We start from the raw sequence: 1,153,433 nt of genomic DNA on the forward strand, positions 1-1,153,433 counted from the left end.
CAATGGGATAATAGTATTGAGCCACACACCATTATCATGTCAGACAGATCCAATGATATCCTAGCTCAGGCTCATAATGCCCGCCCATAGATCTGATAGGCTAAAAAACAGCACCTCTATGCCAATAGAATCACCGCAGAGCCGGCTCTGTATATCAATACAAATATATGTCAATCAGATAGAACTGCACCATGCACTGAGCTGTCACTGAAAAAACAAATCTCCTTACCATATAAGCTGTATTATATCGGACCGCAATGTTGTCAAAAAATCATCATATGACAATTATCCCCCTATAGAGGCATTATTATTATATGGAAACAAATAACCTTACCACAAACATTATGCTGTATCAGACCGCAATGTGTCAGAGCATCAATGTGAGACAATTATCACCATATAGAGGCCCTATTGATATCATGGAGGTGGCAGTTTATGAACTTAAAAACAAGGCAAGGTAGACATCTAAGTTAGTGGTCCTGAGGCTGTTATGACAGAAGCAGATAAAAAGTAAGCACCGCACATAGCGGGTCAGCCAAGCAAAAAGAAAATATACGCAAACCTAACTAAAGAATATATATGATATTGTGCCTTATCAATAAAGACAATATCTATTGTGAAAAACTAAATATATCTTACTGAAACAGCATGGGCATTACAAACCAAAAACCGCCCAAACCTTCCTTAAAGGTATATCACCATATATGTTAAAAAAACTAGAACCTAAGCCGCCATACAAAGTGTAACCCCAATTGTGTAGACAGTAGACCCACATGGTAGAACTGTCAAAAATTAATAAAAGGAATCCTTAACCAAGGACACCATTCCAAGTACACCTCTAAATATCTAAAGTAAATAAACAAAAATAGGCAACCTATATTAAACAGTCCAATCAGAGTGAGGGGACAAAATATCACAATATCTATACCAAGTGAACAATAACAATATCTATATCAAGTACACAATAAAAGATTAATATAAACAGAATCCAGTACCTCTGTACAACTAATATCGTCACTGCCAAATCCTGCATATTACTTGCTCACCAACTAGTCAACAGCGGGCCAAGGGAAAAAATGTGTGAGTTAAAAGCATTGGTTAAAAACAAAAATTTAGGATAAGTTAAGCTAATCTGGTCCAATAAAGGAACAAAGGAACTACTATGAGAAAACCACAATCCCAATACATCCACATAACTGAGAGATGGTGGAAGTATCAGCACTAGTAATGTAACTAATAGAACACATATGTTACTGAGGAAATAGAAAATAACAAAAGAAGGGCCTGTCATCTAATAAAATCTTTATTACACAGACGGCTAAAGTCCAGTGAGTGCTTATTCTATTTTTGAAACTATATATATTTATATATGTATATATATATATATATATATATATATATATATATATATATATATATATATTTATATACATATACACACACATACAGTACCATGCAAAAGTCTTAGTCCACCATTAGCTTTGCTGTTTTGCAATTGTATAATGACCATATATAATTATTTCTCAGTCTCTTTATTAGAATACAACCAGAAAATACAGATAAAAAAATATTTGTATGCAGTATTATAAAACTGAAAACATAGAAAAAAACAGCCTCTATAAGCTAAAGTGTCAAGTATTTAGTATTTAGTGACCTTCACGTACACTTGATCAATAGCAGGAACCTGGCTCTAGTAAACCTAAATGAAATGGAACCCTAATTGCCATTGCTAACACCTGTATTTCTCTTACTATTTACTGTCAAAATGACTGCTGTGAAAAAGGTCTATTACACAAGGTTTGTGCAAGCGATGCTTGAGCATTACATACAAATGTGGTACGAGTTTAATTCATTGGAAGCTTGCTAATAAGACCAACTTTCAAACACATAATTCCATTAAAAATGCAAAAGATAACACAATTTGACTGACAAATAATCATAGTTTTGCATCAGCAAGGCCACTATTAAAGAGAAATTAGGGAACAAACTGGATACTCAAGATGTGGTATTCAAGCTGTTATAAAGACATTTGAAGAATCAGGAGAGGTCAAGAACAAAAAAAAAGGATTGGAAGGAAAAGAAAAAAATCAAAATTTGATGAAAAGTTTTTCAGAGTTTCTTCTTTGAGAGACCAGAAGAAGTCCAGCAAGTACCTGACTCAGCATCTGGCAGCTTCATTGGGATGCCAAGCTGACCCTTCTACAGTCCGAAGAAGCTTGTTCAGGAATGGTCTTTGGGGAAGGGTTGCCACTAAGAAACCACTTTTTCAGAAGGGGAACAGGGTGAAAAGGCTAAGATATACTTAAGCTTACAAAGATTAGAATGAAGATCAGAGGAAAAGAGTATTGTGGAGTGACAAATCCAAGATTGAAAATTTTGAGTCCAATTGTCGACAATATGTGAGAAAAAGAGTTGGAGAGAGATGGAAGAATGAGTGTTTGCCGTCTTCAGTGAAACATGGTGGAAGGTCTGTCCTGGTTTGGGGCTGCATTTCTGCCAGTGGTGTTTGCAATATTGTCTGAATTAATGGGATCATGGATGCTGAAAAGTACATGCAGGTTTTAATTAATCATGCCATTCCTTCTGGAAAGCACCTGAATGGGAATGGTTTTATTTTTCAGCATGATAATGCAGTGAAATCATATTTGGAGAGAAAAAAGGCGGATTATACACTGACCATCATGGACTGGCCTTCACAGAGCCCAGACCTGAATAATAAAGAAGCAGTAGGGGATCACCTGGACAGAGAAAAAAATAAAAGACAACCTAAATCTAAAGAAGAACTCTGGGAAGTGCTGAAAGAAGCCTGGTATAATATACCAGAAGATTACTTCAAAAAACATCAGTACAGTCTCCCCAAAAGAGTTTAAGATGTGCTTAGTGCCAAGGGAGGTCACACTAAGGGGCAGAATTATCATTGTATAGCGAACATGAAATGCTGTAACGTATCATGACGGCCAGACATTGCTGAATGCAGACAGCATACGCTGTCTGCATTAAACATTGCACAAGCAGTTCTAGTGAACTGCTTGTGCAATGCTGCCCCCTGCAGATTTGCAGCCAATCAGCCGCTAGCAGGAGGTGTCAATCAACTCGATCTTATAGGATCAGGTGGATTGATGTCCGCAGCCTCAGAGGAGGCGGACCAGTTAAGGAGCAGAGGTCTTAAGACCACTGCTTCATAACTGCTGTCTCACACGGAAAAAGGGGCATCAGGGGCCGTTCGGCACTTGATAAATTGGCCCCTAAATACTAACTTTTGCCTGAGGAAGCCTTTTTGTTCTGAAAATTGTTTATTTTTCATATTTTGTGAACATATTTCCTGTAGTATCTGTTTGTATCTTAATTAAGAGACCACAAAATAAATATGGATGGTTATTAAAGCTATGGTAAAACAACAAATCTAATGGTTGCCTAAGACTCTTGCACAGTACTGTATATGATTATCTATACAGGTATAAATATATACATATATAGATACAGGAATATTTTTTTTAAAAATACAAAGAACATTGGAATGTAAAATATTTGTATCAAATATACAGTATAACACGTTATTAAATATTATAATTGAATAAAAATTATTATTATTTTTTTAATTTTTTTTTTAGTGGAAAGGGCTCCAAAGTGTATGTATATACAGGGAGTGCAGAATTATTAGGCAAATGAGTATTTTGACCACATCATCCTCTTTATGCATGTTGTCTTACTCCAAGCTGTATAGGCTCAAAAGCCTACTACCAATTAAGCATATTAGGTGATGTGCATCTCTGTAATGAGAAGGGGTGTGGTCTAATGACATCAACACCCTATATCAGGTGTGCATAATTATTAGGCAACTTCCTTTCCTTTGGCAAAATGGGTCAAAAGAAGGATTTGACAGGCTCAGAAAAGTCAAAAATAGTGAGATATCTTACAGAGGGATGCAGCACTCTTAAAATTGCAAAGCTTCTGAAGCGTGATCATCGAACAATCAAGCGTTTCATTCAAAATAGTCAACAGGGTCGCAAGAAGGGTGTGGAAAAACCAAGGCACAAAATAACTGCCCATGAACTGAGAAAAGTCAAGCGTGCAGCTGCCAAGATGCCACTTGCCACCAGTTTGGCCATATTTCAGAGCTGCAACATCACTGGAGTGGCCAAAAGCACAAGGTGTGCAATACTCAGAGACATGGCCAAGGTAAGAAAGGCTGAAAGACGACCACCACTGAACAAGACACACAAGCTGAAACGTCAAGACTGGGCCAAGAAATATCTCAAGACTGATTTTTCTAAGGTTTTATGGACTGATGAAATGAGAGTGAGTCTTGATGGGCCAGATGGTTGGGCCCGTGGCTGGATTGGTAAAGGGCAGAGAGCTCCAGTCCGACTCAGACGCCAGCAAGGTGGAGGTGGAGTACTGGTTTGGGCTGGTATCATCAAAGATGAGCTTGTGGGGCCTTTTCTGGTTGAGGATGGAGTCAAGCTCAACTCCCAGTCCTACTACCAGTTTCTGGAAGACACCTTCTTCAAGCAGTGGTACAGGAAGAAGTCTGCATCCTTCAAGAAAAACATGATTTTCATGCAGGACAATGCTCCATCACACGCGTCCAAGTACTCCACAGCGTGGCTGGCAAAAAAGGGTATAAAAGAAGAAAATCTAATGACATGGCCTCCTTGTTCACCTGATCTGAACCCCATTGAGAACCTGTGGTCCATCATCAAATGTGAGATTTACAAGGAGGGAAAACAGTACACCTCTCTGAACTGTGTCTGGGAGGCTGTGGTTGCTGCTGCACGTAATGTTGATGGTGAACAGATCAAAACACTGACAGAATCCATGGATGGCAGGCTTTTGAGTGTCCTTGCAAAGAAAGGTGGCTATATTGGTCACTGATTTGTTTTTGTTTTGTTTTTGAATGTCAGAAATGTATATTTGTGAATGTTGAGATGTTATATTGGTTTCACTGGTAAAAATAAATAATTGAAATGGGTATATATTTGTTTTTTGTTAAGTTGCCTAATAATTATGCACAGTAATAGTCACCTGCACACACAGATATCCCCCTAAAATAGCTAAAACTAAAAACAAACTAAAAACTACTTCCAAAAATATTCAGCTTTGATATTAATGAGTTTTTTGGGTTCATTGAGAACATGGTTGTTGTTCAATAATAAAATTAATCCTCAAAAATACAACTTGCCTAATAATTCTGCACTCCCTGTATATATATATATATATATATATACACAAATATATATATACACAAATATATATATATATATATACACAAATATATATATATATATATATATACAGTATCTCACAAAAGTGAGTACACCCCTCACATTTTTGTAAATATTTTATTATATCTTTTCATGTGACAACACTTAAGAAATGACACTTTGCTACAATGTAAAGTAGTGAGTGTACAGCCTGTATAACAGTGTAAATTTGCCCGTTTAAAATAACTCAACACACAGCCATTAATGTCTAAACCGTTGGCAACAAAAGTGAGTACACCCCTAAGTGGATATGTCCAAATTGGGCCCAAAGTGTCAATATTTTGTGTGGCCACCATTATTTTCCAGTGCTGCCTTATCCCTCTTGGACATGGAGTTCACCAGAGCTTCACAGATTGCCACTGGAGTCCTCTTCCGCTCCTCCATGATGACATCACAGAGCTGGTGGATAATAGAGACCTTGCGCTCCCACACCTTCCGTTTGAGGATGCTCCACAAATTCTCAATAGGGTTTAGGTCTGGAGAAATGTTTGGCGAGTCCATCACTTTTACCCTCAGCTTCTTTAGCAAGGCAGTGGTCATCTTGGAGGTGTGTTTGGGGTCATTATCATGTTGGAATACTGACCTGCGGCCCAGTCTCCGAAGGGAGGGGATCATGCTCTGCTTCAGTATGTCACAGTACATTTTGGCATTCATGGTTCCCTCAATGAACTGTAGTTACCCAGTGCCGGCAGCACTCATGCAGGCCCAGACCATGACACTCCCACCACCATGCTTGACTGTAGGCAAGACACACTTGTCTTTGTACTCCTCACCTGGTTGCCGCCACATACGCTTGACGCCATCTTACCAAATAAGTTTATCTTGGTCTCATCGGACCACAGGACATGCTTCCAGTAATCCATGTCCATAGTCTGCTTGTCTTCAGCAAGCTATTTGCAGGCTTTCTTGTGCATCATCTTTAGAAGAGGCTTCCTTCTGGGACGACAGCCATGCAGACCAATTTGATGCAGTGTGTGGCGCATGGTCTGAGCACTGACAGGCTGACCCCCCACCTCTTCAACCTCTGTAGCAATGCTGGCAACACTTATACGTCTATTTCCCAAAGACAACCTCTGAATATGACGCTGAGCACGTGCACTCAACTTCTTTGGTCAATTATGGTGGGGCCTGTTCTGAGTAGAACTTGTCCTGTGAAACCGCTGTATGGTCTTGCCCACCATGCTGCAGTTCAGTTTCAGGGTCTTGGCAATCTTCTTATAGCTTAGGCCATATTTATGTAGAACAACATTTTTTTTTCAGATACCCAGAGTTCTTTACCATGAGGTGCCATATTGAACTTCCAGTGACCAGTATGTGAGAGTGTGAGAGCGATAACACCAAATTTAACACACCTGCTCCCAATTCACACCTGAAACCTTGCAACTCTAACGAGTCGCATGACACCGGGGAGGGAAAATTGCTAATTGGGCCCAATTTGGAGATATCCACTTTGAGGTGTACTCACTTTTGTTGCCAATGGTTTAGACATTAATGGCTGTGTGTTGAGTTATTTTGAGGGGACAGCAAATTGTCATTTCATCAGTGTTGTCACAGGAAAAGATCTAATAAAATATTTACAAAAATGTGAGGGGTGTACTCACTTTTGTGAGATACCCTATATATATATATATATATATATATATATATATATATATATATATATACATACAACAAACAGAAGAAAGAGGCAATATGAGCTAAAACAGTTAAAAACACTCACAAGATATTTTAGTAAAATCCGCAGTAACATAAAGGAAACCAGTCTGTGGCTAGTACCATTCCATCCACTGGCTCCCACACCGGACTACCAGGGTTAACCATAGCTGAAAACAATCTTTAGTTCAAGTCTGTAGCATCCCGCCACAGCTCCACCCTCTATGCGTTTCATTTGCCTTGCTGCAAATTTTCTCATAGAGGAATTTTGGTGTATATGTTACCATCTGTTCGTAAAACTATTTACGTCAGGTATGATCCTCCATTCTTGAAGATATTCACCAATCAGGTATTGCTAATTTTCCGCTCATTCTTTGATGTAATAGAAAGCATATTATCTGCCATGATAGTTCATACAAAGTCAGTCTTATCTATGCCCTTATTGGGCTCCACCAATCAGGTATCTTTGTTTTAACTCTGCCCACTTTCTGATGTGATTGTGTTTTGTTTTGCCATGATAGTTCAGAATAAATGGACATTCAATCGATACATGCCAGTTACAATAGTTTAGACATTCTATGATGCTTGAAGGGATTCACCATATTTGTATTATATATATATATATATATATATATATATATATATATATTGGGGCAAAAAAGTATTTAGTCAGCCACCAATTGTGCACTTAAGAAGATGAGAGAGGCCTGTAATTTTCAATACTTTGTTATATATCCTTTGTTGGCAATGACAGAGGTCAAACATTTTCTGTAAGTCTTCACAAGGTTGTCACACACTGTTGGTGGTATGTTGGCCCATTCCTGCATGCAGATCTCCTCTAGTGCAGTGATGTTTTGGGGCTGTCGCTGGGCAACACGGACTTTCAACTCCATCTAAAGGTTTTCTATGGGGTTGAGATCTGGAGACTGGTTAGGCCACTCCATGACTTTGAAATGCTTCTTACAAAGCCACTCCTTTGTTGCCCGGGCGGTGTGTTTGGGATCATTGTCATGCTGAAAGACCCAGCCACGCTTCATCTTCAATGCCCTTGCTGATGGAAGGAGGTTTGCACTCAAAATCTCACGATACATGGCCCCATTCATTCTTTCATGTACACGGATCAGTCATCCTGTTCCCTTTGCAGAGAAACAGCCCCAACGCATGATGTTGCCACCCCCATGCTTCACAGTAGGTATGGTGTTCTTTGGTTGCAACTCAGCATTCTCTCTCCTCCAAACACGACGAGTTGTGTTTCTACCAAACAGTTCTGCTTTGGTTTCATCTGACCATATGACATTCTCCCAATCCGCTTCTGGATCATTCAAATGCTCTCTAGCATACTTCAGACGGACCCGGACATGTACTGGCTTAAGCAGGGGGACACGTCTGGCACTGCAGGATCTGAGTCCCTGGCAGGGTAGTGTGTTACTGATGGTAGCCTTTGTTACGTTGGTCCCAGCTCTCTGCAGGTCATTCACTAGGTCCCCCCCGTGTGGTTCTGGGATGTTTGCTCACCGTTCTTGTGATCATTTTGACCCCACGGGGTGAGATCTTGCATGGAGCCCCAGATCGAGGGAGATTATCAGTGGTCTTGTATGTTTCCATTTTCTAATTATTGCTCCCACAGTTGATTTCTTCACACCAAGCTGCTTGCCTATTGCAGATTCAGTCTTCCCAGCCTGGTGCAGGTCTACAATTTTGTTTCTGGTGTCCATCGACAACTCTTTGGTCTTCACCATAGTGGAGTTTGGAGTGTGACTGTTTGAGGTTGTGGACAGGTGTCTTTTATACTGATAACAAGTTTAAACAGGTGCCATTAATACAAGTAATAAGTGGAGGACAGAGGAGCCTCTTAAAGAAGAAGATACAGGTCTGTGAGAGTCAGAAATCTTGCTTGTTTGTAGGTGACCAAATTCTTATTTTCCACCATAATATGCAAATACATTCTTTCCAAATCAGACAATGTGATTGTCTGGATTTGTTTCCACATTTTGTCTCTCATAGTTGAAAATTACAGGCCTCTCTCATCTTCTTAAGTGGGAGAACTTGCACAATTGGTTGCTGACTAAATACTTTTTTTGCCCCACTATATATATATATATATATATATATATATATATATATATATATATATATATATATATATATATATATATGATACAGTAACAGCAGCTCATTTTGACTCCTACTAAAATTGAATTAATTAAATTCATTATATACTGCATCAATGACACAAAACAACAATATACATATTAAACAATTCATTCTATCTATACTAAAAAACATTTATATAAAAAGACATAGTCATAAACAAAGGCAGCAGTTTATCCTCATAATACTTTATAAAACCTATTGATAGTACATAACACCTAAATTCTTAAGAAGCCTTTAGACTAACAAATTTCATGCCATAAATGCCTGCAAATCCAGGTCTATGTTTAGCCCTTTAGGTGATAGGCTATCCAGCAAGTGTATCCACTTACTTTCACACTGCCTTAAACACATTAGTCTCTGTTGACTATTGCCTACTGATGCTGGGATCACCTCTAGTATCCTCACTGTTAGCCCTTTAGGATTTTTTACAATGCACTTGCTTAAAATGCTCAGATACATTGTGATTTTCAAACCCATTTTTTATATATTCTATGTGCTCATATATGCGACGTTTCACTTTTCTATTAGTTCTACCAACGTAGATTTTATCACATTCACATTTAATATCTATTTGTCTTCTACATCCACTATTATTCTTAGCTTCATATCTAACACCTGAATCCATTAGTTGCTGTGCAAAAAATCTTTGTGTGAATATATATATATATATATATATATATATATACAGTATATATATACATACACACATACAGTTGTAATAAAATTTATTCAAACCCCATAGCTAATCAGGTTCATTGTCAAAATTTACAGACTTTCAGCTGTTTGCAATGAACAAATGAAAACAAAAGTAATTTAAATATCTCAACACAATGAATGCTTCAAGTGGTTTCCCCAAATTCAACTTAAAATGCTACTTTTAATGTATTCTGCAGTCTCAAAGTTATTGAATGCCCTGAATAAAATCCCTCACAACAGCACAAATATGCAAAACAGGTTTTGTCTCAAGCACACCTGATACAACTAATCAAGGGCTTCATTAGTTGCTCCAGGTGTGCTTGAGCTAGAACACATGAAATACCTGAACAGGCTAGGGGTTTGTTGAGTGTCACGTTTGACTGCATGTTAGAGATATGGCTAAGTCAAAAGAATGTTCCAAAAAGTTAAGAGAAGAGATCATCACTCTTCAAAAACAAGGAACAGGATACAAAAAGAAAGCCCGTTTGACAGAATAGAATAAGGGCACACTGACCCCTACTTACCATCAGAATGGATGGTTCCGCTGAAGGGGTGGAGTTGGTTAGGAGGTGTTATATACCCTCCCCTGCTGGATGAGGTCAAGAAGAATTTTCTGGAGCAGCACGGCAGGTAGTGGTTGAGCAGCATGGAGAGTCTTCTGCAGGAGCTGTTGACAGCTGCCAGGAGGAACGGGGAGCAGTGGATCCATGAGAGGCTGCAGGGAGAAGGTGCAGCTGAAGCAGGAGTCACAGTTGGAGGTGTGCCAGCGGACCGGAGCAGTTCACGGCTGACCAGGAGGTCGAGGCCTCCAGAGCGTCTCAGTCCGGAGACAGGCGGCAGCCTGGCGGCCAGTCAGCGGTGCGGTCGGATACCGGTAGGAGCAGAAGGTCTGGAAAGGCGGTGGAAGTGCGGCCTGCGGCGGCGACGGCTGACGACGTCATGGTCGGGCGACGTCATGAGGAGCCGGGCGCAGGACGAGGCAGGAAGGGGCCCGCGAGAGCCAGAAGGAGGGGCGGAAGCAGGACAGGTAAGGGAGGCTGAGCTATCGATGAGTGGGGTGCTATGAGGTGCAGGTGAGATGGTTGGATGGTCCCAGAGAGGGGATTTGGAAGCGGATGTGTTGGGGCCAAAAGCCTAAGCCCAGCAAAGGGAGAGGGAGACCGGACGGTCTATGGGAGGCCAGAGACAGGCCTGGGAAGGGGTAGGAGATTGGGTAAAGACGGGGGAGGCCAGGGATGAGGCCTGTGTGGGGCGCATTTTGGCGGGAACACTGGCCATAAATAAGGCCGTGAGTTTTTTCAGCAGAGGCAGTGTGGGGGCAGGCAGTAAATAGGCTGCGCAGTTAGTGATAAAGGGGCAGGCCGCTCGTTCCCCATCAGAGGCGATAGGTGGGAATAGTATGAATAGCGGGCAGCTTGGGGGGAATGGCCGTGAATAAGGCCGCGTAGCCTAGTTAGAGAGGCTTAGGAATTAGGGGCGCGGGTCGGTTATAGGGCCGTTAGGTAGCGGGTTATCTCTGGGGTGGTTAAGGTTTTAAAAGGGCAAGGGCAGGGAATAAGGCATGGCTGGAGCAAAGTTTGTCTGGGTTGTATGGTAGTCGTAAGGGGTGGTAGGCTGCGGCACAGGAATAGATAAGATAAAAAAAATAAAAAAAAGGGAGATAGGAGAAAAATGGAAATAGAAGGGGGGAAGAAGGGGGAGGTTTGGCTGCTAGGGGACGGCTGGGCGGCCGGGAGCTGAGGCCAGCTTTATGGAATTGTGGGAGAGCAGTTATTGGGCTGAGGAGGTTAGCTTGGCAGGGCTTAGTAGGCCAGGGTGGCCGCGCAAGGGCGGAGGCAGCGTAGCGGTGTGGGGGGATGAAAGGGGGGCGTTTAAAAAAAAATAAAATAATAATAATAAAATTTTATTATAATGATCAGGATAAAACAGAAGGGGCAAAAGAGGACATAGGCTGTCGGGGGGGGGGGGGGACAGTGGGGGCCAGGTAGGCGGGGACATACTATGGAAAAAGGGATTGGAAGGTTGAGATTATGAAGGGATATTTCATTGTTTGTTCCTTTTCAGGATCGGTGGAGGTGGTCAGGAGGGGTGTGGAGGCTTCGGAAGCCAGGAGGGCGGAAGAGGCGGCGCAACAGGAGCTGAGTATGGAGTCGCCCCTGGTCCTGGAGGCCAGTGGCAACTTTGATGATGAGGAGGATCCGTTTGAGGGCACATCGTCGGGAGCTGGAACGGCTGGCCAGGTAGGGGGGTAGCTGCTCTGGCACAGCTGCTGCAGTTGTTGTCTCCACCACGGAGAGCCGGGGGAGAGGAACATGCGCCAGTAGAGAGCGGGGCAGGGGTTGGAAGGGAGGGGGGCAGGGTGGATCTTAATCATGTATCTCCCTCACAGCCAGCAGGGTCGGAGAGCAGGAGGGCGAGTGGTGTCTTGTCCAATGTTCGAACCGGGGGGTCCGGCGGATGCCGGAGGTCCAGGTCCCCACTGAGACGGCCTCATAGGGACGAACGCTGTGCTTCTCCTTCGTGGGCTAGAGTGGAGAGAGAATCCGAACGGAGCAGACAGGGCAGGGGGCGTTCCCTTGCAAGGTGCAGCATGGTGCGCAGAAGGTTGGACAACAGCAGAGGATGAGAAGACGGCGGGGATCGCAGGAGGGAGCCGGTGACGGAGCAAGGAAGGAATCCAGTGACGGGGCAGCAGACAGCAGGTGAGGTGGTGGCGGGAGGGCACCTGTGGTGAGTGTGTCCGGTGTTGAGAGAGAAACTATCGTAGCGGGTTTAAAGGGGCTCTTGATGGCACTGGAGAAGCCAGATAGTAGGGGGAGTACAGTGGCAGCTGCGTGGGTGGGCCCGGGTCCGGGGACTGGAGGGCCTGTCCCGCAGGCCGGAAGCGCAGAGGGGGCTACTGCGGGGGTGGCGACAGGGGGAGGTGAGATTACCCAGGTTCCAGAAGGGGCCCTTAGGAGGCCCTGCTTATGCTCGGTGGGTCCGCTGGGTATCCACTTAACGAGTGAATTAAGGGAAAAGATAGGGAGGAGGGAGTTTGTGGAGATATTTTCCCTGCTTCCTCTGGAGCATGTATTAGAAGTCAAGGAGGATGAGAAAGAAAAGGGGAAGAAGGAGGAGGAGGAGCGGAAAAACAGGTGGAGAAAAATTCCTAAGACATTTGGGAATTGGTTTCGGGCCTTTTGTATATTGGCCAGTGTGGTGAGCGAGAAATTCCCGGAGCAGGGTGCGCATTTGTTTTGTTATTTCAATGAAATATCGAATGCGTACAGAACTTACGGGGGCATGGCGTGGCGGAGGTACGATGAGGGTTTCCGGCAACGTATGGCGGTTCGTCCCGAGATGCGATGGGGCGATAGAGACATGGGAATTTGGTTAGAGATGATGACCCCATTACGGGGAAGCCATTCCTTTCGTGGGTACGGGCAAATGAACGGGGGTAGTGGAGCAAGTGCTGGAGCTGGGACGGCCGTTAGAAAGGGCCTCTGTTTCCAGTTCAACGAGGGACAGTGTAGGTTTGGAGCATCGTGCAAGTACAAGTACGAATGTTCCGTATGTGGGGGCGTGCACTCCGGTGCAAAGTGTTTTAAGAAGGGGAGAGCCAGAACCGTATGGGGGATGTGGGTCCATCGGGCGCGGACACCGGTGAAAGTAGAAAAGATGGTGCCGTGGTTAGGGTGTACGCCCGTGAAAGGGGGCACGCGGGGGACGTGGAGTTGATTTTGACAGGTTTCAGTACTGGTTTTGTGATCCCATTCAAAGAACAGGAGGGGTCAGGGGTTGTGGGAAATTTGAAGTCGGACAGGGAATACCCGGGGATTTTGAGGGAGAAATTGTGGAAAGAGGTAAGTTTGGGCAGGATGGCGGAACCATTTTGGAACCCGCCATTGCCAAACCTGAGGGTATCACCTCTGGGGGTAGTCCCTAAAAAGGCTCCAGGACAATTTCGTATGATCCATCATCTGTCCTACCCGAAGGGGATGTCAGTCAAATACGAGTCCTTCGATAAAGCAGTGGCGGTTGTGAGAGCAGCTGGGAGGGGTGCATTGATGGCGAAGGCGGATGTGGAATCCGCTTTTCGCCTCTTGCTGGTTCATCCGAAATGCCATCACCTTTTAGGGTGTAAATTTGATGATCTCTATTTTGTGGACCTTTGTCTTCCGATGGGCTGTTTGATATCCTGTTCATATTTTGAAAGGTTCAGCTCATTCGTGGAATGGCTAGTGAAGAGGAGGGCCCGGAAGTTTTCCGTAGTTCACTATTTGGACGACTTTTTGTTCGTCGGCCCGGCGGGTTCGGAGGTTTGTCAATTGTTGGTCAGGGTTTTTGGTGTGGTGGCCTTGGATTTCGGGATCCCGTGGCGGCCGAGAAGTCTGAGGGCCTGGCCACGTGTTTGAGTTTCTTGGGCATTGAGATTGATTCGGTCAAGATGGAGTGTAGACTCCCGGTGGATAAGGTCCGGGACCTGCAAATGGTGATTGACAGGGTGTTGTTGCGCGAGGTGCAATCACTCTTGGGAAAATTGAATTTCGTGGGTCGTATTATCCCCATTGGGCGGGTTTTTGCCGTTGGCAACGGTCGGGGTTTCCAGCCTGAGTTTTCACATCCGTCTGAGTGCGGAGGTAAAAGAGGACTTGAGGGTATGGAAAATCTTCCTGGAGGATTTTAACGGTAGGTTGTTGATCCAAGAGACCGGATGGTCGGATGACCAGCTGTGTCTATTCACTGATGCATCCGGGGCGCATGGCTTTGGGGCGTATCTGAAAGGGCACTGGTGTGCGGCTGAGTGGATGCTCGAGTGGAAAAGTGGCGGGCTGACCAAGAACTTGACGTTCTTAGAGCTTTTTCCATTGGTGGTAGCCTTGAGAATATGGCCGGACAGGTTAAGCAACAAAAAGGTTTGCTTTCATTCTGATAATTTGGGAGTGGTGTGGGCCATTAACCGTCTTACGGCAAATTCGCCAGCGGTGATACGGCTGCTTCGAGTTTTTGTTTTGGAATGTTTGTGTTGCAATATTTCATTTAGGGCAGTGCATGTCCCGGGGAGGTATAATGTGATTGCTGATTCTCTGTCCCGATTCCAGTGGGACAGGTCACGGGAGGCGGCCCAAGAGGTGGACAGAGAAGGTGTCGAATGTCCGGGGGATCTGTGGCAACTGGGTTATCAGGAGCGTTGACTCTGGTGAAAGGGGCGGTAGCCATGAGCACATGGAGGGCGTACGCCCGAGTGTGGCAGCTGTGGGGTGAATTCGTGGAGCAGGAGAGTAGGCAAGGGTCAGGTGGAGGTGGGTTAGAGTGGCTTTTGCAGTAGATACAGTGTTGGGAAAGGGAGAGGCTATCGCCTTCGGAGTGTCGCAAACGGATGGTGGCACTGGCATTTTTGGTTCAGTTGTTAGGAAGTGAGGATTGGACGAAGGCGTTCATGGTACGGATGGCGGTGAGAGGGCTGTGTAGAGGCAGGGCCAGGCTGGACGGCCAGAGGCCGATTACTTTTGCCATTATGGAGGGTTTGGTAGAGAAACTGGGAGAAGTGTGTGCTTCACAGCAGGAAATGATATTGTTTAAAACGGCTTTTGTTTTAGCCTTTTTTGGGGCATTCAGGGTGTTCGAGTTGATGGGGAAGAACCGGGGGGACAGGAATGGCATAGGGAGGCAGGAGGTGGTGTTGAAGGACGGGAGGGTTGAGATATGGGTCCGGAGGTCCAAGACGGACCAGGAAGGTAGAGGGTTTATGGTACGGTTGCAGGAAATTGGGGGGCGGTGCTGCCCGGTGGGAGTGGTGAGAGAGTATTTTAGGGCAACCTGCCACTCGGCAGGGCCATTGTTGGTGCATGCAGATGGATCATCGCTATCTAGATTTCAGTTTACGGCGGTGTTGAGGAAGGGATTGGCGTAGATGGGGTTGAGAGGGATAGATTTTGGGACTCATTCATTCAGAATTGGGGCAGCGACGGAGGCAGCAGGTTTGGGTCTAGACAAGGAGGTCATAAAAGGAATAGGGAGGTGGAGATCAGAGAGATTCCGGGGGTATGTGAGACCGGGTTTGGTGTTATCGGCGGGGTTGTCTGATGAGGCTTGATTTCTTTATTTGACAGGTCCAGCGAGGTGTTGGATAGTAGGACATTCCTATGTTTGTTGGGCTCGAAAAGGCGGCAGCAGTTAGAGACAATGGCATGCAGCTGGGGTTCTCAGAGAAGAATGTTACCTTGAGGTGGTTCGGGATAAGGGGCATGAAATGGGACCAGGTAGAGAGAACAGTGGTGGAACATGCCAGAGGTTTTGCCCCCCCCCACGTGCTAGTGGTTCATGCGGGTGGGAATGATTTGGGCTGCATGCCTCAAAAGGATCTTGTAGAGGAAATGAAAAGGGGTTTTAGGCGATTAAAGAAGTTATTCCCGGGCCTAGTCATAGTATGGTCTTAAATTGAAAGTAGATTGGTTTGGCGATCAGCGTGGGATTTTAGGAAGCTGGGGGGTTTTGGGCTCCACCATGTCGAATTTGAGGGCGAGTCGGGTAAGTGTTTTTACCTAAAAGATGGGGTGCACCTAAATGAGGTGGGGTTACATTTGTTCAATTTTACACTGAGGGAGGGGATTGAAAAGGCCTTGGCTTTGTGTGGCGGTACTCGCTGAAAGCGAGTGGTGGCGGGGGTGCTTGCTATGGTCCATTGAGGCTTACGCCTGATGGATAGTGGCTGGTACTTGATGGGTAACTGAAAATAAAGTGATGGTGGATGCCCCGCCCTGTAAGGGTGTGGGCTAAAGGAGAGGTTAATGAAGCAAGCACTTGTGGTATTGAAAGAGAAATAAAATGGTTGTTAAATGTTTAGTAAACAAAAGTTTAATGGTTTGTTATTTGTTAAATAAATAAGCTGCGGCCTTTTCTCCCCCCCAAAAAAAAATTTGGTGTTGGTTTTATTTATGGGAAGGAATGGATGAATTGGGAATGAGGGATCAAGAAAGCCCGTTTGACAGAATAGAATAAGGGCACAGTGACCCCTACCTACCATCAGAATGGATGGTTCAGCTGAAGGGGTGGAGTTGGTAAGGAGGTGTTATATACCCTCCCCTGCTGGATGACGTCAAGAAGAATTTTCTGGAGCAGCACGGCAGGTAGTGGTTGCCCGCCCTCCCTCCCTGAGCTGGTTAAAAGGTTTTGTCAGGGGTGTGTCTAAGCCGCAGCCATGACTAGACGTGTGAATGAGTTGCTCTGCATTTATTCTAAATAATATTGGGATTTCTTTAGCTATCTTACTGCATTCTGACTTATCCTGCTAAAATATCAGCTGCTGAACTGTTCTGGAGCAAGCCTGTCTACACATTTTTGGGTTCCTGCAACAAGGAGACTCAGAATAAGCTAATTTACAGGCTGCGGCCTAAGATTATATTACAACTTCCCCCCCCCCCCCCCCCCGGCTAGCTGGATAGCCGGGTGAAGCAATAGGAATGTATTGAATTTTATTGGAGTCCCCAGGAAAGTACTTGGTTCCTGCTACACGAGCGTATAGAATGGAAGCCGAGATATTAGCCCTCCTGCAGAATGTGATTCACAAGCTGGAGAAACAGCACGCATCCCTCAAGGTGTATCTGAGAGCTGACAGGAGAGGTGAGCTCATGTATCCTATCCCAGGCGCAGGACATACAAACTACTTGGCTATGCCAGACATGAGTAAAGGTGGTGATCCTGTTGTTCTAATAGAGCCTGCGACCACGATTGTGCTAACGGCTATAGAAGGAGCGGCCCTTTCAAATATGGATCCAACAGCAATGGCGTCGGGTAAGCGCGCTGCCATGGGCGCTATGCTGGAAGCAAAAAGGCTTGTTCTGGGCTCCCTGGAGATGCAGCCGGTCAAAGGGGGGTCTGGGGCAGGTGGCAAAGTGAAGAGCAGGAGGGGTCCGATGCCAAAAAAAGTTAGAGCTACAGCACAATACTTTAAGATCTATCAACCCCAATACATTAACTTTCTACGAACAGCACCTAACTATACTGCCGATGCCTTGATTGAGGCTAGCACTGCATTGATCACTCGGGAGGTATCCATTAATGCAGATCTAGTGCATCAGGAGATCATGGACTCTCTCATTCCCGCAAAAGGGATAGGTTAGCAACATGGGATTGTGGACTCTTGTATAAGGACAAAGGCTAACCGCAGGGATTGAATGACGACTCTTATTGGTCTGATAGGAGCCCTTAATGGTATCACATAATGAAATATGTTGGTGTAACATCTCTGGTGGGAAGGGGTTAAGTTTTTATGGCTTCTCCTAGATACTTGATAAATGTTTCCCTATATGCTTAGGCTGGATAATTGGGATTGTTTTAGAAGGGAATAAATATGATTCACTATCCTCCTTCAGTAATTAATATGGGGGCCACGTGTTTAACAACACTACTCCTGGTTACATATTATACTTAACCCTAACGCATTGCTTCATAGGCATTAATATATGATGTCAGGACAATTTTAGAAGACTATTGCTTCTATTTATATATACTATCTTAAAAATTATGGCCTAAGCTCCTCTGGTACACCCTATATATTTTATCAAGCCCATTCTCTCCATATACTTTCAGCAGCATTGCTAGAACTTAAGGGGGGGGACTCCAGATGCTTTATTTACTTAATTTCATTGTTAATACATTTCTATATTTTCTCTTTTTTCACCTAGTGTGGTGAATCCCTTTAATGGTAAATATCTAGGCGGTATTAATCCGCTCTTATGCACCCACACACACAAGGTTGTCAAAAGGTAATACCTCTCATACATATGTTTGGAATGGCTTATAAAGGACAGCTATACAACATCACTCTAATAGGATGCAATACATACTAAAGAGGTATAGGTATTAAATCACGTTATAAATCTAAAAGAGGTATCAATATATTGTTGTTGCATGGTTCAGTCTGCATTATCATTAGGGACTATGTAGGTTATTATACTGTACAAGATTTTATGTGTTATCTCCAGTTATGTCTGCTGAGTAAATTGTCTCGTGGTCTCTCAGTAGAAAATATGCATAACATTAGCATGCTTAGGTTGGTTGCTGGAATTCTCTCAGATTTGAATTCTACAAATACTGTATGTAAACACAAGATATATATTGTTGTATGGCATCACAAAGTTTGATTTATTACTAGTGGTACTGGGGATTTGTTTATTTTATAAGATTTTACATATTATCCACAAGTATATTAACTAGATACATTTTTTCTCTGTGTTTCTGTAGAAAAAGTGTAAAACCCTAATATATTTTTTGTCAGTTAATGTGATTTTTACAAATCTGATGATGTAAATGCTTGATGTTTTCTAACATACCTCAATAAAAAACTTTGATTGTAAAAAAAAAAAAAGGTTTTGTCGCAGCTATGGCGGGGGTGCTTGCTATGGTCCATTGAGGCTTACGCCTGATGGATAGTGGCTGGTACTTGATGGGTAACTGAAAATAAAGTGATGGTGGACGCCCCGCCCTGTAAGGGTGGGGGCTAAAGGAGAGGTTAATGAAGCAAGCACTTGTGGTATTGAAAGAGAAATAAAATGGTTGTTAAATGTTTAGTAAACAAAAAGTTTAATGGTTTGTTATTTGTTAAATAAATAAGCTGCGACCTTTTCTCCCCCAAAAAATAAAAATTTGGTGTTGGTTTTATTTACGGGAAGGAATGGATGAATTGGGAATGAGGGGTCAAGATATTAAAGGCACTGAATGTTCCTAGAGACATGGTTGAAAGCATAGTTTGCAAGCTTAAAGTTAAAGGAATAGTGGTTACACTATCTAGACAAGGCAAAAAAGGAAGCTATCAACCACTGTAACCAGATTTCTGAAAAGGTAGGTTGAGAAAAAAACATCAAGTGATTGCAAAAGATCTGCAGCAAGATTTGGTGGTGACAGACACTGAGATTTCAGTTTGCGCATTAAGGCGCGTACTAAACGCAAAAGGTTTCCATGCCAGGGTTAACAAAACAATGAGAATCCTGTTACAACACAAAACAATAAAGTTCGAAATACAAAAAGAAAATGTGTCAAGTGCACAAAAATAGGATATATGTCCTGGAATCTTCTGTGTAGGTGTCCTTAAAAACAGGGAATAAATATAGTGAAGTCCTGTTTAGGAACAAATAAATCAGAGGGATGGAATTGTACTCACTCTTGCTAGAGCAATGACAACTCTCAGTTTAAAAGCTCATATTAAACCTTGTCTGTAACTGAAAGGACCGGGAAGACATCCAGTTAGGTAAAAAGTGTTTTTTTATTATTACAATGAATAAAATCACTCGGGTATGAAAGCCTGTCTCAAGAACACAACCGCATTTGTATAACAGTTAACGCCGACAATTCAAGCATGTTCTGTAAAGCGGAGTTTCAGTTCTAAGAGTCAACACCCTCCCAGTCTTTGCGGCCAATCGTCTTCCAACGCACGTTTAACCGGGTTACTTCCAGCTTTTTCAAGGATCAGAACTCCAAGACGTACACAACTATTGAACCAAAAGCACAAGAAAAGTTGGCTCCAATAAGCTCAAAATCATATAAATAAGCCACAGAAGTTTTAGGATTCTGTTCTGTGGAGCAATGAACCAATACCAGAACTTTGCAGCCCAATGGATCAGCAGTATGTCTGGAGGAAGAAGAATTAAGTATACTCTAAAAGGAACACTCTGCCTACAGTTAAGCATGGTGGTGGTGGCTCGGTGATGCTTTGGGGCTTCTTTGCATCCTCTGGCACTGGAAACCTACAGCATGTGGAAGGCAAGATGGATTTATTGAAGTTTAAAGAAATCCTAGGAGAAAACATCATGCTGTCTGTGAGGAAGCTGAAGCTTGGGTATTATTAGATCTTCCAACAGGACAATGATCCCAAGCATACATCAAATTCCACCAAGGCTTGGTTGCAGAAAAAGTCCTGGAAGATTCTAAAGTGGCCATCACAGTCACCTGACTTGAACACCATAGAAAATCTCTGGTGGGATTTGAAGAAGGTGGTTGCAGCACACAAACCCAAGAATTTTACTGAACTGGAGGAATTCCTCATGAGGAATGGGCTAAGATTCCTCATGAATGCTGCCAGGAGCTAATGTCTGGCTATGCATCTTGTTTGCAGCAGGTCCAAACAGCAAAGGGTGCTCTACTACGAACTTAAGATGCTTGCTATAAAGGGGTTGAATACTTTTGAGATAGCAGAATTCATTAAAACTTGCATTTTCCATTGAATTTAGAGATTTGGAGAAACCACTTCTTTGTGTTGAGCTATTTCCATTGCTTTTGTTTGATTTGTTCATTGCAAATCAGCTTAAAGTCTGTAAATTTTGACAATAAACCTAAATTGCACTGGGAGTTGAATAATTTTATTACAACATACATTAATACATACATTCATATGTATATACACATTTATTCAGCTATATAAATAGATATCTAAACATACACATATTTAGACATAGATAGATAGATAGATAGATAGATAGATAGATAGATAGATAGATGATAGATAGATATACACACACACAACATAGTCCATTCAAATACCTTATCATATAACATATCCTGGACATGTGCATTCGTTTTCAAGTGAACATGTATTTGTGCCTTCAGCGGCATACTGAGAGCACAAGTGACTATGGAATAAAAATCGAACAGCAATTTTTGCTTGTCTATTAGTGGCATTTATTTTGTTTGTTTTTTTAGAAACATTAGGTGCTAAAAAGAGGATCAGAGAACACAGGAGAAAGGAAAGGAGCATGAGATCATTTAACAAATGAGCTCCTTTGTTTGCAGTGATGCAGAGGGTGTCTGACTAATAATGTGTATTACTTTCCCTGTCCAATCATTGCAGAGCATCACTAAATAATTGATGTGAGGACCAGCAAGTCAGACATTAAATCCCAAACAGGATTGTCCAATCACTGTTAACCTAGCATAGGGAGTTCTGTCAGTCTACTGAACATCAGACATCTTAGTAATTTCTGCTTCTTGTTTTTAACTGTGTAGTAGTGTGTGCCTAACTGAGCTACTGAGCCTGTACTATTTTGTGCTATAAAGTTGTGCATGGAGCCAAACTGCTAAGCCTTCTGTTAGTGCGGACAGGGCTCTGGCAAGAAGAGGTTCGGGTTAGGTTGCTCTGGGGAGCTCGTTAGGGTGAGTATGTAGCTACAGGTGAACTTTTCACCTGTAGCTTCGAAACTTTTACATTTGTTTTGTTTTAAACTAAATGAAAGCAGAATAGTGCAGGGAACGAATATTCAGTGAAATTAATTGCCTTGAATATTTGTTACGAAAATGTAATCAGAAACACAGGTTTTTCCCCTGCACATCCCTATTAGTTACATTATCCCCTTAATGACAGAGGACGTACCAGGTACGTCATAGGAAAAACTCCCCTTAGTGAAAATTGACGTACCTGGTACGTCCTCTGCCTTTTGAAGTGCTGGGAGCGATCATGATCGCTTCCAGCTGCTTACAAGGGATTTTAGTGATGTCTCAATATTGAGACATCACTGCAATCCCCTATATTACCCACCGATGCAGAAATGGCCACTCTGTGGCCCTCTGTGCATCGGCCATTGATGGCTAAACATGTGTTTACGTTGGTGGGTGGGAGCAGCTTCCATCGGCATGTTATACTGTTTGCCGTTGCCTCTCTTACCGATCTTACATTGTCGGCGATTGTGGGCGGGTGCAGCCGGGGGGGGGCGTGTGCGCGCGTGCGCACGCAAAATGTGCATTTAAAAAAAACAAACATACAGATGAATGCTGATCTCTGTAGTTTAGTAAGGGATCTGGGAGGGGGAGGGATGTAGATTGTTGAGGGGGGCCAGCTACACTACAGAAAACCAATGCTTTATATGAAAAAGTTAAAAAACAAACATATTTGGGGGGCAAATTGGGTACTGGCAGACAGCTGCCAGTACCCAAGATGGAGGCAAATATGTAGAGGGGGTCCAGGGGAGTGTTAGAGAAATGTATGGGGGTGGGGGGACCAGGGAGGTTGTGGGGTAAGGGGGGGATCCATCACTGCAGACAGTATAAAAAAAAAAAAAAAAGCTTTTTATTTCAGTATTGGCAGACTTTCTGCCAGTACTTAAGATGGCGGTGACAATTGTGAGGTGGGGGAGGGAAGAGAGCTGTTTGAGGGGGGTCATGGGGGATCAGGGGGTGGGATGTGTCAGGTGGGAGGCTGATCTCTACACTAAAGCTAAAAATTAACCCTACAAGCTACCTAATTAACCCCTAACTGCTGGGCATATTACAAGTGTGGTACGCAGCAGCATTTAACGGCCTTATTATTACCAAAAAGCAACGCCAAAGCCATATATGTCTGCTATTTCTGAACAAAGGGGATCCTAGAGAAGTATTTACAACCATTTGTGCCATAATTGCACAAGCTGTTTGTAAATAATTTCAGTGAGAAACCTAAAATTGTGATAAATTTAACAGTCTTTTTTTTTATTTGATCGTATTTGGCGGTGAAATGGTGGCATAAAATATACCAAAATGGGCCTAGATCAATAATTTGGCTTGTCTACTACACTACACTAAAGCTAAAATTAAACCTAAAAGCTCCCTAATTAACCCCTTCACTGCTGGGCATAATACACGTGTGGTGCGCAGCGGTATTTAGCGGCCTTCTAATTGCCAAAAAGCAACGCCAAAGCCATATATGTCTGCTATTTCTGAACAAAGGGGATCCCAGAAAAGCATTTGCAACCATTTATGCCATAATTGCATAAGTTGTTTGCAAATAAATTCAGCAAGAAACCTAAAGTTTGTGAAAAAATTTGTGAAAAAGTAAACAATTTATTTTATTTGATCGCATTTGGCGGTGAAATGGTGGCATGAAATATACCAAAATGGGACTAGATCAATACTTTGGGTTGTCTTCTAAATAAAAATATATACATGTCAAGGGATATTCAGGGATTCCTGAAAGATATCAGTGTTCCAATGTAACTAGCGCTAATTTTGAAAAAAAAGTGGTTTGGAAATAGCAAAGTGCTACTTGTATTTTTTGCCCTATAACTTGGAAAAAAAGCAAAGAACATGTAAACATTGGGTATTTCTAAACTCAGGACAAAATTTAGAAACTATTTAGCATGGGTGTTTTTTGGTGGTTGTAGATGTGTAACAGATTTTGGGGGTCAAAGTTAGAAAAAGTGTGCTTTTTTCAATTTTTTCCTCATATTTTATATATTTTTTTATAGTAAATTATAATATATGATGAAAATAATGGTATCTTTAGAAATTCCATTTAATGGCGAGAAAAACGGTATATAATATGTGTGGGTACAGTAAATGAGTAAGAGGAAAATTACAGCTAAACACAAACACTGCAGAAATGTAAAAATAGCCATTGTCATTAAGGGTAAGAAAATTGAAAAATGGTCCGGTCATTAAGGGGTTATAGGCCAGCTGCCTTAGGAAAAGTTAACACGGGAATTATGTTTGTTACATCTTTTTTTGTGTGCTGAAAAATAGTTATATTTATTATTACTTTGATTTAAAAGCTGCATGTAAAGTTAGCTTTTGCTGTGTGGGCAGCTACAACCTGCTTGTTTTTTTGGGAGTGCCAAAACATTTGGAATTATAATTTAACCCTTTGTGTGCCGAAAAACACTTTTATCTAATTGCAGTCAGTTAAATCTATGAGTTAAAAGCTGCATGTAAACTTTTTCTGTGTGGGCACTGGCAGCCATAGCCTTCTCCCTCCTCTCCCCTTCCTGCCGCTCTCAGCATTTAGTTTTTCTGCAGTTTAGCGGTCCCACCAGTTTCCACCCATCCCTCTCCCCTCCAGAGCTGGACTTCCCACCCGCCTCCCTCCTCACCCTCCCACACCATCAACGATCGGCACCACTGCTACCTGATGCAGAGAGTAACTCTGCAACAGGGCCGTTTCTAGAGAAACTGGCTCCCAGGGCAAAATAACAAAATGTGCCCCCCTCAGCCGAAAGGGCCCCTACCACCAATTATGCTATCTTAAAGGGATACTAAACCCAAATTGTTTCTTTAATGATTCAGATAGAGCATACAATTTTAAGCAACTTTCTAATGTACTCCTATTATCAATTTGTCTTTGTTCTCTTGATATCTTTATTTAAAAAACATGTATTTAACCCCTGCTCCTAAGCTTTACATTCCTGCTTTTTAAATAAAGATAGCAAGAGAACAAAGACAAATTGATAATAAGAGTAAATTAGAAAGTTGCTTAAAATTGCATGCTCTATCCAAATCATTAAATAAAACAAATCTGGGTTTGGTATCCCTTTAATGCTGCAATAGTCCAATCAAGATGCAGGGCCTTCAGCCACGCCACAAATTTTTCCCTGCTAGATACACATTTGTGTATTTGATATAAAAATAATTATGAATTAATTGTTTAAAATAGCTGAATTAAAATAAAAAAAGAAAGAAAATTATCACCAATAAAATTCAATGCAGGTCAAAATGTATTTGATGTTTCGGGTAAGATTACATCTCCTTCATTAGAAAGTTCTGATGAAGGGGATGTAATCTTCCCCGAAATGTCAAATAAATTTTGACCAGCATTGGATTTATAATCCTGAGAGTACATTTCTTTGTTGGTTTGTATTCTATCTCATACTTGCACCCAGGTAGCTGGCATATGGTGGGTTCCATCTACTGATTATATATATATACTGCAGGAAAAAAGCAGGCACTCTCTGTTTAAATCCACAAACTTTTCTTTACTGTGTATCAAGTGACATTTCGGGGTTTCACACCCGTCCTCAGACACATCATCCCAATACTTATACCCTTATCCAAAACCATTTGCATAGATAATCTAATTAATTACATTAATTAGCGCATTTAACATATTTAGCATATTCACCTCGTGTCCATACGGCCTCTAGCTGTGTTTACCCGGCGCTCCCATTACGTCATCCTGAATGAGACGCTGCACGTTGTCAGGTTCCACCACCGGAAGCCGCCAATCACCTACCGTTGCCAACCCTAGCGTGCTTGCGTCATTGCAGACGTCGCCTGTAGCTAGGGCGTCTGTTAACAGTGATCGCATCTTCGCCTAGTGGCCCTGTATACCATAATACAAAACACAACAAATATATTATATATTATATCATCTATCTAATTAAAAACAACTAACAGTATGTCATTATCCTTTACTCATATTGCTATGCTTGCAACCTATTAAACTTAGATTACTGATAGTAATGCTCCTCATTATATGGGCTTATAATCCAATATTATTTCTCATTGGGGTTTCTTTCACCCTGTCATGCCATTAGAGTAAAGATTACTACCAGTTAAGCATTAACATATAGGTAAAGCAGATAAGATAAACACATAGCTGAAATCTTAAACGCATTGTTAAATTTTGACAATCTGAGAAAATAAATAAATACCTAGGTAGAGCTGAAGAAATCTTTGACTTGCATGTGGACATACAGCGGTTTCAGAGATTGTTAAGGTTGAAAGAACACTTTGGGCCAAACAAAATAGACCAACAGGTGGGTTTTAAGAAAAAGAGTACCTTTGACCCCAAAAGCAGTAATTCTAACATACAAACCTTTAGCAGAGTACTAGAAAAGGAAATGCAGGAATCTGTAAAAAATCAACAACAACGAGTAAGGTTTAACCTGACTAAGGGAGAAAGAAAATCAATGAGAGCATTAACAAAGGATAAAACGATTGTGATTAGGAGAGCTGATAAAGGAGGGGCAATAGTGATTTTGGACTATACCTATTACAGGGAAGAGGTCCTCACACAGTTAAGGGATGGAGAGGTATACTCTAAACTACCAAGAGATCCAACTGCCAACTTCAAGAAAGAAATTGATGGATACCTTAAAGAAGCCCTAGAAGATGACCTTATCACACAGGATACTATGAATTACTTAATAAAAGATCACCCTAAAACACCTATCTTCTACACACTGCCGAAAGTACATAAAAGCATGGAAAGGCCACCAGGTAGGCCGATTGTCTCAGCTATTGACTCACTATTACAACCTTTAGCTATCTATGTTGATAGCATACTGCAACCACATGTGCAGAATATGAAAACCTATATAAAAGATTCTAACAATGTCATTAGCTCACTGACGGAAGTCCCACTAAAAGGAGGGGAATGGCTAGTGACCTTGGCTGTCACTAGCCTTTATACAGTAATACCTCATAATGAGGGTTTATCAGTAATAAGGAAGAAACTATTAAGTTGCCCTTTTGTGGGACCGCCAGTGGAGTTCATTCTAGATCTCTTGGAAACTTGCCTGAAAAAGAATTATTTTAGATTTGAGACACAATACTATCAGCAATTGATGGGAACAGTGATGGGGTCCAATGTGGCCCCATCTTACGCAAATCTCTTTATGGCGGAATTCGAAGAGAGCGGCACAGAATGTTTCAAGAGGGAAGAAATTGTATATTTTAAAAGATTCATAGACAACCTATTGATAATTTGGTCAGGAGGAGAGGAAGATCTACTCATCTGGTTTAATGATCTTAATACGGAACATAGTACATTGAAGTTTAAGATGAATAAAATCCAGGAAGAGATAGAATTCCTAGACTTAAGAATCTTTAAGGAAAATGGAAGATTGGGCACAACTTTATTCCGCAAGTCAATGGATAAGAACTCCCTTCTCGAGGCAACAAGCTGTCACCCACCAGCACTAAAGAGGGCATTACCCAAGTCACAGTTTGTTAGAGTCAGGAGGAACAATACAGATAAAGACCGGGCTAAGCAACAGACAGAAGAAATGAAAGAGCGCTTCCTGAGAAGAGGTTATCAGAAGCGATCATTGGAGCAGCAGATCCTAGAAGTGAATTCGGAAGCAAGAGAAGAAGTGCAAGAGATCCCTGGTGTAGAGGAGAAGAAGATGACGCTGGTCACGACATATGCAACAGATAAGAATGACCTGAATACAATCCTGAAGGAAAACTAGAAGATATTAAGTCTAGAGGAAGCACTCCCATTCAAAAGAATGGGCAAACCAAGGATCGGATACCAGCGAGGTAAATCTCTAAAGGATATCTTACAACTCACTGACCCAGTACACTGCTACACCACAAGTACATGGTTAGAAGAAGCTAAGCCTGGGTGCTTCAAATGCAGTGGGTGTACCACCTGTAATGGGTTGATTATAGGTCAGTTTTTCCATCACCCTAGGAGTAGGAAGAGATACATGCATAAATACAGAATGACATGTACTACGAGCCATGTAGTATATTTGCTGCATTGCCCGTGCAGTTTGTTCTATGTGGGGAAGACAGTGGACAACCTGTGAATACGGATGGCCAATCATAAAAGCTCAATTCGGGCGGCTATTAAGAATTGAGAATCAGATCAACCGGCGGCTCGCCACTTTTTAGAAAGCGGACATAATGTATCTGACCTCTGCTATACACTGATAGATCATGTCCCAATCCCCAGGAGAGGGGGAAACAGAGATAGGATCCTGCTACAGAGGGAATCAAGATGGAAATATGAATTAAATACCCTCACACCAAAGGGTTTGAATGTTAAGCTGGACTGGCAATGCTTCTTTTGAGAGAATATATATCACTATAGATAAGCTATATCACTTAATGGTCTAGCTCTATATTATATAATTTGTTAAGCTTTACAGGAAATCAAAAATTTCTTCAGCTCTACCTATGTATTTATTTATTTTTTGTTTAAATATTTTTTATTTATTTTTTCATATCAAAACATCATAATACAAATAAACTTCAAACATGAAGCAATGTAGGTTCATTTAAAAAAAAAACAAAACAAAAAAAAAAAGTACAACAAAAAGAAGTCACATTCATTATAGACTTATCGGGATTTTACTCCGAATAGTATTTTTGTATCCAACAAAGTATCTTAGTCCATACAGATAGAAACAATTCTCACACACTACTTCCTCTAACTCTGGCCTTTTATATGTCGGTCCTTCCTATCCTTCTAGACCTTTCAATATGCATAATATAAGGTTCCCACATTTCAATGAAACGGTCTTTAGTGTTTAAGAGTTCTGCTGTGGCACTCAACATATTATAGTGGTATTCTATTCTCTTTTCGATATACGCAAATGAAGGGGTAGCCGTCTTAAATACCTAGCTATGCACATGCGTGTGATAGTACAAATCATATTAACTAATTTAGAATGTCTCTTTAAATGTCCTTCTAGTGGGAAATGTAATAGGGCCTGCTCTGGGGAAAGGGCTATATCTGCTTCTAATAGCACGCTTAAGTAATTTAACCCCTCTAGTGGGGTAGATGTACCACCTGTGTATTACTTTGAGGTAATTTTCTTTTAAGTTAGCATTAGGGGAGAATTTAAGACCTCTCTGAATATTTTCTGTCCATGTTTCTACTGACGAAGATCTGCCTAAATCCCTTTCCCATTTTACCATGCCACAGTTTTTTTTTATCTTTTTCTTTGACATTAAAAATTGGGTATAATATAGTAACTATGCCCCTCCTGTAATCTTTAGATAGGCACAATGACTCATATGTGGTGTTATGTTCTCTCTTTGTGTTTCCTAATATCTCTTGTACCCTTGATTTGAGTTGTAGGTATTGAAACCATAGATTTCTATCAGGTTCCCCTAGCCCTTCATACTGCTGAAAAGTTATTATCTTACCATTTACAAGTGTGTCCGCAATACGGTATAGACCCTTATTTTCCCATTTTCCCTTCAAATTAGAACCTATTATTGACTTGATGGGTATTAAGGGTGTAGCTTGAGATCGATTATTAATAATTGTATGAGTTCTGGTCAATTTGTCCCATAAAGTTATAGTGTGATGTATTGCTACAAATTGCCTTAGAGATTGGGGTCTATCTTGTTTGTCTGCCTTGTTTGTCTGCCCATAGTAGTCTGTCTAGTCTGCCTACCTCCATGATATCAGTTTCTAGTTGAACCCATTGTGGAGTCTTTGTCGTTTTATGCCATTGGATGGTTTGGGCCATTCTAGCTGCATAGTAATAAGATCTTAGGTCTGGAAGCCCCACTCCTCCCCCTGATTTATGTCTGGTCAGAGTGTCCTTATTAATTCTTGCCCTTTTCCCCTGCCATATGAATTTGAGGATTTCCGTCTGCATCGTTAGTAACTCTGATATCGGCACGTTTATTGGGAGAGAGCAAAATAAATAGAGGATTTTAGGTAATATCGTCATTTTGATGGACATAATCCTTCCATATAATGACAGTTTATGTTTAGCCCACTTGGTCAACAATGTCTTAACCTGATTAAATATAACTTTATAATTTTCTCTGTAAAGATTGTGCATATTTCTTGTAAGGTAAATACCTAAATATTTGATGGATGTTTTTGCCCAGGAGAAGGCAAAGTTGATCTCCAGAAGTTTTTTTGTGTGATTAGGTAGGTGGATATCTAGGGCCTCACATTTACTCTCGTTCACCTTATACCCTGATAGTAGGCCAAATTTACCTATCTCTGAATATATTACTGGGAGGGAAAGTAATGGCTTAGTGACTGCGAGGATGACATCATCTGCAAATAGCGATATTTTGTATTCGTTACCACCTAGCTTAATTCCTGATATGTTGGGATTGTCCCTAATTCTCTGGGCTAATGGTTCAATACATAATGCGAATAATAATGGAGACAGTGGGCAGCCCTGTCTAGTCCCATTTCTGATTGCTATTTGCTTCGATTGATATCCCGACAGTCTTATAAATGCATCTGGGGTAGAATACAACTTTTTTAACCCAGTGTAAAATGAACCCCTTATTCCTACCTTATTAAGGACTGCTAGCATATACTCCCAATTGATTCTGTCGAATGCCTTCTCCGCATCCAGGGAGAGGAACAGAGAAGGCATTCCTTTATTTGATGCCAGATTTATCAGGTCTATTATCTTTCTTACATTATCTGGAGCCTCTCTCTGAGCTATAAATCCAACCTGGTCAGTATTTATTAAATTTTTGATGGGAGTAGCCAAACGGTTTGCCAAAATTTTGGTGAATAGCTTAAGGTCCTGATTTATCAGCAAAATTGGCCTATAGTTTTGACAATATTGTTTACATTTCCCCGGTTTTGGAATAGCTGTCACCCTCGCAGTCAACAAATCCTGTGGTATATCTATGCCTTGCATAATATTGTTAAAAATAATTACTAGATGTGGTACCACGGATTTTTGAAGGTCCTTATAGAAGGAGCCTGGGAACCCATCCGGGCCTGGGGCTTTATTTCTATTTAATCCTTTAATAGCTAGGTGTACCTCCTGTGGTGTGATAGGCGCATTGAGCAAATCAAGATCTTCTTGGGATATTTTTTTTAATGTGCTACTCTCCAGGAAATTATCTAATTATTTTCGTTTATCTACACCTAGCTTGGGTTGTGGCAAATTATGAAGTAAACTGTAATAATCTGCAAATTCATTAGCTATCTGTCGAGGGTCATTGGTCACTGATCCATCTGCTAGCTGTATTTGTGGAATGGTGGAGGCTCTGGTCATATCTTTCAATTTATTTGCTAATAATTTGTCAGGCTTATTTCCGTATGTATAGTATCTCGTATCAATTGCTTTGAATGAGGAAATCGCCTCTTTGTCAAGTAGCAGATTGAGTTCCTCACTCTTCTTTTTTAATGCTTTAGATGGGCCTCCCTTGGGATTTCTTAGTGCCTGTTCTCGAATTGTGGAGATCTCCCTCCTCAATTGTTCTATTGTGTAATTATATTGTTTTTTAACTTTGGAAGATTCAGCTATAATCAGGCCCCTAATGGAGGCCTTCAGAGCACTCCATATTATATTTGGGTTGGATGTAGAGCCCTCATTTATTTTCGTGAATTCGTTGATATGTTGCTCAATTTGGTGTTTAAAAACTTCATTTTGGAATATTTTGGGATGCAAAGTCCAGGACCTCACTCTACCTGGGTTTAACACTCCTTCTAAATCTATTCTCATCATGTCATGATCTGACCATACGCAACTACTAATAGTAGCCTGTGTAACTAGGGGTAATATGATTTGACTTATTAATATTAAGTCTATTCTAGAGCATGTGCCATGTACTGATGAGTAATAGGTGTACTCTTGGGCTCCTCTATTTACTGCTCTCCAGCTGTCTAATAAATTGTGGTCTAGTAGTAAATCCCTTAAAATTTGCTGATCTGGGGTCTGTCTTCTGTGCTTTTGAGAGTCCGTTGATGTCCTGTCTAATTTATCATCTAGAGTCATATTAAAGTCACCCCCCATGATTATTTTATATCTCTTCCAGGATAACAATAGCTTGCTTACTTTGGTAAAAAATGGCCCTTGATGATCATTAGGGGCATAAATGTTCACTAACAGGATTGGTGTATTGTGTATCAAACCCCGCACTATGAGGTATCTCCCTTCCCTATCAGAGATTATTTCCTCCTCTTTAAAATTAAGGGAGGCATGTAAGAGTATGGAAACACCACATTTCTTCTTGTTATTGATAGCATGATATTTAGTGGGGAAGAGTTTATCCCAATACTTAGGTGTCGTGGTGGAGGTAAAGTGAGTTTCCTGTATCATCATTATGTTAGCTTTTTGGGCCTTATACTCTAGAATGGCTTTATTCCTCTTTATATTGGAATTAAGGCCTCTGGCATTATGTGAAATTACTTTAACCCCTTAATGACCACAGCACTTTTCCATTTTCTGTCCGTTTGGGACCAAGGCTATTTTTACATTTTTGCTGTGTTTGTGTTTAGCTGTAATTTTCCTCTTACTCATTTACTGTACCCACACATATTATATACCGTTTCGCCATTAAATTAACTTTCTAAAAATACCATTATTTTCATCATATCTTATAATTTACTATAAAAAAATTATAAAATATGAGGAAAAAATGGAAAAAAACACACTTTTTTTAACTTTGACCCCCAAAATCTGTTACACATCTACAACCACCAAAAAACACCCATGCTAAATAGTTTTTAAATTTTGTCCTGAGTTTAGAAATACCCAATGTTTACATGTTCTTTGCTTTTTTTGTAAGTTATAGGGCCATAAATACAAGTAGCATTTTGCTATTTCCAAACTACTTTTTTTTCAAAATTAGCGCTAGTTACATTAGAACACTAATATCTTTCAGGAATCTCTGAATATCCATTGACATGTATATATTTTTTTTTAGAAGACATCCCAAAGTATTGATCTAGGCCAATTTTGGTATATTTCATGCCACCATTTCACCGCCAAATGCGATCAAATACAAAAAATCGTTCACTTTTTCACAAATTTTTTCACAAACTTTCGGTTTCTCACTGAAATTATTTACAAACAGCTTGTGCAATTATGGCACAAATGGTTGTAAATGCTTCTCTGGGATCCCCTTTGTTCAGAAATAGCAGACATATATGGCTTTGGCATTGCTTTTTGGTAATTAGAAGGCCGCTAAATGCCGCTGCGCACCACACGTGTATTATGCCCAGCAGTGCAGGGGTTAATTAGGGAGCTTGTAGGGAGCTTGTATGGTTAATTTTAGCTTTAGTGTAGTGTATTAGACAACCCAAAGTATTGATCTAGGCCCATTTTGGTATATTTCATGCCACCATTTCACCGCCAAATGCGATCAAATAAAAAAAAAACGTTAAATTTTTCACAATTTTAGGTTTCTCACTGAAATTATTTACAAGCAGCTTGTGCAATTATGGCACAAATGGTTGTAAATGCTTCTCTGAGATCCCCTTTGTTCAGAAATAGCAGATATATATGACTTTGGTGTTGCTTTCTGGTAATTAGAAGGCCGCAAAATGCTGCTGCGCATCACACGTGTATTATGGCTAGCAGTGAAGGGGTTAATTAGGAAGCTTGTAGGGAGCTTGCAGGGTTAATTTTAGCTTTAGTGTAGAGATCAGCCTCCCACCTGACACATCAGACCCCCTGATCCCTCCCAAACAGCTCCCTTCCCTCCCCCACCCCACAATTGTCCCCGCCATCTTAAGTACTGGCAGAAAGTCTGCCAGTACTAAAATAAAAGCTTTTTGGGGGGTTCAGGTTTTTTTAAAAAAAATAAAAAAAATTCTTCTGCTGTGTAGGACCCCCCTTAGCCTCCAACCTCCCTGATCCCCCCCAAAACAGCTCTGTAACCTTCCCCATCTGACTTATTGGGGGCCATCTTGGGTACTGGCAGCTGTCTGCCAGTACCCAGCTTGCACAAAAAAGGGCTTTTTTTTCTTAGGTTTTTTTTTTTCTGTAGTGTAGCTTCCCCAAACCCCCCCCACCACCACCACCACAAACCCCCACCACCTCATTGATCGTTTATCGTTTTTGTTTTTTCACTTTTTTAACCGATTTATTTTAAACCTTTTTCTGTAGTGTAGCGGTTCCCACCCGCTCCCTCCCGTGCACGCGCCCGCCCTCCCGTGCACGCGCGCATGTCCGTGCGCGCCCCCGGGCATCCCCGCCCATGATCCCGCCCCCCTCCACATCTCCAGGGCCATCGATGGCCGCCACCCGCCTCCCGGTACTGCTCCCACCCACCAACGAAGGAAGCCACCGATCTCCGGTGCAGAGAGGGCCACAGAGTGGCTCTCTCTGCATCGGATGGCTTCAAAAGGTTATTGCAGGATGCCTCCATATCGAGGCATCACTGCAATAACCGGAAAGCAGCTGGAAGCGAGCAGGATCGCTTCCAGCTGCTTTCCACACCGAGGACGTGCAGGGTACGTTCTCAGGCGTTAACTGCCTTTTTTTTGAGGACGTACCCTGCACGTCCTCGGTCGTTAAGGGGTTAATCTGCATTTTTTATTTTTATTTCTAAGCTTAATAGTATTTGGGAAGCCTGTATACCTGTAGTCTAATCGGACTGAAGATGTGGAATCTTTGCATGATGTGAGGATACCTTCATATTTGGAGTTTATTAATAAACCTATTTTTCGTAACTGTAGTAGCTTAACTTTTAAAACCAAACAATAAAACATAAAACAATTAAATATAACATTCAAACAGGGTGCCTTAAACTGCACCTGGGTAATTTTTGACCCTTTGGTCTGTATTCAACTCTGGAGTAATCTTCTTATACATTTCTTACTTTCTATCATCTAATATTATATTGAGGGAGAAAATATAGCAGCAAACAGGGAAACAATAGTAGATATAGACAAATAATAAATAAAGAAAAAACAATGGTTTGAGACTATATAGTTTACCATTACAACTCATGAACTCATGTCCCTTTTACATATACCTTACAATCAGTCCAGCAGTGGGAGGTAAAGTTCCTATTATTCTGATCCTTAACACCTTGGCTTGGAAGGATACCTTCCACATGGAACAGGAGGATTCTCTTCGTTGTTGGAATTCTGATCTTCGCTGGAGGATGTAGCTGGTTTTGATTTTTTTGCATTACTTTTTTTAGCGACTACAGACCACTCTCTCTGAGGTATTCTTCTCACTGTCAGCTGTGCGGCCTGCTTTGTAGGTTCTTCCATCATTATTTCCAACTTGTTCAGAATTATTTGTCCTTCTTCCAGAGATGAGCATGAATATAGGGTATTCTGGTGGGTAAAGATCAGCTTGAAGGGAAAGTTCCACCGGTACCTTAATTTCTCTCTGTTAAGCGCCTCCACAATCAGCTTCATTTCACGCCTCTTTCTCAATGTTATGGGGGATAAGTCTGTATATATTTGGATATTGTGACCTTCATATGTGACCATTTTAGCTTGTCTTGCCGCTTGTAAGATCATTTCCTTGACATGATAGTAATGTAGCTTAATTATAATGTCTCTGGTTTTGGATTGGGAGGGTCGGGTGAGGGCTCTGTGGATTCTATCAAATAGTAACATGTTGATTTCGGTATCTGGAATAAGTTGGTGAAATATCTCTGTGACATCCGCTTGGAGATTTTTGTAATCTTCTGGGAGATTCCTGATTCTCAAATTTGATCTTCTAGATCTGTTTTCTAGGTCTTCCACTTGTTTTTCAAGTTTTTTAATATATATAGCATGATCTAGCAGGGTGTGTTGAATTTGGGGGATTTCTTCTGTGATGTCATCAATCTTGTTCTCTAGCTCTGTTGTCCTTCCTCCAATTTCTCTTATGTCCTTCTTGAGGTCATATATTGCTGTTTTCAATTCTTCATGGAAGAAGGCTTTAATCTGAGTTAACAGTTCGTTGTTTGGGATATCCTTTCCCACTTGGTTATCTTCCTCTGTTGGTTCTGCCTCAGGGGGTGGCTTTGTTGGAGAGGCTGCTTTATCTATGAGTTTAAGTTTAAGTTGCGACTTGGATAAGCAGTCCTTTACTGTTTGGTTCCTGCTCTTCATCTTGAAAAGTGTCCCCCTTCAGTAGATATGTTACAAAATTCGTCAGAAGCAGATGAATTGAAAAAGTTACACCTGTATTCTCCTTTGCTCACCCTGCCTCCCTTTCCTCTTCCAGCAGCTTTATAAAAACATTAGTTTGCTGCTAGTTGGCATTATGTCAGCTAGTATCCTCAATGTCTCTTTAAGATCACTCCAGGTTGAATTTTTATATGTTTAGCCAAACATTGCAAGCTTTAAATATCTCTCCAGAGTGTTGTTAATATTTCTTAGTGTCTCAGGGTCTGCCGTTCTAATGTCTACGTGACAGTATTAACCACAGAAAGTCTCGCTAGAAGTGTCCCAATCTCGCCTTGTTGAGGTGCAGAATCAGGCTAGTGAGAGGTGGGATGTTATCTGCTGTGGCTTTATTAGAACTACTTAGGTTGAGAACCCTGAACCTGATGTTAGTGATTTCTCATGCTCTCTTCCTATTCAGGCATACAGTTAATTAGTCTGCAGCTTTTAATTGCTTTCTGCTTTATAATCCTCCCCCAGTGTCTCTCCCCTGCATTGCAGGGATGCTCCGGTTATAATACAAACTCACTCTCTAGGCAAGGTTTAAATATAAAATGATATAGTGAGTAGGTGTATATTACAATCCTAATAATGCTAGTGCATCCAAGATGGCAGCTTTTCCCGCCACTCACCCTTATGTTGCTGATCCCTGTAGCAGATTTAAAAGCATATATGTAGTTTCCAGATGATATTGTCACCTTCTTTTTTGCCTGATCTCCTCAGCCCTCACCTCCAGGCAATGACTCCTGAGGCCTCCTCCACCTCCTCAATTATTATACCTTCCGGTAAGCTGCTCCACTTTAAATGATTATTTTCGGTCTGATATAGCCAATCCTTGCGTCTACTTAGTATCTTATTTATTTATTTTCTCAGATTGTCAAAATGTAACAATGCATTTAAGATTTCAGCTATGTGTTTAACTTGTCTGCTTTACCTATATGTTAATGCTTAACTGGTAGTAATCTTTACTCTAATGGCATGACAGGGTGAAAGAGACCCTAATGAGATATAATATTGGATTATAAGCCCATATAATAAGGAGCATTACTATCAGTAATCTAAGTTTAATAGATTGCAAGCATAGCAATATGAGTAAAGGATAATGACATACTGTTAGTTGTTTTTAATTAGATAGATGATATAATATATAATATATTTGTTGTGTTTTGTTTTATGGTATACAGGGTCACTAGGCGAAGATGCGATCACTGTTAACAGACGCCTTAGCTACAGGCGACGTCTGCAATGACGCAAGCACGCTAGGGTTGGCAACGGTAGGTGATTGGCGGCTTCCGGTGGTGGAACCTGACAACGTGCGGCGTCTCATTCAGGATGACGTAATGGGAGCGCCGGGTAAACACCGCTAGAGGCCGTATGGACACGAGGTGAATATGCTAAATATGTTAAATGCACTAATGAATGTAATTAATTAGATTATCTATGCAAATGGTTTTGGATAAGGGTATAAGTATTGGGATGATTTGTGCACATTTTATGTAAGTCTGAGGACGGGTTTGAAACCCCGAAACGTCACTTGATACACAGTAAAGAAAAGTTTGTGGATTTAAACGGAGAGTGCCTGCTTTTTTCCTGCAGTATTTAACATTGATGTTGTGCACCCCGGACTGTAATTGAGAGTGCTAAACTTGAAGAAACTATATATATATATATATATATATATATATATATATATATATATATATATATATATATATATATATATATAGTACATATATAACACATATATACAGGAACTCATACACACAAATACATATACTCACACACACACAAAATACACGCACATAGATACACGCAGATAAAGACACATGCATTGTACACATATACAGACACCTATAAACAAATATGTACACATTTACAAACACACGCACACAATACACACAAATAAATATATACACTTGTACATACACAAAATACACACAGACACCCATAAACAATAATATATACACTTGTACAAACAAACACACACAAAATATACAGACACCCATCAACATACATACATACCCTTGCACATAATCACACACAAATTCACAGATACAGAAAAAAATAACATACACATTTTTTAATACTAAAGAATCGGCTAGATTACGAGTTTTGCAGTAAGAGGGGTGCGGTGCTAATTTACACGTTATTGTCACCGCCCACTTACCTACATCACTGTTATTACAGGTTTTTATAAACCCAGCGTTAAAAGACAAGAAGTGATCATAGAGCAAAATTGAGCTCCATACCGCACTCCAATACCAGCGCTCGTTAAGTCAGCAGTGAACTGATTTCCCCATAGACATCAATAGGGAGAGCCGGCTGAAAAAAAGCCTAACACCTGCAAAAAAGCAGCGTAAAGCTCCGTAACGCAGCCCCATTGATTCCTATGGGGAAACTAAATTTATGTTTTCACCTAACACCCTAACATAAACCCGAGTCTAAACACCCCTAATCTTACACTTATTAACCCCTAATCTGCCGTCCCCGACATCGTCGACACCTACATTATACTTATTAACCCCTAATCTGTCGCTCCGGACATCGCCGCTACTATAATAAACATATTAACCCCTAAACTGCTGCATTCCCGCATCACAAACACTAGTTAAATATTATTAACCCCTAATCTGCCACCCCTAACATTGCCTCAACCTACATTACAGTTATTAACCCCTAATCTGCCGCCCCCAACGTCGCCGCCACTATACTAAAGTTATTAACCCCTAAACCTAAGTCTAACCCTAACACCCCCTAACTTAAATATAATTTAAATAAATCTAAATAAAATTACTATCATTAACTAAATTATTCCTATTTAAAACTAAATACTTACATATAAAATAAACCCTAAGCTAGCTACAATATAACTAATAGTTACATTGTATTTAGCTTAGGGTTTTTTTTTATTTTACAGACAAGTTTGTATTTATATTAACTAGGTAGAATAGTTACTAAATAGTTATTAACTATGTAATAACTACCTAGCTAAAATAAATACAAATTGACCTGTAAAATAAAACCTAACCTAAGTTACAATAACACCTAACACTACACTACAATTAAATAAATTCCCTACATTAAATACAATTACATAAATTAAATTAAATTAAATTAGCTAAATCACAAAAAAAAACAAACACTAAATTACAGAAAATAAAAAAACAAATTATAGATCTTTAAACTAATTACACCTAATCTAAGAGCCCTATCAAAATAAAAAAAGCCCCTCCAAAATAAAAAAAACCCTAGCCTAAACTAAACTACCAATAGCCCTTAAAAGGGCCTTTTGCGGGACATTGCCCCAAAGAAATCAGCTCTTGTACCTGTAAAACAACCCCCCCAACAGTAAAACCCACCACCCAAACAACCAACCCCCAAATAAAACCCTGAAAAGGGCATTTGGATGGGCATTGCCCTTAAAAGAGCATTTAGCTCTATTGCTGCCCAAACCCTAATCTAAAACTAAAACCCACCCAATAAACCCTTAAAAAAAAACTAACACTAAACCCCATGGCGGCGATGTCCGGAGCGGCAGATTAGGGGTTAAAAATTTTATTTTAGTGTTTGCGATGTTGGAGGGCCTCGGTTTAGGGGTTAATAGGTAGTTTATGGGTGTTAGTGTACTTTTTAGCACTTTAGTTATGAGTTTTATGCTACAGCTCTGTAGTGTAAAACTCATAACTACTGACTTTAGAATGCGTTACGAATCTTGCGGGATAGGCTGTACTGCTCACTTTTTGGCCTAAAAAAAAAAAGCTTGTAATACCAGCGCAATGGAAGTCCCATTGAAAAAAAGACTTTACGAAAATTGTGTAAGTTAATTTGCGGTACGGCCAAAAAAGTGTGCAGGACAGCTGCACCTACAAGACACGTAATACCAGCGGTAGTGAAAAAGCAGCGTTATGAGCCTCAACGCTGCTTTTTTACTCATCACGCAAAACTCATAATCTAGCCGTATGTTTTTTCATTTTAGTTTTTTCTGAAGTTTTATTAAGTTATGTTTACATTTATTACTCTTATGAGTGTTGGGATGTGATTTACAAGATGTTTAGTAAATTGATTTTACTGATTTCACTGCAGGCAGTAATGCCCTTTGGCAGTAAAATGGTTAAAAAAGTACTTAGACTGAAAAAATAGCAGGGTGAGGGAATAGTAATGCCCTGCATTATGACCTCCAACCTTTTAGATAAGCAGAAGCAGTAATTAAACATGTAGAAGCTTGTAACTGCAGGGAAACGTAACTCAGCACATACCTTACTCATGCGGGAGGGAACTGCAGATACATCTTAGGTTGTCAGCAGCACTGAACATAATGGCAGTCTGCTTGAATGCTAATCTACTGAGAAGATTTCCCCTCCCTGCTCAGTGGGAAAACAGATGAATGACCTACAGTATGTGACATAAATACTGTAAAAATGTCAGAGCATGCTGCAGTTAGCCTACTGCAGGTGCTCCCTAAGGCAACCACTCTGCTGCCTGTGGCTCCTCTAGTGCTGATTCTACATTGCATATTTGTCTGCAGCCACCAAATATTTTACCTACTAGCCCTGATTCTTCCCGCTAAAATCTCTCTCCCTAGCTGTGCGCAATAGCTCCTGAGATGAAATGTGTAAAATGCCAGTCCTCCTCCTCCCTCCAACTAACTGGCTGAGGCTGTTAAAGTAAAAGCTCGCACTTACCTTCATCCTTTTCCCCCAAGCTTAGTTGTGGGGTTGGCATCTGACAGACAAGCCCATTCTCTGAAATAGTTTCTAAATAATAAAGGCCAGGTTTTCAAAGTGGAGATGCAGACGTTTTCCCCCTGCACTGCACAGTCATCACATGTCCAGTCCAGAGGCCAGAGTATATGCCTAGTTAGGTAGGCGGGGCTAAGGCATTTACCGGGGAAGGTCCATTAGCTGGCCCCCTCTCCTTCCCAGAAGAGTCTGCACATGGGGAAGAAGATGGAGGCCAGAGGGCGGAGGCTTTAGTGGTGAGGGTGTGACATCACACTAGGGGGTGGGACTTTCTCATGCAGGCAACGATGGTGAATCATTAGCATCAGCAGCTTGTTTGACAACTAAACTAGCAAGTAACAATGCTTAGCTGTCTGACTGCTGCCTAGCTCAGTAGCACCTCTCCTTGCACCCCGGGCAGCTGCCCACTTAGCCCGCCACTAGAAACGGCCCTGCTCTGCAACTCTATTTCTGCACTGCCCTACTTGTGGGGCATGCAGAAATAGCGCAATCTTGCAACTGTTAGCAAGATGGCGGCAGAGAGAGGCCCAGGATAGAAGTGTCGTACAGGGTATGGGGTTGGTCCTTAAAGGGACACTAAAACCAATTTTTTCTTTCATGATTCAGATAGAGCATGTCATTTTAAGCTACTTTCTAATTTACTCCTATTATCAATTTTTCTTCATTCTCTTGCTATCTTTATTTGAAAGTCAAGAATGTAAGTTTAGATGTCAGACCATTTTTGGTTCACAACCTGGGTTCTTCCTGATTGGTTGCTAAATGTCAGCCACCATTAAAAAAGTGCTGTCTAGGGTACTGAACCAAAAATTGTCTGGCTCCTTAGTTTAGATGCCATCTTTTTCAAATAAAGAGAACGAATAAAAATTGATAATAGGACTAAATTGGAAAGTTACTTAAAATGTCATGCTCTTTCTGAATCATGAAAGAAAAAAATTGGGTCTAGTATTGCTTTAAGGGCTTATTTAAGGGCTTAGCAACCAGCCCAGCACAGGGTACGCTGCTGGTCATTAAGGGGTTAAATCTTGCAAGATTTCATAGTAAACTTTATTAAACTGAGTAGGGAAATACCATGAGGTCTATTTAACAAGGGTCTGTCGGACCTGATCCGACAGTGCGGATCAGGTCCGACAGACCTCACTGAATGCGGAGAGCAATATGCTCTCTGTATTCAGCATTGCACCAGCAGCTCACAATAGCTGCTGGTGCAACGCCGCCCAATGCAGATTTGCGGCCAATCGGCCACCAGCAGGGGGTTGTCAATCAACACGATCGTACTCGATCGGGTGGATTTGTGGCAATGCTCAGAGCAGGTAGACAGGGTTATGGAGCTTGATAGATAGGCCCCCATAACTGAGCCTGTACATGCAAGATGAACAGTCCCTTGCAAGTCATAGGACTAGCATCCTGATTGGATTCTTAAAGCCCCTTTACAATGGGATGTATCTACTGAGGACGTTTTGAGATAAAATACCTTACTTTTTTACATAAAGATGCTCAGGTGATATTTTTCAATCAGCTTTTTAAAGCTATTCTGCATCACTTTCAAGTGCTTCAATATTTGGATATCATGTCCCTTTAATGTTTTCCAAGCAAAAATAAATAAATAAATATTACCCTCTTTAGTACAGTTTCTGATTGGCTGTATTTATCAGCTAATTGTATATCAGAATCTAACAAGATAGGTAATGAATTTTAATGTCTTACCAGAAGTTAAATCGCCTTATTATATTTCAAGCAATGTAAATCTATGTACACACCATATTGGCAGCCTGGAAGGCAATTATATTATAAATGTAAAAAAGGTAAAATAAATATTCCTTTACATTTCATCATGTTATCAGAACAAATGCAGAAAAAACAGAAAGCAGTGATGATGTATAAGTGTTAAAATATCAAACTATGATTCATTTCAGCAATGAAAATATATGCGGCTTGACTCAAAAATAGTTTCCTGTTTTATATCTGGAATGAACAGTCCCTTTATCTTGAACCTCTACATTGTCTATGAGCCAGCTTCTACTCCCTGTGATGTGTAACTACAAAAGGAACCTTTGGGGATGATAGAAATGCCCTATAGGAATTTAATATAAAAAGCAAACAAAACAAGTTGAGTGTTATCAGTAGATTTTCTGGCAACAGTATTCTGATCACAGATGTAAAATATTTGAGTGTTGAATATTGCATTATAAATGAATGTTATAAATGTACAATCATGTTTAATTATGTGATTTATTGTAGCCAATTATAAACCAGTATTTTTTTATTTTGTAAGTGATCATTGTAGTGATTCACTCATGTAAAATAATCTGGATATTATGGAACTGGAGCTGAATTTATCATATATTTTACTAACTCAGTAGCATACTTTCTAATTTAATTGCCGATTATAAATATTCACTCTCCTGGCTTTTATCAAGTTCCAATTCCACATTGTGTATAAAATAGGAAGATTCCATTCAACTCCTAGTAATTCCTCTAATAAACCTGCTGATAATAGTAAAATATTACAAAATAGGTAGAAAAGTGGCTATACCGGTATAAGGTATGTCCAAATAGACCACTTACCAAATAGGCACCACAACAACCGTGGGATCCCCCCACTCTTAACCGCTCTTTTCTATCTTTCCCTGTGTGGAGGAGAAGTGAGTAGAACTTCCATCACCTAAGTAAGGAGAGGTAGTATATATGGGTCATAACGACTTTTGGATATGGTAAGACCTTTTGTCCGTCTGTAAAACGGATGTCAGTAATGAACATTTACCTCCTCTCTATTTCCATCAACACTCATGTGAGTACCCCACAGAGGGTTATTTTCTTTTGCGCATGCTTAACCATCTGGGTACAATGTGACCAACTTGTTGTTTTCTGATCCATCTGCTACCAGCTACTTGCCTTGCATGCTACAATTGCCACTATAGGATATGAACTGTGACTTATAACCTGAACATTGACATTTCTGTTTATGGTAACGGCTATCAAGTTTTTACATTGGGATACATGAATACATACTTGTCGCTTACTAATTTACTTGCTACCTGCTATTTGCTTTGCATGCTGCAATTTGTCACTACGACAATCTAGCACACAATTTAATGACATTTGGCACTTCAGCTAGTGGCACTTTTAGTACTAGGTACAGGTAGCCCTCAGTTTACGCAGGGTTAGGTTCCAGAACGGAATGGTTGTAAATCAAAACCGTTGTAAATTGAAACCCAGTTTATAATGTAAGTCAATGGGAAGTGAGGGAGATAGGTTCCAGGCCCCTCTCAAAATTGTTCTAAATAACACCTAATACATTATTTTTAAATGAAGACTTTAAATGCTAAACAGCATCATAAACCTAATAAAATAATCACACAACACAGAAAAGTTAAATGAACAAAAACATTTGCTAAACAGCATTATAAACCTAATAAAATAATCACACAACACAGACTTCACTTGCATTTTGTCTGCAAACAGTTCTTTCTATGCATTCCAATCTGGACTGATTTATAGACAGGAAGATCTTGTTCCTTTGAAATCTGCTAGATAGCTCAGGTCTGGTTAAACTGATTCATTTCAGCTTGCTTTGCTTTGCTGTAACACAAGCGGACAGCTCCACCTACTGGCTATTTTAATAAATGCACTGCTTCTCAATGCTTTTCAATGGCTGGAAAAAAAAGGTTGTTATTCTGAAACTGTGTAAATTGAACCGTTGTAAAACGAGGGCCACCAGTATTTCATTATTTGCCGGCTTAGTCATTTTTTTGAGTTGTATGAGGGGCCCATGTGTTGTCTTTTATGTGTGTCTATTTTGTATATGTACTTATTTATTGAATTATGATTGCATTTTTATAAAAAAAACTTTTTTATTTTGCATATATACCCTTGTGTTTCATCATTTATTTTATTAAAGGAGGGTGCAATTCTCCTGGTCTTTTTGGACACACCTTATACCGGTATAGCCACTTTTCTACCTATTTGATTTGTATATTTATTTACCTCCTGATTTAAAGATTGGCAAAAAGATTATAATATGTTTAGTATTATGTATGGTTGAGCTGCCTAATTTTCTTTTTTTCTTTACTAATAGTAAAATATTAGCATGCACTGAGGTAAATAACTACTTGTAGAATTAAGGTTTATTAAAGTTTTTGAAAACACAGTGTATATATCTATTTTGCTTCCTATTCAAATAAAAATGCAACCTAAATACATTACTTGCATAGACTCAAATTGTTGTATATTATGGGGTCCACTCTGGTGACCAGTGGTAAAGGCCTCCTGGTGACTGAGGGGCAGGAATCCTCACTCCCACACGATTGTAAAGGGGAGAAACTCCTATTTTGTCCTTGCAAAAGCAAACACAAGAGAGGGTAAAAGAGAAGTGAAGCCAGCAGTGAAGGGGTTAAATGATGGAGTAGTTATGTGGTGTAGTGAAGGGTGGTGAAGAATTTGAGCTTCCTCTTACCCTGACTCTCCTTCCTGCACACTCAGCTTCATCCTCCCTCACACCATTACCCTCCTGACTCTCAGTTGCATTTAAAAAGTTTTCTTCAGCAAAATGCTTGAGACCGTATCAGCCAAGTTTCATTGTGAAGATATGTGGGCTACACACTCCCAAAAGCTTTTTTAATAGTTACCCCGAACAATATGGGCTGCAAATTTGTAAGATCATAGTGTTTCTTCCAACAAAACATGCCCATGGGGAAGAGCTGCCAATGCGCTCCAGGTACTTTTGCCACAGATGCCCTTTGTTACATTTCGAATTGCAGGGGACAAGTTTAATGCGAGCTTCATATATTTGGTCACCCCCAATATTCCATCCCATTTTAAATCTATTATTTTATTAGTAAAATGTAAATCCCTTGTGGCTAGTATGAGACTACTCTTGAAAAAGTTCCTATGTAATGGAATGAAACGTACGTTGAGTTTTAACAGTTTTTAGACAATCTCCTGTAAAGCTTTGTTAGCTAGCAGTGTATTGCAGCAACAATATAGCTAAGGGGTTTATATGTTTTATGTATTTTATACTTGACTAGCTTACATTTTATTAAAATTGCATTGTCCTATGGCTAGGCAAGGTGTGTTCTCAATTTATAGGTTCCACCTGCTGTAGCCGGCTTTCTAATATATACAAAGCTAGTGCTTGTTTTAAACATTAATAAAAAGCTTATAGCCACAGAAGCTGTTCTCTTCATTGGACGCTGCTCAAGGATACAACTTTACATATGTGCTTATTTTCACCTACTATCTTGTGAGTAGTTTGTAAAAAATGCATGGGGCTTACCAGGTGTTTAATCTACACTTAGATCTCTGTTTGCGCTTTCTCTCACCCCCTTCCAGCTTTTTACTATTGGTTTGAACTGACCTTAAAGAGGAGGAGGAGCTGCAGAATATAACGGGAATATTTCCCACACTTGCTGAAAAACAGCAGAAACCTTGGGGATTTCAGAAACCTGATTTATTCTATTTATCTACAAGAGACGGTACCATAACAAGTGTTTTACAATACAGATTGACTTTTATTTATTAGGTCTCATATTCATGTGGTAAATGAGGTAAATGTGAATTGTTATATTTTATAACTTTTGATTTATATCTCTTATCTCTAATATCATTGTATTTTTAGAGTATTATTATTTAATATTTTTATTGGGTACCTTTAAATGTATTTATTTATTTAGAGAGTGCAGCGCTTCTTTGTTTATTTTTTATAAATAGCATTGTCCTATGTACAAATAAACAGTATTGAAGTGCAACACTGAGGGGGTGCACTTCTTTAGGTTGCAGTTTTACAGGGTTACTATGCACCATAATTAATTATTGTAGAAATATCAAACCACAAATGGTGTCATGAATATGATTGGTCAAAAATGTTTATTCATGCACAACATATTGAGAGGTAAAGAAAGGAGAAGGATTAAACAAAATAAACACAGCAGGATATTGAGTTCCATAACCCCTATGCTCTGCACTTTTATATTAAAGAAACAGTATACACCAATTTTCATTTAACTGCATGTAATAGAAACTACTATAAAGAATATGACCCCACATTATGACACCACATTAATCATTACTATGTTCTTATCAATAATACGCAGACACAGAAGTGGGTGAAAAGGTTGCAGTCTGCATTTATTAAAACATAAAGTTAAATATTAACCAGAAATTTAACTTTAACTGAAGGTGCTTTCCCCATCACACATCACGTTCCTTCCACCGGCCCTCAGCCAGGCACTCCCCCCGGAATTAATCTCTCCCCTTACATGAGGAGGTACCAGCTTAAAACATAAATTCATAACTTAAGGCTAGCCCCCCACCACAGCTCGAACTACCATCGAGCCCACCACACAGGGCTAAGGCTCTTTTCACCCCTTCGCTTAAGTTAAAATTGAACAGGTGGAGCCCCACTTCATTAAGGTGCACATTTTCCTGACTCCCCCTCAAACTCCACATGCCTCAGACCAAACCCTCCTAACTTTGTCACAAAACTAGTCACAATCCTATTTACTTTCTTCCTAGAAGACTCCAAACTACGCACATCCCATGCCGATCTCCACACCAAACGGTATTCAATATCTGACCATACAATAATTAAATCAAGAAACAATCCCTTCAACCTTTTCAGACCCCACCTAATTCTATCCATTAACTCCTTCTGGGCCATGAAACCCAGGTCATTGCCCCCTGCATGCACTACCAAAATGTCAGGAGGCCGGAATAACCTAGCCCGATCAATTATCTGCCCCACCACCTGATCCCATCTTAACCCCCTAACCACAAACCACTTAACTACAACTTCATCCAACGAACAATTCAACTGGGTCCCTCCGTCCTTTACTGCCGCTGCCTTTCTTGCCCAATAAATGTAGGAATGTCCCACAATCCAAGAGTGCAATGAACCTGCTAAAAGAAACAGAAGAACTATAACTGCAATCCAGGTCTAATATACAATTTATAGCAATCAGAGTTCCACCTGCCAATCCCTTTTACCACACGCTCGCTCAAAAACAACCCATGCGCTTCAGTCGCTGCCCCGATGTGGAAAGAATGGCACCCAAACTCCTCACCATTCACACCCAAACCTTAAAGCGCCAAATTGATATCGCAACAAAGATGAACCATCTTCATGCACCAACAATGGCCCTTCTCCCAAACTCCCCAGAACTGCCAAAAATTCCCTAACTGCCGTAACCGGGCAGCACACACCCCCACACTCCAACAATCTGATCCAATTCCCCTTACCATTCTGATCCTTCTTAGATTTACTAAGCCACAACAACAATGAAGAGGGATTGATTATCACATTCCTCCTTTGCAAACCCCCTGTATCCTTCTTGTTTTTTCCCACTATCTCTGACACCCTAAAGGCCCCAAAAAAATGCCACCACAGAAGCAGCCTGAAACAAAAGCTGTTCAAATTTTGAAAAACAAAAACTTGACAGGGCCCGAACCACCCGCTCTAATAGGGCAAAAACCAAAGGACGCCTACGAACTAGCCTCCTTTTTCCCTTAACGAGCCCCTTAACTGCCATGCAGATCCCAAAATTCTTCTTTAAATCCTCCCACCATAACAGCTTAAACAAAAAAGACAAAGCTGCCAAATTCCACAAAATTACCGAACGTGACAAACCATCTGTGCCCCACTCCTTAATCCAATCTAATAAACCAACTAAATGAACTACACCATTTCCATGAAACTGTTCCAATCTGTCCAACCACTGTAACTACACCGTCACATAAGCTTTCAGAGTTCCCAGAGCTAAAGCTCCCCCAGCTAACCTCAGCCATCTAGGAAGCTCAGCTCCCACATATCTTCCGGGCAAGGAGTTCCTTCCACTTCTGCTTCTGGCGCCACCTCCCGAAACTGATGCCACTGAAAATGGGAGAGAGCATCAGCCACCACATTTTCAACGTCAGGGACATGAACTGCCCTAAAGCACACATTGTGCCTCAAGCACTCCAGAACAAACATCCTGAGCAGGCCCACCACTGGAAGAGAGCTAGAAGACAAGCAATTGATGGCAACCCCCCCCCCTATATTGTCTGAATGAAACAACACTTTCCTGTTCCCAAACAATTCACCCCACACTTTTACAGCCACCATCAAAGGAAATTGCTCCAAGAAGAAACTTACAACCAAAAATTGCCCCGAAGCCATGCACCCCTGCCGCATCCGTGAACAGATGCAAAACTTCATTCGAGACCCCTACTGCCTAAATCAAAGGTCTACCATTGAATTCGGCCAAGAAAACCCTCCATACTCTAAGGTCCTCCTTCACCTCTTTGGACAAACAAATCCTAAAATGGGGAAACTTCACCCCGACTGTCGCCAATGATAATCTCCTACAGAAGAACCTCCCCACCGGGATTATCCTACACGCATAATTAAGCTTCCCCACGAGAGACTGCATCTCCCGTATTGTCAATTTTTTCTTCAATAAGGCACCACAGATTGTATCAGTTAAGTCCCTGAGCTTATCCACCGGAAGACTACATTCCATCAACTCTGAATCAATACAAATACCAACGAAATTCAAAAGAGTAGAAGGGCCTTCAGTCTTCCCAGCAGCCACTGGAATTCCAAAATCACCGTCCACCTCCAAAAATACATCCAGTAACCTTTGACAAACCACCGATCCTTCCGAGCCCACAAACAAGAAGTCATCCAGGTAATGAATCACTGAAAAAACACAAATAATCCAAGAGCGCCAACTATAAGGCAAAGGAAAAATCTAACAAATACATCAGTGATTATAAAACATTATCAAACATTTAATTCAAAAACATATAGTTAAAAACATGGATCCATGTAACAGAATATACTTGAAAAATGGAATTTCACAGTACTAGCAGATAAATACTAAAAACACAATGGTAGCTAAAAACGATAAAGGGTATAAGGGTATGTCACCAATTACAGGGATATACAAAATTATAGAAAAGTCCAGATATGTCAATAGAAGTCTATAAAAAGTCCAGTGAGTAAATCCAGGTGAAATGACCAGTGAAAAAATCAGTGAAAAAATCAAATGTTAAAAATAAAATGTTAAAAATAAACTGATGATAAAAAGATCCCTTGGAGGGAGGTTGTGAAAAAAGTGTGAAAAAAGTGATGTAAAAATTGTAAAAAATTGTATAAAAATATGTAAACAAATGTGTATTAAAATTAAAAGTGGGGGACCCCCTAAAAATAGGTGTCAAAAATATGTGTCAAAAATATGTGTCAAAAATAGTGAAAAATATAAAATCCGGTTAAACAAAAATTAAAAATTAAAAATATTAAAAATATAAGAGAAATAATAAATAGTGTGTATATAGTATAATCCAAGTGAAAGTCTTAATAATTAGGTATTAGTGAATGATCCTCCTTGTGGCTAACTCCGTATGAATGATGGTGATGAACTCTTTGAGATAGATGGTTTTACCTTCCTGTTCAATATAAACTCTTGCAATCCCTGTAAATCAAAAGAATAACATAGTGCAATAAAATTTCAAAAAGCAGGAAATAAAGAAATAATGCTCACCAAAAATGTCAACGCGTTTCGGCCTCTTAACAGGCCTTTTTCAAGTCTTGAATTTCCTTTTTCTTTAATTTCCTTAGCAAAGTGGATTCCTAAAGGACCCACTGAGCATAAACATGGGCGTCTAAACAATTCCTCTGATACCTTCAAATCTGGACCACCACCTGTCCCCGAACTAACCCCTACCACCTGGACCACCGCCTCCGGCTCCACAGGAACGACAAGTGCCGACCCACTCGCCGCCACCCAAACAGTCCCAGGCCAAGGCATACCGCCTCCACCCCCAAGTGCCTTTTCTAACTGAGCCACTAACTCTTTCAAACTCCTCAAAACAGACTCACAACTCACCTCTCCAGGTGTACTACCCCCAAGTGCTGTAGTACCAGCACTCTTCTCACCTGACTGTCCCAGTGCAGTCGGTACTCCTTCGCCAACCTTCACTCCAGAACCACTTTATCTCCTGCTGGCCTGGTGCACCACTTCCCCACTACGATCCACTCTTTTTCCACCAGAACTTGTTTGTTCCCTACTCCTCCTCGGCTCAGGGGACCTTGACCGCCTGTACACCTGCTTTTTCTCAGAATCTCCTTCCAAAGTTCCCCAAATTGAAGACCTGCCCGATACTTGCAGACTTTGTGACACGAGAGGCGAGCGGGATCTCACCCGCTGCTGTGAAACCAGAATCCTGCTCCTGCTCTCCGGCTGTCTCCTTTCTCTGTGTCGAACCTGAGACTGAGAGGATGAAGTGCCCCTGTTATGCACCACAGAGCTCCCATCCCCCCTATTATCTCTTCCAACTACCCTATCCCCGCTAACTCTCCCTTCACCAACCCTCTGCCCCTCCCCTTGTTCTGGAACCAGAGCCCTTAAAAGTTGAGACAAAGCAGCCAAGTCCCCTACCCAGTGGCGTCACTAGGGTTGGTGTCACCCGGTGCGGTAAGTTATGGTGTCACCCCCCCCCCCAGAAAGCAGACACACAGAAAAACACAGGCACACACATACAAACACTCAGACACACTTAAAAACATACTCAGATGCACACACAAACACTCGGAAACACACTCAGACACACACACAAGACACACACACAAAAACACTGAGACACACACACACACACAGACAAAAACACTGAGACACACACACACACACAAAAACTCAGACACACACATACAAAATATGTAAACCGCACTGCATTAATTATAAAGCTCATGCCTAGAGCTTCTCCCTGGCTCAGCAGAGCATCAAATGAAAGATAAACAGAGCACTTTAAAATAAATGACTGAAGAAAAGGTTTAGGCACGCAAACTATGAAAATTCTGCTCTCGGACTCTGTTCCAATCTGTCAGTGCACAGCCCTGGGCCGCGTGCCTACCGCTTCTTATGGCCAATCACCTCTGCACTCTGCCCACCCCCAGACCCCTGCCGCCCTCCCCTCCTACCTCTTAAGTGTGCATTTAGTGTACCATAACCGTAAAGATCTGGTGGGCATCATACGTGGCTCCTTCACTTTAGAGACAGTGTCAAACAGTCATGCGGTCAGGTGCCAGGCATCCCCTCACGATTTCCCAGTTCCCGTTTAGAGAGACAGCACAGCAATGAGTGACTCCACTGCTCCACATGTCACTGAGCAGTGAGCACAGATAGGCAGACAGGTTTAGGCTAGCAGCGCAACTTTGCAAGCCCCACGGCACACCCCCAACATTCATAGTGAAATTGGGCAGGGGAGGAGCAAAGTAAAAACAAACAAAAGCAGCCAGGAAAACTATTTGTGGAAATTGCAGAGCTGGCTCAAGGGGCAAAAAAATTGTGTGTCTACAACTTCCCCAGTCCCACTAATGTTCACAAATGCCAGCCCCTCTAATAAAAAAAATCTCTGCATCTCAACATTGTATTTCTTTGAATTTCAATAAAAAAATTTTTTGGTGTCACCCCCTGGAGGGTGTCACCCAGGTGCGGCCTGCACCCAACGCACCCCCCTAGTGACGCCATTGTTGGTCTGCCGTTAGAGGACCTGCCACAGAAGCCTCCACTTCCTCTTCATCCACAAAATCACTGTAGGCATCTTCCACCCACAGTGAGTCACCCTCCTGGTCCATTACTGACGCCACTGCCTCCATGTCATCACCCCTTGGTGGGGTCAAATTGTCCTCCACACTAACCTCCTCTGTGGAAAACAAAATATTAGTATGCCTAAAATCACCCCTGAAGCCTTCCAAGGCTCCCATCCCCCTCCTCTTCCTCTCTGCCCACCTCTACCCCTGTTCCCCTTCTGACCCTGACCCCTCATCCCCCCAGACCCCTACTGCCCACCCCTTCCACCCCCGCCCTGTCAAAAACATGTAAAATCCCATCGCTCCTATCAGTCCGTATGTCCTCTCCTCCAGATACTGCAACTCCAGGCCTCTGCCGCAAATCCATTGCCTCTGCCCCTTGCTGATCAGAAAGGCTCAATTGAGCCGTAATACTCCCTGCAGCTGACACTCCAACCTTCCATCTTAATCCCTTTGCTCCCATCCCATGCTGCTCCACAACACACCTCTGAGCTGAATCAGCCCCTGACACCTGCACCACATTGCTCCTCTGAGCCATCCCTGCCCCATACATCTGCTGTTTGCCATAACCAGGACTCCCCTGAGCCATGTGCAACACAGGTCCTGCAATTTTCCTGCCCCTCTGGGAGCCAGGCCCACCACCTGTACCCGTAACTGCTCCAGAACAAAAAGGATTCCCCTGAGCCGTGCTACCCCGGCTCCGCTCAACCCACCTCCCCCCAGAGTACTAGGCTTGTCACCTGCACCCGTAACAGCTCCTGTACACTGAACTGCTGCACCTCCCATTTCCAGCACAGTCAACCGCTCCCCACTGCCGACGTCACTCGTCCTGCCATGCCGCCTTCTGCCTGCCGCCATGAAGCCCGACCACTCCACCTGTTCACTGGTCCTGTTGACATCTCCAAAGATCCTTACCATCTCATGCCTCCTGCTACCGGAGTCCCTCCTTCTCTGGATCGATGGGTTAAGCCTCTTGGGCGGACGGGACCTCCTCACAGGCCTCGGTGACGACACAGCCTGAACTTGACTGCCATCCGCCGTAACCTCCTCACCAGCACCGCTCATCCTCCAATCTGGCTTGCAGCCATTCAACTCCTTGCAGCCTCACCAACTCCTGCACCAACTCCTGCACCCTCTCAAGCACGACCTGGACATCCATAGCAAGCTCCTTCCCGCTCAGCATCTTCCCGCTAAAGTAATTCAGCTTCCGCTGATCCACCCCTAACCATTTGACCACTCCCAGCTACTCCCACACTATGTAGCTACAGTGGGGTCAAAAAACCTTCCAGGCAATGCTACGGTTCTGGGGTTGCCTATATGCAGAGATACTGATCTAAAAATCCAGTATAAAAACTTTTTTAAAAAAAACTCACTTAGAAGCTCCCAATTTAGCACTGTTGATGAGGTTAGGCTGGGACCCCCACTGAAAGGGGTTGAGAACAGACCCTCCCCCCTCCCCACAATATGAAAAGACCCATTATACAAACAGTCTGAAGTCTGTATACATCAGTATACATCTAAAACTTTGGGAGTCTGAAAATCAGCACAATGTTCTTTAAAAATAAGCATAACTATACATTTTTATAAAAACACCAGATGGGCTATATAAATGGATCATCTACAAAACATTTATGCAAAGAAAAATCTAGTGTACAATGTCCCTTTAAGCTTTATTGTCATTTACTGTTTGCAGCCCAAATGTCATAGTCTAGAACTATCTTTGACTTTTTCCTTGCTAGAGGACATAGAAGCATAAGGTAACGCACAGGAAAAACATGCAATGAGTGCATTTTCAAAACTAAACTATCTATCAAAACATAGTCGGCTAGATCACGAGTCTTGCGTTAGGCTTAAAAAGCAGCCGTGGCTGGTCCCAACGCTGCTTTTTAATGCCCGCTGGTATTACGAGTCTTGAAGGTACAGGTGTACCGCTCACTTTTTTGGCCAGACTCGGAAATACCGCAAATCCACTTATGTCAACTGCGTATCATATATTTTGAATGGGACTTGCATAGCGCCAGTATTACGGGTCTGACCAAAAGTGAGCGGTAGACCCTCTCCTGTCAAGACTGGTACCACATTTAAAAGTCAGTAGTTAAGAGTTTTACACTACAACGCCGTAGCATAAAACTCTTTACTAAAGTGCTAAAAAGTACACTAACACCCATAAACTACCTATTAACCCCTAAACCGAGGCCCTCCCACATCGCAAACACTAAAATAATTTTTTTAACCCCTAATCTGACGAACCGGACATCGCCGCCACTATAATAAATATATTAACCCCTAAACCGCCGCACCCCCGCATTGCAAACACTATTTAAATATTATTAACCCCTAATCTGCCGGCCCTAACATCGCCGCCACCTACCTACATTTATTAACCCCTAATCTGCCGCCCCCAACGTCGCCACCACTATAATAAAGTTATTAACCCCTAAACCTAAGTCTAACCCTAACCCTAACCCCACCTAACTTAAATATAATTTAAATAAATCTAAATAAAATTACTACAATTAACTAAATAATTCCTATTTAAAACTAAATACTTACCTATAAAATAAACCCTACGCTAGCTACAATATAACTAATTATATAAAGTTACATTGTAGCTAGCTTAGGATTTATTTTTATTTGACAGGCAACTTTGTATTTATTTTAACTAGGTACAATAGTTATTAAATAGTTATTAACTATTTAATAACTACCTAGTTAAAATAAAGACAAATTGACCTGTAAAATAAAACCTAAGTTACAATTACACCTAACACTACACTACAATTAAATTAATTAAATACAATGAATTACAATTAAATACAATTATCTAAAGTCCAAAACCCCCCCACTAAATTACAGAAAATAATAAACAAATTACAAGATTTTTAAACTAATTACACCTAATCTAATCCCCCTAACAAAATAAAAAAAGCCCCCCCAAAATAAAAAAGCCCTACCCTACACTAAGTTAGAAATAGCCCTTAAAAGGGCCTTTTGCGGGGCATTGCCCCAAAGTAATCAGCTCTTTTACCTGAAAAAAAATATTACAATTCCCCCCCAACATTAAAACACAACCAACCCTATTCTAAAACCCACCCAATACCCCCTTAAAAAACAAGCGAAATTCTGAGCACTCAGGGGCAAAATTTTAAAAGCAAAAAAATCTTTTTTTAGAGTAAAGATAAAACTGCATATTACTGCAGATAGACAAGGACAGCAATCCGGAAGCGTTTCGCTCCCAATAGTGGCGCTTAGTCATAGGAATGACTATGTTTATCTGAGTTAAGATTGTTTTCAACTGCCAGTTGTAGAAAAGAGCAGCAGCACCACACTTTATGAACTTTTAACTGCTTTTAATGATGAAACATACAGGAAAGCAACGACGTTTCGGTCATCAACTGACCTTAATCATGTTGTATACAGAAGTAACTAAACACACTACTTAAATAGCTATATGGGGAGGGGTCACAGATACCTGTGTGGGTGTGAACCCATATAGTTAACACTTTCATACATCAAACATAGTATTGTTCTCAAGCTCCCACTAGTGGATAGAGGTACTTCATTTTAAGCTTCTATAGTGACCTATAAGACAAGATATAAATATATATATGTTATACAAGTATCAATTCAAAACATTCTGACTCCTCAAAAAGCAAATATTACAAAAATAAAATATGTACATAGTTACCACACTTATAACAATATATCCAGATAACACCTTAATGTAGTATAATCACAATGTTACTTGCCAATCTATTTCCTTATTCATTCCTAGAGGGGCAAGAGTTTGTAATGTATAAATCCAAAATGTCTCTCTGCTTTTGAGAATAGATTGCCTGTCTCCACCTCTCCTAGGCCTCTTAATCTGTTCTATGACCTGGAATCTCAGTTGAGAGATAGTGTGGCCTGCCTGTAAGAAATGGTTGGAGACTGGAGCGTCCCTATTCCCACATCTTATATTGGATTTGTGTTCAACAATCCTATCCCTTATCCTACGTGTAGATTCACCTATATAAATCTTTGAGCATGGACATTTGATTAAATAAATCACATACTCTGAGTTACATGTAAAGTAACCAGGGATTTTATATTTCTTACCGGTCAGGGGATGTAGGAAACAGTCACCTCTAATCACATTATTGCAATTACAGCACCCTAAGCATGGGAAACAACCGAATTTTGGTTTAGATATATATGTTTGTGTCTGTTTTTTACCAGTGCCTAAATCTGCTTTCACTAGTTTATCTCTTAGGCTTTTACACCTTCTATAAGCTGGCATAGGTGGTAATTCAAATTCTTTAATTTGAGGGTTAAGATCTTTAATAACAGACCAGTGTTTCCTAATAATGTTGTTAATATTTTTGCTAAGTGGGTTGTATTGTGAGACAAAGACCATACGTTTATTGTCTCTTTTCTGCCTCATTGTATTGCCTCTCAGGATAGAATGTCTAGGAATTTCACTGACTTCTTCTATCTGTTTCTGGATAAGTTGTTTAGGAAAACCTCTCTCAATAAATAGTTTACCCATTTCAAGTAATCTGGTATGTGCTGTACTGTCATCTGAGACAATTTTCTTGACCCTCAGTAGTTGGCTTCTAGGAAGGCTATTAATCAAATGAGGGGGGTGGGCACTTTCATACCTCAGAAGACTATTTCTGTCACTCTCTTTCCTATATAGGTCAATTTTTAATGTCCTCCCATCTTTGATTACCTTAGTATCTAGAAAAGCCACTGACTCTTCACTGAAGGTCAACTTAAATTTGATGTGTCTAGTAGACACGTTCAAATCAGCCACAAATTCCTGTAGGGAGTCAATGTCGCCCCCCCATATGCCAAACACATCGTCGATATATCTGAACCAACATAGTCCATATTGTTGAAACAACTGGTTGGTGTATACAAATCTCTCCTCATATACATTCATAAAAATGTTGGCATATGTGGGGGCGACATTTGACCCCATAGCGGTACCTTGACATTGTAGGTAAAATTGATCCTGAAAAAGGAAAAAATTGCAATAGAGGATGAGTTGTAATAATCCTAAAATAAATTCACAATGAATGTTAGAAAATCTATCATTACTCTGAATAGCCTGTCCAATAGCCCCTAAGCCACTTGTATGTGTAATGGATGTGTAAAGACTATTCACATCAAGGGTAAAAAGGATAAATTTCTCACTTGACACACTTAATTCCTCTAGTTTCACAAGGAAGTCACCTGTGTCCTTAATATAGGACATAGATTCCATAGCTAATGGTCTAAGTAGCTTGTCAAGGTATTTGGATACATTTGTCATGATCGAGTTAGTACTGGCAACAATTGGACGGCCAGGGGGGGCCTCTCTATTCTTGTGTATTTTGGGTAATGTATAAAATACAGGTGTAACAAATTCTTCAATCAACAGAAATTTTTGTTCTTTTTCAGTTATCACCCCATTACACATTGCTTTATTAATATATTTAGCCAACTCACGTTGTACCTCAAATGTTGGATCTCTGTCTAGTAATTTATACACAGTTTTATCTTGTAATTGGCCCCTAATCTCTTGAATATAGTATTGCTTATCAAGAATGACGGTGGCTCCGCCCTTATCTGCTGGCTTGCAAATAATCTCACTATTGTTTTTCAAACTTAATAGTGCATTGTTTTCAGATCTAGAGAAATTGCTCTGTAGGGTTTTCCTGTCCCTATCTGTGACTAGCTGTTTTTTTTTTAAGTACATTTATATCCCTCAGAACTAGCTGTATAAAAGTTTCTATGCTGTTGTTATGCACCTGAGGATTAAAATTACTTTTACATCTAAGACCCAAATTTTTGAGAGACAAAGGTTTATTACCATACTCAAAGTCCGCATTAGTATTATGTCCTTGAACACCCTGTAATTGTCCAAAATATGCCTTTAGTTTAATATTGCGGAATAAAGTATGCAATTCTCTTTGTAGCTGAAAAAAGTCACATTTCGGTATGGGACAGAAAGACAGTCCTTTGTTGACTACCTGTTTCTCTATGTCTGTTAGAGAATGTTTGGAAATATTCACCATCAATTCCGCTTCGTTTTGGTATCAATGGATACCAAAACGAAAGAAGCCAGGCCACAGAGGACGGCACGGAACAAGAACAAGCGGAATTGATGGTGAATATTTCCAAACATACTCTAACAGACATAGAGAAACAGGTAGTCAACAAAGGACTGTCTTTCTGTCCCATACCGAAATGTGACTTTTTTCAGCTACAAAGAGAATTGCATACTTTATTCCGCAATATTAAACTAAAGGCATATTTTGGACAATTACAGGGTGTTCAAGGACATAATACTAATGCGGACTTTGAGTATGGTAATAAACCTTTGTCTCTCAAAAATTTGGGTCTTAGATGTAAAAGTAATTTTAATCCTCAGGTGCATAACAACAGCATAGAAACTTTTATACAGCTAGTTCTGTATAAAAGTTCTCTTTGTAGCTGAAAAAAGTCACATTTCGGTATGGGACAGAAAGACAGTCCTTTGTTGACTACCTGTTTCTCTATGTCTGTTAGAGTATGTTTGGAAATATTCACCATCAATTCCGCTTCGTTTTGGTATCAATGGATACCAAAACGAAAGAAGCCAGGCCACAGAGGACGGCACGGAACAAGAACAAGCGGAATTGATGGTGAATATTTCCAAACATACTCTAACAGACATAGAGAAACAGGTAGTCAACAAAGGACTGTCTTTCTGTCCCATACCGAAATGTGACTTTTTTCAGCTACAAAGAGAATTGCATACTTTATTCCTCAATATTAAACTAAAGGCATATTTTGGACAATTACAGGGTGTTCAAGGACATAATACTAATGCGGACTTTGAGTATGGTAATAAACCTTTGTCTCTCAAAAATTTGGGTCTTAGATGTAAAAGTAATTTTAATCCTCAGGTGCATAACAACAGCATAGAAACTTTTATACAGCTAGTTCTGAGGGATATAAATGTACTTAAAAAAAAACAGCTAGTCACAGATAGGGACAGGAAAACCCTACAGAGCAATTTCTCTAGATCTGAAAACAATGCACTATTAAGTTTGAAAAACAATAGTGAGATTATTTGCAAGCCAGCAGATAAGGGCGGAGCCACCGTCATTCTTGATAAGCAATACTATATTCAAGAGATTAGGGGCCAATTACAAGATAAAACTGTGTATAAATTACTAGACAGAGATCCAACATTTGAGTTACAACATGAGTTGGCTAAATATATTAATAAAGCAATGTGTAATGGGGTGATAACTGAAAAAGAACAAAAATTTCTGTTCATTGAAGAATTTGTTACACCTGTATTTTATACATTACCCAAAATACACAAGAATAGAGAGGCCCCCCCTGGCCGTCCAATTGTTGCCAGTACTAACTCGATCATGACAAATGTATCCAAATACCTTGACAAGCTACTTAGACCATTAGCTATGGAATCTATGTCCTATATTAAGGACACAGGTGACTTCCTTGTGAAACTAGAGGAATTAAGTGTGTCAAGTGAGAAATTTATCCTTTTTACCCTTGATGTGAATAGTCTTTACACATCCATTACACATACAAGTGGCTTAGGGGCTATTGGACAGGCTATTCAGAGTAATGATAGATTTTCTAACATTCATTGTGAATTTATTTTAGGATTATTACAACTCATCCTCTATTGCAATTTTTTCCTTTTTCAGGATCAATTTTACCTACAATGTCAAGGTACCGCTATGGGGTCAAATGTCGCCCCCACATATGCCAACATTTTTATGAATGTATATGAGGAGAGATTTGTATACACCAACCAGTTGTTTCAACAATATGGACTATGTTGGTTCAGATATATCGACAATGTGTTTGGCATATGGGGGGCGACATTGACTCCCTACAGGAATTTGTGGCTGATTTGAACGTGTCTACTAGACACATCAAATTTAAGTTGACCTTCAGTGAAGAGTCAGTGGCTTTTCTAGATACTAAGGTAATCAAAGATGGGAGGACATTAAAAATTGACCTATATAGGAAAGAGAGTGACAGAAATAGTCTTCTGATGTATGAAAGTGCCCACCCCCCTCATTTGATTAATAGCCTTCCTAGAAGCCAACTACTGAGGGTCAAGAAAATTGTCTCAGATGACAGTACAGCACATACCAGATTACTTGAAATGGGTAAACTATTTATTGAGAGAGGTTTTCCTAAACAACTTATCCAGAAACAGATAGAAGAAGTCAGTGAAATTCCTAGACATTCTATCCTGAGAGGCAATACAATGAGGCAGAAAAGAGACAATAAACGTATGGTCTTTGTCTCACAATACAACCCACTTAGCAAAAATATTAACAACATTATTAGGAAACACTGGTCTGTTATTAAAGATCTTAACCCTCAAATTAAAGAATTTGAATTACCACCTATGCCAGCTTATAGAAGGTGTAAAAACCTAAGAGATAAACTAGTGAAAGCAGATTTAGGCACTGGTAAAAAACAGACACAAACATATATATCTAAACCAAAATTCGGTTGTTTCCCATGCTTAGGGTGTTGTAATTGCAATAATGTGATTAGAGGTGACTGTTTCCTACATCCCCTGACCGGTAAGAAATATAAAATCCCTGGTTACTTTACATGTAACTCAGAGTATGTGATTTATTTAATCAAATGTCCATGCTCAAAGATTTATATAGGTGAATCTACACGTAGGATAAGGGATAGGATTGTTGAACACAAATCCAATATAAGATGTGGGAATAGGGACGCTCCAGTCTCCAACCATTTCTTACAGGCAGGCCACACTATCTCTCAACTGAGATTCCAGGTCATAGAACAGATTAAGTGGCCTAGGAGAGGTGGAGACAGGCAATCTATTCTCAAAAGCAGAGAGACATTTTGGATTTATACATTACAAACTCTTGCCCCTCTAGGAATGAATAAGGAAATAGATTGGCAAGTAACATTGTGATTATACTACATTAAGGTGTTATCTGGATATATTGTTATAAGTGTGGTAACTATGTACATATTTTATTTTTGTAATATTTGCTTTTTGAGGAGTCAGAATGTTTTGAATTGATACTTGTATAACATATATATATTTATATCTTGTCTTATAGGTCACTATAGAAGCTTAAAATGAAGTACCTCTATCCACTAGTGGGAGCTTGAGAACAATACTATGTTTGATGTATGAAAGTGTTAACTATATGGGTTCACACCCACACAGGTATCTGTGACCCCTCCCCATATAGCTATTTAAGTAGTGTGTTTAGTTACTTCTGTATACAACATGATTAAGGTCAGTTGATGACCGAAACGTCGTTGCTTTCCTGTATGTTTCATCATTAAAAGCAGTTAAAAGTTCATAAAGTGTGGTGCTGCTGCTCTTTTCTACAATTTGTCTACTTCGGGGGTTAGTGCAGAAACCCCTGTAGCGTGCACCCCAATTTGGATGGTGAGTGCTGGGCCCATCTCTATTTCTCTGTTCAACTGCCAGTGCCATTGAGCCGGTCTCTCTGCCTCCTGTCGCGGCAACCGCTGATGACACCCCCCTTAAAAAAAAACTAACACTAACCCCCTGAAGATCACCTTACAGGGACACGTCTTCACCCAACCAGGCCGAAGTCCTCAACGAAGCCGGGAGAAGTCTTCATCCAAGCCGGGTGAAGTGGTCCTCAGACGGGAAGAAGTCTTCATCCAGACGGCATCTTCTATCTTCATCCATCCGGCACAGAGCGGGTCCATCTTCAAGACATTCAATGCGGAGCATCCTCTTCTTCCGACGGCTAAACACAGAATGAAGGTTCCTTTAAATGACGTCATCCGTCATTCAATTCCGATTGGCTTATGGAATTCTATCAGCCAATCGGAATTAAGGTAGAAAAAATCCTATTGGCTGATGCAATCAGCCAATAGAATTGAAGTTCAATCCTATTGGCTGATCCAGTCAGCCAATAGGATTGAGCTGGCATTCTATTGGCTGTTCCAATCAGTCAATAGAATGCCAGTTCAATCCTATTTGCTTATTGCATCAGCCAATAGGATTATTTCTACCTTAATTCCGATTGGCTGATAGAATTCTATCAGCCAATCGGAATTGAAGGGATGCCATCTTGGATGACGTCATTTAAAGGAACCTTCATTCTGTGTTTAGCCGTCGGAAAACAGAAACAGCAGTTATGGAGACCGCTGCTCCATAACCTTTTCGCCTGCTCTGAGCAGGAGGACAGACATCGCTGCAATTCAACCCAATCAAGTACGATCGGGTTGATTGACACCTCCCTGCTGGCGGCCGATTGGCCGCGAGTCAGCAGGGGGCGGCTTTGCACCAGCAGCTCTTGTGAGCTGCTGGTGCAATGTTGAATGCGGAGAGCGCATTGCTCTCCGCATTTAGCCAGGTCTTGCGGACCTGATCCGCACTGTCGGATCAGGTCCACAAGACCTTTGTTAAATAGAGGCCCTTGTATCTAAGCCCCTGCAGACTGCCCCCTTATCTTATGGCTTTTGACAGACTTGCATTTTAGCCAATCAGTGCTGACTCCACAATGAAACACATGAATAAGCACTGTATAACTGTAGAAAAACTGTCAAATTAAACTGAGATAAGTTCAATTATTTAGAAATAAATATATGAGCCTAATTTAGATTTAGCTTTCAACAAAATATACTAAGAGAACAAAGCAAATTTTATGATAAAAGTAAATTGGAACATTGTTTAAAATTGCATGCCCTATCTGAATCATGATCATTTACTTTTGACTTAACTGTTCCTTTAATTCTTTAAGTGCGTATAGTGACATGTGGACTTCATCCATAAAATGCCTTAAATGCGGATGATGACCACGTGTTGTCATCCTGGGTGGGGTGCTTTCAGAAACTGTTTGTGCCCCAACTTCTGCACTTAAAGTAATTTAGGATGTGGCTGAGCAGTGTGGCATCACTAGGGGAATCCAGGAATGTCTGTGAAATCATCACTTATGAGCATGGTGAAAAGTGCCAGGCTTCTGCAGGCAGATGAAAGGAGTTGGATGGGAGGAAGTATGCTCTCCCCTTGATCTCTACTGCCTTAATTCCTAGAAACCCCCAAGACGTTCTAAAGGAAATTAACTGCTCTTTCAACTACCGTGTGTCATAAAGTTTTTTTAATTGAGGGGTCTAGACTATTAGACTACCAAAAAGACACCTTGTTTTAAAGTCTAGATGCTCCTCTTTAAAATAAAGCCCCTATATAGGTTTTAACCGCCAGGTGAAAACTGTGGTAATAATGATCAGCTGTCATAATTAAATGTGCACTTATTTGAGTAGAGAGTGACTTATTGGAGTCCCTATGAACAGATCAAAGTTATATAAATATACCAAAAGGCCCTTATTTATATGGGCCTTCTTCTTTTGACTATAGAGTTTAGGAAAAAAAAAAATATTGATTACAACTAAAATGTAAAAGATGTTTGGCACAAAACTAATTAAGGAACACCATAGTGACTTTAAAGCATGGTGGTGTGGGCATCATGCTTTGGGGCTGCCTCTCTTCAGCTAGTACGTGGGGCTCTTTTCAATATAGATGTGATCTAGATATTTTGGCATAAAACCTTCTGGCCTCTTTCAGGAAGCTGAAACTGAAGAGGAATTTGACATTTTAACAACTTAATGACCCAATGCACAAATTCTAGTTGACCAAGACATGGCTACAGAAAAGGAAAATCAAAATCTGAATGGACCAGTCACAGCCCAGACTTCAATCCAAAAACCTGTGCTATTACCTAAAGAGAACTGTGCGTAGCTGATCCCCTTGCAAGTTGAAGGAATTTGAACTTTTTTTGCAATGATGAGTGGGCTAAAATTCCAAAGTCTAGATGTGCAGCGTTAATAGAGACTTATTCACAAAGACTTGCTATTGTGATAAATGCAAAATGCACTTTCACAAAGTATTAGCAGACTTATGCAATTGTTTATTTTAATTTATTTATATAAATTGAATCTAATAATTAACTAACAGCTAGATTACAAGTTTTGAGTGCTATAGGGAAATTAACGACCGCCACAAAAGCGGCGGTATTTAACCTCCCTATAGCGCTGCTTTTACAGGTTTTGTAAAACCCGGCTTGCGCAGGCGATATGGTTGCATTGAGCTCCATACCTCACCCAAATACAAGAAGTGTTTTGACGTGCTCGTGCATGATTTCCCCATAGACATCAATGGGGAGAGTCGGCTAAAAAATGCTTAACACCTGCGATCGCGGAAACAAAAGCTCTGTAACGCAGCCCCATTGATGTCTATGGGGAAAGAAAAAGTTACGTTTAAACCCCCTAACATAAAAACCACGTATAAACACCCCTAATCTGCTGCCCCTAACATCACTGCAACCTACATAATGTTATTAACCCCTAATCTGCTGCCCCTAACATCGCCGCAACCTAAATAAAACTATTAACCCCTAATATGCCGCTCCCGATATCGCCGCCACTTACATTACAGTTATTAACCCCTAATCTGCTGCCCCCAATGTCGCCACCACTATACTAAAGTTATTAACCCCTAAACCTCTGGCCTCCCACATCACTAACACTAAATAAATATATTAACACCTAAACCTAACCCTAACATAACCATAAGCAAAACCCTAACCGTAATGTAACCCTAAACCTAAGTCTAACCCTAACCCCCCTAACTTAAATATAATTAAAATAAATCTAAATTAAACTTACAATTATTTCCTAAATAATTCCTATTCAAAGCTAAATACTTACCTGTAAAAAAAAACTAAGCTAGTTACAATATAACTAATAGTTATATTGTAGCTAGCTTAGGTTTTATTTTTATTTCCCGGGTAGGTTTTTATTTATTTTAACTAGGTAGACTAGTTATTAAACAGTTATTAACTATTTAATAACTACCTAGTTAAAATAAATACAAAGTTACCTGTAAAATAAAACCTAACCTACCTTACACTATAACCTAACATTACACTAAAATAAAATAAATTAAATTAATAAAATACAATTATCTAAATTACAAAAAAATAAACACTAAATTACACAAAATAAAAAACGAAATTAACAAAAATAAAAACGAATTACTCCTAATCTAATAGCCCTATCAAAATAAAATAGCCCACCCAAAATAAAGAAAAACCCTAGCCTACACTAAACTGCCAATGGCCCTTAAAAGGGCCTTTTGCAGGGCATTGCCCCAAAGAAATCAGCTCTTTTACCTGTAAAAAAAAAATACAAACACCCCCCAACAGTAAAACCCACCACCCACCCAACCAAACCCTCAAATAAAAACCTATCTAAATAAACCTAAGCTAACAATTGCCCTGAAAAGGGCATTTGGGTGGGCATTGCCCTTAAAAGGGCATTTAGCTATTTTACATTGCCCAAACCCTAAGCTAAAAATAAAACCCACCCAATAAACTCTTAAAAAAACCTAACACTAACCTCTGACGATCCACTTACAGTTTTCGAAGACCGGACATCCATCCTCATCCAGGCGGCAGAAGTCTTCATCCAAGCGGGCAGAAGTCCTCATTGAAGCCACCAGAAGTCTTCATCCAGACGGCATCTTCTATCTTCATCCATCCATTCATCTGGAGCGGTTCCATCTTCAAGACATCCGGCGCGGAGCATCCTCTTCTTACGATTGCGACTGGAAAAGGACGTTTCCCTTTAAGTGATGTCATCCAAGATGGTGTCCCTTACATTCCAATTGACTGATAGAATTCTATCAGCCATTAGGAATTAAAGGGGAAAAAATCCTATTGCCTGTTGCAATCAGCCAATATGATTGAGCTTTCATCCTATTGGCTGATTGGATGCCAATAGGATTGAGCTTTCATCCTATTGGCTGATTGGAACAATGTAAAAGAGCTAAATGCCCTTTTCAGGGCAATGGTTAGCTTAGGTTTATTTAGATAGGTTTTTATTTGGGGGGGTTGGGTGGGTGGTGGGTTTTACTGTTGGGGATGTTTGCATTTTTTTAACAGGTGAAAGAGCTGATTTCTTTGGGGCAATGCCTCGCAAAAGCATTGGCAGTTTGGTATAGTCTACGGGTTTTTTTTATTTTGGGGGGGGCTTTTTTATTTTGATAGAGCTATTAGATTAGGAGTAATTCGTTTTTATTTTTGATCATTTCATTTTTTATTTTGTGTAATTTAGTGTTTATTTTTTGTAATTTAGATAATTGTATTTTATTAATTTTATTTATTTTATTTTATTTTAATATTAGGATTAGGTTTTAGGGTAAGGAAAGTTAGGTTTTATTTTACAGGTAAATTTGTATTTATTTTATCTAGGTAGTTAGTAAATGGTTAATAACTATTTACTAACTAGTCTACCTAGTTAAAATAAATACAAACTTAGCTGTGAAATAAAAAAAAAACTAAACTAGCTACAATATAACTATTAGTTATTTTGTAGCTAGCTTAGGTTTTATTTTATAGGTAAGTATTTAGTTTTAAATAGGAATTATTTAGGTAATAATTGTAAGTTTTATTTAGATTTATTTTAATTATATTTAAGTTAGGAGTTGTTAGGGTTAGACTTAGGCTTAGGGTTACGTTAGGGTTAGGTTTAGGGGTTAATAGTTTATTTTAGTATATTTCGTTGTCGGGGGCTTGCGGTTTAGTGGTTAATAGGTTTATTATAGTGGCGGTGTGGGCGGACGGTAGATTAGGAGTTAATAATATTTAAATAGTGTATGCGATGCGGGAGGGTGGCAGTTTAGGGGTTAATAGGTTTATTATAGTGGCGACGATGTCGGAGTGCGGCAGAATAGGGGTTAATACATTTTTTAAGTGGCGGCGATGTCCAGAGCGGCAGATTAGGGGTTAACAATTTTATTTTAGCATTTGTGATGTGGGGGGGCCTCGGTTTAGGGGTTAATAGGTAGTTTATGGGTGTTAGTGTACTTTGTAGCAGTTTAGTTATGAGTTTTATGTTACAGATTTGTATGTAAAACCCATAACTAATGACTTTAGATGGCGGTACAGATCTCGTCATTTTAGGCTGTACCGCTCACTTTTTAGCCTCACAGCAAAACTCGTAATACCGGCGCTATGGAAGTCCCATTGAAAAAGGACTTTTTTAAAAGTGCGGTACTGACGTTGCGTGACAGCCAGAAAAGTGTGCGGTACACATATACCTACAAGACTTGTAATAGCGGCGTTAGGGAAAAAGCAAAACTTGTATATCTAGCTGTATTTGTTTTGGTTTGTTGGTTTTTTTTCCTCTGGATTTTTGTTTTTTGTAAGATTTACATTACAGCTTGAAAAGTCTGATGTTCACATTTTTGTTATTTCTTTCTTTCCATTTAAAAAAAAACCTTTACATTTAAAAGCGGGTGTAGAATTTTTATTGACTGTACTTACAATAATATAGTTTGAATCTGCTGGGTTGAGTGAGAAAAAAGTTAAATAATATGTGTATGTTTTTTTTAAGGAAAAGGACCTTAGAGTAGGGATTTAATCTGAATCAAATCTAAAAAATAGTCCTTAAAAAAAGTACAACTTTTTTTTTTTATTCTGTAAACAATTTCCTATTTTAATTTAACAGATATGCAAATTAAGGCACTAATAAAAACATAAACATTGTTAAGCTCTTTAAAAAATATATATATATATATTTTGATTACTGGGTAAGCAAAAGGAGCAATTAGATGATTACTAAATAGTCTACCTAGTTAAAATAAATACAAACTTAGCTGTGAAATAAAAAAAACCTAAGCTAGCTACAATATAACTATGAATGATGATGAATAATGTTGAGGGATCTTGAATAAAGCATCCTAAATGTGCTAAGACGTTTTCAGAAATATTTACTAAATAATAACTTAAAAAATATTACAGGATAATGCTACACCTTTTTAGGTGTGGGGATCTTTAAAGAGAATTTAACTATGAATACAGTAAAACCCCCGTATCCACTGTTTCAGTTTCTGCGGTTTCACTTATCCATGATTGACAAAGGTCCATGCAGTAAACATTCATATTTTAAATTACATGATGAAATTTCATTTGGTCCAACCTTGGACATTAATTATTCCTTTATCCAGCATATCAACGCTGGATCAAAAGCTACCTGGCTGTCACTTAGCTTTAAAAGTTATCAGAGAAACTCTTACAGTACAATTTTATTATTAGTTATTGTTGTTAATGTCTTATTGTGTCTAGCTTATAAAATAAACTTTATCATAGGTATGTACAGAATGTACAGTATATGTTTGCTACTATCCATGGTTTCAGGCATCCATGGAGGGGGGCTTGGAACCTATCCCCAGTGGATAGGGGGGTCCTACTATATGTTTCACAACTTTAATTTGAATTACGACATTGTTTCCTCTGTGCGAATGACAACTAGTGGTTATCATAAAAGGGATCAAAAATCCAAAGCTGTTTTTGGCAATCCTCCACACTACAGGCCATGATTGTCAGTGAGATAGAAGACATCACGTCTAAGGCTTCAATGGGAATGACAGTAACGATTCCATAAATGCGTTTAGTGATGTCACAAAGAGGTTGATAAAGTGGCTGGAAGGGAGCTAGATGGGATGTTTATTCAAACCCCTTGATCTCAGCTCTCTTAGCAGCTACAGACATCCCAAACTCCGATTTTGTAAAAGGTCCCAGTGTCAGGAAAAGCACTAAGCCCACGCCCCCAAAAAATTAAAATAAAATAAAACTGCTCACAACATTGAATTTTACCACGGAGGGGATGTTTAAGGACACATAACAAAAACAATTATTAAATGTTTATAGATCTCCAAAAAAAAGTTTATATTATAGTGGATAGGTCCCATTTTTTAAATAAATCTATCAATTTGTCTTTATAGCCAAGGAATCACTGATAAAAGTGATCACCTAACAAACAGTGTGCATTTATTTCTACAATAACACAGAGGATTTTCTCAAGTGCTTATTACTAAGAGCCTGTATAGACCTTTCTTTAAAATGTAGCTACTCTTGATGACAATTTAGTAAGATGATTACAGTACTGGAAATGGGATTATCACAGGGATGTGTGTGTAAAGGGCTTAGCAGTAAAAGGGTTAAAACAAGTAATTTTTTTATCTTCAGTGAGACTCAATGTTTAAAAAACTAACAAAATAAAGTGGAATCTAGGTTAAAGTCAGTTAAATTATTTAAGTCAGGTAAATTTAAAACATTTTTGTTTGATATTTCATCCAGGAGTTAGCGCTTGGCATTAAACCAAATGAGGCATAATCATTTGTCATTAGGGAACTGAGATAAAGGGAGAATATAGTAATATTAAAGAAATCTGATTATCTGGAGGAAACATTAAAGTAATTGTCAGATGAAGAATGTTATGTTAATTTAAGAGGCACTCTCACATCTGAAATTAGAAGCATTTTTGCAGGCACTAGTATTTTATGCAAAAAAGGTTGGTTTAGTAGATGAAAATTCCTATTTGCCATAACCAAGGCGCATACAATGTACAAGATACTCACAATCTTTAAAAACATTATGTCTTGATGGTAACTAAAGAAACAATTTTGTTGTTGATAAATGCCAAACCATTATATAAATGTATCCCACATACAAAATGTAAAGAGGGTGTCAAATATTTTCTTTTTTAGAAGGGTAGGCATTTTGAATAAAAAATACCAAGTTCAAAAAGTGAATTATTGAAATTTTCTTTAAATTATATTTTTTTTCACCTTTGATTTTTTGTTTCTTTTTCTTCAAATCCTAGGTACAGCAGTGGGAGCTAAATGTTTTCCATCTTATTCTTGTCTGTACCTGGGTTTTTGGGAAATTAGTTACATATTGGGTAATCGATTACAGGGGTCTCAATATGTCCGTATATGACTGGGCTACATCTACTATGTGCTAGTTTGATGGTTCACAAAAGCCAATAAAACCCTGTAGATGTTTTGATTAATGTCAACTTAATCCATAAATTTACAAATGTTTGTAACTGTGACTATGGGGTCGATTTATGAAGCAGCGGACGCTGCTTCCGACCCACTCCGCTTCAGTTCGGCCTGAAGCAGAAGTTAAGAAGCAGCGATCCTAAGACCACTTCTCCTTAACTCGTCCACCACCTCTGAGGTGGCGGACAGCAATCAGCCCGATCGAATATGATCAGGCTGATTGACACCCCCTGCTAGCGTGAATCTGCAGGCGGTGGTATTGCATGAGCAGTTCACAAGAACTGCTGGTGCAATGATAAATGCCATCAGCGTAAGCTGTCGGCATTTATCGATGTGCGGCGGACATGATACGCTACATCGTATCATGTCCGTTTCTAATTGTTAGAGTGATGGCACCACCAATGGACACACTCCCCAATAATAACACAGTAGTAAATTTAAATTGTTAACAGCTAGGTGCTGTATTGGTATATACAGGGAGGGGTGCTTCTCACAAAAGTTACTAGATACAATTTGTGGAAATACAAGGAAGATTTCCACTAAAGAATGCGAATATAGTACTCACTGTCCTGACTATGAGGTTGGTAAGAATGGCCTTAATTAAATCATAACTTTTAATATGATAAATAAAAAAGGGATTACTTGAACTTTAAAACCAATGGAAGAAATAGTTATAAGTAAATAATCTTAATATAAAATAATCATAGATAAAGACCTCTGAGGTATGATAGCCTTGGTAAATATTAGGTTAGATAATTAACTTGAATAAATAATATTCTGTCAGTATTGCAATGAATATGGCTTGCGTATGTAGATAGATATCAAGTTTATATTACATATGTAGCTAAGTATTGGAATCAACAGATTGGAGTACATATAGGTAACCCCCTGTTCGTAATTCCAGTACCAGGTATATAGTCAATATTGCAGGTATACTGCTATGATCACAGCAAGGGCTAATCGCTATAATACATAGATTTAAAGGTCTGGCATCTAAATAGATAATATGATCTCACGTTGCTCTAGACAATATGGTGTGCTTCTAGGAGACAGAAATAGCAGTATATAGGTATATATCCACTAAATAATAAGGCCTAGATTTGGAGTTCGGCGGTAGCCGTCAAAACCAGCGTTAGAGGCTCCTAACGCTGGTTTTGGCCGCCCGCTGGTATTTGGAGTCAGTGATTAAAAGGTCTAACGCTCACTTTTCAGCCGCGACTTTTCCATACCGCAGATCCCCCTACGCCATTTGCGTAGCCTATCTTTTCAATGGGATCTTTCTAACGCTGGTATTTAGAGTCGTTTCTGAAGTGAGCGTTAGAGCTCTAACGACAAGATTCCAGCCGCCTGAAAATAGCAGGAGTTAAGAGCTTTCTGGTTAACGCCGGTTCATAAAGCTCTTAACTACTGTACCCTAAAGTACACTAACACCCATAAACTACCTATGTACCCCTAAACCGAGGTCCCCCCACACCGCCGCCACTCGATTAAAATTTTTAACCCCTAATCTGCCGACCGCCACCTACGTTATACTTATGTACCCCTAATCTGCTGCCCCTAACCCCGCCGACCCCTGTATTACATTTATTAACCCCTAACCTGCCCCCCACAACATCGCCGCCAGCTACTTAAAATAATTAACCCCTAATCTTCCGACCGCAAAGCGCCGCCACCTACGTTATCCCTATGTACCCCTAATCTGCTACCCCTAACACCGCCGACCCCTATATTATATTTATTAACCCCTAATCTGCCCCCCTCAATGTCGCCGACACCTGCCTACACTTATTAACCCCTAATCTGCCGAGCGGACCTGAGCGCTACTATAATAAAGTTATTAACCCCTAACCCGCCTCACTAACCCTATCATAAATAGTATTAACCCCTAATCTGCCCTCCCTAACATCGCCAACACCTAACTTCAATTATTAACCCCTAATCTGACGACCGGAGCTCACCGCTATTCTAATAAATTGATTAACCCCTAAAGCTAAGTCTAACCCTAATACTAACACCCCCCTAAGTTAAATATAATTTAAATCTAACGAAATAAATTAACTCTTATTAAATAACTTATTCCTATTTAAAGCTAAATACTTACCTGTAAAATAAATCCTAATATAGCTACAATATAAATTATAATTATATTATAGCTATTTTAGGATTAATATTTATTTTACAGGCAACTTTGTAATTATTTTAACCAGGTACAATAGCTATTAAATAGTTAAGAACTATTTAATAGTTACCTAGTTAAAATAATAACAAATTTACCTGTAAAATAAATCCTAACCTAAGATATAATTAAACCTAACACTACCCTATCAATAAATTAATTAAATAAACTACCTACAATTACCTACAATTAACCTAACACTACACTATCAATAAATTAATTAAACACAATTGCTACAAATAAATACAATTAAATAAACTAGCTAAAGTACAAAAAATAAAAAAGAACTAAGTTACAAAAAATAATAAAATATTTACAAACATAAGAAAAATATTACAACAATTTTAAACTAATTACACCTACTCTAAGCCCCCTAATAAAATAACAAAGCCCCCCAAAATAAAAAATTCCCCACCCTATTCTAAATTAAAAAAGTTACAAGCTCTTTTACCTTACCAGCCCTGAACAGGGCCCTTTGCGGGGCATGCCCCAAGGATTTCAGCTCTTTTGCCTGTAAAAAAAAACATACCATACCCCCCCCCAACATTACAACCCACCACCCACATACCCCTAATCTAACCCAAACCCCCCTTAAATAAACCTAACACTAAGCCCCTGAAGATCTTCCTACCTTGTCTTCACCATACCAGGTTCACCGATCCGTCCTGGCTCCAACATCTTCATCCAACCCAAGCGGGGGTTGGCGATCCATCATCCGGTGCTGAAGAGGTCCAGAAGAGGCTCCAAAGTCTTCCTCCTATCCGGCAAGAAGAGGACATCCGGACCGGCAAACATCTTCTCCAAGAGGCATCTTCAATCTTCTTCCATCCGGTGCGGAGCGGGTCCATCTTGAAGCAGGCGACGCGGATCCATCCTCTTCTTCCGTTGTCTCCCGACGAATGACGGTTCCTTTAAGGGACGTCATCCAAGATGGCGTCCCTCGAATTCCGATTGGCTGATAGGATTCTATCAGCCAATCGGAATTAAGGTAGGAATTTTTTGATTGGCTGATGGAATCAGCCAATCAGAATCAAGTTCAATCCGATTGGCTGATCCAATCAGCCAATCAGATTGAGCTCGCATTCTATTGGCTGTTCCGATCAGCCAATAGAATGCGAGCTCAATCTGATTGGCTGATTGGATCAGCCAATCGGATTGAACTTGATTCTGATTGGCTGATTCCATCAGCCAATCAGAAAATTCCTACCTTAATTCCGATTGGCTGATAGAATCCTATCAGCCAATCGGAATTCGAGGGACGCCATCTTGGATGACGTCCCTTAAAGGAACCGTCATTCGTCGGGAGACAACGGAAGAAGAGGATGGATCCGCGTCGCCTGCTTCAAGATGGACCCGCTCCGCACCGGATGGAAGAAGATTGAAGATGCCGCTTGGAGAAGATGTTTGCCGGTCCGGATGTCCTCTTCTTGCCGGATAGGAGGAAGACTTTGGAGCCTCTTCTGGACCTCTTCAGCACCGGATGATGGATCGCCAACCCCCGCTTGGGTTGGATGAAGATGTTGGAGCCAGGACGGATCGGTGAACCTGGTATGGTGAAGACAAGGTAGGAAGATCTTCAGGGGCTTAGTGTTAGGTTTATTTAAGGGGGGTTTGGGTTAGATTAGGGGTATGTGGGTGGTGGGTTGTAATGTTGGGGGGGGTATGGTATGTTTTTTTTTACAGGCAAAAGAGCTGAAATCCTTTGGGCATGCCCCGCAAAGGGCCCTGTTCAGGGCTGGTAAGGTAAAAGAGCTTGTAACTTTTTTAATTTAGAATAGGGTAGGGAATTTTTTATTTTGGGGGGCTTTGTTATTTTATTAGGGGGCTTAGAGTAGGTGTAATTAGTTTAAAATTGTTGTAATATTTTTCTTATGTTTGTAAATATTTTATTATTTTTTGTAACTTAGTTCTTTTTTATTTTTTGTACTTTAGCTAGTTTATTTAATTGTATTTATTTGTAGCAATTGTGTTTAATTAATTTATTGATAGTGTAGTGTTAGGTTAATTGTAGGTAATTGTAGGTAGTTTATTTAATTAATTTATTGATAGGGTAGTGTTAGGTTTAATTATATCTTAGGTTAGGATTTATTTTACAGGTAAATTTGTTATTATTTTAACTAGGTAACTATTAAATAGTTCTTAACTATTTAATAGCTATTGTACCTGGTTAAAATAATTACAAAGTTGCCTGTAAAATAAATATTAATCCTAAAATAGCTATAATATAATTATAATTTATATTGTAGCTATATTATGATTTATTTTACAGGTAAGTATTTAGCTTTAAATAGGAATAATTTATTTAATAAGAGTTAATTTATTTCGTTAGATGTAAATTATATTTAACTTAGGGGGGTGTTAGTATTAGGGTTAGACTTAGCTTTAGGGGTTAATACATTTATTATAGTAGCGGTGAGGTCCGCTCGGCAGATTAGGAGTCAATAAGTGTAGGCAGGTGTCGGCGACGTTGAGGGGGGCAGATTAGGGGTTAATAAATATAATATAGGGGTCGGCGATGTTAGGGCAGCAGATTAGGGGTACATAGGGATAACGTAGGTTGCGGCGGTTTACGGAGCGGCAGATTAGGGGTTAAAAAAAATATGCAGGGGTCAGCGATAGTGGGTCGGCAGATTAGGGGTTAATAAGTGTAAGGTTAGGGGTGTTTAGACTCGGGGTACATGTTAGGGTGTTAGGTGCAGACGTAGGAAGTGTTTCCCCATAGGAAACAATGGGGCTGCGTTAGGAGCTGAACGCTGCTTTTTTGCAGGTGTTAGGTTTTTTTTCAGCTCAAACAGCCCCATTGTTTCCTATGGGAGAATCGTGCACGAGCACGTTTTTGAGGCCGGCCGCGTCCGTAAGCAACTCTGGTATCGAGAGTTGCATTTGCGGTAAAAATGCTCTACGCTCCTTTTTTGGAGCCTAACGCAGCATTTGATTAAACTCTCGATACCAGAGTTAAATTTATGGTGCGGCCAGAAAAAAGCCCGCGGAGCGTTAACAGCCCTTTTACCGCCGAACTCCAAATCTAGGCCTAAGTGTTCATAAATAGGTTCAATCTTATACGTGGATAAAAGGTACACTATTTCTAATATTATCGGATTGCTGAATCATGTATCCAGTATTTTATACTGATTATACCAAAGTGGAAAAATGGTATGTAGTGCTTGTATATGTGTAACTGAAAGGCTTCTTATTACATAAGCTACTAGAATACACTTAGTAGCCTATTCGTAACAGATTAATTGTTACGTATTCATTATGGTTGTGGTAGTGATATCAATACACTATGTATAAGACTCTTCTGTGTTCAGGTGCTTACAACGTATTGCATTCACTTAATTGTTTGCAATTAAGTTATTTCTCATTTTATTACAATGTTTTATATACAATCCTCATTCAAGGAACTATAGTGATGATCGTGTTCTGATCAGTCCCTTGATAGAAGCATTAAGTATTGGTATCTAGGCAAACTGTAATAGCAAAGTACTTTCTCAAAGGGGCATGACTTTTTAAAAGGGGCATGGCTTTTCCAAAGGGGAGTGGTTTTTCCAAAGGGGCATGGCTTTTTCAAAGGGGCAGGGTCTTGTGCACCACCATCCTAAAAATTCACAAGCCGCCACTGGGCAGAGATAGTTTCCGACCGAGAGCAAGGAGTAGTAGCTGTGCTGAGAGAGAAGGCTATGCTTCAGGTAGCTTGATGCAGGCGGTAGGATGTAAAGGGTGAGCCTGCTAGGTAGATACGTAAGGGCGTAATACACTGGCGTATGCAACAGTAATCAAGCATTGATTAGTGGTTAAGCTGTGTTTAAATAGCCAAGCTGAAAGGAATACCTTAAATGTATAGTAAACTAACATAATATAGTGTCGGAAGAATTTTAAATATTACATTATATAGCTATAGACTGGTGTCTTTTTTGACTTTCCTATTGTTATGTACAGTGCTTGCCACCTTAAAGTTGCAGAGGAAAAATCCACAAGGTGCTAGCGAAAAATATATTGAGCGGATAAATTGATTTATTTTGTACATTAGGATTATTATAAGTTTGTTGTCAAATCAGGCTTTTTTCATGGAAAAATACAGTGGTATTGAGAATTGGCAGACAAGTGCGCTAGCAAGTTTAAAATTGCGGGTTTGGCCATAGTTGGTTACTTTGTACATACGATTTTCTATCCTGCGTGAGTTTTGACGTGAAAAAAATCATGGACAGTTTCTTGACTGCTTAGAACATGGAGCCCTAAATTACTCAAAATAAAAAATACCCCTATAAAAATTAAAAAGCACCCCCCCCAAAATAAAAACACCCCCCTAATCTACAAATAGCCCTTAAAAAGGCCTTTTTTAGGGCATGGCCCTAAAGCGATCAGCTAAATAAATTAAGTATAAATGACCCCCTAAAAGTAAACCCCCACTCAAAATAAAAAAACTAACACTAAAAAAACCTAAGCTATCCATTTTCCCTAAAGAATTTGAACAGACAATAGGATATCAGTAGCTCTCATCCTATTGGCTCATTTGAATTTTTCAGCCAATAGGAATACAAGGTACCCCAAATATAAAACGGGTACCTTGCATTCAATCTTCAGTGTGCAGTGACTATCGCATAAGAGGATCCTCCATGCTGGATGTCTGCGTGGCCACCATTCCTGCTCTGTGGCCACCCCTGCTCTGTGCCACCTTCATTCCGGAATAAAATAGAAGATGTTGCCACTCTAGATGAAGATGGAGCTGTCTGTAAGAAGACCTTCACCGCCAGACTTCAGGAATGGTGAGTACCTATTTTGGGGTTTTTTTGTTATTTTTGCGGTGGTTTTTTTTTTTTTTTTTGATTAGGGTTTTTTTATTTTAATAGGCTGCAGAAAATCTGATTGCCCTTTTAAGGGCAATGCCCATACAAATGCCCCTTTAGGAGGAATGGGTAGCTTTTGCTTTTTTATTGTTAGGTTTTTTATTTTAGGGGATTGGGTGTTTACTTTTAGGTGTAATTTGTACTTTATTTAGGAAAAAGAGCTGATAGCTTTAGGGTAAAGCCATACAAAAGGCCCTTTTAAGGGCTATTGGTAGTTTAGTATTAGATTAGGGGGTGTTTTTATTTTGGGGTGGCTTTTTATTTTTATAGGGGTATTAGATTAGGTTTAATTTTTTTATTTTGGATAATTTTGTTTAATTTTTTCTATAATTTTAGATTTTTTTATTGTTTGTAATATTAGAATTTTTTTATAATTTTAATTTAATCTTAGGTTTTTTTTTTTAGGTAATAGGATTTTTTATTTTAATTTAAGTTAGGATTTTTCTATTTTTGTAACTTTTAATTAATTTATTAGTAAGGTAGTCTTTTTTATTTTATGTAATGGGGTTAACGTAGGGGGGGTTAGGTTAGGGGGCTTAGAGATTAAATGAGTTATTTGCATTGTGGGGGGGGTGGCTGTTTAGGGGTTAATAGGTTAATTAGGTATATTGCGTTGTGGGAGGTTGGCGGTTTAGGGGTTAATAGGTTAATTAGGTAGATTGTTTTGTGGGGGTTGGTGGATTAGGGGTTAATAGTGTAATTAGGTACTTTGCGATTTGGGGGGATGGCAGATTAGGGGTTAATACATTTATTAGGTAGTTTGTGATGTGGGGGGAGGCAAATTAGAGGTTAGTACATTTATTAGGCAGCTTGCGATGTTGGGGGATGGCGGATTAGGGGTTAATACATTTATTAGGTAGTTTGCAATGTGGGGGAATGGCAGATTAGGGGTTTAAAAATTATTAGGTACTTTGAAAGTGGGGGTTGGCGGATTAGTGGTTAATAAATTTTATTTAGTTATTGCGGTGGGGGATGGAGGTTGACAGGTAGATATTGTGTATGTTTTAGGTGTTTGTTATGATTTCCAGGGAGTTACGGTGCTTATATATTCAGCGCAAGGCTTGCTGCACCTGCCTATGTGCTGCAAGGTGAAAATGGAGTAAATTGTCTCCATTTTTGACACATAAGTCCTTGCTCTGAATATGGTATACCGACTTGTGATGCTGGTTCTATGTTAGTTTATGGGAGTAAAATTAGTAGGCGACGGGTGAAATATACGCACCGCATTTATATTCGGCGCCATATATATATGATAGCAATATCCCGACGCCCCATATATGTAATCTCTCCCATAGTTGGCACAAGTTATATATGACAACTCCTGTTTGTGGCACAAAGTGGGAGCCTACACAAATAGGGCCTCTGATCCTGCCAAGGCAGAAAGGTTCTCTACTACAGAAGCCTACAGGTCCTACTAAAATATACTAATATATATAAAGGTCCTCATCATAAAAGTGTCTATTTGTATGTATCAGGATTTGACCTGTTCACCTCCTCCAGCAAATGTAGAGTATTATATGGTCCCTGACCACTATCAAGATCCAAAACCAGCATAATGTTAATGGGTGACCACATATAATGATTCACAAGAGCATCATCTTTATGCCAAATTACTCTCTTCTCCCATTTCTCCCCAACCACTCACTACAATCAGAACATTTTGGAGGAGTCATCACAGCAGAAAGGAAGGCTAGTGGAGCTATATTGAGGGTCTTGTTGTAACTGTGATATGCACCCAACACATTGAACCATCTCCTCTCTCCTTTTTATTATTTGGGTCATTTATATCACAGCAGTCATTTTCTATCAGGCCTGTCAAGAGGCAGATCAGGTAAAAGGCAGTCTCAATCTCTAAACATCCAGACTAGGCCTCCAGTCAAGGTAATCACCACAATATTGGCATCATTCACTGCAGCTGTTCCTCCAATTGTATGTGTGTGTCAGTTGGTAGGGATGGCACTTAAATCCTCTTTATCTGATTATCTAGACAATATTTCTAGTCTTCTAGTTTTTGCATCCTCTCATGGCTGCCACCTGGACATGCCCTCTAGACTCATGGGAGTTGATCACAATCTTGTACTTGTTTTTGACAGAAATTATTTGTGAATATCAGCTGATATTGCCAATGTGTTTTTCCAGCAATCACAATCACAACATTTATCTGTCATTAAGTCCTGCCTAGCTTGAAATTATCTCCTGAAAACAGCACACAATCAATATTTGTGTCATCAAAGGGACATTAAACCCAAACATTTTCTTTCATTATTCAGACAGAGCATGCAAGTCTAAACATGTTTCTAATATACTTCTTTTATCACATTTGCTTTGTTTTCCTGGTATCTTTTGTTGAAAAGCATGGATGTAAGCTTAGGAACATGCCCATGTCTAGCCCACTGTATGACAGAAGTTTTGCAAGGATGTTACCCATGTGCAAGAGACCTAGATGGCAGTACTGTGTTCTGTTATGTAGTGCTCTAACTCTTCAATAAACAATACCATGGGAACAAGGCAAATTTGAAAAATAGTTTTTTTTTTAGTTGTGTGCTGTGTCTGAATCCCAAAAGAAAATGTTTAAATTTCATATCCATTTAGTCTCTTGAGATAATAACTAAAAAACAAATGTACATAATTAAAAACAAATAAAATGGCTATTTTGAGAGTTTATCAATTACATCACAGATTGAGGGGCTGAATATATATTTTTTATTTGTGTAGTGATTCTAATAGATGACATTTATTGATATATGCAATTAACCTATTGTACAAAAAAACATAGACATATGCTTGTAAATATATTTAAGGGGTTTGAACAGGGACATAGTAGGTGCAGTGGGCATATGTGCTTGCTGGGTTATTGATTTTGCAAAATTTTCTTAGTGTTGAATTGCTTAGAATTATTTTTTTAATTTTAATTGATTGAGCAGGTGGTAACATTACTTAAAGGGACATTCCAGCATTTTAAAAAGAGCACTTGATCAGAGAGCCTAAGGTGCTTGTACCATCTGGTAATTACTCAATATGTTATTTGCTGACATGATACATGCCCCCATTGGTGCTCTGAGCAGCTGCAGTATTTAAAATGCTGGTTCACTGAGAATATTTAGCTATGCTTCACGTGCACGTGCAGAGAAAAATGGTAACACTCAAACAGTGATAACTTTTACTATAAGCATTTTTGACAATATATGTATATTGCAAATATGTTTCTATTCAAAGATTTAATTAATCTATGTGCATTCAAATTTACAAGTGGTCTCTATTGTTAGCTCAGTAAGAGGTAAGCAATATTGTGATTGTGCTAATTAGCATATTACAAGTTGATTTTAAATGGGTACGTTTGAGTGCAAACAAAATTTGCGCTCACCAGATTAGTGCGACTGAAGACTATGGAGCTGAATTATCAAGCGACGGGCGGACATGATTCGCTGTAGCAAATCATGTCCGCCCGACATCGCCCTCTTTGTGTAGGCTCCCACTTTGTGCCACAAACAGGATTTGGCTCATTTATCATTGCACAAGAATTTCTGGTGAAGTGTTTGTGCAATGCCGCCCTCTGCACATTCGCGAGCCGAAAACTTTAGGGGTAGATTGCAGCATCTGCTGCTTGGTAGATCTACCCCCTAGTGTATAGGGTTAAAAAAAATGCTTACCAAACACAACATAAATACATTAACAGCTAACGTTAAGCTTTTTCCGTTGTTTGGGTTGCGCTGGTATTACAAGTTCCTAAAAAAAATATTTTGCGCTAGCGTTAACCCGAATACCGCAAATAAACTAACAAGTTGTTGCGTGCCCGTCCATGTAGTCCCCCTAGAGATCAATGGAGAAAAAAGTGGAAAAAAAAACCTAACACCTGAGATTGTGAAAACTCCATAGCCTTTTCGAATTCCCTGTAGAAGTCAATGGAGAGAAAAAAAATGTTAAAAAAAAAAATCGACCCATTGCACATACAGCATAGCATATTCGCGTTAACAAATGTGAAATATTTACAGTAAATACATAGTAAATATTTATTAAATTTGAATATTGCATAAATATGTTTTATCATGTTTTTATCTACTTATATATATATATATATATATATATATATATATATATATATATATATATATATATATATATATATATATACAGGTAGCCCTAAGTTACGCCGGGGGTTAGGTTCCAGAAGGAATGGTTGTAAATCGAAACCGTTGTAAATTGAAACTCAGTTTATAGTGTAAGTCAATAGGAAGTGAGGGAGAGAGGTTCCAGGCCCTTCTCAAATTTGTCATAAATAACACCTAATACATTATTTTTAAAGCTTTGAAATGAAGACTTTAAATGCTAAACAGCACAGTTAAATGAATAAAATCAGTTGCTAAACAGCATTATAAACCTAATAGAATAATTAAACAACACAGACTTCACTTGCATTTTTCTGCAAACAGTTCTTTCTATGCATTCCAATCTGGACTGATTTATAAACAGAAAGATCTTGTTCCTTTGAAATCTGCTCAATATTTCAGGTCTGGTTAAACTGATTCATTTCAGCTTGCTTGGCTTTGCTGCAACACAAGCGGACAGCTCCACCTACTGGCTATATTAATAAATGCACTGCTTCTCAATGTTTTCAATAGCAGTCACATGATTGGGAAAAAGGTTGTTATTGTGAAACGGTGTAAATTGAACCGTTGTAAAACGAGGGCCATCTGTATATATATATATATATATATATATATATATATATATATATATATATATATATATATATATGCTACTAGCCAGCCCAAAATGCTACTCGCCGCTTTTGATCCCACCCACACCACGCCCACTAACCAACCCCCCTCTTTGCATATGTTTAGCCAATGTGAAAGTAATTTTTTTAATATTTTTTTTTTTTTTTAAATCAAAGATTTTTATTAAGGTATTTAATAATAAAACATACATAGTCAGCAATCATATTTAGGACCGTCACAATATGGAGACATACATTTGTTGACATTGGCTAAACAATTACAAGAGTAACTTCACAGTTTACATGTCACATTTCAGAGATACAACTCTTGACTCTTATTACGCTCCAAGTAAAAAAGCTCAAACTAGAGGGATTATATATCATGTGAAGGCCGTAAACAACCATTCTTAGGGCTACTAAAACAAACCCTGTTTCTATTGCAACATAAATTCTTAGTATTGCTGGTTTTGCTGTGATACGTTACAGTTTTTTACTTTATACGAGTCATATAAATACCTCTTTATCATGCAATAACACCTAATATAATGATACTTTAAATTATACTATATACATATTACCAAACTGTCTTAAAGTGAAGGTAGTTTTCAACTGTATTATGTTAGTTATATACTATATAGTGTGATCGCTAACTTTGTTTTAATTATTTGAATATATATTATTTTATTAAAATTATTTCTATGTACTCACTGTGCCGTTATTTACTCTGCCCTCCATTAATTTCCTGTTTTGTGACACTCTTACGTATAGAGCGGTCCCACCCGCTCTATACGTAGCTCAAAAGCGCGTTCTCGCTTACATAACAATTTGCGCATGCGCACACTTCACCGTCTATTCACTTTGCGCATGCTTGACTTTAATCTTTTTCTTCCAAGATGACGTAGTCAATATCTACTGGAAGCAATCGTTATTGCGCATGCGCTAAACTGGAGCGAGCTTTGCTTGTAAGGGAGAGGAAGTAATGGCAACGCATGCGCAGATTGTCAAATAATGCTGTGACGTAAAATAACGGCCGCCTAACGGCCAGCTTTACTATTGGATTATGAAAGAACGTGACCGGATCAAAAAAAAACAAAAAAAAAAAACGGGTTGTTTTACAAGCGTAGAAAAATAGAGGCAAAAATGGTGAGAACTGGGTAAATAAAAGAAAATAACAAAAATGATGAATTAAAGTACCATTCGTTTTTAGAGTATTTACAGAGGAAATAATAGAATCAAGCTAACTTAACCTTCACTTTAACTGAGAGGCTTGAACATTGATCATTTTAAAATACTAATTTCCTCCCATGAAATAGAAGGTAACTCTTGTACCTAATGGGGCTTATAGTATTGACGGGAGAAATTAGCATTGCGGAGCAGGTTAATACTGCTGAAGAAATCACCAAAATTGGTGAATATATAAAGTGTGTGTGTGTGGGGGGGTGATACATATCATTAGAGACTATATAAGAATAACCACAGTGCCTACTTTAATTATGGCTAACATATGTAAATAGCACTGAGTAGTAAGTGCTACTTCAGAATGTCGTAATTATATAAATGCAGAAGCAAGGGTTCTTTACTACTATATATAAATGTAGAAGCAATGTTCTTTACTACAACTTAGTGCATATGAGCGAAGTATACAACTTAGAATTAAAAACTTTAGCAGAACTCAGTATTCACCAAGTAATGTGGATCAGATCTAGCCACTGGGATTTATGCTGCTGGATATCCTATTAGGTGTTATAGTATGGGGTTAGGTAGAGGGTATTTCCTCTTTAACTAGAATACACGTGCATATTAAATATTCAAACAATTAAGAGATATAGGTGCTGGTGTTACATCTAAAGTAATAACATCTGGCTATACTAATATATAAACACTAACTGTGAATGAGATTCATTCCATTCTTGACCCAAGGGGAGTGTGATGGATGAGATCAATTTAGAAAAGTTTCATTATTTTTGTTATGATCCCTAGGGCGCCAATTCGGCCGACATCAGCGCCACATATGTATAAAATAGTGTAGCACCAACTAATCAGATGCCATCTACCACATCAACCAGATATTATCTGTTTACAGTATAAGCACCATATCCAAACTGTGTATTATATAAGTAACTGTATACTAAATCCCCTTACTTACTCTGAGTTCCTGCTGCAACAACATTCTGTCATATAGTTATGAGCTAGACCATTTAGTACATACCAAGATTCCCCATTAGGGATGGGCGAATGTGCAAATTTTCGAATTTCGAATGTAGAACGAATGTTATTACCGAAATTCGAATTCTAAATTCGAATGTCGATAAGAACGAATATTCTTAAAAATTCGAAAATCGAATGTTATTTACAGTTTTCGAATGTCACTTTCGAATTCGAATGTTTATAATTATATCGAATGTCTACATTCGAAATTCGAATTTTTCGAATTCGAATATAAATTCGAATTTTTCGAATTCGAATATAAATTCGAATTTTTCGAATTCGAATATTGCATAATTCGAATATTACATTTAAAAGCATTAGAAATACTATTACAATCTAAATTTGAATTTTTCGAATTTGAATACACGTATTGCATAATTCGAATATTACATTTAAAGAAAAAGCATTAGAAATACTATTACAATCTAAATTCGAATTTTTCGAATTCGAATATTGCATAATTCGAATATTACATTTAAAGAAAAAGCATTAGAAATACTATTACAATCTAAATTCGAATTTTTCGAATTCGAATACACGTATTGCATAATTCGAATATTACATTTAAAGAAAAAGCATTAGAAATACTATTACAATCTAAATTCGAATTTTTCGAATTCGAATATTGCATAATTCGAATATTACATTTAAAGAAAAAGCATTAGAAATACTATTACAATCTAAATTCGAATTTTTCGAATTTGAATATTGCATAATTTGAATGTTACATTTAAAGAAAAAGCATTAGAAATACTATTACAATCTAAATTCGAATTTTTCGAATTCAAATACACGTATTGCATAATTCGAATATTACATTTAAAGAAAAAGCATTAGAAATACTATTACAATCTAAATTCGAATTTTTCGAATTCCAATATTGCATAATTCGAATATTACATTTAAAGAAAAAGCATTAGAAATACTATTACAATCTAAATTCGAATTTTTCGAATTCGAATACACGTATTGCATAATTCGAATATTACATTTAAAGAAAAAGCATTAGAAATACTATTACAATCTAAATTCGAATTTTTCGAATTCGAATATTGCATAATTCGAATATTACATTTAAAGAAAAAGCATTAGAAATACTATTACAATCTAAATTCGAATTTTTCGAATTCGAATATTGCATAATTCGAATTTTACATTAAAAGAAAAAGCATTAGAAATACTATTACAATCTAAATTCGAATTTTTCGAATTCGAATATTTTCGAATGTAATCGTAAAATTCGAAACCGAATATTCGAAAATCGAATGTTAGAATGTTATGTAAACATTCGAAATTCGATTCGAACGAACGAATGTGTCAAAATTCGTGCCGTTTTTCGAATGTTGCGAAACATTCGCCCATCCCTATTCCCCATACCACCAACAGACATAAATAAAGTATAATAAAACTTGTAGAAAATGACTAATTGCCAAGAACATGTTTGCAATTGACTAATAATTAACCTCAAAAATATAACATATCATTTATGGAATCTGAAAGTGACTCAATTATATGTAGGCTACGGCTGGTGCTTGGGTAAGTTCTGAGACTGGGTCGGTACTGATATAGGAGAGAGCCTAGAGAGCTTCTCATTAGCCCACTCCACTCCTGAAGGGGGACCATAATGGAGTCTCTACAGAGGTCAGAATGTGGGGTGAGTAGCTACAACCGGGAACAAAGTCATATGCAAGTGGAATCACTTCCATCCTGACAAGCTGCATATATGTGTCAGCGGAGATACATGTGCCAGATTCTTCAAAGCTATAGATATGCCTTCCTGCCCTCGGTAGCGCGGTATGCCCCCGCTTAGCTCTTAGGTCGGACCGTGTGCTCAACTCTGCGCTCCCCTTAGCTCCCACATCTGCAGATGATTCTCTAGGTGAGATGGCCATTACAATAGCACTCTGCTGCGCCGGCTCGGTTATAGCATAGAAGGGCTGCCGGGAACTGTATTGCTCATCTTTGCCCCTCTGCTCCGCCGTCATACTGTTGAGGCCATAGTCGGCTGTCATGAATTTCTCTGCCGGGTCTCCAAGAACAGCCTTAAAACTTTGTGGTGGGTCTGATTCAGACCGGTCCGTTTCTCTCCCGACCCCACTCAACGAGATAGCAGTCTGTGGTTGATTCAAAGCAGCCCTTAGATCTGTGACAAAGGCCTGATGGTGTAAGTCCATGGAGCGTAGTAAAACTGTCATCGCAGCAAGGATTTGTCTCTCCATTCTAGTGTTGCAGAGGCAGCGAGAGTATGGGTGTGATTTCTCTGTCAGCCAATTTGATGCGTAGGCTACTACAGGTATATTGTTATACCCCCAGCCGTGGTCTCAGCTAGCCCGTAGGCCCCAAAGGTACTCCCATACCAATTATACTTCCTCATGGACCCAAAATATGGATCTGAGTCCTAGAGAGTCAAAGTAGCTGGATATTAAGGTATTTGTATACTTAGGATACCTCAAATTAGCATTTTAACAGCCAGCTGTCAGGAGCAGTAAAATGGTGCGTCTTGTTGTTTAGGGAGTTGGCTCCGCCCCCTTAATATTGTTTATGTTTTATACCATAAATTAGGTAATGCTACATACAGTAATACATTAACAAAAATAAATGCATAGCTGGACTGAAAAATATTGCTGAACTAAGAGAGTGCAGAGAATATTAACATTAGTGTGAGGTCATAGCAGACCAGGAAAAATTGTTTTATAACTATCATCTCTCATCTATCTTTCTCCACTCCCTACTCTATTCAATCTTTCTTTTTACCCCCTCTCTTCTCTCTCAGGCCATATCTTCTCTTTACACTCTTTCTCTCTCCTCTCTCATATCTCTTTACGCTTTTTTACGTTTCTCCACTTTCTTAAAGCTATCTTTTTGTCCACTATCATTTTTCCTCTCCAATCTCTCTCTGCCCCTGATAACCCTTTCAGAAGTAACAGTCTAAGCACTAATTGGATCCCTATTGCCCTAGAGGAATATCATATCCTTGCCATTCATGGATATATAATATCACTTTAGATATTATTTGTAGCAGGTAACTCAACATTCACTCACTAACTTTTACTCACCACTGTTAAATTTTCACTCGCCAATGGCTAGTGGGCTAGTGGAAATTTTGAGCCCTTATATATATATATATATATATATATATATATATATATATATATATATATATATATATATATATATAAAATATATATATATATATGTGTGTGTGTGTGTGTGTGTGTGTACATATATATTAATGTTTTTTTACGTGTATATATGACTGTAAATACATATATAGACATATAAATACATTAATATATATGTACACATATATAAACATATATATATTTACTGGAAATTTTAATGTGTGATAAAGTTTTTTACTGTGTTTTTATTATAAATGTTTTACATTCCAAATTTCTTCACTTAGCAGAAAATGTTCTTTTTATTTTTAAATTTTTATTTCTATATCTGTATATATGCGTATATATCTTTACCTGTATGTATTCATATAGATATATCAGCATAGATATATATTTTACAAAAAAAAATCACACATATTTAAATCTGTGGGGAAAAGAAGTTGACTCTGTTGTGATATCTGGAGTCCTAAAGTTAGCGCACATTGGGTGTTGCTCGTGAACTTTTCACTTTCAACTTGTTATATGCATGCTAACCCACATTAAAAGTTTACTTCTACCAGTTTGCACATTTGAAAAAGCGCTCAATAACACACCACTTGTAATCTAGCCCTAAATGTTTTGCATATATGTATACAATGTGAATACTTGCCCATGCTCAGAAGAAGCTGGTGCCTCAGAATTTTTTTTATATAAAAAGATTGTGATCATTTTGATTATGGAAATAAATTGAAAAGTTTTTTTATTTTTGTATTGTTTTTTTAAGTTGTATGACAGTTTCATTTTGACTTGAGTGTCCTTTTGAGTATCGAGAATTTGGACTGTGACGAAAATAAAGAGGATTGACACATTTTAATTAAAAGGCCATTTTTCAAGAAACTGATAATGTGAAAAAAGGTCTGCCAATAAACAATAAAATGTCTGATTGTGATTATGCTGAGAGATAAAAAGATCTCTTCTGAAGCCATTTATATGCCGATAATCATCATACGATCGGTTGTGATCAACCCCAAGTAATGGCTCCTTAAAGGGACAGTCTAGGCCAAAATAAACTTTCATGATTCAGATAGAGCATGTAAATTTTAACAATTTTCCAATTTACTTTTATCACAAATTTTTATTTGTTCTCTTGGTATTCTTAGTTAAAAGCTTAACCTAGGAGGTTCATATGCTAATTTCTTAGACCTTGAAGGCCACCTCTTTTCAGAATGCATTTTAACAGTTTTTCACCACTAGAGGGTGTTAGTTCACGTATTTCATATAGATAACACTGTGCTCGTGCAAGTGAAGTTATCTGGGAGCAGGCACTGATTGGCTAGATTGCAAGTCTGTCAAAAGAACTGAAATAAAGGGGCCGTTTGCAGAGGCTTAGATACAAGATAATCACAAAGGTTAAAAATATATTATTATAACTGTGTTGGTTGTGCAAAACTGGGAAATGGGTAATAAAGGGATTATCTATCTTTTAAAACAATAAAAATTCTGATGTAGACTGTCCCTTTAATAAGATGCCATATTATAGGAGCATTTCCCTTTTTCACCCAATAAACAGACTGGCACATTCTATTCTACTTTAGCTATAAAAACTTACAACATGAATAATGATTTCAGTCACCTAACCTGAGTGTTGTAATATGATTGAAAAGGGTATATTGCATTTGACATACAATAATTACATTTAAAGAAAGTATTGGCCTTAGCGTTTGATTGAAGCTAAAATAAACTGTTTCGCTTACAAATGATAGATCATCTATAATATCAACATTTTTGTGTGCTTGGCAGGCGTCTTATTTAGAAGTTCAATCAAGAAAAAAACAGAAAAATGAAAAACTACAATCAAGTATTTGTAATAAATGTATGATTATTTATTCATGCAGTGATCATGTTATGAAATCTTTTTCTTTTCTTTTTAAATAATAATATAACAAAAGTATTAATGACTTGAGTTGTATTACTGATTCTAACTGAAGATGACAAAAAAGAAAATTTTAAAGGTATACATTTAATCTCAGGGTTTTAAAGAGATTTAAAGTAAAACATATAAAAACAATATTTTACTGAATTATGGGCCAGATCTCGAGTGGAGTGCAAAATTGAGCTTACGCGAGTGCATATTTGCACTCAGTAATACTGGCGCACACAAATGTGCGCTGATATTACAGGTTCAGCCCAATGCAAATGCGACCTTGCGTTCACATTGCAGGGAAGCTTTGCACTCAATAGGAGCCTAGTTCTCATGCTGTTAGACATGGCAAAAAACCTAGTGCAGTGATGGGCAAAAAATCTTAAATATATATGTATATAAATATATACATATATATATATGTTTTATATCTGTATATACACATATTAACACTTAAATATACTGTATATGTATATAAGCATATACATATATATGTTTTATATCTGTATATACACATATTAACACTTAAATATACTGTATATGGATATAAGCATATACATATATATTTATGTTTTATATCTGTATATACACATATTAACACTTAAATATACTGTATATGTATATAAGCATATACATATATATTTATGTTTAATCTCTGTATATACACATATTAATACTTAAATATACTGTATATGTATATAAGCATATATATATATATATATATATATATATATATATATATATATATATATATATATATATATATGTTTTATATCTGTATATACACATATTAACACTTAAATATACTGTATATGGATATAAGCATATACATATATATTTATGTTTTATATCTGTATATACACATATTAACACTTAAATATACTGTATATGTATATAAGCATATACATATATATTTATGTTTTATATCTGTAAATACACATATTAACACTTAAATATACTGTATATGTATATAAGCATATACATATATATTTATGTTTTATATCTGTATATACACATATTAAAGGGACATTAAACACTAAATACATGTTAGATAGAATGATGCATTCAAAGAAAAGATTAGTCCATGACTAACATGTAGATGTAATGTTTAAAGTTTCATTAGTTGTTTAAAAAGTGACAAAATAAGTGTAAAGTTTTAGTGTCTATAAAACATTGGGAGCTGCCATGTTGTAACTTGTGTTACCTTCTCTGCTGTGGCCAATTAGGGACAGTTATAAATAGGTCACTAGAGTGTGCAGACAATGATTGTGCTGGATTTAGCAGTGTTCTGCACTTCCATTTCTAACAGGAACTGAAAAGCTCAACATTTCAGAATGGAATTACAGGCAAAGAGGACAAAATAAATAATGAAAGTATATTGCAGAGCTGTTTTATATATAAAATGTATCATTTTATATTACCATCTCAAAGTGTTTAATGTCCCTTTAACAATTAAATATACTGTATATGTATATAAGCATATACATATATATTTATGTTTAATCTCTGTATATACACATATTAACACTTACTACTGTGATCAGCGTAATATTACAGTGATCAGCCTGTCAGGGCTTTGATCAGTGCCCAAAAGTTTATTTGTGGGGATCTTTAGTTATTATTAACCCCTTCCCTGCTGTTCCCAATCACTACCCTTCCCAGTTCCTTTTTTTTTTTTTAGTTTATATAAAATATATATATATATATATATATATATATATATATATATATATATATATATATATATATATATATATATATATATATATATATATATATATATATATATATATATATATATAAAGAAAAACTCATAATTTTTTTATTTTTTTTTAAATCTGAGGGAATAGGGTGGGTGGGAATAGGTGGATGGTAATTGGGAGGTGGTAATTGGGGTGGTTTAGTGGGATTTTGGGGAAGGTGAAGTGGGAATTGGTGGTGGTGAAGTGGTAATTTGTACTGAAAAAAATCCCTTATGGCACGCTATTCAGCAGAAGAGGCTTATGCCATTCTTGCCAGAGATTCAGGGAGTGAAACCCTCTCTGCTCTGTCTGACAGCCCAACCCTTACGGCATCAGATATAGAGCCCCTGAGTGATACATCTGATGCTGGTGCTCCCTGCCCGCCACCTAAAAGGAGGCGTCGCACAAATGACCAAAATTGGATACCCCCAAATTTCACTGCCCCAGAAATGCCAGAATTTACTGAGACTCCTGGCATCACAAGTGATGTTCCAGTATGTGAGCCATTAAACTATATGTCCCTGATTCTGACAGATACCATGTTTGAGCATATAGTTGCTCAAACAAATTTATATGCCAGCCAGTATCTGTCCAAAAATCCCCAATCTCTGTATGTCAGAAAAAATAGCTGGCACCCCACTGACATACCAGAGATTAAAAAGTTTTGGGCCCTGACATTAATAATGGGGATTGTGAAGAAACCCAGCATTCGTTCATACTGGAGCCAGAACCCCATCCTGGCTACCCCTCTTTTTCCAGGGGTTATGAAGAGGGACAGATATGAACAATTGCTGCGGTTTCTCCATTTTAATGATAATACCAAGTGCCCCCCCAAAAATGACCCCCTGCATGACAGGTTATATAAACTAAGGCCCCTGATAAGCCACCTGTCCCAAAAATTTAAAGAAGTTTACATACCTGAGCAGGACATTTGCATTGATGAGTCCCTCATGAAATTTAAGGGGAGATTGCTTTTCAAGCAATATATACCATCCAAGAGGTCCCGCTATGGGGTAAAATTTTATAAGCTCTGTGAATGCAGTACTGGGTATACCTGGGCATTTCGCATCTACCAGGTAAAGGATAGCCACTTGGATCCACCTGGCTGCCCAGATTCCGTTGGCACAAGTGGGAAAATTGTGTGGGATCTCCTACTACCCCTGCTAAATAAAGGGTACCATTTGTGGCTCGATAGTTTTTATACCAGCACAGAGCTATTAAAATTTTTATCTTATTTTGAAACCGTGGCCTGTGGCACAACAAGAAAAAATCGCAAAGGTTTCCCCCAGAAGCTGACATATGGAAAAAAAAGTAGGGGCACAACGTCAGCTTTACGCCACAATGAGCTACTGGCCCTTCGGTACACTGATAAAAAAAGATCTGTACATGCTCTCCACAATGCACGATGAAGCTACAGTGCCAGTGTCTGTGAAGGGAAGATCTGCACAGATCCTAAAGCCAAAGTGCATTGTGGAGTACAACAAAAACATGGGGGGGGGTAGATTTAGCTGACCGGTGCCTGCAGCCATATCTAATTCAAAGAAAAACTAGAACTTGGTACAAAAAAACTAGCCTTTTATATTATGCAGATCGCAGTATATAATGCATATGTGCTGTACAAAAAAACAGGCACAGGGAAAACTTATACTTTTTTGGAATTTGTGTTAAATGTAACATCTGATATTTTGTTTAACCAGACCCCTAATCCTCCCACTGTTCAATCTGAAAATGTCGAGCGACTCTGTAGCAGGCATTTTCCCACTAGGATCCCCCCCACTGCCTGCAAATTAACACCCCAGAAAAGATGCAGAGTCTGCTATAAAAAAGGAGGGAGGAGGGATTCTAGTTACCATTGCCCTGACTGCCCCTCTCAACCTGGCCTCTGTATCACTGATTGCTTTCGAATATATCACACAGAGTTAAACTTTTAATTTGAAAGCAATCTGTATGTGTTCCTAATTTATTTTATTTTATTTTATTATTCTGTATTCCTAACTTCATAAATCCCCTGACCTTGTCCTGTCCCTTTATATGTTAAGCCCATCCACTCTAAGGCCATTATAAGTTATACAAAACAACTAAAATACTCCTTTTAGAATATCCTGAGTTATCCACTTTTGCAAATGGTATGTCATGAGGGGGGTCATTTTCATTCCTGGGCTGCCATACTGTCTCAAAGGCAACATAGGTCCAGAAAATCAATGTGCCAAATTTCTATGCAGACCCTATATTGGGCCCTGTAACTTCATAAAACCACATAAAACCTGTGCATAGGGGGTATTGTTGCACTCATGGGAGATCACTGAACACAGATATGGGTGTATTATAGCAGTAAAAAATATAATGATGTTGATCTAAATAGAAAAAAGGCAAAGTCTGTGTGAAAAAAGCAAATAAAAAAATATGACCACTAAATTTGACCAGGTTTTGTGACTAAGTGGCTACAAAAAAAAGACTAAACATAGTCCTTTTTCAATACCCTTGGTTGTCTACTTTTGCAAATGGTATGCCATGGTGGGGTAATTTTCATTCCTGCGCTGCCATACTGTCTCAAAGGCAACAAAGGTCCATAAAATCAATGTGCCCAATTTCCATGCAAATTGGCAGACCCTATATTGGGCGTTGTAACTTCCTGAAACCACATAAAACCTGTACATAGGGGGTATTGTTGTACTCATTGGACATTGCTGAACACAAAGATGGGTGTATTATAGCAGTAAAATATACAAGGATGATATAAACAGCAAAAAGGCAGTGTTTTTGTGATAAACTAAAACTGAAATATGAACATTACCTTTGGCCAGATGTTGTGACTAAGTGGCTACAAACAAAGACTAAACATAGTCCTTTTTCAATACCCTGGGTTGTCTACTTTTATAAATGGTATGCCATGATGGGGTAATTTTCATTCCTGGGCTGCTATAATATCTCAAAGAGGACAAAGGCCCATAAAATGAATGTGCCAGGGGGGCGGAGCCGGTAGCGACTAAGATGGTCGCATAAAATCCGAGCTCCGTGTAAGCCACTATCACCTCGAGGCATAAATGCCATCACACTCAGGCTAAATATCTAAATTTTATTGGAAGAAGTAAGGCTCAACATATACCAGCTATATTGAGCAAGATCTTAGGCATTGGGGCTAACGGAGGACATTGAGAAGGCAAAAAACACGCAGTGACACGTGGCTCTCATGGCGGCCTAACATGAATCCAGCTCCGACATAAGTGCAGATCTGTTGGCTACGGAATAAAGACAACGGCCTGGATTACACAGAATAACGAGGCACATAACAAGGAAGCGGATCGTAAGTTTAGAGGCCTAAAACGGAGCGGTAATCAACCCACATGACATCAGATATATATATAAAAAAAAATGCAGGCTATAGCACAATAAGCTGGTGCAACATTAATGATAGTGTGGATATTCATGGGAGAAGACATAATTTATTACTGTCAATACTCAGAGAAGCAGACGCATAGGAAAATAACAAAGACATTTATTGGGATGTAAGAAAAATAGGCGCTCAATACACGCTTCTGAAAGCCCAGCAGTGGGATACTTTTTTTTTTTACGCACTATCCAGTGACATAAAACTATATAACTTACACGCTGTTTTACCGTGGCATACACCTTAGCCACGTTTAAGAGCGCTCTTATTACATTGACTTACGCGATATAGTTACAGTAACTCTACCAAGTCAAATGGCCTCTAAACGGAACACTAAACCAGACAAAATGTGTAAGCCACAACTAAACAAGAATTCCACAGTGGCCTCGTACTTTAACCCCACTGAACACCCTAACGTTCAGACAAATAGCACACCTCAATCAACAATGGCGTCTCCACAATCACAGTCTACGCAAGTAGACACACAACAGTCAAATTTATTACAGATCCCCTCAGATGTATTGGCAACACTCCCATCTAAACAAGATATAGCGGACATAGTCCGGGCATGTGTCCGTGAAGAACTAGCGGACCTAAAGCAAGACATCAATGCTATCGGGTTTAGAGTGGAAGCCCTTGAGGAAAACAATGATACCATGAGGGAAGATATAGACGGTCTACAGAATCAAACAGATAATATTACTTCAACCATCGAAGCCTTGCACTCAAAAATTGAGGACCTTGAGAACAGAAGCAGAAGGAAAAATCTCAGGATCAGGGGAGTACCTGAATCAGTCTTACCCAAGGACCTACCTACATACCTGCCTGCCTTGTTTCATCACCTACATGGCAATAAATCAAAAGAAGAAATCCCATGGGATAGGGCTCACAGAGCTCTGAGAGCTAGGCCACCAGATTCAGCCCCACCCAGGGATATTATTATTAAATTCAAAAATTACCGGGATAAAGAGGAGATCCTGAACTTATCCAGAACAAAACAGCCTATTCGCTTTAGAGGCACAGTGATACAATTTTATGCAGACTTGGCGCAAAGAACCCTTCAGAAGCGCAAAGAATTTCTACCACTGACACAGCTCCTACGCAACAAACGAATTCCATACCGGTGGGGATTTCCCACTCATCTTGTAGTTATACATGAAGAAAGGAGAGTGATATGTGATGACATATCAGAAGCCACAAGATTTTGTGAAATACTTCATTTAGAGCCACCGGAACTTCATAACCCCACCACCACAGGACCGACAAACACCAACCATCAAAGTCTGCAAAATAACTGGTCCCTTACCCCAGCTAAACCAAAGAAACGTCCCGCAGCCGCAAGAACCTTGGCTATTGAAACCTGAGCAGCTGAGGGCTTCAAATTATCTCAGTTACAGCATGGCTTTGGGGACTCTCAACCACCATGTATGGAGTTAACACTGCCAGAGTCTACTACTCTGAGAATTAGTGGAATCACCTTCCACAGATTATGAACCTGACCATAAACAACGGATCCGTGAGTATATCAACACTGTCAGGGATTGTATTTAACCTACTAGTAGATTTCCAGAGACTGTCTGAAGAACTCAAGATAGACAAAATCCAGCTAATGACTGTTAAGAATTCTTTGATTACACTAGTTACCCTAAATATTTTAATATACTAATACTTATGATGTGTTAAATTGTTATGTGTTGACAAAGCCTTTTTGCTTAGTAATACAGGCTTACGCCTATTCCCCCCTAGTTAAGTATCTATATTGGTGTAAAGGTAGTAACTCTGCCTGCGCTAATGGTTTGTACTCTTAAGCCCAAGCCCCATGTAAAAGGTCAAAAGCTCTATCGGATCTACACAATAGAAAAGCTGACATATTGTTTCTACAGGAGACACATTTAAAAAAAACACAAATCCCCAAATACTTTGGTAAACATTACACTCAACACCTTCATAATACCGTGCCAACCAAACACTGTGGGGTTAGTATTATAGTTCGCAAACATATCCCTTTTACAGCTCTACAGACAGTAAAGGATAGTGAGGGTAGATTTCTAGGCATAGCAGGGCTAATGTATGGTAGACCAATCACTTTAATTAACATCTACGCCCCTAACACTCAACACATGCCCTTTTTTAAAGCAATGTTCCGTAGACTGCTAGACATCACTAAAGGACCAATTTTTCTTGGAGGTGACTTCAACTTCCCCTTTCAACCCTCCATGGACACCTCTAACCCTCAATTTAGGACATCAAAACGCACTTTGACTTATTTATGGAAAGCTCTACGAGATTACAATTTATATGATATCTGGCGCTTCTCTCACCCCTTGGTAAAAGATTACACCTTCTATTCCCACCCCTCACAATCCTACAGCAGAATAGATTATTTGCTCACAAATCAAGCAGGCCTCTCTTTAATAACTAGCTCCACAATTACCCCCACATCTTGGTCCGATCACTCGGCGGTTACAGTGCAAATCAATTGGTCTAACACTCCTACCAGTCCTTTTCTCTGGAGACTTGATGATTCCCTATTAACACACCAGCCCCTTGTAGACCACCTTTTAAAGGTTATGGAGGAATACTTTCAGATCAACAACAATTCAGTAGACGACCCATATATAATATGGGAAGCCCATAAATGTACTCTCAGAGGAGAACTTATAAAATATAAAGCACAACTTCATAAAACCTCTAGACAACTTTATACCACATTGACCACAAGACTAGGGCAACTAGATTATTCACATAAAAAAGATCCCCAAAACACCTCAATTCTAGATGAAATAAGTAAGGTTAGAGAACAGCTGGATACATTCCTAGCCCTAGAACATCAGAAAACGGCTATGAAAATAAAACAAATATACTATCATGAAAGTAATAAAGCGGGGAAAATGTTAGCAAGACATCTTAAAAGAGCTAGGTTAAAAACTTTCATCCATGAACTAAAGACTCCTCACAACACCACCATAAATACAACTCCAGACATACTAGACCAGTTTTATAAGTATTACTCAAATCTCTATAACCTGCGGGATAACACCTCAGTTCCTGAAACACAATTTGTGGAAGACATACAAACATATTTAGACTCCTGTCAACTCCCCTCAATCTCATCAGAACAACGAGAAGAGTTAAAATCAACAATTACCTCCAATGAAATTCTAGCAGCCATTAAAGACCTGGCACCGGGCAAAAGCCCAGGCCCGGACGCTTTTTCCGCCAAATATTACCAGACATTTGCCCCTATCCTAACCCCCGCTTTGCACAATTTGTTCAATAATATGTCACTCATTAATCCTCCTCCCCCCTCAATGTTAGCAGCATATATTATAGTCTTGCCAAAACTGGGCAAACCCCCTGACTCACCAGCTAATTTTCGCCCTATTTCCCTACTTAATATCGATATCAAAATATATGCCAAAATAATAGCAAATAGGTTGAACAAATTACTTCCCCAACTAATCCATTATAATCAGGTCGGTTTTACCCCATATCGTGAGGCTAGAGATAATACTATCAAAATACAAACCCTGATCGACTATTCCTCAAAGACAAAAATCTCTGCAATCTTCGCGTCCTTGGACGCGGAGAAAGCTTTTGACCGTCTAAATTGGGCCTTTCTTAAGCAAATATTAGTCAAATTCGGTTTCCCCAATGAATTTATATCTAAGATTATGTCCCTATACAGTTCCCCAAATGCAAAAATTAAACTAAACGACTCCATATCCCAATCTTTTACTATACATAACGGCACCCGACAGGGATGCCCCCTGTCCCCACTGTTGTTTGCCCTAACCATGGAGGCCCTGGCAGCACGAATAAGGAACAATAAGGGTATCACTGGCATAACTATCCATGAAAAAAATTATAAAATCTCAATGTATGCGGATGATATTCTGTTATCCATTACTGACCCGCTTACTTCCATGCCTGTACTTCACAGTGAACTCCACACATATGGTAAATTATCAAACTTTAAGATTAATGCCTCAAAATCTGAGTTTATAGGAATAGGGACCCCACAATCTGACTTAAATTACATAACGTCCATGTACCAATACAAATTCCAGAAATATTCTTTAAAGTATTTGGGAATCAATATTACGAGCGATCCCCAACAAAGGTTTAAAGCAAATTATACCCCCCTTCTAAACAATATACAAAAAGAGCTACAATCCTGGCACAACAAGACTTTATCATGGTTAGGTAGGTTACACGCCATAAAAATGACTATCCTACCTAAAATTTTATATACCTTCCAGACTATCCCACTAGCGCTATCCAAAACATTTCTAAACAAACTCCAAAACTTGCTAAACGCCTATTTGTGGCTTAACAAGCGCCCTAGAATTGCAAAAAACGTCATTTATCGTACTAAATCCCAAGGAGGTTTGGGTATGCCAAATATACACTACTATTTTATAGCATGTACATTAACATGAATAATAGACTGGTGTAAACATGGCACTCACAAGGAATGGGTAGGACTAGAACACGACTTAGCACAAAATGCACAACTAGGAGCAAGCTGTTGGATACCACACATTCACAGACCTATCAGTTCCAATACATCGGAAATCACCAGGCTCACATTTAAAACTTGGGACACATGTCTTATCAACTTCCCACTGATTTCGAGCACACCCTCCCGTTTAACACCTCTGAAATATAATCCTGAAGCTCAGGGGTATCAAATCAATCAATACATAAGGGACTTAAAATTAAGAGACACCATACCATGTAGTTTTGCCATGGACAACTAATCCCTCAAACCTAGGAATGTTTTGCAAGAAGCATTTGGAAATTATTTTGACGCATGGTTCAGATATTTCCAACTAAATCACTATCTTACCACTCATATCAAATGCACCCACTTTAACAGACCATTATCTCCCTTTGAGTCAATATGTAGTATGGAGACATACTCAAAGGGATCACTCTCGGCTATATATAAATTATTATTAGAATATCATTCCAAAGACCTTCCGCCCTACACAGACAAATGGTCAGAAGAACTTCAAATCCATATAACCCCAAAACAATGGGCAAGGATATTCAATAACATGTGCTCACACACCTCATCAGCCGCGCAATTGGAATCAAATATAAAACTGTTATGTAGATGGTATAAGACCCCAGTTAAAATAGCTGCAATATATGGCATTAAAGATAATAGATGTTGGAGAACATGTGGAGGAGAGGGAAATTACCAGCATATCTGGTGGTCATGCCCACACCTTGGCCAATTTTGGAATGACATTCACAGGGCCATCACAAAGGTAATTCATATCGAGATACCCTTAGACCCTATCATATTTTTATTTAATAAAATACCAACAATTAAATGTAAATTGAGACAGCGACTTATAATCATACTACTTAATTGTGCCAGAAGGTTAATACCAAGAAAATGGAAATCGACAGTACCCCCCTCAATTCAGGAATGGCGCTCATTAGTTAATCACACGTTAGCAATGGAAAAATTTCACTACCATATTACAAAAAGATTAGATGATTTCTTAGCAATGAACTTTCTGTGGGAAGAATATTGTCACTCTACACAAAGTAGCGCACACAACACACCAGACAGAGGGAGAAGTAGACCTACCATTATACAAGATTTGACCTAAGTGACCAAAAGGAATATATTATGTCATGTACTGTGGATATAATTAAGGGGACCAGATTGTATTGTGATTGACTCCACTTTATACGGAATCACTCCCCGCACTATATACTATTATATTGTATTGTATTATTTTGTATTCTATTACGTATACTGTAACCTGTATTGTTGTTTCATTAGTTTCAATAAAAACTTTATAAAAAAAAAAATGAATGTGCCAATTTTCCATGTAAATGGGCAGATCCCATATTTGGCCCCAAAATTAAGGTGCCAAATTTCAATGCATAAAAACTGAAATGGGCAGACCCCATATTTGGCCCTGTAGCTTCTGTAAACCCCATAAAACCTGTACATGGGGGGTACTGTTTTACTCGTAGGACCTTGACAAACACTAATATGTGTGTTTTATAGCAGCAAAACATAAAAGGTTGATGACAGAGACAGCCAAAGTGCAGTGTTTGTGCAAAAAAACGCATGCAAAAAAATGACCATTTCATTTGGCCAGGTGTTGTGACTAAGGGGCTTCACAAAAAGATGTGACATGGGCCTTTTGGAATACCCTAGGGTGTCTTCTTTTGAAAATGGTATGCCATGATGGGGTAATTTTCATTCCTGTGCTGCTATAATGTCTCAAAGAGGACATAGGCACAGAAAATTAAGGTGCCAAATTTCCATGCATAAAAACTGAAATGGGCAGACCCCATATTTGGCCCTGTAGCTTCTGTAAACCCCATAAAACCTGTACATGGGGGGTACTGTTTTACTCGTAGGACCTTGACAAACACTAATATGTGTGTTTTATAGCAGCAAAACATAAAAGGTTGATGACAGAGACAGCCAAAGTGCAGTGTTTGTGCAAAAAAACGCATGCAAAAAAATTACAATTACATTTGTCCAGGTGTTGTGACTAAGGGGCTTCACAAAAAGATGTGACATGGGCCTTTTGGAATACCCTAGGGTGTCTTCTTTTGAAAATGGTATGCCATGATGGGGTAATTTTCATTCCTGTGCTGCTATAATGTCTCAAAGAGGACATAGGCACAGAAAATTAAGGTGCCAAATTTCCATGCATTAAAACTGAAATGGGCAGACCCCATATTTGGCCCTGTAGCTTCTGTAAACCCCATAAAACCTGTACATGGGGGGTACTGTTTTACTCGTAGGACCTTGACAAACACTAATATGTGTGTTTTATAGCAGCAAAACATAAAAGGTTGATGACAGAGACAGCCAAAGTGCAGTGTTTGTGCAAATAATCGCATGCAAAAAAATGACCATTACATTTGGCCAGGTGTTGTGACTAAGGGGCTTCACAAAAAGATGTGACATGGGCCTTTTGGAATACCCGAGGGTGTCTTCTTTTGAAAATGGTATGCCATGATGGGGTAATTTTCATTCCTGTGCTGCTATAATGTCTCAAAGAGGACATAAGCACAGAAAATTAAGGTGCCAAATTTCCATGCATAAAAACTGAAATGGGCAGACCCTATATTTGGCCCTGTAGTTTCTGTAAAACCCATAAAACCTGTACATGGGTGGTACTGTTTTACTCGTAGGACCTTGACAAACACTAATATGTGTGTTTTATAGCAGCAAAACATAAAAGGTTGATGACAGAGACAGCCAAAGTGCAGTGTTTGTGCAAATAAACGCATGCAAAAAAATGACTATTACATTTGGCCAGGTGTTGTGACTAAGGGGCTTCACAAAAAGATGTGACATGGGCCTTTTGGAATACCCTAGGGTGTCTTCTTTTGAAAATGGTATGCCATGATGGGGTAATTTTCATTCCTGTGCTGCTATAATGTCTCAAAGAGGACATAAGCACAGAAAATTAAGGTGCCAAATTTCCATGCATAAAAACTGAAATGGGCAGACCCTATATTTGGCCCTGTAGTTTCTGTAAAACCCATAAAACCTGTACATGGGTGGTACTGTTTTACTCGTATTACCTTGACAAACACTAATATGTGTGTTTTATAGCAGCAAAACATAAAAGGTTGATGAAAGAGACAGCCAAAGTGCAGTATTTGTGCAAAAAACGCATGCAACAAAAAGGACCATTACATTTGGCCAGGTGTTGTGACTAAGGGGCTTCACAAAAATATGTGACATGGGCCTTTTGGAATACCCTAGGGTGTCTTCTTTTAAAAATGGTATGCCATGATGGGGTAATTTTCATTCCTGGGCTGCTATAATGTCTCAAAGAGGACATAGGCCCAGAAGGTGAATGTGCCAAATTTTCATGTAAATGGGCAGACCCCATATTTGGCCCTGTAACTTCTGTAAACCCCATAAAACCTTTACATGGGGGGTACTGTTGTACTTGTAGGACATTGAAAAACACTTATATGTGTGTTTTATAGCAGTAAAACATAAAAGCTTGATGACAGAAACAGCCAAAATGCAGTGTTTGGGCAAAAAACGCATTAAAAATAAATGACCACTACATTTGGCCAGGTGTTGTGACTAAGGGGCTTCACAAAAAGACGTGACATGGCCCTTTTGGAATACCCTAGCGTGTCTACTTTTGTAAATGGTATGCCATGATGGGGTTATTTTCATTCCTGGGCTGCTATAATGTATGAAAGGCAACTTAAGCCCAGAAAATGAATGTGCCAGATTTCTATGTAAATGGGTAGGCCGTATGTTGGGCCTTGTAAATTCCAGAAAACTCAAAAAACCTGTACATGGGGGGTATCGTTATACTCATGGGACATCGCTTAACACAAGTATGGGTGTTTTATTGCAGTAACATATATCAGGATGATGATATTCACAATAAAATCCTTTGGAAAGCTTCAAATTTCTAAATTTCTCACACTTACTTTGATTTTTTTTATATAAAATTATAGTTGAGAAATAAATCTTTTATGCCAAAAGAAAGCCCTATCTGTCCTCTAAAAAACAATATATAATTAGTGTGGGTGCACTTAATGTGAAAGGGGTAAATTATGGTTGAAAAGACATATAGCTGAAATTCAAGGTTTGGTTTACGTTCAGAACTTGAACAATTGCCTATGTCATGAAAGGGTTAATACTTATTGCGGCTGGTTAGTTTTTTTTTTTATTACTTATTGCGGACGGTCAGTTTTTTTTTTTAATACTTATTGCGGGCGATTATTTATTTGTTTTGTAATGCTCCGTTTGCCTTCGCTGCACCCCGGTGGATTTCGAAAATGTCAGGTTGGTGAAAGAATCCACCTGCGTTGAATTCTTTCACCACCCTGCCATTTTCAGAATCCACCTGCATGCAGCTTCACATTCTGTTGGTTGCCTCACGCTGCCAACATTCCTTTGAGGATGCTTGTGCGTTACAAATGCGATTATAGTATAGATAGCAGCAAAAATAAATTCTTTAAAAATAATGTAACACTATCAAATTTTGTAGCACAATTTACAAGAATTTTCAAATCAAGAGCAGTTCAGCGATAGATCTCTTGGGGGCCGATTTATTTAGAGCCCCTGCTCCTTAACTTGTCTGCCGCCTCTGAGGCTAGAGACATCAATCCACTTGATCACATATAGTCAGGTTGATTGACACCCCCTGCTAGCCGCCGATTGGCCCCAAATCTGCAGGGGGCGGTATTGCAAAATGATTGCTTGTGCAATGATAAATGCCAACAGTGTTGATTCAATTTCCTAGATTAAAAATTTTGGGCCAGATTACAAGTCTAGCACTAATTAACACTCTCGATCGAGAGTTAATTGAGCTAAAAGTAATGTGCTCCTTGGGTTGCGCTTGTATTACGAGTTGACAGCAAACTGTTTTTGCTTGCCAAGCAAGAAGCCGAACTTACAATATTGCGTACGCATTCATGTATTCACCCATAGAAGTCAATGGAGGAAAAACAGTGGAATAAACACCCCACTCTCATGCAAACCCAATAGCATATTCTCATGTGCTCTAACTCAACATAGAAATATGAATATTTCACATTCCAGTGTTCTTCACATAACAGAATATGTTCTATTTATTCATAAATAAATATTTCTACATATATCTGATGTTTTTTTGGTACAATATATTTATATATATATAAATATATCAAGCGCTACAGAATTTGGCGGTGCTATACAAATAATTGATAATAATGATAATAATATGTGTATATATATATATATCTAAAAAAACCAAAAGGTACAGGACAAATGGTCGATATAAATGTATCACTCAATATTATAAGCTGTTGGTAATACAGCCTTTTATAATTAAGTGGTGCAGACCCTATAAAAGATACTTTAACAAAAGACTATAAGATAAGAAATGGAACATACAAATCAATGTGCCACATAAAAGATAGGGAGTCAAGCACTCTTTTATGAATAATCCAACAAATGTATTATCCTAATAATGGAGCTGCATATCTAATCCATATGGCACTTATAATAAAAACATCACATATGTATACCATCACGTGACAAAGATTCTCTACCCTGGAGGTGTGCACACCTTGCAAACTTAGCATGAAATATGCATATCATTCAGAAATACTCCACACATACTACACCCTTACTGCACACGGTACCAAGAATATACAAGGGATGCTACTGGGCAGAAACAATCATGGGATCTAAGTGTGGTGGAATACTAATAATTGGCAAGTAGCACTGAATGATTAAACAGCTGTATCAGCCACATTTCATAAATATATATTCGCTAACAAGCATGTAGTGATACAAACAGACAGGAATAACAGCAGTTCACAAACAGCTTTTCCGTTTTTATGCAAACTAGGTTAAACCAGGCTGACCCTCCACAAATAGAGGTTTTGCCAAAGTTCAGTCACTATCCAAATATGCACAATTGAAGGTGTTAATACACTTATCTGAATCCAGGATGCAAAATTGTAATCCACTGGGATCGTTAAGTTCCTGCTGTAGTATTATTGAAATACTTGTTTGGTTTCACCGGCTACTGCTATGTATGCTGTACACGCCGAGACACACATGGCATAAGTTACCAGCGTCTTCACTTCCGGGTAGGTCATGTGTGTGAGCGATCCAATGCCTACGATCGTTTCACCCCCAACATCAAATGAGAGACGGGACTTCCTCAGGGCAGATGGATCTAAGCCCTGCAGTTGGAGATTATATCGGCACAACACTCCTCCTACTTTTAACATCTTAAATACTAAACAAAACCTAAATATATGCTGAGAGTATACATACATTTATCCTAATGTCTGAAAAAACAATTCACAAATAGTACTGAGTCTTAAAATGTAAATAGAATTATAACAATATAAGCAGATTTTAATGTTGTCATATGGCGTTCACTACTCTAATCCGGACAGTCAAAATTACACATACTGCCTCCAATAAGGAACAAAAAAACACAATAGAGAGCAAAGAAGCATTTAGAGAAAAAGTATTTTTAATGCAGCATACAAACAGCACTAAATGTGCTTGAATACTTGCATATATACACTTTTTTACACATGTCCAATTTTTCATTTAACCCAACCGGGGAAAGCATCCTAAGGGTGTAGATCCACTTGCACTCTTTTTGGAGGAGACATTTATTATTGTCCCCCCCTCTTCCATGCAAGATACCCTTGTCAATTCCTTTGAATCTTAAACAACTTGGATTGCTATTGTGTTTCTCTTGGTAATGTCTTGCTACACTGCTCATTTGGATCTGCCCTTTTACATCATCCCTATGCTCTTTAATACGATCTTTAAATATCCTTTTTGTTTTGCCCACGTAAAACGCCAGGCATGAGCACTCTAAAAGGTATACAACCCCTTCTTTATTACAGTTAAAGAAGTGATTAATACGAAAAACTTTGTTGCAATTACCAGAGAACACTTTCGTCCTTTTCATGTATTCACTGGTGACACACTTGCCACAGGGAAAGTTACCATTGGGTATGTGTTTTTGTAACCAATCCCCTTTTTGAGTTGTCGACTTAAATTGGCTTTTAACCAGGTTGTCCTTTAAATTCATGGCTCTTTTTGCTGTTAGATTGGGGTAGCTTCCTATCTCCTCTGCGATGTTTCCATCGCTAAGCAAACTGGGCCAATATTTTTGTAGGACTGAATTAATGAATTGCCAATGGCAATTATAAGTAGTCATTAAACGTATCACTGAATCTGAATTTTTTGTCTTTTTGAACAGAAGATCATCCCTCTTGGCTTTTTTCGTGGAGGTCATAGCCTTGTTTATTTTCCGCTGTGAATAGCCTCGCTCAAGAAATCTATTTTTCATCATCTTAGCATGTAAATCAAATTTCTCTTTTGATGAGCAATTTCGCTGCAAACGAAGGAACTGCCCCTTCGGTATGCCCTCTATCAAATGTTGGGGATGATGACTGCTTGCAAGTAGCAAGCTATTAGTAGCAGTTGCTTTTCTATAATTCTCAGTAACCAAAGAGTTATTCACATTTCTTACTTTAATATCTAAGAAATCAATCTCAGTGTTGCTATAATGCATAGTATGTCATATATTATACTCATTATGATTCAAGTTATCTACAAATTTCAATAGCTCAGCACAGTCACCTTCCCATATGAGGAATACGTCATCCACGTACCTCAGCCAAAAGTTAACATGTTTCACAAACAAATCATTTTGATACACAGTGTCCATTTCCCATTTGCCTAGATGCAGACAAGCATACGTGGGGGAGCATGTAGCCCCCATGGCAGTCCCCCTCATCTGTTTATAAATTTTATTCTCAAACATAAACACATTGTTGTTCAAAATGAATCTCAACAGATTGACAACTGATTCTCTCTGTGTTTCTGAAACATAGCTTGCTACTTGCGAGCAGTCATCATCCCCAACATTTGATAGAGGACATACTGAAAGGGCAGTTCCATCGTTTGTGGCAAAATTTTTCATCAAAAGAGAAATTTGATGTACATGCTAAGATGATGAAAAATAGATTTCTTGAGCGAGGCTATTCACAGCAGAAAATAAACAAGGCTATGACCTCCGCAAGAAAAGCCAAGAGGGATGATCTTCTGTTCAAAAAGACAAAAAATTCAGATTCAGTGATACGTTTAACTACTACTTATAATTGCCATTGGCAATCCATTAAGTCAATCCTACAAAAATATTGGCCCATTTTGCTTAGCGATGGAAACATCGCAGAGAAGGTAGGAAGCTACCCCAATCTAATAGCAAAAAGAGCCATGAATTTAAAGGACAACCTGGTTAAAAGCCAATTTAAGTTGACAACTCAAAAAGGGGTTGGTTACAAAAACACATACCCAATGGTAACTTTCCCTGTGGCAAGTGTGTCACCAGTTAATACATGAAAAGGACGAAAGTGTTCTCTGGTAATTGCAACAAAGTTTTTCGTATTAATCACTTCTTTAACTGTAATACAGAAGGGGTTGTATACCTTTTAGAGTGCTCATGCCCGGCGTTTTACGTGGGCAATGCGAAAAGGATCTTTAAAGATCGCATTAAAGAGCATAGGGATGATGTAAAAGGGCAGATCCAAACGAGCAGTGTAGCAAGACATTACCAAGAGAAACACAATAGCAATCCTAGTTGTTTAAGATTCACAGGAATTGACAAGGGTATCTTGCATGGAAGAGGGGGGACAATAATAAATGTCTCCTCCAAAAATAGTGCAAGTGGATCTACACCCTTAGGACGCTTTCCCCGGTTGGGTTAAATGAAAAATTGGACATGGCTAGTTTCATTTAAGAATTATCTTGTGAATGTGTAAAAAAGTGTATATATGCAAGTATTCAAGCACATTTAGTGCTTTTTGTATGCTGCATAAAAATACTTTTTCTCTAAATGCTTCTTTGCTCTCTATTGTGTTTTTTTGTTCCTTATTGGAGGCAGTATGTGTAATTTTGACTGTCCGGATTAGAGTAGTGAACGCCATATGACAACATTAAAATTTGCTTATATTGTTATAATTCTATTTACATTTTAAGACTCAGTACTATTTGTGAATTGTTTTTTCAGACATTAGGATCAATGTATGTATACTCTCAGCATATATTTAGGCTTTGTTTAGTATTTAAGATGTTAAAAGTAGGAGGAGTGTTGTGCCGATATAATCTCCAACTGCAGGGCTTAGATCCATCTGCCCTGAGGAAGCCCCGTCTCTCATTTGATGTTGGGGGTGAAACGATCGTAGGCATTGGATCGCTCACACACGTGACCTACCCGGAAGTGAAGACGCTGGTAACTTATGCCATGTGTGTCTCGGCGTGCACAGTGTACATAGCAGCAGCCGGTGAAACCGAACGAGTATTTCAAGAATACTAAAGAAGGAACTTAACGATCCCAGTGGATTACGATTTTGCATCCTGGATTCAGATAAGTGTATTAACACCTTCAATTGTGCATATTTGGATAGTGACTGAACTTTCGCAAAACCGCTATTTGTGGAGGGTCAGCCTGGTTTGACCTAGTTTGCATAAAAACGGAAAAGATGTTTGTGAACTGCTGTTATTCCTGTCTGTTTGTATCACTACATGCTTGTTAGCGAATATATATTTATGAAATGTGGCTGATTCAGCTGTTTAATCATTCAGTGCTACTTGCCAATTATTAGTTTTCCACCACACTTAGATGCCAAGATTGTTTCTGCCTTGTAGGATCCCTTGTATATTCTTGGGTACAGTGTGCAGTAAGGGTGTAGTATGTGTGGAGTACCTCTGAATGATTTGTAAAATTTAATGCATGTTATAGTATAGTTGTTTATGAAGTGTGGCTGAGAAAGCTATAATTTATTCAGTGCTATCTGTCAATTATTAATATTCCACCACACTTAGATCGCATGATTGTTTCTGCCTGGTAGCATCCCTTGTATATTCTTGGGTACCGTGTGCAGTAAGGGTGTAGTGGGTGTGGAGTATTTCTGAATGATTTGCATGTTTCATGCTAAGTTTGCAAGGTTTGCACACCTCCAGGGTAGAGAATTTTGTCACGTGATGGTATACATATGTGATGTTTTTATTATAAGCGTCATATGGATTAGAGATGCAGCTCCATTATTAGGATAATAAATTTGTTGGATTATTTATAAAAGAGTGCTTGACTCCCTATCGTTTATGTGGCACATTGATTTGTATGTCTCATTTCTTATCTTATAGTCTTTTGTTAAAATATATATATATATATATATATATATATATATATATATATATATATATATATATATATATATATATATGTATATAATGATTATATATAGGTATAGATATAAACAGATATATATATATATATATATATATATATATATAAATCGTTTGTGGGAAACGGCACTCGCCAAATAAGCATCCACCAGGTGCTCGGCAGGGCAAATACACACAGTATAGTAGAACTGGGTCCAACGGACGGCCTCCGCTGTTGAATGCGATCCAAGAACAGCCGGCACACAGGAAATTTCTCAAAAATCCGATTTATTCAACAAAAGAGAAACCAGACGTTTCGGCTCTGTTGTGAGCCTTTCTCAATGGTATACAGACCGGATAATGTGAACCTACAAACGCCACCCCTAAATACCAACCCTACACACAGTGATAGCCAATCAGCTTGCATAGTTGTGCCGCTCCCTCCCGCGCATATCAAACTCACCTGGACATCCGAAAACAGCTGATTCCCAACACGCGCGTCATGACGTCATCACGGCATACCGCGCTGCATGGGAATGTCTGTGTCACAGGTATCCATGGCAAACACCGGGTAAACAAATACCTCCGGTTGCCATGGTGATGCGTGCGAGACATTGCAACAGCAGCCAAACACCTGATGGGCGCAAATGTACAGTGACATAGTGATAAACAACATAAGGGCCATAGATAAGAGCCCTACTCAAACATTAGTGCAGCAACTTATAGCATAAAAACAGGTATCTATATTACTAGTAATAGGGTGATTAACCACAATTTATAGAAAATGGCTAGTTAAGCTACAAACACCAATGGTTCAACATATATCACAGCCCTCTATACCCATTATGGTATCAGGGCATGTGGGATGTAGCTAACAACTAAAAGCCAAAAGTGCTCAAAGTATTAACATTGTATTGGCATCATACTCAAGAGGAGTAGGTAGAAACATATTACAACAGGATGACTCCCATAGTGTCCATAATTATTTGTAACAGCAGCCAAAGTCTATATTGGCATTCAGTCCTCGGGGTGTTACTGTGTCCAAGGTGAAAATCCACCGAGCCTCCAGTTTCAGCAATGCTCGTCCTCTGTCCCCACCTCGCCTATGGCGAGGGACATGGTCAATTAGAATTACTCGTAGTGAAGCAACACTGTGGCCCGCTTCCTCAAAATGGCGTGCCACTGGCTGTTCTGACCGTCCCTTATCGATGGCCTGACGGATCGCCGTCTTGTGATTGGCTAGACGTTCCTTGAACGGTGTCACAGTTTTACCAATGTAGTATTTGGAACATGGACAAATAATAGCGTAAATCACAAAGTCCGTGGAGCAGGTAAGTCTGTGTTTAATTTTGTACCTCTTGTTGTTGTGGGGATGTTGGAAGGTGGTCCCTGCTAGGAGGCTGTTACATGTAACGCAACTGCCACATTTGTAGCAACCCGGTTTTCCTCTGTTCAGCCACATCTGTTTTTCGTAGCAGTGTGTAGGGTCACTTAACACCAGCAGGTCCCTCAGATTACTTGCCCGTTTATACACCACCCTTGGTTCCGGCATATCCTTGAAGGGAAGGCTTGTGTCCTTGGACAACATTAGCCAATTCTTGTTAATCACCTCCTGCTACAAATGTGTTAGTTGCGTTACATGTAACAACCTCCTAGCAGGGACCACCTTCCAACATCCCCACAACAACAAGAGGTACAAAATTAAACACAGACTTACCTGCTCCACGGACTTTGTGATTTACGCTATTATTTGTCCATGTTCCAAATACTACATTGGTAAAACTGTGACACCGTTCAAGGAATGTCTGGCCAATCACAAGACGATGATCTGTCAGGCCATCGATAAGGGATGGTCAGAACAGCCGGTGGCACGCCATTTTGCGGAAGCGGGCCACAGTGTTGCTTCACTACGAGTAATTCTAATTGACCATGTCCCTCGCCATAGGCGAGGTGGGGACAGAGGACGAGCATTGCTGAAACTGGAGGCTCGGTGGATTTTCACCTTGGACACAGTAACACCCCGAGGACTGAATGCCAATATAGACTTTGGCTGCTGTTACAAATAATTATGGACACTATGGGAGTCATCCTGTTGTAATATGTTTCTACCTACTCCTCTTGAGTATGATGCCAATACAATGTTAATACTTTGAGCACTTTTGGCTTTTAGTTGTTAGCTACATCCCACATGCCCTGATACCATAATGGGTATAGAGGGCTGTGATATATGTTAAACCATTGGTGTTTGTAGCTTAACTAGCCATTTTCTATAAATTGTGGTTAATCACCCTATTACTAGTAATATAGATACCTGTTTTTATGCTATAAGTTGCTGCACTAATGTTTGAGTAGGGCTCTTATCTATGGCCCTTATGTTGTTTATCACTATGTCACTGTACATTTGCGCCCATCAGGTGTTTGGCTGCTGTTGCGACATCTCGCACGCATCACCATGGCAACCGGAGGTATTTGTTTACCCGTTGTTTGCCATGGATACCTGTGACACAGACATTCCCACGCAGCGCGGTATGCCGTGATGATGTCATGACGCGCGTGTTGGGAATCAGCTGTTTTCGGATGTCCAGGTGAGTTTGATATGCGCGGGAGGGAGCGGCACAACTATGCAAGCTGATTGGCTATCACTGTGTGTAGGGTTGGTATTTAGGGGTGGCGTTTGTAGGTTCACATTATCCGGTCTGTATACCATTGAGAAAGGCTCACGACAGAGCCGAAACGTCTGGTTTCTCTTTTGTTGAATAAATCGGATTTTTGAGAAATTTCCTGTGTGCCGGCTGTTCTTGGATCGCATTCAACAACGGAGGCCGTCCGTTGGACCCAGTTCTACTATACTATATATATATATATATATATATATATATATATATATATATATATATATATATATATATATATATATATATATATATATATATATATATAGGAATATCTATTTAAAAATACTTAGAACATATTCCCCTATGTGCCGAATATTGGAATGTGAAATATTCACAGTAAATACTAAGGCCTAGATTTAGGGTTCTGCATTAGCCGTCCAAACCAGTGTTAGGGGGTCCTAACGCTGGTTTTGGCCTACCGCTGGTATTTAGAGTTTTGTAGGTAAGGGTCTAACAGTCACTTTCCAGCCGCGACTTTTCCATACCGCAGATCCGCTTACGTCAATTGCGTATCCTATATTTTCAATGGGATCTTTCTAACGCCGGTATTTAGAGTCTTGGCTGAAGTGAGCGCTAGAACTCTAATGACAAAACTCCAGCCGCAGTAAAAAGCCAGGAGTTAAGAGCTTTCTGGGCTAACGCCAGTTCATAAAGCTCTTAACTACTGTGCTCTAAAGTACACTAACACCCATAAACTACCTATGTACCCCTAAACCGAGGTCCCCCCAAATCGCCGCCACTCTAATAAAATTTTTTAACCCCTAATCTGCCGACCGCACACCGCCGCAACCTACATTATCCCTATGTACCCCTAATCTGCTGCACCTAACATCGCCGACACCTACATAATATTTATTAACCCCTAATCTGCCCCCCCAACGTCGCCGCTACCTTACCTACACTTATTACCCCCTAATCTGCCGACCGGACCTCGCCGCCACTATAATAAATGTATTAACCCTTAAACCGCCGCACTCCCGCCTCAAAAACCCTATAATAAATAGTATTAACCCCTAATCTGCCCTCCCTAACATCGCCGACCCCTAACTTCAAGTATTAACCCCTAATCTGCCGACCGGACCTCGCTGCTACTGTAATAAATGTATTAACCCCTAAAGCTAAGTCTAACCCTAACACTAACACCCCCCTAAGTTAAATATAATTTAAACCTAACAAAATAAAATAAATCTTATTAAATAAATTATTCCTATTTAAAGCTAAATACCTGTAAAATAAACCCTAATATAGCTACAATATAACTAATAATTATATTTTAGCTATTTTAGGATTTATATTTATTTTACAGGCAACTTTGTATTTATTTTAACTAGGTACAATAGCTATTAAATAGTTAATAACTATTTAATAGCTACCTAGTTAAAATAATTACTAAATTACCTGTAAAATAAATCCTAACCTAAGTTACAATTAAACCTAACACTACACTATCAATAAATTAATTAAATAAACTACCTACAATTATCTACAATTAAATTAACTAAACTAAATTACAAAAAAAAAACACTAAATTACAATAAACAAACAAACACTAAATTACAAAAAATAAAAAAAGATTACAAGAATTTTAAACTAATTACACCTACTCTAAGCCCTCTAAAAAAATAACAAAGCCCCCCAAAATAAAAAAATGCCCTACCCTAATCTAAAATAAAAAGTTTACAGCTCTTTTACCTTACCAGCCCTTAAAAGGGCCTTTTGTGGAGCATTTCTTTACAGAAAATAGCTCTTTTGCCTGTAAAAAAAAATACAATACCCCCCCAACATTACAACCCACCACCCATATACCCCTAATCTAACCCAAACCCCCCTTAAAAAATGTAACACTAAGCCACTGAAGATCTTCCTACCTTGTCTTCACCACGCCAGGTATCACCGATCTGTCCAGAAGAGGCTCCGAAGTCTTCATTCTATCCGGCAAGAAGAGGTCCAGAAGAGGCTCCGAAGTCTTCATCCTATCCGGCAAGAAGAGGAGATCCAGACCGGCAAACATCTTCATCCAAGCGGCATCTTCTATCTTCATCCATCCGACGAGGAACGGCTCCATGTTCAAGACCTCCGGGGCAGGACATCCTCTTCTCCCGACGACTAGACGACGAATGAAGGTTCCTTTAAGGAACGTCATCCAAGATGGCGTCCCTCGAATTCCGATTGGCTGATAGGATTCTATCAGCCAATCAGAATTAAGGTAGGAAAAATCTGATTGGCTGATTGACATATTAACCCCTAAACCTAAATCTAACCCTAACACCCCACAACTTTAATATAATTAAAATAAATCTAAATAAAACCTAATATTAATAACTGAATAATTCCTATTTAAAACTAAATACCTGTAAAATAAACCCTAAGCTAGCTACAATATAACTAATAGTTACATTGTATCTAGCTTAGGTTTTATTTTTATTTCACAGGCAAGTTTGTATTTATTTTAACTAGGTAGAATAGTTACTAAATAGCTATTAACTATTTATTAGCTACCTAGCTAAAATAAATACAAATTTACCTGTGAAATAAAACCTAACCTGTCTTACACTAACACCTAACCTTAAACTACAATTAAATCAATTACCTAAATTAAATACAATTACCTAAATTGCAACAAAAAACACTAAATTACACAAAATAAAAAAAAATGTATCAGATATTTAAACTAATTACACCTAATCTAATAGCCCTATCAAAATAAAAAAGCCCCCCAAAATAAAATAAAAAACCCTAGCCTAAACTAAACTACCAATAGCCCTTAAAAGGGCCTTTTGCGGGGCATTGCCCCAAAGAAATCAGCTCTTTTACCTGTAAAAAAAATACAGAAAACCCCCCAACAGTAAAACCCACAACCCACACAACCAACCCCCCAAATAAAATCCTAACTAAAAAAACATAAGCTCCCCATTGCCCTGAAAAGGATATTTGGATGGACATTGCCCTTAAAAGGACATTTAGCTCTTTTTCAATTGCCCAAAACCTAATCTAAAAATAAAACCCACCGAATAAACCCTTAAGAAAACCTAACACTAACCCCCGAAGATACACTTACAGTGTTGAAGACCGGACATCCATCCAAGCCAGGAAAAGTCTTCATCCAAGCGGCAAGAAGTCCTCAACAAAGCCGAGAGAAGTCTTCATCCAAGCCGGCAGAAGTGGTCCTCCAGACAGGCAGAAGTCTTCATCCAAATGGCATCTTCTATCTTCATCCATCCGGCGCGTAACGGATCCATTTTCAAGACATCCAGTGCGGAGCATCCTCTTCAATCGAAGTCTTCTTCCAGAATGAAGGTTCCTTTAAGTGACATCATCCAAGATGGCGTCCCTTGAATTCCGATTGGCTGATAGAATTCTATCAGCCAATCGGAATTTAAGGTGAAAAAAATCCTTTTGACTGATGCAATCAGCCAATAGAATTGAGCTCACATTCTATTGGCTAATTGGAACAGGCAATAGAACAGCCAATCTATCAGCCAATCGGAATTCAAGGGATGCCATCTTAGATGACGTCACTTAAAGGAACTTTCATTCTGGAAAAAAACTTCGATTAAAGAGGATGCTCCGTGCTGGATGTATTGAAGATGCACCCGCCGGATGGATGAAGATAGAAGATGCCGTCTGCATGAAGACTTCTGCCCATCTGGAGGACCACTTCTGCCAGCTTGGATGAAGACTTCTCCCAGCTTTGTTGAGGACTTCTTGCCGCTTGGATGAAGACTTCTCCCGGCTTCGTTGAGGATGGATGTCCGGTCTTAAAAACTGTAAGTGGATCTTTGGGGGTTAGTGTTAGTTTTTTTAAGGGTTTATTGGGTGGGTTTTATTTTTAGATTAGGCTTTGTGCACTTGAAAAAGAGCTAAATGCCCTTTTAAGGGCAATGCCCATCCAAATGCCCTTTTCAGGGCAATTGTGAGCTTAGGCATTTTTAGTTAGGCTTTTATTTGGGGGGTTGATTGTGTGGGTTGTGGGTTTTACTGTTGGGGGGTTGTTTGTATTTTTTTTACAGGTAAAAGAGCTGATTTCTTTGGGGCAATGCCCCACAAAAGGCCCTTTTAAGGGCTATTGGTAGTTTAGTTTAGGCTAGGCTTTTTTTATTTTGGGGGGCTTTTTATTTTGATAGGGCTATTAGATTAGGTGTAATTAGTTTAACCCCTTAACGACCAACGACGTATGGGGTACGTCCTGCAAAAAAATGCAGTTAACGACCAAGGACGTACCCCATACGTCGTTGGTCTTTGAAAGCAGTGGAAGCGATCCTGATCGCTTCCAGCTGCTTTCATGTTATTGCAGTGATGCCTCAATATTGAGGCATCCTGCAATAACTGTTTTTAGCCATCCAATGCAGAGAGAGCCACTCTGTGGCCCTCTCTGCATCGGCTATCGATGGCCATTATCATTGGTGGGTGGGAGCTCATCCAGGGAGGCGGGTGGGCAGTCATTGGTGGAGGAGGGATCTTGTGCGGGTGCGTGCGCGTGCATGGGCGCGTGCACGAGAGCCGTGCACGTGAGATCTATGAAAACAGCATCAATATGCTGTAGATCTGGAGGGTGGGAGAGAGGACTGGGGAGGGTGGGATTTTGAAATGAAGGCATCTGGGAGAGGGTGGGGGGTTGGATGTTGAGGGGGGGCAGCTACAGTACAGAAATAAAGAAAATATTTAATAAAATTAAAAAATTAAAATTATTATTTTGCAAACTGGGTACTGGCAGACAGCTACCAGTACCCAATATGGCGCACAATAAAGGCAGAGGGGGGGGGGTTTAAGCGCTGTTTGGTGGGGGATCAGGGAGGTTGGGGGCTAAGGGGGGTCCTACACAGCAGAAGAATTATTTTTTTTTTTTTTAAAAAAAAAACTAAAACCCCCCCAAAATGTTTTATTTTAGTACTGGCAGACTTTCTTTCTGCCAGTACTTTAGATGGCGGGGACAATTGTGGGGTGAGGGAGGGAAGGGAGCTGTTTGGGAGGGATCAGGGGGTGGGATGTGTCAGGCGGGAGGCTGATCTCTACACTAAAGCTAAAATTAACCCTGCAAGCTCCCTACAATCTACCTAATTAACTCCTTCACTGCTAGACATAATATACGTGTGATGCGCAGCGGCATTTAGCGACCTTGTAACTACCAAAAAGCAACACCAAAGCCATATATGTCTGCTATTTCTGAACAAAGGGGATCCCAGAGAAGCATTTTCAACCATTTGTGCCATAATTGCACAAGCTGTTGGTAAATAATTTCAGTGAGAAACCTAAAATTGTGAAATATTTAAAGTTTTTTTTAATTTGATCGCATTTGGCGGTGAAATGGTGGCATGAAATATACCAAAATGGGCCTAGATCAATACTTGGGGTTGTTTACTAAAATACACTAAAGCTAAAACTAACCCTACAATCTCCCTACATGCTCCCTAATTAACCCCTTCACTGCTGCGCATAATACACGTGTAGTGCGCAGTGGCATTTAGCGGCCTTCTAATTACCAAAAAGCAACGTAAAAGCCATATATGTCTGCTATTTCTGAACAAAGGGGATCCCAGAGAAGCATTTAAAACCATTTGTGCAATAATTGCACAAGCTGTTTGTAAATAATTTCAGTGAGAAACCTAAAGTTTGTGAAAAAATTTGTGAAAAAGTGAACAATTTTTTTTATTTGATTGCATTTGGCGGTGAAATGGTGGCATGAAATATACCAAAATGGGCCTAGATCAATACTTTGGGATGTCTTCTAAAAATATATATTTACATGTTAAAGGATATTCAGGGATTCCTGACAGATATCAGTGTCCCAATGTAACTAGTGCTAATTTTGAAAAAAAGTGGTTTGGAAATAGCAAAGTGCTAGTTTTATTTAATGCCCTATAACTTGCAAAAAAAGCAAAGAACATGTAAACATTGGGTATTTTTAAACTCAGGACAAAATTTAGAAACTATTTAGCATGAGTGTTTTTTGGTGGTTGTAGATGTGCAACAGATTTTGGGGGTCAAAGTTTGAAAAAATAGTTTTTTTTTCATTTTTTCCTCATATTTTATAATTTTTTTTAATAGTAAATTATAAGATATGATGAAAATAATGGTATCTTTAGAAAGTCCATTTAATGGCGAGAAAAACGGTATATAATATGTGTGGGTACAGTAAATGAGTAAGAGGAAAATTACAGCTAAACACAAACACCGCAGAAATGTAAAAATAGCCTTGGTCCCAAACGGTCAACAAATGGAAAAGTGCTCTGGTCACTAAGGGGTTAAATATCTGATAATTTCTTTTTTTATTTTGTGTAATTTAGTGGGGTTTTTTTGTAATTTAGGTAATTGTATTTAATTAATGTAATTATTTTAATTGTAGTGTAAGGTTAGATGTCAGTGTAACTCAGGTTAGGTTTTATTTCACAGGTAAGTTTGTATTTATTTTAATTAGGTAGTTAGTAAATAGTTAATAACTTTTTACTAACTAGTCTACCTAGTTAAAATAAATACAAACTTAGCTGTGAAATAAAAATAAACCTTAAGCTAGCTACAATGAAACTATTAGTTATATTGTATCTAGCTTAGGGTTTATTTTACAGTAAGTGTATAGTTTTAAATAGGAATTATTCAGTTATTAAGAGTTGGTTTTATTTAGATTTATTTTAATTATATTTAAGTTAGGGTTAGACTTAGACTTAGATTTAGGGGTTAATAAATTTAGTATAGTGGCGGCGACGTTGGGGGCGGCAGATTAGAGGTTAATAAATGTAGGTAGGTGACGGCGATGTTAGGGGCAGCATATTAGGGGTTAATAATATTTAACTTGTGTTTGTGATGCGGGAGTGTGGCAGTTTAGGGGTTACTATGTTTATTATAGTGGTGGCGATGTCCAGAGTGGTAGATTAGGGGTTAATAAATATAATGTAGGTTTTTGGTGATGTTGGGGGCGGCAGATTAGGGGTTAATAAGTGTAATATTAGGGGTGTTTAGACTCGGGGTTCATGTTAGGGTGTTAGATGTAAACATAAATTTTCTTTCCCCATAGGAATCAATGGGGCTGCGTTACGGACCTTTACGCTGCTTTTTTGCAGGTGTTAGACTTTTTCTCAGCCGGCTCTCCCTATTGATAACTATGGGGAAATCGTGCACGAGCACGTAAAACCAGCTCACCGCAGCTTTCAGCAGCGCTGGTATTGGAGTGCAGTATGGAGCTCAATTTTGCTCTACGCTCACATCTTGCCTGATAACGCCGGGTTTTTATAAACCTGTAATACCAGCGTTGTAGGGAAGTGAGCGGTGACAATCACTTGCAAGTTAGCACCGCACCGCTCATAACGCAAAACTCGTAATCTAGCCGAGTGTTTCTTTCAAAGGGGCTTTCCTGCATTTAAGCATGTGAGGAAAATGCATAAATTACAATAGTGCTTACACAGGTGAAACTCGAAAAATTAGAATATTGTGCAAAAGTTAATTTATTTCACTAATGCAACTTAAAAGGTGAAACTAATATATGAGATAGACTCACTACATGCAAAGCAAGATAGTTCAAGCCGTGATTTGTCATAATTGTGATGATTATGGCTTACAGCTCATGAAAACCCCAAATCCACAATCTCAGAAAATTAGAATTTTGTGAAAAGGTGCAATATTCTACGCTCAAAGTGTCCCACTCTAATCAGCTAATTAAGCCATAACACCTGCAAATGGTTCCTGAGCCTTTAAATGGTCTCTCAGTCTGGTTCAGTAGGAATCAAAATTATGGGAAAGACTGCTGACCTGACAGTTGTGTAGAAAACCATCATTGACACCCTCCATAAGGAGGGAAAGCCTCAAACGGTAATTGCAAAAGAAGTTGGATGTTCCCAAAGTGTTGTATCAAAGCACATTAATAGAAAGTTATGTGGAAGGGAAAGGTGTGGAAGAAAAAGGTGCACAAGCAACAGGGATGACCGCAGCCTGGAGAGGATTGTCAGAAAAAGGCCATTCAAAAGTGTTGGGGACTTTCACAAGGAGTGGACTTAGGCTGGAGTCAGTGCATCAAGAGCCACAACACACAGACGGATCCTGGACATGGGCTTCAAATGTCGTATTCCTCTTGTCAAGCCACTCCTGAACAACAAACAACGTCAGAAGCGTCTTACCTGGGCTAAAGAAAAACAGACCTGGTCTGTTGCTCAGTGGTCCAAAGTCCTCTTTTCTGATGAGAGCAAATTTTGCATCTCATTTGGAAACCAAGGACCCAGAGTATGGAGGAAGAATGGAGAGGCACACACTGCAAGATGCTTGAAGTCCAGTGTGAAGTTTCCACAGTCTGTGTTGATTTGGGGAGCCATGTCATCTGCTGGTGTTGGCCCATTGTGGGTCCAGGGTCAACGCAGCCATCTACCAGGAGATTTTGGAGCACTTCATGCTTCCTTCCACAGACGAGCTCTATGGGGATGCTGACTTCATTTTCCAGCAGGACTTGGCACCTGCCCACACTGCCAAAAGCACCAAAACCTGGTTCAATGACTGTGGGGTTACTGTGCTTGATTGGCCAGCAAACTTGCCTGACCTGGACCCCATAGAGAATCTGTGGGGCATTGCCAAGAGAAAGATTAGAGACATGAGACCGAACAATGCAGAAGAGCTGAATGCCACTATTGAAGCATCCTGGACTTCCATAACACCTCAGCAGTGCCACAGGCTGATAGCTTCCATGCCATGCTGCATTAAAACAGTAATTGCTGCAAAAGGGGCCCAAACCAAGTATTGAGTACATACAGTATGCATGCTTATACTTTTCAGAGGTCCGATATTGTTCTATATTACAATCCTTGTTTTATTGATTGCATGTAATATTCTAATTTTCTGAGGTTGTGGATTTGAGGTTTTCAAGAGCTGTAAGCCATAATCATCACAATTATGACAAATCACAGCTTGAACTATCTTGCTTTGCATGTAATGAGTCTATCTCATATATTAGTTTCACCTTTTAAGTTGCATTAGTGAAATAAACTGACTTTTGCACAATATTCTAATTTTACGAATTTCACCTGTATAAGCACTATTGTAATTTATGCATTTTCCTCACATGCTTAAATGCAGGAAAGCCCCTTTGCAAGAAACACTCGGCTAGATTACGAGTTTTGCATTATGAGCGGTGCGGTGCTAACTTGCAAGTGATTGTCACCGCTCACTTCCCTACAGCGCTGGTATTACAGGTTTATAAAAACCCGGCTAATTTTTCAGGTTTCCCCTGTATCAAAAACGTCATAAATGAAATGTTGAAATAATAAGCTGCAGTAACAATTGTATTTTAAATCTCATTTAAAATCGTAAGAGAATTGTTCTGTAAAAATCATATCTTATGGAAACATTCAAATTCATATTGAAATTATACAGGGAAAAAAACTCTAGAGAATGTAATAAAGCTACACTGCATGTGCAAAGAAATGCAGTGAAATTCATACTTATAGGTAAGAAATGTAGTGTATTATTTGCTTTATTGTAAAATTAGTTTTTCTTCTGTACTAGGAGGCTGAATCGGATGTAGCTGAAAGTTATTTGCAGATGCATGTTCTGCATGCAGATCTTGCTGTTTTATCTCACTTTTTGAAAGGTGGCGAGATTGCGCCAAAATATACAAAACACTAATTACACTAATATAAAAAAACATGCATATATAAAAATAGAAGTGATTGCAGTTACTGTACTCTAAAATCAGGGTAATTTAATTTGAATTGGCTTCAGTATTTCATTTAAAGAGTGCTCCAGGTCCCTGCTAACTTCAGTCTCTCCAGTGAACTTTATTACTTAAAGGGCCATAATACCCAAATGTTTAAACACTTGAAAGTGATGCAGCATAGCTGTAAAAAGCTGATTAGAAAATATCTCCTGAACATCTCTATGTAAAAAAGAAAGATATTTTACCTCAAAAGTTCCTCAGTAGCCACCTCCCATTGTAAAGGATTTCTAAGCAGCATTTTAGTGTGCCTGTCCTGGGACAGCTGAAAGGATGAGCCTCGTGAACTCTCATATTATTTCACCAATCAGGTAAAAGAAGCTTAATATGAAATCTCATGAGAGTTAAGTCAAATCTCATGAGATCACAGTAAGAGTTAATGACCTCAGCACTGCTGATGCTGATTGGCTGCTGTTCATTTCTTCATTTTTTTTTTTTTTTTTTTTTACCTGCAGCTGGGAGCAGGTGAAGTATAACTTTTTACACACTTACTCTGCTGAGCTGAGGAGATTGTGAGGTAAAATATCTTCCTTTTTTACATAGAGATGCTCAGGTGATATTTTCCTGTCAGCTTTTTACAGTTATACTGCATCAGTTTCAAGTGATTTAGCATATGAGTATTATGTCCCTTTAAGTCTCTATTTAAGAAGCTGCAAGAGCACCTGCTGAGCACCTTTGGCATGAGTGAGTTTACAAACAAAAGTTAAGAAGCAGCCATCTTCAGACTGGTGCTTCTTAATCCTCTGCACAAACTGTAAAGTGACATTCTACAATCCCCCCACCTTTTGTGATCAGGGATATTGACAGACCCTGTTTACATGCAATTGGCGCGATCAGGGGACGGTATTGCACAATTCACCTCTTGTAAAATGATAAATGGAGACAGAGTATTGCTGTCTGCTTTCCACGATGCCGGGTGGAGAGGGGTGGATATGTCTCTTTCTATCCAGCCCATGTTAAATAGAGGCCTTAGTATGAAAAGCATTATGCAAGTTGTTTTAGAGAAATCCCTGAATGCAGCCCCTGCAAGTGTCAGAAAGTTTTTCACATCCCATCTGGCTAATTTTAGATGACCAGGTGTGTAGTGGGAACTTCCTCATCTTCATAAGATACCATAGTAGAATTATACCAATTACTAGAAAGCTAATAAGAATTAAAAAAATGAATAACAATTCATGGAACCTAGATTCTCTATACATTTAAACTACATTTGCTATCGGCCAGATTATGGGCGTCAATTTTTTCGCACAGACCGTATCGAAATAACCCGCCGGCATTCGCACCATGTGGATGGCACTTCGTTACATGAATGTACTAAAAACCAAGCCGTAAATATTTTGCGTCTATTGTGTGTCGAAGACAATCGGATTATTGATAACTTTGAAGCTTCGTTCGGCGCGAAAGAGCAAAGTTAAGAAGCAGTCTGCAACCTGATTGGCTTAGTTCTTTACCCACGTGACTATCTAGGTGTCATAATCGTCAGACAAGCGGCAACGTCTGGCTGCTGACATGTATAAGAATGTGCATTGTTATAGGGTGTGAATAACCATTCTCTACTGAAATAACCAGCGTCCCCTATGAAAAAATTAAAAAGGATTAACATTTCAAAGATGATAAAGACGATAATTTCAATGAGAATTAACTATGGCCTAGATTTGGAGTTTGGCGGTAGCCGTGAAAACCAGCGTTAGAGGCTCCTAACGCTGGTTTTAGGCTAACTCCGGTATTTGTAGTCACTCAAAAAAGAGTCTAACGCTCACTTTTCAGCCGCGACTTTTCCATACCACAGATCCCCTTACGTAAATTGCGTATCCTATCTTTTCAATGGGATTTTTCTAACTCCGGTATTTAGAGTCGTGTCTGAAGTGAGCGTTAGAATTCTAACGACAAAACTCCAGCCGCAGAAAAAAGTCAGTAGTTAAGAGCTTTCTGGGCTAACGCCGGTTCATAAAACTCTTAACTACTGTACTCTAAAGTACACTAACACCCATAAACTACCTATGTACCCCTAAACCGAGGTCCCCCCACATCGCCGCCACTCGGTTAAATTTTTTTAACCCCTAATCTGCCGACTGCCACCTACTTTATACTTTTGTACCCCTAATCTGCTGCCCCTAACACCGCCGACCCCTGTATTATATTTATTAACTCCTAATCTGCCCCCCACAACGTCGCCGCCAGCTACCTACAATAATTAACCCCTAATCTGCTGACCGCAAAGCGCCGCCACCTACATTATAGCTATGTACCCCTAATCTGCTGCCCCTAACACCACTGACCCCTATATTATATTTATTAACCCCTAATCTGCCCCCTCAACGTCGCCTCCACCTGCCTACACTTATTAACCCCTAATCTGCTGAACGGACCGCACCGCTACTATAATAAAGTTATTAACCCCTAATCCGCCTCACTAACCCTATAATAAATAGTATTAACCCCTAATCTGCCCTCCCTAACATCGCTGACACCTAACTTCAATTATTAACCCCTAATCTGCCGACCGGAGCTCACCGCTATTCTAATAAATGTATTAACCCCTAAAGCTAAGTCTAACCCTAACACTAACACCCCCCTAAGTTAAATATAATTTTAATCTAACGAAATAAATTAACTCTTATTAAATAAATTATTCCTATTTAAAGATAAATACTTACCTGTAAAATAAATCCTAATATAGCTACAATATAAATTATAATTACATTGTAGCTATTTTAGGATTAATATTTATTTTACAGGCAACTTTGTAATTATTTTAACCAGGTACAATAGCTATTAAATAGTTAAGAACTATTTAATAGCTACCTAGTTAAAATAATTACAAAATTACCTGTAAAATAAATCCTAACCTAAGTTACAATTAAACCTAACACTATACTATCATTAAATTAATTAAATAAAATACCTATAATTACCTACAATTAAACCTAACACTACACTATCAATACATTAATTAAATACAATATCTACAAATAACTACAATGAAATAAACTAACTAAAGTACAAAAAATAAAAAAGAACTAAGTTACAAAAAATAAAAAAATATTTACAAACATAAGAAAAATATTACAACAATTTTAAACTAATTACACCTACACTAAGCCCCCTAATAAAATAACAAAGACCCCCAAAATAAAAAATGCCCTACCCTATTCTAAATTACTAAAGTTCAAAGCTCTTTTACCTTACCAGCCCTGAACAGGGCCCTTTGCGGGGCATGCCCCAAGAAGTTCAGCTCTTTTGCCTGTAAAAAAAAACATACAATACCCCCTCCAACATTACAACCCACCACCCACATACCCCTAATCTAACCCAAACCCCCCTTAAATAAACCTAACACTAAGCCCCTGAAGATCATCCTACCTTGTCTTCACCTCACCAGGTATCACCGATCCGTCCTGGCTCCAAAATCTTCATCCAACCCAAGCGGGGGCTGGCGATCCATCATACGGTGGCTGAAGAGGTCCAGAAGAGGCTCCAAAGTCTTCATCCTATCCGGGAAGAAGAGGCGATCCGGACCGGCAACCATCTTGATCCAAGCGGCATCTTCTATCTTCATTCGATGACGACCGGCTCCATCCTGAAGACCTCTACCGCGGACCCATCTTCTTCCGGCAACGTCCAACTGAAGAATGACGGTTCCTTTAAGGGACGTCATCCAAGATGGCGTCCCTCGAATTCCGATTGGCTGATAGGATTCTATCAGCCAATCGGAATTAAGGTAGGAATATTCTGATTGGCTGATGGAATCAGCCAATCAGAATCAAGTTCAATCCGATTGACTGATCCAATCAGCCAATCAGATTGAGCTCGCATTCCATTGGCTGATCGGAACATGTAGTAAGTGGAAAAAGGCATTGGAACGATCAGTTGCGTAAAATTACGATCGCTGATGAAAATATCATTTTTTCAACCCGATCGCAGATTGATACATATGAGAAGCAGATCGTGAGCGAATTTTGACGTGGAAATACAGACGGACGGTCACTTCGAAGCTTAGTACATGGCGCCCTATGAGTTTTTTGTTTTTCGTTTCGCTGTGTGGTGCTAACAAGCAGTTTTTTCTCACCTCTCACTTACCTGCAGCGCTGGTATTAAGGGTTTTTACAAACCCGGCGTTAAAAGACAAGAAGTGAGCATAGAGCAAAATTGTGCTCCATACCGCACTCCAATACCAGCGCTGCTTAAGTCAGCGGTGAGCTGGTCGTACGTGCTTGTGCACGATTTCCCCATAGACATCAATGGGGAGAGCCGGCTGAGAAAATGTCTAACACCTGCAAAAAAGCAGCGTAAAGCTCAGTAATGCAACCCCATTGATTCCTATGGGGAAACACTTTTTATGTTTACACCTAACACCCTAACATGAACCCCGAGTCTGAACACCCCTAATCTTACACTTATTAACCCCTAATCTGCCACCCCCGACATCACTGACACCTACATTATTCTTATTAACAGCTCTTTTTCCTGTAAAAAAAAAATACAAACACCCCCCAACAGTAAAACCCACCACCCACACAAACACCCCACCAAATAAAAGCCTAACTAAAAAAACCTTAGCTCCCCATTGCCCTGAAAAGGGCATTTGGATGGGCATTGCCCTTAAAAGGGCATTTAGCTCTATTGCGGCCCAAAGCCCTAACCTAAAAAATAAGCCCACCCAATACACCCTTAAAAAATCCTAACACTAACCCCCGAAGATTCACTTACCGGGAGAAGTCTTCATCCAAGCGGCAAGATGTCCTCAACAAAGCCGGCAGAAGTGGTCCTCCAGACGGGCAGAAGTGGTCCTCCAGTTGGGAAGAAGTCTTCATCCAGACGGCATCTTCTATCTTCATCCTTCCAACGCGGAGCTCCATCTTCAAGACATCAGGCGCGGAGCATCCTCTTCAAACTACGTTTTCTTCGGAATAAATATCACTTTAAGTTATGCCATCCAAGATGACGTCCCTTAGATTCCGATTGGCTGATAGAATTCTATCAGCCAATCGGAATTAAGGTAGAAAAAATCCTATTGGCTGATGCAATCAGCCAATAGGATTGAACTTCAATCCTATTGGCTGATCCAATCAGCCAATAGGATTGAGCTCACATTCTATTGGCTGATTGAGCATCAGCCAATAGGATTTTTTCTACCTTAATTCTGATTGGCTAATAGAATTATATCAGCCAATCGGAATCTAAGGGACACCATCTTGGATGATGTCACTTAAAGTGATATTCATTCCGAAGAAGACGTCTTTTGAAGAGGATGCTCTGAGCCGGATGTCTTGAAGATGGAGCCGCTCCGCGTCGGACGGATGAAAATAGAAGATGCCGTCTGGATGAAGACTTCTGCCCAACTGGAGGACCACTTCTGCCCGTCTGGAGGACCACTTCTGCCGGATTCGTTGAGGACATCTTGCCTCTTGGATGAAGACTTCTCCCGGTAAGTGAATCTTTGGGGGTTAGTGTTAGGATTTTTTAAGGGTGTATTGGGTGGGTTTATTTTTTAGATTAGGGCTTTGGGCAGCAATAGAGCTAAATGCCCTTTTAAGGGCAATGCCCATCCAATTGCCCTTTTCAGGGCAATGGGGAGCTTAGGTTTTTTTAGTTAGGCTTTTATTTGGGGGTTTTTTTGTGTGGGTAGTGGGTTTTACTGTTGGGGGGGGTGTTTGTATTTTTTTTACAGGAAAAAGAGCTAATTTCTTTGGGGCAATGCCCCGCAAAAGGCCCTTTTAAGGGCTATTGTTAGCTTAGTTTAGGCTCAGTTTTTTTTTTATTTTGGGAGGGCTTTTTTATTTTGATAGGGCTCTTAGATTAGGTGTAATTAGTTTAAAGATCTGTAATTTGTTTTTTATTTTCTGTAATTTAGTGGGGGGGGGTTGTGATTTAGCTAATTTAATTTAATTTAATTTATTGTATTTAATGTAGGTAATTTATTTAATTATATTGTAGTGTTAGGTGTTATTGTAACATAGGTTAGGTTTTATTTTACAGGTAAATTTGTATTTATTTTAGCTAGGTAGTTATTAAATAGTTAATAACTATTTAGAAACTATTCTACCCAGTTAAAATGAATACAAACTTGTCTGTAAAATAAAAATAAACCCTAAGCTAGTTACAATGTAATTATTAGTTATATTGTAGCTAGCTTAGGGTTTATTTATAGGTAATTATTTAGTTTTAAATAGGAATAATTTAGTTAATGATAGTCATTTTATTTAGATTTATTTACATTATATATAAGTTAAGGGGTGTTAGGGTTAGGGTTAGACTTAAGTTTAAAGGGTTAATAAATTTAGAATAGTGGCGGTGACGTTGGGGGCGGCAGATTAGGGGTTAATAAATGTAGGTATGTGGCGGCGATGTTGGGGGGCAGCATATTAGGGGTTAATAATATTTAACTAGTGTTTGCGAGACGGGAGTGTGGCGGTTAAGGGGTTAATATGTTTATTATAGTGGCAGCGATGTCCGGAGCGGCAGATTAGGAGTTAAACATTTTCTTTTAGTGTTTGCGATGCGGGAGGGCCTCGGTTTAGGGGTTAATGGGTAGTTTATGGGTGTTAGTGTACTTTTTAGCACTTTAGTTATGAGCTTTATGCTACAGCGTTGTAGTGTAAAACTCATAACTACTGACTTTAGAATGCATTACGGATCTTGTCGTATAAGGTGTATCGCTCACTTTTTGGCCTCCCAGGACAGACTCGTAATACCGGCGCTATGGAAGTCCCATAGAAAAAAGAGTTTACGAACTTTGCGTAAGTCGGTTTGCTGTAAGGCCAAACAAGTGTGCGGTACACCTATACCTGCAAGACCAGTTAACACTGCTTTTTTACCTTAATGCACAACTCGTAATCTAGCCGTATGTTTCTTGATGATATAATTGATATTTAATAAATAGTCAGACATGCATCTTATCTCTCTCTTCATGCATAATTCATCCTTTTCTTTTTTTATTTCTTTTACTGTTTTGAAAAGTCATCTGTAAAGTGTCATAGCGAAATCTAAGATTCTATAAAATCTCTACACACTCTTTTCTTTCATAGAACAATAGCTCTAGCAAATCTGACAGTGAATTGTGTTTCATTCTTAATACATTGATAATGTTATATGTTTAAATGACTTAGAACACAATTTTTTACTTGAAAAAAAAAATAAACCCAAAACAATCTTAAGTAATGGCTTTTAAAGTTTCAGCTTCTTTGTGATATTTTTTTACTGTAGTTTTGCAACTCTTCAAAGCTTATCATCAATAAATATGCAGTGTATACCCTAAGGCAATCTACAATATAAACTCTTATTATAAAAATCCCTTATTGGAAAAATGCATTATATTTCATTGCCAAAAAGGTAAAGAAAAATCATCCACATTAAGAACCAAGGAAACATTTATTTAGCAAGTAATTATTCTATCCTACACTGTATTCATGATTTTCATGTCTAATCTTCTTTCTTTGTAATGATGGCTTTTATTACATTAAAAAAATAAAAAATAAAGAAATTGTTGCAGATAAAAAAAAAGATAATATATATAAATATTGTTACAGATACAAAAATAAAAAAGAAAAGCATCTATGTATCTGTCTTCTAAACCAAAAACACCCAAAATACCTACTATTATATTAAAATGTATAACTTGGATTTTTTTTTAGCTGTTTTCTTTGTATAAAAAGTATTTTTTTTATTTCTCCTAGTATATGAGGAGAACTGTCATTTTGTAAATAACTCTACATAGAGAAAAAACAAAACAAACAAAAAATATGAACATTCATTATTTGAAAAATCAAAAATAAGAAGTAGAGCAAATCATTTTAAAAGACTTTCCAATTAAAGGTCATCATAGTCAGAAAATGACATGATCTATCAAGTTACACACAGTATAGACACCATTTGGAACTTGTAGAGCATTTCATGAAAAAAAAGGCAGCTGATCCAACCAGCAGCACTAGTAGAACAACTCAAATGTGGACTTAGCACTTGATTGGATCAGCTGAGTTTTCCAATCTGCAACGGTTAAACCAGAGGTCAAGTCAAGCAGGAACACATGGGAACAGAGTTCTTGCACTATTTTTGCAGGAGGAAATAAGTTCACCCTAAACAGAGAACAGAAACGCTTCAGTAAACACTGCTGCTGCTGGTGGGAGTAGCTGGAGCACAGTCTGTTTAGAGGGATTGTGAGATACTATAGTATGAACATTCACACTTCCTACAATACACTCAATGCAAGCCTGTCAGCGGTCCTGCTGTGTGATCACCCCGCACTGTATGGAAAACATTTCTGTGTCATTTGATCTATGGTTATTTAGCTCCCCTCAGCAGAAATAGGAATATTGCACCTTAAGTGGGTGTGACAGAGGAAGAGTGCGGAGTTGCTGTCAGACTTGGAGGACTCAGTCCACCGTGGAAAGGAATTAGATGTGAAGAAGGAGGATGTAAGTAAATGAAGTATGGATACTGTGGATCTTGGCATTCACATGTGTACAGGAGCTGTTAATCTCCTTGGTCGGAAGTGATAGGGAAATTTAAATTCTCCACCTAAGAGGTGGAGAACAGGGCAGAAAAGCAGCAGTTTGCTTGTGTAAACCTGCAGTCAAAGGGGACAGACGGTCTTGATAAATTGAGCCCTAAACAATAGATGTTAATGTGGGTCTAGTTTAGTTATTTTAAAGTTGTTTTTTTAAAAAAATCATTGTTTTACCAGAGTAAAAAGTGCTCATTAAGCAGGGAAGAGTCATATCCTTCCAGCTCCCTGCTTTCTCTCTGATTGGGTTTCAGTACTTCCAGAGATAGCTGGGTTGAGGTTTGCAAAGCAAATACATGTGTACACTCAAATGAAAATAGCCCTTGCAATTAAAGGTGTTTGTGAACAATGTTTTAGTAGGATAAGCCCAAATACTTTTTTTTTATACACCAATAGTATTTGCAGTTTGTTATCTATGTTTGTGTCTGTATGACTATCAATTTATGGTTAGCATGCCAGATTCACAGCACAATGCTGACCTGTGCAAGATAATGTGTTTGCTGCAGATTCAACCTTACCAGTTTCATCCCAAAGTACAGGGTGACCTGTTTTGCTTTCAACGTTACTGTGCCCTCATGCTTCCTGCTTCATCTGCCAGTGTTACTTGTTTCACATTTACTTGGCATACGTGTTAATGGTAAAATAAAATGACACTCAGATGCATTGTGAACATAATTGTACTTTATATCAAATTATCATTATTTCTTACTTCGGAGTGAGTGCACACACAAACCGTATCAAGATCATGACATCAGATGTTTTCATTACAGAGCCTTAAACATCCTGAGAGCCAGGGAGTAGCATCTCCTAAAATTTTGCTAAGGCTCTTAGCTTTTTGTATTATTCAACATCATCTGTATATAAATGTCCCTTCATGTGTCCTTAAACATGTGTCTGGCTTCTCAGTATTCAGTGTCAGTTGAATCCAAAATTACACATACGAATTTCACCCCTGCCATGTAAAAAAGTAACCATGAGTGTTCATCCTCAGGCCCAAAGTCCACCATTCAGCCCTTCATTGCTTTTAGTTTGATTTCATTAACCAGAGTGTATAGATTAAATACATGCAAAATCAGTATATGGGGTCAATTTTACAATGTCCGTCACACACATTGATAAATGCCGATAGCATATACTGTTGGCATTTATCATTGCATAAGCATTTCTAGTGAAATGCTTGTACAATGCCGACCCCTGCACATTTGTGACCAATCGGCCGCTAGAAGGGGGTGTTAATCAACACGATCGTATCCGATCAGGCGGATTGCTGTCCGCAGCATCAGAGGTGGCGGACGAGTTAAGGAGCAGCGATCTTAAGACCACGGCTTCTTAACTCCTGTTTCCGGAGAGCCTGAAGGCTCACATGGAAAATAACTGCATTCGGGGGTTGATAAATCTACCCCTTTGTGTGTGCGTATGTAAGTGTGCGTGTATACATATGATTCATTGTGAGTGGATTGAAGTCTTGGCTAGTTCCCACACTTTTTTTGTAGGACTTGACCCCTGGGTTAAACACACAGTAATCTAGGGTTGATAGTCTTAAAATGACTTCCTCTAATTTTAATTTTGACTTTACTGTCTCTTTCATATAGAAAATGAGACAATATCACCAGTGAAAATTAAAACTGTGTAACAAAATTACCAAATATATAGTGGAATTGTTTGTATCTCAGTGTGTTTGGTTAAATGAATGCATTGTGTGGCTGTAGGTTAGGGACCCAGGGAGGAAGAGACATTGATGTGTTCCTGGGTCTATCACCATTTTGCCAAATACTGTAACTAACGCTTCCATTTTGCTTTGATCTAGCTGTATACTTGCAAGAGAGTGTCAGACTTTCTATGTGTTGTGTTTAGTAATTTATTTATTTATTTATTTTCCCTATGGGCTTTGCATCTAGGCTTTTATTATTATTTATTATGTTAACTACCTGAGTCCCTGAAAGCTGTGCAGCTGTCTGTGGGTTCTGGTAAGCACCCCGGATGTGAGTTTTACAGGGTCATAGGATGTGTGCCCAGTGCAGTATATATATATATATATATATATATATATATAGCAGTCTGTTGCCAAGCACTCCACCTCTATGATCTTCATATAACCCGGGTGCAATCCCAAAAAAATGTATCATATAGAATAATCTCTTCATGTAAGGGCACTCGCAGTTATTATAAAATTCTTAAACTTTATTAGAAAATCTTCATAAAAAGTCAGATGTCGGCATTTCAGCTCATAGTCGAGCCTTTATCAAGACAACGTGTCCTAAAAATACATAACAGAAAACATACAACATAAACATTGTAAAAATGTGTACCCCTTCAACCCACAGTTATACAAATTTTGCCTAAAGTGTACCAAAAGTAAACTAGCTAAACAAACATCACCATAGTAAGGTTCTTCTCCACCTACTGCAATATTAAATCAAAGGAGACAGGTTCATAGAGAAATGTGACTACACCACAACCAAATATGGGTTAAAACCTTACCAACCTACCGATAATGGGTATATACCATTTCCAAACCCACTTATAACAGAGTTGAATGCATACTGAATGGGCACTATCACATACCTACCCATAAGACCCAAGCTGTATGGGATCAGTGAAAATATCAACTATAAGAGAGCCACATATAAAACAGAAAACAAACTTGTAATCTGGCCCTTAGGGTTTAATGTTCTTTTAAATTCCAAAATGGTGCCACCCAGTGTAAAGATGTAGAACTTCATTTACCAGCACTTTTGATGGGTTAAAATAAGAGTATAACTTTTAAAGGGACATTAAACCCACATTTGTTTCTTTCATCATTCAGATGGAGCATACAGATTTAAATAGCTTTCCAATTCACTTCTATTATCTCATGTGTTTTGTTCCTTTTGTATCCTTTGTTGAAATGTATACCTATGTAGGCTCATAACCTGCTGATTGGTGGATGCACACATATTCCTCTTGTCATTAGCTTTTAAAGTTTTTTAAAATTGCATGCTCTATTTGAATCATGAAAGAAACAATTGGGCTTTATGTCCCTTTAAGAAATCTGCAGACACAGGAGAAAAACTATAGCATAGTGAATAGTAATCATGATACTGTAGTTGTACCCAGCAGTTTAAATATGTGAAGGAGATACATACATTAAAAAAGGGCTCACAAAAAAATGTAATTTAAAAACTGAGTAAGAGGAATAAATTAAATATTGAAATAAAAACATGTAGGAACAATTTTGCATTGTAAAAATCACATTTAAATTTGTAACAAAACAGATTTGTGTAAATTGGATTTTATGGAAAATGGAAATAGCTAATTCCTTTATTACCCATTCCACAATTTTGCATAACCAATACGATTATATTAATATACGTTTTACCTCTGTGATTACCTTATATCTAAGCCTTTGCAGACTGCTCCCTTATTTCAGCTCTTTTGACAGAATTGCATTTTAGCTAATAAGTGCCCTATAATAAGTCCGTGAGCACGTTATCTATATGGCACACAAGGACTAATGCCCTCTAGCTGGGAAAAATGGTCAAATGCATTCAGATAAGAGGCGGCCTTCAAGGGCTTAAAAATTAGCATATGAGCCAATCTAGGTTTAGCTTTCAACTAAGAATACCAAGAGAACAAAGCACATTTGATAATAAAAGAACATTGGAAAGTTGTTTAAAATGACATGCCCTATCTGAATCATAAATGCTTAATTTTGAAGAGTCTGTCCCTTTAATTAATGTCTCTGTAACCACTGTTTGTAGATTCCTTTCAAAATATTATGAAGCTGTTACAAATAAACTGCTAATTGTGTAAACGTTATGGCCTCCATGGATTATAAGGTGAATGGACAAGCTTGTAAACATGAGACATTATCTACTCGCCTTCGTGGCATACAGGCAGTGTATCCAGTTTGTCCGCTCCCCTTCTCTTATGTGACCAAACACGTGAGTAAAGGGCCTGTCAATCACTCTGAGCAAGCAAGCGAGAGGTGGCAGAGAGTGTAAGAAGCAGTGGTCTAATGACATTGCAGGAAGCAGACTCACATGTGCGGACCTGCCCTGCAACGTACTTGAAGCCCTTAGAGTAGAAGCATACGATTTTTATAAAACTGACTCTTCAACGCCAAATGGTTTATAATTATTATTTCCAGTCACAGACTGTTGTTCCTGTCTGGCTGTTATCTTGCCCAGTGTCTCTGGTCTTAGCCCCACTAATCACTGGTAACTTTTTGTGAACTTCTTAGCCAAGCATATGCAATAGCAAAAGGTTAAGTGTCTATCATACTGATATAGGTTTAAAAGCACAGAGGCTTATACCACAAGGCTATACTAGTGTAGCAAAAAGACCTTTGAACTTCCTGCTTGAATAACAGTTTATCTTCTTCAAACACCATCAATTCACTGTTTAATTTATAGAATGTCTCTCATACTGAGGCTACTCTATGGAATGTCCAGTTTTTCCTCACATTGTTGCTTTTGCTATTATCCCAGAACTGTCACTTTCACCCTTAAATAAACATTAAATACAGTAGAATTGCACACTTAACAAGTGCATAAAAAAACAATGTAATATCGGTTTGAGCCCCATGTATTAAACACTGTGAGAACAAGTTTCTCAACTTGAGAAACTGTCTACTAGGCTTTGCGGTGTATGGCCAGCGGACCATGTACGTCCACTGCCCGTATGTTCCATTACACATTCAAAGAAGACTTTAATGCCTCCCCCTTTCCTCACACAACCAATTGCACGACACAAGGGCCTGGCAATCACCACAAGCAAGCGATTTCAAGGTGATTTCTCCCCATCAACACAGAGGTGGAGGAGACTAAAAGAAGACATAGTCTGATGCTTAGTACATGGAGGTCTCACTGTGAATTTTAAGCAGTAGATTTTTTTCTGACAAATGTCAAACTTTGCCACAATTTGCTGGCCCCTTGTTTTATGTGACAGCAATAAGCCAATCACAGACTCATATATGTATCGAATGTAAACTCTGGTACATGCTCAGAACTAGCTAGTGTGTATTAAAAGACAGTGCACAATTTAATAATGGAAGTACATTTAAAAGTCATTTAACTGTATGTTATGAAATTTCATTTTGACTTTAGTGTCCCTTGAGTGTTTCCTACCAACCGATTGCAGTGTTACAGTAAGATTATATGACCAACATTCCCCCAATGTCTACATAATACCCACAACAGACTTGTGATCTTTTTAAAAGCTTATAATTTATTATAGTGAAAGGTCGGGTACCTTCTATTTTTTAGATAAGATTATAGGTAAAGAAATACATCTGCCAATTAATTTGGTCATTCAATTATATTCACATTTTTCAATTAAAATATTCTAATTTTAGATCTTACAAATGTATTGTAATTATAAACAAGTGCAAATTCTCATTTTGCTCCTTAAGAAACGCAATCTTAGAGTTCCTGAAACTAATTAAATCAAATTTCCCATAGATACATTCTTTTTGGCACCCTGGAGATTTATTTATTATTAAAACATAGATATGCTTAGATCAACTTCTAGAATAGATGAAGAAAAAATACAGAATGTAAGTTTTCAGATTAATCATGCAGTTTGTTAAATAAATTGTAACTGTGATAGGCATTGGGTTGGACAGACAACTACAGAAAATAAATTATTTATACAAGTGAATTTAAATAATATCAAAAGGATGATACTTGCTCATACCTAGTTGACCAAAAAGCATATTATTTCAGATTGAGACAGATCGTGTATTTAAGTTAAAGTGGTCTGGACGGAATCTTTAAAAAAGGCACATTAAACCCAAATATTTTCTTTCATGATTCAGATAGAGCATGTAATTTTAAGCAACTTTCTAATTTAATCCTTTTATCAATTTTTCTTTGTTCTCTTGCTATCTTCATTTAAAAAGCAGGAATGTGATGCATATGAGCCAGTCTATTTTTTAGTTGAGAAGCTGGGTTATGCTTGCTTATTTCTGGCTAAATTTCAGCATCCAAAAAAGCAAGCGCTATCCAAGGTGCTGAACCTAAAATGGGCTGGCTACTAATATTTACATTCCTGCTTTTTAAATAAAGATAGCAAGAGAACGAAGAAAAAGTCATAATAGGAGTAAATTAGAAAGTTGCTTTACCCCTTAGTGACCAGAGCACTTTTCCATTTGTTGACCGTTTGGGACCAAGGCTATTTTTACATTTCTGCAGTGTTTGTGTTTAGCTGTAAATTTCCTCTTACTCATTTACTGTACCCACATATATTATATACCGTTTTTCAAAAGATACCATTATTTTCATCATATCTTATAATTTACTATTAAAAAAAATATAAAATATAATGAAAAAATGGAAAAAAAAACACTTTTTCTAACTTTGACCCCCAAAATCTGTTACACATCTACAACCACCAAAGAACACCCATGCTAAATAGTTTTTAAATTTTGTCCTGAGTTTATAAATACCCAATGTTTACATGTTCTTTGCTTTTTTTTGAAAGTTATAGGGCAATAAGTACCAGTAGCACTTTGCTATTTCCAAACCATTTTTTTTTCCCCAAAATTAACGATAGTTACATTGGAACACTGATATCTGTCAGGAATCCCTGAATAACCCTTCAAAAGTATATATTTTTTTTAGTAGACAACCCAAAGTATTGATCTAGGCCAATTTTGGTATATTTCATGCCACCATTTTACAGCCAAATGCGAGCAAATTAAAAAAAAAAATCGTTAACTTTTTCACAAACTTGTTCACAAACTTTAGGTTTCTCACTGACATAATTTACAAACAACTTGCGCAATTATGGCACAAATGGTTGTAAATGCTTCTCTGGGATCCCCTTTGTTTATAAATAACAGACATATATGGCTTTGGCATTAATTTTTGGTAATTAGAAGGCCACTAAATACGGCTGCCCACCACACTTGTATTATGCCCAGCATTTAAGGGGTTAATTAGGTAGCTTGTATGGAGCTTGTAGGGTTAATTTTAGCTTTAGTGTAGTGTAGTAAACAACCCAAAGTATTGATCTAGGCCCATTTTGGGATATTTCATGCCACCATTTCACCGCCAAATGCAATCAAACAAAAACAAATCGTTAACTTTTTCACAAATTTAGGTTTCTTACTGAAATTATTTACAAACAGCTTGTGCAATTATGCCACAAATGGTTGTAAATGCTTCTCTGGGATCCCCTTTGTTCAGAAATTCCATACATATATGGCTTTGGCGTTGCTGTTTGGTAATTAGAAGGCCGCTAAATTCCACTGTGCACCACACTTGTATTATGCCCAGCGGTTAAGGGGTTAATTAGGTAGCTTGTAGGGTTAATTTTTAGCTTTAGTGTAGAGATCAGCCTCCCACCTGACACATCCCACCCCCTGCTCCCTCCCTAATCCCCCTCAAACAGCTCTCTTCCCTCCCCACCTCACAATTGTCACTGCCATCTTAAGTACTGGCAGAAAGTCTGCCAGTACTAAAATAAAAAGCATTTTTTTTATATTGATTCTGCAGTATTGGATCCCCCCTTAGCCCCCAACCTCCCTAATCCCCCCATACAGCTCTCTAACCACCCGCCTCTACCTATTTGCCGCCATCTTGGGTATTGGCAGCTGTCTGCCAGTACCTAATTTTTCCCCCAAAAAATGTTTTTTTTTTATTTTTAAATGTAAAAATTAATATTTTCTGTAGTGTAGCGCCCCCCCTCAATACCCTACCCACCCTCCCGTCCCAGACCCCTTTTGCTAGCATGTTTTATTCCACCCTCCCTCTCCATTCTTCCCATAGATTTCCATTAGTAGCTGGGTAAATGCACCAGGTGCCGCCCACCCGCCTCCCTGCTGCTGCTCCCACCAATGAACGATCGGCCCCATCGATGGAAGATGCAGAGAGGGCCACAGAGTAGCTCTCTCTGCATCGGTGGGGTAAAAAGGGTATTTCATTGATGCCTGAATATTGAGGCATCACTGCAATACACTGGAAGCAGCTGGAAGCGATCAGGATCGCTTCCAGAGCTTCAAACCCCAGAGGAGGTGCCAGGCACGTCCTTGGTCCTTAAGTGTATTTTTTTGTAGGACGTGCCTGTCACGCCCTTGGTCATTAAGGGGTTAAAATGTCATGCTCTATCTGAATCATGAAAGAAAAAATATGGGTTTAGTGTCCCTTTAAGTGCTAGAATACGACAATGTGTAATTTCAACATTAAATATGATATAATTAAGTTTGGAGAATAATATGTTTTTTCTATAACTGTCTCCAAAACCAAATTATTTTAACCTAATAAGAATTATTTGTCGATATAATGGGCCAGATTACAAGTGAAACAGTACTTAATGCTCCCGCTCATGCGCTAATTCCACTAGAAGTGAGCTTTATGCGAGCGTCAGGTTTTGACTTGATGTCCCTTTAACACACTGCTGGTCCTCAGTGGAAACCTCACATATGAGTCATTGGACTAGCTCTACTAATTGTATTAGCGACAATTTCCACTCAGGATCAACAATGCTCTGAGAATCCTGAGAGGCACTTCTACTGTGTGTTTAACCCCTTGGTGGGGTGTAAAACACATAGGGACAAGATTACAAGTGGAGCGCTAATTAATTCTCCCACTCGAACGTTAATTGCACTAGAGTTGAAAGTATTTATGTGTTTATATGTGTATATATCTCTGTAAATACATTTATACACATATAAATACATATAAATAGTCATATATAAATACATACATGTCCATCTTTAGACATGTTTATGTATGTACTGTATTTCCATGTTAAAGCCCATTGCCTGCATTTTTTATAACACCTGAGATCTCATATCTTTGAGCCCTTATAACTTTTTTGTGCAATATATTTTTTAAAAATAGATTTTATGAGATAGTGTTACTTTGAGTGTAACTGTACTTTATAATATATTTTTATGTGTTTTGTGCAACTTTTTAGTTTCATGAAACAGTTAACCAGAGCTCTGAAGTCGCGATAACCATTCTAGCGTAAATCGCCATTGAGCTCAAGCGATTGCATTTACTTTCAACTCATAATACCAGCGGTAAGCCCGATGTGTGCAAAACTCTCAAAAAACCCTTATCACTCTCTTGCAAACATTTGCGCTCCAATCATAATCTGACCTATAGTAGCGGCCCTTTAATCCTGGATTGAAGTAATGTCTTTAAGATTTAAAAGATTAAATGGATATGAACCCTAGATTTTTTTTTTCCATTCATGATACATAGCACGCAATTTTAAACAACTTTCTAATTTAATTCTATTATCACTTTTTCTTCATTCTCTTGGTGTCTTTTATTGAAAAGCAGCAACGTATGCTTATCTATAATTCTATTTTTAAAATAGTATGCTCTTTCTATATTACAAAAGAACATGTTTAGGTTCTATATCCCTTTAAGAATATCACTTTATTCCTTTTAGGATATCACAAGTTTAGTACACAGGAAACATTTATGTATGAAAGCAAATGTCATGACCCAAACATAACTTATTTCATAAGTAGAACTGACCATCACTGTCCTAGATAATGCAAAGTTACATTTCTAACCTTGCAGGCATCTCTGATTGTAGTCGTTATCTTGATTTTAAACATGTTTTTTTTTTCTCCCTGAACTTAGAGCTGCCTTTTTGGTCTTACAATCAATAGCGCTGTAATATGTACATACTCAAATGTATTTTGAATGGCTTTGTTTTCTTTAAATATCCATTTAGAGGTATATGTGTTTTCCTGAGGAAATGAGTCCTAAAAATGAGAAAGCGAGAGCTCCGATCCAGTCTTTAACAGAGGTGTGTAATTTAGAGTGAGTTATGTTTCAATTACCGCTGTGTTATAGCATCTGGGCGAGGGCAAGCATTAAGTCATGTCAGGGATACGAACAAAAGGAAACTTAAAAAAAAAAAATGGCATTCGCATTATAGGCTTGAGATAGACTTGCTTTAATGAGAAAAGGAGACGTATACAAAGGTCTAGTAAAATGTTCACAGTACATTATTATCCATAAATAAATATTATATAAATATATTAATAATTAAAATAATAAAAAAATGATGGGTAAAGAAATAACAGTAGAATGTGGAATAGTTTGCATTAATTAACTTTAGCGCTTACAGCGCTTTAACAACTGTGGTCTCTCTAACAGCAGCTAGACCACACCATTTTAGCATGCCTCAAGGAGTTAGGCATGAAGAAATAGAGCAGTCTCTTTACTGTCGGCAACACTGTCAGGTTTACCTTAACGCGGCGCAGGAGCCCCACTGTACTCGCCGTCTGTCTGACGTTGCAGCGCACTAGGAGTCACGCTGTTCTGAAGGCTGGGACTTATGGGCATGCTAAAAGAAGAAGGGTTCCTGCAGCAAGAGTCAGGGACCATGATAAGTAGTATTGGATTAGTACAGAAGGCTCTCTGGATGTTCGTTATACTTTTAATTATTGGAAGTGACGCTGACCTTGTCCCTTGGGCCAAGCCTGAATGGGTGGTTTTAGAAGGTCATCTCATATTCCTGTTAAGTGCTTGGTTATTTCGTATGAAGACTGAAGCGTTCCTGTTCCTGATCTGTCCTCTTGACCCTGACCCTGGAAAAGGTTCTGGTTTATGTAACCTGTCTGACCCCTTTACTAAGATACACTATTTACTGGCCTTGTGATTATTGGAAATGTTTTCTGGGGAAAGTACTGGTCTCATCTTCCTTTTCTAATTCTTGGTTTTTGGACTGTTCTTCTTTTTCTGACCCCTGGCCTGTCTAGGAATAATTATTTCACAAGTTCCTGCAGTCCATCCTCTTCTCTGCTTGTTCCAGATGTCAAACCAGTTAATTTCCTAATTACCTTATAAATGCCTCCACTATAGCCCTGGAAAACCCTTGCGAGAGGTTACATACAAAGTATGTTGCTGTCATTAAGGAGCTAGGAAGGACTGTGAGACACAACCATAGGGATAGTCCACAAACTTGTGCTTGTTTTCGAAGATAATGATTTCTGAACATCAGACGGTATTGAGTGTTTTTCCAGTTATCATAATCCTAAAAGACTTCTGCCATTAATATCCTTAAAACCCAAAATTATTATCTCCTGAAAACAACAGTAAATCAGTATAGTGGGGATTTATGTTTGTTGCGCTATTAATTTGGCTTATTTTTAGGAGTATAAAATTGTTTATTATTATTTTTTTAACTTTAATTGGGGCAGCAAGCATAATATTGTTTGGTGATATTGCCTTCTAATGTCATCCAGTATGGCAGGGGTGATTTCAATGTGTTTTGCACAAAACCAATGTTTAATATGAAACATTTTCAGGTTGGTTTTTATCAAGTTCTTTTAGCTTTGGAGTTTGATAAGTGAAAACTTCTTGGAAATGTGTCATTACTTATAGAAAATTTGGATTGTAATCAGAGAAAAAAAATAGGACTGATATATGTTAAATTGAGGACCAATTTTTAACCAAATGGATAATGAACAAAGTGCAGCTAATAAATAATAATGTAGACTGATTGTGATAACCTCATCATCCAAAATGGCTCATCGACAGCTATTAACCTGCCAATAATAATCATCAACCGATATATTGGCATCAACAAAATTATCTCTATTTCAGATCTAATTTCTTATTTTTATTCATAAATTTCATATTATTTATATTTGTATATTTGAAAGAGAAAAAAAACAAACAAACAAAAAAAAACCCTGTGGCTACATATTCTTCATTTTACATTTCTTTCTCGCTTGCTTTCTTTTCTTGACACAAATAACTCTCATCATTCAGACACTGTGTTCAGCTAGGCTTCTTGGTAATTCAAGCCTTTATTCAGGTTATCATTATGTACTAAAGAGGAAAATATGTATTTGCTAAATTGCCTGCTTGTGAATGTTTTCTACTCACTCATATGCGAAGGTGAGATTCTGGCTGACAAACTGTACAGGGAACGGCTTCTGCACAGTATTAATATATAAGTTTCCAAGAAATAATGAAGAGCTAAATATTGTCAGATATAAAAAATGTATACAGTTTTTAAATAAATGAATACACTTTTTTTTAATTTGCATATAAAAGATAACATTTATTTAAGATGTTATATGTTTGGCTATGGGAAAAATACTTACTTGAAAGAAATGAAAATTAAAAGATAGAAAAGTATGTTTACCTTCTGCTTGACATTTGTAAGCTAATTATTCACAATTAGCATATAAATAAATAGAACTTTACAGTGGTCTGTTAATATAAAGATCTTGGTGACACCAAAATATGCAATAAAAATACAAAATACAAGAAAATTTGGAGTCATAACAAATACTTGCATTTATTCTTTTTTTTTTTTTTTTAGACATTATGGGGTAGAATTAATAAGCAGCGGATACTGCTTTCTACCCCTGTAGTTGTAAGACCGCTGCTCCTTAACTTGTCCGCCACATTTTATGTGGCGGACTGCAATTACCCTGATCCGATGTGGATGATTGACTCCCCCTGCTAGCGACCATTTGACTGTGAATGTGCAGGGGATGACATTGCACAAGCATTTCACAGGAAATGCTTGTGCAATGTTAAATGCCAACAGAGTATGCTACAGCGAATCATGTTTGCCCGGCATATGATAAATTGACCCCTAAGTACAATTTCTTCATCTTTTTATTGTGTATTTCTTGATTATGCAAATATACTGTATTTACAGGTCCTTTAACCAGTTGGATGACAGAAAAAGGTTAATGCTCCAGATGTCACCTTTACACTAAGCCTAAATCGTAAGCCCAACAAACCATAGAGGAGGTATGCCCCTTCGTTAACAGCAATTCCTAATCTAATTGTTACCATAGTACTAACTTCTAATCCTATCCCTAAACCTTAATTGATAACCTCAATCATAACCTTAATCCTTAATAGCAACCTCAAAAGTACAACACCAACCTTAACATCATTTGCAAACTTTGTTCCCTGAAAGATTTCAGCAAGCACCACATTAGTTCAGTGACATCTCAGTAGCTGAGAGATATCAGCACCATAAGATTTTGACAGTGGTTGTCAATTGGTGATAATTACATCTATGACTTTGCTGCAGATCAGTTAATAAAGAAGATGAAACTACAGCCTGATGATAAGGGTGGAACATGAGTTTGCAGAGTCAATGAATATGCATCGGTATAAATGCAGGAGTCAAGTCGGGCGTGAACGCATGGGAACGGAGTTCCTGCACTATTTTAGTAGGAGGAACTAAGTTCTCTCTGGACAGAGAACAGACATGCTTCAGTAACCACTACTGCTGCTGATGGGAGGAGCTAGAGGCAGTCTGGTTAGAGGGATAGTGAGATCCTCTAGTAATGGGCAGTAACATTTCCTAAAATACACTAAATGCAAGCCTGTCAGTGGTCCTGCTGTGTGATCCCCCTGCACTGTGTGGAACACTATCGTGTAAATTTAGAGTTCTGTGTTAGCCGTCAAAAGCAGCGTTAAGGGGTCCTAATGCTGCTTTTGCCCACCCGCTGGTATTTAGAGTCGGCCAGGTAAAGGTGTACCGCTCACTTTCAAGCCGCAACTTTTCCATACCACAGATCCCCTTACGCCAATTGCGTATCCTATCTTTTCATTGGGATCTTCCTAACACCGGTATTTAGAGTCTTGGCTGAAGTGAGCGCGGTACACCCTCTACCGACAAGACTCCTACCGCCCATGGAAAGGCTGTAGTTAAGAGCTTTATGGGCTAACGCCGGTTTATAAAGCTCTTAACTACAGTGCTCTAAAGTACACTAACACCCAAAAAAACTACTTATGTACCCCTAAACCGAGGTCCCCCACATCGCCGCCACTATGATAAATATTTTTAACCCCTAATCTGCCGACCGCACATCGTTGCCACCTACATTATCCTATGAACCCTTAATCTGCTGCCCCTAACATCGCCGACACCTACATAATATTTATTAACCCCTAATCAACGTCGCTGCTACCTTACCTACACTTATTAACCCTTGATCTGCCAACCGGACCTTGCCGCCACTATAATAAATGTATTAACCCCTAAACCGCAGCACTCCCATCTCACAAACACTATAATAAATAGTATTAACCCCTAATCTGCCCTCCCTAACATCGCCGGCACCTAACTTAAAATATTAACCCCTAATCTGCCGACCGGACCTCGCTGCTACTATAATAAATGTATTAACCCCTAAATCTAAGTCTAACCCTAACCCTAACACCCCCCTAAGTTAAATATAATTTTAATCTAACTAAATAAATTAAATCTTATTAACTAAAGTATTCCTATTTAAAACTAAATACTTACCTGTAAAATAAACCCTAATATAGCTACAATATAACAAAAAATTATATTGTAGCTATTTTAGGATTTATATTTATTTTACAGGCAACTTTGTATTTATTTTAACTAGGTACAATAGCTATTAAATAGTTATTTACTATTTAATAGCTACCTAGTTAAAATAATTACAAAATTACCTGTAAAATAAATCCTAACCTAAGTTACAATTAAACCTAACACTACACTATCAATAAATTAATTAAATAAATTACCTACAAATACATACAATTAAATAAACTAAACTAAATTACAAAAAAAACCCCACTAAATTACAAAAAATAAAAAAAGATTACAAGATTATTAGGCTAATTACACCTACTCTAAGCCCCCTAATAAAAAAAGGCCCCCAAAATAATAAAGGTCCCTACCCTATTCTAAATTAAAAAGTAATCAGCTCTTTTACCAGCCCTTAAAAGATCTCCCTACCTTGAGTCGTCTTCACCCAGCCGGTCTTCATCCGATGGGGCAGAAGAGGACATCCAGACCAGCAGAAGTCTTCATCCTATCCGGACAGTAGAGGACATCCGGACCGGCAGACATCTTCATCCAAGCGGCATCTTCTATCTTCATCCATTCGTAGTGGAGCGGAGCCATCTTCTTCCCAGCCAACGCGGATCCATCCTCTTCAACCGACGCCTACTCGCCGAATGAAGGTTCCTTTAAATGACGTCATCCAAGATGGCATCCCTCGAATTCCGATTGGCTGATAGGATTCTATCAGCCAATCAGAATTAAGGTAGGAAAAATCTGATTGGCTGATTGAATCAGCCAATCAGATTTAAGTTCAATCCGATTGGCTGATCCAATCAGCCAATCAGATTGAGCTTGCATTCTATTGGCTGATCGGAACAGCCAATAGAATGCAAGCTCAATCTGATTGGCTGATTGGATCAGCCAATTGGATTGAACTTGAATCTGATTGGCTGATTCAATCAGCCAATCAGATTTTTCCTACCTTAATTCTGATTGGCTGATAGAATCCTATCAGCCAATCGGAATTCGAGGGACGCCATCTTTGATGACGTCATTTAAAAGAACCTTCATTCGGCGAGTAGGTGTCGGTTGAAGAGGATGGGGTTCATAGTAGGTTGCAGCGGTGTACGGAGCGGCAGATTAGGCGTTAATAATAAAATGCAGGTGTCAGCGATAGCGGGGGCGACAGATTAAGGTTAGGGGTGTTTAGACTCGGGGTTCATGTTAGGGTGTTAGGTGCAGACTTAGAGAGGGAGCATAACGCTGCTTTTTTGCAGGTGTTAGGTTTTTTTTCATCCCAAACTGCCCCATTGTTTCCTATGGGGGAATCGTGCACGAGCACGTTTTTCCAGCTTACCGCTACCGTAGGCAACGCTGGTATTGAGGGTTGAAGTGGCGGTAAATTCGGCTCAACGCACCCTTTTTGGAGCCTAACGCAGCCCTTCAGACAACTCTAAATACTAGCGTTGTCTTAAGGGTGTGTAGGGAAAAAAATCTGCGTTAGCTACGCGGGTCTTTACCGACAAAACTCTAAATCTAGCCGATTGTGATTACATTTCTGTGTGGCTTGCTCTGGTGTAATTTAGCTCCCCTCAGCTATAAAATGACTATTGCACCTTAAGTGGTGAGACTCTGTCACATAACCCAAGTGTATAGATAGACATAAAATATAAATACAGCTGTGTATGTGTGTCTATATATAAAACAATATTAATTTGAGGGGGGCTTGAAGTCTTGGTGAGTTCCCACACTTTTTTTTGTAGGACTTCACCCCTGTATAAATGTGATAACAGGAAAGAGAGACGCTTCACTGGGAATAAAAATTCCTTAAAAGAATCTTCCATGGTTAATTGATCACTATGGGGCCTATCTATCAAGTTCCGAAAGGAGCTTGACGGCCCGTGTTTCTGGCGAGTCTTCAGACTCGCCAGAAACAACAGTTATGAAGTAGCGGTCACAAAGACCGCTGCTCCATAACCCTGTCCGTCTGCTCTGAGCAGGCGAACAGGAATCGCCACAATTCAACCCGATCGAGTACGATCGGGATGATTGAAACCTCCCTGCTGGCCGCGAGTCTGCAGGGGGCGGCGTTGCACCAGCAGCTCTTGTGAGCTGCTGAAGCAATGCTGAATACAGAGAGTGTATTGCTCTCCGCATTCAGCGATATCTTGCGGACCTGATCCGCACTGTCGGATCAGGTCCGCAAGACCTTTGTTAAATAGAGGCCCAAGTGTGCGGCCTCTTTTCGCCAATTTGTGTCGTTTACAGTGACCCTTCATTGATGTATATCAATTTATATTAATTTAGACCAGCACAAACATGTCAGGCAAATTTTCTCTGAAAGAGAGAGATCGACAATCCTAGGCCTATTGTTCAGCCTAGTATAGGCCTCTTAATAAGGTGCTAACATTTCTTTATCGGCACAGTTGGGTTATGACTTACTCTTATACCCTTAATTATGGGACAAACAGAATAAACCCAACACATAGGTAATTGCCCTCAGAACAGGACATAACCTAGCACACATTTCTCTAGGCACAGCTGCAAGAGATGAACATTCTAATTATTATTATAACAATGTATTTGTATGGCTCTGCAAAAATCTTTGGCACTAATTTCCTCTAACCCTTTAGAGAGGAAAAATCTGCATGATGTATTTTAATGCAAATGTACAAAAAATGTAAAATATAATGTGATATCTAGACCTAGCTGAGGTGTACAGTGTGAGGCTAAATGCTAAGAGAAACAAAAACCAAAGTAAAGAGTTTGATTCTGACCAAATTAAAGATCATAAGTAAGTGATTAATAAAAACTGGGAATATGGTCTGCTCCATGCCATTGCTTAGACAAGCATGTGATGATCCAGAACTAATGCAGATGTGTATCAGTGTGTTCATTTCTGGACACATGCTGCAGATATACAGTATGTTGCGTGCTAATTGTCCATCAGCTCACTTCATACACTTATGATAAATACTCAGATAAAGACCAATACTAACGACTGTAACTTTCTTCCAGAACAAGAAAAACTTACGGCTATATTACGAGTTTGGCGTTAGAGGCTGTGCGGTGCTAACAAGCAGTTTATGCTCACTGCTCACTTACAGACAGCGCTGGTATTACGGGTTTTTACAACCCCGACAAGAAGTGAGCGTTGAGCAAAATTTTGCTCCTTACCGCACTCCAATACCAGCACTGCTTACGTTAGCGGTGAGCTGGTGTAACTTGCTCGTGCACAATTTCCCCATAGGAATCAACGGGGAGAGCCGGCTGAAAAAAAGTCTAACACCTGCCAAAAAGCAGTGTAAAGCTCCTTAACGCAGCCCCATTGATTCCAGGGGAAATACATTTTATGTCTACACCTAACACCCTAACTTGAACCCGAGTCTAAACACCCCTAATCTTACACTTATTAACCCCTAATCTTCTGCCCCGACATCGCCAACACCTACATTATATTATTAACCCCTAATCTGCTGCCCCCGACATCACCGCAACCTACATTATATTATTAACCCCTAATCTGCCGCTCCGGACACCGCAGCCACCTACATTATACTTATGAACCCCTAATCTACTGCCCCCAACATCGCCGACACCTACATTATATTTATTAACCCCTAATCTGCCACCCCTTATGACGCTGCCACCTACCTACATTTATTAACACCTAATCTGCTGCCCTCAACGTCGCCACCACTATAATAAACATATTAACCCCTAAACCGCCACACTCCCGCCTCGCAAACATTAGTTAAATATTATTAACCCCTAATCTGCCGGCCCTAACATCGACGCCACCTACTTACATTTATTAACCCCTAATCTGCCACCCCCAAGGTTGCCGCCACTATATTAAAGTTATTAACCCCTAAACCTAAGTCTAACCTTAAACCTAGCACCCCCTAACTTAAATATAATTAAAACAAATCTAAATAAAATTACTATAATTAACTAAATTATTCCTATTTAAAACTAAATTCTTACCTGTAAAATAAACCCAAAACTAGCTACAATATAACTAATAGTTACATTGTAGCTAGCTTAGGGTTTAATTTTATTTTACAGGCAAGTTTGTATTTATTTTAACTAGGTAGAATAGTTACTAAATAGTTATTAACTATTTAATAACTACCTAGCTAAAATAAATACAAATTGACCTGTAAAATAAAACCTAAGTTACAATTACACCTAACACTACACTGTAATTAAATAAATTAACTAAATTAAATACAATTAAATAAAATGATCTAAAGTACAAAAAACCCCCCCACTAAATTACAGAAAATAATAAACAAATTACAAGATTTTTAAACTAATTACACCTAATCTAATCCCCCTAAAAAAATAAAAAAGCCCCCGCAAAATAAAAAAAGCCCTACCCTACATTACAAATAGACCTTAAAAGGGCCTTTTATGGGGCATTGCCCCAAAGTAATCAGCTCTCTTACCTGTAAAAAAAATTACAAGTCCCCCCCAACATTAAAACCCACCACCCACACAACCAACCCTACTCTAAAACCCACCCAATAGCACACTAACCCCTTGAAGATCACCTTACTGGGAGAAGTCTTCACCCAACCGTGCTGAAGTCCTCAATGAAGCCGGGAGAAGTCTTTATCCAAGCCAGGCGATGTGGTCCTCCAGACGGGCAGAAGTCTTCACCCAGACGGCATCTTCTATCTTCATCCATCTGGCGCGGAGCGGGTCTATCTTCAAGACAACCGATGCGGAGCATCCTCTTCAATCGACGGCTAACACAGAATGAAGGTACCTTTAAATGATCTCATCCAAGATGGCATCCCTTCAATTCCCATTGGCTGATAGAATTCTATCAGCCAATCAGAATTAAGGTAGAAAAAATCCTATTGGCTGATGCAATCAGCCAATAGGATTGAAGTTCAACCCTATTGGCTGATCCAATCAGCCAATAGAATGCAAGCTCAATCCTAATCGTAATCTAGCCGAAAGTGCTGGGTTGTCTATTTTGTTGATCTTTTTTAATAATTTCAAAATAATTACTTTCTGCTCTCTTAAATGATTAAATTAAACGTGCTTTATAAGCACTCCTCCTCTCTTGGGATCAGAAGTGCTTATGAAATTATTCTTTATAAACGATACTCTATATACTCTATAGGGGACATTTTCAAATAAAGTTTTTTTTTTATTACAACTTTGTTTTCAATACTTCCCTCCATACCCTGGGGTAAATTTATCAGGCTGTTCTCACAGCTTTTCCTGCTATTTAGAGAAGGGTTGCATAACTTTTTTCCTCTCCGCCACCTCAGAAGTGGCAAGATCAATCTACTCAACACTCGATCTTTCTGGGTTATTGACATTCCCTGCTCAAGCACAATTGGTGGCGCCAGAGAAAGGTTGTGCAATGATAAATTTCGCCATGAGATGAAACATCACATGTTCTGGACATGTTCACTACTTGGGAACCTGTCTACCTGCAGGAATGGTAAATGCACCTTTAAATGTCAATCTACAGCTTTTCAAAATAACTTTCACAAAGTAAACTATAGTCTGGGTAATTATTCATTAAAAAGTATACTCTATAAGGGACATTTTCAAATATACGGCTAGATTACGAGTTGTGTGTTAGGGTAAAAAAGCAGCGTTAAGAGGTCCTAACGCTGCTATTTTACGCCCGCTGGTATTACGAGTCTTGCAGGTTTAGGGTGACCGCACACTTCTTTGGCCTTACCGCAAAACGACTTACGTAAACTTTGTAAAATCTTTTTTCTATGGGACTTCCATAGCGCCGGTATTACGAGTCTGTCCTGGGAGGCCAAAAATTGAGTGGTGCAGCCTACCCTGTCAAGATCCCTAACACATTTAAAAGTCAGTAGTTATGAGTTTTATGGTACAACGCCGTAACATAAAACTCATAACTAAAGTGCTAAAAAGTACACTTACACCCATAAACTACCTATTAACCCCTAAACCGAGGCCCTCCTGCATCGCAAATACTAAAAATAACATTTTTAACCCCTAATCTGCCGCTCCGGACACTGCCGCCACCTACATTATATTTATGAACCCCTAGTCTGCTGCCCCAACATCACCGCCTCCTACATTATATTTATTAACCCCTAATCTTCCGCCCCAATGTCGCCGCCACCTACCTACACTTATTAACCCCTAATCTGCCGCTCCCAATGTTGCCGCTACTATAATAAACATATTAACCCCTAAACCGCCGCACTCCCGCCCGCCTCACAAACATTAGTTAAATATTATTAACCCCTAATCTGCCGTCCCTAACATCGCCACCACCTACCTACATTTATTAACCCCTAATCTGCCGCCCCCAACGTCGCCGCCACTATATTAAATTTATTAACCCCTAAACCTAAGTCTAACCCTAAACCTAACACCCACTAACATAAATATAATTTAAATAAATCTAAATAAATATTCCTATCATTAACTAAATTATTCCTATTTAAAACTAAATACTTACCTATAAAATAAACCCTAAACTAGCTACAATATAACTAATAGTTACATTGCAAATAGCTTAGGAATTATTTTTATTTTACAGGCAAGTTTGTATTTATTTTAACTAGGTAGAATAGTTATTAAATAGTTATTAACCTAGCTAAAATAAAGACAAATTTACCTGTAAAATAAAATCTAACCTAAGTTACGCTAACACCTAACACTGCACTATAATTAAATAAAATAACTAAATTAAATACAATTACCTAAATTAAATTAAATTAGCTAAAGTACAAAAAACACTAAATTACAGAAAATAATAAACAAATTACAGAAATTTAAACTGATTACACCTAATCTAATAGCCCTATTAAAATAAAAAAGCCCCCCCAAAAAATAAAAAAAACCCTAGCCTAAACTAAACTACCAATATCCCTTAAAAGGGCCTTTTGCAGGGCATTGCCCCAAAGTAATCAGCTTTTACCTGTAAAACAAAATACAAACAACCCCCAACAGTAAAACCCACCACCCACACTAACTAATAGTTACATTGTAGCTAGCTTAGGGTTTAATTTTATTTTACAGGCAAGTTTGTATTTATTTTAACTAGGTAGAATAGTTACTAAATAGTTATTAACTATTTAATAACTACCTAGCTAAAATAAATACAAATTGACCTGTAAAATAAAACCTAACCTAAGTTACAATTACACCTAACACTACACTATAATTAAATAAATTAACTAAATTAAATACAATTAAATAAAATGATCTAAAGTACAAAAAAAACCCCCACTAAATTACAGAAAATAATAAACAAATTACAAGATTTTTAAACTAATTACACCTAATCTAATCCCCCTAAAAAAATAAAAAAGCCCCCGCAAAATAAAAAAAGCCCTACCCTACACTAAATTACAAATAGACCTTAAAAGGGCCTTTTATGGGGCATTGCCCCAAAGTAATCAGCTCTCTTACCTGTAAAAAAAATTACAAGTCCCCCCCAACATTAAAACCCACCACCCACACAACCAACCCTACTCTAAAACCCACCCAATACCCCCTTAAAAAACCTAACACTAACCCCTTGAAGATCACCTTACCGGGAGGAGTCTTCACCCAACCGTGCTGAAGTCCTCAATGAAGCCGGGAGAAGTCTTTATCCAAGCCAGGCGATGTGGTCCTCCAGACGGGCAGAAGTCTTCACCCAGACGGCATCTTCTATCTTCATCCATCTGGCGCGGAGCGGGTCTATCTTCAAGACAACCGATGCGGAGCATCCTCTTCAATCGACGGCTAAAACAGAATGAAGGTACCTTTAAATGATCTCATCCAAGATGGCATCCCTTCAATTCCCATTGGCTGATAGAATTCTATCAGCCAATCAGAATTAAGGTAGAAAAAATCCTATTGGCTGATGCAATCAGCCAATAGGATTGAAGTTCAATCCTATTGGCTGATCCAATCAGCCAATAGAATGCAAGCTCAATCCTAATCGTAATCTAGCCGAAAGTGCTGGGTTGTCTATTTTGTTGATCTTTTTTAATAATTTCAAAATAATTACTTTCTGCTCTCTTAAATGATTAAATTAAACGTGCTTTATAAGCACTCCTCCTCTCTTGGGATCAGAAGTGCTTATGAAATTATTCTTTATAAACGATACTCTATATACTCTATAGGGGACATTTTCAAATAAAGTTTTTTTTTTATTACAACTTTGTTTTCAATTCACAATACTTCCCTCCATACCCTGGGGTAAATTTATCAGGCTGTTCTCACAGCTTTTCCTGCTATTTAGAGAAGGGTTGCATAACTTTTTTCCTCTCCGCCACCTCAGAAGTGGCAAGATCAATCCACTCAACACTCGATCTTTCTGGGTTATTGACATTCCCTGCTCAAGCACAGTTGGTGGCGCCAGAGAAAGGTTGTGCAATGATAAATTTCGCCATGAGATGAAACATCACATGTTCTGGACATGTTCACTACTTGGGAACCTGTCTACCTGCAGGAATGGTAAATGCACCTTTATATGTCAATCTACAGCTTTTCAAAATAACTTTCACAAAGTAAACTATAGTCTGGGTAATTATTCATTAAAAAGGATACTCTATAAGGGACATTTTCAAATATACGGCTAGATTACGAGTTGTGTGTTAGGGTAAAAAAGCAGCGTTAAGAGGTCGTAACGCTGCTATTTTACGCCCGCTGGTATTACGAGTCTTGCAGGTTTAGGGTGACCGCACACTTCTTTGGCCTTACCGCAAAACGACTTACGTAAACTTTGTAAAATCTTTTTTCTATGGGACTTCCATAGCGCCGGTATTACGAGTCTGTCCTGGGAGGCCAAAAAGTGAGTGGTGCAGCCTACCCTGTCAAGATCCCTAACACATTTAAAAGTCAGTAGTTATGAGTTTTATGGTACAACGCCGTAACATAAAACTCATAACTAAAGTGCTAAAAAGTACACTTACACCCATAAACTACCTATTAACCCCTAAACCGAGGCCCTCCTGCATCGCAAATACTAAAAATAACATTTTTAACCCCTAATCTGCCGCTCCGGACACTGCCGCCACCTACATTATATTTATGAACCCCTAGTCTGCTGCCCCAACATCACCGCCTCTTACATTATATTTATTAACCCCTAATCTTCCGCCCCAATGTCGCCGCCACCTACCTACACTTATTAACCCCTAATCTGCCGCTCCCAACGTTGCCGCTACTATAATAAACATATTAACCCCTAAACCGCCGCACAAACATTAGTTAAATATTATTAACCCCTAATCTGCCGTCCCTAACATCGCCACCACCTACCTACATTTATTAACCCCTAATCTGCCGCCCCCAACGTCGCCGCCACTATATTAAATTTATTAACCCCTAAACCTAAGTCTAACCCTAAACCTAACACCCACTAACATAAATATAATTTAAATAAATCTAAATAAATATTCCTATCATTAACTAAATTATTCCTATTTAAAACTAAATACTTACCTATAAAATAAACCCTAAACTAGCTACAATATAACTAATAGTTACATTGCAAATAGCTTAGGAATTATTTTTATTTTACAGGCAAGTTTGTATTTATTTTAACTAGGTAGAATAGTTATTAAATAGTTATTAACCTAGCTAAAATAAAGACGAATTTACCTGTAAAATAAAATCTGACCTAAGTTACGCTAACACCTAACACTGCACTATAATTAAATAAAATAACTAAATTAAATACAATTACCTAAATTAAATTAAATTAGCTAAAGTACAAAAAACACTAAATTACAGAAAATAATAAACAAATTACAGAAATTTAAACTGATTACACCTAATCTAATAGCCCTATTAAAATAAAAAAGCCCCCCCAAAAAATAAAAAAAACCCCTAGCCTAAACTAAACTACCAATATCCCTTAAAAGGGCCTTTTGCAGGGCATTGCCCCAAAGTAATCAGCTTTTACCTGTAAAACAAAATACAAACAACCCCCAACAGTAAAACCCACCACCCACACAACCAACCCCTCAAATAAAATACTATCTAAAAAAACCTAAGCTCCCCATTGCCCTGAAAAGGGCATTTGGATGGGCATTGCCCTTAAAATGGCAGTTAGCTCTTTTGTTGCCCAAACCCTAATCTAAAAAATAAAACCCACCAAATACACCCCTTAAAAAAACCTAACACTAACCCCCTGAAGATCAACTTACCGGGAGACGTCTTCATCCAAGCCGGGCAGAAGTCTTCATCCAAGCAGGGCAGAAGTGGTTCTTCAGACGGGGAGAAGTCTTCATCCAAGATGGCATCTTCTATATTCATCCATCCGGTGCTGAGCGGGTCCATCTTCAAGACATCCGACGCGGAGCATCCTCTTCATCCGATGACTAAAACAGAATGAAGGTACCTTTAAGTGACGTCATCCAAGATGGCATCCCTTAGATTCCGATTGGCTGATAGAATTCTATCAGCCAATCGGTATTAAGGTAGAAAAAATCCTATTGACTGATGCCAATAGATAGAGACTTCCAAATTAGAATAAAGTATTCCTAGATGATCCAATGCAAGTTAGATTGTTTTTATTTCACCTCAAAAGAGATAGAAATTATTCATAATTACTTCTCCAACGTACATTTCACAAATCATATGGCTGTATCAAGGATGTTTAAAACCTATTATTCCATATAACATGAAAATTACTGTTGCTGCATTAATTCTGGAAACAAAAATATAAAATGTATCACTATATGGACATTTTGCTTATTACGGCACATACTGCTAGTATAACAGACCCCAAAACAATGATGTTAATGTGACAACTTAGCAGAACATAGTTATTCAATAGAAGTTCATTTCTCAGAAATGTTCACTAATTGCTTCTGAGAATTTTACAGGCAGATACAAAACAAAATCACAGCATGGAGTGTTATAAACCTCTGTTGGTTAAAACCTTTTCTAACCCCCCACCCTCATCACCAAAAATGTTTTGTAATACCTTTTCATTTTTATGGTATTGCATTTAAATACCAAAAAGCCTATGATTTGTCATACAATAAAGGATTATTTATTCATGCAATGCTAATCTGCATTCATCTGTATTGCACTGTAAAAATATCATTCATTCATTACTGGAACAATTAATTGACTGCATCCATTGACACACTTTAAACATGCTGATAATCTTTTGGTTGTGTAGAAATACATTAGCTTGCTATTTTCTTGGAAAGTTATAAAGAAAATAGATTGACATTTTAAAAAAAATGTATCAAATATTTCCAGAGGGACATCAGTTACAAGGCTTATAGGGAAAAGGCTAACTAGACAGAGCCTATATTTAAATTACATAAGCCTTTTTAGTGCTAGCAGCTTGTAGCAGTAGAAATAGTTACTACATTACATTTAATTTAAGTTGCTTTTCTACTGTTCTTCTGATGCTTTGAATAGTAGACAAACAGATTTTTATTAACATACAAATTTCAAGGGAAACCATGAACGAATATTAGACAAAGAAAACATTTTTATTATATATTTTTGTGTGATGATTTTTTTTCTGTCTGCGTGCATGTTTTGTGATAATATACTAATGCTCATACAGACCAAAGCAAGAGACCGCAGCTCATGTAGTATAACAATTACTCTAAGTGGTTTCAAATATAGAAAATTGTTTTGATTTACTACCCTGAAACACTTGGCTCAATACATTGCAAATGCATACACACATGTACATACACACACATGTACATACACACACACATGTACATACACACACATGTACATACACACACATGCACACACACACATGTACATACACACACATGTACACACACACATGTACATACACACACATGTACACACACACACACATGCACACACACATGTACATACACACACATGTACATACACACACATGCACACACACACATGTACATACACACACATGTACACACACACACACACATGCACACACACACACACATGTACATACACACACATGTACATACACACACACATGTACATACACACACACATGTACATACACACACATGTACATACACACACATGCACACACACACACATGTACATACACACACATGTACACACACACACACATGCACACACACATGTACATACACACATGTACATACACACACACATGTACATACACACACATGTACATACACACACATGCACACACACACATGTACATACACACACATGTACACACACACACATGCACACACACATGTACATACACACACATGTACATACACACACATGCACACACACACATGTACATACACACACATGTACACACACACACACACACACACATGCACACACACACATGTACATACACACACATGTACACACACACATGTACATACACACACATGTACACACACATGTACATACACACACATGTACATACACACACATGCACACACACACACATGTACATACACACACATGTACACACACACACACACATGTACATACACACACATGTACACACACACACACATGCACACACACATGTACATACACACACATGTACATACACACACATGCACACACACACATGTACATACACACACATGTACACACACACACACATGTACATACACACACATGTACACACACACACACACACACACATGCACACACACACACACATGTACATACACACACATGTACACACACACATGTACATACACACATGTACACACACATGTACATACACACATGTACATACACACACATGCACACACACACATGTACATACACACACATGTACACACACATGTACATACACACACATGTACACACACACACATGTACATACACACATGTACATACACATACATGCACACACACACATGTACATACACACACATGCACACACACACATGTACACACACACATACACACATGTACATACACACATATGTACATACACACACATGCACACACACACATGTACATACATACACATGTACACACACACATGTACATACACACACATGTACACACACACACACATGTACATACACACACATGTACATACACATACATGCACACACACACATGTACACACACACAAACATGCACACCAAACCAAAGTTTGTGAAAAACGTAACTATTGTTTCTTTCATGTAATTGGCAAGAGTCCATGAGCTAGTGACGTATGGGATATACAATCCTACCAGGAGGGGCAAAGTTTCCCAAACTTCAAATGCCTATAAATACACCCCTCACCACACCCACAATGCAGTTTTACAAACTTTGCCTCCTATGGAGGTGGTGAAGTAAGTTTGTGATAAGAATTGGATTCTGATTTATCTAGAATTGTTCGCTTACTGCAACATACTAATCAGTTCTGATGCCATTTTTTTATATCATCAAGATTGATGTTAGATCTATGTCTTTAGCTATTTTTAGCTAGAAGTGTTTTGAGGGGATCTCTGACAGCACAAGGGGTTTGGAAATCTCAAGAGGCGAGATTACCAATCAATATTTTAGAACTCCATGCAATTCTCAGAGCTCTTCAGTTTTGGCCTCTGTTGAAGAGAGAACCGTTCATTTATTTTCAAACAGACAATTTCACAAACAGTGGCATTTGTCAATCAGCAGGGTGGGACTCACAGTCCACAAGCTATGAAATAAGTATCTTGGATACTTGCTTGATCGGAATCCATCTTCTGTCTCATTTCTGAGGTGCATATCCCAGGTATAGACATTGGGAGGCGGATTTTCTCAGCCGTCAGACTTTACATCCGGGGGAGTGGTCCCTCCATCCAGATGTGTTTTCTCAGATTGTTCAGATATGGGGTCTTCTACAGATAGATCAGATGGCCTCTCATCTAAACAAGAGACTTCCCAGATGCCTGTCCAGGTTCAGGGATTTTCAGGCGGAAGCAGTGGGTGCGCTGACACTTCCTTGGTGTTATCAACCTGCTTATATTTTCCCGCCTCTAGTTCTTCTTCCAAGAGTGATCTCCAAAATTATCATGGAACAATCATTTGTGTTGCTGATGGCTCCAGCATGGCCTCACAGGTTTGGTATGCGGGTCTTGTTCGGATGTCCAGCTGGCAACCTTGGCAACTTCTGTTAAGGCTGGACCTACTGTCTCAAGGTCCGTTTTTCCATCAGATTTTCAAATCATTAAATTTGAAGGTATGGAAATTGATCGCTTAGTGCTAATTCATAGAGGTTTCTCTGACTCAGTGATTAATACTATGTTACAAGCTCGTAAATCTGTCTCTTGAAAGATTTATTATCGAGTTTGGAAGACTTAAATTTCATGGTGTTCTCATAAATTCTCTTGGCATTCTTTTAGAGTTGCAAGAATATTACAGTTTCTTCAGGATGGTTTGGATAACCATCTGCAAGGTTTTGTCTGCTCTTTCTGTTTTATTCACAGAAAGATTGCTAAACTTCATGATATTCACTGTTTTGTACAGGCTTTAGTTCGTATTAAGCCTGTCATTAAATCAATCTCTCCTCCTTGGAGTCTTAATTTGGTTTTGAGGGCTTTACAGGCTCCACCATTTTGAGCCTATGCATTCTTTGGACATTTAACTACTTTCTTGGAAAGTGTTGTTCCTTTTGGCCATCTCTTCTGCTAGAAGAGTTTCTGAGCTATCTGCTCTTTCTTGTGAATCTCCTTTTCTGATTTTTCATCAGGATAAGGTGGTTTTGCAGATTTCATTTAAATTTTTTCCTAAGGTTGTGAATTCTAACAACATTAGTAGAGAAATTGTTGTCCCTTCCTTGTGTTCTAATCCTAAGAATTCTTTGGAAAGATCCTTACATTCTTTGGATGTGGTGAGAGCTTTGAAATATTATATTGAAACTACTAAAGATTTCAGGAAGACTTCTACTCTATTTATTATATTTTCTGGTCCTAGGAAAGGTCAGAAGGCTTCTGCTATTTCCTTGGCTTCTTGGTTAAAGCTTTTGATTCTTCAAGCTTATTGGAGTCGGGTCAGGCCCCGCCTCAGAGAATTAAAGCTCATTCTACTAGATCAGTCTCCACTTTGTGGGCTTTTAAGAATGAAGCTTCATTTGATCAAATTTGCAAAGCGGCAACTTGGTCTTCTTTACATACATTTACTAAATTCTACCGTTTTGATGTATTTGCTTCTTCAGAAGCAGTTTTTGGTAGAAAAGTTCTTCAGGCAGCAGTTTGATTCTTCTGCTGATGTTTTAAGTTTTTCTTGTCATTTAAAGAATAAACTTATATTTTGGGTTGTGGATTATTTTTTCAGCAGAAAATGGCTGTTGTTTATTTTTATCCCTCCCTCTCTAGTGACTCTTGCGTGGAGTTCCACATCTTGGGTATTGATATCCCATACATCAATAGCTCATGGACTCTTGCCAATTACATGAAAGAAAACATAATTTATGTAAGAATTTACCTGATAAATTAATTTCATTCATATTGGCAAGAGTCCATGAGGCCCACCCTTTTTATGGTGGTTATGATTTTTTTTGTATAAAGCACAATTATTTCCAAATTCCTTTGTTGATGCTTTTTACTCCTTTCTTTATCACCCCACTACTTGGCTATTCGTTAAACTGAATTTTGGGTGTAGTGAGGGGTGTATTTATAGGCATTTGAGGTTTGGGAAACTTTACCCCTCTTGGTAGGATTGTATATCCCATACGTACTAGCTCATGGACTCTTGCCAATATGAAAGAAATGAATTTATCAGGTAAATTCTTACATAAATTATGTTTTCATATGATCAAATTTGACAACCAAATAGTGGCAGGAAATATTCCAAAATGGGCCTAGATCTGTATCGTGGGATGGGCCTAGATCTGTATCGTGGGTTATTTACTTTAAAAATATATAACATGTTGGGGGTTAATTTTGAGAATTTGGGCAGTTCTGCTTTACAAAATGAGAATTACCCCATTACATCATTTTAGACATAGCTGCAAATCAAATAATAAAATATATATACTGTATATGCTTGGTCTTAGCTGAATCAGAGGATACTAATGGACACATTTTGAAATTTGTTTTTGTAGAGTTAGAGAGCTACAGGTTTTTGTGGAATGTGAAAGTTAATATTTATATGTATTTATTTACCTTTTTGTAATTTTTCAATAATATCTTAATTCTGTAAATAAAAATCTAGTTTACACTAAAAGCTCTTTTTGTGCCCCTTCAACCAAAAAAATATATAGTTTTCATAGGTAAATTTAAAATGAAAGGGGTGTGTGTTTCTGTTTAAACAGAGTGATATAAAAATGCTAAACATTCTTTGGTACTTTTCTCTGGTAACACAGGGGTTAAACTAATCTGTTTAGCATGTTTAAAACGGAAAGGCTTGCTTCTGTTTTTAATTCCATGACTGCCCATTTACAGAAACCGATCATATACATAATATTAGACTAAAAATAATTCTTAAATATTCATGTTGTGTTTTACATATTTTTAAAATGTTTCATATTTTGTAATACTATTTATAAAGGGCATTCTGTCCCTTTATGCCCAGTAGAGTCCTCAAAATATTTGAGTTTATGAACATAATGATTCAGCAGGGTGGAAATCATCAGTGGGCTCAACAAAAAGAGAGTGCAATAAATTGTTTTATTATCTCTTATTGGTTTCAAAATGAAAACCTTTTGCAGTCATAAATAGCCAATTATTAAATGCAATGTACATTTTCATATTGTGAAATCTTTGGAAGCACTGTAATCTCAGCCTTAGTGAGTTAGATTCACTTATGGCCTGCCAAGCATTTCCAATCTTGATGAAATAAAGAGACTACATAGGTAATTAGTGAATCGTAACAAATTAATTTAAGAGTTTATAATACCAGAATCTTTTAGTATTAGATTACAGCACTGATCTACCATGTGTGAGTGCAGTCAGTTATTTTGTACTTACCAAATCAAAGATCCAAGTATATGTAACTAAAATATTCAGCATTTTTTATTCTTTTTAGACACTAAATTCAACATTTATAAAAAAAAAAAACTGTGACATTTTTACTAGATGGCAAATTTATTTTAGATTTTTTTTATTGCAATTGCATATAACAGAGATTTGAGACATTTAATAAACAAGTAATAAACATGAATATGCTATACATTTTATTAAACACAATTGTTTTTATTATTTTCAAAATGGTTTTATTTATTCATATAACTGATTTATGAAGTATTCTGCTATTGTCTCGAATAAGAATTGCTTCTTAAGAGAAGTTAGTGTTTCTAAATTTATTTTTATCTTTATACTATGGGGCCGAATTATCAAAGGTCTTGCGGATCAGGTGTGTGTCTATATATATTTGTATACTATATATATATATATATATATATATATATATATATATATACACTGACTATATATATATAAAAAATCTGCGGTCACTTTATTGGTTGCGCAACATCAGAGGTAGGGCTTGCACAGAGATAGTTTTAAGGAATCATAACTGCGGAAAGCAAATGATGCCAATCTCACCCTGGCTGAAAACTCACTAATAAATCAGTCCTTACCTATCTAATAATAATAAAGCAATAAGAAAAACACATGTGTAATATTTAGATCAACAAATAAGTTAATAAATAAATGAATGATCTCAAATTATTTCAAGAAGAATTTATTCAAGAAAATATGAAGAGCTCCAACAAGTACAGTTAATTCTAGAAATAATAATCTTAAGGCTGTGACACACTGCAAGCGATGCGGCGCGAGGCGAAGCAGCTGCTTCGCTCCGCGTCGCATCGCTTCTGAAGATCAAATATTTCATCTCTGAGCGCTCAGCTACATGACCTGACGCAGCAGAGTGCTCAGAGATGAAAAGTCAGGACACACTGAGCGCGCACAGCCGCATCTACACGATGCGCGCCACTGCGCTTGCAGTGTGTCACAGCCTTACTTCAGGCAGAAATATGAGAAGACTAGATAGTCTTCCTAGTTTTTATAAGTCCTGAAATTCTATGTTTCTATAACACAGTGCCTGCATATAAATATGTATTTTATTTGTATGTAGTATTTCATAAGGTTCATATTTTAAAAAATAATATTTAATGATATTTTGATCCTGCTGCTATTTCTACATGATTTATTAAGCTGTATTCAGCAGCAGAAACCTTTACACTTTTTTTATATTTTCAAATAAAAAATGAAGACCCCTTTTTTTCAAAACAAAAATCAGCAGTTAGTGTTCTGCATCACAAATGATATAAATGAATTGTTAGTATATTATGCAGGGATTAGCTTTTTCATAGCATTTCTTAAATACTTCTTTGAGCATTCGTTTTACTGTCTTTTTTTATGCTCAATTAAGACCATGGGCTCCATTTATGAAGCAGTGAACCTGAAACGGAAGTTAAGAAGCAACGGACATCAGGTGGCCGATTGAAATCATCACGATCCGATTGGGATGATTGACAGCCCCTGCTAGTGGCCGATTGGCTGCCACTGAGCAGGGGGCGGCATTGCACAAGCATTTCACTAGAAATGCTTGTGCAATGATAAATGCTGACAGCGTAGCAATTCATGACAAATGGTAAATCTACCCCCATATATAAATAAAAATATGCTCATGTGCTTATGCTGTTCGGTATTCATCTCGTTTAACACTAAACAAATACCGACCATTCATGGAACATTTGCCTTTGTTTTTATTAAACAAATGTACAAGTTCCACTGCTCTAGGTGAACAAATGTACCTGTAGCAACTAAAATACTCACCTAAGCGCACTGGAGAGCCGCGCTAACCTACTCCTCTTTTTTGCTTAGAATGGCGTCTCTGAGGGCCTTCTCCTTTGGTGCAGGTTCTGGGAGCCGCCAATTCTAAGCCTACTGTTAGCAGAGCCGGGGGTCTGTAAAGATAAGAAGCGGGTTAGCGCAGGTCTTCAGCTCTATTAGTTAAATATTTTTAACTATTTGAAGGAAAAAATGAATACTGCAGAATTTAGCATTGATCCTTAATTTTCTTTTAATTTCGTGCTGCATTTGTTTGAATATTCATCAGGCGAATATCCATGTTTCATTTACTGAAGTGCATTCATAATGAAACTAATACACATGTCTAATAAATAAGCACTCTGCTCAATTCATCCTCTTCAGCTTTACCAGCCTCACCAACTTCTATAGCTTCAACCATTCAGATGTTTTAATGTTTGTCTAAGGGTCTCATGATCAAAAACCGCCGGCATGGAGCAAAATCACGCACCTTACATTTTTGACCTTATATTGTATTATAGATCTCCCGTTCCCATCCATAGTCCTACATTGAAAAATAACCAGCTCTCAAAGCTTCTTTGAGGAACATTACAGTGCTGACAAGACTTTTTTACATAACCTCACCTCACCAGAGGGCTTTAGATCACCACGCCATAAGACTCAATTATTTCCATGCTTTAGTGAATCAGCTTAGTAGAATTAGTAGAACAATATAGGAGCTGATGAGGCTGGTGAAGCTGGAATTACTTTGTTTAATGTAGCAGGATGAAGCAAGCTTACTTAAAAATGTGTATTGTTTAAAAAATGGATGATCCCTTTATTACCCATTCCCCAGTTTTGCATAACCAACACTGTAATATTAATACACTTTTACTTCTGTGATTATCTGTATCTAATCACTTGCAGTCTGCTCCTTATCACAGTGCTTTTTACAAACTTGCATTTTAGCCATTAAATGCTAGTTCTTGCATAACTAAATGGGAGTAAGCACAATGTTATATATGGCACACATGAACTAGCACTGGCTGACTGTGAAAAACTAATAAAATGCACTGAGATAAGAGGCGGCCTTCAAGGGATTAGAAATCAGCCTATGAGCCCAAAGAATACAAAGGGAACAAAACAAAATTTGATGATAAAAGTAAATTGCAAAGTTGTTTAAAATTGCATGCCCTGTCTGAATCATGAAAGTTTAATTTTGACTTTACTGTCCCTTTAAGGGTTACTGTGTTATTTATTTTTTTTTGCAACATGCAAGATTATCCCTTATTTTGAGATATCATAGCATAATAAATATAATAGCCGCATGAACACATTAAAATATCGAATGAACGCTAACATTTCCCATTTGCAGACCTACCAATCATCCTGCAAACTACACGTCACTATGTTTTATATGCCAGTTTGCCAAGAGGAAACCTGGAAATACCAAAATGCTCCCCAATGTGCACGGGTGAAAAATTTGGTTCGGTGGCCTGCAGAGGTTTTTAAACAGGCAGATATTTATAAAGTATATTATTATAACAATGCTGGTTGTACAAAACAGGGGAATGGATAGTAAAGGTGTTATCTATCATTTTAAACAATAAAAAAATAAATCAGACTGTACCTTTAATATATTTCTGTTATCTAAATGAAAGAGTAGCATTTTAAACATTTATTTGTACTAATGCTTACTGGCTCTTCCTGCTGATGCCCATTGTTTGATAAACACTTATGCTTATTACACATTTATACTCAGCATCTTTATATATCGATCAGCATAAGTAAGGAGAGCACAACAAATACTGATTTAAATCCCAAGCTTCCTGAGTGGTTAAAGGGACATGAAACGCAACATTTTTCTTTCATGATTTAGGTAGAACATACAATTTTAAACAACTTTCCAGTTAACTTCTATTATGAAATGTGCTTCATTTTCTTGGTATGCTTTGTTGAAGGAGCAGCAATGCACTACTGGTTTCCAACTGAATACATGGGTGAGCCAATGACAATCGGTATATATATATATATATGCAACCACCAATCAGCACCTAGAACCTAGGTTCTTTGCTGCTCCTGAGCTTACCTAGATAAAACAAGAAAAGGAAATAAATTAAATAATAGAAGTAAATTGGAAAATTGCTTAAAATTCTATGCTCTGTCTAAATCATGAATGTCTAATTATGACTGTACTGTTTATGCTCTGTCTAAATCATGAATGTCTAATTATGACTGTACTGTCCCTTTAAGGACATTTGATTGCAGCAGCCAGTCAGCAACCAGCAATCTTTTATTAGGCAAAGCTGTTCTCTCTGTTTGTACTAATGTTAAATTATATAGTACTATCTCTTTAATTGGTGTCTGGTTCAGTATGGTTCATTTGTGTGGGGTATCCATTTGTCTCAGTAATATGGGTTCCCAAATAATTATATTCACTGATAACAGGATTGTTGGCGCTCTACAAATAACCGATAATAATAATAACAGGATAGTCTAATATGTCCCTGTCTCCTTACCCTCTGTGGTGGCTCTGGTCTGTCTCTGAAGCTGCAGTGCACACAGTGACCAGCCACTTGGTGCCATCTTCTTCCAAGATGACTATTTTTTTACTTTATATTCACTTTATATTTACTTGGGCTACACATGTCTAAGTGGCCGATTTATCATGACCCAAATGGGGCCGTATACATCTGTTTTCCTTTCGCATACGATCTGGTTGATTGACACCCCTGCTAGCGGCAGTCCACGAATCTGCAAGGGGAAGCATTGCATAAGCATTTCACAAGAAATGCTTGTGCAATGATAAATGCCGACAGCGTATGCTGATGGCTTTTATCGATATGCGGAGGACATGATCTACTGCACTTTGATAAATCGGCCCCTTAATGTTGCTCCTTCATGTATGAAAGATTTTTTTAAATTTTTTATATATTTTTTTTTTTTTTTTTTTTATTGAGGAGTCATAATTAAAACAAGATACAAATGAACACAAAATTCTGCGTAGGTTACATTTGCAGGAATTACATTTTCATGTGCCCCTATTACAAGTAAAATCATAAACATATGAGACCAATACTGTCATTTATATTGGAAAAAAAATCTAAATTATAACCTAGATCTACAAGATCTCTTTGTATTTAAGAAAATATAACTAGAACATTTTTAATACAAAGTAGTGTAGGTGAAAAAAAACTTTTATTGGAGGTAAAGAAAAAGTGAAGTGTGAAAAAATGATAATGAATATAAATGTCCTTGCTTTTGCTATGCATAATAAAACATTTGTCTTTTTTTAGTTTAAAAATCCCTTTAATGGGACATGAAAGTAAATATTAAAGGGACACTGAACCCAAAAATTTTATTTCATGATTCAGATAGAGCATGCAATTTTAAGCAACTTTCTAATTTACTCCTATTAGCAAATTTTCTTCATTCTCTTGGTATCTTTATTTGAAATGCAAGAATGTAAGTTTAGATGCCGGCCCATTTTTGGTGAACAACCTGGGTTGTCCTTGCTGATTGGTGGATAAATTCATCCATCAATTAAAAAGTGCTGTCCAGAGTACTGAACCAAAAACAAGCTTAGATGCCTTCTTTTCCAAATAGAGATAGCAAGAGAACGAAGAAAAAATGATAATAGGAGTAAATTAGAAAGTTACTTAAAATGTCATGCTCTTTCTGAATTACAAAAGAAAAAAATTGGGTTCAGTGTCCCTTTAAACTTGCAAGTTTCAGAAAGAGAATGCGATTTTAAAGGGACATGAACCCCAACATTTTTCTTTCATGATTCAGTATGCAATGGAAATAACTTCCTAACTTATTTATATCAATTTTCTTAAATCAGTATCTTTTGTTGAAAAGCAGGTATGTAAGTTTAGGAGCCGGCCTTTATCTGGAGCACTATATGGCAGCACTATTTCCTGTCATGTAGTGCTCTAGACACCTACTGAGGTATCTCTTCAACAAAGATTATCATGTGAACAAAGCAAATTTGATAACATAAGCAAATTGGAAAGCTTTTTAAATTGGTATGCTCTGTCTGAATCACAAAATGTTTGGGTTTCATAGTCCTTTAACCCTTTGTGTGCTAATGACGGCTCTGAGCTGTCACAGAGTTTCCCACTCTGGTGCTAATGACGGCTCTGAGCTGTCACAGAGTTTCCCACTCTGGTGCTAATGATGGCTCTGAGCCGTCACAGAGTTTCCCACTCTGGTGCTAATGACGGCTCTGAGCCGTCACAGAGTTTCCCACTCTGGTGCTAATGACGGCTCTGAGCCGTCACAGAGTTTCCCACTCTGGTGCTAATGACGGCTCTGAGCCGTCATAGAGTTTCCCACTCTGGTGCTAATGACGGCTCTGAGCCGTCACAGAGTTTCCCACTCTGGTGCTAATGACGGCTCTGAGCCGTCACAGAGTTTCCCACTCTGGTGCTAATGATGGCCCTGAGCCGTCACAGAGTTTCCCACTCTGGTGCTAATGACGGCTCTGAGCCGTCACAGAGTTTCCCACTCTGGTGCTAATGACAGCTCTGAGCCGTCACAGAGTTTCCCACTCTGGTGCTAATGACGGCTCTGAGCCGTCACAGAGTTTCCCACTCTGGTTCTAATGACGGCTCTGAGTCGTCACAGAGTTTCCCACTCTGGTGCTAATGACGGCTCTGAGCCGTCACAGAGTTTCCCACTCTGGTGCTAATGACGGCTCTGAGCCGTCACAGAGTTTCCCACTCTGGTGCTAATGACGGCTCTGAGCCATCACAGAGTTTCCCACTCTGGTGCTAATGACGGCTCTGAGCCGTCACAGAGTTTCCCACTCTGGTGCTAATGACGGCTCTGAGCCGTCACAGAGTTTCCCACTCTGGTGCTAACAACGGCTCAGAGCCATCACTAGCACTGTATCTCAGGCATCTAACAGCAAGACCCACCACTGGAAAGGTAATCGCCTAACTTTTCCAACAGTGTAAGTCTTGGGGGTCTGAAAAAAATAAAAATAAATAAACATTAAAAAATCTTAGCACCCAGGTGGGAAAGTGCTTAGCACTCAAAGAGTTAAACAACTTGTAATTTGCATCTGTTACAAATGTACTTCATTCTATTGGTATATGTTGTTCATAAGCTTCAATGCACTAGTTGGTGATTTGTGGCTACACACATATGCCATTAGCTCACCAGATATGTTTAGCTAAGTCCCTGTAGTATATTGATGCTCTGGAGTCTACATTATTTATGTGCTTATATTCTTATTTTTTCCACTTGTATATCCCTTAAAGTTTCATTTGCAGAATATAAACAAATTCCGTTATGGAGAGTCTGAAAAAAAAATGCATTTTATGATCATAATTTTGCATCATCTCTTGGAAAATGTAATGCTGCATAAGCTAATCAGTCATTCAGATAATGATTAACTCTTTAGTTGGCATACCTTTATTTCCCCTCAGTAATGTAGGGTTAAAATAATTGTCTGGCGTCTATAGAATCATTCAACTAAGATTTAGTTATCATACAATACCTGAAAGTTTCTTGCTTGTCAAGTCTTCCTCCCACTCTCATGAGATCATCTTTTAAAGTAAGAATGAAGGGGATTTAAGGATAAGCTTCCATGCATATTACACCTCTGCTATTTCATGGCAATTTTAAGAAGTAATGTACAGACTCCATTTTAGTCTGCTAAAGTAAAAGCACTTGTCATCTTGCTAAAGATAATACTGTGTGACATAAACTTATTAAACTTGCAAATGTTAACTTATTTTTTGCAGTAAAATAGCATTTATTTAAGTTATATGTTATTCTGTAGGATTACACACACGTTAGGTGACAAGAAAAATGTATGGATTTATGTAACCTTTACGTTACTTGCTGACCAAAGGACACAGTGTTTCTTTAGGACTAAAAAGCAAGAACAAAATCAAGCGAACGCAGGGAAAGGTATGGAACAACAATGTAGCATAAAAGCTAAGTGTACTATTATATCAATCTCTGATCTAAATCAGAACAAAATGTATCATATGCTTTATTATGTGCTATGTTGAAAGGGACAGTACATTTAAAATTAAACTTTTATGATCGTGATATTTTAACAAACGTTCCAATTTATTTTTATTATCAAATTTGCTTTGCTCTTGGTAACCTTTGTTGAAGAGTAAAGCTAGGTGGGCTGAGTAGAGCTTAGGAGCGTGCACGTCTTCAGCAGTCTAAGGTAACAGTATTTGAAACTATGTATATCAATGCTATAAACTTTGTTTCAAACACTACTGCAAGAAGGCTAACTACATGTACACACTCCTGAACTCACCTAGGATTACTCTTTAACAAAGGATACCAAGGGGGGCAGCTTACAGGTTGAGCGCAAAATATAGCTTCTGCAAAAGAGATATTTGTGCTCAACTGAGTAATACCAGCACATGCAAATGTGCGCTGGTATTACAAGTGAGGTGCAATGCGAAAGCAGCCTCTCGTTCGCATTGCACGGAAGCTTTACACTCATGAGAGCACGCTTTCATAGACTCCAATGGGAGCCTCGTTCTCACGCCTTGAGACATGAGAACTTAGCACAGTGAAGGGTGTACATTGTGCAGTGATGTGCAGCAAATATAAATATATATGTATATGAAATGGAGACATTTAGAAAATGAACCAGAGATCTGATCACTTATAATATCTGGTTATTTATTGCGCGCCTGTAAACGGGTGACTTTGCCTGTTTGTGGGCGTGTAATAAATTAGAGCTCCACTTGTAATCTAGCCCTAAATTAGTTTAAAGCAGTAATTCAAAAAGTTTTCTAAAATTAGACGTGATTTGGTTTCAGCACAATTGCAAATTTGTGATTAAACAGGGATATTCCTTTTGTTTTCATGAAACAAATATTCAAATGAATGTGAGTCAGTCTTAATTTGTTTCCTTTAAATACTTACCTTTAACGCGCTGGAGAGCTGCTCTAACCATGTCCTTTTCTTCACAGGAGGCTTAGCGTGGCGGCTCCCAGGGCCTGAACTAAAAGAGAAAGTCCCTTAATGTCGGTCCTTGGAGGGGCCGCGTTAAAGCCTTCTATTAATGCGGTCGGGGCTCTGAAAAAAAGAGGACCAGGTTAGTTCGACTCTCCGGAGCGCTAAAGGTAAATATAATGCTATAGGTAAACTTTTTCACTTTTATCTTTGAAACATTTACATTTGTTTAACAAAAAGTGAAAGTAAATGTTCTGTGAATATGAATTATTTTTTTCATTTAAAACTAAACAAATACCAACTAGTGCAGCCAACGAATATTTGGGAAACAAAATTCGGCCGAACTAAACTTAACACAGTTGCAGAAGCCTAGTTAAAATGGTGTGTTCTATGAAATCATTAAAGTTTAATTTTGACTTTATTGTCCCTTTAAATAATTGTTTTTAAAAAAGAGACATACACAAGATTTTATAGCCTGATGTTAACTCTCTATATTATTACATTACTGCAAAGTTAAAAAAAAAACAACAACCAAAAAAACAGAAAGAAATGCCTTCATGTTTTTTCCTTTCTGATGTGTTCTCCTCCAGCTTCTTTGACTTTTGTGTTACTATAAACATACTATACCTGTTGTGCATATTTATTCCATTAATAGGGACAGGAGAAGACAAAAATAGATTACACAATCGATGCAAAAGTCTCAAGTGACGCTTATTTGCACTCCAGTATGCATGTAACCCCAATTTTACCCGTAAAGAGATTATTGATGTTATAAAAATTTCTAGGCAGGATTTATAAAAACAAAACAAAATTGAGGGTAAGAAAGAAAAATCGACAGAAAAAAGGATGATTTTTGCCAGTGATTACCATATATTAAAAAATACATAAGATCCTTTGCAAACATTGGTTTATATTATGTATCTGTAATCCTGAGATATTAGAATTCCAACAGCCCCCTATGCCAGCATATAGAAGGGCATGTAACTTAAAGGGATACTCTTATAAAAGCAGACATTGGATCTGATAAAAAGAGTAGACAATCTTTTATTGGTAAAAAGAATACAGGCCGCTTCCCCTGTTTATGATCAAAGGCTCCACTTTCAGACACCTCGAAACTTCTATATTAAGGGTTATTATACATGTAATACATCATATGCTATTTATTTATTGAAATGTCCATGTGGCTGTATTTATATAGGCGAAACAACTCGCCAGATAAGAGAAAGATTAAATGAACATAAATCTAATATTAGAACTAAATGTATCAAATCTTCAGTCGCTGAACATTTCTTAAAAGTTGGACACCAGGTGTCTCAACTAAGATTTCAAATTATAGATCATATAGAGATTCCAAGACGTGGAGGTAATAGAGAGATTATGCTTAAACAGCGTGAGTTATATTGGATCCATAAGTTGGAATCTAAGGGTCCAATAGGCATGAATAAGGATTTTGATTTATCTGTTTTTTTGTAATCCTTAATTTTTTATTTTTTTTTTGTAATCCTTATTTTCAGAAAGTAACTAATATTACTAAATAATTGCATGATTTTATGTTATACAAAAGTATTTCAATATATGATGTGTTCTATGGGTCTTTTAATTGTTCTACTGTATATATATGTAAATTTTTGATAAAATATAGGCAATATATGTTTCTTTTATGTAATTAGCAAGAGTCCATGAGCTAGTGACGTATGGGATATACATTCCTACCAGGAGGGGCAAAGTTTCCCAAACCTTAAAATGCCTATAAATACACCCCTCACCACACCCACAATTCAGTTTTACAAACTTTGCCTCCCATGGAGGTGGTGAAGTAAGTTTGTGCTAGATTCTACGTTGATATGCGCTATGTCAGAGGGATGTGAAGAGAGTATTGCCTATTTGAATACAATGGTCTTCCTCTAGGGGATCTATTTCATAGGTTCTCTGTTATCGGTCGTAGAGATTTCTTCTCCTACTTCCCTTTTCAGATCGACGATATACTCTTATATACCATTACATCTACTGATTCTCGTTTCAGTACTGGTTTGGCTATCTACTATATGTAGATGAGTGTCCTGGGGTAAGTAAGTCTTATTTTTTGTGACAATCTAAGCTATGGTTGGGCACTTTATATGTAAAGTTCTAAATATATGTCTTTAAACTTATATTTGCCATGATTCAGGATAATCAGTATTACTTCATTCAGACTGTCAGTTTCATTATTTGGAATAATGCATATGAATAAATATTTTTTTCTTACCTTGAACATTTTCAATTGACTATTTTTCCCTGCGGGCTGTTAGGCTTGCGGGGGCAGAAAATGCTTCATTTTATTGCGTCATTCTTGGCGCAAACTTTTTTGGCGCAAAATTTTGTCATTTCCGGCGTCGTAGTTGACGCCGGAAGTTGTTTTTAGTTACGTCATTTTTTTGACGCATGTGTATTCAGACGTTTTTTGCGCCAAAAAAATTGGGCGTTGGTTTCGACGTCAGAGGATGTGGCGTCATACTTGCCGCCAAAAAATATGGGTGTTGTACTTAGCGTCAATAATGTGGGCGTCATACTTGGCGCCAAAAATGTGGGCGTCATACTTGTTCTACTTTTTTTCTCACATTATTTAAGTCTCACTTTTTTGTTGCTTCTGGTTGCTAGAGGCTTGTTTATTTTGCATTTTTTCCCATTCCTGAAACTGTCATTTAAGGAATTTGATAATTTTTCTTTATATGTTGTTTTTTTCTATTATATATTGCAAGATATTCAAAACACTGTTCCTTTATCAAGAGATGCTGAGGGATTCCTGTTGACTGATATCAGTCCTACCAAAGCTAAGTTCATTTATTTTAATGTTATGAATGTTTATCTTTAGCTATGGTTTGTAATAAGTTATCATGATAAACTTTTACATGCAGAATCCATTAGTATTTATGCTTTATATATTGCTGTTCTTTTTATATCTTATGTACAAGATATACTTAGAAATGTATAAGAATATTTTTCTGATTCTATTTTAAAGGTTTTGTCTGACGTCCCGCCTTCTAATAAAATTTTTAGGTCTTTTTCAAACTTCTTTTTAAGTTGATGAAGTTTCAAATGACCAACAACATAATGAATTATCCTTCTCTGATGGTGCTTTTTTTCTCATTCAGAATTTTTCTTCATCAGATATTGACACTAACAAATCTACTTTTTTATTCTTTAATAGAGTACATTTGTTCCTTGTTCAAAAGGTGTTGATTATTTTGGATATTGAAATATCTAGTTCTTTTGATTTTAAAGACTAGCTAACATTTAAATTCTGCTTATTTATCTTCTGTGCTTTCTTCAGAGGTTTTTTCCAGTTCTTGATACTAGGGAATGGAATAGGCTGAGAATTTTCTTTTTAGTCCTTCTTTAAGGTTTTTAAATTGTATTCTTTGCCGGCAGTTAGTTTTCAGTTTTGAGGAAAGATTCCCCACGTTAATGGGGCAATCTCTACTCCTGCTAAATATACTATTATTCTTATAGCAAATAGTATTTTTTTTTTCCTTCAGATGGTCGTATCTTATTAAACGAAAATTATTTTCAGGTACTTTTCTTTGACCTGTAATTTATTTGGCTGATGTTGCAATTGCTGCATCTTTCTGGTGGATACTTTAAGATCAAGTATCGGATTATGATTTGTTTAGCATGGTTAAAAGGACAAAATCTTCTACTTTTTTGAAGTTCAGACTAAGTGCTATTGCATTGTCTTGTTACTTGCATTTGTTGATTATGCAAGTCCAGTGTGTTGTCTGATCCTTTAACTTGATTAACATGCTAATGATTTCATTTGTGTTGTCATTTGATTAAATATTTTCGCAAATGAGGTTTAATCTATGTCTTTAGCTATTTTAGCTAGAAGAACTTTGTGATTTCAATCTTGGAATGCTAATTTGATTTCTAAAATCCATATTTCTTTTTTCCAAGATAATCAATTATTTGGTTCATAATTGGATTCAATTCTTTAACTGTTACTTTGGGCTTCAAGATTGAGTTCTAAGACTAAAACTTTAAGCTTATGTTAGTTTTTCTGTTCTTTCTAAGGAACGGAATCCTGAATTCTTCCCCTAGTAACATGTTTATAATTGGAAGTTTTTTTCTTCATTCAATTAAGCCTTTTAAAAGTTCAAAGTCAGCTCCCCAAATTTGCATGTAGGTGCGGTTCTTATTCCAGCTTGGCTGGTAAGGGGCAGGTTAAGACTTTTTTGAATTTTGTTTGGTTCTATTCGGTCCAAACTTCTTAGACTTTGGGTACAGAATAGGTTTCAGAGTAAAACCGTCTGTGAGAAGTCTTTTTTCTCTATCATATTCCAGCTATTCCAGTAAGACTAACACTTTCCTGAAGTGTGTTTCAGACCTATATGTTTTGGGTACTGGTGAAGTGCGGTTGGTCACCCGTTGGGGCTCAAGCGCTGCTCAGACCTGGAGTTTTCTGGGGTATTTATTCCAGTTTCATTTTAGGAACTGGGTTTTGGGGTTTTATTCAAGACTATTCTTTGTTCCAAAGCTAGAAAATCTTTTGAACTGTCATATAAGTGTACCATCTTTTAGAATGGTGTTTATATGGTCTATTCTGCCTTTTTGGTCAGTGATGGCATTATTTGTTTACAATAGATACAATAGATGCATATCTTAATTTTCTGTTTTCATTCAGATTATTTTTATTTTCTGAGATTCTCTTTTTTTTGACAAGCATTACCAAAGAATCTTTTCAAGGTTCTCAGTGTTCCTTATTTGGACGGTATCGTGGTACTGGCTCAGTCTTTTCGTTCTGCGGAATCTCATACGATTCAACTTTGTTGTTTCTTCAAGACATGGTTAGAGGATCTTTTTATCAAAAGCTCCTTGATTTCTCACACAAAGGTCACCTTTTTTAGGTTTCCAGATAGATTGTGTCAATGTTTTTGTCTCTAAGAGACAAGTGACAAGTTTATTAGGTTCCGTTTGTCGGAACCTTCAGTCTCTATTATTTCCTTCAAGTTGCTATATATGCATGGAAGTTTTAGGTTTCATGGCTGCAGCATTGGATTCAATTCCCTTTGCTCATTTTATAGGAAACCTTTCCAGTTTTTTATGCTGAACAATGGTGCAGGGATTCTAGGATATCACTTTTTATATCTTTGAATCCTAATGTTTAACTATCTTTGATTCGGTGGTTAAGATCACCATCATTTAGTTCTACAGGTCTCTTCGGTTCTTTCAACCTGGACCATGATCTCTACAGATGCGAGTCTTTTAGGTTGGGAGGCTGTCTGAGGATCTCTGTCAGCACAAGGGGTTTGGAAATCTCAGGATGCGAGATTTCCATTTGATATTTTGGAACTCTGTGCATTCTCAGAGTTCTTCAGTTTGGTTTCTTTTTGAAGAAGAGACGTTTTTTTAAATAGACAATGTCACAACTGTGGCGTATGTCAATCATCAGGGTGGGACTATCAGTTTTTAGGCTGTGACAGAAGTATCTCTGATATTTGCTTGGGCTAAATCCAGCTCCTATCTAATTTCTGTGGTCTTTTTCCCAGGTATAGACAATTGGGAAGCGGATTATCTCTGTTAATCAAGCTTTACATCCGGGAGAATGGTCTCTTTACCCAGATATGTTTTTCAATTTTTCAGATGTGAGGGCTTCCAGAAATAGATCTGATGGCATCTCATCTAGACATGGAACTTCCCAGGGGCCTATTCAGGTCCTGGGATCCTCAGGCGGAAGTAGTGTATGCATTAACACTTTCTTGGAATTATCAATCTGCCTATATTTTTTTCATCTCTGGTTCTTCTTTTTAGAGTGATTTTCTAAATCATCAGAGACCAATCTTGGTGTGGCTGGTGCCTCCGGCATGGCCACACAGGTTTTGGTATATGGTTCTTGTTCGGATGTTCAGTTGCTAATCTTGGTTAATTTTTTTTAGTAATTTTTTGTGAGACCCAAAGGCTCTTTTCAGAGCCATTTAGTTCATTTAGTTAATTTAAATTTAAATTATGTGTTGATTTTTTTAGTATTCAACCCCTAGCTTGCCAGTGATCACTATAAATCACTGGCTCTTGCTCAAAAGCACTTTTTTGCTCTGTGCAATTTTTTAGCGGTTGATTTTTTTTTGTAATTTTTTGTGAGACACTAAGGTTCTTTTCAGAGCCATTTAATTAATTTAAATTTAAATTTAGTGTTGATTTTATTTTTAGTATTTTTTTTTTCTCTGTGACAGATAAAAATAAATCATGTTACATAGAACATATAGTGCTGAGGAGGCATATGCCATACTTGCGTCAGAGTCAGACGCCTCTATGTCTGACTCAGACTCCAATTTTGACACTGCCATATGCTCAGTTACATCATTAGATAAAGTCTCAACTGATAGTGATGTATCTGTGGCTGCTACCCCCCTGATACCCCCCTGCCAGAAGGAGACGTGTTACTCCAGCTGCCAATGCTGCTGAAGGGAGACTAATGCCTCATCTCCAGAGGGCAATGATGTATTGGGGAACATTGTTGCCCAAACTAATTTATATGCCCATCAGTTCAGTGCTGCAAAGACTGACACTTTTTTTGGCAAACAGCAATGGGCCCCCATTGATGTGCCAGAATTAAAAAAAATCTGAGCATTGACTATGCTAATGGGCATCATAAAGAAACCCTCCATCCACTCCTACTGGAGCAGTAGCCCCATTTGCTCTACCCCCATTTTCTCCCAGAGTATGTCAAGGAAGAGGTAGAAAATGATTCTACATTTCATGCACTTCAGCAACAACAGCCTTTGCCCCCCTAGGGAGCATCCCCAGTTTTAAAGTCTGTATAAAATCTGCCTAATGATTACCCATTTTGCTGCCAGGTTTGCAGAGGCTTATACAACTGGAAGGAATATATGTGTGGATGAATCACTGATGAAGTATAAGGGAAGGCTGGGGTTCAAGCAGTATATTCCTTCCAAGCGCTCCAGATATAGAGTAAATGTGTATAAGCTCTGTGAGAGCGAGACTGGGTATATTCAGGCCTTCCGGGTGTATGAGGGAAAGGATAGACACCTTGACCCTCCAGGTTGCCAAGAACATATGGGAACCACTGGCAAGGTTTTCTGGGACCTGATATTACCCCTAATGAAGAATGGGCACCACTTGTATTTAGATACATTTTATTCAAGTGTTCAAGCTACTGTATTGCTTTGATACAGTAGCTTGCGGAACAATTAAAAAGAACCACGCAGGTTTCCAAGGACAATTTGCATGGACCTGGATACAAAGGGGGGAGACCTCAGCTCTGCCCCAAGAGAAGCTGTTGGCACTTATGTACGGAGACAAGAAGGATGTGTACCTTTTTACCACCATCCACAATAAGAGGACTGTGGAGGTCTCTGTACGTTGCAGTGCTGAGAGCATAAGGAAGCCAGTGTGCATCAAGGCTTATAACCGGTATATGGGTGGGGTTGATCTGGCAGATCAGCTGCTGCAGCCCTACCTAATTATGTGGAGGACAACGGCCTGGTACAAAAAGGTTGCAATTTACTTAATGCAGATTGCAACCCACGCCACTTTTTTGTTGTTCAAAAAAGCAAACCCCCGGAATGAAACTGACTTTTTTACAGTTTCATCTCTAGGGGTCATTTTGGGGATTTTGTACCAAGATGCACCTGTTCCCCAGGTGGTGATGGGAGAGAGAAGAGTTGGGGCTACTCATTTTATTTTTTTAAATCCCCCCTATTGCTGCAAAACAGAAACCTCAAAAAAATACAGTCTGTACCAAAAGGGGGCAGAGAAGGGTCACCACCTTTTACTGCCCTTATTGCCCTGGACCACCAGGACTCTGTGTTGGGGACTGCTGCAAGCAGTATCACACACTGGTAATTTTTTTATTTTTTTACATTTGCCGTTGTGTTTTTTTTTTTGGAGGGGGGGGGTTGGTTATGTTTACTGTTACTGAGTTTGTTTGTTTTTGTTTTATACTTTTACTGTGCCAGGGTGTCTACTTTTCAAAAATATATGGTTTGATGGGGTAAATTACATTGGTTAGCTTCGAAATGTCCCAAATAGGACATGGGTACATGATGACAGATGTGAAAATTCTAAGTTGGAAAACTGGAATGTGTCCCCTAAAAATAAGGCCTTTTAGCCCTCAGAGAACCCAACACACCTATACATGGGTGGTATCACTGTACTCAGGAGATGTTGTTGAACACATATTGAGGTGTTTTTTGTCAGTAACACATAACAGGAACTGAGAACCATACCTAAAGTACAATATGGGTGAAAAATAACAACAAAAAATGACTACCCAAAGTTTGACAAAGACTGGTGGTTGAATTAGTGCATGGAAAGTGTTAATATATCAGCATTTCAAATACCACCCTAGGGTGTCTGCTTTTAAAAAAAAATGGTTTGATGGGGGAAAATTACATTGGCCAGCTTCAGAAATGTCCCAAATAGGACATAGGCATATGATGACAGGTGAAAATTCCAAATTGGAAAACTGGAATTTGCCCCCTAAAAATAAGGCCTTTAATCTCATTGAGAACCCGACAAACCTATTCATGGATGGAATCACTCTACTCAGGAGATGTTATTGAACACATATTGAGGTTTTTTTTTTCTCAGTAACACATAACAGGAACTGAAAATCCATGCCTAAAGTTCAATATGGGTGAAACATAACAACAAAAAATTACTACCTAAAAGATTGACAAAGACTGGTGGTTGAATTAGTGCATGGAAAATGTTAATATATCAGCATTTCAAATACCACCCTAGGGTTTCTACTTTTCAAAAAAGATATGGTTTGATGGGGGGTAAATTACAAATAGGACATTGGTGCATGATGACAAATGTGAAAATTCCAAATTGGAAAACTTAAATACGCCCCCTAAAAATAAGGCCATTTAGCCCCCTGAGAACCTATTCATAGGTGGTATCACTGTACTCAAGACATGTTGTTGAACACATATTGCCTAAAATACAATATGTGTGAAAAATAACACAATAAATGACTACCGTAAAGTTTGACAAAGACTGGTGGTTGAATTAGTGCATGGAAAGTGTTAAAATACCAGCTTTTCAAATACCCTAGGTTGTCTACTTTTCAAAAATGTTTGGTTTGATGGGGGTAAATTACATTGGCCGGATTCAGACAAATGGGAAAATTCCAAGTTGGAAAACTGAAATGTGCCCCCTAAAAATAAGGCCTTTTAGCCTTTTGAGAATCCAAAAAACCTATTCATGGGTGGTATCACTGTACTCAGGAGATGTTGTTGAACACATATGAAGGTTTTTTTTTCTCAGTAACACATAACAAGAACTGAAAATCCATGCCTAAAGTTCAATATGGGTGAAACATAACAACAAAAAATTACTACCTAAAAGATTGACAAAGACTGGTGGTTGAATTAGTGCATGGAAAATGTTAATATATCAGCATTTCAAATACCACCCTAGGGTTTCTACTTTTCAAAAAAGATATGGTTTGATGGGGGGTAAATTACAAATAGGACATTGGTGCATGATGACAAATGTGAAAATTCCAAATTGGAAAACTTAAATACGCCCCCTAAAAATAAGGCCATTTAGCCCCCTGAGAACCTATTCATAGGTGGTATCACTGTACTCAAGACATGTTGTTGAACACATATTGGGGTTTTTTTTCTCAGTAACAGATAACAGAAACTGACAATCCATGCCTAAAATACAATGTGTGTCAATAATAGCACAAAAAAAATGACTACCCAAAAGTTTGACAAAGACTGGTGGTTGAATTGGTGCATGGAAAGTGTTAAAATACCAGCATTTCAAAAACCCTAGGTTGTCTACTTTTCAAAAATATATGGTTTGATGGTAGTAAATTATATTAGCCAGCTTCAGAAATGTCCCAAATAGGACATGGGTGCATGATGACAGATGTGAAAATTCCAAGTTGGAAAACTGGAATGTGTCCCCTAAAAATAAGGCCTTTTAGCCCCCTGATAGCCCGACAAACCTATTCATGGATGGTATCACTGTACTTAGGAGATGTTGTTGAACACATATTGAGATGTTTTTTTGTCAGTAACACATAACAGGAACTGAGAATCCATGCCTAAAGTACAATGTATGTGAAAAATAACACAAAAAAATGACTACCCAAAAGTTTGACAAAGACTGGTGGTTGAATTAGTACATGGAAAGTGTTAAAATACCAGCTTTTGAATAGCCCTATGGTGTCTACTTTTCAAAAATATAAGGTTTGATGGGGGTATCGGAATGTGCCCCCTAAAAATAAGGCCTTTTAGCTCCCTGAGAACCCAACAAACCTATTCATGGGTGGTATCACTGTACTCAGTATATGTTGTTGAACACATATGGAGGTGTTTTTTTTATCAGTAACACATAACAGGAACTGAGAATCCATGCCTAAAGTACATTGTGTGAAAAATAACACCAAACAATAACTACCCAAAAGTTTGACAAAGACTAGTGGTTGAAACAGTGCATGAAAAGTGTTAAAATATCAGCATTTCAAGTACCCTAGGGTGTCTACTTTTCAAAAATATATGGTTTGATTGGGGTAAATTACATTGGCCAGCTTAAAAAATGCCCCAAATGGGACATGGGTACATGATGACAGGTGAAAATTCCAAGTTGGAAAACTGGAATGTGTCCCCTACAAATAAGGCCTTTTAGCCCCCTGATAACCAGACAAACCTATTCATGGATGGTATCACTGTACTTATGAGATGTTGTTGAACACATATTGAGATGTTTTTTGTCAGTAACACATAACAGGAACTGAGAATTCATGCCTAAAGTACAATGTATGTGAAAAATAACACAATAAAATGACTATCCAAAAGTTTGACAAAGACTGGTGGTTAAATTAGTGCATGGAAAGTGTTAAAATACCAGCTTTTGAATTGCCCTATGGTGTCTACTTTTCAAGAATATATGGTTTGATGGGGGTAAATTACATTGACTGGCTTCAGAAATGTCCTATATAGGACATAGGTGCATAGGTGCATGATTACAGATGTGAAAATTTCAAGTTGGAAAACAGGAATGTGCCCCCTAAAAATAAGGCCTTTTAGCCCCTGAGAACCCAAAAAACCTATTCATGGGTGATATACCTGTACTCAGGAGATGTTGTTGAACACATATGGAGGTGTTTCTTTATCAGTAACACATAGGAACTGAAAATCCATGCCTAAATTACATTGTGTGTGAAAAATAACACCAACAAATGACTACTCAAAGGTTTGACAAAGGCTGGTGGTTGAAATAGTGCATGGAAAGTGTTAAAATATCAGCAGTTCAAGTACCCTAGGGTGTCTACTTTTCAAAAATATATGGTTTGTTGGGGGTAAATTACATTGGCCAGCTTCAGAAATGTCCCAAATAGGACATGGGTACATGATGACAGGTGAAAATACCAACTTGGAAAACTGGAATGTGCCCCCTAAAAATAAGGCCTTTCAGCCCCCTGAGAACCCGACAAACCAATTCATAGATGGTATCACTGTACTCAAGAGATGTTGTTGAACACATATTGAGGTGTTTTTTCTCAGTAACGCATAACAGGAACTTAGAATCCATTCCTAAATTACAATGTGTGTGAAAAATAACACAAAACAATGACTACCCAAAAGTTTGACAAAGACTGGTGGCTGAAATAGTGCATGGAAAGTGTTAAAATACCAGCTTTAGAATTTCCCTATGGTGTCTACTTTTCAAAAATATATGGTTTGATGGGGGTAAATTATATTGGCCAGCTTCAGAAATGTCCCAAATAGGACATGGGTGGATGATGTCAGATGTGAAAATTTCAAGTTGGAAAACTGGAATGTGTCCCCTAAAAATAAGGCCTTTTATCCCCCTGATAACCCGACAAACCTATTCATGGATGGTATCACTGTATGTGAAAAGTAGACCCTATGGTGTCTACTTTTCATAAATATATGGTTTGATGGGGTTAAACTACATTGGCCGGCTTCAGAAATGTCCTACATAGGACATAGGTGCATATGTGCATGATTACAGATGTTAAAATTCCAAATTGGAAATCTGGAATTCACCCCTAAAAATAAGGCCTTTTAGCCACTGAGAACCCAACAAACCTATTCATGGGTGGTATGACTGTACTCAGGAGATGTTGTTGAACACATATGGAGGTGTTTTTTTATCAGTAACACATAACAGGAACTGAGAATCCATGCCTAAAGTACAATGTATGTGAAAATAACACAAAAAAATGACTACCCAAAAGTTTGACAAAGACTGGTGGTTGAATTAGTGCATGGAAAGTGTTAAAATACCAGCTTTTGAATAGCCCTATGGTGTCTACTTTTCAAAAATATAAGGTTTGATGGGGGTATCGGAATGCGCCCCCTAAAAATAAGGCCTTTTAGCTCCCTGAGAACCCAACAAACCTATTCATGGGTGGTATCACTGTACTTAGGAGATGTTGTTGAACACATATTGAGATGTTTTTTGTCAGTAGCACATAACAGGAACTGAGAATCCATGCCTAAATTACAATGTATGTGAAAAATAACACAACAAAATGACTACCCAAAAGTTTGACAAAGACTGGTGGTTGAATTAGTGTATGGAAAGTGTTAAAATACCAGCTTTTGAATTGCCCTATGGTGTCTACTTTTCAGAAATATATGGTTTGATGGGGTTAAATTACATTGTCCGGCTTCAGAAATATCCTACATAGGACATAGGTGCATGGGTGCATGATTACAGATGTTAAAATTCCAAATTGGAAAACTGGAATGCGCCCCTAAAAATAAGGCCTTTTAGCCCCTGAGAACCCAACAAACCTATTCATGGGAAGTATCACTGTACTCAGGAGATGTTGGAGGTGTTTTTTATCAGTAACACATAACAGGAACTGAGAATCCATGCCTAAAGTACATTGTGTGTGAAAAATAACACCAAAAAATGACTACCCAAAGGTTTGACAAAGACTGGTGGTTGAAATAGTGCATGGAAAGTGTTAAAATATCAGCATTTCAAATACCCTAGGGTGTCTACCTTTCAAAATTATATGGTTTGTTGGGGGTAAATTACATTGGTAAGGTTCAGAAATGTCCCAAATAGGGCATGGGTACATGATGAGAGGTGAAAATTCCAAGTTGGAAAACTGGAATGTGCCCCCTAAAAAAAGGGCATTTCAGCCCCCTGAGAACCCAACAAACCAATTCATGGATGGTATCACCGTACTCAGGAGATGTTGTTGAACACATATTGAGATGTTTTTTCTCAGTAACACATAACAGGAACTGAGAATCCATTCCTAAATTAAGTGTGTGAAAAATAACACAAAACAATGACTACCCAAAAGTTTGACAAAGACTGGTGGTTGAATTAGTGCATGGAAAGTGTTAAAATACCAGATTTTTAAATACCCTAGGGTGTCTCCTTTTCAAAAATATATGGTTTGATGGGGGTAAATTACATTGGCCGGCTTCGGAAATGTCCCAAATAGGACATGGGTGCATGATTACAGATGTGAAAATTCCAAATTGGAAAACTGGAATGCGCCCCCTAAAAATAAGGCCTTTTACCTCCTGAAAACCCAACAAACTTATCCATGGATGGTATCACTGTACTCAAGAGATGTTGTTAAACACATAGTTTTTGGCAGTAAAACATAACAGGAACTGAGAATGAATGCCTAAAGTACAATGTGTGTGAAAAATAACACCAAAAAATTACTACCCAAAAGTTTGACTGATGGCTGATATAGTGCTTGGAAAGTGTTAAAATACCAGCATTTCAAAAACCCTAGGGTATTTACTTTTAAAAAATATATGGTTTGATGTGGGTAACTTACATTGGCCAGCTTCGGAAATGTCCCAAATAGGACATGGGTGCATGATGACAGATGTGCAAATTACATTTGGAAAACTGAAATGCATCCCCTAAAAATAAGGCCTTTTAGCCTGCAGAGAACCCAACACACCTACACATGAGTGGTATCACTGCACTTAGGAGATGTTGCTGAAGACATATTGGGGTGGTATTTGGCAGTAGCCCTTAACATTCTCAGTAAATGTATTCTTAAATTGCTATTTTATCAAAAATGTGCCACTTTTTTTTTTTTTTTTTAAACTTTGGCTGTAAAATGGTTGCATGAAAAGAGTCAAAATACCCCAAGTTTAATACCTTAGGTTGTCTTCTTTTAAAAAATATATACATGTGAAGGGGTTTTCAGGGATTCCTGATAGATATCAGTGTTACAATGTAACTATCTGTAATTTAAAAAAAAAAAAAAAGATTTGGAAATAGCAAAGTGCTACTTGTACTTATTGCCCTATAACTTGCAAAAAAAGCAAAAGAACATGTAAACATTGGGTATTTATAAACTCAGGATAAAATTTAAAAACTATTTAGCATGGGTGTTTTATGGTAGTTGTAGATGTGTAACAGATTTTGGGGATCAAAGTTGGAAAAAGTGTGCTTTTTTCCATTTTTTCATCATATTTATAAAAAAAAATTATAGTAAATTATGATATGATGAAAATAATTATATCTTTAGAAAGTACATTTAATGGCGAGTGTGTTTGCTTGTGTGTGTTTTTGTGTGTGTGCGAATGTCAGTGTAAACTGCTACATTTTTAGGAAAAGAAAGTAAAATAGATGCACACTAAATTTTTTAGAAGACTAAACTGTTTTATAAGGAATGTAATAGTTAGTTAAATGTCCATTTAAAACAATGGGGCCTATCTATCAAGCTCCGAATGGAGCTTGATGCCCCGTGTTTCTGGCGAGTCTTCAGACTTGCCAGAAACAGCAGTTATGAAGTAGCGGTCACAAAGAACGCTGCTCCATAACCTGTCCACCTGCTCTGAGCAGACCGACAGACATCGCCGCAATTCAACCCGATCGAGTACGATCGGGTTGATTGACACCCCCTGCTGGCGGCCCATTGGCCGCGAGTCTGCAGGGGGCGGCGTTGCACCAACAGCTCTTGTGAGCTGCTGGTGCAATGCTGAATACGGAGAGCGTTTTGTAACCTTTCATATTTAATTATGTTTGTTTTATAGATGCAAAACTATATGATGCAGACAAGGTGGTAGTAGGCAAATGACTAATTTTGAACATAAATATGATTTTTCTGTCCTCTAGAACTTTTCCAAAGCAAATACAGCCTCATGTAATATTTCAGAAAAGGGATAGCATAACTGGAATTTGATTTAAGAACAATAAATAATGATATTAGTTCCTCAAACTTTCTGTTAAATTATCAATTAATCCCTTACACTACTTCCTGTACCTCCCTACCCTTCACCTAAACACCATGACACATATCACCCTGTACTGCCTGCCCTCTGGCTACACATTCTATCACAAGCTGTTAGACAAAATAACAGGAGAAACATCAGACCGGCATTTCACATGATTAAGCAGCAAACTGCATTATTGTCATCACAAATAGCATTTTGGAAACATGCTGAGGGGGGAAATTTACCTACCTTTCATTTCCAATGGCTCTTCCTGCTGCTCTACAAATCTCCACTGCCACTGGGCTTGGACCTCAGTTCACTGTGCACCCAGCCTAGAAGGGTGACTCACATGCTGCCTGCCTGCTTGCTCCCCTCCTGAGTTGGCTGTCCCGCCCCATAACAAACAATAGGCTGCTGAGTGATCACACTATGCTATGGGCGGGACTCAGGAGGGAAGCAGCAGCACGGAGCAGAAAATCTGTTTTTCGTCTTTAACTATTGGTGAAGTGAGGGACTATTTTTCCAGGGGGAACGTAGTGAGTAAAAAATTATTACCTATATGATCAATAAATCAGTCTACTGATCCAGTGAGCTGCTGTGTATTTTAATTTAAAAAAAAAAAAATCTCCAAAAAAAAATATTTTTTTTTTGTTAATGCATGAGTCATAATACAGGCAGCCAGCAAGTGCCCCTAACTCCAGGCACATGCCTACTTTGCCTAATGGGAAATCCAGCCCTGCTCCTAAGGGAGGCTGTTTTAAGAGCTGATTGCAGCCTCCTGTACTCATTCATAATAGGCAGTTGAGTGTGTTAAAACATTGCTGGGGAATTGTAGGATCCGGGAAAGGTCAGAACTTGCGGGCATTGCAACTTCACCAAAGTCTCCAAAACCAGGAGGCACCAGGCTGCTGCAACCTGCAGGCTAGAGTAGTGAGCTACATGGTGGAGTGAGTATTAAAACCAGTATATCTTGACTTTCTTAAGGCCCAGAAACCTTCAAGACCTACCTTTGAAAGGTAATTGTGTGCTGTTTTTAAGCGAATGCAGCTTTGGAGCTCCTTTACTGCACTTGGGATGAATGAGCGTGCAACACAAAATTTAAGAAGCAGAGGTCATCAGACCGCTATTTTATAACCTTTCTGCAGGCTCTGAGCTTGTGGTTCAAAATCACTCCGGACTAGACCAACTTGGGTTATTGACAGCCTCTGCTTGCATGTGGTTGGCCAATGGCCACACAAAATCAAGAGGGCCACTGAGATGCTGTCTGCTAAATGTGATCATGGCAGACAGATTCCATAATTGGAAACTGTCCATCTGCAGGATAATAGATAGAGCCCAGTGTGTCTTGAAGGAGAAATCTAAGAACTTATTTTTTTTTAGATTAAATACATTAATAAAGCTCTACACTTTGTTTGACAACTGGGGACCTCTAGGCACTTACAGGTTCCCCCAAAGATCCTTATTTGAATATGATAAACCCTTCTTTTAAATGCAGGAACTACTGAGGGCATTAAAAACAGGTGATCATGGGGGCGTGGCTAAGACTCGGCCATGACAAGTTGCAAAATATGAAGCTCCTGATTTTTCTGCACTAATCTATCGAATATCTCATGGATACCTTGACATCTAACCACAAAAATAATTGTTTTAGCTCCGATACCACTAGTTGATCTAAAAGATATCAAGCCCTTCTCACTGGAAAACTCGGGAGCTGATTTTCCCAATTCCGACCTCTATCGGAGGCCTCTACTTGTGATTACAACCTCCCTTCAGGTTATCTGGGTTAACTGCCTCTTTTACTACTGATGTGAACGACAAATATATTGTCAGCAATAGAATCAAGCTACTGGACCTACAACTGAAGAGGATGGACAGGGAGATCATGGACGCACTTGCTGCTCTGGAGGTCCGAATGGATACCTACATCAGCTCACTCCTCCACTGCATATCTCTAGACCGGGAAGATATCGCACCCGCCTTAGAGCCCGATCCTGGTTACTCGCCGCTTACCACTGCCTGCCCATGGGAGACCATCCCAGGTGCCTACTGCGCAGTCGATCTAACTAAAATGGCCATGAGGCCTACCAACATGGACCCTTATCACGGTGCTCTGTCTAGCCTTGAGAGCTCGCCTGATTCAATCCCGGACATCGCTACCATTGCCCTGGGCCATGCTCCGAAGTGGCCAGTCAGGGCGGGGCCTGAGGCTGACATACCAGCAACAATATCACCTTCCAGCGATGCATCTGTCTCCGCTCTCTATGGAACTGCTATCCTGAAGCCAGTGCCTGTAGCACCTGCAAAGTACACAGATACCCCTACTCGGATGGAGGGTTTCATGAGGGGACTGGCTCACAAGATCGTAAGCGCCACTCTATCTCCTACAGTGTTTAAAATAAGGTCTACCTGCTCTGCAACACGCTGGCCCCTGGGAGGACTCCTATTTCTCTCCCGTGGCGAGTGCCTGAGGAGAACTGGCATCGGTTAAATTTTTAAAGTGCGGCCAAAAGTGTCAGAGACTGTATCAAAGGCCCCTACAATGCTCCCTTTTGTACACAGCAACTATCCCTGTAACCAGAGAGACAAGTGTTACTAAGTCCCCTACACCATAGGACTTAAACTTGCACTGTTCTTGATGGATATATTACTTGTCTCTAGTGCCATACCTCATATGTAACTGCTGCAACAGTCCTGCACTAGGCTTTATCTAACGCCACCCTAACACTTACTATCCCAGTACCTTTTTCAATGATTTTAATTTCATATAAGCTTATAGCTAGGTCATAGTTCAATCCATACTTAGATTTGACATACATAAGTCTTAGACAGAATTGTGTTTTTGCGCTAATGGCCTTCTGGCATCAGCTCCCACTTATTTCAATCCAATGATAAGGGTCTCTAGACGGTAGGATGAGATAGCTAAGCAGGCATATCATCGCGCTTAATATAGGCTGACCATATTTCCTTGAGACAAAAACGGGACATTGAGTGGTCAAAAACGGGACGGGGTTAATATTCTTTATTTATATGAAAAAAACTACGATTTTAACAAAAGTTAACTTTTATGACATGAATTTAAACTATTGAGCCAACATTTATCCTTCAGTGACAGAAGAACTCATACAAAAAATTTTAGGTAGACGTAGAGCTAGAGGGGGACTGTATTTTATCATGATTGTACCATGAATATTTGTCTGATGAAACAAATTTACACAGCAAATTTCGGTCTTTCAACACCATATAATAAAACTTCTCACACTCCATGGGCTGATGTATCATGTATAAGAAATTATTTTTACTTAAAATTTGATGCACACAGTAAATAGGCAAATCTATATAAAAATAAAGCACAAATGTTCTGACTTATAAAGACACCCTATAAAATGCTTTTTTTTATTATAACTGTTGTTAAGGGAAATAAAATTACTTATCCAATAACCATTCTAATGACAAAGGTTCCCTCTATTAGATCACATCCATCATGCCCCCCCCCGACACAATATTCATTAATATTAATATATATTATGGAACTTGTCTCAGACTCATTGTCACTTTTAAACAGATGGATAGCCAAGCCAAATTTGTTGTTTAAACAAAGAAAATCAAAGAGAACATGCTTATATAATAAGAAGAGCTGATTCTGAAGCTTGTGAACAAAAGTATTACAATTTAATTTATCATACAAACAACAAAAATGCTTTAAAAAAGTGAGATTATCCTATGTTGTCAAGGCAAATTCCCCCATATTAACTGATTTTAAAGGGTAAAAGCCTCTGAACTTGTGTTTGGTTTGAATATCTGGATAGTAGTTGTAGATTTTTTTAGCTGAGTTGCCCAAAATCATTGTTGCACATGTAAATGGTGGAAGAACTGATAAAAATGTGGAACTACATAGTTATTTGATAATAACCGTTATTTTATAACGCCTGTACTACATCTAGCACTGCAGCAGCAGCATAATAATAAGCATATGATATAATAAATGACAATCAATTTAATTTAATTGATTGCCAGGCACAGACACTGGTCTTACCTTGGCCGTGCACAATTCTTGCAGAAGCTGAAGTTCAGAACATAGACTGTAGACAGTTGAATCGATCTACTTCCAGACCAGACCATAACACTAGTTTGTATGTTCACTTCACACATCTGTGAATCTCAGATATTTTTAGTTCGACTCCTGCCGACCCCTCTGCTGAGCCTGTCCTAAGTGTAAGTTACTAGTAAAGTATTGTCACTACTACAGCTGAGCTAGCTAGTAATCTAACTTCCCTCACGCTGACCAGTGACCAGTCTCCCTCCTAGGCTCAGTCTGACAGCTCACGACTGAGTACTGACCTACTGTCACTAACTCTTTATAGGAACCTATAAATGACACTCCCCTAATTTTGAAGAGCACGGGCGGCATAGACTATGAAGACTGCATGCTGTGGATCATGTGGGCACGGCCACCCAACCCCAACCCAGCTGCAGTTAAAAAAAAAAGTTTTTAAAAAAACTGCCCTCCCCGCCGGCGGGGAGTTTAAAAAAAAATTAAGTGGTGTGTGTGCAATAAAAAATTACACTTGCGCTGCCCGCACGGTCTGATAACCCTCAAAACGGGACAAAATGACTATTAATAAAGAAAAGACGGGACAGGGGAAAAAACATAAAATAACGGTACTGTCCCTTTCAAAACGGGACGTATGGTCAGCCTAGCTTAATATTCTATCAGCTCTATAGTCTCATTGACTCATCTTGTTACGTATAGATGATATGTAGCTGATACTCAAGATAATAATATATGGTTCTGTACACCCCCTACAATGTAAATTCGCTTGGGAATACCCCTCTGATGTGCGTTAGCCTTTTTCCTATACGCCTCTCTAGTTTTATGTAGGCCCTAAAAGATATTTGCTTGTTAATTAGCCCAATTATACTTGCCATAACATTTTTTAAAATCCTTTAGACACGCCCCCCCCCCCTCTTAATTTTCGAGTGGCTCTCGCCCGCTGATTTCCCCCTAATTTCTCCTTTATATTTACTATCTCAATCTAAAGTTTCACTCCACCAAAAAAGAGATTTCATTAAGAATAGTCCATTTACTCTCTCATTTATTGACCAATAGCTATGTTTTGAGTATTTTCATAAGTGATCATACACCACCATGCATGAAGGGATTTTCAGCAAGTGCTTACCTACCTAGCTATTTAATATTTCCCTCAACGAAATTATTACTGACATATTTTTCTTAAACTCCCAAACTTATTATATAGATTATCTTGTAACATACCAACTGTTTATTCTACACATACATGTGCATTATCTGTCATTGTAAATGGACAAATTATGTTATTGTAACTCTCTGTAATCTCAATAAAAAATATATTTAAAGGGACATAATACTCATATGCTAAATCACTTGAAACTGATGCAGTATAACTGTAAAAAGCTGACAGGAAAATATCACCTGAGCATCTCTATGTAAAAAAGGAAGATATTTTACCTCACAATTTCCTCAGCTCAGCAGAGTAAGTTCTGTGTAAAACGTTATACTCAGCTGCTCCCAGCTGCAGGTAAAAAAATAAAAAAAAATGAAGAAATGAACAGCAGCCAATCAGCATCAGCAGTGCTGAGGTCATTAACTCTTACTGTGATCTCATGAGATTTGACTTAACTCTCATGAGATTTCATAGTAAGCTTCCTTTACCTGATTGGTGAAATAATATGAGAGTGCACAATGCTAGTCCCTTCAGATGTCCCAGGACAGACACACTAAAATGCTGCTTAGAAATCCTTTACAATGGGAGGTGGTTACTGAGGAACTTTTGAGGTAAAATATCTTTCTTTTTTACATAGAGATGTTCAGGTGATATTTTCTAATCAGCTTTTTACAGCTATGCTGCATCACTTTCAAGTGTTTAAACATTTGGGTATTATGGCCCTTTAAAAAAAAACAAAAAACAAACAGGTGATCACTGAGGGACCATTGTTTCTCTGTATTGTGCTTAAATGCAACACATTTTATTTTCCTTTGACTTTAAGTTGCTTAATTTTGAACAAAAACACTGTAATCTATTCTCCATTCTGCTTATTTTAGAAAAAAATATCTAAAACAACAACTAAAGGTTTATACAAAAAAGACACAATATTGTTGACAACTTTGTTTAATAAAAATACAATACTGTAGATATTTCACAATTGCTGTTGTAGATTTCTCACATGTGATAATATATACAGAAAATAATGATATAATCTAAATATACTGGGTTTGCTAAGAAAAAAATATATACTTCAAGTAGTGTTCAATTGCTTCGACGAACATGAGGAGCTATGCTTGTCATACACATCGCAGCCTGTAGGTGCATGATGCGCCCTTTTCATAATGCTGTTTCAGCGATCCCCCGCACTATAGGCTGATGATTGTTGGTGGCCTAGTGGGCGGCACTCCCAGACTTCATGGGAATGCTGGTGACTTCACCCTGTACAAACATGATGCTGTCACAAAGGGGCTGAACCAGGATGCATCTGTAGCTGCAAGCAAGCTGGATGGGGTGGTCTTCAAACCCCTCAATCTCAGCTCTCTTACAAACTACAATCCTCCAAGACCCCTCATTTGAAAGAGCAGTTCTTTTAAAGATAAAGTAAAAATACATGGGTATTTATTTATTAAGTTTATTTTCTAGTAGAGAAGTCCCTCTCTTAAACAAATATACACATTTTGTCTGTAAAGTCAGGTGATTACTGCGCTTTTATTCTGTACTGCACAATGGGGCCCTTCTAATCTATATTATAAGCCCCAAAAGCCTGTATAAGTCCTTATTTCACATGTGGCTGCCCTTGATGACAATTTTGTAAGGTTATTACAATAACAGCAGTGGTCACTGGGCCGTTTTCAATATCATTTACTGAAATCCATGAAAAATTATAAAAATGTTTTACAGTTTTCTTTTTGCGATGCTATCTCACATGCCATGAATTATATTATAAATATAATAATGGCATTTAGTAAATCTTACAATAGGGTTTAAATGTAGGTAGCAAAAAAGCCCAGAATTGGCTAAGCACTGGGGTGAAAAAGGCCTAGCAGGGAAAGGGTTAAATGTGACCAACATCTAAAAGCTCCAAAACAACTCAGCACAGAGGTATACAATGGCTCAGCATCTACAGTAAGGGATTAAATAGGATTTTACTGTGTAATTTAATTTTGCTTTTTTTGTGCACTTTTACACAATGGGGTCAATTTATTAAAGTGCGGACAGACATGACACTATGCAGCGTATCATGTCCGCCGCACATCGATAAATGCCGACAGCGCACACTGTATTCATTTATCATTGCACCCGCAGTTCTTGTGAACTGCTGGTGCAATGCCACCCTCTGCAGATTCATGGCCAATCGGCCGCTAGCAGGGGGTGTCAATCAACCTGATCGTATTCGATTGGGTTGATTTCTGTCCGCCGCCTCAGAGCAGGCAGACAGGTTATGGAGCAGCGGGGCATCAAGCTCCGTATGGAGCTTGATAAATTGACCCCAATATGTTAATACAATTGTGAATATAACTATGATTTAGGCTCCCCCACCTGACTCACTTGGAGATTAACATTCAGATTTCAGCTGCTACAGACGCTGTTGCTAAATGACCACTGCTACATTTGGGAGACAGGTAACGCTTCTATTTGTGTAGTACGCATCTCACTGACACCAAGTTGTGATACACCGGTTTGTAAGTGGGACATTCGCAACACGGCCCTGTTCTTTGTATGCAAACTGGGTCTGTTTATGAACTTTTAACTGATTTTATCCTGAGTGATTTGATTGATTTTAACTGACTTTGTGGAATAAAATGAACTTGTTTTAAATGAAGAGGATACTGATACCTTTCTTTAAATGGATGTACAGTAGGCATTATATCCCACTCCTGAGTGTTTAACATACCTCATACTATGGCATCTATTTATCAAGCTGTCAACTTACCTGCATTCGACGGCACCAATACGCTTGCCTACGTTCGCCTAACATCGCTGCCGCGGACCTGAATACGTTCTCCAAAATTATCAAAAAAGCTGTCAAAAAGCCACGCACCAAGTATAGTGCGATGAGCAGCGGACTGTTGTTAACTGACAGTCATCGATCTCGCTGCTCTTCGACTTTTTTACAGCTTTATTGCTATACTGTCATTAAACACCCACACTATACTATACTGTTTTACCCCCTATACCGCCACTCCCGGAGCCCACCGCAACTCTAATAAATGTATTAACCCCTAAACCACCGCTCCCGGACCCCGCTGCAACTCTAATAAATGTATTAACCCCTAAACCGCCTCTCACGGACCCCGCCGCCACCTACATTATACTTATTAACCCCTAATCTTCCGCCCCCTACACCGCCGCCACCTACATTATATTTATTAACCCCTAATCTGTCCCCCCTACACCGCCGCCACCTACATTATATTTATTAAAACCTAATCTGTCCCCCCTACACCGCTGCCACCTACATTATATTTATTAACCCCTAATCTGTCGCCCCCAACGTCGCCGCCACTATATTAAATGTATTAACCCCTAAACCTAAGTCTAACCCTAAGCCTAACACCCCCTAACTTAAATATAATTTAAATAAATCTAAATAAATATTCCTAGCATTAACTAAATTATTCCTATTTAAAACTAAATACTTACCTATAAAATAAACCCTAAGATAGCTACAATATAACTAATAGTTACATTGTATCTAGCTTAGGGTTTATTTTTATTTTACAGGCAGCTTTGTATTTATTTTAACTAGGTACAATAGTTATTAAAAAGTTATTAACTATTTAATAACTACCTAGGTAAAATATATACAAAAGTACCTGTAAAATAAAACATAACCTAAGTTACAATTACACCTAACACTACACTATAATTAAATTAATTACCTACATTAACTACAATTAAATACAATTAATTAAAATTAAATAAAATTATCTAAAGTACAAAAAAAACCACTAAGTTACAGAAAATAATAAAATAATTACAATATTTTTAAACTAATTACACCTAATCTAAACCCCCTAACAAAATAAAAAAGCACCCCAAAATAAAAAAAAGCCCTACCCTACACTAAATTACAAATAGCCCTTAAAAGGGCTTTTTGCGGGGCATTGCCCCAAAGTAATCAGCTCTTTTACCTGAAAAAAAAGTACAATACCCCCCCAACATTAAAACCCACCACCCACACACCCAACCCTACTCTAAAACCCACCCAACCCCCCCTTAAAAAAACCTAACACTAGCCCCTTGAAGATCACCTTACCTTGAGAAGTCTTCACCCAACTGGGCTGAAGTCCTCAACGAAGCCGGGTGAAGTGGTCCTCCAGACGGGCAGAAGTCTTCATCCAAGCCGGGCAGAAGAGATCCTCCAGACGGGCAGAAGTCTTCATCCAGACACATCTTCTATCTTCATCCATCCGGCGCGGAGTGGCTCCATCTTCAAGACATCCTACGCAGAGCATCCTTCCTGGCCGACGACTACCCGACGAATGAAGGTTCCTTTAAGTGACTTCATCCAAGATGGCATCCCTTCAATTCTGATTGGCTCATAGAATTCTATCAGCCAATCAGAATTAAGGTAGGAAAAATCCTATTGGTTGATGCAATCAGCCAATAGGATTGAGCTCGCATTCTATTGGCTGATTGGAACAGCCAATAAAATGCAAGCTCAATCCTATTGGCTGATTGGATCAGCCAATAGGATTGAACTTCAATCCTATTGGCTGATTGCATCAACCAATAGGATTTTTCCTACCTTAATTCCGATTGGCTGAAGGGATGCCATCTTGGATGACGCCACTTAAAGGAACCTTCATTCATCGGTTAGTCGTCGGCCAGGAAGGATGCTCCGCGTCAGATGTCTTGAAGATGGAGCCGCTCCGTGCCGGATGGATGAAGATAGAAGATGCCGTCTGGATGAAGACTTCTGCCCGTCTGGAGGACCTCTTCTGCCCGGTTTGGATGAAGACTTCTGACTGTCTGGAGGACTACTTCGCCCGGCTTCGTTCAAGACTTCGGCCCGGTTGGGTGAAGACTTCTCAAGGTAAGGTGATCTTCAAGGGGTTAGTGTTAGGTTTTTTTAAGGGGGGGGGGTTGGGTGGGTTTTAGAGTAGGGTTGGGTGTGTGGGTGGTGGGTTTTAATGTTTGTGGGGTATTGTCCTTTTTTTTCAGGTAAAAGAGCTGACTACTTTGGGGCAATGCCCTGCAAAAAGCCCTTTTAAGGGCTATTTGTAATTTAGTTTTATTTTGGGGGGCTTTTATATTTTGTTAGGGGGATTAGATTAGGTGTAATTAGTTTAAAAATCTTGTAATTATTTTATTATTTTCTGTAATCTAGTGTTTTGTTTTGTTTTGTACTTTAGATAATTTTATTTAATTTTATTTAATTGTAGTTAATTTAGGTAATTAATTTAATTATAGTGTAGTGTTAGGTGTAATTGTAACTTAGGTTAGGTTTTATTTTACAGATACTTTTGTATTTATTTTAACTAGGTAGTTACTAACTATTTAATAACTATTGTACCTAGTTAAAATAAATACAAACTTGCCTGTAAAATAAAAATAAACCCTAAGCTAGCTACAATGTAGCTATTAGTTATATTGTAGCTAGCTTAGGGTTTATTTTATAGGTAAGTATTTAGTTTTAAATAGGAATAATTTAGTTAATTATAGTAATTTTATTAAGATGTATTTAAATTATATTTAAGTTAGGTGGGGTTAGGGTTAGGGTTAGACTTAGGTTTAGGGGTTAATACATTTAATATAGTGGCGGCGGTTTAGGGGGGCAGATTAGGGGTTAATAAATATAATTTAGGTGGCAGCGGTGTAGGGGGGGGCAGATTAGGGGTTAAGAAATATAATGTAGGTGGCGATGGGCTCCGGGAGTGGCGGTTTAGGGGTTAAACACTTTATTTAACTTTATTAGAGTGGCGGTGGGCTCCGGGAGCGGCGGTTTAGGGGTTATTAAGTATAATGTAGGTGGTGGAGGTGTGGGGCAGATTAGGGGTGTTTAGACTCGGGGTACATGTTAGGGTGTTAGGTGCAGACATTACCATAGGAATCAATAAGATATCGGGCAGCAGCGCACATAAGCTTTCGCTGCTTTCAGACTCCCATTGATTCCTCTGGCATCAGCCACCTCCAGGGGGATGGATTTAAAACCAGGTACGCTGGGCAGGAAAAGTGACGAGCGTACCTGCTAGTTATTTGATAACTAGCAAAAGTAGTCAGATTGTGCCGAACTTGCATTCGGAACATCTGGAGTGACGTAAGCATCGATCTGTGTCGGACTGAGTCCGGCGGATCATATGTTACATCACTAAATTTTACTTTTGCCGGTCTGTAGGGTTTGATAACTAAGGCGAATCAGGCTCGCCACAAATACGCTGCGGAATTCCAGTGTATTTGCGGTTGACAGCTTGATAAATAGAGGCCATTGTGTGATTATCCACTTGTCCTGCATATTTTATGCCTTTTGAGTTTTTAATAATACAACACCATATTGGATTCCCCTCTCTCTTTTTCTGTCAGGGGCACTTCCCTCCCCTTTCTTGTGCTTTGTTCTAGTTCCATTTTGTGGTTTGTTGGATGGTGCAAACAAAATTGAAACGAACCTCTGATGAAGAAGGTAACCTATTCTTATATACCTTTGAAACGCGTAAGGAGAATACTTTTAAAGACTGTATAAGACTATACACTTTTATCCGCTTTTACACTGTTCCTGCATGTGCGTTTGATGGAATTTGGCATACGAGTGTGATCTTGGGAATTGCATCTTTTTTCACCAACAATACTACATGTTTTACTGATACCTCATATTGGATTGAGGTTTGCAAATGTGAGCATTTTTTAACATAGTATACAATAAAATATTTTACCAAATTTGCATATAGTGTTGCACTATTGGTTTGTTCTTATGTTCCCTCTCTCTATATTCGACACTTTGTGCTGCTGAGAGGAGTTTATAGAACAGACCTGGAAGGAAGGATAAGAACTTCTACCATACTGAGGTGGCATTGAAGCGGCTTCCAGAATTGCTACGGGACAGATTGCCTAAAAGGGACGCAAATACTTACTTCATAGGATTGAGGTTGCTTTTAGTAAGTGGGCACTTATTACTTGTGTGTGGATAACATATGAATAAGATCCTACGCCTAACATTTGGGGACTCATATTTTGTGTTTGCTTTATACTTATGAACTGATTGATCAATTTCCAGCCTTTAAAAAAAGGAAAAAACACATTGGGAAAAAATCATCACTCTGAAAAGAGTATATATTCATATTTGATCCAGTTAGAATGTTGGTGTGCATCTTTTTACCTTATTTTTTTATGTGACCTAAATTTCGGTTTGTCTAAGCTTTATACCTGTTTAGCATTGTGTGATTTATTCACACTATATATCCTCTGTTATACATATAATCTTCTACATGAACAGTGCGCCTTGATACCATCCTTCTCACTCATCTTTTTTAACAATTTTTTAACAATTAGAAATAGGACATTGCTAGGTGGGGACCTTTCACTTGTACATATTTCAGGTATTAGGCAGCCGGTTCATATTTTAACACCTAGATTACAGGCCTTGAGGCTATACACTTAGCGCTGATTTTCTTTGTCCTCTTTCTACCCATATATATATAATGCACTGGGCTCTGCATTGCTACAACATCAAAAGTTCACATTTTTAAAGTGAACATTTTATAAGTTAGGCATTAAGAACAGAATTATACAAGACTTATACTCAGTACTCACCACAGTGCTGCTTTTTAAGACAAAATGCTGCCTATTGACATCTGCTGAAGAAATGCACACTACATCAAGTTAACCCTATTCTCTCTCTTCTACTTTCAGGTACGTGAATAGAGTCCCTGTCAATCTGCAAACTATTCACTGAACTCTGGTGTTTTTTCCTCTCCTGTAACTCTCTTTTGGTATGTGAATAGAGTCCCTGTTAATCTGCACACTATTCACTGCACTCTGGTGTTTTTTCCTCTCCTGTAACTCTCTTTTGGTACATGAATAGAGTCCCTGTTAATCTGCACACTATTCACTGCACTCTGGTGTTTTTTCCTCTCCTGTAACTCTCTTTTGGTACGTGAATAGAGTCACTGTCAATCTGCACACTATTAACTGCACCCTGGTGTTTTTTCCTCTCCTGTAACTCTCTTTTGGTACGTGAATAGAGTCACTGTCAATCTGCACACTATTAACTGCACCCTGGTGTTTTTTCCTCTCCTGTAACTCTCTTTTGGTACGTGAATAGAGTCACTGTCAATCTGCACACTATTAACTGCACTCTGGTGTTTTTTCCTCTCCTGTAACTCTCTTATGGTATGTGTATATGTATATTGAGCAAATGATTTTAGGTTGTTAATTTAGTCCTGCATTTTTTGTACTGTTATCCAATGTCTTACTTCTAATGTTTTGTTAATTGCCATGTGATTTTCAATCCTTATCAATACTTGCTATTATTCTTAAATTTATAGCTGTCTTATGCCATAGTTTCAACCTTTTCCAAATTTTACTGTCAGTTTACTTAACTCATCTCACCCTGACAAGACCAGAATCTAACTTTCCAATTGGCCCTTCATTTGTCTTTGATTTATCAATCAAGTAATTTAGTGGACACAGCTGACTTCCCTGCCTATATATTTAACATTAGATTGGGCTGTGCATTGCTACAACAGCATAAGTTCCCATTTTTAAAGTGAACACTTTACAAGTGAGGCATTAAGAACAGAATTATACAAGAATTCAACAAGGATTGGGCAAGGGGCAAGACAGGCAAGTACTTTTGTAATATTATGTTTTATGTACCTCATTGTTTCCTTATGCAATTGCTGCTATAATAAATGTGTCTTATGTGTTTAATTGGTTCCCCCTTTTGTAAAAATGCTCAATATCTTCATATTCCTTTTTGCTGCCTCTTGTCTCTATAACAAACTACATTATTCAATTACTCCTCCCTCTCCACCTACACTGTTCATTAGCCCATCTCTCTTAAACTCACCTTACTTTTGTACTTATGAACTTTACCTATTCCTAAACACACTCCCCCCCCCCCACTGCACCTCATCTCAAAAACAGTCTCATTACTGCAAATCTGTATCTCATCTCATGTCACTCTCCCTCTTGCTTTTACTAACTGCTGGTGACATCTACCCTAATCATGGTCCCCAACTACTGCCTAGCCATGCACATCCATGTGTACCGTCCCACAGATTTAGAAAAAAAAACTCTGCCAACCTTACTAATAGTCCTCCTGTATCTAAAACCACTAACCCTTTTACTTGTGCTCTCTGGAACTCTTGCGCTGTTTGCAACAAGCTCACTTCTATACATGACCTCTTCATCTCCCGCTCCCTCAATCTTCTGGCCCTAACAGAAACCTGGCTCTCTCCCCTAGACCCAGAATCCACTGCTGCTCTGTCACTTGGGGGTCTTCACTTCAGCCACACTCCTAGGTCTGGTAATAGACAAGGAGGTGGTGTAGGTATTTTACTTTCCTCTTGTTGCACCTTTCATCAATTACAACCCATCTCTTCCCTCACATTTTCCTCATTCGAAACACACATGATTTGCTTATTCTCTCCTCTCTCTATATGTGTTGCAGTCATATACCGACCCCCTGGCTCCTCAACTCAATTTCTAGATCACTTGGCTGCCTGGCTACCTTATTTCCTTTCCTCAGACACTCCTGCCCTCATTCTTGGTGACTTTAACATCCTTCTTGACAATCCCACTGTCTCCTCTGCAAAACAACTTCTGCAACTCACTTCATCTTTTGGTTTGTCACAATGGACTGATTCTCCCACTCACAAAGACGTTTACTCTCTTGACCTGAACTTTAGCTATCAATGCACTCTCTAAAACTTCACAAACTCCCCTTTCTGACCACCATCTCCTCACTTGCAACATATCATCCCTCCCTACAACTCTCCCTCCTTCTACTCCTCATACCAAACTTCACAGAAGCATTATGTCATTAGATCAGCAACAGCTTGCTAATTCCCTCGAACCTCTCCTCTCATCCTTCTCCTCCTTTTCCTGCCCTGACCAATCTATCTTCCACTATAATTCCACCCTTACATCCGTCCTTGACCATTTGGCCCCTCTTACCATAGCTCGGAAATCACACACTCATCCTCAGCCCTGGCATACTCCTCTGACACGGTACCTACGCAGATGTTCCTGTACTGCTGAGCAGCACTGAAGAAAATCTCGGAGTTCAGATGATTTTCTTCATTTCAAATTCATCTTGAACTCCTACTATTCTGCCCTTAATCTCTATAAGCAACATTACTTCTCAACTCTTATCTCTAATCTTTCTTCAAACCCAAAATGTCTGTTCTCCACTTTCAATACTCTGCCCACCCCCACCTCCTAATACAACTTTTCTGTCTGCTCAAGACTTTGCGAGCCACTTCAATAACAAAATCCACTCCATCAGAAATGAAATCAGCTCTCAACATAATTCCATTCTCTCACCCCCTCAAACGCTCTAAATCAACCATAACCCACATAGCCATAAACTTAGCTCTTTCTCCCCTGTTACTTTGGAAGAAGTTTTGGCATTTATACTGCGCTCTCACCTCACTACATGTCCCTTTTACCCTATCCCCTCTCAACTATTCCCCTCCCTCTCTTCTACCCTTACCCCTATACTCAAACATATTTTCAACCTCTCCCTCAGCACCAGTATATTTCCCTCATCTCTGAAACATGCCCTTGATCCAACCTCTCCATCCAACTTCCGCCCTATTTCCCTCCTCCCTCTTGCCTCAAAGCTTCTCAAAAAACTTGTATATGCATGCCTATCCCATTTCCTTACAATAAACTCCCTCCTTGACCTACTGCAATCTGGATTTCGTCCCCATTACTCCACAGAGACAGCAATTGTTAAGGTTACCACTGACCTACTTACAGCAAAATCAAAAGGCCACTTCTCTCTGCTTATCCTCCTTGATCTGTCCACAGTCTTTGATACTGTTGACCACCCTCTTTTGCTCCAAACTCTCCAATCCTTTGGCATCTGTGACACAGCCCTCTTGTGGCTCTCTTCCTACCTGTCAAACCGTACCTTTAGTGTAGCCTTCTCTGGGGCCTCCTCTGCCCTGTCACCTTTTTCTGTTGGAGTACCACAAGGCTCTGTCCTTGGTTCCCTTCTCATCTCAATCTACACATCATCACTAGGTTCCCTAATAAAGTCCCACGGTTTCCAATATCATTTGTATGCTGATGACACCCAAATCTACTTCTCTGCACCAGACCTATCTCCTTCCTTGCTAACCCGTGTCACTAACTGTCATTCTCACATCTCTTCCTGGATGTCTTCTCACTACCTCCAGCTAAATCTCTCCAAAACTGAGCTCCTTATTTTCCCCCCTTCTTCCAAAATCTCCACCCCCAATCTCTCTATAACTGTCGACAACTCCATCATTAACCCTACCCCGGATGCCCGATGTCTCGGGGTCACACTTGACTCAGATCTTTCTTTCACTCCTCACATTCAGTCCTTGGCTAGAGCCTGATGCTTCCACCTTAAAAATGTTGCTAAAATTAAGAACTAAGATTTTAATTCACTCTCTCATCCTTTCCCGCCTCGATTACTGCAACTCTGTCCTCTCTGGTCTTCCCACCTGCCGCCTAGCTCCTTTACTATCCATAATGAATGCCTCTGCCAGGCTCATCCTCCTTACACGTCACTCTTCATCTGCTGCACCTCTCTGCCAATCCCTTCACTGGCTTCCTCTTGCCTCTAGAATTAAACAAAAAAATCTCACTCTGACATACAAAGCCCTCAACTGCACTGCTCCCCCTATATCTCAGACCTTGTCTCCAGATACTCTCCCTCTCGTCCCCTTCACTCTGCTCATGACCTCCTACTCTCCTCCTCTCTTGTTACCTCATCACACTCCCATTTACAGGACTTCTCCAGACTGGCTCCCATCTTGTGGAACTCTTTGCCTCACTCCACAAGATTCTCCCCTAGTTTTGAAAGCTTCAAGCGCTTCTGCCACATTCGATGAGGACTTCTGCCCGCTTGGATGAAGACTTCTTTCGCCTGGATGAGGATGGATGTCCGGTCTTCGAAAACTGTAAGTGGATCGTCGGGGGTTAGTGTTTTTTTAAAGGTTTATTGGGTGGCTTTTATTTTTAGCTTAGGGTTTGGGCACCGTAAAAGAGCTAAATGCCCTTTTAAGGGCAATGCCCATCCAAATGCTCTTTTCAGGGCAATGGTTAGCTTAGGTTTATTTAGATAGAATTTTATTTGGGGAGTTTGGTTGTGTGGGTGGTGGGTTTTACTGTTGGGGGGTTCTTTGTATTTTTTTTACAGGTAAAAGCGCTGATTTCTTTGGGGCAATGCCCCGCAAAAGGCCCTTTTAAGGGCTATTGGCAGTTTAGTGTAGGCTAGGGGTTTTTTTTGGGTGGGGGGCTTTTTTATTTTAATAGGGCTATTAGATTAGGAGTAATTCGTTTTTATTTTTGATAATTTCGTTTTTTATTTTTTTGTAATTTAGATAATTGTATTTGATAATTTTTTATTTTTTATTTTATTGTAATATTAGTTTTTAGTGTAAGGCAGGTTTGGTTTTATTTTACAGGTAACTTTGTATTTATTTTAACTAGGTAATTAGTAGTAAATAGTTAATAACCTGTGAAATAAAATTAAAACCTAAGCTAGCTACAATGTAACTATTATTTATATTGTAGCTAGATTAGGTTTCATTTTACAGGTAATTTTGTATTTAGTTTTAAATAGGTTATTTAGGTAATAATTGTTTTATTTAGATTTATTTTAATTATATTTAAGTTAGGTGTGTAAGGGTTAGGGTTACTTTAGTGTTAGGGTTAGGTTTAGGGGTTAATATATTTATGTAGTCATGCGGGAGGGCGGCAGTTTAGGGGTTACCAGGTTTATTATAGTGGTGAAGATGTCTGGGAGCTGCGGAATAGGAGTTAATACATTTTTTCAGTGGTGGCGATGTCCGGAGCGGCAGATTAGGGGTTAATAATTTTATTTTAGTGTTTGCAATGTGGGAGGGTCTCAGTTTAGGTGTTAATATGTAGTTTATGGGTGTTAGTGTACTTTGTAATAGTTTAGGTATGAGTTTTATGCTACAGCTTTGTAACGTAAAACTCATAACTACTGACTTTAGATGGCGGTATGGATCTTGTCGATATAGGGTGTACCGCTCACTTTTTGGCCACCCAGGCAAACTCGTAATACCAGCGCTATGGGAGTCCCATTGAAAAAGGACTTTTTAAAAAGTGCAGTACTGATGTTACGTGACGGTCAAAAAGGTGTGCGTTACACCTATACCTGCAAGACTTGTAATAGCGGTGTTAGGGAAAAAGCAGCGTTATGAAGCATAACGATGCTTTTTCACTCATAACGCCAAACTCGTAATCTAACTGATTGTGAGCACTATGAGGATGATAGTAAAGGGAATAAAACATTGTTTTTTTGTTTTTTGATTTTTGTTTTTTGTATTTCACATTTTGTATTTCAACAAAATGATATGTTTACTTATGTATAAATATTTACATTGTATATTGTTTGGAAAAAGGCTCAATTGTGGAGCCGAAACGTCAACCTGAATTATGTCATTTTTTACTGAATAAATAAAGAATCAATTATAAAAAGACCTGTGAGTGCCCTCTATTTTTCATATGGATATGTATAAAGAGTGATTGAGGAGTCACCCAGGCATTACAGAAAGAGAAGAAAGGTTGGGGTGCATGGAGTGCACAAGTTATGACCGCTGCTCCATAACCTGTCTGCCTGCTTTGAGGCTGCAGACAGCAATTAACCCGATCAGATACGATTGGGTTGATTGACACCCCCTGCTAGCGGCCAATTGGCCGGGAATCTGCAGGGGGCGGCATTGCACCAGCATTTCACCAGAACTCTTTAGAAAGAGAATGCAATTTTAAACATCTTTCTAATTTACTTCTATTATCTAATTTGTTTTAGTCTCTTGATATTCTTTGCTGAAAAGCATATCTAGATATGCTCAGTAGCTGCTGATTGGTTGCTGCACATAGAAGCCTCATGTGATTGGCTCACCATGTGCATTGCTTTTTCTTCAACTAAGGATATCTAAAAAAATGAAGCAAAATAAATAATAGAAGTAAATTGTAATGTTGTTTAAATTTCTATTCTCTATCTGAATCATGAAAGAAAGATTTTGGGTTTAGTGTCCCTTTAAGTCACTGGCAGTTAGTGAGGTGACCCAATATATTGATTGTCTGCATTCAGCGATGTCTGTCGAACATGATCATCTGATCGGATCATGTCGTACAGACATTTGATAAATGATAAATCTTTGAGCCCTTATAACTTTTTAGTGTTTTTTTTTATTTGTCAATAATTTTTATCAGACAGTGTTATTATAATTATAACGGTACTTTTACATGTATCTTTGATGTTTCTTGTGTGCAACTTTTTGTCTTGTGCAGTTATCGAGAGCTCTAAAGTCACTGTAACCTGATGCATGTTAAATTCAATTGCGCTCAATCAAATGCATGTAATACACACGTTACTTCCAACTTGTGCAAAGAGCCACAATATACCCCTTATTGCTAATGCGCAACAGTTAGTGTGCCTCTCGTAATCTAGTCGATAGCGAGATATGCAGCTTTTAAGATAATTTTTGTCATTTTATAATCTAGTGAAGAACCTTATAGTGCTGACGAATCTTTGTAAATAATATTACCTGATCAAACTGTTTTAGAGAATCAGTGCTAAGCATGGTAATTATGCAATACCAGTATAATATTAAAGAACAAGAAAAGTGTATAGTGCAGACACCAAGGATAAACGTGGTTAAAAAGTGCAGGGTTCATTAGAAGTACATAGAAATTAGATAGTCATAGCCATACTCAAGGCCAAAGCAGGCATTTTAACTGACGCGTTTTCTGTGCCCTTAGCTCACTTCCTAAGAGATGCATATCTCTACATATATCATTAGTCAGATAAGCACAGAAGAAGGAGGGAATCATATTTATTATTTACCTATATATTATGAAATTATTTATCATGTTGTACATTGTGTTTAGTATTTTCCTAAAATTGTTGGTTTATTTTAGAGACTAAACAGTGAAATCTAGATAATCACAACCCATAAAGAGAGAGTTTATGACACTCTAAAGAGTGTAACCATAAAGGGTAACATTGCTTCTGCATTGGTGTGGGACAACACACCCACTGAAAGAACCTGTAAGAGGAGATGGAAAAGCTCTGATTAGGGAATGAAATTATGAGACACATCCAGTGTTTGCTAATGATAAACCCAGAGTAGATGGTGGATTGCATTAAATTAAAAAGTAATTGCATTTAGAAAATGTGATAACTTCACATTTGTATATTTCATATGAAGAAAATATACCAATTAAGTCACTGGCAGTTAGTGAGGTGACCCAACATATTGATTTATTGCTATGTATTTCACTGCAACTTTCTTCTACAGCTAAAACGGTTAAAGTGTAGACCCTTTAAAAAGTAAACTAAAAGTAGAGATTGGCTATTTTTGGATTTTGTAAAATGATTTTTTACTTTTTTTGAACAGTAGTACCAGATACTCAATAAAAAATAAATAAGACAATTTCATGGGTCAGTTGGTATTATGTAATAATAATAATAATTTAGTAATAAAAATAATAAAAGACTATTTGAAGGCATTTGGACGGACACTGTCCTTAAATGCCCCAATGGACAATCCACCAGTGCTGTTACTAGAAATAATATCTAAACATGAAAAAGAGGTGAATCTTGCCACTTATTTTAAACATATACAAATGAGAGGTATACAATGAAATCTTTCAGCTGTTTCATTGCTGTTAAAATTCTTTGTACAGCCATCTGTAACTTGTACTCAAAATCATACAGCTTCCATTCTTGCTGTTAAATATTTTGGAACATACTAACTGATGTTTACTTCATGGCTCCTTCTGTTTTGAAATAACCTTAGCAACCTGCTCTGAAAAATATACCGAATGACTGATCACAGAATGATATTCAAATATTTATGCTGCACAACTGTTAAGGAAGTCTGTTTGTGAATAAATTATAGTATTACTCATACTTTCAATTCCCAGCTACAAGTGATGCATTTGTTTGTATATGATCTATTTTCCCATATATCTATCTATCTATCTATCTATCTATCTATCTATCTATCTATCTGTCTGTCTGGCTGTCTGGCTGTCTGGCTGTCTGTCTATCTATTATCTATCTATCTATCTATCTATCTATCTATCTATCTATCTATCTATCTATCTATCTATCTAACTTTCTATTTATCTATCTATCTATCCATCATCTATCTATCTATCTATCTATCTATCTATCTATCTATCTATCTATCTATCTGTCTATCTATCTATCCCTATTTCTTAGAGACAGAAGACTCTATACATTCAAGAATGCAGACAGTGGCCTCGGTCGCCTTTTCACCATCCCCCTGGTTAGAAATCTAGCCTGGAAGAGCGTCCTTATCCTGTTGCCTTAATCAACATTCTGAAGGCACATATATGTGGCTGAAGGGTGAGCTGTATTTGCAGTAAAGAGCCGAGAAGCGCAAGATCAATTTCTGCCACGATGGAGGCTGAGGTTGAAACTTTACTAGCACTGCTCACCTATAAGATGGAATACTACTATGCCTCCCTCGTGGCGGACTTGAGAACTGAGAGAGCTGCTGCCGGAGATGAACACATAAATTACAGTCCGGACCTGAGCCCAACCTCTTTGCAGAAAACTGCAGTAGTCTATGGCAGAGCGTTTGACAATGGCTTTGATGAAGATTAGCATTTGGGGGAGCCATCTGGGGACATAGGAAAAACTTCCTCAAGCCTGGTACAACCGGACACTTGGCCTCACGTACCCTCAAGCTACAGCTTATCATCAACATCAACAGTATCGATTCAACACCAGATCCCCTGGAAATGTGGCCGGTCAAGAGGGGATCCCAGTTGGGCTTTGGCATAAGGTACTGTGAGGCTCTTACACTGAGAACTGCCGACGCTCAGTCTGCGAGCAGTAGGTTAGTGTCCCTAGGTGACTTTCTGCTAACAACAGGACATTGCCATTTGGTGGGTCAGCATTACGGGAGCGAGATTACATGGAACAAATATTTCCTCCCCTGTCATCAAATAGCTATTGGGATTGGATAAATCAGCCCAGTTACCTGCAGTGAACTAGTGGCACACTTCCAGTAGCTGGGAGACAAATTCATACTAATTATTGTGCCATAGACGCTGGACAATTGCTTCCATATTACAGTCCCTAATGATAACGCTACGGTTTGATGGATTGGACTATATTATATGTTTTTCTTATTCTAGGTACTCAATGCCTATTAAGAACTAAATACCCATTCTACTGACTGTATATATCTCGAGGTCTCCCCGTTGTGTGCACCTTCCCCTAGTACTGTACGGGAGAATTCATTTATTTTTCACTACAGCATCTTCATGTACCAATAACTGTAACTTGAGATATCTAGCATACTTAAAAATACAATGTCATAACTCCAGCTAAAGCCAACCAGATCTCCTAACATCTTAGTAGCACATGGGAATATGCTGTTGCTGACAACATAAAATCCTGTTCTAAGCATATAATTTTAACAGTTATACTAATTGGTTTGTGAGTCTGGCGCCCGCTATTTATTTAGGGCACACAATACTAGATATTCATAACCTGCTGGATACCAGAGAACATATAACCAGGTGTGAGCTGATTGTATAGATTGTAAGAATAGTTAGCTGTAGGGTGCTTAATTACTTATTCCCTTTGGACTCCTCTACTACCTAACTTAGTCGAACTGTTGACATAAAGCACTCTGAAATACTTCAAAAGTCTTCTCCCTATAACTGCAATATATTTTTGTGGTCTAGGTGCTCACACTTAGAATTAATTTATTTTAAAATCTAACTACAGATTATAATGGCAATTTACCTGCCTCCTTTATGTTTACTATTTATATTTGCACTGAGGCCCAGTAATTAAATATTCACCTAATTTGGTGAATTCTTTAGCGGTATAAACCCGCTGTTTGTTTTTACTGTTACAAGTTGTTATAGTTAAAACAAATTTAATTGAGTCAACTAACCTCTTCAGATACACTCTAAATACCTTATTTGCTAGTACATATGCTTTAGTTAGGAATCATATCACAGATAATGTCATCATCCCACCTTAAAGCTAATATTATAGTAGTAGTTAAGGTATTGATGACTAGAATCTAGTATAATTACTCCATGTAATTTCATCACATTGAAAAATTAACGGTTAGATTACGAGTTTTGTCGGTAAGGCTTGCGGGGCTAATGAGCATTTTATGCTCACCGCTCACCTACAGGCAACGCTGGTATTAAAGGTTTTTAGAAACCCTGCGTTAGCCACAGAAAAGTGAGTGAAGAGCAAAATTTAGCTCCACATCTCACCTCAATACCAGCGTTGCTTACGTTAGCGGTGAGCTGGCTGAACATGCTCGTGCACGATTTCCCCATAGGAATCAATGGGGAAGATTCGGCTGAAAAAAAACCTAACACCTGCAAAAAAGCAGCGTTCAGCTCCTAACGCAGCCCCATTGATTCCTATGGGGAAATACTTTTTATGTCTACACCTAACACCCTAACATGAACCCCGAGTCTAAACACCCCTAATTTTACACTTATTAACCCCTAATCTGCAGGCCCCGACATCGCCGACACCTGCTTTATATTATTAACCCCTAATCTGCCCGTCCGGACAACACCACCACCTACATTATACTAATGAACCCCTAATCTGCTGCCCCCAACACCTACATTATATTTATTAACCCCTAATCTGCCATCCCAATGTCGTTGCAACCTACCTACAATTATTAACCCCTAATCTGCCGCCCCCAACATCGCCGCCACTATAATAAAGTTATTAACCCCTAAACCTAAGTCTAACCCTAACCCTAATACCCCCTAACTTAAATATAATTTAAAATAATCTAAATAAAATTACTAGAATTAAATAAATTATTCCTATTTAAAACTAAATATTTACCTATAAAATAAACCCTAAGATAGCTACAATATAGCTAATAGTTACATTGTAGCTAGCTTAGGGTTTATTTTTATTTTACAGGCAAGTTTGTATTTTTTTTAACTAGGTAGAATAGTTATTAAATAGTTATTAACTATTTACTAGCTACCTAGTTAAAATCAAGACAAATTTACCTGTAAAATAAAACCTAACATAAGTTACAATTACACCTAACACTACACTATAATTAAATTAATTCCCTAAACTAACTACAATTAAATACAATTATCTAAATTACAAAAACAAACAAACACTAAATCACAGAAAATAATAAAATAATTAAAAAAAATATTAAACTAATTACACCTACTCTAATCCCCCTAATAAAATAAAAAAGCCCCCCCAAAATAAAAAAAATCCCTATCCTACACTAAATTACTAATAGCCCTTAAAAGGGCTTTTTGCGGGGCATTGCCCCAAAGTAATCAGCTCTTTTACCTGTAAAAAAATACAATACCCCCCCAACATTACAACCCACCACTCACACACCCAACCCTACTCTAAAACCCACCCAATCCCCCATTAATAAAACCTAACACTACCCCCTTGAAGATCACTCTACCTTGAGACGTCTTCACCCAACCGGGCAGAAGTGGTCCTCCAGACGGTCCGAAGTCTTCATCCTATCCGGGCAGAAGAGGTCCTCCAGAGGGCCAGAAATCTTCATCCAGGCGGCATCTTCTATCTTCATCCATCCGGAGCGGAGCGGGACCATCTTCAAGACATCCGACACGGAGCATCCTCTTCCAACGAATCTGCTGCCCCCAACATCACCGACACCTACATTATATTTATTAACCCCTAATCTGCCGCCCCCAATGTCGTTGCAACCTACCTACAATTATTAACCCCTAATCTGCCGCCCCAACGTCGCCGCCACTATAATAAAGTTATGAACCCCTAAATCTAAGTCTAAACCTAACCCTAACACCCCCTAACTTAAATATAATTTAAAATAATCTAAATAAAATTACTATAATTAAATAAATTATTCCTATTTAAAACTAAATACTTACCTATAAAATAAACCCTAAGATAGCTACACTATAACTAATAGTTACATTGTAGCTAGCTTAGTGTTTATTTTTATTTTACAGGCAAGTTTGTATTTATTTTAACTAGGTAAAATAGTAATTAAATAGTTATTAACTATTTACTAGCTACCTAGTTAAAATAAAGACAAATTTACCTGTAAAATAAAACCAAACATAAGTTACAATTACACCTAACACTACACTATAATTAAATTAATTCCCTAAACTAACTACAATTTAATACAATTAAATAAAATTATCTAAATTACAAAAAAACAAACAAACACTAAATTACACTAAATTAATACCCCCCCCCAACATTACAACCCACCAGTCCACCCACACACCCAACCCTACTCTAAAACCCACCCATTCCTCCCTTAATAAAACCTAACACTACCCCCTTGAAGATCACCCTACCTTGAGACATCTTCACCCAACCGGGCAGAAGTGGTCCCCAAGACGCTCCGAATTTGTTATCCTATCCAGGCATAAGAGGTCCTCCAGACGGTCAGAAGTCTTCCTCCAGACGGCATCTTCTATCTTCATCCATCCAGAGCAGAGTGGGACCATCTTCAAGACATCTGACGCGGAGCATCCTCTTCCAATGAATTACAACTGAAGAATGAAGGTTCCTTTAAATGACATCATCCAAGATGGCGTCGCTTGAATTCCGATTGGCTGAATCCTATTGGCTGATGCAATTGAAGTTCAATTCTATTGGCTGATCCAATAAGCCAATAGGATTTTTTCTACCTTAATTCCAATTGGCTGACAGAATTCTATCAGCCAATCGGAATTCAAGGGACAACATCTTGGATGACGTCATTTAAAGGAACCTTCATTCTTCAGTTGGACTTCGTTGGAAGAGGATGCTCCGCGTCGGATGTCTTGTAGATGGACCCGCTCCGCTCCGGATGGATGGATGAAGATAGAAGATGCCGCCTGGATGAAGACTTTTGGCCGTCTGGTGGACCACTTCTGTCCAGCTTCTTGGAGGACTTCGGCCCAGCTGGGTGAAGACGTCTCAAGGTAGGGTGATCTTCAAGGGGTTAGTGTTAGGTTTCATTAAGGGGGGATTGGGTGGGTTTTAGAGTATGGTTGGGTGTGTGGGTGGTGGGTTTTAATTTTGGGGGGGTATTGTATTTTTTTTTTACAGGTAAAAGAGCTGATTACTTTGGGGCAATGCGCCGCAAAAAGCCCTTTTTAAGGGCTATTTGTAATTTAGTATAGGGTAGGGATTTTTATTATTTTGGGGGGCTTTTTTTATTTTATTAGGGGGATTAGAATAGTTATTTTCTGTAATTTAGTGGGTTTTTTTTCGTACTTTAGATAATTTTTTTAAATTGTATTTAATTGTATTTAATTTAGGTGATTAATTTAATTATAGTGTAGTGTTAGGTGTCATTGTAACTTAGGTTAGATTTATTTTACAGGTAAATTTGTCTTTATTTTATCTAGGTAGCTATTAAATAGTTAATAACTATTTAATAACTATTGTACCTAGTTAAAATAAATACAAAGTTGCCTGTAAAATAAAAATAAATCCTAAAATAGCTACAATGTAACTATTAGTTATATTGTAGCTATCTTAGGGTTTATTTTATAGGTAAGTATTTAGTTTTAAATAGGAATTATTTAGTTAATTGTAGTAATTTTATTTAGATGTATTTAAATTATATTTAAGTTAGGGGGGTGTTAGGGTTAGGGTTAGACTTAGATTTAGGGGTTAATACATTTAATATAGTTGTGGTGACATTGGGGGGTTAATAAATGTAGGTAGGTGTCAACGATGTTAGGGACAGCGGATTAGGGGTTAATAAAATTTAACTAATGTTTGCGAGGCGGGAGTGCAGCGGTTTAGGGGTTAATATATTTATTGATGTGGCGGCGATGTCCGGTCGGCAGATTAGGGGTTAAAAAATGTATTTAAGTGTTTGCGATGTGGGGGGGGGGCTCGGTTTAGGGGTTAATAGGTAGTTTATGGGTGTTAGTGTACTTTTTAGCACTTTAGTTAAGAGTTTAATGTTATGGCATTAGCCCATAAAACTCTTAACTACTGACTATTAAATGCGGTAACAGTCTTGACAGGAGAGGCTGTACCGCTCACTTTTTCCAAGACTCGTAATACCGGCGTTAGGAAAATCCCATTGAAAAGATAGGATATGCAATTGACGTAAGGGTATTTGCGGTATGCTCGAGTCGCGGAAAAAATGTGAGCGGTACACCTGTACCTGCCAGACTCGTAATACCAGCGGGCGTTAAAAGCAGCGTTGGGACCCCTCAACGCTGCTTTTTAAGGCTAATGCAAAACTCGTAATCTAGGCGTAACTCTTTTAATCGCAAAGTTGTAATGGATACTTGTTTTCATTCCCATCTTCCATAAATAAAGCTTACAACTCATTCCTCATAATATTTAGTCAGATATCACTCTATCAGGTGATTTAATTAATCAGGGAGTATATCCTGACTCAAAAAGCTCAGAAAAAGAGGCATCACGCTATTAAATTTTACTTAAAGGGACATGAAACCCACATTTTTTCTTTCATGATTTAGAAAGTAAATGCAATTTTAAACATATTTCTAATTTACTTCTATTATCTAATTTGTTTTATTCTCTTGGTATTCTTTGCTGAAAAGCATATCTAGATATGCTCTGTAGCTGCTGATTGGTTGCTGCACATAGAAGCCTTGTGTCATTGGCTCACCCATGTGCATTGCTTTTTCTACAACTAAGGATATCTAAAAAATGAAGCAAAATAAATAATAGAAGTAAATTGTAATGTTGTTTAAATTTGTATTCTCTATCCGAATCATGAAAGAAAGATTTTGGGTTTAGTGGCCCTTTAAGCTTTGTATAGTTTCTTTGGTTAACCAGAATTCCATCTCTGTCGATGTGTAACTATATTCTGTAATATTTGTTCCTTTAATGTTATGGAGTGCCTGTTGTCATACTAAATACCTCAGTAAAAAACTTTGATTTAAAAAAAAAAAAATCAAAAATCTAGAAATATTCTGCATGTTCATTGTTAACTGTCTGCGATGACAAACAGCATATAACAAAACTTTTTCAGACTCCCATTGATTTCTAAGGCATTTGTGGCCTCAGAGGAGGCGGTTTGAAGGATAGGTACACTGTGTCGGAATAGACGTGAGCATACATGTTAAGTGTTTGATTAAATTGGTGAGAGGGTCAAATAGAGTTGGATGTGAAGGCGGATCATCAGTAATACGTTCGAATAGAGTCAAATGTGAATGCGGATGATCTGTATTACCCTCAAATAACGCAAGCAACAATTTGCATCGGATTGATCTCACGGGAGAATATATTATGTCAAATATTTCAACATTGACGCTGTGTTAACTAGGGTGGATCAACTTGGCATCTAATTTGACGCGGACTTCCAGCACATTCCCAGTTGAAGCTTTGATAAATCGGCCCAAAAAGAGGCAATTTTTTTTCTAGTGTTGTAAAAATGGGAAAGCAGTTATTTTTTTATTTTTTTTTAAAATAATGATCGCAATTTTTCCAAGTCATACACAGTCAATACACAAAATTTGATCTCCATTTCCCCACAATAGCAACAATGGATGCTGATTATTGAAAAAACAAATGGGTTAATGAAGGTTTGTGTTTTGAAAATGGATAGTGGTTTTTATGAAAAGTGCTAAACAATATGAATGCCATTTGTATATGGCATGATAGGTATACTGAGCATGTTTGATCAATTATGATTTTTTTTATTTTTTTATTTAGTTAATAAGAAAACCTTAATGTAGAGATAATTTATCTCAAATCAAGAACAATGTTAGATATTAATGTCTAAAAGTAAAGGGAAATACAGATATACATAAGTTTATATATTTCAAAATACAAACAGCATTTTCCTCTATGTAACAAACTGAAAGATTAGGGGGTCTATTTACTATGGTGCGAGCGGACATGATCCGATATAGCGGATCATAACCGCTGCACATCGATAAATGCAGACAGCATACGCTGTCGGCATTTATCACTGCACAAGCAGTTTTGGTGAACTGCTGGTGCAATGCCGCCCCCTGCAGATTTGCGGCCAATCGACTGCTAGCAGGGGGTGTCAATCAACCCAATTGTATTTGATTGGGTTGAGTTCTGTCCACCGCCTCAGAGCAGGCAGACAGGTTACGGAGCAGCGTCTCAAGCTCCATAAGGAGCTTAATAAATATGCCCCATAAAATTTGATTCAAGGTAGTTTAATAATAAAATGCAGTTCCTCACGCAAGTAAAAAATTGCACTTACAAATAAAAATATATCTACAGGATTATCATCAAGGAACTGCAATGCTCGTGGGAGCAGCGAGAATCGAGCGGCGTGACAGGAACTCCATGTTATCCCTGGTATAAGATTGTCTCTCATCCTGTCTGTTTATAAATCTGTGGTCCGCTTTTCAAGGCTTCTACCTCCCTCTATGGGGATCCTTTAACCGGTGGGAAGCTATCTATCTTTCTATGAAACCTACTTGAAATTGAAAGTGACTGCGGGCATCTTAATTGATTAATTAAAGGGCCATAATACCCAAATGTTTAAACACTTGAAAGTGATGCAGTATAGCTGTAAAAAGCTGACTAGAAAATATCTCCTAAACATCTCTATGTAAAAAAGAAAGATATTTTACCTCAAAAGTTCCTCAGTAGCCACCTCCCATTGTAAAGGATTTCTAAGCAGCATTTTAGTGTGTCTGTCCTAGGACAGCTTAGGGATGAGCCTCGTGAACTCTCATATTATTTCACCAATCAGGTAAAGGAAGCTTACTATGAAATCTCATGAGAATTAAGTGAAATCTCATGAGATCACAGTAAAAGTTCATGACCTCAGCACTGCTGATGCTGATTGGCTGCTGTTCATTTCTTCATTTTTTTTAATTTATTTTTACCTGCAGCTGGGAGCAGGTGAAGTATAACTTTTTACACAGAACTTACTCTGCTGAGCTGAGGAGATTGTGAGGTAAAATATCATCCTTTTTTACATAGAGACTGAAATTGTAAGTGTGCATACCTTGAATAGTATATATATATATATATATATATATATATATATATATATATATATATATATATAAATTAGCGCTGCGGAATCTGTTGGCGCTCTACAAATAACCGATAATAATTATATATATATATATATATATATATATATATATATATATATATATATATATATATATATATATATATATATATATATATAATTAACAAGTGTGCCAGGAGCATAAAACACATCTTATATGAAGAGGTTGAGAACCCCTTAATACCTTTGTTCTTTCTGTGGAATCATAATTTTGGTAAGCTTGCTTTTAATTTTTTGGCAATAATGTTTTTTACTTTTATGTACGCGCTTTCTGTGACCCTTTCAATGCAGAGTACGGAGTACTGTGTTCAGGCATTTGTAAAACATAGAATACAATAAACAATTGCCTAAAAGTAATAGTCTGGTCAGAAGCAAAGTATCAATTAGTAATGTGTTGCTCAGAAGTAAAAATGAATGTTCAAATAACACAATAGGAAAATATAATATTATATGCTAACAATTTTGAGTTTCTCTGGAGTATTGGCTGAGGGGGAGCACACCCTTAGAGCACTGTAAGCTAGATTATGAGTGGAGCACTATTGTTTATGCATGAGCGATATAGGGTTTTCGAGGCCGTTATGGAGCAAGTTCAATTCCGCTTATACTACCAGTTGAATTAAGTAAATGTGAACATGTGAACTCAATCCCTCTTTGCGCTAGAATGATTCCCACAACCTCAGAGCTCTAGTTAACTGTTACACAAGAATAAAAAACTAAATTAATGCTTACCTGATAAATCTATTTTTTTGCAGATATGGTGAGTCCATGGAGCCTATCTATCTATCCGAACAGAGCTTGAAGGCCCGTGTTTCTGGCGAGTCTTCAGACTGCTGCTCCATAACCCTGTCTGCCTGCTCTGATGAGGCGGACAGGAATCGCCGCAATTCAACCCAATCTAGTACGATCGGGTTGATTGACACCCCCTGCTGGCGGCCCATTGTGAGCTGCTGGTGCAATGCTGAATACAGAGAGTGTATTGCTCTCTGCATTCAGCAATATTTGTCGGACCTGATCCGCACTGTCGGATCAGGTCCGACAGACATTTGTTAAATAGGCCCCCATGGCTTGAGTAATTACTGTTGGGAATATCACTCCTGGCCAGCAGGAGGAGGCAAAGAGCATCACAGTTAAACTGCTAAGTATCACTCCCTTACCCACAACCCCCAGTCATTGGACTGAAGAGAAATGAGAAAAAGGAGTAACACTGTTTCAAAATAAAGGGTGAGGCCATGGACTCACCATATCCGGAAAGAAAGAAATTTATCCAGTAAGCATAAATTTAGTTTTTCTTTCCTAAGATATGGTGAGGCCACAGCTTGAGTAATTACTGTTGGCAACCAATACCCAAGCTAGAGGACACGGATAAACAGGGAGGGACAAGACATGCAGTCCTAAACAGAAGACACCACTGCTTGAAGAACCTTTCTCCCAAAAGAAGCCTCACCTGAGGCAAAAATATAAAAATTTTAAAATTTGGAAGTATGTAGAGAAGACCAAGTTGCAGTCTTGCAAATTTGTTCCACAGATGCTTCCTGAGCCGTAATTCTCTCAGGAGGCTGCAGTCCAGCAGTCTCATAAGCCAAATTAATTATACTTCATAACCAAAAAGAAAGAGTAGTAGCAGTACTGACCTTTACGTAGAATTTAAGAGCACGCACAACATCTAAATTGTGTAACAAATGTTCTTTGGAAGAAGAAGGATTAGGACGCAGAGAGGGAACAACAATTTCCTGATTGATATTTCTATTAGAAACAACTTTAGGAAGGAAACCTAACTTAGTACGACGAATTGCCTTATCGGCATGAAAAATAAGATAAGGGAATCACACTGCAGAGCTGAGAGTTCAGAGACTCTTCAAGCAGAAGAGATAGCAAAAAGAAACAAATTCTTCCAAGATTACAACTTTACGTCTATGGAATGCAACAGCTCAAGCGGAGCGAGCTGTAAAACTTACGTAAGAACAAGGTAAAGGCTCCAAGGAGGAGCAACAGACGTAAAGACAGGCCTAATTTTGACCAAGGCCTGACAAAAAGATTGCACATCTGGCACATCCGCTAAATGTTTATGTAGTAAAAGTGATAATACAGAAACCTGACCCTTCAATGTACTGACTGACAATCTCTTTTCCAGGCCTTCCTGAAGAAAAGATAAAATTTTAGGAATTCTAATTCTACTCCAAGAGTAGCCCTTGAATTCACACCAATAAAGATATTTACGTCATATTTTATGGTAAATCTTTCTATTAACAGGCTTGGAGGCCTGAATCATGGTTTAAATGACCGACTCAGAAAAACCACGCTTAGACAGAATTAAGCGTTAAATCCCCAAGCAGTCAGCTGAAATGACATTTAAATGAAGGAAGTGACCCTGAATCAGGAGGTCCTTCCTCAGAGGTAGTCTCCAGGGTGGGAGAGATGACATCTCCACTAGGTCTGCAAATCAGATCCTGCGAGGCCATGCAGGGGCTATTAGAATCACCGTCGCCCTCTCCTGTTTGATACAAGCAATGACTCGTGGAAGGAGAGCAAACGGAGGAAACCGGTATGTAAACCTGAAAACCCAAGGAACTGCCAGAGCATCTATCAGAACAGCCTGCGGATCTTTTTACCTTGAACCATACCTTGGAAGCTTGGCATTCTGATGGAATGCCATCAGATCCCACTCCGGCACCCCCCATTTGAGGACTAAGCTGGAAAACACCTCCGGATGGAGTTCCCACTCCCCAGGATGAAAAATCTGTCTGCTCAGAAAATCCGCTTCCCTGTTGTCTACTCCTGAAATGTGGATGGCAGATAGATAGCAATTGTGGGTCTATGCCCACTGAAGAATCCAAGTAACCTCCTTCATGTCTAAGGAACTCAGAGCTCCTCCCTGGTGATTGATGTAAGCCACAGAGGCTATGTTGTCTGACTGGAACCTGATAAACTGGGCTAAAAACAACTGAGGCCAAGCCAATAGAGCATTGTAAATCACCCTCAACTCCAAGATGTTGATGGGAAGAGCAGACTGCTCCCAAATCCAAACTGGAGAGCTCTCAAATGAAATCAAGCAAAAGGAATGATATCCATAGAAGCCACCATCAGACAGATTACCTCCATTAAGCAACTGAAGGATGAGCAGTAGCCTGAAGATAGAGGCAAGAGGAAATTATTTGTTTTTTCCTGACCTCTCTCATAAAAATCTTCATTAGAGAATCTATTATGGTCCCTAAGAACATTACTCTTGTAGCAGGGGGAAAGGGAGCTTTTTTCCAGATTCACATTCCATCCGTGGGAACAAAGAAAAGACAACAATATTTCTGTGTGAGATTTTGCTTGTTGAAAATATGGTGCCTGAACCAATATGTCATCCAGGTAGGGTGTCACAGCAATTTCACAAGATTGGATCACTGCCAAAAGATCCCCCAGAACATTTGAAAAAATTCTGGGAGCCGTGGCTAGACCAAATGGAAGGGCCACAAACAGGAAATGTTTGTCCAGAAAGGCAAATCTCAGGAATCTGTGATGGTCCCTGTGAATAGGAACATTAAGATACACATCCTTTAGTTCTATGGTTGTCATGAACTGACCCTCTTGTACTAAAGGAAGAATGGAGCATATAGTCTCCATCTTGAAGAATGGAACTTTGAGAAACTTGTTTAGATACTTCAAGTCTAGAATGGGACGAAAATTTCCCTCTTTTTTGGAACCACAAATAGGTTGGAGAAGAACCTGAGACCCTGTTCCTGCACTTGAACTGGAACTATCACTGACAGGGAGGAAAGATGATGTATACATTTCAAGAACGCCTCTCTCTTTATCTGGTCTGCAGATAATCTTGAGAGATGGACTCTGCCTCTCGGAGGAAAAGTCTTGAATTCCAATTTGTAACCATGGGATACTATGTCCACAGTCCAGGCATATGGAACATCTCGTATCCTGGTTTGAGAGAACTGAGAATGTCTGCCTCCACCTGATCTGATCCCGGATTGGGGGCAAACACTTCATGCTGATTTGGAATCAGCAGTGGGTTTCTTTGATTGTTTCCCCTTGTTCCAAGATTGATTGGGTTTCCAAGAAGACTTGGATTGTTCCTGCTTGGAAGAAGAAGGGGAAGGCATTCGTCTGAAGTTATGAAAGAAATGAAAATTACTCTGATGTTCTTTAGGCCTATTCTTCTTATCTTGAGGTAGAAAAGACCATTTTCCACCCGTAATATAAGATAATTTCTGCCAAACCGTGTCCAAACAAGGTTTTTCCCTTGTAAGGAATTGCCAGAAGCTTGACTTTAGAGGAAATGTCCGCAGACCAGGATTTCAACCATAACGCCCTGTGGGCTAGGACAGCAAAACTAGAAGTTTTAGCTCCTAGTCTAAAAACCTGTAAAATGGCATCTGCAATAAAGGAATTGGCCAACTTAAGCTTTAATCCTATCTTCACTTTCATCCAAGGAAGTCTCTACTTGAAGAGAATCAGACAAGGTGTCGAACCAATAAGATGCCGCACTGGTCACTGTGCCAATACACACCACAGGTTGCCATTGGAGACCTTGATAAACATAAATATTTTTCAAATAAGCCTCCAGCTTCTTGTCCATTGGATCTTTAAAAGTGCAGCTATCCTCAAAAGGAATAGTGGTTCTCTTAGCCAGATTGGAAATGGCCCCTTCAACTTTGGGTATAGTATACCAACGGTCTTTAATAGAGTCCTCAACAGGAAACATTTTTTTTTAAATGGGAGACAGGGAAAAAGACACCCCTGGTTTCTCCCATTCCTGTGAGATAATCTTCCTAGCATGGTCCGGCACATGAAAAACCTCCAAAGTGGAAGGTCCATCAAAGAAACTATTAAGTTAACTATATTTCTTAGGAGTGACAATGGCAGGGGTATCAAAGTCATCTAAAGTAACTAAAACCTCCTTTAACAATACACAAAGGTGTTCAAGCTTAAATCTGAAGGATACCATCTCAGTCTCAGAAGAAGGAATTATACTGTCCAAATCTGAGATTTCACCCTCAGAAAGTCCCAATGTATCTTCCTCATCAGACTTATGAGAAAGGGCAACTTGGGAAGCAGAACTGAGGACAGGCACCTTACTTTCTGAATTTCTAGATTTCCTCTTGCATTTTCCCTGTAATCTGGGAATGGCAGCTAATGACGCAGTTACCACTGAAGATACCTGGGCATCAATTTCTGCTTTTAAATAAACTCCACTAGGAGTTATAGAGGAACCACAGGACACTGCATGTCACGCCATTGAGGCTTGGGACGTAGCAGGAGAAAGAGGAGGTATTATTTTAACAGCATCATCATGAGAGACATTAGGCTCAAAAATGTTACCTTTATTTTTCAAGGTTTTCTTGACACATGAAGAACAAAATTGCATAGGAGTTAAGAAAAAACATTTAATAAACATCAAATAAACTTCTAAAATACCCTTCAGGCAACCCCACAACTCAATTACTGAGGTGCCTTACCGCAACCAATTAAGACCGGATCACCCAGAAATTGACAAAAACTCCTCAGAAACTTTTTGAAGTAAAGCCGGTCATGTGACCGCAACTGCCAAGCTCAAATTACTGCTGCGACACAGAGAGGCACTACTTCCTGGTACACTGAGTACCAGAAATAACCAGTTTTTCAAACCTGACAGTTTAAAATGTTGCATCGTTTTAAAGCAAAGGGGGAAATGAATAAGCTGCTGAAATAGAAACATAGAAACATAGATATTGACGGCAGATAAGAGCCATAGGCCCAGCAAGTCTGCCCCACCTTACCTAACAGTATAAACTTATCTAGTTCGTAGGATAGCCCTATGCTTGTCCCATGCATTTTTAAAGTCCCCCACAGTGTTTGTTGCTACTACCTCTTGAGGAAGTTTATTCCATAATATACTTACTTTCAGTTTAAACTTGTATTGTTTTATCAAGTAAATATGTGTCAGAAAATAAAGCCTAATAAAAACATTTTACCCTTTTTTTTTTAAAAGAGTTTAAATGTTAGTCTCACACATGCTACAGTGCCTGCTTATGCCCCAGTGTAACCCATACAGCAGGATTATCTATTTCCCAATAAAAAAAACATTATTTATGTAAGAACTTACCTGATAAATTAATTTCCATGAGCTAGTGATGTATGGGATATACAATCCTACCAGGAGGAACAAAGTTTCCCAAACCTCAAAATGCCTATAAATACACCCCTCACTACACCCACAATTCAGTTTAACGAATAGCCAAGTAGTGGGGTGATAAAATAAGGAGTAAAAAAGCATACAAAAAGAGGAACTGGAATAAAAATTGTGCTTTTATACAAAAATTATAACCACCAAAAAGAGGGTGGGCCTCATGGACTCCTGCTAACATGAAAGAAATTAATTTATCAGGTAAGTTCTAAAAATGAATTATGTTTTCTTTCATGTAATTGGCAAGAGTCCATGAGCTAGTGACGTATGAGATAGATATACCCAAGATGTGGAAGACCACAGAAGAGTCACTAGAAAGCGAGGGATAAAATAAAAACAGCTATTTCCGCTTAAAAAAATAAATCCACAAAAAAGTTTTTCTCATAAATTTCACATAAATTTCAAGAAAAGAAACTTAAATCATAAGCAGAAGAATCAAACTGAAACAGTGGCCTGAAGAACTTTTCTTATATGTTAGACTATATTTTAGCTTGAATTTTTTTCAAGTATAAGAATATTTTTAGGTATGTGTTTTGTATAAATAAGTAAAAAATATAATAATGTTTTTAATTATAGCTATATGTCTTCCAGGTCTCAAATGATTAAAGAAGATGTCACTCTGCTAAAGACCACTAGAGGGGGTGTGTAGTTTATGTTTGTATGGATACACCTGAGTCAGGTAATTGGACCCCTCCCCCCTATGAAGGGTATAAAGTGTGTACAGAGATGATGCTGTTTAGAACATGATTAAGGTCAGTTTGTGACCGAAACATTGTTTGTTTTTACATGCTGCTGTGATGTCTCACGAATAAAGAAATCCTCTTTGAATTAAGAAGGTGCTGCTGTTTTCTGGTATCTTTGGATTGACCTAGGGGACTATTGCAGGGTCCCTACAGTGTGCATCTACTTGCCTGGGTATGAGTGCTGGGCCTCTTTATTGCATTTAACTGATTTGACTGCATTTGGTTAAGTGCACTCCCCAAGTATCCTACTTAACAAGATGGAAAAGAAACAGATTGAAACAGATGTGCAGACATTTACATACAGCGACATGGAGGCCGCTAGAGTTACCACATTGGTACGTAGTTCAAGAGACTTTTTACAGACCCTCCCTACTGAGGTTTCCACTAAGGAGTATGAGAAACTCAAGAAGAAACATCTTGCCTACAAACTACACGCCACTACCCTAGCAGAATACCATAGGGTTCGGCGTATACCAAGGGGCCTTCGTATGCGTGCTAGGCCTACCCTGATGAGAGATAATAAAGAATATGTGGAGAAGTTTACCTTTATCTTGAACAAGTGTTCCCTGGATCTTCTGGTCCTGACGGTGGAATATCTGCAATACGATTTGGACAAGCAGGGTGTGGAGATTGCACGCCTGGAGGGTGTCCTAAAATCGATGATGTCGAGAGAGGAGATGGAGAAACTGTTGGCCACAACAAAAGCAAGTATTGCTGAACTCCAGAAAGTTATCGAGGCCCGGAAGAGACAGAAATTTCTCAGGGATGAGGAGGATTACCGCAATGGAAGCATATATCGTTGGACAACGGGCGCCCGGGATGACGGTAATCAACATCAGGGCGGAACCAACTGGAGGAGACAACGACGCGCACGTGATCAGCGCGGACACTCCTCGTCATCAACAGGTGATTCATTGTCGGGGGACTCAGGCCCAAGCACAGAGGTGGAAGGAAGCACCGCCACAGACAACAAGACGCTGGAGCGGAAGGAACAACGTTCACAGAGGATGACCCCCAAAAAAGACCAAACAGGTCTAGGGGTAAAATTGATTTGAATAATAATTTATCACTTGGGAAGTTGAAGTTAAGAAACAAGAGTGGGTTTACACTGATTATTAATAACCCCAGTATGGAAACATTTATACAATTGGTATTAAGGGATGTAGATTTATTGCACGTTGGGCAATGGTAGTAAAACGATACCCAACAGAGCTAGAGGCAATAAAGTGATATCTAGGCCTAATTTTACATCTTCTGAATTTAAGGCTCTTAAGGATCTAAGTAATACATCTTCTGTATTTAAGGCTCGTAAGGATCTAAGTAATAATAAACAGATAATATGCAAGCCTGCTGATAAGGTCGGGGCCACTGTGATACTTGATAAGAGCTATTATGTGCAAGAAATCAGAGCTCAACTACAGGATGGGGATGTGTACTTGCCACTGGACAGGGACCCTTCTTTGGACGTTAAAAAAGAACTAGAAAAATGTGTATCTAAGGCAATGTGTAATGGTTTAATCACTGGAAAAGAACAGAATTTTCTGATTCAGAATACATTTTCTATACCAGTTTTTTACACATTGCCGAAGATACACAAAAATTATGAGAAACCACTGGGCCATCCAATTGTGGCAAGCACCAATTCTATCCTTACGAATGTATCTATCTATTTGGACAGGGTATTAAGACCTTTGGTGACTACAGCTATGTCCTATATCAAGGACACAGGGGATTTCTTGCATAAACTACAGGAGATTGTTGTACAGAGTGATAAGTTTATTCTGTATACATTGGATGTTAATAGCCTGTATACCTCGAATACACACAATAGTGGTCTTGATGCAACAAGACAGGCTATTACATCCAGTGCTATATTGACAACTAATGAGAGTGAATTCATTATGGAACTATTACAGTTAGTCTTATGCTTTAACTATTTTCTTTTTCAAGACCAGTTTTACATCCAACGTCAGGGGACTGCTATGGGGTCAAATGTTGCCCCCACGTATGCCAACATCTATATGAATATCTATGAGGAGAGATTTGTGTATACCAATAATATGTTCCAAAAGTATGGACTATGTTGGTTTAGATACATAGACGATGTGTTTGGCATATGGGGGGGCGACATTGACTCCTTATATGAGTTTGTAGCAGATTTAAATATTTCCACACGGCATATAAAATTTAAATAAAATTTTAGTGAGGAATCTGTGGCTTTTTTAGATACCCTGGTAATTAAAGAAGGGAGATTTTTAAAGACTGATTTATATAAGAAGATGAGTGATAAAAATAGTCTTTTAAGATTTGACAGTGTGCACTCATTAATTAGAAGTCTACCAAAGAGCCAGCTTCTACGTGTTAAGCGGATTGTTTCTGATGAAACTAAAGTGGCCAGTAGACTTAGAGAAATGGGTACTTGCTTCCTTAAGAGGGGTTTTCCACAATCCCTTATTGAACAACAAGTTAGAGAGATTGAATTAACCCAGAGGGAATCTGCTCTCAATGATGGTAATATCAACAAAAAATCGGATATAAGGGATAGACTTGTGTTTGTTACAGAGTATAGCCCCCTAAGCAGGAGAATATATGGTATCATTAGGAAACATTGGCCAGTAGTAAGAGACCTTAATAAGCATATTAAAGAATTTCAGGCGCCCCCGATGCCAGCATATAGGAGGTGCAAGAATGTGAGGGATATTTTGGTCAGGGCGGATATTGGCCCTGAGAAAGGATATAGTCAAACATTCATTACAAATCCACGGATGGGCAACTACCCCTGTTTGGGGTGCTGCAATTGTAACAACATGATTAAAGGTGAGATATTTGTACACCCCTTAACTGGGAGAAAATTTAGGATCTCTGTCTTCTATACGTGTAACACCGATTTCATTATATATCTTGTTAAGTGCCCCTGCTCGAAAATTTATATTGGGGAGTCGACGCGTAGGGCCAGAGATCGAATAAATGAGCACAAATCTAACATCCGTAGAAAGAACTTAAATGCCCCAGTATCCAACCATTTCCTACAGGCTGGCCATTCTATCTCACAGCTTAGATTTCAGGTCATTGAGCATGTTAAGAAACCTAGGCAGGGGGAGACAGGGTTAAGATGTTGAAATCCAGAGAAACCTTCTGGATCCATACCCTCCAATCTATGATACCACTAGGAATGAATAAGGAAATAGATTGGGGTGTCACTCTGTAGGATAAGTCTATCTGAGTATTTTAAAAATTACATTATTGCTATTCACGTACTGATTAGGTAATATGTTAGACTATATTTTAGCTTGAATTTTTTCAAGTATAAGATTTTTTTTTTAGGTATAAGTGTTTTGTATAAATAAGTAAAAAATATAATAATGTTTTTAATTATAGCTATATGTCTTCCAGGTCTCAAATGATTAAAGAAGATGTCACTCTGCTAAAGATCACTAGAGGGGGGGGTTGTAGTTTATGTTTGTATGGATACACCTGAGTCAGTTAATTGGACCCCTACCACCTATGAAGGGTATAAAGTGTATACAGAGATGATGCTGTTTAGAACATGATTAAGGTCAGTTTGTGACCGACACGTTGTTTGTTTTTACATGCTGTGATATCTCACGAATAAAGAAATCCACTTTGCATTAAGAAGGTGCTGCTGTTTTCTGCTATCTTTGGATTGACCTAGGGGACTATTGCAGGGTCCCTACAGCGTGCATCTACTTTCCTGGGTATGAGTACTGGGCCTCTTTATTGAATTTAACTGAAGAACTTTTCTACCAAGACTGCTTCAGAAGAAGCAAATACATCAAAATGGTAAAATTTAGTAAATGTATGCAAAGAAGACCAGGTTGCTGCTTTGCAAATCTGATCAACCGAAGCTTCATTCTTAAAAGACCAGGAAGTGGCGACTGATCTAGTAGAATGAGCTGTAATTCCCTGAGGCAGAGACTGTCCCGCCTCCAAATAAGCCTTGTGAATCAAAAGTTTTAACCAAGATACCAAAGAAATGGCAGAGGCTTTCTGACCTTTCCTAGGACCAGAAAAAACAACAGACTTGAAGTCTTCCTTAAAACTTTAGTAGCTTTGACATAATATTTCAAAGCTATTACAACATCCAAAGAATGTAAAGATCTTTCAAGAATATTCTTAGGATTAGGACACAAGGAAGAAACAACAATTTCCCTACTAATATTGTTAGAATTCACAACCTTAGGAAGAAATTTAAATGAAGTCCACAAAACAGCCTTATCCTGATGGAAAATCAGAAAAGAAGACTCACAAGAGAGAGCAGAAAATTCAGAAACTCTTCTAGCTGAAGAGATAACCAAAAGAAACAACACTTTCCAAGAAAGTAGTTTAATATCCAAAGAATGCATAGGCTCAAAAGGAGGAGCCTGCAACGCTTTCAAAACCAAATTAAGACTCCAAGGAGGAGAGATTGATTTAATAACAGGCTTCATATGAACCAAAGCCTGCACAAAACAGTGAATATCAGGAAGTTTAGCAATCTTTCTATGAAACAAAACAGAAAGAGCAGAGATTTGTCCCTTCAAAGTACTTGTAGACAAACCTTTATCCAAACCATCCTGAAGAAACTCTAAAATTCTAGGAATTAAAAAAAAAATGCCAAGAGAATTTATGAGAAAAACATCATGAATTATAGGTTTTCCAAACTCAATAATAAATCTTCCTTGAAACAGGCTTAAGAGACTGTAGCACAGTTTTAATCACTGAGTCAGAGAAACCTCTATGACTAAGCACTAAGCGTTTAATTTCCATACCTTCAAACTTAGCGATTTGAGATCCTGAAGGAAAAACAGCCCTTGAGACAGAAGGTCTGGCCTTAAAGGAAGTAGCCAAGGTTGGCAACTGGACATCCAGACAAGATCGGCATACCAGAACCTATCTTGGAGATCACCCTTGGAAGAAGAACTAGAGGCGGAAAAATGTATGCAGGTTGATGAAGTCAAGGAACTGCTAAAGCATCCACCATCTCCACCTGAGTAACCCCTGAAAAGGTATCTGGGAAGCTTCTTGCTTAGATGGGAAGCCATCAGATCTATTTCGGGAAGACCCCACATCTGAACAATCTGACAAAATACATCTGGATGGAGAGACCACTCCCCTGGATGTAAAGACTGATGACTGAGATAATCCGCTTCCCAATTGTCTACACCTGGGATATGTATCACAGAAATTAGACAGGAATTGGATTCCGCCCAAGACAGTATCCGAGATACTTCTTTCATCGCTAAAGGACTACGACACCCACCTGATGATTGACATATGCCAGATTTGTGATATTGTCTGTCTGAAAACTAATGAATGATTCTCTCTTTTATAGAGGCCAAACCTGAAGAGCCCTGAAAATAACACAGAGTTCTAAAATATTGATTGGTAACCTCGCATCTTGAGGATTCCAAACTCCTTGTGCTATCAGAGACCCCCCCAGACAGCTCCCCAACCTGTGAGACTTACATCTGTTGAAATCACAGTCCAGGAAGGATGAACAAAAGAGGCCACTTGAAGAATCCGATGATGGTACAACCACCAAGACAGAGAGAGTTGAATGTTGGGATTTAAGAATATCTTTAATTATAATTTTTTACCTGTAAAAAAATACAAACAACCCCCCAACAGTAAAACCCACCACCCACACAACCAAACCCCCAAATAAAATCCTAACTAAAAAAACTTAAGATCTCCATTGCCCTGAAAAGGGCATTTGATTGGGCATTGCCCTTAAAAGGGCATTTAGCTCTTTTTCAAGTGCCCAAACCCTAATCTAAAAATAAAACCCACCCAATAAACCCTTAAAAAAAACCTAACACTAACCACCGAAGATCCACTTACAGTTTTGAAGACCAGACATCCATCCTCAACAAAGCCGGGAGAAGTCTTCAACCAAGCGGCAAGAAGTCCTCAACGAAGCCGGGACAAGTCTTCATCCAAGCCGGCAGAAGTGGTCCTCCAGACTGGCAGAAGTCTTCATCTAGATGGCATCTTCTATCTTCATCTATCCAGCACGGAGCAGCTCCATCTTCAAGACATCTGGCGCGGAGCATCCTCTTCAATCAACGTCTTCTTGCAGAATGAAGGTTCCTTTAAATGATGTCATCCAAGATTGTGTCCCTTGAATTCCGATTGGCTGATAGAATTCTATCAGCCAATCGCAATTAAAGGTGAAAAAATCCTATTGGCTGATGCAATCAGCTAATAGGATTGAGCTCACATTCTATTGGCTGTTCCAATCAGCCAATAGAATGCAAGCTCAATCCTATTGGCTGATTGGATCAGGCAATAGGATTGAAGTCTTCATCCAGACGGCACTTTAAGCACTTGAAAAAGAGCTAAATGCCCTTTTAAGGGCAAAGTCCATCCAAATGCCCTTTTCAGGGCAATGGGGAGCTTAGGTTTTTTTAGTTAGGATTTTATTTGGGGGGTTTGGTTGTGTGGGTGGTGGGTTTTACTGTTGGGGGGGTTGCTTGTATTTTTTTTTACAGGTAAAAGAGCAGATTTCTTTGGGGCAATGCCATGCAAAAGGCCCTTTTAAGGGCTATTGGTAGTTTAGTTTAGGCTAGGGTTTTTTTTTTATTTTGGAGGGGGCTTTTTTTATTTTGATAGGGCTATTAGATTAGGTGTAATTAGTTTAAATATCTGATCATTTCTTTTTTTTATTTTGTGTAATTTAGTGTTTGTTTTTTTGTAATTTAGGTAATTGTATTTAATTTAGGTAATTTATTTAATTGTAGTGTAAGGTTCGGTGTTAGTGTAACTCAGGTTAGGTTTTATTTTACAGGTACATTTGTATTTATTTTAGCTAGGTAGTTAGTAAATAGTTAACTATTTAGTAACTATTCTACCTAGTTAAAATAAATACAAACTTGCCTGTAAAATAAAAATAAACCCTAACTATTAGTTATATTGTAGCTAGCTTTGGGTTTATTTTATAGGTAAGTATATAGTTTAAATAGGAATTATTTAGGTAATGATAGTAGGTTTTATTTAGATTTATTTTAATTATATTTAAGTTAGGGGGTGTTAGGGTTAGACTTAGGTTTAGGGGTTAAAAAGTTTAATATAGTGGCGGCGACGTTGGGGGCAGCAGATTAGGGGTTATAAATGTAGGTAGGTGGCAGCGATGTTAGGGGCGGCAGATTAGGGGTTAATAATATTTAACTAGTGTTTGCAATGTGGGAGTGCGGCGGTTTAGGGGTTAATATGTTTATTATAGTGGCGGCGATGTCCGGAGCGGCAGATTAGGGGTTAATAAGTATAATGTAGGTATAAGATTAGGGGTGTTTAGACTCAGGGTTCATGTTAGGGTGTTAGGTTTAAACATACATTTTTTTTTATCCCCATAGGAATCAATGAGGCTGCGTTACCGAGCTTTACGCTGCTTTTTTGCAGGTGTTAGACTTTTTTTCAGCCGGCTCTCCCCATTGATATCTATGGGGAAATCGTGCACGAGCATGTAAAACCAGCTCACCGCAGCTTTCAGCAGCGCTGGTATTGGAGTGCGGTATGGAGCTTTATTTTGCTCTACGCTCACTTTCTGCCTGCTAACGCCGGGTTTTTATAAACCTGTAATACCAGCTCTGTAGGGAAGTGAGCGGTGACAATAACGTGCAAGTTAGCACCGCACCCCTCATGACGCAAAACTCATAATCTAGCCGTAAGTTACACAAAATAAAAAATAAACGATCAAATATTTAAACTAATTACACCTAATCTAAGAGCCCTATGAAAATAAAAAAGCCCCCCAAAATAAAATAAAAAACCTAGCCTACAATATACTACTAATGGCCCTTAAAAAGGGCCTTTTGCGGGGCATTGCCCCAAAGAAATCAGCTCTTTTACCTGTAAATGTAAATACAAATACCCCCCCCAACAGTAAAACCCACTACCTACACAACCAACCCCCCTCAAAAAAAAGCAATCTAAAAAACCTAAGCTCCCCATTGCCCTTAAAATGGCATTTAGCTCTTTTTCCGCCCAAACCCCTAATCTAAAATTAAAACCCACCAATAAACCCTTAAAAAAACCTAACACTAACCCCCGAAGATCCACTTACAGTTTTTGAAGACCCGACATCCATCCTCAACGAAGCGGCAGAAGTCCTCAGCGAAGCCGGCAGAAGTCTTCATCCAAGCGGGCCGAAGTCTTCATCCAAGCCGGCAGAAGTTTTCATCCAGACGGCATCTTCTATCTTCATTCATCCGGCGCAGAGTGGCTCCATTTTCAAGACATCCGGTGCGGAGCATCCTCTTCTTCCGACGTCTTCTGAACAATGAAGTTTCCCTTTAAATGACGTCATCCAAGATGGCGTCCCTTAGATTCCGATTGGATGACGTCATTTAAAGGGAAACTTCATTGTTCAGAAGATGTCAGAAGAGGATTCTCTGCGCGGGATGTTTTGAAGATGGAGCCGCTACCCACCAAATGGATGAAGATAGAGGATGCCGTCTGGATGAAGACTTCTGCCGGCTTGGATGAAGACTTCGGCCCGCTTGGATAAAGACTTCTGATGGTTTTGCTGAGGACTTCTGCCGCTTCCTTGAGGATGGATGTCGGTTCTTCAAAAACTGTAAGTGGATCTTCGGGGGTTAGTGTTAGGATTTTTTAAGGCTTTATTGGGTGGGTTTTAATTTTAGATTAGGGGTTTGGGCGGAAAAAGAGCTAAATGCCCTTTTAAGGATGATGCCCATCCAAATGCCCTTTTCAGGGCAATGGGGAGCTTAGGTATTTTAGATTTTTATTTGGGGGGGTTGGTTGTGTGGGTGGTGGGTTTTACTGTTGGGGGGTATTTGTATTATTATTTACAGGTAAAAGAGCTGATTTATTTGGGGCAATGCTCAGCAAAAGGCCCTTTTAAGGGCCATTGGTAGTTTATTGTAGGCTAGGGCATTTTTTTTATTTTGGGGGGCTTTTTTATTTTTACAGGGCTCTAAGATTAGGGGTAATTAGTTTAAATATTTGATAGTTTATTTTTTATTTTGTGTAACTTAGTGTTTTTTATTTTTTGTAACTTAGTTGTTAGTTTTTTGTAGCTTAGTAATATTTAATAGTAGATTTAAATAATTTGAGTAGGGTTAGGTGTTTAAATATGTAATATAGTTTAATATAATTTTAGTATAATAGTTAGGGTAGGTTAATTAATAGTTTAATATAGTTTAATGTAATTTTATGATAATAGGGTAAGTTAATTAATAGTTTAATATAGTATAATTTAATTCTACAGGTAAGTTTAAATTTATTATAAGATAGGGATGAGTTAATATTTAATATAAAGTTAGTGGGTTGTTATGTTTAGGGGTTAATAGCTTAATTTAGTTTATGGCGATGTGGGGGGATGGCAGTTTAGGAGTTAATAGGTTTAGTAAGTGGTAGTGATGTGGGAGGCCAGAGGTATAGGGGTTAATAACTTTATTTAGTTGCGGTGAGCTCCGGGAGCGGAGGGATAGGGGTTAATAACTTTATTTAGTTGCGGTGGGCTTCGGGAGTGGTGGGATTGGGGTTAATACATATATTTTATTGTGGCGATGTTCGGGAGCGGCGGGATAGGGATTAATACATTTATATAGTTGCGGCGATGTCCAAGAGCAGTGGGATAGGGTTTAATAATATTATTTAGGTGGCAGCAATGTCGGGGCGGCAGATTAGGGGTGTTTAGACTCGGGGCTTAAGTTAGGGTGTTAGGTGTAAACTTTACTGGTTTTCTACCATAGAAATCAATGGGATATCGGGCAGCAGCGAAAATGAGATTTCGCTGCTTTCCAACTCCCATTGATTCCTATGGCATCCGCGGCCTCCAGGGTGGCGGATTGAAAACTAGGTATGCTGGGCCGGAATAGTGGCGAACGTACTGGTTAGAGGTTTGATAACTTGCAAAAGTTGTCAGATAGTGATGAATTTGTATTCAGAGCATCTGTAATGACGTAAGCATCGATCTGTGTCGGATTGAGACCGGCGGATCATATGTTACGTAATAAATTTCAACTTTTACCGGTCTGTAGGCTTTGATAAATGAGGTGAATCAGGCTCGCCACAATTACGCTGTGGAATTCCAGCGTATTTGCTGTTGACTGCTTGATAAATAGGCCTCATAATCTCCACTAGCTTACAACAGATACACTTAGCTTTGGTAAAACTGTGTTAAGGCAGTATGGTTCCTACAGCAGCTTCTGAGAAAGGTTCAGATTGAGACACCTTGTAAAATGTAAAAGAAAAAATAACATTTAAACAGAAATATCTTATTTCCACATATGGCAGTTTCAGGAATGGAAAAAAATGCAAATGCTAAAATTGTCAAAAAAGCAAATAGCATAGCCCTCTGAGCATAAAGAAGGCAAGGAGCATATAGGAAGTCGGGTAAAATATAAATAATTTTTTGGCGCCAAGAATGACGCATGACACAAATGGAAGTTGAGAATTTTTTTGGCGCCAACAAACATCTGCAAATGACGCAACTCGTGTCATAACAAACACAATTTTGCGTCAAACAACCTAGCATCAACTAAGACGCCAGAAATGATGAACTTGCGTCATTACAGACACATATTCGCACCAAAAAATTCTCGCGCCAAGAATGACGCAATAAATAACAGCATTTTGCGCCCTCGCAAGCCTAATTTGACCACAAGTTTTCTAAAGAAAAAACAAGTCAAATTGAAAAAAGACTATACCCCAGGTAAGCAACTTCCTAAAACATGATTCCCATAACAAAACTGCCAGACTGCAAAGGAAAATATACATAGACCTGACTCATGGCAGATATAAGTAAAATACATATATTTAAAACTTTATAATAATACATAAAGCTCCAAACCATAGCTGAGAGTGTCTTAAATAATGATACATGCTTACCGAAAGACACCCATCCAAATACAGCAGATAGCCAAACCAGTACTGAAAACTATCAGTAGAGATAATGGTATATATAAGAGTATATTGTCGATCTGAAAAGGGAGGTAGGATAACCATAAAATCAATAGGTGATACTCTCTTCACGTCCCTCTGACAAACACTGTACTCTGAGAGGAATTGGGCTTCAAAATGCTTAGAAGTGCTTATCATAGAAGAAATCATCAAAATCAAGCACAAACTTACTTCATTACCTCCATAGGAGGCAAAGTTTGTAAAGCTGAATTGTGGGTGTGGTGAGGGGTGTATTTATAGGCATTTTGAGGTTTGGGATACTTTGCCCCCCCCTGGTAGGATTGTATATCCCATACGTCACTAGCTCATGGACTCTTGCCAATTACATGAAAGAAAGCAGTGTTTTTCATTTTTTAAATGCATGGTCTCCCCAACTGGAAGAAAAAGCTTGGCTGTCCGGCATATAGACAGTTACAAGGTATGAAAAGGGGAGTGGACCGAGCGCTACAGAAATGGCCTTAGCTTACTAACAATATAGCCTCCTAGTAGGCTAACCAGAGAGAGATAATAGTTAAGGTGAGAGTAAGCGCTAAATAGCTTAAAAGGCTAGATAAAATAACACAATTTAATGTATTCGATATAAAAGTTAAACATAAACAATTTAAATAATTAAAATCATATTATACTCATGGATCCATGTCTGACTTATCCAAAAACTGAGATATACAAAGTAATTACAAGATCTCTGAGAGTCGGGGTATACAGTGTGGTTAAAACGACAAGACAATCCTAAATTAGGATTCACAAGTGCAGTATACTTATGACAAGACTAAAAACCGTAATTGGTAAGTAAAAAAGTCCAGAAAAAAATAAAAAATATCAAAAATGTGTTCAAAGGCTGGCTATGAAAGTTCGTGTGAATCCGTGGGTGTATCCTCCAACATGACTTGCAAAACTGTGTCGTGATGTTTAGTCAATTGTAGATGATATGAAAGGTTTAAAAAGGTGATCCAAACTCCAATTTAAATCCGTGAAGAAATTGGGAATAGCTTAAAACACACTTAAAAAACAATATGAATAGAATCCAATTTGATAAAGTCAAATGTGAAAAAATGTGAAAAAATTAGTTGAGCAATCCAAAAAATTAGAAAGTGGTGTTGAACCTTGTAGACACAACAAGGTGCCACATTTGTTTACTTGTTGTAGATGCCGGTTTCTGCTGAAACCCGATATATCTACAGAGCTAAAGCTAGATCGGGTTTCAGCAGAAACCGGCATCTACAACAAGTAAACAAATGTGGCAATCAACTACATATACCAGGAGTCAATGCGGAAGGCATTACTGTCCTTCCGGTTATACCATGTAGCCTAATGGACTAACACGCTTTGTCTCCCAGAAGTCAGGGCAGAAGCCGGTTTTGTAAACATCCGGTGACTTCCGGTCTTAGCGAGCTCAACCTTAGAAATGAAGATCAGATTACAAACAAAGTAAGCATTTACTTCACAATAATAGGAATAACACAAGAAGGAAAGCCAGCCCACAGATAGTAAGCAATTTATATTACAAAGGGGGAACTACATGAAAAGCACTAAAGGAGGTAACATAGAAGAGTACCGCAGCGATATTGATAAACGTTATCAATATTAATTATTTATAAAAGCACATAAAAAGGATAACCAGGCAGATTCTAGATCTACACAAATATTAGAGGTCATAATAGAACTTATAATTTACAATTTATATAAGATCGAATTTGGAATATTATTGAAACTTCAGGAAGCATCCCAGAGATGCAATGGGCCAAACAGGAAAGGGAGGTCTTTCCAAATTTGGCGCCAAAATGGCACCAATCATTTTCACACATACCCTATTTAAAGCTCCCAGGTTTCATTACACAGTATAGTCTTGAGAAAGGCCTAGTCTAGGCCGAAACGCGTTGACATACTGGTGAGCTTGGTTTTAATTACCATTATTGTCTATTATATACAGTGTTGCACTATTTGTTTTCCTTTGTTTCCTTTTAGGTCTTTTTCGTTGTCATTATTCTATTATGGATTTTATTGTGGATTTTTGATATCAGACACACTGACTGTGCTTAAACTTACATGGTTTAGCATTTGCCTTGATTACTCACATTTTTTAATTACATTTTTTATACACATTTTTGTATACACATTTTTTCTCTACACTTTTTATCAGCAGTTTTGTGTTGTGTCTACAAGGTTCAACACCACTTTCTAATTTTTTGGATTGCTCAACTCATTTTTTCAAATTTTTTCAAATTTTTTCACATTTGACTTTATCAAATTGGATTTTATTCATTTTGTTTTTTAAGTGTGTTTTAAGCTATTCCCAATTTCTTCACAGATTTAAATTGGAGTTTGGATCACCTTTTTAAACCTTTCATATCATCTACAATTGACTAAACATCACGACACAGTTTTGCAAGTCACGTTGGAGGATACACCCACGGATTCACACGAACTTTCATAGCCAGCCTTTGAACACATTTTTGATATTTTTGATTTTTTTTCTGGACTTTTTTACTTACCAATTATGGTTTTTAGTCTTGTCATAAGTATACTGCACTTGTGAATCCTAATTTAGGATTGTCCCGTTTTAACCACACTGTATACCCCGACTCTCAGAGATCTTGTAATTACTTTGTATATCTCAGTTTTTGGATCTTGTAATTACTTTGTATATCTCAGTTTTTGGATAAGTCAGACATGGATCCATGCGTATAATATGATTTTAATTGTTTAAATTGTTTATGTTTAACTTTTATATTGAATACATTAAATTGTGTTATTTTATCTAGCCTTTTAAGCTATTTAGTGCTTACTCTCACCTTAACAGTTACAAGGTATGAGAGGACACAGTTCCTCACAGAGACCTTTGAAAAATAAAGAACAGAGTAGCCAACTCTGGCTTTCTAAACTAGGGCAGCAATTGTTAGGAAAGCACAGTAAGTACCTCTTTACAAGTTCCTAACTTCTTTAAGCTACCACTAACCGAGTGCAAGGGATGACGTGGAATATGGCTATACCCCAGAGTTTGCTTGTAGATGAAATCAACATTTTTCTTCAGACACCTAAACTTCACCTCCTCCATGCACCGAAGGCAAAGAGAATGACTGGGGGTTGTGGGTAAGGGAGTGATACTTAGCAGTTTAACTGTGGTGCTCTTTGCCTCCTCCTGCTGGCCAGGAGTGATATTCCCAACAGTAATTACTCAAGCCGTGGACTCACCATATCTTAGGAAAGAAAACAAAACTCACTCATAACAACACTATTCATTAACCCCTTAAGGACAAGACCAATTTTCAATTGTCTTACCCTTAAGGACCAGGGCTATTTTTACATTCCTGCGGTGTTTGTGTTTAGCTGTAATTTTCCTCTTACTCATTTACTGTACCCACACATATTATATACCATTTTTCTCACCATTAAATGGACTTTCTAAAGATACCATTATTTTCATCATATCTTATAATTTACTATAAAAATATAATAATATATTATATATTTTTTTTTAAAAAACACACTTTTGTGTCTGTTACACACTTACAAAAGCATGCCTGTACTGCACTTGCACACACGTCATATACCTTATTACCTACACCAATTGTAACCTTTAATATGTGGGCCTCACCTCAAGAGACATTAATTCTTGTATACGTGAACACATATCTACCATCAGCAGGGGCAAAGCAACCACTCCTCTTGTCCAAAATTTTGCTACCAAACACAATAGTGATCTCAACTTCTTTAGATGGGTAGCGATTGAAAAGGTTAAGGTGCCAAAAAGAGGGGGAGATATCGATATGCTATTAGCCAAATGTGAGGTCTTCTGGATTTTCCACCTTAAAACCAGAATTCTTCACGGACTTAACTACAAATATGATCTTATTAATTTCACTGCATTTCTTGCATTTTCCTGTATTATAATATACATATATTTTGAATGGCATTTTAAATTTATATATAATTTGTACTGTTCTCTATGTACCATCATTTTCTGTTCTATTTCCATTCTGCCATGCATAGAGTTGAAAATATGTGTGTTTTTTGTAATTTATCTGTATTTTTCTTATAATCTATATTACAATATAAGGGGTTAAATTTGCTAAGATCTGTATGCTTTTGGAGGGCGTCTCTTTCAATTTGGTTTTTATCCAATCAGGTACACAACACACCTTTTTATACACTATGTCAAGTGTAGCACCTTAGGCTATGATTACGGCTCAGCGCCGAAACATGTAAGCCATTTGGTGCCATGCTATTCAAATCTTATTTTGCACTGCCTTGGACCCTACTTGGCTGTTATTTTAACTTTGCCTTAATAAATCAAAGTTTTATTATAACCAGCGGGACTCTACCTGTTATTCTTTTCACTGATTTCTACCAGCATTAGTCCTGCTTTCCTCAGTGATTTTGAAAGCCCCCGGCGAAGCAAACCCTCAACCCTCCCATTCCGTTACGTCACGTCGGACGTCATCTCCCTGGAGCCGAGTGCCGCTGACCAAAATCGGATAGAGGCATGACCTGGAGACAGCAGTGGATGCTAGCTGAGTAATCTATCTGGATGTCGAGGAGGCCTCTGACGGCAGACTCGGACAGTCACAGCCAGGGAGTACACGCACCGTGTGTTCAGGCTCATCTGATGCCGATCGACACATTTTTTCAAGGGGTGAGTGAGGTTTGTTTCTTTATACTTAAGGGATTTACTACACTATCTTTATTTACAAATCTACAACCACCAAAAAACACCCATGCTAAATAGTTTCTAAATTTTGTCCTGAGTTTAGAAATACCCGATGTTAACATGTTCTTTGCTTTTTTTTGCAAGTTATAGGGCCATAAATACAAGTACCACTTTGCTATTTCCAAACCATTCTTTTCAAAATTAGCGATAGTTACATTGGAACACTGATATCTGTCAGGAATCCATGAATATCCCTTGACAAAGTATTGATCTAGGCCCATTTTGGTATATTTCATGCCACCATTTCACCGCCAAATGCGATGAAATAAAAAAAAATCGTTCACTTTTTCACAAACTTTTCTACAAACTTTAGGTTTCTCACTGAAATTATTTACCAACAGCTTGTGCAATTATGGCACAAATGGTTGAAAATGCTTCTCTGGGATCCTCTTTGTTCAGAAATAGCAGACATATATGGCTCTGGCGTTACTTTTTGGTAATTAGAAAGCCGCTAAATGGGGCTGCACTCCGCACGTGTATTATGCCCAGCAGTGAAGGGGTTAATTAGGTAGCTTGTAGGGAGATTGTAGGGTTAATTTTAGCTTAAGTGTAGTGTAATATACAACCCAAAGTATTGATCTAGGACCGTTTTGGTATATTTCATCCATCATTTCACTGCCAAATGCGATCAAATAAAATAAATGCTCACTTTTTCACAAACTTTAGGTTTCACACTGAAATTATTTACAAACAGCTTGTGCAATTATGGCACAAATGATTGTAAATGCTTCTCTGGGATCCCCTTTGTTCAGATATAGCAGACATATATGGCTTTGGCATTGCTTTTTGGTAATTAGAAGGCTGCTAAATGCTGCATGCACCACACTTGTATTATGCCCAGCAGTGAAGGGGTTAATTAGGTAGCTTGTAGGGTTAATTTTAGCTTTAGTGTAGAGATCAGCCTCCCATCTGACACATCCCACCCCCTGATCCTTCCCTGACCCCTCTCAAACAGCTCTCTTCCCTCCCCCACCCCACAATTGTCCCCACCATGTTAAGTACTGACAGAAAGTCTGCCAGTACTAAAATAAAAGGCTTTTTTTTAATAAAAAAAAAAAATACATATTCTGCTGTGTAGGTTCCCCCTTATCCCACAACCTCCCTGATTCCCTCCCCCCCAAACAGCTCTCTAACCCTCCCCTCAACCTTATTGTCCGCCATCTTGGGTACTGGCAGCTGTCTGTATTTTTCTGTAGGGTAGCTCCCCCACCCCTCAATAGCCAACCCCCACTCCTCCCAGATCCCTTAGATAAAAAATGTCCCCCCTCCTCTCTCCCTCCTTCCCTTTACACTGTTCCATAGTGTAGGGCTCCCACCCGCTCTCCCCCATGCATGCTCCCACCTCCGCCCCTGTGCGCGTGCCCACACCCGTGCGTGCTCCCAGCTCCCCCCCTGCACGTGATCCCGCCCTCCTCTGTCCTCATTCCCCCCAGCGATGGCTGCCCATCCGCCTCCCTGCAGCAGTTCCCACCCACTAACTATCGCACCATCGCTGGTCGATGCCGAGAGGGCCACAGAGTGGCTCTCTCTGCATCGGTGTTTGGAAAAATATACTGCAGTTAAGCCTCAATATCGAGACGTCACAGCAATACCTTAAAAGCGGCTGGAAGCAATCAGGATCGCTTCTAGCCGCTCTAAACCCTGAACCACGTACAGGGTATGTTGTTGCTCTTTAACGACCATGTGTGTTCCTTTCGGAGCTTGATAGATAGGCCACCATGAGTTTGTATATAATAATTATTCTGCAATGTTGTATCTATTTTTAACCCATTTCTGTCTTTAATAATAGTGATCCCAGTATCTTCGATAGTTAACTCTTCGGGGCCTATTTATGAAAGGCCTGTCTGACATGATACGATCAGCAGATCATGTCTGACAGACCTCGCTGAATGCGGAGAGCAATATGCTCTTTGCATTCAGCAGTGCACCAGCAGCTCTTGTGAACTGCTGGCGCAACACCACACCCTGCAGATTTGCGGCCAATCGGTCACTAGCAGGGGGGTGTCAATCAACCCAATCGGGTTGAATTACGGCGATCTCTGTCTGCCTCCTCAGAGCAGGCGGACAGTTTATGGATAAAAAATAATGAGAAACAAGAGGGGCACCTCATGTGTGTATCAGTATACCAAACATTAGATATAGGAAAAAGTCAAATGGGTACTCACATTAGGCCAAAGTACACATATGTACTAGTAGATGCAGGCTGGTAACTCAAGGTGTACCCGCTAACCCTTATAAACCAGAGGCAAGGCTGCTCTCCTCCTAACAGATAAATCCAGAGCTGAATAATAGACAGGAGACAAGAGGGGTGCCTCATGTGTGTATAAATATGCTATACCAAGTTATAACATTTAAAAAGCCAAGTTGGTACTCACATTTGGCCCAAGTACACTTCTGTACTAGTAGGTGCGGGCTAGTGGCTTGGGGTGTACCAGCTAACCCTCTCCAGGTGTAGGTAGGTCAAAGCAGGAGGATCCTGCTCTCCCAGATGGTGGATGGAAAGTCAGTAGTAGCAGTTCAGACTGCTATAGATGAAGGTAGACCAGAGCTTGTAATATACAAATTAATTTATTAAAAACAAATATTAAAAAGCAGTGGTTTAAAATGCAACGCGTTTCTCAGCCTCAGCATGGGCTGTCATCATACATAACTTCTAAGATATGTGATTTTGAAAATTGAGTAGGATTGCGGTATATAAGGGTATGTGCCATGTTTTTTGAAATAGTAAATTGAATATTTTTTATTTGAGATGGCTATATGGCTAAATTTAGATATTTACTCATTGTTACTAAATAACTAGAACTATTTATTAGTTTCATTTATTGTACTCTCGCTTAAGCACAATGTATTATTTTAAGTGCTCTAATGATACTTTTAGATTTTTATATATATGCTATATATCAATTTGTACTGTTTTTTTTTAGTAGGACCACTTTACAATATACAATTTATATACAATTATGTGAGTATTTTGTTATTGCTAATTAATCAATTAGTATTGTGAACCTCCACACACACGCATAGGGGTGTGTCCTTGGTCATTATTGGTCAAATTTTAGTTTACATTCGTAGTCAGTTGAAAGGTTCATTATGCCCGATGAAACAGCCCATGCTGGGGCAGAGAAATGCGTTGCATTTTAAACCACTGCTTGTTTATGTTTTTAATATTTGTTTTTAATAAATTAATTTGTATAATACAAGCTCTTGTCTACCTTCATCTATAGCAGTCTGAACTGCTGCAACTGACTTTCCATCCACCATCTGGGAGAGCAGGATCCTCCTGCTTTGACCTACCTACACCTGGAGAGGGTTAGCTGGTACACCCCAAGACACTAGCCCGCACCTACTAGTACAGACGTGTACTTGGGCCAAATGTGAGTACCAACTTGGCTTTTTTTAATGTTATAACTTGGTATAGCATATTGATACACACATGAGGCGCCCCTTTTGTCTCCTGTCTATTGGACAGTTTATGGAGCAGCTCGCCAGAAACACGGGGCTTCAAGCTCCATACGGAGCTTGATAGATATGCCCCTTCAACTATCAAGTTAACAACTGTTTTCAACAAAGTTACATTGAATTAAAATAAGCATCCCTATATTGAAAATATATTTTAGTTAAAGAAACATTTTGTTTCAATCTTTAGATTATTTTACTTGTATCTTATGTAAACACTAAGTCCTTGCCCCATCTCATTTGATCTCATCCAGTGTCCTGATGACCTATCTATCTATATTTGTCACTCTTGTAATATTACATCTTTTTTATTTTTACTTGTTTACTATGTATTTTTGTTGGTTTTTAACTAGTTACACCATTATTTGTTATCATATCAGACTATGTTATAAAAAACATTGCAAATCGAAGTGTGTATTCAAGCAATAGGTACAAGCCTGTCCAAAGTATAAATCCATTTTGTCTCACGCTGCAAAATAATTCTAGCTCTGTATCCTCCTCTATTAAGAGAAGGAACATGGTCAATGAAAGTATAAAGGAGGTCAGCAATGGTATGTTTGGCAATCAAGAAATGTTTTGCCACAGGTTGATCACTCTCACCTGTGCCAATAGCATGTCGTATGGCTGCCCTGTGATTAGCCATATGAGTATGAAGATTGTCATTTGTTTTCCCAATATAATATTGCAATGCAACATGTATACTATAAACTTATTAGTACATGTGACTCTGTGCTAAACCATTACATGTGGTATATCCACTACAACGAAAACAACCAGGCTTCAGAAACCCAAATCATGTAGATGTACTGTTACTAGATTTGAAGTCCGATCTCATCAAAAAGTCACATAGTGTCCGTTCTCTCTTATATCCAATCCATGAATGAGAAACATGTTCAAATTGTAATCTTTGATCACTCGAGGTAATTTGACAATTGTCCCTTAGTATATCAGCAACCTGCCACTTGTCGGAGGTATAAGTGGTTACAAAGGTCAAGCAAGGATCATTGTCACCGATAATTTGTTTCTTAACCAAGCTTCCTTCTGTTGCTCTGCCATTTTTATTGTATCCTGCAAGAGTCTCTGTTGGTAACTCCTTTCTTTAAATTTCTCTTGCATCATCTTTAATTGTTGTTCTTTATTTGACTGTGAATAATTGTTACAAATGACTCTCTTAAATTGTGATGTTGCGATTGCTTTTTTTAGTGCCAGCGGGTGACAACTTTCTGCTCTTAAAATAGAATTTCAATCAGTATCTTTTTGATATAAGGCTGTACAAAATCTACTGTTGTTCTTGTACATTTTCAGATCCAAGAATTCTATACTTGTGTCTGATGCATGCATTTTAAACGTTAAGTGAAACCTATTGATTTCTTCAAACCAGTTATCCAACTCTTCTTCATGTCCCTGTCCAGATCATAAATAGATTATCTATGTAATGTTTAAACATTTTGATGTGTGTGTTATAGAACAGATCTGTGCCAAATAGTTCAAATTCTGCCATAAAGATGTTAGCATAGGATGGGGCCGTGTTGGACCCCATTACAGTACCTGGCTATTTGTAGGTAGAATTGTCTTTCAAATTTGAAATAGTTATACTCCAAATATAATTCAAGCAGTGGTATCAATATTTCTGATTGTGGGCCAACATATGGATGTCTGTTCAGATGTGTACATACTGATTCAAGGCCTTAATTGTGCGGCATCACCATATATAAACTTGTGACATCCAGTGTCACCAGAATGTCAGTTGTTGTTATAGTGCAGTTTTCTTGGTTAAATAGAGTAATGACCTCTATTGAATCCAAGATGAAAGAAGGTACGTTTATAACAAAGGGTTGTAATACAGAATCCAAGTAAGTGACTAATGGGTGTAACATAGAGTCTATGGCTGAAACTATATATGTATATATATATATATATATATATGTGTGTGCAAAAATCCATTAGATATACAGTATACTTAAATATATATTTAAGAATATATAGAACATATTCTGATATATGCAGAACATTGAATAACCGTGATTGTGTTTGAGTGACTTGTGGGTGTTAGTTTGTTTTTTTCAGTCAGGTCCATTGAAGTCTATGGGGGAAAGCAATTGTTTATTCACAACTTCTCAAAGTCTAATTGTTACTGCGACATTGTGAATGTGAGAGCACCAACTTTTTACTTTCCAATCATAATATGAGCACAAATCTCTGAGCAAATCTTACTTCTAGTGGTTTTAACGCTTGAATGCATGCACAAACTACTAGCCCTGTGTAGGGTTCAAAGTGATTCATATCTTCTTGCTGTAGTGACCAGCTGCACAGGGGTCATGAAACAAGATGCAGGTCTGGATGTAAAAGACTGCTGGTAACAATAGTACTATAAACCAAGATGTGAGTCCGAACAGTAGATTTGCAAATATAAGTGATTTAAAGATTTGCAAATGCAATGACTGAGAACTAGTCAGTGAGATTCTGGACAACAAAGGGGGGTATAAGACAACACAATTTGACATAACAAAGCTCTACATATTACCATATAATGCAAAAAAACAACAAAAACAAAAAAAGATGTATATTTTGCTTGTTGTCACTCTATGAGGGTGAGTTTTTGTTAAAAATAAGCTCACTTTTAACAATGAGCTTGCCAGCACTGCTGATAGGTAATTGCCTTGGTGAGAAACACACTAAACGAGAGATTTAATGCACGTGGACAAGGTTTATGAGAAGCATTGGCTGCCGGAATTTAAGATTGCATGAGCAATCGCTTGTGCAACCCTGTCCCCTGCACGGCCAATTGGTGTGAGAGCAAGGCTTGTCAGTCCTTCTAGATAAACGAGCCAATAGTGTCTGATATACACAACCTCTGAGGTTGTGGGCATGTTTTGTTCAATAGATAATTAAGCTATTTTAATGAAGTAGAGACACATACTTTGCCATACAATGCCAAAAAAATCAATAAATTATTTATTTCTCTATATCATTGGAACCTAGATGTTGTGTGGAAGATTCCAATCAATAACTCTGTTCAGGAATGGTGCTCCTAATGATTCCACCAACCAATCAATGCAACTGAACACTCAGGCCAAACTAACACTTATATTTGTATAGAATTAAGTAGTACAAATAAATGCCATCACAACAGCCATTTTTTAAATGACACTTAAAATTAATATTTTGCAGTTACAAGCAACTACAATATTTCGATGGAGCATTGGCATTGGTCCAATAAATACTTTTTTGTAGTCATCCTTAAGACTGTACTATATGATCAAACGTCCAACATTTTCTTATAATCTTAAATCTCAGTTGCTATACAAATGAGCACAATGTTGATTATTGAAATATTTTAAATATATCACCACTGCCTATGCATGTGTTTAACTTAAATTTATATACACAAGCATTGCCCACACAATCACATTTTTGTTTCTCATAACCACTCTAACTTCATAAAATATTAAAGAATGTCTTCCAGGAATTGACAGGTTGTCATTTTAATAAATCAAAAGATGAAATAAACTTCAAAATAAGCTCACTCTGAACAACAAGTTTGCCAGCACTGCTGACAGGTAATTGCCTTGAGTGGAACACACTAAGACTATGGTTTCAAAATAAAGATGTATATCGGGCACAAACCAATGGGCCTTATATCAAGTAGTATTAAATAAACAAGAAAAAAACTGAACAATTACTTATATTTCATAACAGATTGTTTAACAGGTAATTAAGCTATTTTAATGAATCATTAAATATACTATGGAAACAAGGTTCGATGTTAGCATGATGCTGGTGAGATTCAGATTTTCTGTTTCCTCTAATATAGCATACATTTGTTTTTTAAAAGCACAGTATGGAATTCACTTTGAAGGGAGAATTTTTTTCCCTTTGGGTTTCTCTCAAAGCAACAGTGTGCCCTGCAAGTATGACAAGAACCCACATAGGTTCCCAGAACAGAAACAATTGAAATTATAATGCAAAAATATGTAAAAAGAAAAAAAAAATATAGCTGGCATTTCTGGTTAGGAAAACACAAAGGCAAGAGATTTATCATTACAGAAAATTCAGCCTTTCTTCATTCTGACTTTTTCAAGCTTGAAAGCTACAGTTCCTATACAAAGGACATAATGACCAGGTAAATGTGCATTTTTCTATGTCAGCCATTGCTTTGTTGTGAAATGCTGAATTTCAAGACATAGCTCTGCATCATAGACACCTCTTGAATTGTAGTCTGCAAGAAAACTATCAGAAGTGGAAAAACTCAGAAGCTCAGATAAACACAAAGAGGGGCTTTTATTCAGCAAGAATAGGTCATAGCAAAAGCAGTTTTTTTTATAGTAAGTCAAATTAAAGGGAAAAAAAGAGATTTGTTTCACCACAGTCTTTTTGATAGTAAATGTCCATTCTGGTAACAAGACTGCCGCCTGCAGATAGTTTCTTTGAAAATTCCAACATATTAGCATTCTGCAGAATAGGGATCTGCAATAATTATATTTACAATGGTTTCATAAGTACACTCAGGCTAGTTTAAATGTGTTTCCCTATAGACAAACTAAATGGCATACCCTTTGTCATGGGCAAATATTTCCTAGAGGTTTGAAAGAAATAAAAATTTTGACTGTCTATGTTCATTGCAGTTCAAAGCATTTATGGTTTTAAATCTGTTATTTTTTTCTATTTGGAATTTTGCATTCAAATACAATCTAGAATTAATATTTCATTGCTGATTCTCATAGACTTCAATATTCATTTATGAAGCTGTGAATACAGCTTCAGAGCCCTTGAAGTGCAAACTCGCTCACATGAGCCTGCAAACACAAGTTAAAGGGACAGTCTAGTTTGAGAGTGGAGGGCCCTCTAGTGGGTCTGTAACAACATTAAGGGATTACCAACTTGAAGTCTGGAGAAGTGCTAGGGTGTTTTTGTTACAATGTTGCAGGCGAGGAGGCGGTGTTTTGTGCTTACCTTTATAGGGTCCTGCAGCAGTGTATCCAGCCTCTTTCTGTTCCAGACTTCGAGGAGAAAGTTTTCCCCGCCCACCGGGCCCCTGGAAGGAAGGAGAATGGCGGCTACGATGCAGCAGCATTAGGGTGAGTGAACCTGGCCGGGACAGGTTTAATTGAGCTAGCCTTTTGTGAGCCCAGATTGTTAAGATAGCCACCCACCCACATCAAGAGGGTTGTACGATTCGCTTGATGGGGGGTGCCTTACTGGGTTGGGTGGAGATGCCCTAGCTGGTGGGTGGTCAAGGCCCTGGGGAGCGGGCACAGAAGGAGAAGAGTGACGGTCAAGAAAGTGGAGGGGTTACGCCCGCCTAGGCGCCGGCCTGGGGGGTCCCCTCCCTTGCGAGTACAGGCTGAAAATCTCTTATTTCCACAGCTCTCTTTTTGTGCCAATGGGCGTGAACAGCCGGGTGTCACGCTGCAAACACCGAAAGGGGCCTTGACCAGCTGCTGATAAGGGTTAGGTTAGGGTGAGATGCCGCCAACTGATTGTTTAACGAACTTGTTGCCAAGTTTGGAAGTTAATTTATTCAAGTGCCTGCAATGGTATTAAATATCATTGCAGGCACAAGTTAACCATTTATGTTAAATAAACGTGACCGTGACTGGTCTTTGTTTTTTCTCCCAACTACGTGTCTGGTCTGTTTATTTCTATAGGTATAAGGTATAAGACAAGTCGTAAGATGGAATAGGGGGTTAAGACCTTATAAAATAAACTTGATTCAGATAGGGCATGTACTTTTAAACAACTTTACAATTTACTTGTATCACCAATTCTGCTTTTTTCTCTTGATATTATTGGTTGAAAGCTAAACCTAGGCGGTTCATATGCTAATTTCTTAGACCTTAAAGGATGCCTCTTAAATGAATGCATTTTGACAGTGTCTCACCACCAGAGGGTGTTAGTTCATGTGTGTCATATTTATAACATTGTGCTCACGAATGTGGAGTTACATAGGAGTCAGCATTGATTGGATAAAATGCAAGTCTGTCAAAAGAACTAAAACAAGGTGGCAGTTTGCAGAGGCTTATATACAAGATAATCACATGGGTAAAAAGTATATTAATATAACTGTGTTGGTTATGCAAAACTAGGGAATGGGTAATAAAGGGATTATCTATCTTTTAAAACAATAACAATTCTAGTGCAGACTGTTCCTTTAAGAATCAGTGGAATTAAGACCTCTGCTTTCTAACATCTCTGCCACCTCAAAGTTGAAGAATTATAACAAACTGATCTGTCCACATTGACAATTCTATCCGCTTGCGCAAACCAATCACATGCGAACATGGGGAAGATTGTTGTGCAATCTTAAAGGGACATGAAACCTAAACATTTTCTTTCATGATTTAGGTAGAATATACATTTTAAACAACTTTCCAATTTTTTCTATTTCAAATTTCCTTCATTCTCTTGGTATCATTTGTTGAAGGAACAACAATGCACTATTAGTTTCCAACTGAACACACAGGTGAGCCAATGACAATCAGTATATACAGTATATGCAGCCTCCAATCAGCAACTAGAACCTAGGTTCTTTGCTGCTCCTGAGCTTACCTAGATAAACCTTTCAGCAAAGGATAACAAGAGAAGGAAGCAAATTAAATAATAGAAGTAAATTGGAAAGTTGTTTAAAATTGCAGGTTTTGTCTAAACCTTGAATATCTAATTATGATTTCACTGTCCCTTAAACTTCCACCAGTGTATACTGGATAAATGTTGTCAAAAGCAGTTAGACAGTTACCCTTTTAGAACAGGTGTCTAGCACCTTATTAAACTGGGCCAATAGTGTTAAAATTGATTGGGACATTAGAGCTCAGAATTTTTCAACAACTTGATTTAACTTTACACTATGGGGCCTATTTATCAAAGCGTCAACTATGTTTTATTCGTCGGCGTCAATTCGCTTGCCAGACATCGCCAAACATTGCTGCTGCGGACCTGAATACGATCTCCTTATTTATCAAAAAAGCCATCAAAAACACGCGCATCAAGTACAGTGCGAAGAGCATCGGACTGGTGTTAACTAACAGTCATCAATGTTGCGGTTATTTGGGTTTTTCCCAACTTTATTTATACCATTTCATTACTGTCCATGAACAAGCACATTTCTCTAAAGCTAATCTTTTATTTGTCATCTGTTAATGTACAGGAAATAGCTACATGTATACCTCAACAAACAATATATAATACATATATATATATATATATATATATAGAAAGATATATGTGTGTATGTGTGTGTTATGTCCGAAATCTTTTGCAAACATATTTACATATCCCTAAATTCCTTTTTTTGTTCTAAGCAATGTTTTCTGTCATATCTCTGTGTTTATTTATACCACTATATGTGAATAGTGTAAATGTATTATTACTCTGAGTAGGAATAATTGTGAATATAGCATGTAATTAGGGTATCATATATATTTATTTGCAATCAATGGATATTTTAAGAGCTGGGCCAGTTTTCTCTCTGTACCTGTGTAACTCCTCCTGATTGCAATCTAGTTTTAAAAACCACCCCTTCACAGGTGTTATAAAATGGGCTGGCATATAAGATGACATTTCTTACTAAAAAAGAAATTCAAGAGAAGGAAGAAATACACTGAAAATAGCATGACAGTAAAGAGGGGATTTTAATTTCTGCTGTATCTGAATCATGACAGTTTAAAGTTAGGTGGGCTATTCCTTTGAGCTATCATTTTAAGATTATATTCAATCAAACATCAATTCGAATTTTAAAATCCTTGTCTAAAATATTACACTGGGTGTCTGTATGTCAGCATCAATGTTTATCTTTAATACTAATTTCACATATTCATACTTTGAAAGTATAATACACAATGTAACATTACACACTGTAACAAATGGCACTTACAAGTTCTGATGAGTGATCAATGACACAAGTATCGAGCAATTTGAAACAGATTGACTGATGTCATAAATCATGTGATTATGCATATTCCAATCAAAAGTGGTGGATAAATTCACTAGTGTGTTGGTTGTTTAGGAGTTTGCGTCATAATTGGTGCGAAAAGTGTTGAGTCAATTTTGGCGCAAAGTGGAGAGTGGGACTTGCATTACATTATTATTATTATACTTTATTTATGAAGCACCATCATATTCCGCAGCACTGTCCATGGATACAGTTTATTTAAATAAAACAATAATATAAGACTTGTAAGAGACAGGACAACATTTACAAACAAATACAGAAGGAATTGAGGGCCCTATTCCCGTGGCAATTTACAATCTAGAAGGGTAGGAGGTTTAGAAACAGATGAGGACTGCAAGATTGAATGAGGGAAATGTTGTTAGGTAAGAGAAATATTATTGATTTGGGTGTTACATGGCGTAAACATGGTGCCCATAGATTTTGTCCAAAAAATAATAAGGAAGTTAGCTATATTATGTTGTGTATTTATTTCATTTTTATCTCTATATCTATTAATGCAACAAGTTTGGGGCAAAACTTTGCACCAAATTTGTAGAAATAATATTGTCCCCTTGCTTTGTAATGAGAGACAAAGTTGTAACATAATCCATAAGTAGTAATGTATTTTTCATTTGTATCCCTATATCTACTAGTGCACCAAATGTGGAGCAATAATACTGTTTGATTTAGAAAGGGTATACAATTGTAATAAAGTTTCTAATTTACTTTTATTATGTTATATGCTTCATTCTCTTGCAGCATAGAACAGCTTTCTGTGTTTCCAGACTCCCATTGAGTTCTATGGCATCCGCGACCTCAAGGGTGGCGGATTGAAAACCAAGTACAATGAGTCGGAAAAGACGCGAGCGTAAATGTAGAATTTTTGATAACTTAGTGTGAGGTTCAAATAGTGTCGATTAGGAGGGCAAATGAACATAATTCCGCTCAAATACCACTGGTTTCAACTTGCATCGATCTGTGTCGGATTGAGATCGCGGGAACGTATTTTACGTCTTAAATTTCAACATTTGCTGATCTTGACACTTTGATAACTAAGGTGGATCAATCTCACGACAAATACGACATGGAATTCCAGCATATTTTCAGTTGACGCTTTGATAAATATGCCCCTGTGTATTACTTATTTATCCTTGGAAAGTTGGCAAAGCATATGACATGTGTGAGCAAATTTACTTACCCCCCATGACTCACCCAAACTTAAAGGAATAGTCTAGTCTAGTCAAAATTAAACTTTCATGATTCAGATAGAGCATGCAGTTTTTCTTCGTTCTCTTGGTATCTTTATTTGAATGTAAGCTTAGGAGCCATCCCATTTTTTATTCAACACCTGGGTAGCGCTTGAGGTCTGGTGGCTACATTTATACACTAATCAGAAAGCGCTACCCAGATGCTGAACCAAAAATTGCTGCTCTAGTTGAATCATGAAAGCTTATTTTTGACTAGACTATTACTTTAACTGAACTTTTTTATGTCAAGGAACATGAAACCCAATATTTTTCTTTCATGATTAAGATAGGACAAACAATTTTAAACAACTTTTCAATTTAATTATATTATATAGTTTGCTTTATTCTCTTAGTATTGTTTTTTTAAAAGAATACCTAGGTAGGCTCAGAAGCAACCATGAATAACTGGGAGATAGCTGCTGATAGACAAATGCACATACTGTATATGCCTCTTGTTATTGGCTCACCCAATATGCTCAGCTAGAAGTAGTGCAATGATGCACCTTCAACAAAGAACACTAAAAGAATAAATCATATTTCATCATAGAAATAAATGGAAAAGTTGTTTAAAATCGCATGCTCTATCTTAATCATGAAAGAAGATGTCTGAGCTTCCTATCTCCTTAATTGTGCAGTGAATGCAGTCAAAACACCTACTCCACTACACAAATTAAAACATCTATATAAGCCTTGTCATTTGTCACTCTAAGTGATGTTTACATCATGGGGCCGATTTACCAAGTGTCTGGCGGATATGATCCGCTGTACGCTGTCAGCATCTGGTGAACTGCTTGTGCAATGCCCCCCCTGCAGATTTGCGGCCAATTGGCTGCTAGCAGGGGATGTCAATCAACCCGATCATATTCAATTGGGTCGATTGATGTCCGCCGTCTCAGAGGAGGCATACGAGTTAATAAGCAGCGGTCTTAAGACTGCTGCTTCTTAACTCCTGTCGCACAGAAACAGGGGTATACGACCCCATTCAGGCCGTGATAAATCAGCCCCCATGTCTCATATTTTTAAGAAAACCTTAGTAAACTTTTCTGAAAAAGATACTGAATGATGGATCACAGAATAATATCCAAATATGTATACTGCATGACTGTTACAAAGTCTGTAAATAAAGTATACTATTATTTACATTTAACATTACCAGCCCACAGTGATGGATATGTTTGTATAAGCCATATGGCTATAGATCTATTTAAGTTTCTTTCTTTCTATCTATCCATCTATCTATCTATCTACCTATCTATCTATCTATCTATCTATCTATCTATCTATCTATCTATCTATCTGTATGTCTGTCTGTCATTTTGTCTGTCTAACTCTCATCTATCTCTTGTTAGCTAATATATCACACAACCAATGCAAGGCCTACAACTATGATGTTAGAGTCTGGGGGTAAAAGACACAAGAATAAATTAACAAAAATCATGTAGTGGCTCTATTAAAAGTCACACAAAATCTTGTTATGAAAACTTAAAATAGCTAGTTATATTTAATACAATCTGAAAAAAAAAAAATAGATTATCCTATTTGTTAGCTCTGCATTTCACCATTGTTAATTCTGAAATTTTTCCAGATTAAAAAACAGAGGCACTCTCCTAGGCAAACAGTTAGGACAGTAATCCCACAGGAAGAAGAAGCTTACGCGTTTCGGCTAGTAAGAATAGTCCATGTTAATTAAAAAGTTTAAACAGGGTGCCTAAGCTCCCCATTGGTTAAGAACATGTGGGTGGGAGTGTTACATAATTAATTATTTAACACTTTAACATCTGACAGTGCATATGTCAAGCCTATATAGTAAAACCTTTAGAAAGCCTAACATTCAAAACTCATATGCATATTTCATAGAATTGTTTACATATAAGAGGATATTTACATACACAATGAAAAAATAGACATAGATTGTTTGAAATTGATATTCAATAATAAAAGTCAAAGAGACACTATATTGTATATACACAGAGGCCCTCGTCAAGGCAGAAGCAGAACCTGAGGCTAGATGTGAAGCACTGGATTACAATTGTAAACATTCCGTAAATAGAAGGTGAGGACAAATCTAGGGATGAGATGAAACCAGATGAAGCCCTGGTCTGGAGAGTGAAAATCCAATACATTTCACATTTGTTTAAGAGTTTAATTCTGTCACCTCCCCGTCTGGGTGGTTTCACTCTCTCAATTGCTTGCCACCTCAGAGTATGATCTGATCTACCATGTTTCTGCGCAAAATGTTGGACAAGGGGGATTTTTGATTTACCAGCATTAATAGTTGACAGATGTTCCCGTATCCTAGACTTTATGTCCCTGGTTGTTAACTCCACATATTGAAGGTGGCACGAAATACAGGTTAAAACATTTATTACAAAATTAGAAATGCAGTTGAGACAGGATTGTATAGAGTACTGCATGCCTGTCACTTCTGATCTAAATGTATCAGAGAATATCACTGACTCACAGGGACGACATATGTTACTTCTTTCACATCTGAACATGCCTCTATGAATGAGCCAAGACCCCCTTTGTTGGGTTGTGTTAGTTGAGAAGGAGAGACAAGATTACCCAAAATCAGAGATTTCTTATAGGAACACCTAATGCCATTGTTGACACAAACCATCATCAGCATCAAGCATGTGAAAGTGTTTTCTAATTATTTTACATATTTTGTTATACTGTTCGCTGTATGTTGTAACAAAGGTTACTCCTTCATGCCTGCTTCTCAGTTTGGGTTTATCCTTTAACAGAGTGTCTCTATCTAGGGACCTCGTTTCTCATTCAGCCCTATTAATGATGTGTGGTGGATAGCCTCTTTGCAATAGGCGGTTTCTCAAAGAAAGGTATTCTTTTTCAAAGGTGTCTCCACTCGAGATCGCTATCCCCTGATTGGCCATTGAATTTCCCAACACGGACGCCATCAGCCGCTGTACCTGCACGTTGCAGCTTGGAGATCCACAGTGGAGTGAGAGCGAGGAGCACATCTTTCCCTGAGATCAAACGCAGCAGAAACAAACAGGCAACTTAGAGCAGGGAGCTTGGCCAAAGGTAAATACTGGCTTTGTGCTTGAGTTTGTAATATACTCTGCTTACCATGTGTGAGGTTCTTACAGGGAGGCTTTAACTTTACTTCCGTTGCACATGGACACTGCTTACAATGCCCATCTATGCTATTTGGTGCTTGATCCAGCCTATAAAGGAGCTATCAGCTTTATTCTATGTAGTCCATTTTTACTGGCTAAAGTATCTATGTTATTATCACCAGCATTTCTACTGCAGTATTGCCGCATATCCCCTCTTTCCTTTACTTTGTTTTTTGTGCTCTGGTAGCACCAGATATTTTACTGCGGCTTTTGTGCTAGAGGTAGGTATAACTATGGAAGGCACTCAGTTTTATTCTTTAATGCCCACTACTTCTAGAGATTGTCAAGGTGGTGATATGGAGAAGGTTTTCTCTACTGCTAAATGTAATTATTCCCTGGATCATTTATCTGATGATATGGAGAAATGACTCATAAAAGAAGACAAGCTAAAATGGGACATATCATACCCAGGGGGTTAAGAATCCATAAGTTTCCCACCTTTGAGGTCAATGACAAAGACTTGTGGACTCTTGAAATTATGTTTTGAGTGAATGTTCTATAAGGTTAATGATGTTACTGGTTACCTATAAAACTGCTTCACTAAAGTCCACAAGGGACGATATTGACCTTTTACAGTCTGAAATGAATAATAGATTTATGAATATAGATTATTGTAAATGTGACACTCTTTTACAGAAAACAGTTGCAGAGGCTAGAAATTCCATTATAGAGATAAAGCATTCTAAATATGTGCGTGACCAACTAGACTATGATAACAACACAGTCTTTATATGGAACAGTAGGGATAGGTCCAACTTTAGGATATTGCAACCACATAGTGGCAGGAATCAATCTAGAAATAGACACAGGGGCAGAGGTAGAGGCAAGGGTGGTAGTTACAACAACCAGAATTCCACTAAAACAGTCATCTTCTCAGACACTGAAGCTGATTCAGGGGAAGAATATCTGTCTTCAGGTGACTATCTAGCACCTGAGAGTAGACAGGGAATACTTAAACCAGGTAATATAATCCCTTGCCAAGAAACACCTGTCCTTTTACATAACATATCTGACCCAGTGGTAAGACCTAAAGAAAAACAAACACAGGGTAGAACAGGTGGGAGATCCAAATATGTTGCTTCTAGTATTCAACAGACTACTGGTACAATAAACTAGCAAAATACCATTGAGCAGGTTTTTTTCCATGCCTCAGGATCCAAAGGGAATGCGAGGCACAGGCCGGATACAACAAGACAGATACCATCTGAGGGGGAGCAGACCTCAATCAAAATACAAACCTACAATATAATTAACCTGTCAGATGATACCTTAAACCTGGCAAAGAATAGTGTCGTAAGCTTAAGCCTAGCGTTTGCCCCCACTTCCACGTTTGATCTCTTTCTACTATATTGGATGTAAATAGACTAATACGTAAAATTACTCTACAAAAACATTTTTCCTCAATCAGTCAAGTGGGGGTGGATAATGTCCCACACTTCACAGGAGATGTTAATGGTGGTTACGATAGCAATCCATCATCCAGTGCTATGAGTGAGATAACTTGTGTAAAAGGATATAAGAACCCTTCCCTGTTTTACCCTATACATAACAGAGGTACAAAATTAGAAACATTTTACAAAAGGGTTGAGAATGACCTGCAAAATCAAAATTATACTACTGATGAGACTCCTAAAAACATCACTAACAAACAGAAACAAGCCATCAGAGAACTACTGACTAACCCTAACATAGTGATTAGGGCAGCTGATAAGGGGGGGGGGAGTCAGTGGTTGTTCTTAACAAACATCACTACATTGATGAAGCTTTACGCCAGTTGAGCGATGTTTAGAATTATGAAAAGCTTCCAGGAGATCCCACTCACACATATAAAAGACAACTCTCTCATTTATTTGATGAATGACTTGACAAGGGTTTCTTTGATAGAGACACATTTGACTATATAATGGTTTCAAATCCTGTTGTTCCCATCTTTCACCATTTGCCGAAAGTGCACAAGTCTTTAACTAACGTCAAGGGTCGCCCTATAGTTAGTGGCATTGGCTCCCTTTTTGAGCATTTGTCAGAATGGTTGGATGAGATCTTGAATCAATTTGTTCTAAAACTACCTGATTTTTTGAAAGACACAAAACATGTTCTCAATTTGGTTAAAAATGTACCAATGGACAGTAACAAATATACTTGGTTAACAATTGATGTTACCTTACCACCTTATACTCTTCAATTCCACATAGTAAAGGGCTGGAAGCCTTGAGTTTTACTCTGGATAGACATTCAGTTTACTCATTGGACTTGAAAGACTATATTGTGCAGGTGACTAATTTCTTGCTTAATACAACAATATTATGAAAATGGTACTGGCACTTGGACCCAGTGACCCTGGAAAAAAGACTGAGCTAAATGTAACAGTCCGGTGCTACCTCTAAAAAAAAAGGATTTAACAAATAAAGTAAACAATAAAGGTTTAGGATTTAATGAGCACTCTTTCCTAGTCTAAGTAGTAAGGAATTAAAAAATAACTTTTAATAATTAAATGTAAAAATGAGGTAACAACCTCTATATAATAAATGAAGCCCCACCAACCAAAGTAATAATCAAGTGAGATAAAAAGCACATGCATTCACCTCCTTGTTTCCTGGCCGATAGCTGCAGTCATTGGCATCAGGTGCCAGGGGTGGAAAAAACATGCAATATCACTAAAAGAATACACAAACTAGTTTCGGCCCAAGTAGTGGCATTTTTCAATGTGAATAGTGGCAAGCAGAAGTCCCAAATGCCACCCTTTTAAATACAGGCCTACTGCCTGCTAGTCATCAATCATGGTGCAGCATCCAGAGCCGCCCCTCATACAACCTATCAACGCTGTGTGTGGCTGTGGTGTGGGCGTGTGCTGATTCTGTGCATCACGATTGGTGGGCAGATTGTGACATCACATAACAGAAGACACAGTGTGTAAACAGACTCTGACAGGATTAGTGTATAACAATAATGAAACAGTAAGATCCGGGTTAGTAGTACTGTATGTGCTCCTGAGTATTACACTTATATGGGCATTTGTTGCAATTGGAGGAAATGAATTACAGTGCACACAGTGATACTGCAGTATAGAATATTCTGTTACTGACAGAGAACCCTCTTACACATGTAACTTGCTATTGTCATTACACAGTGTACACAGTGATTGTTTACACTAACCCTCGCTGCACACAGTAATACTGCAGTATAGAACATTCTGTTTACTGACAGAGAACCCTCATATCACACATGTAACTTGTTATTGTCATTACACAGTGTATTAACCCTCGCTGCACACAGTAATACTGCAGTATAGAACATTCTGTTACTGACAAAGACCCCTCATATCACACATGTAACTTGTAATTGTCATTACACACTGTACACAGCGATTGTTTACACTAACCTTCGCTGTACACAGAAATACTGCAGTATAGAACATTCTGTTACTAACAAATAACCCTCATATCACAAATGTAACTTGTTATTGTCATTACACAGTGTATACAGTGATTGTTTACACTGACCCTCGCTGCACATAGTAATACTGCAGTATAGAATACAGGTAGCCCTCACTTTACGACAGGGTTAGGTTCCAGAAGGAATGGTTGTAAACTGAAAGCGTTGTAAATTGAAACCCAGTTTATAATGTAAGTCAATGGGAAGTGATGGAGATAGGTTCCATGCCCCTCTCAAAATTGTCATAAGTAACACCTAATACATTATTTTTAATGTATCGATCGATTCGAATTTCCGAATTACGGTAGTACTGAATCTACCGAATAAATCCGAATTAGTTCGGATTTATTCGTTATATTCGGATGGCCATGGATCACACTAGTATTGTACAGTATATTAGGTTATATCACTCTGCTATGGGTTACACCTAATATACAGCACAATAATACTAGTCTAATACACAGCACATCCCACCTAACACATACCGAAAAATACAGAAATTCTGAATTTCCGAATCGAACCGAATCCAGCTGAATTTATTCAAATCCGAATGAATCTGAAACGAATCCGAAACTAATTCATTCAAAGTTTTCCGAATTCGAATTGATCCGAACCGAAATTCGAAATCATTTGAATCGATCCGAACCGAAACTAATTTTTCGGCCATGCACAAGTCTATATAGCATATCTTGCCTTTGTGTTTGCCTTGCTTTATTATAGGTTTATTTTAAAAAGCTCTGGAAATACCATCTTTCCTTAAATCTCTGTTTTAAGTCACCAACTTCTAGTTTAAAAGTTTCTAGTTAAGTACAGTTACGGCGGTGTGTAAGGTATTGTCCCTGTTTTATGTTTTGTAGCAAATTGGCGGGATGACTGTCAGCTCTTAGTAATGTATTTCCTGCTGTTTGTATTCTGTGTGTTGAGGTTATTAGGGAATTATTATAATTTTTGATTATTAAATCCAGGAAACTGATTTCCTTTTACTGTGTTTATATGTGAACTTTAAGTTGTATTGATTAGTGCGTCCATGAATTTGATCAGCTGTTCTTCTGTTCCTTCCCATAGCATCAATGCATCATCTTTGAAACATATCCATAATCCTATACAGTCTTTGTAAGGACCATCCCAAATGTATTCATTCTCCCAGTTGCCTAGGTACAGACATGTGTATGTAGGTGCACAGCATGTACCCATGGCTGTACCTAGGGTTTGCTCATAAATCTTTTGGTTAAAGACAAAATAGTTGTGTCTCAGCAAGAAATCCAGAAGGGAAATTACAAAATTAGTGTGATCTACATATTTATAACCTCTTTGTTCTAAGACGTGTTTACACTCTATCATGAGGCATAGATGAATATAGCCCCTCTACATCTAATGCCACCAAAATTTGATTTTTGTGTATTGGTAATCCTTCTAATTTTATCAGTACATCTAATGAGTCTTTGACAAAGGATGGGAGTGTATCAAGGAAAGGTGTGAGGCAATCTATCTATCTATCTATTGGGTTCTTGTAAAGCGCGGCTATTCACCCGTAAGGGTCTCAAGGTGCTGAGGGTTGCAGTTCAGTCGAAGAGCCAGGTCTTGAGGTCCTTTCTGAACTTAGTTAGGGTGGTAGCTTGTCTGAGGTGCAGCGGGAGGGCAATAATTCACATACTTCAAAAATGTTTCCATCAGGGAACCAATCCTTGATATTATGGGTCTTCCCGGAGAGGGTAATTTACCCTTATGTAATTTTGGGATAGTGTAAAATGTAGGTGTTATAAGAAATTTTACATTCAGGAAATCAAATTCTCATTTATTTATTATGCCTTCTGTTAGTGCTTTTCCCAGAATTACATTTAGTTGTTCTGAATATGTCTCTGTAGGATCTCTTTTAAGAAATCTATAGTGTGTTTTGTCCAGGACTTGTTTTATACATTCTTGTAAATAGTCTTTAGTATTCAGTATAACAACATTTCCTCCCTTATCTGAGGGCTTTATAGAAATTTTTATTTACTTGTAGTTCTTTTAAAGCTATCTGTTGTTTAACGGTTGCATTTTTATTTGGCTGTTCGACTAACTCCATGTCCTGGATCTCTTTTTCCACTAATTTAACAAAATGATGTACACTTGGAACTGTAGATAACGATGGTATATAGTTGGATTTATTTTTTAAAGAACTATATCATATGTGTTGGTGACTATGTTCTTCTAGGGTGCTGCTTTCTGATGCCAAATCCTCCAAGCTAAACATTAGGGTCATGTATATCAAGAATATTTTCTTTTGGTTTTGTCTCAAAGGTTTTCTTTAAGATTAATTTTCTTGCAAATAAGTTCAAATCTTTTACCACTGAGAATTTGTCACACTTGTGTGTAGGGGCAAAAGATAGCCCTTTTCCTAAAACCTGAATTTGGGAGTCTATAAGATTTACATCAGAAAAATTCACCACTTTTTTGTTTTTATTAAGTCTTCTGCTTCTCTTTTAATTGATTACTGAGTGGGTATTTTTTTGCTTTCTTATGTTGTCTTGTGTTTTCTACCTCCCCTCCTGTATCTTTTTGTTCCTGTTGTCTCTGGCCTACAAAATCTCTCCTCCTCCCACGTCTCTGTCTGAATCTCTGTTTATTTTTTATCTTCTACTGTGGAGCTTCCTGATTCTGAACTACTTGTGAAATTTGGAGAATATTATATACTTTATTTTGTTGATAATCTTCCCAATCTCTCTCAAATTTCCTCCTTTTTCTAAATTTTATAGTGTCTTGTATTTGTCTGACTTCAAGTTTAGTCGACCCCATCAATTTTTCATATTGTTCATTGCTTATCCTATCAACTTTATTTTTAGTATCAATTAACTCAATTTGTATTTTGTTAAGTCTTAACTCATTCTCTTCTACCATTAATCTCATCGAATTAAAGGCACATTCACTCGCCTAATTATCCCATTATTTCTGGAAATCCTCAAGCAAAGGTTCAGTCAGATTTGTGCCTGGTCTCTTTTTAACACATTTGTTCAAACTTGAAAGTTCCCATTTTAATTTCTGTTCTTTTAAAGTGAAGGTAAAGTTAGCCTTTCTTAAAGACAACCTACCATTTATCATTATCCCCTTCATGTAGTCGCTTAGTTATTTTTTCATTTTCTGCCAGTTTTATTAAAAATTATAGTTATAATTCACCACTGTTTTGATCGGACTCCTCCCAAGCCCTACTTCCTTATTGTGTATTGTGTTACGTCTTCAGCGGTCCCACCCGCTCTCTAAGTGCTCCCAGATGCGCGCTCGCGATATTGGATTACAATGCGCATGCGCAAATCGCCAATGCCGCTTTTCAATGCGCATGCGATAATCCCCGTTCCATATTTAATACATAGCTCGTACAAATACGCATGCGCGAAACGGGAGCGCGTTTGGATTTCATTGAGGCGAAAAATTTAATAGCGCATGAGCAGCTGAAAGAAGGGGCGGATGACGTGGAGTGACGGCCGCCTAACGGCCAGAATTTCAATTGGGTTTAAGAAAAACGTGATCAACAGGTAAAAACTCCCAAAAAAACGGGTTGAATTTGTGGCTCATTTATGCATAGATTTATATGGCGATAACTTTACATCTACACAAAAATATTAGAATTGATGAATGAAAGTCATATTTATTTTACAAGCAAAATGCTATACTCTGTCGACATTAGGGTAAGTTTACCTTCACTTTAATATGTTTGTTTTATAGTTCTTAAAAGCCTTAAAGCTACTCTGACCTTCTTCTGAGTTTTGATTAGTATTAGCTGAACTTCCTGGTAAGGAGAAAGTTTAATTCATGTCAAAATTCCACTCTGTTTTATCAAATCCTGCCATCTCTATCTTTGCTATGAACAAATGCTTATCCTAGGTTAAAAAATATATATAAAACTGGGTTGCACAGCAACTAGAAAGACCATTTAAATTGCCAGAAAGTTAAATAGAAAGAGATTTAGTTGTCAGACATTTTTTTCTCAAACACAACAGCAACAAACATGAATTAAAATTTAAGGGACTCCAAAAAATTGACCTAAAAGAAAGAGGTGGTAATCTTACTGCAACAAGAGTGCAAATGGATTTACAATTTAAAAGCCTTGGTTCTTCTTACCAAAAGCCTTCTAATCAAAGGCATCTGCAGATATTTATATTTTTTGGATATTTTTCATTTTAGCATATTTTAAAAGTTGTACCACATTTATAATATAACTACTCATTTATTTTTCTTGGTACAAAGCCCATTTGACCAAGATGAATGATCCCTGTATTTATATGACAACCCTTTTATTGTTGCAAATAGATTGACAGTTTTTTTCTAAATTAAATAAAACACCCGAGTTTTCTAATATTTTATTGAACTTTTGATAAAAGCTCTTATACTGTTTTAGGGAAAGTCTGTCCTCTATTTAGAGAATACATTTTATTATGATATTTAAGGGAAGAAAAACAAATTACATTACACTGTATTTTGTGTTGTGATGTTGTGGCAATAACATATATTTGGAGGTTCTGTTTTAAGTTTAATACATTTGAGCTGGGGTGTTAAATTTGTGCTGCACTCAGGTGTGTGCAGTTCCTTTGTGAGGTGATTGACTTAGGGCTAGATTACAAGTGTTGCGCTAATGATAACAAGTGCGCAATAACCAACTTTGATACTACAAGTCCATGGTAAAGCGCGTTAACAAGAGAAGGGTTAGTGCAGCCAACTTTGCTTGAGCGCAACCATTACTTTCAATGGATATTGCGACTAGGATTATTTGCTCTGGTATTACAAATTGAAAGTTAAAGTTTGCACTCAACGGAAAGCCAAAACTGCTGAATATATTTAGTGCAACTTTATACCTGAAGTAAACTGTAAGGGTTAAAATAAGTTTAACAAAACACATCAAAAACACATTAGAATAAAGTATTACACGCATAAATACACTTTATTAATAGAAATGTTTTTAAAGGGTTAAGAGGGATATGGCATTTGACTAGAAAGGGCTCCAATCCATATATATATATGTGTGTGTGTGTGTGTGTGCATATTCATATAGATCTATAGGTATTGATATATACCTTGAAAAATAATCATATTTTTATATAGAAATATATATTTTAAAATAAAAAATGAAATGTTCTTCTATATGAAGAACATTGTAATGTAAAATATTTCTAACTTGGGTTTAGCACAGTTGGTATAACATGGTATCAGGCTACAGAGTGAGTCATAACTGTTAGCATGGTTACAGTCACAAATAATGTAAAGATTTACATTTTCAAGGTCAGAGACAGAATCTGTGATGGGTAAGGCCAGAGATGTATTCCAGATAACAAGCATGGGTCATACACTCCAGGATCTTTTTTCTAAATTAACCAAACACAAACTAAAGTTCTCAGGAGTCAGGACCCATTAATACTTCTTGTGAAGGAATTGGTGCCTGAAAAAAGTTAATAGAAATATGGGTCCCTGCAGCACTAACCTTTGAGCACCTCTCCAATGTTGCTCTACTCACAGGAACCTCTTCATCCGAGACTACCCTACATAGTGCAGGCTTAGTTCACAGGACCTGAAAGCATACAGGAGACAGTGCACCCAAGCCTTAAGTCATATTAACTGTCTTACTATTAGCTTGCCCAAGGGATCATTCATGTAAGTACCTTGCACCCGTACAATATTATACTAAATGTCTTGGAGTCAGTTTATGTTAACCGAAGCTGCAGTCGCGCGTTAAAAGGGACAGTCAAGTCCAAAAAAACCTTTCATGTTTCAAATAGGTCATGTAATTTTAAACAACTTTCCAGTTTACTTTTATCACCAATTTTGCTTTGTTCTCTTGATATTCTTAGTTGAAAGCTAAACCTTGGAGGTTCATATCCTAATTTCTTAGACCTTGAAGGCCGCCTCTAATCTAAATGCATTTTGATAGTTTTTCACCACTAGAGGGCATTAGTTCACGTGTTTCATATTGATAACATTGAGCTCATGCACGTGAATTTACCATGGAGAGAGCTCTGATTGGCTAAAATGCAAGTCTGTCAAAAGAACTGAAATAAGGGGGCAGTCTGCTGAGGCTTGGATACAAGGTAATTACATAGGTAAAACGTGTATAATTATAACTGTGGTGGTTATGCAAAACTGGGGAATTGATAATTAAAGGATTATCTATCTTTTAAAACAACAAAAATTCTGGTGTTGACTGTCCTTTTAAAGGACCAATGAAAAAATTTGCTCAATCAACAAAAACATGATAAAAAGACAATTCAATAGCACTGAGTCTCAACTTCATATGAGTAGTAGTTTTTTTTTTCTGACAAATATCAAACGTATCTGTATTTCCACTCCTCCTGTATCATGTGACAGCCATGAGCCAATCACAAATGCATATACCTATATTCTGACAATTCTTGCACATGCTCAGTAGGAGTATAAATATAAAAATGCTGTGCACATTTTGTTAATTTGAGTAAATTGGAAAGTTGTTTAAAATTGCATGCACTATCTGAATCATGAAAGTTTCATTTTTACTTTAGTGTCCCTTTAAGAAGCAGCGAAAAAGGCTTAATTCTCTTCAGTACCGGCAATCTTAGAGAAAAACTTGCTTGAAGTACCAGAGAATTTTTAGTATTTTTGCTATCAATTCATTTGAACAGCAATAGATACGTATTTTTTTTTATTCACCTCTCAAAACTATATATTTCTTTTAAATAGACAGCCCAAGGTATCTAGGCCCATTTTGGTTTATTTCATGCAACCATTTCACCACCAAATACAATCATATAAAACAATTGTTCTCCTTTTCACAATGAAATTATTAACATACTGCTTCTGCAGTCATAACACAAATTCCCTTTGCTCAGACATAGCAGACATGCATGGCTTTGCCATTGCTTTTTGGTAATAAGAAGGCCACCAATTGCAGCTATGCACCACATTTCTGATATTTCCGGCAGTTATGGGGTTAATTAGCTGACAAAGGTAATAGTATTCAAAGTGTAAGATGTTTTTTGAAGATTCAAAGCATTATGTATTAAGCTTTCAAATGTACTTATAGTATCACATTTTCTTTGTTTTTATTGAAAAGCAGGGACATAAACTTAGGAGTGTGCATGTGTATGGGCACTATATGGCAGCAGTTGTTATTCATTTGCAAGAGCACTAGATGGCAGCACTGTTTCCTGTCATGGAGTGCTTCAGACACCATAAACAGAGAATACCAGGGGAATGAAGCAAATTTGATAATAGAAGTAAATTGGAAAAAAAATAGGACTCCAAAATGCATCTTTTGGGGGGAAATGTTGGGTGTTGTGAATAGTTTGTTGAGAGAGATTAATGGGTATTCATCATTAAGAGGTTCATATTTAAGGCATTTTATTGCCCTGTTATGGCTGACAGAGGTTAGTTAGTTAAAGGTGACACTGAGGCCCATATTTATCAAGCTCTGTACGGAGCCTGAAGGGCCGTGTTTCTGGCGAGTCTGAAGACTCGCCAGAAACACAAGTTATGAAGCAGCGTTCTAAAGACCGCTGCTCCATAACCCTGCCCGCCTGCTCTGTGCAGGCTGACAGGTATCGCCGGAAATCAACCCGATCGAGTACGATCGGGTTGATTGACACCCCCCTGCTGAGTCAGTAGGGGGCGGCATTGCCCCAGCAGCTCTTGTGAGCTGCTGGTGCAATGTTAAATGCGGAGAGTGCCTTGCGGATCTGATCTGCACTGTCGGATCAGGTCCGCAAGACCTTTGATAAATAGAAGCCTGAGTGTTTATTGCACAGAGGCTAGATAAGATGTTGATTTTGAGGGTACAGCACACTGACTTTGTAATGGTTCTCATCAACTATATTTTTCTAGTGTATTGTGAATGTTTTTTTACTGTACTATGTTTGCAGTTTATCCAATATTTTATTGCTTAAGGTGTTCCTTATTGCCTTTGGAAAATGGATAATAATAGAAAAAACATATTGACACTCAAACTGTATGGCTCTGACCTATAAAGCCCCCCTAAGTTTTGCATACATGTGTTCAGAAGCAATCAAATATGTACTTAAAAGGACAGCCTAAACCAGAATTATTTATTGTTTTAAAAGATAGATAATCCCTTTATTACCCGGTTTTGCACTACCAACACATTTATATTAATATACTTTTTACCTCTGTGATTACCTTGTATCTCAGCATCTTCTGACAGCCCCCTGATCACATGACTTTTTTTAATTTATTATCTATGGACTTGCATTTTAGCCAATTAGTGCTGTGTTGTGCTAACTCTTAAAAAACTCCCCAAGCGTGAGCACAATGTTATCTATATGGCTTACATGAACTAACACTCCCCTGTTGGAAAAGCAAATACAAAAAAAGGGCTTTGAAATTAGCATATGAGCCTACGTAGGTTTAGCTTTCAACTAAGAACACTAAGAGAATAAAGCACATTTGATGATAAAAGTAAATTGGAAAGTTGTTTAAAATTACATATCCTAGGGTTCCGGTGGAGGAGGAGCTGCACAGCTGCAGCTCAGCTCAGCTCATTTCTCCAGTCCCCTGGATTTTGGCGGTGCTCTTTTCGCGCCAGCCCCTGCTCTGGGGCTTCCCTTGGATAGTCTCAAGAACCACTCCGGAACCCCTGACAGTGGCACACCATCCCACTGTTTTACCCTAATCACCAGTTTTTTTGGCCTTTTTGAGAACAGCTCTACAACCTATTGATCTCAAACAAAATTATGGGTGCCTCTTATTACACCTAACTTTACTACGCTGTTCTGCCATTTGTCATAATCAATCAAACTGCCTCACATCATAGGCTGCATCCTTCCTTTGGAGACAAGACGTTTTCTGCGGTTCCTGGCCCTCCCCCCTCCCCGTGCTTGCCTTCTCCTGACAGCCCAGCTTGAAAACCAACAACACAAAGCACCCCTCTGCTGCACCTGTTGTCTCTCCGGTCCTGTCGGCTGGGGCTTGTCCTTCTCCCTCCCCCACCGGTGTTGCGCGGGAGGGAGTTGGGCCCGGTCTGGAGAGTGGACCCGGAGTGCAGCTTGTTCCTGCGTTGCTTAGCCGCCCGGCGCGGCGCCGCCCACTCCCCCCCCACCGGTGCTGCGTGGGGGGAGTTGAGCGCGGTCCTCAGCGGGAGAGCCGACATAGGAGGCCTTGACACGGCGTCTGGGCCGAAATCCGCCCGACAACGATCTGCGGGCTATCACAGAGGCTAACTGATGGTAGGATTCCTTGGAGGGGGTGAGTTTGCCAGCCACGCTGGAGATAAACTATCTGTGGGAACTGTTTTCGCCTGTAGCAAGGGGATGAAAGAACAGCCCTAGGAAATATCTTATTCTCTCTGAACTCAGCTAAGATTGTGACCAACAAGGGCTTGAGTGTGAAGAGAAGAAAGAGACATTCTTTATACTGTTTAAACTCTTATGCCTCGCAAACTTTTGCTCCCTCTCTGCCCTTTAATTACTGAGGACACTGCACAAGTTCTCCTTCTATGGTTCTGCAGTAAAACCCCTGTGAAATACTCCAGACTGAGTAACATTGCATTCAAAACTTGACTCTACAAAAACAAGACTCTGGGTCACTTTAAAATACATTGAAGAGGCTGTTTTTCTTCTGTTTTTCTTTTTCTTTTTTTTTTCTTCTTTTCTGCAGAATTAAGTTTACTCTACTCACTAATGGATATTTTAGACTAGATCCATCAGCTTATTGATGGCTACTTAATTCTAGGCTTGCCAGGCCTATTCCTTTTACCACAGCTAGTTTATTGTTGCTGAGAGATTTCTTAATAATATCTCTACTGTCCATCAGGGTAACCATCCTATACTGAGGATAGGCTGATTTAAGACACACACAGCATGTATTTAGCGTTGCAAAGCAATCTGTCTTTTCTAGAGGTTATATTTCAAGGAAGCATTGTATGTCTACCATGTCTTTTATGTAATTGATTGACATCCAATTCTCTGACCTATCCCTGTTAAAGGTTAAAGAAAGATAAATTTTTGGGGGTTTACTCAGCAGAGAAGACTAGTTAAACTGAAAGCTTATAGTATGTACCTTCCTTATAAAAATTCTAAAAGATTCTGAGAGGTAACCTAAGCCCCGTAACTAAGTATATTTTAATATCAATCTATTCCAGGCTTTTCCTGGTTAAATATCTGGCAAAGTACAAAATTATATGCATCTTTTTGCTATAAGTAACGCCTGTGCCCCTACTGGCTTTCAGGGCAACAGGAAGGAAATAAGGATACAAATCCAAGGTTAAAACCCCTTTTTATCTAAACTTAATTGTCAATATTAACATACCTAAAACGCCCTAGACTTAAAAGAAGTCATATTGTGCAAAGGTTACACTGATATATTGGCTATATAGTATGTATGAATAATTATTGGGAAAAATGTGAACCAATTTGGTTATCTACTCTTCAAACACGATAACTGTGGCACATACCGTGGCGACTGTGGCATAACCGTGGTGTGTACAATAATGATGGTGTAATATTGGCTCTGTGACAAGGTTATAGAGAATAGATTAGGAACTGCAGCAAAACGAGCTGCTTAGGTTTATAATAGATCAATTAAGTTACTAATATAATTCTGTAAGATACACGTAAAAGGGAGTAACAGCAAAGTAGCCCTGGAGGGGAAGAAGGAGGAGAAGAAAAAGGGGAAATTGCTGTAAATTACACGTAGTATTTAAACACCTTCTCAAAGGGTCAATTTGGCCGAAGGAAGCAATAGACTTTAGAAGTAAAGTAGGGGCTAGGGATATCATAAGTGGAAGAAGCTTTCAGAGCAAATGTGAACACAAAGAGCCGGAGAAGAGAAGGGGTTAAACTCAGAGTCGCTTCTGTAGTGGCTTCACAACTAATCACCTATTAGATTTTGCTCACTATCAATAACACGTGAACTTTTTTCACACTACATATTTCCCCCAATTGCCCATCACTATCACTATCACACAGAATCCCTCACATCCCTTCTGTTTTACCACTCCCCTGCAGGGTTTTTTTTTTTTTTTTTTTCCCTCACTCCAAATATCAGCACCTTGGTAAACCTAAAATTAAGAGCACACTCCTAAATCACAGGTGGGTACACCACACATGGATACATTTTTAAACACTCACGGCAAAACCCCTTCTCCAATCATGGCGAACAGAAACAAAGATAAGAAAATAAAAAGCTCAATAAGCACCTCAGTGGATACTAACCTAGCCTCCAGCAATCTTCCATACCCCTATGAATCTTCCAATACCCAAGCCTTGGTGGATAGTATCTTAGAAGCACTTGCCCCTAAGTTTGACACTCTGAGGTCAGAGATTAAGCAAGATATGAGATCACTTTCACAAGAGCTTAGGCAATTCTCCAACAGAGTACAAGAACTTGAGCAACGAGTCTCAGATCTTGAAGATCTAACGGTCACATATACTACAAAATCTAAAATTAATGAAGCAACAATCGAAAAACTTCAGTTTAAAATTGAGGACTTAGAAAACCGCTCTAGACGGAATAATTTTAGAATTGTAGGAGTACCAGAAGAGAAGCAATATAATAATCTAAATAACTTTATTTCCGAAACACTAGTGCAACTCCTCAAAATTCCAATTGCATATCCCAAAATTATTATTGAAAGAGCTCATAGATTAGGGAGACTTGCCCCAGACAACACAGAGAAAGCTAGGCCAAGACCAATTATAGTCAAACTACTGAATTTCCAGGATAAAATTACCCTTTTTCAATATTATCGTAAAAATCAGCCCATTGTACTAGGGAACTCTAGTATTTTTATGTTCCAAGACTTCTCGATTGAAACGGCAACTAAGAGAAGGGTGTTATCCCCAACATGTACTAAACTCATTAACATGGGCATACGGGCTACTCTGATCTATCCAGCAAGGCTCAAAGTATGGGACAAGGATAAAATTTATTATGCTGAGACGGCTAAAGAGGCAAGTGAACTCTTAGCCAAATTAAAAATACCTGAATAATTAAAATACTCAAACAAAAAGTGAGACAGTTGATAATTGTTAAGAAATGGTTCAAAATTTTGGATTTCTCCCCCTGGTGTCCAGTCTTCCCCCCAAACCCCACCCCCCCCCCCCCCCCCCCCCCCCTCCGCCAATTTAATTTTTTTTTTTTTTTTTTTTTTGTGTGTTTTTGGTTTATCCCCCTATATTAAACTAAGAATATGACAAAGTTAGAAAGTATTACATTTGTTTCGTGGAACATTGGAGGTCTCACATCCCCCATAAAAAGGACAGCAATTTTAAACCAGCTGAGGAAAATAAAGTCTGATATAGTATTCCTCCAGGAAACGCATCTAAAAATAGAAGAAACTAGGAAACTAAAGAAATCCTGGGTAAAGGAGGTACTGGCCACTCCAAGTCTAAATAGGAAAAGAGGCGTAGCCATACTCCTCGGGAAAAAGATAATGGCTAGTGGCTTAGAGATTCTCAATACACAGGTAGACCCAGAGGGGAGATTTATATTGTTAAAAATCAAGGTGGCGAAAACCATATACACACTATGTAACCTATACGCACCTAATGTGATAGACGCATCTTTCTGGGACTCCTTATTAAATAAAATTATGTTATTCCAGGAAGGCTTTTTGATATGCGGGGGTGATTTCAATATGGCCCCACAATATCCGCTAGACAGACTAAGATCAGTTGCTAATCAACTTAAAAATAAAAGAGATAATCTAGAAACCAAGATTTTTAAAAAAATTACACAGAATTTGGCAATAAAAGACATTTGGAGAGTGCAGAATCCAGAGATAAGAAACTTCACATGCCTATCTAGGGCCCATAAATCATTTTCCAGAATTGACTTATTTTTAGTGGACACTAAGCTCTTAGAGCAGAAAATAAGGACAGAGATCTTACCTATCTCCCTCTCGGACCATGCCCCCATTGTTCTTCAGTTTCAGGAACCTGATAAGAGATGTAAACAAGTACGTTTTTTTTTTCCTAGGTATCTATCAAAAGATTTAAAATTTAAAAATTGGCTCAATCTCAAATTTAAAGAATATGCGGAGCACAATGTTGAGTATAGTAGGCATCCTATGATATTTTGGGAGGCAGCAAAAGCTGTTTTAAGGGGTGAAATAATATCCTACACAGCCAATCTTCAGAAAAAAATCAAAAGTAGAGAGAAAGAAGTGACTAGCTCATTAATCAACTCCTATAACCACTATCTCTTAGATAAAACAAGGATTAACTGGCTTAAATATATAAAAGCCAAAAATGAGAGAGATACGTATTTATCCTATCAGGCTTCGCAAAAAGAATTAAAACTTCAAGCCAGACTTTACAGATTTGGAAACAAAACAGGTAAGCTACTGGCTAATTTAGTAAAAGGATCAAAAGGAGCAACCTTGATTGAGTCACTCCAACAGGAAGGCAAAACAATAACTAGGTCAGAGGAGATAGCAGACCTCTTGTTCATATATTTTCAGGAGCTATACTCATCCAAAAAATCTGACAAGACCCAATCTGCTCAATTCTGGAGACAGCTGACACCCCCATCTCTAGGGAGGGAAGAGTTAGAGATCCTAAACGCTCCTATTATGGAGCTGGAAATAGAGAAAGTCATTAACAAACTTGCATTGGATAAGGCACCCGGCCCAGACTCATTACCAAATGAATTTTATAAAATTCTTTCGCCATTGATAGTTCCAAATCTTTGTAATTTATATAATGCAATATACATAGACCAGCTTCCAATCCCCCCCTCTTTCACGGCATCAAACACAATATTAATACCTAAACAGGGTAAAGACCCCACCTTGAAAGAGTCATACAGACCTATAGCCCTACTGAATATAGACTATAAGATTTTAACATCTATCTTAGCAAACAGACTACAATCTATCCTACCTATAATTATACACAAAGATCAAGCAGGTTTTCTTTACAAACGCAATTCATCAGCAAAGATAAGAGAAGCTCTGTTGACGGTAGACTATTATAAGACAGAGGTGGATGGGGAGGGGGGGGAGGACATCCCTGACCAGGCAGTCATTTCTATAGATGCGGAAAAAGCATTTGACTCTGTTCATTATGATCATATAACAGAGTCTTTACTTAAATTTGGGTTTGAAGGTAAATTCTGTCAACTGATTAAAAATCTGTACAACAAACCATCTACAAGACTGCTGGTTAACGGCTCCCTTACCCCAGAGATCATACTGGAGAGGGGGACCCGACAGGGATGTCCTCTCTCCCCCCTGCTTTTCGATATTTCTATAGAGCCCTTAGCTATGATGGTAAGACACCAATTAGAAGGCATAAAAATACGAAATAAGGAGCTTAAAATTGCATTATATGCAGACGACATTCTTCTCTACATAGCAAATATTAAAGACAACCTGCCAAAGTTAATACTGCTTATCAAACAATTTGGTTCTTTTTCAGGCTACAAAGTCAACACTTCAAAATCAGAACTGTTATGGCTGAGAAAAAATAAGAAATCACCATCAAACATACCCTTTAAGATAGTGTCAGAGGCCTTTAAATATCTAGGCGTCCTAATTCCATCTAATATAGACAAGCTTTATGAATTAAATATTCCCCCAATATTGCAGGATATCAAACAGAGGTTAACAAGTTGGCAAAGTCTCCCCCTGTCTATAACTGGTAGGATAGCCTTGTTCAAAATGGTACTATTGCCAAAACTGCTATATATCCTCCAAAATGTTCCAATAATTCTCAAAGGGAAAGACATTCGGCAGTTGAATGCGGCATTGAGAAGATACATCTGGCAGGGCAAAAAAACAAGAATTGCTTTTTTTAAATTACAACTACCAAGAAACCAAGGGGGGTTGGCACTGCCGGATGTGCGTTTGTATAATATAGCTTACTCAGCACGCATTGTGGCAGATTGGATCTTTTCTAAAGATTATATAACAAATAATGATTTAGAGAACAACATTTGCTACCCATTCCTACCAGTAGCCTTAATACATTGTAAATCCAAATCAATACCGCAGGAACTGAAATCATTTAAAACTATTTACAATCCTATACAAAGTTGGTGGAAATTGGGCAAGCTCCTATCAATAGATGGTAATGCATCAAAGTTTGTTCCATTTCGGGGCAACCCGAAATTTCCGGTTGGCCTAGACTCAGCTACATTTCAAAGATGGCATACGGTAGGATTGGATAGGGCTATTCAGTTTATAGATAGAGAGAATCAAGCGATTAAAACTTATGAATCACTCAGGCAGGAATTTGATATCCATAATAGAGAGTTCTTTGCCTACTTGCAAGCCAGACACTTTGTAACAGAACTCAGGAGGGAGGTAAACGGAAGATGGACGTGGGGGAAATTGGAGGGGTGGTTGGAAATGGTGAAAAATGGTCAGTTCTCCATCTCACCATGTTATTATATGTTAGTCTCCCTTAGGGGTACATCAAATCTTGAGAGACTCTCGGCTGATTGGAACAACTTAATTCCAGAGAGCAATGCTGATGCCCAGCTGGTACAGGGCTCTTTCACAAGAATAGCTCAATCCACATTATCCTCAACCTGGAGGGAATCACAAGTTAAACTGCTATACAAGGCGTATTTTACCCCAGAGAAAGGTTTAAAATGTGGGAACAATAAATTTAATAAATGCCCAAAATGTTCACAACCCGCAGCGGATTTGGTCCACATGATATGGAGCTGCCCTAAGGTGGGTCAATTCTGGAAAAAAGTAGAATATTGGTTAAAAAATATAGTAAAGATCCCTCCATTTGAAATAACCCTGAGTTATAGTGTTTTCCTGAGAAAAGATAGAGAAAAATCACATCCCCAATATAAATTAATTAACACGACAGTGGTTGCAGCCAGATACTTGATTTTTAAGAAATGGAAATCGACTGCAACACCAACGATTACGGAGATCAAAAACTGTCTAAAAAAACAATGTATATTAGAACAGCTAGACACCAATATGAACGACGAAGGGGACATTAGAAAGTTTTTTGCAAAATGGTCCCTGTTTATTAAGATCTTTTCGGCAGTGGAAATAGATTATATGATTTTCCCATTTAGAAATTCGGAACTGGTACTATTGGGGATATGGTAGATTTCATTGGGAGGTATTCCCCTTTTTTTTTTTTTTTTTTTTTTTTTTTTCTTTCTCTCTTTTTCCCTTGGCGGGGGGGGAGGGATAGGGGGGAGCGAAACTAAGGAGCAAGTGACAAACATGACTTGTCTCCAAGATATGAAATAGCATGACAAAAACAAGGTAAATCAGGGTATATGTGGCATTTGAAAGTTTAAATTACATGATTATCTTGCGGAAAAGAACAAACACTATGTCACTAGGTTTTATTTCTTTTCGATATGAATACCTTGAAGTTGGTGGGAAAATAGAAAATAGAAAAAAATAAGGTTGAGACTACTTTTGTTCTTTTTGTTTTTTCTTTTTATTCAGAGATGCAACAGAAACAATAACAGGTTTATTACGATTGTATATTGTGAATATTTTTTCTGTATTTATGTATCTTGATCTTTTTGGTTTTTCTTTTTTTTCTTTTTGACGCATTACATTTTATGCTGTGCTGTGAACTCAATCTTAATAAAAATATATATAAAAAAAAAAAATTACATATCCTATCTGAATAATGAAAGTTTAATTTTGACTAGACTGTCCCTTTAATCTCCAAATTGAGATGTTTTGTAATTTGAAAATATCTTACTGGCAAGATTGGAAACTACTCCTTTATAAATAATTGGTAGTAATATAGAGTCACCTATATACAGTTTCTATAAAGTGACATTAAATTGAAAATAAATGAATATATGTTTCCATTAAAACAAAACTTGAAGTTAAAGTTGATGGGGAAACTAGCAGGAAATGTCTTCTGTTTTGGCATAACTAATACTGCGGTATTAATATGATAGACATAGCTCTATTGGCTTAAAGGGACAGTCTACACCTTAGTCATCTTAAAATCTTACCTTAGATTAAGCTGCAAATAGCTTCCTGCACCCCTTTCTATATCATGCAGCAGTAACAGTAAAACAGTTATTTTGAAATTAATATTTTTTCTGGCCAGTTTGAAATAGCTGCCAAGCTCCACCCATTGATGACATCACGATCTGGGCTGCATATTGCTTTCAATCACAAAAGGCTCACTATTTGGATTCAAAAGACTGTCAATGCTATTCAGCAGAGTGGCTAGATTGTGATGTCATCAGTGGGCGGAGCTTGGCATCCATTTAAAACTGGCCAGAAACAATATTCATTTTATAATGTCTTTTTTACTATTCCTGCGGCATGATATAGAATGGGATGCAAGAGACTATTTGCAGCTTAATCAGGTGAGACTTTAAGACGACTAAGGTGTAGACTGTCCCTTTAAATATGTTAAAGGGACATAAAAGAGCAATAATAAAATGTTTGCCTGTGCTATTTCTTAAACATAGCTATATGTTTAATCATGTACTAAGGGATTAAGTACATAGTTAAATTAGATCTAAATAGGCAATGATGAACTTGTTTGGAGCTGAATGTAGCCAGTTATTGACGTCTACGCATATAAGTTACCCAGCGGCTGTGTCCAGACCCTTGGTGAATTTCTGATCAGCATATAACTTTACCTATGTGTTTAAGCCCTTTTTTGGTGTTTAATAGTGCAAGAATACAATGCAAACCAATTTTTATTATGTCTCTACTTTTTAAAAAAGAAAGTTTAAAGTGAAGGTAAACTTTGATGAATGAAAGCCCGTTTTTTAAAAATACTATTAAAAACAGGGGCACTTTCATTCATCAAAGTTTAGAAAGCGGCCATTTTGTTTAAAAACCTACCTTTCTTCTTTTCACAGCCAGAGCAGCTTCCCTCACCGGAGATCTTCTCTTCACATGTCAGCAATGACTAATCCGGCTTCCTCCAATCACTGCATGGCCTCAGGCAATGACTCCCCTAGGGGGAAAGCCATGATTGGAGGAAGCTAGGTTAGTCATTCCTGACTGGTGAAGAGAGGATCTCCGGGTGGGGGAAGCTGCTCTGGCTGTGAAAAGAAGAAAGGTAAGTTTATAAACAAAACAGCTTCTTTCTAAACTTTGATAAATGAAAGTGCCCCTGCTTTTAATAGTATTTTTAAAAAGCAGGCTTTCATTCATCAAAGTTTACCTTCACTTTAATACAGTAATAACGATATTTTCAGAAATAAATGTATTAATTTTCCCAAACTATATTTATCCAAAAAAAATAAAATAAAAATACAGAGCAAAACTCCTGTTTTTTTTCCTTTTCTCTATTATTGTATCATTTTGTTCTTTTGTACAGTATGTGGAGTTCTGCCAAAGTAAGCGGCTGTTAAACAAAATCTGTCTATTCATTAATAAATAATTTTGTTATTGTTCTATTTAATACATTGCTGTTGTTTGCCTAACATTTTAGGTTTTGTAAATACCTGGTTCCAGTTAATAAGTCACTTATAAATATTTTCATGGATAAAAGCGTTACACCTGTATTTTTTTATTTATTTGCTATTCATTGGTCAAGCATGGAATAATTCAAATGTATGCTCATATATATCCAAACAGAGAACACCCACAAGAGGCTGGAATATTTGTTCCATGGCATTTTGTGCATTTTTTGTTTTAATAAATAAAGGAAATCTGTTATATCAGGAAAATCACACACAATGCAAGGTTGTTGTATTGCTCTATTGGTGCCCTCTTCTGGTAAAATATACTAAATCCAAATTATTCTATTTTAATTTGTTTAAGCAGTTTGTGAACAATATATTTTGCAGATTTTACAATATTATTGCTCTATCAATTATATATAAATGATATAAAAGCTTTTTGTTGTTAATTTACAGCAGCTGCCATTCATATTAAAACTATAAGCATCAACAATGTAATCTAACTCCTCTCTTCATAGCAGATTTGGAAAATGACTTACATTAGATGTTTCACCATTCTGGGACTATATCTAACCATTCTTTGTCTCTATTTACACTTTATGATTTTTATGATTACAAAGCCTTTTGCACCATGCCTGTCCCACTGTCATACGTCTCCCATAATACTCATCTCTCTTTCCAATTCACAGCCCATAATACTCATCTATCTTTCCAATTCACAGCACCATTATACTTAATAACACCATTTACAGTCCTGATGAAAACATTTTTTATGTTCTTCCTAAAAAACCCACACCCTATTTTGTATATTCTTATATAACCATCCTTTATCTGTAATCAGCTGCAGGGGTAAAAGAGTGTAATATAAGATGTTTAAGCCCCTTTATGTCGCTGGTCCTTGGAGATTTTTTTGCCTGTAATAGCACAGATTTTGCCGCCAGTGGCAAGACTGCACTGTTACAACTTCCCTCCCTCCCCCCTGCAGGCCCCTTATTATAGTACATTCTCGCCGCAAGCCAGCAAGAGCCGCACTATCATAAACAAAAGACCAGCAACGTACAGGGTACTTCACTAGTTGTTAACAGGTTAAATAAACTGTAAAGTCAAAATATAATTTTACTGATTGAGCCAGAGCAAGTAATTTTAGGCAAGATTTTAATTTACTTTTGTTATCAAATTTCCCTCATTCTCTTGATACCCTTTGTTGGAGCAGCAGCAATGTACTACTCGGAGCTAGCTGAACACATTTGGAGATTCAATGACAAGAGGAATATATGCGCAGCCACCAATCATCTGGTATCTTCAAGGAGTGCACTGTTGCTCCCGAGCAATCCTAGGTATACTCTTCATCAAAGGATGCCAAGAGAAAAAAGCATATTTGTTTAAAGAAGTCAACTGGAAACTGCATGATCTATCCAAACTATGAACATTTCATTTTGATTTTATCTGTACTAAAAAATAAATCTTAGAAACACACTTCATACATACTTTAGAATTCACAATCCAGTCATTTAATTAGATTAAAGGGACACTAACCCAAGTTTTTTTCTTTTGTTATTCAGATAGAACATGCCATTTTAAACTACTTTCTAATTTACTCCTATTATCAATTTTTCTTTGTTTTCTTGCTTTCTTTATTTCAAAAAGAAGGCATCTAAGCTAAGGAGCCAGCCAAGTTTTGGTTCAGATCACTGGACAGCACTTGTGTATTGGTACTGTCCAATCAGCAAGGACAACCCAGGTTGTGAACCAAAAATGGTCCGGCTTCTAAACCTACATTCTTGCTTTTCAAATAAAGATAGCAAGAGAATGAAGAAAAATGATAATAGGAATAAATTAGAAAGTTGCTTAAAATTTCATGCTCTATCTGAATCATGAAAGAAAAAATGTGGGTTCAGTGTCCCTTTAAATAAAAACACATTTCTAAAACTAAAATCTTGCTAACAAAACTTTAGTCCCAAGCTGAAAATTGGGTTGTATTCATCCCTCATCACTACCATGAGTTGCAAGATCTGAATCTATCTCACAACTGTTAACTTGTTGCAAAAACGCCTTAAACAAATCACAGAATTAGAAAATAAGAATGAAAACACAACCTCTATAAAACTGCAACTCTAACTTAAACAAAAAAGAAAACGTAAAAATAACATAAGGAGAAATAGAAATGAGTCAACCTCATTAGCTTAAAAATAGTGATACACGACCATGAAAGAATTTACAAGAGCATCTTTATGTCTTTATGACTTCTACATGATTGATAAAGGTCTACAGGAAAAGCCTTGATCCCACCTCTAGAATGTCCCCGAGCAGTCACAACCAGCACCTTGATTTTGTGTCTTCCAAGTTCTAAGATTAACATCTTTATATCCAGCAAGATTTTTTTATACTAATAATTTTACAGTTGTGAACATTTACAAAACCAGTTTTGCAAGGGTATGGACTAAGTGTTGTGCTTGCAATTGTTGTTTTTCTGTATGGCTAGGGGTTCTCATTTGATGTACAAGATATCTGTAAAGGTTGCACTGGATTCTGATTTGCAGGTATCAGCTCACCCTTAACCAGAAGGAACCTAGAGTCAAAGAGGATCTTTAAAGAAAGCAGTAGGCTCTGGGCCAAAAATTGTATGAATAAAGAAGGAGAATCAGGAACCTGCCAGAGTCAAACTAGGAGTTCAATCTGGAGAGGGAGGTCGGTCAAATAATAGGTCAGGAGGAAGCTGAGGTCAAATCAGATAAATCGTTTCACACTAAAGAAAAAGCCAAGGCCAAAATCAGAAGCCAAAGTCAGAAGTAAGTCAGAAGTTAAGTAGCCGGAGGGCAACCAAAAACAGAGCTCTGTAGAGGGAAAAAGCCATCCTGTAGGTGGGAGAAGCTTCAAATTTACATTGTTCAATAACAACCCAGTAATGTCCTAGTTTCCTGTGTCAGCCCCAGTCAGTCAGCTGATAGTATTTAAGGTTCACTTTTATTCTAGACAATCCTGACACCATTAAAAAATTAAATATATTTTAAAAAAATCCATTTTTTGTGTTGCTGCTGGCTTCTAGGATTAGCACCAATATACTAATTAAATGTATGTGCCCTGAAGATGTTAGGAAATAATTGCCAAGTGGATTAAGATTAACAAAAATGTCCAAATTTCAGTTTGTCTCAAAATGTAATAATTTATTCCCTCATCCTGCTCATTATTATTACTGTTAGTACTACTACTACTAATAATAATAATAATCGGCTAGAATACGAGTTTTGCATTATGAGGGGTGCAGTGCTAACTTGCACGTTATTGTCACCGCTCACTTACCTACAGCACTGGTATTGCAGGTTTACCTAAACCCGGCGTTATTAGGCAAGAAGTGAGTGTAGAGCAAAATTGAGCTCCATACCGCACTCCAATACCAGCACTGCTTAAGTCAGCGGTGAGCTGGTTGTACGTGCTCATGCACGATTTCCCCATAGACATCAATGGGGAGAGCCGGCTGAAAAAAGCCTAACAACTGCAAAAAAGCAGCGTAAAGCTCCGTAACGCATCCCCATTGATTCCAGTGGGGAATTTTTTTTTATGTTTACACCTAACACCCTAACATGAACCCTGAGTCTAAACACTCCTAATCTTACACTTATTAACCCCTAATATGCCGCTCCGGACATCACCGACACCTACATTGTATTTATTAACCCCTAATCTCCTGCCCCCAATGTTGCCGCAACCTACCTACACTTATTAACCCCTATTCTGCCGTCCCCAACGTCGCCGCCACTATAATAAACATATTAACCCCTAAACCGTCACACTCCTGCATCGCAAACACTAGTTACATATAATTAACCCTTAATCTGCTGCCCCTAACATCGCTGCCACTATACTAAATGTATTAACCCCTAATCCTAACTCTAACCCTAACACCCCGTAACTTAAATATAATTAAAATAAATCTAAATAAAGCCTACTATTAATAACTAAATAAATTCTATATAAAACTAAATACTTACCTATAAAATAAACCCTTAGCTAGCTACAATATAATTAATAGTTACATTGTTTCTAGCTTAGGGTTTATTTTTATTTTACAGGCAAGTTTGTATGTATTTTAACTAGGTAGAATAGTTATTAAATAGTTATTAACTATTTACTAACTACCTAGCTAAAATAAATACAAATTTACCTGTAAAATAAAATCTAACCTGTCTTACACTAAGACCTGACCTTACACTACAATAAAATACATTACATAAATTAAATACAATTACCTAAATTACAAAAAAAAACCCCCACTAAATTACACAAAATAAAAAACAAATTATCAGATATTTAAACTAATTACACCAAATCTAATAGTATTATCAAAATAAAAAAGCCCCCCCAAAATAAAAAAAAACCTAGCCTAAACTGAACTACCAATAGCCCTTAAAAGGGCCTTTTGTGGGGCATCGCCCCAAAGAAATCAGCTCTTTTACCTGTAAAAAAAATACTAACAACCTTCCCAACAGTAAAACCCACCACCCACACAACCAACCCCCCAAATAAAATCCTAACTAAAAAACCTAAGCTCCCCATTGCCCTGAAAAGGGCATTTGGATGGGCATTGCCCTTAAAAGGGCATTCAGCTCTATTGCTGCCCAAACCCTAACCTAAAAATAAAACCCACCCAATAAACCCTTAAAAAACCTAACACTAACCCCCGAAGATCCACTTACAGTTTTGAAGACCGGACATCCATCCTCAACGAAGCCGGGAGAAGTCCTCAACAAAGCGGCAAGAAGTCCTCAACGAAGTCGGGAGAAGTCTTCATCCAAGCCGGCAGAAGTGGTCCTCCAGAGAGACAGAAGTCTTCATCCAGACGGCATCTTCTATCTTCATCCATCCGGTGCGGAGTGGGTCCATCTTCAAGATATCCGGCACGGAGCATCCTCTTCTTCCGACATCTAGCGAAGAATGAAGGTTCCTTTAAATGACGTCATCCAAGATGGTGTCCCTTGAATTCCGATTGGCTGATAGAATTCTATCAGCCAATCGGAATTAAAGGTGAAAAATTCCTATTGGCTCATGTAATCAGTCAATAGGATTGAGCTTGCATTCTATAGGCTGTTCCAATAAGCCAAAAGAATGCGAGCTCATTCCTATTGGCTGATTGGATCAGCCAATAGGATTGAAGCTCAATCCTATTGGCTCATTGCATCAGCCAATAGGAATTTTTCAACTTTAATTCCGATTGGCTGATAGAATTCTATCAGCCAATCGGAATTCAAGGGATGCCATCTTGGATGGCGTCATTTAAAGGAACCTTCATTCTTCATTAGACGTCGGAAGAAGAGGATGTCTTGAAGATGGACCCGCACAGCGCCGGATGGATGAAGATAGAAGATGCCGTCTGTATGAAGACTTCTGCCCATCTGGAGTACCACTTCTGCTGGCTTGGATGAAGACTTCTCCCGGCTTCGTTGAGGACTTCTTGCCGCTTCATTGAGGACTTCTCTCGGCTTTGTTGAGGATGGATGTCCGGTCTTCAAAACTGTAAATGGATCTTCGGGGGTTAGTGTTAGGTTTGTTTAAGGGTTTATTGAGTAGGTTTTATTTTTAGATTAGGGTTTGGGCAGCAATAGAGCTAAATGCCCTTTTAAGGGCAATGCCCATCCAAATGCCCTTTTTAGGGCAATGGGAAGCTTAGGTTTTTTTAGTTAGTATTTTATTTGTGGGGTTGGTTGTGTGGGTGGTGGGTTTTACTGTTGGGGGATTGTTTGTATTTTTTTTACAGGTAAAAGAGCTGATTTATTTGGGGGAATGCCTCGCAATAGGGCTATTGGTAGTATAGTTTAGGCTAGGGGGGGGTTTATTTGGGGGGGAGGGCTTTTTTTGATAGGGCTATTAGATTAGGTGTAATTAGTTTAAATATCTGATAATTTGTTTTTATTTTGTGTAATTTAGTGGGATTTTTTGTAGTTTAGGTAATTGTATTTTATTTAGGTAATTTATTTAATTGAAGTGTAAGGTTAGGTTTTATTTTACAGGAAAATTGTATTTATTTTAGCTAGGTAGTTAGTAAATAGTTAATAACTATTTAATAACTATTCTACCAAGTTAAAATAAATACAAACTTGCCTGTAAAATAAAAATAAACCTTAGCTAGCTACAATGTAACTATTAGTTATATTGTAGCTAGCTAAGGGTTTATTTTATAGGTAAGTATTTAGTTTTAAATAGGAATTATTTAGTTATTAATAGTAGGTTTTATTTAGATTTATTTTAATTATATTTATAGGTTTAGGGGTTAATCATTTTAGTATAGTGGTGGCAACGTTGGGGGCGGCAGATTAGGGGTTAATAATATTTAACTAGTGTTTGTTATGTGGGAGTGCGGCGGTTTAGGGGTTAATATGTTTATTATAGTGGCGGCGATGTCGGGAGCGGCAGATTATGGGTAAATAATTTTATTTTAGTGTTTGTGATGTGGAAGGGCCTCGCTTTAGGGGTTAATAGGTAGTTTATGGGTGTTAGTGTACTTTTTAGCACTTTCGTTATGAGTTTTATGCTACAGCTTTGTAGCGTAAAACTCATAACTACTGACTTTAGAATGTGTTACGAATCTTGCAGGATAGGCTGTATCGCTCACTTTTTCGCCTCCAAAAAAAGCTTGTAATATTGACGCTATGGAAGTCCCATTAAATAAAAAGACTTTATGCAATTTGCGTAAGTTAATTTGTGGTACGGACAAAATAATATGCGGGACATCTGTACCTACAAGACTCGTAATAGCAGCCGTAGTGAAAAAGCAGCGTTATAACCCATAACGCTGCTTTTTTACTCATAACGCAAAACTCGTAATCTAGCCGAATAATAATAATTATTATTATTATTATTATTATTATTATTGTTTTTATTATGGTTTAGTTTATTAATTAATTTTAGGAACATGTATTGCTAAAAAAAATGTTAAAAATAAATTGAGCTTTTGCTCACAAAAAAGAAACAAAATGAAAAAAAATTATGAAACACACAAAGAGGCCCATTTATCAAGCTCCGTGTGGAGCTTGAAGGGGCGTGTTTCTGGCGAGTCTTCAGACTCGACAGAAACACAAGTTATGGAGCAGCGGTCTAAAGACCGCTGCTTCATAACCCTGTCTGCCTGCTCTGATGAGGCAGACAGGAATAGCCGGAATTCAACCCGATCGAGTACGATCGGGTTGATTGACACCTCCCTGCTGGCGGCCCATTGGCTGTGAGTCTGCAGGGTGCGGTGTTGCACCAGCAGCTCTTGTGAGCTGCTGGTGCAATGCTGAATACGGAGAGCGTATTGTCTGTCGGACCTGATCCGCAAGTCTACAAATAGGTCTAAATAATAGACTTGTATATTCAGATTCAGATAACTACAGAAAAAAAATTGCTTTATTCTTTTCATTTCTTTGAAAACACAAAACTAGCGGCCCCTTAAATGAATAAACAAACAAATATATGCAGCAGCAAAACAGTTAATTTTAATAAAGAAAAAACATTACAAAATACTTTTCTTCAATGGTGAAAGGCTTCAAATGTACAGTCTTTGTCAACTGATTCATTCCAGTGACAGCCAATAAGTATGTAAGCTACACACAGCATTAAAAAAATGAGTGTGCTGCTGATGGCTTATAGCAGAAGCACTAGCTACTGCTTTATCTAAAGGGATACAATCATTATTTGGAGAAGCCAATTTAGGTTTGCTCTTGTAGCAGACAAGGCAAGCTATTGTCATCATGTTGGTATAGAGTGCATTATTTTGCAGTTCTTATCTGCAGAAGACAAATAGTGATAAGTATGTAGCAGGGCTAGCCTTGAGAAGTCTGCAGGGTACATTGCAATTCTGTATAATTTGAAAATCCACAATTCTCAAAGTTCTTTTTTTATAAAAAGAGGGACAAAATAAATAAATAATGAAAGTATATTGAAAAGTTGTGCTTCGTAACTAAACATTTTATACTAAAATCTCAAGATGAGTGTTATTAAAATATTAAATTAAATATTAGTAAAAATATTAATAATTATTATTAATAATATTTAAAGATAAGGTAAAATATACATATGTGTTCAAAGTATTTTTAGAATATTTTAGCACATCTATTATTTACCATAATTATTATTTTTTCAATATTTTATATTTATTATATACATAACACAGCGTAAAATAACTCATGTAAACCAACAGGAGTACACTATTTCTTTATGTACGCTAACTGGACACCACATTAGACCTAAAGCATGAAACCCTAAGCATTTGACATATATTTCACATTCCTGTGTTCTTCACATAGAAAATGAATGTAATTTTAATAATTAACATATAATTCTGTATATACCTGATAATGTTTATGCAAAATATGTATCTATACCTACATATCTATTGGAGTCGATATACAGGTATAAATATATACAGCTCTGTCTCTCCACTTCTACTGCTCAACTATTTCTCTCCACATTTTCTACTCACTACTCAGCTCTGTCTCTTCAATTTTTCTATAGCTCTGTTCTGTCTCTCCATTTCTTTTACTGTTCAGTTCTGTCTCTATACTTCTACACATTGCTCAGCTCTATCTCTCCACTTCTTCAGCTCACTGCTCAGCTCTGTCTCTCCATTTATTCTACTGCTCAGCTCTGTCTCTCCATTTATTCTACTGCTCAGCTCTGTCTCTCCATTTATTCTACTGCTCAGCTCTGTCTCTCCACTTCTTCTATTGCTCAGCTCTGTCTCTCCATTTATTCTACTGCTCAGCTCTGTCTCTCCATTTATTCTACTGCTCAGCTCTGTCTCTCCATGTAATCTACTGCTCAGCTCTGTCTCTCCATTTATTCTACTGCTCAGCTCTGTCTCTCCGTTTATTCTACTGCTCAGCTCTGTCTCTCCATTTATTCTACTGCTCAGCTCTGTCTCTCCATTTATTCTACTGCTCAGCTCTGTCTCTCCACTTCTTCTATTGCTCAGCTCTGTCTCTCCATTTATTCTACTGCTCAGCTCTGTCTCTCCATTTATTCTACTGCTCAGCTCTGTCTCTCCATGTAATCTACTGCTCAGCTCTGTCTCTCCGTTTATTCTGCTGCTCAGCGCTGTCTCTTCATGTATTCTACTGCTCAGTGCTGTATCTCCATGTATTCTACTGCTCAGCGCTGTCTCTTCATTTATTCTGCTGCTCAGCGCTGTCTCTCCATGTATTCTACTGCTCAGCGCTGTCTCTCCATGTATTCTACTGCTCAGTGATGTCTCTCCATTTATTCTACTGCTCAGCTCTGTCTCTCCATGTAATCTACTGCTCAGCACTGTCTCTCCATGTATTCTACTGCTCAGCTCTGTCTCTCCATGTATTCTACTGCTCAGAGCTGTCTCTCCATGTATTCTACTGTTCAGCGCTGTCTCTCCATTTATTCTACTGCTCAGCTCTGTCTCTCCATGTAATCTACTGCTCAGCACTGTCTCTCCATGTATTCTACTGCTCAGCTCTGTCTCTCCATGTATTCTACTGCTCAGCGCTGTCTCTCCATGTATTCTACTGTTCAGCGCTGTCTCTCCATTTATTCTACTGCTCAGCTCTGTCTCTCCATGTAATCTTCTGCTCAGCTCTGTCTCTCCGTTTATTCTACTGCTCAGCTCTGTCTCTCCATGTATTCTACTGCTCAGCGCTGTCTCTCCATTTCTTCTACTGCGCAGCTCTGTCCCTCCATGTAATCTACTGCTCAGCTCTGTCTCTCCATGTATTCTACTGCTCAGCGCTATCTCTCCATTTCTTCTATTGCGCAGCTCAGTCTCTCCATGTATTCTACTGTTCAGCGCTGTCTCTCCATGTATTCTACTGTTCAGCGCTGTCTCTCCATTTATTCTACTGCTCAGCTCTGTCTCTCCATGTAATCTACTGCTCAGCTCTGTCTCTCCGTTTATTCTACTGCTCAGCTCTGTCTCTCCGTTTATTCTACTGCTCAGCTCTGTCTCTCCATGTATTCTACTGCTCAGCTCTGTCTCTCCATGTATTCTACTGCTCAGCGCTGTCTCTCCATTTCTTCTATTGCGCAGCTCTGTCTCTCCATGTATTCTACTGTTCAGCGCTGTCTCTCCATGTATTCTACTGTTCAGCGCTGTCTCTCCATGTATTCTACTGCTCAGCTCTGTCTCTCCATGTAATCTACTGCTCAGCTCTGTCTCTCCGTTTATTCTACTGCTCAGCTCTGTCTCTCCGTTTATTCTACTGCTCAGCTCTGTCTCTCCATGTATTCTACTGCTCAGCTCTTTCTCTCCACTTCTTCTATTGCGCAGCTCTGTCTCTCTATTTATTCTACTGCTCAGCTCTGTCTCTCTATTTATTCTACTGCTCAGCGCTGTCTCTCCACTTCTTCTATTGCGCAGCTCTGTCTCTCCATTTATTCTACTGCTCAGCTCTGTCTCTCCATGTATTCTACTGCTCAGCGCTGTCTCTCCATTTATTCTACTGCTCAGCTCTGTCTCTCCATTTATTCTACTGCTCAGCTCTGTCTCTCCGTTTATTCTGCTGCTCAGCGCTGTCTCTCCACTTCTTCTATTGCGCAGCTCTGCCTCTCCATTTATTCTACTGCTCAGCGCTGTCTCTCCACTTCTTCTATTGCGCAGCTCTGCCTCTCCATTTATTCTACTGCTCAGCGCTGTCTCTCCACTTCTTCTATTGCGCAGCTCTGTCTCTCCATTTATTCTACTGCTCAGCTCTGTCTCTCCATGTATTCTACTGCTCAGCTCTGTCTTTTCATTTATTCTACTGCTCAGCGCTGTCTCTCCACTTCTTCTACTGCTCAGCTCTGTCTCTCCACTTCTTCTACTGCTCAGCTCTGTCTCTCCACTTCTTCTACTGCTCAGCTCTGTCTCTTCATGTATTCTACTGCTCAGCTCTGTCTCTTCATGTATTCTACTGCTCAGCGCTGTCTCTTCATGTATTCTACTGCTCAGCTCTGTCTCTCCACTTCTTCTACTGCTCAGCTTTGTCTCTCCATTTTTTCTAGTCACTGCCCTGCTCTGTCTCTCCACTTCTTCTACTCACTGCTCAGCTCTGTCTCTCCATTTAATCTACTGCTATAGAGTGCATTATTTTGCAGTTATTATCTGCAGAAGACAAATAGAGATACATATGTAGCAGGATTAGCCTTGAGAAGTCTGCAGGGTACATTGTAATTTTTATCATTTGAAAATCCACAATTTTCAAAGTTCTTTTTTATAAAAAGAGGGACAAAATAAATAAATAATGAAAGTATACTGAAAAGTTGTTTTGCTTCGGATAACTAAACATTTTATACTAAAATCTCAAGGTGAGATTACATAAAATATACCTGCATTTGCCTCGCACATCCAGCCCCCCACGACTTCTGTCTTGCTGGGATAACACCCCTAGATATCGCCAGCCGACTTTTTCTAAGTGCCGGGCGCACCATCAGCCCGAGCCCTCGGAGGTACCGCTAGGAGAGCGCAACGGATCCGCCATCTTGGATGTACCAGACAGGCCGGCTGGCTACTTACACTGAATGTGAGCGGGGACAGTGAGTAGCGATCACGCTAGAACCAATTGAGAGACCGGGTCTCGCCTGTTTGCTGCCCTTGACCCTGCGGTGTGGAGACACTGTTTAAAAGAAAAGAAAAAGCCACACAGAGACGGTGAGGCCTAGTGAAGGGGCCACGTGGGTGACTGTTGGAGCACTGTGAAATTTTACACCCTGTATTGTGGCGATTGAAGAAACCCCCTCAGGTCAGATAATACATATACAGACATTAAGCACAGTTGTATGACACCCTACTGTTGATCTGCCTAATTAGGGACTCCTGCTGATTTGTGACCAGGCTCAGTTTTTTATATATATATAGCACAGGACAGATAACAGCCTGCAAGTATCTGAATGTGAGGAATTGGCATTGTGTGTTGTAAACTTTGTAATCTGCAGCTCTGATGACAGGGGAATACTCCTTGAACACATACAGTGCCCACCTTATTCTATATATACACGGTCAACTTTATTGAGCACCCTGATGAAAGTGGATAAATACTTTTTCAAACTGACCTCCCCCCAGAGTGACACCATGAGTCAGAAGAATAAAAACAGTGATAGAAAATCCAAATATCAAGCGGAGACTCAGGCGGTGGTAGAGACAAGCCCTGAGACCAGTTCTAAGAACCTTGGAGATCAGACCCAGCTCATGAAAGTTGAGTTAAAATCCTTTTTTTTGCCCAAAATGGAGACCCTGCAGGCGGGTCTAGATACCCTGACGAGTGAAGTCAGACAATACTCTACACGCCTTTCTGACGCAGAAGGCCGTATCTCAGAGATAGAGGACAGGCAGGTGGAATCAGGCAACTCTATACAATAGCTTCTCCGCCAAAATAAGTTGCTGCAAGAGCGGGTAGACGATCTAGAGAACCGCAGCCGCCGCAATAACCTGAGAGTGGTGGGGCTGCCTGAGAAGGTCAAGGGCAAGGACCTTCTGGCTTTTGAGGCACTTGTTCTTCCAAAGCTACTAGGGATACCGCAGGATCTTTTGCCCTTGGATATCGAAAGAGCCCACAGAGTGGGCCCTGAGCGAGGTCTGGAGAATGGTAATGCGAAACCGAGGCAGCTGATCTTTAGATGCCTTAATTTCCAGGAGAAGCTGAAAATCTTAAGAGCTTACCGAATGCAGAAAGAAGTCCTATATGAGGGTAACCGACTTTTGCTGTTCCAAGACTTCTCCACAGAAGTCACTAAACAATGCAAAGATTTCTCACCACTCTGCTCACGCCTCTACGAGCAAGGCCGACAGGTGGCATTGCTATTCCCAGCTAAACTTCGCTTGCAAACCTCTTCTGGCCCTAAATTTTTCCACTCCCCCCAGGCAGTGGAGAGTTACCTGGAATCGGAGAGACGACAGAAAGAAGCTGGTTGAAGTATAAGGACATGAGCTAATATGTAACTATATCTTGTTTTTACCTCATTATGCTTAAGATGACCCAGGGGTGTCTCTCTACGGGCACCCGGGAAGGCTGTGCTTGCATGGTCCCATTAGTGCTGCACCTGTTGTGCCAGTTCTGGTTAAGAGACTTAAAGTTAAATATGTTTTATAGTTGTTTAATTATTTTACTAAGGTTGATAGCGCTTAGATTGAGAGTCATACCCTATTTGTTCACTAGTTTAAACGCAAATGGAGAGGTACCACACTACTACATTATTATGCAGACAATTGAACTAAATATCTTGAATGTTGCTTTAGCCCCCATTGATCCATGTGACACCCTATGGCGCATGGATAGCTATTTGGCTCACCTATGGCCCATCCCTTGCAAACAGACTGCACATTACCTAACCCTTCTCATATGTTGTACAAGCCCTCCCAATGGATAGATTGGTGCGGAGGGAATTCGCTGTGTACCACTATATATGTCAATGCTCATTAATGTTCCACATACATGTTAGAGCTTTATCATTGCATTGTACCTGTATATGCCCCTTACTGTTTACAGTTATATTTCTACCAGCTAAGTGCTTTCATTGCCGCATGTGGAGAGTATGTGTGCGATTTAGAAGCCTGTTACAGTTTAATGGATGTGTCATGAATGAATGTATGCTTAAACGTCAGTCAATACCTCATGCACCCATGATAATTTCACGTTATTCTTCTACTGCTCCAGTGTATACTTCTTTGCCGGGTGGCGGCTGAATGACTGTCTGGTTCTCCTATGGCCCACCTTGCAGATACGCCCCACATATAATGCTGCCTCCTTACATGTTATGTTCACTATAATTGGAGGCAGACTTCTGTTAAGGGGGACTACTGGGTACCATCACTTGTGGGTGACTGCTCATTTATTTCCCATGGGCATATTGAAACTGTATTGTTGCGGGATGTACTGTGGATTTCTTTGCACTGTTCATGATCATTTGTCTGTCCATTGTGTCCCTTTGCTGCTGCATGAGTTATTATGTTTGTTTTGTACTTGGGCATCCTGGCTATATGCCTCTGTTAATCTTAATCTTCATTTTATTGCTATGTTGCACGAGGGTACACTCCTTTCTTCTTTCCTAGGTCAAGTGGAGGCACAGGGGGTAGAAAGGGACATAGTTAATCTTTATGTTGGGATGACCAAGCTAGCAATTAGGGGAATGTTGTATATAGGCATGGACGTATGTACACTTACAACTTTGAATAAGATCACGCCACTGCTACCCAAATACTATACACACCAGTACACACCTACCCATAAAATGACACTGGGTCTGCGGGGGTGGGCTTCCTTTTTTTTCTCTCTTTTCTCTCTCCCTTTCTTCTCCTCTCTCTCCCTCTTTTCTCCCATTCTCCCCTCCTCTTTTTCTATCTTCCTCTTCCCCACCCACCCGCTCTCTATTTCCCCCCATCTATATACTCTTCATGACGACTACTGGGAATGACGCTTAAATTGACATCCTGGAACGTGGGAGGTATTAACTCCCCGGTGAAGAGGAGATCGGTTCTGTCCCACTTGCGGAAACTAGACTCTGACATTGCGTTTCTTCAAGAGACCCATTTGACAGACCCTGAGCATGATAAACTGCAACAGGCATGGGTGGGATCGGTCTCCTACCTTTCATATACTAGCTCTAGTAGAGGCCTGGCTGTCCTTTTTGGCAAACGTTTATCAGTAGAAATACAAAGATGGAGAGGGTAGATTTTTGATATTGGAGATCAAACTCCAACATGACACTTATACTTTCTGTAACATATATGACTCTAACTCTAAGTCAATAACCTTCTGGGACTCGTTAATTCAAGCACTGACCCCTTTTGCAGGGAACCCGCTTATAATTGGGGGAGATTTTAATCTTGCCCCAAGCCCCCAATTAGATAGGTCTTGGCTTGGTTCCGCAGATGCCGGGGCCAAGCCTCCCAAGTACAGAGGGAAATTTGAATTTAAAGTCTTCACTAAATTGCAAACAGACTTGGCGGTGTGCGACATATGGAGAAGGCGGCACTCCTTGGATAGGGACTACACATGCTTGTCGAAGGCGACGGGCTCGTTGTCTAGGATAGACATGTTTTGGATATCAGACTCTCTGATACCTAGAGTGGACCGGGAAAAAATATACTCGATCCTGCTCTCAGATCATGCCCCAGTGGGACTGATACTGAGGCTTAATAAACCTAGACCAAATAAAAATACGCTTAGATTCCCGTCATACTTGATGACTTCAGAGGCTTTCCAAAAATATCTCATACATTGTTGGAATGATTACTATACGGACAATCAACAACACCTAAGCAGACCACAGCTGTTTTGGGACACCGCCAAAGCGGTCCTTACTGGACATATCATTTCATATGTAGCCAATTTGAGACACAGAGTACAGCAAAAATATAATGAGTTGCAAAAAATCTTAGAACACTCCTACCAGAGGTACAGTGCAATTAAATCTAGAGAGGCGTACAATGCGTTTATATTGGCAAAAGAAGAGCTAGACGCTTTCTTAAAGCAGAGTGCGGCGTCTGACCTACTGAAAACAGCAGCCAGATTCCATAGATATGGCAGCAGATCGGGCAAACTACTTGCCAACTTGGTAAACAAGAGGGAGGGGGGACGGGAGGTTGCGGCCATACGGCTGCAGGACAATATCTATACTACTCCGGCGGAGATTGCGGAGGGCTTTGCTCTATATTATAGACAGCTCTATACTGGACAGCCAGATCCTCCGGCGGGAGTGCTGGAGTATTTTTGGAGTTGCATAGCAATTCCAAGTTTAACTGAGGACCAGTTGAGCTCTCTTAATGTCCCTATTTCACTGGGAGAAGTTCAGGCTACTATCAAATCGCTAGCCTTGGGCAAAGCAGCAGGTCCTGATGGACTCCCAATTGAGTTATACCGATTGCTGTTGCCACAGATATCTCCTGTACTCCATAAAATGTATGAGGGTCTCTTCCAGAGAGATAGTCCCCCGTCCACCACTTTCTCCTCTGCCCACATAACCCTAATCCCGAAATCAGGCAGAAACCCCTTGGAGCCGAGTTCTTATCGCCCCATCTCGCTCCTCAACTTAGACTACAAGGTCTTTACCAAGCTCCTTGCCAATCGCCTAAAAACTATACTGCCCACTTTGCTCACTCCGGACCAAACTGGCTTTGTATATCGGAGGACCCCAGTGACCAACCTAAGACGTGTGCTCCACATCATCAATTACTACTGGGAGAGGGAGCAGTCCCACCCGGAGAGGGGAAACTCGGAGGCCTTTCTCCTGTCTTTAGACGCGGAGAAGGCCTTCGACCGTGTCAAGTGGCCCTACCTTTTTGACACCCTGAACCGATTCAACTTCAGAGGCGCCTATTTGGAGGCACTGAGGAAACTCTATTCCGCACCTGATGCCCAAATCTTGGTCAACGGATGCTTCTCTTCGGGTTTTTCTCTGGGGAGAGGCACTAGACAGGGTTGCCCACTCTCTCCCCTGATTTTTGACCTGTCCTTGGAGCCTCTGGCTCTGAGACTACGACAGGTTTTCCCGGGAGTGTCACTGGGCAGTGTGATGTTACATCTAGTGTTGTATGCCGACGACATGATGCTATTCGTGGACTCCCCCACTGAATCCATCCCTACTATTCTAGACACGCTGGAAAGGTTTGGACAATTTTCAGGCTATAAGATAAATACTGATAAATCGGAGATGCTGTGGCTGCACAAGAAATCCTTAGAGTCTACTACGTACCCATTTGTGGAAGTGACAGATTTCCTCACATACCTAGGTATCAACTTACATCGAAACCCACATAAAATATATGAACTCAATATTACAAGCCAATGTGATCGGATCTGTTCCCGATTGAATGGTTGGCAAAACCTCCCTTTAAGTCTTACTGGGCGCATAAACCTATTCAAAATGTCGCTCTTGCCTAAGATTTTATATCCTCTATCCATGTTGCCTTTCATGATGTCTAGAGGAGATCTTACAAAACTAGATAGAACATTGCGGCGCTTCATATGGAGGGGGAGGAAACCTAGAATTGCAATGCATAGATTGCACGCCTCCTTTTTAAACGGTGGTCTGGGCTTGCCACATATCCAGTATTACAACTGGGCTTCCCTTATACAAATAGTATTGGACTGGCAGCTAAACACAGAGCAATTAGAGGATAAATTGATTGGTGTATGCAGTTTGAATTACCTTCCTTATTATCCCTGGGGAGACTTGCCCCAGCATATTTGTAATAACCTCCTGTATAGAGACCCCCTTAGGATCTGGCTGCAGGCACATAAAGTGCTGGGACCCTCGCACCCTTCACCCAAACACATACCCATTAGAGGCAACATTGACTTCCCGGGGGGGACTGATCAGGCTCCCTTCAGTATGTGGCACACAAAGGGACTACAGAGGGTGGGGGACGTTCTGGATCCGTTGTCGCACACCATCAGGTCATTCCAGGACTTGAAAACCGCCTATGAGCTTCCAAACCAACATTTTTATGCATATCTACAGCTTAGACACTGTGTCAACACGTTAATGGGTGCCAATCCAAAATTCTGGAGTCAAGCCCCATTCACAATTCCCCAGCTTGCTTTTAAGATGGGGAGTTTTTCCATGTCAGGAATTTATCAAGAAATACTCTGAAAACATACCACCAAAGTTCAGGGAGAGTTACTGGAGAGACTGAACTCAGACACTACAAATGAGATTTCCTTCCAGGATATCCAAACCAGTCTCACAAAGCCAAATCGGCGACTTTGGCACTGGCTTTGAGGGAAGCACAGATTAGATTGATCAATAGAGATTACATCACTCCAAGTAGAAGAGCTAGATGGAACCCTGAATTCCCTAACAAATGTGGGAAATGTCAGATTCCCGACCCCTCCTTAGCACATTACTTTTTTGATTGCCCTTTGATCAGGCGATTTTGGGGTCGTCTGCAATATTGGCTTAAGACCAACTTGGGTATTGAAATCTCCTTCGACCTCACAAATATATACTTTTTTACATGGTCCACTGTACCTAACAGAACACAACCTATATTGACACTTTGTACACTACTAGCAAGACACTGCATACTAACGTTGTGGTGCTCTAACCGCGCCCCCACTATACCACAATTTAAGAAAACACTATTTAAACACCTATTCATTGAGAGACAGGATGTATGTTGGGACACCAGACATAGATTATTACCTTTTTTAAAGAAATGGACATGCTTTTTGGAAAAGCTGCCCTCTGGACAACAGAGCCAAATTCTCAAACCATTCGCACATCATGAGATATTGCTAGAAGCAACACTTAGGGGTGAGTGGACAGCAGTGATAGCGGAGAGATCCTCCCAAAATAGAACTGGAGACGCGGAGACAATTCTCATTGAATCCTTATTCTGATCCTCTCTTCCCCTCCCTCCTGAAACCCCCGTCCTCCCTTTTTTTTTTTTTTTTTCTTCCCCTCATCCCACCCCCGCAGATGTACCTGCCCAAATACCTTCTTCATATTTCACATAATTGGGACTTATCAGAAGCCACTGGGATGAAATTTCTTAACCTTAGTTTAGTTAAGTTGTTATAAGTTAGAGATTTAGGTTTAGGATTTTTTTCTGCATTAAATTACAAAATTTACTGAGGGATACGTGCAAACCACCAGTAGAAAGGTGCACATTTAAGTTTACAGCCAACAGATCAACAATGCATCACTAATATGTAAGCAGCTTACTGTACAGGTTCAGATGATATATTGTATATTACTGCTATCTTAATTCTCTCTTTACTGTGAATTTCAAGATGACCGGAAACATGTACTCATTTCTCTGCTGTAAGACAAATGGATGTATTTGTGGATTATGTAACATTTTGTTGTATCCTCAGTATCAATAAAAAGAATTAAAAAAAAAAAAATCTCAAGGTGAGCATTATTGAAATATTAAATATTAAATATTAATAAAAATATTAATAATTATTATTAATAATATTTATAGATAAGGTAAAATATACTTATGTGTTCAAATTATTTTTTTAGAATATTTTAGCACATCTAGGCCTCTATTTATCAAAGTCTGGCGGATCAGGTCCGCCAGACCTCGCTGAATACGGAGAGCAATACGCTCTCCGTATTCAGCATTGCACCAGCAGCTCACAAGAGCTGCTGGTGCAACGCCGCCCCCTGCAGAATTGCCGCCAGCAGGGGGTGTCAATCAACTCGATCGTACTTGATCGGGTTGAATTGCGGCGATGTCTGTCCGCCTGCTCAGAGCAGGCGGACAGGTTATGGAGCAGCGGTCTTTAGACCGCTGCTTCATAACTGGTGTTTCTGATGAGCCTGCTTGATAGATATGCTCCCTATTATTTACCTTAATTATTTATATTTTTCAATATTTTATATTTAATATATACATAGCACACCGTAAAATAACTCATGTAAACCAACAGGAGTACACTGTTGCTTTATGTACGCTAGCCAGACTCCGCATTGGACCTAAAGGGGGGTAGTTATCAACGCGTCTAATTTACCTGCCTTCGCCGGTTCAATACGCCCGCCTAAGTTCGCCTACCATCGCCGCCGCGGACCTGCAAAATTTCGCCTAAGTTATCAATAAATCTGTCAAAAAGCCGCGCACCTAGTACGGGGCAATGAGCAGCGGACTGTGAGAGTTATTACTCATCCGATCTCGCTGCTCTTCGGCTTTTTTACAGCTTTATTGCTAGCCTGTCACTAAGAACCCACACTAACTACACTGTTCTACACCCTATACCGGCACCCCCGGAGCCCCCCGCAACTAAATAAAGTTACTAACCCCTAAACCGCCGCTCCTAGACCCCGCCGCAACTCTTATAAATGTATTAACCCCTAAACCGCCGCTCCCGGACACCGCCGCCACCTACATTATACCTAGTAACCCCTATCCTGCCCCCCCTATACCGCCACCACCTAGAATAAATTTATTAACCCCTATCCTGCAGATCCCGAACCCCGCCGCAACTAAATAAATAGTTTAACCCCTAAACCGACGCTCCCGGACCCCGACGCAACCTATCTTAAACTTATTTACCCCTAATCTGCCCCCCCTACACCGTCGCCACCTATAATAAAATTATTAACCCCTATCCTGCCCCCCCCCCACATCGCCGCAACTCTAATAAAATTATTAACCCCTAAACCTAAGTCTAACACTACCCCTAACACCCCCCTAACTTAAATATTAATTAAATAAATCTAAATAATATTTGTCTTATTAACTAAATGAATCCTATTTAAAACTAAATACTTACCTTTAAAATAAACCCTAATATAGCTACAATATAAATAATAATTATATTGTAGCTATCTTAGGATTTATTTTTATTTTACAGGCAACTTTCATTTATTCATTTTTATTTATTCATTTCATTTTATTTTAACTAGGTACAATAGCTATTAAATAGTTATTAACTATTTAATAGCTACCTAGCTAAAATAAAGAGAAATTTACCTGTGAAATAAAAACTAACCTAAGTTACAATTACACCTAGCACTACACTATACTTTAATAAATGAATCCTATTTAAAACTAAATACTTACCTGTAAAATAAACCCTAAGATAGCTACAATGTAATTAATAATTACATTGTAGCTATTTTAGGATTTATATTTATTTTACAGGTAACTTTGTATTTATTTTAGCTAGTTAGAATAGTTATTAAATAGTTATTAACTATTTAATAACTACCTAGCTAAAAGAAATACAAAATTACCTGTAAAATAAATCCTAACCTAAGTTACAATTAAACCTAACACTACACTATCATTAAATTAATTAAATTAATTACCTACAAATAACTACAATTAAATACAATTCAATAAACTAACTAAAGTACAAAAAATAAAAAAGCTAAGTTACAAAAAATAAAAAAACTAAGTTACAAACATTTAAAAAATATTACAACAATTTTAAGCTACTTATACCTAATCTAAGCCCCCTAATAAAATAACAAAGCCCCCCAAAATAAAAAAATTCCCTACCCTATTCTACATTAAAAAGTAAACAGCTCTTTTGCCTTACCAGCCCTTAAAAGGGCCTTTTGCGGGGCATGCCCCAAATAAAACAGCTCTTTTGCCTGTAAAAGAAAAATACAACCCCCCCAACATTAAAACCCACCACCCACATACCCCTAATCTAACCCAAACCCCCCTTAAATAAACCTAACACTACCCCCCTGAAGATCATCCTACCTTGAGTCGTCTTTACTCAGCCGAGCACCGATGGAACTGAAGTGGAGATCCGGAGCGGCAGAAGTCATCATCCAAGGGGCGCAGAAGAAATCTTCTATCCGATGAAGTGATCATCCAGGCGGCGCTGAAGAGGTCTTCGATCGGCTAGAAGTCATCATCCAGGCTGCGTCTTCTATCTTCATCCATCCGGAGCGGAGCCATCTTCAGAAGAGCCTACGCGGATCCATCCTCTTCTTCCCGACGACTAACGACGAATGACGGTACCTTTAAGTGACGTCATCCAAGATGGCGTTCCTCGAATTCCGATTGGCCAATAGGAATTAAGGTAGAAAAATCTGATTGGCTGATTGAATCAGCCAATCAGATTCAAGTTCAATCCGATTGGCTGATTGGTTCAATTTGACATATATTTCACATTCCTGTGTTCTTCACATAGAAAATGGATGTAATGTTTATAATTAACATATAATTCTGTATATATCTGATAATTTTTATGCAAAATATGTATCTATACCTACATATCTATTGGAGTCGATATACAGGTATAAATATATACAGCTCTGTCTCTCCACTTCTACTGCTCAACTATTTATCACCACATTTTCTACTCACTATTCAGCTCTGTCTCTCCATTTCTTTTACTGCTCAGCTCTTTCACTCCACTTCTTCTACTCACTACTCAGCTCTGTGTCTCCATATTTTATACAGCTCTGTTCTGTCTCTTCACTTCTACTGCTCAGTTCTGTCTCTCTATTTCTTTTACTGCTCATTTCTGTCTCTTAACTTCTTCTACTCATTGCTCAGTTCTGTCTTTATATTTCTTCCACTGCTCATTTCTGTCTCTCCATTTATTCTACTGCTCAGCTCTTTCTCTCCACTTCTTCTACTCACTGCTCAGTTCTGTCTCTCCATTTATTCTACTGCTTAGCTCTTTCTCTCCACTTCTTCTACTCACTGCTCAGCTCTGACTCTCCATTTATTTTACTGCTCAGCTCTGTCTCTCCACTTCTTCTACTACTCAGCACTATCTCTCTACTTCTACTCATTGCTTAGCTCTATCTCTCCACTTCTTCTGCTCACTGCTCAGCTCTGTCTCTCCACTTCTACTGCTCTGCTCTGTCTCTCCATTTATTCTATTGCTCAGCTCTGTCTCTCCACTTCTTCTGCTCACTGCTCAGCTCTGTCTCTCCATTTATTTTACTGCTCAGCTATGTCTCTCCACTTATTCTACTGCTCAGCTGTCTCTCCACTTCTACTCACTGCTCAGCTCTCTCTCCACTTCTTCTACTAATCAGCGCTATCTCTCTACTTCTTCTACTCATTGCTTAGCTCTATCTCTCCACTTGTTCTGCTCACTGCTCAGCTCTGTCTCTCTACTTCTTCTACTCACTGCTAAGCTCTTACTCTCCACTTCTTCTACTCACTGCTCAGCTCTGTCTCTCCACTTCTTCTACTCACTGCTCAGCTCTGTCTCTCCATTTATTTGACTGCTCAGCCCTGTCTCTCCACTTCTACTACTCAGCTCTGTCCCTCCAATTCTTCTAATACTCAGCTCTGTCTCTCCACTTCTTCTACTCACTGCTCAGCTCTGTCTCTCTACTTCTTCTACTCACTGCTCAGCTCTGACTCTCCACTTCTACTATAACTGCTCATCTCTGTCTCTCCATTTATTCTACTGCTCAGTCCTGTCTCTCCACTTCTTCTACTCACTGCTCAGCTCTGTCTTTCCATTTATCTACTTCTCGGCTCTATCTCTCTACTTCTTCTACTCACTGCTCAGCTCTGTCTCTCCACCTCTACTCTCTGCTCAGCTCTGTCTCTCCACTTCTTCTACTACTCAGCTCTATCTCTCTACTTCTTCTACTTATTGCTCAGCTCTATCTCTCCACTTCTTCTGCTCACTGCTCAGCTCTGTCTCTCCATTTATTCTACTGCTCAGCTCTGTCTCTCCACTTCTTCTACTCACTGCTCAGGTCTGTCTCTCCACTTCTTCTGCTCACTGCTCAGCTATGTTTCTCCACTTCTTCTACTGCTCAGTTCTGCCTCTCTATGTCTTCTACCCACTGTTCAGCTCTGTCTCTCCATTTATTCTACTACTCAGCTCTATCTCTCGACTTCTTCTACTCATTGCTCAGCTCTGTCGCTCCACTTCTACTCTCTGCTCAGCTCTGTCTCTCCACTTCTTCTACTACTCAGCTCTATCTCTCTACTTCTTCTACTCATTGCTCAGCTCTATCTCTCCATTTCTTCTGCTCACTGCTCAGCTATGTCTCACCAGTTCTTCTACTGCTCAGTTCGGTCTCTCCACTTCTTCTACTCATGGCTCAGCTCTGTCTCTCCACTTCTTCTATTCACTGCTCAGCTCTGTCTCTCTACTTCTTCCACTCACTGCTCAGCTATATCTCTCCACTTCTTCTACTGCTCAGCTCTATCTCTCTATGTCTTCTACTCATTGCTCAGCTCTATCTCTCCACTTCTTCTGCTCACTGCTCAGCTATGTCTCTCCACTTCTTCTGCTACTCAACTCCATCTCTCTACTTCTTCTACTCATTGCTTAGCTCTATTTCTCCACTTCCTCTGCTCACTGCTCAGCTCTGTCTCTCCCTGTATTCTACTGCTTAGCTCTGTCTATCTACTTCTTCTACTCACTGCTCAGCTCTGTCTCTCCACTTCTTCTGCTACTCAGCTCCATCTCTCTACTTCTACTCACTGCTCAGCTTTGTCTTTCCCTTTATTTTACTGCTCAGCTCTGTCTCTCCACTTCTTCTACTGCTCAGCTTTGTCTCTCAATTTTTTCTACTCCTCAGCTCTGTCTCTCCACTTCTTCTACTCACTGTTCAGTTCTGTCTCTCCACTTCTTCTACTGCTCAGCTTTGTCTCTCCATTTTTTCTACTGCTCAGCTCTGTCTCTCCACTTCTTCTGCTACTCAGCTTCATCTCTCTACTTCTTCTACTCACTGCTCAGCTCTGTCTCTCCATTTATTTTACTGCACAGCTCTGTCTCGCCACTTCTTCTACTGCTCAGCTTTGTCTCTCAATTTGTTTCTATTGCTCAGCTCTGTCTCTCCACTTCTTCTACTCACTGTTCAGTTCTGTCTCTCCACTTCTTCTACTGCTCCACTTTGTCTCTCCCTTTTTTCTACTGCTCAGCTCTGTCTCTCCACTTCTTCTACTCACTGTTCCGCTCTGTCTCTCCACTTCTTCTACTCACTGCTCAGCTCTGTCTCTCCATTTATTCTACTGCTCAGCTCTGTCTCTCTACTTGTTCTACTCACTGCTCAGCTCTGTATCTCCACTTCCTCTACTACTCAGCTTTATCTTGCTACTTCTTTTACTCATTGCTCAGCTCTATCTCTCCACTTCTTCTGCTCACTGCTTAGCTCTGTCGCTCCACTTCTTCTACTGTTCAGTTCTGTCTCTCCACTTCTTCTACTCACTGCTCACCTCTGCTTCTCCACTTCTTCTACTCACTGCTTAGCTCTGTCTTTCCATGTATTCTACTTCTCATCTCTATCTCTCTACTTCTTCTGCTCACTGCTCAGCTATGTCTCTCCACTTCTTCTACTGCTCAGCTTTTTCTCTCCACTTCTTCTACTCACTGCTCAGTTCTGTCTCTCCATTGATTCTACTGCTCAGCTCTGTCTCTCCACTTCTTCTACTCACTGCTCAGCTCGGCTTCTCCACTTCTTCTACTCACTGCTCAGCTCTGTCTGTCCATTTAGTCTACTGCTCAGCTCTGTCTCTCCACTTCTTCTACTCTCTGCTCAGCTCTGACTCTCCACTTCTTCTACTCTCTGCTCAGCTCTGACTCTCCACTTCTTCTACTACTCAGCTCTATCTCTCTACTTCTTCTACTAATTGCTCAGCTCTATCTCTCCACTTCTTCTACTCACTGCTCAGCTCTGACTCTCCACTTCTTCTACTACTCACCTCTATGGCCTCTATTTAACAAAGTCTGGCGGACCTGATCCGACAGTGCGGATTAGGTCCGCCAGACCTCGCTGAATACGGAGAGAAATATGCTCTCCGTATTCAGCATTGCATCAGCATCTCACAAGAGCGGCTGGTGCAACACCACCTCCTGCAGACTTGCGGCCAATGGGCAGCCAGCAGGGGGTGTCAATCAACCCGATCGTACTCGATCGGGTTTAATTGTTACGATTCCTGTCTTCCTGCTCAGAGCAGGCAGACAGGGTTATTGAGCAGCGGTCTTTGTGTTCGCTGCTTCATATCTGCTGTTTCTGGCGAGTCTGAAGACTCGCCAGAAACACGGGCCGTCAAGCTCCTTTTGGAGCATGATAGATAGGCTCCTATATCTCTACTTCTATTTATTGTTCAGCTCTATTTCTCCACTTCTTTTGCTCACTGCTCAGCTATGTCTCTCCAGTTCTTCTGCTCAGTTTTATCTCTCCACTTATTCTGCTCACTGCTCAGCTATGTCTCTCCACTTCTTCTACTACTCAGCTATATCTCTCCACTTTCTCTACTACTCAGCTTTGTCTCTCCACTTCTACTCACTGCAAAGCTTCATCTCTGCATTTGCTCCACACACGCTGCAGGCCTCCTTCCTTGCTCCTATTGCAATTAGAGATTGGCAAAAAGGTATGCAGAGTAGACCATGCCTCTTGACAAGTCCATCACTATGGCATGCAGAGAAGTGTACTCCCCAGCAGCAGAACTACCATAAAAAAACATAATAATTAGATACAAATAAATAAGTAACCAGCACAACTACTACTACTCATGGTAGTATAATAAAAAAAATTGGACAATTCAGTTAAAAATGGGACATCTGGTAATCCTTCTTTAAAAATAACACACAATATGGTATTGCAAGTAAGTGGCTAAAAATATTAATCAGAGCATGTTAACGTGGCTTTACTTTTTATAAATAGTGCAGGGAGAGTTATTACAGTTCTTATTGCACTGGTTTTACAAGTAATAAGCTAAATGTTGCACATAAGCACAATCCAAAATACTTATGTAAAATGTAGTACTTTTTTTCCTAAAGTAAACTATTATTATTAATTAATAGTATATCATAGAACTACATGAAGAACTTAACTGCTTATGCACCATTTGCTTTGTGCACTACCGGTTTAGTACTCGAGCAATGTCTGCTAAGAATTTTACTGTGTGCCCCCATAAAACAACTTATCTGACACAATGGGGCAGATTTATCATAGTGCGAGCGGACATGATACAATGTAGCGTATCATGTATGCTGCACATCTGCACCGGCAGTTCTTGTAAACTGCTGGTGCAATGCCGCCCCCTGCAGATTTGTGGGCAATCAGCCGCTAGAAGGGGGTTTCAATCAACTCAATCATATTCGATCTGGTTGATTTCTGTCCGTGGCCTCAGAGCAGGCGGACAAGTTATGAAAGCTCGCTCGGGAACAAGGGGCATCAAGCTCCATACGGAGCTTGATTAATCGGCCCCAATGTTTTTGTCTGTGCATGTACACTGAATTAAAAAAACTGTTTCAAAGTAAAGATTCATAAAATGGCTACACACGGAATTTTGTTCTGTCTCTAATTTTTAAAAATCTGCTCTTGGGGGCGGCGCCAACTCTTGGAGCGGCAAGATGCGTCTTATCATTTTGCTATTATATCTAGAGGTAACTATACGTTAACATTAGACTAAGCTGCCCCTTGACCTAGGAAACTGAACTGGTGTAATAGGCATTATATTTTTGGGTACATAGAGATCTTGCAGTAAATTACAAACAGGTTCCTAGCACCTCTGCACTAAGTGTAATGGAGCAAACCTATTATAAACTAGAAACTGTGCTTTAGCCTTAGAAAACAAAAGCTCTTAATGCCTAATAGAGTATGAAAGCAGGAACATCAATGAACAATAGTGAAACATTCGCTCTAAGCACCACGAACCTTTAACTTAGCAGTGCTAAAAAAAACAACAAACTAAGCATACTAACCATAGAGAAAATGTAAACATTTCTAAGTAGCGAGAATCGAGGCAAAGGCGGCTTGGTCAGTCCGTATTCGCCATTTTACTTGTCCCAGTACTTTATCCAACACCGGCCTTTCTCACAGATACCTCTTCGTCAAATAAACAGTATGGGGCAAAATGATCCGATTGCCTATGAGATCGAAACATCATGTCTGATGCGCTCCCCCGATCCGCATCAGTCTCTATTATGAGAGATTTGTCCAGAGTTTTACTGATCCCTGGGCAATAAGTATTAGCTTCTATCAGCATCTCATTACCAACTGACCAACCGGTCTCAGATAGCAGCATAGTGAACGGGCAGTCAGATACAGTATACCCACATACCCCCAAGGGATAACGAGCTGCGGTCTCTGCATACATCAAATTCTCAGCAGTCCGGTATTGCTCTCTTTTCTTACCACTTATCACTCTGCCCTTGCCGTATATCTCCTTTGTTTCACCAATGGCCTTCCTGCCACTCCAGGCATGCACCTCCGGCTCGTAGTCAGTATCCACCGACATCTCAGATCTCCTCATCTCCTCCACAGCAAAGCGACCAGGTACCCAGTCAATCTGAGGTGTATCAGAGGTAGGTAGCAAGCGCCGGGGCCCCATAGCACCGCCACCATCTTGCCGCAGTAGAATAGGATTAGGCTGGGGAGTCAGCGTTGCAGTAGAATCACACGGAGACTGAAACGCCATCTTGATTGTGTCTTCCATTACAGCCTGAAAGACGTCCAGGAAGCCGCACAGTTTAGTCAGGGTATGCCTTTCAACCTCCATAATGTGCCTTCACAATGAACAAGGAGCGGATGAGCTTAGCGTAGCTAGTAGACTTTATTATTTGTGCAATATCCGCAACCGCAGCTACAGGGTTCACGAAAAAATAGACAAGGCCCAGGATTGCCTATGGCGTTCTTGGAGAGCATAGGTCAAGATAACAGTCAAATCTCCACTTCTGAACTGCAATCAAAGTATATAGTGTGTATCCGCTTCTTATAATAAAGCATTTGTGACATCAAAATTTTCCTCATTAATGTCTAATAGTTCAAGTTTTACTATTATGTTCAGGAGCTTCATCAGAGTGTCACTTACCAGTCGACGCGTTTCGGTCATCCACTGACCTTTATCAAGACCTTGATAAAGGTCAGTGGATGACCGAAACGCGTCGACTGGTAAGTGACACTCTGGTATTATTATTTATTTTAAACAATCTACACCATTATTGTTTCTGTTTTTGGCAGAAGGAATTATATCTGCAGCAAGCTGAATTTACCGTTTGGGTTACTGCTTAGAAGACAAATTGCACCTAAACACTGGGAGAAAACTACTACACATTTATATCTCAACCTGACATTACTTATGGCTGTGTGATTGTTCACACTTGTTCAGGACTAAGTTCATTTAATTTACTCTTTCGTTTTCTTTTTTCTTTTTTACTTGGAAGTTCCTTTTTTCACTATGGATTTTAATTCATTTATTTGAACACTGGATTGTATTTGCACAATTGTGAAGATTGTTTTTTAACTGCTTATTGTTCGTCGAGACAGATTGCCATCACAATCTGTACTAAACCTAGGTTTTCTGTGATCACACTGTTCTTTGCTTATCGTTTTCAAGTGTTGTTTTTTCACTATTGAAATTTTTGTTTTTTTGACACACCAATGATTTTTTCAGACATCTTTTAGACAATTTTTAGACATTTTTTGACACTAAGTTTATTCTTTGACACACCAGTCTATTATTTGACACACAAGTATATTTTCACTGCATCATTTGCATTTCATTTTCATCTCACAGGCCATCTTTGTTGTAAACCATTTGATTATTTTGAGAAGACACATTATTTAGATGTAAGGTTCGATTAACACAATATATCACAATCAGTAGGACCATCGCCTTATAACGACCAAAGGCCCACATTTTATTATTTTCTACTGACCACAAGCTAGACATCCTACATTTATATGTGAGTTCTGTCACATGTGAACAATACTGTCGATTCCCAGGAATTTGGTTTTAACTTATTGTAAAATCTTGGATCCTTGATTATTTGTTTTAATTGTTATATCAATTTTTTTTTTTATATATATATATAATGCATTTGTTTGAATAAAATTGATAACTAATTTTACATTTCCTAGACCCTGCCATTGTTATTTGGCGCTTTGATAACTTTATTTCTGATTCTCCACTTGTATTTGACCACTAGGGGTCAATTTATTAGAGCAAAGGGTCTCTTAATCAGTAGGCGCTTAGTGTTAATAACATATCACGATCTACCATGATAAGCCTCCTATTAGCATGGCCCTGTGCTCTGTGAAGAAGGGTCTGATTTAGTATGGCTTCCCAGCATGCTATGAGTAAGTATTTTAGCTTTTAAATGATATTTGAATGCACATGCTTATATAATAATAAATTATTTTGTACAGCAACACCTGCAGTTTTTTCATCAATATATGCGGGTCAATTTACTAAGTGTTGGGCAGACATGATTTGCTGTAGCGAATCATGTCCACCCGACATCGCTAAATGCTGACAGCATACACAGTCTGCATTTAATATTACACAAGCATTTCTGGTGAAATGCTTGTGCAATGTCGCCCCCTGCACATTCACGGACAATCAGCCGCTAGCAGGGGTTGTCAATCATCCAAATCTGATCGGATCGGGATGATTGCAGTAGGTTGTGGACAAGTTAAGGAGCAGCAGTCTTATGACCGCTGCTTCTTAACTTCAGTTTCCGGCAACTTTGGGTGGAGAAAGCAGCATTGTGTTAACTGAAGGTTTTAGAGACATCAGCCACATGTTGGTTTTTGTAACCATGTGATGAATCACTGAAAGGAGGAAAACCCTGGGAGCCCTAAAAGCTCTCAGCAGAGGAACCGGGAACCCAAACGACCTGGCACTGTACAGTTCTATTTATGTCTGGATTATGTTGTTATTATTATTATTATTATTATACTTTATTTATGAAGTGCCAGCATATTCCGCAGCACTGTCCATGGGTACAATTAATGTAAATAAAATAATGATACAAAACTTTGGACATAATTTGATGAACACATACCGCTTAGTGAAGCCTTTAGGTCAATAAACTACTTGAGTTGGAGTTGTGCTGCATTTCTGTTTTGTAGAAAATATCATAAGCATTAGTGAATGAGCTAATAAAAATACATTATATGTATTGTATAGCACCACCTGCAGTAATGTAACCAATATATTGTGTTAACTGAAAATTTCAGCCAACACATTTCTTTGCACAATGTATAAACCAGTAACAGAGAATCAATCAGTTTTGATATGACAAAGAAAACTGACGTGTGACATATATTATTCTTCACATCATGATCACAGTATCTAAACAGCACAAACACTTTATTTAGTGGTTGACCACTACAGCCTGAAAATATAACAACTGCCAATACTAATAGCTCTCATGCAAAGAAGAGTTAGAAATATAGGGTTGGATGAATAAATAAATAAAATAAAGAAATTAAACAGATTCCACATTTTTTACCCATTAGTATGTTATGAAAAGTTAAATATGAATAAATATTTAATGGCTAAATACTGCTCTGCTATTAACCCCTAAATGTCACAAACCTCCTCTTATATTAACCATTTAACTGCCAGAACATTCAATGGACAATACACTTAGCTCCACTATAAACTCTCTAATTGCCTAACCCTCTCAATATTCATCTCTCGCCACTATTAATCTCCTATATGCCACACTCCTAGCACAAGAAAACTCCAATATTAACCCTCAAACTGTTATAACTTCCAATGTAAAAAAACCCCTCTACTATTAAACCCTTAACTGCCATAACCCCAAAAGCTATTCCCATTGTCAATGAACCCCCTAACCACAACAATCCCCAAACAAACCCCCACTGCTAAAAACCCTTAATTGCTGTTAAACTCTACACCAACTTTTAATTCTAAATCCACCCTTTGCTATTAACCTCTTCTAGATCCAGATTGCAAAAAATATACCCCTCTAAACTGCCTGACACCAATTAATAACCCCCAACACTAAAAACTTGCAACCACTAAAACCCATCACAAAAAAATGGTAAAATTCTCTGCTATTAACCCTTTAGCTTGCAGACTCACCCACCTAAAATGACCCCTAAAACCATAAAACTGAAACCTACTTTAATACTCCACTCAATGTTTCCCCCTCAACGCAAGAATTTTTTACCTAAACTCCTAACCTAAGATGCCAACCTAAACTGACCCCTAAACTAAGGCCACAGTGCTTAAGATATTAAAAAATAAATAAAAAAAAGGTTCATAATATTATTAAAATATTTTTTAAACGTTACTTAAAATTAAATCTAAATTTACAAGAACATCCTATAAAAATACTTTGGCCTCTATTTAACAAGCTCCGAATGGAGCTTGATGGCTCCTGTTTCTGGCGAGTCTTCAGACTCGCCAGAAACAGCACTTATGAAGCAGAGGTCACAAAGACCGCTGCTCCATAACCTGTCCGCCTGCTCTGAGCAGGCGGACAGACATCGCCGGAAATCAACCCGATCGAGTACGATCGGGTTGATTGACACCCCCGCTTGCCGCGAGTCTGCAGGGGGCAGCGTTGCACCAGCAGCTCTTGTGAGCTGCTGGTGCAATGCTGAATACGGCAAGCGTATTGCTCGCCATATTCATCGAGGTCTGTCGGACCTGATCCCCACTGTCGGATCAGGTCCGACAGACCTTGATAACTTGGGGCCTTTACCTCTTCTCACTGTCTCTTACCACTTTCTACCTCTTCTTTTGGGTTTGAATTCTTTTATACAGCTATTCTGGCTTTTTTATACTAATTGGTTGATTATTTCAAATAAACAAATAGGAATGGAAAGAGATCCTATTGTTTAATTTATTTTGTCCCAGACTGATTTGTCTGGAATGACAAACACTCTTCTCATGCCCAAATAGTTACAAAAGAGCAGAACACCAGACTGCACTAGAGTGGACTTGTGTGCTGCTTAATGTAGATGGTGGGTGCCAACTTGCAAGACAGGGAATCTCGTCTTCCTCTAAGTAATAAATGGCACCCCCAGGTGTCAAGAGGCATTAATGTGTCAATGTTTTCCATCAATTATATGATGACTAGAGTTGTCTTACCTTTATTTGAAAGAGGAATCTGTTGTCTTTTATAACACAAGTCTCATATTTTATCTTTCCCTTTCGTGCCTGGGTTAACGTGTCTACATCGGAACAACTGTCCCGATGTAAAAAAAAATGAAATCTTGCGATCGTGCATGTGATCACGAGATTTCATTGATGGGATCGAATTAGGGGGGCGTCCCTATGATGCTAGACATGCCCTCCAGACTGCAATCCCATCAGGGAAGCGCCAGTGACTTCAGGAAAGCCAAGCAGTTAGGACGTTGTATTCCGTCCTTCAGCGCAAAAGCCCAGCAAAATTTGGACAGAATACAATGCCCTAACAGAGTTAAAAGGTTAAAAAGAGACACATTTTCATCTCCCTTCCCCATTCATTCTTCTAAATATACTGTCTAATCACTTTATATGAATCAGTAATTAGCAAAAAACACAATAAATAATTATCAATAGCACATTTTAGAGATGGTTTAAATAAAATAAAAAATCAATATCTAAATTCAGCAGCTAAAATAAATATATTTGTTTTAATTGCTTTCAAATGCCATTTAGCAGAGGTGGTATTTTCAACATATATTTATTTCAGGGTTTGTGGGTTATGCACTTAAATATGTGTGTGTGTGCGTGTGTGTGTGTGTGTCTGCGCATGCATTTGTATAATTTTTTTAGTGTACATTATTAAAAAATATAAATGACAATTATTTGTACCATCTTATATTTGTAGTTATGGAGCTTTCTACCAAATATAAATATATAGGTAATAAGGTTAATAAAATGCATATATTTTGATGTAGTGTGTGTATTAAAATGCTGTGCAGGTGATAAGTAAGTAAGTGTAAAAACATTCGGCTAGATTACGAGTTTGGCGTTAGCCTTAAAAAGCAGCGTTGAGAGGATCCAATGCTTCTTTTTAACGCCCGCTGGTATTACGAGTCTGGCAGGTACAGGTGTACCGCTCACTTTTCTTCTGCGACTCGAGCATACTGCAAATCCCCTTACGTCAATTGCGTATCCTATCTTTTCAATGGGATTTGCCTAACGCCGGTATTACGAGTCTTGGAAGAAGTGAGCGGTAGACCCTATCCTGGCAAGACTCCTACCGCATTTAAAAGTCAGTAGTTAAGAGTTTTATGGGCTAACGCCGGAACATAAAACTCTTAACTAAAGTGCTAAAAAGTACACCAACACCCATAAACTACCTATTAACCCCTAAACCTAATCCCTAAACTGAGCCCCCCCCCCCCCCACATCGGAAACACTTTAATAAATATATTAAAACCTAATCTGCCAACCGGACATCGCCGCCACTTTAATAAATATATTAACCCCTAAACCGCCGCACTCCCACCTCGCAAACACTAGTTAAATTTGATGAGACATCGGTTCTAGGCCTAGGTTTGGGATTTGTGCCCAGCTCAAACTTTAATGTTTTTGAGACAATTGTAGATCTCAATCGTCTTATTAGAGATCTTACACTTAAGAAATTTTTCTGGGGCAAAGACAAACACATGCCAGATACCGATGTCTCAGAAAATAGTAATATCTGGGACAACTTTAATGAATTAAGTGCCATAATGGATATTATGAACTTCGATGAGGCTTGTGATTACCTTCTTTTACATGACCTCAATTTTGAATCTAACGTTCAAAGCAGCTTTTTAAAAGCTACTCATAGTGGATTCAAACAACGCTCTGTCTTTTACCCCACGAGAGATAGAGGTCCTTTTTTAGAGGCCTATCATCGAAGGGTAGAAGAAGATCTGCTCATTTTGTCCAGATACCACAATGCTGCCCCCCCAAATCTGAGTCAAGCGCAGAAACTGGCTCTTGAAAATCTAAGCAAAAGAGATGAAATAGTGATTAGAGCAGCAGATAAGGGAGGACAAAACTGCATACATAGAAGAAGCCGAAAGACAAATTACAGATACTGAAGTCTATCTTCCTCTCCCTAAAGATCCAACAGGTATCTTCCAGCGTGAGCTACTTGATTTGTTGGATGATGGATTGCAGGAGGGAATCATTGACCAGGACACGTTTAATTATCTGTATGTGGATAGTCCTGTTATCCCCATTTTTCATCACCTCCCCAAGGTACATAAATCCTTGGAGGAGGTGAGGGGAAGACCGATAATTGCAGGAATAGGTTCCCTATTTGAGAAAATGTCGGGTTGGATTGAGTCCCTCCTGCAGCCCATTGTCCAGCAACTTCCGTCATTTCTTAAGGACACCACTCATCTACTTAATTGTCTTCAGCAGATTTCTTGGAGCAATGAATGCTCTTGGCTCACTGTAGATGTAGTGGGCCTTTATTCCTGTATTCCTCATTTTTATGGCCTAGAGGCCGTATCTCTATCATTGGATATGTATAGTAATTATGATCCCAAATTGAAGGGATATATTCTGAAAGTTTTGGAATTTCTTTTGGGACATAATTTCTTTAAGTTTGGTGATTGTTTTTTTCTCCAAAGGCGTGGGACCGCCATGGGAGCAAAGTTTGCCCCAGCCTATGCTAACATCTTCATGGGCTGGTGGGAAAGGACCCACGTCTTTGGAGAAAATAATCCATACAGACATCTGATAAGATCATATAAAACATATATTGACGATCTTTTATTTGTATGGCTTGGAACTGAACAAGAAATGGAAAATTTCGTTGCTTATCTCAACCATAATAATATCAACTTACAATTTACATCCAGCTTTGATAAAGCGATAATTCCATATTTAGACTTGTATTTGATGGGTGACTTGGACAATCAGAATGTTAAGACCACTCTGTATAGAAAACCAATTTCATCAAATACAATTTTACATGCTAAATCTTGCCACCCCAAGCATACGGGGTTTGGGGTGGCAAAAGGACAATTTATAAGGTTGATGCGAAATTGTTCAACCGAGGAAAACTTTGTCAAGGAATCAGATGTACTGAAAATCCAACTACAAGATAGAGGATACTCTAGAAAAGTAATCAATAGAGCTTTCTTAGAAGTTAGTAGATTAAACAGGAGTAAAATGCTACACCACAAAGAATTACCAAACAGAATTTTCGATCAAAAGAAATCTAAGTTTATTACAAATTACAGCCCACAATTTGCTGAAATTTGTCAAATTATAAAGAAACATCTTCCGGTATTAACAGGTGAAGATAGTCTTAAGGATTTGGTAACAGAAGGTATAAATTGTATACCTAGAAAAGGCTGCACCATTGGCAACATTGTGGCTCCTAGCTCACTAAGAAAAACTACAACAACAGGGAGTAGCTGGTTGGTAGTTAAAGGTCATTTTAAATGCCATTTTTCAAACTGCATAGCTTGCAGCCATGCAAAAGTTACTGACAGGTTCCAATCTTAAGTTACACAAAGAATCTTTCTGTCATCTAGCTGCACAAACTGCCGTACCAAATACGTAATCTATTTGGTGGCATGCACACAGTGTGATAAGCAATACGTGGGGTGCTCCACAAGGGAAGCTCGCTCACGTATTAGGGAGCACCTTAATAACATTGATAAGAATATTGATGTATCAGACTTAGTACACCATTTTATTTACCAACATAATAAATCAGTCCTTAGTTTTAAATGGCAGGTCATTGAGAGTATCACACATACTGCAAGAGGGGGTGATAGGCAACAAAGATTACTACACAGAGAGGCATTTTGGATATTCACCCTGCAAACCAGACGACCAAAGGGTTTTAATGCAGTTGGTGATATCATAAACCATTGGCAACACAAATAGTATACAATGGCAGCTCAATATAGCAGTTTCATTCATAACCATTTTCTGAATGAGGAAGCTACTTTTATATTTCTCTTGTGGTTTTTTTTCAATCTCAGGCTATAAACATTTTTTTAACTAGCTCATTATAATAAAATAGAATATTTTCTCATGAGGAGGAACTATCTCTAGGTTTGAAAATAACCAGATTTTTCTTCTCAAGATAAGGGGCTAGTTGTTTTAAAGCTTTAAAGTGATTTGTATACATACATGTACACAGAGAAATGATTTCAAAAGTTGTAATGGTCATTTAGACCTATATTCCCGCTTCCATGTGTATTTATAAATAAGAAAGTGTTAATGCTATCTTTTGAACTCTCTTCTCTCTTTGCATGTGATACAAATTTGCCATTTTTAAATACCAATAGTCATTTCATTTTCTCTATTTTGATACTGTTATAAGATATAGTGCCATAAAGGGTTAATCAGGGTATGGAATACTCATCAGCTGAACATCCTTAATTTTATTGACCAGGCTTTATAAGGGATGTTAACCAGATACACAATATGGTCTATGATTAAGGCTATTTTGCAGCCGAAACGCGTAAGACCAATCTACTGGCTGCTCATGAGTAATTGGTATACCCTATAACTCATATTTTCTTATCCCCCTATTTTTGAGTGTATTTTATCATTTTTTTTTTTAAATAATAAAATTACCGCTTTCTTTTCAACGATTCTCGCTGGATTCTTCTGTTTTGTTTTGGAAATTTTATTAACCCCTAATTTGTCGTCCCTAACATCGCCGACACCTACCTACATTTATTAACCCCTAATCTGCCACCCCCAATGTCGCCGCTATTATATTAAAGGTATTAACCCCTAAACCTAAGTCTAAACCTAACCCTAACCCCCCCAACTTATATATAATTTTAAATAATCTAAATAAAATTACTATTATTAACTAAATTAATCCTATTTAAAACTAAATACTTACCTATAAAATAAACCTTAAGATAGCTACAATATAACTAATAGTTACATTGTAGCTAGGTTAGGATTTATATTTATTTTACAGGCAAGTTTGTATTTATTTTAACTAGGTACAATAGTTATGAAATAGTTATTAACTATTTAATAACTACCTAGTTAAAATAAATACAAATATACCTGTAAAATAAATCCTAACCTAAGTTACAATTACACCTAACACTACACTATCATTAAATAAATTATCTAAACTACCTACAATTAATTACAATTAAATTAAATAAACTAAATTACGGAAAAAAAAACTAAATTACAGAAAAAAAATTACAAAAATTTTAAACTAATTACACCTAATCTAATCCCCCTAATAAAATAAAAAGCCCCCCAAAATAATAAAATTCCCTTCCCTATACTAAATTACAAATAGCCCTTAAAAGGACCTTTTGCAGGGCATTGCCCCAAAGTAATCAGCTCTTTCACCTGTAAAAAAAAAATACAATACCCCCCAACATTAAAATTCACCACCCACACACCCAACCCTACTCTAAAACCCACCCAATCCCCCCTTAAAAAAACCTAACACTACACCCCTGAAGATCTCCCTACCTTGAGCCGTCTTCACCCAGCCGGACACAAGTGGACCTCCAGAGGGACAGAAGTCTTCATCCGATCCGGGCAGAAGAGGTCCTCCAAGCTGCAGAAGTCTTCATCCAGGCGGCATCTTCTATCTTCATCCATCCGGAGCAGAGCGGGTCCATCTTCAAGCCAGCCGACGCGGAGTCATCCTCTTCAAATGATGTCCTAACACTGAATGAAGGTTCCTTTAAATGACGTCATCCAAGATGGCGTCCCTTGAATTTGATTGGCTGATAGGATTCTATCAGCCAATCCGAATTAAGGTAGGAAAAATCCTATTGGAAAAATCCTATTGGCTGATCCAATCAGCCAATAGGCTTGAAGTTCAATCCTATTGGCTGATTGGATCAGCCAATAGGATTGAGCTCGCATTCTATTTGCTGTTCAATTCAGCCAATAGAATGCAAGCTCAATCCTATTGGCTGATCCAATCAGCCAATAGGATTTTTCCTACTTTAATTCAAGGGACGCCACCTTGGATGACGTCATTTAAAGGAACCTTCATTCAGTGTTAGGACGTTGTTTGAAGAGGATGGCTCCACGTCGACTGGCTTGAAGATGGACCCACTCCGCTCCGGTTGGATGAAGATAGAAGATGCCGCCTGGATGAAGACTTCTTCCACTTGAAGGACCTCTTCTGCCCGGATCGGATGAAGACTTCTGCCCCTCTGGAGGTCCACTTGTGCCCAGCTGGGTGAAGACGGCTCAAGGTAGGGAGATCTTCAGGGGGGTAGTGTTAGGTTTTTTATGGGGGGATTGGGTGGGTTTTAGAGTAGGGTTGGGTGTGTGGGTGGTGGGTTTAATGTTGGGGGGGTTATTGTATTTTTTTTTACAGGTGAAAGAGCTGATTACTTTGGGGCAATGCCCCGCAAAAGGCCCTTTTAAGGGCTATTTGTAATTTAGTATAGGGTAGGGAATTTTATTATTTTGGGGGGGGGGGGGTATTTTATTAGGGGGATTAGATTAGGTGTAATTAGTTTAAAATTCTTGTAATTCTTTTTTTTTCCCTGTAATATAGTGGGGTTTTTTTTTTTCGTAATTTAGTTTATTTAATTTAATTGTAATTAATTGTAGGTAGTTTAGGTAATTAGTTTAATGATAGTGTACTGTTAGGTATAATTGTAACTTAGGTTAGGGTTTATTTTACAGGTACTTTTGTACTTATTTTAACTAGGAAGTTATTAAATAGTTAATAACTATTTGATAACTATTTTACCTAGTTAAAATAAATACAAAGTTGCCTGTAAAATAAATATAAATCCTAAACTAGCTACAATGTAACTATTAGTTATATTGTAGCTAGCTTAGGGTTTATTTTACTGGTAAGTATTTAGTTTTAAATAGAAATAATTTATTTAATTGTAGTATATTTATTTAGATGTATTTAAATTATATTTAATTTAGGGGGGTGTTAGGGTTAGGGTTAGACTTTGGTTTAGGGGTTAATAAATTTATAATAGTGGCGGCGACGTTGGCGGCGGCAGATTAGGGGTTAATAAATTTAATATAGTTGCAGCGACATTGGGGGGGGCAGATTAGGGGTTAATAAATATAATGTAGGTGTCGGTAATGTTGGGGGCAGTAGATTAGGGGTTCATAAGTTTAATGTAGGTGGCGTAGGTGTCCAGAGCGGCAGATTAGGGGTTAATAATATAATGTAGTTGTCAGCGATAGCGGGGGGGGCAGATTAGGGGTTAATAAGTGTAAGATTAGGGGTGTTTAGACTCAGTGTTCATGTTAGGGTATTAGGTGTAGATATAAATGTATTTTCACCATAGGAAACAATGGGGCTGCGTTAGGAGCTGAACGCTGCTTTTTTGCAGGTGTTAGGTTTTTTTCAGCCAGCTCAGCCCCATTGTTTCCTATGGGGAAATCGTGCACGAGCAATTTTAGCCAGCTCACCGCTGACTTAAGCAACACTGGTATTGAGGTGAGATGTGGAGCTAAATTCTGCTCTACGCTCACATTTTTGCGGCTAACGCCGGGTTTAAAAAAAAACTGTGTTACGGTACCAACTGTATACCAAGGGTTAATACCAGATGAACAATGTCCTGCATACAGAATCAGCACTTCACAACCTTGATCAGTTTCCCTGCAAACATGAGACCAAGCTCCACATTTCAGGTTTAAAACAGGATAATAACTTTATTTGAAGGCAGCACACAGATTTATACAGGTTTTTGACCCCCCCACAGATGGGGGTTGAAAGAATGTTGTACATTAGATAAAAGGGAGAAGCGCCCTTGACATGATACAATAGGATTATATTACTTAAACACTTCAACCACAGGACACTCTTGACTCTCCTTATCACTTAGGCGTTTCTCTCTGGAGGTGATCAAACAATAGAATGCTAAGCATTAATTAGATTGTAGCTGGAGCCAGCCACTTGTGGTTAGAAAATAAAGTTAACACTTTCAGTCCTGACCGAAGGGTCTGTCACATAGCTCCCCCCTTGTGGAACACTCCGGCAGACCCGGCTTGACCCTTTGGCGGGTCAACTTGGGGATGACCGGACTGGGTGGTGGTAGACATATCAGTTTGCCGGGACAATCCATCGGCATTCCCGTTTAGCTTACCGGGCCGGTAGCTGATGGTGAAGTTATAGGGCTGGAGGGCTAAACTCCACCTCAGCAATCTACCATTGTCTCCTGAGACCCGGTTGAGCCAGACTAAGGGATTGTGGTCCGTTATGAGGGAAAATTCCTGTCCATATAGATAAGGGTTCAACTTTTTCAGTGCCCAGACCAGGGCTAAACATTCTTTCTCCACTGCCGCATAGCTTACTTCCTGAGGTAATAACTTTCTGCTTAGGTAGGCGACAGGATGCTCTCCTCCATCCTCCCCGACTTGACTCAGTACAGCCCCCAGTCCATACATGGAAGCATCTGTATGAATGAGAAAACGTTTGTTGGGAACTGGGGCAGCCAAGACAGGGGCATTCACAAGGGCCTGCTTCAGTGCCTGAAACGCGGCTTCACAAGCTGGAGACCACAGGACCTGTTTGGGGAGGTTCTTTTTAGTCAGGTCAGTCAGGGGCTTGGCGATAGTACTGTAGTCGGGGACAAAACGTCGGTAATACCCGGCCGTCCCCAGGAAGGCTAGTACTTGGGTCTTAGTGATAGGTGTGGGCCAGTTAGCCACAGCCTCTACCTTGGCTGGCTCCGGTCTCTGGCTCCCACACCCCACTCGGTGCCCCAAGTACTGTACTTCAGCCATACCTAGATGGCACTTGTCCGGTTTCAAGGTCAGGCCAGCGGCCCGAATCTTGTCCAGTACCAGCCCTACATGGGTAAGGTGTTCTTCCCAGGACCCACTGTAAACCGCAATGTCGTCCAGGTATGCACAAGCAAATTCCTGGAAGCCATCAAGGAGTCTATCCACCATACGCTGGAAGGTAGCCGGAGCATTCTTCATCCCAAAGGGCATGACCTTAAACTGGTACAGGCCGAATGGGGTGACGAATGCCGACTTGGGGATAGCATCCTCGGCCAGGGGAATCTGCCAATAGCCTTTACACAGGTCTATGGTTGTCAGATAGCGCCCCCTAGCAATACGGTCTAGTAATTCGTCTACCCGGGGCATCGGGTAGGCGTCAGTGGTGGTCCTCTCGTTGAGCCGCCTGTAGTCCACACAGAACCGGGTGGTTCCATCCTTCTTAGGTACCAGGACTACAGGGGAAGCCCAAGGACTATCGGAGGGCTCGATCACTCCCAGCCGGGCCATCTCCTGTATCTCCTTCCGCATTCCTTCTCGGACTGCTTCGGGTATACGGTAGGGAGGCTGTCGCAGGGGATTCTGTCCGGGAGTCTCTACTTTATGTACAGCTAGGGTAGTGTAGCCGGGCTCTTGGGAGAACGTCGCCTGCTTCTCCCACAGGAGCTGTCTTGCCTGTACCCTCTCGGTAGGGTTCAACCGGTCCCCTAGCTGCACAAGACTAGTGAGGTCAGTCTGGGGGTCCTTCTCTAATAAGTCGGGTAGGGGTAAGTTCTCTGGGTCATCTGCAGCAGGGGCACATACTGCGGCTACGTCCTCTGGCCTCTCCTGATACTCCTTCAGCATGTTCACATGAAAGGATCGCTGGATCCTCTCATCTGCACAGCTGGCTATAACATAGGTAGTATCACACACCCGGGATAACACTTTATACGGGCCCTGCCAAGAGGCTTGCATCTTGTTGGCCTTCACAGGCTTGAGCACCAAAACCTTCTGTCCAACCTGGAAGACCCGCTGCCGGGCACCTTGATCGTACCACCCCTTCTGTCTTTCCTGGGCCACCTGGAGATTCCCTCTTACCATCAGAGACAGTTTCTCCATGCGGTCCCGGAGTTCCAGAACATATGGCACGATGGGGGTTCCCTCCTGCTCTATCTCTCCCTCCCAGTGTCCTCTAATGAGGTCCAGAGGGCCGCGGACTCTTCTCCCATAGAGTAACTCAAAGGGAGAGAACCCAGTGGACTCCTGGGGCACCTCCCTGTATGCAAATAGCAGATGAGGCAGGAATCGTTCCCAGTCTCTGCAAGTGTCCGTGAAGGTCCTCAGCATCTGCTTGAGGGTGCCATTAAAGCGCTCGCAGAGACCGTTAGTCTGGGGGTGATAAGGCGAACTGAGCAACGGTTTAATGCCGCACACCTTCCACAGCTGCTGGGTGAGCACCGCGGTAAACTGGGTCCCCTGATCAGAGAGAATCTCCTTAGGGAACCCGACCCTAGTAAAAACCTTAACTAGGGCATCAGCGACTGTCTCTGCCTCTATATTCGACAGTGCTACTGCCTCTGGGTAACGAGTGGCATAGTCCACCACAGTGAGAATATACTTCTTACCTGATGGACTAGCCCTGGCAAGGGGACCCACAATGTCAACGGCTATGCGGGAAAAGGGTTCCCCAATGACAGGCATAGACATAAGCCTAGCTTTGGGGTGGTCCCCCCGCTTACCCACCCGTTGACAGGTGTCACAAGTACTACAATATACCCGCACATCTCGGTTAAAATTGGGCCAGAAGAAATTCTGGGTGATCCTATGAGCGGTGCGGCGGGACCCTAGATGTCCAGCTAACGGTACATCGTGCCCAATCCGCAGAATCTCTTGCCGGTATTTCGCAGGCACTACCAGCTGCCGATTTGGCGGAAGGGCAGTACTTTTCTGGGCAGGTTTGGGGATTCTATATAGCCTATCCCCCATCCACTCATAACGTTCCCCATCTACTCCCTCTTCTCCAGTGTCTGCCCTAGCCCTGTACTTCTGAAGGGTCGGATCCTCCCGGGTTTCCCTCCCGTACGTCTCTGGGGTATCCCAACTCAAGGGGGTCTGGTCTAGGGTATAAGTCGGGGAAGAGAGTCTTACCTGGGTCTCAGCAGCAGGTGGGTCGGTCTCGGTGGCACGGGCCTGGGCACGGGTAGTCACCGGGTTAACATCAACGGGACCCATGGGAGCGTAGGCCGAAACAAGGGGGGCCAAGTCATTTCCAAGGAGAACATCAGCTGGTAAATCCCTCATGACCCCCACATTCACAGGTCTAGCGCCCACTCCCCAATCCAAATGTACCCGGGCAACAGGTAGGCGGAACACAGTGCCCCCTGCCACCCTCACAGCCACAGTGTCTCCAGTGTGCTGGTTCTCGGACACCAAGTTCTTTTGGAGCAAGGTCATGGTAGCACCAGTATCCCGTAGACCACTGACCTCCTTCCCATTTACTTTAACCAGTTGCCGGTGCTGTTGCCGGTTATCTCGATGGACAGCTTGTACGGGGTCTGCTTCATGTAGGATGCCCCAACACTCTTGATCCTCTACGCAGTGGGCAGCGGGCTGAGGGTTACGTGGGATTCCGCCGGCGGGTCTCCTCCAGGACTGTGCTTGGTTGGCCGTGTTGAGGGGACACTCCGACCTTTTGTGTCCGATTTGCTTACATCCAAAGCACCGGATAGGCTGGGAGTAATCCCGTGAGGTGAACCGGGCTGTCTGAGGGTAGTTCGTGACTGGAGGCTGTGTGGCATAGCGGTGCACCGGGGGTTGGTAAATGGCAGCTGCTGGGGTGGCCGGGGGTCTGTACTCCACTTTAGCAGGGGGCTTAGTGGTAGCAGTGTCCAGTTTGCGGGCATCCGTATACTCATCTGCCAAGCGAGCAGCTTCATGCAGGGTGGAGGGTTTACGGTCCCGAACCCACTCCCTAACTCCTGCTGATAACTTGTCAAAGCAATGTTCCAACAGGAATAGCTGCAGCACCTCTTCCCCAGACACGGCTTTGCACCCCGCCATCCAGTGCGATGCTGTGCGGTGCACCTTACATGCCCACTCAACGTAGGAATCGCCAGCCAATTTAACAGTGTCTCTGAACCGCCTCCGGTATGCCTCCGGTGTAACCGCATACCTGGAGAGCAGAGCCTCTTTCACAGTATTATAATCCCCAACTTCCTCATCTGGAATGGCCCGAAAAGCCTCACTGGCCCGGCCGGATAATTTTCCGGATAATATCATGACCCAGTCCTCTGCGGGTACCTTGTGTAGTGCACATTGTCTCTCAAAATCCGCAAGGTACCCATCAATCTCTCCTTCTGTTTCCAGAAAGTTTTTAAAAGCGGTAAAATGCACTTTTCTCTTTTCCACTGGGGTTGCGGTGACTTGGACGGCTGCAGCGCCGCTTTGGCGAAGTAGGTTGGCCTCCACAGCTGCTATGACCCGGTCGATAATTTCCGCAGATGGGTTGGGGCCATAGTGTGCCAGTCTTATTTTGACCGCCCGGTCAAATCTTGCTTCTTCGGGGGTTCTGTCTGACATGCTGGGCTCATTGGTTCCTTCGTGCCCTGATACTCCGTCCATCTCGGTCAGTCTTGCAATAATCTCCCTCTTCCTGAGGTTACTGGTTTGTTGGCCCCGTTGCTCTAGCAGGTCTTTAAGGGTAGCTCTTTTTAGCCTTTCATACGGTGTTCCCATTCGGTCTGGATCCGTAGTTGCTCCTTTGGGCGATAAGGATTCTCCCGTCGCTTGCCACCAATGTTACGGTACCAACTGTATACCAAGGGTTAATACCAGATGAACAATGTCCTGCATACAGAATCAGCACTTCACAACCTTGATCAGTTTCCCTGCAAACATGAGACCAAGCTCCACATTTCAGGTTTAAAACAGGATAATAACTTTATTTGAAGGCAGCACACAGATTTATACAGGTTTTTGACCCCCCCACAGATGGGGGTTGAAAGAATGTTGTACATTAGATAAAAGGGAGAAGCGCCCTTGACATGATACAATAGGATTATATTACTTAAACACTTCAACCACAGGACACTCTTGACTCTCCTTATCACTTAGGCGTTTCTCTCTGGAGGTGATCAAACAATAGAATGCTAAGCATTAATTAGATTGTAGCTGGAGCCAGCCACTTGTGGTTAGAAAATAAAGTTAACACTTTCAGTCCTGACCGAAGGGTCTGTCACAAACTGTAATACCAGCGTTGTCTTAAGGGAGCGGTGGGAAAAAAGGCTTGTTAGCAACGCACCCCTGTTACCGCAAAACTCGTAATCTAGGCGATTATGTTTGTCCAAAATGATTGCTGCAACTGTTTTATGTCCCTTTAAGGGTGTAAAATTACCTCTAATTTGAATGAATGAAAAAGGAATATAATTGCTGAGACAAGGGCAGAGTGTCTTTAAAGAAGGTGTCTACTGTCATTTTCACACTGACAACATGATATCCAGAGAGTCAAGTGACGCGCAAGTGAAAGTGAAGTCAGTGAAAGAGGTGAAATGTACTTCTTAGCTGAAAGGGTGAGGAGTTAAAGTTATTTTACTGTATAAACCTAGGGTCAGACTTTGTGATAAAGCTGGGGGAAGCTATTTGTCCCTTTATTAAATGTATTTTAAATCTAATTAAGGGCTAGATTACAAATGGATCTCTAATATATCGCTCACCCACAAACAAGCAAATAACCAGCCATTACAAGTGGCTGGTTATTGCTACCACGAGCTTGTGGTAGCAATTAGCGCTCAGAAAATGGTTAATTTTCTAAATGTCCCCCAATTGCCCCCACATTTCAGTATATTAATCTTTATTAAAATAATATAAATATTAGCATCTTTATTTTTTAATAAAGTAACTGCATAAGGCATTTATAAGGGGCTAAAGTTGAGGGGTGTGGGTTGAAAAGTGACTTTACATTACAGTCTATGAGAACTGTGTGTTCCCTGTAAATATATATGTATATGCTAATATACATATGTATTTATGTGTTAATATGTGTATATACCCATATTAACACCTAAATATTATGTATATATTCATATACATTTATTTTTAAAATTGCTACCCATCGCTGTGCGACTTACCCACTTCGCTGCACTAGTTCTCATGCCATTTCAGAGTATGAGAATGTGGCTGCAGCGATATTTTGCACTCCACTTTTAATCTGGCCCTAAATTGGCTCTTTGAATATTATTAAAGTTAAGGTGGTTAAAATTATGGGCATCTACAAGTTCTCTGTATCCTAGGTTACTACCGAGAGGAAGTTTTTTATTTCCAAATATTATTTATATGGTAGTCTTAAAAACACCTTAAAGTGAATTAAAGAAAGAAAATAATTTTATACTACTTTTATTAATTATTAAAAGACTATCATTTATCCAAAGTGTAAATAAAAATTATACTCTTCAACACATATTAAAAACAGCCTTACATATATATTGGCAGTCTACACATTAGTGAATTATTAAATGTAAAGAGTATAAGCACTTCCAGTATCAGTAATATGAACATTCAGGAGATTTATTGTACCCATTTATATAAATGTTAGCTGTGTTAGCTAATTACTTTTAGGATATCATGCTGTTTACAGCTAGTTTCATGTGAACTGCTTATGAACACATTTGTATTAAAAAGTATTACATATTCTGCCTGCTGCATAGTTATAAAGTCACATATAAAACTGTTTTCTCAAAATATAAATGATAAAATGTAAAATATTCAATTAGATTTTTAATATGAGTATATTAACTTTTTTTTAATGTATTAAGTGTATTCTAATAAAATATGGTTGTGACGCTGATTTTGAATTTATATTTCCTTTATAAGTCAATCACCTCTTTTATAAAGTTTTATTTTATTTTTAATGAGACTAGTGGAGAAGATAAATTACTTTTAATCAGTCAGATATTACCTGAAAAAAAAGTCAAACATGAAACCCATTAAAAAAAACACCAAAACAAATAAATATCAAACAGGTATTCTAACAACATAAAAATTCTTGCTGCAAGGGAATAAGGGTTGAATACCAGAGGTCACTATATCAGGAGTCAAGCTGTACATGCCTAAGGGATAAACTTACCTTTTCTCAGGCTTAAGTGAAAGCAATGAGTACAAGTTCTGGAGACCTTAAAGGCCATTTCCCCTATGGGTCTGTGTCCTATTTAATAGCTACATGAATGAATTGTTTAAAGAGTACTGAGCTATTTTTCTTGAAAATCTGAGACTTTCATGTGTTGATCGGAGGAAAGGTTATTTAGACACAAAAATAGAGAAAACTGAGAAGGAAGTGTTTTCTAAACATATCAACAAGAAAAGGAAAATAAAGTATCAGAGAATAGCCTATAGACTACAAAATATACTTTTATTTTCCCAATGTGCTGTGTATTATGAATATTGTATCATAAAACCTTGCAATGTCAAGCTGAAGAGATTTTAAATTTGACATAGCATAATGTAACATTGATAGTAGCTGTATTTTATCATGTGATATCACCCTGCAGTTGCAATATCACTTCAATAAGACACAATGGCCTATACTACAAATGGAGTGCAAAAATATTAATACTTTTGTGCGTTAACATCGCTCAAGCACAACCAATAGCACTTTTGTATTCACATTACAAGTACAAATGGATTCTATATCACTTGGGTAGCAGTCTATGGTGCATTAACATCAGATTGTCCAGGTGCACTAAATTCCTAACATAAAAGCTATCTATGGGGGCGGGGCAGCACATTTTTGTCAGACATTGCTCAAACTCTAAGCAGAGGGTAGGTAAAGCCGATAGTGGGCTAAACTAGTGATGCGGAGGGTCAAGGCTCTCTCACTTTGTCTTTCTATTTTTGTTTTTATGGTGCAGTGTTTGTGCCTTTTTTGTTTTTAAACCATGTTGGAATAAAATTTGACTAAGTTTTACCGGTGTCTATGGTAATTTTTGGATACTATTGCTGTGCTACCCCTACACAGGGGCGTATCCCTGAGCACCTCACCGAACGATAAGTTGACTAATGACATAGGGGCCCATTTATCAAGCACCGAAAGGAGCTTGTGGGCCCGTGTTTCTGGCGAGTCTTCACTCGCCAGAAACAGCAGTTATGAAGCAGCGGTCTAAAGACCGCTGCTCCATAACCCTGTCCGCCTGCTCTGAGCAGGCGGACAGGAATCACCGGAAATCAACCCGATCGAGTACGATCGGGTTGATTGACACCCTCCTGCTGGAGGCCCATTGGCCGTGAGTCTGCAGGGGGCGGCGTTGCACCAGCAGCTCTTGTGAGCTGCTGGTGCAATGCTGAATACGGAGAGCGTATTGCTCTCCGCATTTAGCGATGTCTTGTGGACTTGATCCGCACTGTCGGATCAGGTCCGCAAGACCTTTGATAAATAGGCCCCATAGTATCCTCACCTTGGTGTCAGTATCAAAGAACGCCACAGAGGGAATAGGGCTGGAGCATCCTACCCATTTGTTGTTGTATGCTGGGCTAAACTGGTAGTCTGCAAAGTAGTGTAGTTATTCATGTAGTTCTATTATATTATATTAATAATAATGGTTTACTTTACAAAAAAAAAGTAGGCATTTGTTTTTCCATTTAACTTTTAATGGAAAATAAACTTTTTCTATACAATTAGTTACCACCCCAACATAATTAACATAATTAAAATATAACTAAATTAAAGTTACAATTATTAACAAAATAAAACCTTTTTATATCTAAATACAAAGTAACTTACTTACCTGTGAAATAAAACCTAAGCTAGCTACAATATACTACCTAGTTAAAATAAATGCAAACTTACCTGCTAAATGAAAATAAAACCTAAGCTGCCTTACACTAAAACCTACCATTACAAAATAAAAAAACTACCATTACAAAAAATAAAAAACACTAAAATTACAAAAAATAAAAAAAATACCATTACAAAAAATAACAAACAAAATTATCCAAAACAATAAAAAATATTCCTATTCTAATACTCCTTTAAAAAAAAAAAAAAAAAAAACACCCCAAAATAAAAAAATCCCTAATCTATAATAAACTACCAAGGGTCCTTAAAACGGCCTTTTGTAGGGCATTGCCCTAAAGAAATCAGCTCTTTTCCGACAAAAGAAAAACACAAAGGCCCACTAACATTACAAACCTCCACCCCCCCAAACCCAAAAAATAAAATTAAAGCTGAACCTAATCTACCCGTTGCTCTGAAAAGTGCATTTGTACGGGCATTGCCCTTAAAAGAGCTTTCAGCACTTTTACTGCCCTTAAAAGGGCATTCAGCTCTTTTAAGAGTGCCCACCCTAATCTAAAAAAAACCCCACCCCAAAACGAAAAAAAAAAAACATTACACAAAATAGCAAACAAATTATCAAAAATAATAAAAATTATTCCTATTCTTCTAATACCCATTTTAAAAAAACACCCCAAAATAAAAAAAAATACCAGTAGCCCTTAAAATTGCCTTTTGTAGGGCATTTCCCTAAAGAAATCAGCTATTTTGCTCACAAATAAATACAAAGACCCACTAACATTACAAACCCCTACCCCCCCAAATCCACAAAATAAAAAAACTATCTAAAAAAACTAATCTACCCATTGCCCTGAAAAGGGCATTTGTATGGGCATTGCTCTGAAAAGGACATTCAGCTCTTTTACTGCCCTTAAAAGGGCATTCATCTCTTTTAAGAGTGCCCACCCTAATCTAAAAAAAAACACCCCAAAAAACCTTAACAGTAACCCCTTTTTAGGTACTCACAGTTGTTGAAGTCCTGCTTGAACGATCTACATCCCAGCGGCTCAATCTTCATCCAGACAGCGTCTTCATCCAGGCGGCTCCATCTTCATCCATCGCGGGACCGGCATTTTATTCATCCCTGTCGTAGCAGAGCGGTGATGCGCGGAGGCGGTAGTCCAGGCTGAAGTCCGGAAGGAGGTCCAGGCAGAGGTCCATTGATCCGGCGTGCAGGTCCTCTTCATGCGATCATCCACCACACACAGAGGATTGAAATGCAAGGTACCCCTTTTATACTGGGGGTACCATTACATTCCTATTGGCTGCAAAATTTGAATAAGCCAATAGGAATAAGAGCTGCTTAAATCCTATTGGCTGTTCAAATCAGCCAATAGGATTTAAGCAGCTATCATTCCTATTGGCTGTTTTGAACAGCCAATAGAGCCTCTAAAAAGCAGCATTTTATTTGTATTCCTGTCAAAATGACTTCTATGTAACTGAGTTCTTAAATGATAGTAAAGTTCCAAATATTCCAGCACCAAGCTAACTTCTTAATTAAGGATTGCAGGTATTCAGGTGTCTTAAATCATGTGCCCTTCTAAATGAAAATTTTGGTAGAACCAGTAAACGGGATAAAAATAATTTGTCTGATCTGAGACTATACCAATATTTATTAAATATTTCTCATATTTGGCTACTTTGCAGATAATATGTAGAGACTAGATTTGTGTCTAGGTGTCACAAGTTTCTATCTATCTTTGGACAATGAGATATTATGTGTTTTTCCACATCAAAAACCTGTAGGAATCTCTGTCTTAACTCCTTGGCTGCCAATTTGAAGGATTCTACGGTGCTGCAATTTCTCCTGAACCTAAAATATTCACCTATGGATAATCCCTTAATTGCATCTGGATGATGGGAGATAGATGCATGGAGCAGATTATTTGTAGCAGTAGGTTTCCTATAAAGTGTTGTACTTAGTGGTTTCCTATAAAGTTTTGAGACTAAGGGGCCGATTTATGTGTCAGTGGACATGATCCGATGTAGCGTATCATGTCCGCCCAACGTCGATAAATACACACAGCATACGCTGTCTGCATTTTTCATTGCACAAGCATTTCGTGTGAAATACTTGTGCAATACCGCCCCCTGCACATTCGTGGCCAAAATGCATAGGGCCAAATTACAAGTACAAGTATAGCACGGGCACAGTAAGCAATTGACTTGGAAATTCCATGGTAAAGCATGTTAGTCAGAGAAGGTTTAGCGTGACTATTTCCCTTGAGCACAGCCTATACTTTAAATGGATATCACAACTGCACTAACTTGCGCTGGTATTAGAAATTGAAAGCTCTAGTTTGCACTTGAGCAAAAGCCAAAACTGCAAATCCTTGAGAGCATGAGCATAGAGGAAATTAGGTCATCATTATCTTGTACTTTAGATGTGTCTTCTTTAACCCCAGAACCTAGCATAAGGAGACAAACAGCACTCAAGCTACATTTTGCCTTCTAAAAATTTTAAGGGATCTTGCAGTACTAAGAAGACATTTAGATAATCGTGTCATCCCAGAGAGCTTTAAAGAATCCAACCCTAAAAGATTTTACAAGAAGTATTTTTGCTAATTAAAGTATAAAGCAAACATGCTTATTTAAAAACTAAAATAGACGCCCCACGCATTTCAGTTTTGACTAATATGTAATTAAAGGGACGTTGTACGCTAGATTTTTCTTTGCATAAATGTTTTGTAGATGATCCATTTATATAGCCCATCTGGAGTATTTTTGTAATGTATTGTTTTGCTTATTTTTTAATAACATTGTGCTGATTTTCAGACTCCTAACCAACCCCAAAAGTATCAGCTGTAGACTGAAGTCTACCGATTCCTGCTTGACCCTGTTTGTGTAATCTGTCTTTTCATATGCAGGTGGGGGGGGGGTGTCCCAGCCTAACCTCATCAACAGTGCTAAACTGGGAGCTTTTAAGTAAGTTTATAAAAGGTTTTATACTGGATTTTTAGATCACTGTCTGTGCCTATTTTTCTTTAAAGTAGTGTCTATTACATGCAGTTATATGAAAACTGGTGTACACTGTCCTTTACATAGGTTTTCATACAAATATTACAATATGATTTTCATTTTTCCAAAATAATGTTGCAGCCTTTTTAATTTAAGGTTTTAAACTAAACAAAATAATCATAAATATATAGTGGTGCAAAAATAAACATTTATAGAAACGTGAAAACATTTTACAAACTGGGTCTTTTTCTTATTCTTGCTTTTGGCTGATACTGATTTTAGATATAAATCATTTCCTTTTTGGTTTATTTTCTCTTTCTTATTACATGCATTCCGGTCTCCTTTCAACATACTGTATGATGCTGATTGATTTGTGTCATCTTCTTCGTTTTTGATCAGTTCTGCTACAGCAACAAAATGAAAGGTCGAAAAGGTCTCAACCTTATTTCCTTTAAGCCTGCATTTATATGTAGTTTTCTTTGGCTCTCAACATTCTACAAACAATGCACTCACTGAAGCCACAATTCACTTATTCATCACTGCATCTACAAATGTGTTTCTCCTACACATTAAACATTTGATGGCAAAAAAAGATGCAGTGAGTCCTTCAAGTAAACTCCTATCTAAAGAGTAAGTTTAAATAATTCTCAGGATAGACTTCTATGGACTTCTATAACTGATATTCATGAGATGTGCTCATCTTTAATCCCTGTGTCCTTATCCTTTTTTTCTACTATTCCTTTCTCTTGAATAAACTTTAACTTGGAGAGTTAGGAAGCTGTGAATTATTTATTGAATGTGGTTTGTTTCTCGATATACAAACTAAAATTGTGATCTTTATATTATCAATTTAATTTAAAGGGGCAGTCTACACCAATTTTTTCTGTAATATACACTACTATATATAAGAATATTCAAAGATAATGATCCAAAAATAAAGTATAAAAGATTTTAAAAACTTACGTAAAAACTCCCCCCCGCCGCAAAGGTTTTAGGCCTTTTTTCCACTTAATACATTTTTGGGTCAGTGTGTAAAATGTTTTTGTTTTGTTTGTTTTCTCATAACAATTCAAAAGAAAATGGGCTAGCAAAACACTTGCATACAGGTGGGTTGAATTGCATACATCTCATACCATTTTCTCCCTGAGAGAAGGGAGAGAAAAGAGGGGGAGGGGGAAAAAGGAGGGAAAGGAAAGCCGGAAGGGAAGGAGAGAGAGAGAGAGAGAGAGAGAGAGAGAGAAAGAAGAGAAAAGTGGAGAGGGAAAGGAAGGTGTGAAAGAAGGGAACAAGGAAGGGAGTTGAGAGAAAGAAGGGAGGGAAGGAAAGTAGGGAGGGAGTTGAGGGAGGGAGGGAAAGAAGAATACACTTTGAAACAATAATTTATTACCATTATTCAAGTAATGAAACTTTTTAAGTGTCCGTTTACTATTTACTCCATGGGTTCATGAATGCAGAGAAAGCTAGTTATTAGTAGCTAACATATATTAGCGCTGAGAGTTTATGATTAGACATCACAAGCTGATTTAAGCAGTGCACAGACGCATTCAGTCTGTTAGTTACTAAGACCTGCAATAAGTACTGCGCTCGCAGACCCACCACAGCTGATAACGGGAGGCAGCATATCGGCACAAGGTCTTCTCCTCCAGCCTCACCTTGGAAGCATATCCCTGGTCAAGTTTCTCACCAAGAACGCTTCCACTGCAAAAATGGCGGCAGCTCTAAATGAAGCAACGGTTTAAAGGAGCACTGCCTGTAAAGAGCGACCTTAATCAGCGCATGTGTGTTGTCTTCTCTGTAAAAGCCTGCACTTTATAGCTCACTGTACTGTGTGCTGGCTTTTAGAGAGAGGATAGGACAGATGTGCTCCCCCTCCCAAATCTGCTGCACTAGACACCTGCCTCATTGGCCTAGGCCATAATATGCCTCTGGCTGGGACACCCACTGAAAGGGGCTGAAAGGCAGGAAGAGTAGACCCCCACCTCCCCTGTATATGCAAAGACCCATTAAACAAACAGGAGCAAACAGGAGTCTGTAGACTTGGGTCTACATCTGGTACTTTGACATAGGCATGCGTTCAGGATGTGTTGGTGTGCCTGGGCACACCCTAATCACTCCTGTGCACACTGGGCTAGAGGAGGGCTGTAGCATTTCAAAGGGTCAGTAGGAAGGTTAAAGATCTCCCCTGACTGGCCCCATGTCCATCACACATACAAAAGCCAATCAGTAAAGGAAGCAAGGGATATGATGCTTTGCTATATTCAAGCCCTCTCCTAAAAGTGCATCGCCACTGTGCACTATATTAACAATAAGGTTAAAGTGAGAAGTGGGCTGGAGGGAAGACATAAGGGGTATGGGCATGGGAAAGGGGTGAGAGAAGGGACATGGAATGACTGAGAGAGAAGACGCATGGGAGAGGGTAGAGAGCAGTGGTATGGGCATTGGAGGGGGAGTGAGAAAAGGAATGGGTATGGCAAGGGTATGGGAATGACAAGGGGAAGTAAGAAGGTGTATGTGTATGGGAGGGGGAATAGAGAAGATGTATTGTCATGAGAAGGGGTTAATGTGTATGAATATATATATATATATATATATATATATATACATAGCACTTAGTCTGAACTTCAAGTGAGTAGTTTTTATCCATACCTCTTGTATCAAGTGATAGCCATAAGCCAATCTCAAATACATATAGGGTATATTCTGTGAATTCTTGCACATGCTCATTAGGAACTAGTGCCAACAATTTTAAATATAATTAGACGTGCACATTTTGTTAATTAAAGTAAATTGGAAAGCTGTTTAAAATTGCATGCTCTATCTAAATAATGACAGTTTAATTTTGACTTGTGTAGCTTTAAGCTACTTTGGGAATACTTTTTTAAAACGCATGACTGAATCTCACTTTTACTTCTAGCAATGGTAAATTCTAGCATATTTGAAATTCTAAAATTTACCATCAATTTACGACAAATGGAGGAAGAGCTTGCTCCAATTTTAAAAGGGAGATGATTTTTGTAAGATTTTATGACATGATTAAGGGTCATTTCCTTAAACATTATGGATAATTGAACACAATGAAGCGATAAAGACAAAATAAGAGGGTGCTGCTACCTTTTTTGATTTTCTGTAATAGACATGTGCACAGACAAAAAATGTATTCAGGATGAATTATTCATAAAGAAAAAAAAAAATGTTTTCCCTGTTTCATAGCTGAGCACATTTGTGAAGGAGCAGCAGAGGAGCAGCTGTACAGCAGATGAAAAAAAAAATAGGTTCTTGGACTGATACAAGCCAGCAGCAGCAACACAGAAAATAGCTCTTGTTTTTTTGTTTGGGGGGGTGTAAGGGGGGGGTGTAAATAGGGTTATGATATGCCAAGAACAATTTTAAGCCTACATATTTATTGATGAACATAAAAATAAATCAGATTAGAAGGAGATTGTTGGATAATTATTAAATAGATTAAATGTGAAGCCTGTCTTGCCTGTAGGGAAAATGTTCATATGTTAAGAGTAACCGTTTTAACCACATGAATGAATCCATATTTTTTGTTATGTGAATTATCTCATTCATTGACTTGCTAAAGAGACAACAAATTTATTACATTTCTAATTAATGAAAAAATCTAAAAAAAAAATATTTATTTAAGCATATGTCAGAGAATTGAAGTATATGTCTACTGTTTAATGTACATCCATACAGCTGTTTTTACATTCATATGCATATTGTTTACACTATATTATATCAGATCAATGAGCCTTAGTCATGTTTCACAGCTTCTTGAACTGAAAATCAGTATGGAATATTCATGTAATGTTCATAGACTGAAAAATGAATATGAGAATCAGTGTAAAATTAACTCAAAGACAAGATTTCCTAATCCGTTCCTCAGTAAGGAAGTTGATTTTAATTTTTTTTCAAATAGATGAGAATTGAATGGTTAACTTGATTAGTATTTGCATTTTAATAAATTTGCTTCTTAAAAATAATTAATGGAGAACAATTCATTTATTATAAGAAATAAGCAGATGTAGCTCATGACTTCATGAATTCAAGGCTAGGGGCAAGATTACATATGCGGCGTCGCCCGCAAAAGCCGGCGACGCCGTTTTTTATGCGGTTTTGGTATCTAATATAAATATGGCATGTATATTTTACCCGACGCCCGCAATTTTTACTCCCATAAGCTAACATAGAACCGCGTCTCAAATCGGTATCATATATTCAGCGCAAGGAATTACTCAGCAAAACTTTTACTCCATTTTCACCTTGCCACACATAGGCAGATGCAGCAAGCCTTGCTCTGAGTATGTGGGTACTGTAACTCCCGTAACTGCCTGAAACTATTAACTAACACCTAATGCATGCAAAATATCTATCTACATCTTAAAAATAACTAACACCTAACGCATGTGCAATATCTATCTACCTCCTGAAAATAACTTACACCTAACGCATGCGCAATATCTATCTACCTGTCAACCGCAATCCCCCAACGCAATAACTAATAAAGTATATTAACCCCTAATCCACCATTAACCCACATCGCAATAAACCTAATAAAGTATATGAACCCCTAATTTGTCATTAACCCATATCGCAATTAACCTAATAAAGTATATGAACCCCTAATCCACCATTAACCCACATTGCAATAAACCTAATAAAGTATATGAACCCCTAATCCGCCATTAACCCACATAGCAATAAATCTAATAAAGTATATAAACTCCAATCCGCCATTAACCCACATCGCAATAAACCTAATAAAGTATATTAACCCCTAATCCGCCATTAACCCACATCGTTAACCCACACAAAAATACTAACGCCTAGATGAGTCTTGCGTTAGCCTTAAAAAGCAGCGTTGAGAGGTCCCAACGCTGCTTTTTAACGCCCGCTGGTATTACGAGTCTGGCAGGTACAGGTGTACCGCTCACTTTTTTTCCGCGACTCGAGCATACCGCAAATCCACTTACGTCAATTGCGTATCCTATCTTTTTAATGGGATTTGCCTAATGCCGGTATTACGAGTCTTGGAAAAAGTGAGCGGTAGAACCTCTTTAGTCAAGACTACTATCGCATTTAAAAGTCAGTAGTTAAGAGTTTTATGGGCTAACGCCTAAACATAAAACTCTTAACTAAAGTGCTAAAAAGTACACTAACACCCATAAACTACCTATTAACCCCTAAACCGAGCCCCCCCCCCCCACATCGCAAACACTTAAATACATTTTTTAACCCCTAATCTGCAGACCGGACATCGCCGCCACTTAAATAAATATATTAACCCCTAAACCGCCGCACTCCCGCCTTGCAAACATTAGTTAAAGTTTATTAACCTCTAATCGGCCGTCCCTAACATCGCCGACACCTACCTACATTTATTAACCCATAATCTGCCGCCCCCAACGTCGCCGCAACTATATTAAATTTATTAACCCCAAAATCTAAGTCTAACCCTAACCCTAACACCTCCCCTAACTTAAATATAATTTAAATACATCTAAATAAAATTACTATTATTAACTAAATAATTCCTATTTAAAACTAAATACTTACCTATAAAATAAACCCTAAAATAGCTACAATATAACTAGTTACATTGTAGCCATCTTAGGATTTATTTTTATTTTACAGGCAACTTTGTATTTATTTTAACTAGGTACAATAGTTATTAAATAGTTATTAACTATTTAATAACTTCCTAGTTAAAATAAGTACAAATTTACCTGTAAAATAAACCTTAACCTAAGTTACAATTACACCTAACACTACACTATAATTAAATAAATTACCTAAACTAACTACAATTAAATACAATAAAATAAAATTATCTAAAGTACGAAAAAAACCACACTAATTTACAGAAAATAATAAAATAATTACAATTTTTTTAAACTAATCACACCTAATCTAATCCCCCTAATAAAATAAAAAGCCCCCCAAAATAAAAAGATCCCTACCCTATACTAAATTACAAATAGACCTTAAAAGGGCCTTTTGTGGGGCATTGCCCCAAAGTAATCAACTCTTTTACCTGTAAAAAAAAAGACAATAACCCCCCAACATTAAAACCCACCACCCACACACTCAACCCTACTCTAAAACCCACCCAATCCCCCCTTAATAAATCCTAACACTAACCCCTTGAAGATCACCCTACCTTGAGACGTCTTCACCCAACCGGGCAGAAGTGCTCCTACAGACGGCCAGAAGTCTTCCTCCGATCCGGGCAGAAGAGGGCCTCCAGACGGCCAGAAGTCTTCATCCAGGCGGCATCTTCTTGCATCAGCCAATAGGATTTTTTCTACCTTAATTGCGATTGGATGATAGAATTCTATCAGCCAATCGGAATTGAAGTGACGCCATCTTGGATTACATCACTTAAAGGTACCGTCATTTAGTGTTAGTCATCGGATGGAAGAGGATGCTCTGCGTCGGATGTCTTGAAGATGGACCGGCTCCACTCCGGATGGATGAAGATAGAAGATGCCGCCTGGATGAAGACTTCTGGCCGTCTGGAGGTCCTCTTCTGCCCGGATAGGATGAAGAGTTCTGGCTGTCTGGAGGACCAATTCTGCCCGGTTGGATGAAGACGTCTCAGGGTAGGGTGATCTTCAAGTGGTTAGTATTAGGTTTTATTAAGGGGGGACTGGGTGGGTTTTAGAGTAGAATTGGGTGTGTGGGTGGTGGGTTGTAATGTTGGGGGGGTATTTTCTTTTGTTTTTACATTTAAAAGAGCTGATTACTTTGGGGCAATGCCCAGCAAAAGGCCCTTTTAAGGTCTATTTGTAATTTAGTATAGGGTAGGGATTTTTTTATTTTGGGGGGCTTTTTTATTTTATTAGGGGGATTAGATTAGGTGTAATTAGTTTAAAAAAAATGTAATTATTTTATTATTTTCTGTAATTTAGTTTTTGTTTTTTTTCCGTACTTTAGTTTATTTAATTTAATTGTAGTTAGTTTAGGTAATTAATTTAATTATAGTGTAGTGTTAGGTGTATTTGTAACTTAGGTTAGGTTTTATTTTACAGGTAAATTTGTACTTATTTTAACTAGGAAGTTATTAAATAGTTAATAACTATTTAATAACTATTCTACCTAGTTAAAATAAATACAAACTTGCCTGTAAAATAAAAATAAATCCTAAGATGGCTACAATGTAACTATTAGTTAAATTGTAGCTAGCTTAGGGTTTATTTTATAGGTAAGTATTTAGTTTTAATCAGGAATAATTTAGGTAATGATAGTTATTTTATTTATATTTATTTAAATTATATTTAAGTTAGGGGGTGTTAGGGTTAGGGTTAGACTTAGATATAGGGGTTAATAACTTTATTATAGTGGCGGCGACGTTGGCGGCAGCAGATTGGGGTTAATGAGTGTACTTAGGTGGCGGCGACATTGGGGGACTTGCCTGTGCTTCTGTTTCCTGAGCAATGACGATGTTGAAGTTTACCCCACCTGAGCCTTTTGATTTCTGTCAGCCTGCAGCTTGGCCCACATGGCGTCAGGGGTTTCAACGCTTCAGGATTGTTTCCAAGCTGGACAAGGAGAGTGGTGAAGTACAATTAAATAAATTTTTATACTCAATGGGATAGATGTGGAGCCAGTGTTTAATGCCTTTACTTTCCAAGAAGGGGAATAATTTGACTTTGAAATAGTTATGAGCAACTCAGTGCTCACTTTGTGCCCAAAAGAAATGTGATTCATGAGAGGGCCTGTTTTCACAATCGTGCTCAGCATGTGGGAGAATCTGTGGAGTCACTTGTGCGCAGCCTTTATGAACTAGCTGAATTCTGTGATTTTGGTGTTGCTAAAGAAGAGCAAATCAGAGACAGAATAGTCATAGGAATTGCAGATGCTAAGTTCTCACTAAAGCTACAGTTGGAGGCTAAATTAACATTAGATGGGCTATTAGTATGGCCCGCCAGAGTGAACTGGTGAAAAAGCAAAGTGCTGATCTGAGGTCTGAGAGTATTGTGGATGAAGTGCAGCAGTTCAGGAAAGCTGCAGGTGAAAAGAACAGTGTGAGCAGTAGACCAAGGGCAACAGATAGGCCAAGAAGCAAATGGGTGCAGCCGGCTTGCTGTACGCAGTGTAACCGCACCCATGATCAGAATGTCGTATGCCCCGCTAAAGATAAAAGATGTAGAAAGTGTAACCGAATGGGTCATTTTTAAGTGGCGTGTAAAACTGAATACATTAAGGAGATGCTGGTGGGTAGTGACCAGGGGGGTCAAGAAGTGTCCTTTGTAGGGTCTGTTGTTGAGCGGTCTGGTTCAGACGAAGATTGGAGGGTTACCCTTACTGTAATGGGAGCCAAGGTTGCCTTCAAGATTGACACTGGAGCAGACATCACTGTCATGTCCATTGCAGCATTCATAAAACTACCTCAACAGCCTCAGCTGGCGAAAGTTACAACAAAAGTTCATAGTCCTGGTGGCCGCATCGATTGTGTGGGGAAATTTATTGCCAGCTGTGAGTCCAAGCAGAGGAAATTCACCATGTGGATACATGTAATTAGAGGTCAGTGTGTTAACAACCTATTGAGCAGGAAAGCAGCCTGTGGTTTGAGCCTTGTCGCCAGAGTGAATGAGATTTTGGAAGACATGTTTGCTGAATTAGGCTTACTGAATTGCATCCCAGTCGTTAAATATCACTTAAAAGTGAGCCAGTCCCATACAGCATTACCACTCCTCATAGAATTCCGTTCCCACTCATGCCTCAAGTGGAGAAGGAACTTCTGTGTATGAAGAATATGGGAGTTATTGAAGATGTTGTTGAAGCAACTGACTGGTGTGCCCCCATTGTGCCTGTTGCAAATAAAAACGGGAAGGTATGCATCTGCGTAGACTTGAAAAGGCTGAATGAGGCAGTGAAGAAAGAGAGATATGTGCTGTCGACACTTGAAGACATAGCTCCGAAACTGGCTGGGGCGAAGTTCTTTTCTATACTCGATGCTTCCAGCAGCTTCTGGCAGATAGATCCACAGTGCTGCAAACTGACTACCGGTAAGTTGGTTTTGCTTCTGAAGACTTCCCTTCGGGATATCCTATGCTCCTGAAATCATTCAAAGAGAGATGAGCTCCCTCCTAAGGGACCACGAGGGCACGGCAGTTGTCATGGATGACATTTTAGTTTATGGGTCTACATTGGAAAAACATGACCAGTGAGAGTGTGCTGCAGACCATTAGAGAGTCCGGGTTGAAATTAAATAAAGAGAATTGCCATTTTAGAAAATTTGAGTTATATTACTTTGGGCATCAAGCTGGACCCTGATAAAATCCTTGCTATTGAACAGATGAAAAGTCCTTCTGATGTACACAAGCTGAGACAAATATTGGTCCTTGTGAATTATGTGGGCAGGTTCCTTCCAGATGTTTAAACCGTACTACACCCTATCACAGAGTTGTTGAAGAAAGATGCTGCCTGGGTCTGGGGTCCTTCACAGGAAGAAGCTTTTTTACAGGTCAAGTCCTTGCTGGGGTCTGCTCCAGTGTTAGGGTTTTACAACCCTTCTAAAAAGACTGTGGTTAGTGATGTGAGCAGTTACGGGCTAGGGGTCGTCTTCCAGCAGCTGAACAAGAACAAACTACAGCCCATTGCCCACTGTTCCCGTACATTGAAAAAATACAACCAAATTGAAAAAGAGTGCATGGCTGCATTTTGGGCCTGTGAGAGCTTCCAGCGTTACTTAGTGGGTTTAGAAAAATTTAGTCTGGAGACTGAACATATACTGCTAGTCCCTCTAATCAACTCCTATGATATTAACAAAACACCCCTAAGATGCCAGACACTTCTGATGAGGCTGCTCAGGATCAACGTTCAGGCAGTGCATGTGCCTGGGAAACAACTGGTAGTGGCAGATATACTTTCCAGACTCCCACTGGCTGCTGCTGAAGAATCTTCAACGAAATCAGATGTGAAAGTGTATGTGGATTCAGTGCTGGCATCCAAATCCATTTCATCTAGGAAGCTAGAGCAAATAAGAAAGGAGACACGTTTAGATACAGACCTTCAAGAAGTTATTAAGTACATAAAAAGAAGGTTGGCCTGAGAGCCGGGCAGCCTGAATATCTTTAAGTTCTTACCAGTCAGAGAGGTTACAGCTCATGGAGCTGGATGGATGGGTTGGTGCTGTTTCAGGACTGCATTGTTATTTCTGTTAGCATGCAGCAGGAGATGTTAATCAGGATTCATGATGGCCACTTGGGCATTACAAAGCGCAGAGAAAGGGCAGCTATGGCAGTATGGTGGCCTGGGATCAGTTCCGGCATTGCAAGCCACGCATCAAAATGTGCCTTTTGCCGGGAACGCTGGCCTACTCAGAGAAGGGAGCCCTTGATTTCTATTCCGCTGCCTGCAGGCCCATGGCAGAAAATAGCTGCTGATTTGTGTGAACTGCATGGGAAAAATGACCTAGTTGTGATTGACTACTTTTCCAGGTATTTGGAGATTGCACCCTTGAATGAGATCACCAGTCAAGCTGTTATAACTTGTCTCAAGAGCTTGTTTGTGGGGCATACCAATGGAGTTAGTGAGTGATAACAGAATGCAGTTTGCTTCCATGGAGTTCAGTTCTTTCAGTTGTGAATATGATTTTGTCCATTCAACGTCAAGTCCACATTACCCAAAGGCCAATGGAATGGCTGAAAGGTCAGTTCAAACAACAAAGTTAATTTTGAAGCAATCTGAGCCGTACCTAGCTCTCTTGGGCTATAGGGCAACTCCCATCCAAGCCACGAGTTTTAGCCCAGCACAGCTGATGCTAGGATGTCAGTTTTGCACCACTTTACCCTCTATGGGTGTCTTCCAGCCGACCAGCTCTGTTCCTCAGGATAAGGTCCTTAGGAGGGATGAATAGGCAAAAAGGGGTTAGCGATTCTTCTACAACAGAAAACACTTTGTGAGGCCCTTGCAAGAGCTGAATGTAGGGCAAAGTGTCAGAGTTAAACTGGATGATGATAAGAAATAGAAGACCCCTGCTACGGTAATTGGACGCTCTCAAGAACCAAGGTCTTATGTAGTCCTTACTGATGGAGGGACAGTCACGCGTCAAAATAGAAGACATCTTCAGCCAGTACCTGAGAGTTTGGGACTGGATGCCTCAGAGACACCACTGGTAGGATCCCCTGTTTTAAGAGGGGCACCTTCCCCTCAGCAAGCTCACAGCGGGAATACTTCTTTGCTTCCAGCAGACTCTAAATCACCTTCCTCTGTATCAGTGGACAGTTCATGTAAAATTACGTCAAGTGGAAGAGTGGTGAAACTTCCAGCCTGATATCGGATTAGCACTAGTTACAGGAGTGACCAGAAGAATGGGCAGAATAATCCCATTGTCACTGTGGAGTGGACTAGTGTAGTCTACCCCGATGTTTAAGTCAGGATTGTATTTCTTGTTGTTCACATATATTCTCCTTAACTTGTTATTTGTTATGCACTAAACAAAACTATTTTTGTATGCTTCTTGTATACCTTGTTATTTGATGTAAAAAAATGTATACTTTGGCTTTTGAAAAAGGGGACGATGTGATGAGAGTGGGAGGTGGCGTCAGCGGATGGGGGCGTGGCTTATAGCCGTTATTGTCTATGTCGCAGTTACCAAGTTAGATGTGTTGTACAAGCTGTATACTTCTATGCTCTGTAATAAAATAGCATTGTACCTTCTATGCTGTGTCCTGCATATACCTTTTACATAATCAAATTGATAAATTGAATTTAATATGTACATTTTCTATTTTTAGTTTATATATATATATATATATATATATATATATATATATATATATATATATATATATATATATATATATATATATATATATATATATATATATATATATTAATATATATATATATATATATATATATATATATATATATATATATATATATATATATATATATATATATATATATATATTAATATATATATATATATATATATATATATATATATATATATACAGGGAGTGCAGAATTATTAGGCAAGTTGTATTTTTGAGGATTAATTTTATTATTGAACAACAACCATGTTCTCAATGAACCCAAAAAACTCATTAATATCAAAGCTGAATAGTTTTGGAAGTAGTTTTTAGTTTGTTTTTAGTTATAGCTATTTTAGGGGGATATCTGTGTGTGCAGGTGACTATTACTGTGCATAATTATTAGGCAACTTAACAAAAAACAAATATATACCCATTTCAATTATTTATTTTTACCAGTGAAACCAATATAACATCTCAACATTCACAAATATACATTTCTGACATTCAAAAACAAAACAAGAACAAATCAGTGACCAATATAGCCACCTTTCTTTGCAAGGACACTCAAAAGCCTGCCATCCATGGATTCTGTCAGTGTTTTGATCTGTTCACCATCAACATTGCATGCAGCAGCAACCACAGCCTCCCAGACACTGTTCACAGAGGTGTACTGTTTTCCCTCCTTGTAAATCTCACATTTGATGATGGACCACAGGTTCTCAATGGGGTTCAGATCAGGTGAACAAGGAGGCCATGTCATTAGATTTTCTTCTTTTATACCCTTTCTTGCCAGCCACGCTGTGGAGTACTTGGACGCGTGTGATGGAGCATTGTCCTGCATGAAAATCATGTTTTTCTTGAAGGATGAAGGTGTCTTCCAGAAACTGGCAGTAGGACTGGGAGTTGAGCTTGACTCCATCCTCAACCCGAAAAGGCCCCACAAGCTCATCTTTGATGATACCAGCCCAAACCAGTACTCCACCTCCACCTTGCTGGCGTCTGAGTCGGACTGGAGCTCTCTGCCCTTTACCAATCCAGCCACGGGCCCATCCATCTGGCCCATCAAGACTCACTCTCATTTCATCAGTCCATAAAACCTTAGAAACATCAGTCTTGAGATATTTCTTGGCCCAGTCTTGACGTTTCAGCTTGTGTGTCTTGTTCAGTGGTGGTCGTCTTTCAGCCTTTCTTACCTTGGCCATGTCTCTAAGTATTGCACACCTTGTGCTTTTGGGCACTCCAGTGATGTTGCAGCTCTGAAATATGGCCAAACTGGTGGCAAGTGGCATCTTGGCAGCTGCACGCTTGACTTTTCTCAGTTCATGGGCAGTTATTTTGCGCCTTGGTTATTCCACACGCTTCTTGCGACCCTGTTGACTATTTTGAATGAAATGCTTGATTGTTCGATGATCACGCTTCAGAAGCTTTGCAATTTTAAGAGTGCTGCATCCCTCTGCAAGATATCTCACTATTTTTGACTTTTCTGAGCCTGTCAAGTCCTTCTTTTGACCCATTTTGCCAAAGGAAAGGAAGTTGCCTAATAATTATGCACACCTGATATAGGGTGTTGATGTCATTAGACCACACCCCTTCTCATTACAGAGATGCACATCACCTAATATGCTTAATTGGTAGTAGGCTTTCGAGCCTATACAGCTTGGAGTAAGACAACATGCATAAAGAGGATGATGTGGTCAAAATACTCATTTGCCTAATAATTCTGCACTCCCTGTAGTTAATTTATTTAGTTGTAGTGTAGTGTTAGGTGTTATTGTAACTTAGGTTAGGTTTTATTTTACAGGTAAATTTGTATTTATTTTAGCTAGGTAGTTATTAAATAGTTAATAACTATTTAATAACTATTGTACCTAGTTAAAATAAATACAAACTTGCCTGTAAAATAAAAATAAACCCTATGCTAGCTACAATATAACTATTAGTTATATTGTAGCTAGCTTAGGGTTTATTTTATAGGTAAGTATTTATTTTTAAATAGGAATAATTTAGTTAATGATAGTAATTTTATTAAGATTTATTTAAATTATATTTAAGTTAGGGGGTGTTAGTTAGGGGGTGTTAGGGCTAAACTTAGATTTAGGGGTTAATACATTTAATATAGTGGTGGCGACATTGGGGATGTCAGATTAGGGGTTAATAAATGTAGGTAGGTGTCGGCGATGTTGGGGACAGCAGATTAGGGGTTCATAAATATAATGTAGGTTGTGTCGATGTCCGGAGCGGCAGATTAGGGGTTAATAAGTATAATGTAGGTGGCGGGGATGTTAGGGGCGGCAGATTAGGGGTTAATAATATTTAACTAGTGTTTGCGAGGCGGAAGTGCAGCAGTTATGGGGTTAATATGTTTATTCTAGTGGCGGCGATGTCCGGAGCGGCAGATTAGGGGTTAAAAAATGTATTATAGTTTTTGCGATGCGGGAGGGCCTCGGTTTAGGGGTTAATAGGTAGTTTATGGGTGTTAGTGTACTTTTTAACACTTTAGTTATGAGTTTTATGCTATGGCGTTGTAGTGTAAAACTCATAACTGCTGACTTTAGAATGTGTTAGGAATCTTGGAGGTAGAGGGTGTACCGCTCACTTTTTGACCTCCCAGGACAGACTCGTAATACCAGCGATATGGAAGTCCCATAGAACAAAGGGTTTACAAAGTTTACGTAAGTCAGTTTGCAGTAAGGCCAAAAAAGTGTGCGGTGCCCCTAAACCTGCAAGACTCGTAATAGCAGCGGTAGTGAAAAAGCAGCGTTAGGACCTGTTAACGCTGCTTTTTCAGCTTAAGGCAAAACTTGTAATCTAGCCGATAGTATTTAAATTGCTATTGTATTATTATATATTAAGTTTTTATCTAGACCCGTGTATATACATTTAAGGTCAGTTTTCTAAAGTCTTACTTGATATTTAGAATCACTTTTTAAGGTTTTACTTAATATTTGAACTGATTCAACATGTATATTATTTTGTTAATATCAAAATTTCATATTAATATGTGTGTAATAAATTGCAGCATTGGTCCTAAATAGAATATTAACTAGCTCCTCATGAAATTTTGAATGTGTACATGATGGTGATGTACAAAACGTGAATTATTTTCTAAAAACTAAATGAAACATATGGAAAATGACAATTGTTTGTTATCAAAAGGATACATATTAGAAATTTTTATGAAATAATGGAGAATAGAGTTGGTGCTTTTCCACTGTGTGATAAGTGATAACTTTATGTGATATCATTGCCCTGTGAATGTTGTGATGATTGCTTACTAAAAGTGACAAAAAGTGACAAAACTTTACAAATTATAATCAAAGTGATGGAAATTAATTCCCCACTCTGTGTGCCATCCACATTCATTCTGTGGACTTCATATTAGATTTCCTTGATCTTATTAATTTAATGCTCTTTCCCTATTCGGGAAGGTTAAAAAAAAGTGACTTTAAATGTGAATGTTGTCTGAATATAGTGATCCCTGTGTTTGACTCTTGTAGAGATGTGATCTTAATTATAAGTGATTGTTTATATCCTTTTTGGGATTATTTACTCATATTTTTATATTTTCATACAACAGTGAGTGTTTATAACCCTTGTGTGTTTCCTTGTGTTCTCAAAAAATGTTTACATTGTGTCCACATAGTTCTTCTTGCGATTTCTTGTAGACCCCACTATATGTTCACAATTTTTCCTTCTATTTTTCTCATAAATATGTATCTTTCCATATTTTCTAATTCCATCTGAAATGCTAATTTATGTAATCAGTATGTACTTTAATTGTTTACAACCTTCCCAAACATACAATTTTAGCCTTGTGTGGGATTCTCTTTTTTCAAGATTTATAGAAACACATAATAAATGTTATTTTCATTGATTCCATTTGGATGTACAGAATTCAACAGATACATCCATTTGCTCTCTGCTTTTAGAAAGGCCTTTTCCAGATCTCCCCTCCCCCCCCCCCCCCAATGCCCAGAGTAATTTGTTCTATCATCTGGATTTTCATCGGACACCTATTTGGGACCATTTTTTCAATTTTATATTTTTTTTCTCTGATCTCTTTTTTGGCATATGTACATATATTTTCTTGGCCTTTGTTAAGACCTCAGGGCCCCTTGTGGACTTTTATGTGTATCTGAGTTCAAATGTTATTTTATTGTTTATCCGATATATTGCCCGTATTGCTTATACAGCTTATGTTTTTTAAAAGTTTATTTTTAATGTTTCTTTATGGATTAAATCTGATCTAATTTATGTACATTAATCTATTTGCAACTTCTTCATAGCACTTTATCCCAAGCACACTTAAGCCTCCACTCTGTGGCTCCTCACGTACATATTGTTATTGTACACCCCCATACTAGTGCTTTATCCCAGCACCTCATAGCACACTCAAGCTACCATTGTGTAGCGTCTTTTCGATCCCGTCAGCACATTGAAGTTTATTAACACCCTGTATCGACACACTGAATTCACATTATATGGTTACACTATATGTATACCTGTAAATCTGGTAACACTCGCCTAGTATTCCTTTTTTAGCACACATAAGCCTTTCTTGAGTGGCGCTCCTAAACTCCCCTCTTTTTCTGTTTACCTAGAACGATCCTGTTAGGTGATCGTTACTCTTTAGTGAGCTTGTGTGCCTTCTCGTTTTGCGCTTACCACTACAATACTTCTAATTTATTCTATCCCCCAATATTGTAAGTGTTTGGGGTTGGAATTGTGTTGTGACATGAAATGAGATAGTACACTTGTAATTGTTTTACCGTCAGCTGTATCCTTTTGGAAATTTTTAATATTCCTCAATTTTTCCATCAATCTTACTCTTATTTTTCGAGTCGTCATACCAGCATAATAATTCTGACATGTACATTGTAGTACATATATTACTCCCTGTGTGTTACAGCTTATACATCTGTTGATGGAATGAGTGTATCCAAATCTGTCAATTATTGTGTTGATTTTCTTAATATATTGGCAAGAAGAACAAGTTCCACATTTAAAAGAACTTGGTGTAAACAATGTCTTTGTTTTGTTCCTGCTAAAGTGACTCTGTGTTACCATGTCCTTTCGTCTGTATCCAATTTCTGGTCTTTCCCCTAATTGGGTTTTTAGTATCGGATCTGATAGTAAAATGTTCCAAAATGTGTTTATTATCCCACTTTGAGGAGTTTGTGAACTGTAAGTAAGGATTAGTCTTGTTTTGTTGTCATTTGTCTTTATTTTCTTTGTTAACAGTTCCCTCCTATCTGTTTGAAGAGCTTTAGATTTAGCATTTTTATACTTGTTTTGCCCTCTCTTTATCAGTCTTCCCTCCAGTTCTGTTGCTCTTTCTTTGAAGGTACTTAAGTCTGTGCAATTACGCTGTATCCTTAAAAATGTGACTGCCTGTATTTCTTTATAGTGCTCTAAAGAGGTGTATAGTGCTTCCACATCACTAGCCAAGTGTTTTTTTTCAATATAGATGTTATGCAGTTTTTGTAAAACCTCCATGGTGTCCTGTACATATGACGGTAACGTATGTACAAAGGATCTTAATCGATAGTCAACATACTGGCTGGCTTTCTCTGTTAAACACCAGATTCCTGACATTATCTGTCTTTCTGGAGGGTTTGATTGACTTTTATGTATCTTGGGGATAAGATATAGAGTTGCAACTTTGGGGTTAGCACTTTTGTCATTCAGCTGTTTTTTAATTTCTCTGAGGTACATATCTAGAGGCCATATTACAATGTTTCCCCCTTTATCCGAATTACAAATCACCACATCTTCCTATGTTTGTATTTCTTTTAATGCAGTTCTTTCTTTATATGTGAGGTTTTGTATTTGTGGGTGTAATTATAAATCTGTGATTTCCTTACATACTAGGTTGTTAAACACATCTATTTGGGATGAGTAGACACTTTTTGGTACAAAAGTAGATTGATTTTTTTATTTTATTTCTCCATTTGTCCTGTGATGGTTTTACATTTTCCTCTAAGAGGTCCTCCACATCTTTTATACTATTTAGTTCATCCTCACTCCATCCCTGTTCTGATTGCGTGTTTGTAAAATGCTTTTTCATTTAAGGGGTATTTAAGGGGTAGAAGTAGACATTTACAAACTTGCTTACTATTTCTCAGTTGTCTCAGTGTCTGTCAGTATGACAATAATAGTCACTTTATGTTAATTTAACCCAAGCTGTTTGCTGACATTGCTTGAACTTATGATTACTGTAGTGGTGGCAATTAAATGCTAACCGAACATTTAATGGCAGAAACGCACATAACAACTGCTATAATTCTAGTGCACAATTGTGGATGATTATTATTGTGGAAATTATATACTAAACGAATAGCTATTAATGGAAGAGCATATAATTTATATAATTACGGCACACGATTCTGCCAAACAATACGAAACCGCAACAGGTCCAGGTGTTCACGATATTTTATACTACCTACTAGTGGATCTGAACATACCATAAGTCTATACTCATAATTATACCAGGGGGGTCTCCTTAGGATTAGTCGAAAGAGAAAACACTGAGTATCGATAATTAATGAATTTGTGCAACACATAACTTATTGCATAACCTCAGCTGATATAGTTACAGTTGCAAACGTGGATCAGCAACTACTTTGTTGCTAATGTGATTGTTGCAGCTCAACACAGTATTCTGGATTTTATGTGGTTCAATCACACATTATACAAACAAGTCAGCACATGCACATGATATCATGTACTAGTATACATATGAGACCATATTAACACAATTGACTATTTCATACTGGTAAAAGACGCTCTGCTTATAGCCATACAGGAATGCACCAGCTAGATAATGTCTAACATACAGGGATAACATTATTAACAAACGACTGATTATGTGTGCTTCCTGATGTAATATGAATATGATATAAGGCCTAATAGCCATTAATAAAGAGATACGCTTAATACTTTAATACAATCAACAATTGCTTGTGATATTGGATTTAAAACGTTGTTCGACCATCTTTTAAAGAGAAATAATAAAGGTTATATTGTATTATCTTTTCCTGCCACTAAACTAGTCTGGGCATGAATGCTGATAGAGCATTTTCTTTTCTTTTTTTTTTAGAATTTGTTTCTAAACCTTTTCTTGCATGTTAATATATGATGCTAGCACCACTCCTCTAACAATTCACATTTGAGTTATATGCTCTAAAACTATAATTTAAGATATAGAGGAGCTTGCCTATATACTGTCATTGTTAGTTTGAATACATGATTTAATTGAGGAGTTACTGAGGCTATTTCTATACTGGAACTATTTCTTGTTTCAGGATGAGTGGTATATACAGATTAATGGGACGACCATCTTTTTGTAAAAATACAAAAAGAAATAACAACTGTTCTAAAGAGAGCATTAGATGGTGGGATGATAGATACCGTAAGAAGTTATCTGATTTACTTTATGTACCGGCACCCCGTAACTGCATTTTCTATATCGTTCTCAAAGTCCATAAAGAAAGTAAAAGGCCCCCAGGGAGACCTATCGTCTCAAGTGTAGATTTGGTATACACCAATATCTCCAAATTTATTGATAAGATACTCAAACCAGAAGTAATGAAAATCTTGAGTTACTTAAAATATACTAATCATTTATTAGACAATGCTAAGGGCATATTTATCAAAGCATCAATCTCAGTGCATTCGCGGGCGTCAATACGCTCGCCAGACATCGCTAACACAGATCCACATAACAAAAACTTTAAAAACATGTGCGTCAAGTATGGAGCGATGAGCATCGGACTGTTGTTAACTAACAGTCATTGATGACGCGGTTATTAGGGTTGTTCCCAACTTTATTTATACTATTTCATTGCTGTCCATGAACAAGCACATTTCTCTAATAGTGATGTCGCGAACTGTTCGCCGGAGAACAGTTCCCGCCGAACTTAGCTTGTTCGTGTTCGCCGCAGCGGGCGAACATATGCGATGTTCGATCCGCCCCCTATTAGTCATCATTGATGAAACTTTGACCCTGTGTCTCACAGTCTGATGACACATTTCAGCCAATCAGCAGCAGACACTTCCTCCCAGACCCTCCCAGCTACTGGGCAGCAGCCATTTTAGAGTCATAACGATCCTGCTGTCTTAGTGAGAGGAGGTTTAGTGCTGCTGCTGTTGATATTATAGGGAAATAGATAGCTAGGCTAGTGTATTTAGTGTCCACTACAGTCCTGAAGGACTCATCTAGTCTCTGCTGCAGAGCACCCCAAAAATCCCGTTTTAGGGCTAGAACTTCAGCCCAAAAAGCCCTTTTTAGGGCTAGAACTTGAGTCGTTTTTTTTTTTTTTGGTAATTTTATTTGCATTTGCCTGCCTGTCAGCCTGTGGCTCACAGCATATACTGTGATTAATTCTTCTGCGCCACCACTTATATTTGGTGTAACATCAGTATACATTTTTTTAAAAAAAACTTTTACATCAGTCTGCTATTGTTATTTAATTTTAGTTGCCAGGCCAGCGTGCCACTAGTGCCAGCCTGTGTGTCAGGCTCCCAGCATATACTGTGCCTACTTCCATCCTGAGTGCCACCACTCCTATCTGGTGTAACATTAGTTTAATTTTTTTTTTTTTAAACTTTTACATCAGTCTGCTAGTGTTATTTAATCGCAGTTGCCTGCCTGCCTGCCTGCCAGCGTGTGTGCCAGGCCCACTTTCCAACTAGTGCCACCAATCATATTTGTTATATCAGTAGTGTAAATATTTTAAATAAAAACTTTTTTGACTGTGAAACATCAGTCTTTTAGTGTAATCTAATTGTAGTTGCCTGCCTGCCAGCGTGTGTGCCAGGCCCACTTGCCAAGTTAGTGGCACCACTCATATTTGTTGTAACAGCACTTTAAATATTTAAAATAAAAACTTTTTTGACTGTGAAAAATCAGTCTGCTAGTGCAATTGAATTGCAGTTGCCTGCCTGCCAGCGTGTGTGCCAGGCCCACTTGCCAACTAGTGCCACCAATCATATTTGTTATAACAGTATTGTAAATATTTAAAAAATAAATTTTTTGACTGTGAAATATCAGTCAGCTAGTGTAATCTAATTACAGTTGCCTGCCTGCCAGCGTGGGTGCCAGGCCCACTTGCCAACTAGTGCCACCAATCATATTTGTTATAACAGTAGTGTAAATAATTTAAAAAAAAAAAATTTGACTGTGAAACATCAGTCTGCTAGTGTAATCTAATTGAAGTTGCCTGCCTGCCAGCGTGTGTGCAAGGCCCACTTGCCAAGTTAGTGGCACCACTCATATTTGTTGTAACAGTATTCTAAATATTTAAAAAAATAAATTTTTTGACTGTGAAATATCAGTCAGCTAGTGTAATCTAATCACAGTTGCCTGCCTGCCAGGGTGTGTGCCAGGCCCACTTGCCAACTAGTGCCACCAATCATATTTGTTATAACAGTAGTGTAAATATTTTAAATAAAAACTTTTTTGACTGTGAAACATCAGTCTTTTAGTGTAATCTAATTTTAGTTGCTTGCCTGCCAGCGTGTGTGCCAGGCCCACTTGCCAAGTTAGTGGCACCACTCATATTTGTTGTAACAGTAGTGTAAATATTTAAAATAAAAACTTTTTTGACTGTGAAACATCAGTCTGCTAGTGCAATTGAATTGCAGTTGCCTGCCTGCCAGCGTGTATGCCAGGCCTACTTGCCAACTAGTGCCACCAATCATATTTGTTATAACAGTATTGTAAATATTTAAAAAAATAAATTTTTTGACTGTGAAATATCAGTCAGCTAGTGTAATCTAATTACAGTTGCCTGCCTGCCAGCCTGTGTGCCAGGCCCACTTGCCAACTAGTGCCACCAATCATATTTGTTATAACAGTAGTGTAAATAATAAAAAAATAAAAAAATTCGACTGTGAAACATCAGTCTGCTAGTGTAATCTAATTGATGTTGCCTGTCTGCCAGCGTGTGTGCCAGGCCCACTTGCCAAGTTAGTGGCACCACTCATATTTGTTGTAACAGTATTCTAAATATTAAAAAAAAAAACTTTTTTGACTGTGAAACATCAGTCAGCTAGTGCAATCTAATTGCAGTTGCCTGCTTGCCAGCGTGTTTGCCAGGCCCACTTGCCAACTAGTGCCACCACTCATATTTGTTATAACAGTATTGTAAATATTTTAAAACATAAAATTTTTGACTGTGAAATATCAGTCAGCTAGTGTAATCTAATTACAGTTGCCTGCCTGCCAGCGTGTGCTAGGCCCACTTGCCAACTAGTGCCACCAATCATATTTGTTATAACAGTAGTGTAAATAATAAAAAAAATAAAAAAATTGAATGTGAAACATCAGTCTGCTAGTGTAATCTAATTGAAGTTGCCTGCCTGCCAGCATGTGTGCCAGGCCCACTTGCCAAGTTAGTTGCACCACTCATATTTGTTGTAACAGTATTCTAAATATTTAAAAAAAAAAACTTTTTTGACTGTGAAACATCAGTCAGCTAGTGCAATTTAATTGCAGTTGCCTGCCTGCCAGCGTGTTTGCCAGGCCCACTTGCCAACTAGTGCCACCCCTCATATTTGTTATAACAGTAGCGTAAATATTTAATAAAAAAAACTTTTTGGACTGTGAAACATCAGTCTGCTATTGTAATCTAATTGAAGTTGCCTGCCTGCCACTGCCAGCGTGTGTGCCAGGCCCACTTGCCAAGTTACTGGCACCACTCATATTTGTTGTAACAGTAGAGTAAATATTTGCAAAAAAACTTTTTTGACTGTGTAACATCAGTCAGCTATTGCAATCTAATTGCAGTTGCCTGCTGCCAGCGTGTTTGCCAGGCCCACTTGCCAACTAGTGCCACCACTCATATTTGTTATAACAGTAGTGTAAAAAATTTTTAAAAAAACTTTTTGGACTGTGAAACATCAGTCAGCTAGTGTAATCTAATTGCAGTTGCCTGCCTGCCAGCGTGTGTGCCAGGCCCACTTGCCAAGTTAATGGCACCACTCATATTTGTTGTAACAGTACTTTAAATATTTAAAATAAAAACTTTTTTGACTGTGAAACATCAGTCTGCTAGTGCAATTGAATTGCAGTTGCCTGCCTGACAGTGTGTGTGCCAGGCCCACTTGCCAACTAGTGCCACCAATCATATTTGTTATAACAGTATTGTAAATATTTAAAAAAATAAATTTTTTGACTGTGAAATATCAGTCAGCTAGTGTAATCTAATTGCAGTTGCCTGCCTGCCAGCATGTGTGCCAGGCCCACTTATATTGGTATATATCAAATGTATATGCATCTATTGATCTATGTAATTCATATCTATCAAATGTATATTGCATCTTTTGATCTATGTAATTCGTATCTATCAAATGTATATTGCATCTATTGATGTAAATCATATCTATCAAATGTATATTGCATCTTTTGATTGCATCTTTTGATCTATGTAATTCGTATCTATCAAATGTATATTGCATCTTTTGATCCATGTAATTGGTATCTATCAAATGTATATTGCATCTATTGATCTATGCAATTCGTATCTATCAAATGTATATTGCATCTATTGATCTATGGAATTCGTATCTATCAAATGTATATTGCATCGATTGATCTATGTAATTAATATCTATCAAATGTATATTGCATCTTTTGATCTATGTAATTCATATCTAGCAAATGTATATTGCATCTATTGATGTAATTCGTATCTATCAAATGTATATTGCATCTTTTGATCTATGTAATTCGTATCTATCAAATGTAAATTGCATCTTTTGATCTATGTAATTCGTATCTATGAAATGTATATTGCATCTTTTGATCTATGTAATTAGTATCTATCAAATGTATATTGCATCTATTGATCTATGTAATCTATGGATCTATATATCAAATCTATCGATCTCGTGGTTGTGCAAATGGACTGTTTGCGGTTGTTTGCGCTGTGTTAAACGGGGAGTTTGGTCTGTCACTGTGAAGCGGGCGTAACCCTTACACTACCTGATCGATACAACATCATACCTGATGTTTTAAAGCACGTTATTCCAAACAATTTAGGAATGTTAGGTAATTTATGCCCTTTTTGGCTTAAAACCAGACTCTGCATCAACTATGTAATTTTCCGTGGGAGTTTTGTCATGGATCTCCCTCCGGCATGCCACAGTCTAGGTGTTAGTACCCTTGAAACACGTTTTCCATCACTATTGTGGCCAGAAAGAGTCCCTGTGGGTTTTAAAATTCGCCTGCCCATTGAAGTCAATGGCGGTTCGCCGGTTTGCGGACATTTGACAAAGTTCACGTTCGCCGCTCGCGAACGCAAAATTTTAAGTTCGCGACATCACTATTCTCTAAAGCTAATCTTTTATTTTTCATCTGTTAATGTCCAAGAAATAGATTGATTTATACCTCAACAAACAATATCTCATAGAAAGTTATTTTTATATTTATTTGTTATAAAAAAAATCTGTTATATGATACTTTCACATACATTTTTATATTTTTGTATTTCTAGAAGTCATGATATGCTTTTATCTCATGTTTTTTTTATAAATTATTATTAATGCTAGACTTTTTACATATATCTTTGCACATACATATATATATATATATATATATATATATATATATATATATATATATATATATATATATATATATATATATATATATATATATATATATATATAGATACATGTATGTCAGAAATCTTTTGCAAAAATATTTACATGTCCCTAAGTTCCTTTTTTTGTTCTAAACAATGTTGTCTATCATATCTCTGTGTTTATTTATACTACTATATTGTGAATATAACATGTCATCAGGGTATCATATGTATTTATTTGCAATCAATGGATATTTTAAGAGCTGGGCCAGTTTTCTCTCTGTACCTGTGTAACCCCTCCTGATTGCAATCTAGTTTTAAAGCCACCCCTACACAGGTGTTATAAATTGGGCTGGCATATAACATGACATTTCTTACTGAAAAATAAATTCAAGAGAAGGAAGAAATACACTGAAAATAGCGTGACAGTAAAGTGGTGATTTTAATATCTGCTGTATCTGAATCATGACAGTTTAATGTTAGGTGGGCTATCCCTTTGAGCTATTAGTTAAAGATTATATTGAATCAAACATCAATCGAATTTTCAAATCATTGTCTAAAATATTGCACTGTGTGTCCTAATGTCAGCATCAATGTTTATCTTTAATAGTAATATCACATATATATATACTTTCAAAGTATAATACACAATGTAACAAATGTCACTTACACAAGTTCTGATGAGTGATCAATGACACAAGTATCAAGCAATTTGATTTGTTAGTGATAGTTTAAAATGTATATCTAAATCAGATTGGCTGATGTCATAAATCATGTGATTATGCATATTCCAATCAAAAGTGGTTGAAAAATGTACTAGTGTGTGGGTTGTTTAGGAGTTTGCGTCATAATTGGTGCGAAAAGTGTCAAAATTGGTGTTAAGTGGGTAATTGGACTTGTATTACATGGCTTAAACATGTTACACATCGATTTTCCACAAAAAATAAAAAGGAGGTTAGCTATATTATGTTGTGTATTTCATTTTTATCTCTATAACTATTAGTGCGACAAGTTTGGGCCAAAACTTTTCAACAAATTTGGAGAAATAAAATTTTACTTTTTTTGTTCAATCTTTTATTTTTCTGAGATCATTACAATGTATCATCAAACATTTTACAGCATTTAAGAGATAGATTATGAAATACAATACAATACAACAAAATAATGTCTCTGCGTGCAACCTTAAGTTTAGTCTTTGCGGCGATAGAAAGTCCATATCCATAATGTTCAGAATAACAATACACCTTTAGGACCAGATGGGCAACCTATGTAGCAGCTGTAATGGGGTTCAGTACTATCAATTAGTAGCGGACCTATGGGGTGATATAGCAGGGGGGGACTTTCCAAGGATGATAGGTAGTACCTTTTGTGTGTGGTCGGGGAAGTCAAAAGCTGGTCAGTAAATTTAAAAATGTCTAAGATTGATGATGGGCTTTGTATCTTCAGTAGGTATATGCGTCGTCACGTCTATCTGATTGGGAAGTGCGATTCCCAGAAGAATAGCAGTTCAGCATAGTAGTCTAGCTTACCATTGGTATAGTAGAAATATCTCTCTAGGGCTAGATTTCGTTTCATTTGGTCTATACACATGTGTAGAGTAGGGATAGTGTCAGATTTCCAGAACCTAGGTATCATCTGCTTGGCACTACATATAGCCAGTTGGAGGAGTGTGGTGTAATGTTTAAAGAGGAGCTTGGGAGAAACATGAAATAGGTATATAATGGGGTCCAAGGGTATGTTACAATTTAGGAGTTTGCACATAGTTCGGTTAATATCTTGCCAGAATTGGCCTATCAAGGGACATGTCCACCATATATGAAATGGAGTGCCTTCCTCTGAGCATTTTCTCCAGCATTTACTGGATGCTTCTGGGAATATAAGCTTTAATCTATGGGGGTGAGGTACCATCTGAGGAGGAATTTATAATTGGCTTCTAATACTGTCGCCGAGTGAGCTGACTTGGAGATGCTTTGAAAGATGGTATACCATTCTTGTTCAGTGAGGGTGTATGGGAGTTCCTTGTGCCAAGATACTACAGTTGGTGTTTGTGTGATTCCTGTAGGCGTTATGAGTAACAGGTATAGTGTGGAAATTGCATGCCGAGGAGAGGAGTCTTGAGTGCACAGTTTTTCAAGGGGGATGTGTTCCCTAACTGTCAGGTGTTTAGTTTTGTGAGAGTCAACAAAGTGCTTAAGTTGCAAATATCGGAACCAATGTGAGAATTGTGGTATGTTAAGGCTTTCTAAGTGTTGTTGGGGTATCAGTTTGCCCGCCTCCAGAAGTGTGTATAAGGGTAATGAATTGTTTAAATTAAATAGTGATTTTGGAGATGCTAATGTTCCAATTGGGAAGTCAATGTTGTATAGTGCGGAGAAGGGACCGAGGAGAGATCTTGGTGTACGTGTAAAACATTAAACCAGACTTTAAAAGTCTCCTTAATGATAGGGTTTTTGGCGATATCTGGTGGTAGGTTAGTTTTAGGTTGCCAGCAGTATACCCCAAGCTGAGATATGTTTGTGATATCATGCTCCAAGACTAGCCATGTTTTGTAGTGTAATGGTGATAGTGTACACCAATCCACGATTCTCCTCAAGAATACTGCTTGGCGGTATTTGGTTAAGTCTAGAACTCCCAAGCCTCCGGATATTTTTGGGAGATAAAGTGTGGATTTGGCTATCCTGGGAGGGCATTTTTTCCATATGTAGGAATTAATCATTGTTTGTAATCTGGGTAGGTATGGAGTGGGAAGTGGTATTGGGAGGGTTTGAAATAAGTATAGAATTTTAGGAAGTAGAATCATTTTGGTAATCCTTATTCTGCCGAGCCAGGATATCTTTTTGTGAATCCACGTTGACGTATCTTTTGTGAGGGTAGTAAGAAGGGTTTTGTAATTCAGGTCGAACAGTTGCTGAGGTTTTGTAGATAGGTGGATGCCTAAGTATTTTAGGGAGTCTTGTTGTATTATGTAAGGTGATTGCTGGTGTAATGTGTGTAGGTCATTCTTTGATAAGTTGATTGGGAGAATTTCTGATTTACGTTGGTTCACTAAATAGTTAGAACATGAGCCAAATTCTTCCAGGGAGCTCTGCGCCGCAGGGAGAGAGATTGTTGGTCGTGTTAGTTTCAGTAGTAAGTCATCCGTGTAAAGTGCTAGCTTGTGAGTGGAGGAATTTATTGTAAGTCCATGTATGTCGGGATTATTACGTAACATAGTGGCTAGGGCTTCCATTGACAACACAAATAATTGATGGATACCATTGGAGATATTAAAAGAAGAGGATAGGATGCCGTTGACTCTTATTTTGGCTGTCGGGAGATTGTATAGTGCAAAGATCCTATGAATGAAGTTGTTGGGAAAGCCAAATTTTTGTAATGTAAGTTTTAGAAAGGTCCAGTCTAAAGCTTTTTAAGCATCTGTCGATAGTAAAAGGAAAGGAAGGTTGTGGTCAGAAACATATTGCATGAGATGGAGAATTTTCACCGTGTTGTATTTAGCCTCTCTCTGCGGCACAAAGCCCACCTGGTTGGTATGTATAAGGGAGGGTAGTATTTTATTTACTCTGGGGGCTAGTATTTTGGCATATAACTTAATTTCCGTATTAAGTAGGGAGATTGGGTGATAATTTAATGGCACTGTCGGATCTTTATATGGTTTAGGTAGCACTGTGACTATTGCCTCTAGCATAGAGGGGGGTAGACCTGTGGTATTATCAATGTGATTAAATACTGATAGTAAGTATGGTGTAAGTACGTGTTTAAATTTTTTGTAATAAGTACCCGAGAGGCCATCAGGGCCAGGGCTTTTCCCTGATTTTAGAGATTTGATCGCTGTTTCAATTTTCTCTACGGTGATTGCCGCTGTTAACATATCTTTATGTTCACATGAGATAGTTGGAAGTGATATAAGGTCTAAATAGTGAAGACATTTGGTTTGGTGGGTTCTAATATCTCTATGGGGTGTTAAGTTATAGAGATCAGAGTAATAGTTTTTGAAGAGCTCTGCAATTCTCTGGGTTTCTATAGTTATTTTATTTTGAGGGTCTTGTAGTGATGTGATGAAGTGGGTTGATTGCTAAGTTTTTATTGCTCTGGCTAATATTTTACTTTTATTATGAAATATACTTCATTTTATTTAGCAGCATCAAACATAAGCTTTCTGTGCTTTCAGACTCCCATTGATTTCTATGGCATTCGCGACCTCAAGGGTGGCGGATTGAAAACTAGGTATGCGGCGTCAGAATAGACGCATGCGTACCTGTTAAATGTTTAATAAATTTGGAATATGGTCAAATAGAGTCGAATGTGACTTTGAAACATCTGTAATGACGCAAGCATCGATCTGCATCGGATTGAGATAGCGGGAGCGTATATTACGTCACAAATTTCAATATTTGATGATCTTGACGCTTTGATAACTACGGTGGATCAATCTTGCGACAAATATGACGCGGAATTCAAGCGTATTTTCAGTTGATGCTTTGATAAATATGCCTCTAGATCTCTGGAATTACACTCAGAAAAATATTTACTGTTCACCATGGATATAAAAAGCTTATATACCTCTATAAAGCATGAAACAGGTATATCTATAATTACTAAGAACTTGATAGTGATTAAGAAATATTCATATGCTCAGAGTGATTTAATTGAGGAGTTACTGAGGCTAATTCTATACTGAAACTATTTCTTGTTTCACGATGAGTGTTATATAAAGATTAAAGGGACGGCCATGGGTTCCAGTGTCGCCCCATAACCTATTCATGAATGAATTTGAGGAGAGGATCATTTAAGGTCCCTTGTTTATTTATTTATTCATTTAAAAAAAGGATTGTTTCAGCATGTTTAGGACTGTAGCCACTTGTAAGTGCACAGGAATAGTACTCTTTAAGTTATTTAGCAGTAGCATTACAACTTTTGAAAGAATAATAAAAAATAAAAAACTATTTTTGAAATGTTCTCTTTTAGAAGGAACATCTAGGAGTATCATCAGCCTTAGTAGATAATGTATATTTAATTTAGTTATTTGCCTATATCGGCTGTCAGAATAAAAGTGAACAGATGTCTATTTTGGCTAAAAAACCTAATTTATTTGTTTGTTGGTTTATTTTGCATTGCAAAAAGGAGATTTTTTTTAGCATGTGAAGTAAATGCCAGTCCTGGTATGATGAAAAATATTGAGTAGTGGTGTTAAAGGATACTATCTGGACACTCTGAATAGGACCCAGGACATGAGCCACTGAAGAAGCATAATCAAGAAGAAAAGCAAGAGAAGTCAATGACCTTACACAAGGAGAAGGTAAGGTCCAAATTTAGATTACGAGAACTCAGAAGTGAAGCCAAATATGCACAAGAAGAGAAAGAAAAAGCATCTTATTGATACATAAATCAAACATAGCTACTAAACTACCTCATAAATAGGTACCATATTCAAACAAAACTACATACATTTGACATGACAACTACATGAAATAATTTAATGGAAAACTAAACAAACAACCCAGAAGTTTATAAACTTAAAAAAAAAAAAGTTATGAATCTTTATTTGTACCTTTTTTTAAAAATAAATACTCTAAATAATAGGATTAGAAAAATGCTGAAAAACATTGACACATATTTAATATGGATCTGATACTAGAAGACAACAAGTAGACACACATTTTATACAAAAATATATTTTAGCTCCAAGTAAGTTTAGAAATGATAGTGTTCCAATAGACCATGGGCCCTATTGGTGAAGCTGCAAATGCATCTTTGGGGCCGAAGCATTGCAGACTCAATGCTACTTAGCCTCTCCGCCTCCTAATTGGTTGTTCAAGAGCCAGCACAAACAGTTACTTCTACAATGTTAACTGGATGGGAACCTTATCAGTCCAGCCTTTGATAAATTGGGCCTTATACCATTAATAAAAAATACATTCAAGTTTTTTTTTTCCTTATCATAGATGCAAAGCTTGCAACTGTAACAATAAATTGCAATCCAGTAAATCTACAGTTACAAAAAAAGAAGTTTGTATTAGACAGATGATTAAATATATGGATAAGGGAGTAATATCCTTCATACAGTATTTAGGAAAACATGTAGACCTCTGTGAACATTTGAGGAACATAAGATTAATCTATTATCAAAACAGGTTAAAGAATGTAATAATAAAAAAGTTGATGGTTTGATAAATTGTGGTATTTAAAAAAGTAATGAAAGAATTGCGGGGAATTTAAATTCCTCCCTCTTAAAGATGCAGAATTGATTTATTTTCACAATATTATACCCTTTGGGATAAAACACACAATTTCATTTAACTCTCCTATTAAAATTATACAAGAACTATCCCATACGATTTTAATTTCTCAGGGAAATAAATTAAGTATCCCCTTTAAAAAGCAAAGTTAATAAAGCTACGCACTACGGAAGTTTGCAGAGTTAAAAAAATAAACGGTACTACTAAAAATAATAATTAAAAAAAATAATGGGGTGGATCACAATCCTTCAGAAAAATATTATCAACAGATAATAGATAATAGATTATCAACTATTAAGGTCTATGGGTCCCATTTATTAAGCTGTGGATGTAGTTGCGGACCTGTGGGGATCTTAGTACATAAATAATTTGATAACTTGTCTAAAAGATTGTGATCTGCTTTGGGGTCATTGCTCGTAGGGCAGACTTGCGGTGCAGCCTTGCTTACCACAATGAAAGAAACAGCCACCATATGACGACTGCTTCTTACCCTCTCTGCCACCTTTGAGGTAGTAGCAATAGATCACCCTGAACATTTGTTTGGGGTAATTATCAGGCCATGCTCTCATGCATTTGGTCACATGACAGCATTGCATACTATTGTAAAATGAATGAAAATGGGGTGAAAAATCTTATCATCATCATAATAATACGAAAAACTGGCAACCCAAAAAAAAGTGGAACCATGCTACTGTTTTCCTGCAGATTACTTTAAAGCTGTTCTCTTGTTTTAACCCAATACAGAAGCCAGTTGGTAAAGCTCCGCATCTTTGTACTTGGAGCTGCCATTTTGGTTTGCATGGTATTGTTGCATACTATGAAAGAAGCAGCAAACTTTCACAGATCAGTGATGTCACCAGCTCTTTGACAGCTGCACTCGCACAATAGAAAGCAGATGAGTCACATTTTTATATGGTTTAAAAGCTATATAAGAAATATAAAAAATCCTCATTAATGATATAAAGAAATACAACCACTGCAAAAATATAGAGCTCCCATTCTGTATTGCGCACTGAAGTGCATGATATAGCTTGTCACTGATCTGTGAACCTGCACCACTTTTGTCACTGGGTACAAGAAAACTTATATTACAAGATGGATGCACCCAGTGTGAAGTTTTAGAACTTCACTAACCAGACCTTTTGAAGGGTTACAATCAGAAAATATCTTTGAAGAGTGCCTCAGGCAATAGCAAGCTTAATAGAGAACATGCTACTGTGGTTGTTAAATTTGCCTTTAACAGTTCATTTAAAAAAATCAATACTACATTTATATTGCAGACCAATAATTTAGATTTCTGACTGCATTCTGGTAAAATAGTTTTTTTTTTCTAGTTTTTTTATGAAAATAACATGACTATGATCTGTGACTGTGAAAAACTTTTACATTTCAATAATTTAGAGTTTTGTTTGTTAGGTACTTTTACCCAACTTTTTTGTTAGGTACTATAGTTTCTATTTTATTTCTGCAACATTTATAGTTTGAACTTTTGTTTAACGATCAGCTTACAAAGCATGTGGATTTGCAGTAGGTCAAAGTATTTACAAATCACTGGAACAAAACCAAATGTAATTTATTGGCTTTTCACAGATCAAGACAGTATACATGGAAACAGGATGGAGGTGTAAATCAGACTGTTCTAATATTCCTGATCTCTGTCCAAGGAAAATCTTTATAAAATAAAATCAGCAAGAATGTTGGATTCCTTTCACAGTTTTCACAGTTTGAAGAAGCGGGGTGGATATAAGAAGAGATAATATATTCTAAACAGTTATCAAAAATGATACAAATATGCAAATACTTATTTTGTGGTAATAATGACTGAATCAGAGCAGAGCATCTCAGTAGTTCCTAAGCCAATTTCTGACTGTAAATAAGCATAACCTCTTTATGCTAGAGAAAATTAAATTTTATCTGTAGTAGCACAAGCAATTATATCCTTGCTTAAGCCTTTGGCTGCTAAGCCGTTTCCCACCTGGGTGCTAATATTTTTTATTTTTTTTATAATTTTTGAAATTTTTAAAAACATTTTTTTTTACGTTTTTATTTTTTTTTACAGACCCCCAAGACTTACTGTTGGAAAGGTTAGGTAATTACCTTTCCAACAATGTGTCTTGGGGGTCTGTAGCTGCTTAGATGCCTGAGATACAGGCTTCTAAGCAGCATGCCCCCTCCTCCTATACTTAACATTGTTAAGTATAAATAAAGTTGCGCAGTGACATCATCACGTAATTGCGTGTGACGTCACCACGCAAAATGTGAAGCCCCGGCAATGCCTGTCACTCTACAGGCATGATTGCCGGGGTAGGAGCAGTAAGGAGCCCCCAGATCTCCCTCAAGGTGGGAGAGTGCTCATGACGGCTCTAAGCCCTCATTAGCACCAGAGTGAGAAACTCTGTGACGGCTCAGAGCCGTCATTAGCACTGAAAGGATTAAAGGGATATGAAGCCCAAAAATATTTGTTATCCCTTTGCAAGATCACTAGATGCCAGCACTATTTCCTGCCATGTAGTGCTCCAGATGCCTACTTAAGTATCTCTTCAACACAGAACAACATGAGAACAAAACTAATTTGATAACAAAAGTAAATTGGAAACTTTTTTTTTAAAGTATGCTCTGTCTGAATCACAAAATACATAGTTGGGTTTCATATCCCTTTAAGATGGCTGTGCAGGGTATAGATCTCATGGAAGAGCTGCTTAATCTCATGAAGGGTCTAATGATGTAAAACTCTCCGCTTAACAAAATGTTATGAAATAATTCTCCAGCACTGTGAGATCCCTTGTGAAAATCTTTTTTTTTTTTTTTTTATTTATAAATTTTTATTATACAAAAAAGAAAACAGACAAATACAAACAACACACACATAACACACAATTCTCCATGCATGGAGATTACAGCATGAAAGAAACAATATATAGAAAGGGACAAAAGCCAGGTAGCCATGACCTTTTCCCGGACAACTCAAAGAAAAAAAAAAAAAAAAAAAAAAAAAAGGGTAGTAGTAATGAAGAATATTCCCTCTCTCCTCTCGCCCCCCCGTATCCCCCCACCCCCCCTAATCTAATTTAATGTTAATGATTTGTTCTATATATTGTACGAAGTCGTTTCCCTGAAAGCCCACGAAAACTCTCCACCTTCTACAGAATTTCTCTCCTGAGAGCCTCTCCAATTTTGATTCATATGCTGCTTTGATTGATGAGTCTAATAGTGCTTTCCTCACTTCTGGGATAGTGGGTGTCTTACAAGAAATCCAATATTTAAAGAGAAGTGTTCTAATAATTGTTAATGCTATTAGTATAAAATCAACATCTTTATCCCAAGCGGTGTGGGATCTTAAAAAAAGGATAGAGTCTCGTGTTAGCTGGATCTTTTTTTTTACTATATTAGAGAGAAAATATTCTACCTTCATCCAAAATTGATTTACCTTAGGGCATCCCCAGACTAGATGAATCAAGTCAGGGTCATGAAAGTGGCATTTAAAGCAGATATTAAACACAGTTTTGTTCCACTTGGCCACTCTCCGAGGAATTAAATAATCTCTGTGTATCACCCTAAATTGAATTTCCCTATAATAAGACGAAGAAAACAGCCTCTGTGCAGTTTTTACACTCTTTAAGAGTATTGTTTCAAGATCAGGAGAGTCAACCAGTGTTAACTACTGGGAAGTCAAATCTGCTAGAACCGATGTTTCTTCCAGGGATACCAAAAATTTATAGATAAAGGATAATAATCCCTTCCTAACCTTTACCAGATCAACCAGCGGATGTTGTTCCCACAACTGGGGATCCAAATTCACTAGTTTAAGGATATATCCTTTTACTTGAATAAAATAGAATATATGTTTTTTCTGAACTTCCGGAAAAATCTCTTGAAATCTATCATATGTGAAAACTTTATTTGACTCAGAGTCATAGAAGTCTTTCACTATAAGTGGTCTCCCTGGTGACCATTTTTCAAAAATGTACTATATTGCCTAAAGGAAAGTGTGTATTGCCAGTTATCGGCAACCATTTTGAGATGTTCTGCCTCATTCCAATCGATTTAGTTAACCTTCTCCAGACTATTATTATATCTCTATACAAAGGGTGTTCCATTAATCTCTTTCCTAGTTCTTTATTTGAAGCAAATAGGATATAATTTAAGGAGAGCGGGGTACAAACTTGATTCTCGAGAATCTCATCCGAGTATACAAAGGATCTTGTTAGCCAATCTATAGGGAATCTTAAGATGGCAGCCTGATTATATCTCTCTAGATCGGGTAAAGCGAGCCCGCCTTTAAAATAGGGTTGATATAACTTGGCTAGTTTCAATCTTGGCTTTCTCCCGCTCCAAAGAAATGCTCTCAGAGCTTGATTAAAGAGATGTAGATCAGTCTTATTAATTAAGAGAGGAAACATCCTCAAAGTATACAGAATCTTAGGGACAATAAACATCTTATAGAGAGCTATCTTACCTGTAAGTGAAACCGGGAGTGAGGCCCATGATTTTAATTTTTCTCTGCTATCCCTCAGTATTGATACAAAATTATCTTTATACCAATCTGCTGTATTAGCAGAGATCTTCAACCCCAGATATTCCAGCGAGTTCGTTTCTATAAACTGAAAGGGTTGTGCTTCCCCTGAATCGTGCTTCAGCCACAAGATTTTGGACTTCAAAAGGTTTGTTTTATACCCTGAGGCTCTACCATATTGTTCAAGCAGATTAATAATAGCACTAATCTGTTTTCTTGGCTCAGCAACAAATAGCAGAAGGTCATCTGCGAATAGAGCAGTTTTAAATTTTACCTGGTCTATATTTATTCCGATCAACATATTCCTTAATTTGATAGCCAGAGGTTCTATTATAAGATCAAACAATAACGGAGACATCGGGCATCCCTGACGGGTGCCTCTAGTTAGCATAAATGAGTTAGACATAGAGTTGTTAATCAACAAAGAGGCCTTAATATCTGAATATACTTTAACAATAAAATCCCTAAAGAGGCCCCTAAATCCAAATCTCTCTAGGACCTGGATCAAGAAGAGCCATTCCACCCTGTCGAAGGCCTTCTCTGCATCCAAGGATAGCAGGAAGGCCTCCGGCAGGGCAGTGCAGTCTCCCCCAAACCGGTTGATAACCTGAAGAATTTTCCTTACATTAAATTCAGACGCTCTCCCCATAACGAAGCCTGCCTGGTCCTGATGCACTATCACTGGTAACAAAGATTTCAGTCTTTCCGCCAGAAGTTTCATCAGTATCTTGTAATCAAGGCCGAGAAGTGAAATGGGCCTATATGAAGTCATATCCGAAGGATCTTTATTGATCTTTGGAATTAAGATTATATTGGCCCTCTTAAAGTTCTCCGAAATTTGTTTATCTGTTCCATAATATGTATTTTATAGATCGGTCAGTACCGGGCCTATCTCTGTTCGCAGGATTTGGTAAAATTCGACCGGTAAACAGTCTGGGCCAGGAGCTTTTCCTCTAGCCATTGAATTGATGGTTTTTTGTATTTCCCTCTCTGTTATTGGTCGATTCAGACCCTCACTATCCTCTTCTGTAATTTTTGGGAAATTGATATCTTCCAAAAATGTTTTAATGTCTTCTGAGTCAGGACATTGTGAAGTATATAAGTTAGTGTAAAACCTCTAAAATAATTGCAGTATTCGGCCTTGATCTGTATATACTTGATCCTTCTCTCTAATTGCTGCTATTGATTTCCTCCTAGACTGTCTTTTAAACAGAGAGGCCATATATTTGCCAACTTTATTTCCATATTTAGCAAATCTAGCACTACTCTTATATGAGAGTATCTGTGCCTCTCCCAGAAGGAACGTCTCTCTTTCTTTCTTTGCCTGGAAGTATTTATCTGTATTCAATTTACAGGGTCTTTCCCTAAACAAGATATATGCCTCCCTCACTTTATCTGAGAGGTCTAAATCTTTCCTCATGTTCTCTTTCTTTACCTTTGCCACATAGTTAGAGATTTCCGCTTTTAGATAGGCTTTAGCAGCTTCCCAGAAAAGCTGGACATCCCCTCTGCAGTGGCTGTTAAACGAGCTATAGTCTTCCCAGGCTTTAATTAAAAAGTCTTTAAAGCTGGTGGAATCTCGCAGATAAGCTGGAAAGAAGAAAGAGTTGAATGAGAACTTCTTTTTTCCCGCGATAGATAAAGTAACCGGAGCATGGTCTGATAGACTAAAATCTCCAATGCTACATTTCTCAACTTTAGAGATTAATGCATCTGAGATCAAAAAAAGATCTAACCTTGATAACGTATTGTGAGTTTTAGAACAACACGTGTATTCAAGACTATTTGGATTCAATAGTCTCCATATATCAACTAATTTTAGTGAGTTATGGAGTAGATTAAATATTTTCTTCTCGAAGTTCAATTGAGCAGATTTGAATTTAATCTCCCCACTTCGAGCCCCCACTTTCCTTCTATCCAAGTATGAGTTTGGTGTGACATTAAAGTCCCCTACCAGTATAATCTTAGCTTTAGGGAATCTGAACATCTTCTTCACTAATAAATTCCAAAATTTCTCATTAGAGACATTAGGACCATAAATATTAACCAACAGGTATTCTTCCCCCTCAGTAGAAAACCTAATGATCAAATATCTTCCCTCACTATCTTGAGAGATATTAAGAATTTTATATTCCAACCTTGTGTGGAAAAGAACCATCACTCCTCTAGACGCTTTCGTATATGATGAAAAGAAAGATTCTCCCAACCAGCGAGCATTGATCTTTCTATGCTCTTTATCTGATAGGTGAGTTTCCTGTAGACATACTATATCGAAATCTTTTTTCCCTAGTAGGTTCAAGATTGCTTTCCTCTTTATAGGGGAGTGTATCCCCCCTATGTTCCAAGTCAGTATTTTAACCATCTAACTTATAAGAGGGAATACTCGGGGAGAAGGATATGGGAGGGGGGAGGGAAAGGAGAGGAAGTAGAAGAAAAAGAAGGGAGAAGAGGGAAGAAGAGAAAAAGAAAAAAGGAAAAAAAAAAAGATGTAAGTAAATAAATAAATTGTGTTTTTAACACCTTGTGAACAGAATCATACCTTATTTTACCCATAACTATAATGTCTTTCTATCTATACCGATACTGATAAAACTTTTTAGGCATATACACAATCCTTTTCTACTTAGATAAGTAGACATGTTTCTCATGCGTCCTAATATTACAGTAATAAACAACATTTCACAAACATCAAACCAAAAATTTATAAACCATCTGTGTTCAGCATCATATATTACTTGATACATAGTTATACATTCTTTGTGAGTGTATATAGAAAAAGAGGGCAAAAAAAAAATAAAATAAGTAAATTGTGTTTTAACCTCTTGTGATCAGAATCATACCTTATTTTACCAATAGCTATAATGTCTTTCTATCTATACGAGTACTAATAAAACTCTTGAACATATACACAATCTTTCTCTACTTAGAGGAATAGGCTTATTTCTCATTTGTCCTAATATTACAGTGATAAGCAACAATTCACACATATCAAACCAAAAATATATAAACCACCTGTGTTCAACATCATATATTACTTGATACATAGCTTTAGGCCTATACACAATCTTTTCTCTACTTAAAAGAGTAGCCTTGTTCCTTATTTGTCCTAATATTACAGTGATACACATCATTGTGAAGAAAAAAAAAAAGAACATTTTTGATCTCTTGAGCAAACATAAAGAGATCCAGAGAGAAAAAAAAAAAATATTTTCTGTCCGGGGAAGAAGAAGAAGAAGAAAAATAAATAAATAAATAAATATAGGTAGATAGAAAAAAAAAAAAATCTTTGTTAAATGACATCTTTAGACACACAAAAACAATTACAAAAACCATATAATGTAAAGAAGACTCTCATTAAGCCATCTCCTTCTTCAATTCATTATCCAAGAATGAAAGGGCTGCTTCTGGGGAGTCAAAAAAGAAAAAATCCGGGGGGCGGAGTTAGCTGCCAAAGCGACTAGAAGCACATTACAGAAGCTCCTGGATATCATATTGTTTTTTGGGAGTTTTTGACTTCAATAATGGACATATTCCAGACTTTTCATACAGACCCTTAACTAAGGATATATGCTACAACCTCGGAAGGTCCAAGAAGCAATTTTGCATTTTTATTTCTATCCGGGTAGCTACATAAATGGCTCAACAGTCAGCAGCAAATGACATGGAAGTCAATTTGATTGAAGAGACCTGCTTGCTACACCCTCTCCTAACGACGATGACAACACTCGAAGATGAACTATGTGCCTTGGTGAGGGATCACTTGTTGGGGCTACGCACCTCGCTCACACAGTGGTCCGAGAATATATACATGCGACATATAATCCAAGATGGCGCCGGACCGGAACTAGATGCCCCTGCTGCACTGAAACAGAGCACTGCTGACAGCTGGGGCTCCACGGAGTATGGCGAGATTGCAGAGATCCCTACGGCACTGGAATTGTGTCTACACAGGCTGCCCAGTCATGGCTACAGCATGGAACTTACCCCGTCAGATGCCACGGGACTTCCCGACCTACCTCCTCAATATGGCAAGGTGAAGTTGACTCAAGGAGATGGAGTTAACGAGACGGCTGATAAGGGGAATAATTTCTTGCCGACTACAGGACAGCCACAATCTTTTTGGCAGATGGGCATAGAAGCTGCTATCCAGGGCCTGCACGGAGCAGTAAGCTGTGCGATGATATCCCTCCTACTGGTAAATTACTCCCGGACAGTTGAGGACTTGCACTCCTGGATGAAACTCTCCACCGCTCCTAGGAAATGGAGGAAATTCTACATACCCCTGCTGCACCACGCTGCAATAAAAGTTGGAGTGGGGTAGAGGACTAAGTCCTATATAGAAACTTATTGGGTTAATGTGAATATCTCTTAGTTAAGTATCTGCTTCTATGCATAATGGATGCACGTTTTCAATGTAGTTTTACTGCCATTTATCTATTATGCTCTGCATGTTTATTATATATGATCTGTTAAGAGGGTTATGTTGGACAACTATAACACACACTGTGAGTGTCCTTATTATGGGGAGCCTGTTTGTCTTAAGATGCTCTCTGTTTGGGACAATTTGTAGAGTACGTTTATTGTTTGGAGTAACAAAGTGGCTACCAAGAGAACCTATAGACTTGAAAATTGGAACTCCACTATGAGGGAGAATGTATAGCATTTGACAACTGCTAGCTGAACCTGTTAGACTAGTTAATACAGCTTGTTAAATATGTTTGTGGTTATGTCTCTTAGGATGTGTTATTGATAGATTAACATTACTGCCTAGGGTTTAATGATGTTTCATAGCCTATTGACAAACTGTGCGCAATTGTATTTGAGACTTCTTATGCCATCCTAAAACTGCAAAATATGTTGGCCACCAGCTAGATCCACAAGTTGAATTTACAAGTTTGCTGACTATTTTTCTGTATGATTGTTTATTTAGCAGTTTAGGGGATAGTTAACTCATTGATATTTGTTTGTTAATACTATTTTAGGTTTATAATCTTAATATGTTTGAACTTTTGATATCTGTAACATGGATATCCATATACACTATGTACTATAGGTGCTTCCTGGGTATTCTATGGGACCTTTCACTTTGAATATAAGCTGTGATTTGCTTAGTTTTTCTCTTGGCTATAGTTACTGTTCTGAGCTGCATAACTCCACATATAACACTCATAGCTAGAATTTTTTTTTTTAATATAGACCTGAGGACAGCATGATAATATTTTATATTATACTATACTCTGTATTTAAGGTATAGAACATCTATGTAAGCAACTTTTTCCTTTATGCTACTAGATAAAAACCCAGCGCTTAACCTACCTCTATAATAATGTTATAATAAGGGTGACTATATGCTGTTACATATGAAGCTGCCGGCGGCCGAGGCAGCAGACTCTTTATAATACTTGTGCTGTTGATGTTTGTTTTTTTTATATAACAATGAAAAGTAGAAAAATAATAGTGGATAAGCGCTGAGATTACTATATTTTTTTTTATTTATTTTTTTTATATTTTTTGCATACCTAGCGTAGGTTTAAGCTCAATCTTTAGATTTGCTGTCTACAGATCAACTCCTGATACCTTCAAATCCCAAACTTTATGCTATTAGGATGGCGTTATATGTTTAGACTATGATATGCTATAGCCCTATTGTCTTGTATTATGCTTTATTAAATGTGTAATAACATACCTGCTCCTGGTATATTAGAACCAGAAATCCCCTCTGTAAAATGTCTCGATCTCACTTCTGCTGAAACATTCTAATCACCTAGATGTAGAGAAAGTCTTACTGGGCTATGTTCACTACTGGCCCATGTGTATACATATTTTTCACAGAGTAGATCTTGCATTGTATATTTTTAATTTTATGTGTGGGTTGACCTCCTGATGTAAAAGATACTCTGTTTTAAAGGTTACTCTTTAAAATTAGATCCGCCCCCCATAGTTATAGTTATAGCTATAGCTATAATTGCTTACTGGATAAGCACAGGAACATAGATTCCATCGTTTCCCCCCCCCCCCCCGAAATCCTACTATTTGTCTAAATGCTAGTAAGCTTAGGTTTCTTACAAGTAGCTTACGTGATATGAGAATTTTTGATAGGTGCATAGCAGACTGTTTTCTGGGCAGATAACACACTACTCATGGGCATAATATCTATACCTGCATTTTTATCTGTTAATTTATTCTAGTTTTTGCCCCTAATCTACTATATATGCTGATACCCTTAGGTATCATATAATTTCACCTAGCTAAACCTATAGGGTTATATATCTTTATAGCACCTATTAGACTTATATAGCATTGGACATATGTTTTATCAGTTATTTTTTAGAATGTTCCCCTTCCCCCTATCATACTGAACAAATAGGGAATCTCATGCTCATCTATTATAGCAGGATATTTTGGAATCTTGAACAGAAAGAGCGTGCTTCTTAGAATTCTTGATAAAAGTGATACTGGAAATAGGTATGATTAGGAAAAATATTTGAGGTTGTATTACTCTGTTAATGTAAGTGTTTCACTATTTATTATGCTCCACTGGCAATGAATCGTTATAGGTTTTGTGTACATTACAGGTGTATAGGGTGGACATAGCTCTTTATGTAATGATTTGAACACATGTATTAGATTATTTCTGTTATTTACCGAATGTAAATGGTACTTTGTAATGTTTGAATATACCTCAATAAAAAGAAAATTTTAAAAAATAAAAAAAAAAAAAAAAAAAAGAAAAAAAAAAAAAAAGAAAAAATCCAGGCCTGATTTTATCCTGAGTCTGGCTGGATACAGCAGGGAGAAAAACCTTTTTTCTGCCACTAGGCGAGAGCAGATAGGCAAAAATTGTTTCCTTTTCAGCGAGACTTCAGAGGAAAAGTCCTGGAAAAGCAGTATCTTTGCTCCTTGATGATGTAGGTTCTGTTGTTTCCTATAGGCTCTCAAGATCTCGCTTTTTCCTTGGAAGTTCAAGAATTTCGCCATGACTGGTCTTGGTCTCCTATCAGTTGTCGTTGATTGGTCTCTTTCTCTTCCCAATCTATGCACTCTTTCAATTATGAATATGTTCTGCTCTGGATTTAAGCCCAATAGCTCAGGAATAGTCCATTCCACAAACTTTTTTAAGTCCTGGGTTTTTATTGATTCGGGGATGCCAATCAGGCGTAGATTGTTCCGCCTGGCTCTGTTCTCCATCTCATCAATTTTGTTAGATAGTGATAGATTTTGTTTCATTAAGGCCTCCATCTGAAGTTGTGCTTTAATCTGAGTATCTTCGCAATTTGAAATCCGTTGTTCCATCTCTTTTATTCTCTCTGCCTGATTTTTTAACTCCTCCAGTATTGTATTTAATCTGGTATGAATCTCTTCCAATTTGGGCCCTATCAGGGCCGAGACCAGTGTTGCAATTTCCCCTGCATAAGAAGTGTCAGGGATCTTTTCTTCCCTAAGTGATTTATTTGGGGAGTTAATTGAATTGGCAGTCTTATTGCCTTTTTTTTCCGTTTGTTTCATTTTTGGTGACATTTTCCCCTGGTTGAGATACTTCTCCATATATCTGCTGACTTAATTCAGGCTCTGACCTACTAGCTCCCAGTTGTAATCAACACTCAGCAGGGTGTCATCTCACAGGTCTTTTTCACAATGAGTGCAGTTTACAACCAAATCACTTTAAAAGAGGAGGGTTTTGAAAAAATAATAAAGAGATAAAGGAGAAACTTGTACCAGTCTCTAAGCAACTCCAATCTTTATCAAATTCAACTTTTTAGGGAAGGTAGGGAGAGGAGGAGGGAAAAAAAAAAAAGTAAACCAAGAGCCAAGGAAAAAGTAAGCTGAGCTCCTATACTCTCTGGTTCAACACCCCTCTTACATATGAGGGACAAACAGGGAACAGAAACAGCAACAGTCAGTAAAATACGTTCCTACCTTCCCTTGTTCCTTCCTTTCTCCTCCATTTACTCCGCTCTGTTCGCCCACAATTTTTCAGGGCCTCTCTCCTTACTCCTTTCTTTCTTTCAGGGGGACGAAGGCCTCCTCTAGGAAGGCAACTCTGTGGCTTCCCAAGTGCACCCCCTCACACCTTCTGCACCCGGAAAAAACCTCAGGGTTAGTCGGTAGCCCAATAGATCCCGGGCCCCTAGACCCTTCTTGTGTCGCTGTGGGTAGTAGCTTATCCCAGCCTTGCCCTTGCCCTTGCCGTATCCTGCTGTGGAGGTGTCAGGCCAGGTGTAGCCCGCAATTCGAGCCGCCTCCCCTCCTAGCACTCCTGGCAGAGAAACTTCCCAAGGGCGCTTCAAACCCCAAACTCGGCACTGGACGCAGTTTCCGCTCCACCGCTAGCGTGTCCGTGCTTCTGCTTGGGCTCCCGCTGTGTTGCGCTACATGCTGTCGTCACAGCGCACCTCCCCCTCACGTATTGAATTTACTATGTGTTAACCCCCTTGTGAAAATCTAAAAGAGCAGATTTTGCTATACTTCTAAAGGGTGTTCACTGCATTTCTATATGTGAAGGAGAGACAAGGCCAGTGTTAATATAGCACTGCATGACTTAAGAGTTCTGCTGCATTTACACTTGTGCTTTGTATTTAATATTACTTTAAATATCAGATTAAGTTTTATTACAATTAAACTTTTCCCATTATATTTTGTATTTAATTTTGAATACAGCAGTGCATTTAGCATTGTGATTTTACAAATTATGATTATGCTTTCACAATTTCTGTGTAATTTTAAAATTGAGGCTCATACCTTGTATATATTTATTTATACAAATTACATTGCACTTTGTATTTCATCTTTTTAAAATAAAATTGAAAAACTAACAGCTTTGGTTTCCCAGAGAGTGTCATTACGTACTATAGGCTCGATAAGGAAAAATTCTCTAGATTAAAGAGAAATTAGAGGGTAGACTTCACATGGGCAGTACTCACTGAATATTCTAAGAAAAAAGGGTGAAACATGGAAAACATAGATAGATGAGAGATGCCTTCTGTAGAAAGTAATGTGTCTCTCTGAGATGCAGAATTTCACAGGGGTGCAAAAAGTATAACACCTGGGGCTTATATAAATTTTCAGTTTGCAATAAATACAAATTAAACGGAAACGTTTTCACTTCAATTAAACTTGTTTTTGCCACTAGTTTATTAATTTTCTGTCAGTTAAATAAGGGTTTTCTGAGTTTTGAGCAAACTTCTCCTGCATTCAGATGGCAAGATAATTCAGTGAGACCAGCTTGTTAAAATGCTTACAGCATTTCAAAAGAATTGTGAGATAGATTCAGATATACCCTGTGAACTCCCCTGTCCCTCCCACTTAAGCAGTGTTTTATTTTATAAAAAAGAACATACAAAGTGCAATGCAATTTGTAAAAGATAAACAGAAATATACAAAGTGTGGTCCTAATTGGTTAAAGTAACTCTGCAGCTAGGGTTCAGCCTGTTATAATCGGAACTGTTTTAAATACTACATTCTGCTAGTCTTTTGCCTATGGTGGGGAAGAATTGTGCCAAACTGCGATCCTGTTGGGCCCCTTGCTCTAAATATGTGGCATGAGTAATTTTCTTGAGGGAAAAACTCTGTCTCTCTATAAAATGCATTCTGCATTTGAAGCTCTAGATAAATGTTGTGGTGTATAACATATACTGATTATCCTTATTAAGTATTTTTAATATTGCTTTTGCTTAAAAATTAAAGAAATATATTTCTAGGCTCAAAGGGGCATGGTAGCCAGAAAACAAACGGCTAGATTTAGAGTTTGGCGTTAGCCGTCAAAAGCAGCGTTAAGGGGTCCTAACGATGTTTTTTACCGCCCGCTGGTATTTAGAGTCAGCCAGGAAAGGGTCTAACGCTCACTTCCTTACCATGACTCCAGGCTACCGCAGATCCCCTTACGTCAATTGCGTATCCTATCTTTTCTATGGGATCTGCCTAACGCTGGTATTTGGAGTCTTGGAAGAAGTGGAATATAAAGCTCTTAACTACTGTGCTATAAAGTACACTAACACCCATAAACTACCTATGTACCCCTAAACCGAGGCCCCCCACATCGTAAACCCTCTAATAAAAAATGTTTAACCCCTAATCTGCCGACTGGACACCGCCGCCACCTACATTATCCCTATGAACCTCTAATCTGCTGCCCCTAACATCGCCGACACCTATATTATATTTATTAACCCCTAATCTGCCCCCCCAATGTCGCCGCAACCTAACTACAAGTATTAACCCCTAATCTGCTGACCGGACCTCGCCACCACTATAATAAATGTATTAACCCCTAAACCGCCGCACTCCCGCCTCGCAAACACTATAATAAATAGTATTAAACCCTAATCTGCCCTCCCTAACATCGCCGCCACCTACCTACAATTTTTAACCCCTAATCTCCCGCCCGCAACGTCGCCGCTACTATAATGATCGGGACAGCCAATATAGAATGCAAGCTCAATATGATTGGCTGATTGGATCAGCCAATCGGATTGAACTTCCATCTGATTGGCTGATTGCATCAGCCAATCAGATTTTTTCTACCTTAATTCCGATTGGCTGATAGAATCCTTTCAGCCAATCGGAATTGAAGGGACGCCATCTTGGATGGCGTCCCTTAAAGGAACCTTCATTCGTCGGGAAGTCGTCGGTTGAAGAGGATGGCTCCGCGTCGGCTCCTTTGAAGATGGCTCCGCTCCGCTCCGGATGGATGAAGATTGAAGACTCCGCCTGGATGAAGACTTCTACCGGATAGAGGACCTCTTCTTGCCCCGCTTGGATGAAGACTTCTACCGGATGAAGGACCTCCTCTGCGCACCTTGGTAGAAGAAGGCTCCCGGTAGGATGATCTTCAGGGAGTTAGCGATAGGTTTTTTTAAGGGGGGTTTGGCTGGGTTATAGTAGGGGTATGTGGGTGGTGGGTTGTAATTTTGGGGGTTATTGTATTTTTATTTCAGGTAAAAGAGCTGATTACTTTGGGGCAATGCCCCGCAAAAAGCCCTTTTAAGGGCTGGTAAAAGAGCTGATTACTTTTTTAATTTAGAATAGTGTAGGGCATTTTATTATTTTGGGGGGCTTTTTTATTTTATTGGGGGCTTAGATTAGGTGTAATTAGTTTAAACTTCTTGTAAATTTTTTTATTTTTTGTAATTTAGTGTTTGTTTTTTTGTATTATAGAATAGTTTATTTAATTGTATTTTAGTTAAGCTAATTTTAGGTAATTTATTTAATTAATTTAATGATAGTGTAGTGTTAGGTGTATTTGAAACTTAGGTTAGTATTTATTTTACAGGTAATTTTGTACTTATTTTAACTAGGTAGCTATTAAATAGTTATTAACTATTTAATAGCTATTGTACCTAGTTAAAATAAATACAAAGTTGCCTGTAAACTAAATATAATTCCTAAAATAGCTACAATGTAATTATTAGTTATATTGTAGCTATATTAGGGTTTATTTTATAGGTATGTATTTAGTTTTAAATAGGAATCATTTATTTCATTTTAGGAATATTATTTTGTTTAATTTAAATTATATTTAAGTTAAGGGGTGTTAGGGATAGAGTTAGGTTTACTGGTTAATAACTTTATTATAGTATCATTAGGAGCTGAACGCTGCTTTTTTGCAGGTGTTAGTTTTTTTTTCAGCCCAAACTGCCTCATTGTTTCCTATGGGAATATCGTGCACGAGCACGTTTTTCCAGCTTACTGCTACCGTAAGCAACGCTGGTATTGAGGGTTGAAGTGGAGCTAAATTATGCTCAACACACCCTTTTCTGAGCCTAACGCAGACACTCAGACAACTCTAAATACCAGCGTTGTTTAAAGGGTGCGCTGGGAAAAAAGCAGAGTTAGCTACGCGGGTCTTTACCGGCAAAACTCTAAATTTAGGCGTATGTGTTTTATTTTTAAAAACAATAACAAAAACAGTACTTTAGCCATATATGTGTTTACATTTTTGTTGATAAAGTTGTTCAACTTGAGAGTGAACTTGTATGAGCTGTGTAACACTACTTTATTGTTCCTTCCCCACACAGCTCATTAATTTCCTATGCTCCCTAGCCAGTTACAAAGAGTTGCCTCAGCAACAAACTAGTCTCTGCAATGAGTTGGCAATTTACCCTGTTTGCAGTTGTGTGTGTTTTACCCTTGCAAAGGAGGTGGAATCTGTTAAAAGTCTGGGCAGGTAATGTTCCCAGCTAGGGACCCTGTCCTTTCCGGTTGGGACAGTTGGAAGCATCATCAACCGTATTTATAATCACACAAGCAAATACTTGTACAGCCCAACTCCTGTTCTTGTGTATCGAATTAAGGGCCAGGTTACAAGAGGAGCTCTAACAGTTACCCGCAAGCGATAAGGGATTGATCACTGGTGTTTGCGTGTGTCAGGTTTTTCGCTTGTGTTACAAGTTCAAGGTGAACGCAATCAATTAAGCGCAGTTGAAGTTAATGCCTGTTAGGTTAGAGCGTACTCAGAGCACTGTTTAACTGTTTTGCAAAACAAAATAGTGTCATAAAACACATCAAAAATACATTACAAAGTACAGTTACACTTGTAATAACATAATGTAATAAAAGTTATTTTAAACAAATATTGCATAAAAAAGTTATAAGGGCTCAAAGATATGAGGTCCCAGGTGTTAGAAAAAAATAAGAAGGCAAAGAGATTTAACATAGAGATCTGTATATATCTATACCTAGAAATAATCATCTTTATAAATAGGTATAGATATATATCGTACCAAAAAACATCATGTATATGTAAAAATATTTATAGCTATACCCCGCTCATACAGCGGGTTAGGGACCGGAGCCCCGCTGTAAAGTGAAAACCGCCTTAAAGTGAAACAAGGCGGTTTTAGTTTTCTTTTCTCTTGCCACTGTGTTTAAAAACTTGAAAACATCTTTGAACTAACTTATATTAGGGGTGCATTAGTGCTACATTTAGTTTAACACTGGGACAGCACAGTATTAAATTAGTATTCAATAAATACTGTACCTGTAAAATAGTAACAATTACTGTAGTACAATTTGCCAGACTATAGCACTGAGACACAGCTTGCACTGTAATGCTGTAAACAGAGTGAGCTAAGCATAACAAAATGGTGCCAGTTACTTTTCTCCTAATCTCACGAAGATTACCACACTGTTTCAAAATACTTGGAGGTTCAACTTCAGCTCCACAAAGTGCTTTATTAGCAAAGTGCTGTAAAGTGAAGCGCTGTAAAGTGAGGTAATACCTGTATTTATGAATAAATAGAACATATTCTACTCTGTGAAGAACATCGGAATGTGAGATATTCATATTTTCATGTCAGGTTAGTGCACTTGAGAATATACGATTCGGTTAGCACGGAAGCAGGGTGTTAGTTTTTTTCCACTTTTTCTGCTCCATTGACTTCTACGGGGGGAGTAGGTTATCACGCGTGTTAATAATCTAAGTTCGGATTTTTACACGCATCTGGTTAGCATGCGAGTAAAACCTTTTTACTCTCAACTTGCAATATGAGCGCAACCCAATGCACACAAAAAGCTTATTTCTAGCACAGTTAATGCTTGAGCGGGAACATTAAATAGAGCTCCACTTGTAATTTGGCTCTAAGTGAGAACAGGTCTTGTTATTCATCTTGGATAATGCTTCTTAACTAGCAGAGCGATACATCTTGGTAAATTTCCCTCATGGTTAAATTCTTCTTCAAAGCAACAATAGACTTCTGGGACCTAGCTGAACACACTTGGTAAATTGATATTTCTCTTAAAAATGCATGCTTTTTCTAAACTATAAAAATGTAATTTGGTGTTTCATGTTCCTTGCTATAACTTAAAACTTAAAAAATGGCTTGTTGGATAGGGTTAATCTATTCAATAGTCCAATCTGGCGAAACTGCAATTGATCTTTATTAAAGAATGCAGACCTAGGTTATACATGCAGATTTTATGGGAATTTTGCTTGAATGCTGATCTCTTAGGCCACTCCAGCTGCACAGTATCCATACAGCAAAAAATCCAAAAGAAATTGTTAACCATGACTGTGTCTTAGATTGATATATTTGAATGACTTGTATCTACACATCATTAGTGGAAATTTGAATGACAAGAATTATTCAGCTAGAAAACTCTAGTTACATGAGATACAGCTATGCTTCAAAATGTACAGTCATCTGTCAAAAATGTACTTGCCTTTAAACCTTATGAACGCCATCATCCTTCTCCCATCATAGTTTTAAAATACATACCATATACTTATAATATGAAACTCTGGCATAGATTACTTGGCTTCCTGCATTCATTAGTTTGACAGCTGCTCCCCTGTCCAAATTGCTACTCTGTGATTTTCTAAGATGTGACATTTCCCACGTGAAAAACAGAAAAAAACTATTTTAGCTTTTTTTTTTTATTTATTTTTACATTTTTTGAATTGTTCTAAACTGGTAATTTTCTTGGAATTGGTGTATTTAATAAAATTTATTGTCAAATTTCTGCATCTAAGATTTATTTAATCTTGATAGATATTTCAGTAACCCTCAGGGTCAAACTGACTCTGAATGTCCAAAATCTGCTAAAGTTCTCCAGGAAATTGAGCATACATGCCAGGGTAGACTACTTATCAAAGTAACATGAAGCAAAGGGAAAAAAAAGAGAGAGAAAATGGTAGAAATCAAAGTATTTTTAACAATATGCTCTAAATAATAACACCAGGTTTAAAACAAAACACCCATTATCGGAGTGTTGTCTAACAGGGCCATAACAGTAAAAAAAATGTCATGCTCTAAATAAACAGAGCATGTCATTTTAACACTATTGACCCTAAACTACAATGGGCTAGATTACAAGTGGTGCAGCTAATCTATATTTCTCACTAGTGAAAACATCGCTAGCGTTATGCTTTTTGCACTTCTCAGATTTTGCACCTCTCACTAGGGGAGTGCATAAAAAAGGTGAAAAAAGGGACGGAGCTTGGCCGCACAGAGTAATGGCCGCTGCTTAGCATAGCTCTTAGGCCGTAATCCTCCAGACAGGCACTCATACCTGAAAAAGCAGAGCCCAAAGAACAGAATATTTGATAGAAGGGTGCATCAACAAGAAGAGATCGCAACTAGGCAAGAAGTGACTACCGCTGCTAAACCAGAACACCGGAGTGGCATACTGAGAGCCGCGACATAGAGAAGCCTGCAGGGTTGCGGCCGCCACGTGGACACCAGCCAAGCGCGATCACAGCAAGGCATATGTAACGGACCGCAGAGCGGTCATTAAACACCCCCGCAGGACACTGGGACTCACTGCCACATAGAACAATAAGACAGAAGTGAAAGGGGTCATGTGAGTACCTACCGGTATAACACGAAAGCGATACTGGAGGGTCACAAAGAGATCTAGGCCCTGCAGCTGCAATTACAAGCACCGGAGGTCAGCGAGAGAAAAGCGGGACTATAATTTTAAAATAAAGGTAATAAATATCCCTTAACCACGCACAAACCCAAACACTGGGCACCAAAACAATAAGAAAACATGCATAACAGGGGGTAAAAAATGTATACAAAGCAAGTTTATTGTACACCGTAATTATCAAAAGGCCCTAACTGATTACTAGAAATCAGTGAGAAAGAGAAGTGATAGACTTGCAGAGAAGTAAATTAACCATAAAAAGCTTAATAATATCTGTGAACAGACAAGAGGTTAACTCAATACTGAAGAGACTGAAAAGACACAAATCTTTTTATCATTTGCCTCTACATAGAATATAACAAAATACAATAACTTGAATGGCAAGCAGACTTTCACCACAATTTGTGCTGCAGTAACAAACATAACAACTGAGTGCACTAAAGCAGGAAAAGGACTAACTGTTGGGTATGCCAGCAAAAAAAATAAAAACAGACACTACAACTAAAGCAAAAAAAATAAATCAGTATTTAAAACCAATAGAAAATACCCCACAGAACAAAGAACAAACAGAAGAAATGGCGCAGACAAAAGATCAATTAACGGGGTCCCAACAGGAGAACAAAACAGGAGAAATTACTAAAGCAGATTTAATGCAGCTAGCAACAAAAGATGACATCAGAACAGCAATGACTGATATGCGTGATATGTTCAACGAAATTAAGAAAGACATCAAGAAAGTAGAGCGTAAGGTCAATACCTTAGAGGAAAGTCACGACACTGCCATACAAGACATACATCACCTTTCCCAATTAACATATAACCAAGACGAAATTATACAAAACCTTATGGAAAAGGTAGAAGATCTAGACAATAGGGGGCGCCGCAACAATCTGAGAATCAGAGGGGTACCAGAGAGTATACTTCCAGCAGCAATACCCGGCTATCTGCAAGACCTCTTCAGAACTGTGAAAGGCAACAATACATCGCCAGATATAATACTGGAAAGGGCTTATAGGGCGCTAAGGCCCAAACCGCCTGCAAAAGCACCACCAAGAGACATCATAGTGAAATTTCTTAGTTTCCCAGACAAAGAGGAAGTTCTAAGGCATGCCAGGCAGAAGAACCAACTCACACATGCCGGTATAGCAATACAAATATTTACAGACTTAAGTCCCACCACATTACAAAAACGCAGAGATCTACAGTTCGTGACCTCAGTTCTGAGATCGCAGAAAATTCCGTACCGCTGGGGATTCCCAGTGAGCCTCACTGCCACGAGGGGAGACAAGTCAGCAACTCTTCGCCATATGGAGGATCTTACAACGTTTTGTGAAATATTAAAGATACAAGTCCCGACGCCCTCAGAGAATATGACAACGGGAGCACGAAAACCAGCAGGACAAGACAGGGAAGACCACAACAAAAATACCCCATTGCAGCAAGCGACTTCTTCAATGAGAGACATTATTACATAAAAGACTCTACCACTTGAGGCTAAGCTTGCCCACAACGGACAGATAAGTATAATAGTGACATTAGATGCTTTCTTTTTCTTGTAACGCATATCAAAGCTTACAAATGTAACAACAGGTATATCTATAAAAAAATAAAAAAATAAAAAAAAATTATATGTTCAAGTTAAGCAGAATAGCACCCTGGTTGATTAAACGTTACACTCTGCTAGTATAATTGATAATTCATGCATATCTGAGTGCCACTGGAGGAGACGGCCACTGCCTCCAACTATTACATTAGAATCAAGATAGTTGAAGACTGTCTAGTACCCATTAGGTATACACGGTATTCAATATCGACTGCTGATAGTATCTTTAATATTTATATATATATTTTTTTTTTTAAAGAGTGCATTGTTTATAATTGAGCATTGTTACTGTAATTGTTAATTGCACCACTGACCAATCCCCTTTCTACCCTACCCCCATCTACCCTAGACATATAATAACACAGACGATAACGAAACAGACACACAGTTAGGAGACCCACGTCCACTACTCACTATACATAATATAACAGCACAGAGATAAATAAAACGCAACTCACCAAGGGAAAATGTGCAAATCAACAACGGTACATCCTGTAAACCTGACCACGATAAATGTAAAAGGGTTTAATGTGCCCCAAAAAAGATCTATAATCCTAACAGACTTACATAAACAGAAGGGCGACATAATCCTGTTACAAGAAACGCATTTCAAAAAGGGAGTAGAGCCAAAATGGCACCACTCAACTTACCCCACTGCATACTTCTCTTCTGGACCGACTAAAAAAAATGGTGTGGGGATACTGATAAAGCAGAGCATTCCCCTAGAAATTAGGCAGATAGAAAAAGATAAGGAAGGGAGATTACTCATACTGACAGGCCTTTTGTATGGCCAGCCCATTACTATTGTCAATGCCTACTTCCCAAACAGACAGCAATCCACTTTCATGCGTAGCATATCAGGGAAAATCCTAGATGCAGCAAAAGGCGTAGTGTTCCTGGGAGGAGACTTCAACACCCCTCTCAATCCAGAGTTAGACACATCAGAAGGTTCTACAAACCTACCAAAGAGGGACATCAAACAAATCAATAACCAAATACAGTCCCTAGCACTGCACGACATATGGCGCTTATTGAATCCTACAACACAGGATTACACCTTTTACTCACACCCACACAAACGATACACCAGGATAGACTACATCCTCACAGACTCAATAGGACTTACATTCATCAAAAATGTGACAATACATTCGGCTACATGGTCAGATCACGCACCAGTTACGTGCCAAATCATTTGGCCCAATAGCCCGGTAACCCCATACATCTGGAGGCTGGAAGACGGACTGCTAGACCACCCCATCATCCAAACCAATATAGAAAAAACACTAATAGAATACTTCCAAATAAATACGACTCCAGACACAACTTGGGCAAACATATGGGAAGCACACAAATGTGTCATAAGGGGGGAGTTATTAAAATACAAAGCGAACCTCCTCAAACAACACAGAATTAAATATGATAGCCTCCTCACAGAACTACAGCATTTAGAGACCTCACATAAGCAAAATCCAAAAAACACCGCATTGGGTATAAGACTGACAGAAGCTAGATTAGAGCTGAACACACTCCTTCAAAAAGAGCAGCAAGCGAAAACACTTAAATTGCAACAGAAATACTATGAACAGGGTAACAAGGCAGGGAAATTACTTGCCAGAATGTTGAAACGCAAGCGCCTCAAAACACACATCCACAAATTAAAAACCAAATCAGGACAGACCAAACACGACAGTCTATCCATGGTAGAGGAGTTCAGCACTTACTACTCGTCATTATATAACATCTCCGCAGACACAACTAGGAAAGAAGAGCAGGGTAGTAAAAAACAACTCATCTCTGAATATATCAACAAAGCACACATTCCTAAGCTAGACGACGCCCAATCACAAACGCTAGATGCACCATTCAACATTAAAGAAGTACAAATAGCAATTAAATCACTACCCTCAGGTAAAAGTCCAGGCCCAGACGTGTTTAGTACAAGGTATTATAAAAAATACATTCATATACTAGCACCAAGGATGGTAGAGATTTTTAACTCTGTAGAAAACTCGGAGGGATTCCCAACATCGATGCTAGAGGCCCACATAACGGTACTACCAAAACCTGGTAGAACACCAGACACACCAAAAAACTTCAGGCCCATCTCCCTACTAAATACCGATGTGAAGATTTACGCCAGAATTCTTGCAAACAGGTTGAATTCCCTTCCACCACAATTAATAGCCACAGATCAGGTGGGTTTTATACCCGGGAGGGAGGCAAGGGACAACACCCTCAAAATATTACAACTAATCACACTAGCACAGAATACCCAACAAGAAATGGCTTTGGTCTCAACGGACGCAGAAAAAGCCTTCGACAGGGTGGACTGGGATTTTCTCAGGGCCACCCTGCGGGGTATGAACATAGGCGAAAACTTTATTGGAAAAATCTTCTCATTGTATTCCAACCCAACAGCAAAAGTTAAAGCTAACTCAGTCTTATCCAGACCTTTCAAAATCAGCAATGGTACACGGCAGGGCTGCCCACTTTCACCCATACTATTCCCAATCTCCATAGAAGTACTAGCATGTAACATAAGAAATAATGAGAATATCAAAGGTGTACAGACTAAAGAAAGCGAATACAAATTAGCAATGTACGCTGATGACGTACTTCTAACACTAACGAATATTGATAAATCATTACCAGCACTACTAAAAACATTAGAAGAATATGGCAAAATGTCAAATTTCCACTTAAATTTAAATAAATCAGAACTGCTTAATATCAGTGCCCCGACACACATATTAAACGAGGTAAGGAAAACATCTCCCATCAAATATCAACCGACACAATTAAAATACTTAGGAATACTAATCACACGCAATACACAAGACCTACTCTCTGCAAACTACAGAATACTATTAAAAGAAATAACAAATGACCTCTCACGATGGAAGAATAAAATCATCTCATGGATAGGAAGGATACATGTTATAAAAATGAATGTGCTCCCCCGCATACTCTATATATTACAGACATTGCCGATACCAATGACGACAGACTACATCTCCCAAATACAACATAACATAGAGCAATTCATCTGGGATGGAATTAAACCAAGGGTACCAAGGAAAACATTGCACATGACAAGAGATAATGGGGGATTGGGGCTACCAGACATAAAAAAGTACAGATTAGCCACGCTGATACAAAGGATAGTCGACTGGAGCCATAACTCCGGGTCCAAACAGTGGATCCAAATAGACAGAGAAATATTGCAGATAGGGAACGCAGGCTGGTTAGCATGGTTTCAGGCAAAACATAGACCTAACATTATTAAGAAGTTCCCATTACTGGAGGAGCTATTCACCCAGTGGGATGCTCTAATAAACACTAACTCAAATGTCACTACTAGACCCGCACCATTAACACCATTGTTAGCAAATCCAGAAATACCTTCTATAATACAGGCTAACATCAAACCAGGAGATGCACCACATTTGAAGGACTACATAATCAAAAGCATTCTGTCAGGAGAAAAGGTAATCCCATGTGAGGAATTAGCGACAATAACAGGGGACACACCACTAAACTGGTTTAAGCATGCACAAATGTCACACTACATAAAAATGCATAAACAAAAGCCCAGTATGATGAGACAACTTACTCCGTTTGAAACCATGTGCACATTATCACACTACCCCAGACACATAGTATCAAAACTATATAAAATGTTCCTCACTATAGAAGGGGAACAACTCCCTTCCTACTGCTATAAATGGCATAAGGAACTACACATAGATCTAGAACACGCAAAATGGTTAAAGATATTTCGAAACCATAAGAAAGCCTCGGTTTCAGCCAAAACGCAAGAAACTAATTTCAAATTCTTGTCCCGCTGGTACCTCACACCAGTGAGACTTCAAAAAATTTACAAGCAAGCTACTAGCCAATGCTGGAGAGGCTGTGGAGAGAAAGCAGATATGTATCACGTGTGGTGGGGTTGCGAGAGAGTTAGAACCTTCTGGGGAGACATAATAAAACACATTAGCAAAATATTAGACACAAAGATACCGGATGACCCCAGTTTGTTACTGCTTCATGACATCCCGAACCTAAAAGATGAGGTAAAACGGAACTTACTGTTTGTCATGCTTAATAGCGCAAAAGCGCTTATACCTCTAAAATGGAAATCCACAGAAGTACCCGATATAATAATATGGAAACAGCAGGTAGAACAACAACTCATCATGGAAAGATACCATTTCCTCAAAATAGGCAAAATAGACACACACGAATACATGACTTTAAGATGGAATGCACACAAGGACAGCGGCTAGACTAAGTAACAGACTCCGTGACAACATCTTCAGACTTTGTAAATTCATAACAAATACTATACCAAACACTTAGACACAGGGGTTAGCGATAAAACAAGCGGGCCCCCAGAATACTATTAAGCAGATACAACCACTGGAACATTACACTTACACTTCTTACCCCCCCCCTTCTCCCATCCCCCATCCCACTTATGTATATAAAAATATCTAAATATAAATTTTTCACACTAGTCTTATAGAAATGTTTACGATGTTTACATGCAAAGGAAAAAAAAAAAAAGAAAAAAGAAAGGAAAGGAAAGCAGATTATCCAACTTGCCCGCTCCTTTCCAAGTTATGGACAATCGGACTTTGACCCATGAGTGGTCAAGTAATATACCAATGAGTGAGGTAAAAGGATTACCTTAAGCTTTATGAAGAACTACAAACTCAAGTGGGCCACGCCTACTTTTGCAACCTTAGCTTAGCAAGAGGTTTAGAATATACTCAAGATGTTATAATAAAATACGGCTCACATTGTAACTCGAGCCCAGTTTGTACCTTAATAAGTTTCTCCAATAAAGCTCCTTTGAAGAAAAAAAAAAAAAAAAAAAAATAACTGAATAGATGAATAACTTTAATTCTACAAAAAAAAAATAAAAAAAAAAAAAAAAAGGTGAAAAAAATCCTAACTCCCTACCGTAAGCCTCTAGCCAAAACAAAACGAATCCGCCCTCCCCCCACATCACAAACACTAAATAAAACTGTTAAACCCTAAACCTCCATCCTCCACATCGCAAACTAACTAAATGAACTATTAACCCCTAAACTGCCATCCTCAATAAGAAAGGAAACATGTTTTCATCCTTTTGGCTTATTTGAATTTGAAGATTCAAATCAGCCAATACGAATGCAAGTGTACCCCTATATAAAAGGGGTACCTTGTATTCACTCTTCAGTGTGTGGCTGGTGACTGCATGAAGAGGACCTTCCTGTTGAAGGTCTGAAGATGAGGACCGATGTCGCTGTCGACATCGCCACTGACCTCACCCACCTTGATGAATATAGAAGATGGACCGCTGATGCAGGGTTGAAGATGGAAGAAGATGAAGAGGGATGAAAACCCATCATCATCGGTGAGTACTAACTTTGGGGTTAGACTTGTTTTTTTTAGATTAGGTTTTTATTTTTATTTTATTTGGGCAGCAAAAAAGCTGAATGCTATTTTAAGGGCAATGCCCATCCAAATGCCCTTTTCGGAGCATTGGATTGTTTTGGATTTTTCTAGGTATTTTCGGGGGGGTTTGGGGGGTTGTAATGTTAGGAGGTTTTTTTTTTTTCAACAAAAGAGCTGTTCTCTTGAGGGTAATGCCCTAGAAAAGGCACTGTAAGAGATATTGGTAGTTTATTTTTAGAATAAGGTTTTTTTAATTTTGTTTGTTATTTTTTTGTAAGTATTTTTTTATTTTTTGTAATGGTAGGGTTTTTAATTTTTGTAAATGTTAGGTTTTTTTATTTTTTGTAATGTTAGTTTTTTTACAGTAACGGTAGTTTTTTTTTTAATTTTAAGGTAAGCTTAGGTTTTAATTTAACTTTAAAATTAAGTTGTTTTTTTAAGGTTGTAAGCATTTTTCAAAGTTAATTATGGGTATTTTAAGTTTAGTTAAGTTAGGGGGTGTTAGTTTAGGGGGTTTAGATGTTAGTTTATTGCTTTGCGTTGTGGGGATGGCGATTTAGGGTTTAATAGTTTATTTAGTTAGCTTTGCAATGTGAAGTGATGGCGGTTTAGGGGTTAATAGTGTAGTTTAGTGTGAAGGATGTGGGGGGATGGCGGTTTAGGGGTTAATAGTGTATTTTATTGTTGTAAGTGTACTTTGTAATGTTTTTTTAGTTTTGCAAAACAGTTTTCCACATTGCGGTAAGGATTGAAGTGGAAAAAATGATTGAGTTAGCGCAATCACAATTTCTCCTGACTTGTTATATCAGCGGGAGGAAATGGATTGCAAAATCGTGATTGCGATCCTTTAGGCGGCACTTGTAATCTAGCATTGTGTGTTTAATAGCTGCAAAGAGGTTAAATACTCAGTAGAAGTGCTGCTAAGGAACTGACTATTATGGTCTTTTAAAAGATCATTTTAGGGTAAAATAAATTCTTTTTTGAGGCGTGACCAGAGTAGTTTTCCTCCATTATGCTTCAGAGGTTATCAGCAGTGATTGGAGCTTACACATGTATGTCTGATTGGTTTACCACCTGATTGGTGGCACAGGAGCACTACTTTGACTGTATTTAGTAATTTTACTTGGGTTAAATACATATTAAAAGGAAATGCGATTTAAATACTCTAATAAAATCAAGCAACATATTTTTACACTTAAATGTCCGTTAAAGAAAAATAAAATAATCAGTTTTTCTAGACATTACATTTTAAGGGGCTGCAGGAAACTTAGGTTCCATTTATCAATATTTAGCTTTAGTCTTTGGATTGCAGGCTTGCTCATGTGTAAGACCGCACACCTTTTAATCTCTCCACCACTAATAACCAAAACTCGTTTGTCTGGGCTGTTTGACCTTGCTGCAATAATTCCCATAGGCTTAAATAGTGAATTTTGTAGGGGAAAAAAAGGATTCATAAGCTTTTCTAAAATACTAAATGAAAATTTAAAAATGTCAGCTCAGAAAACAAAGCTTTGAGAAAAAGCAAGATAGGCTATGAAAATGGCTGAAACAAGTGTAAAATAGATTAATATTAAATTACACATGAATAATAAAAAAGGTGTTGCAGAGTTAAAGAAACCTGATATAAAAAATATATTTCCATTAACATCAAAGGGACATTAAAGGGACACTTTTTAATTTACTTCCGTTATCAAATTTTGCACAGTCTTTTTATATTCACACTTTCTGGGGAAGAAGATCCTTCTGAGCATGTGCACAAGTTAGCAGGGTATACTCTGTGATTGTTTGAAGTCTGTCACATGATACAGGGGCAGGGAAATGGCACAAAGAATTAATTTGTAAGAAACAAATCTACTGCTTATTTGAAATTCAGAGTAGGGGGGAGATTTAATAAGCAGCGGATGCTGTTTTCTCCACCCGTAGTTTCAAACTCGCCGGAACCATAATTTAAGAAGCAGTGGTCGTAAGACCGCTGCTCCTTAACTTGTCCGCCACCTTTTAGGTGGCAGACTGCAATCATCCCAAACTGATCCAGTCGGGATGATTGACAACCCCTGCTAGCTGTGCATGGGGCATCATTGCACAAGCATTTCACAAGAAATGCTTGTGCAATGTTAAATGCCGACAGTGTATGCTATCGGCATTTAGCTATGTCAAGCGGACATGATCCGCTACAGCAAATCATGTCTGTCTGACACTTAGTAATTCTACCCCTAGGTGTTAAGTGATTGTTTTTTTATTATGTACTTGTTAATTATGTAATTCTACTGCATTGAGAAGGCCTTTAAACGTAGTATAAGCTGCATAACAATGTACCTTCAGATATGAAAATAATTTTGCAATAAGTAATGAATGCAGATTTATTTTGTCAAATGAGCATATTATTTTATGTTATTTTCGTTTCACTGATTTCCCTGTCTCCAGAACAAAAGAACCCCTGCTAACCAATCACAATCACATGTGCAGTTAAAGGGCCATGATACCCACATTTTTTCTTTCATGATTTAGAAAGAGAATGCATTTTTAAACATCTTTCTAATTAACTTCTATTATCTAATTTGTTTTATTCTCTTGATATTCTTTGTTGAAAAGCATATCTAGATATGCTCAGTAGCTGCTGATTGGTTGCTGCACATAGAAGTCTCATGTGATTGGCTCACCCATGTGCATTGCTTTTTCTTCAAATAAGGATATCTAAAAAATGAAGCAAAATAAATAATAGAAGTAAATTGTAATGTTGTTTAAATTTGTATGTTCTATCTGAATCATGAAAGAAAGATTTTGGGTTTAGTGGCCCTTTAAGGATAGAGTCTGGGTAGCCTGCCCTCTTTATTTCTTTAAGGGGGTTTAAGCACTAATTCAGCTTAGTTGATTAGTAAACAATTTATTTAACAGGTATTTAAGATCAATACTCATTTGTATTTATACAGGTAGAAAACCCTTTACCAAAACTGCTTGGGAACGGTAAAGGTTTGGATTTCAGAATAGTTTGGATTTTGGAATATTTGCATCTTTAAAATGGGACAGTGTGAAGAGGGAATGAAACCAAGTGTAAACAAAAATATGTCATTCAGGCAATGTTTAAGTGTTGTAATATAGCTTATACATGCAACTAAAGATAGTTTTAGATAACTTTTAATACTTTTTTGACATACAGACAGGGATAATAATAATTTTTGATCATTTTTTTTTTATTAATTAAAATGTTTTTATTTTAGAATATTTTTCGATTTCGGAATTCTGGATTTGAGAATATGTACCTGTATATGTATGTATATATAGATAAATGGATAGATAGACAGATAAACAGATAGCTACACCATGTCATATACTTTTGAACCCTTGTAACTTTTTTAATAATATTTATGTGAATACTTTTTATCAAATAGTGTATATATGAAAGTAAATGTAAATTTTAATGTGTTTATGTTGTGTTTGGTGCAACTTTTTGTCCTTTTACAAGAGGTATTCAGTTGCGCTAGGCCAACAAGCGTACAATGTGATTGTGCTTGCGCGTTTGCATTTACTTTCAACTTGTAATATCAGTGCTAGTTAACACGGTCCGATATTTCAATATTGCACGCAACGTTAGAGAGACACTTGTAATCTAACCCCTAACCTAGGCAAATTTCCTTGCTTGCTTTTCAGGGAAATATTACAAGTTGAAAGTAAATTTGCACTTTTCTGGTAAGCACAACTGAAGTCCTTGCATAAAGGATTAGGGCTATAAAAAAGTTGCACTAAAAAATGTCACAAGGGTTAAAGGTATATGGTATATGACAAGGTGTTGACTGCAAAGGGCTATAATATACCAACACCTAGATTACAAGTTTTGCGTTCGTGTTTTAACGCTGAAACGTTAAAACAGTAACGCAGCTATTACGAGTCTTGTCGGTATAGCTACTGCAAGCATTTTAGCCTGTAACACAACATCAGTCCCGCACTCAAAAATATGATGTTTTTGCATGGGATTTCCATAGCGCTGCCATTACAAGTTTAGCGGTGAGGCTAGAAAGCTTGCGTTACACCCTATACCGTCATAATCCGTTTCACAATCTAAGAGTAGTAGTTATGAGTTTTACGCAACAAAACTGTTACACAAAACTCAGAACTAAACTGTAACAAAGTACACTAACACCCATAAACTACCTATAACCCCTAAACGAGGCCCTCCTGCATCACAAACACTATTTTACAGTTATTAACCCTAATCTGCCGCTCCCGACATCGCCGCCACTAATAAAATGTATTAACCCCTATTCCGCCGTTTGCCAACATCGACACCACTATACTAAAGTTATTAACCCCTATTCCCCCGCACCCCAACATCGCCCACACTATAATAAAGATATTAACCCCTATTCTGCCACTCCCCGACACCGCCGCCACTAAATAAAGTTAATAACCCCTAAACCTCTGGCCTCCCACATCACTGCCACTAAATAAACCTATTAACCCCTAAACCGCCAGCCCCCCACATCGCAAAAAACTAAATCAAACTATTAACTCCTAAACCTAACAATCCCCTAACTTTAAATTAAAATTACAAGATCCCTATCTTAAAATAAATAAAAACTTACCTGTGAAATTAAAAAAACCTAAGTTTAAACTATATTTTAAACTAACATTACTATTATACAAAAATTAAAATAACTACAAATTAAATAAATTAAATTACACATTAAAAAAAACTTAACACTACAAAAAAAAAAAATCTACAATTACAAAAATAAAAAAGCAGATTAGGGGTTAATAACATTATGTAGGTGTCGGCGATGTCGGGGGCGGCAGATTAGGTGTTTTTAGACTTGGGGTTTACGTTAGGGTGTTTAGGTTTAAACATAACTTTTTTTTCCCCATAGACATCAATGTGGTTGCGTTATGGAGCTTTTCATTCCGCTATTGCAGGTGTTATGTTTTTTTCTACCACTCTCCCCATTGATGTCTATCTGGAAAGCGTGCATGCGCACGTCAAAGCAGCGCTTGGATTTTGTGCGGTATGGAGCTTAACGCCACCATAACGCACGCACAAGGCGGCTTTTCAAAATTTGTAATGGTAGCGCTATGGAAGGTGAAATAACGCAACTTTTGTTGCGTTAATCTAGGTGCAAGTGAGGAGAATTTCTTCAACCTAAAACTAAAGCCACTGAAAATATCATCAGTTTAACAACCACTTATACTCCTCAAATCAAAGAGAATCATGAATGACAATTGGCATATACTGGAAAATTACACACTGCTATCAAGTCAAATAGGTAAAAGGGTACAAATAGGAAACAAAAGACCAAAAATCTACAAGACACCCTAATAAAAAGTAATTTTATACAAAATCCTAAAAAAAAACACCCAATGCCAAGGGCATGTACCCATGTGAACCATGCAGTACGTGTGTTCATGCATGGAAAATCCAGGAAATAAAAGACAAGTACAATTATATACATACATTACCCAATTACTTTTCATGCACTACAATAGGTATAATATATATATATATATATATATATATATATATATATATATATTATTATTTTTTTAAATGCCCTTGCAATTTGATTTATACAGGTATGACAACAAGACAGGTTAGCAAACGCATTTTAGAGCATTGTGGAAATATACGCAATGCACCAAAAGACCTAGTTGATGGTAAAACAATAACCAGTGTAGCCAGACACTTCAATCTAAAACACAACAACAATGACAAATTCCTCAAATTTGCTGTAATACAAAAAGCCCCCCAGGGTATTGGGGGGGGGGGCAATCTGGAATGACTATTATGTGGATCCATCTTTTGAACAGTGTAAAACCTTTTGGATTAAATGATTATAACAATTATGGTGTGTATCTTTGAATAACTTTAAAAAACTACAAATATTACTTTTTTCGCACTATAGTACACTTTAATTTAGGTCAATAATTAATATTTTAACACAATTATTTTATAAGGCCATTCATCTCCCAATATTTCATATTTTATCCTCACAACACTATTACAATATCACCAGCTATAGTGTAGTGACCTCTAGTGGGAATGAAACGTATTTAGGGCTGTAGCCTGGCAGTGATAGGAATGTGAAGGAAAGATGGAGATGCAACAATGTTGCAGTTTAAGGGGAGTGACTCACCTTGGGGTTTAAGAACAGATGTTCTGGAGAGTTCTGCCTCTTTCCTCCAGTGTTTCTTCAAGAAGCTGGAGTTGTTTGAGATTGCCAGGCGAGTGTCTGTTCCTCCTAAAAAGTTCAGGGATGGGTCCCTGGGTGGTAGCAGGGCTCCTGCAAAGGAGAAGAGAGTGGTTAGTGAGGAGAGGGTCCTTCCTAGGCAGGGGGCTGATATTCCATGTGGTCAGGGTTCTAGGGCCCCCTCTCCTGTTCCCCTGGGCTCCCCCTCCTTGTATGAGGTTGCGGAGTCGAGCCTGGGGGATACTGAGGTAGGCGAGGTAATGGATGAGCAGGAGGAAAGGGAGTTTGAGGAGGCCCAGGGCCTAGTGGCCCAGGGTCTGAGGCCTATCCGGTGGTAGTAGATCCCATGCCGAGCAATGTTCCGGTACTGGGAGGGCATGCCCTGCCTTCCAAGGCAGCTGCAGGAGTGGTGTCCCTCCTGCAGGCCTTGGTAGCAGAGGTGATGCCAGGAGGTGGTTCGCCAGGTCAGGGGCCTGGTTTTCGGCCTAGCATTGAGGCTGGTGTGGGGTTTGGTCTTAGGCCTAGTCGGCCTGGGGTTGGGCCTTATGCCGGCTCACAAGGTGGCCCGGTGTATGTGGGGCCTAGTGTGCAGTCCGGGCATGGATCTGGGCCCATCTGGCCTGGTTCTGGGCTGGCTGCAGGTTCAGGATGGCGGGCGGTTGCGGGGCCTAGTGGGGGAGCCGGTGGAGGGCTTGTCTGGGTAGGCTTGTGGCCAGCAGCAGCCCTTACGAGGTGGCTCCGGGTCCAGGCCTCCCGGTGACGTCACGCGCAAGTGGAGCGTGCCGTAGCCCACCCCTTCCAGTGACGCACTTCTGGTGCGTCATTTTGACCCAGAAATACCCCTAAGAGGCCACAGTAGTGAGCGCGGTTGCAGGGGGGAAGCAAGGAGCTCGCAGGAGTGGGTCCTCATGGGGTGCCCAAGCAGGTGAGTCAGGAGTACCGGGGTTGAGGGCCTGATCTGTGGGGGGGTTCTAGAGACAGGGTGACTGGTCTGTTAATGGGCGGTAGATCTGGGCCTGTGGTGCAGCAGCAAGATCAGTTGGCACATGATGGCAGTGATGTTGGTGCAGCGTTTGGGGGCAGTGTGTCTGGGGTGGCTTTGCCTGACAGGAGAGTGCAAGGTCCGCAGGGCCCTATGGTGGATCAGCATGTGGCTGCTGGGTCTGGTGGGGGCATGGATGTGGCAGCTTGGGGGCACTGTGTACAGGCAGGGGGGCAACAGAGGCACCCTGTGCAAGCAGGAGGAAGCAGGTAATCCCACCCACTTTGATGAAGTTGCTGCAACCTTTATTGAATGCATGGAACATGTTTGGGGGGCAGATGGCAGGCAGGGGTATGCAAGTGGCTGAGGGTTTGAGTGCTGGCGGGGCAGCGCTCAGAGACCCTGGTACTCCAGATGTTTCTGCTGTTTTACAGGCTCCAATTGCAGCAGTCAGCTGTGTAGAAGATTCCAGGACAGCCAGGTCCCTTTCGCTGGCCCAGGCGACCAAGGAACCAGCCGGGATGTCTGAAGTAGTACCTATGTCAACTGTTGGATCGGCAGCAGCTGGGACTTCTGGAGGCGGTGAGACAACCACACTTACACTGGGGGGTGGGGGTTCAGACTCATTGTCAGAATCAGGGTCAGACAGTGATCAGTCTTTGGCGCTTAAGGGTAGGGATAAATGCAAGATGTTCAAGCTTTTGAACAAGTAAGTGTCCAATCAAGGGGCACAGGCATCAGGGCAGAAAGAGGCGGCTAGGCAGGACCACTTAGTGCTTTAGTGGTGCAGGCAGGGCCCCCTCAAGAGAGGGATACTTCCCCGTGCCAGGTGCACTGTCTCTACGGCACTTGAAGTAAAAGACTGCAAAAAATACAGGCAGGCAAGTTCGTCAACGTATTTTATCTGTCTGTTGAGGCACAGAGGCAGAAAGAGCAGAGTAAGGATGGGAGAGGCCCAAAGAAGTTTAAGCGCCCGGACATGTACCTGGAATGGCATCACTGTTTCAGAGTCCAGGGCGCTTGCTATTTGGAGAAGCACCCTCATCAGATGCAGGCGGTCATTAAGTATATGGATACTATTGACTAAATCTGTCAGAGGTACAAAGAGGGGGCGTGGTGCGATTATGATGATGAGTATCGCAAGAAGATGGTGGGGAACCCTCTCCTGAATTTAGGCATGACCGATATGCACCTGTGGGCCAGATTGGGGGCTGAGAGGTCGCTCTCCACTCCTGGCTCCCCTGCGGGTGCACAGAGGTCCTTTTCTAGGGTACAACGCCGAGGTCGTGAGTGCTGGAAGTTCCAGGAAAGGCAATGTGATAGGGGCACAGCGTGCTCCTTTCATCACATCTGCAAGTTTATATACTATTGTACCCGGGCCATCATGCAGCAATGATGCCATTGACCCTGAGTTGGCCTCAATGCACTACCAGTCCTTTGACCAGGCACTGGGGTGGTGCTGTGGGCTGGGAGGGGTGCTGAGTTGGCGAAGCTTGACATTGAGTTGGCATTCTGGTTGTTGCCATTGCACCCAGCTTCCTTTAGGTTAATGGGTTGCAAATTGCAGGTGGAGTATTATGTAGATAGGTGCTTGCCCATGGGGTGTTCCCTGTTGTGTGCATTATTTGAGATGTTCAGTTCATTTTTGCACTGGGCAGTGGTCACGGTGTCAGGGGATAATGTGGTGGCACATTATCTGGATGATTTCCTCCTGGTGGGCACAATGTCAGGCTACTGGAAACCATGCGTTTCATGATGGGCAAGTTTGGGGTACCGCTTGCCGAGGACAAAACCCAGGGGTCTTTCTACGCGCCTGATGTACCTTGGCATTGAAATTGACGTGGAGGCTGAGTTGTGCTGCCTGCTGAGCAATAATGTCCTTAAACTCCTGGAAGCAGTTAGGGTGACTGCTGCAGGAGAATGGTTGCATAAGAAAGAGCTGCAATCAATGTTTGGAATGTTGATTTTTGCCTGAAGGGTTATACCTATGGTCAGGGTATTGAAAAGACGGATGGAGGGGTGTCTGGGACCAGCTATGGCAGGTAGAGTTCATATCTCCAGGGATATTGTGGAAGATCTGCAGGTCTGGGATAGGTTTCTGACAGATTTCAATGGGGTGCGGCTGTGGCCTTGGAAGAAGGTGACCAGTCAGGAGTTACAGCTCTTTACGGATGCGGCAGTGGTATTTGGCTTTGGTGCCTTCTTTGACGGCGAGTGGTGCTCAGCGCCTTGGCCAGTGTGCGAGTGGCGCGAGCAGGGGCTCACTAGAAATTTGACCCTGCTTGAGCTATTCCCTATTGTGGTGGCTGTAGAGCTGTGGGCCGACCACTTCAAAGATAGGGTGGTCACGTTCTGGTCAGATAATTTGAGCCTGGTGCATGCTGTCAACAACTTGTCAGCTGCTTCTCCTGTAGTGGGGCGGTATCTGCGTTTCCTGGTGTTGCGTTGCCTCCGCAGCAATATTCACTTCTCGTAACGCCATGTGCCTGGGGTGGATAATGTAGTGGCGGATGCCTTGTCGCATTTCCAATAGGATCAGTTTAGGAAGTTAGTTCCAGAAGCTGACTTGTCCTCCTTTTCTCTGGCAGCTGGCAGAACTGGGAGAGCCATTCTGTTGCTAGTGGGCTCGGCCTTAGCTCCGGCGAATTGGACGGCCTACGTGTCCTACTGGAAAGCTTGGTAAGAATACTGTGGGAACTGGCAGGTTTCTGTGCAGGATAGGTCTCAGGTAATGTTGCTGGAGTGGTTATCTGTGCTTAGGGCGCAAGGGATGCGCAAGGGGGCTGTGAAGGCGCGTTTGGCAGCCCTTTCATATTTTTATGAAAGCGTGAGGTTTGGGGATGCACGGAAATCAAGGTGCCAGATTGTAGGGAACCTATAACAAGCGAGAGGCTAGAGCGACTTTTGCTTGGGCTGGAAGGGGTGTGTTCCTCCCCATATGAGTGCTTGTTGTTTCGGGTGGCTTTTGTGCTGGCATTTGCAGGTGCTTTGCACGTAAGTGAACTGGTAGCGACAGTGGCTTAATCGGCAGTTCTGCTTTTTGTCCCCAGTCTAAAATGGACCAGTAGGCTAAGGGTGCTTGGATGACTTTGGCTGGGAAAGGTGGCAGTTTAGCCTGCCCAGTCCGAGTGTTGACTGAGTTCTTAGGGGTACGTCCAGTAGGTAGGAGTCAATTTTGGTTCATGCGGATGGCTCCTCGCTGTTGGTCTATCAGTTCAAGAAGGTGCAGATAGCAGTGCAGGCAAGGTAGGCATTAATCCTAGCAGTATAGGGACGCATTCCTTTAGGATTGGGGCAGTCACATCCGTAGCGGCAGAGGGGCAGTCGGCAGCAGGCATTAAGTGGCTAGGCAGGTGGCACTTCAATAGGTACAGGTTGTACGTTAGGCCACTGTCACAATAGAGGATGGTATTAGTTAACTTGATAGCTACCAAGTTTACTGTTGTTGTTTCAGGTTCTGCTCCTGTGGCTGTCCGGGTCTGGATTGTGGGACACTTTTATGTCCATTGGGCGGCCATTTGGGCCACCACTTCATCTAGGGGGCAGAAGTTAGGTTTCCCTACGGCCAGGGCGTCTGTAAGATGGTTAGGTTGGAGGGGGATGCGCTGGTGCAAGCTCCCGACGCTGCTGCAGGATGCGCATAGGCGTTGGGGTAGGCACCAGATAGTTGTGCTGCACCTAGGAGTGAATGATGTTGGTGAGATCCCTGTTTTGGATCTCATCAGGATCATTCAGGCAGACATAGCTTGGCTGCATACTTGGTGCCCAGGGGTTCATGTAGGATGGTCCAATATGGTGATATGGTGACCAGAATGCACTGGAGGCATTTAGGTTCGGCAGGCGCTGGTTATAGAATTAGAAAAAAAGTTAACAGAGAGGTGGGGAAGACTGTCTGTGGGTCACAGGGGTTTGTCGTTTGGCATCCTAATTTGTCGGCTGACCAGAAGGCTTTGTACCGCCCCGATGGTGTGCATTTATCCGAGGTGGGTTTAGACCTATTCTTAGGTAATTTGAGAGAGGCCTTGGCCACCCAACTCTAAGTTGTGTGAGGGGTGGTGGCAAAAGTCTCTTGGTGATATGGTGGCGAGAGGTAGCAGCCTAATTTGGAAGCCTTGGAGTAGAGTGATTGGTCAGGCTGGAGGAAAGGCAATGTCACTAGGTCCGAGCCTAGGGTGCCTTTTCCTTGCAGGAAGGCAGGCCCCCTTGACTAAACATCTGATGGGGCGGAGTCATCTGGGGGACTCCGTCATATCCTGAATCGAAATTGGGCCTCTACCTCCTAAAGTAGGAGTTATGGTTAGGGACTCATGCGCACCAGGCATATTTGCATATGCTGTTGGTTACTAAGTAACCTGCTAGTGTGATCATGCACACTAGCCGTTTAAATAAATGCGACCTGAGGATCTTCCTCCCAGCTCTGTTGTTGTGTCCTTATTTTGGGAAATAAGGGGGGTAATAAAGTTTGATTAGGCTTGTTAATTTAAGTATCCCAGAGTAGGCTATTCAGTCCTTATGATAGTGTAGTGACCCCTAGTGGGAATGAAACATATTAAGGGCTGTAGCCTGGCAGGGATAAGAATGTGAAGGAAAGATGGAGATGCAACAATGTTGCAGCTTAAGGGGAGTGACTCTTCTTGGGGTTTAAGAACAGATGTTCTGGAGAGTTCTGCCTCTTTCCTCCGGTGTTTCTTCAAGAAGTTGGAGTTGCCCCCCCTCCCTTGCCTGGAAAAGAGATATAGCAGGCGGCATGAGCAGCGGCTGTGTTTCAGCTTTAGTTAACAGGGCGGGAGTAGGTTTAGTAGAGCTAGCCTTGGGTAAGCCCGTGTTTGTAATGTTTGGGCCTCCACCAGTCTCTCTCTTATTCAGCTCTTTCGACTGTCAAGAGCTGGGCCCCTTAAGGGCAGGAGCTATAGTTTGCTCTAGCAGTGAGAGGTAGCGGCCTAATTTGGAAGCCTTGGGCTGGAATGATTGGTCAGGCTGGAGGAAAGGCAACGTTACTAGGTCTGAGCCTAGGGTGCCTTCTCCTCGCAAGTAGGCATACCAGAAAAATCATCCTAACCCCCTTGACTAAATATCTGATGGGGTGGAGTCATCCGGAGGACTCCGTCATATCCTGAATAGAAATTAGCCCTCTACCTCCTAAATTTGGAGTTATGGTTAGGGACTCATGCGCACCAGGCATATTTGCATATGCTGTTGGTTACTAAGTAACCTGCTAGTGTGCTCATGCACACTAGCCATTTAAATAAATGCGACCTGAGGGTCTTCCAGCTCTGTTTTCGTGTCCTTATTTTGGGAAACAAGGGGGGGGATAATAAAGTTTGATTAGGAGTGTTAATTCACTGGTTTCCCGGAGTAGGCTATTCAGTCCTTATGTAGCATAATCAGTTTAACTAGTAACAACACTTTTTTCCAATAAATATACTCTTTTGTATTCATATTCACATTATCTTTTTTACTTAATTAAACTTAACCACTATATGCTAAAATGTACCAGCATTAAATATTCACACATTTTATTTTCCACAGTTTTCCATGCACCTTTCTCACCCCCTTCACTTTTGACACATTTTAGAGACCATGGGGCCGAATTATTAAGCACCGTATGGTGTCTAATACATCTGTTTCCATGCAAACCTTCAGGCTCACCGGAAACATCAGTTAAGAAGCAGTGGTCTTAAGACCGCTGCTCTTTAATTGGTCCGCCACCTCTGAGCAGCGGACAGCAATCAACCCGATCAGATATGATCGGGTTGATTAACACCCCCTGCTAGCAGTCAATTGGCCGTGAATCTGCAGGGGGCAGCATTGCATAAGCAGTTCGCCAGAACTGCTGGTGCAATTTTAAATGCCGACAGCGTATGCTGAGCGGTTAATGTGGGACAGACATATGATAAATTGTCCCCATAGTTTTTATATTTTTTATGTTTATTTTTTTATTTTTTATTTTTTTATTTTATTTTATTTTAAATGTATTTTTTAAACTTAATAATACTTATCTCTAAGTATGCAGCTCAATATCGAAAAAAGATTTTATGATCTGTATAGAATTGTTAATAGAATGTTAATAGAATGTGTAGAAGAATTGTTAATATAAATAATATCTGATATCTATTGGCGTGATCATATCCATATAGAAGCAGTTGTTGATTGTAGAAATACCATATTGTGAATTCATTGCTCAGTGCAATGGAAACTCTGAGATGTATAGCAAAAAATATCCAATATACTTTTTTTAAAATAGAGTTTATTGATCTGTTACAAATCATTTGATTCTTTAGCAATACGTTAAACATCATACTAATGTGTAACCACCACTTTGACACATACTCGTATTTACAGATAAATAACGGAAATTTGCGGTCAGAGACACCCCCTCTGAGAAAGAGTAATGTGAAATGCAACCCGTGTCAGGGGCTTTATGTGTGTGTTTTAACAAGCTCTCTGCTCGGATCTTGTCCAGCTTAACTTTATATGTTTGTTTATCCAAAAATGGGAAATGGGAATAAGGGTGTACATTTAGGGTAAAATAAACAGTGATTCTATATTTCTCGGCAATGATATTTATATAAGAAAAAAATCTAACTTGCCTAGAAAAAAAATAAGCATTGCTTTTTGAGCTCCTAGGGACCCACACATACATAAATGCTTTACTCTCAAACTGCATTAACCATTTAAACTGCTACTTAGCGAAAACAATTCTGTTGTAGCAGCAGAGACAAACAAACTACACATAAATCTTTGGCAGACCATCAGAGATCGGTTTTTAATTGTTTCAGGCAGCATTTTTCCTAGTAATCTATAGCTGTCTTTTAAAAGATAATTAAATAAATGATCATTTTTAATCTTACTTTTTTTTGTGTTGACAGCATTTTCTTTGCGTACCTATATATAAATAGGTTATTTTGTATTATATTCATGTATTCATTTGATACCTTTAATTTTTTTACCCTTTGCATGCTGGAGAGTGCGCTAATGCGATCCTCTTATTGCCATAGCCGTGGCTGCTCTAACAGGAGGGTTAGAGCGTTAAGCCTTCTGTTAGTGCGGCTGGGTCTCAGCAAGAAGATCGGGTTAGCGCACTCTTCAGTGTGCAAAAGTTAAATAAGCTTTATAGTTTAGAACAATTATATTGGTTTTAACGAAAACAAATGTGTTTAACTAAAATTCAGTATTGGTTTCATTTTAAATAAAACAAATACTGAATTGTAGAGCCAATGAATATTCAGAGAAATTCATTTAGCTGAATATTCATTACAAAATTTAAGATGAAACAAAATTTTCTTGGCTGCGCAAGTCTAACATAAAAATAAAAATGTTTACATACAATTACATACACATATACAGTAGATATATATATATATATATATATATATATATATATATATATATATATATATATACACACACATACACATTGGAACCCATTTCCGGTCAAATATATACATTTTAGTATTTAATAATGTTTTTTACTGTGTACTGTAAATATTTTACATTCCAATGTTCTTCACATAGGGAAATGTGTTTTATTTATTTTTAAATAGATAAAAATTTGAGCTAGCGCAGTTGGTCTAACATGGTGTCGGTTTAGTGCATGAGTGACAAATGTTAAGTATTTTTCAATTTGCGAGCTCCAATGAAGTCTACGGGGAGAAGAATTTAACACGGTCGTGATATCTGAAGTCCTGTAGTTAGTGTGCGTTGGCTTTTGCTCATGCGAAAATCGTATTATTGAAAAACTAAATTGTAACTATCTTCAAATTAAAATATCATACTGTTGTATGTGTGGACAAGAAACAGGATAGCATAGTAATGTGGAAATGGTTCAGTCTTCCTTAGTTACAAATAAACATTAATATTAAACATTTCAGCGGATCAGCAAGTTCTAGTAATAAATTGTAAAATGGTAACACAGACTCTTATAATGTATTGAAATAAAAATTTGAATTGTTTTTCAAATTTTGTTTTGTTTATTTTTTTTTAACCTTTAAGTTAAATTAAAATTAATCTGCGTAGACAATGGAAGCATCTATTTTTTACCCAACTTCTAGGAAAAAACTCCAATAGTAAATTCTCAAAACAAATTGTGTTTGAATTTTTTTTTCTCCTGAGTGTTATCTATGATGGAAAATGTAAGTAAGCATTTTTCAAAGAAATACAATTAAAAATACAATTAAATCAGCAATTTACATATGCTTCAACTAAATATTTTTTTCCTGTCTTTGTCCTTTTTTTTGTCCCACTATAATCCACTTGCAATAAAGTCCAAGTCAATCTTTGTAATTATATACATTCTAATATGACACTGAACTGCCTATCATGGTATTAGGAAAAGTAGATGACAAATTCCACCCTGGGATTTTTGTCCTCATGCCTTTTTTCATTGTATTTACTTGTTTCAGTTATTAAGTATTTATAAACTTAAACTCCAATAAATCAAATTTTCTTTATGGTTAACTTAAGAAATTAAAATTTCAAAAAATAATATTACTTGTATAGAAATTAAAAATATATAGCTAGCTTTACTTTTCAGGTAGGTATATTATTCACAGTTATAATAATAAATAAAGGTGATGAAAATTTTAAAATGTATTTTATTGGGATGTCCAAAGGCAACCCTCTGTTTTTAAACAAAATATTAAACAGCAATATTCACCTTTAAGCAGCATATGTGGTGTCATGATGAAAGACTAATAGTTGATGCAAAAATACATAAACAAATAATGGAAATTTTGTTTACTCCTGTTCCCTTAATCCACTTTTAATGAATTAAATATATAACCTTTAATATCCTCTTTATACTACACAATGAAAACCGTCTGCCATATAAACATTAAGAATAGATATGGGTGCTGGAACATTCCTCTGTAATTACTGCAAGGAACACCTCCAGAACCTTTATACTCCAAGTCAAATTAAATTCCTCCCTAAAGATGCCACCATATGACCTCCAACTTAACACTGCCCACGATTCTCCCTTTCCTCAACAAAAATACTAATGCTGAAATGTCTTCTGGAACCTTCAACATATGCAGACCCATGATTTTTTTTTTTCCTTTAAAGAAATACCCCCTCAAAAAAAATGTTTTATTATTATTATACTGCACATCACAAATTATTTGAAGGTATTGGACATCTGTAAAGTTATTTGGAGATATACATATTTTGATAGACCCCTAGTGTGAATGGAACGTATTATGGGCTGTAGCCTGGTAGGGGAATGTGAAGGAAAGATGGAGATGCAACAATGTTGCAGTTTAAGGGTAGTGACTCATCTTGGGTTTTAAGAGCAGATGTTCTGGAGAGTTCTGCCTCTTTCCTCCAGTGTTTCTTGCAGAAGTTGGAGTTGTGGAGATTGCTGTTCATCATGGATCGTGCCAGGCGAGTGTCCATTCCTCCTAAAAGGTTCAGGGATGGGTCCCGGGTGGTAGCAGGGCTCCTGCAAAGAAGAAGAGCGTAGTTAGTGAGGAGTTGCCCACTCAGGGGGAAGATATTCCATGTGGTCAGGGTTCTAGGGCCCCCTCTCCTGTTCCCCTGGGCTCCCCCTCCTTGTATGAAGCAGCGGAGTGGAGTCTGGGGGATATTGAGGTAGGCTTGGGAATGGAGGAGCAGGAGGAAGGGGCCTATTTGGTTGTAGGGGATCCCATGCCGAGCAATGCTCCGGTATTGGGAGGGCAAGCCCTGCTCATTGATGCAGCTGCTGGAGTGGTGTCTCTCCTGCAGGCCTTGGTGGCAGCGGTTTTGCCTGGAGGCTGTTCGCCTGTTTTGGGGCCTGGTTCTGGGCCTAGCATGGGGGTCAGTGTGGGGCCTGGTCTTGGGCCTAGTCAGCCTGGGGTTGGGCTTGGTGCCGGTCCGCATGGTGGCCCGGTGAATTTGGGGCCTAGTTGGCAGTCGGGGCCTGGTTTTGGGCCCATCTTTCCTGGTCCTGGGCCTGTCAGTGGTGAGGGATGGCCGGTGGTTGCTGGGCCTAGTGGGGGAGCTAGCATAGGGCTTGCTTGGCCTAGTGCCGATTCTTACCCGGGTCCAATTATGGGGCATGTGCGCCATACGGCAGGGACCTCGGGCCTTGCTGTGGGGCCTTTACCGGGTAGGTCCGTGGCCAGCAGCAGCCCTTATGAGGTGGCTTTGGGTCCTGCACGCCGTAGCCCCCCCATTTGGAGGAGGCGACACCTCTGAGAGGCAGGGGGGCAGCAGGGGCACCCTATGCAGGCAGGGGGGAAGCATTTCATTCCAGCAGCTTTTATACAGCTGCTGCAACCTTTGTTGAATGCGTGGAACACGTTCGGGGGCAGATGGCAGCTGGGGGTATGCATGTTGCTGGGGGTGTGAGTGCTGTTGGGGCAGTGCTCAGAGACCCTGGTACTCCTGATGTTTCCGTTGTTTTTCAAGCTCCAGTAGCAGCAGGTGGTTATGCGGAGGATTCCAGGACAGCAAGGTCCCTATCACTGACACAGGGGACCAAGGAAGTAGCAAGGATGTCTGAGAGGTAGTACCTTCTACGTCAACTGTAGGATCAGCCCCGTCGGGCAGAGCAGCTGGGACTTCTGGAGGCAGTGAGACAACCACACTTACACTGAGGGGTGGGGATTTGGACTCATCTTCAGACTCAGGATCAGATAGTGATCAGTCTTTGGCGCTTGAGGGCAGGCAGAGCAGGCAGACCCCCTTAGTGCTTTAGTGGTACCAGTAGGGCCCCCTCTAGGGAGTGTGGGGCGCAAGGCGGCGCTACTCAGGGATGCTTACCCATGTTAAGTGCACTGTCTATACGGGCACTTGAAGTCAAAGATTGTGCAAAGGATACAGGTGGACAAATACATTAACGTATTTGAGCTGTCTGTGGAGGCACAGAGGCAGAAAGAGAGGAGTAAGGACGGGACTGGCCCAAAGAAGTTTAAGTGCCCAGACATGTACCTGGAATGGCATCACTGTTTCAGAGTCCTGGGCGCTTGCTTTTTGAAGAAGCACCCTGATCAGATGCAGGCAGTCATTAAGTATCAGGCAGTCATTAAGTATATGGATACTATTGACTGGATCTGTCAGAGGTACAAAGAAGGGGTGTGGCGTGATAATGACTACGAGTACCGCAGGAAGATGGTGGGGAACCCTCTTCTGAATTTCGGCACGACTGACCTGCACCTGTGGGCCAGACTGGGGGCTGAGCGGTCGCTCTCCACCCCCCCTGGTTCTCCTGCAGGTGCGCAGAGATCCTTTGCTAAGGTACGGCGCCGGGGTCGCGAGTGCTGGAAGTTCCAGGACCGGCAATGTGAGAGGGACCCAGCATGCTCCTTTCATCACATCTGCAAGTTCTGCGGGGGGGTCACCCCGGATGTGAGTGCAAAAAGAAGGACTTTGGGCCTGACAGAGGTCAGCCTAAGGGAGCAGCTGGGGCTAAGGGTGCCCACCCCGCTGAGGGTGGACGTCCTTGAGCTCTGGCTAAATTTGTACCCAGACCATCAGGCAGCAGGTGTGCTGCTGATGGGGTTGTGGGAGGGTTTCCAAATTCCCATCACATGTTATGTGAGGTGGTCGGTGACTCACCGCAATTTGAATAAGTTAAGGAGTATCCTGAAGTGTTGCGGGAGAAGCTACTGAAGGAGGTGATGCTAGGGAGAATGTTGGGCCCCTTTGCAGAGTTGCCGATAGTGGATTTGGTGGTGTTCCCACTGGGGTTAGTACCTAAGAAAGAGCCAGGGAAGTTTCAGTTGATCCAGAACCTGTCCTATCTAGTTGGCACATCGGTCAATTATGCCATTGACCCTGAGCTGGCCTCTGTGCATTACCAGTCCTTTGACCAGGCACTGACAGTGATGCTGCAGGCTACGAGGGGTGCTGAGTTGACGAAACTCGACATTGAGTTGGCATTTTGGTTATTGCCATTTTCTACTGGCTTCCTTTAGGTTAATGGGGGCAAATTGCAGGGGGAGTATTATGTAGATAGGTGCTTACCCATGGGGTGTTCCCTGTCGTGTGCATTATTTGAGATGTTCAATTCATTTTTGCACTGGGCGGTGGGGGTTGGAGGGGGACGCTGCTGCAGGATTCGCATAGATATTGTTGCTGCACCTGGGAGGGAATGATGTTGGTGAGACCCCTGTTTTGGATCTCATCAGGATCATTCAGGCAGACATAGCATGGCTGCATACTTGGTGCCCGGGGGTTCGTGTAGGATGGTCCAATAAGGTGGCCAGACTGCATTGGAGGAATTTAGGTTCGGTGTGCGCTGGATATAGAATTTCGGAAAAAAAGTCAATAGAGAGGTGGGGAAGACTGTCTGCGGGTCACAGGGGTTTGTTGTTCGGCATCCTAATTTGTTGGCTGACCAGAAGGTTTTGTACTGCCCTGACGGTGTGCATTTATCAGAGGAGGGTTTAGACCTATTCTTGGGTAATTTGAGAGAGGTGTTAGCCACCCAACTTTAAGTTGCGTGGGGTGTGGCGAGAGGTAGCGGCCTACTTTTGAAGCCTTGAGGTGGAGTGATTGGTCAGGCTGGAGGAAAGACGACGTCACTAGGTCCAAGCCTAGGGTTCCTTCTCCTCGCAGGTAGGCAGGCCAGAAAATCATCCTAACCCCCTTAGCTAACATCTGATGGGGCAGAGTCATTCAGGGGACTCATGCACGCCAGGCATATTTGCATATGCTGTTGGTTACTAAGTAACCTGCTAGTGTGACTATGTGCACTAGCCATTTAAATAAACGCGACCTGAGGGTCTTCCTCCCAGCTCTGTTTGTAGTGTCCTTATTTCGGGAAATAAGGGGGGGTAATAAAGTTTGAGTAAGTGTGTCAGTTCACTGGCATCCCGGTGTAGGCTATTCAGTCCTTATGATAGTGTAGTGACCCCTAGTGGGAATGGAACGTATTATGGGCTGTAGCCTGGCAGGGATGGGAATGTGAAGGAAAGATGGAGTTGCAACAATGGCAAAAGATTAATTCAGTCACCCCAAATCATGTGGAAAACCTTACCATGGTCTGAAAAGACAAAGGTTGGACTTTTTGGCCTAAGTTTTTAGCTCAACTGTTTGGCTCAAAGCCAATGTAGTTCATCATCCAAGGAACACTATTCCAACTTTGTAGCATGGGGGTAGTAGCATCCTGCTTTGGGGCTGCTTCTATTCAGCTAGGTCCAGGGCTTTTGTCAAGAAAGATGGGATAACGAACAGCTTCAAATATCAAGCTATTGTGGCAAAAACTTGCTTTCCTGAAAATGAAGAGGATTTTCCCATTACAAGTGGCTGCAGTGGCAATTAGCGCTCCAAAAATTAACCATAGATTAGATCTCTTGTTAATTTTCTAAAAGTGCCCCAAATTCCCTTTTGTAATAAAAAAAAAACTACACTAGGCAGTTTTGGGGCTTTAAAGCTGGTTTCGCGCCGCTCTAGCTGTTGCTAGGGACGCGGCGCCTGTTGTCTGCACTTTGCCTAGGGGGAGTCGGCTCCTCTCTGCGTGTGGCGGTGACGTCATCCCCACACACTTCCTCCTGCAGAAGCTTGTCTGGAACTCCTGTGGCGCAAATCATGCGCCTACGTAAGTAACTTCACTCCTACCTATTACTGCCCAAGTATAGGTGTTACTTACTGTTCTCCTGGGTTGTGATCATTTGCTTGCTGTACCTTGCTTGTCTAACCACTCAGCCTCTTTAACCCTTAACTGCTGGACTGTTATATTGTTGCTGAACTTTGCCTGTCTGACCACTCTGCCTGTTTAACCCTTAAACTGCTGGATTGATATACTGCTGCAGAACCTTGCTTGTCTGACCACTCTGCCTGTTTAACCCTTAACTGCTGGATTGATTTACTGTTGCCAAACCCTGCCTGCCCGACCATCCTAGTGGTTTACCTCTGGACTGCCTTACAGTTGCCGATCCCTGCCTGCCTGACCATCCTAGTGGTTTACCCCTGAACTACTTTTCTCTGGTTTCCTGTCTGTTGCCGCCAAGGACTGCCCTGCCTGTGGTAAGTGACACTTATCTCACCTTGTAAACCTTATCTGCTCTGGGATATTCCCTATCATTCCGGCTCAACACCGGGTTAACAAGACTACTGGCCGAGTTCAGTCTGATAGAAGAGTATCCCACGAGCATTACAGCTGGTTGGAGTGGGGCATTACAGCTGGTTGGAGTGGGGTGTTAGAAAAAAAACAGCATTGAAAAATGTTTTTACATTATGGTCTATGGGAACTGTGTGTTCCCAATTTTTCATTGTTCTAATCTAAACCACAGCTCCCTGACATCGCTGACACTAACTAAAACAATAAATAAGGCTATTAACCTCTAAACCACCGTTCCCAAACATCGCCGACACTAACTAAACCTATTTTCCTCTATACCGCCGTTCCCAAACATCGCCGACACTAACTAAACCTATTAACCCATAAACCACCGTTTTACTAAAACACTAAACAAAGCTATTAACCCCTAAACCGCCATTCCCAGACATCACCAAAACTATTTAAACCTATTAACCTCTAAACAGCCGTTCCCAAACATCGCTGACACTAATTAAACCTATTAACCTCTAAACCACCGTTCCCAAACATCGCCGACACTAACTAAACCTATTTTCCTCTATACCGCCGTTCCCAAACATCGCCGACACTAACTAAACCTATTAACTCCTAAACCAAACATCACCAACACTAACTAAACCTGAAAAACAAATTCGGAATCCAGGAAGGGATCCAAACAATTGGGATGCGCTAGAAAAGATGTGAATCAGTCACTGCACAAACCGTCAATAAGATGATTGAATCGATATTGCCTAATGGCTCCTATGAGACGAAAAGAGTGGAGTGAATGCAGTTCCGTAGTGGCTGCTGTTCCGTGATGGCAGCTCCTCTGATCCTCGGTGTGTGGATTCTGTAGGATTAAAGTTGAAAAAGAGGGCGCCACATAGCGTAATAAAGTTTGAACAGAATGCAAGTTGAGATGAATCAAAAATGCTTACCAAATAGATATGCACCGTACTTTGACCGGTGCTGACAAGCCGGCTAACACTCACAGTGGTTAGTACACTGGTGTCTGTGGTCTGCAGCGTCTTGATGAAGGTCGAGTGATTCTGTCTGACTCCGTGTTTGGTCAATCACTTGCTTTACCAACGTAATATTGCTGTGTTAGATACACACTGCAAACAATGTGTCGGACCTTGACCCTTGTAAATTGAAGATAAAAGCAAAGTACAACTTCCGTAAAAGTAAAAAAATATTTATTCCATACAAATACCGCTACGCGTTTCTCGACCGCAACTGGTCGTTTCCTCAGGCATGAAATAATGGATACAATTGATACAAAGTAAAAGGCTTATATGCAGTTGTATTTTAAAAACGGAAGTTGTCAAAGAACCTAAAAACCAATGATAGCTTAGTTGATACGGTGAGTATAATTGTCCCTGATTGCAGATTCAACTGTGAATTAACCCGTTAAACTTGTTAAAAAGTCTGATTCGGCTATTTAATCTGACCTCAAAAAAAAACCATGATATTTTATTATCCATATTGATCGTTCTGTGTTATGATATAAATGTGACAGTTTGATCTAACATCAAAACCAAAACATAGTATTTTGTTATCCATATAGATCGTATATGTTAGAATAAAAACTGCTGAAAAACATTAAAATTAAAAAGAAAATGAGACTGGTTAAAATGGAGTTAAAATGTTGATGGTTTTGTTTTGAATCTGTAAAGGTTTTTTGAGAAGAACCATAGGATATATTGTTGCAATGAATGTATTGAGTATCTATATGTTAAAAGTGTGTAAAATTACAAGAGCGGTGGGATTACTCGGCCCTAGCAGAAAAAACAAGGGGCGCCACATAGCGTAATGCCGATTTTTGAAGGAATGTATGATGTATTAATTTTATGAACTTGTATAGTGTATAAAAATTGCTCTAATCCAAACATTTGCTGAATGTGTGAGGAATGTATAGTATATAGGAATTCTTCTTTGTAATAAAAGTATGTTAGTGACTTAATTTAAATAGATCACTATGGAGTTCTTATAAAATTATGGTACCTGCGGACTTTTATTTGGTATGATGGATACCCTGTATGTATTGGGACATGTTTGAATGAATCTTGATGTAGTCCTGTGTGACCACTGTTTAAACTTATTATGATAAAACTATGTGTTGACCTATGTTATAAAGTCCCTATATATTCTGTTAATGGTATATGCAATCGCCAGTACTATGTGCACCTTTGGGTGCATGTGTGAAATAGTGTATAAATGTTGTGAAAATTGGTGCATAGATCTGTGATGTCAGAATATAATTGCTAATAAAGGATTCTGGCTAATGTGAAAATGGGATGCAATATGTATGTATGGAAAAGGTTTATTTATAAAAATAATAAAATAAATAAAAAAACATATATATTGTACTGTAATGACCGTGTTGGAAAACACTGGCCCATATCGATCATATGATGCCGATAGAAAGAAACATAAAATGAAAAGAATCATTATTACATAAAAACAATGTGCAGGGGGATTGGGACCTGTGTGTCTAAAAGTGATGTGTATGTGGAAATATTCATGGAATAAGGAATCCTGCTCATGTAATGCATATCGTGACCTTATCGGTCCTAGGGAAAATGATTAGAACCAGATTTTGTTAGTTTGAGACTGCCCTACCAGAAATTATACTGAAGATCTAATAGTGTTTGCCCACCACGTCAAATTGTTGGTGGTTCTTGTCGGGAAATAGAAGCAGTGGATGTTAAACTAATAATGTTTCTAAATCATGTTAAGCGGACATTAGCATCTATCTATTCTAGATTGAACTAATTGAGGGAATTTGGAACCCAATGCATGTTATTGGTGTTTTCCACTGGAGTGTGTCTAGTATAAGGAAGGAGTGCAAAATAATAAAATAATCGGATGAGCCATAAAAATATATATATATATACATATATATATATATACATATATATATTACATTACTAGCAATCTGACGATATCATTAATGTGTGAGTATTAATGTTTAAAGATATGCCAAAATGTAAATGATTCTAAACTTTGCTGTGAAAGCATGCGATTCTGTCAATAAAGTTTTAGTCTAATGAAATGGGAATGTGGAATAGTGGTGAATAAGATGGCTTATATTCAGATGGGTTGAGCTACCAGATTTAGAGAAACCTTAATTGAAGGCAGCTAAGTCCAAGTTGGCATTTAAACCTTCAGGAAACAAAGTTTTCAATTTAAAAATCCAAAAGGTTTCTCGTTGTCTAAGTTTGTTGACTCTGTTATAATCTGAGGACTTGGGGATAAAATCTATAGGTAAATATTTAAAAATGTAAGGATTGCCTTGATGTTTTGTTAAACAATGATTAGGGACACTATGTTTAATTTTTGATTTCTTGCAATTTTTACAATTACGAAAATGTTCACCCCACCTTGTTTTTGCCTTTCTGGAGGTGCGGCCAACGTATTGTAGGCCGCATACACATTCCAATAGATATATGACAAAAATGGAATCGCAATTGAAAAAGCCCTGGATAGGAAAAATTTCCCCAGTGATATGAGACTTAAATAGTTTAGCACCAGATTTGATATATTGACAGGAAATACATCCAGTTTTGCCACATTTGTAGATTCCCTGTAGGCCAAAAATACCCTTCTTGATTTTGTTGTCTTTAGATTTCTGTTGTATGTGTTTCACTATTTTACTCGGTGCTAGTCTACTTCTCAAAGTAGGAGCTCTCCTATAGACTATTCGTGGTTTGTCCTGTACGATACTTTTCAGTATGGGGTCCCTTTGGATGACATGCCAGTGTTTACAAATTATCTGTTGTATTTTGTAAAAGCTATTATTGTATTGCGTGATAAACATAGTGCTACTTTGCTCAGTTGTTTTATCCATTGTTTGATTGATGTTTTTGTTCTTAGATAATATTGCATTTCTATCTAATAATTTTGTTCTCGTTAATGCTTGATCTAGAATGTGGGCTGGATAACTTTTTTCCATGAATCTGTTGTATAAAATTTGGCTCTGGTCAAGAAAAGTTTGATATTCTGAACAGTTTTTCCTAATGCGTCTGAACTGGCTATATGGGACATTGTTAATCCAACTTCTATGATGGTTACTGTGGTATTCTAGATAGCTGTTGCTATCTACGTCCTTAAAGAACGTTTTAGATGTTATCGTTAGATTGGGTCCCCAACTGAGTACTAAATCTAAATATTCTATTGAATCAGTTTGTATGTTAGCTGTGAAAGAAATTCCCATATCATTGTTATTAAGATGTGAAATAAAAGATTCTGCTGATTCAAGATTGCCATTCCATATAAATAGCAGGTCGTCTATGTAACGGCCATAGAATACCAGGCTCGCCCCAAGGTCCGCTTGGTGAATGTACACCTCCTCGAAGAGTCCCATAAAGAGATTAGCGAAACTTGGGGCGAACCTGGTACCCATGGCCGTTCCCCTGGTCTGTAAATAAAAACGATCTAAATATAAAAAATAATTATGTTGTAATATGTACTTGATGCATTCTAAAATAAAAGCTTTTTGTTCTTTAGGCAAATACAGGTCCTGTTCTAGAAAATGAGATACTGACAACAGTCCCAAATCATGGGTGATGTTTGAATAAAGAGAACTGACGTCGCATGTAATCCAAAGTTTAGTAGTGTTTGTAAGAGTGAGATCTTGTAACAGTTGTAAGAGATGAGTGCTGTCTCTAATGTAGGAAGGAAGTGTTATTACAAATTTCTGTGAAAAATGATCTATATAAGATGATAAATTATATGTTAAATTGCCAATTCCTGCTATGATGGGACGCCCAGGAGGGTTATTTTTGTCCTTATGGATTTTGGGAAGGTGGTAATAATGTGCAATGCTTGGATTGTCTACTCTCAAATATTCCCTTTCATCTTTGTTCAGTATTCCTTGTAGAAAACCATTTGCTATTAATTTCTGATAAGTCTGTAACAAGGATTTGGTGGGATCTTGTGATAGAATTTTATAATAATTATGGTCCCCTAGGATTCTTTCTGCTTCTGTAGTATAATCTTTGTAATCTTGGATAATAATCCCACCACCCTTATCCGCATCGCGAATAACAATGTTGGAATTATTCTGTAGGCTATATAATGCTTGATTGTGTCTATAGAAAGAATGGTTTTTCTTTTTGGCACTTAGTTTAAGCAATTTTTCACAATCCTCTAAGACCATATTTTGGTATAGTTCTATATATTTATTGTTGATATTCGTAGGGTTAAAATTAGATTTGTTTTTAAATGATGTGTGTATATATTCTTCAAATAGGTGGTCAGTTAAAACATCAACATTTTCATTTGCCGTTATACATGGAATTAGTCTGTTAGGTGTCATGTTATCAGTTACTATCACCTGGGAATCTGTGTTGTTATAAGGGTCTTTTTTTAGTTTTTTATTTACAAAATATTTTTGTAAAGATAATTTTCGTGTGAAATTATTTATATCCACGAATAAATTAAAAATGTTTGGGGGATTGGGTGGGCAAAAAGAGAGACCTTTTTTGAGTACTCTTTTCTCCTCAGTGGATAATGTGTGGGATGATAAATTGAACAAACCCTGATCTAATCGGGATAATTCCGCTTTCTTGGCGGCAAGGCCTCTGCCCCTGCTGCCTCGTTTTCTGATATATGTGGTCTTTTGGCCGACCTTGTTGGAAAATTTTCTGTTCTTGTATTGGGGCCTATCCCTAAAAAAGGTGGTGGAGGGAGATGACTAGTGCTAGGACTTTCTGCATTATCCACTATTGTAAGTGGACTATATCTATTGACGTGTTCATATTGTTCAAAATTAATATTTGGTGTACGTGGACTATCATTCTGAGTCCATATGTGATTTGTTGGTAAACCTGGAGTGGGTCGACTCACATGTCGTGGCGTGTTGTGATGGTCATTGTAATCACGTGTAATATTATGTTCACTCTGTGATCTATAGTGGCTAATTGGCTTCCAATTATTACCTTGTTGTGATGGGAAATGAGCTCCTTGATGTTGATATGTCTGAGCTGTCTGATATGATGATTTATGAGCAATATGGGTGTTGTGGTCATTGTGTGTCTGTTCTCTGTTTGGACCATGTGCTCGGTCTCTATTATTAAATGAACGGTGTTGTTGTGTTTTGTTGTGGAATTCTGATTGATGTGATCTTTCTTGATTTGTATCATAATTGTAATAGGTCCTGTTGTGATTGGAAGACAAATTGTGTTTATAATAGCCTTCTTTATGGGTTCTCTGTTCCATATTGGACTTTGGGTTTCTATGGTTAAAAGAATTTTGGTGTACAAAATTGTGTGCCGGTGTTTTATTCTCAAATGATTGTGATGTTTTATAATAATTGTTATTATTATAATGTATAGTCCTCCACCCTTGGTGTTTCTGGGGGGCAGAACTGTTTGGAAAGGAATTCTCTTTCCGATTAAAAGTGTAAACACAATCCTTTATATAATCCTCATGATCCCTTTGTAATTTCCTATTTTTATTAGTAACAATGCTCTCTTGGAATCTATCTGTGCGTTCATTTATCTCCTTCAGGATTTTTCCATAATCAGGGTTTTGTTGGTAGACCCTAAGGTCTGTCTGTATTTTATCTATATTAGTGCTACTTTGGCTGTAAAGTTGTCGTCTGTGTTCTATCAAAATTTTCATTAGATTAAAAGAGCATTCATTAAGTGCCTCATACCATTTTTTTAAAAGTGCGGGATCGTCTTTAAAGGAACAATGTTTGAAAATCCTCAACCCCCTAGGGATATAGTTGACCTCTATGTATTTCTCTAGGGCAGTGAAATCCCACCAGTGTCTGTGTTCTTTATTCAATTCCTCTTCTAATAGATAAAAAAGGTCTCTCATGGGTTTAATTTCATTACTCTCAGAGATAGTCTCTGAAATGTTGTTATCTTTGGATAAGTTGAAACTTAATCTTTTGGAGTTACGTTCTTCCTTAGACTGCATTTTAACTAATGCCAGTTAATTTGCAGAGATTCTAAAGGGCAAATGTGTATTTATCCCTCAATGTTGGTGCAAATGTCAGATAGTAAAAGTAAAGTGATACTAGCAATGTGTATTTGTATTAGAGTGTGAGGGTGGAGTGTTTTTATGGAATAGGTGTGTTTGGTGAGGTCAAAACAGACAAAATGTGATGAAGGTGTTCAACAGATTAAAAATAAATTAAGAATACTAAGAATACAAATTGGTTAGTGGGTGTGTCAGTCTGATCTGGTATAAGTGCTTAAACCTAAAAAGCCAGTGTGTGCTCCGGTTCTATAATTATTGTAAACCTAGAATATATATCGCTGTGTACTAGCAAAGATTAAAGTGCAAACAAATTAACAAATAACGTGACAATAAAACCCTTAGTGAAAAAAGCTTGAATAGCAATAAAAATATCGTGACAATAATACACTTAGTGAAAAAAAAAACTTAAATAGCAATAAAAATAATCTGATCCAAATGTTTGATAATATTTGAAAAGAATTTTTCAAATCACTTAATTAATTGTGAACCAACGAATGTAAACTCAAACAGAAAGTTCAGTGAGTCAATGAAGATAGCAGCGATACCCCAAAACCAAGCAAGAAAAACAAATTCGGAATCCAGGAAGGGATCCAAACAATTGGGATGCGCTAGAAAAGATGTGAATCAGTCACTGCACAAACCGTCAATAAGATGATTGAATCGATATTGCCTAATGGCTCCTATGAGACGAAAAGAGTGGAGTGAATGCAGTTCCGTAGTGGCTGCTGTTCCGTGATGGCAGCTCCTCTGATCCTCGGTGTGTGGATTCTGTAGGATTAAAGTTGAAAAAGAGGGCGCCACATAGCGTAATAAAGTTTGAACAGAATGCAAGTTGAGATGAATCAAAAATGCTTACCAAATAGATATGCACCGTACTTTGACCGGTGCTGACAAGCCGGCTAACACTCACAGTGGTTAGTACACTGGTGTCTGTGGTCTGCAGCGTCTTGATGAAGGTCGAGTGATTCTGTCTGACTCCGTGTTTGGTCAATCACTTGCTTTACCAACGTAATATTGCTGTGTTAGATACACACTGCAAACAATGTGTCGGACCTTGACCCTTGTAAATTGAAGATAAAAGCAAAGTACAACTTCCGTAAAAGTAAAAAAATATTTATTCCATACAAATACCGCTGCGCGTTTCTCGACCGCAACTGGTCGTTTCCTCAGGCATGAAATAATGGATACAATTGATACAAAGTAAAAGGCTTATATGCAGTTGTATTTTAAAAACGGAAGTTGTCAAAGAACCTAAAAACCAATGATAGCTTAGTTGATACGGTGAGTATAATTGTCCCTGATTGCAGATTCAACTGTGAATTAACCCGTTAAACTTGTTAAAAAGTCTGATTCGGCTATTTAATCTGACCTCAAAAAAAACCCATGATATTTTATTATCCATATTGATCGTTCTGTGTTATGATATAAATGTGACAGTTTGATCTAACATCAAAACCAAAACATAGTATTTTGTTATCCATATAGATCGTATATGTTAGAATAAAAACTGCTGAAAAACATTAAAATTAAAAAGAAAATGACACTGGTTAAAATGGAGATAAAATGTTGATGGTTTTGTTTTGAATCTGTAAAGGTTTTTTGAGAAGAACCATAGGATATATTGTTGCAATGAATGTATTGAGTATCTATATGTTAAAAGTGTGTAAAATTACAAGAGCGGTGGGATTACTCGGCCCTAGCAGAAAAAACAAGGGGCGCCACATAGCGTAATGCCGATTTTTGAAGGAATGTATGATGTATTAATTTTATGAACTTGTATAGTGTATAAAAATTGCTCTAATCCAAACATTTGCTGAATGTGTGAGGAATGTATAGTATATAGGAATTCTTCTTTGTAATAAAAGTATGTTAGTGACTTAATTTAAATAGATCACTATGGAGTTCTTATAAAATTATGGTACCTGCGGACTTTTATTTGGTATGATGGATACCCTGTATGTATTGGGACATGTTTGAATGAATCTTGATGTAGTCCTGTGTGACCACTGTTTAAACTTATTATGATAAAACTATGTGTTGACCTATGTTATAAAGTCCCTATATATTCTGTTAATGGTATATGCAATCGCCAGTACTATGTGCACCTTTGGGTGCATGTGTGAAATAGTGTATAAATGTTGTGAAAATTGGTGCATAGATCTGTGATGTCAGAATATAATTGCTAATAAAGGATTCTGGCTAATGTGAAAATGGGATGCAATATGTATGTATGGAAAAGGTTTATTTATAAAAATAATAAAATAAATAAAAAAACATATATATTGTACTGTAATGACCGTGTTGGAAAACACTGGCCCATATCGATCATATGATGCCGATAGAAAGAAACATAAAATGAAAAGAATCATTATTACATAAAAACAATGTGCAGGGGGATTGGGACCTGTGTGTCTAAAAGTGATGTGTATGTGGAAATATTCATGAAATAAGGAATCCTGCTCATGTAATGCATATCGTGACCTTATCGGTCCTAGGGAAAATGATTAGAACCAGATTTTGTTAGTTTGAGACTGCCCTACCAGAAATTATACTGAAGATCTAATAGTGTTTGCCCACCACGTCAAATTGTTGGTGGTTCTTGTCGGGAAATAGAAGCAGTGGATGTTAAACTAATAATGTTTCTAAATCATGTTAAGCGGACATTAGCATCTATCTATTCTAGATTGAACTAATTGAGGGAATTTGGAACCCAATGCATGTTATTGGTGTTTTCCACTGGAGTGTGTCTAGTATAAGGAAGGAGTGCAAAATAATAAAATAATCGGATGAGCCATAAAAATATATATATATATATACATATATATATATATACATATATATATTACATTACTAGCAATCTGACGATATCATTAATGTGTGAGTATTAATGTTTAAAGATATGCCAAAATGTAAATGATTCTAAACTTTGCTGTGAAAGCATGCGATTCTGTCAATAAAGTTTTAGTCTAATGAAATGGGAATGTGGAATAGTGGTGAATAAGATGGCTTATATTCAGATGGGTTGAGCTACCAGATTTAGAGAAACCTTAATTGAAGGCAGCTAAGTCCAAGTTGGCATTTAAACCTTCAGGAAACAAAGTTTTCAATTTAAAAATCCAAAAGGTTTCTCGTTGTCTAAGTTTGTTGACTCTGTTATAATCTGAGGACTTGGGGATAAAATCTATAGGTAAATATTTAAAAATGTAAGGATTGCCTTGATGTTTTGTTAAACAATGATTAGGGACACTATGTTTAATTTTTGATTTCTTGCAATTTTTACAATTACGAAAATGTTCACCCCACCTTGTTTTTGCCTTTCTGGAGGTGCGGCCAACGTATTGTAGGCCGCATACACATTCCAATAGATATATGACAAAAATGGAATCGCAATTGAAAAAGCCCTGGATAGGAAAAATTTCCCCAGTGATATGAGACTTAAATAGTTTAGCACCAGATTTGATATATTGACAGGAAATACATCCAGTTTTGCCACATTTGTAGATTCCCTGTAGGCCAAAAATACCCTTCTTGATTTTGTTGTCTTTAGATTTCTGTTGTATGTGTTTCACTATTTTACTCGGTGCTAGTCTACTTCTCAAAGTAGGAGCTCTCCTATAGACTATTCGTGGTTTGTCCTGTACGATACTTTTCAGTATGGGGTCCCTTTGGATGACATGCCAGTGTTTACAAATTATCTGTTGTATTTTGTAAAAGCTATTATTGTATTGCGTGATAAACATAGTGCTACTTTGCTCAGTTGTTTTATCCATTGTTTGATTGATGTTTTTGTTCTTAGATAATATTGCATTTCTATCTAATAATTTTGTTCTCGTTAATGCTTGATCTAGAATGTGGGCTGGATAACTTTTTTCCATGAATCTGTTGTATAAAATTTGGCTCTGGTCAAGAAAAGTTTGATATTCTGAACAGTTTTTCCTAATGCGTCTGAACTGGCTATATGGGACATTGTTAATCCAACTTCTATGATGGTTACTGTGGTATTCTAGATAGCTGTTGCTATCTACGTCCTTAAAGAACGTTTTAGATGTTATCGTTAGATTGGGTCCCCAACTGAGTACTAAATCTAAATATTCTATTGAATCAGTTTGTATGTTAGCTGTGAAAGAAATTCCCATATCATTGTTATTAAGATGTGAAATAAAAGATTCTGCTGATTCAAGATTGCCATTCCATATAAATAGCAGGTCGTCTATGTAACGGCCATAGAATACCAGGCTCGCCCCAAGGTCCGCTTGGTGAATGTACACCTCCTCGAAGAGTCCCATAAAGAGATTAGCGAAACTTGGGGCGAACCTGGTACCCATGGCCGTTCCCCTGGTCTGTAAATAAAAACGATCTAAATATAAAAAATAATTATGTTGTAATATGTACTTGATGCATTCTAAAATAAAAGCTTTTTGTTCTTTAGGCAAATACAGGTCCTGTTCTAGAAAATGAGATACTGACAACAGTCCCAAATCATGGGTGATGTTTGAATAAAGAGAACTGACGTCGCATGTAATCCAAAGTTTAGTAGTGTTTGTAAGAGTGAGATCTTGTAACAGTTGTAAGAGATGAGTGCTGTCTCTAATGTAGGAAGGAAGTGTTATTACAAATTTCTGTAAAAAATGATCTATATAAGATGATAAATTATATGTTAAATTGCCAATTCCTGCTATGATGGGACACCCAGGAGGGTTATTTTTGTCCTTATGGGACCCAATCTAACGATAACATCTAAAACGTTCTTTAAGGACGTAGATAGCAACAGCTATCTAGAATACCACAGTAACCATCATAGAAGTTGGATTAACAATGTCCCATATAGCCAGTTCAGACGCATTAGGAAAAACTGTTCAGAATATCAAACTTTTCTTGACCAGAGCCAAATTTTATACAACAGATTCATGGAAAAAAGTTATCCAGCCCACATTCTAGATCAAGCATTAACGAGAACAAAATTATTAGATAGAAATGCAATATTATCTAAGAACAAAAACATCAATCAAACAATGGATAAAACAACTGAGCAAAGTAGCACTATGTTTATCACGCAATACAATAATAGCTTTTACAAAATACAACAGATAATTTGTAAACACTGGCATGTCATCCAAAGGGACCCCATACTGAAAAGTATCGTACAGGACAAACCACGAATAGTCTATAGGAGAGCTCCTACTTTGAGAAGTAGACTAGCACCGAGTAAAATAGTGAAACACATACAACAGAAATCTAAAGACAACAAAATCAAGAAGGGTATTTTTGGCCTACAGGGAATCTACAAATGTGGCAAAACTGGATGTATTTCCTGTCAATATATCAAATCTGGTGCTAAACTATTTAAGTCTCATATCACTGGGGAAATTTTTCCTATCCAGGGCTTTTTCAATTGCGATTCCATTTTTGTCATATATCTATTGGAATGTGTATGCGGCCTACAATACGTTGGCCGCACCTCCAGAAAGGCAAAAACAAGGTGGGGTGAACATTTTCGTAATTGTAAAAATTGCAAGAAATCAAAAATTAAACATAGTGTCCCTAATCATTGTTTAACAAAACATCAAGGCAATCCTTACATTTTTAAATATTTACCTATAGATTTTATCCCCAAGTCCTCAGATTATAACAGAGTCAACAAACTTAGACAACGAGAAACCTTTTGGATTTTTAAATTGAAAACTTTGTTTCCTGAAGGTTTAAATGCCAACTTGGACTTAGCTGCCTTCAATTAAGGTTTCTCTAAATCTGGTAGCTCAACCCATCTGAATATAAGCCATCTTATTCACCACTATTCCACATTCCCATTTCATTAGACTAAAACTTTATTGACAGAATCGCATGCTTTCACAGCAAAGTTTAGAATCATTTACATTTTGGCATATCTTTAAACATTAATACTCACACATTAATGATATCGTCAGATTGCTAGTAATGTAATATATATATGTATATATATATATATGTATATATATATATATATTTTTATGGCTCATCCGATTATTTTATTATTTTGCACTCCTTCCTTATACTAGACACACTCCAGTGGAAAACACCAATAACATGCATTGGGTTCCAAATTCCCTCAATTAGTTCAATCTAGAATAGATAGATGCTAATGTCCGCTTAACATGATTTAGAAACATTATTAGTTTAACATCCACTGCTTCTATTTCCCGACAAGAACCACCAACAATTTGACGTGGTGGGCAAACACTATTAGATCTTCAGTATAATTTCTGGTAGGGCAGTCTCAAACTAACAAAATCTGGTTCTAATCATTTTCCCTAGGACCGATAAGGTCACGATATGCATTACATGAGCAGGATTCCATATTCCATGAATATTTCCACATACACATCACTTTTAGACACACAGGTCCCAATCCCCCTGCACATTGTTTTTATGTAATAATGATTCTTTTCATTTTATGTTTCTTTCTATCGGCATCATATGATCGATATGGGCCAGTGTTTTCCAACACGGTCATTACAGTACAATATATATGTTTTTTTATTTATTTTATTATTTTTATAAATAAACCTTTTCCATACATACATATTGCATCCCATTTTCACATTAGCCAGAATCCTTTATTAGCAATTATATTCTGACATCACAGATCTATGCACCAATTTTCACAACATTTATACACTATTTCACACATGCACCCAAAGGTGCACATAGTACTGGCGATTGCATATACCATTAACAGAATATATAGGGACTTTATAACATAGGTCAACACATAGTTTTATCATAATAAGTTTAAACAGTGGTCACACAGGACTACATCAAGATTCATTCAAACATGTCCCAATACATACAGGGTATCCATCATACCAAATAAAAGTCCGCAGGTACCATAATTTTATAAGAACTCCATAGTGATCTATTTAAATTAAGTCACTAACATACTTTTATTACAAAGAAGAATTCCTATATACTATACATTCCTCACACATTCAGCAAATGTTTGGATTAGAGCAATTTTTATACACTATACAAGTTCATAAAATTAATACATCATACATTCCTTCAAAAATCGGCATTACGCTATGTGGCGCCCCTTGTTTTTTCTGCTAGGGCCGAGTAATCCCACCGCTCTTGTAATTTTACACACTTTTAACATATAGATACTCAATACATTCATTGCAACAATATATCCTATGGTTCTTCTCAAAAAACCTTTACAGATTCAAAACAAAACCATCAACATTTTATCTCCATTTTAACCAGTGTCATTTTCTTTTTAATTTTAATGTTTTTCAGCAGTTTTTATTCTAACATATACGATCTATATGGATAACAAAATACTATGTTTTGGTTTTGATGTTAGATCAAACTGTCACATTTATATCATAACACAGAACGATCAATATGGATAATAAAATATCATGTTTTTTTTTTGAGGTCAGATTAAATAGCCGAATCAGACTTTTTAACAAGTTTAACGGGTTAATTCACAGTTGAATCTGCAATCAGGGACAATTATACTCACCGTATCAACTAAGCTATCATTGGTTTTTAGGTTCTTTGACAACTTCCGTTTTTAAAATACAACTGCATATAAGCCTTTTACTTTGTATCAATTGTATCCATTATTTCATGCCTGAGGAAACGACCAGTTGCGGTCGAGAAACGCGTAGCGGTATTTGTATGGAATAAATATTTTTTTATTTTTACGGAAGTTGTACTTTGCTTTTATCTTCAATTTACAAGGGTCAAGGTCCGACACATTGTTTGCAGTGTGTATCTAACACAGCAATATTACGTTGGTAAAGCAAGTGATTGACCAAACACGGAGTCAGACAGAATCACTCGACCTTCATCAAGACGCTGCAGACCACAGACACCAGTGTACTAACCACTGTGAGTGTTAGCCGGCTTGTCAGCACCGGTCAAAGTACGGTGCATATCTATTTGGTAAGCATTTTTGATTCATCTCAACTTGCATTCTGTTCAAACTTTATTACGCTATGTGGCGCCCTCTTTTTCAACTTTATTACTAACTAAACCTATTAACCCTTAAACTGCCATACACCCACATTGCCAACACTAACTAAACCTATTAACCCACCCTCACAACGCAACTACCAAATTTCAACTATAGTAACCCCTAAACCTAACACCCCCTAACTTTAACATAATTAAAATAGACCTAAATTAAAGTTACAATTATTAACTAACTACCTAGTTAAAATAAATACAAACTTACCTGTGGAATAAAAATAAAACCTAAGTTTAAACTAATAAAACCTAACATTACAAAAATAAAAAACCTAACATTAAAAAAATAAAATTAAAACTACAATTACAAAAATAATAAACACTAAAATTACAACAACAAAAAAACTACCATTATAAAAAAATACCAAAAAAATTATCCAAAATAATAAAAATTATACCTATTCTAATCCCCCGTTTAAAAAAAAAAAAGAAAAAAGAAAGAAAAACCCTAATCTATAATAAACTACCAAGCCCTTAAAAGGACCTTTTTTAGGGCATTGCCCTAAAGTTAACAGCTCTTTTGCAAAAAATTAAAACAAACACCCCCTAACATTTTGTGGGTTGGGGGGGGGGTGGCGGTTATATTAGTTATGTTAAGTAAAATCATTTTTTTAGATCCTTTCGTTTTTTCGGATCCATTCTTTATTCATATTATTCATTAAACTTTAGAATAGAATAATGAATATAAATAAAGAATGGATCCGAAATAACGAACGCATCAGAAAAAACGATTTAACTTAACTAAACTAATTTGCCGAAACAAAATTATTTATTTAACTAATGAAAACAAAACAAAATGAAATTATTAGCGTTGCACATGTCTAGTAAATATATATGTATATGATTATATATATATTTATGTGTTAATATCTGTATATAATCATATTAACACATAAATATTTATGTATATATTCATATACAAATATATTTAAAAATGCTGCCCATGGCTGCGCTACTTAACCCCTTTGTTGTGTAAGGTTCTGATGCTGTCTCTGACATTGCTACAAACATGTTGGCAAACACCCCTGCTTTAGAGTGCTAAAGACATTTGCTTACTCCCAAGGCTAGCAAGGCTTACTCTTCAACAAAGGATACAACAAAATTAAAACAATGTTCATAATAGAAGTACATTGGAAAGATGTTTAATCTGAATGGTGAAAGATTTATTTTGCTATTGTTACCCTTTTAAGCTTTATTGTGGTGGAGGAATTTGTTATTAGTGTGAATTACAATGGTGTAATTTATTGAATCTTGAGTCATTGGGGCCTATTTATCAAATGTCTATCGGTCCTGATCCGACACTGCGGATCAGGTCCGACAGACATCGCTGAATGCGGAGAGCAATACGCTCTCCGTATTCAGCATTGCACCAGCAGCTCTTGTGAGCTGCTGGTGCAACGCTGCCCCCTGCAGACTCGCGGCCAATCAGCAAAGGGTGTCAATCAACCCAATCGTACTTGATCGGGTTGATTTCCGGTGATTCCTGTCCGCCTCATCAGAGCAGGCGGACAGGGTTATGGAGGAGTGGTCTTTAGACTGCTGCTCCATAACTGGTGTTTCTGGCGAGTCTGAAGACTCGCCAGAAACACGGGCTTTCAAGCTCCGTTCAGAGCTTGATAGATAGGACCTATAGGTTCTCAATGCAGCAGCAAAGCAGAGTGTTTATTAAAAAAATGCTGTCACAGGTTTTTTATAATAGTGGGGTTTTTTTGTATAAAGACGGCCTTATTTAGCTAACGGTATCACATGTAGATACTTTTGTTATTTTTTTCATAGAGTAATGCAGACCCCACCATTCAACCTGCAAGTTCTTTGTAGCAGGAACCCCCTCCTCCTGCACTGATATGTTTGTTAAGTGTGTTTTATGCAACTGCATTTTTATCATGAAACCTCATAACTGTATACCCTTATGTAACCATTTCAATGGAAATAATTCATTACAGTTACATATAATAAGTGTTTTTCTTCTAGTTATTTAGCATTTGTGCAGGTAATTATAGATGGTTTTGATCCCTGCATATAGATTAGCCAATACACAACATACAAGCTGACTACAATATATACAATGACATAAGAGATGTAATACCAACGGGGCATATTCCTAGCCTTTTTAGGAAATCATTTTTCAAAGTTATGTTCCTAATTATTACTAAAATACATAAAAACCTAAGTCACATTTTGCCTATTTGGGATAAGATTTTTTTCTTCTCCATAAAATAATTATGTTAAAACAAATCAGAATGTTTAGCTTGGTTTATCAAGCATTTTGATATATTTCTTTCTATCTATCTATCTATCTATCTATCTATCTATCTATCTATCTATCTATCTATATATATATCTCAGAAGAGAAAGAGATCAGCACTCCTGAGATAGAACAAAAGCTAGAATAATTTCCTTGCCTGTTCATTTGAATTGCAACTCAGGGTGCGCGTTCTTTTAGCACACTATGCCCCTTCACAGAGAAAAAATATTCTGTAGCATATCTGTCTGACCCTGCCCAATGACAGTCCAGCGCCGAAATACCAGGCAATTCTTCTCTGAACAAGAGAAACAGCAACCCCAGACGATCGTTTGGGCCTTCTATGGGCCTCGTCAGTGAGGTGCAGTTGTAACTCTCTAAGGGCATGTGTGCAAGGAGTCCACGTCTGATTTCCCCCATAACTCTTAGGGAGACCCAAGAGTAATTTGTATTAATAGAGAGAGAGAACAGCACTCCTGAGATAGAACAAAAGCTAGAATAACTTCCATGCCTGTTTATTTTTATTGCAACTCAGGGTGCGCATTCTTTTAGCACACTACAGGGAGTGCAGAATTATTAGGCAAGTTGTATTTTTGAGGATTAATTTTATTATTGAACAACAACCATGTTCTCAATGAACCCAAAAAACTCATTAATATCAAAGCTGAATAGTTTTGGAAGTAGTTTTTAGTTTGTTTTTAGTTTTAGCTATTTTAGGGGGATATCTGTGTGTGCAGGTGACTATTACTGTGCATAATTATTAGGCAACTTAACAAAAAACAAATATATACCCATTTCAATTATTTATTTTTACCAGTGAAACCAATATAACATCTCAACATTCACAAATATACATTTCTGACATTCAAAAACAAAACAAAAACAAATCAGTGACCAATATAGCCACCTTTCTTTGCAAGGACACTCAAAAGCCTGCCATCCATGGATTCTGTCAGTGTTTTGATCTGTTCACCATCAACATTGCGTGCAGCAGCAACCACAGCCTCCCAGACACTGTTCAGAGAGGTGTACTGTTTTCCCTCCTTGTAAATCTCACATTTGATGATGGACCACAGGTTCTCAATGGGGTTCAGATCAGGTGAACAAGGAGGCCATGTCATTAGATTTTCTTCTTTTATACCCTTTCTTGCCAGCCACGCTGTGGAGTACTTGGACGCGTGTGATGGAGCATTATCCTGCATGAAAATCATGTTTTTCTTGAAGGATGCAGACTTCTTCCTGTACCACTGCTTGAAGAAGGTGTCTTCCAGAAACTGGCAGTAGGACTGGGAGTTGAGCTTGACTCCATCCTCAACCCGAAAAGGCCCCACAAGCTCATCTTTGATGATACCAGCCCAAACCAGTACTCCACCTCCACCTTGCTGGCGTCTGAGTCGGACTGGAGCTCTCTACCCTTTACCAATCCAGCCACGGGCCCATCCATCTGGCCCATCAAGACTCACTCTCATTTCATCAGTCCATAAAACCTTAGAAAAATCAGTCTTGAGATATTTCTTGGCCCAGTCTTGACGTTTCAGCTTGTGTGTCTTGTTCAGTGGTGGTCGTCTTTCAGCCTTTCTTACCTTGGCCATGTCTCTGAGTATTGCACACCTTGTGCTTTTGGGCACTCCAGTGATGTTGCAGCTCTGAAATATGGCCAAACTGGTGGCAAATGGATCTTGGTAGCTGCATGCTTGACTTTTCTCAGTTCATGGGCAGTTATTTTGCGCCTTGGTTTTTCCAAACGCTTCTTGCGACCCTGTTGACTATTTTGAATGAAAAGCTTGATTGTTCGATGATCACGCTTCAGAAGCTTTGCAATTTTAAGAGTGCTGCATCCCTCTGCAAGATATCTCACTATTTTTGACTTTTCTGAGCCTGTCAAGTGTTTCTTTTGACCCATTTTGCCAAAGGAAAGGAAGTTGCCTAATAATTATGCACACCTGATATAGGGTGTTGATGTCATTAGACAACACCCCTTCTCATTACAGAGATGCACATCACCTAATATGCTTAATTGGTAGTAGGCTTTCAAGCCTATACAGCTTGGAGTAAGACAACATGCATAAAGAGGATGATGTGGTCAAAATACTCATTTGCTTAATATTTCTGCACTCCCTGTATATACTGTATATATAAATAAAATCTCTGGTTCGCTTACCATGTGCTCAGACCATAATTCCCCTGACTCTATGTTCAATATGTTTATTAAAGTGTTTAACCTCTAAATATGTTCATTGTTTTTTTCTTTCACTTCACATAATATAACTATTTTCCATGATATCTTAAAGGGACATTAAACCCAAAAATGTTCTTTCATGTTTCAGATAGAGAGTATAATTTTAAGCAACATACCAATTTACTTATATTATCTAATTTGCTTCATTCTTTAGATTTCATTTGTTGTCTGTTGAAGAAATAGCAATGCACATGGGTGAACCAATCACACAAGACTATGTGTAGCCACTAATCAGTAGCTACTAAGCCTATCTAGATATGCTTTTCAGCAAATGATATCAAGAGAATTAGGCAAATTAGACAATAGAAGAAAATTAGAAAGTTGTTTAAAATTGTATGCTCTTTCTAAATCATGAAAGAAAAAAATTGAGTTTCATGTCCCTTTAAAGGGAGAGTAAAGAAAAAAAAATCATTCATGATTAAGATAGAGAATCCAATTGTAAACAACTTTCCAATTTTCTTCTATGGTCAAATTAGCTTTGTTCTATTGTTATCCATTGTTGAAGGGTATTCAAGAGGTAGAGTGAAAGGAGTTTAAGTACATGCACATGTCTTAGCATTCTGTGGGCAAGATTACAAGTTTTGCGGTATGGTGCGGTAAGGCTTTACCGCTAAAAAAATGGCAATTGCGCATGGAATGGCAGGTCTACCGTATTACAAGTCGCTGCGGTACAGCTATAATGCAAGCGTTTTAGCCTGTAACACAACAATCCATCCCTCACTCAAAATTTTCCATACCGTGGTATTACAGGTTGTGCAGTCTGGCTAAAATGCTTGCGCTATAGCTTATACCGCCCTGATCCATTCTGCGATCTGAGACCAGTAGTTATGGAATTTGCAAAACAAAAATGTTTCACAAAACTCATGACTAAAATGTTACAAAGTGCACTAACACCCATAAACTACCTATTAACCCCTAAACCACCACCCTCCGGCATCACAAATACTTTATTAAACTTATGAACACCTAACATAGCCAACACTAAATAAAGCTATTAACCCCTAAACCGCCGGCCCCCCACATCGCAACACACTAAATTAAACTATTAACTACTAATCCTAATACCCCCCTAATTTTAAATTAAATTTACAATATAACTATCTTTAAATAAATAAAAACTTACCTGTTTTTAATAAACACTTACCGAGTACGATCAGGTTGATTGACACTTCCCTGCTGGCGGCCCATTGGCTGCGAGTCTGCAGGGGGCGGCGTTGCAGTTGTGAGCTGCTGGTGCAATGCTGAATATGGAGAGCGTATTGCTCTCTGCATTCAGCGAGGTCTGCGGTCCTGATCCGCACTGTCGGATCAGGTCTGGCAGACTTTGTTAAATAGAGGCCTTTGGCTTAACTTGTAATGGTAATTTAGACACCCGGTATAGCGCAAAACTTGTAATCTTGGTGTATGCTTGTAACTATGTTTAACATTTCTATTAACATTATTGCAACCAATACTGCCAGATGGTTAAAGACATGTCATGTTGCATTCCTTTTTAACATAGCATATCAAGAGAACTAAGTTAAATTTATACAAGAAGAATTGGAAAGTTGTAAAAATTGCATGCCCTATATGAATCATGAATACTTAATATTTTGCTTTACTGTTAAATAATATCATATCATTTTATATGATTATGTATCCGTAATGTTATACCAAATGTATCCACTTTAAGAATGATTATAATTTTATAATGCAGAATATAAAAACACTATTACTTAAGTCTAATACATATGATATTTTTATATAGCCTTTCATTTTCTTGTCTGTATACCAGTAGGGATGTGGAATTTATTAAACTTCCAAGGAAGTGAATTGTATTTTTACTAATGGTTAAGTCAAACTTTATTATATTCATTGCATATCTCTTAGATAACTTGTCACCACTTCCCCAAAATAATTTCTGTGTATGTAGAATTGCTCTTTAGATTTTAAAGATTTATGGATTTCTGAATTGTGCACCACTTTTATTTTCTATTATGAACATGAGGCTACATTCCATGCTCATTCTGCAATCTTATGACTGGTTGGATGACTTCAGTAAGCCCTCTGGTTGCCCTCCAGGATATTAAATAGTGCATGATATAATTATGTCACATTTAGAAAGTAGTCTACAGCACAGAGAAAAGTTGACTTATCCTGCTTTACAGACATTGATCTAGATTACGAGTGGAATCGGAAGTAGTGTGCGTATTACAACTTGCAAGTAAACACGTTGACTCGAGTGTAATTAAATTTAATACTCGTTACACAAAAACATCAAAAACTACATGTATATACTGCAAAAAAAAGTTATCAGGGCTCAAAGATATGAGGTCTCAGGTGTTTGATAAACAAAGGCAGACAAAGGGTCTTAACATAGAGATACAAACAGTACATATACATGTTTAAATAAGTATATATATATATATATATATATATATATATATATATATATATATATATATATATATATAATTCCTCCAAGAAAAGTAGGCACTCACTGGGCTTTATAATAAAAGGTATAAACTTTATTAGTTCATTTTAAAAATGAGGAGACATAACGTTTCGGCACTAAATTGTGCCTTTGTCAAATGTCACACAATTTCCAGCAAAAAGTGCAATCAAGCACCTAAAATCGAAAAACACACAATTTAAAACTTATCCCCACCCCTACAGTAGATACATTTGACCGACTAGTTTATATCCATAGGTTTCAGGGACAGTTGAAACTGAGAGACCATTTTTGGGAACAAACCTATACATCTGAACCTTTTAAAAATAAGTCCTCTTTTGAGCCTCCAAATACAAATCCCTCCATCAGGAGCTATACTAGATTACTCACAAATGATATCACTGATATATCACATACACATTTATACCTTAGCCTTGCTGAAAGAAAAGCGCTTATTGATCTGAGTAATGACAAAACTGTCATCATCCGCCCTGCTGATAAGGGCGGGTCCATCGTTGTTCTTGACTATGCCGATTATCGTCAAGGAAGCGTTAAGGCAATTGGCGGATTCAAATACATACGTCAGATTGAGGGGTAATCCTACGTATATCTATAAAAAAGCCATTGATACATTTTTACAGTGTAGCCTTGAGGCAGGATTTGTAAATGAGAAGGAATTATCATTTTTGATAACAGAGTATCCTATAGTCCCAGTACTATACCTTCTCCCAAAGGTTCATAAAACTTTGATGAACCCCCCGGGCAGACCGATTGTATCTGCCCGGGGCTCAGTCCTTACCAGTATAGCCATTGATATCGACTCAAATCTACAGAATGTAGTAAAAAACAATAGGGCCTATCTTCAGGATTTGCCTAGTTTTTTGAGAATGCTCAGGGATTTCACTGATTTACGCCATGATGACATTCTGGTCACCATGGACGTGGATAGCCTCTACACGGTTATTCCCCATGTTGGTGGAGTGGAGGCTGTCAGGTCCATGGTGACTGGTAATGTTCATTACAATGGACCACCCATTGAATTTATTTGTGAATTGCTGACTCTTTGCCTTGAAAAGAATTACTTCAAGTTTGAAGATTATTATTATTTGCAGGTGGCTGGCACAGCCATGGGTTTGAATGTGGCACCCACTTATGCCAACATCTATATGGCCTGGTACAAGCAAGAGCTGATGAAACCATTTGAACATCCACAAGTGAAATATTATACTCGCTACATCGACGATATTTTCCTCATTTGGAGAGGTGGCGAGTCGATGTTGCGTGAGTGGGTGTCACATTTGAACCTCATGGTAAGCCCAATACGGTTCAAGCTTGAGTTTAGCCTTTTGAAAGTACATATTCTTGATTTAAGTGTGTTTAAGGTTGACGACTCTGGTGGATTGCGGTTTGGTACATCTTTGTACACGAAGCTCACAGACCGCAATTCATTACTGGATGCCAGTGACCTAACTTAACAAAATGGGGGAGAAGCTGAATAAAAGAGGTTATCCTAAGGATGAAATATGTGACCTACAGGATAAGCTATTGAATACCGATATCACCAAAAGCACTGGCATTTCGACTAAGGACATGGCTGAACAACTGAATCTGATTACTACGTTTACACCTTGTTGTGAACAACTTACAGGCGCTGTACGTCGTCACTGGCCTGTGGTTGGGACTGATCCCACGTTACCTTTTCGGAAGATGACTGCCCCTAGGTTGGTCTATCGTAGAGCCAGAAATCTTAGGGATATCCTGGTCAAATCTGACCCAGTTGGCCACTATCATAAAGATATCTGGCTGAAGTCGTCTAAGAAGGGTTGCTTCCCTTGTGGGAGCTGTACTACGTGCAACAGCATGCTAAAAGGTGACTCTTTCCAGTATCCCCACAGGAACCAGCGGTATAAGATCAATTATCGCCTTAGTTGCACCAGCACTTTTGTTATCTATATGCTTGTTTGCCTGTGCTCTAATGTATATGTGGGTAAAACGACCACCTCTTTCCGAGATAGGATGGTGAATCACTGGTATGCCATCTGGGAGGCCCTGAAAAATGGTGAATCCGACCAGCCGGTGGCACGGCACTGAATACAATTTAAACACTCAGTTTCCAGCATTATATCTATGTTGATAGATCATGTACCTCCCATCCCTAGGGGTGGTGATAGGGGTAGGAGACTTTTACAGTGTGAAAGTAGGTGGATTTAGAGACTGGACACATTGGCCCCACGGGGCTTGAATACATCATTGGACTTTAGCCCATTTTATTAATAATCTTAATGTGCTATTTCTATGTCTGTGTAGCATTTTGGGTCTCAGGGTGTCCGCTTTTTGACATAGGTTTTTACCATACTTTAAATGGGATGATGTATCTCAATCTGATGAGCTAAGTCTGGCTAACATTATATATCCTGATACTGTCAGTTACTATGGTTGCTTTAATGTATAGATATCCTCAGCTATTATGGTTCAGCTATATTTTGTATATATTCTTTGTACATATTATTTTATATATCACTTTTTGTATATATTAATACAGTTACGCCTTACAGCTGTCTGTCAATTAGGTATTGTATCCATCGAATGACAGCTTTATGTATTTATTTGATTTGATGACATAGTCAGTATGTGTACACAGTGAATATAAAGATCATACATATTTAACCTATTATGATCTGACACCATCCAGTCACACTCACAATACACATGTAGCGATTGGAAATAGGCTTTGTTGTTATTTATGGCTGGTTGCCATTAGACACGCTTGTGCCCTATGAGCTGTTTAGTTCTAAGAAGGCACACTATCGCTACCTGTGGTTATACACTGTGACAGACGCTCTGGTGCATTGTTCTCTGACGTTACTATGGCAACGTCGTGCTCTGCGTCATCACGCTAGGCACGTTAGTGTGTCTGCGTGACGTCAATGCCTTGGGATTTAATATAGTTGCGGCGACGTTGGGGGGCAGTTTAGGGGTTAATAAATATAATGTAGGGTTCGACGATGTTGGGGGCAGCAGATTAGGGGTTCATTAGTATAATGTAGGTGGTGGCGGTTTTTCGGAGCGGCAGATTAGGGGTTAATAATATAATGCAGGTGGTGATGATGTCGGTGGCGGCAGATTAGGGGTTAATAAGTGTATTAGGTGTAGACATAAAATTCCTTAACCCATAGGAATCAATGGGGCTGCGTTAGGAGCTGAACGCTGCTTTTTGCAGGTGTTAGGTTTATTTTTCAGCCGGCTCAGCCTGATTGTTTCCTATGGGGAAATCGTGTACGAGCACATTTAGCCAGCTTACCGCTGCCGTAAGCAACGCTGGTATTGAGGTGAGATGTGGAGCTAAATTTTGCTCTACGCTCACCTTTTTGCGGCTAACGCCAGGTTTAAAAAATCCTGTAATACCAGCATTGTCTTAAGGGAGCGGAGAAAAAAAAGGCTTGTTAGCAACGCACCCCTGTTACCGCAAAAATCATAATCTAGGCGATAGGGATTACTGAGAAATAGTTAATCCAGCAACAGAACAGAGATTGGGGGCAGTTCTGTTTGATGATGTTAGCAGAGGGCAGTACGGATTATGGGGTAGATTTATGAAGCAGAGTATGCTGCTGTTTCTGCGCAAGCCTTCTGACTGGAAACATAAGTTAAGAAGCAGCGGTCATAAGACTGCTGCTCCTTAACTCATCCGCCACCTCTGAGGTATGTTGTCGGCATTTAGCGATGTTGGGCGGACATGATCCGTTACAGCGGATCATGTCTGCCTGACATTTGATAAATCTACACCCAAATCTTTATGCAATCACCTGCTTTGAACTCTCTAGGAATAGGCGAGTTGCAAGACGTATAAGTACTACATGTTGCATTCCTTTTTTTGGGTGTCATGATGATTTCCTGATCCTCTTTGTTTTCAAGTTATACTTTTGATATCTAGTTGTGGTGGTATGTGTCTTGTTTTGAAGACTTCCTGCACTTCTTGACTTTTAATTATTTAAATCATTTTCATGAAAGCTAAATTTAATTTGATGATTAATTGAAATAAATAGAATTTTATATTTTTATTCTTTATATTTTATGTCTTTCTTTTTGATGTAATTAACAAGGTTTTATTTTAACTGTATGTATTAGACCTATGTTTTGAGTGACCTTCTCACAGACTGATGCCAGAATGAACCATCTACTTGAATACAACTGTTTCTGCTGCTCCTTAACTCATCCACGGCCTCTGAGGCTTCAGACATCAATCTACTTGATCATATATGATTGGGTTGATTGACACCCCCTGCTAGTGGCGCAAATCTGCAGGGGGGGGCATTGCACATGGGTCAGTCACAATTCTTTAAAAAAGTTTATTGTATGATTTTTCTACAAAATTCTCCATTTGTACAGCCAATAGGATTTCAGTAGCTCTCATCCTATTGGCTGATTTGAAAATGTCAGCCGATAGGAATGCAAGGTACCCAATTTTTAAACCTTGCATTTAAACTTCAGTGTACGGCGGTGATCGTATGAAGAGTATCCTCCACACTGGATTTCCACGCCGCCAGCAATGATGCTCCGCGCCTCCACAACTCTGCACCACCTGGATGAAGATAGAAGATGCCCCCGCGATGGATGAAGACTTCTCGCTGCCTGGATGAAGATGGATGTCCGGACTTCAGGAACTGTGAATAGATTTCCTGGGGTTAGTGTTAGTGAGGTTTTTTTTATTTATTTTTTAGGTGTTTTTTTTTTTTAGATTAGGGCTTTGGGCACAAAAGAGCTGAATGTCCTTTTAAGGGCAATGCCCATACAAATGCCCCTTTAGGGGCAATGGGTAGATTAGGTTTTTTTTAGATTTTTTTTTTAGATTTTTTTATTTTGGGGGGTTGATTGGGTGGGGGGGGGGTACTTTTAGGGAGGGCTTTGTTATTTTTTAAGGTTAAAGAGCTGATTGCTTCAGGACAATGCGCTAGAAAAAGCAATTTTAAGGGCTAATTGTAGTTTACTGTTAGGTTAGGGGGTGTTTTTATTTTGGGGGGGCTTTTTTGTTTTTATAGGGGTATTAGATTAGGTTTAATTGTTATTATTTTGGATGATTTTGTTTATTATTTTTTGTAATCTTAGAGTTTTTTTATTTTTCCTAATTTAAGTGTTTTCATTTTTTTGTAATGTATTTTTTTTTTTTTCGTAGTTTTAGGATTTTTTTAATTTGTAATTTAGTTTTTTTATTTTTTGTTTATTTTATTGTTTTAAAATAGTAATGTTAGGTTACTTTACAGTTTAAACTTATTTTTTTTTATTTTACAGGTAAGTTTTTATTTATTTAAAAAATACTTAACTAATAGGAAACAAGTCCAATATACAGGGGTGCCAACAGAAGATCCAGTAAGCAAATGGTTAAATATATCCTTGTGGCCAACAGATGGTATGAAGACAGTTTCTCAGATAATGGAAACAAATACAAGTAGCTGCTCCCTTCAGATACAAATAGATGACCAAAGCAAATCCTCTTAAGTCTGGAAAGACAAAAAACAGGGGCGCGATCCGATATAGATCGCAGTTTGCGGCGCAAGCGAGGGAACCCGTGTCGCCCGCAGTTTCAGCTCACAACTCGAGCTATCCAATATGCGGCGCCGTCACTTGCTAAAGTAGCGCAAGTCTCACAAACCAGCGATGTCCAGAAATCTGCGTAAGTACAGATTTTTGGAGTCGCCAGTGACTTGCGCCACGTTAGAAACTGCCGGCACCTATAAAACCTGACTAAAGTCTAAATCACCCGCACTGTCTAACACGCCTCCTAAACATAGCCTGACACGTCTAACCCTCAATCCGCTATCCCCCCTCACTAGCCTAACAATAAAAAAAGTTATTAACCCCTAAACCGCCGCTCCCGTACCCCGCCGCCAGCTATATTAAATCTATAACCCCCTAAAGTGAGCCCCTAACACTGCCGCCATCTCTATTAAAATTATTAACCCCTAATGTAAGCCCCTTACACCGCCGCCATCTCTATTAAAATTATTAACCCCTAATTTAATCTACCTACCCCGCCGCCAGCTATATTATCTATATTAACCCTAAGTATATTATAGTTAATATAGTTATTACATTATATATATTAACTATATTAACCCTAATTATATTAGGGTTAATATAGTTAATATAGTTACTATAGTATTTATATTAACTATATTAACTCTATCTAACCCTAACACCCCTAACTAAATTTATATTAAATTAATCTAATTCATATTATAAACTAAAATATTCCTATTTAAATCTAAATACTTACCTATAAAATAAACCCTAAGATAGCTACAATATAATTAATAATTACATTGTAGCTATGTTAGGGTTAATATTTATTTTACAGGTAAATTGTTAATTATTTTAACTAGGTATAATAGCTATTAAATAGTTATTAACTATTTAATATCTACCTTGTTAAAATAATTACCCAATTACCTGTAAAATAAATCCTAACCTAAGTTACAAATACACCTACACTACCAATAAATTAAATAAACTACAAATATCTATCTAAAAATACAATTAAATTAACTAAACTAAATTACAAAAAAAAAAAAAACACTAAATTACAAAAAATAAAAAAAAGATTACAAGATTTTAAGCCCCCTAATAAAATAATAAAGCCCCCCAAAATAAAAAAAATTCCCTGCCCTATTCTAAATTAAAAAAAGTTCAAAGCTCTTTACCTTACCAGCCCTTAAAAGGGCCTTTTGTGGGGCATGCCCCAAAGAATTCAGCTCTTTTGCATTTAAAAACATATACAATACCCCCCCCCTTCATTACAACCCACCACCCACATACCCCTATTCTAAACCCACCCAAACCCCCCTTAAAAAAGCCTAACACTACCCCCCTGAAGATCTCTCTACCTTGTCTTCACCACACCGGGCCGAACTCCTCATCCGATCCGGGCGATGTCTTGCTCCAAGCGGCAAAGAAGAATTCTTCCTCCGGCGATGTCTTCCTCCAAGCGGCAAAGAAGAATTCTTCCTCCCGGCGACGTCTTCCTCCAAGCGGCAGCAAAGTCTTCTTCCTTCCGGCAGCATCTTCCATGAAGCGGCATCTTCAATCTTCTTTCTTCGCTCCGCCACCGCGGAGCATCCATCCCGGCCGACGACTGAACGACGAATGAGGTACCTTTAAATGACGTCATCCAAGATGGCGTCCGCCGAATTCCGATTGGCTGATAGGATTCTATCAGCCAATCGTAATTAAGTTAGAAAAATCTGATTGGCTGATTGAATCAGCCAATCAGATTTTTCTAACTTAATAAGATTGGCTGATAGAATCCTATCAGCCAATCGGAATTCGGCGGACGCCATCTTGGATGACGTAATTTAAAGGTACCTCATTCGTCGTTCAGTCGTCGGCCGGGATGGATGCTCCGCGGTGGCGGAGCGAAGAAAGAAGATTGAAGATGCCGCTTCATGGAAGATGCTGCCAGAAGGAAGAAGACTTTGCTGCCGCTTGGAGGAAGACGTCGCCGGGAGGAAGAATTCTTCTTTGCCGCTTGGAGGAAGACATTGCCGGAGGAAGAATTCTTCTTTGCCGCTTGGAGCAAGACATCGCCCGGATCGGATGAGGAGTTCGGCCCGGTGTGGTGAAGACAAGGTAGGGAGATCTTCAGGGGGGTAGTGTTAGGCTTTTTTAAGGGGGGTTTGGGTGGGTTTAGAATAGGAGTATGTGGGTGGTGGGTTGTAATGAAGGGGGGGGTATTGTATATGTTTTTAAATGCAAAAGAGCTGAATTCTTTGGGGCATGCCCCACAAAAGGCCCTTTTAAGGGCTGGTAAGGTAAAGAGCTTTGAACTTTTTTTAATTTAGAATAGGGCAGGGAATTTTTTTTTATTTTGGGGGGCTTTATTATTTTATTAGGGGGCTTAGAATAGGTGTAATTAGCTTAAAAATCTTGTAATCTTTTTTTTATTTTTTGTAATTTAGTGTTTGTTTGTTTTTGTAATTTAGTTTAGTTAATTTAATTGTATTTTTAGATAGATATTTGTAGTTTATTTAATTTATTGATAGTGTAGGTGTATTTGTAACTTAGGTTAGGATTTATTTTACAGGTAATTGGGTAATTATTTTAACAAGGTAGATATTAAATAGTTAATAACTATTTAATAGCTATTATACCTAGTTACAATAATTAACAATTTACCTGTAAAATAAATATTAACCCTAACATAGCTACAATGTAATTATTAATTATATTGTAGCTATCTTAGGGTTTATTTTATAGGTAAGTATTTAGATTTAAATAGGAATATTTTAGTTTATAATATGAATTAGATTAATTTAATATAAATTTAGTTAGGGGTGTTAGGGTTAGATAGAGTTAATATAGTTAATATAAATACTATAGTAACTATATTAACTATATTAACCCTAATATAATTAGGGTTAATATAGTTAATATATATAATGTAATAACTATATTAACTATAATATACTTAGGGTTAATATAGATAATATAGCTGGCGGCGGGTTAGATTAAATTAGGGGTTAATAATTTTAATAGAGATGGCGGCGGTGTAAGGGGCTTACATTAGGGGTTAATAATATTAATATAGCTGGCGGCGGTATAGGGGGATTAGATTAGGGGTTAATCATTTTTATATAGGTGGCGGCGGTGTAAGGGGTCAGATTAGGGGATAGATAAGGTAGATGGCGGCGGTTTTAGGGGCTCACAGTAGGGGGTTAGTTTATGTAGATGGCGGCGGGGTCCGGGAGCGGCGGTTTAGGGGTTAATAACTTTATTAGGGATTTCGGGGGGGGGGATCGCGGTTGACAGGTAGATAGACATTGCGCATGCGTTAGGTGTTAGGTTTATTTTCTAGCTAGTTTAGGTAGTTACGGGGCTCCAATAGTCAGCGTAAGGCTTCTTACGGCTGCTTTTTGTGGCGAGGTGAAAATGGAGTAAGATTTCTCCATTTTCGCCACGTAAGTCCTTACGCTGCATATTGGATACCAAACTGCGCTGGTTTGGTATACCTGCCTATGGCCCAAAAAACTACGGGCGACGGCAGAAATATACGGGCGTAACTTCTAGGTTACGCCGTATATGTGATACCAAACCAGCGTAAATATTGGCGTCGCCGGCTTTTGCGGGCGGCGATTTTTATCGGATCGACCCCCAGAAGGGGCGCTTCCTTGTGCAGATCAATTGATGTACAAAAATAGAAGCAAAACTTGCTCCTATAATACTCACAAACACGGCAGCACTCGTCGTGCTATTGGGCACAGGCTGAAGTTTTAACAGCACTCCAGCTCACTGATGTTAACCTCGTCAGATCCAACAGAGTTTTGAACAAAGTGTGTTGATGTTCAGGTTCCTCCTTCCTTGGCTCTTATCTCCAAACTGATTATGAGCGAGAAGAGGGATACAACACACAAATCCTAGGACAAATCAGTGAGATCTCAGATGAATCACGCTTGATGGTATACTCACAAACACTGCAGCACTCAGATCTGCTATTAGGGGCAGACTGGAGCCGGCGGTATAGGGGTTAATAGCTTTATATAGTGTTGGCTATGTGGGTGGGTGGCGGATTAGGGGTTAATAAGTTTAATATAGTATTTGTGATGTGGGGGCATGGCGGTTTATGGATTATTAGTAGGGATGGGCGAATGTGTAAATTTCCGAATTTGAAGGTTAGAATGAATGTTATAAACTAAATATTTCTAGTAAGTACACACCAAGCCGCAACAAATGAGGGGCCACATGTATTGCTAGCACAAAAATAGACAATGTAAGTGGAATATGGCTTTTTGCTAAAAAAAAAAAAAAAAAAATTTATGCAAAGCACCATATTCCATTAATAGTCGCGCACCTCAATTATGTGCTAGAGATACATGTAGCCCCTCATTTGATGCGCCAAAGGGTGTACATTATACAAATGTGTGCTTTGTGTACTATATTTTAATTTTCCAAGTGGCTAGAACTGTTTACTTGCAGACATCGCAATCTTGAAAAAGTCTAAAAAAAATTGCCTTTCTCGTTTTATGGATTATGTCTGCAATCAGACAGCTATAGAAAACTTGGAAACTAAGATACATTAAATAAAGTACACATTTTTGGAAAGTACACCCCTTGGTGCATCAAATGAGGGGCTGCATGTATTGCTAGCAAGAAAATGTAATATTAAGTGGAATATGGCTCTTTGCTTAGAATTTTTTTTTCTTTAAGCAATGCAACTTATTCCATTAATTGCTGGCTAGAACTGTTTAGTTGCTAAAAGCAGTACAATAAATTCAAAGATGCTGTTTTTGATAATTTATTATATTGACTTGCCTGCAATTAAACATTGGAAAAAACAGTAAAATGTTCTTAATTTCTGCTTATGTCAGACAGGTTACCGACTACAAATATTTAACCAAACAGGTTTTGATGATAGATCTTAGAAAAATAAAATGACATACTATTATTTATTGAGTCAGGAGTAAAAAAATACACTTTTTTTTTCACATTTTATGCAGTATTTTTTAAATCTTATGAAACATACACATATAATAATGGTATATTTTAAATCTGCTGGGTCTGCTGAAAAAAACAATATATAGTTTGTATAGTTTATTCACACAAACTTTACTTCTAAAAGTGTTTAAACGTGAACTGCAACAAAAAACTCAAAAGCAGCTTAGCACACATGGTAAATGGCTTAGCAGCCAAAGGGTTAAAGGGACATAATACTCATATGCTAAATCACTTGAAAGTGATGCAGTAAAACTGTAAAAAGCTGACAGGAAAATATCACCTGATATTTTACCTCTCAACTTCCTCAGCTCACCAGATTAAGTGCTGTGTAAAAAGTTATCTTTCAGCTGCTGTCCAGCTGCAGGTTAAAAAAAAAAAAGGAAGAAATTTTACTGTGATCTCATGAGATTTCACTTAACTCTCATGAGATTTCGTAGAAAACTTCCTTAAACTGAATAGGGAAATAACATGAGTGTGCAAGAGGCACCCTCCCTTGCAGTTCCTGGGATAGACATATTGATTTGCTGCTTAACCTCTTAGTGACCAGACCATTTTTCAGTTTTCTTACAGTTAAGGACCAGGGCTGTTTTTAGATTTTTGTGGTGTTTGTGTTTAGCTGTAATTTTTCTCTTACTCATTTACTGTATCCACACATATTATATATGGTTTTTCTCACCATTAAATGGAATTTCTAAATATACCATTATTTTCTTCATATCTTATAAGTTACTATACAAATAAATCATAAAATATGATGAAAAAATTGAAAAAAAAACACATTTTTTTTTCTAAATTTGACCCCCAAAATCTGTTACACATCTACAACCACCAAAAAACATCCATGCTAAATAGATTCTAAATTTTGTCCTGAGTTTAGAAATACCCAATGTTTACTTGTTTTTTGCTTTTTGTTCAAGTTATTGGGCAATAAGTACAAGTAGCACTTTGCTATTTCCAAACCATTTTTTTTTTTCAAAATTAGCCAAAGTTACATTGCAGCACTGATATCTGTAAGGCATCCCTGAATAACCCTTCACATGTATATATTTTATTTTAGTAGACAACCCAAAGTATTGATCTAGGCCCATTTTGGTATATTTCATGCCACCATTTCACCGCCAAATGCGATCAAATAAAAAAAATTGTTAGCTTTTTAACAAACTTTTTCCCAAATAATCGCTTCCTGCTCTTGAAACCCCAGAGGACATGTCAGGCATGTCCTTGGTCCTTAACTGAGACTTTTTGGACGACGTGCCTGACACGTCTTTGGTCGTTAAGCGGGTAAAGTCCTTTACAATGGAATGTGAACAATTAGGGGAAAATGTCTTTCTTTTTTACATAGAAATGTTCAGGTGATATTTTCTAGTCAGCTTTTTACAGCTATGCTGCATTAAGTGTTTCAACATTTGGGTATCATGGCCCTTTAAGTATATGTCTATAAATGTATACATATGCATTTATGTATTTATATGTGTATATGTCTTTAAATACATATATACACATATAAATACATTTGTACACACACATATATATATATATATATATATATATATATATATATATACAGTACATACATACACATATTTAGAGTAGACATGTGTATGTATGTATCTCTATGATAAAGCCCTTTGTCTGCCTTTTTTTCTAACACCTTAGACCTTATATCTTTGAGCCCTTGTAACTTTGCAAGCAATATTTTTTAAAATATTTTTTTAGTGTTATGTGTGTAAGTGTACTGTACAGTGAATTTTTGATGCGTTGTGTGCAACTTTTTAGTCGAGCGTTACAGTTAACCAAAGACTGAAATTGCATTAACCCAACACGTGTTAAATTCAATTGCACTCAAGCGAATGCATTTACTTTCAACTCGAAATATGTGTGCTACTTCTGGAGTACGCAAAGAGTCGCAATATACCCCTTATTGTTCACACACAACAGTTAGCGCGCCACTCATAATCTAGCCCTCTATTACCATAGTCTGCTTAGCCAGTCACCAAATCACAAGGTGTTCCAATGTTGACTGGGCCTAACACTACAGTGCTTTGCCTTTATGGGAAGCAGTCCTGCTTTCTCTGTTTATAATAGAAATAGAATACCTAGCTTCATATACAACTCCATTACACTGTCTCATGAGTACACATGAGCTTGAGTGGGGTGATTTGAACAGTGGAAGATGGTCAGGCAATTTTTTTTTTTTTTAGGCAATTTTTGCAGCATATAAAAATGTTTTGTTTATTTGCAAGTGGATGTGCGCCAATACCCTCTGTGTTGTGTTGCTAATTGGTCTCATTGACTGCAACCCAAATATGTATTTAAACTCTTTTTGTAAGATGTGCTAAACCAAACTTTGTGGATTTGTGTGTATATATGTTACGGATAAAAAGTAAAAAATATGGGTAATCCTAGGATTAAACGGACATTACCCAAGTGGCTGTGGGTAAAGCCTGATGTACTGTAATTCCCCCATCTACACTATTTATTTTGTCTCCGCCTTGGGGGTTCAAGGAAGGCACCCCACCGATCATCTGGCATCCATTCCAAGTGAACTTTGGGGAATGAGGTTTACAATGGGGGGTTTGCCGCCTTGAACACCCCAGGCGGAGGCATAAATGTTATATGTTATATATGTGTATAAATAAATATAATATAGTAATAAACATTATATTTCCTACAGCTAATAAAACTGCATGAATCTGTCATGATTATATAATTGTTAATCACACCTACACAAAAATGGCAGCTGGTCTCACACAATACACAATTATAATGTGTACTGCAAAACAGAAGCTATAAGGCATCTGTAATCTTGTGTTATGCATCCTTTAAACATCACACATAATGTATGCTTAACATTTTTTTTTAATACTTCTATATCTTTCAAAACCCTAGCCTTAATATTCTAAAGAACCTGTTTTTATATTAGAAAGCGTTGCTTACAAAACAGAATTAAAGGTTGCATTACTTTGACTTATAAATAGAATCTCATTGAATTGGTTATCTGTAATGTTTTTTTTTTCTGGTTCAAATAATAGGTGAATAAAGCCAATACATTTATGTAAACATAGTTGTGATACATTAAAGTGATGGTAAACTCACTATAATGACAATGTTATTTCCTAAAGCTTTTATTACACATATACCTTGTATACTCTTATTTCTTTACTAATCAATGTTTAAGACAGAGTAAATTACTTTTTTTATTTGCAGGATTGCCTGTCCCTGGCCGCCTCCGTGTAAAAAATACTGATTGTGAAATTTGATTGACATATGGCGCATCCAATAGCAGATGCACCATACGCCCTATGTATTTGATCTTCAGCACGCTCCCGTGCCGCTGCTTTGAGGGCTCTGAATTAGCGATGCACACTGCGCAAGTGCAGTTATCAGATGAGCCGACAGCGGCCTCATGTAAACAGACTGTTTACATGAGGCCGCTGTCGGCTCATCTGATAACTGCACTTGCGCAGTGTGCATCGCTAATTCAGAGCCCTCAAAGCAGCGGCACGGGAGCGTGCTGAAGATCAAATACATAGGGCGTATGGTGCATCTGCTATTGGATGCGCCATATGTCAATCAAATTTCACAATCAGTATTTTTTACACAGAGGCGGCCAGGGACAGGCAATCCTGCAAATAAAAAAAGTAATTTACTCTGTCTTAAACATTGATTAGTAAAGAAATAAGAGTATACAAGGTATATGTGTAATAAAAGCTTTAGGAAATAACATTGTCATTATAGTGAGTTTACCATCACTTTAATAACAGTGTTCTGTTTTCGTAGTTGGAAGCACCTGATAAAAATGCTAAAACAGGTAAAAGACAAAAAGTGTTATTCTCTCTGCATTTTTATTTCTGCTTTTATGAAACTGCAATTAAACACTTTTATATATTTAATGTGAGTGACAATCAAAGCATAGTCACAAGCCGATTTTAATGAAGAACAAATATAAATGAACTAGATTTTAAGCAGCATAATTAAATGAAAGGAAGTAGCTGTAATTAGACTTCCTTAAATCTTCTGGAGTTTCATTTAACCATAACAACTGTGATTTTTCTTTCCATGTAAGCCAATTGCCAGAATTGTCACATTAAGTTAAAAAGGCCAATCTCTTAAGTGGAGCATCAAATATTGTTTAACTTTGAAATAACAAATATCTAATTTTCATAACAGCTGGATACTTTTCCTTTGCTAGCGTGCATGTCTACTTCTTAGGGTCGATCACAATTGTGCACTTTTTTTAGCAGATAATGATTTTTAAACTTCAGATGTTATTGTTAAAATGTTTTTCCAGTTATCACTACTATCCTAAAAGCATTCTGCCGTTAAAGGGACAGTCTAGGCCAAAATAAACTTTCATGATTCAGATAGAGCATGTAATTTGAAACAATTTTCCAATTTACTTTTATCACCAATTTTGCTTTGTTCTCTTGGTATTCTTAGTTGAAAGCTTAACCTACGAGGTTCATATGGTAATTTGTTAGACCTTGAAGCCCACCTCTTTCAGATTGCATTTTAACAGTTTTTCACCACTAGAGGGTGTTAGTTCACATATTTCATATAGATAACACTGTGCTCGTGCACGTGAAGTAATCTGGGAGCAGGCACTGATTGGCTAGACTGCAAGTCTGTCAAAAGAACTGAAAAAAGGGGCAGTTTGCAGAGGCTTAGATACAAGATAATCACAGAGGTTAAAAGTATATTATTATAACTGTGTTGGTTATGCAAAACTGGGAAATGGGTAATAAAGGGATTATCTATCTTTTAAAACAATAAAAATTCTGGTGTAGACTGTCCCTTTAATACTCCAAAAGCACAACATATTTTGCTCCTGAAAAAAACACTAAGGGCTAGATTACAAGTGAAGCACTGATTTATTGTACGCCCTTAAACAGGCAAATGTGCCCGTTTGCGGGTGTGCAATAAATAAACAACCATTACAAGTGGCTGGTTATTTCTACAGTGAGTTTGTGGAAGCAATTAGCTCTCAGACAATTAACAAGAGATCAGATCTCTGGTTAATTTTCTAAAAGTGCCCCAAATGCCCCCAAAATAGAGGGTCTTTTATTTTTTTATGAAAAAATGTAGCATTTTTTTCTATAAAAAATTACTGCACTAGGCAGCTTTAAGGGATTAAAAGTGGCAGGTACCTTTACATTGCGGTCTATAGAAACTGTGTGCTCCCTGTAATTATATATGTATATGCTTATATACATATCAATTTATGTGTTAATATGTGTATATACACATAATAGCGCATAGGTTTATATGTATATAATCATGTACATAGATATTTAAAACTGCTGTGCTACTTACCACCTTCGCTGCGCTTAGGTTCTTTGCCGAGTCTGACGGCATGAGAACGAGGCTCTCATTGCAGCCTATGGAAGAGCGATCTTGTGAGTGCAATGTTTCCGTGCAATGCAAATAGGAGGTCTTGTTCGCATTGTACTTAACTCTTAATACCAGCACGCAACAGCGTGCGCTGATATTACTTAGTTGGGGGCAAATATTGCTTAAGCGTAAGCGATATTTTGCACTCAACTCATAATCTGGCCCAAAATTGTTGAATGTGTTAATCTCTCTAATTTGGAATCCAAAAGACAAATGTGCAGGACTAAAGGTACAAGAAAAACACATTTTTTCTTTCATAATTTAGAAAAAGTATACAAATATAAACAATTCTCCACAGTACTTATTTTGTCTAATTTGTTTTGTTCTTATGGTATAATTTCCTGAAAAGGATACCCAGTTAGGCTCAGAAGTAGTAATGCACTACTGGGAGCTAGCTGGTGATTGGTGTCTGCACATATATGATTTTTTTTTTATTGGCTCACCCAACATGTTCAGCTAGCTCCCACTAATGGATTGATGCTCCTTCAACAAAGAAAGAAGCAAAATTGATAATAAAAGTAAATTGGAAAGTTGTTTAAAATTGTATACTCTATTTGAAAAATGAAATACAAATTTAGATTTGTAAACAAAAAGGCAATGATTTTGATAGGTGACCTGTGCAGTCAACATATTGTGCTCCAAAACTATAAAGAAAGATGTTTATCTCTTTTTAAGAAAATTGAACAGGGTCTTTGTTGGTGTAGTGGGCATGCGTGTTTGTTGGGTTACTGATTTGACTAATTTTTCTTAGTACAACTGTAATTGAGCAGGTAGCCTTTGTATCTGTCTGTCGATGTTGCTTCTTGATGTCATCCTTAATGGCAGTGTGAAACAATGTTACATTTGAATACTTTTTGTGGGTGCTCAGTAATCAATTTAAAAAATGGGTGGGGTTTATCAAGGCTTTATTTAACTGTGGAATTCAGTATGTGAAAATCACTCTGAAAATGTGTAGTTAAGTGTCGAGAATTTGAATTGTAATTAGAAAAACTGTAGTTTTTCAACCATTTCTCACTGAAGCAATAACGAAAAAGAACTGCCAATAAATAATGAAAATGGCTGACGCGTTGATATTGAAAACAGGTTATAGGAATTGGCATGTCATTAATTATAAAACAATAGACTGGGATCAATGCCAGATTACAATTGCCTCGCTAACTAACTAACTTTTTTGCTTGAGAAAGAAAAGAGAAAGTTTCTGGTAGCTAATGTGCATCTGTTAAGTAAACTGTAGAAAGACCACCTGTATAAATAACCCATATGCAGGAAAACCCAAATCTCAAAACTTACCCTGAAGTTAAGACCAAGGCCAGTAAGCTTCTCGCTAGTTCTGCGTAGTATTCACTTCCATGGGCGTTTATCGTCAAAAATCACTCCCGGCTTCTCACACTCCTTCCGCCCACCTTGAAACACTCTGGATTCCCTCTTACAGTAAAGCGTGTATGACCAAGCCTCAACTAACCTCAGGCCAATTAACGGATGGAACTATGTGTGATCGGTGTAGAGCCACTCAGGGAAGAAGATCGGCATCTCGGTCTCAATATGGGGGTGTCCTTAGTGCCGTAGCAAATATTGTGTTTGATACAGGTGTCCGGGTGCATCAAATGGAGACAGGAAAACTGAAAATGCTCCAGTAACTATGGGAAATCCTTGTAGTCCCCTAAGTTAAGTCCAGTGCAAGAAAAGAAAAAAGTCCGGAGTACATCCAAGGAGTATAATAAAATACAAAACTTTATTCCATTATGATTAAAAACAGGATCCAAAAAACAGGAAGACTGGTCTTATGCGTTTCGGCATAGAACCGTAATCATAGAGCTTTTTTTCTCTCTCACTAACTGCACTCAAAATAAAATTTAAATGCGGCCAGGTTAATGTGCAAGCGAAAATCAGATGTGCGTAAACTGCAGAATTTTGGACATCATGACCGTGTTAATTTCTTCTCCCCTTACAGATCAATGGGTAGAACTGTTTGAAAAAAAACTAACACCTCTTACTCACTAACCTGACACCGCATTAGATCAACAGCTTAGATAAATATATACACATTTTTGCAAAATGCATAGCTATAGGAATTTATACAGGTATAGGTATACTGTATATATACTTAGTTGGGTAACCATTTGCTTTAATTACGGCCTTATAACTCCTTCCCATGCAGTGAACCAAGTTTTTTAGTTCTGCAGCTGTTATATAAGATTGAATTATTGCTTCTATTAATTGGGTTTTATTGCTGGGTTGCTTCTGACTACGTTTTTTAGTCGGCTCCATAGATTTTCGATTGGGTTAAGGTCTGGGCTATTCCCAGGCCATTCCAGCAGTGGAATATCATTATCTTGAAACCACTTTTTGTACACAGCAACAACATGACATGGAGCTGAATCCTGTTGAAATGTGAATGCTTCATTATCTTGGAAAAGATCACGTGCACGTACCCATACACATCATAGCTCTTTCCAGTCAATTGCTCACCATATATCATATCCCTATATCCCTTTAACACATATAAAAAGTTTAATAATAATTATATGACATTTTTTATCAGAAAGTGTATAGTTAAGTTTGATATGTTTATGATGTGCTTTGCGAACAATTTTTTAACCCTTACACTTTACGCAAGGTCTTCAGGTGTGCTAATACTTTGAGTGCAACATTTGTTCCACTTGAGCCCAACTGTTTATTTTCAACTTGTAATTCAGCTCCCTCACTAATATATCAGTGGGTTTACCCTAGTTTTTCAATTATAAATAGCAATGATTTTCCCAAATGCTTATCACTCTGTGTTGCACTAACCAGTTTTTGCTGAAATTTATTATTTCATTTATATATTGATCACTAGAAATCCTGAAAAGGAAAGTTAATTAGTTTTTTTTAAGAGATTTAGGGCTAGATTATAAGTGGATCACTATATAATGTTCCTGCTCGCATGCTAACATTGGGTAGTGCATGTATTAAAAGCAAAAGTAAAGTTTTCTCTCAAGCACTAACCTGATGTGCGCAAAGAGCCAACGTTAGAATATCCCGACCTCGTTTACATAATTCCCACATAGGCTTCAATAGAGCGTGAAAAGTGTAAAAAAATGTTAAATCGCATAAGCTCCCTACTCTAATAGCTCCTAAATTATCACAAAGACCACCCCAAAGTACCCCACTACATTAATAGCCCCACCACAACCCCATCGCAAAATACCCCTCTACCCTATTAACCCCTAAACTGCCACAACCCTCCTAGCACTCAAAGAGCCGAAGTTAGAATATACTGACTGCATTAATGTACTCCCCCATAGACTTCAATGGAGTGAAAAAAATCTAACACCCATATTTGTGCACTAACCCCAAGCCCCATAAGCTCCCTACTGTAATAACCCCTAAACTATCATATAGCCCATCGCAAAGTATTCCCCTACACTAATAACCCCTAAACAAGCACAGCTCCATCGTAAAATACCCCTCTACACTATTAACCCCTAAACCAACACAACCATATTGCAAAATTCCAATCTACACTATTAACCTCTTAACCCCCATTGCAAAATATCCCTCTACACTATTAACCCCTATGCTGCCACAACCCCAGTTGCAAAATTACCCTATTAGCTGAAAGAAAAACTAAGCTTACCTGAAAATAAATTACAGAAAAAAAAAAAAAAATTGCAACAAAAAAAAAAAACTGTTATGCCTATTCTAAAACATAAGCACCACCCCAAAATAACCACACAAAAAAACCCCTATGCTAACACTAAAACAATCTATAGCAATATCAATTAGAAGGGTTTTTTGTAGGGCATTGCCTTGAAGTGATTAAGCCCTTTTTAAAGAAAAAGAAAATACTACCCCATTCTATAATACAAGTAACCCCCAAGAAAAGCTCACCTACTCTAAAAATTGCTCTGTAAAGGTCATTTGGTTGGGCATTGCCCTTAGAAAGGCATTTAGCTCTTTTTTGGCCAAAAAAATAAATAAATACCGTAGTCTAAAAAAAAAAAAAAAAAAAAAAAACCCACCCAAAAACCCTAAAGATGGTACTCAACATATTTGAATTTGGCTCCTCTTCTATCCTGGAGGCAGTGGTCTACCTTCATCCAGGCGGAGATCCATCTTCATCCCTGTGGCAGTCCATTTTCATCTGGCAGCAGAGTTCTTACTTAATCCATCTTCTTTTCTTCTTTTGAATGCAAGATACCCCCTTTATATAGGGGTACCCTTGCATTCCTATTGGCTGATTTGAATTTGAAAATGAAAATCAGCCAATAGAATTAATTGGCTGATATTTTTTAAGATAGACTTCCGATATTGGGTTAGCGATAAAGCATTCTCCCCATAGACTTCAATGAAGCCTTAAAGTTAAAAAACAAAACAATTAACATCTATACTCATGCATTAGCCACCATTGCAATAAACTTCCTACTTTATTAACCCCTAAACCTCCACTACCTCTTCACAAATCCCCCAACACTATTCAACTCCTAAATCACAGCAACCCCATTACAAACTCCCCCAAACTACCTAACCCCTAAAAACCCTACCTTAAAACTAAAGTAACCTCCAGAAAAAAAACAATCCCACTAAAAAAAAAAACTATACTAAAAAACTCCTTAGAGGATGCAGTGGCAGATCCACAACATATATAAGCCACATATGCAAAAATAATTATGGTAATAAACATATAAAAATAACAACATGATATACAAAATAAATAAAACAACATCATTTAAATCAATATTCTCATTTAAGCCCTTCAGATACAAAGTATAGACTTCTCTCTGTCTTAATTTAGCAAATCTATTGCATGCTGTATGATTTAAAATTGATATCTGCTCAATGGGATTCATTTTAATTATATTAGCTTCACCCTTATATTTCAAAGCTACATGTTGTGATACACTATGGGCCCCATGTATTAAAAGGCAGATGGACAGCTTCTTAACTTGCGAAGCTGTCTGCCCACCTTTGATGCAAGTGGGCAGCGGATCTGTTGATGCAGTGGCCCGTATGTATCATTACACACTCCGATGAGTGTGTAATGCCCGCCCCTTCATTTGCGGGCAAAGGGACTGTCAATCACAGATAGCGAGCAAACTCTCTATGATTTCTCTTCACCAGCTCAGCGGTGGCGGAAAGTGTAAGAAGCAGCGGTCTAATGACCACTGCTTCTTACGTTGCGGGGAGAAGGCTCGCATATGCGAACCTGCCCCGCAAGGGCTCTGAAGCAGGTCATACATGGAGCCCTTTGTTTCAAACTGCCTTTATAATATTCCTAAGGTGTTCAGACCATCTTGTTTTCAGTTTATGACAAATTCTCCCACAATATTGTATACCATATTTACATTCTAAGAGATAAATAACAAATCTTGAATTTCAATTAATTGGAAACTTAATACAAAATGATTTTTGGCTAGCCATGGACCTAAAAGTAGATCCATCCAAAAATAATGCCTTACATATAGTGTGATATTTTGTTTTTACTATACATAAAAAACCCATTTCACTTAGCCAATAATTAAAGGAATAATTTTACTTAGCCAATAATTAATGGAATTGAATTTGTGATGTTTATTCTTCAATGTAAAGACTACTACACAACTTGTATTATGTTGGTGCTCTTGTATAAACACGTTTGGGATTTTTCTTAGTATCTGTTTGAGAATAGGATCTTTTTGTAAAATACCCTAATATTTGTTTAGAATATTTTTATTTAATTACATTTCCTATTGCATTGAGTGATGAACAATAGTTCATAACTACAATCCCCACTATCCTTAATCTTCTTTTTTTTCTTTCCCATCAGATTGGATAATGTGTTTCCTATCTACATTCTTGGCTCTAAGCAAAGTGGTTTGCACTAGATTTACAGGATATCCCTTTTCTAGAAATTTCTCTCTAGGAATTGCAGATTATTCTTCGAATATTTCTATATCTGTACTATTTCTCCTAATTTGCCAAAATAGTATAAAAGGGATATTTCTTTTCTGTTTCACAAAACAATTGCTATGATAGTACAAAACAACAATATTTTATCAAACAAAATACAGGAATTTTTAGGTATAAAAATGTCACACTGTTACAATAATACAGTTAACCAATAATCATCAATAGTCATTGTGCATTTATATTTATACATTGTACAAAAAGCATTAAAAATATTTATTTGCCCACTATTATCATCATAATCAACTAAACATTCTAATAAATAAATATTGTAAAAAGCAAATAATTATTTTTATAAAGAGTAATTATACAGGGAGTGCAGAATTATTAGGCAAGTTGTTGATTAATTTTATTATTGAACAACAACCATGTTCTCAATGAACCCAAAAAACTCATTAATATCAAAGCTGAATAGTTTTGGAAGTAGTTTTTAGTTTGTTTTTAGTTATAGTTATTTTAGGGGGATATCTGTGTGTGCAGGTGACTATTACTGTGCATAATTATTAGGCAACTTAACAAAAAACAAATATATACCCATTTCAATTATTTATTTTTACCAGTGAAACCAATATAACATCTCAACATTCACAAATATACATTTCTGACATTCAAAAACAAAACAAAAACAAATCAGTGACCAATATAGCCACCTTTCTTTGCAAGGACACTCAAAAGCCTGCCATCCATGGATTCTGTCAGTGTTTTGATCTGTTCACCATCAACATTGCGTGCAGCAGCAACCACAGCCTCCCAGACACTGTTCAGAGAGGTGTACTGTTTTCCCTCCTTGTAAATCTCACATTTGATGATGGACCACAGGTTCTCAATGGGGTTCAGATCAGGTGAACAAGGAGGCCATGTCATTAGATTTTCTTCTTTTATACCCTTTCTTGCCAGCCACGCTGTGGAGTACTTGGACGCGTGTGATGGAGCATTGTCCTGCATGAAAATCATGTTTTTCTTGAAGGATGCAGACTTCTTCCTGTACCACTGCTTGAAGAAGGTGTCTTCCAGAAACTGGCAGTAGGACTGGGAGTTGAGCTTGACTCCATCCTCAACCCGAAAAGGCCCCACAAGCTCATCTTTGATGATACCAGCCCAAACCAGTACTCCACCTCCACCTTGATGGCGTCTGAGTCGGACTGGAGCTCTCTGCCCTTTACCAATCCAGCCACGGGCCCATCCATCTGGCCCATCAGGACTCACTCTCATTTCATCAGTCCATAAAACCTTAGAAAAATCAGTCTTGAGATATTTCTTGGCCCAGTCTTGACGTTTCAGCTTGTGTGTCTTGTTCAGTGGTGGTCGTCTTTCAGCCTTTCTTACCTTGGCCATGTCTCTGAGTATTGCACACCTTGTGCTTTTGGGCACTCCAGTGATGTTGCAGCTCTGAAATATGGCCAAACTGGTGGCAAGTGGCATCTTGGCAGCTGCACGCTTGACTTTTCTCAGTTCATGGGCAGATATTTTGCGCCTTGGTTTTTCCACACGCTTCTTGCGACCCTGTTGACTATTTTGAATGAAACGCTTGATTGTTTGATGATCACGCTTCAGAAGCTTTGCAATTTTAAGAGTGCTGCATCCCTCTGCAAGATATCTCACTATTTTTGACTTTTCTGAGCCTGTCAAGTCCTTCTTTTGACCCATTTTGCCAAAGGAAAGGAAGTTGCCTAATAATTATGCACACCTGATATAGGGTGTTGATGCCATTAGACCACACCCCTTCTCATTACAGAGATGCACATCACCTAATATGCTTAATTGGTAGTAGGCTTTCGAGCCTATACAGCTTGGAGTAAGACAACATGCATAAAGAGGATGATGTGGTCAAAATACTAATTTGCCTAATAATTCTGCACTCCCTGTATACATATTAAATATATTTTTATATAAATTCACTAATACTCAGATACCTTCATATAACAATATAGTATATTTGTACATGGGATATGAGTGTTTTATCACATCATTTACTCTTATAAAGCTTCATTTTCAGAGGCCTAAGATATCTCAAAGGGCCAGATTAACTAAAGTTATCTGCTTAGATGAGAGGATCTAAGAAGTCTCACCAGTACAGCGAGATCCCTCAAAAATAAAAAAAGTAAAAACGAATATTTTGCCTTGAGAGATAAGTATCTAACTATGTATGTGTGGGAGAGAAACCTATAGTACAATATAAGATCTTTAAAAAAATCCCCAAAGTTTTGTGTGATTTCTCTCTATGCCAGTGAGTTTTTAATCATTGGGCCAAAAGTCACGAGATACTGGGCTCCATTTATCAAGCCTGAGATGCAGACTTGCATGAGTGAACCTGCAGCCAATAGTTAAAAAGCATCAGTCTTAAGACAGCTGTTTTCCCACTTCTCTGCCATCTGGGATTAAGAGTCCCTGGTCTTGAGAAACCAATCATAGCTGCTTATACAATGAAAAATGCGAGTAGCGCAATTCTGCCTGCTGAAAAAAAGAATTATTGCTCTATATAAAGATGGCCTAGGCTATAAGAAGATTACCAATATCCTGAAACTGTGCTGCAGCAGGGTGGGCAAGACCATACAGTGGTTTAACAGGACAGGTTCCACTCAGAACAGGCCTCACCTGTTACAGCTACAGTTCATTGAGCGAACCATGAATGCCAACATGTACTGTGACATACTGAAGCAGAGTATGATCTCCTCCCTTCGGAGACTGGGACGCAGGACAGTATTCCAACATGATAATGACCCCAAACACACCTCCAAGATGACCACTGCCTTGCTAAAGAAGCTGAGGGTAAAGGTGATGGACTGGCCAAGCATGTCTCCAGACCTAAACCCTATTGAGCATCTGTGGGGCATCCTCAAACAGAAGGTGGGGGAGCACAAGATCTCTAACATCCACCAGCTCCGTGATGTCATCATGGAGGAGTGGAAGAGGACTCCAGTGGCAACTTGTGAAGCTCTGGTGAACTCCATGCCCAAGAGGGTTAAGGCAGTGCTTGAAAATATTGGTTAACACATAAAATATTGACACTTTGGGCCCAATTTGGACATTTCCACTTAGGGGTGTACTCACTTTTGCTGCTAACAGTTTAAACAGTAATGGCTGTGTGTTGAGTTATTTTGAGGGGACAGCAAATTTACACTGTTTTACAGGCTACACACTCACTACTTTACATTGTAGCAAAGTGTAATTTCTTCAGTGTTGTCACATGAAAATATATAATAAAATATTTACAAAAATGTGAGGGGTTTACTCACTTTTGTGAAATACTGTATATCATATTATATTTTGTCATATGGTTAGACAATACTATGCCATGTGGCGCTTCTGTTCTCTTATGTCATTCACAGATTGCTGAACCTGGATCGTGACCTGATCCATCAAAGATAGCTGCCTGGACCTACAGCTACTTACTGCGATTGAGAAGTACCCACACAACCTTTAATATCATTACTTGGGACTTTGTTCTTAAGGTATAATTATACACTATAATATAATAACAAATGTTCTGATATCAGATTTGTATTTAAGTTATTATACTATCCTATGAGAACTACATTCTTAAACAATCTGGTTTGATATATTATATATTGTTATATTATATATTGGTTAGATACAATCCAAGGGTGCCCCCTATCTATACATTTTGTATATGTTCCTTTAATTGAAATAATAAGAAACTTTTTTCATTACTATGCACATTTAAACCTTTTACGCAATACTATTTTTGTAGTTTAATGTCTGTTTCTGTCAAATATATTATTGATGATATTAAAAATACAATCTCTAAATAAACTGCCATCTTATCAACCATAACATCTATTGTTATGTTGGATCACATTTTATAATAGTATAGTGTATTTGAGCAATTACAATATATATTGCAAAATAAATAATTCAAAACAGTCAATTTGCTGTGTTTTGCATTCAAAGGAGATACCTCTTTAAAACCTGTTGAGTGTGAGTTCAGCTAATCTCTTGCTGTGGTTTGTTATACAATCACTCTCTAGAATACTGCCAGAGATTTGTATCTTGCAGTATGCACCTCATTATTTCCATGATCAGTCAAAAAAAAAAAAAAAAATACAAATTGCACTTTTAAATGACAGAAAAAATATATGATAAAAATGCATTATGTATATTATAATTATATATATATATATATTAAATATAACTAATTATTCCTAGCAAGGATAATTACATTTTGAGTTTGTTATCCCTTTGACATAATGCTAATTATACAACTTTATCTGAGTCCCATTTATTTCTCTTGTTTTATTTATTTATTTTTAAAGAAGTTAAATCTCTACACGATTCTCCAATTTATTGAAAGGCATTTCTGTGAAATGAAAAAAAAAATTAAGGGTCATTGGTTCAGCAGAAAAACTAGCAGCTCCGCTTTACTTTAGTCAAGATTATTTTTTAATTGGATTGAGCCTAAAAAGATATATATATAGGAAAAGGAGGCTTCTGAATTCTTGAAGTGCCTAAGATAATGGAAGTTGAGAATGCTCTCCAGCTATAAATGTTGATTTTCTTCATGGGAGTTCAATTGTTTTCATAACTCGAAACACATTTTCTGTTTTAGAAACTGCTCACCTTTCCTTTACTGTCACACACAGAAAATATGTGTTTGTTGATGATCAAATCATATTTGTGGATCACATTATTTATGCAATATAAATATTTTTATCATTAGAGAGACAGTCTAATACAAAAATATGAAATTAGTAACAGCAGCTGCTCAACGAACCAATGACTTACTGTGTAAAGCCTATGTAAGGTGTAAGTCCAAGAGAGTGGTCAGGCAAAGCAGAGGTCAGTGTCACTTTATGGCAGGCACAGGGTAATCCAAGAGGATGTTCAGGCAAAGCAGAGGTCAGTATCACCTTAAGGCAGGCAGAGGGTAATCCAAGAGAGTTGACAGGCAAAGCAGAGGTCAGTGTCACCTTAAGGCAGGCAGAGGGTAATCCAAGAGAGTTGACAGGCAAAGCAGAGGTCAGTGTCACTTTATGGCAGGCAGAGGGTAATCCAAGAGGGTGTTCAGGCAAAGCAGAGGTCAGTATCACCTTAAGGCAGGCAGAGGGTAATCCAAGAGAGTGGTCAGGCAAAGCAGAGGTCAGAGTCACTATATGGCAGGCAGAGGATAATCAAGTACAAAGGATTACAGGACAAAAAGCACAAAAGCTCCAACAAATGGTCCAGAAGATTAGTCCCGCTGGAGATTTAAAGAGCCGCCTGACGTCATACGAGCAGATCGGCTGAGAGACCGTGTCACGTCGCTAGGCAACCTGATGCTACAGAGGAGAGCAGGCAGATCCGCCATGGCGACACAGTGATTATCGGATCCATGACAGGTATTGCTTACTTTATATTAGTATATAAGATCTATCACTTCTTCATATCTCCCAAATTTTAAAGAAAGTTTCTAAGACTGTCAGGTAAGGGGAACTTGAGTGGAGTGACCCTTGTGTATGTTGTGGGAAGAACCATGACTAGAGGTGTGGGACCAGAGGTGTGACATGGTCAGGGTTGGTAGGTCATGGAAATGTTTGGTTGTAGTCCATTGTGATTTTGGACAGAACCAGCGCAGTATATTTTTTTCCTTTAAATCAGGACATTTGCTTTCAAGGGTAAGCAGCAGGAGAGACAGCAGGCAAGCTCTAAACCTGTGACACACCTTAAATATGCAAGATGGATGGGACATGATACCCAAATGTTGAATCAATTGAAAGTGGTGGGGTAGAAAACATCACATGAACATCTTTAGCTAAAACATTTTTAATATTTTACCTCAAAATTTCCCCAGTAGCCACATCCCAATGTAAATTGATTTTACAAAGCAGGACACTAGTCCTGGAACTTACAAGGGAGTGTGTGCATCAAAGTGACTTTATTTCCCTGCTCAGTTTAAAGGAAGTTTGCTATGAAATCTAAGGAGATTTTGGAAAAGTCTCATGAGATCATAGCAATGCAAAGTGTGACATCATCCAGAGTAGCTCTGGATTATAGAGCTAAAGAAAAATGTTGGTAAAATAACTTCCTTTGACCCAATATGTGCAATATAACTCAATAAAACACAGACACCATATATGGGGAATAAAGGCTGCAGCACCAATTTATTGATGAAAATATCAAACATGTAAACCATCAACATTGTATAAATATATAAATAACTTTAAACATATAAAACCCTAAAAACATACCAGCGGTGCTTGCCCACATCTAGCCTCAAATACCAAACTCAGCATAACACTGACCCAAAAATCCTCTGGCAAGCCAGGAAGTACACCCCTTTTAACATAACCTACCAATCTCCAGCAAGCACCCCCGCCACAAGGCAAGGCACTTAATGCCGCACCCTGCCACGCAAATCCACAGCCTTTAGAACCCCTTCTCTTAAGTTAAAGTTACAGTTGCCCGGCTCCCCTTCAAATTCTATGTGCCGTATAAATGCCCCCCCACTGCTGGACAAAACTTCTCACAATCCTATTTACCTTCCTCCTAGAAGCATCCAATTTCTTAAAATCCTATGCCGCCCTCCATATACTGTCAACCCAGTCCTTCTGAGGCATGAAACCTAAATTGTTCCCCCCTGCATGAATCAGCAACATACCTGGCGGAATAAACGGGCATACTCAATCACCTTCAGCAAAACCTGATCCCACTTCAAACCATGGAACCCCAACCAGCAAAATAGTACTGCTCATGAGTCAAAACCCAACTGAACACCATCGTCCTTAACCAAAGCTGCTTTTCTAGCACAATATATATAAGAATGCCCCACAATCCAACAAGCAACGGGATCTGAAAAACAAACAAAAAAAAACCATTATACTACCAGATGAGGACAAACATATGATTTAAATCGCTTTAAAGCCCCCTCCCCAAAACCCAGCATACTAGCCTCTGTTGCTGCCCATATGCAAAAAGAATGAGAACAGAACTATGTAAATGGGAAATAAAAGAACCATTCATGTGAACTAGGAAAGGGCCATTCCCAACCTTGTGAATACCCATAGACTTCTTAACTGCCCACACAGGACAACCCACGCCACTAATGGCCCTCAACCTGATTATGGAATCTTTCCCACCCTGATCCGTCTTAGATCTCCTTAACCATATACACACCACATCCCCATCTAACCAAATCTCCGATGCCTGAATTCCTTTGGCATCCCTTTTGCTTGCCCCCACTAGTTCCGATACCCGAAATACTCCAAAAAAGGATAAAAAAAGCTACCCAAAACAAATATACTTCATAGTCCGACTCACACACCCGAGAAAGGGCCTCCACCACCTTGACCAAGATGGAGAACACAACAGGACATCTGCAAGGCCAAGGAAGACAACCTCCTCTGGACCAACGCTTTTGAAGCCCCGTCCCCTCCCCACTCCTGCATCCATTGTAACAAGGCTTCCTGCCTCCCCATTATCTTCATCTGCATATTTCTACATTCCAAGAAAAATTCCCACTCATGCCATACCTGCACATAGGCTTTTGATGTTTTTTAAGCTAAAGCTCCCCTTCCCAACTTCACAACCTCAGGAAAGCTCCTGTGCACAGCTCCACGGGGCATTCCTTCCCCATCTCCTCGGCCTCTGGTGCCAGTGCTCAGAAGAGATCCAACTGCAAATGGGAAAGCGCATCAGCAATACCATTCAGCTTACCAGTTTAATGCACAGCTCTGAACAACACATTACCTCTCAAGCATTCCAACACAAACAGCTGAAGCAAATGAATGACTGGTGGAGATTGGCTAATAGTTGATTAATAGCCATAACCACCCCCATGTTATTTGAATAGAACGTCACTCACCTATTCCCAAGCACCTCTGGTCAAACACACAAAGCTACCACTAATGGAAACAGCTCCACCCAAACTCACCTCTACCCAACCAATTGGCCACCGGCCAGTTCACTATTGCCCTCCAAGTTATGCCCCAAGGCTGCCAGAAGACATAGTAAACAACGCAATGTCAGAATTCAACACTCTTGCCTGAGGGATCATTGACCTCCCATTAAACTCTTCCAGGAAAGACATCCACACTTTGAGGTCTTCTTTGTGTTCTTTAGACAGGCAAACATGGTGGTGTGGCTCTTTCACTCACACCAACGCCAACGATAACCTCCTGGAAAGGATTCTACTCACCGGAATGATTTTGCATGCAAAGCTCAGCTTACCAAGCAATGACTGTAGCTCCTTCAAGGTCACCTTCGGCCTCTTCACAACTGCCCCCAATGATGCCTTCAAATCTTCCAGCTTATCCCTCGGGAGCCGACATTCCATCTTCACTGAATCAATGCAAATCCCCCAAAAATTCTGCGAAGTACACGGCCCTTCTGTCTTTTCTTCCGCCACTGGAATACCAAATTAGAATAGAGGGCGCCACATAGTGCAGATCATAAATTGGCTTACAAACAGGTGCAAAAATGGTAGAAGAATCCTACTCACAAGATGTAAAGCATAGATGTGCAATACCAGCAGTCCGGAACCGCCCGTCGTCTGGTAGACTAATAGATGATGTCACCAAGAGGATCCTCGTCTCACCAGGGAGAGTCCAGAGATACCACGGAGGGGAGTCTGTACAGCGATGGTTAGTCCCACAGGTCCAGTGGCCTAAATGGGGAGTCCACAGCTCCAAATTGGTGGAAAAGTCCCAGGATAGGGAAAATAATTGGTCGGCAGCAAAAAGAGGGTTAAAAGAGCTTAAAATATTTATTATAATAATAAAAACAACAGCAACACGTTTCTCAGTGTTACACACTGTTTCATCAGGCTATATAAAAACACACTCTCAGCTGCCATATTTAAACCATAACAAACCAATCAGATTGCAGGAAAAATTTCACACCCCTGGCGGATAGTACCAAAATACACATGGTGGGGGTGGACATATGGTGGGGGTGGGAGGTAAACCTAAGTACATAAAAATATATTGATACAAAGCATTGATTATATGTATAGTTCACAAACACTAAACTTTTTCCAAAGACAACAGATTCCTAATTAGTGTTTAAAAAATAAAGGGTTAAAAATTACAACAAGATTTTTTATACATCTAATATACTATATACCTTGCGTGTTTATACACGCCCCCTATTCACCTGACATCATATCAGGATGCCTGTATTAAATATCTATGAGTCTGAATAAACATCTTAACATAATCATTTATTCTCTTCTTCTCCCATTATCATTATCTGATCTGGAGCTAATATGCTAAACATTAATACTACTAATAATAAAATCAATTTTAATGAAGTAGGGTTGACATGCTGTGACTATAAATGTTCGTTACATTTTTACTGATGAATGGAATATACCATTACCAGCATGTCACAGGTTTATTTAATATGGTTTTGACATTTAATTGTAATTTTTAACCCTTTATTTTTTACACACTAATTAGGAATCTGTTGTCTTTGGAAAAAGTTTAGTGTTTGTGAGCTATACATATAATCAATGCTTTGTATCAATATATTTTTATGTACTTAGGTTTACCTCCCTCCCCCACCATGTGTATTTTGGTACTATCCGCCAAGGGTGTGAAATTTTTCCTGCAATCTGATTGGTTTGTTATGGTTTAAATATGGCAGCTGAGAGTGTGTTTTTATATAGCCTGATGAAACAGTGTGTAACACTGAGAAACACGTTGCTGTTGTTTTTATCATTATAATAAATATTTTAAGCTCTTTTAACCCTCTTTTTGCTGCCGACCTATTATTTTCCATATCCTGGGACTTTTCCACCAATTTGGAGCTGTTTAGGCTGCTGGACCTGTGGGACTAACCATCGCTGTACAGTCTCCCCTCCATGGTATCTCTGGACTCTCCCTGGTGAGACGAGGATCCTCTTGGTGACATCATCTATTGGTCTACCGGACGACTGGTGGTTCCGGACTGCTGTTATTGCACATCTGTGCTTTACATCTTGTGAGTAGGATTCTTCTACCATTTTTGCACCTGTTTGTAAGCAACTTTATGATCTGCACTATGTGGCGCCCTCTATTCTGATTTATTTAGATTCCTTTGACCTGTGTCGCGGCACAACACCCTAGAGGAGCAGCCTGTCGCTTTGAATACACATCATCTGGGACTATTCGTCACTGCAATAATGGACTGCCCTATCATCACCCACCATCTATTGGACTATTAGTCTGTATACCCTTATACCTTTATATATTGATACTATATCATAATTTTTGTCTCATTAGCTGATTATCTCTTTACCTTTTTTCAAGTGTGTCTTACCCACTCCTAGGAGCCTCTTATAAGTACTGAAGTGACGCCATCTGCCACTAGCATACTAGTTGATTATTGATTAGGAATTCCAAATTGCTCCACCCGCCCCATGAATGTCCTCATCAGCAACTGACAATCCCCGCCATCTGGCAGGCCCACAAACAGGAAATTGTCAAGATAATGCACCATTGATGCAACCCCAGCTTCACAACGTACCACCCAATCAACAAAGCAACAGAACTTTTCAAATAAGGAACACAAAACAGCCCAGCAACGTTAAATCCACAAAAAAGGAACCATCGAAAAAACACCCAAACAAATGATGACATCTAGGGTGAACTGGGAGCAAGTGAAATGCAGCCTCCACATCCACCTTTGCCATTAAAGCCCCTACCCCTGCTACCCTCACCAGCTCACCAGCCCTGTCAAATGAGGCGTACCAAACAGCAGACAACTCTGGTTGATCCCATCATTAACCGATGACCCCTTCATGTATGACAGATGGTCTATCATATGAAATTGCCCCGGGGACTTCTTGGGTACATCCTCCAGAGGTGAAACCCTTAGATTAGCTATAGGGCAGCCCCCAAAAAGGACCTGCCATCCTGCCCAATTGTACCTCTTTTTTTAACTTCTGTCTCCCCACCTCCGGGTAATCCCTGGCTGACCACAAATTCCCATATATTCACGATCCCGGCTGCTCAACGAACGGATTAACAAAACCCCAACTAAAACTGGACAACAACAATTCAGCATCTTTCTTATGAACTGTAGCTACAACACCATTTCTTGTACCTTCACTGGCGTCCATGCCTGATACAGCCACTTCGCCTGGCTTTCCCCCCACCATTCCACGCTTGAAACACCTGGCGATGGAGTTGAGCTCACTACAATGGAAACACTCATGCTTATACTTACAAGAGGCTCCAAAACGTCAGGTTCCATCATTGAACTGGAAGCAAAGTTCTTTGCGAATTGCCACCTTCACTGTCGTTTAGGGACCACCACCCGAGCCTTCCATCTTCCAGCTCCACGAAAGGACTGGGTCCCCCTCAGGGGCTTCATGATCTCCAGCCATATGCCCATGTCCCGATCATCCCATCGCATACCCGGTCTGACTGCAATCCTCTGCTGGAATTGCTCATCTTACCGCCACCATGCCATACCCCCATACGTTCTTTAAGAGGAGGCTATTTCATCATAATAACAGAAAAGTGCCGGCCCCTGCTCTGGGAATTTGTCAGCTATGACACTAGTTAAGATACAGAAAGCTCTCGACCAATTTGAAAATGTCAGGCAATTTCCTGTATCTCTTCTTCCTCTACTCCTTCTTCCCCTGCTCCACCTTGGAATCTCCTTTATCTCTACAAATTGGTCCACAGGTAACAATGAAAATATATAGAGGAATTCCCATTTCCAAATCGTCTCCTTTACCTCAGTAGTTAGATGGAGTCCTAAGGGCCCTATCGAACATAAACACGGCCTCAGAACTCCTAAAACCTCCAGTCCCAGGGGAGCTGCTAATCATCGGAGGGATTGTGATCCCTTGCCCCCCAGACAAAAACCCTGCTGCCGACCCCTGTTGCCCTGACTACTTGTGCTCCACCAGGGCCACCAAATCCTTCAACCCTTTTAACAGTGCTGCATTTCCCACATTTGCATAACCATGCACACTTATAGACTCAGCAACTTGTGACACCTCAGCTGCAGATGCCGGTGTCCTTCCAGGTCCTGTTCCCACTGCAGCAACCTGATCCACTCCCCTAGCATCCTTGGGGGCCATCCCTCCTCCAGGATCCTCTGTTCTACTTGTCTCAAATATCCTCCTGGTGGGCGACTGCTGCCTGGATCTGGAGCGTGATCTCCGTGTCCTGGTCCTGCTATCTCTGTCTCCTGATCCAACTTTGCCCAGGTTGGAGACCACCTGTCCCTCTCCCGACCGCTCCTACCCATTGGAGAGCGGGATCTCCCCGCTCTGGTTGCCACCTCTGGCTGGCTCCTCCTCCTCCTACCCCTCTCACGACCTGGACTAGGCCTCCATTCCTGCAGTGACAAAGGAACAGAACCTAATGAGGCTCTTCCCCGTCTCCCCATCTCCCCCGCTACCATGAAATGTCCCTGGTCCCAGAACTCCTCGACCTCCCCACTTAAATTTTGGACTGTGGGCAAGGACTCCCCTCGCCGTACACTGCACCCGAAGAGAAGGCCTGTATTAATTAGGACATGGTGTCCAACTCACTCACCTAACTCTTCTCCACTGCTCCAGCTGAGGTGCCCATCCCTGGGTCCCGTCTCCCAGCTCTCGATCTCCTAGCCGCCTCCTCGCTCACTGCTGCACTTCGAGTCCTCCTCATCCTACCTCCCAGGCCCCATCCCCCAGGCGTGACTTCCTGCTTGCTGGCCGTTTTGCACCTTGCCATCCTTGTGGTCCACCCCCGACGTGGCCTAGCTGCCATTTTTGCTGCTCACCTTGTCTGTGTCACCGCCATGGTGGAAGGGCTCAACCTCTCAGGCAGTCATGATCTCCTGGCTGGTTGACTCCTTGCTCCTCCTGCCTCCTGTTCCCTGCCACCAGCCGCTGCCTCTGCTAGCACCCCAGCCTCCTGCAGGTGCTTCACCACCTACGCTGATCCCTTGCTCCTGGATAGCCCTGCAGCCATCCGTACCAGCTCCTGAATATCCGCCATCCTAGGGAAAGTGACCCTCCCCGTACTCAGTCCGGCTTAGATGATAATGTGAGAAGTACCTAGGAGCAAGCTACTTACAGCTACTTCTCACATATTATCTCCAGATTCACAAAGAGGCCACTTCCTGTCTATGCTCCCAAATAAATATTCAGATCCACCCACCTCCAAACACACACCCCTTAATTGTGCTTCATGCACCATGAGGGTCAAAAGCCCTCCCATGCATTCACATGTCCGGGCTTTCTTTTTAAAATAGTAATTTCCAGGATATATTTTCTAGTCAGCTTTTACAGTTATGCAGCATAACTAAAGTGATTTAGCATATGAGTATCGTGTCCTTTCAAGCAGTTGGTCATAAAAAGTCACCCAGAATTATAAGATAGAACTAGCACGCTTCCTGTACTTTAAATATGTAACTAAATTGACCTGGTTTTATATAGGGTGTAAGAGTTTATATTTTTTTTTATGATGCTGCTATTTGGTGAGGACTTTATTTTATAAAGATCTGCACAAAATTATAACACAATTACTGTAGAAATATTGAATGGCTTATTCTATCATATGTTAACATATCATGGTGAGAAAAAAAACATTGTGTATGTAGTGTGCAATAAATATTTGCACATAACTTAATTTTATAGAAATTGTCATGATTTTTGAATTTTTTTATTTCTGACAATATTCAGCCATCGGGTGGTTAAGAATTTGTTAACAAAAATTAGTAGCAGAGGAAAAGCTGGACAGCAGCTTAAATTGAAATAGTTAACCCCTTAAGGACGAGCGTCCCTATATGGAGGCTGTGTCCTGCGATGTTAGCACACCTGTCTTTGCCCTATCGGTTCAATCGCACAATTTCTGCATGCCTCAGGAGTGAGGCTGTGCAGAAATAGGGTTATGGAGGACACCACAGGCAATTACTGTAATCCCATGCATGTCAGTGAGGAGTCTCCATTCTTGAGATACACACTGTGATCAGCGTCTATCTCATGCTGCTGCTGGATGCCTATATTTGAGGTTAGCTAGCTGCAGCAGTACATCATTTGTCAAAAATGACATTTATTGTGTATACAATCACTATGAAAGTCATGCCACAATACATGCAGCTACCTATCAGGCTCAGTGGGCAATCACTGGAAGCCTTAAAGGGACATGAAACCCAAAATGTTTTCTTTCATGATTAAGAAAGAGCATGCAATTTTAAACAACTTTCTAATTTACTTCTATTATATAATTTGCCTCCTTCTCTTCGTATTATTTGTTGAAAATCATATCTAGATAGGCTCAGAAGCTGCTGATTGGTGGCTTCATATAGATGTCTTGTGTGATTGGCTAACCCATGTGCATTGCAATTTCTTCAGCAAAGGATATCTAAAGAATAAAGCAAATTAAATAATAGAAGTAAATTTGAATGTTGTTTAAAATGGTATTCTCTATCTGAATAATGAAAGAAAAAAATTGGGTTTAATGTTCCTTTAAGCATGAGGAAGTCCAGTGAAGCAATAACAGACAGCACTCGGATTGGAGCAATATCGGGCATTACACGGATTGCCTTTACTATAGGTTAAACCTTGCTGTAATAAAAATGTAAGCAACAATTCAAAAACACAACAATTGCAGAGGTGCTCTCTGAGCTAATACAGTACACAGTTAGCAAATTCCTATCTATCGAGCACAGTGTCATCACGTATTAAAGTGAATAGGCAGCGCAGGGTGGTGATCAGATTACACAACAAGACCGGAGTGTACCCCAGAATTATAAATATTTGTGGGTCTATCTCCTGCTACATACGTTTAATACTAATTCGAACTGATGTAACAAAGTACACATAGTAAGGTTAAGGAGCACATATCAAAATGATTATCTGTCCCCATATGCTGAGTAAAGTGATCTTATTCACAATCTCACAGGATAAAGTCATTTATGATATAGTGGTAAACCTATAGTTCCTTTAATATTTAAGTATTAGTATACTCAGTTCGCTCGAAGATCATCTATGTCCATAATAAATTATGTTCTGACTGCTTTGTGTATGTTTTTTAAAATATCATGTTTTTTCCACAGGTCATAATTAACTATTGAAAGTGGAATTATGTTAGCAACATGGAGTGTATAAAACATATGTACACCCCCCAAAAGACAAATTACCAATGATTGCTCTAAGAACTATGCCATAGTATTTAGGTAATAACATTACTTTTCAGGAATTATATAAATGACCTGTACATGTCCCACACAAACTTGTTAATAAAGGTTCATCATACAGTTGTGGGGTACTAATATTTCTAATCAAGAATATCAAAAGACGGTTATAAGAAAATCCCAAAATGGGGTAACATTGTTTGTAATATAAGTTAGCCCAAAGTGGGAAATAACCCATTTATTATTCCTGAAACACCATGACGTCCTAGGTATCAATAGTTAAACAATAGAGTTTTAATATATATCATCAACGGAAGTAAGTTACCAGGTCATATGGTTTTAGTGAATAATGACCTGTCATAAACCATAATGACCTGTCATAAGCCAAAGGACAAATATCAGATGAGTAATATATTAAATATGACCAGTAGTTGCTTATAAATATTTAGATATACACCCAGTAATTGTTGAACTCATTCATACCGTTAGGTACGACCGTGTTCAAGTTAAAAACCCATTTGGTTTCCATCCTTAGCAATCTCTGTTCGGTGTCCCCTCCTCGTATTCCAGGTTTAAGTCTTTCAAGATCCCAACATTTCATTACATTGGTATTCCCATTGTGGGATAGTAGGAAGTGTTTGGCTACACTTGTGATTTGTTTTTTGTTCTCTACATTCCTTTGGGCTGTCCTTATATTACTAAGATGTTCGGTCATTCGTGTGCCTAGACAGCATGTGGTCATACCAACGTAATATATATTGCAGCTGCAAGATAAACAATAAATCACGTTGGTACTTTGGCAATTAATGTGTTCTTTAATGGCCCACGTTTTACCAAATCTATCCACTATAGATTGTTTTTTTACCATATGTTGGCACACATTGCAGTGCCCGCAAGTGATAGACCCTTTTTGCACAGGATTTCTCTTAGCATTCCTATCATAGTGACTGGTTACTAACTTGTCACTAAGGTTGCTCGCTCTCCTGTATGTTACTAAAGGCCTATCAGGTAACAATGGTTTTAATAGGGTGTCTTGGGTAAGGACATGCCACTGTGTTTTCAGAATGTTAGTAATCTCATCACTTTGTGGTGAGTAAGTAGTAATGATCCTGAGAGGGGTACTACTTTCTTTAGGTATAGGAGTAAGTAGCTCCTTTTTATCTTTGCGCAGAGCATTATTATAAGCCTTAGCAAGTAGCTTTCTTGAATACCCACGATCAAGTAATCTCTGGGGTACACTCCGGTCTTGTTGTGTAATCCGATCACCACCCTGCGCTGCCTATTCACTTTAATATGTGATGACACTGTGCTCGATAGATAGGAATTTGCTAACTGTGTCTTGTATTAGCTCGGAGAGCACCTGTAAAAGTTCAGCAATGATATGACATAAAAAGTTATGAATGTTACATCTAAGGAACAGTAAGGAGGAATATCAGATAGTTCCTCAGATGTAAAGTTAATCTCTGCCAAATCCTAGTGAATAATAAATAACGAGGCTTAAGTTACTATTCACTTAAAAGGCAATTTCAAGTCAGTTATTATGCATAAGGAGCCAAGTAGGTAATATATCAACAGATGTAAGTTATTACTTTAGTAGTAGAATACAAAGCTAACGGTATAGTATATGCATAATAATATAAGCATTGAGTAAATAAGTACTTTGCTAAGAGTAACTGTGAATCAGACCTGAATCCTGTGTTTGGAGGAGCGTTTCTCATACACACGCTACTACCTGCTGCGTCTCTGTGAGGGAGAGCTGACCGGCTGTAGCTGATGACGTCAGCGCAATATACACGCTGAGAGCGAGTAAGCAGAAGCGCTCAGAAACTTGTGCAGGGATCAGCTGGGTTGCGGCTAGAGAGTGCGTCCAAGGCAGATTAGATGATATAGCTGCTCACAGGATTCTGATGGGAATAGCAAGGTTAGTTTGATAAACGGTGACTTGTGCCAAAATAGTAAAATCACTGAAGAGGCAAGGCTGGAACAAGCTGAAGAAGCTCAATTGTAACACCACTTCAGAGAGGAGCAAGTAGTATGAAGTCAAATGGATAGGAATCAACTTCAATTAACCAGCAAGGTGTGGTAGTAGGAGGTGCTCTTTTATAGGGAGCACCTTAAAGGCACAGTTAAAGTGAACATAACAACTTGTAACCCTTACAGCACCTCTGCAATTGTGTTTTTGAATTGTTGCTTACATTTTTATTACAGCAAGGTTTAACCTATAGTGAAGGCAATCCGTGTACTATACGATATTGCTCCAATCCGAGTGCTGTCCGTTATTGCTCCAATCAGATCACATCCTCTATTGGGCGTGAGCTATGCCCCACGCTGATTGGTGAAAAAAGAGGTGGAGGTCCGTAAGCATTCCTGATTGGCTGTTGGTTACCGGTTCACGGACATATTAAGTCCTCAACACTGAAGCCTCGGCTTATTCATTTGACAATCGAATGTGTAACACTGACAAAGGCTAATACATAGCCGAAACGCGTTTGTTCCGCACCTTCTAACTTGGCCGTTCTTTCACTCCAGCCACCTGATGCCGATGTTTCCTGCTATCGGCCAGGAAACAGAGGAGTGATAGGCGGCCATTATTCTTTTAACTTCTGTTAAATAAGTGGTTGTGGGTAGTTTAGAGGTTTGTCAGGGATGTTTATCCCAGTTTTTAAACTTTAATATAATAAAGTATGAATGATTTTATACCAATATTACCAATCACTGAGTGAGTGCTTCATTAACCCCTTACTTTCCTGTCCCTTGTAATACTACCTAGTTACTTTTTAAGGGGTAGCACCGGAATTTTTACTTTATTCTAATCTCACCTAATTTACAGTGTAGTGCGAGTTTTTTGTTCTCCTTGTTTCCAATATCAGTATATTTAATGTGAGAATTGCACTCACATTTTCTTTAAAACTAGAGCACACACTTTTATCTTCATTGACATAATGGCCTCTTTTGATTTAGGAGCAGAAATGCTCCAGTGGACTAATGACATAACTAATTTAACGGCAGAATTGAAAAATAAAAATACTATAGAAATTAATAATACGTTGGAATGGTTTGAATCTTTGAAACAACTTAAAAAGATAAAAAGGAAACAAATAAAAAAGCAATGGAATATTGGCATGTACAATTTCTATAAATAAAATAATGTCATCCCGAGGGGATTACGCTTAAAATTGTTTCCTTCTTTCAAAGATTTCAAACCTGAATTCAAACTAAAGTGGGAAAATGCACTAACTGAATGCTCCTTAAAAATTATGGGGTATCTAACAGAACACGAATTAGATAAACTCACAGAAATTAATGAGGGTATCTCTAAAATTTGTGATGAACTGAAGCAATATGAGGTAAATTAGGAATTCCAAAAATCTTATAAAAAAACTAAGGCAGAAGTCGAAAAGTTTGCACGCTTTATATCTGAGAAAAAAGAGCGTAAGATCCACATAGACCTTAAAGATTATTCCTCTGATAACATATATGCATGGGGGGAAAATATGAGCGCTAATTCAGATATAGACACATCAGATAGGGAAGGTGACAGTACGGATGTAGAAGTATCTGATGGAGAATCTATACCTAGAACTATTCTAAAAAATAGAATTAAGCCTCATAAAGTAACTGATGCGAGTATCCCTTTAGGCATAGAACTAGAAGGGGGAGCAAATGTAAAACCCAGAACCAGGAGACAAGTGAAGTTCACACAGAAATCAACACACCACAAGAAATAAATACCACTGAATTGAATATTATTAATCTCTCTAATTTAATTCTGACCTCTGACCAAATATCAGTCCTCAAAAAAGGCTTATCATTCATACCCACACCACAATTTAATAAATTTGAGGCGATCAAAGATATACACCTATTTACTAGGAAAATCCTTTTGAAAAAATATTTTAGCAATCATGACCATGACCAGTTAAATGCTACTGATCAAGCAGCCATTAGTGATTTAATTTCTCTGTTGAAACTGAAGATAATAATAGCTGGCGCCAAGTTTTGAAGGCCAAATCCAAATTTGTACCTCCTAATAACACATCCTATAATGCATTAACCTTCCTTAATTTAGTGTGCCAAGATATTCTTGACATTCAGGGACATGTTGCTAAACCTAACTATAACCTGAGAAAGGAAGAAAATCAGGCACTAAAACAATTATCTGAAATGAAAAATGTGCAGATTAAGTGCAGTGACAAAGGAGGTAACATAGTTATCTGGCCGGACACTATGTACCGTGAGGAAGCATTACGCCAGCTAAACAATCCAATGAATTACAAGACTTTATTATGTAATCCTATGGATATGTTCTTAAACTGTTACAACAAACTTATTAAGTCAGCTTTAACTAGTGGCGCTATTGATCAAAAAGAATACAACTTTCTAGAAACAAAACAACCCATAATAGCCACACTTTATTTATTGCCCAAAATTCACAAAAATGTTTCAAAACCACCTGGGAGACCTATAGTCTCTTGAATTGGTTCCTTAACTGAAAAGGCAAGCAGATACATAGATGCAAGGTTAAGATACATTGTGGAATCCCTTCCATCATATACCAGGGATACCATGCATCTGCTAAATAAAGTGAATGGCTTGAAGCTAGATATGCATTCTTCACTATTGGTTACATGTGACGTAGAATCGCTCTACACTAGTATTAAAACCGTGTGGGGTTGTAGAGAGATTTCTTATTACTTAGCCAAGAACACTAAGATGAGTCAAGAGGTTAAGAAATTCCTGCTCAAGCTGTTGGAATTTGTATTGACACATAATTTTTTCGTTTTTGATGACAAATTCTTTTTACAAACATGTGGCACGGCCATGGGCACGTCTTGTGCGCCGACATACGCAAATATATATCTGGGCTGGTGGGAGGAAATGGTGGTATTCTATGACAATCTTTAACACCTTACCAAACATATATCCCACTGGTCCAGATATTTAGATGATATATTATTCATATGGGATGGCCCTGAACACCTTTTGACAGAATTCATCAATATTCTCAATGAAAATCCTTTTGGATTGTATCTGACTTCCACTATAAAAAAGTCTAGGGTGGAATTTCTAGATCTTTACATCCATAAGGTTGACAGTTCCATCGTGACTAATGTATACAGGAAACCCACATCAACTAATAACATCCTGCATGCCAGTAGTTACCACCACCCGAATACCATTAGGGGGCTACCGATGGGGGAGTACATACGCTTAAGACAAAACTGTAGCACTATTGAGAATTTTAAGAAATGAGCTAGAGATCTCAGACAGAGATTACTTGAACATGGGTATTCAAGAAAGCTACTTGCTAAGGCTTATAATAATGCTCTGCGCAAAGATAGAAAGGAGCTACTTACTCCTAGACCTAAAGAAAGTAGTACCCCTCTCAGGTTCATTACTACTTACTCACCACAAAGTGACGAGATTACTAACATTCTGAAAACACATTGGCATGTCCTTATCCAAGACTCCCTATTAAAACCATTGTTACCTGATAGGCCTTTAGTAACATACAGGAGAGCAAGCAACCTTAGTGACAAGTTAGTAACCAGTCACTATGATAGGAATGCTAAGAGAAATCCTGTGCATAAAGCGTTTATCGCTTGCGGGCACTGCAAAGTGTGCCAACATATGGTAAAAAAACAATCTATAGTGGATAGATTTGGTAAAACATGGGCCATTAACCCCTTAATGACCACAATGTACCCTGTATGTCACTGGTTGTTAAGGGGTTTTTCAGGACATAATAGCATTAGTCTAGCAAGAACACGCTATTAATGCCCTCCCTCCAGCAGGCTTTGTGGAATAGAGCAGTCTCAATGCTGGTGGCAAGACCACGCTATAAAACAATCAAGTCCCAAAAAAAGGCCAGCGACATACAGGGTACGTCGCTGGTCCTTAAGGGGTTAAATAAAACATTAATTGCCAAAGTACCAACGTGATTTATTGTTTATCTTGCAGCTGCAATTTATATTACGTTGGTATGACCACACGCCTTCTAGGCACACGCATGACCGAACATCTTAGTAATATAAGGACAGCCCAAAGGAATGTAGAGAACAAAAAACAAATCACAAGTGTAGCCAAACACTTCCTACTATCCCACAATGGTAATACCAATGTAATGAAATGTTGGGATCTTGAAAGACTTAAACCTGGAATACGAGGAGGGGACACCGAACAGAGATTGCTAAGGATGGAAACCAAATGGGTTTTTAACTTGAACACGGTCGTACCTAACGGTATGAATGAGTTCAACAATTACTGGGTGTATATCTAAATATTTATAAGCAACTACTGGTCATATTTAATATATTACTCATCTGATATTTGTCATTTGGCTTATGACAGGTCATTATGGCTTATGACAGGTCATTATTCACTAAAACCATATGACCTGGTAACTTACTTCCGTTGATGATATATATTAAAACGTTATTGTTTAACTATTGATACCTAGGACGTCATGGTGTTTCAGGAATAATAAATGGGTTATTTCCCACTTTGGGCTAACTTGGGCCTAGATTTGGAGTTCGGCGGTAGCCGTCAAAACCAGCGTTAGAGGCTCCTAACGCTGGTTTTGGCCGCCCGCTGGTATTTGGAGTCAGTGATTAAAGGGTCTAACGCTCACTTTTCAGCCGCGACTTTTCCATACCGCAGATCCCCCTACGCCATTTGCGTATCCTATCTTTTCAATGGGATTTTTCTAACGCCGGTATTTAGAGTCGTTTCTGAAGTGAGCGTTAGAGCTCTAACGACAAAACTCCAGCCGCCTGAAAAAAGCAGGAGTTAAGAGCTTTCTGGCTAACGCCGGTTCATAAAGCTCTTAACTATTGTACCCTAAAGTACACTAACACCCATAAACTACCTATGTACCCCTAAACCGAGCTCCCCCAACATCGCCGCCACTCGATTAAAATTTTTAACCCCTAATCTGCCGACCGCCACCTACGTTATACTTATGTACCCCTAATCTGCTGCCCCTAACCCCGCCGACCCCTGTATTACATTTATTAACCCCTAACCTGCCCCCCACAACGTCGCCGCCAGCTACTTAAAATAATTAACCCCTAATCTTCCGACCGCAAAGCGCCACCACCTACGTTATCTCTATGTACCCCTAATCTGCTGCCCCTAACACCGCCGACCCCTATATTATATGTATTAACCCCTAATCTGCCCCCCTCAACGTCGCCGACACCTGCCTACACTTATTAACCCCTAATCTGCCGAGCGGACCTGAGCGCTACTATAATAAAGTTATTAACCCCTAACCCGCCTCACTAACCCTATAATAAATAGTATTAACCCCTAATCTGCCCTCCCTAACATCGCCGACACCTAACTTCAATTATTAACCCCTAATCTGACGACCGGAGCTCACCGCTATTCTAATAAATGTATTAACCCCTAAAGCTAAGTCTAACCCTAACACTAACACCCCCCTAACTTAAATATAATTTACATCTAACGAAATAAATTAACTCTTATTAAATAACTTATTCCTATTTAAAGCTAAATACTTACCTGTAAAATAAATCCTAATATAGCTACAATATAAATTATAATTATATTATAGCTATTTTAGGATTAATATTTATTTTACAGGCAACTTTGTAATTATTTTAACCAGGTACAATAGCTATTAAATAGTTAAGAACTATTTAATAGTTACCTAGTTAAAATAATAACTAATTTACCTGTAAAATAAATCCTAACCTAAGATATAATTAAACCTAACACTAGACTATCAATAAAATAATTAAATAAACTACCTACAATTACCTACAATTAACCTAACACTACACTATCAATAAATTAATTAAACACAATTCCTACAAATAAATACAATTAAATAAACTAGCTAAAGTACAAAAAATAAAAAAGAACTAAGTTACAAAAAATAAAAAAATATTTACAAACATAAGAAAAATATTACAACAATTTTAAACTAATTACACCTACTCTAAGCCCCCTAATAAAATAACAAAGACCCCCAAAATAAAAAATTCCCTACCCTATTCTAAATTAAAAAAGTTACAAGCTCTTTTACCTTACCAGCCCTGAACAGGGCCCTTTGCGGGGCATGCCCCAAGAATTTCAGCTCTTTTGCCTGTAAAAGAATAAATACAATACCCCCCCCCCCCAACATTACAACCCACCACCCACATACCCCTAATCTAACCCAAACCCCCCTTAAATAAACCTAACACTAAGCCCCTGAAGATCTTCCTACCTTGTCTTCACCATCCAGGTTCACCGATCCGTCCTGAAGAGCTCCTCCGATGTCCTGATCCAAGCCCAAGCGGGGGGCTGAAGAGGTCCATGATCCGGTCAAAGTCTTCATCCAAGTGGGGCAGAAGAGGATCTTCCATCCGATTGAAGTCATCATCCAGGCGGCATCTTCTATGGTCTTCCATCCGGAGCGAAGCGGCAGGATCCTGAAGACCTCCAGCGCGGAACATCCATCCGGACCGACGACTGAACGACGAATGACTGTTCCTTTAAGGGACGTCATCCAAGATGGCGTCCCTCGAATTCCGATTGGCTGATAGGATTCTATCAGCCAATCGGAATTAAGGTAGGAATTTTCAGATTGGCTGATGGAATCAGCCAATCAGAATCAAGTTCAATCCGATTGGCTGATCCAATCAGCCAATCAGATTGAGCTCGCATTCTATTGGCTGTTCCGATCAGCCAATAGAATGCGAGCTCAATCTGATTGGCTGATTGGATCAGCCAATCGGATTGAACTAGATTCTGATTGGCTGATTCCATCAGCCAATCAGAAAATTCCTACCTTAATTCCGATTGGCTGATAGAATCCTATCAGCCAATCGGAATTCGAGGGACGCCATCTTGGATGACGTCCCTTAAAGGAACAGTCATTCGTCGTTCAGTCGTTGGTCCGGATGGATGTTCCGCGCTGGAGGTCTTCAGGATCCTGCCGCTTCGCTCCGGATGGAAGACCATAGAAGATGCCGCCTGGATGATGACTTCAATCGGATGGAAGATCCTCTTCTGCCCCGCTTGGATGAAGACTTTGACCGGATCATGGACCTCTTCAGCCCCCCGCTTGGGCTTGGATCAGGACATCGGAGGAGCTCTTCAGGACGGATCGGTGAACCTGGATGGTGAAGACAAGGTAGGAAGATCTTCAGGGGCTTAGTGTTAGGTTTATTTAAGGGGGGTTTGTGTTAGATTAGGGGTATGTGGGTGGTGGGTTGTAATGTTGGGGGGGGGGGTATTGTATTTATTCTTTTACAGGCAAAAGAGCTGAAATTCTTGAGGCATGCCCCGCAAAGGGCCCTGTTCAGGGCTGGTAAGGTAAAAGAGCTTGTAACTTTTTTAATTTAGAATAGGGTAGGGAATTTTTTATTTTGGGGGTGTTTGTTATTTTATTAGGGGGCTTAGAGTAGGTGTAATTAGTTTAAAATTGTTGTAATATTTTTCTTATGTTTGTAAATATTTTTTTATTTTTTGTAACTTAGTCCTTTTTTATTTTTTGTACTTTAGCTAGTTTATTTAATTGTATTTATTTGTAGGAATTGTGTTTAATTAATTTATTGATAGTGTAGTGTTAGGTTAATTGTAGGTAATTGTAGGTAGTTTATTTAATTATTTTATTGACAGTCTAGTGTTAGGTTTAATTATATCTTAGGTTAGGATTTATTTTACAGGTAAATTAGTTATTATTTTAACTAGGTAACTATTAAATAGTTCTTAACTATTTAATAGCTATTGTACCTGGTTAAAATAATTACAAAGTTGCCTGTAAAATAAATATTAATCCTAAAATAGCTATAATATAATTATAATTTATATTGTAGCTATATTAGGGTTTATTTTACAGGTAAGTATTTAGCTTTAAATAGGAATAATTTATTTAATAAGAGTTAATTTATTTCGTTAGATGTAAATTATATTTAAGTTAGGGGGGTGTTAGTGTTAGGGTTAGACTTAGCTTTAGGGGTTAATACATTTATTAGAATAGCGGTGAGGTCCGCTCGGCAGATTAGGGGTTAATAATTGAAGGTAGGTGTCGGCGATGTTAGGGAGGGCAGATTAGGGGTTAATACTATTTATGATAGGGTTAGTGAGGCGGGTTAGGGGTTAATAACTTTATTATAGTAGCGGTGCGGTCCGCTCGGCAGATTAGGGGTTAATAATTGAAGGTAGGTGTCGGCGATGTTAGGGAGGGCAGATTAGGGGTTAATACTATTTATGATAGGGTTAGTGAGGCGGGTTAGGGGTTAATAACTTTATTATAGTAGCGGTGCGGTCCGCTCGGCAGATTAGGGGTTAATAAGTGTAGGCAGGTGGAGGCGACGTTGAGGGGGGCAGATTAGGGGTTAATAAATATAATATAGGGGTCGGCGATGTTAGGGCAGCAGATTAGGGGTACATAGGGATAACGTAGGTTGCAGCGGTTTACGGAGCGGCAGATTAGGGGTTAAAAAAATATGCAGGGGTCAGCGATAGCGGGGGCGGCAGATTAGGGGTTAATAAGTGTAAGGTTAGGGGTGTTTAGACTCGGGGTACATGTTAGAGTGTTAGGTGCAGACGTAGGAAGTGTTTCCCCATAGGAAACAATGGGGCTGCGTTAGGAGCTGAACGCTGCTTTTTTGCAGGTGTTAGGTTTTTTTTCAGCTCAAACAGCCCCATTGTTTCCTATGGGAGAATCGTGCACGAGCACGTTTTTGAGGCTGGCCGCGTCCGTAAGCAACTCTGGTATCGAGAGTTGCATTTGCGGAAAAAATGCTCTACGCTCCTTTTTTGGAGCCTAACGCAGCATTTGTTTGAACTCTCGATACCAGAGTTAAATTTATGGTGCGGCCAGAAAAAAGCCTGCGGAGCGTTAACAGCCCTTCTACCGCCAAACTCCAAATCTAGGCCTTATATTACAAACAATGTTACCCCATTTTGGGATTTTCTTATAACCGTCTTTTGATATTCTTGATTAGAAATATTATTACCCCACAACTGTATGATGAACCTTTATTAACAAGTTTGTGTGGGACATGTACAGGTCATTTATATAATTCCTGAAAAGAAATGTTATTACCTAAATACTATGGCATAGTTCTTAGAGCAATCATTGGTGATTTGTTTTTTGGGGGGTGTACATAGGTTTTATACACTCCATGTTGCTAACATAATTCCACTTTCAATAGTTAATTATGACCTGTGGAAAAAACATGATATTTTAAAAAACCGACTAACATACACAAAGCAGTCAGAACATAATTTATTATGGACATAGATGATCTTCGAGCGAACTGAGTATACTAATACTTAAATATTAAAGGAACTATAGGTTTACCACTATATCATATATGACTTTATCCTGCGAGATTGTGAATAAGATCACTTTACTCAGCATATGGGGACAGATAATCATTTTGATATGTGCTCCTTAACCTTACTATGTGTACTTTGTTACATCAGTTCGAATTAGTATTAAACGTATGTAGCAGGAGATAGACCCACAGATATTTATAATTCTGGGGTACACTCCGGTCTTGTTGTGTAATCTGATCACCACCCTGCGCTGCCTATTCACTTTAATACGTGATGACACTGTACTTGATAGACAGGAATCTGCTAACTGTGTACTGTATTAGCTCGGAGAGCACCTCTGCAATTGTTGTGTTTTTGAATTGTTGCTTACATTTTTATTACAGCAAGGTTTAACCTATAGTGAAGGCAAGCCGTGTACTATACGATATTGCTCCAATCCGAGTGCTGTCCGTTATTGCTCCAATCAGATCACACCCTCTATTGGGCGTGAGTTATGCCCCACGCTGATTGGTGAAAAAAGAGGCGGAGGTCCGTAAGCATTCCTGATTGGCTGTTGGTTACCGGTTCACGGACATATTAAGTCCTCAACACTGAAGCATCCACTTATTCATTTGACCATCGAATGTGTAACATTGACAAAGGCTAATACATAGCCAAAACGCGTTTGTTCCACACCTTCTAACTTGGCCGTCCTTTCACTCCAGCCACCTGATGCCAATGTTTCCTGCTATCGGCCAGGAAACAGAGGAGTGATAGGCGGCCATTATTCTTTTAACTTTTGTTAAATAAGTGGTTGTGGGTAGTTTAAAGGTTTGTCAGGGATGTTTATCCCGGTTTTTAACTTTAATATAATAAAGTATGAATGATTTATACCAATATTACCAATCACTGAGTGAGAATGAGTGCTGCATTAACCCCTTACTTTCCTGTAATCCTACCTAGTTACTTTTTAAGGGGTAGCACCGGAATTTTTACTTTATTCTAATCTCACCTAATTTACAGTGTAGTGCCAGTTTTTTGTTCTCCTTGTTTCCAATAGAAGTCCAGTGAAGAACACAACTTAGCTCATGGTCATATGATCACTGTTATAGCCTGTCACAGTAACCACATAAAAAATAACAAGCTATTGTTTGTTTACAATGGGTTATCTTGGCCACTCCCCTTCTGTCCCAGGGAACACATACAGTGAATAAAGTGTAAAATCTATTTTAATAAAGTGCTTTAATATTTTTCTTTCAAACATTTTAGTTTAATAAAGTTTATGTTTTTATAATTTTATTTGAATACAATTTTGTGTGTGTGTTGTTTTTATCCCTACATTTTATTTTTTGTCCTCAGCTATAATAGGGTTAAACATTGGCCTGATTCCAAGTGGCCTCCCGCTCGAGCGTTAACATTGCAAGAAGTTATCTTTTTGCGTGAATCAGGTAGCGTGCATATTAAAGGTTGAAACATGCAAGCAAAACCTGAAACATGCTAACTTACGGACTTCGGATATTGCAACTGCACTAACTTATTCTCTCTATAGACATTAATTGAGAGTGCAGAAGAAAAAACAACAACACTTTTTGCTTGTCAGCTAACCCAACAGGAGTTATTAATATTTCACATTTTAAAATTCTTCACATACAGAAAAATATTGTTAAAATGTATTTATCTATCTATTTATCTATCTATCTATCTATCTATCTATATATTTATATACCTATAACTGTATATCTATTTTACATTAATATCGTCCGATATATAGAGAAATATATATTTAATAATTAAAAATATAATTGTAATGTAAAATATGCATATTGCGCTTGTTTCATGCTTTAGGTCCAATGCTGTGTCAGGTTAGCATGCATGAAAACAGTAATCTTAAGGCACTTTATTTATATATTAAATATAAAGGGCCAGATTACGAGTGGAGCCAAAAGTTGTGCTTTTGCAAACGCTATATTTGCACTCCACTCAGTAATACCAGCGCACGCAAATTTGCGCTGATATTACAGGTTCAGCCCAATGTTAATGTGACCTCACGTACGCATTGCAGGGAAGCTTTTCACTCACAAGAGCGTGCTTCCATAGGTTCCAATGGGAGCCTCTTTCTCATGCCGTTAGACATGGCAGAGAACCTGGCACAGCAAAGGGGATAAGTCGTGCAGTGATGGGTAGAAAATTTGAAATAAATATATATGAATAAATACATATATATTCATGTTATTATACACATATTAACACATAAATATATAAGCATATAGATATATATTTATAAGAATAACACAGTCCCCATAGACCACAATGTAAAGGCACATTTTGCCCCACAACCGCTCACTTTAACTCCTTATGTTTTAAAAAATTAAAGATGCTACATTTTATTTAATTAAGAAAGGAACCTTACACTTAAGTTTGGGGGCAATTGGGAGACATTGTTAAAATTAACCCGAGATCTGATCTCTGTTTAATTTTCGGAGCACTTATTGCAACCGCAAGCTCACGGTATAATTAACCAGCCCCTTGTAATGGCTGGTTATTTATGGTGTGCCTTTAAACGGGCAAATTTGCCCGTTTACGAGTGCACAATAAATTAGCGCTCCACTTGTAATCTAACCCAATATCTTAAAAATTGTTAATTGCAATTATCAAAAATTAAATATAAATATATATATATCATTTTTTAAAAACATTTTTAATAGGAATTTCTTGAATTTTTATAGTATATATAATAATGTTGTAAAGACTTAGAGGCCCATTTTTCAAGCTCCGTATGGAGCTTGTGGGTCGGTGTTTCTGTCGAGTCTTCAGACTCGCCAGAAACCGCAGTTATGAAGCAGCGGTCTAAAGTATGATCGGGTTGATTGACACTCCCCTGCTAACGGACGATTGGCCGCGTGTCTGCAGGGGGCGGCGTTGCAACAGCAGCTCTTCTGAGCTGCTGGTGCAATGCTGAATACGGAGAGCGTATTGCTCTACGCATTCAGCGAGGTCTTGCGGACCTGATCTGCACTGTCGGATCAGGTCCGCAAGACCTTTGATAAATAGGCCTCTTAAGCTTTATATGTTAATAAACTGTAACCATGTACATTCACAGCAGTATATTAATCTATCTTACACATTTACTTTGATCAAAGTATAATTTAATTTTGTAGCCCAAACAGCAGAAAATAATTTAAATTCCATTTTTTTATGTCTCTTGCAGTTGACCTTAAAATTCAGAACCTGCTTTTATACATCGTTATAGACATAGCTTTGTCTCATTTCTCAGATCCAAAATATAATGAAATAAGGTACTATAAAGGAATTTCCCATTGATCCTTACAAAACTCCTATATGCCATCACTTTCCATTTAACTCTACATTACTGTCAAATGACCCTTTCTGAAAATGTCTTTTGTCAACGAGACTTACTTAAGCACATTTCCTGCTGTGGAAGGGATTTGTACAGTATGATAATGCAGCCAATGATATTAAAATTGTTGTACAATAGAAGTAGCCCTACTTTAAAATGACTGTAGAAAAGATAAATTCAATAGATAGAAATGAAAAGATGTCTATAACTGTCTGTGAACAAAGAATGCCTCCAGCAACTTGCTTTTTCTCTTCATCAATAAATTGAGGGTCACAGTTGCAGACATTTATAATCACTGCCAGTCTATTACTGTCCTTTGCAATCTTGTATGAACTTAATAGGTATACGACCTCACAACCATAAATCTCACATGTGAGTCATATAACACATTTGATGTTATATAAATGTATATCTATATTTTCTATACCATTTCAATCCATTAAAAGCCACGAGGACTAGATTAACCACATGAATTACAATATCGCAAGGACAGCACATTGAAAACCATTAAAAAGTATATTTCTATGGCTTTGTTTGTGAGGGCATTTACAGAAACAAAACTATTTGGACATTTTAAAAGGTAGGCATGATGGTTAATTGATTTAATATTAAAGATCACTATCTAATTAATTGTTTTTACTTAATTAGTATTATCAAGTCATGCTCAGTTAACAATTTCATATTATTCTGAATGAATTTATTAATATACTAGTTGGTAAGCCTATTCAGAGTACAGTCTATGAGGCCTATCTATCAAGCAGGCAGGCTCGCCAGAAACATCAGTTATGAAGTAGCGGTCACAAAGACAGCTGCTCCATAACCTGTCCGCCTGCTCTGAGCAGGCGGACAGAGATCGCCACAATTCAACCCGATCTAGTACGATCGGGTTGATTGACACCTCCCTGCTGTCGGCCGATTGGCCGCGAGTCAGCAGGGTGCGGCGTTGCACCAGCAGCTCTTGTGAGCTGCTAGTGCAATGCTGAATACGGAGAGCTCTCCGTATTCAGCGGGGTCTGGCGGACCTGATCCGCACTGTCGGATCAGGTCCACCAGACCTTGATAAATATAGACCCTCATGTTGTTAATACAAAAAATGAAAAATAGAACTACAGTAAAAAATAAACACATTATCCAAAATAAAAAAAAATAAACCTAATCCCTATGAAAAAAAGCACCCCCCCATTGCCCTAAGTTAAACATCTCTTTTACATAAAAAATAAACAAAGTCCCCCCTAACAGTAAAACCCCCCACCACCAAACCCCCCAAAATAAAAAAAACTAACACTAAAAAAAAACTAAACTACCCATTGCCTTGAAAAGGGCATTTGTATGGGCATTGCCCTTAAAAGGGCATTTAGCTATTTTACTGCCCAGACCCTAAACTTAAAAATAAAACCCATCCAATAAACCCTTAAAAAAGCCTAACACTAACCCCCTGACGATCCACTTACAGTTTTTTATGTCCCACTTGAACGATCTTCATCCCGGAGTTGAAGTCCTAATCCAGGTGGTGAGAAGTCTTCATCCAGGTGGCCTCTTCAATCTTCATCTCGGTGGCGACGTCCTGATCCAAGCAGCGAGAAGTTTTCATCCAGACGGCCTTTTCAATCTTCATCCAGGCGGCATCTTCTATCTTGATCCCGGAGGCGCGGAATGGGTCCATCCTGAAGACATCCGGCGTGGAGCATCCTCTTCATATGGTCGCTGCCGTACACTGAATCTTCAATGCAAGGGACGCGATTCAAGATGGCGTCCCTTGGATTCCTATTGGATGAAAAATTTGAATCAGCGAATAGTAATTAGGGCTGCTAAAATCCTATTGGCTATTCAAGTCTGCCAATAGGATTCATGCAGCTCTCATTCTATTGGCTAATTCAAATTAGAAGTATTTTTTATTGTTTGTAATGTTAGGATTTAGTGTAAGGTAGCTTAGGTTTTATTTCACAGGTAAGTTTGTATTTATTTTAACTTGGTAGTTAGTAAATAGTTAATAACTATTTACTAACTACTCTACCTAGTTAAAATAAATACAAACTTACCTGTGAAATAAGAATAAAAGCTAACGCCTAGATTTAGAGTTCTGCGCTAGCCGTCAAAACCAGCGTTAGGGACTCCTAATGCTGGTTTTGGGCTACCGCTGGTATTTAGAGTCGTGTAGGTAAAGGTCTAACCCTCACTTTGCAGCTGCGACTTTTCCATACCGCAGATCCCCCTACGCCATTTGCGTATCCTATCTTTTCAATGGGATCTGTCTAACGCCGGTATTTAGAGTCTTGGCTGAAGTGAGCGTTAGAAATCTAACGACAAAACTCCAGCCGCAGAGAAAAGCCAGGAGTTAAAAGCTTTCTGGGCAAACAACGGTTCATAAAGCTCTAAACTACTGTGCTCTAAAGTACACTAACACCCATAAACTACCTATATACCCCTAAACCGAGCCCCCCCCCACATCGCTGCCATTATAATAAAAAATTTTAACCCCTAATCTGCCGACCACACACCGCCGCAACCTACATTATCCCTATGTACCCCTAATCTGCTGCCCCTAACACCGCTGACCCCAATATTATATTTATTAACAACTAATCTGCTGCCCCCAACGTCGCCGCCACCTACCTTAAATTATTAACCCCTAATCTGCTGACCGGACCTCACCGCTACTATAATAAGGTTATTAACCCCTAATCCGCCTCACTCCCGCCTCAAAAACCCTATAATAAATAGTATTAACCCCTAATCTGCCCTCCCTAACATCGCCGACACCTAACTTCAAGTATTAACCCCTAATCTGCTGACCTCGCCGCTACTCTAATAAATGTATTAACCCCTAAAGCTAAGTCTAACCCTAACCCTAACACCCCCCTAAGTTAAATATAATTTTTATCTAACGAAATAAATTATTTCTTATTAAATAAATTATTCCTATTTAAAGCTAAATACTTTAAAATTCTGATTGGCTGATTGAATAATCCAATCAGATTCAAGTTCAATCCGATTGGCTGATTGGATCAGCCAATCAGATTGAGCTCGCATTCTATTGGCTGATCGGATATCAGCCAATCGGAATTCAAGGGACGCCATCTTGGATGTCGTCCCTTAAAGGAACCGTCATTCGTCGGGAAGTTGTCGGCCAGGATGGATGTTCTGCATCGGCGGGATGAAGATGGATCCGGAAGAAAGAAGATTGAAGATGCCGCTTTATAGAAGATGATGGACCTCTTCAGCCCCCGCTTGGATCAAGACTTCAGCCGGATGATAGACTTCTTCAGCCCCCGCTTGGATCAAGACTTCAGCCGGATGATGAACCTCTTCAGCCCCAGATTGGGCTTGGATGAAGACATCGCCCGGATTGGATGAAGACTTCGGACCCTCTTCTGGACAGATCGGTGATACCCAGCGTGGTGAAGACAAGGTAGGGAGATCTTCAGGGGCTTAGTGTTAGGTTTATTTAAGGGGGGTTTTGGTTAGATTAGGGGTATGTGGGTGGTGGGTTGTAATGTTGGGGGGGTATTGTATGTTTTTTTTTTACAGGCAAAAGAGCAGAATTCTTTGGGGCATGCCCCGCAAAAGGCCCTTTTAAGGGCTGGTAAGGTAAAAGAGCTTTTCAATTTTTATTTTAGAATAGGGTAGGGCATTTTTTATTTTGGGGGGCTTTGTTATTTTATTAGGGGGCTTAGAGTAGGTGTAATTAGCTTAAAATTGTTGTAATATTTTTATAATGTTTGTAAATTATTTTTTTATTTTTTGTAACAGTTTTATTTTGTGTACTTTAGTTAGTTTAGTTAATTGTATTTCTTTGTAGGTATTTGTATGTGATTAATTTATTGATAGTGTAGTGTTAGGTTTAATTGTAGATAATTGTAGATAGTTTATTAAATTTATTTATTGATAGTGTAGTGTTAGCTTTAATTGTAACTTAGGTTAGGATTTATTTTACAGGTAATTTTGTAATTATTTTGACTAGGTAGCTATTAAATAGTTAATAACTATTTAATAGCTATTGTACCTGGTTAAAATAAATACAAAGTTGCCTGTAAAATAAATATAAATCCTAAAATAGCTACAATATACTTTTTATTTATATTGTAGCTATATTAGGGTTTATTTTACAGGTAAGTATATAGCTTTAAATAGGAATAATTTATTTAATATGAAATAATTTATTTTGTTAGAATAAAATTATATTTAACTAAGGGGGTGTTAGGGTTAGGGTTAGACTTAGCTTTAGGGGTTAATACATTTATTAGAGTAGTGGCGAGGTCCGGTCGGCAGATTAGGGGTTAATACTTGAAGTTAGGTGTCGGCGATGTTAGGGAGGGCAGATTAGGGGTTAATAATAAAATGCAGGGGTCAGCGATAGCGGGGGTGGCAGATTAGGGGTTAATAAGTGTAAGGCTAGGGGTGTTTAGACTCGGGGTACATGTTAGGGTGTTAGGTGCAGACTTAGGAAGTGTTTCCCCATAGGAAACAATGGGGCTGCGTTAGGAGCTGAACGCTGCTTTTTTGCAGGTGTTAGGTTTTTTTTTCAGCTCAAACGGCCCCATTGTTTCCTAAGGGGGAATCGTGCACGAGCACGTTTTTGAAGCTGGCCGCATACGTAAGCACCGCTGGTATTTAGAGTTGCAGTGGCGGTAAATTATGCTCTACGCTCCCTTTTTGGAGCCTAACGCAGCCCTTCTGTGAATTCTAAATACTAGCGGTATTTAAAAGATGTGGGGGGGAAAGCACGCATAGCTAACGCAACCCTTTGGCCGCAGAACTCTAAATCTAGGCGTTAGTTAGCTACAGTGTAACTATTAGTTATATTGTAGCTAGTTTAGGTTTTATTTTACAGGTAAGTATGTATCTAGTTTTAATTAGGTATTATTTAGTTAATAATAGTAACTTTAATTTAGATCTAATTTCATTATGTTAAAGTTAGGGGGTGTTAGGGTTAGGGTTACGTTAGGGTTAGGTTTAGGGGTTAATATAGTTTAATTTAGGTTGTTGCTATGAGGGGAACTGGCGGTTTAGGGATTAATAGGTTTATTTAGTTAATAATTGTAAGTCAAATTTAGATCTATTTTAATTATGTTAAATTTAGGGGGTGTTAGGGTTAGGGTTACGTTAGGGTTAGGGGTTAATAGTTTAATTTAGGCTGTTGCAATATGGGGGGATAGCAGTTTAGGGGTTAATAGGTTTAGTGGTAGTGATGTGGGAGGCCAGAGGTTTAGTGGTTAATAGCTTTATTTAGGTGGCAGCGATATCGGGAGCAGCTGAATAAGGGTTAATACATTTAATATAGTTGTGGCGATGTTGGGGTGCGGTGGATAAGGGGTTAATAACTTAAGTATAGTGGCGGCGCTATCAGGAGCAGCATATTAGGGGTAATAATTTTATTTAGGTGGCAGTGATATCGGGAGCAGCAAATTAGGGGTTAATAACTGTAGGCAGGCGTTGGCGATGTCAGGGGCAGCAGATTAGGGGTGTTTAGACTCAGGGTTTATGTTAGGGTGTTAGGTTTAAACTGTATTTTATTTTCCCCATAGACATAGGCTGCGTTACAGAGCTTTTGTTTCCACAATCGCAGGTGTTAGACTTTTTTTTTGCCGACTCTCCCCATTGATGTCTTTGGGGAAAGTGTGCATGATCACGTCAAACACAGCGCTTGTTTTGTGTGTGGTATGGAGCTTAAAATCTCCATATCGCCCACGCAAACTGTTTTTTTTTTTAACTTGTAATGGCAGCGCTATGGAGGGTTAAATAACGCATTGCGTTCTTTACTTTCAATATAGCGCTCAAAACTCATAATCTAGCCAATATTTAGTTATCTTTTGCCTTATTTGCTCTATGTGATTTCTTTATGACATGCCCCATTTGTTGCATATCTATAAACCCAGATCTTTTTTGTAAGGGGTATATGCATAGAGGGTTTTCCTTCATGCTCTCATCTTGTGTATCAATATATGTAATTTCTTTGAGACTAACAGCTTTAGTGGTTTTCTATGATAATATGTGCTCCAGCCTTTTTTTATATATATATATATGTTTAAAGAGCTAATCCGTTTCTTTCAAGATTAGGTTTGCTAATCTTGTCTCTTTTCTGCTTATCATTTTGTATAGAATTTCTATTTGAGGGTCTGCATCACCTCCCATGTTGTGGTCTAATTAACTGCTGGATGGGTTTATATTTGTCAACCTATACTTTTTCTAAATGTTTTACTTTTTTCTCTACCATTATCTTTTTTTTTCAATACTTTCAAAAACAGTCTAATATTCTATTGTTAAGTATACTCCTAACTCTATGTCTGCTGACTAAAAGATGCTACCCTACCATATATACTATGGATTAGATTATGAGTTTTGCGTTAGAGGCTGTGCGGTGCTAACGAGCAGTTTTCCTTCACCGCTCACTTACCTACAGTGCTGGTATTATGAGTTTTCAGAAACCCGTCGTTAAAATTCAAGAAGTGAGCGTTGAGCAAAATTTTGCTCATTACCGCACTCCAATACCAGCACTGCTTAAGACAGCGGTGAGCTGGTGTAACGTGCTCGTGCACGATTTCCCCATAGGAAGCAACAGGGAGAGCCGGCTGAAAAAAAGTCTAACACCTGCAAAAAGCCCCATTGATTCCTATGGGGAAATAAAATGTATGTTTACACCTAACACCCTAACATGAACGCCGAGTCTAAACACCCCTAATCTTACACCAATTAACCCCTAATCTGCCGCCCCAGACATTGCAGACACCTATATTATATTAGATTAGGTTTAATTAGTTTAAATATCTGTAATTTGTTTATTATTTTCTGTAATTTAGTGTGTTTTTAGGTTAATTTAGGTAATTGTATTTCATTTGGTTAATTTATTTAATGATAGTGTAGTGTTAGGTGTTATTGTAACTTGGTTTTATTTTACAGGTACTTTTGTATTTATTTTAGCTAGGTAGTTATTAAATAGTTAATAACTATTTAATAACTATTCTACCTAGTTAAAATAAATACAAACTTGACTGTAAAATAAAAATAAACCTTAAGCTAGATACAATGTAACTATTAGTTATATTGTAGCTAGCTTAGGGTTTATTTTATAGGTAAGTATTTAGTTTTAAATAGGAATAATTTAGTTAATGATAGAAATATTTATTTAGATTTATTTAAATTATATTTAAGTTAGTGGGTGTTAGGTTTAGGGTTAGATTTAGGATTATGGGTTAATAACTTTAATATAGTGGTCGGCGACGTTGGGGGAGGCAGATTAGGGGTTAATAAATGTAGGTAGGTGTTGGCGATGTTAGGGACGGCAGATTAGGGGTTAATAATATTTTACTAATGTTTGCGAGGCGGGAGTACGGCGGTTTAGGGGTTAATATGTTTATTATAGTGGCAGCAACGTTGGGGCGGCAGATTAGGGGTTAAAAAGTGTAGGTAGCTTGCGGCGACATTGGTAGCAGCATATTAGGGGTTAATAAATATCATGTAGGTGTCAGCGATGTTGGGGGCAGCAGATTAGGGGTTCATAAATATAATGTAGGTGGCGGCGGTGTCCGGAGCGGCATATTAGGGGTTAAAATTTTTATTATAGTGTGTGTGATGTGGGAGGGCCTCGGTTTAGGTGTTAATAGGTAGTTTATGGGTGTTAGTGTACTTTTTAGCACTTTAGTTATGAGTTGTATGTTACGGCGTTGTACCATAAAACTCTTAACTACTGACTTTTAAATGCGTTAGGGATCTTGACAGGGTAGGCTGTACTGCTCATTTTTTGGCTTCCCAGGACAGACTCGCAATATCAGCACTATGTAAGTCCCATAGAAAAAAGACTTTACAAAGTTTACGTAAGTCGTTTTGCGGTAAGGACAAAGAAGTGTGCGGTACAACTAAACCTTCAAGACTCGTAATAGTAATAGTCCAGCAAGGACTTGGCTTAGCATCTGGCAGCTTCATAGGGATTCCAAATGGACCCTTCTACAGTCTGAAGAATCTTGATCAGGAATGGTCTTTGTGGAAGGTTAGCAACCAAGAAACTACTTTCTCAGAATGGGAATTGGGTGAAAATGCTAAGATATACTAAAGCTCACAAAGATTGGAATGAAGATAAGTGGAAAATAGTATTACAGAGTGACAAATCCAAGTTTGAAAATTTTGGGTCCAATCATCGACAATATGTGAGAAAAAGGGTTGGAGAGAGATGGAAAAATTAGTGTTTGCAGCCTTCAGTGAAACATGGTGGAGGGTCTGTCCTGGTTTGGGGGCTGCATTTCTGCCAGTGGTGTTGGTGATATAGCCTATATTGATGGGATCATCAATTCTGAAAAGTACATACAGGTTTTAATTCATCATGCCATTCCTTCTGGAAATCAGCTGATTGGGAATGGTTTTATTTATCAGCATGATAACAATCCCAAGCACACTGCTAATGCAGTGAAATCATATTTGGAGAGAAAAAATGGTTGCTAAAACAGTGACAGTCGTGGACTGGCCTCCACACAATTTAGACTTTAATATTATATAAGCAGTATGGGATCATCTGGACAGAGAAAGAAATACAAAAATAAATCTAAAGAAGAACTCTGGAAAGTGCTGAAAGAAACCTGTTATAATATACCAGAAGATTACTTCAGAAAACTCCAAGACAGTCTCCCCAAAAGAGTTCAAAATATGCTTAGTGCTAAGGGATGTCGCACTAAATACTGACTTTTGTCTGAAGATGCAATTTGTTTCTGAAAATTGTGTTTTTTTTTATATATTTTGTTTAAATATTTCCTGTATTTTCTGTTTGTATCTTAAAATATAGACCAAAAAATAAATATGGATGAGCATTAAAACTTTGCTAAAACAACTATTCTAATGGTGGCCTAATACTTTTGCTTTGTACTGTATGTGTGTATTAAATTTGTGCCAATCAAGGTTTATTTTTATCTTTGAAATGTCTCTAATGTTCTCTACATCAATAAGCACACTATCATGCAATGTTCTTTGTCATGTCTGCAGCAGTACAGCTGTGCAGGGATTCTGTAGGGGGCGGCCCTGTGCACTGACATAATAAGTCTGCACATGATATGGCAAGAGTGGTATTTCAGCACTCTGTGCAACAAAGCACAGAAGTTCGGCTGCAGGGCAGGATCTTCACAGGGACACTCCAAACATAGGACACTGACATTGGAAAATCTGTTGAGTGTTGACGTCATCTTCATGGAACCAAAGACCTTCAAAGAATAAGCATAGTCTATTTATGTGTTTCACATGCATGCTACCATGTTAGTGACATGCCAGAGGCAGATATTTGGACAGAGGATTACAGCCCAGAAATACTTTTCAATTAAGGTCAGTCTTTGGTGTAAAGGTATTCTGACATAATCTGCAATGGGTCATATTACTGAATGTGACGTATCAAGCAGTTGTGACTCATATATATAGCTAGCACAAAATAAAACACAAATGGCAGGCATCTGTAAAATTAAAATGTGGTGCATTATATAGTTTATTTCCCCCCAGAATCAACCAAACAAATAAAGAAGTTTCCCCAAAGAAAGCATAATTACTTTTTTTACTAAAGTGCTTGAATTATGACAAAAAATGATTTGCAGTACCTTTTCTAAAAGGAAGAAAACTACTGCAGGTCATACAAAAACATTCGGCTAGATTACGAGTTTTGCGTTATGAGTGAAAAAGCCTCATAACGCTCCTTTTTTACTACCGCTGGTATTACAAGTCTTGCAGGTATAGGTGTAACGCACACCTTTTTGACCATCACGCAACATAACTACTGCACTTTTTAAAAAGTCCTTTTTCAATGGAACTTCCACAGCGCCGGTATTACGAGTTTGCCTGTATGGCCAAAAAGTGAGCGGTACAACCTATAACTACAAGATCTGTACTGTAAACTGAAAGTCAGTAGTTATGGGTTTTATGCTACAAAGCTGTATAATAAAACTCATAACTAACGTGTTACAAAGTACACTAACACCCATAAACTACCTATTAACCCCTAAACCGAAGCCCTCTTGCATCACAAACACTAAAATAAAATTATTAACCCCTAATCTGCCGCTCCGGACATCGCCGCCACTATAATAAACATATTAACCCCTAAACCGCCACACTCCCGCATCATAAACACTAGTTAAATATATTAAACCCCTAATCTGCTGCCCCAATGTCGTCGCCACCTACATACACTTATTAACCCCAATCTGCTGTCCCTAACATTGCCGCAACCTACATTACTGTTATTAACCCCTAATCTGCTGCCTCCAAAATCGCCGCCACCTAACTACACTTATTAACCCCTAATCTGCTGCCCCCAATGTCGCAGCCACTATAATAAAGTTATTAACCCCTAAACCTAATCCTAAGTCTAACCCTAACCCTAAAGTAACCCTAACCCTAACACCCACTAACTGTAACATAATTAAAATAATCACATATAAAAATTAGAATTAATACCTAAATAATTCCTATTTAAAAGTAAATAAATACTTACCTGTAAAATAAAACCTAAGATAACTACAATATAACTAATATTTATATTGGGGCATATTTATCAAGCTCCGAACGGAGCTTGATGCCCCGTGTTTCTGGCGAGCCTAACAGCAGTTATGAAGCAGCGATCACAAAGACCGCTGCTCCATAATGCCTGCTCTGAGCAGGCGGACAGACATAGCCAGAAATCAACCCGATCGAGTACGATCAGGTTGATTGACACCCCCTGCTGGAGCCCTATTGGCTGCAAGTCTGCAGGGGGCAGCGTTGCACCAGCAGCTCTTGTGAGCTGCTGGTGCAATGCTGAATACGGCTAGTGTATTGCTCGCCGTATTCAGTGAGGTCTGGCGGACCTGATCCGCACTGTCGGATCAGGTCCGACAGACCTTGATAACTAGAGGCCATTGTATCTAGCGTATGTTTTATTCTTATTTCACAGGTAAGTTTGTATTTATTTTAACTAGGTAGACTAGTTAGTAAATAGTTATTAACTATTTACTAGCTACCTAGTCAAAATAAATACAAATTTACCTGTAAAATAAAACCTAACCTGTCTTACACTAAAACCTAACATTACGCTAAAATTAAATAAATTAAATTAACAAAATACATTTATCTAAATTATAAAAAATAATAAACACTAAACTACACAAAATAAAAAAGAAATTATCAAATTTTTAAACTAATTACACCTAATCTAATAGCCCTATCAAAATAAAAAAGCCCCCCCGAAATAAAAAACCCTAGCCTACACTAAACTGCCAATGGCCCTTAAAAAGACCTTTTGCAGGGAATTGCCCCAAAGGCATTTAGCTCTTTTACGTTGCCCAAAGTCCCTAATCTAAAATTAAAACCCACCCAATAAACCCTTAAAAAACCTAACACTAACCCCCGAAGATCCACTTACAGTTTTTGAAGACCAGACATCCATCCTCATCCAGCCGGGTGAAGTTTTCATCCAAGCGGCAAGAAGTCCTCAATGAATCCGGGAGAAATCTTCATCCAAGCGGAAAGAAGTCGTCCTCCAGGTGGGCAGAAGTCTTCATCCAGACGGCATCTTCTATCTTCATCCTTCCGACGCGGAGGGGCTCCATCTTCAAGACATCCGGCGTGGAGCATCCTCTTCTTTCGATGTCTCTTGAAGAATGAAGTTTCCTTTAAATGACATCATCCAAGATGGCGTACCTTGAATTCCGATTGGCTGATAGAATTCTATCAGCCAATCGGAATTAAAGGGTAAAAAATCCTATTGGCTGATGCAATCAGCCAATAGGATTGAGCTTTAATCCTATTGGCTCGTATTTAATCCTATTGAGCTCGTATTTTATTTCTTTAAGTGGTATACGTTCTCAACAAATGCTTCTCGCATATCTGTAATACTTTTAATAGTCTTTAAAATTACATTTCACAGTGGACACTTGTGCCTTCTCAAAGGGTTAGTCTATTAATTTGTACAATTTCTCATAAAAATTTTTATGATGTTTGCAAATAATATTTCTACAATTTTATGCAAAAATATATCTATTTTACACATTGCAGTTCTGACTTTCTTTGAAAGGGTTAACAATAACCTCATGCATAGATGTTTTGCACATGAGTGATATGTATTTAGAAATAAATTAGGGTACTTTTCCATTAATGGAACAGCACTTTGGCACAATAGAGTTTTGTTTCGTTATTGCCAAAGTATAGTAGAAGCGCAAATTACCCCATCTCCACTCTCTTTGTTACCTACACCTGGGAGATTCAAGGGGGACGAAGCATTGGCGGTGCAATCAGGATGGGTTACATAGGAGCAGAGAGAAAACTGGCCCAGCTCTTAAAATATCCATTGATTGCAAATAAATACATATGATACTCTGATTACATGTTATATTCACAATTATTCCTGCTCAGACTAATAATAAATTTACACTATACACATATAGTGGTATAAATAAAAACAGATGTATGACAGACAACATTGTTTAGAACCAAAAAAAGAACATAAGGACATGTAAATATGTTCACAAAAGATTTCCGACATAACACACACATATACAGTGTATATATATATATATATATATATATATATATATTGAGATCTCTGATGAAGCTATGTGAGCATGCGGGAAACGCGTCAGATCCAGCCCTGCACACTGTGACTGTGTATTTCACTTGACTGTTCATTAAACTAACCACTTTGGAAATAGAGTCTGCAGTTCCTCGTTTTTCTTTCTTCTAATACTATATATATATATATATATATATATATATACACACATAAAAAATCCTATTGGCTGATGCAAATGTATTATTCGAATTTGAATGTTACATTCGAATTTGAAATAGTATTTCTAGTCTGCAACTGTGTTTAATAAATGTAATATTCAAATTTGAATGCTACATTTGAATTTGAATGTGAAATTCAAATTAAAAATAGTATTTCTAGTCTAATACTGTGTTTTATAAATGTAATATTCTAATTTGAATGTGACATTTAAATTAAAAATAGTATTTCTAGTCTAATACTATGTTTTATAAATGTAATATTCTAATTCGAAAGCTACATTCAAATTTAAATGTCACATTCAAATTCAAAATAGTTTTTCTGGTCTAATACTGTGTTTTTTTAAATGTTATATTCGAATTTGAATGTAACATTCAAATTTGAAATTGTATTTCTGGTCTACAACTACGTTTAATAAATGTAATATTAGAATTCGAATGCTACATTCGAATTCGAATGTGACATTCAAATTCGAAATAGTATTTCTAGTCTAATACTGTGTTTTATAAATGTTATATTCGAATTCGAATGTGACATTCGAATTTGAATGTGACATTCTAATTCAAAATAGTATTTCTAGTCTACAACTGTGTTGTATAAATGTAATATTCGAATTTGAATGCTACATTCAAATTTGAATGTCACATTCAAATTCAAAATAGTATTTCTAGTCTAATACTGTGTTTTTTAAATGTAATATTCGATTTTGAATATGACATTCAAATTTGAAATAGCATTTCTAGTCTACAACTGTGTTGTATAAATGTAATATTAAAATTTGAATGCTACATTCAAATTTGAATGTGACATTCTAATTTGAAATAGCATTTCTAGTCTAATACTGTGTTTTATATATGTAATATTCAATTTCGAATGTGACATTCAAATTTGAATGTGACATTCGAATTTGAATGTAACATTCAAATTCGAATGTGACACTCAAAAACTGTAAATAACATTCGATAATAGAATTTTTAAGAATATTCGTTCTTATCAACATTCTATTATGTAAATTAAATTTCTACAATAACATTCATTCTAACATTCGAATTTGAATATAAACACATTCGCCCATACCTATTTTTGACAGCGTTTTTGATAAATAATGGTATCGTATTCAGATCTGTGGCAGCGATGTTTGGTGAGTGTATTGAAGCCGGCGAATGCAACATAGGTGACACTTGAATGATTAGACCCCATTGTATTAAACACCTTCTAAGAAGTGTTGCAGACTGCAACTGTAAATACCAATACTTTCATTCTACCAGCACAATTAAAAAGTTATGTGACTTATTTATCTTGGGCGACTTATTTTGATGCAGACTTTAACTATCAACTATTGCTTTCTATGGTTCTATGAGAGGACTGGTGGCGAATACACATTTGCTATACACAAATTAGTTATGTGAACTTTTGATCTTGGGAGACTTATTTTATATAGACTTCCAGACACTATTGTTTTCTATGCTGTTCACTTCAAGGCAGGTGCCAAATATAAATTTGTTATCTGAGCAGATTATTAGACATGAGTTATAGACAAAACAGTATGTGCATTTGTATTTGGACTAATATGTGTTTGTCCGCAGAGTGAGGAGATGATGGATAGGGGACTGAAATGGCCAAATTACTAATGTTTTCATATTTAATAGTTGCATTAATTTTGCTTTCTTTAAACACTTTCTGCACCAATTACAAATCCCCCTGTCCAATCCTGATAGAGCATTACTAAATGATTGAAGTGAGGGCCAGCAGCAAGTCAGGCATTAAATGCTAAACAGGCTTATCCAATCCACTTTTAACCTAACATAGGGAGGGAGGTGATAGTCCTAAGTGAATATCAGTTATCTTTAATCACTTTCACTTCATTTTCTGAACAGTGCAGTGGTGTGTGCCTATTAGCTTGCTTTTTTAATTTTGCTATTTGTGTGCAGAAACCAATTGTTCCTTGCAGTGCAGTGTAACTGCACATATTGGCATCTATTTAACAAGCCGTCAACCGCATATATGCTGGAATTCCGCAGCGTATTTGTGGCGAGCCTGATTCGCCTTAGTTATCACCCTACACGGTCACCATCTACCTACACTTATTAACCCCTAATTTGCCGCCCCCAACGTCGCCGCCACTATATTAAATTTATTAACCACTAAACCTAAGTCTAACCCTAACCCTATCATTAAATAAATTATTCCTATTTAAAACTAAATACTTACCTATAAAATAAACCCTAAGCTAGCTACAATATAACTAATAGTTACATTGTATCTATCCTAGGGTTTATATTATTTTACAGGCAACTTTGTATTTATTTTAACTAGGTAGAATAGTTATTAAATAGTTATTATCTATTTAATAACTTCCTAGTTAAAATAAATACAAATATACCTGTAAAATAAAACTTAACCTAAGTTACAATTACACCTAACACTACACTATAATTAAATTAATTCCCTAAACTAAATACAATTAAATACATTAAAAAAAATATCTAAAGTACAAAAAAACACACTAAATTACAGAAAATAATAAAATAATTACAAGATTTTTAAACTAATTACACCTAATCTAACCCCCCTAACAAAATAAAAAAGCCCCCAAAATAAAAAAAAGCCCTAACCTACACTAAATTACAAATAGTCCTTAAAAGGGCCTTTTGCGGGGCATTTCCCCAAAGTAATCAGCTCTTTTACCTGTAAAAAAAAAAAATACAATCCCCCAACATTAAAACCCACCACCCACACAACCAACCCTACTCAATCAGCCAATAGGATTGAGCTCACATTCTATTGGCTTTTCCAATCAGCCAATAGAATGCGAGCTCAATCCTATAGGCTGATTGGATCAGCCAATAGGATTGAAGTTCAATCCTATTGGCTGATCCAATCAGCCAATAGGATTGAGCTCACATTCTATTGGCTTTTCCAATCAGCCAATAGAATGCAAGCTCAATCCTATAGGCTGATTGTATCAGCCAATAGGATTTTTCCTACCTTAATTCCGATTGGCTGATGGAATTCTATCAGCCAATCGGAATTGAAGGGACACCATCTTGGATGACGTCACTTAAAGGAGGTGTATTAAAGCAAAAAGGGTGGAAAAGTAACAGAGTTCCTATATATCCCCAAGTCATTCAAAATTATCATACACAGAAAAAAAATATTATTTCTGGCTATGTATTATAGGGAGTCAATCCCATATTCTATATGAGTAAGGGAGGTGCTCGCTATCCTATAATATATGACAAAAAGAAGAAGAAGAGAAATGGATAGTTCAGAGCACTCAATTAGTACTATATCATTCAAGCAAGACAGTATAAACCAACAGTGAGGTTTGGTTGGAGTCGGTTAATAAATAAAACTTAAAGCACCACTAAACCCCAAATTTTTCTTTAATGGTTCAGATAGAGAATACAATTTTAAACAACATTCCAATTTACTTTTATTATCTAATTTGCTGCAATCTTTAGATATCCTTTGTTAAATAAATAGCAATGCACATTGGTGAGCCAATCACATGAGGCATCTATGTGCATCCACCAATCAGAAGCTACTGAGCCTATCTAGATATGCTTTTCAGGAAAGAAAAGCAGAAGAATGAAGCAAATTAGACAATAGAAGTACATTAGAAAGTTGTTTAAAATGGTATTCTCTCCCAAATCTATTAGAGACACCTTTCTAATGACTCAAGAAACCAATAGAGAAATCAGACTCCAGGCTAAACTATATAAATTTGGCAACAAATCGGGAAAAATGCTTGCCAAACTAGTTAAAAATGAAGAAAAAAAACCAATAATAGAAAGATTATCTCACAAGGGGAAGCAGATAACAGAACCAGAAGAAATTCTGAATATATTTACTGAATATTTTCGAAATATATACTCTAACAGAAGATATGATGCTTCTCAAGCCACAGAGTTTTGGAATAAAATTACCTGCCCCCTGGCCTCTCTTGAAGAAATAGCTATCCTTAACTCCCCTATCTCAAAAGAAGAAATAGAAAAGGTAGTCATTAATCTTTCCCTTAATAAAGCAGCAGGCCCAGACGGGCTCCCAAATGAATTTTATAAGCTTTAATCACCTGAAATAACGCCCTACTTAAGTAATCTTTATAACAAAATATATATTAATGGTAAGCCGGTCCTCCCCTCCTTTTCTTCTTCATTCACGACTCTGATCTTAAAAGGAGGAAAGGATCCATCACAAAAAGAATCATATAGGCCAATCGCCCTCTTAAATTCTGACTATAAAATCATGACTGCTATATTAGCAAATAGGATGCAATCTATTTTAATGAGAATTATTCACATGGATCAAGCGGGCTTTCTTAATAAGCGAAATTCCGCTGCAAAAATTAGAGAACTCTTGGTCACAATGGATTATATTCAGAATCTTCCTTCTTCTGAGGCGGAGAGAGAGGGCACCCCAGACTTAGCTATTCTGTCAATCGACGCTGAAAAAGCGTTTGACTCAGTAATCTTTAATCACATAATAACATCTTTATTAAAATTTGGGATTAAAGGAAAGTTTCCTGATTTTTTAGAAAATCTGCATCAACAATCCAAAACACAACTGATAATAAACAACACTATCTCTACCCCTATTTCAATAGAGCGAGGGACACGGCAGGGCTGCCCTCTCTCCCCGCTTCTTTTTGATATAGCTATTGAACCCTTAGCAATTATGATAAGAAAATCTCTTGATGGCATAAAAATTCGGAACTATGAGATAAAAACTGGACTATATGCCGATGACTTATTAATTTATCTCTCTAATACAAAATATAATATACCAAGACTTATTTGTATAACAGATCACTTTAGTTCTTTTTCGGGTTACAAAGTCAACAAATCAAAATCCGAGATACTTTGGCTAAGAAGAAATAATAGTTCTATCCTTAGTACACCATTTACTGCAGTCTCTGAATCTTTCAGATATCTTGGTATATATATACCAACTAACTTAAAAGATTTATATAAACTTAACATAACTCCTATACTAACTACTATAAAGGAAAAGTTAAAAGATTGGCAACATTTACCATTATCTATATCTGGCCGATCAGAATTATTTAAAATGATTCTTCTCCCCAAACTTCTCTATATCTTGCAAAATGTGCCCTTGATTTTGTTGGAGAAAGATACACGTTCTATTAATATGTGGCTTAGGCAATTCTTGTGGCAAGGGCAAAGATCTAAGATATCACTTGCTAAACTTACTGCACCAAGAGATTATGGAGGCTTAGCAGTCCCAAATATCAGATTTTATAATCTTAGCTTTTTAGCCCGCATCATAATGGATTGGATCTTTGCCAAGAACTATGTATTAAATAATGAGCTGGAACTCAACATCTGTGAACCCTACCTCCCATCTGCTATGATTCATTGTCTGCCAAAAAAGTTTCCAACAAAGATTAAAAATCTCAAAACTATATATAACCCTATTAAAGCTTGGTGGAAAATAACTAAGCTTTTAGCAATTACTAGTACTGCCACAAATCACCTACCTCTGATAGGAAACCCACAATTCCAAGCAGGCATCAATTCTGCGGTCTTTAATAGATGGCATGATAATGGCCTCAACAGGGTATTATATCTAATTAATGCTGATAGAAAATGTGTTAAAACCTTTGAAGATTTAAAAAATGAGTATAATCTTGACAATAAGGATTTTTTTGCATATCTGCAAGTAAGACACTTTATTGTTGAATTAACTAAAGAAGCGGGTTGGCATTGGACGTTAGGCAATCTGGAAAATTGGTCAATCTTAAATAAAAATGGGCAGATGTCTATAGCCCCATGCTATCATACACTTAGCATTAAAAAGAATGCCCCCACCCTGGATAAGATGGCAGAGATATGGTCTTCCCTAATACCCCAGAGCAATATTGAAGCAAAGACTCTTCAGTTGTCAATCAACAGAGTGGCAGCAACCACTTTGTCGGCTACCTGGCGGGAGGCGCACATTAAACTTTTGCACAGGGCCTATTTCACCCCGGAGAAAGGCCTCAGAGTGCATAATCAACAGTTTAGTAAATGCCCTAAGTGCTCTTATCCGGCAGCAAATCTTATACATATGTTTTGGTATTGTCCCAAAATCAGAGGTTATTGGAGTAAATTAGAATACTGGCTTAAAACTACCTTGAAAGCCGAAATGCTCACTTTATCACTATATCAAATCATTTTATGTCTAAATAGGGAAAATATTCATCAAAATAATGAAAAATTAATAAACTTATCTATCCTAGCTTCCAGATATTTGATTTGTAAAAAGTGGAAAATGAGAACACTACCAACGATCACTGAAGTTAAAAATTATTTAAAAAAACAATGTGTAATAGAACAAAGAGGTGCAAGTATTGACAAGGAATTGGAGATAAAGAATTTTTTTAATAAATGGGCAGTGTTCATAAAGACACTCCATGAAAGTGAAATTGATTACTTGATCTTCCCATTTAAAAACTCAGAAATAGTTCTTCTTGGCATTTGGTAATTGGGAAGGAAAGATAGGGAACCATGAATATCTCGTTAGCTCGCCCCCTCTTCTCTCCAAAAGTGATTAGCCCCCCCTTCCCTTTTTCCCCTCCCCTCCTCTCCCCCTTCCCCCCTCCCCCTTTTTCCCCTTTTTTTTTTTTTTTTTTTTTTTTTTTGTTTGTTTCTCACTGGTATAGAATATCATACGAGCCAAGGCAATTAAGCAAATTGTTTTTGCACCCAAAAGGGGAGGGAGGGGGGGGGGGAAAGAGAAAATTTCTCAGTGGAGCACTCAACAAAATCTTATGACATGTTAATAACATTGATAAATATTCTTTTATAATTTTATGTAATACTTTTTTTTCTTTTCATGGGCCCTGCGTGGCACAAAATGTGATTTCTTTTTATTTTTGTATGCTCCATTGATCAAAAAATAAAAAGTAAAAAAAAAAAAAAAAAAAAAAAATGGTATTCTCTATCTGAATCACAAAAGAAAAAAATTGGGTTTAATGTCCCTTTAACATTTAATAAGAAGTTAATTAAAATTATCAAGGAACACGTGCTAGTGTATGTATATAAAAACAAGTAAAATTGTCATGAAACAAAGGGAAAGCATACATGCCCAGGTAACAACCATAAAGTGTGTTGTAGATAGTATTGTGGGTGTATCTGGCAGGGAAGCACCCAAAAATGCTCACGGATTGCACAGAATTACTAATCTAAAAAGAGGATTGACCTCAAAACAAGTTACCTATCACTAGTGCAATGCTGGAGCAGTGCAAGCCCTGTCAGAGTCCCAGCTGAAAACCAATAGTATATATTACAGTAAGGGAGTCAAATATGAATTCCTTGTATCACCTAATAAAGTCCTAATATCAGTATAACCATAGGGTTAAGAAATCACACATAGGGCAAATAGGAGCTTTCAGAATAAGCACCTATATAACAGTAGGGGAATCTGATATGAATTCATATTATCACCTAATAAAGTCCTAATATCAATATAACCGTAGGGTTAACAATCACACATAGGGCAAGAAAGAGCTTTCAGAACAAGCGCCTGATGCGCATTTCGCCAAACATCAGGCGCTTGTTCTGAAAGCTTTTTCTTGCCCTATGTGTGGTTGTTAACCCTACGGTTATACTGATATTTTTATGTATATGTTAAAGTCTTTTGCATATTTTTTTTTCTAACACCTAAAACCTCATATCTTTGAACCCTTATAACTGTTTAATGCAATTTATAAAAAATAATTTTTACCAGACGGTATTAATATGAGTGTAACTGTACTGTAAAATGTATTTTTTTGTGCTTTGTGCAACTTTTTGTCTTGCGTAACAGTTAACAAGAGCTCTAAAGTCACGCTACCCCAACGCAAGTTAAATTTGATTGCGCTCCAGCGAACGGATTTACTTTCAACTCATAATATTTCCATGTGTGCAAAAAGCTGAGAAATACCCTATATTGCTTGGGCACTACAGTTAGAGCCACTCACAATATAGCCCAAAGTTTGTTACATAGTATTCTTTGAATGAACATTAGCAATAAAGAGAAAAAGCTGAAGCAAACATGTTTGTTCTGAAACTGTCTAGAAACTGTTTTAACTAGGACTGTAACTTTGGAAAGGTTAAATAAATGAAAAATTAAGTGTAAATGTTTCATAAGTCAATTTGAAATAAATGCTGTTTTATTTGAAGTATTGTGGCTTTTGTGAGACTGGCACAATAGTACCAAACCATAAAGCAAAAAAGACTCTGTAAACGTAACACCATAATAAAGAATAATACAGTGTTTTGTGAGGTTTGAGCCCAGGAAAGTTTCTTATTAGCTTTAGTGTGATTGATAAGAACCTTTTAGTTTGCCTTCTATTCACTTAGGTATCTCCTATTCATTTTGAGAAAACATATTTGAGCTACAAAATTCAATAGCTTATTGAAAGAAAAAAAAAAAGATGCACAATGAAAAAATACTGGAGGACAACTTATCCTAAAGTTTAAGGCAAAAAGCCTCAAAATGCATAGATTAAATGGACTCTAATCTTAAAAAAAAGGCATTTAAAAAAAAGTTTACAGCTTATTTTTTGTATTCTGCACTGGAGATTTGTAATGCAAGATAGATCAGAACTTGTGCAATACAGGGGATAAATAGTGCAGCGATGGCAGCAATTTGTAAATATATATGTATATGATTATATACAGGTAGCCCTCAGTTTACGCCGGGGTTAGGTTCCAGAAGGAATGGTTGTAAATTGAAACCGTTGTAAATTGAAACCCAGTTTATAATGTGAGTCAATGGGAAGTGAGGTAGATAGGTTCCAGGCCCCTCTCAAAATTGTCATAAGTAACACCCAATACATTATTTTAAAAGCTTTGAAATGAAGACTTTAAATGCTAGACAGCATTATAAACCCAATAAAATAATCACACAACACAGAATATATAATTAAACTTTTAAATTAAAAGTTAAATAAACAAAAACATTTGCTAAACAGCATTATAAACCTAAAAAAATAATCACACAACACAGACTTAACTTGCATTTTTCTGCAAACAGTTTTTTCTATGCATTCCAATCTGCACTGAGTTATAGACAGGAAGATCTTGTTCCTTTGAAATCTGCTCAATAGCTCAGGTCTGGTTAAACTGATAAATTTCAGCTTGTTTGGCTTTGCTGCCACCTACTGGCTATTTTAATAAATGCACTGCTTCTCAATGCTTTTCAATAGCAGTCACATGACTGGAAAAAAAGGTTGTTATTCTGAAACGGTGTAAATTGAACCGTTGTAAAACGAGGGCCACCTGTACATATAAACGTATGTGCCATTATGTGTATATACACATATAAACACATAAATAGCAACACAGAAAGTCAGCGCACCCAGCACAAAAGGGAGACTCAGGCTTCAGGAACATGTAGAAAGGTGATTTATTGCAATGTTGACAAAATCACATTACAAAGCTTATCAACGTGTAATGGCTGGCAGCACCAGTCAGGGAAAAAACAGGTCAGACGCGTTTCCTATTGCATGAAGCACAAAATCCTCAGTGACCCTACACAACACCCACAACTTTGGTCATTTTATGTGTGCAGGAAATCCTGCCACTTAATTGATGGTCCAATTAAAACTGATCCTTCCATGGCCAAAATAGTGGGGGTGTGTGTGTAGAGGCTTGTTTTGCAAAACTTTCAACTACTTAAAAGCAACAGTTAATGTAATACAAAGAAAGATAACTATCATATAATACATATTATAACCATTCACAATTATTTCATAAACAAAGTAAATCTTTGTAATTTAATTACTATATATGTGAAAAATGAAAAAATATATAATAAATAAATAAATAGAATTTGCAATGTAAGTTTTAAGTGACAGCTGTATATAAACCAATAATCAACCTATACTAAAATAAATGTTAATTGCTAATGCCTTATTGATCTACATACAATTTCACGTCCCACTCTGAGTTCAATCCCTTAGGAAGACGTGTGTCTAAATGAAAAATCCAAAAGACCTCCTTTTTACTCAAAATTACTCCTCTGTTACCACCCCTTGGGTGCCTGGGTATGAGTTGGATGGCCTGAAACGTCAAAAGGGAACTATCAGAGTTGTGACATTTTTTGAAATGCATGGATACTGGAGTAGTAGACTCCGGGTCCTCTATAGAACGTAAATGTTCCAGAAAACGATCTTTCAAAGCACGGGTCGTTTGACCTACATACTGCCTCAAACAGCCCTTGCATGTAAGAAGATAAATGACATAGCAAGAACTGCAAGTCATATGCTCCCGAATTTCAAAAACTTTATTGTTGGTAGTGGACACAAAACTTGCTCCAAAAGAAGCATAGGAGCAAGACTTGCACCTCTTACTACCACATTTAAAAAAACCTGGTTTGATAGAAAGCCAATTTTTTCTTTGTTGGGGTCTTGGCAACATGGACGGTGACAATAAATTCCCTAATGTTTGGGTTTTTCTTGATACAAAACAAGTACCTTCTTCAAGTATGGTTTTAAGACTGTCATCAGTACCCAAAATAGGAAGTGCCTTATGAATGATGTCACATATTTTTCCATACTCAACACTGTATGCAGTAATAAATTTAAGTTTATTAAATCTACTCTGTCTTTGAGTACTATCAGATTGAAAGAGATCTTGTATTTCTACCTGATCCACCTCTTTCTTTACCTCGGCGAGGGCTGTCTCAGAATACCCTCTCTCAATTAACCTCGCTGTTAGATCCTCAGAATGTTTCAAGTATGTATTTGGGTCACTGCAGTTACATTTAACCCTTATATACTGGCTCTTAGGAATGGATTGAATAGTGTGTCTTGGATGACACGACTTGGCATTTAAAATAGTGTTACCTGCACTCGATTTATGAAACAGTTCTATTTCAATACTGTTAGTTACCAAATTTGAATGTAATTCAATGTCTAAAAAAGAGATTGAAGATTTGTTAAATTCCATGGTAAATTTTAAGTTTAATGAATTGTTTTGTAAATATTGCAGAAATTGTTCAAGAAGAGATAATGGACCCTTCCAAATTAACAAGGCGTCGTCAATGTAGCGACCATAAAAATGTATATATTGTCTGAAGGGGTTCCCTCTCCATAGACGTGGGACAGCTCCCACCAACCCATATAGAGGTTGGCATACGAGGGGGCAAATTTAGCCCCCATAGCTGTCCCACGCCTCTGGAGATAGAAATCCCCCTCAAACAGAAAAAAATTATGTGTAAGGAGGTACTCTACAGAATTCTTAATGAACAATTTCAAAGCTTTATCGTAGTTGGAATGATTATCAAGAAAAAACTAAATTGCCTGTATACCTTTGTCATGAGGGATACAAGTATACAGTGAGGTCACGTCGATGGTAACAAAAGTATAATCCTCATGCCAATCAAGGCTCTCCATCTGTTTAATCACATCAGACGTGTCCTTAATGTAACTTGTAAGATTCAAAACAAATGGTTGTAGATAACCATCAACAAGTTCAGAAAGTGGTTCATTTAATGAGCCAATTCCAGCCACAATGGATGGCTTGTTTGTGGACCTTGGGCAGATAGTGAAATATGCTCATGACCGGATGTTCAGTGTAGAGAAAATCAAAATTAGATTGCTTGATTAACCCATATCGTAGTGCTACCTCAAGTAGCTTACGCAATTCTGCTTTGTAATGAAAAATAGGGTTATATTTGAGTTTCTCATACACTGTGACATCAAACAACTGTCTGAAAGCCTCTGTAAGATATGCTTCACGGTCCAACACAACCACCTTCCCCCCTTTATCCGAATTGCGTATGACCAAATCCTGATTCTCCCTCAACTGCTTTATGGCTAAATGTTACGCCTTGGATAAATTATTTTTATGAGAAGGGGGTTTTTTAATGGACAATTTTTTCAATTCCTGTTCAACAGTTTTTTGAAAGACTTCAATAGCACTAGATCTAGCCTGCACTGGGTAGAACTTAGACTTATTTTTTAATCTAGAAATATCTGGTTGCTTTCCTTTCATCTGGGAACTAGAATCTAGATTATCAGAGTCTAGTTGTAAAAGATCCAAAACTGAACATTGATCTGAAAAATCAAACCCATGTTGCCTTAGACTTGAAGTCTCATCTTGCTGCATATTTTGACTAGTTGAACATAAAAAATGTTTTTTTTAGGACAAGTGTCCTCACAAATCTATTCAGGTCAACGATTGTATCAAATAACTTAAAGTGTGCAGTGGGAGAGAACCCCAGTCCTAAAGACAAAACTTCTACCTGTGTAGTTGTCAAAACTGTGGAAGAAAGATTGATAACATTAGTTGTATTTAGGCATATTTCTGGTAATGAGTGGTCTTCTTTCTCTGTGGGTATCGCCGAGACTGTGATGTTAGTGTCTCTTTTGTTGGTTCTTGATGGGCCTGACCTTCTGCGGCCCCCTCTGCATACTTTTTTCTTCTGACATGGGGTTTCTGAGGGCCCCACTCGTTTTTTGACTGTGTTAAATTTGAAGAAGATGGAACATCCTCCTGTGTACCTAAAGAAAAAGAAGTTGTTCCTGCTATTGGTACTGTAGCGGAACCCATGACCTCTATGTCTGAAGAGTCGTAGTCGTATTCTGTATCAGTCTCTGCAAACCTTACTTGTTTGTGTTCAAGACTATGGCTTTTATTAGTTTTCCTATACCTTCTTCTTTTATAAAGTTTATTTATAACAAAGACAAAGAAATATACTGCAATATCAATAATACAATATAGAAACAAGTATCACAATAAGAAGAAACAGGATAGATACTTAATTGGTTAAAAAACAGTGCTTGCAGATATGACAGTAGATACCTAGATACGTAATCAATTAATTAATTAGTTAAGATGCCCGTACAACAGTGCAAATCATACAAAAACCTTTAAACCGGGCATATATGTGTATTTAGAAAGTGCATAGGACAAACACTTAATTCCTGTCAGATAAATGATTCTTACATCTTTGTTGTTTTTCTTCTTTTACCCCCAACCCCCCACAGACAACCTCATCAATCAACCGACAAGACAACAACCGACATACCAACACAAAACAACCAAGCCAAAGTGTCACCACAAAACAAAACAAAACTGAACCAAAACAAAACAACACAAAAAAAAAAAAAAAGGGGGAGAAGGCCCCCTGTCTCTCCACCCAACCCCTCTCTCCCCCCTTTCCTCCAACAGATTCTCAGTCATTAGCCTCCACCCATTCTCCAGGGAAATGACCAGCCAAAATGTTCAACTGGACAAATTCAGAATTTCTAAAAGGTTTAATAAGCTTTTTTTGTTGTGGTAAGGGCAGGGATCTTACAAAAATCTCCCATTTCTTAAAGAAACCCGTTAGATGTTTCTCTTGCGGGTATGGTATATTAAACTGCTCTGTTATAAATTGACTACACAGGGCCGATTTAAGCTGTGCCATTGTAGGTACGCCGGATGCTTTCCGTGATTTAAAAAGTAGATTTCGTGCCGTTAATATTATAGTATTTATCAGACTATAGTTCTTGATTCTACCCTGGAATTTTACCAGGAAAAAAACCTGCATTGAAGTTATTTTATGGTCCAATTTTAGCCCCACCATCATCCAGAATGCTATTCTTCCCCAGTATTGGCTTACTTTAGGACAGCTCCATAAGCAATGGAATAGATCAGCCCCTGTAGATGAACATCTGGAGCAGTTAACCCTTGTTTTGTACCATTTTGTTAGAATATCCGGAGTAAGATATCTCTGTAACCCGACTTTTATCTCTGATTCCCTCCATGATGTCGGGACCCAGCTCTGTTGTATTATTTTATAGCTACTCACAATAGTCTGCTCGGTTATATCTGGGAAAAGCTTACTCCACTTAACAACCATCTCACTTACTTGCAGTTTAGACACTTTCTGATTTAAAAATATGTACAAAGGGGAAACTGCGTATATACCTGCCGCATATGCGGAGATCAGAGCCTGTAATTCACCCATGGACCAGTTATTCCCATACTTCGTACGGAGCTCCTGGAGGAAATGTCTGACTTGAAGATAAGCATAAAACTCGCGCACACCTAGATCAAATCTTGTTGCAATTTCTTGAAATAGTAGTGGGTGACCCCTTGTATCTTGTATTTGCCACAATGTTTGGAGACCTTTACACTCCCAGTCTTTAAATATCTGATTAGAAATACCGGGGCTGAACTCAGGGTTACCAACTATAGGTAGATATTGCAAGACATAAGGCGAGTTGCCTGCTTCAACACATAATTTTTGCCAAGCCCAAATGACATTCCTAAAAGTACCTAGATAGAATATGTTAGACGGGATTGAAGTGAGTGGGCAGTGTAGCAGAGCCTTTAACCGAAAGGGAGCCACAATCTTAGATTCCCATCTAAATAAGGATATTTGCTCCTTCTCCCTTAACCAGTCCAGTGCAAATCTAGCTATAATGACCCAGTTGTATGTCTGGATATTAGGAAGCGCCAAACCAGCTGATACCTTGGAATTCATTAGCCTATAAACAGCAATCCGCGGTCTCTTCCCGTTCCACAAGAACTTGGAGCACGCTTTATTATATATAGTGATGTCCCTCTTATGTAAAAGCCATGGAATATTTTGCAAAATATAAAGAAGTTTGGGAAAGATAACTGATTTAATTAGGGTCACCCTGGCAGAAAGGGATATCGGGAGCATAGCCCATTCCTCAAGCTTTTTCTTGCAGGACTCTATCACAGTCCTATGATTTGACCTATACCAATCCTATACCAATCCTCCGAGTTGTTAGATAATCGTAAGCCTAAATATGTAATCTGGGAGACTTCTTGAAAAGGATGGATTATACATAGCCACATTAATTCAGATTTGGACATATTAATTTTAAACCCAGAAATTTATCCAAACTCTTGCAAGATAGTACGTAAGGTAGGCAAGGCAACCTCAAGGTTGGACAGAAATAACAGGAGGTCGTCCGCATAGAGTAAAAGCACCAACTTCTCACCTGCCAGAGAGATCCCTTCCAATTCTTGCCGTAATCTAATAGCCAGTGGTTCAACACTAAGGTTGAACAGAAAAGGAGAAAGTGGGCAGCCCTGTCTAGTCCCTCTAAACAGATCAAAGCGTTGGGTGGCTATATTATTAATAATCACAGCGGAAGAAGGCACACTGTAAATTAAATGTATATAATTACTAAATGATCCCGAGAAGCCAAATTGATCCAGCGTGGAAAATAGATGATCCCAGCTGACCCTATCAAAGGCCTTTTCTGCGTCAACTGTCAAAATAGCCTTCTCTATACTTTCATGGAATTCCAAAAAAAATTCAATCAAGATTAGTAACTTCCTCATATTCCTTACTGGATTACGCTCAGGCATAAAACCGGATTGATTCTCATGCACAAGATCTCCCATATGGGGTTTCAGTCGTGCAGATACAATGGCGGCCAGCAGCTTATAGTCGGTATTTAAGACCGAGATAGGCCTAAAAGAGCTTGGTAACTTGGGATCCTTATCCTTTTTTAGAATTAATGAAATATTTGCCGCGGTGAAAGAGGTAGAGCATTTTGTATTTTCAGAAAAATAAAAATTAAATAATTTAATTAATGTAGGCATCATCTGAGTTTGTAGAATTCTGTAATACTCAATAGGGAGAGCATCTGGACCAGCGGCTTTATTGGATTTCGCATTCTTAATTGCCCACATTATTTCCTCCTCTATAATAGGCGCATTAATGGCATCTATGGCTTCCCTAGATAGACGTGGTACTTTAATCTTGTCCCAGAATACTTCTTTTATGTCAGGTTTAATAGGCTCTTGTCTATATAGATCTTGAAAGAATTCAAAGAATACTTTTTCTATGTCAGCGTGATTAGTATATCTCCTAGTTCCTTGCTTAATAGAAGCTATAGCATGTCTGAGTGAAGATTTAACCAGCCTGGCTAGTAGGAATTTGGCCGATCTGCCAATAAAACCCCCATATCTTGATTTCAGTTTAAGTTCTTCCTGGGCACTAATCTGTTTCATATGCGTGTCTCTCAATGTCTTAGCTGTGGTGTAGGCTTCCCAATGTTCTCTAGTATGTCTATGAATATAAGCTCGATATGTATTCTTAACGCGATTAGCAAGCTGCCTGGACACTTGATTACAGTTTTTAATCCAATAATTTGAGAAGGATTTAATCTCTCCCCGTAGCACGGCCTTGGAGGTCTCCCAGAATGTCTCAATTTTGTCTATATAATTCCTATTATTATTACAATATTCTGTCCACTTTAATCGTAGATGATTTTGAAATTTGACATTATTAGACATATGTCTGGGAAAATAAATATAGTTCTTACCAAAATATTTCTGGCCATTATCAATGCTCAGGGCAATGACCGCATGATCGGAGATGACTATGTCATCAATTCTTGTGACCCAATCCCGAACAAGTAGTGAATCTGAAACTAGAAAGTAATCAAGCCGTGAAAAGGAACATTGAACATGGGAAACGCAAGTGTAGGCATGGACATCTGGGTTTTGTGTGCGCCACACATCAACCACACCTAAGTGGGAGCATAGTTTCTGGAAAATCCGTGCTTTCCTTCCTCTACTTTCCAGTGTCTTTTTCTTGGAACTATCGAGGATAGGATCCGCTAATAGATTAAGATCTCCCGCGATAATTAAATTTAGCCCGATAAATCTATGAAGTTTCACTGTGAGGGCTGACCAGAATTTATGGTCAATTTGATTGGGTCCATATATATTACAAAGTATATATCTAATATTCCTGACTTCTATTTCCAGTATTAAAAATCTGCCCTCTGGGTCAGATTCAACATTAGTTATTTGATATTCTAGATTCCGATTTAATAAAATTGCGACCCCCCTCTTCCTTGAAGTAAATGGGGCTGCCACCACTTCGCCCACCCACTTGGATTTAAGTTTGGGTACTTCGTTAGCATTAAGATGTAGTTCTTGTAAAAGAACTATATCTGGATTAAGTTTCCCCAAATGTTTAATTATAGTTTTTCTTTTAATTGGTGAGTTTATTCCACCTATATTCCACGATAATAGCTTAAGGTTGGTAAAACTACTCATCTAGAAACCAAGCACGCATATAATGAAAATCCATATTGGTACCATACCTTATGAAAATTACCTGGCCCCACACCGCTAAGGCAATGACCTGAAGGAGGGGGGGAGAGTCGGAGAGTGGAGAGAAAAAAAAAAATCAAACACGCACGGCCCCCACGAATCCCCTCCCAACCCATAAACACCATTTCTGCTATTAATTTATTTTGAAATTTAAATAACATAATTATCCAGTACATATTCTCTTTATGACTGCATATTCTAATTTATCGTCAAAGGAAACTTCTGCCTGCTGAAATTAAAATCTATTCAGGGGACCCCTGCATCTCTGCAAAAAGTTTCCGCCTCCATGACATTGTTAAGTGTGTGTGTAATGCCATCTTTCAGAACTATTAGCTTTGCCGGATAAATCAACCTAATATTGTAGCTCTCTTTCTGCAGTCTCCCATAGAAAAAGGACATATCCCTTCTCTTGGTTAGAGTTTCTGAGGAAAAATCTTGAAACATAAGTAACTTATGAGAACCTAGCGAAAGAGGATTACATTGCCTATAATGTTTGAGGTATAATAATTTATCCTGAAAGTTTACAAATTTAAAAATAACTGGCCTGGGTCTTGAGGCCTCATTATGATCACGTCGTTGCCCTATCCTATGTACCAATCTGAAAGGGAGCAGCAGGAGCCGGGATCTGCAGCGCCTGTGGTAGTGTGGTAGTGACAAAATGCATTAAATCTTAGAACTCAGCGGATTCAGGCAGTCCAATCACTTTGAGATTATTACGTCTCGATCGGTCCTCAAGATCCTCGATCTTAGCTTGCAGTAAAGTAATAGTTTTACTATGCATATCTATTATAGGATCTACTGCATTTAATCTGTCTTCCAGATCCGAAATCCTATTCTCTATTTCATCTAATCTTGATGAAAACTGCCTGACCTCTAAAGTGAGGTTCGAAATCTCACTTCTGATCTCCTGTTTGATCATGTCAAATTGAAGTGTCAAGATTTTTGCCACTTCAGCTGCAAAATCTGTCAAATTATTGGGAGAAGGGATGAAAGCACTTTTTTTCCAGGGGGGGGGGGGAAATACTGCTAGAGTCCAGGTTCCTGCTGCTCCCTTTTTTATCCTTTGTTTTAGGGGGCATGTTGGAAGGAGAACTTCTTTGATACATATATTTGTCCATGAACAGGGCGCAACTTTTAATTGTCTGTATTATGACCGATGTTATCTGTACGGCTTAGAGCTATAGGGGACAGAGCCGCAGGCAGGAGAAAGTAAGAAGTACTAGCTTCCCTATTATGTTGTTTAACCAAACCACAGTATAGCTATTACTGCTCCAAAATAAAAAAAAATTTGCTTAAGGTATTAATTCTAATGTAAATAAATTCCCTCAAGTTTACCTTTTTCTGAAGTGTGGCTTTCTATTTCTTTTCTTTCACTCTTGACTTTTTCTGTCTCCTTTCTTCCCTTTTTTCTTTTCTAGAAATTAATCTCTAATTCTAAACCATAATTAGTATAGGTTATGACGTGGGGTCAAGTTTTATAGAACCAAGCTTTTAGATAGCTGAATACTTTCTTAGTACATCATGACCATACAGGGAGCTACACCACATAGATTATATATGATCGCATACCCTGCGCAGTGTCCTTGAATCCAGCCCTGCTGGTTTTGAGAAAACAAGCCCCAGAAGAATTAATATTTAACGTTTAACAGAGCAGATTTACCAGCTTGTCAAGCTTATAGTATTTAGCTAGGGCAAGAACATTTAACTAACAAAATTCTTAGATTACTCTAGCAGCCTTACTACAAATATTGTGCTACATGCAAAACTACCTATTTTATGTGAAACAGTAGAGAAAATCATTTAAAAGAAAAAAAAAAAAAACATAAACAGATTTTAAAGTGCTAACTATCCAGTTGTTTTAGCCCCAAAAACAAGTATACCCCTGTATGTTACAAAGTGCTGTAGTGCTTACACTTCAAGTGTCAATTTAAGAAACTTCACTTGTGCTTAACTTCAACTACAATGTTACATTTTCTAGACATTGTTTCTTAATTCTAGGCTAACATTAATGTATATAACAGTGTGAGGTTAGCCTGACTAACAAAAGGCTTTAAAATAGAAAAAGAAAAAAAAGAAAAAAGGATTCTTAAATGTATAATAGCACGGTAAAAACTGTGTCAAATAAATTGTGAAGATGCACAAACATTGGTAGATTGCTATAAAATTAGCTTAATAAAGATGGGACTCAATGCCCTTAATTCGGCACTACTAATTTAAAGAGAGCATATACAAGGAGAACTGGCCTTTTAAATTTACTAAAGCAGCAATAACTTAATGCCCATTTTATATTCTTTAGTTATGCCTCTACCTTAGTAATCTATGCAGACTGAATATCATATGAGACCAACTTTGCCAACCACTCCCTGTGCTTAATACATGGGGGGTATCTTATACCATCATTCTTATATGTATATTATTCCCTCTATTGTCTTACACAGGGATGTAATACCCCTCTATCACAAATCTGTATGCAACAGACTTTTTATGACAGTCAGGAACAAACAGAAATGGTATATCAACATGGAAGGGGGTTATAGCTACCACACACTCAAAGTCCATGCTACATTAGCCAAACCAGGTAACAGTAAAGCACGATGTCTTCGCTGCCGTAGCAGCCACTTGCTCAGTCAACTGGTGCCAAGAGTGTACTTAGTAATACCCAAGAGAGACTGGTATTCGATGTGTCTTAATGAGCCAAGCATCTAGACTGATCATGCAGATATGAGGATCAGGATCAATGAACTTTTATTCACAGCAGGGTACAAACAGTCAAACCAGCATACAGCATCTCACCACTGTTACCAAGAGTCTCATTGGAAACTCTGTCTGTTCAGTCGACCCAGATTGTAGACTGCCGGAACCGAAGCACCCCCTGCTGCGACCAGCGCAAAGAATCAGCAGAGAGACAGAGCGGTCCGCCCACGGTATAACACTCGGCGGTTCAATCGGACTCCGCAACACGGCTCCTCTACTTGCTTGCACGCAGACCACAGGCTACTGGAATCACAACCACGCTGCAGGCAGGAGCGCAGCACGGCAACACCCACGGCGCCTTACGCCAGGAAAGATGCAATCCTTCTTGCTATTGGCCCGTTCCAGGGGCTCGAACTTCTTGCGGCAAACTTGAAACCAGTGACCATCGACTCTCAACCAGGGAGAGGGACTCTGCCGCCTGCCGTGTGTGCTTTCCAGGTGGGTTCACAAAGCTTGTATTTTCCAGTGTCCAGGTCAGGGCCTGGCAGGATACAGGAGAGCTGCAGCTAAAGTGTGGAGAAATTCTCAGCCAGGTGAGGATTGCGGCCGCAGCTCTGTTTAGCGTACACCAGGGTACAGTTAGTATTTTTATAGAGAAGCACTTGTGTGAGTGAGCCAAGTATCTCTTGGCGTACCAGGTTTTAGTGGCAGGAACAGTAGCCTGGCAGGCTGGCCACCTTCCCAATAAAGTCCTAGATATAATTAAAAGGCATAGTCCAAGGGCTTCTTGTTACTATACTTGCCCATGCAGAAATGGTGAGCACCAGCCAACGTGCAATCTTAGGCTGCAAATTTAGCTTCCCATGCGGGATCGAAATCCTAACACCCAGGCCTATACATGGCCAAGGGAAACATCAGCATATGTTGGGATGGTTTAGGCCTCACACAGAGGCGCGAAGCTTTCACAGCACCTGCAGCTACCTGCAGCCACCTGCATGCCCCGCCTCCAACAGGAAGCCCCTATACCTTCTTCTATTATCTGCTACAGTCCATTTATAGACTTTGTTAAGCTCATAGTCCTGCTTGTCTCGTAGAATCTTTTGTTTCTTAAAATGCCAAAGATCCCTTTTAAAATCAGTGATCACTTTCTTAAGCTTAGTATCATATTTTGCAAAATCAGGATGATCGCTCAAAGGACGTAAATAAGACTGCAGTTTAAGCTTGTCATTTATCAGTTCTTGTCTTGATATTTTTTTGAATTCAATTAAGAGATCAATAAGTGCAAGAGAGCATGTGGTTAACACCTTGTTCCATTTATCAATAAACACCTGATCAGATACCTGGAAAGAGGGGAATTTTCTAATACGTAAACCGCGAGGAATACGCTGAGCTTTTTGATACATTTGGAAGCTCTTTAGATCCAATTCAATTCTTGTGTCCTTTTTAAGTAATGCATCCATTCTAAAAAAAAGATTATCCAAATTGGTATTTGCCTCCCTCTCTATAGTATCTGTATTGAACAGGTCCTCACTGTCACTGACTTCATCAGCAAATTGCTGCAAAACAAATCCACCCGGCTGCCATACCATACACTAGAAAAAGCCTGATATACACAAAAGAATTTAAAGAACGTTCACAGTGCCAAATTAGTATACAATCCTTCAGGAAACACTACGGCTTATACCACAAGCTGTTCACAGCTTTCTCAAAGCAACAATGTATTATGGCAATGTCCGTGCAGCTTACCCTCAATCCGGTGGAAACGATAATCCAAACTTGTGTAAGGGAGCGCTCAGACACGGCTGCCGATAAATCCAAACAACTGCAGTGGCCTTCACGTAGTGAATCCTTCCTCCAATGGCACGTAGTAACGTGCTGACGTAGTACTCACTCTTCAGCTGGTGCGAGGACGGGAGCGTTCCACCTCCGCTCCAAATATGAAATAGCAACACAGAAAGTCAGCGCACCCAGCACAAAAGGGAGACTCAGGCTTCAGGAACATGTAGAAAGGTGATTTATTGCAATGTTGACAAAATCACATTACAAAGCTTATCAACGTGTAATGGCTGGCAGCACCAGTCAGGGAAAAAACAGGTCAGACGCGTTTCCTATTGCATGAAGCACAAAATCCTCAGTGACCCTACACAACACCCACAACTTTGGTCATTTTATGTGTGCAGGAAATCCTCCCACTTAATTGATGGTCCAATTAAAACTGATCCTTCCATGGCCAAAATACAGTGTTGAGTATGGAAAAATATGTGACATCATTCGTAAGGCACTTCCTATTTTGGGTACTGATGACAGTCTTAAAACCATACTTGAAGAAGGTACTTGTTTTGTATCAAGAAAAGCCCAAACATTAGGGAATTTATTGTCACCGTCCATGTTGCCAAGACCCCAACAAAGAAAAAATTGGCTTTCTATCAAACCAGGTTTTTTCAAATGTGGTAGTAAGAGGTGCAAGTCTTGCTCCTATGCTTCTTTTGGAGCAAGTTTTGTGTCCACTACCAACAATAAAGTTTTTGAAATTCGGGAGCATATGACTTGCAGTTCTTGCTATGTCATTTATCTTCTTACATGCAAGGGCTGTTTGAGGCAGTATGTAGGTCAAACGACCCGTGCTTTGAAAGATCGTTTTCTGGAACATTTACGTTCTATAGAGGACCCGGAGTCTACTACTCCAGTATCCATGCATTTCAAAAAATGTCACAACTCTGATAGTTCCCTTTTGACGTTTCAGGCCATCCAACTCATACCCAGGCACCCAAGGGGTGGTAACAGAGGAGTAATTTTGAGTAAAAAGGAGGTCTTTTGAATTTTTCATTTAGACACACGTCTTCCTAAGGGATTGAACTCAGAGTGGGACGTGAAATTGTATGTAGATCAATAAGGCATTAGCAATTAACATTTATTTTAGTATAGGTTGATTATAGGTTTATATACAGCTGTCACTTAAAACTTACATTGCAAATTCTATTTATTTATTTATTATATATTTTTTCATTTTTCACATATATAGTAATTAAATTACAAAAATTTACTTTGTTTATGAAATAATTGTGAATGGTAATTGGACCATCAATTAAGTGGGAGGATTTCCTGCACACATAAAATGACCAAAGTTGTGGGTGTTGTGTAGGGTCACTGAGGATTTTGTGCTTCATGCAATAGGAAACGTGTCTGACCTGTTTTTTCCCTGACTGGTGCTGCCAGCCATTACACGTTGATAAGCTTTGTAATGTGATTTTGTCAACATTGCAATAAATCACCTTTCTACATGTTCCTGAAGCCTGAGTCTCCCTTTTGTGCTGGGTGCGCTGACTTTCTGTGTTGCTATTTCATATTTGGAGCGGAGGTGGAACACTCCCGTCCTCGCACCAGCTGAAGAGTGAGTACTACGTCAGCACGTTACTACGTGCCATTGGAGGAAGGATTCACTATGTGAAGGCCACTGCAGTTGTTTGGATTAATCGGCAGCCGTGTCTGAGCGCTCCCCTACACAAGTTTAAACACATAAATATATATGTATATAAGCATATACATATATATTTACTGGGAACACACAGTGCCCATAGAACACAATGTAAAGGCACTCTTCAGTGATATTTTCTTTTTCTAACACCCCACAGCCACCAACTTTAAAGCCCCAAAACTGCCTAGTGCAGTTGTTTTATTTATTTAAAAAAGAATTATACATTTTTTTTAAAATAAAAAAACATAATTCCCTCTATTTTTATAGCATTTGGAACATTTTTAGAAAATTAACCAGAGATCTAGGGGAATATTTATCAAAGAGTCAATCTCTGTGCATTCGTCGGCGTCAATACGCTCGCCAGACTTCGCTGACGCAGATCCACATACAATGCCTTTATTTATAAAAAAAACCCATCAAAAACACACATGTCAAGTACAGCGCAATGAGCATCGGACTGTTGGGTTTTTCCCAACTTTATTTATACCATTTCATTACTGTCCATGATCAAGCACATTTCTCTAAAGCTAATCTTTTATTTTTCATCTGTTAATGTCCAAGAAACAGCTACAGTTATACCTCAACAAACAATATCTCATAGAAAGTTATTTTTATATTTATTTGTTATACAAAAAAAATCTGTTATATGATACTTTCACATTAATGAATGTGTATTTGTATTTCTAGAAGCCATGATATGCTTTTATCTAATGTTTTTATTTTATAAATGATTATGAATGCTAGAATGTGTACATATATCTTTGTACATACTTGTATATATATTTATGTGTTTGTGTAATGTCAGAAATATTTTGCAAACATATTTATATGTCCCTAAATTCCTTTTTTTGTTCTAAACAATGTTGTCTTTCATATGGTGGCACGTGTACAACACAAGGATCTGCACCTACCCAGACTAAGCAGACTAATAGTTATTTGGCTGATAATCTCAAGCTTATTTGTTCAGAACAGTTTGGAGACCATTGTATATAGCAAGCATGAACTTTTGGCTAATTAATCTCAAAGCTCAGAAGATGTTTATGGTAACTTACAGGTTATTCAGGACAACACCAGACTGCCATGGTTTGTGGAGCAAGGTCCGTCGATGGGAAGTGTCCATCAGCGGCGGCGAGAATGTAAGCAGAGACGTGGTAAACGAGGAGGTATTCAAAACAGGCTGCTAACATCTCCACATCGAGTCTCACTGCCCAGTATCTTTCTTGCTAATATCCAGTCTCTGGCAAATAAAATAGACAAACTTAAACTCCGGATTGCCTCTCAAGGAAAAATTAGAGATTGCAATGTAATGATCTTGATGGAAACATGGCTTAATGATAGCATTCCTAACAATGCTATTGAGCTAGAAGGACGTGACATTTGTAGAGCGGACAGAGTGGCAGAAGACTCAGGTAAGACCAGAGGTGGTGGTTTGTGCATTTATGTTAATAAAGCTTGGTGTACAGACACTGTAATCACTGAGAGTCACTGCTCTACTAACATGGAGTATCTGCTGATAAAATGCAGGCCTTTTACTTGCCTAGGGAGTTTACAACCACTGTTATTATTGCAGTATACATCTCTCCTGATGCTAACGCTAAACTAGCCATAAAAGAACTTTTAAGTACTATTAATAGGCTACAAACTGCCTATCTAGATGGGGCTTTTATCGTTGCAGGGGACTTTAATCACTCAAATTTAAAAACTGTACTTCCCAAATTTCACCAAAATGTCACTTGTGTCTCTAGAGGAAATAAAATATTAGACCATGTCTAAACGAATATTGCTGATGCCTACAAGGCCAAACCTTTCTCTCACTTGGGAAAATTGAATCACTGTGCACTGTTTCTGTATCCTAGGTACTCTCCCCTCATTAAACGGGAAAAACCATCTGTAAGGACAGTTAAAGTGTGGCCAGAAGATGCAATTTCTAAACTTCAGCATCAGTTTCAATACACTGATTGGAGCACGTTTGCCATGCAAGCTATGGGGACTCTCATATAGATATTGAACTATATGCCTCCTCGATTTTGGATTATATCAGCTCTTGTACTAACAGCGTAACCTCTTTCAAAAAGATAAGAATCTTTCCTAACCAGAAACCTTGGATAAATATGGAGGTTCACTTCCTATTGGATGCACAAGACGCTGTTTTTAGATCTGGCGATGCTGAAGCTTACAGCTCTACTAGGGCAAATTTAAAAAAATGAATAAAGAGTGCTAAACATGACTTCAAGATGCGTATTGAAGATCACTTTCACAACAACTGTGACCCCCCAACATATGTGTCAGGGCATTCAGGCCATTATGAACTATAAATCTGCAAATACAATCTCCTCAATAAGTGATGCTTCCATTACAGATGAGCTAAATCATTTTTATGCACGTTTTGATTGGGACAATAATGAATCAGTCATCAAAGCTGTGCTCCATTCAGAGGAACAGCCGTTAACACTCTCTGTTTCTGAGGTGTACCAAGCACTTTCCAGGGTAGATGCACACATGGCTGCCGGTCCAGATGGTATTCCTGGTCAGGTGCTGGAGAATTAGCCAAGGTCTTTACTGACATTTTTAATCTGTCACTGGCTCAGGTGGTTGTTCCGGTGTGTTTTAAGACAGCAACTATTGTGCCGGTGCCAAAACAATCTGCTGCCGTGAGTCTGAATGACTACCGTCCCATCACACTTACTCCAATAATCATGAAGTGTTTTGAAAGATTGGTCATGGCCCATCTTAAAGATTGTTTACCACGTACACTGTACCCTCATCAATATGCTTACCGCCAGAACAGATCAACAGAAGATGTTATTTCTATGGCATTGCACTCTGCTTTGAGCCATCTGGACAATAACAATACTTATTTAAGGATGTTGTTTATTGATTTTAGTTCAGCAATCAACACTGTCATTCCTACAAAGCTGGTTGTGAAGCTTCATGACTTAGGTATCAATACCTGGCTCTGTAATTGGACACTGGACTTCCTGACAAATAGACCTCAGTATGTGCGGTTAGGTATTTTTACCTCTTCTACCCTAACCCTTAATACTGGAGTTCCACAAGGCTGTGTACTAAGTCCTCTATTATACTCTCTTTTTACCTATGACTGCCTGCATAAGTTTGTGTCGAATACCATCATTAAGTTTGCAGATGACACTACTGTGGTAGGCAGGGTCAGCATCAATGACGAGTCAGCTTATTGGGAGGAGGTAACGCACCTGGTGACATGGTGCGCTGATAACAACTTGTCTCTTAATATTAAGAAGACCAAAGAGATTATTGTCGACTACAGGAAGACCAAACGCTGTACACACTTACCCATTTATATTAATGGGTATCATATATATCTATTTGCAATCCATGGATATTTTAAGAGCTAGGCCAGTTTTCTCTCTGTACCTGTGTAACCCCTCCTGATTTCAATCTAGTTTTAAAAACCACCCCTATACAGGTGTTATAAAATGGGCTGGCATATCAGATGACATTTCTTACTGAAAAAAAAGAAATTCAAGAGAAGGAATAAATACAATGAAAATAGCATGAAAGTAAAGAGGTGATTTTAATTTCTGCTTTATCTGAATCATGACAGTTTAATGTTAGGTGGGCTATCCCTTTTTGCTATCAGCTTAAGATTATATTGAATTAATTAAACATAATTTTGAATTTTAAAATCATTGTCTAAAATATTACTCTGTGTGTCCTAATGTCAGCATCAATATTTATCTTTAATACTAATTTCACATATTCATACTTTCAAAGTATAATACACAATGTAACAAATGGCACTTACAAGTTCTAAAGAGTGATCAATGACACAAGTATCCAGCAATTTGATTAGTTAGTGATATTTTAAAATGTATATTGCAATCAGATTTTATGATGCCATAAATCATGTGATTATGCATATTCCAATCAAATGTGGATGAAAAATTCACTAGTGTTTAGCAGTTTGCGTCATAATTGGTGCGAAAAGTGTTGCCTCAAATGTGGTGCGAAGTGGAGAGTGGGACTTGTATTACATGGCTTAAACATGGTGCAAATAGATTTTTTCCAAAAAAATAAAAAGTTTGGAGCAAAACCTTTCAACAAATTTGGAGAAATAATATTGTTCCCTTGCTTTGTAATGAGAGACAAAGTTGTAACATAATCCATAAATAGGAATGTATTTTTCACTTTTATCCCTATATCTACTAGTGCACCAAATGTGGAGTAATAATATTGTTTGATTTAGAAAACGTATACAATTTTAATAAAGTTTCTTCATTCTTTTGCAGCATCAAACATAAGATTTCTGTGTTTTAAGACTCCCATTGATTTCTATGGCATCCGCGGCCTCAAGGGTGGCGGATTAAAAACTAGGTACGCTGCGTCGGAATAGACGCGAGTATACCAGTTAAATGTTTGATAAATTTGGAAAAGGGTCAAATAGAGTTGAATGTGAATTAGAAACATCTGTAATGATGCAAGCGTATATTACATCACAAATTTAAACATTTGACAATCTTGACGCTTTGATAACTACGGCGGATCAATCTCGCAACAAATACGACATGGGATTCAAGCACATTTTCAGTTAAATATCCCCTCTAATCTATGGTTAATTTTCGGAGTGCTAATTGCATCCAGGAGCTTGCGGTAGCAAAAACAGCCACTTGTAATGGCTGGTTATTTATTGTGCGCCCACAAATGGGCAAATATATATATATATATATATATATATATATATATATACATAAAGTCAAAAGAAATATGCACCAATGAGGCGTAGTGTCTGCTGAAGTAAAAAATGTTTATTGTACAATCCAAGAGTAATGTACAAACAAAGTCACAGTGGAGAACGCCTGACGCGTTTCGCGCATGCGTAGATGCGCTTAATCGGAGGCTAATTAGAATCTAATTGTGACAGCTTTTAAACAAACATTCTACCAATCATTTGAAAGTTTGAATATGAGCCAATGGTGTGGCTATCCAGTACAGCTAATATACACATAAATCAGTTCAATGATGAACGTAATATGTTATTTATATTTCAATAAGATATAACTGTTCTGGAATATCAGACCATAAAAATTCTTGGCTCCTATTAGGCATGCATATATATATGTATATTCAATATATATAACGAAAATGTATACATTCTAAAATATCCATCAGTGACAAGCAATAAATATCTAAGCAAAATTGACATATAGGCTGGAGACATATGGTGAAAAATTGTGTATAGTATAAACACTTATACTTAACGTCATACACATGATATCTTGTATAATCGTTTCATAGTATTTGCCTAGGAAATGACTAGTCACTGCTAGTAAAACATAACGAAAAAATATATAATGAACATCCTATATTAAAAAATAAAACATAATACGTATACATCGCTCATATTCAAGAAAATGTAAAAAACAAAGAATAAAAATACAAATGACATTCAAATAACTAATTAATTAAACATTCTATCCCTATACTCAGTTATATAACACCACAACAATGTTATTTATAATTATCCTATATAATTGGGCCTAAATTTACACAGATTAAGCTATTTTTTATTACCTAATGTCCTCATTAGCTAGAGCATAGTCTAATGTCAATATCTAAGATTAGCTAAAAATGAGGTCCTGAGTAGTCATCTCGAGTTAGTGTGTAGTCAAAAATTAAGGCTGGTAAATAGGAAAATTTTTATTTTTTTATAGATGTAGGGAGTGAATGAAAATAAGTTAGAATATAAAATATAGAAATAAAATAAACAATAAGGAATAAGGCAACGATGCTCTGAGGAGAGAATAAAGAGATAGAAAAAATAAAATATACTATAAGGAGCAAAGAATAAAATAAAGCTAGAAATGGAGCTAAAACTCAAAGGGAAGACTCTTAGTTGTAATATAGTATGTCAATAGTAATGTACTGTTATGTATATGTGGCATTTTCTAATCTTATTGTGGATTCCAAGCCTATATTGAATAAGGTTGAGTGGAGTCCCATGAATAAGAAAGTGACCACTGAGATTTATTAGGACTAACAAGACTTTATCCAATGGGCTACACCATTAGATGAGTCTATGTTCATTGGTAATGGATTGTATGTTCTATTTTTAAGTCTATGTTTCTATTCTCATGGGTGATACTTATACAAATAGATCTACATCTAATCTCCTATTTATACCAAGGGGATATCTAGTATCCAGTCTAAGTATCCAAAATACTTCTCTTTTAAGTAGTTTGGCTGTTTTATCCCCTCCTCTTGCATTGTTTATAATTCTTTCAATGCCAGTAAATGAAAAATAATCAGTGCCTATACCATGTTGGCGAAAGTGTTTCGCTACTGGAGTCTTGGGCTCTTTTTCAGTTAAAGATAAGAGATGCTCCCTAATTCGGTCTTTTAGTGGGCGTGTCGTAATCCCAGTGTATTGCTGGAAGCAATGTTGGCATGTGACAAGATAAATGACATATTGTGATGTACAGTCTATCCTCTGTCTAATTTTATAGGTTTCTTTTGTATTTGTCGATGTAAATGTATTTGTTTTTTGTGTAAAGTCACAGCTTTTACAGGGTCTATGACCACATTTAAAGAAACCTGGATTTGGGGTTAACCAATTATCTGTAGGTTGCGGTTTGTCTGAAAATTTCTTGCTGGTTAGATCACCCAATGAAGGTGCTTTTTTTGCTACAAATTTTATCCCTTTGGATACTATTTCTTTTAAAGTATCATCGCTTTTTAGAATCGTGAGGTTATTTTTGATAACTTTGCAAATTTTGTAGTACTGATTACTGAACTTAGTGGAAAAGACAATGTTGTCATTGTCAAGTCCTCTGTCTTTCTTATTAAACAGGCTGTTTCTTGGTAATCTCTCAACTTCTTTATTGATGTTATGGAGTTTATGTTTATTATAGCCTCTTTTTATGAGTCTATCAGTTAGCTCTTTGGCCTCTAATTTATATATATCCAGGTTAGATCAGTTCCTACGAAGTCTTAGGTATTACCCTTTGGGTATCCCCTTTTTCAGGTGTGGTACATGACATGAATCTGCTCTAAGAATGGTGTTCCTAGAGGTCGGTTTTCTATATGTAGATGTATTGATATTTGAATTGGAATAGTCTATGCTAAGTTTCAAATCCAGATATTCAATCATTTGAGCATCACTCTTATAGGTAAAACTTAAATTCATATTATTAGTGTTGATATAAGATATGAACTGTTCTATGGTATGTTCATTATTTGTTGTATCCCAAATTATAATGAGGTCGTCAATAAAGCGACCGTATAGTATAATATTGTTTTTATATGGGAAATCAGCTGTGAAAATCATATTCAGTTCCATATACCCCATGTATATGTTGGCATAGGCCGGGGCGAATTTAGCGCCCATGGCCGTGCCACATTTCTGTAAATAATAATTGCCCTCATGTACAAAATAATTATGTTTTAATAAAAATTCTGCTGTCTCTACGACAAAAGTAATAAAACCTGTTTCAAAATCTGTATGTCTTAGTAGCATCTCATTCAGAGCTGTTAATCCTGCTGTATGGGGGATACTGGAATATAGCGCAGCTACATCAATTGTAAGCCAGGTATATCCATTCTTCCATTTGATGTTACTTAATTGTTGGATAAGGTGGCTACTATCTCTTATGTATCCTGGTAATGATTGTACAAGTGGTTGTAACAGGTGGTCCAGCCAGCCTCCAAGCCTCTCGCACAGGGAGCCCTGGCTAGCCACAATGGGTCTTCCAGGCGGTTTAGAGAGGTTTTTATGTATTTTGGGGGCTATTTTGAAATTTGGTACAGTAGGGGCTTCAACCAATAGGAAAGATATTAAATCTTGTGTCATATATCCATATTCATTAGCTGTGTCTAAGTGACATTTCAATTGTTTGCTAAAAGATATGGTGGGATTGAAAGTTAATTTTATATATTGATCATTATCTGTAAGCTGGTTGTTTATTTCCTCCAAATAGTCACAGGTGTTGAGGAGGACAATAGCCCCCCCCCCCCTTGTCAGCTTTGGTTATGACTAGGTTGGGGTTATCTTTTAAATCTTTGAGAGCTTTTCTATCCTCATAGTTCAAATTATCCTTAACTTTGCATTGTGTGTTAGTCTGTAACGTTTTGTTAAGTTCAGTCAATTCTTTTTCTACTGATCTTTGAAATAAATCTATTAGGTGATCTCGTGCATGTACAGGGTAGAAATGTGATTTATCCTTAAATGTGTAAAGATGAGGGGTGTTAGATGTTTGTCCCGATAAGCGGGTAGAGTGCTGTTGTAGTGACGTGAGGGTGGTGATATCAGTGAGGTCAGAAAAAAGAAGTCCTATGTTTACCGTGGGAGTATGTGTATTCAACGGAGATTGTGATATTGGTTCAGAATTAAAAAAAATGTTTTTTTAGTACTATTTTCCTCACCAATTTGTTAGTGTCTAAAAGAGTGTCAAATAAATCAAAATTAGTTGCTGGTGCAAAACTTAAACCTTTATTCAACAAATTAACATGATGTAGTGATAATGCAAAGTCAGAAAGATTAACTGTCACTACTTCTTCTTGTTTTTTCGGTCCCTGCTGGGGTATCTATAGGTCTGTTCACCCTTCTTGGGGGTGCTAGTTTGCTGTGGTTGTTTAACCAAAGATTTTAAGTTTTGTCTTTCTGTGGTAGTGCTATTTGTGGGCACTGTATCTGGTTCTTCTGTAGTTGTCTCAGTAGTTTCACTATCTAAATGATCAGTTTCAATACTAGAAAAAGTAACCTTCCTAGAGGTGTGGTTTTTATTCTGTTGTGATTTGTTTTTACTATTACTGGTTGAATTTTTCTTTTGTGACCCTCTCCTGCCTTGAGGTCTGGTCTTTTGCCAAGAGTAAACAATGTCAAGGTCATAATCTTTTTTGTCCCTATTAAATTTCTGCACTTTTCTGTCTGATAAAGTAGTATCTAGTTGGTCAATAGTGCTGTCTAGTTGCAATTTATAATCAATGTATTTTTGTGTTGACTCAAATTTCTTTAACAAATTATAGGTTTTGTTGATTTCTATTAGTATGTTATCCCTTTCTTCCCTTTTATGTCTGAGCAGTTGCTTCATACATATGATGGAGCAATTTGTTAAGTTGGTGTTCCACTCCTCCATAAAAGCTAGGTTTTCTAGGGCAAAAGAGGGATATTTCTTCATACGAAGTCCTCTTGGGACTTTGTTTTCAGAAATATATAAATCTAGGAATTCTATGTCCCACCATAGATTGGTTTCCTTATATTTCAATTTCTCTAAGCTTGAAAATGCAATATCTAGATTGTCTTCCCTTATAGATTCTAGGACTTCACTGTGTCCTTTCAGTGCAGTTGCCATAATTTGCTTTCTCTTTTGCTCATTTATTACCCCTGTGGGAACCAATGTGGTAGCCATAATTCCAGGCAGGTAAAGCAAATACGGTCTGTACTGAAGAGTAAATAAGTAATAGTACAATAAACAAGTAAATAAGTATAAAGGTAAATGTAATCAAATGTATAATAATAGTTATACTTAATTACGCAGATCTACTATATACTAGCTTGTGTCTGAACACTAGGGGTAACATTCAACAAATAATCATCAAAGCGAGAATGTGTTCAGAACTAAATAATCCCTGAGTGCTCAAGACGTATATCGAAGCACACAATAATGGGGAATTCAGGTCCCAATAATCAGTGTATCAATTTTGGACCCCGGTCAGTATGGAAAGTCACTCAGGTTGGAACAGAGTCCATTGTCCCATGGAGAGAGTAAAATCCCCAAAATTCAGAGTGTCAAAGTGTGTCCCAGAGCCTAGTAGTCACGGGTGGAAATGCCAGTTCACAATATTACGTCTGTGATCAACTCTTACCCTCCACTAAGTTGGTGGGGTGCCTGGGAACACTTCCGTACTTCTCCTCGAATAGGTCAATGAAACCCTTCCTAGGGGGTGCAGTCTGTGTTTCCCTTCTCGGCGTGCATCAGAGAGATCCGGCGTGGAGACGTTTCCTTAGCGCATCACCCGTGACATTGCAAGGCTAAACCAAATGGTATTCCCTGGGGGGGGGGGGAACCGTGAGGACAAGGAGCCGGCTCTGTATCCCAAGAGTGGCTTTTGCAAGTAACTGGTGCAATAAAGCGGTAAGCTCAACCGCTAGAGAAACATAAAGTCAAAAGAAATATGCACCAATAAGGCGTAGTGTCTGCTGAAGTAAAAAATGTTTATTGTACAATCCAAGAGTGATGTACAAACAAAGTCACAGTGGAGAACGCCTGACGCGTTTCGCGCATGCGTAGATGCGCTTCATCGGAGGCTAATGTCTCCAGCCTATATGTCAATTTTCCTTAGATATTTATTGCTTGTCACTGATGGATATTTTAGAATGTATACATTTTCGTTATATATATTGAATATACATATATATATGCATGCCTAATAGGAGCCAAGAATTTTTATGGTCTGATATTCCAGAACAGTTATATCTTATTGAAATATAAATAACATATTACGTTCATCATTGAACTGATTTATGTGTATATTAGCTGTACTGGATAGCCACACCATTGGCTCATATTCAAACTCTCAAATGATTGGTAGAATGTTTGTTTAAAAGCTGTCACAATTAGATTCTAATTAGCCTCCGATGAAGCGCATCTACGCATGCGCGAAACGCGTCAGGCGTTCTCCACTGTGACTTTGTTTGTACATTACTCTTGGATTGTACAATAAACATTTTTTACTTCAGCAGACACTACGCCTCATTGGTGCATATTTCTTTTGACTTTATGTTTCTCTAGCGATTGGGCTTACCGCTTTATTGCACCAGTTACTTGCAAAAGCCACTCTTGGGATACAGAGCCGGCTCCTTGTCCTCACGGTCCCCCCCCCCCCCCAGGGAATACCATTTGGTTTAGCCTTGCAACGTCACGGGTGATGCGCTAAGGAAACGTCTCCACGCCGGATCTCTCTGAGGCACGCCGAGAAGGGAAACACAGACTGCACCCCCTAGGAAGGGTTTCATCGACCTATTCGAGGAGAAGTACGGAAGTGTTCCCAGGCACCCCACCAACTTAGTGGAGGGTAAGAGTTGATCACAGACGTAATATTGTGAACTGGCATTTCCACCCGTGACTACTAGGCTCTGGGACACACTTTGACACTCTGAATTTTGGGGATTTTACTCTCTCCATGGGACAATGGACTCTGTTCCAACCTGAGTGACTTTCCATACTGACCGGGGTCCAAAATTGATACACTGATTATTGGGACCTGAATTCCCCATTATTGTGTGCTTCGATATACGTCTTGAACACTCGGGGATTATTTAGTTCTGAACACATTCTCGCTTTGATATATATATATACATACAGTATCTCACAAAAGTGAGTACACCCCTCACATTTTTGTAAATATTTTTTTATATCTTTTCATGTGACAACATTAAATAAACGACACTTTGCTACAATGTAAAGTAGCGAGTGTACAGCCTGTATAACAGTGTAAATGTTCTGTCCCCTCAAAATAACTCAACACACAGCCATTAATGTCTAAAACGTTGGCAACAAAAGTAAGTACACCCCTAAGTGGAAATTTCATAATTGGGCCCAAAGTGTCAATATTTTGTTTGGCCACCATTTTTTTCCAGCACTGCCTTAACCCTCTTGGGCATGGAGTTCACCAGAGCCTCACAGGTTGCCACTGGAGTCCTCTTCCACTCCTCCTTGATGACATCATGGAGCTGGTGGATGTTAGAGACCTTGCGCTCCCCTACCTTACGTTTGAGGATGTCCCACAGATGCTCAATATAGTTTAGTTCTTGAGACATGCTTGGCCAGTCCATCACCTTTACCCTCAGCTTCTTTAGCAAGGTAGTGGTCGTCTTAGAGGTGTGTTTGGATTCGTTATCATGTTGGAATACTGCCCTGCGGCCCAGACTACAAAGTGAGGGGATCATGCTCTGCTTCAGTATGTCACAGTACATGTTGGCATTCATGGTTCCCTCAATGAACTGTAGCTCCCCAGTGCCGGCAGCACTCCTGCAGGCCCAGACCATGACACTCCCACCACTATGCTTGACTGTAGGCAAGACACACTTGTCTTTGAACTCCTCACCTGGTTGCTGCCACACACGCTTGACACCATCTGAACCGAATAATTTTATCTTGGTCTCATCCAACCACAGGACATGGTTCCACTAATCTGTGTCCTTAGTCTGCTTGTCTTCAGCAAACTGTTTGCGGGCTTTCTTGTGCATCATCTTTAGAAGAGGCTTCCTTTTGGGACGACAGCAATACAGACCAATTTGATTCAGTGTGCGGCGTATGGTCTGAGCACTGACAAGCTGACCCCCCCACCCTTTCAACCACTGCAGCAATGCTGGCAGCACTCATACGTCTATTTCCCAAAGACAACCTCTGGATATGACACTGAACACGTGCACTCAACTTCTTTGGTCATCCATGGCGAGGCCTGTTCTGAGTGGAACCTGTCCTGTGAAACTGCTGTATGGTCTTGCCCACCATGTTGCAGCTCAGTTTCAGGGTCTTGGTGATCTTCTTATAGCCTAGGCCATCTTTATGTAGAGCAACAATTCTTTTTTTCAGATCCTCAGAGAGTTATTTGCCATGAAGTGCCATGTTGAACTTCCAGTGACTAGCATGAGAGAGTGTTAGAGTGATAATTTAACAGCAGCCACAAGAGAAAAAAAGGCGAGTCGGGCCACAGGTAAAAAGATAATACTTAGCTTTTATTGCCATACAAAATATAAAAACACTCTCAGTGCATAAAAACAAAAGAGCTAGGACAGCAGCGGTCTCCCCATTCACACCTGAGACCTTGTAACACTAACGAGTGACATGACACCGGGGAAGGAAAATGGCTAATTGTGCCCAATTTGGACATTTCCACTTAGAGGTGTACTCACTTTTGTTGTTAACGGTTTAGACATTAATGGCTGTGTGTTGAGTTATTTTGAAGGGACAGCAAATTTACACTGTTATATAGGCTATACATTCACTACTTTACAATGTAGCAAAGTGTCATTTCTTCAGTGTTGTTACATGAAAAGATATAATAAAATATTTACAAAAATTTGAGGGGTGTACTCACTTTTGTGGGATACTGTGTATATATATATATATATATATATATATATATATATATATATATATATATATACATATATATATATATATAAATAAAATGTCATGTAGGTATAATAGTGTGTGTATTTATATGTATATATGTATTTAGACATATAAAAACATAAATATACACATGTATACACATATATACACATAAATAGACACATAGACCTCTATTTATCAAGGTCTGGTGGACCTGATCCGACAGACCTCGCTGAATACGGAGAGCAATACGCTCTCCGTATTCAGCATTGCACCAGCAGCTCACAAGAGACTTGCAGACTCGTGGCTCAGAGCAGGCGGACAGGTTATGGAGCAGCGGTCATTGTGACTGCTGCTTCATAACTGCTGGCAGACAGGTTATGGAGCAGCGGTCTTTGTGACCGCTGCTTCATAACTGCTGTTTCTGGCGAGTCTGAAGACTCGCCAGAAACCCGGGCCCACAAGCTCCTTACAGAGCTTGATAAATGGGCCCCATACTGTGTATATATATTATTTATTTATTTATAAAATATTTTACCAGGAAGGATACATTGAGATTGCTCTCATTTTCAAGTATGTCCTGGGTCCACAAAACATTGCATTGATACAATGGGTACAATAAAATACCAAAACAATAATAATACACAATATATGCAAAAATTTAACATAGAACAGGTAGGAAATATTTAATTAACCATGACAGGTGCATTCTGTTTTGAGATATGTAGAGAGGGATCTCTTAAATTATATTAAGCTTGGGGAAGGTTTGAAAGTGTGCGGGAGGTCGCTCCATAATTGTGGTGCTCTGTAGGAAATGGAAGATCGAGCTGCTTTCTTTTTGTATTGAGGTAAGATAAATAATGTTCTGGTACTGGATCGGAGGTTATAGGAGGCGAGAATAGCCGGGGAGAGCATTCTGCTCAGGTAGGGTGGGAGCTTCCCAGAAAGGCTCTTAAACACAAGGCAGGAAAGATGGAGGGTGCGTCTGGATTCCAGCGACAGCCAGTTTAGTTCTTTTAACATGCCACAATGGTGGGTCCTGTAGTTACATTGTAGCACAAAGCAGCAGAATGAGTTATACAATGTATTAAGTTTATTAAGGTGAGTTTGCGGTGCAGGTGCATATACTACGTCCCCGTAATCCATGATAGGCATCAGCATTTGCTGTACAATCTTTTCCTTTACTGTAGGGCTGAGGCAGGATTTGTTTCTGTACAGGGCAACTAGTTTTGGATAAAGTTTAGATGCAAGTTTTTCTATGTGGAGGCCAAAAGATAGATTGGGGTCTAACAACATACCTAAATATTTGAAAAAGTGGACTGCGGTCAGCGTGCAATTGGTTTTGTTTTGATGCGTAGATGGGAATTTTGTAATTTGTGTAATTCAGGTCCCATTCCAAAGATCATTGTGACAGTTTTGTCAGTGTTTAGGAAGAGTTTGCTTTCTGAGATCCACTTTTCTACCCCTGTGAACTGGTCTTGAAGCAATGCTTCATTGTTTCAATGTTTGCATAGATTACTGTGTAATCTGCGTACATGTGTACAGTTGAGGATTTGCAGACATTAGGCAGATCATTTATAAATAATGTGAATAATAGGGGGCCGTGAATGGAACCTTGGGGAACACCACACGTGACTGGGAGAGGGAGGGAGTCATTGTCAGAAACGGAGACATATTGTGATCGATCCGATACATATTGTCATGATCCTCCCGTTCATCGCCGTGTCGCCGCGGCTCCCGGATCTTCTCAGTGTAATGACGTCACATTGTTTAGCAACGTGACGCGTCCTCTGACACTCCCTCTGATGACGTTGCCGCTCCTGCCTTTAAACCACGGCAGGAGATCTTACTCGGGGCCAGTTTGTTTGATTATTCTGGCATTGTGAGTACTATTTTTGAACCTGTCTGACTTTGCTTCTGATTCTGGATTCCGACTACTGCCTGCCTGACCTAGCTTATGCCTTTTCCCTACTACTGATGCCTGGATACCGACTACTGCCTGCCTGACCTAGCTTATGCCTTTTCCCTACTACTGATGCCTGGATACCGACTACTGCCTGCCTGACCTAGCTTATGCCTTATCCCTACTACTGATGCCTGGATACTGACTCTTGCCTGCCTGACCTTGCATTTGCCTAGTCCCTTTATCTATCTCTGGATATATATTGCCTTTACCTGTCAGCTTCAGTCTTGTCCTGCTACAGCCTTGCCTTAAGTAAGCTTAATCTTTTGTTTGTTGCAAACCTACTTAAAGGGACATTTTCTTTTACAAACTGCTAAAAAGAACTTTATCTTTGTTTGTTGCAAATCTGCTTAAAAGACATTTACTTTTACAAACTGCTATAAAGGATCTTTATCTTTTGTTTGTTGCAAGCCTGCTTAAAGGGACATTTACTTTTACAAGCTGCAAAAGAGAACTTTGTCTTTTTGTTTGTTGAAGACCTGTTTAAAGGGACATTTACTTTTACAAGCTGCAAAAGAGAACTTTGCCTTTTTGTTTGTTGCAAACCTAATTAAAGGGACATTTACTTTTACAAGCTGCTTAAAGAGAACATTATCTTTTATATATTGCAAAACCTGCTTAAAGGGACGTTTACTTCTACAAATTGCTAAGTGAACTTTTATCATTTGTTTGATTCATCTTCTAAAAGGAACGCTAACTCTTTTGTGGCTATTCTGCTTAAAGGAACAATTATTATTTTTTGTACCTATCGTATTTGTTTCCTGAGTGGGTCACGTCCTGGTTATTTCTCAGTGTGCTAGCGTGTGTTTTACTTTTCACGCTAGCAGTTGGGTTAAACCCCGGACTGATTCCTAAACGGCTGACATTACAAACGGGCCATAAATGGACCCCACTGAATTATCCATGGCAGTGGCTCACCAGGGACAACTACTGGGATCTCATGCTACCCACTTGCAATCCCTGGATTCTAAGCTGGATCAAATAACTGCTTTATTACAAATTTTGGTTCCTCCTGCACCTCCCAATCCTAATCCTAATGAGGCATTATCTCCTTTGATCCCAAACAACCAGTCTCAAGTACAACTGAGTCCCAGGATACCTCTTCCGGATAAGTATGATGGGAATCCTGAAGACTGTAGGGGTTTTCTGAATCAGTGCCGTCTCCATTTCCGAAATAGCCCTACTCTCTTTGCTACTCCCTCTTCGAGAATTACATTCCTTATTTCTTTAATGAAAGGAAAAGCTTTGGCTTGGGTATCACCTTTGCTAGAAAAGAATGATCCTATACTTTTGGATGTAGATGCATTTCTCTCTGTATTTTCAAATGTATTTGATAAACCTGGAAGATCTTCCGCTGCTGAGGCGACTCTCTTAGATTTACGACAAGGAAGTCAACCAGTTTCTCAATACGCTATTGAGTTCCGCACACTTGCCTCTGAAACTACTTGGAATCAGGGAGCACTTAGAGACGCTTTTAGTAAAGGACTTTCTGAGCGTCTCAAGGATGAATTGGTGTATCGGGAACTTCCAGAATCCTTGGAAGCCTTAATAAATCTTTGTATCAGTCTCGACGCCAGATTTCGTGAACGCCAACAAGAAAGGGATAGAACACAGAGGTCATCAACTCGAACTCCTTTTCGTTTGGCTCCTCGTTTTTCTAATCCAGTCACTCCTGTCTCTCCTACTCCTGATCAGGCTGACCCTATGGAAGTGGGAAGCATAAAATTAACAGAGACTGAACGCTTGAGAAGACGTTCGCTTGGCCTGTGTTTGTACTGTGGCCTTAAAGGGCATTTATTAAGGGATTGTCCTACCAGGCCAGTAAAAGCCAGGGCTTAACTTTTGTCCAGGGAACTGAGTTAAGCCAAAAAAGTAGTCATTCCCTATACAAGAAACTCTTTGTTCCAGTAACCCTTCAAGTTGGACATTGTAAGATACATACCCAAGCTCTTGTTGACTCTGGTGCAGGAGGTGTGTTCATTGACTCCACATTTGTCTCTACTCACGCTATACCCTTACTAAAGAAAAAGTATTCTATTTCTGTCTCTATGGTTAGTGGAGATCCTTTGGGTTCCGGATTCATTCAGTTTGCTACTAAACCTTTACTTCTTACTGTTGGAATACTTCATTCTGAGACGATTTGTTTTGACGTTATTTCTACTCCTCAATTTCCCATCATTTTGGGACTTCCCTGGCTCCAAGTACATAATCCTACTTTTTCTTGGACTTTTGGCGAACTCACCTCCTGGGGCTCAACATGCCAGACTAAATGTCTTCAAAAGATCACTAAGTTACCACTCACTATCGCTCTCACAATCGAAACTCCGGACTCTCTACCTATGCCTTATCATGATTTTGTGGATGTTTTCTCCAAGAAGGAAGCTGAACGTCTTCCTCCACACCGTCCTTTTGATTGCCCCATTGATCTTCTTCTTGGGGCTACTTACCCTCGAGGCAAGACATATCCACTTTCTAGACCTGAAAACGTGGCTTTGGAAGAATATATTAAAGACAATCTGGCTAGAGGATTTATTTGACCCTCCTCTTCTCCTGTAGGGGCTGGTTTCTTTTTTGTAGGAAAGAAGGATGGCGGACTACGACCCTATATTGATTACAGAGCACTAAATCAAATTACCATCAAGAACAGTTATCCTCTACCCCTTATTCCTGAACTGTTTACTTATCTTCAAGGATCCACCATATTTACCAAACTTGATCTACATGGGGCATACAATCTTATCCGTATACGCAAGGGAGATGAATGGAAGACTGCTTTTAACACTCGATTTGGGCATTACGAGTATCTGGTCATGCCTTTTGGGCTATGTAATGCTCCTGCAGTTTTTCAACATTTTGTGAACGAGATTTTTCGTGATTTTTTTGAATATCTTTGTCATCATATACCTTGACGATATCCTGATTTTTTCTCAAAACTACCAAGATCATGTGCACCACGTCAGGAGAGTACTTCAACGTTTAAGAGATTACCATCTGTTTGCTAAGCTGGAGAAATGTTCATTCCATCAAAAATCCATACCCTTTCTGGGTTATGTAATATCTGCATCTGGATTTGAAATGGATCCTACTAAACTTTCTGCCATTTTGGATTGGCCTAGACCTGATTCTCTGAAGGCTCTGCAACGTTTTCTGGGCTTCGCCAACTATTACAGGAAGTTCATCAAAGATTTTGCTACTATTACTTCTCCTCTTACTTCTCTCACTAGAAAGGGGCAAAATTGTAAAGAATGGCCTCCTGAGGCTATTGAAGCTTTTGAGTCTCTCAAAGAAGCTTTTTCTTCTGCACCTATTCTCCGTCACCCGAATCCAGATTTTCAGTTCATCCTGGAAGTTGATGCTTCCTCTGTTGCTGCTGGAGCTGTTCTTTCCCAACGAATTCCTGATACTGGAAAAATTAATCCTGTTGGATTCTTCTCTAAAAAGTTCACTCCTTCTGAATTTAACTATGACGTAGGCAATAAAGAGTTGCATGCCATTAAAATGGCCCTGGACGAATGGAGGCATTGGCTGGAGGGTACCTCTTTGCCGTTTACCATACTCACAGACCATAAAAACCTTCTTTATCTCCAAACGGCCAAACGATTGAATTCCAGACAAGCACGTTGGTCTTTATTCTTCTCCCGGTTTCACTACAATTTGTCCTATATACCCGGTTCTAAAAACATTAAAGCAGACGCCCTTTCCAGACAATTTCAAGATACCCCAATTCCTGAGTCTGGTACCATTCTCCAACCTCATGAAGTCATAGCCCAGTTATCAACTTCCTGGTTACAAGATTTACAGTCTGCTCAAAAGAATCTTCCTTTGTCTTGTAAACCTCCTGATGGTCTACTCTTTGTTCCTGAACGCCTTCGTTCCAAGATCCTATTTTGGGCTCATGATAGTCCCCTCTCTGGACATCCTGGCATTAGTAACACCGCTCGAAATCTCAAACAACATGTCTGGTGGCCCACTCTCTCTCAAGATGTTAAAGATTATGTCTCAGTATGCACACAATGTGCCGCTAACAAGTCTCCTCGTCAACTTCCTTCTGGTTTGCTCCAACCGTTGCCCATACCTCATCAGCCTTGGACTCATGTATCCATGGACTTTATCACCGACCTTCCTTTTTCAGCTGGAAACAACACTATTTGGGTGGTGGTCGACAGGTTCACTAAGACTGCTCATTTTGTTCCCTTACCCGGCTTACCGTCTGCCAAAAGACTTTCTGAACTTTTTATTTTGCATATTGTGAGAATACATGGATTTCCTCTGGATATCGTTTCAGATAGAGGGGTACAGTTTGTTTCCCGATTCTGGAGATCACTTTGTAAACACTTTGGAACAACAATTTCTCTGTCTACTTCACATCATCCACAGTCTAACGGCCAGACTGAAAGGGTAAACCAGTGTCTTGAAACATATCTTAGACATTATGTGGATCATTTTCACTCTAACTGGACCTCTTATCTCCCATTAGCTGAATTGGCTCATAACGCTCGGTATAATTCCTCCCTTCAGACCTTTCCTTTTCATGCGGCCTACGGATACCAACCCAGAACATTTCCTTTGCATACTTCTTCCACAGAAAATCCTGCTTCTGATCTTTCTGCCCGAAGATTAACTCGTCATTGGCGGAGAATACATCATATTCTTTCTGTGGCTTCCAAACGTTACAAGTTCTATTCAGATCTTCGATGGAAGAAGGCTCCCAAGTACCGTCCTGGTGACAAAGTTTGTATTTCTTCCCGTTATCTTCGCCTAAAACAACCTTCTACCAAACTGGGACCACGATATGTGGGTCCTTTCCGAATACTGGGTCAAGTGTGTTCCACTGCTTACCGGGTGGCTTTACCCAAGACTCTCAAAGTCCATCCTGTATTCCACGTGTCTCTTCTGAAACCTATGTTGTCTAACAGATATTCTAAACCTATTTCCAAGCCTCCACCTCTTTTTGTTCATGGACACCCTGAGTTTGAGGTCAGCCACATTCTAGATTCCAAACTCCGTGGCAAGAAATTGTATTATCTCATTCATTGGAAAGGTTATCCAGTCACGGAACGATCCTGGGAGCCGGCTCATCAAGTGAATGCTCCTACCTTGATAAAGGCCTCCCACAAGTCTCACCCTGCTAGGCCTGGTCCTGTCCCCCGGAGGGGTCCTTGAGGAGGGGGGTGCTGTCATGATCCTCCCGTTCATTGCCGTGTCGCCGCGGCTCCCGGATCTTCTCAGTGTAATGACATCACGTTGCTTAGCAACGTGACGCGTCCTCTGACACTCCCTCTGATGACGTCGCAGCTCCTGCCTTTAAACCACGGCGGGAGATCTTACTCGGGGCCCGTTTGTTTGATTATTCTGGCGTTGTGAGTACTATTTTTGAACCTGTCTGACTTTGCTTCTGATTCTGGATTCCGACTACTGCCTGCCTGACCTAGCTTATGCCTTTACCCTACTACTGATGCCTGGATACCGACTACTGCCTGCCTGACCTAGCTTATGCCTTTTCCCTACTACTGATGCCTGGATACAGACTACTGCCTGCCTGACCTAGCTTATGCCTTATCCCTACTACTGATGCCTGGATACTGACTCTTGCCTGCCTGACCTTGCTTTGGCCTAGTCCCTTTATCTATCTCTGGATATATATTGCCTTTACCTGTCAGCTTCAGTCTTGTCCTGCTACAGCCTTGCCTTAAGTAAGCTTAATCTTTTGTTTGTTGCAAACCTACTTAAAGGGACATTTTCTTTTACAAACTGCTAAAAAGAACTTTATCTTTGTTTGTTGCAAATCTGCTTAAAAGACATTTACTTTTACAAACTGCTATAAAGGATCTTTATCTTTTGTTTGTTGCAAGCCTGCTTAAAGGGACATTTACTTTTACAAGCTACAAAAGAGAACTTTGTCTTTTTGTTTGTTGAAGACCTGTTTAAAGGGACATTTACTTTTACAAGCTGCAAAAGAGAACTTTGCCTTTTTGTTTGTTGCAAACCTAATTAAAGGGACATTTACTTTTACAAGCTGCTTAAAGAGAACATTATCTTTTATATATTGCAAAACCTGCTTAAAGGGACGTTTACTTCTACAAATTGCTAAGTGAACTTTTATCATTTGTTTGATTCATCTTCTAAAAGGAACGCTAACTATTTTGTGGCTATTCTGCTTAAAGGAACAATTATTATTTTTTGTACCTATCGTATTTGTTTCCTGAGTGGGTCACGTCCTGGTTATTTCTCAGTGTGCTAGCGTGTGTTTTACTTTTCAAGCTAGCAGTTGGGTTAAACTCCGGACTGATTCCTAAACGGCTGACACATATTATCGAAACCAGGTTAAAGGACGATCAGCAATACCAGAGTTTTTTAGTTTGAGCAATAGTATGTTGTGGTCTACTGTGTCAAAGGCCTTCGCAAAATCAAGGAAAATAGCTCCAGTTAGGTCTCCTTGTTCCATGCCAGTTTGGATGTCGTTGCAAACTTTTAGGAGGGCAGTTGTAGTGCAGTGATTTGGGCGAAAACCTGATTGATCAGTGGTCAGAAAGTTAGATTGTTGATAATACTCACATAGTTGAGTATGGACACATTTTTCTAAGATTTTTGACAACAGTGGGAGCAAAGATATAGGGCGATAATTAGAAACCAAGGTTAACTCCCCACTTTTATAGATAGGCACTACTCTTGCAGTTTTCCAAAGTTTGGGTATGTATCCAGCACCAAGGATTCGTTAATTAGGGTTGTGACAGGTTTAGCAATTGCTGGCGCACTGAGCTTCAACAGCATTGCTGGGATTTGATCAGGTCCAGACTGGTTTTTCATTTTTAGATTATTAAGGTGTTTCTTAATTACATTGATTGGTACAGGTCTAAAGTTGAACTGGGGCCTGATCCACATTTGTAGATTCAGGATGCGTGTCATTTATTAGTTTGTCAATCAGGGTGGTGGAGCATCCGACAAAATAACTATTAAAGGCATTTGCTACTTCTAAGGGGAGTTGCAGGGTTTGGTTGTCCACATTGACAGTGGGGGGTTGGGAGTGGATTGGTGGATTTTGTAAGAGTTTCCAAAACTTTCTAGGGTTTGATATGTTATTGTTCAGATTTTCACAGAAATATTGGACCTTGGCCTATTTTGTTTGTTTAGTGCATACATTTCGCCATTGTCTATATACACAGTGATCATTCATAGAGCCTGTATGTTTGAACTTTGACCACAATGAATGCCGAAACTGGTACATTTGAATGAGGTCAACTGTGATCCAATTCAAGTGTGCTCCTTTTACTCTCACCTTACGCAGTGGGGCATGTAAATTCCAAACTTTTAGGAGTTCAGACTGAAAGAATTCAACTGCAGAGTCTAGATCTGGGATTAAGTTTAATCTGTGCCAGGGGAGGTGTGATGAGAGCAGGATGTGATGTCACTAGCATGTGGGCGGGGCTTAGGTCCGGTGTCTGTGTCGCAGTTAGTTTAGTACAATCAACCTGTCTGGATGTGTATTGCTATGCTCTGTAATAAAATAGAGTTGTACCATCATTGCTGTGTCCTGCATATGTCCTGCATCTCATGACATGGTGTCAGAAGTTCTGGACTGCGCTTCTGTTCCTGATCGATTGCAATGTCAAAGTTTACCCCACCTGAGCCTTTTGACTTTTCTCAGCCTGCAGCTTGGCCCACATGGCGTCAGCGGTTTCAGCGCTTCAGGATTGCATCCAAACTGAACAAGGAGAGTGGTGAAGTACAAGTTAATTCTCTTTTATACTCCATGGGGAAAGATGTAGAGCCAGTGTTCAATGCTTTTACTTTTCAAGAAGGGGAAGAAGTTAACTTTGATATAGTTATGGATAAACTCAGTGCCCACTTTGTGCCCAAAAGAAATGTGATTCATGAGAGAGCTTGTTTTCACAAACGTAATCAGCGTGTGGGAGAATCTGTGGAGTCATTTGTGCGCAGCCTGTATGAATTAGCTGAATTCTGTGAGTTTGGTGTTGCTAAAGAAGAGCAAATCAGAGACAGAATAGTTATTGGAATTGCAGATGCTGAAGTCTCCCTGAAGCTGCAGTTAGAGCCTGATTTAACGTTAGAAGGGGCTATTAGGATGGCCCGCCAGAGTGAACTGGTGAAAAAGCAAAGTGCTGATCTGAGGTCTGAGAGTATTGTGGATGAAGTGCAACAGTCTAGAAAAATTACTAGTGAAAGGCACAGTGTGAGCGGTAGATCAAAAGTACTGGAAAGGCCTAGAAGTGGATGGGCGCAACATGGCCGATGCACACGGTGCTACCGGGCTCATGATCAGAGTGCCATATGCCCGGCCAGAGATAAAAGATGCAGAAAATGTAACAGAATAGGCCATTTTGAAGTGGTGTGTAAAACTGAATACATTAAGGAGATGCAGGTGGACAGTGACCAGGAGGGTCAGGAAGTGTCTTTTGTGGGGTCTGTTGTGGAATGGACAAGCTCAGAGGAAGATTGGAAAGTTACATTTACTGTAATGGGAGCCAATGTTGATTTTAAGATTGACACAGGAGCTGATATCACTGTAATGTCTTTTGCTGAATTTATGAAACTGCCTCGACAGCCCCAGCTGGAGAAGGTTACGACAAACGTCCATAGTCCTGGTGGCCGCATTGATTGTGTGGGGAAATTTCTCGCCAGCTGTGAGTACAAACAAAAAAAGTTCACCATGTGGGTGCATGTGATCCGAGGTCAGTGTGTTAACAGTTTATTGAGCAGAAAAGCAGCCTGTGATTTGGGCCTCGTGGCCAGAGTGAATGAGGTCTCTGAAGATATGTTTGGCGAGTTGGGCCTACTGAACTGCAAACCTGTCCGTATAGCACTTAAAAGTGATGCAGTCCCATACAGTATTTCTACTCCTCGTAGAATTCCGTTCCCGCTCATGCCTCAAGTGGAGAAAGAGCTCATGCGCATGAAGTCTATGGGGGTTATTGAAGAGGTTGTTGAAGCAACTGATTGGTGTGCCCCCATTGTTCCAGTTGCAAAGAAAAATGGGAAGGTGCGCATCTGTGTGGACCTGAAAAGGTTGAATGAGGCAGTGAAGAGGGAGAGATTTGTGCTGCCGACGTTGGAAGATATAGCCCCGAAGTTGGCTGGGGCGAAGTTCTTTTCCACATTAGACGCTTCTAGCGGCTTTTGGCAGATCCCCATGGATCCAAAGTGCCGCAAACTGACTACCTTTATCACTCCGGTAGGTCGGTTCTGCTTCTGCAGACTTCCCTTTGGGATATCCTCCGCTCCTGAGATCTTTCAAAGGGAAATGAGTTCTCTCCTGAGTGGCCACGTGGGCACAGCAGTCGTCATGGACGACATTCTAGTGTATGGGTCTACAGTGGAGGAGCATGATCAGCGTTTGAGTTGTGTGCTGCAGGCTATCAAAGAGTCTGGGCTGAAGCTGAATAAAGAAAAATGTCATTTTAGGAAAACTGAATTATGCTACTTTGGGCATATCATCAACGGGGATGGCATCAAGCCGGACCCCGAGAAAATTCGGGCTATCGAACAGATGAAAAGCCCTTCTGATGTACATGAGCTGAGACAGATATTGGGCCTTGTAAATTACGTGGGCAAGTTTCTTCCAGATTTATCTACAGTTTTGCACCCTATCACAGAGTTGCTTAAGAAAGATGTTGCCTGGGTCTGGGGACCCTCACAAGAAAAAGCGTTCCTGCATGCTAAGTCCCTGCTGGGGTCTGCCCCAGTGCTGGGGTTCTACGACCCTTCAAAAAAGACTGTGGTTAGTGCTGATGCAAGCAGTTATGGGTTGGGGGCGGCACTCCTGCAGCTGAATGACAACAAACTACAGCCCATCGCCTACTGTTCCCGCACACTGACGGCTGCGGAGTCAAAATACGCTCAAATTGAGAAAGAGTGCCTGGCTGCAGTTTGGGCCTGTGAGCGCTTTCAGCGTTATCTAGTGGGTTTGGAGAAATTTAGTCTGGAAACTGACCACAAACCGCTAGTCCCTCTTATCAATTCTTATGACATCGACAAAACACCCTTGAGATGCCAGAGACTTTTAATGAGACTGCTCAGGTTCAATGTTCAGGCAGTGCATGTGCCCGGGAAGCAGCTGGTTGTGGCAGATACACTGTCCAGGCTCCCGCTGGCTGCTGCTGAAGAATCCTCCACAGAGTCGGATGTAAAAGTGTATGTTGATTCAGTTCTGGCCTCTAAGTCCATTTCTTCAAGGAAACTGGAAGAGATAAAGAAAGAGACATATTTGGACACAGATCTGCAAGAAGTTATAAGGTACATAAGAGATGGCTGGCCCGAGAGCCGGGCAGCCTGGATGTCTTTAAATGCTTACCAGCCAGAGAGGTCGCAGCTCACGGAGCTGGAGGGGTTGGTGCTGTTCCAAGACCGTATTGTAATTCCTGTCAGCATGAGGAAGGAGATGTTAAACAGGATTCACAATGGCCACTTAGGCATTACAAAGTGCAGAGAAAGAGCAGCTACAGCTGTGTGGTGGCCTGGGATCAGCTCCGACATTGCAAATCACGTGTCTAAATGTGCCTTTTGCCGGGAACGCCGGCCTACTCAGAGAAGGGAGCCCTTAATGTCTACTCCGCTGCCTGCGGGGCCGTGGCAGAAAATAGCTGCTGATTTGTGCGAACTGCACGGGAAAAAGTTTCTTGTTGTTATCGACTACTATTCCAGGTATTTGGAAATAGCACCCCTGAATGATATCACAAGTCAGGCCGTTATCATTCGCCTGAAGAGCTTGTTCGCCCGCTGGGGCATTCCAATGGAGCTGGTGAGTGATAATGGCATGCAGTTCGCTTCTACAGAGTTCAGTGCTTTCAGCAGGGAATATGATTTTGTACATTCCACGTCAAGTCCACATTATCCGCAGGCCAACGGAATGGCTGAAAGGGCAGTTCAAACAACAAAATTCATTCTAAAGCAATCTGAACCGTACCTAGCCCTCTTGTCATACAGGGCGACGCCCATTCAAGCCACCGGGTTTAGCCCGGCACAGCTGATGCTAGGACGCCAGATTCGCACCACTTTACCCTCAGTGGGTGTCTTCAAGCCGCCTGGCCCTGTTCCTCGGGACGAAGTCCTTAGGAGGGATGAAGAGGCCAAAAAGGGTTATCGTTTCTTCTACGACAGGAGACATTCTGTCAGGCCTTTACAGGAACTGAAAGCGGGCCAAAGTGTCAGAATTAAACTGGATGATGAGAAGAAATGGAAGACGCCTGCTACGGTAGTGGGCCGCTCTCCAGAACCAAGGTCTTACACAGTCCTTACAGAGGGAGGGACGGTTACACGCCGTAACCGAAGACATCTTCAGCCTGTACCTGAGAGTCTGGAACCGGATACCTCAGTACCACCGCCGGTGGGATCCCCTGTTCTAAGAGAGGTGCCTTCCCCTCAGCAAGATCATAGCGGGGATATATCTTTGCCTCCAGCAGACTCTTGTTCACCATCTTCTGTATCAGAGGACAGTTCATGCAAAGTTACATCAAGCGGAAGAGTGGTGAAACTTCCGGCCCGATACAGGGACTGACTTTAGCTAGAACAGTGACCGGAAGTATGGGCAGAATAATCCCATGGTCACTGTGGACTAGGGTAGTCTACCCCGATGTCCAAGTCAGGATGTAATTTATTTGTTCATGTTTTCTAATCTATCTGTTTTTATAATGTTCAAAAACAAAATGTTGTTGTATACCCTGTTGGTGTACCTTGTTATTTAATATATGCGAATGTATGCTTTGCCTTTGAAAAAGGGGAAGATGTGATGAGAGCAGGATGTGATGTCACTAGCATGTGGGCGGGGCTTAGGTCCGGTGTCTGTGTCGCAGTTAGTTTAGTACAATCAACCTGTCTGGATGTGTATTGCTATGCTCTGTAATAAAATAGAGTTGTACCATCATTGCTGTGTCCTGCATATGTCCTGCATCTCATGACAGGAGGTTCTTGATGTCATTTAGAAATGATTGAAGATTACATTTTTTGAAGGACCTGGTGATTTTAACCTTGGGAGAGGATTTAGTTGCCTTTATTTTGCGCACGCAGTACACTAAGCAGTGGTCACTGAAACTGTTAGGGAGAACACCTGCCTCCTGTATTCGGTCGGGAGAGGTTGTGATTATGGCTTTTGATGTTTATGCGAGTTGGGGAGGAGATTAATTGCGTTAGCTGCAAAGATTTAAACAGTGAGCGACAACTATTATTTTTTTGGATTCAGCCAATCAATTGTAAAATCTCCAAAAACCAAAATTTCACTTTTTGGTTTTCGAGCTATGGTTTCACTAAGGAGATGTGCTATGTCAGAAACGGAATGCACAGGGGAGCTAGGTGGGCGGTAGATTCCTGCATCAATTATTGATTTACTGCATGGGATCTCAATTGTGCCAGAAAGGAAATCAAATGTCGCAGGATAGGGGGTGTACTTTGTGGTATTGTCAACATAAATTACAATGCCGCCTCCTCTCTTTGCTCTATCGTTTCTATGGCATGAATACCCATGTATAGCAATGGCAGAGTCAGGTATTTTTGCGGTTAGCCACGATTCAGAGATAACAATGCTTTTTGGCTTGTATTGTAAACACCATGCTTGCAGTGCATCGATTTTTGGTAGAAAGCTGCGGATATTACAGTGCACAAAGGAGAGGCCTTTTTTAGCTGGAAAGCTAGGAATGGAATTTTGTGGGGGACCAGGGTTAGACTCTACATCATTTGCAAGGGCAAGTAACATACGAAATAGGAATTTGGAAATCATTTTTGTTTGGCCATATAGTGAATGGGATACTTTATAATTTTGTGAGGTGGGGGTTATACAAATGCACATTTATACATACATATATACATAAGTATCAACAAGTAGGGACTGCCTTCACTGGATTCAGTTCAAATAATACCTTATTTATTCAATGGTGACGTTTCGGGGTACGCAAACCCCTTCCTCAGACCAAACACAGTGCACAAGAAACAAAGTGACTTTAAACCCAAATAAACCCCTCCCATCTTACATTCCAAGAAATTGCGCCAAAACCGTATCCATGGAGACCAGGTAGTTACCTGACAACCATGTTACACATACAATTTAAGGCATTCAAATAACAGTGGTGTGATTATTACTTCCTAACTGTTAATAAGACAAAAAGAAACACCAGTGTGTAAACACTTATGTGTATAAAAACTGTGAAGACATCATGCTTAATATATACCTTTAAAATTCAGTATATCAAATCATATACAATATAGGTAAAATCATTTGAGTAAATATATAAACCCCTCTGCAACAACATAGCTTATATGTTCAAGTTTACACACTAATTGGTGTATTATTCGGCACCAGATAATGTTAGGCTGTTGAGACACATAGTTACAGTTTGCGTGGCTAAATGCAATTATTGCAAAGATGAGCTTCATATTTAGTGCTAGAGAGAATAAATGTTATCATTTAATATAGACATTTAACCTTTGCTCAGTGAGTTAGGGATTAATGGAATGATCATATCGGATTAGGTATAATATTAGTTACTCACTGTATATTATGAATTGCTGCTAATCGTTCACCAGCTGCTGCGCTGTTCAAAGAGTCTATAGTGTGTCAGTTGGGCGCAAGTTACAGACTCAGCCAATCAACGGCTTGTTTAGTCAGCCGCATGGCTCATTAGCATACCGTGACGTCACCGGGCTTTGCAACTAGACTCTGTAGTAGCGTGGCTAATTTGCATATTGAGATTGTACCTGTCAGAGCGTGATTTTCAATACTGTTTATGCTCAGTGTTTATGTGCTTTGTGGTGCTAACGTGGTGTCCTAATGTTGCAAGCGTAGTTCATAAGTTATATGTTGGAGCCCAACATTTACCTTGTATGCCGTATGTGTGATTATAGCGGGACCGATTAGGGACAAAATAATGTCAAACAGCCCCTGTTAGATCAATGCCTATCTTAGTTGGTTAGTCACCTGTGTGAGTGTAATAATGCTAATATAGGACTCCTGTGTGTTTAGGTTTGATATCATATGGGACTGCAGGGAATGTTCCATCACTAACACTGTGTCCCATGTTTGTTGTATATAGGCAATATTATTATAAAAAGGTCTATCAGTGCTATCAGATGATACATGTTATAAGGGGTATATAATATCACTGATCCCTGTTTAGTGTCTATTCATCATGATATTCTGGATCAATAAGTTAAGTGCCTAACCAAGATATGGCATCATTGTTATAATTGCACCTCATATATTAGTCATCATATGTTAATATAACCCATACTGTGTTCTGAGTTAGAGGTAAAGTAAGTTATATGCCATGTGCCTCCCCAACCTAGGGGTATATTTAGTTATAGACCTCATAGATAATCATTGGTCTGTCCCATCACAAGTGGCAATCATGGTAAACATAGTACTTTTTACAACTATATGCAGTCCATCATTAGTATGACATTACAAAATAGCATAAACGACTGTTAGTCAATATAAATAGCCAGAATTACGTATGATCATCAATATCAGGTATATTGTTCCTGGAAGTTGAATTAGTGTTGAACCAGTATTTAGACCAGGCGGCACACATCAATAGTATGGATAAAAGTATAGTCAAATATGAGATCAGTCCCCATGGTTCACCCCACTCCATATGTGCACATCTTCAATTCAATCTGTAGTTCAAAGACCGTCACTAGTGTAATGATGGTTATTGTTATGAATGGGATTTATTGGGTCAGACCTAGCGTATACCTCACTATGGCATGGTTGTGTACTCTGATCTAAACTACCAACCCAATCAACATAACAGTACTTACCCATGGTCCATGGGTTAAAATTAGCAGTGCCAGTCATTCGACATATTCAGACCTTGTGGATATAGGGTTCCCAATCGGTATATCCATCGTGTTTCAAGTTGTAGCAATCTGTTATCCCGATCGCCTCCATGCTTCAGGGGGAGGACATGATCTATTAGAATGAATCGTAAGTCTGTTACTTTGTGATTTGCCTCCAAAAAGTGCCTTGCTACTGGTTGTTCATCAGTGCCTTTGTCCAGTGCACTTCTTATAGCCGATCTGTGGTTAGCCATACGTAGTCGGGCATTATCAATTGTTTTACCTACATAGAATTGTCCGCAGCAGCAGCTCAAAAGGTAAATTAAATGGCTAGTGGTGCAGGTAATAAAATGCTTAATGGTGTATTTTCTGTTGGTGTGTGGGTGGCAAAATATTTTGCATGGTATCATCCCACTGCATGTGGTGCAGCCCGTGCACCTAAAGCAGCCAGCTTATACCCCATGATAGGGGGATCCATTACATAAAATGGAAGTGATTTGTCAGATTCCAGAATTTGCCATCTTTCTCTGATGTTTCTGGCTAGTTTATTCTTTCCCTTATTGTAAGTAGTGGTAAAGATCATTCGTTTCTTCTTTTCATCCCTTGGTTTATTTAGAGTCTCGCCAGTTTTAATCTCATCAATAACTTCCTTGATCAGTCTATTTTTGTAGCCACGTTGTAGAAACTTGTTTGCCATCAGTTCCAATTGCTGTTCTCTATTTGTTGATTCAGTGTTGTTCCTGACAACCCTCATCATTTGTGATTTAATGATGGGCTTGCGTGTATGGGGTGGATGATTGCTTGTTGCTTCCAGAAGTGAGTTCCTATCAGTTGTTTTTGAATATAGTGTAGTGTATAACTTATCTTGGTTTTTGTAGATCCTCAAATCTAGGAAGTCAATCTGTTGGTAATCATATTTAACTTCGAATCTTATCGGGGAGTCTTTGCTGTTTAGCTCATTCACCCAATTTGTCAAGGCTTCTTCTTCACCCCGCCAGATCAGGAATACGTCATCTATGTACCTCTTGTAGCATATGATGTCATTGTGGCTGTATACCCCCATTGTCTCCTTTTCATATTGCTCCATAAAGAGGTTAGCATATGAAGGGGCCACATTTGAACCCATGGCAGTCCCCTTGAGTTGTTAATAGAAGTATTTCTCAAATCTAAAATAGCTGAGTTTTAGGCATTTCTCCAGAAGGCTGAGTATAAAGTTTATAGGGTGGTCCAATGTATGGGTGATGGTTCAATGTACTTTCAATCGCCTTAATCCCCTCGCTGTGTGGGATGACTGTATAGAGGCTCCTTACATCCATAGTCACCAATATATTATTGCTGTTGATGTCCTCCAAAGTATTTAATAGTGTGATCAAATCACTGGAGTCTCTGATATAGGAGTACATGCCCTTCACAAATGGTTGTAAGATAGAGTCGGTAAATTGGGCTAAGGGCTGGAGTAAGGAACCTCTCGCTGATACTATCAGCCTCCCAGGCGGATTCTGCTGGTTTTTATGTATTTTGGGTAACGTGTAGAGAATTGGATGTATTGGATATGTTGTGGTGAGAAAATTAGCTTCATCTTCACTAATCCAATCGTTATTCACGCCTCTTGTATTAGATTATCAATCTCTTTCTTGAAGGTTTTGGTTGGGTCCCATGTTAGTTTCTTGTAAGTTGTAACATCACTGAGTTGCTTAAGGACTTCATCTCTGTATTGGTTGTATTCCATTATGACAATTGCCCCACCTTTATCCGCAGGGCGTATCACGATGCTTGGGTCAGTAGCCAGAGACTTTAAGGCTTGTCTTTCACCCCTGGAGAGTTTAGGTCTTTGTCCATCACTCGTGATCAATTCTGAGTCCTTAGTGATAAGTCTAGTGTATGTTTTAATGCTTGGTCTGCTGTTTATAGGTTCAAACTTGCTTCTTGGTTTAAATTTCTTCATCTCTGTTTCATTGTCGGTATTTCCAAAGTGTTCTTTAAGCTTGAGGTTTCTCTGAAATCTGTTAATATCTAGGAAGGTGTCAAAATTATCATCCTTGAATGTGGGAATAAAAATCAATCCTTTATTAAGCAGGCTAATCTCATCTTTGGTCAGCATCTTATTGCTAATATTGATCACTATGTCTGGGTTTATCGTCTTTGCGGTAGTGGTGGTCTCCCGCCCGCAATAGTTGCCCCTCCTCGGGTGCGGCCTCAGCCTCTTGTGTTTCCTGATCTGGTTGTCACCCCTAAAAAAGGGGGGTTGGTTGTGCTAAGGTCCTGGTCCTGGTGTTGTTGTTGAATATATCCACCTTCAGTGTCTGAGCCCGAGCTGCTATCAACAGTGTTCAAGAACCGTGTCTGTAGTTACCCTGTCTTGTTTGTCGCCGTGGGCCACTCTGTGTGTTGCTATAAAGCCAATAGTAAATTCTTTTTTCTTTATAGTCCGTATCAACCTTGGTTAGCTTCTGATTTTTAAAGGCCATGAGTTCCCTTTTGTAGTCATTAACTTGCTTGGTAATCTTATCCAGCCATGTATCGCTGTGGTCCTCTCTGAGGATCTGTATCTTATTTGTATTAAAATCTTTCATTTCATTCCTTACTGTAATTAAAATGTTGGTGCATTCTTCAATTACTAAGAGTATTAAGTCCATTGAACATTTATTAAGTATTTGGCACCACTTCAGTTAGAAGTTCTTGTTGCTGCATCCAATAGTTGGCTGGTTTTTAATCCTGAAGCCTCTTGGTATTTTATTCATTTTGTAATATTTGGATAAGTATACAGTATGTAGCTCTAAGTCAGTTTCACGTTTTCTAAGTTTTACCAAAGTATTATAAACTGTCTGTGGTGTTTCAATAGCCTCTACAGTAGTTGTATCAGAATCAACCAAGATCCTAAGTGCATCAGCAGATGTATATGCAAAAGTCCTGGTGGTGGTTGCTTCATCCAGTAGTCCCTCTTCTGTCAGGGTATCGTTTGTTGAAGGATCCTGCATATTGGGGTCTTGCTTCTGTTTGATTTCTAGTATCACTCTTAATTCTTTCTAGATGTAGTTGTAGTATTATAAGCGATGTCTGTGTTCAGGAAATCACCCAGTGTGCCTTAGTGGCAAAGATCAGGGGCCCATAGAGAATAGGTCCCTGTTATCCAAGAAAAGACTCAGACTGTATCCAAGTCCACAGATGGTTTAGAGGGTTGGTGTGGTTAATAGGTGTTGGGTGCCAGATATTTTCCAATCTTCATATCTCCACTGTGTATCTGCACTCACAATTCAAAGATAGTCAGCAACCAGGGTGCTCAGTCAAAATTTCAATAAGTATCAACAAGTAGGGACTGCACTCACTGGATTCAGTTCAAATAATACCTTATTTATTCAATGGTGACGTTTCGGGGTACGCAAACCCCTTCCTCAGACCAAACACAGTGCACAAGAAACAAAGTGACTTTAAACCCAAATAAACCCCTCCCATCTTATATTCCAAGAAATTGCGCCAAAACCGTATCAATGGAGACCAGGTAGTTACCTGGCAACCATGTTACACATACAATTTAAGGCATTCAAATAACAGTGGTGTGATTATTACTTCCTAACTGTTAATAAGACAAAAAGAAACACCAGTGTGTAAACAACTTTCCAATTTACTTCTATTATTTAATTTGCTTCCTTCTCTTGTTATCTTTTTGCTGAAATTTTTATCTTGGCAAACTCTGGAGCAGCAGAGAACCTACTTGGTGGCTGCATATATATATATATATATATATATATATATATATATATATATACTGATTGTCATTGGTTTACCCATGTGTTCAGTTTGAAAGCAGTAGTGCATTGCTGCTCATTACGATCTCAGTAAACAATCAGAAATATTCGTATACATAAAATCTTTTATCGATGTTGCATTAAAGGGACACTGTACCCAATTTTTTTCTTTCGTTATTCAGATAGAGCATGACATTTTAAGCAACTTTCTAATTTACTCCTATTATCAAGTTTTCTTCATTCTCTTGGTATCTTTATTTGAAATGCAAGAAAGTAAGTTTAGATGCCGGCCCATTTTTGGTGATCAAACTGGGTTGTTCTTGCTGATTGGTGGATAAACTCATCCACCAATAAAAAAGTGCTGTCCAGAGTTCTGAATAATAAAAAAAAAGCTTAGATGTCTTCTTTTTAAAATAAAGATAGCAAGAGAATGAAGAAAAATTGATAATAGGAATAAATTAGAAAGTGGCTTAAAATTGCACGCTCTATCTGAATCATGAAAGAAAACATTTGGGTTCAGTGTCCCTTTAATTTTGTAATTTGCTAAATTTAAAAAAAAAAAATCAATACTCACTTTAGGACTAGATTACAAGTGGCGCACTAACTGTTGTGCACAAGCGATAAAGGGTATTTTGCGGCTCTTTGCCAGCATATTATGAGTTGAAAGTTTGCATGAGCACAATTGAATTTAATGCGTGATGGGTTAGCGCGACTTCAGAGCTCTGGTTAACATTTAAACGAGATGATAATATTGTTAACCAGACAAATCATATAAGAATTTGCTTCTCAATACCACCAATGTACACCTAACCATTGGACTCCATTTATCAAGTACCAGATGCAGCTATAAAGCTTCCTCGTGTGGACCTGCAAAACAATAGTTAACAAGTAGTGGTCATATGACCTCCCTTTCTTAACCGCTACACCATTTTATAGGTGACTTGTCTTCTGGGATGATTGACAAGACTTACTCTTGCGCCGTTTGCTGCACCAGAGCAGGGGTGGGGATGCGCAAACAATTTCTTGTATAATAATAATTGCTGGCATTAGATGCTTCCTGCTCATCTCAAATATATTGCTGGGAACCTTCTCTAACCCCCACCTTATTAATTGGAGGCCCTAATGCTTTCAGTTCATTTAATTATGGTATAATTGAATAAAGAAAATTAACATGTAAATTAAATATACCTATTTCATAATCAAAATGTGTCTATAAATTAAGTGTTCTAAAAATGTTAAGATGGTTTATCTCATGGCTGTATCCTTTCAACTATAACATAAACATTTCAGGAGAAAAAAAGTGATTTCTTCTGTGCTTGACCACACTGAAACAATACACATTTTAATGACTGGCTAAGTCCCGAGATTCATTCATAAGCAACTCCCAGCACTATGTGAAAGGCAATGTGGAAAATACACTTCTAGGAATGAGCTGTATACTCATACACAAAGGTACAGGAGAAAAGATTAGTAGCAGACTGCAACTGATAGGTGATTAAGGGAATTGTTGTGATAATATTTACATTTCTTTTAAGAAATAAGAATATATATGTTAACAAAAATTCAGTATTTTTTGAGGGGCGGAGCCTGCACTCAAAGCGGCAAGACACGTCTTCATGAAGCTCTCTGTTTCTGAACCTATTTTTACAATTTAACTATAGAAAATCTATACTATTTATTGTTTTGGAGCAGATATACATCTCTGAGAACAGATATACCTTCAAAGTGGAGGTTCTGACAGTGTTTCTGCCTACGCTCTTTGAGTCAGCTGCGCAACAAGCTTCTGCATGGCCCTGGAAGCCACCTTTGCAAATTACTCCACGCACTGAGTTCAGTAACAGAAGGGGACCCTGTGGAGGTTATGGAGCGTAGTTCTGGGGCTGCCGTATAATACCCCCCCCGAACTCCGGGGTTACGATATCCTGTAATAGGATTAAAAACTCTTACTCTTGTGTCAATCAACTTAAAGGGACAGTCTAGTCAAAACTAAACTTTCATGATTTAGATAGGGCATGCAATTTTAAACAACTTTCCAATTTAATTTTATCATCAAATTTGCTTTGTTCCCTTGGTGGTGTTTTTGAAAAGCTAAACCTAGCTAGGCTCAAACTGATTTCTAAACAGTTGAAAACCGCCTCCTAGCTCAGAGCATTTTGAAAGTTTTTCACAGTTAGACTGTGCTAGTTCACATGTGTCATATAGATAACATTGTGCTCACTCCCGTGAAGTTATTTGGGAGTCTTCTCTGATTGACTACACTACATGTCTGTCAAAGGCACTTAGATAAGGAGGTTGTCTGCAAAGGCTTAGATACAAGTTAATCACAGAGGTAAAAAGTATATTAATATAACTGTGTTGGTTATGCAAAAACAGGGAATGGGTAATAAAGGGATTATCTATCTTTTTAAGTAAGAAAAATGTTGGTGTAGACTGTCACTTTAAGCGGTTAACATACTGTCACTCTGTTAACCTTTCTACTAATCGCTGCCTGATAAGTAATGACAGTCCGGATACACAGTGGAGCTGCTTCCTCCGTTATGGAGGCGGTAGAAGCTTGGGGGTTCAATATTAGATTGCTAATAGTGGAGCACTTTCGGACCCTAGAAAGTCACTTGCGCACGATTATAACCCAAGGGCTGACAAGAGATGGCCATATTGTTTACAATGGAGCGCATACTAATGTGAAGATCTCAAGCAAAGTTGCAAAGGGTGCAATTAACAAGAGAATGCAATGCCTGCCTATTCAAAGAAAACAGAGGCGTCGGATGCTGATTAAGAAGGCTAACTCTGTAAAATCGACACACAGCAAACAAGCTACTGGCTTTGATCGGATGATCATACACAAACTGAAAGCCCGGACTTTACAGGCGGCTAAGATGGCGGCTACTAAAGCAAAAGCACTACATTGGCATACAAGGCAAGCAAGCTACATGCCCAACGAGGGATACTTGACAAGAGCGCTGCTAACACTAAAACTGCCAGACAGAGCTGAAAGAAAGGAGGGCACAGAAACTAGCGAGACTTACTTATTTGTGGCACCGCTGCTGTGTGTTCCCGGCTCTTGGGACACTTTTGACTTTCATGGTGGCGGGGACTGTGCTTGCCGGTTCCGCCTCAATCGCACAACCTTTCTAGCAGAACGACATGGAGTGGGCTGAGGACTAGCTATGGCCCTACTCATGTGTACCAGGTCCGGAAATGTTGGAGGCCAAGGGGACTCACTGGTACTAATATGGGACTTCATCAATTAAGCAGATCTGAGGACATGATATAGAAACGTTAGTATAAGCTCCATATTAGTTTGAGGAGCAGAGGATGGTTGTTTTCTGTTTCTTTTGCTTTTTTGCTTATAATGTTATACTTCTTTATTTTCTATGAGCATATCGTCTGTTGACTTTTGAGTGTTTGAATGCTTCAGGTTACATAGCGACTCCCGCTCTGATTATTCTCAAGCTGGTTACTTGTTATGCTCTCGTTAACCCCTATGTATGTTAATTTAACTAAGCCTGCTGTATAATGAGGCTGCAACTTATTGATGTGCCCCTGCAACAGAGATCCACTCACGACGTCATTAGCCTTCTAAGTCACATTGCAATCGATTAGAATTAACTAAGCATGTTAGCATATGCACCTACAGCTCTGGCTGAGTATTCTTATGTTGGACTGAAATGAGAATAACGCCTATGTAATGCATAATAGTATTATTTGTAAGGCTTTTCATAACTGTTTACCTCTGTTGGGTTAACACAGCCTGCCTTGCAACAACTCTGTAATATTTTAGTAGTTGTAAAATTATCATTCTCAGCTATATCTATTAGCAGTGCCTAGCAGTTCCTAGATATTAGGAACTGCTAGGCACTGCTAATAGATATAGCTGAGAATGATAATTTTACAACTACTAAAATATTACAGAGTTGTTGCAGGGCAGGCTGTGTTAACCCAACAGAGGTAAACAGTTATGAAAAGCCTTACAAATAATACTATTATGCATTACATAGGCGTTATTCTCATTTCAGTCCAACATAAGAATACTCAGCCAGAGCTGTAGGTGCATATGCTAACATGCTTAGATAATTCTAATCGATTGCAATGTGACTTAGAAGGCTAATGACGTCGTGAGTGGATCTCTGTTGCAGGAGCACATCAATAAGTTGCAACCTCATTATACAGCAGGCTTAGTTAAATTAACATACATAGGGGTTAACGATATTAGTACTTGGACGCGTGTGATGGAGCATTGTCCTGCATGAAAATCATGTTTTTCTTGAAGGATGCAGACTTCTTCCCAGGGGCGTATCATGGCCTAGGCCAACAAGGCCCGTGCCTAGGGCGGCAGCTTTGAGAGGGGCGGCAGATTTGGGAGGGCGGAAAGCACCATTCACAATCATAATTATCATATACATAAGGCTTATGATAGATTATCCCGGGCCAGACGCGCTTGCGGTGCGCACATTAAAAAGACTGAACTGAAGAGACTGAGACACATATTTGGTAAGTGTCCCCCACTGACACCAATGCTTTTATTGTTTAGACTCTACTCAGTGACTCAGTCTCTCACTCAACACAAATTAGTGGCTGCGCTGCAGCAAGTCAGTTAATTTACTTTATGCACGCGCACGCCACAACATCACCATGCTGCCATGAATCGGCACAGCGTGAAAAATGTAGCCGGCCAGTCTCACAGAAGTCAGGTATGTAATCACACTGGAAGTCGCAGCGCTATAAGAAAAAAATAAGTGGCTCCCGGTCCCGCCTCCAGCAAAGAGAAGAAGAAACTATATACAGTTAAAATGAAGTGTTTATTCAAGTACAGACTGTACTTGAATAAACGCTTCATTTTAACTGTATATAGTTTTTACTTCATCTTCTTCTCTTTGATGGAGGCGGGACCGGGAGCCACTTATTTTTTCTTATAGAGCTGTGACTTCCAGTGTGATTACATACCTGACTTCTGTGAGACCGACCGGCTACATTTTTCACGCTGTGCTGATTCATGGCAGCGTGCATAAATAAACTACAGTCAGTACCAGTCCGGTAAGTTAGCAGATAATGCTGAGGGGAAGGGAATATTAACAAGATGGGACCCTGCACCTTGAAAATGATAGAGCCGTACCGTACTAGTTAAGCTCCTGGACCTAAGTGACAAGTTACTCTCCTTCCTGATAAGCCATGCCTGGTTGTGGGGCATATTTAAATACATAGCCGATAGCCCTTACAGTACCTGCTATTACACAAATATCTGTCTGTGGTAAGGTTTGTATACCGCGGCAGAGTCAATTTCTAGCTGGAAATCAGTACATATGGACTTTCTGCCTTAAAAGGGATTTGCAGTAAAAAAAAGGCTTGCATGTAGCATTATATATATATATATATATATATATATATATATATATATATATATATATATATATATATATATATATATATATAATATAAATAAGTATGCAGCTGCAAGCCTCTTTTTAGTGCACAAATCCCCATTAAGGCAGAAAGTCCATATGTACTGATTTCCAGCTAGAAATTGACTGTGCAGTGACAGATATATTATATATATAGCCTTCCTCTATTTAAAAAAAAAAATACAGGGACATTGCATTTAACTAATGCTGCAGACACTTTTTTTTTCTTTTTTGTTGTATCTCTTTATTTAGTAATAAAAAATATGCTGTGTCCCTTCACTGGTTGTTTTAGTTATCTCACCCTCCTGCCTTCCTCTCCCTCCCTCCTCTCCATCCCTTCTCTCCCTCCCTCCCTTCTCTCCCTCCCTCCCTTCTCTCCCTCCCTCCCTTCTCTCCCTCCCTTCTCTCCATCCCTCCCTTCTCTCCCTCCCTCCCTTCTCTCCCTCCCTCCATTCTCTCCCTCCCTTCTCTCCCTCCCTTCTCTCTCTCTCTTCCTTCCTCCCTCCCTCCCTTCTCTCTCTTCCTCCATTCTCTCTCCCTCAATTCTCTCTCCCTCCCTTCTCTCTCTCTCCCTCCATTCTCTCTCTCCTCTCTCTCTCTCCCTCCCTTCTCTCTCTTTCCCTCCCTTCTCTCTCCCTCCCTTCTCTCTCTCCCTCCCTTCTCTCTCTCCTTCCCTTCTCTCCCTCCCTCCCTTCTATCCCTCCCTCCCTTCTCTCCCTCCCTCCCTTCTCTCCCTCCATTCTCTCTCTCTCTCTCTCTCTCTCTTCTCTCTCCCTTCTCTCTCTCCCTCCCTTCTCTCTCTCTCTCCCTCCCTCTCCCTTCTCTCTTTCTATCTCTCTCTTTTTCTCTCTCCCTCCCTTCTCTCTCTCTCTCTCTCTCTCTCTCTCTCTCTCCCTTCTCTCTCTCTCCCTCCTCTCTCTCTCCCTCCCTCCTCTCTCTCTCCCTCCCTTCTCTCTCTCCCTTTTCTCTCTCTCTCTCTCTCTCTCCCTTCTCTCTCTCTCCCTCCTCTCTCTCTCCCTCCCTTCTCTCTCTCTCCCTTTTCTCTCTCTCTCTCTCTCTCTCTCTCCCTTCTTTCTCTCTCCCTCTTCTCTCTCTCCCTCCCTTCTCTCTCTTTCCCTCCCTTCTCTCTCTCCCTTCTCTCTCTCTCCCTCCCTTCTCTCTCTCTCTCCCCTCTCTCTCTCTCTCTCTCCCTCCCTCCCTTCTCTCTCTCTTTCTCCCTCCCTTCTCTCTCTCCCTCCCCTCTCTCTCCCTCCCTCCCTTCTCTCTCTATCCCTCCCTTCTCTCTCCCTCCCTCCCTTCTCTCTCTCTCCCTCCCTTCTCTCTCCCTCCCTTCTCTCTCTCTCACTCCCTTCTCTCTCTCCCTTCCTTCTCTCTCTCCCTCCCTTCTCTCTCTCCCTCCATCTCTCCCTTCCTTCCTTCTCTGCTTCCCTCCCTCCCTTATCTCCCTCCCTTCCTTAGCTCCCTTTACATTTACTTTGGAATTGTTATGAATAAAATAAAAAATTAATTATTTTACACCTTGACCAAAAAAATATGAATGTGAAAAAAGGCTTAAAACCTGTGTGTGCTGGGGGGGGCAGCAGAATCTTGAGTGCCTAGGGCAGCACAAAACCTAAATACGCCACTGCTTCTTCCTGTACCACTGCTTGAAGAAGGTGTCTTCCAGAAACTGGCAGTAGGACTGGGAGTTGATCTTGACTCCATCCTCAACCCAAAAAGGCCCCACAAGCTCATCTTTGATGATACCAGCCCAAACCAGTACTCCACCTCCACCTTGCTGGCGTCTGAGTCGGACTGGAGCTCTCTGCCCTTTACCAATCCAGCCACGGGCCCATCCATCTGGCCCATCAAGACTCACTCTCATTTCATCAGTCCATAAAACCTTAGAAAAATCAGTCTTGAGATATTTCTTGGCCCAGTCTTGACGTTTCAGCTTGTGTGTCTTGTTCAGTGGTGGTCGTCTTTCAGCCTTTCTTACCTTGGCCATGTCTCTGAGTATTGCACACCTTGTGCTTTTGGGCACTCCAGTGATGTTGCAGCTCTGAAATATGGCCAAACTGGTGGCAAGTGGCATCTTGGCAGCTGCACGCTTGACTTTTCTCAGTTCATGGGCAGTTATTTTGCGCCTTGGTTTTTCCACACGCTTCTTGCGACCCTGTTGACTATTTTGAATGAAACGCTTGATTGTTCGATGATCACACTTCAGAAGCTTTGCAATTTTAAGAGTGCTGCATCCCTCTGCAAGATACAAGATATCTCACTATTTTTGACTTTTCTGAGCCTGTCAAGTCCTTCTTTTGACCCATTTTGCCAAAGGAAAGGAAGTTGCCTAATAATTATGCACACCTGATATAGGGTGTTGATGTCATTAGACCACACCCCTTCTCATTACAGAGATGCACATCACCTAATATGCTTAATTGGTAGTAGGCTTTCGAGCCTATACAGCTTGGAGTAAGACAGCATGCATAAAGAGGATGATGTGGTCAAAATACTCATTTGCCTAATAATTCTGCACTCCCTGTATATGGTTTGGGACTTATCAGTTAATCTTAGAGGACCTCAATAAAGTATATCTACATATTATACTATCCCACCCCTAAGCTCCCTACAATTAAGTTTTGCTATATACAACCACCCAGTTGTTAACTTTAAAAATGTATTTAGGATGATTCTCCTATCATTGTATCTCTACAGTATCTAGACCTTATCACATCAAGAAATGAAATATATAATTTAAATCTCGTTTCACAGTTTAAGTCCATGTGGCCCAAGAGTGGCCCCTAAGTAACTACTATTTAATATTTCTTTAGTGCATCAGTTGGTCCAAAAGTGACCGGTCCAGTAGTTACCATACAGCTATATTATATATTAAAAAATAAGAGATATCATAATAGGTCCATATAGGTTTTAGTTAGTCCTCTATATATCTTAAGCACAGTTAGTGAGGAGCACATACTCAAGCTACATGGGAGTTTACTAGCCTGGTTATAATATATTGTCATAAATATAATTGAATGTTGTCTTTCCACATCCCAATGGCTTTCATGTTTGTATGTTTATTATGTACAATGTAGATGATACTTCTCATCTCTCCCATATTTCACTTACATTTTATTGCTGTCTGTGCCCATATTTGGACTTTTATTACTGTTTGTTATTATTATATCTCAATAAAAAATTAGATTTAAAAAAAAAAAAAAATTCAGTATTTTGTTTGTTTTAAATGAACCGTATACCAAATAGAGCAGCACATGAATATTACAAAAAACTAATTTTTCAGAATATTTCTACCAAATTATTAGTCCAAAACAAATTATTCAGTGCTGCACAAGTTTACTACAGACATTTATTGTTATCATTTCCTAACTAATCATTTTTTAATCAAAGATTACAATTTTTTTTTTTAAGGAATTAGGACTTTAATTATGTCCTGGCTGCTGGCTTCTTTTATTAACATTGCCAACGGTGTTACCTGTGCTAATCTGTAACCTTGATGTCAGAAGTGACCCTGTAGTTGTTTTGGAGCCAAGAACTATGGGAGAGGTGTAGAAAGCTAAAACCTGTCAGTGCTTAGATATTATTATAGAAGTCCTAGCATTTTTATTTCTGTTCTGCATTCCTCGTTTTGACTCCTGATTAGATTCTGGTTTATGCTCTGAGCTTTATCCTTGCCTGCAACCTGTGGATTGGTTAACTGATTGCTGACTTCTGGAACAGAATGTTTGAAAATTGTTTTGCTGCTACATCTGCTATGAATTTTTGCTCCTAACTAATTTTCTGGTATCTCTGGATTCTTCTGGAATTTGATGGCTGTTTCTGCTTATCTGGTGATGACCTTAGCATGGTCTTGATATTTGTATTCATAGCTCCTGCAAGCTTGGTTCCAGACATTTAAAAAGGTAAATCCATTATTACCTTCTAATAGGTATTATGTGGGAGTATATAGGGAATGGGTAAGTAAGGGTAAATTAAGGTTGGAACACAGGTTAGTTAGGGCAAATTGTAGTGTTGGTGTCATTGTTACAATGTTTGAAAGCAGGAGGAATCATTATAATAACAATGATGATAATTCGTATTATTATCATCATTTATTTGTAAAATACCAAAATATTTAGCAGTGCTGGAGCATAGGTGAGTCTAAAGAGTATGGAGTTGAACAAGTCAAGGTGGGATATGATAAGAGAGTGAATTAGAATCTTGATTTTGTCTTATATGAGAAAGTGCTGAAGTTTAGATATATTTTTTTTAGAGTGGATGTTTCTGGAACCTACCAAAATTGGATGTAGGCAACAAATGATAGTTCTAAATCAAACATGGTCTCAAGTCATTAGCTATAAACAATGAGAAAACAAAGCACACATTTGGTAATATGTAGTTTCACATAGTTAATGGCTTGTTAATTGTAAAAGTCAGGACCAAGAGGATAGCCTCAGGATTGACCTCACACTATTGACTTCACACTTTGGAAGTGTCATCTCCTTAGTCAGCTGTTCAGACTTCTCTAACAAGGAATGGGTTTTAGGTCTGATTTGATCTTTATATGATGTAACAGACGTTACAGTTATCCTTTCATTAGTCTGCTGCTCAGTCAGCTTTGGTGTAGGAGATATTTTCGGTTGGCTTAGGCCTTGTCTCACAGATGAAGCAACATATTTCGTTGTCTTCAGTTTCTTTGCCTACTTATCTGGTAGCTGTGTTTTAGAGGTTTGGCAAGCTTAGCTCTAGTTTGGCCTTCAGGTGCTGTAACAGGATTAATAAAATACTCTTGTCTGGGATTCTTTGGAGGCCAAATGGGACAGGCCCTGATGAAGTGTCCTAAATCCCTACAGTAAACGCAAATTGCTTTGAACCTCCTCCGAGTCATTTCTTCTTTAGACAGATGTGAGTGTTTACTGCCAGGGGACATTGATGATGTGTTTTCATATCTACAATGATCTTTGCTCAACTCAGGTGCCGAAACTGTCCTGTATAGTCTGGCAGAAGACTTAGATGGAAATAAATGTAAAATTTGGCCTCTGCATTCTTATGGGTAAAATTGTTGTTCAACCTAACTGCCTGGGAAACAGTTGCTAAAGACTGTGTCACTGAATATATGTTGACAGACAAGTCCTGGATAATTTTAGCCAATATTGCCATTTTCTGATTGATGGTTTGAACCAGCAGAGATAGGACTATCATGGCTTTAGCCACCAATGCCTGATCCATAAGTTGTTGGCTCTGGCATTCTGTCAGGGTTATGGCCTTTTTAACAAGATGTAGCCCAATGGCAGGGCTAGTGGGAAGCTGGGAAGATTGCATATCAATAGACTGGAGACTTTAAAATATACAACAGTCCTATGTATTACGAGACATTTACATAGGCAAATAGCATATAATGTCCTGAAACAGACTGTACTGAGAAAACAGGAAACAGGTACAGGCAAGTGTTAACTGGAGCAAATTGTACAAACTAGTATAGCTGATGTTCAAGTGCAAGCTAAAACAGAAAAGAGACAAGCTCTGAAGTACTGTCATGTCTGAGGTCTTGTCAGTTTGTCTGCCCCTTTAAATTTGAACCCTTTATAAGGCTCCGCCTAACTAAATCCTGTGCTCTGTAATTTGATCTTTATGCTGAGTATCCTGGCTTGTGCTGAAGCAATCTACATGCTCTGTGGATCTCTACCTGAGCCTACTTACAGGAACTCACCAAAATCTATTTCCTGCAACTTTTTGTTATTTCTTATGCTTGCTACAAATACCTTTTTGTCTCCTCAGCATTTACTTAAGCTTTTAGGCTTAAAGCTCACTGATTGTGCTTTTCAGAATTCCACTGCCGTGCCTGTCAGCAGCTCCTCTGCTATACTCACAGCCTGCACTTCCTGTTTGGCGATACTGGACTCCAGGTAACTGCTGCTTTTCCTCTAGCAGAATCTTTCACCAGACCACAGGATTAAAGGTACTGAATATTCCTTTGGCATTACCATTTTGAAAGTGTTTTCTGGACTCATCAGGCTTTATTGCAAACTTGTATCTTATATGCTATGAACTGAACTTATCATTGAAATCTGTGTCTATGTACATTCACTGCAGGAAAAGGCTGCATTTCTCATATATGTGACTCTATTTTCTGATACTCCTACAAGTGAACTGACTTATTAGCTTAAGCAGAAGTATAAATATTCTACCTATTCTCAGTATTATATGCAAGTTTCATTTTTGTCTCACTCTTGCCTGTTAATCCTTATATACAGGCACTAATATCCTTTTCTCCTCTGTTCAGCAAATATTGGACTCAGCTTTCACTTATTGAGCTAATCCTTTCTGCAGAGTTGAGAATTCCTTTTTAACCCATACTGGGCCCTCAGTCTAGGATCAGAATAGGGGATTGTGACTTAACAGCCCTGATATTTGTGACACTGAGTGGTAACCTAACCAATTCCCTGTATTGATTCTTACATATTACAGAGCCTAAAAGAAAAAGAAAAGGGAATTAGTATGGAGTTAGCAGAACTCAGTAATAAAGTATCTGCATTAGCTCAGAACATGGATATACTAATTCAAGGCATTAGAGAGATCCAGTCTGAGAATCAGTATCTCAGAACAGTCATTAGAGACAACATTGACAACAGACCCTCCATGCCTGAATCACCCCCTGATCCTCAAGTCTGTCCCCCAGAGAGATTTTCAGGGGATAGAAATCAGTTCAGAGACTTTAAAAATTCTTGTCTCCTTTTCTTCTCATTGAAATCTAAGACTTATCCTACTGAACGTACAAAAGTTCTTACTGTTATTTCATATCTGAAAGGAGAACCCAAAGCTTGGGCTACCAATTTTTTTGAGAATAATGATCCAATTCTGGATTCTCTACAACAATTCTTTGAGAAAATGTCTTTCCTCTATGAGGATAAAAATAAACAGAATACAGCTGAAAATGCACTTAAGGCATTAAAACAGGATAGAAGACCTGCTGAGGATTATGTCTCTGATTTCAAAAGGTGGGCACCTGACACCATGTGGAATGAGGCAGCATTGCTATACCAATTCCGTACTGGTCTTTCAGACATTGTTAAGGACGAATCGGCAAGGGGTCCTCTCCCCTCTACTCTCGATGGACTTATTTCACATGCTGTCACTATAGATCGGAGGATACGTGAACGTAAAAGTGAGAGAGGTTATGCAGAACAGCCATGGAGAAAGTCACCTATACCATCCTATACTCCTCCTGTTGCCCACACTTCTGATGAACCAATGGAGATTGCTTTTACTAAAGGTCCTTTGACTACAGAAGAAAAGAACATAAGAAAGGCCAATAATTTGTGCTTATACTGTGCTTCCAAGGCACATACAGTAAAGGACTGTCCTATTCTCCAGAAACAAAAGGGTAAGAGTAGGTCTTCAGTAGTAGTTTGTACTCAACACTTTTCACTTATTACTCATTGTAACCTCTCTATCTCTTTACAGTGGGAGGGACAAAGAATCCAGACACAGGCCATTATTGACTCCGGAACCACGGGCAATTTCATTGATAAAACTTTTCTTGATAAATATCACATTCCATTAATAAAACGTATTGATTCACTAGCCATACGTGTGATTGATGGTTCTTATTTATCTTCAGGTCCTGTCACCCATAAGACTGTACCACTGCTCATGACCACTACTTCTGGTCATAGAGAGTCTATATCCTTTGACATTATAGCATCACCCCTGTTTCCTATAGTTCTAGGTCTACTCTGGTTGCAAACACACAAACCTCAGATATCTTGGAGAAATTCACAAGTTCTCTTCAATTCTACATTTTGTTCTAAATCCTGTTACCTGCCAACACATATACTTAACACATCCATTGAGACTCCTGTTATTCCTAAGACATACTCAGACTTTATGGATGTTTTTGACAAAACTGAAGCAGAAAACTTACCTCCACACAGGTCATACGACTGCCCCATAGAATTGTTACCTGGTTCTGATATCCCATACGGACATATATACCCTCTTTCTGAGCCAGAATTAGTACATTTGAAACAAAATCTCGATGACAACTTACGGAAGGGCTTTATTAGGCCATACACATCCCCAGCTGGTGTGGGTATGTTCTTCGTCCGTAATAAAGATAACACGTTAAGACCAATTATTGATTACCGAGAGCTCAACAAAAGAACCAAGAAAAACAGATACCCTCTGCCCCTTATTCCAGAAATCATAGAACGATTACAAGGGGCGACTATTTTCACTAAACTCGATCTGAGAGGGGCGTATAATTTAATAAGAATCAAAGAGGGACACGAATGGCTGACGGCGTTTCGAACAAGGTATGGCGGAACCAGAAGGGGAGGAGCCAGCAAGAACGTGGGACGCTAACTCTAGCTCTGGGGAGAAGGGCTCCATCGACCTACCCCATCTGTGCTGATCCTTGGCCAGCGGAGGCACAACCCGGCTTGGATACTATTCTCACAGAGGCTGGTTCCTGTAAGCAGATTGACTTCAAAGCGGAGTCGCGACGCCAAATGGTGTTCCTGTTCAGTGAAAACTCCCTATCTCTGGACATATAGAAAAGCAAACAACTATAGCAACTAAACTACCGGTCGGCAGTGACACAGGATAGAGGAGCTGGTGCAACAGCGGAGGTTGCGGTAGTGGAGGTGTCCGAGATCGTGACTTCACAAATTCACCGCTCCCTAACATCTCACTGTGGTAGGACCTGAAGTCAGCCGGAAAGCAAGAAGTGGCTGCGGACGGAACAGTTTGAAACAGAGAGCTGCCGCCAGGAGAATATAAATGGAAACAGGTACTACAGGCATAGTCTGCTTTGTCCTTAAACATTCTCTTGATAGATAAAAACTGCTGAATCTTTATAACCTTCAAAGGCTGAGATTACTAGAGGGCTATACCTTGGTGTAAACAACAATTAAGCCCGGTTAAGTGCCAAGTTATTGACTATCTATTTCATAGCCTAATGTAAAGATTTGTTTCTCCCAACATTAAAGTGCCACATTCAAGGAAGCTGGCTAAAAAGGCTTTATAGAGGAGGGGGTCAAGGAGAGGAGAGAAAAGGTGGAAAAAGTTACACTGTGGTATATGGGCCTTTTTTTGCTCGAGATAGCCCTATTTTCTCTCTACATATATATGGTTATGTTTCTGTTAGTAAACTTTAATAAACGCATACCATAAGAAAACTGTCAAGAGAACAAGTGGTGAGACCTGCTGCATTAATTTTCATTAGAACGTTCTTCTATCTGTGGATTTTTTTTTTTTTTTTTTGTGGGGACTGCTTTCTATGAAACTCCAATCAAGCTAAAAAAATCTCCTTTTCTTGAGGAGTACTATACAAGACTGACTGTTAATACAAGAAAAATATTATATGTCTTGGGAACTCTTTTTCAGAAAGGGATCACTTCTGTAATGAAGCTACAATCAAGCTAAACCTCTTTTTATATCTTTATGACTGGCTGTGAACACAGGAAATACAGTAAAATATAGCTTGCTTGACTGACGTTAACAACTTAAAGACACCAACTTGAACTTTTGTTTTTTTTTTTTGTTTTTTTTTTCCAATAGCCAGGTGGATGCATAAAACTGCTCGATTAAGTCTGGTTGTAGTTGGTTTTAGAAGAAAGCCCCTTAGAAGATGCTGATTTACAGAGAGTAGAATAGGCCTCTCCTGTTCTTTTTTTTTTTTTTCTTCTTTTTTTTTCTCCTTCTCCTTTTCCTCTCCATTCTTTTTTCACCTCTTTCTTTTCTTTGCTCCCCTTTCTCTGTCTCAGGTAGAGAAATAATCCATTCTTTCTAGTTGAAGAAAGATTAATATATAAAGAAAGTGGATCTACTATATAGTGATAAATATCTCTACATGGTTACAACCAGTGTCTGCTGAAAGTGATTACATATTTAATGCGCATGAGTGGTGTTGGCAACAGGAACCTACTCAGAAAACAGAGTGGTTTTTGTTTTAAATATATTGATATTTAGAATATCTGTGGCCTAAGCTATTCAGATAGTGGCCTTGTTAAAAAAAAAAAAATGATGAAGTTGTAAACCTCTAGCAAGTGGATTCTACGGCAAATTAGTATTCTGAGTTTCTTGTACTCTCTTATCCTCACTGTTTGTTTTCTTTCTTTCTTCTTCTTTTCTTCTTGTTTTCTCACTAAACATAGTTTTCCTAATTCTTTTCACTGATCACTAGAACTAAGAGTTCACATACAAGAGCACTTAAGGTTTTGTTTAAAGCACACGTTAGTATACACAAATGTAATGTTTTGATGTGGTATTGATTGTCACTAGAATGTAAAAAGGAACACACCCTAATTATTCTATATATAAGATCCCTATAAGCATTCTTTGCTTCCCTATCCACCCATTTAAGGGAATAAGTAAAGAGGCCATATTTTTATTTTTTCACCTTGAGTCAAGACACAATTAAGGTTTTGTTTTTCTTCTCTGCTTATAAAAGAGCGATAATAAGCTCTATGGAAAGGTTTATGTCACATTCTAAAAATTTATCACCAAATATGCCGCCCAAACCGAAAGAAAAAAACCTCAAATCTAATGAAAGTAGTACAGGATCACAGATACAAAATGAAATTGATTTGAGTGTTACTGATAATACACTATTAATACAACAAATTTCTGATTTAATCATGCCACAATTTGAATCTTTAAGGCAAGAAATGGCCACAGCTACGAACGAAATAAAACAGTTTGCAACACGTATCAATGAGCTACAAACCAGGGTTTCAGATGCTGAGGATAGATTAGAGATACAAGAACAAATTACGCATTCGCAGGATACTAAAATTAAATTTTTACAATCAAAACTAGAAGAATTAGAAGTTAGGTCAAGGCGCAATAACCTTAGGGTTTTCGGCCTACCTGAGACAGCAGAATATCAAGACTTGATAAGTTTTGCAGCCTCTCAGCTTCCTAAACTGGTAGGGAGCACCATTGATAATGTTAGACTACCCATAGAAAGAGCTCATAGAATAGGTGCACCCAGAAGGAATGCAAATGGTATGGCAAGACCTAGAGTGGTAATAATTAAATTTTTGAACTTTCAGGACAAATTTCATATACTCAGACTGTATCGTAAAAACAAGAACATTATGATAGGATCTAATAGAATATTGTTGTTTCAAGACTTTTCATCAGAGACTCAAAATAAGAGCAGGGAGATGGCCCCATTTTGTTCTCAGTTAATTAAGGCAAATATAAGAGCAAGATTAATATACCCGGCGAAAATAATTGTGGATAAAGATGGTGAGACTTTGACATTTGCTAAAACTGAAGAGATTAAGGCATTTTGCCAGAAGCTAGGGACAGAACAGCCGAGAGACATACAAGATTAGAATCCCTAATAAATAAAGGACTTCTGTATATAAATAGGTATAAGAAATGAATGTATCTTTATGTAGGGAAACAATGCCGAGTGTTGATCATGAAGAAGCAAGATATAGGAGTGGCGCGGGGGGGAATGGGAAAATAGGAGCCCTAATTATTTTTTTTATTTTTTTTTTCTCGCTCTCTTGACCCTTCACTTAGACTTCCGTTTGAATAGTATTTTTAGATGACCAAACTTAAAATTCTTTCCTGGAATTGCGGGGGGATCTCATCCCCAGTTAAAAGGAAACTTCTGTTAAAACATTTAGGAAAGCAAAAACCAGATTTAGTTCTCCTACAGGAGAACAATCTTAGGCCTGTAGAAGCTACAAAACTTAAAAGCAAATGGGTCGGGGAGGTGGTGTTTACCCCTTATGATAGGACTAAAAGAGGTCTGATTATCTTAATACGAAACCAGCTAAACTATAAAATAATTTCGACAGATAATGATTCAAATGGGAGATACCAGATCCTTGAAATAGAGATCAATGGTTTTAATTTCGTTCTTTGCAATGTCTACGGCCCAAACGCGATAGACAAAGAATTTTGGGAAAATATTAGCTTAAAATTGTTTTTACATATTGGAAAGAATATTATAGTAGCCGGTGATTTTAATATGGCTTTTTCACATATTTTGGACAGATCGAAAGCTAGATTTGCTCCAAGAAAAGCGAGGGAAACAGACATTCTTTGAAGATTCTGTCAAAAATTAGCATTGCAAGATATTTGGCGAGCACAAAACCCAGATCAACGAGAATATACATGCCTTTCTAACGTACACACTTCATTTTCCAGAATTGATTATTTTCTAATATCTAGACAAATGTTAAAAATGAACATAGAAACTGCTATTCAAGATATTGTGATTTCCGACCACGCAGTTATCTCATTAGAAATAGGCCTGAATGATAAAGTATCTGCAGGCAAAGGTAGATTATTTTTCCCGAAGTATTTAGTAAATAATGTTCACTTTAAAAGATGGTTGCAAAACAGATGGTATCAATTTCTAGCGGAAAATTCAAGCCATTTAGATAAACCAGAAATACTTTGGGAGACTGCGAAGGCAGTATTTAGAGGAGAGATAAAAGCATACTTGATAAGAATGCGATCAATTCTGAGAAAGCGAGAGAAACAATTATCTAATACATTAAGGAATAGCTATTGTAAATATATTAGTATGCCTTCGGTAGAACATTGGAATAAATATAAAGACTCCAAGCTGCTTTACAATCTTTTCCTTAAACAAAATTCGGTTGTAGAAGAGCAGAAGCTTAAAGCTCTCTTCTCAGCTGCACAGGGTGTTTCGGCCAAATATCTAGCAAGAATAGTCAAAATTAGACAACAGAAAAGCTACATTGCAGCTTTAAAAACTAGGAACTCTAGAGTGACGGAATCTTCAGAGATAAGGGAAATTATCTATCAAACCTTTCAGGATCTTTATGCATCCAAACAGATCAATATAGTGAATAAGGATCAGTTTTGGAAAGGTATAACCCTACCTCAAATAGAATTGCATGATTTGCTGAGACTAAATGAGCCTATATCTGTGGAAGAAATCAAGCTTGCTATCCAAAAATTGAAAATGGGAAAAGCTTCTGGGCCAGATGCTCTACCAGCCGAATTTTATAAGATACTTGCAGAACAGGTTCCTATGGTCTTAAGTAAGCTATTTAATGAATATTTCATAAGCAATAAACCACAGTCCCCATTGTTCGCTGCATCTAATATAGTTTTGATCTATAAGAAAGGCAAAGACCCTGAACTCCCTACATCTTATAGACCAATTTCTCTCCTTAACCAGGATTATAAAATTCTCACCTACATTTTAGCTAATAGATTGAAATCCCCTTTGGGGTATATGATACATCCTGACCAAACAGGGTTCATGAATGGTAGAAACCCAGTAAAAAACATACGGAAATTACAATTGGTATTAGATTATCACTGGAATAAATCAAGAGGTAAGAAACATCATGGTAACCCCGATTTAGCGATTCTTTCAATCGACGCTGAAAAAGCGTTCGATTCGATCATATGGGACCATCTTTTTACCTCGTTGGAGAACTTTGGGATAACAGGGGTTTTTCAATCTTTTATACAACAACTATATAAAGAACCAATTTCCACAATTATAGTGAACGGGGAAACCACAAAAGGGATCATGTTGAAACGTGGCACGCGACAAGGGTGTCCACTATCACCATTCCTATTCAATTTAGCGATTGAACCCCTGGCAATTTATCTACGGAGGGAATTACAGGGTATACAAATTGGAGGGCACAAACTGATTTTATCTCTGTTTGCGGATGATCTTTTACTTTTTCTTAGTGATCTATCGGACTCGATTCCGCGGCTTATTAGACTTTTTACAATGTTTAGCTCATTTTCAGGATATGAAATCAACTATGACAAGTCAGAAGTTATGTGGATAAGTAAACCACATATGCAAATTAATCTACCTTTCACTGAAACAACACAAATTACATATTTAGGCATACAATTGAGTAAAGACCCTAGTTTATGGTATGACCTCAATTTTAAAGGCTGTATCAAGGAATTGGAAAAGAAGCTCCAGAATTGGAGCAACCTACCTTTATCTATTACAGCTAGGATTATGGTGGTTAAGGTGATTTTGTTTCCCAAACTTCTATATTTTTTACAAAATCTTCCCTTGCTTCTCTATAAAAGGGATCTGGTCTTCCTGAATAGATGTTTTAGTTGCTTCATATGGCAAGGAAAGAAGCCTCGTATTTCATTGTCTAAATTAACATTACCCAGAGTATATGGAGGACTGGCTTGCCCCAATGTTAGATACTATAATTATGCAGCCCTGTGTAAATATGCATTAGATTGGGTAACTGAAAAAGAATTGGTCACATTCTACGGTTTGGAATCAATGTTAATCAAACCTTTCAACTTACAGGCCATTTTGCATCATACTGCAAATAAATTGCCAGTTCCAATATGCCAAATGATTACCTTTAAAACTATCATACAGGCTTGGCAAAAGATCGGTAACAAGTTAAATATCGATCACCAGAAATCTGGTTTTGAATTGGATAGTAAAGAAATAAAGAAAATAATTGGAGAATATAGGGATGGGGTAAACACCACCTCCCAGGTGTATGATATAATTCTGAAACAACGAGGGAGGGAAAATATACAGGTTTTAACACACAAGTGGGCTAAAGACCAAATCAGAGTAGACACTGAAACTATATCCCAGAGCATAACATTGGTAGCAGGTGCCACAATTATGCATACCTGGAAAGAGTCGCATATGAAATTGCTGAATAGAACCTATCTCACACCTGCTAGAATAGCTAAATGGAGGCATGATACAGGGAAATGCCCTAAATGTCACCATGAGAAGGCTGACTTAGTGCACTGTTTCTGGTCATGCCCAAAGATATATCAATTTTGGCAAAAAATCAATTTTTGGGGTATTAGGACAATAGGGAATAAATTCAAATTAAATCAATATCTAATATTTTTCTTATGTAAACATACTTCAACCTCCAACAACAATAGATTCATCAATCTACTTATTTTGGTGGGCCGAAACCGAAACTTAATTCTGAAAAGTTGGAAAGGACTAAAAGCCCCTAGATTTAGTGACTTCCTTATGGAAATACAATATCAAATGACTTTTGAACAATATAATTTAAAGGCTACAAATTCCAAACAATTGACTAAATTCTTTAATAAATGGGAAAAATACATAATTTCCCTTCCGTTGGAAATACAGAGGCAGGCTTTATCCTTTTGTAAAGCCTCCATCTGGCTGAAACAACAGATAGAACAAGGAAGATTTCCGAGAGTTTGGTCTCCTCAGGATTGAAATCATTGTCAGCCCCCTCCCTCCTTGTTTGTGTGGGGGTCTGGAGAGGGGGGGGGGGGAAGAAAGGAAGGGAAGAGGAAGGGGGAGAAAAAGGAACATTTTTAATTTTTTTTTTTTTTTTTTCTTTTCCCGTTCCCTCCTGTTCCTCTGGTACTTCAATCTTCTTAGAGAAATAGTATTAAGATTCTGGTAACTTAGGAGAACCAATAAGGATCATAACATGATAATAAATTCCTATAGATGGGTAGCTATTGCTTTTTCTCATGCACAAATTTTATAACTGAGGAATGGGGATACTGGAATATTACCTTCATATCATCTATGTTCCCTAAAGAGAAAAGGTCTCAAGGTCATGAGGCTAGAGTAGTTTTTTACATTCTTCTAATAGCATTTGCATCTTAATGATTTGAAAGAGGAATATGTCATGTAAATCAATTCATATAGGCCTAGATTTGGAGTTCGGCGGTAGCCGTCAAAACCAGCGTTAGAGGCTCCTAACGCTGGTTTTGGGCGCCCGCTGGTATTTGGAGTCAGTGATTAAAGGGTCTAACGCTCACTTTTCTGCCGCGACTTTTCCATACCGCAGATCCCCCTACGCCATTTGCGTAGCCTATCTTTTCAATGGGATCTTTCTAACGCTGGTATTTAGAGTCGTTTCTGAAGTGAGCGTTAGAGCTCTAACGACAAGATTCCAGCCGCCTGAAAATAGCAGGAGTTAAGAGCTTTCTGGCTAACGCCGGTTTATAAAGCTCTTAACTACTGTACCCTAAAGTACACTAACACCCATAAACTACCTATGTACCCCTAAACCGAGCTCCCCCCACATCGCCGCCACTCGATTAAAATTTTTAACCCCTAATCTGCCGACCGCCACCTACGTTATACTTATGTACCCCTAATCTGCTACCCCTAACACCGCCGACCCCTATATTATATTTATTAACCCCTAACCTGCCCCCCACAACATCGCCGCCAGCTACTTAAAATAATTAACCCCTAATCTTCCGACCGCAAAGCGCCGCCACCTACGTTATCCCTATGTACCCCTAATCTGCTACCCCTAACACCGCCGACCCCTATATTATATTTATTAACCCCTAATCTGCCCCCCACAACGTCGCCGACACCTGCCTACACTTATTAACTCCTAATCTGCCGAGCGGACCTGAGCGCTACTATAATAAAGTTATTAACCCCTAATCCGCCTCACTAACCCTATCATAAATAGTATTAACCCCTAATCTGCCCTCCCTAACATCGCCGACACCTACCTTCAATTATTAACCCCTAATCTTCCGATCGGAGCTCACCGCTATTCTAATAAATGTATTAACCCCTAAAGCTAAGTCTAACCCTAACACTAACACCCCCCTAAGTTAAATATAATTTTTATCTAACGAAATAAATTAACTCTTATTAAATAAATGATTCCTATTTAAAGCTAAATACTTACCTGTAAAATAAACCCTAATATAGCTACAATATAAATTATAATTATATTATAGCTATTTTAGGATTAATATTTATTTTACAGGCAACTTTGTAATTATTTTAACCATGTACAATAGCTATTAAATAGTTAAGAACTATTTAATAGTTACCTAGTTAAAATAATAACAAATTTACCTGTAAAATAAATCCTAACCTAAGATATAATTAAACCTAACACTACCCTATCAATAAAATAATTAAATAAACTACCTACAATTACCTACAATTAACCTAACACTACACTATCAATAAATTAATTAAACACAATTCCTACAAATAAATACAATTAAATAAACTAGCTAAAGTACAAAAAATAAAAAAGAACTAAGTTACAGAAAATAAAAAAATATTTACAAACATAAGAAAAATATTACAACAATTTTAAACTAATTACACCTACTCTAAGCCCCCTAATAAAATAACAAAGCCCCCCAAAATAAAAAATTCCCTACCCTATTCTAAATTAAAAAAGTTACAAGCTCTTTTACCTTACCAGCCCTGAACAGGGCCCTTTGCGGGGCATGCCCCAAGAATTTCAGCTCTTTTGCCTGTAAAAAAAAACATACAATACCCCCCCCCAACATTACAACCCACCACCCACATACCCCTAATCTAACCCAAACCCCCCTTAAATAAACCTAACACTAATCCCCTGAAGATCTTCCTACCTTGTCTTCACCATCCAGGTATCACCGATCCGTCCTGGCTCCAAGATCTTCATCTTACCCAAGCGGGGGTTGGCGATCCATAATCCGGTGCTGAAGAGGTCCAGAAGAGGCTCCAAAGTCTTCCTCCTATCCGGCAAGAAGAGGACATCCGGACCGGCAAACATCTTCTCCAAGCGGCATCTTCGATCTTCTTCCATCCGGAGCGAAGTGGCAGGATCCTGAAGACCTCCAGCGCGGAACATCCATCCGGACCGACGACTGAACGACGAATGACTGTTCCTTTAAGGGACGTCATCCAAGATGGCGTCCCTCGAATTCCGATTGGCTGATAGGATTCTATCAGCCAATCGGAATTAAGGTAGGAATTTTCTGATTGGCTGATGGAATCAGCCAATCAGAATCTAGTTCAATCCGATTGGCTGATCCAATCAGCCAATCAGATTGAGCTCGCATTCTATTGGCTGATCGGAACAGCCAATAGAATGCGAGCTCAATCTGATTGGCTGATTGGATCAGCCAATCGGATTGAACTTGATTCTGATTGGCTGATTCCATCAGCCAATCAGAAAATTCCTACCTTAATTCCGATTGGCTGATAGAATCCTATCAGCCAATCGGAATTCGAGGGACGCCATCTTGGATGACGTCCCTTAAAGGAACAGTCATTCGTCGTTCAGTCGTCGGTCCGGATGGATGTTCCGCGCTGGAGGTCTTCAGGATCCTGCCACTTCGCTCCGGATGGAAGAAGATCGAAGATGCCGCTTGGAGAAGATGTTTGCCGGTCCGGATGTCCTCTTCTTGCCGGATAGGAGGAAGACTTTGGAGCCTCTTCTGGACCTCTTCAGCACCGGATTATGGATCGCCAACCCCCGCTTAGGTTGGATGAAGATCTTGGAGCCAGGACGGATCGGTGATACCTGGATGGTGAAGACAAGGTAGGAAGATCTTCAGGGGATTAGTGTTAGGTTTATTTAAGGGGGGTTTGGGTTAGATTAGGGGTATGTGGGTGGTGGGTTGTAATGTTGGGAGGGGGTATTGTATGTTTTTTTTTACAGGCAAAAGAGCTGAAATTCTTGGGGCATGCCCCGCAAAGGGCCCTGTTCAGGGCTGGTAAGGTAAAAGAGCTTGTAACTTTTTTAATTTAGAATAGGGTAGGGAATTTTTTATTTTGGGGGGCTTTGTTATTTTATTAGGGGGCTTAGAGTAGGTGTAATTAGTTTAAAATTGTTGTAATATTTTTCTTATGTTTGTAAATATTTTTTTATTTTCTGTAACTTAGTTCTTTTTTATTTTTTGTACTTTAGCTAGTTTATTTAATTGTATTTATTTGTAGGAATTGTGTTTAATTAATTTATTGATAGTGTAGTGTTAGGTTAATTGTAGGTAATTGTAGGTAGTTTATTTAATTATTTTATTGATAGGGTAGTGTTAGGTTTAATTATATCTTAGGTTAGGATTTATTTTACAGGTAAATTTGTTATTATTTTAACTAGGTAACTATTAAATAGTTCTTAACTATTTAATAGCTATTGTACCTGGTTAAAATAATTACAAAGTTGCCTGTAAAATAAATATTAATCCTAAAATAGCTATAATATAATTATAATTTATATTGTAGCTATATTAGGGTTTATTTTACAGGTAAGTATTTAGCTTTAAATAGGAATCATTTATTTAATAAGAGTTAATTTATTTCGTTAGATAAAAATTATATTTAACTTAGGGGGGTGTTAGTGTTAGGGTTAGACTTAGCTTTAGGGGTTAATACATTTATTAGAATAGCGGTGAGCTCCGATCGGAAGATTAGGGGTTAATAATTGAAGGTAGGTGTCGGCGATGTTAGGGAGGGCAGATTAGGGGTTAATACTATTTATGATAGGGTTAGTGAGGCGGATTAGGGGTTAATAACTTTATTATAGTAGCGCTCAGGTCCGCTCGGCAGATTAGGGGTTAATAAGTGTAAGGTTAGGGGTGTTTAGACTCGGGGTACATGTTAGGGTGTTAGGTGCAGACGTAGGAAGTGTTTCCCCATAGGAAACAATGGGGCTGCGTTAGGAGCTGAACGCTGCTTTTTTGCAGGTGTTAGGTTTTTTTTCAGCTCAAACAGCCCCATTGTTTCCTATGGGGGAATCGTGCACGAGCACGTTTTTGAGGCCGGCCGCGTCCGTAAGCAACTCTGGTATCGAGAGTTGCATTTGCGGTAAAAATGCTCTACGCTCCTTTTTTGGAGCCTAACGCAGCATTTGTTTGAACTCTCGATACCAGAGTTAAATTTATGGTGCGGCCAGAAAAAAGCCCGCGGAGCGTTAACAGCCCTTTTACCGCCGAACTCCAAATCTAGGCCTTAGTTTGTTAGAAGACGGACCAAGAAAAATGGAATGTTTGCCATGTTTATTCACGTTTTTTTTTTTTTTTCATGCAAATCCTAGCTATCAGTTGGCTGAGAGTAGATCAGCTATATAATGTATAGTTTGAAAGTGTAAAGACTGCCATTCATTAATAGTGCAATTTATGATATAATTATATCTTATTCTTACAGTATGTTAATTTCAATGATGAGGTATTGCAATGGATATAATTGTACATGTTACATTGTGGTGTTGATTTTGTCTGATATGTAAAAAATTTATAAAAAATTAAAAAAAAAGAAGAAAAAAAAAAAAAAAGAACAAGGTATGGCTTGTTCGAGTACGCTGTCATGCCATTCGGTTTATGTAATGCACCAGCAACTTTTCAGTGCTTTATGAATGATTTATTTAGAGATCTACTTGATGACGTATGTATGATTATTTATCTTGACGACATACTGATTTACTCCAAAACTGAAGAACAACATACTATACATGTACGCACTGTTTTACTCCGACTTAGACAAAATTCACTTTATGCTAAACCTGAAAAATGTATTTTCAATACGGATACTATATCTTTTCTGGGTTATTCAATTTCTCCTTTAGGCATACAGATGGAACAAAAAAAAAATAGAAGCTATAACTTCTTGGCCTACGCCTACTAACAAGAAGGACATACAGTGTTTCATTGGTTTTGCTAACTTTTATAGAAGATTTATCAGAAATTTCTCTTCTATTGCTAAACCTATCACTTATTTAAGTGGTAATTCATCAACATTCCATTGGACCCCTCAAGCAGAACAAGCTTTCCAAAAGTTGAAACACTCTTTCACTACTGCTCCAATTCTTAAGTTTCCTGATCCCCAATTGCAATATATATTGGAGGTTGATGCATCTGACTATGGCTTGGGAGCTATTTTGTCATCTCAACACTTTCGGATCATTCAGGACAATCTTAAAACATCTCAACAACAACAGAAGACCTTTTATGATTTACGCAGGAGGCAACCTCCTGCTTATGTAGTTGGTGATATGGTTTGGTTATCGACTAAACATCTGCATCTGAAGGTTCCTACCAAGAAACTGGCTGCCTTATATATTGATCCGTTTAGGATATCTAGGGTTATTAATCCCAACGCTGTCACTTTGGAATTGCCGGACTCCTTTCCAGTGCACCCCACCTTTCATGTCTCGCTCCTTAAGCCCTCTACAGTTGGGGCTCCTCCCTTCTCTAGTTGTGCTCCCCCGGTTTCTGATCTTTTGCTTCCAGAATATGAGATTCAGGACATTTTGGATTCCTGTTTTCATCTCAATGAGCTGCAGTATCTCATCCATTGGAAGGGGTTTTCCCATGATGAGGATTCTTGGGAACCCTCCACAAATCTGACGGCTCCTTGCTTGGTCTCTCTCTTTCATCGAAGGAATCCTGATTGTCCTAGGCCCTGAGCCTCGGAGTGGCTCCTTTGGGGGGGGGGGGTTCTGTCATGTCTGAGGTCTTGTCAGTTTGTCTGCCACTTTAAATTTGAACCCTTTATAAGGCTCCTCCTAAATAAATCCTGTGCTCTGTAATTTGATCCTTATGCTGAGTATCCTGGCTTGTGCTGAAGCAATCTACATGCTCTCTGGATCTCTACCTGAGCCTACTTACAGGAACTCACCAAAATCTATTTCCTGCAACTTTTTGTTATTTCTTATGCTTGCTACAAATACCTTTTTGTCTCCTCAGCATTTACTAAGGCCTAGATTTGGAGTTTGGCGGTAGATGGGCTGTTAACGCTCCGCAGGCTTTTTTCTGGCCGCACCATAAAATTAACTCTGGTATCGAGAGTTCAAAAAAATGCTGCGTTAGGCTCCAAAAAAGGAGCGTAGAGCATTTTTACCGCAAGTGCAACTCTCGATACCAGAGTTGCTTACGGACGCGGCCAGCCTCAAAAACGTGCTCGTGCACGATTCTCCCATAGGAAACAATGGGGCTGTTTGAGCTGAAAAAAAACCTAACACCTGCAAAAAAGCAGCGTTCAGCTCCTAACGCAGCCCCATTGTTTCCTATGGGGAAACACTTCCTACGTCTGCACCTAACACTCTAACATGTACCCCGAGTCTAAACACCCCTAGCCTTATACTTATTAACCCCTAATCTGCCGCCCCCGCTATCGCTAACCACTGCATTAAATTATTAACCCCTAATCTTCCGCTCCGTAAACCGCCGCAACTTACATTATCCCTATGTACCCCTAATCTGCTGCCCCTAACACCGCCGACCCCTATATTATATTTATTAACCCCTAACCTGCCCCCCACAACGTCGCCGCCAGCTACTTACAATAATTAACCCCTAATCTGCCGAGCGGACCTGAGCGCTACTATAATAAAGTTATTAACCCCTAATCCGCCTCACTAACCCTATCATAAATAGTATTAACCCCTAATCTGCCCTCCCTAACATCGCCGACACCTAACTTCAATTATTAACCCCTAATCTGACGACCGGAGCTCATCGCTACTATAATAAATGGATTAACCCCTAAAGCTAAGTCTAACCCTAACACTAACACCCCCCTAATAATATAATTTAAATCTAACAAAATTAATTAACTCTTATTAAATAAATTATTCCTATTTAAAGCTAAATACTTACCTGTAAAATACATCCTAATATAGCTACAATATAAATTATAATTATATTGTAGCTATTTTAGGATTAATATTTATTTTACTGGCAACTTGGTAATTATTTTAACCAGGTACAATAGCTATTAAATAGTTAAGAACTATTTAATAGTTACCTAGTTAAAATAATAACAAAATTACCTGTAAAATAAATCCTAACCTAAGTTATAATTAAACCTAACACTACCCTATCAATAAAGTAATTAAATAAAATACCTACAATTACCTACAATTAACCTAACACTACACTATCAATAAATTAATTAAATACAATTGCTACAAATAACTACAATTACATAAACTAAATAAAGTAAAAAAAATAAAAAAGAACTAAGTTACAAAAAATAAAAAAATATTTACAAACATAAGAAAAATATTACAACAATTTTAAACTAATTACACCTACTCTAAGCCCCCTAATAAAATAACAAAGACCCCCAAAATAAAAAATTCCCTACCCTATTCTAAATTAATAAATGTAAAAGCTCTTTTACCTTACCAGCCCTGAACAGGGCCCTTTGCGGGGCATGCCCCAAGAAAATCAGCTCTTTTGCCTGTAAAAAAAAACATACAATACCCCCCCCCAACATTACAACCCACCACCCACATACCCCTAATCTAACCCAAACCCCCCTTAAATAAACCTAACACCAAGCCCCTGAAGATCTTCCTACCTTGTCTTCACCATCCAGGTATCACCGATCCGTCCTGGCATCCGGTGCTGAAGAGGTCCAGAAGAGGCTCCAAAGTCTTCCTCCTATCCGGCAAGAAGAGGACATCCGGACCGGCAAACATCTTCTCCAAGCGGCATCTTCGATCTTCTTCCATCCGGTGCAGAGCGGGTCCATCTTGAAGCAGCCGACGCGGATCCATCCTCTTCTTCCGGCGTCTCCCGACGAATGACGGTTCCTTTAAGGGACGTCATCCAAGATGGCGTCCCTCGAATTCCGATTGGCTGATAGGATTCTATCAGCCAATCGGAATTAAGGTAGGAATATTCTGATTGGCTGATGGAATCAGCCAATCAGAATCAAGTTCAATCCTATTGGCTGATCCAATCAGCCAATCAGATTGAGCTCGCATTCTATTGGCTGATCGGAACAGCCAATAGAATGCGAGCTCAATCTGATTGGCTGATTGGATCAGCCAATAGGATTGAACTTGATTCTGATTGGCTGATTCCATCAGCCAATCAGAATATTCCTACCTTAATTCCGATTGGCTGATAGAATCCTATCAGCCAATCGGAATTCGAGGGACGCCATCTTGGAAGACGTCCCTTAAAGGAACCGTCATTCGTCGGGAGACGCCGGAAGAAGAGGATGGATCCACTCCGCACCGGATGGAAGAAGATCGAAGATGCCGCTTGGAGAAGATGTTTGCCGGTCCGGATGTCCTCTTCTTGCCGGATAGGAGGAAGACTTTGGAGCCTCTTCTGGACCTCTTCAGCACCGGATGTCAGGGGCTTAGTGTTAGGTTTATTTAAGGGGGGTTTGGGTTAGATTAGGGGTATGTGGGTGGTGGGTTGTAATGTTGGGGGGGGGTATTGTATGTTTTTTTTTACAGGCAAAAGCGCTGATTTTCTTGGGGCATGCCCCGCAAAGGGCCCTGTTCAGGGCTGGTAAGGTAAAAGAGCTTTTACATTTATTAATTTAGAATAGGGTAGGGAATTTTTTATGTTGGGGGTCTTTGTTATTTTATTAGGGGGCTTAGAGTAGGTGTAATTAGTTTAAAATTGTTGTAATATTTTTCTTATGTTTGTAAATATTTTTTTATTTTTTGTAACTTAGTTCTTTTTTATTTTTTGTACTTTAGTTAGTTTATGTAATTGTAGTTATTTGTAGAAATTGTATTTAATTTATTTATTGATAGTGTAGTGTTAGGTTTTATTGTAGGTAATTGTAGGTATTTTATTTAATTAATTTATTGATAGGGTAGTGTTAGGTTTAATTATAACTTAGGTTAGGACTTATTTTACAGGTAATTTTGTTATTATTTTAACTAGGTAACTATTAAATAGTTCTTAACTATTTAATAGCTATTGTACCTGGTTAAAATAATTACAAAGTTGCCTGTAAAATAAATATTAATCCTAAAATAGCTACAATGTAATTATAATTTATATTGTAGCTATATTAGGATTTATTTTACAGGTAAGTATTTAGCTTTAAATAGGAATAATTTATTTAATAAGAGTTAATTAATTTCGTTAGATGTCAATTTTATTTAAGTTAGGGGGGTGTTAGTGTTAGGGTTAGACTTAGCTTTAGGGGTTAATCCATTTATTATAGTAGCGGTGAGCTCCGGTCGTCAGATTAGGGGTTAATAATTGAAGTTAGGTGTCGGCGATGTTAGGGAGGGCAGATTAGGGGTTAATACTATTTATGATAGGGTTAGTGAGGCGGATTAGGGGTTAATAACTTTATTATAGTAGCGCTCAGGTCCGCTCGGCAGATTAGGGGTTAATAAGTGTAGGCAGGTGTCAGCGACGTTGAGGGGGGCAGATTAGGGGTTAATAAATATAATATAGGGGTCGGCGGTGTTAGGGGCAGCAGATTAGGGGTACATAAGTATAACGTAGGTGGCGGTCGGCAGATTAGGGGTTAAAAAAATGTAATCGAGTGGCGGCGATGTGGGGGGACCTCGGTTTAGGGGTACATAGGTAGTTTATGGGTGTTAGTGTACTTTAGGGTACAGTAGTTAAGAGCTTTATGAACCGGCGTTAGCCCAGAAAGCTCTTAACTCCTGCTTTTTTCCGGCGGCTGGAGTTTTGTCGTTAGAGCTCTAACGCTCACTTCAGAAACGACTCTAAATACCGGCGTTAGAAAGATCCCATTGAAAAGATATAGCCGTAAGGGGATCTGCGGTATGGAAAAGTCGCGGCTGAAAAGTGAGCGTTAGACCCTTTAATCACTGACTCCAAATACCGGCGGTAGCCTAAAACCAGCGTTAGGAGCCTCTAACGCTGGTTTTCACGGCTACCGCCAAACTCTAAATCTAGCCGTTAAGCTTTTAAGCTTACAGCTCACAGATTGTGCTTTTCAGAATTCCTCTGCCGTGCCTGTCAGCAGCTCCTCTGCTATACTCACAGCCTGCACTTCCTGTTTGGTGATACTGGACTCCAGGTAACTGCTGCTTTTCCTCTAGCAGAATCTTTCACCAGACCACAGGATAAAAGGTACTGAATATTCCTTTGGCATTACCATTTTGAAAGTGTTTTCTGGACTCATCAGGTTTTATTGCAAACTTGTATCTTATATGCTGTGAACTGAACTTATCATTGAAATCTGTGTCTATGTACATTCACTCCAAGAAAAGGCTGCATTTCTCATATATGTGACTCTATTTTCTGATACTCCTACAAGTGAACTGACTTATTAGCTTAAGTAGAAGTATAAATATTCTACCTATTCTCAGTATTATATGCAAGTTTCATTTTTGTCTCACTCTTGCCTGTTAATCCTTATATACAGGCACTAATATCCTTTTCTCCTCTGTTCAGCAAGTATTGGATTCAGCTTTCACTAATTGAGCTAATCCTTTCTGCAGAGTTGAGAATTCCTTTTTAACCCATACTGGGCCCTCAGTCTAGGATCAGAATAGGGGATTGTGACTTAACAGCCCCGATATTTGTGAGACTGAGTGGTAACCTAACCAATTCCCTGTATTGATTCTTACAAGTACCCACTTATGGGCCAAGCAAAAGGAATACTGTAGGGTTGAATACAGACTGCAAGCAGTAGCAGACCAAGACAGTGCTGGAGACAGGAGAAACAAAAATGCACAGCAGACATTAATGTACTGGAGCTGGGGAACTGCTACAGGGAAAGACCAAGCGAAAGTACTAACTGTATTAAATGCAGAGACAAGGTCAGGACAGTCCTATATTCAAAGGCAGGCAGCAAGTATCCAAACTTAGGCAAGGTCATTAGCATACCCCCCAACTGTCCCGATTTTCGCGGGACAGTCCCGATTTTAGGGGTCTGTCCCTCTGTCCCGAGTTGCTAGCCATCTGTCCCGATTTGCCCCAGGCATTAAAAAAATTTTTTTTTTTTTTTTTTTAAATTCTGTTGGGCCCATACTAAGAAGCAGCTGGCTTTGCTTTCACAGGGTTAGATACCTGTTTCCCTGTGGAAAAGGAATGGTGTGTGGGTTAAGCAGGAGTAAGAAGGCTGTATACACTCTGACCACGGTTAATGGTGACCTCTCTAACCTACCTCTGGTAGTGATGATGTCTAACCCCTGGGATAATACTAGCATGCCTTCAGTTTTATACAATGAGCAGTGCTAATACCAGGGTAACGAACAGTGGCAGCCGCAGACTGCCAGCTAATGTGCTTGCCAACCCCAGGACCCCATACAATGAATGTAGTGCGTGTGTCTATCTGTATCCATAACTGTGTGTGTGTATCTGTATGTATAAGTTTATGCTATGTAGTGTGTGTGTGTCTGCATGTATAAGTGTATACTATGTAGTGTCTGTGTATCTGCATGTATAAGTGTATGCTGCCTGTATAAGTGTATGCTATGTAGTGTGTGTGTATCTTCATGTGTAAGTGTATGCTATGTAGTGTGTGTATCTTCATGTGTAAGTGTATGCTATGTAGTGTGTGTGTATCTGCATGTATAAGTGTATGCTATGTAGTGTGTGTGTATCTGCATGTGTAAGTGTATGCTATGTAGTGTGTGTGTATCTGCATGTATAAGTGTATGCTATGTAGTGTGTGTGTATCTGCATGTGTATGCTATGTAGTGTGTGTGTATCTGCATGTATAAGTGTATGCTATGTAGTGTGTGTGTATCTGCATGTATAAGTGTATACTATGTAGTGTCTGTGTATCTGCCTGTATAAGTGTATGCTATGTAGTGTGTGTATCTGCATGTATAAGTGTATGCTATGTAGTGTGTGTGTATCTGCATGTATAAATGTATGCTATGTAGTGTGTGTGTATCTGCATGTATAAATGTATGCTATGTAGTGTGTGTGTGTATCTGCATGTGTAAGTGTATGCTATGTAGTGTGTGTGTATCTGCATGTATAAATGTATGCTATGTAGTGTGTGTGTGTGTATCTGCATGTGTAAGTGTATGCTATGTAGTGTGTGTATCTGCATGTATAAATGTATGCTATGTAATGTGTGTGTATCTGCATGTATAAGTGTATGCTATGTAGTGTGTGTGTATCTGCATGTATAACTGTATGCTATGTAATGTGTGTGTATCTGCATGTATAAGTGTATGCTATGTAGTGTGTGTGTATCTGCATGTATAACTGTATGCTATGTAGTGTCTGTGTATCTGCATGTATAAGTGTATGCTATGTAGTGTGTGTGTATCTGCATGTATAAATGTATGCTATGTAGTGTGTGTGTGTATCTGCATGTGTAAGTGTATGCTATGTAGTGTGTGTGTATCTGCATGTGTAAGTGTATGCTATGTAGTGTGTGTGTATCTGCATGTGTAAGTGTATGCTATGTAGTGTGTGTGTATCTGCATGTATAAATGTATGCTATGTAGTGTGTGTGTGTATCTGCATGTGTAAGTGTATGCTATGTAGTGTGTGTGTATCTGCATGTGTAAGTGTATACTATGTAGTGTATGTGTGTATCTGCATGTGTAAGTGTATGCTATGTAGTGTGCTACTGTGCATTTTTGCTGACTTTAAAGGCCAGAATCTAGAATATTAATGGGGAATGCAGAGAGTAGTTTTGAAGAATTTATTATTAAATGTCCAATTAAGATAAAAATATTTAGCAATGTCTTTGCAAAGGCTTATTAAATACATAGCTCACATAGCCATACCAGTGGTTTGAGCTTGAGTTTGATTTGCTGCCTAAGTGTATTAAAATCTATGACTTTATTTAGAATTTTATTTATATTACTTTGGTCTTATGATTTTTTAAGCCCCGCCCACCACATTTAAATTTTTTGCCGCGGGGGGGGGGGGTCCCTCTTTTGAATTTTGAAATGTTGGGAGGTATGCATTAGCAAGAAAACCCAACAACAAACAGGAACTAAAAGCACAGGAAAGACTACAATGCCAGACCAAGGAGAAAAGACATAGGCTGCCCAATATATAGTCAGAGGGCACATTCCTGATTGGCCAGGATCCAGAGAGGTTGAAGCTGGGAGACACACATACACAACTCCCTGTAAGTAAACACCCTCTAGTGACACAAACATAGCAAGCTGGAGTCCCTGTTTCTATCCAAGGCAAGACATAGGGAGGGAAGTCACCAGCAGGGAGCGTCCCTATCATGCAGTTTGCATTTTTGGCACACACAGAGCTTATTGGATCCTGATAGTACCTTATGGGATCCTGATACCTATCAACGGCTGCTTGTTCATTTCTTTGTTCTGCTTAAAATCCAGTGTTCTATCAAATCTGTCAGGTTTCTGTGTTCTGTAAAGTCCCTGTTCAATTTTCATTTGCATACAAGTTTAATCAACCTTTGTCAGTCTAGTTTCTCTCATTTCTCAACTAAGGACCTGCTTCTCACTCCAGTTCTTAATCCAACTCTCTGTCTCTCGCTTTGCTTCAGTTCTCACTGCACCCTGCACCAGGGTTAGTTCTTATGCTATGTTCTGTAATAAAACAGCAAGCAGCAATTAAGGTAAACAAGTCTTAGTTTTTGCAGATCTAGCCTGGAAACAAGCGTTTTTTTTTTTCCACGAGAGCTTGCATGTATTCCCCCCCATAGAGATCAATGGAAAAAAAAATAAAACTAACACAGCATGAGCACTTGCGCAGCACATGGGGTAAGTAGCTCAGCGATGGGCAGCAAATGAAAATAAAAATGTAGTTATACATGTTTATATACATATATATTTGTGTGTTAATATTTGTATTTACACATATAAATACATAAATATATGTATATAAGCATACACATATATATTTATAGGGAACACACAGTTCCCATAGACTACAAAGTAAAGGCACTTTTCAGTGACAGCCACCAACTTTAGTCCCCAAAAACTGGTAAGTGCAGTTTTTTCTTAGTTTTTTTTTTAAATTCTTCATTTAAGGAAACTAACACTTAAAGGGCCAGTAAACATAGAAAATAATGTTATATAATTCTGCACATAGTGCAGAATTATATAACATTATATTAGTGCTAGCTTTATAGAACCTAATATTGCCTGTGAACTTTTATTTAAAAATAGTGTTTTCCAGACCCGCTCTCTGTGCTCTACTGAGCTGGTCTGTTTTTTACGCTGAGCGCATCTGGCCAGCTGTCTAGTCACATCCTGGCCCAACGGCGCCAATATACTTAGTGCAGCTCGCTCCCGCTGACAGACAGAGCAGGAGCGAGCTGCACTGAGTGTAATGGCGCGGTCGGGCTGTGACTAGACAGCTGGCCAGATGCGCTCAGCGTAAAAAACAGACCCGCTCAGTAGAGCACAGAGAGCGGGTCTGGAAAACACTCTTTTTAAATAAAAGTTCACAGGCAATATTTGGTTCTATAAAGCTAGCACTAATATAATGTTATATAATTCTGCACTATGTGCAGAATTATATAACATTATTTTCTATGTTTACTGGCCCTTTAAGGTCTGACCTCTGGTTAATTTTCTGAGCGCTAATTGCTACCGTGATACCGTGATGCTACTGGTTATATTTGCCCATTTGAGGGCGCGCAATAATTTAGTGCTCCACTTGAAATCTAGCCAATTATTCTTAGTTACAGGTAGATAACATGCAGATGTCTGGAGCACTTCATGGCAATAAATAGTTCTGTCATTCTTGCAAAACTGCTGCCAAATAGTGCTCTAGACACATTCACGCTCCAGAGCTTAGATCATTGCTTTTCAACAAATGTTACAAAAGAATGAAGAAATGTTGATAGCAGAAGTAAATTAGAAATGTATTTTAAATTGTATGCTCTATCTGAATCATCAAAGAAAAAAATTGGGTTTCATATCCCTTTAACTGCCAGGGGTCTTAAATACTTAAGACTCTGTTAAAGGGACACTGAACCCAAATTTTATCTTTCGTGATTCAGATAGAGCATGCAATTTTAAGCAACTTTCTAGTTTACTCCTATTATCAATTTTTCTTCGTTCTCTTGCTATTTTATTTGAAAAGGAAGGCATCTAAGCTTTTTGTTTGGTTCAGAACTCTGGACAGCAATTTTTTATTGGTGGATGAATTCATCCACCAATCAACAAGAACAACCCAGGTTGTTCACCAAAAATGGGCCGGCATCTAAACTTAAATTCTTGCTTTTTAAATACAGATACCAAGAGAATGAAGAAAATTTGATAATAGGAGTAAATTAGAAAGTTGCTTAAAATGGCATGCTCTATCTGAATCATGAAAGAAAAAAAAATGGGTTCAGTGTCCCTTTAAGTGCATTCTGAGAAACTTGTACAGACTGCTTCCAGTACTAAGCCCCCCCCCCCCCCCCCAGAAGAGAACTTGACAGCTTTTCTCTTTCCAGATCTTACACAATGCAGTGTAGTGTAATATTCACTAGTGTGAGGATCATTAAAATTGCATAGGAAGTGGAGTAAAATGTCATGCCCCCAAAACTGGTAGCAAAGTGCTGGAAGCAACCTCATGTAGCAAGGACTGCGTCCTTCACAGTATGTTATAGGATCAGTAAGTACATTAGACTTGCATAATCAACAAACACGTGATAAAAAGACAATGCAATAGTATTTAGTCTGAATTTCAAATGAATAATAGATTTTATTAATTTTAAAGTTATGTCAATCTCCACTCTTCCTGTATCATGTGACATCCATCACCCAATCACAAATGCTTTTACATATATTCTTTTAATTCTTGCACATGCTCAGTAGGAGCTGGTGACTCAAAGGGTTAATATCAAAATACTGTGCACATGTTGTTAATGGAAGTAAATTGGAAAGTTGTTTAAAATTGCTGCTCTATCTGAATCATTAAAGTTTGATTTTGACTTGAGTGTCCCTTTAAATGGGAGCAGCTAGGTTTTAGAAAAGCATTAGGGCCACATATGAACCTCTCAAGAGACCAGTCAGCATGGTATTCCTAGGGGATAAGCAGAGCAGAACAATGGCAGTTCCTCTGAGGTCACCAAGTTAAAAGAAAATTTAACCTATAGATTTTTTCGGAATAGTAAAAGTTAGCCAATGATTAGGGTTTGTGTAATAGGAATTCCAATACATTCCCTTTGGTTCAGAATAAAGGATAGCTAATGCTATTTGTAGTTCTATAATCTACCTGTAAATTTCTTTAGTGAGGGGTCAAGTCATTTATCGGGAAACATTTATCTAGTGACTCTCTTTCTTTGCCTGGAGACAGCTAATCAATTCATTTAGGATAATTATGATTAATTGGAGTTGGTTGCTCACATCAATTGAAGCCATTAAACAAAGCCAGATAGATATAATGAAAACTGCAGCTGGTTTAATTATAGTATGCATTGTTAAAATAAAGGACAATCTCTAAAAATGTAATCTGGATGTGTTATTACAAAGACAAAGCTAAAGATAGGTGTAATGAGGTGTCTACACTTAACTGATTTTCTTGTCTTTATATTGCATATCTGTCTTTCTTGTTATAACATTATTTCCTAATAAATTAAAAGTTTCTATTATAATTGCATTTTTAGGTGACCATATAAATATACTATGCGCTTTATTTAAGTATTATATTTTTTTATTCATTTTGTTATGTAAATGAGACTAGTCCAGTCATTAATCATATACACATATTGCTGATTTCTTTCTGCCTCTGTGACAATATAAAGCTTTAAATATTCAGCTTTTAGGTACATATGCAAATTTTCTTATTATAGAGAGTACAAAAAAATCATAAATTTAAAACAAACTTTTTTTTTAAACACATAGTAACACAAAGCTCTAAAACTCATAGGGCTAGACTTGAATCATGCAGTTTGATATGTACATTATTTAAATGCAAATTTAATATGTTTTGGCTCACAATTGAGAATCTTATCATTACAGAAACATCTTTGTAAATTAGTTGGATTAAGATTGTGATAGTTCTTTATATTAGAGGAAATTGTATTAATCTGCTTTGTGAGTGTTATAAAATATGCTGTTTTCTTTTCATGTAATTGAGTTATAACACAACTAGCACAACCCACTAAAGTTCATTTAGCATGTTGCTGAGTACTGAAGTATGGGTAACTATATGTGTTGTTTTTAATTTTATATTTTTACTTGTTTGCTCAGAACTATTTAACCCACATACACTTTTTATAAATATATAGAATATCAGAATGAAATACCCTTAGAATGGGTGAACATTTGAATTATTATAGAAAAGAGTTTTTCAGAAGTAAAAAAATAAATTTATAAATAAATTAAAGTAAATAAATAAAAAACAGCAGCGAGGGATGGGTTAAGTGCCATTGCAGTACCCAGACATCCCAACCTGCAAAAACTAATTTCAGGGACATGGCTTCACCTGCTACTGTGCCGCCACCACCCCCCCTCCCAGTTATATATTGGACACCTTGAAACCCTAAATAAGACTTATCATTAAATTAGCTTCCCACTAAAGCCACATTAAAAAAAAATGTAGCTTTATTGCACAACCACATACAACAAACCTATTTCCCAGTGATCGTACGCTTGTTGGTAGTATTTGTGTTTTATTTTATTAAAATCAGTGGTGGCTTTTTGGTTATTGATGCATGCTTTGAGGGTTCTATAACATCCCAGCAACTAAAGGCATTCCTTAAAGAAACACTTTTTCTGGATTTGGGCCACATTGGATCATGGTACTTGGAGTTTCAGGGAGATTGCATTCCATTTGCTGACATCAGGGAGCTGCTATTACAATCAAGGAGACTCCCTGAACTTCAGGGAGAGTTGGGATGTCTGCAGTACCTGCTATCTAGATAACTTTTGACAGCAGTGGAGGCTCCTCCAATTGAGCACTCCTGCACGTGAACACCCAAAAGAAAAAGGAAAAAAAAAGAAAGATTTTTTTTTTTGGATGAATAAATATAATTTCTTCTATTGGAAATATTATATTTATTCAGCCAAAGTCTAGACTGTCAAGTTTTCAAGTTTTATTTAAAAAAACAACCCCTTTTATATATCTCTATTACACTTCTCTACAGCACGTGCGGTAGAGAAGTATAGCCGGCCATATAAATTTGCATAATTTTCCTATGTAACTGCAGCGCAGCCCATAACTGAGCCTATACCTCTCTTTATCGCACAATATTTAGTGTGCGACTAGCGTTATTTATATGGGCGGCCAGCAGATGGAGCACTTTTTTTTTTGCTGGCTGTGATAATGGACTGCACAAGCCAGGCAGGAACAGAAAGCAAGCTCATTACACTGGTTGGCAGGTCAGGTCGTCCTGATGGCGTCTCATCAACAGAACAGGAGAAAATGTGAGGAGATGGAGGGAAGATGTGCAGTATGTGTATATTATTCATTTGTTTATAGGAAGATATTGCAGTGACCAATCATGCATCTTATATGATGCGGACAAATGACTTTTCTGTGGGTGTTTTCTGACAAATGCTGGTTGTAAACATCTTCTCAAATGATGTTGCTACTATTTTAGTTTCTGATAAGAGGAAGCCTCTGAGCTGCATATCTGTGATGTGTTTATCATTTCCAATCACGCGCAAAATGTAGTTAATAAGGTTCTGAACATTTTCAGTCAAAGCGTTTTTTTTTCAGGTTGCATTGTAGCTGCTTAATAATCAGTAACAATCTGCATGTTATAGTATTTATAAACAAATTGCTAGTAGTACCTATGATTGTTGGCAAAATGTGCAGCATTAATACAATTACTTAAAAACTTATAGTATTCAATATAATTACTTTCTGGGAGTTTTTTTTTTTTTTGTTTTATTCTTGACTTTTTGTTCCATGACTCGCTCATCATAACAATTTCATTGTGTTAAAGGGAGACTTGGGGCATGCTCTGTAAGTGCAAGTGACATCACAGTATATGCCAAGGGAAAAATGTGTCAACGCCACTTACCCTGGTATGCCTACTTCAATAGTTATAGAAGACCATACATCACTTCACATTTTTTTCCTTGCTTTAAAGGGACAAGCTACCCTTGTCGGGCCCTTATATATATATATATATATATATATATATATATATATATATGTATATATATATATATATATGTATATATATGTGTGTGTATATATATATATATATATATATATATATATATAGTATAATCACACATAGAAGAAGCGCTCAATTCGCAGAAACCACAGGCCCAAGAAACAAAAAGAAGAACAAATGAATTTAAAATTCATTACCACATTCAGCGTTGAATACAACAAAGTGTGTTCAATAATAAGAGATTGTTTGCCGATCTTATACTCTGACCCTGTTATTAAAGAGATTTTGTCTTCTGGATGTGATTTCATACCCAGAAGAGCTAAAACTTTGGCTAACCATTTATCTCCTTCAGATCTAAAACCAACTAAAAATATGTGTTGGTTATCTAGAAAGGAGGGGTTTTACAGATGTAAAACCTGCAACTTCGTAACAGAAGGAAGTGTATTCAGGTCTAGCACAACTAACAAGGAGTATAATATCAAATACTATATCAACTGTGCGACCACTCACATTGTCTACTTACTTAATTGTGACATTTGCAAAAAGCAGTATACAGGGAAAACCAAGAGGTCTCTAAAAGATAAGTTTACAATTCACAATTCACAAAGCCATTTTTGGTTGAGAACCTGAGTTATGCTTGCTTATTGGTGGGTAAATGTAAGCCTCCAATAAGCAAGCACTATCCATGGTGCTGAACCTAAAATTGGCTGGCTGCTAAGATTTACATTCCTGCTTTTAAAATAAAGATAGCAAGAGAATGAAGAAAAATTGATAATAGGAGTAAATTAGAATGTTGCTTAAAATTGCATGCTCTATCTGAATCATGAAAGAAAAAATTTGGGTTCAGTGTCCCTTTAAGGAAGTAGGTCAAACATTATCTAAAGGTCTCTGGGCTTACAAGATTCTAGAGCTCTCATGCATTCTCTAAAATATCTTTCAGTTTTAGATAATAAACGAAAAGTTTGCAAGATTGTGTTGAAATACGCAATACCAACACTTATTATCCTAATAGAAAAACCACATACATACAAAATTAAAGGGGGTTGTAATATACTAAACCCTAATCTAGATAGGGATACTGGATTTACAGATAATCTTAACAACAATTGGCTGGCTGCTAATCTTAACAACAATTGGCTGGCTGCAAAATTGGCTGGCTGCTAAGATTTACATTCCTGCTTTTAAAATAAAGATAGCAAGAGAATGAAGAAAAATTGATAATAGGAGTAAATTAGAATGTTGCTTAAAATTGCATGCTCTATCTGAATCATGAAAGAAAAAATTTGGGTTCAGTGTCCCTTTAAGGAAGTAGGTCAAACATTATCTAAAGGTCTCTGGGCTTACAAGATTCTAGAGCTCTCATGCATTCTCTAAAATATCTTTCAGTTTTAGATAATAAACTAAAAGTTTGCAAGATTGTGTTGAAATACGCAATACCAACACTTATTATCCTAATAGAAAAACCACATACATACAAAATTAAAGGGGGTTGTAATATACTAAACCCTAATCTAGATAGGGATACTGGATTTACAGATAATCTTAACAACAACCAAAGAAGAACAATAATGAAAACTACAAGATGATGACTCCATTACCATCAAACCTTCGAATAATGGTGGTAATGTGGTCATCATGGATACTAAAGATTATATTGATGAATATAATAAGCAGTTATTAGTTAGGGTACATTATAAATGTCTGAAAAAGGATTTAGCAATACCATATAATGATGTGCTACATGGAATATTAACTGAGGCACTGACCTATAACCTTATTAATAAAACAGAATTATGAAACAACTTAAAGTGTCTTGATACAGGGGTATCACTGTCGTCATCCTTGATAGATCTCAAATGCTGAAGAAACTTATCTTTTAGAGACCTCTTGGTTTTCCCTGTATATTGCTTTTTGCAAATGTCACAAGTAAGTAAGTAGACAATGTGAGTGGTCGCACAGTTGATATAGTATTTGATATTATACTCCTTGTTAGTTGTGCTAGACCTGAATACACTTCCTTCTCTTACGAAGTTGCAGGTTTTACAGATGGAAGATGTTTTCTCTTATGGAGTCAATCACTGAGATTATTTGCCTTCAAGGGGGAGGTATTTTATTTTTATTAAGTTTTAGTAATGCATAAAAAGTTAGTATTTTTGGATTTTTTACAAAGAGGAAATCAAATTCTGAGGTATCGGCGTTAAGAATACAAGGTATAGATCACATTACCAAATGGAAGAGAGGGGGCAATAGGGAGAAAGTGCTAAATAAAAAAAGAAATTTTTTGGATGTTCACAGTAAGAACAAGTGAACCAGAAGGCCTTAATATGAGGAGGTATCTTGATGTATTTACCTAATAGTTAGGCCCTGTAAATACCAATTACTTATACATAACTATGGCATTGTGTATTTGAATTACATATTTTTTCTAGTGCCTTAATAATCACATGCTAAAGGCATCTTTATTTATTATTGTGCAATGTTTCTATATCTCAGAAATTCTTTTATATATTTTATATTGGTTAGATTTTCTAGATACCCATAAGAGTAAGTTATTGATGTTGTATTTCAGGCCAGTGCCTTTAGTATTTACAATATGGTCTTCATTTCAAGTATTTGCATTATCTAACGCCAGTGGCAATTGTATCTGAAATTATGTATTAATACCCATATACTGAATAACTTTTAAATATATCTATAAGATAACTTCATTTTCTTCATAAATAGTAATTTTTCTACATATGTTATTATCACGTTTTGGATATGTCTTATCTTTGTTACTTATATATTTTTTACATATCGCTTTTTTTTTTTTTTTTTGCTCTCCCTTTTGCTTTTCCCATCCTTGCCCACAAGTGGGTGTGTTTCTTAGCTCTGTTCTGTGAACATTCAGGTGTTTTGTATATTGTAATCATATGGCTTTAAGAAGATGCTGAGCTGATCCCCAGGTAAGTAGTGAACAAGTGCGCATGGGCACGAAACGCATCTGCGTGGGGATCAGCTCTACACCTGAATGTTGTTTCTGCTGGCTTTTCTCTCTGGATGTATGTTTTGGCATCCGTTTTAAATAATAAAGTTTGGAAGAATTTTTTTATTTACTTGCCGAGAGTTCTGCATTCTTTCTCCTCTTCAGAGGGTGATCTGTGGTTTCTGCGAATTGAGCGCTTCTTCTATGTGTGATTATACTACATTTGTTTGTGGGCGTGCTTGGCAGTTCCGCCCAAAGCTGCAGCCTATCGCATCACAGCAACAAGGGGGTTTGTCCCCGCCCACGCTCCATTGTGTCACTTTCCCTTCTGGGCTGATGGTGAGCGCTTCTCATCAGATCCTCTGTGTGATCTTTTATATATATATATATATATATATGTTTATTTTTATATATATATATATATATATATATATATATATATATATATATATATATATATATATATATATATATTGGGGAGCAATCTGAGGGGCGTGGCTTTATTTCAAGGGGTGTGGTCAGGGGCAGGGCCAAGTGCAGCTCCATCTTCATAATTCACCAGCCGCCACTGTTTGACAGTAAAACATTTACATCTACTTTCTAAACCTATTGTTTTTTTATTCCAATTTGTTGCATTTTCTTCTATCAGTTATTAACCACCTCTAAAAATAGTAAAGCATATAAGATGTATAGTCCTCCGCAATACCTGAAACAAATATCATAAAGCACTAAACCAACATACGCTGCTCATGATGCTAAGTAGCTGCCTAGATGCATAGAAGAAACCCTTTTAGGTGTGAAATCTGATTATAGATTAATTCCCTAGCGGTTAGTTAATTATATTCAACCCCTTAAGGACAGATGTTTTTGCCAGTTTTTGTTCTTAAATGAAAGAGGCAATTTTGCTTAGTATTGGTTTCACCATAATTACCTGAGCATTTTTTAAGAGAGAGTTCCTTGTAATACTTTACAGAGCTTCTTGTAATACTCTATATGGGTAAATAACATAACAATAAATAGGAATTTAAAACTGAAAAAAATGGTTAAAACTCCATCTTATTCTCATATTTCTAATGGTGTTCTTAGAGGTCTATATATTATTAAAAATCATGTTTTCTGCACTAAAAATACCACTTCATCAACTAATTAATGCAATGTAAACTTAACAATTATGAAATAAATATTTCAATGTAATTACACTAATACATTTTAATATTTAATCAGCTTTTTATAATTTGTTTTTCTATAATATTTATTTATATTTTATTCGATCAGGCTCCCAGCAGTGAATTTTAAAAAATGGGATGACCGTCTCGGACTAATGAAGGTGTGTGCATTGGAGTTGGTTTTGAGGTATCCCAGATTGACAGAACATTTTATTTTTGTAAATAAAGGAGGACACAATGCTCCTATTGAAGTATGGTATATTTTTTATCTCTTAGGATTATTAAAGTGAGACACATCAATTTGAGATCCTTTCAGCTCCCAGGTTACAGTCTTGTTTCTCTCATAGTTAACATTTAAATGTTTCAAATGCTATATTTATCATGGCTTTTAATATTGATGTATTTGACTAATTGCTTTGTGAATTGTAAACATGCTTTTGGGAAGAAGATATTGAAAGGTCTATTTATTGCTTTCCTATCTTGTTGATGTCTCATGATAAAAAAGAAGAATGTGACTGATTGTAAGCAAAAATATTTATGTTACAATGCTTTTTTTTTAAATGAACAGTATATACATCCTTAAGGCAATGCATATATTTAATACAAAAAACAAAAACAGAGGCGCCACATGTGTAGGTCAAAAAAGATAAATGAATCCAAACAGCAACAGATTAAGGGTACTCACAAAATTGGCGGCACTCTATTGTGCCAACAGGAGCAGGCTGGTTTTCTACAGCAAACCAGCTGGCTGTGTATAAGATCCCCACCGGAGATGTGCAGTATTAGGATTATACTGTCTGCAGGGCTTCTGGATAAGATCCAATGGTAGTCCTTCCCTTCAACTGGAACTGTAGGTGGAATGGAGAGATGGGCTGGAATGCCCTAAGGTTACTGATGTGGAGACAAACACACCAACGCCAGACTGATGTAAAAGTTAAAATTAGTATTTAATTATACAGAATAAAAATACCAACGGTATAACAATATACAGCTGGGTTGTGTGAATATCAATCTCCTAATAAGAGTAAAGTAGCTACGCGTTTCTCGGGAGACCCCGTTTCCTCAGGCTGGTATACTCTCTGTGTATAAAATCACCCTTTAAATAGGGCTCAGTAACCTCATGAACATTCGTCCCTCCCCTTCCTTCCCAAACAATATCCAATCAAATCCTTCCTTTCCTACTACACCCAATTGCTGTTGTAATTAAGATTGAATTTATAGTGATCAATGTCTGCTAATAATTATAATAATAAAAGTAACCAAATTTATCCTGTTATAAATGATTGTGTGTTAAAGTGTGAACTCTAATCTAAGATAATTGGTATCGATCGTGACTAATGTGCATCGCCGTGTATTGCCATGTAAGTAAACAAACAAAGCATGTGTTTCGTAATTGACCAATAATATGCCTCCATTTAGTGGGTTTGTGTTTGAGTCATCAGGTGTTCAAGATAGTGTGCGATGCTCATCACTAGGGGAAAACCGGAAGTGACAAATGGTCACATGATTCCGTTGTCCGCAACTACAAGTGTAAACAAATAGTGACGTGTGCTCACCTGACCGCCAGAGACCATGTGTATTCGGCTCAGCATGATCAGTAAAAATAAGAAAACTCCATGGTAACCACTATTGGATGTTAGTAACCAATGGAGTATAAGTAGAAATAACACTGTGTAAGTAGTTATCTACTTGTCTAAAAGTGCAATGTGACGTGAAATACTTAATCGCAAAAACTAGCCATATACTAGTATTGCGATGTATAGTGAAGTGAATAGAATATATGTTTGATATATTGTTCGCTCCGGGATTTTACACGTGTCTATTCCCATACATATGAATGAAATTTGCTATAATGGGAATATGTATATGTGTGTGTACCCACAAATATATATGCGAATATGTATACATAGTTGTATACTATCCTAGAGCAGAACAAAGAGTAGAGTGTGAAAATATGTGAATAACTAATGAAGCTATAAATATATGTGTATTATAAATGTGTTGTGATCCCTGGTGTGCAATTAATATATATGGTGAATTAATATGAATTGTAGTGAGTGTACCATAATTTGGTATGGGAAATATGTAATTAGAGATAAGGTCAATAATATAAATGATATATCGTAGTACCAACAGCAACAAAAGTGGGGAAAGTCCAGACAGTGGGGAAAATCCAGACAGTGAATAAACATGATTCCATAGAAATGTTAATATATACACATAATACTTAAGCATAAAATTAATCTGAATCACAGTTGATTCTAAAAAATGAACATGGTATTTTAAAATTAATCCAACTAACAAATATACATAAATATACATGGTTATAAAAGAATAATATAAACATCATATTTATAATAAACATAAAATAAATCCCATATGACCCTATCCTATAGATCCTAATATGAATTTACAAAAAAAGCTGCAGAATCAATAACTTCGTTGAGACCTGTGGGGAATAGACTATTAAATTTATATATCCAATAGGTTTCCCTTTGTCTCAGTTTTGAGAACCTATTGTACAGATTGCTTTGTGGAATCCCTTCTAATGGAGTAATTTTGAAGGAACATTTCCCTGGGATATATTTATCACACATATGTCTTGAAACACTATGTTTTGGAGATTTTGATTTTATATTTCTCAGGTGTTCACTCCAACGGGTTCTAATTTTCCTACAGGTCCTGCCTATGTACTGCATCCCATATTTGCAAGACAGTACATAGATGGAGTCACATGATAGTCGGCTTTTAATGGGGACCCTTTCCCCTGTGTTATGAGATACTATATTATCACATCCGTGTGTTATATGTTTACACATGTAACATAGTTTTTTGCCACATCTAAAGGCTCCTATCTTATTAAAGATATGGTTATTATGGAACCTGTTTCCCGATCTAACAGTATTGACCGGTTTCCTTTTTGACATTACCACCTTACTAGGGGCCATGCTTGCTTATTGGTGGGTAAATGTAAGCCTCCAATAAGCAAGCACTATCCATGGTGCTGAACCTAAAATTGGCTGGCTGCTAAGATTTACATTCCTGCTTTTAAAATAAAGATAGCAAGAGAATGAAGAAAACAATGATAATAGGAGTAAATTAGAATGTTGCTTAAAATTGCATGCTCTATCTGAATCATGAAAGAAAAAAATTGGGTTCAGTGTCCCTTTAAGGAAGTAGGTCAAACATTATCTAAAGGTCTCTGGGCTTACAAGATTCTGAAGCTCTCATGCATTCTCTAAAATATCTTTCAGTTTTAGATAATAAACTAAAAGTTTGCAAGATTGTGTTGAAATACGCAATACATACACTTATTATCCTATTAGAAAAACCACATACATACAAAATTAAAGGGGGTTGTAATATACTAAACCCTAATCTAGATAGGGATACTGGATTTACAGATAATCTTAACAACAACCAAAGAAGAACAATAATGAAAACTACAAGATGATGACTCCATTACCATCAAACCTTTGAATAATGGTGGTAATGTGGTCATCATGGATACTAAAGATTATATTGATGAATGTAATCAGCAGTTATTAGTTAGGGTACATTATAAATGTCTGAAAAAGGATTTAGCAATACCATATAATGATGTGCTACATGGAATATTAACTGAGGAACTGACCTATAACCTTATTAATAAAACAGAATTTGATTTCCTCTTTGTAAAAAATCCAAAAATACTAACTTTTTATGCATTACTAAAACTTAATAAAAATAAAATACCTCCCCCTTGAAGGCAAATAATCTCAGTGATTGACTCCATAAGAGAAAACATCTTCCAATAAGTTGATTTCTGTTTAAGACCATTTTTAATAAGTCTTCCCCTGTATGTTAAAGACACGTTAGATGTCTTAAGAAAACTGGGCAGCTTGGTAATAAATAAGAAAGTGTTGTTGGTAGCAATTGACATAGAGGTATTATACTCCTCTACCCCCCACAAAAAAGGCATAGAGGCTTGTAAGAACTATATGGATCTGAAAGGTACCACAACAAGATACACCCTCCACTACTGTCCAATAGTTGAGGATTCCCAGGCATGGTACAATTCATAATGGAGAATTGGCTGAGGGAAAGGAAAAATATGGAATGGAACATGCAAAGTCAGCAAGATGAAGGCAATGTGGCACAAAAGGGTAATCCAAGAGAGTATTCGAGACAGGCAGGAAGGCAATACACAGTATGGCAATGAGGTACAGAATCAGCAGGCAAAAGGTTGACAGAATAATTCAGCAATACACACCAAAGCACACCCTAGAAGCAGGTCTAACAAACAGGCATGGAGGACAGGAAGTGTTGAGTATTTATAGCAGTAGCTGATTGCAGATCTACCGCAGCTGGCAGGCAGATGGAACCAAAGAGTAAAAATCCCAAACAAAAGAATAGGTTAGAAAAATAGAGCAGAAACTAAAGCTAATCTGTGGCTCAGAGGTAACTCACTGCAATACAAACTAGCTCTTGGGTTTAATACCCATGTAGGCCGTGACATGATCAACATGTTAATGGATATAAAAACCACAAGAACTTGGTGTTTAAATTATTATCGCTTTGAACTGTGAATAGTTTGGAGATGACGCCTTTTTTTCTTTCCCCTAGGGATGCCTAAGGGAAAATAAGTGTGGTGTGTTTGTTTGTAGGGTGTATGTGCTGTATGTAAGTCTGAATGAGGATGGGTTGGGTACCTTTCACATTATTCCCATATTTGCATATATGGTACATTAAAAAATAAAAATTACTATATTTCATTGGATCTGTTTGGTGTGCTGAGTATTTTGTATTATTTGTATTTTTGGGTATGTAGGCATTACCTTACTCATGCACCCCTGAGATAATAGGTTTACATTCATCCTGATCGTATAGAAGTAGTGCTGTTACTTTTTGTTTATTTTGAGATTATAACTATTTAATGTTCATAGGAAATTGCTTTGAACAATTGTTGGGCAAGGCAATGGAAACTTGCTGTGCCCCAACATAAGCCTGTTTGTATTTTGAGGAAATGGGAAACATAATTTGTTCTGGATAGTGAAAAAGATTATGAATCAGCAATTGCCTTATGGCAAGATTCTGGGGGAGAGCAAATCATTGGTTAGGTAAGATATATGAGACCCAATTTATTTTACAAGCAGACCAAGTTTTCTTTTTTTACTATAAGAAAGAGCAATTATTAAATCTGAAATACTCTGGCTCCATAGACCCCAGAACTCTAGACACACCTACCCCTTTACTGAAGCGACGGATGGCCTCACCTATCTGGGCATCCATCTCCATAGAGACCCAAGAAAAATATATGAACTAAATATCTCAGAGAAATGTGCACAGCTTTCTTCTCTGTTTTCTAACTGGGCGAACCTTCCCCTAGGGCTGTCAGGGCGCGTCAGCCTGGTAAAGATGTCAATCCTACCCAAAATTCTATATCCGCTGCTCATGTTGCCATTCCTAATGACAAAAACAGATTTAAATAGGCTTACAAGAGCAATATCCCGTTTTGTCTGGAAGGGTGGCAGACCGCGAATTGCAACACATAAACTGCATCTCCCTTACACTAAGGGGGGATTGGGACTCCCGAACTTACAATGGTATAACTGGGCGGCTCTGGCCAGACTGGTGACAGACTGGCAGCTGTGTACAGGACACTTTTGTGACCTGAAACTAGAAGAAGCAGTGGTGAGCCCCATAGCTGTGGCCTTTTTACCATACGGTGACAGCAAAACGCTACCCCCCTCAATTACTAACAATATGATGTATAAGGATCCCCTAAGAGCCTGGCGTAAGTTACATAAGTTTCTGAAGTCGGACAGCCCCACCCCGAACTATATACCCATAGTGGGAAATCCCTGCTTTCCGGCAGGAAATGATCATGAACCATTCCATGTTTGGAAAAGAATGGGCTTTGTAACAGTTGGGGATATGCTGGACCCGCTACAGCACACAATACGCTCCTTTCAGGAGCTAAGAACTAAATATCAAATCCCCAATCGACATTTTTATGCCTATCTGCAACTTAGGCATTATGTCTTGACCATGCAGTCAGGAAGTAAATATTTTGGGAGAAATCGCCTTTTGCTGTTTCTCAGACATTGTTTCGGGTGGGCATATTCTCCCTGTCCCAATTCTACTCTCGTATCTTGATGCAGGACGAGTCCTCCATACTTACTGACATATTGTCAAAACATAACCTCACTAACCCAATAGAATTGACAACACAAGATATAGTGGACAGCTTAGAATGCACAAAACAGGCAACACTGTCAGTACATCTCAGAGAAGCACAGACTAGGATGTTACACATGGACTACATCACACCACATAGAGCAGCAAAATGGAACACACAGAAACTGGATCAATGTACCAAATGTGGAATGGTCGCCCGTCGTTCCAACATTACTTTTACGACTGCCCAGTGATTAGAAGATTTTGGGGACAAATCCAATACTGGCTAAAAATCACACTAAAGCTAGACTTAGTACTCACGATGACTGACATACTACTGTTTAGGTGGGATGATGCGTACAAAACATTGCACAGATTTCTAACAGCTTGTGTTCTGTTGGCCAGACAATGCATTTTAAAGAGATGGATCAGCAGACAAGCTCCAACAGTAGCGCAGTTTAAACACCTGTTACTAAAACAACTCTTTATAGAGCAATATGATGTTAGACTTGACACGTTGCGTAGGCTGAAGCCTTTTTTGCGGAAATGGAGACCTTATATTGACACACTGGGTCTGCCAACACAAAGACAGATCTTAAAACCGTTTATGCATCTAGAGGCCATGCTGGAAATGGCTACGGGTGGGAGATGGCAGATAGTGACACACATAGCGGAAGATCGTAATACGGAACAGGGAATATCTGAAATTATGCAATTTTAGTCTAAGGATATGTGTGTACATATGACCTCCCCTTTCCTCCCCCCCCCCCTTTTTTTTTTTTCTCTCTTCTCCTCTTCTCTCACTTCTCCTCCCCACCTCCTCCTCTGATGAGGACTTCCTCCATGTTTGCTCCTTTTACGAGTCCTCTACATCCCCAAACTCTTGCTGAATCCCATCACTCACCTAGAGTAATGCTTGTTTAGAACTAGGTCAATATATATATTTAATTTGTTAGAAATGTTGATGTTTGTATTAAAAGAAAATTCTTCTCGGGAAGCATGCAAACACCAGAAACTGAAGACTCCAGGCTTATTCAATGACTTTATTACATCAGAACTATGTCTTGTTACTATCTTTCTGTAAGTTTGGAAATTTGAACAACACTATGTAACTGTGTTTTCTTTTTTGTGTATGCTGCCTGAGATGTTAATAAAAAGAATTTAAAAAAAAAGAAAGAGCAATTACAAAAAAGAAAATTTGTAATGATGGTAATTTTAATAGGGAGGAATCTTATATTAAAAGGGTGGAAGAATGTTAAACCACCATCCCTAGTGACTTTAAGGGAAAATATACACCACCAGTTCCTCATAGAACTACAAGACACCCTGTTCCATACAGGGAGTGCAGAATTATTAGGCAAGTTGTATTTTTGAGGATTAATTTTATTATTGAACAACAACTATGTTCTCAATGAACCCAAAAAACTCATTAATATCAAAGCTGAATAGTTTTGGAAGTAGTTTTTAGTTTGTTTTTAGTTATAGCTATTTTAGGGGGATATCTGTGTGTGCAGGTGACTATTACTGTGCATAATTATTAGGCAACTTAACAAAAAACAAATATATACCCATTTCAATTATTTATTTTTACCAGTGAAACCAATATAACATCTCAACATTCACAAATATACATTTCTGACATTCAAAAACAAAACAAAAACAAATCAGTGACAAATATAGCCACCTTTCTTTGCAAGGACACTCAAAAGCCTGCCATCCATGGATTCTGTCAGTGTTTTGATCTGTTCACCATCAACATTGCGTGCAGCAGCAACCACAGCCTCCCAGACACTGTTCAGATAGGTGTACTGTTTTCCCTCCTTGTAAATCTCACATTTGATGATGGACCACAGGTTCTCAATGGGGTTCAGATCAGGTGAACAAGGAGGCCATGTCATTAGATTTTCTTCTTTTATACCCTTTCTTGCCAGCCACGCTGTGGAGTACTTGGATGCGTGTGATGGAGCATTGTCCTGCATGAAAATCATGTTTTTCTTGAAGGATGCAGACTTCTTCCTGTACCACTGCTTGAAGAAGGTGTCTTCCAGAAACTGGCAGTAGTACTGGGAGTTGAGCTTGACTCCATCCTCAACCCGAAAAGGCCCCACAAGCTCATCTTTGATGATACCAGCCCAAACCAGTACTCCACCTCCACCTTGCTGGCGTCTGAGTCGGACTGGAGCTCTCTGCCCTTTACCAATCCAGCCACAGGCCCATCCATCTGGCCCATCAAGACTCACTCTCATTTCATCAGTCCATAAAACCTTAGAAAAATCAGTCTTGAGATATTTCTTGGCCCAGTCTTGACGTTTCAGCTTGTGTGTCTTGTTCAGTGGTGGTCGTCTTTCAGCCTTTCTTACCTTGGCCATGTCTCTGAGTATTGCACACCTTGTGCTTTTGGGCACTCCAGTGATGTTGCAGCTCTGAAATATGGCCAAACTGGTGGCAAGTGGCATCTTGGCAGCTGCACGCTTGACTTTTCTCAGTTCATGGGCAGTTATTTTGCGCCTTGGTTTTTCCACACGCTTCTTGCGACCCTGTTGACTATTTTGAATGAAACGCTTGATTGTTCGATGATCACGCTTCAGAAGCTTTGCAATTTTAAGAGTGCTGCATCCCTCTTCAATATATCTCACTATTTTTTTACTTTTCTGAGCCTGTCAAGTCCTTCTTTTGACCCATTTTGACAAAGGAAAGGAAGTTGCCTAATAATTATGCACACCTGATATAGGGTGTTGATGTCATTAGACCACACCCCTTCTCATTACAGAGATGCACATCACCTAATATGCTTAATTGGTAGTAGGCTTTCGAGCCTATACAGCTTGGAGTAAGACAACATGCATAAAGAGGATGATGTGGTCAAAATACTCATTTGCCTAATAATTCTGCACTCCCTGTATAGAAACTAATATTGTACGCTTCTTTGATATATGTGGGAAGTGGGTTAAAACTCAAGATATAGTGGAACAGAAACAAATAATCAAAAATTTTGAGAACACAGTCTACATAGAAAACTGTAGATTGCGAGGAGAATGGCTCTTCGACTAGGATATCTGGGTCATGCAGAGGGGAAGGGGGAGCGGAGGAGGAGGATTTAAATTTCCTCTTTTTTTTAAAAAAAAAGAAGGAGAGAAGGAGGGGAAGAAGGGAAAAAGAGAAGATTTTTTTTGTTGAATTTTTGTTTGTTGGTGGGGCAAATCTGGCTGTTTAAGTGTTGCTTTGTAAAAAAGTGACAATATAAATCCTGTACAATGTATATAGAAACTTGGGGGAAATGTAATGTAATCTTCTAATTCTGTGGTTTAAAAAACAAAAAAAAAAAAAGAAAAGAAGAAGAAAAGAGAAAAAAATTGTGTAAAAAAGAAGGGATGGCATAATTAGCTCATCCTGTGCGGTAACCCAGTAAATATGATTTGTCAAGACAAGTATATTTCATGTTGGATTTTGTCATTACTAATGTACTAGATGTGAAGACATGTTTGTATTGTATTGCTTGACCTTTTTTTTAATGAAATAATAATTGAGCAAAGCTTGTATTTGACATGGAATATTAATAAATCTTCTTTTTTTAAAAAAAAAAAAAAAAAAAAAAAAGCAATTGCCTTATTGCTTAGATTTATAGATGATGTAATCCTCCTACTAGATGACACAGAGGAGAAACTAAATGATTTCATGAAGGGATTAAATATAAATGAATAGAATTTAAAATTCACATACACTTACAGTAGAGAAGAAATTACCTTCCTTGATTTGAGGATAATCAAGCAAGGGTCTAAATTAAAAATAGCTATATATAGAAAAAGCACTGCAGGGAATGCTCTGTTGTTAGCAGAAAGTCATCATCCTCATTATTTAATGCGGAACATTCCATGTGGTTAATATTTGAGAAATAGACGTCATTTTACAGAATATAGTAAATTTAAAGGGACAGTCTACTCCGGAATTTTTATTGTTTAAAATCATAGATAATCCCTTTATTACCATTCCCCAGTTTTGCATAACCAACATGGTTATATTAATACACTTTTTATCTATGTGATTACCTTGTATCTAAGCCTCTGCGGACTTCCCCCTTTTTCCAATTCTTTTGACAGACTTGCATTTTCACCAGTCAGTGTGGATTCCTAGGTAACTCTACGGGAGTGAGAAAAATGTTATCTATATGGCACACATGAACTAGCCATGTCCAGCTGTGAAAAGCTGTCAAAATGCACTGAGATAAGAGGCAGCCTTCAAAGGCTTAAAAATTAGCATATGAACCTACCTAGGTTTAGCTTTAAACAAAGAATAGAAGAGAAAAAAACAAAGCAAATTTTACGTTAAAAGTAAATTGGAAAGTTGTTTAAAAGTGCATGCCCTAGCTGAATCATGATAGTTTAATTTTGACTAGACTGTTCCTTTAAAGAGGAGGTTAAAGATCTCCAACAGAGATTCTAAGAAAGCGGTTATTCACATCAGTCTCTAAAAAGGGCTTATAACAGATCAAGAATTATACAAAGGGATCAATCAGGAACCAATCAATCATATTAGGTTTATTAGTATGTTTAACAATAAATGGTAAGACATTCAAGCCATTTTAAAAAGGCTCTGCCGTATTACCACACTAGCTGAAATAGTGGGAGAATTTCCGCTGATGGCAGCTAGAAAGGCACAAACCTTAAGAGTAAATTAGTTAAAAGCCATTAGTGAGGAATCAGTCTGAAATTTAGCTAATGAGGAGGTCTAACAAAAATGGAAATTTCAAATGTAAGCACAGTTCAGGGTGTGAACATATGATGATAGGGGACAGATTTATAGATACATTTTGGGTGAAGCATTTTGATCAAGGTCATATAACCTGTAAAAGTGAAGGGTTAGTGTAGATGGTGTGATGTGAATGCCCCATGTACTATATAGGTAAGATATATAGAGAAATAAAAGGAAAGGATTAAGGAACACAAGAGAGACATAAAAAAAGGAGTGTGGCTAGACAATTTCTAGAAGCACATAGTAGTTATGATATATTATTAAAATACAAGGGGATAGAGTTAAAGGGACAATCTACACCATAATATTTATTGTTTTAAAAGATAGATAATCCCTTTGTTACCTATTCCTTAGTTTTGCATAACCAACACAGTTATAAGAATATGCTTTTAACCTATGTGATTATCTTGTATCTAAGCCTCTGCAAACTTTATTTCAGTTCTTTTGACAAACTTGTATTTTAGCCAATCAGTGCTGGCTCCTAGGAACTCCATGTGCATGAGCACAGTGTTATCTATATGAAACACATGAATTAACACCCTCTAGTGGTGAAAAACTGTCAAAAGGCCCTGAGATAAGAGGCAGCCTTCAAGGGCTTAGAAATTAGCATATTAACCTCCTAGGTTTAGTTTAGAACTAAGAACAAAGCAACATTGGTTATAGAAGTAAATGTGAAAATTGTTTAAAATTACATGCACTATCTAGACTATCTAGACTTTAAATGGACATAACACTCATACGCGAAATCACTTGAAATTGACACAGTATAACTGTAAAAATCTGAAAATATCCCCTGAACATCTCTATGTAAGAAGGGGAAATATTTTACCTCAAAAGTAAGTGCTCTGTGAACAGTCATTCTTCAGCTGCTGTAAAGCTGCAAGTTGAAAGAAAAAATACAAAATAATAAAAAACAATCAGCAGTGCTGAGGTCATGCATTTCTTTTTTGTTATCTCATAAGATTTCACAGTAATCTTCCTTAAACTGAATAGGAAAATAACAATGACTGTGCTTGCACATACCAGATGCACACTCTCTTGCAAGTCCTTGGACTAGCATTCCTTACAGTGGGGTGTGAAATGTTGTGGTAAATATCTTTCTTTTTTACATAGGCGCTATTTTCTTGTCAGATTTTTACAGCTATGCTGCATCACTTTCAATTGATTCAACATTTGAGTAGCATGTCCCTTTAAGGTAAGAGGAGTAAATGTGGATCAAAGGTTATTACAAATGGAATGCAAATGGATTTATAACCTGAAATATTTGACCCAGAGAGGTGTGTATGAAGAGGTCAATTTTTTACTTAAAGGGATATGAAACCCAACATTTTTCTTCCATGATTAAGATAAAGCATATTATCATTTTTCTTTGTTGTCTTTGTATCTTTTGTTGAAAAGCTGGGATGTAAGCTATTTCCTGCCAAGTAGTGCTCCAAATACCCAACTAGGTTTATCTTCAACAAAGACCACGAGAACAAAGGAAATTGGATAATAGAAGTCAACTGGAAACTTGCTTTTAAATTATATGCTCTGTCTGAATCACAAAATGATTTTGTTTATTGTTTTCATATCCCTTTAACTAATGAGAATGTGCCTCTCCTCTGTGTAATAGTCCCCCTGAGCAAATACAACAAAATAGGGTCTCCTAAAAAAAGTAATCAACTATGAAAACAATTAAATATTCCTATATATATAATCTGAAAAAACAAATGTGTCGAAAATTGGATGAAATATTCAAAGAAATTTGTTTTCCTAAATATTCGTTGCCTGCACTTTTCGGGTTTTAATTTAAAAGAAAATAATCAAATTTTTGTTAAACGTTTATATTACTTTTCAAATTAATGTAAATTTTTCAAAGCTACTGGTAAAAAGTTCACCTGTAGGTACAATACTTACCCTAACGTGCTTATCAAATCCTCTTCTTGCCCTGGCCACGCTAACAAGAGGTTTTGCCATTCGGCTTCCAGGAGCTGTACTAAAGTCAGTGCTGAGTGTGCTAAGCCTCCTGTAAGCGCGCCCAGGGACCTGGCAAGAAGAGTAGCAGGTTAGCACGCTTTCCAGAGCATGTTAATGTAAGTATTAAAGGGACACTGAACCCAAAAATTTTCTTTTGGGATTCAGATAGAGCATGCAATTTTAAGCAACTTCCTAATTTACTCCTAGTATCCAATTTTCTTCATTCTCTTGGTATGTTTATTTGAAAAGCAAGAACGTAAGTTTGGATGCCGGCCCATTTTTGGTGAACAAACTGCGTTGTCCTTGCTGATTGGACAGCACCAATAAACAAGTGCTGTCTATGGTCTGAACAAAAAATTTGCTGGCTCTTTAGCTTAGATGCCTTCTTTATCAAATAAAGATAGAAAGAGAACAAAGAAAAATTGATAATAGAAGTAAAAAAGAAAGTTGCTTAAAATTGCATGCTCTATCTGAATCATGAAAAATTTGGGTTCAGTGTCCCTTTAAGTCTTTAAAATTAATTTAAAGAAAATGAATACATACTGATTCATTTTTTCAGGTTTTTTTGTTTTCTTTAAATTTTACTGGTGCATTTATTCGGATGTCTCTAATAAATATCTACGTGTACACATATATACACAAACATACACATACATACACATTTATATACACATACATACACATATATACACATACACACACATATAAACACATACACACACATATAAACACATACATACACATTTCTAAACCATTTTAAGCCCTTTCCAGTCAAATACCTTTAGGTATGCAATATCATTTTAAAAAAATTTAATACATTTTTTAATACTTTACATTCCTGTTCTGCAGTTAGAAAAACAATATTTTTATTTTTAAATATATATTTCTGTATATACAATATATATCCCTATCTGTCTGTCTATCTATTATAATTATCTATATCTGTATATATTCATATAGATATATAGGTATAGATATATTTTTTACAAAAATATTCACACATTTATATATATTTAAAAATAAACTTTCACTTATGCTTTAACTTTTTACTTTAAACTTGTAATACGCACGCAAATCTGGTAACGCTAATATTTTAACTTGAGTGTGCCACTTGTAATCTGGCCCTTAATTGTCCTTTTTTTTTTAAAGTCCCTTGAGTGGCAGCCAAGTTTTACTGGCAGTTATCAGGGAGTTAAAGCACCACTCTTTGGGCAAGATTACAAGTCGCAGGGCAAATCATTTGCGAAAACACTGCACACGTTATTGCTTTTCGCATATGGGATTGTGCTACTATTACAAGTTGAAAAATAACTTATTTTGCGCAAGCGTCAAGCAGTGTAATGCAAACAGCCATATCACGTGCGCATTCACGTATTCCCCATTAAAGTCAATGGAGAAGATAAAAGGGAAAAAAACACACACAAAACCCTAATACGTTGTGCAAAGCCCTTGACATATTCTCCTCGAAAAGTGTACATGAAAATGCGATTATTTCATATTTTGAAAATGTTTTCGTAACGGAATATGTTCTATTTATTTATAAATAAATATTTCTCTATATATGTGATGATTTTTGGATGGATATATCTATTTATAGCGAGATATGTATATGAATATACCGGTATATATGTCTAGATATGTCGAGATCTAAAGGCAAATATCTCTTTGAAAATCCTTCTGAGATATTGTTTAATGTGCATAAGATTGTAATGTGAAATATTAGTTAAACATATTAAATCCATGTTTCTCTATGTATGTGTATGTATGTAAATGTAAAATCCCTGCGTCTGCTTTTTTTCCCCCTAACACCTGAGATCTCGTATCTTTGATCCCCTATAACTTTTATGTGCAATATGTTTTTTTTGTTTTTTTTATAGACACTGTTAATATGAGTGTAACTGCACTTGTAATGTATTTTTTAAGGCCTAGATTTAGAGTTCGGCGGTAAAAGGGCTGTTAACGCTCCGCGGGTTTTTTTCTGGCCGCACCATAAATTTAACTCTGGTATCGAGAGTTCAAACAAATGCTGCGTTAGGCTCCAAAAAAGGAGCGTAGAGCATTTTTACCGCAAATGCAACTCTCGATACCAGAGTTGCTTACGGACGCGGCCGGCCTCAAAAACGTGCTCGTGCACGATTCTCCCATAGGAAACAATGGGGCTGTTTGAGCTGAAAAAAAACCTAACACCTGCAAAAAAGCAGCGTTCAGCTCCTAACGCAGCCCCATTGTTTGCTATGCGGTAACCCTTCCTACGTCTGCACTTAACACTCTAACATGTACCCCGAGTCTAAACACCCCTAACCTTACACTTATTAACCCCTATTCTGCCGCCCCCGCTATCGCTGACCCCTGCATTACACTTTTAACCCCTAATCTGCCGCTCCGTAAACCGCCGCCACCTACGTTATCCTTATGTACCCCTAATCTGCTGCCCTAACATCGCCGACCCCTATGTTATATTTATTAACCCCTAATCTGCCCCCCACAACGTCGCCGACACCTACCTACACTTATTAACCCCTAATCTGCCGACCGGACCTGAGCGCTACTATAATAAAGTTATTAACCCCTAATCCGCCTCACTAACCCTATCATAAATAGTATTAACCCCTAATCTGCCCTCCCTAACATCGCCGACACCTACCTTCAATTATTAACCCCTAATCTGCCGACCGGAGCTCACCGCTATTCTAATAAATGTATTAACCCCTAAAGCTAAGTCTAACCCTAACACTAACACCCCCCTAAGTTAAATATAATTTTTATCTAACGAAATAAATTAACTCTTATTAAATAAATGATTCCTATTTAAAGCTAAATACTTACCTGTAAAATAAATCATAATATAGCTACAATATAAATTACATTTATATTATAGCTATTTTAGGATTAATATTTATTTTACAGGTAACTTTGTATTTATTTTAACCAGGTACAATAGCTATTAAATAGTTAAGAACTATTTAATAGTTACCTAGTTAAAATAATTACAAATTTACCTGTAAAATAAATCCTAACCTAAGATATAATTAAACCTAACACTACCCTATCAATAAAATAATTAAATAAACTACCTACAATTACCTACAATTAACCTAACACTACACTATCAATAAATTAATTAAACACAATTGCTACAAATAAATACAATTAAATAAACTATCTAAAGTACAAAAAATAAAAAAGAACTAAGTTACAGAAAATAAAAAAATATTTACAAACATAAGAAAAATATTACAACAATTTTAAACTAATTACACCTACTCTAAGCCCCCTAATAAAATAACAAAGACCCCCAAAATAAAAAATTCCTTACACTATTCTAAATTTAAAAAGTTACAAGCTCTTTTACCTTACCAGCCCTGAACAGGGCCCTTTGCGGGGCATGCCCCAAGAATTTCAGCTCTTTTGCCTGTAAAAAAAAACATACAATACCCCCCCCCCAACATTACAACCCACCACCCACATACCCCTAATCTAACCCAAACCCCCCTTAAATAAACCTAACACTAAGCCCCTGATGATCTTCCTACCTTGTCTTCACCATGCCAGGTTCACCGATCCGTCCTGGCTCCAAGATCTTCATCCAACCCAAGCAGGGGCTAGACATCCACTGAAGAAGTCCAGAAGAGGGTCCAAAGTCTTCCTCCTATCCGGCAAGAAGAGGACATCCGGACCGGCAAACATCTTCTCCAAGCGGCATCTTCTATGTTCTTCCATCCGATGACGACCGGCTCCATCTTGAAGACCTCCAGCGCGGATCCATCCTCTTCTTCCGACGACTAGACGACGAATGACGGTTCCTTTAAGGGACGTCATCCAAGATGGCGTCCCTCGAATTCCGATTGGCTGATAGGATTCTATCAGCCAATCGGAATTAAGGTAGGAATTTTCTGATTGGCTGATGGAATCAGCCAATCAGAATCAAGATCAATCCGATTGGCTGATCCAATCAGCCAATCAGATTGAGCTCGCATTCTATTGGCTGATCGGAACAGCCAATAGAATGCGAGCTCAATCTGATTGGCTGATTGGATCAGCCAATCGGATTGATCTTGATTCTGATTGGCTGATTCCATCAGCCAATCAGAAAATTCCTACCTTAATTCCGATTGGCTGATAGAATCCTATCAGCCAATCGGAATTCGAGGGACGCCATCTTGGATGACGTCCCTTAAAGGAACCGTCATTCGTCGTCTAGTCGTCGGAAGAAGAGGATGGATCCGCGCTGGAGGTCTTCAAGATGGAGCCGGTCGTCATCGGATGGAAGAACATAGAAGATGCCGCTTGGAGAAGATGTTTGCCGGTCCGGATGTCCTCTTCTTGCCGGATAGGAGGAAGACTTTGGACCCTCTTCTGGACTTCTTCAGTGGATGTCTAGCCCCTGCTTGGGTTGGATGAAGATCTTGGAGCCAGGACGGATCGGTGAACCTGGCATGGTGAAGACAAGGTAGGAAGATCATCAGGGGCTTAGTGTTAGGTTTATTTAAGGGGGGTTTGGGTTAGATTAGGGGTATGTGGGTGGTGGGTTGTAATGTTGGGGGGGGGTATTGTATGTTTTTTTTTACAGGCAAAAGAGCTGAAATTCTTGGGGCATGCCCCGCAAAGGGCCCTGTTCAGGGCTGGTAAGGTAAAAGAGCTTGTAACTTTTTAAATTTAGAATAGGGTAAGGAATTTTTTATTTTGGGGGTCTTTGTTATTTTATTAGGGGGCTTAGAGTAGGTGTAATTAGTTTAAAATTGTTGTAATATTTTTCTTATGTTTGTAAATATTTTTTTATTTTCTGTAACTTAGTTCTTTTTTATTTTTTGTACTTTAGATAGTTTATTTAATTGTATTTATTTGTAGCAATTGTGTTTAATTAATTTATTGATAGTGTAGTGTTAGGTTAATTGTAGGTAATTGTAGGTAGTTTATTTAATTATTTTATTGATAGGGTAGTGTTAGGTTTAATTATATCTTAGGTTAGGATTTATTTTACAGGTAAATTTGTAATTATTTTAACTAGGTAACTATTAAATAGTTCTTAACTATTTAATAGCTATTGTACCTGGTTAAAATAAATACAAAGTTACCTGTAAAATAAATATTAATCCTAAAATAGCTATAATATAAATGTAATTTATATTGTAGCTATATTATGATTTATTTTACAGGTAAGTATTTAGCTTTAAATAGGAATCATTTATTTAATAAGAGTTAATTTATTTCGTTAGATAAAAATTATATTTAACTTAGGGGGGTGTTAGTGTTAGGGTTAGACTTAGCTTTAGGGGTTAATACATTTATTAGAATAGCGGTGAGCTCCGGTCGGCAGATTAGGGGTTAATAATTGAAGGTAGGTGTCGGCGATGTTAGGGAGGGCAGATTAGGGGTTAATACTATTTATGATAGGGTTAGTGAGGCGGATTAGGGGTTAATAACTTTATTATAGTAGCGCTCAGGTCCGGTCGGCAGATTAGGGGTTAATAAGTGTAGGTAGGTGTCGGCGACGTTGTGGGGGGCAGATTAGGGGTTAATAAATATAACATAGGGGTCGGCGATGTTAGGGCAGCAGATTAGGGGTACATAAGGATAACGTAGGTGGCGGCGATTTGCGGTCGGAAGATTAGGGGTTAATTATTTTAAGTAGCTTGCGGCGACGTTGTGTGGGGCAAGTTAGGGGTTAATAAATATAATATAGGGGTCGGCGGGGTTAGGGGCAGCAGATTAGGGGTACATAAGTATAACGTAGGTGGCGGTCGGCAGATTAGGGGTTAAAAATTTTAATCGAGTGGCGGCGATGTGGGGGGAGCTCGGTTTAGGGGTACATAGGTAGTTTATGGGTGTTAGTGTAGTTTAGGGTACAGTAGTTAAGAGCTTTATAAACCGGCGTTAGCCAGAAAGCTCTTAACTCCTGCTTTTTTCAGGCGGCTGGAATCTTGTCGTTAGAGCTCTAACGCTCACTGCAGAAACGACTCTAAATACCAGCGTTAGAAAGATCCCATTGAAAAGATAGGCTACGCAAATGGCGTAGGGGGATCTGCGGTATGGAAAAGTCGCGGCTGTAAAGTGAGCGTTAGACCCTTTAATCACTGACTCCAAATACCGGCGGTAGCCTAAAACCAGCGTTAGGAGCCTCTAACGCTGGTTTTGACGGCTACCGCCGAACTCTAAATCTAGGCCTAAGTGTTTTGTGAGATTTTTATATTGTGCAAAACTATTATCTACAGCTGAAAGGATTGTTGCGTAAAAGGCAAATGCACACGCGCAATTGTGATTTTTCAATACTTGTAATACCTGTGCAATGGAAATTAATTGCAAAAAGACCACATCGTGCGCGGAAAACTCATAAAGTGCTACTTATAATCTTGCCTTTTGTTTGGTATGTATAGTCACTGGAGTAACATTTTCGCTTTATATGTGATACTAAAAAGTCAAGGGTGGGTTAAATCAATGCTGTGTATGTTATTGCCAAAAAAGTAAAAGATTTGATTTGGATCTTACTGACACTCATAGGGATGAAATTCATTATTTGTGTGCAGTTAAGCTTGCAACCCTATCGCAATAGCTTGCAAAAATATACGCCTAGATTACGAGTTTTGCGGTAACAAGGGTGCAGTGCTAACGAGCAGTTTCTGCTCATCGCTCACCTACAGACAACGCTGGTATTACGGGTTAAATTTTGCTCCACATCTCACCTCAATACCAGTGCTGCTTACGGTAGCGGTGAGCTGGCTAAACATGCTCATGCACGATTTCCCCATAGGAATTAATGGGGTAGAGCCAGCTGAAAAAAACCTAACACCTGCAAAAAAGCAGCATTCAGCTCCTAACGCAGCCCCATTGATTCCTATGGGGAAATACATTTATGTCTACACCTAACAGCCTAACATGAACCCCCGAGTCTAAACACCCCTAATCGTACACTTATTAACCCCTAATCTGCCACCCCCGACATTGCCGACACCTACATTATATTATTAACCCCTAATCTGCCGCTCCTGACACCGCCGCCACCTACATTATACCTATGAACCCCTAATCTGCTGCCCCCAACATCGCCGACACCTTCATTATATTTATTAACCCCTACTCTGTCACCCCCAATGCTGCCACCCCCTACCTACACTTATTAACCCCTAATCTGCCGCCCCCAACGTCGCCGCCACTATATTAAAGTTCTTAACCCCTAAGCCTAAGTCTAACCCTAACGCCCCTAACTTAAATATAATTTAAAGAAATCTAAATAAAATTACTACAATTAACTACATTATTCCTATTTAAAACTAAATACTTACCTATAAAATAAACCCTAAGCTAGCTACAATATAACTAATAGTTACATTCTAGCTAGCTTAGGGTTTATTTTTATTTTACAGGCAACTTTGTATTTATTTTAACTAGGTACAATAGTTATTAAATAGTTATTAATTTTTTAATAGCTACCTAGTTAAAATAAAGACAAATTTACCTGTAAAATAAAACCTAACCTGCAGCCCCTTTGATGGGGGGACATGTCATGCTTTTATCCTCTGTTCATACCCCTTTAAGACTCTCACTATTTAGTCCCACAATCCTCTCCTCAACTCGTCAATTATTGTTTAGATGTGTAGCTACTGACTTCGTCTGCAACACCTCTCCTAAACTTTGCTGACTTGATTCAACCCTATTATCGTACCCTTCCTTAAGTGTACTCATACTAAATCTCCTGGACTTTCTGTTTTGACCTGTTGGCTCAGGCAACCTGTATCTGGGACTTATTCAAGCTTTCTCCTCTCCGGATATCTACGCAGCACTGCTGCCTTCTACCCAATCAGCAGCTCCCCAGAGGTAACCTACACAGAGACTGCATTTCCAACCTCCGGACTTACCTGGGGCCAGACGAACCAACTTTGGCAAAATCCCACTGGAAACTTATCCACTACTATACGCGGCTCTCTCGCTACAAACAGAAACCTCCGGAAGCCTTTTCCTCCGATATCGGAGCTGCCGTTATTCTACGCACCTCATTGGTGCTCAGACACACACACCCTGTGCTACGTCACGGCTACAAAGAGAAACCTCCGGTAGGCTCTTCCTCTGTATTCAAGGCTGCCGAGATTCCACGCACCCGATTGGTGCTCAAACACACACCTCTTGTGCTAGGTGACGGCTGACAGTATGCAGCCCTCTCATACAGCTCATTTCAATCCTGTTCAGGCCAAGTTTCAGCTGTCAGGCAAATAGCCAGCAAAGGGACATACTTTTGTTATACTTCAAGAAAAGAAGTGTTCATCTAGTAGTTTCAACCTACTTAACATCTCTGCCAACTCGTACAGGATATCTCTGGGGATACTCTCCTGTAACCAAATAATCAACATAAAACAAGGAACTATTCCTCATAGTAGTTTCTATTTCCTAACCACTTGGGTACACTCTGCACTTGTGATCCTCACAGTAAATCTCTAATTCCACATTAAGGACGCTGCATTACATAATAATTGACCCTAAAGAAATGGATCCAGCAGATGTTCCTAACGTTGTATACAATTTATCTCAACGTGTAGACCAACTCTCATAGGGTGTGAGAGAACTCCAAATCCAAAACTATACACTAAGGGCTATGGTCAGGGATAACACCACAGAACCACAGGTATCTCTCCCTGACCTATTCTCTGGACAAAGGTCAACATTCAGACAGTTCAGGAATGCATGTAACCTATTATTCCAGATGAGACCAAAGACCTATCATACCGAAAGGATAAAGGTGATGACCGTTATTTCCTTCCTAAGGGGAGAACCCCAAAAATCGGCTGATGTGTTCTTCGAAAATAAAGACCCAATCCTAGGATCCCTCTCGCTTATCTTCTCCCAAATGGGGACACTATATGAAGACTCCCAGAAACAGCTATCCGCTAAAACCAGTATGCGTCTCTCAAACAGGGCCGCCGACCCGTTGAAGAATATCTGACGGTGTTCAAACTCTATGCAAAAGACTCTGATTGGAGTGACATATCTCTACGCAACCAATACAGGCTTGGCTTAAGTGATCCCCTTAAGTATGAGTTAGCTCGTGTAGAACTTCCTAGAGCCTTGGAAGGCTTGATTGAGCTCTCTATTCAGGTAGACAAATGTCTGAGAGAGAGGCATGCTGAACGGTCACACCATGATTCACCCCAAAAATATTACCCATCCACCAGCGGTGCTCGCACCTCTAAAGACAACCCTGTACCCATGGAATTAGGTTTCATGAAGGGACCTCTACAGCCTGAAGAAAGGCTTCACAGGAAGGAAGCGAATCTATGCATGTATTGCGCCTCTCCTGCACATTCCGTGAGAGATTGCCTGATTCTATTACGCCAAAAGAACAGTAAGTCACCTATCATAAACATCTGTTTCACCAGTAAAATCTCTAATTCCGCTTATTGTACAATATCTCTCTATACAGTGGGATCATCAGGCACTCCGTACTGAAGGCATTGTTGATTTTGGGGCTTATTCCAATTTCCTTGATGCTGAATTAGCAAAGAAAAATAAAATTCTCAATGTGTCTTACTGTTAATATGTGTGATGATGTGTGGGCTCAATAAATTATAGAGGCTTTAAATAGCCTTGAATCCCCACATCTGGTATCTTGAAAAAGGCTGTCCAGCTGAAACGCGTTGATACCAGAGCACACCTGCACAGGATTTGAGAAGACAAAGAATATACCAGCTATACCCTGTTGAAATATTCAAGTTCCCACTTAGCGGCATATATTTAACCGCAAAGATCACAGTGATAACTAGAATTCCTTTTTCTACTTATCCTACAAACTTTCTACTTATCCTACAACCTGAGGGGGACAAGGTTTGGCTCTCCACAAAACATTTGAGGTTAAAAACATCTATGAAAAAGTTCTCTAAACTCTTCATCGGACCTTACCTGATCACAAAAATAGTGAACAAAAATGATGTAACTTTGGATTTACCTCCTGAATATTGGATACATTCAACATTCCAAGTCTCCCTGTTGAAACCCTATACACCTACCAGAGCGCAAACCACAGAACCACCTTTGCCTCCTATAATGATTGCGGATGAGATTTACGAGATTAGCTCCATCTGAGACTCTAGGCTCCTAAAAGGAAGGCTTCAGTATTTTATCCATTCTCTAATATCAATGCCTCACGTTTGATCGCTGACTTCCATTGCGCCAATCTGGATAGAACTAGACCTGTCGCTGCGGTGCAGCCCCTTTGATGGGGGGACATGTCATGCTTTTATCCTTTGTTCATACCCCTTTAAGACTCTCACTATTTAGTCCCACAATCCTCTCCTCAACTCGTCAATTATTGTTTAGATGTGTAGCTACTTACTTCGTCTGCAACACCTCTCCTAAACTTTACAGACTTGATTCAAGCCTATTATCGTACCCTTCCTTAAGATTACTCCTACTAAATCTCCTGGACTTTCTGTTTTGACCTGTTGGCTCAGGCAACCTGTATCTGGGACTTATTCAAGCTTTCTCCTCTCCGGATATCTACGCAGCACTGCTGCCTTCTACCCGATCAGCAGCTCCCCAGAGGTAACCTACACAGAGACTGCATTTCCAACCTCCGGACTTACCTGGGGCCAGACAAACCAACTTTGGCAAAATCCCACTGGAAACTTATCCACTACTATACACGGCTCTGCCGCTACAAACAGAGACCTCAGGAAGCCTTTTCCTCCGATATTGGAGCTGCCGATATTCTAAGCACCAGACTGGTTCTCAGACACATACCCCCTGTGCTACGTCACGGCTACAAAGAGAAACCTCCGTAGGCTCTTCCTCCGTATTCAAGGCTGCCGAGATTCCACGCACCCGATTGGTGCTCAAACACACACCTCTTGTGCTAGGTGACGGCTGACAGTACGCAGCCCTCTCATACGGCTCATTTTCAATCAGGCCAAGTTTCAGCTGTCAGGCAAATAGCCAGCAAAGGGACATACTTTTGTTATACTTCAAGAAAAGAAGTGTTCAGCTAGTAGTTTCAACCTACTTAACATCTCTGCCAACTTGTACAGGATATCTCTGGGGATACTCTCCTGTAACCAAATAATCAACATAAAACAAGGAACTATTCCATATAGTAGTTTCTATTTCCTAACCACTTGGTTACACTCTGCAGTTGTGATCCTCACAGTAAATCTCTAATTCCACATTAAGGATGCGGCATTACACAATTACACCTAACACTACACTTTAATTAAATTAATTCCCTAAATTAACTACAATTAAATACAATTATCTAAAGTACGGAAAAAACCCCCACAAAATTACAGAAAATAATAAAATAATTACACGATTTTTAAACTAATTACACCTAATCTAATGCCCCTAATAAAATAAAAAGCCCCCCAAAATAATAAACTATTTTTTTTTTTTGCCATAGAAATAGTGGTACAATATTTAACCCCTTAATGACCACAGCACTTTTCCATTTTCTGTCCGTTTGGGACCAAGGCTATTTTTACATTTTTGAGGTTTGAGTTTGTGTTTAGCTGTAATTTTCCTCTTACTCATTTACTGTACCCACACATATTATATACCGTTTTTCTCGCCATTAAATGGACTTTCTAAAGATACCATTATTTTCATCATATCTTATAATTTACTATAAAAAAAATTATAAAATATGAGGAAAAAATGGAAAAAAAACACACTTTTTCTAACTTTGACCCCCAAAATCTGTTACACATCTACAACCACCAAAAAACACCCATGCTAAATAGTTTCTAAATTTTATCCTGAGTTTAGAAATACCCAATGTTTACATGTTCTTTGCTTTTTTTGTAAACTATAGGGCCATAAATACAAGTAGCACTTTGCTATTTCCAAACCATTTCTTTTCAAAATTAGCGATAGTTACATTAGAGCACTGATATCTTTCAGGAATCTCTGAATATCCATTGACATGTATATATTTTTTTTTAGTAGACAACCCAAAGTATTGATCTAGGCCCATTTTGGTATATTTCATGCCACCATTTCACCGCCAAATGCAATCAAATAGAAAAAAATTGTTCACTTTTCACAAATTTTTTCACAAACTTTTGGTTTCTAACTTAAATTATTTACAAACAGCTTGTGCAATTATGGCATAAATGGTTGTAAATTCTTCTCTGGGATCCCCTTTGTTCAGAAATAGCAGACATATATGACTTTGGTGTTGCTTTTTGGTAATTAGAAGGCCGCTAAATGCCACTGCGCACCACACGTGTATTATGCCCAGCAGTGAAGGGGTTAATTAGGGAGCATGTAGGGAGCTTTTTGGGGTAGTTTTAGCTTTAGTGTAGTGTAGTAGACAACCCCAAGTATTGATCTAGGCCAATTTTGGTATATTTCATGCCACCATTTCACCGCTAAATGCGATCAAATTAAAAAAAACGTTAATTTTTTCTCAATTTTAGGTTTCTCACTGAAATTATTTACAAACAGCTTCTGCAATTATGGCACAAATGGTTGTAAATGCTTCTCTGGGATCCCCTTTGTTCAGAAATAGCAGACATATATGGCTTTGGCATTGCTTTTTGGTAATTAGAAGGCCTCTAAATGCCGCTGCGCATCACACGTGTATTATGGCTAGCAGTGAAGGGGTTAATTATGTAGCTTGTAGGGAGCTTGCAGGGTTAATTTTAGCTTTAGTGTAGAGCTCAGCCTCCCACCTGAAACATCAGACCCCCTGATCCCTCCCAAACAGCTCTCTTCCCTCCCCCACCCCACAATTGTCCCCGCCATCTTAAGTACTGGCAGAAACTCTGCCAGTACTAAAATTAAAGGTATTTGGCCCTTTTTTTTAAAAAAAAAAAAAGCATATTTACATATGCTGATGTGTAGGATCCCCCCTTAGACCCCAACCTCACTGATCCCCCACCAAACTGCTCTCTAACCCTTCCCCTCTGCAATAATGGGCGCCATCTTGGGTACTGGCAGCTGTCTGCCAGTACCCAGTTTTGTAACAAAATGTGCCTTTTTTTTAAAAAATTCCCTTTTCTGTAGTGTAGCTCCCCCCCCCCACCGAGACCAACCCCCAACCCCTTCCAGGACCCTTAGATTGCATTTTAGTGTATTTCTTTTTTCAACTTTTCAACTTTTTTTTCTGTAGTGTAGCGGTTCCCACCCGCTCCCGCCCCATGCACGCGCCCGCCCACCACCCCCCGTGCATGCGCGCGCTCCCGTGCGCGCCCCCGTAGCTCCCGCCCCCGATCCCGCCCCCCTCCACTCCACATAGAGCACCGATGGCCGCCCACCCGCCTCCCACGTAAGCTCCCACCCACCAACGATACCGGCCATCGATGTCCGGTGCAGAGAGGGCCACAGAGTGGCTCTCTCTGCATCGGATGGCCAAGGGGGGTTATTGCAGGATGCCTCCATATCGAGGCATCACTGCAATAACCGGAAAGCAGCTGGAAGCGAGCAGGATCGCTTCCAGCTGCTTTCCAGACCAAGGACGTACGCCACACGTCCTCGGTCATTAACTGCATTTTTTTTGAGGACGTGTGGCGTACGTCCTTGGTCGTTAAGGGGTTAAACAACTTTACCTTTAAAGTGTAACTTTTTGAAATTTCAGAATACAATATTAAAAAGTCACATTTCCGAACATTTTATTTGAAAAACGTATTATTTATAAAAAAAAAAAAAAAAAAAACATTTTCAGTCAACACTGGCCACCTCTATGAGAAATCTTTTTTAAGTCCTTAGCAGGCGAGCAGTACAGTAAATAGCAAGTGCACCAACCACCATATGTATTTCTATAGCAGTTTCTATAGCAACAGGCATCTTCACGTCTGTAAGTATCGGATATTACTGAAACTGTCAGAAATATCTTGGGGGGATGTGACTGAACCTGTTTAATATAGTTTTATTATAAATAAAGTGACTTTATAATAGGTCAGCTGCATTACTGACATTTCTATAATATACTGAAATTTAAAATATTACACTTTACCATCACTTTATAGTGACAGTAAAGTTAAAATTAAACTTTCATGATTCAGATAAAGCATGATATTTTGAACAACTTTCCAGTTTACTTCCATTATCTAACGTGCTTCATTTTATTAGTATCCTTTTTTGAAAAGCATACCTAAGCAAACTCAGGATCAGCAACTATTGAAAGCTGGCTGATTGGTGGCAGCACATATATGCCTAATGTCATTAGCTCACCTGATTTGTTCATCTTTCTCATAACTGTTCACTTATCAACACATAGATTTAATTTCACTTCTAAAGATACTGGCATCACAAAACATCTTCAGAACAATACTAAACAAAGGAATTATAAAACATCAATACATAAAAGTCCACTCTAAGAAATGCGCACACATGAAGAGTTGAAAACAAAAAATTAAGAAAGAAGAAATAAAATAAGCAATTTTCAGCTGTGAATTAGCATTGCTTGATCATGTGACAAGGTACTTCACATCTAGTCATGTGACTAGATATAGGTGATAAAACCTGACCACACTGGACTTCTGTTGGGCGGACCTCAAGAGCGGTAGCAAAGTTTTAGAGCTCCGCTTCTTGCCACTCTAAAGGGGCATAATAGGCCTCGAACTGTCACATCCTTGGTGGGACGACTCCTAATACCCACCCAGACACTATAGTTGGGGGCAATCACATCAGAGCCCCCCCCCTGCTGCATAGTCACTTTATGAAAGTAAGGTTTGGAACGACCAAAAATAAAGGCTGGAGAGGAAAAGGCTTGATTGCCTTCAAGGCCGCAAGGATAAGGCTGTAATTGGTCTAGCTGAGCTGGAGGGACCTAAAAGGATCCGGTAGGGATCACGCATTATTCCCGGTGGCTGACCATGTGGCACCTCCCTCACCACATTACAGGCCCATATAAACCCAGATAGGGTGACAAAATTACCACAAACACAGGAAACCCTGAGGAACGGAGGACTAGTGTCCCAGCCCAAGGAGGAGACATATAGACCCCTGGAAGGCCACTGGAAGGCCGCTAGGCCTCATCCAAGGTACTACACAAAACCACCTGACACCCTGAGGGGAGGCACAACCTAACAGCTAGCAAAATTCATTGCAGCCGAATACTAGGTACTGGACTCCATCCCTACATAAAGGTCAGGGTGCAGACACTGGTCACTCTTTGTAGCCCCTGCTTACTTCTGGGATTTTGCTGGGGAACTAAAATGGAGGAGTAAAAGATGCCATAGACCCCCCCATGGAAACCCCCACAGCCTCTTCTCAGATCTGACTTGTTTAAAGTTTACTCTCATACCAGTCCTACCCCTCTAACAGACTTTTAAATATACATTTGCAGAGCCACTACCTTGCATGAGGAAATACTATCCACCTTATCAAAAAAACTGTCACCATGTCAAAACAAAGACAACAAGACAGGGGACTTAAGCAGCAGGCAGAAGTGCAGGGGAAACAAAGTGAATCGGCAGAAGCGTCCGTTAACCCTTCTCAAGATACGCATTGCATATTCTCGCAGCTCTCTGCTCTCTTTCTCCCAAAGATAGAACAATTGCAGACAGGCCTTGACTCTCTAACCTCTGAATTTAAAGCCTTCTCTGCCAGACTGAACAGGGTGGAACAGAGAGTCAATGATACCGAAACACAGCAAATAAAATCTTCTACCAATATCTTATCTCTGCAAAAACAAAATAAAGCACTCCAGGAAAAGCTAGAAGACCTGGAAAACAAGTTGAGGAGGAACAATGTCAGGGTGGTTGGAGTTCGGGAGTCAGTCCCGGGCTCAGATTTTGTGGATTTTACGGAAAAGGTCCTGCCGGAATTACTACACCTCCCGCAATCCCAAGTCCCTTGCATAGTGGAAAGAGCCCACAGAATAGGGCCCCAACAGCACAGAGATGAACCAGCAAGTGCCTCTCCACATCAAATCATGATCAAATATCTGAGCTTTAAGGATAAAACTGCCCTATTAAAAGCCTATAGACAATGCCCGGAACTCTCCTAAGAAGGTAAAAAGATACTCTTGTTCCAAGGCTACTCTGCGGAGGTTGCAAAGAGGAGACAGGAGTTTTCGCCCTACTGCAAAGAGCTTATCGACAAAGGTGAAATGGTCTTGCTGCTTTATGCGGCCCGCCTGAAACTGCAGACACAGCAGGGCCCAAAGTTCTTTGACTTACCCAAGCAGCTACAACATTTTCTACACAGAGAAGCACAATATCATAATGCACAGAGGGATGAGATTCCCATGGAAAACAATTTGGAGCCATGAAAACCAAGGCCCTCAGAAGAAGACTTTGTTCACTGTTGGCCACATGTTTGGACTGGTAACTTTAACTTTTACTTTAACTTTACCACTTACTTTAACTTTAACCTTATTTGGATTTATCTCGTCATCCAGACTGAGGTTACTTTTTCTTTGCCTTAAGCGCTGTTTGAAGTTGCAGTGCAAGATACATATCCTTTTGAATGTGGAGGGGAGGGCTTATCTTTAAGGTTGATTTGAATTTTAACTAACACTACTGTTTTGAATTGTTGCACAAATTGGTTGTTTGTTTTGAGTTAACCCACAGAGGACTGTTAATGGCACTGATGTTGTTTTGTTTACTAATCTGCTCATGTCTTCTCTCCTTGAGTATTGCTGATTTACCTGAGCCTCTCATAGAAGGTAAAAGGGACTTGCTTAACTTCCCCGGGGTGCCTGACAGTGAGTAAAAACATATTGACTCTAAGATTCTTTCTTCTTACCTGCTCCCTTTATACACTACACCTCACCTCTCTAGGACCAGTGCTCCCATCCAAGACACTAACTGGCATAAGACGCTGATAGGGCTACACTTTAACATGAGTGTCTGCATCATCTCATGGAATGTGGGGGCATAATGTCCCCCATAAAATGGAAATCTATTCTGAAACACCTTAGTACTAAAAAGGCTGACATTGCCATCCTTGAAGAAACTCACCTTAAACCAGCTGAGCACCAAAAACTTAAACAGGGGTGGTTGGGGGAGGTGGTGATCACCCAATATGAGGCGAGCAGAGCAAGGGGGGGACCACCTTCCTATTCAGGAAAAACCTTAACTATCAAATTACGCATACTATTATGGACCCAGAGGGAAGGTATGTTTTGCTTAAAGTCAAAGTGGAGGGGAACCCGCTGATTGTGGGAGGTGTATATGGCCCTCACACGCAAAAAGCTGAATTTTGGAGCTCCCTAAGAGTTAAACTCCTTCGCATAGCAGACGCTCCACTCCTCATAGGGGGAGACTTTAACATTGCACCGAAAGTCCCAGCAGACAGATATAAAAATCCAAACATAACCTTGCAACAAGCAGGTTCGTACAAAAACTCGAAAAGAGACTCCCTTGTGTTGTCTAAGTTTGCCAGAGCCCTCTCCTTAGTTGACATCTGGAGGCAAAGAAATCCAGAGGTTAGGGATTTGACATGTACCACCCCTGCTAAAGACACATGTTCTCAAATTTTCAGCTACACTACACTCTAAGATTGAGGATACTAGGATAGAGGCCCCGCTCCTCTCAGATCACGCTCCAATATCAATTAAACTAAAACTAGGACACAGTAGGAACCCCCCAGGCACATGGGCATTCCCGAAAAATACCTTTATCATGACAATAATTTTAAGAAACATTTGCTAGGGGAGTGGCTGACATACAAGCTAACAAACCAACAACATATGTGAAATCCCATCCTCTATTGGGAGACATGTAAGGTAGTGCTCAGGGGAGCTACAATGTCATACGTAGCGGGAGCTAGGAGGAAAAAGCAACTTAGGGTGGATTTGTTGTTGCGACAAATTCTCAATGACAGAAATAGATACCTCAGGCAGCCCACAAATATAAACAAAAACAAATACAAAAACATAAAACTTTAAAGGGACACGGCGCTAGCGCAGAATGCAGCTAGGGACTTAAACATAAACCATGCAAAATTCTATCGACACAGAAATAAGACTGGGAGACTTTTGGCAAGGCTCAACACACTGACGAGACCCACAACACCTATTTTAGCCATCAAGCAGGGGGAACAGACTCTCACAACTAATGCGGAAATTCAGGGAGCCTTAAGGGACTACTACACACAACTCTATAAAGGACAGACAATTAACGGTTCGGACAGGGAAAAATTCTGGACCTCCTTAGATCTCCCTATATTGACTGACTGACAGCTTTCTTCACTTAATGCCCCCATTGACTCTCAGGAAATACTTAAAACTATAGGAGCTTCCCCATTGGAAAAAACGCTGGGACCGGATGGTCTGCCGGCCGAATTCTATAAAACTCTCACAGACTAAATTATCGCTATACTATCTAAACTGTTCAACGGCATTTTGTCAGGTGAAGTGAATTTATCACGTAGATTCACTGAGGTAAATGTCTGTTTGATCCCAAAGCAGGATAGGGACCCCCTCAATAAAGCATCATACCGTCCCATCTCCTTGATGAATGTGGACTATAAACTCTTCACAAAAATCATGGCGAACAGGCTGGCGGAGGTCCTCCCCACTATCATCCACCCAGATCAAACGGGTTTTGTGAAGGGTAGGTCCACGGTTACTAACATCCATACTTTACAATTTGTGATATCACGCTACTGGAAAGACAACGATCCTGAAAAAGAACCGAATCCTGCAGAAGCTTGCGTTCTACTTGTAGAATCAGAAAAAGCTTTTGATTTGGTTCTATGGGAGCACCTCTTTTTCACACTCACACAATTTGGCATATCAGGCAATTTTGTTCACGGATTGCAAGCTATCTACTCCTCACCAGCAGCTGCAATCATAGTAAACAAAATCCCTTCTCAACCCTTTACTTTGGAGAGAGGAAAGAGACAGGGGTGTCCCCTATCGCCCCTCTTAATTGATATAGCCCTCAAACCCCTGGCCATCAAAATTAGAAAAGATACTGAAGGCTTTAAATTAGGCCAGGAAACTAAGCACCTATCCCTCTTTGCAGACAATATGCTACTGTATATCTCCAATCCAGCAGAGAATGTCAATAAAGTAATGTCCATCTTAGTAGACTTTCGGAAAATTTCAGGATATAGAGTTAACACTGACCAAACAGAGCTTGTTTGGTTAACCCCACACATAGCCAACCAGAACATACAATATGACTTCAAAGTAGTACACAAAACTTTTAAATATCTAGGTATAAAACTCTCGACAGACCCACAAAAATGGTACGAAGCCAACTACACTCCTTTGAAAAAAGAAGCACAGGATTTAGTGCAACACTGGGCTGCACTCCCTTTGAATATCTCAGGCAGAATAGGACTTATCAAAATGATCCTATTTCCCAAAATACTATACCTCCTTCAAATGATCCCCTATGTGTTACACAAAAGGGATTTACAGTTCTGGAACTCTTTAATCTTTCGTTTTATCTGGGCCAATAAAAAACAGATTAAAAAAGCAGAAAATCTTGATCTCAGTTGAGGCGGGGGGAATGGCAGTACCAAACCTTGAATACTACTCCTGGGCAGTTCAGGAAAAATATGTACTAGACTGGTTCATGGGGGGACACCACTTTATGATCCCAGGCCTAGAGAACCATGGGCCCTTAGGGCTCTACCCCATTTAAATGCAGCAAAGACAGATAGACTCTTGACCCACTACCCCCTCATGCAACAGCCACTCTATGCCTGGAGGAAAATATGCAAAAAGCTAAACATTAAACATGAATTCACAAAATTTTTTACCAATACCTGTCACCCCAGTCCTTTAGGGAGTGGGGTGACAGGGGTATTGACTCCATCTCAAAGCTTCTGGAAGCTGATGGAAAGACGGTATGCACCTTCGCAAACTTACAATTGCTCCACAATTTTCCGCATACACACCACTTTGCATACTTGCAAATGAAACATTACATAGCCTCATTGTTTTCGGCGGGAGGGATGCCGCGGGTAGACAGCCCTGTTTACTCTTTATCCACCTCCTTCCAACAGGGCAATACTTCCATTTCATCAACCTATAAAGTACTAGGACGACGGGACAATGATACCTTGTTAAAACAAATCAGTGAGAGGAGAAATTTCAATTCCACTAATTCAGCGAAGTTTACAAAAGGTCAGAAGAGCATCTCTAGCGTCAGACACCAGGGAAGTACATATTAAGTTGCTCAATCATGCATACATCACACCTAGACTTTATAAGGTTTGGGATCCTAACTCAGAAGGCAAATGCCCAAAATGTGCCACGCCAAAAGCAGACCTATTACATATGATCTGGTCCTGTCCCAAGTTGTATAGATTCTGGGGTATGCTAGCTTATTGGCTAAACTCCGTGTACGACACTCAACTAACTCTCTTGCCTTAGGTTATAGTTCTCCTAGACCTCCAAGACCTGCCCTGAACAGTCAGGGCACTCTTTCATATTGTTATTCTGCAGGCTAGGAAACTTATTTTCAAATACTGGTTGAGTGTCGACCCGCCCACCCTCGCTCGCCTTAGGGAAGAGTTACACCAGCAGATAGTTTATGAACAGGCAGATGCTTTGGGGGATCTTCAGACCAGGACCACACACTTCATGAGAAAATGGGAAGCATATATCAAGACACTAACCCAAACACAACAAATCCAAACACTATACCCACTCAAGAATACAGACTTCATCCTGGAGGTAAAAATATGTGGGGAGTGGAGACTTAACTTTGACAGTGGGTAGAGTCTGCTGGTTACTGGGCTAAGAAATAGGTCGACTGATTATTGGCACCCTGGGGATCCGGTTTTCGAAACAGTTTAGTAAGGACGAAGCATCCTAGGAGCTAGCACAATCTATATTGTTATTGGAGGGTTTATATGGCCCCTACTCTTTGCCCCGGCTGGGGAGGGGGGAGAGGCTTGAAGAGCACGAGCCGTTGATCTAAGGTATTAAAGTTTGAAAACTGTGGGCATACAGGAACACTATGAATAAATAGACCTCGTAATAGCTATATGCAGTAAAGTTTTTTCATATACTTTTAAGACTTTCTTCATAAGACATGGAGTACTCTTTGAATTGGTTGCAAGCCTTTTGAATCTGCTGTACTTTGTGTTACTCCTTTGTTTTCTTTTGCAATAGAATGTAAAACCATGTTGAATTGTTCCTTCTCACTGTATACCTTTAACTAAATAAAATATTAAAAAAAAAAAACCTGACCACACCTCTGGGATGCACCCAGAATGACCTTGCCCAGCTTTTTGTTCGCAAGGTTCCTGAGACACCTGTCATTCTATTCTGCAAGACAATTTTACTATAATACAACAGACATGGAAATATTTTACATTTACAAACATAAGTATTACATAGTATTGCAGATGTAATTATATGTGTTTCTGCATTATTAGTGGCTCTCGTTTGCGGGGAGATATCATGTATTGGGTTTCTTAACACAACTGTTTACTTTCATAGCAGGAACACCAACTATGAAAACAATAAAAAGAGAGGTGCAGTGAGCCCCAATTAATTAAATACATGAGGCTCCATTTATTAATTGCTGTGTGCAGACATAGTTTAGAGACTGCAGCTACCTAACTAGAGTTTTGCCTGAAATGCTAAGGCCCCAAAGCTGTATCCACAGCTTAATAAATGGAGCCCCTGATCTCATCATTACAATAAGGTCCTTCTCAATCGTATAAGTGTCTATGCATCTAGCCCAACCTTATAAGTGTCTATGTATCTAGCCCAACCTTATAAGTGTCTATGCATCTAGCCCAACCTTATAAGTGTCTATGCATCTAGCCCAACCTTATAAGTGTCTATGTATCTAGCCCAACCTTATAAGTGTCTATGCATCTAGCCCAACCTTATAAGTGTCTATGTATCTAGCCCAACCTTATAAGTGTCTATGCATCTAGCCCAACCTTATAAGTGTCTATGCATCTAGCCCAACCTTATAAGTGTCTATGCATCTAGCCCAACCTTATAAGTGTCTATGCATCTAGCCCAATCTTATAAGTGTCTATGCATCTAGCCCAACCTTATAAGTGTCTATGCATCTAGCCCAACCTTATAAGTGTCTATGCATCTAGCCCAACCTTATAAGTGTCTATGCATCTAGCCCAACCTTATGTCTCCATTTATAAATTATTCTCACATTTACACAAGACATTTCTCCTGTTCATCCTGTCATAATAATACTCAATCCCACCTTATTTTACTGGTATCCATTTCCTCTCTCTTTGCCTACCTAGACAGAATTTATCTAATGGTTCATAATTTAGCATTACATATGTTTATGGCGGTTTATAAATAAGTGATAATGATAATATTATAATTAATAATAATAATAATAATAATAATAATAATGATAATAATAATAATAATAATAATAATAATGATAATAATAATAATGATAATAATAATAATAATAATAATAATAATAATGATAATAATAATAACATATCTAATGCCCAGTCTTAGTGCACACATCTGTGGCATCTGGTATTAAATTTAAAGGCTCAGATTACAAATTGCTTGCTAATGAAAACATGGGCATGATAACCAATATTACTTGACCGTGCTTCCATTAGCGCAAGACTTTGATGTTACAAGTCCATGGTAAAGCATGTTAGCCAGAGAAGGGCTAGCATGGCTGATTTTGCTCAAGCCTATACTTTTAAAGGATACTGTGATGCACTAATTTGTGTTGGTATTACAAGTTGAAAGTTATAGTTTGCACTTGAGCAAAAGCAGAAACTGCACTAGAATATTCAGCAAGACTTCAGACCTGAAGTAAACTGTAAAGGTTAAAAAAAAGTTGCACAAAACACATCAAAATGTCTAAATATGTGTATGTGTGTATGTATGTATGTCTAGATATATGTCTATCATTTTGTATTTATGTATTTATATGTGTAAATGTTTATGTGCACACATAAATGCATATTTATACTTAAACATATGTATATATATATATATATATATATATATATATATATATATATGTATATATATATATATATATATATATATAATATATATATATATATATATATATATATATATATATATATATATATATATATATATATATACACAAACAAAGAGGTATCAGCGCACATCCATTTTGCTTGTGTAATTACTGGGTCATATTGGCAGCACTCCCAGATGTTGATTTAAACTTTTTGTAAGGTGTGCTAAAAAAACAAATTTTGTATTTGTATTATATATATATATATATATATATATATATATATATATATATATATATATATATATTATATACACATTTGAGCCCTTCCCAGTCAAATACATATATATATAATCCCCAACAAAAGCAGACACTCGTCGGATTTAAATACAGGAATCCTTTATTCCATAAATGTGACGTTTCTGAGTTTTACCTCCGTCTTCAGACTTATACCAAGTGTGAAGACAGAGGTAAAACTCAGAAACGTCACATTTATAGAAAAAAGGATTCCTGTATTTAAATCCGGCGAGTTCCTGCTTTTGTTGGGGATTGTGTTCTGTTTGCTGCAGCTTCCCGGTCAGAGGATTATGGTCGTGAGTGCTAAACCACCTTGGAGATTTTATATATATATATATATATAGTAAAGTAATCTTAACTCATTTTAGGTTTAGTGCAGTTGGTCTATCACAGTGTTAGGTTAACACAAAAGTTATAACTGTTAGGGTTTTTTTTACATTGCGCCACATAGAAGTAAGAAGGGGGAAGGGAGAAGTTAGTTTGATCATGATATTCAAAGTCCTGTTAGCGTACATCAGTCTTTCACTCTTGCACTAACTTTTGTAATCTGACTCAAATTATATTCTAGAGCCTGTGCTTGCAGCTATTGCAACACAGTCAGCAATTATGTTTCTCTTAATAGAAGCTTGAAGAACTTTGTTTTCAAGCTACAAAGTAGTCCCTCATACAAGCAATCTCCAAAGAAATATAGAAATAAGTATCCTATTACTTTATATGGAAGTTGCTTTAAAATGCCTAAGAAAAGTCTAAAAATTTGATATGTGCATTCCGCCCTAGACAAATACGGATTTGTTGGAATTTTGGGTGATTTAGTCATTTTTCAGAATTCTGACTAGAAGAATGGATTGCGAACCAAAAGGGGCGGGACAACAATATTTTACAGGTTTGTTCATTACAAATTGCTTTTTTTGCCATAGAAATAGTGGTACAAATGTAATTGTTCATTTACATAAAGCTTGCGAAAAATTGAAAACAGTTTCTTTCAAATGTAAAAATATATTTTGGACTTCTAACATCTGTTCTTATCTGCATAGCCTAATAATTATAGCTAAAAAAAAAATCTTTATGACAGGCTTAACACATTTGATGTCTTTTTTTAAGCTTGTAAAATAAATTGTCAGTTTAACCATATTCTTGAAGAGTTTTTCATTAAAGCTAAACTTTGAAATGTAAGTTGAGTTAATGTAATCCCGCTACAAAACTGCTGAAAACACTTAAATCTTTTACTGTCAGGCATTTCCCAATACATTTGCAAATTAGCAGGGACTTGTTTAGGATGAGCATTAAGTAAAATGCGTCTAATGGATGGCATTCAAAATATATACATATAATTTAAGTTTATATAAGTTTATCATACTTGCAGTACATGATACTTTTAAAATCATCCTTGCTCATCCTGCAAGTTTATGGGTCATTTCACATTTATAAGAATATGTAAGCAAAACATTCTATCATTTGCTTTTTTTTTTTTTTTAGCTGCAATCGTTCTTTGCTTGCTGCTGCAATTCTACCAATTGTAAAGAGTCGTTACCGTGTCAGCAAAACAGTCAACAGCAGATGAAAATAAGAAAAAAAAAAAACCAATATAAATAAGAAAACAGCCTTCCTTTTCAATATTTAAATGGTCTTTTTAAAAAGGAGCACAAATATTCTGATGTTCTCCAAAACAGACACATTGATGCATGAGTTTGGCTTCAGCACATTTTCCCTTGGGGAACTCATCTTAAGATTTTGTTATCTTTAAAAGGTTTATCATCCAGGTAAAATCTTATTATTTCCTAAAATTTCCATTTCAAAATTAGGTTGATATGGTTTACTTGGCCAAACAAAGAAAAAAAATATATTTAAAAAAAATAAATGTTGATTAAATTTTTTTTTATTTGTGAGTATGCTTTAACATTAATTAAAAAAAACATTAAAGGATACCATGTATTGCAAAAAAAAATTATACCCTTTTTGTGCTAGATTACAAGTGGTGTACATACTAAATTTCATGTTGGATAATGCTCAAGCATCTATATCAGATCGGAATGATTGCACTACGCCACTTAAAAGTGTCAGACAAGTTAAGGAGGAGCGGTCTTCAGAAATGGAGCCCCATGTCTGCGATTTACCTTGCTAATAAAGACAAAACAAAAACAAAGCAAAACAACTTTCCTATTAAAACTGTAAGAGATGTGGGGATACATGTATATGCAATGTTTCATTTATATGTATCCTATTGTATAATCTGATTTTAAATATTGTACACCTAGATTTAGGGTTTTGCGTTAGAAGGGGTGCGTTAGCTACGCATGGTTTTTCCCCCCGCACCTTTTAAATAACGCTGGTATTGAGAGTTCTCTGAAGGGCTGCGTTAGGCTCCAAAAGGGGAGCGTACAGGCATACAGTGGGGGGAAAAACGTATTTAGTCAGCCACCAATTGTGCAAGTTCTCCCAATTAAGAAGATGAGAGAGGCCTGTAATTTTCATCATAGGTATACCTCAACTATGAGAGACAAAATGTGGAAACAAAACCAGACAATCACATTGTCTGATTTGGAAAGAATTTATTTGCAAATTATGGTAGAAAATAAGTATTTGGACACATACCAACAAGCAAGATTTCTGGCTCTCACAGACCTGTATCTTCTTCTTTAAGAGGCTCCTCTGTCCTCCATTCATTACTTGTATTAATGGCACCTGTTTGAACTTGTTATTAGTATAAAAGACACCTGTCCACAACCTTAAACAGTCACACTCCAAACTCCACTATGGTGAAGACCAAAGAGCTGTTGAAGGACACCAGAAACAAAATTGTAGACCTGCACCAGGCTGGGAAGACTGAATCTGCAATAGGCAAGCAGCTTGGTGTGAAGAAATCAACTGTGGGAGCAATAATTAGAAAATGGAAGACATACAAGACCACTGATAATCTCCCTCGATCTTGGGCTCCACACAAGATCTCACCCTGTGGGGTCAAAATGATCACAAGAATGGTGAGCAAACATCCCAGAAGCACACGGGAGGACCTAGTGAATGACCTGCAGAGAGCTGGGACCAACGTAACAAAGGCTACCATCAGTAACACACTACGCTGCCAGGGACTCAGATCCTGCAGTGCCAGACGTGTCCCCCTGCTTAAGCCAGTACATGTCCAGGCCCATCTGAAGTATGCTAGAGAGCATATGGATGATCCAGAAGCGGATTGGGAGAATGTCATATGGTCAGATGAAACCAAACTAAAACTGTTTGGTAGAAACACAACTTGTCGTGTTTGGAGGAGAGAGAACACCATACCTACTGTGATGCATGGGGGTGGCAACATCATGCTTTGGGCCTGTTTCTCTGCAAAGGGAACAGGACAACTGATCCGTGTACATGAAAGAATGAATGGGGCCATATATCGTGAGATTTTGAGTGCAAACCTCCTTCCATCAGCAAGGGCATTGAAGATGAAATGTGGCTGGGTCTTTCAGCATGACAATGATCCCAAACACACCACCCGGGCAACGAAGCAGTGGCTTTGTAAGAAGCATTTCAAGGTCATGGAGTGGCCTAGCCAGTCTCCAGATCTCAACCCCATAGAAAACCTTTGGAGGGAGTTGAAAGTCTGTGTTGGCCAGCGACAGCCCCAAAACAGCACTGCTCTAGAGGAGATTTGCATGCAGGAATGGGCAACATACCAGCAGCAGTGTGTGACAACCTTGTGAAGACTTACAGAAAACGTTTGACCTCTGTCATTGCCAACAAAGGATATATAACAAAGTATTGAGATGAACTTTTGATATTGACCAAATACTTATTTTCCACCATAATTTGCAAATAAATTCTTTCCAAATCAGACAATGTGATTGTCTGGATTTGTTTCCACATTTTGTCTCTCATAGTTGAGTTATACCTATGATGAAAATTACAGGCCTCTCTCATCTTCTTAAGTGGGAGAACTTGCACAATTGGTGGCTGACTAAATACTTTTTTTCCCCACTGTATTTACCACCACTTCAACTCTCAATACCAGTGTTGCTTACGGACGCGGCCAGCTTCAAAAACGTGCTCGTGCACGATTCCCCCATAGGAAACAATGGGGCAGTTTGATCTGAAAAAAAACCTAACACCTGCAAAAAAGCAGCGTTCAGCTCCTAACGCAGCCCCATTGTTAAGTCTGCACCTAACACCCTAACATGAACCCCGAGTCTAAACACCCCTAACCCTACACTTATTAACCCCTAATCTGCCGCCCCCGCTATAGCTGACCCCTGCATTACACTTTTAACCCCTAATCTGCCGCTCCGGACACCGCCACAACCTACATTATCCCTATGTACCCCTAATCTGCTGCCCCTAACATCGCCAACACCTATATTATATTTATTAACCCCTAATCTGCCCCCCCCAACGTTGCCGCTACCTAACTACACTTATTAACCCCTAATCTGCCGACCGGACCTCACCGCTACTCTAATATATGTATTAACTCCTAATGCTAAGTCTAACCCTCACCCTAACACCCCCCTAAGTTAAATATAGCTATTTTAGGATTTATATTTATTTTACAGGCAACTTTGTATTTATTTTAACTAGGTACAATAGCTATTAAATAGTTAATAATTATTTAATAGCTACTTAGTTAAAATAATTACAAAATGGGGGGAACTTCCGGGCGGTGGCCATGACAGGTCGCAAGATACCATCCTGCTCCAGCATCTCTAATAACTTTTGACTACTATAGCAGCCCATTGGCTCTTTTGCCTGATTCACACCTTGATCCTTGAAGCTCTAACGCTCCTGCATCAGCTGAGCCTAAAACCACTCTGAAAGAGAGAACTGTGAGCTCCCGGATCAAACTTTAAGGTTGCGACCTTTATCCTACCCCCCGGCGAGGCCTGTATGGGCCTTGTCGTTACGCAGCATATTGTGCTGAACGCAAAGTACCTTGAGAGTATGGATGCCATTCACCTTGAAGGAATTAACGCTTCTACCTCCCAGATGGAGTCTAACCTTACCAAGCTACACAATCAGCTAAAAGATCTCTTCGATGAACATTTCCAGCGTCTCGCACACACACTTGACACAGCATGGGGCCACAGCAATAATTCAGAATGGCGCCTCCACGCCGCAAATTCGAAGCACACTCTGACTGAGTATGTCGATAGGAGCAAGAGATTGGACATGGCGTGGCGACCTGATGTCTCCCTCACAAGTACTTGCCCTCCAAGTGACCAATGCGCAACACTCGGTCTAACCCGCAATACAGAGAGCACCGCACCATTACCGCCTACGTACCTCCACTCTCCTCCTGTCTCGAATCTAGCTCCCGGGCCAGGTATAGACACTTCCTATGTGTCCGGTCAAAGGGATAAGGACATTGTTATTCATCCGGCTACCATGTTACCGCACCTGGCAATATCACTGCAGGACAGTGACAAGAGGTCTTTCAATGAGATCACAACTTTGGCCGCGCTTGTATTCTGTTCCAGACCCGGTTCTGTGAGAGACACCAGTTGGGGGCCATATATGCGGGGTCATGTTTATCAAGAATATGGACAATTGTCTTATGGATCTTCAAGTACTAAAACCGGTGTGGGCTAGATATTGATTCACACACTGTTTAAGGTGGGGAGTCTTACCTCAATACAGTTACTAGCGTGCATGAGCGCACCAAACTATGCAGACCCTCTTAATCATTATCGGGACATCAGTTTTTTATTTCCATTCACTTTAAAAGTATCTTGCATTGCAGGGTTATTGTATTATATGTGTCCTAGTATTTGTAGGCTGGATGGGGAGTGTACTTTCTATGTACATAGCATTGAAGAAGGAATGAAATAGATGTCATGGTACTATGTGGGGGCCTATTATTTGCTTATTATATACCTATAGCACTAACTTTTTTATTTTATTTTTATTTTATTACCTCTCATAATAGTTACCTTATTTAAGCTTTGATGCTCACAGCTCTTTTATTTTTATTGCATCTACCAGCCTGAGACTTAATATGACAGCCAGAGATACACACTGAAGTTATCTCTTATACACGTGGGCAATTGTTAGCTATTGCATTATAGGATGGATACTTGACCAAATGTGTACTTGCAGGTTAAATATGTCCTTAGTATTTCTGATGTATGGCTATATATGTGAGCACTTGTTAGTTATTGTATTTCAAGATGTATGTTAGACCAAATGTATACTTGCAGATTTAACAAGTCCTTAGTATTTTAGATGTATGGCTACCAGTTACCCCCCAGATATTAAGTCGCTTAAGCTACTATAACAGTTTTTCACAGCAGAAATTTGTAAATATTCTTTTTAAAAAAGCCTCCTGGGTTCAGTAATAATAATTGACTGTTTACTTAATGCTTCATTCATATATTTCTGAAGGACAATATGGTTATGTGTCCATCCTAGATAGCTCCTATTTGTATTTCTATGGCTTCTACTAGGATATGATTTGCTAGGAGTGATGGAGAAACAATCTAACATTAGCGTGTTTAGAGGTAGCACCTTATAGAAACTAAGCCCTCGCCTAACATACACTTGCAAAGCAAGCGCATTTCTTCTCTCCCAGCTAGCAGCACCACTCTTATTAATATTATTTCTTATTCTGACTCCCATGACCCGTCTAGGAGTGTTTGCTTCTGGTCCTTTATTAGCATGTATTGGGGTCCTGCTGTCTGCGGCCGGGATGGTGGGATCCTGTCTTTTTATATTACAATGTTTGCTTTCATAATGCTCCTAGTCAAGTAGTTTCCATTCACTCCCAGAACTAGATATGGGTACAGTATAGAATACCCCCTCACTTATTTTTTTGTTGACACTCCTTATAACACACTCAAGCCTACATTATATGACCTAAAATTGAATGCATAGCTAAGAACATGAGTCGTTTTGCTCTACCAGTCAGGATGTGCCTCCTGATAACCAATAGCTCCTTTCCTACAGTATATGTCTCTCAGGTCTTACCTATCAACACTATACCCATGACCCTTACTCCCCATGCTTTAGCAAATGTGCTTTCTCATGTGACCCTTCATAACCGGTTTAAAGTTAGTGTGTAGTGTAGCTCCAGTCATGCCCTTCTGTACTAAACTTCCAAGGTAAATTCCTCGTACTAAGCAGTAAAATCTATTTTTATTTATTTTTTCTTTTTTTTCTTCTCCTCTGTAATAAATACTGCGAAAGCATAAAAGACCGTATTAAAAATAAAAAACTAGAAGTTCAACATGTGGGATCCAAGAGTGGTCTCTCCCAATCAAAGGTTACCTCCTGTAGCTTTGCGCTCTTCATTTTAGTAAGAGGTCCAAGAGAGGCCTCAGGCGTCATCTAGGGGGTATACAGTTTTGATAGACAAGTACTATACATATAATCCTACGATGTGTCATTAACATGTACTATTTATGCTACTTTTCTATTGTTTGCATGTTTATTATCAGTTATTCTTGTGTTTCCTTTTGATGACATGACATTAATGTATGCCTTTAATTGAACTTCAATAAAAATATAAAAAAAAAAAAAAAATAATTACAAAATTACCTGTCACAAATGAAGGTTCCTTTAAGGGACGTCATCCAAGATGGCGTCCCTCGAATTTCGATTGGCTGATAGGATTCTATCAGCCAATCGGAATTAAGGTAGGAAAAATCTGAATGGCTTATTGAATCAGCCAATCAGATTCAAGTTCAATCCGATTGGCTGATCCAATCAGCCAATCAGATTGAGCTCGCATTCTATTGGCTGATCAGAACAGCCAATAGAATGCAAGCTCAATCTGATTGGCTGATTGGATCAGCCAATCCAATTGAACTTGAATCTGATTGGCTGATTCAATCAGCCAATCAGATTTTTCCTACTTAATTCCGATTGGCTGATAGAATCCTATCAGCCAATCGGAATTCGAGGGACTCCATCTTGGATGACGTCCCTTAAAGGAACCTTCATTCGTCGTCTAGTCGTTGGGAGAAGAGGATGTTCCGCGCCGGAGGTTTTGAAGATGGAGCTGCTCCTCGTCGGATGAATGAAGATAGAAGATGCCGCTTGGATGAAGATGTTTGCTGGTCCAGATGTCCTCTTCTTGCCGGATAGGAGAAAGACTTTGGAGCCTCTTCTGGACCTCTTCTTGCCGGATAGGATGAAGACTTCGGACCCTCTTCTGGACGGATCGGTGATACCCGGCGTGGTGAAGATAAGGTAGGGAGATCTTCAGGGGCTTAGTGATAGGTTTTTTAAGGGGGGTTTTGGTTAGATTAGGGGTATGTGGGTGGTGGGTTGTAATTTTGGGGGGGTGTATTGTATGTTTTTTTACAGGCAAAAGAGCTGAATTCTTTGGGGCATGCACCGCAAAGGCCCTTTTAAGGGCTGGTAAGGTAGAAGAGCTGTAAACGTTTTATTTTAGAATAGGGTAGGGCATTTTTTTTATTTTGGGGGGCTTTGTTATTTTTTTAGGGGGCTTAGAGTAGGTGTAATTAGTTTAAAATTCTTGTTTGTTTTTTTTGTAATTTAGTGTTTTTTTTTTTTTTGTAATTTAGTTTAGTTGATTTAATTGTAGGTAATTGTAGGTAGTTTATTTCATTAATTTATTGATAGTGTAGTGTTAGGTTTAATTGTAACTTAGGTTAGGATTTATTTTACAGGTAATTTTGTAATTATTTTAACTAGGTAGCTATTAAATAGTTATTAACTATTTAATAGCTATTGTACCTAGTTAAAATAAATACAAAGTTGCCTGTTAAATAAATTTAAATCCTAAAATAGCTACAATCTAATTATTATTTATATTGTAGCTATATTAGGGTTTATTTTACAGGTAAGTATTTAGCTTTAAATAGGATTAATATATTTATTAAGATTAATTTTATTTTGTTAGATTTAAATTATATTTAACTTAGGGGGGTGTTAGTGTTAGGGTGTGAGGACCGGTCGCTAGATTAGGGGTTAATACTTGAAGTTAGGTGTCGGCGATGTTAGGGAGGGCAGATTAGGGGTTAATACTATTTATTATAGGGTTTTTGAGGCAGGAGTGAGGCGGTTTAGGGGTTAATCCATTTATTATAGTGGTGGCGAGGTCCAGTCGGCAGATTAGGGGTTAATAAGTGTAGGTAAGGTAGCAGCGACATTGGGGGGGCAGATTAGGGGTTAATAAATATAATATAGGGGTCGGCGATGTTAGGGGCAGCAGATTAGGGGTACATAGGGATAATGTAGGTTGCAGCAGTGTGCAGTCGGCAGATTAGAGGTTAAAAAAATGTATTAGAGTGGCGGCAATGTGGGGGGACCTCGGTTTAGGGGTGCATAGGTAGTTTATGGGTGTTAGTGTACTTTAGAGCACAGTAGTTAAGAGCTTTATGGACCGGCGTTAGCCCATAAAGCTCTTAACTCCTGACTTTTTTCTGCGGCTGGAGTCTTGTCGGTAGAGGGTCTAATGCTCACTTCAGCCAAGACTCTAAATACCGGTGTTAGAAAGATGCCATTGAAAAGATAGAATACGCAATTGACGTAAGGGGATCTGCGGTATGGAAAAGTCTCGGCTGGAAAGTGAGCGTTAGACCATTTCCTGACTGACTCTAAATACCAGCGGGCAGTATAAACCAGCGTTAGGACCCCCTAACGCTGGTTTGGACGGCTAACGCAGAACTCTAAATCTAGGCGGTAGTGATTTTTAAAAGGTTTTCTTTTTGCCTGTTTTTGTTCAGGAATAAGATTTATTTTACATGATAAAAATATGTTATAGAAGTAAGTAGCTGCAACTTTATAGTTCTACATAACTGCATTATATTTACTATTGTAAAGTTAAGAAATGCAGTTATATTAAACGGCAAAGTCATAGATACTGTCTTCTATAACCTATTAATATAATAAAAAACATATTAAAAGAAAAATAATACTTTCTTAAAATAACAAAAATATGCATTATACTATAAAATAAATACAAATAAATCACTGAATATACATATGAAGCACCATAAACCCCAATGCAACCTAACCCCTCTTCACTATTAACCCCTTAAGTGCCATAAACCTCAACACAAACCAACCTCACTACATTACAAAAAACACACACACAACAGTAAAACACAACAAAATACATAAAAGGGACATTATAGACTAGATTTTTCTTTGCATATATTTTTTTTAGATGATACGTTTATACAGCGTATACAGTTTTTTTTTTAAATAGAATTGCTTATTTTTAAATAACATTGTGCTGATTTTCAGACTCCTAACCAAGCCCAACATTTTAGAAGTATTTTGATGTATACCTACTCTAGCTTGCTCCTGTTTGTGTAAAGAGTCTTTTCATATACAGAGGAAGGGGGGGTGTCTTCTCTTTTTGGTATACAACCACTTTCAGTGGGTGTTCCAGCTATCCTTTTCCACACAGCTAAACTAGAAGCTTATAAGTAAGTTTTTAAACGGTTTTATACTGGATTTTTATATCAGTATCTGTGCATATTCTTCTTTATAGCAGTGTTTATTACATGCACTTACATGAAAATTGGTGTACACTGTCCCTTTAACCAAAAGTAAACAACAATAAATATGCACAAAATCAACAAAAACAACCACAATTAAACATTACATTTTAATCACAGTATACAACCATAAGTAAATAAAAATCTAAGGAAAGTTAAAGGAACATGAATCACAATTTATTTCTTTCATGATTCAGTTAGAGCATGCTATTTTAAACACATTTCCAAATTACTTCTATTATCAAATTTTCTTCATTCTCTTGGTATCATTTGGTGAAGGAGCAGCTATAAACTACTTGGAGCTAGTTGAACACATCTGGTTAACCAATAAAAGAGGCATTAATTTGCAGTAACCAATCAGAGGCTAGCTCCCAGTATGGCATTGCTGCTCCCGAGCCTACCTAGGTGTGCTTTTTAACTAAGGATACCAAGAGAAAAAAGTAAATTGTAAATAGAAGTAAATTGGAAAGTTGATTAAAATCACATGTTCTGCCTAAATGATTAAAGAAAAAGATGGGGTTTCATATCCCTTTAAATACACAACAATAAACTAAATAAACAAAAATAAACAAGCACAGACAACAACAAAAAAAATAAACAAGCACAAATACAACAAAAATGAGCACAAAGACAACAATGCATTAAACAAAACAGCAGCGAACAGCGGTAAACAATAAATATATATATATTTAATCCAGAAGGCAGCAACAGCTCCTCCGGTCCTCTGCTGTGGCTGTGGCCCCTCCTCTGAAAATGGATCTTCTTCCAACAAGCCTTCATGCTCTCTGGCAGCTAACTAATATTTTTTTTAGACATTTCCGTTTTATAGGGGTGTTCTGGGATTTCTATTGGCTGTTTTTTGGGGGGGTTTTTTGCATTTTTTAAATCAGCCAATATGATGATTTATATGTTTTTAAAATCAGTCAATAGAAAAAAAAGAATGTTCTTCTGGCTGATAGATTTTTTTTAAATCAACCAATAGAATAGAAATTGTTTTTTCCCATTGGCTACTTTAAAAAAAAAAAAAAAAACACAGAAATCATCCTATTGGCTAATTTGAAGTTTTTTTTTAAAAAAAAATCAGCCAATTGAAATGCCAGAACACCCCTGTAAAAGTGGGAACTGGCTGAAAAAAATATTACTGTACTGCCAAACAGCATCCCTAAAGACTGAAGCAGCAGTCAACGTGTTCTGCGCTACTTCTGATAAAGAAAAGAAGAGAACCATGGATTTTTTTTTAATTCATATTCCTTGTGGATTATTTCTGATGAAGATTTTGGATGATGGATAAAACATATTTCTTGTTTACTGTTGTTTTGTTTAATTTTTTGATGTCTTTGTGCTTATTTTTGTTGTATTTATTGGTTGTCTTTGTGCTTGTTTATTGTTGTGTATTTCATTTAATTTGCTATTTACTTATAAATGTGCATTTAGTTAATTTTTTTTCTTTATTTATGGTTGTGCACTTTGCTTAATGTATTGTTTACTTATTGTGTATTTAGTTTAATCTGTTATTTACCTATGGTTGTGTATTTAGTTCAGTTGGAAAATATCACAAGCTTGATTATCAGGGCCTAAAATATGATTCAGATTAAATCCACTGCACATAGACTATATTTATAATTGCTATGAATAGAACTTTAATGAACAGAGACCAGGTATACTAATATAACTCTTTGGCCAATTCAGAGTCTTGCTCATGTGCAACATAATAGAATTATTCTTCCATATTATCTTGCTAATAAGTAAAAAAGGGATGGGCGAATGTATTAATACCCAAAAGCTGAATCACTTGAAAGGGATTCAGCATAGCTGTAAAGAGCCGACTAGAAAATTTCACCTGAACATCTCTATGTAAAATAGGAAGGTATTGTATCTTAAATGTCCTAAGTATTTACTGTAAAGAAACTTTAAGCAGCCAGTCAGGATGCCTGTCCCAGGGCAAGCTAGGGACAGTGCATCTGTTATGTGCAGGCACAGTCATGTTATTTTCCTATTCAGTTTAAGTAATGTAAGTGACATCTCATGAGATCACAGCAAAGGCAAAGCATTACCACAGCACTGCTGATGCTGATTGGCTATTATTTTGTTTTTTGTTTGCTGGTCAGCAGCTGAAGTAAAACTGTTTACACAGCACTTATTCTGGTGAGCTGGAGATATTTTGAGGTAAAATATCTTCCTTTTTACATAGAGATGCTCAGGTGATATTTTCTTTTTTTTTTTTTTTTAAATATTTTATTTTCAGTTTTCAACATAAACAAAAACCAAAACAAACAAAAGATTACATATTTTGCATCCCTGCATTACATTTCAATTGTCTCATATTGCTATTACCCTTCCCAGAGGGGGAGAGGCATTTTAAGATATGATTATTACATTGATGGTCCTGGCAAAATTGAATAACACATATTAGATATATCCTTAAGTTGAGCAAGTCTCACCCGAACCAGGAATGCCTTCTATACATAGGTCGCATGTGCACAAGTCCAATGTTGGAGTTGTATTTGCCTCAGCTATACTTCCAATGAGGTTTTACATAGCAAAGTAAGGGAGCAGTCGTGCAACAAAAATAAAATAAAATACAATACAGACAGACAAGACATACAGGAAAACAAAAAGTCTCCAAAAATTATCTTATGAGTGTGGGCGAATCACAAATGTTTTACTACGAACCATATAAAAGGACCTAACAGCTTCCAGAATATGCCCCTGAGATATGAAAACCAGACTGGATGGGGTTTGCCAGTGTTCTGAACTTAATACCGTGTATCTATTAGTGTTCACTTCCTGCTTCTATATTTGTATGAGTCCCAGATGAACAATATGTCTTCGTATAGATCTAGTTTTCCCTCCCTAAGGAAATAAAATCTCTCGAGGAGAAGGTCAGAATCCACCTGACTCTTCCAATCCTCTATACTGGGGATGGTGGATGATTTCCAATGTCTAGGTATATTTTGCTTTGCTACATTTATCATTATTAAAAATAATTGCCTTCTAATCTTGCATGGGATTTGAGGGGTTTGAGATAAAAGAATTAGTTCTAGACTAGGCGCTAATTGTGTGTGCAGTATCGAGTTTATTTCCTCGAAAATATTCCTCCAAAAAGCATTGATTGGGATGCAATCCCACCAAATGTGCCTCATGTTACCGATTTGGCCCCCACATCTCCAACAAGTATTAGAGCATTTTTTGAATATATATTTAAGTTTTGCTGGTGTTAAATACCAACGCATAAATATTTTAATGTTCGTTTCTTTAGCCTTAGCGGAGTGGGCTGATTTTGACAAATTTTTAAACCTATTGCTCCATTCCTTAGGAGGTGTAGTTTCTATTAATTCCCTGTCCCAGCTCTTAGTGTATGTTGGGAGATCCGGAAATCTGTTGTCTAGGACTAATTTGTACATTGTTGAAATAGATCTTTGGGATTTCCTACCATGTATGCAAGCTTGTTCAAATTGAGTTGGGATCCTTGTTAGGTCTGATTTGCATCTATGGGAGTAAATGAAGTGTCTAATTTGATGGTACCTAAACCACGAGGACAAAAAAGGAATATCCATGTCATTGAGCTGTTGTTTTGATTTTAATTTGCCTTTATCCATAATTGTATGTATAGGGATCTGCGAAAGGAAGTCAGGTTTGGCATGTGCAGGCTCATCCAATCCTGGGGGGAATTCCTGGTTTGATAATAATGTTGTGAGTGGGGAGTATTGTGTGGAGATTCTTTTAAATGATTTTAATATGAGTTGCCAGTCTCTCCAGGTCTCATTGGTCATTGAAAGATGGGAGATAGCTACTCGTTTTACTGCTGGGAGGTTCCAGCAACTCGTGCCTAAATGTGTCACCCCTGCTGCAGAATTTTCTATTTGAACCCATCCCTTTGGGGAGGTTGCGGAGTGATTACACCACTCTACAATCCTTTGTAGTGATACTGCCAATTTATACGAGTGGAGGTGAGGTACTCCCAATCCTCCCCTATCTGGCACTCTGTACATTGTCCCTTTGTTGATGCGGGGTGGTCTACGGCCCCACACGTAGTCATTTATGACCTTTTGTAGTATATCAATGTCTTTGGATGTATTCTGTATGGGGGTTGTCTGGAGTAGATATAGAGCTTTGGGTAGTAACACCATTTTAGACGCCTGTATTCGGCCCAACCAGGAAATATTCTTAAGGAGCCAGGAAGAAGTCAGAGATTGAAATTCATTAATCAAGGCTCCATAATTGAGTTTACGTGTAAGCTGTGGGTCAGATGAGAGGTATATACCTAAATACTTTAAACAAATTGGTTGGGCTTTCAAGGGGCATTGAGATCTAATGGATTCCAGGGATTGTGGGGTGAGATTAACCGGGAGGAACTCTGATTTTGCCATATTTACCAAAAAGTTTGAGACTTCTCCATAACATGTGAACTCGTTCATGACATGTGATATAGAATTTAGTGGGTCTGATAGAGTTAGCAGTAAGTCATCCGCAAAAATCGCTAATTTATGAGAACTGTCTCCTAAGTTGATTCCTTTTATATTGGGGTTTGCCCTTAATTTGACAGCAAGGGGTTCTAAAGATAGAATAAATAGAAGAGGGGATAAGGGACAGCCCTGTCTGGACCCATTTCTGATTTCAAACATATCTGAAAGGGACCCATTCACCCTGACTTGAGCAGATGGGTTGGAATATAGGGCCATGATTTTCTGTATAAAATGAGTTGGGAAATCAAACCGTCTTAGTGTCCTGTCTAGGTAAGTCCAGTCCAGTCTGTCAAATGCCTTTTCGGCGTCGGTAGAGAGAAAGATAGCAGGGGAGTTTGTTTTCGAAATATGATCAATTAAATTGAGGACTTTGACAGTATTGTCTTTCGCCTCCCTGTTCGGTACAAAGCCCGCTTGGTCTTGGTGGATAAGATGGGGTAGTAAACTGTTTACCCGGGAGGCTAAAATTTTTGCATAAATTTTTAAATCTACGTTCAGTAGGGAAATTGGTCGGAAATTGGCCGGTGTGTCTGGTATCTTGCCTGGTTTTTCCAGTACCGTAATATGGGCTTTGAGCATGGAATCTGGGAAGGGAGACGAATCTGAAATGGAGTTGAAAAGATTAGTTAAATGTGGGGCTAATTGCTTCGCAAATGTTTTATAATAAAGGCCTGAAAAGCCATCTGGGCCCGGGGCTTTATTGGGTTTTAAAAGTTTAATGGCGGATAGTACCTCTGCAGAAGAAATAGGCTTGTCTAGTGCTTCTTTTTGGTCTGGTTTAACCTGTGGTAAGTCTATTTGGTCTAAGTACTGATCACATTTTTGGGAATGAAGTTTTGCGTCTCTGTCAGGGAACAGATTGTATAATTTGTGATAGAATGCTTTGAAAACAGATGCTATAGTTAATGTGTCCTCAGTGTTTTTTCCCGTCTTGTCTTTGATCGAGTGTATGTAAGTGGACCTTTGTTTTTTCTTTAGGGCTCTAGCCAGCCATCGGCCTGACTTATTGCCCTCCCTATAAAATGTCTGATTAAAAGATAGCAACTGTTGTTGGGTGACAATCTGTAAGGCCTTATTAAATTGATTCCTTTTAGAGGAAAGAAGTTCAAGAATTTGGGCATCCCCCGGGGAAGATTTATGTCTAAAATCTAATTCTGCTATTTCTCTTGCTAGTTTTGTGTGTTCCTCACGTCTCTGTTTAACTAAGTGAGCTTTAATTTTGAGGAATTCCCCTCTGATGGTACATTTGTGAGCTTCCCAAAGGGTTTTAATATTTACGTCCGGGGTGTTGTTTATTGAGAAATAAGCTTTAATTTGTTTAGTCAGATTTTTAACCCTTTTTTGTCCTTGGAGGAGAGAGTCATCTAACCTCCATTGGTAGGTTCTTAGCGGGGCGGATTGCCACACTAGTCTGCACGAGACCAGTGAGTGATCCGACCAAGTGGAATGTGAGATCTTAGCCTCTGTTAAGTGAGAGAGTACTAAGTGGTCAACAAAAATATAGTCCAGTCTAGAGTAACATTTCTTGGGGTTAGAAAAGAAGGTAAAATCTTTTTTATGTGTATTGAGATATCGCCATGTATCGTGCAAACCAAGTAGCTTAAGATTCTGCCAAATTGAATCCAGGTGGGGAGTTTTTGCTCTGGTGTCTGGGTTGGTACAATCTACTCTGGGGTCTAAAGGAACATTCAAATCCCCTGCCATTATTAAAGGGCTTGTGGGTTTCCCCAAAATGGAATCGGTAATTGTCTTAATAAAACTATGTTGGTTTCTATTTGGGGCATAGAAATTGACCATAGTTACTGGCCTGCCATATAGCAAGCCCGTAAGGCACAGGTATCTCCCTTCATTGTCTTTGTCTATATGGGTTTTCTTAAATGGGATAGATTTGTGTATGAGGATACACACACCGTTAATTTTTTTTGATGAGTGAGTGCTGTGAAAATGTTGAGTGTAGTGCGGTGATAAAAAGCTAGGGATATTTTTGCCCTTATAGTGTGTTTCCTGGAGCATGATGATGTGCCCCCCCCCTCCTGTGCAAGTCAAGAAGAGCCATCCTACGTTTTTTGGGGCAGTTTAACCCTTTGGTATTTTGGGTAAAGATGTTCAGTACCTGTGAGTTATGTTGATCTTTATTGGTCATGTGTATTGTGCCCTTCCTCCCACCTTCTACCTGAGTTATCCTGGTTCTTCATTAAACATTCTAAGCATCCGGTCCTGTAGCTATATGGAGACAAATAAAACAAATAATAACAAAAACAGAAACATACAAAACATTTAACAGTCTCCTCTAACAAAAGGAGAGTATACATCCTAACACTCAATATATTGGGGATAAGAAATTATCCCAACTGGCTAGAACTTCTTTAGCAACTTAAGTGGAAACAGAAAAAGAAAAAGGAAAGTTTAAACTAGGTAAACACATTCAAGAAACACCCTGTTTAGGTTACTATAACAAGACTGATATGGTACTCAAGTGGACTCTCATTAGTGTCTGTTAAGATGGGTCCATGTGCCTAGGGACAGACAAGCCCCAGGATCCTTGCAAACAAGCTCAAGTTCTGTCCATAAATACAACAGTTCTAAGGAGTCTGCAACCCCTTGGAGGTTGGGAAATTAGTATATCTTCCATCCAGTGTTAATCATCCTTTTTCTGGCACTGTGGTATTGTTGGTCGGCTGGTTTCTCCCAGTCCTCTTCTTCTGGACTTGCAACCATTCTCTTCTTTGTGGGAGGGGGTTAATGTCCAATCTGTGGTTTTTGCTGTTGTGAGCATTTGGATTGCCATCTTCCTCCGGTATTTGAATGTCCAGTTCTTTGCATACTCTGGGAATATCTTTTGGTGATTGACAGAGGTATCGTCTGCTTTTCCATAAGATTATGAGTTGGAATGGAAAGCCCCACCTGTATGGGATGTGATGCCTTTGCAGACTCATGGTCAAGGATTTCATCTCTCTTCTTTTAGTGAGGGTTCTCTGAGAGAGGTCTGCATATAGCTGTAGGTCTGAGTTCTCAAACTTAACCGGTTGCTGTTCCCTCGCAAGTTTCATTATGCTTTCTTTCATTTGGTAGCTTGAAATACGGACAATGACGTCTCTGGGAGGCTGTGCATCTGTCGGCTTGGGGCGAAGCGCTCTATGTGCTCTATCAATTTCTATTTTGATCGGTGTCTCTGTTTTTTTTAGAAAATTGAATAAATCTTGCAGGTATTGATCTAAATCAGGTGCATTGATGCTTTCTGGGATACCTCTGATTCTTATATTCTGCCTCCTAGATCTATTTTCCATATCGTCGATTTTTTCTTCCAGATCTTGAATTGCAGAGTTTTGCTCAGTAATAATATTGTGCATGTCTGTAATTGTAGCAGAATGAGTATCTTGAGTGTTTTCTACAGCTTCTACCCTATGACCCAAATCAGACATTTCTTTCTTTAAATCATTAAGTTCTTCCTTAATGCAGTCCTTAACTTGGGCAACCAAACTAAGAAAATCTTTCTTTGAGGGAAGTGCTTCAAATAAGGCTTTAGGGATTGTGATAGTATCTGTTGTGGCTTCATGGTCAGAATCTGATGAGGAAGATGCCTCTGCAAAATCTTGTTCCTCTGCAGCCGCCATGGCTGAGGATTTAGCCTCAAGAGTTTTAAAAAAACTATTTACAGAAGGAGTTTTGTGTGCTTTTTGTTTGGTGCTGTTACCTCTTTTAGGTTGTCTTTTTGGAGACATATTGGTATGGCAGGTGACTAAGGCTCCTTAGTTGCTGCACTGCGTGCTCTTAAATCCAAATGTAATTATTCCTCCCTTGCTGGGTTTTGCAATATTGAAAGGGGAGAGTGGAGCTTTATACAGTGTGTTTATGCTTAACTGATCATTTGATCTGTGCTTTTGGTGATTCTCCTTATCGTGTATCTAGGCGTAGTAACATGAGTAACTGTTCAGGGCTAGATTATAACATTATGTCCACACATGGATGCATTTTTTTAAAATCATTGGTGTAGGGAGGCATGTACCTTGAAGCAGGCTAGACACAGATATGATCCCTTCACTGTCTCTGCTCCCGGACTGCCACGTGGGAGCCGTTTATTCCTCGGCGCACCGGGTAAAATGTGCGTTATACATATAGGAAACAAAAAAGGAATGCAGCTTAGCGCTTTTACACCTATACTTCACCTCATCCTGGGGTTGCTGGCTGCCCTTCAGATTTGCGATGCCCCTGAGGCTAGGGTTGTCCTCCGTTGCTAGGCCGCAGGTCGTATCTGTTTAGTAGAGGCCTAGACGTAATAGCACCGGCCGGAGCTTCTAAGATTCACCGCTCCTTCCGGTTTGCTATGTGGCAGGTAAATGTCCCGTAGCTTAGCTACTGCTGCTGGCTGTCTCCCGAGCTGATTAATAAGGGCATGAGCTGCGTCCTAGCCAGTTTGGGTGCGGGAGCTCCATCACACCGCGTCCATCTTCATGACCGGCTAGCTCCGCCCCCCAGGTGATATTTTCTTATCAGCTTTTTACAGTTACGCTGCATCACTTTCAAGTTATTTAGCATATTAGTATTGTGTCCCTTTAAATGGATATCAACATGAAAGTTTATTAAAAAAATAAAGTACCTATTAAATATCAATCTTTGTACAAAACAGAATAAAATAAGGGATCCGTACAAAGGATAGTAAGGCCTAAATTACAAGCGTAGCACAACGTTTTACTTCCAAATTACAAGGGGAAAATAAAATGTATGTGATGTTGCGGACATAAAATTTTCCGTTCGAACACAAACTTCCGCAAATGTTCGTGAACGGGCGAACCGGGCGAACCGCCATAGACTTCAATAGGCAGGCGAATTTTAAAACCCACAGGGACTCTTTCTGGCCACAATAGTGATGGAAAAGTTGTTTCACCTGGACTGTGGCATGCCGGAGGGGGATCCATGGCAAAACTCCCATGGAAAATTACATAGTTGATGCAGAGTCTGGTTTTAATCCATAAAGGGCATAAATCACCTAACATTCCTAAATTGTTTGGAATAATGTGCTTTAAAACATCAGGTATGATGTTGTATCAATCAGGTAGTGTAAGGGTTATGCCCGCTTCACAGTGACAGACCAAACTCCCCGTTGATGTGGAGCAAGACGCAGCAGCAGAAGAGGACTCAGCCAAGGAGGTTATGGAAGAGGATGGAGTAGGAGGAGTAGAGGAGGTGGCAGCAGGCCTGTCTGCAAGTCGTGGCAGTGTCACCAACTCCTCTGCAGAGCCACGCATTCCATGCTTGGCAGCCGTCAGCAGGTTTACCCAATGCGCAGTGTAGGTGATATACCTGCCCTGACCATGCTTTGCAGACCAGGTATCAGTGGTCAGATGGACCCTTGCCCCAACACTGTGTGCCAGACATGCCATTACTTCCTTTTGCACAATCGAGTACGGGTTGGGGATTGCCTTTTGTGCAAAAAAATTTCGGCCGGGTACCTTCCACTGCAGTGTCCCAATAGCTACAAATTTTTGGAACGCCTCAGACTCCACCAGCTTGTATGGTAAAAGCTGGCAGGCTAAGAGTTCAGACAAGCCAGCTGTCAGATGCCGGGCAAGGGGGTGACTTTGGGACATTGGCTTCTTACGCTCATACATGTCCTTAACAGACACCTGACTGTGGGCAGATGAGCAGGAACTGCTCAAGGCGAGAGACGGAGTGGCGGATGGTTGAGAGGGGGCAAGGAGGACAGCAGTGGTTGACGTGGCTGAAGATGCTGGACCAGGAGGAGGATGGCGACTTTGAGTTTGTGTGCTGCTTGTACTCATGTGTTGATCCCATAGGCGTTTGTGATGTGCGATCATGTGCCTTCGCAAAGCAGTTGTACCTAGGTGGGTGTTGGACTTCCCACGACTCAGTTTCTTTTGGCACAGGTTGCAAATGGCATCGCTGTTGTCAGAGGCAGACACACAAAAATATTGCCACACTGCTGAGCTCTGCCTGGCTGACCCCGGGTGCCGATGCATGCTGTCTGACTGTGCCACTAGCTCCTTGCGACGACCTCCCCCTGCTTCCAACTCGTCTCCTCCTCCTCTCTGTCTCCCCATCTGAACTTTCCCCCTGTTCTTCTTCTCTTCTAGCGGTCACCCACGTGACATCCACGGACGCATCGTCATCATCAACCGCTTCACTTGTATCTGACAACTCAGCAAAGGAAGCAGCAGCGGCTACAACATCATCATCATCACACCGCACGTCCATGTGTGTAATGCTGCCTGACTGAGACATATCCCTGTTATCTACATCCTCTGGCAATAATGGTTGCGCATCACTCATTTCTTCCAACTGATGTGTAAATAACTCCTCTGAGAGATCGAGTGAAGCGGCTGTGGTGCTAGTGTTGGTGGTAGCGGCAGGCGGGCGAGTGGTAACTTGAGAGGTGCCCGAAGCTAAGCCGGAGGAGGATGGTGCGTCAAGGTTCCGAGCGGAAGCTGTAGAAGATTGGGTGTCCTGTGTTAGCCAGTCAACTATGTCCTCAGAACTTTTCGAGTTCAGGGTACATGGCCTCTGAACACTGGGCATTATTCTAGGGCCAAAGGGAAACACAGCACCACTACCACGACGGCCCCTGCGGGGTGACCTGCCTCTGCCTGCCATTTTTTTTCCGATTAGTGGTACTATGCATGCACGCTACTGTGACAACAGATATGAGTAGCACTGTGCACTGGCAGAAGTTGGCAGAGTAGACGCTGTAGGCCTGACACACACGCTTGCAGACAACTAACTGCTATTCAATGTATTACAGTCAAAATTGTATTTTTTTTTTTTAAATGTACACTACTGTTACACCAGATATGAGTTGCACTGGGGTGACACCGTGCCCTGGCAGGCACTGAAACGCACACGTGTGAAGGACACTGACTGCTATTATTTAACACAGTCAAAAAAGTGTTGTTTTTTTTAAATGTACACTACTGTTTCACCAGATATGAGTTGCACTGGGGTGACACTGTGACCTGGCAGGCACTGAAACGCACACGTGTGAAGGAAATTGACTGCTATTATTTCACAGTCAAAAAAGTGTTGTTTTTTTTTAAATGTACACTACTGTTACACCAGATATGAGTTGCACTGGTGTGACACTGTGCCCTGGCAGGCACTGAAACGCACACGTGTGAAGGAAACTGACCTATTATTTCACAGTCAAAAAAGTGTTTGTTTTTTTAAATCTACACTACTGTTACACCAGATATGAGTTGCACTGGTGTGACACTGTGCCCTGGCAGGCCCTGAAACGCACACGCGTGAAGGAAACTGACTGCTATTATTTCACAGTCAAATTTCTAGTTTTTTTTTTTAATCCCTTAAGGACCAAGGCCATTTTTCAATTTCTTTCCCTTAAGGACCAGGGCTATTTTTACATTTCTGCGGTGTTTGTGTTTAGCTGTAATTTTCGTCTTACTCATTTACTGTAACCACACATATTATATACCGTTTTTCTCGCCACTAAATGGACTTTCTAAAGATACCATTATTTTCATCATATCTTATAATTTATTATTAAAAATATTATAAAATATGAGGAAAAAATTGAAAAAACACACTTTTTCTAACTTTGACCCCCAAAATCTGTTACACATCTACAACCACCAAAAAACAAACATGCTAAATAGTTTCTAAATTTTGTACTGAGTTTAGAAATACCCAATGTTAACATGTTCTTTGCTTTTTTTGCAAGTTATAGGGAAATAAATACAAGAAGCACTTTGCAATTTCAAAACCACTTTTTTTCAAAATAAGCGCTAGTTACATTGGAACCCTGATATCTGTCAGGAATCCCTGAATATCCCTTAACATGTATATATTTTTTTTTAGAAGACATCCCAAAGTATTGATCTAGGCCCATTTTGGTATATTTCATGCCACCATTTCACCGCCAAATGCGATCAAATAAAAGAAAATTGCTCACTTTTTCACAAACTTTAGGTTTCTCACAGAAATTATTTATAAACAACTTATGTAATTATGGCATAAATGGTTGTAAATGCTTCTCTGGGATCCCCTTTGTTCAGAAATAGCAGACTTATATGGCTTTGGCGTTGCTTTTTGGTAATTAGAAGGCTGCTAAATGCCACTGCGCACCACACGTGTTTTATGCCCAGCAGTGAAGGGGTTAATTAGGGAGCATGTAGGGAGCTTGTAGAGTTAATTTTAGCTTAAGTGTAGTGTAGTAGATAACCCAAAGTATTGATCTAGGCCCATTTTGGTATATTTAATGCCATCATTTCACCGCCAAATGTGATCAAATTTAAAAAAAACTTAAATTTTTTCGCAATTTTAGGTTTCTCACTGAAATTATTTACAAACAGCTTGTGCAATTATGGCACAAATGGTTGTAAATGCTTCTCTGGGATCTCCTTTGTTCAGAAATAGCAGACATATATGACTTTGGCGTTGCTTTCTGGTAATTAGAAGGCCGCTAAATGCTGCTGCGCATCACACGTGTATTATGGCTAGCAGTGAAGGGGTTAATTAGGTAGTTTGTAGGGAGCTTGCAGGGTTAATTTTAGCTTTAGTGTAGAGATCAGCCTCCCACCTGACACATCAGACCCCCTGATCCATCACAAACAGCTCCCTTCCCTCCCCCACCCCACAATTGTCCAAGCCATCTTAAGTACTGGCAGAAAGTCTGCCAGTACTAAAATAAAAGGTTTTTAATTTTTTTTTTGTTAGCATATTTACATATCCTGTGGTGTAGCATCCCCCCTTAGCCCCCAACCTCCCTGATCCCCCCCCCAAAACAGCTCTCTAACCCTCCTCATCTGCATAATTGACGGCCATCTTGGGTACTGGCAGCTGTCTGCTATTATTTCACAGTCAAAAAAGTGTTGTTTTTTTAAATGTACACTACTGTTACACCAGATATGAGTGGTGGCACTGGGCAAGTGGGCACAGTATACGCTGTGATCCTGACACACATGCTGGCAGGCAGGCAACTGCAATTAGATTACACAGGAAAAAAAAAAAAAAGCAGACTGATGCTCTAGCCCTAAAAAGGGCTTTTTGGGGTGCTGTCCTTACAGCAGAGATCAGATGAGTCCTTCAGGACTGTAGTGGACACTGAATACACTAGCCTAGCTATCAATTTCCCTATTAAATCAGCAGCAGCTACACTGTCCCTCCTCTCACTAAGAATACAGCTTCCGAATGAATCTAAAATGGATGCTGTCCAGGAGGTGGGAGGGTCTGGGAGAGAGGGTCTACCGCTGATTGGCTGGAATGTGTCTGCTGACTGTGAGGTACAGGGTCAAAGTTTACTCAATGATGACGAATAGGGGGCAGACCAAACATCGCATATGTTCGCCCGCCGTGGCGAACAAGAACAAGCTATGTTTGCTGGGAACTATTCACCGGCGAACTATTCGGGACATCACTATGTATTAGCACTTAAATGAAAACCTTGGGCGTCCTTATATCTGGAAGTTGGATAGCTTGGGCACACTAAATCCCTCACTTGATAGAATTTAATGGGCAACACTACGAAACATTGTGGCTTTTGCTCAAGGGCTAACCTGAAAGTACACTAAGCCTAAGGTGCACTTAAAAAAATAAGTAATAGGGTTCTTCACAAAGTCTTAAACTGTGTTTTAAATTATGAAAGTGTTCTAACAGTGATTTAAAGGGATATGGTATATGACAAGGTGTTGAATGCACACAAATCAAACTGATTGATGCTACGCTGCTTTGCTGAAACATTGTTGCAACACCTATTCATTCAGCCAGTCTCCATCTGCTAGTAAGGGTTTATAAATATTGGCAATAAATAAACCAATGAGAATCATGCGTACCCTGGAAAGCAAGTGGTTAAGTACTTTAATAAACAAACTGTGTTGCTATCAAAGACATTAGAAAAGGTATCATAAATTATGTTTAACAATAACATAAACAAAGTCTACCATCAGGGTGTGCTGAACAAAATGTTCTTTACCAAATGTAAATGGGCTATTTGTATTCTAGGGCTGGAAAACAAACAGCTCTATTTGTATGGTTCAGAATAACATTTTAATCATTTTTTTCTCAGATTTATTGAAGTTTAAAAAAGTGTTTTGCACCTTTAATCTTCACAAATCTCCCTGTGAAACCTTTAAAAGGTTTCCAGAAACAGATTGTTAAGCTGAGCGAGTGTTGTTTCAATACATCAGATTTATGAATAAAGAGCTTGTGAGAAATAGCTCCAGCTATGGTCAAAACTGAGCCAAATACTAGTCACATTAAAATATATCTGATGTTCACCAGTTCAATACATAGTTATTTGCTGAATGTGGCATAAACACATACTGCTGGATATATCAGTGGCGTCACTAGGGTTGGTGTCACCCGGGGCGGTAAGTTATGGTGTCACCCCCCCCCCCCAGAAAGCAGACACGCACAAAAACACAGGCAAACACACATACAAACACTCAGACACACTTAAAACATACTCAGATGCACACACAAACACTCGGAAACACACTCAGACACACACACAAAAACACACACACAAAAACACAGACACACACACACACACAAAAAAACTCAGACACACACATACAAAATATGTAAACTGCACTGCATTAATTATAAAGCTCATGCCTAGAGCTGCTCCCTGGCTCAGCAGAGCATCAAATGAAAGATAAACAGAGCACTCTAAAAATAAATCACTAAAGAAAAGTTTTAGGTGCAAACTATGAAAATTCTGCTCTCTGACTCTGTTCCAAGTCTGTCAGTGTACAGCCCCGGGCCGCATGCCTACCGCTTCTTATGGCCAATCACCTCTGCACTCTGCCCACCCCCAGACCCCCGCCCGCCCTCCTACCTGTTCAGTGTGCACTTAGTGTACCGTAACCGTAATGGTCTGGTGGGCATCATACGTGGCTCCTTCACTTTAAAGACAGTGTCAAACAGTCATGCGGTCAGGTGCCAGGCATGAGGCATCCCCTCATGATTTGCCAGTTCCCGTTTAGAGAGACAGCACAGCAGTGAGTGACTCCACTGCTCAACATATCACTGAGCAGTGAGCACAGATAGGCAGGCAGGTTTAGGCTAGCAGAGCAACTTTGCAAGCCCCACGGCATGCCCACAACATTCATAGCGAAATTGGGCAGGGGAGAAGCAAAGTACAAACAAGCAAAAGCAGCCGGGAAAACTATTTGTTGAAATTGCAGCACTGGCTCAAGGGGCAAAAAAATTGTGTGTCTACATCTTCCCCAGTCCCACCAATGTTCACAAATGCCAGCCCCTCTAATAAAAAAATCTATGCATCTCAACATTGTATTTCTTTGAATTTCAATAAAATTAAAAAAAAAAAAAAAAAAAAAAAAAAAATTTTTTTTTTTGGTGTCACCCCCTGGTGGGTGTCACCCGGGTGCGGCCCGCCCCCCCCGCCCCCCCCCTAGTGACGCCACTGGGATATATAGTTTTCAATATATAACCTGGAATAAAAATACACAACATAATTCAATAAATATTTAGTTAGTTTGATTTAATTGTTAAAGGGACACTGAACCCAAATTTTTTCTTTCATCATTCAGATAGAGCATGCAATTTTAAGCAACTTTCTAATTTACTCCTATTTTCAATTTTTCTTCGTTCACTTGCTATCTTTATTTGAAAAAGAAGGCATTTAAGCTTTTTTTTTTTTTTGGTTCAGAACTCTGGACAGAGCTTTTTTATTGGTGGATGAATTTATCCACCAATCAGCAAGAACAACCCAGGTTGTTTACCAAAAATGAGCCGGTATCTAAACTTACATTCTTGCATTTCAAATAAAGATACCAAGAGAATGAAGAACATTTGATAATAGGAGTAAATTAGAAAGTTGCTTAAAATGTCATGCTCTATCTGCATCATGAAAGAAAAAAATTGGGTTCAGTGTCCCTTTAATTTACTTGTTTGTTTATTTAAATTGTTTTATTTTACTGGTACCAGTCAAATACATAGAAAAAAAAAAAAGTCGAGAGATAAACAAACGGCCAGACAAGTTGAAAAATTTAGTGCACCACATTACTAAGAACCCATCATTTAATTAAAGATTTTTTTAACATTTATATATTGAAAATAGATTATGAGGTTTAAAAACACATTAAATGACCATTAATTACAGAAGAGCTGCATAATCAAATGCATAATAAAAAGACAATGCAATCTGAATTTTAAATCAGCTGTACTTTATTCTGATAAATTGGATCATAATAATCAATGCAAAGTTTAAGAAATAATAACAAAATAATCTATACTATAATCGCGTTTGTAACGCGTCCGTCACCGTCGTCAGTTGCACACACATCCTCAAAGGAATAGCACAAAAGAAATCCAGCAAACCTCCCAGGCGTATAATCAATCAAAATTTATTAAAGGAAAACCATGCAAAAAAACTTATAAAAAAAGGTAAAACACACAGAAAAAATGTCCCAACACCTGGAACAGATACAGGAATCGTCCTACGCGTTTCAGCAGATATTCGCCTTATTCATGGACATAATTTGCTCCACACTAACATTGTCTATTTAAACACACCCTTGTCATCAGGTGTAAGGGCTCCAGGTGCTAATTGTTAAAGGGACAGACCTATGTCAACACTATGTGGGAATAAAGACAGACTATAAGTGGCTAGTCATTGGGGGAAATTACAAAGTACAAGTATCAACAATTTATTGTCCACTCAGGCTAAACATATATATATATCTCTGATAGCATATTCAACCTTAACCATCAAATAAAAGATATCTTATAAAGAAAATGGGAACAGCCTATGATTATTTTAAAGCCTATATATGAGCGGATTAAATAACACCATAATGATAACCATGTAATTTTGTAAATCCATAGAGGGGTAAGGGGTGTTAGTTACCTCATATTATTAATTACCACTATGACAATTTTAATTATATACATATTTGGTTATAATAATGTACCTAAAGGTTCAGATATTTATTATCTAAGTTTATCCTGTATATTCATAGGGATAAAATATGAGCTAACTAGTATAAGAAATAGTCCTTTGTATTAAATATTAGTGCATAATGAAATTCCTATTTAACAAGGAAATAATTTCATACTACTTCAAATACTCCCTTTAATCCTAATTATAATTCTTATTTATTAGTTCCTCCATACATTAATGACATCGCCCACTATATTGAAGCCGTCTGGAATCCTAGTTTTCATTTTGAAAATCCAGAAGGCCTCTTTATATGAGAGTTTAGTTACTCTATCTCCACCACGTATGGCGGGTTTAATATGGTCAATAATTTGCCATTTTAGACTGCTTACCACTTTATTGTGGATATGTATGAAATGTCTGGCAAGGTCAGAACATTCAATACCATGTTCAATATTTTTGAGATGCTCCCTAATCCTAGTTCTGCACTCTCTGGAGGTGCATCCAATGTATTGTTTTTTACATTCTACGCAATCTATGAGATAGATAACGAAGATAGAGCGACAGTTTGTATACGCATCCAACTCATAGACCCTATGTGTGGTGTATGATTGGAAGCTCTTAGAAACCTTTGTGAAACCACAGGCAATGCAATTGCTGTAATGACACTTATAGTGGCCTTTTACATTCAGCCAACTATTGCTTCTAGCTTGTGTATTTCTAAGAAGGCTAGGAGAAACCGCATTGCCTATCGTGTAGCCTCTACGCGAGACAAAATTGCATCCCTTCTGTACAAGGTCTTTGAGGCTGTCCTCAGCAGTCAGAATAGGTAGATGCTTTTCCACAATTCCACATATATCATTAAATTGCGCACTATATGTGGTAACAAATGTAGGTCTTGAGCTATCGAAACGTTGTTTGTTTACTGGGGCTTTTTTATCTAGAAGGAGAGTCTCTCTATCCAACCTAGTTACTTCTAGGAGAGCTCTATCTATTGTTTTTATGTGATAGCCTCTCTCTAGGAGATTCTTTCTCATTTTCAAACTCTCTGCATTAAAAACTTCATTATCTGTGCAATTACGTTTCAACCTTATGAATTGCCCTTTCGCTATTCCAAAACCCATATGTTTTGGATGATTGCTTCGGCCATGTAATATGGCATTTGCTGCAATTGGTTTACGATATAAGGTTGTCTTTATTTGCTGAGTATCAGTTTCTCCTATTAATAAGAGGTCTAGATAGGGTATAGATTCTTTGTTACTCTCATAGGTGAATTGCAAATTGGCATCATTGCAATTGAGGAATTTAACAAACTCCTTTAGTCTAGATGGACCCCCTGTCCAAATGAACAGGAGGTCATCGATATATCTTTTATACATGGTGATGTAACCCCTGAAGGGGTTTGTATCTCCAAAGACGTGGCAGGCCTCCCACCAACCCATATATAGGTTGGCGTATGCCGGGGCAAACTTTGCCCCCATGGCAGTGCCACGTCTCTGGAGATAAAAAGTCCCCTCGAATTGGAAAAAGTTATGAGTTAGTAAAAAATCCAACGTTTGGATTAGAAAAGTCTTAAGACACTCATCATAGTTGCTGAATCTATCCAACATATATGAGATGGCTTCTAAACCTTTCTTATGAGGGATAGCAGAATATAGACTGACTACATCTATAGTCAGCCATTCCGCAGTATCTGTCCAGGATACCTCTTTCAGACAACCCAAGAGGTGTTTCGTATCTTTGAGGTATGAAGGAAGACCATAGACTACTGGTTGTAATAAAGATTCAATCCATGTAGAAATATTTTCAAAAAGAGATCCTATACCCGCCACAATAGGCCTTCCTTTCACCCCCTCCAAGGATTTATGAACCTTGGGGAGGTGATGGAATATGGGGGTAACAAGGAATGTTGGCTGCGCACAGCCAAAATAATCAGTCTGGATGCTGCGTAGGCAAACAAAGCATTAAGAAAAAAAACATGCAACCGCCTGCATGAAATATTAACAAAAAACACATAACCGCCTGCACGAAATAACAAACAAAAAAGTAACCACCCGCGCAAAATAACAAAAAAACCTAACCACTCACATGAAATAATAAAAAAACCTAACCACCCGCACAAAGTATTAACAAAAAAAAAGTAACCGCCAGTATGAAGTATTAACAAAAAAACACCTAAGCGCCCGCAAGAAATATTAACAAACACCTAAACTGCCAACCCCCACATTGCAAAATAATAAAGTAATTAACCCCTAATCTGCAAATTAAACAACGTAAATAACATAATTAAAATATTAACCCCTAAACCACCCCCCCCCCCACATCGCAATAAACCTAATTAACATAGTAATATGGCAACATAGTAGATGAGGTTGAAAAAAGACCGTAGTCCATCAAGTTCAACCTATACAAATATAAAATATTAACCTATTAACCCATAAACCGCCAACACCCCACATCGCAATAAACCTAATTAACCTATTAACCCCTAAACCACCAACCACCCACATCTCAATAAACCTAATTAACCTATTAACCCCTAAACCACCAACCACCCACATTGCAATAAACCTAATTAACCTATTAACCCCTAAACCGCCAAACCCCCACATCACAAAAAACCTAATTAACCTAATAACTCCTAAACCGCGAACCCCCCACAATGCAAATAACTAATTTCATTACTAAATTAACCCCAATTACATAACATAAAATTAATACTAAGTTACAATTAAAATAAAAAATCCTAACATTAATTTAAATATAAAACCTAACATTAAATTACAAAAAATAATCGAAAATTACAAAAACTAAGTCTACAATTACAGAAAAAAATAAAATAAATTAAACCTAATCTAATACCCCTATGAAAATAAAAAATCCCCCACAAAATAAAAACACTGCCAAAACGGTGAGTACCTATTTGGAGTTTAGTCTTAGGCTTTTTTTGGGGTGGCTTTTTATTTTAGATTAGGGTTTTTGGGCTGTAAAAGAGCTGATTGCCCTTTTAAGGACAGTAAAAGAACAGAATGCCCTTTTAAGGGCAATGCCCATGCAAATGCCCCTTTAGGGGCAATGGATAGTTTAGGTTTTTTAAGTGTTAGTTTTTTTATTTTGGGGGGTTTGGTGAGTGGGGGGGGGTTACTGTTGGGGGGGGACTTAGTATTTTCTACATGTAAAAGAGCTGTTTAACTTAGGGCAATGCCCTACAAAAGGCCCTTTTAAGGCCTATTGGTAGTTTAGTATTAGATTAGGGGGTGGTTTTTTTAGGTTTTTTTTTTATTTTTATAGGGGTATAAGTTTAGGTTTAATTTTCTTTATTTTTTCGATAGCTTTGGTTTTTTTTCTGTAATTTAAATTCTTTTTTGTTATTGTTGTAATATTACCTTTGGGGTTTGTGTTTATTTAAAAATAGACTGCCCTCTGGGCAAGCTTATCGCCTAGTACATAAATAAAGAAAATTTGAATTTATGTTCAATAAAAACTCCTGTGACCTATATGTTCATGAAAAATAATTAATAATGTATAAAATCCATACAAATTTCGATATTGAAAGGTATATAAGCTGCAATGAAAATTTGCTTTTTTCCCCTATAATTTTTCTACATCTAACAAATAAGAGCTCTATGTACATAGCTACCAAATTGTGATAATAAAAGAAAGTGACATAAACTGCAAGATTATATTGTGATCATTCCATTGTCCAGCTTTGTAAGTCCCAAATAGACTCGAAACAACACAAATTCCTGCTATATTTTTTCATATTTCTCTTTTTTATTTATAAATGTATTTATATATTTTTATTTATTTATAATTTTCTTAATTTATTGTAACAGGAAATAACTCACATATTGTTAGATTTTGTATTCGGATGGCCCTACAATTATTGCATGAAAGGCATGAAAAACAACCTGTCCGTGTCTTGCCCATGATGCACCTCTGTATACTTTTGGTAACTCCAATATGAGTTTGACCTTTTTTAATGCATTAATTGTAATTCTATGATTAAAGGGGATACGATTAGATACTTTGACCCCCCAAGGGACTAAATAGGGAGTGTAATTGAACAGCTTTTAGGTAAAAACTATTTTGTCCTTGTCTAAATTTGGATACAGTGTTATAATATCAACCTAGATGAAAGCATATAATGAATTGACAGATTTAATCTATACTAGCTACTATACCTTTAAATTAATTAATTTAGCTATATATCTAAATAAATTAATTTAGCTGTAGATTTGATTAGAGATGCTTATTTTCTTTTGAGTAACCATATGTTGACATATATAAATATAAAGATGATTTACAGAATTGTAATTATCTATGTACACTTTATGAATTGTTTTTAACTGTTTTTAAGATATATATATATATTTATATTGTATTATTGTATATTCATTATGGATTATGTATGTATAGATTTATGCACAAGAAGTTTGTTAATCACTAGAGGGGGCTATTACACTACCTAATTATACAATGTGTTACAGTTTTTGTTCAATTCAATGTTGAATATAATTATACACTGATATAACCACTAGGTGGCGATGTATATGTGCAAAATTACAAAACAATTTGGCGCCAAAATGGCTATTTAAACACCACTATGTTCACAATATGTTAAAGGGACTCTGAACCCAATTTTTTTCTATTGTGATTCAGATAGAGCATGCAATTTTAAGCAACTTTCTAATTTACTCCTATTATCAAATTATTTTCATTCTCTTGGTATCTTTATTTGAAATGCAAGAATGAAAGTTTAAATGCCCGTCCCATTTTTGGTGAACACACTGTGTTGTTCTTGCCGATTGGTGGGTAAATTCACCTACCCATAAACAAGTGCTTTCCATGGTCTGAACCAAAAAATAGCTTAAATGCCTTCTTTTTCAAATAAAGAAAGCAAGAGAACGAAGAAAAATTGATAATAGGAGTAAATTAGAAAGTTGTTTAAAATTGCATGCTCTTTCTGAATCATGAAAGAAAAAAATTTGGGTTCAGTGTCCTTTTAAGCTTGAAAAAGAGCTAATTGTTAGACCGAAATGTTGCTATTTTTCTATGAACCCTGTGTGATCAATAAAGGTCTTTTATGCATTACAGATGAAGAAATTCCTTCTTTTATGGACATATTGACTTGCATACTACTTGACTTTTATTATTTCTTGTATTATTATATCTCCAGTCTTACCCAGAAGACCAGCTCACTCTGCTATATTAATAACCCTTGGAGTAATATGTAAAACATGACTGCAATGGTCAAGACAATTAAGCCACTATTTTAGTAGCCACATTGCATCTAATAGATCCATGTTTCTTTAAATAAAGCAAAATGGGAGAACTAAGTGAATGTAAAAAAATATGATTATTTTTTTAAAATGCTATCTAGAATGTCTTTTAGTAGAATTTTTTATGGGTTTTTGTTTACATATAAATAAGACAGTGCCTATATTATTGAACTCATGGTCATACATTTTCATTCCAGTTTTCAAGTTCAGTAATGTAGGCACTGTCGGGAAAGGGTTTGGACTTGGCATGCATGGATGCGCCTCCCCATATAAAAAATGCTTTTGTGAAGGTACAATCTTGTTTAGGGGTCTTATTTGCACCAGGCATAGAGCCAATGTAACTATTAGTACTGAATAAAGGGAGGACAAAGGAAATGTGTGAAATAGTTTGACAACTTATACTAAACAGGCAACAATTACACATTAAGCAATACTTAGATTGCTAATGACTTGTTAGTTGCTAAAGATGGCATATACTGCCAGGGAAGAAGTTAAGTCATCAAACACCTGTGGAACTCTATCTCATCTGGTAAAAATCACTTTGTAAAAAATGTTCAGCCAAGTCTCATCTCAACAGGAACAGTCCAGGTTCAACACTCTGATAAAACTCAAAAGCAAAACTGAACCAAATTTTCAGTCTTTATCTCTCTCTCGCTGCCGGTGTCAGAGAGACAGTTGTGACTTGCATGAAGCTCTTTGTCCCCCTTCCACAGAGTCACTGAACAAACTTTTTATTACAAGACTGTGAACAATATATTTTCCTTCCAGTTGTTAAAAAACATTATATAAAATATTGATAATAAATATAGTTTTTCGTAAAAACCTATATTGTCAATGGCAGAGCCATATGGTAAACAAAGCCTTATTTCTAAGTGTTTCTGTGTTTTCTAAAAGCAAAGTTTTAATATGCAGTGCTAATACATTAAATATTTGATTTCATTATTTGTACATGGAATCATAAAAAAATATTCAATTCCTTATAGGTCTCTTAGAAAGATACAAAGCAGCAAGGCACCAAGGTCAAGATTTACAGTTTAAAAGAAGTTAAAAAAGATATTTTAAAGGTTTTGCATAGAAACGTGTCTTCGCTATTTTGTTTACAATTCATGTCAAAAATGGAAAAGGACCTTAAGCACACACTACAAATATATCTTGCTTAAAACAATCCTTGAAAAAGTGGTAAAGTGACCATATAGAGAGAAAAAAAAACAGTGCACAGTCTGCCCATCCTAACAACTCAAAAGATGAATTTTGAAGGATTATCAGTGGTGCAGATGGAAACGAATTGCAATAGTTAACTATGGAAGTCAACACTAAGCGATCTCCTTTAAAAACAAGATTTTCAGAACGCTAGTACTGTTAGTGACAATTATACTAGTGCGAGTGAGACTTACAAACAAACATTACAAATTAAATATAATAACACACCATTTGTAGATGTCGGTGTCCTGAAGTGATTATAGATGTATGTCCATCATGCCAAGATACGTATGGAAGTCATATAGTTACTGAGTTTTGAGGGTGTTTTGCGAAGACAATAGGTTAATGCCACAGATGCAAATGAGTATTTTCCTTGCCTAGTGAACAAAAGGGTTACATGAATAGAGCTTTGCTGTAACCTTAAAGGGACACTGAACCCAATTTTTTTCTTTTGTGATTCAGATAGAGCATAACATTTTAAGCAACTTTCTACTTTATTCATATTATCAAATTTTCTTCATTCTCTTGGTATCTTTCTTTGAAATGCAAGAATATAAGTTTAGATGCCGGCCCATTTTTAGTAAACAACCTGGGTTGTTCTTGCTGATTGGTGGATAAATTCATCCACCAATAAAAAAGTGCTGGGGGGCGGGGCCTGTAGCTGTTGCGGCAGGACGTGTTTTTGGAGAGCTCTTGGATGGTGATAGAATCTAAAAGACTATTTACCACATCTAACTTAATATTCTTTCTGATTTCAAGTTGCCTAGACTGGGGACACTCAGGAGAAGTCTGAGGGTTCATCGCACAAGACCGGACCTGCCTATGCTCTTCAGCTTAACGGCACAGAGTCGGGCCACGAGGCTTACACCGAGTGCTTGAACCTTAGTGCTGTTGGGGCTGCCCACATCTTTAACCCCCCCTGGAGTTTCTGGCTCTGGGTTAATAAACCGGATTCTTAACGCTGGTTCAATACATGCCTAATTGGACAATGGAAGAACTCCAGTGCGCAATTGAGCAGATCCTACTAGACTTTGAGCAGAAGTTTTACGCTACGCTAGATGAGGCTTTTCAACCCCCACATGCCTCTGTCTATGGTGGGGAGGTGAGCGTTTGCTACATACCTCAAAAGATTGATTCAGAAGTCTACCCTGCCTTGATCACAGATCAGAGGACCACTAACCTGGTGACGCATCCTGTTTTCTCCGAGCTGCAGGATATTGCAGCTAAGCGGCGTCCGACTTTACCGGCATTTGTCAAATCTGGCCGTATGGTCGTTACCCAACAGCTGGTGAGGCCGAATGTATTGACGCAGCAGCGGGCAAGGAACAGGGGGTGTGATCCACGGCCTTGCCTGCCACCACTTGTGCAGGCCGACAGCTCCGCTGCAGTTGCTCCATAGAACAGGCCTACGCAATCACCCAGCCTGCCTCACTCTAACTATCTCATGGTCACTGGAGTGTTTAGCAGTCAAGCGGTCAATGACTATGAGAGACTTTACCCCAAATCCTCTCAGGGCTATAGGCTATCAGCATGGAGGTTGTATCGCATTTACCCCAGCCAGTGCCCGAAGAGAGGGGTTGGTTAAATGCACATAGGATCATCAACAGCTTGTTATAGAGACAATTCCATATTCCATTACCCTATTATACCTTTAGCACATAGAGGGCTCTAAATACGATGGACGCTTAATGACAATAACTCCATGCTTTTTTTTCCTTTTTTTTAATATGATGCATCTGGTCCCTATGATAGAACGCACGCTATGTGAGGTTTGTTCTAACACAAATAAGTTTATTCCAATGCAGCTGGCTCAGTGAACTCCCAGCACTCAAGCATATAAAAAAAATAAGTGAACACTCTACCTCTGGTCTGGGGCTATACTTTATGCATGGTCTCCACATTTTATGATATATTCTTTGGTTTGGGCCTAATAGGTACGTGTGTTTCCCGTGCTCCTTGGACTTTGATCTATGTTTCACTCTGGACCCAGGGATTGGAGCTATAAAGCAGAATGTATATATAAATGTAGGGGCATGTTTGTGTGTGTGCGTGGATGGGTACATATACAGTTATATATGGGGGGGTATGTATATAATGTTATGTGCCATTTTGGTAATCGGGAGGACTATAGCATGACTTGCAGAGATATTTAGTTTATATGAGCAAATGCAACTATATGTATAAAATGATCACTGTGAGAGGGCATTAGTGAGTTAGAGTTCGTTTACAATTTACAGCCTATACCCCACTAGTTCTAAGCTCACAGTACATACCTCTAGTAATCCCTAGTTGGCGTAGCCCCCTTCCTGTTATACCTAAGAACTGAGTTGTTATTGTCCAATTAATCCTAGCCCCATTGAACGGTAAACACGGAACCCCAAACTTTAATTGTAGATGCCATGGAACCCTTTAGTAGGAGCATGCAGTATATCATAGTATTTTCTTCTATACCTCTCCATCAGGGTAATCCTGTGATAACCACTCTGAGCAGTTTCCTAAGGACATAGAGCCTTTTTTTTTGTTCTAATGGTCCAAGAGTGGCCCTGTTTGTTTTTGTTTTTGCCCCCCTCCAAAATCCCCCATCGTGTTAAATATGCAATTCGGGAGGTCCAAGAGCGACTTCCACGGATCATTAGGGAGGATCACTTATTTTTCATAATTTATTGTTCAAGGGATGATTTATATTACTTTTATTAGAAAACTGAGGTCTTATTTATCTGGTTGCAATTAGATGTTTGGTTAGTACAGTACTGATAATGTAACTTTGACATATCCTAGATAAGTATGATGCTCAATCGACTTGTGAATTACCAACATTACCTGTCTATCTATGTTCACATTGAAAATGTCTAATGCACCCTCCCTGTTATGTCTTTGTTGAGTGCCTCAATAAAAATAATAAAAAAAAAAAAGGTGATGTCCAGAGGTCTGAACCAAAACAAAAAAAGCTTAGATGCCTTCTTTTTCAAATAATGATAGCAAGAGAACAAAGAAAAATTGATAATAGGTGTAAATTAGAAAGTTGTTTAAAATTGCATGCTCTATCTGAATCACAAAATACAACATTTGGGTTCAGTGTCCCTTAAGAGGTGTGAATGGGCTATTGTATGTGTCAGTTTGGGAGACCTATTTGTTTCTTTTTTTTTTTTTGTAATTAAATATTTTTATTAGTTTTTCAAGATTTATAACATGTATATGGAAACAATAACAATAATTAAACCCCAACTGGGTTCAGCAAATCATATTAAACAAAACGGAGGAGTAGAAGGTCTCTTAGAGGCAGTCCTTGTCCATTTGAGAAACCTGCATCCTTGCTCTGTGAGCAGCATTGTCCATTTAAGAAACCATAAGCTGATATATTTTGATGTGTAATCGATTAACATTGCTTACAGGGTATCAAGGTCACCAAGGACTCTCACAAACGAGAGGGGAAGATATAGAGACAAGGATAACTTTCAATATTTTCTTGCTATTGTTGACAACCTATGAGGCCCAAAAGGAGTTAAGTCAATGAAGAAACAAGAAGAAGGGGGTAAGGGTTAAAGAAAGAGGAGAGAGGGAGAGGAGGGGAAGGAGAAAGGAATCCAAACTATTGAAAAAGGAGGTAAGTAGTGTATGAGATGTGGTATAAGTGATCGACTATTTTGAAAAAGTAATATTTATTCCTTATTTTTTCTCTGATCCCAAATAAAAATAATATCTAGGATGAAGTCTGCCTTACCCTGGTGACTATAGTGTATTTTCTCGAATGATAAAACAAAGTCGACTTCATGTATCCACATTTGAGGTGTAATGACTTGCTGTTTCTTTCAGAATCTAGGGATTAGGCATTTAGTGAAGGTACTCATGCATTGTAATAGTTTTCTGCAATATAAACAAGAGGTTTTCGGGAGGTCGTTTAGAAGAATCAATGCCTGGTGTAGGTCTATATTGGTGTCTAGGGTGGAATTGATATGTTTACTTATTGTGTCCCAATATTGTTTAAGAAGGGGCATTACCACAAAATGTGGGAAAGGGAGCTGATTTCTAACCTGTGTCTCCAGCATTGGGGAGAAGCACTCGGAAAGATGCTATGAAGTCTTTGAGGGGAGAGATACCACCTAGACAACATTTTGTAATTTAGTTCAAATATCATTGGTGATGATTTTTTGCTGTTGGGTAAATGTCATATTTAGTTTCTTTTCCCCCATTTGGTCATGTAGGTAGGTATAGGTGTTAAGGTGGAGCTTTAAAGGAGTTTGTGGATCATAGAGTTGTATGATTTATGGAGTATAGGGGTCATGCAAAGTGTTTCAAATGGTGTGAGGGGTCTTGTGAAATCAGATTTATGAGGTGAGATCAAAAGAGCATGGCGAATTTGGAAGTTGGAAAACCATTTGTGAAAGGGCGGGCCTAAGTTCTCTTTCAGGTCAGTTTGAGTTCGGAAGTGTCCATCTTGAATAAGTCGGTATACTGACGAGGATGGTTGTCGGATTGTTTCGTAAGATATGTATTTATCAGATCTGGCTGAAGGAAAGTTCTGTTGTTTAGTAGAGGTTTTAGGAGAGAAACAGGACTGGATAGATGTTTTAATATAATTTGATTGTCTGGTCCCATACTATAAGAGTGATTGCTATGTAGTAGTTGGCTTTGCAAGGTGATGGTCTATGTTTTTTTAGTATCCAACAGAGCTTATTTAAGTTAAGTGTTGAGAGGAGGGAATCCTCTAGCTGAACCCATGGCTTTGAAGGTGAGAGATGGTTCCAGGCCGCTATGCACGCTAGGTGGGCTGCCCTATAATAATTGGGTAAATTAGGGACACCTATTCCGTCATCTTTTTTAAGATTAATGTTTTTTTTTTTGGATACCCTCTGTCTTTGGTGTGACCAAAGGAATGTTTCAATCAGTTTCTGTTGTGTCGCTAAGTAATGAGGGGATAGGTCTAGAGGGAGAACCTGCTGCATTCAACACTGTAGCCCACAGCACCCACCTCACCCGCCTACATGATGTCAGCATCCACAATAAGGACCTGGAATGGATCACCTCCTTCCTCAGTGGCAGAGCCCAGAAAGTCAGACTCCCACCCTTCTCTTCCAATCCCACAGCAATCAGCTGCAGCGTACCCCAAGGCTATTCTCTCAGTCTCACCCTCTTCAACATCTACATGGCCCCTTTGTCCACCATCGTCCAATGACAAAACCTTAACATCATCTTCTACACTGACGACACCCAGCTAATCATCTCGCTCATCCAAGACCCCGCCACCGCCAAGAAAAACGTACACAAAGGACTGACAGCAATTGCCACTTGGATCAACTACAACCATCTCAAACTCAACACTGACAAGACCGAAATCCTCCTTCTTGGACCCACTGAATCCACATGGAATGACTCCTGGTCGCCCACAGCCCTCGGACACCCTCCTACTCCAACATACCATGAACAAAATCTAAGCATCCTCGACTCATCACTCTCCATGGACCGCCAAGTCAACACCATCTCTTCAACCTGTTTTCACATACTCCACCTACTGCGAAAAATCTTCAAGTGGATTCCCACCGAAACCAGAAAATCTGTCACCCACGCCCTCGTCAGTAGTCGATTGGACTACAGCAATGCACTCTACACCGGGTCCACCATCAATCTCCAGAAACGACTCCAACGCATCCAGAACACCTCGGCCAGACTCATCCTTGACATCCCTCGCTAAAGCCACATCACTGAACACCTAAAGAACCTGCACTGGCTCCCCGTCAACAAGAGAATCGCCTTTAAGCTCCTAACCCATGCAGTCAAGGCCCTCCACAACATCGGTCCCGAATACATCAACCACTGCGTCAACTTCTACACCCCCTCCAGACAACTCCGCTCTGCCCACCAAGCACTTGCAGTCAAACCTCGCATCAAGAAAACAACAGCTGGAGGAAGATCCTTCTCCAATATGGCATCTAAGACATGGAACACCCTCCCGCTGCACCTCAGACAATCCACCTCCCTTACTAACTTCAGGAAGGAACTCAAGACTTGGCTCTTCAACTGAATTGTCTTCCCTTACCCCCCCTCTTTTCCTCTTCCCATAGCGCCTTGAGACCCTCACAGGTGATTAGTTTGCGCTTTACAAGTACCAATAGATAGATAGTTAGAAAAGATATAAATATTTTGGAAAAATTGTCATTTTTATTGCATTAACTCAGCCAAGCCAAGAGAGGTGATTCTGTTTATGCCAGGCATCAAGAAGTTCTGTTAAGGAAGGGGTGACATTAATGCCAAGGTATCTTGTAGAATTATTTATGGAAAATGTGTGTCAGGTCAGATAGGTGATATAATCTCCGGGCAGATTAACGGGGAGTAAGACAGATGTATCCATATTTCTGGAGAAATTTGATATTGTTTTAAAAGCCTCAAATTCTTTTAGGAGAGCAGGTATGGAGTGAGGAGGAAAGTGTAGGGTGAAAGTAATATAGTCTACGTATACAAGACATTTTTGATTAATGGAGCCAAATACCACTCTCTCAATATTAGGATTATTTTTTAACCCGTGATGCAAGGGTTTCAACTGTTAGTGCAAACAGAAGGGGCGAAAGGTGGCAACCCTGTTGAGTGCCATTCCATATCTTAAATTTGTAAGAACATGTGTGTACCGAGGCTGAAGGGTTGGTGTAGAGAGCTTTTATTCTATTTATAGGTGGGGGGGAGAAGCCAAATTTCGACAGAGCGGACCACATAAATTCCCAGTCAACCCTGTCAAATGCTTTTTCTGTGTCTGTAGAAAGCATAATAATCGGGAGTTTTTTTAGCTTCTCTGCCCGGGATGAAGCCGACCTGATCTGTGTGGATTAGGTTTGGTAAGAATTTGCTAAGGCATGTAGCTAACAACTTGTCATATAATTTAGGACTCAGATTGAGTTATCTTTAGATTCTCTGCCCGGGATGAAGTTGAACTGAGCTGTGTGGATTAGGTTTCGTAAGAATTTGTTAAGGTGTGTAGCTAACAACTTGGCATATAATTTAATGTCAATGTTTATTAGGGAGATGGGTCGATAGTTTTTGACTTGGTCCGCTGGTTTTCCAGGTTTGGGGATCACCGTAATTGATGCCTCTAGGAGATGTTAGGAGAAGGTACAAGATTTATCTATTGATTGGTAGAGTTTGAATAGGTGAGGGCTAATGTGGGGTTCAAGAGGTGGAAGTATTTTGGGGTGAAACTGTCTGGACCTGGGGCTTTACCCTGTGGTAGGGCTTTTATAGCGTCTAGGATTTCATTTAATTAGAATGGTTGATCCAGCGAGGAAGAGTCCTCTTTAAATAGAGATGGAAGTTCTATCTATGCCAGGTAATCATTAATTAGTCGCGTCTTGGAATTAGGGTCTGGAGTTTGTATGTTATATAGTGAAGTGTATTAATTAGCAAAACTCTTAACTATAGATGTACTATCAGAAAGAGTTTGACCTGAGGGGTCTGTTATGTTGTTTATGAATGAAGCATGAGCCCTGGTTTATTGCTCTCAATAAAGAACTCGTAGTGTGACTGAACGTAGATGAGCACATTTTATGATATATTTGTTTATGTCTTCTGTAGCTTCTTGCATGTCTGGGTAGAGTTTGCTGGACTGAGGATTTTTTTATGAGCATATTCAGCTTGGAAGTATTATAAATGTAATAGTGAAAGACAGCACCTTTTTTCCTTCTGGGAACAGGAAAGGGCTAGCCAGACCCCAATGTATATTCAAAAGAAGTAGTTTTCCAGCCTCCAGTTAGATTTTAAAAAGACCTTTATTCATTTCTTACAGGGTCCATCATATCAACAACGTTTCAAACCTATGCCAACCTGGCATAGGTTTGAAACGTTGTTGATATGATGGACCCTGTAAGAAATGAATAAAGGTCTTTTTAAAATCTAACTGGAGGCTGGAAAACTACTTCTTTTGCATATTCAGCTTGGGTCAATTTAGTTGTAAGGAAGTTATAATAGGATGTTCTCTGTTGTTGCTGTCTTTTAGTGTGTTTTATGAATTCACCCCTTATAAAACATTTTTATGCCTTCCAATTGTTGGTTACTGATGTGTCTGATGATCTGTTTAGGTAAAAAAAATTCAGTAGTGTTTTCAGTAATCTCTGTTATTATTTGTGGGTCGGAAAAGATAAGTTTGTTCAATTTCCAGCTAGTGCAGTGTGCCGGATTAGGGGACCATACGAATAAGATGATTACAGCACTGTGATGAGACCATGCAGTGTGGTTGATCTTAGAGTCTTTCAGGTATGTTAAAAAAGATTGGTCACAAAGGATATAATCAAGACGGGTGTATGTTTGTTGTGGATGCAAAAATAAGGTGTTATCCTTTATAGTCGTGTGAGTAATGTGCCAGGTGTCGAAGAGAGGGATGGTTTTTATTGCTGACCAGTTTGCCTAGATTTGCCTGTGGCTCATATATGATATCCCTGTGGAAGTATCTAAGTTTGGGTTGATGGGAAAATTGAGGTCTCCTCCCAGGAAGATTGGACCATTAGCTATATCAATGAGCTGGTTAAGTGCCTTGTGAAAAAGGTGGGTTTCGGGTGGTTGGGTGCATATAGGTTAGCTACTGTAAGAGGCCTTCCATATAATAAGCCCACTATGATTAGTATCCTACCCTCTGGGTCAGAGTATTTATGCATAAGTTGAAATGGGGTCCCTTTTTTAAAAAAATATACCAACTCGGTTTTTCTTATCAGGACCTGAGCTAAGGAAATGTTGATTGTAATGGAACTTAGGGAGCTTGGAATCTCTGGACTTCTTAAAAGGAGATTCTTGAAATATGAGGATGTCAATAGGTTTTTTGTAAAAATCATGGAAGGCTGTGGAACGTTTGCAGCTATATGTATAATGTTTGAGGGAGTTGGGCTGGTCATAATGTGTTAATTAGGATTTATAATGTCCGGGTAGGTAAAGAGAAAGCAAAATTGGAGGTGAAGGTGCTAATGACAGGGAAGAGTAAAAATGTAGGTTGTCTGAATCCCTAGAAAAAGGGGAGGAGGAAGGTAAGGATCAGGAGAGTTAACAGCCTAAAATAGGCCAAAGTGGAGAAAAAGAGGGGGGCTTACTGTTTGAGGTGTAATTTAGTTCAAGATAGAAGGGTTTCTGAGAGGAAAGGGAAGGGGAAGTAACTGTGAAGAAAAAGAGAGAAAGTGCTAGTGGGGGTTTAGCACGGTTTGAGAAAACCCACCACTGACTCATCTAAACTAAACGTTGGAAAATTTTGGAGAAGATTTAAAAAACGTTATAAACAAGATCATACAAAATTGCAAAAGTAACAAATATTGTATATGGAGTAATCTACGACAAGTACTGGATGTCGCTCAAAATGAATTATTAGTACAAAGAAAAGTAAAGCTAAATTGTTATTAAAAACATATAATTTGGTGATGTTTAAAAGCATAAAGTAACTATTGGTGTATAATAATAACAACAATCAGGGTCCAAAAGTACATAAAGTAAGGATCTTTAGTAACTCACGTGACCATGTCTATTGGTACTGGAACCAAAGAACCAAGGAGAAGTTACAAGGTGAGTCCTGGAAGTTAGTTCATGAAGTCTCAAGAGCGGCTTAAGGAGCAGGAGGTTGTTTTCTCTTAGGCTGTTTGTTTACTACCTCCGACCAGGTACTGCTTTGAGATTTAGGCATTTCCATCGGTTTTTGAGATGAAGGGGTATCCATAGGTTTGTAAGGAGGAGGGATTCCTAGGAGTTCATAAAAAAAGGTGGCATCTTGCGGGTTTTTACATTCTAACCTTTTCCCATTCCTGAAACCTTGGAGTGATACTGGGAACCACCATCTATAGGGGATCTTCTGTGTCCTGAGGTGGGTAGTAATATAGTTGAAATCTCTGTAGCGTCCTGGTGAATACATCTTGAAAGACTGAATCCTTGATACCAGTTAGGAGAAGTTATGTTGTTGTCTGGAGAAATTGAGTATCTTATCTTTGTCCTTGAAGCTTTGGAAGCATATTATAATATCTCTAGGTAGTTGATTCCCGCTTGGTTTCAGGCATAATGAGCGGTGGGCATGCTCAACTGGTATCTTTGACATGACTAAAGAGTTAGATATTTCTAGTGACTGAAAAAGTTCTTGAAGATAATGATGAATGGTGTCACCAGGTACAGTTTCGGGTACACCTCTAATATAGAGGTTATTGCGTCTTGTGCGGTTTTATATGTCATCAATTTTAGATTCAAGATCATAGATCATGTTGTTGCTAAGCTAGTGTCTGTTGGCATTGTTTTTGTGTGTTATCTGACCAATTAGCCCTAGCTTCATCTTCACCCTCCAATAAGGAGCGGTCTGTAAACTTTTTTTTGTCAAATTGTTTAAAAAAAGTGTTGGAGGAGTCTGCCCTGTTAGGGTGGTCCTCGCGAGTTTATCTGCTTTTGTTGTCCTGCATTGTGCCTATTTGGTAGTCAGATAAAGGATCACAGACAGTATATTCTCTAGGTGAATTGTATGTTTAGCCATTTATAGGGCAATTGATAGTGGGAGAAAGGCTCTGAGAGGGGAAAATTAGGTACTGCTGTACAGGTAACTATTCTCTTGAGGTGCTATAGATAGAGATGATTGTTAGATAAGTCGCCTTGTGTGGTGTCTTACATCAACAATGTATGCTGTAGTCGCAGCTAAACAGTATTGCTGTATATTTGTATATCTTGAGTTTTTGCTGTATGGAAGTGTCTCTCAACAGCTATTACAGGTCTAGCAAGTTGAGCCTGTATTTATGCTTATTAGATGTCACACTTAATGTCTTGGTCATCTTTAATTATATATACTGTTGTTACTGATTATATTGCCATGTATCTTGAGCTGCCTCTGTATAGGAGTGACCCATAGCAGCTATATAACGCCTGGTTAAAAGGGTTTCTTCTAGGATATTATTATGTTTAATGAAGCCCAACTAAGGCCTTATGATTTGGGGCTACTACTTATGCTGATAGTATTGTGCAGCTGCTGTAGAGAGCACTGTTGTTTTTAGATTAACATAAGTATATGTCAATGTGAGTGCGTGTCATTCTAGACTTACTGTTGTACTTGTAGCAGGTCCTCATCTAATCTCAGCAGGATCATGATGTTCTTGGTCCACAGGGCCGGCCACGTGGAGGCCGTGAATAAACCTTGCGGTGGTGTGGCTGATTTGTTGGGCTGGAGGGAGTCCTGTTTAAGGTGTGTGGGTTGGCCGCTTGAAGAGGAGCTGTGTAGGTCTAGGGTTTCTCTTACCCTCTCTGGAGAACCCGTGAAGGCTAGCGGTAAGTGCGCAAGCAACGTGCTGCTGATAGGCTGCGGCCTTTCACATGGCGGGTCTGTGTCGCAGATGCGGTGAGCAATCTAGCCAGTGTCGAGGTTGTTCCTATGGAGGATACCCAGCAATCTTATAGGAGCGGAAGGTGTTCCTAGGATTCCCCCGTCTTTTTGGAGGTCTGTGGGGGGTAATAAGCATGAGCAGTGGTGGTTTTCTACTATTCCGTAAAGAGAGCTTCATAGAGGTGCAGCCATCATGGAAAACAGCACGCTCCACCCCTGACCTCCCTGTTTCTCTGTCGAAAAGAGGTACTTAACTTTTTGGTTGAAAGCACATTTGCGGAAGAGTTTTTTTTAAACAAACGAAACCATATAGAAATCGAGAAACTCAGCTCCCAATTCGTCTGCAAAAAAAAAAAGCAAATCACTGGCTTATATGTGTATCACTGGAATTTTATCATATTCCCAGGTCTGTGTTTGATAAACAAGTTACATATGTAAAGCCGTCTCATATTTTCTGTGCTCATTTAATTTATCAAGAAAAAAATATATAATTTTTTATAATTTATAACGATATTTAGGCATTATTTGAACATGTTTTACAAGTTACACTACCATTTAAAATCAGCATTTAAAATACAGTACATTTTATTGTTCTTCACATGCTTGAAAATATTGGTCCAGATGTTCAGTTTAAATATATTTTTGCAAATCATTTAAAATCATCTGTTACTGCAGCCTCTCAATATGCAGCGTTGTGAAATATAACCATGTGTCAAATCTATTTACATCACACTATAACTATTTTATAAGAGGCTTCAATGTAGGCATAGCTCATTGAGTTTCGTGTTTTGGAGTATCTCTTAAAAAGCTTTATATTTATTGCAGGGCTGCTTTTCATCATTAAATTACAACACATGTATTCTTTGTGTTGCTGGAGTTTATATCTCCTGTCAGCTTAATTTGATGCATGAAAGGTTTCATCAAACGATTACAATGATGTTGAGTATGGGCTTCAGCTGTTTCATGTGGGGTTGTATCTATATTGTTTTATTTTCTCTGCGTTAGCTTTTGTTTGTCTTCTGGTTCAATTCATTTTTATTGTTCTTTAAAAAAAAATGGTTTGTTTTTTGTTTGTTAAATTCTCTGTAGTGTTAAAAATTATCACTGAATTCCTGCTTTAGTCAGAATTATCCATTGCGTTCTTTATTTTATAATACTGAGAGGATTTTTTATTATATACTGTATAGATAAATATAAATATTTCATAAAATGATATTGGTTTGCCTGTGGGGTAAAATATCTGTAAACTGGATTGAAAGAATTCAAATTTAGGTAATTCAAATCTACCTCAAAACCAAATAACGGAAATAATGAGGCCTAGATTACGCGTTTTGTCGGTAAGGCTGTGCGGTGCTAATGAGCAGTTTATGCTTACTGCTCACTTGCAGACAACGCTGGTATTACGGGTTTTACCTACCTAACACCTGCAAAAAAGCAGCGTAAAGCTCCTAAAGCAGCCCCATTGATTCCTATGGGGAAATACTATTTATGTCTACACCTAACACCCTAACATGAACCCCGAGTCTAAACACCCCTAATCTTACACTTATTAACCCCTAATCTACCGCCCCCAACATCGCCGACACCTGCATTATATTATTAACCCCTAATCTGCCGCTCCGGACACCGCCACCACCTACATTATACTTATGAACCCTAATCTGCTGCCCCCAACATTGCCAAACCCTACATTATATTTATCAACCCCTAATCTGCCACCCCAATGTCGCCGCAACCTACCTACACTTATTAACCCCTAATCTGCCACCCACAAAGTTGCTGCCACTATATTAAATTTATTAACCCCTAAACCTAAGTCTAACCCTAACCCTAACACCCCCCTAACTTAAATATACTTTAAATAAATCTAAATAAAATAACTAGCATTAATTAAATTATTCCTATTTAAAACTAAATACTTACCTATAAAATAAACCGTAAGATAGCTACAATATAACTAATAGTTACATTGTAGCAAGCTTAGGATTTATTTTTATTTTACAGGCAACTTTGTATTTATTTTAACTAGGTAAAGTAGTTATTAAATAGTTATTAACTATTTAATGGCTACCTAGTTAAAATAAAGACAAATTTACCTGTAAAATAAATCCTAACCTAAGTTACAATTACACCTAACACTACACTATAATTAAATGAATTCCCTAAACTAAATACAATTAAATACAATTTAAAAAAATTATCTAAAGTATGAAAAAAACCCCCACTAAATTACAGAAAATAATAAAATAATTACAAGTTTTTTAAACTAATTACACCTAATCTAATCCCCCTAATAAAATAAAAAAGCCCCCCAAAATAACAAAAAGCCCTACCCAATACTAAATTACAAATAGCCCTTAAATGGGCCTTTTGCGGGGGATTGCCACAAAGTAATCATCTCTATTACCTGTAAAAAAAATTACAATACCCCCCCAACATTAAAACCCACCACCCACACACCCAACCCTACTCTAAAACCCACCCAATCCCCCCTTAATAAAACCTAACACTAACCCCTTGAAGATCACCCTACCTTGAGAAGTCTTCACCCAGCCGGACCGAAGTCCTCAACGATCCTCCAGATGGGCAGACGTCTTCATCCAGGCGGCATCTTCTATCTTCATCCATCCGGTGAGGAGCGGCTCCATCTTCAAGACATCCGACGTGGAGCATCCTCTTCCAACAACGTCCAACTGAAGGATGAAGGTTCCTTTAAATGACGTCATACAAGATGGCGTCCCTTGAATTCCGATTGGCTGATAGAATTCTATCAGCCAATCGGAATTAAGGTAGAAAAAATCCTATTGGCTGATGCAATCAGCCAATAAGATTGAGCTTGCATTCTATTGGCTGATCCAATCAGCCAATAGAATGCCAGCTCAATCCTATTGGCTGATTGGATCAGCCAATAGGATTGAACTTCAATCCTATTGGCTGATTGCACCAGCCAATAGGATTCTTTCTACCTTAATTCCGATTGGCTGATAGAATTCTATCAGCCAATCGGAATTCAAGGGATGCCATCTTGGATGACGTCATTTAAAGGACTTCGTTGGAAGTGGATGCTCGGCGTCGTATGTCTTGAAGATGGAGCCGCTCCATACCGGATGGATGAAGATAGAAGATACCGCATGGAAGAAGACTTCTGCCCGTCTGGAGGAACTCTTCTGTCCAGCTTCGATGAAGACTTCTGCCCGTCTGGAGGACCACTTCGCCCGGCTTCGTTGAGGACTTCGGCCCGGCTGGGTGAAGACTTCTCAAGGTAGGGTGATCTTCAAGGGGTTAGTGTTAGGTTTTATTAAGGGGGGATTGGGTGGGTTTTAGAGTAGGATTGGGTGTGTGGGTGGTGGGTTTTAATGTTGGGGGGTATTGTACTTTTTTACAGGTAATAGAGCTGATTACTTTGGGGCAATCCCCTGCAAAAGGCGCTTTTAAGGGGTATTTGTAATTTAGTATAGGGTAGGGATTTTTATTATTTTGGGGGGCTTTTTTATTTTATTAGGGGGATTAGATTAGGTGTAATTAGTTTAAAAAACTTGTAATTATTTTATTATTTTCTGTAATTTAGTGGGGTTTTTTCGTACTTTAGATATTTTTTTAAAATTGTATTTAGTTGTATTTAGTTTAGGTAATTAATTTAATTATAGTGTAGTGTTAGGTGTAATTGTAACTTAGGTTAGGATTTATTTTATAGGTAAATTTGTCTTTATTTTAACTAGGTAGCTATTAAATAGTTAATAACTATTTAATAACTAGTCTACCTAGTTAAAATAAATACAAAGTTGCCTGTAAAATAAAAATAAATCCTAAACTAGCTACAATGTAACTATTAGTTATATTGTAGCTATCTTAGGGTTTATTTTATAGGTAAGTATTTAGTTTTAAATAGGAATAATTTAATTAATGATAGTTATTTTATTTAGATTTATTTAAATTATATTTAAATTAGGGGGTGTTAGGGTTAGACTTAGGTTTAGGGGTTAATACATTTAATATAGTTGCGGTGACGTTGGGGGCGGCAGATAAGGGGTTAATAATTGTAGGTAGGTGTCGGCGATGTTAGGAATGGCAGATTAGGGGTTAATAAAATTTAAGTAGTGTTTGCGATGCGGGAGGGCGGCGGTTTAGGGGTTAATATATTTTTTATAGTGGCGGTGATGTCCGGTTCGGCAGATTAGGGGTTACATTTTTTTTATTGTTTGCGATGTCAGGGGGGGGCTCGGTTTAGGGGTTAATAGGTAGTTTATGGGTGTTAGTGTACTTTTTAGCACTTTAGTTAAGAGTTTTATACTACGGCGTTAGCCCATAAAACTCATAACTACTGACTTTTAAATGCGGTACCAGTCTTGACAGGAGAGGCTGTACCGCTCACTTTTTGGAAGACTCATAATACCGGCGTTATGCAAGTCCCATTGAAAATATAGGATACGCAATTGACGCAAGTGGATTTGCTGTATTTTCGAGTCTGGCCAAAAAAATGAGCGGTACACCTGTCATTTCAAGACTCGTAATAACAGCGTTAGGAAAAAAGCAGCATTGGGACCTCTCAACGCTGCTTTTTAAGGATAACGCAAGACTCGTAATCTAAGTGTAAGTACTGGATGATTCTATACCTGAGTATCTGATTATTTTTTTATACCACAGTGCAAGTACTGATATAGATAGATAGATGATAGATAGATAGATAGATAGATAGATAGATAGATAGATAAATAGATAGATAGATAGATAGATAGATGGATGATAGATACAAAAGATAAATGATAGATAGATAAATAGATAGATAGATAGATAGATAGATAGATAGACTTATATGTTCAAAAGTTCGGGATCACTTAGAAATGTCTGTTTTTGAAAGAAAAGCTATTTTTTTTTTGTTTATTAAAAATTGATCAGAAATACAGTGGTCATTGTTAATGTTGTAAATGACTATTTTAGCTGGAAATCACTGATTTTTAAATAGATTATCTCTATAGGCATACAGTGGCCCATTATCATCAACCATCTACCTTGTGTTAAAATGGCACATTGTGTTTGCTAATAGAAGTTTATTATTTAAAAAGGATAATTGATAATTAGAAAACACTTTGGCAATTATTTTAGCACAGCTTAAAACTGTTGTGTTGATAAAAGAAACAATAAAACTAGCCTTCATTAGAGTAGTTGAGTATCTGGATCACCAGCAATTGTGGGTTCCATTACAGGCTCAAGATGTTCAGAAACAAAGGGCTTTTGGCTGAAACTCGTCAATCTATTCTTGTTCTGTGAAATGAAGACTATTCCATGCAAGATATTGTCAAGAAACCGAAGATCTCGTACAACGCTGTGTGCTACTCACTTCACAGAACAAAACTGCCTCTAACTAGAATAGGAAGAGGAGTGGGAGGCCCAGTGCACATTTGTACAAGAGGACAAATACATTAGAGTGTCTAGTTTGAGAAACAGACGACTCACAGGACCTCAACTGGCAGCTTTATTAAATAGTACTTGTAAAACACCAGTCACAGAGGCCTATCTATCAAGCTCCGAATGGAGCTTGAAGGGCCGTGTTTCTGGTGAGTCTTCAGACTCACCAGAAACAGCAGTTATGAAGCAGCGGTCTAAAGACTGCTGCTTCCTAACCCAGTCCGCCTGCTTTGATGAGGCGGACAGGAATCGCCTCAATTCAACCCGATCGAGTACGATCGGGTTGATTGACACCTCCCTGCTGGCAGCCGATTGGCCATGAGTCTGCAGGGGGCGGCGTTGCACCAGCAGTTCTTGTGAGCTGCTGGTACAATGCTGAATACGGAGAGTGTATTGCTCTCCGCATTCAGCGAGGTCTTGCGGACCTGATCCGCACTGTCGGATCAGGTCCGCAAGACCTTTGTTAAATTGGCCTCTCAATATCAACGGTGAAGAGGCGACTCTGGGATGTTGGCCTTCTCGGCAGAGTTGCAAAGAAAAAGCTGTATCTCAGACTGGCAAATATAAAGAAAATATTAAGGACTAGATTACAAGAAGAGCAGTATTATTTTTTTTTTGCAATCACAAAAACTGTGCTAGAGTTAAGTTTTTTGCACTTGTCGGGTTGCGTTTGTATTACAAATTCCCCAAAAACTTATTTTGCTAAAGCGGTAACCCGAATAGCGCAAAAATACTAACTTTACTTTTCACGTGCGCGAGCATGTATTCCCCCATAGAAATCAACGGAGGAAGAAAAGTAGAAAAAAAAACATTGTGCAAACAACATAGCATATTTGCATTAGAAAATGTGAAATATTTATAGTAAATATAAAGTTAAAATTTTTATTAAATATGAATATTGCATAAGTATATATGTTTACATCTTTTCATCTAATGGAAAAGGGCTCTAATGCACTTATATATTTATATATTTTATATTTTGTATTATATATTATATATTGTGTATATATGTCTGCCAATACAAATATAAATACATTAATATATATGTACACATATAGACATACTATATCTATATACATACAAATACATCTTTAGCAATGTATCTGTATGTATCTCTATGTTAAAGTACTTTGTGGCTTTTTTTTTCTTATGCCCGAAATCTCATATCTTTGAGCCCTTATAACTTTTTTTGAGTAATATTTAAAAAAATAATAATATATATATTGATACTAGGGCTAGGGAGCACTCAGAATGCTTATGGGTGCCATGTTATGTGCTAGCAATCCAAAAATTGATATATAATTAATTAGAAAGAAAGAGCTCCCCCAAATTCAGAGAGCCAAAGCGGATTACAGGCCGCACCATATACTACCCACACTATATTAATAGAAAAGATATCCTAAACAGGTATGCTGGACATATACATATTTATTAAATCCACAGCCATAAACATATGCTGAAAAAGTAGCCAATAACAAAGATCAAGTGTAGTGCACTACTGGAATATGATTATTGCTAGCATATTAAAGATTATAGAGCCGGCTCATAAAAAGTTAATCTCTGCTACCGGGCACTTGAGTGTTAAAACACGCTCCGGTTGTTAATAGACAAAATGCCGTCCTTGATTCCCCTTAATAATTTTGTTTCTCATCCGGTACCGGATTTCAAATAATTATATGAGAGTCAATGTGTGGCAAATAACTATCAGTCGCTCCAATCACATATGTAGTATTACAGCAATCTTCAGGGTGCAAGGCTTACTGCTGCACAGCTTACCTTCACTATCTTCACATACTCAGCGGGTATTACCAGACAGGATCTCTTCCGCGGTGTGTCTCACTGTGATGTATGCGGCCAATGCAGCTCTTCACTTGCCCAAATTTTACCACTTGAGATCGATATCGCCAACTTCACAGCTGTTTCACCATGCTGGCGTCCTCCACGCTGTGTCTGTTCCAAACATTACGCGTTTCGCCCCTCCCCCTTACCAAGCTGAACTCAGGGCTTCATCAGATGTGTCAAATTAGACAGCTGAACAGGTTTTTAAACGCTGGTGCAGATACAATGTTACAACCCCTTCTAAAATTTCTTAAAGGGGAATGATGTTATGCATGTTGAATACAATGGCTACAAATTATAAACAACTAAACTATACACATATGGCTATTCACAGTTCCCAAATTATTGGAAATTACAATATATATGATGGCAATCAGCACAAAAATTTCTACTTTAACATTGAAAAGCGAATACGTAATTCAATATGCCATACATTACTACAAATTATAATGCTTATTCCTAAAACACATGATGTATCTTGTGTCTTTTAACAATGTTTAGTAGATTTAAAAAATATTTACAGAAAACAAGAAAATTCAATTTTTTCATTCAAGCCAAGGGGAGAGAGGGTATTGAGTCTATACATCCAACGTGACTCATGTTGGAGTAATAATTGATCAACATTACCCCCTCTCCTCCTTGGCTTGATATGCTCAATACCTAGTACTCTAAATACTATAGCAGATGCAGAGATGAAATTTTTATGAGCCGGCTCTATAATCTTTAATATGCTAGCAATAATCATATTCCAGTAGTGCACTACACTTGATTTTTGTTATTGGCTACTTTTTCAGCATTTGTTTATGGCTGTGGTTTTAATAAATATGTATATGTCCAGCATACCTGTTTAGGATATCTTTTCTATTAATATAGTGTGGGTAGTATATGGTGCGGCCTGTAATCCGCTTTGGCTCTCTGAATTTGGGGGAGCTCTTTCTTTCTAATTAATTTTATATATATATTAAAGTGTTAACCACAGCTCTGAGATCACAGTAAGGATTGAAGCGCTCAACTTGCAATAGCAGCTCAATTAAAGGCTCACGAAAAGACAATATCACTTGCACAAAACAGTTTGCACCTCACTTGTAATCTAGTCCTAAAATGGGCAAAAGAACACAGACAGTGGACCAATAGTAAGATTGGAAAAAAGTGTAATGAACAAACATATCTAAATTTAAGGTGTTCAGATCAGAGGTACGTTCATGAGATGCAGACCAAATGAAAAGAGGCTGAGGGTACTATGGTGGTGGTAAAGTGGGAGATTTAAACAGGGTAAAAGGGACCTTCACAGAAGAAAGGCTATAACTCTTTACAATGCCATGCAATATCCTGTGGATGGTGCTTAATTGGAGCCAATTTCCTCCTACAACAGGACAATGACCAACAGCACAGCTTCAACTTATGCAAGAACTATTTAGCGAAGAAGCAGTCAGCTGGTATGCTATCTTTAATAGAATGTCCAGCACGCTCACCAAATCTCAACTATTAAGCTGTTGTGGGTAGTATGGTAAGAAGTAGCCATCAAGCCAATCCAAACTTGTGGGAGGTGCTTCAGGAAGCATGGGGTGAAATCTCTTCAGGATGCCTCAACAAATTGACAACTAGAATGCCAAAGGTCTGCAAGGCTGTAATTGCTGCACATGGAGGGTTTTTTTACAAAAGCAAAGTCTGAAGGACACAATTATTATTTCACTTAAAATTCCTCATTTCTAACCTTGTCAATGACTATATTTCCTATTCAAACTCATTTCATGTATTTGTTCATGGAAAATAAGGAAATGTATAAGTGACATCAAACTTTTTGAACGCAAGTGCAGTTCTGGGGACCAATCATAACAAAATACATTGCAGACTTAGAAATAGTTCCGAGAAGGGCCACAAAATTTATAAAGGGAATAGAGAATTTAAGCTATGATGAGAGGTTAGCCAAACTTGATCAGGTTTCTCTAGAAAAAATGTGCTTGAGATGTGACATGATTACTTTATATAAATATATTCAAGGCCCATATACAGAAATGGAGGAAGCTCTGTTTATTCCAAGAAAATTGTTTGTGACAAGAGGTCACAATTCAAGGCTGGAGGAAAGGAGATTTAAGCTACAGCAATGTAAATGTTTTTTCACTATAATAACAATTAAATTGTGGATCTCATTACCTAAGGAAGTAGTGAATGCCAATACCTTAGATACATTTACAAATAGTTTAAATACATTTCTGGATGGAAACAGAATTCAGGGATATGATTTCTTGTGCAAAATGGATCACCTTTTTTAATGTTGAGGATATACATTTATAAAGAAATACTTGACAATGTAATATGACATGATGTGGTGAATCCATATTAGATATCTATCTCCCCCCCTCTCTCTCTCTCTCTATATATATATATATATATATATATATATACATATATATATATATATATATATATATATATATATATACACACACACACATTTTTAAAAAAAGATTTTATGGGATAACATTAAATGATAATACTTTATTGGTCACTAATGATGTTGAAGCCATGTATTCCTCAATACCCCACAAAAAAGGAATAAAAGTAATTGAAAACATTCTGGAGCAAAGAGGTACTAAGTATGAAGCTCATACAAAATTTGTTATACAATTGCTAGAGTTTCTCTTAAAACATAATTTTTTCCTGTTTCATAAAAAAAGGTGTATGAACAAATTTTGGGAACAGCGATGGGTACATGCTGTGCCCCAGCATATGCATGCCTTTTCTTGGGGTCTTGGGAGATGGAAAGAGTTTACACTTTATAGATGATATCCTGATGTTATGGGAAGGCACTAGTGATGAATTAAATGAATTCATGGGAAAATTGAATCAGAATGATTACAATTTAAATTTTACCTATGAATATAGTGACTTAGAAATTACCTTTCTAGACCTCAGAATATTGAAAACAAGGAACAAATTAAATATTGCAACCCACAGGAAGAAAACAGTAGGTAACACCTTACTAAGAGCTGAGAGTCATCACCCACCTATCTTTTAAATAGCATTCCTCAAGGACAATACCTGAGACATAAAAGAAATTGTACAGAAACACTTCAGTTTAATATTGAAGCAAGAGTGCTCCAAGAAAGATTTAAAGAAAGAAGTTATACACAAGGCCCCCTGAAGAAAGCATACCATCGAACATTAAATACAAGCAGGGAAATGTCACTATATAAAAGTCAATTGAAAGATGAAGATAATGATTTAAGGTTTGTAACAACTTATACTAATAAATGGGATGATTTGAAAACAATCCTAAAACATTGGCATATATTAACTATTGATGCAGTCTTGGCAAATATAATAGGGGCGAGACCGAAACTGACTGCAAGGAGAGCTTTTAGCTTAAGAGATAAATTAGTATCAAGTCATTACCCTCTAAATGAATTAAACTGGATACATACACTTTCAGAAAGAAGTGGTAATTTCAAATGTAGAAAAAATTCAGTTTGTAAAAATCTTCTGGTTGGAGAAAAATTCACTGACAAATATGGTAAGAGAAAAATAGTAAAAGGACATATAACATGCAGATCTGAAGGGATATATATATATATATATATATCTACAGAGAGATTCGATTACACATAGGATCATCTCTAGTACTTACAGAAAAGACACGGTGGGTAATACTATACTGCACGCTACTTCCTGTCATCCCGAACATCTTGACAAGTCAATTCCAAGAAGTCAATTTATTAGGTTAACACGCAACGCGAGTACACTACAACACTGTATAAAAGGGGTCAGGAATTAATATGCAGGCTTAAAGCTATAGGATACAGCGAGAATGCCCTATACAAAGCCTTTGAAGGGAAATAAAGGCATGGAAGCCTAAGAATGACACCACTGGAGTCACAGTGGGTTGTATGACCATTAATAGTACAGGGAAGGAACACAGTAGTGGAGAGTATCTTGATGAAAATAGCATTGTCTTTTCAACAGAATATTCTCTGCACTACAACAAAATATGTAACATTATTAAGAAACATTTGAATGTACTAACACATGTAAAGAAATTTAATTTTTTTTAGCCAGAAAACCACCTACTTTGGCCTCAAGACTATCCCCCAGTTTGGTTACCGCAAAAACGAAAGCTAAGACTACATGGCTTTGGGGTAAAGGGAACTTTAGATCACATCTAACCAACTGATATGTGATAATATAGATTTCCCCAACAAGTTTGCTAGTAATATTACAGGGGAACATTTTAATATTAATTTTTATGCAACTTGTCTTACTGATCACATAGTGTACCTGTTAGATTGTCAGCTGTGTGGAGCACAGTATGTAGGTCAATCAACCAGGGCCCTTAGTTCACGTGCCAGAGAACATCTTATAAATGTGAAAAATGACAACAAGGATTCCGCCATGGCCAAACACTTCAATCTTTTCCATTTCACTAATGTCCTGAATTTTAAAATAAGAATTATTGATTTAGCAAGGATCCCACAGAGAGGTAGAGATTTAACCAAAATACTTGATAAAAAATAACTTTTTTGGATTTACAAGTTGAGAACGAAATCGCCAATAGGCATGAATTTGGAATGGGACATGCGTTACTATGTAGAATAAAATATGCTAAGTCCATGTATGGGAAGACTAAGTCTCATGGACCATTTATTATAATTATTATTATTTAAGATACAAATAATAGTCATGTTCTGTTATTCAGTTGAAGTCACAAATTAGTTTGATAGTGCTACTCAATTGTGACTTTTAGACAAACCAATATTATAACTTGAAGTGTATACACAATAATTGGCTTATTTAGTTATTATTACTTTTTCTAACTAAGCAATATTTTATTAAAAATCGAAATCAGTGGTGATAGTTAATAATCATTACGAAAAATGTAACATGATAGCAGATTTCAATTTTTTACTATAACATAGGGAAGGTATCGTGCACAATTTCAAGCTAAAAATATAAATATACATAATATATAAAGTATTTTGTTGTTCTATTAGCATCTATAGTCAGTAGATCATTATTGATCATATTATGTGAGCCTCTTTTGCTATCCCTGCAAGTAATGATCACTTTGATTTTAGATGTTGCTACACTTTCAAGGATTTGTAAACACAAGCACATGTTTTGTTTAGTATGACAAGTGTATTTACGTCATTTATAGACTGTGTATGATTGATATTCAGCCCTTAAATGTAACAGCAGTTTTACTTGTGCCCAGCATCTGAGTAAGGGCCTAACAACACGAAATGCGTAAGAGTGTTGAGCCCTTCTGTTTGTGATTTGTATCTAGTGTTTTAATGGATTAAATACTTCTATTTTTGAACTGTTGCTCTGTAGCCTAAGTCTTCATTTTTTGACTACTTGCGGTCATCCACCGCTACTTCCATAGGCTCCACACCACCCCTGCACCTGGCTTTGCTCTTATTGGGACTGACAACTTGGGTTTGTTATACACTCTGATGGAGGTAAACTGTAGCTGCACTTTTTTTCTTTTTGTAATATATTTGATAACCTGTAGCTGCCAGATGTACTACATAGGCAAAACATACAGAGAATTATGCAAGAGTATAAAAGAACATGAGAGACATAAAAAATAAATTAATAAAAAACAGTAGTATGGCACCGCACTTTTTATATTATCATAATAGCAATAAAAATGAGCTAAAATTTAGAGGGTTGAAAAAAATATACTTAAAAGGTAGAGGAGGAGATTTAGACAAAATTCTACTCCAACAGGAATGAAAATGGATTTATAATTTGCAATCTTTGAGCCCAAAGGGGTTAAATGAGGAAATAAATGATGCTCCCTTTTTAAATGACTAAATCAGCCCCACAAAAATGTTTTGCATAATCAAAAAAGTATGATCATTAACTAAATGATAGCAAAACCTTAGCTCCAATCTAAAATGATAAGCAAAATGAAACAAAACGTCTGATTTTCTCTTATAGTGAATTTGGTCTGTCTTTTAAACTTTCCTTCGTTCTGTTTTACTCTTCAAAAGCATTGAGCAGCATAAGTGTGTTTGTTGAATTTTCACATGTATAAACTTGTTTGAAGATAGAAGATTTTGAATATAAAGTAAATTCTGCATATGTCCTGAAATATATACATTTTCTATAGAAGTGTATAAAGCTAAGCAATCGCTTGTACAAGAAATATTTCACATGGCTGAATGAAATTTACGTGAAGTAACAGGAGGACTTACAATTGCAAATAAAAAAGCACTTTTCTGATGACATCACTATAATGTCTGCCGGAAGAAGCCCTTAGCCAAAGAGGGTGAAACGAACGTAGCTTGGCGTTTGCTCCGGTCATGGATACACATAGGCGACCGTGATTTGTTTGTCCCTACTGGAATAAAGAGAGGATCAATTTGTCCCAAGTGATAGGCGAGTGGAGCTAAGACACATGGTTGTATAAGGACTTAAAGGAGGGTGAAGTTGAAGCACTCCGTGATGTAAAAAGGTTGCGTCTATCCCCAATAGTAACAGGGGTTGTCTGTGATTCGCATGGTGAAAGGGAAGGAAAGAAAACATAATTTGCTGAGTGAGTAATCTCCTAGTAACCAATATTGTTATGCATGGGGTCCACATGGTGAAAGGAGAATAAAATGTTACCATCATCCATTGAATAAATCTTTCCCTGTAACCGACACAGTTTGCTGCTCATTGATTTAAAAGGGAATCTTCATTATAAGCTTGCACACTTGCCAGAAAGGGATCAAGGAACTTGAGAGCTAAACTGTAAGGATAATATAAAGGCATTATAACCTTTAATCCACGAATCATTGCTTGGCCAGGAGAAATTAGCCATTTCTTTACTTTAATGGCTCTGGGGATCCCCAGTTACTTTTTGGATCTTTGTATTCTAAAAGGACATTTATTGTTAATATAACTTATCTGTGATAAACTTTGCAAGTAGGGCAAATGTTTAATTGACTGGATACATTAAATGTTATTCTATATTCTGCTCATTTGTAACATTAGCATTTATTTTCAGTTGTTTAATTTTGTCTTGATGGGCTGCTTAAACCCTGAGGAATGTGATTTTTTAATTGATACACTTTGTCCTAGTGCTGGAAAAGATTGTCTTTCTCTCTTGATTTCTGCCTTTTCTGTTTCTATCTCTCTACATATTCTTAACTTTTATATATATATATATATATATATATATATATATATATATTTGTATATATATATATATATATATATATATATATATATATATATATATATAATACATATAATTAATGTAAAATAGATAGATATATGAATAGATATATATGGTATAGGTATACACAAATAGAAATAGAAATATGTATATACAGGGGTACCACGGAGATATTGTGGGTTCAGTTCCAGACCAGAGCAATAAAATGAATATAGCAATAAAGTGAGTCACACTGCTTTTTTTGTTTCCCAGTGCATATAAAACATATATTAGGACGGGGGGCGGAGCTAACCGCTGGAGTGGACGGACGCATTTGTGCAGAGCTCCTGGCTCCAGACATACAGAATGGGGTTTATCTAACGCTTTTTTACAGTTTATTTAAGTCTTGATGACCACCCCAACTACATCAGACACTTTGAAACGGAGTTCGGGAGCCTACATGACCTTTACTATACTTGACTAGGCGCTTTATTAGTTTATGCCCTGCTCTGGCTTATTAAGGCCTCATTACGACATCATCAGCGTTTATCAATGGAGCTTCGAGTATAATCCCTGTCTCTTGCCTGCAGCCTGGCAGTAACGTTACAGTATTCAAGATGGAGGAGACACACAGTTTACTGCAGACTCTTTTATTAGCCCTCAGCCGCCAACTAGATAGGTGTTTTCTAGACCTACACGACACCCTGAAAATGGCGACCTGTGGCGAAGTGGACAAGGGATATCACGATGCTGTTCAATTTGATGCGGGCATAGAACAGCTCCCAGCACAGCGATCTGAGTGTTCACAGAGTGGCTTAACGCATAACAGTCTCAATCTGGTTATGGAGAATAATCATCAAGATCCGGCTAATTCTCATGCATTTAAACATACCGCAGGAAGATCTAGGCAAGCGGCAGATATCAGGAACGATTCAGTTCCGCCGAAGAGAGAGATACAAACCTCAACCTGTCAACTTTGCCTAGAGATGAAGCCGACAGCTCGTACTGCGCAGGGTAAATCATACCCGATCCTGCCCTTGGACGGTGAAGAGGCGGTGGATATCTGCGATTGGGACATGAAGCCCTCAAATTTTGTAGCTCTTTATGGCGACCCTGCAATGTTGCCGGGACGAGAATTCTCACTGCAGCTAGGTCCCGATAAGAGTGACTTCCTTTTCAGGCTGCATAAATATTTATCTGGGCTACAACATGGTTGGCAAATATCTTCAAGCTGGACGACAGCTCTCAGGACCGGAGTGGGGTAAATCCTTCCTAATTGTCTCGATGTCCTAAAGTGTGATCACTACTCGATCATATTTAGTCACAGGACAATCAGCGTTATCTTTCAGAAAACTTTCATTTATTTACAGTAGCCTGGACTGTCAGTGTTTTGAAGGACAGATCTATGAAAAACATTAATCAGTAGACGCATCAGATCCCCAGCCTTTTTGCATTGTTTGTATATACTCTTGCTAAGTAAATGTCTCCTTATTAGTAACACAGAGATACTAGTGTTATAACATATATGTGGGACACTTATCCTAGAAGGCATGATTGGCTCACTACATTGAAGTATCTTATGGCCCTTTTTTCTTTTTTTGTATGTATTTTTATTCATTTATTCTTCTTAAAGGGTCTGTTATATTATATATACATTCCTAACTTGTTTATTAGCTTGTATGAACTCCACTGATGTTATGCCTACATAATGTGCTCATTTATTTACTCAGACTGTTCTCTCACATGTGTACTCTCCCTACAAAGTCTTGACCCTGTCCATAAGATGCAGAGAGGAAAATAGTAGTATTTTTCTAGGTCTTACTCACTTGGGGGGTTTACATATACATTTTGCTATATTTTTAGCCAACAACTGTTAATATCCACCCAATCCCAGGCAGGTTAAATTTAGTTTCCCCCTGCTGAGATCGCTTATGTTATGACTAACTATTTTCTGTTCACAATATTCTATATTTCTCGCTTATTTTACACACTATATTGTGCTATATGTTTACATTTAAGGAGTGATGCACATCTCAAGTACTACTATATCATACAGCACAAAGCTTTTAGATAGAGGGTGGCTGACAAGGTCCGTGGACTCCTTTCGGACTCTATAGCTGTAAAATTAGACTACATAATTGCGTATCCCAGTTTATTGTATGCAGCCTTACACGGCATGTTATTTTGCATTTTAGGTTAGCCTGCTACTGCTAAATTGTATATAGTAATAAATCTAGTATAGCGCCCTCTAGTATATAAGTTCAGCCTGCATGTAGTATATAGGTATAGCATATCTATAGTAACAAGTATAACACGCTGCCCTCTAGTGTTAGAGTACAGCTTGGATATAGTAACTGGTCTAATATAGGACCTTTAGTACATAGTTAAAGCTTAGGTATAATAACAAGTTTAGTACAGGGTCCCCTAGTATATAGGTATCATTTATGTATAGTAACAAGTCAGTCTGTGTATAGAGTAGTAACTAGTATAATACAATGCTGCTAGTATGTGGGGTCAGCTTATGTACAGCATCAAGTATCATTCAGAGCTTCTAGTATAAAGATACAGCTTATCTATAGTACCAAGTCCACTGCAATGTCTTTAGTTTGTAGACACAGCCTATGTATGATGATAAGTCTAATAAAGTGCCCTCTAGCGTATAAATATAGCGTGTGTATTGTACCGAGTCTAACAAGGTGCCTTTAACCTACAGGTACAGTTTGGATATAGAAAAACATATAATACAGTACCTCTAGTACATGGATACAGCGTGTGTATAGTAACAAGTTTCATACAGAACCTCTAGAAATTAGGTACAACTTGTGTATAATAATAAGTTTAATACAGTTCCCTCTAGTATAATGACACAGCTTGAGTATAGTAACAAGTCTAAAATAGTGACTCTAGTACTTACTGGCCATAGCACTGTTGATATTCAATCTCCATATTAGAGCTTTTCTAACTTTAAAGTTTCACTGCCCAGTAGTTTCCACCTTTCCAGCATCCTAATTGGCTCCGCCCTCCCTCTCCCTTTCCCTCCTATTTCGAGCGGCTCTTGCCCGCTGCATCCCCCCCCCACCTACATTCAGGCCTAAATGAGGCCAGACAAAAGCCAACTCCCTACCTCTTTCCATTTTTAGTCTATAGCGTACCTTTTATCTTAGAGTAGGGACCATTAGTTTTATAATCTAAAAATCGAGGTTTTGTTGTTCTATGCTCCAGTCACTTGTTTTTCCTATATGTTGTTTTACATTCTATGTTCTTGGTCTCAGAGGTGGTGCTATAATTCATGTCAATTGCTATTCATCTGTTCTTGATCTTGATATATATATATATATATATGACACTGGCTTTTATTTATATGTATATATATATTGCACCACTTCTGGTTGGATATCGCAAAAACAATTGCTACACTAGTACACCAGTGTTTCAGCCCATGTCTATTTGCCATGTGAAAATTGTACAAGTGTCTTTATTATCTCAGCTCCGTGCCTGGACATATTTTCTGTACTATTGTTGTTACTTACCACCTCAATAAAAAGTATAAAAAACAAACAAACATATATTAATATATATAAATATATATCTATTAATTGTGCAATAGCATTATGTCTAAAAAATACAATGTACAAACCTTAATTACAAAATACTTTATTGCTAAAAAATGCTAACCATCATCTGAACCTTCAGTATGTTGTAACCTTTTTTTCTGCTGTTGTGTATATATAGGTGTTTATATACCTGTATTAATGTGTATTTATGTATTTATTTATATGTATACACATGTTGGGAAAATGGCGCCGATAGACTTGCTCGACACAGGGTTGCTACAAAAGTTCAACTTGTAAAAAGAGCAATATCTGCGAAACGCAATAAAGTGAAGCACAATAAAATGAGGTTTGCCTGTACAATAAAAATTACATTATCCTGTAGGTAAAGAACATTGGAATGTGAAATATCTATATCTCCTGTCTTGTTAACTAGTGAGTGATAGGTTTTAGGTTTTTTCTTCTGCACTCTCCATTGACATTTAGGGGGAAGAATAAATTAACACATTTGCGATATTGTGACATCCTTTGGATAGCACATATCGTGTTTTGCATTTGTGCAAGCTTTTTACTTACTACATATAGGGGCCTATTTAACAAAGGTCTGTCGGACCTGATCCAACAGTGCGGATCAGGTCCAACCGACCTTGCTAAGTGAGGAGAGCAATACACTCTCCGTATTCAGCATTGCACCAGCAGCTCTTGTTAGCTGCTGGTGCAATGCCGCCCCCTGCAGATTCGCAGCCAATTGGCCACCGGCAGGGCGGTTTCAATCAACCTGATCGTAGTGGATCGGGTTAAATTGCAGCAATGTCTCTCCGCCTGCTCAGAGCAGGCGGACAGGTTATGGAGCAGCGGTCTTTAGACCGCTGCTTCATAACTGATGTTTCTGGCGAGCCTGCAGGCTCTCCAGAAACGCGGCCCTCAAGCTCCACCCGGAGCTAGATAAATGGGCCCCATAATATGTGCTCTACCTAAAGAATGCAAAAAACTTACTTCTAGCGAAGTTCATACTCTAGTGAAAGCGCTTAATAGCCTGCCACTAGCAATCTGGCACAAGATAAGTTTTTCTAAATGATTGTGAGAGACCCCAGTGTTCTAGATGTGTTTGACTTGGAAAGATTGTGATCACTTTATGAAAAAAAAATATCTGCCCTTCCAACAAAAGAGGAAAAAATATTGGAATTGACCCAAACTTTTTTTAACCATTGGGCTGATACAAATTCTTTAGATAAAGTTTTCTAATAATTTCTTTACAAACATCACCATATTTGTTAATGGTGTTTTCCTGTTGATAATCATTATATACATTTCTCTAAAGAATTGAGATCAACTCTATTTAAAAAGAATATTTTATTTTGTATTCCATGTTACTTTAAAGGATAGATTACAAATGGAGCGCAATCGTTTGCGCCCTAGCGATAAGGGGTATATCGTGAGGATTTGCACTCACCGGGCCTACTGCTCGTATTACAAGTTGAAAGTAAACATTATCGCATAAGTGCAATCTAGATTTATGCTAGAATCAACGCGTCCTCAGAGCTCTTGTTAACTGTTTCACAAAATAAAAAGTTGCACACTACACATCAAGAATACATTACAAAGTACATTTACACTGTCTAATAAAAATTATTCGAAAAAAATAAAAAAGTTATAAGTGCTCAAAGATATGAGATCTTGGGTTTTAGATTTTCCTGTAAATATTTCACATTCCAATGTTCTGCACATAGCAGAATATGTTCTAAAATTGATTAATAGATATTCCTATACATATCTAGACAGTTGGTCTGATGAAGGGGTGAACACCCTGAAACGTCACTATGGAATAAATCATTAATTTTGGACACTTGATAAGACCAGTGAGTGCTTTGTTTTACTTTTATTATATATATAAATAAATAAAGTGAAAAATATACAAGACCTTTGGAGTGCTTCATGTTTGCTTGCTATACTGACTTTGAATAGCAACCGAGGCTGTTGTGGATCACGATCTGGAGTGCACTCTGTCTAAATAATTATATATATATATATATTTATGAACAAATAGAACATATTCTTCTATGTGAAGAACATTGGAATGTGAAATATTTATATTTTCATGTCTGGTTAGAGCGCTTAATAATATAGGATCCGGTTTGCGTGTGAGTAGGGTGTTAGTTTTTTTCCAATGTTTTGCTGTATTGACTTCTATGGGGAAATAGGTTATTACAAGTGCTTTTTATGAGTGTCGGGTTAGCGTACAAGCAAAAACAATTCACTTTCAACTCATAATACGAGTGCACACCAAAGAAAAAAGCTTACTTCCAATGCAGTTGATGCTTGAGCGTGAGCATTAAATAGCGCTCCACTTGTTATCTACCCCTAAACCTTTTAATGATTCTTTCAAAAGCCTTTGACATTTATATTGTGACTGCTATTAATTTCTCTTCATTTAAAAATGGATTAACCACTTGTTATAATATATCAGGGTTTTGTAAACTCTAGAAGCCAGCCCAAAATGTGTTTAGATGGTCAGTGGTCACATATGTTTCTTTTTGAATGACACATATCAGTGGCTTATACCATGCTAGACATGGGTTAAACTACTTCTGCATGATACTTTTGAAGCAGCTGGAACATTCATGAGTATTCAAGGGTTAAATCACTGCTGCAAATAACTATCACCTAGATTACAAGTTTTGCGTTGCGGCTTGTAACACTGAAAATATGGCATTTTCAGAGTTAAAACAGCACCACAGCTATTACAAGTGTTGTCGGTATAGCTGTACCGCACACCTTTTAGCCTGTACCGCAACGTCAGTCCCGCATACGTAAAAATTAAGTTTTTTTTCATGGGATTCCCATAGCGCCGGTATTAAAAGTTTTGCGGTACGGCTAAAAAGTGAGAGTTACATCCTATAACGACAAGATCTGTACCTCCATCTAAAGTCAGTAGTTATGAGTTTTATGCTGCAAAGCTGTAGCATAAAACTCCTAACTAAACTGCTACAAAGTATACAAACACCCATAAACTACCTATTAACCCCTAAACCGAGGCCCTCCCACATCGAAAACACTATAATAAATGTATTAACCCCTAATTTGCCGCTCCTGACATCGCAGCCACTAAAAAAATGTATTAACCCCTATTCCGCCACTCCCCGACATCGTCGCCATTATAATAAATTTTTTAACCCCTAAACCGCCGTCCTCCCGCATCGCTAACACTATTTAAATATTATTAACCCCTAATCTACCATCCGCCCACACCGCCGCTATAATAAACCTATTAACCCTAAACCACAAACCCCCCACAACGAAAAATACTAAAATAAACTATTAACCCCTAAACCGAAAGCCCCCCCACAACGAAATAAACTAATTTAAACTAGTAACCGCTTTTAAGGGCCCTTGGTAGTTTATTCCAGAGTTTTTTTTTTTTTTTTTTTTATTTTGGGGTGTTTTTTTTAGGGGTATTAGAATAGGATTAATCTTTATTTTTTGGGATAATTTCGTTTTTTGTTTTTTTTGTAATGATAGGTTTTTTTATTTTTTTAATGGTAGGTTTTTTTTTAAGGCAGGATAGGTTTTATTTCACAGGTAAATTTGTATTAATTTTAGCTAGGTAGTTATTAAATAGTTAATAACTATATAGTAACTATTCTACCAAGTTAAAACAAATACAAATTTACCTGTGAAATAAAAATAAAACCTAAGCTAGATACAATATAACTATTAGTAATATTGCAGCTAGCTTAGGTTTTATTTCACAGGTAAGTATTTAGTTTTAACTAGATATTAGTTAGTTAACAATTGTAAATTTAATTTAGATCTAATTTAATTATGTTAAAGTTAGGGGGGGTTAGGGTTAGGTTTAGGGTTAGTGTTAGGTTTAGGGGTTAATATATTTTAATTTAGATTGGCTTAGGGTTACATTAGGGTTAGGGTGCTATTGGCTTAGCGGATCATGTCCGCTCTCACATTAATAAATAGGCCCCATAGACATATATATATATATATATATATATATATATATATATATATATATATATATATATATATATATATATATATATATATGTAGATGCTCAAAAAACAAAGTATTGCAGTATGCAGTGATACCTTTTGTATTGGACTAACATAATATTTAAAAGACAAGCTTTCGAGAGTTCTCCTCTCTTCTTCAGGTCTAAAGCAATACTGATCATTCTGATATAGATACACATCACATACAACAAATAGAAGGGAGGGAGGGGGTGAGAGGGGGGTCATAAAAGCAGAGAATGTGTCTGAAGGAGAAAATAGCTGAGAATAGCCAGAATGAATAAATAAACAGAGGAGAGTAAATAGGCCAGATGAGAGGAAAAACAAAAGGAAAAAGAAACCAATATAGGACAATAAGATGAGAGATTATATAAAGTTATGGTAGTGTGTGAGAAAGCCAGAGTCTACATTAAGTCCTTCATTTCTGGTATTGAAATGTGTGATCATTTTCATCTCAAACGTCTTTCGTTCATGAGAGTCTTTGAAATTCCCTTTAAGAATTTTAATCCTGAGGTTAAGGATGGAGTGAGCGGTCTGGGTGAAGTGATGACCAACAGGGGTACAATATTCATTTTCCTTGTGGTTTTTGATCTAGTGTCTGTGAAGATTCATTCTGAGATGCAGCTTTAGGCCAGTTTCTCCAATGTAGCAACCTCTGTCACACGCTGTACACTGTATCATGTACACCACATTAGCAGATGAGCACGAATAGGATCCTTTAATATTGTATGACGTGTTGTTGTGTCTGGCTGTGTTGTTGTCACATATATGTTGACACAGTTTGCAGAGTGATTTGTTGCATCGTGTAGTGCCATTCTGTGTAAGCTTCTGTTCTGTGGTTAATTTGCTGTGGACCAATCTCTGTCTCAGGTTAGGCGGTTGTTTGAATGCTAGTATGGGGGTTCAGGAAATATTTTTTTGAGTGTGGGGTCCTCTGAAATTAGTGGTTGTAGCTCTTTAATAATTTTGTGCACTCCTTCCAGAGTAGGGTTGTAAGTGACTACTAGAGGGGTTCTTGTTTTGTTTTCCTTTTCTTTGTATTGTAGGAGTCTTTCCCGTGGTGTTTTTAGGGCAGATTTAATTTTTTTAGATATTGTCCTTTCCTTGTAGCCCTTTTGCCTAAATGACTCTGACAGTGTACTCAGGTGCTGATCTCTGTCTTTTGTGTCAGAGCAAATGTGGTGATATCTGATAGCTTGGCTGTAGATGATACCTTGTTTGATGTGATTGGGATGGAAGCTGGAATTGTGGAGGTAGCTGTACCTGTCTGTGGGTTTTCTGTATATAGATGAATGAAGGATGCCATTGGTGACAGTTATTGTGCAGTCCAAGAAGTTCACACTATGATTTGAAAAGTCCATTTTAAGGTTTATTGACGGGTGAAATGAATTAAATGATTTGTGGAAATCTAAGAGGCTTTCTTCTCCTTCTGTCCATATTATGAAAATATCATCAATGCAACGATAATATGTATACAGTTTGTAGGGCTGAGTACATAAGAATCTGTATTCTAGGTACGCCATGAAAAGATTGGCGTATTGGGGTGACATTTTTGTGCCCATCGCTGTCCCTGTCATTTGTAGGTAGTAATTGTTGTTAAAACTGAAATAGTTGTGTGTGAGTATGAATTCTATAAGCTGGGCAATAGTTGCACTATCATATTTGTGTGTTGTTTGGTGGGATGAGAGAAATTTGCTGCAGGATTCAATACCATCCTTATGCGGGATGTTGTTGTATAAGGATTCCACATCCATAGTAACTAGTATAGTGTTTCTAGGTAGTTCATTTATCTGGTTAAGTTTATTAAGGAAGTCTGTAGTGTCCTGTATAAAGCTATCAGTCTTAATAACAAGAGGCTTAAGAATGTTTTCTATTAGGCCAGATATTTGTTCAGTGAGTGTTCCCATACCTGTCATAATGGGGTGTCCTGGGTTTCCTGGCTTGTGGATTTTGGGTAGCATGTAGAAGGTACCCATATGAGGATTGGAAGGTACCAGCTTTTCTAATTCTTGCTGTATGTGTTTAGGAAATGTTTTGATAAGTTTTGTGAGTTTAGCTGAATATTCCTTGGTGGGGTCCGTGTCCATTTTTTTGTAGTAGTTTACATCAGACAACTGTCTGTAACCTTCTGTAGTGTAGTCCTGGGTATTCATGATAACTACTGATCCACCCTTGTCTGCCGGCTTGATGATGATGATGTTATTATTATTCATCAAATTTTTCAAGGCATTTCTTTCCATATGTGAGAGGTTGTAAGCAATTTTTTTCTCTTGTGTGGTGACTAGGGATGCCACTCTCAGGCGAAAACTTTCAATGTAACTGTCCAATTTGATGTTACGTCCTGCTGTCGGTGTAAAATCTTTGTTCTTTTTCCTACCATTATTATCCTGTTTGAGAGTCGTGGTTTTTTGGCATAAAAGAATTCCTTAAAGGGACACTGTACCCAAAAATTTTCTTTTGTGATTCAGATTGAGCATGAAATTTTAAGCAACTTTCTAATTTACTCCTATTATCAAATTTTCTTCATTCTCTTGGTATCTTTATTTGAAATGCAAGAATGTAAGGTTAGATGCCGGCCCATTTTTGGTGAACAACCTGGGTTGTCCTTGCTGATTGGTGGATAAATTCATCCACCAATAAAAAGTGCTGTCCAGAGTACTGAAACCAAAAAAAAGCTTAGATGCCTTCTTTTTCAAATAATGATAGCAAGAGAATGAAGAAAAATTGATAATAGGAGTAAATTAGAAAGTTGCTTAAAATTTCATGCTCAATCTGAATCATGAAAGAAAAAATTTGAGTACAGTGTCCCTTTAAGTCTCAATCTTCTGAAAAAGTCTTCCAAGTCTGAATATAACTGGATGTGATCAAGATTTGTGTTAGGACAGAATGTTAGCCCCTTGGATAAGACTGATTTTTCAGGTATTGAAAGGTGATGATTAGAGAGGTTTACAATCCCAGTATTGTCCGTGAATTGTTTTTGGTAGTTATCAGGCTCAGTTTGGTTTGGGTCATTGGTAGTTCTGGTTGGAGTAAGCTGTTTTTCAATGGAGCAATCAGTTGATCTTTCATTAGGGCTTTCTTTGTGCTGTTTGAGCTCAGCCAGTTTCTTATTCTTTTTCCTAATGAGATTATGTTGTTGTTTCCTGTAGAAGTAATCCATTTCTAATTCCATTGCTTTGGTTTCAGGTGTAACCTGTTTAAGATCTTGAAATAAGGACTGCTTATTACAGAGTATTTTTTGTTTTCTGTCATATAGTTGGTGAATTAGGTTGTTGCGTAGTTTCTCACTAGTCTGTCTGCAGAGATTCTCAGCATATGGTGAATTGTGGGTAGTAGAAAGTGGGTTCTTAATTCGAAGTCCATTAGGGATTAGATACATTTTCTTACAACGTGTAAGAAAATATATGTCACTGTTAATTTGTATTTCTCTTCTAATCAGTTTGATCATTTGCTTCTTTATGCGGCTGAATACGGTATCTGCCATAGTAGTGAAGATTGGAGTAGCCGTGTTAGTCCAGTAGATAGATGCTCAAAAAACAAAGTATTGCAGTATGCAGTGATACCTTTTTTATTGGACTAACATAATATTTAAAAGACAAGCTTTAGAGAGTTTTCCTCTCTTCTTCAGGTCTAAAGCAATACTGATCATTCTGATATAGATACACATCACATACAACAAATAGAAGGGAGGGAGGGGGGTGAGAGGGGGGGTCATAAAAGCAGAGAATGTGCCTGAAGGAGAAAATAGCTGAGAATAGCCAGAATGAATAAATAAACAGAGGAGAGTAAATAGGCCAGATGAGAGGAAAAACAAAAGGAAAAAGAAACCAATATAGGACAATAAGATGAGAGATTATAGAAAGTTATGGTAGTGTGTGAGAAAGCCAGAGTCTACATTAAGTCCATCATTTCTGGTATTGAAATGTGTGATCATTTTCATCTCAAACGTCTTTTGTTCATGAGAGTCTTTGAAATTCCCTTTAAGAATTTTAATCCTGAGGTTAAGGATGGAGTGACCAGTCTGGGTGAAGTGATGACCAACAGGGGTACAATATTCATTTTCCTTGTGGTTTTTGATCGAGTGTCTGTGTAGATTCATTCTGAGATGCAGCTTTAGGCCAGTTTCTCCAATGTAGCAACCTCTGTCACACGCTGTACACTGTATCATGTACACCACATTAGCAGATGAGCATGAATAGGATCCCTTAATATTGTATGACGCGTTGTTGTGTCTGGCTGTGTTGTTGTCACATATATGTTGACACAGTTTGCAGAGTGATTTGTTGCATCGTGCAGTGCCATTCTGTGTAAGCTTCTGTTCTGTGGTTAATTTGCTGCGGACCAATCTCTGTTTCAGGTTAGGCGATTGTTTGAATGCTAGTATGGGGGGTTCAGGAAATATTTTTTTGAGTGTGGGGTCCTCTGAAATTAGTGGTTGTAGCTCTTTAATAATTTTGCGCACTCCTTCCAGAGTAGGGTTGTAAGTGACTACTAGAGGGGTTTTTGTTTTGTTTTCCTTTTCTTTGTATTGTAAGAGTCTTTTCCGTGGTGTTTTTAGGGCAGATTTCATTTTTTTAGATATTGTCCTTTCTTTGTAGCCCTTTTGCCTAAATGACTCTGACAGTGTACTCAGGTGCTGATCTCTGTCTTTTGTGTCAGAGCAAATGCGGTGATATCTGATAGCTTGGCTGTAGATGATACCTTGTTTGGTGTGATTGGGATGGAAGCTGGAATTGTGGAGGTAGCTGTACCTGTCTGTGGGTTTTCTGTATATAGATGAATGAAGGATGCCATTGGTGACAGTTATTGTGCAGTCCAAGAAGTTCACGCTATGATTTGAAAAGTCCATTTTAAGGTTTATTGACGGGTAAAATGAATTAAATGATTTGTGGAAATCTAAGAGGCTTTCTTCTCCTTTTGTCCATATTATGAAATTATCATCAATGTAACTATAATATCTATACGGTTTGTGGGGCTGAATACATAAGAATCTGTATTCTAGGTACGCCATGAAAAGATTGGCGTATTGGGGTGACATTTTTGTGCCCATCGCTGTCCCTGTCATTTGTAGGTAGTAATTGTTGTTAAAACTGAAATAGTTGTGTGTGAGTATGAATTCTATAAGCTGGGCAATAGTTGCACTATCATATTTGTGTGTTGTTTGGTGGGATGAGAGAAATTTACTGCAGGCCTCAATACCATCCTTATGCGGGATGTTGCTGTATAAGGATTCCGTATCCATAGTAACTAGTATAGTGTTTCTAGGTAGTTCATTTATCTGGTTAAGTTTATTAAGGAAGTCTGTTGTGTCCTGTATAAAGCTATCAGTCTTAATAACAAGAGGCTTAAGAATGTTTTCTATTAGACCAGATATTTGTTCAGTGAGTATATATATATAAATCCATGCAGAAAAGGGCACTCTCAGGATTTGTACATAAACCCAATTATTCCTTTATTGAAAATATCAACAGAACATGGTCGACGTTTCGGCCCTCATTCAGGCCTTCATCAGGACATATATAATCTTGAATCAGCTGTGCAGCGGAGTTCCCAGTCAGCAAAAAAGGCGCCTTTTTTTACCTGATGAAGGCCTGAATGAGGGCCGAAACGTTGACCATGTTCTGTTGATATTTTCAATAAAGGAATAATTGGGTTTATGTACAAATCCTGAGAGTGCCCTTTTCTGCATGGATTCATATACTTCTCAATTTTTAGGAGGTCTATTATACACCAACCAGGTTGGAGTGCTGGGCCACAGGCTAATGGAAACAGTTTATATATATATATATATATATATATATATATATATATATATATATATATATATATATATATATATATATATATACAGGGAGTTCAGAATTATTAGGCAAATGAGTATTTTGACCACATCATCCTCTTTATGCATGTTGTCTTACTCCAAGCTGTATAGGCTCGAAAGCCTACTACCAATTAAGCATATTAGGTGATGTGCATCTCTGTAATGAGAAGGGGTGTGGTCTAATGACATCAACACCCTATATCAGGTGTGCATAATTATTAGGCAACTTCCTTTCCTTTGGCAAAATGGGTCAAAAGAAAGACTTGACAGGCTCAGAAAAGTCAAAAATAGTGAGATATCTTGCAGAGGGATGCAGCACTCTTAAAATTGCAAAGCTTCTGAAGCGTGATCATCGAATAATCAAGCGTTTCATTCAAAATAGTCAACAGGGTCGCAAGAAGCGTGTGGAAAAACCAAGGCGCAAAATAACTGCCCATGAACTGAGAAAAGTCAAGCGTGCAGCTGCCAAGATGCAACATCCCTGGAGTGCCCAAAAGCACAAGGTGTGCAATACTCAGAGACATGGCCAAGGTAAGAAAGGCTGAAAGACGACCACCACTGAACAAGACACACAAGCTGAAACGTCAAGACTGGGCCAAGAAATATCTCAAGACTGATTTTTCTAAGATTTTATGGACTGATGAAATGAGAGTGAGTCTTGATGGGCCAGATGGATGGGCCCGTGGCTGGATTGGTAAAGGGCAGAGAGCTCCAGTCCGACTCAGACGCCAGCAAGGTGGAGGTGGAGTACTGCTTTGGGCTGGTATCATCAAAGATGAGCTTGTGGGGCCTTTTCGGGTTGAGGATGGAGTCAAGCTCAACTCCCAGTCCTACTGCCAGTTTCTGGAAGACACCTTCTTCAAGCAGTGGTACAGGAAGAAGTCTGCATCCTTCAAGAAAAACATGATTTTCATGCAGGACAATGCTCCATCACACGCGTCCAAGTACTCCACAGCGTGGCTGGCAAGAAAGGGTATAAAAGAAGAAAATCTAATGACATGGCCTCCTTGTTCACCTGATCTGAACCCCATTGAGAACCTGTGGTCCATCATCAAATGTGAGATTTACAAGGAGGGAAAACAGTACATCTCTCTGAACAGTGTCTGGGAGGCTGTGGTTGCTGCTGCACGCAATGTTGATGGTGAACAGATCAAAACACTGACAGAATCCATGGATGGCAGGCTTTTGAGTGTCCTTGCAAAGAAAGGTGGCTATATTGGTCACTGATTTGTTTTTGTTTTGTTTTTGAATGTCAGAAATGTATATTTGTGAATGTTGAGATGTTATATTGGTTTCACTGGTAAAAATAAATAATTGAAATGGGTATATATTTGTTTTTTGTTAAGTTGCCTAATAATTATGCACAGTAATAGTCACCTGCACACACAGATATCCCCCTAAAATAGCTATAACTAAAAACTACTTCCAAAACTATTCAGCTTTGATATTAATGAGTTTTTTGGGTTCATTGAGAACATGGTTGTTGTTCAATAATAACATTAATCCTCAAAAATACAACTTGCCTAATAATTCTGCACTCCCTGTATATATATATATATATATATATATATATATATATATATATATATATATATATACAGTATCTCACAAAAGTGAATACACCCCTCACATTTGTGTAAATATTTTATTATATCTTTTCATGTGACAAAACTGCAGACATGACACTTTGCTACAATGTAAAGTAGTGAGTGTACAGCCTGCATAACAGTGTAATTTTGCTGTACCCTCAAAATAACTAAACACACAGCCATTAATGTCTAAAACGTTGGCAACAAAAGTGAGCACACCCCTAAATGGAAATGTTCAAATTGGGCCCAATAATACACTTTCCCTTTTGCTGATGCACTGTTTGATGATGGCCTCGGGTCTGATCTCAGTACATTACAAAGTGACTTCACGATGTCAGATAATGTGAACTTTGCTAAGAAAACTCAGCCTTTAATTCACTTACAAGTCTTTTTCTCTTCCAGAAGGATGCAATTGATGGTCTAGCTAATATATGCATCAAGTTTCCTCTGCACTGCTCTTTTCTAATTGAGACTAATATATAACTCTGCTTTTTAGTTTATTTGTTCCTTATCATTGTTAGATAGCCTCAGGTTAAATGTATATATATGTCTTGGTGTAGATTTATGTAAATGTCTGTTAATGTGTGAAGTTTGGCATTTCAGAAGCTTAAATATCATACTCTCCCTCATGAAGAGCTTTAGATCTGAAATCTTAGGGATTTATGCTCACTCTCTCCACTACTACTATGTTCTTATATTTTCAAGGCAATAATAACTTTATCTATATTTTAGGTGGCCACATATTAGTGTAATGTAGTCCTGTCATCCTTGTCTTTACATACCTGTGTCTATATATATATATATATATATATATATATAATGCACTTTATTGCCAATGTTTGTAAATCACCATATACATATATCATGATCATGCATCCTGTGGTTTCTGATGTAGAGTGGAGTGGATGGGATTGGGTCATTAATGTCTAAACCATTGGCAACAAAAGTGAGTACACCCCAATTAGCCATTTTCTCTCCCCGGTGTCATGTGACTCGTTAGTGTTACAAGGTCTCAGGTGTAAATGGGGAGCAGGTATGTTAAATTTGGTGTTATCGGGGGGGAGTGCCCAACCAGCGCCGGGAGAGGACGCAAATTCAGTGATCTCCAGCCTGAGATGACAAATATCTCAACTTTCTTTAAAACAGAGCAATATATGTGATATAATATTGCCCAGTCACCTGCAGGAATGCTGGCTGATCACGAAAATACCTAGTTTTGTGATTATTGATGCAATTATATCCTGAATCGGACTGATGAGGCCTTAGCACGCAAGATCCTCGACACCCTCTCCCGGCGCGCCAAATACAATTGACAACCTTTCAAAATCTATCACCTAGCACATAACAATGATTTATTATGAGGAGGCTCAGGGGTCGCTGCAGGTCTTGCTACAAGATTTGATCTGTAAATTTGATAATCTGTGTATAGACCTTACAGACACACTAATAGCAGTAATGAAGGGAACAGCTAGCATTACCCAGGATAACATAGAGCAAGAAAGAACACGACAAGAGACATCACCAGAGTGCCTTTCAATGTCTTCTCATCGGAATTCATTACTTGTCTGCCATTGCGCTAATTCTGAGGTTACCTCTCAGGGCCAGAGCAACCCACCACTTGCTGACCTCACAACACGGACACCTGAAGATAAGATAACAGCGGGGATATACACAGCTGTATTGGCGATGATACTGCGGAGCCAGATGGCACAAGCTCCCTCAGCTGACCCGGATTTTACTGGAATCGCTCCTAGACATATTCTACCTGCGTGGAAACCGGGTATAGACGGACGTGATACTGCCACGCAGTTAAATGGCCTTCTCACAGAGCCCGTTATAGTCACTGATCAGGATGGTACGGCTGACCTCCTGGCAGGCGACAACAAGCAAAATCAAGCCAAGTGGAAGGGCGTCCAGATATTAGTAACGCTGAGAGTGACTGATGGATCCTGGAAATCAGCTTGAATCAGTGGCGAACATTATCTTACATTAGGGACAAGTGGCTACTGGATCTTATTACTCTCTGGCTCTCTTGAGGATCAGACATCTCCAGTTAGGTGGTGGTTTCTGCACCAACTTACCCAGCCTCTCCTGCTTTTCATACCCACTCTTGTACTGCTGCATAGGAGAAGTGTGGGATGAGATTGTCACTTCACATACCTTGTGTGTCTAATACCATTAAGCTTTTCATGATCCTTCCCTTTTGCTGATGCACTGTTTAATGATGGCCTCGGGTCTGATCTCAGTACATTACAAAGTGACTTCACGATGTCAGATAATGTGGACTTTGCTAAGAAAACTCAGCCTTAACTTTACTTACAAGTCTTTTTCTCTGCCAGAAGGATGCAATTGATGATCTAGCTAATATATGCATCAAGTTTCCTCTGCACTGCTCTTTTCTAATTGAGGTTAATATATAACTCTGCTTTTTAGTTTATTTGTTCCTTATCATTGTTAGATAGCCTCAGGTTAAATTTATATATTTGTCTTTGTGTAGATTTATGTAAATGTATGTTAATGTGTGAAGTTTGGCATTTCAGAAGCTCAAATATCATACTCACAGGACAGGTTCCACTCAGAACAGGCCTCACCATGGTCGACCAAAGAAGTTGAGTGCACATGCTCAGCAACATATCCAGAGGTTGTCTTTGGGAAATAGACATATGAGTGCTGTCCAGCATTGCTGCAGAGGTTGAAGGGATGGGGGGTCAGCCTGTGAGTGCTCAGACCATACGCCGCACACTGCATCAAATTGGTATGCATGGCTATCATCCCAGAATGAAGCCTCTTCTAAAGGTGATGCACAAGAACGCCTGCAAACAGTTTGCTGAAGACAAGCAGACTAAGGACATGGATTACTGGAACCATGTCCTGTGGTCTGATGAGACCAAGATAAACTTAATGGGTTCAGATGGTGTCAAGCGTGTGTTACGGCAACCAGATGAGGAGTATAAAGATAAGTGTGTCTTTCCTACAGTCAAGCATGGTGGTGGGAGTGGCATGGTCTGGGCCTGCATGAGTGCTGCGGGCACTGGGGATCTACAGTTCATTGAGGGAGCCATGAATGCCAACATGTACTGTGACATACATTATCCCCTCCCTTTGAAAACTGGGCCGCAGGGCAGTATTCCAACATGATAATGACCCCAAACACACCTCCAAGATGACCACTGCCTTGCTAAAGAAGCTGAGGGTAAAGGTGATGGACTGGCCAAGCATGTCTCCAGACCTAAACCCTATTGAGCATCTGTGGGGCATCCTCAAATGGAAGGTGGGGGAGCGCAAAGTATCTAACATCCACCAGCTCCATGATGTTGTCATGGAGGATTGGAAGAGGACTCCAGTAGCAACCTGTGAAGCTCTGCTGAACTGCATGCCCAAGAGGGTTAAGGCAGTGATGGAAAATAATGGTGGCCACACAAAATATTGTCATTTTTAGCCCAATTTGGACATTTCCACTTAGGGGTGTACTCACTTTTGTTGCCAACGGTTTAGACATTAATGGCTGTGTGTTGAGTTATTTTGAGTGGACAGCAAATTTACACTGTTATTTGAAATAATTTTTATTGATATTTAAACAATACAAAAGAATAAAAAAGACCTTCACAGAAGACGTAGCCACTTAATGACAGATAGATCAATGAGACCAATATTAGTAGACAGTAACTAAGATTTCCTAAAAGCATTTAAGACATTTACATTTGTATCGCTATATAGATGGAATTAATTGGTCAATTACTCCTTAAACAACAGCCACCATGCATCTTGTCTGTCAGTTTGTCTGGGGGACCTGAGTGGGGTAAAGACACCCCCCAATTCCCATCTTAACCAAAATATTTATGAAGATCTTGAATACAAAGGGAGTACAGAGAAAAGTTGGGAAAATCAAAGGGGAAAGAGAAGAAGATAAGAGGGGAAGATGAAGAAGAGTAAGAAAAGAGTGCCTCCCGACCATGACACACCCAGTGGAATTTTCATCAATAAGGATAATATTATGATTAATCAACGGATGTATAAAGGCATATAAGATCTCTACTGTATTGGGTCTATTGACAATTCAAACAGTATTATATGGAGTCATGTGTGATCCAATACAACCAGACTTTCTGAAAAGCTTCCTGAGTGTCTTGTAATATTGCTGCCTGTGCGGACATATTGTATATGTGCCTAATTTTATGTAAAACTCTATCCCAGGGGGGAGCCCCCTCCTTCCAGTGATGGGCTATACATATACATGTAGCTGTACATAAAATTTTGATAAATTGATTATTCTCTTTATTAAACTGCCTTAAGCCTACATTCAATAGGGCTTGGTTCATCAGCAACTGAATGGGGCTATCTAGTATCCTACTTATAAGGAGTGATAATTTATTCCAGATTATTTTAGAGTAAGAGGAGAGCAGTCCCACCACATGTGTTTGTATGTGCCTTCGACTTCACAACCCCTGTAACAGAGCTTGGACCCCCGTTTAATGGAATGAGAGGTGATAATTGGAGTGAGATACCCTCTGAAAATTGTTTTAAGGCAATTTTCCTGCATGTCGGCACTCACCAGGCCTTTACTCGCATTATATATTAAGTTATTCCAGTCGGAAATATCAATTTCTGTATTGAGGTCGGCCTCCCATTTGAGCTGAAAGCTTGTTTTAGTTATTTGTGTGGAAGATTGAATTAGTTGGTATAATTGTGAATTAGTTTTTCTAGGTCTGGATGAAGAGCTACAAATTATTTCTGAATTTGTGACCAGTCAATGAAGGTAGGTATTTATGTATGATGGAGGATATCTGAAGATATAGAAACCAATGTAATTTTGAAGGAGACAGTTTATCCTGAAGTTGTGTGTATGTCATTAATTTGCCTTTGTCTACTAAGTCTGTGATCCTATAAAGACCTCTGTTTTCCCATTTCTGTATAGCTGGGATCTGTTCTGAAGGTATGATTACTTTTAGGGGAGTCTTGAGGGATCTGTTAGGGAGAATTTTGAGAGACAAAACAAGAGTGGACCAAGCTTTGAGCATGTAATCTGTAATTGGGAATTTGTTAAGTTTTTGAGCTCTTGAGGATATAGTTTAGTTATGGCTGACTCCAACGTGGTCCATTTTATCTCATCTTCTGTTTTGTTAAGGAGAGTAGTTTGAGCTAACCTAGCTGCTTGGAAGTAGTGTCTGAGATTTGGTGCGCCCAGGCCTTCCAGTTGCCTATGTCTCGTAAATATTGATTTAGGAATTCTAGCTTTTTTAGTCCCTCTTAAAAAAATTGTTAATGCAAGCTTGGAGATTGTCTAGATGACAATTCGGGATGCCTATCGGTAGGGTCCGAAATAAATATAAAATCTTTGGTAACACAGACATTTTGATCGGAGAAAGACGTCCAAACCAAGAAAATCTCAGTTTGCTCCATTTAGTGAGGTCCTGTTTGATTACTAAATTGGAGGATAGTTGGTTTGGTAAAGTTCCGATGAGTGTTTTGTAAGGTTGATCCCTAGATATTTGATGTTTAACCCAATTAAACTCAAAGTTTAGTTCTATCAATTTTTTTTTGTGGTCTGGAATAGCAAGAGGCATGGCTTCACATTTTTCAAGGTTCCCTTTGTAACCAGATATAGTGGAGAAGTTCCTAAGGGAGTTATATAAATTTGGCAGAGATATAAGGGGTTTGGTTAGGGAGAGCAAAATGTTGTCTGCAAAAAGAGTAACCACTAGATTTGGAGTTTTGTCGGTAACGACCCGAAAAACTAACGCCGGCTTTTTTCTGGCCGCACCATAAAAATAACTCTGGTATTGAGAGTCCACATAAAGGCTGTGTTAGGCTCCAAAAAAGGAGCGTAGAGCATTTTTAACGCAGCTTCAACTCTCGATACCAGAGTTGCTTACGGACGCGGCCAGCCTCAAAAACGTGCTCGTGCACGATTCCCCCATAGGAAACAATGGGGCTGTTTGAGCTGAAAAAAAAACCTAACACCTGCAAAAAAGCCGCGTTCAGCTCCTAACGCAGCCCCATTGTTTGCTATGCGGTAACCCTTCCTACGTCTGCACTTAACACTCTAACATGTACCCCGAGTCTAAACACCCCTAACCTTACACTTATTAACCCCTATTCTGCCGCCCCCGCTATCGCTGACCCCTGCATATTATTATTAACCCCTAATCTGCCGCTCCGTAAACCGCCGCTACTTACATTATCCCTATGTACTCCTAATCTGCTGCCCTAACATCGCCGACCCCTATATTATATTTATTAACCCCTAATCTGCCCCCCACAACGTCGCCTCCACCTGCCTACACTTATTAACCCCTAATCTGCCGACCGGACCTGAGTGCTACTATAATAAAGTTATTAACCCCTAATCCGCCTCACTAACCCTATCATAAATAGTATTAACCCCTAATCTGCCCTCCCTAACATCGCCGACACCTAACTTCAAACATTAACCCCTAATCTGCCGACTGGAGCTCACCGCTATTCTAATAAATGTATTAACCCCTAAAGCTAAGTCTAACCCTAACACTAACACCCCCCTAAGTTAAATATAATTTAAATCTAACGAAATTAATTAACTCTTATTAAATAAATTATTCCTATTTAAAGCTAAATACTTACCTGTAAAATAAACCCTAATATAGCTACAATATAAATTATAATTATATTATAGCTATTTTAGGATTTATATTTATTTTACAGGTAACTTTGTATTTATTTTAACCAGGTACAATAGCTATTAAATAGTTAAGAACTATTTAATAGCTAAAATAGTTAAAATAATTACAAAATTACCTGTAAAAGAAATCCTAACCTAAGTTACAAATAAACCTAACACTAGACTATCAATAAATTAATTAAATAAACTACCTACAATTACCTACAATTAACCTAACACTACACTATCAATAAATTAATTAAATACAATTGCTACAAATAAATACAATTAAATAAACTAGCTAAAGTACAAAAAATAAAAAAGAACTAAGTTACAAAAAATAAAAAAATATTTACAAACATAAGAAAAATATTACAACAATTTTAAACTAATTACACCTACTCTAAGCCCCCTAATAAAATAACAAAGCCCCCCAAAATAAAACAATGCCCTACCCTATTCTAAATTACTAAAGTTCAAAGCTCTTTTACCTTACCAGCCCTGAACAGGGCCCTTTGCGGGGCATGCCCCAAGAAATACAGCTCTCTTGCCTGTAAAAAAAAACATACAATACCCCCCCAACATTACAACCCACCACCCACATACCCCTAATCTAACCCAAACCCCCCTTAAATAAACCTAACACTAAGCCCCTGAAGATCATCCTACCTTGTCTTCACCATACCAGGTTCACCGATCGGTCCAGAAGAGCTCCTCCGATGTCCTGATCCAAGCTCAAGCGGGGGGCTGAAGAGGTATTGTATGTTTTTTTTTACAGGCAAGAGAGCTGTATTTCTTGGGGCATGCCCCGCAAAGGGCCCTGTTCAGGGCTGGTAAGGTAAAAGAGCTTTGAACTTTAGTAATTTAGAATAGGGTAGGGCATTTTTTTATTTTGGGGGGCTTTGTTATTTTATTAGGGGGCTTAGAGTAGGTGTAATTAGTTTAAAATTGTTGTAATATTTTTCTTATGTTTGTAAATAATTTTTTATTTTTTGTAACTTAGTTCTTTTTTATTTTTTGTACTTTAGCTAGTTTATTTAATTGTATTTATTTGTAGAAATTGTATTTAATTAATTTATTGATAGTGTAGTGTTAGGTTAATTGTAGGTAATTGTAGGTAGTTTATTTAATTAATTTATTGATAGTCTAGTGTTAGGTTTATTTGTAACTTAGGTTAGGATTTCTTTTACAGGTAAATTTGTAATTATTTTAACTATTTTAGCTATTAAATAGTTCTTAACTATTTAATAGCTATTGTACCTGGTTAAAATAAATACAAAGTTACCTGTAAAATAAATATAAATCCTAAAATAGCTATAATATAATTATAATTTATATTGTAGCTATATTAGGGTTTATTTTACAGGTAAGTATTTAGCTTTAAATAGGAATAATGTATTTAATAAGAGTTAATTAATTTCGTTAGATTTAAATTATATTTAATTTAGGGGGGTGTTAGTATTAGGGTTAGACTTAGCTTTAGGGGTTAATACATTTATTAGAATAGCGGCGAGATTCGGTCGGCAGATTAGGGGTTAATAATTGAAGTTAGGTGTCGGTGATGTTAGGGAGGGCAGATTAGGGGTTAATACTATTTATGATAGGGTTAGTGAGACGGATTAGGGGTTAATAACTTTATTATAGTAGCGCTCAGGTCCGGTCGGCAGATTAGGGGTTAATAAGTGTAGGCAGGTGGAGGCGACGTTGAGGGGGGCAGATTAGGGGTTAATAAATATAATATAGGGGTCGGCGGTGTTAGGGGCAGCAGATTAGGGGTACATAAGTATAACGTAGGTGGCGGTCGGCAGATTAGGTTTTAAAAATGTTTTTTCGAGTGTCGGCGATGTGGGGGGACCTCGGTTTAGGGGTACATAGGTAGTTTATGGGTGTTAGTGTACTTTAGAGCACAGTAGTTAAGAGCTTTATAAACCGGCGTTAGCCCAGAAAGCTCTTAACTACTGACTTTTTTCCTGCGGCTTGAGTTTTGTCGTTAGATTTCTAACGCTCACTTCAGAAACGACTCTAAATACCGGAGTTAGAAAAATTCCATTGAAAAGATAGGATACGCAATTTACGTAAGGGGATTTGCGGTATGGAAAAGTCGCGGCTGAAAAGTGAGCGTTAGACCCTATTTTGAGTGACTCCAAATACCGGCGGTAGCCTAAAACCAGCGTTAGGAGCCTCTAATGCTGGTTTTCACGGCTACCGCCAAACTCTAAATCTAGGCCTCAGTTTGTAAACTGATTGTCCTATTTTAATACCCGTAATGTCTGGGGAGTTCCTAATGTGTTGCGCCAGGGGCTCTATACAAACAGCAAAAAGGAGAGGGGATAAAGGACAACCCTGTCTCGTCCGATTTAAGACCGCAAATCTGTCAGATTGGTGTCCCATTGCCTTAACGCATGCCGAGGGATATGAATATATACTCTGGATCACTGTAATAAAAGAACCCCTAAAGCCCATGGTATGTAGTACAGCTTGCATGTACTCCCAGTCGACCCTGTCAAACGCCTTTGCTGCGTCCAGCGATAACAACAGAGAAGGCGTTTTAGAAATATGCAAATAATCTATTAATGATATAATCCTTGTGATATTATCTGTAGCTTCCCTATTTTTAATGAAGCCAACCTGGTCTGGGTGAATTAGTTTTGGGAGCAAGTGTTTTAATCGGTTGGCCAGAATTTTGGTAAAAAATTTTAAAACTTGGTTAATGAGGGAAATTGGTCTATAATTATGACAGGGGGACCTGTCCTTACCCGGCTTAGGGAGGACTATAATTTTGGCATCTAAAAATTCTGAGGGAATAGTATGTCCTTGAAGTATATGATTGCTAAATTTGACTAGGTGAGGTATGAGAAAGGATTTAAATAGTTTATAGTACTCACCTGAAAGCCATCTGGGCCCGCTGCTTTACCAGGTTTCAGATCTTGGATAACTTTCTGTACCTCACTTGCGCTGATGTCTGAGTTAATAGTTGCCAAATCTTGTTGGTCAATTTGGGTCAGAATGGCTTCCTCCAGAAATCTATTCAGGAGACAGGAAGTTTGTTCCGATTTGAAAACTTTCTTGCCAACGTATAAAGAACTATAATAGTTGGCAAAAGTGTCTACAATTACTTTTGGGTGGGATGTAGATTCACATGCATTTATGCGTAAGAAGGGAATGGAAATATCTTTGATCCTATCCCTAATTTTATTGGCTAGATAATGATCTGGTTTATTGGTGTATATATAGTATTTGGTTTGTAGTCTTAATCCAGCTCTAAATGATTGGTCATTTAATAATTTGTCTAGTTTTTCGCGTTGATTTTGCAATGTTTTATATACCTTGGGTGATCAGGTAAGTCTATGTTGTTTCTCTAGCATAGCTATCTCCTTGTGTAGTGTCTGTAATAGTAACTGTGTTTCCCTTTTTGATTTTGACTTTAGTTGGATTAGGAAACCTCTTAACACCGATTTATGGGCTGCCCAAATCTGAATCGGGTTATCGATGGAATCTGTATTAATATTCCAGAATTCCATCATCTGTTTGAAAATATGATCTTTATGTTGGGGATTTTTCATAAGTGTGGGTTCATAAGTCCAGCTTCTTGCATTGTTTGGGGGAAGAAGCCCTGCTATTTTAGCTACTATTATGGAATGATCAGACCACACACAAGGATGAATGGAGGAGGATACCAGATTGGAAATTATGGTTTGGCTCAGGAAAATGTAATCTAGCTTGAAATATTTTCTGTGTGCTGTTGAGTAGAAAGTGTGATCTGAAGTGATGCCGTATAGCGCCGTCCAAGGGTCAAGTACATTATGTCCTTCCAGAGTACTGGAGATAGATTTAGTTTTTCTGTTGTTTCTAATTTGTGATTGTGTGGGTCGGATTTGTGATTGAGGAATTTGCGTGTAGAGGGAGACATTAAAGTCTCCTGCTAGAAATATTCTAGCCGAGTTCCAGTTTGTGAGAAGGTGTGAGATTTTATTAATGAATTTGTCTTGCTTTTCGTTTGGGGCATAGATGTTGCAAAAAATAATTTCCACTTCGTTAATGTGGCCCTTAATGATTAGGTATCTGCCTTCTTTATCTATTATGGATTCTTTGTGAATAAATTTAAGGAGGAGTGGAGAAGGATGGAAACCCCTCTCTTCTTTTTATCTGTAGTAGAATGAAAGTGTGTTGGGTATTGATTTGTCCAGTATTTGGGAATATGATTAGACTCAAAATGAGTTTCTTGTAAGAAAATGATGTTAGCACCCAAGAGTGTGTATTGAGATAAGGCTTTCCTAAGTTTTGCATCTGAATTTAGACCTCTTGCATTATGGGAGAGTAGAACTATATTGGTCAGAGTCATTAGTGTGTGACAAATGGAATTGTTTGATTATTAATTGTAAGGAATAGTGAGGAAGTGTATTGTGTTTGCAGAGCTCACCAGCCTCTAGTAACGAATCACCTCTCTGAAAAAGCACTCGCATCCGTTGGGTTACTGGGTGTGTCTGTGGTCCACTTGGGGAAGGCACAAGGGGAGAGAAGAGAAGGATAAGTAGAATGAATAACTGTAGGGTAGAAAAAGTGAAGGCATTAGAGAAGAATAACTTAAACAAAAGAAATATAAAATAAAAAATAACATATTTAGGTTTCTGAAATAACATCAATTAGTTCTGGGGGAACCTATAGAATAGAGGAGCTGCCAACTAACTCCATTTTTAAAACCTGGGGGGAAACTAGCTGTAAGGTAAAGCACCATTAATATTGTTAGATATTAACTATTACCCACTCTCCCCTACCAAAGCCAGCAACAATAACTGTATATGATCTTTAGAAATACAACATTTGGATAAACCTACTATGCTGTGAGATAAAGAGATAAACTTAATAAAAACTAAATTAGACATTTTCTTGTAAGAGTTCTTAAGCTCGACCCATTGTCTCAGGAGATTTTCCTAGTCTCTGTAGGTACACTGCAACCTGTAAGAGAGGGGAAAATAGAAAAAACAAGGAGATACACAAAACTTCACTGTGAGTCTTTCACTTATTCTTCTGTCATCTCCTCTGGGCTCTAGCCCATTGTGACTTCTGAGACTTAAGTTTCGCCTGTTGAGGTGTTAGAGTCTCCTCCATCTGTGATTTCTCTGGCAGGTTTGGTGTTTCCAGATCCAGTGCTTCACATATATCGGATATCCCATTAACATCTCTGATTGTGAGGATTTTATTGTCCTTAGAGATATGTAGAGCAAAGGGGTAACCCCATCTGTATTGGATGCCATGTTTTTAAAGCAGAGAGTTGAGAGGACACAAAGTCCCCCTCCGGTGGAGTGTCCTAGTGCTCAAGTCCTGATAGAAATGTACAACGTTTTCTTGGAACTTGAAAGTTGGTTGTTTAACAGCCTCTTTGAGAATCTTATTCTTCTCTGGGAATCTCAGGAATGCCACTATAACATCTCAAGGTGGGTTGTCAGCTTTGGGTTTGGGTCTAAAAACCCTATGTGCTCTCTCAATCTCTATTTCCGTTGACTGATCCACCCCTGTTATTGCACAGAACAATTGATGTAAATATGAAGGCAATTCAGCTGCTGTAATCGATTTGGGAATTCCTTTAAGACGGATGTTACTTCATTGACTCCTGTTTTCCATATCTTCGATCTTGTCCAGCAAATCCGTTACTGCCTACTGTTGCTCTTATACTTGTTGGACTGTCATTTCGACATCCTCTACCAGGTTGTCTCTATTTTCCTCCAGTGTTTCTACTCTGGAACCTAGGTCCTTAATTTCTTGTTTGATATCATTCAGACTTGTCATCATGAAGGTGTGCATGGAATCCAATTTCTCCCAGAGTTTATCAAAACTATTAGTAATATCTTATTTGGAGACAAGTAGATGTAGGTCCGCTTTAGTTAGTGGAGTGGAGTCGACAGAAGAAACCTGCATGGAAGGCTTCATTGTATTGATTTCTGCCATTTATTTGTTGGCATCTGGGGTTTTATCTCCCAGGGATGGTTTAAAATATGAGTTGACAGATGCAGATTTCCCTGTTTTATCTGATTTATTTGGTTTCTTGGAGGCCATGTTAATGCTCTAAAATAGACAGTCTCAGGAAGTAGGGTTAATTCCCTAGAAAATATTACTCCAGTAATAGTGGGAGTATTGCTATATTTAATCTTCTGAGGTTTCAATAGAGAAAGTCCTTTTGGGTGTGCTTTGGTAATCATCCAGCAGGTGGCGGGGTTGTATAGGAATAGGTGTATCTCTATGAACTGATTTTCAACTACATTTAAAAAACATGTCCCAATTTACAAAACAATATAGTTTACCAAATACAAGACCCTTCATGTAGAATGTTGAGAGGGGAGTAGGAATATTGCAATGTGTTCGCCTCTCATTCTTTGCACTTTTAAGAAGCTAGTTCTTCCTAAGATGCCATTGTGTTCTCAGGCTTTATCTAGCCACATGGGAGATTTTTAATAACTTAGGCCTAGATTTGGAGTTAGGCGGTAGCCGTGAAAACCAGCGTTAGAGGCTCCTAACGCTGGTTTTAGGCTACTGCCGGTATTTGGAGTCAGTCAAAAAAGGGTCTAACGCTCACTTTTCAGCCACGACTTTTCCATACCGCAGATCCCCTTACGTCATTTGCGTATCCTATATTTTCAATGGGATCTTTCTAACTCCGGTATTTAGAGTCGTGTCTGAAGTGAGCGTTAGAAATCTAATGACAAAACTCCAGCCGCAGAAAAAAGTCAGTAGTTAAGAGCTTTCTGGGCTAACGCCGATTTATAAAGTTCTTAACTACTGTGCTCTAAAGTACACTAACACCCATAAACTACCTATGTACCCCTAAACCGAGGCCCCCCCACATCGCCGACACTCGATTACATTTTTTCCGATCAGCCAATAGAATGCAAGCTCAATCTGATTGGCTGATTGGATCAGCCAATCGGATTGAACTTGATTCTGATTGGCTGACTCCATCAGCCAATCAGAATATTCCTACCTTAATTCCGATTGGCTGATAGAATCCTATCAGCCAATCGGAATTTGAGGGACGCCATCTTGGATGACGTCATTTAAAGGAACCGTCATTCGTCGTTCAGTCGTCGACCAGGATGGATGTTCCGCGTCGGAGGTCTTCAGGATGCTGCCGCTCCGCTCCGGATGGATGACGATAGAAGATGCCGCTTGGATGAAGACTTCAATCAGATGGAAGACCTCTTCTGCCCCGCTTGGATGAAGACTTCTACCGGATGGAGGACCTCTACTTGCTCCGCTTGGATGAAGAATTTGGCTCGGCTGGGTGAAGACGACTCAAGGTAGGGAAATATTCAGGTGCTTAGTGTTAGGTTTATTTAAGGGGGGTTTGGGTTAGTTTAGGGGTATGTGGGTGGTGGGTTGTAATGTTGGGTGGGGGGTATTGTATGTTTTTTTTTACAGGCAAAAGAGCTGAACTTCTTGGGGCATGCCCCGCAAAGGGCCCTGTTCAGGGCTGGTAAGGTAAAAGAGCTTTGAACTTTAGTAATTTAGAATAGTGTAGGGCATTTTTTTATTTTGGGGGGCTTTGTTATTTTATTAGGGGGCTTAGAGTAGGTGTAATTAGTTTAAAATTGTTGTAATATATTTCTAATGTTTGTAAATATTTTTTTATTTTTTGTAACTTAGTTCTTTTTTATTTTTTGTACTTTAGTTAGTTTATTTCATTGTATTTATTTGTAGGAATTGTATTTAATTTATTTATTGATAGTGTAGTGTTAGGTTTAATTGTAGATAATTATAGGTATTTTATTTAATTTATTTATTGATAGTGTAGTGTTAGGTTTAATTATAACTCAGGTTAGGATTTATTTTACAGGTAATTTTGTAATTATTTTAACTATTTTAGCTATTAAATAGTTCTTAACTATTTAATAGCTATTGTACCTGGTTAAAATAAATACAAAGTTACCTGTAAAATAAATATTAATCCTAAAATAGCTATAATATCATTATAATTTATATTGTAGCTATATTAGGATTTATTTTACAGGTAAGTATTTAGCTTTAAATAGGAATAATTTATTTAATAAGAGTTAATTAATTTCGTTAGATTAAAATTATATTTAATTTAGGGGGGTGTTAGTGTTAGGGTTAGACTTAGCTTTAGGGGTTAATACATTTATTAGAATAGTGGTGAGCTCCAGTCGGCAGATTAGGGGTTAATAATTGAAGTTAGGTGTCGGCGATGTTTGGGAGGGCAGATTAGGGGTTAATACTATTTATTATAGGGTTAGTGAGGCGGATTAGGGGTTAATAACTTTATAATAATAGCGGTGCGGTCCGCTCGGCAGATTAGGGGTTAATAAGTGTAGGCAGGTGGAGGCGACGTTGTGGGGGGCAGATTAGGGGTTAATAAATATAATATAGGGGTCGGCGGTGTTAGGGGCAGCAGATTAGGGGTACATAGGGATAATGTAAGTAGCGGCGGTTTACGGAGCGGCAGATTAGGGGTTAAAAATAATATACAGGGGTCAGCGATAGCGGGGGCGGCAGAATAGGGGTTAATAAGTGTAAGGTTAGGGGTGTTTAGACTCGGGGTACATGTTAGAGTGTTAGGTGCAGACGTAGGAAGTGTTTCCCCATAGGAAACAATGGGGCTGCGTTAGGAGCTGAACGCGGCTTTTTTGCAGGTGTTAGGTTTTTTTTTCAGCTCAAACAGCCCCATTGTTTCCTATGGGGGACTCGTGCACGAGCACTTTTTTGAGGCTGGCCGCGTCCGTAAGCAACTCTGGTATCGAGAGTTGAAGTTGCGTTAAATATGCTATACGCTCCTTTTTTGGAGCCTAACGCAGCCATTCTGTGGACTCTCAATACCAGAGTTATTTTAAAGGTGCGGCCAGAAAAAAGCCAGCGTTAGATACGCGGGTCGTTACCGACAAAACTCTAAATCTAGCCCTTAGTGATTTCCAGGATTTGTAATTTGGACCTGACGGTTTCTGTCTTAAAGATTAATGTCCTGGTCAGTATTTTAAAGTGTGGCAATGTGTTTTAGGCTCCATGTCTGTGCTGCACCATGTAATGTTTCTTCAGGTCTCTAAAGGTTTGACCAGATCTATATGGCCATTACTCACGAATGAGCCCTTTCCCATAGGGTAGATGATGGTCTGGCTGATAATGACAGTTATCCACAGCCTGTTTTCTGCAGTTTCAGCCCCTGTGGTATTCCCAGCAGCTTCACATAACATTTGAGCTAAGATGTACCCTCCAGATCATTGATGGAGAGGAGTAGTGGCTGATCTCCCTGTTCTGGTATACAGAGCTCTAAGCTAAGGCATCCATCTTGGAGCCTGTCAGACTCCGCCCCAAATTTACACTGTTATACAGGCTGTAAACTCACTACTTTACATTGTAGAAAAGTGACATTTCTTCAGTGTTGTCACATGAAAAGATATAATAAAATATTTACAAAAATATGAGGGGTGTACTCACTTTTGTGAGATACTGTATATACGTATATACACTGTCACTTTAAATTGGAAAGTTGATCAACTTCAGGATTGCTACTAAAGTACAAGTTAAACAAATTTTGCAACATTCTTGAATTTCTTAAAAATCAAATTATTCTGTTTTACATTCGATATGATCATTCAATGTGATATGATTGTTTGATTATCTCTAGTTCTACATTTTTCTTCTTCTTAATCTTTCATGCCACATTTCTTTTACATATTTTTCTCTCTTCCATTCCATTTACAGTGCTGATATGGCAAGACTTGATAGCTCAACTAAATTTTTATTGCAGTTTTTGATGCAAAGCTTTCATGTGTATCATTTTGTGCTGTTTTGTTTAGTGAAGCATTTTGGCTAATTTTAAGTTGCTTGGAAAAGTTGGAGCTGCTCAGTGATTTTGACAAGCTATATAGTCCATGACTATTCACCTTTTTAACTGGCCTTTCTCCTTCCCAAATATTTTGTCCAATGCTAGAAATATACCTAACATAGCCCAACACAATGAGAAAATTATCATCTTAACCAAGTTTTTTATTGATATGTTTGTTAACTCTAGAGGTATTTTATTATACAGTACAAGCATTTTTTTATTTATTCCATCATAGATCACTTTATTGTTCCAGATTCATTACAACTTGTGAAAAAGATGCTCAACACATCTCAATTCAAGAATTGCTGCATTCAAGGAGATTTGGACCTGCCCCTGTCATCACAAAAATCCATACAAAATGCCACAGAACAAACTAATAAAAAAGGAAAAAATATATTTATTAAAACTGTCCCCACTAGAGATGTGCATTCAGGCTTTGGACAAATGCAAATTCATCTGAATTTTGCTGATTCGTCAAGCCATTTGATAAACGAACAGCCAAATTAATTATTGAACAAAATGGACAAAACACTGATTGCTTGATGAAATGTTGTAACTTAGGTTACCTTCCCTACAGTGGTCAATTAGGGATAGTAATAAATAGGTCATTAGAGTGTGCAGCCAATGGCTGTATGGAATATAACAGTGTTCTGCACTTCCCTTTCTAAAAGGAACAGAAATGCTCACAATTTTAAAATGTAATTACAGGAAAAGGGGACAAAATAAATAATGACAATATATTGTAGAGTTTTTTTTTTTATTTAAAAGGATTTATCATTTTATTTTGCAATCTCCAAGTGTTGAATGTCCCTTTAAATTGTTTTACCAAAGTTGTTGTTTTATTTGTATTTTACGTTTCATGATGTTCTTAAATCATGAGCAAGATTTCATCTATTGGACAACTCACAGAAGTATGGATCTTGATAATAGAAATGCCCATCTAATTTATGGGATATATAGGCAAAGCTATGCTTAAAGTGATGGTAAATCTAAGCGTTAAAAAATGTTAGGATTTACCATCACTAAAAATCAAAGGGAGTTTAAGCTATTAGATCTAAAAAATGGGTGCTAAAATCACCATTTCTGTACTGTTGAACAGCGCTACATACAGTAGCTCCGGCTGTCCACGGCATATCGGTCTCCTTCAATGAGGTGACGTTTGCACCTCTGAACCAATAGCCACGCGTGTCGACTGACAGTGTTCTGTATGCACGCACGGCTATTGGTTCAGAGATGCAAGTGGCACCTCATTGGTAGAAGTCTACTGTGCCGTAGACTGCCGGAGCCGCTGTATTTAGCGCTGTGCAACGGCACAGAAAAGGTGAGTTTAGCATCCTTTATTTTAGATCTGATAACTTTAACTCCCTTTAATTTTTAGTGATGGTAAATCCTAGTGTTTGTTTAAAGCTTGGATTTACCATCACTTTAATGAATTCTCAACACAAAAATGCATTTGGCGAAAAAGCCCAGGCCCAGGTTCACCGGAACCTATTATAAAAAATTCTTAGACAAATTTATCCCGCACCTATTTTCCGTCTTTAATTGCATTGATGAGGGACACTCTTACCTATTCTCTATGCTTAGAGTGACAGTAACAGTTATCCCTAAACCAGGGAAACCACCCACACAAACTTCTAATTTTCGCCCTATATCACTTCTAAATGTGGACATAAAAATCTATGCTGAAATACTCTCCAATAGATTAAACCCCCTTGTTCCTACACTCGTTCACCCTGATCAGGTGGACTTTGTGCCCCTGGAGAGAGGCCAGAGATAATACAGTCAAATTACTATATTTATTCCAATATACCCACCAACAGTATACGCCAACAGTCCTCCTGTCGATGGATGCAGAAAAGGCCTTCGACAGGTTGGACTGGACCTTTTTAAAATTAACCTTAGGTAAATTCGGCTTACCAAAAAAAATTCATCCACAGGATTTTCTCATTATATACCTCCCCATTAGCAACTATAAAAGTTAATGGCCTCCTTTTAAATCCCTTTTCCGTATTAAAACGGCACCAGACAAGGTTGTCCTTTATCACCACTACTTTTTGTTCTTTCTATGGAGATCCTAGCAATAGCAATCAGGACACACCCCTCTATTGAGGGAATTACCATAGCTGACTCACAATATAAATTGGCCCTTTTTGCTGATGATTTACTTTTAATCTTAACATCCCCTAAGGACTCTCTCTCTCTGGGGTTCAGACCCTCCTCTCAGTCTATAGCAAAGCTTCTAGCTATGCTATTAATAAAAGCAAATCAAAACTTCTTTCACTTTGTCTTTCTCCTATAGACATCTGCAAACTCTTCAATTACACTATATACCATTAACACCAAATCAATCAAATACCTGGGTATTCACCTCACGGCAAACAAGAACGATCTATTCAATTTAAATGTGAATCCCCTATTACATATCATTACTGAACAAACTAAAGAATGGTCCCTTAAGAATATGTCATGGCTGGGTAGAATGAATACCTTCAAAATTACAATACTCCCCAAAATCCTCTACACTCTCCAAATTGTTCCCATACCTCTCCCAATATCATATATCCCCAAAATACAAGCATATATTTGGAGGAGAAGACCTCCAAGGGTCGCAAGATCAACCTTACTCACCCCAAAGCACTTAGGCGGATTGAGTGTGCCTGACCTTTCTCTCTACCGATCAGCTATATTTATCTATAGAAGCCTACAATGGTGTACCATAGATGATACTGAGTGTAAATTATGGATCAAGTTAGAACATGATTTATTCAAAAGCCCACAACTAGCAGTTTACTGCTGGTTACCTCCATCTCTCAAACCAGGACACCTCAAATATTACCCAATTCTTCAAGATATGTTTGATATGTGGTCTAAATTACCAATCAAATTTCCCACCCTTTCCTCAACAACATCCCCCCTTATGCCGATCCTGAATAATCTGGACTTTCTTGAGGGAATGCCTATCACCCCAAAATAAACTTGTACTATTCACCATCTCCTACCTGTGTATACACTATTAGAATCCTGTAAATTACTACCTAAAGACAGACTGAGTAGCATTTTTCACTGACTGGCTTCAATACTCCCAATTACACCACTTCCTAGCCATGCACAAAGGCAGACCTATGTTAACACGTGATATGACTCCCTTCGAAAAATGATGCATTTCAGACAGCTCTCCAAGACACAGGATATCATTGTTTTACTCCACTTTAACCTCACTCAATTGCACTAAAATCCCCTCATATACAGCTTAATGGCATAAAGAATTACCCTTCTCACTATCAACAAAGGAGTGGCATAGAATATTCTTTAACACTGCAAAGTCTGCCCATTCTCTATCTCTCCTGGAAACTAATTATACATTTTTAATGAGATGGTACCTTACCCCCAAAAAACTTAAGCATCTATTTAAGGGAGCCTCCAATCACTGCTGGCGAGGATGTAGTATGCAGGGAACACCTTTTCCCCATTTGGTTGGAATGCCCTAGATTAATGCCTTTCTGGCCAGATGTCTGCGCCTACATTAACAACATGCTCCTCTTCTATTCCTATTCAATTAGATTCCCAAAGTAGGCTCAAAGACCCAAACTGCCTTTCTACAAATTGCTCTAAACAGTGCTCGGCAAGTGATCTTCAAGATATGGAAAAAAGATACATCTCCTACATTTGAAATGTGGATTTCATGATTCCAGACCAACCTCCAACTAGAACGATACATCTACTACATCCCAGACAACTTCAGCTTTTATCATGATATGCAATAACTCTGGGAAATGAGACCACAGAATAGACCCTAGTAAAACCATCCCATATACTGACACAATCTCCCCTTCCACTCAATTCAATACAAATCTAAATGCCCTTTAAATACCACCTTTTCTTTTTTACATTAAAAACCTCTACCATAGTTCCATTATTCAACTAGATATAGAATACTTTTTAATAAGTAAACAACTGGAGACAAATTGCTATCTGAAATGCTTTTATTGCACTGTTCCTGGGGTATTTTAAAAATGTTTTATTGTCAGTTGTATTAGTTCTATGCCATTCCTATTGAATAAATTATGTATACCTTAATTAAGAAATCAAGATCCTACACGTTGCAACAATAAACTCTCTAATCGCACTTCCCAGTGCTAAATTCTAGAGTTGTGCGACAACTTAGAAGCACTGAAGTCACCAAATTGTGTCCATTAAAGATGGTCCCAAATGACAAAGGTGCCCCCAAGAGGCTTCGTCAATGGAAGATAAAAACCAGGATCAGCTCTTCTTATGACAAGTGGAAATGCTGTATAATGAAAAAAAAAGAACGAAAGGCGCTCCAATGGTACAGAAAATCACAACAGGTATTGAAATAAGCTCAAAATACCCCTCCACTGAATGGTACTCACAGAGGTAATGCACTATAATGCAGTGCAAGTCAGACGGGCTGGATATATCAGAGCCCACCAGCTGGCTCACTCCGGCAAGCAGGTAACATATATAGAACAGTATCCAAATAAAACTCACAAATCCTTGTAAAAACAAGACACCCCTATAGGTAAGGGGTAATTTATTGTGAACAAAGTTTAAAATCCAAAACAATCTGCAACGCGTTTCTCAGTGCATATGGCACTGTTTCCTCCGGCAGTGGATATAAATAAATGAATAATACAACATATATAAAGCCTTTAGTTAACCAGACAAACATACAGGTATCCAATGTCTGTGTGCAAATTTACATACATAATCCTAATTAACAACAAGCTTCTGCTGTGTAAAAATTAACCTCTTAGAAACTTTCTTCCACTGTAGTTAAATATCCAAAATAAAATATATCATTCTCATTTAGATCAGACATCTAATTCAAATATCTACACAATCCCATATATAGGATACAAATACACACGCCTAGATTTAGAGTTCTGCGTTAGCCATCAAAAGCAGCGTTAAGGGGTCCTAACACTGCTTTTAGCCGCCCGCTGGTATTTAAAGTCAAGCAGGAAAGGGTCTAACGCTCACTTTCAAGCCACGACTTTTCCATACCGCAGATCTCCTTACGCCAATTGCGTATCCTATCTTTTCAATGGGATCTTCCTAACGCCGGTATTTAGAGTCTTGGCTGAAGTGAGCATTAGAACTCTAACGACAAGACTCCAGCCGCAAAAAAAGTCAGTAGTTAAGAGCTTTATGGGCTAACGCAGGTTTATAAAGCTCTTAACTACTGTGCTCTAAAGTACACTAACACCCATAAACTACCTATGTACCCCTAAACCGAGGTCCCCCCACATCGCTGCCACTATAAGAAATATTTTTAACCCCTAATCTGCCGACCGCACACCGCCGCCACCTACATTATCCCTATGAACCCCTAATCTGCTGCCCCTAACATTGCCGACACCTACATAATATTTATTAACCCCTAATCTGCCCCCCCAACGTCGCCACCACCTAACTACACTTATTAACCCCTAATCTGCCGACCGGACCTCGCCGCTACTCTAATAAATGTATTAACCCCTAAAGCTAAGTCTAACCCTAACCCTAACACCCCCCTATATTAAATATAATTTTAATCTAACAAAATAAATTAACTCTTATTAACTAAAGTATTCCTATTTAAAACTAAATACTTACCTGTAAAATAAACCCTAATATAGCTACAATATAACGAATAATTATATTGTAGCTATTTTAGGATTTATATTTATTTTACAGGCAACTTTGTATTTATTTTAACTAGGTACAATAGCTATTAAATAGTTATTAACTATTTAATAGATACCTAGTTAAAATAAATACAAAATTACCTGTAAAATAAATCCTAACCTAAGTTACAATTAAACCTAACACTGCACTATCAATAAATTAATTAAATAAATTACCTACAATTACATACAATTAAATAAACTAAACTAAATTACAAAAAAAAAAAAACACTAAATTACAAAAAATAAAAAAAGATTACAAGAATATTAGGCTAATTACACCTACTCTAAGCCCCCTAATAAAATAAAAAAGCCCCCCAAAATAATAAAGATCCTTACCCTATTCTAAATTAAAAAGTAACCAGCTCTTTTACCAGCCCTTAAAAGGGCTTTTTGTGGGGCATACCCCTAAGTAATCAGCTCTTTTGCCTGTAAAAAAAATACAACCCCCCCCAACATTAATACCCACCACCCACATACCCCTACTCTAACCCAAACCCCCCTTAAATAAACCTAACACTACCCCCTTGAATATCTCCCTACCTTGAGTTGTGTTCACCCAGCCGGGCACCGATGGACCAAAAGAGGACATCCGGAGCGGCAGAAATCTTCATCCTATCCGGGCAGAAGAGGACATCCGGACCGGCAGACATCTTCATCCAAGCGGCATCTTCTATCTTCATCCATCCGACGAGGAGCGGCTATATCTTCAAGACCTCCGGCGTGGAACATCCTTCTTCACCGACGACTAGACGATGAATGAAGGTTCCTTTAAATGACGTCATCCAAGATGGCGTCCCTCGAATTCCGATTGGCTGATAGGATTCTATCAGCCAATCGGAATTAAGGTAGGAAAAATCTGATTGGCTAATCCAATCAGCCAATCAGATTGAGCTCGCATTCTATTGGCTGATCGGAACAGCCAATAGAATGCGAGCTCAATCTGATTGGCTGATTGGATCAGCCAATCGGATTGAACTTTAATCTGATTGGCTGATTTAATCAGCCAATCAGATTTCTCCTACCTTAATTCCGATTGGCTGATAGAATCCTATCAGCCAATCGGAATTCGAGGGACGCCATCTTGGATGACGTCATTTAAAGAAACTGTCATTCGTCGTCTAGTCGTCGGTGAAGAAGGATGTTCCACGCCGGAGGTCTTGAAGATGGAGCTGCTCCTCGTCGGATGGATGAAGATAGAAGATGCCGCTTGGATGAAGATGTCTGCTGGTCCGCATGTCCTCTTCTGCCCGGATAGGATGAAGACTTCTGCCGCTCCGGATGTCCTCTTTTGGTCCATCGGTGCCCGGCTGGGTGAATACGACTCAAGGTAGGGAGATCTTCAGGGGGGTAGTGTTAGGTTTATTTAAGGGGGTTTGGGTTAGAGTAAGGGTATGTGGGTGGTGGGTTTTAATGTTGGGGGGGGGGTGTATTTTTTTTTACAGGCAAAAGAGCTGATTACCTAGGGGCATGCCCTGCAAAAAGCCCTTTTAAGGGCTGGTAAAAGAGCTGGTTACTTTTTAATTTAGAATAGGGTAGGGACCTTTATTATTTTTTTATTATTATTATTTTATTAGGGGGCTTAGAGTAGGTGTAATTAGCCTAATATTCTTGTAATCTTTTTTTATTTTTTGTAATTAAGTGTTTGTTTGTTTTTGTAATTTAGTTTAGTTTATTTAATTATATGTAATTGTAGGTAATTTATTTAATTAATTTATTGATAGTGTAGTGTTAGGTTTAATTGTAATTTAGGTTAGGATTTATTTTACAGGTAATTTTGTAATTATTTTAACTAGGTAGCTATTAAATAGTTAATAACTATTTAATAGCTATTGTACCTAGTTAAAATAAATACAAAGTTGCCTGTAAAATAAATATAAATCCTAAAATAGCTACAATATAATTATTTGTTATATTGTAGCTATATTAGGGTTTATTTTACAGGTAAGTATTTAGTTTTAAATAGGAATACTTTAGTTAATAAGAGTTAATTTATTTTGTTAGATTAAAATTATATTTAATTTAGGGGGGGTGTTAGGGTTAGACTTCGCTTTAGGGGTTAATACATTTATTAGAGTAGCGGCGAGATCTGGTCGGCAGATTAGGGGTTAATAAGTGTAGTTAGGTGGCGGCGACATTGGGGGGGGCAGATTAGGGGTTAATAAATATTATGTAGGTGTCGGCGATGTTAGGGGCAGCAGATTAGGGGTACATAGGGATAACGTAGGTTGTGGCGGTGTACAGAGTGGCAGATTAGGGGTTAATTGTATAATGCAGGTGTCAGCGATAGCGGGGGCAGCAGATTAGGGGTTAATAAGTGTAAGGTTAGGGGTGTTTAGACTCGGGGTTCATGTTAGGGTGTTAGGTGCAGACTTAGAGAGTGTTTCCCCATAGGAAACAATGGGGCTGCGTTGGGAGCTTAACGCTGCTTTTTTGCAGGTATTAGGTTTTTTTTCATCACAAACTGCCCCATTGTTTCCTATGGGGGAATCGTGCATGAGCACGTTTTGCCAGCTTACCGCTACCGTAAGCAACGCTGGTATTGAGAGTTGAAGTGGCGGTAAATTAGGCTCAACGCACCCTTTTTGGAGCCTAACGCAGCCCTTCAGACAACTCTAAATACCAGCGTTGTCTTAAGTGTGCGTTGGGAAAAAAAGCTGCGTTAGCTACGCGGGTCTTTACCGACAAAACTCTAAATCTAGGCAAAAGTTAATACCTTGTTATATCATGTAAAAGTTAGCCTCTTAGAAGCATTGTACCACCGTTGTTATTGAACATACATAATGGGATATATCATTCTTATTAAAATCAGATATCTGTTTCAAATGCCTCCACAATAACATACTGTATATTACATATAAATACAAAAACAAAGATGATACCTTGTTACAGTATTGCCGATCCTAGCGTGTCTATACTATTTGGAACACTTCTGCATTCTAATGATCTGGCTCTGTGTCATGAGTAACACGTGATGCAACGTTACTCTCAACGAAATTTCAGGAAGCCGATCCACCAAGAGGTTTCCATAACAACTGAAAAGCTTTACATCAGGCACAACCAGGTATTACAATGCGGAAGTGGTCTAGACACAGCCTTGAAAGTGCGAGACTGGTTTGGGATGCAACTACAATATTGCGGTTAAAATCCAAAGATTCATTTAAACATAAAGGAGACTTAAAATAACATAAATAAAAACCTAAAACAATACATACAAATCTATTCTCAAATAAATCTAATTGTTGGTCTACAAAAAAGATAAGCTAAAAAACTCAGCACAATACGATATTCTATATTATTATTATAAAACTGGCTTGGTCTGATGTCCTCACAGTCGGTCTATCCTAGTAAGTTACACTAAATGTATGGTCGGTTAATAAAACCAAAAGGAACCAATTATGATCTATGTGTATTCTATTCCATAATAATATGAATGAACCAAGATCAAAAATGTTTATGAATATATATATATATATATATATATATATATATATATATATATATATATATATATATATATATATATATATATATATATATATATATATATATATATAAAGATAATATTCATCCTGGATCAATCCCTATTTGGCTGCATCAAATAAACCTATTGGAAAGCTGCCAGGTCTATATTTTCATTGAGACCTTCAGGCAATAGAGTTCTCAATTTTCATATCCAATAGGTTTCCCTTTGGCGCAGCCTATTGAACCTAATATACTGTATGGATTTGGGGATATACTCAATGGGAATAATTCGATACATGTGCTCCCTACCCTCATATGTATGTGTACTATGGGAAGATATACTTTGTTTGATGTACTTCCTCTTAATATTCCTGAGGTGCTCCCCCCCCAGCATGTTCTCAAACTTCTACTGGTACGCCCACAGTATTGCTTACCACATATACATGTGATCAGATAGACTGCATACAGATGATGCCTTGTTACAGTATCGCCGATCCCAGCGTGTCTATACTATTCGGAAAACTTCCGCATTCTGATGATCCGGCTCTGTGTCATGAGTAACACGTGATGCGACGTTACTCCCAATGAAAATCCGGGAAGCCGATCCACCAAGAGGTTTCCATAACAACTAAAAAGCTTTACATCAGGCACAACCAGGTATCGCAATGCGGAAGTGGTCTAGACACAGCCTTGAAAGTGCGAGAATGGTTTGGGATGCAACTACAATGTTGCGGTTAAAATCCAAAGATTCATTTAAACATAAAGGAGACTTAAAATAACATAAATAAAAACCTAAAATAATACATAAAAATCTATTCTCAAATAAATCTAATAGGTGGTCTACAAAAAAGATAAGCTAAAAAACTCAGCACAATACGATATTCTATATATCAGATAGACCGCATACATGCTTTCACATGTCATCCTAGTCCTGATTAGATAAACCTTACCTGTATTATTGGACTTAAAAGTAGTTTCCTTGTGGCCAATGAAACTACAAGTCATGCATCTACTTTTAGCACATTTAAAAATACCCTTTTTAAGATTTAAAAAACTTAAACAATTAGTTTGCTTCATTGAATCCTTATAGTTCTTTTTAGTAGCCACTATCCTGCTTTACTCCAAAACCTTCTTTAAGAAGGTAGATTGCAATAGCTATATTGACAAGAGAAGCAATCATCACCCAAGATGGCTAAACTATATTTCATATAGTCAGTTTTGCAGACTATGAAGAAACTGCAAAAGGGATAAAGATTTGAAGAAAGAAGGGAACCTTTTAGCTAATAGATTCATGGAGAAGAGGTATGATTTAAAAATAATCTCCCAGAGCCTCATGAAAGCATCAGCTAAAGATAGTAATGAGCTACTACAGACTAAAGTACGTAAAGAGAAGAGATTTGAGAATTCTCCAAAATTTATAACACAGTTCAACAGTAACTATAGAGAAATTACCCACATCCTTGAGAAATATTGGCCCATTCTACAAAATGATTCAAGGGATTAGTAGGAGATAAGCCACTATGTGTATTCAAGAGGGCCCAAACTAAAAAGAATTCCCTAGCTCCAAGCAGGATAGTTGCTACTAAAAAGAACTATAATGATTCGCATGTATATGTGGTAAGCAATACTGTGGGTGTACCAGTAGATGTTTAAGAACATGCTGGCTGGAGCACCTCAGGAATAATGAGAGGAAGTACATCAAACAAAGTATATATGCCCATAGTACACATACACATGAGGGTAGGGAGGACACATATCGAATTATTCCCATTGAGTATATCCCCAAATCTATACAGTATAATAGGTTCAATAGGCTGCGCCAAAGGGAAACCTATTGGATATGGAAATTAAGAACTCTATAGCCTGAAGGTCTCAATGAAAATTTAGACCTGGCAGCTTTCCAATAGGTTTATTTGATGCAGCCAAATAGGGTTTGATCCAGGATGAATATTATCTTTATATATATATATATTCATCCACAAGTAAAAAGCACTCACCGGGTCTTAGTAGTAGCAAACAAGTTTAATGTACATTAAACTTGTTTGCTACTACTAAGACCCGGTGAGTGCTTTTTACTTGTGGATGAATGTGCTATACTTTTAAAAGCACCCCGGGCAGGCTGGACTTATGTAAACGGTGTTTCTGTGAGTGCTTTTACCTCTCTGGACAATATATATATATATATATATATATATATATATATATATAATAGAGATTATAGAGATCAGCGCTAGAAGTGTATGAGTATGCTGTTAATCTTAATATATCTTCCCATCCACTACTGGAAAATATATGTGTACACAAGACACTTGCAGGTTAAGCAGAAAACAGTCTCATTCAGTCAAATGTGGCAAGTCTATGGATCTGTATTGTTCATTAATATCCACAATACTGGTTCCTGTGTGCTATGGAGAAGTAGGCTGCTCGTCTGAGAGAAGAAGAATGATCCCCCGCGGGGCGAGGTTCCTCTTAGAAATCTGAAAGAGTATGAGACAAGACAAGCGCCCAGGGGCACACTTCGTGTAATACGTTCAGATCATTTACTTATAATATAGCAGTGGGAAAAATCCGCTCTCACCTGGTTCAACCTCAACTTATGAGGTATGCAAAAGGCACTTCTGTTAGTGTACTCTCAGCTCTTGTAGTCCTCCTGCGTGTCCTCAGGTCTCCAGTAAATCCGTGGAGTCTGCAGCGTATCCCTGGAACTCTGCAACCTTTATTTAAAGGGGACTAGGGCATAGGAGTGAGGTAAAGTGTACTGATTTGAAATATACACAACTACCAATTGATAAAGATAAAAACAGGTGTTTATTTATATACATAAAATAGCGTTTAACAGTGCAGAATAAAAAAACCCTACAAGAGTTTGTTTTGTAGGCAGAGAGAAAATGTTCCTCGTATTGAAGAATATCACTATAGAGCTGTAGTCATACAGGTGTTCAGTCCAGCATGCAAGGCTAGAAACACGAGTGGCTAATGCGCTCTACTATACATAAACATTAAATCAAGAAAGGAGCACCAAAGGATATTCGCAGATCTGCTTTATATGAATTCCTTATAAAGCAGTCCAATCCTTTATGCAGCTCCGTGTAGATGTGTGAGTACAACGTGCAATGTCAGCGTGTGGCGGGGGCGGAGCCTAACGCGTTTCGTAACCAATGGGTTACTTCATCAGAGGTATGGGCCGCCCCCCAACCTAGATATATTTATACGCATTAGTGAGGCTGATTTGCCTCTTGAGTGCCCCTCTATCGCCATTTTGAATGAGGGCAAATGGATTTACGTTCCTGTTATATGTGAAAAGGTATGTGATATTACAAAGCCACATAAAGTATCAGGATCATTTCCTCAGTTGTTTACATGCTTTGGGTATTATATCAGAATGTGCTAAAGATTTTTGGCTAAATAGTTCTATAGTTTTTACACATTTGTATACCAAATTGTCCCAGCTAGAAGTCATGCTAGCTGGTGTATAGACATAAGTACATATTATCATTACAACAATAAATAAATAAATATAACATTTAAAACCTTTAAAAGTACGTTTTAAAGGAACATAAGCAAGGTAGTTCATTTAATAGAGTTGCCTGTTATTGCAGCAGGACCTTTTTAAAACCGCTGCTAAACTTGTGGATTATTTAAAAAGTTTTTTATTTTAAGATTTAAAATTTAAAGCAGTTTTTCTATCTATCACACCCTTTGTATATAAAGACAGATCTTATTCTAGTTTTATTATCTTATTGTTTCTAATGGTGCATATCTAGGATGGAACCAACATACTGATATCTTGGGCTTTACAGAAAGGCTGCAAGATCAATATCTCTGTTTAACCCTTTGGGTTCCAGAGTTCCTAGTTTGTGAATCCACATAGTCTCCCGTTTGCGTAATTCTAGGAGTCTACTACCCCCTCTTTTTCCTGGTAGTATGTGATCTATTGCTTTAATAAAAAATTTGTTTTTATTTTTTCCATGAATCTGAGAGAAATGGGTAATTAGTGGGTTTTTAAGAATACCGGCCTCAATATTTTTCATATGCTCAAGGCAACGGATTTTGAGACCCTGTGTCGTGCGCCCAATGTACCTTTTGGGATTGCTGCATGTGCATTCTAACATATAGACAACAAAGTCTGATTTGCAGTTTAATATACCTTTAATGGGGTAGTTATCTCCCTTTATACCGTTGCTCCCTATCTTGGATAAAAGATAGGGAGCAACGAGTAGCAGTAAATGGATCATACTCAGATTGGACAAAGGTAATCAGTGGCGTCCCCCAGGGATCAGTACTGGGCCCTGTTCTTTTTAATATTTTTATAAATGACTTGGAGCAAGGATTAAATAGCGACATCTCTATTTTTGCAGATGATACTAAGTTAAGTAAGGTCATTAGGTCAGAGCAGGATGAACTCTCTTTGCAAAGGGATTTGCTAAAATTAGAACTATGGGCAAGTGAATGGAAAATGAGATTTAATACGGAAAAATGTAAGGTTCTACATTTTGGAAGTAAAAATAAGCAGGCTATGTATTTTTTAAATGGGACAAGACTTAGCCAAACACAGGAGGAAAGGGATTTGGGAGTAGTAATAGATAACAAGCTAAAGATGAGTGCACAATGCAGGGCAGCGGCTTCAAAGGCTAATAAGATACTAGCATGTATTAAAAGAGGCATTGATTCAAGGGAGGAAAGCATAATTCTGTCATTATATAAAGCCCTGGTAAGACCTCACCTTGAGTTGGGAGTGCAGTTCTGGGGACCGATTGCTAAAAAAGATATTGCAGAACTAGAAAAAGTTCAGAGAAGGGCCACAAAGCTAATAAGGGGATTGGAGAAATTAACCTATGAGGAGAGGCTAGCCAAACTGGGTCTGTTCTCTTTAGAAAAAAGGCGCTTGAGAGGTGACATGATTACTTTATATAAATATATTCAAGGCCCATATACAGAGATGGCAGAAGCTCTTTTTATTCCAAGAAAATTGGTTCTGACAAGAGGTCATAATTTAAGGTTGGAGGAAAGGAGATTTAATCTCCTGCAACGGAAACGTTTTTTCACTGTAAGAGCAATAAAATTGTGGAACTCATTACCAAAGGAGGTAGTGAATGCCAATACCATAGATACATTTAAAAATAGTCTGGATAAATTTCTGTATATAAACAAAATTCATGGATATGATTGCTAGTATTAAATGGGTCACATTTTAATGGGGTTATTTAAGCTTAACTGGAGCTTTTGTAAGTATTTTAGATTTGTATAGGTTGAACTCGATGGACTTCAGTCTTTTTTCAACCTTATCTACTATGTTACTATGTTACTATACCACTGTCAATATACTTATTGTACTTTTTCTCCTTATGTGTGTGTGCACAGCAGACGCAATTTTTTCTATAGCACTTATAAAAGCCTTGTAGATTTGTGATCTTACCACTACCTTTTTTCTTTGTCAGTTGTGTGTCACTGGGTGCCAGAAAATTCTTCAAGTTTTTGTTTTTCTTATATGTTACATTTGGTCTATTTCCTATAGTATCCATAAGTATAGGGTCATTTTTCAATATTGACCAGTTTTTCTGTAGTATATTTTTTATTTTCCAGTGTCCTTCATTAAATGTAGTTACAAAGTTAATTCTATTGTCCCTTTTATGTCTGGCAGTGTTTTTATTTTTATTGTTATTGTTGTATGAAGCTGATTTTTCCAGACTAGTATCTTTTCCTTGTATAAGTGTCTGTCTGTCCAGTTTGATTACTTTCTCATAAGCACCCTGGACTGTCTCTATAGGATAATGTTTCTCTACAAACTTATCTTTCAGGATTTCTGCTTCTACTTTAAAATTATTGATATCGGTGCAATTACGTCTCAGCCTTTGAAACTGCCCGAAGGGGATGTTTTCTATCCACTTCGGGTGGTGGCTGCTTCTTGCATCTAGATAGCCATTTGTATCTGTAGATTTCCTATATAGCTTACTACATATCTTTCCCTCAGAAATATATAGTGTGACGTCCAGAAAATCAATAGAGGACTCTTCTAGTCTTTGGGTGAACTTGAGGTTCATACAATTTGTATTCAACTCTTGTACAAAGGTGTTCCATGATTCTACTTCACCATCCCAAATAACTAGAATGTCATCTATGAACCGATGCCATCGGATTACGTTTTTATATTTAAACTTAGAATCTTCATAGATCATATCCTCCTCAAAGACTCCCATGTACAGGTTCGCAAAATTGGGCGCGAATTTGGTGCCCATTGCGGTCCCTGTGCACTGAAGGTAGAAATTTCCTTCAAATTTGAAGTAATTGTTTTTTAGGATATACTGAATGGACTCTAGTATAAAGTTTCTCTGTACTGGTGCAATATGATTTGTCATATTTAGAGATCTTCTGATAGCATCAATCCCACATTCATGTGGGATTGATGTATACAACGCCGTTACGTCTAAGGTAGCCCATTTATACGTGGGCTTCCATTCTAGGCCCTCTATGATTTGTAAGAGGTGAGGAGTGTCTCTCAATTATGACTTTAAATTTACAACCATAGGTCTAAGAAATAAATCCACATATTCTGAGAGTCTAGATGTGAGAGAATCTATTCCCGAGCTAAAAGGTCTCCCCGGTGGTTTCTCTAGACTCTTGTGGATTTTCGGCAGATAGTAAAATATTGCCGTCTTTGGTTCATCATTGGCTAAATATTTCCTCTCTCTTTCAGACAGTACTCTATTTTGATAGCCACTATTGATAAGTTCTGTATATGATCTTATAAAAATGGAGGTAGGGTCACTCCTCAGTGTTACATATGTGGTGGTATCTGACAGCTGACGTATTGCTTCCTCCAGATAGTCTATCCTATCTAGGATTACAATCCCTCCTCCCTTATCAGCTTCACGGATTATAATTTGTTCATTGTCCATTAATGCTTTTAGGACATTTTTTTCTTTTATACTTAGGTTATAGTTATGGATTTTATAGTTATTGCACAGGTCCATACAGTCTTGAGTAACTTTTTCTTTAAACTGACTGATATATTTACCCTGTGATTGAACCGGGAAAAATATGGACTTTGGTCGTAAGCCACTATTAATTATTTTAAATTCTTCTAATATTTCAGAATCCTTATTGGGTTCTAGTTGGGTATGATAGTTATTCCCACTTTCATTTTCTAAGTCAATTAGGGCTTCTAGTGTTTCCATGTCTGTCTGTGTTAAGCTATCAGAATTTTGTATCCTCTTTTCTTTTTCAAAGTGTCTGACTAGTGTGAGTTTTCGTATGAATTTGTTTATGTCAATGAACAGCTCAAACGGGTTAGGTTTCTGAGTAGGTGCAAAGGATAAGCCTCTTTTTAGTTGGCTTGTCTCCTCTAGGCTTAATGTATGTTTGGAAAGATTAAAAATTTTAATAGTATTTTCTTTTATAGCTTTTATCTCATTTCCCTGCGTCTTTTTAAGCTGAGATTTTCTTCCAGCCCTGCACCCTCTTCTTCTTCCATTTGTCTTTTTCCCCTTCTCCCTTCTGGGGGTATATTTGGTTGTCTCCACTCTAGGGGTGTGTATTGTGTCTCCCTTCCTTCTCTTTGTATCTCTATATTTCTGGGTCTGTCTGTCAAGTGTCTTTCGTGAAAATCCTTTTCTGGATGATTATTTCTATTTCTGTAATTACTTTGGGTGTATTGTTCTTGGGGTGTCCCTGTTTTATCCCATGTGTCCCTCCATTCATGACTATAGTTCCTCATCCTGTATGAATTTTGATTATTCCTGTTTGAATTATAGTTATACATTCGTCTACCTCTCGTGTAGTGATTGTTTCCTCTATAAGAGTGGTATGATTCATTTCTTCTGTATCCTTCATCCCTATAGTATTCTTGTTTGTAGTTATATATATATATATATATATATATATATATATATATATATAAATAAAAATATATACAGTATATATATATATATATATAAAAAATTATATATATATATATATATATATATATATATATATATATATATATATATATATATATATATATATATATATATATATATATATATGTATATATATTCATATACATTTTTGATCTTTGTTCATTCATATTATTATGGAGTAGAATACACATAGATCGTAATTGGTTCCTTTTGGTGTTACTAACTGACCATACATTTAGTGTAACTTACTAGGATAGACTGACTATGAGGACATCAGACCAAGCCAGTTTTATAATAATAATATAGAATATTGTATTGTGCTGAGTTTTTTAGCTTATCTTTTTTGTAGACCAACAATTAGATTTATTTGAGTATAGATTTTTATGTATTGTTTTAGGTTTTTATTTATGTTATTTTAAGTCTCCTATATGTTTAAATGAATCTTTGGATTTTCACCGCAATATTGTAGTTACATCCCAAACCAGTCTCGCACTTTCAAGACATCCGCATTGTGATACCTGGTTGTGCCTGATGCAAAGCTTTTCAGTTGTTATGGAAACCTTGTGGTGGATCGGCTTCCGGGAATATGATTGGGAGTAAGGTTGCATCATTTGTTACTCATGACAAAGAGCCGGATCATCAGAATGCGGAAGTGTTCCGAATAGTATAGACACGCTAGGATTGGCGATATTGTAACAAGGTATCATCTTTGTTTTTGTATTTATATGCAATATATGTTATTGTGGAGGCATTTGAAAACAGATATCTGATTTTAATAAGAATGATATATCTCATTATGTATGTTCAATAACAACGGTGGTACAATGCTTCTAAGAGACTAACTTTTACATGATATAACAAGGTATTAACTTTGTATTTGTATCCAATATATGGGATTGTGGAGATATTTGAATCAGATGTCTGATCTAAATGAGAATGATATATTTTATTTAAGATGTTTAACTACGGTGTAAGAATGTTTCTAAGAGGTTAATTTTTACACAGCAGAAGCTTGTTGTTAATTAGGATTATGTATTTAAATTTGCACACAGACATTGGACAACTGTATGTTTGTCTGGTTAACTAAAGACTTTATATATGTTGTATTATTCATTTATTTATATCCACTGCCGGAGGAAACAGTGCCATAAGCACTGAGAAACGCGTTGCAGATTGTTTTAGATTTTAAACTTTGTTCACAATAAATTACCCCTTACCTATAGGGGTGTCTTGTTTTTACAAGGATTTGTGAGTTTAATTTGGAGACTGTTCTATATATGTTACCTGCTTGCCGGAGTGAGCCAGCTGGTGGGCTCTGATATATCCAGCCTGCCTGACTTGCACTGCAATATAGTGCACTATTTTTCACACATAGGGTTTTGGACCTGTTATCCGGAGTGAGCCAGCTGGTGGGCTCTGATTTATCCAGCCTGCCTGACTTGCACTGCAATATAGTGCACTACCTCTGTGAGTACCGTTCAGTGGAGCGGTATTTTGAGCTTATTTCAATATCTGTTGTCATTTTCCGTACCATTGGAGCGCCTTTCTTTCTTTTTTTCATTATACGCCATTGAGAAGCACTGAACCTGATATACAGTTTGGAATGTAATTTATATCTGTATTGTATTGTAATTCTTTGATCTTTGAAATAAAGAAAACAAAATGCATTTGGCAACATCAAAAGCATTTATTAATCTAGGTTTATATCTTTCTACACACAACAGTTTTGCAAGTAATGATACACCATCTAATTTAATATTCTTTATTTTAAGTCTTTAAGAAAAAAAGACAGTACTAGTAACTATGCAAGAAGAAAAACAAGTATATGGATAGATGATTGATAGATGACTCATTACAGACAGGCAGATAGTGACAGACACATAGTACTGGAGCCCCTTAAATGCTGTGTCATAGGGGTATCAGTAAGTATTCTTTCTCTACATAAACTGCTTTAGGATGACATACAGCTAATATGTAACACCAACAAGACTTTATTTGGTTTGCAATGGAATCTGACCTGCATACATTTTCTGGCCACAGAGATATTTCAGTTGTATGAGCTCTGGTCTGACTTTGCTAACTGCTTACACTTACTTGCTTACTACCTGTGTATTGCCCTCTTCTCCCTCCTGATCTGACTTTGGGATCACAAATTAAATACACACATATATGTGATTAATTGCTACAGACTGATTATCAGTAGCCCCTCACCAACTGAACTAATATATATTACCCTGCTGTTCTTCTGGCATGAGTCTACAGAAGCTGCTAGAGTATAATTTCCTTTTACCTATGAAAAATCCTGAACTATATTTTTACAGCAACAGTTTCATTAACTTTATTTGTCAGATACTGGACTGAGGTTGTATATCTTATTGCATTAGACCTGCAGTACCTCTTTTTTCAGTAGCCTTGTTTGTTATACACTGAAATGAGCTTAGATAGATATTAGGTGTTATTATTTAAAAAAAAAAAATATATACCAATAAACTGACATTCGTAAAATGACATTAAACTCAGCATTTAATCTCCCTATAATAAAATAGGATTGTAATATGTATCCACTATTTATTTAGCCTATTTTTGTTGAAGAGCACCTTTGGAAAGTATGCTTATTCCTTGCCCTCTAGAGAGGCTGTAGTGTCTTCATGATGCCTACATATGGTGATATTGATATAATATTGCAACATTCTATACAGTGGCCAGCTACATTATTTATATATGTATTTATTTATTATAGCAAAGATAAAAAAGAAGATGATTCAACCAAGTTTTTCAAGAGGTTTATCTCTGAATTGTTCTTGATTACCTTGTACAAGCAAAGCAGTCCTTTAATATTGTGTGCTTTATGCTATGCATTTGAAACTGATTATGCAGTTAAACAAGACTTGACCATTTGTTTGAGTTTCCTTTAACCCCTTAACCCAAAAAGATGTATATATACTTCATGGGGTACTTTGTCTATCCTACCGCATAACGTATATATACATCTGAGCTGCAGAAAGCTCCATTTGTCTCAGCTGTAAAGTAACATCCAATAGCTTGAGTTCCTGCGCTCCAGGCATCTGCCTGCATATGGAACCAGAGCACAATTAGTGCTCCAGTTCCATATGAAGGCAGATGCCTGATCGTTACAGACAGTGATTCTGTGTGTCACAGTCTAAAACGATCAGCTTCTTCTGCCTGCAGGATGTGTGGGAAGGCAGGAGGCGGGTGGGCAGCACAGATGTGGAGGGGGAAGGGAGGTTGAGGGAGTGGGAGGGGCCCTACACTACAGACAAATGTTTTAAGGGAGAGGGAAGGATGGGAAGGTACGCTACAAAAAAAATGGGAAGGGGGCATAATTAATGGAAAAAAAAACTGAGTATTGGCAGACAGCTCTCTCTATCTCTCGTTTCTCCACTTTCTTGGTATCCTTTGTTGAAAAGCAGAAATCTAAGCTTAGGAGCATGCACATGTGTGCAGTACTATATGGCAGCAGTTTTGTATCAAAGTTATTCATAGCAAATGCACTAGATGGCAGCACATTTTCCAGCCATGTACTGCTCCAGACATGTGCAAGCTACCTATCTAAATATTTCTTCAACAAAGAATATTATGAGTACAAGGTACATTTTGATAACAGAAGTAAATTGAAAACTTTTTTTAAAAAATCCCAAGCTGAGTCTGAATCATAAAAAACAAATTGAGTTTTATGTACCTTCAACATTTAGGCTGATATTTAGCACTTAGCACATTTCAATTCCCAATGGGCTTCAATGGTGGATTTAAAGGGACACTTAACCCAATTTTTTTCTTTCGTGATTCAGACAGAGCAGGCAATTTTAAGCAACTTTCTAATTTACTCCTATTATCAAATTGTCTTCATTCTCTTGGTATCTTTATTTGAAATGCAAGAATGTAAGTTTAGATACCGGCCCATTTTTGGTGAATAACCTGGGTTATTCTTGCTGATTGGTGGATAAATTCAGCCACCAATAAAAAAGTGCTCTTCAGAGTTCTGAACCAAAAAAGAAGCTTAGATGCCTTCTTTTTCAAAGATAGCAAGTGATCGAAGAAAATGTGATAATAGGAGTAAATGAAAAAGTTGCTTAAAATTGCATGCTCTTTCTGAATCACAAAAGAAAACATTTGGGTTCAGTTTCCCTTTAATTTTAAAATATAATTTTAAAAATCAATTTCTTCATAAACATGTCAAAGATCCCTTTTATGAGAATTCAAACTTGAAGAAATCAGCAGCACCATCAAAAGAGTATTTTTCAAACTTATATTGTTCCCAGACAAAAATCATGACGTTTCCGGCTCACATGCCCTTAATCATATGCTTGTCTTACACCTCCAAATCCACTCTTATAAACACAGGTCCACAGGTGTATATCATTAATAATTAAACATTTATACCTGCATAAACTCATTTGTAATAAGTGACACTTAGTGGGCTTAAAGTATAATTCTATAAGAACAAACAAAGGTCTGCTAGAAATAACCAAATGTACTATTATTCACATTTTTACAGATTATATACATCAAATACAGAATTATTCAAGTCATGATGCTTTACTTATCACAAAAAGAGATTTAGATCTATTTCACGGTTCATACCCTTTGGATACATAGGCCCCTAGTTATCAAGCCGTCAACCACAAATACGCTGGAATTCCGCAGCGTATTTGTGGCGAGGCTGACTCGCCTTAGTTATCAAGCCCTAGATACCGACAAAAGTAGAATTTTGTGACGTAAGCTTTGATCCGACGGACTCAGTCCGACACAGATCGATTCTTACATCACTCCAGATGTTCCACTATCTGACTACTTTTGCTAGTTATCAAAAAACTAGCAGGTACGCTCAGCACTTTTTCCGGCCCAGCGTACCTGGTTTTCAAACCGCCGCCCTGGAGGCGGCGGATCCCATTGGAATCAATGGGAGTCTGACCATAGCGAAAGTTCATGTTCGCTGCTGCAAGACATCCCATTGATTCCTATGGGAGCTGTCTACACCTAACACCCTAACATGTACCCCGAGTCTAAACACCCCTAATCTGTCCCCCCTACACCGCCGCAACTAAAGAAATGTATTACCCCCTAAACCGCAGCACCCGGACCCCGCCGCCACTATAATAAATATGTTAACCCCTAAACCGTCGCTCCCGGTGCCTGCCGCAACTATAATATATGTATTAACCCCTAAACCGCCGCTCCGGGACCCCGCCGCCACCTACATTATACCTATTAACCCCTATCCTGCCCCCCCTATACCGTTGCCACCTATAATAAAGTTATTAACCCCTATCCTGCGGATCCCGGACCTCGCCGCAACTAAATAAATAGTTTAACCCCTAAACCGCCGCTCCCGGACCCCGCCGCAACCTATATTAAAATTATTAACCCCTAATCTGCCCCCCCTACAACGTCGCCACCTATAATAAATGTATTAACCCCTATCCTGCCCCCCTTACACCGCCGCCACTGTAATAAAATTATTAACCCCTAAACCTAAGTCTAACACTAACCCTAAAACCCCCCTAACTTAAATATTAATTAAATAAATCTAAATAATATTTCTCTTATTAAATAAATGAATCCTATTTAAAACTAAATACTTACCTATAAAATAAACCCTAAGATAGCTACAATATAAATAATAATTATAGTGTAGCTATTTTAGGGTTTATTTTTATTTTACAGGCATCTTTCAATTTATTTTAACTAGGCACAATAGCTATTAAATAGTTATTAACTATTTAATAGCTACCTAGCTAAAATAAAGAGAAATTTACCTGTAAAATAAAAACTAACCTAAGTTACAATTACACCTAACACTACACAAAACTTAAATAAATTAATCCTATTTAAAACTAAATACTTACCTGTAAAATAAACCCTAAGATAGCTACAATATAAATAATAATTATATTGTAGCTATTTTAGGATTTATATTTATTTTACAGGTAACTTTGTATTTATTTTAGCTAGTTAGAATAGTTATTAAATAGTTATTAACCTTTTAATAACTACCTAGCTAAAAGTCCCGACGACTAACGACGAATGGATATTCCTTTAAGGGACGTCATCCAAGATGGCGTCCCTTCAATTCCGATTGGCTGATAGGATTCTATCAGCCAATCGGAATTAAGGTAGGAAAAATCTGATTGGCTGATTGAATCAGCCAATCAGATTGAAGTTCAATCCGATTGGCTGATCCAATCAGCCAATCAGATTGAGCTCGCATTCTATTTGCTGTTTCGATCAGCCAATAGAATGCAAGCTCAATCTGATTGGCTGATTGGATCAGCCAATCGGATTGAACTTCAATCTGATTGGCTGATTCAATCAGCCAACCAGATTTTTCCTACCTTAATTCCGATTGGCTGATAAAATCCTATCAGCCAATTGGAATTGAAGGGACGCCATCTTGGATGACGTCCCTTAAAGGAATATCCATTGGTCGTTAGTCGTCGGGAAGAAGAGGATGACTCTGCGTCGGCTCGTCTGAAGATGGCTCCGCTCCGGATGGATGAAGATTGAAGACGCCGCCTGGATGAAGACTTCTATCAGATGGAAGACTTCTTCAGCATCGCCTGGATGATGACTTCATCGGATGGAAGACTTCTTCAGTGCCGCCTGGATGATGACTTCTTCCGCTCCGGATCTCCTCTTCAGTTCCATCGGTGGGTCGGCTGGCTGAAGACGACTCAAGGTAGGATGATCTTCAGGGGGGTAGTGTTAGGTTTATTTAAGGGGGGGTTTAGGTTAGATTAGGGGTATGTGGGTGGTGGGTTTTTTTATGTTGGGGGGGTTGTATTTTTTTTTTACAGGCAAAAGAGCAGAATTCTTTGGGGCATGCCCCGCAAAAGGCCCTTTTAAGGGCTGGTAAGGTAAAAGAGCTGGTAACTTTTTAATTTAGAATAGGGTAGGGCATTTTTTTATTTTGGGGGGCTTTGTTATTTTATTAGGGGGCTTAGATAAGGTGTAAGTAGCTTAAAATTGTTGTAATATTTTTTAAATGTTTGTAACTTATTTTTTTTATTTTTTGTAACTTAACTTTTTTTATTTTTTGTACTTTAGTTAGTTTATTTAATTTAATTTAATTGTAGTTATTTGTAACTAATTTATTTAATTAATTTAATGATAGTGTAGTGTTAAGTTTAATTGTAACTTAGGTTAGGATTTATTTTACAGGTAATTTTGTATTTCTTTTAGCTAGGTAGTTATTAAATAGTTAATAACTATTTAATAACTATTCTAACTAGCTAAAATAAATACAAAGTTACCTGTAAAATAAATATAAATCCTAAAATAGCTACAATATAATTATTATTTATATTGTTGCTATCTTAGGGTTTATTTTACAGGTAAGTATTTAGTTTTAAATAGGATTAATTTATTTAAGTATAGTGTAGTGTTAGGTGTAATTGTAACTTAGGTTAGTTTTTATTTTACAGGTAAATTTCTCTTTGTTTTAGCTAGGTAGCTATTAAATAGTTTATAACTATTTAATAGCTATTGTACCTAGTTAAAATAAATTGAAAGATGATTGTAAAATAAAAATAAATCCTAAAATAGCTACAATATAATTATTATTTTTATTGTAGCTATATTAGGGTTTATTTTAAAGGTAAGTATTTAGTTTTAAATAGGATTAATTTATTTAATAAGAGAAATATTATTTAGATTTATTTAATTAATATTTAAGTTAGGGGGTGTTAGGGTTAGTGTTAGACTTAGGTTTAGGGGTTAATAATTTTATTACAGTGGCGGCGGTGTAGGGGGGGCAGGATAGGGGTTAATACATTTATTATAGGTGGCTACCTTGTAGGGGGGGCAGATTAGGGGTTAATAATTTTAATATCGGTTGCGGCGGGGTCCGGGAGCGGCGGTTTAGGGGTTAAACTATTTATTTAGTTGCGGCGAGGTCCGGGATCCGCAGGATAGGGGTTAATAAATTTATTATAGGTTGCAACGGTATGGGGGGGCAGGATAGGGTTTAATAAACTTATTATAGGTGGCGACGGTGTAGGGGGGGCAGATTAGGGGTTAATAACTTTAATATAGGTTGCGGCGGGGTCCGGGAGCGGCGGTTTAGGGGTTAAACTATTTATTTAGTTGCGGCGAGGTCCTGGATCAGCCGGATAGGGGTTAATAACTTTATTATAGGTGGCGGCGGTAGAGGGGGGGCAGGATAGGGGTTACTAGGTATAATGTAGGTGGCGGCGGTGTCCGGGAGCGGCGGTTTAGGGGTTAATACATTTATAAGAGTTGCGGCGGGGTCTAGGAGTGGCGGTTTAGGGGTTAATACATTTATAAGAGTTGCGGCGGGGTCTAGGAGCAGCGGTTTAGGGGTTAATAACTTTATTGAGTTGCGGGGGGCTCCGGGGGCGCCGGTATAGGGGGTAGAACAGTATTGTTAGTGTGGGTGCTTAGTGACAGGCTAGCAATAAAGCTGTCAAAAAGCCAAAGAGCAGCGAGATCGGATGAGTGATAACTCTCACAGTCCGCTGCTCATCGCCCTGTACTTGGTGCGCGGCTTTTTGACAGCTTTTTTTATAACTTAGGTGAAATTTTGAAGGTCCACAGCGGCGATGGTAGGCGAGCTTAGGCGGGCGTATTGAACCGGCGAAGGCAGGTAAAGTAGACGCGTTGATAACTACCCCCCATAGTATCACATTTAAAAATCCACATTGTTTTCCTTTTCTTAAGTAATAACTATCTATCGCCCCCTGTTCTTGGAATAGGAATGTGATCTATCATTTAAAATTTTAGTTGGGCAATAGAGTGGCCAGAGTTTAAGAAATGGTTAGACACCGGTGCAAGAATATCCTTGCACCTGATATTAGACTTATGTTGCGTGATCCTATCCCTCACCGTCTGGGTGGTCTCACCCTTTATCATATTGTTGCATTTAATGCATCCCAAAAATGGACAACAACCATTACTTTTCTTAGAAATATATTGTTGGGCTTGTTTCTTCTGGCTACCGATATCAGCCCTAACTAACTCATCTTTTATGCTCGTACCCCTCCTATAAGCAGGCATATGGGTATTTTGAAAATCAGGGATTTCAGGATGACATTTGCGTAGTATACTATGAACCAATATTTGCACATTAATTATTTGTATTTTATTACTTAGATTGTTGTATTCTGAGACAAAAATAACTTTTTGAGGATTTTTCTTGTGTTTAACTGGTATTCCAATTGTTTCATAATTCTGAATCATTTCCATTTATTTTCTTATTAAATCAATAGGATAACCTCTTTTCTTAAACTTTAAACCCATTCCATTCAAACACTGCTCTTTCAACTTTCTATCTGTGACAATGCGATTAACTAGCATCATTTGACTTCTTGGCAATGATTTAATCAAAGAAGGGGGATGTGCACTAGTGTAATGCAATAAACTATTTTTGTCTTTGCTATAAATGTCTGTCTTCAATGTACCTCCCTCTTTGTAAACCAAGGTATCCAGTAAATTCAAAGAACATTCATTCCAAGTCAAAGTGAATTTTATATGCCTAGTTGACAGATTCAAATATTGGATAAATTCAAGAAGGAATTCACTGTCACCCCACCATACCCCAAAAATGTTGTCTATATAGCGCCACTATAGCGTCATATAGGAAAAACTTCTGATTACGATAAACACATTTTTCCTTTGAAAATTGTGATAAACAAATTTGCATATGTTGGGGTGGCATTGGATCCCATCGCTGTATCTTTCTTTTGCAATAAAAAAATAATTGCAGTACAGAATAATACTTAATAATTTCAACAGAAATTCTTGTTGCTGATCAGTAAACTACTAGTAAATTACTAGAGGGTAATATACTTTTAATTGCACCTAGGCCACTTTCATAATCTATATAAGTATGTAGACTAACAACATCAAGACTGTATAATATACATCTCTCTGATATCTCCATATTCCTGATTTTCTGTAAAAAGTCGCCTGTATCTTTTACATATGAAGCTGACTGTTCAACAAAGCTTCTAAGTATTTTATCAAGATGAATGGAGATATAAGAAAATATGGACTCTGTACTAGCAACAATGGGTCTCCCAGGTGTTTTATCTAGCCTTTTATGCACTTTTGGGAGTGTGTAAAAAACTGTTAGGATTCCATCTTTAACAAATAAAAACTTTTGTTGCCTCATTATCAATTAAATCATTGTTCACAGCTTTATTAAGACATTGTTCAATCTCTTTTTGTATTATGTTTGTGGGATAATTTTCCAATCTTGTATAGGTGTCAGCATCAGCTAGTTGTGATTTTATCTCATCAATATAATAAATTTTATCTAGTAAAACTAGTGTCCCACCCTTATCAGCTTGCTTGTACACAACCTCTCTATTCCCCTTCAAAGATTTTAATGAATTTCTTTCCACCCCAGTTAAATTTGATTTAAATTTCTGTTTCGAGTTTGCAGCATTCCTCAATTTATTCACATTTTTTGTTACAAGCTTGATGTGTGTATCTACGCTGTTGTTATAACTGTTAGGAACAAATTTCCTCTTATTCTTTAAACCCAGCATGTGAATACTTAACATCTTATCACACTCTTGTACCTTAGTTTGAACTTGTATCACATAACTTGCAAAAAAGGATTTCAACTTTAAATTCTTAAACAGTCTATTGAGATCAAGCTGTAAACTAAAAAAATCACAGTCCTTACTGGGGCAGAATGATAACCCTTTGTTGAGTACCTGCTTCTGGGAATTCGTAACCGTAGTCTCTGCAATAATTACAACTAATTCTTGTTCCTCTGTCTCGTCACTCGTGACTGTTGCGGATCCCTCAACGTTGTTCCTGATTTCTAGACACCTTGTCCGGATGCGTCTCTTACCGCAAAGTCGCTGCTTGCGTCTGACTCCCCCAGTGAACTATCCATCTGTGAATCCGTGACACTCATCTCTCATCTCTGCTGTCAATATCCTTGGCGTCCCCTAATGGAATTGTATCCATGTTCCCTTTCCAGTACAGTCCATGGTAAACCTATACACAGTTCAGTGTAGAGTCTTGTTTATCTCTATAGAATTTTTCACATTTCTTTTCTTGTAACTTTTTGTGTATCTCAGAGATTTCCTTATTCACTGAGGCCAACTTTGTCTCCACTTCAGCAACGGTAAAATTTTGTTTCAATTCATCTTCCATCCTTATGATATCGACACGTTGTTTATCTATTGCCTTTTGTAGATATTCCACCGTTAACACAATAATGTCCAAAGAACGTTTGTTTAAAATGCATTAGGACTTATTGCAATATTCTTTGTTATCTGCCAATAGGGTTGGTCTAGAGCTCATTCTGAGACCCCTTGGGATTCTCTAAACCCTATGGTATTCTGCCAATGTGGTGGCATGCAGTTCAAATGACATTTGTTTTTTTGCCAATCGCTCATAACTTTAGTAGCCTCAGTTACTGGTGTCCTTAAAAAATCTTTTGAATGGATTTAAAGTTTAAGAAAACAGGTTATCCTATTGATTTAATAAGAAAATAAATGGAAATGATTCAGAATTGTGAAACAATTGGAAAACCAGTTAAACACAAGAAAGATCCTCAAAAAGTTATTTTTTCTCAGAATACAACAATTTAAGTAATAAAATACCAAAAATATTGCGCAAATATTGGTTCATACTACATGAATGTCATCCTGAAATCCCTGTTTTTCAAAATACTCCTATGCCTGCATATAGAAGGGTTACAAGCATTAAAGATTAGTTAGTTAGGGCTGATATCAGTATCCAGAAAAAACAAGCCCAACTAAATATTTCTAAGAAAAGTAATGGTTGTTATCCATGTTTGGGATGCATTAATTGTAACAAAATGATAAAGGGTTCTACCTTTTTACAACCTTTGAAAGGGCAACAATTCAGCATTAAAGGATACTATAAAGCAAGTAAGAGAACAATCTCGGAGTAGAAATAATGAGTCTCTGGGGAGCTGTTGCTTTACGCAACTGGCAGAGAGTGTAAAAGGGCTCAAATAGAAAACACTGTCCAAGATACAAGCCGAGGCTAAAAACGTCACCCCACACAATGGATATAGCACACTAGTCTAAATACGGTAATCACTCATAGAGGTGATATCCTCAGTAGAGACAAACAAGCGTAATAATAGTGACAGCACAATAGGGTCTTATAAGAAACTTAGGAAAAGTCACTCAATGCGGTAGTCATTGCGTCTTAAACAGCTGATAATCATTAACTTACCTCAGCTGATTGCGAGCATACCGTCTCTAGTTCAGTCTATGCCCTAGGCTGTGTGCTGGCAAAACAAACAATGCAAGACACTGTAAAAAGTACTCAGGAAAATGTACCGTGCCACTTCTCTGTGTGGGTGGGATCCGACCTTACCGGCTTGCAATTGGTAATCGTAGAGCTGAGTTGCTCCTGTGCTCCCTCCGCCCGGCTCCTCACACAAAGCACAACGCCTCCTTTACTGAAAGTGTCCAATAGCCCCAAGCGATCCCTGTGTACTGGGCAAAAAGGAATCCCTGTATTCCATTGATAATTAGACAAAAAATAGGAAACCCAGCACTGTTCAGGATTAATCAAATAAGAATAACTGGTCGAAAGACATCTTTCAACCAGTTATTCTTATTTGATTAATCCTGAACAGTGCTGGGTTTCCTATTTTTTGTCTAAAGGATACTATACTTGCAACACAAGTTTTGTAATCTATCATATTAAGTGTCTATGTGGGTGGGCCTATATTGGCGAGACCACCCAGAGGGTTAGGAATAGGATCACGCAACATAAGTCTAATATCAGGTGCAAGGATGTTCTTGACCTGGTGTTTAACCATTTCCTAAACTCTGGCCACACTATTGTCCAACTAAAATTTCAAATGATAGATCACGTTCCTATTCCAAGGAGAGGGGGCGATAGAGAGCTATTACTTAAGAAAAGGATTTTTAAACTTGATACTATGTATCTAAAGGGTATGAACCGTGAAATAGATCTACATCTCTTTTTGTGATAAGTAAAGCATCTCTGTATTTGATGTATATCATCTGTAGAAATGTGAATAATAGTCAATTTGGTTATTTCTAGCAGACCTTTGTATTAGCAAAATTGTTTTTATAGGATTACACTTTTAGGCCAATAGGTGTCACTTTGTATTACTAATGAGTTTATGCAGGTATAAATGGTCAATTATTAATGATATACACGTGTGGACCTGTGTTTATAAGAGTAGATTTAGAGATGTTAGACAAGCATATGATTAAGGGCATGTGAGCCCAAAACGTCATGATTTTTGTCTGGGAACAATAAAAGTTTAAAAAATAAAATTTTGATGTAGATGCTGATTTTTTTAAGTGTAGATATTTGCGGGGTCTTGGCAGTGGCTCTGACAGTTTGCACATTATTCTTTGCAGGAGCTGATGAGACTTATATTCAGTTTCCTTCTGTGAGAATAATATCATAGTCTTCTGTGGTCTTGTGGATGCCCATAAACAATAGCATTCTAGTTATATTCATCATACCCACATTGTAGTAATAATCATCATACCCATCACCAGCCACAAGATTCCTCATTTGATTTGAATTGCCCCCCATTTATGATATTATTTTCAAGTATACACGAGCACAGTAAGCTAATTCAGTCTATCTTTATTTTGTATTGGTAAAATATTTACCCAATAAAGAAATAAACACCACTGTTATTGGAGCCCTTTGCCGTTAAGTAGATAAACATGAAAAAGCATATTTATGCAATATTTATATTTAATAAATGTTTTAACTATGCATTTACTGTAAATATTTCACATTCCAATGTTCTGCACATATCAGAATATGTTCTATGTATTTCTAAATAGATACTTTCCAATATATGTATCTGTATATATTTATATCTATATATAATCTTCTATACAGTATATATTATTGTATAGAGGTATATATTGTACCAAAATAGCATGAGTAAATGGAACATATTGTGCTATGTGCCGAATATTGGAATGTTAAATATTCATATTTTCATGTCAGGGGGTCGATCCGATATAGATCGTAGTTTGCGGCGCAAGCGAGGGAACCCGCGTCGCCCGCAGTTTCAGCTCGCAACTCGAGCTATCCCATATATGTCGCCGTCAGATGCTAACGTGCCGTAAGTCTGACAAACCAGCGATGTCCAGAAATCTGCGCAAGTACAAATTTCTGGCGTCGCCAGTGACTTGCGGCACGTTAGAAACTGCCGGCGCCTACAAAACCTGACTAAAGTCTAAATCACCCGCACTGTCTAACACGCCTCCCTAACATAGCCCGACAAGTCTAACACGCCTCCCTAACATAGCCCGACACGTCTAACCCTCTATCCGCTATCCCCCCTCACTAGCCTAACAATAAAATATGTATTAATCCCTAAACCGCCGCTCCCGGAGCCCGCCGCTACCTAATAAAGTTATTAACCCCTAAACCGCCGCCAGCTATATTAAATCTATAACCCCCTAAAGTGAGCCCCTAACACCGCCGCCATCTACCTTACCTACCCCCTAAAGTGAGCCCCTACCCCGCCGCTATCTATTTTAAAATTATTAACCCCTAATCTAATCCCCCTACCCCGCCGCCATCTATATTAAATTATTTAACCCCTAAAATACTAAACTATCCCTACCACTAAACCTAAGTCTAACCCTACAAATAGCCCTGAAAAGGGCTTTTTGCGTGGCATTGCCCCAAAGTAACAGCTCTTTTGCCAGCCCTTAAAAGGGCTTTTGGCGGGGCTTTGTCACAAAGTAAACTGCTCTTTTGCCTACAATCTACATCCCCCTACACCGCGGCCACCTATAATAAATGTATTAACCCCTAATCTAATCCCCCTACACCGCCGCCAGCTATTAGGGTTAATATAGTTAATATAGTTATTATATTATATATATTAACTATATTAACCCTAATTATATTAGGGTTAATATAGTTAATATCGTTATTATATTATATATATATTTAGTATAATAACCCTATCTAACTCTAACATCCTAACTAAACTCTTATTAAAATAAATCTAATATTAATATTATTAATTAAAATATTCCTATTTTAATCTAAATACTTACCTATAAAATAAACCCTAAGATAGCTACAATGTAATTAATAATTACATTATAGCTATGTTAGGGTTTATATTTATTTTACAGGTAAATTGTTAATTATTTTAACTAGGTATAATAGCTATTAAATAGTTTAATAGCTACCTAGTTAAAATAATTACCCAATTAACTGTAAAATAAATCCTAACCTAAGTTACAAATACACCTACACTATCAATAAATTAAATAAACTACAAATATCTATCTAAAAATACAATTAAATAAACTAAACTAAATTACAAAAACAAACAAACACTAAATTACAAAAAATAAAAAAAAGATTACAAGATTTTTAAGCTAATTACACCTATTCTAAGCCCCCTAATAAAATAATAAAGCCCCCCAAAATAAAAAAATTCCCTACCCTATTCTAAATTAAAAAAGTTCAAAGCTCTTTTACCTTATCAGCCCTTAAAAGGGCCTTTTGTGGGGGCATGCCCCAAAGAAAACTGCTCTTTTGCCTGCAAAAAAAAACACAATACCACCCCCCAACATTACAACCCACCACCCACATACCCCTAATCTAACCCAAACCCCCCTTAAATAAACCTAACACTACCCCCCTGAAGATCTCCCTACCTTGTATTCACCCAGCCGGGCCGAACTCCTCATCCGATCCGAGCGATGTGTTCCAGCAAGCGGCAGTGAAGTCTTCTTCCATCCGGGTGATGTCTTGAAGCAAGCAGTAGAGAGTCTTCTTCCATCGGCGATGTCTTCAAGCAAATCGGCATCTTCAATCTTCTTTGTTCGCTCCTCCGCCGCAGAGCATCCATCCGGCACGACGACTTCCCGACGAATGAGGTTCAGCCAATCAGATTGAACTTGAATCTGATTGGCTGATTCAATCAGCCAATCAGATTTTTCTACCTTAATTCCGATTGGCTGATAGAATCCTATCAGCCAATCGGAATTCGACGGACGCCATCTTGGATGACGTCATTTAAAGGAACCTCATTCGTCGGGAAGTCGTCGTGCCGGAAGGATGCTCCGCGGCGGAGGAGCGAAGGAAGAAGATTGAAGATGCCGATTTGCTTGAAGACATCGCCGATGGAAGAAGACTCTCTGCCGCTTGCTGGAACACATCGCCCGGATGGAAGAAGACTTCACTGCCGCTTGCTGGAACACATCGCCCGGATCGGATGAGGAGTTCGGCCCGGTGTGGTGAAGACAAGGTAGGGAGATCTTCAGGGGGGTAGTGTTAGGTTTATTTAAGGGGGGTTTGGGTTAGATTAGGGGTATGTGGGTGGTGGGTTGTAATGTTGGGGGGTGGTATTGTGTTTTTTTTTCAGGCAAAAGAGCAGTTTTCTTTGGGGCATGCCCCCACAAAAGGCCCTTTTAAGGGCTGGTAAGGTAAAAGAGCTTTGAACTTTTTTTAATTTAGAATAGGGTAGGGAATTTTTTTATTTTGGGGGGCTTTATTATTTTATTAGGGGGCTTAGAATAGGTGTAATTAGCTTAAAAATCTTGTAATCTTTTTTTTATTTTTTGTAATTTAGTTTTTTTTTGTTGTTGTAATTTAGTTTAGTTTATTTAATTGTATTTTTAGATAGATATTTGTAGTTTCTTTAATTTATTGATAGTGTAGGTGTATTTGTAACTTAGGTTAGGATTTATTTTACAGGTAATTGGTTAATTATTTTAACTAGGTAGCTATTAAATAGTTAATAACTATTTAATAGCTATTATACCTAGTTTAAATAATTAACAATTTACCTGTAAAATAAATATAAACCCTAACATAGCTATAATGTAATTATTAACTATATTGTAGCTATCTTAGGGTTTATTTTATAGGTAAGTATTTAGATTTAAATAGGAATATTTTAATTAATAATATTTTAGTTTATAATATGAATTAGATTTATTTAATAAGAATTTAGTTAGGGGTGTTAGGGTTAGATAGAGTTAATATAATATAGTAACTATATTAACTATATTAACCCTAATATAATTAGGGTTAATATAGTTAATATATATAATGTAATAACTATATTAACTATAATATACTTAGGGTTAATATAGATAATATAGCTGGCGGCGGGGTAGGTAGATTAAATTAGGGGTTAATAATTTTAATATAGATGGCGGCGGTGTATTGGGTTCACATTAGGGGATAGATCAGTTAGGTGGTGGTTTTAGGGGCTCACAGTAGGGGGTTAGTTTATGTAGATGGCGGCGGTTGACAGGGAGATAGACATTGCGCATGCGTTAGGTGTTAGGTTTTATTTAGCAGATCGCGGTTGACAGGGAGATAGACATTGCGCATGCGTTAGGTGTTAGGTTTACTTAGCAGCCAGTTTAGGGAGTTACGGGGCTCCAATAGTCAGCGTAAGGCTTCTTACGGCTGCTTTTTGTGGCGAGGTGAAAATGGAGTAAGATTTCTCCATTTTCGCCACGTAAGTCCTTACGCTGTATATTGGATACCAAATTGCGCGGGTTTGGTATACCTGCCTATGGCCCAAAAAACTACGGGCGACGGCAGAAATATACGCGTGTAACTTCTAGGTTACGTCGTGTATAGGATACCAAACCCGCGCAAATATTGGCTTCGTCGACTTTTGCGGGCGACGATTTTTAACGGATCGACCCCCAGGTTAGTGCAGTGTTTTTTTAAAAAGTCTCCGTTGACTTCTATGAGGGAATATGTGACCGCCCATATAATAGTCTAACTTCAGCTTTTTGCATGTCGGATTACTGCAAGAGCGAAAACAATTTACTTTCAACTCATAATACGAGCGCAATCCGACGAGCGTAAAAAATTTTACTTCTAGCACCAATAAAGCTCAAGTGGAAGCGTTAATTTGTGCTTCACTCGTAATCTAGCGTTTATATTAGAAGGAAGTTGTCACAAAGTATCTCATCTTCTAAAATGGTATTTTATTTTAAAGAAATGTTTTATTGAGGAGATAAGAGAACAGTTTAGTTACCAAAAAAAAAAGAAAAACACAATCACAGGGATCCTGTTGCATAGTTAGGCAAGTGACAAGAAGAGGGTATGCCACAAAATGTTACATGAAATGTTTGTGTGAGGCATACAAGGAAAACAATCAAGTTTATTAGGACGGGTTATGAATTATATGCTGAAAACAAAGATAGAAACCATACGTTCTAGATCCTGGAAATGTTAAATTAGTCCTCATTTTCTATATATAATATACTGTTTGTCATAGTGAGTAGTGATCTAGTGTAGGTGCGTGTGATTAAGAATCACAATAGGAGTAGAATAAGTGGTGAGAGCACCTACATATATAAGTGAGTGATAATAGTATTTGGGAACTAATGTAAACTTCGATTGGGGTAAGTCAGCAGGCAAGAGCTGCTTTAAGTTGGGAGGGGGGAGAGTGGGTGTAGAAATGTGGCTTCTTATTAAGTCAATAAGTGTAATATGGTATGGAGAGGACACTGAGTATGTTCTGGGGGAGGAGTATGGGTCAATTAGAATATTAAGAGGTAGTCGCAATAGGACAGGCTATAGTTAGGGAATGGGAGGCTGATAGAAAGTATTTATAGGGAAACATGGGGTGTCAGTAGAATAGAATATTGTAATCACTTTATTTTAGCATTAATTTAATCTCTTATTTTACTGGTATATATTTAGGCTTATAAGGTGAAGTAATGTGTTTATGTATAACAAGGGGATGCAGAACTTCCATTTATATAGTGCATCTTTGGCATTTTCCTCTGTTCTCTGTTTGCTGTGTGTCCTGGCCATGAACGCATCCATCTGTATTCCCCTTATTGCATGTTCCCTTATCTGGGCATCAATCCAATCTCTGTTAGTGATTGTTTTATTATCATTTGGCTGATTCCAGAGATGTGAACACAGGGAGTGATTAAAGAAAGAAATCTGCTTTTATTTTCAGCCTCTCAAAACGTGCCTGGCAGTTGGCACTAGATTTAAATGCATGATCGGCTGACTTATCTTCAGTAAAGGGACGTTGATGTTTTCGGTGTATAGTGCAACTCAATGTCACCCAAGGCACCTTATTAAGATGGATGTAGAATAGTCTATTAACTCTATAAGAACTGATTATTTCAATACAATTACAATATAAAAGGGACTTAATGCAAATTCAGATTTCAATGAATAGTAAAGTAAGAAAGGTAGACTAAACAATCTGATTTGCTACAATTAAAACTATTTAAAAAAAACAAACAAAAAAACCCCACTTATAAGGTTATTATTATTAACTGCTACTGAGTGCAAAGAATAAACAATTCAGATTCTGAAAAATCAGCATAGTACTGTCTTTAATATCTATAGAATTTGTAGTTAGGTTATGCCTTCTACAGGTTCATGTAAGTCATTATATTAATATGTAACATAGACAGTAGGACAGTATACTTGTTAAAGGAACATTAACCACTAAATAAATGCGGGACTCAAATAAAAGATTATTCTGAGAATAGCATGTAGATGTTTCATTAGTTGTTTAAATATTGACAAAATAAGTGTAACGTTTTAGGGGTAGATTTATTAAATGTTGGATGGACATGATCCGCTGTAGCAGATCATATCCGCCCAACATTGCTAAATGCTGACAGCATACGCTGTCTGCATTTAACATTGCACAAGCATTTCTAGTAAAATGCTTGTGCAGTGCTGTCCCCTGCACATTTGCGGCCAATCAGCCGCTGCAGGAGTTGTCAATTATCTTAAACCACTGCTTCTTAACATTTGTTTCTGGCGATCCTGAAGGTTCGTGCGGAAACAGTTGCATTCGCAGATTAATAAATTGGCCCCTTATTGTCTATAAAACAATGCAAGCTGCCATGTTGAAACTTAGGTTACCTTCTCTGCTGTAGCCAATTAGGAACAGTTATAAATAGATCACTGGAGTGTGCCGCCAATGGCTGTGTTTAATATAACAGTGTTCTACACTTCCATTTCTAACAGAAACTAAAAGCTAAAAGTAATGGGGACAAAATAAATAATGAAAGTATATTGCAGAGGTTTATATATATATATATATATATATATATATATATATATGATTTATCATTTTATATTACCTTCTGAAAGTGTTTAATGTCCCTTTCACCATGTATTTAGAGTGATATATCCAAGTTTCTCCAAGATTCAGCAATACTATAAGATTTTCCTTAGTGAATTAATTGCTAACACTTCAGCAGATGTTTCATCGCTCTTAGTGTAATGTATATATCATAATGGTTTGTTCCAGTTGTTGCTGTTTATATTTGTTGCAGTTCATATATTCTAACACTAGGGACAAGCATGAGGTATAACAGTGAAATAGATGTGTTATCTTCAGTTAATAAAAAGTTCTGGAAGTTGAACAATGGTGCCTTAATGAGTTCTGTGCATTCTATAACAGGGGATCTTTACATGGTGTCAGAAGTAAACAGATTTATTTCAGTTTGATTGTCATGGCTGCAAGCAGACAGCAAGTGCCTCCTATGGACTTTGATAAAGGCAATGTATCTGAGCACTGGACAAGATGGAGAGAGCTCATGGAATTATTATTTGCTGGCCCTGATGCTGATCAGTGGACACAGGAGCAGAAGGATGCACAGTTTTTCATTTGCATTGTAGAGAAAGGCAGAGATATTTGCAGATCATGGAGTGCAAGTGGAGCTATATCTGCTGAAGGTAAAAAGGATCCCAATGTGTTATGTGAGAAATTTGAGGCATACTGTAATCCTAACAAAAACATAACTGTACAGAGAAAAGTGTTTTATGAAAGACATCAGGGTAAAACAGAATCTATAAATGAGTGGGTCACACAGCTACATCTCATAGCTAAAGACTGTGCCTTTCAGGACTGTGATGATATGATAAAAGATAGAATTGTGATGGGATCAAATTCTAGAGAAGTACAGGAAAAATTACTGCTAGAAGAGGATCTAACCATAAACTCTGCTGTAAAAATAGCTAAAGCATATGAAACATCCAGAGCTCACATGCAGTTAATTCATAGTGACACAGAAGTCTTACACATGGTGCAAAGGAAAAGTGAAAGTAATCTGATTCATAGCAGAAAAGCAAATAACTTGCAGGATTGTGCAGAGCAAACTCTTTACAGAAGCTGTATTAAATGTGGTACAAAACATACTAAGAATACACAGTGTCCAGCACAGGGAAAAATATGCTACAAATGTCAGAAAAACAACCATTTTGCCAGGGTGTGCAGAAACAACACTATAAAGTATAGGAAGTCAGCGAATCAAGTGGAGCAAGATGAAAATGAAACTGATAGTGACATTGATCAAAGTACAATATATCTAGCTATGGTGGATAAAACAAATGTAGAACAAGATGAAGTATATGTTGAGATTCTAGTGAGCACACAAAACATACCAATTAAATTCAAGATTGATACAGGTGCACAAGTAAATTGCATTCCTGCTAGCACATATTATGACAAGCTGGCAAACATATGTGAGCTTGAAAAGTCTGGTCTGTCAAAACTTGTTGGTTATGGAGGACACCGGCTGCATGTACTGGGAAAGTGCTCATATCAATGCATGTTACAAAACAAAAAACTTAATTTGGAATTTTATGTTATAGACACGCCAGCAAAGCCTGTTTTAGGGTTAAGTGCCTGCAAACAGCTAAATCTTATAAAAATAGTCATGACTGTTGATCAGTATAACAAAGGTTTATCTAAGCAACAAGTTGAGGAACTATTTTCAGATGTGTTTCAAGGGCTAGGTTGTTTGCCTGGTGAATGCAGCATTAAACTAAAACCAGATGCACATCCAGTAATTCATTCACCAAGAAGGATTCCAATTGCCATAAAAGACAAACTCAAAGAGGAACTGTATCGCATGGTAAATTTAGGAGTGCTGAAAAAAGTAGATGAGCCCACTGAGTGGGTGAGTTCAATGGTTGCAGTAGAAAAGAAAAACTCAGGTGCTTTAAGAATATGCATTGATCCAAGAGATTTAAACAGAGAAATCATGCGAGAACACTACAGTTTACCAACTCTAGATGACATCACACACAAGTTAGCACATGCAAAATTCTTCAGTGTATTAGATGCTCAGTCAGGATATTGGCAGCTCAAATTAGATGAACAGAGCAGCAGGCTCACCACTTTTAATTCACCATTTGGAAGATGGCGCTTTACTAGAGTTCCCTTTGGTATTGCCTCAGCACAAGAAATATTTCAGAAAAAAGCACATGAAACCATGGAAGGCCTTCATGGTGTAGATGTAATCATAGATTATCTTCTGGTATATGGATCTACACGGAAAGAACATGATCAAAATCTGTGTGCACTATTGGAACGGTGTCGAGAGAGAAACATGAAGTTAAACCCAGGTAAAATGCAAATCGGTGTTACCCAAGTTAAATATTTTTGTCATATTCTGTCACAAGATGGGCTAAAAGCAGACCCAGAGAAAATAGCAGCAATACAACATCTGGATCCTCCTACCTCTAAGAAGGAATTAGAAACCATTCTGGGTATGTTTAATTTTCTGTCAAGGTTTGTTCCTGGACTAGCAGAAGCTACAGCTCCACTAAGAGAACTACTCCAAAAGGATGTACTATGGAGCTGGAATGACTCAATAAATAATGTTTTTGAAGATGTCAAAGGTCTTATTGTGCGTTCCTCGGAAACTGGATTACAATATTTTGACCCCAAGAAGGAGGTAACAATACAGGTTGATGCCTCTCAGTTCGGTTTAGGAGCAGTCCTAATGCAGGAAGGCAGGCCTGTTGCATATGCTTCCAGATCAATGACTCCTACACAACGCAACTATGCCCAAATAGAAAAAGAAATGCTGGCCATTGTAATTGGTTGTGAAAAGTTTCATCAATACATCTATGGGCAGAAAATCACAGTTGAGACTGATCATAAACCACTTATGAGCATCATGGAAAAACCACTTGTGTCCGCTCCACCAAGGCTGCAAAGAATGATCCTAAGAATACAAAAATATGATATGCATGTAGTATATGAACCTGGCAATAGAATTCCAGTAGCTGAAATGCTTTCAAGGACATTTAAGCCTGGTCAAGACGAAAGAGAGGAAAGGGACTTGGAAGAGCATGTGCACTCTGTACTTTCGCAATTACCTGCTACTGATGAGAAACTTAAAGAAATACAGCTAGCAACAGAAAGGGATGCAACTATGGCCAATTTGATTACAATAATACAGGAAGGATGGCCAAACTCAAAAGCCAAAGTGAATGTTGACTTAAAACCTTACTGGAATGTAAGAAAAGAACTGTCAATAATTGATGGGATTGTATTTAAAGGGGAGATAATTGTGGTTCCCCCGGAGCTCAGGAAAGAAATAATAAGAAAACTGCATATAGGGCATTTTGGAATAGCCTTGTGTAAAAGATGTGCTAGGGATCTCTTATATTGGCCTGGAATGAATTCACAGATAGAAGACATGGTCAATAGTTGTGCAACATGTCAAGAAAATCAAAGAGCAAACCAAAAGGAGCCAATGGTAACAAGAGTACAGCCAGAGAGAGCTTGGCAAAGAATTGCATCAGACCTATTTACATGGAACCATAACAACTATCTTATAATGGTAGACTACTACAGTCGTTACTTTGAAATAGTTCAACTAAGAGACACTAAGTCTAGTGCAGTAATAAATGTCATTAAATCTGTCTTGGCAAGACATGGCATATGTGATGAGTTAATATCAGATAATGGTCCTCAGTACTCCTCAATAGAATTTGCAAACTTTGCAAAAGAATGGGGTTTCAAACACACATTGTCCAGCCCACATTACCCACAGTCAAATGGCTTAGCTGAAAAATATGTACAAATTGCAAAGAACATTTTGGAAAAAGCAGCCCAAACTAATCAAGATCCATACCTTTGTATTCTAAACTACCGTAACACCCCAATAGATGGAATTGCATCACCTTCACAATTACTAATGAGTAGACGTTTGAAATCAGTTTTGCCTTCAACACCTACACAACTTGCCTCCAAAGTACAGAATCCTGCAATGGTTAAACAGCGAGTGGAAACATTAAAAAACAGGCAGAAACAGTACTATGATCGTGGGTCTAAATTTCTAAAACCTTGTGAGCTTGGCGATAGGGTAAGGATGCAAAATTTTGAAGGAAGGTGGAAACCTGCAGTGGTAACCAAAGTAACAAGTGCACCATGCTCATACATTGTCCGCACAGAGAATGGCAAAGATTATCGGCGCAACAGAGTACATCTGCGTCATAACAGAGGTACGAATACAGGAGTTACAAATATTCCAGATGCAGTGCTTCATGTACCACCAAGGATGTCACATATGGATATAAATGAGACTCTAAGCTCAACTGATGCTTCACATGTGGACATACAGGAGGGACAATTACTGAGTACAACACCAATCGCACAACTCTCTGATCACAGCTCCAATGTGATTCTTCCTAGCAGAACAGAAACAGCACAAGTTGAACCACCCAGTAGATTCTCAAGATATGGACGGAGAATCAAGCCAAAGTATTAGGAAGACTATGACACTACATAACTGTGTGCTTTGTTTGTTTGTTTTTGTGCTTGTTTTTTTTTTTTTTTTTTTACATTTATATTCCTTTATATCCAATATATATTATTTTATTTTTTATTTATTTTTAAGAAGGGAGATGTAATATATATATAATAATGGTTTGTTCCAGTTGTTGCTGTTTATATTTGTTGCAGTTCATATATTCTAACACTAGGGACAAGCATGAGGTATAACAGTGAAATGGGTGTGTTATCTTCAGTTAATAAAAAGTTCTTGAAGTTGAACAATGGTGCCTTAATGAGTTCTGTGCATTCTATAACAGGAGATCTTTACACTGTAATTTGTTTGTAATCCAGTAAAAGAAGTATATTGTTTGTTTCATGTGTAGTTAAAAAACAAAACTAAGGGACACTTTTCAGTAAAGCAATCAAGCAAACAGAATAATAACAGATTGATTGTATTAATGTCAAATGCACAATATGCAAGCACATATATCAATAAGAACAACTAGGAATGTTTAACATATTGTACTTGGCAACATAACATTATAGGGAATGTAGAAGGTGCGTGACGTTGCAGATGCCTTATGAAAAATACAACACTCTTTTGTATAGAGCTACAAGGAAAATGTGAAGTTCAATTTATTTAAAAAGTACATTGAATGACAGATCCTTAATACTTCATATTTCATAGCAGGTGTTTTATCTTTTTAATTTCATGAACCTGCACTAAACCTCCATAAAAAAAACAAAGACAGCTATCAAAACTAAACATACATGGTTCAGGTAGAATATGCATTTTTAAGAGACTTTTCAATGTACTTATATTATTAAGTTTACTTCTACTAGTGCATAGCTGCTCTGAAGTGGACTTTCAAAATGGGCTAAATTACAAGGGAGAGTAAAATGTTAGCACTATTAAGCGCTAAGGTCCCAATATTCAAAGTATCGTTGGGAAACTGCTCTGCTGGCCAAGTCGGCCTTGCAGTCTGATGGTCTGTCGAGATAGTCTACAAAAAAGGGTGTATCCTAGCAATGCTGATGAGTGCCGATGTCTTTCCCATATCAACAGGAGCTTGACATCACCACCCATATCACCGACATTGCCGCTCGTCTGCATTTTGCTGAGGCAGGGGGGCCCCTATTTGAAGTGTGCTTACACCACGCAGGCAGTGAGCTCAGTGAAACTAAAAATAGATTTCAAGTAGGCACACTTCAAATATTGCCGTGGGGACATAAATTTAATTACACCTACACTATCTAGCTCAGGCAATGTAGTCTTGACATCTGATAACTGCCGAGACAAACATTGCCACTACTCTTGCAACCTGCACTTTGCTGCTTCCAACATTTTGATCTTATGTCATTGTGTCAGAATCAATATTTAGGCTACTGCCACTATCATGCCCCACTAAATCCCAGTGAATGTCTATATCTATGTCACACCTAATCTACAGTACCCCTGTTCCGCATCACTACCTCCCACCGACCGCCTACACCTACATCATGCCTAACCTACACAACCACAATTCCCAGCTAAATTTCTAACATCACCTACACTGACGTTATATCTAAACTACACTCCCCTTGATCTCCCCAGCATATACTGCCTACTGTCAAAAAATAACTCAGTATAATAAACATCCCCATTATAACTATGAAGCTATGTAGCTAAAATAATAATCAATGTTTAAATAATGTGTCACAGATATACTAAAACATCGACAGTTGACAGTTGACCCGGCAAAAGCTTCCTGGCCTAGCCAGGCTCCTGGGATCAGCTCCTGACTTGAATTGAGCCCCGGTCCGCCCCTTTTAAGGGGTGCAGATCGAGTAGGGTGCAGGGGATCAAGTTGCCCTTTTAGTATGTTTAAGGCAATTTAATGAGTAACCTAGGGATAACACTTGTTTTGAGAGCTACCTTCTGGGACGAATGGGGGACACTTTAAATCCAAACTAAAAATATATATTTTTAAAACAGATATTTATGTTATAAAAGACAGTTGCATTATAATTATAGTATTATATAACTGCATTCCTGTTATGTAATAAAACAATTGTAATACTAATGCCTTTTGTTCCATATATATACATTTTAAAATATATGTACTTATGTTTAAATAAAAAACACAACAAGAAAAAATAAATACATATTAATTTATATACAATAGTTAAAAGAGTATGCATCATACATAAGAATGCATAATATTTTAAAACTGTAGATAAATGTGCTATTATTTCCTATGATGCCCTTACCTAATAACCTAATCAACCCCCATACAGGTATGGGGGGTGGTTAGGAGATTAAGGCCTAATAAATGGTAACCATCAATAATTACCTAATCAACCCCCATACAGGTATGGGGAGTGGTTAGGAGATTAAGGCCTAAATAGCGACCTCCCAACGCAAACTAGAACTACACTAACACATAACCCACCCTCTAAACTAACCCTCCCCTTCTAAACTAACCCTGCTAAGTTACAATTAAAAAAAAAAAAAAAGCTAAACACTACACTACATGCCCCATAAAAACCCCACCCAAAACAAAAAAAACTAAACCCTAACACTAAAATAAATTAGAATAACTATTAAAAGGGCCTTTAGCAGAGCATTGCCCTAAGCTGATCAGCTCTTTTGCAAAAATAAAAATAAAAACATTAATTACAAACCCCCCTCTACAATACAAGTAACCCTCTACTTCCCAAAATAACAAAATCTACCAAAAAAAACCCAGCCTAGAATTTTTTTTTATATATATATTCTTAAAAAAAAAAAAAAAAAAAAAAAAAAAAGACCTAACACACACCAAAGCTGGTAATCTTTATCCGACATTGGGCCCTCTTCGTCCTGGTTCCTCTCGCAGGGGCATATCTTCGCAGAGGCAGTCTTTGGTGGACTCTTCCTCCACCTCTTCTCTAAAATCTTTTTCATCATCAGTGCCCTCTGCATCCTGGATCCCAGCACCGTTGGCACATCTTCATGACGGCAGGTGCAGACTTTTGTCATTTTTTTGCAAGTTAACATCACATGAGCAGAAATCACACTGCTTCTATATTTGCACTTAAAAAGTGGCGTTCTTAATTTAGTTCTTTGCTGTACTATTTCAATAAAACTCTAAAACTACAGTATTATATATATATATATATATATATATATATATATATATATACTGTATCAATTAGCCTGTGGCCCAGCACTCCAACCTGGGTGGTGTATGATAGACCTGGGTGCAATCCTCAAAGGTAAAAAGTATATGAATCCATGTAGAAAAGGGCACTCTCAGGATTTGTACATAAGCCCAATTTATGCTTTATTAATAGTATCAACAGAACATGGACAAAAAAACTTTTATTTCACCACTAATCATTTTATTAAGTTTAAATATAAATTGAATAATTTATTTCTAGAGTATTTTTCATGTTTTGTTGTACAAACAAGCATGCAAACTCTCAAAAACCACTCAAATTTACAGCAGTATTTTGGATTGCACTCGAGCACACCACTTAACCCTGCATTAAAAAAATAAAATATTGGCAACATTAATATTCTTCGGATAAAAAAATAACCAGCCATTGTAATACCATATAGGGCATTATTCTTTGTGCAAGACCCTGTACTCTACGTTTTCAACTTTGCTCCATTTATGGGTGTTATAAATATAATTATTTGGGGGGGGGGGAGGGCAATAAGAACAACTTAGATCATATTCCTTTTACACTTTTCTATACCTGTAAATTTAACTGAGAAATAGAAAACATCTTATGTTAATACCATCCTCTTGTAGTCATCATTTCCTTTGGCTGTTACATGCACATATTTATGCTTTTCATTTCTTTGTTTCTGGTAACCGCATCCGATTCCCACTGCAGGTAACGTTTTTTTGTATCATTTGTTGATAGCACTGGCCTTTTAGTGACACGTTAAAGGTCTGCTTAACATTTTCAACAATCACAACAGTATAATTCACACTACGAGCAAATTCATTTGCCTGCCTTCATTCCATTTGGAAATGATGAAAGGGAGGGAATAGTTATTTGAAAACACATTGTATCCAGAACAGAATGCAATTTACATGGACAATTAGAAAACATAGGATCCAAGGTTCTGTTTTTTAACTTAAAAGCCTAACCATTTGAACAAAAAAAACATATTTTAAGATACTGTTCTTAAGGGATATGAAATTATGTTAATAAAAACAATATGCTAAGTAAAATTAAACATAAAACAGATTGTGTACAGAACTGCAAACAACTTGTTTTTTTGCAAAATGAACACTTAGGGGCCTAGTTATCAAGCCGTCAACCTCAAATACGCTGGAATTCCGCATCGTATTTGTGGCGAGGCTGATACGCCTTAGTTATCAAAGGCTCGAGACCGGCAAAAGTAGAATTTTGTGACGTAAGCATCGATCCGCCGGACTCAGTCCGACACAGATCGATTCTTACGTCACTCCAGATGTTCCGCACACAAGTGCGGCACATTCTCACTACTTTTGCTAGATATCAAAAAACTAGCAGGTACGCTCGACACTTTTACGGCCCAGCGTACCTGGTTTTCAATCCGCCACCCCTGGAGGCGGCAGATCCCATAGGAATCAATGGGAGTCTGACCATAGCGAAAGTACAAGTTCGCTGCTGACAGACATCCCATTGATTTCTATGGGAGCTGTCTACACCTAACACCCTAACATGTACACCGAGTCTAAACACCACTAATCTGTCCCCCCTACACCGCCGCAACTAAATAAAGTTATTACCCCCTAAACCGCTGCTCCTGGAGCCCACCGCAAGCTACTCTATACATATTAACCCCTAAACCGCCGCTCCCGGAGCCCACCGCAACTATAAAAATGTATTAACCCCTAAACCGCCGCTCCCTGAACCCGCCGCAACCTATATTAAATGTATTAACCCCTATCCTGCCCCCCCCTACACCGTCGCCACCTATAATAAATTTATTAACCCCTAATCTGCCCCCCCTACACCGTCGCCACCTATAATAAATTTATTAACCCCTATCCTGCCCCTCACTACGCCGCCGCCACTGTAATAAAATTATTAACCCCTAAACCTAAGTCTAACCCTAACCCTAACGCCCCCCTAACTTAAATATTAATTAAATAAATCTAAATAAATTAACTCTTATTAACTAAAGGAATCCTATTTAAAACTAAATACTTACCTTTAAAATAAACCCTAATATAGCTACAATATAAATAATAATTATATTCTAGCTATCTTAGTATTTATATTTATTTTACAGGTACCTTTCAATTTATTTTAACTAGGTACAATAGCTATTAAATAGTTATTAACTATTTAATAGCTTACCTAGCTAAAATAAAGAGAAATGTACCTGTTAAATAAATCCTAACCTAAGTTACAATTACACCTAACACTACACTATACTTTAATAAATTATTCCTATTTAAAAATAAATACTTACCTGTAAAATAAACCCGAAGATAGCTACAATATAATTAATAATTATATTATAGCTATCTTAGGATTTATATTTATTTTACAGGTAACTTTGTATTTATTTTAGCTAGTTAGAATAGTTATTAAATAGTTATTAACTATTTAATAACTACCTAGCTAAAAGAAATACAAAATTACTTGTAAAATAAATCCTAACTTAAGTTACAATTAAACCTAATACTACACTATCATTAAATTAATTAAATAAACTACCTACAAATAACTACAATTAAATACAATTACATAAACTAACTAAAGTACAAAAAATAAAAAAATCTAAGTTACAAAAAAATAAAAAAATAAGTTACAAACATGTTAAAAATATTACAACAATTTTAAGCTACTTACACCTAATCTAAGCCCCCTAATAAAATAACAAACCCCCCAAAAGAAAAAAATGCCCTACCCTATTCTAAATTAAATAAATGTCAAAGCTCTTTTACCTTACCAGCCCTTAAAAGGGCCATTTGTGGGGGCATGCCCCAAAGAAAACAGCTCTTTTGCCTGTAAAAGAAAAATACAACCCCCCCCAACATTAAAACCCACCACCCACATACCCCTAATCTAACCCAAACCCCCCTTACAAAAACCTAACACTAATCCCCTGAAGATCATCCTACCTTTAGTTGTCTTCACTCAGCCGAGCCACCGATGGAACTGAAGAGGACATCCGGAGCGGAAGAAGTTAATCCTCCAAGCGGCGCTGAAGAAATCTTCCATCCGATGAAGTCATCATCCAGGCGGCGCTGAAGAAAAGTCTTCGATCCGGCCGATGTCATCTTCAAAGAGGCGCTGAAGAGGTCTTCTATCCGGGCGAAGTCATCTTCCAAGTCGGGTCTTGAATCTTCCTTCCGCCGACGCGGAACCACCTTCTTCACCGACGGACTACGATGAATGACGGCTCCTTTAAGGGACGTCATCCAAGATGGCGTCCCCTCAATTCCAATTGGCTGATAGGATTCTATCAGCCAATCGGAATTAAGGTAGGAAAATTCTGATTGGCTGATGGAATCAGCCAATCAGATTCAAGTTCAATCCGATTGGCTGATTCCATCAGCCAATCAGATTGAGCTCGCATTCTATTGGCTGATCGGAACAGCCAATAGAATGCGAGCTCAATCTGATTGGCTGATTCCATCAGCCAATCAGATTTATCCTACCTTAATTCCGATTGGCTGATAGAATCCTATCAGCCAATCGGAATTGAGGGGACGCCATCTTGGATGTCGTCCCTTAAAGGAGCCGTCATTTGTCGTAGTCCGTCGGTGAAGAAGGTGGTTCCGCGTCGGCGGAAGGAAGATTCAAGACCCGGCTTGGAAGATGACTTCGCCCGGATAGAAGACCTCTTCAGCGCCTCTTTGAAGATGACATCGGCCGGTTCGAAGACTTTTCTTCAGCGCCGCCTGGATGATGACTTCATCGGATGGAAGATTTCTTCAGCGCCGCTTGGAGGATTAACTTCTTCCGCTCCGGATGTCCTCTTCAGTTCCATCGGTGGCTCGGCTGAGTGAAGACAACTAAAGGTAGGATGATCTTCAGGGGATTAGTGTTAGGTTTTTGTAAGGGGGGTTTGGGTTAGATTAGGGGTATGTGGGTGGTGGGTTTTAATGTTGGGGGGGGTTGTATTTTTCTTTAACAGGCAAAAGTACTGTTTTCTTTGGGGCATGCCCCCACAAATGGCCCTTTAGAATAGGGTAGGGCATTTTTTTATTTTGGGGGGGTTTGTTATTTTATTAGGGGGCTTAGATTAGGTGTAAGTAGCTTAAAATTGTTGTAATATTTTTAACATGTTTGTAACTTATTTTTTTATTTTTTGTAACTTAGCTTTTTTTATTTTTTGTACTTTAGTTAGTTTATGTAATTGTATTTAATTGTAGTTATTTGTAGGTAGTTTATTTAATTAATTTAATGATAGTGTAGTATTAGGTTTAATTGTAACTTAAGTTAGGATTTATTTTACAGGTAATTTTGTATTTCTTTTAGCTAGGTAGTTATTAAATAGTTAATAACTATTTAATAACTATTCTAACTAGCTAAAATAAATACAAAGTTACCTGTAAAATAAATATAAATCCTAAGATAGCTACAATATAATTATTAATTATATTGTAGCTATCTTCGGGTTTATTTTACAGGTAAGTATTTATTTTTAAATAGGAATAATTTATTAAAGTATAGTGTAGTGTTAGGTGTAATTGTAACTTAGGTTAGGATTTATTTAACAGGTACATTTCTCTTTATTTTAGCTAGGTAAGCTATTAAATAGTTAATAACTATTTAATAGCTATTGTACCTGGTTAAAATAAATTGAAAGGTACCTGTAAAATAAAAATAAATCCTAAGATAGCTAGAATATAATTATTATTTATATTGTAGCTATATTAGGGTTTATTTTAAAGGTAAGTATTTAGTTTTAAATAGGATTCATTTAGTTAATAAGAGTTAATTTATTTAGATTTATTTAATTAATATTTAAGTTAGGGGGGCGTTAGGGTTAGAGTTAGACTTAGGTTTAGGGGTTAATAATTTTATTACAGTGGCGGCGGTGTAGTGGGGGGCAGATTAGGGGTTAATAAATTTATTATAGGTGGCGACGGTGTGGGGGGGCAGGATAGGGGTTAATAGGTTTAATATAGGTTGCGGCGGGTTCAGGGAGCGGCGGTTTAGGGGTTAAACTATTTATTTAGTTGCGGAGAGGTGCGGGATCAGCAGGATAGGGGTTAATAATTTTATAATAGAGGGCGACGGTGTAGGGGGGCAGGATAGGGGTTACTAGGTATACTGTAGGTGGTAGCGGTGTCCGGGAGCGGCGGTTTAGGGGTTAATACATTTATAAGAGTTGCGGCAGGGTCTAGGAGCGGCGGTTTAGGGGTTAATACATTTATAAGAGTTGCAGCAGGGTCTAGGAGCGGCGGTTTAGGGGTTAGTAATTTTATTGAGTTGCGGGAGGCTCCGGGGGCGCCGGTATAGGGGGTAGAACAGTGTAGTTTAGTGTGAGTGCTTAGTGACAGGCTAGCAATAAAGCTGGGAAAAAGCCGAAGGGCAGCAAGATCGGATGAGTGATAACTGTCACAGTCCGCTGCTCATCGCCCCGCGGCTTTTTGACAGCTTTATTTGATAACTTAGGCGTATTTCTTCAGGTCCGCGGCGGCGATGTGAGGCGAGCTTAGGTGGGCGTATTGGGCCGGCGAAGCCAGAAAAGTAGACGGCTTGATAACTACCCCCCTTAGAATTCTCAGTGTAACCACTATCCTCAGGTTGATAAGAGCTGACTTTCTGGTAACTTAAAGGGACAGTCAAGTAAAAAAAAAAAAAACTTTCATGATTTAAATAGGGCATGCAATTTTAAACAACTTTCCAATTTACTTTTTTTACCAATTTTGCTTTGTTCTCTTGGTATTCTTAGTTGAAAGTTAAATCTAGGAGGTATATATGCTAATTTCTTACACCTAGATTTAGAGTTTTGCGTTAGAAGGGGTGCGTTAGCTACGCGTGTTTTTTTTCCCCCGCACCTTTTAAACGACCTACATTATCCCTATGTACCCCTAATCTGCTGCCCCTAACATTGCTGACCCCTACATTATATTTATCACCCCCTAATCTGCCCCCCCTTATCGGAACAGCCAATAGAATGCAAGCTCAATCTGATTGGCTGATTGGATCAGCCAATCCGATTGAACTTGAATCTGATTGGCTGTTGAATCTGATTTTTCCTACCTTAATTCCGATTGGCTGATAGAATCCTATCAGCCAATCAGAATTCGAGGGACACCATCTTGGATGACGTCACTTAAAGGAACCTTCATTTGTTGGGAGTCGCCGGAAGAAGAGGATGGATCCGCGTCAGCTGCTTCAAGATGGTCCCGCTACACGCCGGATGGATGAAGATAGAAGACGCCGCAGGGATGAACATGTCTACCGGTCCGGATGTCCTCTTCTTGACGGATAGGATGAAGACTTCGGACCCTCTTCTGGACCTCTTCTTGCCGGATAGGATGAAGGCTTCGGACCCTCTTCTGGACGGATTGATGATACCCAGCGTGGTGAAGATAAGGTAGGGAGATCTTCAGGGGCTTAGTGTTTGGTTTTTTAAGGGGTGTTTGGGTTAGATTAGGGGTATGTGGGTGGTGGGTTGTAATGTTGGGGGGGTATTATATGTTTATTTAAATGCAAAAGAGCTGTTTTCTTTGGGGCATGCCTCGCAAAAGGCCTTTTTAAGGGCTGGTAAGGTAAAAGAGCTGTTAAATTTTTATTTTAGAATAGTGTAGGGCATTTTTTATTTTGGGGGGCTTTGTTATTTTTTAGGGGGCTTAGAGTAGGTGTAATTAGTTTAAAATTCTTGTAATCTTTTTTTATTTTTTATAATTTAGTGTTTGTTTGTTTTTGTAATTTAGTTTAGTTGATTTAATTGTAGATAATTGTAGATAGTTTAGTTAATTAATTTATTGATAGTGTAGTGTTAGGTTTAATTGTAACTTAGGTTAGGATTTATTTTACAGGTAATTTTGTAGTTATTTTAAATATATATATATTAAACTATTTAATAGCTATTGTACCTAGTTAAAATAAATACAAAGTTGCCTGTAAAATAAATATAAATCCTAAAATAGCTACAATATAATTATTCGTTATATTGTAGCTATATTAGGGTTTATTTTACAGGTAAGTATTTAGCTTTAAATAGGATTAATTTATTTAATAAGAGTTAATTTATTTTGTTAGATAAAAATTATATTTAACTTAGGGGGGTGTTAGTGTTAGGGTTAGACTTAGCTTTAGGGGTTAATACATTTATTAGAGTAGCGGCGAGGTCCAGTCGTCAGATTAGGGGTTAATACTTGAAGTTAGGTGTCGGCGATGTTAGGGAGGGCAGATTAGGGGTTAATACTATTTATTATAGGGTTTTTAAGGCAGGAGTGAGGCGGGTTTAGGGGTTAATACATTTATTATAGTGGCGGCGAGGTCCGGTCGGCAGATTAGGGGTTAAGAAGTGTAGGTAGGGGTCGGCGATGTTAGGGGCAGCAGATTATGGGTACATAGGGATAATGTTGGTTGCGGTGGTGTGCGGCGGTGTGTGGTCGGCAGATTAGGGGTTAAAAAAGATTATTAGAGTGGCGGCGATGTGGGGGGACCTCAGTTTAGGGGTACATAGATAGTTTATGGGTGTTAGTGTACTTTAGAGCACAGTAGTTAAGAGCTTTATGAACCGGCGTTAGCCCAGAAAGCTCTTAACTCCTGACTTTTTTCTGCGGCTGGAGTTTTGTCGTTAGAGTTCTAACGCTCACTTCAGCCAAGACTCTAAATACCAGCGTTAGAAAGATCCCATTGAAAAGATAGGATACGCAATTGACGTAAGGGGATCTGCGGTATGGAAAAGTCACGGCTGGAAAGTGAGTGTTAGACCCTTTCCTTACTCTAAATACCAGCGGGCAGCCAAAACCAGCGTTAGGACCCCCTGGTTTGGACGGCTTACGCAGAACTCTAAATCTAGGTGTTAGATTTTGAAGACCACCTCTAATCTGAAAGCATTTTGACAGTTTTTCACAACTAGAGGGCGTTAGCTCATGTGTTTCATATAGATAACATTGAGCTCAGGCACGTGAAGCTCCTAAGAGCAAGCACTGATTGGCTAGAAATGCAAGTCTGTCAAAAGAACTGAAATAAGAGGGCAGTTTGCAGAGCCATAGATACAAGGTAATCACAGAGTTAAAAATGGTATTATTATAACTTTGTTGGTTATGCAAAATTGGGGAATGGGTAATAAAGGGATTATCTACTTTTTTTAAACAACAAAAATTCTGATGTTTACTGTCCCTTTAAGTTTCATTCTGCCTCTGTTGGGCATGGGCAGAACATGATTTTCTGTCTCTCTAGCAATCACCTTTATAGTAAACTAGCTCATGTTACTCTAGAATATTTATCACATGAAGCAAGCTGTGTCTTCCTGTAGAAATTCCAACCCCCTTTGTAAAATCCTTTATTAAATTATGAATAATACATATTGCAAAGATTTCTATTAAGTACAACCTCCTGCTTAGTGCTTCTTATTTCTTATTACAAAAATGAAACATACTTTTATATCCCTTTAAGAATATCCTGCTCATGGGAAGAAAACACTGAAATCGTGTTCAGTCGACATATTTTTTTAATTATTTTTCATCAGACTTTATATGCAAATATGTATTTTAATGTTATTTAGAGAAAAAACACATACATTATTAAATATCTAAATACATACATAAGAGTCTTTTATTAATTAATGTCTCTGACATGCATTAGTCAATAATTAGAATTATTTTAAGAACTTGATTCTATTTATCATAACACACTGTACAGTAAGCAATTTTACATATTTTTAAAGTTTCTAGTTATTTGTTATGAAATTACATAAAATCCTCTTATCACAAAAAGAAGACGTGCTAGGAAATATTTGGGACTTTTATGTAGAGTTTAAAAAAAAATGAAAATGTAGTAAACTCAATAGAAGCATTAATTATAGAAAATGTGTTCTATTTTTCATCATATTTATCAAGTCAGCACTGTATGTAAACAGTAGAGGCTTATAAGATAAGCAGTGGAAATGCTATTAAGCCAGCAATGGAATTTAGGTTAAGGCCCTTACTGAGTGAAGTTTGCTGTGTGTAAGCAATATTGTTGCAAAGGTCTGGGGGGTGGCATACTAACCGGTATAAGAGTGTGTCATAAATGCCCAGGCCTCTTTCCTGTTTCCTGCTCCTGGAAGAAATGTATCCAACAACACTCCCTGTTTTGTTGGCTGACAATCAGCATTTCACAGTTACTACTAAGGTGGCTTAGCTGTCTGGCTCCCACATGGTTCCCACGTGGACCTAGAGAGAAGAAGTCCAGATTGGTACATTTTTCACTCCCCTCTGGTTGTCGTATTTTACAACTCTAGAGCCGAGGGGTCCTTAAGGTTTAGAGTGGGTTGCAAGGGCCTAGCTGTGTGGTTGGTCTGAGCCTTGGTTCAACAGTATGAAGATAGAATGACAACCATTGCAGAGGGAAAGATGTTCACAGGTGCAGCCTGTGGGAGCTCCCCCAGTTTGCAGTGGACCACAGAGCTTGTGAAATGCCCTTGTCATAAGATGATCTACAAATTTGCTGTAATGAGAGTGTCTTTGGAATGTGGTGCAGTAATTTCTTTGTATCTTGTCCTTTGTTCACTCCTTGTTGAATTCTTGTATAATTATTTTGCCTAATTCTAAGTGCCTCACTTATAAAATGCTCACTTAAGAAATATGAACATATACAAACCCAATCCCTAAAAAGTTGGGACAGTATGGAAAATGCAAGAAAACATAAAGAGTCATTTGAAAATTCAATTCACCCTGTACTATATTTAAAACACATTCACCTAGATTACGAGTTTTGCATTTTGAGTCAAATAGCAGCGATGTGGTCCATAACTAGGGATGGGCGAATGTGTAAATTTTCGAATTTCGAATGTAGAACGAATGTTATTACCGAAATTCGAATTCTAAATCCGAATGTCGATAAGAACGAATATTCTTAAAAATTCGAAAATCAAATGTTATTTACAGTTTTCGAATGTCACTTTCGAATTCGAATGTTTATAATTATATCGAATGTCCACATTCAAAATTTCGAATTTAACATTCTATTTAACAAATACTATTCAGAAGTTCAATAGTTCATGTGGTAGGGCCGGAATCTAGTAAATTGATACATAATAGATACAAATATATCATTTTGAATGTTTCCATATAGAATATTGCATAATTCGAATATTACATTTAAAGAAAGCATTAGAAATACTATTACAAACATATAAATTCAAATTTTTCGAATTCAAATATAAATTTGAATTTTTCAAATTCGAATATAAATTTGAATTTTTCGAATTCGAATATTGCATAATTCGAATATTACATTTAAAGAATAAGCATTAGAAATACTATTACAATCTAAATTTGAATTTTTCGAATTCGAATACACGTATTGCATAATTCGAATATTACATTTAAAGAAAAAGCATTAGAAATACTATTACAATCTAAATTCGAATTTTTCGAATTCAAATATTGCATAATTCGAATATTACATTTAAAGAAAAAGCATTAGAAATACTATTACAATCTAAATTCGAATTTTTTCGAAAAGTATATTTTTGAATGTAATCGTAAAATTCGAAACCAACATTTGAAAATCAAATGTTAGAATGTTATGTAAACATTCGAAATTCGATTCGAACGAACGAATGTGTTAAAATTCGTGCCGTTTTTCTAATGTTACGAAACATTCGCCCATCCCTACCCATAACGCATCATTTTCCCAAACACAGCCATTACAAGTCTTGTCGGTATAAGTGTACCGCAAGCCTTTTAGCCTGTAACGCAACATCAGTACTGCACTCCTAAAAATGACGTTTTTTCATGGGATTCCCATAGCACCCATATTGCGAGTTTTCCAGTGAGGCTAAAAAGCGAGCGTTACAGCCTAAAATGACAAGATCTGTAACGCCATCTAAAGTCAGTAGTTACGAGTTTTACGCTACACAGCTGTAACATAAAACTCATAACTAAAGTGTTAAAAAGTACACTAACACCCATAAACTACCTATTAACCCCTAAACCGAGGCCCTCTCGCATCACAAACACTATTTTAAAGTTTTTAACCCCTAATCTGCTGATCCTGACATTTAAAAAAAATATTAACCCCTATGCCATTGCTCCCGACATCGTCACCACTATAATAAACTTATTAATCCCTAAACCGCCACCTCCCGCATTGCAAACACTATTTAAATATTATTAACCCCTAATCTGCCATCCCCCCACATCGCCCCCACTATACTAAAGTTATTAAGCCCTACACCGCCGCCACTATAATAAACCTATTAACCCCTAATCCCCCACAACAAAATATATTAATTAAACTATTAACCCCTAAACCGAAAGCCCCCACATCACAATAAACTAATTTAAACTAGTAACCCCTAAACCTAACCATAACCCTAACTTTATATTAAAATTATAATTTCCCTATCTTAAATTAAATTAAAACTTACCTGTCAAATTAAAAAAACTAAGTTTAAACTAACAATTAAACTAATATAATTATTAAACTAAAATTAAACTACCAATTAAATTAAACTAAACTACACATTAAAAAAATCCTAACACTATCTAATTCTAAAAAATAAAAAATACTAAATTACAAAAAATAACAAACATTAAATTTCAAAATATATTGGGGCATTGCTCCAAAGATATCATCTCTTATACCTGTAAAAAACACAAAGACCCCCCCATAGTAAAACCCACCACCCAACCAACCCCCCAAAATAAAAAACCTAATTCTAAAAAAACCTAAGCTACCCATTGCCCTGAAAAGGGCATTTGTATGGGCATTGCCCTTAAAAGGGCATTTAGCTCTTTAACTGCTAATTTAAATTAGCCAATAGAAGGAGAGCTGCTTAAATCCTATTGGCTGATTTTAACAGCCATTAGGATTTTAGCTGCCCTAATTCCTATTGGCTGATCCAAATTTTTCAGCCAAATGCAAGGGACAACATCTTGAATCTCGTCCCTTGCATTAAAGATTCAGTGCTCGGTGGCGACCGTATGAAGAGGATGCTCAGCGCCAGATGTCTTCAGGATAGACCGGCTCCACGCCTCAGGGATCAAGATAGAAGATGCCGTCTGGATGAAGATTGAAGAGGCCGCCTGAATGAAGACTTCTCGCCGCTTGGATCAGGACTTTGCCGCTGGGATGAAGATTGAAGAGGCCATCTGGATGAAGACTTCTCGCCGGCTGGAACAGGACTTGAACTCCGGGATGAAGATCGTTCAAGCGGGACTTCAAAAACTGTAAGTGGATCATCAGACGGTTAGTGTTAAGCTTTTTTCAGGGTTTTTTTGGGTGTTTTTTTTTTAGTTTAGGGTCTGGGCAGTAAAAGAGCTAAATGCCCTTTTAAGGGCAATGCCCATCCAAATGTCTTTTTCAGGGCAATGAGTAGCTTAGGTTTTTAGATAGTTTTTTTTCATTTGTGGGTTCGGGGGGGTGGGGGTTTGTAATGTTAGTGGGTCTTTGTACTTTTTTTTAAATAAAAGAGCTACTATCTTTAGGGCAATGCCCTACAAAAGGTCCTTTTAAGGGCCATTAGTAGTTTATTCTAGATTAGGTATTTTATTATGGGGTGGTTTTTTATGGGTATTAGAATAGGAATATTTTTTTATTTTTGATAATTTGTTTGTTATTTTATGTAATATATATTTTTAGGGGATGTTGTATTTTTTTTAGCAAAAGAGCTGTTTAACTCAAGGCAGTGCTACAAAGGGTCCTTTTAAGGGCCCCCCAAAAGGCCCTTTTAAGGGCCCTTGGAAGTTTATTGTAGATTAGGCTTTTTTATTTTGGGGTGTTTTTTTTTTAAAAAGGTTATTAGAATAGGAATAATCTTTTTTTGGGATAATTTCCTTTTTTTTTTTTTTTTTTTTGTAATGGTAGGGTTTTTTATTTTTTGTAATGGTAGGTTTTGCTTTTTTTTGTAATGTTAGGTTTTACTGTACGGCAGGTTAGGTTTTATTTCACAGGTAAGTTTGTATTTATTTTAGCTAGGTAGTTAGTAAATAGTTAATAACTATTTACTAACTAGTCTACCTAGTTAAAATAAATACAAACTTACTATGAAATAAAAATGAAACCTAAGCTAGCTACAATGTAACTAATAAGTATATTGTAGCTGCCTTAGGTTTTATTTCACAGGTAAGTATATATTTAGTTTAAAATAGGAATTATTTAGTTAATAATTGTAAATTTAATTTAGATCTAATTTCATAGTGTTAAAGTTAGGGGGTGTTAGGGTTAGGTTTAGGGGTCAATATAGTTTCATTTAGGTTTTTGCGATGTGGGGGGCTGGCGGTTTAGGAGTAATGGGTTCATTTAGTTAATAAATTTAGCTCTATTTTAATTATGTTAAAGTAACCCCCTGTGTTAGGGTTCAGGTTACGTTTGGGTTAGGGGCAGCAGATTAGGGGTGTTTTGACTCTGAGTTTATGTTAGCGTGTTAGGTTTAAACTGTATTTTCTTTTTCCCCATAGACATCAATGGGGCTGCTTTACGGAGCTTTTGTTTCCGCAATCGCAGGTGTTAGACTTTCTTTTGCCGGTTCTCCCCATTGATGTCTATAGGGAAAGCATGCATGAGCACGTCAAAACACTGCTTGTTTTGGGTGCGGTTTGGAGCTCAAAATCTCCATATCGCCCGCACAAGCCGGGTTTTTTTAAACTTGTAATGGCAGCGCTATAGGGAGTTAAATAACGTAACTTTTGTTGCGTTTTTTACTTTCCCTTTATCGCTCAAAACTCGTAATCTAGGTGAAAATTAGCACATTATTTGTTGTTTTACCTTGTGAATTTAATGTATTTTTGAAAATAAACACTCATTTAAAATCTGATGACTGCAACACATTACAAAAAAGTTGTGACAGGGGAAATTTATGACTAATAGTGATTTGACAAGTTGAGATAAGAAGCTGATGTGAAACAGGTGAGGCAATTGAGTAATCATAGTATATAAGAAGCCTCCAAAAAAGGCCTAGTCCTTCAATGGGTTAAGGTTCGCCAATCTGCCAACAGATGCGTCAGTGAATTATCCAACACTTTTAGAACAACATTCCCCAAAGACCAAATCAGTAGTATTTTGGGCATTTCACCTTCTACAGTGCGCAAAATAATTAAAAGATGTACTGTCTCAAATACTTTCATGAGTCTGTAATGGATATCCTGACATGGGCTCGGGAATACTTTGGCAAACCTTTGTCAGTCAACACCATTTGCCGCTGCATCCACACATGCAAGTTAAGGCTTTACTATGCAAAGCAGAAGCAATACATTAACACTGTCCATAAGTGCCACCGACTTCTCTGGGCTGAGTCTTATCTCAGATGGACAGTAGCACAGTTAAATTGTGTTTTGTGGTCCGGCAAGTCAACATTTCAATTAGTTTTTAAAAACCAGCCATTGTGTTCTCCAGGCCAAAGTGGAAAATGACCATCCAAGCTGTTAACAGCGTCAGGTCCAAAATCCAGCATTTGTCATGGTATGGGGGGGTGTCAGTGCCCATGGCATGGATAACTTGCACATCGCTGAGGTCTCCATTAATGCAGAAAGATATTCATACATTTTGGAGCAACATATGCTGCCATCAAGAGGTTATCTTTTCCAGAGAGGTCCCTGCATATTCCAGCAGGACAACGCCAAACCACATTCTTCTCGGATTAAAAGCGCATGGTTGTGCAAGCAGAGACTGCGGGTGCTAGCATGGACTCCCTGCAGTCCTGACCTGTCTCCGATTGAGAATGTGTTGGGCAATATGTGGAAAATAAAGCTTTGAAGGCCCCGTACAGTTGCACAGCTGAAGACATGCATAATGAATTAATGAGGGAAATTCCGCTTGCTAAACTTAACCAACTGGAGTCTTCAGTGCCCAAATGCTTAACCCCTTAATGACAACTGACGTACCAGGTACGTCATGCAAAAACAACCAGTTAATGACAATAGACGTACCTGGTATGTCAGTTGTCTAACAGAGTGCTGGAAGCGATCGCAATTGCTTCCAGCAGCTCTCAGGGTATTGCAGTGATGCATCCATATGGAGGCATCTTGCAATACCTTTTTAGAAGACTCCGATGCAGAGAGAGCCACTCTGTAGCCCTCTCTGCACCGGTAGCGATGGTGCCGGTTCGTTGGTGGGTGGGAGCGTAACAGGGAGGCGGGTGGGCGGCCCATCGCTACCCGGCATCCGGTTCCTGTAAGTGCAATGTGCACGCCGGGTGCCGGGAGCGTGCGGGGGGCGCGCGTGCGTGTGTGCACGTGCGCGCGCATTAGCTGGCCACTGACACCAATGAGGAGGGAAGAGGGGGGGAAAAAGATTTTAAAAAACTTAATATAAAAGGATCTGGGAGGGGGAGGGGGATAGGGGTATTGTGGGGGGCTGCTACACTACAGAAAACATTAAAAATTGCAAAAGAGGAAAAAATAATTTTGTTTTTGGGGCAAATTGGGTACTGGCAGACAGCTGCCAGTACCCAAGATGGTGGCAATTAGGTAGGGGAGAGGGTTAGAGAGCTGGGGGGGGTCATGGAGGTTGGGGCTAAGGCAGGGGTCCATCACAGCTAAAATATTTTTATTTTTTTTATATAAAAAAAAAAACTCCTTTTATTTAGTACTGGCAGACTTTCTGCCAGTACTTAAGATGGCGGGGACAATTGTGGGGTGGGGGAGGGAAGAGAGCTGTTTGGGAGGGATCAGGGGGTGGGATGTGTCAGGTGGGAGGCTGATCTCTACCCTAAAGCTAAAATTAACCCTGCAAGCTCCCTACAACCTACCTAATTAACCCCTTCACTGCTGGGCATAATTTATGTGTGGTGCACAGCAGCATTTAGCGGCCTTCTAATTACCAAAAAGTAATGCCAAAGCCATATAAGTCTGCTATTTCTGAACAAAGGGGATCCCAAAGAAGCTTTTACAACAATTTGTGCCATAATAGCACAAACTGTTTGTAAATACTTTCAGTGAGAAGCCTAAAATTGTGAAAAATGATTTTTTTTTTTTATAATTTGCTCGCATTTGGCAGTGAAATGGTGGCATGAAATATATCAAAATGGGCCTAGATCAATACTTGGGGTTGTCTACTACACTACACTAAAGCTAAAATTAACCCTACAAGCTCCCTAATTAACCCCTTCACTGCTGGGCATAAAACACGTGTGGTGCACAGCGCCATTTAGCGGCCTTCTAATTACCAAAAAGCAACCCCAAAGCCATATAAGTCTGCTATTTCTGAACAAAGGGGATCCCAAAGAAGCATTTACAACCATTTGTGCCATAATTGCAAAAGCTGTTTGTAAATAATTTCAGTGGGAAACCTAAAGTTTGTGACAAAATTTGTGAAAAAGTTAACTTTTTTTATTTGATCACATTTGGCGGTGAAATGGTGGCATGAAATATACCAAAATGGACCTAGATCAATACTTTGGGATGTCTTCTAAAAAAAAATATATACATGTCAAGGGTTATTCAGGTTTTCCTGACAGATATCAGGGTTCCAATGTAACTAGCACTAATTTTGAAAAAAAGTGGTTTGGAAATAGCAAAGTGCTGCTTGTATTTATTACCCTATAACTTGCAAAAAAAGTAAAGAACATGTAAACATTGGGTATTTCTAAACTCAGGACAAAATTTAGAAACTATTTAGCATGGGTGTTTTTTGGTGGTTGTAGATGTGTAACAGATTTTGGGGGTCAAAGTTAGAAAAAGTGTGTTTTTTTCCATTTTTTCCCTCATATTTTATTAAAAAATGTATAGGAAATTATAAGATATGATGAAAATAATGGTATCTTTAGAAATTCCATTTAATGGCGAGAAAAACGGTATATAATATGTGTGGGTAAAGTAAATGAATAAGAGGAAAATTACAGCTAAACACAAACACAGCAGAAATGTAAAAATAGCCTTTGTCATTAAGGGTAAGAAAATTGAAAAATGGTCTGGTCATTAAGGGGTTAATAAGTGTTATGAAAAGAAAAGGTGATGTTACACAATGGTAAACAGTCAACTATCCAAATTTTTTTGGAGTGTGTTGCAGTCATTACATTTGAAATGTTTCAAAAATACATTAAATTCACAAATTAAAGCATCAAATGTGTTAATAATGTGTTTTCAATATAGTACAGGGTGAATTGAATTTTAGTTATTTTGCATTTTCCATACTGTCCCAACTTTTTTGGAATTGGGGTTGTACTATTATGAAAGTGCAAACAGCCCTTACAATGCAAATCCCTTGCAATGCATTCCTCAAGACAGTGTTAAATTTATAGGGCAGAGCAGTCAGCTGGGTCCACTAATTAAGAAAATAATACGATCACAGACAGTCAAAAAAGTCTAATTGGGAAGTTTAAAGGGACAGTCTAGTCAAAACTAAATGTTCATGATTCAGATAGGGCATGCAATTTTAAACAACTTTCCAATTTACTTTTATCATCACATTTGCTTTGTTCTCTTGGTATTCTTTGTTGAAAGCTAAACCTCATATGCTAATTTCTAAGCCCTTGAACGCCGCTTCTTATCTCAGTGCATTTTGACAGTTTTTCACAGCTAGACAGCTGTGCTTATCCATTTAATTATGTGTTTAGGTATAATATGGAGCGATATGTCACTTAAAATGTTGTTTGTGCTTTTTTGTGCTTTATGGCTGAGTGCTTTGCACATGGTAAGAGCCTTTAAGGCAGTGTGTTCTGTGGGTAAGTTTGTGTGTTTATGTGTGTGTGTGTTTATGTGCATATATAACATTAAGAATGTGCATTGTGCATGTGTGCTAATCCCTTTAAGCCCTTCACTACCGGGACTTTCAGAGAAGAACTTGCCCAAAATACTGGTGAGTTTTTTAGTTTTTTGCTATCACTTCATTTAAACATAAATAGAGCCTTGTTTTTTCTATTTACCTATCAAAACTATTTTTTTTTAATTAAACAACCCAAGGTATTAATCTAGGCCCTTTTTGTTATATTTCATGCCACCATTTCATAGGCAAATGAGATCATATAAAAAAAAACCTGAAATTATTTACATACTGCTTTTGTAATCATGGCACAAATAATTGTACAATTTTCTCTGGAATCCCTTTTTTTCAGAAATAAAAGACCTATATTGGTTTTTGCTAATTAGAAGGCTGCTAATTGTAGCTGTGCAACACACTTCTATTATCCCCGGCAGTGAATGGGTTAATCAGGTAGCTTGTAAGGTTCATTTTAGTTTTACCCCTCCAGCAATCATTGATTAGGGAAGCCCCCACCTTTTTTGTTGTGTAGCTCCCTATCCCTCCCTTTCCCTTTATTTATTTTTTTCTATTGTAGGGCCCTCCCATTCCCCCCCTCTCATTCCCCCCCTCTCATTCCCCCCCTCTCATTCCCTTTCCCTCCCTCCTCTGCTGCTGGACTGTCCACCAGCTTCTCAGATTCCCAACCACACCTGCCACCACCACCAGCAGATAATAGTTGCAGACAGTGAAACACAATGTGCCCGTCTGTAACAATCTGCCATCTGCCTTTATATGGAACCGGAGCACTGATCCGACTCTGGTTCCATATGCAGGCAGAAACCTGTAGCTCAGGATCTCCAGCTCTCAGCTATAACTTAACAGCCAAGACTGCTGGAGCTTCCTGCAGCTCCAACGTATATATACATTGTGCGGTACGATAAGCAAAGTACTGCATAACATATATATACCTCCCATTGGACTAAGGGGTTAAACCTGTTTGAGAATGAGTTGAGCAGACCCTTCAAGGATGTGTGTACTTAGTGATTGTAGACCCTTTAAAGTCTGTGTGCATTGTGTGTGTGCCTGTCAGTTTATACATAAATAAAAAATCCACTACTTTCCTGCACCCTCACAGATTGAAGGTTTGCTCTGCTCCCCAGTTACCATATTTACGTTTGCTAATTCCCTAATGAAACATGACTAAGGGTTTTACAAGTTGTTTACTTAGCAACTTCTACACTAGATATTGCAAAATTCACCTATTTTCCACCAGAACAATTTTACACAAAATGAAATATATATACAGGTATAAATATAAATATAATATATTCACAGAGGCTGGTGCACTCGCACAAACAGGTGTCCAGTTGCCAGGGTGCTGAAAGTAGGTAGAGATAAAGGTAATAGAAGACAGCACTCGCTGGGCTTAAAGGGACAGTATACACCAGAATTTGTATTGTTTTAAAAGATAGAAAATCCCTTTATTACCCATTCCCCAGTTTTGCATAACCAACACAGTTATATTTATATACTTTTTACCTCTGTGATTATCTTGTATCTAAGCCTCTGCAAACTGCCCCTTTATTTCAGTTCTTTTGACAGACTTGCAGTTTAGCCAATCAGTGCTGGCTCCCAGATAACTTCACGTGCATGAGCACAGTGTTATCTATATGAAACACATGAACTAACACCCTCTAGTGGTGAAAAACTGTTAAAATGCATTCTGAAAAGAGGTGTCCTTCAAGGTCTAAGAAATTAGCATATGAGCATGCCTAGGTTAAGCTTTCAACTAAGAATACCAAGAGAACAAAGCAAAATTGGTGATTAAAGTAAATTGAAAAATTGTTTAAAATTACATGACCTATCTGAATCATGAAAGTTTATTTTGGACTAGCCTGTCCCTTTAAGGATAAGCAATAGAAGCTTTTATTTATGTGACGTAAATAAAAGCTTCTATTGCTTATCCTTAAACCCAGCGAGTGCTGTCCTCTATTACCTTTTATATATATATATATACTGTATACTGTATACTTTAGTGTTCCTTTAATTCAATTTAGAATGTTCAGAAAGATATTGAAGGATATAAAAACTATAAAACACATTTTTATGTACAAATATCACAATGACCTTATGTAATTAAAAAAATGAAATTCTCGGGTCTTTTACATTTTTATGACAATGCCCAAAGCAACGAAGACAGAGAAAACAGTTTCCAAAATGAATCAATTCTGGATAAAGATGATGTTTTCAAAGCTTGAATTTTTAGCAGAACTGTTTGTTTTAATGCTTTTTTAACATTTTTCATTACACTTACAATTAGCGGCTAAGCTGTTTATAATTGAATGCAATACATGTTCCGAATTATTAAATGAAATTGTTCTTAAATACTGATATTTAATTCATGATCCATAAAAATCAATTATAATTATGCTTAGCCCAATGAAGAGGAAAAAAATGAGGATGCATTCTACTCTCTGAGAATTTCATATTGGAGGCTATGATATACTTTTATTTATATATATTTTTTACTTAGAAATCTTGTGCCCCACACATATAAAACCCCACAGTGTTCAGCAGACACACCATATGTGCTTGCACTCACATAGAGACACACACACACATGACAATGAATGCACACACACAAGCACACACAAACACACATGCATGCACACACACACACATGCACACACACAAGCACGCACCCACATGCACACACATGACAATGCACACATATAAAACCCCACAGTGTTCAGCAGACACACCATATGTGCTTGCACTCACATAGAGACACACACACACATGACAATGCATGCACACACACAAGCACACACAAACACACATGCATGCACACACTCACATTCACACACACAAGCATGCACACACACACACATGCACACATGACAATGCATGCACACACACAAGCACACACAAACACACATGCATGCACACACTCACATTCACACACACAAGCATGCACACACACACACATGCACACATGACAATGCATGCACACACACAAGCACACACAAACACACATGCATGCACACACTCACATTCACACACACAAGCATGCACACACACACACATGCACACATATGTGCACACACACATACTTGCAAACACACCGTACAAATTTACTGCGTGTGCAACAAATGCATGTAGAAATTGCTATTCTCTTGCTAGACTTGCCAATTTCAAAATTGTACTGCACATTTGTTGCAAGTCTGCTTGGAACGTCTTCAGAATAGACTTGCTTTATAAATTTGCATAATTGTATATAGCATGTATTTTGTTCTGTAAAAAATGCTAAATATTTGCTAAACACTTGCTAGATTTGCCAAGTTTTAAAAGTTTGCTGCACATTTGATGCAAGTACATAAAAAATCTTCAAAATAGACTTACTTTAAAAATGTGCTGCAAGTCTGCTAAAATTGTGTATAGCATTTGTTTTCTGTATATAATTGCAAAGGAATTGTTACATTTTGCTAGACTTGTCAAGCTTCAAAAGTTTGCTACACATTAGTTGCAACTCTGCGTAGAATGTCTTCAGAATAGACTTGCTTTATAAATGTGCTGCAAGCCTGCTACCATTGGGTATTGCATGCATTTTGTTCTGTAAAAATTGCAAAATATTTGCTAAATTCTTGCTAGACTTGCCAAGCTTCAAATGTTTGCTGCGTATTTGTTGCAAGTCTGTGTATAAAGTCTTCAGAATAGCTTTATACATTTGCTGCAACTTTGCTACAATTGTGCATACCATCTATTTTTTTCCCTGTATAAGTTGCAAAGAAACTCTTGCTAGACTTGTCAAGCTCCAAAAGTTTGCTGCAGATTTGTTGCAAATCTGCATTTTTCCATATGTATCTGATGGTATTTTGGTACAGTGTATGTATATATTATATAGGTATAGATATATACATATATATATATATAGGAATATCTATTTATAAATAGAACATACTGTATGTGCTATGTGCAGAACATTGGAATCTGAAATATTTACAATAAATACACAGTATAACACTTTATTAAATATGAACATTGCATAAATATGATGTTTCGTGTTTTCATCTACTTAACTGCAAAGGACCCCAATGCACTTATATATAAGTCTATATATGTGTACATATGTATTTATGCGTTTATATATTTATATATGTTTGTAAATACATATATACACATATAAATACATCTGTACACACACATATATGTATATATGTATGTATCTCTATGTTAAAGCCCTTTGCCTGCTTTTTTTTCCTGTCTAACACCTGAGACCAATATTTATTTTAAATAATTTTTTTATTGATGGTGTTATTATGTGTGTAACTATACTTTTTTTCTGTTGACATTTGCGGTCACACCGGCCGCTTAACTGGCAGCTTGCACCCCTGCAGCCTAAACATTTGGTATGCTCTGTTCTCCCCCGGACTCGGCAGCCACTTCCGCATCTGTAGCGGCTTGGGATTTTGGAAGTCTGTAACTATACTTTGTAATGTATTTTTGATGTGTTTTGTGCAACTTTTTTGTTTCATGAAACAGTTAAAGGGACCCTAAACACCATCTGCTTTAATGTAATTATAATTTTTTTTAATCTATTTTGCTTTGTTTTATATATTATTTCTTTCTTTATTTCTTTATTTAGCATCTGCACATTTTTTTTTTTTTTCAATAATACCCCTAAACCACCGCCTACTGAATGCAGTGCTGGCTGACATGTTGTAACGCACGTTGTATGCGATACTCAATGCACACTCCCTTCTTCACTTGCATGCGCATACCAAGTAAAGGGACTTTAAACACTTGCCATTAGGTTATTTTGTTTTTTTTATTCATAATGTTAGTTTGGTTTTTTTAAATGCAATTTGCTATTTATTTTTATTATTTGTTTACTTTTTTTACATTTATTTCACTTTCTGACCGCTCCATGCAGACATGGCAGAAAGTTATGTGTAGACAAACCTCCCAGAAGTCTCTGCTTTGCTGTGAGCGCGCACGTCTGTAGAGTTGTAGACAGCACACTGAGCACAGCATGACTAAATCTACAGTGATTATCTTAGTGTTTTTCCCTAAATAGTATCATTTGAACTGGCCTCATCTGTAAGCTAATAATTCATTATAATTTTTTAAAAACAAAATGTATTTACCCTATTTTTTAATCTTACTTGTAGTGCGAGTGAAAGAGGGACCGCCCAACACACTGCTCAGGGAGACAGCTGCTGTCTCATAAATATTACCCCTCTGTTTTTTCTATCCAAGCTCCCGGAGTCCCGCTCAGTTTATTGCACATCTTATACAGCTCACGCTCTCTGTGCATCTCAGGTTATGTGACCGCATCAGTGGTTTGTCTATTTAGCAGGCATTCCAAAGATCCTAAAAGATAGTGTAGGGAAGGGGATGCTTTATTTGTTTTGTGTTACGAGTATGTAGAGGTCAGCCACAGTGCTCTGTTCTATGTACATCAATTTATAATGTCACATAACCTGAGATGCACAGAGAGCGTGAGCTGTATAAGATGTGCAATAAACTGAGCGGGACTCCGGGAGCTTGGATAGAAAAAACAGAGGGGTAATATTTATGAGACAGCAGCTGTCTCCCTGAGCAGTGTGTTGGGCGGTCCCTCTTTCACTCGCACTACAAGTAAGATTAAAAAATAGGGTAAATACATTTTGTTTTTAAAAAATGATAATGAATTATTAGCTTACAGATGAGGCCAGTTCAAAAGATACTATATTTAGGGAAAAACACTAACGGCTAGATTTAGAGTTCGGCGGTAGCCGTCAAAACCAGCGTTAGAGGCTCCTAACGCTGGTTTTGGGCTACCGCTGGTATTTAGAGTCAGTGATTAAAGGGTCTAACGCTCACTTTACAGCCGCGACTTTTCCATACCGCAGATCCCCCTACGCCATTTGCGTAGCCTATCTTTTCAATGGGATCTTCCTAACGCCGGTATTTAGAGTCGTTTCTGCAGTGAGCGTTAGAGCTCTAACGACAAGATTCCAGCCGCCTGAAAATAGCAGGAGTTAAGAGCTTTCTGGCTAACGCCGGTTTATAAAGCTCTTAACTACTGTACCCTAAAGTACACTAACACCCATAAACTACCTATGTACCCCTAAACCGAGGTCCCCCCACATCGCCGCCACTCGATTAAAAATTTTAACCCCTAATCTGCCGACCGCCACCTACGTTATACTTATGTACCCCTAATCTGCTGCCCCTAACACCGCCGACCCCTGTATTATATCTATTAACCCCTAACTTGCCCCCCACAACGTCGCCGCAAGCTACTTAAAATAATTAACCCCTAATCTTCCGACCGCAAATCGCCGCCACCTACGTTATCCCTATGTACCCCTAATCTGCTACCCCTAACATCGCCGACCCCTATGTTATATTTATTAACCCCTAATCTGCCCCCCACAACGTCGCCGACACCTGCCTACACTTATTAACCCCTAATCTGCCGAGCGGACCTGAGCGCTACTATAATAAAGTTATTAACCCCTAATCCGCCTCACTAACCCGATCATAAATAGTATTAACCCCTAATCTGCCCTCCCTAACATCGCCGACACCTACCTTCAATTATTAACCCCTAAACTTCCGATCGGAGCTCACCGCTATTCTAATAAAGCTAAGTCTAACCCTAACACTAACACCCCCCTAAGTTAAATATAATTTTTATCTAACGAAATAAATTAACTCTTATTAAATAAATAATTCCTATTTAAAGCTAAATACTTACCTGTAAAATAAATCCTAATATAGCTACAATATAATTTATAATTATATTATAGCTATTTTAGGATTAATATTTATTTTACAGGCAACTTTGTAATTATTTTAACCAGGTACAATAGCTATTAAATAGTTAAGAACTATTTAATAGTTACCTAGTTAAAATAATAACAAATTTACCTGTAAAATAAATCCTAACCTAAGATATAATTAAACCTAACACTACCCTATCAATAAAATAATTAAATAAACTACCTACAATTACCTACAATTAACCTAACACTACACTATCAATAAATTAATTAAACACAATTGCTACAAATAAATAAAATTAAATAAACTATCTAAAGTACAAAAAATAAAAAAGAACTAAGTTACAGAAAATAATAAAATATTTACAAAGATAAGAAAAATATTACAACAATTTTAAACTAATTACACCTACTCTAAGCCCCCTAATAAAATAACAAAGCCCCCCAAAATAAAAAATTCCCTACCCTATTCTAAAATACAAATATTACAAGCTCTTTTACCTTACCAGCCCTGAACAGGGCCCTTTGCGGGGCATGCCCCAAGAATTTCAGCTCTTTTGCCTGTAAAAAAAAACATACAATACCCCCCCCAACATTACAACCCACCACCCACATACCCCTAATCTAACCCAAACCCCCCTTAAATAAACCTAACACTACCCCCCTGATGATCTTCCTACCTTGTCTTCACCATGCCAGGTTCACCGATCCGTCCTGGCTCCAAGATCTTCATCCAACCCAAGCGGGGGCTAGACATCCACTGAAGAAGTCCAGAAGAGGGTCCAAAGTCTTCCTCCTATCCGGCAAGAAGAGGACATCCGGACCGGCAAACATCTTCTCCAAGCGGCATCTTCTATCTTCTTCCATCCGATGACGACCGGCTCCATCTTGAAGACCTCCAGCGCGGATCCATCCTCTTCTTCCGACGACTAGACGACGAATGACGGTTCCTTTAAGGGACGTCATCCAAGATGGCGTCCCTCGAATTCCGATTGGCTGATAGGATTCTATCAGCCAATCGGAATTAAGGTAGGAATTTTCTGATTGGCTGATGGAATCAGCCAATCAGAATATAGTTCAATCCGATTGGCTGATCCAATCAGCCAATCAGATTGAGCTCGCATTCTATTGGCTGTTCCGATCAGCCAATAGAATGCGAGCTCAATCTGATTGGCTGATTGGATCAGCCAATCGGATTGAACTTGATTCTGATTGGCTGATTCCATCAGCCAATCAGAAAATTCCTACCTTAATTCCGATTGGCTGATAGAATCCTATCAGCCAATCGGAATTCGAGGGACGCCATCTTGGATGACGTCCCTTAAAGGAACCGTCATTCGTCGTCTAGTCGTCGGAAGAAGAGGATGGATCCGCGCTGGAGGTCTTCAAGATGGAGCCGGTCGTCATCGGATGGAAGAAGATAGAAGATGCCGCTTGGAGAAGATGTTTGCCGGTCCGGATGTCCTCTTCTTGCCGGATAGGAGGAAGACTTTGGACCCTCTTCTGGACTTCTTCAGTGGATGTCTAGCCCCCGCTTGGGTTGGATGAAGATCTTGGAGCCAGGACGGATCGGTGAACCTGGCATGGTGAAGACAAGGTAGGAAGATCATCAGGGGGGTAGTGTTAGGTTTATTTAAGGGGGGTTTGGGTTAGATTAGGGGTATGTGGGTGGTGGGTTGTAATGTTGGGGGGGGGTATTGTATGTTTTTTTTTACAGGCAAAAGAGCTGAAATTCTTGGGGCATGCCCCGCAAAGGGCCCTGTTCAGGGCTGGTAAGGTAAAAGAGCTTGTAATATTTGTATTTTAGAATAGGGTAGTGAATTTTTTATTTTGGGGGGCTTTGTTATTTTATTAGGGGGCTTAGAGTAGGTGTAATTAGTTTAAAATTGTTGTAATATTTTTCTTATGTTTGTAAATATTTTATTATTTTCTGTAACTTAGTTCTTTTTTATTTTTTGTACTTTAGATAGTTTATTTAATTTTATTTATTTGTAGCAATTGTGTTTAATTAATTTATTGATAGTGTAGTGTTAGGTTAATTGTAGGTAATTGTAGGTAGTTTATTTAATTATTTTATTGATAGGGTAGTGTTAGGTTTAATTATATCTTAGGTTAGGATTTATTTTACAGGTAAATTTGTTATTATTTTAACTAGGTAACTATTAAATAGTTCTTAACTATTTAATAGCTATTGTACCTGGTTAAAATAATTACAAAGTTGCCTGTAAAATAAATATTAATCCTAAAATAGCTATAATATAATTATAATTTATATTGTAGCTATATTAGGATTTATTTTACAGGTAAGTATTTAGCTTTAAATAGGAATCATTTATTTAATAAGAGTTAATTTATTTCGTTAGATAAAAATTATATTTAACTTAGGGGGGTGTTAGTGTTAGGGTTAGACTTAGCTTTAGGGGTTAATACATTTATTAGAATAGCGGTGAGCTCCGGTCGGCAGATTAGGGGTTAATAATTGAAGGTAGGTGTCGGCGATGTTAGGGAGGGCAGATTAGGGGTTAATACTATTTATGATAGGGTTAGTGAGGCGGATTAGGGGTTAATAACTTTATTATAGTAGCGCTCAGGTCCGCTCGGCAGATTAGGGGTTAATAAGTGTAGGCAGGTGTCGGCGACGTTGTGGGGGGCAGATTAGGGGTTAATAAATATAACATAGGGGTCGGCGATGTTAGGGCAGCAGATTAGGGGTACATAGGGATAACGTAGGTGGCGGCGGTTTACGGAGCGGCAGATTAGGGGTTAAAAGTGTAATGCAGGGGTCAGCGATAGCGGGGGCGGCAGATTAGGAGTTAATAAGTGTAAGGTTAGGGGTGTTTAGACTCGGGGTACATGTTAGGGTGTTAGGTGCAGACGTAGGAAGTGTTTCCCCATAGGAAACAATGGGGCTGCGTTAGGAGCTGAACGCTGCTTTTTTCCAGGTGTTAGGTTTTTTTTCAGCTCAAACAGCCCCATTGTTTCCTATGGGAGAATCGTGCACGAGCACGTTTTTGAGGCCGGCCGCGTCCGTAAGCAACTCTGGTATCGAGAGTTGCATTTGCGGTAAAAATGCTCTACGCTCCTTTTTTGGAGCCTAACGCAGCATTTGTTTGAACTCTCGATACCAGAGTTAAATTTATGGTGCGGCCAGAAAAAAACCCGCGGAGCGTTAACAGCCCTTTTACCGCCGAACTCTAAATCTAGGCCTATGATAATCACTGTAGATTTAGTCATGCTGTGCTCAGTGTGCTGTCTACGGCCTAGATTTAGAGTTCGGCGGTAAAAGGGCTGTTAACGCTCCGCGGGTTTTTTTCTGGCCGCACCATAAATTTAACTCTGGTATCGAGAGTTCAAACAAATGCTGCGTTAGGCTCCAAAAAAGGAGCGTAGAGCATTTTTACCGCAAATGCAACTCTCGATACCAGAGTTGCTTACGGACGCGGCCGGCCTCAAAAACGTGCTCGTGCACGATTCTCCCATAGGAAACAATGGGGCTGTTTGAGCTGAAAAAAAACCTAACACCTGGAAAAAAGCAGCGTTCAGCTCCTAACGCAGCCCCATTGTTTCCTATGGGGAAACACTTCCTACGTCTGCACCTAACACCCTAACATGTACCCCGAGTCTAAACACCCCTAACCTTACACTTATTAACTCCTAATCTGCCGCCCCCGCTATCGCTGACCCCTGCATTACACTTTTAACCCCTAATCTGCCGCTCCGTAAACCGCCGCCACCTACGTTATCCCTATGTACCCCTAATCTGCTGCCCTAACATCGCCGACCCCTATGTTATATTTATTAACCCCTAATCTGCCCTCCACAACGTCGCCGACACCTGCCTACACTTATTAACCCCTAATCTGCCGAGCGGACCTGAGCGCTACTATAATAAAGTTATTAACCCCTAATCCGCCTCACTAACCCTATCATAAATAGTATTAACCCCTAATCTGCCCTCCCTAACATCGCCGACACCTACCTTCAATTATTAACCCCTAATCTGCCGACCGGAGCTCACCGCTATTCTAATAAATGTATTAACCCCTAAAGCTAAGTCTAACCCTAACACTAACACCCCCCTAAGTTAAATATAATTTTTATCTAACGAAATAAATTAACTCTTATTAAATAAATGATTCCTATTTAAAGCTAAATACTTACCTGTAAAATAAATCCTAATATAGCTACAATATAAATTATAATTATATTATAGCTATTTTAGGATTAATATTTATTTTACAGGCAACTTTGTAATTATTTTAACCAGGTACAATAGCTATTAAATAGTTAAGAACTATTTAATAGTTACCTAGTTAAAATAATAACAAATTTACCTGTAAAATAAATCCTAACCTAAGATATAATTAAACCTAACACTACCCTATCAATAAAATAATTAAATAAACTACCTACAATTACCTACAATTAACCTAACACTACACTATCAATAAATTAATTAAACACAATTGCTACAAATAAATAAAATTAAATAAACTATCTAAAGTACAAAAAATAAAAAAGAACTAAGTTACAGAAAATAATAAAATATTTACAAACATAAGAAAAATATTACAACAATTTTAAACTAATTACACCTACTCTAAGCCCCCTAATAAAATAACAAAGCCCCCCAAAATAAAAAATTCACTACCCTATTCTAAAATACAAATATTACAAGCTCTTTTACCTTACCAGCCCTGAACAGGGCCCTTTGCGGGGCATGCCCCAAGAATTTCAGCTCTTTTGCCTGTAAAAAAAAACATACAATACCCCCCCCCAACATTACAACCCACCACCCACATACCCCTAATCTAACCCAAACCCCCCTTAAATAAACCTAACACTACCCCCCTGATGATCTTCCTACCTTGTCTTCACCATGCCAGGTTCACCGATCCGTCCTGGCTCCAAGATCTTCATCCAACCCAAGCGGGGGCTAGACATCCACTGAAGAAGTCCAGAAGAGGGTCCAAAGTCTTCCTCCTATCCGGCAAGAAGAGGACATCCGGACCGGCAAACATCTTCTCCAAGCGGCATCTTCTATCTTCTTCCATCCGATGACGACCGGCTCCATCTTGAAGACCTCCAGCGCGGATCCATCCTCTTCTTCCGACGACTAGACGACGAATGACGGTTCCTTTAAGGGACGTCATCCAAGATGGCGTCCCTCGAATTCCGATTGGCTGATAGGATTCTATCAGCCAATCGGAATTAAGGTAGGAATTTTCTGATTGGCTGATGGAATCAGCCAATCAGAATCAAGTTCAATCCGATTGGCTGATCCAATCAGCCAATCAGATTGAGCTCGCATTCTATTGGCTGATCGGAACAGCCAATAGAATGCAAGCTCAATCTGATTGGCTGATTGGATCAGCCAATCGGATTGAACTTGATTCTGATTGGCTGATTCCATCAGCCAATCAGAAAATTCCTACCTTAATTCCGATTGGCTGATAGAATCCTATCAGCCAATCGGAATTCGAGGGACGCCATCTTGGATGACGTCCCTTAAAGGAACCGTCATTCGTCGTCTAGTCGTCGGAAGAAGAGGATGGATCCGCGCTGGAGGTCTTCAAGATGGAGCCGGTCGTCATCGGATGGAAGAAGATAGAAGATGCCGCTTGGAGAAGATGTTTGCCGGTCCGGATGTCCTCTTCTTGCCGGATAGGAGGAAGACTTTGGACCCTCTTCTGGACTTCTTCAGTGGATGTCTAGCCCCCGCTTGGGTTGGATGAAGATCTTGGAGCCAGGACGGATCGGTGAACCTGGCATGGTGAAGACAAGGTAGGAAGATCATCAGGGGGGTAGTGTTAGGTTTATTTAAGGGGGGTTTGGGTTAGATTAGGGGTATGTGGGTGGTGGGTTGTAATGTTGGGGGGGGGTATTGTATGTTTTTTTTTACAGGCAAAAGAGCTGAAATTCTTGGGGCATGCCCCGCAAAGGGCCCTGTTCAGGGCTGGTAAGGTAAAAGAGCTTGTAATATTTGTATTTTAGAATAGGGTAGGGAATTTTTTATTTTGGGGGGCTTTGTTATTTTATTAGGGGGCTTAGAGTAGGTGTAATTAGTTTAAAATTGTTGTAATATTTTTCTTATCTTTGTAAATATTTTATTATTTTCTGTAACTTAGTTCTTTTTTATTTTTTGTACTTTAGATAGTTTATTTAATTTTATTTATTTGTAGCAATTGTGTTTAATTAATTTATTGATAGTGTAGTGTTAGGTTAATTGTAGGTAATTGTAGGTAGTTTATTTAATTATTTTATTGATAGGGTAGTGTTAGGTTTAATTATATCTTAGGTTAGGATTTATTTTACAGGTAAATTTGTTATTATTTTAACTAGGTAACTATTAAATAGTTCTTAACTATTTAATAGCTATTGTACCTGGTTAAAATAATTACAAAGTTGCCTGTAAAATAAATATTAATCCTAAAATAGCTATAATATAATTATAAATTATATTGTAGCTATATTAGGATTTATTTTACAGGTAAGTATTTAGCTTCAAATAGGAATTATTTATTTAATAAGAGTTAATTTATTTCGTTAGATAAAAATTATATTTAACTTAGGGGGGTGTTAGTGTTAGGGTTAGACTTAGCTTTAGGGGTTAATACATTTATTAGAATAGCGGTGAGCTCCGATCGGAAGTTTAGGGGTTAATAATTGAAGGTAGGTGTCGGCGATGTTAGGGAGGGCAGATTAGGGGTTAATACTATTTATGATCGGGTTAGTGAGGCGGATTAGGGGTTAATAACTTTATTATAGTAGCGCTCAGGTCCGCTCGGCAGATTAGGGGTTAATAAGTGTAGGTAGGTGTCGGCGACGTTGTGGGGGGCAGATTAGGGGTTAATAAATATAACATAGGGGTCGGCGATGTTAGGGGTAGCAGATTAGGGGTACATAGGGATAACGTAGGTGGCGGCGATTTGCGGTCGGAAGATTAGGGGTTAATTATTTTAAGTAGCTTGCGGCGACGTTGTGGGGGGCAAGTTAGGGGTTAATAGATATAATACAGGGGTCGGCGGTGTTAGGGGCAGCAGATTAGGGGTACATAAGTATAACGTAGGTGGCGGTCGGCAGATTAGGGGTTAAAATTTTTAATCGAGTGGCGGCGATGTGGGGGGACCTCGGTTTAGGGGTACATAGGTAGTTTATGGGTGTTAGTGTACTTTAGGGTACAGTAGTTAAGAGCTTTATAAACCGGCGTTAGCCAGAAAGCTCTTAACTCCTGCTATTTTCAGGCGGCTGGAATCTTGTCGTTAGAGCTCTAACGCTCACTGCAGAAACGACTCTAAATACCGGCGTTAGGAAGATCCCATTGAAAAGATAGGCTACGCAAATGGCGTAGGGGGATCTGCGGTATGGAAAAGTCGCGGCTGTAAAGTGAGCGTTAGACCCTTTAATCACTGACTCTAAATACCAGCGGTAGCCCAAAACCAGCGTTAGGAGCCTCTAACGCTGGTTTTGACGGCTACCGCCGAACTCTAAATCTAGCCGTACAACTCTACAGACGTGCGCGCTCACAGCAAAGCAGAGACTTCTGGGAGGTTTGTCTACACATAACTTTCTGCCATGTCTGCACGGAGCGGTCAGAAAGTGAAATAAATGTAAAAAAATAAAAAAAAAAGTAAACATATAATAAAAATAAATAGCAAATTACATTTAAAAAAACAAAAGAAACATTATGAATAAAAAAAAACAAACAACCTAATGACAAGTGTTTAAAGTCCCTTTAACAGCTCTAAGGATGCTGTAATCATTCTAGAGTAAATGGCAATTGCACTCAAGCATTTACTTTCAACTTGTAATACGAGTGGTAAATCCGATAAGCGCAAACACCCATGATAAACCCCTTATTGCTCACAGGCAACTGTTAGTGCTCCACTCGTATTCTGGCACCTCCCTATATAGTGAAACAATCAATTGTATCCCCCTTGACCTGTCTGCAGCCTTTGACACTGTTGACCACCCTCTTCTGCTCCAAACCCTCCAATCCTTCGGCATCTGCAACACAGCTCTCTTGTGGTTCTCTTCCTATCTGGCTAACCGTACATTTAGTTTAGCCTTCTCCGTAGCATCCTCTGCCCCGTTACCACTTTCTGTTGGGGTACCTCAAGGCTTTGTCCTCGGTCCCCTTCTCTTTTCAATCTACACATCATCATTAGGTTCCTTAATAAAGTCCCATGGGTTTCAATATCATTTGTATGCCGATGACACCCAAATATACCTCTCTGCACCAAACCTACCTCCTTCCTTACTAACCCGTGTCACGACTCACTAACTGTCTTTCTCATATATCATCTTGTATGTCCTCTCACTACCTTAAGCTAAATCTCTCCAAAACTGAACTCCTTATTTTTCCCCTTTCTTCCAATGTCTCCACCCCCAAAATTTCTATAACTGTTAATAATTCCATCATTACTCTTACCCCGCATGCCCAATGTCTCGGGGTCACACTTGACTCAGATCTTTCCTTCACTCCTCACATTCAGTCCTTGGCTAAAGCCTGCAGCTTCCACCTTAAAAACATCTCTAAAATTTGACATTTCCTTACACAATCCACTCTCTCATCCTTTCCCGCCTCGACTACTGCAACCCCATTCTCTCTGGTCTACCTAGCTGCCGCATAGCTCCTTTACAATCCATTATGCTCATCTTCCTTACTCGTCGCTCTTCATCTGCTGCACCTCTCTGCCAATACCTTCACTGGCTTCCTCTTGCCTCTAGGATTAAACACAAAATCCTCACTCTGACATACAAAGCTATCAACTGCACTGCTCCCCCCTACATTTCAGAACTTGTCTCTAGATACTCTCCCTCTTGTCCCCTTCGATCAGCTCAGGATCTCCTCCTCTCCTCCTCTCTTGTTACTTCCTCACATTCCCGTTTACAGGACTTCTCCAGACTGGCCCCCATCTTGTGGAACTCCCTGTCTCGCTCCACAAGACTCTCCTGTAGTTTTAACAGCTTCAAGCGCTTCCTAAAAACTCTACTATTCATGGATGTTTACAACCAACACTAACCTTTCCTAACTCCATTGCTTTCCCCTTGAACCCATTAGAATGTAAGCCTATGAGCCCAGCTGTTTGCAGATCGCCTTCATAAGAGCCGACTGCAACAGTGAAACTCTCGGCAGGACCCTCTACCCACTTGATCCCTACAAAAGCTATCCTGTACACCGACTATGTTTACAGCGCTGTGGAATCTTTTGGTGCTCTACAAATACCTGATAATAATAATAATAATAATAATAATAATAATAATTTTACTATTTACTCTTTGAAAAACTGCAAAATATTTTTTTTTTATCAAAGAGCCATAACCCTCATTCTGAATTAGAAACTGGAGTCATGTCAGAATATATTCAAGAGAATCATTGTCAATATTTTTTTCTGAATTTCTTCTATCTATATGCTGCCAGGTTCTTTCTCGTCCAATAAGACAACTCTCTTTAACAATATTACATTTACTTTAATAAAACAGATCATTATAAAAAAAGCCAGTTCTCCTTTTGACTGATTTGGACTCCCTGAGTCAGGGAACAATGTGTGGAGCAGACATGCGTGCATGCAAATGTACTGAATTTGTTGGATAAACTGAAGAATATGCAGGTGACTGTATTAATTTTAGTGTAATAAAGACATGATGCGTAATATTACATAAACAATGGTCTATATTACAAATGGTGCTCTATTGTTTGCACAGGGCGTGAAATAAACATATTGCAACCACACTAACTGGTGGACATATTACCATCTGAAAGTAAATAAGTTTACTCAAGCGAAAACTAAACTTGTGCTTGTTGAGTTGTGAGAGTGGAGACATGGGGGTAGATTTAATAAGCAGCGGATGTTGCTATCTACACCCGTAGTTTTGACTCGGCGGAAACTGAAGTTAAGAAGCAGTGGTCGTAAGGCTGCTGCTCCTTAACTTCTCCACCACCGATTGGGATGATTGACACCCCACGCTAGTGGCCACACAAGCATTTTCACAAGAAATGCTTGTGCAATGTTAAAAGCTGACAGCGTATGTTGTCGGCATTTAGCGATGTCGGGTGGACATGATTCAATACAGCGAATCTTGCCCCCCCGACATATAATAAATTATCCCCCTAGTGTAAACTGTAAGGGTTAAAAACAAATGTGCACCAAACAAAACATAAGTAAAATAAAATTAAAGTGTTACACTGATATATCTGATAAAAAATATTCAAATAAATATTAATATGATTTTTTATAAGGGTTAAAAGGTATATGATATATGACAAGGTGTTTTTACTCACTTCGGGTATAATGCTGTATGTTTTACGTGCTGTCGAGTTAGCGCGCAAGTTTTTTTTAAAAAACGCTCTCCATTGAAGTCTATGGGGAGAAGTTAATGGGTGGCAATATCTGAAGTCCTGAAGTTAGGGGGGATCAGATTTTGCTCGCTTGCAAACAATTTACTTTCAACTTGTAATACAAGCCGTCGTTAAAAGTTAACTTTAAGTTGTGTTTGCGTGCAAACAAAATAAATATTTAATGCACCTCTTCTAATCTGGCCCAAAATGTGGTAGAAAGGGGAAATATCTGTAATCACCATCCTTATAATAGTAATTAGAAAAAATAGTAATTTTTTTAAATGTTTTTTTAAAAAAAAATTATTTTAGTATCTTAGCCCACCATCCGTCAGTTGTAAAATATATACCTGTATCGTCTCACCTACACCCATTTATTTTGTTTCCCTATATGCACATTTCACACAAGCTTTAAAGCAATAAAACGTGTCTGCTTGGACATCTTTAACTGCAAGACCCAAAAGATTGAAGAGGTTTCTCACTATGACTGGAGCATTGTTTTCAATTTCAAATTCAAATCAGCCAATAGAAAAAGCTTTAATTCTATTAGCTGATGTGAATTTGAAAATGAAAATCAGCCAATAAGAATGCAAGGGTACTCCTACATAAAAGGGGTACCTCGCATTCAAAAGTCATTGTGTGACTGATGATCACATGAAGAGGAGGTTGGGGATGAAGATAAGAAGATGGATGAAGACCACTGGCAGGATGAAGATAAGATGGAGTGCCGTGGGATAAAGATGAAGCGCCTCCAGGAGAAAGATGGAGCACCTCCACCCCAGATTTATCATTGGTGAGTACCATCTTCGGGGGTTAGTGTTGACATTTTTTTTAATATTAGGGTTTTTATTTTATTTTTTCCTGGGCAGCAAAAGAGTTAAATGCCCTTTTAAGGGCAATGCCCAGCCAAATGTCATTTTTAGAGTAGTTTTTTGTTATATAGACTTTTTTTAGGGGGTGGGGGTTAATTCTAGAGGCTCATAGTTTTTTTTCTCACAAAAAGAGCTGATACAAATGGCCCTTTTAAGGACTGTATGTGTAGTTTAGTGTTAGTATAGGGTTTTTTATGTTGGGGTGGGTTTACTGGAACACAGAAAGCTACACAATTAAGCAATAGATAGAGGCAGGTGAAATGTTCAGCAGACCGTTTTTACAAGAACACAACAAGCAACACAGATTAGCAATAGATAGAGGCAAGTGAGATGATCTGCAGACCGTTTTTATAAGAACACAACAAGCAACAGATTAGCAGTAGGTAGAGGCAAGTGAGATGATCTGCAGACATTTATTATAAGAACACAACAAGCAACAGATTAGCAACAGGTAGAGGCAGGTGAAACATTCTGCAGACCATTTTTATAAGAACACAATAAGCATCAGATTAGCAATAGATAGAGCCAGGTGAGATGTTCTGCAGACCGTTTTTATAAGAACACAACAAGCAACAGATTAGAAATAGATAGAGGAAGGTGAGATATCCTGCAGGCAGGGTTTACTGGAACACAGCAAGATACACAGATTAGCACTAGGTAGAGACAGGTGAGATGTCCTGCAGGCAGGGTTTACTGAAACACAGCAAGCTATACAGATTAGCAATAGATAGAGGCAGGTGAGATGTTCTGCAGGCAGGGTTTACTGGAACACAGCAAGCTACACAGATTAGCAATAGATAGAGGCAGGTGAGATGTTCTGCAGACAGTTATTATAAGAACACAACAAGCAACAGATTAGCAATAGATAGCGGCAGGTGAGATGATCTGCAGACATTTATTATAAGAACACAACAAGCTACACAGATTAGCACTAGGTAGAGACAGGTGAGATGTCCTGCAGGCAGGGTTTACTGAAACACAGCAAGCTATACAGATTATCAATAGATAGAGGCAGGTGAGATGTTCTGCAGGCAGGGTTTACTGGAACACAGCAAGCTACACAGATTAGCAATAGATAGAGGCAGGTGAGATGTTCTGCAGGCAGGGTTTACTGGAGCACAGCAAGCTACATAGATTAGCAATAGGTAGAGACAGGTGAGATGTTCTGCAGGCAGGGTTTACTGGAACACAACAAGCAACAGATTAGCAATAGATAGAGGCAGGTGAGATGTCCTGCAGACAGTTATTATAAGAACACAACAAGCATCAAATTATCAATAGATAGAGGCAGGTGAGATGTTCTGCAGGCAGGGTTTACTGGAACACAGCAAGCTACACAGATTAGCAATAGATAGAGGCAGGTGAGATGTTCTGCAGGCAGGGTTTTTTTAAAACAGCAAGCAACACAAGGATAGCAATAGTCAAAGAACAGTAAGATTTTTTACAGGCAGAAGAGCTGAAGGCCATATTAGGAATATGCTGATGAAAAATGCTTCAAAAGAAATTGAACAAGTAATTGTTTCAAGATATTGCATATGAGTAAAAGGAGAGAGAAGATGTAAAGTGAAATAAACACGTGCTAAATCACTTGAAAGTGATGCTGCATAACTGAAAAAAGCTGACATCTCTATGTAAAAAAGGAAGATATTGTACCTCAAACTTTCTTCAGCTAACCAAAGTAAGTGCCAATCAGCATCAGCAGTGCTGAGGTCATGCATTGCTTTGGGGTGATCTTGTGAGATTTCATAGTAAACTTCCTTAAACTGAATAGGAAAATAACATGACTGTGCCTGCACATGCCAGATGCATGCTCCCTTGCAAGTCCTGGGACTAGCATTCTGATTGGCTGCTTAAAGTTTCTTTACAGTGGGGTGTGAATACTTAGGACATTCTGAGGTAAAATATTGTTATTTTTTTACATAGAGATGTTCAGGTGATATTTTCTATTCAGCTTTTCACAGCTATGCTGCATCACTTTCAAGTGCTTCAACATTTGGGTATCATGTCCCTTGAGTATGTTGGATATATTTAAGACACTAAAGATATTAAGTAGCCATGATGTGCTGTGATATGACATTTAACCTTTTTCTTTGAAAGTTTTTTTGATGTGAAGATTAACCACCCAGGAAGAAACACATAACCTGAGAATACGTTATTGAACGAAACAAGCAAAAAAGAATGATTATTTGAAGACATTGATTGTTGATGCCATTTAATGCCAAAAAAAGTGCAGGAATGTGAGGAGGAGGAGGAATTATATTAAAAAAACGACCAATTTATCCAGTGATAAGTAGTACTGATAATAATGAGTGGGTGGAAAAAGGGTTGTTGCAAACACAACATGCAGCGTGTGGGAGGAAGTTAGATCACATAGAAACAAGTGCAAACTGCAATTAACTATATACACATGTGCCAAGGGTTTAAAGTGTTTTCTGCTTTTAACCTTATTTGGGCTCCTTCAATGGTTTAACCTCAAGTGGGGCTGATCGATTACTTATTTTTTCTGAGTAGTTATATTGTTTAGTTAAAAAGCTCATTATAGATGTATAGGGGGTCTGATCATTCATTTGTCCATTCGCCCGAACCAAATGCATGCATGGATGAAACTCGGCCAAACCAAACATTTGAAAGAATCTGAAATGGTTCTTTCAGATTAAACTAGTTTTTCGTTGGTGCGTTCATTTGGATTTACGTTGCATTAAAACAAAATGAAAATGCGATTTTCATGACGAATGCACATTCGGCCAAAAATGAATGCATATCTTTAGTTAATATTTACTTAGCAAATATAAAACATGCAAATTCATTTTTACTTAAAAAATAATTTCATTAAATTCTGTTATTTTTTTAATAAAAATTGTTATTGTTAAATATCAGGACATTATTTTAGAGAGAGACTGTAAATGATTAAAATAAAATAAAAATATATATTTTTTAACAAACATATTTTAAAATGTAATATATTTTGTCTAGTTGAGCATGCATTCTGCTGATTCTGACCTTGTTACTCTGCCCCAGATAACAACACTGAAAGGAAGAGTCAAGTCTAGCAGTAATTCATTTAAGATGTGTTTTATTGTAAGCCTTTCAATTATTTATGAATGTAAAAATACCTATGTCTTGTGTTAATAATGAATAATGAACATGGTTTGAGGCTTAACTTAACCATGTCTTATTAATTATTTTGCTCTTTTTCCACATCACGCAGATTACAGAGATTCATTTCAGTTTTTATAAAATTGTTTATAATAATCTTTATTTAAAAAGTGTCATTTGATAGTCACAATAAATGTAGGTGACATATGTAATTGTACCAATATATTAAATAGGTGAATAAGCATCTATATGTATTCATATAAATATTATAATTACAGGAAAAAGGATTTAAAATCCAAAATCCAAATAACACTGGAATATTTATCTTATCTACTGTATATATATATGAGAGTGCAGTCCCCTTCCAGGTTTTGTATATGTCTAGGGTGATTACACAAGCCTGTGCACCCTTCACTTGTTCCCAGTTTGGTTAAGAGCTTGCATTGTTTGGCTGGTTTAGGGACCCAGGTTTTGGAAAGGACCTTGACGTGGTACCTGGGCTTGTCCCATTTGGCCAAATGCGGTAACTAACCCTTCCATTTTTGCTTTTAATCTTAGCTGAGAGCTTGTAAGTGAGTGCTGGACTTTCTCTGTGTGCTGTGTGTATATATATTGTATATATATATATATATATATATATATATATATATATATATATATATATATATTACATACAAGAGAAATATCGAAAGTTATTCAGCGCTACAAATACTAGAGAAATATAAATGATACTACAACAGATGTATGTGTGAAATGTCTCTCTGGTGGAGTAGACAAGACAAATGTCCTTGATCTCACGCTGGTAGTCCAAAAGCTAAATAGGGACAAGGTCAGGTGGATCTATAAGTTCACGATATTGTTTTGCATATGAGCAATAATAATCGATAATAAGTCTCTAATAAAACTGCAACAAAGATACTAGGAGACAAGTGGTATGCCCTTACCAGAGGGTACCTCAATCATATGAGGTAATGTCTGCGTGTCTGGTTTACTTCTCTCCGGTATGTCTTGGTTATCCCTCCTGTATTGGGACAAGTGGTATGCCCTTACCAGAGGGTACCTCAATCATATGAGGTAATGTCTGCGTGTCTGGTTTCCTAGTATCTTTGTTGCAGTTTTATTAGAGACTTATTATCGATTATTATTGCTCATTAGTGATGTTGCGAACCTAAAATTTTCGGTTCGCGAACCGCCATTGAATTCAATAGGCAGGCGAACTTTAAAACCTACAAGGACTCTTTCTGGCCACAATAGTGATGGAAACGTTGTTTCAAGGGTACTAACACCTGGACTGTCGCATGCTGGAGGGGGATCCCTGGCAAAACTCCCATGGAAAATTACATAGTTTATGCAGAGTCTGCTTTTAAGCCATAATTGGTCTAAATCAACTAACATTCCCAAAGTGGCTGTCTCAAAACATCCCGGACAGAAGATAGATTGATAGATAGGATAGATAGATATACATAGATTGATAGTTAGATAGAATCGATAGAAGAGAAATAGATAGATTTGTTAGATATATAATTACCCTAATAAATTCTAATAATTAAACATGCGTTCTTGGACCCAACTAGCTTGTATTAATTAGTACTTTTCTTAGCACTTTAATCCCTGTCCCCCCCCCTATCGGGAGTGTTCTATATGGCCTGCCAGATTACCCTGAAAAATTATAATAATAAGACATGCGGTCTGCTACCTATTTTAACTAGGTTGTGTTTTAAGTACTACCATTCTTAGCACTTTAATCTCTGTAACTCCCCCTATTTGGTGAGGTCTATATGGCCTGGATGATTACCCATACAAAATATAATAATAAGACATCTGCTCTTGGTATGCGACCCATGGTAACTATGTTGTGTTAATTAGTAATGTCCTTCGCATTTTAATAGCTGTTGCTCATACTCACCCTATTGGTGGAGGTCTATATGGCCTGCATGATTACCCTTACAAAGTATAACAACCAAACATATGCTCTGGGACCCATGGTAAGTAGGTTGTGTTAAGTAGTACTGTTCTTTGCAGTTTCATACCTGTTACAACACCAAATGGTGGCAGGTCTATCTGGCCTTCATGATTAGCTGCACCCAAACCCCAAAAAAAGCTGAGTGGTTTTAGACTAACACCCATGGCTAACTCGGTTGTTCTTAGCACTTTCATCCCTGTTACGGGTGGTCTACATGGCCATCATGATTAGCCGAACAAAATGCTACAATCCAACCTTTGCTCAGTCTTCATAGGCCTTTCATTGTCTGTATTTTGATAGTACAGTTCTTATTATTTTTATAGCTGATACAACACCGAATGGTGGCAGCTCTATATGGCCTGCATGATTAGCCGCACCCAATACAAAAATAAATCCAAGCGGTCTTGGATTAACACCCATGGCTAACTCTGTTGTTTCAAGTAGTACTATTCTTAGCACTTTCATCTCATCATCCCTGTTACTTCCAGGACTCTCGGTGGTGGTCTACATGGCCATCATGATTAGCCTAACCAAATACTACAATCCAACCTTGGCTCAGTCTTCCTAAGGCCCTTCATTGGCTGTATTTTGGTAGTACTGTTCTTATTAGTTTAATAGCTGATACGACACCGAATGTTGGCAGCTCTATATGGCCTGCATGAATAGCCGCACCCAAAGCCAAAAAAAAGCCAAGCGGTTTTGCACTAACACCCATGGCTAACTCTGTTGTTTCAAGTTCTACTATTCTTAGCTCTTTCATCTCATCCCTGTTACTTCCAGGACTCTCTGTGGTGGTGGTCTACATGGCCATCATGATTAGCCTAACCAAATACTACAATCCAACCTTGGCTCAGTCTTCCTAAGGCCCTTCATTGGCTGAATCATTGATCCTCCTCCTGAATTGTTGGTAAAATCGTTCGAATGGTTTCCATTTTGAACGATGAAACTCTGAGGAATTTGTTTAGAATTTTTAAATCCAGAATTGGTCTGAAAGTTCCCTCTTTTTTTTTGCAAGGCAGGAGGAAAGTGCTATTCAATGCCACCAGCAAACTGAGGATTCAAATCACAACAACTATTACCAAAAATTTTAATTTTTAATTATTAGAATACTGTCACAACAAATATGATTGGTGTAAATATTTTTTAAGTAGGCCTGGCACACAGGCTTGGAAGGCTGTAGAAAAGTGCAATTCTAGGGCACGAGCAAACTGAGGATTAAGATCAACAACAATCAAGATTTTTTTAATTTTAATTAGTAACTATACTGTGACAAAAAATTAGGATTGGTGTAAATAGTTGGCAAGACGGCCTGGCACAAAAGGATGGCAGGCAGGAGGTAGATGCAATTCAAGGACACTAGGAGACTGATTACTGACAGTCTAAACAGTGATGATTGACAATTTTTGCAATACTGTTAACAGAAATATGATTGCTGACAACAATTGGCTAGGTGGGCCTGGCTCACAGCAGGCTGCAAGGCAGGAGGAAAGTGCTATTCAATGGCACCAGCAAACTGAGGATTCAAATCACAACAACTATTACCAAAAATTTTAATTTTTGATTATTAGAATACTGTCACAACAAATATGATTGGTGTAAATATTTTTTAAGTAGGCCTGGCACACAGGCTTGGAAGGCTGTAGAAAAGTGCAATTCTAGGGCACGAGCAAACTGAGGATTAGATCAACTCTAAAAAAATGTTTTATTTAAATTAATAACTATACTGTCTGTGACAACAATTATGATTGGTGTAAATTGTTGGCTAGACGGCCTGGCACAAAAGGCTGGCAGTGGCAGGCAGGAGGTAAATGAAATACAATGGCACTAGGAGACTGAATATTTGCAGTCCAAAAAATGATGATTTTTTTTTTTTAATTACTGTTACAAGAATTGTGATTGGTGCCAATAATTGGCTACTTGGGCCTGGCAGACAGGCTGGCAGATATGAGTCATGGATGGTAGGTAGGGCAGCAATTTAACACAGTATGCTGTGTAAGTGACAAAAACACAGGACTGATAGAAAATTAAGTTAGATTACACTAGCAAAATATTTAAAAAATTTAGATTTTAATATTAAAATTATGTTAAGAAGTGCAATGCACATATGACTCTATGAGTGGTCGCACTGGCTGGCTGCTACGTAGGGCAGCAATTATAACAACAGTATGCTGTATAAGTCAGATAGACAGTTAGACACAGGCCTGATAGAAAATACAATTAGATTACACTAGCATAATGATTTAAATACTTTTTTTTGGAAATTTTAAGAAAAAGGTTAAGCACATACATATGAGTCGTGGCTGATAGCCTTGGAAGGGCAGCTATTAAAAACAGTAGGCTCTGTAAGTCTGATACACACACGCCTGATAGAAAATACTATTAGATTACACTAGAAAAATGATTGAAATTATTTTTTTGGGGGGGGGAATTAAAAAAAGATTAAACACATATGAGTCGTGGCTCATAGACTAGGGAGGGCAGCAAGTAAACACAGTAGGCTCTCTATGTCAGCAAAACACACAGGCCGGATAGAAAATTATATTAGATTACACTAGCAAACAAATTTAACCTTTTTTTTTTATATATTAAAATTAAGGTGAAGAAGAATAGATATGAGTGCTGGGTGGCTGCCTGGCACAGACCAATTAACCAAAAGACTGAAAAAAAAGAGGTATATTAATGCTGAGTGAGCCTGACAGACACAGGCATGATAGTAAATGTAATTAGATTACACTAGCAAAATATATATATATATTTTTTTTTAAATTTAAAATAATGTTATAAACGGATATTAACACTGCTGGCTGCTGGCTGGCACAGAGCAATGAGTATATGCTGTGTGACACTGGCCTGATAGAAAATGAAAAATAATTACACTAGAAAAATAATTAAATTTTTGGGTTAGTTAAATTTAAACTAATGTTGTTAGGGAGATATCAGTGGTGGCAGTAGTCACAGCATATGCTGTGAGCCTTAAACACACAGCTGAAAGCCAGGCAAATGCTAAAAAAAAAAAAAAAGGCACGAAATATAGCCCTAAAAAGGGCTTTTTGGGGTGCTGTGCTTGCAGCAGGGATGAGTGGAGTCCTTCTGGACTGTAAATACACTAGCCTAGCTATGTTTTTCCTATTAATGTCAGGAGCAAAAACACAACACGTCCTCTCATTAAAAAAGCAAGGTCGTTATGAGTCTAAAATGGCGGATTCCGAGTAGCTGGGAGTGTCTGTGAGGGAGTGTCTGATGTTGATTGGCTCTAATGTGTCAGGCGGCTGTGACATAAAGGGTCAAAGTTTCCACAATGATGACACATAGGGGCGGATCAAACATCGCCATGTGTTCGCCCACAAACGCGAACGCGAACAAGCTATGTTCGCTGTGAACCGTTCGCGGTCGAACAGTTCGGGACATCACTATTGCTCATATGCAAAACAATATTGTGAACTTATAGATCCACCTGACCTTGTCCCTATTTAGCTTTTGGACTACCAGCGTGAGATCAAGGACATTTGTCTACTCCACCAGACAGACATTTCACACATACATCTGTTGTAGTATCATTTATATTTCTCTAGTATTTGTAGCGCTGAATAACTTTCAATATTTCTCTTGTATGTAATTTTTCCATCAGTGTCAGGGGTACACTGAATCGTATGTTCATGCAGCTCAATACCTACACCCATCAAGTCTAAAAGAGTTCACAGGGAACATATACATCCCAGATTTACATACCTTTTAGACAGGTGCAGAAATCTACATACTTTTCCTTAATATAACACTGCATTTATTTATCTGTTTGTGGAACAACTGAGCGCTGGTAACTCTCCTTAATATATCCATATATATATATATATATATATATATATATATATATATACATATATATATTCATTATTTTGTTGAGTTTGGCGGCGCTAAATAAATAAATGATAATAATAATAATAAGAAGAAGAATAATAAAGAAGTCTTTCCTCCTGTTCTGGGAGAAAATATACTAACTACTTGTTCCTAAGATAGGTTTCTATATCACATTCTTTCATGAATGGAACAAAAAAGAAAGAATGTATATCCATTGATTCAATGGCTCCCATTTATGAAAGATCAGGAGGATAAATTTCCCAGGAAATGACCCTATTTCCCAGGAAAGGACCCTATGTCTGCATTTATCATTGCACAAGCATTTCTTGTTAAATACTTGTGCAATGCCGCCCCCTGCACATTCGTGGCCAATCGGCCGCTAGCAGGAAGTGTCAATAATCCCGATCGTATCTGTTTGAGATGATTGCAGTCCACCACCTGAGAGGTGGCAGACGGGTTAAGGAGCTTCTTAACTCCTGATTCCGGCGAGTCGGATGGCTCGCACAGAATGAGCAGCATACTCTGCTTAATAAATCGGCACGTTTGTATCAGTAATTCTTCCTTTACATGTAATGAGATTTTAAGCACTTCAGGTAGTAACATTATGTCCATTGTGCTCTATACTGTTTTCACCATATGGGAAGGACTAACATTGGTGTAGCAGTTGCGGTGGTGGTAGGGCCCATAGCAGCCAGTCTATACATAGGCGTGTGCAGTATGTATACAATCCTAATGCAGGGAACCTTTATTAGTTCAGGTTTCACATGCATCAATCTATCCCTAAAAAAATCATTATACAGAAGAGCATGTATATTATTGCTATTACTTACTACTGAGTTACCTTTGTGGGGCCCAAAAAAATGTTTGCACCAGAGCCCTCTGTTTGTAAGGTCTGCTACTGTTTGACCATGTTTATATATTCTGTATGTATTGCAAAAACTGTAATAATATATATGTGGACACCTTTATACAAAGGAACATGCACTTAATCTAAAAAATGTGTTTAACTTCTACACATGCCATATTCGTTTTTCCTTTACTTAAAAAATGATATGATATTTTTGAATTTGAAAGAGACACATTATGTAACCATAAAATGCATTTATTTATTTATTTATATTTAGTGTACCATACTTTAATCTGTTATGTATCATAATATACCCTCACTTTCATATTGCAATTAATGGTAAAGACAAATAATACTAAGCCCATGTGTATCTACTATCAAAAACAGTTTAAAGTGATATGAAACCCAGATTTTTTTTCTTTCATGAATCCGATAGAACATGCAATTTAAAGAAATTTTCTAATTTACTCCTATTATCACATTTTCTTTGTTTTCTTGGTATCTTTTTTGAAAATGCAGGAATGTAAGTTTAGGAGCCGGCCCATTTTCGGGTAGCACTTTCTGATTGGGGGCTACATTTAGCCACCAATCAGCAAGTGCTTCCCAAGTGCTGAACCAAAAATTGTCTGGCTCCTGCTTTTCAAATAAAGATATCAAGAGAACAAAGAAAAATGGATAATAGGAGTTAGTTAGAATGTTGCATGCTCTATCTGAATAAAGAAAGAAAAAAAATTGGGTTTCGTATCCCTTTAAATAATCATTTAAATTTTAGGGTAAAAAACAGGAATTCATCTCTATAAAAAAGGTTCTCTGTCCTAAAAATACGTATTAAAAATTCTGAAAGCTTTAATTAAGATAAAAACAAGCAAAGGATGTTTAATTTCTTCTCTGATTTGAAGCCATATGTCTAGCAAATAATACAAGCAGTGCTATTCTCTGTTTCTAGCAGGATCCTTGAAAATTAGTTTGCTTATATACATCGTAACTAGCCGTACGCGCATCACAAACGAATGAGCTGCCAAAATGGTTGGCAGTTCTATAGTGAGGTAAAAATGATAGGAATAATGTAGGAAATAGACGTGCACTTGAAAAACATGTAGTCCTTGGAAGACAAATTAGCTAAAACTATATTAAGAATAGGAAGCTTTTTAACAGTATTAAAAAAAATCTACTTCAACAAATGTGAAAAATAGATAAATAGTAAAATAGTGTTTGCTTCTTTTTTTTTTTTTTTTTTTAAAGCACAGGTGTTCCTGTGCTTAAAACAAAGTATTTTTATGCGTGTAAGGTTTGTTCCTGTTCACTAATCTTAAAGGGATACTGAACCCAATTTTTTTCTTTCATGATTCCGATAGAGAATGCAATTTTAAGCAACTTTCTAATTTACTTCTATTATCAATTTTTCTTTGTTCTCTTGCTATCTTTATTTGAAAAAGAAGGCATCTTAGCTAAGGAGCCAGCAAATTGTTGGTTCAGACCCATGGACAGCACTTGTTTATTGGTGCTGTCCAATCGGCAAGGACAGCCCAGGTTGTTCACCAAAAATGGGCCGGCATTTTAACTTACATTCTTGAATTTTCAAATAAACATACCAAGAGAATGAAGAAAATTTGATAATAGAAGTAAATTAGAAAGTTGTTTAAAATGTCATGCTCTATCTGAATCACAAAAGAAAAAAATTGGGTTCAGTGTCCCTTTAATGTGGAAGTTGTCCATATTAACCATAAAAGAATAGTCTACTCCAGAATTTTTATTGTTTAACCACTTAAGGACCAGGCATTTCAGACAAAAACCTCCCCAAAAGACCAGAGCATTTTTAGCATTTTTGCCATCACTACATTTAAACAGAAATAGAGCCTTTTTTATATTTACCTATAAAAAATTATATATGTTTTTTAGTAGACAACCCAAAGTATTGATCTAGGCCCATTTTGGTATATTTCATGCCACCATTTCACTGCCAAATGTGATCAAATAAAAAATGTGTTAACTTTTTCACAATTTTAGGGTTTTTTACTGAAATGATTTATAAACAGCTTATGCAATCATGGCACAAATGGTTGTATGTAAATGCTTCTCTGTGATCCCCTTTGTTCAGAAATATCAGACATATATGGCGTTGGCATTGCTTTTTGGTAATTAGAAGGCCACTAAATGCTGCTGCGCACAACACTTTTGTATTATGCCCAGAAGTAAAGGGGTTAATAAGGTAGCTTGTAGGGTCAATGTTAGCTGTATTATAGAGAACAGCCTCCCACCTGACACATCCCACCCCCTGATCCCTCCCTGACCCCTCTCAAACAGCTCTCTTCCCTCCCCCACATCCTAAAGATCACCCCCATATTAAGTACTGGCAGAAAGTCTGCCAGTATAAAAATAAAAGTTTATTTTATTTTATTTATTTATTTTTTTACATTATATATATTCTGCAGGGTAGTATCCCCCCTCACTTCTTAACCTCCCTGGCCCCCCAAACAGCTCTCTAACCCTCCCCCTCTACCTTATTGCTGCCCTCTTAGGTACTGGCAGCTGTCTGCCAGTACCCAGTTTGCTGCAAATTAGGCATTTAAAAAAATAAAAATTCAATTGTAGTGTAGTTGCCCCCTCGATAATCTACCCTCCTCTCCCTCCCAGATCACTTTCTCACAACGTTTTTTTACAGATGATACCCCTCATTGCCTCTCCTCCCTCCTCCCTCCTTCCCCCTCACTGGGACAGCACACCGGCTTTTATTTTTCTTTCCCTTATCACCTGTAGCATGGTGTAGCGGTTCTGCCTCCAGTATGGGCCCTCTCTGCATCATTAACTCTGCAAATCTATTTCTGCAGTGCCCCACTCATGGGGCATGCAGAAATAGAGCGATCTCGCAATATTGTGGGAATTCGCGGCAGTGAGAAGCCCAGCTGGTAGTTAAGGGGTTAAAAAGATAGATAATCCCTTTATCACTCATTCTCCAGCTTTACATAAACAACACAGTTTTATGTATACACTTTTTACATCTGTGATTACCTTGTATCTAAGCCTCTGCAGATTGCCCCCTTATTTCAGTTATTTTGACAGACTTGCATTTTAGCCAATTAGCGCTGACTCCTATATAACTCCACGTGTGTGAGCACAAAGTTATCTATATGGCACACATGAACTAACACCATAAAACTGTGAAAAACTGTCAAATGCATTCAGATAATAGGCGGCCTTCAAGGGCTAAGAAATTAGCAAATGAGCCTACCTAGGTTTAGCTTTCAACTAAGAATAACAAGAGAACAAAGCAAATTTGATGGTAAAAGTAAATTGGAAAGTTGTTTAAATTGACATGCCCTATCTGAATCATTAAAGCTTTATTTTGACTAGACGGTCCCTTGTGAGTTGTGCACAGACATGCATATCCTATCCATTTCATTGTCAATATTAAAAATGTTTTTTTTTTATCACAAAATATGTTTTAAGATATAAATCGTGCTCTTTCATTGAGTGATATAAATTGTTTGAGTTTAATTTTGTTTGAATTCTTAATCAGGTTATTTACCGATGAAAATGCTAATGCAGGTAAAAGCATATAGATCGTTAGCATAATGACCAAGAATCATTTTCCCAATCCAACACCTGCTATCTTAATCATACTGAATTATTGTCAAAAGGTCACTATACCAAGGGCACAATTTATTAAAGCTTCTTGCATTGGCAATTGTAGTCAAAGAATCTGCCATGTATTGAACATATACCAAATATTATTGCCAACCTAATGTTGTTTTCAGTTAGAATTATATGTGAGTGGTAACTATTTGATACTGAAGACAATCTGTTAGCCATGAACACTTTTACTAATATAAGAATCCTGTACAAAAAAAAAAAAATATTTAACAATTACGTAAATGGTATTACATTAGTAATATTGTTATTATGAACATTATCCTATAGCAACCTTAATTTGATACCACACTATCAATACATTGTGCATATTTTCTATTAACATTCATTTGGACATATTTATTTAAAAATAGAATGCATTCCAACATGTCAGATTTAGTTATTTAGTTTAATATTATAAAGATGAAAATGTCTGAAATACAACCACATTTCTATAGAAGCAGTAGGAGTTGTACTGGCATTCCCAAACATAACTAAATATCATCAATGTATTTGTGTTTTGAACTTACTTTATAGCCTCAATATGATGTTTTATAAAATTCCAAAAGTTAATTTGTGTGTTAACCCAAATAGTCTGAGTTTTTATATTCCTAGTGTATTATTACCCAATAACCACTTAGAACGATACTTTCCTAAAAACAAGACTTCTAAAGTGACATTAAAATTAAAATTAAAATTTGAAATAAGGGGCGGCGAACCAAGATGGCCACAAATCTGTGAGGCTCTGAATGAAGACTCTCCTTTATGTCTATTCTATGTGGTCTAATCCACAGCCATCCAGACATCCATATATTCCTTAACAGTACAGCTGTTTGGAAACTGAGAGGATCAAGAATTACATCACTTGGCCCCTGTAAAGTCGGTAAAAACTGAAACATGTGCGAAGTGTTCTGAGGTGGATTGTAACTTAGCACGCTATACACAGATCCTATAACACTGCACCAATTAATATCACTACTCTAACGGATGATTGCCAAATGCAGGACTTACTCTCTACCTTGAAGATGCTATTGCTCCCAACGTTTGCCAAACTTGAAATAGCCATGCAACATTTGATAATTGAGATGCATGCTCCTGAACCGCCGTATTTATTTGCCGAAAGGCACCCTCTGCCAGAAACTCCACGGCAAGAAGCTGCCTTTGCGGCTCCGGCACAGTTACTTCTTGGACAAGAGGAGGGACAAAGAATGAACAGAGCCACAGAGAACTCTTCTACAATGGAACCATTTATTGACCCTGACATCCAAGTGCCAGTTACAGATCACTTGAAGAGATTGTCCGAGATAGATGCGATCACTCATGGAGTACTCCCAAGATGGCATCCCCGACTGAGTGAGGAGAGTATGCAAACGCTTGATATAACCCTACACTTCTTACAGGTGCGACCGCCAACCTATCAGTTGCAATACCTTTACTCCTTTCTAGCTCGTGCAGGAGTTGGATAAACTTTCCAGTCAAACTAACTCACCCCCAGTAATGCCGGGACTTTTTTTTTTGTGGCTAATCTTGGCTACTGGAGGTATCCAAGTCCTTTCTGGACACTGGGGCAACTTGCTATCTCTTGTGTGAAACTTTGTTCAGTAAGGCACCAGCATATTTACTAATAGACTTGCAGTGTGATTCCCCCCCCCCCCCCCCAAACCACTGCGGAACTGTGCAGGATCAATTGACCAATCCTGATTTGAATGCTTGTTGTTGTTCACCGTTTTTTTTTTTTTTTTTTCATTTACTATAATAATGTTTGAACTATTGTGTTTGTACAAAGTATTGAGTACCTAACCCCCTGAAATATTAGTAATACTTTTTGAATATTTAAGGTATACCGTGCCCTGTACCGGCTATGACAATGTTATTCACTTGACTGCTGCATTTGCAGGTCCATCCAAATTAAAGCAATCATTTTGATATTGATGATAAAAAGTGCACGTTAAAACGCTACCATCCCACTATGCACATATTTATATATTCAAGTCTGCAGACTTTTTATAAATACATTATCAGGGCTTGGAAATATACAACCCTATTTAATCCGAAATATCTGTAATAGACTTTTTTATATCCCTTACTGCATATGTATAGGAACAGCCCCATGCTGTACTACTTCCATAAAGCTGGTTAAGTTTCCCACACTACAGCCTGAAATAAATGTATACGCACAGTATCCTAATAGGATGCACACTACCCAATTCCTTTCATTATCAATTAATAAAAAGTAGCCGTATCTAGAAAATATGGGGCATATGGGGTAATGCTCACACTATTATTTTGCTTTCTAGAATTATTTTAGAGATACCATTTGGAGTCTGAACAAGTGTATATTAATGTTTACCCTATGGTGTTAGTATGGTGTATGGTAATTTTGGAACACCCCTCTTGAGCTAGTACTCAGTTAAGATCCTTGCAATTATGTGGTAAATATTCCCTGCATTAACCCAGCCAACAGTCTGATTAGCCTGTTATATGAGCGTCAAAGATCCCCTCTGCAGTATTCCTATAAGAGACTTGAGAATATACCCTAGTATTCATTTATTGAAAATTCATTGTAAACTTGATGTGCAGCTCTTGCCTAACTTACTTATAATTTAAGACATGATGAGTTACCCAATGTTTATATCTGTTTTAATAATGGAGACCTATCGATAATGACTAATCCTGCATTTTCCACAAAGTGACGCATTACATGATTCAGTATCAATACTTCTCAGCTACTGCATGGACGTTTAATTGCAATTTACTCTAGAGCTCCCAAAGCATGATTAAGGATAATGGGCAGGACATGTTTTTTTTATATATTATATCTTAATCCTTCTTTATATGGCAGCATACTTAATTAAATACTGCATACTGCTTCTATTTTTAGTTCTCTTAGAGGAAGTTTAAAAAAGGAGCTTCACATACTTTCCCTTATTTTATATTATAAAATATATACGCATGCAGGGGTAAAATAGATAGTTGAAGTCCAGGGCTAGTACCTAACAGAACAGGATGATTACTTATTCTACTAAGGCACTTTAAAAATCAATTCAGTCAACCTTCCTGTTATACAAAACTGTTTTACTTAGTACCAAATATATCCACCATCAAGCAGTCTACCTTGGATTGTGTTCTGCTTATAATAAACTTATGGCCCAGAAAGGGCTTGACAGCTTTTTTTTCCCATAGGATTACATAGAAAATGTATTACCCTTAGACTGTATATCATTATACTCTTGCCCAACTTTATGGTCAAACATTGGAACTTATAACCTTCTTGAATTAAGTGTATCTACTTCACTATCCTTAGCATACTGTTCTGCATCTGAGTATAACCTGGTTTATCTTTTTTATAAAAACTGTAAGGATGTAGATGAAGTTACATATTACATATTTGACCCTCTATAATGGAAAATTGAATAGCCCCTTGGGCATTTTCTTAGTTCTCGTGTTTCGACCAACGCATTATACTGACAGCAGGGATTTCATCATTATATTATGTGGCTCAGTTGCATAGGAAAACCGTTCAGCACCTCATTCTGATATCCCATACCTTTTCGAAAACCCTCTATGGACATAGATTTGGGCATTGTTCAGTCAGACCGTCTCTCAGTATTATTCTTGATAGGACTGGGTACTCTTTGTTTCTTTGTTTGATTTGTGTGTTGGTATTTTATGTTAAGTTTAATAATATTAAAACCCCCAATATTGTGTTACAAACAAATATCTACTAGAACACTTGTCGATCCTCAAAGTTACATATATGCCAATGTATGCTATCACAGTTTATTGTATTGTTATATCTGCCTTTTAACTCACCCTGCGAGGTGGGCTGATGATGCAATTTGTAATTTTGTACCCTTTATTAATCATAAATAAAAGTTTTTTTGGTTTTTTTTAAATAAACTCGTTAGAGGTAGGGATGGGCGAATGTGTTTATATTTGAATTTGAATGTTAGAACGAATGTTATTGTAGAATTTTTACTTACATAATCAAATGTTAAAAAAAATTCTATTATGAATTATTATGAATGTTATTTACAGTTTTCGAATGAGACATTTGAATTTGAATGTAACATTAAAATTAGAATGCAACATTCCAATTCGAATGTGACATTCAAATTTGAATATTACATTTATACAACACAGTTGTAGACTAGAAATACTATTTCGAATTTAAATGTGACATTTGAATAAGAATGTGACATTCGAATTTGAATGGGACATTCAAATTTGAATATTACATTTATAAACACAATATTAGACTAGAAATACTATTTTGAATTCAAGCGCGACATTCGAATGTAGCATTCAAATTTGAATGCAGTGGCATCACTAGGGTTGGTGTCACCCGGTGCGGTAAGTTATGGTGTCACCTCCCCCCCCAGAAAGCAGACACACACAAAAACACAGGCACACACACATACAAACACTCAGACACACTTAAAAACATACTCAGATGCACACACAAACACTCGGAAACACACTCAGACACACACACACAAAAACACTGAGACACACACACACACACACACACAAAAACTCAGACACACACAAAAACACTGAGACACACACACACACAAACTCAGACACACACTTACAAAATATGTAAACTGCATTGCATTAATTATAAAGCGCATGCCTAGAGCTGCTCCCTGGCTCAGCAGAGCATCAAATGAAAGATAAACAGAGCACTCTAAAAATAAATCACTAAAGAAAAAGTTTAGGCGCAAACTATGGAAATTCTGCTCTCTGACTCTGTTCCAAGCCTGTCAGTGCACAGCCCCGGGCCGCGTGCCTACCGCTTCTTATGGCCAATCACCTCTGCTCTCTGCCCACCCCCAGACCCCCAACCGCCCTCCTACCTGTTCAGTGTGCACTTAGTGTACCGTAACCGTAATGGTCTGGTGGGCATCATACGTGGCTCCTTCACTTTAAAGACAGTGTCAAACAGTCATGCGGTCAGGTGCCAGGCATCCCCTCATGATTTGCCAGTTCCCGTTTAGAGAGACAGCACAGCAGTGAGTGACTCCACTGCTCCACATGTCACTGAGCAGTGAGCACAGATAGGCATGCAGGTTTAGGCTAGCAGCGCAACTTTGCATGCCCACAACATTCATAGCGAAATTGGGCAGGGGAGAAGCAAAGTACAAACAAGCAAAAGCAGCCGGGAAAACTATTTGTTGAAATTGCAGCACTGGCTCAAGGGGCAAAAAAATTGTGTGTCTACAACTTCCCCAGTCCCACCAATGTTCACAAATGCCAGCCCCTCTAATAAAAAAAAAAAATCTATGCATCTCAACATTGTATTTCTTTGAATTTCAATAAAATTTAAAATAAAAAAAAAAATAAAAAAAAAATTCTTGGTGTCACCCGGGTGCGGCCCGCCCCCCCCAGCCCCCCCCCCTAGTGACGCCACTGTTCGAATGCAGCATTCGAATTTGAATATTATATTTATAAAACACAGTATTAAACTAGAAATATTATTTCAAATTCGAATGTGACATTTCGAAATTGAATGTGATATAAAATACATAGCTAAACATTTATTATTATCTATTATTTGAACAAATATTTTCGAATTTTATTGAAAAATAGAAGCTAGGGGCTTCTTACTGGCTCTGTCCTGCAAAAAAAAATGCACATTTTGCTAGCCAAATGCTTCTAAAGTGCTTATTTTGTATGTAGATATTTTTCAATGCAGAGAATAATTTGTGGTGCAGAAATACAAAAATACAATAGTGTCCCTTTAACCCTTTAAGGACACAGCATTCAGTTTGCTCAATTGTTTTATGACGGAAAAATTCCGTCATATGTCCTTAAGAGGTTAAGTACATTTTGCAATATTTATCTTAAAAAAAAAAAAAAAAAAAAAATGTTAATTCTTCATCTTCTTCTTCTGATTATTATTATTATTATCATTTTCAGTATGGTTTTGTTATGCCTAGCACTTAAACTACTAACCCATGAACTTTAAAATGTGACATGGCAGTAATGTAGCTTCAATTGTCATATAAAAGAATGTTTCCCACATTATATATTCTGCTTCAAAGTTATTCTTCAAAGATTGTTGTGTTCCTGCACAGTATAAAAATAAAACATAGCAACTTCAGCAGGGAACTGTAATAATATATTGCTTAAAGGGACACTAAACCCAATTTTTTTCTTTAATAATTCAGATAGAGCATTCAATTTTAAGCAACTTTCAAATTTACTCCTATTATCAATTTTTCGTCATTCTCTTGCTATCTTTATTTAAAAAGCAGGCATGTTTACTTAAGCCTAGTAGCCAGACCATTTTTGTTTCAGAACCTGGGTTACTCTTGCTTATTGGTTAGCTAAATGCAGCTACACTACGGAAAATATGGGATTATTTAAAAAAAATAAAACAGCACAATTTTAATGCAAAGTGGGTACTGGCAGACCGCTGCCAGTATCTAAGATGGCCAAAATAGGAAGAGGGGGGAGGTTAAAGGGACATTATACACTCATTTTTTCTTTGCATAAATGTTTTGTAGATGATCTATTTATATAGCCCATAAAGGTTTTTTTTTTAAATAAATGTATAGTTTTGCTTATTTTTAAATAACATTGCTCTGATTTTCAGACTCCTAACCAAGCCCCAAAGTTTTATGTGAATACCCTCAGCTACCTTCTCCAGCTTGCTGCTGTTTGTGTAAAGGGTCTTTTCATATGCAAAAGAAGGGGGAGGGGGGGGAGTGTCTTATTTGCCACTTGCAGTGGGCTTTCGAGCTACCTTTTCAACAGAGCCAAACTGACAGCTTCTAAGTAAGTTTTTAAACTGTTTTATACAGGATTTTTATATCAGTATCTGTGCATCTTATTCTTTATAGTAGTGTCTATTACATGCAGTTATATGAAAATGAGTGTATACTGTCCCTTTAAGAGAGCTGTTTGGTGTGATAATTGCGAGGTGGGCGAGGAGAGGGGTCAGGGAGGGATCAGGGGGTGGGATGTGTCAGGTGGGAGGTTGATCTCTACACAAAAGCTCAAAATAACCCTACAAGCTACCTAATTAACCCTTTCACTGCTGGGCATAATACAAGTGTGGTGTACAGCGGCATTTAGCGGCCTTCTAGTTACCAAAAAGCAACGCTAAAGCCATATATGTCTGCTATTTCAGAACAAAGGGGATCCCAGAGAGGCATCCCATTTGGCAGTGAAATGGTGGCATGAAATATACCAAAATGGGCCTAGATCAATACTTTGGGTTGTCTACTAAAACATATATATATATACATGTGAAGGATTATTCAGGGATTTCTGACAGATATCAGTGTTCCAATGTAACTATAGCTAGTATTGAAAACAAAAATGGTTTGGAAATAGCAAAGTGCTACTTGTACTTATCGCCCTATAACTTACAAAAAAAACAATTGGGTATTTCTAAACTCAGGATAAAATTTAGAAACTATTTACTATGGGTGTTTTTTGGTGGTTGTAGATGTGTAACAGATTTTGGGGGTCAAATTTAGAAAAGTGTGTTTTTTTTTCATCATATTTTATAAAAAAAAATTATAGTAAATTATAAGATATGATGAAAATAACAGTTTCTTTCGAAAGTCCATTTAATGGTGAGGAAAACAGTATATAATATGTGTGGGTACAGTAAATGAGTAAGAGGAAAATTACAGCTAAACACAAACACTGCAGAAATGTAAAAATAGCCCTGGTCCTTAACAGTAAAAAAATTAAAAAGTGGTCTGGTCACTATGGGGTTAAAGACACTAACAGAGTTCTCTGATGGAAAAAAAAATATGTTTAACAATTGTAGATTTAGAAATTTGAAACTGGGTGAGTTAAAAATATGGTTTATGTACTAACAAAGGTAGAGTATAAACGATTTAGCCACCAAGAGCATTACATAAAAATATATCCCTTCTTTTGGACCTGTGTTTCATGCTATGTGATATTAATATGAGATGGGAAAACTGTTATACATTTGTACTTAGTTGTCATTTAGAACAGCTCATAATAAATTCCCTAAAACAGAAGCACACATTGCACAACTATTATTTACTTAAGCGCTTTCTATGCTTCTTGCTTTGAATTTCCATTAAACCCTTGACTGAAGACTACTAAGGAATCATTTCTTTCTCATAGAAACATAGGTTGTGATGGTAGATAACCACTATATGCCTAACAATTCTGCTCACATGTCAGGGGCAGAGCTAGCATTGGTGCAGCAGGTGCAGAGGCACAAGGGCTCAAGTGCTGGGTGGTCCGAAGCAGCCAGTCTATACATAGGCCCGTGCAGAATGTGTACAATCCTAATGCAGCAGACCCATAGCAGCCAGTCTACACATAGGCATGTACAGAATGTGTACAATCCTAATGCAGCAGACCCATAGCAGCCAGTCTACACATAGGCCTGTGCAGAATGTGTACAATCCTAATGCAACAGACCCATAGCAGCCAGTCTATACATAGGCATGTGCATAATGTTAGAAAGAGAAATGGAGAGGGCGCCACATAGCGTGATATTGTTTCACAAAGGATAATACAACAAGCAGAATGGTAATGCGCTTACCGGAGACTGTGGTACTGTGCTGTGACCAGTACTGAAAAGCCTGCTAGCACTTAAGTCAGTGGCTAGTACACTGTCAGATCTAATTCCTCCCGGGGCTTTATCCTGGGGCCAAGGAATGGTGATTCGCTTTGATATCTGAAGAAACGACCCTTGGTGGTTGAGAAACGCGTTATAATAAAGCTGATTTAAAAAATTTTAAACTTGGGAAGTTGTTCACTCTATTTTTGGTTTAAATCCAATTGAGCAACACACCTTAGTTGCTGGACATAGAAACGCCCACAGCACCATTCCTTGGCCCCAGGATAAAGCCCCGGGAGGAATTAGATCTGACAGTGTACTAGCCACTGACTTAAGTGCTAGCAGGCTTTTCAGTACTGGTCACAGCACAGTACCACAGTCTCCGGTAAGCGCATTACCATTCTGCTTGTTGTATTATCCTTTGTGAAACAATATCACGCTATGTGGCGCCCTCTCCATTTCTCTTTCTAAAATAGTGATATCCCTGCTCTCTGGGAACAAGAGGAGCTGCCTACACAGGAACCTTTGGATCAACAAGACCACCAGACCGATATAGGACTGCCATTATCTCTTCCTAGACTCGTTATTTGAGTGAGACATACTTGGCGAGAACGGAGTAATTATTTGTGGGACTTGTCATTATTGTTTGGGTTTCTTATTAATATTTGTATTTTGCACACTTTTTCATTATCTATAGCAGCGCGCCTTCGTATCTCCCAGTGAGATACTACACCATGTGCATAATGTGTATAATCCTAATGCAGCAGACCCATAGCAGCCAGTCTACACATAGGCCTGTGCAGAATGTGTACAATCCTAATGCAGCAGACTCCTAGCAGCCAGTCTACAGATAGGCTTGTGCAGAATGTGTACAATCCTAATGCAGCAGACTCATAGCAGCCAGTCTACACATAGGCTCGTGCAGAATGTGTACAATCCTAATGCAGCAGAATGTGTACAATCCTAATGCAGCAGACCCATAGCAGCCAGTCTATACATAGGCATGTGCATAATGTGTATAATCCTAATGCAGCAGACCCATAGCAGCCAGTCTACACATAGGCCTGTGCAGAATGTGTACAATCCTAATGCAGCAGACTCATAGCAGCCAGTCTACAGATAGGCTCGTGCAGAATGTGTACAATCCTAAAGCAGCAGACTCATAGCAGCCAGTCTACACATAGGCTTGTGCAGAATGTGTACAATCCTAATGCAGCAGACCCATAGCAGCCAGTCTACACATAGGCCTGTGCAGAATGTGTACAATCCTAATGCAGCAGACTCCTAGCAGCCAGTCTACACATAGGCTTGTGCAGAATGGGTACAATCCTAATGCAGCAGACCCATAGCAGCCAGTCTACACATAGGCCAGTGCAGAATGTGTACAATCCTAATGCAGCAGACCCATAGCAGCCAGTCTATACATAGGCCTGTGCATAATGTGTACAATCCTAATGCAGCAGACTCATAGCAGCCAGTCTATACAAAGGCCTGTGCAGAATGTGTACAATCCTAATGCAGCAGACCCATAGCAGCCAGTCTACACATAGGCCTGTGCAGAATGTGTACAATCCTAATGCAGCAGACCCATAGCAGCCAGTCTACACATAGGCTCGTGCAGAATGTGTACAATCCTAATGCAGCAGACCCATAGCAGTCAGTCTACACATAGGCCTGTGCATAATGTGTACAATCCTAATGCAGCAGACCCATAGCGCCAGTCTATACATAGGCCCATGCAGAATGTGTACAATCCTAATGCAGCAGACCCATAGCAACCAGTCTACACATAGGCCCGTGCAGAATGTGTACAATCCTAATGCAGCAGACCCATAGCAGCCAGTCTACACATAGGCTCGTGCAGAATGTGTACAATCCTAATGCAGCAGACTCATAGCAGCCAGTCTACACATAGGCATTTACAGAATGTGTACAATCCTAATGCATCAGACCCATAGCAGCCAGTCTACACATAGGCTTGTGCAGAATGTGTAAAATCCTAATGCAGCAGACCCATAGCAGCCAGTCTATACATAGGCATGCACAGAATGTGTACAATCCTAATGCAGCAGACCCATAGCAGTCAGTCTATACATAGGCCCGTGCAGAATGTGTACAATCCTAATGCAGCAGACCCATAGCAGCCAGTCTACACATAGGCCTGTGCAGAATGTGTACAATCCTAATGCAGCAGACCCATAGCAGCCAGTCTACACATAGGCCTGTGCAGAATGTGAACAATCCTAATGCAGCAGACCCATAGCAGCCAGTCTACACATAGGCCCGTGCAGAATGTGTACAATCCTAATGCAGCAGACCCATAGCAGCCAGTCTACACATAGGCTTGTGCAGAATGTGTACAATCCTAATGCAGCAGACCCATAGCAGCCAGTCTACACATAGGCCCATACAGAATGTGTACAATCCTAATGCAGCAGACTCATAGCAGCCAGTCTACACATAGGCATGTGCAGAATGTGTACAATCCTAATGCAGCAGACCCATAGCAGCCAGTCTACACATAGGCCCGTGCAGAATGTGTACAATCCTAATGCAGCAGACCCATAGCAGCCAGTCTATACATAGGCCTGTGCAGAATGTGTACAATCCTAAGGCAGCAGACCCATAGCAGCCAGTCTATACATAGGCCTGTGCAGAATGTGTACAATCCTAATGCAGCAGTCCCATAGCAGCCAGTCTATACATAGGCCTGTGCAGAATGTGTACAATCCTAAGGCAGCAGACCCATAGCAGCCAGTCTAAACATAGGCATGTGCAGAATGTGTACAATCCTAATGCAGCAGACCCATAGCAGCCAGTCTACACATAGGCATGTTCAGAATGTGTACAATCCTAATGCAGCAGTCCCATAGCAGCCAGTCTACACATAGGCCCGTGCAGAATGTGTACAATCCTAATGCAGCAGACTCATAGCAGCCAGTCTACACATAGGCCTGTGCATAATGTGTATAATCCTAATGGAGGGGAGCTTTATATTTAGTTATCTATCTATCTATCCTCTATCCATCCATCCATTCATCCATCTATCAGCGTTCTGTCTATTTATCTGTCTATCAATTGATCAACCAATCAATCTATCTATCATCTATCTATATATCTATCTACCTGTCTGTCTATATATTAATCTATCTATCTTCATCATCATCATCATCATCATCATCATCATCATCATCATCATCATCATTCTATCAATCTATCTATTTCTCCTCACAATCATTCATCATAGAGAGCAGCACGTATAGTATTGCTATTGCTTAGTACTATGTTACCGTTGGGGGCTGAAAACATTTTTTGCACAAGGGTCCTAGATTGAATATGTAGTAATTTTAAGTTGGGAGTGGAATGCAAAAAAGGAAACAGAAGGATATATAGATCATAGATAGATAGATAGATAGATAGATAGATAGACATACAGACAGACAGATCATAGATAGATAGATAGATAGATAGATAGATAGATAGATAGATAGATGATAATAGCGAGAGTTTGTGTGAGAGAGATAGATAGATAGATAGATAGATAGACAGACAGACAGACAGACAGACAGGCAGGCAGACAGACAGTTGATAGATTGATAGATAGACAGATGATAATAGCGAGAGTATGTGTGAGAGAGAGATCGAGATAGATAGATAGATAGATAGACACACAGATAGATATATAGATAGAGATAGATAGATGATAGACAGATAGATATAGACAGATGATAATAGCGAGAGTATGTGTGAGAGAGAGATTGAGATAGATAGATAGATAGATAGATAGATAGATAGATAGACACACAGATAGATAGATAGATAGATAGATAGATAGATAGATAGATAGATATATAGATAGATAGATAGAGATAGATAGAGATAGATAGAGATAGATAGATGATAGACATATAGATAGATAAAGAGATAGATAGATATTTTTTTATAGAAAGGAAGGAGGTGAATTTTTAAATTAGAATAAAAAACAAGCAATTTAATCGAGTAACATGACTTTATAGCAGTGAGATCAGCAAACAAAGTTGTCTTGCATCTTCTCCTCCTGTTTTTATTTTTTTGTTTTTTTGTACTCTAGATTTCACTTAGCTTTACTCAGTTTGTTTCGCCAACTTTTGAGACCAAGGAAACGATTTATCAGTGTTTGGCGGACATGATCCGCTGTAGTGTATCATGTCCTCCAGACATCGCTGAATGTCGACAGCCTACGCTCTGGTGAACTGCTTGTGCAATGCCGCCCCCTGCAGATTCACGGCCAATCGGCCGCTAGCCGGGGGTGTCAAACAACCCGATTGTACATTATCAGGCAGATTGCAGACCGCAGTCTCAGAGAAGGCGTTGTAGCTAAGAGGCAGGGGTCTTAAGACCGCTGCTTCTTAACTCCTGTTTCCAGCGAACCTGAAGGCTCGCGTGGAAACAGGTCAATTAGAGGCAATTTGGCCATTGTAAATCGACCCCCAAGACTCTGACGTATGCTTTAAAAAAGATTTTTTTTTATATTGGGGAGACTGAATATAGACAATGGTTGAAGAAAACCTCCAACTTGTACAGTCTCTCAGATTTTTGCAAGCATTCCGGGGTCTGGAGTTACTTATCAATGTAGTATCTTACCTGTAAATAGGCAAAATGGATAGTGTTTAGCAAGGTATATTTCTCCTTTACTTCTCTAAAACTGTAAATTCTTTGCTAATTGTTCATAAGCGATGGTGTAGATAAGTGAAACCCCTATCCCTCCATTTGATGATGACTGTGTAGATATCTAGACACTGTAGTAAGTGCTTTAAGACATTGACATATATTCTTCCATGCTTTAACTGGTTCATATATAGAGGGAAAGTTTAATAAAGGGCTAGGGGTCTGACCTATTTATTTTGAGCAATGGCAGGTCTCAGATTCACAAATCGGTGCATTCAAGATTGCACATTCAACCTCCTACTCAGAAATTGGTGCTTTCCATACTTGCTCATTCAAGATGCATAATTGGCCTTGTGATAGGAAGAACCACTGGAGGTCAACAGTTGTGCACTGTTCATACCTTTATAATATAATATAAATGCTTTTTAGATATCTAGTTCACCTGACAGTATTGTAAATAGAATACTCTAATTCATTAGAGCATGCAGTTTTATCACAAGCAATGCTGCAACGTTATGTGTTAAATTCAGGGCAGAGGTCCATAATTTTATATACATAGCAGAATTTATTTGATATAAGTCTAGTCTAATTTTTATGACCTTATAATGGAAGATGAGGAGTATATTAAGGTAATGATTAATATTAAGTATCTATTGCTGGAATAGTCTATACTACTTATAACTGGTTTAATTTTTAATTTGTGTGTTTTATGATGAGGACCCATGTTTTTTTTTATACATTACATATTATATTTAAGTCTAGTTCTGCATTTAGACCTGAGGGATGTTTTTTTAAAAATCTTCTTTTCTACCATCTTGTTTAACTTTCTTTATCCCCCAAAATGTCATGTCTTTAATGTTTCTGTTGTGGAACTCTCTGAAATGTTTATATAATACTGTTTCTTCTTTTCCCTTTTCTATTTGCCGTATATGTTCCCTTATCCTGTCTTTCAGTTGTTGAATCATTTGCCCTAGGTATTGAAGGGCACACGAGCACGCACTGTAACAAGTAAATGATATTCTTGTCTGAACATCTAATGGTGTCTTTTATTATATAGGTCCTACCTGTTTTGGTTATTTTTTACTGTTTTTGTTTTATTACTGGATTTACATGATTTGCCGTCAGAGCATGGACAAAAAACCTTGAAATGTCTCTCCTTGATTTATTTGTTTTTATTCATAGATTTCCTTTTAAAATTCACTTGGGGACAAAATGTGTTTGAGGTTTCTTGCCTTTCTGTAAATGAATTTTGGCTTAGAGTCTAGTAATCTTCCCACATAGGGGTCCTCCCTTACAAGATGCCTGTGTCTAGATATAATAATTCTTATTATTTTATGGTTTGTACTATAGACTGTGATAAAGAGGACATTCCATTCATTTATAAATTGTACGTTTTTCTTCCCCCTTTGTCATTTTGTCTGTCTATTTGATTTACACCTTTATCTTTCAGAAGATCTTCTCTCTTCAAAAATTTAACTTTTTGATTTGTATATTCAATTTTTGACTTATCATAACCCCTTTCTTTACATCTATCTTCCAATAATACTGACTGGATGTCATATTCTTTTATGTCAGTGCCTTTCCATAGGCTCCAATGGGAGTCTCGTTCTGATGCTCTCTGTATTTTTACAGGGATCACACAGTTCCCATAGACCGCAATGTGAAGGCATTTTTCAGTGTTGTTTTTTTTTTCTAACACAAACTTTACCCCCAAAATACTAACTAGTGCAGTTATTTTATTAATGGTACCATTTTTTATTTTTTAATAAAATACACTACACTGTATTTTGGGGGAATTTTAGGCATATTTATAAAATTACACAAAAATAGTGTAATATTGTTTAAACAGTGTTAATATGAACTTTGCATATACAAATGGCAACTCACATATGCCTGAGCTATCGTCAGAGTGTGAGTGTAAGTAATATTTCAAGTATTGATCTTATTCAAGTGGTCATTTAACAATATCACACTCATAGTTGCCAACAGTCCCTGATTTCCAGGGACAGTCCCTGGATTTTGTTGTATGTCCCTGGATTTTTTTTGTCCCTGGAAATGTCCCTGGAAATCTCTTTTGCACAACATTTGTTGTTTGCATATCTATATACAGATAGATAGATAGATAGATGGATGATAAATAGATATAGTGTATTATTATTATTGGATGGGTTCACATATTATTTGTCTTTCTAATAATGGGTGTGTTTTGATTGCAGAACTGAGTGGGCGGAGCAGTTGAACAGTAGGTCGTCAATACTCCAGTAACCCGCTTGCTTGCTCTGCTGCAAAGTGTCCATGGAATTTTTTTTTAAATGTTGGCAACTATGACACTATTGTTATATTTTTCTTCCCTTGGAGATTCGGGAGATTGTGAATGAGACACATGCACATATATAGCTAATCCTGACAGCTTTGTACTCAGGACTGCCTTTACACCTGAGCTGACGATAGCTCAGGCATATGTGAGTAGCCATTTGTATATGCAAAGTTTATACTAACACTGTTTAAACAATATTACACTATTTCTGTGTTTTTTTCTCTTTTGACGAACTGAAGATCACCTACTCTATATCCTTTTATATCACATTTATTCACATTATTATTTTTGTATGTGATTTAAGGTATGTTGTTTTTATATTTATAAAATTAACCAGATATCTGAACTCTGGTTAATTTTATAAGCGCAAATTGCTACTGCAAGCTTATGTTAGCAATAACCAGCCACTTGTAATGACTGGTTATTTATCCCACACCAACAATCGGGCAAATTTGCCCATTTGCAGGAGGCGCAATAAATTTAAGTTTAGCAAGTAGGGAAGATCAACTTTGCACTCTTAGTAAATTTTGTGTCAATATTACACTCAAAGCTGAATTAGTGCAGAAAACCCTATATATATATATATATATATATATATATATATATATATATATATATATATATATATATATATATATATATATATATATATATATATATATATATATATATATATATATCTCCTGCATATATGTAAATCTACAGCCAAGTGTGAGGTCCAAATAAACACATAGCAAAATCATATAAATCTATCTGGCCTCCAGCAGTAGAAAAAAAAATCTCAAATTAGGGTTAAACATAACTAAAACAAGAAGAGGAGACAATGTGACATTCGCTAACACACGTGTTGTATTACACGTTTTTAAAATGTTCAGACTGTTAGAATAATATATATGTATAGTTATTGCTAAGCACTATCTTGTTTTATGTAAGACTATAGCACAGTGGCATCTCGAAATGTCAAGGTCACTATGTAAATTCTAAAGTATTATTCTCATTCTGCTCCAAATTAAAAAACAAACAAACAGAAGCTGATCTCTTTAAAAATATATATTTTTTTTATGTAAGATATAGATTAAGAAAAAAAAATTGTTGGTGATATGTATATTAAGAAAACACTAGCAATGCAACTAATTTGTCAGTATTATATAACTTGTCATTTACATACTTCAATTAATTTTGAAAAGCGCCTGCAGTTCCTCTGACATTAGTGATTATGCTATAAAGCTGAGAATACCATTACATCCACAAACGTACAGTAAAATCATTAAACACAGAAACATGCTAATTACAAAAAAAGAGAAAGTCATTTATTTCATATCAGATCGATATTTTGTTTTGCTCTACATCATTTGCTATAACTAAAATCTTGATCTGTTGTAGAAGTAATTCCTTTGTTTTTTTCTTTGCAATTAGTGATTTGCTTGTAGTCATTGATTTTACTGTGTAGTCGTCTTAAACTGTTATGAGAACATGTACTGAGATACAAATTAACCCCATTTCAAGCTTAACCTGGTTGCATGAGATCAGGAAAAACAAAAACTTAAATTATCTGCTGGATTTGTTTAGGGACCAAGAGTTGGTAACATTCAATTTATTTCGCTATATTTTTTAAGCCATTTGAGACTGCTTAGAGAAACAAATTCTCCTTCAAAAGTAACTATCATATTCTATATGATATTTTTTTTAAAAATTAAAAAATTGTCTACTGAAGGGAAAATAACCTTAAAATTGTGTTCAACATAAAAGGTTTAAAGGGACAGTAAAGTCTAAATTAAAGTTAATGATTTAGATAGAACATGCAATTTTAAACAACTACCTTTATTGTAAAGTTTGCTTACTGCTCTTGGCATCCTTTGTTAAAGAGTAATCCTAGATGAGCTCAGCATTTCCCCAGATCTCACATGGGATAATTTGTGATTGGCTGTAAAGCCTGGTGGAGTTGTTGCTTGTTTAGGCTTTTACAGGACTGGAGGAGGTGTTGCTGGGCTAGGAAAGAGAAGTGTTATTGAAGTATGTCCGCCTTAATATGACCTAGTGTAATACTGGCCAGCTTGCTTTGGGTAACATATTTTATCCACAATACTTTACAACAATTTACCCCTAGCTCTCATCATGGTTGAATACAAGCCTGCCCTGTACAACATGGTGCCCATGCCGTGTACACAGTGCTATCATGACAATGCTCCTTCCTGCATGCTATCCTCCTGCTTGTCTTTCCCATGCCACAGCCACTGCCCTGCCACCCGCCTCCCAGCACACCACAGGTAACTCTCTTTCAACAGCCACTGCCCTGCCCCCATCTCCCAGCCTCACAGCCCTCCCACCTCCCTGCACCTATTTAATGGAGGCAAGTCCATCAGCACCCGTCAGCACCTGGACCACGCCCAGCGCCACAAACACTGGCTCCTACAACCCCCGCAACTACAACACCAGCACCATCTTCCATCACAACACCGGTAGATAATACGCTTGCCACCACGCATCCTCGACGAACACCATAGGACCCTTCACCTGCTGCAACTGCTCCTTCTCCTCCCTCCAGATCCCTAACCCACTAGTCACCACACGCAAAAACAACCGCAACCACCTCAGCTGCATCCTCCTCAACACCTGCTCTGTCCACAAGCACACAGTAGAAATCTGGAACCTGCTCAACTCCACCTCCCCAGATGTCCCCTTCCTCTCTGAAACCTGGCTGAACCCCACACAATGCCTGACATCACCATCGCCGATTGATACAAGATCTCCCACAAGGACCGCAGAAACTGACCTGGAGGAGGCATCGCCATCATCCACAAACAGTCCCTCCACGTCACAACCAGTCCCGACTACCACTCAACAGGCTTGGAACACCTACAATTCAAGATTCCGGTCAGTCCCAACACCACCCTCTGTAGAACCCTCATCTACAGACCTCCCGGACTTTGTCCTGCCTTCTGTGACTTCATCACCGACCTCATCACACCCCACGCCCATGCCTCAACAGACTACATCCTCCTCGGTGACTGGACACACCCTCAACCCAATCTTCTCTGCAGGCAACCACATTTCAGTCAACCACATCACCAAACTCCATTGGACCGACCACCATTGCATACATTTTTCCTTCAACAAACCCACCACACACCTCCAACAGCACCACCTCCCCTGCAGAAACTCGAACAACATCACTGAAGACCAACTGTACTCAACCCTGAACAAGTCCCCATCAGCTACCTCAACAGATGCTAACTCGTCTACCCGCAAACCTCCACCACTGGCTCAAAGACTGCAACAACACCCTCGCCCCCTCAGGAAACCATCCAACTGCCAACCCACCAACAAGGCCAGTTGATTCACCCTGGCCCTCCAGGACTCCAAACATCACTGAAGGTGATTGGATAGGACCTGGAGATCCAGCAAGACCCCTGCAAATTAAACGGCCTATAAAGAAGCCATCCAAGACAGAATCAATGCCAATGTCCACAACAGCAAGGAGCTATTCACAGTCATCAAGGAATTCTCCAATCCCAACAGTGACACCAATGACATCCCACCCTCCCAGGACCTCTGCAATAACCTTGCAATGTACTTCCACCGCAAGATCATTGACATATATGACAGTTTGTGCCCCAGAACTCACCCACCACAGCCGGCATACGTGACAAAGCCCTGGAATGGATCACTGGCAGAACCCAGAAAGTTAGACTCCCACCCTTCCCCTCCAAGCCCACAGAAATCAGCTGTGGTGTACCCCAAGGCTTTTCACTGAGTCCCACACTATTCAACATCTACATGGCCCCTTGCAATCGCCCGATGACATGACCTCAACATTGTCTCCTACGCCAACAACACCCAGCTAATCATCTCACTCACCAGTGACCCCACCACCACCAAGAAAAACGTCCACGAAGGGCTGACAGCAATCGCCACCTGGATGAGCTACAACTGACTAAAGCTGAATGCAGACAAGACCGAAGTCCTCCTCCTCAGTCCCACCACATATGCCAGGAATAACTCCTGGTGGCCCACAGCCCTCGGACACCTTCCAACCCCCACCGATCATGCGCGAAATCTAAGCATCATCCTGGACTCATTGCTCTCCATGGACTGACAAATAACCGTCTCCTCTGCATGCTTCCACACACACTGCCTGCTGTGAAAGATCTTCAAATGGATCCCAACTGAAACCAGGAAGACTGTCACCAACGCCCTCATCAGCAGCCGACTGGACTACATTAACACACTGTACTCCGGCTCCAACATCAAGCTCCAAAAGAGAATCCAGCACATCCAGAATGCCTTGAACAGACTCATCCTCGACATCCCTCGCCAATGTCACATCACCAAACACCTTTGGGACCTGCACTGGCTCCCCATCAACAAAAGAATAACCTTCAAGCTTCTCACCCACGCATTCAAGGCCCTCCACAACTTCAGCCCGAATACATGAACCACCACGTTACCTTCTACACCCCGGCCAGACAACTTCGATCGGCCAACCAAGCCCTCACAGTCATCCCCTGCTTCAGGAAAACCACAGCGAGAGGCAGATCATTCTCTCATCTGGCAGCCAAAACTTGGAACACCATCCCGCTGCACCTCAGACAAGCTACCGCCCTAACTAAGTTCAGAAAGAACCTCAAGACCTGGCTCTTCGACTGAACTGCAACCCTCAGCGCCTTGAGACTCTTATGGGTGAATAGCCGCGCTTTACAAGAACCTAATAGATAGATAGATAGATAGATAGATAGATATATAGATAGATGATAGATAGATAGATAAATAGATAGATCGCTCAGCCAGGCAGACATTCGTCAGTAACACAAACTTCTCCTTCCTAGCTTCAGTTAGCTATAACCACACATAAATAATCCAAGTAAAGTCATCAATAACTGAGACATGACAGGAATGTAATTTCTAATAGTTTGAGCTGATTTTAGGGACATATTGTGTGTTTGTTTCTATACTGGCTGTCACTTGTTTGGGCACAGTTTCCATTTACAAGTAGTCAACCTTCATACCCAACCATAGAACAGAGCTAAGTGCCAAATCAGTGGCTGAAGACACTGCGCTATGCGCCATAGCACTATAGCATAGATTGTGGATTTGTGCGCTGGCCTGGTGCTCTGTGTAACTTCCTGACCAAGAACACCTCTAGTGGGAATGCAATTGTTGAGGTCAGCGACACATCCACCGGGCGTTACAGCCAATCATAAACTATCTGTGGGATCTGCAAAAATATGTGAACTCAGGAACATGCATTTGGCATTAGCTTTCCTGCAGCAGTTTTAGCAACAATGTTTATAGTAATCTTTTGCATAGCTGCAAACTCTGCTGCCATAATTCTAACATGCTATAGCAGCAGTATTTGTAACTATGTATAACATTGCTTTAAACATTGTTGCAAACACAGCTGTCAGAGGATACCAAGAGCACTGAGGAAAGCAGATGATATAAGTAAATTGGTATATTGTAGTGTCCCCCCCAGAGAGGCTGAAGTGCATTCTGACAAATGTAAATATGACAATCAAAATTAAATGTCAACTATTCAGATATAGCATACAACTTTGAAAAAAAAAAAATCTTATTATCAAATGTACCTCTTTGGCTCAGCATCCTTGTTAAAACACCTTAGCTCCTTTCCACAAGCTCATACTGAGGTAGACTTAAGAGAATGGAAAGCATTGAGCACAATACGAATAAAATTCTTACAAGCACTGGGCTCGATCACAATCTATTGGCTCAGTCCTTCTCTACTTCTGTTGTTCTTGATAAAAAGGCCACTTTTTGATTCCACACAGTAACAATAGCACCTTTTCACTCTTTCCTGCAATCTTATTTTCAGATCCACATTAAAAGCCCTTTTTTTACTATGGGGTCTAAAATTTCTTGGTGATTACAATCCATTTTTAATAAACTTTTCAACACCTTTTAAGACCAGTTTTGATATTTCAAATTTGACACCTCAAGGCATTTGTTAAGTCCTTTAAAGGGCATTTTGAGCATATTTGCAACTATTCCAAGACTATTTAGAAGCTGAATGTTCTCTTGCCCATGTGTAAAACACTTTTATTATTATCATACATAATAAACAAGGCTCAATTCATCAGTATTGTATAGGCAGAAACAGTGAACAAGAAACACATTAACATATTTTTATAGTTGCATAAACATATGTACAATGTTCTCCCCAGGACCTATTTAGGGCTAGATTACGAGTGGAGCGTTACTTATCGCTCCACTAGAAGTAAGCTTTTTGCGCACGCATATTACAAGTTGAAAGTAAAAGGTTTTTGCATGAATGCTGACCGACACAAGCAAAAAGCCAAACTTGGAATGTCACAATTGTGTTAATGTATTACCCCACAGATTTCAATGGATCACGAAAAGTGGGGGAAAAAATACCACCCAACAATTCGTACAAACTCAATCCCATTTCTCAAGTTCATTTACCCAACATGAAATATTAATATTTCACATTCCAATTTTCTTTGCATATTATAATATGCTCTATTTATTCTTAAAAAATATTTCTATAAATATATATAGCACAGGCTTATGTAATCTCCCATGATACATACAAAACACAGAAGTGGACTGCAATTTCAGACTGGACTAGGTACACACCCTATAACCCTGCAAAATGCACAGCCCTGGGTGATCAATAGCACTCTCAGGTAGCTGTACAGTCCCCAGAGCCACAGGCAGTTAACCCCAGACAAGTCTGGGTGCAAAGCTCATAGGGAAAATTACAAAACAAATTAAAGGGACATGCCACCCACATTTTTTCTTTTATGATTTAGAAAGAGAATGCAAAGTTAAACATTTTTCTAATTTACTTATATTATCTAATTTGTTTTATTCTTTTGATATTCTTTGATGAAAAGCATATCTAGATATGCTCACTAGCTGCTGATTGGTTGCTGCACATAGAAGCATTGTGTGATTGGCTCACCATGTGCATTGCTTTTTCTTCAACTAAGGATATTTAAAAAATGAAGCAAAATAAATAATGGAAGTAAATTGTAATGTTGTTTAAATTTCTATTCTCTATCTGAATCATGAAAGAAAGATTTTGGGTTTAGTGGCCCTTTAACACAACACACAGAGGAAGTCTTGCACTCACTTTGCAACCACTCAGCTAATGTTAAAGGGACATTAAACCCAACATTTTTCTTTCATGAGTCAGACAGAGAATACAATTTTAAACAACATCCCAATTTACTTCTATTATCTAATTTGCTTCATTCTTTAGATATCTTTTGTTAAAGAAATAGCAATGCACATTGGATAGCCAATAACATGAGGCAAATACGTGCAGCTACCAATCAGAAGCTACTGAGCATATCTAGATATGCTTTACAGGAAAGAATATCAAGAGAATTAAGCAAATTAGATTATATAAGTAAATTAGAAAGTTGTTTAAAATGGTATTCTCTATCTGAATCATGAAAGAAAAAATTTGGGTTTAATGTCCCTTTAAAAGCAAAACTGGAAGAGTTAGTTACCGCATATGGCCCAATGGGTCAAGCTTGCATTGTTTGGCTGTGCTAGGGACCTAGGATGGGGAGAGACCTTGACGTGGTTCCTGGGCTTGACCCATTTGGCCAGATGCGATAACTAACTCTTCCAGTTTTGCTTGGCTTTTAGGAACCAGATGCGCTTACGCAGGTGCAAGGTAAGTATGCTTGGTCTCTGGAACAAGGTGAGCATACACATGTATCAAGTAAGTATTCATGGTGTCTGAAGCAAGACGAGCATATGCAGGTTTAATGTAAGTATGCTTGGTCTCTGGAGCAAGATGAGCATACGCAGGTACAATGTAAGTATGCTTGTTCTCAGGGGCAAGGTGAGCATACAAAGGTATCAGGTAAGTATGCTTGCTCTCTGGAGCAAGGTGAGCATACAAAGTATACTTGGGGGCCTATATATCAAGCTCCGTACGGAGCTTGAGGGCCCGTGTTTCTGGCCAGCCTGCAAGACCGCTGCTCAATAACCCTGTCCGCCTGCTCTGATGAGGCGGACAGGAATCAAAGGAATTCAACCCGATTGAGTATGATCGGGTTGACTGACACCCCTCTGCTGGCGGCCGATTGGCCACGAGTCTGCAGGGGACAGCGTTGCACCAGCAGCTCACAAGAGCTGCTTGTGCAATGCTGATACGGAGAGCATATTGCTCTCCGCATTCAGTGATGTCTGTCAGACCTGATCTGCACTGTTGGATCAGGTCCGACAGACATTTCATAAATAGGCCTCTTGGTCTAAGAAGCAAGGTGAGCATACTCAGGTACAAGGTAAGTACGCTTGGTCTCAGGAGCAAGGAGAGTAACAGGCATCATGTAAATATATATACTCTAAAGTAAGGAACAAAGAAGGTAAAGCAATATCTCAGTCTAGAAGAATGCGCTGAGTGAGCTTTTATAGGAACTCTCACACCTGAGTCCTCCAGGTGGGAGTTCCTATAATTAAGATGCAGCCCATTTAAATCAAAGCAGAACAAGACCACGCGTGCTGAAAAAGACTTCAGTGGAAGTCAGCACTCTCAGCTGCCGAGACCGGAATGGAGGGACCACATAAGTACACTCACAATTGCCTGGTATTTTGGGGCTGAACTGACCTTACTAGGCAGTTTTAAAATTATATACTTCAGGAAAGTTCTCCTCTGTGAAAAGCACAATTGGGCTAATGGAGGCAGCTCCTAGGTCGTGACGTTCTATAGAACAAGTTACTGAACTGTTGTTCATTCCTGGCAGAGCACTTTTCTTTCTGCATGTTTGATTCTAAGTCACACTTGCACTTTAATGACTGTCACTAAAAGTATAAAATTTGTCAAAATTAAGAGTGACAATATAGCAATTGAGCAATTGTTCCCAGTATGCGCATCATGCCAAGATAAAAATGTCATTCAGATTGTTTAGCAGTGGTGACAAAGGAATCGGATTGCAATAGGTTAAAGACCATTAAAAAAGTAGACCTGTATAATCAACAAGTGCATAGAAAAAACACAATGTAAAAAGATTTTCTCTGATTTTTAAAACAGCAGTAAATTTTATATGACAAATTTTAAAATGAATTTCTTTTTGCCAGCCCCTTTTATCATGTGACAGCCATTAGCCAATCACAGACTGATACACATGAATTCTTAACATGCTCTGTGGGAGCTGGTGTGTACATATAAATCGATTGTGCAATTTATGAACCATTAAAGCTTAAATGGACAGTCTACTCCAGTATTTGTATTGCTTAAAAAGATAGATAATCTCTTTAAAATTATTACCCATTCTACAGTTTTTCATAACAAACAAGATTATATTAATATACTTTTTACCTCTGTGATTATCTTGAGAGGTGTGAAAAGGTTGTTGAATCTTTACCTTCTGTGGTTCCTGAATATATTGAAGGAAATCATTTTTTAATAACTTCATTCAGACAGCAAAAATGTATCTACTGTACATATGTAATGCGATCAACTTCTTAAACTTGGTACACATCATCCATGATTTCATCTGAATACATTTTCATATTTCACAAAATGTAATGCTCATAGAAATGAAACAGTTATTTGCAATCCCAGAATGACTTATCATCATGACTTCCAAGTTATCATTGTACCATTCTTTCTTAGGTATAAATGCTTGTGCACCATTTAAAACATCATTTTTCAAATGTATCTATTAACAAACAAAAGTATGCTCTTGTAAAGTGACTCCAGAAGAATGCTTTTTCCATTTGCCCCTTTTGAGGTCAGGAATGCATTAGTAACAAACATTCGGGAGTACAAACCTTCCTCTGTAATTGTTCCATGTAATTTGCTGCATAAGAGCTAATTGATGAGAATATTTATTGCACATTGGTTGAAAAGAAGAGAAAAGTAAATACATAAACTTCTCAAAAGAGATCAAGTCAATACACTGTTATATAGTACACTTTACCTTAGGTTTAATTGTCATTTTCTAGTTCTCTATCTCTTGTTAGTACTCATAGGAAGTTACATTTTGTTTATATTTTTATTCAGTTTATATTTTCTAAATAAGAATATGCCTTTGTTGCTTAGCAACTGGCCTCCATTTTTAAACTTAATAAAAGCATCTCCATAAAGTAATCACAGAAAATACTGCAACATTATTTTTTTATTTTTATAGAATTTTTTGTAAATCCCACATTCCATTGATAAGCAGAAAGGCTTATCTACTTACTATGTGATAATGGAAGGTCATGATAAGCTTCATTTAAGTGTATTAAACTCTGTGGTATTATGATAAAGAAAAAGAAGAAAATTAAAGTACTTAAAATTAGCACACTTGCCACAAGAATAACGGGGTAACAACACCAAGGGGCCCATTTATCAAGCTCCGAACGGAGCTTGAGGGCCCGTGTTTCTGGCCAGTCTTCAGACTCGCCAGAAACACCAGTTATGAAGTAACGGTCTAAAGACGGCTGCTCCATAACCCTGTCGGCCTGCTCTGATGAGGCAGACAGGAATCGCCGGAAATCAACCCGATCGAGTATGATTGGGTTGATTGACACCTCCCTGCTGGCGGCCGCTCTTGTGAGCTGCTGGTGCAATGTTAAATGCGGAGAGCGTATTGCTGTCTGCATTCAGTGAGGTCTTGTAGACCTGATCCGCACTGTCGGATCAGGTCCGCAAGACCTTTAATAAATAGTCCCCCAAGAATGACAGTTTTATAAGAACAACCGTCACTCACATCGCCAAAAACTCTGCCAAAGTGTATAATTAATATTAACCTCAATGTCAAAAAAACTGTTTTATCAGCAGTGTCAAAAAACATAAATAATAGTGCAAAATACTGTAAAATTAGAGTGACAAAACAAACATAGAATCATACAGCTTCCTGGCATAACACTCAAAAACCATAGTCCAAAAGAAGTATAATACTTAGGCCACTAAAGATACAGTAGTGGCTGATTAGGGGAGGATCCAATTCATATACAATAATGTTCCAGTGCTGCCGATGCAGAGTCCTGGAGGAGTTATATGAGATATCCTCACCAGTTTGTTATTCCGTAGTCTGGTAAAAGAAATGCACTGAAAACATCCAAATGCTGAAGAAGAAAACAATTCACTCACAGGATCCTATAAAAGTTCTGGTTATAACCACGTCTCATAGCCACTGGCTCCGATAATCCTGTGTCAGTGTGAGCCCTCCCCTAAATGTAGCCTGCTGAGAGCGGGATAAACTGCCACAATGCCTGGTAACTAATGTCAGGCAACTAAGGGGCAGCTCTACTGATCACAGTACACGGGTTTGGTATTATGAGCTGTAATTATGAACATATATAAACATGTTTTATTGGTTTGTCTAATCTCATTTTCATTGACTTAAGCAGATAAAAAAAGAGCAACTGGACAGTAACACAACAAAAAAATTTTTAATTTGATGCTGGATATTTTTCATTAGAATTATTACAAGTTGTGTGTTAAAATGTTAAATCAAATTATTTTTTTGCACCTGATACTTATCTAGAATGTCCTATAATTTCAGTAGGATGTGGTAGCAGAATGTCTATTGCTCTTGAAAAGATTAACCATTACTTATAATACAAAATACCATTTTTCAAAACTAGTTATTTAAGGTTATTGTTTTCTATTGTGCATTCAAAAACATGGAAGGTTTATAGCAAATAATTTAACCAAAAACATGATTTTTGCTTTCCATGGACCTTGAACTCAAGTATTTTCTAGAATGAATATTTCATATAGTCTCTCATAGAAAAGCATTATCTATTAATATTTTTACTACTGCCCTCATGATATTAAATATTATTTATATTATATTAATATTAGCAATGTACATTTAGTATAAGAGAAAGCAAGCGGTATGGATTACGATCAGTCAATGTTTACACTCCATATCGCTTGTTTTTTTCACTCACCTTGTAACCTGGCCCGTAGTGTATAGTTTTAACTAAATTGTCTTCTGCTACAGCATACTTATTTTTGTATTCTTTTAGTTAACAACAGTATATCATGATTGTTATTTCTAACTATCAGCTAGATTACGATTTGTGCATTCGTCTTTTAACGCTGAAAAAATGCTAATTTCAGCGTTAAAACAGCAACGCAGCCTGTGGGCGGTATGGGAACTCGCCACACTGCTACCAGAGGAGGAACAAGCGACAATGCATTGTAGCTGGGTGGAGGCCCCCTCTATAACGGATGGAGTCCGTGATGCAAGAAACAGCACAATACCTCTGGATCATAACGTCACAGCGGCAATATGCGACACTCTCCTTTCTGGGACTCTCTTTCATGGCCGGTCTCATAATTTACTCAAAGACGCAACCACTTCAGTCTCTCATATCCCCTACTTTCTCATTTGGGCAGTACCTAGCCAGGTGGGGGAGAAAATGCCATTGTGGGACTTGTCCCTGTATCACCGCATTGCTTGGAGTACAACGGCTCTCACACCAACAAAAAGCCGGGACTTTAGTAGACTTATCGGACACTTGTACATCCTCACTCCATTCTGCCCTAAAGATGGAAAATCTGGAGTTGGTTGAACACTTTGCATACTTACATATGCCTATAAACCCAACTCTAGATCCCACTAGCCCTTCCTTCAATTTTTTTCATTTTTTAATCATGATCCCCTCTCCCCCAATTTTTGTTATATTACTTGTTCTCCTCTCCATTCTCAAGCAGAAACTTAGTGTGAATTTTCCTTGTTCTTCTGTTCATCATAGTGTACAGCTTAAATTTATGATGTGATATTGTACCATAGTTTCTTAGGTTTGTCTCTTGTATATGACGCATAGATGTTGTACGTATGATCCAAAGAGCTCTTTAAGTTTTAGTGAAATCACACATTTACATAAAAAATCTCATATGAAACAGTAATGATTTTGGGAACTCTAACCCTGTTGCAGACTGAAGCCTATCCATTACACAAGTTTTATTAAATTTAAAGAATCATTTAACCTATATGAGACAGGATATGACATGGCACCAATCCTTTCTCTCACATTTATATAGCACTCACCTATACAGATGCTACCGGCGGCCGAGGTAGCAAAACATCCAGGGAGAGTGTGGAGAGACATCTTGGTGAATAGGCATTCTATTAACTTCTAGAGATTCCTGTAGAGCTCCCTTCATCTATGCTCAGTAGGCTCCAATCTGTCATATATCTCATACAACAATTTATGTATATGTTTACAACTCTATTGTGTTAAAATCTTGGTCACAAATACGCACTAACTTATCTCATAGAATCATTTTTTACTTGAGCAGCCATAGGTACCCCCACACTGTAGGTTACAAGACCAAACTTGAAGGTTTTTTTTTACATATAATTCTCAGTTGTAATAGTAATATACTCCCCAGTCCCCGGTTATATATTACTACTTCTTTACCCCTTTTTTTCTCTTTTTTTTTCCTTTTAGCCCTGGATATCAGATATTTATACCAGAGCGGCTCTGGTCCACTGTACCCTCCCTATACCCCCTTAATGTTAGAAAATGAGGTCATTTTGACAAAGGCACACCAATAGTGCAGAATATTACATATAACGCCTTTGATTTATTGTTGTACAGTATATGTTGCAAACCTCAATACAAAATTTAATAAAAAAAAAAAACAGCAACGCAGCCATTACGAGTCTTGTCGGTATAGCATTACCGCAAGCCTTTTAGCCTGTAACGCAACGTCAGTTTTGGGGTGAGGCTAAAAAACCTGCGTTACAGCCTAAAACGGCAAGATCTGTAATGCCATCTAAAAGCAGTAGTTATGAGTTTTACTCTACAAATCTGTAACATAAAACTCATAACTAAACTGCTACAAAGTACACTAAACACCCATAAACTACCTATTAACCCCTAAACCGAGGCCCTCCCGCATCGCAAACACTATAATAAACTTATTAACCCCTAATCTGCTGCTCCCGACATCGCCGCCACAAAAAATAATTATTAACCCCTATTCCGCCGCTCCCCGACAACGTCACCACTATCATAAAATTATTAACCACTAAACTTCCACTCTCCCGCATCGCAAACACTATGCTTGAGTTATTAAGCCCTACACCTCCACCACTATAATAAACCTATTAACCCCTAAACCGAAAGCCCCCAAATCGCAATAAACTAAATTAAACTAGTAACCCCTAAACCTAACGCACCTTCAACATTATATTAAAATTACAATTTCCAAAGCTTAAATTAAATAAAAATTTCCTGTCAATTTAAAAGTACTAAGGTTAAACTAACAATTAAACTAATATAATTATTAAACTAAAATTAAACTAACTACCAATTAAATTAAAATAAACTACACATTAAAAAACATCCTAACACTACTCTAAAAATTATAAAGTATCTAATTACAAAAAATAAAAAAGACAAACTTAAAAAACAAACAAACACTAAATTATGAAAAATAGCAAACAAAATTATCCAAAATAAAAAGAATTACACCTAATCTAATAGCCCTATCAAAATGAAAAAGCCCACCCAAAATAAAAAAAAACCCTAGCCTACAATAAACTATCAATAGCCCTTTTGTAGGGCATTGCCCTAAGTTAAACAGCTCTTTTACCTGTAAAAAAATATACGAAGACCCCCCTATCAGCCAATAGAATGAGAGCTGCTTAAATTCTATTGACTGATTTGAACAGCCAATAGGATTTTAGCAGCTCTAATTCCTATTGGCTGATTCAAATTTTTCAACCAATAGGAATGCAAGGGACACCATCTTGAAACGGCTCCCTTGCATTGAAGATTCAGTGTACAGCGGTGACCGTAAGAAGAGGATGCTCTGCGCCGGATGTCTTTAGGATGGACCCGCTCTGCGCCACCGGGATCAAGATAGAAGATGCCGTCTGGATGAAGATTGAAAAGGCCCCCTGGATGAAGACCTCTTGCCACTTGAATTAAGACTTCACTGCCGGGATGAAAATTGAAGAGGCAACCTGGAAGAAGGCTTCTCGTCGCCTGGATGAAGATCGTTCAAGCGGGACTTCAAGGGTGTTTGTATTTTTTTTTTAAAAGAGCTGTTTAACTTAGGACAGTGCCCTACAAAAGGCCCTTTTAAGGGCCATTGGTAGTTTATTTTATAGTAGGTTTTTTTTTTATTTTGGGTGTTTTTTTTTTTTTAAATGAGTATTAGAATAGGAATAATTTTTATTATTTTTTTATAATTGGTTATTTTGTGCAATTTATTTTTTTTTCCGTTTTGGGGTGAGTTTTTATTTTTAGATTAGGGCTTGGGCAGCAAAAGAGCAAAATGTCCTCTTAAGGGCAATGCCCATACAAATGCCCTTTTCAGGGCAATGGGTAGATTAGGTTTTACTTTATTTTTATTTTGTGGGTTTGGTGGGTGGGGGCTTGTATACTGTTAGGGGTGTTTGTTTGTTTTTTTAGCAAAAGAGCTGTTAACTTTAGGGAAATGCCCTATAAAAGGCCCATTTAAGGGCCCTCAAAAGGCCCTTTTAAGGGCCCTTGGTAGTTTGGGGGTGGGGATTTGTATACTGTTAGGGAGTGTTTGTTTGTTTTTGCAGCAAAAGAGCTGTTAACCTTAGGGCAATGTCCTACAAAAGGCTCTTTTAAGGGCCCCCAAACGACCCTTTTAAGGGCCCTTGTTAGTTTATTCTAGATTAGGCTTTTTTATTTTGAGGTGTTTTTTTTTTTAAAAGGTATTAGAATATGAATAATTTTTATTTTTCGGATAATTTAGTTTTTTTTGTAGTCAGTTTTTTTATTTGTTGTGATTTTAGTGTTTTTTAATTTTTTGTAATTTTAGGTTTTAGTGTAAGGTAGCTTAGGTTTTATATCACAGGTAAGTTTCACCGAGATTTGCGGTAGCAGGGGTGCGTTGCTAACGAGCATTTTTTTTTAATGCTCCCTTAAGACAATGCTGGTATTACGGGTCTTTTTAAACCTGGCATTAGCCGCAAAAAGGTGAGCGTAGAGCAAAATTTAGCTCCACATCTCACTGTAATACCTGCGCTGCTTAAGGTAGCGGTAAGATGGCTAAACGTGCTCGTGCACGATTTCCCCATTAGAATCAATGGGACAGAGCCGGCTGAAAAAAAACCTAACACCTGCAAAAAAGCAGCGTTTAGCTCCTAACGCAGCCCCTAACCTAAGTCTAAACCTAAGTCTAACCCCCCAACTTAAATATAATTAAAATAATCTAAATAAAATTATTACAATTAAATAAATTATTCCTATTTAAAACTAAATACTTACCGATAAAATAAACCCTAAGATAGCTACAATATAACTAATAGTTACATTGTAACTATCTCAGGGTGTATTTTTATTTTACAGGCAACTTTGTATTTATTTTAACTAGGTAGAACAGTTAAAATTAATACAAATTTACCTGTAAAATAAAACCTAACCTAAGTTACAATTACACCTAACACTACACTATCATTAAATTAATTACCTAAACTACCTACAATTAAATACAATTAAATTAAATAAACTAAAGTACGAAAAACAACAAACACTAAATTACAGAAAATAAAAAAATAATTACAATTTTTTAAAACTAATTACACCTACTCTAATCCCCCTAATAAAATAAAAAAGCCCCCCCAAATAATAAAAATCCCTACCCTATACTAAATTACAAATAGTCCTTAAAAGGGCCTTTTGCGGGGCATTGCCCCAAAGTAATCAGCTCTTTTACCTTTAAAAAAAAATACAATACCCCCCCTCCACATTAAAACCCACCACCCACACACCCAACCCTACTCTAAAACCCACCAATACCCCCTTAATAAAACCTAACACTACCCCCTTGAAGATCACCCTAACTTGAGCCGTCTTCACCAAGCCGGGCACAAGTGGTCCTCCAGAGGGGCAGAAGTCTTCATCCGATCCAGGCAGAAGAGGACCTCCAGACGGGCAGAAGACTTCATCTAGGTGGCATCTTCTATCTTCATCCATCCGGAGTGGAGTGGGTCCATCTTCAATCCAGCCGACGCGGAGCATCCTCTTAAAATGAAGTCCAAACGAAGAATGAAGGTTCCTTTAAATGACGTCATCCAAGATGGCTTCCCTTGAATTCTGATTGGCTGATAGGATTCTATCAGCCAATCGGAATTAAGGTAGGAAAAATCCTATTGGCTCATAGGATCAGCCAATAGGTTTGAACTTCAATCCTATTGGCTGATCCAATCAGCCAATAGGATTGAGCTTGCATTCTATTGGCTGTTCCAATCAGCCAATAGAATGCAAGCTCAATTCTATTGGCTGATTGCATCAGCCAATAGGATTTTTCCTACCTTAATGCCGAATGGCTGATAGAATCCTATCAGCCAATAGGAATTCAAGGGACGCCATCTTAGATGATGTCATTTAAAGGAACCTTCATTCTTCGCTTGGACTTCGTTTGAAGAGGATGCTCCGCGTCGGCTGCATTAAAGATGGACCCGCTCCGCTCCGGATGGATGAAGATAGAAGATGCCACTTGGATGAAGCCTTCTGCCCGTCTGGAGGTCCTCTTCTGCCCGGATCGGATGAAGACATCTGCCCCTCTGAAGGACCACTTGTGCCTGGCTTGGTGAAGACGGCTCAAGGTAGGGTGATCTTCAAGGGGGTAGTGTTAGGTTTTATTAAGGGGGGATTGGGTGGGTTTTAGAGTAGGGTTGGGTGTGTGGGTGGTGGGTTTTAATGTGAGGGGTATTGTATTTTTTTTTTACAGGTAAAAGAGCTGATTACTTTGGGGCAATGCCCCGCAAAAGGCCCTTTTAAGGGCTATTTGAAATTTAGTATAGGGTAGGGATTTTTATTATTTTGAGGGGGCTTTTTTATTTTATTAGGGGGATTAGAGTAGGTGTAATTAGGCTAAAAAATTGTAATTATTTTTTTATTTTCTGTAATTTAGTGTTTGTTGTTTTTCATACTTTAGTTTATTTAATTTAATTGTATTTAATTTTAGGTAGTTGAGGTAATTAATTTAATGATAGTGTAGTGTTAGATGTAATTGTAACTTAGGTTAGGTTTTATTTTACAGGTAAATTTGTATTTATTTTAACTAGGTAGTTATTAAATAGTTAATAACTATTTAATAACTATTCTACCTAGTTAAAATAAATACAAAGTTGCCTGTAAAATACTAATATACCCTGAGATAGCTACAATGTAACTATTAGTTATATTGTAGCTATCTTAGGGTTTATTTTATCGGTAAGTATTTAGTTTTAAATAGGATTAATTTATTTAATTGTAGTAATTTTATTTAGATTATTTTAAATTATATTTAAATTAGGGGGGATTTGGGTTAGGTTTAGACTTAGGTTTAGGGGTTAATACCTTTAATATAGTAGCAGAGATGTTGGGGGTGGCAGATTAGGGGTTAATAAATTTAGGTAGATGTCGGCAATGTTAGGTGCGGCAGATTAGGGGTTAATAAAATTTAACTAGTGTTTGCGAGGCGGGAGTGCATCGGTTTAGGGGTTAATATATTTATTAAAGTGGCGGCGATGTCCGGTCACCAGATTAGGGGTTAAACTTTTAATTTAAGTGTTTGCGATGTGGGGGGGGGCTTGGTTTAATGGTTAATAGGTAGTTTATGGGTGTTAGTGTACTTTTAGCACTTTAGTTAAGAGTTTTATGTTACGGCTTTAGCCCATAAAACTCTTAACTACTGACTTTTAAATGCTGTAGGAGTCTTGACAGGAGAGGGTCTACCGCTCAATTCTTCCAAGACTCGTAATACCGGCGTTATGCAAGTCCCATTAAAAAGATAGGATATGCAATTGACGTAAGTGGATTTGCGGTAAGCTTGAGTCGCAGAATAAAACTGAGCGGTACACCTGTACCTGCCAGACTCGTAATACCAGCGGGCATTAAAAAGCTGCGTTGGAACCTGTCAACGCTGCTTTTTAAGGCTAATGCAAGAGTTGAAATCTAGCCATTTGTATTTATTTTAACTAGGTAGTTACAAAATAGTTAAAGGGACACTGAACCCAATTTTTTGTGATTCAGATAGAGCATGCAATTTTTTTTTAAATTCGTCTTTATTAGCAGGGAAAGAAAAAAACAATCACAATATAGTGTAGTGAAGCAAGCAAGAGCGGTGCGCAGACCGCAGTTTTTAACCAATCAACACATATTTGACCAACTGTACGAAGAGTTGCATATAAGTGTAAGTTCACCACATCTTAAAAGAAAATTGATTGCAGTAAAGTAAATAGAGCTTTTACCTTTGTGACTCAATCTCTCCCTTTTTTCTTGTTTAAGACATCATAACAATTACTATAACATATTAACAAATTAAACATTGCATACAGTAACTATAGTCAAACCAACAATAATAATAATAATAATAAAAAAAAAAAAAAAAAAAAAGGGGGGGATGAAAGAGGGAGGGAAGCAGGCAGGGAGGGAAGTAACAAGGGAGGGGAGTGGGGAAGCGTGCGTCCCCCACCCAGACACTAAACGATCGAGGCAATGCGGGTTGTGGGGTATCATGGCCCACTAGGGTAAAGTATGTCAGGTTAGAACAACATCTCCTCCTGGAAAACCGCACCAGGTTTACCTGTAGGGGATTCCATGAGCTCCTGCCACTCACCTCTCAGATTCGCCAGCAGCATAAACTCCAGCTGAACAAAAGGCCCAAGGACCTGGCGTTGCAGGGCTGGTTGTAAGGTCGTAATAAAGGGCTTCCATTTTTTAAGGAAGGGTTGTAATCTAAGCTTAGTGTTAAGTTTAGTGTCATGTTGTTCCACGAAAAGCTGTTTCATCAGGCGAAGCCTGAACTGGGCTATCGTGGGTGGTTTTCTAGAAAGCCATCTATCCAGTATACAACTGCGGGCCAGAAGTGTACATAGGGTGAGTAGTTTGTGAAGTTGTTTATGCTCAGTCTCCCAGCCAAAAACAAACACATTGCTCACCCCTATCTCAATCTCTATTTTGAATGTGACCCTTAACCAGTGCTGTAATTGTCCCCAAAACTGTTTAATCTGTGGGCAGAGGAAAAAATAATGCTATAATGAGGGGGACACCCTGCTACATTTAACACATATATCAGGATGCTCAGGCTTCCATTTCGACAGTCTGTGAGGGGTGATGTAGTCTCTGTGTATCATTCTGAGCTGGGCCTCCCTAAGTGGCATTGCTAGTGTAGCTGATCTAGCTGCTTCTATACTATCCGTCATATTTTGTATCGTCAACGTCGGGGCAGTGTCTATGTGTAGGTTAGTTAGGGTCTGTGTCTGTATGATGGGTTCTTTACGCTTTATTAGTTGTTTATAAAAGTCTGACATTGAGAAGCAGCCCAATTGAAACATCGTCTGAGAGACAGCAAAGGGAGACCTATTCCAGAACTCCGGGTTGGCGAGCATGAGGCTCGAGACATAATGTCGCACCTGCAAATACGCATAAAAGTGCTTGTTAGGAATGGAAAATTTGGTTTTGAGTTCTTGGAAAGATCTAACCGTGTGTAGCAATGGGTCCACCACATCACCCACCATGCTGAGGCCCAGAGATTTCCAAATACGGAAAGGTTTATGCTCGTTCCCTACCGGGAATTCCGGGTTGCCTACAAGTGGCAGAAACTTTAAGGGGGGGTGGGTGAGTCCCATATGTCTATGAATTGATTGCCATGCTCTCAGGGGGTCTTTATATAGGACACTGGAAGCTATTGATTGTGGAATATCTTTCAGTGGGGCATAAGGGAGATATGCTAGAGCGATGGGAGCTAGGTTCGCTTCCTCCAGTGGGGCCACACAAAAGTGGGAGGTGCCCAATTGCCAATCAGTTACCAATCTGGCCAGGGTCGCCCAGTTATAAAGCTTTAAACTGGGAACGCCCAGACCTCCACTAAGAAAGGGGAGTTGAAGCTTCTCCAGGGCTATGCGGGGTTTTCTACCTCTCCAGATGAAGGCGGACAAAGCTTTGTTCCATATGGCTAAATCGCCCTTTGTCATAAGGAAGGGCAGCATCAACAGAGGATACAATATTTTCGGTAGTAAGGTCATCTTGACCAGGCTGACCCGGCCCGATAATCCCAGCGGGAGAGTGTTCCAACTATGAAGTTGTGTGGCTATACTATTACATCTCTCAGAGATGTTGAGCGTGTACATCTTGTGGGGGTCTTTATGAACCTTGATACCAAGGTATGTTAGTGCCCCCGGTACCTCTACAAACGGGAAGGAATATCCGGAGTCGGGATGTTTGTTAAGCCACAAGATCTCCGATTTGGATGTGTTGATTTTATACCCCGAGAAGTCTCCGAACTCGGAGATAGTGTTCATTATACGCGGTATGTGTTTTGGGGGTGAGTCTACGAAGAGTAACATGTCATCCGCATATAGAGCTATTTGAACCGGGTGATTTCCCAGCATGATGCCCGGAAAAGAATCCTTCAGTTTGATGGCCAGAGGCTCCAGAGCCAAATTAAACAGAAGGGGCGACAGGGGACACCCCTGTCTGGTGCCCCGCTGCAGTCGAAAGTCTGGGGAGAAGAGACCATTAACCAGAACGCGTGCCACTGGAGAGTGGTACACCTTACGAATCATATCTAAAAAGGGGCCCCTAAAGTTGAACCATTGCATCATATCTATCAGGTGGGGCCACTCCACACGGTTGAAGGCCTTCTCCGCATCAAGCGACAACAGGAAGGCCTCCGCCACACTGGTTCCCTCTCCCCTCTTGCCCAGGGACCAGTAGTGATCAATTACATGGAGCACCTTGCGAAGATTAGTTACCGAGGAGCGTTGAAACACGAAACCCGTCTGGTCTGGATGTACTAGCTGGGGGAGGACGGTTTTTAATCTGTTGGCCATTATTTTCATAAAGAGTTTGTAATCCGTGTTAAGCAAGGAAATGGGTCGATATGATTCAGGAAGGGAATGGTCTTTACCCGGCTTGGGAATCAGAGTGATGTGCGCAGAGGTGAAATCCCGTGAAGGCAATGCCTCTTCTTGAAAGTAAGCATTGAAGAGTTTGGTCAGTGAGGTGCCAATTTGTGGTAGAAGGATTCTATAGAAATCGGCAGGAAGACCATCCGGGCCTGGAGCCTTCCCAACTGGGATAGACTTCAAGGTAAACGTGACCTCCTCCAACGTGATGGGAGCATTCATAGCATCCACCTGATCCTGAGTTAGTTGGGGTTGATTAAGAGATTGCCAGAAGTGTTCCTTGGAGACCGGGTCGGAGGAATCCTGACACGCGTAGAGCCGTGTAAAATACTGAGCGAAGCAATCTGCGATCTCCTCAGGGGAGGTGTATGTGCGCCCGTTATGTTTAAGTGCCGCAATGTTAGACTTTGAAAACTTTGGTTTAGTTAGTGCCGCCAGCATTTTGCCTGGTCTATTACCAAATCTGTAGTTTTTACCAGCCATCTTTAGCAAACCCGAAGCAGCCTGGTGTCTCAGAAATGCTTCCAGTTCAGCCTTGCTGGCCACGTATCTCTCATACGTGTCAGATGTTCGAAGAGAGCAATGGGCTTGGTAGGCCCGGGACAGCGTTTTGTTAAGATCCAGGTATCTGAGTTGCGTTTTGTATTTAATTTTTGAGATGTATGAAATTATGGAGCCGGATAGGACTGATTTTGCTCTCTCCCAGAAAAGCTGGGCATTATCTATATGTGCCCTATTGTCTGTATAGTAGTCAGTCCAGGCCTGATGTAGAAATTTGACAAAGGCCTCCGAGGAGGCTAGGTATGTAGGGAATCTAAGAGTGTTCCTGTTTGCTCTTGGACCATGTGTGCCCAGAATCAGCGCCACTGGTGCATGATCGGACAGGATAATATCATGTATATCACAGGTCTGGACCTGAGTAATCAGGGATTTAGAGACCAAAAACAGGTCAATCCTTGATAAAGTATGCTTGGCCTTGGCTAGGCATGTGTAGTCCTTACCCTCTGGGTGGTGTAATCTCCAGATATCACACGTATTAAGGTGTGTCTCAAGCATATCAAAGATCTTGGACTCATATCTCGCTTTGTAATTTTTCTTAGGGTCCCTCACTAGGTGAGTGCCCAACCATGCTCTATCCAGCGTGTGTGAGGGGGAAATATTAAAGTCTCCACCCATAATCAGTCTCAAATCCATATACGGGGAAAGTCTTTCTGTTAAGTGCCTCCAAAAATACGTTGATCTATGATTAGGTGCATAAATGTTGCAGAACACATACTTATCATCGTTGATGTCTGCCTGCAGAATCATAAATCTGCCATCACTATCTAGATATGTATGATTAACAGTCACCTTAAGTTGTTTGCCAAATAGGACAGCCAAACCTCTACTGGCACTAGTGTGTGAATTATAGAGAACATGACCCACCCAATCCCTCTGCAGTTTAGAATGTTCCTCATCTGTCAGATGTGTTTCCTGCAATAGGGCTATATCCGCACCTAATCTCCTGAGGTGCGTAAGAATTGCCCGCCTCTTAATGGGGGAGTTGATACCCCCTACGTTCCAAGTCAGAATTTTAAGGGGCATATGAGACTAAATTAAGAGATCATGGGGGATTGATAAACCGGGACATAGCCCGAAAAGGGGGGGGGGAAAGAAAAGGTGGGGATGGGAGGGCTGGAAGAAGGGGAGAGGAAGAGAGAGAGAGAAGAAAAGAAAAGACAAAGCAAAACAAAACGAAACAAAACAAAGCAAAACAAAACAAAACAAAACATACAATACCAACACCCGTGTGAACCCTCCTAGCAGAGTACATAAATCAAACGGCTGAGCCGCCAGCAGTGTCATAGGCTTGTAACATAAGTGCAAGGGCGACAACCCAACAAACATTGAAAGGGCGAGAAAAACTTTACATTTAGACAACCCTTTTCTATAACACCTGAAAAAAAGAAAGGTTAATAACAACAGTGCAAACATCAGAATTATTGTGTTATAGTGCAGGTTCACAGAAGACAACCAAGCAAGCAGCAAGTTGGTGAGAAAAACAATATGTTTAAATAACCCCTTTCCAAGATACATGAAAACAAGCAAGGGTAAGTCCCCCTGACCCCACCCACCCCCACCCCAACAATATGTACGGACAAAACTTGTAAGAGCTGTTTCAAAAAACCTGGCACTAGAGTAAAAGAATTTAAATATACTTGCGAATCCTTTTCGTGTGACAGCAGGTGAATCCGTGCCTGAGATATAGTGACATCTAAACCTGTCAAAGAGAACATGAACATAAACATATCCCCTCCCCCCCCCCCCCCCCACAGTGCAACCGGGCCCATTGGCAAAGTTATAGGCGGTCAAAATGTCAAAAAGAACACTTGTTGTAGAAACCGCTTTCACTAGCTGGGGTGCAAAAAGAAAAGTCAGAACAACACATAAGCAAGTTAGGGCCCAAAGAACAATGAACAATACCAATTTTTTAAACTTTTTAAACTTAGCGTTCTTATCCAAACAGGTATGCTCCTTTAGGAGCCAGTCCTCAGCCATTACCATGACCAAAGTGACAGACAGTAAGTAGGTAGGTAACCTCTCCATTACTTTAACACAGTTCAATGAGAAAGTCCAGGATCGTTCAGAACTCATACTGCTAATCAAGCAGCTGGCTGATGGTCTTCAGTAGCCAGATAGCTGCACAGGGCTGGTGGAGAGTGGAAGTATTTTATGCCATGGGGCGTTTGAAGGCGCAGCTTGGCAGGGTAGAGTAAGGCTACCTGGCGTCCCTGTTCGTGTAATTGCGAGCACAAGGGGGCAAAATCCTTTCTTTGTTTTGTTACTTCAACAGAGAAGTCCTGGAACAACAACAGCTTGGAGTGCTCAAAGATAACTTCTTTGTGAGATCTGTAAGCCCTTAGGATTCTAAGTTTTTCCTGGAAGTTTAAGCATTTAAAAATAACCTGTCTGGGCTTCTGATTAGCATGTTCAAGAGTCCTTTCAGGCCCTATTCTGTGGGCTCTCTCCACGTCGATTGGCAGGATATCAGGGGGTAATCCCAACAACTTGGGGAATGTGAGGGCAGTAAACTCCAAGAGGTCCTTCCCTTTCACCGACTCAGGGACCCCTACAATGCGCAGATTGTTGCGCCGACTTCTGTTCTCTAAGTCGTCAACCCTCTCGCGAAGAATTTGATTTTGCTTTAGTAATTGCTTAAGTGTTGTTTCAGAGGTGACCTGCCTGTCTTCGACATCTGAGATGCGGGTCTCAGCTGCACTTATGCGGGAGGAGAACTGGCGGACCTCGCTTGTGAGCGTGTCTACCCCAGATTGCAGGGAGTCCATTTTTGGGAGAAAGAAAGATTTAAGCTCTTGCAACAGAGATTTGTGGTCCTGAGTGGGCGATGTTAAGCCCATTGTGTTTGTGTGAAATTCACTATGCACTTCTACACTGCTTTTGTTGTTTTTTATCTGCTCTTGCCCTTTGACTCATGACTTCGTTAGTGGAGGGAGGTAGTCTCTGGAAATATTTATCTACTTTCATGTACCCTGATAAAGTGCCACTTGTTAGGGGTTATTGCAGGTATGTGACAAAAGTTCTGATTTATAGTATGCCACCAATTCCGAGTGTGAGGGCCTGAACAGATTAATATTGTGGCGATGAGGGCCCTAACGGTGCGCAATGAGGTGGGATTAGGCCCTGCTTACGGTGAGGGAATCACCAGAACAAGCTGTACAGTCCTTCGTTCGCGGCCGTGGGGCCCGCAAACAGTTAATGCGCTAGCGAGTCTGAGCAGTTAGGTGGCTGGTGTTTAAATAAAATATGGCCCCCGGGCAAGTTGGGCAGTTCAAGCAAGTGGTGCACACAGCCACGTGGTGGGCCGCGACCTCCACAGGCCTCAAACTTTTGGTATGTCTTCCCCAGCCTATGTAGTGGGGTCTCAGTGTATAAGGCACAGCGTTAAGGCAGAATCAGTGTTTCTCACTAACCGTAACAAAGCAGGATCGATGCGGTTTTACAGGGTGTAGTTAGGCCTCATGTAGCGTGTCTCCTTCTCTGCTTCCAGTGGTTCTGCTGTCCAAAGTCCCTCTCTGCAATAACCCAGAGCCGAGATGTCCTGCTGTGAGAGTAATCTAAAAGTGCCCGGTCTTTCGGTGAGCACAGTGTGGAGGATTGTGGCGCCTTGCCACTCCGTGTAACGGCTCCGCCGTTTGTTGCGTCCGGTGGAAAGGGCGGATGGAAAAGCCCTTCACAAAATACCTTTTGCTGGCGATAGCTACTATTAGCCCTCCCAGAGTGAGGAAAAGTCGTGGGGTACTAGAACGGTCTGTTTTTGAGGGGAAAAAGCAGAGTTTTTACTAATGTTGGAGCGGAGCTCCTTCTGCATGCGACCGTTCTACAGACCCGCCCACCGGAAGTAGAGCATGCAATTTTAAGAAACTTTCTAATTTACTCCTATTATCATTTTTTCTTTGTTCTCTTGCTATCTTTATTTGAAAAAGAAGGCATCTAAGCTTTTTTTGGTTTAGACCTCTGGACAGCACTTTTTTATTGGTGGATGAATGTATCCACCAATTAGCAAGGACAACCCAGGTTGTTCACCAAAAATGGGCCGGCATCTAATCTTACATTCTTGCATTTCAAATAAAGATACCAAGAGAATGAAGAAAATTTGATAATAGGAGTAAATTAGAAAGTTGCTTAAAATGTCATGCTCTATCTGAATCACGAAAGAAAAAATTTGGGTTCAGTGTTCCTTTAATAACTATTTACTAACTAGTCTACCTAGTTAAAATAAATACAAACTTACCTCTGAAATAAAAATAAAACCTAAGCTAGCTACAATATAACTATTAGTTCTATTGTATCTAGCTTAAGTTTTATTTCACAGATAAGTATGTATTTAGTTTTAAAGAGGTATTATTTAGTTAATATTTGTAAGTTTAATTTAGCTCTATTGTAATTATGTTAAAGTTAGGGGGTGTTAGGGTTAGGTTTAGGGGTAGGGGTTAATAGTTTAATTTCAATTTTTGCGATGTGGGGGCTGGCGGTTTATGGGTTAATAGATTTATTTAGTGATAGTGATGTGGGAGGCCAGAGGATTAGGGGTTAATATCTTAATTCAGTGGAAGTGATGTCAGGGAGCGGCGGAATAGGGGTTAATAGATTTATTATAGTGTGGGCGATGTTGGGGTGCAGGGGAATAGGGGTTAATAACTTTAGTATATTGGTGGCGATATCGGGAGCTGCAGATTAGGGGTTAATAGCTTTATTTACGTGGTGGCGATGTCGGGAGTGCAGATTAGGGGTTAATAACATTATGTAGGTTGTGGCGATGTCAGTGGGGGGCAGATTAGGGGTGTTTAGACTTGGGGTTTAAGTTAGGGTATCAAAAGTTGGCCCTTTTAAGAACTTGCTCCAAGATTACTCAATGTCCGCAATTTTGTCTATATTAATTAGCCAGGAAGTGTACATAAATAGATTCAGCCAGGTTTTCTCTGCTGTTTTTAAAAGCACTCACACCAAGGGCACGGATAAGCCTTCTAAAAGATACTCTGTGTCACATACACCAAAGTTGTAATCACAATCAAAGTCAGAGAACAAAAAAAAAAACATGCAGTGTTGTAATACAGCCTTACCCTGGTCCACAGAGAGGAACAGATCTGTATCTAGAGCTCTATCGGCTGCTGTAACATCTCTCCTCCTTAGGGTAAGCTGGGTTCAATGGCTGCTTCCTCCCTTCTGCTCGGTGTGGGAACTTTTCCTCTTCCAGCTGTGCTGTGTCTTCTTGGACTCCACCCGGTATCAGGCAAATATGTGCAGATACATAACAAAAATGAACAAACCGGGGAGTCCGCTTCATTAAAATCACCTTTATTTTCTTTCACATTAAAAGACAAGCTGACAGTGTTGCTTCCACCACGGTGATGTCCCAATACCCGGATGTGTTGGCAGTGTCACAGGTCAGCTGATGCATTTCGGTCAATGGCCTTAGTCTTAGCTGTGAAGCGGACTCCCCGGTTTGTTCATTTTTATTATGTATCTGCACGTATTTGCCTGATACCGAGTGGAGTCCAAGGAGACACGGCACAGCTGGAAGAGGAAAGGTTCCCACACTGAGCAGAAGGGAGGAAGCCGCCAATGAACACAGTTTACCCTGAAGCTTATGTAATCACCCTAGACATACCTAGATGGTCTGAGAGTGCAGTCCCCTTCCATTTTTTGTATATGTCCAGGGTGATTACAGAAGCCTGTGCACCCTTCACTTGTTCCCAGTTTGTTGGATTGTGAGCCTGCATTGTGTGGCTGTTTAGGGACTCAGGTTTTGGAAGAGAACTTGAGATGGTACCTGGGCTTATCCCATTTGGCCAAATGCAGTAACTATCTTTTCCATTTTTGCTTTTAATCTTAGCTGAGAGTTTGTAAGTGAGTGCTGGACTTTCTCTGTGTGCTGTATTAATTTGTTTTGGAATTTTCCCTATGGGCCTTGCATCCAGACGTGTCTGGGGTTAACTGCCTGTGGCTCTGGGGACAGTGCAGCTTCCTGAGAGTGCTATTGTGCACCCAGGGCTGTGCATGTTGAAGGGTCATGGAATGTGTACCCCGTCCAGTCTGAGAGTGCAGTCCCCTTCTGTGTTTTGTATAATATAAGATACTGATTAAACCCAGATATAAGTCAGCTGTTGCTGTAGTATTTGCTTGAATGTTTTGGGAGACAAAAGTTGAACTTTTTGGTCTATATTGTAAAATACATGTTTGCCCCAAAGCCAAGGAACACCATGCCAAGTCTATAGCATATTTATGGCAGCATTATGCTTTGGGTCAGCTAGGTCAGGGGAAGATAGATGGGATAATAAATAGTTCTAAATATCAAGATATTGTGGCACAAAACCTGCTTGCCTCTGTCAGAAAGATGAAGAGAAATTTCACATTCCATCATGACAATGACCCAAAGCACACATCCAAGTAAACTAAGACATGACTTCAGAAAAGGAAAGTCAAAGTCTTGGAATGGATGGCCTTAACCTCAATACTATTGGAATGACTTACAGAGATATGGACACAGGAGATCCCCTTGCAATTTGAAGAAATGTGAACATTTTTGCAAAGAAGAGTGGAATTTATTTGTATGTCAGAGTGAGGATTTTGAGTTTAATCCTGGAGGCAAGAGGAAGCCAGTGAAGGTATTGGCAGAGAGGTGCAGCAGATGAAGAGCGACGTGTAAGGAAGATGAGCCTGTATTTAATGATTTTGATTTGAATCAGCCAATATGAATGAGAGCTGCTTAACTCCTATTGGCTGTTCAAATCAGCCAATAGGATTTAAGCAGCTCTCATTCCTATTGGTTGATTTAAATTTTTCAGCCAAAAGGAATGCAACTCTACCCCAATATAAAAGGGGTACCTTGCATTGAATTCTCAGTGTGTGGAGGACGATCGCATGAAGAGGACCTCCACATCGGACCGATGAACCTCACCTGGACCTCCGCCTCCATGCATCAACCGCTCTACCTCCCCAGGGATGAAGAAGATTCCGGTCCCGCGATTTATGAAAATGGAGCCACCTGGATGAAGATGCTTCGCTGCTGGGATGAAGATCTTTTGCCGGACTTCAGCAACTCTGAGTACTGATTTTGGGGTTAGTGTTATTTTTTAATTATTTTTTTTTGGGGGGGGGTTGTTAGATTAGGGCTTTTTTATTTTAATGGGCAGTAAAATAGCTGAATGACCTTTTAAGTGCAATGCCTATGCAAATGCCCTTTTTTGGGCAATGGGTAGATTCAGGGTTTTTTTTAGTTAGGTGTTTTTTATTTTGTGGGTTTGGGGGGGATGAGGGTTTGTAATGTTAGGGGGTGTTTCTTGTAATTTTGTTAGCAAGAGCTGTTAACTGTAGGACAATGCCCTACAAAAGGCCCATTTAAGGGCCCTTGGTAGTTTATTATAGATATGGGTTTTTTATTTTGGGGTGTTTTTTTTGTTTTGTTTTTTTAAACGGGGGATTAGAATAGGAATAATTTTTATTTTTTTGGATAATTTTGTTTGTTATTATTTGTAATGGTAGTTTTTTTATTTTATTTTTTATTTTAGTGTTTATTTGTTATTTTTAGTAATGTTAGGTTTTATTAGTGTAAGCTTAGGTTTTATTTTTATTTCACAGGTAAGTTTGTATTTATTTTTAAATAGGTAGGCCTAGATTTGGAGTTTGGTGGTAGCCGTGAAAACCAGCGTTAGAGGCTCCTAACGCTGGTTTTAGGCTAACTCTGGTATTTGGAGTCACTCAAAAAAGGGTCTAACGCTCACTTTTCAGCCGCGACTTTTCCATACCGCAGATCCCCTTACATAAATTGCGTATCCTATCTTTTCAATGGGATTTTTCTAACTCCGGTATTTAGAGTCGTGGCTGAAGTGAGCGTTAGAAATCTAACGACAAAACTCCAGCCGCAGGAAAAAAGTCAGTAGTTAAGAGCTTTCTGGGCTAACGCCGGTTTATAAAGCTCTTAACTACTGTACTCTAAAGTACACTAACACCCATAAACTACCTATGTACCCCTAAACCGAGGTCCCCCCACATCGCCGCCACTCGAATACATTTTTTTAACCCCTAATCTGCCGACCGCCAACTACGTTATACTTATGTACCCCTAATCTGCTGCCCCTAACACCGCCGACCCCTATATTATATTTATTAACCCCTAACCTGCCCCCCACAACGTCGCCGCCAGCTACCTACACTTATTAACCCCTAATCTGCCGACCGCAAAGCGCCGCCACCTACGTTATCCTTATGTACCCCTAATCTGCTGCCGCTAACATTGCCGACCCCTATATTATATTTATTAACCCCTAATCTGCCCCCCTCAACGTCGCCTCCACCTGCCTACACTTATTAACCCCTAATCTGCCGAGCGGATCGCACCGCTACTATAATAAAGTTATTAACCCCTAATCCGCCTCACTAACCCTATAATAAATAGTATTAACCCTAATCTGCCCTCCCTAACATCGCCGACACCTAACTTCAATTATTAACCCCTAATCTGCCGACTGGAGCTCACCACTATTCTAATAAATGTATTAACCCCTAAAGCTAAGTCTAACCCTAACACTAACACCCCCCTAAATTAAATATAATTTTAATCTAACGAAATTAATTAACTCTTATTAAATAAATTAATCCTATTTGAAGCTAAATACTTACCTGTAAAATAAATCCTAATATAGCTACAATATAAATTATAATTACATTGTAGCTATTTTAGGATTAATATTTATTTTACAGGCAACTTTGTAATTATTTTAATCAGGTACAATAGCTATTAAATAGTTAAGAACTATTTAATAGTTACCTAGTTAAAATAATTACAACATTACCTGTGAAATAAATCCTAACCTAAGTTACAATTAAACCTAACACTATACTATCATTAAATTAATTAAATTAAATTAAATAACTACAATTACCTACAATTAAACCTAACACTACATTATCAATAAATTAATTAAATACAATATCTACAAATAACTACAATGAAATAAACTAACTAAAGTACAAAAATAAAAAAGAACTAAGTTACAAAAAATAAAAAAATATCTACAAACATAAGAAAAATATTACAACAATTTTAAATTAATTACGCCTACTCTAAGCCCCCTAATAAAACAACAAAGCCCCCCAAAATAAAAAATGCCCTACCCTATTCTAAATTACTAAAGTTAAAAGCTCTTTTACCTTACCAGCCCTGAACAGGGCCCTTTGCGGGGCATGCCCCAAGAAGTTCAGCTCTTTTGCCTGTAAAAAAAACATACAATACCCCCCCCCAACATTACAACCAACCCCCCTTAAATAAACCTAACACTAAGCCCCTGAAGATCTTCCTACCTTATCTTCACCATACCAGGTTCACCGATCCGTCCTGAAGAGCTCCTCCGATGTCCTGATCCAAGCCCAAGCGGGGGGCTGAAGATGTCCATGATCTGGTAGAAGTCTTCATCCAAGCAGGGCAGAAGAGGTCTTCCATCCGATTGAAGTCTTCATCCAAGCGGGGCAGAAGAGGTCTTCCATCCGATTGAAGTCTTCATCCAGGCGGCATCTTCTATCGACATCCATCTGGAGCGGAGCGGCAGCATCCTGAAGACCTCCGATGCGGAACATCCATCCTGGCCGACGACTGAACGACGAATGACGGTTCCTTTAAATGACGTCATCCAAGATGGCGTCCCTCGAATTCCGATTGGCTGATAGGATTCTATCAGCCAATCGGAATTAAGGTAGGAATATTCTGATTGGGTGATTGAACTTGATTCTGATTGGCTGATTCCATCAGCCAATCAGAATATTCCTACCTTAATTCCGATTGGCTGATAGAATCCTATCAGCCAATCGGAATTCGAGGGATGCCATCTTGGATGACGTCATTTAAAGGAACCGTCATTCGTCGTTCAGTCGTCGGCCAGGATGGATGTTCCACGTCGGAGGTCTTCAGGATGCTGCCGCTCCGCTCCAGATGGATGTCGATAGAAGATGCCGCCTGGATGAAGACTTCAATCGGATGGAAGACCTCTTCTGCCCCGCTTGGATGAAGACTTCAATCGGATGGAAGACCACTTCTGCCCCGCTTGGATGAAGACTTCTACAGGATCATGGACATCTTCAGCCCCCCCGCTTGGGCTTGGATCAGGACATCGGAGGAGCTCTTCAGGACGGATCGGTGAACCTGGTATGGTGAAGATAAGGTAGGAAGATCTTCAGGGGCTTAGTGTTAGGTTTATTTAAGGGGGGTTTGGGTTAGATTAGGGGTATGTGGGTGGTGGGTTGTAATGTTGGGGGGGGGTATTGTATGTTTTTTTTACAGGCAAAAGAGCTGAACTTCTTGGGGCATGCCCCGCAAAGGGCCCTGTTCAGGGCTGGTAAGGTAAAAGAGCTTTTAACTTTAGTAATTTAGAATAGGGTAGGGCATTTTTTATTTTGGGGGGCTTTGTTGTTTTATTAGGGGTCTTAGAGTAGGTGTAATTAATTTAAAATTGTTGTAATATTTTTCTTATGTTTGTAGATATTTTTTTATTTTTTGTAACTTAGTTCTTTTTTATTTTTTGTACTTTAGTTAGTTTATTTCATTGTAGTTATTTGTAGATATAGTATTTAATTAATGTATTGATAGTGTAGTGTTAGGTTTAATTGTAGGTAATTGTAGGTATTTTATTTAATTCATTTAATGATAGTATAGTGTTAGGTTTAATTGTAACTTAGGTTAGGATTTATTTTACAGGTAATGTTGTAATTATTTTAACTAGGTAACTATTAAATAGTTCTTAACTATTTAATAGCTATTGTACCTGGTTAAAATAATTACAAAGTTGCCTGTAAAATAAATATTAATCCTAAAATAGCTACAATGTAATTATAATTTATATTGTAGCCATATTAGGATTTATTTTACAGGTAAGTATTTAGCTTTAAATAGGAATAATTTATTTTATAAGAGTTAATTAATTTTGTTAGATTAAAATTATATTTAACTTAGGGGGGTGTTAGTGTTAGGGTTAGACTTAGCTTTAGGGGTTAATACATTTATTAGAATAGCGGTGAGCTCCGGTCGGCAGATTAGGGGTTAATAATTGAAGTTAGGTTTCAGCGATGTTAGGGAGGGCAGATTAGGGGTCAATACTATTTATTATAGGGTTAGTGAGGCGGATTAGGGGTTAATAACTTTATTATAGTAGCGCTCAGGTCCGCTCGGCAGATTAGGGGTTAATAAGTGTAGGCAGGTGGAGGCGACATTGTGGGGGGCAGATTAGGGGTTAATAAATATAATATAGGGGTCGGCGGTGTTAGGGGCAGCAGATTAGGGGTACATAGGGATAATGTAAGTAGCGGCGGTTTACGGAGCGGCAGATTAGGGGTTAAAAATAATATACAGGGGTCAGCGATAGCGGGGGTGGCAGAATAGGGGTTAATAAGTGTAAGGTTAGGGGTGTTTAGACTCGGGGTACATGTTAGAGTGTTAGGTGCAGACGTAGGAAGTGTTTCCACATAGCAAACAATGGGGCTGCGTTAGGAGCTGAACGCGGCTTTTTTGCAGGTGTTAGGTTTTTTTTCAGCTCAAACAGCCCCATTGTTTCCTATGGGGGAATCGTGCACCACCACGTTTTTGAGGCTGGCTGCTTGCGTAAGCAACTCTGGTATCGAGAGTTGAAGCTGCGTTAAAAATGCTCTACGCTCCTTTTTTGGAGCCTAACGCAGCCTTTATGTGGACTCTCAATACCAGAGTTATTTTTATGGTGCGGCCAGAAAAATGCCGGCATTAGCTACGCGGGTCCTTACCGACAAAACTCTAAATCTAGGCCGTAGTTAGTTAATAAATGTAACTTTTGTTTAGGTCTACTTTAATTATTTTAAAGTTAGGGGGTGTTAGGTTTAGGGGTTAATAGTTTAATTAAGGTTGTTGCGATGTGGGGGCCGGCAGTTTAGGGGTTAGTATGTTTAGATAGTGTTGGTGATGTTTGTGAACAGCGGTTTAGGGGTTAATAGGTTTAGTTAGTATCTGCGATGTCGGGGAACTGTGGTTTAGGGGTTAATAGGTTTAGTTAGTGTCGGCGATGTCGGGGTACTGCAGTTTAGGGGTTAATAGGTTTAGTTAGTGTTGGCGATGTTTGGGAACGGTGATTTAGGTGTCAATAGGTTTATTTTGTGTTTTAGTTAGTGTTGGCAATGTTTGGGAATGGCAGTTTAGGGGTTAATAGGTTTAGTTAGTTTTGGCGATGTGGGGGGGTGGCAGTTTTAGATCATTTTGATTTGGCACTTGCCGGTATATTAGTTATGTTAAGTTAAATATTTTTTTTTTTGGATCCTTTAGTTTTTTCCGATCTATTCTTTATTCATATGCATTATTCAATTCTAAACGTCAGAATAGAATAATGCATATGAATAAAGAATGGATCTGAAGAAACAAACGGATGTTAAAAAAACGATTTAACTTAACATAACTAATTTGCTGATTTTTTTTTTTTTTTAAACTGCCGAAACCAAATTATTTATTTAACTAATGAAAACTAAACGAAACACAATTTTTGGCGTTGCACTTGTCTAATAGGGAGTTATTCACAAAAGACTTGCTGCTGAAAGAAATGTAAATGGTGCTTTCACAAATTATTTATGCAGGTCCATGCAATCAGGGTATGGCAATTTGTTCCTAATAATTTGTTGTTTTTCTCTCCAGATTTTTGTTTTTTGGAAGATCACATTACTGATGGGAAAAGTCTGACATTTTCATTGTTGTTATTTTGGTCTTTACATTTAAAAAAACCCTGCAATTTTATAAGGGTGTGTATTCTTTTTATATCCACTGTAGTATTTAAGAAAATACCAACATTGTGGCAGCCACATTAGCACACCTTGGCCTCAACATTCATAAGGGATAGAACAAGATCCTAAAGGTTAAAACAGCCAGCACAGCTGCAGTCACCTATCCTTCACCTATCTGGGCAGTATCATAGTCAAGTAGTACAGCACAGCTGCAGTCACCTATCCTTCACCTATCTGGGCAGTGTCATAGACAAGAAGTACAGCACAGCTGCAGTCACCTATCCTTCACCTATCTGGACAGTGTCATAGTCAAGTAGTTCAGCACAGCTGCAGTCACCTATCCTTCACCTATCTGGGCAGTGTCATAGATAAGTAGTACAGCACAGCAGTGACGTGCGGTGAGGTCAGAGGCTAGTGAGGCTATTAGTACATTTGATTCATTCTCTTGTTATCCTTTGTTGAAGGATATGCAGAAATGCACAACTGGGAGCTACCTGAACACATTCAATGAGCCAATGACAAGAGGCATATATGTGCAACCACCACTCACCAGCTGATCCCAGTAGTGCATTACTGATCCTTAGCCTACCTAGGTATGCTTTTCAAAGGATACTAAAAGAAAAAATCAAATTGGATAACATAAGTAAAATGTAAAAAGTCTTTAATATTGTATGTTCTATCTGAAACATAAAAGAAAAATGTTGTGTTCCTTTAACGTTTTAAAACAAATTAACATCCTTTTAACTGCAGCTATTCTCCAGTAGTCAAACTCCAACTTGCCTTATTTGTAAAAGGATAAGCCAGATGCGCACACACTCTCATGCAGATGCGCACACACTCTCATACAGTGGCACACACACTCATACAGATGCACACACACTCATACAGATGCACCCACACCCACACTCATACAGATGCACACACACTCATACAGATGCACACAGACACACTCATACAGATGCATACAGATGCACACAGACACACTCATACAGATGCACACAGACCCACTCATACAGATGCCCACACACTCATACAGATGCACACACACTCATACAGATGCACACACACTCTCATGCAGATGCACACACACTCTCATACACACACACACTCATACAGATGCACACACACTCATACAGATGCACACACATACACTCATACAGATGCACACACACTCTCATACAGATGCACACACACTCTCATACAGATGCACACACACACTCTCATACAGATGCACACACACACTCTCATACAGATGCACACAAACTCTCATACAGATGCACACACACTCTCATACAGATGCAAACACACACTCTCATACAGATGCACACACACACTCTCATACAGATGCACACAAACTCTCATACAGATGCACACACACTCTCATACAGATGTACACACACTCTCATACAGATGTACACACACACTCTCATACATACAGATGCACACACACACTCATACAGACGCACACACACTCTCATACAGATGTGCACACTCTCATACAGATACACAAAAACTCTCATACAGATGCACACACACACTCTCATACAGATGCACACACACACTCTCATACAGATGCACACACTCATACAGATACAAAACACAGATACACTGATTCTCTCAACTCCCATATATCTGTATATGTCACTTTATATAAAAAAACACAAGTACTGTGGGAAAACATACACATATAGGCAACCTCATATTTTTAGACAGAAGCATTGGAGTTGTCTTAAAGGATTACTATAATACAAGCAGCTGCTGACTCAGTAAAGAAAATATCTATTTTTAAATAGGAATCCCCAACCCCCTACCCTCAGAAACCCTTTTTCCATGTGATTTCCCTTCAGTAAACATGCTCTGCACAGCAGCCATATCTACCAGCAGGAAGACAGATACAACACAGCCCTGAGAAGGAATGGGGGAAATGAGAGCAGGGAGGAGGGGAGACTATAAAGAGCAGACCAGGTACTGTGGGAAGCTTCAGACCTCTATAGCCCTGACAACAATATATGAGTTACTGATACTCACTCACAGCTAACTCCAGCGTTACCTCTTGTCTAAGCTGAGCTCCACCCACATGTTTCCTGTTTTCTGCAGCAGCAGGAAAAAAAAAAAAGATTCCGTGCACTCACTGATGACTGCTGTGGGGGAGATCAGGTGATCTTTCAAAATAATACATTAAGATTATGTTCTCTTAGTCTACACACCTGCTGTCTGCCACACTCTGCATCCATTAACCCCTGCAGTAGTACAAGGAGCCCAATTAGTATACAGCTACAAACAGCGTATCAGTGACAGGATGATTTGTGAGTGATTTACTAAGTTGTTAGAAAAAAATGATTAGCTGACTATTGTAAGTAAATTACTCACAAATCATTCTGTCACTGACACGCTGTCTGTAGCTGTATACTAATTGGGCTCCTCGTACTACTGCAGGGGTTAATGGATGCAGAGTGTGGCAGACAGCAGTTTGCAGTTGCACCGGACCTGCCCTGAGTAGTGAGCACACAGCATGGCCAATATAAAAGTATACCTGATGGAACTCAACGTTGCAGTGTTGTGGGTGCACTGCCAACACATTGGGTATCTTCAGCATGTATGAATTCTACACTAGTAGCCACACACCTCACTCTGGCCAGGCTGCCCCAGGGCATTTACTCTCGATCACTACTAGTACTTACAGTTACCGGTGTTTTCCAGGTCCAGGGTAGTCAGTCATTGGCACTGGGTCTGGCAATATTAGGCAGTCCTCCTCTCCGGCTCCTCCTGAGTCTGACTTCAGTCTCCTCCAGGCAGTGGGCAGGCACTGGCAGCAACTCCTCTGTGACTAGTCCTGGTCCACACTAGTCCACCAGACAGCCACACAACAACTGGGGCAGTAGGCACTAGGCAGCAGTGGTCGGCGGCACGCACGCACAAGTCTCTCTCAGCAGCTCCCTCCACTACTGACACTGAGTCTTCCCACCAGTAGATCTGTCAGCGCGCTCAATGTGACACGTCAAAATGGTCACATGGCCCACACCTGTCAATCAGCAGCCCAGCAGGCACGCCTCCTCGCAGTGCTGCTGAAGCTGTGATTGGCTGAAGTGACCTAGCTCATCATGGAGGCGGTTTTGAGAACCGCCTCCATTGGAGCTTGTATCAGGGCCCGAAGAGTCACCAGTGGGTGGCGCAGCTCCAGATCCATGTTGCGCAATTAATGGAGGGCAGCGGACTGGCTCACTGCCTCCTAATTGCGCAACAATGGAATATGGATAGTGAATATTTTGCAAAGCGCAGTACCGTAATGGACAAAATATTATTGAAGTAACAAACACTTTTTTTTTTTTAATAAATATGAATTAAAATCTTTTTTCCCTCATTGGACAGGGGAGGCACTGCCTCCCCTGCCTCCTATTACTGCACGTCACTGCAGCACAGCTGTAGTCACCTATCCTTCACCTATCTGGACAGTGTCATAGTCAAGTAGTTCAGCACAGCTGCAGTCACCTATCCTTCACCCACCTGGGCAGTGTCATAGACAAGAAGTACAGCACAGCTGCAGTCACCTATCCTTCACCTATCTGGGCAGTGTCATAGTCAAGTAGTACAGCACAGCTGCAGTCACCTATCCTTCACCTATCTGGGCAGTGTCATAGACAAGAAGTACAGCACAGCTGCAGTCACCTATCCTTCACCTATCTGGACAGTGTCATAGTCAAGTAGTTCAGCACAGCTGCAGTCATCTATCCTTCACCTATCTGGGCAGTGTCATAGATAAGTAGTACAGCACAGCTGTAGTCACCTATCCTTCACCTATCTGGGCAGTGTCATAGACAAGTAGTACAGCATAGCTGCAGTCACCTATCCTTCACCTATCTGGGCAGTGTCATAGACAAGTAGTACAGCACAGCTGCAGTCACCTATCCTTCACCTATCGGGGCAGTGTCATAGTCAAGTAGTACAGCACAGCTGCAGTCACCTATCCTTCACCTATCTGGGCAGTGTCATAGACAAGAAGTACAGCACAGCTGCAGTCACAAATGCCAACTTCAAGACAAGAATAGTCAAAGCAAGGGCTGTCTTCATCCAGCGAAAGAAGAACTGGAGCAAACTAAGATCAGGCTTTTTAACACAAATGTAAAATTGGTACTTCTGTATGGAGCAAAAGCTTTGAGGAAAACAGTGACCACCACTAAAAAAGTCCAGACATTTATCAACACCTGTCTGAGAAAAAATCCTCTCAATATGCTGTCCAAACACCATCAGCAACAAAGATGGAAGCAGACTTTCTAACTCCCTTCCAATGAAGAAATCATGAAAAGATATTTGAGCTTTATATTTCACACCATCCACAAGCCACATTAGCACAGCTTGGCCTCAACATTCATAAAGGATATAACAAGATCCTAAAGGTTAAAACAGCCAGCACAGCTGCAGTCACCTATCCTTCACCTATCTGGGCAGTGTAATAGTCAAGTAGTACAGCACAGCTGCAGTCACCTATCCTTCACCTATCTGGGCAGTGTCATAGACAAGAAGTACAGCACAGCTGCAGTCACCTATCCTTCACCTATCTGGACAGTGTCATAGTCAAGTAGTTCAGCACAGCTGCAGTCACCTATCCTTCACCTTTCTGGGCAGTGTCATAGATAAGTAGTACAGCACAGCTGTAGTCACCTATCCTTCACCTATCTGGACAGTGTCATAGTCAAGTAGTTCAGCACAGCTGCAGTCACCTATCCTTCACCTACCTGGGCAGTGTCATAGACAAGAAGTACAGCACAGCTGCAGTCACCTATCCTTCACCTATCTGGGCAGTGTCATAGTCAAGTAGTACAGCACAGCTGCAGTCACCTATCCTTCACCTATCTGGGCAGTGTCATAGACAAGAAGTACAGCACAGCTGCAGTCACCTATCCTTCACCTATCTGGACAGTGTCATAGTCAAGTAGTTCAGCACAGCTGCAGTCATCTATCCTTCACCTATCTGGGCAGTGTCATAGATAAGTAGTACAGCACAGCTGTAGTCACCTATCCTTCACCTATCTGGGCAGTGTCATAGACATGTAGTACAGCATAGCTGCAGTCACCTATCCTTCACCTATCTGGGCAGTGTCATAGACAAGTAGTACAGCACAGCTGCAGTCACCTATCCTTCACCTATCGGGGCAGTGTCATAGTCAAGTAGTACAGCACAGCTGCAGTCACCTATTCTTCACCTATCTGGGCAGTGTCATAGACAAGAAGTACAGCACAGCTGCAGTCACAAATGCCAACTTCCAGACAAGAATAGTCCAAGCAAGGGCTGTCTTCATCCAGCGAAAGAAGAACTGGAGCAAACTAAGATCAGGCTTTTTAACACAAATGTAAAATTGGTACTTCTGTATGGAGCAAAAGCTTTGAGGAAAACAGTGACCACCACTAAAAAAGTCCAGACATTTATCAACACCTGTCTGAGAAAAAATCCTCTCAATATGCTGTCCAAACACCATCAGCAACAAAGATGGAAGCAGACTTTCTAACTCCCTTCCAATGAAGAAATCATGAAAAGATATTTGAGCTTTATATTTCACACCATCCACAAGCCACATTAGCACAGCTTGGCCTCAACATTCATAAGGGATAGAACAAGATCCTAAAGGTTAAAACAGCCAGCACAGCTGCAGTCACCTATCCTTCACCTATCTGGGCAGTGTCATAGTCAAGTAGTACAGCACAGCTGCAGTCACCTATCCTTCACCTTCTGGGCAGTGTCATAGACAAGAAGTACAGCACAGCTGCAGTCACCTATCCTTCACCTATCTGGACAGTGTCATAGTCAGGTAGTTCAGCACAGCTGCAGTCACCTATCCTTCACCTATCTGGGCAGTGTCATAGATAAGTAGTACAGCACAGCTGTAGTCACCTATCTTTCACCTATCTGGACAGTGTCATAGTCAAGTAGTTCAGCACAGCTGCAGTCACCTATCCACCTTCCTGGGCAGTGTCATAGACAAGAATTACAGCACAGCTGCAGTCACCTATCCTTCACCTAGCTAGGCAGTGTCATAGTCAAGTAGTACAGCACAGCTGCAGTCACCTATCCTTCACCTATCTGGGCAGTGTCATAGACAAGAGGTACAGCACAGCTGCCGTCACCTATCCTTCACCTATCTGGACAGTGTCATAGTCAAGTAGTTCAGCACAGCTGCAGTCATCTATCCTTCACCTATCTGGGCAGTGTCATAGATAAGTAGTACAGCACAGCTGTAGTCACCTATCCTTCACCTATCTGGGCAGTGTCATAGACAAGTAGTACAGCACAGCTGCAGTCACCTATCCTTCACCTATCTGGGCAGTGTCATAGACAAGTAGTACATTACAGCTGCAGTCACCTATCCTTCACCTATCGGGGCAGTGTCATAGTCAAGTAGTTCAGCACAAATGCCAACTTCAAGACTAGAATCGTCAAAGCAAGGGCCGTCTTCATCCAGCGAAAGAAGAACTGGAGCAAACTAAGATCAGTCTTTTTAACACAAATGTAAAATTGGTACTTCTGTATGGAGCAAAAGCTTTGAGGAAAACAGTGACCACCACTAAAAAAGTCCAGACATTCATCAACACCTGTCTGAGAAAAAATCCTCTCAATATGTGTCCAAACACCATCAGCAACAAAGATGGCAGCAGACTTTCTAACTCCATTCCAATGAAGAAATCATGAAAAGATATTTGAGCTTTTTTTTTCACACCATCCACAAGCCCAGGTCAAACATCACAAGACAAGCACTGACCAGGAAAAAGAGGAAGGTCAAGAAACACCTAGCGCTGATATCTTGTGGCTGACTGCAAGGATATGGGCTATACCTGGAGTCAGATAGAAAGAAAAGCCCAAGACAAAGATGGCTGGAGAGTTGCGGTTGATAACCTATACCTCAGGAGGGGTAGTTGTATAAGTAAGTAAGTTTAGTAGCTAATAATTAGAGTAACACAAAAAAAGAAAAAAGCTATTTCATATAAATTAATAAAAAGGAAGCTACTGTCTTTCAAATTCACAAAAAAAACAATGAATGCCTGAAAAATATTAAATACAATTTTGACATTTTGATATTTTTCCTCAGTCACAACTTCACTTTAAGAGCAACTTATAAAACATATGATATATGACTCAATGTAATGCTTTCTTTTTTATAAACAAATGCATTATTTACTGTCTCCAGCCTGAGTTATTCATTTATAAAAGCCCACAATCCATATCAAAACAGAGATAAGAATGTTGCACCTTACAACAATAAAATGTCTCTTTACTGGATATATGAATGTGATTTTCCATGGAACCTGTCACAAGTATACTTCATTCCTTGTTAGTATTCTACTGACTAACTAGTAAAAATTAAACTTCAATCATTTAATGCAATTCAAACATTCTGGTTGTAAATATTAACTAAACCTTATTTCAAAATGGCATTTAAAGAGACACAAAACCTACATTTTTTTTATACAAATACAAATAAACATTACGTTTTATTTGTATTACATCCCTTGCACTTTTGAGGGTTCAATGTGGATAGGATCACTGTATTAAACAGCCCAAAACCATGCTGTGTGTCTAGATATCTGTCAAACCACCACCATGTTACACCAACAATAATATTTTTAAATAACATTTTAAATAAAGTAGGAGAATGGGGATCGAAATATAGATTTATCAAGTGGGTTATTATCCTTACAAGATCTCTTATTTTTAAGAATTGGATTAACAATAGAATTCCTTTTCTTAGGGGCAATTAAAAGTTTACTTGACAAAACAGGCAATCCTGGAGGCCTATGACACAAAATTTTATGACACAGATGGAATAGATACTTATAGTAGTGTATGGATGGGCTTTATTATATTTATGGGGAAGGACTTTTGGTCAAAAATCACTCAGGTAATTCCACTATTTACATACTTACTCAATATGAAATGCTCATATTTGAATACTCAATTGTTACATGATGCCAAATAGTATATTAACTTTTTTTTAAAAAATTTGCAAACAGGAATGACAATAGCTCAGCAAAACATTTGAAATATCTGACTATCCTTAAAGGGATACTAAACCCAAATTTTTTCTTTCATGATAGAGCATGCAATTATAAGCAACTTTCTAATTTACTCCTATTATAAATTTTTCTTCCTTCTCTTGCTATCATTCACCTAAATTACAAGTTTTGCGGTACGGCTATACCCACTGAAAAATTGGCCTTTGTGCACGGAATGGAAGGTCACCCGTATAACAAGTCGCAGCGATACGGCTTTACTGCTATCGTTTTAGCCTGTACCGCAACTCTCCATTCTGTACTCAAAAAATGGCTTTTGAGTGTGGTAATTTCAGCTCACCTGTATTACAGGTTGTGCGGTCTGGCTATTACGTTAGCTTTATAGGTTATACTGCCACAACCCATTCCGCTATCAAAGACCAGTAGTTATGGATTTGTGAAACAAAAATGTTTAAAAAAACTCATAACAAAATGGTTACAAAGTACACTAACACCCATAAACTACCTTTTAATCGCTACTACTAAAATAAATCTATTAACCACTAAACCGCCAGTCCCCAACATTATGATACACTAAATTAAACTATTAACCCCTAAACCTAACACCCGCTAACTTTAAATTAAAGTTACAATATAACTACATTAAAATAAATAAAAACTTACCTGTAAAATAAATTAAAAAACTAAGATTAAACTATTAATAAATCTAACATAACTATTTTAAAGATTAAAATAAACTAAAAATAAAAAACCTAAATTACAAAATTAAAAAATCTTAACACTACTTAAAAAATTTAAAAAAAATGAACATTACAAAAAAAACTCTAAAATTACGGATAAAAAAATAATCTAAAATTAAAACAATAATAAATGAAATTATCCAAAATAATAAAAATTAAACCAAATCTAATACCCCTATAAAAACAAAAAAGCCACAACAAAATAAAAACACCCCCTAATCTAACAATAAACTACCAATAGCCATTAAAAGGGCCTTTTGTAGGACATTGCCCTAAGTTAAACAGCTCTTTCACATTAAAAAATTACAAAGTACCCCCTAACAGTAAACCCCCCCTCACCCAACTAACCGCACAAAATAAAAGACCTAACTTTAAAAAAACCTAAGTTACCCCTTGCCCCTAAAGGGGCATTTGTATGGGCATAAACTTTTTAGTGCCCATTAAAAAATTAAAAAATCCCTAATCTAAAAAAAAAACCAGCCAGAAAAAAACAAAAAAAAACCTAACACCTCGAAATAGGTACTCACCATTCCTGAAGTCCGTCGGGGAAGGTTTTCTTTTAGGCTGCTCCATCTTCATCTAGCGTGGGGACATCTTATTTCTTCATCCGGAGGGAAGGCGCCACAAAGGCGGCCGCGGAGCATGAATGCTGGCCGCGGAGCCATCCAGCGTGAAGGATCTTCTTTATGCGATCATCACCGCACACTGAAGATTGAATGCAAGGTACCCGTTTTATTTTGGGGTACCATGCATTCCTATTGGCTGAAACTTTTAAATCAACCAATAGGATGAGAGCTACTGATTACAACAGCAAATAGGATTTAAGCAGCTCTCATCCTATTGGCCAATTTCAAAATTTCAGCCTATAGGAATGCAAGGTACCCCAAAATAAAACGGGTATGTTGCATTAAATTTTTAGTGTGCGGCAACAATCGCATGAAGAGGATCCTCCATGCTGGATGGTTCCTCAGCCGCCAATCCCGCTCCGCGGCCAACTTTTCTACAAACCACCTTCGCTCCAGATGAAGAAAGATGTCCCTGCGCAGGAAGAAGATGGAGCCGTCTGGAAGAAGACCTTCACCACCAGATTTAATACATTTTTTTAGACTAGGGATTTTTTTTTTAATGGACACTAAAGAACTAATAGCCATTTTAGGTTTTTTAAGAGTTAGTTATATTATTTTGGGGGGTTGGTTGGGCGGGTTACTGTTAGGGGTACTTTGTCATTTTTTAATGTAATAGAGCTGTTTAACTTAGGTCAATGCCCTGCAAAAGGCCCTTTGAAGGGCTACTGGTAGTTTAGTGTTCGATTAGGGGATGTTTTCATTTTGGGGTGGCTTTTTGTTTTTGTAGGGGTATTAGATTAGGTTTAATTTTTATTATTTTGGTAATTTTGTTTATTTTTTGTAATCTTATTTTTTAAATTTTTCACAATTTTAGAGGGTTTTTTTTTTTTTTTTTTTAGTATATTTTAGTTTATTAAAATAATTATGTTAGGTTTATTTATAGTTAAATCTTACACCTAGATTTAGAGTTTTGCATTGGAAGGGGGGCGTTAGCTACGCATGTTTTTTTTCCCCCGCACCTTTTAAACAACGCTGGTATTGAGAGTTCTCTGAAGGTCTGCGTTAGGCTCCAAAAAGGGAGCGTACAGGCATATTTACCGCCACTTCAACCCTCAATACCAGCATTTCTTACGGACGAGGCCAGCTTCAAAAACGTGCTCATGCACGATTCCCCATAGGAAACAATGGGGCAGTTTGAGCTGAAAAAAAACCTAACACCTGCAAAAAAGCAGCGTTCAGCTCCTAACGCAGCCCCATTGTTTCCTATGGGGAAACACTTCCTAAGTCTGCACCTAACACCCTAACATGTACCCCGAGTCTAAACACCCCTAACCTTACACTTATTAACCCTTAATCTGCCGCTCCCGCTATCGCTGACCCCTGCATTATACTATTAACCCCTAATTTGCCGCTCCGTACATCGCTGCAACCTACATTATCCCTATGTACCCCTAATATGCTGCCCCTAACATTGCCAACACCTATATTATATTTCTTAACCCCTAATCTCGCCGCTACTCTAATAAAGTTATTAACCCCTAAACCGCCTCACTCCCGCCTCGCAAACCCTATAATAAATAGTATTAACCCCTAATTTGCCCTCCCTAAAATCGCTGACCCCTAACTTCAAGTATTAACCCCTAATCTGCCGACCGGACCTCGCCGCTACTCTAATAAATGTATTAACCCCTAAAGCTAAGTCTGGCTGATAGGATTCTATCAGCCAATCGGAATTAAGGTAGGAAAATCAGCCAATCAGATTCAAGTTCAATCCGATTGGCTGATTGGATCAGCCAATCAGATTGAGCTCGCATTCTATTGGCTGATCAGAACAGCCAATAGAATGCGAGCTCAATCTGATTGGCTGATTGGGATTGAACTTGAATCTGATTGGCTGATTCAATCAGCCAATCAGATTTTTCCTACCTTAATTCCGATTGGCTGATAGAATCCTATCAGCCAATTGAAATTTGAGGGATGCCATCTTGGATGACGTCCCTTAAAGGAACCTTCATTCATCGTCTAGTCGTCGGGAGAAGAGGATGTTCCGTGCCGGAGGTCTTGAAGATCGAGCCGCTCCTCGTCGGATGGATGAAGATAGAAGATGCCGCTTGGATGAAGATGTTTGTCGGTCCGGATGTCCTCTTCTTGCCGGATAGGATGAAGACTTCGGAGCCTCTTCTGGACCTCTTCTTGCCAGATAGGATGAAGACTTCGGAGCCTCTTCTGGATGGATCGGTGATACCCGGCGTGGTGAAGATAAGGTAGGGAGATCTTCAGGGGCTTAGTGTTAGGTTTTTTTAAGGGGGGTTTGGGTTAGATTAGGGGTATGTGGGTGGTGGATTGTATTGTTGGGGGGGTATTGTATGTTTTTTTACAGGCAAAAGAGCTGTTTTCTTTGGGGCATGCCCCGAAAAAGGCCCTTTTAAGGGCTGGTAAGGTAAAAGAGCTGTAAACTTTTTATTTTAGAATAGGGTAGGGCATTTTTTTATTTTGGGGGCTTTGTTATTTTTTTTTAGGGGGCTTAGAGTAGGTGTAATTAGTTTAAAATTCTTGTAATCATTTTTTATTTTTGTAATTTAGTGTTTTTTTTTGTAATTTAGTTTAGTTGATTTAATTGTAGATAATTGTAGGTAGTTATTTAATTAATTTATTGATAGTGTAGTGTTAGGTTTAATAGTAATTTATATTAGGATTTATTTTACTGGTAATTTTGTAATTATTTTAACTAGGTAGCTATTAAATAGTTATTAACTATTTAATAGCTATTGTACCTGGTTAAAATAAATACAAAGTTGCCTGTAAAATAAATATTAATCCTAAAATAGCTACAATGTAATTATCATTTACATTGTAGCTATATTAGGGTTTATTTTACAGGTAAGTATTTAGCTTTAAATAGGAATAATTTATTTAATAAGATTTATTTTATTTCATTAGATTTAAATTATATTTAATTTAGGGGGGTGTTAGGATTAGGGTTAGACTTAGCTTTAGGGGTTAATACATTTATTAGAGTAGCGGTGAGGTCCAGTCGGCAGATTAGGGGTTAATACTTGAAGTTAGGTGTTAGCGATGTTAGGGAGGGCAGATTAGGGGTTAATACTATTTATTATAGGGTTTGCAAAGTGGGAGTGAGGCGGTTTAGGGGTTAATACATTTATTAGAGTAGCGGTGAGGTCCGGTCGGCATATTAGGGGTTAATAAGTGTAGGTAGGTAGCAGCGACGTTGGGGGGGGGCAGATTAGGGGTTAATCAATATTATGTAGGTGTCGGCGATGTTAGGGGCAGCAGATTAGGGGTACATAGGGATAATGTAGGTTGCGGCGGTGTACGGTCGGCAGATTAGGGGTTAAAAAAATGAATTATAGTGGCGGCGATGTGGGGGGACCTCGGTTTAGGGGTACATAGGTAGTTTATGGGTGTTAGTGTACTTTAGAGCACAGTAGTTAAGAGCTTTATGAACCGGCGTTAGCCCAGAAAGATCTTAACTCCTGACTTTTTTCTGCGGCTGGAGTCTTGTCGTTAGAGTTCTAATGCTCACTTCAGCCAAGACTCTAAATACCAGCGTTAGAAAGATCCCATTGAAAAGATAGGATACGCAATTGACGTAAGGGGATCTGCGGTATGGAAAAGTCGCAGCTGGAAAGTGAGCGTTAGACCCTTTCCTGACTGACTCTAAATACCAGCGGGCGGCCAAAACCAGCGTTTGGACCCCCTAACGCTGGTTTGGATGGTTTGGATGGCTAACTCTAAATCTAGGTGATTGTAACTTTAATTTAAAGTTAGCAAGTATTAGGTTTAGGGGTTAATAGGTTTATTTTAGTAGTTGCGATGTGTGGGGTCGTGGTTTAGGGGTTAATAGGTTTATTTTATTAGTAGCAATGTGGGGTGCCGGCCTTTTAAGAGTAAATAGATTTATTTTAATAGTAGCAATGGGGTGTGGCGGTTTAGGGGTTAATAACTTTATTTAGTGTCAGCGATGTCGGGGGAGGCAGTTTAGGGGTTAATAACTTTATTTAGTGTCGGCGATGTCAGGGTGCAGCGGATTAGGGGTATTTAGACTAATGGGTTTATGTTAGGGTGTTAGGACTTTTTACGTAACCTTCTTGTCCCCATAAACATCAATGGGGATTGCATATTAGCGATCGAAATTCCGCAATCGCAGTTGTTTTTTTTCTAACACTTTTTCTCCATTGATGTGTACGGGGGAAAATGTGCACAAGCTTTTGTGCGGTATGGAGCTTATCGCACCATACCGTACAACACAAGAAGTTTTTTTCTGTAACTTATAATGGCAGTGCTATGGAAAGTGTGATACCGCTACATTTTTTGCGTTACTTAGCACCAAATTTAGCGCATAACTTGTAATCTAGGTGTGAAAATGCAGGAATGTAAGCATAGGAGCCAGCCCATTTTTGCTTCAGCATCTGGGTAGCGCCTGCTGATTGGTGGCTACAATACTTGCCAGTATCCCTTTAACCCATTAATGACCAAGGACGTCATTAACGACCAGGTGTCAGTTAATGACCAAGGACGTGCCTGCATGTCCTCTGGGGTTTCAAGCGCTGGAAGGCGGGAGCATGCGAGGGGGGGAGCAGGAGCAAGCGTGCGACTGCTACACAGTGCACAGTGTCTAAGGGAAGGAGGGACAGGGAGGGGGGAGTAATTGTTGGCAAAGGGATCTGGGAGGGGGATAGGATATTGAGGGGGTAGCTACACTATGGAAAAATGGGGTTTTAAAAAAAAAAATAAAAAAAAAATTGAACACATTTGATTAGAAACTGGGTACTGGCAGACAGCTGCCAGTAACTAAGATGGCCACAAATTTTAATTAGGGGAGCTTAAGAGAGCTGTTTAGGGGGGATTGTGGAGTTTGGGGGTTAGGGGGGAACCTACACATCAGAAACTATTTATAAATAAAAAAAATGCTAAAATAAGGCTTTTATTTTAGTACTCTCAGACTTTCTGCCAGTACTTAAGATGGCGGTGACAACTGTGGGGTGGGGGAGGAAAGAGAGCTCTATCTGTATCACGAAAGAAAAAAATTGGGTTCAGTATCCCTTTAAGGGCTCGATTACACTTTATGGGTGAATTGCTCCCAAAAACACTCAGAATTCTATCTAAATCACAAAAGAAAAAATGTGGGTTCAGTGTCCCTTTAAAGGGACATTAAGCACTTTGAGATGGTAATATAAAATGATAAATTGTATATATAAAACAACTCTGCAATATACTTTCATTATTTATTTTGTCCTCTTTGCCTGTAATTCCATTCTGAAATTGTGAGCTTTTCAGTTCCTGTTAGAAATGGAAGTGCACAACACTGTTAAATCCAGCACAACCATTGGCTGCACATTCTAGTGACCTATTTATAACGGTCCCTAATTGGCCACAGCAGAGAAGGTAACACAAGTTACAACATGGCAGCTCCCAGTGTTTTATAGACACTAAAACGTTACACTTATTTTGTCACTTTTTAAACAACTAATGAAACTTTAAAAAATACATCTACATGTTACTCATGGACTAATCTTCTCTTTGAATGCATCATTCTATCTAGCATGTATTTAGTGTTTAATATCCCTTTAAGGGCTCGATTACACTTTATGGGTGAATTAATCCCAAAAACACTTTTTGCTTTCAGACTGATTTGGGAGCCGGGTTTTTTCTAGTGATCACAATGCTGTGTTGCATCCTTTGTTAAAAACCCACCGCCATGAATGCGTTCTGAACTGAAAAGATCCCGAAAAGGACTTTTCGTGTAAAAAGTACCTTTTTTTTTCAAAATAGAAACTGGGAGGTCTCCCAAAACTGATCACAAAACACTATCATGATCCGAATCTGTTATTAGGACACAGTTGCTATGTTGCGTCATATTTTTAAAACATTGCACCATTTTCCAGTATCTTTTTTGTTTGCGATGAAGCGATTTCTAACCTGCCTCATGTTTTTGACTCATAACGTCATTTTGTTGCATCTGTTCTGCATCTGATGCTTGCAACCTTTTTAGCATCTTTTTGCCTTTAAATACAACCCAAGTATTGAGTCTAAGGTGTGCTTGTATTTGTTGTCTTTTGACCTTTATGCCATTTTTTGACTACTCTTTTGTTTATTGATTATGCTCCTAATTGTTTCCGCTGGCATTTGACCCCTGATTTACTCCTGACTACTTTTTTAGATACTGAATTTGTACCTTCTTTGTCCATTTGGTGTGACCTTGTAGCTTGTTGATTCAGCTTTGGCTTGTTTGTTAACTTTCAATTTTGATTGTGCAAATTTTGCTTCAACTGGACAGGACATTTTAAAATATTTGCAATCATGTATGGCCCTTTCAGTGGATGGCAGTTTCAATTTGGTTTTTAGTTGCAGAATTAAGTAATTACACATTTCCACATTCTAGAAAAATCTGTAGCTAAACAACTGTAGGTAAATAAAATCACAAAATTAATTTGTTGGCATACTCACAGTTAGCTATGACTATGACATGGAGAACATTGTTATACATTTTCATACTTACAAGATCTTTATTTGCAGCAATGTATTATGCATGTTCTAAAATGATGCAATGGGGCAACTCTTTGGTAAGGCATAACTGCCAAAATTCACAAAACTAACCAACAAAACTATTTATGTATTTATAAAGTAGAGAACCCAATGTATTGATCTAGGTACAGTTTCTTGCCATTCCATGTTACCCGTTCATCATACAACTAGCTTTTTAAAAAGCTCTTTGTGATATAATGTACATTAGCTATAGCTGAAATCAGAAATCTATAGGGGTAATATTAAAAAATAGCCAATAAGACCAAATAGTTTCACAAACCAGGTAGTATTAGTGCAAATCTACTTTCAAATATGAGCTATCTTTTTAAATGCTGTAAAAACTTTCAGAACAAATCACCTATGCTTTTATATTAAAATTAGGATCTTAGTCACAGATTATGACCATATTCTGCTAAAATAATCCCTAATTTACAAGGTTTCCCAATGCCGACTGGTCCTAACACTACAATACTTTGCCTTTATTGGCTAATTGATCCCTGCTTCTCTATTTATTTTAGAATGAGACTCCCTGGCATCATTTATAACTCTAATAAACTGTCATGAGTTACACCTGAGTTTAGGTTTGCTTTAGCACACCTTACAAAATAGAGTCTAAGTATTTTTGGAAGTGCAGCCAGTAAGACCCAATAGCTACATAAAATGGGGAGTATTGATGCACATCCACTTGAAAATAAAGAAAAAATTGAAAAATGTAATTCCGATAAAATTGCATATAAAAAACACCTATGATTTATATTAACACTTGGATCCTAGAGGAGGAGGTGTCTACAGCTGTTGTGGAAGGACATGTTTGTGTGAAGCTCCTGATTCTTTTTAGGATTTTAAAGATAAGTTTTACTTAAACCTAATTACTATAGCAGAGTTTTGAGCTATGGTGCCCTGAGAAACGCTAGGAGAGTTTGTGAGTATATTTCAAAAAGGCAGATCTTCCAATGATAGTCTGCTAAACTGCATGGGGACTGACCGCAAGGCAAGGAAGCCTGAATTGTGAATCTATTTACCTATACTGTTGGGCCTGCCGCACATCCCCCCCCCCCAGGATTCAGAGGATTCTGGGTTACTGGCAGTGAAAAGAGCTGCACTAACTATTTCTACAAGGCATATCTGAATCTTTTGCTGACCTGCATTTTAGTACAGAGCTACATTTCTATTCTTTAAACCAGACACCTTGTAAGCTCCATTATTTATACCAGAGGCTATCTGTTGTGAGTTCGGCACAGCCTGCTGTTATGATAGAGTCCCTGAGTAGATGGGAAAATAAGACCATAAAGCTTCTGGAAGAACATTTTGTGGAGCTGGAGTAGAGAATCTGCGGAGTAAATGTGATTGAGGCTGTGGCGCAATCCTCATGGAGTCTCACTCATCCCCAAGAGCAATGTGAATCTTTTACTCCTGCGGAATCTTGCTTTAAAGTGATTAGAGTTGAGTGTCTGGAAGTTCAGGTAACAGTGGAGACCTAATCTTTGTCTGTCTGCCTATTTCCTTCTGCTGAGCTAACTCCACCATACCTAACTCTGGATGAAGTTTATGACGGAACCTTATCTAGTCTTTTAAACGATTGTCACGTCAATTATAACAATGTTGAAGGGGACTTTGTCTCTTTGTTCCCCTGCACTCTCCAGAGATGCAGTACAAACGGCAATGTTTTTTCACTCATCTCCATTTCTTGGCTTGTCATTAGTACCTAGGCTTTCTTTGCAGAAGACTAAGATTACTCAGATCCAGATCACAATGTACTTTGTCCTCGCAGTCTGGAGTAGATTATTTCTTGCTGATTTACAGCAGACTGTTTAGAGCTGTTAAGTTGTATTTGTGCTGGCTGATAATATTACAGCTATTTTAAGGTATTACAGTACATTACCCATACTATTAACCAGCCTAATTTAATGTTGCCCTTAAAGTGTTTGATTAATATAAATGAATGTATGGGATTCAAGAACTTATTTGAAAACGTTATCAGTGCTACATATATGCATTGCTAAAGCTGAAAGTGTTTAGATTTCAAAGCAGAAATATGTTTAATTTAATTTCTAGAGCTTATTGCAGTTTCCCAAAGTTATTAATGCCACTTAATTAATTGACTATTTTACATTGAGGGGATTCACTTATTTCTATATTTTTTTTTTGTTAGAGAAAGGGGTTTATACATTTTGGGCTAGATTACAAGTTATGTGCAAACGGTTTTGCACTAGCGCAATCACAATTTCGCAATCCATTTTTCTTTTGCTGATATTACAAGTTGGGAGAATTTTTAGCTTCTATCCTTACCGCAATCTAAGTGCTGTGGTAAATTGGGTTTCAAAATGAAAAAGTTGCACAAAACACAACAAAAAACATTGTAAAGTACACTTACACCCATAAACTACACTATTAACCTCCTAAACTGCCACCCCCCCATATCACAAACACTAAATAATACTATTAACGCCTAAGCCACCACCCCCACATTGCAAACACTAAATAATACTATTAATCCATAAACCGACATCCATCCACAATGCAAAGTAATAAACTATCATCTAAACCCCCTAACCCAACACCCCCTATCTTAACCCAAATACACATAAATTAACAAAAAAAATCCTAACTACCTTAAAATAAAAAATAAATAATAATAACTGTAAAATTCAATTAAAACCTAACCTTACCTAAAAATAAAAATCTACCATTACAGAACCTATTCTAATACCCCTTAAAAAATACTCCAGAATAAAAAAAACACAATTCTAAAGCTAAACTAACAATAGCCCTTAAAAGGGCATTTTGTAGGGCATTGCCTTAAAGCGATCAGCTCTTTTGTTTAAAAAATAAAAACACTAACCCGCTAACATTTAAACCCCCCAAAATAAAAAAAAACTAACTAAAATATCTTAAATTGCCCTGAAAAGGGCATTTGGATGAGCATTGCCCTTAAAAGGGCATTCAGCTCTTTTGCTGCCCAAAAAAAAAAAAAACCCCACAATAATCTAAAAAAAAAACCACCCTCAAAAAACTCTAACCCCAAAGTTGGTAGTCATCCAATGATTATGGGCGGCGCTCCATCTTTATCACGGTGCTCCATCTTCATCATGGGTAATTTATTTTTTTTTTCCATTTTTATGCTGGCAGCGGCAGTCCATCTTCTATCTTCATCCTGGTGGTGGTGATGGCCGCACAGTGAATAGTGAATGCAAGGTACCCCTTTGAAATAGGGGTACCCTTGCATTCCTATTGGCTGATTTGAATTTACTCTTTTTTGGGCAGCAAAACAGCAATGCCCATCCAAATGCGTTAACCGACGTCAACCCCACTATCGCCGATGACCTCCCCTCCTTTGCCTCTGTCACTAGGATGAAGATAGAAGATTTAACACGGCCGGGATTCAAATTGAAGAAGATGGTCCCATGATGGATGAAGATTGAGCACCGTTGGGATAAATATGTTGCTCTGCCTTTCATCATTGGTGAGTATCAAATTAGTTAGTGGGGTTTTTTTTAAGGTGTTTTGTTTTTTTAAGATTAGGGCTTTTTAATTTTGTAATGGGCAAGAAAAGAACTGGGTACCCTTTTAAAGGGCAATCCTTTCCGGTGCAAAGGGCAGATTAGGGTTTTTATAGTTAGGATTTTTTTATGCCAAAGAGCTGTTATCTTTAGGGCAATGCCCTACAAAAGGCCCTTTTATGTTGGATAATTTCGTTTGTTGGTTTTTTTATTTTTTTTAATGGTAGGGTTTTTTATTTTTGTAATGTGTTAGTTTTTTTAATGTAGGTTTTATATTTTTTGTAATTTTTTTTTTAAAGTAATGTTAGGGTTTTTTTCAGTTTAAGTTTATGTTTTTAATTTTCTTTTACAGGTAAGTTTTTTTTTTAAGGCAGTTAGTATATTTTTATTTTTATTTATGTGTTTTTTATTTGGGGTTAAGTTAGGGGGGTGTTAGGTTAGGGGGTTTAGTTATTAGTTTAATACTTTGCGTTGTGGGGCGATGGGGGTTTAGGGTTTAATAGATTTCTTTAGATACTTTGCAATATGGGGGATTGCAGTTTAGGGGTTAATAGTTTTATTTAGATACTTTGTGATGTGGGGGATGGGGGCTTAGGGATTAAACATTTTTTAGTGTTTGGGATGTTGGGGGATGGCGGATTAGGGGTTATTAGACTAGGGTCTTATGGTAGGATGTTTGCTCCACTTTTTTCTCCATTTACTTTTAGGGGGAATGCGAAAATGCAATGGCGATTTCACAATCGTGGGTATTAATTTAGATAGAGTAATATAAATGGACTTTAAGGTTTTAAGGGGATTATAAAGTCCTTACTTTCATTTTCCCTTGCGATCCACTTCATCTTTTTTCAATTTCATCCTACTGTATATAAACTATTTTTCATTTAGAATCTGTAATAGATTTGAAAATACATGCCCTTTATTCTTGCTGTGCTTCACATGTACATCTAATATTTAATGGTTTATTTTCCTTTCTTTATCGAAATAGTGCTAGAAGCAAAGATATTTTACATTTTCTGCCTCTAGAAACTCTTGTTCAGACACAGCAGCACCATCAGATGTGAAAGAACCCCAGGGAATATATTATTTCTCTTTTATTTCCCCTCTGTCAAAAGATCAATAATTACCATAGAATGGAGAATGGTTAAGTACATATTGTTAATTCAAAAATATTAACAGTACCTTTTTCTTCACTCACAGTAGAAACTAGATCAACAGTGTGAGCAGAACATAATATGGAATGATGGGCAGGGACAAGACATTTCCCATTTCCGAAGCTTTAAAGGAACACCCTGAGTTCTTTTGTAGTTTAATTTAAGTTCCCTATGAATACGTTTGTGGACAGAGACCTCTTTTTGTTAAATTGAAATACATTTTCTTTTCTTGTAGGTTTAATGCTTATATGCAGCTGTATGTATCTTATTTGTATGTAGAAAACAGACAGCACCAAAAAATATAGGTAAAATATTATATACATTTATTTATAAAACAATAAAATATAGCACAATATCATAAGGTATATGCATATATACAGAAGATATAATTAAAGCAGAGTCACAACACTAAGCTTAAAACAATATAAATAAAGTTTTTTTAAAGCGTTTAAGAGAGAGACAAAAAATACTGCTTGCCTGGCCAGGCCTGTAATCCTGACTACGCCTTTCAGGGCTCCTCCCCTTTGAAGGAAATGTGTAATGAGGATTACAGGCCTGGACAGGCAAGCAGTTTTTTTTCTCTCTTAAATGCTTTTTTGAAATCTTTTTTTAAATTGATTGTTTTAGGTTTAGTGTTGTGACTCTGCTTTAATGCTATCTTCTGTATACTGTTTATGACATCATGCTATATTGTATTGTTTCATAAATAAATAAATATAATATTTTACCTATATTTTTGGCGCTATTTTCTACATATTTTTTGATCTTTTTAGTAAGATAGCAGCCATATTATAAGGTTTTTTTATATTATTTTATGATTTGCACTTATATATTTTTAATTAGGTGCTCTAATTTTTTTATATATCCTTTTTCTTATTTGTACTTTGTAAGTTTTATTAGTATTCTTAGCAATACAGTACCTTGCCAACCAAATTAGTAGACCCATAGGTCAAAAAAATATTCTGATATTAATTTCATATTTATTTTTAATAGTGTTGATTGATTTTTTTAGTTTTGTAAACATTTCTTATTCCATGTTAAATTGGCAACATCTGAAATACATATTTAGGTGTAATTTGATGTAATATTACTAAAATATTTAGTAACAAAGGGTCATTAAAGGGACAGTCTACTCCAAATTGTTTTATTGTTTAAAAAGATAGATAATCCCTTTATTACATATTCCCCATATTGTCATAACCAACACTGTTATATTAATATACTTTTTACCTCTGTAATCACCTTGTTTCTAAGCTTCTGCAGACTGCCCCCTTATTTCAGCTATTTTTACAGACATGCATTTCAGCCAATCAGTGCTGACCACTAGGTAACTCCACAGGAGTGACTGCAGTGTTATCTACATGACACACAGGAACTAATGCCCTCTAGTTGTGAAAATCTGTAAAAATGCACTGAGATAAGAGACAGCCTTCAAGGGCTTAGAAATTAGCATATGAGCCTACCTAGTTTTAGTTTTCAACAAAGAATAGCAAGAGAACAAAGCAAATTTGATGATAAAAGTAAATTGGAAAGTTGTTGAAAACTGTATGCCCTATCTTAATCATCAATTTTTAAAAATTTTCAATTTTGACTAGACTGTCCCTTTAAAGAAAGTTGGTCAAATTGTCGGCCTGTTGAAGGCAAAAAAAAAACATGCTCCAATAAAAGATTGCTAAACTTATGGGTGTATTACATAGTTCTCTAAAGAATATTAAGAAAAAAATTGGAAAAAACCCTATATGTATATTCTGTATATATATATATATATATATATATATATATATATATATATATATATATATATATATATATATATACTGTATATAGAAATATATATACTGTATATAGAAATATATATACTGTATATAGAAATATATATACTATATATATATATATATATATATATATATATATATATATATATATATATATATATATATATATATATCAAAATAGATATGTGTAAGCACTGGAATCCCCAACACTAAATGTTAACAACTCCTAAGGGTAAAAGAATAAAGCAGATAAGCTAGTTAATCCACTCTGACTGCAAACAACTTAAATGCTTGCACTAGGATAAAGGAAGTCTATGTAGAAAAGTTATGTACAAAGTAAGGTGTTTAGACAGTGCTCTCAAGTATAAGATATAATCGCCGTTAGCCAGTGGATCATAGAGAGAAGTTAAAAAACAAAGAGACAATAAAGCTTCCTAGTGTAGTCTGATCACCACTTAGTTACAAAATAGTGAGATTATTAGTACTCATCTGGTGAATCCTCATCAGTATGAGTTATATAATATGCTCTAATGGGATAAATATCCCCACTGTGTTAAAGATTAAATACTTAGTCCTAAGTACCTAAGTAGTGATGTCGCGAACATAAAATTTTGCGTTCACGAACGGCGAACACGAACTTCCGCAAATGTTCGCGAACGAGCGAAGCGGGCGAACCGCCATAGACTTCAATAGGCAGGCAAATTTTAAAACCCACAGGGACTCTTTCTGGCCACAATAGTGATGGAAAAGTTGTTTCAAGGGTACTAACACCTGGACTGTGGCATGCCGGAGGGGGATCCATGGCAAAACTCCCATGGAAAATTACATAGTTGATGCAGAGTCTGGTTTTAATTCATAAAGGGCATAAATCACCTAAAATTCTTAAATTATTTGGAATAACGTGCTTTAAAACATCAGGTATGATGTTGTATCGATCATGTAGTGTAAGGGTTACGCCCGCTTCACAGTGACAGACCAAACTCCCCGTTTAACCCACCGCAAACAACCGCAAACAGTCCATTTGCACAACCGCAAACTCCCCATTTGCACAAGGTTGGATACCAAGATAGCCATGTCCCGTTCCTTGTCCTCACTGATGTAATTGAAGGTCTCTTCCTCCACCCAGCCACGTACAACACCAAGGGTCCCCAAAAGGTGACAACAAGCCCCCTGGGACGCATGCTGTGTTTGGTCTTCCACCTCCTCAAAGCCACATTCCTCCTCTGACTCCTCTTCTTCAGACTCCTCTCTCTGCGTTGCCTCTCTCTGCGTTATTATAAGGTGTGTTACGTAGTACTATTCCTATTAGTTTCATCCCTGTTACGTCCCCTATCAGGGGACGTGTATATGGCATTGATTTTAGGAACCGGGAGATGGAAAAAGATGCTTGGTCGGTCCTCCTACTTCAAATTTGGGGCACTGCGCGTGCAATCTAATGTGCCACCAGATAGGAGTGGTGTGTTAAGTAGTACTATTCTTATCAGTTTAATCCCTTTTACGTCCCCTATCAGGGGGCGTGTATATGGCATTGATTTTAGGAACCAGGAGATGGAAAAAGATGCTTGGTCGGTCCTCCTACTTCAAATTTGGGGCACTGCGCGTGCAATCTAATGTGCCACCAGATAGGAGTGGTGTGTTAAGCAGTTCTATTCTTATCAGTTTAATCCCTGTTATGTCCCCTATCAGGGGACGTGTATATGGCATCGATTTTAGGAACCGGGAGATGGAAAAAGATGCTTGGTCGGACCTCCTACTTCAAATTTGGTGCACTGCGTGAGCAATCTTAAACCCTGTTATGTGCCTTTTTTTTGGTTTGGTTTTTGAAGCCACAGTGCAGCACCAGAGGCCAGAAAAATTATGCATGTACACATGCTGAGAAATTAGGTATTGTTGCAGCAGCAGGCAGAAAAATTGATGTTTGTTTCCCAGGCATAAAGTGCCCTAAAACATTGTGGCTTGAACCCTAGTTGGTGGCGCATAAGTCACCCAAGTTATACGGCATGCAGAGATAAAATACAGCAGCGTGTGGACCATTTTTAGCCCAAGGCAGCTCATCTCATCAGGCCTTTTTTAGTCGAATGTATCGCCCACTGTCAGTCCCTTCGGGATCCATCCCTCATTCATCTTAATAAAGGTGAGGTAATCTAGACTTTTTTGACCTAGGTGACTTCTCTTCTCAGTGACAATACCTCCTGCTGCACTGAAGGTCCTTTCTGACAGGATACTTGAAGCGGGGCAGGCCAGAAGTTCTATCACAAATTGGGATAGCTCAGGCCACAGGTCAAGCCTGCACACTCAGTACTCAAGGGGTTCATCGCTCCTCAGAGTGTCGATATCTGCAGTTAAGGCGAGGTAGTCTGCTACCTGTCGGTCGAGTCATTCTCTGAGGGTCCCCGAAGGACTTAAAAAGCTCTGCATTTCCTCCATCAACAACATGTCTGTAAAGCGTCCTGTCCTTGCCAGCGTGGTCATGGGAGGAGGAGGATTACTTTCACCTCTTCCCCTGTTAGATTCCCGTTGTGCTGTGACATCACCCTTATACGCTGTGTAAAGCATACTTTTTAATTTATTTTGAAACTGCTGCATCCTTTCCGACGTGCGGTAATTCGGTAACATTTCAGGCACTTTCTGCTTATACCGGGGGTCTAGTAGCATGGACACCCAGTACAGGTTGTTCTCCTTCAGCCTTTTTATATGAGGGTCCCTCAACAGGCACAACAGCATGAAAGACCCCATTTGCACAAGGTTGGATGCCGAGCTACTCATGTCCCGTTCCTCGTCCTCAGTGATCTCACTGAAATTATGTTCTTCCCCCCAGCCACGTACAACACCACGGGTACCAGATAGGTGACAACGAGCACCCTGGGATGCCTGTTGTGGTTGGTCTTCCTCCTCCTCCTCAAAGCCACCTTCCTCCTCTGACTCCTCTTCCTCACAATCCTCTTCCAGCGTTGCCGCAGGTCCAGCAAGCGATGCTGATAAGGCTGATTCTGGTGGTGATGGTGACCACAACTCTTCCTCTTCATGCTCATCTATGGCCTGATCCAGCACTCTTCGCAGGGCAAGCTCCAGGAAGAAAACAAATTATATGATGTCGCTGATGGTACCTTCGTTGCGACTGACTAGGTTTGTCACCTCCTCAAAAGGACGCATGAGCCTACAGGCATTGCGCATAAGCGTCAAGTAACGTGGCAAAAAAATTCCCAGCTCCGCAGAGGCTGTCCTAGCACACCGGTCATACAAATAGTCGTTAACAGCTTTTTTTTGTTGGAGCAGGCGGTCGAACATTAGGAGTGTTGAATTCCAACGTGTTGGGCTGTCGCAAATCAAGCGCCTCACTGGCATGTTGTTTCACCGCTGGATATCTGAAAAGTGCGCCATGGCCATGTAGGAATGCCTGAAATGGCCACACACCTTCATGGCCTGCTTCATGATGTCCTGTAAGCCTGGGTACTTATGCACAAAGCGTTGTACGATCAGATTACACACATATGCCATGCACGGAACATGTGTCAATTTGCCCAAATTCAATGCCGCCAACAAATTTCTTCCGTTGTCACAAACCACTTTGCTGATCTCCAGTTGGTGCGGAGTCAGCCTCTGATCAACCTGTGTGTTCAGGGCGGACAGGAGTGTGACTCTCTGCTTTCAGGCAAATCAACCCCAAGACGTTGTGACACTGCCGTATCCGGGATGTGGAATAGTACCTGGGGAGATGGGGGGGTACCATTAATGTGGATCAAGAGGCAGCAGCAGAAGAGGACTCAGCCGAGGAGGTTATGGAAGAGGATGGAGTAGGAGGAGTAGAGGAGGTGGCAGAAGGCCTGCCTGCAAGTCGTGGCGGTGTCATCAACTCCTCTGCAGAGCCACGCATTCCATGCTTGGCAGCCGTCAGCAGGTTTACCCAATGCGCAGTGTAGGTGATATACCTGCCCTGACCATGCTTTGCAGACCAGGTATCAGTGGTCAGATAGACCCTTGCCCCAACACTGTGTGCCAGACATGCCATTACTTCCTTTTGCACAATCGAGTACAGGTTGGGGATTGCCTTTTGTGCAAAGAAATTTTGGCTGGGTACCTTCCACTGCGGTGTCCCAATAGCTACAAATTTTTTGAACACCTCAGACTCCACCAGCTTGTATGGTAAAAGTTGGCGGGCTAAGAGTTCAGACAAGCCAGCTGTCAGATGCCGGGCAAGGGGATGACTTTGTGACATTGGCTTCTTATGCTCAAACATGTCCTTGACAGACACCTGACTGTGGGCAGATGAGCAGGAACTGCTCAAGGCGAGAGACGGAGTGGCGGATGGTTGAGTGGGGGCAAGGAGGACAGCAGTGGTTGACGTGGTTGAAGATGCTGGACCAGGAGGAGGATGGTGGCTTTGAGTTTGTGTGCTGCTTGTACTCATGTGTTGATCCCATAGGCGTTTGTGATGTGCGATCATGTGCCTTCGCAAAGCAGTTGTACCTAGGTGGGTGTTGGACTTCCCACGACTCAGTTTCTTTTGGCACAGGTTGCAAATGGCATCACTGTTGTCAGAGGCAAACACACAAAAAAATTGCCACACTGCTGAGCTCTGCAATGACGGCATTCTGGTGGTGGCAACAGCATGCATTGATTGGCGTACTGTCTGGCTGACCCCGATGCATGCTGTCTGACTGTGCCACTAGCTCCATGCTACGACCTCCCCCTGCTTCCAACTCGTCTCCTCCTCCTCTCTGTCTCCCCATCTGAACTTTCCCCCTCTTCTTCTTCTCTTCTAGCGGGCACCCACGTGACATCCATGGACGCATCGTCATTATCAACCGCTTCACTTGTATCTGACAACTCAGCAAAGGAAGCAGCAGCGGGTACAACATCATCATCATCACACCATACGTCCATGTGTGTAATGCTGCCTGACTGAGACATATCCCTGTTATCTACATACTCTGGCAATAATGGTTGCGCATCACTGTCACTCATTTCTTCCAACTGATGTTTAAATAACTCCTCTGACAGATCAAGTGAAACGGCTGTGGTGTTAGTGTTGGTGGTGGCGGCAGGCGGAGCGAGTGGTAACTTGAGAGGTGCCCGAAGCTAAGCTGGTGGAGGATGGTGCGTCAAGGTTCCGAGCGGAAGCTGTAGAAGATTGGGTGTCCTGTGTTATCCAGTCAACTATGTCCTCAGAACTGTTCGAGTTTGGGGTATGTGGCCTCTGAACACTGGGCATTATTCTAGGGCCAAAGGGAATCACAGCACCACAACCACGACGGCCCCTGTGGGGTGGCCTGCCTCTGTCTGTCATTTTTTTTTATTAGTGGTACTATGCGTGCAAGCTACTGTGACAACAGATATGAGTGGCACTGTGCACTGGTAGAAGTTCGCAGAGTAGACGCTGTAGGCCTGACACACACGCTTGCAGACAACTAACTGCTATTCAATCTATTACAGTCAAAATTGTATTTTTTTTTAAAATGTACACTACTGTTACACCAGATATGAGTTGCACTGGGGTGACACTGTGCCCTAGCAGGCACTGAAACGCACACGTGTGAAGGAAACTGACTGCTATTATTTCACAGTCAAAAAAGTGTTTGTTTTTTTAAAATGTACACTACTGTTACACCAGATATGAGTTGCACTGGGGTGACACTGTGCCCTGGCAGGCAGGCACTGAAACGCACACGTGTGAAGGAAACTGACTGCTATCATTTCACAGTCAAAAAAGTGTTGTTTTTTTTTAATGTACACAACTGTTACACCAGATATGAGTTGCACTGGAGTGACACTGTGCCCTGGCAGGCAGGCACTGAAATGCACACGTGTGAAGGAAACTGACTGCTATTATTTCACAGTCAAAAAAGTGTTGTTTTTTTTATATGTACAGTACTGTTACACCAGATATGAGTTGCACTGGGATGACACTGTGCCCAGGCAGGCAGGCAGGCAGGCAGGCAGGCACTGAAACGCACACGTGTGAAGGAAACTGACTGCTATTATTTCACAGTCAAAAAGTGTTGTTTTTTTTAAATGTACAGTACTGTTACACCAGATATGAGTTGCACTGGGATGACACTGTGCCCTGGCAGGCAGGCACTGAAACGCACACGTGTGAAGGAAACTGACTGCTATTATTTCACAGTCAAAAAAGTGTTCTTTTTTAAATGTACACTACTGTTACACCAGATATGAGATGCATTGGTGTGACACTGTGACCTGGCAGGCACTGAAACGCACACGTGTGAAGGAAACTGACTGCTATTATTTCACAGTCAAAAAAGTGTTGTTTTTTTTAAATGTACACTACTGTTACACCAGATATGAGTGGTGACACTGGGCAAGTGGGCACAGTATACGCTGTGAGCCTGACACACACGCTGGCAGGCAGGCAACTGCAATTAGATTACACAGGAAAAAGGAAAGCAGACTGATGTTCTAGCCCTAAAAATGGCTCAGATGAGTCCTTCAGGACTGTAGTGGACACTGAATACACTAGCCTAGCTATCGATTTCCCTATTAAATCAGCAGCAGCTACACTGTCCCTCCTCTCACTAAGAATGCAGCTTCCGAATGAATCTAAAATGGATGCTGTCCAGGAGGTGGGAGGGTCTGGGAGGGATGGTCTGCTGCTGATTGGCTGGAATGTGTCTGCTGACTGTGAGTTACAGGGTCAAAGTTTACTCAATGATGACGAATAGGGGGCGGACCGAACATTGCATATGTTCGGCCACCTGCGGCGAACGCGAACATGCTATGTTCACCGGGAACTATTCGCCGGTGAACTATTCGCGACATCCCTCAGTTCAGAACCAATAAGATAAAATACTTGTTGTGGCTTGTTATTTAAAAACCATTTAATTGTTAAAAAATGGATGTAGATCAAAATTGCTAAAACTCCAGATGGACAGAGTAATTAAACTCCAAAATGGAATAACACAGTAATATGCCTAGTAATGGCTAGTCTGGCCTCCACAACGTTCATATGTGCATATGAAAGAATGTTCAAAGTAAACCATACACTGGCCTCTAGTTATCAAGATGTCAACCGCAAATACACTGGAATTCCGCAGCGTATTTATGGCGAGGCTGATTCGCCTTAATTATTAAAGGCTAGAGACCGGCAAAAGTAGAATATAGTGACGTAAGCTACGATCCGCTGGTCTCAGTCTGACACAGAAAGATTCTTACGTTACTACAGATGTGCCGAACGCAAGTTCGGCACAATCTGACTACTTTTGCTAGTTATCAAATAACTAGCAGGTACGCTCGGCACTATTCCGGCCCAGCGTACCTGACAGCAGCGAGAGCTCTGCGGCGGCGGTGGTAGGCGAGTTTAGGCGAGCGCATTGGGCCGGCGAATGCAGGTAAGTAGACGGCTTGATACATAGACACCATTGTCTTTTAAGTATACTGTACAGATATGTATACTTATCTGTTTGGAGGAATCTGGTGTATGTAGTCTCTCATAAAACAAGAATCAGGCAGTTCCATTTAGGAAAACAAACTCCGGTGTGGGTCTCTGTGCTCCTAGACCGCAAAACTGGATGTGACGTCACTCGCTGTGTAGCTCCACCCTTACACCTTTTGTGAAGCTCTCTTCACTTCGTCAGAAATACTAAGTATTTCATCTTTAACACAGTGGGGATATAAATCCCAAGAGAGCATATTATATACCTCATACTGATGAATATTCACCAGGTGGGCACTAATAATCTCACAATTTTGTAACTAAGTGGTGATCATACTACACTATGATACTTTCTTGTCTCTTTGTTTTTTAACTTCTCTCTATGATCCACTGGCTCACGGCGATTACATCTTCAACTTACTTTGTACATATATATATATATATATATATATATATATATATATATATATATATATATATATATATATATATATATATACAGGGAGTGCAGAATTATTAGGCAAATGAGTATTTTGACCACATCATCCTCTTTATGCATGTTGTCTTACTCCAAGCTGTATAGGCTCGAAAGCCTACTACCAATTAAGCATATTAGGTGATGTGCATCTCTGTAATGAGAAGGGGTGTGGTCTAATGACATCAACACCCTATATCAGGTGTGCATAATTATTAGGCAACTTCCTTTCCTTTGGCAAAATGGGTCAAAAGAAGGACTTGACAGGCTCAGAAAAGTCAAAAATAGTGAGATATCTTGCAGAGGGATGCAGCACTCTTAAAATTGCAAAGCTTCTGAAGCGTGATCATTGAACAATCAAGCGTTTCATTCAAAATAGTCAACAGGGTCGCAAGAAGCGTGGAAAAACCAAGGCGCAAAATAACTGCCCATGAACTGAGAAAAGTCAAGCGTGCAGCTGCCAAGATGCCACTTGCCACCAGTTTGGCCATATTTCAGAGCTGCAACATCACTGGAGTGCCCAAAAGCACAAGGTGTGCAATACTCAGAGACATGGCCAAGGTAAGAAAGGCTGAAAGACAACCACCACTGAACAAGACACACAAGCTGAAACGTCAAGACTGGGCCAAGTAATATCTCAAGACTGATTTTTCTAAGGTTTTTATGGACTGATGAAATGAGAGTGAGTCTTGATGGGCCAGATGGATGGGCCCGTGGCTGGATTGGTAAAGGGCAGAGAGCTCCAGTCCAACTCAGACGCCAGCAAGGTGGAGGTGGAGTACTGGTTTGGGCTGGTATCATCAAAGATGAGCTTGTGGGGCCTTTTTGGGTTGAGGATGGAGTCAAGCTCAACTCCCAGTCCTACTGCCAGTTTCTGGAAGACACCTTCTTCAAGCGGTGGTACAGGAAGAAGTCTGCATCCTTCAAGAAAAACATGATTTTCATGCAGGACAATGCTCCATCACACGCGTCCAAGTACTCCACAGCGTGGCTGGCAAGAAAGGGTATAAAAGAAGAAAATCTAATGACATGGCCTCCTTGTTCACCTGATCTGAACCCCATTGAGAACCTGTGGTCCATCATCAAATGTGAGATTTACAAGGAGGGAAAACAGTACACCTCTCTGAACAGTGTCTGGGAGGCTGTGGTTGCTGCTGCACGCAATGTTGATGGTGAACAGATCAAAACACTGACAGAATCCATGGATGGCAGGCCTTTGAGTGTCCTTGCAAAGAAAGGTGGCTATATTGGTCACTGATTTGTTTTTGTTTTGTTTTTGAATGTCAGAAATGTATATTTGTGAATGTTGAGATGTTATATTGGTTTCACTGGTAAAAATAAATAATTGAAATGGGTATATATTTGTTTTTTGTTAAGTTGCCTAATAATTATGCACAGTAATAGTCACCAGCACACACAGATATCCCCCTAAAATAGCTATAACTAAAAACAAACTGAAAACTACTTCCAAAACTAATCAGCTTTGATATTAATGAGTTTTTTGGGTTCATTGAGAACATGGTTGTTGTTCAATAATAAAATTAATCCTCAAAAATACAACTTGCCTAATAATTCTGCACTCCCTGTATATACAGGGAGTGCAGAATTATTAGGCAAATGAGTATTTTGACCACATCATCCTCTTTATGCATGTTGTCTTACTCCAAGCTGTATAGGCTCGAAAGCCTACTACCAATTTAGCATATTAGGTGATGTGCATCTCTGTAATGAGAAGGGGTGTGGTCTAATGACATCAACACCCTATATCAGGTGTGCATAATTATTAGGCAACTTCCTTTCCTTTGGCAAAATGGGTCAAAAGAAGGACTTGACAGGCTCAGAAAAGTCAAAAATAGTGAGATATCTTGCAGAGGGATGCAGCACTCTTAAAATTGCAAAGCTTCTGAAGCGTGATCATCGAACAATCAAGCGTTTTATTCAAAATAGTCAACAGGGTCGCAAGAAGCGTGTGGAAAAACCAAGGCGCAAAATAACTGCCCATGAACTGAGAAAAGTCAAGCGTGCAGCTGCCAAGATGCCACTTGCCACCAGTTTGGCCATATTTCAGAGCTGCAACATCACTGGAGTGCCCAAAAGCACAAGGTGTGCAATACTCAGAGATATGGCCAAGGTAAGAAAGGCTGAAAGACGACCACCACTGAACAAGACACACAAGCTGAAACGTCAAGACTGGGCCAAGAAATATCTCAAGACTGATTTTTCTAAGGTTTTATGGACTGATGAAATGAGAGTGAGTCTTGATGGGCCAGATGGATGGGCCCGTGGCTGGATTGGTAAAGGGCAGAGAGCTCCAGTCCGACTCAGACGCCAGCAAGGTGGAGGTGGAGTATTGGTTTGGGCTGGTATCATCAAAGATGAGCTTGTGGGGCCTTTTCGGGTTGAGGATGGAGTCAAGCTCAACTCCCAGTCCTACTGCCAGTTTCTGGAAGACACCTTCTTCAAGCAGTGGTACAGGAAGAAGTCTGCATCCTTCAAGAAAAACATGATTTTCATGCCGGACAATGCTCCATCACACGCGTCCAATTACTCCACAGCGTGGCTGGCAAGAAAGGGTATAAAAGAAGAAAATCTAATGACATGGCCTCCTTGTTCACCTGATCTGAACCCCATTGAGAACCTGTGGTCCATCATCAAATGTGAGATTTACAAGGAGGGAAAACAGTACACCTCTCTGAACAGTGTCTGGGAGGCTGTGGTTGCTGCTGCACGCAATGTTGATGGTGAACAGATCAAAACACTGACAGAATCCATGGATAGCAGGCTTTTGAGTGTCCTTGCAAAGAAAGGTGGCTATATTGGTCACTTATTTTTTTTGCTTTGTTTTTGAATGTCAGAAATGTATATTTGTGAATGTTGAGATGTTATATTGGTTTCACTGGTAAAAATAAATAATTGAAATGGGTATATATTTGTTTTTTGTTAAGTTGCCTAATAATTATGCACAGTAATAGTCACCTGCACACACATATATCCCCCTAAAATAGCTATAACTAAAAACAAACTAAAAACTACTTCCAAAACTATTCAGCTTTGATATTAATGAGTTTTTTGGGTTCATTGAGAACATGGTTGTTGTTCGATAATAAAATTAATCCTCAAAAATACAACTTGCCTAATAATTCTGCACTCCCTGTATATATATATATATATATATATATATATATATATATATATTTATATTTTTTTTTTTTAAATGTCACAGTTTTCCCTTCTAATGTTGATTTTTTTTTTTTTTTAGCCTTATACTGAAATAATGACTTTTAATAAATCTATGAGACACAATTTAACATTTGATGAATGATTCTTATAGACTTACATTACGAGTGTGAGACAAAATGAATGTTTGTATATATGCCAAAAAATGTGAATGTTTATTCATATGAAGGTCACACAAATAACGTTAGTATTCAGTATTTTAAACAAATGTTAAAGAACATTCATTCATAACCGCTCACAATTTATGAAACACATTATTTTCTCATTACTTACATAGAGGTGGAGGTGTTCAATGCGAGCGAAAAGCAAAGCAAACTGAGGTCTACTGTAATAAATGTTTAAGTTGTCCTCGGTGTTGACAAAATAACAGTGGAAGAAATGATTTATGAAATCACAATAACACAGCAGTTGCCAAAAGAAATGTAACATTTAATGGTTGAGTCTCAGACTTATGAGACGCATAAGACAAATATTATCCAATCATTCAAATGTCTATTACAATTAATATGTATAAAGTGTATATTTACATTTACTTGTACGTACTTGCAATGTGCCATTGTCAGTAATTACAAGATCAAACATGAAAATAGATTATTAATAAAATCACACAAAAAAGGGCTAGCATTATGTAGGGGAAATGCTCAATCATGGATGTATTAAAGCAACCATTAATTAAATTTAAAAAAAAAAATGTTTTACAGGAAAACTAAGAGCTGTTTAAACAATTACCCAGAAACTAATAAGAAATGCATGTTTGTGCACAACTGATACTTATTTTTATACACTGATATACACTGATATGGTGGGATTGTACCAAGTTGCAGAAGCAGCTGGTACCCATTACATATTTAGGGCAAGATTATGAGTGGAGCGCAAAATTGTGCTTTTGCAAGTGCAATATTTGTGCTCCACTCAGTAATATCAGCGCACGCTAATGTGTGCTGGTATTACAAGTTAAGCGCAAAGCAAAAGCGAATACATTTAATTAAAAAAACTTTTAGGAGACTTATCAGTGCAAACAGCATATGGAAAGACAGTTCTACGGTGAAACCAACTCCATACAGGAGTCCCACTTCAGCGGATGTCACCAGGTCAAAACTTGTCACAATTTATTCCAAGTAATCAATAAATAGCAAAAGGACTCACCACGACATAGAAATCTCAGTGTTAAAGGGGAAGTTCATTCAAAAGATGCAAACTCTGGCGTCCTCCTCCCTGTACAGAGCAAGTGTTTGCCAGAGATACTAATGGCGTGTAGCCTTTTGATACACCAGAAAGTAACCGGTGTACGCTGCATATAACACTACATTTGCTAGGGCTCTCCAAACCCTTATTTCTCAAAAGTAATTGTAAACGAAGCAGGATATTGCAGTTGTAATAAGAAAAAGGCAGGGAGATATTATAAAGTTAAAAACACATTTTAATCAATACTTGTGTTAAAAATTGTTGAACAAGCACAACAAACAAACGAACATCACAGCTGACGCGTTTCCCGCCTCACAAGCAGTTCATCAGAGCTGAAAAGTGAATATTTTTTATCAGCTGTTAAATCCAGGGTAAACAGAAAATCTAACCTATCACTACTTGACAACTTACAATTAGTTTAACCTCTTACTCGCTAAACCCTCAAAAGCTAGTGCAACAGTTTACTGAAAAAGAAAACACTCATTAAAAAGATACATGCTATAAAAATGTAAATACAAAACGAGTTAGAATTAGCAAGAATTATAAGGAACCTCAAACAGCAATACATTGTTAATGTCATCTGAAGCCGACAGCACTTAATGCAAAAAGTAGCTAATTAAATGTATAAGTTAAATGCAATCGATACATAGTCAAAGCAAATGCAAATAGTGCTCAAGACCATTTCAGCTTCAGACGAAAGAAACAACATACAACTAAATGGAGATAGAACACTGAAATAATTGGGAAACAAATAGATGAATCATGACTTGATAGAAATCCTCCATTCACAAATATAACAATTTTTTAGAAGGTTACATTACATCAAACACCTCTTGAAGTGTCACCTATCATTAACTTATATAAAATAAAATAATAATATGAACTTATATAAGGTATTAACTGTCAATAAAGAGTTTGATATCACTGATTGTATTCATTCCTAGGGGAGAGCCAGTTTTAAGTGTATAAATCCAATATATTTCTCTCTTGCTGAGAGCCTTATACCTGTCACCACCTCTTACACTCAATTTAACCTGTTCAATACCTTGAAATTTAAAGAACTCAAATTTATTATTATGTTCAAAGAAGTGTTTGGCAACCAGAGTTTTTGGTACCTCTGCCTCCAGGGACAATAGGTGCTCTCTAATTCTATCCTTAAGACCCCTAGAGGTGAGTCCAACATATTGAAAATTACAACACATACATGTGATAAGATAAACAATAAAAGTAGAGTTACAATTTATACATTCTCTTATGTTGTAAATTTTCCTTGTATTGGTAGAATAGAAAGTATCTCCAACAAGAGCGAATTCACAGCTCTTGCATGGTCTACCCCCACATTTATAGAAACCTTTTTTACTGGACAGCCAATTCCCAGTCCTATTACTGATAAAGTTTAATTTAAAGTCCACAGGAAATAAACTAACAATTCTTAGATATCAATTTAAGATCCTCAGCTCTCTCCAATAATGGTAACCTCTTTCTAATGATGTTACAAATATCATTATATTGGCTACTATATTTGGTTATAAAGTTAATGCCATTCATCCCTGGATCTCTTCTGTTTGTCTTTGGAATTTTATCTTTATCTTTAAGCAATTTTTCCCTATCAAAACCTGACACTAAAATGGCCAAATTATTAAGTTCATGCTGATCATAGCCTCTTTTAACAAGATGTAAAGTAAGATTTCTTGCATGTTTCCAATAGCCATCCAAATTTGTACAATTACGCCTAAGCCTGATATACTGACCCTTAGGTATCCCTTTCTTAAGATGTTTAGGATGTAGAGAGTCAGCTCTTAGAATCGTATTGCCAAAGGTTTCTTTTCTATATACCTCTGTTATTATTGTATTGTCACTATGACTAATTAGAACATCCAGATATTGTATATTGTCATCTGAGACACCAAAAGTGAACCTAAGATTGACCACATTTGCCTGGAACGAAGAGCATGCTTCCATAAGCTCCGCTGGGAGCCTAGTTCTCATGCCATGAGACATGGCATTGTACGTAGCGCAACGCAGGGGGTAAATCACGCAGTGTTGGGCAGCAAATGTAAAATATATATTTATATATATATATATATACAGTATATATTTTCATATATATATATTTTTACATATGCAAAACAGAAAAAGAAATAGGGGGATGGGGGAAACCAGACGTGGACTAGTTGCCCAATGTGCTTAGAGGAATATGGCTGCACCTCACTGACGAGGCCCACAGAAGGCCGAAATGATCATCTGGGGTTGCCTTTTCTTTGTTCAGAGGAGAATTGCCTGGTATTTTGGGGCTGGACTGACCATGTTGGCGGGATCAGACTGATATACTACAGGAAAGTTTTCCTCTGTGAAAAGCACAATTGGGCAGAAAGAAGCTACTTCCAGGTGGTAACCGGGCCATAGAACAAGCTATTGATGCTGCTGTTTGTTCCTGGCAGACTGCTTCTCTTTCTGTTTTGCATATGTAAATATGACCCTGGGGATAGTCTCCCTATGGGTGATGGGGGAAACAAGACGTGGACTCCTTGCCCAATGTGCTTAGTGGAATATGGCTGCACCTCACTGACGAGGTCCAGAGAAGGCCGAAATGATCGTCTGGGGTTGTCTTTTCCTTGTTCAGAGGAGAATTGGCTGGTATTTCGGGGCTGGACTGACCATGTCGGCGGGATCAGACTGATATACTACAGGAAAATTTTCTTCTGTGAAAAGCACAATTGGGCAGAAAGAAGCTACTTCCAGGTGGTAACTAGGCCATAGAACAAGCTATTGATGATGCTGTTTGTTCCTGGCAGACTGCTTCTCTTTCTGTTTTGCATATGCAAATATGACCCTGGGGATAGTCTCCCTATGGGTGATGGGGGAAACCAGATGTGGACTCCTTGCCCAATGTGCTTAGAGGAATATGGCTGCACCTCACTGACGAGGCCCACAGAAGGCCAAAATGATCGTCTGGGGTTGCCTTTTCTTTGTTCAGAGGAGAATTGCCTGGTATTTTGGGGCTGGACTGACCATGTCGGTGGTATCAGACTGATATACTACAGGAAAATTTTCCTCTGTGAAAAGCACAATTGGGCAGAAAGAAGCTACTTCCAGGTGGTAACCGGGCCATAGAACAAGTTATTGATGCTGCTGTTCATTCCTGGCAGACTGCTTCTCTTTATATATATATTTTTAAATGAACTGTACACTTTATTTGGAGGCTTTTGGGGGACATTTTCGGCTAGATTACGAGTCCTGCATTAGCCTTAAAAAGCAGCGTTAAGGGGGTCCTAACGCTGCTTTTTAACGCCCGCTGGTATTACGAGTATGGCAGGTACAGGTGTACCGCTCACTTTTTTTCAGCGACTTTTGGCTACCGCAAATCCCCTTACGTCAATTGCGTATCCTATCTTTTTCATGGGATTTGCCTAACGCTGGTATTACGAGTATTGATGAAAGTGAGCGGCACGGCCTCTACCTCCAAGACTCTTACCGCATTTAAAAGTCAGTAGTTAAGTGTTTTATGGGCTAATGCCGGAACATAAAACTCTTAACTAAAGTGCTACAAACTACACTAACACCCATAAACTACCTATGAACCCCTAAACCGAGGCCCCCCACATCGCAAAAACTATAATAAAATTATTTAACCCCTAATCTGCCGACCGGACATCGCCGCCAACTACATTATACCTATGAACCCCTAATCTGCTGCCCCTAACATCACAGACACCTACATTATATTTATTAACCCCTAATCTCCCCCCCCCCAATTTCGCAGCCACCTACCTACACTTATTAACCCCTAATCTGCCAACTGTATATCGCCGCCACTATAATAAATGTATTAACCCCTAAACTGCTGCAATCCCGCCTCGCAAACACTATAATAAATTGTATTAACCCTTAATCTGCCACCCCCAACGTCGCCGCCACCTACCTACAATTATTAACCCCTAATCTCCTGCCCCCAACGTCGCCACTACTATAATAAAGTTATTAACCCCTAAACCTAAGTCTAACCCTAACACTAACACTCCACCAACTTAAATATAATTTAAATAAAACGAAATAAAATTACTATAATTAAATAAATTAATCCTATTTAAAACTAAATACTTACCTATAAAATAAACCCTAATATAGCTACAATATAACTAATAGTTACATTGTAGCTATTTTAGGATTTATATTTATTTTACAGGCAACTTTGTATTTATTTTAACTAGGTACAATAGCTATTAAATAGTTAACTATTTAATAGCTACTATAGTACAAAAAAAAAAACCACTAAATTACAAAAAATAAAAAAATATTACAAGAAGTTTAATCTAATTACACCTAATCTAAGCCCCCTAATAAAATAAAAAAGCCCCCCCAAAATAATAAAATTCCCTACCCTATACTAAATTACAAAAGAAAACAGCTCTTTCACCAGCCCTTAAAAGGGCTTTTTGCGGGGCATTGCCCCAAAGTAATCAGCTATTTTACCTGTAAAAAAAATACAAGACCCCCCCCAACATTAAAACTCACCACCCACACAACCCTACTCTAAAACCCACCCGATCCCCCCTTAAAAAACCTAACACTAACCCCCTGAAGATCACCCTACCTTGAGCTGTGTTCACCCAGCCGGGCCAAATTCTTCATCCAATCCGGGCGATGTGGTCCTCCATCTGGCAGAAGTCTTCATCCATCCGCAGGGCAGAAGAGGTCCTTCATCCGGCAGAAGTCTTCATCCAAGCAGGGCAGAAGAGGTCCTCCATTCGGCAGAAGTCTGCATCCATTCGCGGCTCCATCTTCAAGACCTCCGACGCGGAACATCCTCCTCGGCCGACGGACTAACGACGAATGAAGATTCCTTTAAATGATGTCATCCAAGATGGCATCCCTTGAATTCCGATTGGCTGATAGGATTCTATCAGCCAATCGGAATTAAGGTAGGAAAAGTCAGATTGGTTGATTTAATTAGCCAATCGGATTGAAGTTCAATCCGATTGGCTGATTGGATTTTTATTTTTTTTTCAATTGTTTTCATTTTTTCACTTTGTTCCACTAATAATGCTTTTTGTTTTTTTTTAATAAGAGCCTGTGAAACATGTACTCATAATGGCGAGATTGGTAAACAATACATGCTTGCACTGTCCTCTTTTCTCTTGTTCTAATACAGTTGCAGCATCCAATTACATGTAATTATATGTATATAATATAATAATTTATCTTGATCCATTGTGGTTCTAATATTTAAATTTATTAAGGGTTTTTGAATGTGGATACTTATTGTATCCCTACCTTTAAGAAACATTGTACTATTCCTTACACCTGTTTCTTGTACAATTCCTACTAAGATTCACATAATAAAACTATTAAATAATTAAATATTAATTTCCCTTTTTATGTATATCTTTACTGAAGGGACACAGCGGAATAGTTAAAAATCTAATTGTTCCAGGTCATAAGTTTTGGGACTTATGCTAACCGCTATATAACAACACTTCCAATTTAATAATGAAATTATGTCTAGGTAGGAATTAACAGGTCATTGTTTGATACAGGGTATAGTGTACAACTTAACATTTTTGGGTCATCTTAATTATATAATTATATATGTATTGTAGTATTTAATCTCCTAAATTTACTAATATGCCATTGAACATATATTTGCTATGTCACTCAAACTCAATTATCATCTCACCATGGTTTTATTATTGACTGTGTATGGTTAACAGTTTTGAATAGCTAATACCCCTCTAAATGATGACATGTGATTTTTACACCTGAGGACACAGGTGTATATAAGGAGCTTTGACACCTTGATTTTTTAAGTCCATGAATAAGGCAGGGGGGCTGCTGAAACGCGTAGGACCTATCTAATCATTTGTCATATGGGATTATAAGCTTTTTATGCTATTTTAAAAATATGTTTTCCAATAAAGAACTTTTATTGCTCTACGCCTTGAGGTTTGCTGGTCATTCTTGCTGTTGCTATTATGGAGTAGGCTAAATATGATAGTAATAGATCTTGTCTCTTGGGATATTAGATAATATGCTGAACAATATTAGTTACCCTATCTCCTATGTATTACATGTTTAACTGTGTATGCCTACTAGTCTAGATCTGAATGTATCCATAGATTTTGGTGCCTGTTGATATAGGGGAAAGGAATAATATCTAATGATTATTACATGTATCAAGATCAACCTCCACTGATTTCTCTACAGCAGATCTGATGCTCTGTCTATGGCTGGGACAGAGTAGTTAGATTAGAATACTGTTAATATTTCAGACCCACTAAAATTGTTCTTGAGATTCCTATACTACCCAATCCTGAACTTTTCATGCTAATTCTTCTGAAATGTTTATATACATTTAATGCACTAAACAACATTACTGGTCACCAAACTCAGTTTATATTCTATAAGGCCTGAGCTTTTATAGTAGAGTGAGTTATGCCTTCAGATAGTGCAGTTCTAGAACTGTTATCCTATATACCCTATACTCTTAATGGAATTACTCTATTTGTTGCCTTGGAGCCTCTTCATCTCTTCAAGATTTAAGCTAGTATAAGGTTACTTATATACAGTCTCCAATCTAATTTAGTCAGTATTTACTCCTTGACACATCAAGTACTTTCAGGATTTAAACTACATTTTAGCCACCTACCCTCTCCCCAATATATATAGCCCGACCTTAGCACCCAACTGGAGCATAAGACCCTTATGTTCTGTAGCCACTTTATATTACTAATGATAGATAGCACAAGAGCAGATGTATATCATTACTATTATGGAGTAGGCTAAATATGATAGTAATAGATCTTGTCTCTTGGGATATTAGATAATATGCTGAACAATATTAGTTACCCTATCTCCTATGTATTACATGTTTAACTGTGTATGCCTACTAGTCTAGATCTGAATGTATCCATAGATTTTGGTGCCTGTTGATATAGGGGAAAGGAATAATATCTAATGATTATTACATGTATCAAGATCAACCTCCACTGATTTCTCTACAGCAGATCTGATGCTCTGTCTATGGCTGGGACAGAGTAGTTAGATTAGAATACTGTTAATATTTCAGACCCACTAAAATTGTTCTTGAGATTCCTATACTACCCAATCCTGAACTTTTCATGCTAATTCTTCTGAAATGTTTATATACATTTAATGCACTAAACAACATTACTGGTCACCAAACTCAGTTTATATTCTATAAGGCCTGGGCTTTTATAGTAGAGTGAGTTATGCCTTCAGATAGTGCAGTTCTAGAACTGTTATCCTATATACCCTATACTCTTAATGGAATTACTCTATTTGTTGCCTTGGAGCCTCTTCATCTCTTCAAGATTTAAGCTAGTATAAGGTTACTTATATACAGTCTCCAATCTAATTTAGTCAGTATTTACTCCTTGACACATCAAGTACTTTCAGGATTTAAACTACATTTTAGCCACCTACCCTCTCCCCAATATATATAGCCCGACCTTAGCACCCAACTGGAGCATAAGACCCTTATGTTCTGTAGCCACTTTATATTACTAATGATAGATAGCACAAGAGCAGATGTATATCATTACTGTTCATATATACCTTAAATAAGTATTTCTAATTTCTCTGTCAACATTAGACTCCTCCCCCCTTTTCGATATATATCCTATGGAAATCCCCTATTAATTTCACAAAGGTTTTATTGCAGAAGCAATTGATTATATACTTTCTCTTAGGTGATGCTACTTCCTAACATAGTAATATAGTGTCCTTACCAAATATTACCTATACCTAGAAGCTTGTGTTATAGAATGTTGAAAATGTGTCAAGAGTTTAGTCCAAATATAATTCCCTATATCAAAGACTATGCTCCCTAGAAAATATACCAATAATACCCCTAGTATCGACTAGTCTTTGACTCACATCTCACCTGTTGTGAACATCAACATATTAGAATTTGCTTCTATCTCGTCAAATATATTCCCTATTTCCTTACTCTGGATAGTACTGTTTCCAACTACTCATACTCTCAATATTTATGACCCTAGAAAGAGGGTCAAGTAAAATGGGAAATAGCTAGATAAACATTTAAAGGGACAGTTCACCCAAACATTTTCTCCCCTTTAAATTGTTCCCAATTATCCATTTTACCTGCTAGAGTGTATTACATTGTTTACAAGTAGCTCCTTTACTCCTATTTCAGCATTTAAAACAGCTGATTTAGCCTGTGGTATCCCCACCTATACTGAATGTTTTGATACTGGAGTATATCCTATTGACAAGCCTAAGTAAACACAGCCAGCAGAAGAAGTTACAGTGTCAGTGGGGGTGCAGGATGGTTTTCCATTGTTCTCTGTATTGAGCTTTAGTTTTCCAGACAAATATAAGATAAGGAAGCAAGTGTGTGTACACAAAGTTATAACATAATGAGATCTGATATTACCTTTAAGCAGTGGCGTATTAAGGTTTTGTGCTGCCCTAGGCACTCATAATTCTGCTGCCCCCCCCAAAAATAAAAAGTTTTAGGCCTTTTTTCCCCTTAATCTTTTTGGGGTTAGTGTGTAAAATGTTGTTGTTTTTTGTCATAACAATAAAAAATAAAATGGGCTAGCAAAACACTTGCATACAGGTTGGTTGAATTGCATGTATCTCATACCATTTTCTCCCTGAGAGAAGGGAGATAAAAGAATGGCAGGGGAGAAAAGGGAGGGAAAGAAGGAAGGGAGGGAGATAGAAAAGTGGGGAGGGAGAGGAGAAAAAGGGGAGGGAAAGAAAGGAGTGAAAGAATAGAGCAAAGGAGGGAGTTGAGAGAAAGAAAAGAAAGTGAGTTGAGGAAGGGAGTTGAGGGAGGGAGGGAGAAAGCGAAAGAAGGGAGAGAGGAAGGGAGGGAAAGAATACACTTTGAAACAATCAATGCCTTTTACATGCAAAAACATACTGTAATTACCATTATTCAAGTAATAACACTTTTTAAGTGTCAGTTTACTATTTACTCTGTGGGTTCTTTAATGCAGAGAAAGATAACTATTAGTAGCTAACATACATTAGCGCTGAGAGTTTATGACTAGACATCACAAGCTGATCTAAGCAGTGCACAGATGCATCCAGTCTGTTAGTTACTAAGACCTGCAATAACAACTGCGCTCGCAGATCCACCACAGCTGACAAGGGGCGGCAGCATATCGGCACAAGGTCTTCTCCAGCCTCACCTTGTAAGCATATACCCGGGCAAGATTCTCACCAAGAACGCTTCCACTGCAAAAATGCCGGCATCTCTAAATGAAGCAACAGTTTAAAGGAGTACTGCCTGTGAAGAGTGACCTTAATCAGCGCACGTGCCTTGTCTTCTCTGTAAAAGCCTGCACTTTATTGCTCACTGTACTGTTGGCTGGCTTTTAGAGAGAGGAAAGGGCAGATGTGCTGCCCCTCCCAAATCTGTTGGCCTAGGCCATAATACGCCCCTGCCTTTAAGTTTAACCCATTGTAATAGGCTGTGGTTTCAAAGCACAAAACCAGCTACTTCATATACACAAATAAACCTGAAAATGCAATTTCTCAAATATTTTATACTCAGCAGCTGGTATAACAAGTCATACATAAATGGAAAAACAATTTTACAGTGTTCTGTCCCTTTAAGCTATCAATAAGCAAAACTCATTTAGATTTGAAATCCCTGGTTCAAATTATAATTAAGTGTTTCATAGCCAGCACTGAACTTACTGGTAGAATATAAATATATTAGGAATAAATAAGACCTCTACAGCGTAGTACGGAGAGGCTACCCATGTGGGGAATGACACCATTACTATAGGTTATGAACCATTCATATGGGGGGACACCATATCTGAAGCAAATAGTTAGCCAATAGATCCCTAGCTGTAATACAGTTGTGTGGACATATACATATATATATATGTATCTATATAGATAGATAGATAGATAGATAGATAGATAGATATACATATGCTCACATATGTTGACCTGTTTATGAATAGGTTTATATATATAGGTTATAGACTAAAGATGTTTAGTGTGTATATATCACTGCTATGGTCCAGTATAGGGGTCGTGGGGTAGAACCTGGTAAATATATTATCAAAAACTTCTTGAGTCTATATAGAAGAGCTACCAATGAGATACATGGGTTGGTAGGCCCTAAGACCTTGTTAAGTGGGACATCATTGGTAAAGCTCCATTTGCACACATGGACACAGGAATATATATGACAACTAGCTGGTGATGCATAGAGACTTGTGATCAATACCTAGCAATACCTGAACACTAATATATATATACTTTTCCCTTATCTAACAATCCATAAAATAGAGTAGACAGGAGCATAAAAGAACTATGTACATGAGACTATTTCAGCTCTGTCAACTATTAATGAGGCTATGTGTATCAAGGTGTTGAATCAAGCACGGCTAAGCAGGATAACAGGTCTGTTGGGGTTTGCATGGAGTAGCAGGACAGTAAAATGTAAGTCCCGCTGTATATAGGGGGGAGTAACGGTGTTCCTTGTGTAAAGCTATAGCACTGTCCCGAGGTTTAGCCGATACCGACTCTGGTTGACCCAACTAGTTCAGATGTGCGCTGCTTTGTTTTGAGCAAGAGCGATCTCATGCATGCTTTGCTTAGGGACTTCACGCCAGGGCCCCATGGTCTGTGCACAGCTCCTGTCTCCCCATAGAGATGCATGGATCAGGTCACCGGCAACAGAGGAGCCAGGTTTGCCAGGTTTGCCACTTGTGATCTCTTAGTTACTGGCAATTTCGTGGAGCAATTCCTAATCAGGACTGGATGCGCAAATTTCTGCTGTACCTGGACAAGAGTGCCTCGGGCAATTATCATCATCTGCTCCAAGAGTCCACCTCTCTCCAAATCAATCATGAGAATTTCCACATAGGCGGCTCTTTTTGGTCCTGAATATACAGGTCGGTATTCAACTTCTCCCACCAGAAAATTATCAGACTCTGGAGAGGGTACTAGTCAGCTCAGTTCCGGTTTTTGCTTTTGGAGTTGGAGATTTATCATCAGAGTTTTTCCCTTCACTGCATTTAGAGGTTTGCTGGTGTAGGAAAGTCTCATCTAACACGGCACAAACATTTATCTCAAAGTCCAATAGGATCCGCTGTAATGCAATAGTTATTTCTTCCATTTTCACACTAGGGATGTGTAGAAACAACAGTTCGGTGTATTAAAAGTTTTTATAGCAGCATTAAATATCTGTTCTGTAACCCAGTTTCCTGGGGGGGTATTGTGCAGCAGCCCCAACCACAGATATGATCATCCTCACAGAGAATGGTGACCACGTTGTAGCTAAACTGAAAAACATAGGCTATCAGCATTCATGTAGCAAGTTTGTCAGCTCATCAGATCCTTCCAGGGAATTTCAGGGTGAAGTAGAATTTATATTTTAAATCAGTAGTTTGATTTCAATCCCTAAAAGTTATATTAGAGCCGGGAGCTCCTCACAAATGCGTCCCGCTGCTTCAGCTATAGGCTCCGCCCCCCACAAATTGTAATTTTTTTTAATAATTATTATTATTTTAAAAATCAAATACCATTCACTTCACAACCTCTAAATATATATGTTATTGTCAATACATCACAATATGAATTAAATCTAGACCTTTGCATATTAAAGGGATGGTATACTGTCATTTTTTTCTCCTTCTAAATTTGTTTCCAATTACCCATTTATCCATTTTGAAATAGCTGTTTTTTCTATACTGTAAATGTCAACACTTAAGTACTGGTTATAGAACACTATGTAAACAAGAATGTTTAGAAGAAATCAGGCTCCTAGTGGTTGGGTGACGATAAAATGTATTTTTTTCCCCATTGTCCTTTATAAGTACTCTATCTAAACAAAGGATAAAGAGGAATGTGTAGTCAATTGGATTAGGTTGTGGTGTAAAATTGCAGAGACTACTATTTCATATAGAAAATATACGTAAAGGATTCATATCCTAAATATTTTAAATTCTGCAGGTGGTATAGCAAGTCGTAAACACATCAAAAGGAAACAAATTTTAGAGGCCTTTAAATAGTGTGAACATAAACCTAAGGCCCGGATTACAAGTTGAGAGGTATGGCTTTACCATGCACAAAATGGTCTTTGCGTGCGGTATGGTCACCTTCTTGATATTACAATTTGCGCAGTATGGATTTTCCGTGATTGTTATGGTCTATACTGCAATGATCCATTCGGCATTCAAAGACCTGTAGTTATGTGTTTTGCAAACAAAAATATGTTACAAAGTACACTAACACCCATATACTGCACTATTTACCCCTGAACCTGACTTTGAAGAATCAAATTCAAATCAGCCAATAGGATGTAAGCAGCTTTCACCCTATTGGCTGGTTTGAATTTGCCAGTGAATAGGAATGCAAGGGTACCCCCATATAAAAGGGGTACCTTGCATTCAATCTCCAGTGTGCAACTAGATAACGCATTAAGAGGACCTCTGTGTCGTGCAGATGAAGAGGATCCCCAAGGACTTCACAGCTGTCACCGGGATGAAGATGCAAGATGGATCGCGGGCTGAAGGAAGATTGAAGAAGATGGTCCTGCGATGGATGAAGATGAAGCTTCAGGGATAAAGATGTTTTGTGGGCCTTTATCAATGGTTAGTACCAATTTTGGGGTCAGTGTTAGGTATTTTTTTATTTTTGTGGTGTTTTTTTTTTTTTTTAGATTAGTCTTTTTTTATTTTTAATTGGCTGAAAAAGTGCTAAATGCCCTTTTAAAGGGCAATTCCCATCAAAATGGGGTTGTAATGTTAGGGGGTAATTAATGGGGGGGTTTAGGCGAAAGACCTGTTAGCTTTGGGGCAATGCACTGCAAAAGGTCCTTTTAAGGGCTATTGGTAGTTTATTTTTAGATTAGGGGGTTTTAATTTTTGGGGGGCTTGGGGGGTATTAGAATAGGAATGATTTTTATTATTTTAGATAATTTTGTTTGTTATTTTTGTAATGCTAGCTTTTTTATTTTTTTGTAATTTTAGTGTTTTTTGTAATGGTAGCTTTATTTTTTTATTTGGTAATGTTAAGTTTTATTATTTTTAGTAATGTTAGTTTTTTTGTAATATAGTTTTTAATTTTTTTTTAAAAAAAATTCTAGGTTATTGTAAGGTATTTTTTAAGTTTAACCCCTTAGTGACCAGAGCACTTTTCCATTTTCTGTCCGTTTGGGACCAAGGCTATTTTTACATTTCTGCAGTGTTTGTGTTTAGCTGAAATTTTCCTCTTACTCATTTACTGTACCCACACATATTATATACCGTTTTTCTCGCCATTAAATGGACTTTCTAAAAATACCATTATTTTCATCATATCTTATCATTTACTATAAAAAAATTATAAAATATGAGGAAAAATGGAAAAAAACACACTTTTTCTAACTTTGAACCCCAAAATCTGTTACATATCTACAACCACCAAAAAACACCCATGCTAAATAGTTTCTAAATTTTGTCCTGAGTTTAGAAATACCCAATGTTTACATCTTCTTTGCTTTTTTTGTAACTTATAGGGCCATAAATACAAGTAGCACTTTGCTATTTTCAAAACATTTTTTTTTCAAAATTAGCGCTAGTTACATTGGGACACTGATATCTTTCAGGAATCCCTGAATATCCATTGACATATATATATATATTTTTTTTAGAAGACATCCCAAAGTATTGATCTAGGCCCATTTTGGTATATTTCATGCCACCATTTCACCGCCAAATGCGATTAAATACAAAAAATTGTTCACTTTTTTACAAATTTTTTCACAAACTTTTGGTTTCTCACTGAAATTATTTACAAACAGCTTGTGCAATTATGGCATAAATGGTTGTAAATTCTTCTCTGGGATCCCCTTTGTTCAGAAATAGCAGACATATATGGCTTTGGCATTGCTTTTTGGTAATTAGAAGGCTGCTAAATGCCACTGCGCACCACACATGTATTATGCCCAGCAGTGAAGGGGTTAATTAGGGAGCATGTAAGGAGCTTTTTGGGGTATTTTTAGCTTTAGTGTAGTGTAGTAGACAACCCCAAGTATTGATCTAGGCCCATTTTGGTATATTTCATGCCACCATTTCACCGCCAAATGCAATCAAATTAAAAAAAACATTACATTTTTCACAATTTTAGGTTTGTCACTGAAATCATTTACAAACAGCTTGTGCAATTATGGCACAAATGGTTGTAAATGCTTCTCTGGGATCCCCTTTGTTCAGAAATAGCAGACATATATGACTTTGGCGTTGCTTTTTGGTAATTAGAATGCTGCTAAATGGCGCTGCGCATCACACGTGTATTATGGCTAGCAGTGAAGGGGTTAATTAGGTAGCTTGTAGGGAGCTTGCAGGGTTAATTTTAGCTTTAGTGTAGAGATCAGCCTCCCACCTGAAACATCAGACCCCCTGATCCCTCCCAAACATCTCTCTTCCCTCCCCTACCCCACAAATGTCCCCGCCATCTTAAGTACTGGCAGAAACTCTGCCAGTACTAAAATAAAAGGAAAATTTGTGCATTTTTGTGCATTTTGTTTTAGCATATTTACATATGCTTCTGTGTAGGATCCCCCTTAGCCCCCAACCTCACTGATCCCCCACCCAACAGCTCTCTAACCCTCCCCCTCTGACTTAATGTGCGCCATCTTGGGTACTGGCAGCTGTCTGCCAGTACCCATTTTAGTGAAAATATGTTTTTTTTATTAAAAAAAATTCCTTTTTCTGTAGTGTAGCTTCCCCCCCCCCAATACCAACCCCCCACCCCTTCCAGATCGCTTAAATGCTTTCTTTTAAAAATGTTTATTTCATTTTTTAATACACTTTACTCTTTACTTTTTTTCTGTAGTGTAGAGGTTCCCACCCGCTCCCGCCCCGTGCACGCGCCCGCCCGCCACCCACCGTGCACGCGCGTGCGCCCGTGCGCGCCCCCGAAGGCTCCGCCCCCGATCCCCCCCCTCCACCTTCCAGATCTCACCGATGGCCGCCCACCCGCCTCCCAAGTCGGCTCCCACCCACCAACGATACCGGCCATCGATGTCCGGTGCAGAGAGGGCCACAGAGTGGCTCTCTCTGCATCGGATGGCCAGAAAGTGTTATTGCAGGATGCCTCGATGTCGAGGCATCACTGCAATAACCGGAAAGCAGCTGGAAGCGAGCAGGATCGCTTCCAGCTGCTTTCCAGACTGAGGACGTGCAGGGTACGTCCTCAGGCGTTAACTGCCTTTTTTTAGAGGACGTACCCTGCACGTCCTCGGTCATTAAGGGGTTAAAGGGACAGTCTAGGCCAAAAAAAACTTTCATGATTAAGATAGAGCATGTAATTTTAAACAATTTTCCAATTTACTTTTATCACCAATTTTGCTTTGTTCTCTTGGTATTATTAGTTGAAAGCTTAACCTAGGAGATTCATATGCTAATTTCTTAGACCTTGAAGGCCCCCTCTTTTCAGAATGCATTTTAACAGTTTTTCACCGCTAGAGGGTGTTAGTTCATATATTTCATATAGATAACAATGTGCTTGTGCAAGTGAAGTTATCTGGGAGCAGGCTCTGATTGGCTAAACTGCAAGTCTGTCAAAAGAACTGAAATAAAGGGGCAGTTTGCAGAGGCTTAGATACAAGATAATTACAGAGGTTAAAAGTATATTAATATAACTGTCTTGGTTATGCAAAACTGGGGAATGGGTTATAAAGGGATTATCTATCTTTTAAAACAATAAAAATTCTGGTGTAGACTGTCCCTTTAAGCTTAGGGGTAGATTTATCATAGTGCGAGTGGACATGATACGATGTAGCGTATCATGTCTGCTGCACAACGATAAATGTCGACAGCATACGCTGTCGGCATTTATCATTGCACCAGCAGTTCTTGCAATGCCACCCCCTGCAGATTCGCGGCCAATCGGACGCTAGCAGGGGTGTCAATCGACCCGATCGTATTGATTTCTGTCCCCTGCCAAAGAGCAGGCAGACAAGTTATGGAGCAGTGGTCATGCGGAAACAGGGACATCAAGTTCCATACGGAGCTTGATAAATCGCCCCCTTAGGTTTTAATTTTGTTTCACCGGTAAGTTTTTATTTATTTTAAGGTAGTTAGTATATTTAACTTTAATTTAGGTGTATTTTAATTTTGTTAAAGTTAGGTGGTGTTAGGTTTAGGGGTTGATAGTTTAATTTAGTTATTTGCGATGTGGGGAGACGGCGGTTTAGGGGTTAATAGCTTTATTTAGTGTTTTGGCTATGTGGGGGGATGGCGGTTTAGGGGTTAAAAGCTTTAATTAGTGTTGGCAATGTGGGGGGATGCAGGTTTAGGGGTAAATAGTTTTAATTAGTGTTGGTGATGTGGGGCTACGGGGGTTTAGGGGTTAAGAGCTTTAATTAGTGTTGCCGATGTGGGGGGATGGCAGATTAGGGGTTAATAGCTTTAATTAGTGTTGGCGATGTGGCGGTTTAGGGGTTATTAGACAAAAGGTTTATGTTAGGGTGTTAGGTTTTTTGATAACTTTCTTTTCTCCATAGACTTCAATGCTGAATGCGAAAATGCGTTGGCGATTTTGCATTGCAGTTGTTTTTCTTCCAACATTTTTTCTCCATTGATCACTATGGGGAAATACGTGCACAAGCACGCCAAGTCGGAACTTGGTTTGTGAGCTGTATGCGGGTTACCGCAGCATAACCCACGCAAAAAGAAAGTTTGATTGACACTTGTAATGGACACACATTGGAAATAGCGTTACCATCATATTGTGCACGGTGTGTTCACAACGGATTTATAGCACAACTTGTAATCCAGGCCTAAGAGTCAAGTTTTGTTATTTTGCTGTCCTATAATGAGCAGTCACAATTAAATTACCAGAGATTTTTCCCTATGGTTAATATTTCCATTGTTAATGTGATTATCGCTCAAAGACACGGATTAACCATGGACTTGTAATACAAGCATGGGGTTCCATTTAAAGCTCATCATAAAAATATAAGAAGTGCTAATTACCTTGTTTTTGTTGAGGTTGCAATATTTTTTTTAATGCACAACTTGTAATATGGGTTCCAGTGGTAAAATATTGTGACCTCATTTCCTTGTTAGTTCTTTTGGGGGTAAAGAGTGTGCTCCACTTGTAATCTAGGCTTTAATGGGAATTGCATTTTCTGTTTATTGATACCGCCGTCTAACTGAAAATGGCACAATATAAAGTTGAGAAACTCTGAAAGAAAAAGAGATAGATATGATTTTTGCATTACAAATAAGTCATTGGTTACGTACATTAATGACTGCCTGTTTTTAGACCATCGTAAGTCATTTGTTTTGATGCATATTAAAGGGACAGTAAAGTAATAATTAGACATTCATGATTTACTTTTATTTACTTTTATTATTTAATTTGCTTCCTTCTTTTGTTATCCTTTGCTGAAAGGATTATCTAGGTAAGCTCAGGAGCAGCAATAACCTAGGTTCTAACTGCTGATTGGTGGCTGCATATATATACTGATTGTCATCGGCTCACCAATGTGTTCAGTTAGAAACCATTAGTGCATTGCTGCTCCTTCAACAAATGATACCAAGAGAATTAAACAAATTTGATAACAGAAGTAAACTGGATATTTGGATAAAATTGTATGTTCTACCTAAATCATGAAAGAAACATTTTGTTTTGCATGTCCCTTTAAATATTTTTTTTAGCCATTCCTTATTTACATTATAGCAAACATTTTTCTTTAATATTCTGTGATTTCTAGCAATAAGCTTATTTGTCTTGTATTTCGTCACCGTTCATCTCCCATTCTTAAAAAAAGTTATAACCATAACCCATAGAAGATTTCAATGGTATTTCTGTTTTTATAAGAAAATGTATCTGTTTTAAATTTTTTTATGTCAAAATAAATTGCATAAATATATTTATAGATACTTTGTACCAGCGGGAAACACCCACCCTGCGGAACAATGTTTGCTTTTTTAAGTAAACAGAACTGTTATCTCACCAGGAGATAGTCTATGAGATGATGCTAATGTCTGCATGGTACTGCTCACTGATATTGAAAGTAATCTTTCCTAAAGGACACACTGTGATATAATTCTGGAGACAGAATATAGAATATGTATCCAGACAAGTCCAGCTCTTTAGCATAATAGAAGAATTATATGCAGATAGAAGGAGAAGAAACATATTGTCATTCAAAAAGCCGTTTTCTTAAAATGTCTTCACTTCTAGGGGCATATCTATCAAAGCATCAATCTTAGTGCATTCGCCGGCCTGACATCGCTGACGAGGATCTCCATACGATTCCCTTATTTATAAAAAAATATATCAAAAACACGTGCATCAAGTACGGCGTGTTGAGCATCGGACTGTTGTTAACTAACAGTCATCGAAGTCCAGGTTATTCGAGTTTTTCCCAACTTTATTTATACCATTTCATTACTGTTCATGAACAAGCACATTTCTCTAAAGCTAATCTTTTATTTTTCATCTGTTATTGTCCAAGAAATAGATTGATTTATACCTCAACAAACAATATCTTTCACAGAAATTAATGTGTATTTCTATTTCTAAAAGTCATGATATGCGTCTATCTCTTTTTTTATATAAATAATTATTAATGCTAGAATGTGTACAAATATCTTTGCACATACTTGTATATATATATATATATATATATATATATATATATATATATATATATATATATATATATATGTATACTGTATATATGTGTGTGTGTGTGTTATGTCAGAAAACTTTTTCAAACATATTTACATGTCCCTAAGTTCATTTTTTTGTTCTAAACAATGTTGTCTGTCATATCTCTTGGTAAATTTATTATTATTATTCTAAGCAGGAATAATTGTGAATATAGCATGTAATCAGGGTATCATATGTATTTATTTGCAATCAATGGATATTTTAAGAGCTGGGCCAGTTTTCTCTCTGTACCTGTGTAACCCCTCCTGATTGCAATCTAGTTTTAAAAGCCACCCCTACACAGGTGTATTAAAATGGGCTGGCATATAAGATGACATTTCTTACTGAAAAAAATTCAAGAGAAGGAAGAAATACATTGAAAATAGCATGACAGTAAAGAGGTGATTTTAATTTCTGCTGTATCTGAATCATGACAGTTTAATGTTAGGTGGGCTATCCCTTTGTGCTATCAGTTTAAGATTATATTGAATCAAACATTAATTCGAATTTTAAAATCATTGTCTAAAATATTACACTGTGTGTCCTAGTGTCAGCATCAATGTTTATCTTTAATAATAATTTCACATATGCATACTTCCAAAATATAATACTAAATGTAACAAATGGCACTTACATGTTCTGATGAGTGATCAATGATTCAAGTAGCAATTTGATTCGTTAATGATAGTATAAAATGAATATTTCAATCAGATTGGCTGATGTCATGTGATTATGCATTTACCAATAAGTTGTGGAAAACTCTACTACTTTGTGGCTTCTTTATGAGTTTGAGTATTGCGTCAAACCTCTGAACAAACAAGTTGTACCATATTTGGTGCGAAGTAGAGAGTAAAGTATTCAAATTATTTTTAATATTGTACATACATACTTTTGTATATATATATATATATATATATATATATATATATATATATATATATGTACATATATATGTGTCTATATACATGTAAATTGTAAGTTTGTACGATTGTAAGTTCCCATGGGAACAGGGCTCCCAATTCCTCCTGTATTTGTTTGTTAAATTTTGTCTGGTGTCTCATATTGTACTGTCCTTTTATCTATGTTACCTATGAACAGCGCTGCGGAATCTGTTGGTCTACCACTAGACCGTAACGGGTCATTTCTGGACATTACCCCTACTACGTTCTTGGATTTAGGTTGTATCGCAACTAAACTAAAGCTACTCTCTATCACTTAAAAGTGAGCAAGACTGCTAACACTGTTAGCCATTTCCAACTTGCCATTAGACCTGTAACGGGTCAACTCTGGACACTACTTTATACTACACTCTTGGATTGGGTATCCTGCGTGCTATTTGGCACTAAGTGCAGGATTATTCTCTTCGTTTGAACGCTACATTGGAGCAAAAGAGGCCAAGAAACAGTGTAACTTACTCATCGCATTTACACCAATCAGAAAGTGTTTTCAGGACAGCGCCCTCAATAGTGACGTAATTACGGCCGTACAACGAGTCACGGAGCAGACTGATTGTGCACTCGTCTGGGTAAGCCCCTGTCTTGCTAGCAAACCAACTCCCGATTGAAAAGTTAAGTGCGGATTGGGACTATCTTTGCTATATTATGAACTTTATATTGCGAGTCTAGTCTTATATCAAGTGATGGCAACTTAATTGTAGAAATTGTTTTTATTTACGGAGACGTCCGTTTTTACATTTTTATATCACTTAATGTGAATAAATCTATGTTTCTTTAGACATTCATCTACTTTGTTTGTTTATTTTCTCTCTCTAATAAGTATCGCATTAATACACTTAGCACCTTTAGCTTTTAGCGCTCCTATCTATTTTTCACTCATATGTTCATTTCTACTACCTAGTTGGGGACCCATAGGTATTTTTAGGAGTTTGGTGTATCTTCCTGCGCTCTCTAGTACTATTCTCTCACTAAATTGTAAGTTTGTAAGATTGTAAGTTCCCATGGGAACAGGGCTCCCAATTCCTCCTGTATTTGTTTGTTAAATTTTGTCTGGTGTCTCATATTGTACTGTCCTTTTATCTATGTTACCTATGAACAGCGCTGCGGAATCTGTTGGCGCTTTATAAATAAAGAATAATAATAATAATAATATATATATATATATATATATAAAACAAAGTCCCAAAAAGCAAGCACGCACTGGCGTTTTTTAAAAGCAGATATTTTACTGTGCACAAAGCATATAGTAGTGAATGTTTTCGGGCCGTAGCCCGTCCTCAGACATATGTCAGGGTGTGTCTGAGGACGGGCTACGGCCCGAAAACGTTCACTACTATATGCTTTGTGCACAGTAAAATGTAAAATATCTGCTTATAAAAAACGCCAGTGAGTGCTTGCTTTTTGGGACTTTGTTGTACTATCAGTTTGCAGGCACCCTGTGAGCTGGATTAATGAGTGTGTGCTGGGTTTCTGGACTTTGTGTATATATATATATATATATATATATATATATATATATACATATACACACGTGTGTGTGTGTGTGTGTGTGTAAATATATATATATATGTATGTTTATTATTCTTTTCATATTTTTTTTTAAATAATGTTATTTCTGATCTTAAATTGACAGTATACACTCATTTTCATATAACTGCATGTAATAGACACTACTATAAAGAATAAGATGCACAGATACTGATATAAAAATCCAGTATAAAATGGTTTAAAAACATACTTAGAAGCTTAGCTCTGTTGAAAAGGCAGTTGGAAAGCCCACTGCAAGTGGGCAATAAGACACTCCCCCCTCCCCCTTCTTTTGCATATGAAAAGACCCTTTAAACAAACAGGAGCAAGCTGGAGAATTTAGCTGACGGCATTCAAATAAAACTTTAGGGCTTGGTTAGGAGTCTGAAAATCAGAGCAATGTTCTTTAAAAATAAGCAAAATTATACATTTTTTAAAAAAAACTAACTTTATGGGCTTTATAAATAGATAATCTATAAAATATTTATGCAAAGAAAAAATGAGTGTATAATGGCCCTTTAAAGGGACATCAAACGCATATAAGAGATATTATTATGAAGAAGATATAGCAGACCATCTCAAGCAACAATACAACTTTGAACTTTTATTATTCCTCAGATATCCTTTTTAGTAGAAATAGCAATGCACATGTGCAAGCCAATTATATGAGTCATCTATGTGTAGTCATCGATCAGCAGCTACACAGTTTATCTGCATATGCTCTTTATCAAAGGATATTTAAAAATAAAGAGAAATAAAATATATATAAAAAATATATATAAAACCAAAGAATAAATTAATACATTAAATGCTATTTATACATCATTCAACATACATTAAATTTAGCTTTCTTTCATGTAATTAACAAGAGTCCATGAGCTAGTGACGTATGGGATATACATTCCTACCAGGAGGGGCAAAGTTTCCCAAACCTTAAAATGCCTATAAATACACCCCTCACCACACCCACAAATCAGTTTTTACAAACTTTGCCTCCAAGGGAGGTGGTGAAGTAAGTTTGTGCTAGATTCTACGTTGATATGCGCTCCGCAGCAAGTTGGAGCCCGGTTTTCCTCTCAGCGTGCAGTGAATGTCAGAGGGATGTGAAGAGAGTATTGCCTATTGAATGCAGTGATCTCCTTCTACGGGGTCTATTTCATAAGGTTCTCTGTTATCGGTCGTAGAGATTCATCTCTTACCTCCCTTTTCAGATCGACGATATACTCTTATATTTACCATTTCCTCTACTGATTCTCGTTTCAGTACTGGTTTGGCTTTCTACAAACATGTAGATGAGTGTCCTGGGGTAAGTAAGTCTTATTTTCTGTGACACTCTAAGCTATGGTTGGGCACTTTATTTATAAAGTTCTAAATATATGTATTCAAACATTTATTTGCCTTGACTCAGAATGTTCAACTTTCCTTATTTCCAGACAGTCAGTTTCATATTTGGGATTATGCATTGAATTATCATATTTTTTCTTACCTCAAAAATTTGACTTTTTTCCCTGTGGGCTGTTAGGCTCGCGGGGGCTGAAAATGCTTCATTTTATTGCGTCATTCTTGGCGCTGACTTTTTTGGCGCAAAAATTCTTTTCCGTTTCCGGCGTCATACGTGTCTCCGGAAGTTGCGTCATTTTTTGACGTTATTTTGCGTCAAAGATGTCGGCGTTCCGGATGTGGCGTCATTTTTGGCGCCAAAAGCATTTAGGCGCCAAATAATGTGGGCGTCTTTTTTGGCGCTAAAAAATATGGGCGTCATTTTTGTCTCCACATTATTTAAGTCTCATTATTTATTGCTTCTGGTTGCTAGAAGCTTGTTCACTGGCATTTTTTTCCCATTCCTGAAACTGTCATTTAAGGAATTTGATCAATTTTGCTTTATATGTTGTTTTTTTCTTTTACATATTGCAAGATGTTCCACGTTGCAACTGAGTCAGAAGTTACTACAGGAAAATCACTGCACAGTGCTGGAGCTACCAAGCTAAGTCTGCTATATACTTTTGGTATCTGTTTCTCCAGCTGTTATTTGTATTGCATGTCATGTCAAACTTATTAATGCAGATAAAATTTCCTTTAGTACTGTTACATTACCTGTTGCTGTCCGTCAACATCTAATTTTCAGAGTGTTCCTGATAACATAAGAGATTTTATTTTTTAAATCCATTAAGAAGGCTATGTCTGTTATTTCTCCTTCTAGTATACATAAAAGTCTTTTAAAACTTCTCTTTTTTTCAGATGAATTTTTAAAATGAACATCATCATTCTGATACTGATAATGGTTCTTCTGGTTCAGAGGTTTCTGTCTCAGAGGTTGATGCTGATAAATCTTTGTATTTGTTCAAGATGGAATTTATTCGTTCTTTACTTAAAGAAGTGTTATTTGCATTAGAAATAGAGGATTCTGGTCCTCTTGATACTAAATGTAAACGTTTAAATAAGGTTTTTAAATCTCCTGTAGTTATTCCAGAAGTGTTTTTTCTCCCTGATGCTATTTCTGAAGTAATTTCCAGGGAATGGAATAATTTGGGTAATTTATTTACTCCTTTTAGACGTTTAAGCAAATTATATCCTGTGCCATCTGACAGATTAGAGTTTGTTGGGACAAAAATCCCTAAGGTTATGGGGCTGTCTCTACTCCTGCTAATGTACTACTATTCCTATGGCAGATAGTACTTCATTTAAGGATCCTTTAGATAGGAAAATTGAATCCTTTCTAAGAAAAGCTTACTTATGTTCAGGTAATCTTCTTAGACCTGCTATATTTTTAGCGGATGTTGCTGCAGCTTCAACTTTTTTGGTTAGAAGCTTTAGCGCAACAAGTAACAGATCATAATTTTATAGCATTATTATTATTCTATAACATGCTAATAATTTTATTGGTGATACCATCTTTTGATATCATTAGAGTTGATGTCAGGTATATGTCTCTAGCTATTTTAGCTAGAAAAGCTTTATGGATTAAACTTGGAATGCTGACATGTCTTCTAAGTCAACTTTGCTTTCCCTTTCTTTCCAGGGTAAATAATCATTTCGTTCCTTTCCTCACAACAAGGAACAAAAGCCTGATCCTTCATCCTCAGGAGCGGTATCAGTTTGGAAACTATTTCCAGTTTGGAATATATCCAAGCCTTATAGAAACCTATAGCCAGCTCCTAAGTACCTATGAAGGTGCGGCCCTTATTCCAGCTCAGCTGGTATGGGGCAGATTACGTTTTCTTCAAAGAAATTTGGATCAATTCCGTTCTTAATCTCTGGTTTCAGAAACATTGTTTCAGAAAGGTACAGAATTGGCTTCAAGTTAAGGCCTCCTGCTAAGAGATTCTTTTCTTTCCCGTGTCCCAATTGACACAGCAAGGCTCAGCATTTCTGAAATGTGTTTCAGATCTAGAGTTGGCTGGAGTATTTATGCCAGTTCCAGTTCTGGAACAGGGGCTGGGGTTTTATTTTATCTCTTCATTGTACCAAAGAAGGTCAATTCCTTCAGACCAGTTCTGGATCTATCATTATTGAATCGTTATGTTAGGATACCAACATACAAGATGGTTACTGTAGGACTATCCTGCCTTTTGTTTAGCAAGGGCATTATATGTCTACAATAGATTTACAGGATGTGTATCTGCATATTTCGATTCATCCAGATCACTTTTAGTGTCTGAGATTCTCTTTTTAGACAAGCATTACCAGTTTTGTGGCTCTACTATTTGGCCTAGCCTCAGTTCCAAGAATTTTTTTCAAAGGTTCTCGGTGCCCTTCTTTCTGTAATCAGAGAATAGGGTTTTGGTATTTCCTTATTTGGACGATATCTTGGTACTTGCTCAGTCTTCTCATTTTCGAAGAATCTCATACGATTCGACTTGTGTTGTTTCTTCAAGTTCATGGTTGGAGGATCAATTTACCATTCAGTTTATTGATTCCTCAGACAAGGGTAACCTTTTTAGGTTTCTAGATAAATTCAGTGTCTATGACTCTGTCCTTGTCAGACAAGAGAAGTTTAACATTGATATCAGCTTGTCAAAACCTTCAGTCACAATCATTCCCTTTGGTAGCCTTATGCATGGAAATGTTGGATCTTAGGACTGCCGCATCAGATGCGATCTCCTTTGCTCGTTTTCACATGCGACCTCTTCAGCTCTGTATGCTGAACCAATGGTGCAGGGATTACTCAAAGATATCTCAATTAATATCTTTAAACCGATTTTACGACACTCTCTGACATGGTGGACAGATCACCATCGTTTAGTTCAGGGGGCTTCTTTGTTCTTCCGATCTGGACTATAATCTCAACAGATACGAGTCTTACAGGTTGGGGAGCTGTGTGGGGGTATCTGACGGCACAAGGGGTTTGGGAATCTCAGGAGGTGAGATTTCCGATCAATATTTTGGAACCCCGTGCAATTTTCAGAGCTCTTCAGTCTTGGCCTCTTCTGAAGAGAGAGTTGTTCATTGTTTTCAGATAAGACATTGTCACAACTGTGGCATACATCAATCATCAAGGAGGGACTCACAGTCCTCTGGCTATGAAAGAAGTATCTCGAATTTTGGTTTGGGCGGAATCCAGCTCCTGTCTAATCTCTGCGGTTTATATCCCAGGTATGGACAATTGGAAAGCGGATTATCTCAGTCGCCAAACGTTGCATCCGGGCGAATGGTCTCTTCACCCAGAGGTATTTCTTCAGATTGTTCAAATGTGGGAACTTCCAGAAATAGTTCTGATGGCTTCTCATCTAAACAAGAAACTTCCCAGGTATCTGTCCAGATCCCGGGATCCTCAGGCGGAGGCAGTGGATGCATTTTCACTTCCTTGGAAGTATCATCCTGCCTATATCTTTCCGCCTCTAGTTCTTCTTCCAAGAGTAATCTCCAAGATTCTGAAGGAATGCTCGTTTGTTCTGCTGGTAGCTCCGGCATGGCCTCACAGGTTTTGGTATGCGGATCTTGTCCGGATGGCCTCTTGCCAACCGTGGACTCTTCCGTTAAGACCAGACCTTTTGTCTCAAGGTCCTTTTTTCCATCAGGATCTGAAATCCTTAAATTTAAAGGTATGGAGATTGAACGCTTGATTCTTGGTCAAAGAGGTTTCTCTGACTCTGTGATTAATACTATGTTACAGACTCGTACATCTGTATCCAGAGAGATATATTATAGAGTCTGGAAGACTTATATTTCTTGGTGTCTTTCTCATCATTTTTCTTGGCATTCTTTTAGAATACCGAGAATATTACAATTTCTTCAGGATGGTTTAGATAAGGGTTTGTCCGCAAGTTCCTTGAAAGGTCAAATCTCTGCTCTTTCTGTTCTTTTTCACAGAAAGATTGCTATTCTTCCTGATATTCATTGTTTTGTACAAGCTTTGGTTTGTATAAAGCCTGTCATTAAGTCAATTTCTTCTCCTTGGAGTTTGAATTTGGTTCTGGGGGCTCTTCAAGCTCCTCCATTTGAACCTATGCATTCATTGGATATTAATTACTTTCTTGGAAAGTTTTGTTCCTTTTGGCCATCTCTTCTGCCAGAAGAGTTTCTGAATTATCTGCTCTTTCTTATGAGTCTCCTTTTCTGATTCTTCATCAGGATAAGGCGGTGTTGCGAACTTCTTTTGAATTTTTACCTAAAGTTGTGAATTCCAACAACATTAGTAGAGAAATTGTGGTTCCTTCATTATGTCCTAATCCTAAGAATTCTAAGGAGAAATCGTTGCATTCTTTGGATGTTGTTAGAGCTTTGAAATTTTATGTTGAAGCTACGAAATCTTTCTGTAAGACTTCTGGTCTATTTGTTATCTTTTCCGGTTCTAGGAAAGGCCAGAAAGCTTCTGCCATTTCTTTGGCATCTTGGTTGAAATCTTTAATTCATCTTGCCTATGTTGAGTCGGGTAAAATTCCGCCTCAGAGAATTACAGCTCATTCTACTAGGTCAGTATCTACTTCCTGGGCGTTTAGGAATGAAGCTTCGGTTGACCAGATCTGCAAAGCAGCAACTTGGTCCTCTTTGCATACTTTTACTAAATTCTACCATTTTGATGTATTTTCTTCTTCTGAAGCAGTTTTTGGTAGAAAAGTTCTTCAGGCAGCGGTTTCAGTTTGAATCTTCTGCTTATGTTTTTTGTTAAACTTTATTTTGGGTGTGGATTATTTTCAGCAGGAATTGGCTGTCTTTATTTTATCCCTCCCTCTCTAGTGACTCTTGTGTGGAAAGATCCACATCTTGGGTAGTCATTATCCCATACGTCACTAGCTCATGGACTCTTGTTAATTACATGAAAGAAAACATAATTTATGTAAGAACTTACCCGATAAATTCATTTCTTTCATATTAACAAGAGTCCATGAGGCCCACCCTTTTTTGGGGTGGTTATGATTTTTTTGTATAAAGCACAATTATTCCAATTCCTTATTTTATATGCTTCGCACTTTTTTTCTTATCACCCCACTTCTTGGCTATTCGTTAAACTGATTTGTGGGTGTGGTGAGGGGTGTATTTATAGGCATTTTAAGGTTTGGGAAACTTTGCCCCTCCTGGTAGGAATGTATATCCCATACGTCACTAGCTCATGGACTCTTGTTAATATGAAAGAAATGAATTTATCAGGTAAGTTCTTACATAAATTATGTTTTCATGTCCCTTAAAAATAATATTTAAATTAAAACAGCTACACATTAATTTTGATTAAATATATATTTATTATAAATACGTTAGCTTTTTTTTTTTTTTTTTTTTTAAAAAGACGTAAAACCTTTCATAAAACATTTTGTATGGCCTCCTGTAGACCCTACACTGCAGTGGTGACAATTTGTAGCCCCTCCGCTAGTTGCAGGAACAAATCCTGAAGGAAAGGCTCTGTCTGTATCCCCTGACCGCGAGCTATAAAAAGACAAAATAAAATATGTTCTACAAATTGATTATAAAGATACAATTGTTAAAACCTAATATTAAGTTTTCTTACGTTCTCCTCCAGCCACCTCCTCATCTGCCAGCGCCGGCGAGAAGGTTGGGGCAAGATCCTCCCCCAGTACTTGGTCATCTGTCAGAGATGAAGCACAAACACAAATCCTTGTTAATATGAGGAATATGTGACAAGGCCTATATTATACACATCATTGTTGTAGACTGTTATGAACACATGATAAAAAACTCGTACAAACATGTTAATTCTAAAACACAATCCATTACATTAATCTGCATCCTGAATGAACCTGTAGAAAAATCCCTTTTTAATGTTAAATACTGCAAACATACGGCTAGATTTAGAGTTTTGTCGGTAAGGACCCACGTAGCTAACGCCGGCTTTTTTCTGGCCGCACCATAAAAATAACTCTGGTATTGAGAGTCCACATAAAGGCTGCGTTAGGCTCCAAAAAAGGAGCGTAGAGCATTTTTAACGCAGCTTCAACTCTCGATACCAGAGTTGCTTACGCAAGCGGCCAGCCTCAAAAACGTGCTCGTGCACGATTCCCCCATAGGAAACAATGGGGCTGTTTGAGCTGAAAAAAAACCTAACACCTGCAAAAAAGCCGCGTTCAGCTCCTAACGCAGCCCCATTGTTTGCTATGGGGAAACACTTCCTACGTCTGCACCTAACACCCTAACATGTGCCCTGAGTCTAAACATCCCTAACCTTACACTTATTAACCCCTATTCTGCTGCCCCCGCTATCGCTGACCCCTGTATATTATTATTAACCCCTAATCTGCCGCTCCGTAAACCGCCGCTACTTACATTATCCCTATGTGCACCTAATCTGCTGCCCTAACATCGCAGACCCCTTTATTATATTAATTAACCCCTAATCTGCCCCCCACAATGTCGCCTCCACCTGCCTACACTTATTAACCCCTAATCTGCCGAGCGAACCTGAGCGCTACTATAATAAAGTTATTAACCCCTAATCCGCCTCACTAACCCTATAATAAATAGTATTAACCCCTAATCTGCCCTCCCTAACATCGTCGACACCTAACTTCAATTATTAACCCCTAATCTGCCGACCGGAGCTCACCGCTATTCTAATAAATGTATTAACCCCTAAAGCTAAGTCTAACCCTAACACTAACACCCCCTAAATTAAATATAATTTTAATCTAACGAAATTAATTAACTCTTATTAAATAAATTATTCCTATTTAAAGCTAAATACTTACCTGTAAAATAAATCCTAATATAGCTACAATATAAATTATAATTACATTGTAGCTATTTTAGGATTAATATTTATTTTACAGGCAACTTTGTAATTATTTTAACCATGTACAATAGCTATTAAATAGTTAAGAACTATTTAATAGTTACCTAGTTAAAATAATTACATTACCTGTAAAATTAATCCTAACCTAAGTTACAATTAAACCTAACACTATACTATCATTAAATTAATTAAATAAAATACCTACAATTACCTACAATTAAACCTAACACTAGACTATCAATAAATGAATTAAATAAAATACCTACAATTACCTACAATTAAACCTAACACTACACTATCAATAAATTAATTAAATACAATATCTACAAATAACTACAATGAAATAAACTAACTAAAGTACAAAAAATAAAAAAGAACTAAGTTACAAAAAATAAAAAAATATCTACAAACATAAGAAAAATATTACAACAATTTTAAACTAATTACACCTACTCTAAGCCCCCTAATAAAACAACAAAGCCAACCAAAATAAAAAATGCCCTACCCTATTCTAAATTACTAAAGTTAAAAGCTCTTTTACCTTACCAGCCCTGAACAGGGCCCTTTGCGGGGCATGCCCCAAGAAGTTCAGCTCTTTTGCCTGTAAAAAAACCATACAATACCCCCCCCAACATTACAACCCACCACCCACATACCCCTAATCTAACCCAAACCCACCTTAAATAAACCTAACACTAAGCCCCTGAAGATCTTTGTACCTTATCTTCACCATACCAGGTTCACTGATCCATCCTGAAGAGCTACTCCGATGTCCTGATCCAAGCCCAAGCGGGGGGCTGAAGATGGCTGATTGGATCAGCCAATCGGATTGAACTTGATTCTGATTGGCTGATTCCATCAGCCAATCAGAATATTCCTACCTTAATTCCGATTGGCCGATAGAATCCTATCAGCCAATCAGAATTCGAGGGACGCCATCTTGGATGACGTCATTTAAAGGAACCGTCATTCGTCGTTCAGTCGTCGGCCAGGATGGATGTTCCGCGTCGGAGGTCTTCAGGATGCTGCCACTCCGCTCCAGATGGATGTCGATAGAAGATGCCGCCTGGATGAAGACTTCAATCGGATGGAAGACCTCTTCTGCCCTGCTTGGATGAAGACTTCAATCGGATGGAAGACCTCTTCTGCCCCGCTTGGATGAAGACTTCTACCGGATCATGGACATCTTCAGCCCCCCGCTTGGGCTTGGATCAGGACATCGGAGGAGCTCTTCAGGACGGATCGGTGAACCTGGTATGGTGAAGATAAGGTAGGAAGATCTTCAGGGGCTTAGTGTTAGGTTTATTTAAGGGGGGTTTGGGTTAGATTAGGGGTATGTGGGTGGTGGGTTGTAATGTTGAGGGGGGGGGGTATTGTATGTTTTTTTTACAGGCAAAAGAGCTGAACTTCTTGGGGCATGCTCTGCAAAGGGCCCTGTTCAGGGCTGGTAAGGTAAAAGAGCTTTTAACTTTAGTAATTTAGAATAGGGTAGGGCATTTTTTATTTTGGGGGGCTTTGTTGTTTTATTAGGGGGCTTAGAGTAGGTGTAATTAGTTTAAAATTGTTGTAATATTTTTCTTATGTTTGTAGATATTTTTTTATTTTTTGTAACTTAGTTCTTTTTTATTTTTTGTACTTTAGTTAGTTTATTTCATTGTAGTTATTTGTAGATATTGTATTTAATTAATTTATTGATAGTGTAGTGTTAGGTTTAATTGTAGGTAATTGTAGGTATTTTATTTAATTAATTTATTGATAGTGTAGTGTTAGGTTTAATTGTAGGTAATTGTAGGTATTTTATTTAATTAATTTAATGATAGTATAGTGTTAAGTTTAATTGTAACTTAGGTTAGGATTTATTTTACAGGTAATGTTGTAAATATTTTAACTAGGTAACTATTAAATAGTTCTTAACTATTTAATAGCTATTGTACATGGTTAAAATAATTACAAAGTTGCCTGTAAAATAAATATTAATCCTAAAATAGCTACAATGTAATTATAATTTATATTGTAGCTATATTAGGATTTATTTTACAGGTAAGTATTTAGCTTTAAATAGGAATAATTTATTTAATAAGAGTTAATTAATTTCGTTAGATTAAAATTATATTTAACTTAGGGGGGTGTTAGTGTTAGGGTTAGACTTGGCTTTAGGGGTTAATACATTTATTAGAATAGCGGTGAGCAGATTAGGGGTTAATAATTGAAGTTAGGTGTCGGCGATGTTAGGGAGGGCAGATTAGGGGTTAATACTATTTATTATAGGGTTAGTGAGGCCGATTAGGGGTTAATAACTTTATTATAGTAGCGCTCAGGTCCGCTCGGCATATTAGGGGTTAATAAGTGTAGGCAGGTGGAGTCGACGTTGAGGGGGGCAGATTAGGGGTTAATAAATATAATATAGGGGTCGGCGGTGTTAGGGGCAGCAGATTAGGGGTACATAAGGATAACGTAGGTGGCGGCGCTTTGCGGTCGGCAGATTAGGGGTTAATAAGTGTAGTTAGCTGGCGGCGATGTTGTGGGGGGCAGATTATGGGTTAATAAATATAATATAGGGGTCGGCGGTGTTAGGGGCAGCAGATTAGGGGTACATAAGGATAACGTAGTTGGCGGTCGGCAGATTAGGGGTTAAAAAATTGAATCGAGTTGCGGCGATGTGGGGGGACCTCGGTTTAGGGGTACATAGGTAGTTTATGGGTGTTAGTGTACCTTAGAGTACAGTAGTTAAGAGCTTTATAAACCGGCGTTAGCCCAGAAAGCTCTTAACTACTGACTTTTTTCCTGCGGCTGGAGTTTTGTCGTTAGAGTTCTAACGCTCACTTCAGACACGACTCTAAATACCGGAGTTAGAAAGATCCCATTGAAAAGATAGGATACGCAATTGACGTAAGGTGATCTGCGGTATGGAAAAGTCGCGGCTGAAAAGTGAGCGTTAGACCCTTTTTTGAGTGACTCCAAATACCGGAGGTAGCCTAAAACCAGCGTTAGGAGCCTCTAACGCTGGTTTTCACGGCTAACGCCAAACTCCAAATCTAGGCCATAGTATTATACTTGAAAATTACCTTGGATATCATGGACGTCCACATCTGTCCCTGACATCCTCTGAACGACCCCCAAGCAGTGTCAATTGCAGCAGGGGAGAAGAGTGGTTGATCCTTGGTGTGGCCATTAACACTGGCCTGACGTACCGGGGGATTCTGTCTCTCGGCCATCTGAGATCTGTGAACATATAAAGTTGTATGTCAACATTAAATCCATGTGATATTTTTTTATTTTGTGTAATGTATCTGCAGCTGTAATGCATGTAATCTTTATTTTCTCTGACGAAAATAACAACCTATTTAAAATTATATATATATATATACAATGCCATGCAAAAGTATATTTTGTGTCTTGTTGCCTCACAACCTGGAATGAACATGCATTGTTTGAGGATTTGCATCATTTAAATTACAGAACATGCCCACAACTTTGAAGATGTTTTATTTTTATTGTGAAGCAAACAACAAATAGGACAAAATAACAGAAAAAGTCAATGTGCATAACTATTCACCCCTAAAGTCAATACTTTGTAGAGCCACCTTTGCGGCAATCACACCTCCAAGTCGCTTTGGATAAGTCTCTATGAGATTGCCACATCTTACCACTGGGATTTTTGCCCATTCCTCCTTGCAAAACTGCTCCAGCTCCTTCAAGTTGGATGGTTTGCACTTGTGAACAGCAATCTTTAAGTCCGACTACAGATTTTCTTTTGGATTGAGGTCTGGGCTTTAACTAGGCCATTCCAACATATTTACATGTTTCCCCTTAAACCACTCAAGTGTTGCTTTAGCAGTGTGTTTGGGGTCATTGTCCTACTGGAAGGTGAACCTCCGTCCTAGCCTCAAATCACGCACAGAGTGGTACAGGTTTTGCTCAAGAATATCCCTATATTTAGCACCATCTTTCCCTCAACTCTGACCAGTTTCCCAGTCCCGGCTGCTGAAAAACATCCCCACAGCATGATGCTGCCACCAACATGTTTCACTGTGGGGATGGTGTTCTTTGGGTGATTTGATGTGTTGGGTTTGTGCCAGACATAGCCTTTTCTTTGATGGCCGAAAAGCACCTTCCTCCATACATTTTGGAAGTCTCCCACATGCCTTTTTGCAAACTCAAAACGTGCCATTTTGTTTTTTGCTGAAAGTAATGGCTTTCTTCTGGCCACTCTGCCATAAAGCCCAAATCTATGGAGCATACGGCTTATTGTCGCCCTATGTACAGATACTCCAGTCTCTGCTGTGGAACTCTGCAGCTCCTCCAGGGTTACCCTAGGTCTCTCTGCTGCCTCTCTGATTAATGCCCTCCTTGCCCGGTCCATGAGTTTTGGTGGGCGGCCGTCTCTTAGCAGGTTTGCTGTTGTGCCATGTTCTTTCCATTTGGTTATGATAGATTTGATGGTGCTCCTGGGGATCATCAAAGATTTGGATATTTTTTTATAACCTAACCCTGACTTGTACTTCTCAACAACATTGTCCCTTACTTGTTTGCAGAGTTCCTTGGTTTTCATGGCAGTGTTTGGTTAGTGGTGCCTCTTTCTTAGGTGTTGCAGCCTCTTGGGCCTTTCCAAAAAGGTGTATATGTAATGACAGATCATGTGACACTTAGATTGCACACAGGTTGACATCATTTCACTAATTATGTGACTTCTGAAGGTAATTGGTTGCACCAGAGCTTTTTATGGGCTTCATAACAAAGGGGGTGAATACATACGCACATGCCAATTTTCTGTTTTCTATTTCTAAAAAATAGTTTTATGTATATATTTTTCTCATTTCACTTCACCAACTTAAACTATTGTGTTCTGATCCATCACATAAAATTCAGATTAATAAAACATTGAATTTATGGCTGTAATGTAACAAAATAGGTAAAAAGTCAAGGGGGGTGAATACTTTTGAGAGGCATTGTATATACAGTATATATATATATATATATATATATATATATATATAATTATTTTTTTATTTCATGATTCAGATAGAGTATGAATTTGTTATCAACCTAATGTTCTCGTATTATCAATTTTTCTTTTTTCTAAGACTATCTTTATTTGAAAAATAAGGTATCTAAGCTAAGGAAGCAGCCGATTTTAGTTTGAGCACCCTGTACAGCACTTTTTTATTGGTGGCTACCATTAAGTCACCAATCAGCAAAAACCACCCATGTTTTGAAAATAAAATGCGTCTGCTACTAAACTTACATTCTTGATTTTCAAATAAAGATCGAAATAGAATGAAATAAAATCAATAGGATTACATTAGAAAGCAGATTCAAATTTAATGCTCTACCATGAAACAAAATATGTTGTTTCAGTGTCATTGAAATTTACATAATTTATTTTAAGTATAATACACAATATACTAAATGCTACTTACAGGCTCTAATGAGCGATTGTAGCAACATAAGCAAACGAAGAGAAAAGGAGCACCATATCTGTTAAAAGCGTACTTTTATTTTTCATTCATTAAAAACTGGAAACTTTCAGCAAACAATTAGAACGGAAAGGAATCCCTCCTAGCTAGAGTAAATATCGGCTGACGCCGTACTCTAAACCCATTAAAACATTGACTAAGTGCTTCCTTAAAAACATATGCTAGCTCTCCTATTGGTTGGATATCACCTAAAGTAGAACCATCTGGTAATTTAACCATTTCCCGGCTCTACTATCCCACTACTCTTGAACCTCACATTCCTATGTACTTTTGTCAATACCCTTTTCTAAATAGCTATACATTGCTTGGGTATATAGTTGAAATGAAAAAGCATACATATATAAATACTCATTCCAATTACAGTTCTATACTAAAGACTCACTTAGGATTTCTAATAGTCTAATCCTCTCTTTCAACTAAGGATATATAAAGAAGAATAACAATCAATCCTTTTCTTCTTCTTTTTTTTTGTATATAAATACACTTGCTACAGATAGTTCATTTGAGTTTTTCTAAACGTTGGCATTCATAGCCTAGTATACCAAAGTAAGTTAACCCCTAAGAGGGGGTGAAGGGGAAAAGGGGGTTAAAGGGAAAGAGGGAGAGGGGCGGAGAGGTGGAAAGGAGGGGGGAGGGGGAGGAAGGGAGTGAGGAAGGGGGGGAAAAGAAGGGAAATGGAGAGGAGGGGGGAGGGGAGGAAAGAAAGGGAGGATATATACAGTGTAGAATTACATCAGAATATACTGTTACAAGCTGAGCAAAGTTCCATAGTATTCTCACAGATGAAATATTCTAAAACTCCAATTATTACCTGAGTTTAATCATCACTGTCTACACCTGTATACAGCCCAATTTAATCTCCATAGATTTTACCAAAAATTAATCAGATCATATTTTGAATTTAATCCCTTTGGGACCCTGGTTTTTAGACGGAAGATCCAATATATCTCCATCTTAGCGAGTTTCTCTGCTTTATTCCCACCCCTACTTGTATTTTTAATCTGCTCTATGAGAGTCCATCTAAAGCTGTCTGATCTCTTAGCATGTGATTGTGTGAAATGTTTAATTAGTGGGGTAGTGCGTATTCCTTGCTTAATATCCAGCAAGTGTTCCTTGATCCTAGTCCTTGCCTCTCTAGTTGTCATCCCCACATACTGAATCCGACAGTCCAGGCAGGTGATAAGATAAATCACATGATTTGAGCGACAATTTAAACAATATTTTTTGGAGAAGTTTTCCCCTGTTACCATAGACTGGAAATGGTCTCCCATAGTCACCTTTTTGCAGGCTTTACATGCTGTAAAATTACACTTGTACATGCCATTTTGTTTCAACCATGCAGAACCACTTCCAGATTCCATGGACTTCAATTCTGTGGGTGCTACCAAATTGCCTATTGATTTATTTTTGCGGTATGCAAATTTACACCCGCTCCTCACTGTCTCCATTAGGTCATCGTCTGCTGCCAGCATATTGAAGTGAGATTTTACTATTCCATACACCTCATTATATTGATTGGAATAGTCCGTTATAAACATCACACTCCTATTTTCCCACTATTTTGGCTTCTGGACACCCTCAGACTACTCTTCCTACTCTTGCTTCTTAATAGTTCCTCCCTTGGGATTTTATTGACCACTCCTCTGGTTTTTCTTATTAACTCTTTTGAGTACACTCTGTCTATTAATTTTCTCATAAGATTATCTGCCTCCTGCTGGTATGTGGCATCATTGGAGCAGTTTCTTTTTAGGCAAATTAATTGCCCTTTGGAAACTGCCTTGAAAACTGAGTCCGGGTGGCAACTCCTTGCATGCAATAAGGAGTTGCCAGAGATAGGTTTATAATAAACCCTTGTCTCTATTTCTTACCCATGTATGCCCTTTAATGTGACGTCCAGAAAATTGACCTCCTATTTATCAAATTCCAAGGTAAAACTGATACCCATGTCATTAGTATTCAGGCCCTATACAAAGTCCAACAGGCTATTTTCCTCACCCTTCCAGAAAAACAGGATGTCATCGATATAGCACCCATACCATAAAATTTCTCCTCCATGGCGGTTCCTATCCCCATAGACATGAAACATCTCCCACCAACCCATGAATAGGTTGGCGTAAGAGGGGGGAAATTGGGCCCCCATAGCTGTTCCACACCCCTGGAGATAATACACCCCCCGCAAATTTGAAAAAGTTATGGGTCAAAAGGAAATTTGCCACTCTTATGAGGTATTCAACATAGTCCTTATCTCCAAACTGTTTGTTTAGAAAAAATCTTAATGCTTGTAGGCCTATTTTGTGTGGAATACTAGAGTGTAGGGCCCTCATGTCCACTGTGAGCCACGTGAAGCTCCTATCCCATTTCACCTTCGAAAGTAAGTTCAATTCATGCTTTGTATCTCTTAAAAAGCTTTTAAGAGTACTGAAAATTGGCTGTAGAATTAAATATAGCCATTCCGAAAGGTGCTCCAAGAGGGAGCCTATTCCACTCACAATAGGTCTCCCTCTGACATCCACCAGAGACTTGTGGACCTTGGGTAAATTATTAAAAATGGGGATGATTGGATTATCCACCAACAAGTAGTTCTTAGTCTTTTCATCTATGTACCCAAGGTCCACACCATCATCAAGCAAGCTTTCCAGCTGTCTTTGAAATTGCTGAGTAGGGTCAGAACCCAACACAGTATAGTCATCCTTTACAAGTAATTGCCTATGAGCCTCTAGTTCAAAGTCTTTCCTATTAAGGAGAATAACAGCTCCGCTGAGCAGATAACTAGATTCTGATCCTGCCTCAGGCTATCCAGTGCTTCCCTTTCCTTCTTGATTAAGTTGTGCCATTGTGTGAGATCAGTTCTATAATAAAGTTCAGTCAGATCTTTTTCCACTCTTTCTTGGAAAATCTCCAGCATTCTCCCCCTATTTTGGATGGGATAAAATCTTGATTTATTTTTGAATGCAGGTGTAACTGCCTCTATATCGCCTTTTAAAGAGGATTCATACTGAAGAGATTCCAAGTTCAAGACACTACAGATGTCTTGAAAATTGAAATTTCTACTCTTTATCTGAGATCCCCATAAATCCTGATCTAGTGGCTGTACACTGTTAACTCTAGAGATTTGATCCTTATAAAACTTCTTTAACATTAGATTACGTATCGATTTAGCGCTCCTTTTCACACTGTCTAAGGTCTGAAAACCTTCGGAGGCAATGACGATGCGACTGTCGGATGCCGGACACCCTTCTTATCCACCGCATCATCTCATAGATGCGGTCCCTGTCTTCGTGCGCTATCCCAGGCAATCCTCCTCGGAAATAGCTGTCCATTCCGTAAACCAAAATCAGTAATTCTCCATCAGAAAAAACTGGAGGTTGCGTCAGCTCCAACTCTCAAATTCATTCTAAATTAATTTTTAAGTGCAACACAATTAGAGAACAATCTGATTGGTTATTGACAGTGGAAACAAATTATTGTTTGATTGGGGGATTATATTTATCACATAAAAATTTACAAATGGCAATCAGATGCATGGATCCATGTCTGACTTAACAAAAAAATATATAATAAACAAATCTAAAAATATCTAAAAATATCCAATGGAGTATAGCATGTGATGCTGACTTAGTGAGCCAGTGATGAGGAGTTAGAAGGATATGTACATCACTGGCTCACTAAGTCAGCGTCACATGCTATACTCCATTGGATATTTTTAGATATTTTTAGATTTGTTTATTATATATTTTTTTGTTAAGTCAGACATGGATCCATGCGTCTGATTGCCATTTGTAAATTTTTATATGTATTAAAATGTACCTTTTACTAGCCTTTTAAGCTTTTTAGCGCTTACTCTCTCCCCATTTTAACATTTGTATTGTTAGCCTACTAGGAGGCTATATAGTTACTAAGCTTAAGGCCCTGGGTGTAGCGCTCGGTCCACTTCTCCTGTGATTATATTTATCATGTGTTCATGACCATTGCTATGTAATCCACATTGAAACTGTAATCATATTATATAATATGTGTCACCACTGACTGAGTTATAAAAAGTATATCCTGTAACAAAAAATGTTTTCTCCTTCACTAATGATCCTTGTGTAAAACAAATATGATTGTATATTTACTTAAATAAGTATATTGAATCAATGTTAACTAATTGGATTGATGATGTTATTGATTATATAACAATAATAATTTTAATAAAAAACAAGTTCATTTTAAAAATCACTTATCTGAACATTTAATATTATATGCGTCGCCAATGACGGCCTTATGAAAAGGATGTACTAAAAGAATTGAATAACTGCGTCAATAAAGCTAATACTGTAACATTTAATATTATATGCTTCACCAATGATGGCCTTATGAAAAGGATGTACTAAAAGAATTGAATAACTGCGTCAATAAAGCTAATACTGTAACTAAATTTAATTGATGATTGTATAATTGTTAATGGCTGATTGTTTACGTATTGACTAACCCTAAAAGGGGAATGAAAATGGAGTCTAATACATGTTTCTTACTAAGCTTGCATGTGAGAGCTGAGTAAAAGTAATTGTTGTTTTTGTGTGACTTTCTTGTATTTTATTTATTGGACTGTATATGGCACAAAGGTTTTGAATAACTATGATTTTATTTTTGGTTCCAAAGCCCAACAGACCCTTTCTCTCCAGAAAACACCAGATCTGGAGAGAAATAGCTGGCAGTTTCTTCACCGAAGGCGCTCATGCAAAATCGGTGGAGCGCTGTAAAAAAAGGTTCTTGGTAGTGATGTTGCGAATAGTTCGCCGGCGAATAGTTCCCGGCGAACATAGCATGTTCGCGTTCGCCGCGGCGGGCGAACATATGCGATGTTCGATTCGCCCCTATTCGTCATCATTGAGTAATACTTTGACCCTGTACCACACATTACAGCCAATCAGCAGCAGACCCTCCCTCCCAGACCCTCCTACCTCCTGTACAGCATTCATTTTAGATTCATTCGGAAGCTGCATTGTTAGTGAGAGGAGGGACAGTGTAGCTGCTGCTGAGTTAATAGGGAAATCGATAGCTAGGCTAGTGTATTCAGTGTCCACTACAGTCCTGAAGGACTCATCTGATCTCTGCTGTAAGGACAGCACCCCAAAAAGCGCTTTTTAGGGCTAGAACATCAGTCTGCTTTTTTTTTTCCCTGTGTAATCTAATTGCAGTTGCCGGCCTGCCAGCATGTGTGTCAGGCTCACAGCGTATACTGTGCCCACTTGCCCAGTGCCACCACTCATATCTGCTGTAACAGTAGTGTAGATTTAAAAAAAAACAACACTTTTTTGACTGTGTTAAATAATAGCATTCAGTTTCCTTCACACGTGTGCGTTTCAGTGCCTGCCTGCCAGGGCACAGTGTCACCCCAGTGCAACTCATATCTGGTGTAACAGTAGTGTAGATTTTAACCCCTTAATGACCACAGCACTTTTCCATTTTCTGTCCGTTTGGGACCAAGGCTATTTTTACATTTCTGTGGTGTTTGTGTTTAGCTGTAATTTTCCCCTTACTCATTTACTGTACCCACACATATTATATACCGTTTTTCTCGCCATTAAATGGAATTTCAAAATATACCATTATATTCATCATATCTTATAATTTACTATAAAAAAAATTATAAAATATGAGGAAAAAATGGAAAAAAACACACTTTTTCTAACTTTGACCCCCAAAATCTGTTATACATCTACAACCACCAAAAAAAACATATGCTAAATAGTTTCTAAATTTTGTACTGAGTTTAGAAATACCCAATGTTTACATGTTCTTTGCTTTTTTTGCAAGTTAATGAGGCCATAAATACAAGTAGCACTTTGCTATTTCCAAACCACTTTTTTTCAAAATTAGCGATAGTTACATTGGGGCACTGATATCTTTCAGGAATCCCTGAATATCCATTGACATGTATATATTTTTTTTTAGAAGACATCCCAAAGTATTGATCTAGGCCCATTTTGGTATATTTCATGCCACCATTTCACCGCCAAATGCGATCAAATAAAAAAAATTGTTCACTTTTTCACAATTTTTTTTCACAAACTTTAGGTTTCTCACTGAAATTATTTACAAAAAACTTATGCAATTATAGCATACATGGTTGTAAATGCTTCTCTGGGATCCCCTTTGTTCATAAATAGCAGACATATATGGCTTTGGTTTTGCTTTTTACTAATTAGAAGGCTGCTAAATGCGACTGCGCACCACACGTGTATTATGCCCAGCAGTGAAGGGGTTAATTAGGGATCATGTAGGGAGATTCTAGGGTTAATTTTAGCTTCAGTGTAGTGTAGTAGACAACCCCAAGTATTGATCTAGGCCCATTTTGGTATATTTTCATGCCACCATTTCACCGCCAAATGCAATCAAATTAAAAAAAAACCGCAAAATTTTTCACAATTTTAGGTTTCTCACTGAAATTATTTACAAACAGCATGTGCAATTATGGCACAAATGGTTGTAAATGCTTCTCTGGGATCCCCTTTGTTCAGAAATAGCAGACATATATGACTTTGGCGTTGCTTTTTGGTAATTAAAAGGCCGCTAAGTGCTGCTGCGCATCACACGTGTATTATGGCTAGCAGTGAAGGGGTTAATTAGGTAGTTTGTAGGGAGCTTGCAGGGTTAATTTTAGCTTTAGTGTAGAGATCAGCCTCCCACCTGACACATCAGACCCCCTGATCCCTCCCAAACAGCTCATTTCTTCCCCCACCCCACAACTGTGAAAAGTCTGCCAGTACTAAAATAAAAGTTTTTTTTTAAAAAAAAAAAAAATACATCTTTAGCATATTTACATATGCTACTTTGTAGGATCCCCCCCTTAGCCCCCAACCTCCCTGATCCCCCCCAAAACAGCTCTCTAACCTCCCCCTCTGCCTTATTGGGGGCCATCTTGGGTACTGGCAGCTGTCTGCCAGTACCCAGTTTGCAAAAAAAAAATGTTTTTTTTTTATTTTTTTGCCTGTTTTTCTGTAGTGTAGCTCCCCCCCCCCCCACAGACCAATCCCCCACCCCCTAACTAATGTATTTTTACATAAATCAAACTATTTTTTTACAACTTTTCAAACATAATTTTTCTGTAGTGAAGCGGTTCCCACCCTCCCGTGCACGTGCGCACGCCCGTGCGCGCCTCTGATCACCCCCCGCCCAAGATCCCGCCCCCCTACAGATCATCAGGGCCATTGATGGCCGCCACCCGCCTCCCGAACCGGCTCCCACCCACCAACGGATTTAGCCGGTGATGCCCGGTGCAGAGAGGGCCACAGAGTGGCTCTCTCTGCACCGGATTGCTAAAAAAGGTTATTGCAGGATGCCTCAATATCGAGGCATCACTGCAATAAACGGAAAGCAACTGGAAGCGAGCAGGATCGCTTCCAGCTGCTTTCCAGACCAAGGACGTACACCACACGTCCTCGGTCATTAAGTGTATTTTTTTTGAGGACGTGTGGCGTACGTCCTTGGTCGTTAAGGGGTTGAAAAAAAACACTTTTTTGACTGTGTTAAATAATAGCAGTTAGTTTCATTCACACGTGTGCGTTTCAGTGCCTGCCTGCCAGGGCACAGTGTCACCCCAGTGCAACTCATATCTGGTGTAACAGTAGTGTAGATTTTAAAAAAAACAACAGTTTTTTTACTGTGTTAAATAATAGCAGTCAGTTTCCTTCACACGTGTGCGTTTCAGTGCCTGCCTGCCAGGGCACAGTGTCACCCCAGTGCAACTCATATCTGGTGTAACAGTAGTGTAGATTTAAAAAAACAACACTTTTTTGACTGTGTTAAATAATAGCAGTCAGTTTCCTTCACACGTGTGCGTTTCAGTGCCTACCTGGCAGGGCACAGTGTCACCCCAGTGCAACTCATATCTGGTGTAACAGTAGTGTAGATTTAAAAAAACAACACTTTTTTGACTGTGTTAAATAATAGCAGTCAGTTTCCTTCACACGTGTGCGTTTCAGTGCCTACCTGGCAGGGCACAGTGTCACCTCAGTGCAACTCATATCTGGTGTAACAGTAGTGTAGATTTAAAAAAAACAACACTTTTTTGACTGTGTTAAATAATAGCAGTCAGTTTCCTTCACACATGTGCGTTTCAGGGCCTGCCTGCCAGGGCACAGTGTCACCCCAGTGCAACTCATATCTGGTGTAACAGTAGTGTAGATTTAAAAAAAAAACACTTTTTTGACTGTGTTAAATAATAGCAGTCAGTTTCCTTCACACGTGTGCGTTTCAGTGCCTGCCAGGGTGCAGTGTCACCCCAGTGTAACTCATATCTGGTGTAACAGTAGTGTACATTTAAAAAATTTTTTTTTTGACTGTAATAGACTGAATAGCAGTTAGTTGTCTGCAAGCATGTGTCAGGCCTACAGCATCTACTCTGGCAACTTCTGCCAGTGCACAGTGCTACTCATATCTGTTGTCACAGTAGCTTGCACGCATAGTACCACTAATCGAAAAAAAAATGACAGGCAGAGGCAGGCCACCCCTCAGGGGCCATCATGTTCGTGGTGCTGTGATTCCCTTTGGCCCTAGAATAATGCCCAGTGTTCAGAGGCCACGTACCCCGAACTCGAACATTTCTGAGGACATAGTTGACTGGCTAACACAGGACACCCAATCTTCTACAGCTTCCGCTCGGAACCTTGATGCACCATCCTCCTCCAGCTTAGCTTTGGGCACCTCTCAAGTTACCACTTGCCTGCCTGCCGCCACCACCAACACTAGCACCACAGCCGCTTCACTTGATCTGTCAGAGGAGTTATTAACACATCAGTTGGAAGAAATGAGTGATAGTGATGTGCAACCATTATTATTATTATTATCTTTTTCCATCTCCCGGTTCCAAAAATCAATGCCATATACACGTCCCCTGATAGGGGACGTAACAGGGATTAAACTGATAAGAATAGTACTACTTAACACACCACTCCTATCTGGTGGCACATTAGATTGCATGCGCAGTGCCCCAAATTTGAAGTAGGAGGACCGACCAAGCATCTTTTTCCATCTCCCGGTTCCTAAAATTGATGCCATATACACGTCCCCTGATAGGGGACGTAACAGGGATTAAACTGATAAGAATATTACTACTTAACACACCACTCCTATCTGGTGGCACATTAGATTGCACGCGCAGTGCCCCAAATTTGAAATAGGAGGACTCACCAAGCATCTTTTTCCATCTCCCGGTTCCTAAAATCAATGCCATATACACGTCCTTTGATAGGGGACATAACTGGGATTAAACTGATAAGAATAGTACTACTTAACACACCACTCCTATCTGGTGGCACATTAGATTGCATGCGCAGTGCCCCAAATTTGAAGTAGGAGGACCAACCAAGCATCTTTTTCCATCTCCCGGTTCCTAAAATCAATGCCATATACACGTCCCCTGCTAGGGGATGTAACTGGGATTAAACTGATAGGAATAGTACTACTTAACACACCTTATATTAACGCAGAGAGAGGCAATGCAGAGAGAGGAGTCTGAAGAAGAGGAGTCAGAGGAGGAAGGTGGCTTTGAGGAGGTGGAAGACCAAACACAGCAGGCGTCCCAGGGGGCTTGTTGTCACCTTTCGGGGACCCTTGGTGTTGTACGTGGCTGGGTGGAGGAAGAGAACTTCAATGACATCAGTGAGGACAAGGAACGTGTCATGAACCAAGCCTCCAGATTAAAAAGAAAAAGAAAAGGTCTGAGAGGCATTCTGCTAAGAAGGGCTGTGTGGGAATTTGAACCTGTGGCTCTGTTGTTACTATTCCTGTTTGCTTGCAAGTCGGTTTGCTTGTGCGTTGAGCCACAGCCAGTTCTAGTAATAGCAAGGAACTTAAAAGATCTGATAAATAACTATTTGCCTTACTTGTTATTGCACCTGTGCAACTCACAGGTGTTCTCAATTCTGGAATTAAGCAGAACCAACCCTGTGCAAAACCTCCCTATTTAAGGATGGCTTTTAGTCTGCATTAGTGTCTTCACATTGGATCTGTTTTATCAAGTCAGAACCTGTTTCCTGTACTTCTTTGGAGAAAGATTTCACCTTTGCACCTGTTTACAAGGTATTACCAGGAGAAAGCCTATACCTTTAAACCTGTTACCAGTTCACAAGTTTGTATCCTGTCTTGTGCAATTCCTGCACTCAGCTATAACCAGGAGAAAGACTTTACCTTTAAACCTGTTACCAGTTCACAAGTTTGTTTCTTGCCTTGTGCAATTCCTGCACTCAGCTATTGCCAGGAGAAAGACTTCACCTTTGCATCTGTTTACAAGGTATTACCAGGAGAAAGCCTTTACCTTTAAACCTGTTACCAGTTCACAAGTTTGTTTCCTGCTTTGTGCAATTCCTGCACTCAGCTATAACCAGGAGAAAGACTTTACCTTTACACCTGTTACCAGTTCACAAGTCTGTTTCCTGCCTTGTGCAATTCCTGTACTCAGCAATTACCAGGAGAAAGACTTTACCTTTAAACCTGTCACCAGTTTACAAGTTTGTTTCCTGCCTTGTGCAATTCCTGCACTCAGCTATAACCAGGAGAAAGACTTTACCTTTACACCTGTTACCAGTTCACAAGTCTGTTTCCTGCCTTGTGCAATTCCTGCACTCAGCAATTACCAGGAGAAAGACTTTACCTTTGCACCTGTTACCAGTTTACAAGTTTTTTTCTGCCTTGTGAAAATCTTACATTTCAGTTATTACCAGGAGAAAGACTTTCCTTTTTGAATCTGCATCTCTGCTTACTTTGTTTGTTTATTTTCACTCCTGCCGTATGTGGTCTTAACAAACCTGAGTAGCATATTTAAAGATTCTGCAAGTATTTGCTTAATCAAAGTTTTTTGTTGCTTAAATAAATGTATCATTTTCAATCAGTATGGTTTCTACTAATCTTCCTTTAAAGTAACTGTTCCAGACAATGAGGCTCTCACATGATATCCTGAGACAGAACATGACAGAACCGAACATGGCTAGCTTGGTATCCAACCTTGTGCAAATGGGGAGTTTGCGGTTGTGCAAATGGACTGTTTGCGGTTGTTTGCGGTGCGTTAAAGGGACAGTCTAGGCCAAAATAAACTTTCATGATTCAGATAGAGCATCTTTGTTCCTAAAATCGATGCCATATACACGTCCCCTGATAGGGGACGTAACAGGGATTAAACTAATAGGAATAGTACTACTTAACACACCTTATAATAACGCAGAGAGAGGAGTCTGAAGAAGAGGAGTCAGAGGAGGAAGGTGGCTTTGAGGAGGTGGAAGACCAAACACAGCAGGCGTCCCAGGGGGCTTGTTGTCACCTTTCGGGGACCCTTGGTGTTGTACGTGGCTGGGTGGAGGAAGAGACCTTCAATGACATCAGTGAGGACAAGGAACGGGACATGGCTAGCTTGGTATCCAACCTTGTGCAAATGGGGAGTTTGCGGTTGTGCAAATGGACTGTTTGTGGTTGTTTGCGGTGCATTAAAAAAATAAACTTTCAGGATTCAGATAGAGCATGTGATTTTAAACGATTTTCCATTTTACTTTTATCACCAATTTTGCTTTGTTCTCTTGGTATTCTTAGTTGAAAGCTTTACCTAGGAGGTTCATATGCTAATTTCATAGACCTTGAAGCCCACCTCTTTCAGATTGCATTTTAACAGTTTTTCACCACTAGAGGGTGTTAGTTCACGTATTTCATATAGATAACACTGTGCTCTTGCATGAGAAGTTATCTGGGAGCAGGCACTGATTGGCTAGACTGCAAGTCTGTCAAAAGAACTGAAAAAAGGGGCAGTTTGCAGAGGCTTAGATACAAGATAATCACAGAGGTTAAAAGTATATTATTATAAATGTGTTGGTTATGCAAAGCTGGGAAATGGGTAATAAAAGGATTATCTATCTTGCAAAACAATAAAAATTCTGGTGTAGACTGTCCCTTTAAACAGGGAATTTGGTTTGTCACTGTGAAGCGGGCATTACCCTTACACTACCTGATCGATACAACATCATACCTGATGTTTTAAAGCACATTATTCCAAACAATTTAGGAATGTTAGGTGATGTATGCCCTTTATGGGTTAAAACCAGACTCTGCATCAACTATGTAATTTTCCATGGGAGTTTTGCCATAGATCCCCCTCCGGCATGCCACAGTCCAGGTGTTAGTCCCCTTGAAACAACTTTTCTATCACTGTTGTGGCCAGAAAGAGTCCCTGTGGGTTTTAAAATTTGCCTGCCCATTGAAGTCAATGGCGGTTTGCCCGGTTCGCCCGTTCGCAAACTTTTGCAGAAGCCGTTCGCGAACCCAAATTTTTAGGTTCGTGACATCACTAGTTCTTGGACATCAAGAGAATCTTGAAGTCCAAGCTGGCCAGGGAGAGTCAGTCTGCACGCACTACAGGTGGTGGTGAGCTGTATACAGCTGAGCTTTCTTCATAAGAGACTCAGCTGATGGAGATATTGGGGCAAATATGACGCTCGGTCTAGATTTGGTCGGGCATAATACTGACTAGTTGGCAGGTAACTAAAGTTCTATTACATTCGTTCTTCGTGTCGCAAATGATTTTAGATGAAATTATAGGCCTTTTGTTTTATTGACATTATTATATGCAATAATATTTGTACTCATTTTTTTATCTGTTTTCCAGCATCTACCAGTGCTGCTGCTGCCACTGATGGTGATGACAGTATCCATACTGAGTCCAGCCACAGCTTCTCCTTGGCAGCCACATAGCCTGACCTTATGTGCAGCACCCCTGAAGCAGCAAACATTGGCCGAACAGGTATCGTATGATTGTAAATTTAATTTTTACTCTGTATATACACATTTTTTATTTCAGCTGATATACTAAGGTATTTGGGACACCCTCCAACATCTTCAATCTCCTCCACAGGTAACAAAAAAAGATCAAACATTAATGTTATGTGTGCTCACGTATTTTAAAGTTAAAATGGTATTACTAAAGAATATCACAGTATTCACAACACAGTTAATGCAGCACCTGTTGACACATCGATTAGGTTAAGTAATATAAACTCACATAAACCCCTTGCATAAGGTACCATGAAGCTCCTCTCCAACCCCCACTTGGATCCGTAAATCTCTGGTGTGCACACTACTGACCAACGCTGATTCTGGGGACCCACCTTCAGTATCCTGCTCTGGATCCTCTCTCGAGATTGTCTGTGAGTTCACAGTATCATGGAGGTCGAGTCGCCGTGTGGATCCCTACAGTGTGTCGGCGTGTGTGCGGTTGATCCAAGGAAGCGTGACGTCACGATGTGGGGCAGGTGAGACAGACAACAGCGGGGAGAGTCCACAGCTTCAAAGAAATAAGTATTCACTATATTGCTGCACCTTATAGGGGAGATATTGGTTGCCAAGATATTATCCGTGCCTTAACCATATCCAAAAGACTTCTATGTAAAGGCAAAAATGAGGCACTGGATGTTTTTCAAAATGCAAATGTCCTTTATTCAAGGTTTGTAAAATCACAAAGAATTGCAGGAAAAAGCGTAAACCTCAGGGCTAGGTGGAGTAGTGGTCAACCACGTACCCTTACGCTGACATGTTTCGGCAAAAGCCGTAATCGTAGCTGTAGGGTAAAAGCCAGGCCTTCCTTTTAAAAGAACAAATCACCTGTGATAAGTTAAAAACCAATATTACGTGGTTGATACACACCTCCACCTGTAGATCAAATTACATACATATACATATCGCCCCGTTTGGAAGTTAACTTCACATTATCCTCTGCATGCAATTCATGCAAAGACAACTAAGTAATCTCAACCATAACAAAAAGTACTAAATTATACTTAACTCAATGCATGTTATACAGAGAACCCCCACACGGAGAGTTATAGACAAAATTAATAAGAATCGCATGTGTCCGCTAACTTTAAGCAGCATTATATACACATATGCTATTGTAATAGTGGGTAGCTCTGCACAATGAGTAATATTCCATGTCTGTCAAATATTAAGGTTATGGATAATTGGGGTACCTAGTTAGATGGGTTAATTAAATATCAAATAGAGGGAAAAAATTATAACTAATAAAAATACCCTTTAAATATAATGAACTTGATTGAGGACTCTGTGTATGGGAATTTTTCGGTATCATATATAGTTATATGGTGAGGACACTCCACTGTCACTATTTATATACTATCAGTTTTAAAGTAGTGTGCCATACATATAGATGCATATGCTAACACCAGAAATTAATAAGATCATATTCAGAGTTAAGCCCATTGGGCATTCTGGTGTGTAGCCTGTGTATCCAGAACACCTCCCTTTTAAGAAGCAAGGTGTCTCTATCACCTCCCCTGTTATTTGTACCAATAACCTCAACAATCGTCCATGACAGTGTCCCTGGGTCTTTGTTGTGTTTAACCTTAAAGTGGTTCACCAGGGGGGTGGTTAATTTGCCTCTTTTGATATCATTTATGTGTTCCCTTATCCTGGTCCTTACTTGTCTGGACGTTTGTCCTGTGTATTGAATGTCACAAGAGTCACAACTGAGGAGATATACTGCATAGGTTGACCTGCAGTTAAAAAGAGCTCTGTGTGCAAATGTCTCTCCAGAGTAGGCGCTTCTAAATATATTGCCCAATTTGACATGCTATGCAGTTAGAGAAGCTACATTTGTAAACTCCTTTATAGCTCAGCCAGGAGGAGGCATTAGTCTCATCCAGTTTCAGTTGTGTGGGTGCCACATAATTTCCTATAGTTTTGCCTCTCTTGAAAGCAAATCTCAACCTGTGTGATGCAATCTGTGTCAGGTCATCATCTGACCTCAAGAGTGGCATATGTCTACGTATAATATTACATATCTGGTAATATTGTTTACTGAACTGTGATATTTAATTAACCCATCTAACTAGGTACCCCAATTATCCATAACCTTAATATTTGACAGACATGGAATATTACTCATTGTGCAGAGCTACCCACTATTACAATAGCATATGTATATATAATGCTGCTTAAAGTTAGCGGACACATGCGATTCTTATTAATTTTGTCTATAACTCTCCGTGTGGGGGTTCTCTGTATAACATGCATTGAGTTAAGTATAATTTAGTACTTTTTGTTATGGTTGAGATTACTTAGTTGTCTTTGCATGAATTGCATGCAGAGGATAATGTGAAGTTAACTTCCAAACGGGGCGATATGTATATGTATGTAATTTGATCTACAGGTGGAGGTGTGTATCAACCACGTAATATTGGTTTTTAACCTATCACAGGTGATTTGTTCTTTTAAAAGGAAGGCCTGGCTTCTACCCTACAGCTACGATTACGGCTTTTGCCGAAACATGTCAGCGTAAGGGTACGTGGTTGACCACTACTCCACCTAGCCCTGAGGTTTACGCTTTTTCCTGCAATTCTTTGTGATTTTACAAACCTTGAATAAAGGACATTTGCATTTTGAAAAACATCCGGTGCCTCATTTTTGCCTTTACATAGAAATCTTTTGGATATGGTTAAGGCACAGATAATATCTTGGCAACCAATATCTCCCCTATAAGGTGCAGCAATATAGTGAATACTTATTTCTTTGAAGCTGTGGACTCTCCCCGCTGTTGTCTGTCTCACCTGCCCCACATCGTGACGTCACGCTTCCTTGGATCAACCGCACACACGCCGACACACTGTAGGGATCCACACGGCGACTCGACCTCCATGATACTGTGAACTCACAGACACTCTCTCGAGAGGATCCAGAGCAGGATACTGAAGGTGGGTCCCCAGAATCAGCGTTGGTCAGTAGTGTGCACACCAGAGATTTACGGATCCAAGTGGGGGTTGGAGAGGAGCTTCATGGTACCTTATGCAAGGGGTTTATATGAGTTTATATTACTTAACCTAATCGATGTGTCAACAGGTGCTGCATTAACTGTGTTGTGTTAACTTGTCACTGAATATCCCAGTGAGTCTTTTCAGCTTGCACTGTATTTCACATTGTGGTTGTTTCATCTCACTCTACGGCTGCCTAAATCACAACATGGAAGCCAATCAAAGCATGGAAGTACAAACACAGTTTTATTCACTCTCCAAATTGGAGGATAGAGGGTTAGATGAAAATGAACTTGAGACTTTGTTTGTCACAGACCGGGCCCAGTTGCCACTCAGCAAGCTTTTTGAGGAAGCTGAATTTCTGTTGATTAAAGAATGCCGTCTGAAATGGGACATTTGGACTTTGCAAAAGTATCTTAGCTTGGGCATTATACCCAGGGGTTTACGGATTAGTAAGTTCCCTACCTTTCCAGTGGACGATTTGGAGTTTATTGTGGCATGGAATGCCATATTGACAGATTGCTCTATACGTCTTATTAACATGTTGATAGATTATAAGAGAAAACAGCTTAATGGTATATCTGTTGATATTGAGCTTTTACAATCTGAGTTAAGCATACGCAGCACATGTATTAAATATGCACAATATGACAGTATATTGAGAAATTCTCTGAAAGAGGCTAAAAGTAATATCATGGAAATAAAACATGAGAAATACCTTAGGGACCAAAGTGACTATGATAGCAATAGAATTTATATTTGGAATAAAAAACAGAGGTCACTTTCCTATAAATTTAAAAGAGACAATAGAAACACAAATAAAGATAATAATACATCTCAAGGTCAGGGAAGCAAGAAGGGTCAGCATACGCCCAAAAAGGTGACCTTCTCAGACAGTGAGGTAGAATCTCAGGATGATTATAACACTGGAATCTCCTCAGGTGATGAGAACACACAAGCCCCCCTAACCCTCACGAATAAGACTGGGGATATGGGTTTGACCCCGACACATACCAATGTGGGTGGCAGAGGAAGAGGGAGGGGGAAGCAGTCTAGATATCAGGATCTGGATAGGACATCTGAGACCCCTATACCCAGATCTGCCACTACTGTGGAAAGGGAAAGGGGAGAAATACAACAGGTTTTTTCCAGGCCCCCCATAGGACAAGAAGGGGGGGGGAAGAGGTGGAGGCAATTTAAAGACAAGATTCTCAACAAGGAGGAGACAACAGGGCAGGAAGTACAATTGACACCAGTTATCAACCTGTCCAGTCACACATTAAGTAAAACTGAGGAGAGGGTCCTAGGGTTAGGACTTAACTTTGTTCCCACTGATGATTTTGATCTATTTTCCACGCTATTGGATGTAAATAAACTAATTAGGTCACTAACATTAAAAAAGCACTTCAAAAACTGTTTGGCTGAGAGTCCCTATGTTGAGCAATTCCCTAAAGATATGACAACCAATCTAACTTTTGAGGAGTGTTGTGATGTGGCAGGTTTAGAGACACTACATAGAGAAAGTTATAGTGCAGACATTGATACTATACACTCTGGGGCCACAGGTCCTAGACTTAGAGGTACGTCCAAATTTTACCCCATCCAGTCTAGGGGTCCAATTCTGGAAAAATTCCAGAAGAGGATAGAGGAAGATTTGACTAAATTGGCATACACCACTAGACTTGGGACAAAGGGTAACTTAAGCAATGAAGAGAAAACAGCACTCAAAAACTTAAGTGAAAATACAAATCTAGTGGTGAGGGCAGCAGATAAGGGGGGATCTGTTGTCTTAATGGACAGGGCATTCTTTGTAAAGGAGGCCTATAGGCAACTTAATGACCCCAAACAATACACTATACTAGACTTTGACCCCACAAGCAGATTTCAAAAAGAGTTCTCACATTTGATTGATGATGGGAAGGAGGAGGGCTTTTTGGATGATGGCACTTGTGATTTTTTGTATGCCAGGAATCCCAAGATCCCTACCTTCAACATTCTCCCAAAGGTGCACAAGACTTTGGAGAATGTGGAGGGCAGACCCATCATTAGTGGGATCGATTCCATGTTGGAGCCATTTTCAAAATGGCTAGACTCTATCTTACAACCCCTGGTGGGGGAACTTCTTAGCCATCTCAGGGACACCAAACAACTGCTGAAAGAAATAGAAGTAATCCCTTGGGAGGAGGGTTATGGGTGGCTAACAGTTGATGTTAAATCATTATATTCATCCATCCCAAACAGCTCTGGTTTGGAGGCTATATCCTTCTTTCTAAGGAGATCCACTGGGTATAGTGAGAAATTCATCAGGTTTATTCTCAGAGTCACTGAGTTCTTACTGACTCATAACTTTTTTTGTATTTGAACGTGTTTTTTATCTCCAAAGACGAGGCACAGCCATGGGGGCTAAATTTGCCCCCTCTTACGCCAACCTATATATGGGTTGGTGGGAGCTGTGCCACGTCTTTGGAGATACAAACACCTATAGGGGCAAAATCGTCTATTATCGTAGTTATATAGACGACTTGCTGTTTATATGGGATGGTAGTCTAAATGAAGCTCAAGAGTTTGTAGGGCATCTAAATATTAATGATGCAAGTCTACAATTTACCCATGAATTTGGGCACTCCAGAATAAACTTTTTGGATGTCACCCTCCATGGGGAGGGTACTGACTATATAAAGGTAGAGCTCTACAGAAAACCCATAACTAGGAACACCCTATTGCACGCTCAGAATAGTCACCCCAAGCAGGTTTTTAAGTCAGTATTGAAAGGACAATTTACTAGGGTAAAAAGAAATTGTACCAGAGTAAGTGAACACTCAAAACATGAGATGGAACTATATGAAAAATTTCTTGAGAGGGGGTACCCTAAACAGGATATTATTAGGGCCTGGGACAAAGTAAGGGCCATTGAGAGGGACAACTTACTTAAAGACAAATCCACAGAATGTGATGCAAAGACTGAACAATTAACATTTGTGACACAGTTCAGTAAACAATATTACCAGATATGTAATATTATACGTAGACATATGCCACTCTTGAGGTCAGATGATGACCTGACACAGATTACATCACACAGGTTGAGATTTGCTTTCAAGAGAGGCAAAACTATAGGAAATTATGTGGCACCCACACAACTGAAACTGGATGAGACTAATGCCTCCTCCTGGCTGAGTTATAAAGGAGTTTACAAATGTAGCTTCTCTAACTGCATAGCATGCAGTCATGTCAAATTGGGCAATATATTTAGAAGCGCCTACTCTGGAGAGACATTTGCACACAGAGCTCTTTTTAACTGCAGGTCAACCTATGCAGTATATCTCCTCAGTTGTGACTCTTGTGACATTCAATACACAGGACAAACGTCCAGACAATTAAGGACCAGGATAAGGGAACACATAAATGACATCAAAAGAGGCAAATTAACCACCCCCCTGGTGAACCACTTTAAGGTTAAACACAACAAAGACCCAGGGGCACTGTCATGGACGATTGTTGAGGTTATTGGTACAAATAACAGGGGAGGTGATAGAGACACCTTGCTTCTTAAAAGGGAGGTGTTCTGGATACACAGGCTACACACCAGAATGCCCAATGGGCTTAACTCTGAATATGATCTTATTAATTTCTGGTGTTAGCATGTGCATCTATATGTATGGCACACTACTTTAAAACTGATAGTATATAAATAGTGACAGTGGAGTGTCCTCACCATATCACTATATATGATACCGAAAAATTCCCATACACAGAGTCCTCAATCAAGTTCATTATATTTAAAGGGTATTTTTATTAGTTATAATTTTTTCCCTCTATTTGATATATAATTAACCCATCTAACTAGGTACCCCAATTATCCATAACCTTAATATTTGACAGACATGGAATATTACTCATTGTGCAGAGCTACCCACTATTACAATAGCATATGTGTATATAATGCTGCTTAAAGTTAGCGGACACATGCGATTCTTATTAATTTTGTCTATAACTCTCCGTGTGGGGGTTCTCTGTATAACATGCATTGAGTTAAGTATAATTTAGTACTTTTTGTTATGGTTGAGATTACTTAGTTGTCTTTGCATGAATTGCATGCAGAGGATAATGTGAAGTTAACTTCCAAACGGGGCAATATGTATATGTATGTAATTTGATCTACAGGTGGAGGTGTGTATCAACCAAGTAATATTGGTTTTTAACCTATCACAGGTGATTTGTTCTTTTAAAAGGAAGGCCTGGCTTTTACCCTACAGCTACGATTACGGCTTTTGCCGAAACATGTCAGCGTAAGGGTACGTGGTTGACCACTACTCCACCTAGCCCTGAGGTTTACGCTTTTTCCTGCAATTCTTTGTGATTTTACAAACCTTGAATAAAGGACATTTGCATTTTGAAAAACATCCGGTGCCTCATTTTTGCCTTTACATAAAAATATCACAGTATTAAACAAGAATATTTAATTACATTGATTGTTGCTATAATCTGTGATTTAAAGGGACAGTCTAGTCCAAAATAAAATTTTGTGATTCAGATAGAGAATGTAATTTTAAACAATTTTCCAATTTATTTTTATCACCAATTTTGCTTTGTTCTCTTGGTATTCTTAGTTGAAAACTAAACCTAGGAGGGTCATATGCTAATTTCTAAGCCCTTGAAGGTCGACTCTTCTCTCAGGGCATTTTGACAGTTTTTCACCACTAGAGGGTGTTAGTTCACGTTTGTCATATAGATAACACTGTGCTCACGCACGTGGAGTTCCAGTGAGCAAGCTCTGATTGGCTAAAATGGATGTCTGTCAAAAGAACTGAAATAAGGGGGAAGTTTGCAGAGGCTTAGATAATCAGAGGTAAAAAGTGTGTTTATATAACTGTGTTGGTAATGCAAAACTAGGGAATGGATAATAAAGGGATTATCTATCTTTTCAAACAATACAAATTCTGGTGTAGACTGTCCCTTTAATAGTATCTCAAAGAATAGTATAGTCAAAATTAAAGATTCCTCATTTACATAGACCATGCATTTTATATATCCATTAAAAATTGTCCTATTGTTTAATATTCTTCTTTCTATTATCTTTATTTGAAAAATAATTTAAGCTTAGAAGGAATTGCAGGTTTGGATCATCACCTGTGTATTGCTTGATGATTGTTTGGCCACATTTAAACACCAATCATCAAGTTCTACCTATGTGCTAAACAATACACAGAACATCTCCTAAGCATACATTTAAAACAATCTAACAAGAGAACAAAGAAAAATGTTAATTGAATTTATTTAGAAAGTTCCTTCAAAATGCTTGCTCTATCACAATCATTAACCTTCTATTTTTAATAGAATATCCCTATAACGTCTGCAAACATCGCCATTATCGCATATATATGCCTCAATTGAAACATAACTTTTTTTATTGGTAATGTTTTTACATGCACGTCCATGTGGATCAGAGCTAGATATTCTAAGCACAACAGCATTTTCAATAATGAAGCTTCTCACAGCACCAGTGGGGCTTGGATCATGTCAGTAATTAAGAAACAGACGGCTAGATTTAGAGTTCTGCGGTGCGTTAGCTACGCTGGCTTTTTTTCGCCCGCACCTTTTAAATACTGCTGGTATTTAGAGTTCACAGAAGGGCTGCGTTAGGCTCCAAAAAGGGAGCGTAGAGCATATTTACCGCCACTGCAACTCTCAATACCAGCGGTGCTTACGGATGCGGCCAGCTTCAAAAACGTGCTCGTGCACGATTTCCCCATAGGAAACAATGGGGCTGTTTGAGCTGAAAAAAAACCTAACACCTGCAAAAAAAGCAGCGTTCAGCTCCTAACGCAGCGCCATTGTTTCCTATGGGGAAATACTTCCTAAGTCTGCACCTAACACCCTAACATGTACCCCGAGTCTAAACACCCCTAGCCTTACACTTATTAACCCCTAATCTGCTGCCCCCGCTATCGCTGACCCCTGCATATTATTATTAACCCCTAATCTGCCACTCCGTACACCGCCGCAACCTATGTTATCCCTATGTACCCCTAATCTGCTGCCCCTAACACCGCCGACCCCTATGTTATATTTATTAACCCCTAATCTGCCGCCCCCAACGTCGCCTCCACCTACCTACAATTATTAACCCCTAATCTGCTGACCGGATCTCAGCGCTACTCTAATAAATGTATTAACCCCTAAAGCTACATCTAACACTAACACCCCCTAAGTTAAATATAATTTAAATCTAACGAAATAAATTAACTCTTATTAAATAAATTATTCCTATTTAAAGCTAAATACTTACCTGTAAAATAAACCCTAATATAGCTACAATATAAATTATAATTATATTGTAGCTATTTTAGGAATGATATTTATTTTACAGGCAACTTTGTATTTATTTTAACCAGGTACAATAGCTATTAAATAGTTAATAACTATTTAATAGTTACCTAGTTAAAATAATTACAAAATTACCTGTAAAATAAATCCTAACCTAAGTTACAATTAAACCTAACACTACACTATCAATAAATAAATTAAATAAAATACCTACAATTACCTACAATTAAACCTAACACTACACTAGCAATAAATTAATTAAATACAATACCTACAAATAAATACAATTAAATAAACGAACTAAGTTACAAAAAATAAAAAAATATTTACAAACATTAGAAAACTATTACAACAATGTTAAACTAATTACACCTACTCTAAGCCCCCTAATAAAATAACAAAGAACCCCAAAATAAAAAAATGCCCTACCCTATTCTAAAATTAAAATAGAAAAGCTATTTTACCTTACCAGCCCTGAAAAGGGCCCCTTTGCGGGGTATGCCCCCAAAGAATTCAACCCTTTTGCCTATAAAAAAAAACATACAATACCCCCCCCCAACATTACAAACCCACCACCCACATACCCCTAATCTAACCCAAACCCCCCTTAAATAAACCTAACACTAAGCCCCTGAAGATCATCCTACCTTGTCTTCACCACACCGGGTTCACGGATTCGTCCTGGTTCCGACGTCTTCATCCAAGCCCAAGCGGGGGGCTGAAGATGTCCATGATCCGACTGAAGTCTTCATCCAAGCCGGAGCTGAAGAGGTCCATGATCGGGCTGAAGTCTTCATCCAAGCGGCATCTTCAATCTTCTTTCTTCCGGATCCATGATGGAATCAGCCAATCAGAATCAAGTTCAATCCGATTGGTTGATCCGATCAGCCAATCCGATTGAGCTTGCATTCTATTGGCTGTTCCGATCAGCCAATAGAATGCGAGCTCAATCTGATTGGCTGATCCGATCAGCCAATCCGATTGAACTTGATTCTGATTGGCTGATTCCATCAGCCAATCAGAATTTTCCTACCTTAATTCCTATTGGCTGATAGAATCTTACGGACGCCATCTTGGATGACGTCCCCTAAAGGAACCGTCATTCGTCGGGAAGTCGTCGGTGAAGATGGATGTTCCACGTCGGCGGGATGACCATGGATCCGGAAGTAAGAAGATTGAAGATGCCGCTTGATAGAAGACTTCAGCCCGATCATGGAACTCTTCAGCTCCCGCTTGGATGAAGACTTCAGCCCGATCATGGACCTCTTCAGCTCTGGCTTGGATGAAGACTTCAGTCAGATCATGGACATCTTCAGCCCCCCGCTTGGGCTTGGATGAAGACGTCAGAGCCAGGACGATTCAGTGAACCCGGCGTGGTGAAGACAAGGTAGGAAGATCTTCAGAGGCTTAGTGTTAGGTTTATTTAAGGGGGGGTTTGGGTTAGATTAGGGGTATGTGGGTGGTGGGTTGTAATGTATGGGGGGGTATTGTATGTTTTTTTTTTACAGGCAAAAGAGCGGAATTCTTTGGGGCATGCCCCGCAAAGGGCTCTTTTCAGGGCTGGTAAGGTAAAAGAGCTTTTCTATTTTAATTTTAGAATAGGGTAGGGCATTTTTTTATTTTGGGGGTCTTTGTTATTTTATTAGGGGGCTTAGAGTAGGTGTAATTAGTTTAAAATTGTTGTAATATTTTTCTAATGTTTGTAAATATTTTTTTATTTTTTTGTAACTTAGTTCTTTTTTATTTTTGTAGTTAGTTTATTTAATTGTATTTATTTGTAGGTATTTGTATGTAATTTATTTATTGATAGTGTAGTGTTAGGTTTAATTGTAGATAATTGTAGGTATTTTATTTAATTAATTTATTGATAGTGTAGTGTTAGGTTTAATTGTAACTTAGGTTAGGATTTATTTTACAGGTAATTTTGTAATTATTTTAACTAGGTAGCTATTAAATAGTTATTAACTATTTAATAGCTATTGTACCTGGTTAAAATAAATACAAAGTTACCTGTAAAATAAATATTAATCCTAAAATAGCTACAATATAATTATTATTTATATTGTAGCTATATTAGGGTTTATTTTACAGGTAAGTATTTAGCTTTAAATAGGAATAATTTATTTAATAAGAGTTAATTTATTTTGTTAGATAAAAATTATATTTAACTTAGGGGGGGTGTTAGGGTTAGGGTTCGAATTAGCTTTAGGGGTTAAAAAATTTATTAGAGTAGCGGTGAGCTCCGGTCGGCAGATTAGGGGTTAATGCTTGAAGTTAGGTGTCGGCGATGTTAGGGAGGGCAGATTGGGGGTAAATACTATTTATTATAGGGTTATTGAGGCGGGAGTGAGGCAGATTAGGGGTTAATAAGTGTAGGTAGGTAGCGGCGACATTGGGGGCGGCAGATTAGGGGTTAATAAATATTATGTAGGTGTCGGCAATGTTAGGGGCAGCAGATTAAGGGTACATAGGGATAACGTAGGTGGCGGCGGTGTACGGAGCGGCAGATTAGGGGTTACAAATTTTAATAGAGTGGCGGCGATGTGGGGGACCTCGGTTTAGGGGTACATAGGTAGTTTATGGGTGTTAGTGTACTTTAGAGCACAGTAGTTAAGAGCGTTAGCCCAGAAAGCTCTTAACTACTGACTTTTTTCTGCGGCTGGAGTTTTGTCGTTAGAATTCTAACGTCTCACTTCAGCCAAGACTCTAAATACGGCGTTAGAAAGATCCCATTGAAAGATAGGATACGCAAATGGCATAGGGGGATCTGCGGTATGGAAAAGTAGCGGCTGGAAAGTGAGCGTTAGACCCTTTCCTGACTGACTCCAAATACCAGCGGGCGGCCAAAACCAGCGTTAGGAGCCTCTAACGCTGGTTTTGACGGCTACCGCCCAACTCTAAATCTAGGCCAGAGTCTAAAACAAGTTAAAAAAAGATTGTTTGGTTCTCTTAACAAGTGCTGTGTTAAAAATGCTGGCGCACGGTTAATACTTAAAGACAGTTTTGAAACAGCTGTAGCTTTTATTAGAAGCATTTTTGTTACTACATGTATATATCAAAAATTAGAATGCTGTTATTAAAAAATGAAATGCATACATTTTAATTCAAAACTTTGATGGAATACTCCTTTAAGATAACATTAAAGGGACACTGAACCCAAAATTTTTCTTTCGTGATTCAGATAGAGCATGCAATTTTAAACAACTTTCTAATTTACTCCTATTATCAATTTTTTCTTGGTTCAGACTTTGGACAGCAGTTTTTGATTGGTGGATGGATTTATCCACCAATCAGCAAGGACAACCTAGGTTGTTCACCAAAAATGGGCCGCATCTAAACTTACATTCTTGCATTTCAAATAAAGATACAAAGAGAATAAAGAACATTTGATAATAGGGGTAAATTAGAAAGTTGCTTAAAATGTCATGCTCTATCTGAATCACAAAAGAAAAAAATTGGGTTCAGTGTCCCTTTAACTATCAGAATTGTGCATGTTAAAATAGAATGTCTTACATTTATAATCTCAATATGAATCATGGAAGCTTCTTTAGATACCGGACGTGCACACAATGTATCTGAGGAGATCGCCGGGTGTCTTCGAGAGATGAGAGCAATTGTGGAGAAGGAGGACGAGTCCCTAGGAGAGAACCAATATCCGTAATCACAGGAGCAGGGAATCTCCAAGGGAACATCGGATACAGAGGCTCTCATTGGTGCTGCCCCTCCTGCCCCAGAAGACCCAGGTGCTCTGGATCCTGGTGCCCCTCCTGCACCTGCTGACCATGCCCCAGCAGCTCATGGACTTGCTGATCCTTGCCACAAACTGCTTCCAATCAATGATGACAAGGTAGTTTGTGAAATGTTAAATCTGGCCAGGCAGTACAGGGCTGATCACCATGAGTTGCATGGGGCATTGAGAGTATCTGTCCGGCAACAGGGGCAGATATTAGAGAGGGGCTTTCAAGTAGATAGGGAAAGATTAGATTTAGAGAGGAAAAAACTGAGAATAGAAAGAGGAAGAATAGATTTAGAGAGGGAAAGATTTGTATATGAAAGGCAGAGGGATAGTGAGAGATTAGATTTAGAGACGGAAAGATATTTATATCAAAGACAGAGGGATAGTGATAGGCTAAATTATGATAGGGACAGGTTAGCTATAGACAAGGCCAGGGTAGTTGTAGAGCAGGGTGAATTGGATTGTCAGGAGAGGGCAGACAAAGACAACCAGAATTTTAATAGAAACCTTTTTTATGCTCATTCATGGCAGGTCGGCAAGGAAGAGATCTCCCCCACAGGCTCCCCATGCCTCTAAGCAGGCTAAAGAGTAGAAGGTTTTTTCTTTTTATATATATTAATTTATTTAAAATCTAATTTATATTTAATTTTGTATTATGTATGGTATTTGTATTATATTTTTTATTCTTTTCTGAATATATAAATAAATTATATTCTGATCTAATAAATGTGTTAGCTTGTTATTATTTTATTCACATAATCCAAATTAAAAATGCTTGCTTATCAAATTCAATGCATCGGTAAGATACTTTTCTCTGCTTATTAAAAGGGTCAATCTACACCATTTTCTCTTTTTTTAAGTTTAAAAAAAATACATTCATTATATAGTTTATAGAGTCATAAATAGCATGTGATAGTAAAGTTATTTGAAATGTAATTAGATTGTATAAATGTATTCATTCTCATATTTCCTTATTTTTTTTAAAAATATCCCTTTTTAATTAAAGGGACACTGAACACAAAAATGTAGTTTTAATATTCATATAGAGCATGCAGTAGTAAGAAAATATATAATTTATTAATATTAGCAATTTATATTTGTTTTCTAGCTATCTTTATTTAAAAAATAAGGCATCTAAGCTAAGGAGAGCGTTCATTTTTGGTTCATAACCATAGACATCACTTGAATAATGGTGGATGCATTTTTCCACAAAATCATCAAGAACAACCCAGGTTGAGAACAAAAATGTCACGTCTTTAAATATTAAAATCGTGCTTTTCAAATCCAGATAGCAAGAGAATGATGATGAATTGCCGATATGAGAAAGTTAGAAGGTTGCTTCCAACTGCATTCATATTCTCTCTCTCTCTCTCTCTCTCTCTCATGTAATCTTAAACAACATTCCAATTTACTTTTATCAGCAATTCTGCATTGTTCTTTTGGTATTCTTAGTTAAAAGCAAAACCTAGGAGGTTCATATGCTGATTTCTTAGACCTTAAAGACTGCCTCTAATCTGAAATAATTTTGACCACTGGAGGGCATTAGTTCATGTGTTTCATATAGATAACACTGAGCTCATGCACGTGAAGTTACCCTAGAGTGAGCACTGATTGGCTAAAATGCTGTCTGTCAAAAGAACTAAAATAAGGGGGCAGTTTGCAGAAGCATATATAGAAGGTAAACACAGAGTTAAAACGTGTATTTCTATAACTTTAGAATAAAAAACAGAGTCAAGTGCACACATAATTTTTTTTATTTGAAGATATTTATTTAAAGATCTGTTTTGAAAAACCTGTACAATGAACAATTGCAAGATAGACTAAATGAACCACTTTCAATCAATAGCAAGACAGAGATATACAATATCATTTTGACAATATTTAAATGACAACAGTTGCAAAAACTTATAGCTTTTCGAAGAAAAACAATAGTGTAAATTACTATTGAAGAAATAAAAATACTGTATGTTGCACTTTCAGTAATGACAACATTATTGCCCAAAAACTGCCTGAAGATAGTCTTCTCAAGCTTGGACTCCCCTTGCATCATTTTTCTCTAATTGAGGTAAATGTTTGCCATACTCGGGGACATCCAAGCTCTCCAGATCTATATCAGGGATTTTAATGGCAATGTTGTACAACATACAGCCTATAAGGAAAATCAAAGAGAGGGGGCATACTGAAAAACCCTGCTGGAGATGTCCAAGCAGCGGAAACGGCTGTTCAATACACCAACAGTGCACTCAACCACTGATCGTGTGGCGATGTGGGTCTCGTTGTAGCGCACCTCTTCAACTCTGCTGGGTTTGTGGAAGGGTGTGAACAGCCACGGAAGACATGAATATCCTGAATCACCAGCGTAAAAGAAATAGAGCACTGATATTAGCAATCAGAATGAATAAAATCTATAATATACATATGTATAAATATATAATAGATATTTAACTATGAGGATTCCCTTTTTTTATTGGTAATGTTTTTGCATGCACGTCCATGTGGATCAGAGCTAGATATTCTAAGCGCAACAGCATTTTCAATAATGAAGCTTCTCACAGCACCAGTGGGGCTTGTATCATGTCAGTAATAAAGAAACAGAGTCTAAAACAAGTTAAAAAAAATCCTTTGGTTCTCTTAACAAGTGCTGTGTTAAAAATGCTGGTGCACGGTTAATACTTAAAGGCAGTTTTGAAACAGCTGTAGCTTTTATTAGAAGCACTTTTGTTACTACATGTATATATCAAAAATTAGAATGCTGTTATTAAAAAAATGAAATGCATACATTTTAAATCAAAACTTTGATGGAATATCCCTTTAAGATAACATTAAAGGGACACTGAACCCAAAATTTTTCTTTCGTGATTCAGATAGAGCATGCAATTTTAAACAACTTTCTAATTTACTCCTATTATCAATTTTTCTTTGTTCTCTTGCTATCTTTATATGAAAAAGAAGGCATCTAAGCTTTTTTCTTGGTTCAGAACTTTGAACAGCAGTTTTTGATTGGTGGATGGATTTATCCACCAATCAGCAAGGACAACCTAGGTTGTTCACCAAAAATGGGCCGGCATCTAAACTTACATTCTTGCATTTCAAATAAAGATACAAAGAGAATAAAGAACATTTGATAATAGGGGTAAATTAGAAAGTTGCTTAAAATGTCATGCTCTATCTGAATCACAAAAGAAAAAATTTGGGTTCAGTGTCCCTTTAACTATCAGAATTGTGCATGTTAAAATAGAATGTCTTACATTTATAATCTCAATATGAATCATGGAAGCTTCTTTAGATACCGGACGTGCACACAATGTATCTGAGGAGATCGCCGGGTGTCTTTGAGAGATGAGAGCAATTGCGGAGAAGAAGGACGAGTCCCTAGGAGAGAACCAATATCCGTAATCACAGGAGCAGGGAATCTCCAAGGGAACATCGGATACAGAGGCTCTCATTGGTGCTGCCCCTCCTGCCCCAGAAGACCCAGATGCTCTGGATCCTGGTGCCCCTCCTGCACCTGCTGATCATGCCCCAGCAGCTCATGGCCATGCTGATCCTTGCCACAAACTACTTCCAATCAATGATGACAAGGTAGTTTGTGAAATGTTAAATCTGACCAGGCAGTACAGGGCTGATCACCATGAGTTGCATGGGGCATTGAGAGTATCTGTCCGGCAACAGGGGCAGATATTAGAGAGGGGCTTTCAAGTAGATAGGGAAAGATTAGATTTAGAGAGGAAAAGACTGAGAATAGAAAGAGGAAGAATAGATTTAGAGAGGGAAAGATTTGTATATGAAAGGCAGAGGGATAGTGAGAGATTAGATTTAGAGATGGAAAGATATTTATATGAAAGACAGAGGGATAGTGATAGGCTAAATTATGATAGGGACAGGTTAGCTATAGACAAGGCCAGGGTAGCTGTAGAGCAGGGTGAATTGGATTATCAGGAGAGGGCAGACAAAGACAACCAGAATTTTAATAGAAACCTTTTTATGCTCATTCATGGCCGGTCGGCAAGGAAGAGATCCCCCCCACAGGCTCCCCATGCCTCTAAGCAGGCTAAAGAGTAGAAGGGTTATTTTTGTTTTTATATTAATTTATTTAAAATCTAATTTATATTTAATTTTGTATTATGTATGGTATTTGTATTATATATATATTTTTTAAAAGGTTTTTTATTGAGGTTGTAATAAAAGTTTCACAACATATTCATCCAGTAACAATAATAACATAATGCTAAAAGATACATCCCTATAGCATAAACATAGTCCTAAACCAAAGAAAAATGGACAAGAGACGAATGAGATTGCTAGGGTTAATCATGTATAACAGGGATGTCAGTAACGGAATCTATGTTTGTGCATAAAATAATGGGACCTCAATTTTATGTTTTATATATAATAGATGTGGCCCACACCTTACAGTGAAGAGAATTTTTAAGTTTGTTTATTCTAATAGTATTGAGGCAGGTGTGGGGCAGTATTTGTTTGGATGCTCTGATACCAGGGTGGCCTAAAAGAGGGAAAAGAGAATTCAGTGGGCAAGAGCCGCTCGTATTAGAAAAGGAGGGGGAAAGAAGGGAATGAGGGGCGGGTGTTATCTAAGATGCCAGGTTAATTATGTGAATGGGGTTCTTAGAAGGCTTATTATACTATTACAAATTTACAGGTGACGTTATGAATAGAGGAGAATATTAGTATATACAGAGTATAGGGGAGTACTGCATGAGCTCCTCTCCTGGGGTAGTGCCAACTCTAAGCGATGTGGGTAAAGGGATATGAGTATGACCCGCAGGCAACCAGTGCCGGCGGGAAAGGGAGAAGAGGAGCTCAGCAAAAAACAGTATTTTGTCTGAATATAAACTTCCATGCAGGGGGTGTGATTAATTAGAGATCTAATTATCGCTAGAGGGCACTATATTGGATATATCGTCATACATAAGCTGTGCCTACAAACTAGAGACATTGTATTGGACGTGGCACTATACACAAACTGCATCTTTATAGAGGATTACGTTGGGTTATTATAGGTACTATCTAATTCTAGGAGTATGAGGTATAAGGTGACAACATTATTTTAACTAAGTGAATGCCTAAAGCGAACATAAGAGCAAACAGAAAGTGGAGACAAATACTCGTTCACATTACCATAAAACAAAACCATTTCTTAGTATTAGCTTACCAGCCACTGCAACATATACAGGGACCTCAATTTGTAAAACACGCACAATACGTTGCAAACAAGCATTATAACTGTGATTATCAAAAAGGGTAACCAGTCAGATTTATCTGCTTTCTAATGAATAAGGGGAAGGCTAGGCTGGTAAAGGGGACATAGTAAACAAAACATTTGTAAATAAACTCTTCTCTTGTCCTTAGAATTATAACTGCTCTGTCTCCCATAGAACCCTTGACATATCTTAAAGGAGGTGCTCCAGGCCTATGCATTGAGGTTTCATAATAACCCCAGCTTAAATATTATGTATTCACATGTATAGCTGCGAGTTATGGCAGAATATGTGGGTATAGGTGTGCACAGAATTTAAACCTATGGAAATCAGAGGTACTAGACCAAAAACAAGCAACACATCCATAAAGAGAAATGTTAGTTTAAGTCCTATGGTATAGGGAGCTTGGTAAAAAGTTTGAACATAGTTTTAGACTATGGTTATGGTGGCACTATCTCTGGTGTAGCTCAGCGGGCTAGAGGGTCAACTTAAGTAGCCTTTTTACTTTTAACTAAATTAATAATGTGAATTTTTATACTAAATGGAGTGGTAATTGTCATGAGGTAGTAAACAGCTCTGTGACCTTAAATAATATAACACAAAGTAAATATATCAGACCGTTATGCCCAAAAGTATTGGCGGTTATCCCTTCTATAGTATAGTTACAGGATCACACAAAAAGTTTGCCTCCTTAAAACAAATATAGCTTAAAGACGTTAATTAAACAGACAGATATGTTATAAGATGTTAATTATGTCAGTATCGTAACCCCTATTCTGCTAATATTACTGTGTTCTACATAAGATATATGGGGAAAACATGCAAGGAGAAGGTGTAATTAAGGCAGTATATCTAAACTATAGTTACTGCAACTAAACAGTCTCAGTGATAGCAGGTGAAGTTTAACCAGGGAGATATTATAATCAACAAACAGTTTAGTACAACAAACCAGCCGTTACACTGTGAACAAGGATTATTAACATGAAGGTTGACATGAGGAGAACGCTCCCACCATCATATATCGAACTTTAGAATCATCATACGTATCAGTGGATCTTGTGTAATACATATGAAGAGTTCATTTAGGTAGTCTTACTTATCGCGGTCATCCAAACCCAGACCGGCGTGTGGAGCAAAGGACACCCGTATTCCACTCTGTGTTGTAATGATAAGGGCGCCAGAACTGGCCTTTTCCTGGATCCCACCTCAAACTCAATAGTTTATCCAGATAGTATGGGAAGTAACAAACATTGTAATAAATGCCCTGCAGGAATCCATTCTGAGTGACATACAGGAGCCAAGATGGGTCGAGCAACTGCTTCTGATGGTCGCTCTTGTAGCAGCTGTCTCCGTGTGAGTAATAGAAGGTATCTTTGTGCCCGGCTAGCACCTCAGAATCTAGTAGTACCATGGCACAACTGAGCCACTCAGGCCGTTCTGCACTTTGAAGCTCAAATCCGGCGTCAGGTTGGGAGAGTAGGGGCGCTGCATATTCCATCACAACACAGGAGATCAACATCTCTTTCTCCACTCCAGTAAGCGATTCCTCTAGCCAGCGAGACTCAGGATAGGGAGTGTGCTCATTTATGAGGTCAGGCGCAACATCCATGGCATGTGTCATAGGAGAGGGAACTGAGTCCTTAAGTATCTCCCCATCCTGTCGACTGTGAGGTATAAGTGTTGCTAGCTTGTCCCCAAAAGCAAACAGGTCTTTCTTTAGTTCTTCATAAACGTTTTGTAGCAGTTTCTCCGTTTTATCCTCCCATCTGCTAAGTGACTCCATCATGTGTTAAGATGGCGGTTCACGCTTTTGCAGTGTGCGACTTGGCCGTCAGCTCTAGAAGTTGTGAGGTAGGGATACTCTAACTCTGCTCTTGCGGTGTGAGGATGGTCACCTAGGCTAGATGTCAGATCAAACTGGGAGCTGGGAGAAGGGCTCCAAGTGCATAAACTAACACAATATATGAATTTAAGTCAGGAGATCTGGTAATGTGCGGCTTGTAGCTTCGGCGGTTAGCTCCGCCCCCCTGTATTATATTTTTATTCTTTTCATAATATATAAATAAATTATACTCTGATCTAATAAATGTGTTAGCTTGTTATTATTTTATTCATATAATCCAAATGTTAAAAATGCTTGCTTATCAAATTCAATACATCGGTAAGATACTTTTCTCTGCTTATTAAAAGGGTCAATCTACACCATTTTCTCTTTTTTTAAGTTTAAAAAAAAATAGATTCATTATATAGTCACAAGTTTGGCATAAACAACTCACTTCTATTAAAGTACATGAATCAATCATTTTAATTTCAGGAGTCATAAATAGCATGTGATAGTAAAGTAATTTGAAATTTAATTAGATTGTGTAAATTTATTCATTCTCATGTTTCCTTATTTAAAAAAAAAATATCCCTTTTTAATTAAAGGGACACTGAACACAAAAATGTAATTTTAATACTCATATAGAGCATGCAGTAGTAAGAAAATACAATTTATATTTGTTTTCTAGCTATCTTTATTTAAAAAATAAGGCATCTAAGCAAAGGAGAGCGTTCATTTTTGGTTCATAACCATAGACATCATTTGTATAATGGTGGATGCATTTTTCCAAAAATCAGCAAGAACAACCCTGGTTGAGAACAAAAAATGTCACGTCTTTAAATATTAAAATCGTGCTTTTCAAATCCAGATAGCAAGAGAATGATGATGAATTGCCGATATGAGAAAATTAGAAGGTTGCTTCCAACTGCATTCATATTCTCTCTCTCTCTCTATCTCTCTCTCTCATGTAATCTTAAACAACATTCCAATTTACTTTTATCAGCAATTTTGCATTGTTCTTTTGGTATTCTTAGTTAAAAGCAAAACCTAGGAGGTTCATATGCTGATTTCTTAGACCTTAAAGACTGCCTCTAATCTGAAATAATTTTGACCACTGGAGGGCATTAGTTCATGTGTTTCATATAGATAACACTGAGCTCATGCACGTGAAGTTACCCTAGAGTGAGCACTGATTGGCTAAAATGCTGTCTGTCAAAAGAACTAAAATAAGGGGGCAGTTTGCAGAAGCATAGATAGAAGGTAAACACAGAGTTAAAACGTGTATTTCTATAACTTTAGAATAAAAAACAGAGTCAAGTGCACACATAATTTTTTTTATTTGAAGATATTTATTTAAAGATCTGTTTTGAAAAACCTGTACAATGAACAATTGCAAGATAGACTAAATGAACCACTTTCAATCAATAGCAAGACAGAGATATACAATATCATTTTGACAATATTTAAATGACAACAGTTGCAAAAACTTATAGCTTTTAGAAGAAAAACAATAGTGTAAATTAATATTGAAGAAATAAAAATACTGTATGTTGCACTTTCAGTAATGACAACATTATTGTCCAAAAACTGCCTGAAGATAGTCTTCTCAAGCTTGGACTCCCCTTGCATCATTTTCCTCTAATTGAGGTAAATGTTCGCCATACTCAGGGACATCCAAGCTCTCCAGATCTATATCAGGGATTTTAATGACAATGTTGTACAACATACAGCCTATAAGGAAAATCAAAGAGAGGGGGCGTACTGAAAAACCCTGCTGGAGATGTCCAAGCAGCGGAAACAGCTGTTCAATACACCAACAGTGCACTCAACCACTGATCGTGTGGCGATGTGGGCCTCGTTGTAGCGCACCTCTTCCACTCTGTTGGGCTTGTGGAAGGGTGTGAACAGCCACAAAAGAAATGAATATCCTGAATCACCTGCGTAAAAGAAATAGAGCATTGATATTAGCAATCAGAATAAATAAAATCTATAATATACATATGTGTAAATATCTAATAGATATTTAACTATGAGGATTCGCTCTGGCATTTGTCCCTCCTGGAACCGATGGTAGATGGCATAATTTCGGAGGGTGAAGGAATTGTGGTTGGAACCAGGGAGTCCAGAGCGTACACTCATTATCCTGAACCTGGTGTCACAGATGACCTGGATATTCAGCGAGTGGTTATGCTTCCTGTCCCAGTATGGCTCCTCTCTACCCCTAGGAGGCTGCACCAATATATGCGTACAATCTATGGCCCCCAATACTCTTGGCAACCCAGCAAGATGATAAAACTGGAGCTTTACAGCATGCCACTCCTCAGGTGTATTGGTGAAGTGGACATGATGGACTAGGCGTTAGTGCAAGGCATTAAGGACAACCTTCAGATGATAGGAGAAGGTTGCCTGGCTCATACCTATGCCTAGACCTGTCACAGCCTGAAATTATCCAGTTGCCAAAAAATAGAGGACTGATAGTAATTTTACCATCCCAGGGATTGCCCTAGTCCTTGCAGTGAGTGGTTCAAGAGAGTCCTTGATTTCGACATAGAGCCTCTTAATAGAAGCCCTATTGAGTCAATATTGACGGATCAGCTCTCGATCACTGAGGGCATAGAGACCAACCCTAGGCATGAAAACTCTTGGCACCCACTGGTGTCTTCGTTGATGCTCCGCAGCCATCAACACCTGTCTATTCCTGTATCTCCATAAAAACAGGACAAAGTTTAGACTGATCAGTAAGTCCACTGCCAAATAATAATAAAATGAAATGTGTGGATTGAAACTCTTTTTTATAATGCCAAGTTCTACAGCTGTAAATGATTGCATAAATTGATTAAATAAGTGCCACACATTACATAACAAATTAATGTCAGAATTTCTGTATGATTGCATCATTTGATGAGCACAAAGTCATCATTGTACGAGTAATATGTATTGAATTATACCATTCAGGTGAGTTAACCAGCTGTAATAAATGCAGGTGTATTGTTTGTGCAATTAACTAAATAACTTACGCACAACACATGAGTATTTAGTTGTAGATGAAAACATAACTCAGATTTTCTGTTTTTGGATGGCAGCATTGTGGAAGCTTAAAAGGTCACTGATTATGGTGTTTTCAGACTACCATATTAAAGAACAATGTGGTGTATTAACATTGTCAATCATGGCTTAAAAAGAGAATGCAATGTAGAACATTATGAAATGCAAATAGTGTTTTACAGTTTTTAATCTGTTGCTATCCTTTGTGGGATGTAGATTCCCTTTTTAAATGTATTTTGCATGTATTTGGTATGCAACTGATTTGATTGTCTTTGCTATCCTTTGTTGGTAAATATTAGAAAATTGAATTGAGGAATAATGTGGTGTATTAACATTGGTGTATTAACATTGCTAAACATAAACATAAAGGGAATGCAATTTTGAACATATTGGAATGTAATTAGTGTGCAACAGTTTTCAGTCTCTTGCTATCCTTTATGGGATGTAGAATGCCATTTTAAAGTCCTTTCAATGTATTTTGCATGCAACATTTTTCAGTCTCTTGCTTTCCTTCTTTGGAAAATATTTGCAGAGTGAATTGAAGAATAATGTAGAGTATTACCATTGCAAAACATGACTTAGAAAGGGAATGCTATTTAAAAACTTTGTGTGGGTAACATTTGTCTTTGTGTCTAGAAAAGATCACAAACCTTTCCGATTTTTCACACTCATTGATTTCTATAGCATCCATGGCCTCGGAGGTGGCGGTTTGAACGATAAGTACGCTGCATCAGAATAGATGCGAGCGTAAATGTAGAATTTTTGATAACTTCATGAGAGGTTCAAATAGTGTTGATTAGGAGGGCAAATGATTAAAATTCCGCTCGAATAACACAAGCATCGATCTGCGTCGGATTGAGATCACGGGAGCGTATATTACGTCACAAATTTCAACATTTGCCGATATTGGCGCTTTGATAACTATGGCGGATCAGTCTCCTGACAAATACAACATGGAATTCAAGTGTATTTTCAGTTGATGCTTTGATAAATATGCCCCCTAATCTAAACTATTAGTTTCTCTGAATATTCGCCTGCGGCACTATTTGGAATTTGTTTTCTTCAAAACTAAATAAATACTCAATATTCGTGGAACATTTTTATTTGTTTTCGTTAAACCTATGTAAATTTTTCTTTGCCACAGGTGAAAAATTTCACCTGTAGCATTATATTTTCCTCTAGTGCACTGGAGAGCCACGCTAATCCTGACCCGAATCAGGCCACGTTAATAGGAGGTTTAATGCCACAGATCCTAGGGCCTGCACTAAAGGACCTTCTAATTTAATGCAGGCCCTGGGATCCTCTGTGCTAAGCCTCCTATTCACAAAGCCCAGGGCTCTATGAAGTAGGGTCTGATTAGCATAGCTCTCCAGCATGCTAGAGGAAAGTATTTTAACCCCTAAAGGTAATTTGAATGTCATCAGTATTTCTTTGCTTTCTTTAAATTTAAGGGACAGTCTACACCAGGATTTTTATTGTTTTAAAAGATAGATAATCCCTTTACTACCCATTCCTCAGTTTTGCATAACCAACACAGTTATATTAATACACTTTTTACCTCTGTGATTACCTTGTATCTAAACCTCTGTTAACTGCCCCCTTATTTAATTTATTTTGACAGATTTGTATTTTAGACAATCAGTGCTCCTAGGTAACTCCCTGTGCGTGAGCACAGTGTTATCTATATGACACACATGAACTAACACCCTCTAGTGGTGAAAAACTGTCAAAATGTATTTAGATAAGCAAAACCTAGGAGGTTCATATGCTGATTTCTTAGACCTTAAAGACTGCCTCTAATCTGAAATAATTTTGACCACTGGAGGGCATTAGTTCATGTGTTTCATATAGATAACACTGAGCTCATGCACGTGAAGTTACCCTAGAGTGAGCACTGATTGGCTAAAATTCTGTCTGTCAAAAGAACTAAAATAAGGGGGCAGTTTGCAGAAGCATAGATAGAAGGTAAACACAGAGTTAAAACGTGTATTTCTATAACTTTAGAATAAAAAACAGAGTCAAGTGCACACATAATTTTTTTTATTTGAAGATATTTATTTAAAGATCTGTTTTGAAAAACCTGTACAATGAACAATTGCAAGATAGACTAAATGAACCACTTTCAATCAATAGCAAGACAGAGATATACAATATCATTTTGACAATATTTAAATGACAACAGTTGCAAAAACTTATAGCTTTTAGAAGAAAAACAATAGTGTAAATTAATATTGAAGAAATAAAAATACTGTATGTTGCACTTTCAGTAATGACAACATTATTGTCCAAAAACTGCCTGAAGATAGTCTTCTCAAGCTTGGACTCCCCTTGCATCATTTTCCTCTAATTGAGGTAAATGTTCGCCATACTCGGGGACATCCAAGCTCTCCAGATCTATATCAGGGATTTTAATGACAATGTTGTACAACATACAGCCTATAAGGAAAATCAAAGAGAGGGGGCGTACTGAAAAACCCTGCTGGAGATGTCCAAGCAGCGGAAACAGCTGTTCAATACACCAACGGTGCACTCAACCACTGATCATGTGGCGATGTGGGCCTCATTGTAGCGCACCTCTTCCAATCTGTTGGGCTTGTGGAAGGGTGTGAACAGCCACGGAAGACATGAATATCCTGAATCACCTGCGTAAAAGAAATAGAGCATTGATATTAGCAATCAGAATGAATAAAATCTATAATATACATATGTGTAAATATCTAATAGATATTTAACTATGAGGATTCCCTCTGGCATTTGTCCCTCCTGGAACCGATGGTAGATGGCATAATTTCGGAGGGTGAAGGAATTGTGGTTGGAACCAGGGAGTCCAGAGCGTACACTCATTATCCTGAACCTTGTGTCACAGATAACCTGGATATTCAGCGAGTGGTTATGCTTCCTGTCCCAGTATGGCTCCTCTCTACCCCTAGGAGGCTGCACCAATATATGCGTACAATCTATGGCCCCCAATACTCTTGGCAACCCAGCAAGATGATAAAACTGGAGCTTGACAGCATGCCACTCCTCAGGTGTATTGGGGAAGTGGACATGATGGACTAGGCGTTAGTGCAAGGCATTAAGGACAACCTTCAGATGATAGGAGAAGGTTGCCTGGCTCATACCTATGCCTAGACCTGTCACAGCCTGAAATTATCCAGTTGCCAAAAAATAGAGGACTGATAGTAATTTTACCATCCCAGGGATTGTCCTAGTCCTTGCAGTGAGTGGTTCAAGAGAGTCCTTGATTTCGACATAGAGCCTCTTAATAGAAGCCCTATTAAGTCAAAATCGACGGATCAGCTCTCGATCACTGAGGGCATAGAGACCAACCCTAGGCATGAAAACTCTTGGCACCCACTGGTGTCTTCGTTGATGCTCCGCAGCCATCAACACCTGTCTATTCCTGTATCTCCATAAAAACAGGACAAAGTTTAGATTGATCAGTAAGTCCACTGCCAAATAATAATAAAATGAAATGTGTGGATTGAAACTCTTTTTTATAATGCCAAGTTCTACAGCTGTAAATGATTGCAGAAATTGATTAAATAAGTGCCACACATTACATAACAAATTAATGTCAGAATTTCTGTATGATTGCATCATTTGATGAGCACAAAGTCATCATTGTACGAGTAATATGTATTGAATTATACCATCCAGGTGAGTTAACCAGCTGTAATAAATGCAGGTGTATTGTTTGTGCAATTAACTAAATAACTTACGCACAACACATGAGTATTTAGTTGTAGATGAAAACATAACTCCGATTTTCTGTTTTTGGATGGCAGCATTGTGGAGGCTTAAAAGGTCACTGATTATGGTGTTTTCAGACTACCATATTAAAGAACAATGTGGTGTATTAACATTGTCAATCATGGCTTAAAAAGAGAATGCAATGTAGAACATTATGAAATGCAAATAGTGTTTTACAGTTTTAAATCTGTTGCTATCCTTTGTGGGATGTAGATTCCCTTTTTAAATGTATTTTGCATGTATTTGGTATGCAACTGATTTGATTGTCTTTGCTATCCTTTGTTGGTAAATATTAGAAAAGTGAATTGAGGAATAATGTGGTGTATTAACATTGGTGTATTAACATTGCTAAACATAAACATAAAGGGAATGCAATTTTGAACATATTGGAATGTAATTAGTTTGCAACAGTTTTCAGTCTCTTGCTATCCTTTATGGGATGTAGAATGCCATTTTATATGTATTATACTAAGACATAAGAGATGTATATAAGCAAATTAATACACCGGTTTCAGAATAAACAAAGTAGGAAAACTATATAATATAATAGAAAAGAAAATAACCGGTTAAACATGAGGAAAACAATCAACAGAATAGACGAGTTAGAACATCCACTTCCGGGACCATGAAAAGGTCACAGCGATAGTGGTATAAAGCTACCTCAGATAACAGAAGCAAACCAGTCTTGAAAAAGGTCGAGGAACGACCGAAACGCGTTGGCTGGTAAGAGTATTTTCAATCTTTAGATTTATATTAGGCAGCCTGCACTATTTTTATTTCTGTATTTTACAGAGGGATCGCTCTGACTAGAATTGCCCACAGCAGCAGGGAGAGGGCTGCTAACAATCATAAACACACTGAAGACCGATACTCACACGGAATAGGATTACTAGTTCACTCACTGGCCCTGAGAACACATATCCATCGGGGAGTTTAACTATCCACTGCAAAGACTTTGGACACATATTGTTTAATAGACTTTATAGAGGAGTTGTTTAGACTCAAATATTTTCTTTATTTCACTCACAGCAAGATCAGAAGCACACTTATAAAGACACTGTCAAGTTGATATAACAAACCGTGAACTGAAAGTTACTTAACACAACACTTCTGCAGCACACGGAAATTTGTTTTTATTTTGATTTTATATGGACTTTAGCACCGGTTTCACTGATTTATATTATTAGTGCACCACCAGTTGTCAATTTGTTCTTTTTGGTTTGTTCATTATGGTTGAAATACAATTTTGAACTGTCAGTTTGTTTCAAGCACCAACACCTTGTTTTTTGCATTCGTTACAGCGTCTGTATTTTAGGGATTTTTTTTTTCACTGTATTTGTGTATTGACATTCACTTGTAAAGGTACCCCATTATCCCCCTAACCTACTGTTTGTCACTTATTGTTTGTATATTTTGCACCAATAAGTCATACTCCACTCAGCTCTTATTATCTGCTACCACAAGTAAAATCCCATCACGTAATTGTGATACTTCACCTAAATAGCGTGAAAACGCACACACTGATTTATTTTCCCAGCATAAACTTACTGTTTGTCACTTATTGTTTGTATATTTTGCACAAATAAGGCATACTCCACTTAGCTCTTACTACCTGCTACCACAAGTAAAATCCCATCACGTAATTGTGATACTTCACCTAAATAGCGTGAAAACGCACACACTGATTTATTTTTCCAGCATAAGATCTGAGTGAGAGTTTCAATTTGCAGAACCACTGGAGAGTTCCCAGAATATTAGGGAATTCAAATTACTGTTTTGAACCTCTGATGTGAGCAATATCAGAACAAGATAACATCCGAGTAAAATAACACCAGTTGTACACTCAGGATATTATAAGACCAGACTGGTCAACCACAAATATTAATCAAGGTTTTAGACTGTAAACATGGATCCATGAGGGAATTTCAATTATTTTAATTATCCCAACAAACTGATATATTGTATTAGTGAGTAGTGAACAGTGTTACTCACAACTCAATAGAAGATTTTTGCATTTAAAGTTTAGTTCTTTAGAAAGAACTCTCAGGGTTAAATTATTATTAACCTTTTGGAACGTTGTTTTCTATTATTGTTTTGGAATATTTTTAATATTGTTTTAAAATTGTTTTAGTTATTTGATGACATTTCTGATTGTATATGGATTTTAATAAATTAAATTTTTAGCTTAATATTAGAGTTCTAGACCCTGCCTCATTTTTGTTGGCGCTGTGATAGTGATCTTGTATAACTTTAATTGTATTGACCACTAGGGGTCAATTTATCTCAGCTAAGGGTCATCTTAATAGGCGCTAGGTGTTATAAGAATTCTGACATTATTCAGCGAGTGGTTATGCTTCCTGTCCCAGTATGGCTCCTCTCTACCCCTGGGAGGCTGCACCAATATATGCGTACCATCTATGGCCCCCAATACTCTTGGCAACCCAGCAAGATGATAAAACTGGAGCTTGACAGCATGCCACTCCTCAGGTGTATTGGGGAAGTGGACATGATGGACTAGGCATTAGTGCAAGGCATTAAGGAGAACCTTCAGATGATAGGAGAAGGTTGCCTGGCTCATACCTATGCCTAGACCTGTCACAGCCTGAAATTATCCAGTTGCCAAAAAATAGAGGACTGATAGTAATTTTACCATCCCAGGGATTGTCCTAGTCCTTGCAGTGAGTGGTTCAAGAGAGTCCTTGATTTCGACATAGAGCCTCTTAATAGAAGCCCTATTAAGTCAAAATCGACGGATCAGCTCTCGATCATTGAGGGCATAGAGACCAACCCTAGGCATGAAAACTCTTGGCACCCACTGGTGTCTTCGTTGATGCTCCGCAGCCATCAACACCTGTCTATTCCTGTATCTCCATAAAAACAGGACAAAGTTTAGATTGATCAGTAAGTCCACTGCCAAATAATAATAAAATGAAATGTGTGGATTGAAACTCTTTTTTATAATGCCAAGTTCTACAGCTGTAAATGATTGCAGAAATTGATTAAATAAGTGCCACACATTACATAACAAATTAATGTCAGAATTTCTGTATGATTGCATCATTTGATGAGCACAAAGTCATCATTGTACGAGTAATATGTATTGAATTATACCATCCAGGTGAGTTAACCAGCTGTAATAAATGCAGGTGTATTGTTTGTGCAATTAACTAAATAACTTACGCACAACACATGAGTATTTAGTTGTAGATGAAAACATAACTCCGATTTTCTGTTTTTGGATGGCAGCATTGTGGAGGCTTAAAAGGTCACTGATTATGGTGTTTTCAGACTACCATATTAAAGAACAATGTGGTGTATTAACATTGTCAATCATGGCTTAAAAAGAGAATGCAATGTAGAACATTATGAAATGCAAATAGTGTTTTACAGTTTTAAATCTTTTGCTATCCTTTGTGGGATGTAGATTCCCTTTTTAAATGTATTTTGCATGTATTTGGTATGCAACTGATTTGATTGTCTTTGCTATCCTTTGTTGGTAAATATTAGAAAAGTGAATTGAGGAATAATGTGGTGTATTAACATTGGTGTATTAACATTGCTAAACATAAACATAAAGGGAATGCAATTTTGAACATATTGGAATGTAATTAGTGTGCAACAGTTTTCAGTCTCTTGCTATCCTTTATGGGATGTAGAATGCCATTTTATATGTATTATACTAAGACATAAGAGATGTATATAAGCAAATTAAAACACCGGTTTCAGAATAAACAAAGTAGGAAAACTATATAATATAATAGAAAAGAAAATAACCGGTTAAACATGAGGAAAACAATCAACAGAATAGACGAGTTAGAACATCCACTTCCGGGACCATGAAACGGTCACAGCGATAGTGGTATAAAGCTACCTCAGATAACAGAAGCAAACCAGTCTTGAAAAAGGTCGAGGAACGACCGAAACGCGTTGGCTGGTAAGAGTATTTTCAATCTTTAGATTTATATTAGGCAGCCTGCACTATTTTTATTTCTGTATTTTACAGAGGGATCGCTCTGACTAGAATTGCCCACAGCAGCAGGGAGAGGGCTGCTAACAATCATAAACACACTGAAGACCGATACTCACACGGAATAGGATTACTAGTTCACTCACTGGCCCTGAGAACACATATCCATCGGGGAGTTTAACTATCCACTGCAAAGACTTTGGACACATATTGTTTAATAGACTTTATAGAGGAGTTGTTTAGACTCAAATATTTTCTTTATTTCACTCACAGCAAGATCAGAAGCACACTTATAAAGACACTGTCAAGTTGATATAACAAACCGTGAACTGAAAGTTACTTAACACAACACTTCTGCAGCACACGGAAATTTGTTTTTATTTTGATTTTATATGGACTTTAGCACCGGTTTCACTGATTTATATTATTAGTGCACCACCAGTTGTCAATTTGTTCTTTTTGGTTTGTTCATTATGGTTGAAATACAATTTTGAACTGTCAGTTTGTTTCAAGCACCAACACCTTGTTTTTTGCATTCGTTACAGCGTCTGTATTTTAGGGATTTTTTTTTTCACTGTATTTGTGTATTGACATTCACTTGTAAAGGTACCCCATTATCCCCCTAACCTACTGTTTGTCACTTATTGTTTGTATATTTTGCACCAATAAGTCATACTCCACTCAGCTCTTATTATCTGCTACCACAAGTAAAATCCCATCACGTAATTGTGATACTTCACCTAAATAGCGTGAAAACGCACACACTGATTTATTTTCCCAGCATAAACTTACTGTTTGTCACTTATTGTTTGTATATTTTGCACAAATAAGGCATACTCCACTTAGCTCTTACTACCTGCTACCACAAGTAAAATCCCATCACGTAATTGTGATACTTCACCTAAATAGCGTGAAAACGCACACACTGATTTATTTTTCCAGCATAAGATCTGAGTGAGAGTTTCAATTTGCAGAACCACTGGAGAGTTCCCAGAATATTAGGGAATTCAAATTACTGTTTTGAACCTCTGATGTGAGCAATATCAGAACAAGATAACATCCGAGTAAAATAACACCAGTTGTACACTCAGGATATTATAAGACCAGACTGGTCAACCACAAATATTAATCAAGGTTTTAGACTGTAAACATGGATCCATGAGGGAATTTCAATTATTTTAATTATCCCAACAAACTGATATATTGTATTAGTGAGTAGTGAACAGTGTTACTCACAACTCAATAGAAGATTTTTGCATTTAAAGTTTAGTTCTTTAGAAAGAACTCTCAGGGTTAAATTATTATTAACCTTTTGGAACGTTGTTTTCTATTATTGTTTTGGAATATTTTTAATATTGTTTTAAAATTGTTTTAGTTATTTGATGACATTTCTGATTGTATATGGATTTTAATAAATTAAATTTTTAGCTTAATATTAGAGTTCTAGACCCTGCCTCATTTTTGTTGGCGCTGTGATAGTGATCTTGTATAACTTTAATTGTATTGACCACTAGGGGTCAATTTATCTCAGCTAAGGGTCATCTTAATAGGCGCTAGGTGTTATAAGAATTCTGACATTATTCAGCGAGTGGTTATGCTTCCTGTCCCAGTATGGCTCCTCTCTACCCCTGGGAGGCTGCACCAATATATGCGTACCATCTATGGCCCCCAATACTCTTGGCAACCCAGCAAGATGATAAAACTGGAGCTTGACAGCATGCCACTCCTCAGGTGTATTGGGGAAGTGGACATGATGGACTAGGCATTAGTGCAAGGCATTAAGGAGAACCTTCAGATGATAGGAGAAGGTTGCCTGGCTCATACCTATGCCTAGACCTGTCACAGCCTGAAATTATCCAGTTGCCAAAAAATAGAGGACTGATAGTAATTTTACCATCCCAGGGATTGTCCTAGTCCTTGCAGTGAGTGGTTCAAGAGAGTCCTTGATTTCGACATAGAGCCTCTTAATAGAAGCCCTATTAAGTCAAAATCGACGGATCAGCTCTCGATCATTGAGGGCATAGAGACCAACCCTAGGCATGAAAACTCTTGGCACCCACTGGTGTCTTCGTTGATGCTCCGCAGCCATCAACACCTGTCTATTCCTGTATCTCCATAAAAACAGGACAAAGTTTAGATTGATCAGTAAGTCCACTGCCAAATAATAATAAAATGAAATGTGTGGATTGAAACTCTTTTTTATAATGCCAAGTTCTACAGCTGTAAATGATTGCAGAAATTGATTAAATAAGTGCCACACATTACATAACAAATTAATGTCAGAATTTCTGTATGATTGCATCATTTGATGAGCACAAAGTCATCATTGTACGAGTAATATGTATTGAATTATACCATCCAGGTGAGTTAACCAGCTGTAATAAATGCAGGTGTATTGTTTGTGCAATTAACTAAATAACTTACGCACAACACATGAGTATTTAGTTGTAGATGAAAACATAACTCCGATTTTCTGTTTTTGGATGGCAGCATTGTGGAGGCTTAAAAGGTCACTGATTATGGTGTTTTCAGACTACCATATTAAAGAACAATGTGGTGTATTAACATTGTCAATCATGGCTTAAAAAGAGAATGCAATGTAGAACATTATGAAATGCAAATAGTGTTTTACAGTTTTAAATCTTTTGCTATCCTTTGTGGGATGTAGATTCCCTTTTTAAATGTATTTTGCATGTATTTGGTATGCAACTGATTTGATTGTCTTTGCTATCCTTTGTTGGTAAATATTAGAAAAGTGAATTGAGGAATAATGTGGTGTATTAACATTGGTGTATTAACATTGCTAAACATAAACATAAAGGGAATGCAATTTTGAACATATTGGAATGTAATTAGTGTGCAACAGTTTTCAGTCTCTTGCTATCCTTTATGGGATGTAGAATGCCATTTTATATGTATTATACTAAGACATAAGAGATGTATATAAGCAAATTAAAACACCGGTTTCAGAATAAACAAAGTAGGAAAACTATATAATATAATAGAAAAGAAAATAACCGGTTAAACATGAGGAAAACAATCAACAGAATAGACGAGTTAGAACATCCACTTCCGGGACCATGAAAAGGTCACAGCGATAGTGGTATAAAGCTACCTCAGATAACAGAAGCAAACCAGTCTTGAAAAAGGTCGAGGAACGACCGAAACGCGTTGGCTGGTAAGAGTATTTTCAATCTTTAGATTTATATTAGGCAGCCTGCACTATTGTTATTTCTGTATTTTACAGAGGGATCGCTCTGACTAGAATTGCCCACAGCAGCAGGGAGAGGGCTGCTAACAATCATAAACACACTGAAGACCGATACTCACACGGAATAGGATTACTAGTTCACTCACTGGCCCTGAGAACACATATCCATCGGGGAGTTTAACTATCCACTGCAAAGACTTTGGACACATATTGTTTAATAGACTTTATAGAGGAGTTGTTTAGACGCAAATATTTTCTTTATTTCACTCACAGCAAGATCAGAAGCACACTTATAAAGACACTGTCAAGTTGATATAACAAACCGTGAACTGAAAGTTACTTAACACAACACTTCTGCAGCACACGGAAATTTGTTTTTATTTTGATTTTATATGGACTTTAGCACCGGTTTCACTGATTTATATTATTAGTGCACCACCAGTTGTCAATTTGTTCTTTTTGGTTTGTTCATTATGGTTGAAATACAATTTTGAACTGTCAGTTTGTTTCAAGCACCAACACCTTGTTTTTTGCATTCGTTACAGCGTCTGTATTTTAGGGATTTTTTTTTTCACTGTATTTGTGTATTGACATTCACTTGTAAAGGTACCCCATTATCCCCCTAACCTACTGTTTGTCACTTATTGTTTGTATATTTTGCACCAATAAGTCATACTCCACTCAGCTCTTATTATCTGCTACCACAAGTAAAATCCCATCACGTAATTGTGATACTTCACCTAAATAGCGTGAAAACGCACACACTGATTTATTTTCCCAGCATAAACTTACTGTTTGTCACTTATTGTTTGTATATTTTGCACAAATAAGGCATACTCCACTTAGCTCTTACTACCTGCTACCACAAGTAAAATCCCATCACGTAATTGTGATACTTCACCTAAATAGCGTGAAAACGCACACACTGATTTATTTTTCCAGCATAAGATCTGAGTGAGAGTTTCAATTTGCAGAACCACTGGAGAGTTCCCAGAATATTAGGGAATTCAAATTACTGTTTTGAACCTCTGATGTGAGCAATATCAGAACAAGATAACATCCGAGTAAAATAACACCAGTTGTACACTCAGGATATTATAAGACCAGACTGGTCAACCACAAATATTAATCAAGGTTTTAGACTGTAAACATGGATCCATGAGGGAATTTCAATTATTTTAATTATCCCAACAAACTGATATATTGTATTAGTGAGTAGTGAACAGTGTTACTCACAACTCAATAGAAGATTTTTGCATTTAAAGTTTAGTTCTTTAAAAAGAACTCTCAGGGTTAAATTATTATTAACCTTTTGGAACGTTGTTTTCTATTATTGTTTTGGAATATTTTTAATATTGTTTTAAAATTGTTTTAAATTGTTTTTGTTATTTGATGACATTTCTGATTGTATATGGATTTTAATAAATTAAATTTTTAGCTTAATATTAGAGTTCTAGACCCTGCCTCATTTTTGTTGGCGCTGTGATAGTGATCTTGTATAACTTTAATTGTATTGACCACTAGGGGTCAATTTATCTCAGCTAAGGGTCATCTTAATAGGCGCTAGGTGTTATAAGAATTCTGACATTATTCAGCGAGTGGTTATGCTTCCTGTCCCAGTATGGCTCCTCTCTACCCCTGGGAGGCTGCACCAATATATGCGTACGATCTATGGCCCCCAATACTCTTGGCAACCCAGCAAGATGATAAAACTGGAGCTTGACAGCATGCCACTCCTCAGGTGTATTGGGGAAGTGGACATGATGGACTAGGCATTAGTGCAAGGCATTAAGGAGAACCTTCAGATGATAGGAGAAGGTTGCCTGGCTCATACCTATGCCTAGACCTGTCACAGCCTGAAATCCAGTTGCCAAAAAATAGAGGACTGATAGTAATTTTACCATCCCAGGGATTGCCCTAGTCCTTGCAGTGAGTGGTTCAAGAGAGTCCTTGATTTCGACATAGAGCCTCTTAATAGAAGCCCTATTGAGTCAAAATCGACGGATCAGCTCTCGATCACTGAGGGCATAGAGACCAACCCTAGGCATGAAAACTCTTGGCACCCACTGGTGTCTTCGTTGATGCTCCGCAGCCAACAACACCTGTCTATTCCTGTATCTCCATAAAAACAGGACAAAGTTTAGACTGATCAGTAAGTCCACTGCCAAATAATAATAAAATGAAATGTGTGGATTGAAACTCTTTTTTATAATGCCAAGTTCTACAGCTGTAAATGATTGCATAAATTGATTAAATAAGTGCCACACATTACATAACAAATTAATGTCAGAATTTCTGTATGATTGCATCATTTGATGAGCACAAAGTCATCATTGTACGAGTAATATGTATTGAATTATACCATCCAGGTGAGTTAACCAGCTGTAATAAATGCAGGTGTATTGTTTGTGCAATTAACTAAATAACTTACGCACAACACATGAGTATTTAGTTGTAGATGAAAACATAACTCCGATTTTCTGTTTTTGGATGGCAGCATTGTGGAGGCTTAAAAGGTCACTGATTATGGTGTTTTCAGACTACCATATTAAAGAACAATGTGGTGTATTAACATTGTCAATCATGGCTTAAAAAGAGAATGCAATGTAGAACATTATGAAATGCAAATAGTGTTTTACAGTTTTAAATCTGTTGCTATCCTTTGTGGGATGTAGATTCCCTTTTTAAATGTATTTTGCATGTATTTGGTATGCAACTAGTTTGATTGTCTTTGCTATCCTTTGTTGGTAAATATTAGAAAAGTGAATTGAGGAATAATGTGGTGTATTAACATTGGTGTATTAACATTGCTAAACATAAACATAAAGGGAATGCAATTTTGAACATATTGGAATGTAATTAGTGTGCAACAGTTTTCAGTCTCTTGCTATCCTTTATGGGATGTAGAATGCCATTTTAAAGTCCTTTCAATGTATTTTGCATGCAACAGTTTTCAGTCTCTTGCTTTCCTTCTTTGGAAAATATTTGCAGAGTGAATTGAAGAATAATGTAGAGTATTACCATTGCAAAACATGACTTAGAAAGGGAATGCTATTTAAAAACTTTGTGTGGGTAACATTTGTCTTTGTGTCTAGAAAAGATCACAAACCTTTCCAATTTTTCACACTCATTGATTTCTATGGCATCCATGGCCTCGGAGGTGGCGGTTTGAACGATAAGTACGCTGCATCAGAATAGATGCGAGCGTAAATGTAGAATTTTTGATAACTTCATGAGAGGTTCAAATAGTGTTGATTAGGAGGGCAAATGATTAAAATTCCACTCGAATAACACAAGCATCGATCTGCGTCGGATTGAGATCACGGGAGCGTATATTACGTCACAAATTTCAACATTTGACGATCTTGGCGCTTTGATAACTATGGCGGATCAGTCTCCTGACAAATACAACATGGAATTCAAGTGTATTTTCAGTTGATGCTTTGATAAATATGCCCCCTAATCTAAACTATTAGTTTCTCTGAATATTCGCCTGCGGCACTATTTGGAATTTGTTTTCTTCAAAACTAAATAAATACTCAATATTTGTGGAACATTTTTATTTGTTTTCGTTAAACCTATGTAAATTTTTCTTTGCCACAGGTGAAAAATTTCACCTGTAGCATTATATTTTCCTCTAGTGCACTGGAGAGCCACGCTAATCCTGACCCGAATCAGGCCACGTTAATAGGAGGTTTAATGCCACAGATCCTAGGGCCTGCACTAAAGGACCTTCTAATTTAATGCAGGCCCTGGGATCCTCTGTGCTAAGCCTCCTATTCACAAAGCCCAGGGCTCTATGAAGTAGGGTCTGATTAGCATAGCTCTCCAGCATGCTAGAGGAAAGTATTTTAACCCCTAAATGTAATTTGAATGTCATCAGTATTTCTTTGCTTTCTTTAAATTTAAGGGACAGTCTACACCAGGATTTTTATTGTTTTAAAAGATAGATAATCCCTTTACTACCCATTCCTCAGTTTTGCATAACCAACACAGTTATATTAATACACTTTTTACCTCTGTGATTACCTTGTATCTAAACCTCTGTTAACTGCCCCCTTATTTAATTTATTTTGACAGATTTGTATTTTAGACAATCAGTGCTCCTAGGTAACTCCCTGTGCGTGAGCACAGTGTTATCTATATGACACACATGACCTAACACCCTCTAGTGGTGAAAAACTGTCAAAATGTATTTAGATAAGCAAAACCTAGGAGGTTCATATGCTGATTTCTTAGACCTTAAAGACTGCCTCTAATCTGAAATAATTTTGACCACTGGAGGGCATTAGTTCATGTGTTTCATATAGATAACACTGAGCTCATGCACGTGAAGTTACCCTAGAGTGAGCACTGATTGGCTAAAATTCTGTCTGTCAAAAGAACTAAAATAAGGGGGCAGTTTGCAGAAGCATAGATAGAAGGTAAACACAGAGTTAAAACGTGTATTTCTATAACTTTAGAATAAAAAACAGAGTCAAGTGCACACATAATTTTTTTTATTTGAAGATATTTATTTAAAGATCTGTTTTGAAAAACCTGTACAATGAACAATTGCAAGATAGACTAAATGAACCACTTTCAATCAATAGCAAGACAGAGATATACAATATCATTTTGACAATATTTAAATGACAACAGTTGCAAAAACTTATAGCTTTTAGAAGAAAAACAATAGTGTAAATTAATATTGAAGAAATAAAAATACTGTATGTTGCACTTTCAGTAATGACAACATTATTGTCCAAAAACTGCCTGAAGATAGTCTTCTCAAGCTTGGACTCCCCTTGCATCATTTTTCTCTAATTGAGGTAAATGTTTGCCATACTCAGGGACATCCAAGCTCTCCAGATCTATATCAGGGATTTTAATGGCAATGTTGTACAACATACAGCCTATAAGGAAAATCAAAGAGAGGGGGCGTACTGAAAAACCCTGCTGGAGATGTCCAAGCAGCGGAAACAGCTGTTCAATACACCAACGGTGCACTCAACCACTGATCGTGTGGCGATGTGGGCCTCGTTGTAGCGCACCTCTTCTACTCTGTTGGGCTTGTGGAAGGGTGTGAACAGCCACGGAAGACATGAATATCCTGAATCACCTGCGTAAAAGAAATAGAGCATTGATATTAGCAATCAGAATGAATAAAATCTATAATATACATATGTGTAAATATCTAATAGATATTTAACTATGAGGATTCCCTCTGGCATTTGTCCCTCCTGGAACCGATGGTAGATGGCATAATTTCGGAGGGTGAAGAATTGTGGTTGGAACCAGGGAGTCCAGAGCATACACTCATTATCCTGAACCTGGTGTCACAGATGACCTGGATATTCAGCGAGTGGTTATGCTTCCTGTCCCAGTATGGCTCCTCTCTACCCCTGGGAGGCTGCACCAATATATGCATACAATCTATGGCCCCCAATACTCTTGGCAACCCAGCAAGATGATAAAACTGGAGCTTGACAGCATGCCACTCCTCAGGTGTATTGGGGAAGTGGACATGATGGACTAGGCGTTAGTGCAAGGCATTAAGGACAACCTTCAGATGATAGGAGAAGGTTGCCTGGCTCATACCTATGCCTAGACCTGTGACAGCCTGAAATTATCCAGTTGCCAAAAAATAGAGGACTGATAGTAATTTTACCATCCCAGGGATTGCCCTAGTCCTTGCAGTGAGTGGTTCAAGAGAGTACTTGATTTCGACATAGAGCCTCTTAATAGAAGCCCTATTGAGTCAAAATCGACGGATCAGCTCTCGATCACTGAGGGCATAGAGACCAACCCTAGGCATGAAAACTCTTGGCACCCACTGGTGTCTTTGTTGATGCTCCGCAGCCATCAACACCTGTCTATTCCTGTATCTCCATAAAAACAGGACAAAGTTTAGACTGATCAGTAAGTCCACTGCCAAATAATAATAAAATGAAATGTGTGGATTGAAACTCTTTTTTATAATGCCAAGTTCTACAGCTGTAAATGATTGCATAAATTGATTAAATAAGTGCCACACATTACATAACAAATTAATGTCACAATTTCTGTATGATTGCATCATTTGATGAGCACAAAGTCATCATTGTACGAGTAATATGTATTGAATTATACCATCCAGGTGAGTTAACCAGCTGTAATAAATGCAGGTGTATTGTTTGTGCAATTAACTAAATAACTTACGCACAACACATGAGTATTTAGTTGTAGATGAAAACATAACTCCGATTTTCTGTTTTTGGATGGCAGCATTGTGGAAGCTTAAAAGGTCACTGATTATGATGTTTTCAGACTACCATATTAAAGAACAATGTGGTGTATTAACATTTTCAATCATGGCTTAAAAAGAGAATGCAATGTAGAACATTATGAAATGCAAATAGTGTTTTACAGTTTTTAATCTGTTGCTATCCTTTGTGGGATGTAGATTCCCTTTTTAAATGTATTTTGCATGTATTTGGTATGCAACTGATTTGATTGTCTTTGCTATCCTTTGTTGGTAAATATTAGAAAAGTGAATTGAGGAATAATGTGGTGTATTAACATTGGTGTATTAACATTGCTAAACATAAACATAAAGGGAATGCAATTTTGAACATATTGGAATGTAATTAGTGTGCAACAGTTTTCAGTCTCTTGCTATCCTTTATGGGATGTAGAATGCCATTTTAAAGTCCTTTCAATGTATTTTGCATGCAACAGTTTTCAGTCTCTTGCTTTCCTTCTTTGGAAAATATTTGCAGAGTGAATTGAAGAATAATGTAGAGTATTACCATTGCAAAACATGACTTAGAAAGGGAATGCTATTTAAAAACTTTGTGTGGGTAACATTTGTCTTTGTGTCTAGAAAAGATCACAAACCTTTCCGATTTTTCACACTCATTGATTTCTATGGCATCCATGGCCTCGGAAGTAGCGGTTTGAACGATAAGTACGCTGCATCAGAATAGATGCGAGCGTAAATGTAGAATTTTTGATAACTTCATGAGAGGTTCAAATACTGTTGATTAGGAGGGCAAATGATTAAAATTCCGCTCGAATAACACAAGCATCGATCTGCGTCGGATTGAGATCACGGGAGCGTATATTACGTCACAAATTTCAACATTTGCCGATCTTGGCGCTTTGATAACTATGGCGGATCAGTCTCCTGACAAATACAACATGGAATTCAAGTGTATTTTCAGTTGATGCTTTGATAAATATGCCCCCTAATCTAAACTATTAGTTTCTCTGAATATTCGCCTGTGGCACTATTTGGAATTTGTTTTCTTCAAAACTAAATAAATACTCAATATTCGTGGAACATTTTTATTTGTTTTCGTTAAACCTATGTAAATTTTTCTTTGCCACAGGTGAAAAATTTCACCTGTAGCATTATATTTTCCTCTAGTGCACTGGAGAGCCACGCTAATCCTGACCCGAATCAGGCCACGTTAATAGGAGGTTTAATGCCACAGATCCTAGGGCCTGCACTAAAGGACCTTCTAATTTAATGCAGGCCCTGGGATCCTCTGTGCTAAGCCTCCTATTCACAAAGCCCAGGGCTCTATGAAGTAGGGTCTGATTAGCATAGCTCTCCAGCATGCTAGAGGAAAGTATTTTAACCCCTAAAGGTAATTTGAATGTCATCAGTATTTCTTTGCTTTCTTTAAATTTAAGGGACAGTCTACACCTGGATTTTTATTGTTTTAAAAGATAGATAATCCCTTTACTACCCATTCCTCAGTTTTGCATAACCAACACAGTTATATTAATACTGTGATGAGAGCAGGATGTGATGTCACTAGTATGTGGGCGGGGCTTAGGTCCGGTGTCTGTGTCGCAGTTAGTTTAGTACAATCAACCTGACTAGATGTGTATTGTTATGCTCTGCAATAAAATAGAGTTGTACCATCATTGCTGTGTCCTGCATATGTCCTGCATCTCATGACATGGTGTCAGAAGTTCTGGACTGCGCTTCTGTTCCTGATCGATTGCAATGTCAAAGTTTACCCCACCTGAGCCTTTTGACTTTTCTCAGCCTGCAGCTTGGCCCACATGGCGTCAGCGGTTTCAGCGCTTCAGGATTGCATCCAAACTGAACAAGGAGAGTGGTGAAGTACAAGTTAATTCTCTTTTATACTCCATGGGGAAAGATGTAGAGCCAGTGTTCAATGCTTTTACTTTCCAAGAAGGGGAAGAAGTTAACTTTGATATAGTTATGGATAAACTCAGTGCCCACTTTGTGCCCAAAAGAAATGTGATTCATGAGAGAGCTTTTTTTCACAAACGTAATCAGCATGTGGGAGAATCTGTGGAGTCATTTGTGCGCAGCCTGTATGAATTAGCTGAATTCTGTGCGTTTGGTGTTGCTAAAGAAGAGCAAATCATTGACAGAATAGTTATTGGAATTGCAGATGCTGAAGTCTCCCTGAAGCTGCAGTTAGAGCCTGATTTAACGTTAGACGGGGCTATTAGGATGGCCCGCCAGAGTGAACTGGTGAAAAAGCAAAGTGCTGATCTGAGGTCTGAGAGTATTGTGGATGAAGTGCAACAGTCTAGGAAAATTACTAGTGAAAGGCACAGTGTGAGCGGTAGATCTAAAGTACTGGAAAGGCCTAGAAGTGGATGGGCGCAACATGGCCGATGCACACGGTGCTACCGGGCTCATGATCAGAGTGCTATATGCCCGGCCACAGATAAAAGATGCAGAAAATGTAACAGAATAGGCCATTTTGAAGTGGTGTGTAAAACTGAATACATTAAGGAGATGCAGGTGGACAGTGACCAGGAGGGTCAGGAAGTGTCTTTTGTGGGGTCTGTTGTGGAACGGACAAGCTCAGAGGAAGATTGGAAAGTTACTTTTACTGTAATGGGAGCCAAAGTTGATTTTAAGATTGACACAGGAGCAGATATCACTGTAATGTCTTTTGCTGAATTTATGAAACTGCCTCGACAGCCCCAGCTGGCGAAGGTTACTACAAATGTCCATAGTCCTGGTGGCTGCATTGATTGTGTGGGGAAATTTCTTGCCAGCTGTGAGTACAAACAGAGGAAGTTCACCATGTGGGTGCATGTGATCCGAGGTCAGTGTGTTAACAGTTTATTGAGCAGAAAAGCAGCCTGTGACTTGGGCCTCGTGGCCAGAGTGAATGAGATCTCTGAAGATATGTTTGGCGAGTTTGGCCTACTGAACTGCAAACCTGTCCGTATAGCACTTAAAAGTGACGCAGTCCCATACAGTATTTCTACTCCTCGTAGAATTCCGTTCCCGCTCATGCCTCAAGTGGAGAAAGAGCTCATTCGCATGAAGTCTATGGGGGTTATTGAAGAGGTTGTTGAAGCAACTGATTGGTGTGCCCCCATTGTTCCAGTTGCAAAGAAAAACGGAAAGGTGCGCATTTGTGTGGACCTGAAAAGGTTGAATGAGGCAGTGAAGAGGGAGAGATTTGTGCTGCCGACATTGGAAGATATAGCCCCGAAGTTGGCTGCGTCGAAGTTCTTTTCCACATTAGACGCTTCTAGCGGCTTTTGGCAGATCCCCCTGGATCCAAAGTGCCGGAAACTGACTACCTTTATCACACCGGTAGATCGGTTCTGCTTCTGCAGACTCCCCTTTGGGATATCCTCCGCTCCTGAAATCTTTCAAAGGGAAATGAGTTCTCTCCTGAGTGGCCACGTGGGCACAGCGGTCGTCATGGACGACATTCTAGTGTATGGGTCTACAGTGGAGGAGCATGATCAGCGTTTGAGTTGTGTGCTGCAGGCTATCAAAGAGTCTGGGCTGAAGCTGAATAAAGAAAAATGTCATTTTAGGAAAACTGAATTATGCTACTTTGGGCATATCATCAACGGGGATGGCATCAAGCCGGACCCCGAGAAAATTCGGGCTATTGAACAGATTAAAAGCCCTTCTGATGTACATGAGCTGAGACAGATATTGGGCCTTGTAAATTACGTGGGCAAGTTTCTTCCAGATTTATCTACAGTTTTACACCCTATCACAGAGTTGCTTAAGAAAGATGTTGCCTGGGTCTGGGGACCCTCACAGGAAAAAGCGTTCCTGCATGCCAAGTCACTGCTGGGGTCTGCCCCAGTGCTGGGGTTCTACGACCCTTCAAAAAAGACTGTGGTTAGTGCTGATGCAAGCAGTTATGGGTTGGGGGCTGCACTCCTGCAGCTGAATGACAACAAACTACAGCCCATCGCCTACTGTTCCCGCACACTGACGGCTGCGGAGTCAAAATACGCTCAAATTGAGAAAGAGTGCCTGGCTGCAGTTTGGGCCTGTGAGCGCTTTCAGCGTTATCTAGTGGGTTTGGAGAAATTTAGTCTGGAAACTGACCACAAACCGCTAGTCCCTCTAATCAATTCTTATGACATTGACAAAACACCCTTGAGATGCCAGAGACTTTTAATGAGACTGCTCAGGTTCAATGTTCAGGCAGTGCATGTGCCGGGGAAACAACTGGTTGTGGCAGATACACTATCCAGGCTCCCGCTGGCTGCTGCTGAAGAATCCTCCACGGAATCGGATGTGAAAGTGTATGTTGATTCAGTTCTGGCCTCTAAGTCCATTTCTTCAAGGAAACTGGAAGAGATAAAGAAAGAGACATATTTGGACACAGATCTGCAAGAAGTTATAAGGTACATAAAAGATGGCTGGCCCGAGAGCCGGGCAGCCTGGATGTCTTTAAATGCTTACCAGCCAGAGAGGTCGCAGCTCACGGAGCTGGAGGGGTTGGTGCTGTTCCAAGACCGCATTGTAATTCCTGTCAGTATGAGGAAGGAGATGTTAAACAGGATTCACGATGGCCACTTAGGCATTACAAAGTGCAGAGAAAGGGCAGCTACAGCTGTGTGGTGGCCTGGGATCAGCTCCGACATTGCAAATCACGTGTCTAAATGTGCCTATTGCCGGGAACGCCGGCCTACTCAGAGAAGGGAGCCCTTAATGTCTACTCCGCTGCCTGCGGGGCCGTGGCAGAAAATAGCTGCTGATTTGTGTGAACTGCACGGGAAAAAGTTTCTTGTTGTGATCGACTACTATTCCAGGTATTTGGAAATTGCACCCCTGAATGATATCACAAGTCAGGCCGTTATCATTCGCCTGAAGAGCTTGTTCGCCCGCTGGGGCATTCCAATGGAGCTGGTGAGTGATAATGGCATGCAGTTCGCTTCTACAGAGTTCAGTGCTTTCAGCAGGGAATATGATTTTGTACATTCCACGTCAAGTCCACATTATCCGCAGGCCAACGGAATGGCTGAAAGGGCAGTTCAAACAACAAAATTCATTCTAAAGCAATCTGAGCCGTACCTAGCCCTCTTGTCATACAGGGCGACACCCATTCAAGCCACCGGGTTTTGCCCGGCACAGCTGATGCTAGGACGCCAGATTCACACCACTTTACCCTCAGTGGGTGTCTTCAAGCCGCCTGGCCCTGTTCCTCGGGACGCAGTCCTTAGGAGGGATGAAGAGGCCAAAAAGGGTTATCGTTTCTTCTACGACAGGAGACATTCTGTCAGGCCTTTACAGGAACTGAAAGCGGGCCAAAGTGTCAGAATTAAACTGGATGATGAGAAGAAATGGAAGACGCCTGCTACGGTAGTGGGCCGCTCTCCAGAACCAAGGTCTTACACAGTCCTTGCAGAGGGAGGGACGGTTACACGCCGTAACCGAAGACATCTTCAGCCTGTACCTGAGAGTCTGGAACCGGATACCTCAGCATCACCGCCGGTGGGATCCCCTGTTCTAAGAGAGGTGCCTTCCCCTCAGCAAGATCACAGCGGGGATATATCTTTGCCTCCAGCAGACTCTTGTTCACCATCTTCTGTATCAGAGGACAGTTCATGCAAAGTTACATCAAGCGGAAGAGTGGTTAAACTTCCTGCCCGATACAGGGACTGACTTTAGCTAGAACAGTGACCGGAAGTATGGGCAGAATAATCCCATGGTCACTGTGGACTAGGGTAGTCTAACCCGATGTCCAAGTCAGGATGTAATTTATTTGTTCATGTTTTCTAATCTATCTGTTTTTATAATGTTCAAAAACAAAAATGTTGTTGTATACCCTGTTGGTGTACCTTGTTATTTATTATATGCAAATGTATGCTTTGCCTTTGAAAAAGGGGAAGATGTGATGAGAGCAGGATGTGATGTCACTAGTATGTGGGCAGGGCTTAGGTCCGGTGTCTGTGTCGCAGTTAGTTTAGTACAATCAACCTGACTAGATGTGTATTGTTATGCTCTGCAATAAAATAGAGTTGTACCATCATTGCTGTGTCCTGCATATGTCCTGCATCTCATGACAAATACACTTTTTACCTCTGTGATTACCTTGTATCTAAACCTCTGTTAACTGCCCCCTTATTTAATTTATTTTGACAGATTTGTATTTTAGACAATCAGTGCTCCTAGGTAACTCCCCGTGCGTGAGCACAGTGTTATCTATATGACACACATGAACTAACACCCTCTAGTGGTGAAAAACTGTCAAAATGTATTTAGATAAGAGGCGGCCTTCAAGGTCTAAGACATTTGCATATGGACCTTCTAGGTTTAGCTTTCAACTACGAGTACCACGAGAACAAAGCAAAATTAGTGATCAAAGTAAATTGGAAAGCTGTTTAAAATTACATGTGCTATCTGAATCATGAAGTTTATTTTGGACTAGACTGTCCCTTTAGTTGTTGCATTCACATACCTAATCAAAAATAAACAATTGTTTGTGAAAATGCATTTAAAGGAATATTGTAGTCAACTTTTTCTGTTTTTTTATCATTTCAAAATGTGTTTTAATTTTTGTTGTTTTATAAACTCATGTTCCTGTTATAAAAAACTGAATTTTCTTGTCAAATTTGCAGATGAATGTCTCTCTCACCAGTAAAGCAGAGGCAACTTTTACAGTTAACCAATAAAAACAGAAAGTCTCAAAGTCAATATTGCATTAATAATTTCAACTTTAATTTATACAGCTTTTTCTTAACATATTTTTTAGGGATTTTCAGGTCCGCCAGACCTCGCTGAATACGGAGAGCAATCCGCTCTCCCTATTCAGCATTGCACTAGCAGCTCACAAGAGCAGCTGGTGCAACACCGCCCCCTGCAGACTCGCGGCCAATGGGCCGCCAGGAGGGGGGTGTCAATCAACCCGATCGTACTCGATCGGGTTGAATTTCGGAAATGTCTGTCCGCCTGCTCAGAGCAGGCCGACAGGGTTATGGAACAGCGGTCTTTGTGACCGCTGCTTCAAAACTGCTGTTTCTATTGAGCCTGCAGGCTCGCCAGAAACATGGGGTATCAAGCTCCATTCAGAGCTTGATAGATAGGCTCCAGAGTCCCTTTGATTAATCCAAATGAATAGTCCCTTATTTACCTAAATAAAATTCCTCCAAAATCTCAAATTCTGACACTTTTACTGCCCTTACCTCTATGTAATAATATGTCAATAACTAGAGAAACTATGTGCTATATCTTATGAAACAAACTACTGATGGTGGCACATTTGCTGCTACCAGTAGCAGGTCAGTCACTATTAGAGATGTACATGGGTGAATAATTTATTTCAGAGCAATCGTTCATTCCAAGATTTTAAAGAACTTCAGTACGGCCAAATTTTATTAGGCACATCATTTGTTTTGGGTCAAATTAGGCAACAAAATGTGTTAAAACAAATAAAATGCCATACAGCCTCCCAACCCACTAAACCTAACAGTTAAACAATAACCCCTTAAACTGCCACAACCCCATCACAAAAAAAACCTATGCTATAAACCCAAAACTGCCACAACCCCCATCTAAAAAACCTATGCTATTACTAACCCCTAAACGCCACAACCCCATCTCAAAAAACCCTATGCCTTATTAAAACACCATAACTTCATCACAGAAAACTAAAGTTATTAAACCCTAAAGCACCACAACTCTCATTGCAAAAAACCTATGCTGTAAACTCTTAAACCACCATAACCCCCAATGCATAAAACCTTATACTATGGGGCATATTTATCAATGTGGGAGCAGACATAATATGAAGTAGCATACACTGTCAACATTTGTCATTGCATCGGCAGTTCTTGTGACTTGCTGGTGCAATGCCGCCCCCCTGCAGATTCATGACCAATCGGCCACTAGCAGGGGGTGTCAATCAACTCAATTTCTGTCCACGGCCTCAGAGCAGGTGAACAAGTTATGAAGCAGCGGTCTTGAGACTGAAGGGTCAGCAGAAATAAGGGGCATCAAGCTCCATATGGAGCTTGATAAATATGCCCCAATAAGTCCTCCTTAATTACCCATACAATTGACATATTAATTAACATAAAAAATATAATAAAAATGAAAAACAGCTTTAAAAAAAAAAAAAACACCTCCTAAAATCCCCTATCCTTAAACTAAAGTCCCCCTAAAAAATACAAAGCCACCCTTAAAAAAAACTATCCTTAAATTAAAATCCCATATAAAGTAAAAAGCCTCCTAAAAATCCCCACCCTAAAGCCTAAGTCTCCCCCAATAACTAACCCCATAAAAACCCCAATTCTAAAACAAAAATTCCCTATTCTAAAACTAATGCTCCCCATAAAATTAACCCCAAACCCTTATCTTAAAACTAAAGCCCCCGAAAACGAATTTGCCCCCCATAAAGCCCCTATTCTAAGACTAAAGTGTCTAAATAATCTAAATAATAAAAAACAATAATAATATATAATTGTAAACAAACAACAAACAAACAAAACTAAATAAATTATCAACTACCCTTCTACTCACTGCTACTCACTTAATATCTTCTACTCGCTGTTCCAAGTATTCGGTCTGGTCATCAGTGTCCAGATTCTTGATCCGAAGAAGCAATTAGGAGGTTAATACTATAGGCATTTTTATGTGCTGGGGTTATGACAGTTTATGGGGTTAATAGCATAGGGTTATTTTTGCAATGGGGCTGTGGAGGATTATGGGTTAATAGGATAGAGTGTGCTTACAATGGGGGTTGTGGCACTTTAGTTTACGGGGCATAGTGTTTTTTTTGTGATGGGGATGAGGAGGTTTAGGGGTTAATAGCATGGGGTTTTTTTGTGTCAAAGGGTTGTGTGATGTTTAGGGGTTAAAGGGTTACTAAACCCAAAATCTTTCTTTCATGATTCAGATAGAGAATAGAAATTTAAACAACATTACAATTTACTTCTATTATTTATTTTGCTTCATTTTTTAGATATCCTTAGTTGAAGAAAAAGCAATGCACATGGTAAGCCAATCACAGGAGGCTTCTATGTGCAGCAACTAATCAGCAGCTACTGAGCATATCTAGATATGCTTTTCAGCAAAGAATATCAAGAGAATAAAACAAATTAGATAATATAAGTAAATTAGAAAGATGTTTAAAATTGCCTTCTCTTTCTAAATTATGAAAGAAAAAATGTGTGTTTCATGTACTTTTAATATAGCACAGTTTTTTTTAATTATAAGGTTATGGTGGTTTAGGGGTTAATAGCATAGGTGGTTTATTGCGGTGTTAAAATAAAAGTTTTTTTTTCAGTGGGGGGTTTGTGGGGGTTTGAGAAATAACAGCTCTTGTTTTTAAGTGATGGGATATGTTCTTTTGGGGGGTTTGTTGTTGATTAAAAGAATAACAACTAAGCAAATGTATGTGATACATTCATTTCTTATTCTTCAAATTAGTTTTGCATGTAATGAAACAGAGAATTTGTTAAATTCTGCATTATTTTTAAAACGAATGCACATCTTTAATAACTATCATACTTAAGCTGTCCAGGAGTTTAATGGCTCAATCAATTCAGCACCTTTTATTAATTTCTATGGGAACTGTTATGACTGTATAAGCAAACTGTGATTTTTTTCTGATCCTCAGTATAGTGGATTACAAAGGAATGATCCTCAGCATGAACTCGGTGAACCCCCTACCACACGCTAACCCTAACTACCACTCATCTGACCACACCAAGCACAAATAAACTTCACTCCAATATAACAAAATACCATATTACTGCTGTCCCTAATCAACAAATTAACCTAGCTGTGATTTCCCTAACTGCAGATTGACCTAACCTCACTATCGCAACCCTTTCATTTCCCTGCGCTGTCTCAAACCCTCTACCAGAAGTAAACATAATTTTGAACTTCACCACAAAAAAATACTTAATTGTTCTGTCCTGGTACAAAAGTCAAATAAAGGGACAGTCTACTCCAGCATTATTATTGTTTAAAAAGATAGATAATCCCTTTATTACCTATTTCCCAGTTTTGCATAACCAACACAGTTATATTAATACACTTTATACCTCTGTGATTATCTTGTATCTAAGCCTCTGGTGATTGCCCCTTTTTTAGTTATTTTGACAGACTTGCATTTTAGCCAATCAGTGCTGACTCATAAATAACACGGGAGTGAGCACAAAGTTATCTACATGGCTCACATGAGCTAGCACTGTCTAGCTGTAAAAAAACATCTAAATGCACTGAGCTAAGAGGTGGCCTTTAAGGTCTTAGATATAAGCATATGAGCCTACCTAGGTTTAGCTTTCAACAAAGATTACAAAGAGAACAAAGCAAATTTAATGATAAAAGTTCATTAGAAATTTGTTTAAAATTCCATGCCCTATCTGAATCATAAAAAATTTATTTGGACTATACTGTTCCTTTAACTTTATCTGTTCTTACCTAAACACCTATTCCAATTGGCCATAACCACAACAACTCCTAGCCATTACAAACTATTAATATATGTAACCAATTAGAACTTTATGTGGGCTCAACTTTGTTAGTCTTCTCATTAACAATCCTGACTTTTTTAACATTAACGAATCTGGATTGTTAAAAAATAAAATATAAATAAAAATATTTGTAAATAGAAGAAGAACCTCTTTTACAGTTTCGTCTATGGTGTGACAGAACAAGAAAACAACCCTACTGCTTATGGCTGGAAGAAGAAGACAATAAAGTACTGATATGAATAATGACCAGCAATATAGTCTGGCAATACATCTGTAGATATCTCTCCATCACTGTCTTGCCACTAATTGCCAACTCCTTCAATGGCTGCCACTGCCATCTTTGACTCCTTACATAGGGCCTGTTGATCAAAGATTTTCCTGCTTGGAAATAAATGAAAGTGCAGATTTCACAGGGGCTGAACCCACTAAGTGCTGTATAAAAAAGAACGGGAACCTGGAAGCTGAAAAGAGATGAGAGATATCTCCCATAAAGTTCTCCAATCAGATTAAATGATCTCAAATTATTCTTCAGCACTCAGAGATCTCTCACAATATTCTAGAGAGTAAAATTTTGCTATACTTCTCTAAGGGTCATTCCCTGCATTTCTATGGCCCTGATATTCAAAGCATCGACAGACTGTTGGTAAACTGCTTTGCTGGCCTTGCAGTCTGAAGGTCTTTCGAGATATTCTGAATAAAGGGGAGTGTCTGAGCAATGCAGCCGACATTGCAGCTCGGGGGGGGGGGGGCATATCTGAAGTGTGTCTACATAGCGCATATAGTGCTCTCACTGAAACTAAAAATAGTTTCAGTGTATGCACACTTCAAATATTGCCGTGGGGATCTAAGTTTTACAACACCTACTCTAACTAGCTCAAGCAATGTACTCTCGACAGCTGATAGCTGGCAATACAAACATGGCCACTACCCTCCTCACAACCTGCACTTTGCTACTTTGAACATATCAATCTTATGTCAATGTGTCTGAATCAATGTGCAGGCTACTCCCACTAGCATGCCCCTCTATCTCCCCCTGAATGCCTATAACTATGTCACGCCCAGTGTTCCCTCTGAGGCCAATTTTGTGAGAGGGCCAGTGTAATGTATCAGTCAATCATGACTGTCTCTTTAAATAATTTCCTCCTATCAAACTTAGTGCCCATTTAAGGGATCCTCCCTCCTCCACAATTGCTTCAGTTAATGTGCTGTTTTGTATGGTGCACTACTATACTCTGAGCCTTGCTGTTTTGCCTGCTGATTTAATCCCCTGTTTGTCAGCTTCCAGCTTGTTTCAGGATTCTCAAGTTTGCCTGTCTAATTCTCAACCACCAGATCTCCTTTACTGCTTGCCAACTATATTCAGGATTGCTTCTCAAACATATTGGAGTTTCCCTGTCATTCTTCCACCTGACTGCCTTCATTTCCTGTTTGCCTGCTACAGCTGCAAAGTGGATCCTTGCAGTCTCTCTTGTGAACAGTTTACACTGGATCATTATTATGATGCGTAGAGCACCAACAGATTCCGCAGCGCTATAAACAAAGGCAGAGTACAAAAAAACAATTATAGGGATCAAATGGGTAGAGGGCCCTGCCAAGAGTTGCACTGTTGTAGTCAGCTCTTAAGAAGGTGATCTACAAACAGCTGGACTTTTAGGCTTACATGCTAAGGGGGTTTAGGGGAAAGCAATGGAGGAGAGGAACTGGTATAAAGAAAGGTTAGCGTAAGTTGTATGAATCCCGGAACAGTAGAGTCTTTAGGAGCACTTGAAGCTTTTAAAACTAGAAGAGAGTCTTGTGGAGTGAGGCAGAGAGTTCCACAAGATGGGAGCCAGTCTGGAGAAGTCATGTGTGTGTGATGAGGTGACAGGAGAGGAGGAGAGTAGGAGGTCATGAGCAGAGCGAAGGGGATGGGAGGGAGAGTATCTGGAGACAAGGTCTGAGATATAGGGGGGAGCAGTGCAGTTGAGTGCTTTGTATGTCAGAATGAGAATTTTGTGTTTGATTCTAGAGGCAAGAGGAAACCAGTGAAGGGATTGGCAGAGAGGTGCAGCAGATGAAGAGCGACGTGTAAGGAAGATGAGTCTGGCAGAGGCATTCATTATGGATTGTAAAGGAGCTAGGTGGCAGGTGGGGAGACCAGAGAGGACAGAGTTGCAGTAATCGAGGCGGGAAAGAATGAGAGAATGGATTAAAATCTTAGTTGTGTCTTGTGTAAGGAAGTGTCTAATTTTAGAGATGTTTTTAAGGTGGAAGAAGCAGGCTTTAGCCAATGACTGAATGTGAGGAGTGAAAGTAAAATCTGAGTCAAATGTGACCCCGAGACATTGGGCATGCGGGGTAGGGGTAATGATGGAGTTGTTGACAGTTATAGAAAGATTGGGGGTGGAGAGTTTAGAAGAAGGGGGGAAAATAAAGAGCTCAGTTTTGGAGAGATTTAGCTTGAGGTAGTGAGAGGACATCCAGTTAGAGATGTGAGAAAGACAGTTAGTGACACGGGTTAGCAAGGAAGGAGATAGGTCTGGTGCAGAGAAGTAGATTTGGGTGTCGTCAGCATACTAATGATATTGTAAACCGTGGGATTTTATTAGGGAACCTAGTGATGACGTGTAGATTGAGAAGAGAAGGGGACTGAGGGCAGAGCCTTGCGGTACTCCGACAGAAAGTCGTGACAGGGCAGAGGAGGCCCCAGAGAAGGCTACACTAAAGGTACGGTTTGATAAGTAGGAAGAGAGCCACTAGAGGGCTGTGTCACAGATGACGAAGGATTGGAGGGTTTGGAGCAAAAGAGGGTGGTCAACAGTGTTAAAGGCTGTGGACAGATCAAGGAGGATAAGCAGAGAGAAGAGGCCTTTTGATTTTGCTGTAAGTAGGTTGTTGGTAACCTTTACAATTGCTGTCTCTGTGGAGTGATAGGGACGAAATACAGATTTCAATGGGTCAAGGAGGGAGTTTATTGTAAGGAAATGGGATAGGCGTGCATAAGCTAGTTTTTTGAAGAACTTTGATCCAAGAGGGAGGAGGGAAATAGGGCGGTAGTTGGATGGGGAGGTAGGATCAAGGGAAGGTTTTTTGAGGATAGGTGTGACCTGTGCATATTTCAGAGATGAGGGAAATATACCGGTGCTGAGGGAGAGGTTGAAAGTGTGTGTGAGTATAGGGGTAAGGGTGGCAGAGAGGGAGGGGAGTAGCTGTGAGGGGATAGGGTCAAGCGGACAGGTAGTGAGGTGAGAGCGCAGTATAAGTGTTGAAAATTCTTCCTCAGTAATAGGGGAGAATGAGCTAAGTTTACGGTTATGTGGGTTGTGGTTGATTGAGAGCATTTGAGGGGGTGAGAGAATGGAATTATGTTGAGAGTTGATTTCATTTCTGATGGAGTCAATTTTGTTATGGAAGTGGTTGGCAAAGTCTTGAGCTGACAGAGAAGTTGTATTAGGAGGTGGGGGAGGACGGAGAAGATTATTGAAAGTGGAGAGCAAACGTTTTGAGTTTGAAGAAAGTTTAGAGATAGGAGTAGAGAAGTAGTGTTGCTTATGGAAATTAAGGGCAGAGTAGTAGGAGTTCAAAATAAATTTGTAATGTTGAAAATCAGAACTCCTAGATTTTCTCCAGTGCCGCTCAGCAGTACGGGAACATCTGCGTAGGTATCGTGTCAGAGGAGTATGCCAGGGCTGAGGATGAGTGTTTAATTTCCGAGCTATGGTAAGAGGGGCGAGATTGTCAAGGACGGATGTAAGGGTGGAATTATAGTGGCAGATAGATTGGTCAGAGCAGGAGAAAGATGAGAGGAGAGGTTAGAGGAAATAAGAAAGCTGTTGTTGATCTAATGACATAATGATTCTGTGAAGTTTGGTGTGAGGAGCAGAAGGAGGGAGAGTTGTAGGGAGGGATGATATGTTGCAAGTAAGGAGATGGTGGTCAGAAAGAGGAAAGGGGGAGTTTGTGAAGTTTGAGGGAGTGCATCGATAGCTAAAGATCAGGTCAAGGGAGTGACCACCAGATTTTTCCTGCCTCTTCATAAAACCTTACAGGTACTGATTTACTAATCTTCAGTTTGTGCACATCACCTTACCAACCTGTGTGTTCTTTCTGAAGTATTAAGTATGTGCTAGGAATTTCATTATAACATTCTTTTGAACTCCATTTTAGCTAAGGTTTATCTGAGTAATGCTACATAGTATTTTCTATCAGAGCATAACTTCTCATTTTGTTTCTGATAATACTTCTAGCCACAAACTTATCATATATACATATATAAGCAACACGTATCTGTAAAAAGGACTATCATTGCAGTTTAACTGAAGCCTACATCGAGATATATATATATATATATATATATATATATATATATATATATATATATATATATATATATATATATATATATATATATATATATATATATATATATATTTATACCTGTATATATAGTTTAAAAAAACTATTTCCTTTTTTTTTTATTCTATTCTACCTATGAAAATAGATCCTACGGAACTAGAATTACACTTTAGCACACTTAATCAAAAGGTGGATTACTTGGCCAGGGGTTTAACAGAAGTACAGGCAGAGGTATTAACCTTAAAATGACTTTTTAAAGATATAGTTACTACTAAAACATCTGAATCACCTGAACCCACTCTTAACCCTCCTACTCCATTTTCTGGGAAAAGGTCTGATTTCAGACACTTTAAAAAATGTTTGTCTCCTTATGTTCTTATTAAAACCAAGAACATACAGCACAGATAAAGTCAAAGTCTGTACTGTGATTTCATACTTAAAGGGTATGGGCAGACAGATTTTTGGAAAAGGAAGACCCCATCCTCAATTCCCTGGATTACTTTTTTGCCACCATGGGGACCCTGTATGAGGATGTAAACAAGCAATTAACAGCCGAGACTAATCAGATCTCTTAAACAAGGGAAACGCCCTGTAGAGGAATACATGGCAGATTTCCAGATGTGGAGCACAGACTCAGAGTGGAATCAACTAAGTCTCAGAAGCCAATTTAGATTGGGTTTAGCGGAACATCTTAAGGATGAGTTAGCCCAACTCAAACTCCCAGACACCCTTGATGCTCTCATTAAAATATGCATTTCCTTGGACAGACGTTATAGAGGGAGGAAGTCAGAAAAAACGAATTCCCAACTCTACCTAAAAGAAATGCCTACTTATATTCCAGAGAAATTTTCTCAGACTTCAGTCTCCATGGATATAGGTGCCGCAAAGGGACCCCTATCACAAGAAGAAAAGCTTAGAAGGAAGTTGGCTAATCTCTGCCTATATTGTGCTAGCAGTGAGCATACTATTTCTTCTAGCCCTTGCCTCCTTCGTCATAAGAAGTATAAGCTTTCTAATATATAATCTATACATACTCCTAAGTTTGCTTCTCATTACTCACTTACCTAGTCTTTACAGTGGGATCACCAAGTCATCCAAACTGAGGGAATGATTGACTCTGGAGCCTATGGAACATTTATTGATTTATCATTGGTTAAAAAGAATAAAATACAGTGTGTGTTGAAGCAAACCCCAGTGCATATCAGAATTATTGATGGGTCTACTTATTTAAAAGCACCAATTACACATCATACTATTCCGATTTTGACTACCACTCCTTGTGGTCACACAGAGTATATTACATTCAACATTATACACTCTACCATACACCCTATAATTTTGGGACACCCTTGGTTGGTAAAACACAATCCTGTTATAAATATGCCACAAAATAAGATATCTATTCAGTCATCCTACTGTAAATATACTTGTTTTCCTCATGTAGTCGTATGCAATACTTCCTCTTCCCTTCCGGCATAATATTTAGACTTCAAAGAAGTTTTTGATGTAAAGGAAGCCGAAACGCTTCCACCTCTTCGCCCGTACGATTGTCACATTGACACCCTACCAGGAACAAAGATTCCTTACGGCAGGATTTACCCACTCTCAGAACAAGAATTACAATTTCTTCGTGAAAATTTACAGGAGAATTTAAGAAAAGGATTCATATCCCCATCAACATCACCAGCCGCATCCAGAATCTTTTTGTACGGAATAAGGACGCATCTCTTCGTCCAATCATTGACTACAGAGCTCTCAATAATATAACGTTCCTGCTTATTCCGGAATTACTGGAATGCCTCACTCATGCATCTCTATATACTAAACTCGACTTAAAGGGGGCCTACAATCTCATTCGCATAAAAGAAGGGGACGAATGGAAGACAGCTTTTATAACCCGCTATGGTCTTTTCCAATATAACATGATGCCCTTTGGGCTATGTAATGCCCCAGTCACCTTCCAGTATTTCATCAATTAAATCTTTAAAGACCTGCTAGATATATGTGTCGTAGTCTATCGCAACGATATTCTCATATATTCTAGATCTCTGCAAGAACATTTTGTTCACAAACACAAGGTCCTCTCTCGTCTTTAATAACATCATTTATTTGCCAAGATGGAGAAATGTCAAACCACTATTAAATTCCTTGGTTATGTAATTTCACCTGAAGGAATCCAAATGGATGCAAATAAAGTTTCCACTATCACTCACTGGCCTCAACCTGACAACAACAGATCCCTACAGAAATTACTTAGATTTGCAAATTTTTATAGGAAGTTCATTCCTAATTACTCCACTATAGTAAAACCTCTAACCCAACTTACTGGAAACTCCCAATAATTTTGGTCATATGGGGCTGATCATGCCATCAAAATGCTGAAGAATAGTTTCACCTCTGCTTCCATACTACAATTACCTGATCCCCAGAAACAATATGTTCTCGAGGTTGATGCCTCAAATGTTGGCATAGGAGCTATTCTTTCTCAGCAGAACACTGTTTCATCTACTATCCATCCAATAGCTTAATTTTCAAGAGTGTTAATACAACTACTCCTTCGGAGATAAGGAACTGTTAGTCATCAAGTCTGCATTACAAAACTGGTGCCATCTTTTGGAAGAAACTAAATTCCCTTTTGTAATATACACAGATTATAAGAATCTGGAGTACCTGAGAACTAATAAAACTCTATCCTCCCGTCAAGTTAGATGGTCCCTCTTCTTGGATAGGTTTGATTTTATAATTACCTATAGACCTGGATCAAAGACTGCTAAAGCCGATATACTGTCCTGTTTAACTGAGAACTACTATAAATCAAATGTTTCCACTGTGATACCTTCTCACAAGATTGTTGGATTTTCTACTACCCTAGAACAGGACATCCTGAAAGCTCTGGAATCAGATCCTGCAATACCTTCAGAATCCTTAACCAAGACTTCCTCTGGTTTATATCTCTATCAAGACCGCTTATATATTCCACTATCCTTAAGACAACGTATTCTTCAGCATTTCCATGACAACCCCCTATCAAGGCACCCTGGTATGTCTAGAACACTTTCTCTTCTCAAAAGATACTTTTGGTGGCCCAAGATTACTCAAACTGTTCATGACTATGAACTGTGCCCGGAACAAAAACGATCGTAAAAAACCTGTTGGCCATTTGTTACCTCTACCTATTCCCAAAAGACCCTGGGAGTTTGTTTCTATGGATTTTATAGTTGATCTTCCATTATCTCAGTCACACTCTACCATCCTGGTGGTGATTGACCACTTAACCAAATTATCTCATTTCATTCCACTTAAGACCTTACCCACAGCCCTTAAAACTGCAGAAGTTTTCGTTAATCATATTGTCAGATTACATGGGATAACTTCCACCATTCTCAGTGACAGGGGGACACAGTTCATGCCCAAATTTTGGAGACAATTGTGTCGACTTCAAGATTCAAGATTGAATCTAGGTTTTCCTCAGCATGTCATCCTCAGATAATGGTCTCACTGAGAGAACCAATCAGATTCTGGAACAATACCTTTGCTTTTACACCTCACACCTTCAAGATGATTGGTTCTACTTCCATTGGCCAAATTCACTTACAATAATTCCACCAGTTCCTCTAAAAAAAACCTCATTTTTCGCTACATTCGGTTATCATCCTAACACCCTACCTACTTTGTCTAATTATAATAATTCACCTGCAGCCTATTATTTCACTAAAAATATTAAGGTGACATTGGCACTCTTGAAGGAACATTTGTCTGAAGCTAAAACTTCACAAAAACTCTATTACGACAAGAGACACTCACCATCCCCTCGATATAAAGTCGGGGACTTAATTTGGCTTTCAACAAAGAATTTACGGCTCAAAGTCCCCTCTAAAAAGTTAGCTTCTCAATACATTGGACCTTTTCCTATTCAGCAGGTGTTGAATCAGAATGCTGTGAGACTTACCCTTCCTAGTTCCTACAAGATACACCCTACTTTCCATGTATCTCTTTTGAAACCCTACACTGAAAGAGATGATCAGGGTCTACCTCCAACACCTCCTTCTCCTATACTGATCGATGACCACATTGAATATGAGGTACACTCAATACTTGACTCTAGACTGGTTTGTGGGAAGTTGGAATACCTTATTCACTGGAAAGGATATGGATCAGCGGAGGATTCCTGGGTATCCTCTACGGACATTCATGCCCATAGGCTAATCAGAACTTTTCATACTAAACATCCTTCTAAGCCAGTTGCAAATCCTTCTCGGGTGGGCCCTTGAAAGGGGGATCATGTAATGTATCAGTCAATCATGACTGTCTTTTTAAATAATCTCCTCCTATCAAACTTAGTGCCTATTTAAGGGATCCTCCCTCCTTCACAATTGCTTCAGTTAATGTGCTGTTTTGTATGGTGCACTACTATACTCTGGGTCTTGCTGTTTTGTCTGCTAATTTAATCCTCTGTTTGTCAGCTTCCAGCTTGTTTCAGGATTCTCAAGTTTGCCTGTCTAATTCTCAACCACTAGATCTCCTTTTCTGCTTGCCAGCTATATTCAGGATTGCTTCTCAAACATATTGGAGTTTCCCTGTCATTCTTCCACTTGACTGCCTTAATTTCCTGTTTGCCTGCTACAGCTGCAAAGTGGATCCTTGGAGTCTCTCTTGTGAACAGCTTACACTGGATTTTTCCTGCCTCTTCATAAAACCTAACAGGTACTGATTTACTAATCTTCAGTTTGTGCACATCACCTTACCAACCTGTGCGTTCTTTTGGAAGTATTAAGTATGTGCTAGGAAGTACATTATAACATTCTTTTGAACTCCATTTTAGCTAAAGTTTATCTGAGTAATACTACATAGTATTTTCTATCAGAGCATAACTTCTCATTTTGTTTCTGATAATACTTCTAGCCACAAACTTATCATATATACATATATAAGCAACATTTATCTGTAAAATGGAGTATCATTACACCAAACAATGAAATAGTTAATTAGGGCAATTAGCAAACACTGCAAAATGCAGACTGCAAGGTGTGGTTCCCTTGTTAACGCTCTCACTTCTGGAACGCACACAAAATTCGACTTAGAGGGAACACTGATCATGCCTAACCTACACTCACCCTTCTCAGCCTTTCTATCTCACACCAACCACCTACACCTACGCCACAGCTAACCTACATCCCCCCTACGCTGACCAGCTAACTCTCCCTGTGTCAGGGTACCAGGAACCAGACAGAGATGTGAAATGCTAAATTAATCACACCTTTTAAAAAATAACAAAAAGTGATGAGTCCATAAGCCAAATGACAATCTAGGAGTCAAAGCCAGAGCATATAGTCAGACAAGCAAGGTCAGGAACCAAAGTGAGTAGTCAGACGAGCTGGTTTTAGGTACACAAAGATCAGCGATTGCAGCAAAGTCATGAACAAGCCAGGGATCAAGAACCAGAAGGGACATCAAACAAGCCAGGTTATACACAGAGTCGGGAACACAGGAACTGAGAAAGATCAGCGACAACGCAAGGGCAATGGCAAACAGGACTAAGGCAGTTAAATTAGAAGTGATGACATCATCATTCTGTGTCCGCAACCTGTCTCTCTCCAATGATGTTCTCCAGGTTAGCCATAAGAGGGAGCCTGGAAGTAGTGAGCAGCGTTACACATGCTGCTACAGGCAAGGAGAAAACAAGTAAGTCAAATATGACAGCCAAGAAAAAATAAAAAGCTACAAATAACTAAAAACCCTGACACCCTGAATGCCTACACCAACTTCATGCCTAACCTACAACCCCCCACCCCACCACCCAAGAATGCCCAGCTAAGTCCCTAATACTGCCTACACTGATGTAATGTCTAATCTACACTCCTCTGGAACAGCCCAGTTAAATTTCACATACTGCCTACTGTCAAAAAATAACAACCTATAATAAACTATACTAAATAATAAACCTCCCCATTATAACTATGAAGCTATGTTGTTAAAATCAATAATAATAATGTGTCACAGAGATGCATTAAAACGCTTGCAGCTGACCACCGGAGAGCCAGCAAAACCTCACCGACTCAGCCGGGCTCCTGGAACTCAGCAACAGACCGAAATTGAGCCCTGGTTCACCACTTCTTAAAAGGGGTGCCGATTGAGTAGGGTGCAGGGGATGAAGTCATCCTTTAGTATGTTGTCAGCAATTTGATGAGTCACCCAGGGATACCACTTGTTTGGGGGTGCTACCTTCTGGGAGGAATCTTTTGCTCCCGCACTAACTTTTTTGCTCTTCTTGTTTTCCCAGCCCCTTTCAGTTCCCCCCCAGACCAACCTCATCAACAGTGCTAAACTGGAAGCTTCTAAGTAAGTTTTTAAAAGGTTTTATTCTGGAATCTTATGTCAGCATATGTGCATATTCTTCTTTATAGTAGTGTCTATTACATGCAGGTATATAAAATTGGTGTATACTGTCCCTTTAAATTTGCATAATTTGAGAACCACAGTTATGCACATTATGTTTCTCCTGTGATACCTTGCAGAGTAGATTGTACAAATAAACTTAAATAGAACAGTATAAAAAAATCACAGAAAGCTAATTAAATGAAAAATACATTCACCTAGATTACGAGGCTTGCGTTAGCCTTAAAAAGCAGCGTTGAGAGGTCCCAATGCTGCTTTTTAATGCCCGCTGGTATTACGAGTCTTGCAGGTACAGGTGTACCGCTCACTTTTTTCCCGCGACTCGAGCATACCGCAAACCCACTTACGTAGATTGCATATCCTATCTTTTCAATGGGATTTTCCTAACACCGGTATTACAAGTCTTGGAAAAAGTGAGCAGTACAGCCTCTCCTGTCAAGACTCCTACCGCATTTAAAAGTCAGTAGTTAAGAGTTTTATGGGCTAACGCCGTAACATAAAACTCTTGACTAAAGTGCTAAAAAGTACACTAACACCATAAACTACCTATTAACCCCTAAACTGAGCCCCCCCCCCCACATCGCAAACACTTAAATAACATTTTTAACCCCTAATCTGTCGACCGGTCATCGCCGCCACTTTAATAAATATATTAATCCCTAAATCGCCGCACTCCTGCCTCACAAACACTAGTTAAATTGTATTAACCCCTAATCTGCCGTCCCTAATAGTTACATTGTAGCTAGCTTAGGATTTATTTTTATTTTACAGGCAAGCTTGTATTTATTTTAACTAGGTACAATAGTTATTAAATAGTTATTAACTATTTAATAACTTCCTAGTTAAAATAAATACAAATATACCTGTAAAATAAAACCTATCCTAAGCTACAATTACACCTAACACTACACTATAATTAAATAAATTACCTAAATTAACTACAATTAATTACAATTAAATTAAATAAACTAAAGTGTGGCAAAAAACAAACACTAAATTACAGAAAATAATAAAATAATTACAATTTTTTTAAACTAATTACACCTAATCTAATGCCCCTAATAAAATAAAAAAGCCCCCCAAAATAAAAAAAAATCCCTACCCTATACTAAATTACAAATAGCCCTTAAAAGGGCTTTTTGCGGGGCATTGCCCCAAAGTAATCAGCTCTTTTACCTGTAAAAAAAAGTACAATACCCCCCCAACATTAAAATCCACCACCCACACACCCAACCCTGCTCTAAAACCCACACAATCCCCCCTTAATAAAACCTAACACTACCCCCTTGAAGATCACCCTACCTTGAAACGTCTTCACCCAACCGGGCAGAAGTGGTCCTCCAGACAGTCAGAAGTTTTCATCCTATCCGGGCAGAAGAGGTCCTCCAGACGGCCAGAAGTCTTAATCCAGACAACATCTTCTATCTTCATCCATCCGGAGCGGAGCGGGTCCATCTTCAGGACATACGACATGGAGCATCCTCTTCGTTCGACGGCGACTGGAACAATGACGGGTCATTAAAATGACATCATCCAAGATGGCGTCCCTTCAATTCCCATTGGCTGATAGAATTCTATCAGCCAATCGGAATTAAGGTAGAAAAAATCCTATTGGCTGATCCAATCAGCCTTAAAACCCACCACCCACACAACCAACCCTACTCTAAAACCTACCCAATACCCCCTTAAAAAAACCTAACACTAACCCCTTGAAGATCACCTTACCGGGAGAAGTCTTCATCCAACTGGGCCGAAGTCCTCAATGAAGCTGGGAGAAGTCTTCATCCAAGCCGGGTGAAGTGGTCCTCCAGACGGGCAGAAGTCTTCATCCAGACGGTGTTTTCTATCTTCATCCATCTAGCGCTGAGTGGGTCCATCTTCAAGACATCCGACGCAGAGCATCCTCTTCAATCGATGGCTAACACTGAATGAAGGTTCCTTTAAATGACGTCATCCAAGATGGCGTCCCTTCAATTCTGACTGGCTGATAGAATTCTATCAGCCAATCGGAATTAAGGTAGAAAAAATCCTATTGGCTGATTGGATCAGCCAATTGGATTGAGCTGACATTATATTAGCTGATTGGAACAGCCAATAGAATGCCAGCTCAATCATATTGGCTGATCCAATCAGCCAGTTGGATTGAACTTCAATCCTATTGGCTGATTGCATCAGCCAATAGGATTTTTTCTACCTTAATTTCGTTTGGCTCATAGAATTCTATCAGCCAATCAGAATTGAAGGGACGCCATCTTGGATGATGTCATTTGAAGGAACCTTCATTCAGTGTTAGCCATCGATTGAAGAGGATGCTCCGCATTGGATGTCTTGAAGATGGACCCGCAACCGCACCAGATGGATGAAGATAGAAGATGCCATCTGGATAAAGACTTCTGCCCATCTGGAAGACCACTTCTGCCCAGCTTGGATGAAGACTTCTCCCGGTAAGGTGATCTTCAAGGGGTTAGTGTTAGGTTTTTTAAGGGGGTATTGGGTGGGTTTTAGAGTAGGGTTGGCTGTGTGGGTGGTGGGTTTTAATGTTGGGGGGGATTTGTAATTCTTTTTACAGGTAAAAGAGCTGATTATTTTGGGGCAATGCCCTGCAAAAGGCCCTTTTAAGGGCTATTTGTAATTTAGTGTAGGGTAGGGCTTTTTTATTTTGTGGGGGCTTTTTTATTTTGTTAGGGGGATTAGATTAGGTGTAATTAGTTCAAAAATCTTGTAATTTGTTTATTATTTTCTGTAATTTAGTGTTTGTTTTTTTGTACTTTAGATAATTTAATTTAATTGTTTTTGATTGTATTTAATTTAGGGAATTAATTTAATTATAGTGTAGTGTTAGGTGTAATTGTAACTTAGGTTAGGTTTTATTTTACAAGTACTTTTGTATTTATTTTAGCTAGGTAGTTATTAAATAGTTAATAACTATTTTTTTTTTAATACATTTTTTTTTGAGGTTTTGCACAATAAAACATAAGACATAAATCGCCTTTTTGATAGCAGAAGGAGATAAAAAGTACTATTAGACAACATATATCAACAATCATAATGTTCAGCATAGATAGGCAGATGAAACCTCGATTTTTTGGTATATTAGCATAAGTGTCTGACCTAGCGAAGACTCATTTTTAAGCCAAATGGCCAATTAGTATAGTAGCTAACTGATGGTCAAGTAGATAGCTCTTAAAGAGCTGTAACAATAGTAGAAGTGAATATACGTTATGGGGGGGTGAGTTTCAGCGGGTAAGCACCGCTCTTAAAATGAGGAGGGGTTTGGGGTGGCGGAGCCATATGCACAAGTTCTTATATGTAATAACTTTACTCTGGCGTATCCTTGGGGACCATATAGCCAGTTAGGGCATACGGTATAAGTAAATCTTAAGAGGCTGACGTCTGAATATACATGTGTGGCATAATGAAGATATATAATAGGTCGAACAAATGTCTACTCTAGTATTGCAGCATTGCAGTCTCTGATATAACTCAGTGGATAGGAGAGTAGCATTAATCAATCAATTTTTCAAACCGATATTATACTTTGTCTATACACTCAGATAAATGGAGCAAAAGAAACAAAAAAAAACAAAAAAAAAAACCCCAACATTTTACAGTTTCATAAAGTGTTATGCATACTTATTAAACATTTATATCAAAAGTAAGTCATATTATAGCCAAACTACCATTAATAAAATAATTTTACGTTGACAAGTTGAAATGCCTGTCCTAACTCCATTGGTGAAGAATCTGACATGGTGAAGCGCAAGTGTCTGTCTATTTCTAAATAATGGCGCAATTAGCAAGGTGCTCATAGTCAGTGTCAATGTAGGGGCATCATGACCACGCTAGAGCAAACAACTTTGATAAAAAATATCGCTCTGCAGTATTATATCTAGTATTTACACACGCCCATGGCCAAACATTATACTCCTATCTCCACAATTATAGGCATATGTCTATGTAACTCATTCAATACTTCATGACTTGGGGTTGTAAAAACATATTCATAAGATAATATAATGCGATATACGCCTATCAATAACTAAGTAGTGGGGTTTCCTAGTTTATTAACACAATAGTACAGTGCAGTGCGTTGTGACACAAAAAAGAAAAAAAATTGTAATCCGCTGTTATAGAACTGCAGTGCAAAGAGTAGCTATGTTATGGGGCACTTAAGGTATATTACATGAGAAATAAGATAACAGTGTCATGATTCAACAAAGAGTAGATATCCTAAAATAGCTCCTATAATGCAATAGAGTTACAGCCCAAAATAGCCTATTCAAACATAATGTATCTATGAATTAGTAGTGTCTCTTCAGTTAGCAGAGCAAGTTTATGAAAGTATGCGTATTTATAAGACCTACGAATATACTAGAGAGACGTCATATTTAGGCGTGTGAGAGAATAGGAGTAGTAGCTATAACTACATGAGCTTACTCAGAGTGTCATTCAGAGTATTAACATTATTCATGCCCAGTGGTGAGCTAAGCACACAATGCAGTCATTTGCTGATAGAATAATATCAATAATAAAATGCGGGGCAAATAACCTAAAGTTATAGGAATATTTACAAACAAAATAGTTATCGCTCTTAACCTGCCATGGGTTTAAAGTTCAATATTACATCTTGGCTTGTGCAGTAAAAGATCTTAAACACATATTCAAAAATGTACCACAGACAAAATTACTACTTAATACGTAAAACAAAGGATGAGTGTAAATTACTAATATTAACTAGGACCTAGATTTGGAGTTTGGCGTTAGCCGTGAAAACCAGCGTTAGAGGCTCCTAACGCTGGTTTTAGGCTACCGCCGGTATTTGGAGTCACTCAAAATAGGGTCTAACGCTCACTTTTCAGCCGCGACTTTTCCATACCGCAGATCCCCTTACGTCAATTGCGTATCCTATCTTTTCAATGGGATTTTTCTAACTCCGGTATTTAGAGTCGTTTCTGAAGTGAGCGTTAGACATCTAACGACAAAACTCCAGCCGCAGGAAAAAAGTCAGTAGTTAAGAGCTTTCTGGGCTAACGCCGGTTTCTAAAGCTCTTAACTACTGTACTCTAAAGTACACTAACACCCATAAACTACCTATGTACCCCTAAACCGAGGTCCCCCCACATCGCCGACACTCGAATACATTTTTTAACCCCTAATCTGCCGACCGCCACCTACGTTATCCTTATGTACCCCTAATCTGCCCCCCTCAACGTCGCCTCCACCTGCCTACACTTATTAACCCCTAATCTGCCTAACGGACCTGAGCACTACTATAATAAAGTTATTAACCCCTAATCCGCATCACTAACCCTATAATAAATAGTATTAACCCCTAATCTGCCCTCCCTAACATCGCCGACACCTAACTTCAATTGTTAACCCCTAATCTGCCGACTGGAGCTCACCGCTACTCTAATAAATGTATTAACCCCTAAAGCTAAGTCTAACCCTAACACTAACACCCCCCTAAGTTAAATATAATTTACATCTAACGAAATTAATTAACTCTTATTAAATAAATTATTCCTATTTAAAGATAAATACTTACCTGTAAAATAAATCCTAATATAGCTACAATATAAATTATAATTATATTATAGCTATTTTAGGATTAATATTTATTTTACAGGTAACTTTGTATTTATTTTAACCAGGTACAATAGCTATTAAATAGTTAAGAACTATTTAATAGCTAAAATAGTTAAAATAATTACAAAATTACCTGTAAAATAAATACTAACCTAAGTTACAATTAAACCTAACACTACACTATCAATAAATTAATTAAATAAACTACCTACAATTACCTACAATTAACCTAACACTACACTATCAATAAATTAATTAAATACAATTCCTACAAATAAATACAATTAAATAAACTAGCTAAAGTACAAAAAATAAAAAAGAAATGTTACAAAAAATAAAAAAATATTTACAAACATAAGAAAAATATTACAACAATTTTAAACTAATTACACCTACTCTAAGCCCCCTAATAAAACAACAAAGCCCCCCAAAATAAAAATGTCCTACCCTATTCTAAATTACTAAAGTTAAAAGCTCTTTTACCTTACCAGCCCTGAACAGGGCCCTTTGCGGGGCATGCCCCAAGAAGTTCAGCTCTTTTGCCAGTAAAAAAAAAACATACAATACCCCCCCCCAACATTACAACCCACCACCCACATACCCCTAATCTAACCCAAACCCCCCCTTAAATAAACCTAACACTAAGCCCCTGAAGATCATCCTACCTTGTCTTCACCTCACCAGGTATCACCGATCCGTCCTGGCTCCAAAATCTTCATCCAACCCAAGCGGGGGTTGGCGATCCATCATCCGGTGGCTGAAGAGGTCCAGAAGAGGCTCCAAAGTCTTCATCCTATCCGGGAAGAAGAGGCGATCCGGACCGGCAACCATCTTGATCCAAGCGGCATCTTCTATCTTCATCCGATGACGACCGGCTCCATCCTGAAGACCTCCACCGCGGACCCATCTTCTTCCGGCGACGTCCAACTGAAGAATGACGGTTCCTTTAAGGGACGTCATCCAAGATGGCATCCCTCGAATTCCGATTGGCTGATAGGATTCTATCAGCCAATCGGAATTAAGGTAGGAATATTCTGATTGGCTGATGGAATAAGCCAATCAGAATCAAGTTCAATCCGATTGGCTGATCCAATCAGCCAATCAGATTGAGCTCGCATTCTATTGGCTGATCGGAACAGCCAATAGAATGCGAGCTCAATCTGATTGCTGATTGGATCAGCCAATCGGATTGAACTTGATTCTGATTGGCTGATTCCATCAGCCAATCAGAATATTCCTACCTTAATTCCGATTGGCTGATAGAATCCTATCAGCCAATCGGAATTCGAGGGACGTCATCTTGGATGACGTCCCTTAAAGGAACCATCATTCTTCAGTTGGACGTCGCCGGAAGAAGATGGGTCCGCGGTGGAGGTCTTCAGGATGGAGCCGGTCGTCATCAGATGAAGATAGAAGATGCCGCTTGGATCAAGATGGTTGCCGGTCCGGATCGCCTCTTCTTCCCGGATAGGATGAAGACTTTGGAGCCTCTTCTGGACCTCTTCAGCCACCGGATGATGGATCGCCAACCCCCGCTTGAGTTGGATGAAGATTTTGGAGCCAGGACGGATCGGTGATACCTGGTGAGGTGAAGACAAGGTAGGATGATCTTCAGGGGCTTAGTGTTAGGTTTATTTAAGGGGGGTTTGGGTTAGATTAGGGGTATGTGGGTGGTGGGTTGTAATGTTGGGGGGGGGGTATTGTATGTTTTTTTTTACAGGCAAAAGAGCTGAACTTCTTTGGGCATGCCCCGCAAAGGGCCCTGTTCAGGGCTGGTAAGGTAAAATAGCTTTTAACTTTTGTAATTTAGAATAGGGTAGGGCATTTTTTATTTTGGGGGGCTTTGTTGTTTTATTAGGGGGCTTAGAATAGGTGTAATTAGTTTAAAATTGTTGTAATATTTTTCTTATGTTTGTAGATATTTTTTTATTTTTTGTAACTTAGTTCTTTTTTATTTTTTGTACTTTAGTTAGTTTATTTCATTGTAGTTATTTGTAGATATTGTATTTAATTAATGTATTGATAGTGTAGTGTTAGGTTTAATTGTAGGTAATTGTAGGTATTTTATTTAATTAATTTAATGATAGTATAGTGTTAGGTTTAATTGTAACTTAGGTTAGGATTTATTTTACAGGTAATTTTGTACTTATTTTAACTAGGTAACTATTAAATAGTTCTTAACTATTTAATAGCTATTGTACCTGGTTAAAATAATTACAAAGTTGCCTGCAAAATAAATATTAATCCTAAAATAGCTACAATGTAATTATAATTTATATTGTAGCTATATTAGGGTTTATTTTACAGGTAAGTATTTAGCTTTAAATAGGAATAATTTATTTAATAAGAGTTAATTAATTTCGTTAGATTAAAATTATATTTAATTTAGGGGGGTGTTAGTGTTAGGGTTAGACTTAGCTTTAGGGGTTAATCCATTTATTAGCGTAAATGCGTAAGCAACTCTGGTATTGAGAGTTGAAGCTGCGTTAAAAATGCTCTACGCTCCTTTTTTGGAGCCTAACGCAGCCTTTATGTGGACTCTCAATACCAGAGTTATTTTTATGGTGCGGCCAGAAAAAAGCCGGCGTTAGTTTTTCGGGTCGTTACCGACAAAACTCCAAATCTAGCCGTAGGTGTTTTATGCTTCCCATAAGTTATAGTTATAACAGTGCCTCATGGACTAAAGGGTTATTTAAGACAAACATAAAAGCATATGCAATTACAACTTAAGGTATAATATGAGAATAGGTATATACCCTGGTAATTAACTCACTGTTGAATTCAGAAATTACCGTAATATTATCACTGTCAAAAAAACAGCCGGTGCTATGCCACGAGAGGCGTAAGTAGTGACACAAAACAATCGGTGAGATGGCATTAAATACTATACACATAGCTCCAGTGTGCATCTTAGAAACATAGTGGTAAGGTAACTTGCTTTACAATATTGATTATATATGAGACAACTAGGGTATCTTTGCTTAGGGGAACATGTAACAGGCTATTGAGGGTACATAAAACAGATAGCTGGTGAAAGAACAGTTCAGGCTTACAGTATAAGAATTATCAGCAAACAATAAGTGGTATGTGCTTGAATCCTATTCCTGTGAGCTAAACATAAACTAAACCTATCCCATATATGTTAAAATCTATTATGGGCACAAATATATCCTATTTCAACCTACTTTTTCAAGCAGAATATCAGACAGGTAGTCCTGGTGTTATGTAAGTGGGAACAGTCGTCAAGAGTAGCCTAAGATTTATTATATCAGGAGGGGATTCAGGTGTAGTTCAATATGGCCAAACGTCAGAAGGCACCTTAAAATCAGTGCAGTGTCTACTGCATATGGCTCTAATAAACATTTAAGAGTCACAGCTGAGAGGAAGCCTGATGTTGGAGTGGATGGTTGAGGCTTCTGTGACACTAGCCATATTCACCCTACTCCAGCCTTTGTAAAGCGAGTTGAGGGTAAGTCCAATTCAGGTTGTAGCGTAAAACTGTATAGAATGCAGTTAACAGCGTGAGGGTTGACAGATTGGGTCTGTAGATAGCAGGATCCAATAAAATCCTCATGTGTGATGGGGTCTGAGCCCCTGATGCACAATACCTGTTGGTCACTCAGATCATCCATAGGCAAAAGCCTCTGTCTAACGGATGGAGTAAAGCTTTTCTGTGGCCACAGCACTGCAATGAAGCATTGTGAGCTGTCAGCGTTGTACAGCGAAGCTCCGCCGCCCTCCCCGACAGCTGCAGCACTAACCTCCGTCTCTCTGCTCATTTCCGCCGAGTGCGGTGTAATAAGTGACCCTGCAAACAGTTCCATAGGCACAGTGTCACAGGATGTGTAAAGGATGGTGCGTTCTTGTGAATACACATACTCTCCTTGAGAACATAAGTCCCCTGACAATTGCGCCAGTGCACCACCCTTGTTTTGAGCATGTACAGTTCTTTTAGCCTCCATTCCATAGCTATCATGCGGTAGAGCGGATCACTCCAAGATGTAGGTTGTTCTAGCAAAAAGGTCTCCCGCCATCTCACTTATCGGTTGTTCTTGTGGAAGGTGTTGCTCTTTGCTAGTTAGAAGTCTTGTACTATCTCTTCCGACTTGCGACGGGATCCCTTGCTGTTCCATAATGGACCTTAGACAGGCTGATAGATCTTCATAGCCAGCATCAAGTTGTAAATTAAGCTGCCACAGTGCCTCGTAAATAGCTGCAGAGCCCACCTCCATATCTGACGCCATAGTTTTAGTAGGCCGCAAAGGCCCAGGGATTTCTCAGCAATGATAAACAGGATGAATAACTGGTTTGAGAAAAGAGTAAAATGATTTACTAACAGTGTAAGAACAGTCCTGCTTGTTCACTATTAGGATTGGGGCAAATTACAGAGGATAAATTGCAATTTGCCTGTATTTTAATTAAATCTTTGCAGGAGCTCTCTGAAGCACGTCTTCCCTGCTCGGCTGTTGGCTCCGCCCCCCAGTTAATAACTATTTAATAACTTTTCTACCTAGTTAAAATTAATACAAACTTGCCTGTAAAATAAAAATAAACCCTAAGCTAGCTACAATGTAACTATTAGTTTTAAATAGGAATAATTTAGTTAATTATAGGAATTTTTATTTAGATTTCTTTTAATTATATTTAAGTTAGGGGGGTTAGGTATAGGGTTAGACTTAGATTTAGGGGTTAATAAATTTAGTATAGTGGCGGCGACGTTGGGGCGGCAGATTAGAGGTTAATAAATGTAGGTAGGTGTCGGCGATGTTAGGGAAGGCAGATTAGGGGTTAATAATATTTAACTAATGTTTGCGAGGCGGGAGAGTGGCGGTTTAGGTTTTAATATATTTATTATAGTGGCTGCGATGAACGGTTCGGCAGATTAGGGGTTAAAAAATGTATTTTAGTGTTTGCAATGTGGGAGGGCCTCGGTTTAGGGGTTAATAGGTAGTTTATGGGTGTTAGTTTACTTTTTAGCACTTTAGTTAAGAGTTTTATGCTACGGCGTTGTAGTGTAAAACTCTTAACTACTGACTTTAGAATGCGGTACCAGTCTTGACAGGAGAGGGTGTATTGCTCACTTTTTGGCAGACTTGTAATACCGGCGCTATGCAAGTCCCATTGAAAAAAGAGGATACGCAATTTATTCAAGTGGATTTGCGGTATTTCCAAGTCTGGCCAAAAAAGTGAGCGGTACACTTGTACCTGCAAGACTGGTAATACCAGCGGGCATTAAAAAGCAGCGTTAGGACCTCTTAACGCTCAGAGCAGGTAGGCAGGTTATGGAGCAGTGGTCTTTAGACCACTGCTTCATAACTGCTGTTTCTGGAGCTTGATAAATTGGCCCCTCAACCTCAATTAGAAGTTGTCTTCCCTCTAACCAGTCCTGTCTCTCAATTTTTAATTACAGTGAATCCACATACAGTATGTCTCATTGAAACTACTGTAAGCAGACACAGCATAATAGTGAACTTGTTTTCTCTGGTGTGATTGTCCCAGTGAGACTACACAGCTAATTTTCTCCAAAGAGCATGTAATCCACATTCATTTATCTTTAAAGGGACACTGAACCTAAATCTTTTCTTTCGTTATTCAGATAGAGCATGCAATTTTAAGCAACTTTCTAATTTACTCCTATTATCAAATGTTCTTCATTTTCTTGGTATCTTTATATGAAAAGCAAGAATGTAAGTTTAGATCCAGGACCATTTTTGGTGAACAACCTGGGTTGTTTTTGCTGATTGGTGGATACATTCACCAACCAATAATCAAGTGCTGTCCACTGTCTGAACCAAAAATGGTCTGGCTCCTTAACTTAGATGCCTTCTTTTTCAAATAAAGATAGCAAGAGAACAAAGAAAAATTGATAATAGGAGTAAATAAGAAAGTTGCTTAAAATTGCATGCTCTATCTAAATCACGAAAGAAAAAATATGGTTCAGTATCCCTTTAAACAATTTCATTAAATGAAATATTTAAAACCTTTTTAAAACATACATAGAACCCATCTCATGGATTTCCTTAAACATGTTGTGCTATCTTCCACCTTTTATCAAGAGGAGGGATAGCAGAAAACTTCTCAACCAATAATAATCCTGCAAGATCTGGGATAGTTTAGATGTATGAGTCATGAACCCTATTCCAGTCAATGGCACAGAATCATTATGTTTTGTATGCTACTGTCAATGGGATATAGAAATGTATGGGGTAAGGGATAATCTAGGGTATTATTGGGGTGGAGCTCATGGTGTAAGTTTTAGCGTGAAGCTTAATAATGTCCCTGTGTTGTGCTTTTAAATTAAGTCTCTTCTTACAAATATATTTGAATTTTCTCACATAATTTTTTTTAGCACATGACTTGATCACATTAAAACTTTAAAGGGACATGAATCCCAAGATGTTTCCTTCATGATTCAGAAAGAGCATACTATTTTTAACTTTACAATTTAATTCTACAGTAAATTGTGCTGCATTCTCTTGGTATCCTTTATTAAAGGAGGAGCAATACACTACTAATAGCTAGCTGTAAACTTTGGTAAGTCAACCACCAATCACCAGCTAGCTCCTAGATCCTGAGCATAGCTAGGTATGCTTTTGAACATGATACAAAGGCAATTAATCCAATTAGATAATAGAAGTACATTGGAAATTTGTTTAAAATCGTATGTTCTAGCAGAATCATGAAAGAAAGTTTTTGGGTTGGATATCCCTTTAACACATAAATGAGTAGGGCTAAAAGGAACAAAATAACAGCAGAGATCAACTATAGTTCTGATCCACAAGGCTTTACTGACATGATAGATAAGGGTTATATTGGTTTAGTACTGTAGTGAGGTCTTGGTGACCATATTGGCACTCTGGTGTGTATTAGCTACTTATGCAGCACTCAATCCTCTGACACATGTGCAGAGTTGGTGATCAAAAAATGAATAAATAAAGACGTGACATTTCAGAGCTCCTGGCGTTTGACCATAAAATGCCCTACTGAGGACACTTTAAAAATTCTTCTGCTCATATATTTAGCTCACAACATATACCAGAACATAGGGGACAATGATACCTAACAGTTTATACCGTAACTGAACAAAGGCCTTCTAGCTCACTGGGACCACAGCCTGGAGTAATCCGCCATATTTGAGGGCGCCTACGCATCATCTCTGTTGCTAGAGACACAACTCTTATACTATTGCCACCATTCAAGCTTTCTAATGGAGGAGCAAATTGTTTATGCGCTGCATTAATTAATATTTTCCCTGGATTCCCATCGGCAAGCTTTTACTGCAGAGCTAAGAGCTATTATGGACCCACTACCGATCACAACACAGACAGGGGGAGTTACAGAGGTGCCTGATTGGTGTGAGCCTGACCCGCCGTGTTGGACTGAAGACCCGCCTTGGGATACAGAGGAGGTATGCAAGATAGATACAGAGGGCCCCGGTCATGACATAGCGAAACAACCTGATCGCCTATGTGAGCAGAACAGTGCCAGACAGCTCCTCTTCATTCACTCAGGGCCGGTACATCATAATGCAGCTCAACTTGCACTCCAACAGGTACAGCTAAATAGACCAAATCGGATGCACAGTTTAAGAGCGACAGCGCATAATCCACTTGATACTATGAAGATTAATTCTCCTGGAGGCCCTCCTGTAGCTGCTAAATGCCCAAGAAATGCTACATTACTCTCAACAGCGTTGGGCAAATTTTTCAAAGAAGGAGCTGCAGCGCAAACAGCTGTTTACTGTCGCGGGAGTTGGCCCGGCACACACTACAAGCTCCTCAAGGCTGCCGCTTGGAATATGGGGCTCCACCCGGTTCACAGTGAGCTAACATTGAGTCCTAAGCATAGTAAGCCGAGGAGAGTGTCAGACCGCTGTTTTGAATTGACCACACCGGCTGGAGTAGGAGCAGAGGAGGGATCACTCTCTGTCAGCACACGCACATGGAATAGCATACCTAAGGTTTTGCCACCTCATTATGATGCCGTAGTCCAGCTCCAAGGGAACACCCCAGGGTATGGGACATGCCCGATAGAGATCTCATCACTTAACTACATACCCAGAGAGGCGACCAGCGTTATCAGAGTAACTGACCTTAGAGGAGGGTCGCAGATTCCCACTGACAGATTCTCCCTGCTGTATCAGAAGGCCCGCCTTGGATGTGACAGCGTGGCTTTCGAGCAGAGCACCCCAGCGGTTTTTGCATCTCTGGCTCTTAGATCTGGAGTGAGGTAGGGTATTAGCTGACTTACCATATGTTTCTAGCCTTCTTGCTGGCATAGGAGCGAGATAACTGGAAATAACTTAGAAAGCTCTTTGTTTTCAAGTCTCTTAAAGGAACTCTGCCCCACTCTCTCCCAAGTGAACTATAGTTTATTATGAGATTATGAGACGATGAAACTTACTAGTAGATGGTTCCTCAGTCTCATAATTATAGACACTCTTATATTTACTGCAGAGGCTGGCTCATCGTTATCTTAGACCGGGGATTGTTTTTGATGGCCCTGTAACTTACAGCAGTATACAGTGATCCTATGGGACTCCCTTTCCATTTATCTGTTCTAACAAGTTTATTTGCTATTTTGTTATAAGTGTTTTGCTTCCCCTTTCTCATTCCGTGATTCATAGCAGTTTTAGACACACCTGATATATGAGTAGGATATATAGTGCCCAATATAGATATTTGTGAGGATATGCTTTATTACTTAGCTTTAGATTGGCTTTTTACATAATTATGGGTGCCTATACAAGCCTTATAATTTCTTCAGATATATGTACCCTTGTAAAATACTTTACTTGACTATTAAGTTTCAACAATTGTCTGGATTTAATATACGGTATATGTCATATACCTTAGCTATGATCACATATTTATAGGTCCACTCTCTCTTTGGAGACCATTTAGGAAACAAACTGCAATAGATCCGCTTCCAGTACTATTGTACAATATACAGTGAGATTTCATGGTAAATAGTTTTCATTATATATTATAATATGTGACATTCATCAACGTACACAACATATGGTTTAGCTTCCCAAGGGTGTTAATATATGAATATTTTGGGGATATCTAATATGATATTACTTCTCCTAAACTCCTCCTTAAATAATTTCACTATCTAGGTCATCTTATTACAACCAAATCTTGTAGTGCATTATGGATGCCATTATTTTCTATGCACATAGCTTGGTTTTATTGTCTGTGGTCGGGGCGGTGGGATATATAGCAGAAGCCAGCACTATCATATGTTCTATATTTACAGACCTATTAACTATGAGGTATGGAGAGTTTTCACTTACATGAGACCTGCCAGAGGAAGTACTAATACCTTAGTATATTTACTATTTCACGGTGCTCCCTGGGTTATCAACATATAATATCAACGCAATATCCAAACAGTAGATCTTTATTACTGTTTTAAAGACACACCACACCCTAGGTTGATAATAGTTATCACTATCTAATGCCTATTCTATCCAGATGATGCTACTAAGCTATTTCTGTAACTTAGTATATAGAAAACCCCCACAGTAGTTCTTGTCTCACTTGGTCATGTTTGAGCTCTAATACCTTTAAAGTTTGCTCTTCTTTTTAAATGCTTAGCTTCTTCTTATGTGTTCATTATATAGCAGCTTATATATAAAGTTCTAACAAGTATACTACAGTAGATCACATATATAAGTACAGCCTGTATATAGTTACCAGTATAGTGCAGTGCCTTTAGTGAATAGGTTCAGCTTGTGTTTATATAGCTTAATAGTACATACACTGTCACTGTAGGATTTTATATAATGTATTCAGTTAGTTCATCCACAGGAGTTGGATTAGCTATATAGACTGTTTCTTAATACTAATTGCTTCTGTCACCCAGGTATATGTTTATGTGTTATAGAAATTTTTGCTGGACTTAAGTCAACTCATTTATATTAATCTAGCTACCACATAGTTGTCCTAGGATTACTTTACTTGCAATACTTTCAGCTAATAACTGTTGGTGAACATCCTGAAGGTTTATAATTCTTGAACATGTTCTGACCATACTACTGCAATGTTTATCTTATCATATATGTTGCTTCAGGAGGTTTCACTAATGTTCTCACATGGTCCCGCATATATCTCAATGTATATTTGCAATCTTTAAAGCTTCTATAGTATAGAACTCAGATAGTGTAGATGTTATAGAGACTAGTTTATCACATACTTATATATGCCTGGTATTAAAATGTTCCCCTCTATTTATTTAACTGCATGATTACTATGCACTTTACTGAATATTTATTTTACATAGCCCACTCTTAGTTACATTACTATTCTATCATTTGATTATTGCTATTGTATTAATACACGTTTACTGGTATTCCTCTACCTTTATACCCACTCATCTATCTCCTCCATCTGACCCCTCTCCTCCCTTTCCCGCCAGCATATTTTACCTGCGGGTCATACCCCCACTCCTTTTACCCACATCGCCTATAGCTGGCATCTCCCCAGGAGAGGGGCTCAGGTAGCTGTCCTCTGTTCTCCATATATATATATAAACCTCCCCCCTTTTCCTTTATAGGAAGCTACCCTTATTTTTACATTCCCTAGCTTAAATTTACTCACGGCGTAAATAGATGATGGCCCCATGATGAGGGGTGTACTCGTAAGTTCTGAGTTCCCAGTACACCTACAAACTCGACATGCTAACTAGCTCCGCCCTCCATTCCCACCCTACTCTATTTTGAGCGGCTCTCGCCTGCTGCATTCCCCCTCCCCATAAAACTGTAGGGCTAACTCCTCCCTGGCCTTAATCTTACCTGAGCAGATACTCTAATTTACATTTTATATGGCACAGAGAGGACCATTTCTGTTTATATTGCATTTATGATACCCTATTATAAAACTGAAGTCTTCCTATAGATAGCCCAAATTTTATAATAGCGCTTGAGATATATGGATACATAATGCTTTTTCTACATGGTTTTCTTTTTTTTGCCATACCTTTCTAATTATTAAACTGTGTATACACTTATCTGTAATTGTTTTGGGGCATACCCTATATGTTGTATTTGCTTTTTTTTTTACTTCAATAAAAATTGTTTAAAACAAAAATAAATGAATAAATAAATCAATCAATAATTAAAGTCAACTTTGAAGACTAGGCTCAGCATTTGGAGAAATAGATTATCAAGTATCAGACACCGGACTCTACATATACACATGCAAAAAAGTGTGCAAAGCAGCGCTGAAAGCACAGTTATAGGTCAAATAATAATATAAAATTATGTATACAAAGGATATTTCATATATTTAAAAAAAGAGTGTACATATGTGAAGTTTACAATATATCAAGTGGATTTAGGGACAGCTCCCAAAAAAGTTCACAAACAATAACAGGAATAAAAACAGCAATTAAAATATCTGCATATATAAAACAAGATGCAAAAAGGCCTCAAGCGCCCAAATGCGAGAGTGTTTAGAAGTAAGTGAATCCTGTTTGAGTGTCAGTACAGATTTCCCCTCGGCAGATCAGACTGTATCCACAGGGAATATAGATGGGACAAGAGGTTACCTTGGTAGCTTTACCGTGAGTGGATCCATAAGCCTCTATATCCCTGATTCGTCTGCGAGCACTCTCAGCGTGCGTTGGTAGTGTATGTGGAAGCTCCGGTAGCGAGTGTATAGTCACCTGACTCCCCTCTATACTTCAGAGGTCGGATGTTGTATGTGTAATAGCAGTGTCAGCTCAGCGGAATCTGCTGGTATCAATTGATACAATGTGCGGCACTCCTAATAGTGAGTCTGATTGACTTGTAATGGGTGTCAGACTCCTCCCTCTGTCCAATCCTCTGGACTCCTCAGGGTGGGTGTGTACTCTATGTAGCAAGGTCACAGTAAGTTTCAAAGACCTCAAATCCGGAATAAAAACTTGGATAAAAAGTCAAAAGAGTTGACTGAAAGTAGCAGCAAGTCCTGGTCTATGCGTTTCGCCCGTTAGGGGCTTTATCAAGACATGCACAAACTGCTTACTTCCAGATTTAAAAAGGCCTCCCTTCCTTTTGATTGGATGATTTTTTTCTTTTTTTTCTCCTCCTCCATTTCATTAATTTAAGGTGGAATTATGAGAATCATCCCAAGTACATAAACATACAGCTGTGATATAGAAGGTTTACTCAATAATAGGGAAAAAAATCCTTATGTTGCTATGGTCATATTGCAATCATTCAAGCCACATATAAGTGTACAATGTGCAACTAAGCAGATTTATTAGGAGACTTTTATGAGCCAATCGGATTGAACTTGATTCTGATTGGCTGATTCCATCAGCCAATCAGAATATTCCTACCTTAATTCCGATTGGCTCGGAATTCGAGGGACGCCATCTTGGATGACGTCATTTAAAGGAACCGTCATTCGGCTAGTAGGCGTCGGGAGAAGAGGATGTTCCGCGTCGGATGGAAGATGATGGCTCCCGAAGAAAGAAGATTGAAGATGCCGTTGATAGAAGACTTCATCCGGATCATGGACCTCTTCAGCTCCCGCTTGGATGAAGACTTCAGCCGGATCATGGACCTCTTCAGCTCCCGCTTGGATGATGACTTCAGCCGGATCATGGACCTCTTCAGCCCCCTGCTTGGGCTTGGATCAGGACATCGGAGGAGCTCTTCTGGATCGATCGGTGAACCTGGTATGGTGAAGATAAGGTAGGAAGATCTTCAGGGGCTTAGTGTTAGGTTTATTTAAGGGGGTTTGGGTTAGATTAGGGGTATGTGGGTGGTGGGTTGTAATGTTGGGGGGGGGGTATTGTATGTTTTTTTTTACAGGCAAAAGAGCTGAACTTCTTGGGGCATGCCCCGCAAAGGGCCCTGTTCAGGGCTGGTAAGGTAAAAGAGCTTTGAACTTTAGTAATTTAGAATAGGGTAGGGCATTTTTTTATTTTGGGGGGCTTTGTTATTTTATTAGGGGGCTTAGAATAGGTGTAATTAGTTTAAAATTGTTGTAATATTTTTCTTATGTTTGTAAATATTTTTTTATTTTTTGTAACTTAGTTCTTTTTTATTTTTTGTACTTTAGATAGTTTATTTCATTGTAGTTATTTGTAGGTATTGTATTTAATTTATTTATTGATAGTGTAGTGTTAGGTTTAATTGTAACTTAGGTTAGGATTTATTTTACAGGTAATTTTGTAATTATTTTAACTATTTTAGCTATTAAGTAGTTCTTAACTATTTAATAGCTATTGTACCTGGTTAAAATAAATACAAAGTTACCTGTAAAATAAATATTAATCCTAAAATAGCTATAATATCATTATAATTTATATTGTAGCTATATTAGGATTCATTTTACAGGTAAGTATTTATCTTTGAAAGTATTCAAGAAAAGGTACCAGCGCTCAGTTGTTCCCCAAACAGATAGGTCAATGTATAGGTAAAGGTAGTGAAATATTGAGTAAAATGTTTATAAATTACAACACCAGTTTAAGAGATATATATAGGTCTGGGATGTGTGTGTTCCCTGTGAAATCTTAATAAACTTATATGGTGTGGGTATTGAGCTACATGAATGTATACGATTCATTGTACCCCTGACACTGATGAAAAATTATATACAAGAGAAATGTCGAAAGATATTCAGCGCTACAAATACTAAGAATATGTAAATATATATAAAGTTCTATCAAATGAAATGAAATGTCTCTCGGTTGAAGTAGACAAATGTCCTTTGTCTCACAAAAAAAGTTCAGGTGATGAATAAGAACAGGTAAGGTGAATATTATACGTTCAAGATGTATTTTGTCAACAAAACTTAACGATAACTGTAACACTGGTACTAGGAGACCAGTGGTATGCCCTTACCAGAGGGTACCTCAATCATATGAGGTAATGTCTGAGTGTCTGGTTGGTGTCTCTCCGGTATGTCTTGGCAGTCTTTCCTGTGTTGGGAGATGTTCTTATCTTTTATTTCTTTTATTTCATGCCAGGCTTGTGTATGGTGCTTTCAACCTTGGAGTCTCCTGGTCTCCGGTATTGTTGACTTGGTATCTCTCCTCAGTATGGTAGTGCGATCTGGATCTTGGCTTCAGGTGATGCTCTATGACCCTGTGATTATCTGATTTTCTTAAGGTAGAATCTGAATTCAGTTCACTTAACTGATTACTGGAATTTTCCTTTTTTCCACCTCACAATCTCCTCAGCTCAGCAGAGTAAGTTCTGTGTAAAAGTTAATTATCTTTAAATAGGAATAATTTATTTAATAAGAGTTAATTAATTTCGTTAGATTAAAATTATATTTAACTTAGGGGGGTGTTAGTGTTAGGGTTAGACTTAGCTTTAGGGGTTAATACATTTATTAGAATAGCGGTGAGCTCCAGTCGGCAGATTAGGGGTTAATAATTGAAGTTAGGTGTCGGCGATGTTAGGGAGGGCAGATTAGGGGTTAATACTATTTATTATAGGGTTAGTGAGGCGGATTAGGGGTTAATAACTTTATTATGATAGCGGTGCGGTCGGCAGATTAGGGGTTAATAAGTGTAGGCAGGTGGAGGCGACGTTGTGGGGGGCAGATTAGGGGTTAATAAATATAATATAGGGGTCGGCGGTGTTAGGGGCAGCAGATTAGGGGTACATAGGGATAATGTAAGTAGCGGCGGTTTATGGAGCGGCAGATTAGGGGTTAATAATAATATACAGGGGTCAGCGATAGCGGGGGCGGCAGAATAGGGGTTAATAAGTGTAAGGTTAGGGGTGTTTAGACTCGGGGTACATGTTAGAGTGTTAGGTGCAGACGTAGGAAGTGTTTCCCCATAGCAAACAATGGGGCTGCGTTAGGAGCTGAACGCGGCTTTTTTGCAGGTGTTAGGTTTTTTTTCAGCTCAAACAGCCCCATTGATTTCTATGGGGGAATCGTGCACGAGCACGTTTTTGAGGCTGGCCGCGTCCATAAGCAACTCTGGTATCGAGAGTTGAAGCTGCGTTAAATATGCTCTACGCTCCTTTTTTGGAGCCTAACGCAGCCTTTATGTGGACTCTCAATACCAGAGTTATTTTTATGGTGCGGCCAGAAAAAAGCCGGCGTTAGCTACGCGGGTCCTTACCGACAAAACTCTAAATCTAGCCGTAATTATTTTAACTAGGTAGCTATTAAATAGTTATTAACTATTAAAAAGCTATTGTTCCTAGTTAAAATAAATACAAAGTTACCTGTAAAATAAATATAAACCCTAAAATAGCTACAATGTAAGTATTAATTATATTGTAGCTAGCTTAGGGTTTATTTTATAGGTAAGTATTTAGTTTTAAATAGGAATAATTTAGTTAATAATATTAATATTATTTAGATTTATTGAAATAATAATTAAGTTAGGGGGTGTTAGGGTTAGACAGGTTTAGGGGTCAATATATTTAATATAGGTGGTGGTGGTGTAGGGGGATCAGATTAGGGGTTAATATATTTAATATAAGTGGCAGCAGTGTACGGGGGTCAGATTAGGGGTTAATATATTTAACATAGGTGGCGGTGGTGTAGGGGGGTCAGATTAGGGGGTAATATATTTAATATAGGTGGCGGCAGTGTAGGGGGATCAGATTAGGGGGTAATATATTTAATATAGGTGTCGGCGGTGTAGGGGGGTCAGATTAGGGGTTCATATATTTAATATAGGTGGCGGCGGTGTAGGGGGGGGTCAGATTATGGGTAATATATTTAATATAGGTGGCGGCAGTGTAGGGGGGTCAGATTAGGGGGTAATACATTTAATGTAGGTGGCAGCGGGGTCCGGGAGCTGCGGTTTAGGGGTTAATACTAGGATAGGTTTATTGTGGTGTGGGCTATGGCGGTTTAGGGGTTAATAATTAGGCTTATTGCATTGTGGGGGGTTGTCGGTCTAGGGGTTAATACATTTATTGTTAGGAGTGAGAGAGGGGATTGCTGATAGAGGGGTATACGTGTCGGGCTATTTTTGGGAGGCGTGTTAGACAGTTACAGGAGATTTAAAAGTTTAGTTAGTTTTTTTAGGTGCCGGCAGTTTCTAAAGTGCTGTAAGTCACTGGCGAATCCAGAAATTTGTAGTTACACTTATTTCTGGACATCACTAGTTTGTCCAACTTACGGCACTTTAGCAACTGCCGGTGGGGTATATTGGATACCCCAATGTGTGAGGTGAAACTACGGATGGCACGGGTTACCTCGCTTGCGCCGAAAAGTACACCGTATCGTGCCCCTGGTGTTAGGGGAAAAAAAAGACTACAAAGGGCTTTAATCTAGAGATACATATATACGCATGTCTAAATATTTATATGTGTGTATATATATAAATGTGCATATGTATTTATGTATTTGCATATATATATATATATATATATATATATATATATATATGTGTGTGTGCATTGGAGCCGTTTGAAGTCAAGTAGCTGAAAACATGAAACATATTTATGCAATTTTCATATTTAATAAAGTTTTTTAACTATGTAAGTACTGTAAATATTTCACATCCCAATGTTTTTCATATAGGAGAATTGTTATTTGTATTTTTAAATAGATATTCCTATTTATATTTGTATATATCTATAACAATATATAATCATCTATATATAGGTATGTATATATTGTACAAAACATCATAAGATATATGTAGGAATATGTAGTAATGAATAAATAGAATATATTCTTCTATTAGAAAAACATTGGAGTGTGCAATATTTATATTCCATGTTTGGTTGGCACACTTCAGAAAATGCGATCAGGTTTGCGCGACTTGTTGGATGTTAGTTTTTTCAAAAACATTTTCATTCTCCATTAACCCCTTAACGACTGAGGACGTGCAGGGTACGTCCTCAGAAAAAAGGCAGTTAATGCCTGAGAACGTACCCTGCACGTCCTCAGTGTGGAAAGCAGCTGGAAGCGATCCTGCTCGCTTCCAGCTGCTTTCCGGTTATTGCAGTGATGCCTCGATATGGAGGCATCCTGCAATAACCTTTTTAAGTCATCCGGTGCAGAGAGAGCCACTCTGTGGCCCTCTCTGCACCGGAGATCGGTGGCTACCTGCGTTGGTGGGTGGGAGCCGGACCGGGAGGCGGGTGGCGGCCATCGATGGCCATGTGGATCTGAAGGGGGGCGGGATCGTGGGCGGGGGTGGCTGGGGGCGCGCACGGGCGCGCGCAGTGCACGGGAGGGTGGGGGCGGGCGCGTGCACGGGGAGGGAGCGGGTGGGAACCGCTACACTGCAGAAAATGGGGATATAAAAAATATAATAACAAATAAAATCCAAACAATCAGCAAGGTGGTGGGGGTTTGTTTGTGGGGGGTGGGGGGTTGGGGGAAGCTACACTACAGAAAAAAACAAAAAAAACCCCAAAAAAGCACTTTTTATTGTAAACTGGGTACTGGCAGACAGCTGCCAGTACCCAAGATGGCCCCCAATAAGGCAGAGGGGAGGGTTAGAGAGCGGTTTTGGGGGGGATCAGGGAGGTTGGGGGCTAAGGGGGGGATCCTACACAGTAGCATATGTAAATATGCTAAAAAAAAAAATTTCATTTTTTTTTAAAAACCCTTTTATTTTAGTACTGGCAGACTTTCTGCCAGTACTTAAGATGGCGGGGACAATTGTGGGGTGGGGGAGGGAAGGGAGCTGTTTGGGAGGGATCAGGGGGTGGGATGTGTCAGATGGGAGGCTGATCTCTACACTAAAGCTAAAATTAACCCTGCAAGCTCACTACAAACTCCCTAATTAACCCTTTCACTGCTAGCCATAATACACGTGTGAGGCGCAACAGGATTTAGTGGCCTTCTAATTACCAGAAAGCAACGCCAAAGTCATATATGTCTGCTATTTCTGAACAAAGGGGATCCCAGACAAGCATTTACAACCATTTGTGCCATAATTGCACAAGCTGTTTGTAAATGATTTCAGTGAGAAACCTAAAATTGTGAAAAATTTTACATTTTTTTTAATTTGATCGCATTTGGCGGTGAAATGGTGGCATGAAATATACCAAAATGTGCCTAGATCAATACTTGGGGTTGTCTACTACACTACACTAAAGCTAAAATTAACCCTACAAGCTCCCTAAAAGCTCCCTAATTAACCCCTTAACTGCTGGGCATGATACACTTGTGGTGCGCAGTGGCATTTAGCGGCCTTCTAATTACCAAAAAGCAACGCCAAAGCCATATATGTGTGCTATTTCTGAACAAAGGGGATCCCAGAGAGGAATTTACAACCATTTATGCCATAATTGCACAAGCTGTTTGTAAATGATTTCAGTGAGAAACCTAAAGTTTGTGAAAAAATTTGTGAAAAAGTGAACAATTTTTTGTATTTGATCGCATTTGGCGGTGAAATGGTGGTATGAAATATACCAAAATTGGCCTAGATCAATACTTTGGGATGTCTACTAAAAAAAAATATGTACTTGTCAAGGGATATTCAGGGATTCCTGAAAGATATCAGTGTTCTAATGTAACTAGCGCTAATTTTGGAAAAAAATGGTTTGGAAATAGCAAAGTGCTACTTGTATTTATGGCCCAATAACTTGCAAAAAAAGCAAAGAACATGTAAACATTGGGTATTTCTAAACTCAGGACAAAATTTAGAAACTATTTAGCATGGGTGTTTTTTGGTGGTTTTAGATATGTAACAGATTTTGGGGGTCAAAGTTAGAAAAAGTGTGTTTTTTTCCATTTTTTCCTCATATTTTATAATTTTTTTTATAGTAAATTATAAGATATGATGAAAATAATGGTATCTTTAGAAAGTCCATTTAATGGCGAGAAAAACGGTATATAATATGTGTGGGTACAGTAAATGAGTAAGAAGAAAATTACAGCTAAACACAAACACCGCAAAAATGTAAAAATAGCCTTGGTCCCAAACGGACAGAAAATGGAAAAGTGCTCTGGTCACTAAGGGGTTAAAGTCTAGCGGAGTTAGCACATGAGATGGGGCACAAACTATTGCTCTACTCATAATCTAGCCCAATTGAAGTCTATAACTATCAATCTGCAAATATGTATGTTAATTATGCCTATTGAATGTTCAGCAACCAGTAAATGTTTAAAACAAACTAATAATGCCAACAATTTCTTATGTTAAGTTTCACTACATGCATTCAAATATGATTCCATGTTTTAATATTTAACTCTGATATTGCTGTGGTTTTGCATTTTGGGCACTTATTTTTGGGCACATTTTGACTATGACGTCTGTCTATTTTTGTGCCATTGTTTTGGAATTTCTCTATATGTAGTTAAATGTTTCTCTTTTCTATCTAAAAGAAAATGTTAAAATGAATATTCCTAAACTGATTAAAGCATTTTTTTTTACAGTGGGAGTCAGTGAATTATAGAGTCCCAGGACTCAGTTATACATAATTATACATTTTTTAATTTCACCTTAAATGTAAACAACTTTTGCTAAAATCTCTTGCAAAATGCAAAATATATTATTATGTTTAACTGCTGATTTTTCATATACATGATAGAAATTAATTGAGTAATACTAAAATGTAATTACTAACGTGAGCTTCAATTTTGCAATACAGTTATTCCTGTATTCTAAACATATTTAAAAGCACTATGTATTCATTTGCTACTGTTAATGTAATATTATTATCATTATTATTATTATTTCAACAGCAGTAACTGTAGTAGATCTGAAGTCTAGAAAACAAATGACCTGGTATCAATATTTCTTACTGGATTTTTAAACTTTAAAGCACTTTTAATTTAAAATTTAGTCAAATAAATAAATAAAAAGTAAAATGTTAAGGGCCAGATTATGAGTAGAGCGGCAAATTGCGTTTTGTGAGTGCGATATTTACGCTCCAGTCGTAATTCCAGCACTGGTATCTGAAGTGTCCCGTAATGCCAACACGATCTTGCATTCGTATTGATAGGAAGCTATGTGCTCAATAGAGCGTGCTTCCATAGGCTCCAATGGGATCCTCGTTCTCCTGCTGTCAGACACAGGCAGCAAATTGTAAATATATATGTGTATGAATAATATACACATTTTAACACATAGATATATATGTATATAACAATTTACATATATATTTACAGGGAACACACAGTTCCCATAGACTGCAATGTATAGGTACTTACCCCAAGTCCACTACATTTAACCCCATAAAACTGATTCATGCTATTTTATTATTTATTGATCTCTGGTTAATTTTAGGAGCACTACACAGCTCTTGTAATGGCTTGTTATTTATTACCTGTTTGCAGGTGTGCAATAAATAACCAGCCATTACAAGTGCCGTTTAGCGCTCCTAAAATTAGCACTCCACTTGTAATCTAGCTCTAAATATACTACATTGATAAATATAAAACTGGCACTTCTGTACCCTAGGAAAATTAAATAAACACATGGTTTTTGCATATATTTTATGTTATTGGTATATTTATAAACTTAACCTAGAACATTATTTATTGTAGCCTTTTACATTTTTGTTTTAAAACAAAACTTCCAAATCAGAGTTTAAGCACTTGACAAAGACATGTTTCAGGGTAAATAAGTGATGATGGATGAATGTGTTCCCCCATTAAATATGCTAATGAGTTGGGGGGCAGACTTACTTCTTACAATTACAATGTATAATACACTTTCATAATTACCCATTTGAAAGTCGTCATGCCAAGCGAGATGTTAGAGTCAATAATCAGAGGCGATAACTTGGTGTTTAATGAACAAAATTATTGTTATCAAGGAGTCACTATGGTATGAGATGAAATAGATTGTGCCAGGCAAATCTAATTAACTTTGGTAACAGCATGATGGACAAGGGTGATTGCTTACCATTAGCACTGCTGAAACTATTCAACTCACATTTCCATGTTGCGCATGTAATATATCAGGTGAAGTTGTATAGGAGGGTTTCAATTAGAATTCTGTCCCTCTTATTAACTTTTTGACTTTGGGCAGTTGGACATTTAACTTTTACATAATACTCTGAGTTATAGTCAATGAGCACACACGTACTGTACATACTTACACTTATAGGCATATGCACAGTAAAACACACACGGGCATGCACTCACATGTATATGTATACTCACAGTAACATGAACACATGGGCGTGCACTCACATGTGTATGTATACGCACAGTAACATAAACACATGGACTTCCACTCACGTGTATGCATACGCACAGTAACATGAACACATGGCCTTGCACTCACGTGTATGCATACGCACAGTAACATAAACACATGGCCTTGCACTCACGTGTATGCATACGCACAGTAACATAAACACATGGCCTTGCACTCACGTGTATGCATACGCACAGTAACATAAACACATGGCCTTGCACTCACGTGTATGCATACACACAGTAACATGAACACATGGCCTTGCACTCACGTGTATGCATACACACAGTAACATGAACACATGGGCGTGCACTCACATGTGTATGCATACACACAGTAACATAAACAGACGGTTGTGTACTCACATGTGTATGCATACTCACTGTAACATAAACACATGGGTGTGCACTCATGTATATGCATACGCACAGTAACATGAACACACGGTTGTGTACTCACATGTGTATGCATACGCACAGTAACATAAACATAGGGGCGTGCACTCACATGTGTATGCATACGCACAGTAACATAAACACACGGTTGTGTACTCACATGTTTATGCATACGCACAGTAACATAAACATACGGTTGTGTACTCACATGTGTATGCATACGCACAGTAACATAAACACACGGTTGTGTACTCACATGTGTATGCATACGCACAGTAACATAAACATACGGTTGTGTACTCACATGTGTATGCATACGCACAGTAACATAAACACACGGTTGTGTACTCACATGTGTATGCATACGCACAGTGGTAACATAAACATAGGGGCGTGCACTCACATGTGTATGCATACACACAGTAACATAAACACACGGTTGTATACTAACATGTTTATGCATACGCACAGTAGCATAAACACACGGTTGTGTACTCACATGTGTATGCATACGCACAGTAACATAAACACATGGTTGTGTACTCACATGTGTATGCATACTCACAGTAACATAAAGACACGGTTGTGTATTCACATGTTTATGCATATGCACAGTAACATAAACACACGGGCATGCACTCACATGTGTATGCATACTCACAGTAACATAAACACACGGTTGTGTATTCACATGTTTATGCATATGCACAGTAACATAAACACAAGGGCATGCACTCACATGTGTATGCATACTCACAGTAACATAGGGGCGTGCACTCACATGTGTATGCATACTCACAGTAACATAAAAACACGGTTGTGTATTCACATGTTTATGCATATGCACAGTAACATAAACACACGGGCATGCACTCACATGTGTATGCATACTCACAGTAACATAAATACACAGTAACATACACAAATGACTGTGTACTCACACAAACACAAGCACATGTACACACACACACACATGTATGTGTACGCACACAGTAACATACACACATATACATGCAAACAGGTGTATAATATGTATTAATACTTTCCCCTTCTGGTGAACCGCAGCCGTCCCACAGTCTCTCCCAAGGTCTGTGTGAATATATCAGGTGTGCTAGCTGGAGGCGCTGGTTCAGCTTGTATCAGTCGTTGGTATCTTCCTTTCCTTTCCTTCCTCAGTTGTATAAGTCTAGGTGCAAAATAGTGGTGCTGAAATATCAGACAATACACCATACAAAGGTGAATATCTACTCACAGTGTATATTGCAGGTTACCAGCTCCTTCCCAATATGAAAAGACAATATCACAGATTCAGTAAAAAAGTTTGTCTTTATTTGGCTCAACGCAAAAGCATTTCAACGGTCCCAGCCGTCTTTCTCAAGAGCAATAAAAGTGCTTTACAAACCAAAGCATACCTTTCCGCTGCACAGGCGGCCTTTAAATACATGTCAGTTACGCTACCTGCTTCCCCATTGGAGGAGAGCAGGTTTACACCCGATTCAAAATTTCAATTGTAAATTTAAAATAAACATCTAAAAAAACATAAAAAACAATATTAATTATATTAGAAACTATAAGTTTGTTTTAAAATATAAAATTTCTGTAGATATCATCATTTTTGCTGGTTTTGTAGTTCCCTTTCAGGTAGTTTTCTGTTTCAAGTTCCCTTTCAGGTCCGGTATGTCAGTGAAGATCACATGTTATAGGTTGTCCAATGAAATTCAGTTTCTGGTATAGTGATGTTTTGTAGTTCCCTTTCAGGTAGTTCTCTATTTTAGGTTCCCATTCAGGTCTGATATGTCAGTGGGTATCACATGTTATCGAATGTCCAATGAAAAACAGTTTCTGATTTTCTCAAAATAAAAAGACATAAGTGTTATTCACAGATACAAAGTTTCTTATATGAATTCTGCTTATCCAAATATTTAGAGGAGGTAGAATAAATTGCCACTTAGAAGTATATTACAAGTTGGAATAGATACTTTTCATAATTAAACATTCATATTATAAATAGACTTCTATATTTATTGAATGTTAGATATTGACTCAGCGACTTGTGTGTTGCATATAATTTCTTGAAATTAAGTGTGAGAATTATATTCTTTTGTACAATATGTGTATATATAAACATTAAGTGTGATGATATGACATGAACTGTCTGTATAAATACATATTTATTTTGCCCCCCTTTTTTTTTCTTTTTTTTTTTTTTTTTCTGTGTGTGTCCTTATAATCGTATTCACCTCAACAGGAACAAAAAATGTTACTGATTTATTTAGGCCCCATATTTTCATCTTTTGAATTTATCATTTATTTTGTCTCCCCTTTCCTATGTTAAGAGTTTTTTAGACAAAGGCAGCAATTTTTGTGTCCTTATTTAGACCCCATTGGGCATATGTTCTAAGTGTATGTATCCATTTTAATTCTCTTTGGTCTAGTTGTTTTGCCAGATTACCACCCCTCCAATGAAGTTCAACCTTCTCAATTCCTATCCATAGAAAGGATTCTTTTGTGAAATGTTCACAATTGTTGCAGTGTAGCGGCACTCCGTGGTGGTCATGATTCTTTTCTATTTTATTTTGATGTTCCATGATTCTTGTTTTTAAAAATCTGGACGTTTGTCCTAAATACTGGATTTTGCAGCCACATTGCAACAAATATATCACATTTTTACTTTTGCAAGTAATGAATTCTTTTATTTTAAATTTTTTTCCTGTAACTGTGGAGTTAAATGTTTTGTGTGTTCTTCTGGTGTAGTTACAACCTTTGCATTTGCCGCAAGTGAAGAAACCTGTCATGTTACTTATTTGTAAAGGTTTTTTGGGGGCTATGCCTTTTATGAGTGAGGGAGCTAATTTTTGTTTCAAATTTTGTCCTTTTCTGAAGATAACTGTGGGCTTAGCTGGAATTATAGGTCCTAGATATTCATCCTCTTTTATGATGTGCCAGTGCTTTTGTATAATTTTTTTGATTGTATGATGTTCTACATTAAATGTGGTCACAAATTTAGGGAAATTATTGTTAAATGAGGTCTCATTTTTGTGTTTGTTTTCTAACAGGGTTGATCTTATTTTATTTCCAACTTCATTTCTTTTCTAAACCTCTATGGTCATATCCCTTTTGTATGAATCTTTCTTTGAGTATTCTTGATTGTTGTTCGTAATCATCTATATTGCTGCAGTTCCTGCGTATTCGTAGGAATTGGCTTTTTGGTACTGACTTTGGCCAGTTAGGATGGTGGCAGCTATCATGTCTAATGTAGGTGTTAGTGTCACACTTCTTAAAGTATGTTTTGCTGTGGATTTTTTCATCTATAGTGTAAAGAGTTAAATCTAAAAAATGTATTTCTTTTTTGTCATATTCTACTGATAATGTGACTTGCTGATTATTGTTATTAAGTATTTGTACAAATTCTATGAGTTTGGACTCACCCCCCTTCCATATGCACAGAATGTCATCTATATATCTATGCCAGGACACCAGGTCTGCACCAAATTCTTGATTATGCCATACATGAGTCGTCTCAAAATAGTCCATGTAAATATTGGCATAACTTGGTGCAAACCTGGTGCCCATGGCAGTCCCACAAATCTGTAAATAGTAGTTCCCATTGAACCAAAAAAAGTTGTGATATAGAATAAATTCTATGGCTCTAAGTATGAAATCTAGTAATTTTGGTGATAAATCTTTATCTTCTGATAGTTTCCATTTAACTGCCTCAATCCCTTTTTTGTGATCAATTATGGTATACAAAGAAGTCACGTCCATGGTGACCCAAAAGTAATTTTCTTGCCAGGGTATATTTTGTATGATTTGTAAAACATGTTTGGTATCTTTTAAATGAGATTTTGCCTTCTGTGCATAGGGTTGGAGAAAAAAATCTATGAATGCTGACAAGTTTGAACTTAAAGAATCTATCCCACTGATAATCGGCCTTCCTGGTGGCCTTGTTGCATGCTTATGTAATTTGGGTAAAAAATAAAAGATTGGGGTCTTAGAATCTGTTTTATAAAGAAAATCAAATTCCTCTTCTGTTATTATATTTTGGTTAAATGCTTCCATAAGTAGTTTTTGAAGAGTGGAGGTGTATTCTTTTTTAGGATTCTTTGTTAAAATAATATATGTATTAGAGTCTCCTAGGATTCTGTTAGCTTCTTCCATATAATGTTCTTTATCTAGAATGACCACACCTCCACCCTTGTCCGCCTCCTTTATCACTATATCTTCTCTCTTGTTTAGATTTGTAAGAATATCCTTTTCTTGTTTTGTAAGATTGTGATAACTCTTATTTACTTTGTTGGTTAAATTGTCTATATCTTTCATTATCAATTTATTAAATACCTCTATATTGGGACCCTTTATGTGACTTGGGTAAAATCTTGAGGGGTTTTTAAATTTACTTCTTAGACTATCTTGAGGTGGTATATATTGTACAGATGGCTGTTTGGCAAAGAATCTTTTTACCGTTAAATTTCTCACAAATTTTTGTGCATCTACAAAGAGTTGAAAAGAATTAACTTTTTGTGTGGGGATAAATTTTAATCCCCTGGATAAAACTGATTTTTCATTGTCACTTATGGTTTTGGATGAAAGATTAAAGATCCCCTGTGTTACTGGCTGTGCACTCACACAAACACGGGCACATGTGCACACTCACACGTATGCATACACACACAGTAACACACACGCACACATACACACACGCACATATATGCATACACAGAGAAACACACACACATGGCACACACACACACAATTGGATACACACACAGTAACACATATGCACAGATACACACACATGTATGCATACACACAGTAACACACATGCACACATACACACACACATATATGCATGCACACAGAGAAACACACACACATGGCACATACATGTGGATATGCACACAGTAACACATATGCACACATACACACACATGTATGAATACACACACTGTAACACACACACAGATGTACACATACACATATATGCATATGTACACATACACACTGGCAGAAAAGAATGAAGGAGAATATCAGAAGCAGTTCAAGTTTAATTTGATATAAACCCCTTTTTTTAATTACCAGATTTCCTAGCCTTGCAATTAAATACTAGATAGGGGTGAATGATATGAATACAATTGTTTTTAAATGGCCACCTGTTCCCTGCTGCATAACTTATTTGGAGGAGCCAATTAATGCAATATCAATTAAGTGAATGAGGCTTCTAAATGTCATTTTATTCTCAAAACTTGCTTTGGTGTCCAGTATCTTATCTTATCTTGTCTGCTGGAGAAAATTAGAGACTTATTTAAAAAAGCCACTAAAGTGTGGAAATAATGGCTATGCAGAACAGGATTTAAATTCAGGACATCTCAGCCACAACACGGTGGCACCCATTCCCTTATAGAAACTCAGGGAACTGGAAAGCCCACAATTTCACAGCTAAATTAAAGGGACACAAGACAAAATAAACAATGAAATTATATTGGCACTTTTTTTTTTACTAAACATGTTGTCTTCCTTTCCATACAAACAAGAAAATAGAGAAACACACTCAACTGAGACAAAACAAATTCTAGAAAAACTTCTGTGCTTGTTCTCAAGACCAGTGCCACTCAGGGTGCAGTCTCTATTAGCACACTATGCCTTTCACAGAGTAAAAATATCCTGTAGCATATCAGTCTGACCCTGCCCAATGACAGCCCAGAGCCGAAATTCCAGGCAATTCTTCTCTGAACAAGAGAAAACAACAAACCCCAGACATATGTTTCGGCCTCCTTTGGGACTCGTCAGTGACGTGCAGTTGCATCTCTCTAGGGCATGTGTGCCAGGAGTCCATGTCTGGTTTCCCCTTTTACTCTTAGGGAGACCCAAGAGAAATTAGCATACAAACAAGAAAATAGAGAGACGCACTCAACTGAGACAGAACAAAAGCTAGAAAAACATCCGTGCTTGTTCACAAGGCCAGTGCCATTCAGGGTGCTGTCTCTTTTAGCACACTATGCCTTTCACAGAGAAAAAATATCCTGTAGCATATCAGTCTGACCCTGCATAATGACAGACCAGTGCCAAAATACCAGGCAATTTTTCTCTGAACAAGAGAGAACAACAAACCCCAGATGTACGTTTGGCCCAACAAGGTCCAAGGGAGGCCAAAACGTATGCCTGGGGTATGTTGTTTACTCTTGTTCAGTGAAGGATTGCCTGGTATTTCAACACTGGACTGTCAGTTGAGTGTGTCTCCCTATTTTCTTGTTTGTCTTCCTTTCCATAACATTTCTATCTTAAGGATTTTCTGTTGCTGTCCTTTTGGCTGGTTTTTTACATCAATATTGCACTTCTGCTGCCCGGAATTTGTTGACTATTGCCTGCTCATGATCAAGCCTCTTGGATGTTGATTTTGGTTAAAGTTGGTCCTGTTATTACCAACTCTGTATGCCTGACCTAGCCTATGCCAACTCTGTCTGCCTGACCTATCCTATGTTTCTTCTAAAAACAGCCTGGTCTTCATCCAATGCAGCCAGGGTCCATAGTCTTGAATGGTGCTATCCTGGTTCCACCCTTTCACAGAATACCTGAATATCCAGTCATCAGCTATCCTAGGCAAAATTTGTGAAAACATTCTGTCAGTTGAGGTCACTACTGCTACTACAGCTACATTATTTATATGCTTGTTTGAGGGTCTTTTCTCTTATAGACCACATTAAAGACTCCATGTAGTGGAGGCTGCTTACTGTAAGTTTCAAAGTAGCAATCATACAATCGCTGTTTTAAATAAATCACACTGCACTCACCTGTTTGGGGTGATTGTCCAATTGCTTAACAGCATTGGCACCACTGCTCCAAAACATGTAATTACATGCAATTGTAATGCTCGTGGGATATAAACTTGGCCAGTAGTCTTCTTATCCTGGCGTCAAGTTGAATGATAGGGAATATCCCAGAGCAGAGAGAGTTTGTAAAATAATGTAAACAGTACTCACTGTAGGCAGGGTCATCTTTAGCAGCAACAGGAAGGCAATCCAGCAGTATAGCTGTTCAGGGGTAAACCAATGGAAGGACCAGGAACAGGCAGGAGTCAGCAACAAAAGGGAAGCCAGCAGTATAACAGTTCAGTTTTGTTTTTTTGTTTTTTTCTCTTTTAAATCTGTATTGTTCACTTAATGGAAAGGTTTGTAACACAAGTGAAAAGTAATTCACCAAAAATGCCTGTGAAGTCTAAAGAAAAAAAACCAAATTGGTCGATACCAGTGTAGATACATCGGCTGAGATGGTATCAGCAGTTATTGCTACCCAGGTTTTGATTGGTCAATTGACGGCCATCTTTCCCCCTCAATTTGAGGTAATCAGAAAAGAACTCGGAGTTATCTCTTCGGAGATAGCGACACTTTCTGTATTGCGGTTTTTTATTTATAAGATTAGATAATGGAAGTCGGGTTTAAAATATTATCATGGAATGTGGGTAGGATCTCTTCACCAGCTAACGGAAATTAGTTATCAAAACGTTAGCTAAAGAGAAGCCGGATTTAGTTTTTTTGCAGGAAACTCATTTGGATGGGGAAGAAGCAGCCAAACTTAAAATAAAATGGGTTGGGGAAGTAATCTCTTCCTCAAGTCCTCATAAAAAACAAGGAGTTGCAGTCTTATTTCATAAGCATCTTGATTACAAAATTGTTAATGAGACTTCAATATGACTTTATGTCCAGGATTAGATCATTTTTCAAACAAAAATTCGGAAGAATACAAGAAAAATGCTAAGTATTTTAAAAAATTCTGTAATAAATTTAGATTGACTGATATCTGGCAAATCAAGAATCCACAGGTTCAAGCTTTCACGTGTGAGTCTAAAGCTCATAGGACTTTCTCCAGGATTGATCTCTTTTTAATTTCAGAATCGTTGCCCATACGACAAGTTAAAGCTGGAATTGGGGAATTTGTGATATCTGATCATGGAATCATTTCCTTGTCCTTTTCGCGATCAGAGGGGACCAATTTTCATGGTTCTGTCTTTAGCTTCCCCCGATTTTTATACGCTAACGCCAGATTCACATCTTGGATTAAAAATACATGGCAGGAATATGCGGTACATAACCATGAACATAGGAATAAAGTGGAAATCTACTGGGAGGCAGCCAAAGCCGTGTTGCGTGGAGAAATTATAGCTTATACGAGTAAACGTATTAAAAAGATTAAGGCGCAAGGGATTCAATTTGCTAATAAGGTTAAGCAGGCCTATAGAGAAGTTCAACTTGATCCTTCCTCGACGAATTGGACCAAATATCTAGATAGTAGAAAGGAAAGAGAGGTCTTTTTAAAACAAAAATCTCAGGAGGAAGAAGTAAGATTGAATTTACAGTATAGGAGTTTCCACGGCTGCTCTGCAAAATATTTAGCGCGCCTTACAAAGAACAGGGAAAAAAAATAATTTCTCCAACATTGGTGTGTCCGGTCCACGGCGTCATCCTTACTTGTGGGATATTCTCTTCCCCAACAGGAAATGGCAAAGAGTCCCAGCAAAGCTGGTCACATGATCCCTCCTAGGCTCCGCCCACCCCAGTCATTCTCTTTGCCGTTGCACAGGCAACATCTCCACGGAGATGGTTAAGAGTTTTTTTGGTGTTTAAATGTAGTTTTTATTCTTCTATCAAGTGTTTGTTATTTTAAAATAGTGCTGGTATGTACTATTTACTCTGAAACAGAAAAAGGATGAAGATTTCTGTTTGTAAGAGGAAGATGATTTTAGCAGACAGTTACTAAAATCGATTGCTGTTTCCACACAGGACTGTTGAGATGAAGTAACTTCAGTTGGGGGAAACAGTTAGCAGACCTTTCTGCTTAAGGTATGACTAGCCATATTTCTAACAAGACCATGTAATGCTGGAAGGCTGTCATTTCCCCTCATGGGGACCGGTAAGCCATTTTCTTAGTTAAACATAAAAGAATAAAGGGCTTCAAAAAGGGCTTAAAAAACTGGTAGACATTTTTCTGGGCTAAAACGATTGCTTTACTAGGCATATTATGCAGATTCTAACTAATAATGGTTATTATAATCTTGGGTATTGTTTAGAAAAACGGCAGGCACTGTGTTGGACACCTTTTTCAGATGGGGGCCTTTTCTAGTTATAGACAGAGCCTCATTTTCGCGCCACTAATGCGCAGTTGTTTTTGGAGAGCAAGGCATGCAGATGCATGTGTGAGGAGCTAAGAATCACTGAAAAAGCTTATAGAAGGCATCATTTGGTATCGTATTCCCCTCTGGGCTTGGTTGGGTCTCAGCAAAGCATATAGCTGGGACTGTATAGGGGTTAAATGTAAAAACGGCTCCGGTTCCGTTATTTTAAGGGTTAAAGCTCTGAAATTTGGTGTGCAATACTTTTAATGCTTTAAGACACTGTGGTGAATTTTGAACAATTCCTTCATACTTTTTCACATATTCAGTAATAAAGTGTTTTCAGTTTGAAATTTAAAGTGACAGTAACGGTTTTATTTTAAAACGTTTTTTGTGCTTTGTTGACAAGTTTAAGCCTGTTTAACATGTCTGTACCATCAAATAAGCTATGTTCTATATGTATGAAAGCCAATGTGTCTCCCCATTTAAATTTATGTGATAATTGTGCCATAGTGTCCAAACAAAGTAAGGACAGTAATGCCACAGATAATGATATTGCCCAAGATGATTCCTCAAATGAGGGGAGTAAACATGATACTACATCATCCCCTACTGTGTCTACACCAGTTATGCCCACACAGGAGGCCCCTAGTACATCTAGTGCGCCAATACTTATTACCATGCAACAATTAACGGCTGTAATGGATAACTCTATAGCAAATCTTTTATCCAAAATGCCTACTTATCAGAGAAAGCGCGATTGCTCTGTTTTAAACACTGAAGAGCAAGAGGACGCTGATGATAATTGTTCTGTCATACCCTCACACCAATCTGAAGGGACCATGAGGGAGGTTTTGTCTGAGGGAGAAATTTCAGATTCAGGAAAGATTTCTCATCAAGCTGAACCTGATGTTGTGACATTTAAATTTAAATTAGAACATCTCCGCGCACTGCTTAAGGAGGTATTATCTACTCTGGATGATTGTGACAATTTGGTCATTCCAGAGAAGTTATGTAAGATGGACAAGTTCCTAGAGGTTCCGGTGCCCCCTGACGCTTTTCCTATACCCAAGCGGGTGGCGGACATAGTAAATAAAGAGTGGGAAAGGCCCGGCATACCTTTTGTCCCCCCCCCCCCCATATTTAAGAAATTATTTCCTATAGTCGACCCCAGAAAGGACTTATGGCAGACAGTCCCCAAGGTCGAGGGGGCGGTTTCTACTCTAAACAAACGCACTACTATTCCTATCGAAGATAGTTGTGCTTTCAAAGATCCTATGGATAAAAAATTAGAGGGTTTGCTTAAAAAGATTTTTGTTCAGCAAGGTTACCTTCTACAACCAATTTCATGCATTGTTCCTGTCACTACGGCAGCGTGTTTCTGGTTCGAGGAACTAGAAAAGTCGCTCAATAAAGAATCTTCGTATGAGGAGGTTATAGACAGAGTTCAAGCACTTAAATTGGCTAACTCTTTTATTTTAGATGCCGCTTTGCAATTAGCTAGATTAGCGGCGAAAAATTCAGGGTTTGCTATCGTGGCGCGCAGAGCGCTTTGGCTAAAGTCTTGGTCAGCGGATGTGTCTTCCAAGACAAAATTGCTTAACATTCCTTTCAAGGGTAAAACATTATTTGGACCTGATTTGAAAGAGATTATTTCAGGCATCACTGAGGGAAAGGGCCACGCCCTCCCACAGGACAGGTCTTTTAAGGCTAAAAATAAGCCTAATTTTCGTCCCTTTCGCAGAAACGGACCAGCCTCTAATTCTGCATCCTCTAAGCAAGAGGGTAATACTTCACAACCCAAACCAGCCTGGAAACCAATGCAAGGCTGGAACAAGGGTAAGCAGGCCAAGAAGCCTACCACTGCTACCAAAACAGCATAAAGGGATAGCCCCCGATCCGGGACCGGATCTGGTGGGGGGCAGACTTTCTCTCTTTGCTCAGGCTTGGGCAAGAGATGTTCAGGATCCTTGGGCGCTAGAAATAGTTTCTCAAGGTTATCTCCTGGAATTCAAGGAACTACCCCCAAGGGGAAGGTTCCACAGATCTCAATTATCTTCAAACCAAATAAAAAGACAGGCATTCTTTCATTGTGTAGAAGACCTGTTAAAGATGGGAGTGATTCATCCAGTTCCAATAAGAGAACAAGGGATGGGATTTTATTCCAATCTGTTCATAGTTCCCAAAAAAGAGGGAACATTCAGACCAATTTTGGATCTCAAGATCCTAAACAAATTTCTCAGGGTACCATCGTTCAAAATGGAAACTATTCGAACGATCCTACCTACTATCCAGGAAAATCAATTTATGACTACCGTGGATTTAAAGGATGCGTAACTACATATTCCTATCCACAAGGAACATCATCAGTTCCTAAGGTTCGCTTTTCTGGACAAGCATTACCAGTTTGTGGCACTTCCATTCGGATTAGCCACTGCTCCAAGGATTTTCACAAAGGTACTAGGGTCCCTTCTAGCGGTTCTAAGACCAAGGGGCATTGCAGTAGTACCTTACTTGGACGACATCCTGATTCAAGCGTCGTCTCTGTCAAAAGCCAAGGCTCATACAGACATCGTCCTAGCCTTTCTCAGATCTCACGGATGGAAGGTGAACAAAGAAAAAAGTTCTCTGTCCCCGTCAACAAGAGTTCCCTTCTTGGGAACAATAATAGATTCCTTAGAAATGAGGATTTTTCTGACAGAGGTCAGAAAATCAAAAATTCTAAGCTCTTGTCAAGTACTTCATTCTGTTCTTCGCCCTTCCATAGCGCAGTGCATGGAAGTAATAGGATTGATGGTTGCAACAATGGACATAGTTCCTTTTGCACAAATTCATCTAAGACCATTACAACTGTGCATGCTCAGACAGTGGAATGGGGATTATACAGACTTGTCTCCGACGATTCAAGTAGATCAAAAGATCAGAGATTCACTCCGTTGGTGGCTGACCCTGGACAATCTGTCACAGGGAATGAGCTTCCGCAGACCAGAGTGGGTCATTGTCACGACCGACGCCAGCCTGGTGGGCTGGGGCGCGGTCTGGGAACCCCTGAAAGCTCAGGGTCTATGGTCTCGAGAAGAATCTCTTCTCCCAATAAACATTCTGGAACTGAGAGCGATATTCAATGCTCTCAAAGCTTGGCCTCAACTAGCAAAGGCCAAATTCATAAGGTTTCAATCAGACAACATGACGACTGTTGCATATATCAATCATCAGGGGGGAACAAGGAGTTCCTTGGCGATGAAAGAAGTGACCAAAATAATTCAATGGGCGGAGGATCACTCCTGCCACTTGTCTGCGATCCACATCCCAGGAGTGGAAAATTGGGAAGCGGATTTTCTGAGTCGTCAGACATTCCATCCGGGGGAGTGGGAACTCCACCCGGAAATCTTTGCCCAAATAACTCAATTATGGGGCATTCCAGACATGGATCTGATGGCGTCTCGTCAGAACTTCAAGGTTCCTTGCTACGGGTCCAGATCCAGGGATCCCAAGGCGACTCTAGTAGATGCACTAGTAGCACCTTGGACCTTCAACCTAGCTTATGTATTCCCACCGTTTCCTCTCATTCCCAGGCTGGTAGCCAGGATCAATCAGGAGAGGGCTTCGGTGATCTTGATAGCTCCTGCGTGGCCACGCAGGACTTGGTATGCAGACCTGGTGAATATGTCATCGGCTCCACCATGGAAGCTACCTTTGAGACAGGACCTTCTTGTTCAAGGTCCATTCGAACATCCGAATCTGGTTTCCCTCCAGCTGACGGCTTGGAGATTGAACGCTTGATTTTATCAAAGCGTGGGTTTTCAGATTCTGTAATAGATACTCTGATTCAGGCTAGAAAGCCTGTAACTAGAAAAATTTACCATAAAATATGGAAAAAATATATCTGTTGGTGTGAATCCAAAGGATTGCCATGGAACAAGATAAAGATTCCTAAGATTCTATCCTTTCTACAAGAAGGTTTGGAGAAAGCATTATCTGCAAGTTCTCTAAAGGGACAGATTTCTGCTTTATCTGTCTTACTACACAAACGACTGGCAGCTATGCCAGATGTTCAAGCATTTGTTCAGGCTCTGGTTAGGATCAAGCCTGTTTACAGACCTTTGACTCCTCCCTGGAGTTTAAATCTAGTTCTTTCAGTTCTTCAAGGGGTTCCGTTTGAACCCTTACATTCCGTAGATATTAAGTTACTATCTTGGAAAGTTTTGTTTTTGGTTGCAATCTCTTCTGCTAGAAGAGTTTCAGAGTTATCTGCTCTGCAGTGTTCTCCTCCTTATCTGGTGTTCCATGCAGATAAGGTGGTTTTGCGTACTAAGCCTGGTTTTCTTCCTAAAGTTGTTTCTAACAAAAATATTAACCAGGAGATAGTTGTACCTTCTTTGTGTCCGAATCCAGTTTCAAAGAAGGAGCGTTTTTTACACAATTTGGACGTTGTCCGTGCTCTAAAATTCTATTTAGAGGCTACTAAAGATTTCAGACAAACATCATCCTTGTTTGTTGTTTATTCTGGTAAAAGGAGAGGTCAAAAAGCGACTTCTACCTCTCTTTCCTTTTGGCTTAAAAACATTATCCGTTTGGCTTATGAGACTGCCGGACGGCAGCCTCCTGAACGAATCACAGCTCACTCCACTAGGGCTGTGGCTTCCACATGGGCCTTCAAGAACGAGGCTTCTGTTGACCAGATATGTAAGGCAGCGACTTGGTCTTCACTGCACACTTTTGCCAAATTTTACAAATTTGATACTTTTGCTTCTTCGGAGGCTATTTTTGGGAGAAAGGTTTTGCAAGCTGTGGTGCCTTCCGTTTAGGTGACCTGATTTGCTCCCTCCCTTCATCCGTGTCCTAAAGCTTTGGTATTGGTTCCCACAAGTAAGGATGACGCCGTGGACCGGACACACCAATGTTGGAGAAAACAGAATTTATGCTTACCTGATAAATTACTTTCTCCAACGGTGTGTCCGGTCCACGGCCCGCCCTGGTTTTTTTTAATCAGGTCTGATGAATTATTTTCTCTAACTACAGTCACCACGGTATCATATGATTTCTCCTATATATATTTCCTCCTGTCCGTCGGTCGAATGACTGGGGTGGGCGGAGCCTAGGAGGGATCATGTGACCAGCTTTGCTGGGACTCTTTGCCATTTCCTGTTGGGGAAGAGAATATCCCACAAGTAAGGATGATGCCGTGGACCGGACACACCGTTGGAGAAAGTAATTTATCAGGTAAGCATAAATTCTGTTTTTATTACAGCTATTAAGAGTGGTGATGAAAGATTTCTTAGGACGGAGGAAATTAGTCGAGCATTTTATATTTATTATTAACAATTATATTCTGCGACTAATGTTAATCAGTATAATCAAAATGTTTTTTGGTCCAAGGTTAGCATTCCCAAGATCCAAATGGATGAGTTAGCTATGTTGAATCAACCCGTGACTAGAGAAGAGATTAGCATTGCAATTGATAAACTTAAATTGAACAAAGCAGCGGGCCCCGATGGGTTTCCCACCGAATTCTATAAATCCTTAAAGAATAAATTGGTTCCAATATTGGAGGATTTATATAATAATTATTATACACTTGACAATGCTATCTCGGCATGTTTTTCTGCAGCAAATATTTCACTCATACTTAAAAAAGGTAAAAATCCGGAGGATCCGGTCTCTTATAGGCCAATATCAGTGTTAAACACGGATTATAAAATAATGGCTGGTATTATCCCAGCAAGGTTCAACTGATGTTTACAGAATCTTATTCACCTGGATCAGACAGGGATCATGTCGTCAAGAAACTCGATTAAGAACATCCGTAAAGTTATTGCTTTCTTAGACTACGCATGGAATACGGATCAATATCCAAATAATCCTGTAACTTTTGATTCAGCTTTATTGACATTAGACACAGTCAAGGTATTTGACTCCATTGTTTGGGAACACCTATTTTGATCTCTGGAAAACTTTGGTTTTTTTTGGTAATTTTATCCAATATATTCATAAAATATACTCAAAACCTACATCATATTTGCTGGTAAATGGTTTTCGGTCACCAGAGATAATTCTGCAACGTGGTACCAGGCAAGGCTGTCCGTTATCTCTTCTCCTATTTATTGTAGCGCTTGAACCTCTAGCAGCTAGATTTCCTGATATCTTAACTGGCATTTTGCTTGGTTCATATCGACTAAAGACTCTGTTATATGCAGATGATATCTTATTAGTCGTAGAAAAGGTTCATCAATCCATTCCAGTAATAGTACATTTCCTCGAAGAGTTTAGTTAATTTTCTGGTTATCTGGTTTATTTGGAGAAAAGTGAACTTATGTATGTGGGTAAAGGCCCTCCTTGTATTGGGAATATCCCATTTAAAGTAGTGAATGTGATTAAATACCTTGGGTTAGAAATGCACAGGAACCCAAAGTTTTGGTATGCTGCAAATTATTCCCTATTATTTTCAAAAATTAAATGGGATCTCCAGCTTTGGACCTCTTATCCTCTGTCTATTACAGTGAAGGTGAATCTAATCAAAATTATTATCTTCCCTCGTCTTCTTTATGTTCTGCAAAATGTACCTATTTTTATATCTAATTCAGATATAAAAAAGCTTTATGGCTATTTCTCTAAATTCATATGGAAGGATAAAAAACCTAGATTGGCTTTGGCTAGGCTTATGCAGAAGGTTAGTTCTGGGGGTTTGGCTCTGCCTGATGTTAAGTTGTATAACATAGTGGCCATGGTAAAATTTGCCCTAGATTGGGTCGCTGGAACTAATATAATATCCTCTAGTGAGGAAGAGGCATTTTATATACATCCCTTCTCGTTAAAAGCTATATTGCATTGTAATCCCAGACAGCTCCCGTCAAATGTTTGTAGAATGATATCATTCAAAAACATTGTCATAGCATGGTACAAGTTCTGTAGCAGTTTAGGTATAGATTCCTCTTTTTCAGATTTTCTTTCTATTCGGGGTAATACCCAATTTATTCTGGGTATATACCAAAAGGTATTTAAATCCTGGGTGAATAAAGGGTTATTATTAGTGAAGCAATTATTGGATGAAAATTTGCAGGTACGTACAGCCGAATCTATATTCTTGTCCTATGAGCTACCTAGGTCAGATATGTTTGCCTATTTCCAAATACAACATAATATACATGCCCAGAACTGGCGGGACGTTTGGGTGGCTGCATGGTCAGATATCAGAATATTAATTAAAAAAATTAATTCTGGCGTCACATCTATCTCTTTGATGTATGACATCATGCTGTCAAAGCAAAGTGAAAAATACTTGGACAGGATCTGTAATTTTTTGTGTCCAGCTATTTCTGATATTAATAATGAGAGGATTGTACAGAGTTTTAATACGCTGAACAAGTGCAGAATGTCCATGAGCTGGAAAGAATCACACGTGAAGCTTATGAATAATTTCTATTTACATCCTCTTAAAATTCATAAAAAATTTCCCTCTAGTTCGAGTAATTGTCCCCGTTGTATCGAGCACAATGCAGATTTATTTCATATGTTTTGGTTTTGCCCCAAAATAAATAAATTATGGCTGAAAATTAGTTTTTGGTTCAATGCTCTTTATGATCTAAACGTCTCCCTGACATTGCAAGATGTTTATCTATTGTCTATTTCACCAGACAGAAGATATACCCAAACGACTCATATTTTTAATACTATTATCCTCGCGGTTCGCCATCTCATTCTAAAGAGTTGGAAGGCGAGCAGAGTGCCGGGATTTTCATCGATCTTGAAAGGAATACAAGAACAAGTTATATTTGAATCATATCATCTACAGGATGCCTCCGAGAAGAGAATCAAATATTTTCTTTTAGGTTGGCTTTCTATTATTAAGTCATATTCTCTCCCGCTTCAAAGACAGATTCTCTCCCTGTTCCTGTCTTCCACTAGCTTTGCGGAACTAGTGTTATTGGATAAATTTCCCACCACGTGGCTAGTGCAGGACCATAATTCACCTGTCGGCGTGTGAGGGCGTTCGGATGGGGTCCTGAGGAGGAGTATGGGGGAGTTCTTTTTTTTTTCTCTTTTTTGTATTTTTTTATTTTATCTTGTTTTGTTCTGTATATTTTTGTTTTACAGTATAATGAAAATTCCAGCAAAGACGATTGTATTTGTTTGGTTTGAATTACCGCAAAAGTGTATGAATTTTTGGTTAATCGATGTACAATTATTTTTAGAATGTTTGCGGGTACATGTATAAGAAATTATCTTTGTCTTGTGGAGATTAATAAAAATGTATTTAAAAAAAAAGACAGTTCAGGGGTAAACCAATAGAATGGTCAGACAGGCAGAGATTATCAACAGTATAGCAATCCAGTAATTCAGGGGTTAAGCAGGCAGATTTCAGCAACAGCGTACCAATACAGCAGTTCAAGGGTTAAGCAGGCAGAATGGTCAGACAAGCAGAGGTCAGCAACAGCGTACCAATACAACAGTTCAGGGATTAATTAAGCAGGCAGAGTAGACAGACAAGCAGAGTTCAATAACGTAACAGCAATCCAGCATACAGAACAGCACCCAGGAGCACACAAAGAAACCCTTATACTTGGGCAGAGGTAGTTAGTAAATGAGAGACTTACATAGGCGCAGGATTCTTCCAGATCCAATGTTGTAAAATAAATTGTATACTGCATAAGAATGCGTGACCTATGTCACTTCTGGTGACGTTAATCAGCTGCTGGAGGTGTGTGGCGCTCACTGTGCATGCGCAAGAGGCCCAACCTCCTCCAAACAGCTGTTTAAGGAGACTTATTTTAAAACAAAGGGTCGAGGAATTCTATGGCCCGTAATCTTCAATGCGCAAACAATGCCGCACATGTGCACACGGTAAGTGTGTGGTGCGTGATGGACCAATTTCAAAATTGAATGGAAGTGGGCAAATCAAACGGACTACGGACCGGTCAGATAATACATAGGAAAAAAGCATTACTGCATTATCTGATTGGTCCGAGTGTCCGGGAAGTCAATATCTGGACAACCAATAGGGTTATGTTTCCAGTGTGCACTAGGCTTTGTATATGATCAGTGAGGAGTAGGGCCGTGTGCGCATGCGCATTGAAGAATACGGGCCATAGAATTCCTTGACCCGTTGTTCTAAAATAAGTCACCTTAAACAGCTGTTTGGAGGAGATTGGACCTCTTGCGCATGCGCAGTGAGCGCCACACACCTCCAACAGCTGATTTCACGGCACCGGAAGTGACGTAGTGCAAGCATTCTTATTGTATACAACTTATTTTAGAACACCGGCATCAGGAAGAGGGAGACGTGCAAAGATGACGTCATTGTCCCACGCTCAGAGGAACCGCCGCATCCCTGGCAACAGCCAGAGCGTCCCTGGCAACAGCCAGAGCGATGCGGCAAGCGACGTGACAGCAATAGTAACTATGGGCAGTGGGTGTACTTTGTCTGCTACCAACTTACAATGTAGAAGGACAGGTTGGAAACTTATCTGTCTGTCCCTATTTGGGGCTCAAATGTTCTGTTTCTTTTTTAGTCTCTCCTCACTTTCTCTTCCAGACATGCCCAATAACACTGTATACTAAGAACAAAAAGAGTATTTTTATTTTAGTTTAAAAATGTGTTGTGTGTATGTGTGCGTTTAAACACTGAATATATAAATATAAGGCTTTTATGGGATACACTAATTTAGCTTGGTACTTTACTTTCTCATAGGCTGATATGAAATTATTACTATGTTGGTTTCTGGAAATTTGTAAGAAAATGCCCCCTCCATCTTCAGTGTTGGAAGCAGATGTATATCAAATACTTTAAAATAGTTGAATTTCATCGAGAGTGAAAAAAAAACCCCCACAATTTGTTAGGTTTAGTTAAATCTAGCTACGATCTTATAAAGTGTCATGTGCTTTAAAAGCAGATTTATAGCAGCATGTGCCTTCAAATACCCACATAAAATGAATAGATACTAAATGTAACATCATAGTTAATGTCCTTTTCCTTTTCCCTTACCATTTTCTCTATGGGAAGTCCTTTTATGTTGAGAAGAAAAAAAACACAAGACTTCCTTTTAAGAAAAGTAGATATACTTACACATGAAAGTATGTTTTTCTGAATTATACTTTCACAGTGTTTTTACCATTTTTCTAACCACTATAACCTAAGTTGAGTTGAGAAGTCCTACACTGAATTTGGAGTCTGAAATACACTGCAGCTACATATATACAGTATATATCTATATTACGGTTAACATAAAGGGAAAACCTTTTATTTTTTAAATAAAAGGCAAATATTGGGGAACTGGTTATCTTGTTGATTAGATATGTGAAATACAAAAAGAAAGGAATATAGGGCATATAATAATCCCCTAAAAAAGATAGGGAAAGAAAAACAGCACACATAAGGGGTTTATATATAATAGTTTTAATTAACTATGAAACATATCAAAATTGGTACTTGCCCACTTATGCCCTGCAGCACTGCATAAAGCTAAAGCATTATAGACAAACAAACATATACATATACACAGGGGGAACCAATCTCAGTTATCTATGACACAGGCCTGTATCACTCTAATGCTGTATATAAACATATAACCATGTCTAAGAGTAACTGGTTATCAAGACCAGCTTAGATTTTGTATATACAAACACATATAAGCATAGTGTGTGAAATACATAAATACTTGAGCAGAGAGAAAGTAGAACCGCAGTGAATACGCACTACAAATCCTACCGCATGTGATATAAAATTAGAGACTCTCGTTCCCAAATAGTGACCGCAGATCAAACTGCACACTAGGTCGTGATTTGCAAAAAATGGAAAACTTGCATCTATCAATTGGGATTATACTTTTATACATAGACAGTCTTATTGCCTTACGGCGAGATTACGAGTTTTGCGTTAGCCTTAAAAAGCAGCGTTAAGGGGTCCTAACGCTGATATTACAAGTTTGGCAGGTAGAGGCTCACCGCTCACTTTTCTTCCGCGACTTTTCCATACCGCAAATCCCCTTACGTCAATTGCGTATCCTATCTTTTCTATGGGATTTGCCTAACGCTGGTGTTACAAGTCTTAGAAGAAGTGAGCGGTAGACCCTCTCCTGGCAATACTTCTACCACATTTAAAAGTCAGTAGTTAAGAGTTTTATGGGCTAACGCCGGAAAATAAAACTCTTAACTAAAGTGCTAACAAGTACACTAACACCCATAAACTACATATTAACCCCTAAACCGAGGCCCCGCAAACACTATAATAAATATTTGTAACCCCTAATCTGCCGACCGGACATCGCCGCCACCTACATTATACTTATGAACCCCTAATCTGTTGCCCCTAACATCGCCGCAACCTACATTATAGTTATTAACCCCTAATCTGTTGCCCCCAACGTCACCGCAACCTAACTACACTTATTAACCCCTAATCTGCCGACCGGACATTGTAGCTACTTTAATAAATGTATTAACCCCTAAACCGCCACACTCCCACCTCGCAAACACTAGTTAATTTTTATTAACCTCTAATCTGCCTGCCCTAACATCGCCGACACCTACTTACATTTATTAACCCCTAATCTGCCAATTGTAATTAACTGTAGGTAGTTTAGGTAATTTATTTAATGATAGTGTAGTGTTAGGTGTAATTGTAACTTAGGTTAGGATTTATTTTACAGGTAATTTTGTACTTATTTTAGCTAGGTAGTTATTAAATAGTTAATAACTATTTAATCACTATTGTACCTAGTTAAAATAAATACAAAGTTGCCAGTAAAATAAAAATTAATCATAAGATAGCTACAATGTAATTATTAATTATATTGTAGCTATCTTATGGTTTATTTTATCGGTAAGTATTTTGTTTTAAATAGGAATAATTTATTTAATTGTAGTTAATTTATTTAGATGTATTTAAATTATATTTAAATTAGGGGGTGTTAGGGTTAGGGTTAGACTTAGGTTTAGGGGTTAATAACTTTATTATAGTAGCAGCGACGTTGGTGGTGGCTGATTAGGGGTTAATAAATGTAAGTAGGTGTCGGCGATGTTAGGGCAGACAGATTAGAGGTTAATAAAAATTAACTAGTGTTTGCGAGGCGGGAGTGCAGCGGTTTAGGGGTTAATACATTTATTAAAGTAGCGGCGATGGCCGGTCGGCAGATTAGGGGTTAATAAGTGTAGTTATGTTGCGGCGACATTGTGGGCAGCAGATTAGGGGTTAATAACTATAATGTAGGCGTCGGCAATGTTGGGGGCAGCAGATTAGGGGTTCATAAGTATAATGTAGGTGGCAGTGGTGTCCGGAGCGGCAGATTAGGGGTTAATAGAATAATGGAGAAAAAATGGAGAAAAGCGAACAGAAAAAAGAGAACTCACAAAGGGAATGGCATATGTGGCTGGGCAGTGTAGGTGTGTGACATTAAAACTTAACATTTATTATTCAAAGAAGTGATAAAAAAACTACTGTTTGAGTTTTAATTAATACTTAGATTAAAAGATATACAAGTAATTGGTGGCTTTCTATCCACATTAACCCCAAACAATGTGTAGCAATGAAGCTCAGAAACAAATAAGAGGGATTTTGGGCAGAAACACACCAAAAAATGGTTCACGGATTGCACAATTACTATCTGAAAAAGAGGATTGACCTCAAATGTATTAAGCTATATAGTGCAATACTGGACCGGTGTGAGTCTGTCCAAAATATTCCCAGTTAACAAAATTAGTATGGGGAAATGTAAGTGGCAAGGTCTACACAAACAAAAATGTGCTATACAATACACAATCCAATTAGTAAGAGAGTATGCTCACAATTCAACTAATGGCAAGAAAAACATGTTACTAATAAGGTAAAGTGGACCCTAAAGTTAAACCCATAGGAGTTAGCACATGTCTAATAAAGTGTGACCAGCCAAATTACTTTAAGTGGATAGACAGCCGATTGATAGCTAGGCTAGTGTATTCAGTGTCCACTACAGTCCTGAAGGACTCATCTGATCTCTGCTGTAAGGACAGCACCCCAAAAAAACCCTTTTTAGGGCTAGAACATCAGTCGTTTTTTTTTTCTCATTTTTTTCTTTGTAATCTAATTGCATTAGCCTGCCTGTCAGTGTGTGTCAGGCTCACATCATATACTGTGCCTAATTTCTCAGTGCCACCAGTCATATCTGATGTAACATTAGTGTAAATTAAAAAAAAAAACTTTTACATCAGTCTGCTAGTGTAATCTAATTTCAGTTGCCAGGCCAGACTGCCACTGCCAGCGTGTGTGTCAGGCTCACAGTATATACTGTGCCTACTTCCTCAGTGCCACCAGTCATATCTGGTGTAACATTAGTGTAAATGTTTTTTAAAAAAACTTTTACATCAGTCTGCTAGTGTAATCTAATTGCAGTTGCCTGCCTCCCAGCGTGTGTGCCAGGCCCACTTGGCAACTAGTGCCACCAATCATATTTGTTATAACAGTAGTGTAAATATTTAAAAAAAAATTTGACTGTGAAACATCAGTCTGCTAGTGTAATCTTATTGCAGTTGCCTGCCTGCAAGCATGTGTGCCAGGCCCACTTGCCAAGTAGTGCAACCAATCATATTTGTTATAACAGTAGTGTCAATATTTAAAAAAAAAATTTGACTGTGAAACATCAGTCTGCTAGTGTAATCTAATTGCAGTTGCCTGCCTGCCTGCCAGCGTGTGTGCCAGGCCCACTTGCAAAGTTAGTGGCACCACTCATATTTGTTGTAACAGTAGTGTAAATATTTTAAAAAAAACTTTTTGACTGTGAAACATCAGTCTGCTAGTGTAATCTAATTGCAGTTGCCTGCCTGCCAGTGTGTGTGCCAGGCCCACTTGCCAAGTAGTGCCACCAATCATATTTGTTATAACAGTAGTGTAAATATTTTAAAAAAACTTTTTTGACTATGAAACATCAGTCTGCTAGTGTAATCTAATTGCAGTTGCCTGCCTGCCAGCATGTGTGCCAGGCCCACTTGCTAAGTGCCACCAATCATATTTGTTATAACAGTAGTGTAAACATTTTTTAAAAATTTTTTTGACTGTGAAACATCAGTCTGCTAGTGTTATCTAATTGCAGTTGCCTGCCTGCCAGCGTGTGTGCCAGGCCCACTTGCCCAATTAGTGGCACCACTCATATTTGTTGTAACAGTAGTGTAAATATTTAAAAAAAAAAAAATTTGACTGTGAAACATCAGTCTGCTATTGTAATCTAATTGCAGTTGCCTGCCTGCCAGCGTGTGTGCCAGGCTCACCTGCCAAAATAGTGGCACCACTCATATTTGATGTAACAGTAGTGTAAATATTTTAAAAAAAACTTTTTTGACTGTGAAACATCAGTCTGCTAGTGTAATCTAATTGCAGTTGCCTGCCTGCCAGCGTGTGTGCCAGGCCCACTTGCCAACTAGTGTCACCACTCATATTTGTTGTAACAGTAGTGTAAAAATTTTCAAAAAAAATTTTTTGACTGTGAAACATCAATCTGCTAGTGTAATCTAATTGCAGTTGCCTGCCTGCCAGCGTGTGTGCCAGGCCCACTTGCCAACTAGTGCCACCAATCATATTTGTTATAAGAGTAGTGTAAATATTTTTTTAAAAAAATTTTTTGACTGTGAAACATCAGTCTGCTAGTGTAATCTAATTGCAGTTGCCTGCCTGCCAGCGTGTGTGCCAGGCCCACTTGCCAAGTTAGTGGCACCACTCATATTTGTTGTAACAGTAGTGTAAATATTTAATAAAAAAACTTTTTTGACTGTGAAACATCAGTCTGCTAGTGTAATCTTATTGCAGTTGCCTGCCTGCAAGCATGTGTGCCAGGCCCACTTGCCAAGTAGTGCAACCAATCATATTTGTTATAACAGTAGTGTCAATATTTAAAAAAAAAATTTGACTGTGAAACATCAGTCTGCTAGTGTAATCTAATTGCAGTTGCCTGCCTGCCAGCGTGTGTGCCAGGCCCACTTGCAAAGTTAGTGGCACCACTCATATTTGTTGTAACAGTAGTGTAAATATTTTTAAAAAAACTTTTTGACTGTGAAACATCAGTCTGCTAGTGTAATCTAATTGCAGTTGCCTGCCTGCCAGTGTGTGTGCCAGGCCCACTTGCCAAGTAGTGCCACCAATCATATTTGTTATAACAGTAGTGTAAATATTTTTAAAAAAACTTTTTTGACTATGAAACATCAGTCTGCTAGTGTAATCTAATTGCAGTTGCCTGCCTGCCAGCATGTGTGCCAGGCCCACTTGCTAAGTGCCACCAATCATATTTGTTATAACAGTAGTGTAAACATTTTTTTAAAATTTTTTTGACTGTGAAACATCAGTCTGCTAGTGTTATCTAATTGCAGTTGCCTGCCTGCCAGCGTGTGTGCCAGGCCCACTTGCCAAGTTAGTGGCACCACTCATATTTGTTGTAACAGTAGTGTAAATATTTAAAAAAAAAAAAATTTGACTGTGAAACATCAGTCTGCTATTGTAATCTAATTGCAGTTGCCTGCCTGCCTGCCAGCGTGTGTGCCAGGCTCACCTGCCAAAATAGTGGCACCACTCATATTTGATGTAACAGTAGTGTAAATATTTTAAAAAAAACTTTTTTGACTGTGAAACATCAGTCTGCTAGTGTAATCTAATTGCAGTTGCCTGCCTGCCAGCGTGTGTGCCAGGCCCACTTGCCAACTAGTGTCACCACTCATATTTGTTGTAACAGTAGTGTAAAAATTTTAAAAAAAAATTTTTTGACTGTGAAACATCAATCTGCTAGTGTAATCTAATTGCAGTTGCCTGCCTGCCAGCGTGTGTGCCAGGCCCACTTGCCAACTAGTGCCACCAATCATATTTGTTATAAGAGTAGTGTAAATATTTTTTAAAAAAAATTTTTTGACTGTGAAACATCAGTCTGCTAGTGTAATCTAATTGCAGTTGCCTGCCTGCCAGCGTGTGTGCCAGGCCCACTTGCCAAGTTAGTGGCACCACTCATATTTGTTGTAACAGTAGTGTAAATATTTAATAAAAAAACTTTTTTGACTGTGAAACATCAGTCTGCTAGTGTAATCTAATTGCAGTTGCCTGCCTGCCAGCGTGTGTGCCAGGCCCACTTGCCAAGTTAGTGGCACCACTCATATTTGTTGTAACAGTAGTGTAAATATTTAAAAAAAAACTTTTTCGACTGTGAAACATCAGTCTGCTAGTGTAATCTAATTTCAGTTGCCAGGCCAGCCTGCCACTGCCAGCCTGTGTGTCAGGCTTACAGCATATACTGTGCCTACTTCCTCAGTGCCACCAGTCATATCTGGTGTAACATTGGTATAATATTTTTTTTTTATATCAGTCTGCTAGTGTAATCTAATTTCAGTTGCCAGGCCAGCCTGCCACTGCCAGCCTTTGTGTCAGGCTCACAGTATATACTGTGCCTACTTCCTCTGTGCCACCACTCATATCTGGTGTAACATTAGTGTATTTTAAAAAAAAAAAAACTTTTACATCAGTCTGCTAGTGTAATCTAATTTCAGTTGCCAGGCCAGCCTGCCACTACCAGCCTGTGTGTCAGGTTCACAGCATATATTGTGCCTACTTCCTCAGTGCCACCACTCATATCTGTTGTAACATTAGTATAATTTTTTTTAAAAAACACTTTTACATCAGTCTGCTAGTGTAATCTAATTTTAGTTGCCAGACCAGCCTGCCACTGCCTGCCTGTGTGTCAGGATCACAGCATATACTGTGCCTACTTCCTCAGTGCCACCACTCATATCTGTTGTAACGGTAGTGTAATTTTTAAAAAAAAAACTTTTACATCAGCCTGCTAGTGTAATCTAATTTCAGTTGCCAGGCCAGACTGCCACTGCCAGACTGTGTGTCAGGCTCACAGCATATACTGTGCCTACTTCCTCAGTGCCACCACTCATATCTGATGTAAAATTAGTGTAAAATTTTTTTAAAAAAACTTTTACATCAGTCTGCTAGTGTAATCTAATTTCAGTTGCCAGGCCAGCCTGCCACTGCCAGTCTGTGTGTCAGGCTCACAGCATATACTGTGCCTACTTGCTCAGTGCCACCAGTCATATCTGGTGTAACATTAGTGTAAATTTAAAAAATTTTTTTTTTACATGAGTCTGCTAGTGTAATCTAATTTCAGTTGCCAGGCCAGCCTGCCACTGCCAGCCTGTGTGTCAGGCTCACAGCATATACTGTGCCTACTTCCTCAGTGCCACCTCTCATATCTGGTGTAACATTAGTGTAAATTTTTATAAAAACATTTTTTACATCATTCTAAACAATCAGTAACACTAAGGGTGTGTTACTACTAGGGGGCGCACAGGACCTTATATGATTATTATGTAAATAGGCTAAGAGAGAAGAGAACAAGATATTACATATAATAACTATAATAAAATATACTATACGGAATAATGTAAACAAAAAAGAAACAATTCTTATAAATATGGGACTATGAGAAACATAGGATACAACACAAATAATAACAAATACAGTAATAAGAAATTCCTGAAAGGTTCTTATCTGGAAATGCTGTCTTCTTCTGCAATGTTATATAGATGGTAAATGTCCCAATTGGGGTGGGTATAGTCCCAAATGATGAATGTGATCAAATACCAGGATGATCAATGATCAGGAACACAGATGATGACTGGAGTCAGCTGCTTTGTCAGGGAAATCAGGATCTAAGAGCAAGTTTTCTCTGTGAAAAAAATCACAAAAAGACAAAGGCGCCTCCTAGTGTAATACAGTTGGTGAAAGAGATTTAATAGGTAATCAAAAAGGTACTCACAAGTGGAGCAGCACCCAATTGTGCTAAATCAAACAGACTGGGATCTCACAGTGTCCCAGCTCACTGACACTGCAAGGAAACTGGTTTCTCCAATGTCTTGCCGGACTGACAGAGCTCAGACTCTCACAAAGAGGTTTACATAAAACCAAATTTTATTAATAAAATAAAAATCTCAGTGTCTCATGACACTAGATATTAAAAGAACAAACAACGCGTTTCTCAGACTGCTGTCTGTTTCATCAGGCTTCTGAGAGAAGCCTGATGAAACAGACAGCAGTCTGAGAAACGCGTTGTTTGTTCTTTTAATATCTAGTGTCATGAGACACTGAGATTTTTATTTTATTAATAAAATTTGGTTTTATGTAAACCTCTTTGTGAGAGTCTGAGCTCTGTCAGTCCGGCAAGACATTGGAGAAACCAGTTTCCTTGCAGTGTCAGTGAGCTGGGACACTGTGAGATCCCAGTCTGTTTGATTTAGCACAATTGGGTGCTGCTCCACTTGTGAGTACCTTTTTGATTACCTATTAAATCTCTTTCACCAACTGTATTACACTAGGAGGCGCCTTTGTCTTTTTGTGATTTTTTTCACAGAGAAAACTTGCTTTTACATCATTCTGCTAGTGTATTCTAATGTTAGTTGCCAGGCCAGACTGCCACTGCCAGCCTATGTGTCAGGCTCACAGCATATACTGTGGCTACTTCCTCAGTGCCACCACTCATATCTGTTGTAACATTAGTGTAAATTTAAAAAAAAAAAAACTTTTACATCAGTCTGCTAGTGTAATCTAATTGCAGTTGCCTGCCTGCCAGTGTGTGTGCCAGGCCCACTTGCCAAGTAGTGCCACCAATCATATTTGTTATAACAGTAGTGTAAATATTTAAAAAAAAAAAATTGACTGTGAAACATCAGTCTGCTAGTGTAATCTTATTGCAGTTGCCTGCCTTCCAGCGTATGTGCCAGGCCCACTTGCCAAGTTAGTGGCACCACTCATATTTGTTGTAACAGTAGTGTAAATATTTAAAAAAAAAACTTTTTTGACTGTGAAACATCAGTCTGCTAGTGTAATCTAATTGCAGTTGCCTGCCTGCCAGCATGTGTGCCAGGCCCACTTGCCAAGTTAGTGGCACCACTCATATTTGTTGTAACAGTAGTGTAAATATTTTTTTAAAAAACTTTTTTGACTGTGAAACATCAGTCTGCTAGTGTAATCTAATTGAAGTTGCCTGCCTGCCAGCGTGTATGCCAGGCCCACTTGCCAAGTTAGTGGCACCACTCATATTTGTTGTAACAGTAGTGTAAATATTTAAAAAAAAAAACTTTTTTGACTGTGAAACATCAGTCTGCTAGTGTAATCTAATTTCAGTTGCCAGGCCAGCCTGCCACTGACAGCCTGTGTGTCAGGCTCACAGCATATACTGTGCCTACTTCCTCAGTGCCACCACTCATATCTGGTGTAACATTAGTGTATTTTTTTAAAAAAAAACTTTTACATCAGTCTGCTAGTGTAATCTAATTTCAGTTGCCAGGCCAGCCTGCGACTGCCAGCCTGTGTGTCAGGCTCACAGCATATATTGTGCCTACTTCCTCAGTGCCACCACTCATATCTGTTGTAACATTAGTATAATTTAAAAAAAAAAACACTTTTACATCAGTCTGCTAGTGTAATCTAATTTTAGTTTCCAGGCCAGCCTGCCACTACCAGCCTGTGTGTCAGGCTCACAGCATATATTGTGCCTACTTCCTCAGTGCCACCACTCATATCTGTTGTAACATTAGTATAATTTTTTTTAAAAAACACTTTTACATCAGTCTGCTAGTGTAATCTAATTTTAGTTGCCAGACCAGCCTGCCACTGCCTGCCTGTGTGTCAGGCTCACAGCATATACTGTGCCTACTTCCTCAGTGCCACCACTCATATCTGTTGTAACGGTAGTGTAATTTTTTAAAAAAAAACTTTTACATCAGCCTGCTAGTGTAATCTAATTTCAGTTGCCAGGCCAGACTGCCACTGCCAGACTGTGTGTCAGGCTCACAGCATATACTGTGCCTACTTCCTCAGTGCCACCACTCATATCTGATGTAAAATGAGTGTACATTTTTAAAAAAAAAACTTTTACATCAGTCTGCTAGTGTAATCTAATTTCAGTTGCCAGGCCAGCCTGCCACTGTCAGTCTGTGTGTCAGGCTCACAGCATATACTGTGCCTACTTGCTCAGTGCCACCAGTCATATCTGGTGTAACATTAGTGTAAATTTAAAAAAAAAATTTTTTACATCAGTCTGCTAGTGTAATCTAATTTCAGTTGCCAGGCCAGCCTGCCACTGCCAGCCTGCCACTGCCAGCCTGTGTGTCAGGCTCACAGCATATACTGTGCCTACTTCCTCAGTGCCACCTCTCATATCTGGTGTAACATTAGTGTAAATTTTTATAAAAACATTTTTTACATCATTCTGCTAGTGTATTCTAATTTTAGTTGCCAGGCCAGACTGCCACTGCCAGCCTATGTGTCAGGCTCACAGCATATACTGTGGCTACTTCCTCAGTGCCACCACTCATATCTGTTGTAACATTAGTGTAAATTTTTTTTAAAAAAAACTTTTACATCAGTCTGCTAGTGTAATCTAATTGCAGTTGCCTGCCTGCCAGTGTGTGTGCCAGGCCCGCTTGCCAAGTAGTGCCACCAATCATATTTGTTATAACAGTAGTGTAAATATTTAAAAAAAAAATTGACTGTGAAACATCAGTCTGCTAGTGTAATCTTATTGCAGTTGCCTGCCTTCCAGCGTATGTGCCAGGCCCACTTGCCAAGTTAGTGGCACCACTCATATTTGTTGTAACAGTAGTGTAAATATTTTAAAAAAAACTTTTTTGACTGTGAAACATCAGTCTGCTAGTGTAATCTAATTGCAGTTGCCTGCCTGCCAGCGTGTGTGCCAGGCCCACTTGCCAACTAGTGCCACCAATCATATTTGTTATAACAGTAGTGTAAATATTTTAAAAAAAACTTTTTTGACTGTGAAACATCAGTCTGCTAGTGTAATCTAATTGCAGTTGCCTGCCTGCCAGCGTGTATGCCAGGCCCACTTGCCAAGTTAGTGGCACCACTCATATTTGTTGTAACAGTAGTGTAAATATTTAAAAAAAAAAAACTTTTTTGACTGTGAAACATCAGTCTGCTAGTGTAATCTAATTTCAGTTGCCAGGCCAGCCTGCCACTGACAGCCTGTGTGTCAGGCTCACAGCATATACTGTGCCTACTTCCTCAGTGCCACCACTCATATCTGGTGCAACATTAGTGTATTTTAAAAAAAAAAAACTTTTACATCAGTCTGCTAGTGTAATCTAATTTCAGTTGCCAGGCCAGCCTGCGACTGCCAGCCTGTGTGTCAGGCTCACAGCATATATTGTGCCTACTTCCTCAGTGCCACCACTCATATCTGTTGTAACATTAGTATAATTTTTTTAAAAAAACACTTTTACAGCAGTCTGCTAGTGTAATCTAATTTTAGTTGCCAGGCCAGCCTGCCACTGCCAGCCTGTGTGTCAGGCTCATAGCATATACTGTGCCTACTTCCTCAGTGCCACCACTCATATCTGGTGTAAAATTAGTGTAATTTTTTTTAAAAAAAACTTTTACATCAGTCTGCTAGTGTAATCTAATTTCAGTTGCCAGGCCAGCCTGCCACTGCCAGCCTGTGTGTCAGGCTCACAGCATATACTGTGCCTACTTCCTCAGTGCCACCAGTCATATCTGGTGTAACATTAGTGTAAATTTAAAAAAAAAAAAAAACTTTTACATCAGCCTGCTAGTGTAATCTAATTTCAGTTACCAGGCCAGCCTGCCACTGCCAGCCTGTGTGTCAGGCTCACAGCATATACTGTGCCTACTTCCTCAGTGCCACCAGTCATATCTGGTGTAACATTAGTGAAATTTTTTTATAAAAAAATCTTTTACATCATTCTGCTAGTGTATTCTAATTTTAGTTGCCAGGCCAGACTGCCACTGCCAGCCTATGTGTCAGGCTCACAGCATATACTGTGGCTACTTCCTCAGTGCCATCACTCATATCTGTTGTAACATTAGTGTAAATTTAAAAAAAAAACCTTTTACATCAGTCTGCTAGTGTAATATAATTGCAGTTGCCTGCCTGCCTGCCAGTGTGTGTGCCAGGCCCACTTGCCAAGTAGTGCCACCAATCATATTTGTTATAACAGTAGTGTAAATATTTTAAAAAAAAACTTTTTTGACTGTGAAACATCAGTCTGCTAGTGTAATCTTATTGCAGTTGCCTGCCTTCCAGCGTATGTGCCAGGCCCACTTGCCAAGTTAGTGGCACCACTCATATTTGTTGTAACAGTAGTGTAAATATTTTAAAAAAAACTTTTTTGACTGTGAAACATCAGTCTGCTAGTGTAATCTAATTGCAGTTGCCTGCCTGCCAGACTGTGTGCCAGGCCCACTTGCCAACTAGTGCCACCAATCATATTTGTTATAACAGTAGTGTAAATATTTAAAAAAAAAACTTTTTTAACTGTGAAACATCAGTCTGCTAGTGTAATCTAATTGCAGTTGCCTGCCTGCCTGCCAGCGTGTGTGCCAGGCCCACTTGCCAAGTTAGTGGCATCACTCATATTTGTTGTAACAGTAGTGTAAATATTTAAAAAAAAACTTTTTTGACTGTGAAACATCAGTCTGCTAGTGTAATCTAATTGCAGTTGCCTGCCTGCCAGCGTGTGTGCCAGGCCCATTTGTTAAGTAATGCCACCAATCATATTTGTTATAACAGTAGTGTAAATATTTTTAAAAAAACTTTTTTGACTGTGAAACATCAGTCTGCTAGTGTAATCTTAATGCAGTGGCCTGCCTGCCAGCGTGTGTGTCAGGCCCACTTGCCAAGTTAGTGGCACCACTCATATTTGTTGTAACAGTAGTGTAAATATTTAAAAAAAAAAAATTTTGACTGTGAAACATCAGTCTGCTTTTTTGTGTCAGGCTCACAGCGTATACTGTGCCCACTTGCCCAGTGGCACCACTCATATTTTGTTTAATAGTAGTGTAAGTCTACATTTTAAAAAAAATGACAGGCAGAGGCAGGCCACCTGGCAGGTGCCATTATGGGCGTGGTGCTGTGATTCCCTTTAACCCTACAATAATGCACAGTGTTCAGAGGCCACTTACCATGAACATGAAAAGTTCTGAGGAGGACCCAGTTGACTGGCTAACACAGGACACCCAATCTTCTACAGCTTCCGCTCGGAAACTTGACGCACCATCCACCTCCAGCTTAGCTTCGGGCACCTCTCAAGTGACCAGTGTCACTCGCCCGCCTGCCACCACCACCAACACTAGCACCACAGCCGCTTCACTTGATCTGTCAGAGGAGTTATTGACACATCAGTTGGAAGAAATGAGTGATGCACAACCATCATTGACAGAGGATGTAGATAACAGTGATATGTCTCAGTCAGGCAGCATTACAGACATGGACGTACGGTGTGATGATGATGATGATGATGTTGTACCCACTGCTGCTTCCTTTGTTGATTTGTCAGATACAAGTAAAGCGGTTGATGATGATGCGTCCGTGGATGTCACGTGGGTGTCCGCTAGAAGAGAAGAATAAGAGGGGGAAAGTTCAGATAGGGAGACAGAGAGGAGGAGGAGGAGGAGACAAGTTGGAAGCAGGGGGAGGTTGTCACAAGGAGATACTGTCAGTCAGTCAGCATGCATCGGCACCCGGAGTCAGCCAGACAGCACGCCAATCAACGCATGCTGTTGCCACCACCAGAATGCCATCATTGCAGAGCTCAGCAGTGTGGCATTTTTCTTGTGTGTCTGCCTCTGACAGCGATGCCATTTGCAACCTGTGCCAAAAGAATCTGAGTCGTGGGAAGTCCAACGCCCACCTAGGTACAACTGCTTTGCGAAGGCACATGATCTCACATCACAAACGCCGATGGGATAAACACATGAGTAGAAGCAGCACACAAACTCAAAGCCGCCATCCTCCTCCTGGTCCAGCATCTTCAGCCACCTCAACCACTGCAGTACTCCTTGCCCCCTCTCAACCATCCGCCACACAGTCTCTCTTCCGTAGCAGTTCCTGCTCATCTGCCCACAGTCAGGTGTCTGTCAAGGACATTTTTTAGCGTAAGAAGCCAATGTCCCAAAGTAACCCCCTTGTCCGGCGTCTGACAGCTGGCTTATCTGAACTCTTAGCCCACCAGCTTTTACCATACAAGCTGGTGGAGTCTGAGGCGTTCAAAAAAATTGTATCTATTGGGACACGGCAGTGGAAGGTACCCGGCCAAAATTTCTTTTCATAAAAGGCAATCCCCAACCTGTACTCAATTGTGCGAAAGGAAGTAATGGCATGTCTGGCACACAGTGTTGGGGCAAGGGTCCATCTGACCACTGATAGCTGATCTGCAAAGCATGGTCAGGGCAGGTATATCACCTACACTGTGCATTGGGTAAACCTGCTGACGGCTGACAAGCATGGAATGCGTGGCTCTTCAGATGAGTCCTCTTCTGCTGCTGCGTCTTGCTCCACTTCAACGGCACCCCCCCAGCTCCCCAGGTACTATTCCACATCCTGGATACGGCAGTGTCACGCCATCTTGGGGTTGACTTGCCTGAAAGCAGAGAGTCACACCGCAGCAGCACTCCTGTCCGCCCTGAACGCACCGGTGGATCAGTGGCTGACTCCGCACCAACTGGAGATCGGCAAAGTGGTTTCTGACAATGGAAGTAATTTGGTGGCGGCATTGAAATTGGGCAAGTTGACACATGTGCCGTGTATGGCACATGTGTGTAATCTGATTGTATAATGCTTTGTGCATAAGTACCCAGGCTTAAAGGACATCCTGAAGCAGGCCAGGAAGGTGTGTGGCCATTTCAGGCGTTCCTACACGGACATGGCGCACTTGTCAGATATCCAGCGGCGAAACAACCTGCCAGTGAGGCTCTTGATTTGCCACAGAAACAACCTGCCAGTGAGGCGCTTGATTTGCCACAGACCGACACGTTGGAATTCAACACTCCTAATTTTTGACTGCCTGCTCCAACAAGAAAAAGCTGTTAACGAGTATTTGTATGACCGGGTGCTAGGACAGCCTCTGGGGAGCTGGGGATTTTTTTGCCACGTTACTGGACGCTCATGCGCAATGCCTGTAGGCTCATGTGTCCTTTTGAGGAGGTGACAAACCTAGTCAGTCGCACCGAAGGCACCATCAGCGACATAATACCATTTGTTTTCTTCCTGGAGTGTGCCCTGTGAAGTGTGCTGGATCAGGCTGTAGATGAGCGTAAAGAGGAAGAGGAAGAGTTGTGGTCTCCATCACCACCAGAAACAGCCTTATCAGCATCGCTTGCTGGACTAGCGGCAATGCAGGAAGAGGATTGTGAGGAAGAGGAGTCAGAGGAGGAATGTGGCTTTGAAGAGGAGGAGGAGGAAGACCACGCACAACAGGCATCCCAGGGTGCTCGTTGTTGTCACCTATCTGGTACCCGTGGTGTTGTACGTGGCTGGAGGAAGAAGATACCTTAAGTGAGATCAGTGAGGATGAGGAACGGGACATGAGTAGCTCAGCATCCAACCTTATGCAAATGGAGTCTTTCATGCTGTTGTGCCTGTTGAGGGACACTCGTATAAAAAAGCTGAAGGAGAACGAACTGTACTGGGTGTCCACGCTACTAGACCCCCGGTATAAGCATAAAGTGACTGAAATGTTACAGAATTCCCACAAGTCGGAAAGGATGGAGCAGTTCAAAAATAAATTAAAAAGTTTGCTTTACACAGCGTATAAGGGTGATGTCACAGCACAACGGGAATCTAACAGGGGAAGAGATGAAAGTAATACTCCTCCTCCCACGACCACGCCGGCAAGGACAGGACGCTTTCCAGACGTGTTGTTGATGGAGGACATGCAGACCTTTTTAACTCCTATGCATTTGCCATAGCCCTTCGGGATCCAGCCTCAGAGAACGACTCAACCAACAGGTAGCAGTCTACCTCGCATTAACTGCGGATCTCGACACTCTGAGGAGCGATGAACCCCTTGACTACTGGGTGTGCAGGCTTGACCTGTGGCCTGAGCTATCCCAATTTGCAATCGAACTTCTGTCCTGCCCGCTTCAAGTGTCCTGTGAGAAAGGACCTTCAGTGCAGCAGGAGGTATTGTCACTGAGAAGAGAAGTCGCCTAGGTCAAAAAAGTCTTGATTATCTCACCTTTATTAAAATGAATGAGGGATGGATCCCAAAGGGACTGACATTGTGCGATACATTAGAGTAAAAAAGGCCTGATGAGATGAGCTGCCTTGGGCTAAAAATGGCCCACATGCTGCTGTATTTTATTTTCGAATGCCGGATGACTTGCGTGACTTATCCGCCAACAACTAGGGTTCAAGCCGCAAAGTTTTAGGTCACTTTCTAACTGTCAAACAAACATAAATTTTTCTGGCCACTGCTACAGCAGCGGCTGCAACAATACCTGATTTTTCAGTCATGTGTACATGCATAATTTTTCTGGCCTCTGGTTCTGCACTGTGGATTCAAAACCCAAACCAAAAAAAAGGCACATAACAGGGATTAAACTGCTAAGAATAGTACTACTTAACACACCACTCATATCTGGTGGCACAGTAGATTGCACGCGCAGTCCCCCAAATTTGAAGTAGGAGGGGACCCTCGTATAAAAAGGCTGAAGGAGAACGACCTGTACTGGGTGTCCAAGCATCTTTTTCCATCTCCCGGTTCCTAAAAATTATCTCCGGGTTCCTAAAATCAATGCCATACCTGTACTCGATTCTGCAAAAGGAAGTCATGGCATATGGGGTCTTTCATGCTGTCGTGCCTGTTGAGGGTCGGGGACCCTCGTATAAAAAGGCTGAAGGAGAATGACCTGTACTGGGTGTCCAAGCATCTTTTTCCATCTCCCGGTTCCTAAAAATTATCTCTGGGTTCCTAAAATCAATGCCATACCTGTACTCGATTCTGCAAAAGGAAGTCATGGCATATGGGGTCTTTCATGCTGTTGTGCCTGTTGAGGGTCGGGAACCCTCATTTAAAAAGGCTGAAGGAGAACAACCTGTACTGGGTGTCCAAGCATCTATTTTCCTCTCCCGGTTCCAAAAAATTATCTCCGGGTTCCTAAAATCGATGCCATACCTGTACTCGATTCTGCAAAAGGAAGTCATGGCATATGGGGTCTTTCATGCTGTCGTGCCTGTTGAGGGTCGGGGACCCTCGTATAAAAAGGCTGAAGGAGAACGACCTGTACTGGGTGTCCAAGCATCTTTTTCCATCTCCAGGTTCATAAAAAATATCTCCGGGTTCCTAAAATCGATGCCATACCTGTACTCGATTCTGCAAAAGGAAGTCATGGCATATGGGGTCTTTCATGCTGTCGTGCCTGTTGAGGGTCGGGGACCCTCGTATAAAAAGGCTGAAGGACAACGACCTGAACTGGGTGTCCAAGCATCTATTTCCATCTCCTGGTTCCTAAAAATTATCTCTGGGTTCCTAAAATCGATGCCATAACTGTACTCAATTGTGCAAAAGGAAGTCATGGCATATTGGGTCTTTCATGCTGTCATGCCTGTTGAGGGTCGGGGACCCTCGTATAAAATGGCTGAAGGAGAACGACCTGTACTGGGTGTCCAAGCATCTTTTTCCATCTCCCGGTTCCTAAAATCCATGCCATATACACGTCCCCTGCCCTGATAGGGGACAACGCAGTGGAAGGTACACGGCCACAATATCTTTGCACAAAAAGCAATCCCGGACCCCAACCTGTACTCGATAGCGCAAAAGTAAGTAACCTTACCATGGGTCAAAGCCCGCACGTCTTGTAATTCTCTGTCTGGGAAATTATATAACTACCAAATCTATCTATTTATCTATCAAATCTATCTAACTATCAATCGTATCTATCAAAGGTATATTGCATCTATTGATCTATGTAATTTGTATCTATCAAATGTATATTGCATCTATTGATCTATGTAATTCGTATCTATCAAATGTATATTGCATCTATTGATCTATGTAATTTGTATCTATCAAATGTATATTGCATCTATTGATCTATGTAATTTGTATCTATCAAATGTATATTGCATCTATTGATCTATGTAATCTATGTATCTATCTATCAAATCTATCTATCTCATGGCCGGACTGTTTTGTGACAGCCACTTGTGTTTTGGCCAAATTTGAAGTAGGAGGACCGACCAAGCATCTTTTTCTATCTCCTGGTTCCTAAAATCAATGCCATATACACCTCCCCCGATAGGGGGAGTAACTGGTACTAAACTGCTAAGAATAGTACTACTTAACACACCACTCATATCTGGTGGCACAATAGATTGCACACGCAGTGCCCCAAATTTGAAGCAGGAGGACCAACCAAGCATCTTTTTTTCATCTCCCGGTTCCTAAAATCCATGCCATATACACGTCCCCTGGCACCGCAACTGCCTCTGGGAACCTTACCATGGGTCCCAGACCGCACGTCTTGTAATTCTCTGTCTGTGAAATTATATATCTATCAAATCTATCTCTTTATCTATCAAATCTTTCTAACTATCAATCGTATCTATCAAATGTATATTGCATCTATTGATCTATGTAATTCGTATCTATCAAATGTATATTGCACCTATTGATCTATGTAATTCGTATCTATCATATGTATATTGCATTTATTGATCTATGTAATTCGTATCTATCAAATGTATATTGCATCTATTGATCTATGTAATTTGTATCTATCAAATGTATATTGCATCTATTGATCTATGTAATCTATGTATCTATCTAAGCAGGAGGACCGAACAAGCATCTTTTTCCATCTCCCGGTTCCGAAAATCCATGCCATATACACGTCCCCTGGTGCCGCAACTGCCTCTGGGAACCTTACCATGGGTCCCAGCCGCACGTCTTGCAATTCTCTGTCTGTGAAATTATATATCTATCAAATCTATCTATTTATCTATCAAATCTATCTAACTATCAATCGTATCTATCAAATGTATATTGCATCTATTGATCTATGTAATTTGTATCTATCAAATGTATATTGCATCTATTGATCTATGTAATTCGTACATATCAAATGTATATTGCATCTATTGATCTATGTAATTCATATCTATCAAATGTATATTGCATCTATTGATCTACAGTGGGGCAAAAAAGTATTTAGTCAGCCACCAATTGTGCAAGTTCTCCCACTTAAGAAGATGAGAGAGGCCTGTAATTTTCATCATAGGTATACCTCAACTATGAGAGACAAAATGTGGAAACAAATCCAGACAATCACATTGGCTGATTTGGAAAGAATTTATTTGCATATTATGGTGGAAAATAAGTATTTGGTCACCTACAAACAAGCAAGATTTCTGGCTCTCACAGACCTGTATCTTCTTCTTTAAGAGGCTCCTCTGTCCTCCACTCATTACCTGTATTAATGGCACCTGTTTGAACTTGTTATCAGTATAAAAGACACCTGTAAACAACCTCAAACAGTCACACTGCAAACTCTACTATGGTGAAGACCAAAGAGCTGTCGAAGGACACCAGAAACAAAATTGTAGACCTGCACCAGGCTGGGAAGACTGAATCTGCAATAGGCAAGCAGCTTGTTGTGAAGAAATCAACTGTGGGAGCAATAATTAGAAAATGGAAGACATACAAGACCACTGATAATCTCCCTCGATCTGGGACTCCACGCAAGATCTCACCAGTGTGGTCAAAATGATCACAAGAACGATGAGCAATCATCCCAGAACCACACGGGGGGACCTAGTGAATGACCTGCAGAGAGCTGGGACCAACGTAACAAAGGCTACCATCAGTAACACACTACGCCGCCAGGGACTCAGATCCTGCAGTGCCAGACGTGTCCTCCTGCTTAAGCCAGTACATGTCCAGGCCCGTCTGAAGTATGCTAGAGAGCATTTGGATGATCCAGAAGTGGATTGGGAGAATGTCATATGGTCAGATGAAACCAAAGTAGAACTGTTTGGTAGACATACAACTCGTCGTGTTTGGAGGAGAGAGAATGCTGAGTTGCAACCAAAGAACACCATACCTACTGTGAAGCATGGGGATGGCAACATCATGCTTTGGGGCTGTTTCTCTGCAAAGGGAACAGGACGACTGATCCATGTACATGAAAGAATGAATGGGGCCATGTATCGTGAGATTTTGAGTGCAAACGTCCTTCCATCAGCAAGGGCATTGAAAATGAAACGTGGCTAGGTCTTTCAGCATGACAATGATCCCAAACACACTGCCCGGGCAATAAAGGAGTGGCTTCGTAAGAAGCATTTCAGGGTCCTGGAGTGGCCTAGCCAGTCTCCAGATCTCAACCCCATAGAAAACCTTTGGAGGGAGTTGAAAGTCTGTGTTGCCCAGCGACAGCCCCAAAACATCACTGCTCTAGAGGAGATATGCATGCAGTAATGGGCCAACATACCAGTAACAGTGTGTAACAACCTTGTGAAGAATTACAGAAAACGTTTGACCTCTGTCATTGCCAACAAAGGATATATAACAAAGTATTCAGATTAACTTTTGATATTGATCAAATACTTATTTTCCACCATAATATGCAAATAAATTCTTTCCAAATCAGACAATGGGATTGTCTGGATTTGTTTCCACATTTTGTCTCTCATAGTTGAGGTATACCTATGATGAAAATGACAGGCCTCTCTCATCTTTTTAAGTGGGAGAACTTGCACATTTGGTGGTTGACTAAATACATTTTTGCCCCACTGTATCTAATTCGTGTCTATCAAATGTATATTGTGTCTATTGATCTATGTAATTCGTATCTATCAAATGTATATTGCATCTATTGATCTATGTAATTCGTATCTATCAAATGTATATTGCATCTATTGATCTATGTAATTCGTATCTATCAAATATATATTGCATCTATTGATCTATGTAATGCGTAGCTATCAAATGTATATTGCATCTATTGATCTATGTAATTCGTATCTATCAAATGTATATTGCATCTATTGATCTATGTAATTCGTATCTATCAAATGTATATTGCATCTATTGATCTATGTAATTAGTATCTATCAAATGTATATTGCATCTATTGTTCTATGTAATTCGTATCTATCATATGTATAATGCATCTATTGATCTATGTAATTTGTATCTATCAAATGTATATTGCATCTATTGATCTATGTAATTCGTATCTATCAAATGTATATTGCGTCTATTGATCTATGTAATTTGTATCTATCAAATGTATATTGCATCTATTGATCTATGTAATCTACGTATCTATCTATCAAATCTATCTCGTGGCCGGACTGTTTTGTGACAGCCACTTGTGTTTCGGCCAAATTTGAAGTAGGAGGACCGACCAAGCATCTTTTCACATCTCCCGGTTCCTAAAATCCATGCCATATGTAATTAGTATCTATCAAATGTATATTGCATCTATTGATCTATGTAATTAGTATCTATCAAATGTATATTGCATCTATTGTTCTATGTAATTTGTATCTATCATATGTATATTGCATCTATTGATCTATGTAATTCGTATCTATCAAATGTATATTGCATCTATTGATCTATGTAATTCGTATCTATCAAATGTATATTGCATCTATTGATCTATGTAATTAGTATCTATCAAATGTATATTGCATCTATTGTTCTATGTAATTTGTATCTATCATATGTATATTGCATCTATTGATCTATGTAATTCGTATCTATCAAATGTATATTGCATCTATTGATCTATGTAATTAGTATCTATCAAATGTATATTGCATCTATTGATCTATGTAATCTATGTATCTATCTATCAAATCTATCTATCTCGTGGCTGGACTGTTTTGTGACAGCCACTTGTGTTTCGGCCAAATTTGAAGGAGGAGGACTGACCAAGCATCTTTTTACATCTCCCGGTTCCTAAAACCCATGCCATATACACCTCCCCCGATAGGGGGAGTAAAAGGTATTAAACTGCTAAGAATAGTACTACTTAACACACCACTCATATCTGGTGGCATAATAGATTGCACACGCAGTGCCCCAAATTTGAAGCTGGAAGACCGACCAAGCATCTTTTTCCATCTCCCGGTTCCGAAAATCCATGCCATATACACATCCCCTGGCGCCGCAACTGCCTCTGGGAACCTTACCATGGGTCACAGTCCGCACGTCTTGTAATTCTCTTTCTGGGAAATTATATATCTATCAAATCTATCTTTTTATCTATAAAATCTATCTAACTATCAATCGTATCTATCAAATATATATTGTATCTATTAATCTATGTAATTCGTATCTATCAAATGTATATTGCATCTATTGATCCATGTAATTCGTATCTATCAAATGTATATTGCATCTATTGATCTATGTAATCGGTATCTATCAAATGTATATTGCATCTATTGATCTATGTAATTCGTATCTATCAAATGTATATTGCATCTGTTGATCTCTGTAATTCGTATCTATCAAATGTATATTGCATCTATTGATCTATGTAATTCGAATCTATCAAATGTATATTGCATCTATTGATCTATGTAATTCGTATCTATCAAATGAATATTGCATCTATTGATCTATGTAATTCGTATCTATCAAATGTATATTACATCTATTTATCTATGTAGTTCGTATCTATCAAATGTATATTGAATCTATTGATCTATGTAATTCGTATCTATCAAATGTATATTGCATCTATTGATCTATGTAATTCGTATCTATCAATTGTATATTGCATCTATTGATCTATGTAATTTGTATCTATCAAATGTATATTGCATCTATTGATCTATGTAATTTGTATCTATCAAATGTATATTGCATCTATTGATCTATGTAATTCGTATCTATCAAATGTATATTGCATCAATTGATCTATGTAATTCGTATCTATCAAATGTATATTGCATCTATTGATCTATGTAATTTGTATCTATCAAATGTATATTGCATCTATTGATCTATGTAATCTATGTATCTATCTATCAAATCTATCTATCTCGTGGTTGTGCAAATGGACTGTTTGCGGTTGTTTGCGGTGCGTTACACGGTGAGTTTGGTCTGTCACTGTGAAGCGGGCATAACCCTTACACTACCTGATCGATACAACATCATACCTGATGTTTTAAAGCATGTTATTCCAAACAATTTAGGAATGTTAGGTGATTTATGCCCTTTATGGCTTAAAACCAGACTCTGCATCAACTATGTAATTTTCCATGGGAGTTTTGCCATGGATCCCCCTCCGGCATGCCACAGTCCAGGTGTTAGTCCCCTTGAAACAACTTTTCCATCACTATTGTGGCCAGAAAGAGTCCCTGTTGGTTTTAAAGTTCGCCTGCCTATTGAAGTCAATGGCGGTTCACGACATCACTATTAATAAGTTAAATAGGTTTATTGCGATGTAGGGGTTTTGCGGTTTAGGGGTTAATAGGGTAAATAGGTTTTTTGCGATGTAGGGGTTTTACAGTTTAGGGATTAATAGGGTAAATTGGTTTATTGTTATGTAGGGGTTTCGCGGTTTAGCGGTTAATAGGCTAATTAGGTTTATTGCGATGTGGGGGTTTTGCAGTTTAGGGGTTAATAGGGTAATTAGGTTTATTGCGATGTGGGGGGTTTGTGGTTTAGGGGTTAATAGGGTAATTATATGTATTGCGATGTGGGGGTTTTGCGGTTTAGGGGTTAATAGGGTAATTAGGTTTATTGCGATGTGGTGGTTTTGAGGTTTAGGGGTTAATAGGGTAATAAGGTTTATTACTATGTGGGGTTTTTGCGGTTTAGGGGTTAATAGGGTAATTAGGTTTATTGCGATGTGGGGGTATTGCGGTTTAGGGTTTAATAGGGTAATTAGGTGTATTGCGTTTGCGATGTGGGGGTTTTGCAGTTTAGGGGTTAATAGGGTAATAAGGTTTATTGCGATGTGGGGGGTTTGCGGGTTTAGGGGTTTTGTAGGGTAATTAGGTGTATTGCAATGTGGGGGGTTTTGCAGTTTAGGGGTTAATAGGGTAATAAGGTTTATTACACAAGTATTAATAGGTACAGCTGAAGGGCAAAATGTTTTCATTCCCCGAATAGATTTAGCCCCAAGCAATACTGAACTTCCTTTTGTATTAAGAAGAAGACAATTCACAGTTAAATTAGCATTCGCTATGACCATTAACAAAGCTCAGGGACAAACTTTAGAAAAAGTTGACATCTATTTGCCAGTCAGTTTTTAGCCATGGACAGGTATATGTAGCTTTTTAAAGGGTAAAAATCTCTGCAGTTAATAAGGTCATAGACGGACAAGAACAAGGGAAATAACTGGAAGCGATGCCTGTTTTACTAAAAATGTTGTGTATAAAGAAATATACTTAAAGTAGATATAATTTAAAGATATTTTTTTTTTTTATATTTATTTAGGTCAGTAGTTTGTCCAAATAGAGTGTGTCTATATCTGTAGTTTATTATATAGAAAATATTTTTGATATATTTAAGATAGTAGTCCATTAAAATTATAGTATTGCTACACCTGTAGCTTAAATATTTATATAAAAGAAGAGTTACAAAGTAGGTTGTTTCTACATCTGTAGTTTAAAAAATAATTAGACTAGTTAATAATTCGACTGGTTAATAATAATGTTCTTCACATCTTTAATCGCGTACCTTTAATTCACTATTCAGTGTACGCCGGAGATCGTACGAAGTGGATCCTCCACACTCCATGGCTCCGCGGTTGATGGTCTGAAGTTCCAGGGTCACCAGTCTACAGCTCCGCGGTCTTCAGTCTTCAGTTCCGCTCCGTGCAGGATATTCCTGGAAGAAGAAGAGGTTGCACTTTTAAGAAGACTTCACCGCCTGGAACAGGACCTTCTCCGCCGGACTTCAGGAACAGTGAGTACCAACTTGGGGGTTAGAATTAAGATTTTTTTAAGGTTTTTTTTTTTTGGGGGGGGGGGTGTTTTATTTATTTAGTTTGGGCAATGCTCAAACAAATGCCCTTTTCAGGGCAATGGATAGTTTAGCCTTTTTAGTGTTAGGTTCTTTTATTTTGGGGGTGGGGGGTTTAATGTTAGGTTGGGCTTTGTATATTTTTTGTAAAAGAGATGATTATCTTGGGGCAATGCCCTGCAAAAAGCCCTTTTAAGGGCTACTGGTAGTTTATTCTTAGAGTAGTGGGTGTTTTTATTTTGGGGGGTCTTTTTTATTTTCATAGGGATTAAGTTTCATTTTGTTACATTTGGTAATTTGATTTTTTATTTTCTGTAATGTTAGCCTTTTTTATTTTTAATGAATTTTTTTTTGTAACTTTAGAATGTATTAGTTTATGTAATTTGGGGTTATTTAATGGGGTGTTAGGTTAGGGGTTGTTAGGTCAGGGGGTGTTAGGTTAGTGTACTTAGTTATTTAGATAGTTATTTGTGTTTTGGTTTTTGGCGGTTTAAAGGGTTAATAAGTTAATTAGGTTGTGGGAGTTTCGTGGTTTAGGGGTTAATAGGGTAAATAGGTTTATTGCATTGTAGAGGGGTTAATAGGTAAATTAGGTATATAGCAATGTGGGGGGTTTTGCTGTTTAGGAGTTAATACTTCGTGTAGGATTTTTCTTTTTTGTTATATTTCATGCGGGCAGTGTTTTTTTTTTTTTTAATACTTGATGTGGGCGGTTATTTATTTTTTAAAATACTTAAATGTGGGCGATTAGTTGTTGCTTTTGTAATGCTCCGTTTGCCTTTGCTGCATCCCGGTGGATTCCAGAAATAAGAAATAATAAGTTGAATTCATTTTCGGAATTCAACTGGATGCAGCTTCTTTTGTCCTTGCGCTGCCAACATTCCATTGAGTATGCGTGCGCAACTGCCGATGGCGACGGACATTACAAATGCAATTATAGTATAGATATTTCAGGTCGGGTTAGCACACTTGAGAAAACGTGATTGAGATTGTTCGACTTTTTGGTTGTTTTTTTTTCACTTGAGTCTAATGGGTAATATGTAATTGCGGTCGCTATATTCTAAGTTTGGATTTTTACGCATGTTGAGTTACCAATAGTGCAGAACATTTTTGCTTTCAACTTGTAATATACACGCACAAAAAGCTTTCTTCTAACAGAGTTAATGCATGTACAGTAGTGATAAATAGCGTTCTACTCGTTATCTAGGCCAAAGTTAAGCATAAAGATTTTGTTTAGAACTTCCATTAAGAAATAGTAGCCATAAAATATGCAAACTCTGTGAATAGTTAAATAGTTATTGATTTATAAGTTCTCCTTTGAATATATTCCTTTAAATAATTTGTGAGGTTTTGGTTAACAATAAATGTATCTATATTAACCTGTAGATCTGTGGATAGACCCTGGCAAATTAATAAATCTTATATGAAAAAGGTTATTCAGAGAAAAAGAAATTTGAGATGCCAACATTAATTTTTATTGAATTTTGCCTGAAAAAAGAAAAAAAGAAAAAGAAATCACAGTACATAATACAAGGTACGTTTTTGAGAACTTAATGGAATGTGTATAAAAATTGTTTATTAATCTGAAAAAGAGTGAATTGTAAAATTTGACTGATAAATCAATACACACTAGTTTAAAAGCCAAATCAAATAAATATAACTCTCAATGGATATATATTCACATTAATACAAAATAGAAAGTGCTTTAGGTTCTCTGTAAAAATGATTTAATTTTGAACAAATACGTTACAGCATTTTGTGCTATATTTAAACTGCAATTTATTGCAAAACTAGTGGTAAAATGTCATATCTAAATTGAGATATTAAATCAAGTGAAATATTAAAGTTACGTAGAGAGGTAGAATCAAATAGCTATTTAGCAACAAAGTCTGACATGATAGTCTAACATTTATATCTGTAAAGTTTATAAGGTCTAAAATAATTATTTACATTTTGTAACAAAAATCCAATTGCTTTCAGATTTTCACAATGTGCCACAAATGTATTATCTCAGCACATGTTCATGATGCAAATACAAATTAATACATTCAGGAGTTTCTTTCTGTTTGCCATGGTTCTCCACCTTCTGTCTCTTGTCTTAGTAAACACAGGGGATGAAGAAAAATCACACAGAAATATTTTATTGTAATGTTTGTAATGTCTGTTTCACATAAAGATCACTACATAGCAACATAAACATTTCTCAAGATAAAATTTTTATTTCTTCATTTTTTTAAAGGGATAGTCTTGTGACTGTCAAAATTAAACTTTCATGATTCAGATAGAGCATGCAATTTTAAGCAACTTTCTGATTTACTCCTATTATCAATTATTTCTCGTTCTCTTGTTATCTTTATTTGAATGTAAGCTTAGGACCCAGATAATGTTTGGTTCAGTACCTGGGTAGCACTTACTGATTGGTTGCTACATTTAGACACCAATCAGAAAGTGCTACTCAGGTTCTCAACCAAAAATGGGCTGGCTCCTAAGCTTACATTCTTGCCTTTTCAAATAAAGATACCAAGAGAACGAAGAAAAATTCATAGTAGGAGTAAATTACAAATTTGCTTAAACTTGCATGCTGTATCTGAATTTTGACTAGACTATCCCTTTAAAGGCCTTGGTGTACCGATGAGACTTCTTACATCATCTTGCCTGAGCGGTGAGGTTTTAAATATCAGGTCCAGGGCCTGATGATCTAAAGTTCTTCATTCAGGCAAGAAGATCTAACAAGTCTTGTCAGTACTGTGAGGTTCCTCAAATCATTTTATAAAGTGGAATTTTAGCTTGAGAAATGTTTATCTCAATATGTAGCTTCAAGAAGTGAAGCAGAGACACATAGATTACAATATTGGATCTACCCCCCCACCCCCCTCTTCCAAGCATTTTGCATCATTTCTCTCCATGCTTGCAAGTTTGTGATCATTTGACCCAAATTAATTTCAAAAATATATAATGAATGTTGCAATGAACTGTGCTGATAGTTATGCCATTAAAGAAATACTCAAGTCAAAATTAAATTTTCTTGAATCAGATAGAGCACACAATTTTAATTTTAGTTTTTTCCAATCGACTTCAATTAAATGTGCACAATCTTTTTATTTGCACACTTTCTGAGGCACCAGCTGCTACTGAGCATGTGCAAGAATTCACAGAATATATGTATATGCATTTGTGATTGGCTGATGGCTGTCACATGATGTAGTGGTGCAAAATATAGAACTATTTGTAAAATGTGTCAAAAAGAAAGCTGCACATTTGAAATTCAAACTAAGTGTTTTTGTTTTGTCTTTTTATTATGCATTTAATGTTTATGCAAATCTTCTGCATTTAATATTCCTTTAAAATTAATTGAGATTTACAGAACTACATTTTGAATTGAATTGTATTTCTTTAATAAAAAGCATTTAAACAAAAAACAAAAAAAAACATTAAACATATTTTCTATGAACAACTGTTAAGCTAATGCTGCATAGATATAATTATAAACTATAATTATTACATGCATGTCCCTACTAATGTTCACTAGCTGGTAGGTACAACTTCAATAGCTCTATTAGTAGAGAAGGCTAAACCTTAGTAAGTTTGATTAGAAAATATTGACCAAAAAAAAGTAAATAAAAAAAAAACTGTATTATTTTGAATACTTTGTTCTAGATGATACAAAAACAAAACATAACACTGATGTCCCTTTAATATTTGTTTAATGAATTTATGAGATGATGTCTGGCGTAGCTGAGGTAGATCTAACAGCTCCCTGTGAATCATGATCTGTCGTTCGAATCAAATTGCAAATATTTATATAACATTCTAACATTATATTTTTGAATTTTCGTTTTGGAAGTTTTCAATAAAACTCGAAAATATTCATTTGAATAATAGAATATTTAGCTATCTATTTATTCAATTTTGAAATGTAATATTCGAATTAGTATTTCTAGTCTAACTGTGTTTAATAAATATAATATTCAAATTTGAAATAGTATTTCTAGTCTAATACTGTGTTTTATAAATGTAATATTTAAATTTGAATGTGATATTCGATTCAAATGTGACATTCACATTTGAAATAGTGTTTCTATTCTACAGTTGTGTTTTATAAATGTAATATTTGAATTCGAAAGTGACATTCGAAAACTGTAAATAACATTTGAAAATCAAATTTTTAAGAATATTTGTTCTTATCAACATTCTATTATGTAATTTGAATTTCTACAATAACATTCGTTCTAACATTCGAATTTGAATATAAACACATTTGCCCATCCCTATCAATTACCAATACTTAGAGGACCACTAAATACAGTAAAATTGCATAATTAACAAGTGCATAATAAAAAGACAATGCTATAACACTCACCATGAATTTCAAATAAGCAACAGATTTTTTTTTAATGTCAAATGAATTTGTTTCCCCATTTGCCGACCTACTGTATCATGTAAAAGGCATCAGCAAATTACAGACTAGTATCCTTATACACTGTGAACACTGTGATCTGCAGACTTCCCCTTATTTCAGTTATTTTGACAGACTTGCATTTTAGCCAATCAGTGCTGACTCCTAGGAAACTCCACATGCGTGAGCACAGTGTTATCTATATGACACACATGAACTAACACCATTTAGTCATGAAAAACTGGCAAAATGCATTCAGATAACAGATGGCCTTCAAGGTCTAAGAAATTAGCATATGAACCTCCTAGGTTTAGCTTTCAACTAAGAATACCAAGAGAACAAAACAAAATTGATGATAAAAGTAAATTGGAAAGTTGTTTAAAATTACATACAATATCTGAATCATGAAAGTTTATTTTGGACTAGATTGTCCCTTTAAATTAAAATTTACACTGTGCATATTTAACACGATTTATTCCTGTGTAATTTACATACAAATTTAAAATTTTTGAAAATATACGATTTTTGGTAGGATATTCTGTTACGATTTTTGATGCACCTTAAAAATACAGTTTTTTCCTGAGTACTTTTCTTTGAATGGTTCAATTATTTCTTTTGTAAGGTTTTTAAAATACAAATTTAAAATTTTCATTGTGCACTTTTTTAATGTATGCATTTCCTTCCCATACAAAAATGCAGCATACGCCCCTTAGTGAGACACCCTGAGGCCTAAAAAGTGGCTTTAGATCATTCCACCAGGGAAAAATAAGTACTTTTGAGCATTCTTTAAAATCTTTAATAATCTTACCAGCCAAGAGACTTTTAGATAATATTGCCCTAAGGGCCTGATGATCAAAACCTCTCTGCTCGGGGGGAACTTCCGGGTGGCAGCCATGATAGGCTGCATATTTCCACTCTGCTCCTGCGTGCTATCTATTTTTGCCTAAAATAATTTTCCAACCAGCTCAAATATCAGATATACAAACAGATCTCTACCTCGCTTATGAACCTACATCTGATGAGCCTAAAATTTCTGTGGTATTTGCAGTTTTGAGCGCCCGGAGCACAATTGAAGGTTGAGGCCTTCTCCAACACCCCCCAGCGAGGCACCTTAGGGCCTTGTCGTTAAGTGGCACAAAGTTGTCAGAAATTGTAAGAACCACCGTATATCATCTGCCTGCCAAACCGCCACCAACATACAGCTACCATGGAGATACCCATTGGTTTTCTGGAGGAGCTGCGCGACTTACTTGATAGGCACCACGCAGCTCTGGGAGACGCACTTCACTGTTCACTAGCCGGCTGCAGCAGCAGCCCGATCCTACGATCACCGCAAACTGAGCCTGTCTATTTGGAAGGGGAGAGTGGTAGCGCTCTGGGGCCCCGGCGCACGCCACTCGCCTCCGATACCTCTTTGAAAGAGGAGAGTGCAGGAGCTGCAAACTCGGCGGACCATTTGGAGTTATCCACGGAGACCCCCGCTGCCCTATACACAACTAAGGAGGGTGGGCTTGCAGGGCTTATCCCAACTCCAGCGCAGCCTTGGAACACCATGAAGTGGGACTTTAATGTGATCTTACCTGGAGTTGAGGAGCAAACCGGTATGCATTTACAGACGCAAACTAAACACTTCTCGCCACAGTTGAAGACAGGGGTCACCTGGGTGGCTTTTGTCTCTTCGCAGTCATCTACTACAGACCTTCCTAAAGGGCCCCTAGCAGACGTTCACGTCCAAACTAATAACTTTCTGTGTCTCAGAGTGGCGCAAATCTCCCAAAGCTTCTACTTACTGGCTGCCCGATCTTGCACAGCTCTGCTGGATTTGAGCTGGGATCCTGGGGGTTCACGTTGGACTGCTTCTTGGAATAAATATACTGTGAGTAGGGGACCCTACATATAGGTATCCGCATACATTTACCAAGGCTAAGCTGGGACGCTGTTATACTTTCCCTTCTCATATGGGGGACCGGCTTGAGACTATTACCATGTTTAAGGGACAATACATCTTTTACCTATGGACTATTTGTTCAATGTCTGGCTTTAAAATTTAGCGGGTAGCTGCCTATTATGAGAAGGTGGCTACGGGCTTTTGATTATCACAATATGTGTGCCAGTCTTTCCAATGGGGCCATACCGAGATTTTTTTTTTTTTTTTTTTTTTGCTGTAACTGTCAAAGTGCAGTGTCTGTGAAGCGTTAACTGGTCCACACTTCATGACACTTTATGATATTTTAATTGCTTGCTTTGTTCGCATGTGTAGATTATACATTCCTGGCCCCTAGGGAGGTTCTAACTTAGCATTTCTGTACCTATCTAACTGTAGCTCCTAAGGTTACTTCTTTATATGTTTTTGAAAGCACATTAATGCTACTATACCCTATCTATCTTTCCCTTACTGCTGGTGCTTGCATGCTCTCCTTGCTGAGATTTTTTAATGTTATTTTAACTTTGGTCCAACAATATGATTGCCAATATTTAATGTATGCTTTTTCTAGGACTCTGTCATAATTTTTACAGTACTGTAGTGCCTAAGCAGCGTTATTTTACTTTTTCACTTAGTCATATATCTGGTACCCTCTATTTAGACCACTATATTATTTACATATATACAGTCCCTACTTATATACATAGAGATTTAGTTTACAATGGTGGAGGGAGGTCTCGCTATCTGCGGCCGGGATGGCGTGGCGATTTCTCCTCTTTATTTGTGCTTATTGGGATTATAAATGCCCCTCATAGTTTAGAGCTTGTGACTTATAACTCAGATGATTAGGAAGATGCTCTTAGTCCCTAATAGTATAGCATTTGGAAACACGGTATTATATTTGGTCCCTACTCTAGGTGAATAAGATATTTTTTTAATGCAATCAGCGTGGCCTATAGTAAACAGCCAGCAGCAGTACGCCTACAGGTACTGTTCTAAGAGATTGACACTACCCTCCCTTATATAAGACGGTTGGGTTTTTCCCCTTTTTACTCGTATTGTATAGGCTTAGCTTGAGTATAGGAACCCCCCTCCTCCTGACAGCTTTATTTTTTCAGTGGGATCCATGTCTTCCATACGTATTGGACCCTAAGTCCCACTGAGCCATAGTCCTAAGATTTTAGTGCAGCTCCTCCATACTATACTATAGTGTACTGTAGCATTGTACTTTTACGTTAATATAATGGTGTATTATACCACTACAACTTCTCATTCTAGTTATTTGGTAGGCAAAGCTCCTGTCATATCTCTTTAACATGATATTATACCACCTTGATATATGCATTTGCATGGTTATAAAATGTTATAAAACTGAGGTTTATCACCGAGATCCACAAGTGGTCTCCTATGTTTATAATTACTTTCTCTAACTTTAATATTACCTTATCTTTATATAGGTCCAAGAGAGGCCTATGGTGTCATCTAGAAGGTTTCTAGACGTCAGGCATTCTGGTTTCTAGACGTCAGGCATTCTGGTTTCTAGACGTCAGGCATGCTGACTTTATATTTATTTTCCTTTTATTTCACTGTTTGCACATTTTACACAACTGAAGTTTTGTTTCATATGATGTAAGAATTGTCCTTATGATGATGTATGCCTTTAAATAAACCTCAAATAAAATATTTAAAAAAAAAAAAAAAAAAACCTCTCTGCTCAGGTGAGATTATCTAAAATGATCCTCCAGCACTGCGAGAGTGAAATTTTCAAAAAAAGCTAAGTTTCCTCCAGCTTGAAAAAAAAATTCACAGAGGCTGACCTCTCTGTGGCGAGAGACAAGCCCAGTGCAATATATACTGTATATATATATATATATATATATATATATATATATATATATATATATATATATGAGTTTTATTACACTTTTTGTGCTTTGTAGTTTATATTACTATACATTTCAGATAGGGTGTTTTCAATATGTTTTCAATATTAATGAGCTTAAACTTTGCACTCTCTTTTATATTTTAATATTTTTAGATTTAGATTTAGCAGAGATTTTACAAATTCTGATTTTGTTATGGAACATACTTTAACAAATTAGGATCCTACTTGTATTTTTCTGTGTATATTTCTGTGTATATTTTACAAATTACATTGCAGTTTGTATGTGCTCCATGTAAACTAAATTTGACAGCTTCAGAAAGTGGAAGGGACAGGGCAGTTCCCTGGGATGAACAGGGGAGTTCCCAGGGTATTTCTGAAGCTCTCTCACAAGTCAAATTTTGTGAGCATTTTAAACAAGCTGGTTTCACTGATGTGTTTCACCAGCTGTATGCAGGGGAAGTTTGCTCAAAATTAACAATACACTTATTTTAACTAACAGAAATAAATATAGACTAAAATACAAAAACAAGTTAAATTGTAGTGATAAACATTTCGTTTAATTTGTAATTGATGTAAACTGAGCCTTTATATCAGCTCCAGGTGTTCTCTAGTTACATTTTCTCTCCCATGTGAAATTTTGTATCCCAGAGAACTTCCGTACTTTCTGTGGAAATAATCTTTCATCTCTCTTGGTTCCTCTCTTTTTAGAAAATTTAGAAAAGTTCTGCCTCTTTGAAGTCTGCACTATAATTTATTTCCAAACTAGAAAATGTTTGATTATCTGGCCCATACAAAGAAATTAATTTCTCTGGGAAACAGAAGGTGGCAGATTTTTAGTTTTAATTTGCTCTCCCTTTGGTCTTAGCCCATTTCTATGGGTTGTGGTTTCAACAGCTATTTCATATACAAAAAAATAATCTAGAGTATCCAGTTACTTTAAAGGGACACTGAACCCATTTTTTTTCTCCTATTATCAAATTATCTTCATTCTCTTGCTATCTTTATTTGAAATGCAATAATGTAAGTTTAGATGCCGGCCCATTTTTGGTGAACAACCTGGGCTGTTCTTGTTAATTGGTGGATAAATTCATCCACCAATAAAGAAAGTGCTGTCCAGAGTATTGCACCAATAAAAAAGCTTAGATGCCTTCTTTTCAAATAAAGATAGCAAGAAAATGAAGAAAAATGAATAATAGGAGTAAATTAGAAAGTTGAATAAAATTGCATACTCTATCTAAATCACAAAATAAAAAAATTGGGTTCAGTGTACCTTTAATGATATACTCAGGAGTTATTGTAAACACATTGAAGGAAAAACAAAATTTACCATTCACTATCCCTTTAACAGCTTCAAATAGTAGAGCATTTAAAGTTGATTTTATCTGTTCTTACTTAGATGAAAGCATGCATGTATTGTGCATAAGACATTTCCTTACTAATTACATTTCCCAGACTATTATAGAATCTTACCTTTGAATATATCTGTTGGACTCGTGTCCTGACTACCCTCATGGCCACAATTTTTTTTATTTTTTTTTTATTCTGCAGTAGTTTATTCTCCCAATAAGAAGGTTCTGCAGTGGGCAAGTCCTCCAACTAGAAGTTGACCATCAGCTCCAAACAGTTTTTTATAGCATGTACTACCTGGGCTGCCACACGTGCTATAGTTTTCAGTAGCCTGTCACAGCAATATGCACAGTGCAATGCATGCCCTTGCCATTGTGGGTGGCATATTTTGCTGTTATAATGGAACAAGAGATTTAACCCCTTAGGAGCAACAGTTACTGGTTCCTGGAATCTATTGCACATGCGTGGGAGCCCAAGAAGTGCATTCTACAGAAAATTATTTGGGGCAAATGGGGGATCCATCCAGCAGGGTAATTCAAAAGTAAATTTTTTTGATATTTGTTAAATCTAATCAGTAGGAACGGAGTAATTACACACTTTATGTATGTCTGCATCTATATAGGAAGTAAAAAAAAAATCTTTACTGTCCCTTTAATCATATGAACAAATCAATATCTCTGAACTTAAAAAACTGTTTACGTGCTTGTGTTAACCAAAGGAAGATTTCTTTGGAAGACACCAACAAATTACTTTGCACATTAAGTCTAAGCGACATCATCATGGGGGGAAAACGAAAAAGCTATATATTAGAAATAATGAGGCGAAGCATGAGACAATTTTATTACAAATAATAGGCAGGAAACATCATACGTCTGTGCATTGGAATAACAGGGAATAAAAGAGAAGACAGAGAGTTAAATAACAGTCTAATTAGGAAACAAAAATGCAAATGTATTTCAATTATATTTTAACAGGTTCAGTAAACAATGATTTCATATTTTGATTTGTATTTATAGGCAAAAATATTTTTTGCAGATTTTTCTTCTTCAAAAGCTTGCAATTTTAACTTTCCACTGCACTTATTTTGTTTTATTTTGTTGAAAGTTAAACCTAGTATGGCTCAAGAGCGTGTAAGTGTCTTTAGAATTAAAGGGCATTAGTGTTTACAAACATTGTTGCAAACATTACTGCCATAAACAGCTAGATACACGAGCATACTCCTGAGAGCCTGTGATAATACCTAGATTTACCCTTCAACAAAGGTTACCAAGAAAATGAGGCTAAATTTGATAATATTAGTAAATTAGATATTACATAACAAATTAATACAAGTTATTAGAAATTATTAAACATTCTGTAAAATAAACTAGATAATCAATAAAATATAATTATATTTTTAAAGTATGTTTAATATTTTTTATTATTTTTTTAAAATATTTATATGTAATATTTCAATAACACACCTTAAGATTACTACGTTTTCTTATAGCTAACCTAACCCCGTTAAAATCTAAATCGTGAAACACAATGCACAAAACACATATTTTACATTCCTGTGTTCTTTACGTAGAAAATATTGTACTTTTTATTCTTCAATATATATTTCTATATCTATCTGATACTGCTCATGTAAAATAGATATATATGCATATATAGCTATAAGAATTGATATAGGTATATGTATATAAAAATATATATAGAAATAAGTATTTACAATAAAAAGGATATTATCCTGGAGGTGAAGAAAAATGAAATGTAAAATATATACAGTAAATATATGAAATAAAATATATTGGTGTAATACAATAAAAGATATTATATGGGATAGTAGTATTCAAACAGAGTAGAAATATAAAATAAAATAATAAAGTGAACCACCATATATCACCATGAAAAAAATGGAATACTTTAATTCTGAGCTAACACAAGTCCAAAGAAAATACATCTTCCATCAGCTATCTTCATTGTAGTAAGATTTCATCAAAAAGAGAAGTGCAATGGTGAAAGGACTTGGTTGCTGAAATACTCACATTCTTCAGAGCTACATTCCAGCTCTCAGAAAATCATGCATGTAAATAAATGGTACAGGAACTGATTTGATGATTTTTTAAAAAAACATTAAAATACATCATGAAATAAAGAAGGTATAATGAACACTTAGGGATAAATGCAAACAAACTGAGGAACAGTGAGTTCTCAGGTTACTTAGCAAATCTGGATATACTCATTGCCATAAATCATCTTAGTGTGCCGGAAACAATTCCTCTCCCCTCTCTGTGTCCTCCAAACTCTCCAACGTACGTTTCACTGCTTGTAGTGCATCTTTTTCAAGGAGTTTGCTTCCTCTGTTCCGGGATCCCTTTTTAAATGTGTCTTCTTGTATTGTTATTGGTTCATTCCAATCGGGGACATTTTTCATTATTGATTGTCCATATAAGTCACATGGTTTAATGTCCTAAACAACCACTCATCTTAGTCCTTTAGTCCCAATATAACACTTTGTAATCTATCAAAAGAATAACACAGTATCACATTCTTAAATATAAAATTTGGTGTATGTGCACTTACATATATAATAATAATCATTACACATGATGACAATTAGTATTAATGCAGGTGTTCAAATATAATCAGTGTATTTCAGATTGATATACATACAGTATATATATATATATATATATATATATATATATATATATATACACACAAATATTTATAATTTACATAATCCTGTGACATTTATATTAAAAATAGATTTATCAATTAAAGTAAAAAATACAATTTAAAATCCCTATATGGGATCAAACTCAGGACCTTTTCACTATAAAGCGGTTCCTTACATCTGCGCCACCTGCATCCATGACACAAGAAATGAAACCTTAAAATATATAACATATATGCACAAAGATATTACAAATAATATAAACTCAATTTCAGTAGGAGCTGCTTACAAAAAGTGTAAATATAGAAATACTGTGCACATTTTGTTAATGATTAAAATGTATAAATAAACGTTGAAACTTTTAAAGTTTTTATTATCAATGGCACAATGGAACTATTAACAGTTAACCAGAGCTCTAAAGATGTGCTAACCCAACATGCATTAAATTAAATTGTGCTCAGGCGTACACATTTACTTTCAACTCATAATACGGGCTACTTCTGACACGCGCAAAGAGTCCCAATATACCCCTTATGGCTTGCATGCAACAGTTAGCACTTCACTTGTAATCCAGCCCTATTTGCATATACCACTACTGATTTGCTCAAACTTTGAACACTATGGGAACGATGTACTGATCTTTACTCATTAGTACAGGTGTTTTTGGTGGGGATATTTTTTTCTAGTTTAATTAATTGCTGTTATGCAACAAATAATTCTGTTACATTTTAATCTTATGTGATTCAAAATTAAACATTTATTTTCCAGTAATTTATCACATTGTTTATCATTATTTAGTTGATCAGTAGCAGCATGCTCAGCAGATGCACTGATGTTTCACGTGAACATTTTTTATTTTAATAGCTTTTTTTTAATAAATTACAAGTATCAGATAAAACAATCATAAACACATAAATATTAATATATCTGATTTAAATGTAAACTCAAACAAAATTAACCTTTCATTATACAGATAGAGCATGCAATTTTAAACAACATTCCATTTTACTTCCATTAACAAAATGTGCACAGTCTTTTTATATTTAAACTTTTTGAGTCACCAGCTCCTACTGAGCATGTGCAAGAATAAGCGTGTATGCATTTGTGAATGACTGATTGCTGTCACATGGTACATGTATGCATTTGTGATTGGCTGATGGCTGTCACATGGTACAGGGGGAGTGGAAAAAGACATAACTTTTAAAATTGTCAGAAAAAAAATCTACTACTTATTTGAAGTTTAGACTAAGTGCTATTGCATTGTCTTGTTATCTTGCATTTGTTGATTATGCAAATCTACTGTGTTGACTGGTCCTTTAAGTTGTATTTTTTATCTCATATAATTTACATCCTTCTTCACCACTGTCTTGTTACAGACTATAAGAAAAATATATAAATGCAGATATTGGGTCTCCCTAGACTATCACTCAAGCAAAAAAAAATGACCTTGGACTTGTAATATAAGCCTAAAAATAGGAGAACTATTGATTGTGCTCAAGCAATGTAAGCACACATTAACGCTAATATTTTTGTGCTCTGCTTGTAATCTAGGCCTAATGTTTTGTGAGGCAAATAACCCTGAGAAAAATGTGAGAGCGTTTATATAAAAATCTAAAACACTATGCCCAAAGTGTATATTTTACATATTTTACATACCTATATTATTCACATAGAAAAGAATGTACTTTTATATAAACATATCTCACAAAAGTGATTATACCATTTTTGTAAATCTTCTATTATATCGTTTCATGTGACAACACTGAAGAAATAACACTTTGCTACAATGTAAAGTAGTGAGTTCACAGCCTGTATAACAGTGTAAATTTTTCGTCCCCTCAAAATAACTCAACACACAGCTATTAATGTCTAAACCTTTGGCAACAAAAGTGAGTACACCCCTAAGTGGAAAAGTTCAAGTTGGGCCCAATTAGCCATTTTCCCTCCCCAATGTCATGTGAATCATTAGTGTTACAAGGTCTCAGGTGTGAATTGGGAGCAGGTGTGTTAAATTTGGTGTTGTTATCACTCTCACTCTCTCATACTGGTCACTGGAAGTTCAGCATGGCACCTCATGGCAAAGAACTCTCTGAGGATCTACATAGAGATGTTGCTCTACATAAAGATTGCCTACACTATAAGAAGATTTCCAAGACCCTGAAACTGAGCTGCAGCACGGTGGGCAAGAACATACAGCGGTTTCACAGGATAGGTTCCCCTCAGAACAGGCCTCGCCATGGTCGACCAAAGAAGTTGAGTGTCTGTGCTCATCATCATATCCAGAGGTTGTCTTTGGGAAATAAACTAATGAGTGCTGCCAGCATTGCTGCAGAGGTTGAAGGGGTGGGCCAGCCTGTCAGTTCTCAGACCATCATCCGCACACTGCATCAAATTGGTCTGCATGGCTGTCGTGCCAGAAGGAAGCCTCTTCTAAAGATGATGCACAAGAAAGCCTGCAAACAGTTTGCTGAAGACAAGCAGACTAAGGACATGGATTACTGAACCATGTCCTGTGGTCCGATGGGACCAAGATTAACTTATTTGGTTCAGATGGTATCAATCTTGTGTGGTGTCAACCAGGGGAGGAGTAAAAAGACAAGTGTGACTTGCCTAGAGTCAAGCATGGTGGTGGGAGTGTCATGGTCTGGGCCTGCTTGAGTGTTCCCGGCACTGGGGAGCTACAGTTCATTGAGGGAACAATGAATTCCAACATGTACTGTGACATACTGAAGCAGAGCATGATCCCCTCCCTTCAGAGACTGGACCGCAGGGCAGTATTCCAACATGATAATGACCCCAAACACACCTCCAAGATGACCACTGCCTTGCTAAAGAAGCTGAGGGAAAAGTTGATGGACTGGTCAAGAATGTCTCCAGACCTAAACCCTTTTGAGCATCTGTGGGCCATCCTCAAACAGAAGGTGAGGGAGTGCAAGGTCTCTAACATCCACCAGCTCTGTGATGTCATCATGATGGAGTGGAAGAGGACTCCAGTGGCAACCTGGGAAGCTCTGGTGAACTCCATGAGCAAGAGGGTTAAGGCAGTGCTGGAAAATAATGGTGGCCACTCAAAATATTGACACTGTGGGCCCAATTTGGACATTTTCACTTAGGGATGTACTCACTTTTGTTGCCAACGGATTAGACATTAATGACTGTGTGTTGAGTTATTTTGAGGGGACAGCAAATGTACACTGTTATACAGGCTGTACACTCACTACTTTACATTGTAGCAAAGTGTCATTTCTTCAGTGTTGTCACATGAAAATATATAATAACATATTAACAAAAATGTGAGGGGTGTACTCACTTTTGTGAAATACTGTATATATATATATATATATATATATATATATATAAGGACACTATCCTTTAACTGAAGAACATTAAAACATATTTACACAAATTGAAATATATATGAATGTATCTCTATGATAAAGCTATTTGCATCCTTTTTTTCTAACACCTGAGACCTCATAGCTTTGAGTCCTTATACATTTTTAATGCAATTTAATTTTTTTTATAATTTTTATTAAATAGTGTTATTATCTGTCTATCTGTACAGTTAAATGTATTGTATGTAGTTTTGTATAACTTTTTTTTGTCTCGCATAACAGTTAACCAGAGCTCTGAAGTTGCCATTAGCCGACGCGTTAAATTTGATTGCGCTCAAGCGAACACATTTACTTTGAACTAACTGATAATATGCATGGTACTTCTGATGAGCGCAAAGAACAGCGATATACCCCTTATCATTCGCGCACAACTGTTAGCGCTCCACTCACAACCTAGCCCTGGATGTTCTTATTAATATTTTTAGTGATTTATAAAGCAAAGCATGTCTACACTGCTGTATGGATTTAATTTAGCGAATAAAAAGAACGCTTGTGCATTCTCATGTCAGCCTGTTTGAGAGTATAGAAAAATGCTTTAGTTTGCATATTTGTTGGTCACGAAGTAAGGCTGGGCAGTTAACCAAACAGTTTATCTAACACACGTTGCAGAGATTCCTTATACAATCTAAAGGATCATTTATCAAGTGCCACACTAAATTTGCTGGCACCATTGTCTGCCAGCACATTTAGTTCAATAAAGCTAAACGGACACAGCTGTATTTATTAAGTTTCCCTCACTAAATATTCTCATTTGCAAAGTATCAGGCTGATGAATATTAAAATGAATAAACATATTTTATGTTTATTGAGAATTTATTTATGTCTGCTAAGGGAGAGTTACAAACACATTTTCTCCAAGTGGCTGTTGCTGTACTTAATACTCATGTAAACCACTTCTGATAAAGCAAGAGATGACATCATATAAGTCTACTATCCTTTAAAGGGACAGTCTACTCCAGAATTTTTATTGTTTAAAAAGATAGAAAAGCCCTTTATTACACATTCCCCAGTGTTGCATAACCAACACGGTTATAGTTACATACTGTAATTAACTTGTATCTAAGCCTTCTGCAGACTGCCCCTTTATCTAAGTGCTTTTGACAGACTTGCATTTTAGCCAATCAGTGCCATTTCATAAGTAACTCCACGGGCATGAGAACAATGTTATCTATATGGCTCACATGAACTAATGCCATCTATCTTTGACAAAATATCACATGCATTCAGATAAGAGGCGGCCTTCAAGGGCTTAGAAATTAGCATATGAGCCTACCTAAGTTTAGCTTTCAACTAAGAATATCAAGAGAACAAAGTTGTTTAAAATTACATGCCCTATCTGAATCATGAAAGTTTAATGACTAGACTATTCCTTTAAGGCATGTCACATTTTCTTTCTTCTATATTTAAAGAAGTTTTTTTCATGCTAATTAAAAGGACAGTTAAGTAAATATAAAACTTGAGCAGCCACCAATCAGCATCTAGTTCTTGGTAGTGCATTGCTGCTCTTGAGCCTGTCTAGGTATGCATTTCAACAAAGGATACCAAGAGAACACAGCAAATGAGATAATAGAAGTAAATTGTAATGTTGTTTAAAATTGCACATTCTGGGCTAGATTACAAGTGGTGCGTTAAAGCTAATGTGTGCACAATATAGCAATATTGCACCGGCATTAACTTGTTAAGTTGAAAGTAAACACGCACTGCCAAGTGCAAATTTAGATTGGTTAGTGCGAGTGAATACCTTGCGTACAGATTTAGAGCTAAAAAATAAATGTAAGCCAAGCACAACATAAACAAAAATACTCACCGGGTTTTAAAGTAAAACGTCTCTTTATTCAATCAGTCTAAAATAATTTCATCCCCAAATGTTTTGGTACCATTCTGGTACCTTTGTCAATAGGACATCACAGTGTATAGAGCGGTATGTTCGTAACACATTCCCTGCCCCTATTTAAAACAATCGTGCCTAACACTTCCGGTCCTGCTGAACCAATGATGTTCCACTGTGTCATCAGTCATACGCGCATACAGGTAAACAAAACCGCATGGCTAATTACCATAGCCTATCACTGCGTACTGTGCGTGGCCTATGTCACTAATAAATAGTGCCAACTCCTGGGTAACAATCATTGGCTCAGATGATAACGGAATCCTCCACCTAATAATCTCTAATATAACAAATTAGGCTGCTCATTAACACTGAACAACCTATATATGTGTATATATTTATATATATATATATGTGTGCATATATACAGTACACCCCTCACATTTTTGTAAATATTCTATTATATCTTTTCATTTGACAACACTGAAGAAATGACACTTTGCTACAATGTAAAGTAGTTAGTGTACAGCCTGTATAACAGTGTAAATTTGCAGTCCCCTCAAAATAACTCAACACACAGCCATTAATGTCTAAACCGTTGGCAACTAAAAGTGAGTACCCCCCTAAGTGGAAATGTCCAAATTGGGCCCAATCAGCCATTTTCCCTGCCCGGTGTCATGTGACTTGTTAATATTTCAAGGTCTCAGGGGTGAATGGGGAGCAGGTGTGTTAAATATGGTGTTATCGCTCTCACACTCTCTCATACTGGTCACTGGAAGTTCAACATGGCGCCTCATGGCAAAAAACTCTCTAAAGATCTGAAAAAAAAAATTGTTGCTCTACATAAAGATGGCCTAAACTATAAGACGTTTGCCAAGACCCTTAAACTGAGCTGCAGCACGGTGGGCAAGAACATACAGCAGTTTCACAGGACAGGTTCCCCTCAGAACAGACCTCGCCATGGTCGACAAAAGAAGTTGAGTGCACCTGCTCAGCGTCATATCCAGAGGTTGTCTTTGAGAAATATACGTATGAGTGCTGCCAGCATTGCTGCAGAGGTTGAAGTGGTGGAGGGTTAGCCTGTCTTTAAAGATGATGCACAAGAAAGCCCGCAAACAGTTTGCTGAAGACAAGCAGACTAAGGACATGGATTACTGGAACCATGTCCTGTGGTCCAATGAGACCAAAATAAACTTCTTTAGTTCAGATGGTGTCAAGCGTGTGTGGCGGCAACCAGGTGAGGAGTACAAAGACAAGTGTGTCTTGCCTACAGTCAAGCATGGTGGTGGGAGTGTCATGGTTTGGGCCTGCATGAGTGCTGCCAGCACTGAGGAGCTACAGTTCATTGAGGGAACCATGAATGCCAACATGTACTGTGACATACTGAAGTGGAGACTGGGCCGCAGGGCAGTATTCCAACATTATTATGACCCCAAACACACCTCCAAGACAACCACTGCCTTGCTAAAGAAGCTGAGGGTAAAGGTAATGGACTGGCCAAGCATGTCTCCAGACCTAAACCCTATTGAGCATCTGTAGGGCATTCTCAAATGGAATGTGGGGGAGTGCAAGGTCTCTAACATCTACCAGCTCTGTGATGTCGTCATGGAGGAGTGGAAGAAGACTCCAGTGGCAACCTGTGAAACTCTGGTGAACTCCATGCCCAAGAGGGTTAAGGCAGTGCTGGAAAATAATGGTGACCACACAAAATATTGACACTTTGGGCCCTCCACTTAGGGGTGTACTCACTTTTGTTGCCAACGGTTTAGACATTAATGTGTTGCGTTATTTTGAGGGGACAGCTAATTTACACTATTATACACGCTGTACACGCACTACTTTACATTGTAGCAAAGTGTAATTTCTTCAGGGTTGTCACATGAAAAGATATAATAAAATATTTACAAAAATGTGAGGGGTGTACTCACTTTTGTGAGATACTGTAAAAGAAAAAAAAATCTAAAAACACTGCTATAATTAAAAATACATAGGATTGCATTATACAAAAGGATAGATATAATTAAAACATTTTATATACATGTATTCACACAGCTTTTTTTGACTTTATTAGCAAGGTAGATCACAGGCATGATGTATATAGGCATTCTGTGGGATTTTGATGGGAATTCAATGAGAGTACCTGTATTTTAATGGGGAAACAGTGTTTATCATTCAAAGTGCTGCCCTCCATATTAAGTAAACTTTTTCAGCCATATCAGCTTTTTAGTGGCAAGAATTTTCAGTGTGAGGAATGTAATGTATATACAGTAACACAAAGCTTACACAGGCATTATTTGAAGTGCTCCTAAACAGAAACCTTTTTTTATTTCTGTGAACGCAGTCTATGTTGTGTAGGAACACTTCAAATACAGCCCCCGCTCTCCAAATGATATTGCAGATAAGTGCTGATGTTGGCAAAGTTTTGCTGAAGCCAAGATCCCTATTATTCCCTATGGGAGACACATCACCACTCATGGGCACAGAGATGGTCAGCCCACTTGTTTTCAATATATAGCCAGACCCGGAGACTGCAACACTGGTGAGGCCAGAAAGGCAGTTCCTCATGGGTTTGACAATGTCTTGAATATCAGGGCCAGAGAGAGTCAGCCAATACCTTTCTATTTTTTCCACAGCTGTCTGTCACTGAAGTAAAACCTTTCACTTCCTAAACAAAAATGGTTCTAGTTTTTATTGACATACCACCATCTGCCTGTCCGGGTTCTTTCCTAGTATGGATTTCCATCTGGTGGCCATCCTCCTGTTTCTCCCCAACATGTAATAACTCAGTACCTCTCACAAGATGCCCCCTCTCACCTCTCCCTCGCATCAAACACTGTTCCTCCTCACTAGCCGGTTTCATTATAATGCGTGCAAACCAATCTCACTATCCTTAGTTTACCTAGCTCAGTCTCTGACAGTGGCAAGGCCCCCTTCGATTACCATTTTGCTAGAGTAGCCTCTCTGACAGGCTGAACCCCTCTCGTTTTTGTGCATTAACACCAAGTAGTCTAGCATAATCTCTCTATGCAGTTGCATGCTTTAAAGTTCCCTTCATATAAACTTTATTGACAAATGTGCAATTAACAAATTAGATATCAAAATAGCATCAGTGGAGCTGAAGGAACAGTCACCCACTAAGCCTTTATAGATAGATTTGCAGAGTTGTGCTTAAGATTAGTAGCAGTAGATTGGGTCAGCATCGGCTGAAGGTAATTGCACTGTAGGGGAAAGTGGAGCAGTGGTTAGGAACAAAAATAGAGGTAGAAAGTAAACTCATTGCCAAGCTTCTTTTCTCTCATGCTCATCACTGAGTTGTCTGACAGTCACAAATATGTCAGCATAAACAATCATAGAAAGTCGTCATTCTTATGTCTAGTGGCTCACACAGAAGGCAATAGATTATGCTGTAGCTTGGGATCTGCAATACAGCTTGAGCTGCTGAAATGTTCTGGTGCTTGCATGTGATGTATAAACAAAACTATTAATAGCAAAGTTTATTGTGATCAGTAGTAGTTTGAGTAGGATCTAGACTTTCTATTTCATATCCAGCATGGATTTTACTTTTTAGGATTTTGGTAAATAATTTCCTGTTAGAATGGCAAATGTTTAAATAAAACCAATGTATGTGCTAAAAACAACATATCTGTAGACTACACCATTTGCAAAGCTGCATTTTGTATATTTATTTGTATACATTTATCTTATGCTTCCAGTACCATCACTTATATTCTTGTTTAAACGATATTTTACTTTTAAATCAACCTTTCTATTCCATGAAATGAAGAAATCATACCCCTAGTACAAAAAGAAAATATGACATTTAGGCTTATATTACATTAATATTCGGTGTGCACCCGAACACAACATAATCTCTGTGATTACAAATTGATAACTCAGGAGGTTCTTTGAAACTTAATAAACTATCTCCTGTGTTTCTGAGTAGCAACAGCAGAATGACCACATCAATACAAAAATGACCTTGAAAGGTCACTGTCTCTTGCATGAGATGTTCTGGATTCCTTTTGGTCAGCAATATAGAAGAGTATGAAATAAGCTGGTTTATGGTATGATATATATTTGAAAAATGTTTGTTAAAAATAACCATTAAGACACTTTTAAACATGGAGTCCAAGAAGTTAGTAGGTGAGCCGTGTTTTCCAAGGGAAAAATTGGATCCAGTGGCAAACAGTAGGTAGTCAAGGGTGGTCCAACCAGATATTGGGTTTTTGATGTTTGGCAAGTTTTGGATATTCCAGGGAAGATTTTAGATGGTACTAGGAATCCAACAAAATATAATATGACTCTGGAATTAACATCACATGCCAAATTGTAATTTTGGATAATGAGGTGATTTGGATTTATCTTAATTACTAATTAATTACTAATGACCTCATCCTCTAACATTTATTTTACAGTAAATTGCTCAATGGCATTATGTTCATGTCTTCAAAGCTCTGTAGCAAATTGGTAGTGTTTGGTCTAATAACAAAATATCAACTTGTTCACTTAACCTCTTTTAAAAACAAACCAAAAACATAACATCCGCTTGAAAGTCCCCAAATTTGTTGGACTGTTACTTATTTCAGCCGTGTCTACTGTGTTGCAATATTTATCCTCCAATAGTTATGAAATCCCATCCGATAGAGTAAATGATGAAAACTAATATAAAAATATAGACTAGTTGTTTTACAACTCAAATGCATTAACCTAATCCATATTAATAAATAGAAAAGAGTCCGACAAAGAGTGCTATTTTGTTGATCTGTTACAAAGCTCCAGTTATCATGTTAGAAGCATTGCTGCACCCAGAAACATTCAAATACCACCCCATAGGTTGGTCTGGTCCATCCCCCATATGAGCAAATCCTGACAGCCACCGGTGTGTTTTACTCCCAACCTCCCAACCACAGATCATTCATTCCCCACCCCTTGTTATTTATTTGTGCAATTGTATTGCACAAGGGTTCAATGAGACATGATACTATATAGTACAGTGTACACAAAATGACAGAACTGCTGCTATAAAGTACATCTACAAGAATTTGCTAATTTATTGTGGCTTCGGAGTTGGTCCATAAAATGTCACCTTTTTACCTGTTTGACTAGGAACACAAGATGACTGCTTAAGCAAAAAAAATGTTGGTCTTGAAGTTAAAGTTAGCTCTTATGAAAGAAAGCAAAGGGGAGTTACAATTAATACACAACGTTATATATAACTGTGTGTGTTAATTTTAACCCCCCTTTGCTTTCTTTTATAGGAGCTCATATATGTGCGTGTGTCTAAAGAAAGAGCTGATAAAAAAGGGGAGATAGGGGATTCCTTATATAATATAAAAACCTTACATATATCCAGGTAAAAAAGCTGAAAATGTATGAATAAAGGAGGTATATAATGAAAGTAGAAAATATATATATTTTATAATCACATAATATGTATATAATTAAAAAATTAAAAAATCTTTTAGCCCAAAATTGATAAAATATACTATTTAATATGCTGATCCAAAAAACAATAAAATCAAGTTATATACAAACTCAGATTGATGCCGGCATCTAAAAATGAATATGGGACCGTTTAAAAAGAAAGTACACTGATTACGGTCTTATTGATAGGATAGCAGAAATTAATAATAATAACGCTTGTTAAAACAAGATGTATAAGAAATGTATGACAAAATGCATCTGTTAGTAAGTAAAAACAGCAAAAAGGACAATATTAATTTCAAAGTCTGTGACTTTATCTAATAGATCTAGTAAGAACTATTGATAGACATACCCTACTAAAAAAGGATAATACTGTGAAAAATAAAAGAATAATTAAAAATTCTTTTTAAACTAATCCAACATCTAATTAAGATCTTATCACTGTTCATTTTATTACTGAATATAGTTCTCAGCATACAGAAATGAGAAGTATTCTGAATAGGCATTGGCATTATATACGACAAGACACTATTTTAGGTGATAAAATGAAAAGAAATCCAGACCTAATTTTTAGAAAGGCAAAAAATCTTACAAGTTATCTGTCACCCAGTAAATTTAAATATTCAAAAACATATTTAATAGACAGAGAATTAAGAAATGATAAAATATCTGGCTTTTTTTTCCCCCTGTCACACCTGCAAGTCCTGTAAAAATAGCAGTAAAATTAAGAAAGTAGTTTCTACTGATGGGAAAAATACTTTTACAATTAAGGAAATCATAAAATGCAGTGATTTTAATGTCATATATTGTACTAAATGTTCTTGCAATTTTAAAAAAAATATAGAGGACAAACGAGTCGTATTTTGAGAGACAGGATTAGAGAACACATTTGGAACATAGAACATAACACTAACAAAACAGCACTTTACCAACACTTTACAGTTGTACACCAAGGTGATTTAGGTTGTTTTAAATTCTGGGGGATTCTTAAAATTCACCCTAGTAATAGGGGAGGCAACATTGAAAAAACATTATTAAAGAAAGAGGCTGAGTTGATTTTTAGTTTTAAAATGCTATACCCCCAGGGGCTCAACAGCTCCTTCGACCTAAACACCCTTTTTTAACTTACGTGATTTCTTACTACGTGTTTATAATTTATAATATTTTTTGCTGACACTTGTTTACAAATAATATGAGCAAATATACTATGCACATGCATATTCACTTCACTACTGTAACACTATTTTAATATTCCTTCCTTGATTCACCTTTTTATTTTTCGGTAAACATATAATTTAGTGTCCATATAATGTTTCACAAAGGATATTACTAATATATCACTGTATTAAAACATAGTTCACCCACTATTACCTCTATATATATATATATTATGTTTCTTATCCCAAGATTGATAAAATATCTTAAATAAATAATAATAATATGTTTATAGCTCCTTTATATATGCCAAGATGGATTCAACCCGCTTATTTAATTATTTATCTAATGCTCTATAATCGGCTCTAATCTATCTAGAATGCTATATAAAAACATAATTTATGCTTACCTGATAAATTCCTTTCTCCTGTAGTGTAGTCAGTCCACGGGTCATCATTACTTATGGGATATTAACTCCTCCCCAACAGGAAGTGCAAGAGGATCACCCAAGCAGAGCTGCTATATAGCTCCTCCCCTCTACGTCACACCCAGTCATTCGACCGAGAACCAAACGAGAAAGGAGAAACTATAGGGTGCAGTGGTGACTGGAGTATAATTTAAAAATTTAGACCTGCCTTAAAAAACAGGGCGGGCCGTGGACTGACTACACTACAGGAGAAAGGAATTTATCAGGTAAGCATAAATTATGTTTTCTCCTGTTAAGTGTAGTCAGTCCACGGGTCATCATTACTTATGGGATACCAATACCAAAGCTAAGTACACGGATGACGGGAGGGACAGGCAGGATCTCTATACGGAAGGAACCACTGCCTGAAGAACCTTTCTCCCAAAAACAGCCTACGAAGAAGCAAAAGTGTCAAATTTGTAAAATTTGGAAAAAGTATGAAGAGAAGACCAAGTTGCAGCCTTGCAAATCTGTTCAACAGAGGCCTCATTCTTAAAGGCCCAAGTGGAAGCCACAGCTCTAGTAGAATGAGCTGTAATCCTTTCAGGAGGTTGCTGTCCAGCAGTCTCATAGGCTAAGCGTATTATGCTACGAAGCCAAAAGGATAGAGAGGTAGCAGATGCTTTTTGACCTCTCCTCTGTCCAGAATAAACGACAAACAGGGAAGAAGTTTGTCGAAAATCTTTAGTTGCCTGTAAATAAAATTTCAGGGCATGGACTACATCTAGATTGTACAGAAGTCGTTCCTTCTTTGAAGAAGGGTTAGGACACAATGATGGAACAACAATCTCTTGATTGATATTCTTGTTAGTGACTACCTTAGGTAAGAACCCAGGTTTAGTACGCAGATACGGAGAATCACAATGTAAGGCTGATAATTCAGAGACTCTACGAGCCGAGGAAATAGCCATTAAAAACAGAACTTTCCAAGATAACAGCTTGATATCAATGGAGTGAAGGGGTTTAAACGGAACACCCTGTAAAACGTTAAGAACTAAATTTAAGCTCCACGGCGGAGCAACAGATTTAAACACAGGCTTAATCCTGGCCAAAGCCTGACAAAAAGCCTGAACGTCTGGGACTTCTGACAGACGCTTGTGTAAAAGGATGGACAGAGCTGAGATCTGTCCCTTTAACGAACTAGCAGATAAACCCTTTTCTAAACTTTCTTGTAGAAAAGACAATATCCTAGGAATCCTAACCTTACTCCATGAGTAACCCTTGGATTTGCACCAGTGTAAGTATTTACGCCATATCTTATGGTAAATTTTCCTGGTAACAGGTTTCCTAGCCTGTATTAAGGTATCAATTACTGGCTCCGAAAATCCACGCTTTGATAAAATTAAGCGTTCAATTTCCATGCAGTCAGCTTCAGAGAAATTAGATTTTGATGTTTGAAAGGACCGTGAATTAGAAGGTCCTTTCTCAGAGGCAGAGACCAAGGTGGACAGGATGACATGTCCACTAGATCTGCATACCAGGTCCTGCGTGGCCACGCAGGCGCTATTAGAATCACTGATGCTTTCTCCTGTTTGATCCTGGCAATCAAACGAGGAAGCATCGGGAAGGGTGGAAACACATAAGCCATCCTGAAGGTCCAAGGTGCTGTCAAGGCATCTATCAGGACCGCTCCCGGGTCAATGGACCTGGACCCGTAACGAGGAAGCTTGGCGTTCCGGCGAGACGCCATGAGATCCATATCTGGTTTGCCCCAACGTCAAAGTATTTGGGCAAAGACCTCCGGATGAAGTTCCCACTCCCCCGGATGAAAAGTCTGGCGACTTAGGAAATCCGCCTCCCAGTTGTCCACTCCTGGGATGTGGATCGCTGACAGGTGGCAAGAGTGAGACTCTGCCCAGCGAATTATCTTTGATACTTCCATCATCGCTAAGGAACTTCTTGTCCCTCCCTGATGGTTGATGTAAGCCACAGTCGTGATGTTGTCCGACTGAAACCTGATAAACCTCAGAGTTGCTAACTGAGGCCAAGCCAGAAGGGCATTGAGAACTGCTCTCAATTCCAGAATGTTTATTGGAAGGAGACTCTCCTCTTGAGTCCATGATCCCTGAGCCTTCAGGGAATTCCAGACAGCGCCCCAACCTAGAAGGCTGGCGTCTGTAGTTACAATTGTCCAGTCTGGCCTGCTGAAGGGCATCCCCCTGGACAGATGTGGCCGAGAAAGCCACCATAGAAGAGAATCTCTGGTCTCCTGATCCAGATTCAGCGTAGGGGACAAATCTGAGTAATCCCCATTCCAATGACTTAGCATGCACAATTGCAGCGGTCTGAGGTGCAGGCGTGCAAAAGGAACTATGTCCATTGCCGCTACCATTAAGCCGATTACCTCCATGCACTGAGCCACTGACGGGTGTTGAATGGAATGAAGGGCACGGCAAGCATTTAGAAGCTTTGTTAACCTGTCCTCTGTCAGGTAAATTTTCATTTCTACAGAATCTATAAGAGTCCCCAAGAAGGGAACTCTTGTGAGTGGTAAGAGAGAACTCTTCTCCTCGTTTACTTTCCACCCATGTGATCTTAGAAATGCCAGTACTAACTCTGTATGAGACTTGGCAGTTTGAAAGCTTGACGCTTGTATCAGAATGTCGTCTAGGTACGGAGCTACCGAAATTCCTCGCGGTCTTAGTACCGCCAGAAGAGAGCCCAGAACCTTTGTAAAGATTCTTGGAGCTGTAGCCAACCCGAAGGGAAGAGCTACAAACTGGTAATGCTTGTCTAGGAAGGCAAACCTTAGATACCGGTAATGTTCTCTGTGAATCGGTATGTGAAGGTAAGCATCCTTTAAATCCACTGTGGTCATGTACTGACCTCTTTGGATCATGGGTAAGATTGTCCGAATAGTTTCCATCTTGAATGATGGAACTCTTAGGAATTTGTTTAGGATCTTTAAATCTAATATTGGTCTGAAGGTTCCCTCTTTTTTGGGAACCACAAACAGATTTGAGTAAAACCCTTGTCCGTGTTCCGACCGCGGAACTGGATGGATCACTCCCATTAGTAAAAGGTCTTGTACACAGCGTAGAAACGCCTCTTTCTTTATCTGGTTTGTTAACAACCTTGAAAGGTGAAATCTCCCTTGTGGAGGAGAAGCTTTGAAGTCCAGAAGATATCCCTGAGATATGATCTCCAACGCCCAGGGATCCTGGACATCTCTTGCCCAAGCCTGGGCGAAGAGAGAGAGTCTGCCCCCCACTAGATCCGTTACCGGATCGGGGGCCCTCACTTCATGCTGTCTTAGGGGCAGCAGCAGGCTTTCTGGCCTACTTGCCCTTGTTCCAGGCCTGGTTAGGTTTCCAGCCTTGTCTGTAGCGAGCAACAGCTCCTTCCTGTTTTGGAGCAGAGGAAGTTGAAGCTGCTCCTGCCTTGAAATTACGAAAGGCACGAAAATTAGACTGTCTAGCCCTGGGTTTGGCTCTGTCTTGAGGCAGGGCATGGCCTTTACCCCCCGTAATATCAGCGATAATTTCTTTCAAACCGGGCCCGAATAAAGTCTGCCCCTTGAAAGGTATGTTAAGTAGTTTCGATTTAGAAGTTACATCAGCTGACCAGGATTTTAGCCACATCGCTCTGCGTGCCTGAATGGCGAATCCGGAATTCTTAGCCGTAAGTTTAGTTAAATGTACTACGGCATCAGAAATAAATGAATTAGCTAGCTTAAGGGTTTTAAGCTTAAGTGAAATCTCATCTAATGTCGCTGAGTCAAGGGTCTCTTCCAGAGACTCAAACCAAAATGCTGCCGCAGCCGTGACAGGCGCAATGCATGCAAGGGGTTGTAATATAAAACCTTGTTGAACAAACATTTTCTTAAGGTAACCCTCTAACTTTTTATCCATTGGATCTGAAAAGGCACAGCTATCCTCCACCGGGATAGTGGTACGCTTAGCTAAAGTAGAAACTGCTCCCTCCACCTTAGGGACCGTTTGCCATAAGTCCCGTGTGGTGGCGTCTATTGGAAACATTTTTCTGAATATAGGAGGGGGTGAGAAAGGCACACCGGGTCTGTCCCACTCCTTAGTAATAATTTCAGTAAGTCTCTTAGGTATAGGAAAAACGTCAGTACTCGTCGGTACCGCAAAATATTTATCCAACCTACACATTTTCTCTGGGATTGCAACTGTGTTACAATCATTCAGAGCCGCTAACACCTCCCCTAGCAATACACGGAGGTTTTCCAGCTTAAACTTAAAATTTGAAATGTCTGAATCTAATTTATTTGGATCAGATCCGTCACCCGCAGAATGAAGCTCTCCGTCCTCATGCTCTGCAAATTGTGACGCAGTATCAGACATGGCCCTAGCATTATCAGTATACTCTGTTCTCATCTCAGAGTGATCTCGTTTACCTCTAAGTTCTGGCAATTTAGACAAAACTTCAGTCATAACATTAGCCATGTCTTGTAAAGTGATTTGTAATGGCCGCCCTGATGTACTTGGCGTTACAATATCACGCACCTCCTGAGCGGGAGATGCAGGTACTGACACGTGAGGCAAGTTAGTCGGCATAACTTCCCCCTCGTTGTCTGGTGAATGTTGCTTAACATGTACAGATTGACTTTTATTTAAAGTAGCATCAATGCAATTAGTACATAAATTTCTATTGGGCTCCACCTTGGCTTTTGAACATATTGCACAAAGAGTTTCCTCTGTGTCAGACATGTTTAAACAAACTAGCAATTAGACTAGCAAGCTTGGAAATACTTTTCAACTAAATTTACAAGCAATATGTAAAAACGTTATTGTGCCTTTAAGAAGCACACAAAAAAACTGACACAGTTGAATAAAAATGAACCGGATTAGTTATATAAACCAAATTTAGCAAAGGATTGCACACATTAGCAATGGATGATTAACCCTTAATATCAGAAAAAAACGTATAACAATTGACAATATAAGCGTTTTTATCACAGTCAAGCACAGTCTCACAGGTCTGCTGTGAGTGATTACCTCCCTCAAAACTAGTTTTGAAGACCCCTGAGCTCTGTGGAGACGTCCTGGATCATGCAGGGAGAAAAAGACAGACTGTGACTGAATTTCTGATGCGTAGTAAAATCGCCAAAATAGGCCCCTCCCACTCACACTACAACAGTGAGGGAAGCTCAGTTGTGGAAAATAAAGCCCAAAACAATTTTCACCAAGTACCTCAGATAATTAAACGATTTAACATGCCAGTAAACGTTTAAAATCTAATATATGAAATGTCATTAAAAAGCCTGCTGCTAGTCGCTCACACTGCAAGTTAGGCTAAAAGTTATATGCAAACAGTATTTTCCCAGTGAAGTGCCATTCCCCAGAAATACTTAAGTGTAAACATATATACATGTCAGCCTGATACCAGTTGCTACTACTGCATTTAAGGCTGTACTTACATTATATCGGTATTAGCAGTATTTTCAAAGTCAATTCCATTCCTTAGAAAATAATATACTGCAACATACCTCTTTGCAGGTGAACCTGCCCGCTGTCCCCTGATCTGAAGTTACCTTACTCCTCAGAATGGCCGAGAACAGCAAACGGATCTTAGTTACGTCCGCTAAGATCATATACAAAAACTCAGGTAGATTCTTCTTCAAATTCTGCCTGAGAAGGAAACAACACGTTTAAAATAACAAACTTTTGATTGAAGATATAAAAAACTAAGTTTAATCAACACAGTCCTCTCACACATCCTATCTATTAGTTGGGTGCAAGAGAATGACTGGGTGTGACGTAGAGGGGAGGAGCTATATAGCAACTCTGCTTGGGTGATCCTCTTGCACTTCCTGTTGGGGAGGAGTTAATATCCCATAAGTAATGATGACCCGTGGACTGACTACACTTAACAGGAGAAATAAGGATAACTATCTGATAAATGTATACAACGTATTGATATATAAACTGTTATTTAGAGAAATGTAGATACATTCATTTTAGAATTTTCAAGTCTTTATATTACTGTTCCAAATTTTGTTTTTGTTTTTATTGAGTATAATTATGCCATAAGTCTCAACAGTATCTTTTGTATAACCCCTTTCGGGATTTACTTTGGTAACTTCCACTTTATTCTAATAGGTTAATAGTTTTCACCAATTCTTTACCCCTAGGTTGTTCCCTATAAAAGGGCCATTGTTAATGTTAGTAAGCATCTTGATAAAGGCAGTTTAGTTTGCCGAAACATGTAGATTGTGCTTACTATTCTTTTACGTACTCTGGAGGGATCTATATCCGCTATACAGATTAATTTCTATCTCTAAATTGCAAGAGTATAGTCATTTGAATAATTCCTGTTATTTTGCGTTTATTCCTGATCTCACTGTGCCAATAGACCACTCAGGTTCATTGTTTGTTTTTTGTGGTAACGAGCAAACTACATGTATAATTCCTGTCTGGTTCTCAGCACCCTGTGTGCTACAATTCTGTGAATTTCAGCTGAAACAGGCTGTAAGAAATATATTGTATCAACACTGTTCCAGACTTTGCACTACGAAAGATACATAGTATTGTTTCAAACAGAGAATCACTATTGATTGGAAGACAGCAGATTACGCTACTCTCACACAGGATCTGACATCATCATTCCAACGGATTTCACCACAGAGGCTATTATACCTACGAACAGTGAGTTTTCTAAACAGTTTTGTATCCCACTACATTGGAGGCTGTGCACAGCTGAAGACACGGACATATATTAGCCAACACGTATTTACCATACGTATATTATCTTAAGATTGACATCGGTAGACTTTGTTCACACACCTTGTGTCACGGACTTTGAAATTAATATTGTCCTTTTTGCTGTTTTTATTATTAACAGATGCATTTTGTCATACATTTCTTATACATCTTGTTTTAACAAGCGTTATTATTAATAATTTATGCTGTCCTATCATTAAGAGCGTAATCAGTGTACTCTCTTTTTAAACGGTCCCATATTCATTTATAGATGCCGACATTAATCTGAGTTTGTATATAACTTGATTTTATTGTTTTTTGGATCAGCATATTAAATAGTATATTTTATCAATTTTGGGCTAAAAGATTTTTTAATCATATACTGTACATATTATATATATATATATTCTACTTTCACTATATACCTCCTTTTTTCACACATTTTCAGCTTTTTTAACCGGACATATGTAAGGTTTTTATATTATATAAGGGATCCCCTATCTCCCCTTTTGGGTCAGCATAAGTGCAAATTAAATTTGCACTTGTCAGGTTAGCACATCTGAAGTACTCGTGTAATGGGTTAGGGCTAGATAAAAAGTTGCACGAAACACAACCTAAATACATTATATAGGTATAGATATATATAGATTACAAAAAAAATCACACACACATATACCTATATATATATATATAACATTTTATTTAATGTGAAGAACATTGGAATAAAAAAAAAAATCATAACTACCTTCAGGTTAGCGCAGTTGTCTAATGGGTGTCGGGTTAGCATGTAAGCGATAAGTTTTATTTTTTTCGGTTTGTGTGCTCCATTGAATTGAGCATAAGAAGGTAATGTGGTTGCGATATCTGAAGTCCTGAAGTTAGTACACATCAGCTTACGCTCTAACACAAACATTCTACTTTCGGCTTGTAATATGAATGCCAACTTGCTCTAAATAAAAAGTTTACTTATGGTGATATTTGTGTGTGAGTGAAAGTGCTAAATAATGCACCACTTGTAATATGGCCCTTTTTTATTTGTAGTAACACCACCTAAGGACAATTTGACAGTACAGTGGGAAAGTACACTGACAAAAATAAAGGTACTTAGAAAACTGAGTATCATACTGCAGAGAAGTACCGGAACAATATACGAATTGGAAATGGAACAGTATAAGAATTGCTATAGTAGAGAGTAATCATGTCAGAACTAGTGATGTACTTCAAATGAATAAAGATGGATACAGCACCCACTACTCACTAGTGCACGGAGAGGGCTGACCAAGCCCAAACAATTCAAGTAGAAGAAGGCAGCCTCCAGCAGTGAGCAAAGTGACTTTTATTTTAAACACAGGTCAAATACAGCAACGTTTCGGGCTAACAATAAGCCCTTTCTCAAGCCTGACATAAATTTAACAAAACACCATTTAAATAGCCATATTGGCGCCAAACAATTGTGAAAAAATTGCACATATATCGCCCTCTAGTGGTGGACTTGAATATTGCATGTCAAAAATACATTTCTTACAATTACAAAGATACAAATGTGTTACAAAGTATTTTACATTGTATATATTGCACAATTTCAATAACCAACTTCATAAATAAAGTGCCAAGTGATCCTATAAAGAAAATAAAAAATAAAAAGTAAAGAATTAGAATAATAATATTTGTGACAACTAAATTCAATGTCAATATATTAGTGAAAATAAATATATTAAATATTCGAGTTTATTTAGAATTTAAAATTTAAAATTAATCACAATATTCATATCAAAATTTCTTAATTACCATATATATATAGGACCACAATCAATCGAATGGACTATATATCAATTGAAAATTGTTATATGGGGGAACCCTTCAACAAAGGATACCCATATAACAAAAAGTCAGAGATTTAAAAACTAATGGGTACTCAGTGAAAATATAGGAAATGCCAAATATCTATATCCAATAATGTCACTCAAATGACCTTTTTAGACTACTAGCTAAGGCATAATCCAGTATAATGCTAAATTAAATATATAGCAAAGGTAAATGCAAACCCCTACGCTTAAAGAAGTAACCTATTTTTCTTGCTCAATATTGAATTATACTTTTTAGATTTTAAATGTTGTCCAGTTACACTCCCTATTGAGGCCTTTAGGCCATAAAGTGTTAAGCTCATTGATCCAAAAGGCTTCCCTTTTATTCAATAAGGCCTCTCTATCACCACCTCTCCTAGGCATGTGTATATGTTCCAAAATTTGGAAGCGTAATTGGCTGATACTATGTCCTGCTTGTAAAAAATGCGCAGACACTGGAGCATCCTTGCCACATCTGATATTTGACTTGTGCTCAGATATCCTCTCATGTGCCTCTCTTGTCGATTGTCCAATGTATACCAATGAACATGGACACTTAATGGCATATATGATAAACTCTGTCCTACAAGTCAAATATTCTTTAATCCGGTATTTTCTACCTGTGTAGGGATGAAAAAATTCTCCTCCCTTAATCATAGAATTACAATTTATGCAAGAGAGGCAAGGATAGCAACCTGTGCGCCGCTTACCAGTGATAGTTTTCTGTTGATATTTGTGACTACCAACATCTGCTCTAACTAGTTGATCTTTAATATTTGGACTCCTTTTGTAAGCCGGCATTGGTGGTTCATGGAATGCATTAATGTCAGGATGGCATTTCTGTAAAATGTGCCAATACTTCCGTATAATTTTGTTCACCTGACTACTCCTAGTGCTATATTGTGTGACAAACAATAACCTATTGATCTTATCCTTCTTCCTATTCCTCTTATTTCCAATGGGTTCAGACTTTCCAATTCTTGAAATGATATTTTGCTTTTCTTTATTCACAAGTTCAAAAGGGTAACCTCTTTGTAAAAATTTGTTTGACATCTGTTCCAGTCTTTTCATTTTTAATTCAGTATCAGACACAATACGATCCACTCTTAATAATTGAACTGTTCGCCTGCGAACGGTTCACAGCGAACATAGCTTGTTCACGTTCGCGTTTGTGGGCGAACACATGGCGATGTTCGATCCGGCCCTATGTGTCATCATTGAGGAAACTTTGACCCTTTATGTCACAGCCGCCTGACACATTAGAGCCAATCAACATCAGACACTCCCTCACAGACCCTCCCAGCTACTCGGAATCCGCCATTTTAGACTCATAACGACCTTGCTTTCTTAATGAGAGGACGTGTTGTGTTTTTGCTCCTGACATTAATAGGAAAAACATAGCTAGGCTAGTGTATTTACAGTCCAGAAGGACTCCACTCATATCTGCTGCAAGCACAGCACCCCAAAAAGCCCTTTTTAGGGCTATATTTCGTGCCGTTTTTTTTTTTTTTTTAAATTAGCATTTGCCTGTCTTTCAGGCTGTGTGTTTAAGGCTCACAGCATATGCTGTGATTACTGCCACCACTGATATCTCCCTAACAACATTAGTTTAAATTTAACTAACCAAAAAATTTAATAATTTTGCTAGTGTAATTTATTTTCATTTTCTATCAGGCCTGTGTCACACAGCATATACTCTGGTTCATTGCTCTGTGCCAGCCACCAGTGTTAATATCCGTTTATAACATTATTTTAAATTTTTAAAAAAAATAAATAAATATTTTGCTAGTGTAATCTAATTACATTTACTATCAGGCCTGTGTCTGTCAGGCTCACTCAGCATTAATATACCTCATTTTTTGTCAGTCTTTTGGTTAATTGGTCTGTGCCAGGCAGCCACCCAGCACTCATATCTTCTTCACCTTAATTTAAATATAAAAAAAAAAGTTTAAATTTGTTTGATAGTGTAATCTAATATAATTTTCTATCCGGCCTGTGTGTTTTGCTGACATACAGAGCCTACTGTCTTTACTTGCTGCCCTCCCTAGTCTATGAGCCACGACTCATATGTGTTTAACCTTTTTTTAATTTCAACCCCCAAAAAATAATTTAAATAATTTTTCTAGTGTAATTTAATAGTATTTTCTATCAGGCGTGTGTGCATCTGACTTACAGAGCCTACTGTTTTTAATAGCTGCCCTTCCAAGGCTATCAGCCACGACTCATATGTATGTGCTTAACCTTTTTCTTTAAATTCCCAAAAAAAAGTCTTTAAATCATTATGCTAGTGTAATCTAATTTTATTTTCTATCAGGCCTGTGTCTGTCTATCTGACTTACACAGCATACTGTTGTTAATTGCTGCCCTATGTAGCAGCCAGCCAGTGCGACCACTCATAGAGTAATATGTGCATTGCACTTCTTTACATAATTTTAATATTAAAATCTAAAATTTTAAAATATTTTGCTAGTGTAATCTAACCTAATTTTCTATCAGGCCTGTGTTTTTGTCACTTACACAGCATACTGTGTTAAATTGCTGCCCTACCTACAATCCACGACTCATATCTGCCAGCCTGTGTGCCAGACCCAACTAGCCAATTAGTGGCACCAATCATAATTCTTCTAACATTATATTAAAAAATAAAAATCATAATTTTTTGGACTGCAAATATTCAGTCTCCTAGTGCCATTGAATTGCATTTACCTCCTGCCTGCCACTGCCAGCCTTTTGTGCCAGGGCGTCTAGCCAACTATTTACACCAATCATAATTGTTGTCACAGACAGTATAGTTACTAATTAAAATTAAAAAAAAAATTGATTTTTGATCTTAATCCTCAGTTTGCTCGTGCCATAGAATTGCACTTTTCTACTGCCTTCCAAGCCTGTGTGCCAGGCCTACTTGAAAAATATTTACACCACTCATATTTGTTGTCACAGTATTCTTAATAATTAAAATTTAAAATTTTTGGTAATAGTTGTTGTGAATCCTCAGTTTGCTGGTGCCATTGAATTGCACTTTCCTCCTGCCTTGCAGCCTGCTGTGTGCCAGGCCCACCTAGCCAATAATTGCCAGTAATCATATTTCTTTTAACAGTATTGCAAAAATTGTCAATCATCACTGTTTTGACTGTCAGTATTCAGTCTCCTAGTGTCCTTGAATTGCATTTACCTCCTGCCTGCCAGCCTTTTGTGCCAGGCCATCTTGCCAACTATTTACACCAATCATAATTGTTGTCACAGTGTAGTTACTAATTAAAATTAAAAAATTCTTGATTGTTGATCTTAATCCTCAGTTTGCTCGTGCCCTAGAATTGCACTTTTCTACTGCCTTCCAAGCCTGTGTGCCAGGCCTACTTGAAAAATATTTATACCAATCATATTTGTTGTCACAGTATTCTTAATAATTAAAAAATTAAATTTTTGGTAATAGTTGTTGTGAATCCTCAGTTTGCTGGTGCCATTGAATTGCACTTTCCTCCTGACTTGCAGCCTGCTGTGTGCCAGGCCCACCTAGCCAATTATTGCCAGCAATCATATTTCTTTTAACAGTATTGCAAAAATTGTCAATCATCATTGTTTTGACTGTCAGTATTCAGTCTCCTAGTGTCCTTGAATTGCATTTACCTCCTGCCTGCCAGCCTTTTGTGCCAGGCCGTCTTGCCAACTATTTACACCAATCATAATTGTTGTCACAGTATAGTTACTAATTAAAATTAAAAAATTCTTGATTGTTTATCTTAATCCTCAGTTTGCTCGTGCCCTAGAATTGCACTTTTCTACTGCCTTCCAAGCCTGTGTGCCAGGCCTACTTGAAAAATATTTACACCAATCATATTTGTTGTCACAGTATTCTTAATAATTAAAAATTTTAATTTTTGGTAATAGTTGTTGTGAATCCTCAGTTTGCTGGTGCCATTGAATTGCACTTTCCTCCTGCCTTGCAGCCTGCTGTGTGCCAGGCCCACCTAGCCAATTATTGCCAGCAATCATATTTCTTTTAACAATATTGCAAAAATTGTCAATCATCACTGTTTTGACTGTCAGTAATCAGTCTCCTAGTGTCCTTGAATTGTATCTACCTCCTGCCTGCCAGCCTTTTGTGCCAGGCCGTCTTGCCAACTATTTACACCAATCATAATTGTTGTCACAGTATAGTTAATAATTAAAATTAAAAAATTCTTGATTGTTGATGATCTTACTCCTCAGTTTGCTCGTGCCCTAGAATTGCACTTTTCTACTGCCTTCCAAGCCTGTGTGCCTGGCCTACTTGAAAAATATTTACACCAATCATATTTGTTGTCACAGTATTCTTAATAATTAAAAATTTAATATTTTGGTAATAGTTGTTGTGAATCCTCAGTTTGCTGGTGCCAGTGAATTGCACTTTCCTCCTGCCTTGCAGCCTGCTATGTGCCAGGCCCACCTAGCCAATTATTGCCAGCAATCATATTTCTTTTAACAGCATTATAAAAATTGTCAATCATCACTGTTTTGACTGTCAGTAATCAGTCTCCTAGTCTCCTTGAATTGCATCTACCTCCTGCCTGCCAGCCTTTTGTGCCAGGCCGTCTTGCCAACTATTTACACCAATTATAATTGTTGTCACAGTATAGTTACTAATTAAAATTAAAAAATTCTTGATTGTTGATGATCTTAATCCTCAGTTTGCTCGTGACCTAGAATTGCACTTTTCTACTGCCTTCCAAGCCTGTGTGCCAGGCCTACTTGAAAAATATTTACACCAATCATATTTGTTGTCACAGTATTCTTAGTAATTAAAAATTAAAATTTTTGGTAATAGTTGTTGTGAATCCTCAGTTTGCTGGTGCCAGTGAATTGCACTTTCCTCCTGCCTTGCAGCCTGCTGTGTGCCAGGCCCACCTAGCCAATTATTGGCAGCAATCATATTTCTTTTAACAGTATTGCAAAAATTGTCAATCATCACTGTTTTGACTGTCAGTAATCAGTCTCCTAGTGTCCTTGAATTGCATCTACCTCCTGCCTGCCAGCCTTTTGTGCCAGGCCGTCTTGCCAACTATTTACACCAATCATAATTGTTGTCACAGTATAGTTACTTATTAAAATTAAAAAAATCTTGATTGTTGATCTTAATCCTCAGTTTGCTCGTGCCCTAGAATTGCACTTTTCTACTGCCTTCCATGCCTGTGTGCCAGGCCTACTTGAAAAATATTTACACCAATCATATTTGTTGTCACAGTATTCTTAGTAATTAAAAATTAAATTTTTTGTTAATAGTTGTTGTGAATCCTCAGTTTGCTGGTGCCAGTGAATTGCACTTTCCTCCTGCCTTGCAGCCTGCTGTGTGCCAGGCCCACCTAGCCAATTATTGGCAGCAATCATATTTCTTTTAACAGTATTGCAAAAATTGTCAATCATCACTGTTTTGACTGTCAGTAATCAGTCTCCTAGTGTCCTTGAATTGCATCTACCTCCTGCCTGCCAGCCTTTTGTGCCAGGCCGTCTTGCCAACTATTTACACCAATCATAATTGTTTTCACAGTATAGTTACTAATTAAAATTAAAAAAAATTTGATTGTTGATCTTAATCCTCAGTTTGCTCGTGCCATTGAATTGCACTTTTCTACTGCCTGAAAGCCTGTGTGCCAGGCCCAACTATCCAATTAGTGCCAGCAATCATATTTCTTTTAAGAGTATTGCAAAATTTGTCAATCATCAATGTTTTGACTGTCAATCTGCAGTCTACTAGTGCCCTTGAATTGCATTTTCCTCCTGACTGCCTGCCTGTGTGCCAGTCCCAACTAGCCAATTAGTGCCACCACTCATATTTATTGTAACAGGATTGGAATTTTTGTTAATCATAACTGTTTTGACTGTGATTCTTCAGTCTCCTAGTGCCATTGAATTGCAGTTTCCTTTCTCCCAGCGTGTGTGCCAGACAGGCCCATTTGCCAACTAGTGCCAAACAATCATATTTGTTGTCACAGTACTTGTAATTTTTTAAAAAATAACAATTTGTGATTTTTAAAACATATTTTTAAAACATATGTCACAGCGTATACTGTGCCCACATTCACAGTGCCACCACTCAATTGGTGTAATAGTATTGTTAGTGCCCATTTAAAAAAAAATGACAGGCAGAGGCAGGCCACCCCGCAGGTTCCGTGGTCGTGGTGCTGTGATTCCTTTAGACCCTACAAATATGCACATTGTTCAGACGCCGGGTTCCAGGGGGGATGCAAAAACTTCTGAGGAGGACCTAGTTGAATGGCTAACACAGGACACCCACTTCTTCAGCTTTCGCTGCTAGTCCTCCTAACCTTGACGCACCATCTAAGTCCAGCTGTGCTTTGGGCAGGTCTCAAGTGACCAGTGCCACTCCCCCGCCTGTCGCCACCACCAACACTAGCAGTACAGCCGCTTCACTTGATCTGTCACAGGAGTTATTGACACATCATTTGGAAGAAATGAGTGATGCGCAACCATCATTGACAGAGGATGTAGATAATAGTGATCAGTCTCAGTCAGGCAGCATTACCGACATGGAGGTACGGTGTGATGATGATGATGATGTTGTACCCACTGCTGCTTCCTTTCTTGATGTTTCAGATACAAGTGAAGCGGTTGATGATGATGTGTCGGTGGATGTCACGTGGGTGCCTGCTAGAAGAGAAGAAGAAGAGGGGGAAAGTTCAGATGGGGAGACAGAGAGGAGGAGGAGACTATTTGGAAGCATGGGGGAAGTCGTCTCAAGGAGCTAGTGGCACAGTCAGACAGCATGCATTGTCACCAGGGGTCAGCCAGACAGCACGCCGACGCCCATCAACGCATGCTGTTGCCACCACCAGAATGCCGTCATCGCAGAGCTCAGCAGTGTGGCATTTTTTGTGTGCGTCTGCCTCTGACAACAGTGATGCCATTTGCAACCTGTGCCAAAAGAAACTTAGTCATGGGAAGTCCAACACCCACCTAGGTACAACTGCTTTGTGAAGGCACATGGTCTCCCATCACAAACGCTGATGAGAAGAACACATGAGAAGAAGCAGCACACAAAGTGAAAGCCGCCCTCCTCCTCCTGCTCCAGCATCTTCAGCCATGTCAACCAGTGCTGTCCTCCTTGCCCCCTCTCAACCATCCTCCACTCAGTCTCTCTTACGTAGCAGTTCCTGGTCATCTGCCCACAGTCAGGTGTCTGTCAAGGACATGTTTGAGCGTAAGAAGCCAATTTCTCAAAGTCACCCCCTTGCCCGGCGTCTGACAGCTGGCTTGTCTGAACTCTTAGCCCACCAGCTTTTACCATACAAGCTGGTGGAGTCTGATGCTTTCAAAAAATTTGTATCTATTGGGACACCGCAGTGGAAGGTACCTGGCAGAAATTTCTTTTCACAAAAGGCAATCCCAAACCTGTACTCTGTTGTTCGAAAGGAAGTTATGGCATGTCTGGCACACAGCGTTGGGGCAAGGATCCATATGACCACGGATAGCTGGTCTGCAAAGCATGGTCAGGGCAGGTATATCACCTACACTGCGCATTGGGTAAACCTGCTGACTTCTGACAAGCATATAATGCGTGGCTCTGCAGAAGAGTTGGTGACACCGCCACGACTTGCAGGCAGGCCTGCTGCTACCTCCTCTACTCCTCCTACTCCATCCTCTTCCATAACCTCTTCCTCGGCTGAGTCCTCTTCAACTTCTGTGTCTTGCTCCACATCTATGGCACCCCCCCAGCTCCCCAGGTACTATGCTACATCCCGGGTACGGCAGTGTCACGCCATCTTGGGGTTGACTTGCCTGAAAGCGGAGAGTCACACTGCACCAGCACTCCTGACCGCCCTGAACGCACAGGTGGATCAGTGGCTGACTCCGCACCAACTAGAGATTGGCAAGGTTGTTTCTGACAATGGAAGTAATTTGGTGGTGGCATTGAAATTGAGCACATTGACACATGTGCCGTGCATGGCACATGTGTGTAATCTAATTGTACAACGATTTGTCCATAAGGTGTGTGGCCATTTCAGGCGTTCCTACACGGCCATGGCATACTTGTCCGATATCCAGCGTCGAAACAACCTGCCAGTGAGGCGCTTGATTTGCGACAGCCCGACACGGTGGAATTCAACACTCCTAATGTTTGACCACCTGCTCCAACAAGAAAAAGCTGTTAATGAGTATTTGTATGACCGGGGTACTAGGCCAGCCTCTGGGGAGCTGGGGATATTTTTTCCAAATTACTGGATGCTCATGCGCAATGCCTGTAGGCTCATGCGTCCTTTTGAGGAGGTGACAAACCTTGTCAGTCGCACCAAAGGCACCATCAGCGACATCATACCATTTGTTTTCTTCCTGGAGCGTGCCCTGCGAAGAGTGCTGGATCAGGCCGTAGATGAGCGTGAAGAGGAAGCGGAAGAGTTGTGGTGTCCATCACCCCCACAAACAGCTGAATCAGCATCGCTTGCTGGACCTGCGTCAACGCAGGAAGAGGATTGTGAGGAAGAGGAGTCAGAGGAGGAATGTGGCTTTGAGGAGGAGTAGGAGGAGGAAGACCGAGCACAACAGGCATCCCAGGGTGCTCGTTGTTGTCACCTCTCTGGTACCCGTGGTGTTATACGTGGCTGGGGGGAAGAAGATACCATCAGTGAGATCAGTGAGGAGGAGGAACGGGACATGATTAGCTCGGCATCCAACCTTGTTCAAATGGGTTCTTTCATGCTGTCGTGCCTGTTGAGGGACCCTCGTATAAAAAAGCTGAAGGAGAACGACCTGTACTGGGTGTCCACGCTCCTCGACCCCGGTATAAGCATAAAGTGCCTGAAATATTACCAAATTCCCGCAAGTCGGAAAGGATGGAGCATTTTAAGAATATATTAAAAACTATGCTTTACACAGCGTATAAGGGTGATGTCACAGCACCACGGGAATGTAACAGGGGAAGAGATGAAATTAATCCTCCTCCTCCCACGACCACGGCGGCAAGGACAGGATGCTTTCCTGACATCTTGTTGATGGAGGACATGCGTACCTTTTTAACTCTCATGCACCATCAGAGCCTTTCGGGATCCAGCCTTAGAGAAAGACTCAACCGACAGGTAGCAGACTACCTAGCTTTAACTGCGGATCTCGACACTCTCAGGAGCGATGGACCCCTTGACTACTGGGTGTGCAGGCTGGACTTGTGGCCTGAGCTATTCCAATTTGCAATGGATTTCTGGCCTGCCCCGCTTCAAGTGTCCTGTCCGAAAGGACTTTCAGTGCAGCAGGAGGTTTTGTCCCTGAGAAGAGAAGTCGCCTAGGTCAAAAAAGCCTTGACTATCTCACTTTTATAAAAATGAATGAGGGCTGGATCGCGAAGGGACTGACATTGGGCGATACATTTGAATAAAAAAGGCCTGATGATGAGATGAGCTGGCTTGGGCTACAACTGGTACACAGGCTGGCCTTTTTTTTTTGTTATAAAGCCGGAGGACTTGCTTGACTTATCCACCAACAACTAGTGTTCAAGCCACAAGCTTTTAGGGCACTTTATAAATGTTTTACAAACATCAATTTTTCTGGCCGCTGCTACAGCAGTTGCTACAACAATACCCAATTTTTCAGTCATTTGTACATTCCTAATTTTTCTGGCCTCTGCTGCAGCTCTGTGGGTACAAAACTCAAATAAAAAAAATAAGGCACATAACACTAGTGATTAAACTGTTACAAATTGTACAACTTAGCACACCACTCATATCTGGTGGACCATTAAATTGAACGCAAAATGCCACAAATTTGAAGGAGGAGGACCGACCAAGCATCTTTATCCGTCTCTTGGTTGCTCTAAATTATCTCCGTGTTCCATCTATGCCATACCTGTACTCTATTGTGCAAAAGGGTGGCATATGTGGTGTTTCATGCTGTTGTGCCTGTTGCGGGTCGTGGCCCATGGTATAAAAAGGCTGAAGGAGAACGACCTGTAATGGGTGCCCCATCAAATTTTTATCTGTGGGTTTCTAAAATCAATGCCTTTCCAGTACTCTATTGTTCAAAAGGATGCCATATGTCCTCTTTCCTGCAGGTGTTTTTTTTGAGGGTCCTGGACCCTCTTATAAAATGGCCGAAGGAGAAAGAAGTGTACTGGGTGTCCATCAAATCATTTGTTTGATTCAAATTCCCGGTTGCAACAAATTATCTCCGGGTTTCTAAAATCAATGGCTTTCCTGTAATCTAATTTTCAAAAGGATGCCATATGTCCTCTTTCCTGCTGTTGGTTTTGTTGAGGGTCCTGGAGCCTCTGCTAAAAAGGCCTAAGGATAAATTAGTGTACTGGGTGTCTAATCAATGTTTTTTTAGATTTCACGGTTGCAACAAATTATCCCCGGGTTTCTAAAATCAATGCCTTTCCTGTAATCTATTATTCACAAGGATGCCATATGTCCTCTTTCATGCTGTTGTTTCTGTTGAGGCTCCGGGAGCCTCTTATAAAAAGGCCTAAGGATAAAGAAGTGTACTGGTTGTCTAATCTATGTTTTTTTAGATTTCACGGTTGCAACAAATTATCCCCAGGTTTCTAAAATGAATGCCTTTCCTGTAATCTATTATTCAAAAGGATGACATATGTCCTCTTTCATGCTGTTGTTTCGGTTGAGGCTCCGGGACCCTCTTATTAAAAAGGCCTCAGGATAAATAAGTGTACTGGGTGTCTAATCAATGTTTTTTTCTATTTCCCGGGTCACATAAATGATCTCTGGGATTCTAAAATAAATGCCTTAACTGTAATCAATTGTTCACAAGGATGCCATATGTCCTCTTTCATGCTGTTGTTTCGGTTGAGGCTCCTGGAGCCTCTTATAAAAAGTGCTAAGGATAAAGAAGCGTACTGGGTGTCCAATCAATGTTTTTTTCTATTTCCCGGTTCATATAAATGATCTTTGGGATTCTAAAATCAATGCCTTAACTGTAATCAATTGTTCACAAGGATGCCATATGTCCTCTTTCATGCTGTTGTTTCTGTTGAGGGTCCTGGAGCCTCTGCTAAAAAGACCTAAGGATAAATATGTGTACTGGGTGTCTAATCAATGTTTTTTTAGATTTCCCGGTTGAAACAAATTATCCCCGGTTTTCTAAAATCAATGCCTTTCCAGAAATCTATTTTTCAAAAGGATGCCATATGTCCTCTTTCCTGCTGCTGGTTTTGTTGAGGGTCCTGGAGCCTCTGCTAATAAGGCCTAAGGATAAATAAGTGTACTGGGTGTCTAATCAAGGTTTTTTAAGATTTCCCGGTTGCAACAAATTATCTCTGGGTTTCTCAAATCAATGCCTTAAATGTAATCTATTGTTCAAAAGGATGCCATATGTCCTCTTTCCTTTTTTTTTTTTCTCTGTATTTTTGTTTATTTTAGAAAATTTAATGCACTTATAGGTTCACTAAGATTATGACTTTGCACACTGCAATTTTCCATGCAGCATTTTGACATGTCGTGTGATATGACTAGAAGAATGGTATGTTTTGAATCTGCTGAGCATAATAAAAAAAAAAAAAAAAATTAACTTGAGTTACTAACTGAAGCATGACTTCAGGAGTCAGGTGTGGTCCTAGGTAGTGGTTGTTAGCAGATTCTTTTTAATGCAAATTGCAATTGCCACAGCGTGCATAAAATGTGCTTCACTAGTCTCCAAATAAAGTTCGCTTAGGTAGCATCCACAACCCTCGGTTCAGATGGACAAAATATGCCCCCAGGGTCAAACACTCCCCCACGGCTGTACTGTACCTCATCTAGTCGGCAGCTATGACTGAAGCTCCAGCCCACTCCGTGTCTGTCAAGTAGTCTCACGCTAGCCCGAGCCGTAAGCACAAGGTAAGGAAGCTGCTTTCTGAGGGGGCTGCAAGCCTCTAACTGTTCAAGTTACAATGGAGGGGTAAAGCCATACTGAAGGAATGATGGTTTTGGGCCACAGGTATCGAGAGCAGGCACCTTAATGATCTTGGTCGACCAATTAACCCATGGGTCCAGGCTGTTATTCACGTTGAGCTGCAATGCCTGTAGCGCAATGTCCTTGACAGTGTTCTCCTTCTTTGGTTCACTGTTACATGTGTGAAAGGTGTCACAGCTTAGTTTAGGTAGACAAGCCTAAGATGCATCCCCGGCAAGAGAAAAGATGGTCGGGAGATGTGTAAACAAGGGCTGCGGCTCCCAAACACTGTGGGGTGCTCCAGTGTCGTACGGCCCTCTGGCCCTCTGTCTGTCAGGGTAAGCTGCGACTTGCTGCCAAAGTATCTGGTGTTCCACTCCTCTTGAAGGGCTCACCCCCGCACACTCAGCGCCTATATGCACCGCAGCTCCCTGCTCCCAGTGAGCTGCTTGCTCCATCGCCTCTTCTGTATGTGGGCCAGTACCATCTTCTGACAGGGTCAGACGGATTGTGTCAACTTTGTAGATTTCAGGTGCCTGGGTTGAGTGCTTGTGTGGTTCAGGCAAAGGTTGTGCTCCTCTTACTGCTTTAGCGCAAGCCCCCTTTACGGATTTGAATTCCTCCTGTAGTGCTTCATGCAGGCTGAGGAAGTGCACATCTAGCATGGCTTTCACTTCATTCAGGATTTTTTTGGTGTCCAGCGCCATATTGGAAAGACAAAATACAGGTCTCCATACCCGTTGATATAAGGGATGACTAGTGCTTTTCCTTCTCTTTGTCAATAGTTGTGATTAACGAGTTGTCCAGTTACTATAGAACTGGTTTGATAACCCAGGGTCCTGGGGGGGTATATTGGCGGCAGCTTTGATAGCACTATCAGGCTAGAGAGGCCTCTCAGTCTCACGGCTAGCTGTAACGCAGTCAGCTGAGGAACATAGGTAAGCCGATATGAGTAAGGTATCTCCAGGCTCCTCTTGGATAGCCCCAGAAAGTGTGACTATGAATCCCAAAAAGAAAATTAAATTAAGGTTAAAAACTAACTCCAAAGTAACTTGTAAGACCTGGAGCTCCTCAAACACACGTCCTACTGCAACAGCTATAGGCTCCGCCCCCCCAAATCTTACCTTTTTAATGCCAATTGATATTGCCACAGCTGGAACAACAGTAAATAACATGTGCGTCACCACAGTCTCCGAAGCTGTTGTCGGATGTATACAAAAACACTGATAAAGTATTCCTTTCGGGGCGCAAAGAGATGGCTACCGGAACACTCCAGGAACTTCCCAAGAGTCGCTGTCTTGTGTTTCTGGTGATGTTGGAGACATCTGGGTAGTGTACATGGAGGCCCAAAATCCTCTCCATCTCTGTGCACCACAGGACAGGACGTCCTTGTCATCCATAAGCACATGAAATTGCTTGCATTTTCCTTGCTTCAAGAAGTTCAGCTTTTGTGGTGATAGTACAGAATTAAATAAACTTTGGTTTCCTACCATACTCAAGACAATCTTGTAGTTCAAGCTTCGGACTTGCTGTGGGAAACAGTGGCCTGTCCATACCAGGAAGATAATTTAGACAGAAGTAACGAGCTCTGATTGCAGGTGACACATGTTTATCGTCAATCATCAAAGGGGTTGCGTGCAGAATATGGCTGATGGCCCCTTATTCACATGTTTGTCCAGAGCCACAACATTTGCAAACAGCCAGAAGAAAGGTCTGTTCTCACCAGCCTTAAGTTGAGCTTCATTTACCAAATGCTGATATTCAAAAAATAGACAAACAGTGCCTTAAAAAACACATTTGCAATATGGATTCACCAGAGCAAGGTCATTGCAAGTACTTCCCACAATAACAAAATTAAAATGCCGCAATCTTCCCCTTCACATTATTATTGTCACACTCCATTGTACTCCTATGCCCAGCTCCCTGCTCTTGTTTTTGTTGAGGGTCCTGGAGCCTCTGCTAAAAAGGCCTATGGATAAAGAAGTGTACTGGGTGTCTATTCAATGTTTTTTTTAGATTTCCCGGTTGCAACTAATTATCTCTGTGTTTCTAAAATCAATGCCTTTCCTGTAATCTATTATTCAAAAGGATGACATATGTCCTCATTCATGCTGTTGTTTCGGTTGAGGCTCCGGGACCCTCTTATTAAAAAGGCCTAAGGATAAATAAGTGTACTGGGTGTCTAATCAATGTTTTTTTCTATTTCCCGGTTGCAAATAATGATCTGTGGGTTTCTAAAAACAATGCCTTTCCTGTAATCTATTATTCAAAAGGGTGACATATGTCCTCTTTCATGCTGTTGTTTCAGTTGAGGCTCCGGGACCCTCTTATTAAAAAGGCCTGAGGATAAATAAGTGTACTGGGTGTCTAATCAATGTTTTTTTCTATTTCACGGTTGCAACTAATGATCTGTGGGTTTCTAAAATCAATGCCTTTCCTGTAATCTATTATTCAAAAGGATGACATATGTCCTCTTTCATGCTGTTGTTTCGGTTGAGGCTCCGGGACCCTCTTATTAAAAAGGCCTAAGGATAAATAAGTGTACTGGGTGTCTAATCAATGTTTTTTTAGATTTCACGGTTGCAAATAATGATCTGTGGGTTTCTAAAATCAATGCCTTTCCTGTAATCTATTATTCAAAAGGATGACATATGTCCTCTTTCATGCTGTTGTTTTGGTTGAGGCTCTGGGACCCTCTTATTAAAAAGGCCTGAGGATAAATAAGTGTACTGGGTGTCTAATCAATGTTTTTTTCTATTTCCCGGTTGCAACTAATGATCTCTGGGTTTGTAAAATCAATGCCTTTCCTGTAATCTATTATTCAAAAGGATGACATATGTCCTCTTTCATGCTGTTGTTTCGGTTGAGGCTCCGGGACCCTCTTATTAAAAAGGCCTCAGGATAAATAAGTGTACTGGGTGTCTAATCAATGTTTTTTTCTATTTCCCGGTTGCAAATAATGATCTGTGGGTTTCTAAAAACAATGCCTTTCCTGTAATCTATTATTCAAAAGGATGACATATGTCATCTTTCATGCTGTTGTTTCGGTTGAGGCTCCGGGACCCTCTTATTAAAAAGGCTTGAGGATAAATAAGTGTACTGGGTGTCTAATCAATGTTTTTTTCTATTTCCCGGTTGCAACTAATGATCTCTGGGTTTCTAAAATCAATGCCTTTCCTGTAATCTATTATTCAAAAGGATGACATATGTCCTCTTTCATGCTGTTGTTTCGGTTGAGGATCCGGGATCCTCTTATTAAAAAGGCCTGAGGATAAATAAGTGTACTGGGTGTCTAATCAATGTTTTTTCTATTTCCCGGTTGCAACTAATGATCTGTGGGTTTCTAAAATCAATGCCTTTCCTGTAATCTATTATTCAAAAGGATTACATATGTCCTCTTTCATGCTGTTGTTTCGGTTGAGGCTCCGGGACCCTCTTATTTAAAAGGCCTAAGGATAAATAAATGTACTGGGTGTCTAATCAATGTTTTTTTCTATTTCTCGTTGCAACTAATGATCTCTGGGTTTCTAAAATCAATGCCTTTCCTGTAATCGATTATTCAAAAGGATGACATATGTCCTCTTTCATGCTGTTGTTTCGGTTGAGGCTCCGGGACCCTCTTATTAAAAAGGCCTAAGGATAAATAAGTGTACTGGGTGTCTAATCAATGTTTTTTTCTATTTCCCGGTTGCAAATAATGATCTGTGGGTTTCTAAAAACAATGCCTTTCCTGTAATCTATTATTCAAAAGGATGACATATGTCCTCTTTCATGCTGTTGTTTCGGTTGAGGCTCCGGGACCCTCTTATTAAAAAGGCCTGAGGATAAATAAGTGTACTGGGTGTCTAATCAATGTTTTTTTTCTATTTCACGGTTGCAACTAATGATCTGTGGGTTTCTAAAATCAATGCCTTTCCTGTAATCTATTATTCAAAAGGATGACATATGTCCTCTTTCATGCTGTTGTTTCGGTTGAGGCTCCGGGACCCTCTTATTAAAAAGGCCTAAGGATAAATAAGTGTACTGGGTGTCTAATCAATGTTTTTTTAGATTTCACGGTTGCAAATAATGATCTGTGGGTTTCTAAAATCAATGCCTTTCCTGTAATCTATTATTCAAAAGGATGACATATGTCCTCTTTCATGCTGTTGTTTTGGTTGAGGCTCTGGGACCCTCTTATTAAAAAGGCCTGAGGATAAATAAGTGTACTGGGTGTCTAATCAATGTTTTTTTCTATTTCCCGGTTGCAACTAATGATCTCTCGGTTTGTAAAATCAATGCCTTTCCTGTAATCTATTATTCAAAAGGATGACATATGTCCTCTTTCATGCTGTTGTTTCGGTTGAGGCTCCGGGACCCTCTTATTAAAAAGGCCTCAGGATAAATAAGTGTACTGGGTGTCTAATCAATGTTTTTTTCTATTTCCCGGTTGCAAATAATGATCTGTGGGTTTCTAAAAACAATGCCTTTCCTGTAATCTATTATTTAAAAGGATGACATATGTCATCTTTCATGCTGTTGTTTCGGTTGAGGCTCCGGGACCCTCTTATTAAAAAGGCTTGAGGATAAATAAGTGTACTGGGTGTCTAATCAATGTTTTTTTCTATTTCCCGGTTGCAACTAATGATCTCTGGGTTTCTAAAATCAATGCCTTTCCTGTAATCTATTATTCAAAAGGATGACATATGTCCTCTTTCATGCTGTTGTTTCGGTTGAGGCTCCGGGATCCTCTTATTAAAAAGGCCTGAGGATAAATAAGTGTACTGGGTGTCTAATCAATGTTTTTTCTATTTCCCGGTTGCAACTAATGATCTGTGGGTTTCTAAAATCAATGCCTTTCCTGTAATCTATTATTCAAAAGGATTACATATGTCCTCTTTCATGCTGTTGTTTCGGTTGAGGCTCCGGGACCCTCTTATTTAAAAGGCCTAAGGATAAATAAATGTACTGGGTGTCTAATCAATGTTTTTTTCTATTTCTCGTTGCAACTAATGATCTCTGGGTTTCTAAAATCAATGCCTTTCCTGTAATCGATTATGCAAAAGGATGACATATGTCCTCTTTCATGCTGTTGTTTTGGTTGAGGCTCCAGGACCCTCTTATTAAAAAGGCCTAAGGATAAAAAAGTGTACTGGGTGTCCAATCAATGTTTTTTTCTATTTCCCGGGTCAAATAAATGATCTCTGGGATTCTAAAATCAATGCCTTAACTGTAATCAATTGTTCACAAGGATGCCATATGTCCTCTTTCATGCTGTTGTTTCTGTTGAGGCTCCGGGAGCCTCTTATAAAAAGGCCTAAGGATAAAGAAGTGTGCTGGGTGTCCAATCAATGTTTTTTTTTTTTATTTCATAGTTGCAAAAAAATTATCTATGGCTTTCTAAAATCTATGCCTTACCAGTCATCTATTGTTCAAAAGGATGCCATATGTCCTCTTTCCTGCTGTTGTTTTTGTTGGGGGTCCGGAACACTATTCTAAAAAGGTCGAAGGAGAAGACCTGTACTGTACTGGGTGTCCAATCATGTTTTTGTTTTCAATTTCACGGTTCATAATAAATATCGCTGTGTAACTAAAATCAATGCCATACCTGTACTCTGTTGTTCAAAAGGATGGCATATGTGGTGTTTCATTCTGTTGTGGTTGTTGAGGGTCATGGCCGTGGGACAGCGTATAAAACGGCTGAAGGAGAACAACCTGTACAGACTTGCTCCTCTTTTTAGGCAGCCCAGCTCTTTGCATACATGCCCACAGACTCTGTAACGCATGCCTCTTTTAGGGAGAGGTGCAGCCATAATGCAGGGTCAGAACCTCTGCCTGCAAATGTTATACTCGATTTTGCGAAAGGAAGTAACCTTACCATGGTTCCCTGCACGCACGTATTGTTGTTATATTTTGGTGAGGGTAATCATGATGGCCATGTAGACCACCACCACTGAGAGTCATGGAAGTAACAGGGATGAGATGAAAGAGCTAAGAATAGTAGAACTTGAAACAACAGAGTTAGCCATGGGTGTTAGTGCAAGACCGCTTGGCTTTTTTTTGGCTTTGGGTGCGGCTATTCATGCAGGCCATATAGAGCTGCCACCATTCGGTGTTGTATCAGGTATTAAACTAATAAGAACAGTACTACCAAAATACAGCCAATGAAGGGCCTTATGAAGACTGAGCCTAGTTTGGATTGTAGTATTTGGTAAGGCTAATCATGATGGCCATGTAGACCACCACTGAGAGTCCTGGAAGTAACAGGGATGATGAGATGAAAGTGCTAAGAATAGTACTACTTGAAACAACAGAGTTAGCCATGGGTGTTAATCCAAGACCGCTTGGATTTATTTTTGTATTGGGTGCGGCTAATCATGCAGGCCATATAGAGCTGCCACTATTCGGTGTTGTATCAGCTATAAAAATAATAAGAACTGTACTATCAAAATACAGCCAATGAAGGGCCTATGAAGACTGAGCAAAGGTTGGATTGTAGTATTTTGTTCGGCTAATCATGATGGCCATGTAGACCACCCGTAACAGGCATGAAAGTGCTAAGAATAGTACTAATTGAAACAACTGAGTTAGCCATGGGTGTTAGTCTAAGACCACTTGGCTTTTTTTTGGGTTTGGGTGCAGCTAATCATGAAGGCTAGATAGACCTGCCACCATTTGGTGTTGTAACAGGTATTAAACTGCAAAGAACAGTACTACTTTACACAACCTACTTACCATGGGTCCCAGAGCATATGTTTGGTTATTATATTTTGTAAGGGTAATCATGCAGGCCATATAGACCTCCACCGATAGGGTGAGTATGAGTAACAGCTATTAAAATGCGAAGGACATTACTAATTAACACAACATAGTTACCATGGGTCATAGACCAAGAGCAGATGTCTTATTATTATATTTTGCATGGGTAATCATCCAGGCCGTATAGACCTCACCAAATAGGGGGAGTTACAGAGATTAAAGTGCTAAGAATGGTACTACTTAAAACACAACCTAGTTAAAATGGTTACCAGACCGCATGTCTTATTATTATATTTTTTCAGGGTAATCAGGCAGGCCATATAGAACACCCCCGATAGGGGGGGGGGAACAGGGATTAAAGTGCTAAGAAAAGTAGTAATTAACACAAGCTAGTTATCATGGGTCCAACACCGTGTGTCTTGATGTTATACTTTGTCAGGGTAATCATGCAGGCCATATAGACCTCCCTTGATAGGGGGAGTAACAGGGATTACAGTTATAAGAATAGTACTACTTAAACACAACCTAATTACCATGGGTCCAAGACCAGATGTTTTATTATTATACTTTGTCAGGCTAATCATGCAGGCCATATAGAACTCCAACAAAAGGGAGGATAAGAGGGATTCAAGTGATAAGAAAAGTTTTACTTAACACAACAAAATTACCATGGGTCACAGACCGCGTGTCTTGTTGTTATACTTTTTCAGGGTAATCATAACCGCCATATAGACCTCCACCAATAGGGGGAGTTACAGGGCTGAAATTGCGAAGAACAGTACTACTGTAAGGAATATCCAATAAAGGAACACAAGATACAGATATTATAATATGTTTGTATCACTGCTAGTAATAAGTACCCAATTTCTTTAAGTCAATCTGATACAGCAGTGAGTTAATCTAGAATGATTGCTTCATAAGAACCAAAACTAATGTGGTTCTGATAGAGTTAATATATAAAAGAATGGCAATATATGTGGTGAATTCAGAAATTAACCTAGCTATCCTTTTGTGAAAAACAACTGAGGAGATCAAATATAAGCAGATATATCGTTAGATTATCACAGAATTTTATAAAGTATAAAGGCTGAGTAGTCTTGTTAAACAGTTCCACAATACATCGATTAAGCAGAGATGTTGTTATGCTTATCAGATTCCCAGAATAATGTATTAGGCAAAGATAGATGTTATGTCACAAATTGATACCTTATTTCCCAGCAGAGAGTTATCCCTTTTACCTGTCAGCACTCCGGTATTGAGCTGTGCTGTGAGACACTGATTTGCGTTTAACAGGAAGTTCTGGTTTCCATCCAGAGGCCTTCTGGGAAATGTTGTTCAATACTGCGTGGAAGGCAATAACAAAGTAAAGGGTAAATACTTGCTGTTTAAGGATTAGAAGTAAAGTACAGCTTGCCAGGTCGAAATACTCAATCTCCGGTAATTTGAAGGAAGGTAACTGAGGAATCCTGTCCTGTAGTGGAGCTGGTAATGACACAGCTTAGTCGTGCAGAGATGAGAGTTTCACCTTACTGAACTTGGAAAAGAGGCTTGGCACTCAGGTGTTCGTAGAAACGAATTAGAATAACTAAGCAATGATGCTTAGTTGTTCTTGCTATTTAAAGGGGAATTACCCAATTAACAGGTAGAATGAATTAAAGGCACAGTAACCCTTACAGGACCCCCCACTCAAGGACGCTGTTCCACAGTGGTTGGACGAGGTCTGTCGGGGTGACGGCGATGAAAAGAAGAGATCAACCTGGGAGCATTGATATTAGAAGCAGGATCCCAAGAATCCTCATCGGAAGAGAAATTCTTCCACCGAATAAGATATTGTTAGGTACCCTGACGCAATCTGGAGTCCAAAATGGATTGAACTTCGAACTCATCTGGGTCGAGGAGAAGTGGAGGAGGAGGTAGTAGAACGTTGGTAACTCTCTGCTCCATATAAGGCTTAAGAAGTGACACATGTATAGTTGGGTGACTACGAAGGTTATCAGGAAGTTCGAGAGTGACAGCATTTTGATTGACTATACCTTTAATGCGATAGGGACCGATGAAAAGACTCGCCAACTTTTTACTGGGTAATTGTAGCTTCAGGTTTTTTGTGGACAACCAAACCTTCTCTCCGATGGAGTAATTTGGAGGGGATCTTCTGTGTAAATCATAAAACTTCTTTTGTGCAGCTTGCGAGTTCTCAATATTCTGGTGAATGAAGTTGAAATTGTCATCCAGTGAATTGTGTAATTCATCCACCAGAGGAAAATTTAAGTCGTCATTTGAGTCCAGTAGAAAGGTGGGATGATATCCATAGTTAGCAAAAAATGGTGTGAGTTTTGTTGATGAATTAATAGAGTTATTGTAAGCGAACTCAGCGGTAGATATGAAGTCAACCCAATTGTTTTGATGGAAGGAACAAAAACATCTTATGTATTGTTCCAACCACTGATTCACACGTTCTGCCTGGCCATTTGTTTGTGGATGGAATGAGGTAGAAAATCTATGATCTATTTGAGTGAGATCACATAATTTTGACCAAAACCTAGAGGTGAACTGTGTACCTCTATCTGTTGTGAGGATAGAAGGTATTCCGTGAAGTTTTACTATGTTGTCTAGGAACAATTGAGATGTTTCAGCGGAGGTCGGCAATTTGTGGAAAGGTAGGAAATGGGCCATTTTTGTGAAAATGTCTACTACCACAAAAATCGTAATTTGATTTTGGAGGTAAGTCAACGATAAAGTCCATCGATAGATGTTGCCATGGTTTGGTGGGTATAGGGAGTGACATGAGTAAGCCATACGGAGGTTTTCTCTCTGGTTTGGATGTGTTGCATATAATGCAAGTTTGAATGTGTTGTTGAATGCTCTCTCTCATCTTTGGCCACCAAAAAGACCTCTTGAGTAACTCAAGAGTGCGTTGGATTCCAGGGTGTCCCGAAAGGGGAGTATCGTGATGGATCTGTAGAAGTGTTAGTCTCAGTGAAACAGGTACATAGATCCTCCCTTTGTGATAGTAAATCCCAGACTTGATTTGATGTGTAGAGTGATCTTGATCGGTCTCTTGACTGGTATGCCTTTTTAGTTCTGACATAAAGGTGTCAGTGAGACCAATGAAATGGTGTTAAGGAATAATCTCCATTGGATAGTTTTGGGGTTCAGGTTTCTGAGGTAACCTTGAAAGCGCGTCCGCCTTCCCATTTTTATTCGCTGGTCTATAAATAATGTTAAAAGAGAATCTAGAAAAGTAGAGGCTCCAACGAACTTGTCTTGCGGATAATGTTTTGTTTGATTGTAAATATTGGAGGTTTTTATGGTCAGTGTAAATCTTGATAGGATGTTTTGTACCTTCCAAAAGATGTCTCCAGTATTCAAGAGCCTGTTTTATAGCAAGAAGTTCTTTATCTCCGATCTGATAATTCCTCTCTGCTGGTGTCATAACTTTGGAATAATAAGAGATGGGGTGTAAGGGACTAATGAGATCCTTTTGTTGAGATAATACAGCCCCAATTGCAAAGTCAGAGGAATCGACTTCTAAGATATAGTAGAATGAAGGATTTGGAAATGTCAGAATGGGTGCTGTAGTAAAAAGGCTTCTTAAGGTGTTAAACGCTACATCAGCTTCCGAAGTCCATTGAAATGGAATAGATATACTAGTCAACTTTGTTAGAGGTTTAGCAACTTTTGAGAAGTCTCTAATAAACTTCCTATAATAATTTGAGAAACCCAGGAATCTCTGAAGGTCTTTCCTGGTCTTAGGTATTTCCCAATTGGAAACAGCCTCAACCTTTTCTTGTTGCATTTCAATGCCAGTTGGGGATAAATTATATCCCAGGAAAGTTACTTTGTCAGTATGGAACAAACATTTTTCAGGTTTCGCATATAGTTTGTGTAATCTTAATCGTCGGAGTACTTCTGTTACATGATCTACGTGATCAGAATAATTCTTTGAATAAATTAAAATGTCGTCCAAATATATAACAACACTAGTATCCAAGAGATCGTTAAAAATATCATTAATAAAGTGCTGAAATGTGGCAGGGGCATTACACAACCCAAATGGCATAACCAGGTATTCATATAAGCCATATCGGGTTCTAAAAGCAGTTAGCCACTCATGCCCTTCTTTAATCCTGATGAGGTTGTAGGCTCCTCTTAAATCCAATTTGGTGTATATGGTGGCTTCTGACAGACGCTCAATGAGCTCTGGTATAAGCGGTAGCGGATAGCGATTTTTGATCGTTACTTTATTCAATTGTCGGTAATCGATGATAGGTCTGATAGTAGAATCCTTATTGCGCACAAAGAAAATGCCAGCTCCTGCTGGGGAAGTAGATGGTCTAATAAACCCCTTCCTGAGGTTTTCTTCCAGGTAAGCCTTGAGATGTTCAAGTTCCGGCTGACTGAGTGGATAAAGGTGTCCATATGGGATGGCTGCTCTGGGCTGTAAATCGATGGGACAGTCGTACTGTCTATGAGGTGGTAGGTTTTCAGCTTCAGTCTTGCTAAATACATCCTGGAAGTTAGAATACTGCGTAGGAATTGGAGATTCTGATGACTCAATATTTAGACAATTTTGTTTTTTGGTGCTATGTTCAATACAGAATTGTGAGTTAAACTTAATATGTGCAGGTAACCATTGTATAAGTGGACTATGCTGTTGCAACCAGTTAATTCCTAATACTACAGGATAGTTTGGAGAGGGTAAAACATCAAATGAAATGAATTCGCTATGACCAAATGAGGACATGTGAATGGGTATGGTTTGATGTGTAACAGGACCTGTAGTTATGGGTGAACCATCAATCACACGGACACAGATAGGTTTTGTTTTGCGAATAAGGGGGATTTTATTAGATTTAACAATTTGCAAATCAATAAAGTTGCCGTAGGCTCCTGAATCTATAATCCCGTCAATCGTCAGGTGTCTTTGATCCCACTGTAGAGAGAGGGACAGAGTGAAATAAGCTGGGTTATGTACATTCAATATTGTAGTACAAGTGTAACCAGACTTACTGCGTTTGTTCTTTTGGAAGATAGGGCAATCATGGACGGTATGTTGTGGGTTGGCACAGTACATACATAAGGATTTAATCCTACATCGAAGTCTTTCTTCAGGTGTGAGCGGTCCTCGTGCTATACCTATCTCCATGGGTTGTTCAGCCGCTTTTGAGGTTGTAGGTAGGTCTCGTGAGCTTTGTCCCGAATAAACTTTCGGATGAATATCAGAGTTAAATCGTACAGCACGTCTTTCACGTAGTCTGCGATCTAACAGTGTGGCTGTTCTCATTAATGCTTCCAGAGATTTAGGTAATTCGACTCTGGCAAGCTCATCCTTGAGACTATCAGCAAGACCAAGTCTGAACTGGTTGCGAAGTGCAACTTGGCTCCATTGGGAGTCAGATGCATATAGCTTAAAGTCAGCGACATAGTCCTCGACTGGCCTCTTACCCTGTTTAAGATTCCTCATGGAGGATTCTGTAGTTAATTGCACATCTTTATCTTGATATAGGTTATCTAGAGCTTCAAAACATTCTTCTAGTGATCCCAATAGCGGATCTTCTGTCTCACATAGATTATCTGCCCATGAGCGGGGTTCACCTTTCATGAATGAAATAATACTCAGAACATTAACCCTCTCAGTTGGGTATGTTCTGGGTTTTAATTGGAACAAGAGTTGACAGGAATTTTTGAACCGTCTATAGAGTTTACGGTTTCCAGAAAAGGGTTCTGGTAACATAACCTGGGGTTCTGGGGTATTCTAATGTTGTGTTGGTCTAAGACTTATAGAATCCCTTATTATAGCTCTTAAAGATTGATTCTCAATTTGCACGTCATGGACTGCTTGTGCAAGTTGATCAACTTTCTGTGACAGGTTATAAACGATTTGTGGGATATCTGTTGGTTCCAGTTCCATTTTAAAGGCTTAGTTATTATGTAAGGAATATCCAATAAAGGAACACAAGATACAGGTATTATAATATGTTTGTATCACTGCTAGTAATGAGTACCCAATTTCTTTAAGGCAATCTGATACAGCAGTGAGTTAATCTAGAATGATTGCTTCTTAAGAACCAAAACTAATGTGGTTCTGATAGAGTTAATATATAAAAGAATGGCAATATATGTGGTGAATTCAGAGTACCAAATATCAGGAATGAGAGGAAAATTAACCTAGCTATCCTTTTGTGAAAAACAACTGAGGAGATCAAATATAAGCAGATATATCGTTAGATTATCACAGAATTTTATAAAGTATAAAGGCTGAGTAGTCTTGTTAAACAGTTCCACAATACATCGATTAAGCAGAGATGTTGTTATGCTTATCAGATTCCCAGAATAATGTATTAGGCAAAGATAGATGTTATGTCACAAATTGATACCTTATTTCCCAGCAGAGAATTATCCCTTTTACCTGTCAGCACTCCGGTATTGAGCTGTGCTGTGAGACACTGATTTGCGTTTAACAGGAAGTTCCGGTTTCAGTCCAGAGGCCTTCTGGGAAATGTAGTTCAATACTGCGTGGAAGGCAATAACAAAGTAAAGGGTAAATACTTGCTGTTTAAGGATTAGAAGTAAAGTACAGCTTGCCAGGTCGAAATACTCAATCTCCGGTAATTTGAAGGAAGGTAACTGAGGAATCCTGTCCTGTAGTGGAGCTGGTAATGACACAGCTTAGTCGTGCAGAGATGAGAGTTTCACCTTACTGAACTTGGAAAAGAGGCTTGGCACTCAGGTGTTCGTAGAAACGAATTAGAATAACTAAGCAATGATGCTTAGTTGTTCTTGCTATTTAAAGGGGAATTACCCAATTAACAGGTAGAATGAATTAAAGGCACAGTAACCCTTACAACTACTTAACACAACCTAGTTGGGTCCAAGAACGCATGTTTAATTATTAGTCTTTATCAGGGTAATTATATATCTAACAAATCTATCTATTTCTCTTCTATCGATTCTATCTAACTATCAATCTATGTATATCTATCTATCCTATCTATCAATCTATCTTCTGTCCGGGATGTTTTGAGACAGCCACTTTGGGAATGTTAGTTGATTTAGGCCCATTATGGCTTAAAAGCAGACTCTGCATAAACTATGTAATTTTCCATGGGAGTTTTGCCAGGGATCCCCCTCCAGCATGCGACAGTCCAGGTGTTAGTACCCTTGAAACAACTTTTCCATCACTATTGTGGCCAGAAAGAGTCCTTGTAGGTTTTAAAGTTCGCCTGCCTATTGAATTCAATTTTAGGTTCGCAACATCACTAGTCAGAACTCAAAAGTCTCTGTAGCTTTAAGAGTCACAGAAAACGGACAACCTCAGACAATGTCTTCTTACACCACTCTGCTAACTAAACAGCCAGAAGCAACAGCAAGGGTCAATACAAGCATATAATAATAATAATAATAAGGTTAAACATTCATAAGGAAAAAGGCAACAGAAACATCAGGATAAGCCTTGACTGTGGTCACCAAGCCTGGTATCAGCAGATAAGGAACAAATACATGTGATCAGAGGTAACATGAAGGGTATATTTCAGTAGCTGTCAGTAAGTCAGGCATCACCAGATAAGGTAATAAATTCACAAACCTAGAGAAAACAGGTAGAAAGATCTCACCAGAGCCAGCTACCAGTATAAAAAGAATACTTCTATAGAGATAGAGGTAACATAGATAGTAAATTAGAACTGAGGTCAGAAACATGAAGTGGATCACAAAAGGAATCAGACAGGATCAATATAGATGTGATCAGCTGGCTTATATAGCTACACAGTTAGTGATAGAAGACAGATATAATGATTGGGACAACAGGCAAGAAGGTTCTGTGAGGTCTAGAATGTTATTATAAGTGAGTACCTAAGCAGGGAACAACATGTGCAGTGGATCATTCAATAGCAGCTGTCATCTCCAAAAATATCCAAGAGGTGCTGTTACCTTTTTACCTCAGGGTAGTACACAGCTGACACTGAGATCAGACTACAATAGAATTCCTTATAGACTTTTTTATTTGTAAAGGTAAAATTTAAGCAGAACAATGATACATCAAGTTCTATTGATTGTAAGTGGATTCTCATATGAGCTAAGTATGTACCATAGACATTGTTCTGAAATGTAATCCTAATGCTTAATATACAGCCCCTATTACTCAAAGTGCATGCAGATAAGGTTCTTAAAATGGAACCAGTCTGTCAACCTTCAAGTCCTGTATTAACTGCAAGAATTTAAGACTGAACAAGCAACCCTGCCCTCTGCTCTCATGCAATTGGTTGAGTCTGGGTTGTTGGATGTTCTCAACTTTTTTTTTTTCTTTTTTAAATATTTATTTTTAATAAGGTGTAATATACATACAATATATGGCATAAGAAACATATCATAATACAGATAAACATGAGTAAATAAGATAAGTCAATACGTGAACTATATCTAACGTTCCACTCATTACAACCTCCCAAGCTCTGTATTGATGTACATATCTATACCTATTTTAGAACTCAAATACACCACATTAGATAATATGTCTAACAACTCATAGTCATGACATTTTCATTGTATCTGACAATTTATATTTTAGCCCATTTAACATATTAAAGTGATAAATTTAGGAAACTTAAACATTAAAGTTTATATAAGCATAAATCTCTAGATTTGTATCAGGAAATAGTTTGGAATAGCGGACCAAAGCCACTCTTTAAATAACCCAGCCGTACTACTGGGAATATAGGGTCTCCCCCTGCACAGTGTAAATATGTTATTATGGAATAGCTAAATAGGTGTCAGAAGGAAATATTCACAACCTTGGAGTAATATATTTAACAGCAAGTAAACGCTGCTTAAAATTGAAATAAGGGAGGGGAGGGGTGCAGTATAGAGCAAAACCTCATTATATATAGGGACAAAGTGGTAATGATATAATAGGTCGCCAGTCAATATGGGGAGCCACATGAGTCCAGGAGGTCTAGTATTTGGACATAGTCGCTGTTTTTTAAAGTAGAGGTAAGCTAGTGTAACCGGCCTCAAGTTCCCAGTTGTGTCACATAAGGGTCCCTTTTAAATATATTACATACAATATATCATAGACACACCAATAGCATGGGATATTTATAAATATTGATTTTGCCCCCCAGGTATGGGCCCTATACCTAAGGGCAAGTGTGTTATAGTAATAGAAAAGCAATCCCTAGTGATACATTTAATGTTCATAATAGGCTACCGCCTAATTTAATTATGGTATGTCTTCAGTATAAAAAAAAGATGCCTATAGCCCAAACACCACTGTACTACAAAAAAGAAATAAAAGTTTTTAGCTTAGACTAGAGAGCAACAGTAGTGTACATATGAAGCAATACAAGTAGATGCTTCCAAGTTGTGAAATAATATGGGATCAATGATAGCAATATATAAGGATACCGCTATATTATCAGGGTTAGTGAACCTATGTATAAACTAAATTATAAGGTTATGTGCACAACTGCGGACTAATTAGTATAATGCCCAGCTAAGAGACCTTGACCATATGCAATATTTAGGACCCTCTAAGAGATTAAAGGGGTAGTAAAGTTAGTTTATATAGTGATGGGATTAAGAATAAGTATATACAGTCTGAGCAGTACCATGTGAAATCTCTCCCAGGCAGCAGAAATGGATTGTCTATATGAATCTAAGAGTAGATAGTCTGTAATCAGCTTAACGAAAAGTTCCATGTCTTCACCCCAGAGCCGACTGAGATGCAATAAGCAGACCGGCTGTATCAAAATCCCTCATCCGAACCCTCTATATCCGACAACAAGCAAAAAAAGTAGCCTCCCGGATCAAAAGGGCCCCCCAGCAGATTGATGTGATGCAAGGAATCCATCCTGTGGAATCCAGATGTTACCTTGTCCTGAACATGCAATATCGGCATAGAAAGGCACAAACCCGGTCCACCATCCCATGCAGACAGGTGACCGGGCAGACCCCGACCCCACAGGGTGATCCTTTCAGGATAGATGGAGTAGTTGCAGCTCCACAGGATCTCAATGTCCCGAGAATGTTCCTTGAGGATTGCACTTGCCCTCCTATGTATAATGGGACTGAATGCAATACTACAAACTGGCGGCAATGGTACATAGCATAATAGGAGTACTCAACTGTCGGATTCTCATGAGGGGTTCCCTCTGTACAATTAAATGCGTAGCATTTTGTCCCATGGGGCCGATCATAACCTCCGGTTCAGGGTCGCTGTAGGGTAGTGGAAATAGTGGCAACGGTGTTAGTTTAAGCAAATATCAACCCCTTCATAATATAGTATGCTGAAATAATAGTAGATATATAATCTATTCAATATTCATTATATACCAGTTAGTATCACTGGTGAAGTGTAGGAGAAGGGGGGTGCTGACTGTCTGATTGATATATAGGTACAAAAAAGAGAGAGAAGTTTGACAGTACCCAGCACTCACAAAACACTATATAGTAACAGTATGCATTGAAAACCGGATTGTGTCCAGAACTGGTTATTAAAACGTAACTTTTACTAATGATAGGATAAAATAAAAAAGGTTGGTAAATAGTACCAAATGTATAACATAAATATGTGAGACATACATTTAAAACTTAGATTAAGAAACAGATCAGGACGGTGTGTGTGAGACTTCAAAAACAGAATTACTTCCCTGGGTAATAGTTCAAATACACGGTAACCCTCAGGGCTCAGAGAATACACGGATTGCTCTAAAGCTAATCTAAAAAGGGGATTGACCCCAACAACATTACCTAATCTGAGCAATACTGGTACCTAGAGCAGGAGAGGAAACGGTTTATAAATGACTGATTAAGGAAGGCAATTGCCACATCAATATAAGCTTAGAAAAGTCCCAGGTAAACACAAATTAGCAAGTCTCATGCACACAGACAAGGCCTGATGTACATTTCGCCGCTAGCACGGCTTTCTCAGAGGCTAACCAGAGTCAGGGCCCCAACCCGGAATTTGTATCGTCATTGACCAATAGAAATTGGTTCTAAGCACACACCTCTAGATGCAGCCTATCACAAGAAGCTTAATGTAAATTGGTTAAAGATTCATCACATGATCGTATCAAGCAGGTGTCAGGATAGTAACATGTTGAAACAATTTTGTGATATAAGGTATTAGATATTTGCTACATTGTTTCAAAATCAAGAATAGGTGTCAGGAGCATTGAAAGATGACAGCAACCGTTCCATCCCAACATGATTTACTAAACTCGATTGTAATTTTCAATCATGCAGGTCTAGCTTACTCAGAATTGTCACTCCCACCTGGTCAAAGATTAATTCTATGCACCAATTGGATTTGAAAGTGTCTTACAATACAAAAATCTGCGTTTATAACCAATAACAGATTTTCATTCACACCTTTCAACACACATATAATGAGATTCATCCTTCCTATGTCACACATAGGAAAATCCTCAATTGATGCATAAATCCTGTATGTTGATAGAAAATGACTTAAGAACGTTAGACACTCTAGTTGAACTCTGGAACGAGAGTGAGGGGTCTGCTGTAGAGACCACTGAGGTTACTTTGGATAAGAAACTTAGAATAAAATCTAAATTTATGCCAAGTATTAACAAAATAGCACCTTTGCAGGTATTCTTAAATATGGTCATGACAGACTTTTTGAGAATTAGTGATGACAAGAAAACTATCAATCTGACGAAGGCAGAAAACGAAGCACTCCTAGAAATTAAAACATGGGAGGATGTGGTGATTAAGGCATCAGACAAAGGGGGGAATGTAGTTATCTGGGACAAGGAGGAGTATATACAGGAGGCTAACAAACAACTTAGTGATAAGAAATGTTATAAATTGTTATTCTCAAACCCTACAATTCAATTCCTGACAAATTATAAGAGCTTAATAACAGAAGCCAAAATGAACGGCACTATCAGTCAAAAGGAATATTGCTTCTTAGATATAAAGAATCCGAAAATTGCAACACTATATCTCTTACCTAAGGTTCACAAAAATAGAACAAAACCACCAGGCAGACCTATAGTCTCGAGTATAGGGAGTCTATGTGAACAAGCGAGTTGATTTCTTGACCTATATTTACGAGATATAGTGACTTCCCTCCCTTCCTATACCAGGGACACAATGGACATACTTGGGAAAATAAATGACATAACAGTTGACACAGAAACTATATTAATAACCTGTGATGCCGAGTCACTCTATACATCTATCAAACACGACAAAGGCTGTGATGCAGTCAAATATTTCTTGGACATGCAAGCTAATGACAAAAAAGAACGTAATGATTTTATAATAAAATTATTACACTTTGTCCTCAAACACAATTACTTTGTATTCAACGACAGATTTTACTTACAGACACAGGGGACCGCTATGGGTTCTAGCTGTGCCCCCACATATGCAAACATCTATTTGGGGTGGTGGGAGCGTGAAATAGTTTTTGGAGAGGATATGTCACAGTACACACAGTACATAAGCATGTGGAGTCGCTATATAGATGATTTGTTTATCATCTGGACAGGCAGCATAAATAAATTCAAAGAATTTATATCAATTTTAAATACTAATGATCTAAATTTAAGATTGACCTATAATACAAGTGAGTCCGAAGTTGAATTCTTGGATGTCATGATCTATAAAGATGAGAGAAATATGCTGAAAACTGATCTATTTAGAAAAAAGACAGCAACAAATTCTTTGCTACAGTATGACAGCTGTCATACTACACAAACTAAAAGAGCAATTCCTACTGGGGAATTCCTCAGAATCAGGAGAAATTGTACAGATGATGCTGTTTTCATGAAAAGAGCGAAAGAGCTCAAATTGCGTCTGAAGGAGAGAGGTTACACAAGAAAAATTATAAGATTGGCATTCCAACGTGCCAAAAGAACCTCAAGATACTCCTTACTCATACCTAAAAAGAAAAACACAAAACTTGATGATACTGTAAGATTTGTTACAACCTATAACTCAGAACATCAGCACATTCATGAGATACTTAATAAACATGTTAACATCTTGAAATCAGATCCAGTTTTGGCTAATTGTATAGGCCAAATAATTAACACCAGCTGGCGCAGAGCACCAACAATTGGGAACAAACTGGTACAGAGTAATTTTATTAGGAAAAAACCAAGTACCAAAAGATTATGTGGAACGTATGCTTGTGGCTCATGTAGCTTCTGCGAATATATACATGATGAAAGAGAATTTTCTACACGTGCTGGAACCAAACGGATGCTTGGTTTCGCTAATTGTAGGACCAAAAATGTGGTCTACTGTTTACTGTGTGAATGTGGTTTGAGATATGTGGGTATTACGACCAGAGAACTACGCACCAGAATAGGTGAACATATCAATAGCATAAAAAATTGCATTACTGATATAGGTAAAAATAAAACACTTACTCCGGTAGCAAGACATTACCTAAAGAAACATGGTCCTAGACCACGACTAAAAGTCTCTGTATTACAGGTTATAAAACCAGGCATAAGAGGAGGAGATATAGAACAAATGCTGCTCCAATCTGAATGCCGCTGGATTTTTTGGCTTAATACCCTTACACCCAATGGGATTAACGAACAGGATGAATTTGCGGCATTCCTGTAAATGAACAATAGGTGACTTTTTTTTTTTTGTTTAAATAATTTTTATTGAAATTTTTACATATTCATTAACAAATTAAACAAACATATAAATTTTTGAATAACAAAGGCATGTGGATAAGCGTGACCTGTCATGTATCAATTTGCATTACAATTTCCCTTTATTTGTCATCACTTGGAAAATTGGTTAAAAAGGAAATGATTAGAGATAAAGTCAGCTGTTTACTCTTAATTAGCCATCAATTTACCAAAAATATGTTGTATAGAGTTAAGATGTGTAGAAGTAGAAATAAAGATAGAAGTATAGAGGAGTCCTGGGGGGGGGGGGTAGGGAGGGGGGGGGGGGGAGGGAGGGGGGGGGTAAAACCTCTCTGTGTGAAATCTGGTCGTTTGTTATTAGGTATAGCGTCATCAAGTGGACATTTATTGTTTTGTCCTTTGTTCCCACAGAAACAGAACATTAAGTATGAAGTCTTTTTTGCCTGCATAACATGCATATCTTTTTTCCAAAGACAGGACATAGTCCACTTCGGTTTCCCATTGCTGGAGAGTGGGTGGTTGCTGTTGTTTCCATAATCTGGGGATAATGCGTTTGGCACACGTAAGCTGAATTTGTAGTAATTTTTTACGAAATGCACATCCCACGTTGGGAATATGGTTAAGTATAATCATAGGGGCAGAGAGGGTTATTTGTGTGTTTAGTGTGCAATTAATGCTTCTTTCAAGTGTGGACCAAAAGTGTGAAAGCACTGGACAGGACCACCATATATGGGATGGGGTGCCAATTTCACCACAGCGTCTCCAGCAACTAGAGTTTGCCCCTGGGAATATTTCGTTTAGTCTATGTGGAGTCAAGTACCACCGTGAGAGAATTTTATAATTCGATTCTGCCATAGTTAAGGAGATAGAGGCTGTGTGGGTTAAGCGAAAGGCTCTCGTCCATGCCTCTCTTGGGAATTGGGTTTGAAGTTCACGTTCCCATAGCTGGGTAAATGTGGGTAGCTCGTGTAGGGTAGATTTTTTTAATATTCTATATGAGATGGAAAGGTGCGCTCTTCCTATATCTATATTTGTACATAATTGTTCAAAGGGAAAAAGCTTACGCAAGCAATCATCTTTATATGCGCATTCTACTATAGCATGTCTTATTTGTAGGTAAGAGAACCAGCTGTGGAATGGAGGGCCTAGGGCATCCCTTAGGGTTATCCTGTCTTTGATTTGAGAAGATTCGGTCAGCAAGTATATGGGTAAATTTTTGTGCTGTATATTATCTGAATTATATTGAAATTGGTGTTGTTTAAAGAACAATGTGTTGTCTATTAGAGGGGTCATGGGTGATACTGGAGTAGAAAGTTTATTAGGTCGTTGAATAAGTTTATCCCAAGTCATCAATGTTGTTTTGATGCATTCATTTTCGATGGTTAAAGGGGTTCTGTGTGGCCTAGGTATCCAACAAACATCTCTCATAGTTTGTTGTTGAATCAGAGTGGCTTCCATTTGGATCCATAGCTTAAATGGTGAGCCATGGTTCCAAGCTATTATTCGGGTAAGGTGCACCGCCTGATGGTATAGAAGTAGGTTTGGCATATTCAACCCTCCTTCATCTTTATCTAAGTACAGAGATTTACGTGATACTCTCGGTTTCTTATAAGCCCAAATGAATGATTCTAGCATACGTTGTTGGGTGTACAAATAAGCTTTCGGGACTGAGATAGGCAGTGCTTGGAGCAGATATAGATATTTAGGGATCACCATCATTTTTATCGTATTAATTCTGCCCATCCAAGATAGATGACCTTGTTTATGCCAGTTATGTAATAAGGTAAATATATTAGTTTGGAGTTTTACATAGTTTTCGTGAAATAGATCTCGGGGGTTCTTAGGGATGGTCAGTCCCAGATACCTGAGGGAATTTGAAATTTGGAAAGGAGTATTACAAATAAGGTATTCTGCATCCTCTTTATCAAGGTGTGTATGCACTATACTCGACTTATTCATGTTTATGGAGTAATTGGAAAATTGTTTATATGCTTCTAATTCCTGTAAGAGTGTCGGTATGGAGGTTGAAGGTGATTGTAGTGAGAAGATAATGTCATCCGCGAATAGGAGGCATTTTTGTGTGATGTTCCCAAACTGAATACCCATAATCCTCTCGTTCATCCTTATCTTAATTGCTAAAATCTCTACAGTAATGGCGAATAATAGAGGGGAAAGGGGACATCCCTGGCGGGTGCCGTTTGAAATCTGAAAGGGCTGTGAAAGTGTATTATTCACTTTAACTTTAGCTAGTGGGTTATTGTAGAGGGCCTGTACTCTATTAATAAACTTGTCCGAAAGTCCAAATTTCGACAGAGTCGACCACATGAAGTGCCAGTCGACCCTGTCGAACGCCTTCTCAGTGTCTGTGGAAAGGAGAATTAAGGGTTTTTGATTACTGTGTGAGGTATATAGTGAGTGAAGCACTCTGGTAGTATTATCTTTGGCTTCACGCCCCTTTACAAACCCGACTTGATCTGGGTGAATAATTTTTGGGAGTATGGGATTTAAACGATTAGCTAATATTTTGGCATAAATTTTAATATCTACATTTAGCAATGATATGGGTCTGTAATTACTGACTATATCTGTGGGCTTGTCAGGTTTGGGCAAAACTGTGATCGTGGCATCTAGTAGAGGTTGGGAATAAGATTGTCCCTGCTCTATGTTCTGAAATAGTTCTAATAAATGTGGGCAGATGTTTCCTATAAGTAGTTGGTAAAATTTTGTTGTGAGGCCATCTGGGCCGGGTGACTTGCCAGAGGGGAGAGACTTGATGGTGTTTATTATCTCCTGTGGCGTTATCGGGGAATCTAATATTTTCAGATCTTCCTCTTGGATTTTGGGGACTTCTATGGAGTCTAGATAGGCTGTCATTTTAGCGTGTTTCTCTTGATCATTAACAGTATTAAAATTATACAATGAGGAGTAGTATAAAGCGAAATCATTAGCTATATCCTCATTTTTGGTGTGAATTACCCCCGATGGAAGCTTAATAGAGTGAGTATAAGAGCTAAGCCTCTGTTTTTTTAAAGATCTGGCTAACATGCGACCAGCTTTATTAGAATCAGCAAAAAATTTGGTTCTAGAGGTCATAGCTCGTAAGTTAGCATTTTCTATTAAGAATTTATTAAGGTTTTCTCTGGCTTCTTTTAATTCGTTGAGTAAATGGGTGGATTGTGGATTTTGTTTATGAGAGCGTTCTGTATTGGAGAGAGTGGTAGTTAAAGAATTATATAATGTTGATCTTTGTTTATTCAACTTCGCTGAGAGTTGGACAATGATTCCTCTTATATAGCACTTATATGATTCCCAATTATTCATGGCTGTGGTGTCTTTTGAGTTGTTAAAGGAAAAATATTCGTCAGTATATTTGGCTATTTGATCTAGAGTGTCAGTATCTGTAAGTATCCGCTCGTTGATTCTCCAGTTTAGTCTGTGACTAGGTTTGGCAGACCAACTGAAGGTGGTTTTGACTAGGCTATGGTCTGACCATGGTGTATGTGAGATTTTGGAATCCACTAGGCTGGTGAGGAATGCCTGGTCGCATAGTATGTAATCCAACCTAGAATAGGTGTGTTGTGGGTAAGAGAAAAAGGTATAATCTCTAAGGGTGGGGTGGGCAATTCTCCATGTATCCATCAGTGTAAGTGATTGTAACAACTCAACATTACTCTTAATCTGGGTATGTCTTAGATATGACTTGCCCGTCGAAGTGTCAAGGGCTGGGTTTGATGGGAAGTTGAAATCTCCTCCAACTACAATTGGGCCTTTGGCAATATCAAGAAGTTTATTAATAACTTTGCGAAATAAATTATGGGTAGGTTTGATCGGTGCATAGATATTCGCCAGGGTAAGAGGTCTGCCATAATAGAGCCCTACTAGTATGAGGATCCTGCCTTCGGAGTCACTAAATTGTTGTAACAGGTCAAATGGTGTGTTGCGTCTGAATAACGTGCAAACTCCATTATGCCTAGTAGGGCCTGAGTTCAAATAATGCTGATCATAATATCTAGAGGGAAGTTTTGGTTCGTGGGTTTTCCTAAAATGGGTCTCTTGGAGCATTACAATGTCCAATTTTTGTTTGTAAAAGTCGTGTAGAGCGATAGACCGTTTTTCTGCTGACAGGAACCCCTTTACATTTTGTGTTGCAATCTGTATAGTGCCTACTTGCGGTGGGGGTGCCATATCCACAGTAACAGGTGGGTGTGTGGTCGATGTGAGATTAAGAGGTAAAATATGGAGAGGTTAATGGTAAGGGTTAGGGCAGAGGGAAATTGGAGGGGTAAGAGACGGAAAAGGGCTCCTGAGTAGATTTAACCAGAGAGAAAGAAAAAAAAAAAAAAAAAGGGAAAGAGAGAGATAAATAACAGAAAAAAGAAGGAGTCAGAATATGTTTTTTACCTAAAAATAGAGATGTGAAAGTAATGTAATATGTGAGGCTGTTATGGGAGCCGGATACGAGATTGACAACAAATTGACTATGTATTATGGGGTACTTGGGGAGAGAAGGAAAAGGATGCAGGAACTTCTAAGTGGATGATTTGCTGTGGCAATGTAAAGTTGTGATAGGGCGATAAAAGGTAGTATGGTATTATCTATTGCATTGAGGAAAGTGTATGAAAGGATGGAGAAGAAAGAACATTTAGTAAGAGAGTGAGAACTGGCAAACAGGGCAATTTATCTAACAAGGCATAACATGGATTTTCAACGGTTTTGGGAGAAGTCCAACCCGCTCGACCAGTCCATTAATTAAAGTAGGTTGGTATAAACCAGGTATCAACATAATGCCAATAACTCGGCAGATGTATGTGGGGCAATAGTCGAGCGAAATAGACCGTGCCCATAAACATACAGTGTAGTTATCAAAGAGCATGTAACATTAAGGCAGTAGTTTTGACATCAATAATCACATACTATCTAAGCAGCTAAGAGTAAGCATAGAAAACCTGCGCTGTAAAATAACCTGAAGCTGACCTGCTTATCAACTGAATTGTGCCCTATACAGTTTAATTAAAGGCTATGGTCTAGATTCAAAACAATTTACTTATATTCACTTAATGTATAAAGAGTTAAACTGAGACATCAAAGCAATTCAAAAAAGGGAGAAAAAACACAAAAAGAAGAAAAAAAAAAAAAAAACAAGTCTAGAGTGCATAACTAAGAAACGTTTTATCAAAAGTGTGCATCACTTAAAGGTCAAGAGTCTCTTCAACAGTTCAGTGAAAATTGACGAACTATGGGCCTTCAACCCAGGTTGAGGAACATATTGTAATGTCCACAGCTATAATTATCACAGTAGCCGTGCATGATAAAATGACAAACATAACTAATATATTTACGTGTCCCTGGTCAAGGTGGGTTGATGTCTTCGTTGGTCTGAGTGATTTGTCTTCTCTTGCTTTGATTCATCGTTGATTCCAGCCATGGTCTCCTTTGTGGCTTGGGGATGTCTTGCCTTGTTGAGGGTGAAGATTGAGATGAAATGACCTGTGTATCAGGTGTTGGAATATCCATAGACTGACAAAAGTGTACAATGTCCAAGGGAGATGTGCATTCAATTTTCTTGCCATTTCTAATTGCTATAACAGATGTTGGAAAACCCCATCGATATGGAATCCTCAGCTCACGGAGATGAGAGGTTAGCATAGAAAGTTCCCTGCGCTTCTGGAGGGTCCGTGCTGATAGGTCTTGGTACACTTGTATTCTTTGGCCCTGGAAAGTAATTGCTTGTTGTTTCCTGGAGTAATTATATATTTCCTCTCTATGCTTGAAGCACTGGAAGTGAACTATAATATCCCTGGGTGGTGAGCCTTCAGCAGGTTTGGGTCGTAGGGATCTATGTGCTCTATCCAGGATTATATCCTGGGGGTCTAAAGAATTATTCTTTGTCAGCTCTGTGAATAAAGCCTGCAGGTAGTCCTGTATCTCATTATTAAGGACCGACTTGGGGATCCCCCTAAACCTTAAATTGCTCCTTCTTGAGCGATTCTCCAAGTCGTCTAACTTATCTTCTAGGGCTGTTAGGCTTTGCTGATGCTGGGAGGTTTTAGCGGATAGACCAGCTAATTTTTGTGATATCACATACTCGTGTTCCTCCAGGGAATCTACCCTGTGACATAGCTCTGAGATGTCTTTTTTGATGTCTGCACACTCATCTTTAATACATGATTTAACTTGTTCAATAAGAGCCTCTATTGCACCATATGTGATAGGGTCTTCTTTGCCTGTTTCTAATGATGCTGTTTGTATGGGTAATACGGTGTCTGCTGCATCACATGAGCTATCATCTTGTGAGACTTGGGAGAACTCAGATTCTGTGGTAGGTTTGTGTTTCCCAGCATGTTTAAAAAAGGAATTTACAGCTCCCTGATTCATTGGGGAAATTTTCAGTGACTTCTCATTTCTTGTTAACTTCCTTTGCGACATATTTAGAGGTTAGGAAGCTTTACCAATGTGTGAGAAGTAGCCGTAGGTATGATGTACGACACTCCCCGGGGACTTTTGCTCTCACAGAGCGATATCGGTAAAAGGAGGTTGGATATGACCCACTACCACCAAGGGCAGTGGGAAAGGGGGGGGGGGAGTGTGTATTTTGCCTTGAAGCTGCAGTTGGTATTTGCTGTAAAAGCAGTTAGCTGTAGAGAGTATGTGTCAAAGTTCTATTCCCCTCTGTTCTAGGAGTGTTGCAGCAGTCTAGTTGTAAGTTTAAAGCCAAAATAGGTGGGGAGAGGCCTGATTGTCAGCATCTGAAGTGTTGTGGGTAACGAAGCCAATTATCGTGTTCTGCTTGCCTTAGAATTTGTATTGGCCATAGCTCGGCACGTATGGGGCTAAGAGATGTAGGATATGCCCAAGAAAACCGCTTATATTTATTTACGGAGTACTCACATAAGTCCCTGCGGTTCCGTTACAGTGTGCCGGTAGCCGCCATAGTTTGTGCAGTCCTAGGAGTAGTCGATCCTCAATACGGCAAGTGATACCGCGTGGAGGCAAGCCGCTGTGTTCTTACGGCTTGTGCTGCTATAAAATATACCTTCTGTATCCTGCCATTAACGCTGAGCATTTAGTTTGTTGTATTCAAGATTTGTCCCGTACTAGCCACGTGGTTTGCGTGGCGCAGTTACCGAGAGTTTGGAGTTCGTCTGCATAGCCTCAAAATTGTGCTTAGAGTTAAGGCAGTCTGGAAACAGGCATATGAGAATGTTCCGCTTGTGCTCTGGATAGAAAATATCTCCCCTGCGACCTTTTATCTCATTTTTAGCAGTCCTTAGTCTCACTCATATCCAGCTCCTTCACAGAGCTTCAGTGTGCTGCGGCCATCTTGGTCGGCTGCTCGCCCCGCCTCTCAAATAGGTGACTTTTTATGTGCATATAGATCAATAATCCATGACAGAAGGAACAGTAACACTACTGTAATAACCCATATAGGGATAAACTACCATACTGGCACAAATGATAGTCCTATACTTGTAGCAGATGACGTTTGGGAAATTACAGTACAAAATAAATTATGATTATAACCACTGTAATAAGAGATACACTTTAGCATATTTCATCTTATGATTGCATAACAATACTCTTTGCTTTTATAAATAAGAATAGTGTGTTCAATTTAAGTCAATTGGTGGATTAGTGTTGACATTATTCTCTTATTATCGTTTGTTGAAAAACGCAATTAAATTTGGTTAATCCACTAATGGGCAGGATTTGCACTATAGTGATAATATTGGCTGAAACATTGCAAACAATGTCCCCCCCTTTTTTGGTTTGCTATTTGAAATGTGATACGCATTACGTGAAATTATTCATAAATCTTACATACAGATTTTTGATATCAAGCTATTTTATGCACTTAATCTACTAGGGACACACAATAAGATTTCGTTTCAATAGAGTCAATACAGTATACTTATTCGTGTTAACATTACACTTTGCTCTGACAGATATGAAGAGTGTGTCTGATTTAAGTCAATTTGTGAATGAGTTTTGACATCATTCTCTCATGATTGTTTTTTGAAAAACGCAATTAAAATTTAAACTTTCTATCAATATACATGGAGAGGCATAAGAAACAATTCTCTTTGCTTTTATAAATAAGAATAGTATGTTCAATTTAAGTCGTTGGTTGAAAAACGCAATTAAATTTGGTTAATCCACTAATGGGCAGGATCTTCACTATAGCGATAATATTGGCTGAAATATTGCAAACAATGTCCCTCCCTTTTTTGATTCGCTATTCGAAATGTGATACGCATTACGTGATATTATTCATAAATCTTACATATAGATTTTTAATATCAAGCTATTTTATGCACTTAATCTACTAGGGACACACAAGAAGACTCCGTCTCAATAGAGTCAATATACTTATTCGTGTTAACATTATTCTTTGCTCTGACAGATAAGAAGAGTGTGTCTTATTTAAGTCAATTTGTGAATGATTTTTGACATCATTCTCTTATGATCGTTTTTTGAAAAACAATTAAAACTTAAATAAATTTAAATTTTCTATCAATATACATGGAGAGGTTTTATTTATTTATTTTTCTACATCAATAGAGTATTCACCTTCGTGTGATATAGGAAGGATGTTAACATCATTCTCTTATGATCGTTTTTTGAAAAACACAATCAAATTTTCTATCAACATACATGGAGAGGATTTATGCATCAATTGAGGATTTTCCTATGTGTGACATAGGAAGGATGAATCTCATTATATGTGTGTTGAAAGGTGTGAATGAAAATCTGTTATTGGTTATAAACGCAGATTTTTGTATTGTAAGACACTTTCAAATCCAATTGGTGCATAGAATTAATCTTTGACCAGGTGGGAGTGACAATTCTGAGTAAGCTAGACCTGCATGATTGAAAATTACAATCGAGTTTAGTAAATCATGTTGGGATGGAACGGTTGCTGTCATCTTTCAATGCTCCTGACACCTATTCTTGATTTTGAAACAATGTAGCAAATATCTAATACCTTATATCACAAAATTGTTTCAACATGTTACTATCCTGACACCTGCTTGATACGATCATGTGATGAATCTTTAACCAATTACATTAAGCTTCTTGTGATAGGCTGCATCTAGAGGTGTGTGCTTAGAACCAATTTCTATTGGTCAATGACGATACAAATACCGGGTTGGGGCCCTGACTCTGGTTAGCCTCTGAGAAAGCCGTGCTAGCGGCGAAATGTACATCAGGCCTTGTCTGTGTGCATGAGACTTGCTAATTTGTGTTTACCTGGGACTTTTCTAAGCTTATATTGATGTGGCAATTGCCTTCCTTAATCAGTCATTTATAAACCGTTTCCTCTCCTGCTCTAGGTACCAGTATTGCTCAGATTAGGTAATGTTGTTGGGGTCAATCCCCTTTTTAGATTAGCTTTAGAGCAATCCGTGTATTCTCTGAGCCCTGAGGGTTACCGTGTATTTGAACTATTACCCAGGGAAGTAATTCTGTTTTTGAAGTCTCACAC

General features: G+C 38.6%; 1 long non-coding RNA gene across 1 annotated transcript; it reads left to right on the plus strand.

Annotated features, from left to right (window-relative positions):
- The first annotated feature begins 561,091 nt into the window (after positions 1-561,091).
- LOC128651491 (uncharacterized) lies at positions 561,092-561,367 on the plus strand. Its single transcript, XR_008401097.1, has 2 exons — positions 561,092-561,165; positions 561,246-561,367. It is a non-coding gene; the product is annotated as an uncharacterized LOC128651491 (long non-coding RNA).
- Positions 561,368-1,153,433: the final 592,066 nt, after the last annotated feature.

This window comes from Bombina bombina, chromosome 3 (assembly GCF_027579735.1).
Source record: "Bombina bombina isolate aBomBom1 chromosome 3, aBomBom1.pri, whole genome shotgun sequence".
NCBI lineage: Eukaryota > Metazoa > Chordata > Amphibia > Anura > Bombinatoridae > Bombina > Bombina bombina.